This window comes from Kogia breviceps, chromosome 16, assembly GCF_026419965.1.
Source record: "Kogia breviceps isolate mKogBre1 chromosome 16, mKogBre1 haplotype 1, whole genome shotgun sequence".
Lineage (NCBI taxonomy): Eukaryota > Metazoa > Chordata > Mammalia > Artiodactyla > Physeteridae > Kogia > Kogia breviceps.
In genome coordinates, this window is record NC_081325.1 from 54,519,720 (window position 1) to 55,673,152 (window position 1,153,433).

A 1,153,433-nucleotide genomic window follows, 5' to 3' on the forward strand; every position below is an offset into this window, starting at 1 on the left:
GAGAGGCCCGCATACCGCAAAAATAAATAAATAAATAAATAAATAAATAAATAAATAAAAAATAAAAATAGGGCTATCATACGATCCAGTAATCCCGCTCCTGGGCATATATCCAGAAAAGATGAAAACTCTAATTTAAAAAGATACATTCACCCCAGTGTTCATTGCAGCACTATTTACAATAGCCAAGACGTGGAAGTAACCCAAGTGACAATCAACAGATGATTGGATAAAGAAGATGTGGTGTATGTACATGATGGAATATTACTCAGCCATAAAATAGAATGAAATATTGCCATTTGCAGCAACATGGATGGACCTAGAGTATCATATTAAGTGAAGTAAGTCAGACAGAGAAAGACAAATATTATATATAACTTATATGTGGAATCTAAAAAATAATACAAATGAATCTATATACAAAGCAGAAACAGACTCACAGACATAGAAAACAAACTTGTGGTTGCCAAAGAGGAGAGGGAGGAGGGGAGGGATAAATTAGGAGAATGGGATTAACAAACATTTACAAACTACGATACGTGAATTAGATCAGCAACAGGGATTTACTGTATAGCACAGAGAACTGTATTCAATATCTTATAATGACCTACAATGGAAAATATTCTGAAATAATAGCTACAACTGTATTACTTTGCCATACATCTGAAACTAACACGATATTATAAATCAACTATACTTCAATTAAAAAAAAGACTGCCTTTAAAATATGGAGCCGGAACTTTGTCCATGGAGCACTGCCAAATCCTTTCAGAGGCTGCCTTGCTAAGAAGGAAGTGGGAGGATGAGAGCTATTAACAATGCAAGGTCATGCTGGAGGCTCCCTGGGACGCTGACACCTTTGTGAAAACGCTTGCAGGATTATCAGGCTGGGGTAGACTCCTGATGAAGCAGTGTATCCAGCTCCCTGGTGGATCTTTTTTTGTTATACCCAAAGAGAATCATTTGAGGAATGTGTGGGAATTGGAGCCTGGAATTACATACTTTTGGTCTCCTCCATTTTGGCTTGTGGTAATATTAAATCTTCTCCCTTCGTTGCTGCTCCTGTGTTGTCTTTGGCTAGCATCCCTTCTGAGGTCATGTGCCTTCTGGGTTCTGACAGGAGGTGCAAGGGGCTAGTCTCCACATCAGCAGTGTCAGTGTGAGCCTATCTGGTGGCACGGATATCGAGGAGATGCCAGCTAGCAGAGTCTTACTTACTTACTGCTTTAGAGATCTCAGTCTCATCTCTACTCATCATCTTCTCAAAGGCCCATATTTGTGTATTTAGGGGAAAGGATATGTTTTTATAAAGTTAAGGAAGTAATAAAATACAACAAATAACAAAAACTGAGGCTTCTGGATGAAGATACCAATCATCTGAAATATATAACAGACTGCTAAATTAACTATCTACATGTGCTATCTAAATTAACTATCTAGAGTGTGCTTCAGTTTGTTCAACTATCCAATGAGTGGGATGTGAAATATTATTGCATTACTAAACGGTTTTATGTTAAAGTCCAGATACAGATGGAGGAAGAAAATTAATTGTAAGGATATTGAGAGTCTCACAGAATCACTGGGAAAGCAGAACAAAGAGTTTGAGATTTGATGTAGCAAGAACCACAACCTAAAACACATCCTATAACTCTTCTGGAGAAAATACAGTGACGACTGCTGAGATCTATACCTTGATGTGTGTCCCACCTACACTAGATACCCTAGTTCTGCCATCTCTGAGAAGCAGATACCGATGTTGTCACTACCACCTGCATCAGAGCACATTTTCAGCTGTCCCTTCTTTTCGTAATTTCTGATTTACAATACAGGGTGGGTACATCTGACTAGCTCAGCCCAGGAAATGTGCCCATACCCCAGCTGCAAGGAAATCTGGGTTGGTGAGTATCTGGCATCTTTTGCCTCTATGGTAGGATATGCCACCCATCAAGATTTGTAAGATGTGAAATCCCCTAAAGATACAGGTGAAGGTCAGATGCTGGGCAGCCAAAAATGTGACGAATGTCTACAAGGTGTATACCTTTTGGCTGTTGAAAATAAACGTATACTTCCCTCTACACATATAATTCTACGAGAAAAAATTGCTCCCATGTAACATAATAAAATTATTCTGTATAAAACTGAGGATGCACCCACGGTCTTTTGACACCTAGCAGTTATTGCAACCAGCTCAGGCCACACTCTCTGGGTAACACCCATCCTCCCTTTGTTCTGCTAGGATCCCAGCCAGAGAGTCTTTCAACTATAGATTGCATTGTGACATGAACTGCTAATAAAGATGCAGACGTAGAGAATGGACTTGAGGACATGGGGAGGGGGAAGGGTAAACTGGGACAAAGTGAGAGAGTGGCATGGACATATATACACTACCAAGTGTAAAATAGATAGCTAGTGGGAAGCAGCCGCATAGCACAGGGAGATCAGCTCGGTGCTTTGTGACCACCTAGAGGGCTGGGATAGGGAGGGTGGGAGGGAGACACAAGAGGGAGGGGATATGGGGATATATGTATTTGTATAGCTGATTCACTTTGTTATACAGCAGCAACTAACACAACATTGTAAAGCAATTATACTCCAATAAAGATGTTAAAAAAAAACTAATAGGGGAAAGGAGACAAAAAGAATAGGAAAATGGAAGTGTCTAAGTTACAAGAATACATGTGACACAGAGAGAAAGTCTTTTTTACAATTCACAGAGGAGGGCTCACAGACACCATCCTCCTCTCCCATTCTTTTTTCTCTCCCATCCAGTCCTATCCTCCAGAGAATGAAAACAATCACTGTCTTCTTAACAAGACTTTCTCAGTTCATCACAACCTTTTGTACATTTCCTTTCTCCATGGCCATCATCTTGGATCAAGATGTTGGAGTACTTCAATAGCCCCTGAACATTTTTTCTTTTCCCTCCCTTTCTCCCCACTAAATTCTTTCCATAAAAGATGGTTATCTTTAAAAATACACATCTGATCATGTTACTCCCCTGCTTCCAGTGACTTGTAATTATTCTTTGGAGAAAGTCCGCAGTTCTCAGCGTGGCCTAGAAGATTTTCCCCTTACGACCTCTGGCCTTTCCAGTCTCATCTTCTGTCTCCCCCTTTCTCTTTGTGCTCCAATGACACTGTTCTCTCTCAGTTTCCCAAAAACCTTACCCTCCTTCTAGCCTCATGGCCTTCTAATGGCATTACCTTAGCTTGTTCTTGCCGTCTCATCCTTCACCTCCCTGAGTCTCAGCAAAATTCCATATCTTCATGTCTGCATCACACATTTGTTCCCAAACCCAGACAAGCAGGGCCCTTACCTCAACTACTCTTCATACTAGTGACTGTCACAAATATTATTTCTATTATTTGCTAAATACCTGTCTTGACCCATAAAACCCAAGGTCCAGGAGGAAATGGCCTATATCCTCAGTGCATCGGATACTTCCAACCTGGCACATGACAGGTACTCAACAGGTAACCACTGCAACAAATGGAAATGTGAAAATGGACTGTGTTGGTCATTCTTAGGCCGGAAATTCTATGTGGCTGCTTTCAGGTTTGTATTTTCTCCCGATAAAACTCCTCAATTATTTAACCCTCTGATTTCTGAGGTGACTAGTTTTGGCTGGGAAGGTGTTAATAGGAGAATTCAGTTTGCATTAAGGTATGAAGCTCATATTTGCCACGAGAGATAGGACAGCTTTGCAAAGGTCCAAATGTCATTTGTTTCCCAGCACTAAACTTTGGCAAAGATAGTTCTCTGCTAATTCGAGTGACCAAGAATTCATGCAATTTCCTCTGAAGAAAATTATCCTTTTGAGAGCATGAAGAAATACTTTATTCTTTCCACCGAAATCTAATCGTTTTACCAGGCTCCATTTCTTCTTGCACCTGATTTTTCTTTTTCTTGTAGCCCCAATTCTATCTACTTTGGATAAACCTCTCATATTTAAAACTTTGCCTTTCAAATGCACGATGTCCTAGGATGTGTATATTGAATGACCAGAAATAACTCAGTGACATATTCTTCTTGCTTATTTCATACATATTTCCAACTTATGACTCACTGGTTTAAAGAGGACAAATGTGAAGAGCAAAACAGAGGACTTGATGTACTTGCGCCTGAGAGGAAGATGAATCACTGTGTTGCTGGCAAAGCACCCACTCAGGGCCGCCTGTCTCATGGGTTTGAATGACCCCCACTGTTCCCTGTCCTGGTCCCACTCACAAGCTCACATGCAACTTCACACAAACACACATCCAAACGCCTCTCCCTTCTTACTTTAGAAGCCCCGTGGAACTATTTTAGGCTGGAAGGCATGCACATAATAAAGAAACTGACTGTCTTGGAGGCTAGAACGTGATATAGAAACACGTCAGAGGGACCCAAAATGGTAGCAATGGCATTTTCATTCTCAGTTTTCAAAGAGTTTTATTTTCCTCTCTCCTTCCACCATCTGTTTTTCTGACTGTAGCAAATGTCATTCCCTATGGAGTTTAATAGGATATGAGACAGGATTGTTTTACAGTGAATTTTGATGTAGTTTCATGATTTTCCTAAGAGTAGTTCTCCTTCCTCCATACCTTTTTCCTTCCTTCCTTCCTTCCCTCCCTCCCTTGTTCCTTCTTTCTTTCTTCCTTTCTTCTTTCTCTCCCCCTTCTTTTTTTTTTTTAACCCTCTCTCCCCCCTTTTTCTTTCCTTCTTTCCATTTTAATCAGAAAAGTTGAGCTAGCTTTGACATGACATTAATCATACCAACTGAAAAATAACTCGTATAGGTTTGCTTCTAGATCCTGGACTGAAATCTGTGAAAAGACAAAGTTCTTAAATATGTGAACTTTTATTTATTTATTCTTATAACAAACACAAATTCCCAACGTGGCGTTACACCGTTAAGCAGTAAATTCCCATTGAAGGGACAAGCCAAGGATGTTAACTTCTGTCGGTGTGGGTGTGTGTAAAAGGAGCCAATGGGCAATGCAGAGCCGAGGCAGCAATGAAAGGGGAAAGTTCTGGAAGCAATGATGAGGATGCACTTATATGTCCTTCCCACATGATAGGCAGTCTTTAAACTCTACATGTATGGATTTATCTAAATGTCACCACAACTACATGCTTGGAGGTATCGTTGCTTTCTCCATTTTGCAAATGAGAAAAGGGAGGCATCAAAGAGTGAAGGCCACACAGCTACTGACGGCTAAGTGGTGGAGGTAAAGGCTCCATACACGAAAGGGTCATGTTGGTTTTGTACGCTATCTTCTACATCTGTCTCTCAAGTATAAATCTGTAGCATGATGGACAGTGTCTAGGGAAACATTGGAACAGTCTTTTATTGTCTTCATTTGAGGGGGAAAAAAAATCCCAAAAGGTTTTAGAAAGTTCCTCCCACCATAGTAAAGGGTGGAGAACTCTAGAAGGCAGGAGTGTTGTCTACGTGAGAGGGTGGCTGTGTGCATAATGGGGAACGGTGGACAGAAGCAAGAAGAGAGCCCGGCGTATTTAGAGAACAAGGTGCAATCACTGGGCTGTATTACTGGTGACTCTGCTATTGAACAGAGACATCATGACGTCTGTGCTGGAAAAATTCCACTGCCTCGACTTCCCCTTTCCCTAAGACTGATTCAGGGAATTTACTCTCTCTCTGGGGGAATGAGGATCAAGAAAGGACAAGACTCTATCTGTTGAGAGATGCTCAACCGTGTGGAGTTGCTGGGAAGAGAGGTGTCATGGGAAGATGTTATTATTTATTTATTTATTTATTTATTTATTTTTGCGGTACGCGGGCCTCTCACTGTTGTGGCCTCTCCTGTTGCGGAGCACAGGCTCCGGACGCGCAGGCTCAGCAGCCATGGCTCACGGGCCCAGCCGCTCCGCGGCACGTGGGATCTTCCCGGACCGGGTCACGAACCTGTGTCCCCTGCATCGGCAGGCGGACTCTCAACCACTGTGCCACCAGGGAAGCCCTGGAAGATGTTATTTTAAATGTAACAATCTGCGTTTCTCAGAGAAGGGTAAGACAGGAAGATTCATATTTTGGAGACACATTTTAGGGTCAACTACTTTTCTTTTTAAAAATGTCTCTCATTACAGTAGGGTTTCTCTTCAACAAGGGCTTCAATACTTAGATGTAATTAAATGATGGAGTCAACTTCTTGGAGTTAGGATCCTGTTCCTCTCTATTGCTTCTCTCCTATTTATTCAGGGAGTCTGATTTTGCTCCCAGACTCTGTTAGGTCACCTTCTTCAAAAAAGGAAGTACTCTTAAGTTTTGCAGACACTTCAGGAGTAGCAATTTTGGGAATCCTCATTTATCTTGACTTCATGGCTTTTAGAAGGAACATGCAGAGACCTTGACAAGCATATTTCCAAGTTTGTCTTTAGGATAAATTTGGGGGGCTCTGTGTACCTTTGGGTAGGGCTTTACCCCGGCGTGTTTCTTGGCACACACGTGTTATTGATTCGCCATCTGTTATGGGGCCCGTCCAGGCAACATCTTCTTGGCACTTGGAGTATCTGGGAGAGGAAAAGAAAGATATCTTTTCTTCTCTTGGCTTTAGGATCTGATATAAAGGAAAGAATCAGAAAAAACATTATTTCTTGTTATATACTTTGAAGATATTTTAGCTGTATTTTGCTCGACTGGAAGGTAATGTACCCATAAAACTGGATACTTGTTACCCAATGGAACAAGATGGGAGAGAGTGGCTGCGGAAACACAAGTGCTGCATTCCCTAACTGAATGGAGCAGGTGAAAAAACAGCAATTCATGGGCTTCTCTGGTTGGGATAAAAGCTCGGTACTGTCAAATTTCTCCTCTCCTCTCATCTTTTCTCTCCCCCCTCCTCACTCCGTTCTTCTCCTTTCCCCTTCTCTCTCCCTGCCTGCCTCATACACACATACATTCGTAAGAGTTTGTAGGCTCTTCCTAAGTGGCAGGAACTATTGGGCTACTGTAAAGGCCAGATTCACATTCTCCCAGATTAGCAAACGTGGTAGAAAGAGAACCTCTCTTCCCAAGTTTGTACATCAATCCCAGGTAAGGTCTTTGATTAGCTTGCCTGAGCAAGTGACATGCCCACTCCAGACTAAGCAATAATACACATGGACAAATTTAGCACTCTTTATTTGAAAATCTTTATTTTACCAAATTTCATAAAATGTATATAATTTTCCATTTTATAAAAACTGAACTATATTTATGGAAGGCCTACAGAAAGGCTGAATCCATATTCCCCCAAGATAAAAGCCTTCTTTTGTCCCCCAGAGTTCAGAGGATTCAAGATTTTATCACAAATATGAACTCAATAAAAATACTAAAGCTACATGTTTAATAATTTTATATTTGAAACAATGTGAAAATTTGATTGGTTTTATTTTTCCATCTCTTTTCTAGCCAGTGCAATTTAGAGCAGTTACTAAGCCACTCTGAAGATTGTTCTCTTGGCTTAGGGATCTCTGGCAGTACTTAATGTAGGAAACAAAGTAGAAATCATGGTCTTTTTTTTTTTTTTTAAGTGCTTTAAATAAAAGCATATAAACTTTATAAGACCGACCCACTAGGATTTTTTGAAGTGCATTATTTTAGCTCTTCCAAACGTGTAGAGATTAAAGACAGGCAAGAAGGACCATTGGCTACAGGGTGCTGGACTCCAGGTAGTGGAACCAATGGAGAAAATTCAGCTCACGGATCACTGCAGGTGGGAGGGCAGCGGCTGAGCAAAAGCAAATAAATGGGGCTTCCCTGGTGGCGCAGTGGTTGAGAGTCCGCCTGCCTATGCAGGGGACACGGGTTCGTTCCCCGGTCCGGGAAGATCCCACATGCCGCGGTGCTGCTGAGCCCGTGAGCCATGGCCGCTGAGCCTGCGCGTCCGGAGCCTGTGCTCCGCAACGGGAGAGGCCACAGCAGTGAGAGGCCCGCGTACCGCAAAAAAAAAAAAAAAAAAAAAAAAGCAAATAAATGCATGATGCACAGGTATGGAGGACAGAAATACAGTGTTCAAAGTTCTTTAGTGTTATTTGTGCTGGTATTTGGGTGTTATATAGCATATAAACACTTTGGACAATTGTTTCAGAAGTTTCAATTGTTATTCTGGGGTTTATTTACATAGGATATAGACAAATCTATGGCATATATGTACACAGTTATCAGTCACCCATGCCATACCGCGTATCTTTTGTAGAGGTTTGGGTAGTTCTTAACTTGATTCAGTCAGATAGAAGCTATTTTATTATATATAGTTCTCTTGCTGGCCCTTGCCAGAGACCAGTGTTTCCCCAACAAAAAGGAACAGTTATCTAAATCTTTGTTTTTCAAAGTGTAGTCTGTGCCACCAGCAATGACATCACAGCAGAATCTCAGGCTCCACTTCAGATCGACTGAACTGGAATTGACATTTTCACAAGATGCCCCAGATTCAAAGTGTCCATAAGCTTTGGATAAGCAAACAATAATGGTGAAGGACGTTCTGGAAGGAAGTATCAGAGGCAGCAAGGCTTGCAGGAATTATAGGTACCTGGAGATTGATCTGGATGGGGCTGAGATTTTTTAACTAGAGGAGAAGGTAAGTGGTGTTGAAGAGAAAGCAATGGGTGTTGGCTTTGCAGGCAGGCATGGAGAGGGAGGGTGGAAGCACCGAAAACAATTCGGAAAACATCCCCCAACCCTGAAGCAAAGGGCTATGGGTCTGATATGGGCTTTTGGCAACCGGGGTGGTGAGGGTGGGACCCATTCATTCGGAATGAGCTTATTTAAGTGAACTGCTTAAGTGACTGGTTGGGATGAGATCACATTGCTCTAGGACGATGAAACAAGTCGGTCTTCTTTGAGTTAGGAGGTGGGGAGGTAGAATGCAGAGCGTGAAAGTGCAGTGGTGGCTATGGAGAAAGGATGTGTGAGTGAAGTCTAGCTCTCCGTTTCTAAGATTTGTACCTCACTCAATTAAATACATGATACCCCTTGGGCCTTGCACTGCCATGGTAGCTAAAAAAAAAATATGTTTAGAAAAATGAAGGTGGGGAGAGCATCTATATAGAGTCCAAGAAATTGACATTACCCACATATGATTATCTGATTTGCTTAAGAAAAGTTTTGACTTTTATTCTTCTGTTACGAAGGACAATTTAAATATCTATTTTCTGAATATTAGCCAGAAATATTTAATGACCACCAACTATATTACAGTGCAACTTTTCAATGTTTTAAAAAATTATTATCCTGAAATAATTCAGGGTCATTTTCTTCAAATAGAAAAACAATTTTGAGAAAATTCATGTTTGACAATTACTGCTTTTTTTCTTCATGTTTTTCTCCATGAAAGCCACAAAAAAGACTTCAAATTCATTTTATGATTACAGTCAATCCAAGAGATTAAAAGCATTGGATAGTAATAGCACATACATCTTTTACATTTTCTTAATATAAAATATAAAATAAAGTAGTTACTTCTCTTGTACCATTTATCTCAAGGAATTAAAAGAGTAAAGCAATGGACACTAGGATATCCCTAATAGAGGACTCCAAGAGTCATAAACTAATGGTGGTTTACTTAGAAGGATGTTTTTGACATTCGTTGTTAAATTGTGTTGTTGCAATGGACACGGCAAACTCTAATTACAAGAGCAAAACCAAAACCAAATAAACCCCCTTTCACAGCACATCCCCCCTTATTGTTTCTTCCCAGATTGTTCCCATTCACTCAAAAAAAAGTTTGAGTTCCTGCCTTGCAGGGATAACGGCAAACTGCAGTCAGATGTAGGAGCTGCTTCACCAGGTCTGGGAACCAGACCTTAATTAGAATGCTTGGAAAAGAAGAGCAAATGAAAATTATTAAGCTTCATTCTTGATTCCTGGTTCTAATTTTAAAGAGGAAATCATGCATTAATCAAGCCCTGTGTTACAGCTCAGAGGCACGTTTTTGAAATATCCTGAAATAACACGGGGAAATTTTTTGCTATGTTTTGATAACCACCCTTGACTACTTGCTATGTATAGTATGATATATTTCAACATGCAGTGTGCTAGGTTACAGTATACTAAGTTTTGGTTACGCTATTTATTTTTCTGGACTCAAGGTATAGCACCATAAACAAGGTTTGGCATATATTCCTTGAAAATATAACACAAATGTTCAGCACTGATTTTCAGAGGTGAATGAAAGGTGAATTAAATGACTTAAGAGAAGAACACAACTCTACGACGAGCTATAATTTGTGAGAGCAAATAATTTGTGATGAGCAGAAAGATTGCTTTTATAGCAGCATTTTGTGATACAGATTCTGAATCAGTTTTGACACTCGAATTTGCAAGGATTAAATTTGTACTTAAGGGATAGTGATTGTTTTATGTGAGAGTGGAAAATTGTTCCTGTTTTCTGCAAAGTGATGAAATATGGATATTGTATTCTTTTTTTTTTTTTTTTTTTTTTTTTTTTTGCGGTACGGGGCCCTCTCGCTGTTGCGGCTTCTCCTGTTGCGGAGCACAGGCTCCGGACGCGCAGGCTCAGTGGCCGTTGCTCACAGGCCCAGCTGCTCCGCGGCACGTGGGATCTTCTCGGACAGGGGCACGAACTCGTGTCCCCTGCATCGGCAGGCGGACTCTTGACCACTGCGCCACCAGGAAAGGCCCTGGATACTGTATTCTTAAAAAAATTCTTGGCAATTAATTCTCCAATTTCTTATCCTGATCCACATTATGAAAATAAACATACATGCATATACTCCCTATAAATGTGTTTCCTTTTGACTCTAAAGTAATAATTTAAGTTTTCACCCTTACTGGCTCCACTGATATTAGCAACTTTCTTTCAAAGGAGATTCAGTGGTAGAGAGAATGATGAATCCTGGGTGCTCCTTTGTGAAACAGTATCTTCTCACTGCACAGGAACTGCCTTTCTGCATCTCTGCTATTCTTTCAGTGTCCAGAGGCCATAATTTAGAGACTTGCTTAGCCTATGTTGTCTACTTTAAACTTAATTCTAAATGGTTCATGATGAAGATGGTCTAATCTTTAAACACATTTTTAAAAATCAGGCCTTGGGCTTCCCTGGTGGCGCAGTGGTTGAGAATCCGCCTGCCGATGCAGGGGTCACGGGTTCGTGCCCTGGTCCGGGAAGATCCCACATGCCGCGGAGCAACTAAGCCCGTGAGCCATGGCCGCTGGGCCTGCGCGTCCGGAGCCTGCGCTCCGCAACGGGAGAGGCCACAGCAGTGAGAGGCCCGCATACCACAAAAAAATAAAATAAAATAAAATAAAAATCAGGCCTTCTGGAGCCTTAAAACTGTGTGAGGACAGAGACTGAATCCATTGTGTATGTGTCTGTGTATGAGTGTGTTTCTTTAATCAGTATAGAGTTTTAAACACAGTAGGCATACAGAAAATATCATTAGGATTAGGGAAACATGCCCGGGGATTCAGAGATACGATTTGTTAAGAAGATAACATCGTAAAAAATTATAAATGTATAACTCTTCCAGGAAATTGTAGGTGGAGTTTCAAACAACTTCATCAATTATGCAAACTCATATTCTCTCTTTCAATTTAAAAGGAAGCAGTTTTCCTTAATCTCTTTCTTAAGACCAGATCACTCTGCTAACAGGTTTGCTTGTTGGTTTGTTTTCCTAGCATTTTATTTCAGGCACTTTTTCTTTTCTGACATTTTTTCTGAGTTTCTTGTACTGTGGAGTAAAAGATCCCAGGATTTTCCACCAGCCAATCCTGTTTTTTTTTTTATCCTCCTTCCGAACCACCACCATCATTAAAACACACACACACACACACACACACACACACACACACACACACACACAGACACCCCAAAACAAAACAAAAATCTTCCCCCTATAGCCCTTTGGCACCAAGACCCGGTTTTAGCAAAGGTCATTTTCCAGAACCTTCACTAGGCTTTGACACATATAATGTCACAATCTGCTTTTTTTTGAGTGCTTTTGTTCCTTGAGCTTACTTATAATGTCTGCTAAAGGAAGGAGAGAACAAGCCCCAGCAAGATTTAGGACACCGTACCACAGCAAAGATAGCCAGCTTTTAGCCTCCTGGTAAAGAGTTAGCTGTTTAATGAATAACAAATTATAAACAGACCCTGAGGTTAAAGGGTAACAGGCACCGTCTTGGCCTCCACCTTCTAAGCAGACCCACTTCGACAGACCCTGGGCCAATTACATCAGTGGGACCCACTGGGGCTAATTCAAATGTTCCTGTTGTGTTTTCCATCCTATTTACTTACCAGGACTGCACAGCTAAACAGAGCCAACCTTCACCTGATGTGTTCTCTCTTATTATTGTTTAAAAAGTAAGAAACCTCCATTTGGAAAATTCAGTATATTTTTGTCACTCTGCAGTAAGTGCTAGGGGTGTGTGGTTATCAGGTGTAACATGTGTAGGTTGAGGGAGGGCGGTGTGGTCAGACCCAAGAACAGAGGTGTGAAAAGTTGTTAAAAATAAGGCTAGAAAAACACATGTCTTTTCTTACTAAGCAAAACACAGCTTACATATCTTAAAAGAACTGAAAGGTCTTTCTTGATAAGTGGTGATGAGGTTTGCATCATCATTGATCCAATTGATCTTTTCAGAGAAACAGGTCTGACACTTAGGTGTTAGGAAAGTATTTTTGGCTTGTTGGGCTATTTCCATTCAACAAAGCATTATTTATGCTCCCATCATGTGCCAGGCATTTTGCACAAAGCCAGGGATATGAAAATGAAGTAAGCAGTTTTTTTTTTTTTTTTTTTGTCCTTGGGGTAATGTAGAGACTGGGAAGAATAATGGAGTTATAAACAAATAATATGGAACATTCTGGTTTTGGAGTTTTGATAAAAATAATTATGAATGGTATCTAATGGGCCTAGACAGAGAACATCAATAGTGCCAGAGGTTGGTGGGGATTAGGAATGAAAGTGAAAAATTAGGGGAGGAGGGGTTTTGAATGACTTGGAGCAGGAAGTTGCTGGGCATTCAGATATGATCCACAGATACCACCGCAGGGGAACCAGAGGTAATACGATGCATTTATAAGAGTGATTCGCAAAGTGTGTCCCTGGACCAGCGGCATCAACAACACCTGGAACTTGTTAGAAATGCAAACGATGCCCCACCCCATAGCTACAGGATCAGCAATTCTGGAGGCAGGGCCTCCAGAATCGGGGCAGTCTGATTGTGAGGTATGCTATGGTTTGAGAACCACTTGCTTTAGAGGATGGGGTTTCAAACTTGACATCAGAATCATCTGGGAGTTTAAAAATATGATGCTTGGACCCCATCCCAGAGAGTATGATTTATTTGGTCTGAGGAAATTGAAACTTTGAGGGATTGAGTGATTTCCTTCAAGGTCACATAACTAATAGGTAGGAATTAATGCCTAGGTCAGCCTGATAGCAAGGCGCATGTTTATCCAGTTTGTTGCCTAGGCCTGTCAAACAAACTGTGCAAGAGCAGAGGTTGACCAGCCTTTCTCTTGGGCCCCTGGGCTCACTGTAAGAGATCTCTTATTGTTTACTTCTGCTCCCTCAAAGGAAAGTACCCTTAAACAATAATGATACTTGTGGATGTGACTTTAATATGTCAAGAATAAGAAATGAATATATCTTAGCTATGTTTATGTTACTTTAAAAATACATTTGTGGGCTTCCCTGGTGGCGCAGTGGTTGGGAGTCCGCCTGCCGATGCAGGGGGCGCGGGTTCGTGCCCCGGTCCGGGAGGATCCCACGTGCCGCGGAGCGGCTGGGCCCGTGAGCCATGGCCGCTGGGCCTGCGCGTCCGGAGCCTGTGCTCTGCAGCGGGAGAGGCCACGACAGTGAGAGGCCCGCGTACCACAAAAAAAAAAAAAAAAAAAAAAAAAAAAAAAAAAAAATACATTTGTGGGCTTCCCTGGTGGCGCAGTGGTTGAGAGTCCGCCTGCCGATGCAGGAGACACGGGTTCGTGCCCTGGTCCGGGAAGATCCCACGTGCCGCGGAGCAACTAAGCCCGTGAGCTATGGCCGCTGGGCCTGTGCGTCCGGAGCCTGTGCTCCGCAACGGGAGAGGCCACAACAGTGAGAGGCCCGCATACCGCAAAAAAAAAAAAAAAAAAAAAAAAAAATACATTTGTTTGTAAACGCATGAACTATCTAGATTACTACAATATACCCCTATTTTCAGCAAATCGAATATACAGAAATTTCACATAGAACTGAAAAATAGAATTACCCTCCAACAGGGCAATATTTTCAACGTACTAAAGGATTCAAGGCCAGCTTTCAAGGTTCTCAAGTACAGTGCTTACCCAGATATTCTTTGTGTACTACTCGTGGCCCTTGGGATTTTTACTGGTATGCAAATGAATATTTGCATGCATAATAGTTATGCATGATTTAATGGCTTTTTCTAAGCGATTATACTATCTGATCTCCCTGCTAGGTGCTTTACATGGATTAACCTGCATCTCATTTAATCTGCACAACCTGCTATGAGATACATAATATGACCATACTTGTTTTACAGATGAGGAGACTGAGTCTTAGGAAGATCAAACGAACTTCCATGAGCTGTGTGGACTTGGCTGTAGTAAATTCAGTCTTTAATTCAGACAGTCTAGAAACAGAGCACAGCTTGAAACTATTTTGAACTCAATGTCACTCTAAGTATTCGAGCAGCCACAGCCCTCTTTTCAGAAAGCAGCTAGAAGATTCTTTCTTTCTTATCGATTGCCGCTGTTAGCTAGCTACAGGCTGGACACTGGGAAACTCAGTGGCTTGGATCAAGGACACTGTCTCACTGAGTTCTGCCTAACTGACCCAACTGGATACTTTATTTCAAAGAACTTTGAAATATATTTATCAGACAGTAGATTGCTTAGAAATTTGAAGAGACCCAGAGAAACACAGAAATCCATCTGACTGCTGCAGGAATGGTTCTTTGTTTACCTACCTCTGGGTGTTTTCTTACAAAAACTCCCATCACTCAGGGTAAACTTGCCATATTCCCTTTTCCTTGTCATCTCAAAGAGCCTGACTAATATAATCTCAGGAGAATCCAGTGAGAGTTATGTATGCGGGTGTGGAAAATTTAAAATTTAGCCCTGAACCTATCTATGAGTCAGAGACAATTTTATCAGCCTGGAGATGTGAACTAAGACTCCACCTGCTCTTCGAGTTGAGTTATTTTTATTGATACCTGAAATAGTGAAAGGGAAGAGGTGAGTTCTTTGACCCAGTTTTCCTACCAGGCTGCAAAAGATCTCTTAGGAACATTTAATTTCCACTTCTGTTGAAGCTTTGAGTGACCCTGGCATTCAGCATCTATTTCTTCACAACACATTTTTTAAAAAGTTTATTTATTTTTTGGCTGCGTCGGGTCTTGGTTGCAGCGCGTGGGCTTTCTCTCATTGAGGTGAGCAGGGGCTACTCTTCATTGCGGTGCGTGGGCTTTTCATTGTGATGGCTTCTCTTTAGGCATGTGGGCTTCAGTAGTTGCGGCACGCGGGCTCAGTAGTTGTGGCTCATGGGCTCTAGAGCACAGGCTCAGTAGCTGTGGTGCACGGGCTTAGTTGCTCCATGGCATGTAGGATCTTCCCGGACCAGGGCTTGAACCCGTGTCCTCTGAATTGGCAGGCAGATTCTTAACCACTGTGCCACCAGGGAAGTCCTCCACAACACATTTGAGAAATTGTGGAATCAACAGGATTGCAGAAGAGCAGAGGTTCATACCTACGACGCTTTTATCAGAAACAGATAATTGACAAATATGGTTCTGTCATGTAAGTATTTTAGGCTAAACTATGATTCTTGATAAAGACAGATTTATGAGGTTTTTTTAGCTAGCATGTATTTTCTTTCTAGTTGAGATTTCTATTTCAAACCTAGGTAACAGCTCACCACTTGTGCCTGGTGGGTAAACAGCTGAATCTCTCTGCTCAAATATCTGGCATCATAATTTCCTTCTTTAAAACCTGGCCATAGGCAAAAACATTGATTAATACATTCTCATTCAGCATGCCAAGTCAAGATCTGAGAATGTAAGGCAGAGTCTTTGTTTGATTAACACCGTATTGCACGGAAGTGTAATATAATTTCAAACTAACTCCTTTTAAAAGTCAAATGTTTTATTCTTCTATGTTATTAACCTAACTATCCAAGTCATTAGATTTTTTAAAAAATAAATTTATTTATTTTTATTTATTTGTTTTTGACTGTGTTGAGTCTGTTTCTGTGCAAGGGCTTTCTCTAGTTGCAGCGAGCGGGGGCCACTCTTCATCGCGGTGCGCGGGCCTCTCACTGTCGTGGACGCTCGTTGCGGAGCACAGGCTCCAGACGCACAGGCTCAGTAGTTGTGGCTCAGTTGCCCCGTGGCATATGGGATCTTCCCAGACCAGGTCTCGAACCTGTGTCCCCTTCATCAGCAGGCAGACTCTCAACCACTGCACCACCAGGGAAGCCCTAGATTTGTATTATAATAGTACTTAGAATAATTGGCAGGACATCTGCAATTCTTTGCCATCCGTGCAATCTGCTTTGACAGCACTTTGTTAACCGCTGAATACTTTATGTGGTAATTATATGAACAAATGTTAAGTACTGTTTTCATAATGTACCTCCATAGAGAATATTATCCAAAACAATATAGCCTGAGTCCACAATTATATAACATTCCTCTCCGTGAAGATGATGTCACAGAGTCCCATGAAGGTCATAGACTTGAGAAATAGCCTTTTAAAGAGTTCTTAGACTGTAAGTTGTTACCGGAAAGAACTCAAATAGTTTTATTATTCCATAAATCTCAAGATAAACCCAACAAGGATGTTTTGATCAAAATTCAATCAATTGCTTTGCTGAACCATTTTAGGTTACTGTTAGATTAGTACTTCCATAGGAGAAGATAGAAGTGTTTATTTTTACTTGTGGTTCTGTTTTTAAAGATGGACCTACTGCATGGAAATGAGCTCGTTTTAGCACAAGAGGCCTCTGTCCACACCTGTATCCTATAGTTAAGCAGTCTGGGCTGTGCAAGCAGATTGCTGCTCCTGCTTTAATAATTTGCTTTGGCAAGAAGTCTTACTCTGTATTTACTTTCCTTCTTGTTGTGGGTCATTTACACATCTGTTCTTATGACACGGGAGTTTTCCAGATGGATATGTGTTTGTCACTGTCAGAAAAGTCTAATTTTATAAATAAGGAAGTAGCATAATGGCCGAAGTGTTTTTTATTCCTTTCTACTCCCTGATATTAATGAGAAAATTCCTCTGGAATGAATGCCATCTCTGTATTAAAGCTAACCAACATCAGTCCTCCCTTTTTTATAATGTGACTGATCTTATTACAATCAGGCCAATTGTTGTTAACCTGTCAGAACACATTCCATTGTTCCTCCAACTAGGGATACACTTCTTTTCCTTGCAATACATGTAAAGTCCATTCAAGACTGCTTTAGTTATTCCATAAAGATATTTTACTGAGGGCAGTGCATTGACAATAGACAGAACAAGGACTTTGGTGCCAGATGGTTCCATGGTTGCTTCCTGGATTCACTACTGACTAAATGAAAACCATTGGGTGAGTTACTTACTCTTTCTGAATTCGAATTTTCTCATCCGTAACAGAAGTTATGTCTATCTCACAGAGTTTTGTAAAGATCAGATAAAACGGAATTTTCTTGGCACTCAATACACTTTAGATACCTCTAATATACCTATATATGATTATTTTTTTCTTAAGCAAAGGGGAATTTATTGGTATCGAATTTGCTCACGCCCATGATCGAAATATCCACATTATTATACAAGGTTTGTTTGTGACATACACTGGTCCTCTACCCCTCTTGCCGTGCAGATAACCACTTTCAATTCTTATTTCCCAATCTCTGAAAATTCTCAATTCGTAACCTGTTAATTCTATGGTTTCAGGTATTGACTATTGGTATGGAAGATGAGGATGAAGCTTGCCTTTATGTTGCCTCATTATCCTCAATACTCTCTCTCTCTCTTCCTATGATGCCTTTCTGTTTTCATAGTTGTATCATAATTTTAGTTAGATCAGTACTGAGGACTTACATCGTTATGACTATGTAAACACTAATCACAGGTGATGAGACTTAAGATATACCATACTTGCTTTTCCTTTCAAGAAAGAGTTGATGGATGTCTTAATAGTTTTGGCTTAGCTTTATGTATACTTATTACAATTCAAGCCTTGATGTCCATAAAATGTCCAAGTGACACGTTCCTATTTTTAAAGAAACCTCTCTTGGCGCTTTCTGACCTGCTTAAATCGGAGCAAGTTGTCCTCTGAATCTGATGCACAACCGCCCATTTCCCTCTGATCTCCACTTCCACTGTCGTCCTAAGTGTTTCCTCTGCTCCTTTCCTGTGCTGATCTTCTATTTTCTGTACCACATGTCTTTTAATTTTCTTTTGGTAGAGCACACTTTCCAGTAATTTTCTAAGCATGGGTTCATGAAGGTAACCGTTGATACTTAAATGTCTGATACATTTTGTATTCCAACCTCACACTAGTTGATAGTTTCACGGGTGAAGAATTTTAGGTTGGAAAAATTTTCTTTTTAGGAAATGGACTTAGTGATAGTCTATGCTAAATAAAGTTGAGATGACAGAAATGCTTTTATGTAACATGGGAGAAGGAATCCAAACTCATAGAGAGATAAGAATGTTGGAGTAATTTATGTTCACTGGTCCCAAGGGAGCCAGAAGGCATTACCTTCATTCAGCTATTAGAGATAAATTCGCGAGAAGAGCACACCAGTCTCTGAAAACACCGTAGATGATATTCTCTGGGGATGTAGCTAGGGATGTGCATGTCCGATATTGTCATTGGAATGGGCTCCCTGATTTTAGTGCAGATGTTGACATTCCATGGCAGTGGGGGCCACACAGCATTAACTATATGCCAGAGGCAAGGGGAATGTACTCTATTAGCTGGTCAGACCTACAGTAATCTTTGATGTTGGCTAAGTGATTCTCGAGTCCTGAGATCAAATAGATGGTCAGGGCACTGAAATCCCACTTAATGTTTAGTAAAACAATATAAGCCCTAGTTTGCTGAGTAGAAGCCTGACTTTCAGCCTTGAGTCATATCATGGAGCCAGAGCTCCCTAAATAAAAGAGATGGGTACCCTTGAAAAATATCCTGTGTCAATATCATGCACATGTATTTAAATCTTCCTTCTAGCCTTCCACAGAAAGATTTGTGACTATTATGCACCTAGGAAAGGAAAATATCCAGGTCTTTGGAGGGTTATTGGGTGTAGACTGAGCCCAAAACCAATTCCTGGGAACCAAAATGTCACTATGATCACAGGTTAGGTGGATGTCAGAGGGTAAATGAAATTTTGTTCAAAGATCATTTCATTTTGGGGCCATTGAGTCCCCAAGCCTGTGTTGTGATTACTTCCTTAGTTTCTGTGTGGATAATTTGATGCAATGTATTTAGAAACTAACAGATTCCCCAATCTTTCCCTGACATAGTCTGTTAAGACTACTACAGTGAGGATAGCAAAGGAGAAGCTTGTGGAGTATGCCCCTAAAAAAATGATAAGTCAAAAGTAATGCCACACAGGGACTTATATATACTACCAAATGTAAAATCGATAGCTAGTGGGAAGCAGCTGCATAGCACGGGGAGATCAGCTTGTTGCTTTGTGACCACCTAGACGGGTGGGATAGGGAGGGTGGGAGGAAGACACAAGAGGGAGGAGATATGGGGATATATGTATTTGTATAGCTGATTCACTTTGTTATAAAGCAGAAACTAACACACCATTGTAAAGCAATTATACTCCAATAAAGATGTTAAGAAAAAATGAAAGTAATGCCACATCACTGAGGGGCTTTCACAAATGAGAGCCATTGTCAAGAACTGAAGAGCCAAACAGAGATGATTTCTAGGATATCCCCATTAAACTTACCTGTTTGGTTTGTGCAGAAGACAGATGGGTAGCTTTTAGGGAATGATAATGAATTGTAAAATTTGTAAGCATCTCATGACTCCATTTAGCTACTATTTTATACGGTTCTTTTTTAGTGGGGCAAATTAACACATACCTGGAAGTTGGTTTGCTTTGTAGCTATCGATCTCACCAGAAGAAATTGGCTTTCACTTGATAAACACAAACCTTCACTTTTATCTTTGTCAATCCTCTAACTCTACGACATAACTTAATCCTCAGGGATTTCTATCATCTCGTCATCTTTTGGTATATAATGCTTGTATATTACATCAATCATGCTGCTAGGGCCATGTAGTAGTAGCAAAATAAATGTTTTTGTAATACTTACCTTTTAAAGAGGACGGAAGATCCTTATCCTATCACATAAAATTCAGGGATCTGAATTACTTAAAATTTGAGGGGTCCGGTGATCTGAAGCTTGATGATATAGCTCCTTCAAAACGGAAGTCTACAAGGAGTCCTCTGTATCTTATACTAATAAGGAAAAGATGCACTAGTTTGTGGACTTGTTTGGATTTGGGATTAATGTATAACACATGGGGATATGTGGCTCTGACATGTTTATCAAGTGGATTGCTTACAAAACTGTTTACAAATAGTGGGGTCAGAGAAAGAAAAGGCATTCCAGCAGATCAAGGCTGCAGTACAAGCTGTTCTCCCTCTTGGCTCTCATGAAGCAATAGATTCAATGGGGCTTGTAGTGTCTTTGGCAGACTGACATGCTGTGTAAAGCAAGTACAAGCCCAAATAAGAGAACTATGATAGAGGCCACTAATGTTCTATTGCAAAGTCTTGTCTTCTTCAGTTAACTATTCTTAACTTGTTACTGGTCTAAGGTAGGGACTGCAAGCAGGTGACTGCAACCTGAACTCCTAAACTGAACTGTTTCTATCTTGTTTTCCAAACATAAAGTCAGGTATGCTGAATGGTTCTCCATCAACAAATTGAAGAGGTAAACACAAAATGCAGATTTGTCAGATTCTGAGAGCACAAGAAATTTGCACGAGTGACTAATCCTCAATGCACTTACCCCTATGGCTCTACTTCTGACCCTCCAGGATGGCCTTGAACAGGTGTTCTTATGAACAGTTGACTTAAGGGGAGGGGAAATTTGGGTCTGCTTTAGAAATGTTAAATTTCAATGGCACCAGATGGCAGAGGCCTAGTTTCCCGTACAATCCATTCTTTTAAGGTCAGTATTGAAGAGAAAAGAATTCTCTTGATGAGAAGAACTACCAATTTATACCAATTCATGCATCGTAGCTGATGATCAGATTGAACAGTCTGGGATTTCGAAAGACTAGTGACAAATTGGTTTGGGGAAAAGAAACGTGAATGAGCTTCTTGGAATGGGTCCAAATTATGAGAATGTTTATGCTGTGGGTGAAAACTCCCCAGAAGGACCCTTCTGTGGAGGAGGCTTTCCGTAATTGGTTAGATAAGATTACCCTATGGATTCAATCATAGCTTTCCTCACCCAGTCAGTGCCTGTTTAATGGCTCATGAATGAAGTGGTCGTAATAACAGATACTGAGGTCATTTGTGGACTTGCCACAAATTTATAGAATTCCTCTAACTGTAGCGGATCTGATTACTACTACAACTGGGAGCCCAGCCTGTTGAAACAACAATAAAACTTGAGTCCCTGATTCGTTATCATATTCTGGAGACACTCACCTATCTTTGGCAAGCTGATGAACTGTTTTGAAGAGTGTTCTAAAATATACCCGGAAACATAATTTGGGAAAATATTAAGCTAAGTCAGAATTCAAAACTTAATTTTGATTTAATAGAGATTCCATAATTACATTAATTTCTTCCCTACCAGGTACAGTCTTGATTTTGTCTAAGTGATTCAAAAAACATCAAGGTGTGGAAAATACTATTCATAGTGGAATGAGACCAATTAGGAGAAAAATGATCTAAATTTAGAGATAATACATTATAACTTGTATTACCCAGAGGGGGAAAATAATTTTATATTTATTTAAAATCATTTAGCTATGTTTTGTTTTATTATACCCATATGGCTTTTAATTTTAATTAATTTGATATTATCATTGAACTCAAAGTCCACTTATTAATGCCATTCTTTTTCTTTAAACTTCTCAGTCAGTACTTATGGTCTTTAAAAAGTGATGCATAACTTCAAAGTGAATGTCTCTTATTACTGACAATGAGATGTGGGCTAGCAGATTTCCTTGCAAAAATGTGTCTCTCCCTTTAAAGTTGGAGGAAAACTTGCTAGCTTCTCAGCTGTTGGAAACACATATTGAATAACTTTTCTGTAGCTGCATTTTCAATGAATAAACAGCAAAAGCTTATAGAAATTAAATTTCAGAAACAATTATTGCATAGTAGTTTAAAAATTATGTTATTAATATTTGTTAGAAATGTTGAAATAAATTTATTTAAATTTATTAAAAACGATTTAATGAGAAAGGGATGAGAAAAAAATTTAGGAAAAATCTTAATTTTAATATGAATGGATTGATGATTATTTATAATTCTTATATACCGGAACAATCTTCCTATTGTCCTTTTTCTTGCACTTATTCTATCGATGAAATGGGAAGAGTTATGTTTCTTCTTAATGATACAATACTTGAGCACTACTTTTGTTACATAGAGAAAAAACTTCTTAGTTGTGCTTTAAAAAACTGAAACCAGCCAGTATTTATGATTTGTCTACTAGGTGAATGTCTCCATATGGGGCTAACATTAAAATAATCATACTTTATGCTGTGAAAAAATTCTTGAGGTAACTGAGTAAATGAGATTTAAAAACATGTAGTTTAATAACATTTAAATAGTTGTTTAGAGACTGTAGAGAAGATGTCAAAGAGAGTCTATATATAAATCAATTTTTAAAATTCAACAATTGCTATAGGAATTCAGAGAAAGGACAGATCACTTCAGACAGCCTTGGTCTGGAGTGGTGCCACTTTTCAATGGGAAATCTATCTGGTTCTGACTGTGTTTTTCTGGGCTAGGATGGATAAACAAGCAGATAGTTACAGGCTAAGTTTTAAACTTTCTTGACTGAAAATATGCATAGCTTGGACACTTCATTTTTTAAATATCAGTGTTAACTAGAAATGTAAAATAGGCAGTCAGATATGAAAAAGTACTAGGATTTCAGCTGCCATCAATTCAAAGAAAGAGGTGAGATCTGAGCTGTTTAGAATGTGAGAGAAGATTTGAATCTATAGAGAAGATCTCTATAGAGCATTTTGGGCATGTGTACCAAAAACGATCCGGGGATGCTTACAGTGGAAGGGGGTAAATATGCTGGCTGAAGCAGAGGCAGCATAAAGGAATTAATTGGCAATAAGGCCAGGAACTTGGAATGTTGATTGGGGCCAAAGATGAAAGACTTCGAAAACCAAGATCAATTTAAACTATGGGAGTGAAGGATTGTGGATCAGATTTGGAAGAAATTGATGACATAGAAGAAAAATAAAAAGATAATAAAGAGTGACATTTTCTCACAGTTTCCTGACAGATGATTACCACTCCACGATGCATCAGTCTGTGGAACCTCCATCCCAACTGAACTTACAAGGCTTGTCACTCAAATATAACCATCCAAACCCAGTTTCTTGTAGAGGTAAACATAATGTATGAATTGGTAAACTGCTACATGTGTGAGTTTTTCCTATTATAATGATTCATAGATGTCTGGAATGTCAACACCAGATGTTCCTTGCATTTAAAAGGAAAATACAGAGGCATTCAAGAAGGGTAATCAGTTCAGACATATCTCTCACTTACACCTTGGTGTGAATGATTTCTCTAAGAACTTTTCCCAAAGAGTAAGATCAGATGGCATGGCAGAGAAGGCATGGGACAAAGAGAGGTAGATAGAGCACATTCATGTCAGTTCAATCTTCTACTAATTGCCTGTGGGTGAAGGCATGAGAACGGATGCTGGTGTGGGGCAATGAAATATAAAAGACTGTTCTGACCCCAACTGTACTCCCTCAGTTTTGTCCAGAGCCAGCTGATTATCTCTCTGCTTTCCCCAAATTGCCTTGTTGGACGGCTATTCTTATTTTCACAAATATAATCGGTTGACTGAGTTCAGCATTAAACCTATCAGACATGTGCTCCCTGAAATGGAGGTCTTGGAGAATTGCCAGAAAGATGAAGAAAAGTTTTTATTTTATTACCATATTTTCTCTTTCATTTAGTCATCTTTATATAAGGAGAGTCATTCTCTTCCCAGTTCCCTGGTCTAAAAGGCACTTTCAAAGTGTAGTCTCTTGAGGGCGTTACTGTACATTATGAATATAATCTTGAATTCTATTTATAGACTAACCTTGCTTTTCACTAGGAAAACGAGGCATCTTATTTCCAATATGCTTTCCTTGGATAGAATAGAGAGCAAGCAGAGATTTATGGGTGAGTTCTGAAACTTCTTAACCCAAGATATTTGGAACATTCACTTTTGATATATCAGTGTTATCTGGAAATATAAAATGGGCACCAAGGTGTTGAAGTACAAGGATTTCAATTATTATCCATTTAAAAATACAGCTCTTCGTCAAGGTCTGGGATGATTTATGGTAATTATTTAAGAGAAAATTACACATGGTCTTATTTTGTTAGTTCCTCATTGTTATGAATTTGATTTTGCCCATGTTTGGTCAAGCTGATACGTTTCGGAGAATTCTTCGACATTCCAGGCTTATTGTTTGCTAGGGGCCTGTCAAGTCACTGAGCACATAAGGCTGCTCGTGGCAAACTGTTTGCTTCATTATTTAGCATCATATTCTCAAATGGACCAGAAGGACTAGCTGGAGAACACAAGGTATTTGGTGGAGATTTCAACCAGCATCATTAGTTATATGTGAAAAACAAGGATAAAAGCTTGACTGGGTAGAGGATGATCAGCAATGAGGTCGTTAAGCTGATACAGGTATGATTTAAGTAGGGCCTGAATGAAATGCTTTATCAGATTTCCACAGCCCCGATAATGCAGCATAAAAATAATAAGTATTTATTCAGCTTACAAGCCTGCAAGTCAATGATTTAGTCTTGGCTCTGCTGGGCAGTTCTTGTTTTGACTGGGCTCTTTCACATGTCTGGCTATCAGCTGGAGTGATGGAGCCACTGGGCTACCCACTGGGTTACCCCTGTCTGTTATACTGCAACAGACTAGCCTGGGCAGGTTTTCATGGCAAAGGCAGAGGAGTGAGAGTAGAACAAGAAAATGTACATGGCCCCTTGAGGTCAAGGCTCATAACTAGCATACTGTTCACTTCTATATATTACCTTTAGGTCACAAAGCTAGCCCACATTCAAGGAATAAGGAGGTAGATTTCTGTTGATGGGAGAGGTTGTAAAGTGGTGAAGAATTGGACCATTAATGCAATAAAGCTACCACCAAATGCTGAATTCCAAGGACTGAATACTTCATCCCTAAGCTACTGTGTAGTTATGGGTTGATCTAGATGATTCTGAACTAGGATATCCAGGCCAGACTGGCCTAAGGAAATGAGATTTGATTGCACATTATTCTCAGTACAGAGTAGATAAACAGGTACCTCTTTTAGATTTACAATAGTAATAGATAATAACCAGAGATTTATGTTTATGCTATCATGAATATGAGAATGATATGGACTGAATGCTTGTGTTTCTCCCCACATTCTAAGAATTGGTATGGAGAAAATGAAGTGAATGTTGCAATACCTAAAAATGTGGAAGCAACTTTGAAATTAAGAACAGGCATTTCTTGTTTTATTGTACTTTGCTTTATTGCACTTCAAAGATATTGTATTTTCTACAAATTGAAAATTTGTGGCAACCCTGCATTTTCAGATGATGGTTAGCTTTTTTTTTTTTTTTAGCAATGGCATGTTTGTTAATTAAGTTATATACATTGCTGTTTTAGACATAATGCTACTGCACACTTAATATGCTACAGTACCTCCAAGGTATGCCTATCATGGGTAGAGGCTGGAAGAGTTTTGAGCTGTGTACTGGAAAAAGCCTGAATTGCCTTGAACAGACTGTTAGGAGAGCTCAGAGAGAAAAGAGGAGAGCTATCGAAAAAGCCTCAATCTTCTTAGAGAATACCTAAGTCATCCCAAACAGAATGTTGGTGGAATAAGGATGGTAAAGGCCATTCCGACTAGGTTTCAGATCGAAATGGGGAACTTGTGATTGGAAACTGGAGGAAAGGCCTTCTTGCTATGAAGTGGCAAAGAAGTTGGCTGAATTGTGTTCACATTCTAGAGATTTGTGGAAGGTAGAACTTGTGAGGGATGAATTTGGATATTTAACTGAAGCCATTGCTAGGCAAAGTGTTGACTCAGTGGTTTAGATCCTCTTGACTGCTTACAGTAAAACACAAGAAAGAGAAAGGATTTAAAGATGGAATTATTGGGAATTCCCTGGCGGCCCAGCGGTTAGGACTCCTCACCAGTGAGGGTGCGGGTTTGATCCCTGGTTGGGGAACTAAGATCCTGCAATCTGCGCAGTGCAGCCAAAAAAAAAAAAAAAAAAAAAAAGATGGAATTGTTTATCAAAAGGTAGGCAGGGGCTTCCCTGGTGGCACAGTGGTTAAGAATCCGCCTGCCAATGCAGGGGACACGGGTTCAAGCCCCGGCTCGGGAAGATCCCACATGCCACGGAGCAACTAAGTCCGTGCGCCACAACCACTGAGCCTGCGCTCTAGAGCCCGTGAGCCACAACTACCGAACCCACGAGCCACAACTACTGAAGCCCGCACGCCTAGAGCCCGTGCTCTACAAGAGAAGCCACCGCAATGAAAAGCCCGCGCACCGCAACAGAGAGAAAGCCCGCGCACAGCAACGAAGACCCAACACAACCAAAAATAAATAAACAAATAAATTTATTTAAAAAAAAAAAAAAAAAAAGGTAGGCAGAATTTAATGGTTGGGAAAATGCTCAGCTTATCATATTGTAAAGAACAAGAAAACCCGTCACATTAAAGGGTGTGGCCAAACAACTGTGTGATGAAGAGATTAGTCAGCCATCTCCATAGAAACCAGGAGCTATTGTTCAAGACAATGAAAGAATGTAAACAAGGGTAGCGGGTACTTGTGGGACCTCAGTGTGTGTTGCCCACCTCGCATCTCTGGCTCTGCTCTTGAGCTCCGGGGCCACACATCTGACTGCCCCAGGTAAGGCTCTGGCAGGCCTGGTGGCATCTCTGGAGTGTGCAGGTGACAAACGTTGGTTGTGTCTGTACCTGCTGTCTCTGCAGGAGCACAGAGTGCACAAGCTGTGGGGACATGGCTGCCTCAACCAAAATTTCAAAGGATGCAAGTCAGAGCCACTGAGCACTGGATCTCATCCCCAAATTGTGGACAAAGACCTTAGTTTGGGGGGAGGGTCCAAGCAGAGAGCCAAGATGGGGCTCTTCAGCCAAGCTATGGGGACAGGGCTGCCCAGAGTCTTGGGGAGCAGTCTTTGCCTGGCAGAACTGCAGGGGCAGGACCCTTGGCCCAGTGGACCTGGAGGGCAGATTATTGGGCCAAAGAGAATTGTTCTTGAGCCTTAAGATCTAATGGAACTTGCTCCACTGGATTTTGGGCTCGCTTGGTACAGTCACTCCTTTCTTATTTCCTAATTCTCCCTTTTGGAATGGGAATGTCCGTCCTATGCCTGTTCTACCATTGTGTTTTGGAAGTAGGTAACTTGTTTGATTTCCCAGCTTCACTGCGAGAGCAATTTGCCTCAAGATGAATCATATCTGGAGTCTTACCCATCTGATTTAGATGATGTTTAGATAAGACTTTGGACATAGACTTTTTTTTTTTTTTTTTTTTTTTTTTTTTTTTTTTGTGGTATGCGGGCCTCTCACTGTTGTGGCCTCTCCCGTTGCGGAGCACAGGCTCCGGACGCGCAGGCTCAGCAGCCATGGCTCACGGGCCCAGCCGCTCCGCGGCATGTGGGATCTTCCCGGACCGGGGCACGAACCCGTATCCCCTGCATCGGCAGGCGGATTCTCAACCACTGCGCCACCAGGGAAGCCCTGGACATAGACTTTTAAAGTTAATGCTGGAATGATTTAAGACTTTGGGGGCTATTAAGATGGAATGACTATATTGGACATGCATGAATTTGGTGGGGTGGGGAGGGGTCAGTGGCAGAATGCTATGATCTGAATGTTTGTATCGTCCCCAAATTTATATGTTGAAACCTAACTTTTTTTTTTTTTTTTTTTTAATTTATTTATTTTTTTTTTTATTTTTTGCGGTATGCGGGCCTCTCACTGTTGTGGCCTCTCCCGTTGTGGAGCACAGGCTCCGGACGCGCAGGCCTAGCGGCCATGGCTCACGGGCCCAGCTGCTCCGCGGCATGTGGGATCTTCCCGGACCAGGGCACGAACCCGTGTCTCCTGCATCGGCAGGCGGATTCTCAACCACTGCGCCACCAGGGAAGCCCTCTTTTTTTTTTTTTTAAACATCTTTATTGGAGTATAACTGTTTTACAGTAGTGTGTTAGTTTTCATTTACAACAAAGTGAATCAGTTATACATATGCATATGTTCCCATATCTCTTCCCTCTTGCGTCACCCTCTCTCCCACCCTCCCTATCCCACCCCTCTAGGTGGTCACAAAGCACAGATGTGATCTCCCTGTGCTGTGTGGCAGCTTCCCACTAGCTTTCTATTTTACATTTGGTAGTGTATATATGTCCCTGCCACCCTCTCACACCGTCACAGCTTACCCTTCCCCCTCCCCATATCCTCAAGTCCATGCTCTAGTAAGTCTGTGTTTTATTCCTGTCCTACTACTAATCTCTTCATGACATTTTTTTTTTTCCTTAGAGTCCATATATATGTGTTAGCATACGGTATTTGTTTTTCTCCTTCTGACTTACTTCACTCTGTATGACAGACTCCAGGTCCATCCACCTCATTATAAATAACTCAGTTTCATTTCTTTCTATGGCTAAGTAATATTCCATTGTATATATGTGCCACATCTTCTTTATCCATTCATCTCTTGATGGACACTTAGGTTGCTTCCATGTCCTGGCTATCGTAAAGAGAGCTGCAATGAACATTTTGGTACATGACTCTTTTTGAATTATGGTTTTCTCAGGATATATGCCCAGTAGTGGGATTGCTGGGTCGTATGGTAGTTCTATTTGTAGTTATTTAAGGAACCTCCATACTGTTCTCCATAGTGGCCGTATCAATTTACATTCCCACCAGCAGTGCAAGAGGGTTCCCTTTTCTCCACACCCTCTCCAGCATTTATTGTTTCTAGAGTTTTTGATGATGGCCAATCTGACCGGTGTGAGATGATATCTCATTGTAGTTTTGATTTGCATTTCTCTAATGATTAATGATGTTGAGCATTCTTTCATGTGTTTGCTGGCAATCTGTATATCTTCTTTGGAGAAATGTCTATTTAGTTCTTCTGCCCATTTTTGGATTGGGTTGTTTGTTTTTTTGTTATTGAGCTGCCTGACGTGCTTATAAATTTTGGAGATTAATCCTTTGTCAGTTGCTTCATTTGCAAATATTTTCTCCCATTCTGAGGGTTGTCTTTTGGTCTTGTTTATGGTATCCTTTGCTGTGCAAAAGCTTTTAAGTTTCATTAGGTCCCATTTGTTTATTTTTGTTTTTATTTCCATTTCTCTAGGAGATGGGTCAAAAAGGATCTTGCTGTGATTTATGTCATAGAGTGTTCTGCCTATGTTTTCCTCTAAGAGTTTGATAGTATCTGGCCTTACATGTAGGTCTTTAACCCATTCTGAGTTTATTTTTGTGTGTGGTGTTAGGGAGTGTTCTAATTTCATACTTTTACAGGTAGCTGTCCAGTTTTCCCAGCACCACTTATTGAAGAGGCTGTCTTTTCTCCACTGTATATCCTTCCCTCCTTTACCAAAGATAAGGTGACCATATGTGTGTGGGTTTATCTCTGGGCTTTCTATCCTGTTCCATTGATCTATATTTCTGTTTTTGTGCCAGTACCATACTGTCTTGATTACTGTAGGCTTGTAGTAGAGTCTGAAGTCAGAGAGCCTGATTCCTCCAGCTCCATTTTTCGTTCTCTAGATTGATTTGGCTATTCGGGGTCTTTTGTGTTTCCATACAAGTTGTGAAATTTTTTGTTCTAGTTCTGTAAAAAATGCCAGTGGTAATTTGATAGGGATTGCATTGAATCGGTAGATTGCTTTGGGTAGTAGAGCCATTTTCACAATTTTGATTCTTCCAATCCAAGAACATGGTAAATTTCTCCACCTATTTGTATCATCTTTAATTTCTTTCATCAATGTCTTATAAATTTCTGCATACAAGTCTTTTGTCTCCTTAGGTAGGTTTATTCCTAGATATTTTATTCTGTTTGTTGCAGTGGTAAATGGGAGTGTTTTCTTAATTTCCCTCTCAGATTTTTCATCATTAGTGTATAAGAATGCCAGAGATTTCTGTGCAATAATTTTGTATCCTGCTACTTTACCAAATTCATTGATTAGCTCTAGTAGTTTTCTGGTAGCATCCTTAGGATTCTCTATGTATAGTATCATGTCATCTGCAAACAGTGACAGCTTTATTTTTTTCCTATTTGGATTCCTTTTATTTCTTTTTTTTCTCTGATTGCTCTGGCTAGAACTTCCAAAACTATGTTGAATAAGAGTGGTGAGAGTGGGCCACCTGGTCTTGTGCCTGATCTTAGTGGAAATGGTTTCAGTTTTTCACCATTGAGAACAATGCTGGCTGTGGGTTTGTCATATATGGCCTTTATTATATTGAGGAAAGTTCCCTGTATGCCTACTTTCTGCAGGGTTTTTATCATAAATGAGTGTTGAATTTTGTCAAAAGCTTTCTCTGCATCTATTGAGATGATCATATGGTTTTTCTCCTTCAGTCTGTTGATATGGTGTATCACGTTGATTGATTTGCATATATTGAAGAATCCTTGCATTCCTGGAATAAACCCCACTTGATCATGGTGTATGATCCTTTTAATGTGCTGTTGGATTCTGTTTGCTAATATTTTGTTGAGGAGTTTTGCATCTATGTTCATCAGTGATATTGGCCTGTAGTTTTCTTTCTTTGTGACGTCTTTGTCTGATTTTGGTATCAGGGTGATGGTGGCTTCATAGAATGAGTTTGGGAGTTTTCCTCCCTCTGCTATGTGTTGGAAGAGTTTGAGAAGGGTAGGTGTTAGCTCTTCTCTAAATGTTTGATAGAATTCGCCTGTGAAGCCTTCTGGTCCTGGGCATTTGTTTGTTGGAAGATTTTTAATCACAGTTTCAATTTCAGTGCTTGTGATTGGTCTGTTCATATTTTCTATTTCTTCCTGGTTCAGTATCACCAGCTTGTGCATTTCTAAGAATTTGTCCATTTCTTCCAGGTTGTCTATTTTATTGGCATACAGTTGCTTTTAGTAATCTCTAATAAACTTTTGTATTTCTGCAGTGTCAGTTGTTACATCTCCTTTTTCATTTCTAATTCTATTGATTTGAGTCTTCTCCCTTTTATTCTTGATGAGTCTGGCTAATGGTTTATCAATTTTATTTATCGTCTCAAAGAACCAGCTTTTAGTTTTATTGATCTTTGCTATTGTTTCCTTCATTTCTTTTTCATTTCTTTCTGATCTGATCTTTATGACTTCTTTCCTTCTGCTAAATTTGGGGGTTTTTTGTTCTTCTTTCTCTAATTGCTTTAAGTGCAAAGTTAGGTTGTTAATTCGAGATGTTTCCTGTTTCTTAAGGTATGATTGTATTGCTATAAACTTCCCTCTTAGAACTGCTTTTGCTGTATCCCATAGGTTTTGGGTCGTCGTGTCTCCATTGTCATTTGTTTCTAAGTATTTTTTGATTTCCTCTTTGATTTCTTCAGTGATCACTTCGTTATTAAGTAGTGTATTGTTTAGCCTCCATGTGTTTGTATTTTTTACAGATCTTTTCCTGTAATTGATATCTAGTCTCATAGCGTTGTGGTCGGAAAAGATACTTGATACGATTTCAATTTTCTTAAATTTGCCAAGGCTAGATTTGTGACCCAAGATATGATCTAACCTGGAGAATGTTCCATGAGCACTTGAGAAAAATGTGTATTCTGTTGTTTTTGGATGGAATGTCCTATAAATATCAATTAAGTCCATCTTGTGTAATGTATCATTTAGAGCTTGTGTTTCCTTATTTATTTTCATTTTGGATGATCTGTCCATTGGTGAAAGTGGGGTGTTAAAAAGTCCCCTACTATGATTGTGTTACTGTCGATTTCCCCTTTTAAGGCTGTAAGTATTTGCCTTATGTATTGAGGTGCTCCTATGTTGGATGCATAAATATTTACAATTGTTATATCTTCTTCATGGATCGATCCCTTGATCATTAGGTAGTGTCCTTCTTTGTCTCTTGTAATAGTTTTTATTTTAAAGTCTATTTTGTCTGATATGAGAATTGCTACTCCAGCTTTCCTCTGATTTCCATTTGCATGGAATATCTTTTTCCATCCCCTCACTTTCAGTCTGTGTGTGTCCCTAAGTTTGAAGTGGGTCTCTTGTAGACAGCATATATATGGGTCTTGTTTTTGTATCCATTCAGCCAGTCTATGTCTTTTGGTGGGAGCATTTAATCCATTTACATTTAAGGTAATCATCGATATGTATGTTCCTATTACCATTTACTTAATTGTTTCGGGTTGTTCTTGTAGGCCTTTTCCTTCTCTTGTGTTTCTTGCCTAGAGAAGTTCCTTTAGCATTTGTTGTAAAGCTGATTTGGTGGTGCTGAACTCTCTCAGCTTTTGCTTGTCTGTAAAGGTTTTAACTTCTCCATCAAATCTGAATGAGATCCTTGCTGGGTAGAGTAATCTTGGTTGTAGGTTTTTTCCCTTCATCACTTTAAATATGTCCTGCCACTCCCTTCTGGCTTGTAGAGTTTCTGCTGAAAGATCTGATGTTAACCTTATGGGGATTCCCTTGTGTGTTATTTGTTGTTTTTCCCTTGCTGCTTTGAATATGTTTTCTTTGTATTTAATTTTTGACAGTTTGATCATTATGTTTCTTGGCGTGTTTATCCTTGGGTTTATCCTGTATGGGACTCTCTGTTCTTCCTGGACTTGATTGACTATTTCCTTTCCTATATTAGGGAAGTTTTCAACTATAATCTCTTCAAATATTTTCTCAGTCCCTTTCTTTTTCTCTTCTTCTTCTGGGACCCCTATAATTAGAATGTTGGTGCGTTTAATGTTGTCCCAGAGGTCTCTGAGACTGTCCTCAGTTCTTTTCATTCTTTTTTCTTTATTCTGCTCTGCAGTAGTTATTTCCACTATTTTATCTTCCAGGTCACTTATCCGTCCTTCTGCCTCAGTTATTCTGCTATTGATCCCATCTAGAGTACTTTTCATTTCATTTATTGTGTTGCTCATCGTTGCTTGCTTCCTCTTTATTTCTTCTAGGTCCTTGTTAACTGTTTCTTGCAATTTGTCTATTCTATTTCCAAGATTTTGAATCATCTTTACTATCATTATTCTGAATTGTTTTTCAGGTAGACTGGCTATTACCTCTTCATTTGTTAGGTCTGGTGTGTTTTTATCTTGCTCCTTCATCTGCTGTGTGTTTTTCTGTCTTCTCATTTTGCTTATCTTACTGTGTTTGGGGTCTCCTTTTTGCAGGCTGCAGGTTCGTAGTTCCCGTTGTTTTTGGTGGCTGTCCCCAGTGGCTAAGGTTGCTTCAGTGGGTTAAGTAGGTTTCCTGGTTGGGGGGACTAGTGCCTCTGTTCTGGTGGATGAGGCTGGATCTTGTCTTTCTGGTGGGCAGGTCCACGTCTGGTGGTGTGTTTGGGGATGTTGGTAGCTTTATTATGATTTTAGGCAGCCTCTCTGCTAATGGATGGGGCTGTAGTCCTGTCTTGCTAGTTGTTGGGCATAGGGTGTCCAGCACTGTTCGTTACTGGTCCTTGAGGGAAGCTGGTTCTTGGTGTTGAGATGGAGATCTCTGGGAGATTTTCGCTGTTTGATATTGCGTGGAGCTGGGAGGTCTCTTGTGGACCAGTGTCCTGAGGTTGGTTTTCCCACCTCAGAGACACAGCCCTGGTGCCTGGCTGGGGCTCCAAGAGCCTTTAATCCACACGGCTCAAAATAAAAGGGAGAAAAAAATAGAAAGGAAAGAAAAGGAAGGAAGGAAGGAGGGAGGGAGGGAAGGAAGGAAGGAGGGAGGGAGGGAAGGAAGGAGGGAGGGAGGGAAGGAAGGAAGGAAGGAAGGGAGGAAGGAAGAAAGGAAGGAAGAAAGGAAGGAAGAAAGCAAGAAAGGAAGGAAGGAAGGAGGAGAGGCAGAAAGGGAGGAAAGAAGAGAGGAAGGAAGGGAGGAAGGAAGGAAGAAAGGAGGGAAGAAAGGTAGAAAGGAAGAAAGAAAGGGAGAAGACAAAATAAAGTAGGATAAAGTATAGTTATTAAAATAAAAAATAATTATTAAGAAGAAAAATTTCTATTAAAAAAAAAAACAGAAAAACGGGTCGGTCTAACCCTAGGACAAATGGTGAAAGCAAAGCTATACAGACAAAATCTCACACAGCAGCACACACATACACACTCACAAAAAAAAAAAAAGGTAAAATAATAGTATATCTTGCTCCCAAAGTCCACCTCCTCAACTTCGGATGATTCCTTGTCTGTTCAGGTTTTCCACAGATGCAGGGCACTTCAAGTTGATTGTGGAGCTTTAATCAGTCGCTTCTGAGGCTGCTGGGAGAGAATTCCCCCTCTCCTCTTTGTTCGCACAGCTCCTGGGGTTCAGCTTTGGACTTGGCCCCGCCTCTGCGTGTATGTCGTCCGAGGGCGTCTGCCCTTCGCTCAGACAGGACGGGGTTAAAGGAGCAGTTGATTCGGGGGCTCCGGCTCACTCAGGCTGGGGGGAGGGAGGGTCACGGGGGCGGGGCGAGTCCGCGGCGGCAGAGGCCGACGTGACGCTGCACAGGCCCAAGGCGCGCTGCGCGTTCTCACGGGGAAGCTGTCCCTGGATCCCGGGACCCCGGCAGTGGCGGGCTGCACGGGCTCCCGGGAGGGGTGGTGTGGAGAGGGACCTGTGCTCGCACACAGGCCTCTTGGTGGCGGCAGCAGCAACCTTAGCGTCCCACACCCGTCTCTACTGTCTGTGCTGACAGCCGCGGCTTGCAGCCGTTTCTGGAGCTCCTTTAAGCGGCGCGCTTAAACCCCTCTCCTCGCGCACCAGGAGGCAAAGAGGGAAGAAAAGGTCTCTTGCCTCTTCGGCAGCTCCAGACTTCAACTGGACTCCCTCCCGGCCAGCCGTGGCGCACTAACCCCTTCAGGCTGTTTTCACTCTGCCAACTCCAGACCTTTCCCTGGGATCCGACTGAAGCCCGAACCTCAGCTCCGGCCCCCGCCCGCCCCGGCGGGTGAGCAGACAAGCCTCTCGGGCTGGTGAGTGCTGGTCGGTACAGATCCTCTGCGGGAATCTCCCCGCTTTGCCCTCCGCACCCTGTGGCTGCGCTCTCTTCCGCGGCTCCGGAGCTTCCCCCTCCGCCACACGCAGTCTCCGCCCGTGAAGGGGCTTCTAGTGTGTGGGAATCTTTCCTCCTTCACGGCTCCCTCCCACTGGTGTAGGTCCCGTCCCTATTCTTTGTCTCTGTTTATTCTTTTTTCTTTTGCCCTACCCAGGTACGTGGGGGAGTTTCTTGCCTTTTGGGAGGTCTGAGGTCTTCTGCCAGCGTTCGGTGGGTGTTCTATAGGAGAAGTTCCCCGTGTAGATGTATTTCTGATGTCTCTGTCGAAACCTAACTCTTAATGTGACTGACATGTTTACAGGTGGGGTCTTTGGGAGATGATTAGGTCATGAAGGTGGAGCTCTCATGAATGGGATTAGTGACCTTATGAAACAGACTCCAGAGAGCTTCCTTATTTCTTTCACCACTTGAGGACACAGCAAAAAGATGGAACCAGCTTCTATGAACCAAGAAGGTGGCTTTCACGAGACTCTGAATATGCTGGTGCTTTTATTTTTGACTTCCCAGCCCCCGGAAACATGAAAAAGAAATATTTGTTGTTTATAAGCGACCTAGCCTAAGGTATTTTGTTACAACAGCTTGAACTAAGAAAGAGTAATAGATATTTATTAAAAATATTTAAAATTGAGCATCATGAACGTATGTTGATCTTTTCAAATGGTCTTGTTAAAAGGAAAAGAAATTGAAAATTGGACTTTTAGGGCAGAGGATCTTCTGGAATGTATAATTATATTACTTTCAAGTAGTGCTTTCTAATCACCACCCTGGTCAGAAATTCTTTATGTCCTCCGTTGTATTGGTAAAGATGACCAACAACAGTCATTTTCAAAAAGTTTTTATTGGGATTGTAATGTCTGTCTTTTGAGAGATTAATTTTTTGAAAGTATTTATGGATATCTTTTATGTACTAAACAGTACTAGGCACTGCGTTTATAAAGTGAGAAGACAGGGAGGGGACCTCTCAGTGACACAAATCAACAAAATTCTGGTTATTTCCGTGGGATATGCTGTTGTCCACTCCTCTCCACTTCTGTGAACCTGTACTGTCTCCCTGTTAGCATATAGAATATAATCTCATCATAACATGTATAGTGTATAATCTCATCCAGCTCAAGGGCATGTGACCCAGAACACGCCAGTTAATGCCTTTTCCATGTTCTTTTCCAATTGGAGCTAGACAGTAAGGTCCCTTGTCACCTTGTCAGGACCTGTTAGGATTCAGACCCAGAACTTTCAGTGTGTGATCTCTGCCTCACAGAGAGAGCTATCTGCAGAAGGAGAGAATGGGACCTATGCTCAAAATGAAGCAGAGATGAGAATGCTGGGGAGGAATGTCTTGACAAACTTTTGAGATTCTGGATCCAAATGATATTGAGACCAGCCCCACCTCTTGCTTTTGTTTTGTTTGGTTACATCAGCCAAAGAATTTCCCTTTTTCAGTGAAGACAGTTTGAGTTGACTTTCTTTTACTGCAAACTAAAAGGTCTTGACCGATCACAGGAGCTAATGTTCAGTATCATACTTATATTTATTACCGTAAAATGAAAGAAAGAAAATCACCTCCTAATAGGGCAAGGTCTAGCAGAATGCATGATGATGATGATGGTGATAAGAAAAAGAATAAGAAAGAGCAGGAAAAAGAGGAGGAAAAGGAGGAAGAAAATATTAATAAAAATCTAGCTGACACCTATTGATTTTTCTAATTTTTATTAGGCTTTGTACTAAATATGTTACTTGTGTTAGCTCATTTAATCTTACAATAACCCTATGAGATGTGTGCTATCTTTATCTCAAATTTATAGATGATAACATTGACAAAGATGTTAAGTAGTCTTCTCAAAGCCACATGACTAAAAGAGTCAGAGAGATAGAGGCAGAGTCAATATCCACTTCAGTAGGCTCTCAAGCGATATTTGCTGATGGAAAGAAAGAATGAAAGATCCATGAACATAAATAATTAAACTGCAATGTGATAGAGGTTTAATCTTTAAAACATTACTATAAAGAAGATACTATTATTAACCTCATTTCATCCACGTGTAAATTGAGGTTTAGAGAGTGTAGTGGGTCTTCCTAGGCCATCACTTAGCTAGAAAGTGGTGGAGCTGGGACTATACCCAAGCTGACTTTAAAGTACCCTTGGATATTTTTGTATAAGGTGAGATCCTAAGTAGGAGACCACCTTTATTTTATTTTTTTACATCTTTATTGGAGTATAACTGTTTTACAATGTTGAGTTAGTTTCTGCTGTATAACAAAGTGAATCAGCTGTATGTATCCATATATCCCCATATCCCCTCCCTCTCGCGTCTCCCTCCCACCCTCCCTATCCCACCCCTCTAGGTGGACACAAAGCACCGAGCTGATCTCCCTGTGCTATGCAGCTGCTTCCCACTAGCTATTTGACATTTGGTAGCGTATATGTGTCAATGCGACTCTCTCACCGTGTCCCAGCTTACGCTTCCCACCTTCTCCATGTCCTCAAGTCCATTCTCTATGCCTGTATCTTTATTCCTGTCCTGCCACTAAGTTCATCAGAACCATATTTTTTAGATTCCATATATGTGTTAGCATACGGTATTTGTTTTTCTCTTTCTGACTTACTTCACTCTGTATGACAGACTCTAGGTCCATCCACCTCACTACAAATAACTCAATTTCATTTCTTTTTATGGCTGAGTAATATTCCATTGTATATATGGGCCACATCCACCTTTAAATGAGACTTTAAAACATTTTGGTGCTTTATCCATTTTTGGATCTTTCTTCCTACAATTTTCCTGTAACCATTTCTTTAAGTTTTGTGTGGTTAACATACTTATATATTACATCCTTTTCAGATGTATTATTTCTATCTTTTTGCAGGATCTTCTTTAAAATCAGAGCATTCAAACACAATAATAGATAGTCCTTCTCATTTTAAACCAAATCTCATACACATTTCCACAAAAACCTTTTGAAAATTATTGTTGTTGGTCACCTTTACCAATACAATGAGGGCATAAGGCATTTTGATCAGTGTGATGATTAGAAAACGCTACTTGAAACAAATATAATTATACATTCCAGAAGGTGCTCTTCCCCAAAAGTCCATGTGCATCTTTCAATTTCAAGTAAATAAATCTATGTGGCAAAGAAGGCAATCTAAAAATGAAGTCCATCCACCAGCTATTTATTCATCTGATTTGCTCGCTGCTACTTCTTTCACTGAGTCATCTATTTTCTTACTACATTTATGCGGATAAATGGTCAAGAACATATCTCTGTGGATGGCATATTTTAGCTATCCATTTTTCAGTTCTTCCTTAGCTTAGGTACTGTTCTATGCTAACTTCATATCAGTTCATTAAGTTCTTTGGTGAATTCTAACACTGCAGTACTCTTTGAATACAAAAAGTGCTTGTCTTTAGCCAATATTTTGTTTCTAATACAATATGTAAACAATCTTCATTTTTGGCTTTTTGAACAGTGCTGTTACAAACTGCAGCTTGCATTTCTGATTCTTTTCCCCAAATAAATCTTTGAAAATAAATCAGTGTGCTATTTCCCAAACTTACATCGTACAACCCTGACATTTGAAAAGTTTCAACAATGTGTCTTGGAAATATTTCCATGTCTTTTTAGTCAAAGTTTCATAACGTAATCCCTCTATGGGCAATTTCTGACTTCTTTGCATCTTTTCCTGATTCTAACTCTACCAAAAAAAGCTTTTAAGGGTCTCTGGCCTTTTTTTTTTTTTTTTTAATATCAAATAAGAGAAAGAAGCAAACGTGCTCTCACACGTAAAAATGTAAATGCACTGTAGAATACTTTGATCATTGTCTGCCTAAGGTCTTTCTCCTTCTCTTCAGGGTCTTCTGGGAAGTTGTTGGATATCAGATAACACCAGATAGAGCTTTTTCTTCCTCTTTTTCATTACTGCGTTTCCATCCTTTCCCTATTAAGCATTAAATCCTCTACTTTCAGGAATTTCTAATTCTCCCTCTTTTCAAATCTATAATTGGTATAATTTGGGAACGCTGGTTTTTGCTCTTTTTTGATTCCGTTCCATGTTTTGCTCCTCTTACCTTTCTTCATCCAGATCTTTGGTGCCAACGTTTTTTCCTGATTTGCCTACTCATGCCCACTCTTCTGTCATTACTGTAGGGGCTTTCTCCCTCATTCCTTCCTTGGTATTTTTCCATAGAATCATCATAGCATACATTTGAAATACAAAGTAATTATTATTCTCATATTAGGCAGTATTTGTAAAGAAACCGAAGGACAGTGACCTGAGTATGTCACCAAAAATGAATGACAGACCCAGGTTCAGAGGTTAGAGTTTAGACCCAGGTTCAGAGGTCAGAGTTCAGGCTCAACTCTTAGTCCAAGGCTATCCCATCTAGAGTGCTGTTTCTCATTTTAGGAAAGTGTGAACATGACATTTTGAGCCCCAATTTTAATTTATTTTACCTTTATATAAATACACAACGGTAACCTCCAACCTCATATTTAGTAAGATGTTAAATTTTTTTTTCAGGGCTTCCCATTTTAAGTAGTGTTTCCCATAGGATGCTTATGTGAAGGCCAAAAAAAAAAAAAAAAAAGTGAATGTGTACTGGATCAGACTTGCTTGACTCCGCAAATTTCTGCAAATTAGACAGATGATGTGCATAACCTCAAAGTATCTTTTTTAAGAAGTAGCATACCACAACGGATTATTAGTCCTCAGACATACAATCATCCTAGGCATCAAATCGCTTCCAATTTGATGGATTTTAGCCTTTCACGGATCAGACTCTTCTTTTTTTCTGGAAGAAAATAAATTCTGGAAATATTTCTTCTGATGCTGAAGAAATCTTGAAGGCTTATCATTGGGCTTTTTTTTTTTTTTAAGTACGCGGGCCTCTCACTGTTGTGGCCTCTCCCGTTGCGGAGCACAGGCTCTGGACGTGCAGGCTCATTGGCCATGGCTCACGGGCCCAGCCGCTCCGCGGCATGTAGGACCCTCCCGGACCGGGGCACGAACCCGCGTCCCCTGCATCGGCAGGCGGACTCTCAACCACTGCGCCACCAGGGAAGCCCCTATCATTGGACTTTGATGGAATTAGAAGCCCACTGATTTGTTCAGAAAACCTCAGACAAGTTTAAAAATAGTACATATTTAGTTAGTAAAATTAACCAAGGAAAAGAGCATATGGTTATATTAGTTAGTGGGTTCTATGAATATAATTCATGTATAACTCTTTCATTTAACAAGTTGTAATTTCTGTACCTGCAGATACATTCTGAACTAGGCTTATTTTGAGCAGTATGTTTCCCCTTTTGTAGAATATGGTGTCACATGAAACCATGGGGGAAAAAAACAGAATTGATTTATAATTTCAATCAGCTAATTCTCTAATGTATTCCTGATGTTTGATTTCCAAAAAGTTGTTAAGCTGTCTGGATAGAATACAATTATTGATCACCTATATTTTGGGGGTTGACTTTCTTATTTTAACCAAAAAAATGTGATTCTCCCTTTTCCCTTGAGCCATTGCAAGAAAGGTACCATTGCAAGTGTAAAGGAGGACCTTTTTCAAATTAATTTTTGCTCTTTATTTGCCTATACTCAAATTGACATGTAATTTGTGTGAGGCTGTGAAATTGGAAAAAACTTTCCTGCATTACTGAAAGAAATCCAGATGGCTGGCTTCTCCCTGTCTCAGAGCCCTTTCAGCACCATTAACCTGTTTCTCCTTTTCTGAGGTGTTTCAGTACCAGCGTACCTCATTTGGTTCAAGTACAAAAATTAAATGGGCTTTTTAGCTAATCTAGCTAAATGTTCTAGCTAATCACTCAGCAACTAATTTTTCTATGATCTTGGCAAAAATTTCAAGTAACAGAATCATACATTCTAAGTCATTCTTGTGGTCCCATGTTTCCAGCATAGATGAATAGCAGCAGACTTTTTCAAAGGACAGATCTGGGTTTAAATCCCATTTACAGTACTTACAAATTAGGTAGCCTTAGACAAGTGTGATGGTTAATTTTATGTCAACTTAACTGCGTCATGCGGCACCCATATATTTGGTTAAATACTATTCTGGATGTTTCTGGGAGAGTGTTTTGGGATGAGTTTAACATTCCAATTAATAGACTGAGTAAAGCAGATTGACTTCTCTAGTGTGGGTGGGCCTCATCCAATCAGTTGAAGGCATGGATAGAACAAGAAGGCTGACCTTCCCCTGAATAAGAAGGAATTTCTCCTTCTTGACTTCCTTGGAGCTGAGACTTTTTTTTTTTCTTTTTTCTTTTTTCTGCTTTCAGACTTGAATAGAAACATTGGTTCTTCCTGGATCTCCAGCCTGCCAGCCTTTGAACTAGAACTATACTGTTGGCTCTCTTGGGTCTCCAGCTGACTGACTACAGATCTTGGGACTCGTCAGCCTGCATAATCATGTGAGCTAATTCCTTATAATAAATCTCTTTCCATATATAATTTATATAGGATATATATATCCTATTGGCTCTGTTTCTCTGGAGAACTCTGACTAATATAGCAGGTTACTCATTCTTTTGCAATGAGTGATTTCATCACATGTGAAATAGGGATAATAACACCCATTTTACAAGGTTGTTGCAAGGTTTATGAGATCAGGAGGGCAAAGCATGTTGCACAAAATAGGTGTTTATAAAACAGTAACTGTTGTTATTATGATTATTTTTCAGAGCACAGATTCTTTCTAATCTTAAAAAATACAGTTATAGTTAGTCCAATTTTTTTCTTCTTTCTAACTTTTTCTTCCACCTGCAGTTAACTTCCTTTTGATTTCTGACTCAGTGCTGTTTATGTTCTGATGCCATCTCTTTCAAAATTCCTGGTTGAATTTTTTTCTTATAAAATTCTTTAACTCAGCAAAGCAGCCCATGATCCACTGGTAATACTCTTTTTAAAAAAAAAATTAATTAATTTATATTTGGCTGCGTTGGGTCTTCGTTGCTATGCATGGGCTTTCTCTAGTTGCGGCAAGCAGGGGCTACTTTTGTTGCAGTGTGCGGGCTTCTCTTTGCGGTGGCTTTTCTTGTTGTGGAGCACGGGCTCTAGGCGTGCAGACTTCAGTAGTTGTGGCACGTGGGCTCAGTAGTTGTGGCTCACGGGCTTAGTTGCTCCGCAGCATGTAGCATCTTCCCGGACCGGGGCTTGAACCGGTGTCCCCTGCCTTGGCAGGCAGATTCTTAACCACTGTGCCACCAGGGAAGCCCCCATTGGTAATACTTTTGATTCTCATTTTCTGGCTCCCCGGTCTCCAACTGCTTTTGACCCTATCTCTCAAGATTGAGGCATCTGGCTTTACCTCTGGGTGACACACATTTCTTAGGCCTGGACAGCAAAAGAAGATGTCGTGAGAATGTGGGTCTTTCAGGTTTAAAGTCAGGGTCTAGGAGTGTAGTTGGAAGAGGTATTGGGATGGGGGACTTGGGGTCAGATGAATCATGTCAAATACTCAATGCAGTGTTTCCTCTACAAATCCTTCTGAGTTGTGCTCCTTTTCTCCCTGATTTTTCCTTTTTTCCCAGTCCCTGACCACTACTCCCTTAACCCTCCAGATACACATACACTATTTTCTATTCTACCACCTTTCTCTGACTTGCCTTGCTCTGTGTGTATGTGCAGCAATATTGCCCTTACGAGTGGTGTTTGGGTAAGTACCCCTCTTCTTTCATTTCCTTGACTCTAAAGTGGTGCTAGTAACACTTACTCCTGGGATTTGGGGGAAAATTAAATAACACAGTGTACACAAACTGTCTTTTATCCTGCCTAGGACACAGTAAGTATACCATAAATTGTAATCCATGCTATTATGTGACTCAGTTGAAATAGGTTATGAGTTCCAGAGTGAGGTTACAGAGGGGGAGATTAGGCCAGAAAGATGGAGGGCGATGCAACCTTATCAAATTAATGTGGGCAAAAAACTATAGTTGAAGTTACTTTTGTATGTTAAAAATGTATATCGTCTAAATATATACATATTAGTAGCATATATTATATATTTTAATATATATCAATCTATATATATTAGTATGTATTACTAGTAATATATTATTAGTATATATATTTGTAGTATATATAGATAAATAGTATATATTTTTATATATACTTTAAGTATATTATATATATTAAATATTATATATTCACTATACTTTAAGTATATTATATATACTTAAAGACCAAACCAAGGTCAAAGATTAAGCTGTCTGGCCAGATAGAGGCAGCAGGAAAGAAGAAGCACTGGAGATGGTTTGTAGGGATCCAGAAAGTCTAGAAGGAAGCAGAGAGGATCGTAGTCCAGGAATGACAGGAGCATATAGCACGGGAAAAGTCCTAAAAGATGACAGGTTGGAAAGCTTGCAGGCTTGCAAAAAGACTAGATTTTAAATGTTCTCATCACACAAAATCTTTTATGTGACATGTGACAGAGGTGTTAGCTAATGCCATGGTGGTAATCATTGCAAAATATAAATGTATCAACTCAACACATTGTACACCTTAAACATACCAATGTTATATATCAATTATTATATCTCAATTAAAAAAAGAAATCGCTACAGCCAGAGTGGGAAGGACCATGGGTGCTCAGGCATCGACTGCTTGTCCTCGTCCGTGGTGGTAGCACCCACTTACCGAGGATGGATATGGCTGAATGTTATGTGTGGGGACCAACCAGCATTTTCTGGATCACACAGCCAGCCAGAGAATTCGAATTTGATCCCAGCACTTTCGAACACCAGCTGCTCTGCAGAGCGAGAGCTTTTCACCACATCCCACATTCCTCTAACACATGTTTTCGGAGAAATCTTGGGGAAAGAGCAGATACTTGAGCTAGCTTTTGAAAGGCCTTCTCAACAAAGGGCCCTGAATGCGAGAGCACGGCAAGTTTAGAGAAGTTAGAGCAGAGAGTGTTTGAGTACAGACACAAAGCAGACGTGAAAATGGAGCAGCAGCTTTAAAAAAAAAGTACAGGGCTTCCCTGGTGGCGCAGTGGTTGAGAGTCTGAGAGTCCCCCTGCCGACGCAAGGGTTATGGGTTTGTGCCCTGGTCTGGAAAGATCCCACATGCCGTGGAGCGGCTGGGCCCGTGAGCCATGGCCGCTGCGCCTGCGCGTCCGGAGCCTGTGCTCCGCAGCGGGAGAGGCCGCAACAGTGAGAGGCCCGCATACCGAAAAAAAAAAAAAAGAAGAAAAATGTACAATTTGAGGTCCCTGAGCTAAGTGGAAATGTTACTCGGGAGTCCTGGAGTTCCTGAGGAGATCATTAGAAGATGTGAAGCAGGAGTGACATGATGAGAGATTTGTGTTTGAACATGTAATGAATGAATTGGAAGGGAATTCAGCTGGAAACTAGTAGATCAATTAAGAAATATTTTAATAAATGATAAGAAATGTCAAGAAGTCCAATGTAGGAAATGTTTGTGATGTTGGAGAGCAGGGGATAACTTTGATAGATATTAAGCACGTTCAGTGTAGGTAAGTGAGGAGTCAATAAATGAGATACTTGACACAGGAGGATTGACTTCTGCTACCAAGAGATTCTCCAGGTGGCTTGAGGACCCTGCTTTATCAGGAGAGTTTTGGCAGGTAATGTGCACTTTGCCAGAACTTAGGCTACTACAAAGAATTCTAGGAGGAATCCTTTCATGGCATTCCTACCTTATGAAGTACAGGGAGACACTCAGATCTTATTTAATAGTGAGAGTAGATTTACACCTTCTCTGAATCACTGTTACATACAGAGTGTTGTTGAGCTCTAAAGCATATTTGGTTCAAATTTATAGTTATACAACAGGTATTTTTTTCTGATACTGAATATGAGGACTTGAAAATATTATTTTAAATAAACAGACCACTCCAGCATATTGTGGCATGTCTTTAAGTACCTGTTCAGTTTATGTATTCTGTATATACTCTAAAAAAACAAACAGCACCATCTGCCATGATACACCCAGGACAGCTAGTTATTTTTGTAGGTGTTGAAATGGATATATATATAGCTTTGTCTTTGTATGTGTCTATGATTAAGTGTTATTGAGTATTAACAAATAAAACCCTTTATGACTTTTTCCCTAAAATCTAATGCAGCATGATATAGAACTTAATACCCCTAATTGCAGACTAACAAGAGCTGCTTTTACAATTACTTCAATGTTTGTATGGTTATGACTCATGAACAAATTACTTTCATGGTTGGGTTGTGTTTATACAAGGCAGGGTGTGAATTTTTAAAATGGATCAACAAGATGGGACAGATTTAGGTGTGGACATATTTATGTAACATGTTTAAATATGGGCATAAAGAAGCAGAAAAACAAATACCTCTTTTGGCATGTTCAGTAGTTAAAGAAGATTTTGTGCACTATTGTATTAATAAACATTTATGGAGATTGAATGGAAATTGGCATCAGGTAGGGCTCTGGCAAAAAGCCCTTTAGTAGAGTCAGTTGATAGCTAGTGACACGTTAAATCCTTAAGAAAATATGGAATAACGCCACTTGCAAATCCTTCACTTACAACAGATGGAATGCAAGCTCATTCCAAATGGCAGACTGCTCAACAGTGGCAAGTGAAATTAAACCAATCATGGTAGTATGCATCTGTGAAAAAAGGAAGTAGACATACAACCCAAGAAATTCAAATGGAATATTACTACTGTGTTTCACATCTAGTAATATACCTCACTCGCAGGTAATGTTCTAACTTACTTGCGTGACTGTTTAGTCATACTGTTTGTCCTGTTCTATGCTGATAGGCCCTTTTGCAAATACAGCCCAGTTATTGTTACGCATTTAACTCAAGTCTGAGTCCTGTATCCCTCAGATTTTAAGAACAGACACTATGCCCAATGCAGTCCTTATATACAGTAGGCTCTCTGAAGGGCTGACAAGGTCTGAAACAACTCTTCCCAGAACAAGGGTTAAAAACCTGAATCTTCTCTATGGTTCTGAAAACATTCCATGTTTCTCCTAACCAACTCTGCCCAAGGGTAACGCCAGCCTGCTTATAGGCAATCTCTGAGCAAGTTCAGAATTGTGCAGCAAATAGTACACTATGCATTACCATTTATATTACAGCTAAATTGGTCTTATTAAGAGATTAACTATAGGACAAAGGATAACTCCTAGAGGCTTAAGAATTCTCTTTAAAAATGTATCCTTAAGGAGGAGCGTAGAAAAAAGAATTATCATCCAGCTAACAAGATATTTAAGAGGCAGTGTTGGGGGTAGACATTGTATAACAAAGGGGCTCAGACATACTACATAGATGTGTATCCTAGTAAGTGTTCCATGTATACATATAATTATTTACATGGGCTAAATCAAATAGACGCCTGCATCATATTCCACTTTTACTTTCTTTCTTGAGTTTTTCTGTTACTCATAATTAGGAGACTACATCACATTGTTTGTCACAGGCTCAAATCTTGATTCAGGATTTCTGGGATTTCAGCTCTAGGTAGATAATCAGCAGCATCTTTGGGGAACTTTTATAGAGAACAGCTTCTTCTTCCCCGGAGATACTTGGCAAAAATTGTGATTTAATATTCTTCCCCTGAGCTTAGTGGCATTCTCTGATCTTCCCATCATTCTTGCTCATTTCCCAGAGGCAATGATGCTTCCCTACTTCCTTTGGCTACCTTCTCTCTAGAAGGTAGCTAATATCCATGCTCTTAAGTTTCTCAAAATCCTTGGAGACTGTCTAGAAGGTATACATTTTCCTGATGACTGCAGAATACTATCCAAATGACCCCTTAAAATATCTTCACAGGTACTGCATTGCAAAGCTGTTCAGACTGGAAGTGTCAAAACTCTGGTACCTATACATAGTAAGAATCCTGATGGATTTTTCATATGTCCCTGCCATAAATCTGTGAGGGGCTATGGACTTTGTCTTCATTCTCTCTTATATCCACATATCCAGTCCTGTTCATTCCACCTATTTAGCAATCTCTTGAATCTTCTCTTTATCCCAAGCACCTTTACCATAGCTGAGCCACCTGCTGTAAAAATATCCTCTTTAAGGCCCTATCTGGTCTGAAACCTGTCTACTGCAATAGCCTCATCATTTGTAAGGCTCTCTCTTGAGCTGTGATCTCTGGCCATCTTCTGAGATTTCCCTCCTGTCTGCCTCAGGACCTTTACACATGCTCTTCCCTCTTTTGGAAATACTTTTCTGCACCCTCCATCCACTCCTTTATTCAGCTAACTCCTACTAGTTCTTCACCAACTTATATATTCTTTCTTCAGGGAATCCTTCATTGACTCTGGTTCACGCCTTCTGAATAGGTAAGGTCACTAATTATACACTCTCAGCACAATGAACTTCATTAACCAATTGTCACTGACATTAATTGTTTTATGCTTATTTTCTCCTTTAGACTTTAAGCTCCAAATGAGCATAGACTATATCTTGTTCTTGTTTATAATGTTTACACCACTGTTTTCCCTATGCTTAGCTTGGAGCATTGCAACCAGTAGGTGCTCAATATATATTTATCTGTCACTTGCTAAGTGTCTCTGGAAGTGCATGCATATAGCCTTTGGTTCAATAAGGTAAACTTGAACAACAACTCTAATAGTTTCTGATTATACTATTTAGACTTTGGAGCATATAAAAAGAATCCAATTTTTCTCTTATTTTTAGGTTTGGACAAAACTGCTCATGTTAATAGCTTGTCCCTGGGGAATTATGTCTTTTTCTTTTAATCTCATGTGATGCCTGTACAATATGTAGATGAACGTTTGGTGAATTCTTAATAAATGCTTAAAAAGGCTTTCCACTGCCCTAATTCTTTGTCTTCTTTAGCATCTCTAGTGATTCAGCTATTTCGTTTGGTTTTTCTCTTGGTTTGATATTAACCTCTGAATTCTAGGAACCTGGTACAAGTGTCCTAAAGATCTGGACTGGAGGATACTTTAAATGACACATCACCATGTTCTACTCACAACTCTTCCCCTTTCCCTCTGGACCATTTATCCTCTTCTTTAGGGTGATTTACTTTTCAAGCTGCTACATTGTCTAGAAGGGTATTGGTGGACCATGCTCATCAAGTCAAAAACTGCCTTTCAGACCCAAAGTATCTAGTCATTCTTCCTGCCACAGAGCTCACTAGGTCCCATGCAATTAAAATTCAGAATTAAATTGTCTTTAATGAGTATAATGTTGATGTTATCCAAATTAAATGAGTGATAAAAAATAGACACAGATTGAAAACCATGTTTGTAGTTCTTTGTTATCTAGATAAGAAAGTAGATAAGAACTACTTACTAAATGGCAGTGTTTTTATAACCTCTCTTTGGGTTTGGAATATATGTAATTTTAAAAACTGTGTCATATAGTCTGAAAAGGCGTCTGTTTAGGATGAAAGAAAAAAACCACAGGAATCACATCTTCTCTTACACCTGATTTAAGTAATATTTACTACCTGTATGTGATTATACTGATAGCAAGATACTCATGTTTGGACCCACATACCAGACTGGATTTTTATAAACAGTTACTGCTAACTGAATTGCTCCTGTGTTTCTTTCTGGACTGTATGATACAGCAGAAATTCAGGAATATGTTTTGCTTCTCTTTTCTTCTTATCAATCTTTCAGAGGTTTCAAATTAACAAAGATTAATAATGAGAATAATTTCTTTATGTATTAGCATATATGTCCTAATTTAGAATGATATAAAGATAAACACATTTTATGATTTTTTTAATTCTAGATTTCATTTAATTTTCAGCCTCTAAACCTATGAATGTTGAAAACTGTGCTTGGGCATAGATTTTGTGCCTCTTCATGAAAAAATGTGATCTTTGGGCGAAGTTCGATAATGACTTATTTCTCTGGCTTACACCTAAAATATTTTCCTTCAGTTATTTATTTTATTTTTAATTTAATTCTTCAAGTCATACATAAATATGTTCTCATTGCATAAGATGTAAACAATACAAATAAAGTAAAAGACCCTCTTGGTAACCCCGCGTCAATCTCCTAATCCCATTCCCTTTCCCAACAATGACCTTGATGAAATGTTTGATATGTGTGTTTGTTAAACTTTAAAATTCATTTTATACATATATATATGCTAATACATAGGTTAAATTTATCATAAAAATACATCATGACCTAAATCAAATTACTCTTTTGCTTAAAAATCTCCCGTGGCTTCTTATTTTACTTCATACCTTATTTTACCATGGACCTCACCCTGGCCTCCATGGCCCTTCACGATCTGATCCTTGCTTGCTTCTCTAACTCATTTTCTACACCATCTCATTTCTTTACCAAGGTCCAAGAACATTGGATCATTCCATCTGTTTAATACATTCTGTCTTGTTAATACCTTGCACGTTCTTCCCTTACAGTATGTTCCTGAGCACTTTTCTTTACCTGGAAGCGTCCACACCCAACATTTACATGGCTAGTACTGCCTCATCATTCAAATCTCGGCTCAAATACTGTTTCCTAAGAGAAGTCTTTTCTCAGAGGCTATTCTGGTCATTTTGTCTCCTGCTAGGTACTCTTGAGCTAACTATTTCGTTTGAGTATTCACAGCACTTACTACTACTCAGAATTTTATAATGGAGACAAACAAAACAAACCGTGATTGTTATCTGCTTTCTGTACTACAATATAAGCTTCATAAGGGCAGGGTCTTTGGCTTGTTCATCTATTTATATCTCCTGCGCCTACAATGGCACCTGACACATAATAACTGATTGTTGAACCATGAGGACTAGAAAGCAAAGAAAGTCCTGTCACGTCATGGTTCATACCATGATGGAGGTGCAATTTCTATTTATAGTTGTGGGTAATGAGTAAGTTACTTAACTTCTTTTGAGTATTCTCATGTTTATGGTACTTATGATAATAATAGAATCAGCTTCATCAAGTTGTTGTCAGACTATTAACTGGGATAATGCGAGCAAAGTGACCCGCCTTGTACCTGGCATATAGTATGTGCTCAGTGGTCGTTAAAAGGGGAGTGATGGGGGACATAGGTATATGTATAACTGATTCACTTTGTTATGAAGGAGAAACTAACACACCACTGTAAAGCAATTATACTCCAATAAAGAGGTTGGAAAAAAAAAAAAGAATAAAATGAGGTATTTAATTCATTTTTTTTTAAAGGGGAGTGATGTTAGCATCGTGGCTGAAAAATATGTCCCTCTTTTGTGCACCCCCCCGAACCCCAGCAACAATTTGGCATCTATCCATGGAAAAAAAAAAAGTGCCTTGGTGGGAGCTGTGGGATTCAGCACCAAACACAAAGTGACCTGGCAGGAGTCTCAGCCACCCATGTGTCAGATGATAGGCATATAGACCTCAGTCCCAGCTGTGGACACTGCAGTGGCCTGTGAACTGGCTCTAGCCCTTCTTGGCTGTGGTCTTGAAGCCCCTGGAAAACACTGTCTTAGCCAATCACTTGCAGATGAGAAAGCCTTCGTGGAAGTCCAGCTTTAAAGCAGAGAATTTCCAGCACAATACTGGAGTAAAATATAGGAGTTTAGGTGAAGTGGAGAGGGTAAGACGAACAGTTTGGCTTTATCCCTGTCATTTCTGCCTCGAGGTGGCATGGCTTATGGCAAAGAGAAATCTTTTTGGCCCTAATAAATAAAGTCAGGAATGAAAGAGAAGTTATTACAATTGATAATCACAGAAATACAAAGCACTGTAAGAGGATACTAGGAGCAATTATACACAAACAAATGGGATAACCTAGAAGAAATGGATAATTTCCTAGAAATATACGACCACCAAGACTGAGTCATAAAGAAATAGAAAATCTGAACAGATTAATTACTAGTAAGAAAGTTGAATCAGTAATCAAAAATATCCCAACAAATAAAAGCTTCAGGACCAGATGCCTTTCCTGGTAAATTCTACGAAATATTTAAAGAAAAATTAATGCCAATAACTTCTCAGACTCTTCCAAAAATTGAAGAGGAGGGAACACTTCCAAACTCATTTTATGAGGCCAGCATCACTCCAAGACAAAGCCAGATAAGAACACTATGAGGAAAGAAAACTACAGACTAATATCTCTGATGAATATAGATAGAAAAATTCTCAATAAAATATTAGCAAACAGAATTCAACAGTACATTAAAAGCAGAATACACTATGATGAAGTGGGATTTATCCCTGGAACATAAGGATGGTTCAACATATGCAAATCAATAAATGTGATTCACCACATTAATAGAATGAAAGATAAAAATCATATGATCATCTCAATAGATGCTGAAAAAGCATCTGACAAAACACAACATCTTTCTATGACAAAAGCTCTGAACAAATTGGGTATAGAAGGAATGTACCTCAACATAATAAAGACCATTACAGTAAGCCCACAGCTAACATCTCACTCAACAGTGAATGTTTGAAATCTTTTCCTCTAAAATCAGGAAAAGATAAGGGTGCCCACTCCCACCACTACTATTCAACGTCTTACTAGAAGTCCTAGCTAGGCAGGAAAAAGAAGTAAAGGTCATCCAAATTTGAAAGGAAGAAGTATAACTGTCTTTGCAGATATGATCACACATATAGAAAATCCTAAAAACTCCACCAAAAAGCTGTTAGAACTCATCAACAAACTCAGTAAACATTCAGGATACAAAATCAACATGCAGAATCAGTTGCATTTCTATGCACTAACAACAAAATCTCTGATAAAGAAATAAAGAAAACAATCCCATTCAAATATAGTATCAAAAACAAAAACAATAAAATACTTAGGAATAAATTTAACTAAGGAAGTGAAAGACCTCTAAACTGAAAACTATAAAATTTTGATGAAAGAAGTTGAAAAGACACAAACAAATGGAAAAACATCCTGTGTTCATGAATAGGAAGAATTAATTCTATTAAAATATTCATACTTCCCAAAGCGATCTATAAATTCAGTGCAATGCCCTTCAAAATTCCAATGGCATTTTTCACAGAAATAGAACAAACAATCTTAAATTTTGTATGGAACCAGAAAAGACCCCACATAGCCAAAGGAATCCTGAGAAAGAAGAACAAAACTGGAGACATCACACTTCCTGATTTCAAACTATACTATCAAGCTACATTAATCATAGTAGTATGGTACTGGCATAAAAACAGACATGTAGGTCAATGGAACAGAATTGAGAGCCCAGGTATAAACCTTCCCATATAAGGTTAACTAATATGGGGAAACAAGAATACTCAATGGAAACAAGAATACTCAATGGGGAAAGTCTAGTTTCTTCAATAAACAGTGTAGGAAAAACTGGATAATTATATGTAGAAGAATAAAAATGAATTCCTATCTTAACACCAATCACAAAAATAAACTCAAATGAATTAAAGAAGAGACCTGAAACCATAACACTCCTAGAAGAAAGCACAGAGAAAAAACTCCTGGACTTTGGTCTTAGGAACAACTTCCTGGATATAACACGAAAAGCACAAGTGACAAAAGCAAAAATAAATAAGTGGGACTCCATCAAACTAAAAAGCTCCTGCACAGCAAAAGAAGTAATCAACAAAATGAAAAGACAACCTACAAAATGGAAGAAAATAATGACAAATCATATATCTGATGAGTTAATATCCAAAATATATAAGGAACTAACACAACTCAATAGCAAACCACAAACAGTCTTATTAAAAAAATGGATAGAGGGACTAAACAGACATTTTTCCAAAGAAGACCTCCAAATGGCCAAGAGCTACATGAAAAAATGCTCAAATTTACTAATTATCAGGGAAATGCAAATTAAAACCACAATGAGATATCACTTCACACCTGTTACAATGGCTATCATCAAAAATACAAGAGATGGGTTTCCCTGGTGGTGCAGTGGTTGAGAGTCCACCTGCCAATGCAGGGGACACGGGTTTGTGCCCCGGGCAGGGAAGATCCCACATGCCGCGGAGCCAGCTGGGCCCATGAGCCATGGCCACTGAGCCTGCGCGTCCGCAGCCTGTGCTCTGCAATGGGAGAGGCCACAACAGTGAGAGGCCCACGTACTGCAAAAACAAAACAAAACAAAACAAGAGATAATAAGTGTAGGTGAGAATGTGGAAAAACAAGAGCCCTTGTTCACTTTTGGTGCGAATATAAATTGGTACAGCCATTATGGAAAACAGTATGGAGGTTTTTCAAAAAACTAAAAATAGAGTTACCATATGATTCAGCAATCTTACTTCTGGATATATTTTCCAAGGAAAGGTTATAAGAAACTGAAGAGATATCTGTACTTCAGGTTCACTGTAATATTATTCACAACAGCCAAGATATGGAAATAGCTGAAGTATCTGCCTGTAGATGAATGAATAAAGAAGTGGTCTATATACACAATGGAATATTATTCAGCCATTTGTGACAACATGGATGGACCTTAAGGGCACTAAGCTAAGTGAAATAAGTGAGACAGAGGAAGACAAATACTGCATGGTATCATTTATTTGTGGAATCTAAAAAAACTAAACTCATAAACGGAGGGTAGAGCAGTGATTGCCAGGGCTTGGGGGTGGAGCAAATGGGGAGATAGTGGTCAAAGGGTATAAACTTCCAGTTATACGAAGAATATGTTCTGGAGATCTAATGTATTCCATGGTGAAAATAGTTTACAATAATGTATTATATACTCGAAAGTTGCTAAGAAAGTATATCTTAAATGTTTTCACCACAGAAAAGCAATGGTCATTATGTGAGGTAATGGAAGTATTAACTAACCCTTCTGTGGTAATCATTTCACAATATAGAAGTGTATGAAGTCAACACATTGTAGACCTTAAACTTAAACAATGTTATATGTCAATTATATCTGTATAAACCTGGGAAGAAAATGACAGCTAAAATTTGGTGTCAACTCCTAAGTGATATTTGAGACCTCTCATTTTTTTCTTTACTGTTCTAACTGGGTGTTCCTTCCTAGGGAGGAAAAAAAAAAAAGCTGGTTTTGCTGTGGTTGTTGTTTTCTTTTTTTTTTAATTTAAGAAATGTGATAGGGTAGGAAGGCAAAGATAAACTATTGATACATTGGAAACCCATCTCCCCTTGCCCGTGGTTGGATCTACCTCCTCTCTTGCACTTTAAAAAAAAATTGATGAAAGAGTCTTTAAATTCTATAGTGCTTGCTCTATATCTCTTGCACTTTTTTGAAGCAATTCAAGTATGAATATAGGAGGAGGATCAGGAAAGAGAACACACTAAAATTTCCTCTTTTACTAACCACATGGTTAAATGTGTACTGTTAGTGGAATTCACTAACTCTACACAGTTTAGTCTACCCTCAGTGGGCAATTAGCCATATTATAAGCAGCAAACCTGCGATGGAGACAAAAAGATAGTCAGTTTGTTAGTTCAGGACTAATGTTTGCCTATTTCTAGTACGCAGGATTTAAGTTTATCTGAAATTATAGACAAGCCTTTCCTACCAGCCAAATAATCCTCAGTTGTTTACAAACAATTGTAATTTGGAGTCCCACTTTATTTGCTCATGAAGACAAACAGGAAGGCAGAAACAGTGAAATTCTTGACTCGGCAATATAAACAATTGACCAATGAAGGGACACAGACTCTTCTAGCCAGGTTCTCCCTGGCCCTCTTACCCTTTCATTCTCTTATTTTCTTGGAATTAAACCAGAATGCCATTGATCTGGTTAGCAGGAATTTTTCTTGTTTAAAGATTATTTCAAACAAGGATGCGGAACGATACAAAATGTTTTCCTTGTGTAAAGGCATAAACTGAAAATATCCAAGTCTCAGTCCCCACTTAGCTGGGAATGTTTGACCTTACAATTTGGAAAAAGAAATCTACTATATCATGAACTACAGCACCTCCAGATTAGAGGAAACCATAAGCAACATGCAGTAGGTTCTCCTGTTAATTCTTATTTTTCTCGTAACTAAAGAGTCAGTGAAATCCTTAGCTTGACCTATCATCAGGGGATTTGCTGCTTGTATCTAATTTTAGATTTCTCCTCTTGCTTTGTCTAAGCTCTGCTGATTTCCTTCTCTGGGTGCCTCGGCCTTTCAGTGGCATATTTCCTTTCCTTTCCTTTCTGAAGCACCTTGCCCCGGGTTCTTAGGTAGAGTCCGGAGTGGAGCCAGATGCACAGGATCTGATCCCAGCCGTGCCACTTCCTGTGTGGATTTTCATATAAATCATGTAACCTCACAGTGCCTTGCTTTTCTCCTAACTGAGACTTATCTGGCAATTTCGCGGGGTTGATGTATAGTTTAGCTGTTATCTTTATTTCTAGTGGAAGATTTGGTTTAGTTTCATCTGCATTTGTTCAGATTTCACTTTCTTTAACGAGTTTTTTCAATGGCATTCTTTTTTTTTTTGAGGATACAGATGGCTTTTATTAAATCAGACATTAAAGACATTTGCAAAAATGAAGAATAATATCACTATTATTATTATATTTATTATTAAATTATTGATATAAATTATTATATTTATATAATAAATAATATAAATCATTATATTTATTATTATTATATCACTCTCACTATTTTTCTGTTTTAGAAAACAGAATTATTTTTCATAAAAATGTTATTTGTGTTAACATGCAATAGATTATTCCTTTTATATAAATACATAAATATTTTCTAAATTTATCAGGTTTAATTTCTGATATGTAATAGATAATAATAGATATAACTCACATATACCAAAGCTCCTCAGGGTCCTGAATACTTTTTAAGAGTGTAAAGTCCCTGAGATGAATAAGTTTGAGAACCACTGCTCTAAGACTAGTCAGGAGAATGAATGCATTCTTCTGTTGATGGACATTTAGGTTGCTTCCATGTCCTGGCTATTGTAAATACTGCTGCTATGAACATTGGGGTGCATGTGTCTTTTTGAATTATGGTTTTCTCTGGGTCAACAGTATTCTTTTTAAAATTTAACTAATTAATGTTTGGCTGCGTTGGCTTCGTTGCTGTGCGCGGGCTTTCTCTAGTTGCTGTGAGCGGGGGCTACTCTTTGTTGTGGTGCGCCGGCCTCTCGTTGTGGTGGCTCCTCTTGTTGTGGAGCACGGGCTCTAGATGCGCGGGCTTCAGTAGTTGTGGCGCACGGGATTAGTTGTTCCACAGCATATGGGGTCTTCCTGGACCAGGGCTCGAACTCGTGTCCCCTGCATTGGCAGGCAGATTCTTAACCACTGCGCCACCAGGGAAGTTCTCAACGGTATTCTTGAAGAGGCTGTTTTTAGCATTGTATTCTGCCAACTGCCTGTACTAATTGTTTATTGCTCAAGAAACAGTTTGTATAATGGACATTATTGTTGTTGTTTTATTATTATTTTCTGTTCAACAGCTCTTCCCTCTTAACTTTTAAATAGCATCTGGTTTCCTTTTGGGGAATTCTCTCACCACCTTTAGGTAGTTTGTCAGTCTTGAAGGTGCTTACTTCTCCCCCTCAAACCTAATTGGGCACTCCTGGAATTCTGATAATTTAAGTAGTGGGCAGCGTGACAAATGAACTAAAAATGGTTGAACCTATTCACTCCAGCTGTAGTGCACCTGGATGAACTTCTCAAGTAACTCCTTCTAACTTAGACTCTCTAAAAGATATCTGATTGCTACCCGAGTTTTTCTGTTAGTCCTGAGACTTCCCCCTACATCCATCCGATACATTATCTTTTTATATACTTAAGCTGGCCAGAGTAAATTTCTTTTACACAAAGTTGATGACTCTCCTCTCTGATACAGATTCCTTCTCTCTGTGTTAGTGCTGCAACTCTGCTTTCCACCCACATGTTCTGTGCCCAGCCCAGTGTTTTGCTCTGTTGTATTCTGTGTACTCTGGCCAGCTGCTACTGTGTTCTTTCTCACTGCAGCCATTGCAAGCATATGTCATTCTACTGCATTTGGTAGAAAGAATCATTTCTTGATTAGTATCTGAGTTGAAAATGGTTTCTCAGTTGAGCAAAATTACCAGAGCTGTACTAGACTTGTTTTAATGGCCTGCTATTTCCTCAGCCCTTCCAAAGCAACCTGCTGAGGTCCTTATTCACTAATGAATGGGCGTGTTACACTCATGTATCATGTGACCACACCATCTGGCTGATACTTACTGGGCCATGAATGTGCATGTACCCCAAGGCAGCAAGTCCATGTTTCAGCAAGGCGGAAACTTATGACTTGCATACTCTGGCTCAAAAAAATGTGAAGAAAGCCAATCAGATCCATCTCTTAAGAATTTAGAATTGGGAAACAGACCTGCCTAAAGCAGTTAACCTTAGGGACATACATCAAAATGATAGATGAAGAGTTGCTAGTGTATACAGGGGGCTGAAATACTCACTTGGAGACATGTACAAGCTGAAACAGGAAAGGACCCCTGAAAGAGAGGCGGATGAATGAAGCGGTCTTGCCGAAAAAAGCAGAAATGCATGAAAATGTGATCTCTGAGGGGGAAACAGGTTTGGTTTCTGATGGCTTTCCTGGTCTAGTTCCTGTGAGGCTAGCTGTATAGTACTACCTCTCTCAAATTTTTGAGATCTTTATATATCCTTCAAATATTATATCCTGTCATGTTTTTCCTATGGTTTTTGAAGTCACAATTTCCTTCCTGATTAAAGCAGATATTATAACGCTTCCTATGTAACATCAATAATTCTCCTCTTTGGGAGCAGCAGGTCAGAATTATTTCTGTTAAACCATTTTATAGTCATTATGTATGAGCTACAATAACAAGGGAATTTTCTTGTTATTTTTGTAGCTTTTTATTAAATTATTGGCTTTGTGTATGCCATCCCTCTTCCTAGGTGGCCTTTTCGTCTTACGGTCAAGCTAGTAGTGATCTGTACCCACTATACCACTAGGCATTGGTAGCTATAGTCAGTGCACCCCACCAATTCTGTGTGACTCATTCAAGACCACCATGGTTCAATTAGATATTTAAAGCTCTTCAATTTTTCCTTTTAGAGGAAAAGATAAATTTGAGTTTTTAATGGAATTGGGACAGTTGCTTCATTCAAATGCTAACTACCTCCCCCCTTTGGAAATGCTAATCCCTTTGAAAAACACTGTGGAAAATCTTTTAGGAGTTTCTTGGAATCATGCAGTTACAATAGCAGGATGACCTTTACAAACTCTAACTACTGAAGTAGTATTGTGCGGTGGCCAGCACTGTGCGTCTGGAGTCATATTTGGTTTGACCAAATCTTTACAACTTATTAGTTGTTGCTTTGGTTAAGTGCCTTAATTTCTCTGATCTACATATTTGAAATGGTGACAATGATAGTACCTATGTGTAATTGCTAGGGTGTAGGGTAATCTACTATAATAACAAAACCTCCAACTACAGTGGATTTGTAAATATGGGAATTTATTTCCAACTCACACAATAGCCCAAAGGCAGGGGAACATTTAGGGCAGGAAAGTGGCCCTATAATTCTCATATATAGCTACTCCTTGTGGGTTCAAGGTGGCTACTGTAATTTTCATTATCTCCAGTTAGCAGAAAGGTGAAAAGGATGAAAGGATCCTATGACAGCTGTTTTACAGGAATACCTGGGAATTGAACATACATTACTTCCTTACTTGTTGCTGAAAGGTCACCCTTAGTTTTCAGGGATGTTGCAAAATATGTTCTTTGGGTGAGAAACCATGTGTCCAGCTTCAAGACTGGGGAAGATGAGAAGAACGGCTCATAAGGTCATTTAGTTTTCTGCCAAACCTACTCTATTTTCTGAGTGTTAACTCTATGCAAATAATTTAGTTATACAAACTTATTTAAACCTCCCAAAGTCCACAAAGTTCATATAACTAAATTATTTGCATAGAGTTAACACTCAGAAAACAGAGTAACAAATTATGTAGATTCCCAGTTACACGTCGTTTCATTTCCAGAAGCATTTGAGTTATTTCTTTGGGAGGAAAACAGAAGTTTTCTCTAAAGAAATCATAAACACAATGTAGCCCATTATCTAATCCAGGATTACGTTTGTAAAAAATCCCGATAGGTAGGTAGCTTTCATACTTTCTTTATTTTTTTGAGTAGTGATGCTTTTTTTTTTTTTTAACATCTTTATTGGAGTATAATTGCTTTACAATGGTGTGTTAGTTTCTGCTTTATAACAAAGTGAATCAGCTATACATATACATATATTCCCATATCTCCTCCCTCTTGCGTCTCCCTATCCCACCCCTCTAGGTGGTCACAAAGCAGGAGCTGATCTCCCTGTGCTGTGCGGCTGCTTCCCACTAGCTATCTATTTTACATTTGGTAGTGTATATTAGGCCATGCCACTCTCTCACTTCATCCCAGCTTAGTTGCAGTTTTCAGAATTTATTTTTTCTTTGATTTAGAGTTATTGGGAGTTTTTAATTTAAAAAATTATTTTGTGAGTGAAGCAATTTTTTTTAAAAATTAGACTTTTGTTGTAAAGTTCTGATTTTAATGAATTTAGTGACCTTAAGTTTTCTTTTTAGGAAATGTTGGTATAATGGTGGAGAAAGTTGTCAAAGTGTCTCCTCATTTTGGGCTGGATGTGATAAATCTTTTTGCTCATAGCACACACGTACCTACTTACTTCACCTCCAAGTTACTTTTTTGGGGACTTTTTTATCAACAGTAACATACCCTGATGATTTCAAGTCTGTAAGGAAATGGATAATATTCTCTTAAAAAAAAATTAGGTAGCTCATCTTAGATCATTCTAATTACTGCAGCAGCTTCTTAAAATTCTTCTATGCCATAGGGCTTCCCTGGTGGCGCAGTGGTTAAGAATCCGCCTGCCATTGCAGGGTACACAGGTCCGAGCCCTGGTCTGGGAAGATCCCACATGCCGTGGAGCAACTAAGCCCGTGCACCACAACTACTGAGCCTGTGCTCTAGAGCCCGCGAGCCACAACTGCTGAGCTCGCGTGCTACAACTACTGAAGCCCGCGTGCCTAGAGCCCATGCTCCACAGCAAGAGAAGCCACCGCACCGCAACGAAGACCCCACGCAGCCAAAAATAAGTAAATAAATAAATAAACAAAAATTCTTCTGTGCCATAATTATCTATATAAATGTGAACCTTTTGTAACCATTCCTTTGTTTTTTATTCTCATTTGCTTCACAAGTACTTGCATATTTTTTTCAAAGATATCTACAATTTCTCCTATCCCACCAGCCCCAGAGTGATATGACTTTCTCATTCTTATTATTAAGAGATGAAGTCTCTTTCCCCTCCCCTTGGTCTGTGCTGGTCCTGAGATCTGCTGTGACCGACGGTGTGCAACAGAGGTGACATTGTGTGACTTCTGGCTCTAAGTTTGTTTGCTTTTTTTTTTTTTTTTTTGCGGTACGCGGGCCTCTCACTGTTGTGGCCTCTCCCGTTGTGGAGCACAGGCTCCAGACGCACAGGCTCAGTGGCCATGGCTCACGGGCCCAGCTGCTCCGCGGCATATGGGATCTTCCCGGACCGGGGCACGAACCTGTGTCCCCTGCATTGGCAGGCAGACTCTCAACTACTGCGCCACCAGGGAAGCCCTGGCTCTAAGTTTTAAGAGGTCTTGAGGTTTCCATTTTCACCCTTGGAAAGATGTTCAACCTAGACTACCAACTAATAAGAGCAGACCAAGATAACCAAGTGTAGATGAAGGTTACATGGAGGACTGCTTTCAGCATGAGAGCCCCAAATATGTGTGTGCCATCTTGGATCCTCCAGCCCCAGTCAAGCCACCCCAACCAGCACTGGATGGAGCAAGAACCAAACTGTCTCCTGTGACTCTTGCTCAGGTTCCTGACCCACAGAATGGTGAGCAATAAAATGGTTGCTGACTTCAGCTACTAAGTTTTGGAGTGGGTTGTTATGCAGCAAAAGGTTACTGGAACTGTCTTTTCTTCCTCTTGTCATTACATTGTTTTTCAGGACAGGAACCAAGTCCAGTGCATTTTTTTGATGTCTCTCCACAAAGCAATGTACTGATTGCACAATAGCTGTAACTGAGTGTTAATTCCACTTCAAATGTCTGGAGAAAATTTCTCAGGATTAAGTTGATAAATTTCATTGAATGTTAGTGTGTTTTGGAAAAGCAACTTTGTTATAATTTGATATTTTAATGCATGACCTTGTATAAGTCAGTGGATTGCATGAGGCCTTGGTGCTATTAATCAAGGTCTCTGAGTACCACCACCCTGAAATTTTGTGAAACCACAATCCTGTGACCAGCTCCAGCTAGAACCACTAATAAGATAGAGAATAAAAATATGTAGGTAGAAAGCAATGGAGAGAAGAAGAGAATGTAAATTTAACCATGCCGAATTTTAAGGCAGTTTAATTTATTTGTTCTGAGTTGTGTATTTTGGCCTTCTATTTTAGAGTAAAATAAATAATGTCAAATAAAGCAAAACTGAATACTATAGGAGGGACATCGTGTCTCCCACACAACTCCATATTTTCTGTAACTAAGAAAAATACCACAAATTGAGGAAACAACTATTAAATGACAGTTATAGCAAAATGTGACACCAATATATCAATATTACACAAAATCCATGGCCTTATCATAAAGACAAAATAAAAGCTAACCTCTGAGTAAAATATAGTATTTCAAAGCAGACGTGTACATTGTTAAATGTTTTACTGTTTTGATTCCTCCCTCTCTCCCTCCCTTCCTTCTTACCCTCCTTCCTTTCTTCGTCCTTCTAGTGGATGAGCTAATCACATATAAAAGAAAAGAATTCAAAGTATCAAAATAGAGTTTTGGTCATGTTTCTTTAAGTAACTAAATTCCACATTTTGCTTGGTTGGAAATGACCTGCTATCTTGCTGTCACTTCTGACACATGGGAAGTTGTGTCTTTATTTATCTATTTTTATTTCTTCCATTAGCATCTAAATAACTGCAGCTTGTACTGAATTACTGCAGGGATTGTCTCTGCTTCTTTGAAAAGAAAGTCATTCATTAGGGTGCCTTACCTTTACCAACAGACATGTTCTCAGCTTCATGATGGCTGGCAGCCAGAGAAGCAATTTCCTTTCCTTTAAAAGGGGTTGGAAAGCATCTGATTATATCGGGAAGAGGTATTTCAGTTTTCAAGGTGAAAGAACACTTGCTTCTTTTATAGATAATGGAAGAAATAAGATACATTAGTGAAAGGCAGAGGGTATACCAATTAAAACTCTCTAGGAAGGGCGGGACACAGTCTGTCCACATGTTATTTCAATGTAAATTAGCAGAGCAGGGTAACAATACCAGTGTTCTCCTTTACGACTTAAATAATTCAACTTTTAAGATAAGTTTTTCTTGGACATATTTTCTATACCAGAGCAACTGATAGCACAATATTTATCACTTAAAAGGTCTTAAATATTGTTTCCCTGTCTTAGACTATAAATTTTCAGAATAAGAGTTATAATACTGGAAAAAAAATTCTATTTAACTTATTTTATCCTGGCCTTTAGAATTTTGTTTAAGAGAAAGAAAACATGGAGGTTCCTTGGACAAGCAGACAAAAGAATAATAGCTATTGAAATTATCTTTAACTGCTGTGAATCTAAGATAAAACAACATAAATAAAAAATGCCCAGCCCACACAGGCTATTCAATTCATAATTGTTTTCTACCTTTTCCCACATATCCTCTGTACCAGGACCATGTGACCCAGCAATCCACTACTGGGCATATACCCAGAGAAAACCACAATTCAAAAAGACACGTGCACCCCAATGTTCACTGCAGCACTATTTACAATAGTCAGATTATGGAAACAACCTAAGTGTCCATCAACAGATGAATGGATAAAGAAGACGTGGTACATATATATACAATGGAATATTACTCAGCCATAAAAAGGAACAAAATTGGGTCATTGTAGAGATGTGGATGGACCTAGAAACTGTCAGACAGAATGAAGTCAGAAAGAGAAAAACAAACATTGTATATTAATGCATATATGTGGAATCTAGAAAAATGGTACAGATGAGCCTATTTTGCAGGGCAGGAATAGAGATGCCGACGTAGAGAACAGATGTGGACACAGAGCAGGGAGAGGGGAGGGTGGCATGAATTGGGAGGTTAGGATTGACATATATACACTACCATGTGTAAAATCGATAGCTAGTTGGAACCTGCTGTATAGCACGGGGAGCTCAGCTCGGTGCTCTGTGGTGACCTAGACGTGTGGGATGGGGGGGTGGGAGGGAGGTCCAAGAGGGAGGGGAGATATGTATACATATAGCTGATTCACTTTGTTGTACAACAGAAACGAACACAACATTATAAAGCTTATACTCCAAATAAAAAAAATATCTAATATATAAAAATATAATATATAAAATATAATGTATATAAAATATATTAAAATATAATGTGAGATATAGAGAACAAGCTAGTGGTTACCAGTGGGGAGAGGGAAGAGGGGAGGGGCAAGATAGGGGTAGAGGAGAAAAAAAAGGGTTATTATGGAATTATATGAAATCATGTGTGAAACTTTTGAAAATTGTAAAGCACTATAGAATTTAAAGACTCTTTCATTCAGTAAAATAAAATAACATGATTGATTGAATCAACAAAAAGTATAATGTGAACCACAAATATGAGAACACCTGTGTAATTTTATTCTTATTTTATTTTTTCATACTCATAATTTATCAATGTAATTTTAAATTTTCTAGTAGGTACATTAAAAAAGAGAATCTGACAAATTAGTTTTAATAATATATTTTATTTAACTCAATATATCCAAATAATACCAGGATGTAAGAAATATATATTATTAAATTCAGGATTTAATAATTTAATTAAATTATTAATTTAATTTAATTTAATAATTTAATTTCAGGATGTAATAAATGTATATTATTAATGAGATATTTTATATTCTTTTTCTGGGAACAGAGTCTTCAAAACCATTATGTACAGATTTTACATAAAGTATATCCCAATTTAGACTAGTCACCTTTCAAGTTCTCAATAACTACATGTGTCTAGTGGTTCCCATACCAGATGGCACAGCCTGTTTTCTTTATTCAGTTCTCCACATTTCTTTTCCTGATGTTAGCTTCTAGGACCATGTCTTCAACTTTTTGTTTTTTCGGGTGATTTTTTCTATGTCTACTTTGGGGGAGACACATAAGGTGCCTTCCCCTCCCTGTGGGAGTTTTCATGAGCTATTTTTATGAATCTTCCTTACTTCTTTATTACCTCTTGATGTGCCAGCTATCCAGTATTCACTCAGGAACTCAGCAACTCTCTGTGTGCAGATAATTCATACATTTGGTCCATTTATTTCTAGTGTCCATCACAATTTATTTCTCTTAGCTTCCTATTTGACATTTTGTAAATCAAAGCCTTTAAAGCCTTGGTTTTAAAATTTGTAAAACAAGGGAGTGTTAACTACATGATTTCAAAGGTCCCCTGTACATTTACTATAACGTGATTCTAGGGTTCTTTATATTAACTCAGGCTCAACATTATGAAAGTGGCTGTTTCACTCATTGCCCAGTTTCCCCATTATAGGGGGCTATTTCTATACACACTGAATAGTCTAAGCAAAGACTCTCTCTTTGATCTAATGTATTCCATCAGTTCTTCCTTCATCATGTATCACCTGCATCTAGACCGCAATCAACTCTCCAGAATTTTTGTAGGTGTTATCCATTCTTCACATTGTCTCTCTCTAGTGTTTGTTTAAGTTTGTTGGATTTAGCATCATCTCTAACTTTGACTACATATTTAGGGAGGTAGAAAAACAAGAGAAGCCCTGATGTGTATATGAAAAGGAATATGAACTAGAAATTGGGGACTTAAAGTCCCAAGTTCAAGACTGAAATTTAAAATCAGTTTGAAGGTAAGCAGTAAATGTTGGCCTGATTTAGATGACCTTTCAGAAGGTAGAGCTACTACAGAAATATGTGTGTTAGGCATTTGATGTATTTTTTTTCCCATCAAATAAATGTTGTACCTCTAAGGTACAAATTATGGAACTCTGATAATAAAGTAGTTTAAATGCTATAAGGTTTGAATTTTGCAATTTATTACGTAAGTCCAGCCTGTGAAATTTCTATAGCCATCTGTGATCATGGAATATATTCAAAATATGCCATCCCGTGCCAACTCAACTGCAGCACAGCCAGGCTCCATGAAGAATCTGAACATCATTTATCCTGATCAGTATATAGTGCATAGCAGCCCTTTCAGGATCAACATTACTTGTCATCCAAGAGCATCCCATCATCTTGTCATTCCTTAGAAGGTCTTTCCTCTTCTAGCCACTCCATGACACCTGTGATTCATTGCTCTCTACTGATTCCACTGTTCACTACTTTAACTATGTCTGCTTCTGCTGCTTTTGTTTTATATTTAACATCCAAAGATAATCAGATTATACATTTCGTATCCAATATAAAGCAATTTTCCTACTTGGTGTTCTCCAGACTGCTACGTTGGGAGACAGGTTCATTTATGTCTAATCTAGAGATGGCTTATCATTGGTCCCTTCAACTGTGGTAGAGGTTTCAATGTCACGTAACTCAAAGCACAGTAACTTCCATGCAAAAACTGTCTGGAGCAACTTTTCCCAGTACATTTTTGGTTATGTAGAGGATACTTTACAGCTTTATGAGTTTCTACGGTAAGTGCCTACTGTCTTCTAGGAACTTTTTAAACACTGGTATTATAAACAAATAAGACATAGATTCTGTCTGAAAGGAGCTCACAGTCCAACGTAGAAATGCAAACTTTTTTTTGCTAAAAATATAGTTATGCAGAGAGATAAGCAGAGGTGTGATGAAGAAGTGATTAACTTTAGTTGGAGAGAATAAGAAGCCTTCATAGAAAAGCTGATTTTGAAGAAGCATCTTAATTGCAGATGTTCTCAGTAGGGTGTGGAGATAGGGAAGGAAAAGGGAATGCAATTTCAGACATGACACAATCTGAATGGAAGTACAGATGTGTAATCCAGAAGCTGGATGAAATGTATTAGGGTTAAAGCGTAGACTGCAAGGGTGGCGCGACAAAATGGGATAAATAGCTAGTGTCCAGATTATGGAAGGCCATGTGCTAATGGGTTTGGACTTTGTTCTACAAGTAATGGGAAGCTACTGAAAGGTGTTTCAAGCCATTGACTAAAATAACAAGATTGGTATTTTACGTTAGATAACCCTGATAACAGTGTAGGGGAGGAATTAAAAATGGGGGTGACTTGAGGAGTGATACTGGAAGGGGGGTATTGCCACCGTCCACGAAAGCGCTGGTGAGATGAGGCTTTGAAAACAGACAGCAACGAATGGAAGAAGGGTTCAAAGAAGTAAAAGGATAAGGAATAGCAATATATAATTATAAGTGACTGATGTGGGGCTAAGGTTGAAGCAGGAGACTAAGGTTATTCCCAGGTTTGGTTCTCTATTTCCACGTGAATCCTGGTGGTTTTCAAGAAAAAAAGGGAACCCAGAAAGACAAAGAGATTTGGGGAAAATTCTGTGTACAATTCCTGTCATTCCAAGAGCTCCAATCAAGGAGGTATGGTAGGTGTTTGGGCACCTATTTTAGCTAAAGTTATGGATGAAAATGTCAGGGAATGTCTAGAGAGAAGAGATGACCAAAGACTAAGCTGTAGGGCTTCCAAGCGTTAAGAAGTGGGTGAGCATTAGAGACTGAGGGATATTTAGAGAGGCGGGATAGAGAACCAGGAGATAGTAGCATACAGGTTAGCAGTGACAAGGAGTAAAATAGGTCGAATGGAACAAGGACTGGAACAACCCAATAGAAAATAGTGACATCTACTGGAACATTTCCTGGGCTGTGGGGAGGATAGAACATTGTTTTAAGTCATTTGAAGAATAAATATGAGAGAGAGGAGACAGCAATTTCAGATCATTCTTTCAAAGACTTGGTTGTCAAGGGGAGAGCTAGTATAACATGTGCAGAAAGAATTGCTGGAGCTGATAAGGGAGGGTCTGACTTTTTGGATTACTTAATCTATAAAGTGGGAGAGCCATTGTGAGCATGTTTAAAGCCTATAAATTGAGAGGCAAAAGAGGGAGAGAACAATTATACAGAAAGAGGATATAACTGTAGGACCAAGTTCATATCAGGGGTAAAATGGGCTTTGAGGAGGAAAAAAGGGCAACATCCTATAATACTTAAGACAGGTTAGATGATCAGTGCAAACCGAATCTCTTTCAGGTAGTCGTTTCTGAGAACATTTCATAAGATATGTGCAAGAGTGCTCAACACACATGATGTGATTATTGCTGACTTTATCTATTTGCTCCAAACCTCATAATTTTCTGTTTTCAGTACTTGTATCTGTAATTTGCCCCCCAATTTTTACTGGCACTAGAAAAACTCCCTCTGAAAAAAAACATTAGTATGGATTCTGGTTTCAGTTACTACCATTGCCCATTACTTCAGCTACCTCCTCACTCAACAGCCACAGAGCTGGTTAATTTTAAGTTGGAGCTTCTTTCTCTAAGCTCAGAACTTGTTCCAAGCTTGTTCTAATATGGCACTCCATTTCTTAAAAAAACTCAATGCTTAAAGACCAATAAAATTATTTCCTAAAATTACTTTATAAATAAATATAGTAATAAATGAGAAAATAAAATAAGTGAATACATACTTTTAATAAAAACTTACATTCCAGTATTTCTACAGAGTTTTTTGTTTCTTTGTTTTTAATGAAAACAGTATCTATTATCCTCTCCTTTTTTCTACCTCTCCCAATCAATTTCAAATCTTTTATCTATTCCTGTGGCATTTACCTGTATATTTCTAAAAAAAAATCTTAAATTACTTTAATAATATAGTTATGTTTTTCCAGCTTAGACATTATGTATTTCACATACTACAGTGAAAGATGAATAGTTAATTCTTTTATATTCGCAATCTCCTTCACTTTCTTCCCCCATTTTCCAATATGATTAATTTTGTTTATCTGATCAATAATCAGTTCTTACATTATTGTGAGTATAAATATTTTTCACAGGTAACCCTTATAAGTTAATATGTTTATATTTTCTTCCTTGGATACTTCCTATTTTTGGTTTTGCCTTTGAGTTAAAAATTGTGTGTGTGTGTGTGTGTGTGTGTGTTTGTTTTGGTTGCTTATTTGCTACATACCTGATTCATCCCCAAACTCTGCCAAAGTGGAAATGTCTTAATATTTTAATGCCGTTTGGTCAGTGAACTCCTGACTATTAGTGATTTTCAGGTCTTTTCTCAGTCTGGTTAGATTCCCTGGAGAAGAATTATCCACCCTCTTATCAGGAGGGTCTAATACTGGCTGCTAGCATTCTTAGAGTCAGGTAAGGGAAGAGATCAGGGAGATCTCGTGGTTCAGGGTGTACCTGAACGATTACAATTGAAGTGTCCTAGCTGGGCCCGTGTTCTCTACTCCAGCATCCCTCTGACTCCTCTTCTGTAGAAAGTTAAGCCACACCCTTCTACAGGAGAAGAGAAAGTGGCCTAGCCGCCTGTAACGTAGTTAGGGAACTGTTTCTCTATTGCATTTAACAAACATCCTCCTGGACTTAATCCACCTTTATCTCAGGTTCGGGTATGTCTGTGACTGTCAGTTCTGGAGGATTTATGAGTTTTGCAGTACACATCATTTTGCTTCTGGACTTTCTCTATGACTGTCTTGGAATTAATTCATCTTTCTCCAGGCTAAGGCAGTTATAATTTGTCTATTTGCTTTCTAGCTTCCAAAAATGTGCAGCTGTTGTCTTTTCTCGCATGACATTTGTATTTGTCACTTACTGCCTTAAGAATCCACTGTTATGTTAGTAGGGTGTCATGAGGAAACACAGGTAAGCATGTGTTGGTTTTGTTGTATAATTTAGACAACTTGGAATATGTAGTTTTTTGAGACAACCTCTTAAGATATAGCATTATTTAAAAACACTGATCTAAGCATGGAAGTCACAACTTCTAAATGTTTTGTAAAGTGCAAAAAAAGCAACATAAGTTTCTAAAGGTGATAAAATTGAATCATGAATCCCTTTGGTAATAAATAATCTATATCTATTTTTATGTGCTTCACACATCTCTTAATAACCATGAAGGGATTACAGTATTCTCAGTAGATCGATTCCATACTTCTTCTTATTAATCATTCTAACTTTTATAATGCTGGAAGTGCCAAAATATCTCCTCAGAGCAGCTGCATATTCACCGTCCAAAACATTCTTTCCAGTATGACTTGATTATCCTCATCAACTTTGTAACGACCTTCATATGTGAGGTGAGGGAGTAAAAAATCAAGCTTGCCACAAATAAGAGGAGATTCAGAGTTCTAACGTGAATTCAGATTAGAAACAATGTGCTGTGAGGAGAATTAGTTGGAGTTGCTCATTCTAGAGCAGACACACTAAACATATAATAAAAAATCATAGGGCTTCCCTGGTGGCGCAGTGGTTGAGAGTCCGCCTGCCGATGCAGGGGAGACGGGTTCGAGCCCCGGTCCGGGAAGATCCCACATGCCGCGGAGCGGCTGGGCCCGTGAGCCATGGCCGCAGAGCCTGCGCGTCCGGAGCCTGTGCTCCGCAACGGGAGAGTCCACAACAGTGAGAGGCCCGTGTACCGCAAAAATAATAATAATGATAATAATAAAAGTAAATTAAAGTGAAAAATATGACTACCCCTAATTTTCAAGAACTTTGTTAAATATTTAATAATTTCAAAGAATAAACTGTTGTGTCAAAGAAGTAGACGTAATAGTAAATGTTGAAATCAAGGCAAAGAAGATGAAAATATCTGTATCTAGTGATGTCAGTATGGCTTCAGCCAATATGCTAGTAGAAGAGAATAAATGACATGTAAATTGGGATCGAAGAACTGCCTCCATTCTTGTAAGATGCAATTCAGAGGTTTGAGTACTTCCTGTATGCGTTTAAATTGTCTATACATTGAATGGGTTTTATAGGAAACCTCTATATGGCAAAAGAAATTGAAGAAGTAACAAAGTTTGCCTGAGGGCTAACCACCCGTATTCAAGTTAATGGGATATGAGCCCAAATAAGGCTTCAGTCAGTCATTATAAAACAAACAAAATACGAGGTTAGAAAAAAAAAAAAAGTACCACTTTTCTGAAGAGTCTTCCTCCTAATGAGCACTTCAGATTACATTAATTTCCTTTAAAATTTTACATGAATTCTTTTTTCCCCCGGAAGTTTATGTATTTTTATGCCACTTGGCCCTCCATATAGAAGAAATATATTGTCCCTATTGCATAGAAAAGTGAAAGCACGGCAAAAAGATTGGTGAGATGAGAAGGCGGTTAGTGAGATGTTCTGAAATTAAGTAAATCAGAATAGAAAGAAAATATTTATGTTTCTTTCCCTTTGATTCTATTTTCAAATATGCACTCTCAGATTAGCATAGAAAGATATTTATTAACTGCTTAATAGCATGTAATTGCATTAGATAACTTATAAATAAGTTGAAAGATATATTGACAATTACATCCAATCTCACATTTTAAAGCCAAGAGAGAAAGCAAAGTAAACAAATTAAAAATAGAATATAAAAGCATTACACAAAATAATCTAAGGAAACAGTGCAATGCAGAATCAATTCTGAGGAAAAGGGTTTCCCTGGTGGCGCAGTGGTTGAGAATCCGCCTACCGATGCAGGGGATGAGGGTTCGTGTCCCGGTCCGGGAAGATCCCACATGCCATGGAGTGGCTGGGCCCGTGAGCCATGGCCACTGAGCCTGTGCGTCCGGAGCCTGTGCTCCGCAACGGGAGAGGCCACAACAGTGAGAGGCCCGCGTACCACAAAAAAAAAAAAAAAAAAAAAAAAAAAAATTCTGAGGAAAAATAAACTATGCTAATTAAAAAATCAGTGGGACTATTTCATTGTGTGGACTCATGAACTCAACTTCAAGAGATGCACTGTAGTAATTTGTCAAAATTGGCCCAGTTATTCAATTCCATTTAACCTAAGAAGGTGAAGATTGCATAGTGTTGACCTCAGTTGGAAAAGAGATTTCACTACCTAGGTCAGTTATATATCTGTCATTCATTCATTGCTTTGTTTATTCACCTTCGGGACAATTAGTGTTTATTTTCAGTTGGGGGTCAAGATATTGAAGAGGAAAAATACATGGTCCTGATTCTTCAGGAGCTCAGACAGTTGGAGATATAAGAACATATAACAACGGCACTGATATGTGATCACTTTTCACAGGGATGGGATGTCAAGTGTGCTGTGGTGGGGAGCGTGAAGGAAGGTTTCTGAAGTCATGCTTGCTTTCAATCTGAGTATATGACTAAGTTCTCAGCAATAAATCAGTGGAGGAATTATTTCAGTTAGAAGAAAACGTGCAACAGCACAGATCATGAAAGGGCATGGATTGTTTTGGGAACTACAGCATAAGCATCGCAGACTTTCAGGAAGTGGTAGGAGATGAGATAAAAGAAAGGTGTTTGAAGGCTCTTATGTATGCTAAGCCAAGGGATTTCTATTTTAGTATAGGGATTGAGGAGTCACTTAAAGATTTTATGAGGGAGACCAATGTGATTGGACTTGCTTTTGGAAAGATCTCTGGTAGCACCTCAAAGGGTGAACTGGAAAGGACTGAGAATTTAGGCAGAGAGAAAAGTGAGTAGCAAATGTAATAAGAGAGGAGAGAATAGGGAGATATTTAATAGTTGGAGCTGTCAAGTCTTTATCATTAATTAGATTCAGATGGAAGAGTGATTACCTGGTTTCCAGTTTGGCTAAATGGTGAATGATGTCTCTATTACTCGATAAAGAGAGGAAGAGAAGCAGAGGAAAGGTAACAAATTTGTTTGGAGTAAATTGGATACTTCAAAAATGGAGAGTAAAACAATTTACTTAAATACAAACAGGGATTTGGGGGAAAAATAGTTATTTCTTGCAAAATAAGTAAGCCTTTCTTTTTTTAAAATCCTGGAAATGTGTTACTAATACCAACAGATCTGCACATATCCTTTCCCATTCCTGGAATAGGGTATTATTTAAACTTACTTTCTCTGGTACATTGCCTTAGGCAAATAGCCCAAAGAAGTATATAGACTTAGGAAAGTCTTTGCAGATGGGAATTCTGCTTTCCCTGTTGTATTACCATTAATGTCCTTCCCTTTTCTTGACCAGGAAGAGGAAGAATTCAATTAGAGGACACCTCTAGGTTTGAGCTTTGCCTTGTAACAACTAGATTTATTTAGTTATTGCAGGACCAACAGATGGGCCTAAAAACCACCTTGTATTTTCCAACATAATATTGTTGATCTCTTGTTTGTTTGTTTGTTTTGGACGAGAGACTAGACAAATGGTGACCAGACGGTTCAGTCTAGAAAAGCATAATTGCCAACTCTGGTTTAAGCAGGAGTGGAAAAACTCCTCAGAGGAAAATGGGAACTTAGCTCCAGGATAGTAGCTTCCATGTGTGAGTGGGTTTTAAATTCTCCAATGGGCGGAAGAAAAGGAATAACAGAAAAAAATCATTTACAGGATTTAGGATGGTAAGTTTATTTTTAGGGAATCTACTTAAACAGCTATTTCTTTCTTGTGTATATTTGTACTAGTAGAAATCATTAAACTTTTTTTTTTTTTTTTTTGCAGATCTTAGTGTTCCCATCCGTACTTTAGAAGGAGTTAACTGAGCTGACAGATTTGATTACTGAAAGTGGTCAGTCTCATTTTTTATTTCACTTTGATATAAGACTTGGCACGAGTCTATTACAAGCTATGCTCATTTATTGCTGCACTTCTAAGTTATAAATCTGGTTTGCATCTATGGAAAATGTAGTGCAGAACTGAAGACATGTCCAATTATCTGGGCAATTTGTTTTATGAACTTATACCAAATTAAATAGAAAGCATCGCCAGTATTTGTTCTTCCTCTGTGGGCTGCAAATCAGTTAAGAAAAAAACCTTCTTGAACAGGGGCATTCAAAGTTCTGGCTTTTCAGACTGTTTCCTGAATGTGTTAGGATTAAAACAGGACCTGAAAGTCTGATTGATAGTCTCTATTTCTTTTCTTAATGTCACAAATGCATTCAGAATGTTGACTCCTCTGAAAGGTAGAATTGCTGAGCTGAATTGCATTGCCTTCAGCAGTTCTTCACATTAGTTAGAGGAAATGATTTGATGAAGCATTTAAATCATGGATATGCAAGGCTGGTTTTCTCAGGAAATAATTATTGAGAGGGATTTTGTGAGTCATCTATAAAAATGAAATAAAATTCAGCCTAGGGTGGGCAATCAAGACATAGTATTATACGTATATGCTTTTGACTTTCACAAATAAGTGACTCATTTGATCAAGCATAATATGTAAAGGTGAATTTTTAAGGATTTGTCCTCTGGTAATAAAGAAGTGGGTACCACCCCAGGGATATAAGACTATGATATTATTGGGGATGATGGTGGGAAAGTCTGTGGTCTGCTTTTTTTGTTCTACTCCGTTTTTGGCGGAGGGGAGGAAGGCTGCTGAATGAAAACAAAACAAAACAATGTGGAAGACCTTAAGCTCATGAAAACTTGGGAAACTTTCTGCAGTAGAAATAATGGGTAACTTTTAAGGAATCCATCAGTAGTCGATTTGGAGTCAGCTCTTGAATTGGTTCCCCCTGGAAAGGGAGGTTGATTGATTCCTTTCTTGTTTTATTTTTATAACAGCTTATTCTCGTTTTATAAGTAAAATAATTTATCTTTCTAGGAATATACCGATTTTAGAGTCTTGTTCTGATTGTTTTAGCAACTCTGTTTCCTCAGGTGTAAATTATTCTCTTGGTTGAGTTTTGTGTCTCTTGCACTGTGTGGCTTTATTTAATTCTTTGGTTATGTGATTCTTGTGTGTTTTCATTCGTTTGCATCCATTTGTGCAAAGTGCTTGGTGGAAGTGTCCTGAGTTTCTGCTAAGACTTGTATTCTATTGTGTTTTCAATTAAATTTAAAGAGACACATACATTTCCCTAGGGTCTGGCCTTCTTGTTCTGTTGCCTTTAAGCATTGACCACCTAGGGCTGTTGCCTGTCTAACACAAGCCCCGCTCCCACACTTGTCTTCTATCTTTGAGGTTGATCCCTTGCTCCCTGGAGAGAGGGCAGCTGCACAAAGGTGAACCTCTCTGTTGTCCCTAGCATGTCCTCCCATGCTCAGTCTCCCCTGCTCTCAGGCCTGGAGCACCTAGTCTTTAGTCCGTGTTCTACCTTGTATTTCCTGTGTTACATTTCCCCCTCTTTCTTTTATTCTTATCATTGTGTTATCACTTGGGAATTCTATGGGGTTTCTGATCTATGGAGATTTCTCATTTTATTTTTGTACATGGATATATGTTTATTCATTTAAGTATATGTTCTATCATCTGGAGGGATGTCACATTGCTCAAGCTGACACTTCGAATGAAATCAATACTTTTGTTAGGCTTAATTTAGGTAATTGTGCTTACCCAGAATTTTTCACTGCTATCTCAGTCCAAGCTCGCCTTTAAAACTCACCGCCAACTGTTTTTTCACTGGAGATGTTCGTTGTCAGGCACATCCAGGGACGTAGTAAGTGGAGAACCATCATCAAATTAAATTATTTCTGCTACTTTTTAACAATAACAATTTATAAATCTCAAGAACATAAGTTATAAAACAATAAAAAAAAAACTATCCTATTCCTTTCTATTCCATTATTATTCCACTTTTTTTAAATCAAAGGGGGCAAAATGAATATCAAAAGGGAGAAATATTTTAAAATTGAAAACTAATGGACACTTTACCTCACCCTTAAGATACATTTGCCAATAAAATATACTCTCTTAGGTTCAAATCTGCAATTATATGTGGTGAATTGATTAACACAAGTAGAAGGATTTAGAAAATAGTCGTTTGTGATAAAGGCAAGATTTAATTGACTAGTAAAAATAACTTGTCTTTGTGGATGAGAATTTTGGTCAATACCCTTTTTTTTTTTAAATTGTATATACGAATTTAAAACCATTTTTCAGGAGAGCTATTATGGAAGCTTTAAAAGGAATTTCCTTATGCTCATATACATTTCCTGATCTGTTTTTCTTTCTGCTGTTAAAATTCAGTGGATGCTGTATTGAAACTTATCCTCATTGCTTTTTATTCTCCCCAGAATTATTCATGCCATAGTCTATTTTTCTCCATTTATTATACTAATTTGCTTTTAATTTGACAGTTTTCCTCATGTTTCAATGCATTGTTTTGACAGAGAGTTACTCATAAAGATTTTACTTGAAAAAGAAAATGATAATTCCTGTTCACATTTTAAACTTAATTCCTTTTAGTCTTTCTTTTTATTCCATAGTCCTGTGTGCATTACAATGATAGAGACTATAACTGACAAGATAATGGATTAAACTTTAAGAGTTGATCTAGGTAAAGAGGGCTCATTAGATACTAAAAATTAAACTGAAAGCAAATTTTTTAAAAATAGAGAAATGTCAAAAACACCCCACAACAGATAGACGATACGATTTATTTTAAAAAGCCAATACTCTTATGCTTAACCGATAACAAGCTAACTTACATACCACTTACTCCTGTTCTTTCCTCACGGCATGTATGACCTGGATGGGTATGCCGTGCACGGGCCTGCAAGTAAATATCACTTTGCCTTAATCTACATTCGGCCTCCTTTATTTGCACATTCCCCTTGATGAAAGAGCTTTATCATTTTCACTCCTTTTCTTCCCTGTTTTGTCTGCCCCTGCTATTTTTTTTTTTTTTTTGCTTTCAATTATCTAGCTATCATCTAGCTATCATCTATCTATCTATTAACTAACTATCTATCATCTATCTATCTTTCTTTTCTGCCTCTATCTCAAGTATTTCAACAAAATCCTCTGACATAGTTTTGATGGTGGAGATGAGGTTTGCTTTTGCACATTTTTTTCCATTTCCTCCTACCTCCTATTCCTTATAAAGTTTGAGAAACAAGATTGAGAGGTACAAGTCTGTTAAGCAATGGCAGCCCACAGCCTGCAGAGGGCGTGGTGCACAGCTTGCAAGGAGGTCTTTACTTGGTGTATTCTGTCAGGTATCATCAGTCAGCAGCCCTGGAACTGGACTCTGTCTAAAAGATAGTCAAAGACAGACTTAGCCAGGAAATTTCTGCCCCATTTGGAGTCCCCTTTTTTCTTAGGTAGACCAGCTTGGGTTGGAATCTGGGGTAGAGTGGACGTCCACATAGGGGCCCATGGAGTGGAACCAAATAGCCTCTTCTCCCTTATTCAGGGTAGTTAAGGAAAATGATTGAAAGCACTATAGTCTTTGAATATGAGCCTTATGAACACAATAGATAATACAGTTGACCCTTAAACAACACAGGGACTAGGGGAGTTGAACCTCTGAGCAGCTGAAAATAAGAATGTAACTATGATGGCCCTCCGTATCCTAGGTTTTGCATTCTTGGATTCAACCAACCTTAGATCATGTAGTACCAAAGTATGTACTATTGAAAAAAATCAGCGTATAAGTGGACCTATGCAGTTCAACTCGTGTTGTTCAAGGGTCAACTGTATTACTTGGAACTCCAAATTTAATTTGTTTGTAGTCTTTGTATTTATTGTGATGATTTATTTAATTTTTGACTATTTGGGGATCATAATAATTATACTAAAACTCATGTTAATATGATAGAGAAATGTAATATTCCTTTGTATGGGTTAAAAAATCTTATTCCAGTATAAACTTTTATTTAAAATTCTTATGAAATGGCTAGTACAAATTCTACAGAATTTGGATAGGATTTTAACATGACTGTATTTTAAAAATTATTCTTAAAAGAGGCCATTACCTCTATTAAGTGCATAGCTACTATATTATCACTTTTTCGAAGCACTGTTCTAGACAGTGAATGAAGAATATCATTCTCATTCATAAACATCAATTTAAATTTTAATAGTGTGACCATCCCATCTACTTTAAGGAAAACCACTACTTATTGAAAACATTTAGACAAAAAAATTACTTCACACAAAGAAGTTAAACACTGTTTAATGTTTTAGTACAGTACTGGGGACATTAAATAAATAACAATGGAAATAAAACAGAAGAGAAGGTCTGTTAGCAGCCTGGACTTCATTCACGTGAAAGACTGTTGAAATTTATGCTCAAGTTACTATGTACCAGTGTATACGACATCTGAATATGTGGGTGTCACATTTAATTCTTTTAAAAAAATCTGCTTTTAAAAACAACACTAATTGAGTAAATACCAGATAAATATTTTCTTCCTGAAATATAGGACTTTTATTTGTGTGCCCAGAAGCCCTGTCTTTTCAGCTGGAAACTGTGCCTTACCACACTTCATAGTCCTAGAGATGTCATTTTACTACGCAATAGTTGATTAATTTCATGCTGGAAAAGTTATAGTACCCCATTCTCTTGGCCTCAGATTGATTGGTCTAGTTATAGGTACATGGTCATAGTTTGCTAGAGCCTTCCTTCTCTAGCATTTTCTTGTTACTATGTGCACTTACTGTGGCTAAAGTTTTAATGTGTAAAAAGATCAACAGTTGTCATGCCTTATTGGCTAGAAGAGCAAAGGGGGATCCTTTGGTGGGGAGGAGAGGGACAGTAGAAAGAACGAGAGCAGAACAATAGGGAGGGTGAGAGGGCAGTGGGCAGTGGGGAGAGAGGGAGAGAGATTAAATTGACCTAGAAAGTCAGCTTAGAAGAGAGATGGATGCTCCTGATGTCATTTGAATTATTCTGAATTATTCAAATTCTTGGTTCTCTGCTTTGCCTGTTGTCTGGTTGGTCTGCAAGATACTCCAGTATTTTTCCAATACCATGCCCCTTTAAAATCTGTTCTTACTGAGTATCTGTCACTGCCACCAAACTTTCTGATTAATGCAAATTATATCTTATTCTACAGGTTTCATTTAGAGAGCTATCAGTTTGAAGAAAGGCAAACTTGTAAATATGGTCTAAGTCCAAATGCAAAGATCCTCATAACGATATGTAAAATCAATTTGGTTAACTTTTAAAGAAAGCAAAAGGTTGAAGTAAAACTGTTCAATCTATTAAGTGATACTTAGAAGCCTTTCAGGCTTTGAGACTTAGGTTTTCTTTAATGAGTTAGAAAGGCAGTTGACGAAACAAGTTTATCTAGGATGAAACAAGTTCACCTATTTTACCTCACGCAGACCTAAGCAATCCCAATGATTTTGAATGTCTTAATAGAATCACCAAGTTATCAAATGAATTTTTGTCCATTTCCCTAAATAAATCCAATTCACTATTATCTGTAAAATAAGCTCTTATAATCCAAACTTCCTGTCATTTTAACACTTTTTTAAAGGGTCTTCACTATAAAAAGCAGTGTTCTCAGTTCTGTGCTGATATGAAGACACAGTCTCTGACATACTGCAACTATTTTTTTAATAAAGGAGGTAAATAACATATGTCACCATAATACTGAATAACATATACAAGATACAGATACTATAAGGATTTAAGGATACTTCGAACGCCAGGGATCTGTGTCTGCCTTCTTGGAGATCATCACTATTCTCTTGGCTAGAGCCACCGTCCAGAAAACTGGGAAATACAACCTATCAGGTAGCCCAGCAACCTCTTTATAATTCTACGGTTCAAGACTTCTTTTTTTTTAGGATAATGGCTGTGCAGAATATTTCCTAAGGAGTGTGAGTCAGGGCAAAGCTCTGCCTCTTGAAGGCAGGCTGAGGGTCATGTATATTGGGCAGATTACCCTCATAATCATTTCACAGTTTTCTTGACTTATTTCTTTATCAAACGCTACAGCTATAAGTCTCTAATTGTCCCCAGAGCTCTGTTTTTGCTGCTTTGCTGTTTTGCTTGCTTACACTTTCCTTCTTTTGACCTATGTTCATGGTTTCCAGGTGATGACACACTCATTCTCTCCATTTTCTGACATTGGTTCACAGACAGCTTTGGTATCCCGGCTCTTCTGTTTTCAGAGCTTAAGTCTCATAGGGACTGCAATTCACATGTCCCTTAGTTTTCTTAGAAAAATTCAAATTCATTTTCTAGAATTTAAATTCATTTCATTTAAATTTACTTAAATCCCTTTCAGAACTCTGTTGCTGATTTATAGATTATTAGAAATGATTGGAAGATTTTGAGTAGACTGGAGAAGGTCCTGATGAGAAAACTGACAATGTCAAGGATAGAACAGAAGGCTAGGGAGAGTTTAAGAAAGAAATGCCACTTAAAAATAAGGTTATTATATGATTCCACATTTGCTTGTCTGTTTCTCCCAGTATAGACACTATTGAGTTTTTAATTTTTCAGTTTGCAAAACATCTGACAAGTAATTGATAGCACATAAATATTGTTTCAATATATAAATGAAAAATAATAGTGAGAGCTTAAACCAAGGCCTCTGAAGGATGCAGGAGAAGTTATAATCAACAATACCTGACCTCTCTTTGGAAGAAGAATGAAGGAAGAAATCCAGACTCTCTCAGATTTCAGGTTAATGTTTTTCTGGGTGGTTGATGGTATTATTGACAAAGCAGGAAAAATAGAGGAGCTAGCAGCTTCTGAAGGTACAGATTTTGACTTTGGTTTTTCTTACATTTAATTTTTGGTACCCTTTGGACATCTCAAAGGAGCTATCCAGTAAGGCGTTAGATATTTGGACCTGGAACTCAGAGGAGAGATAGAGGCTGGAGATCCGGGCTAGATTATGTGATTCTTTGAAAGGGGAACCTCAGTATTTACAAAGTGAACTGCAAGAATATGCTATAGAGGAAACAGAAAAAAATCTAACCTAGAACTAAAAAGGTAAACACAAGACCAATGCCATGGAAATTTGGAGAAGAAAAAATATTGAATATTATGAGATTGCATAAGTATATTTCATGCAGTAGCCCTATGTGAGTTGCAGAACCTGTTCAATCGATGGCAGATGAGGAACAAGATGATTTATAAAAGCATTGGTAGAGAATCTTACCACCCTGGGACTGCCCTGCAAACCAAATATGCCTCTGCAGGGTTGGCCACAGAGTTTACTGAAGACTGCACAGGGCAGGCTGTGTTAATAGCTTTCTTCTTTCTGTGCAACTGCAGTGCATGCATCTGTCTTCTGCTGTGATGTGGATGAAGCTTTCACACTTCCTTTCTCTAACTGGACAACATTTGCTTGTACACTTGAGAAGACTGAAGAACTTCTGAGTCTTCAAAATAATCTCTGGGCAAACATTCCCACTTTAACACACAATTATTTGTTTCCAAAATAGTATTTGAATATAGTTTGTAGTCCAATGTTTGTACATAGCTTGTATCCACCCAGAAAATGTCAAGTAAGTGAATGATGTAGCTATCAACTCATATGTTTATTAACCTGTTAACGTGGCCCACATGAGGCTAATGACAATGAATATTTTTTTACAATATGCATGTGGGCATGATCACAGTCAATCTAACATATTTTCCAAAAAACATTTTTAATCATTTCAAAGTGAATTCACTCTGTGAGATAAGAGTAATAATTAAAGAAAGTAAAAAATGATGAGTTCAATGAATAAAATGTTCAATTCAGACATCCTTTGCTCTAGGTAATTTTTGTGAGCGTTTTCTTATTGTTTCTTTGCTTTAGTGTTTGATTCTGAAACACTGAGTCTGCTTGGACTTGGGCCACTGGCCTATTTCGTATTTCCAGTTTTTGAAAATTGGAATATATATTACATTTCAGAGTTCCTCAGACAAAAGTATATTAAACATCCCCAACTGCTCTTTTCTAATGTAAAAAAATGAAGCGATCGCCAGTGGAGAGGGACTCCCTCTTCTGTGGGCTTGTCTGAAGAACAGGCGACTACATATATGTGAGCTCAGAATCATGTGCCGAAAAGATGGTTGTTTTGATGTGTCCTATCAATCATTTTGTTCTTTTGTTAAGATTTTTATTTGGTGTTTCACAGAGTATAAATCTGGCTTATTACCTTTAAATATTCATGCAGAGCCATATATTACCTTAAAATTTTTATGTTTTTCTTGGCATAATTCTTATATTAAAATTAAGACCTTCAAAAGTTTATGAGCCAAACGAGTTTATGAATATAAAATGGAACCCATCAAGCCACCAGAGTAGAGATGCCTAAGTCAAGTTGCTCTGAAAATGAATATTAGTTACTAATAATTGAGAACTATATTCTCCTGCCAGAACAAAATGGATTATTTCTATGATGGATATAAGGTAATTCAGTAAAATAATCAAGCAAAACTTTTTTTTTTTTTACTGTTTTTTTCTATTCTGTTGAGGGGACCCAAATATGGCATACTTATGAACTGAATATTTGTGTCTCCACCAAAATCTGTTGTAGGTTGAAACCCTAACTCCCAATATGATGGTTTTTGGAGATGGGGCCTTTGGAGGTAATTAGGGTTAGATTAGGTCAAGAGGGTAGGGCCCTCATCATGGAATTAGTGACCTTACAAGAAGAGAAAGTGAGAATACAGTCAGAATGTGTCAAGCCACGTAGAGAATGCCCACAAGAAATGGAATTGGCCTGCACCCTGCACTTGCACTTCCCAGCCTCGAGAACTGTGGGAAAAGGAATTTCTGTTATTTAAGTCACCCAGTCTATGGTATTTTTGTTATGGAAGCCCAAGCAGACCAAGATAACTATGATATTCCCTGGGCTGTTTCCTTGTTTCTTCATTTTCAGAATTTTATTTCATCTTTCATATTTCAAATATGGACAAATCAATAAAACGTTCAGCGATTGTGAGGTATTGCATAGGATATAAACGGGGCGATGTGACAGAGCAGTAGAAGAGCAATCAGGGAAGACTTCATTGTTGTTGAAAATAAGGTTGTTTGGCATTGTAAAGAGTAAGTGGGGAGAGAGTTTCAGGAAGAGGTAATGGCCACCTCATTGGCCCTGTGTGTACCCTAGCACCACTCTTTGTGATTCTAGATATTAAATAAAGACAGTTGACAAGATGACAAAGATGAAATTTGTTTTGGATTTGGTTGGGGATGGAGAGGGACTTTGAAATTATAGGATTTTTCTGGGCCTATGTGTGATCTGTTTCAAAGAAAATAATGTAAAAGTATTTAAAATTTGAACAATTGTTGAAAATGTGGCTTTCTTGGTAAAACCTACATTGTTAGCTTACATTCTCACTCTTACTCTGTCCTCTACTGTTGTGTTACAACCCAGTTTTATGTGTCTCTAGTTCTATAGGATTTACATTCATGATTGTGAATGCCTCTCTACAAATGGACACTAGAAACTGTGCAGGGACTCGGGAAGTTACTATAGATTTGCTGGAGTGCAGTGTTTTATTTCTATCGTGTATGTTAAGGTCTAGCCTCTGGAGCCAGATTTCTGCACCGATTTCCTGGCTGAGGCTCTGCAAATGTGGTTGGCACCATGCTAGGGTGGCTCAGGTAGCCAGGAACTGAGATTATGTTTACCATTTTCATAAAACCTCATGGAATAAATATAGGCTCCAGTCACCCTTTATTCTACCCCCTACTATAGCCCTTAGCAGGAAGGAAGTATCATTTTCATCTCTTGGTACAATGAAAGCTCTGAGAATCCAGTTACAATTTCTTTTAGCAAATGGAATCCCAGAAGTGTCTGCACATAGCTAAAATGCACATGTATTCTCTCAGAGTTTTTTTTTTTCAGATCATGGTTGAAAAATACCTGCTCTTTAAATTATTCCATTGCTTTACAGAGGAAGTATTAATTACATGACTGCAAGCATAGATCAGGCTGGGATGTAATTACAGGGCTTACTTTGTCTCTGTTGTCCAACAGAATTAGGCAGGAAGTGTTCATGATGCCAGTGGTTTAAGGTGTTTGGGGGCCCATTATGTTTCTGGTTCTCTCAAGAACTTAAGCATGGATCAAATGACATTTCTGTTGCCCAGTTGTCTGGAAGAACAACAAAGGAGGTATTACTAGAGATACATTTTTTCAAGTTTTATGTTTGTACATTGCTAGAAAATGTTATATGCAGCCTTCAAAAGGTGTCTTCTGTAGCATCACTCTTGTTATCTGATTTTTCTCTCTTTTGCCACAGTGTGAGTCCATTACTGGTTCTATATTTGGTTATCACACTAAACAGTGATGTAACTGAGAAGATAAAAATGTGTTTGTGTTATACAGTTTATTTCTTTTTTAACGATACTTCTATATTAAATTATTTTTCTTAGATGTCTAATTTTAAATTAGAATATCAGAATAAAAATTAAAGTTTCTAAAACTGCCCTTCCATCTCATTTACTTTTTTTATGGGTTATTATTTCCTGTATTGAGATTTTTCATCATTCTTATAAAAATTGAATCTATTTTTTTTTCTTGTTAATTCTCTTGCAAATTTCTTTGCAGTGATCATGTTTCTTCTCAGCTTTTAAGCTCTCTCTTCGATTAGGTAAAGAAGCTTTTTCATTCTGCTACTGTTTTCTGTCATTTGGGGTTCTACCTCCTCTGAAAATTCTTCTCAAAGCTAGATTCTCCTCCATCACTTCTCCCATCCTAAATATTATATTTCTTGGTATTATTCTTGCTGTTATTGGGCAATTCATACTACATCCCACTCTTTCCGCAGAATTTCACATTATTGGACTGTTTGGTTTCTTTGCAATGCACCCCAGATTACAGTTTGAGTGCACAATTTTCTTGAAGCACTTGTGCATATAACTGCTTTCATCCCAATTACATAACTCTGACCTTGTTACTGGTTTGCAATCATTGTGTTTGTTTCCCGTTTAAAGTTTCATTTTTCATATTCTTATTCTTCTTTGAAAAACAAGATGACAATTTCTATCATATGTCAGAGTGGTAGAAATGAACCTTCAGCGTTGCACAGGCCTCCTTCACCCTCCCTTTTTTGGGATCTTGTTAATAAAAGCCATCACCCCAAAGACACAGACTTGGATTTTGATGAGCATCTTCAGTCTTTGCTAACAAGGGCAAGAGTAGTGATGCTGGCAATTTGGGTATGCCAAAGAGAAGTCACAAGGTGCTTTCTTTAAGTGAAAGGGTGACAGTTCTCAACTTAATAGGGTAAGAAAAAAAAATGCTGCAGTTGCTAAGATCTACAGTAAGAACCAATCTCCTATCTAGAAAATTGTGAAGAAGGGAAAAGAAATTCATGCCATTTTTACTGCTGCACCTCAAGCTGCAAAAGTTATGGCCACAGTATGTGGTAAGTGCTTAGTTAAGATGGAAAAGGTATTATATTTGTACAATAAGATATTTTGAGAGAGAAAGAGAGAGACCACATTTACATAGCCATTATTACAGTATATTGTTGTAATTGTTCTATTTTATTATTAGATTTGTTGTTAATCTCTTACTGTGCCTAATTTATAAATTAAACTTTATCATAGGCATGTAGTTACAGGAACAAAACCTTGTATATGTAAGGTTTGGTACTATCTTCAGTTTCAGGCATCCACTGGGGGTCTTGGAACATATCCCTCGTGGATAAGAGGGGACCACTGTAGCTTGTCTGTGCTCATTTTCATTAAATTAGTTCTTTGTTTTTAAACCTGTACTTACCATGGAGTAGCAGGAAGTGATGTACCTTTGGTGAAGGTCACACAGCATAATGGTTAAGAGCACAGAATACAGTCAATCAGATTTGTGTTTATATCTCGGCTCCCCTGTTTCCTATTGGTGTGATCTTGGACAAGATGCTTAACTTCTTTAAATCTCAGCTCCCTCTTCTGTAAATTTGAAATAATAATAGTATGAGACAGCATATAAAGCACTTAGCACAGCGACTGATATATAGTTTATAAGTATTCAATCAAAGTTAGTGATCACAAAAACCGCCACCACCCTGACTGCTACAAGTTAACAGTTCTGTTAAGAAGCATCACAACAGCAGTCAGGAACGCTATTGTTGCAGCTATTTTCTTTCCTTTAAAATCCATACAACATACTGTCCTAGAATCACTTATGTATGCAGCATAATTCCACTTTACAAAATAAAATTAGTATATTTCCTGAATTAGTTCAAAGTATAAATGTTAGGTTTTGTTTAAAGAAATGAAAATATTAATATATTTTGTATTTATTTTTCTCTTTTAACAGACCACAGGTAGATAGTTGTAATGAAGATACCATCCTAATGCAAATGATTGTTGCTAAATCAGTAATTAAGAGGGCAGCCTGCTGTACTGGAAAGAGCAGTGAATTCATAACAGAAATCTCAATTTGTAATTCATTTATTCCAGCCTGTAGCATTGTGACCAAATACTTATCTGACTCTAAATTTTGATCTTTTTTTTTGGACAGGGGGTTCCAGGAAGGATGCCTTATTTTTCTTTTAATATTTATTTATTTATTTGTTTGTTTATTTATTTAGGTTGTGCCAGATCTTAGTTGCAGCACGCAGGATCTTTAGTTGCAGCATGCAGACTCTTAGTTGTGGCATGCATGTGGGATCTAGTTCCCTGACCAGGAGTCGAACCTGGGCCCCCTGCATTGGGAGCGCAGAGTCTTACCCACTGGACCACCAGAGAAATCCCCAAATTTTGATTTTTAAATTTTCTATAATCTCTGCCTCCTTGCATTTATCTCCTCAAGTCAGAGAAAATCGATCCAGTTTTATGGAGAAAAAAAAGGTAACTGTGAAATGGTCTTAATATTTCCCTTGAAGAATATACAAATATGTGGCAAAGATGAGGTAAGAATTCCTCAGATTTCATTTGTACATAAGGTAATGAGTTTTAGTTAAGTGGCATAGGAGAAGATTAATATGACTAAATGAAGTGTTTCAATAATGGATTTTTTTAAGTGATTGAATTATTAGTGCTTTCCATTTCAGAGAACTGAACTTTTAAATATGCTATTGGCAGAACTGTTAAGGAGACAAGTTTTAATAACTAAGTAAGGATTATTTTAATATGTATATGAGTTGCTGACATAATCCTACATCTTTCTCCAATTCTTGAAAATGGTTTGACTTACTTACCATTCAATTCTAATTTGTTTATATTATTAATTCATTTAGCATATTCATTTTACATAAGGAAAAGAGATGTGGTGGTGGGAGAGATGGCTATTTATTTGCCAAAAATGGGTACCCTCTCTTCCAAAGGAGAGGTGTCAGTGGGAGAAGCCTGCCCAGTTTCCCAATGAGAATGCCTCCCAGCCCCTCCCTTGCAGTTCAGCATAGTCACGTGATTGCATTGTAGCCAATGGAGTGAGAGAAAAATGAACTCCTCCTCCAGGACTTCCCCTTAAAGCTCTCTCATGATTCACTCCTGCCCTTTTCTGATTCTGGCTGGCTGGATTGGAGAAGACCCCAGGGGTGACCTCAGAAGCCTCAGAAGCTGACTTCCTGGTTGACTGAGTGGGAGAGTCTCTCCTGCCATCCTGGACTTGGAGCACCTACACTGAAGGTTAAGAGTGTAGAATTACCTTATAATTGTGTGAAACTATTCAATTGCGGGAATTACTGCAGCACCTTACATTAGAACATTTTCTCAGCTGCTTCCTGAATTTTTACAAATACAGCCTAAAGTTATGATATTATACTGTTTAAAGCACTTGTGCAGTGTTTTAGCCTCAACATACCATAATAGCCTTTAATTTAACATATAGGTAGTCTCAATTTAATTATCAGGAACCTGTATTTATAGACCAAAAAAATTCTTAATAAAAATGTTAACTTGTAGCCCCTTTTCTCACAGGCTATTTAATTGTATATAACCATTAATTAATACCTCAAATATCTCACATACCTTTGTATTACCTAAAATTAAAGAACTGACACTTCTTTTAGTTCAGGGGAAAAAAGAAAACTCTCTACATCCTGAACTCTCAGAAAAAAGGTCCCAGAATGATGATTCAACACGGTTCTCCTGACTCTACCCCAGATCTTTTTGGTAGTTCTCATATCTCCAGAAGCAAATCCTGAAGCACGTATTCCAGTTTAAGTTATTTGAGAGATCATTGCAGGAAATGTCAGTAGAGAGCAAGAAAGTAAAACAGGGAAGAAAAGACAGCCAATAACAAATGCATTAGCAAGCAGGTTATTATTACTGGGCATAACCAGGTTTTGCCCTCACTGAGAAAATCTGGGTGCATTTCACAATTAGCTCCAAGTGGGGAAGACAAGCTGAAATATTTATGCACCAAAATCCCTTCCGTTCTTGGTGAAGGAATATTCGTAGGGGATGTTTATTCTTAGGCAACGGTGGCTTTGGCCAGATAAAATTCACAGGCAATGAAACACAGGTATAGACAGCTGGCAATATGAACAATAGGTATTAGAATGCTAAGTGTGAGGGGATTTGAGGGGGGCACCAACAGTGATCGTTTCCCACTTCAAAACCTTACAGAACAGGAAGCATAGAAATGGAAACTATGAAATTTTGGCATTTGCATTCACCTCTTTATTTTACAATGATATGTACATAATTCTCTTTTTTAAAACATCTTTATTGGAGTATAATTGCTTTACAACGGTGTGTTAGTTTCTGCTTTACAACAAAGTGGATTTGTTATTGTAAGTCTTTTCCTTCTCTTGTGTTTCCTGCCTAGAGAAGTTTCTTTAGCATTTCTTGTAACGCTGGTTTGGTGGTGCTTAATTCTCTTAGCTTTTGCTTTTCTGTAAAGGTTTTAATTTCTCCATCAAATCTGAGTGAGATCCTTGCTGGGTAGAGTAATCTTGGTTGTAGGTTTTTCTCCTTCATCACTTTAATTATGTCCTGCTACTCCCTTCTGGCTTGCAGAGTTTCTGCTGAAAGATCAGATGTTAACCTTATGGGGATTCCCTTATGTGTTATTTGTTGTTTTTCCTTTGCTGCTTTTAATATTTGTTCTTTGTATTTAATTTTTGATAGTTTGATTAATATGTGTCTTGGCATGTTTCTCCTTGAATTTATTATGTATGGGACTCTCTGTGCTTCCTGGACTTGATTAACTATTTTTTTTTTTCCCGTATCAGGGAAGTTTTCAACTATAATCTCTCAAATATTTTCTCAGTCCCTTTCTTTTTCTCTTCTTCTTCTGGGACCTCTATAGTTTGAATGTGGGCATGTTTAGTGTTGTCCCAGAAGTCTCTAGAATGTTGTCAATTCTTTTCATTCTTTTTTCTTTATTCTGCTCTGCAGTAGTTATTTCCACTATTTTATCTTCCAGGTCACTTATCCGTTCTTCTGCCTCAGTTATTCTGCTATTGATCCCTTGTAGAGAATTTTTAATTTCTTTTAGTGTGTTGTTTATCACTGTTTGTTTGCTCTTTAGTTCTTCTAGGTTCTTGTTAAACGTTTCTTTTATTTTCTGTGTTCTATTTCCAAGATTTTGGATCATGTTTACTATCATTATTTTGAATTCTTTTTCAGGTAGACTGCCTATTTCCTCTTCATTTGTTAGGTCTGGTGCATTTTTGCTTTGCTCCTTCATCTGCTTTGTGTTTCTCTGTCTTCTCATTTTGCTTCACTTACTGTTTTGGGGGTCTCCTTTTAGCAGGCTGCAGGTTCGTAGTTTCCATTGTTTTTGGTGTCTGTCCCCAGTGTCTAAGGTTGGATCAGTGGGTTGTGTAGGCTTCCTGTTGAAGGGGGCTAGTACCTGTGTTCTGGTGGATGAGGCTGGACCTTGTCTTTCTGGTGGGCAGGTCCACATCTGGTGGTATGTTTTGGGGTGTCTGTGGCCTTTTTATGATTTTAGGCAGCCTCTATGCTAATGAATGCGGTTGTGTTCCTTTCTTGCTAGTTGTTTGACATAGGGTGTCCTGCACTGTAGCTTGCTGGTCGTTGAGTGGAGCTGGGTCTTGGCGTTGAGATGGAGATCTCTGGGAGATTTTTGCCATTTGATATTATGTGGAGCTGGGAGGTCTCTTGTGGACCAGTTGCCTGAACTTGGCTCTCCCACCTCAGTAGCACAGCCCTGACTCCTGGCTGTAGCACCAAGAGCCTGTCATCCACACAGCTCAGAATAAAAGGGAGAAAAAAAAAAAAAGAAAGAAAGAGAGAGAGAAAGAGAGAAAGAAAGAAAGAAAGAAAGAAGATAAAATAAAATAATATAAAGTTATTAAAATAAAAAATAATTATTAAGAAAAAAAAATTTTTTAAGTAATAAAAACAACAACAAAACATGAACAGACAGAACTCTAGGACAAATGGTTAAAGCTAAGCTATACAGACAGAATCACACACAGAAGCATACACGTACACACTCACAAAAAGAGAAAAATGGAAAAAAAAAATATATATATATATATCATTGCTCCCAAAGTCCACCTCCTCAATTTGGGATCATTCGTTTTCTATTCAGGTGTTCCACAGATGCAGGGTACATCAAGTTGATTGCGGAGATGTAATCTGCTGCTCCTGAGTCTGCTGGGAGAAATTTCCCTTTCTCTTCTTTCTTCGCACAGCTCCCAGGGCTCAGCTTTGGATTTGGACCTGCCTCTGCATGTAGGTCGCCTTTTGGGCGGTCTGAGGTCTTATGGCAGTGTTCAGTAGGTGTTCTGTAGGAGTTGTTCCACATGTAGATGTATTTCTGATGTATTTGTGGGGAGGAAGGTGATCTCCACATCTTACTCTTCTGTCATCTTGATCCATGATTCTCTTTTTAATCTGATTTTTTATTCCCATAACATCAAAAACAGAATTGTCATTTCTTCTGTGTGGCTAGTTCTGCTATTAAGACTATTTCTAGTAAGATAAGACTATTTCTTATCCCAAAGATATACCACAAGGTTTGATCTCCTGGACATCTGGTTTTCTGTCAAAAAGAAAAGTTTCCATTTTGTTGAAATTTTTCTTTATCAGTTCCTTTTTATATCAGTGACTTTTATATCAGTTCCTTTACCATAATCTTGATTTGGACAGTTACATTAATTTGGTTTTGCTAAAAGAATAATGGAGTGTAAATTTAGATCCTGAAGGGAGAAAGAAAGGGAACATATTAGAAATCATACTTGTGCGTCTTATTCCTCTGGTCAGGCAGATATCACTGATGGATTACATCATTCCCTTTGAGAGACATTTCACCCTGAACTTCAATTACACATTTGTGTAATATCACCAACTCTCATATCCTATTGTCCTTCCATTGAGTTTCTTTAAAATTAAAACCACATTTTTTGATCAATTCACTAGCCTGTTTTCTCTTTATCTATCCCTGGGCTACAGAATGTTTCTGCAGAAACTCACACACCAAGCAGATGAGTACCATTACTGTTTACTGTTTCCAACTTCATTTGGACCCCATAATGGTGTCTGGTGACACTTAGATGTCTCCTCTATTGCTAATTCTCTACAGAGAAAAATGATTTTTATTCAGTACAACCTTCTTATTGAAAGTATTAGAAAACCAATTTAAACTAGCTTAAGCAATTGGGGATATTTACCAAAATCTTTCTGGGATGTCTTACAGAATCGAAAAATGGGAATAAGACCGGTTCTTAATAACAATTGGAACTAGGAGATTAAATTCCATCTCTCTCCATCTTGTGTTTATTATCTTCTTTGTTTATTATCTGTTTTATTTTATTTAATTTTTTCTGTGCAGGTCACATCTGTTCTGTGTTCCCAATAGTAGGAAACATGTGGGAAACACAATGAGAGGACAATAGGATATGGTATTCAGGTTTCCATGGTAAAACCCGGATTACTAGAAAGACAGTGACTTCTACATTTAAGTTCCAGAAATTCTAGAACACTCTGAATGGTTACAATAGAGTCTGGTGCCCAGTTCTGGGCTAATCAACTGTGGCCAAGGAGTATTTATAACTGAATAGTTGGGCAGTTCCAGTGCGAACAACATGGATGTAGCAGAGTGGACAGGACAGTTATTGGAACCATGAGTAGGGTTGAGCAAATAACACCATAGACAATTGATTTATTAACCTTTTCTATTTTCCTTAAATTGTAACCTCACCATCCTTCCATTCTTCTCAAAACTGACCTTACTTTCTATTTCATGAAAATAATGTGAACATGTACCTAAAACTTCACTTGTTGTTTCTTCTATCTCTCCTCACCCCACCCCCCCCTTTTTAAAAAGTGAATCTTTATTTTATTTATATTTTTTGCTGCGTTGGGTCTTCATTGCTGTGCGCGGGCTTTCTCTAGTTGCAGCGAGTGGTGCTACTCTTCATTGCGGTGTGTGGGCTTCTCATTGTGGTAGCTTGTCCTGTTGCAGAGCACGGGCTCTAGGCACGCGGGCTTCCATAGCTGTGGCACAGGGGCTTAGTTGCTCCACGGCATGTGGGATCTTCCCAGACCAGGTCTCAAACCCATGTCCCCTGCATTGGCAGGCGGATTCTTAACCACTGCGCCACCAGGGAAGTCCTGATCCCCCATTTTTATAATAAAATAGTTGCACCTCATACTTATGGTGAATTTCTAGGTCCTCATTATTTATGGTCAATTATATTGTCTTTGAACTGTTCCTACAACTCTTGCCTTTATATTCTCTGATTCAACCTACACAACTATTGCCAGATAACACTCCTGAATCAGTAGTTCTCTCCATAATGCTTTCTTATGAAGGTACATTCTAGAGAGCCTTATTTCAACAAAATAATGTAAAAAACCTATTTAGTTTGGCATTCAGGGCTTTTTAGTCTCTAGTCCACAGTATGCTACAACCTATTTCCTCAGGTTTATGTTTTATTATTCCCTATATGTATGTATTATACTTCAGATGCTTTCACTGATTTCTTCAACAGACTGAGTTTTCCCATTTCAGTGCCCTTATTCTTTTATTGCATAAAATAATTCTGTTTTTATGTTTTGAAATTTCATCCACCTTTCAAGACTCACAAGTAAACCACCTCTTCTGGAATGCTTTTCTTCATCTCTCTACCAAAATAACCTCATTTTTTTACAAAGTTTATGTATTCTGTACTCTGTCTTATATTGTGGTCACTGGGGTACTTGTACTAGTCCATATATTAATCTAAATTTTTAACCCATATATTATATAGAACCTTCTTTGCCTTAAAATATTAGGCTTTTTTGGAATAGACTTGCATAGACTTTGTAATTCCATGAGAAATAAATACCTTTTCAAATTGTCTCTAGTAGAATTCAGTGGCACACAATATTTGCTTCGAAGATAGACTTTGCTGAGTTTGCATATGGGCTTTAATTGAGGGGTTTACATAAAAATGCACACATAGGTACTGTAGTGTGTTCTCACTATAGCACCCTTTCTCCATCTTGTGGACTCTTTCCTTTAACGTCCATTTCTCTTGCACTCCTTTGGCTGTTTTACAGGAGTAAAACAGCAACATCCTCCACCCCTCCCATTTTCTTCTTTAAATTTCCTCCTCTGAAGGCATGGTACAGGCCACACCCTTCTTATACATTTTACTGAATTGCAGGCAGGGGCTGGGTCTTTGTCATCCTTGTATCTTCTGTGGTATCCACAACCATGCCTCATGCTCTCTTGAACTGCTAAGTGGCATTGAGTGACTCAGATGTTAAGTGTCTCATTGCTTCAACACATGTAAGTAATACAGAGACAGAAACAAAACTAGAGAATTATGGAACACATATCAAACTTTTAGTTCTGCCTTTTAAACTTGTAAAGGTTCTAGCAATTATAAACATCCCTCTCTGTGAATTTATACCAGCACATTCCTTCCTCTGTGGGGCAGGGAAAAGTAGTAGGGAACTATGTATGTGATATAAATTAGATTAATAGCTTGTATGGAAAAATATATTAGCAGAGAACATTCATATTCATAAATAATTTTATAGGCTTGGTTCCTGGCTCCACTTACCTAGAGTAAGTGTCTTCACTACAAGATATTTCCATGCCTTGAAATGAATTGAATGACTTCTCTTATTTTCCCAAGTGTGAGAAGAATTAATTCTGCATGAGGTCAAAATTAGGAAATTGTTTCAGTAGTTTAGATTACAAAAATCATCTATGTCCTAATTAAGAACATTGTTCTCATCTGACTGAATTAATTTCTGCATGAATGCGGCATTCAGAACGGTCTATTGGAGGTCATATTATGTTTTCAATAATTTTATATTATTATATCTTACCTATGGAAAACTAATTAAAATAAAATGATTTGAAAGGGTAGAAGCTTCAAAATATCAGCCTAAGACAATAAATGTGGAATTTTCTCCTTGACCGCTTCACATTTTAATAGGTTGCTGAAGCATATTTTACTAGACATTATCCTTCTGAGTATAACATGATATGCATATTTTATTAGCCAAGTTTGGATCATAAACACAGAGCCACCAGGAGTGATAAAAACTGGGGATTTACTCAAAGGGATTTGACTTTACACATTTGTAGAAGCTGGATAAATAGTTGATACAAACCTGTTTTTCTACCTTGGCTGCTGGGCCTGAAGTCAGTAGGGCAGGCCCCTGGGAAAGAAAGATGGTAAAGCTGGTCAGGGGCAGGGTGAGCTGGAACCCACCACCGAGGCTCAGCGTCCTGACTGCTGGTGACTTGAGCGTGAGGCTGATGTTCATCGCCCTGGAGCCAAACTCATGGAGCTGGTCCAAGAGTTAGAGAAACCGAAGGAGGAGACCTGACGTGAGCTGGAGGAGCAAATGCTGTTGCTGCCGTGGGAACTGCACACACTAGCCCGGCGTTCAGTGGAACCCGCAGGAGGAGAGCGGTGGCGTTGATGAGGGCTGGCTGAGATACACCCTGGGTTTTTGTTTGTTTGTTTGTTTTGTCTGTTTGTCTTGCGGTACGCGGGCCTCTCACCGTTGTGGCCTCTCTCGTTGCGGAGCACAGGCTCCGGACGCGCAGGCTCAGCGGCCATGGCTCACGGGCCCAGCCGCTCCGCGGCATGTGGGATCTTCCCGGACCGGGACACGAACCCGCGTCCCCTGCATCGGCAGGCGGACTCTCAACCACTGCCCCACCAGGGAAGCCCTGCCTGAGATCCACTTAGACAGGGGTGCCATCAGGTCAGTGGTAATGACGCCTCGCATGGAACTTCCCAGTGTAAAAACATATGGCTACTGCCTCTTTCCAACTTTTAGATGTCACCCCAAATATCTTCTGTGGCCCACAGGAACTTGAAACTATGCAGGGAAAGGAATTCTGAGAATCACAGTTGCAAGGATGAGCTAACACATCTTGCATGCTAGCGAATCACCTTGTATAAGTTAAAAACAAAAATGAAATAAAAATGCAAACAATCTCACTTTCTCCCTGGAACAAAGACTTACTATCTTTTGGTCAATGTTATGTTTTCATCAGGATTCTCATCAGAGCTTCAGTGCCTGCATCAGATAACATCCATAGGAAGTCTCATTCAGGTCACCTTTCCTCCAGACACACTGGATATCATCTTAATTGCCAAGCATATTAAGAGAAGATAATAAGATAATAAGGGAAGCAACCGCCATTAGATGTGGTAATTGTCAGTGTGGGACCTGAGAGCTCTACGAAAGATATTGGGTAATAAGGATTTGGAGACTCGCATGTTGAACTTCATCCACAGTGACCTGATGGATGTGTTTAGCCTGATGGTAAAGATCTTATGTTCAAATTCAAACTGAGAGGATTGGAAGACTATTGAAGTTGTCAGGCAGCCCATTAGTGAACCAGGGCTGCCTACAAACCATTAGAGAAAAGTGCAAGGATACATGTAACACAGGGCAATAAACAAAGAGAACTTTGTGTGGCGTGTACAAAAAGCGTAATGCTTACAGACTGCCCGAGGCTTTGAAAGCAATTTACGGAGAGAGCTTTTACAGGAGCCCACTTTGGAGCCATTGATAATTAACCAAACAAATAATTCAAAGTATGTACAACTGGTTTCAGCAAATTTCCTTAGGGAGTAGCAATACTTTAAATTCCTTATCATGATACTGTTGGATCACTGTCTTCAGCTGCAGCATCTAAACACACAGGAGTTGATTCGTGATCGTGTGGGTAATAACTTAAGATCAATATTTTAAATGATGTAATAGAAAAGCAGCAAGGAATCTCTCCCTTTTAATAAACAGCAGGTGCGCCTTAGTTGTGGGCATATGCAATCATTATAAATTCTGCCAAGTCTATAGATTTATGCCTACATAAATTACCGAGTGATGAAAGATAATATTTTCTTATAATAGCAACGTAGTTTCATAACTTATTAAATACTATAATTTATTCATGTATGACACCCAGATACCAAAAGTATTATTCTCACCACTTATTCTTATGGGATCTGAATTCAGCAGCTGATATTTCTGCTTTGCAGGGGGTCTCCATGTTTTTATCCATCTTGCTATGGAAGCATAAAGCTTGTCTTACACTGTGAGGCATTATGGAAGAAGATTGGACTTTAGAGCCAGAGAAACATCTGCTTAAAGGATTTGTTTTGTACTAGTTTCTGATTCTGTATAACGAGGGAGGGGGCGTCATTACTCCCCTCTCCCGGTGTTAACCTGAGAATCACTGAATGCAGCAGAGAGAAAAGTGAGTTGTAAACAGTAAGGGGCTATGAAAATAACAGTCAATTTCTGCTTTGTATCTCAGGTCTGTAGTACCTCAAGGGCTAGTGGAAAAGGGCAATCATTCATGTAAAAGAAGCTAAAATGAGACGTCTCTGTTTTATTTGTGAAATTCCCTCAGTTCCTTCCCTAGACATACTCTTCCTGATGCTCCCTGAAAGCACACAAAATATGATCTTTCTCATAGCCTGACATTCTTTTCCTTTTCAATGAACTGGAAAATATGGGAAATAGCATCATACTTTCTTCTTCTATCCTCTTCCTTATTCTAACTATTCAGGTACAGCAGACACTTCCACTGTGGGTCACATGTTATCTATTTCCAGAGCTGATTTGAAAAACTGAGTTTGGATATGGGGTTGCCCTTTCAGTAGATATAACCATCTTTTTCACTCCCTATCTTCTATTCACCAGTTCCATAGCCATCCAGTTCCCTATCCTCTGATCTATCAACAGATTTTTGTTTTGAAAAAAGGAACATTTATTTATTTATTGGCTGCATTGGGTCTTTGTTGCTGCACAAAGGCTTTCTCTAGCTGCGGCAAGCGGGGGCTGCTCTTTGTTGCGGTACGCGGGCTTCTCACTGCGGTGGCTTCTCTTGTTGCGGAGCATGGGCTCTAGGTGCATGGGCTTCAGTAGTTGTGGCATGCAGGCTCAGTAGTTGTGGCTCACGGGCTCTAGAGTGCAGGCTCAGTGGCTGTGGTGCATGGGCTTAGTTGCTCTGCAGCATGTGGGATCTTCCCAGACCAGGGCTCGAACCTGTTTCCCCTGCATTGGCAGGCGGATTCTTAACCACTGCTCCACCAGGGAAGTCCTATCAGCAGATTTCTGGCAACACTACTTTTAAAAAATAATCTTGCCTGAATCATTGTGTTTATTGTTTTCCCAGCATTCTTGTCCCGCTAATATCAAACCCTGACTTATTCCAACTCTGTTTTCTTTGTTCCTCCTCCAGGGCTGTGGAGGTTGCTGGAGAAAGTCATGTCTCCTGTATCCATGCACACTTGTAATTGTACTGTCTGGATCCAGTTGGAGCTCACCTAACCACAGACAAAATGAATACAGCAGCCAAATAACTATGTTTGCAAAATGCATTCTCCTGAACCAACCCTCCACTGCTCTCAGCCTTTGCTCTCTTCATACCGCTCAGGCTCTGACCTTTCACCTCCTCATTCCATTTTGTATTTGCCGCATTTCCATATTGACATCTAGCCTCATCCTTCCCTGTTGCATCTGCTGGCCTCAATCTCATCTCCATGGGCTGCCATGTTCAAACTGATTAGGCAATATTCTGAATACCCTGGCTTGGTCCCAGGACTATGTTCTTTTTTTTTTTTTTTTTTTTTTGGTGGTACGCGGGCCTCTCACCGTTGTGGCCTCTCCCATTGCAGAGCGCAGGCTCCGGACGCGCAGGCTCAGCGGCCATGGCTCACGGGCCCAGCCGCTCCGCGGCATGTGGGATCTTCCCGGACCGGGGCACGAACCCGTGTCCCCTGCATCGGCAGGCGGACTCTCAACCACTGCGCCACCAGGGAAGACCCCAGGACTATGTTTTATGAACTTTCCCCATGGATAGCCTCCGAAAGGTAGGCGTTTTTAGAATTTGTTCTTTCCTCAGAGGATCCAGAGTTAGATAATGGTCTCCAAGCCTAACTGAATGCCCAGTTCTCCTTGGCCATACCTTTCCTCGCCACTCTAGTCAATGTTGTTTTTCCAAAGTGATACTGAAAATCCTACCACTTTTCTCAAACTGCTTCACTCTAGGCCTTTTACTATTTTTTTAATTGATTTTAAAAAATTAATTAACTTATTTATTTGGGGCTGCATTGGGTCTTTGTTGCTGGGTGTGGGCTTTCTCTAGTTGTGGCAAGTGGAGGCTACTCTTCGTGGCGGTGCGCAGGCCTCTCATTGCAGTGGCTTCTCTTGTTGAGCACAAGCTCTAGGCACTCAGGCTTCAGTAGTTGTGGTGCACGGGCCCAGTTGCTCTGAGGCATGTGGGATCTTCCAGGACCAGGGCACGAACCCACGTCCCCTGCATCGGCAGGTGGACTCTCAACCACTGCGCCACCAGGGAAGCCCTTGATTCATTTCTTTGTGTTAGAAAATTCATTTCTTTGTGTTCAGAAAATAGTGAAATATATGATCACAGCTCTTTGATTACTCTGGTCCACTCAAGGTAAACACGTTATCCTCTTCTCTGCTATCTCTTCCATTACTTTAGAAATACAGTAGAACACTAGTCAACCCTCTACCATATCTAAGTGCAGACCACTCCCATTTGGGAAAACACAATGAGCATGTTCTTTACAAAGCCTGAGGCTCTTTCCTGGAGTAAATGCAAGTAGAGACATACGAATGTTCCCTCACAGCTCTAGACGGACTTAGTACCCTCTGCTTCCATGGAAGTTCAGGAACCCTTCCTTACCCCACTCCAAGAGTGCACGAGCTGTTCCCTTGACAACATTTTACTCCTGAACCCACCTTCCTAGAATTCCCATGGTAATAACAATAATAATTAAAACAACGATAATGAGATGATTAACATATACTGAGAGCTTATTGTATATCTAGTTTTATGTTTTTTGTACGCTATCTCATTTAATTCTTGTAACAATCCAATGTGTTAAGTTTCATTATCAACCTTTCAAACATGGGGAAAACAAGGTTTTGAAGGCTGAGAGATGCCTCTAAGTCATATGTCCAAGTTACATGGCCCGTAGATAGTAGAGCCAGGATTCAAACCCAAAGCCAGGAACGGCTCATTTCAGAGACTTTGCTCTTAGTGACTGTGCTTAAACACCATTTTCAACCTCAGGCTTAACAATTTAAAAATACCCTCATATTTTAGTTACAGAAAATTTAGAGGCTTCTTCCTGGATTTCAAAATATAAGTAATTGTAGCTAACATGAATTAAGCCTCTACTATGGAGCCAGGCAATGTTTTCAGTTCTTTACATGCATCATCCAACTTATACTGAAAAACAACTTTTAAGTTACAACCTTTAATTTTTTAAAAATTTTATAACTGAGGAAACTGAACCTTAAAGATATTAAAACCTGTGCAAAAGCAATCAGTTGGTAAATCATGGATCTGTGATTCAAACTCAGACCTGCCTGATGATAGGAAGGACGTATTTTCCTATTTCTGCATGTCTAGGGATTTCTGAGCAAAGAAAACTGAACCAGGGTAAAGGACAAGTTTGTGTTAAAGGCAGTAAAAGATGACTGAAGAGGTAATGAGAAAACTTCAGAGAAAGGTAGGGATTTATTTCTACATGTGTTTGTTTTCCAAAGAGGGATAAAATCTGGAGTTATGGAGTCATCTGCTCAGATTCCAAACAGTTGTGAACCATTAGAGAGCAAAGGTTTCTTTCCCTCTCTTAGGAGGGAGAGGGGGCAGGAGGGGGCCTATACAAGCTTCCAGATTCATAGTTTTGGGCTTCCTCATCTGTGGTATAAGAACCCCCCTTTGTGCACATATAGGGTCTATCGAGTTCTCTCCCATCAGCAAGTTTGGGCTATTGTCCAACCCAGTAGAGGAGGGTGGCCATGAGGGACGTCTTGACACTCAGAGACTAAAGAGAGACAAACAGCTTCTGGAGGATAAGTAGTGGGAACCTAGGTACAAAATAAAGTTTAGAGGGGCTCAAATTCAAATCTTCTCATTTTGTCTAGAACCAACTCGGCCTTGAAGGGGACAACTAAATGTGTATGGCATGGTCATTTTTCATTAATTGGCTTATAGATCACTTAGTTTTGCCCCTTCTTATTTCAGTTACAATGGAGTGCATAATATAAGTAACAGTTTAAAAATGAATGAGCAAAATATAAATTGTGTGTGTGTGTGTGTGCATGTGCATGTGTCTTATATATTATGTAGTGAGGAGAGTTTGGATCTAATATACCAGGGTGTGAACTCTGGCTCTATATCCAAAGTTTATATGTGACCTTGACCAAGGTATTTAATCTCCCTGATCTTCAGTGTTCATATCTGTAAAATGTGAGTAATATTCTTTACACTAAAATACTGTAAAGGTTATATGAATTCATATATGTAAAGCATATGGTACTGGGTCTAGCAAATATTAGGTGGTCAGTAAATATTGTTTATTATTAATATCACATCATTATACCTTGTTAATTATAACAAGATAAAATAATTCTTCCTGGTGCCAATTCTTTGCTTTTAGGATGATAGCACCCAGTAGTTGTAGAAACCTAATAATACTTCCTTTTAGCTACCTTACACATTATTCTTGGGAAAACATTAGATTCTCTTGTATGTTTCTCAGTTTTCTCAAGAGTCATTACACATCATACTTCAGGTACTTGTCAGCCATCATAGTACACCTTTAGTTAATTTAGGAGTTTAGAAGCTAATGGCCTCGTTGCAAACCCCTTGACATTTTAAACCAAACGAAATAAAGCAAGTAGGAGAGTATTCTACATGAATTCTCCAAACAGAGGGTTATCAAGTTCATTTACATGTTTACTGAGGCTGCCAGCCATCCTGACTGTTGAGACAAGGACTGTTTTTTGTGTTTTTTTTTTAACATCTTTATTGGAGTATAATTGCTTTACAATGGTGTGCTAGTTTCTGCTTTATAACAAAGTGAATCAGTTATACATATACATATGTCCCCATATCTCTTCCCTCTTGCATCTCCCTGCCTCCCACCCTCCCTATCCCACCCCTCTAGGACTGTTTTTATATGAACTGCATTCCGTTTCTGATGGTCTGTTGGCAGTAAAACAGCATGAAATCTCACTCATCATTATTACTTACTCAGTAGACCTGTTTTTCATCAGTAAAGTTTGGCATTTAATCAGAGTTTGGGGTGCATCACTTCTGAACATGTATACAGCGCTAGAGGCAACAAAAATCATTAAAATTTGGCTCTTGGTATAATGATGAGGTGCCTGAATGGGGATGTAATTTGTAAAGGACTATAAAACTGTTAAATTTGGTGTGTGGGAAGAAGAAATTATTTGTAAAACCCATAAACCTCTTTAGCCAAAATATCTATTACATGCTAACTGGTGCTAATGAGCTGTTCTCCTTGTCCAGGTCACTAGAATATATATTTACTTCTCTATCTGTGTGAGGGAACATTACAAAAAGGAACTGTAATTCTCCTTACTCTTTCTGAAGGAAAAACCAAGCAACCTTAGTACTACACATTTAAGGTGTAAGCCACATTAAAACATGTTATTTTTAGAAACAATTACCTCAAAAGCAAGAATTTCACATAAGGTTTTCCACTGAGATTTTTTGAAACCATTTTCTTATTTTTATCAATATGATGAATTAAAGAAATGAATTCCCAAAGGAGTAATGTTTTAAAATATTGATATTAACTTTAAAAAGTTTAAGTATATCTGTAAATATAAGGAAAGCATACCATTAAACACTTTGACAGTTTAGAGAAATTGATGAAAAAAAACCAACATTATATCTATATCTTATCTATATCTATTTCTCTCTATATCTGTATCTATATTTACATCTACATCTATATCCATCTCTATATCTCTACACCAGTATCTTTATATCCATATCTATCTGTCTAAAAAGAAAGAAGCCATGAAAATCAGTGTATCATCAGTTATAAACACCCTGGAAATTAATATGAAATAACTAGATAGAAAAAATAAAATTAAAATCCCCTTATCACCACAGAGCCAATGTTTAGTCATTTACTTAATTTATTTATTTTACGAGATATATAGACTTTTTTTTTTAATTAAAAAATTTTTTTCCTAGTCATTCACTTTAATGTGTTGCTTTCAATAGCATTTATCCAAACTGGGATGTTAGTGAAAGGAGGGATTTGAAATACAGCTTGGTGATATGAGATTATAGTGGGCTTGACTCTTAGACCAGACTCAATATTTTCTTGGGAAAGTTAAATCAACCCATCTGATCCCATTAGTAAATTAGCACTACCACAGCTGTAAATCACAGTTACTGCTATTCGTGTCACGTGAATAAGAACTCAGGCTCTGTTCCAGTAAACTGCTTCCAGATCTCCAGAGGTGGGAGGCTGAATCAATCAGTCTTTATTAGGCAAAGAGTCTGAGAAGGAATAACAATAGCAAACTAATCTGTTAATTAACAGAAAGAAATGAGAATTTAATAAAAATTTAATTTAATATCACTTAAGATCGGGGATAAGGACAAATAAGGAGATAGAGGACGTTTTTTTGTAGACAGTTTGGCTTTTACTCAATTCTGATGTGGAAAAGCCTTCTACCAACTAGTATCTGGCCTTTTTAAGTCAAAGAGGGAGGACAGTTGAAAACCGTATGAGCCTATTTTGAAAATCTGTTTCCTAAATCTTTAAAATCAGCCTCTGATTTTGATATCTGCTTTATTTTATCCTTGACCTAATTGACTAACCTAGTAACAGTCATGACTAAAACTCATGTTCTGGACTTCATCTGCCCTAGAAATTTCATCTATTTGATCCAAATGTATTGAGTAACTAGTAAGTGCTGCGAACTCTGGCAGCTGGGTGCAGGGGCTGCCGTTATCCCCAAGGCAGACACGTTCTCTGTCCTTCCTGAGGGTATAGGCCACATTTGGATAAATAAAACCAATTCTAACATTGTGTTTTTCGTATGGTGATATGAAAGTCCAAGTTAAGGGATCAGGCAAGGCTTCTGGCAGGAAAACCTCTAAGGTGAAACCTGAAAGATGAATCGGAATTAGTCGCCTGAACATGGAGGATGAATATTTGATCAGGGACAATGCGAACAAAGAGACTTGGAGGGTGTGTGGTAATTCCAAGCAACTAGAAAAAGATCTATGTGGTTGGGGGGAGAATTTAGTAGGGAGAATGTTATAGAGATCAGGTGACAAAGGAAAGCTGGGCTCTGATCATATACCCACTGCTAAACCAGGTCAAGGAGTTTGAAATTTTTCAAATGGTTAAATGATGCTTCTGAAGCACTGTAAACTATTGAGAAAGTAGCTATAGAAAGATTTAACTATAATGTGGATGATAGATTGGAAGGAAACAGGGTGCATATTTAGGAAACTGGGAGAAAATGTGGGTTTAGGCAAATAATGATAGTAGTCTGGATTAGGGAAGTGATGGTAGAGGTGAAGATAAGTGGATGTGTGTACATACGGGAACGGGGGGTGGTTAATAATGTACACAGGTCACCAGATTGCCTACTGGGGTTGAAGCTGGTGCTATTTTCTGGTTTAGGGGTTACCGCAGGGGAATAGACTAATGGGAGAAGACTATAGGTACATATTAGATTTTGAGATGCCTGTGGAATAGATGGGTTGTGTGCAGTTAAAGATAGGGGTTGGAAGTGTAGGAAAAAAAATTGGGTCTGTAGATGTAGATTTATGTTATCAGCATATAGATGATTATCAAAGTCATAGGAGTGTTGGGAGGGTCTGGAGGGCCGAGTATATGGAGTGAGAAGTGACAGTTTAGGGCAGGGACATCAGTTTCCTCTCTTAACTACTCACCTTACTCTTTTATCATACTCCTCTCCTCTGTGGATGATGGGAAGATTCACCAAACAACAAACATATAATGCTTTAAGTTACTTAGAAGAAAACAGAGAATACTGTTGTGAAATTATATCACGAGACAAGGACCTGGTCTACATACGTAACAATGGAATGATTTGAGATAATTTTTCTAACGAGGACTTTGATCAGCATCCTGTTCCTTTAAATAGTGGTATACGTAGGAAGGAATAATTAATTCTATGTCTCTGCCAGAGACACAATTAGAAGTGTTCTGGACCTGGTAATTGGTCTCTGTCCCAAAGACAATTTTTTAGGGTTTGCTACAGTTTCATTTATAACTTCTAGGAAGTCTAAGTCATCTGTAGGATTTCCTGAAGGATTCATTTCCGGAAGTATTGACTCATTCATTCATTCATTTTTTTCCCATCATTTTAAAGAAAATTTGGCATGTTTCATCATAGATTGAAATATTTACAAATACTTGCATTGTTTTTCAATTTCAGAACATTCTTTCTCCTTTTGCAAGAGCTTGCCAGTTCATAGGAAACCGATTACCCTGTGGTTTTTGAGAAGCCTATAGGCCTTTCATTTTTAGGAAATAAATCTGTAAACACTCAATTAATGTTTGCAATGACAATAGAGCATATTTCATACAAATGATCACTGAGTTCTGCCTTTATAGTGAATGCATTAAGAGAGTGTAATTTATATATTTTACCTTAAAGAAGTTACAGAAATAGCTTCCATGTAGACATCAGCAAATGTTACTAGAGAAAGATTTTTGCTGCACTCAAGACCTTAGGCAATCAGTTCTGAGTGAATTGTTTTACTAACAGGGAAGATGTATTCTGCCAATCAAGCCAGGATGAGGACAGCCAACAGGGTTTGGCCTATATTGAAGTGCAGGTCTTCTGAAAGCCTCCCTTATAATCCTATTTTATAATCTTTTTGTTCTTTTTGTTTTTGTAATATAACATTTCTGATCTCTCAATGGAGTAGTCCCTTTCTCTTTTTCTACTTTTTCTTTTAGAAGAAAAAATAACCTTCTCATCAGTTCTGGGGCAGGTAAAGATAAAACTGGAGGGCAATGGTAAAGCACAGAATGGGTAATCATATTGTGTCTTCCTTCTGTGTTTAGGGACAAAAAAAAAAATTGCTTTGACAAGTCAGTTGATATGCCATTCCTTGGCCCATGACTCAGCAGAGATCACTTGACCTCCAAAAGCCTACTTGTGCTAACTCCTCACCCAGTTTGTCATGCAGGACAGCTGGTAAACTCCCAAACTCCCATCACAGAGATTCGAATGAGCTGAAATTAAAAATGAAAAGAACTCTGTCAATCAATGTGAGCATTCAGGGATAAGTGAGGGAAATGTCTAAAGAAATGAATTCAGATGTATCCCTAAAACATTCCTGATTCGTTTTGCTCTTCTTTACTTTTAAAGAAAGTTGTTTTGTTTTGTTTGTTTGTTGCTATATATTCTATTATGTTGCTTTGAAATATTTGTTTAAAAAATTTTTATATGTCATGATATGATTATTACAAGAAGTTTGGTGAGCACCCAGCATCTCATAAGATACAACATTAAAGAAATAAAACAAATTTTTCCTTATGATGAGAACTCAGGATTTACTCTCTTATCAACTTTCAATAGGTACAAACTTCCAGTTATAAGATAAATAAGTACCAGGATGAAAGGTACAACATGATAAATATATTCACACTGATGTATGTTATATATGAAATATTTGTTTTTGTTTGGAATTGCTGTGGAATAAATTTAGGCATTACAGAAAACATTAAATACAACCCATGAGGAATCTAATGAGTACAGAAAGTTACCCACTACTGATTTTATATTTGCACAGGGATGTGGCTGTTTTAGATAAAAACTCAGGATGTATCCTTATAGACTACGGTTTATTTTTCAACGGGCATTAAAACATTTTCTAGACAATATTCATTCTATTATTCACTTAGTTGTGGTGAATAACTAAGAATAATAGGAAAATAAAGAATTAAAGGAAAAGAATAATAGGAAAATAAAGTGAAAACAAAAATATCTAATCAAATGGATGTGAAAAAAGTGCCTAAAGCTCAGGTAACTAAATGAAATGAAGATAATTGAGTATCATGATAGAAACATGGGACAAAGAAAAGGGCAGATCAATGAAGACCTCTTAAGTGACGGCAGCCATAGCAGGATGAGGAGAAGGCAGTGGGTCTGTGTTAGAAGAATTTGAAGTGGATTAGCATGACAATATGTGCTTCCCTAGATGGCCAGGCTGTGTCTTCCTGGAGACGGTAGAACTCCATTTGGGAGGAAAGGGTCAATTTTTGAGGAAAGAGGCTAAACGTTCTGCTTGGAAAAAAGCATGGGAAGTGTTGCGGTGTAGAGCAAAAAAATGTGTTTTCTGGGAATGGCAAGTCCTCCCTGAGAAACTTTAGGGGATGTTTTCAACTCTTACATATTAATTGGTTATAGTGGAATGTTGTAATTCTGAGAACATCAGTTCATTCACTTTAGTTTGAAAAAATAGATGAGAGTGTCTTCATCGACATCCTTTGTTTTCCTCAAACATACATATCTGAGCCCTGTCTTTTTCTGGATAAGATCCCTCAACTCCATCATTACTCTCACTCCACTGTCATACTCCTTATTTGAAATGTTTAAATATTTTTATCATTTATGATAAAATCCTTCATTTTAATTAGATTATAAACATAAATTTTGGTTTGTAAAATCTAGGCACCCATAGACTATAGAAAATCTGAGCACCTGTAAAAAGTAATCAAATTCCTTTATTCTAATTATATTCTAAATTTATATTTGCTTTGTAAAATTTAGGTACCCACAGAATAAAGAAAGTCTAACTCCTATAAAAAATTCAATTTTCTATAAGAGTGCCAAAATTCAATTTTACATAGATAAAAGAAAAGATCATAATTCCTACCCCAAATAAGTGAGGCATGTGCACTTTATATATTTGTGATATAAAATGTGCATTTTATTTATGTGTGATATAATTAGATCACAAATTCAAACTTGATTTATTAAGTCAGTGGAATTTCACTTATAAACTTGAATGAGAAGTAATGAAAGTTCTCTCTTCAATGTACTTAACACACATCCTATAAGAATATTATGTGTAATCTAACTTGAATTTCTTGATAGCAATATAAAATAGAGGGGCCTACCACGTTCTCTGGGATGGTTCATCCAGTGGTCCCCCTTGAGTATGGTTTTGAATTCCCTTATCAAATATATCACCCTTTTCTGGAAAAATTCAAATTCAACAATGTTTCTCTGAAAGCAAAGTCCCCAGAATGGACATATATTTCAACAATGATCTAAGCAGAGCAGAAAAAGGGATTCTCAGCTTCCTCATTTCAGATGTCATACTAGATTGATAAAGCTCAAGATTATATTAGCTTCTTCAGAAACAACTATTTGACTTTGTTAAAACAAAATGCTAAAGCCTTTATAAGATCTACTTACATTACCTCGGGGATGGGAAACAAATTGGATTCCTCTTAAAATCAGTGCAGTGCAAAATGTAATAAAATCCTTTCGAATCTGCTAAAAATTTGTTATAATTATATCCAAACGTGCATTCCCAGAGTTTGAGGTGATGTGAGAGGAAACAATCAGGGAGAGGGCAGCCTTGCAAGCTATTTTCAGGACTGAAAAATACATAAGGAGCACTTAGTGCCTATGGATAATAAGGAAGGGAAAAACTAAAATGTCAAATCAAGTGTTTTCACTTTTAGCTGGACTCCTTTATAACGCTGCTCATTTTATGCAATTCTGAGGTTGTATGTGTCTATATACACACACACATATATAAGTATATATCTGCAACATATATTTGTTTAACAGACACGGGAAAATAAATGAATTATTCTTGAAAAATGCAACTTATCTGCTGCATAAATTCACTTGGAAACATTTTGGAACCAGTGTCTTCAAAAGGCAGAAAATCTGAATACATTTAAGAACATTTAGTTCCTAGCTCCTAGCTGTAGATTACAACCCTGGTTGTTACATTTCAAAAGGTGTTCCTCATCCACTGTGGCTGACAGAATCTGGGCTGGAAGAACCGTCTATACAACTTATTCCTTTTGTGGCTCTTTTGTTATGAGTGTGGTCAAGTTTGCCTTTGAGATCCTCATAGAGATAAATGCCTCTTCTGTAAGCACCATCTGTAACAGCTAGCAGCAAGCTCCCTCCGTGGGATTTTCACGTTTATGCACAAATACTGTAGTCGATACTTTGAAAGGAAAGCAATTTTCTTTCAGTTGTCTCAAAAATTATCTATTTTCCCCCCATCTAGTTAGGAAGACCCCCAAATTCTGTAATATATAATTTAAATTTCAGGCAAAGCAAGTGGAGAAAATTCTGTGAGTTTTCAACTTGGAAGCTTGCTTTGCGTCTCTGGGCAGTCCAGAGCTCTCATCAAGTTTTAGTGTCTCTTCGTTTCCAGATGTGTGCTCAGTAGTTCTGGCCACCAGAGAGTTTTCTTGTTAGGGGTCTAGCCTCTTCTGGTAAAAAGCCACAACATCTGCAATTCTGTTTTTCTATTGAATTGGGATGTCGTCAGTTATCATTATTCTTTTCCTTTTGATATTAGCATGATATGCTGCAAAAAATGGCCCAACTATTATTCATTTTGGGTACATTGTATTTATTCATACAGAAATCATTTGTTGCCATTAGGAACAGCTGGGATATTTGAAAGTATTTTTTCTGGTATCATTAATTACCTACATCCCCATTTTTTTTTTTTTTTTTTTTTTTTGGTGGTACGTGGGCCTCTCACTGTTGTGGCCTCTCCCGCTGCGGAGCACAGGCTCCAGACGCGCAGGCTCAGCGGCCACGGCTCACGGGCCCAGCCGCTCCGCCGCACGTGGGATCCTCCCGGACCGGGGCACGAGCCCGTGTCCCCTGCATCGGCAGGCGGACTCTCAACCACTGCGCCACCAGGGAAGCCCTATCCCCATTTTTAATATTATGTCAATTCAAAAGATCTTATAAATGGACTTTGTACTTTATATTTGTGAATATCTTTATGGAGCACCAAGCAATGGGTATATTATTAAAAGCATCAAGAGGTAACTAAAGGAAAACTTATCTTAACAAGTTGGAGTTCTTTTCTAACTAAAAAAAATTGAATATGTTTATTAGAGAAAATAAGCTCAAAAGTTTTTATCCTATGACTTTTGTATGCCTTCAAGCTACTCCTCTGACAAGAGAGTTGGGCCAAATTTCATTTTGCTTCAGAAGGAAGCATAAAGCTCATAACTGTTTCATGTTGCGACAGGTGAAGGGAAGAGTAAATGACAGGAATTGAGCGCCGGCACACAAAGCGATGACTGAAGTTCGAGGTCTTAGGATTCCATGAGATCTTAATCAACACTATGAAGATTTAATCTCTGCCCTCCCACCAAACAGAAAGAACTGAACTCAGTCAATTGATTGAAAAATGAACCATATCTTTTGGGATATGACACTAAAGCAGACTAAAATGAAACACATTTATTTTAAAAGGCCTTGGGATTATATTTTGAGACTCTTAAGTCATCTTCAAATCAACGCGTTTGTGAGGCATTTGGTATTTATCCCTATCGGTGTAATAACATAGGTTGCAAGCATAGCACAGGCACCTGGCACATGTTAAGGATTTTAGGCTGTTCCTTGTGAGAGCAAAGAGTAGCACATTGAAAATATCTGTGCATTTATATGTAATAATGAATTTTTTTTTTATATGAAGAATGAAAGTCAGTTTGCACTTTCTGGATGGATTGAGTTGATCAGTGCAGGCCCAGAGTTCACTACCACTTCTGATTCTAATTCCTTTGCATGCTTGGTTTTAATTTAATTGCTAAAGAAATAAGATGTGTACTTTTAATTTATATTTTTTATCCCACACGCCCATCATTTCAGAAGTGTTTATTTGTTGTTATAGGACATACGTGAGGTCTCTGCATCCAAGATGCAGGCTGTGATGTGGTTAGAGTTGGGGCTTAGCATCCGCTCATCTTTTTTTTTTTTTTTAACATCTTTATTGGAGTATAATGCTTTACAACGTTGTGTCAGTTTCTGCTGTATAACCAAGTGAATCAGCTATACGTATACATATATGCCCATATCCCCTCCCTCTTGCGCCTCCCTTCCCACCCTCCCTTGGCTCATCTTTGATGTAGCCGTGTTAAGTATATGCTAAAGATATATTGAAACTTTGTGGCAGCTTTAAAGAAAATTCTGAAATGTGTAGTATATACAAATACTGCAGTTTGTTTCTTCTTTCCTCCTTGTTCCTTTTGGAGAGTAACTGTAAAGTTTGGTTCTTTTGAGACATTTCTCCTTCCTGTCCTTTGATACTTAGACTATTTTATATAAATTTAGAGAAAATCATGTTGGCTGTCTTCATTTCATTTCTTTGGACCCAATTTTCTCTTGATTGTAAATTTGTCACTGGGGAATCCTTTTCTTCCTTTAGGCCAAACAGCTGTTTTTAATTTTACTTTGATTCTTCTTTTTTTTTTCCCACTAACGAGGTCAAGTTCCTTTGGGGGAAAAACTTCAGTTCATTATGTTCTTTTCTTTTATATCAACATGTACAACAACAAAATACAAATTGCTTTTGGGCTGTGAGTTGCTGTGGTAGATTTAGTAGTATCCACTTAAATACCTTTGCATTTCCAAATATTAACACCACTTCCAACCTTCAGATAAAGCCCAGTTAGAAGCTTATTATAGCTAATTTACTTTCATCTGTAAATATGAAAAATGCATTCTTAGCCATGTACTACGGGTTCCTGAAAAAAGTGACATTTGTTTAGCTTTTTTTCCTCTTCTGCTGTGTATTCACACTCCATTTGTGAGTACTTAGGACTGCTTAGCACAAATCACTAATCCAAAGCCTATTTCAGATACTGGCAGTGTTTTTGGAACTACTTATTCCTTCAATATAGTGTCCAGTATCTTTGAATTAAATGACTCATTACGTCTCTGTTCTTCAGAACCAACGGGCTCTCTTAGGATAAAAATTATATAACCGTAACAGTGACTGGCAATGTGGATGCTGTTCAAGTGCAAAGAACTGAACTTAGTTCTTTGCAAATTAGTAAAATTTGTAAATTAGTAAAATAAATGTTAGTTGACATTCAACTTGACAGAAGCATAATCCATGAAATAGGGAAATTCACAGAAGTTTGCCATGTTTTTTTGAAAGTCAGGATATCATCCAGGCCTAAATGATCTTATCTCCCTTCTCTTTGTGAAAGCAAATTGGTCAAATATAATATTTACTGATAATAAAACAATCTATTTGTTCTCGCTTTCTTTCCTCCCAAGTATTTGATATGTAGATGAATTCACATTTAATTGAGCTCTGTGTTATAGAAACACAAATAGATTCAGTTGAACATTGGGTGGGAAAGCACAGTTTAGCTTCCTGTAGCTTTATAATCATTCTTCCATATTTGAATATGGGCAGAGAAATCCATACATGTGTTTGCTATGTGAAAGTCCATGCTTGCTTTTTTCTTATTTATTATTTTCTCTTTCTAAAGTTCCAGAGATTCAAGTATTTACTACTTTCAAGGCTTGTAATTCAAGAACTGTGAGGGAAAACAGGGGCATAAGGACACATGTGTGGTTTATCATCTCTTCCTTCCCTCTGAAATATAGAAGAGAGAACTTGCATTTATGATGAAAACCACGGAAGTCACTAAATGGCCAGTCCCGTTGAGAATTTCAGCCAGACACAGAATATGTAAGGTCAGGCTAAGGAAAAGTACCTGAGACCAACATGCTGGTTGATATATCTCTAGTGATAGTAACAAGTGGACATCCCACAGTCATGTTCATATGTCAGGAAGGATGGTTTACCACATTGGCAAGTGGTGGCCCAATAAATTGGGCTGAGAGTTTAAGGAGTTACTACAAGAGATGGCATAGATATTAGAGAAAACTGTCAAGAGAGTGGCTCCAGTGAACTCCTCTCACAGGATAAATTTGATCTTAGAGGTCAGTGCTATTTCTATACCAGGAAAGGGCACTATCAATGCAGAGTCTGGAATCTGGCATTATATTTCACAAATTCAACAAACAAACACACACATAAAAACTAAAGAGAAACGAGGCCACGAATGCAATTCTCCATATTTACATCTTCTTTTCTCTCAAAAAATTATATTAAAGTATCAATTAAAGGTTCACATCTACATTATAAAAAGAGTCCATCAGGAATCAGGAAAACAAAACTAATAAAGTAGTTAAAATCATAGAGTTACATTGTAGAGGTTTTGTTGGGGCTTATTAATCATCTCTCCGCCTACCCTTGATTTCTTAGCTAAATGAAGTAGATCCAAGGGCCAACTGGACACTGAAGTATAACATCAAGCTATTTCTTGATTGGAGGAAGCAGCTTCATTTTACATGGGGTGTTTTACAACTTCTTCTCAAAATGAATTCACCTACTCAATTATGAATAAACAGCTGGAGACAGCAGACCTTCCCCCATAGGGGCAGGGCTGGCCTTGGAGACATTACCAAGCAATGGAAACAGAACAAATTTCACATTTATGGGCAGATACCTACAAGAGAAGGAAAGCAGCAAGATATATGACCACAGGTGAGCAGTGACCTTCCATATTTTCCAGCCACTCTGTAGAGGAAACAAAGGATGCCTGGCTCTCACTGGTCTTTGAAGCTTCCCATTCAATGAGGAAGAGTAAGAAGTGGGAGACAGAACGTCAGAAACTATTTTAAAAGGAACCTAAATTGGAAAAGAAGAAGTAAAACTGTCACTGTTTGCAGATGACATGATACTATACATAGAGAATCCTAAAGATGCTACCAGAAAACTACTAGAGCTAATCAATGAATCTGGTAAAGTTAATTAATTAGAAATTAATACACAGAAATATCTTGCATTCCTATACACTAACAATGAAAAATCTGAAAGAGAAATTAAGGAAACACTCCCATTTACCATTGCAAAAAAAAGAATAAAATACCTAGGAATAAACCTACTTAAGGAGACAAAAGACCTGTATGCAGAAAACTATAAGACACTGATGAAAGAAATTAAAGACAATACAAACAGATGGAGAGATATACCATGTTCTTGGATAGGAAGAATCAACAATGTGAAAATTACTATACTACCCAAAGCAATCTATAGATTAGGTGCAATCCCTATCAAACTACCAATGGCATTTTTCACAGAACTAGAACAAAAAATTTTACAATTTTTATGGAAACACAAAAGACCCCGAATAGCCAAAGCAATCTTGAGACAGAAAAACGGAGCTGGAGGAATCAGGCTCCCGGACTTCAGACTCTACTACAAAGCTACAGTAATCAAGACAGTATGGTGCTGGCACAAAACAGAAATATAGATCAATGGAACAGGATAGAAAGCCCAGAGATAAACCCATACACATATGGCCACCTTACTTTGATAAAGGAGGCAAGAATATACAATGGAGAAAAGACAGCCTCTTCAATAAGTGGTGCTGGGAAAACTGGACAGCTACATGTAAAAGGATGAAACTAGAACACTTCCTAACACCATACACAAAAATAAACTCAATGGATTCCAGACCTAAATGTAAGGCTAGACACTATAAAACTCTTAAAGGAAAACATAAGCAGAACACTCTATGATATAAATCACGCAAGATCCATTTTGATCCACCTCCTAGAGAAATGGAAATAAAAACAAAAATAAACAAATGGGACCTACTGAAACTTAAAAGTTTTTTCACAGCAAAGGAACCATAAACAAGATGAAAAGACAACCCTTAGAATGGGAGAAAACATTTGCAAACTAAGCAACTGACAAAGGATTAATATCCAAAATTTATAACCAACTCAGGCAGCTCAATAACAAAAAAAACAAACAACCCAATCCAAAAATGGGCAGAAGAACTAAATAGACATTTCTCCAAAAAAGATACACAGATTACCAACAAACACATGAAAGGATGCTCAACTAATCATCAGAGAAATGCAAAGCAAAACCACAGTGATGGGCTTCCCTGGTGGCGCAGTGGTTGCGAGTCTGCCTGCCGATGCAGGGGACACGGGTTCGTGCCCCGGTCCGGGAAGATCCCACGTGCCGTGGAGCAGCTGGGCCCGTGAGCCGTGGCCGCTGAGCCTGCGCGTCCGGAGCCTGTGCTCCGCGACGGGAGAGGCCACAGCAGTGAGAGGCCCGTGTAGCACAGAAAAAGAAAAAAAAAAAAAAAAAACCACAGTGAGTTATCAATTCACTCTGGTCAGAATGGCCATCATCAAAATATCTACAAACAATAAATGCTGAAGAGGGTGTGGAGAAAAGGGAACCCTCTTGCACTGTTGGTGGGAATGTAAATTAATACAGCCACTATGGAGAAAAGTATGGAGGTTCCTTAAAAACCTAAAAATAGAACTACCATATGATCCAGCAATCCCACTACTGGGCATATACCCTGAGAAAGCTATAATTCAAAAAGAGACATGTACCACATGTTCATTGAAGCTCTATTTACAATAGCCAGGACATGGAAGCAACCTAAGTGTCCATCGACAGATGAATGGATAAAGAAGATGTGGCACACATGGAATGTTAATCAGCCATAAAAAGAAATGAAATTGAGTTATTTGTAGTGAGGTGGATGGACCTAGGGTCTGTCATACAGAGTGAAGTAAGTCAGAAAGAGAAAAACAAATACCGTATGCTAACACATATATATGGAATCTAAAAAGAAAATGGTTCTGATGAACCTAGGGGCAGGATAGGAATAAAGTTGTAGATGTAGAAAATGGACTTGAGGACACTGGGGAGGTGGGAAGGGTAGGTAAGCTGCGACGACGTGAGAGAGTAGCATGGACATATATACACTGCCAAATGTAAAACAGACAGCTAGTGGGAAGCAGCTGCATAGCACAGGGAGATCAGCTCGCTGCTTTGTGACCACCTAGAGGGGTGGGAGAGGGAGGGTGGGAGGGAGACACAAGAGGGAGGGGATATGGGGATATATGTATATGTATAGCTGCTTCACTGTGTTATAAAGCAGAAACTAACACAACACTGTGAGGCAATTATACTCCAATAAAGATGTTTAAATAAAAAAGAAAAAGAGTTCAAATACCCAGCTACGAAGTGACTAGCCTAGTGGAGGAGAAAAGTTTTCCTATGTAAACCAATAAATGACACTAGACTCCTCTTGATGTCTTATGGGAAAGCATGTTTTTCAAGAAGTTAGCATATACGTTCATTGATGTTCAGATGCCTGTACCAGATTATTAAATGAAGGCATCCCATGATCGTACGATTGCCATTTGGGGGAATTAAAAACAATAACAATGACAACAAATAAGCTGAAATAAAGAAGGGAATAATAGAAAATAAGAAAACTATTATGGAAATGACAATCCACATTAAAAGCAGATGGATGTAGAAAAAGTACTTTTGAAATCATGTTCAGAGATCTGGAAGTTCTGAGAGAGAGAAACTGTGTAACTTTACATAATAAAAATAAGGTAAATACAATTGGATAGAAAATGATAGATACAGAAGAAAGCAAACAAGGGGTTAATCATGATGACTTCTCTTGATATCTACAGTGAAGAAATAATTGCATAAATATCCAATCAGAAGAAGCTGGTCACTAATGCTAGCACTTCTCATATCATATGCAGGATTAAATGAAATAATATCTATAGTCTATCAAGGGGAAATTGTATGACCATAAAAGTTTTAACCAAGCACAAATCATATATATGTAAAGGAAATGGAAATATACTTATGTGATAACTTATAATTATAGCATTTATAGATTTTTCGGAAAAAAATTACTTTGAGACAGAATCCAATCAACTGAAATATTAATCCAAAGGGGGGTAAAAAAAACTTGTGAATGAAACATCTTTATATAAAGACAGGTAATAAGCATTGTATCCAACAGAGAATGGAGCTTCTTTGCAAGCACTTGTAACATTTGCAAAAATCATGAACTTATACCAAATATAAAAGTACAAATACACTTAAAAATTGAAATAATGAAAATCAAATAAGTTGAGTACACTCTGATAAAGCTAGAAAATAAGAGCAACATTAGAAACAAACACAAATATCTAGCCGCTTGGACATACTGAAATGTTTTCTATCTTTGATTTCCTTTTGGCTCCAAAAAAATAAAAACAAATTTCAGAACAAGAAAAATGATAATATGCTACATATCAAAAATATGTGACACAGATTCAGCTCTACAGAGATAAAATTCACAGCAGTAAGCAGTCAACACTGAATTTTTAAAAAAAAATGGAATTAAATTAATTAAGCACTGGTGATAGGAGATTAAAAAAAAGAAAAAGAAAATTTAAAAAGCACTATAAGATGAATACGTTCTGAGAATTTAATGTAACAAAACAAAAGAACAGGAGTAGGAAAACAAAAGAACAGGAGCCTAGTAATCGTTTGATGGAAGAACGCAAACCTGGACAAAACAAAAATAATCTTTCACTGCTTAAAGTCATCTTTGGGTCCCCCAAATGTCTGCTCAGATTTCATAATTGCTATGGACTAAGAATCGATCTATTTCTCTCCTAAGGTTTTCCAAATAGTGTTTCTTTTTTTTTCCCCCTGAAGTTATTTTATCTGTGGAGCAAGAAATAATTGGTCCTGACCCAAAAGAAACTTTATTGCCGATCTGATGGAGAGAACACCCCTCACTTAGCGATCCCTGGCCTTTAAGATGGGTAATTTGATTGTTTCCCTGGAGGAGAGGTTGGTATACTCTGGAAAGAAAGGTACAATTTGAAGACCGGAGGGGAGGCTCTGGTGCTACAGCTTAGTTGCTCACTAAATATAGCTTCCTTTCATCCAGTGCCTACAGCTCAGCTATCCTTCCCAGCCTCCCTGGAAGCTGGATGTGGCTTGTGAACTGAGTTCCTGCAAATGGACTGTGAACGGAAAGCAATATCTCATGCATGTGTTCCTTCAAGACCTTTTGCCTTTTGTCGGAATGAGACTGGCTTCATTGGAAGCTATGGATGGAAAAAGGCAAAGCCATAAGCTGAAAGGAACCTGGGTCCCTGAATCATGGATTAGAGAAGAGCCCTCACTAATCAGAAATGTGGTCTATACTTATGTAAAGTAAATTCTTTTATATTTGAAGCGTTATATATGGAGGTTGCTTCTTACAGAAACTAGTGTTTGCTTATCAATAGATGGAACACACCTTTTTCATTTCTTCCAGTATTATTAGAATTATACATTTTTCCTTTTCTTTCCTATATAAATAACATGTACTGTTCTTGGTCCAAATATCTGATTATTCTCTTAGGGTTTCTAGACAGGAATTTTCTCTATAAAAATGTAGAATATTTGTAAAGATTTGATAAATATTTCCAAAATTCTCCCTAGAAATATTGTGCCAATTTTGTAATCTCACCAGAAATGAATGAGTCAAAATTTTCTAGACTAATATTTTCTCTTTCCACTGATTCGTGATGAAAAATCTTGTGTGTGTGTGTGTGTGTGTGTGTGTGTGTGTGTGTATTTAATACATTGTCTGCTTCAGGGCTATGAATTCTGATTTCTGTGTACTCTAGACACTATTTAATTTTTTAGAGTTTTATCATATGTCTTAATATTTGATATTATGAACTCTCACATATTTCTTTTTCTCAAATGCTTGTTGGTTTCTAGCTATGTTCTTTTGATGAACTTCAGAAACACTTTGTTAAGATCCTTAAAAAGCTCCATAGGGAATATTATATGAGATACATTCATTTAATACATATTTTAAGGTAATTCAATGTATTTACAGTATTTACTTTCCAACCAGAAAGATACTTTTATGTTTGCTTTGTTAATCTACTTTAATAAAAATTTGTTCTTTTCTTCATGGACTCATCCACACTTCAGTCTAGCTATTAATATTGGTATTGCAATATGAATAGAATGCATGAAATTTAAGCTTATAGAGAAAATGTATGTTTTAAAAATCAATTGTATTTGGAATCATTTTCTGTGCAAAAGATTCTGCTTTTTCAAAATAAGTTAATATGGACCAACTATGTCTAAAAACATAAAAGGCCCATTTGCTCTATTTTTAGCGATACACTTAAAAAATATAGGAATTAGTAGTTTCATCATATTTTTAATGGTCAAACTACATCCGAATACTATGTCTAGCTAGAGATGCTACACTTTAAGACAAGTTTTGGAAAGGTGAACTTGCGCAGCAGAGGAAGATAAAGACGGTGAAGATTCTGGAAATCATGCCAAGAATAAAATAGTTTTAAAAAATTGGGGATGTTTCAGCCCTCAAGAAGGAAAGGCTTGATAATAGATGTAACAAAATACGTGAAGTGTTATCCTATCAAAGGGATAGACTTTTTTGGGTCTCTGATATATGACAAAGAGATAAAGACCCAATGACAGAAATTTTGATTCAATGTTAAGTGAAACCTTTTAACCTCTGGAAACATCCAAAAGTGAGCAGGGCTATTTTTCTGAGGTGCTGAGTTCCAGCTGGAGCTGAGCAGGCCATCTGTCAGGGACACAGGGTAAGACATTCTTACACGGGGTCACAGCCTGGCCTCCGTGTCCCTAAGGTCCCGGCCAGCTGTGATTTTGTCATGAGAGTGTAATGCAGTGAAGGTGGTCCCTATAGTTAGTGGAGCTGCATTTTAGCCATCTCAGCAGTCAGTGCTAGAGCCAACTATGATTCTTCTACCTCTTAATTCTGTGCTGTAAATATTCTGTTTGTGCAGAAAATTCCCTACTCCCTGCACGTGTGGTTGAAAATTTGAGTTGCACAATTGGAGTTTCCTTCTCCTAGTCAAATGGTTGGTCCAACAACAACACAATTCCTCTGCCGCAATTAAGTATTTTTCCCCCTTAAAGAAAAATTCTGTCATTTTATGTGGTAATCACTTTAGAATAATCTCAAAATACAGACATTTCTGTACTGAGGTTTCAGGCTCAAAATACAGACTTTAAAAAAAAACATTTGTGGAATCTAAAAAGCATCATCTTTATAATTTGGGGCATTTATTATATTTAATCTTTTACACAATAAAATCTCATTTAAAAATCAATCTTGTAAGACCATTTCTTCTTAATCTAAGCTCACAAATTTAAAAATAAATTGAATCTAAGAAGTAATGCATTACACAGGGATATTATAACTGCTGTAATACTGTCTTTGTGTCCTAATTCTGAGCACAAGTAAAGTGAAGGCCTAAAGGAATTGGCTTCCTAAGACTTGGTGCAGCTCTTTGTTGGAGGGGAGATGGTCATACCTTTCACCACAAACTAATTCACTTGGCATATGCTTGCTACACTCAGGATTCACCAAACAATGCTATATTGTGGTTGCTTTTAAATTTCTCCTCCCCCCCGCCCCTTCTAATTCTTCTTCTTGCAGAATAACAACAAAAAAGCATCAAAATATTTTTTAGGACTTTCTTGTTTTTACATTAGGGATTTTATTTAATTTTTTTTTTAGCCATTTTCTTACGTCCCTGACAGGTCTAGGAAACTTTGGATGATGGCACCTTCTCTCTTTGTGATGGATCTTGTGCTGTCAGACTGCCCTGGCTCACTGAGAAAGGAGCTGGGAACCTGACAGTACCCTCCCTGGGTGATAGGACAGCAAGTTTCCTGTCACTTTCCCTGGGACGTTTCTCTATTCCTTCATTGAATCCTCCTTGCTCTAGTTTCTGGGACCTACTCATTATGTCCTAGTTTACCTTTCATTCTTTTCATTGGTTTCCTGAGAAAATTGGGGAACTTGGAGTAAATTCAAATGAATATGCACAATCATTGAGTGTGATTAGTTGACTTGGTAGCAAATGTTTTCTGGAAGTTCTGTAAGGGTAGAAGGATAAACAATCTATTTTGATATGTCAGATTCTTTTGATAAGGAATTCTGAAGTCCTGAATTGGACCAGGATGAACATGAGGCAATGGACAGAGATTATATTTAGAAGAAAATAACAGCAGTTATTAATGATGGGTTGGAAACAAGGAGTAAAGGGAGTGAGATAAATATATGAAAAGATAACTGTGAGGGGGTGTATTGAATGCAATGATACAAATAAACACAGGGCATTATGGCAGTTCAGGATAGGGAACCTTAATCAAATTCAAGGGCATCAGGGAAGGCCAAGGGTGAGAAGGCATCAAATTTAGTCATTTAAAGGTCATTGTTAAGAAGTGGAGCCAGACACTGGATTTTAGGGAATTGAGTTAGAAACGATGAAGAAAGCTGCGTTTTAAGATACCTGGTTATGAAAGGAAAGAAAGTTTTGAGGCAAAATCTAGAGAGGCATGTAAAGCCTGGAAGGGTTTTTATTTAATGGGAGTAACTAGAGAACATTTATATGCTGATGCAGAAGAGTCATTAGTAAACAAGATTAAGTGCACAGGAATGATGGATAACCCATGGATCAAGATTTGGAGGGGAGGGGTTTCAGGTGCAGATACATGAATGGCCTGGAAACTGTTTCCTGTGTCACCGAGTAAACAAGATAAGGGGAGGCTCAGCTATGGGTAAGGAAGCAGAAATGCGGGACTGTGTTCACAATCTCTGACTTTTTCTGTGATGATGAAAGTGTAGTAATCTGCTGTGAGGTGAGAGCATGTTGAGACAGGAGCCCTGAGGGTAAGGGTGCAATTTGGGAATGACTGACCACTGAAGGGACTCGGAGAGGGAGCTTATTCAGAATATACAACTGAATGGCTAAGTAGTTTTGAAAGCACAGATGAAAACATGTAATATAGTTTTGTTGGAATGATCTGATAGTCTACATAGTTGTATGTGAACGTTTGTTCTCTATTTTGAGCTGTGCCTAGATTGCAGCAGTGGTTGTTTGGCAGAGGGACACTTTGGAAGAAGAGCAGGATAGAAGGATGCAGGGCAATGGCTCCTCACATACAGGATGAAAATGGACTAAAAAGAGAGAGAAATGGGTGATATCAGAAGATTTATTTGGCAAACTAAGAGGGTTAAAAATCTTAGTGACAACAGAAAATTATTGCTGTAGGAAAAGGATGTCAGTGCTTCTGTTTGTTGATGATGGTGTCGTTGCAGAAGTTAAGTGAAAGTCAAATCATCCCTGTTGAGGTAATCAACAAACTGTAAGGCCATGAGGTCTTAGAAGAGCCATCTGCTGACTTAGGAGTCTCTCCAAATTATGGCAGGGAGGAAAATGATAAGGTAGATGCCAAATCTTTGAGGTGGCATGAACCTCAAGGGAAAACTTGCTTTCGAGAGATTTTAGTTGTTAAAAAGTAAAATGTAATGTAACATTCTATGAGTTAGTATTGTAAATTTAGGATTATTATGCTCTCTGTGCCTGAGGTTCTCTTAAGACACAGCCGGGAAAAAATGGAGTCCAAGAAAGGATGAGGAACAAAAATGAATCAATGAATGGTAGGTCTATGAGGGAAATAGAAAAAAAGGGGGAAAAAAAGATGTGAAGGGGGATTCCAGTGTTTGTCATGCGTCAGTTTTAACCCCAGCTCTGCCAGTTCCTGACTGATGAAAATGGCCAAGCTAAGTCAGTAAAATGGAGGTAATATTGCAAATACTGTATATGGTAGTAGTGAGAACTGTCTCATATATAGAGTACTTAAAATAGTGCTTGGTACCAAGTGCTTAAGCAATATCAGCATTTATTATTATTACTGTGTTATCATCATTATTCTTATCTGACTCATAATTAAGAAGACAAACTTTCTGGAAAAAGGAAATATTCCCTTTAATCATCTAAATAATAGTCTTGATAGAGGTCTCTTGGTATTTTCCACAAACTCAAAACACTGTTTTTGGATTGGCTCTACCAAAAGTAGAGCGAAATAGAGCAGCTTTGGTTGTACATAAATCACCAGCCTCAGGATCACCAAGACCTAACCAACATTTCATAGTTAGAATCTTTCTGTTGGAAAGGGAAGAAAGGGGAAGATGTCATTTACAACACTGATTTTAGGGACAGCTCATTCATTTCAAAGAGATCAGGTTCTCTGCTCCCAGAAAATCTTGGGATTAGACCCTTTTATCCTCTTGCACTATTGTCCCTCTTATAAACATTAATGAATGTATCTAAAAGAAAAAATAATCTTTGTAAGTCATTTTCAGTTTAAGTGTAAAGCATTTAAGGTGATTTAAAAATATGTTTGCTAGGAAAAAAATTCTTACAAATTTTCACAAAAACGTGAGCCTCAGATTTAGATAAACAAAAGAAAAAGAATGAACTATTATTAACATTTTTTCAACAGTTATAAGTATATATATTGCTGAAATGATAATATTATTTTTAATCCAACAGTAAGGAACTGATGAAATATTTGTATCCTTTGTACATCTGAGCTTGTATTGCGTTCACCATCATGACATGCAGTGTTATCGAGAATTGCCTTGGCTTGGCATGTCTAATTACCCAGAGATACAATCTTTTCTTAGGAACGTTGTGGCAGATTCTGCTTAATGTGGGAAGAACTTTTTCCTTTAATAATCAATTTATCTATTGGATTTGTAAAACTACAGATATATTTTTGGAATCTGTTGAATGGGCTGCTTATTTTTGGTACGTTGAATGTATCCTCCTACATTTAGCCCACAACCCTACCTCTCAAATCAATTGTATCATTTGCCAAAATCATTATCTTTCTCTCAATCTCTATATTTCTATGGCAGCAAAAGTCATCTGAGAAGTGACAACAGGAAATCCTTAAAGACTTTAAGTTTTCACTTAGAAAAGAGTTTTCCATGTACATTTAGGTAATTCTTTGTAGATGGCCTTATGATTGTCCCCAGAATGGCTATATTCTTTACCACACATTCACTTAACAAAATATAGTAGCACTTATTGAACACCACCAAATATCAGTATTGTGTTAATAAGTACTTGGGTACAAAGCTGAAAATTTTTTTGCTCTCAAGGAACTTACCATCTGGTTGACCTCCAGTTTGGGGAAGGAGAAAAAGCACATAGCAATTATATTATAAAAACCGATTAATATTCTTTGAGGATTCATGCCAGACCACTTCTGACCCCTCAAATTGTAAAAGAATTATTTGTAATGTTAGAGCCCAAAACTATTTTTGTGCCATTGCTTCCTGGAATTACAAATGTTCTGCATGAATACATGATTATAAATAATTCAAATAATACAAAAATATACAGACTAAAGGATGAAAGAGCTTGCCTCTCATTTTCCTTCCCTCTCTTTCCAAGGTCCTTGCCCAAAGGCAGAAACTATTAACTGTTTAAGATGTATCATTTGCAAGATTTATTTAAAAGAATAAACATCTCAATGGGTGTTTTCCTATCCAGGAAGAGGGGGTTTGGGCTGTGTTTAAATTTTTTTCTATTATGTTTTCTGATTTCTTGTTGCTAATTCATAGAAAAGTTATTTTTGATTTTCATATTTTAACTTTTAGCAACATTACCACCTGTTCATATTTTTCCAGTATTTCTAAACTGAGCCTTTCTATGTTCTAGATAGCTATGCCATCGACACATAACTACATTTTCTTTATTTTCAATGTTTATTCATTCTATTCATTTTCTTTCTCTCATTTATTTTCTTTTTCTCTTCTTGAGTCCTGAGAATAAGGCTGAGAAGTAGCAATGGTATTTCCATTAAGATTTTTTTGGTTGCAAATAAGATACATTTAACTTGAATAAACTTAGGTTAAAAAGAGGAAATCATTAGATTTACACAGCTTGCAGCTTGACCCGAGGACACTCCAGACCACTCACTGACAAGCAGCCAGGGCTCATTCCCTTGTTAGCTCATTTTAAATTTTCTCTCCATTTGGGTCTCATGTTCTACAGTTACTGATCACCCTCTTAGTGACAGAACCACAGATACAGAGTTTCATGTTTCCTATCTCAAAACTTCTGCCACTAGTTGGAATTGAATCCCTTTCTTCAGCTTCAGTTTGAAAAACAAAAAACATAAGAACATGTGGAAACATAAGAACACGTGGGAAAGGATGATGATTGGCTTGGCCTGGCTCATATGTTTAACCTTCAACAATGGACTGGGAGTTGGTGGAGGCTTCTTCCCCATCATATAGTTATCTTGCTGTGGGGAGCAGTTCCCCAGGGAAGGGGGTTATCTTTCCCAGAGCACAGGAATAGTGCTAAGTGGACAAACAAAAGATGTCCAGGACAGTGGGCTTCCTAATCTCGTTAGTACCTTTAATGGGATTGAATTAAAAAATGTTCATCTAGGAAGTACGATATGTGATAAATTCTGTAGTTTTCTGGTAGATGTATTTTAACAAGGTAACGAATTGGTGTTAAATTTTATGCATGTAATATGTTTTCAGCATTTGTCTAGATGATCTCATAGATTATATTTTAAAATCTCTTTATGATATTTTGTATTTAAAATAATGTAAAAAGATGCAAATGTTCCTTGCTTTAACTCTTGCCTCCTCTTTCTTTTTTTTAAACATCTTTATTGGAGTACAATAGCTTTACTATGGTGCAGTAGTTTCTGCTTTACAACAAAGTGAATCAGTTATACATATGCATATGTTCCCATATCTCCTCCCTCTTGCATCTCCCTCCCTCCAACCCTCCCTCTCCCACCCCTCTAGGTGGTCACAAACCACCTAGCTGATCTCCCTGTGCCATATGGCTGCTTCCCATTAGCTATTCCCCTACGTTTGGTAGTGTATATATGTCCATGCCACTCTCTCACTTCATCTCAGCTTACCCTTCCCCCTCCCCATATCCTCAAGTCCACGCTCTAGTAGGTCTGTGTTTTATTCCCGTCCTACCCCTAGTCTCTTCATAACATTTTTTTTTCTTAGATTCCATATATATGTGTTAGCGTAAGGTATTTGTTTTTCTCCTTCTGACTTACTTCACTCTGTATGACAGACTCCAGGTCTATCCACCTTATTACAAATAACTCAGTTTCATTTCCTTTTATGGCTGAGTAATATTCCATTGTATATATGTGCCACATTTTCTTTATCCATTCATCTGTTGATGGACACTTAGGTTGCTTCTATGTCCTGGCTATCGTAAACAGAGCTGCAATGAACATTTTGGTACATGACTCTTTTTGAATTACGGTTTTCTCAGGGTATATGCCCAGTGGTGGGATTGTGGGGTCGTATGGTAGTTCTATTTGTAGTTTTTTAAGGAACCTCCATACTGTTCTCCATAGTGGCTGTATCAATTTACATTCCCACCAGCAGTGCAAGAGGGTTCCCTTTTCTCCACACCCTCTCCAGCATTTATTGTTTCTAGAGTTTTTGATGATGGCCATTCTGACCGCTGTGAGATGATATCTCATTGTAGTTTTGATTTGCATTTCTCTAATGATTAATGATGTTGAGCATTCTTTCATGTGTTTGCTGGCAATCTGTATATCTTCTTTGGATAAATGTCTATTTAGTTCTTCTGCCCATTTTTGGATTGGGTTTTTTTTTTTTTTTTGTTATTGAGCTACATGAGTTGCTTATAAATTTTGGAGATTAATCCTTTGTCAGTTGCTTCATTTGCAACTATTTTCTCTCATTCTGAAGGTTGTCTTTTTGTCTTCTTTATGGTATCCTTTGCTGTGCAAAAGCTTTTAAGTTTCATTAGGTCCCATTTGTTTATTTTTGTTTTTATTTCCATTTCTCTAGGAGATGGGTCAAAAAGGATCTTGCTGTGATTTATGTCATAAAGTGTTCTGCCTATATTTTCCTCTAAGAGTTTGATAGTATCTGGCCTTACATTTAGGTCTTTAACCCATTTTGAGTTTATTTTTGTGTGTGGTGTTAAGGAGTCTTCTGATTTCATACTTTTAAATGTAGCTGTCCAGTTTTCCCAGCACCACTTATTGAAGAGGCTGTCTTTTCTCCACTGTATATCCTTCCCTCCTTTATCAAAGATAAGGTGACCATATGTGTGTGGGTTTATCTCTGGGCTTTCTATCCTGTTCCATTGATCTATATATCTGTTTTTGTGCCAGTACCACACTGTCTTGATTACTGTGGCCTTGTAGTATAGTCTGAAGTCAGGGAGCCTTATTCCTCCAGCTCCATTTTTTGTTCTCAAGATTGATTTGGCTATTCGGGGTCTTTTGTGTTTCCATACAAATTGTGAAATTTTTTGTTCTAGTTCTGTAAAAAAATGCCAGTGATAATTTGATAGGGATTGCATTGAATCTGTAGATTGCTTTGGGTAGTAGAGTCATTTTCACAATGTTGATTCTTGCAATCCAAGAACATGGTATATTTCTCCACCTACTTGTATCATCTTTAATTTCTTTCATCAGTGTCTTATAGTTTTCTGCATACAAGTCTTTTGTCTCCTTAGGTAGGTTTATTCCTAGATATTTTATTCTGTTTGTTGCAACGGTAAATGGGAGTGTTTTCTTAATTTCCCTCTCAGATTTTTCATCATTAGTGTATAAGAATGCCAGAGATTTCTGTGCATTAATTTTGTATCCTGCTACTTTACCAAATTCATTGATTAGCTCTAGTAGTTTTCTGGTAGCATCCTTAGGATTCTCTATGTATAGTATCATGTCATTGCAAACAGTGACAGCTTTACTTCTTCTTTTCCTATTTGGATTCCTTTTATTTCTTTTTTTTCTCTGATTGCTGTGGCTAGAACTTCCAAACCTATGTTGAATAAGAGTGGTGAGAGTGGGCCACCTTGTCTTGTGCCTGATCTTAGTGGAAATGGTTTCAGTTTTTCACCATTGAGAACGATGCTGGCTGTGGGTTTGTCATATATGGCCTTTATTATGTTGAGAGAAGTTCCCTCTATGCCTACTTTCTGCAGGGTTTTTATCATAAATGGGTGTTGAATTTTGTCAAAAGCTTTCTCTGCATCTATTGAGATGATCATATGGTTTTTCTTCTTCAGTCTGTTGATATGGTGTATCACGTTGATTGATTTGCGTACATTGAAGAATTCTTGCATTCCTGGAATAAACCCCACTTGATCATGGTGTATGATCCTTTTAATGTGCTATTGGATTCTGTTTGCTAGTATTTTGTTGAGGATTTTTGCATCTATGTTCATCAGTGATATTGGCCTGTAGTTCTCTTTCTTTGTGACGTCCTTGTCTGGTTTTGGTATCGGGGTGATGGTGGCCTCATAGAATGAGTTTGGGAGTGTTCCTCCCTCTGCTATCTTTTGGAAGAGTTTGAGAAGGATAGGTGTTAGCTCTTCTCTAAATGTTTGATAGAATTCGCCTGTGAAGCCATCTGGTCCTGGGCTTTTGTTTGTTGGAAGATTTTTAATCACAGTTTCAATTTCAGTGCTTGTGATTGGTCTGTTCATATTTTCTATTTCTTCCTGGTTCAGTATCACCAGCTTGTGCATTTCTAAGAATTTGTCCATTTCTTCCAGGTTGTCCATTTTATTGGCATACAGTTGCTTTTAGTAATCTCTAATAATCTTTTGTATTTCTGCAGTGTCAGTTGTTACATCTCCTTTTTCATTTCTAATTCTATTGATTTGAGTCTTCTCCCTTTTTTTCTTGATGAGTCTGGCTAATGGTTTATCAATTTTATTTATCGTCTCAAAGAACCAGCTTTTAGTTTTATTGATCTTTGCTATTGTTTCCTTCATTTCTTTTTCATTTATTTCATATCTGATCTTTATGATTTCTTTCCTTCTGCTAAATTTGGGTTTTTTTTGTTCTTCTTTCTCTAATTGCTTTAGGTGCAAAGTTAGGTTGTTTATTCGAGATGTTTCCTGTTTCTTAAGGTATGATTGTATTGCTATAAACTTCCCTCTTAGAACTGCTTTTGCTGTATCCCATAGGTTTTGGGTCGTCGTGTCTCCATTGTCATTTGTTTCTAAGTACTTTTTGATTTCTTCAGTGATCACTTCGTTATTAAGTAGTGTATTGTTTAGCCTCCATGTGTTTGTAATTTTTACAGATCTTTTCCTGTAATTGATATCTAGTCTCAGAGCATTGTGGTCAGAAAAGATACTTGATACGATTTCAATTTTCTTAAATTTATCAAGGCTTGATTTGTGACCCAAGATATGATCTATCCTGGAGAATGTTCCATGAGCACTTGAGAAAAATGTGTATTCTGTTGTTTTTGGATGGAATGTCCTATAAATATCAATTAAGTCCATCTTGTATAATGTATCATTTAAAGCTTGTGTTTCCTTATTTATTTTCATTTTGGATGATCTGTCCATTGGTGACAGTGAGGTGTTAAAGTCCCCTACTATGATTGTGTTACTGTCGATTTCCCCTTTTATGGCTGTTAGTATTTGCCTTATGTATTGAGGTGCTCCTATTTTGGGTGCATAAATATTTACAATTGTTATATCTTCTTCACGGATCAATCCCTTGATCATTATGTAGTGTCCTTCTTTGTCTCTTGTAATAGTTTTTATTTTAAAGTCTATTTTGGGGCTTCCGTGGTGGCGCAGTGGTTGAGAATCCGCCTGCCGATGCAGGAGACACGGGTTCGTGCCCTGGTCCGGGAAGATCCCACATGCCGCGGAGCGACTGAGCCCGTGAGCCATGGCCGCTGGGCCTGTGCGTCCGGAGCCTGTGCTCCGCAACGGGAGAGGCCACAACAGTGAGAGGCCCGCATACCGCAAAAAAAAAAAAAAAAAAAAAGTCTATTTTGTCTGATATGAGAATTGCTACTCCAGCTTTCTTCTGATTTCCATTTGCATGGAATATCTTTTTCCATCCCCTCACTTTCAGTCTGTAAGTGTCGCTAGGTCTGAAGTGGGTCTCTTGTAGACAGCATATATATGGGTCTTGTTTTTGTATGCATTCAGCCAGTCTGTGTCTTTTGGTGGGAGCATTTAATCCATATACATTTAAGGTAATTATTGACATGTATGTTCCTATTACCATTTACTTAAGTGTTTCGGGTTTGTTCTTGTAGGCCTTTTCCTTCTCTTGTTTTTCTTGCCTAGAGAAGTTCCTTTAGCATTTGTTGTAAAGCTGATTTGGTGGTGCTGAACTCTCTCAGCTTTTGCTTGTCTGTAAAGGTTTTAATTTCTCCATCAAATCTGAATGAGATCCTTGATTGGTAGAGTAATCTTGGTTGTAGGTTTTTTTCCTTCATCACTTTAAATATGTCCTGCCACTCCCTTCTGGCTTGTAGAGTTTCTGCTGAAAGATCAGATGTTAACCTTATGGGGATTCCCTTGTGTGTTATTTGTTGTTTTTCCCTTGCTGCTTTTAATATGTTTTCTTTGTATTTAATTTTTGACAGTTTGATTATTATGTGTCTTGGCGTGTTTCTCTTTGGGTTTATCCTGTATGGGACTCTCTGTTCTTCCTGGACTTGATTGACTATTTCCTTTCGTATATTAGGGAAGTTTTCAACTATAATCTCTTCAAATATTTTCTCAGTCCCTTTCTTTTTCTCTTCTTCTTCTGGGACCCCTATAATTCTAATGTTGGTGCATTTAATGTTGTCTCAGAGGTCTCTGAGACTGTCCTCAGCTCTTTTCATTCTTTTTTCTTTATTCTGCTCTGCAGTAGTTATTTCCACTATTTTACCTTCCAGGTCACTTATCGGTTCTTATGCCTTAGTTATTCTGCTATTGATCCCATCTAGAGTATTTTTAATTTCATTCATTGTGTTGCTCATTGTTGCTTGCTTCCTCTTTATTTCTTCTAGTTCCTTGTTAACTGTTTCTTGCAATTTGTCTATTCTATTTCCAAGATTTTGAATCATGTTTACTATCATTATTCTGAATTGTTTTTCAGGTAGACTGGCTATTACCTCTTCATTTGTTAGGTCTGGTGTGTTTTTATCTTGCTCCTTCATCTGCTGTGTGTTTTTCTGTCTTCTCATTTTGCTTATCTTACTGTGTTTGGGGTCTCCTTTTTGCAGGTTGCAGGTTTGTAGTTCCCGTTGTTTTTGGTGGCTGTCCCCAGTGGCTAAGGTTGGTTCAGTGGGTTGAGTAGGTTTCCTGATTGGGGGGACTCGTGCCTCTGTTCTGGTGGATGAGGCTGGATCTTGTCTTTCTGGTGAGCAGGTCCACGTCTGGTGGTGTGTTTGGGGATGTTGGTAGCCTTATTATGATTTTAGGCAGCCTCTCTGCTAATGGATGAGGCTGTAAACCTGTCTTGCTCTTTGTTGGGTATAGGGTGTCCAGCACTGTTCGTTGCTGGTCCTTGAGCGAGGCTGGGTCTTGGTGTTGAGAGGGAGATCCCTGGGAGATTTTCGCCATTTGATATTACGTGGAGCTGAGAGGTCTCTTTTGGACCAGTGTCCTAAGGTTGGTTCTCCCACCTCAGAGACACAACCGTGACACCTGGCTGGAGCACCAAGAGCCTTTAATCCACACGGCTCAGAATAAAAGGGAGAAAAAATAGAAAGGAAAGAAAGAAAGGAAGGAAGGAAGAAAGGAATGAAGGAAGGAAGGAGGAAAGGAAGGAAGAAAGAAAGGAAGGGAGGAAGGGAGGGAGGAAGGAAGAAAGGGAGGAAGGAAGGGAGGAAGGAAGGAAGGGAGGGAGGAAGGAAGGCAGGAAGAAAGGAAGGAAGACAGGAAGGAAGAGAGGAAGAAAGAAAGAAAGAAGATAAAATAAAGTAGGATAAAATTAAAAATAATTATTAAGAAGAAAAATTTTAAAAAGAAAAAAAAAAAAGGTTCGGTCAGAACCATAGGACAAATGGTGAAAGCAGAGCTATACAGACAAAATCTCACACAGCAACACCCACATATACACTCACAGAAAGAGAAAAAGGAGAAAATAATAATATATCTTGCTCCCAAAGTTCACCTCCTCAACTTGGGATGATTCGCTTTCTATTCAGGTATTCCACAGATGCAGGGCACTTCAAGCTGATTGTGGAGCTTTAATCCGCCGCTTCTAAGGCAGCTGGGAGAGACCGCCCCCTCTCCTCTTTGTTCGCACAGCTGCTGCTGTTCAGCTTTGGACTTGGCCCCGCCTCTAGGCGTAGGTCATCCGAGTGCGTCTGCTCTTCACTGACAGGATGGGGTTAAAGGAGCAGCTATTTCCGGTGCTCTAGCTCAGGCCTGGGGGAGGGAGGGGCACAGGTGCGGGGCGAGCCGGCAACGTCAGAGGCCGGCATGACGCTGCAGCAGCCCGAGGCGTGCTGCGCGTTCTCCCGGGAAAGCTGTCCCTGGATCCCGGGACCCCGGCAGTGGCGGCCTGCAAAGGCTGCCTCGCGCCCGTTTCCGGAACTCCTTTACGCGGCGCGCTTAAACCCCTTTCCTCGTGCACCAGGAAACAAAGTGGCAAGAAAAAAGCCTCTTGTCTCTTCGGCAGCTCCGTGCCCGTCTCTGGAGCTCCTTAAAGCGGCACGCTTAAACCTGTCTCCTCGCGCACCAGGTACGTGGGTTGTTTCTTGCCTTTTGAAAGGTCTGAGGTCTTCTGCCAGCGTTCCGTGGGTGTTCTATAGGAGCAGTTTCACGTGTAGATGTATTTCTGATGTATCTGTGGGGGAGGAAGGTGATCTCCGCGTCTTACTCTTCCGCCATCTTCCCCCCTCCTTCTAATTACCTTTTGATTCAGTCTTCCTGAACTGCAGAGATGAACAGCTAAAAATGATGTTTGTCAGTTTCTTTTGCAACTAGGATTCCAGAGGTACTTGAGGCTCCATCTGAGAATGGAACTAGGAACGGATTGAGTGGGGGGCACGCAAGATTTCTGTTTTTCTGGCCTGGCTGTAACCTCTTTTTTAAAAAAATTTTAAATTTTATATTGGAGTATAGTTGATTAACAATGTTGTGGTAGTTTCAGGCGTAAGGCAAAGTGATTCAGTTATACGTATATGTGTATCTTTTATTTTTCAAATTCTTTTCCCAGTTAGGTTATTATAGAGTGTTGAGCAGAGTTCCCTGTGCTATACAGTAGGTCCTGTTGGTTATGTATTTTGTTTTCATTTTTATTTTAAATGTTTATTGGAGTATGGTTGATTTATAATGTTGTGTTAGTTTCAGGTGTATAGCAAAGTGAATCAGTTATATATATACATATATCCACTCTCTTTTAGATTGTTTTCCCATATAGGCCACTACAGAGTACTGAGTAGAGTTTCCTGTGCTATACAGTAGGTCCTTATTATGTATTTTATATACGGTAGTGTGTATGTCAGTCCCAATCTCCCTCTTTTTCTGTTTTTCTGTTTCCTCTTCTTCCCACTGTCCCCCCAACCTCCCTTTCTGGATAGGCCCTCCCTCCTTTTTCCCTCCAACCTTGACAAACTATAAGGTTTGGGGAAACACCTCTCAAAAGAACTGTTCTGACAATTGTCTTTTGGGGTTTCACCAGTGAGCCCAAGCAAGACAGGCATGAAAAGCAGAACAATATCCACAAGTTTAGCAACAAGAGATGAAGAAAACTACAGCCTGAACCAGGGCACAAGGACACGCACTGAGTATCTCTGTGTCCTTTGAAAATGCTGATTCTGATTTGTACATTTGGGATATAGCCTGATAATCTGATTTCTAACAAGCAGCCAGGTCATGATGGTGTTAGTCTATGGGACACAGTTTGAGTAGCAAAAATAAATGTATTATAATTCCCTTTTAAGCCAACCACACACAGCAATTAAATGAAGCCCTTAATAGTACACACAGAGCTGGTCAGAAGCAGTGACTCCAATTTCTCATCCCCCCAATGTCTCTCTTCTGTACTTGGGGCAAGATAAGCTCACAGGTTAGATGTAGCTGGTGATGGGGTAACACTAGTGATGTTTGGGGGGCCACAGTTTGATTTCAGTGAGGCTCCCTTTATAGTTGTACCACTACCCCAAAGGGAATCAGCCAAGAATTAAAAAGGAGGCCAAGTGAGTCACGGGAGAAGGCAGAATGCGCATTATGGTCTCACATCACCACACTGTTGCCAGAAGGATGCACCGATATCTCCACGGTTCTTCTCTCTCAAGTGGTTACACTGAAGCAGGAACTTGACTGCCTGTTAACTTCTCACCCCTAAGGGCTTCTCCCAAGGGCAAGTGTCTTACTTCCTGTTGGCCCAGAAGTTAACCTTGCTGAGTGTCATAGCTTTCCATTACCTTAAAATATTTGTGCTCATACTTTGCCGACCAGCTTAAAAGTATTACCTGTTTTCTGATTAAAGTACTTCCTTTTTGTAAACTGACTGGATGCTTGTTCTCCTTTTTTCATCTCTTAATGCAGGAAACAACGAACAGAATATTTAAGACATTCCCTATATAACCCATAGTGCTAAAAACCATTATTTAGGTTTTATATATTTCCTCCTAAATTGACGTATTTTTTTTTTAATTGAAGTATAATAGACTTGCAATGTCGTATTAGTTCCAGGTGAAAAACATAGTGATTCGACATTTATATACATGATGAGATGATCATCACTATTAGTCTAGTTACCATCTGTCACTATTTAAAGTTACTACAATATTATTGACTATATTCCCTAGTCTGTATATTACATCCCCATGACTTATTTATTATATAACTGGAAGTCTGTGCCTCTTTATATATGATTTGCAAATATTTTCTCTTTTTCAGTAGGTTGCCCTTTTGTTTTCTTGCTGACTTCCTTTGCTGTGCAAAAGCTGTTTAGTTTGATGTAGTCCCATTTGTTAATTTTTGTTTTTGTTGCCCTTGCCTGAGGAGACAGATCCAAAAAATATTGCTAAGACTTATGTAAAACTGCTGGCTGCCAGTGCTTTCTTCTAGGAGTTTTATGGTTTCAGGTCTTACATTCAAGTCTTAATGCATTTTTAGTTTATTTTTGTGTATGGTGTAAGATAGTGGTTCAGATTTATTGATGGGAATTCTTAAGTAATTTTTAGGCTTGTATTTTTAAATTTAGACATAAATTGTGAGTTCTTTCTGGCGGGGATTATGCCTTTATTTCTTTGTTACTACTTACAGCTTTAGCATAGTATTTTGTGTCCAGTGACATTCATGTTGTATTTTTGATCATATGCGTTTAAAATTTCAGTTTAGTGAATATTTTCTGATGGCACTGCATTGCCTCCAAGGTATACAAAGAATGACTAGTAATTACCTGCGAAGTTGGGCATGGTGGTGATTAAATGGTATTGTTAGGTTTTTCCTTACCCTGAATGTTACAGAAAGAACTAGAGCATATTGCATGGTGATTAATTAATTCCTCCTGCCAGATGTGTGGATATGTGTGTGTGGGGGGTGATGGGGGGGAAGAGTTCAAAAGAAGATTGAGTCTAAGTGAGCTACAAGTAAACAGAACTCTTAAAATAACTTCCTAAATGATACACACTGCTAAAATGATAAAATAAAATTTTTAGCGGGGTCAAGGTGTGTGAACACTTATAGTGTGGTAATGAAAACTAAAATGAGGTCTCGAAGTTTATGGACGACTAAAAGAAAGAGAATAGTAAAGTAAATAGCACACGTGAAAATCATTTCAAGTAACAATAAGAAATAGAAGAGAAAGGGAACACACTATTTTTGTTGGGGAAACATAAGGCTCTACTTAATCGAGCAAAGTCCTTGAATCATACCAAATTCAGTGTTTTTTAAATCGACATAGCATTTTCCCTGATCTCACATCCTATAACCACTCTTCAGAGAGCCCAGAGAAGTAACTGGTAGAAAATCTCATTCAGCTGTGTAATCCTGTGTCCCAAGTCCTCCTCTACACGTGACGGCCCAAGATAATTATTAATAGCATTTCTTTTACTATCAAAATATCATCAGAATGGATGATAAATTGTAGGAAACCTACCCTTGGGCAGACAAGAAGGGTAAATAGAAATAATAGAAATGAAAACATATCTTCCACCAGTGACACCCGTTGTAAAGTCTGTTTTGTATGGATTTGGAGCAAGAGTGAATTTTCTCCTGAGAACAAACAGCCTGTACGGCGCTGAAGGGCAAGGCAATGTTTGCTGGAATATGCCCTTCAGTGAAGGAGTCCTTGTCCAGGGTCTCAGTTCTTGACTCATCAGCTTATTCTCTTAAAGGCTTGGAGCCAGTGATTCTGTCTGGGGCAGGCAAAATCTGTCTATGCTGAAGGTCAGTGCAAATGGAAGCACATGAGGAAATATACCTCCATGCCTTACATTTCTTTTTCCTGGATGAACATCTGTTCTAGTCGTAGAATCAGGAGAGCTAATATCATGGGAAGTAAAGGCTATTTCCTAGACTAGTCTGTTGCCCAATACCACAACCTGAGGTGCTGAGAAGAGAAAGAACAGCTGGGAAGGTACCAGCGCCAGCTGCTAGGAGCCTCTTTGAAGATTTTTATTACCAAATGTAGGATATTGGGCATGTAAGAGCTGTATGGAGATTTGAATTTCCAAAGGATTCTTTGGAAGAATCATCGAAGTAGAAAAAAAATTATAAAATCTAATAGAAGTAAAAATTACATTGTAATAAAGATAAAAGGTAACATTATTCCACTTTTAATTTTCTAAGTGTTTACCAAATACTCTATGAAGAGGATTTTATCCTGAGTATTTATAAGGTTTTGCAGTTATTTACTTTTCTCTACAGTTTACACATTGATCAAAATCTTGGACTCATCTTTAACACTTTCTTCTAGCATTTTAATTTTGATTCTTTATCACCCCTTGCAAGTTTCCTTTGAGTCTATTCTCACAGGTGCAACCATTTTTCCTCCTCCAAACAATCTTGGACATTGTCATCAACTAAATTTTGTTAAAGCAACACTCTGTAAACTTTCTGGATGAAAATCCTTTGATGAATTCTCCTTGATTTCCAAATAATGTACAAAGTATTTATTTTAGTATTCAAGGTTCTTCAAAATTTTTTACCCATCAATTTTCCAATGGTGGTAAAGTATTTTCTATACTTCCTTCACATAAAATTCATGTTCCAGGCAAACTGGAATATTTAACATGGCAGCAAAAGCCCTTCACAAGTCCATCTGTCCAGTTGTATCACATGTACCTTCTACTTCAACCATAAAAAAACATCTAATCTCTCTCTAATGCTTCCAGATAATTCATGTGTTTGTGCTTTTGAAAACTGTTGCTCCCTCAAAATATCCCCCTTCCCTTGTATGTTTGAATTCCTAGTCATCTCTCAAAACCTAAATCAAGAACACCCTGAGAAGCCTTCCATACTACCCAAGCAGAGATGACCATTTCATCCTATTGGCCATCCTTATATTCAGTGCATTTCTTTAAAAACATACTTACGGCAATATGTGAGGATAATAGCTTCACTCTTCTCTTTTTCCCTTCCTAGACGGGAGAGCTAATTGAGGGCTAACATACTCTTCCATTCATCTTTGTAAATCTCAAGGTCTAAGCAGAGTTCCTGGCACAGTAGGTTCTCAGAAGTTAGTGTTAACTGCATGAATATTTCTTATTTCTTGAAGTGTGTTTCTTCATCTTTGTACCATTTTTGAAGCCAACTGCTCTCCTAGAATGTTCCTTGACTCCCCCTGCATATGTGCTTTCAGCTGTTAGTAGTGAGAGTATGCGTGGCTTTGAATTGAAGCAGTCTTTGGTTTGAGGACCACCACTTCAATCCCAGCCTGAGTTACATGCTTTCAAGACAGCCTATGCATAAATATATCATCTGCTTAGCACTTGACATTATAAGTCTTTCACAGTCCTACCTGGCTGATGACTATATCAATGCAGGAACCATATTTTAAAAAATCTTTGTAATATAACACACAGTATATTGTCCTGCACATGGCAGGTGCTCAATAACTGTTACTGAATAAGAATTGATTGCTTTATTTCCATCAGCTTGACATCTCACTACCTAGATCAGCTACATGCCACTGATTACATGTTGCACACTTATTATTTGCATAAGCTCTAGGGACTCTCACTGTTTAGTTGTTTATATCTTATGAAAAGTTATTTTCTCTCACCTCAGTATCCTATGTCAATTCCGAATCTATGAAAACATTTCCCTTTTACATATTCTCATTTTAAAATTGTCTTTCATGTGGAATCGTATTACATGTCTTCTGAAAGTTTAAATGAGTCATCTTCACTGATTTCTCCCCAGTCATATGTTTAGTTATTTCTGAAAGAATCCTCATGCTTAAGCCTTTCTCTTTTCTTACAGAAACCTTTTGTCTTTTTTTTAACCTATAATGTTTCTTTCATTGGCCCATACATTAATATAACCTCCGCGTTTGTCAAGTAAGAAATTGATACTCATTGGTCTATAATTCTCAACCTAATATTTATGATCTTTTACTTGGATTTGATTCACACGAGTAACCCAACAGTTCTAAAATGAGGTAGAAATGGAATAATAAATTTCACTTCTCAGGCAATAGTTCCATATTTTCATTTTTACATTTTTCAAACTTTTTCACAGATATAATCTCATTCTAGGAAATTATGCTTATAGGTATGGTGAATTTTACACTGGGGTGTAGTTTTTCAATGTCTAATAAAATTTAGGAATAAATATCTGTCAGATGGCTTCCTCAATAAAGACCAAGGCAGCCAGTTCAATGCTAATCTATACCAGCCCATCCCCTTCATATTACTCTTTTACTGGTTTTTTTTTTCCCTATCATACACATCAATGTCTGGCATACTAAATAGTTTGCTTACTTTTTTTTTTTATTGTCTGTTTTCCCTTACTGGAATGTAAGGGCCATTGTAGCATGCAGGCAGAAACATGAGACTGGTTTGTTCATTGATTGTTAAATTATTATATTCTAGAACCTAGAACACAGCTTGATGGAGAATAGTTCTACAATAGACATGTGTTGAATAAATGAATTCATTTAGTTTTTTGTTATTTCTATGTATTCCTGAACATGTCTTGTATCGATCATTAAATGTAGTATTTTCCCCATGGATGCATCGATTTTTTCATACCTGTTTGCATACTTCTCTGCTTCCTTCTAGTTGGTTCTTTCCTCTTTCTCTATTGAATATTCCACAGCTTTTAAATTATTTATGTCACAAGAAAGGCATTTTAAAAGGAACTTGGAACAGAGAAAATAAGTCAATATTTTATTCATGTCTTGTGTAGAGAAAGCATCTGATAAGATTCAATAAGTATGTGAGCCAGAAAGTGTTGCCCATCTCAGAATTGAGATGGTCCAACCTCAGAGTTAAGTGGAATAGAATGGAGTGGAGCATCAGTTGGTATTCAAGCTATGGAACCATCACTGGACTTATTAACACAATGCCCATGCTTTCTCCTTAGGAACTATGTAGCATTCTTTCTATAGGTATATTTGGTTCATAACATGCATTTTATTCACTGTTGATAGTTTAGGACTGTTAACTTTCAGTTCAAATGTGCCAGATAAAATGATGCAGTATTTCATGGTTCTTATATCAACGTCTATAAAATAGGGTAGACATCTCAAAAATAATTTTTATAAATGCATATGAATATTTTAAAAATCTGACCTTTTAAATACTTGGTCATACTTTAATACTTTTTAATACTTTTAATGACACCATTGAAAGCTGCAAGAAGAACTCCTTGACTCAATCCATTCAAAATCTTTTAAATTTAAACACCAGGATCCAATCAAATTGGCTTTACTGCAAATAACTTAAGAGTTAGCCACATGAGGTTCAGTAGGATTACCTTAAACCTTTGATAAGGATTTATGCTCCCAAAGCATAGCAAAGACAAACAGTTAAAGTTAGACAACTTTACATGCATACCCAGAGGTAACTGACTTTCAAGGGTACAAGTATGGGACACAGATAATTCCTATTTGTTTATCTGCCAGTTTCTTGCCATGTTTCTTCATTCAAGCCATAATTGCATTGTTAAAGATTCCACTGTGGCAAGTGAAAAGAGGAAAGAGAAGCCATAATTGCATTGTTAAAGATTCCACTGTGGCAAGTGAAAAGAGGAAAGAGAAAAGACACACTAAAGCTTTTATTGACCCAAGTCCAAATCCAGTGTGTCTAACTAGGAAATTGTTCATTCAGATGAAAGCCAAAAAGCATCTCAGCCTAATTTGGCTGAGGAAGCAAAATCAATTCTGAGCACAACAGCTCTGCTGAGTAAATGTTTAAAGGATAAAAAAAAAGGGCCTGCACAAATTAATAAATGATACTAAGAAAAAGAGAGATGTAGCCTATGCCTCATACCCCTTTTATGATATGCTCTTTTATACAGATTACTTTGCTGGTGAAATAAAAATGATTATTTTCTTCACCTATTAAAAAGAAAATACTATCTTATTAAAACAGTTATTTTCATACCACGATTAATTTATGCCTTGGACCTAATTTTTAATTCCAAAGATGGGATGGATTTACTCTCCCGTCATATTTGATCCCTCTCCTCTAGTGTAAAGAATTCTTGTGCATAATTAAGGATTGGGTCTTCACCTTTGTTTAGTTCTTTATTGGCTGATATTTTGCTTACTGCTAATTTTTAAAAAAGGATAAAGCAATATTTAAATGGATTTCTATGACTCATTCTAGGAAGAAAGGACTTTTAAATGACAGATTTCATGATGTTTTGAAAGAAACATGCCAATAAACATATTTCTTATTAGATTCTGTGAAAAAAGGATCAGAATTTGTTAGTGATTATCTAATAGCCATTATTAAAATTTTGTTGGCTTCAGACACATGCGATATAATTTCTTTTCATCGTACCTCTCTGTTATCCATATTTTGATAGATAAGATCTATATTTAGTAGCTGTCAATCAAAATGTCTATAAAAATATCTTTATCTCAATCACTTCCTCATACTGTGTTCTTACCAAAAAGGTTATCTTACCTGATTTATGTTTTCATAGTGACATGCTATGCTCTATTTTCTCTAAAAACTCTTCACTCGATTTATACTAGGGATTGAGGTAATCACTGGAAAGCATGCTTTTTTTTCTGAAACAACACATTCCATTTAATATGTTCAGTTTGGTGAGTATTTCAGGTTTCAGCATAGGTGACCAGTATCATTTAAATATTTGCCAAACGATGAGTTTACATTTATTTATATTGGAGGGTATCTGTTTTGTAGATGTGACTATCTTGTTAATTTCAATAAATAGAGACTTAGAAGCTAGACTCTTCAATGTTGTACCAAAAAATTATCACAATGACTGATTCAGTTGAAATACAGGCTTATATTGTATGTCATGCTCATTTGCCTATTTGCACACAAAGTATAAAAGAACAGATTATCTTGCCAGCAAACTAACCTAGTGTTGTCTCTAAAATCACCATTGTAATTGGACTGCATCAGGGTTATTTGGAAATGTCCATCGTATGATCATTATTATAATTGAAATAACTGATTTGATTATTATTAGTTTGTTGAAGATTCTATGGCCAGATACAATTGTATTGTGCAATACTGAGCTATATGTGTCATTACAGAATGTAATTTTGCATTAATGTTTTAGGAAACAAAGTGCACATATAAATTCATTTTATAGGTCATATTGACATCTTTATTTCAAAATATGTGCTATTTGCTCTTTTCCCACTTCATCTTTTATGTTCCAGCTATGAGTTTCTTTACGATTTCTATACATTATGCTGTTTTTTCATTTTCTGTTTTGCTCTGACTTCTGTTTGGAACATCCTTCTAGACATTCTCCTGGGTAATTCCTTCTCAGTTCAGATGCCATTATTTCCCAGTTAAGCCTCACTACAATGAGGTACCCCCTCATACCAGTTGGAATGGCCATTATTAAAAAGTCTACAGGGGCTTCCCTGGTGGCGCAGTGGTTGAGAATCTGCTTGCTAATGCAGGGGACACGGGTTCGAGCCCTGGTCTGGGAGGATCCCACATGCCGTGGAGCAACTAGGCCCATGAGCCACAACTACTGAGCCTGCGCGTCTTGTGCTCCGCAACAAGAGAGGCCACGATAGTGAGAGGCCTGCGCATCGCGATGAAGAGTGGCCCCCGCTTGCCACAACTAGAGAAAGCCCTCGCACAGAAACGAAGACCCAACACAGCAAAAATAAATAAATTAATTAATAAACTCCTACCCCCAATATCTTCTTAAAAAAAAAAGTGTACAAATAACAAATGCTGGAGAGGATATGGAGAAAAGGAAACCCTCCTACACTGTTGGTAGGAATGTACATTGGTGCAGCCACTATGGAAAACAGTATGGAGGTTCCTCAAAAAACTAAAAATTGAGTTGCCATGTGATGCAACAATTCCACTCCTGGGCATATACCCAGACAAAACTAGAATTCGAAAAGATACATGCACCCTTATGTTCATGGCAGCACTATTTACAATAGCTAAGACATGGAAACAACCTAAATGTCCATCAACAGATTAGTGGATAAGAAGATGTGGTACATATATACAATGGAATGCTACTCAGCCATCAAAAAGAATGAAATAATGCCATTTGCAGCAACATGGATGGACCGAGAGATTATCATACTAAGTGAAATCGAGAAAGACAAATACCATATGATGTCACTTGTATGTGGAATCTAAAATACTATACAAATCAACATATCTGCGAAGCAAAAAACAGACTTACAGTTATAGAGAACAGACTTGTGGTTGACAAGGCACAGGGAGGGTAGAGGAGAGAAGGACTGGGAGTTTGGGGTTAGCAGAGGCAAACTATTATGTATAGGATGGATAAACAACAAGGTCACACAGTACAGCACAAGGAACTATCGTCAATATTCTGTGACAAACCATAATGGAAAAGAATATGAAAAAGAACATGTATATATGTATAAATGAGTCACTTTGCTGGACAGAAGAAATTAACACAACATTGTAAATCACCTGTACTTCAATAAAATAAAAAAAATAGACTCTATACCTGGATTAAGCCTGGATTAAATTCTCTGATAACACAGTATTTCCACTGCTGTATATACCAGATCATTTAAAAAATTTATTTATGTTTTTGATAAATGTTGCATATATTTAAGGTGCACAATGTGATAATTACCAAGATCAAGATAATTAACACCTCCATTGTATTTAAGTTATATTTGCATTTCATCCACCAGCTCAAAGACTGACCATTTTAATCAACTTTGTACTTCGGTGGTTATAACAAGGCTTATCCATAACAGATTCTCAGGAACTATTTTGTTTTACTCGTTCTTTGGCTTCAACATCTATATTATAAAATGAAACACACTATACAAAATAAATATGTAGCTTCATTAATTATTTTAGGTTGCACAACTTGTAATCACTACCCAAATTATAACATTAGGGTGATGTTACCTAATGCCAATTTGTTCAATGTGTTGTCTACTTTTTCTGTGGCACACTGAGAAAGGAGTGTTGAAGTCTCCAATTGTGCATTCAACCCTAAAATGCTTCATGTAATACAAAGTTCTCTTGTTAGATGTATACATGCTATATCTTCTTGTTGAATTGACCCTTTTATTTATTTATTTTTTATTTTTTTAGCTTAAAGAGTTTAGTATTTTTTTATTTTTTTAACATCTTTATTGGAGTATAACTGTTTTACAATGGTGTGTTAGTTTCTGCTTTACAACAAAGTGAATCAGTTATACATATACATATGTTCCCATATCTCTTCCCTCTTGCGTCACCCTCCCTCCCACTCTCCATATCCCACCCTTCTATGTGGTCACAAAGCACAGAGGTGATTTTTCCTGTGCTATGCGTCAGCTTCCCACTAGCTATCTAATTTACATTTGGTAGTGTATATATGTCCATGCCACTCTCTCACATCGTCACAGCTTATCCTTCCCCCTCCCCATATCCTCAAGTCCATGCTCTAGTAGGTCTGTGTTTTATTCCTGTCCTACCACTAATCACTTCATGACATTTTTTTTTCTTAGGTTCCATATATATGTATTAACATACGGTATTTGTTTTTCTCCTTCTGACTTACTTCACTCTGTATGACAGACTCCAGGTCTATCCACCTCATTACAAATAACTCAGTTTCATTTCTTTTTATGGCTGAGTGAGTAATATTCCATTGTATATATGTGCCACATCTTCTTTATCCATTCATCTGTTGATGGACACTTAGGTTGCTTCCATGTCCTGGCTATCGTAAATAGAGCTGCAATGAACATTTTGGTGCATGACTCTTTTTGAATTATGGTTTTCTCAGGGTATATGCCCAGTAGTGGGATTGCGGGGTCGTATGGTAGTTCTATTTGTAGTTTTTTAAGGAACCTCCATACTGTTCTCCATAGTGGCTGTATCAATTTACATTCTCACCAGCAGTGCAAGAGGGTTCCCTTTTCTCCACACCCTCTCCAGCATTTATTGTTTCTAGAGTTTTTTTTTTTAACATCTTTATTTGAGTATAACTGTTTTACAATAGTGTGTTAGTTTCTCCTTTACAACAAAGTGAATCAGTTATACATATACATATGTTCCCATATCTCTTCCCTCTTGTGTCACCCTCCCTCCCACCCTCCCTATCCCACCCCTCTAGGTAGTCACAAAGCACAGAGGTGAACTCCCTGTGCTATGCGGCAGCTTCCCACTAGCTATCTAATTTACATTTGGTAGTGTATATATGTCCCTGCCACTCTCTCACATCGTCACCGCTTACCCTTCCCCCACCCCATATCCTCAAGTCCATGCTCTAGTAGGTCTGTGTTTTATTCCCGTCCTACCCCTAGTCTCTTCATGACATTTTTTTTTTCCTTAGATTCCATATATATGTGTTAGCATACGGTATTTGTTTTTCTCCTTCTGACTTACTTCACTCTGTATGACAGACTCCAGGTCTATCCACCTCATTACAAATAACTCAGTTTCATTTCTTTTTATGGCTGAGTAATATTCCATTGTATATATGTGCCACGTCTTCTTTATCCATTCATCTGTTGATGGACACTTAGGTTGCTTCCATGTCCTGGCTATCGTGAGTAGAGCTGCAATAAACATTTTGGTACATGACTCTTTTTGAATTATGGTTTTCTCAGGGTATATGCCTAGTAGTGGGATTTTGGGGTCATATGGTAGTTCTATTTGTAGTTTTTTAAGGAACCTCCATACTGTTCTCCATAGTGGCTGTATCAATTTACATTCTCACCAGCAGTGCAAGAGGGTTCCCTTTTCTCCACACCCTCTCCAGCATTTATTGTTTCTAGAGTTTTTGATGATGGCCAATCTGACCGGTGTGAGGTGATATCTCATTGTAGTTTTGATTTGCATTTCTCTAATGATTAATGATGTTGAGCATTCTTTCATGTGTTTGTTGGCAATCTGTATATCTTCTTTGGATAAATGTCTATTTAGTTCTTCTGCCCATTTTTGGATTGGGTTGTTTGTTTTTTTGTCATTGAGCTGCATGAGTTGCTTATAAATTTTGGAGATTAATCCTTTGTCAGTTGCTTCATTTGCAACTATTTTCTCCCATTCTGAAGGTTGTCTTTTGGTCTTGTTTATGGTATCCTTTGCTGTGCAAAAGCTTTTAAGTTTCATTAGGTCCCATTTGTTTATTTTTGTTTTTATTTCCATTTCTGTAGGAGATGGGTCAAAAAGGATCTTGCTGTGATTTATGTCATAGAGTGTTCTGCCTATGTTTTCCTCTAAGAGTTTGATAGTATCTGGCCTTACATTTAGGTCTTTAACCCATTTTAAGTTTATTTTTGTGTGTGGTGTTAGGGAGTGTTCTGATTTCATACTTTTACATGTAGCTGTCCAGTTTTCCCAGCACCACTTATTGAAGAGGCTGTCTTTTCTCCACTGTATATCCTTCCCTCTTTTATCAAAGATAAGGTGACCATATGTGTGTGGGTTTATCTCTGGGCTTTCTATCCTGTTCCATTGATCTATATTTCTGTTTTTGTGCCAGTACCATACTGTCTTGATTACTGTGGCCTTGTAGTATAGTCCGAAGTCAGGGAGCCTGATTCCTCCAGCTCCGTTTTTCGTTCTCAAGATTGCTTTGGCTATTCGGGGGTCTTTTGTGTTTCCATACAAATTGTGAAATTTTTTGTTCTAGTTCTGTAAAAAAATGCCAGTGGTAATTTGATAGGGATTGCATTGAATCTGTAGATTGCTTTGGGTAGTAGAGTCATTTTCACAATGTTGATTCTTGCAATCCAAGAACATGGTATATTTCTCCACCTACTTGTATCATCTTTAATTTCTTTCATCAGTGTCTTATAGTTTTCTGCATACAAGTCTTTTGTCTCCTTAGGTAGGTTTATTCCTAGATATTTTATTCTTTTTGTTGCAATGGTAAATGGGAGGGTTTTCTTAATTTCCCTCTCAGATTTTTCATCATTAGTGTATAAGAATGCCAGAGATTTCTGTGCATTAATTTTGTATCCTGCTACTTTACCAAATTCATTGATTAGCTCTAGTAGTTTTCTGGTAGCATCCTTAGGATTCTCTATGTATAGTATCATGTCGTCTGTAAACAGTGACATCTTTACTTCTTCTTTTCCTATTTGGATTCCTTTTATTTCTTTTTTTTCTCTGATTGCTCTGGCTAGAACTTCCAAACCTATGTTGAATAAGAGTGGTGAGAGTGGGTCACCGTGTCTTGTTCCTGATCTTAGTGGAAATGGTTTCAGTTTTTCACCATTGAGAACGATGCTGGCTGTGGGTTTGTCATACATGGCCTTTATTATGTTGAGAAAAGTTCCCTCTATGCCTACTTTCTGCAGGGATTTTATCATAAATGGGTGTTGAATTTTGTCAAAAGCTTTCTCTGCATCTATTGAGATGATCATATGGTTTTTCTCCTTCAGTTTGTTGATATGGTGTATCACGTTGATTGATTTGCGTATATTGAAGAATTCTTGCATTCCTGGAATAAACCCCATTTGATCATGGTGTATGATCCTTTTAATGTGCTATTGGAGTCTGTTTGCTAGTATTTTGTTGAGAATTTTTGCATCTGTGTTCATCAGTGATATTGGCCTGTAGTCCTCTTTCTTTGTGACGTCCTTGTCTGGTTTTGGTATCGGGGTGATGGTGGCCTCATAGAATGAGTTTGGGAGTGTTCCTCCCTCTGCTATCTTTTGGAAGAGTTTGAGAAGGATAGGTGTTAGCTCTTCTCTAAATGTTTGATAGAATTCGCCTGTGAAGCCATCTGGTCCTGGGCTTTTGTTTGTTGGAAGATTTTTAATCACAGTTTCAATTTCAGTGCTTGTGATTGGTCTGTTCATATTTTTTATTTCTTCCTGGTTCAGTCTCGGGAGCTTGTGCATTTCTAAGAATATGTCCATTTCTTCCAGGTTGTCCATTTTATTGGCATACAGTTGCTCTTAGTAATCTCTAATAATCTTTTGTATTTCTGTAGTGTCAGTTGTTACATCTCCTTTTTCATTTCTAATTCTATTCATTGAGTCTTCTCCCTTTTTTTCTTGATGAGTCTGGCTAATGGTTTATCAATTTTATTTATCGTCTCAAAGAACCAGCTTTTAGTTTTATTGATCTTTGCTATTGTTTCCTTTATTTCTTTCTCATTTATTTCTTATCTGATCTTTATGATTTCTTTCCTTCTGCTAAATTTGGGTTTTTTTTGGTTCTTCTTTCTCTAATTGCTTTAGGTGCAAAGTTAGGTTGTTTATTCGAGATGTTTCCTGTTTCTTAAGGTATGATTGTATTGCTATGAACTTCCCTATTAGAACTGCTTTTGCTGTATCCCATAGGTTTTGGGTCGTCGTGTCTCCATTGTCATTTGTTTCTAAGTACTTTTTGATTTCCTCTTTGATTTCTTCAGTGATCACTTCGTTATTAAGTAGTGTATTGTTTAGCCTCCATGTGTTTGTAATTTTTACAGATCTTTTCCTGTAATTGATATCTAGTCTCAGAGCATTGTGGTCAGAAAAGATACTTGATACGATTTCAATTTTCTTAAATTTACCAAAGCTAGATTTGTGACCCAAGATATGATCTATCCTGGAGAATGTTCCATGAGCACTTGAGAAAAATGTGTATTCTGTTGTTTTTGGATGGAATGTCCTATAAATATCAATTAAGTCCATCTTGTGTAATGTATCATTTAAAGCTTGTGTTTCCTTATTTATTTTCATTTTGAATCATCTGTCCATTGGTGAAAGTGGGGTGTTTAAGTCCCCTACTATTATTGTGTTACTGTTGATTTCCCCTTTTATGGCTGTTAGTACTTGCCTTATGTATTGAGGTGCTCCTATGTTGGGTGCATAAATATTTACAATTGTTATATTTTCTTCTTGGATTGATCCCTTGATCATTATGTAGTGTCCTTCTTTGTCTCTGGTAATAGTCTTTATTTTAAAGTCTATTTTGTCTGATATGAGAATTGCTACTCCAGCTTTCTTTTGATTTCCATTTGCATGGAATATCTTTTTCCGTTCCCTCACTTTCAGTCTCTATGTGTCCCTAGGTCTGAAGTGGGTCTCTTGTAGACAGTATATATATGGGTCTTGTTTTTGTATGCATTCAGCCAGTCTGTGTCTTTTGGTGGGAGCATTTAATCCATATACATTTAAGGTAATTATCGATATGTGTTCCTATTACCATTTACTTAAGTGTCTCGGGTTTGTTCTTGTAGGTCTTTTCCTTCTCTTGTGTTTCTTGCCTAGAGAAGTTCCTTTAGCATTTGTTGTAAAGCTGATTTGGTGGTGCTGAACTCTCTCAGCTTTTGCTTGTCTGTAAAGATTTTAATTTCTCCATCAAATCTGAATGAGATCCTTGCTTGGTAGAGTAATCTTGGTTGTAGGTTTTTTTCCTTCATCACTTTAAATATGTCCTGCCACTCCCTTCTGGCTTGTAGAGTTTCTGCTGAAAGATCAGATGTTAACCTTATGGGGATTCCCTTGTGTGTTGTTTGTTGTTTTTCCCTTGCTGCTTTTAATATGTTTTCTTTGTATTTAATTTTTGACAGTTTGATTATTATGTGTCTTGGCGTGTTTATCCTTGGGTTTATCCTGTATGGGACTCTCTGTGCTTCCTGGACTTGATTGACTATTTCCTTTCCTATATTAGGGAAGTTTTCAACTATAATCTCTTCAAATATTTTCTCAGTCCCTTTCTTTTTCTCTTCTTCTTCTGGGACCCCTATAATTCTAATGTTGGTGCATTTAATGTTGTCTCAGAGGTCTCTGAGACTGTCCTCAGTTCTTTTCATTCTTTTTTCTTTCTTCTGCTCTGCAGTAGTTATTTCCATTATTTTATCTTCCAGGTCACTTATCGGTTCTTATGCCTTAGTTATTCTGCTATTGATCCCATCTAGAGTATTTTTAATTTCATTTATTGTGTTGCTCATCGTTGCTTGCTTCCTCTTAATTTCTTCTAGGTCCTTGTTAACTGTTTCTTGCAATTCGTCTATTCTATTTCCAAGATTTTGAATCATGTTTACTATCATTATTCTGAATTCTCTTTCAGGTAGACTGGCTATTACCTCTTCATTTGTTAGGTCTGGTGTGTTTTTATCTTGCTCCTTCATCTGCTGTGTGTTTTTCTGTCTTCTCATTTTGCTTACCTTACTGTGTTTGGGGTCTCCTTTTTGCAGGCTGCAGGTTCGTAGTTCCCTCTGTTTTTGGTGGCTGTCCCCAGTGGCTGAGGTTGGTTCAGTGGTTGAGCAGTTTTCCTGATTTGGGGGACTCGTGCCTCTGTTCTGGTGGATGAGGCTGGATCTTGTCTTTCTGGTGGGCAGGTCCACGTCTGGTGGTTTGTTTGGGGATGTTGGTAGCCTTATTATGATTTTAGGCAGCCTCTCTGCTAATGGATGGGGCTGTAGACCTGTCTCGCTCTTTTTTGGGTATAGGGTGTCCAGCAGTGTTCGTTGCTGGTCCTTGAGTGAGGCTGGGTCTTGGTGTTGAGATGGAGATCCCTGGGAGATTTTCGCCGTTTGATATTACATGGAGCTGAGAGGTCTCTTGTGGTCCAGTGTCCTGAGGTTGGTTCTCCCACCTCTGAGACACAGCTGTGATGCCTGGCTGGAGCGCCAAGAGCCTTTAATTCACACGGCTCAAAATAAGAGGGAGAAGTAATAGAAAGGAAAGGAAGGAAGGAAGGAAGGAAGGAAGGAAGGAGGGCGGGAAGGAATAAAGGAAGGGAGGAAGGAAGAAAGGAAGGGAGGAAGGAGGGCGGGAAGGAAGAAAGGAAGGGAGGAAGGAAGAAAGGAAGGAAGAAAGGAAGGAAAAGAGGAAGAAAGGGAGGAAGGAAGAGAGGAAGGAAGGGAGGAAGAAAGGAAGGAAGGAAGGGAGGGAGGAAGGAAGGGAGGAAAGAAGGGAGGAAAGAAGGGAAGAAGGAAGGGAGGTAGGAATGAAGGAAAAGGGGAAGGAAGGAGAGAAGAAAGAAAGGAAGAAATGAAGGAAGGAAGAACGCAAGAAAGGAAGGAAGGAACAGAGGAAGAAAGGGAGGAAGGAAGGCAGGAAGGAAGGGAGGAAGAAAGGGAGGAAGGAAGGGAGGAAAGAAGGGAAGGAGGAAGGAAGGAAGAAAGGAAGAAGACAAAATAAAGTAGCATAAAATATAGTTATTAAAATAAAAAATAATTATTAAGAAGAAAAATTTCTATTAAATAAAAACGGGTCAGTCTAACCCTAGGACAAATGGTGAAAGCAAAGCTATTCAGACAAAATCTCACACAGCAGCACACACATACACACTCACAAAAAGAAAAAAAGGGAAAATAATATTATATCTTGCTCCCAAAGTCCACCTCCTAAACTTGGGATATTTCGCTGTCTATTCAGGTTTTCCACAGATGCAGGGCACTTCAAGTTGATTGTGGAGTTTTAATCCGCTGCTTCTGAGGCTGCTGAGAGAGACCTCCCCCTCTCCTCTTCCTTAGCACAGCTCCTGGGGTTCAGCTTTGGACTTGGCCCCGCCTCTGCGCGTAGGTCGTGACTGAAGCCCGAGCCTCAGGTCTCAGCCCCTGCCCGTCCCGTCGGGGTGAGCAGACAAGCCTCTCGGGCTTGTGAGTGCTGGTCGGCACCCATCCTCTGTGCGGGAACCTCTCCGCTTTGCCCTCTGCACCCCTGTTGCTGCGGTCTCCTCTGCGGCTCTGGAGCTTCCCCCTCCGCCACCTGCAGTCTCCGCCCGCGAAGGGGCTTCTAGTGTGTAGAAACCATTCCTCCTTCATAGCTCCCTCCCACTGGTGCAGGTCCCGTCCCTATTCTTTTGTCTCTGTTTATTCTTTTTTCTTTTGCCCTACCCAGGTACGTGGGGAGTTTCTTGCCTTTTGGGAGGTCTGAGGTCTTCTGCCAGCGTTCTGTAGGTGTTCTGTAGGAGAAGTTCCACGTGTAGGTTTATTTCTGATGTATGTGTGAGGAGGAAGGTGATCCCCGCGTCTTACTCTTCCTCCATCTTCTCACGTCCCTGACCCTTTTAACATAAGGACTGTTTTTTCCATCTAGTTTCTCTTCTGACTTTATGTAGGAATTGAAGAACTCTGTCACTACCTTTCCAGAATCCTCAGGAAAGGTTTTTACATGAATAAATAACCAAGAATATTGTAAGCCCATAGCTTGTCTTTCTGTGAACTAGGGAAAAGATATCCCCTCTCAAGAGGCACACATCTATGGGTATATATCTTTGTAAGCAAATAATTCCTTAGTGTGAATTAGAAAAAGGTGCCACTTCTTATGGTGGCATGCAGCCCCTCACAAGGCACACAATTTGGTGTGAAGCATCAGGCTAGATTTTTGCCTCTGCAAATCTTAATCTAGGTTCTCTTGTGCTTTTCAGAAACTGCACAACAATATGTAGCCATACATGGTGGTCCTGGTAATTACTTCCAATGAAGATATTGTATATAGTTGATGCTTCAATGTTATATTTTCTGTGACAGACCCATAATGATAATGCATGAAGTATGGAAAGGAAAACCAAAATCTCTTAGATGAGGTCAAGCATAACACAAAAATCTCCATGGCCATAAATGAAATAGAAATATATATGAGCAAGATGAATTCATGGGTGTGCTGTACTACCAGCATCGTGCGGTAGTAAGGAAGGTGCTCCTGCAGGGTCATGGGAAGTAAGTGTTCTGTGTGAGACGATGGATGTGGGCCAAGTTCGCTGCATGAATATAGGGGTTTGATTGGCACTGCTCCCACCTCCCCACCTGTGAAAGAAACTGGAAAAAAATTTCTAGTTGCTTTCTATTTTAAGGGAATAGGAAATGGTGTGCCTGGGGACATAAGAGGAAATAAGACAGGATTCCTAGCAGGATCTGAAACATTTTCCCTCAGCTCAATGACTTGGTATCTGCAATATCTATAATGTCTCTTCATTGAAGAAAAGACCACAGTTTCATTTTAAGATCTTATCCTGGACTGGGGATTTAAAGACGAATTTCTGAGATCTTGCAGGGGTCTGCTTCTAGCCTCTCTGCTTTCCTCTAGAAGTAGAGTACAGCAGACTCACTGCTTAAGACTCTTTACAAGTTTACAGCTTTATTTTGGGGACAGCTGGAAAATTCTGAATGTGGATGATATATTAAGGGTGATAATGGCATTGTGTTTGTGTAGGACAAAGTTATAGTTCTTAGGAGATAACTGGTACGGTATTTAGTATTAAGGAGGCAACAACATCTGCAACTTCCAGATGATTTAGCAGAAAACTATCCATCTATCTATCATCATCTATTTATCTATTTATCATCTATCTATCATCTATGGAGAGATGATAGAAGAAATGCAGTGAAATATTAACATTTGATAAATATGAATGAAGGAATGTGGATGTTTATTGTAGTATTCTATGTAGATTTGAAAATTTGCAAAATAAAACGAATAAAACAAATATAAAACAGTACCTCTGAGGTCTTCTGACATGTTTCTTTTTTTTAAAATCCCATTTTCTGGCCACAGCCTTACTTTCCAGGCTAATCAGGATTAAGGCTTTAGCCAATACAGTAAACTTTCTCTTTTCCTGTTGTCTCAGTGACATGATAATCCCCAAATGACCAGGTGTCGGTCTCAAATTCAAGTTCAATGTAGTGGCCATTACACCCCTGGTACAAGTGTGCCTCTTGGCATATTCCCCGCCAACAGAAGACAAAGATCAATGAGAAGATGAAACGCTTTATGAAAAGGTCACTTGGGTTTATGGCTATAGACATTCTTAGAACCGTGGATTCTGATCACAGGAGGAATAATACTGTATATCATGTACTGATTTTAAAAATATATCATATCTTGAAGGACCAAGCCTTCAAGATGCTACCACCCAGACTATCCCATGTTTGAGTATTCAGCAGACAATTAAACATTTTCTCAGGCCAGCTACTGGGTGGATAAACTCCATATAAGAAATTTATTTCTTCACAGCTTTTGGTGGAAAATGAGATTCTATACCGGAAACTACTAAGACTTGAAAAAGCATTCAGCAAATTCATGGATGATAGCGTTAGCAGAAGCATAAAAGTGCCAGCATAAAAGTCAAATACGTGTCCTTAGTGTCTGTTTAGTGAGGATAAAGCACTGACATTTTCATGATGGAAGATGTCCAACAACTAAAACTGCCACTAAGTGGCTGACTGATGCTCTGCAGGAAATAGAGGCTTGGTGTTGATTTCTGCTACTGGTAAGGTTGGTAGTAGCCACACCTTCTTTTCAAGAGGAAATCAATATTTGCAAACCCATACATAATCTCTATCTGTGCCTCCACGGTCACTTTGTACATTAGCCCATTGAGCAAGCATTGGACTAGCTAAGGAACAAGAAAGATTGCCATTCACAGCAAAGGACATTTTTCCATATGATTGATAAGAGTCTCCTCTAGAGTGGATGCCCGTTGGTGAACATTACATGAGACACAAATATCCTCACACTCTACGCCGATTCCAAGATCCTATCCACACATAATTCTCCGGACTTCTATGACAGCAATCCTCTAATCTTCTTCCGTCTGTGTCCTTGGATATCTGAAATAATACTTAGCCACTCCCTTAAAATGGATATAATTACCATCTCAGATGAAGTGAGAAATCAGTCACATATCATCATTTCTGCTCAGAAGGAATTTGTCTTTCCAAGCCACTTCTGAGGGACCGTCGTGCTGCAGCTGTCTATCTCTGGTGAGTACGGGGACGTGATCATGAAGACATGAGGGTGGGTTGTGAGGCCACAGGTAGTGACTGTGGGTAAGGAGTTAATGCAGCAGGAACAAGTGCCTCGTGAACCTGTTCCACCTGCTCATGCGATATGCCTGTGTTTCAAGGGCCTGCTTGGGTCCAATCTTGTATATGATACTTCTTCTGGATAGCAGTGATGTGGTGCACAGCCAGATTTGTGGATATGTCGATCAGATAAAATCTAGCATGTGATAGGCATTTTAGCTTACATGATTATTTAGTATACCATTGTCAGCCGTTAATCCTCTGTAAGGCACAGAAGTATTCCAGGGGTTGATGAAGAAGGCTTTGAACACTATAGCTTTTTATTGGTTCATGAAGACTTGAGTGAAGGTATAACTCACTGAACACTGAATGTGCTCCAAAGCATTTTCTTGTTCAGGATCCTAAGATTGGAAAGTTTGAAAACTGGGTCAAAAATCACACTCAAATGTAGAACACGTAGCCTCCAGAATTTAAAAAGGTCTACCAAGACTCTTCTCAAAGTTGAAAGTATAGGTGCAACATACAATGGAAAAGGAAGAACTTCAAAGTGGGATAAGCCAAGGTGTATGGAGAATGATTATATTCCAGTTCTTCTCCTGTATGTATGTGTTAGAAGTGGACTTCCCTTTCTGTGTGAGTGGAAATGTCATGTATCTCTCTTTGGAACCACTGCATTACTCACTATCATCTTGTTCTTATGCCACAATGATGATGAAAGGAAGTATTGATGTGGAGTCTCCATCAGACTAGATCTCTGAATGATATTCATAGAATATTCAGTGTATGCAAGAAATAAACTTTGTGATGTTAACACATTGATGGTTGATTTTTTTTTATGGCATCTTAAACTAGGCTATACTGGCATTGATACTACCTAAAAGTGAAATCTTGCCCCAAAAGGGAACATACAAATAAAGCCCTCAGAAACAGGACGGTATGATAAAGGAGCTGGTGGTGAGCATTGATTCCATTGAAAAACAGAATCAAGACTTAATACTGGTCGGAATTACAATTTTAAAAAAGAAAACTAAATATTTGAAATCTTGATAATATAAAAATAAGAACATAACTAACAAATTTCATTAATAAATAGTGTTAATATCTTAATATTTTATAATAGGAAGTGAAATGTATAAAATAAATGTAGTTAAAATGACTAACTTCATAATGGTTAAGAGCATATCTCATTCTGAAAGAACATTCATCTAAAGTTTGGAAATTGCTTTGTTTTTAATTCAGTTTCTCTTCTGTAAATTTAAATAACAAAATTTAAGTAAAATTTATTTTTTCACTATCATGATAAAATAATATAATATTGGTTTTATAATACCATGCCCATCCGCCCATCCATCTATCCACCCAGCCAAATATCTGCTATCCATCTTTCCTTTCATTTGTATATCCTGCTATTTATACATAGTAATTGGAGATATGCCTGAAATGCTATTCATAGTAAGATAATTACAGTAATTTACAAGTGATAGGATTTGTAGAGATATTTTCCCATATGTTTTGTACTTTCCTGTATTGTTTGCCTTCTTTCCCTCAGTTTTTTCAAAACTGTAAACTCATAAATCCTAAAAAATGAAAAATACAAATTTCTTGGCTTCAAGGACCTCAAATAACTTACTTAGGAAACATGAAATCAAAAGTTCCTGTTATGTTTCAGTTCCTATCAAAATTCTTTTCTCTTCAATAATTTTAACATACTGAAAAATAAAAAAAGACTGAGTGAAAATAATAGGATCTGTTGGATGGGGTTCAGATCCAGTGTTTTAACTGTTTGATAAAATACATGGAAATAATCTGAGAAGAAGAGCTTGAGGGGAATGGGTAGAAGTACATATTTACTTGAAGTCACATAATAACTAAACCCTTGAAAATAACTATTCTCTAAGGTTCCATGTTCTCTTTACTTCACACTTAATTTATCAATAAATACATCCATATTTTGAAACATTGGATTTGGGAAATCTAATTATTACTAGTCTGGTGATTAAATTGCTCTCTCCATCTGCTAGTATATTGTCATTATTATTTGAGCCTAGCACAAATGATAGCAGTCTTTATAAATCACTTTCATTAAATTCAGGCAGTGATCGTATAAAATCTTTTAGAAAATCCTTGAACCCGATTTTTTCCTGTATTAAAATTAAGACAAAATATGAAATACAATATAATAAGTTGAAATTGGAGTAGATTTTCAGAAATCTAATGATGTCTCAAAGTAGCAGAACTTTGGATATGTTGGTTGAGATTACATCCAGAGAGATTTCTGGTCTAATGGATAGCCAAGCACTGGTGAGGTTGTGATGTTTGTTTAATTAGTGGGATTTGTTCTACTCCCAGAATAATTTTAATACGTTAATGCACTCATCAAGCTTTTTCATTCACTGAGCATCTTTGTTATTTTAGAATAAATTGTTTATTCCCGAAGTCACAGAACAACAATTATGGTTATCATCTAAAATCACAGTTTGATTTCTGTGACTTTATATGGTCTACTAAGAACATCCATTGACTGAAATAAAGAGGATATGGTAACGTTCTATTAGAATCTTAGTTATCAATATTTGCTTGCTACATCACTGTTATGTAGAATGAAAAGCATTCTAATATGACCAGCCTTTTCAGTTTCTTATTACTATGAATTGAGTAAATACTTCAAGTATATTTTAAGTTATTCATCCATCTAGTAAATATTATTTGAATGCCTTCTATGTATACAAGGTACCCTGGAGGTGCCACAGACATGTAGTCTCTCCTCTCAAAGAATTTGCCGTCCAGCCATGTTCCTCCACGTAAATAACTGGACCATGTTTACCACAAGCGTCCATAGTATTCTGTATCTGCTTTCACAGCACTTCTGCACTCTTTGTCAGGTATTTATTTTAAACAATTTGTTAACTGTCCTCCTTTACTGCTGGGTCCTAAACTCCGTGTGGGTGGGAACAGTGTCTCTTTTGTCAATGGCTGTATCCCTAGTGCCTAACACCGTGATAGGCATTGACATGCCAGCTGAAGGAAGGTGATTAGGGAAGTGGAGGTTACAGGTGGAATCTATGCTAGTGTGGAAAGGTGGTTCAGATTAAGGCATTAAAATTTTGATATTGACATGTACACACTGCTATATCTAAAACATAACCAACAAGGACCTACTGTATAGCACAGGAAACTCTGCTCAGTACTCTGTAATAACCTGAATGGGAAAATAATTTGAAAAAGAACAGATACATGTATAAGTATAACTGAATCTCTTTGCTGTACAGCTGAAAACAACACAATTGTTAATCAACTCTACTCCAATATACAATAAAATTTTTTAAAATGTATATATTAGTAAATTTTTAAAAAAGGAAAGAAATTGGAAGAGAGAGAAGATATAGACCAAAAAGGAATAACATGGTCAACATTTTGAGGCAATTGAGGAGGCATGAATATTTATGAAATAGTGAATTACTCAGGTCTACTAGAACAGAGTTAGATGTCAGAAGTCATTAGGGCAGGGCAGTGGACACTGGAAAGGACACCTGAGTCATATTATTAGAACTCGATCTGTAAGACTAAGGAATTTAAACATTGTTTTAATAAAATGTTGAGAAATTTTAGTTACAATCACATAATTTTGGTTCAATGACTAAAATAAATTACATTTTAGTTGTATATCCAGAATCTCAATTTACTAAAAATGTTTCTTAACAGAAAAGATTTTAAGGGCAGAAACTGTACAGTTTAAACTTTGTAATTACAGTAACTGGCATTGTCCCTAGTGTATTTTAGGTGTTGGGCATATATATATATATATTCTTTAAACATCTTTATTGCAGTATAATTGCTTTACAATCGTGTGTTAGTTTCTGCTTTATAACAAAGTGATTCAGCTATACATAAACATATATCCCCATATCCCCTCCCCCATATCTCCCTCCCACCCTCCCTATCCCACCCCTCTAGGTGGTCACAAAGCACCGAGCTGATCTCCCTGTGCTATGTGGCTGCTTCCCACTAGCTATCTGTTTTACATTTGGTAGTGTATATATGTCCATGCCACTCTCTCACTTCATCCCAGCTTACCCTTTCCCCTCCCTGTGTCCTCAAGTCCATTCTCTACCTCTGTGTCTTTATTCCTGTTCTGCCCCTAGGTTCTTCAGGACCTTTTTTTTTTTTAGATTCCATATATATGTGTTAGCATATGGTATTCGTTTTTCTCTTTCTGACTTACTTCCCTCTGTATGACAGACTCTAGGTCAATCCACCTCACTACAAATAACTCAATTTCGTTTCTTTTTATGGCTGATTAATATTCCATTGTATATATGTGCCACATCTTCTTTATCAACTCATCTGTTGATGGACACTTAGGTTGCTTCCATGTCCTGGCTATTGTAAATAGAGCTGCAATGAACATTGGGGTTTATGTGTTTCTTTGAATTATGGCTTTCTCAGGGTATATGCCCAGTAGCGGGATTGCTGGATCATATGGTAGTTCTATTTGTAGTTTTTTAAGGAACCTCCATACTGTTCTCCATAGTGGCTGTATTAATTTACATTCCCACCAACAGTGCAAGAGGGTTCCCTTTTCTCCACACCCCCTCATGCATTTATTGTTTGTAGATTTTTTTGATGATGGCCATTCTGACTGGTGTGAGGTGATATCTCATTGTAGTTTTGATTTGCATTTCTCTAATGATTAGTGATGTTGAGCATCCTTTCATGTGTTTGTTGGCAATCTGTATATCTTCTTTGGAGAAATGTCTATTTAGTTCTTCTGCCCATTTTTGGATTGGGTTGTTTGTTTTTTTAATATTGAGCTGCATGAGCTGCTTGTAAATTTTGGATATTAATCCTTTGTCAGTTGCTTCATTTGCAAATATTTTCTCCTGTTCTGAGGGTTGTCTTTTCATCTTGTTTATCTTTTCCCTTGCTGTGCAAAAGCTTTTAAGTTTCATTAGGTCCCATTTGTTGATTTTTGTTTGAATTTCCATTTCTCTAGGAGGTGGGTCAAAAGGGATCTTGCTGTGATTTATGTCATAGTATGTTCTGCTTATGTTTTCCTCTAAGAGTTTTATAGTGTCCAGTCTTACATTTATGTCTTTAATCCATTTTGAGTTTATTTTTGTGTATGGTGTTAGGGAGTGTTCTAATTTCATTCTTTTACATGTAGCTGTCCAGTTTTCCCAGCACCACTTATTGAAGAGGCTGTCTTTTCTCCACTGTATATTCTTGCCTCCTTTATCAAAAATAAGGTGACCATGTGTGTGTGGGTTTATCTCTGGTTCCACTGATCTATATTTTTGTTTTTGTGCCAGTACCATACTGTCTTGATTACTGTAGCTTTCTATTATAGTCTGAAGTCCAGGAGCCTGATTCCTCCAGCTCTGTTTTTCTTTCTCAAGATTGTTTTGGCTATTCAGGGTCTTTTGTGTTTCCATATAAATTGTAAAACTTTTGTTCTAGTTCTGTGAAAAATGCCAGTGGTAGTTTGATAGGGATTGCATTGAATCTATAGATTACTTTGGGTAGAACAGTCATTTTCACAATGTTGATTCTTCCAATCCAGTAACATGGTATATCTCTCCATCTGTTTGTATCATCTTTAATTTCTTTCATCAGTATCTTATAGTTTTCTGCTTACAGGTCTTTTGTCACCTTAGGTAGGTTTATTCCTAGGTATTTTATTCTTTCTGTTGCAGTGGTAAATGGCAGTGTTTCCTTAATTTCTCTTTCAGATTTTTCATCATTAGTGTGTAGGAATGCCAGAGATTTCTGTGCATTAATTTTGTATCCTGGTACTTGACCAGATTCATTGATTAGCTCTAGTAGTTTTCTGGTAGCATCTTCAGGGTTCTCTATGTATAGTGTCATGTCATCTGCAAACAGTGACAGCTTTACTTCTTCTTTTCCTACTTGGATTCCTTTTATTTCTTTTTCTTCTCTGATTGCTGTCGCTAAAACTTCCAAAACTATGTTGAATAATAGTGGTGAGAATGGACAACCTTGTCTTGTTCCTGATCTTAGAGGAAATGCTTTCAGTTTTTCACCATTGAGAATTATGTTGGCTGTAGGTTTCTCATATATGGCCTTTATTATGTTGAGGTAAGTTCCCTCTATGCCTACTTTCTGGAGGTTTTTTTTTTTTTTTATCATTAATGCATGTTGAGTTTTGTTGAAAGCTTTTCCTGCATCTATTGAGATGATCATATGGTTTTTCTCCTTCAATTTGTTAATATGGTTTATCACATTGATTGATTTGCGTATATTGAAGAATCCTTGGGCATATATTTTTGATAAGAGAGTTATTTGAATTTGTTAAGTGAAACAATATTCTAAAAGGTGTGAAGTGATTCTTGTTTTGGACTATAGGGAGATGAGTGGGAGCTAACTAGGTAGGTAGACTAGAAGACATATAAGTTTAGAGGTAGATAGATGGATAGATAAATAAAAACAATTATACACACTTAAACACACAAACACATATATACTCAATACACACACCTAACTACACACACATAGACTCATACACACATACAGGCCCAGGCATACGCATAGGTGTAACGCACACAAGTACACATATGTATGTACAATACATATATATACACACACACAATCACAAACACACAAATATCCACATATACCCACACACGTGTATTTGCAAGAGACAGTAGATAAAATATTAGGATTATACTATAAGAAATGAAGACAAAGCTAATGAAATTATCAAGGAGAATAGTATGAGAAGGGCAGACAAATAACAGCTGGAAGAGGATTTAGAAGAAAAAATTAAAGAATAAAAAGTTTATTCTCCATGATGAAGAGACGTCCTAAGGAGATTATCACATTGTAGGCAGATTTCCCAAACTATTACTGTGCATTGCCAAATACTTACACATCACATATTACCTACATTAGAATCTGAGTCTGGGGATGGGTGGCATAATCATATTTACCAAATTAGACAATGTTTAAATTTTTTTCTTTACAGTATTCAAATGCTTGTTTTTTTTTGTTGTTGTTGTTTTTAAATATAGAATGAAGACACAGAGGTAGAGAATGGACTTGAGGACACGGGAAGGAGGAAGGGTAAGCTGGGATGAAGTGAGAGTGGCATGGACATATATACACTACCAAATGTAAAATAGATAGCTAGTGGGAAGCAGGCGCATAGCACATGGAGATCCGTTAGGTGCTTTGTGACCATCTAGAGGGGTGGGAGGGAGATGTAAGAGAGAGGGGATATGGGGATATAGTATATGTATAGCTGATTCACTTTGTTATAAAGTAGAAACTAACACACCATTGTAAAGCAATTATACACCAATAACAATGTTACAAAAAAAGAAAAATAGAAAGAAATAAGTCCATTACCAGAAACCCAAATTTAAATAGTGCTAATCTTTTTTTCATTCTAATTTTTAAATCTGTAGAAAAGGTGTTTCATTCTGATATGTTGAGGTGACACTCTGTAAGGTTTAACTCTTTCTGTCTACTCTGGGTCTTAGATTGTAATCTTTGTTCGTTCCAGAGATTTATCTGATCTGGTTAGCCATCTGTAAGTTATCAGGAAGGGCTACTGACATTATATTTCATGATTATACTGAAAAGACTAAATGAGAGTGACAAAACCAATGTTAGAAAACATTATTGTTAATTTCAACATAAATAGTGTATACAATCAGTTCAATAGTGATGTATAAACGATTTAAAGTGTTTGTGATTTCTCACTCTTTCCTATGTTTAGGTAGACCTTTTTGGGTCAGGATTGTGGAGAAAACATCTGAGCCAGATTATTAGGATCTGATGTGCAGGGTAAGTCTGATGGTGACAATTTCTCTTAGTTTTTCTTCATTTGAGAGCTAGAGTCCTGCAAAATATTTCACTGGATGTAGAATTCTGGGTTGACAGTTCACTTCTTTCAGCTCTTGAAAAATTAGAGTGAAAAAAATATTAGCACTACTTAAAATTTTAACTGTTTTCCTTTACAGAATTCAAACGCTTGTTTTAAAGAAAATGAAAAAAATATATAGAAAAATAGAAATAAGAAATTAGTCCATTATAAGAAATAAGTCCATTACCACAAACCCAAATTCAAATCTACTGTTTTTCACCTCTAGATAACATGTAGGGTTTTTTTTTTTTCACTGCTGTTAAGATGTTTCTTTGTCTTTATCTTCAGAAGTTTGAATATGTTGTGTCTTGGTGTGTTTCTTTGGGTTTATTTTGTTTGTAGTTCACTCAGCTTCTTGAATATGTAGGTTTATTTCTTTTGCCAGATTCAGAAATCTTTCTGCCATATATTTGCATACTTTGCAGCCCCTCCCTCTTCATCCTCTCCTTCTGGGTCTCTGATGGCACACATGTTAGATCCTTTGTTATATTCCCACAAGTCCCCTGTGGCTCTTTTCATTTGTCTATTTCTTTTCTTCTTTTTTTTTTTTCATTTATTTTCTCTCTGTTGTCCAGATTTGCTAATTTCTAGTTTCTGTCAATACATTCAAGTTTACTGATTCATCTCCCACCTTCATCTGGTTGTTGAGCTCACCCATTGAGTTTTATTATTTCAGTCATTATATTTTTCTGTTCTAAATTTTCATTTTGTCTTCTTTATAACTTCCATTTCTTTGCTGAGATTTTCTATTTCTTTACTGAGCTTTTATGTTTTCTGATTGGTTTAAACACACTCAAAATTGCTTGCTGAATAGATTTTATAATGGTTGCTTTAAAGTCTTTCTCAGTTAATTCTAACATCTCTATCTTCTCAGTGTTTCTCCTCTACTGATGGTTGTTTTTCCCGAGATTTTCCTGGTTCTTGGTGTAGCAAGTGACGTTTGATTGATATTTGGGAATTTTTGGAACTGTATTATGAAACTCTGCATCTTATTTAGCCTCTGTTTTAGCTGACTTTTTTGTTTGTTTGTTTGTTTGTTTGACATTATCCTGGTAGAGACAGAGGGAGAGGGGAAATCAGTGCAGTCTCTTTACTGCCAGATGAAGGTAGAAATCTCGGTTACCCACTCAGTCTAACAACACATGAGCAGAGCATTCCTTGTTACTGCTGCGCAGAGGCAGAAGTCTGGTTCCCCGGCCCTCCACTGATACCATGGATGGGTGGCCCCATTATCTCTGGGAGCTTGTGAAAGTCCTAACTCTCCATTCAGCCTTTTCTGACACCGTCCCAGCTGGTGGAGGGAGGACACCTCATTGCCGCCACTCTGCGCTTGCTGGCGCAGATGGGGATGAGGCCTTCATTTTTCCTGTGACGTTTGCCTTGAGTAGAACAGTTACTGTCTAAAAGTATCTCTCTGGGTGGCCTACCCTGTTTTTTTTTTTTTTTGATTAGGGAGAACAGAATTTTTTTTTTTTTCTCGTGTCTGTTGGCATTTCTGAGTTGCCAGTTTCTTCAGCTCCAAGTCTACCACATATGAAGCAAAAAGATAACTCAGGAAACTCATCATCGTGTCATTCCTTGGGGTCCCACGGCCCCTAGCTGTTCTGCCTTTTTTTCCTATGTTTGCTTTAAATAACAATGCCAGGGTTTTTGTTATACATAGTGGGAGAAATAGGGAAAATTATGTCTCCTCAATCTTCCCACAGAATGGATTTTGAGAAAATAGATTTTGAGGCAGCAACTTAAAATGAACTCGTGGAAAATCAGAAGTCTGAAAAGTTACTCAATAATGGTCTTCCAGTCCATTCAAACTCTGTGCAGAGATTGGTAATCACTCACATTTGTTTTCAATAGTTCATTTTTATTAATGATCAAAAAACAGATTGAGTCATAGATTAGATCATAATAATCATCTGACCTATTTCTTTAAGAAGAATTTCTTGAGTAGTCTTTCTAGGAGCAATTCTTTAAAACAGAACAGGTTTTCATTGGATTCTGCTGACAGTGTTGTGACTCAAGGGAGTCTTAGGAGATATCTTGCAACTCTATATATAGATAATAATATGGCTCCTAACATGTTATAAATGTTAAATAGGCATTTAGTTGTTTCACTAAAGGTCTTCTATGTAGGAAACATTTCCTTTCAAAGTAATAGTCTGAAAGTCAATTTTGAGCTTATTTTATTTCCTTACATTTCTTTCAAAGGGTAAGTCATTCCAGCCCTAGAACAAAAATGCTTAGTCTCCTGAGACTCCTCTGATGAATAGCCAAAGGGATGATTGCTTGGCTACATGGGTTTCTACATATTTTTTAGCAAAATCATAGATATCCAAATGTAGATTCTGGCAATTAAGGATGTCGTGTCAATATGAGGCATTCTCAAGGGGACTCTGGAACTCTTGTGGAATTACTAGGTTATGGCACTAAACAGAGTGGGCATAGTTTTTCAATAGTCAAAACAGAGTATGATCTATGTAACATATTTTGTATAATAAGTAATACAAGTGTAATACAAAACAGGTGACTAATATTGCTTAACTATTTAAGTGTACCATATGTGATAAAATATAGCCAAATGGTAATTTAATTATTGCCATAAAAATACAGATACATTCCAGCATTTAAAAAGCAGCTGATTTACTGTGTTGTGAACTTTGAGGCTATACATATGATTATGTATAGTGATGAACTTTACAGTTTATTATATAGAATCAGTTATAAAAAACGAAATGAATATTCAAATATTCTGGGAAGGAATCGTTGTACTTTTTATGTGAAAAAATCAGTCATCCAAAAAAATAGTTCCAAGAAATATGTTCTGCTGTGATGAGCTGAACATTTGTACTGTTTAACTCAGTTACTGAAAACACAAGACTCATGGATGACATCCAACCCTTTGGTGCACCTTGAGCTGCTGCTCTGCTCTGTGGTTGTGGATTGCACCCCTAACTGAGATTGTCCCTTGGATAATGCGGCTTTTGAAAATCAGATGAGAAAATACATTTGAATAACTGGAAAATCTAAAGTATTTCTCCTGATATTAGTTTTCCTTACCACAGGGAAAATTTAAATAATTAGAGTAGCTGAGACATACGTAAGTGATAAATACAAGGACAGAATTAATAAAGCCCCTGGTTCTGACCTGTTTGGGGCATCTGCTCCCAGGACATATTGACTTGTGTGGGATACTGTTGGCTTGAATCAGTATCCAAAACTGTCACATTTTCTTCCTTAAAGCCTTCTTCCAGTATCAACATGTATATTTTCACTTTACCTAGTCTGCTTGGACTTGTTCTTTAAGTGAACAGAGCCATTGTGAAAGGCTACATACTGTACAATTCTGACTGTATGACATACTGTTTAAGGCAATACTACAGAGCAGTAAATAGATCAGTGGTTGGCAGAAGTTCAGGACAAATGGGAAGAGGTATGAATAGGTGAAGCACAGGGGATTTTCAGAGCAGTGAAACTATTCTGAATGATATTTTAATGGTAGACACATGGCATTACGCATTTGTCAAAAACCACAGAACAGAACACCACAAAAAAATGAGACAGTGTAAACTATGGCTTTCCACTAACAAAAATGTATCCATGTTGGTTTATCAATTGTAACAAAGTACCACACTAAAGCAAGCAGTTAATAAAAGAGGAAACAGTGTTTAGAGGAGAGAAGATACATGGGAACTCTGTGCGCACCTTTCCTGTACAACTAAAATTGTCCTGAAAAATAAAGTTGATTAATTAAAATACCGATAAATTTTAAAAAATTGTAGAGTAGTATAGAACATGCAAACTTTTAATTAAATTTCCTACTTTGAGACCGGGGTCCCCCTCCCTCTCAACCGTATCTGTCTGGTATCTTAGTCTCAGGAGTGAAAGTCCTCCCGACCCCATGCACAACCAGTAGGTGAAAAGGGGCTAAGAGCTTTGGCTTTTCTTGAAACAGATTTTTCAACCAATCTCTTGATTTTCTGTCTTCACACTCTGCCTTCTGTAGACCTTGAACCTAAGTCTATCTGTAATTCCATCTAAATTTACTCACAGCTGTTCAGTATCCTCCTGTCCAGACAGCTCGATCGAAACTCTCTATTTTGTTAATTCACTTACTGTTCTATTTGTTTTTCATCTTCAAAAATTTGTTGTCATATCTAGTCTGCTATTGTCTCCTTTTTTTCCCCTGTCAGTCTAAACATCCATAAATTGTTTAACCTTCTTTTTAGTAAAACTTCAAGGGTGAGCAGGAAAAAGCACATGTAGCCAAACAGTTAATTAAAAACATACGTGGGCTTCCCTGGTGGCGCAGTGGTTGAGAGTCCGCCTGCCGATGCAGGGGACACGGGTTCGTGCCCCGGTCCGGGAAGATCCCACGTGCCGTGGAGCGGCTGGGCCCGTGAGCCATGGCCACTGAGCCTGCGCGTCCGGAGCCTGTGCTCCGCAACGGGAGAGGCCACAACAGTGAGAGGCCCGCGTACCGCAAAACAAAAAAAACATAGGTGGCTTTCTGGTCCTCACTCTGCTTTCCTTTCGTGGTTCCCATCGTTTTCTTTCTGTGGACACAACCACTCTTACTAAGTAAAGTTAAACATCATATTTGTCAATACATGGCACAATAATATGAACTACTTGAAATTTAATAATAACTGTTTTTGGCAATGAATTCACTCGACTGAATCATGAGACAACATTTGATGTAATTGTTTAATTAATGAAAATGAAGTATTGCAATATTGAGGGACTTGAATATATATTGAAGGATACTGTGCATAAGAACTATGGCTGAAAGCCAACTCAGAGCAATTCACATTTCAAATCAGGAAATGATGAATTTTCATTGCTTTTTTTTTTTTTTTTTTTTTTTTTTTTTTTTTTTTTTTTTTTTCCTTTTTTCCTTCTTCAAGCTTTGCATCCTGATTGAAGCAAAGACATCTGTCTTTTCCCGGATAACAAGAACTTTGGTTGCTGTGGCAACATATTGACTAGGGAACTTAAAATAAAGGTGGCTCAATTCCAAATTACTTTTTTTTCTTCTTCACAAAAACAGCACACATTGGCTAAAAATCTCTGCTGGAATCTTTATAATCAATAAACCTGTTGTTTGTTGAAGAACTGTATCCCCAAACTTACATGTTAAGCAGGTGAGAAGTGTACATTTGGTTTTTGCATAATTTTGAACTGTGAAACACTGCACTGCATCCTTTTATACAAGTTTTCCTTCCTTCCTTCCCCCTTCCTTCCTTCCTTGCTTCTTTCCTCTCCTTTCTTTCTTCCTTTTTTCATCCCTTTCTCTCTCTAGTTTAAAAAATGGAATGGTAGGAACCCAAGAGGGTGTAAAGGGAAGGGTAAAGGCAGTGAAAGCAACTCTTCAAAGGCCTTTGCTAAAGCAGAGCCTGGTTGCTAGGGCCTGAAAAGATTGTTATTTGTAGCTAACAAAAGTTATTCCAAAATGCACTCAGCCTTAGAAGCAAACAAGTTCCAAATTTTTAAGAGAGGCATGGACTGAATCTGCCAACATATGAAAATAATCTTTTGACACTTTGGGATGCATATCTATTTGTGCATTAAATTTTATAAAATGCTGAGGGGGGAGAATTTTTTTTTAATCCTTAAGTTGAGGACATACATCTTTAAAATCATATATTTAAAAACACTTGAATTTTTTACAGTATGCATTTGTAAATTTCATCTTCTGAGTCCTGTTGTAAAGTTGGGTTGATCAACAACAAACGTGCATGACAGGAAAATAAATGTGATTCTACCTTAGTTTTATTTATTAACTTTCTTCCAAACCTAGAGCCTTGTAATTTGTTTCTTTTCCACTTGTTTAACGAAGTAACACAAAGTAAATATTTGATGGATGAACCATATATATGAACTTATTTAATATAGTTATTTAAATTAATTAAATAATTACTCCAAAATTTGCTGTAGGACCAGGCCGAGGTAATTTACATAGGATCAGTAATTTTAACATCACAATAAATTCAGTAAGCAAAGGAAATAAAAGTGATGTTATCTTTATTAATTGTTGGTTATATGATTTGAGTAGATGTTCAGTTTTCAAAGCTATTTATTGGCCTAGAGCAATATAGTTAAATAATTTTTTTGAGAGCATATAAATTTAAAATCTAACAGTTCAGAGTAATGACCAAATGCTAATCTCTCTTTTCCCATATCTCCGGTAAGGATATAGGCTGTCATAATGCAATCAAGTATGATATTTACTTGATTAGAGATTTTTAAGGTAGAGAAGATTGGAGACATAATCTCCCTTCATGCATGAGAATTATAGGACATTGAGTTTACATACTTGATCTCAAAATTTTATAAATCTTTTTTTTTTCCATGAAGCCTCTTTATGAGTATGAATGATGGCAGCAAAAGAAAATTTCTTGCAGGCAAAGCTTAATGGGTATGGTAAGAAGGTGCTTGTATACATTAATTTCCTTAGATGTTTCTATCATCCAAAGAGTGAAGTACAAATTCTTCAACAACAAGGATGGCTGATGAGGATAAAGAGACAGTTTGTAATGCAGATGGAAGAGAGTGGTCATGTCCGGTTTTGCTTTCTTATCCATATTGCCTCTGATCTGTCTCCTCTCCTCCTCGCTCTCTATTCTGCAGGTCCACCACCTTGTTTCTCTCGATAGGTTTGTGACACTCAAGGAATCTAGCTTTATTTCTTCCATCTTCACCTCACTCTATAAATTTCCTCTTAATTTATTAGACAATTTTGTTTTCTGATTCTTTATATTATTAGATGCAGGGCCAGACTGATAAAAGAATTTCCTGAAGGAGTCTAGTGAGATAAGTCAGGAAGACTTACCCACTGAGGTGTGTGAGTAGGAACAATTTATTAATTCTGGGCTAGGGGTCCAAAGGTCAGGGATATTGAAAAGGTGCTAAACTCATTCTGTTGGGAAAATTTCGAATGCTGGGTACTATGCTAAGCATATGTCCTTCCTTGGGAAGCATCAGATCCAGGGATGAGTCCTATCTCTGTATAGGAGGAGAGTAGAAATACTGCAGCCATCTGTAAACTACCTCAGAGAAGCAGTGGATTTCCCGGATTTCAAAATATGTAAAGTTATGTTAATTTAAAAATGTTGCATGGGCACAGGGATAGACAAAACAAATAAGACAGAGAACTCAGAAACAGGCTAACACACATGCAGAATCTTGATATCTGAGAGAGGAACACTTTTAAAACTGAGTAGAAGATGGATTGTTAAAAAACCAATAGTGCGGGGCTTCCCTGGTGGCGCAGTGGTTGAGAGTCCGCCTGCTGATGCAGGGGACATGGATGGGTTCCTGCCCTGGTCCGGGAGGATCCCACATGCCGCGGAGCGGCTGGGCCCGTGAGCCATGGCCGCTGAGCCTGCGCGTCCGGAGCCTGTGCTCCGCAACGGGAGAGGCCACAACAGTGAGAGGCCCACATACCACACACACACACAAAAAAAAACCCCCAAAAAACGAAACCAATAGTGTTAGTGCAGTTGCCTGTCCATAAGGAAGACAATAAAATTATATCCCTGTTAATACCATGCAAACATTAAAGGTGTCTTTTAGTAGACCCAACAAAAGAAATGGGGTAAAAATATGGATAAATTAGTGTATCTTCATGAAATTCCAAATAAAATACAAAAAGAATGCAATCTTAGTAGAAGCTGAAGAGAAATTAAAAATCAAAATGATAATAAGGTACAATTCACACAGCATATGTAATAATAAATAAAAATTTCCATTAAGGTTCATGGTAATGCATTCATAAAGGAAAAAGCCTTGAAATACAAGTTCTTTCAAAATACAGTTGTACTAGCAGCCGTATAGCACAGGGAGATCAGCTCAGTGCTCTGTGACCACCTAGAGGGGTGGGATAGGGAGGATGGGAGGGAGATGCAAGAGGGAAGAGATATGGGGATATATGTATACATAAGCTGATTCACTTTGTTGTAAAGCAGAAACTAACACACCATTGTAAAGCAATAAGACTCCAGTAAAGATGTTAAAAAAATGCAAAAAAAAATACAATTGTAATGAGAGATTTATTATATATTCTTCTGTACTAATGAATTAAATAGCAAATGAAACAATAGACTATGAAAATGTCAAATAATAAAATCAACAGGGACTATTATATACATATATATAATAATGAAAAATGAGTAAATAAGTATTGCTGTGTAAAGACCTAAAGCAGAAGTGAAACATCTATCTCTTATTTCTTTAAAAGTATACTAAATTGGTCATATATTGATCTACCCTCAAAAACTTCAATGAATTCTACTAGATGCAGGCTGTATTGCTTCAGCATAAGCCAATATCACTTGAAATTAAGTCAAAAAATTAAATGCACACATGCCAAAACTTTAGCATTTTAAAATAACTATACTTTAAAAAAAATCCAAAGATCAATGAAAAAAAATCAAAATAAAAATTATGTTATCTAGAATTTTGTGAAAAAGTGAGCAACATTTTAAGCTTAGTTTTTCAGTGATAATTCAATATTAGCAACCTCTCAGAATAATTTATTTCAGGAACAAGTCAGAATGAATCAATACAATCATATCACTTGCAACTGAAACAGGATTTGGTAAAACTCATTAGCCTTTCTGAATTAAAAAAGTCTATGTAAAGCGAAATAAAATAGAACATAAATATTATGTAAAGACTACTACAAACTAATATCAATTAGCATAATAAATATTAATGTCTAATGTTTAAACTGGGATTTAAAGCTATAAAGCTAGGGTTAAGAGATACAAATTACAATGTATAAAACAGATAAGCAACAAGGATATATTAAATAGCCTAGGGAATTATAGCCATTATCATGTAACAACTTTTAATGGAGTATAATCTGTAAAAATACTGAATCACTGTGCTGTACACTTAAAACTAATATAATATTATAGATTAACTATACTTTAATAAACAATAAATAAAAAAATGAAGCCAGCTTTATAAATTCAATTGTTTTTGAAGTTATGTCTAATGTAGTAACACAAGAAAATTAAGTAATGTAAGTTTGTGTTTTCACAGAATGCCCACATAATAAGTTGAATTAATTTTTACAAAAATAATTTATTAGCAATAATAATAAAAATAATTAGTGATAATTTACTCTGTGCCAGTCACTGTGCTAAGCCCTTTAAACAAATTATCCCATTTGAATTCTCTCGGTGGCCCAGGATGTTGTCTCATCTTACAGATGAGCGTGTTGGGGTTTGTGGATGTTTCCTAAGTGTACACAGCTAGAAAGTGGTAGAATCAAGATGCAAGTACAGAGGTAACTCAAAAGTTAAGATCTAAACAACCATGCAACACTTCCCTTTGCATTGAAGACTTTTGACTGTGGATACATTAACTCATATTTTTGTGTAGTCAAAAATTAAAATTTCAGAAAAATCAAAAATTTTAGTGTAATTGGGAATTCACTGTATAATGGATTGCTTGCCTGTCAGGAATAGTTGAACAACTGAATCATTTCTATTAGTTTCTAAAATTAAAGAGCTCCATTCCTTAAAAGACCTATTTGTCTTTTAAAATACCACTTAAATATTAGACCAGTCTGTCAGTTATGGTTAATTAACAGTAAAAGTAAATTCAAAACTAGCCAAAAATAATCTGTCAATTTAATAAAACAGCTTTCAGATACTTTTCTCTAGAATGAGTGTAGCAGAACCAAAGTAGCTCATTTCTTTAGTGGCATCTAAATCACATTTATATGATAAATTTAGAGTGAACATGAAATTCACATATTTGGACCTATGTAAATCAAACTACAAACTTAGTTAAGTAAATTGTTCGCTTTTCACCATGTTTATATTTGTCATGAAAGAGAAATGACATACGGGTAACTTAAAAAAAACCAGTTTTCCTGATATTTTGTTACCCTGTGCACACTGCCATAACCAGAAGATCCATCTTCCTACACAATAGAAAACCCAAAGCCAAGGGAAGAGAGGAGTGAGTCATAAACCTCCTGCTGTAGCAGCTGCAGACTGAGTTGCCGTCATTAATGCACTATAGAATATTTGATTTTTAAAGTAATTCTAACATGCTTTATATACTATGAGTGTATTTGAGAAGTTGATTTGGACAGCCCAGAATTCTAACTGGTAACTTCATGGTAAGACTTATAGTTCAAGTATGATAACTATTACTTCTTTGAAAAAATTATTGCAGTGAAAGTAAAGACTAATTATGTTTTTGGTGCAAATTTAGCTACTTTGACCTCACAGTTCATCTTCATCAACTGATATTTATCGTCTTTGGCCACTTTGTACCTGGCATTATTCTGTATTCAATTAGGATTCAAATCTTGATTTTGTGAGTATGATGTGCCGTGAAATAAATAGGTTACTATAAATCACTGTGGTTTTTTTTTTTTTTTTTTTTTTTTTTTTTTGTGGTACGCGGGGCCTCTCACTGTTGTGGCCTCTCCCGTTGCGGAGCGCAGGCTCCGGACGCGGCAGGCTCAGCGGCCATGGCTCACGGGCCCAGCCGCTCCGCGGAATGTGGGAAGCCCAACTGTGGTTTTTTTAATGACAAATGGCATATTAAGAAAAGATAATGATGGGGCTTCCCTGGTGGCACAGTGGTTGAGAATCCACCTGCCGATGCAGGGGACACGGGTTCGTGCCCCGGTCCGGGAAGATCCCACATGCCGCGGAGCGGCTGGCCCCGTGAGCCATGGCCGCTGAGCCTGCGCGTCCGGAGCCTGCGCTCCGCAACGGGAGAGGCCACCACAGTGAGAGGCCCGCGTACCACAAAAAAAAAAAAAGAAAAGATAATGATGTAATTATAGACTCATGACATTTTAAATCTACTTTTGCAATTGAATACATTTATTCATCTCTGAATCCATTACATTGAAGCCATTTAAATGGTTCTCTGCCTTTTTCTTATTTCAGAGTATCTGAAAAATGATAATAACCAAATCAAATCCATTTGTAATTCCAAGAATAAATTAAATGAATATATAATTATGAAATGAATTTATTTCTTAGTTTCACACACGTTAATCTGAATAGAGCCTTCTAAAATTTTTTTAATGCATCTATTGTTTTAGGAATTCTATTATGACCAAATTTTCAGGCTTATGTATTTAAGTTTTCTTACTTAACATTTTGTTGCCCTTCCCTTCTGCAGCTGCACTCTGAATTAATGTGTTTATAAATCCCACGATAGAAGGAATTAATTTTTAAAAATCATTTCTTTTTGCCAGTAGTTCTTAACCAGGGGAGTTTTCCATTCAGGGGACATTTGGCAATGTCTGGAGACATTGTTGATTGTCACTAAAATTTTGGAGAGAGGTGCTGCTAGCATCCAGTGGAGAGAGGACTCGGGTGCTCTTAAACCTCCCACAGCACACAGAACAGTCCCCCCATTAAAAAATTACTCGACTTGGACGTTAATATTACCGCTGCTGAATAATCTGCTTTATATAATAGCCTTGTAAACTATCACTTTTAGTTCTACAATTTGATAAAAGATGAGATAGATTTAATCTCTTCATCATGAGTAGCATGTTATGGAATGACTTGAAACTCCTTAGTCCAAGGGCACTTTTATAAGGATAGAAAATCAATAGGTGGAAATAAATGTGAAGCAGTTTTATTCCAGTAAGTTGGGATCAAAGCTTTCAAATGCTCTTTAGGACAGAATCTTGACAGTCTCAACACAACTGAAAGCTAAGCCAAGCACATGTAATCCAATAGTTTCGACCCTCTGTCATGTGGAGCATATGAGTAGGAAAATGAGCGGTGTTGACTTGAGAGGGATACATGTAGAACAAGGTTTTAATATTTTTTAAGGAGAGTGAGGTTTTGATTAAGGCAAGGAAGGGATGGACCATGATGAAAAGGTTGAGCATATGGATGAAGGCTATTTAAAATGGAGGAAGCTTGGGAGAACAAGAGTGGGTGTTTGTTTTGTTTTTGTTTTTTTGCGGTACGCGGGCCTCTCACTGTTGTGGCCTCTCCCGTTGCGGAGCACAGGCTCCAGACGCGCAGGCTCAGCGGCCATGGCTCACGGGCCCAGCCGCTCCGCGGCATGTGGAATCTTCCCGGACCGGGGAACGAACCCGTGTCCCCTGCATCGGCAGGCGGACTCTCAACGGGGTGGGTAGTTTTGAGAGAGGTCCTCTATGCAGGGAGAATCAGGGCACAGCTTATGTGAGGATGGTCTTCTTGTGCTGCTCAGGCTGAGGCCACAAAGAATAAAGAGGTTTCAGTATTTCATAACTCAATAACACCAACAAGACAGAGAAAAGAAATTACTTGGATCTGTAGCTTCATATATGATATTCACTTTTAAAAATTAACTGAATTTTTTAATTGATGAATTCCTCTCAGAGTGGGAGATGAGAGTAAATAAAGGTCATTTTGGTCCATGGCTGAGCCTGAAAGAGATAAAGGGGAGAACTGCATTGATTGTGTTTGAAAATATGAAAGACTGGATGCAAAAGCATATTATTCATTAATACATTTCTTGCACGGGTTGGCTTTATAGATTTTTATATCACTGATGGATGCAGAGCAGCTTAAGGTTAGTGAAAAAATACAGTTTTTGGATACTGTTTAAAACTGATGATGCCTTTTATGAGCTAGAGGAAAATGTTTATTGGGTAGAATTCTCCCTGAAACATTGAAGAGAATTACAGACACTTTTTTCTTGCTGGAGTCACTGGAGCCTTTGATAACTGGGAATGGGGGTCTAATTTTAGGAATTAAATCAGAGGGAAGGAAGAAAAAGGAGCAAGGGGAATTTAAGCATGGGAAACTCAGATTTGATAGCACCCTCTCAGAAAGGAAGGGAAAAGGGCTTCAATTCAGAAAAATCATAGGATTCTTGTATCCGATGTTTAGTACTGTATCCAGAATCAGATCACCAAGTGAGGAAGGACCGTACTGATGTTACCTCCTCATACCATAGAGGTTAGACTGGACTGAGCCTTCAGATGTCACTCAAGGAGTGGACTCAGCCGAGAGGAAGCATAAAGAGAATGAATGAGTGGTAGGGAGAGAGATTGATATCTTTCGATTACCAACTGTGTGCTGGACACTATACCAGGCACTTTCTGCTACGCTAGTCTATTAATTAGACACATTTTGTTTGGGTACATTTTACTGATCACTCCACTGAGAATCAGTAAATGTACCTGATCACATGTCTGGCTTGTGACAAAACTGCGGAACAAACTCATGTATCTGAAGAAATGAAAGAAAGGCTAGCATTCGAAGGTTTATTTTGCTTTAGAATGTTTCTGACAACCTGTTCCTCCTCCTTTCTCCTTATAAGTACATCTATCCACATATACTACTTGCTGGACTACTCATTACCTGAATAGTTGCTTCCTCTTTTCCCCTTTGCGATTAATTCTCCATATTTCTCTAGATCTTGCTGATTTATATATGTTGTATTTCTCAGCTAAGGGCCAAATGGATGAACTAACTCCATTTAACTATATTTTTTGATAAGACAATAAATGTGAGACACACGAGTTTTCTAAAATATATAATTATTTATTCACACCAGAAAGAAAAGCACAATTATTTTATAATATAAATACAAATTCTCCTAGTTGAGCTAATGAATAATCTGGGGGAGTTTTAAAGAACTCTCTATCTGCCCATGATACTTGGAGAACTTCTAACCTAACAGTTGCTGCAGAAAGATAATTTAATTTCAATGTTTGCTGACTCATTTTCTTTTAGGAAAATCTATCCTAAGTACAAAGTTCAATATAGAATAGATTAGCTTTAGGATGTTGTTTCTGCCATGTCAGGAGCAGGCAAATAATGTAATGTCAAAGGTGGGCTGGGTTTCTGGGAACAATAGGGAGAGGTGGGGATTGAGCTGAAATGAAAAGCGCCTCTTCTGGTAAAGGTGACACTGTTTACTCATTTCCTATTGACCGTTGCCATCTGTGGATATGGAACTGTGTGACAGATATTCTGGTTTTTCAAGCAAGACCAAATCAAGAGTTTTAAATGTGATATTTCCTTATTTTTTTAAGTTGGCAGTGATTGAAAATATGTACAGATTTCCCATTTTCTTTTTTGTTTAAGTAAAAAAGAAGCATTTCTATGAGGTAAAGTTTCATATCATCTTTCCTCATGTCAAAGAAGACTATAAATTGTTTTGCAGTCCATAATGTCTGCTCTTCCCATTTAAAATTATGTTTTTATGAGATCATAAACAGTGTATGTTTGAGTGAAAAATATACTTAAAGTGTCCCTAAGTCAGAAAATATAGTGTATAAATACTGCATATAAAAAGATGCTCCAAGATGGAAATACTTGGAGTTCACTTTAAAATTTGTCAATAATGTTAATTTAATTCATTTTATTCTTTAAAGTAGTTTAGTTTATTGAATCAAATGCACTGTTGATTAAAAAGTATGCCAGAAGGAGATTTCTAACTTCAATAAAAGGGGTGAAAACATATCCACCCTCCTCTTTCAAAGGTCACCCTTGCTAAAAAGAGAACAAGAAACAACCATAAGTGACATTTTTGTTATAATATGTCCAAGTCCATAATTTCCCCCAAATTTATGAAAATGGAAATCAGACAAGAATAACAAATGATTCAGAAAACTGAAGGAGGGTCAGAATTACATGCTTACACAGAGAATATCAAACCAGTGGCCAATTCACTTCAAAACCATAGAAAATAAAATAGTAAACATAATGGGTTTGGGGATATAAAGTTAGAACAAAGGTCTGGTAACAGGTGGATTGTTTGAAAGTTTGTATTAGAAGCAGTTAGACCTCTAGGGTCACACTTTTACCATGTGCACTAGGATTGCTACTGCCATCTCCCTAGGAGAGACCATATATTTTCTTTATTCAAAATACTACACACTCAGTTTCTCTAGATACAGATAAGGCTAGACATCAGGGTTTAAATAAAAATAAGGGGTCATATATCAGGATATACCTAAATATTAACACTTCTAGTTCCCTTTCATACCAGTGTCAAGTTTGCTGGTGGCTGAGCAATACCTCAGGCAGGCAAGTAAATGATCCTTCTCTGAAGGAAGTTAATGCTGCAAAGAAAAGAACTCCAAATTCTGATACTGGAAGTTTCCAAAACAAAGTTTGATCTGTAACTCATCGCTCTATATATAGCCCACTGACAACATTCCAATGCACCTAGAACTTGTACTCAGCTTTAATGCCTATATCTTGTACATCAATGAACAATAAAGGGTCACCAGACATTTGAGGAAAGGCTCCCCATGAAAGAAGGAGGCCTATCCCTGCCCTTTCCACCCCATCACAGTGGAATAGAATGTAGAGGCTCTGCCTCCAGTTGAGGTCAGATAAGTTCCTACTGGATCAACCTCCCACTGATAGGATAACTATAAACTCTGGGCAAAATATTTTTAAAACTACCCAAAGGCATTAGAGGGTGGACAAAGGCAAGGAGATAGTGCAGAAGACCTTATACTTGGAAGAAAGAATGGCATGGAGTGAGTTTCTCATTTTTAAAGTGTCTTTAAGTCTTTAAGCTGATATCAGGCTGAAGTCTACAGTACAGGGTGATTTCTTAAGACTTTATGTTTTGGAAATTTTATTCCGTTTAAAGATTTTCCTTTGTAAGGAAGGGTAGGGTGCGATGTCCTGCAGTGGGGCCAGGAAGTTCCCTTTGCATAACAATTTGGAAAACAGAATGAAATATAATGCTCTAGTAAGGAACATTGCGCAGGTGTGTAAATGATAAAGGAATGAAAGGAAGTTAATCCTATGAAAAAATCAATTTTATTATTTAATTGAATCGAGTAAGAATTTTATGCAACTGCCATTCTCTTCTCTAAATCATCTACAAATATTAACTCATCTAATCCTCTTAATAATCCTAGGAGGTAGGTACCATTATACACACATTTTACAGATGAAGCTGTGGAAACACAGAGAGGTTAAGAAACTTCCCCATGGTCTCACAGCTATCAAGTGGCAGAGACTTCTTTGGTTCCATTATGAACAGATGCTATAGCCAAAGAACACATTCCCCCTCCCCCACTACAGTTTCTTACATCACCTACTGTGCATTATGGACTGACAGCAATGTTTCAGTACAAATATTATAAGTAGATTCTTCTTTACTCAGGCTTTGAGTAAACAAGGCTTTGAGTAAACTTGTTGATTTTAAGACCACTAGGCACCTGACATTTAATTAAAATACCAGATCGTTTTTTATTATATGTCTTATCCCAAATGCAGTGTGCATTTCTTTCATATACTCTAATCCCTTGACTCCCAATTCGGACCAGGGCTGGCTCCTGGGCAGCAGCCAGGGATTGGGCGCCTTGCCCATGACCACGTGACCTCTGCTCCCGCCCTCTGGCCACTGACTGGCAGGTCCTTGGCTGATGCACCAGCCCTGCAGAACCCTCTCCCTCCTCTTTCAAATTAGAGCTCCCCGGCTTTCATGAGCTCTCCTTTCCTTTGGCTTGCCTTGAGAATTTCCTGTACATCTTTTTTTGCTAGTCCCTCTCTGAGAATCTCTTGCCCACCTTTTTCTGCCTCTTTTCTCCCCCATCCCCCAACTTTTCATCTCTTTCCTTACTGCCCTTCACCAGGGGAATTCGAAGGCTTCCCAGCCACCTGGTCCATTGCCGGCTTTGCTGTTCTCAGCCATACTCTAGTTATCCGCACTGCTTAATTCAACTGGTTTATTTTGTATACGTGTTTTTGAGAGACCCGTTAATGACGAGAAAAGTCAAGTTTATTTTTGGAAAGGGTTGATGTTTCACAACCTTCTTGATAATACAACAATTGTGTGCAAGGCTTTAATTTGTACAAAATCAGTGTGTTTTCCTGGCAGGTAGAAAATGAATAAAATAGCAGAAAGGTACCCTCTCCTTCATTATAAACACGACATAAAAGATCAGGTAGTTAATCACCATATATACAGAGAGAACAAAACTTCAGAACAATTCTTCAGTTAAATTATAGAATAACCTGAAGGAAAATTAACCTGAATATTCAAATTCCTATAGTCTAATTAGGAAAGGGTTTGCCACCTTTTAAAATTTTTCATGTAGTCTTTATTTTTTTTCTAAAACTAAAATGCCACTGGATAAAAATCTGGAATCAAGGCTTTCTGCATATACATTTTATTTACATAAAGCATTTCTTCCCTTTAATCAATTCTTGTAATCTGCAATGATAGGCAAGTCATGTATAATTTTCTGTTGGTTATTGCACTCATACTCATGAAAAAAACAGTAAAATGTTGTATTTTTCTTTCTTTACTGAAATTGGTGGCTTACATCATACTGAGAGGCCCACATGAGTATTTGTTTTTAAATTAGGACCATATTCTCAATTCGCTACACAATAAAGGGATTATACATTTAAAAGAACTGTATGCAGTCAAGAAGAAATTTTAATTAATCACAAAAAGAACTGGCCCAATGGAAATAATCTGACCTGACAGTTTGAGGTTTGATCAGCATAACACAGAGATTAAGAAGACTTTTGACCTGAACAGAGTCGGAATTGGTTCAGTCTGGAACTTTAAAAAGGGAAAGCTAATAGGTTCAAATCACACGATATTGTTTCCCATAATGCTACCATCCCATTAGCAAACAGTGAGAAACTTGCTTAGTTTCTGTAGAAACCATCCAGTAGTATATATAGCTTTGGTCTACAATGAAGCAACAGAGATTACGCCACGACACACTATAATCTTTCTCCCATGTTCTCTATGTGTAAAACACTGAGCCAGCTCCTTTGAAGCCCTAATTGACTGTCTGTATCAATTAGCGGACTGATCGCTTTCCAGCTTACATTTATGTCTCCACAGTAACCAACTGGCATTTGGAGAAGGATGGGCGTACTTACCGGGAAGTACTTAAATGTGTACAATATAAAAGAATAATTAAAATTTTTAGCTAGCTTGAGAAACTGGGCTCAGCAATTCATACCTTGTAACAGCTACTTTGTGTGGAAAGCCAAAAGTCTTAGTGAAATGGAATCCTTTATTAAAGTAACAACAACAATAGGAAAGATATATGGATTATACAGCAAGAGAAAGAAAAATTTCAACAAATGAAAGCATTGAGAGTGAGACTCTGATGATGAGTTTAAGAACTCTGTGATAAGAAAAATGGATAAAGAAACATAAGATACAGTAAAAGGCAGGGGGTGAGTGGGTGGGAAGAACTTGGCTTTGATGTCAGAGAAACCGAAGTTTGCTTCTTACTTCCAGTTTCTTAGCTGATATGACTCTCAGAAAGCACTGTAATCTCTCGGAGCCTCAGTTTTCTCATATGGTAAGTGGGAATGCTATTATCATCTTTATGTGTCTACTGAGGGAATGAAATAAGCTGACGCATGTAAAAGACAGAATCTTTCCTGGCCCATGGTACCGTACTTAGTAAATACCATCATCATCATCATCATCGTTTCAGGGCTTGGAAAAGAGGAAAAGGGAAGTGCAATATAATAACTAACACCTAATATTAAAAACAAACAAACAACCCATCACTTTGAAAAGATGGTGGACTTATTCTATATTACTCCAAAGGCCAAACTAAATCCAATGCATGAAGTTATGATGAGAAAAATTTAACTCCACATAAACAAAGTACTTTTCTAACAATTTGAATGGAGTGGAGTCTGATACTCACCTGATTGTGGATAACCACCTATCAGATTATTAGAGACTGGATGATGCCTACATTGAGATAACATGGGTGTAGAGTTTCTGTTAGCTAAGATATTTTCTAATTACAATATTTCTTATTAAAAGAAAAAGAAATCTACAGACTGACAAACTTCCTGAAATTGTTAGGGGATGAATGCCAATAATTACAAAGGTTTCAGCTGTATAACAATGACAGAAAACTGCACACATAAGAAGCTATAAGAAATGAAATTAACATAGGATTACAATAAATAGAGATTGAAAATATTTGTGGGTACATACTATTATAATTTGACATTCTGAAATTGTACAATATATGCATCAGTTATAGAAGCAATTAAAAGCCACCTAGCTAGAAAGAAAATGAACACATGACAATTCAACCTAGAGATTATATTACTTCCAGATTACCAAAATAGAAGGTTTAAATATTACTGAAAGTAAACTGTGACCCTTGAACATTGGTCAGTAATGATTTTCACAATTTTATGTCATTAGAGTTTAGGAAAGTACAGTTCTTTCAAAAAACTGTAAATGACTCAACATAGTGACTAGCAGAAAAATATGTAGTCATTACATTCACTCTATGACCGATCAAAAACTTTTGTAACAAACCTCTTTAGAAAACAAAAATGTATACAATCAGAAACAAGATGTTTCTTATCCTCTTGCTAGGAAACAACTGTAGGATATCATGGTGGTTTTATATCCTCACGTATATCCAGAGTGTGAAATTAATCATGCCATTTTCATATAACTAATACACAAGTAAAAATGTGCTATGAACCATACAGATGATTCACTGGAGAGTTTGATAATTATGAGAGCAAGAGACAGGGTGAAGCCTAGGACCCAGTGGTAAGAAACGTGGTGTCCAGTCATGATTCTGGCACTAAGTAGGTGTGACTTTGTGAAAACCACCTAAACTCTCTGATTTCAATTTCTTTCTTCTTCTTTTTTTTTTTTTAATAATCTTTTAAATTATCTTTTCTTTCTTTCTTTTTTTGGCTGTGTAGGGTCCTAGTTGTGGCCGGCTGGCTCTTGGTTGCGGCGTGCAGGTCTTTCTCTCTCTAGTTGCGGCACGCAGGCTCCAGGGCACGTGAGCTCTGTAGTTGTGGCACACAGGCTCTAGAGCGCACAGGCTCTGCAGTTTGTGGCATGCGGGCTCTCTAGTTGAGGCGCACGGGCTCAGTAGTTGTGGTACATGGGCTTAGTTGCCCTGTGGCATGTGGGAATCTTAGTTCCCTGACCAGGGATCAAACCCACGTCCCCTGCATTGGAAGGTGGATTCCTTACCGCTGGACTGCCAGGGAAGTCCCCTCAATTTCTTCACTTGTAAAATCATAGTATTGGACTGGATAACCATAAAGTTCCCTCAGATTAGAAATTAAAAGAATACATCTTTTCATAGAATCCATTATTCTATCTGGATTAACTGTTGCTAACTGTAATTTATTGGTAAAGAGGCAGGGGTTAGAAACCTTCCTGAAAATTAATTTCCAACTTTAAAAATACTATTTTCTTTTTCCCTGCTAAATCCATGGGTGCTTGTTGGAAGTTTAGGGATCAGATCTTGATAAAGATATTTCTTTGAGAGATTAAAATCCTAAGGTTTAAAAAATTCAGATATTTTAGTTAGAAAATTGTGGCAATAAAAACCTCTACTCTCATTTCCCAGGGTTGTGTCAATAGGGTAAGGAAATTCACTGAGCAAATTGGTACTGTCTTTTCCCCAGGTCTGCTGTAAAGTAGCCTGGTCTTAGCTCTGCGACTTCTCTGAAGCCCCTTTTCAAATACGGAGCCTTCTGACTTCCTTAAACTTGAGGTCAACATGACTCATTTAACCAACTGCAAATCTCATGAACGTTTCCAAAATACAAAAGTTCATCTGAGAAAAGAGAGCTTTTTTCCAGTGTAATTTAAATATTACCTCTAAGTTTGATACTGTGATACGTTGATTTTCTTACAGCACATTTCTTTTTTGTCTATGGATAATTGAGCCATTAAGAGGAAGTATTCTTAAATAAAGAGAAAATAAATAGCAATATACATTAATAGTATAGAAAAACTTATCAGTGCTTTACAGTTGAAAAATCTCCCCCCACCCCCAAATTCTGCCATACTATTTTCTTGGTCTTTGCTGATTTCTTTCAGTTTATAATTACCTTGAACTATAATTCTCTATTGATTCCTTCTGCAAGATTCAGGCAATACAAAAGGTTAATATAATCTGCTTAGAATATTGTCACATGCTCAAGCCTAAACTAACCTCAAGTAAAAAGAAGGAAACAATGGAATTGTTTTATAACAGTCATGGCTCACTCCATGGGACTGGGGATATTCTCATTATTTATGAAGACCCTGATTTGTCAAAGAGGAGGATAACTGAGTAAAATTAGAAGAGAGGTTGGGAATAGTTGTTGAATAGCCAACCAGCTTGTTAGTTTCTCTGTTGTACAAGCCAGAGAATGAAAGCCTGCAGCCTAAATGGTATAAAAAGCAAAAGACATTATTACCATCCACCTCCAATTCCATAAATAAAATATACTTTCAATAAGAAAAACTATCACTTAGAGCTGTATTTTTCAAATTTCAAGTGAATATGAATTATGTAAGGATCTTTTAGATTTGCAGATTGTGATTCAGTATATCTGGGGAGCAGCCTGAATTTCTAACAGCCTCCCAGGATCTGTCCATGCAGGTGTTCCAGAGACCACATTTTGTATAGGAAGGCATGTGATGTCAATCTTAAGTCCACTTCCTTGCTAATAAAACATCACCTGCTCAAAGAAAGTAATCACAGTTCTGGAATTACAGAAGAGGGTATGATTCCTTGAAGTTTAGATGAAATCTTTTCATTTCATAGGATGTTGTGAACCAATTATGCCATTGCTGTTTATATGTCAGTCATCGCATAGAAAAGTCAGGAGGCCAATGCATATTATTTTTCTATATAATCAAAGGTATTAGAGCTGAGAACAGTTTAATCCAATTTCAATAGTTCCTGATTCCTAGAATGTGGCTTATTTACTCATTCAGAATAAAACATATAAAGAATGCAGAGTTTCAAATTTCTGTTTAACAAAGGAAGGATGTGGCTAATGGGAATAGAAATTAATATAGGTCACTATTATTTTCGGAATTTTATGAAGAGTATTGGGCAATGATTAAATAAAAGTTTGGCTGACACTACTTGATAAGAATCTAATGCAAGCATTTGAATCATTCAATAATATTCACAATAGAATATCCTACAGAGTTTTATAAACCAAGCTCAGGCCAGGTGCTTTAGTAGGCCACATTCAATTTCTCAGCCTCTGGTTCTGAACTTTTACAATGCACAACAACTGGTTGGAAAGGAAATAATATAGACAATCAATATAGTTTAGTAAAATTGACTTTTTAAAAGGATCACATAAATGTTATATTAAATATACTTGCATTTTAGCATTGTGAAAACACATTCATTCATACATAACATCTCAAAAAATGTTGGAAGTGAAAGGAAAGGTAGAAGCCATGGTTCAGTACCTGGTAGATAGAAGCTATTAATTACCTGCAGAGGACATCTGAAGACAATTTTTATGAAACTGTAGCAGGTGCTTTTGATACCCCAAGTCACATCTGTAGATCTGCCTCTAATTGGAACTGCAGCAGTGGTGAAAATTCCCTGTTCACTGACAGCATTCCACCTCAAACGTTCATTCCACATTTCTCTAATTTTCTGCCTCAGGTTCATCTCAGAAGTTGAGCCTGCAGGAGTCTGCTTAGTTTATGTGCAGTCACAGGCTGAACGTTTGGAGAGCCAATTCTCTTCAGCATTCTAGGTGTTTCTTAACAGACTGGATCTAAAGAACTCATCCTTAGATTGTCCTTTCTTCCACACCTGTCTCACTATTCCTGCTCCTGCACTTTTATTTCTGGGATCACTTCCACATAAACCACCTGCATGTTTCAGGCTCTACTTTTGGGAGAACTCAAATTAATTTGGCAATGCTATAAAAACTTGTTATATGATATTATTTACTCATTTATTCACTAAATATATATTGAACACCCAATATGTGCCAGACCCTGTGATAAATCCTGGAAATACAGTCCAGTAGGAAAACATGAAACCAAGTAAGTGAAATAACATTTTAGGGACATGACAGACCCTGCAAGGTGCAGTGGAGGCACATGGATGGTTTTTTCTATGAGTAAAGGAGAGAATTTGGTGTTGCAGAGACTACACAATAGGAGTCGAGACTTGAATTAATATAATTTTTCTAGGGTGTGGAGTAGAGAACCCAGTCAGAGAGAAATCAGAATGTAAAATAGTCTTACATGCTTGTTCCAAGAACTTCAAGGAATTTTCTAAGAATAATTAGGGGAACCAATAAAGGTAATTAGGAGATAGGTTATCAAATGTCTTGTTTCGAGTTTATTGGGTGAATGTGAATAAGCAAATTAAGGGATTATGTAATTCTAATGTGTTTTAACTAAGGATAGACATATGTTGAACTTACGTGCTAAACTTCTTTACTTAGTTTTTTTTTTTTTTAATTTTTTATTTATTTATTTATGGCTGTGTTGGGTCTTCGTTTCTGTGCGAGGGCTTTCTTCTAGTTGCGGCGAGCGGGGGGCCACTCTTCATCGCGGTGCGCGGGCCTCTCACTATCGCGGCCTCTCTTGTGGCGGAGCACAGGCTCCAGATGCGCAGGCTCAGCGGCCGTGGCTCACGGGCCCAGCTGCTCCGTGGCATGTGGGATCTTCCCGGACCAGGGCTCGAACCCGTGTCCCCTGCATCGGCAGGCGGATTCTCAACCACTGCGCCACCAGGGAAGCCCTAATGGGCTTGTTTTATATGCACTAATACATAAATTTTCAGGGCAAGAAAAGTCTCAGAGGTGTGCGTGCCTTCTGGGGAAATTTTGTTTTAACTGTACTTTGACTATAATATCTTTGAAAAATATTCCTTAGAGATGTATATGCATGTGTATGAGCGTGTGGGTGTGTGTGCGTGTGTGTAGGTGTGTATCCAAGAGGAAACTGTGAGAACTTCAGGCTGTAGGAGATGTGAGGTAGCTTTATTACACAATGGTGCAGGGACCCCAGCGGGAGGGACCTGGCAGCTCTATCCACACATACCCCGTGTGTTATCATTTTAGACTCTGATACTCAAACTTTGGAATTTGAACTGCTGTAGGTTTCTGAGACAATTTTATTTTTCTGGATGAAAAAGTGTTGTTCATCCTTATTCTAAAGCCATAATTCATGGAGTTTCCTGAAGAAGTTGGACATTTAAATGATGAGGAATTGAGGAGAGGACTATTAGAGTGGAACTCAAGACAAGGAAGCAAGGATGAGGATGGGGCAGAGCATCATGGGACATAATCTAAGGATTCAGGAGAAGTGCTTAGCACAGGCATGGACCACTAGTGAAAATCAGTAATGACAGGCAACTGCCAAGATATATTAAGCTCCTTTGATTTGAGGTTACAATTATTGCTTTCATTATGATATATTTCTTTGTCTTAGTTTGCCATGCCAGCTCCTCATTGGTCAATTGCTAGACCTAATTGATATGAATTATTAGATGAGAATTATTAGCATGGTAACTGACGTATAGTAGCTGCTTGTTATGTTAGTGTTATGTGTACCAGCTGCGTTATTGATAAAAGAGGAGATTCGTCATTTGTACATGCAACAAATAACCTGAAATATCCTCTGCTTCTCTAGTGGCTGGACCTCTGCGTTGCTTATTCCCTCCTTGACTCCATAGCCACACTGTCAAGGCTCACGGCTGCTCGTGCAATGTGACAGACTCGTATAGGCAATCTGTCCTTTCATTCTTAACAAATGGGAAGATGGTATGAAATAGGCAAATCATATGAACTTAAGAACAGTACAAATCCCGTTAAGTGGGAAGTGTCTTCCTTTCTTTAAAAAAAACTTTACTGAGGTATAATTGAAACACAGAGAACTGCACATATTTAATGTGTACAATTTGATGAGTTTGGGCACATGCAAACACCACAATCAAGGTGTTAGATGTATCCAACACCTCCCAGTTTCCTTGGGTCCTCCTCTTTTTTCCTTTGTTAAGAACACTTAACAGAGATCTACCTCTTAATGAACTTTGAATTGCATGACACTGTATTGTTAGCTCTAGGCAATATGTTCTATGGAAGATGTGACATTCATCTAGCATATTCATTGAGCATAACTGAAACTTGATGTGAGAAACTCCCCATTTCTCCAACACCCCAGCCCTGGCAACTACTGTTAAACCCTCTGTTTTTTAAGTTTGACTATAACAGATTCCTCATATATGTGGAATCATGCAGTACTTGTCCTTCTGTGACTGGCTTATAAATGAGCTTGGAGAACAGTATGCCTAGGGAAATGTTTTCCTTGATGAAGTTTTATTCTTGCAAAATTGCAGATATAGAATATTCTTCACTGGAACTCACACCATTGTTTTTTCCTTCCAGTCCCCGTGGGCATAGATAATTTCCTTTCACTTCTCTAAATGATTAAGATATGAGGTAGTCTAATCTATTTAGCATAATTCACATAATTTGAACTGGTGGAATTGCTTATGGGATGGAAATAAGTAACTTATAAGTGTATGGTCCATATGTAATATTCATTAAATTTTGCAAGTTAGCCACTAAGTCATCGTTGGGTAAAAAACCATATTATTTGAATACTTCATCTATGTCTTACTGTTGTGAGGCCTTAGTCTTCAATACTCTTAATGTTTCTATCTAACATTAAGTTGTTAATGTCTAACTCATAGGGATGATTTGGTGATATTAGGAAACTGCCTTGAAATAGTTGTTTTTTAATAAGTAAATGATGCTGTCTTCTAATATCCATTTTTTGCCTAATAAATTATTTAATAAAACTATTTTTTATTCTATAATGTTTATCAATTGCCTTCTGCTATGCTAAGTATAATATAGATATCAAGATAATGTAAAATTCTTTATATATTTAATAAGACATACTCTTTGTAATGTCAAAATACAGTTGACCCACACAGTTAGAAATCTGAGTGTGACTTTACAGTTGGCTCTCTGTATCCATGGTTCTGCATCTGCAGATTCAACCAACCACAGATCATGTAGTACTATATTATGTAGTTATTGAAAAAAATCGGCCTGTAAGTGGACCAGCTCAGTTCAAACCCATGTTGTTTCAAAGTCAACTGTAATTTCCAGTTTGTATGTTGATTAACCCAATAGACAAGGCTATAGCATTGAAATTTGTAAATAAGTAAAACAAAGCCAGATTATCAAGATAAAGGTGAATACTATTAGAACGAGCAATACATTATATAAAATCAGAATTTATTTATGCAAGATGATTCTAGTTAACATTCTTTTTGAGCAAAAAATAGCAAATATTAATGATTTGTCCCATGCTATGTTGCAGACTTGCTAAGGTCAAAAATTTGGATATATAATTTATCAAACATTGATTACATTCCTTGTTTTGGCCTCTTATGAATGAAAATTTGTTAAATTGAAAGGGTGGTTGAATATAATTTTGGCAATTGATATTTTGCACTGACTTAATTGACATTTGCTGATAATTAAACATCTATGTGCAAGATACTACATCAGGCACTGTGGAGGATATCAAAAAAAAAAGAAAGAAAGAATGAGAAAGGAAAAGCAAGGAGACAGGTCTTGTTCAGCCCCTGTAGAAGCACAGTTCTGGGACTGCCCTTTAAAAAATGAACATAAATTAATGGGAGCTGTTAAGAGGAAAGTGATCTTGGTGGTGAAAGTAAAAAAACTCAAAAACCATGCCCTATGGTGGTCACTAGCAAGAGATGGTTGGTTCAGCACAACCAGCTGAAGAAGTTATGGTCTACAGCAGGGCTTGGCAAATTTTTCTGTAAAGGGCCAGAGAGGTAAATATGTTAGGCTTCTCAAGCCATATGGTTTCTGTCACAACTACTCGGCTTTGCTGTTGAAGTGTGAAAGTATCCATAGATGATACATAAACAAATAGGTGTGACTGTGTTTCAGTAAAGCTTTTTAAATTAAAAACACAAGGCTAAGGCATTCTTAAAAATTGAAATCAGCAAAAATAAAGAATGAAGGGAAGAATACCAGGTTTGCAGAAATATGAGGGCAATTGTAATCACACATGTATTTAGTATAGTTTTTGCTACCACCAATCTGATTTTCTTTTATTTTGTTTTGTGTTCCTGGAGATAGGATCTGTTAAGGCCAATAAACAAACTTATTCCAAATAGGAAAATTTATCAGCCTCTAGTTTTCTGGAGCAGGAAAGACACACATTTCAGATAAGACATTTAAAAGGTTCTGCACCCAATTCCAACATGGGGAGTGGGAATGTCCCCACACCAACAAGCAATTCTGGGACACCAGCTGGGTGTACTACAATTTGATTCAATTCTGACATTATCTACCCAGAGATAGCACCAGGTTCCACAGGTTAAGCGTTCAGTCCTGTAATACTGATCCCTACCCCCAATTTCAAATGCCAGTTGCAAGCTCATGCTGCTGACTTGTGTGGCTTTATATTGGAGGTTCCATTGATTCCCTCTGTGGATTATATTAGAGTGGCTCACAAAACTCAGAGGAACATTTTACTTACTAGATCACCAGTTTATTATAAAAAGATAAGACTCAGGAACAGCCAGATGGAAGAGATGTGTAGGGGAAAGGGTGTAGAGCCCTCTCCAGGAATGATGCTCTCCTAGCACCTCCAAGTGTTCACCAACCCGGAATCCAATGGAAACTTCTGAGGTTTTATGAAGGCTTCATTATAGGTATAATTGATAAATCATTGGTCTTGGTGATTTAACTCAATCTCACAGAAAAGAGGGGTAGGAATGAAAGTTCCAATCATGTTAACTCTCCTGGCAACCAGTCCCCATCCTTAGGTGAGACTCTCATCACTTTGGAAATTCCAAGGGTTTTAGGAGCTCTGTGACAGAAAGGGGATGGAGACTAAATATACATTTTTCATTATAAATCACAATATCACAGATCACTTTTTCACAAAGCTCAGAGAAATTAGAGACAATGATGTTATTTTGGAAGCTACAAAAATTATTATCACAGAGAACAGTCTTAATTCCCACTGCATGGTGCATTAACACATTTCATGAAACGTGGCAACTGTATACACCAGTGCACAGCAACAAAACACAACAAAAAGGGAACTTAATTCAATGGCTACATCTTGCAAACTTCTATTTTAAGTAAGCTAGATGCATAACAGTGTAAAAAATTAATAAACAGAAACCTCAATTAAATAAAGTTGGGAGACCAGACTTCTATTTTAAGTAAGCTAGATGCATAACAGTGTAAAAAATTAATAAACAGAAACCTCAATTAAATAAAGTTGGGAGACCAGGAGGGTGAGTCTCTTACCCTTCAACCAACAGCAGAGCCCAACAGGAAGAAGAAAGACTCCTCTTCTTTCCTGACAAGGACCCAGCCAATGAAAAGTCATGGATTCTTTTTTTTAACTATAGCCATCCCAACCTCCTTTTCCCCTCTATAAAAGAGTTCTTCCCTTGCAGTGCAGGGACTTGCATGTGACTCGCCATGGTGGCAGACCCGGAACTGCAGTTCTCTGATGATCCGAGATAAACCCATGTGTGCTGGAGAAATATCTTGCAGTCTGTTTGTTTCAGATCAACAACAGTTAATTGAAATAGTTCTGTAAATGACACAAAATAATCAGTACACATTTGAATTGCTTAATCTCAGTGATTAGACTATAAACAAAGAAATTTCTTGAAGTAGTTTGGTATTCTCTGTCCTACTCAGATTCATTGTATATGTAAAGTCAGATATTAATCAATTTTTATTTTTGCTACTCTTTTATTTCTGAATTTATCATACTTTTTCTTTTTTACTAGTTTCTAACACATATTTTAAAAGAAAATAAGCATGAAAACTGAAATAAAAACATGACAAACTAATTAACTTTACTCTTTGTTACCAAGCACCATATAGCAAGGACCGACGGGAGTCGATGGCTGTTCATGCCACACTCCAGTCAGCTCTACAGCTTGTAGAAGACTCTAAGACTAAACATGTCTGGGGACCTTTCTGGCAAAGAAAAAGCACTGCATCTGGACTGAGGTGGGAAGTTGCATGACTTATGTGACTGGTTTATTCTTGGACCATCTCTCAGCTTTCCTGTTTGTTCTGTATCGTACACAAACCCAAAAGTTGGTCTCCAAATTGGCCCTGTGAAGACACCATTCCCACCACAAGTGGACAAAAATCCCATAGCTTTCCCTATGAATCCACTGTCACTGGAGGGACTCTGGACATTGTTTCCAGAACCACTTGACAGTTATGTCATGACTCTGGACACGTCTGCTACTGCCGCCACTGCTTTCACCAGAGGGAGTTCTGCAAACCCTTGGTTTCCATGCCTTACTTGTTTCTATTTTGAAGTCTGTACTGAGAGCATCTGATTGACTGCTGATTTCAGGCATCCATGCTTTAGCTGCATAGGAGTTTACAAAAGTATCCAGCCTTTTCAGCCTCAATTATGGGAGATGTTCTTTGTCTAAATAGGTGGAGAATTCCTTAGACCCAGCAAAACACAGCCCAAGATGATAAAAAAAATGGCCACTGCATTTCCTTCACAATATAGCAGAAAGAACAGGCATGTCTTAGTGTTACATCTTGGTAATTCTTGCAATATTTCAATTTTTTTCATTATTATTATAATATTTGCTATGGTGATCTGTGATCAGTGATTTTTGATGTTACATTTTTTTTTTGGCTGTACGCAGGCCTCTCACTGTTGCGGCCTCTCCCGCTGCGGAGCACAGGCTCCGGACGTGCAGGCCCAGCAGCCATGGCCCACGGGCCCAGCCGCTCCATGGCATGTGGGATCCTCCTGGACTGGGGCACGAACCCGTGTCCCCCCATCTGCAGGCGGACCCTCAACCACTGCGCCACCAGGGAAGCCACTGATGTTACTATTTTAATTGTTTGGGGGTGCCACGGAGCATGCCCATGTAAGACGGCGAACTTAATCGATAAATGTCTGTGTTTTGACTGCTCCACTGACTGGCCATTCCCTTGTCTCTCTCTCTCAGGCCTCCCTATTCCCTGAGACAAAACAGCATTGAAATTAGGGCCAACTAATAACCCTACAATGGCCTCTAAGTGTTCAAATGAAAGGAAGGGTTGCATGTCTCTCACTTTAAATCAAGTTAGAAATGATTATGCTTAGTGAGGAAGGCAAGTCCAAAGCTAATCCTCTTGTGCCAGTTAGCCAAGTTGTGAATGCAAAGGAAAAGTTCTTGAAAGAAATTCAAGATGCTATTCCAGTGAACACACAAATGATGAGAAAGTGAAACAGGATTCTTGTTGATATGGAGAAAGTTTTAGTGGTCTGGATAGAAGTTCAAGCCAGCCACAACATTCCCATAAGCCAAAGCTTAACCTAGAGCAAAGCTCTTACTCTCTTCAATTCTCTGAAGACTGGGAGAGATGAGGAAGCTTCAGAGAAAAAACTTGTTCTTGGTTTGAGAAAAGAAGTCGTTCCCATAACATAAAAGTACAAGGTGAAGCAGCAAGTGCTGAAGTAGAAGCTGCAGTGAGTTATCCAGATCTAAGATAATTAAGGTGGCTACACTAAACAACAGATTTTCAATGTAGATGAAACAACTTTCTTCTGGAAGAAAATGCCATCTAGGACATTCATAGCTAGAGAGGAAAAGTCAATGCCTGGTTTCAAAGCTTCAAAAGACAGGCCAACTCTCTTGTTAGGGGCTAATGCAACTGGTGACTTGAAGGTGAAGCCAGTGCTCATTTACCATCCTGAAAATCCTCAGGTCTTTAAGATTTATGCTAAATCTACTCTGTTTGTGTTCTATGAATAAAACAACAAAGCCTGGATGACAGCACATTTGTTTACAATATGGTTTACTGAATATTTTAAGCCCACCGTTGAGACTTACTGCTCAGAAAAAGATTCCAATCAAAGTATTACTGCTCATCGACAGCGCACCTGGTCATCCAAGACCTCTGATGGAGATGCACGAGATTAAAGTTGCTTTCATGCCTGCCAACACAAAATCCATCCTGCAGCCCATAGATTAAGGAGTGATTTCGACTTTCAAGTCTTATTTAAGAAATTCACTTTGTAAGGTTATAGCTGCAATAGATAGTGATTCCTCTGATGGGTCTGGGCAAAGCAAATAGAAAACATTCTGGACTTGACTCAGTATCCTAGGTGCCATTCAGAACATTCATGATTCATGGGAAGAGGTCAAAATACCAACATTAACAGGAGCTTGGCAGAAATTCACTCCAACCCTCATGGATGACTTTGAGGTGTTCAAGACTTCAGTGGAGGAAGTAACTGCAGCTGTGGTAAAAAAAAAAAAAAAACAAAAAAACAAAACAAAAAAAAAACAAATAGCAAGAGAACTAGAATTAGAATTAGAAGTGGAGCCTGAAGATGTGACCGAATTCCTACAACCTTACGATAAAACTTACACGGATGAGGAGTTGCTTCTTAGGAATGAACAAAGAAAGTGGGTTCTTGAGATGGAATGTACTCCTGGTGAGGATGCTGTGAGAATTGTTGAAATGACAACAAAGGATTTAGAATATTACATAAATTTAGTCGATAAAGCAGCAGCAGGGTTTGAGAGGATTGTCTCCAATTTTGAAAGAAGTTCTACTGTGGTTAAAATTCTATCAAATAATATTGTATGCTACAGAGAAATATTTCAAAAAAGGAAGGGTCAATCGATGCAGAAAACTCCACTGTTGTCTTCTTTTAAAGAAATTGCCACATCCACCCTGATCAGTCAGTTGCCATCAACACTGAGGCAAGATCCTACGTCAGCAGAAAGATTATGCCTTGCTGAAGGTTCAGATGAAGGGTAGCATTTTTTTTTAGCATGAAAATATTTTAAAATTAAGGTATATACATTGGTTATTTTAGACATAATTCTATTGCACACTTACTAGACTAGAGCATAGTATAAACATAACTTTTAAATGCAACAGGAAACCATGTGACTCACTTTGTCGTGATATTCACTTTACTGCAGTGGTCTGAAAATGAACCAGCAATATGTTTGAGGTACGCCTGTAGTAATTCGTCTGGACTGTCTACTCTGTGCTTTTCAAACATGAATCATTAGGAGATATAGAGAACTTAAGGGTTTAGGACATTGATCATCTCTATCCTTGGTCTGCCTTAACAGGTTTGTGAAAGAGACTTGCTTGGGGGGGTCTCAAACCAGTATATCACCTATGAGAAATGAGACCTTTGTACTGGAAATAGATTAAACCCAGGGCATTGAATTAATGAGAACCCAGTTTTGGTGATAAGAGATTTATTCTTAGGATCAAGATGAATTCATATTAAAATATGCATAGCTGCAATGTGTAAGTTTTTGGGTTTCAGATTGGTGGTATCAGACCTTAATGGTACAAGACTGGCTGCCCAGATTCTATTCCTTCTTGTGGTTTTGTGTTTGTTTTATTTTAATCTCTCCCTCTTTTTCATCAGTGTCATGCCCAGGTTACAGAAGCAGGGAGGCAACTTTGTCAGGATAGGGTTCATTGTGGCACTACTCTGAGACCCAAACCCAAATGTGCAATCAAATAAGCTCGTTTTGTTTCTTTGTGAGTTTTGGGAATTGAGTGAGGAAAGGTTGAGAAATAACATAAATGGAGAAAAATTAAAACTATAATCATAGTAATTCGCTTGGCTTGTCTCCAGAACATCCAGAGATGCATTGTTTTTTTTTTTTTTTTTTTTTCATTTGTCTGTCCTGGCTAAGAATGTCCAAAAGATATTAGGTAAATAATATTAAGATTTTTGGTTGTAACATATGAATGAGCCACAGGAAGTGAGTGGAATTAGTTAACAAACAAAGATGAATGGAAACTCAGACCAATATTACATAGAGGATTTTCCATCCTAATAATATCAGGTGAAAGAAAAACTTAACCAAATTACCACAAACAAGGGCTCATCTTCCACAGAACCATCTCAATCTGGGAGTCAGGTTTAATAAGAATAAGAGGGAAAACTACAGTTAGGAGATAAACTTCATAACTTTGTAAGCAAACCAAACACTATTGGTGAGATTTTGAAAAGTGGAAAAAAACTCAGTGAGGCACAGAATCATCTTTATACACAGAATTTGATATTGCAGTCAAATGACAATCCATGTGGAGAAAAAACAACACAGACTAGTGGCCAGATGTCTTTTTGCTTTAAGTAAAGGAGAACCAAGACCAAGGAAAAAATCATATTGAAATTTACAAATACTATCCATTTAAAGAGGTTAAGAGAATCTCAAAGTAAGAGCAGTCAAGTTTTCTAATACAAGAATAGGGCTTGCATAGAAGAATATGTGCCATTAAAGTTACAGCAGTTACTCAGGACCTAAAATATTCAAATTTGAGGTAATGGAAGATTTTAGGGAGAAATAACTGATCTCTGTTGATCCACAGAGGACTTAGGCAACAGTCTTGGGAAATATAGGTAACCCTGAAGGTTGGATAACACAAATTTCCACTTCAAATATATGTCCTAGGGGATTTTCCAAATAGGCAGATGAAACGGAGGTTGACTCAAAAGAAAAGACACACAGACAAAAGGCACCGTGAAGATTCCAAATATGTGATGTCTTTGCTCCTCACACCAAAATCTCTGGTGCTTAACACTGGAAGTCCCCATGTTGCTCTGAAATTCACTCTAAGAAGTGCGAGTGTGGGTTTATAACTCATTCATTCAATCATGCTGGTTACCTTCCATCAGGAGCCAAAAAAAGTAACCAAAGATGGGTGAAAAACCAGAGGAAATTGAAAGGAAGGGACTCAAAAGCTCAAAGAAGAGCTGATGTCATCCCCTTTCCCAACTGTCATAAAGCCAAGTTCAGGATAAGGGTGAGAAGGAGGGCAGAAAAACACAAAAACTTGGCTTTAATTTACCTTGTCAGAAACACAAATAACTTATTAATAAGGTAATAGTAGGGCAGAGGTGCGGAGAGAGCCACACCATGTAGGTGTTTGTAAGAAGAAATAAGGGAATATTTCCTAATAATTCATTATACATGGGTAAAATTTTAATTAAGCAGAATTATTAGAAACTTTTACTGGATTTACACTTTTATTAAATGTGGCTTTGGTAACCTGTAGGAATATTTTGCATAGATTGGCATAGATTTTTTTTTGGTAGGATATCCAAATTACTGTATGTGGCTTTTCATTAGCTAAAGCCTTTTAAAGTTCCAAGTTGTATTTGAAAACACAGTAATAGTTAAAGGAATTATTGACTTTTTAAACTTACACATTGATGAAATGGAATTCCAGACCTCAGAAAGATTTGTGAAATAAAGACAAGGTGAACATACCTAACAGTGAAAGATTTAAAGAAGTACAAAGGAATCTAGTGAAATTTGAGTCATGGTTGAGCAAACTTGTGACATTTCTTTCCAAAGCTCCACCTTACTTTATCCCACCTTACTCATTTCTCAATCTTTGTTGTTATAAATAATAAATATTATACCTGCATAAAGTCCAGGCTGTTTAAACGGACTCCTTATTCTACTTTCTCAAGATTCCTCAAACCCCTTTCATTCCCAATCATACCTGCATGTCCTCTCTACCAATATATTTTTATCCAACACCCCATTACTCAGTGATTCCTACAGGCCAGACACTATCCTAGTGTCTGTGAGGCACAGTTAGATTCTAACAAAATAAAAGCTGACTTATTGAAACTGGTGAATTATTATTTCATCAATAAGATAAAACTGATATCATCTTGTGATATGAATAGTAGAAATAAACCTTGTTTTAAAAAAAAAAGCAACTAGAGATGCAGACAAGTTTGGGAGTAATTCATGACATATGAATGGGTCCTATTTGAAGATTCTACTGGTTCCTTTTCATGTCTCATCTTCCCCCACCATTCTGCAGCATTTTATTTTTTTTTTGGCCAATCCCCTGTGCCATGCTCTTTTCCCTTGGCTTCCCAGAAGGAACATTCTTTAAGTTCTTCTGTGCTATTGTGCATCCATTTTCACCTCTCATTTCTGTAACTTCTTAAAATTTATGCGTTTTCCCAAATCTTCTCTCCCATAATCTCATTCAGCATTAAAGATTTAACTAAAACTCCTGTAATTATCATCAACACTATTTTACTAGCATTGCAAATAACATTTGTGCATAATTAAATACCTCGCTTTCCCAGCCAAGCCAACTCTCTGTACCTCCATTCTTCTATTTATCTGTGCTCAACTTGAGAGTCTTATTTAACTTATTTTTCTGTTTGGCTCTCCCCCATGAATTAGTTTAATTTTTGCCCAGTCGAGTATTTTAAAAGTTTCTTAAATATTTTTCCTCATCTCCAAAATCCAAAGCTGTTCAGTCTTATTTGGCCTATATTATTTCAATATTTTAGGACTGGTTTCCCAACATCGATTTCTCCCCACGATCACCCCCATCCTTTGCAATTCATTGTGCTTGGGCTTTTAAAGTACTTTTCTTGAAGCCTACCTCTTGTGACTTCACTGCCCCCAAACAGACACACATGAGACTTCTGATGGCTCCCGAAATCCGAGAAAACTGCAATTTCTTTGCCACAGCATTTAAGGTGTTTCACTGTCCAGCCAAACATTATGGCATAACATTAAATCATAGAATTCGTGCCCATGTCTTCTCTATTCCCAGACTAGACTAGACTCCTGGAAGGCATGTTCCATAGTTAATTAATCATTGTTTTCCCTGAGTAACATACTGCCTGCCCTGGGGTTGTTTACCTAGTAGGAGATAAATACTGTACATATTGAATAGACAATTGCATTGGAAAGTCTGAGTCAAGAAATTTCCTCCATCTTCTCTTATCACCTTCCCATTTTCACTTCAGTAGAAGAGTAACTTCTATTTTTGAGAATGAATTTAGTGATAAAGTGAATACCTTTACTTAAAGGTATTTCTTTTGGGGGGAGGTGAGTGGGAGTGTTTTGTGAGAAGGAAAGGTTTTCCTAGTCCTCAATTAGAATTTGGAATGCATTTTTCAAGTAAGGAAAAATGTATATATTAGTTAAATATAGTTGAAATAATGCAACTGATACTGGGCACATAAGTTAAAGAGATCATCAAGGACTCTGGAAACCAAAGTACTGTTACTGTGATTTCTATAAAGAAATGTTTTCCAAATTTCAAAAAAATGATTTACAATAAGCTTTTTAATACAACATATTCATAACTTGGATTCCTAACATGCAGCTGAGGTAAACAAAAGAGAAGTTATTTTATACAGTGGATCCTTTATTTAAAAAAAACAAAGGCGTCTTTAAATTTTTAAAATTGCTGAAAATGTTGAGGAGTTTATACAATTTCAAAAATTCTGTTTCTGTCAAGTTTTCCAAATATGTGTTATATTATGGTACAATATCCTTACATCACTTTTAGTTTTGTAAGATTTTAGTATCTAGCTTAAACATAATTTTTTTGAATTTCTATGCCTTAGTCTATATTTAGAAATAGCTCTCTGCCTGCAAAAATAGACTAAAAAGGTAATTGTACCTTTTAGACATTTAAACAAGTTTGATCTGGCTTTTTGTTTAAAATTGTGGCAAAAGTCAGAATTAGTTCTCTTTTGGTACAAAGCTCATACCTCCTACCCATTTTTATTTTTAAGTTTTTTGTTTTCTTTGAGAATATCAGAAATATCAGGCATCATTTTTGTGAATAATTTTCCAGATGTTGCCCCACTAGTTATCAGTATAAATGCATTTGCAGGAAAGTTTAATTGCTGCTAATTTCACTCAAGATCCTGTTTATTTTCCTAACTGCTGCCAGACATTGAAGGAGTGGTTAATATATTAGAAACCTCCTGTTTTCCTGAACCTTTGCCTTACCCACTGGCAATTTTATTAGGGAGAAAAAAAATCTGCTTTTCATTTATTTTCCCTACCTTGAAAGCACTTGCATGTGGTCTGGCAACGTCGTTCTGAAGATAGTACTTGAGAAACCTCTCCCTTTTTCATCTTCTTGTATGACAGTACCGTCTTTATCGTATTTGCCACAAATGTGTGACAACTATTATTATCACGTGTGTTATGGTATTATTCCCATGACAAAAAAGGTACTTTTAAATTTAATAATTTAACGTTGTGAGATACTTACTGTAAGCTATACACCATGATAACAGAGCTGTGGTCCTGTCAGGGACAGAGGGTCCGATACGTGAAGAGCTGATCTCGCAAGTGGGTGCAGGGCCCCTGTAGTACCAATGGCCACGTGGTGCAGTGGAGCCTGGAAGAGGCTGAGGTCACAGTCACTATTCAAAATGTTCCATCTTATCAAATTTAACAGCAGGATTTTCTTCTCCATGTTTTACCACATAAATAACTGAGAAATTATAAAAGAAATAATTTAAGTAATTTTTTTGCACACACAACTAATTTCTCTTCATTTCAATGTTTTCTAATTTTGAAGTGGCACCTTCAAAGAAAGAGAGTTTCCCCTTCTCTTTGCCTCTCTCTTACCTCTGCCAGATAAATATTTTCCCCAGTTGTTTAAAAATAATATATCAATGATGTTTTATTTCAAATACAACTCAATATCTTTTATTGTTGTCTCTTTTATTCAGAAAGAAAAGTAAAACTGCAATTGCCTACTCGGCTACCTCTTTGTAACTACCCAGTTAAGTTGTACTGATAAGTTCAGTGGGTCCTCAGATTTCAGAAAAGTTTGTTTCTTACTACAGGAGTTTTAATAAATTAGTAACTAACATCACATTTGCTTTTTGATGATTTATTGTCATTTTGTTTTCGGGTCCTTTCTTACGTTCTGTGACCCAATAAACTCTCCATCCCTTTATTGTAAATTAATTATTGCCTTGCCCTGCCTCCATGACTAATTCTTTACCCAATTCCCTTTCATTCTGGGACTCTGATAACACTGCACCTCTGTTCTCACTTCTCACTGTAGTTCCAAAGAAAGATCTATATTTTCAGTTGCTAAAATTCCCACAAACCAGGGCTTCCCTGGTGGTGCCGTGGTTGAGAGTCCGCCTGCCGATGCAGGGGACGCGGGTTCGTGCCCCGGTCCGGGAAGATCCCACATGCCGCGGAGCGGCTGGGCCCGTGAGCCATGGCTGCTGAGCCAGCACGTCCGGAGCCTGTGCTCCGCAATGGGAGAGGCCACAACAGTGAGAGGCCCGCGTACTGCAAGAAAAAAAAAAAAAATCCCACAAACCGACCTTCCTTCCTATAATAATTCTAGGTATATGATCTTGGGAAAGTCACTTCAACTCTGTGGCATATGCAATTTTTATTTGTAAAAACAGGATTTGAACTGGTTGACACCTAGAGTCCATTCTAGGTCTAACGATCAGTCTTTATCCTAGGTTACCTGCCTTTTCCTATTTTCCATAAACTCATTCTATGTGGCTGATATAATTGGTACTGACTTCAGTCAGAGACGCTATCATTTTCAGTAATACCGATAGCTAAATATTTTATTGCCTAATTTAATCAGTGGATTATTAAATTAATATACTGATAATTTATAACCAACATTTCTTTTCAAATATTTTCATTTGACTTTTCTTAGTAAATACTGATTCATTTTTTTTCACGTATAACATTTCTAGTTGATGCAAGTGGAAATGTAATTTACACTTCCTTTGGTTTCCCTTCTTCCCTTCATATTTCTAAACTCTTGCTAGAATCCTACCCTTATTTCAGAAAATAATTTTTATAGGCCTCCTGTTTTTATTCATTGTGCTAATTAGATTTTCAGAGCCCTGTATTTTTGTCTTATGATTTAATAAAAATATACAATCTTTCTCTTAAACACACACATATTATACAAGTCTTACAGAGACATATTCAGGTTGTGCTTTTTATTTTTGCAGCAGTAAGAATCTTAATATAAAATAAATCACTTCCTTTCCCCTGCATATGTCAGTGCTTACCGCTTGTGTCATTTTCTTCACACCCTTTCACTGTAGAAACAGATGTTATATACCAACTGGAAGAAAACTTGCTAGCAGGCATTTGCAGACCACCTGGCTACCAGGTCGGGGTTTTGTGCTCCCGTGGTTGGTTTTTCCACCTTCGTGATTCACTTAGCCTTGCTTCTTGGTCAACCAGATAATTTCCAACAGCCAAAACCAATTGACTTCGTGCAGAGGAATTAAAGAGGGATGTGATGGATTATGTCACAGGACAACAAGCCGTGTTGACCCTTCCCCAGTGAACATTTAGCCTGAAGAATGTTAAACACCCGGATGTCGGCAAAGTTCCTGAAGGTTAAATATATATTTACAGATGCAATTGCAAAATATTCCCAAGGAATACGATGTCTCTAAAAATGCTTTGTGAAACTTGCTTCTAACATATGCCCAACCACTTAAGGAATAGAACCTAGGAAGATGGTTGATTTAGCACATGGCTAATTGTGCTTTGTGTACAGAACACGAGCTTGCTACGCAGCTTCTGTCTGGTGACCAGAAGTTTGATTTTTTGTCTTTCCTCCGCTCTTACTTTCACCTCTACTGTTATTAAGACATCTTCCCGGTTTCTAAAGCTGATAATCCTTAGTAATACTCCAGTTCTTTCCCCTCTGTTTTCCATATCCAATTAGTCACGGAATTCTTTGAAATCACTTTTATGTAATTTCTTACATGTATTGCTTTCCTGGAATACGGCTGTAGTTAATTACTTAGTAGCCCGCTCTCCAGTTTTGTGCTCATTTAATACATATTACACAGTTGCCATAATATCTTCTCAAAGTTTATTTCTGATAATCATTTTACTGTTTGAGAATTACAGTAGTGCAGACCAGAGAGCCTAGAGTTCTGACTCCATTATGTGTGATTTCAGGCAAATTACTTAAGTGCTCTCTGTGCCTCAGCTTATCCAACTGCAAAATAGGAATAATAATAGTGCCTCACATAGAGCTGTTTAGAGTGAAATGCTTAGAGCTTTTAGAAGAGTTCCTAGCACACATTAAGCAGTAGGCAAGTCTTTTCCGGTATTGTTTAAAAAACTATTGATGGGTTCCCATTGGTTCCGGGACACCTTAATAGAACAGCCAAGGTTCTTTGAGATTTGTTGAGATATTGTGCTCCAGTAAACACAATTTGAGTCTGGATGAGAGGAAATACTGACTAAAGGTTAATTGCCTTTTAAGATACCAAGTGGCCAGTTGGACAACTGATGGAAAGATATAATGCAAATAAATTCTTCTTTGGAATATAGATAAGAAAAAGCTTGCTTGCTAGCTTTTTTCCCCCTCATTATATGCATGGTAGTGTTTTTACTATTGATTTTATTAGGAACACAGCACTTATCACAATTTCATTGGAGGATTTTTCAAATGATTGCATCAGTTATTTCAAATGTTTAGTTGTTTGCCTCTCCCACTTCACAATGCAACCTTAAATATATATGGCCTGGCCATATAATATTCATATTAACAGACCCACCGTGTAGCATAATGCATAGCGTAGAATAGGTGTCCTAAGAATGCCATTATCAAACCTTTGAGGAAGTAACCAGTTAAACCTTACCTTGCCAATCAGCTTACCTCTTCCATAAAGTGTCTTCATGTATATTTATTTTCAAGACGCAATGGAGTTGATTGTGAAAGGTATGGAGTAGGGGGCTTTTTTTTTTTTTTTTTCCCATCAGGCATTAAAGCAAGATTTGGGAGTGGGTGTAGCAAAATGACTATAATTTAAGCTACTGCGTTGGTCCTTACCAAGTGTCTGTACATTTAACACTCCATATGGTAATTATGACTTCCCTAGAATGAGTCAGGGTTGTTTATGCTTTCATAAATCAAGCAGCTGCAGCAGAGCAGACAGACTCCATATTAGCACTTCCTCCTAAGACCGTGAATGTGTTTAAAAGATTTTTGCAAATTTCTCTTGAATTCAAGTTGTTTGTTAAAAGTGATAGTTTTATGAGACTGCCACATGGAAAATGTCCTTCACTCTCAGATTTTCCATTTGTGATATAAATCCACATTTAGTACCATTTTTAGAGAGGCATTAAAGCTGATATAATAACCCGCAGCTGAGTTTGATAAAAAGGAGAGTTTAATTTACAGGTAAAGTATGGTTATATGAAATGACAGCTAGGGAAGTTATGAGTAAGACTTGGAAAAAAAAATACACACTAACTGGTCGATAATTTAGTCCCTGCATTCAATCTTCTGACTTCACAGGAAAAATCCTGCTATAACAAATGCTAGCCATTCAAGTACTTTCTGTAGCATAATAAATACTCTGTTTTACACTGAAATTACATTGGAATTACTTTGAAATATGTGGAACTACATATGTGTTCTATATATATTTTATTAAAAATATTAGATATTGTGAGGTGAATATTTGTAATGATTGACACAAATAATATCTAGTTATACATATTATTATTGATAGGATTTAATCATGTCGCCTTTGGTGAATTACTTTGTATTTCAGGCTCAGTTTTATCAGCCATAAAATGAGAGTGTCCAACTCCACCATGATTTTTTTTAGGTGAGAAAACTTTGAAATAAAGGTAGTTGTATATATCAGAAAACAAAAATTCCTTTTAGGAGAAAAAAAGTATGGTTAAAGAATTATAACACTACGAGTATGTTTTAGTAAACAGGCAATTAAATGATTTAGAAAATACTAATAACTATTTCCTTTTCTCCTCCTCCTCCTCCCTCTCTTCCTTCTTCTTCCTTTCTTTTAGAAAGAAAGGATCTAAAACACCAACAGAATGGTTTTCCCTTATTTTACCTGTGAAAAACTGAAAAGCAAAGAGGCTAAGTGAAATTTCTGTGGTCATCTTTCAAAATATATTAAAATCACCCAAATGTCCCTACCAAATGCTATTACAAGTATGATATATTTTAATGAAATAAAACGTAACACTTTATTGTATTTAGGCTTTATGTCCTACTTTGTATTCTCACCCATAACTTTGAAATTCAAAAGATATGTCCTGTTCATTCTGAGTGCTGATTAAAGCAAAAATGGAATGATTATTTCAGCATGGATATTCTGAATTGACTGTGAAGCAAGAAGGTAACTGAAATAAATGCCTTTAGGAGTGAAGCGTTTTGGAGGAAGTACTTTAATGCAGGAGAGAAACCACTAGAATACGTAACTAGTGATTACAAGAAAAGCTTGCTGCCTTCACAGCATGAGTCACCATCCACTGTGCTGGTGTGGCTTGTCATCTGTCCTCTCTCCTTCCTTCTCCTCAGTCCTGTCACTATAGATTCTAGGCTTCCAACTTCAGGCCACACATGGGATGAACACATCACATCCTTACCAGGGAGCATATAAAATCTCTCTGACTAAAGCAAGGATTGCTTAGTAATCAAGACAATTTTATTATTGCCACTTCAAATCTAGTCTTCTGTTGGCTTTTGCCTTGTCCTTTACAACTTGCTCAAAATGTTCTTTCCCAGCTGCCATTGAAACTACCTTCTTGTCCTACCTTCTGGTATCCATGTACATCTAGTCTGTTTGGCTTCTGACTCTCAGTTTTCCCTGAACCTTGAGGTGGATGTGTTTACTCATATGTAGTTCTGACTCAGTGAATTGTTCTGAGTAACTCTGCTTGCCTGCCTTTACAAAGTTTCTCCAATCCTTGCCCTCATTCCACAACTGGCTGCATTCAGCAGAACATTATTGAGTAGTTTTCTTCAGGGGAGTTGAAGAAAAATTTTTAAAATTTTATAATTGTAATAATATACATTACTTATATTTATATTCTGTAATCATAATATACATTGCAATAATTTACAATGGCCTAAGTATTTAGCAGCTTGTTTTTAAAAAGAACAGTCATTTATTGAGCACTTCACTGTGTGTCAGGCACAGTACAATTTTTTACATATGTCATTTCTTTAATTATCATAACATTATGATTGATAGACTTCATGACCTCATTGTTTCAAATTAAAATACTGAAGCTGAGAGGGGTTAAGCTGTTTAGCTTAGCTCTCATGATTATCAAGTGGCAGAGCTATGATTTGAAGGCAAGTGGACTGGACTCAAAAGTTATATTGTGCTGTTATATAATATTGTAATACCACCCATGGAAGTTTTGATCTAACCTCATGACAAATTTATTTCCAGTTATTGGTTCTTGTTTTAGAAAAAAGGTGTCTATAGCACATCCCTGTATCTTTTTACCTAATCATTAAGTGACTGTTAGGACATCCTGTTGAAAATATTTATTAATGACTGAATGCATACATTATTCTGCACTTCAAATATTTACCTGTCTGCATTGATATTCAAACATGTAAAAAAAAAATGGGCTCAGGCTGTTTTCTGTACAGAATCTGCTGTGACACTGAGAGAACCAGGACAGATAATTGTTCATTTCCTGATTTGATTTTGATCAAGGGTTTTAGGTTGACGATTATGAGCCCTCACAAGTTCCAGGTGTTCTTTGAAAAATCTGAAAAATAATATGTGTGTATATGTGTGTGTATGTGTATCTTGTGTGAATTTTTAAATAGATATACTTATATAGAGATTTATTCATTTATCCATATGAGTATGCATATTAGTATATTCTTTTTGTTGATATACTCATTCCATTCTTAAAGTGCTCTGACTTTCTCAAATAGGCTAGAGCCAATAGCTCAATCTCCCCAAATCCACTATTAGGTAGAACTCTATTCCATTTGTATGTGCTTTAAGTATCGTCAACAAGGAATGAATATACTAAAATAGAGTACCTTTAGTTGCCTTTTTCTTCTTAATGTGCAATCGTGGAAGGAGCTATTGCAGCAGTTTAACTTTTGAAATCTTTATATGAACATAAATCTTGCTCACAAATCTGGGAACTCTTTTCCAAATTCTCTGCAACTAGACCAGGGTGGTTCTGTGTGCACACTTAATCAGGGGTTCACAAGTATTTATGTCCTTCTTAGCCTCAGAATTTGAACCTCTTGAATCTTAGGATGAGCAACAGAAATTTAATAACTTGTTTTGTGTGTAGATGCTGAAGAAAACAGAGGATTTGTTGTTGTTGTTCCTCTTAGTGCAGGGAAGGGAAAGAAGAGAGTAGACTAGAGTAAGCAGAGAGAGAAAAGAGAAAAGATGGTTTAGTATCACTGAAGACAGCCCAAAGGACTTTCATGAATAGAGATTGTTTATAATAGCCAAGACATAGAAACAACCTAAATGTCCACCAACAGATGAATGGATAAAGAAGATGTGATACACACACACACACACACACGAATATTACTCAGCCCTAAAAAAGAGTGAGATTACTCAGCCATAAAAAATAGAGTGAAATAATGCCATTTGCAGCTACATGGATGGACCTAGAGATCATCATACTAAGTGAAGTAAGTCAGAAAGAGAAAGACAAATACCATGTGATATCACTTATATGTGGAATCTAAAATATGACACAAATGAACTTATATATGAAACAGAAACAGACTCATAGACATAGAGAACAGACTTGTAGTTTTCAAGGGGAAGGGGGTGCAGGGGAGGGTTGGATTGGGAGTTCAGGATTAGCAGATGAATACTGTTATATATAGAATGGATAAACAGCAAGGTTCTGTTGTGTAGCACAGGGAACTATATGCAATATCCTGTGATAAACCATAATGGAAAAAAAAAATCTCAGTTTGTAAATCTCTGCCTCTCACTTGATTCTCAAATTTTCAGAAAAATTGAGGTACTTTATTTCTGTTAGGTTTCTCTTTTAAAAAAAACAACAACTTTATTGAGGAATAATTTACATACCATAAATTCACCCACTTTATAAAATTTAATGATTTTTAGTAAATTTACCAAGTTGTGCAATTATCACCTTCCAAAAGGATCCTTCATACCCTTTTACAGTTAATACCCTTTCCCACCCCAACCCCCAGCAAAAATATTAGTTTTTTGAATTTTTATTTGAATTTTTGAATTTTATTTTTTTATATAGCAGGTTCTTATTAGTTATCCATTTTATACATATTAGTGTATACATGTCAGTCCCAATCTCCCAGTTCATCACACCATCACCATCCCCCCCCCGCCACTTTCCCCCCTTGGTGTCCCTACGTTTGTTCTCTACATCTGTGTCTCTATTTCTGCCCTGCAAACTGGTTCATCTGTACCATTTTTCTAGGTTCCACATATATGTGTTAATATATGATATCTGTTTTTCTCTTTCTGACTTACTTCACTCTGTATGACAGTCTCTAGGTCCATCCACATCTCTACAAATGACCCAATATCGTTTCCTTTTATGGCTGAGTAATATTCCATTGTGTATATGTACCACATCTTCTTTATCCATTCGTCTGTCGATGGACACTTAGGTTGCTTCCATGACCTGGCTATTGTAAATAGTGCTGCAATCAACATTGGGGTGCATGTGTCTTTTTGAATTATGGTGTTCTCTGGGTATATGCCCAGTAGTGGGATTGCTGGGTCATATGGTAGTTCTACTTTTAGTTTTTTAAGGAACCTCCATACTGTTCTCCATAGTGGCTGTATCAATTTACATTCCCACCAACAGTGCAAGAGGGTTCCCTTTACTCCACACCCTCTCCAGCATTTGTTGTTTATAGATTTTCCTTCATATCCTTTTACAGTTAATCCTCTTTCCCACCCCAACCTCCAGCAAAAATATTAGTTTTTAAATAAACAATTATACTGAAACTTTTTCCTCATTCCAAGGCTACTCTGAATCAGGAGCAGCATTAGAAAGAGAGGATATATCTCTTATGCCAAAAAATGCACTGGAGTGAGGGCAGATTTGCAGATATGTTCGGCAGTGGAGGAGAATTAGAGAGTGCTGTGGGGCAGGGGACGTCGAGATGCCACCACTCGATTAGCACTCATGAGACCCATATCTTCTAAGGGTAGCTGAATCCAGACTCTCAATGGAAATTCATGCCCCAGGGATTGTAGAAGCCTCACCCTTGTCTCATGATGCTTCGTATATATCATATCAGATTTGTAAAATATTTCAAAATTGATTAAGCCTATAAAATACTTTTCTTTCTTCCTTTTCTTTCTTTCTTTCCTTCCTTCTTTCTTTCTCTTTCTCCCTTTCTTTCACTCTTCTTCTCTCTCTCTTTCTTTCTTTCAGTATTCAAATGTGAAAAGACTTTGCAGTCTAGAACATTTCTCATCACCTCTCACTTGGACGAGTGCTAGTAGCTTCCTAACTGGTCTTCTTGCCTCTACATTTTCTTTCTCAAAACCACTATGTGCATAGCACCCAAGGATGATTTTTAAAACACGAGTTATACTTAAGAGTTCTCAATGCCTTCCCATTGAGAACAAAGTCCAAAATTCTTTCCAAAGTATCAGGGCCACATATAATCTTACATGTGTCCACATTTCCAATCTTACCGTATTACATTTTGTTCATATGCTCCAGACAAACCAGCCTTGTTTTTTTTTCCTCAAAAAAGATCTTGGATCTCCTTTTATTTTCATGTTGTTATTTATTGTCTTTATCCTTCACTGAAATATAAGATTGCTGAGAGCAGGAAACATGTCCACCTTGTTCCCTGCTATTCTTTAAGTACTTAGGACAGTGTCTAGCACATAGGGGATATTAAGTAAGGAAGTATTAAATAAACCTGCTTTCTATACACACATCGACTTCACTCATAAATTAAATGAAAAACAAACCAAGAAAAAGCTCAAGTATTTTTAAAATTTATATGTTAATTTAATTTATCCATTTTTTTCAAAAGCCCCAAATATGTTTAATGGGTATAATTCTGATATTGTACCGGGGTTAATGGTCTTTGTTGTATTGATTTGTATCAGACAATATAATATATTGATTTGGCATGCCACTCTCACCTCATTCATGTGTAAATGACAACCCCCCAAGTAAAATAATACATTGAAGAAAAGTTACAGAAGAGATCTAGCTCATAAATATAAAGGGGAAGTACTGCAACTCAAGACTCCCATGAGAAAGCTCTGCATCTTTGGATGAAGATGATAAAAAGAATAAGTGAAATTCTGGGAAATTTTTTATTTGGGTATTTATGGAGTTTATTTAACTTTATGCAGTTATTATTTGGTATTGAGATTTGTTTTCTATTGTTTTTACACTTTTAAACTTCTTAAAAACTTGCAGCTGCAATTATATTATGAACTTGGATAAGGCTATTTGCTTTCTCCGAAGAAAAATCATGACATATCTCCAGGGGCAAGTGTTACTCAGATTTCAAATTCATTTTTCAACAAGCTGGAGCTGAGCTGAGAAAGGGAAAGAGAGAAATTGTGATGAAAAAATGGGTGTCATTTTACTATACACTGGAAAATAATTCTACAACAATTCTATAGTGGGAGACTTTGGATATCAAGTAACAAAGATGCAAAAAAATAATCAGTAGAAGCAGTTAACCATTGCCAAGAGGAAAGGTGTATTCTTAAGATACAGATTAGGTGATCATACTTGTCTTGGATTCACAATTTAAGGTACCCAAATCTTGTACTTTTCTTACCTTACCTCCTTTATGCTCTAGGAGAATACCAAAATTATATCTCTTTATCTCTCTGTATGTATGCATGTATATGCACATATATATGTACACACATACATACCCAGATATAAATAAATAAGAAGGGTGCATTTCCAAGCATCTCTTGCAATCATGTTGGGCCATATGACTAGTCCTGGCCAGTGGGTTGAAGTGGAATTAACACGTATCACTTCTGGATCAAACAAATAAGAGTAGATTTGAATTCTCTATTCATGATCTTCCCTTGTCACAGTGATGTAGAAGCCAAAGGCTCCAAATGGAAGAGTTAAAAATAAAAGCCACATGGACCGCTGAATCACCACTTGGAAGGTGGCAGCTCTGCATCAGCACCGTGTGAGCAAAGATGAGATTTTTATGTATTGAGCTACTGAGATTTGGGAACTTGTTTTTGATTATTGCAACATGAATCTATCAGTCAAGAACTTGCCAGAAAGCAGTTCAGATTATTCAAACTGAGTGCATTTAATGCAGGAAATTGATTGCATAGATGGTGTAAAAATAGACAAAACCAAAGACAGTAAGGCAACCTCAAGATTAGCAATAAGAAACTGCTACCCTTGGAATAGAGGGGCAATGAGAGAAGATGGTATTAACCCAGAAGTCAAGACCATACAATGAGAGCTAGGACCACAGTGAGGCCTGCCTGATGGAAACTGGAACAATAAAGGGAAGGGCTGTGTAGTGGGAACTAGAAAGAAATGCAACAGACAGCAAAGGCGATAGGATACCCACCGTTCTTTCTTACTTCTCTTCCTAATCTTCTGTCAGGGCTTCCCAGTGGCTGCTTTTCTCAAGAACCCAGAGGTAAAGGGAGCTGAGGAATGTAGATCCTGCATTGTACAGCAAAGTGGGGGAGAGGTGGTATGAATCTTAAAGCAAATGAGCTGTCAACTGGCACAATAGCCTAGACTATTCTCGTTAGTAGACTCTATGGGAGAGAGAACAAAGAAAATGTGTACTTCTCAAGTCTGAATGATTCACCCTTCTCTTTGTCAAAATGAGAGGGCCAGTGCCAGAACTGAGGCCCGATGAATCCTTCCCTTGATTTTAACAAATTCCTGGAGGAGAAGGGAAGCAGAATGAGAAGGGAAGTTCTAACGAGAAGGAGGGAGTAGAATAATATCTTAAACTCCTAGGGGCCAGTATCTTCCCCAGCATTCATTTCTCTCTTCTAATCCAACGGGTTTAACAGCAGGCCCTTAGTGAACTAGGGCTACTGATGTTGCTTTGGGGGGAGAAGATGATCAGAGAGCTAGAGAGCCAGGGCTTGAAGGGACGTGTGGCTGTGTCCTGTGGCAGAGGCTGTTGGTTCGAACGCAGTTTTATTCAGATTGACTTTGCCCCTAGTTGGAAGACACATTCTCAGCTGGCTAACAGCGAGTTGAGTGTGTGTGACTACTCACTAGTCAAATTAGGAAGAGCGTTTAAAGGGAGCCGATAGCTGGACAATGGGCATTTTTATGCTTCCCCTCTCCCTCTTTCTTGTTATGTGAAAGACTGAATTGATGCTTGGAACTCCAGTGGCCCTTTTAAACCATGAAGTGAATCTCAAGTATGGGTGTTATATTGTTGGATGATAGATCAGAAAGAGAGAAGAAACCTGGGTGCCTGATGCACAAGGAGACACCAAACCTACTCTAGACGATGTTCCTCTGGAGGTCTGTTACATAAGCAATACATATAAACGTTTTCAACTGTTACTCCCTTGGTTTTATTTGTTAAATACAGTCTCAATTAATCATTACTGATTTTTCCTCCCTACCCCCCTATAGCTTCTATTCATCTTCCTGATTCCACAAAGAAGCAGCAGCATATTTTAAGGGATGTAATTTTTCCCTCAGACACCCACCAAAGAGGTGTCTGAAAACTGCCTCCGCATCCAGGGATTATTGAATGCATTGTATGGATCTCTAACAGAGAAGTGTGAAGCAGGGCTGGCTTTAGATATTCTGTGGTCAAGTCATGCATATCAACACAGTGTTTTCTTTTCTCATCTCTTTCTGACCATTCTTTGTAAGAGTTCAGAAATGAAGGTTTATTGAATGGACTGACCAGTGGTGGGAAGGATGTTTCAGAGATCTTTTAAGCAGGCTACAAGAATCCGCCAATTCATTCCTACCACAAATCCACCGTTGATCCTAGATGTAGGCTTACAGCTGGCAAAGGAAAGGAAATATAGAGTTCAAAGTAAGGTGAAGGGGCTCATGACCAAAAATTCGCATATGCAGAGACTACTTATGGCCTTCCCCAGCCCATATGGAAGTTCACTGCTTTTACCATTTAGAGTTCCCAAGAGAGCCTGTCTGGAAGGAGAAATAAATCCCTCTCCCTGCTAACACCAGACCCTGCCTGCTGCATGTGGGATATTACTCAGCGGGCGCAGCTGCACTTGCAGTTTTGTATAAACATCCGAGGCCTTTCCTAAAGCGTGAGTCTCACTCTTTCTTTTGGAGAGCTTTCCTTCTAATTTCAAGTTCCCTGCACGTATACGATCTGCAGAAACCGAGCCAAATGTAAATCGCGTTAAAGAGTGAAAAGAGATGGTATTTGGGCCAGGACCCAGAACCCAGGATATCAACCACCTGAATGCTTCCTTCAGAGCACACTGCCCCAACTGCAATGAGCCTGTGAGATCTGTGTACAGAGGGCAAGGCCAGGCTAAGGCATATTCTTCATCATTATGTGGCTTTTGTCCTGAATCCCAACGTAATATCACCTTCTCTGGCACTTAACAAGTGGAACTGGCTCCAGACGGTTCTCACCTGCCAAACGTGTGGGAGCAGATCTCGCCCCTACTGGCTCGGGGTTTAACTCTGCACCAAAAACTCTCCACCCATTAGGACTGAGGCCAAATAACATTTCCTGCCTTTGACAATGACCCATTCTTGATGGAAGAAGGATGAGTCAGGAGGAGGCAGGAGCTGGTCCTGTTTGATTGGTGGATGTGGAAGAAATAGGACAGAAGTGTTAGCTTCCTGTAAGAGGCCAGGGCTAAGACGTTGTGTTCATGTTATTTCTATTCCCTTGTTGAGGTATACATGCTATGCACGCTTCAGCAGAAGAAAAACTCTTTGCCTGCATGACATCCATTCTCTCTATTATCGGTTACACCTCTTTACTCCTTAATTTTCTTTACTCCTTCTAATTTTATGTTAGCCCTCCTCCTTTGCATCCAGATGGATGAATATGTTCCAGGCCTGGATAATCAGCCACAACAATTCAGAAATGGCAGCGAGACTCACTGAAGCCAATGAATCTCAACTTTGGAACTTTCATTAAGAGCACTTAAGAAAGAAGTCATACTTTCTTTTTTTTTAAATTTTTTTATTTTTTTTTAACATCTTTATTGGAGTATAATTGTTTTACAATAGTGTGTTAGTTTTCCCTCTACAACAAACGGAATCAGTTATACATACACACATGCTCCCACATCTCCTCCCTCTTGCATCACCCTCTCTCCCACCCTCCCTATCCCACCCCCCCAGGCGGTCACAAAGCACAGAGGTGATCTCCCTGTGCTATGCAGCAGCTTCCCACCAGCTATCTAATTTACATTTGATAGTGTATATATGTCCCTGCCACTCTCTCACTTCGTCACAGCCCACCCCTCCCCCTCCCCATATCCTCAAGTCCATGCTCGAGTAAGTCTGTGTTTTATTCCCATCCTACCACTAATCTCTTCATGACATTTTTTTCCCTTAGAGTCCATATATATGTGTTAGCATACGGTATTTGTTTTTCTCCTTCTGACTTACTTCACTCTGTATGACAGACTCCAGGTCCATCCACCTCATTATAAATAACTCAGTTTCATTTCTTTTTATGGCTGAGTAATATTCCATTGTATATATGTGCCACATCTTCTTTATCCATTCATCTGTTGATGGACACTTAGGTTGCTTCCATGTCCTGGCTATTGTAAATAGAGCTGCAATGAACATTTTGGTACATGAGTCTTTCTGAATTATGGTTTTCTCAGGGTATATGCCCAGTAGTGGGATTGCTGGGTCGTATGGTAGTTCTATTTGTAGTTTTTTAAGGAACCTCCATACTGTTCTCCATAGCGGCTGTATCAATTTACATTCCCACCAGCAGTGCAAGAGGGTTCCCTTTTCTCCACACCCTCTCCAGCATTTATTGTTTGTAGAGTTTTTGATGATGGCCAATCTGACCGGTGTGAGATGATATCTCATTGTAGTTTTGATTTGCATTTCTCTAATGATTAATGAGGTTGAGCATTCTTTCATGTGTTTGTTAGCAATCTGTATATCTTCTTTGGAGAAATGTCTATTTAGTTCTTCTACCCATTTTTGGATTGGGTTGTTTGTTTTTTTGTTATTGAGCTGCATGAGTTGCTTATAAATTTTGGATATTAATCCTTTGTCAGTTGCTTCATTTGCAAATATTTTCTCTCATTCTGAGGGTTGTCTTTTGGTCTTGTTTATGGTATCCTTTGCTGTGCAAAAGCTTTTAAGTTTCATTAGGTCCCATTTGTTTATTTGTGTTTTTATTTCCATTTCTCTAGGAGATGGGTCAAAAAGGATCTTGCTGTGATTTATGTCGTATAGTGTTCTGCCTATGTTTTCCTCTAAGAGTTTGATAGTGTCTGGCCTTACATTTAGGTCTTTAACCCATTTTGAGTTTATTTTTGTGTGTGGTGTTAGGGATTGTTCTAATTTCATACTTTTACATGTAGCTGTCCAGTTTTCCCAGCACCACTTATTGAAGAGGCTGTCTTTTCTCCACTGTATATCCTTCCCTCCTTTATCAAAGATAAGGTGACCATATGTGTGTGGGTTTATCTCTGGGCTCTCTATCCTGTTCCATTGATCTATATTTCTGTTTTTGTGCCAGTACCATATTGTCTTGATTACTGTAGCCTTGTAGTAGAGTCTGAAGTCAGGGAGCCTAATTCCTCCAGCTCCATTTCTCGTTCTCAAGATTGCTTTGGCTATTCGGGGTCTTTTGTGTTTCCATACAAATTGTGAAATTTTTTCTTCTAGTTCTGTAAAAAATGCCAGTGGTAATTTGATAGGGATTGCATTGAATCGGTAGATTGCTTTGGGTAGTATAGTCATTTTCACAATGTTGATTCTTCCAATCCAAGAACATGGTATATTTCTCCACCTATTTGTATCATCTTTAATTTCTTTCATCAGTGTCTTATAGTTTTCTGCATACAAGTCTTTTGTCTCCTTAGGTAGGTTTATTCCTACATATTTTATTCTTTTTGTTGCAATGGTAAATGGGAGTGTTTTCTTAAGTTCACGCTCAGATTTTTCATCATTAGTGTATAAGAATGCCAGAGATTTCTGTGCATTAATATTGTATCCTGCAACTTTACCAAATTCATTGATTAGCTCTAGTAGTTTTCTGGTAGCATCCTTAGGATTCTCTATGTATAGTATCATGTCATCTGCAAACAGTGACAGCTTTACTTCTTCTTTTCCTATTTGGATTCCTTTTATTTCTTTTTCTTCTCTGACTGCTGTGGCTAGAACTTCCAAAACTATGTTGAGTAAGAGTGGTGAGAGTGGGCAACCTTGTCTTGTTCCTGATCTTAGTGGAAATGGTTTTAGTTTTTCACCATTGAGAACAATGCTAGCTGTGGGTTTGTCATATATGGCCTTTATTATGTTGAGGAAAGTTCCCTGTATGCCTACTTTCTGCAAGGTTTTTATCATAAATGAGGGTTGAATTTTGTCAAAAGCTTTCTCTGCATCTATTGAGATGATCATATGGTTTTTCTCCTTCAGTTTGTTGATATGGTGTATCACGTTGATTGATTTGCGTATATTGAAGAATCCTTGCATTCCTGGGATAAACCCCACTTGATCATGGTGTATGATCCTTTTAATGTGCTGTTGGATTCTGTTTGCTAATATTTTGTTGAGGAGTTTTGCATCTATGTTCATCAGTGATATTGGCCTGTAGTTTTCTTTCTTTGTGACGTCTTTGTCTGGTTTTGGTATCAGGGTGATGTTGGCCTCATAGAATGAGTTTGGGAGTGTTCCTCCCTCTGCTATCTTTTGGAAGAGTTTGAGAAGGATAGGTGTTAGCTCTTCTCTAAATGTTTGATAGAATTCGCCTGTGAAGCCATCTGGTCCTGGGCTTTTGTTTGCTGGAAGATTTTTAATCACAGTTTCAATTTCAGTGCTTGTGATTGGTCTGTTCATATTTTCTACTTCTTCCTGGTCCAGTCTCGGCAGGTTGTGCATTTCTAAGAATTTGTCCATTTCTTCCAGGTTGTCCATCTTATTGGCATACAGTTGCTTGTAGTAATCTCTAATAATCTTTTGTATTTCTGCAGTGTCACTTGTTACATCTCCTTTTTCATTTCTAATTCTATTGATTTGAGTCTTCTCCCTTTTATTCTTGATGAGTCTGGCTAATGGTTTATCAATTTTATTTATCTTCTCAAAGAACCAGCTTTTAGTTTTATTGATCTTTGCTATCATTTCCTTCATTTCTTTTTCATTTATTTCTGATCTGATCTTTATGATTTCTTTCCTTCTGCTAAATTTGGGGTTTTTTTGTTCTTCTTTCTCTAATTGCTTTAAGTGCAAAGTTAGGTTGTTTATTCGAGATGTTTCCTGTTTCTTAAGGTATGATTGTATTGCTATAAACTTCCCTCTTAGAACTGCTTTTGCTGTATCCCATAGGTTTTGGGTCGTCGTGTCTCCATTGTCATTTGTTTCTAAGTATTTTTTGATTTCCTCTTTGATTTCTTCAGTGATCACTTCGTTATTAAGTAGTGTATTGTTTAGCCTCCATGTGTTTGTATTTTTTACAGATCTTTTCCTATAATTGATATCTAGTCTCATAGCGTTGTGGTCGGAAAAGATACTTGATACGATTTCAATTTTCTTAAATTTGCCAAGGCTAGATTTGTGACCCAATATATGATCAATCCTGGAGAGTGTTCCATGAGAACTTGAGAAAAATGTGTATTCTGTTGTTTTTGGATGGAATGTCCTATAAATATCAATTAAGTCCATTTTGTGTAATGTATCATTTAAAGCTTGTGTTTCCTTATTTATTTTCATTTTGGATGATCTGTCCATTGGTGAAAGTGGGGTGTTAAAGTCCCCCATTATAATTGTGTTACTGTCGATTTCCCCTTTTAAGGCTGTTAGTATTTGCCTTATGTATTGAGGTGCTCCTATGTTGGGTGCATAAATATTTACAATTGTTATATCTTCTTCATGGATCGATCCCTTGATCATTATGTAGTGTCCTTCTTTGTCTCTTGTAATAGTCTTTATCTTAAAGTCTATTTTGTCTGATATGAGAATTGCTACTCCAGCTTTCTTCTGATTTCCATTTGCATGGAATATCTTTTTCCATCCCCTCACTTTCAGTCTGTATGTGTCCCTAGGTCTGAAGTGGGTCTCTTGTAGACAGCATATATATGGGTCTTGTTTTTGTATGCATTCAGCCAGTCTGTGTCTTTTGGTGGGAGCATTTAATCCATTTACATTTAAGGTAATTATCGATATGTATGTTCCTATTACCATTTACTTAATTGTTTCGGGTTGTTCTTGTAGGTCTTTTCCTTCTCTTGTGTTTCTTGCCTAGAGAAGTTCCTTTAGGATTTGTTGTAGAGCTGGTTTGGTGGTGCTGAACTCTCTCAGCTTTTGCTTGTCTGTAAAGGTTTTAATTTCTCCATCAAATCTGAATGAGATCCTTGCTGGGTAGAGTAATCTTGGTTGTAGGTTTTTTTCCTTCATCACTTTAAATATGTCCTGCCACTCCCTTCTGGCTTGTAGAGTTTCTGCTGAAAGATCAGATGTTAATCTTATGGGGATTCCCTTGTGTGTTATTTGTTGTTTTTCCCTTGCTGCTTTTAGTATGTTTTCTTTGTATTTAATTTTTGACAGTTTGATTATTATGTGTCTTGGCGTGTTTCTCTTTGGGTTTATCCTGTATGGAACTCTCTGTGCTTCCTGGACTTGACTGACTATTTCCTTTCCTATATTACGGAAGTTTTCAACTATAATCTCTTCAAATATTTTCTCAGTCCCTTTCTTTTTCTGTTCTTCTTCTGGGACCCCTATAATTCGAATGTTGGTATGTTTAATGTTGTCCCAGAGGTCTCTGAGACTGTCCTCAGTTCTTTTCATTCTTTTTTCTTTCTTCTGCTCTGCAGTAGTTATTTCCACTATTTTATCTTCCAGGTCACTTATCCGTCCTGCCTCAGTTATTCTGCTATTGATCCCATCTAGAGTATTTTTCATTTCATTTATTGTGTTGCTCATCGTTTCTTGCTTCCTCTTTATTTCTTCTAGGTCCCTGTTAACTGTTTCTTGCAAATTGTCTATTCTATTTCCAAGATTTTGCATCATCTTCACCATCATTATTCTAAATTGTCTTTCAGGTAGATTGGCTATTACCTCTTCATCTGTTAGGTCTGGTGTGTTTTTATCTTGCTCCTTCATCTGTTGTGTGTTTTTCTGTCTTCTCATTTCGCTTATCTTACTGTGTTTGGGGTCTCCTTTTTGCACGCTGCAGGTTCGTAGTTCCTGTTGTTTTTGGTGGCTGTCCCCAGTGGCTAAGGTTGGTTCAGTGGGTTGAGTAGATTCCCTGGTTGGGGGGACTAGTGCCTCTGTTCTGGTGGATGAGGCTGGATCTTGTCTTTCTGACGGGCAGGTCCTCGTCTGGTGGTGTGTTTGGGGATGTTGGTTACCTTATTATGATTTTAGGCAGCCTCTCTGCTAATGGATGGGGCTGTAGACCTGGCTTGCTCTTTGTTGGGGATAGGGTGTCCAGCACTGTTCTTTGCTGGTCCTTGAGTGAAGCTGGGTCTTGGTGTTGAGATGGAGATCTCTGGGAGATTTTCGCCGTCTGATATTACGTGGAGCTGGGAGGTCTCTTGTGGACTAGTGTCTTGAGGTTGGTTCTCCCACCTCAGGGACACCGCCCTGGTGCCTGGCTGGGGCGCCAAGAACCTTTAATCCACACGGCTCAAAATAAAAGGTAGAATAAATAGAAAGGAAAGAAAAGGAAGGAAGGAGGGAGGGAGTGAAGGAAGGAAGAAAGGAAGGAAGAAATGAAGGAAGCAAGAAAGGAAGGAAGGAAGGTACAGAGGAAGAAAGGGAGGAAGGAAGAGAGGAAGGGGGGAAAGGGGGGAAGGAAGGAAGAAAGGAGGGAAGGAGGGAAGAAAGGAAGGAAGAAAGGAAGAAAGAAAGGGAGAAGACAGAGTAGTATAAAGTATAGTTATTAAAATAAAAAATAATTATTAACAAGAAAAATTTCCTTTAAAAAAAAAAAAACAGAAAAATGGGTCGGTCTAACCCTAGGACAAATGGTGAAAGCAAAGCTATACAGACAAAATCTCACACAGCAGCACACACATACACACTCACAAAAAGAAAAAAAAAAGGGGGGGAAATAATAGTATATCTTGCTCCCAAAGTCCACCTCCTCAACTTGGGATGATTCGTTGTCTATTCAGGTTTTCAACAGATGCAGGGCACTTAAAGTTGATTGTGGAGCTTTAATCCGCCGCTTCTGAGGCTGCTGGTAGAGACCTCCCCCTCTTCTCTCTGTTCGCACAGCTCCTGGGGTTCAGCTTTTTACTTGGTCCCGCCTCTGCGTGTAGGTTGTCCGAGGGCAACTGCCCTTCGCTCAGACAGGACGATGTTAAAGGAGCAGTTGATTCGGGGGCTCCAGCTCACTCAGGCTGGGGGGAGGGAGTGGCACGGGGGCGGGGCGAGTCCGCGGCGGCAGAGGCCGACGTGACACTGCACAGGCCCAAGGCGCGTCGTGCGTTCTCCCGGGGAAGCTGTCCCTGGATCCCGGGACCCCGGCAGTGGCGGACTGCAGGGGCTCCTGGGAGGGCCGGTGTGGAGAGTGACCTGTGCTCACACACAGGCCTCTTGTTGGTGGCAGCAGCAACCTTAGCGTCCGACACCCGTCTCTACTGTCCGTGCCGACAGCCGCGGCTCGCGCCCGTTTCTGGAGTTCCTCTACGTGGTGCTCTTAATCCCCTCACCTCACACCCGAGGAAGCAAAGAGGCAAGAAAAAGTCTCTTGTCTCTTCGGCAGCTCCGCGCCCGCTTCTGGGGCTCCTTTAAGCGGCGCACTTAATCCCCTCTCCTCGCGCCCAGGCAGCAAAGAGGGAGGAAAAGGTCTCTTGCCTCTTCCGCAGCTCCAGACTTCTCCCGAACTCCCTCCCGGCCAGCCGTGGCGCACTAGCCCCCTTCAAGCTGTCTTCACTCTGCCAACTCCAGACCTTTCCCTGGGATCCGACTGAAGCCCGAGCCTCAGCTCCCGGCCCCGCCCGCCCCGGCGGGCGAGCAGACAAGCCTCTCGGGCTGGTGAGTGCTGGTCGGCACCGATCCTCTGTGGGAATCTCTCTGCTTTGCGCTCCGCACCCCTGTGGCTGAGCTGTCCTCCGCGGCTCCGGAGCTTCCCCCTCCGGCGCCCGCAGTCTCCGCCCGCGAAGGGGCCTCTAGTGTGTGGGAGTCTTTCCTCCTTCACGGCTCCCTCCCACTGGCGTAGGTCCCGTCCCTATTCTTTTGTCCCTGTTTATTCTTTTTTCTTTTGCCCTACCCAGATATGTGGGGAGTTTCTTGCCTTTTTGGAGGTCTGAGGTCTTCTGCCAGCGTTCGGTGGGTGTTCTATAGGAGAAGTTCCATGTGTAGATGTATTTCTGATGTCTCTGTGAGGAGGAAGGAGATCTCCGCGTCTTACTCTTCCGCCATCTTTAAGCCGTCTCCAGAAGTCATACTTTCAACTAGACTTTCTGGAACTGTTGGCAGCCCTTTCATCATTGTTAAAATCTGCCCAAGAATGGAGCTAATGCAGAAGGAAAAGGCATTATGTCTAGATTTCTCGATTTAATGAGGAAATTTTTTCTTTTCTTCCTTCTTCTGTCTTTCCTTCCTTTCCTCTCATTTTTTCTTGGCTAAAGCTTTTCTAGGTTTTGTCACTCTTGTCTAATAGAAGTTTGCTATACATCATGTTTACCAGGCGAGCTGCCTATTTCACTTATACGTTAATTGCAGGTGTCTGGAAAATGCTGTGCATATTTTATTCCTATATGCTGTTTTGTGAATCTATAGGTTATGTGAGGCACACAACCCAGATTCCAGTCTCAGTAATCAAAATTGTTGTGAAGAGCTCCCCTAAACAGGGAATTGCGGCTCTACAGCAGCATTCATTGATTTCAAGAGATTGACCCTAGATCTGTCATTTCTGCCACTTCTCTAAAAATGATAATACTTTTGTTAGCTACTCTCTACTCTTTGAGATCTTCTCTTCTGTTAGACAGCTGGACTATCTATATGTCAGTTTCATTCATTAATTGACTTTATTCGGTACGGCCCTAGAGGATGGAGTTGCTGCAATTCGTGGTACAGCCTTTAGAAAATGTTCCAGATGATTTTTGCACTCCTCATTGTGATGTTAAATTCCATTCTCTCATTGATTACAGTTGATATCCACTCTGTAGAAAGATTGGGACCCATGGACAAATCGTCATATCTATATTGCTTTTCTCAGGTCACCAAGCTTAAAAGTTGGCAGGGCATCTAACCATATGCTATATATCAATGGTGAAAGAGGAGTCTTAAATGTGCTGAAGGTTTTCAGTGAGTTGGAACCAAGAGCTTCAACTTGTAGATGCATTGAGTCTCATTATTTATGAATCTTAGCTTGGCAAACTGAAGGGTTTCTAGAGGCATTGCTTCCTGAATAAAATGCTCTCTGTAAGCTAATTATGAAGCTTCTGTAACAGCTTAATTTGCTGCCTTAGTCACAAGGACAATGTAATGTCAGGAATGAAGTCTTTGTCTTAAGCTCTGAAGACTTTCTTTTACCTCCAGAATATTCTACTTGCCAGGGGGTTTGCTGCACTCTGTTCTCTTTGTTTGAGGGATGTTCTCTGCCTTGATCTTGGCACTAAATGCTTCTACGGTTACTCTGATTAGGGGTCAGAACCTTCTTTTCATTTTATAGAAAAGCTTCCCCTATAGACTACCCTAAGTTGCAGGAGGAAACCAGCCCAGGCTATATTATTTGCTCTATGGTGAACAATATGGAAATTCACTGGGCTTTGGGCTTAGGCCAATGGCCTCACACTCCAAAACTCTGAAAGAATGACCAAAGTTCTCTCTTAACTCTCTACGAAGCCTGGATTTATAATAGGCTCAATTAGCAGTTTCTAATCTTTCTATTCCCCAGATACTTCGTGGAGGATTTTAGACTTCATCAGCTTAAAAAAATAACACAGAGTACCATATGGTTTTTCCATCATCCCAGATATTTATTCATACTTTATATGTAAGTAATATGTAAGTAAGTAATATGTAAGCCTGAAGTAGGCTCTCATCACTGAATAAAGGTGCTCCCAAACTTGCTATTTTGTAGACATTTGCATTCCTTATGTAAACCAATCTTCTAACAATTTAGATTCTATTCTGATGTATTATGTCCTATTACTACCCATATGGCCATAGGGACAATAAAGCTGGCATCACACATTATTTTAGAACTAGTAAGATATGCTCATCCAATATTATCTTCTGGGAAACAACAAAAATGTTTAAAAAGATTGGGACAAGTATCCTCATGCCTGTGAAAGTTAATAGTATGAATTTTTTCATGTATTTCTATAGATATTTTGTTGTATAAACTATGTAGGGTTTGCATATTTCTCTTTTTCAGCAAAATCTGATCTTCTGGATCCATTCTCTTATCTCCAAGTATTATTATTAAGATTACATAGCACTCCCTCTTGTGAGAGCACCAGAATCACAAGTAACTGCTGAACAATCATCGACAGGAAGACACTGGAACTCACCAAAAAAGATACCCCACATCCAAAGACAAAGGAGAAGCCACAATGAGATGGTAGGAGGGGCGCAATTACAATAAAATCAAATCCCATAACTGCTGGATGGGTGACTCACAAACTGGAGGACAGTTATACCACAGAAGTCCACCCACTGCAGTGATGGTTCTGAGCCCCACGTCAGGCTTCCAAACCTGGGTGTCTGACAACGGGAGGAGGAATTCCTAGAGAATCAGACTTTGAAGGCTAGCAGGATTTGATTGTAGGACTTCGACAGGACTGGAGGAAGCAGAGACTCCACTCTTGGAGAGCACACTCAAAGCAGTGTGTGCATCAGGACCCAGGGGAAGGAGCAGTGACCCCAGGGGAGACTGAACCAGACCTACCTGCTAGTGTTGGAGGGTCTCCTGCAGAGGCAGGGGGAGGCTGTGGCTCACTGTGGGGACAAGGATACTGGCAGCAGAAGTTCTGGGAAGTACTCCTTGGCATGAGCCCTCCCAGAGTCTACCATTAGCCCCACGAAAGAGCTGAGTAGGCTCCAGTGTTGGTCGCCTCAGGTCAAACAACCAACAGGGAGGGAATTCAGCCCCACCCATCAGCAGAAAGCAAATTAAAAAGTTTTACTGAGCTCTGCCCAACAGAGCAATACCTAGCTCTACCCACCACCAGTCCCTCCCATCAGGAAGCTTGCACAAACCTCTTAGATAGCCTCATCCACCAGAGAGCAGACAATTATAAATATATATGCATCCAACAGAGGAGCACCTCAATACATAAGGCAACTGCTAACAGCTCTAAAACAGGAAATCAACAGTAACACAATAATAGTGGGGGACTTTAACACCTCACTTACACCAATGGATAGATCATCCAGACAGAAAATTAATAAGGAAACACAAGTTTTAAATGACACAATAGACCAGATATATTTAATTGATACAGGACATTCCATCCAAAAACAGCAGATTACACTTTCTTCTCAAGTGCACACAGAACATTCTCCAGGATACATCACATCTTGGGTCACAAATCAAGCCTTGGTAAATTTAAGAAAATTGAAATCATATAAAGCATCTTTTCTGACCACAATGCTATGAATTAGAAATAAATTACAGGGAAAAAAAAAGTAAAAAACACAAACACATGGAGGCTAAACAATACGTTACTAAATAACGAAGAGATCACTGAAGAAATCAAAGAGGAAATCAAAAAATACTTAGAGACAAATGACAATGAAAACATGATGATCCAAAACCTATAGGACACAGCAAAAGCAGTTCTAAGAGGGAAGTTTATAGCAATGCAATCCTACCTCAAGAAACAAGAAAAATCTCAAATAAATAATCTAACCTGACACCTAAAGGAACTAGAGAAAGAAGAACAAACAAAACCCAAAGTTAGTAGAAAGAAAGAAATCATAAAGATCAGAGCAGAAATAAATGAAATAGAAACAAAGAAAACAATAGCAAAGATCAATAAAAGCTCTCAGAACTGGTTCTTTGAGAAGATAAACAAAACTGATAAACCTTTAGCCAGACTCATCAAGAAAAAGAGGGAGAGGACTCAAATCAATAAAATTAGAAATGAAAAAGGAGAAGTTACAATGGACACCACAGAAATACAAAGCATCATAACAGACTACTACAAGCAACTCTATGCCAATAAAATGGACAACCTGGAAGAAATGTACAAATTCTTTGGAAGGTGTAAACTTCCAAGACTGAACCAGGAAGAAACAGATAATATGAACAAACCAATCACAAGTAATGAAATTGAAACTGTGATTAAAAATCTTCCAACAAACAAAAGTCCAGGACCAGCTGGCTTCACAGGTGAATTCTATCAAACATTTAGAGAAGAGCTAACACCCACCCTTCTCAAGCTCTTCCAAAAAATTGCAGAGGAAGGAACACTTCCAAACGCATTCTACGAGGCCACCATCAGCTTGATACCAAAACCAGACAGAGAAACTATAAAAAAAGAAAATTACAGACCAATATCACTGATGAATATAGATGCAAAAATCCTCAACAATATACTAGCAAATAGAATCCAACAACACATTAAAAGGATCATACACCATGATTAAGTGGCATTTATCCCAGGGATGCAAGGATTCTTCACCATATGCAAATCAATCAATCTGATACACATTAACAAACTGAAGAATAAAAACCATATGATCATCTCAATAGGTGCAGAAAAAGCTTTTGACAAAATTTAACCCATTTATGATAAAAACTCTCCAGAAAGTGGGCATAAAGAGAACCTACATCAACATAGTAAAGGCCATATATGACAAACCCACAGCAAACATCATTCTCAATGGTGAAAAACTGAAAGCATTTCCTCTAAGATCAGGAACAAGACAAAGATGTCCACTCTCACCACTATTATTCAACATAGTTTTGGAAGTCCTAGCCACGGCAATCAGAGAAGAAAAAGAAATAAGAGGAATACAAATTGGAAAAGAAGAAGTAAATCTGTCACTGTTTGCAGATGACATGATACTATACATAGAGAATCCTAAAGATGCCAACAGAAAACTACTAGAGCTAATGAATGAATTTGGTAAAGTAACAGGATACAAAATTAATGCACAGAAATCTCTTGCATTCCTATACACTAACAATGAAAGATCAGAAAGATAAATTAAGGAAACAATCTCATTCACCATTGCAACAAAAAGAACAAAATACCTAGGAATAAACCTACCTAAGAATTGGGAGATTGGGATTGACATATATACACTATTATGTATAAATGGATAACTAATAAGAACCTGCTGTATAAAAAAACAAAACAAAAACCTACCTAAGGAGGTAAAAGACCTGTACTCAGAAAACTATAAGACATGGATGAAAGAAATCAAAGATGACAGAAACAGATGGATTGATAAACCATGTTCCTGGATTGGAAGAATCAATATTGTGAAAATGAGTATACTACCGAAAGCAATCTACAGATTTAATGCAATTTCTATCAAATTACCAGTGGCATTTTTTACAGAACTAGAACAAAAGATCTTAAAATTTGTATGGAGACACAGAAGACCCCAAAAGTCAAAGCAATCTTGAGGGAAAAAAACGAAGCTGGAGGAATCAGGCTCCCTGACTTCAGACTGTACAACAAAGCTACAGTAATCAAGACAATATCATACTGGCACAAAAACAGAAATATAGATCAATGGAACAGGATAGAAAGATTCTTACTCAGGTTCTGAAACTTGACTCAAAATTCCCCCCAGGGAGCTCCTGGGGGCCTCTGTTAAACAGGGGACTGAGATCATCTCTGTGTATGAGATGCTGCTAGAAAAACCAAAGACAGAGTTGCACATCTCCAGGAATGAAGAACTTCCATGTCTGAGGGGATCAAGCAGCTCTTGAAAGATGTGCTCACTGTTAACCCACAGAACCGATCTGATGCCTTTGAACTTGAAACCAAAATGGACTAAGTCACATGCATTGTTTAAAATTCAGGGCACAGCATCTTGAGTGTTTTAAAACTAGGTGAGTGTACTCTTTCTGATCTATATGCACACTTAGTGGACTGGACTCTTCATCCTGGGCCCTGGAGTGGACCCTGTGGAGGTGGGGGAACTGCCAGATTGAAGAGAACTTTGTTATCAAAGATCCCTCCAAGTCTTGATCCCAAAATGTGGGATCATTTGAGTATAAATTGGAAAATCTAGTGAAGTCTGAGTGGCAGTTGCATTTGAGCTGAGTCTCCCTATGTTTTTTTTTGTTTGTTTTTTTGGTTTTTTTTTTTTTTTTTTTTTGGTACGCGGGCCTCTCACTGTCGTGGCCTCTCCCATTGCGGAGCGCAGGCTCCGGATGCACAGGCTCAGCGGCCATGGCTCACGGGCCCAGCCGCTCCGTGGCATGTGGGATCTTCCCGGACCGGGGCACGAACCCGTGTCCCCTGCATCGGCAGGCGGATTCTCAACCACTGCGCCACCAGGGAAGCCCTAGAGGGCGTTATTGAGACAGGGCTTCAATTAACCAACCAGACTGTCACTGATTGCTACTCAAAATTTATACATTAAAACTAGAATCACAGGAATTCCCTGGTGGTCCAGTGGTTAGGACTCCATGCTTTCACTCTCAAGGGCCCAGGGTTGGATCCCTTGTTTGTTGGAGAACTAAGATTCCACATGCTGTGCAGCCAAAAAGAGAAAAAAAAAAAAAAAAAAACAACACCGAAAACTAGAATCACAATGAGAGCACCAATGGCTTAATTCAAACATGTCTAACTTTATATTCCATCATATCTGACCACCATCATCAGAAATCATTTATACCTGTATTCCCCAGAGTTTTACTGAAATATATTAGCAAAGTTTTGTGAGCTCTTTAGCATATTCACTCTCTTTTTCCTAACTGGTATATGTGCCAAATCCTTTATCCCTCTGGGACATTCTGAGATCTGATTTTTTTTATGAACCTTCCTTACTTCATAAAAAGTAAGGAAGGATAAGAGGCTTTCCCCTGGGAACAAACTAAAGAAAGGTTTTAATGAAAGGGAGGCAGTTTACTTAGACATGTGAGGAGGTGGCTGCTTCTAGCAAGGGTGGCTTGGAGGGGTTGGGAGAAATGTTTCTCAGACTTGTCTGTGTCTGCCCAAATATTCCCATTCCAAGTCTAAGGATCACATTCCTTTCTGACCAGTGCCCATCCTTGTTATGGAAGACTTGGAGAGTCAGGCATTTAACTAGCTTGTAATTTTGCAAATCACATAATCAAATTTGGTGTTTTATCCTTAGCCGTGGTGGCAGGCAGAATAATGACCCCCGAGATGTTCACGACCTCATGGTCAGAACTTGTGAATTTGTTACCTTACATGCCAAATGGACTTTAGAGATGTGACTAAGTTAATAATCTTGAGATGTAGAGATTATTCAGGATTATCCAGATAGACCCACTGTAACCACAAGAGTCCTTATAAGTGAAAGAGGGAAGTGTGAAAGTCAAGGTCAGAGTCAGAAAGAGAGATCTGAGATGCTTCTGGCTGGTTATCAAGAAGAAGAATGTGGCCATGTACCAGAAATATAAGTGGTCTCTAGAAGCTAGAAAGGCGAGGAAATGTATTTTCCCTAGACTTTCCTGAAAGAACACAACCCTGATGACACAAATTGACTTTTTAAAAAATTGACGTACAGTTGATATATGACATTATTTTAGTTTCAGGTGTATAGCATAGTGATTCAGTATTTTTATAGATTATAAAAAGTTTTATAGACTATTGAAAGTTATTACAAAATAATGGCTGTAATTTCCTTTGCTGTAAAATATATCTTTGTTGCTCTTCTATTTTATGTATAGTAGTTTGTATCTCTTAATCCCATACCCCTATCTTGCCCCTCCCCTGCTGGTAACCACAGTCTGTTTCTGTGTGGCTCTATATATTCGTTTGCTTTACTTTTTAGATTCCACATCAAGTGATATCACACGGTATTTGATTTTTTCTGTCTGACTTATTTCACTGAGCATAATATTCTCTAGGTCCACCCATCTTGCTATAAATGGCAGAATTTCATTCTTTTTTATGGTTGAGTAATATTCCATTGTATATATATATATATATAGCATTTGTTGATGAGGACACTTGGGTTCCTTCCAAATCTTGGCTAACGTAAGTAGTGCTGCTATGAACACTGAGCACTGGGGTGCATGTATCTTTTTGAAATAGTGTTTTTAGTTTTTTCCGGATTCGTATCCAGAAGTGGGATTGCTCAATAAAGAGTAGAGATAGAATCAGAGGCATATGTAGAATAACTAGTATAAAATATAAACATTATTTTGAATCCTGATAATAATTAATACAAGAATTGAAAACAAACATGGATAAATATGGGGCCACCCAGAGATATGACTCAAAAGATTACAGGGGCTTGAGAGGAACTGGAACAGGGGAACTTTATGCTTTATTTAACTAGTAAGAACCTACTGTATAGCACAGGGAACTCTACTCAATACTCTGTAATGACCTATGTGGGAATAGAATCTAAAAAAGAGTGGATATATGTATATGTATAACTGATTCACTTTGCTGTACAGCAGGAACTAACACAACATTGTAAAGCAGCTATACTCCAATTTTAAAAAAAAATGGGGTTATTTTAAGCGTGCTACTTGAAAGTGATATGCATTTTTATTTCAATTTAATAAAAAAAACCTGAATTAAAATTAATTAAAAAATAATACCCAGTATTTATTGAAAACTTTAAAAAATGTTCATAAGTGACACAAATTAAGAAAATACAAAATATAAAGGCAGACTACAGTACTGTAAAAAAAATCTGAAAAACACCAAAAAGCATAGAGAAGGTAAATTAAAATCATGTGCAATTCCATTAGCTAAAGAAAATTATTGTTGACATTTTGGTGTATTCTTTCATTATCTCTCACTTCTCTCTTCATTTATGTGCATACATGTATGTATATGTATGATATACTTATATATCATACATATATAAGGGTAAATGCTGCTTTATGAATTTTTAAACTGAAAATACTTATTTAGAGTTAAAATATTATTAGGAAATATATTTTAATGGCTACGTATTGTTCTATGATATTTACATACTCACATATACATCATATATATGTATACTATATCCTCTATATGATATATATGTATATAGACATACAGATTACTTTAAAATTTTCAATATTATAAATAACACTGCAGTAAATTCCCCTGTACATAAATATCCGTGTATATTTCATTGCTTCCTTTAGGTAAATCCTCACATTTATTTTTCATCTCCAAGTCTCCAATTCCTTGTGATCATTAATCACTGGCTTAAAATAACAGGTGTTTTCCCTTTTTCTACTGTTTCCCCTTTCTCCCACTTCCCCAAGCTGCCTTTTCTATCTGTCCCCACCCCCATGTCCTCCAAGGACCTCAGGGTCAGTGCCTTCTCTGGGCATCTCACCTCCCTGTTCTTCCTGGCCTTTTTGACAGCGCTGACCAGGATCCCGCATCCGGTCTGGTCTGGTTTCACGGCCGGTACCAGCCTGGCTTGCCCTGACTGTCCTGTCTCAAATCTTTTCCCAGGAAAATCAATCTCTTTAGAGCTTTTTGTACAGTCTCTGTCTTTCAAAGGGGTAAGAAAAAATTTCTGGGCCTCGTGCCAGCAAGAGGTCTCACACAGACAAACCAGACGTCCCACCCTCACCTCTTACCAACCCTCATTTTTCCCTTCCCAATACTTCCTGTTTTTCTGTAGCTATGAGACGAGAGACAAAACTGTCCCGTTTAATATGTAAGAGCTCCTTCACAATCACATGGCTATTTCCCCTGTAAATACTTTTTTTCACCCCCTTACATCATTTAATTCTTTCTTGCCATCAGCGCTGAAGTTAAAAATCATACTGGGAAAAAGACCCACTTATGTAGGCAACCCCTAAAAGTTATTCACGGTGGAGGTGATCTTTCAGACGATAAAAAAAATCGAAGATAGTGGCAATTCTGTTACATTCTAGACCTTGGGTTTCAACCTCATTCACAGCAGTTTTTCAGCAATTTGTATTACTTGTTTTCATATAATCAAGCATGAGAAGAGACTTATTGGAATTTCTAGGGCCTGGATAATTATAATCACCTGCTTGTGTGTTCTGTGAATTCTATGGGAGCAGAAAGCTCACTTATATTGATGGATCATCCTCTCTTAAGACCCAGGAAGGCACTGTGTGCACAGAGGTCACCACTGGGGGAGGAAGGATCTGCCCTCAGCACCTGGGGGCCTTGCCTGGCAGGTGGTGCAGTGACCTCTGGTGGAACAGAGGGCCAGAGAGCCATTATGGTCTGCAAGGGACAGCTGGGCCGGAACTCTTGAGGACTTTTATTTGCAAATTCCTTAAGAAGCACATCCTGCAATAAAATTTACCAGTGCCACTGAGGATGTAACCTATTGTATATTTACTTCAAATTTATCACAAGGAGATCAGCTCGGTGCTTTGTGACCATCTAGAGGGGTGAGATAGGGAGGGTGGGAGGGAGACGCAAGAGGGAGGGGATAGGGGGATATGTGTATATGTATAGCTGATTCACTTTTTTATAAAGCAGGAACTAACACACCATTGTAAAGCAATTATACTCCAATAAAGATGTTAAAAAATAAAAATAAAATAAAAATTAAAAAAAATTATATAAACACTTCTGACCTCATGCTTTTCTGACTCATTGCAACAGCTTTTTTTTTCATGTGTGTAGGAATTTGTAGATTTGTTTTTGAATCCTAAAAAATGTTAATTAATTTGTTTACCTTTTATATTTCCACTTTCAAAAATGAAATGGAAATTGGCTGTATGAAGGGTACATATTGTTATGGGTTTAGATTAACAATATCAATATGAGTGTGTACGATACCAAATGGTTAATAAACTTACCAACTCCAGCCACTGTTGAAGCATTCACTAGCTATGTGATCTGGCTGCTTATCCTTTCATTTCCTTCATTTGTAAAGTTGGAATGATAATAGTCACTTGCCTCATAGGATTGCAGTAATTACTCAAAGAGATAATGCTGTAAAATTCTTAGTTCAGTGGCTGGCACATAATCATCTGAGATAAATATTACTATTATTCGTTTTTCATTATTATACTTTCATAATTATATTGTTATTAGACTTGTGCATGTCAACGTGTAGACCAGCATCTCTACCCACACAAGGTTGTATAAACTTTTTTCAATTATGTGTTTACCTTATTACTTTCCTGATTGCCAAGAGTAATAATAATAATATATATTGTTTTTCACTTTATAGAGCATTTTTATATTTTATCTTATCCTCACTACAACAAAGTGAGCCAGATACTATTAGTTCTGCATCCCTTTAATAAATAAGTTTAAGTGGTTTACAAAAGTCCCTTCACTTATTTATTCATATATTTTAAGCTTCCATTACTAATATCTTCTGTTCTATATTATGACCTTGCCCAACATTACAAGCAAGGAAGGGGCAACACTAATATTTCAACACTGTTCTTCTGATTCCAAATCTCATACACTCCGTTGCCTGTTGAATGACACTTGGCCATCCCCAAACTTGCCAACCATCTGTATCATGACCATGTGAAGTAATTGAAACTCATTTACTAACTTTAGGGTAGATCGCTCATAAACTCTCCCAAACTGGTAAGAACCTAACACTTAAAAGATCTCACAACATGATTTCACAACTTCCCTTAAGTTCTGTGTTTTTATAAAATGACCTAAAATTATCTCTATGACCAAAAAAAATTATAATTAGATTAAACTAAGTCCCTCATGCTTTAGTTTGAGTGAATACGTTGCATGCCAGATACAGAGACAAATAAAGCAGGAAGGATAGAAAAGTCTGGGCTGTAGAAAGAGTGTTGTTATTTTAGACCTGAAGAAAATGAGGGCAAGGGCCGTGCAGAAATCTGGGAAAAGAGTACCTCTGGTAGATGGAACAGCAAATGCAAAAGCTCCAAGAATGAAGGACAGCGAGAAAAGCAGTGTGTCAGGAGCAGTATGGACAGGAGAAAGTTCTAGATCAGTTCAGAAAGCCAAGAGGAAGGAGCGGATTTTGTGGGGTCTCGGGACCATCGGGCGTATTTTGTCTTTCACTCTGAGATGTGAAGACGTGGACGATTTGGGGCTGAGGTGTGGTATGATCCGCGTCAGCGTTACAAGGTGAGAGTAAGGGACCGAAAGGGAGCTACTGCCTCGCCAGAGGTGACTTTCCCTACACCTTCACACTTTTGTATAGATCTTATTTCCTAACAATTTAAAAAAACAATTAGAACAAAATTGTTGATGGACTACCAAAAGCTGGCTTTCTTGACCTTTTAGAATAGTTATGGAATCAACTCTTCTGTATCTTACAGACATCCTGGATCTGTTAAACAGCAATCCCACTACTTACTAAGTTAATGATTTACTGACATCTTAAATATTTTACGCCTTATTGCTGTTTGCTTGGTCTACTGAAATCATTATTAGTAACATATACATATAACTATGGGTGTACACGTAAAAGTAAATATACATTACTTTTTAAGTTAGTAAATATTCATTTTGTACCATGAATATATGATGATCTCCTAGTAGACGGTGAGGTAATTAGAGAAATTATCAAGTACTGCAAACATCCAATTATAAGCACTTTGAGAGTAAGAACATATCTACCTAATCTTTATGTTTCTCTATCGATAGGAAAGCTCTTTGTATGAGAGGTCCTTTCAAAATAGTTATGAAAGTGTTTTCATTAATGTGCTGATAAAATCTGATAATGATCATAATTATGATTTAGTTTTGTATTGGGTGTCTTCCCAGTTCACCACGATTTGACTTTTCCCCAAAACTCTCTCTGATACGGACAGGCACTGTATTCCACATCACACTGCCCCATTATGTTTGGGCAGAACATGACCTTGGCCTCTCTTTAAAAATAATTGGGCCAGGAGAAAGTACCAAACAGTTAACAATAGTCTCTCCCTTCGTCTTGGAATTAAGACCAAGTCTGGACCTATAACATGGAAGATTATGATCCACTAACCCTCCAGATGACAGAAGCAAAGGAAGTTAATTTGCTTGGGGTGAAAATAGTTAAGCAGATGTCATATAGCAGGTATGCAGGGGTAATGAAGAGTTTGAAAAATATCATTTTCTGTTTCTAGAAACTTTGGAGGCATTGACTTATTCCAAGAGAATTTTCATGTCCTTATATTGAATAATCACTTTCTACCTAAAATAGCCATGATTTTTTTCTGTCACTTATCCTAGTTAAGATAACTTTCTATTCTTCTGATAGCCCATTTCAACGTTATTAGGTCTAAAATCTGATTTAATGACAGATACAGCACACAGGATTAAACCAAACTTTACCAAAAGTCAAATAGGTTTGATTTGTTACTCCTTTTACTTAAGAGGCAATTTCAAATGTATGAATGGGCGATTAGTTACAAAACACTACTGATGATTTACAAAGCCATCTTGGTTATTGCCTAATACTTTGTCCTTATCTTTATAGAGATTGGTTTTTTTAAAATAAATAATCTGATCCTATGAAAGGCATTTCAGATACCAAGCATTTCTATGTAATAGTCATCTTATTTAAATGTTAATAAAATCTGTTTGCATGTAGATTAAAAAAAAAATCAAAACATGAAAATATCAAAATGTCAATTTATAATACACTGTTACAAGTGGATTAAAGTATAAAACGGAGTCATAACACGCCAAGGCTTTTTTACGAGTTTATGAAATCTTCAGTTTGGTGAAGCTTAAATCAAGACCTAAAAATATTTGGAATTGTAACTAAGTTACAAACAAATAAATGGTCTACTCCCAGAGATCAGGAGTCTAATTGGAATTACTGACTCTCCATGGAGAGCCATTCTGCACACATTCATCCTGTAGTTACAGGGTTACAAACACTTTCTGTGTAAGTTTTTGTCTAGACTTATAAAAACTTTCAATAAAGCCATGGAGACATTCAATTGCTTCCTGTCTCACGGAAAAAGTTGTAGAACCCAAGTCATGCTGCCTGTTATTACGGTGATTTCTGAGTTTGTGGCCTTTCTTTTAGTGCTTCATGTGAATCAAAGAAAGAAAAACAGGAACTATTACTATTAATAATACAGTGGAAGAATTGTCTAGAAAACTTGCGTTGAGCAAGATTTTTACCAACTATGAAAGTAAGCAATTATTTTATCATAAGAAATATCCTTATGGAGCACAGAGAAAATGTCGTATTTATTTATTCATTTTGTGGTAGTACCTTCATAACTATGCAAAGTAAAATTTCCATTGCAATAATATTGAAAACATTCCAATGAGTCTGTCAGTCAACTCAAAATATCTATCCTCCTTAATGTTATTATAACTTTTTCTGTGATATATTTTAAGTTAGTATATTTTCAAGTTAAGACCATTGAAAAACTTACAGATACAAGAAAATTATTTCTATATCTTTGAAGAGTTTTCACTTTATCTGTTGGACAATGTTTTTACTTTGCCAGAATAGTTACAATAGTTATAAAATATTCGAGTTTTAATAGTTACTAGGATGAGTTAATATGCCAATTTAAAATGCCCAGATGGATGGAAATCAGAGTTTAGAAAAGTTGGCTTTGCTGCTTCTTTGATCTCCAATCAAAACAATGTTGGGAGTGAGGATATAACAGAGGTTACAGAAGAACTCCTTAAACAGGCCTATGTGTAAGGAATGAAAACATAAGAATCTGTTTCAAAAGGAGAAAAACTGTGAAAGTTTAAGAAGAATTTTCAGTTAAGAACAAGGGCAGGTACAGAATCAGAAAATAAAATTTTTAAATTAGGAAAGAAAAATAGTACAGTATGCTATGTAAAACTAAAAACACTTAGCTCATAAAACAAACCTGTGTAGGGCTGACTAAACTAAATAGAGCCAGGAATGCTGAAAGCACAGTTCAGATATATTAACTAATACAAAGTAGAAAAATGTCTATCAGATGTATGATATAGATTATCTAAAAACGTGACTCAAAACAGAACTGCCATCCTTCAAAGGTTGGTCTAAACACCATCTTCATCCAGAAGCCTTTCCTGAGCTCATCTGGATTTAATCTTTTTCTTCCTAGTGGTTTATCCTAACTTTGGTATAACAATTATTACTTTTTATCATGGCCCACCCCCTACACTGGACTGTCTCATTTTTTTAAGTACTCTCCATAGCACCTAGAACTGTGCCTCTTATCCTGGAAGCATCTAAGTACTTATATAATTGAAAAAAAATACACTGAAATTTATTTGGTACATACTATTACGATAAATTAGATGGTAAAAATTCTTGCTAGAACGTTCCTTTTCATTTAGAAGCACAAATTTTAAAGGTATTTTGCAAAGATTTTTCTCAGGTTCTTTTTTTTTATAGTGAGCAATAAAATGTTTCATCAATAAATTCTACTTTATCATTATGCCCTTAATATTTTAGCCATATACACAATGAATGGTATCAATATAAAATACTTTCATATACTGACCACTGATAAATATAAGTCAAAATACGCCTGGATAAAATTATAAAAACAAAACACACTTATTATTGATGTTCAGATATACCTTGTGGACAATGTGTACCAGAATCACTTCCCAGGAGGTCTCATTAGGTGACATTTGTCAGCTTAATGAAGTTATAAAGGTCCAGGGTATGGCTGTCAGCTCTGAAGGCTCCGACACATTTTTCACCATACTATACCATGAACTAAGGACTCAAGAGTGATGTATAATATAGAATTCTAATAAATTAATTTTCAATAATAAGTTGCAGCCATGCCAACTTGCTTGGATGGGCCTTCCCAATCTCAATTTCTCTGACTGTCCCTTTAACAGAAAACATGTTTGTTATCTTTTTAGAATCCCAATATTCCAAGAAAAAAAAAAGAATCCCAGTATTCCATTGGCTAACATTAAACATACAAAGTCACAGCATATGCCCATGAGTGGTCATCCTGGCTTCCTATTATCTGAGATTTATTGGCTTCTCATAAAATCTTCCATAACAATGAAGGTTTTGAGTAAACAGAGTGTAGGAAAAGTCAAACTCATAGAAACAGACAGTAGAGAAGCAGTTGCCAGGGGCTGGGGGGTGGGGGAACTAGGGAGTGATGGGTAAAAAAAAAAGATATAAACTTTCAGTTATAAGATGAATAAATTCTGAGGATCCAATGTATAACATGGTGACTATAGCTGATTACACTGTATTGCATAACTGAAATTTGCTAAGACATAGAACTTGAACCCAAAAGATAAATATGTGAGGTGATGAAAGTGTTAATTAACTTCATTGTGGGAATTCTTTCACAATGTATATGTATATCAGATCATCATACTGTACACTTTAAATATTTTGCACCTGTAGCAATTTCCATCCCGGAATTATTAGAAAAGGAGAACAAAGAAAGAAGAGGTGTGAAGAGTAGGGAGGGAAGATATGAAGTAGAAAGAAAGAAATCCAAGACTGGATATATCCCCTTCCTTAGTGTCTTCCTCTGTCCAGCTATTTTCAGTACAATATCACAATATATTTACATAATTATTTGGACTGTGTATTTCTAGAATAGATGCAGAATTTATATTGTATAAACTTTCCCTGGTGAAAGTTGATGCATGGCCTATTTTCTTCGAGCAAAAGAACTATTGCAGATATCCAAGGGCAGCTTGGCCACTCAGAAATGAATGAAACATCTTACTTTCTTAGGCAAATATCCATCCCAGCATTCAGCATATGTGAGTACAAACCCCACCATATTTATAGAAATATCCTTGGTTTAGTGAATGTGATGGAGGAGGCACAGATTGGAATGGCGGCTGCCAGGGGCTTGGGGGAGGGGTAAGGGAAGGGAGTAGTCAAGGGTTTGTACAAAGTTTCAGTTATACAAGATGAGGTCTACTGTACAGCATGGTGACTAAAGTAAACAACTATGTATACTTGAAAATTTGCTAAGAGGCTAAATCTTACATTAAGTGTTCTTATCACCCCCCCCCCCAAAGTGATAATAATAAATAAAGATGGCAGGAGGAAATTTTTGGAGGTAATGGATATGTTTATGACATAGACTGTGGTGATGGTTTCACAGGCATATGTTAAATCTCCAAACCAATCAAGCTGTATACATTAAATATGTACAACTTTTTGTATGTCAGTTATACCGCCATAAAGTGAGTAAATGGTTTAAAAATATAGGAATGATTCCAAACTCAAATCTCTAAGTTTGGAAATAAGTCTTGTTCAGGACAAGCAGAGACCCACCAGGTATTCCTTAGACTCTGCAGGATGCAGGAATGTGTACACAGAACTCACATGTGAGAGCCATCACTTTGAGGGCACAGGTGAGGTCATGCTTCTCCAGAGAGGAAAGGCGTCCCCTATGTGTAGATGTTCTCTGCAGCCCTGCAGTCCCTCAGGCATGTCCCATGTCCCTGCCACCCCCTGCTCCGTTATCCTTTGTTGCTCAGGCTTCTGGTCTCAGACCCTCAACAGCTTCAGTTCACAGTCTTGGACGTTCCCGAGAGAAGATTTGGGCATAGTGGAGAGGGTTATGGGTAGGGGAGAGGTTTGAGAAGACAAAATTTGAGAACCATATTTGGCACTGTTCAGGACATAATTGTTTTCGATTTCATTAATCTTATTTATTTACGTAGGTTTTTATCTCAACACCACTCGTCCTTCCTATAACACTCTCCAGATGACATCCTCTGACAGAGTCGGTGGCCTCTGCAAACACAGCCAAATCGGTAAAATCTGAAGTCACGTTATTTATTAATGACCTAATCTTCAAAAAGGCAGTGCAATTCACTAAAGAGGATTTTTGGTGGGGGATGCTATAAATGGGATGCTAAGTCAGATACTGTGACAGGAGACATTTAGTCATTCACAGTGACCATTTTGATTTTTTTAATGCGTTCCTTGAATCGAAAAGTAGAAAAAAATGAACTTAACGTACTACATGCTTCAAACTGCTCATATCGGAGTTGGGAACTGTGTTAACATTTAACAACAAGTTCACAAATCGATTGACCTGCTTATGCTATTTCATGTGCAGCATATGTAAAGATCATATGAAGTACAATCTTAGATATATGTATGTGTGTGAGGGGGGAATATACATTTTTTTAAAGGGATAAAGCTGTTCTGAAATCTTCCAAAGTAGAATAGGCTGTTGTCTAAGTTGAGACAACACTAAGTATCAATACTTAATAAAGAGACTCATTCAACTTGTGTAAACAAATACTGGAGCATATTATATATGTGGTTAAGGTTTATGACTTGAAACTAAAGTATAATTTTCTTTTTTAAATTTAATTTTATTTTTTTATACAGCAGGTCCTTATTAGTCATCAATTTGATATACACATCAGTGTATACATGTCAATCCCAACTGCCCAATTCATCACACTACTAAAGTATAATTTTCAATTTTCATCCATGATTATGAAATGAGGTAGGGTAAATTAGACCAGCTAAATATTCTACTGCATCTATATGTTATAAACATGTAGTCTATATTGAAGACATTATATTTTATACAAAATTATGTTAAAATAAAATATTAATATTCTGTTACTACCTAATTTCACATTTATAGTTTATCCTTCTACTTCCAGTCTTCGATTCCCCATTCATTAAAATTTTGGAGAAAAATAAAGAAAGAATGTATTTGTTCGGATGCATTGCATGTATTACCTGAATAAATTCTCACAGGGACCCTGATAGAAAAGTAATTATCCCTAATTTTTCCATGTGAGAAAACTGAGGCACAAGAAGAAGAAACAGACTTATTCATATTACTCACAAGTTTAAGATTTGGAAGTAGAAAGCAGCTCGACATGACTCTGACTACGGTAACCACTGGATCGCCAGGGAATTCCCAATAGTGACTCATTTTCTGTTGGTACAATTTTATTTTGAAAACCTCTAGTCAAAATTTATTCCCTTGATCTAGTTCGCTCCATGTTTTTCTACTTAAGTCTCCCAACTTTTCTTCACTTGTTTTATTATCAATTCAGTATGGATCACTTGACATTTGCTTAAAAGGCCCAGTTGTTTTCTTTCTTTTGTTTAATGTCGCGCTATTCATTCTTACTTTTCTCTACTTATATTTGTTGAAGTCCTATATATCATCCAAATCTTAGAATAAATGTCACCTCTTCCATGAAGCCTCTTTCCAACTTTCTTAGCCAAGTCCTCATAAGCCATCGCTTACACCTCTGGTTTGGAACGTGGCAATCTGACCCTATGCTATAGTTATTTGTGCATCTGTCTTAGCTCCTTTATCAGACTCTTAAAGGGAAGAAACCCTTCTATATATTTTCCACAGTGCCTGGAATAGTTCTTGGTACATTCTAGAGATCAATAATCATCCCCAGAATGAGTGAATTAAAGTGACAGGCAACTGAAGAATTAGATTTTATGCTTTAATAAGTGAGGTCCTTTTGTTGTAGATTTCCATAGAACTTTTCAAAACTGATAAAATGAAACTTGCTCACAATAGAATCTCCAAATGTTATCCCCAGGATAGATTCTGGAATAGTAATATAGAAAACCTTCTTGTAAACCCATGAAAAGCATTCCAAAATGTCAAAGATCCTTGGTTTAAAAACAATGATGATGACATTAATATGGAAAACACATGCGGTAATTAAGGATATATATGTATGTGTGCATGCACTGTGTTAGTTTTTTTTATTGGATTGATATACCTACTTACCAAAGAATAGAACGTATTTGTGACACAGAATGTTAAGATAATTTGTTGGTAACACATGCATTGCTACAAGTTACAACAGTAAAAAAAACATTATAAATTAAAGCACCCATGGGTCATTCAACTCAGCTGGCAATACACCTGAATAAAAAGGGAGAGCTAGACTTAATCTCCAAGCCTGTCATTTATTTCTTTCACACAAAAAGTATGGGACACAGGTGGCCAGAAGTCAAAGATCATACTCTGCCTGAATGCTTCATAAGGCATGGTACAAATGTATGGGACCTGCTGGGTGAAATCAAAAAGTCACTAGAATGGGGTACAATTTTAGTGACCCAGGTCAGAGGCCATACTGCTTTTGGTGTTCTACAAATGTTTGACAGATTAAATACCCACCTCCTAGGGAATAACAAATAGGCCATGGAGCTAAAAGTATTCATAAGCATTAAAGCTTCATTCTGAATTCTCCTTATGAAGGATGCAGGTCACAAGGATTAGTAATATGGTTACAAAAATTTTTTCCCGTTGTTGAAAAATTGTACTCTGGACAATACCCCTGAGTATAATTGCAGGTCACCCAATATGAAGACTAGAAAAATAAAAAAGAAAAGAGTAAAAAAAAGCAGCAGTTATACCCAGACATGTCCTTCTCTGAAATGCAGCATTACCTTTTCAGGATTCTTTCATATTTTGCCAAATATTTTTTTTCTTGGATACAGTGTCATATTATCACTAATCTGTGTAAATTATTTCACTGATATTCAGCACTTTTTATAGTTCATTATCTCTAGAAAGTTGACCTGATACAAGGATATGTTTGACAAATAATCCATGGGTGTTATAAGGACAATAATGTATGGTATTGTGTGGAAAAGTGCTTTATACATTTTGTAAGATGCTCTGAAATTAAGGCAGTATTATGATTTAACACAGTATCTCTTTATTCTTAACTTGAACTCTTGTGATAGTATGCTCACAAAATTAGTTTGTGTTGTTATATGTCTCTCCCTCTTTCGGTGTTCTTTCACAATTTGAAAAGAATAATTTAGTTTTCTTGGTGGCTTTATGTAAACCAATGGTTTAAGTTACTGTAAGTCAGAATCACCTGGAGGGATTGTTACAACACAGATTACTGGGCCCCAGCCCAGAATTAATTTTGTTTTTAATTTAAAAATTTTTTCAGCTTTACTAAGGTATAATTGACAAAAACTGTGTTATATGTAAGGTATAGAACATGATGGTTTCATATCAGTTTACACTGTGAAATGGTCACCAGAATCAACCTAATTAGTATTCATTACCTCACTTAGTTACCTTCTTTTTTTCTCCTTTTCATTCCTCCATCCCCCTCCCTTCTGGCAACCACCTGTTTGTTCTCTGTATCTATGAGTCTGCTTCTATTTGTTTGTTCATTTGTTTTGTTTTCTTTTAGATTCCACAGAACTTTTTATTCAGTAGTGGGGTCCAAGAACTGGCATTTCTAACAGATGCCCCCAAAATGCAGATGCTGCTGGTCCAGAGATCACACTTAGGATCCACTGATCTAAACAACATGTCATTATAACAACATTGTTTTCTTTAACAGTGACCCTTAGACGATCTGAAAATTATGTTAAAATAATTTTTATTAATTTTCCTGAATCCTGCGAAATTTGCTATCAAGATCGTTGTTACTGTTCTTTGATATCTGAGGTAATGCTGATTATGTTTGTGCTCGTAAGACTATGACTGAAAACTCAAGTCATTCACTTTCTAAATTAAACAATGGTTGTCTGCTTGTACTCTTACAGATTAATGACTGTTTCCAGGATTTTCTACACGTAACTTCTTTTTCATCAGAAGTGGTAAGAGCCACCTCTGCCTCTAATACCTTCATTTTATATTGGTTATCGTCAGCTTTTTTTCCCCCAGAAGGCAATGCCTTTGTCACATAGATTTTATATCTATTTACAGTAATCCCAGGTTACTCTAGTTTTGACACATAGTATGAAAAAATCTTAGAGAAACAGTGCCAGAATCTTTCATATTCACTTTAGCAGAGGTGAGATGTTTTGAGTCTATGGTCAATATCAGACTTTCAATTCCCGAACTTATTCATGTTGTTCTAGACAAAGAGATTTGCAGAAAGAAGATGGGGACCTAGGGATACAGGATTTGAACAAACCACTCAGCCCTTAGCATCACATCAAAACGCTGCAGTGGGTATTGCTATTGGTTTGCTAGCGTAGAATTTTATCCTTTAATCTCCCTCTAATTATGTTGTTTTCTTTGAGGCTATTTCTCTATTGATTTTTTTAGATCAAGAGATAGAGGAAAGTAAGTAATAGTCTTGGTTCCCATTATTTTCTAACTGATAGTAATTAGTTCTAATTCTCAGGATACTTTATTGTCGATGCTAAGTTTTAATTATTAGCTATTATTTCAATAATCATTTCAATAATTATTCATGCATGGGAAACTAATGTGAAACTTCTTTAAGATTTCTATTTATGCACACATGCAAATACCACACACAGGGTTTTCAGTCTTAAAAAAAGAAATAGGAAAGGATTAGTAGCAGGCACGTAAAGGGATATGGTCAATGTAAAAACACGTGCTGATAATACATTGTGCTTCAGTCTGCTATTTAACAACCTCTTGGAAACATAGATGTGACATCTGTTTTTAGATTTTCAAACTGATTTTTATTTTTAGCCTAATTATATACAATATTATATATATGCATGTATTATATATATAAACATATAATGTACACATATATATATATATTGTGTGTGTGTGTGTGTGTGTGTCCCCAAGGGGTGGAGATAACAGAGACAATACAGAGAAAGCATTACGTAGGGCAAAGGTGTAAGTATGAGAAGTTACAAGAGCAAAACAAACAATGGCAAAAACATTTAGGTTTGTTCTTTTGCTTATCTTCTCCTGAAAATGTGACTAATTCTACAGAACGATACGCTCACAGGGTATAGCTCAGTTTCACTTTCCTCCTCTCATTCAGGATCCCCATCCAGTCTACCAAAAATTGTAGGAAAAGTCCTGCTATAATTTATAACAGACTGTAAAAGAATCAACTGGCATTTCTTTACGATTAAGAATAATTTTTCCAAAAATCGTTTAACTTCATCTTCACCACTACCAGGACTGTGAATTTATTTATTAATGTCCTCCCGCAAATGATTTCTATTTTAAACTTATCCAGTGTATTGGGAAAGTTCTCTTTCTAAGTGAAGCAATTCAAAACACGAGTGAGCAGGGAGAGGAAAATGGTAGTTATGCACAAAGTTGTGTGTGTGTGTGTGTGTGTGTGTGTGTGTGTGTGTGTGTGTGTCTGAGTGAGCGGGTGGTGAATCCCTTTGAGAGGAAATCAGGAAAGGATTGCTTGTGAGAGAACCTCAGGCTCATGGTAAGCCCCACCCTGAAAACATACAATCATTTTTTATAAATAATATGTATTGATGTTTACATATTGATGCTTAACTCTAATATGCCCCATGGTTCATATTATGGTTTATTTCCTTAATGCTTCTTGAGTCTTTTCCTCCATTAGACTATAAAGCCTGATTTCTTTTCTTTGGAAAAATCATCAAATCCAGTATTATACATAAAGGATCTAGGTAACAAATTTTGACCCACTGAATTATTGTCGCATTTCAATCTAACAATTGTATTCTCTAAAGAGGTTGTAAATACAGTTTGATATCAGATATCTAGATGCCATTAGCCCCCCAAAATAGGTATAAAGAATAATGTTAATAAATGGAATATTTGGCTGTATTCATGCCATGGAATTTCTCACTTGCTTCACCCACCTCTGGCTTCCAGACATCTAAGTAGATGGAGTACTTTTTCTAAGTGTGAAAGTTAATATTAAAACTGATTTAAAAATACAGTAATGGTTTTCAGGTTAAATATTTCTCAGACAAAGTAGGAAATCATTTTTATCCAACACATGACTCGATATAGTATTTTCTAACAAGGAATTTTCCTGTGAATGAGGAAAAGAGATTTGGAATTTGTTGCCTTTCATAAATCAGCTCTCCAAACATGGAATTCTATTTTTCAAAATTAAGCCAAGAAAATAAAATCTACCAAAAAGAAGGCATACTGATTATCATTGTTCCTATGTAATATTCTGAAATATTGCTCACTGAGGTTTGAATACCTAACTCTATAGTTACCTTTTCTCTTTTTTCTGTTTTATGGGTTGCAGTGAAAGAACACATGCTTTGAACAGTTGAGAAAAACTAAGGATTACAGTGACGCCAAGCAAGGGCCAAGATGTGGTCAAAACTTTGTGCTAACCTACCCTGCAGTTGCCTATTTCCAGGTGAATTATATCCTAACGGCCTTTAAGAAAGCCAGTTCTGGGCTTCCCTGGTGGCACAGTGGTTGAGAGTCCGCCTGCCGATGCAGGGGACACGGGTTCGTGCCCCGGTCCGGGAGGATCCCACATGCCGCGGAGCTGCTGGGCCCGTGAGCCATGGCCGCTGAGCCTGCGCTCCTCAACGGGAGAGGCCACAACAGTGAGAGGCCCGCATACCGCAAAAAGAAAAAAAAAAAAAAAGAAAGCCAGTTCTCTCCTGTTGCTTGTCAGAAAAGCAAGATCTAGTTTATTTCAGGAAGATATGAGTTTATAATACTTATGTTTTTTATCTATAACATAAAGCCGACGATATTGTCTACTTACAAAATATGAAAATAACCTGGAGTTAGATAGATATACCGAAAAAGGAAAGGAATTTGCACTTGAGCTGTAGTGAGACATTCAGGTACAGAAGCAGAAACAAGATCAAGGTGGCGAGAACCTGCCTTTGGTAGAACAATCGACATCAGCAAATCCCTGGTTTGGGCAGCAGGAAAATTTCTCAGCTAAGTGAAGACACCTTAAATCCTGATTTAATCCTCTACTTTGTTCTTCTCATGTGTTACGGTTCTACGGGTTTGGGTTTCTGTGAGACCTGGTTCCATGTTGGTGATTCCTGTTTTCCTTCTATCCATGCCAGTTCTGATGCAAAATCATCCATTACTTGAAGAGACATAATGGAGACTCTTCCTTGCAGCCATAACTTTGGCAGCATTCATTGATTTGTGTCACTAGTGGTCGCTGTGAAACAGGTGTCAGTGCTTAAGGTCACGTTTTCACCCACAGTGGTGGAATATACTAATTGGTTAGTGTACCAGTGACAAATCCAGATCTTTAAAAAAAATTCTAGATGAATACACTTTAAATTGCGTTCAAATTTAAAATAAAATAATTACTGACTACAACATTGGATCAGTCCTATGAATATTCTCTGATGGGTCTCCATGAATTCAGAGCTTGATTGAAATATCTTATTGTTAAAGATCACATTGTTTACACTGACTACGATGAGCTGGACTATTGTTAGTGAGCAAAAAATAAACCACAAAGAAAGTAGAAGACAGACCATTAAGGGGAAGGGGAAAGGGGAAAGATTAAAGAGGGTAGTTACTGCGTGGGGCATGTAGACCCAGAGTGGGGCGATTTAAGCCCCGAGAGCGTTGCTGAACCACTTTAACTTCAAGGTCCCTTTCTCTTCTGTCTCAGTCTCAGTGCCACAGCTCCTTGATGTAAGTCTGTCGAGCTCCTGAGCACGGCAGGGAGGCAACAGTCCGAATTCTTCAAGTCAGAAGGGAGTAAGCTTCTTGAATGTAGATTTATTCTTTGAGTCTTTTCATCCAACGGAAGCTGCCTGGCAGAGCAGTTAAGAGCACGGGCTTCTGGCCTCTGCTTGAATGGGTCCACCGGCTCTCCCAGGTAGTGACTGTGTGACTTTGAAACTGTGACTTCATTTCCATATCAAAAAACGGGTAGCCAGGAAAGGAGCCTACTTTGTAGAGTTCAATAGGGATCAAGAGAGGTAGATATATGCGGCTGCTTCCCACTAGCTATCTATTCTATGTTTGGTACTGCATGGCACAGGGAGATCAGCTCGGTGCTTTGTGACCACCTAGAGGGGTGGGAGAGGGAGGGTGGGAGAAAGACGCAAGAGGGAGGAGATATGGGAACATGTGTATATGTGTAACTGACGCACTTTGTTATAAAGCAGAAACTAACACACCATTGTAAAGCAATTATACTCCAATAAAGATGTTAAAAAAAATTGCCAACAGCCCAAAAAAAAGAGGTAAATATAAATGTAAAGTATCTGATACATAGTAAGCACATAAAGTGGCAACTTACAGTATTATGAGGGAAAGATATTCTATCTATCAATCATCTATTATCTATTTATCATTTGTCTACTTTCTACCTTGTTACAAAAGGCATTCAATGTGGATAAAGAGATTCTAGCAAAAGAAAACATATACGTCTTACTGGAAGTTATTGGGGTGATCAGGAATTTTGGGCAGCCACCTGGATTTGATGCTACCTGTCCTGTACTTTGCCCTAAAACTGGTCTCTGCATTTCTTGCTGTGAAGGCCACTCAGGAATAGGAACACCTCTTCATGAACTGAGTAAATTACGGTTTCCTCTCCCTGTGTGAAGCCTGTACTTTTCTCCTCAGTGGAGTGGAGTGTGTTTGATCGAGCACCCTCACGTGGATTTGTGAAGATATCACACAAATTGTCTCTTTAGGTCTGCACTTGTCATTATCGTTTTGAGGAGGGCCGATATGGCCTACGATACTAAGGGAGGAAGGTAAAGTCAGAAAATACAAAAGCATCCACATTAAAGTGTAGCTTAAGAAAGATGTAAGCTTGGGCTTCCCTGGTGGCGCAGTGGTTGAGAATCCGCCTGCTGATGCAAGGGACACGGATTCGTGCCCCGGTCCGGGAAGATCCCACATGCCGCGGAGCGGCTGGGCCCGTGAGCCATGGCCGCTGAGCCTGAGCGTCCGGAGCCTGTGCTCCACAACGGGAGAGGCCACAACAGTGAGGCCCGCGTACCACCAAAAAAAAAAAAAAAAAAAAAAAAAAAGAAAGATGTAAGCCCAATAAACTTTGAAGTTAGTGAGAGGTGGGCAGATGATTCTGGGAATTGTGATTAACTGCAATTCCACTCAGGTGCTGTGCAATTGTATCTAGATGGATGACTTTAGATAGTGTGAGAAGACATAAAATACTAAAAGAAGAAGCAAAATTTTAAAAGAGCTTTAGTGGTTGTGATGAACTCTGTTATTTTTGAGCATTTTCCCATGGTTTGCATATCATTAGCAGCGCGAGGTGAATGGATTTGCCTCAGAACCACACTACAAATCATCATCTGAGGTAGTCGTAACAGTCATTACCAATGCTTGTGTTCCACGCTAAAATGTCTTTTTGTGCTTACATTCTCTTCTTCCTTTGCATTCCACTGATCATCAATCACAAAAGCAGCTTGGCCATTTCTCTCTGTCTTGCCTCAGTGAACTCCGACTTTCCTTGACCGTTAACCCCTAACTGGAATGCGCAAGGCCTGGATGCCTCTGTGGGCCCCAATTCACCTCTCCCAATGAGCCTCCCTTCCTGGCACTGAACTGCAAGGCAATATTTTCCATCTGTTGAATGAAGAGCATGACACAGGCAGCTGGATATGGTTTTGGAGCCCAGGGCAAACCAACGATGCACAACTCACTTTTATTCCACAAGCCTGTGGGAGCCCAAAGAGATAAGAGGCCTTTCTGCTAGGCTGAACACAGAGCCTGGCATTCAGAAACAAACACTCCTTCCTGAAATACTCAATATGTTTTTTTATTCAAGCCAGAAACATTGTGGGTTGGAATAATCTAAGGATGAATCGAATCTGAAGTTATCTTGAAATGTGTGAGTAAGCTTCTCTTTCATACACCAGCTGTTTTCTTTCCGTTGAATGTTTACTGGATGGGGGATCAGCCAGGGTTTCTTACGCAGTAGCGGGGAAATTCTGTCTGCTCCAAAAGAAACTACAAGGCCTTTCCAAGGAGTAGAGAGGAAGAATGGTTCATCATGGGTTCAGACAAATTTGGGGGCGGGGGGCTCTGATGAAATCACATCCTCATATTAGGAAATACTTTTCTTTATAAAGCATTCTAAGAGATGTTTTATCCATGACTGCTAGTTCTGCTTATCAGAATATTTGAGACAAAAATCGTTAAAATAGCATTGCTAAGGGTATAAAAATAATTTTCCCAAACAGTTAAAAATATATTATAGGATTTGTAATAAATGTTGATATATATACTTTCTTAATTTACACATCTGAGGAGAAAAATGACTTGTTAGGTATTCTTAATAGGATCATTGGCTTTAAAAATCAAAATGGGGAGAAATAATCTTGGTAAAGGGAAAAATGTTATGTAATGATATTTACTTGTTCAAGCCATGTCAATTGCTCTTCAAGAATTGAATTATATCCTGGCATGGTTTTCAAGACTCTTCACGACTACACCCAAATTCACTCCAGTCAAACAGTACCGCTTACTCATATTAAAATATCCAAATATTCTGACAATTTTTCCTATGTTCTCTGTGTCTGAAATTCCCTTTTCCATCAATTTTGCATATTAAAATTCAACCTACAGAGGACACTCTTATTAGTTAATCTTTCTAAATCTTCCTTATTTCATTAATATCCTTCCCTCTGGAAATAATCACATTTTAACTATTTTGTGCTGTGAATGGCATTCTTATCTCTTCTTTTGACGATTCTGTTTGCAACTACATGACAGCTACATTTTATTGCACCTACGCTGCCTTTAGACTCTGCACTAGGTGTAATACATATGTTCTCTCATACTATCTCTACAGCAAGTTTTTGAGGTTAATATTATTATCTTCATTTACAAATAGGAAAACAGATTCAAAAAAGGCTGAGACACTTGCTCAAGGTCAGCCAGTGCTACGTGGTCAAAGTGGAATTTAAACCTGAATGTGCCTGATTAAAAAAGCCCAATTCTTAGGAGGCAGAAGACCTAAGTAGACATTTCTCAGAAGAAGACATACAGATGTCCAACAGGCACATGAAAAGATGCTCAACATCACTAATCATTAGAGAAATGCAAATCAAAACTACAGTGAGGTACCACCTCACACCGGTCAGAATGGCCATCATTAAAAAGTCTACAGATAATAAATGCTGGAAAGGGTGTGGAGAAAAGGGAGCCTGCCTACACTGGGAATGTAAATTGGTGCAGCCACTGTGAAAAACATTATGGAGTTTCCTTAAAAAACTAAAAATAGAGTTGCCATATGATTCTGCCATCCCACTCCTTGGCATATATCCAGAGGAATCTATAATTCGAAAAGATACATGCACCCCCAATGTTCATAGCAGCACTATTTACAATAGCCAAGACATGGAAGCAACCTACATGTTTATCAACCGATGAATGGATAAAGAAGATGTGGTACAAATATACAATGGAATATTATTCAGCCATAAAAAAGAATGAAATAATGCCATTTGCAGCAACAATGGATGGACCTAGAGATCATGATACTAAGTGAAGTAAGTCAGAAAGAGAATGACAAATACCATATTATATCACTTATATTTGGAACCTAAAATATGGCACAAATGAACTTATTTATGAAACAGAAACAGACTTACAAATATAGAAAACAACCTGATGGTTACCAAAGGGGAAAGGGAGGGGGGCGAGGGATAAATTAGGAGTTTGGGATTAGCAGATATAAACTACTATATATAAAATAGATAACAAGGACCTACCATTTGGCACAAGGAACTATATTCAATATCCTGTAATAAACTATAATGGAAAAGAATATGAAAAAGAATAGATATATGTATAACTGAATCACTGTGCAGCACACCAGAAACTAACACAACATTGTAAATCAACTATACTTCAAAAAAATAAACAAAAAGGCCCAATTTTCTTTTTCTCTGTTCTAGTTTTGTGGGCGTTTTTGTGGACATGCACCAGCTGCTGGGCCTGATCTTAATCTCTCTAGGCTCCAGTGCATCTCATTCGGTACTGATACTGCCAATGAATTTTATCGGACTACATCCAATCCACAAAAACTTGGTCAAGTTTATAGAAAAATGGAATATAAAACTGCCATTGGTTTTGTTTATATATTTGTCTCAGATTCCACAATTGTTACATATGAAATAATTCCAATATATACACACAAAGTACTCAGCCATGTAAGGGTTATGTGTGCATGTATAAGTGTGTGGTATAATCATCCACTGGTTTTCAGATAAAAGACAATTTATTCTTTTAATACTTGTCACTCACTGTTTCTCTCATTTATTGAATTCTTTATGCTAATTTTGGTAGTTAAAAAGAATCTGAATTTTCACCTGTTAAATGACCTTTATTTTGTTAATATTTGGTTAGGAAAAGGCATTTGCTTATTATTTTCTTCTCTCCTTAGAATTTTTCATGAATTGTTTTATAAAATTTAGGTGAGATTTATTTTCAATAAGCATCAAGCCATGTTCCTTGTAAACAAATAAGACCAAGGTCTTTGAGAACCTAAATGTACTAATGAAGAATACTGGGGGAAAATAACTTGCCAACCATAACCTTGGAACCAAAGAAATGTTACAACATTTTCTCTATTCAAAGTTTATAACAGAACCTGTTGCCTCCCAGGCCATAAACAATTATGATTATGGTTACATACTCACTTAATACATTTATTTGTCCTTTTAAAGTTTGGTTAACAAAAATGTACCTTTACCAATTTCAGTGTGTGTGTGTGTGTGTGTGTGTGTGTGTGTGTGTGTGTGTGTAAGAAGGAAAGGTATTGAATTAATTGTTGAAAAAGTCACAATATTTTGGTTCTTTTCCACTTTAAAATGTCACCAAATTTACATAGACCATCCAAGTTTAGTATCCTTCCAAGTATAAATTTTGGACAGTGGCACTTGATAATAAAATACATATGTATAAGATGCAGTCTATCATTAAAAAACCTGCAGTCTATTTTATGTACATATGTAATTATTGAAAGAGAAAATGTTTCCCCTGGCTCCAATCTTCCTCACTTTCAATCTACCCTTTATTTTCAGTTATAGGAATTTTTCTAAAATACCAATAAGAATATGTAACATATTCTTACTTGAAGTCCTTCACGCACTCTGTGACTTTCATGATAAAGTTCAAATTTGTTGGCTTATCCCTCCAACTTGTTCTTGACATGGTTCCTCTTAACATCATCTTAAATACCTTAAATATCAAGACATAGATCTTTTTATTTCCTGAAGTAACCATATTACTTTGGAGAATCTGGAGACACTTAATGAAGGAAGTGATGTTTAAGAAGACTCTTGAAGAAGAGATGGACATTGATAAGTAGAGGAAAAGGGGTGTAAGCGTGCTGGCTGTGAGGTGTCATAGGCTAGGGCAAAGGATGCAGGCAGAAGAGGCATGGGTTGCCAGGAGCCGGGGAGAGTTTATAATGAGAGTATAAATGGGCCTGTGAACTAGAATCTGGATGAAGGATGGGAGCTGCTATTTTTTAACTCACAGATGGTTCCTAGATCTTTAGAGTTGGAAAGGGTCTCAGAAATTGAAGAGAGGAGATGACGAAGAAGCAGAAAGGAAAAGAAGAAAAAAGTAAGCTTAGTCCTCTAATAGAACTCATGTTTGCAATTTTATTCTACATGAACTACATGTCAGCAAAATTACTTTTCTGTTAATAATAAAACCAGCTAACTTTATTACACTTGGTTACCAGGCTATATCCTGAAACACACATAAATCATTTCACATGCAACATTGTGAAACCATCATCATTTCACATGTAATACTAAACAGTTAATAAATGGAATCCTAGGTATTTGTACCCTTAATTTTTATGGTTAAAGCATGGATTACAGCAACAGAAGATCACAAACCTTTATTCTTAGTTTTAATTGCTGAACAGTGATTCAGGTCATGGCTTTCTTTTCTTTTCTAGTAATTATTTAGTACTGTTGATAGGACATAGTGGAAATGAATACTGTTTAAAAACATAGTCATGTATTTCTTTCCCAAATGTCATCTTAACATTGCATAAAGCCTTAAACTTCCCATATACATTTACAAAGAGCTTTGAGAGGAACAGGAGAAGGAAAAGCTGATTCTCATTACTCTTTGAAGTTGGGACTAAAAACAAAAGATAAGAGTAGGAAATTACTTATATCCGAGCCAGCTTCCTATCGTCATTAATGAAGTTATCTTTATCTCCCTGAGTTGTTTATTGTTCTGATTTAATATAAAAAGTTGATGTTTCTTAAAGACACTGTTTTCTTTTGAGGTTAGTATAAAGAAGATAATAAACTGTCCATAAATCACAATAATGAACATATAAATCTACTGTGCACTTTTTATTATGCTTCAGATTTTTATATTCCTCATGTATTGATCATGAACTATATGTTTACATTTAAATTCTTTTTCTAGGCTTTGAAATTAAATTAAGATTACAAAGAAGATAGTTTACTGTTTTTAATTTGAAGTGAATCTATTTTATACATTTTTATTGATTTATTAAATACATCAATTTCCTAAAAATCTATTTTAGTGATATTTATTGAAAAGCATGATTTTTATTATTCAATTTCATTATTTAGATTGTATTTACAAAATACTTCCCTGTAAAATGTAAATTAAGTGTGCCTGCATGAAGAAAAAAGGGTAGCTTTCACTCCCCTTTTTTTTTTTACATCCTTCAAGGTAGTTGGGCTTATGCAGAATCTCCATAGCTGCTTGCTGTTTTTCACTGTGCCACTACACAGCCAAAATGACTATATCCACACTTTGATTGGATGCTACATTTCTTCCTTCTAATACAGCAGGCTCAGTTTCATTCATTGGATTGGGAAGAAAATAACAAAGTATACAAGTGACAACATATTGTTCCCATAAATTTAAAAGATTGCTATCATCTATCCCATAAGCCAGCCAAACTAATACCTCATCAGAAGAGCTTTCAACCTACCTTGTCATATATCATGTGCTTTTTAGGCTCTGTTCTTTTTTCATTTTTATTTATTTAATTTATCTTGGTTGCACCAGGTCTTAGTTGGGGCATGTGCGCTCCTTAGTTGCAGCATGCATGTAGGACCAAGTTCCCTGACCAGGGATCGAACCCGAGTCCTCTGCATTGGAGGGCGGATTCTTAACCACGGCACCACCAGGGAAGTCCTGTTGTTCTTTTTTATAGTATAAATTTGTATACTTTACAACATTTCTGAAAATCAGGTGCAGAGTATCTGAACCTTGTTTCCAAATTTTGTGTTCCATCTGCCATATTATTTCTCATTTAAGATACATCCAGTGTCTCCAGTGAAATGGCATGGGAAGCCCACAGGCCTCTTCATCAACTCCTTGTTAAGGAGTTTAAGCAGAACATGTCTCCTGTGGTAGAGTGCACTAAAAAGATATTTTCACCCTGAAATTAGGAATTTGTATTTAATATATTTCTCACAGTGCTTGTAGAGTATAAATATATGGTTATCCCTTCTGTTTTATTACTTCATTATAATTTGTGGCATGCTATAACTAGTTACAGGAAAAGTATCATTCTTTAGAGGAAATTTTCCTTGGAATTGTAGAAATTAAACATAGGAAGCATTTAACTTTTTATATCTTCATTTTGTAATAATATATGCATACAATACAGTCAATAATCCAAATAGTTAATATTATGTTTTAAAAAGAGCAGTTCGTATACAGCATTGAAGTCTTAAAACACAGAGGGTGAATCCTTCAACTTATGCAGAGTTTGGTTGTATTTTCGAAGTTCTACCCTCATAAATCTAACCAGAAGAGTTATTGTTGCATATTGGATTATCAACTAACAACTGAAAGAATAAAAAGCAAGAGAAAAGCAGATTTCTTAAGTCAGTCATCCATGTGTTTAGTGCTATGCTAATTTTAAGAAACATAAAAATTTGCAATCTCGTTGAAGAGTCAATTTTTACTCAGAGCAAATAGGCAGAGAATAATACCTGATAGTAAATCATCAGACTAAACTCTACATAACGGGTTGCCAGTTGTATAAAATTTTGTGGAAAGAAGATGATGAAAAGTGATATTTAGGAAGATTAAACAGTTATCTAAGATTTCTTAGTAAATGAGTACTAGAGTTAAGTCAAATGTTATCAAGTCCCTTCATTTTCAGACTTAGCACTATGCCAAATTGCTTTTTTTTTTTTTAAGAATATAAATTCAAACAACAGTGTGCATATTGTGGAGTATTCTGATACTGCAAAGGATGGGAATGGTGTGTTTTTATGCCTAATTAACTTTCTGGGTAAGACATAAATAAGCTTAATTCCTGTTCATTTACATATTCTCCTTTGAGAGTCATCCAAGGTAACAAAAGGACTATAATTCTTTCCATGTTTTTGGTATTATTGGTCTTAGGGAAACAAAATGACCTTTATTACTTCTCAATCAGATTCTATATAATATATAGTTATACTTTGTGAAGTATCATGTTCTCTGTCTTTGAAAATGTCTTTCATGTCTTCTTCCATCTCTTTCATTTTCACTTGAAGACTACAGTCTTTGTTTTTTAATTGTTTATGCACAAATTTCTCTTAAGGCATAGCTAGGATAGGACTAATGATTAGAACATAGCCTATTATTGTTGAGCATTTACTATGTACGTCGTATGTAAGCACCTCAACTTCTCCCTCTCAACAATGCAAAGCTATGACAACATAGTTCCAAGAGCTACAAGGACAGAAAGTCTTGCATTAGCAAGAATCAGACTCAACTAGCCTCTGTGACCATTTATACCAGTACTTAGATATGCTTCTTTCCCACAGAAGAGATACACATGAAGTTGCGGTAGGTCCCTGAGGCCAAAGCAAAGTTCAGAGATCTGTTCAGATACGTTTCTTTCTCTCTCTTGGGTCAGGGGTGAAGCAGGACCAGGAGGTAGCATGCCACATCGACAACCAAAGCCAGATACCGGCGAGAATTTTCTACTTGTCTATAGGCAGAGCAGGTATTCTGCTGTTACCTGGCTTTTGAGACAGCACTGATTATTGAAAAGGAATTATACTGTATTTGATTTCTGCCTCTGAAAAGGGCTAGCAGCTGTCTCATATTAGGTCATTAACTCTTTGTGCTTTAGTTTCTTTACTTGTTGACTAGAGATAGAACAGTTGCTTGTAAAGGGCATCAAAAGAAATGCACAGATATGAAGACAATTTGAAGATAGGATATTAAGCTACTACCATAGGTTTTGAAACTTTGGCTCAATAGTCTTATTACTATTTTTGTTTACATTAGATATATCTCCAGAATCAACAATATGTTAGATGCATGAGTTAACATTCCCTAATCCATTGAGCTTTAAGTCTTCTGCAGGGTAATATCTTATTCTGCTGCCAAAGGGAGTGTCTGAAAACATAAAACTGATCGTGTCATTTCCATGTTGCAAATCCTTTAATAGCTCCCTTTAGTATGAAACTCCAAACTCCCACTCAGGATGTGTAAGACTCTTCTCAAATTGGACCCTAACTATAATTATAATTTAATTTTTTACCACACTTCCAGGTACACGTTGAGTTCCACACACACTGAACTATTAGTAGCTCCTAACTCAACACACGTATTTCTTCATTTACATTTCTGAATCCCTAGAGGTCAGAGACCATGTCTGCCATAACAAAGTACCACCAACTGGATAGTTTAAAACTACAGAAATTTATTGCCTCACAGTTTGAGAAGCTAGAAGTATGAAACCAAGGTGTCGTTTGCACCATGCTCCCCCTCAAACCTGCACGGGGATCCTCCCTTGCATCTTCCCAGCTTCTGGTTTTGGCCTACAGTTTCCGGCGTTCCTTGGTTTGTAGCTGCATAACCTCATTCTCGGCTTCTGTTATCACATGACGTACTCCCTGTGAGTCTGTCTTTACATGGCCATCTTCTTACAACATCACCAGTCATATTGGATTAGAGGACCAGCCTACTCCAGAATAACCTCATTTTAACTTAATTAATTATATCTTCAATGACCCTATTTCTAAATAAGGTGATATTCTGAGGGGCTGGGGGTTAGAATTTCAATATATTTGTGGGGGGAACCACAATTCAACGTATAAAACTGAGTAAATTGTGGATCAACTGGCAGCAGTCTAACTTGCCAGAACAGAAATAGAGAGAAATTGGGTACTACCTGACCGGGACCATGGCCATACCTGGTCTACCGGACTCTGCCTAGGTCTACCATGTTAGTTAATCATTTGGAACCAGGAAAGGCAGAAGATTCTGCTGAGCATGGGATTAGGAAGAAAAAAAAGTTCTCAGTCTTTAAGATGAAGATACTGTAGATAGTATATATCCTGGCCCAGTGACTATCTCCCCTGACAATCAGACTATCCATTCACATTTAAAGGATTGAAATAGTGAAGAGAAGAAGAACAAAGCTAATAGAAACCTGAGGAGAATGCATGAAGGGCTTTCAAATATGAGGGGAAAAATTCCGTCTGTTCACTACTATTTTTCCAGTTCCTGGCACATAGTAGCCATTACATAAATACTTGTTAAACAGATGAATCTGTAACCACCATTTTGCCTACTAGATTCAGTCTTAGTCTATAGCTTGGGCCTCTCTTCTCTCAAATGGATAACGTCACATGGATTTCCCACACAGAACCACTCTAATTTGTACTTCCTCTTTTTGTTTGTTTGTTATTTGCATGAATGGTATCACTATCAGCCATATACCAAAGTGGGGCAATATATTTTTTTATTCTAGCTCTTTCCTTGCTCTCCACCCAGTAATAGCTGGGTGACTAGTTTGGGTTGGTATTTCTCACTTAGGACCCAGTACTCTGAAGGAAACACATGATATGTCATGTGTGTACTAATTCTTGAGTGATTTACTAATATTCAATAGGAAGATGATTAAGCAGTGCTGGAGGGGAGGGGAACTTATTGTATACTACCGAGAACTGAGAGATTTACCAGGTTTTATTCCATTTATAATATAGTGGTTAAAGGTTTCATTTACAGAGTTAAATGTATCAGGGTTGAAATCCCAGTAATTCCACTTACTTGATGAGTAATCTTGAGCAAATAATTGAACTTTTCTATCTATTCCACTTCCTTATCCTGTGCAAGGAGAGTAATCACAGTAATAAACAAATATGCATTGTGTGTCTATTCTGTGCAGGCACTTTGTTAAATTCTGCAGAGAGAGAACAGGGAACAAGACAACACAGTTCCTACTAAACTAATTTTGAGTTCCTGTGAGGATTAAATGAGAACTAATTTAAAGTGTTAGCAAAGTACCAGGCACATAATAAGATGTCTATAAATATTATTCTTATATATATTTTTTCTCTTTTAAAAATATTATTCTTATAAATGTTATTTCTACTGCATATGTCTATGACATCAAGATCTTGGTGTCATTGTCATTCACTTGTTTATTTAGTTCCTTCTGGGAATTGTTACATATAGACTCCCTGAAGTAGGATGGAAATACTACATTTATTCAATTAAAAGAAAATCACGGCTTACTGTAAGACTCCGTTTAATGACTCAGTGTAAAGCTAAATGCTCTCTGTATGAAATTTATTTGTTCAATTAACCCCACAAAAGTTACTTGGCACTTTGTATTCATCCGTTATTCATCTACCCTTTCTGCAGACGAGTGTTTGCCCCCTGCTATGTGCCAAGACCCTTGTTAGATGTTAGGAAACGAAGTCTGAACCCCTTCCCTCAGGGAATTCTCTATCTAGTGAAATAGTGTCCTAGTCAGCTTGGGCTATCATAACAAAATACCATCGACTGGGTGACTTAAACAGCAGATGTTTATTTTCTGGAGGACAGAAGTTCACGATCAGGGTGCTAGCATATGGTTCACTTCTGGTGAGAGCTCTCTTCCTGGCTTGTAAATGGCCACCTTCTTACTGTGTCCTTACACGGCCTTTTCTCAATGCACACGGGGTGGGGCAGGGAGAGAGAGAGAGAAAAGGAGATCCTCTTCCCTTCCTCTTCTGATAAAGTCACCAATCCCATCACGAGCGACCCATCCTCATGAGCTAATCTAAATATAATTATGTCCCAAAGACCCCATCTCCAAGTACCATCACATTGGGGGCTAGGACTTCAACATATAGATTTGGGGAGGGCACACAAACATCTAGTCCATAACAAATAGAGACACAAGGGAACCAATAATTATGACATAGGAGGTCACCTCCTATGTCATAGGGGGTTATTGAGATGGAGATATCAAACATGGCCCACACCTTCTAGAGGCTTGTTTGAGATAAAGCGAAAGACACATAAAGTATCGGGGGGATTTTTTTTTACGATGAGGGAGATTTTATTATATTTAAAAACTTCAGAGAAGGAGAGGAAGAGTAGGTTGCAGTTGTAGCAGTGATGGGAGAAAAGTGATGAAGCCAAATAATGCAGCAGATGGGAAAGTATAAGATGAATTACACAGGTGAACAGCTTAGTTTTAAACAAGCAAAAGGATAACTCCTTCTCTAAGACTGTAAAAGAAAACATATATAGAAGTGTAGAAACATTTGTAAAGTTGGGGTGGAAGTTTGAAATAGTTCAAATATTGACCATCTACGTTTTCTCCAAGACAATTTTCTTTGAATAGAGTAGAGGAAGGTATTTGAATAGGAGACTTCTGGGAAAATTTTAACATGTGAAGTAACTTTTGAGGAAGTAGGAAAGAAAACTGCTTAAAGGAAATAAAAGATTATTGAGAAGCATTAAATCCCCAGGTGAGTTGACAACCATACATTTACTGTCAGACAAATCTATTTACTTGGGAGAATTTCTCGAGAAGTACTAAGGAGCTGTGGCATTATAGTAGTAAACTTCTAAGATTAGTAGGCTAATAAATAAATATTATGTACATTTATGATTTTTATTGTTTTTGTGGTTAACATAAATGAGAAATCCAATTTTTTTTTTTCATTTGCTTATTCTCCAACCACTTAAAATCCATTCATCCTCTTGGAGATTCTCAAAGGAACATCTTTTTTTTTTTTTTTTTTTTTTGCGGTACGCGGGCCTCTCACTGTTGTGGCCTCTCCCATTGCGGAGCACAGGCTCCAGATGCTCAGGCTCAGCGGCCATGGCTCACGGGCCCAGCCGCTCCGCGGCATGTGGGATCCTCCCGGACCGGAGCACGAACCCGCGTCCCCTGCATCGGCAGGCGGACTCCCAACCACTGCGCCACCAGGGAAGCCCAGGAACATCATTTTTAACACGCCAGGGGCTCTTTCAGTTATTGTTCAACTGATAATCCATCATCACTGTGTACACCACCTCTTGGAGAACTCTTACATCTAGATCTCTTCCCTATTCTTGCTTCAGTCGTCTATTGAGAATACGCTAATGAAAAATATTGATCAATATGATATGAATGTAAACTAAGATAAGCAAAGGCCCTTTTGCTCAGTGAAACCTCTACCAGCTGGCATTGTGATAAAATTCTATCATGAGATCTGTAGTTTTAGTCCTTGCTTACGATTCAAATACAGAAGGAAATGATTACAGGTAAATGTTAATAGGTATCTGTACTGGTTTTTGTTCATTTACTTGTTTATTTGTTTTTAGGTCTTTTCCCATGAGCATATGTTTACAGTGAAGAAAGGAAGAGAGCATGATACACCAGAGCAAAGCACCCATGTGTGTGGGGAATTGGGAGTAAGCACAAAAGTGAATGAGAGCAGAGCAAGTGAACCGGAGGCCCCATGATGTTGCTTCCGTTGTAACTGCTAAAGCGGTAATCAGCCGCTCCTGACAGCTACATCTCCTCTATTCTCTAGATGGGGGCTGCTCAGATAAAGGAAAAAATTAAATTCGAGGTTTGAGGAAAATCAATTAGAGGTTTTGTTTGGAGTCGGAGTTTGTTTAAAGAAAAGTTGAAGCTCGTGAGAGTAAATGAAGGTGGTGGCAGTATTAGAATAAAAGGGTGTGAATGCTGTCAGAGCATTTTTAGGCACTGGGAAATACGGATCAGCAGCTTACGAAGGTGCTAAAATTTGGAGACAAATTTGGAAATCATTCACACCGAAATGATCTCTTGTTGTTCAGGTAATGGATTCATGTATTATTTACTGCTGGAATGGGAGGAATGCTAAAAATCAAAATGCACTTGAACACTGTGACTGAGAGCTCAGGTCTTGGACTCTGATAGTTTGCTGCCAAAATTACTGCTCCAGGAATTTCTGTGTCATTTTGGGCAAGACACTCAAAATATCTTAGGCTCAGCAGGAACATTGGTAACATGGAGGTAAAAATTATTTCAGAGCTTCAGTTGAGGATTAAGTGGGATAATGCATGGAAAGTGATGAGCAGATACCGGACATTTACTATGTCCTCAACAAGTGTTACTTCCTATTATTATGAATGTTATCATTATTAGCTTAGGTACCATAATTGGCAGGCTCGCCTTTCACCAGTTGTTGGTTTCTTAAACAACTATCAGTCACAGTCTTCTCCACTGTATACACAGAATACTTGATAAAAAATAAGGGGGCTATTTAACGATTAAAAAAAAAAAAAAGATCAGGAAAAAGCACCTGGTGAATGTTAGTATATTCACAGTCTACAGGAAATTCAATTCAATGAAGAAAGGAAATCCAGCATCAGTCTGGAACAACTGTCAGTCTCCAAAATTGATTTTTGTGAGTGTGGAGTGATCATCTTTTACCCGAGTTTCTTAGAGCGAAAGCTTTACAAGGGGGCTGTCTGATAGTTAAGTCCGTTTTAAAAGATATTTCTGTAAACACGCTAAAGTGCTTCCTGTCTCAGACTAGTTCTTGCTGAATGACAGGGCACTGTTCAGCGTGATGCCTGCAGCTGAAAATGCAGGAAGCTGCAGCTCGTTCTTAATGAATAAATCCTGTGTGTTCCTGCTGTCACTTCTGCTAACGCTTTTGTAGAAGCCAAGGCTGGTGCTGCGGTAAACTATCAATAATTAGGACCAAGCGGGTCGGCTATTTTAGTATCTTGACATAGCAGAAACATCTGTTCCTGTATATATTTCTTTTAAAGCACTGAAGTACAACTTGGAAAAGATTCGTTCCTAGAATGTATCATGTTTTTTCAACCAGTGTTTTCTCATGTGAGGAAATAAAACATCCATAAAAAAACTATTTTTGAATAACATAAGGATAACCCTGTCGTGAGAGGCATTTAATTCTTAAATTATTTATTAACATTGGTTTGAATGTCTTATATTTCAAACTTTATTAGCTGCCATAACAATCTTGGCAATGTATCTACAATATTAGTAGGAAAAAAAAAGGAGACATGAGCTGGGAACAACAGAAAAGTAAAAGGGGGAAAAAATTTAAGTGCTTTATCTTTTCGGAAAGAATCTAAACTAACCACTGCATTTTGGAAGGGAAATGGGTTATTATTAAAGAATGTACAAATCAAACACATGCTTAGCAGTTTACATTCATTTTATATAAATCTAGGTGAATTTTCTACACGTTCATTTTATATAAGCAGTTACAGTCCCCTTTTAAAGACAGAGATGGAAAACAGTAACTAAACACATTTGTCCTCTCATTTTAAAATAATTTTTAATGCTTACTCTAATTCTATTCAAAGTCATAAGTTTAGCCAGTGTTTGCTTTAATTCTTAATTGCACCAAAAACTTTTTCCTCACCTAGCTAGTGTCTGGACATTTGGGGAAATTTTGGCTTTAACACAGACTTCTTTCATACAAAAACTTTCATTAAATAGACATAGCTGTGAAGCAAGCGCTACTCTTTTTATGAGCATACTTGAACCAATAATCATGTGATTCCTATCCTAAGGAAACTCTATTATTAAACTAGATAAGACAGTTAGGAGAATTCATTTTTACAATAAAGTGTGATAATAGCTAGGTTAAAGGCATTTACAGGATACGAGGTGAGCACAGAACAGAGGCAGTTAAATCACGTATTAAAGTAAAATTAGAATAGCTCAGATAGGATGTAACAGGATATTAAACTAGAGTGTTAGGCACAGTCCTGATCACAGAGGGCCTTGGGAGTTAAATGAAAGCGCTTGAATTTTGACTAGAAAGCTGAAGGAGGCAGTAAAGAATTTTAATGAGAAGTAATGTGTGATCAGATACGCACTTTTAGAAAGTTTACTCCCACTTGGGGATAGAGGGCAGACATGAGAACGATGAGGCTGGAGGTCGGAGGCCAGTTAGCAGGTTGTTGCTCTAGGTAAATAATAAAGTATGCCCCCCCACCACCACCCCTCAGCCCACTTCCCGGCTCCTCCCTCCTCCCTCATGAGGCCATGAAGGTAGCTGAGATCGCTAAGGCTCAGGGGTGGTGACACGATCTTCGGGAAGATCCTTCGCAAGGAAATCCCAGCCAAAATCATTTATGAGGATGACCAGTGTCTTGCTTTCCATGACATTTCCCCTCAAAGCCCCAACACATTTTCTGAAGAAACATAGAGAAGATATGAATAAACCCTGTATTTCCCAAATTAATTCTTCCTTAAGAATAGAGAGAAACGTCATTGACAAGAATTATTGAATATTTTCTGTATGCCATAGGTGGGATTGTAAATAATATTCAATATTTAAATATGTATGTATTCATGCGGCTTTGCGCGCAAAAATTAAGAACAGTGTTCTAGTTGCCTGTGACTGCTATAACAAACTACCACAAACTTCATAACTTAAAACCATAGAAAGTTATTATCTTAACAATTCTGGAGTCCAAAATTCTAAGATCAGTACCGTTGGACTGAAATCAAGGTATTGGCAGGGCCATGCTCCCTCTGGAGGATCCAGGTAAGGGTCTGTTCATTGCCTCTTCCAGTTTCTGGTGGCTGCTGTCATTTCTTAGCTTGTGGCCACCTGATTCCAATCTTCAAAACCACCATCTTCTCATCTCTCTCTGTTCTACTTTCACATCACCTTCTTCTTTTGTCTGTGAAATATCATCTTGTCTCTCTCTTATAATAATAAGGACACTCGTGATTGCATTTAGGACCTACCCAATAATCCACAATAATATCCCCATCTCAAACCCATAAGATCCCAGGGATTAGGACCTAATATCTCTGGGGGTCGTTATTCATCCTACTAAAATTCCTACTGATATAAGTCAAAACAGTAAAATGCAAAGATTAGCTATATTGCTCTGTTTCAAACAATAAATAACAATCGATAAACTATTTAAAGAGAGAGACTAACTTTTGTGAAATATTGTATGACTCCATTTGTATGAGGTCCCTAGAGTAAGGAAATTCATAGAGACACAAAGTAGAATAGATGTTATTGGGGGCTGGGGAAGGGATATGGAGAGTTATAGCTGAGTTATAGTTTAATGGGTACAGAGCTTCTGTTTGGGAAGATGAAAAAGTTCTGGAAATAAATAGTGAAGATGGTTGTACAACATTGTGAATATACTTAATCATACTGAATTATATACTTAAAATGGTAAATATTATGGTATTTCTATTTTACCACAATTTTTTAAAAGTCAGTAGAAAAAAATGTGCTCTGCCTTATAAAAAAACTTCTGACCCAAGAAGGTCAGAGGTCACAGGTACAAACTTGTGATTAGGAGTGACTTAATTCTCCCACTACCCCCTTGACTGAAACTGTAGTGTCACCAACATTACCCTAAATGCATGTTTTGAGAGTTGCTTCCCTGCAAGAGGCCCTGGGGGCCAAGTGGAGGTGGCTGCATAACTTCAAGACAAAAAACTGAGTGGAAACAAAAAATAAAACAAAATGAGATAAAAAAGAACAAAAATTCTTTACCACTCCAAATGAGCTGCAAAACAAGTTTCAAAAACACGTGAAAAAATATGACCATAAGAAAACTGTCAATCAGTTGGATGAATTTAAAAATGTAAAACAAACTGGGTGGTGGGGGAAGGTTTACAATAACTATGTTCAGAGGATTTATACTTCTGATCTTGAGGTAGTAACAGGTGCTGGATTTACATCTTCTCTTTTAAAAATAAGAAAAGAGATAAAAAATATGACACACTGGTTTCCAGACACTGGATAATAAACAGCAAAAGAGAGTGATCCTTGGGCTTCCCTGGTGGCGCAGTGGTTGAGAGTCCGCCTGCCGATGCAGGGGATGGGGGTTCGTGTCCCGGTCCGGGAAGATCCCACATGCCGTGGAGCGGCTGGGCCCGTGAGCCATGGCCGCTGAGCCTGAGCGTCCGGAGCCTGTGCTCCGCAACGGGAGAGGCCACAACAGTGAGGGGCCTGCGTACCGCAAGAAAAAAGAGAGTGATCCTTGAAGAAAGGAAAGTAATCGACATAGGTGACCACTACAACTGCCCCAGCATAGGACAGTTTTCAGAATGCGATGAAGGCAGGGGAAAGTCAGAGCCTGGTTGTCTCACGGAGGTAAAGATCAGAGTTTGGGCAGATCAACTAGCTCGAATTTGGGGGCAGCATAACAGAGAAAAAGGAACTACATCAACAAGGCACTGAAGATCTTCAGAAAGGGCCTCTTGAATTCTGGGGCAAGTACTGATATACAAATGTGAGAGAGAGAGAGAGAGAGAGAACTATTCAAGGCCAAAGGGTGGGGTGGAGGGCAACCCAAATGTGTAAAATAGCAGGGCAAACAATTCCCTTCATAACATTTGGGTATAAGGTAGAGGCCTCAGAAATGTATCACCTGACCTGCTCATGAAAAATCTATGCAAACCAGAAGGCAATCAAATAATACCTTTGCAATACTGAAAGGGGGAAAAAACTGTCAACCTAGACAGTTTACACACTTAGTAAAAACATCCTGAAAGTGAAATAAAGATTTCCAGACCACCAAAAGGGAGAAAGTCCATCACCAGCTGGCTTATTGTTATATACATATATATACACACATTCGACAGGCAGAAATAAAATTATACTACATAAAAATATGGAGCTACAAAAAAGTATTAAGGCCCTCCAGGAAAGGTAACTTTGGGTAAGAGGCAAGAAAATAAGAGTAAATTAACCATGATGTCACAGAAATAAGGAAAAAATAAAGGTAAGAGCAGAGATCAGTGAAAAAAAAAAAAAACTGAAAAACATTAGAGAAAAACTAGTAGTTCTTAACTCTGGTTCTCTGAATAAATCAATACAATTGATAAAATATGTACTCCTAATGATCAGGAAAACAGGAGACATACATTACCAATGTCAGGAATGAAAGAGGTCACATAGCTGAAAACTCTATAGATATCAATAAAAAGAAAAAACTAAGGGAATATTATAAACAATTTTTAGCCAATAAATTTTACAACTGGATAAATCCTTTAAAAGAAGTGAACTATAAAATGTCACTCAAGAATGCAAAAATATGAATGTCCTCTATTACAGGCTAAATTGTGTTGTCATCCAACCTCCCCTCCAAATTTATATGTTGAGGCTGTAACCCCCAGTACACAGAATGTGACTGCATTTGGAGACAGGGCCTTTAAGGAGGTCATTATGTTAAAATAAGGTTGTGAGGGTGGGCCATAATCCAATCTGACTGGGGTTGTTATAAGAAAAGGAAATTGGGGCATACAGAGAGATACCAGGTGCTTGGACACACAGAGAAAAGACCCTGTGAGGACACAGTGAGAACGTGACCATCTGCAAGCCAAAGAGAGAGGCCTCAAAGGAAACCAAACCTGCAAACACCTTGATCTTGGACTTCCAGCCTCCAGACCGTGAGAAAATAAACTTTCTGTTGTTTAAGCCATCCAGTGTGGTATTTTGTTATGACTACGTAGTCCTAGCAAATTAGTACAGCTTTGGATCTATTTAAATTAATTAAATCCTTCTGATTAAAAATACTCCAGGATCACGCAGCTTCACTTGTAAATTCTTGCAAATATTTAAAGATTAATTGATACTAATTCTACACAAAATCTTCCAGAAAGCAGAAAAGATGGGAACACCTTGCAATTCATTTTATGAGGCCAGCATTACTCTGATACCAAAACCAGACAAAATGATTCTTGAAAAAGAAAAATTTCAATTTGATATCTTTCATGAATATAAACACAAAGTCCTTAAAAACATTTCAGGAAATCAAATCTACAGATAAATAAAAAGATATTGTGAAAGGCAAAATGATGGCTCCCCCAAATGTCCATGTCCCAATCTCTGGAAACTATTAACATGTTACTTTACATAGCAAAAGAAAGTTTGTAAATTAAGAATCTTAGAGTGGGGAAACGATCTTGGATTATTCAGGTATGCCCAATGTAACCACATGGGCCCTTAACAGGGAAAGAGGGAGACAAAAGAGAGAGGGGGGAGATGTGACTACATAGGGATGATCAGAGAAATGCGAAGTTGCTGGCTTTGAAGATGGAGGATGGGGGACACAAGCTAAGAAATGTGGATGGCCTCTCAAAGCTGGACAAGGTAAGGAAACAGAACCTCCCTCAAAGCCTCCAGAAAGGGTACATAGCTCTGCCAACACCTTGATTTTAGCCCAGTAAGCCCTGTGTCAAACTTCTAACCTACGGGCTATAAGATAATAATTTGCATTGTTTTAAGCCAGTGAATTTGTGGAATTTGTTTAGAGAAATAATACGGATTTTTATTATATTCAAGTAGGATGCATGCCAGGAATGTTTACAGACTAAACGCAACAACAATAGCAACTAAAACATAATCATCTCTACAGATACAAAGAAAGTATTTGATGATGTTAACACCCACTCAAAACAAAACTCCTAGCAAACGAGAAATATATCTACTAAAAACCTGCAGCCATTGTTATACGTGTTGGTAAAATATATATATTTTTAACCCCAAGACCGAGAACAAGGCCAGGATGCTCACTGTCACCACATCTAATCACCATTGCATTGGATCCTAGTCAGTGCAAAAATACAAGAAAGAAAAAAAATCATATACTTTTAATAGATGACATCATTTATGTAGAAATCCTAAATAATTTGTTTACAGAACTAAAAAGCTAATGTAGCAAAGCCACAGAAAACAAGTTAATATATAAAATTGACTTGAATTACTATATATTACTCATGAACAGTTGGGAATTAATTTTTTTCCAAAACAATACACTGAAAAAATGAAAAAATAAATATTAAAGGTAGCCATAGAAATGGAAATAAAGTGACATAATCACTGAATGAAAGTTTTTATTTGAAAAGATGTATTCCATATTTATGGAACAGAATAGATATTTCAGGAAAAAGAACCATTTACATATGAAAAGACACCATAAGAGGTAAAAGGCAAGAAAAAAATTAAAATATTTTTAGTATCTAGAGTATGTATAGTTACACACACACACACATAACTTCATACAAATCAATAGGAAAAAAGCAACAAGAAAACTCAATACAAAGTTGGGAAAATGACACCAACAGAGGCATCATTTGTAAAACAAAAAAATTATAGAAAATAAAATAAGACCAGTAAACACAGGATAAAATATCTCATACTATTGGTAAACAGGTAATACAAATTAAAGTAATGTGATACTTTATCATATTCATTTGATAGGTAAAACAAAAAATATCTGGCATGTATGTAAAGCAATAATAACTTCTATGAATTGTTTATTGAGTGATTATCAATATCTTGTAAATTTAGAGGTTGTTTACATTGTAACTTTTAGCTTTCTACTTTTAGATATAAAACCTAGATCCCAAGGCTCTAGCATATGTGCAAAAAAAAAAAAGCCATGTACATGATTATTCAGTAAAATCTCAGTTTGGTTTTAATAGTGAAAAATTGTAATCATCTAGATGTCCATCAACAGCAGAAAGGATAACTGATGTGCAATGTATTAATATAACACAATGTAAAATAATTTAAATGAGTGAACTAGCAGTATGTATATGAACGTGGACAAATTTTAGAGGTATAGTTTTTAGTGCCAAAAAGCAAAATGAATAATAATTTATACAATATATTATTCTATAAGTTTAAAAATATTCAAAATAAAACTCAGTATAGTTTATGGCTATATAAATGCAGTATAGTAAAAGTATAAAAAATTTTCATCAGAATGAAAATCACCAAATTGAGATTACTGAATACCTCAGAGGAGAGATGGAGGGAAGTAAAATCAGAGAGGGATAAACAAAAGATGAAAATAGATTCAAAACAACTAGGGCAAAATGTTAAGGCATCCTGAACCTGGTTGGGTTTATAAAATAAAGTTTATAATATTTTTCTTTACACTTCTCAGTATGTTTGAATTATTTAATGATAAGATAGACCATATAAAAGAGAAAGTGCTATTATCTTTATCAAGTAGCTTAAGGTTGACTTTCTTTACCTTACTAATAATGTACTAATTCATGAGTTCACAGCTAAATGAGACAGCACTGCATGACAGTTAAACCTGTTCTTATCCAATGTACTGTTTTTACTGTTATATGAAATAGGTTTCACTGAGAGTTGGTCAACTGTAAAATTATAGCCGTTGAGGATAAAGGACTATATCTGATTGTATTAAATTTAAGTCATACTTTGTGTGCATAACCTTTTGCCAGCTGCCTATCTCCATTTCCTCTGACTTTAGCACCCTCTTCAGACAGCAGTTCTGAGCCTTTCTTGGAAAGCCCAGAAACTTGTTTTTCCTGGCACATGAGACACGAGAATCTGTTTACATGTGGATGACTTACTGACAATTATTTTAATGTCACTTATAAAAATTCCTTTGTGGATCTATGTCTTTATCTGAACCAAGCTTCTGCTATCTTGGTAATTCCAGTGCTGAGATGGAAAGCCTCTGTTAAATTGTGAAAGCACATCTGAATGCTATCCTCAACATAAAAATAATTGTTGGGAAGTTCTTGTTCCAGAAACCAAAAGTAGTCCATGTGGAATACATATGTTTAGTTGCTTATGAAATGAGTTATTGTAGTGAATCAGTTAAGGAATGTAACAATGGGTTTTAACAAAATGTAAGGTTGCTATACTTGTTTCATTTGATGCCCAGTGATTCTATTATGTTCTTTAATAGTTTGGAAACCTGGGTTTTAATATTCTCTTTTATTTCCTTACTCTGGGACTTTAAATCTCTAAATTGGGGGCAATAATATTTACCTGATTTCAGAAAGCTTTGTAGTGTTTTGATATCTCTGATTCTCTCATAATAGTAATCTTCCTCTTTTAAAAAGGAGAAATGAAGCAGAAACATAAAAAAGTGTTGTCTAGACATTCATAAAGAATTTGGCTGCCTTGACTTTTCATTTAATTATACACCATAAAATGAAGCTCTTATTTGGGCAAATTTTAACGGTTTTAAACCATTAAGTAAGATCCTATTTCCCTGGAGAAAAGATGATGTTGAAACTTAATTGCAATAGGTTTAACAACACAGAAGTCCTATCTAATATATATATTTAAAACCCTTGAAAATTCATGTGCCATTTCATTCACACAGACTCATTCCTGGAAAAAAAATGAATCATTTGGATCTATATTTCAGAGAAGTGCAAATATCTCAATATAAAACATATTAACATAACATTCTATCACTTTGGAGAAAGGCAACTCTAATCTACAAATTCAGGAACAAAAAAATCCACTGGTCTACCCTTACAGAAACAACTATTTGAGGCAGGGTTTTCAAGGTGGCAAAAACTCAAAAGTTGAGCCAGCTGTTTCAATAACCTAAATAGACTGATTTCTGGGTCTTTGTAGTGAAACAGAAATCAGGTAAATTTTTCATGACTTGAGGTTTCTTTACAATCTTTGCTGCATCCAATTACTGACAGCTGTTATTCAATCACACATCACATTATACATTCATTCCTTCTGTTCCACAATCAAAATCAGTACCACAGGAGATGAAATGAAAGAAGAACTTGCTGTATAAAAGAATAATAAAATTCAAAAAAAAAAACCATTAAAAAAAAAAGACAAGAGAATCTACTTTACATCTAGGTCTGTTTCAACCACAGCCTCATGCCAGTAAATGAATATTAATTTCCCATCAAGTGAAAGTGATATTCTGTATGTTAACACGTATGAGAGAAGCCATAATTTGGAAATTATTTATTAGTGTAAAGCTTTGGAAATGATGAATGATGCCCTTTTCAGTGCCATATACGAATTAATTTGATTTCTCTTTTTAAATATCAGATAAGGTAAAAAATAGCTAATTATATATGGATACTATACATATATACACATGTATATATAGTTGTGTGTGTGTATGTGTATGTATATATATATTTATATGAATATATATATTATATGAATATATACACACTCTAAAGAGAAAGTAATAATCCATCCACTTGAGACAGGCAAATTCCGAGAGAAAAAATAATCAAATATGGTAGAGAAACAGAGGTAGGAAGTACACTTTTCTTACTTCCAGAGTCATGCTTTTCCTAGTCCTAGGGATTCTATGGTTGTTCTTAAGATGCCATCATGGGGATTAGGCTGAAGAGTGAAAGTACTTCTTTATATAGTAAGATCCTTTGCCATATCTCTTTTGGCTTCTGTTACAATAAATATTTGTAGTTTTGGAGAACGTGATGTGGGAAGTTTACCGCCCTTGCGGCATCAACCAACCACTTGTTATGATCCACCTTTAGGTTCTCACATCCAGAGCACACATAAAGTCCAGTGTTGGGAGGAGGAGAAGCAATGATCGTGTTAAACAATATATATTCAGTTGAATCCTCATATTTCAGAGTGATTGAACTGGCAGTCTTATGCTTTTTCTAGGCCTATCTTTGTGTCAAGGCATAGGCTAGAGGCCTCCTACCTAATGTCTGAACAAATCCTCTGACTGTCATCCTAGGTGATAATACAGGATTAGTGAATCTCAAGAAGCCTCGGAAACCACCCCAGAGATTTCAAGGTGTGGGGATAAGGATTACCCAGAGGGGTCTTCAACACATTGCCCCCTGATGAAATGTGTCCTCACTGGAGCCAGATGGAATCTGTCCTCTGGAACCCTCAGTTTTAGGGAAAGAGCTAAATGCAATAGGGAGAGCCACGCTATTTTTCAAATTTAAAAATGTGTTTTTTTGCTTCGGTCCAAGGCTGTTGTCAAAGAAATAAGCTTCTCTCAGGGCTTCAACAACACTGACCTGTGATCAGGAGTTCTTTACTGCTGTCTGTCTGTGTCACTAGTGCAAATCTACCTGTGGGCTTCATCTGTCTCCTTACCTACCCACCCACTGAAAACTGGCAGTGTCCTCGGGCAGGGACAGAGGCCCTGTAGGTAACCCCAAGCCTGATCCCTGATGTTAAGACCAAACCATTGACCTCGTCAGACTGATATCCCAGCCCTTCCCAAACACTGAAGCTCCATGCAGGAGGCAAAGTGAAGGCATGCCTTGCTTCTTTAGGTACCGTATTTGTGGTTTACTAGAATATAACTCTAGGTAAATCAAACTTAAAAACATTTTTGTTCTTGTTGCAAACAATCGTTTTCTTTTTAAAATCATACTTAATATTATAGATCACTTGACTAGCTCTGCCTAGCTTAGAGAAAAATCATTTTCTTGGGATGAAGTTAAGCCACTTCTGTGTTTATTTCTGTGATATGTAAATCCTTCCCAGTCCATCTGAGAAAGATTAACTATGCTATCTATGCCTTTTCTCAAGGAAACAGTTCCTAGTAAATCCATAACCATGCAGGTAGGAATAGGACACCTGTTAAGACATCAGATTTCGGGTTAAATCCACTGTTATCTGAACACAAATGTGTGAAATAATCAAGCACCATCAAACGGCAAACAGACAATTTTTGGAATAAGGAGTCATTTGAATGTGGGGCATCAGATGCAATCATGTAGGAAAGGCTTTATTTGTAAAAGGTAATTGTCTTTTAGACTGATATTTTGGGCACTTGGCTCCTAATAGGTAGTAAAATTAAACAGAGTTTTTAAAAATTCAGTGAATATGGGCTCTACCCAGGACTTACAGAACCAATATTTCTGAAGTTGAGACTCAGGATTTGTGTTTTAAAATACTACTCCAACAACTTTGATGCCTAGCCGAATTTGGGAAACCACTGACCAAATACTGAATGTAGAAGATAATCTCATTTTCATCAAAACCAGGAGAGTAAAGAACAATTCTCATCACAGTCCTAAGAAAGTACTTCCTAGAAGTCAGTTGCATTACAGCAGTTGTATCTCCTGTATTTCTAGAATGTACATGGGCTAAAGTTAGAATAACTAGGAGATTTATTGCATTTTTGTACTTAAAAATTAATTTTTATCAAGCACGGAAAAAATTGTAATATATCAACAATAAATATAGCAGTTAAAATAACAGCAAGAATCCACACTTACAGAGTGTTTACTTTGTGTCAATAACACACTCCAAGAACCTCAAGGGTCAGAGTTGCCATATAGGAGAATCCAGAAAATAGCAAAAGAGAATCTGGATTAGTCCAAATAAAAATGATTACTTTTGCTTTTCCTGATTGTGCACATAATTATTTTTCTCAAGTCCATTAGTGAAAGGTAGTTAACAATAGAACTGTTCTGTAAAATCCTAATATATCATTTACTTTCTCTATACCTACATTAGTTCTAAGTAATGGTTTCCTCATGATTAGCTTAACCTCCTTACCAATGATCAAAAACCCCAACAGGTCTTTATTAAAGAGAGTTATTTAACTGTAGTTAACTTCCTGGGCAATTTAATCATGTACAGATATCTAAATATAGAGAAGCAGATAAGCGTGTTTCTTACAAAATGGTTTCTGATCAGTGCCCATTATCAATTCAGTGTTTAATATGGATAAAGATCCCTCAATGCTCCCCAAGGGGCCATTGAGTTTCCACCTGTCCCCTTCCATCCCTCAGAAATATCAGGCATTCTGAAATGCTTCTTGCTTCTTCCCATGCATAGTTCCAACAGGATTACCAAAGACCTCAATTTATATGCCTTATGTATAGAAAGTATAGGTTGATGCATTTGTCATTATGTCATTTATTTGAACAATATTGCAAAGAAAGAAGGAATGACATAGAGGATGATGAAGATGTTGAGGATAACAATGTTGATTACGATGATTGCAAAAGGGGTAGAAAGAGAGGGAGGAAGAAGAAAACGATAATGATGGTGAAAAAAAAGAAAAGAGGAGCACAACATAAGAATTTTTGTTTATTGATTAGTTATGGTGAGCCAGGTTCAAAGCCAAGCATGCTATATAATCTATGAAGTAGGCACTCAATTACTCCCTTTGCCATATGCAAAACCGTTTATGTGATCTGCTCTAATCAAAAGAGAGATGTTAGAACTCACACCCAGATCTGCCCAATTCTCTAGTGTAGGTTTATGAGAATGATATACTTTTGAAAAGACTGATGAATAGAAGCAGGCTGAAAAAAAATCTTAGTTCGAAAAAAATCATAAAGCAATAATTTCAGGTCTCAGGCCGCACAAAGGAATTCTAGATATCTGCGAATATGTTCTCCTTCTCTGACATTTAATGACAAAGGGAATGGATGGCTTACTTGATACATACCCATTTAACTGCTTTTTCAGAAGAGTGAGTGTATGTCGACTTTACTGACATTTTTAATCCCATGAATAAAAAAATATTATATTTTATGTTTTTATTCATGTAATATTTAAAGTGTTAACACTAAAAAACAAGACTGTGAGTCCAAAATTTCATTATGTTGTGTGGAAAGGCATTACGATTTCAAGTCAAAAATGAGAATAGTATCAATATTACAGCCTACTGAGTGATGATCTTAATCTAAAAAAACAGTACTAATAATTTAAATTTTAAATATGCTATAGAGGAAGTCATTACAAAGTTTTGTGTTTGTTTATACCCGAAGGGTTAGGTATATTTACTAGGTATGCATTTAACACATATTAAAAAAAGAGATCTGAGCTTCCTTTAAGAATCAATTTTTCCAAAAATCACCTCTGTGATACAGATAAGGCTTCCCCACCCCTCAAATAGTTCTAGTATGGTATCATTAAAAAGTAAATGGATCTTAACGTTCAAACTTTTTATTTCTGAATTTCCATTAAAAATCCCTAATTATATTGTCCTTCCCTTAAGAGTCCACACATACATATTTTGAATGTGGTGCCTGGAGATGATGCAAGTGCTGTCAAGTTTCCTATTCTGGATTTTATTTCCTTCAGGATGAGAAATAGAAGTACATAATTTGGCAGAAAGAGAAGTGATTATCCTGTTGCTTAAGAGGCAAATGTTTTAGTGATGTGCAAAAGAAAAAGCATTACAAATTCCAAGTGATATGTGATGCTGTTCTAAGTGTGGGAATAAGAATATGTGGGGAAAGGAATTGTTTGTGGAGGATGGGTGGGGCTGACTAAGTGGGAGTTTGTTCCAGAAAACTAAGGTGAACAGATGGAGTTTGGGTTTGGAGCATGACTTAGGTTGAAATGTGCATCACGAAAAATACACTGTTCCTCTATTTTTCATTTTCCTGATTCACTCCTTACCCTTGTTTTTTGTGTGCTTTTTTCCGCCCCCTGCATTTCTCTCCTTTCCTTTTCTTTGAGCCATGTTTTTTTTTAAACTTATGCTTTAATTACTCGATTACATGACTTCTTTTTCAAAATACAAAAACAACCTGAAGTGCCTCCTTTTTATACACATAGAAGATGCTATTGGCAGCTTCTCATGATGATGCATTGAATGTCTGAAAAAGAATGAAACAGCAACATGAATTGAAAGATGCCACTGCCCTTCTTGTAATCCTATTATTGTGTATTATTCTTAAACATTTCAAGTTTGGTGAATGTTTAATCATATCTTCCCATGGTGTATTTAATTGTTAAGTAACATGTTTTTGCAACAAAAGCTTTGACAGACGACTGTGAGACAGAGATACTAAACATGATCAATACATCAATGTTCTATAGCTGAGCACTGAGGGAGAGAGCAGAGAAAATTCAGAAAGTGGAACTTGCTTACAAAATATATGCCAATTGTTTCCTAAATCATTTAAAAGTGTTCGAGTATTCCACATCGCAGTTGAAAAAGATTATAACAGTTCCATGACTTAGTAAAGCTTTTCCTACAAGCAAAGAAAAAAAAAAGATGCTATTGGACTTTAAAAGGTCCAAGTGACAGAACACTGAAGCCTGGACCAGCTGGAGAGCCTTATCTCCCTTTGGGCTTCACTCAAAATTGGCAGATTTTAGGCTCAACGTGGTAAATGGGTCTGTTCTGAACAGTATATCCAAAGTGGTATACCTAGGGTGGAGTCTTCAAATGCCGTTATTTTTTTTCACCTTAAAGTAACTAACCTACATGTCTGAACTACTGGAAAACTAACAATTTTACAGAAGTATCAGGCTCCAGGATTTATCTTTTTCTTCAAAAATATGATGTGCAAAGTCATCCACGATAGCTGATTATTCTGAGTTGCCAGGTTATATTAGAATAATTTTATTTCTTTAGTGTTTGAAAGATCCATAAATGAATAATAGGTTCTGAGATCTGTGCTAATTTGTAATTGGAGTAAACAGCTGAGCAAGCTGCTAATAGCTCACTGGCACAAACTAAGAATGATCATCACCTGTATCAGCCAGTAGGCAATTTAAATGAGTATGTAATAGGAATCCCAACCCTTGCATCTTTTAAAGTTCTGGTGATCGCATTAATTATTGGTTCCCCCAGGAGTATAATACTGTTTTTAGCTTATAATTTTGAAAGGTACGGTGAATTCCAAGCACTTTCAGTGGTCAAAATTGCTCTCACTCCATGAATTGGAAAGGCAACATGGGGACTGTGCCAGTTTTTAAAATATCTGTTTCAAAGAAGTTTTTGTTTCTGGCCAGAAAGTACAGCCAATATGTAACAAAGGCTGGATTTAGCCTCCTAAGAGAAACAAATAACTGGACAAAATAAATGGAACAATGTTTTTCAAAATATTGGACTTTAGGCAATGGAGGATAGTGACTCTTGAGAAAGAAAACACACACACAAAAAGCCCAGATGAGGTGAGCTCTAAAATTGCCTAAGTTTACTGTCTTGAGGGAGTTTCCAGGTCACAGAGCAAGAAGGAGAAACCGGGGTAGAGCTTGGCGGGTTCCCTGAGTAGAGGAGACAGATCTAATAGTCCAGGGAGAACGAGGTAGCTCGAGTTCGTAAGACAGAGTGTTGAGATAATAGAGCTGCACAGAGAATGAACTCTAGAGATCTGTAGAGGGATCCCACAAGGGTTGATCAGAGTACTGATCAGTGAAAGGATGTGAAAAACTACCTGAGGCTTGGAAATGAACCACCTAAAAGGATTACAATAGAGTAACTTCAGCTTGCCAAGCTTTGGGAATAAAACCCTATTTCCACCAGTCAGGCTGGAAACCCTCGTAATTCACTGAACATTTGGTAGTGTATTCAGGAGAATCTTACCCTAGTGGTGGGAAATAATTAGCCATGGACTGAGCACTACTTCAGACCCACCTATCAAATCCTAAATGTAGGACTCAAAAATCTCAAGCTATTTCTCAGTAGCATAAATGTGTCCCAGAACAAAGGTTGGAAATATAGTATTACAAAAATGTCTAACACCCAACAAGGTAAAATTAACAATGTCTAACGTCCAGTAAAAAATTATCAGGCATGAAACATGCAGGAAAATGCAACTCATAATGAGGAGAATAAGTCGACTGAAACTGATCCCGATGTTGGAACTGGCAGACAAGGACACTAAAACAGTTATTACAATTGTATTCCATATGTTCTAAAAGCTAGAGGAAAAGTTGAGTATGTTAAGTAGTGAGAGAAAAGATATCAAAATATAGCCAAACTTCTAGAGGTGAAAACTACAATGGCTGAGACGAAAAATGCATTGGATATTATTAACAGCAGACTATGCATTGCAGAAGAAATGATTAGTGAACTTGAAGATATAGCAACAGAAATTATGCAAAATGAAACACACATGGAGAAAAATGTATAATTAAAAAAATGAACAAGACATTAGTAAATTTTGGGATAATTTCAAAATTCTAATTATAATAGCAATTGGAAGCATGAAGTTTGGCTGAGATGGGGGAAAAGGAGTAGTAAAAAAGATATTTAAAGATATAATGATATGAAAATTACCAAATTAAACTGTAAACCCACAGTTCCAAAAATCTCAACAAAATCCAAGCACAAGCAAAATGAAAAAATGCACACACACACATACACACACAGTGTGTGTGTATGTGTGTGTGTGTGTGTGTGTGTGTATATATACATATATATATATATATATATAAAATTTTATCAAGGTAGATCATAATTAAATTGGCCCAAACCAGTGAGAAAGAGAAAATCATATAGAGAGCCAGTGGGAAACATACATTACATTTAGGAGAACAAAGATAATTTCTTGCTGGAAACAATTTTAGCAATAAAACAGTTGAGTAACTTCTCAGTCTAGAATTACATACCTAGCAAAAATATCTTTAAGAATAAAGCCAAATAGGCAATAAAGGCAAAAAAAAGTTTAAAGAATTTGTCATGAGCAGGCCTGAATTACAAGAAATGTTAAAGAAGTACCTCAGGAAGATGAGAAATTTTCTTCTTATTTAAGTTCATTTAAAAAATACTGAATGATTAAAACAAATACAATACAATGTATTGTGGAGGTTATGAAAATTGTAGAAGTAAATGTATAACAACAGTAGTGCAAGGACCAGGAGGGAAGAAATGGAAGTAAGTTTCTTATACCATATGTGAAATGGCATAGGGTTGCATGAAGTCAGATGGTGAAGTTAAAAGACTTGTAAACTCTAAAAGGATGACTACAGTAACACATTTATAGTAAATAAAAGAAATAAAATAAAATGGACCCATGAAAAATATGAAATTAAACTAAAATAAGTAAAAAAAATGGTAAGAGAGGCTAAAAGAGGAGGAAAAATGGAACAAGGAACAGATGGGACAAACAGAAAATGAACAGGAAATTTTTAGATTTAAATCTAACCATGTAAACACTATGTTAATGTAAATGGATATTCAGCCATCAAAAATGAGAAAATCCTACCATTTGGGACAAGACGGATGGAACTTGAAGGCATTATACTCAGTGAAATAAGTCAGACAGAGAAAGACAAACACTGTATGACTTCACTTACATGTGAAGAAGAGCAAAAGCAAAACAAAAACCAAGACCAAACTCCTAGAAAAAGAGATCAGACTTGTGGTTACCCGAGGCAGGGGGTCAGGGGAGGGGGAATTGGAGGAAGGTGGTCAAAAGGTACAAACTTCCAGTTATAAGATAAGTAAGTACTAGGGAAGTAATGCACATGATGACTACGGGTAACACTCCTGTACGATATATAGGAAATTGTTAACAGTAAATTCAGAGTTCTCATCATAAGGAGACTTTTTTTCTCTTTTCCTTTTTTTCTTTTTATTGTATCTGTATGAGAAGACAGATGTTAGTTGAAACTATTGTAATTATTTCTCAATATATTTAAGTCAAACCATCGTGCCATATGCCTTAAACTTATACAGTGATGTATATCAATTATTTCTCAATAAAACTGAAAAAAAAGAAAAAAATGCAAATGGGATAAAAATAACAGATGTTGCCAGATTGGATAAAAAGCAAGACCCAATTATACATGCCTAAAAGAAATCTGTGTTAAATAATAAGACACACATATGTTAATAGTAAAAGGACAAAAAATTACATGCCATGCCAACGTTAATCAAAGGAAAGTTGGAGTGGCTGTATTAATAACAGATATAGTATATTTCAGAGAAAAGAATATTATTAGGGATTAAAGACATTCATTTCATAGTGATAAAGGGATGATGTACCAAACCTAAATGTTTATGTACCTAATAATAGAGCTTCAAAATACATGAAAGTAAAATTGATAGAATGTCAAGGAGAAATAGAAAAATCTATAATTACAGTCAGAGATTTTAACATGCTTATTTCAAAATTAATAAGGAGACAGAAAATCAGTGATCATGTATTGAACTTGAGCAACAATATTAAACAGATTAGCTTAACTGACAAGATAAAATACTCTATCCAAGAAGAAAAAATACTCATTCTTTTTAAGTCCTCATGGAAAATTTATAAGATAATCTATATCCTGGACTATAAAACAAGTCTCAATAAATCTCAAAAAATTCAAGTTAAATACAGTATAGTTTCTGATTAAAATGAAATTAGAAATCATTAACAGAAAGATCTCCAGAAAATCTCAGATGTTTTGAAATTATATAACACACTTCTAAATAAGCCACGTTTCAAATCTATTTGAAACTGAATAGAATTTTTAAAAAATCAAAAATTGTGGGATGTTGTTTATTCAGTACTTAAAACTGGAAGTACTAAATGCATGTATTATTTTTTTTAAATAGTCTCAAATTAATGACCACACCTTCCACATTAAGAGTCTAGAAAACAAAATGCAAATGACAGCTAAAGTAAACAGAAGAAAGGAAATAATAAAGATTGGAGTGTAAATCAATATAATAGAAAACAAATTTAAAATACAGAAAAAATTTTTAAAAAGATAGTCCTTTTTAAAAATTTTAAAAATAAAAATAAATTCTAGCTAGAGCAGCCAGAAAAAAAGAGGGAAAAAAAGTACCAATATCAAAAATGAGATAAATGACATCATTAGAGAGTCCATGAATATTAAACGCACAATGAGGAATTTTAAAAAAATTTTTTTACTTTTTAAATTTTATTTATTTATTTATTTATTTATTTTTTTGCGGTACGCAGGCCTCTCACTATTGTGGCCTCTCCCGTTGCGGAGCACAGGCTCCAGACGTGCAGGCTCAGCGGCCACGGCTCACGGGCCCAGCCGCTCCGCGGCACGTGGAATCCTCCCGGACCGGGGCACGAACCCGCGTCCCCTGCATCAGCAGGCAGACTCTCAACCACTGTGCCACCAGGGAAGCCCAGGAATATTATAAACAACTTTATGCAAAGAAATTTGACAAAAAGATGAAATGAAAAAAAGTGTGGAGACGAAGAAGAAGTATATATCTTGAGTAGCCTGATATCTCTTGAGGAAATTCAATCTGTAGTTAAAACATTATGAAAAAAGAAAACTTCAGAACGGAATGGGTTTCCTGGTGATTTAAAACAAAAAGTTAAGGATGATGTAATACCAATTCTACACAAACTTCTCCAATAAATTATAGAGGAAAGAATATTTCCTAACTCATTTTATGGGACCAACATTATTTTGCTAACAAAACCAACGACAAAGCAAGAAATAGAAACGGAAACTAATATCCCTTATAAACATGGATACAAAACTTCCTAGCAAAATTTCACTGATCAAATCCATAAATATACAAAGTGAAGTTCATCCCAGGAATGCATGGACCATTTACCATTCAATAACCAAGAACTATTATTCACCATATTAACATACTAAAAAATGTAACACCATTTATCTCAATTGGTAGAGAAAAAGCATTTGACAATATCAAACACATATTCCTGATTTAAAAAAAAAACAGGGCTTCCCTGGTGGCACAGTGGTTGAGAGTCTGCCTGCAGATGCAGGGGATACAGGTTCGTTCCCCGGTCCGGGAAGATCCCACATGCCGCGGAGCGGCTGGGCCCGTGAGCCAAGGCCGCTGAGCCTGTGCGTCCGGAGCCTGTGCTCTGCAATGGGAGAGGCCACAGCAGTGAGAGGCCCGCGTACCGCAAAAAAAACCAAACCAAAATAAAACCAAAAAGAACAAACTCTCATCAAAATAGGTATAGCAGGGAATTAACCTCATTTCCGTAGACTTTGGGCATATAAATAATCTCTTCTAGGGTTTTAATTGTACTTCTCTCCAGGAAAAGGTTGGAGTTGGATTCTAGTTTTTATGTCTAGAAATAATGAGGGTGGTAAAAGTGGGACACAAGCAGAATTGCCTTGTCCTTACAAGGTAAATGCTTTAGGCATGGTCATTAAAGGGACTTCAAACAAGGCAAGGACAGACTAGCTACTTCTGTTGGCTTGAGAAGCTCAGTAGGATTTAGTGGTTCAAAGTGATCAGTTTTACAGTAACCTAATCCTATGACTTTAATTCTCAGTTTATCTATTCTCCCCACTACCCCCAGCCCCGTTTCCTAAGGTCAGCCATTATATTTGTGAATATTATTAATATTTTATTTTGCCAATCATTTTGCTTCTTTAGTCCTTCTACTGCAATTGGTAAAGACTATTATTGAATGGTATCTTAAAGAATTAAAACAAGGTCCTACTGTATAGCACAGGGAACTATATTCAATATCGTGTGATAAACCTGAATGGAAAAGAATTTTAAAAAGAATGTATCTATCTCTCTGTGTATCTATCTATCTATAAATCACTTTGTTGTTCAGCAGAAATTAACACAGCATTGTAAATCAACTACACTTCAATAAAAAAGAAGAACTAGGACTTTGACTGTTTGTCTCATTCTTTAGGCTTACAAGTCAATTACAAAAAAGGAAGCCATCACTACACCCCTAGGTCATGATCAACATTTTATTCAATAGTAGAAGCTACTTAATCAAGACTTGTACATAATGGGCACAGGAGAGCACAGATACTAACAATGCGCCTTTTTGTCGCTGCCCGTCAGGGACTGTTGGAATCCTGTTTTTGTTTTTTTTAACTGTAGCTGTATTCTTACTGTATCCAGATCTATGCATATTGAATGACCAATCCTAGATAATGATTATTGAATGTCTAGCACCTGCAGTCATTTCCAATGTCATTATTCTTTTGGTTAATTTTGTAGTTGTAAAACCTGGAAATGTGCTGGCAAATTTAAGAAAAAGGAAATTTTCTTAGATATTTAACAGGATTAGTAGGATGATCAGAACAAAAATAAAGCAAACTTGTAGATGTATATCTAAAACCGTGCTGCAATAGTTAACCTCCTAGAAACCCATTCTGGAGCTTTCTCTCAAAACTAAATGCCAAAAAAAAAAAAAAAAAATCAACCTAACTGCAGTGTCTTTATTCTTACTACCAGTACTGATGCCACCTCTGCATGAGAAATATAATCTTGCTACTGCTACCATTCCTCACGTCTGGAGTTCAAAATGTTAGTTCTACAGAGTGGAAGATGACTCATAATGTGATGATATTTTTTAACACAAGCAAATTATTCAAAGATGATTGGTACTCAGGAATATTCGATATTTCCCCTACAGTCAGTATGCTCTGCCTGTCTCTCCACATGTAAATAGGGTTTATTTATCATGCTTATATTCTTAACTTAGTCCATAAATTATAGAATATGGGATCATGACAGAAATAGAGAAGGACTGGTTATCACCTAGAGAATCTGTATTTTGAGCCGGGGATGATATGTGATTGGACTTTGTGTTGCCTCCCTCTTGCATCTCCCTCCCACTCTCGCTAGCCCACCTAGGTAAGCATTTATTATTAATAAGTGAAAGGCCATTTCAGGCTTTACTAAAATCAGACAAGAGTATTTTACCAGCCCAGGAATTCAGGATTAAAATCACTTCTTCCTATAATAGTGTTCATGCCTTTATAGTTGAGTTTGTATTTGCTTGGGTGTGAAATAAATATTTTATTCAATAGCATGTTTACATAAATCAAGTGAATCAAAGTATAACCTCCAGTCAGTGTAATTCATTTAGTCTTGCAAAGGTCACCACATGATCTATCACTTGGGGCTTTTTATGAGTTTTGGGAGTAGACTTGCAAAAAGGCACACAGAACTAGCGCAACCCACAGGTGACTTCACTCTCCTTGGGAAGAAAAGGAGAGCTGGTGTGTGCTGCTGCCTAAGCACAAAGCCAAATGTAGTAAGTAGAAGGCTGGCTATCCAGATGTAGCTGATCTGTCCAATTCATTTCACCACATCGAGCTCCTGCCCTAATTGGAAACAGTCCTATGCAATGCTTCAGGAAGTCCATTGTGGGGAATGCTGTTTGCATAGTATATGCCATCTACTGCTTTGCATCTTGTTCTTAGGATTTCTGGAATTCAGTGTACTTGAGTACTGCCAAAGTGTGGTCTCAATTAAGATAAATGTATTTTATTCCCTCTCTTCCCAGAAGTATGTGAATAGTAAGAGATGTTTGCTTGTTTATTTACTCTCTCTTATATTTATGACAGAAAAAATTAGTATCATGGTATAATTAGATAAATTATAAAATTCTTCTCCATTTTTATACTGTCTAATGGAGTCTTTATTTTATAGATTAAAGAAGCTGAAATCTAGAAATGGTAATGACTTGTCCAAGGTCAGATAAGAAATGACAGAAGTGGACTAAAATCTAGGTTTTGATGACACTGGTAATGTGCTTTTCACTACAGTCACTCACTAAAGCTGCTTCCTAACAGAGGATACTTTATAGTTGACTAATGCTCATCACAAAGGAGAGTAATTTCAAGTCATCTGATTTCCAATTCTATGTTTTGACTCCATTAGAAATAAGAACTGATGTCATTTTATAGAAAACAACAACAACAACACTATAGGCAAACTTAACTGAGCCCCTATACATCCTCTCTGTCAGTATTAATATGGATATATTATGAAATACAATCCCCCTAATTAGTTCCTACTAGTTTTTGCCAAAGTAACCTGACAAAGGGCCGATAATGATTTGAACTCTGGGGTGAGTCCAGGTGTAATGAACACACCTAATTTATGATAATACAAACTGCAACAATAGACCTGGAGCCAACGTGTTCCAATAAAGTACAAATTAGAGCTAGCCACTTTTAAAATTTTCAAACATCATATATTTCATATCATTGTATAATGTGCTTTTTTTGTAAATGAGAACTATTAATTTATTTTTCCAATGTATATCTAAAGAGTATTTGACATATGCAATGTGGGATTTATAAGAATAATATTATTAAATATTATTCTAAAATTCTATTTTATTGTTCTTCAGAGTTTAATGACATAGTAATAATTTTATTCTTCTTGACTTTTTTTTTTAGCATTTTGGCATTTTTCTACCTGTAAATATGTAACTCAGTAATTGTGTTCTATTCTACATCTTCATCAGTTTCCTGTGATTGAATTTTTTTGAAATTTTTGAACTTGAAATCATCTTGAAGAGAATTCATAATTTTCATCCCTATCAAGGTAAACAAACACGTGCTTGTTTGTAGGTTTATCAAAATCTTATTCAAAACCCTTTAAGAATAGAAGCATCAAGATCAGAAGTTTCCTGATTTTTGTCTCATTTTCTTACTCATGTTTAAAGGCATAATATTACAATAACTTCTTATTCTACCCCAATTAAAAATAAACACAGACCAATTTCTAAAAATTATGTCAATTATTTGTGCTTGATTTGAATTTGATAACTTCTTAATTTTCTCAGTTCTGCTCTATACCAATTCAGACATCAGAGGATAAAGAAGTTTTATTATATTCTTCTCTGAATAGTTCATCCATCCATTTGCCATAAATTAATTTGGATCTTTCCTGATATTACTATTTTTCTACACTGGAGACTGCTTACTATGTCATCTTTCATATACGTCAGAATTGGGAATTGTAGTAAGTATCCTTCACAATCTCCAAATCTCTTCCAGCCCATTACTCTCCTTCTTTCCAGTAAAATTCTATTCTCATCTGCACATTTTTTAATCCAGTTATATTTCTAAATGCTTCTTTCCCTTTTTCCTCTCAACTTATGTGTTCATCACTGCTCCTGTCTTCACATTGTCCCATCTTCCTTTTCTATTGAATCCAGTTAACAACAGCAAAACAGATATGGAGAAATCTTTCCCTGCCTTCTCTGAATCCATGCCATGGCTATTGAGTGCTGGTAGGAAAAATAATCAATAATCACACACACACACACACACACACACACACACACACACACACACACACTCGTAATTCTACAATTTATGGTTTTCCCAATAAAAAGTTTTCCTTTTCTCATCAGCTTTCTCTCCTGTTCTCCAGGATGATATTTTGTATCTTCTCTATCCTCAAAATTCTACTCCACAACCTACACTCCTCCCTCTTCTTCCCAGATAACACATAACCTTTGCTGAGGTCACAAAGGCTTTGGAAGTCATTATTTGGGCTCTCCCTCTACTTCCTTGCACTATAACTTATTTTTATATATTCCCATCAGTTCCTATAGGATCACATTATAAGAAAAACAATCAGCCAACTTCATCAAACTCTTAATGTGATTGTCAGAGTTCTACGATTGTTTCTCATTAGCTTCTCACATAAAACCTATGCTTTATTATTATTCTTTAATTTTACTTGTGAGGGAACTGAGTACAGGAAGCTTAAGCAATTGATGATGTCACTCAGTTTTAAACGAGTATTGCACCGAGGTTGTTTCAACCAGGAAAAACACTATGTTGTGGCTCTTCTTAGCTAAGACTAACTATTCTCCCTCTATGCTCTACCTAATATTTTCCTGCCTATTAATGGATTTTGTCATTTTAAAAGATGTACTGATTTCTTGATGTTCTTTTTTATTCCATGATATCTCAGGATTCAATTCCTTTAATAAACATCAATTTGTTATCTACACTCTAATGATGAAAATGTTAAATGATAATAGGGTCCCATATGCCAGTTTATTATTAACTATAGAAAAGGCACAGTTTAATTGAAACATAAATCTGTATCTCTTGGTATGTATAAAAAGATAATAGTTACCTGGAATATTTGCTATGGTGGCAAGATATTATTTAAGACAGGAGTCTAGATCTCTTAATTTTAAGGTAATTTTTCAAAATTTAAGGCAAATTTTCATCTTTAAAAAATATATTTTTAAAATATAAATATACATATATAAATAAATTTTAAATCATATAATTAATATATAAATACATTATTCTTTCAAAAAGATGCAGCATTATAGCTGGGAAATTGAAGAAGACACAAAAAAACGGAAAGATATTCAATGCTCATGGATTGGAAGAATATGTTAAAATATCCACATTACCCAAAGCAATTTATAAAGTCAATGCAATATCAATCAAAATTCCAATGATACTTTTCACAGAAATAGAACAAACAATGTTCTAAGATTTGTATGGAACTATAAAGGACCCTGAATAGCCAAAGCAATACTGAGAAAGAACAAACCTAAAGAAGTCACACTTTCTGATTTCAAATTATACTATAAAGCTATATTAATTAAAAGAGTATGGTAGTACTGGCATAAAAATAGACATATAGACAAATGGAACAGAATAGAGAGCCCCAAAATAAACCCATGTGCACACAGTCAACTAATATTTTTAATAAGGGAGTTATGAATACTCAAGGGGAAAAGGATAGTTTCTTCAATAAATAATGTTAAGAAAACTAGATACCACATGCATTAAAAATAAAATTGGAATCCTAATCTTATATACCACTCACAAAAATTAACTCGAAATGGATTAAAGACTTAAACATAAGACCTAAGGCCATAAAACTCAGAGAAGAAGACATAGGGGGAAATCTCCTTGACATTGGTCTTGGCAATATTTTTTTCCTTTGGATTTGACATCGAAAGTACAAGCAATAAAGGCAAAAATAAATAAGTGCAACTTCATCAAACTAAAAGCTTCTGCATAGTGAAAGAAGCAATCCATAAAAATGAAAAGGCAACTTATGGAATGGGAGAAAATATTTACAAATCATATATCTAATAAGGGGTTAATAGTTAAAATATATAAAGAACTCATACAACTCACTAATAACAACAGCCAATCCCAACTGAAAAATGAGCAGAGAAACTGAATAGATATTTTTCCAAAGAAGATATACAAATGGCCAATAGGCACTTGAAAAGGTGATCACTAATTATCAAGGAAATGCAAATCAAAACCACAATGAGATACCATCTCACAACTCTTAGATTGGCTATCATCAAAAAGACAAGAGATGACAAGTGCTGGTGAGCATGTGGGGAAAAGGGTACCCTTGGGCTGTGTTGGCAGCAATGTAAATTGGTGCAGTCACTATGGAAAACAATATGGAGTTTCCTCAAAAAAATTAAAAATAGAACTACCATATGATCCATTAATCTCACTTCTGAGTATATATTCAAAGGAAATGAAAACAAGATATTGAAGAGATATCTGTACTCCCATATTTATTGAAGCATTATTCACAATAGCCAAGACATGAAAACAACCTAAAGTCCATCAATGGATAAATGGATAAAGATGATGTGATGTGTATATATAATGAGTTATTATTCATCCATAAGAAAGAAGGAAATTCTGCCTTTTTTGACAACATGAATAGACCTTGAGGGCATTATACTAAGTGAAGTAAGTCAGAGAAAGACAAATACTACATCAAATCACTTATATGTGGAGTTCAAAAATGCCAAATTCATAGCAATAGAGAGTAGAATAGTGGTTACTAGGGGGCTGGATGTTGGGGGGAAAAGGAGAGATGTTGGTCAAAGGATACAAACTTCTGGTTATAAAACAAGTACATTCTGGGGATTTAATGTACAGCATAGTGATTATAGTTAACAGTACTATATTGTATACCTGAAAATTTCTAAGAGAGTAGTTCTTACATATTCTCATCACAAAAAAAGAAATGGTAATCAGGTGATGTGATTGAGGTGTTAGCTAATATTATGGTTGTAATCATATTGCAAATATATGTGTATAGTATCGACACATTGTACACCTTAAACTTAATGTTCTATGTTAATTATATTTTAATAAAGCTGAAAAGAAAAAAAAAAATAATACAAATGGGGTCTTCTTAGTCCTTCACTTAAAAGTCTCAAACGACTTCCCTTGCCTTTTAGAAGCTCTGTAAGGTCAAATTTCTGTTACTTCCTTCTAAACACACTCTCCACTAGTTATTCAGTTCCCTACTCTTGTTCTTATAACAGGACATTCACACATACTCTTCTGCCTGTATTCTCCATCTTCCTCTGCTTCCCTACCATGCATAGCTCTTCCTTCAGGTAAATTTCAGTGACACCTTTTCACTAGCTCTACAGACTAATTAAGTCTCATTGGTGTATAAAATTTTTATTGCATCTTGTACTCTCCCTTTTTGATATTGATGACACTTGTATTAGTTGCTCTATGTGTGCTTCATATTAGATTTTAATCTCTAAGAATTCAGGAACCACTTCTTTTCTGCTCACTGCTTGCACCCAGATCTGTTACGGAGTAGGGATCAATGAATACTTGTTGCTGATTTGATATCTACTATTTCAAGTGTGGGTGACTTGGAATATGAAATAATTGTTGAATAGAAACAAGGAACTCTAAATTTATGTTTTTATGCTCAATTTTAATTTAGGTAGGACTTTCAGGTGTAGATATTTAGAGGCAATTAGAATTATGCAGCTTAAAAAGTAGAAAAAAAAAGACATTAAGGTGAATACCAAACTGAAAATACTTAAAGGTACTCTTATACTGGTAAGAAAAAAAAAAACTTGTTGCAGAGAATATATAATTTCCTGACTATGAGCAGCCACTGTGAGGATCTAATCATTAAAACTGTGAGAATTAATGAGTTTGCTCAGGGAAAATACAGGAAGAAAGCCAAGGACTAAACGTGAAAGAATGGCTTAATTTTGGTGATAGAGGAAATATCAATAACAAGTAAAGAATCTGGAGAAAGAAGAGGAGGATGTGGTTTGTATAAAGTTAGAGAAATCAGAGAAGGGAGTGGATGAGTCAGAAGAAGAGCTACAAAAGCTTGAGGCTGGAGACTGAGGAAATGATGCCGGATGAGCATATGTCCAGTGGTGCTTTTTAAGAAACAGGTTAAATAGGGTGAAAAAGTTATATTTAAAGGGTTTTAAGAACTATTTGGAAAAGGCAGGTAGGGTCACAATTTTCTCAAGGATTCTGGTCAAAAGTTGGGACAATGGGATTTTAGCTTAAAAAGAAGGCAGTCATTTATTTTTCTTTTAAAGAAAAAGGAAGACTTGACCAATGAACTGGATTGAGTTAAAGAAATAAGAAAAAATAGATAATTGCATAACTAACTTAACAGAAAAGGCGTGGAGATTATTATTTACCTTTATCACCATCATCATCATCATTATTATTACCACCATAATTATTAGGGTCAACCCTATCAACAGGCTCAAGAATGCAGGTTAAGAGTTTTGGCTTTTCAAACAATAATAATAGCTGTAGTTTGTTAAATGTTTACTATCTGCAAAAAGTCTGTTAATTATTCTTTACTACCTTTTGAGGTAGAAATTATTACCTCCATTTTAGAGATGATGACACTGAGGCTGTGAAATTGAAACATTTGTCAATATTTGTCAATCTTACTGTGTCAACACAGAGTATCTAACTTGGTCTGTCTGACTCCAAACCCAAATCTGTCCACCAGAACATAATGCTGTTTCCCTGAAAAGGAAACCATTTCCTCAAGTGAATCCAAAAGCAACGAGGGAGAGATTCACAGATTTTTTTTTTTTTTTTTTAAGTAGAAAAGGAGGGCAATGGTGTAAACTTACACGTTGGGATGGTTTCAATTTTCTCAGTAGGAGGTGAGGTTAAGTGCTAAGAGGGGAGGGAGGAGGGCTGGGATTAGGGACTCGAGCAGAGCGGAAATATTTGGAACAGCTGCAGCAAGGAATGCAATGGGGAGTCAACAAGTGATAAATAAAAGAATTGCTGAGATACAATGAGAGCCCAGCTGAGGTCAGTTGACTTGGTCACTATTGTTTAGTGACTTGCTTTGGTTTATGAACATGGGAAGAGAAACTGCGCAAGGGGGGTTACTGAAATGTGGCTATTGGTAAATGGAAATAACAGAAGAACAAAGAGCAGGGAGACCTCAGCAGTTTGAAAGTGCATTATTGACCTGATTAATTTTGTGGGTTTTGGCAGAGTGGAAAGGGTGCGGTTCATAGCCAAGAAGAGGAGTGACTAGAAAGATGCTAAAGAGCATGATGAAGAAGGAGACAGAAGACAAGAAGATACAAGGTGGAAGGATAAGAGTCTGTGTGTGGTTTAAAAGTAATAAAATAATTTGTAAAAAAAAATGATTGCTAACATTTAGTGATTGCTCATCTTGGGCTAACACTGATACCTGTGTTACTATGTTGAATTCTCACAATAACACCATCCATCGGTTGAATTATTATCTCTACTTTATAGATGAGGAAACCAAAAGTTAGATACATTAAGTAACTTGAAGAGGATTTTAATACTCCTGGGAATGGAAGAGAGGCGATTCAGGGATAGGCTCTTGGGCAACACAGCTCATTAACCAATAAGCACACTGACTACAACGAGGGCTGAGGTGCCCTTTTGTAACATAAATTTAAACACATGGTTTAATTTACATGGTTGAATAATTTCAATTCTTTGAGATCCATTAGTAAAAACATATATATTTGCCTATATGTAATTCTTATGAAATTCTCACATACTACTTTATGCATTTCACGTCTTATGAAAGCTTTCTGGGGAAGGTGCACACCTGTTAATTGTTACTAACACCCTTACACATATTTTATGGGTCAGGCTGCAGTGCTCGAGAAGGGTTTTAGTCCTTGCAGCTGGACGAAGCTGCACACTTTGAATGCCTGAAATTTGACCTAAATGGTGTTGACATTACAGTGACTGTGAGTGATGAAAAAGGAAACAAAAAATCTTGGATTTTTTTCCTCTACAGAGACCTCTTCTCCACCAATTAATAACAACAACAGGCTTAGAAAAGATCTCTTGAACTACAGACCGCAGCCAGCAGTACAGCTGCATATTTCCAAGAGGCCCACAGAGACTCTGCCTTTTAGGTTAAATCCTTCCACTCATAAAAATCCCCTTATTTTGTTAGTGTCCTCTATGCGTTTTATTTCACTTTATTTTTAAATTTCATTTTATTATTTTTAATTTTCATTTTATTTTGAAGTTTAAGTGTTAGAAAATATCTCTGATACCTGACATGGATAGTTTAGGAATCTAAAGTTTATCATGCTGTGATTTAAAAGAAATAGAAAGGGGTAAATGTAACTGAATGCAATAAATGTATATTGACAAATTAATGAGTAAAGGGTCTCTGTAGAGATTCCAAGGTGATTGAAGCATGATCTCTGTTCTCAGCAATGATATTATTTAGGGAGACGAATAGACACCTAGAGCAAACATTATAATGTGAATCATGAAGTTACTTTATTTTGAAAAGTTTTTGAAAAGTATTCTGGCAATATAGATGAGGGCAATATTATTCACGGCTAGTGGATCTGAAAAGTGATTGAGGTAACACTGAATTCATTATTAAGTGTATGTAAGATGTTGATAGGTGAATTTATGAATAAAAACCAATTCAGCTAGGTAGTATCTCAGTATCACTGGCAGCAAGTCGAGAAAGTGAAGAGAATTTTCATGAAGTAATAGGGACTGCTCTATTAGTGGTAGTCCAAGTTATATGCAGAGGAATATGATTTGAAGAAAATTTTTGCAGAAAACCATAGAACTGGTCAACTGAGGCCATTCTGGAGATTCTTTTAAGGTATGGTTAAGGAGTAGTAGCAGCATTCTGTAGTCAAAGGTGAGCAGTGAAAGATTTGTGAACAACTGAGTCATGGAATTGGTATATTCTTTAGGCAACACATTCACTTAAAAAATGAATGAAGCAATTACCTGGAAAATTACACTTAATTACCATTTCATTGTTTACTTGTATGTTTTGGTAAAATAATGTGCAAATTTTAATTATATTGACATGTGATAAGTGATAAGAGAGTTAAAGAACTGATTCTATTTAATGACAGAAACTTTGAATGAAGAAGATGGAAGAGAGGTGACCTAGATGTCCTCTGCCACTTCTTTTCCTGGCAGGAAAGTAGATATGAGTTGTTGACTGACTTTGCTACTTGGAACAGCTGAAAAGCTGGTGTGTGTGTGTGTGTGTGTGTGTGTGTGTGTGTGTGTGTGTGTGAAAGATTAAATGTGTTTATATCTGCTTTGCTGAGGTGGCAAGACAGGAAGACCCTCACAGAGAACAAAAATGAGATGAAGAAGATCAACAAGGTGTCAACTTCAAACCATGGAAAACCAAAGGCAAATCCAGATAACAAGCAAGGGGACGTTGCTTTTATAGAGAAAAGCAGGGGAGTTGGGAGGGGCTGTGATAGCCAAAGAGTTCATTGGAGGAAGCTAAGAGTCCGAAGTCAGGAGGCTTTTTATTGGTTGGTAGGTTACAGTCTCCGATTGGCTGGGCTGTCCTCAGTGGGAGAGAAGTTTTCTTCTTCCTGTTGGATAACAGAGTAGGCAATACCTTCCTACTGGAGGTTACAGCCTTATGTCTCTTCCTGTTTGGAGCAACTGGTGACGGAGGCAGGGTGTGAGAGCTCACCCTACAGGCCTGTCCTAACTCCAATTTTAGCTGAGGTTTTTAAATTCTGCAAAGGTAAACAACAAAGGAAGGTGCTTTTACCTTAATCACTATTGAAAAAACCTGGATACCTTGAATTTCTGTTCTGATAGTTGCATGGGAATGAGAATAAGGAAACAAAGTCTAACCTAGGGTAAGGGGCCCAAAGTAAGAAACTTCTATAAAGCTGGGAAAAGGATTTCATTGGCATCATAAGGATAAAAGGAAAATAAAACTGCTAAGCAGAAAGTGACAGCAAAATCAGACAAAACCAACAAAAAACAAATAAAACCTGTCTTAAACTTGGCATCTGGAGGGGAGGAAAAACAATCACCCCTCACTTCAGTCTGTGTTCATACGGGGTATCTGTATGTACAGAAAAAAGTAACTGAAGTGATTTTAGGTTGGTAGTACAGCCTAATGCAATAAAGAGAATGGAGTTCAAGGAAATAATGCTAACATATATATATATATATATATATATATATATATACACACACACACACACACACACACACACGAGGAATTTTAAAAAAAGGTTTCACTCCCAAATTATTTGTTTTTATATTGGCATAACTTTGATACTAAATGGATCAGGACAGAATAAGAAAGGAATCTTACAGGCCAATCTCTCTTATGAAAAAATAAAATAAAAACAAATAGTAGCAAAGCAAATTAGCAATGCTTAAAGAAGTGATGATTCAGTATGTGCTAACTGCATTTATCTCAGAAATGCAAGCTTGGATTCATGTTAGAAAATTGATTCTTATAATTCACCACATGTGTCAAGACTATTTATTGTCCCAATATTTATTTTCTCCTTCTTCCATATAAATACAATTTCTGCCTAGAAATATGCTTTCCCAGAAATACATTTTTTTTTAATGAGGGCAAGTGTTTTCCCAGAACAGCACACTAATTTCCCAGCCTTCTCTGCAAACGTACGCTGCCGTAGGACTAAATTCTGGCCAGGGGATGTGAGATGGTGTGATGCATATAACTTCCAGTCAGTTCTCTTAAGTAAAAAGGAGCATACCTGATTTCACCCCCTTTTCCTCTTCTGCTGACAGAAATGGTGATATCAATACAACACCCTTATGAACAATGGAAGGATGTAGGCACAAAAAGGAGGGAGTCTGGATCAGATTCTATACCAGACTTGTACTTTTCATGCCTGGTCTATTAAATTAGAAAGAAATAAACTTTAGTCTGCTTTAAGCCATCCTTACTTGAGATTCTTTTACAGTTACTGAATCTATCTACTTAATAACAGACATTAATATCGTAAAGGAGAAAACCATATGATCATCTCAGTAGATGAGGGGAAAGCATTGAAAAATGTTCAACATCAATTCATTAAATATTATCAACTCAGGAATTGAAGAGAATTTCATTAAGCTAGTAAAGAGCATAAAGACATCTACAACATTTTTAGTTAATATTATAATTTAGATGAAATGGTGTTAGCATTCTCATTAAGAATGTGGTAGATTAAAGATGGTTATTAATTGTTTGACACCCTTCTTGTCAAGAGCTAGATTCTATGTCTCTCTCCTTGAATTTCCATAGGCATTGTAAAGAAACGTCAGAAGTGACACTGCACCGGTTTCTGGGCCCAGGACTTAGGAAACCATCAACTTCCACTTCCTATATCATGGAACAGTCTCTCTGGGAGCCCTGGTCACCGTGTAAAAAGTTGAACTACACTGAGAATAGCTTGGTGGGGAGGCCACGTGTACACACTCAGATTGTTAGTCTCAGATAAGCCCAGCTGCTCATTCATTCCTGCCAAAGCTCCAAACACGTGGGTGAAGCCATTTTGGACATTTCAGACCAGCCCATCTGCCAGCAGAACGTTAATAAGTGGCCACAGTTAAAATATATGGAACAAAGAATTATTCAGTCTCGTCCTTAATATTCTTTTAAAAGTAATAGAAAGAGTAGTTTTACTTCCCAATTAATTTTTAAAAGAAATTAATACTTTAGTTTCTAGCACAGTTTTATATAATAATAACTTTTTTAAACATCTTTATTGGAGTATAATTGCTTTACAATGGTGTGTTGGTTTCTGCTGTATAACAAAGTGAATCAGCTATACATATACATAAATACCCATATCTCCTCCCTCTTGCCTCTCCCTCCCACCCTCCCTATCCCACCCCTCTAGGTGGTCACAAAGCACTGAGCTGATCTCCCTGTGCTATGCGGCTGCTTCCCACTAGCTACCTATTTTACATTTGGTAGTGTATATATATGTCCATGCCACTCTCTGACTTCGTCCCAGCGTACCCTTCCCCCTCCCCGTATCCTCAAGTCCATTCTCTACATCTGTGTCTTTATTCCTGTTCTGCCCCTAGGTTCTTCAGAACCTTTTTTTTTTTTTTTTTTTTTTAGATTCCATACATATGTGTTAGCATACGGTATTTGTTTTTCTCTTTCTGACTTATTTATTTCACTCTGTATGACAGTCTCTAGGTCCATCCGCCTCAGTACAAATAACTCAATTTCGTTTCTTTTTATGGCTGAGTAACATTCCATTGTATATATGTCTAGCACAGTTTTAGATTCAGAGAAATTGAGCACAGAGTATGAAGAGTTCACATGTTCCCCTCCCCCATTTAGTTTTCCTTATTACTAACACCGTGATTTAGTGTGATGTATTTGTTAAAATTAATGAACTATTATTAACTAAAGTTCATAGTTTATATGAAGGCTCACTTTTCATGTTGTACAGTTATACAGGTTTTTGACAAATGCATAATGCCATATATCTACCATTAAATTATCATACAGAATAGTTTCACTGCCCTAAAAATCCTCTGTATTTTTTTCTCTTCATGCCCTTATCCCCAACCCATGGCAACCACTGATCTATTCCCTACATCTATAGTTGTGCCTTTTCCAGAAAGTCGTATCATTGGAATAATGCAGTATGTGGCATATTCATTTAGCAATATGCATTTAAGTTTTCTTCATATCTTTTCATGGATAAATAGCTCATTTCTTTTAATCACTTAATAAGATTCCATTGTGTGGATGTACCAAAGTTTGTTTATCCATTCACCTATTGAAGAACATTTTCATAGATTGTAGCTTTTGGTGACTGTAAATAAAGCTGTTATAAACATACATTATGTGAAGGTTTATGTCTGGATGTAAGTTTTCAACTCGATTGGGTAAGCCCCTAGGATGCAATCGTTGGAACATTCGGTAAGACTAGGTTTAGCTTTGAAAAAAAATGCCAAAGTGTCTTGCAAAGACTGAACCATTTTGAATTCCCAGTAGCAGGTGAATAATAGCTCCTGTTGCTCTGCATCTTCACCAAACTTTGGTATTGTTATTCTTTTGTATTTTAGGTGCTGTCAGTGTTTTGGATTTTAGCCATTCTAATGGGTGTGTAGTGGTTTCTCATTGTTATTTTAATTTGCAATTCCCTAATAACATATGATGTTGAACATCTTTTCATATGTCTATTTGCCATCAGTATTATATCCTCTTTGGTGAGGTGTTTGTTCAGATCTTTTGCTCATATTTAAATTGGGTTGCTTGTTTACTTATTGTTAAATTGCAAGAATTATTTGTGTGTTTTGGATGCATGGCTTTTATTAGATATGTTTTGCAAATATTTTTCCTAGTTTGTAATTTACCTTTTTATTCTCTTAATAGTGTCTTTTTCAACAGAAGAAAATTTAATTTAATAAAGTCCAACTTGTTAATTTACATTTCACTGTATGGTCCATTTTGAGTTAATTTTTGTGAAGGGTGTAAAGTCTGTGTTTAGATTCTTTTTTTTTTTTTTTTTCTGTTTTTTTTTTGGCAGGGAGGGTTTGCATGTGGACGTCCAATTGTTCCAGCATCATTTGTTGAAAAGACAATCCTTTCTCCATTGAATTGCTTTTGCTTGTTTGTCAAATTCTTCTCACTTGTCAAAATTAGGCTTATGGTGGATGTAAGTTTTCAACCCCTTTGAGTAAATACCAAGGAGCATAATCACTGGGTTGTATGAAAGCAGTGCTTCTTCTTTTATAAGAAAATGACAAAGTGTCTTCCAAGTGACTGTACCATTTTGCATTCTCATCAGCATGAATGAGAGTTCCAGCTCTCAGAAAGCTGTCATCAGCTTTCTTTGGTTATAACTGAGCATTTTTTATGGTTTTATTTTCTTTTATCTCTTAGTCTATCAATTACACTTCTTTTAAAATTTTTAAGTAGTTGCTCTAGATGTTTCCATATACATTTATAACTAATCTAACCCCACTTATATAGTGTAGCTACTTTATAAAAGAGTATTTCTAATTCTTCCCTCTCCTCTCTTAACACATTGCTTTTATTTATTTTACTTACACATATACTATAATCACCTAATACATTTTTGCTCTTATTTCTCTGAACAGTTACCTATTAGATTAATTAAGAATAAAAAAACATAAACACCTTAATTTCATGTATTTCTTCTCTGATGCTCTTTCTTTCTTTACATGGATCCAAGTTTATGACCTACATAATTTTCCTTTTCCTGGAAGAACTTAACAATTTCTTGCAAGGCAGGTCTGCTGGCAGAAAACCCTCTTAGCTGTTGTCTGAGAAAGTCTTTATTTATTTTTCAGCTTGAAGAATAATTTCACTGGAGGCAGAATTTTTGATTCATAGTTTTTTGGTTTTAACGTTTTTTTACTCCATTCTATTCTTGCTGCCATGGGTTTTGATGAGAAGGCTGATGTATTTCTTTTCCTTGTTCCTCTAAATAAAGTGTCCTCCCCTGCCTCTATCTCTAATTCCTTTCAGGATTTTCTTCACTCTGAATTATGATGTGCCTAGTGGTAAATTTTTTGGTATTTGTCATGCTTTGTGTTCACAGAGTTCTGGATCTGTGGTTTGGTGTCTGTCATTAATTTTGAAAAATTCTCATCCATTAGTACTTCAAATATCTTTTGTACACTTTTCTCTATTCTCTTTCTGGTACTTCTATACACATATATTACACCTTTGTAATTGTCTCACAGTTCTTGAATATTATATTCCATTTTTCTCCTTTTTTTAGTATACATTTTATTTTTGGAAGTTTCTATTGACCTGTATTTGAGCAAACTCATTCTTTATTCATCTGTGTCCAGTCCACTGACGAGATCATGAAAAACATTCCTCATTTCACTTATAGAATTTTTTATTTCTAGCGTTTATTTTTGATTCTTAGAGTTTCCATCCTTCTGCTTACCTTTGTTCTTACTTGCTGTATACTCTTTCCATGTGAGCTCTTGATATGTTAATCATAATTATTTTAAATTTCCTATCTGAGAATTCAAAAAAACAAGTGCTTCAACCGATTCAAAGATGCTTGCTTTGTCTCTACAAGTTGTGTTTTTTCTTGCCTTTTAACGTGTCATGTAAATTTTTGTTAAAAGCTGAACATGAAGTATTGTGTGATGGGAATTGAGGTAATTAGAGGGTTTTGTCAGGTCTTATGTTAATTTTGCTAGTCACTGAGCTGTGCTTCATGTATGCTGTTGCTCTAGGTGTCAGAGGCTTTGGTTTCTTATACTTTCTTTTTTGCTATTTTCTTCCTCCCTGTTGTCTTTGGGTTTCCTTAAAAATTCCTTCTAAAATAGAAACTGTGTCTAACAAGTCTCACAGTTAGTTTAAATCCACTGTGATTATCCTGTAGCCCAATTATTGTCTCCAATGTCTTCTGCTTCTGCTAAGCTGATCTTAGATCTGACTGTACGTATTTACCCCTCTCTCCAAATCTTGAAGCAGTGGTTTGCCTTGTGACCTCATTCTCTGATAGACTATGAAAAATCATTGATTTTGAGTTTGTTCATCTTTTTTGTTGTTGTTGTGAAAGTGGGAGTTATGCCTTCCAAGTGCTTTACATGTTGAAATTGAAACTAAAATCACTCCAGTGAGCTTTCTGAGGTCAGCATAATTTTGACATCAAAAAAGACTAGCACAGTATACGGATGAGAACTTACAAGTCAAGTGTGTCACAAAATTATGGGATATAATAAAGTAATTATTATTTTAAGCCACTATGCTTTAGAATAGTTTATTATGCAGCAAGAAACAATCAAAATACCAATATATAAAGTTATGTTATTAGAATTATAAAGAGAGTTTGGTAAAATTGCTGGATACAAATTTACACAGAAAATCAACTGAGGTTTTATATGTCATCTACAATAAGAAAATATAACTAGAAAATATTCTTTAAAATAGTAACAAAACATAAAGAACATTGGGACAAATCTAACAAAAGATGTACAAGTCTTTTATGAAAAATATTAAAACTTTACTGAAAGTTAATAATGAAGACCTAATTGATGAACAGATATCCTATTAATGAAAAAATTCAGTATTCTAAAGATATCAGTCTCTTCAAATTGACCTATAGAATTAATAAAATACCCATCAAAATACCCATCGACAGTTTTTAGTAGAAACTGCCTATTTAATTCCATGAAGTATATGAAAGGAAACCTAGAAAGACTATCAGTGTAAAAGAAGAAAAAGTTTTGGAGGTCTTCTAGCTTTACTTGGGAGAGGTGATGACTTTTAATAAAGTTAATTAATATCAAAGAAATTGTAGAATTGAGTGAGGAAGATCTAAAATAGTGTTGGCAGAGTATGCTTGTCTCAGGTGTTCAATTCAGCCACTAAATCTTTCCTGCCACCCACTCACACTCCACTTCCATCTTAATTTCCAGTGAAAACCTGAGTTTCTACTAGTCGTTTTTCAAAACGAGAATTTTTAAACTACCAATTTACTGCAGTCAATATTCTGGGCATTAAAAAGCAGCATAGCTTCATCTGTACCATATTTCCAGGGCAGAAATAGACACAGACGTAGAGAACGGACATGTGGTCACAGTGGGGGAAGGAGCGGGTGGGACGAATTGGGAGATTAGGATTGACATATATACACTCCATGTGTAAAATAGATAGCTAGTGGGAACATGCTATAAAACACAGGAAGCTCGGCTTGATGCTCTGTGATTACCTAGATGGGTGGGATGGGGGGAATGGGAGGGAGGTCCAAGAGGGAGGGGATATATGTATACATACAGCTGACTCACTTCATTGTACAGCAGAAACTAACACAACATTATAAAGCAATTATACTCCAATTTAAAAAAAAGAAGCAACATAGCTATTTTGAACAAGGTGGGAGAAAAACATTTTCTTAACTTTGAACTTGTGAGGTCACATTCCTGTGCATTACCAAGCCTGAAGTAGACATCTTGACTCCTGCCCCAATGCTACAATGTTAGAACTTTGCCTTCAGAGAAACTTTGAATTGGAAAACTGGAAAAGAAGAAATACCCCTTCCTGTTCTCAATTTATTATTTTCCCCCTTGTTTCTAAAATGAGGATATTCAGAAACACAGGTACATTTCATGTAACACTGAATTAAGACGGGATGAGGTGGTGGAAGGTGGGTAGGAGGTTGGTTCTTTCCTAAAGTGTTTCAGTATTGAGGTTTTCTTTTCTCCATTAACTCAAATTGGTTCAATTTTACAGAAATGAACCACTGAATTTAATAAGTCAGAATTCAAGCCTATATTAAAAGAAAAATGTTTTAAAATAGTATAAATGCTGTTTGTGTTTAAAGTTTTAAAGTTTGACCATGACAATATGAAGAATCTAATGGCCACATCTGAAAATCCAACATTTTGAAATCATTTCGAAAATAGTTGACTACAAAAATGGCCAATAAAATTCTAACCCCTCCTTCTTCTTTGTCAGACAACAATTACAGGAATTAGCAGATGTGCTGAAAGGAAACTACATGCAGTACAACTTACAAACATTTTCCTGTGGATTACATAGTTCTTGTTTATTATTTACTTGAGGGCTTAAAACAAAATTCAATAATTTGTAGGCACTGTCTACAACTTCCCTCTCCTTATTTTTTGGCAAAGCATTATACCAACACTTGTAAAAACCTGCGATGTTCTTTGGTATTTATCAATTTAGCACACATCAAGCATTTTTATGATCCAAGATTGTACTGCAGTTGAGTTCAGTATATTTTACTTCAAATAGTTTTAAATATTTAATATTTTTTATAATTTAGTACCTGCATCATTTTGAAACTTACAAACACTTGGCAAATGTATTTGCATTTGTGAAAATTGCACCACCCCCATGCATACCTAAATAAGACTGAACAAATATTCCAAGTGTCTTCGTAGCAGGTCATAGGGGTCATTCCAATTGGAAAACAAGACCTCAGATGCTATTTCCTTAACTAAGCTAATTGCAAACAAATGTTCCTTTTGTCAGAAAGGAAAGAAAAAATATTAAGCCCAGTGGAAAAGCCCTTTCAGCGCTTGGTGCTAGTTTCTGGCAGCCTAGGTAGTCCGAAGATCTCATTTTTTCTTTTAGTTCTCCTCAGTCAGAATTGCCTGGGCTCAGTTATTTTACTCCTAATTCAACTTCTATTTTGCAACTTATCTTAAGGATTTCTAATAACTGGAACTGATTTGGGGTGCTAGAGATTATTACAGTGCTCCTCATTATAGTAATTCCCACAGCTATTGGCCAAGAGGAAATAAGGCCACCCCAGGGCTCAAATCGCTAACCTACAGACTTCCCGAAGAACAGTAAGATGCAAGAGTCAGAAGGAGGAAAATGCCAAGTTTGCTAATAGAACTGCTCACACAGAGAAGACACTTTGAAAAAGTTGATTTCAGCCCGTAAGCTGTGCAAGGGAAAAATGCTTGGCGCACTAAAGAAAGCAAGCCCACTAAATACAAAGAACAAGCTGCTTTATTCTTTATTCCATACTTGCATTAGCAAGTTTCCTGTTTCAAAGACCTTGCGGGCAAGGGAACTATTCACCACTGTATTAATTGGTAAAGTTAAATCACTTGCCCTGCACTTTCCATAATTCCCACATTCTCTGCATAACCACTGGCCACCTGTACTCAGCACGTTCTCACACGTGGTCATTAACTCTGAAAACTAATGCAAGCCAAACAAAGCCTGAGGAATAAATGGGTTGCCATAAGAAAACAATTAAAAAGTTACCTGTTGTGAAAAGACATATTTAATCAAACCTGGGCAAAGAGACCACCCAAGATTAAACAGAAGTTTTCCTACGAGTCTGGTATTTACAATACAGGTGGATTTTTGTGAATGCGTGATAAACAGTAAAAGTTTCTGATGTAATAAACATTCAATTAGGTTGTTACTTATAAATATTATCTAGTTTTTTCTTCCTAAGGAACCAAAAGTAAACCATATTTTATACAAATCTGATCGTTAATGATATTGTGCAATATCTGCAATTGTTGATTAGACTACTCATTGTATTCATCTGGATTTGTGCTATAAACTATATTAAAATTTGAAAGATGAATTCTTTTTCTACTTAGAGATAAATAATCATGGGGACACCTATGTACTTCCAACTGATCACTTCTTTCCTCAAGATAGATTCTTGAAAGCACAGTGTTTAAATTTCCAACATAAACATTTTTTAAACATTTTGAAACAATTAAAATGGTTGCATCACAGTTAAATTTACTGTTAATAAATTTTAAATTTCTAAAATTAATGGAGGAAAGCATTTATCACACTGTTTTACCAAGAAAGACTGAAGCACACAATAGAATATATGATTTGTGCTAAACTCTTTGGGGAGAAAATAATCACCCACTTTCAATCATACATGAAAACACACATTAAAAAACAGAATGCACGTTTGTTGTTGAAAGAAGAGTAATTGACTGATACTAAGGAATATAATTAAGCTGTAATATTGAATCAAATATTACCATCAATGCTAGTCAATTTCTCACTTAAAAATAGCAATGGAAATGGTAACTCACTATTGTCTCTGTGCTAAGAACCTTAGAAACTGTTTTTTTTGAATACCATTTGCCTTGCATAAATTTTATGCAGAATTTGAATGTTTTGCCTCAAATTCATAGAAAAGCAACTAAAAACAAATTTGGACCTGAGTTTCCATATCTTTAAAACAGGAACAAATAGTTGTGTGTGTCTGTAGAGTCACTGTACATGCAAAGTGGATGGGAACATAGAGGGTCTGGGTCAAAACCTGCCGCTGATAAGCTGCATGACCCAAGACAGCTTTCTTACACTATCTGTGCCATACTTTGTTCATCTGTAAAATGGGCGTCATGTTAACATCTACCTGATAAGACATATGAGATGAAATTATTCACTGTAAGTCAAGTGCTAGCATACAAGGGCTATTTGTTAGTTATCGATGATGTTGCTGTCCTTTCATATTTCATGGGTTTCTGATGAACTTAGGAGATAAAATATATAAAGTCTCCATGCACATATCAAAGCATTTCCTTATATAATTCATGATCAGATATTATAAACACACTGTCATGATTTTGATTTTGAATCAGCCTTTCAAAGGCAAAATGTAGTCATAAACATAATGCTTGATGAATTTTACCAATTAATTAATTTACTACAAAGGAGACAGCAGGAGGTGATAGATGCTTGTGTTTTAGAATATCAAAGAAACACAAGTGCCTGCAACAGAATGATGTCTAATACTTCTACCTCTTTTAGAGTCTTTGTAGGCCACTCAAGGTCTTTCTATTATCCTCCACTTTATCTATTATGACATATACTAGTGCAGGAACGTACTACAGACATTCCACAGAGCTTAAACTCAGTATGTCCAAAACTGCCCTTATAAACTTTCTTCTTTATAGGTACCATGGCATTGCTGGATTGACCTATTTTAAAAAATTATCTTCAACAATTATCGTTATTTTTTATTTGCCAGGGTTTCACTTTCACATTCACTTCATCACATGTTCCTATGTATTCTACCCCTTAAACAGCTCTTAGATGCTTTTTATTTTTTCCTCCCTGATGCTTTGGTTCAGGCCCTCATCCTCCTGCATACTGAACTATTGTAACTGTTTTCTACTTGTTCTCTCAAATTTGAGTCTCCTTCTCTTAAATCTGTCCTCCACATGTCTGTCAGTATGACTCCCTAACATGCAGACTCTTTCTACACATCAGCATCCTTACTGGCTATAGAACAAAGTTTAATTTCGTCAGTACATTATAAGGGGCTTCGGCCTCATCTTGCCTTTACTCTTCCCTCCTCTCCTCTTTTCTCCTCTACTCCTCTTCCTACTCCTGCGATATTAAACTATTAGCCATTCTTGAGAAGGCGCCCATGTCCTTCTGTGGCTTCATGCTTCTGCATTATGCCCTCTGCTGGGGACATTCATCCTTTTTTTTTTAAACAAGAAATTTCACTCATCTCTCATGAACCAGATCAGTGTCATCTCCGTTTCAAATTCTCACTGCACATCCCAGAATAGACCATTCTTTCCTCCTCTGTCCTAACGTGGTGTCATATATTCAATTCTATAGAATTTACCGCACTATTGAAATTGTTTGTTTTTATTTTTCCACCATTCAACTAGAAGCTGCATTAGGCTGGATATTTGTCTGATTCTTAATATTTTTTTTCCTTTAAAGTTGCCAAATTTTAATTTTTTTTTCTGAAGAGGAAACTTTAAAAAATTCTAACATTTATTATCACCATTATGTTATAAGAGAAAGGCTGTTTTTACATCAAAAGTTGGAAGAATATACCCTCAGTGAAAATAAATCTTTTATATAATTAATAATATGTATGAACATTTGACTTTGTTTTGTTTTTGTTTGTTTTTATATTTGATTTTTTTTTAATGTAGGTATATGGACTAGCACAGATTTAGGCCCTCGATGTTGGGAACCACTGATTTAATATACTAATTTAGTTTGAACTCAGGTTCAAGAGTGATTGAAAGAGACTCCAAGAGCTTACTTGTGTGATGATTTTTGGGATGTGCTGCACTTAGCATGAGCCAGGGACTGAATACCTTTGATAAATAGTCATTGAATGAATGGACATGTTAAGAATGACCATTTAGTTAATTAGTTAATTCATAAAATTTGTGGGACAGTGCATTTCTACATCAAGATCAAATTACAGGTGATTATTTCAAGTGTATCTTTTTTGCTTCTACCCTGTTTTCCCCTTTGCTTTTGTTACCCTAATTCATGTTTTTCCTCTTTTTATCCCTTACATTTAATAAATTTGCACGTTGAAAAACTCTCATTTTTCTTTAACCTAAAAATATTTATCCAATGATACTGCACAAGGTTTTTGGTCTTAGGTTTATTTTATACCAAATTAGCAGAGGCATTGTTTCATACCTACTCATGAGTAATCTTATTTTTTTAAACCTACTGTCATAAAGGGCAGATTTTTACTCTCGTGATACCTTTATATATGTGGCTACATCATAATTGTTATTTAACAGTTATAAGAAAGGAACAGGTTGAAATCTCTGACTTCCAAAAGAGAAAGGAAAACACACTTGAACTTGAGAGAGCAGCTGTAATTCTTATCTTGCTTTAGAACGCTTAAATTCCAATCTGGGCTAAAACAAAGAGCAAAGGAGTTGTTTGATCTCTTGTTCAAGTTTATTCATCCCTAAATGGGGGGAAATAGAGTTTCTTTTAATCTTTCTCAAAAATAAGTTATATGAGCAAATGCATCAAAAGTATTTTGGACTTCTCAGAAGAATCAATAATAAGAATACTCATGATAATAATGGCGTTATCATAAAATATTGAAGTATTTTATCATGATACCAAGTCTAACTGAAGTCCATGCACGGCTCAGAGACTCGTTTTACAGTATTATACTATTATCTGGTTATTATTAGTTGTGAATAGTTTCAAACAACAGCCTAGTCTGGTAAGGAATTTAATCTGGATCAGTTGTGGGCTTCCTCAAAAGTGCCCTTTTGACAGAAGGAATGTATTTTAAGCTCTTAATGTCCGTTTTTGAGAATTTTCTATCACAATTTTTTCTTGACTTATAATTTAAAGATACTCAAAGTCTACCAAATAATTCAAAATAAAATAAAAGTGAAACAGTAAAGTTGTTGCCCTGTTTCTCCTTTGGCTCTAAGGAAATGCAGAGGGACCCGCAGCGAGACCACCAGCGAAGAACAGCTGTCTTAGGAAACAGCAGGAAAGAGTGCTCCAGGAAGGACAGGAGGAACCCCACATAGAGATCTATACCATGAAAGGGTGTGTGTCTGGAGGATGACTGTGAACTTCTGAAACTCTTAAATAAAATGGCTCAGCAACATAAAATGAGAAAACACTCCCAATATAACGTAAACCAAACACAGAAATGTCCCAAGGAAATTCAACTCAAATTAAAATATTCTTTAACTTGACTATTCTTAACTAAATGTGCATAAAATGCTTTTTAAGTGAATGTTAAAAGTCACCAGATGCCAGTATTTTCTTTAGGTAACATTTTCATGAACACTGGTGGACAGCAAAATGAATTAAATGCATTTATTTCTTATTTCCAATGATGATGACTGATGATACAGGCCATCTACATTAGAGGAAACGCTACCTCTGCCCACTGAAGCCTCATCACTTAGCTTTTAAAAATCTCTTTTTAAAATGCTGCTCAAAAGCATCTTCTTCCTAATGGCTTCCAAGAGCACATTCCTTCTGCGATGAACAACCCCATAACTTATTTTATGTAGCTTTGTCCAGCTGCTTCTGGTTCTGGTATATACCCGATACATTCCTGTCCCACATATTGTTATGTGTGTTTGGAGCTTGTTTTATCACCTTCATTGACTTCCAATTTGTCACTGGATCAAATGGTTTCACGCGACCGTTTTCTTTGAAGAAACACTGCATCTTTTCCTTTATTCAGTATGTGGTCGTAAGTTGTGTTCCTGAGGCTTTTACTGCATTTTTTTAATGTAGTCCCACACTCTGAGGAACTCAGTTTGGGACGTGGCAAAAATAGCTCTTCTGTAGGTAAGTCTTCTCATTGCTTTGTCCTTAAAACACACACCTAGATGCACACACATGTATTTATAGCCACGTTTCATTACTTTCTCATGTATTTAATAGCAAACATTTTTGAATTGTTTCAACAAGAATATTTACTTTGTCTCCCCCATAATAGCCTTCCTTGGTAATTGCATCCAACACTAATATCTCCTTTCACTATGCTACTCTCGGATGTGTGCTGAATTACTCAGCAATAAGATCCCTGAAAAGAGAGAACCCTTCGCTCAGAGAGGTTGAGGAACTTTCCCAGGCTCAGAGTCATTAAATGAGATGAAGTATACAAGCTGTCAGTATAAAATAAGTGCTCTGAAAGTTAGATATTATTATAGAAAAATGGTGGTAATCACTTATTTAATCAATTGATTTAAGATATTTTTTATCTCCCTAATTAGATTCTATGCCCCTTTAAAGCATTTATTGAACTGTTATTGTCTTGCATAGCATTTGCAGCTTAGCAAAGTGGACAAAGTATTTGCTAATTGTTTGAGTGATGGCAGGAAGGCAGGGGCCAGGGCAGAGAGTTAGAGGATATACACTGTACACAGAACAACAACAAAATCCTACCAAAGCATAAAGTTGGTAAGGTTCACATGGTTACAAGCAGGAATAGGGTGGGAGATGGAGGCTTTCGGAATAGCTTCCCAATGATATTCTAGAAGAAAGCAGAAAAATCTATTCTTCTCACGGTTTCTGGCCCAAATCAGTTTTACAAAACTAAAAATGTAAACATTATTTAGTCCCAAGCCTTTGATGTTTTGATCTTTTATATCCTTATTTTTTAATTAATCTATTATATACAAAATGATGCACAATTATAAACAATTAAGTATAATCATTTTCTAAGAGGCATAGAATTCATTAGGAGAAAACAATATTAATGGAAACTGCAATGCACAGTTATAGCCAAAAAAAAGAAAAACAGAACCTACAAAATAGATTCCAGGAACATTACAATAAAATGTTAGACAAAGTGGGAACCAGGAAGGGAAATGAGTTTTAACAGAAAGAAAAGAAGTTTACAACCTCCTGTGGCTCAAGGGAGAAAAAGCTCACCCACATTGCTCCCTTTAAGAGTTTTTCCAGGTTTAACTAGCTGCGTGGAGGTTCCCATATGGCTATTAAAGAATTATACTATCAAAGAGAAAAATAATAAGTATATTAAAAACAGTATATAATCACGCTATTAGAAGGGAAGGGCCATGTCATGTGCACATCATGTTTTAAGAGTTCAGAAGAGTAGGTACTCTATAAACACCACGCACAGCGCAGGCTTTGAGAGCTTACTTTCTAAATCCAATATATAACTAAATAAATAATGCAGCCTTGATAACCCTCAAAATAGAAAGTAAATGGTCCATTAAGACTTCTTACTGACTCATGCATGGACCCTTCAAGTGCCCATTCTCCCATCAATAGTATTACCCACACAGAAAAGTCTGCTTAAATACACCTTCAGGCCATAAATTTCCCATTCTTAATCAGGTATTGACCGCTGTTTCTGATTTGACATTTTAGAATTTTATTAAAATGTTACATTTTTTGCTTTAAAGTTGCATTTTTAAATGCTGTGGCTTATCTTTAGAAAGCAATAGCACTAGAACTAGTGTCCAACAGAAAGGTTCTTAGGCGTCCATGGTTCTCATTCATACCGTCACATGAAAGGGACAAGGCGGCAGGCTTCTTTTTCAATTATACTATACTCATAGACAAATCAGCATTCTGAAAGACATTCTTTTACATTAAATACCAAGGGTACAAAATAGACTCTATGGTTCACTTGATGTACACTGTATGAAGATGTTATCCCTGCTTTCTGAGTGGGAAACTCATTTCACACAGACCTAGAAGACACACCGTTCCAAATGTATTGGATTTCAAGCAGATTCATTCCCAGGCTGCCTAAATTGCATTTTTCTCAACTTCTGGATGTCTAAACGGGTGATGTTCTTCAGCGTGGGGTTCAGGTACACATCAAAAGTTAGAGTAAAACTGTCCACTCAACCATTTTCCACTCTTGAACATGAAGCTGCTCTGACTACTCTGGTTCAAGAACTCAGGCTCTTGGACAGAGTTTCTTCTAGTTCCGGCCTAGAGAACACTTTCCAAAATTGTTCCTCCTCGTCTCTTGGGGATTACATTTTATCTGTACCTTTTTGATCTCTATTTTCCTGAGTTTATTACATCCCAGATAGCTTTCCTTTTGGTATAACTTTCTCCCTGCTCTTCTCAAGCTAGCTTTTTGGTAGTCTGTATTCTTACTCTGGTCATAGATTCCCTTTATTTCCACCTACCGTCGCATCTGGACCTACATGGACTCATGGTTCCTATTACTGTCAGCCTTAGTCAGACAATCTGTAGCGTGGTTCTATCAGCATTCCCCGACCTTATTTTTTATCAGTAGGTAAATGATGGCTTTTTTTTTTTTTTGTCTGTAGAAAAGAGGTCGATGTAATACGCATTTAATTGGAGAAGGGTTTAGTCATTACATAAGTCATTATTCAGATAAAGCTGCTCAGCGGTTTATACATCTGGGAATGAATTAAGTGTGTGTCATGTGGAATATGTCTGACACAATTTTTAATCTCTAAAACATTTGTGAAGAGGAAGTTAACAATATCCTTTCCTTCAGCGAAAAGGGCAAGTTTAAGTGAAGGTTGCGTGAAAAGGGATGGAGAAAAGTATCTGAAAGAACTATCCAGAGGAGGAGGAAAAGGGGAAAAAATGATAAAGAGAACAGGAGGAAATAAAGAAGAGGAGAAGACAGGAATGAAAGGAGAGAAGGCTGAGCAAGAGAGAAGAGGAGAGGAAAGAGGGGAGGGGAGAGGGAAGGCAAGGGGAGAAAGGAAAATGAGAATACCACTATTCAGGAGGAGCATTGTTAGGATAAAATATTTATGCTATAGGTTATATGCCAAACAAATTGAAATCCTTATTCTATAGATGCAGAACTAGAGTGGAGCTGCTATATATATGTATATATATATAGTCTATATATTACCGTATATACTATATGTACAGTATATAGAAATGAATTTATGTGTCTATGCACATGTTTTTTCAAAAAAACAATGGAAAGAAGAGAACTTTAGCTCTTCCTTGATAATTAGTCCTCTCTCCATCCCATTCAACATCTGCTAAAACCATAATTATGCATTTAGAGTTGTACAGACACGCAGGTACACCTTCATATAATTCATCTCATCTCCTCTCTCTACAGCTTTCACAGTGGGATGTAAACCTGCATTTTAGGTTGACTCCAAGGGGCATGAGTAAGCCTAGAATGTCAGAACTCTACAATGGCAATTCAGACTTCTGAGAAATACCATGGTAATCAGACCATTGGGTTGGTGAAGATGGCAACCCCCCAAATGCAAAAATTGGATTAGTAACAGAAACAAGGGTGAACAATTGGAAAAACTGAAGAAATAAATTCATATCAGGTCAATAATCACAACTATTTTTGTTGTTTTAAAAGTATATGACAATCGTTAAAAAAGTATATACTTCTTCAAATGCACATTTGCCATTTGTTCTTTTAGTTTTTAATTTTCTTTATAGTCTCTTCCCATTTTTCTATGGAACTATATGTATTTTCTTTTGTACATTATTTCAAAATTGAGATTTAATTTTTACCTAATATTGCCCAGTTTTAATATTTACTAAATTCAATAAATATTAGAATGAACAAAATCAGTCCCTTGTCTTGCCCCTTCATACCTTGATTTCAGCTACTCTGAAGGCAATTATGTTATTTTAGTTATTTCTTTTAGGATTTACCTCTGTACATCTAAATGATATATTAAAACTGCTATATTTTGAGTGTTCACTTTACATACTATTGAATTCCTATTATGATATTTGTATATTTAGCTCATTTTTACCTTATTTCTCCCCCAGCACATAATCCAATACCAACTCTCTCAATATTGTTATGTAACAATTTTAGTTCAATCAGTATTTATTTGTTATAATTTAAGAACTATGGTTATCTTATTTAAAATTGAGTCTGGTAATATGTTTTCCTGATTTGTGCCCAAATTTTTATTTTCTCTGGAGTCAATAATTTTCTTCTCTCTCTATTTTTTCTGCTTGATTTTCCCTATACCTATCACTAACTTTTCAACAAACTCTTCATTACAGGTGTAAAATTTAGGTCTATATCAGGCTATTATTTAGTCCATATTTTTCTTTGAGAGATCTTTGCTGAGTTCTCTAGTCTGCTATTCTGATCGAAACTGGTCTCTCTCTGAGAAACGATTCACAGCTCTCACCTTGCAGCTTTCCTTACCATAAATCATTATCTCTCTCACATTGTATCTCCTATTTCCTGAAGGCCATGAATTTCTTGGTACGCTTCTCTCGGGAGCATATCTTCTATTGGCTTTCTTTAAAAGAGTACAAGGGAGACGATTTTTGTTAGGCTGACATGTCTGAACTTGATCTATACTTGTAATTGATTAATAGCATGATGGAATACTGAAGCTGAGATTGGAGATTGTTTTACCTCAGAATGTTGGCCATGTTGCTTCATTATTGCTTGCTGCCTAACTGTTATTGAGACATCTAACACCATGCTCAGTCTAACCTTTTCTATGCTAACTTTTTGCTTTTCTCCTTTTTGGAAAACTTTGGGATCTGTTCTTTCTTCTTGGGGTTCTAGTATTTAAAGCAACAATGGTAGAAAAGTTTCCAAATTTTCCAAGAGACATAAATGCACATATTTTAAAAGCTGACGTAATTCCAAATAGGATAAACCCAAACAAACCCATAAACTTTATAGCCCATACACTTTAATTTATAGCCCATTAAAGTGAATATCCATGTGTTTACATTGATATAAATAAATATAAATAAATAAAATGATGGATGGATGGTACATAATAGATAAGGGACAACTTTCCCTTACAGTACAATTTGAATATATAAATAGAGAAAAAAAATCATAGAAATAGAAAATAACCATTTTGTGGACACACTGTAATAACTGTCCTAGTCATGTATCATCAGTATATGCTAAAATTAGTTGGGGAAAGTACTATGAGAAACAGGATACTTATTAATTAAAGTGTAATAATAATAATAATATGGGAAACTTGGCAGATGCTGCCTTAATGACGTTATCAAAGTTAATATTACTAATAATGAGATGTGTTATCCTCATGTAGCTCTTATGATATCATGTACTGAGAAGGGTGCAACTAGTTTTTGTGTTGCTCTTGCCAAAAACTATGACTCAGACTCAAGGAGAAATGTAAACTAAATGCAATGAACGATCCTGGATTAGATATCAGGATGATAAGAATAAATTAGTGGGGAAATTGATAAATTTGAATAGATTAGTCAATTGTATTGTACAATATTAATTTCTTAATTTTTATAATTATACTATGGCCATGTAATTTGTTAACATTTGGAGAAGCTGGTAAAGAATTTTCAGGAACTCTTTGTACTATATTTGCAACTTTTTATATGGCTGAAATTGTTTCTAAATAAAAAGTTAAAAAAGCAAAAATAATTAAATCACTAGTGTGACTTCTGTCTTCTGTTTGCAACTTGACTGTTCATCAGCTATGGTTTCAAATTTGTTAGTATAAATATGCTGAAATATTTGGAGGTCTATATAAAGAAAATGGAGTTACACTGCATAAAGTAAGTTTAATATTCTACATTTGATCGTACAGGATTTTAAGTTAAAATCTCTTAAGAAAATTTGTCACCACAGTTACATTAATTTTAAATTCAGATTTAGATTTATCTGTAACTTACAATTTTAAACTTTTGTAACTTCTTCCTGTCTTTTATGTAAACCTTTTATAGTTGAATAAAAATCAAGAACAGATTAGGAAGTACTAAAATAGAGGAAGCCCTTCCTTATCATCGTATCTTTTCCAAATAAAGTTATCCCAGTAAAATATCTTTACAGGCATGCCCTATTTGGCAAAGAAACTATGTATAAATGTTTGTGTTTCAGACAGAGAGTAAATTATAAACTGTGTAGCAATTTTTCATGAGTGGCAAAGAACAGAGCATATTGGGGTTTTGAACATTCCCCATGATTTTTATATTCACTTTCATCCTCAATTAGGCATTTGGTACATGTGAAGGCAATACTGGAATTGAGATAAAATATTTACACTTTATGTTTTGTGTAAGGCTAAAAAGAAGATAACATCTTACTGGATAGTTTGAATTGGTTGGAATTTGACCAGTTAGAATGAATAACTTTGCTTGAAAATCTTTATCTAGATGGTCAGAATTTAGATGGGTAAGCTGCCTGATTAATTCCAGATTTCAAATATTTTCTTTCCAAATTTTCTTCCTGCCAAGATAATTATCAGGAACAATATAGATGAGTACAAATGGTTTTGGAAAATTTTATGTTGTTTAGGGTTAAAAATAAGTTCACGATATTTAAACTTCAGCTGTGCTTGGTAAACGTATCCTTTGCCATATTCTAATTTTTTAAACATCTTTGGAAGTAATCCTTGCAAAGTTTTGTCACACTCAGTATCATTTGGAAGATGAATTCCAGTTGGCTCTGTTTCATAGCACCTGCACATTTCGGAAATAACTACAGATTTTCAGTTGACATGTCCTAGACATCAATTTATGTTGCAAGTTAAAATGATTAAATCTGTGTGCTTGTGAGCAAGGTGCCTTTGTTAAGAAGAATAGCTAATGATAAAGAGCAAATAAAGTCAACCAATGATTTAAATCTCTGCTCTAGAAGGGAAAATATAAAATTAATGCTTGGAATTTGACCTCAGCTGTTAAAGGAAAATGAATTTTAAGAAGATGTAGAAGCATGTATCTTAGCTTTTTGCAATGTTGTTGATGTTTCATGAGCTAAGTAAAAAATTACTCTTTGCAGTATTGTATGGTGTGTATAAATCAAGCGGTATTTTACTAAATTAATGTTCTACAATTAAAGCTTGTAACATATAATAAACCCTTATTATTTGATGAGCTGTCTTTTTGAGAGTTAGAATAAACAATGAAGAATAAAAAAGGGATGCAAATTGCCTGCAGTTTGGACCCAAATCCCAAACTTTCAGTGGGAGAAAGAGTTCTCTTGAGGTCATATACGGGAACTACACTGATTTAATTCCAGTTTTGGGTCAGAGCCCCTGGAATGATAATGGTCCAGCAAGGTGAAGGATAAAAAATTGATAAAAGGTTGAAAATAACAGAATCATGAAACAATAAAAAAATTTTGTACACAATCATATACCTGGGTCACTATTAAGTTTAGTTATTATTTGGAAACTTGAGGATATGAGGAACTGGCCTGGAAATTTATATGCATGTTCAGCATTGGAGGTTTAAAAAGAGATAAGAATACCTGAAGAGGTATTTGGAAATTCTGTCAAATCTTGAGTTTACCTGAATTTAAATACTTTGGGAAATAACAGTCAACTATCTATAAGTGGATTTGGGGAGAAGAAAACATTTTAAAGATGCAGACATCTTTGACCCTAGATCTTCCTTAGAACAGAGCAAAGGACAGCCTAAGAGCAATTTAGGTGACAAATTCTGGGCTTTACTGGCTTGTTTCTCTACTGCAAACTTAGAAAGATACAAAAGGAGGCTGCTGAAAAAGATGGGTAGAAGCACAGTTGCCATTAAAGGGCTAGTGTGTCTCCGGGAGAAGGTGCATTTGTCTCCAGAATGTTTCAGCAATAAGACAAAACTTGAGGAATACTTGAGGGGGACTAGTAGAAATATCTCTTTCCAGGGAGGTATGAGCTACTTCTATCTTGGTCAGCATTATGTTTTCAGGCCGTAATGGAGTACTTGACACTTAGATGGCATTTAGCAAAAATGTGTTTACGAAGAAGAAATTTAGTCATTGCCTCTGTCCTTACATTTTGGATCTCACTTCAATTATAGTACTTATTACCATATGCTGAGTTGTCTCATAGCATGCTCTGTTTGAGAGAGAACAGAATTTCAAGTAGAACAGATATGGCCTTCAACAACTTCTACTCACTTCTAGTTTGAGAATTTAGGAAATTCACTTAACTCCATTGGGCTTCAGTGTCCTCATCTGTGAACTGAGATTAATAAAAACCAAAATCATATACAAGAAGTATGGCATAATGCCTAATATAAAGCAGAATGAGTAGATAGAATCACATGGATGATAAATTCAGGATAGAAAATACAGAATACACTAATTACAATTTTGGGGTAAGGTGTCTGCTGAAAAAAATTGAGCTAAATGAAGAGGTGGTCTTAGAAATGAAGCAAATGCCAAATTCACTCATGATTTAGGCAATAGTACTAGGGTTTCCAGGTCACGAGAAGGGCAAACTGTTACATCCCTTAACAGTGGTGAATTTAGGAGTTATCTGAGCAGTGCTCTAGCACAAGAGCAAGGTAGATACTTTCTGTCATTGGCTGGTGCTTAGTATCCCGTTCCTCCAGCAATGCTGGAGTGTTAGACATGGAAGCTGGGTTGGATAGGGACCTAAGCAGAATCTCTGGCCTACTGGTTCTCCATAGAGAGTAAGAGGAGGAAAAAATGGCAGGAACAACTTTGGAGTCCAGTATATCACTGCAGGGGCCTGAATCTGAAGACTCATTAGTCCATTACAGACAGAGACTTAGAGAGAAGTGTGAGAGTCAGTAGTGATTATGAGACCAACCGGTAGAAGCTGGGGTAAGGCCACATAATCTCTACCCACCAAATAGAGAATAAGGAGTGTGGGAAGTGAGCTAAGGTTGTTGATGGGTTTCTTCCTGGGTCACACTGGGTTCTCTCTGTCAAGGACAAAAATGAGAATAAGCCTGAGGTGACAGGAAGGAAAACTGGACAGACTGTATCATTCAAATTCCAGGGGAAACCAGAAAAAAAGCAGATGTCTTAGCACATATAGGATGGCTTATAAGTTAGGCTCATATTTCTAATATATTTGGCAGAAGGTCTCCAGAAGAAAGGCAAATCTTAAAGATATACAAAAGTCACGGAAGAAAGTTTAACATTCAAAGAGATAGTTTAAAATATGGCTGGCCTTAAAATGTGACAGGCACATTGAACTGAATTTGACCTTCTTGGCAATTTGTAATGAAAGATAAATACTTTCCCCCAAATAGAATTTTTGTTGATCTAAATTAAATGATAAACATTATTCCTCCTGGAGTCTGCTTGATCCTAGATCTTCAATTATCAATAATAAAGGATGTCTTCAGATATTTTTATACAAAGCTTTTCCTTCATTCTTCTGAATATCTATTTTATCCTTTGCACTGTAAGGAAAATTAATAGAATGGGACTGACTCATTTTGTAAAACAGCTCAATCATAGTTGGATATGTGTATGTATAATCTCACTTCATTATAACCTTTATGACTTGGATATATTTATCTCATAACTCACAGAAGATATCATTTTTATTTTCTTACAAATCTTTTTTTTTCTGATTATGAACAAAAGTATGTCCCAAATGTTAAAATTAAAGCCATGCTTGTTTATAAAAACCAATTCTGTACAAAGCTTCCCATCAACTAGCAACATTTTTTATACTAACAATTGATGAGTCTCATGCTAAGGCTCATTAGTAAACAGGCTGAGTTCCAAGTTGTTAGAAATTCTCCAAAAGACATTCAGGTTATATATATATATATATATATATATATATATATATATATAAGAATTCAGCATTAATTGTAGTAGGCCTGGGGATACAGTCAGTAGTTCTGCTTTTTCTTAAGAAGCCTCTGCAGCTTGGTGAATCATGGGGAACCCTATAAGGAGAACAAAAGTAAACCAAGAATACAGCACTATGGCATATCACATGATAAAGAATGGTACCCCAAGGTTTCTCATGACCTATTTGTATCAGCTCATGGTCCAAAGTTCAACGTTGATTTTTAGCCAGAATGGTGAATTTTAGCCCACACTTCATAGTGGGCAGGTGAGTAGGAAGTTTCATATTACTCCCAACCAAGTCTTAGTCAGTTTGTCTTCCTTTTTAGTCAGCTCAACCAACAAGTTCCCGTGGTAGGTTACTGGCTACAGGTTGTTGGGTGCCATTGATGAAAGAGGTGCTACCTTAAGTCAAATAGCTCTTAAGTTTAAGAACAAAGATATGAATCCAGGTCTCCTGATTCCAGTTCCATAGCCAAAATATACACTAAAGTGCTTAAATAACTAATCCTTTGCAGGAGAGTTAAGTAAATTTGGGTTTGATTCAATAATCCAGAAAGTACCTGAGTGTGGTTCCTTTAGAGAAACAGAACTCCTTTTAATGTCAATAGAAATAGGACTTTATATTGAATTGAGGGTAGGGCTCCAAATGGACATTCCAGCCACCTGATCATATTTCTTAGTAATCTCTTAATATTTATGGATAGAATGCCAAAAAAAAGTTTTGTGTTTTAATTGGTTCCTAAAAGGATTAGATCTTAACCTTAAGTATTAAGCCTTTGCTTATCTTGCCAAAGCCTTCAGTTTTGTTGGAATCCTAATTACTAATCTATTCCCCTATGCAGATGGTCACAGGGAGGTAGTTCCTCCTTCCTTGACCAAAGTAATTTATTAGTTTGTTGACAGATTACACAAGGCTGAGCTCTCTGCTTATCACAGTTAATGTCTCAAATATGCCCAAGGAGTATGTATTTTGTACTTGTAAGGTCATCATGTTACCACAAGCTCTAGCCTGTTTGTTTGAACAAGGGCAAGAACATGCACACAGATCATTCAGTAAACTTATTAGTCAGAGGTAGGGTGGTTAACAAAGATAAACACTCTATCTACACAGTACCTGAGGAAAAGGTCTCCAAATTCCTAGCCTGTTTTCACATTGCAATGCCAACACAGATTTTATAGAACTTATTTATTTGTCCTTAGTTTTATATACATGCACATAGTTTAGTTTATTTCTTAATTATGTATCTGTATCACAACAGATTTAATTCATGCAGAATTACGTGTCAGAATTTAAAAGTAAAAAGATATCTGGGACCATCACATCTGCTACTCATAAAATGTCTCTAAATTTTCTTAACATTATATCTAATATTTAAGTGTAAAAGTGTAAATTTCTGAATTTCTTAAATTTGCCACCTATTATAAAAGTATTGTCTACTTGTTTATGTCCTCAATCAGTTACCATTTCTGAGGTCTTTCATATAATTTTAACATTTGAGATTCAATATTCAATCTAATCACACCTCTCCTCATAAAATTAAAAAAATAAAAAGGGTGAAAATTCCTTCAAAGAGTCAAATGGATTCAGATCAAAGTTCAATAAATGCCTGACATATTCTAAACAAAAAGTCAATTAAACAATCAGTTACTGTGTTCACAACTCAAGCATATTAGAGTTATGGAGACATTGTATCAACAAATGAGAAAAAAAGATAATTTGTATTAAGGAAACACCTCAAGATGAAAAGTACTGATTCTCTTTTTTTCCTTCATTTTTTTTCCCCCAAATGTAAAAATTACAATTCACTGTTCGCCAGAGCTCCTTGAAAAATGGTAAATTATAACTTGCTAGTGACTCAGATAGTAGAGGAGTTCTCTGTCTCTTTGGTTGAACAACTGCCTATTTTTGAAGGTTCATCTGGTCTACAAGGTGCTCAGGAGACTAACTCAGTGACAAGAGAAAAATGGTTTCTTATGATTCTGCCTCGAGACTCTATCTTGAGTTAGTACATTCTAGGGATTCATGTCACCAGGGACTCATTTTTCACTTCCCTTTTTAAAAAATATTTATTAAGAACAAATCTTGTTTTGTTGTTCAGTGTTTTAAAATTATTTCAATTCGTTATCACAAATAAATTATGTTATTGTTTATATTATTTTTTTAATACCAAAGTTTTTGAATTTCTTGATTATTTACACTTTTTGTTCTTTATATCTTTAAATCTTCTATTTGGAAAATTTATATTCTTTTTACTTTTTATAATCCTATTCTGTTACATTTATTCTATGCTATTAATTTATTCAATTACCTCTTCGTCCACCACTTTATTATTTACCTTTCTTTTTACATTTTATTTTCTTCAAAACACTTATCCTATTTGATTATTTAACTGTATTTTATTCTATTTCCTCTTGTTGTAATGGCCACAACAGGGTAGCACTGGAAGACAGAAGTAGTACAGAGCATTTGTTTACTCATTGTGGAAAAACTGCATTATATGACCCCAAAATACTAAGCACAATATTCAGGAGAAATGTTAATTATTGAAGAACCAAGCTTTGGAGTTTATATCATCAAAATAATAACAAGAATTTGGTGCTATTTCTCTCAGCCATTTCTCTGAGATTGAGCCCCCATAATACCAAAAAAGAGATTGTTTTCTCAGTACAACTTGAGTGTAACAAGTGATGCATAAAGCTTCAGGAAGGACACTCTCCTGATTCTCTCCTGACAAGAGAACAGAGGTTCAAGGGCATGTGTGCTGGGCCATCAATAAGTCTGCTGATGAGCACGTGTTTGCCAACTTACATTGTGTGTTTCTCATGAAGACCTCCATGACAAATCTCTCTAAGACATCCTGCCTGAGAGGAGTTTCTTCTTCTGAGGAACTCTTTTTACTGTATGTGCGTTATGAGTGGCAAAGTTGACCACATTTCCTTCCCTCTTTGTCTTGACTGTTGCAATAGTCATTGCACTTCTTGCAATTTTGTAGCAGGAATTTATAGGATAAACCTGGTGTGCTGAAATTCAACCTTGGCTGCCTCTTTTCAATTGACATTCACAGACTTTTTGCCCACTTAGTATTGTGTGGTTTCCCTACAGCTTTCTCTGTTACCTTGGAAAAAATGTTGCGTATTCTTCCAGTGAGAAAACATTTCTTAGGGATATGTATAATGACTAACAGACCATTGCAAAGTTACAAGGAGGGAAGAGAAAAAGGACGTTTTCAGGGAAATCTCCATCAAACCATTTAAGCAGCAGTGAATTTTACTTGTTCTTACGGAGTAAAATTATGCCTTTATTATCATATATATCCTTAAATGTAGTTCCATATCTGGGAAAGATTAGATTAGGACTAACTTCAGGGAAATGTCTGGAGTATAACCTCTTGCTGTCCCTCACCCTGAGAATATAAGGAAATTATTCACATATGCTCAGTGCAATGGGAAGATTCCTTCCTTCTTCTTGAGCACAGCAAAATGGTGACTGCCGTTGAGGGCACAAGCCAGGGAACTCTTGAGAATAAGCAGAGGAAGAGTCCTCTTCTTCCTACAGAAGAGTTAGGCATATACCTGTCTTCTTCAGAACACCATTTAAATTTAAGTTTAAATGCGTCCGTGTTGACAACAATCTAGAGAGTCATGTGAATTTTCTGGAAGCTCTCAGAATTTCAGGTGGAAGTGTATTGAAGGTCAATTATTGCATTGTATTTCTTTATATGAAGCTGGACAGTATATCCTAGAAAGAAATGTTACTGCCTACAGTTACTCCTTTTAATTCTGTGTTAAACACAGTAGTGGCTATGAGCAAAGAGATAACCATGCAACAAAAATGATCATTTGTCAAAGGTTATACACACAATAACTTTAAGTATCATTATTTTAGGGAAATTCAAATAATATTAAAAACAACTTAGGGCTTCCCTGGTGGCGCAGTGGTTAAGAATCCGCCTGCCAATGCAGGGGACACGGGTTCGTGCCCTGGTCCAGGAAGATCCCACATTCCGTGGAGCAATAAGCCCGTGCACCACAATTACTGAGCCTGAACTCTAGAGCCCACGAACCACAACTACTGAGCCTGTGTGCCACAACTACTGAAGCCCACAGGCCTAGAGCCCGTGCTCTGAAGCAAGAGAAGCCACCGCAATGAGAAGCCTGTGCACCACAACGAAGAGTAGTCCCTGCTCACTGCAACTAGAGAAACCCCGCATGCAGCAACAAAGATTCAACTCAGCCATAAATAAATAAATACATAAATAAATAAATAAAACAATTTAATGTAGAAACATTTAAACAACAACAAAAAAATTCCATTCTGGTTTTCAGTACATATCAGTTTAAATTTAGCCACCACAAATCATTTCATCCTAAAATGATTTCTTTTAGCAATAAAAATAATAAATTCCATTACCAACCAAATAATTCATTCAGATCAAATTAAATGGCATGAAATTTAATTTCTTTCTTTTTCAAATGAAGTCTAGTTGATTTAAAATGTTGTGTTAGTTTCAGGTATACAGCAAAGTGATTCAGTTATATATATACATATATTATTTTTTTCAGATTATTTTCATTATAGGTTATTACAAGATATTGTTCCCTGTGTTATACGGTAAATCCTTGTTGCTTATCTATTTTCTATATAGTAGTGTGTATCTGTTAATCCTATACTCCTACTTTATCTTGGTCCCCTTTTGCCCTTTGGTAACCATAAGTTTGTTTTCATGTCTGAGTCTGTTTTCTGTTTTGGAAACAGATTTATTTGTATTATTTTTTAGATTCCACAAATAAGTGATATCATATGATATTTGTATTTCTCGGTCTGACTTAATTTCACTTAGTATGATATTCTCTAGGTCCATCATGTTGCTGCAAATGGCATTATTTTATTCTTTTTTATGGCTGAGTAATATTCCATGGTGTATGTATACCACATGTTCTTTATACATTCATCTGTTGCTGGATACTTAGGTTGCTTCCATGTCTTGGCTATTATAAATAATACTGCTATGAACACTGGGGTGCATGTATCTTTTTGAATTAGAGTTTTCATCTTTTCCAGATTTATGCCCAGGAGCAGGATTGCTGGATCAAATGGTAGCTCTATTTTTAGTCTTGTTAAGGAAATGCCATACTGTTTTCCACAGTTGCTGCACCAATTTACATTTCCACCAACAGCATACGAGGGTTCACTTTTCTCCACACCTCTCTAGCATTTATTATTTGAAGACTTTGTGATGATAGCCATTTGACCAGTGTGAGGTGATACCTCATTGTGGTTTTGATTTGCATTTCTCTAATAATTAGCAATGTTGAGCATGTTTTCATGTAAGAAAGCATAACTTTTAACTCAATTACTATAAAATAATAAAGGCAAGAAAATCAATCATATATGAGTGGTCTGTATATCTTGGAAATTAACCCCTTGTCAGTCACATCATTTGCAAATATTTTTCCCAGTCCGTAGGTTGCTTTTTCATTTTGCTGATGGTTTCCTTTGCTGTGCAAAAGCTTTTAAATTTGATTAGGTCCCATTTGTTTATTTTTGCTTTTATTTCTTTTGCCTTGGGAAACTGATCTAAGAAAATATTGCTACAATTTATGTCAGAGAATGTTTTGCCTATGTTCTCTTCTAGGAGTTTTCCAGTATCATGTCTTATATTTAGGTCTTTAATAAATGGTCTGAAATTTGATATAACCACCTTAACTATACAAATAATCTATTTTTGAATATCTTGTCTATTTAGCCACATTTGGCCTTTACTATAGATTTTCTATGGAATCTTTAAATTTAATGTTATCATACAAACACAGCTTGAGTGACATCATCAGATAACTGCATTTGCTTATGCTAATGGAAGACACCTGTCTCCCCATTCTCTCTGTCATCCTTATACATATGAAGACCAAAATTTAGAGCTCTACATGGCAGGTCATGTCTGGAGCCCCACTTCTCCCTTCCATGTCATAGTCATGAATCAATCTGCAGTTCCACCTGTCAGTGCTTTCCTTTTCCTATGTGTATGTCAAATATCAAAAGAAGCAAACTTTCTTGGTCATCACTGATACCTGGGTTTCCATCTACAGAGTCTCTCTCTCTTTCTCTATGTATATATATAATATATATATACACACACACACATATTGGGTATACACATATATAAAAATACATATATGTGTGTGTATGTCTAAATACCTATGTGTATATACATATATATACATCCCACATACATACATGATTTTACTTACAACAAGGGCTAAAACAGCCACTAATGACAATGGCCAACTTTAATGGGATTTTTAAGTCAAAATAGCCAATATAGTATTGGATCAAATTCCAATAGCTTGTTAACCACTGACATGGGAAAATTGAGAATGGGTACCACTATAAATAGTTATTTTTATGCAATCCATTTTTATGGCCTTGCAAAGATATTCCTGCCCCTATAATGCTTTTCTCAGAGTGAATTTGAAACCAAGGTAACAAAATAAATTAGAATATACATCATAGAATTCTGAGCATGAGTTTGAATACTTTTAGAGATAAATTTTATGCACCTACAAACTATAAAACTAAATAGAAGAAAAATTTCTTTTTTTAAAAAGGAACATTAAAAAATCTATTATAAATTTTCCTTTAGTGAAGCTGTATTCTTTTTCCCTGAAAACCTTTTATTAAGTCAATGGATGATTCTTAGCTGTATGAAATAAAGAAAAAATGATTTTTCCACATATGCATAAGATTGTAACCATATGCACCCAATAGTTCAGTTTCTACTATGGGTTATATTACATCAAAATAAATGACAAAATCTCTGCCTGGAAAGCCAATATTACTTGGGAATAAGTGATGTAATAAAAATAACCAGAGTATTGTCTGTTAACTTTGAATGGAATGCACTTTTACTGAAGTTTTCAAAATAAGATTGCTATATATATATAAATTTATATATATGTATACATATATATAAACAAAATAAGGGAACATTGAAATATATTAAATAAATTCAGTAATTAAAAATATGTGTTATTTGCATTTTATAAACTTTCTGTTTTTAGTATAGGCATTATTTTAAGAGAAATGAAGTGGGAACTATGATTAATTATTTAGCATTGAGTACTGAGATTTGTGACCGAGAGTAAACTTTTAGTCTCTCCTACTGAGTCATTCATTAAAGTGAAGTAGTTTTACATATTGAGATTTGCCTTAAGATTAATTTTGGTAAAAGAGTTGCTCTAATACAATGTTTGAAAACTATCGGATAGTGTTAGAAGAGAACATCCTTTCCTCCGCTCTGGTTTTTTTGAGGAAAGATGTTCCCTAAGCACATTGTGGGCTCTGTCCCACCCCCATTTCTACACTGGAGTTGGATAGTTGATGGAGCTACTTGGTTAATGGGTACCAAAACTGGTCTGCAGTTCTCGGTAAGGTGGGTTAAGCTTTCAGAAGTCCAATGAATGGGATTTGATCACTTTACTGCTTCTTTCTTAATTTAAACTGATGACCCAAAGAAGTGTGTTAAATATGAAGAGTTAATATTTCCAGTGGTGGGATGCCCCAAGTCGGAGGGGTAGTCTCCCCTTTGTTTACCTTGTTTTGTTCTCATGACAAGTTATATACTGTGGTTTTATCTGTAATAAATTGGATATTTTTGTTTTATTTCTTAAACTGACTATAAATTGGTCTGAGAATTAGAGTGATGGCTGCCTCCAACACTCCAATTGATTAAATCACCTTCAAAGGTTTTCTCTTCTATACAGAGAGAATAAAATTTGCTACCAACTAGTGATTGATTACTAGGTGCCAGGTTCTATTTTATATGATTTTAACATACCATGTCTTTTAACTCCTATATAATATAATATGGTTGCTACTCTTATGCTCATTTTACTGATGAGGAAACTTAGACACAAAGTTGTTAGTTACTTTCCAAAGAACTAACTAATGAGTGGTCATGACTCAAATTCAGTTCTGTCCAATATTAAAGATTATACTTAAAAAAAATCATTCATATGACATTTAACATGGAAAATATAACAGGACAAAATTAAATTAACATGTGCATTTTTTAATGTATTAAGTGAGAAAATGCAAAATTTAAAAAAAAAGAAAATAAACATAGGTGCCTGCAGTTTAATTGTCTTTTATCTGATTTCCCCTTTCAATCTCCCATCTCTGATCACTCCAGTGTTAATAGGTTTATTTCCTCAGATCTTTCATCTTGCTCTTATAAAACTTATATACACATGTAAATAGTTTGGGGTTTTTATTTATACATTCATAATCATAATCTAAAAATTACTTTAAAACTCTGTTTTTCACTAACTATATACGGTATATCAATTTCTATTTTTAAATTAATCCATGCACATTTATTACTTTATAAGATTTAGGTCATACGCAGTTGTCTATTTTTAAAGTTTTATTTTTTCTTTCATTTGCTCCCTCTTCCCCCTCTTCTTTCTGTACCAATGTATACAGCAATATCACTCACTACAAACACACACATAACAAAGTAAAGACTGACTGTACCTAAGCAGTCTTCTACATGTTTATGTATTCATATAAAGTATGGAGATTTATAACTTGAATTTAGATAAATCAGGTTACAAGATCTCAACTTTACAAGGAGTTTCATTTACTACTCCTATTTGTCTTGAAAATTTTTCTTATTATTTAAAAAGATTCCTAAGGATTTCTTTGCTTCAGGAACAGATGGGTACCCTCACATGAGAGCCACCACACAAAGTGTTATGGCTAATGCATTTTCTGGTAAGTTTTCCATTTGAAGTCTAACAGTTTATAAATTTATAGCAATAAACATATTGTGCAACATGCATCCCATGATGTCATTTCTTTTGTTGACTATGGTACCATTTACATTCTTTCCCTTGGTTTCTTTAGCCTTTACTATCTTCTTTTTTATTAAATGTCAAATTACTTAAACTATTTATAGACACAGACATATTTTGCTTATCAGTATGGCTGAGAAATGCATAACAGTTACAAAAGAATTTAAAGAGAAGAGTTAGACAACAAAATAGAATAATTAACTGAAGAATTTATAGGATTATTCAGGTTTTTCTCTTTGATATGAGTTTTATAAGTTCTATTTTTCTAGTAATTTGTCCCTTTCAAATTTGTTGGCATATAGTTGTTCATAACATTCTCTCATCTTTTACATGTCTGTTTCCTGCTATTGGCTTTTGGTGACTTATTTCACTTCTTGAAAACATTTCTCTAAGAAGTCTTGCCAGAGATTTATCAATTTTATTATGTTCTAAGAAACAGCTTTTGCTCCCTTGATTATCTTGGTTTTACTTGCTATTTTATTAATTTATGCTCTTATATTATTACCTTTTTCAATCACTCATTTTATTTTATTGTTCATTCTATAATTCAGATAGGGGCCTAGTGTTAGTGTCAGCCTTTTGTCTAATCTGGTAAATGTATTTTAAAATGCATTTTTTATTTATTATAGTTTTCACCACTTGTTATGATTGGTGGATTTGTTTTTTGGTTTGGTTGCTCTCTTCCTTGTTTCTTTCTTTTTTTTTTCTTAATTACTTAAAAAACTTTTTTTAATAATTATTTTTTATTTTAATAACTATTTTATTTTATTTTGTCTTCTTTGTTCTTTCTTTCTCTCCTTTCCTTCCTCCCTTCCATCCTTCCTTCCTCCCTCCCTTCCTTCCTTCCTTCTATTCTCCCTTTTATTCTGAGCTGTGTGGATGACAGGCTCTTGACACTCCAGCCAGGTGTCAGGGCTGTGCCTCTGAGGTGAGAGACAAGTTCAGGACACTGGGCCACAACAGACCTCCCAGCTCCACATAATATCAAATGGCTAAAATCTCCCAGAGATCTCCATAGCAACACCAAGACCCAGCTCCACTCAACGACCAGCAAGTTACAGTGCTGGACACCCTACACCAAACCAGAACACAACCCCATTCATTAGCAGAGAGGCTGCCTAAAATCATAATAAGGCCACAGACACCCCAAAATACACCAGATGTGGACGTGCCCACCAGAAAGCCAAGATCCGGCCTCATCCACCAGAACACAGGCACTAGTCCCCTCCACCAGGAAGCCTAGACAACCCACTAAAACAACCTTAACCACTGGGGACAGACACCAAAAACAACGGGAACTATGAACCTGCAGCCTGCGAAAAGGAGACCCCAAACACAGTAAGTTAAGCAAAATGAGAAGACAGAGAAACACACAGCAGATGAAGGAGCAAGGCAAAAACACACCAGACCTAGCAAATGAAAAGCAAATAGGCAGTCTCCCTGAAAAAGAATTCAGAATAATGACAGTAAAGATGATCCAAAATCTTGGAAATAGAATAGAGAAAATACAAGAAACATTTAACAAGGACCTAGAAGAACTGAAGAGCAAACAAACAGTGATGAACAACACAATAAATGAAATTAAACACTCTCTAGAAGGGATCAATAGCAGAATAACTGAGGCAGAGAACGGATATATGACCTGTAAGATAAAATAGCGGAAATAACTACTGCAGAGCAGAAAAAAGAAAAAAGAATGAAAAGAATTGAGGACAGTCTCATAGACATCTGGGACAACATTCAATGCACCAACATTCGAATTATAGGGGTCCCAGAAGAAGAGTAACAGAAAGAGACTGAGAAAATATTTGAAGAAATTACAGTTTAAAAATTCCCTAATATTGGAAAGGAAATAGTTAATCAAGTCCAGGAAGCACACAGAGTCCCATACAGAATAAATCCAAGGAGAAACACGCCAAGACACACATTAATCAAACTATCAAAAATTAAAAACAAAGAAAAAATATTAAAAGCAGCAAGGGAGAAACAACAAATAACACACAAGGGAATCCCCATAAGGTTAACAGCTGGTCTTTCAGCAGAAACTCTGCAACCCAGAAGGGAGTGGCAGGACATATTTAAAGTGATGAAGGGAGAAACTTACAACCAAGATTACTCTACCCAGCAAGAATGTCATTCAGAGTTGACGGAGAAATTAAAACCTTTACAGACAAGCAAAAGCTAAGAGAATTCAGCACCACCTAACCAGCTTTACAACAAATGCTAAAGGAACTTCTCTAGGCAGGAAACACAAGAGAAGGAAGAGACCTATAATATCAAACCCAAAACAATTAAGAAAATGGTAATAGGAACATACATATTGATGATTACATTAAATGTAAATGGATTAAATGCTCCAACCAAGAGATATAGACTGGCTGAATGGATACAAAAATAAGACCCATATATATGCTGTCTACAAGAGACCCACCTCAGACCTAGAGACACATACAGACTGAAAGTGAGGGGATGGAAAAAGATAATTCCATGCAAATGGAAATCAAAAGAAAGCTAGAGTAGCAATTCTCATATCAGACAAAATAGATTTTAAAACAAAGACTATTAAAAGAGACAAAGAAGGACACTATATAATGATCAAGGGATCAATCCAAGTAGAAGATATAACAATTGTAAAAAATTGTGCACCCAAAATAGGAGCACCTCAATACATACAGAAAATACTAAGAGCCATAAAAGGGGATATCGACAGTAACACAATCATAGTAGGGAGCTTTAACACCCCATTTTCACCAATGGACAGATAATCCAAAGTGAAAATAAATAAGGAAACACAAGCTTTAAATGATACATTACACAACATGGACTTAATTGATATTTACAGGACATTCAATCCAAAAACAACAGAATACACATTCTTCTCAAGTGATCATGGACATTCTCCAGGATAGATCATATCTTGGGTCACAAATCAAGCCTTGATAAATTTAAGAAAATTGAAATCGTATCAAGTATGTTTTCTGACCACAATGCTATGAGACTAGATAGCAATTACAGGAAAAAATCTGTAAAAAATACAAACACATGGAGACTAAAGAATATGCTACTTAAAAACCAACAGATCACTGAAAAAATCAAAGAGGAAATCAAAAAACACCTAGAAACAAACGACAATGAAAACATGACAACCCAAAACCTATGGGATGCAGCAAAGCCATTGTAAGAGGGAAGTTTACAGCAATACAATCCTACCTTAAGAAACAAGAAACATCTCAAAAAAACCCAACCTAACCTTACACCTAAAGCAGTTAGAGAAAGAACAACACAACCCCAAAGTTAGCAGAAGGAAAGAAATCATACAAGACCAGATCAGAAATAAATGAAAAACAAATGTAGGAAACTATAGCAAAGATGAATAAAACTAAAAGCTGATTCTTTGAGAAGATAAACAAAATTGATAAACCATTAGCCAGACTCATCAAGAAAAAAATGGGAGAAGACTCAGATCAATAGAATTAGAAATGAAAAAGGAGAAGTAACAACTGACACTACAGAAATACAAAGGATAATGAGAAATTACTATAAGCAACTATATGCCAATAAAATGGACAACCTGGAAAAAATGGACAAATTCTTAGAAATGCACAATCTTCCGAGACTGAACCAGGAAGAAGCTGAAAATATGAACATACGAATCAGAAGCACTGAAATTGAAACTGTGATTAAAAATCTTCCAACAAACAAAAGCCCAGGACCAGATGTCTTTACAGGCAAATTCCATCAAACATTTAGAAAAGAGCTAACACCTATCCTTCTCAAACTCTTCCAAAATATAGCAGAGGGAGTAACACACCCAAACTCATTTTACGAGGCCACCATCACCCTGATACCAAAACCAGACCATGTCACAAAGAAAGAAAACTACAGGAGAATATCACTGATGAACATAGAAGCAAAAATCCTCAACAAAATACTGGCAAACAAAATCCAACAGCACATTAAAAGGATCATACACCATGGTCAAGGGGGGTTTATCCCAGGAATGCAAGAATTCTTCAATATATGCAAATCAATCAACGTGATACAACCATATTAACAAACTGAAGGAGAAAAACCATATGATCATCTCAATAGATGCAGAGAAAGCTTTCGACAAAATTCAACCCCCATTTATGATAAAAACCCTCCAGAAAGTAGGCATGGAGGGAACTTTCCTCAACCTAATAAAGGCCATATATGACAAACCCACAGCCAACATTGTCCTCAATGGTGAAAAACTGAAACCATTTCCACTAAGATCAGGAACAAGACAAGGTTGCCCACTCTCACCCCTATTATTCAACATAGTTTTGGAAGTTTGAGCAATCAGAGAACATAAAGAAATAAAATGAATCCAAATTGGAAAAGAAGAAGCAAAACTGTCACTGTTTGCAGATGACATGATAGTATACGTAGAGAATCCTAAAGATGCTACCAGACTACTAGAGCCAATCAATGAATTTGGTAAAGTAGCAGCATACAAAATTAATACACGGAAATCTCTTGCAATCCTATACACTAATGATGAAAAATCTGAAAGTGAAATGAAGAAAACACTCCCATTTACCATTGCAACAAAAACAATAAAATATCTAGAAATAAACCTACCCAAGGAGACAAAAGACCTGTATGCAGAAAATTATAAGACTCTGATGAAAGAAATTAAAGGTGATATCAACAGAATGAGAGATATACCATGTTCTTGGATTGGAAGAATCAACATTGTGAAAATGACTCTACTACCCAAAGCAATTTACAGACTTGATGCAACCGCTATGTAACTACCACTGGTATTTTTCACAGAACTAGAATAAAAAATATCACAATGTGTATGGAAACACAAAAGACCCCGAAGAGCCAAAGCAATCTTGAGAAAGAAAAACGGAGCTAGAGGAATCAGGCTCCCTGACTTCAGACTATACTACACAGCTACATCAACACAGTATGGTACTGGCACAAAAAGAGAAATATAGATCAATGGAATAGGATAGAAAGCCCAGAGATAAACCCATGCACATATGGTCACCTTATCATTGATAAAGGAGGCAAGAATATACAGTGGAGAAAAGACAGCCTCTTCAATAAGCAGTGCTGGGAAAACTGGACAGCTACATGTAAAAGAATGAAATTAGAACACTCCCTAACACCATACACAAAAATAAACTCAAAATGGGTTAAAGACCTAAATGTGAGGCCAGACACCATCAAACTCTCAGAGGAAAACACAGGCAGAACACTTTATGACTTAAATCACAGCCAGATCCTTTTTGGTTTTATTTTATTTTATTTTATTTTTGTGGTATGCAGGCCCCCCACTGTTGTGGCCTCTCCCGTTGCGGGGCACAGGCTCTGGGCGCGCAGGCTCAGCGGCCATGGCTCACAGGCCTAGCCGCTCCGCGGCATGTGGGATCTTCCCAGACCGGGGCACGAACCCGTGTCCCCTTTATCGGCAGGCGGACTCTCAACCACTGTGCCACCAGAGAAGCCCCACCAGATCCTTTTTGACCTACCTCCTAGAGGAATGGAAATAAAAACAAAGATAAACAAATGGGACCTAATGAAAATTAAGGGCTTTTGCACAGCCAAGGAAACCATAAACAAGACAAAAAGACAATCCTCAGAATGGGAGGAAATATTTACAAATGAAGCAACTGACAAAGGATTAATCTATAAAATATACAAGCAACTCATGCAGCTCAATATCAAAAAACCAAACAACCCAATCCAAAAATGGGCAGAAGACCTAAATAGACATTTCTCTAAAGAAGATATACAGATTGCCAAAAAACACATGAAAGAATGCTCAACATCACTAATCATTAGAGAAATGCAAATCAAAACTACAATGAGATATCATCTCACACCAGTCAGAATGGCCATCATCAAAAAATCTACAAACAATAAATGCTGGAGAGGGAATGTAAATTGATACAGCCACTATGGAGAACAGTATGGAGGTTCCTTAAGAAACTAAAATAGAACTACCATACGACCCAGCAATCCCACTACTGGGCATATACCCTGAGAAAACCATAATTCAAAAAGAGTTATGTATTGAAATGTTCATTGCAGCTCTATTTACAATAGCCAGGAAATGGAAGCAACCTAAGTGTCCATCAACAAATGAATGGATAAAGAAGATGTGGCACATATATACAATGGAATATTACTCAGCCATAAAACGAAATGAAATTCAGTTATTTGTAGTGAGGTGGATGGACCTAGAGTCTGTCATACAGAGTGAAGTAAGCCAGAAAGAGAAAAGTAAATACCGTATGCTAGCACATATATATGGAATCTAAAAAAAAAAAAAGTTTCTGAAGAACCTAGGGGCAGGACAGGAATAAAGATGCAGACTTAGAGAACGCACCTGAGGACACAGGGAGGGAGGGGGAAGGGTAAGCTGGGACAAAGTGAGAGAGTGGCATGGACATATATACACTACCAAATGTAAAATAGATAGCTAGTGGGAAGCAGCCGCATAGCACAGGGAGATTAGCTCAGGGCTTTGTGACCACCTAGAGGGGTGGGATATGGAGGGTGGGAGGGAGGGAGACGCAAGAGGGAAGAGATATGGGAACATGTGTATATGTATAACTGATTCACTTTGTTATAAAGCAGAAACTAACACACCATTGTAAAGCAATTATACTCCAATAAAGATGTTCAAAAAATAAATAAATAAATAAAATGTAGGTGTTCCTTTATGTACTGCTTTGATACACTGAACAACTTTTGGTATGGTTTATTTTATCATCAATTATTTCAAAGCTTTATACTATGATACCTTTTAAAATATGTAGGCTATTTAGAAAACTACTTTTCCATTAATAAGTATGACATTTTCTAACATGTTTTTGCTTTACTACTGCAAATGTAATGAATTACAGTCAGAGAAAATTCCGTATGATTTCAATCTTTCGGCATTTTTTAAGACTCACTTTACTGCCTACCACTGGTCATTATTAGTATTATTTTATTTTTTTTGTGGTACGCAGGCCTCTCAGTGTTGTGGCCTCTCCCATTGCAGAGCACAGGCTCCGGACGCACAGGCTCAGCGGCCATGGCTCACCGGCCCAGCTGCTCCGCGGCACGTGGGATCTTCCTGGACTGGGGCACAAACCCGTGTCCCCTGCATTGGCAGGCGGATTCTCAACCACTGTGCCACCAGGGAAGCCCCATTGGTCATTATTTTTGGTCAATATTGCAAATATTTCTTACATGTATATCTGAAAATATTGCTATACTGTATTTTTTTATGGTTAGCATTCTATATATTCCAGGGGATATATTTTAAAATTTGTTGTTCACAACTTATATATCTGCATCTATGTTTATGTATTCTACTGATTATTTAGTAAGAATTTTCACTATTATTGTATATTTGTCTAACTCTTCTTTCAGTTTTATTAAATTTTGACTTTTATATTTTAAATTCAGATTAGGTACAAATACATTTATACTTATTACATACTCTTGGAAAATTGGAATGTCATTATCATGTGGCCCCTTTTAAGTAAAGATTGTGCCTGCCTTAAAGCCAATTTTGTTGAATTTTAATAAAGCCCTACCAGCTTTCTTTTTGCTACTCTTTGCTATAATTTTCTTTTCCTTTATATTCAAAATTTCCATACTCATATTTTCTTATAGATTGTGTCTGTGTAAACAATACAAAGCTGCTGTTTTTCTACTGCTGCTGCTGTTGGTTTCGAACAGTATTTGACTGAATAAATGACTGAAACCAGTCAATTACATGGAGCTGGGTGAAGTCTGTACTAGGTTAATGTTTATTGAAGTAATGGGTTCTCTGTATGTATTGAAGCTGCATGTTGCTTCCTCTGTAGCTGCTCTGGGGTTTCCCAAACCTCAGATCTTGGAGAACCTATCCAAATTTGGGCAACCCTGGGGATAAATGGACAGCTAAATGTGAGTGAATGGTTTGGGGGTATTCTGATCAGTGTTCTCTGGGTCTGTATTTTGTTAGATTCTTGCCTGAGAAAGCGGAGTTAAAGTCTGCTAATTACTAATCCCAGCTAATCTTGGAGTAGATTAGAAAAATTGAAGAAGAAGGTGAAGAAGATGGAAGAGAAGAAGGAGGAGGAAGAGGAAGAGAAGAAAAGAGTGAGAGGAATCAGAAGGATCTCCTTTAAGACATCATTCTCAGGAGATCACTTCTGAGACGAATCCAGCAAGAATAAGTAGTCTGTTGAATACATTGTATGCATAGGCAGATTATAATGTGGTCAAGTAAATGGTCACATTTATTCTTAAGGTCCAGAACACATTGTTTTGTGAGCTTCAGAGTTTTCTCATATTTTCTATAACCCAGGATTCATTTACTAAGTACATGTATATTAAATGCAGTTGGTAAGAAATTCAGACATGGCAAGTTTGGAAAAATAATAATATGAACAGATCAACTAGAGCATTTGACCATTTAACTGATTTTACTTTTTCTTATTTTCCTATTTTAAATATTTTTTTCACATTTGCTCATTTAACTATTCTTAAATCATGGAACAGGAAATTAAAATATTTGTAGAAGACACCATCTTTAAAGGAAGGTAGTTAAGCTTTACTATGGACCAGCTTTGATGTCCTTGTCTACTTTCTGGAGGAGACCACCCTGAAAGACATTTAGTTTTAGAAAGAATATATACCTTGAGATCAACCATTAACCTGAGTGTTCTTGTAAATTTTTCTTTGGTGTCTGGAAAGAATTTTAACCAAATTATTGATATATTTCATTATAATAAATTTTATGTTGGAGATTGAATTAAGAATCCAAGTGTCCCGAGATAACTATTAAAAGGCAGATTAAAGAATTCTAACTCTGATAAATGCACTACTTATGTGAACATGATAATTATATGAGATGTAGAATGTGAAAGGAACTGGGGTTTTGTTCTCACCATAAATGGTGGTTATTTCCATTCTAAATCATAAATGACATTCTTAATGTGGTATTTTGAAGAAGGCAATGTATACTTAAAGAATATTTCTCATGTGATTATCAATGCTCCTTACAAATGCTGAATAGAGATGAAAAGCACAGTAATACGCATTAGTAACATGGCCTTTATTGTTTAGAAAAGAGATTGGAAAATGCAGACCAGATAAAAAAGAAGTCACAGCACTCAAGACACTAAAGAAATTGAGCCAAAGGAAGCAGAAAATCAGTGTGAAAAAACGATTCCTCAGGACATTGACAGAAAACTTACCTAGAGCATTGGGTATTCCATAACACTTGCCATAAGGACTTGAGCCAACATGATCTAAATCTCAAAGCACAAGATAACCTCACCTGATAGCTGGGCTAAATTTTGACTAATTAATTTATTTAAATTGGGATTATATTAGTTATTTGCCTAAAATTCTCCCAGGAGATCAGATTGCAAAATGCTTAGTTGTTAAATTTGATGATTTATAGGATGAACAAGTTTAAAAATGGGAGGTATATTATATAAAATGGGAACATCTGTCTCATGAGCTTTCAACAGGTCAATGACCCTTTCAGAACATGTTTATATTATATGTTCCTTCTGTTCTCATTCATAAATGCCAAAAAGCATATCTCACCTAATCTGATTTCAGAGCAGGACTGAAAAAAAGACTATGTTCCACACTTTATTTAAAAGCTGCAACGATAAAGATGTAAAAAGTTGAAACCCTGTTCTTGGTTGTTTGAAAAAAAGAAGTCTTGATAGAGAAAAATTATGAATGAAATAAAATACTTTTTTTTTTCTCAGAGATACATGTATTTTAGATTTTAAAATACTGAAGTATAATAGAAATGTAGAAAAGTACACAAACCTTATGTGTGCAGCTTGATGAATTTTCAGACTGAACACACCAAATGAACCGGTTAGTTTTCACACAAACACATAAATCTGCTGTGATTATTTCGGTTGCATTAATTCCATGGAACAGTACGGAAATAACTGGCATTTGTATATCAAGTCCTTTAATTCATGAACATTGTACATCTTTTTATTTAATCCTTCTTTAACTTTTCTAGAAAAGTTGATTTTGTTTTTCCATGGAGGGATGGGGCATATTGTTCAGTAGATCCTAATTAGATATTTTATTGTCTAAGTATGATTTTAAATGATATTTTTCAAAATCTGACTTTCTGATTTTTGGCCTGTATAGAGAAATACAGTTGTCTTATCATACTGATTCACCCTGTCAGTTTCACTTAATAATTTTAATAGGTTATCTGTAGGTTTATTTGGATTTTCTATGTACAATTAGCTGTAAATAATGACAAGATTTTTTTTTTTCTTCTTGCTTTATCACACTGGCTAATGATCTCATATAGTGTCTCTCTGCCAATCTCAGGGTAGAAAAGATTGTAATATTTCACCATTCAGTAAGATGCTGGCCATAGGCTTTTGTTTCTACCCTTTATTAGAATAATGATGTTCCCTTTTATTCCACTGTTATCCTAACCAGAATCTTTTTAAGGGTAAGTAGGGATTTTCTAATTTTGTGAGAGGAAAGCATTTAAAAAATGGAACAGTTTATATAAAATCATAAAAAATAAAATAACTTGAGAAATTACAAATAATTTGTTGTAACTAGCCTGTTGCATGCAATTTGGGGAAGTGTGAAAAGAGGAGGCTGAGCTAAGAGGCAGGAACAAGATCATAAAGAACCTTACAGTTCATTCTAGGTGTTCTAAAGGCAGTGGGGAATTGAGGAGTTGAGCTAATTGAGTCACATTTTTTCTTTTTTTTTTTTTTGAGGATAGGCATGGCTTTGAGTGATAGAAACAAGTAATTAGGATTCCTTTGTAAGTACAGTATAATTTGTTTATACTGCATCCACTTGGAGTCCACAATCTTGGCGTTAATAGTTCCACAAACCTTCCAAACCTTGAGACTACAGAAACTCTAAAAAGTAACCACTCCATAACATACTAACTTTATTAAGGGCCTGGAATTTATTTCCATATCTTTTATTTTAGTATCCTCAGTTCCTAGCTCAGTGCTTGGAACAATATTGGTGTTAAACATTTATAAATACATAATCAATGAATGTAAAAGGAAAAAGTAAAGCAGGGTTCTTTTTTTCCCCCTCTTCCTAAACCCAATATATATGTTTCCAGGCAAATAGTCAGTCAGCCACCTAGAGCTGCTTCCTAAGCCTTTCCTTCGTAGAATCTGACAATTGTTATATTATTTCTCTAAAGGTTTCTGTTTTTTATACCTCCGGCTTTTAATTTGCCAGGGTCATCATTCAAGATTCATATCTCATTTTCACCTGTAACTATAATACAAAAGCTAATTTTTAAATACTTTTTGCATCTTAATATACACTAACACGTATGAAATCAAATTTATATTATGATTGGTCCAGTCTCATCCAGAGGAAGGTGTTCTAGAACCTTTTATAATTTCAGACAGAGTGCAATTTTTGTTACACAAACCACACTTCTTAATGGTTTCCAGAACTTTTAATTCTATGATTCCTGTTGATTTTAATTATAGCAAAAAACATTTTGGGTGTTGGAAAGAGGATGTCTTACTCAATATATTTTCTTAATTGCTCCATGTAATTTGATCTATCCTAACCACCACAGCTCTGAGATATTTATTCAATTATTAGATGAATTCAATTACAGTATTTAACGCAACCCCAGAAATCTCCAATTCAAGGGAAACGATACAACTATTGCAGTACTCTAAATTTCAGCATATGTATTTGCTTGCCTTATTCATTAGCTATACAATAACACAAATATAAATCACAGCATTTTAAATCTTGGAGAGATGTGTTAATTGTACTGAGGAGAAAAGGGAGGTACAGAGGGTTAGGTGCTTTGCTCATGGATACAGCAGCTTATTCTTGGAGTCAACCTCAGTTTTGTCCAAGGTTCTTTTTGCTTCAGCTTGGAATATATTCCAAGGCCAGGGATATATTCACTGTTGATGGGAAATGGGTAGCAAATTAAAACTATTATTTAATAACATAAACATATAAAATATATTTCAGCAGAAGCTAAATGTATTAACTAGTCCTATGAATTATAAAACTATAAAGAGCATTAGAGAGGAACGCTGACTGGGATTTTAAAAAGGATTTCAAATTAGTTTGTGCCTAAAAAAAGTTCTTTCCAGATTTTGTAATTCATTCATCCACCTTAATGGTCTTTTTAACTCTGTATAATCATTCATCAACACATATGTTTGGAGTTACATTTATGGATAAGTTACAGACTTATCCATCATTTTTGTTCGTTGAGTAGTTTTCAGCTAATGGGGTAAACAAGATATGCACACAAATAGCAATAACACAAGTTGAGGCATTTTAAATGCTTGGAAGAGGCACACATAAAGTGAAAATGACATTCAAAGAAGATAATGAATAAACACAATCAAGAATGATTTCATGGAGGAGAAAGCTTTTGAATTCAGTCCTTGAAGTAAGGATCAAACTCAAGCATACATCAAGAGGGTAATAACATTGTAAGCACAGAGAACCTAGCGAATAAAGTCATGTTGGCAAAAATGCAAACAGTATGCTGGGTCTCACACCCAGAGTTTTTGTTTCAGTATGTCTGGGCTGGACCCTGAGGATTTGCATATCTCACAAGTATTCATTTCATTATGATACTGCTGGTCCAAGGACTACATTTAGAGAACCACTGCTTCATTCAAAAGTAGTCTCTCCCGTTGTGCAAGTTTAAAGGCTGCCTGCAATTTTGGGATTACTGTAATCCATGTAATCTGGATCATATGCCCAGCCTGAACTAATCATTGCAGTCTGGATGTTCTAGTTGGACAGCCTGGGTCTTATGCCCAGCTTTGTATCTGGGAGCAAGGTCACGTGGAGTGAAAGAAGTAAGAATCCACAAAAGATATTTTAGATACTGTTACCGAAGGGAAGGGGTCTAGGCAAACACAAATATTCACCAGTGTGCCCTAGTACACAGCTCTTCTAATTCACTGAGTTATTAATAAAAGCATACATAGACTCATATCTCCCATTAATAATAACTTTAAATGCTTAGACAGCTTCATTGAAATGTGGCATTTGGACTTTAAAAGGTAATAATATCAAACATAATTTGTAAGAGTATACACATTTCAGAACATTTCCATCTATAATGCACAATTGTTGAGAAAAAACTGCTAGTTATTTTCAAATTACTTCCTGAAAATGAAGTCAGTTTAGCGTCAACATGTTGCACAACTCAAGGTGGGTAGCACTCACTTTGTTTGCTACAAGAGTTGTGCAACATGGTTGATTCTTAATTACATTCAAAATTTTCCAAAAAATATAGCTCATTAGATAGATACCATTTTCTTGGATTTGATATTCTATTGGTCACTGTTATAATAGCTTTCTTAAAGAAAACATTTTTTATGAATCTAGAAGATATTTCTTCCTTGGCACGTATGGTTTCTGCTAGTCTGGATGGAGATTGCTCTAAGAAGACTCAAAGTGGATCTGGATTCTTTCACACGTATCCTTTTCAGAAACATGTTGACTAGAGTGCCAGAATGTCTGCACTGTCCATGAATCCACAATCTCCCTGTGGGACTGGGATAAAGTTACCTACTTTGTAGCATTAACTAAAGTAGTCATAGGGTGGCGATTTTTAAAATTTCTTTGGACACACAGGTAGCTGTAATATTCCAGCAACAGATAGGAAGCCTTCTAGAAAATTAGCTACCAGCAAGAGTTGCTTATGGAGGAAAAAATATTAAAGCCCACTTGAAGTTTAAGCTTCTGAAAACTTAGTGTCCAAACACAGAGAAAGTGATTTCCAAATAAACTGACCACACGAGGGATATTTTCATGCATTTTAATTTTATGGGAAATGGATAATTTGAGAACAAACAGAGAAAGCAGGAGAATAATTCTTTAAGCAGACATACTATCCTGTAAACTTGCCCTTGTGAAAAACTGCCCCTGAGCATATTTAAGGGCTTATTGTTCTATTTTCTGTGTATATGAGGTATGATCATACATCTGGGGAATGAGTTATGAAATGGAAAATGTTCCCTGGTCTGAGACTACAGATGGAGCTGTTCTGGTGTTGCTTTGGCGGGGTGACAACATTTAAAAAGTTTTCTTAGTGCAACCAGAGTTGAGAGTCTCAATTTCTCACAAAGGGTAAAATAAAGATGATCACACCTCACTTACTTGATTTTATAATTTTTACTAAGAAATCACAACAGCAACTTGTGTGTTCAATTATACAATAACTTTGAAGTATCTTTTCTTAATTTATTTTTTATTTGCTTTTAAATGTTATTCAGTATCTAGTTAAACAAACGTGTAAAACATGTGAATGTTTGTATCACTGTCCAAAAGACATAGACGAGTAGCAACGAAATAAATACCATAACTTTTTCCTTGGCCCTAGGTTTGTTGATTATGGACAGAAGAAGTTAAGAAGTGTAATTTTCTTATACTACTATGTCTCTATTACTTGGAGAAGATTTATCCAGTTGTTAACATATTTAATCTAATTTCCCCAAGCACGGTGTACAGGTGGGTGGTATGTAGAGAAGCATGAGGGGGTGGGCATAAGTCTATTAATTTTCTATTGTTACTACTTCATTAAGTGTATTGAAAGAAAAAATTTGCATTACTAAAACATGAAGTTCTATTTTGTTTTATTTAGATATGCTTTTCAAAAATTTCTTAAATAGGACATCAGCAAGATGGCAGGACAGGAGGTCCCCTGCTCATATTCCCCAACTCCAACAATAATTTGGCAGCTTTCCATGAACAAAAGTGCCTTTGTGGGAGCTTTGAAATCCAGGCAGGGAGCTGTGAAACCACAGTGGAGCCCAAGACAGAGTGTCATTTAAGGCCTGCCCACACCCAGATGACAGGCATGCGGGCTACAGTTCTAGCTACATACCAAGAAATAGCCACATCCCTTATGTGGCTACAGCCCCATTTGATTTTCATCCTGCCACCAGGACTATCCACCAAATGACTTGGGAGGAGCCACACCTCCCCGTGCCTTAGGTAACAGGCCCAAAAACATCAGTCCCAGCTGTGTGCCCTGAAGCATTTCATGGCCTGGCTCCAGCCCTCTCCAACCCCTAGATATACATTGTAGAGAGATGTAAATAGTAGCATCAATAACATAAAACATGGTGGGAGAGAAATAAAAGTGTAGAGTTTTTGTGTGCAATAAAAGCCAAGTTGTTTTCAGCTTAAAATAGACCGCTGTAGGACTTCCTATATAAGCCTCATGATAATCACAAAGAAAATTTGTGGTAGATATATAAAAGACAAAGATAAAGGAATTAAAGCAAAAATTACAAAACCCCATCAAATTACAAATGAAGGTAGCAAGAGAAGAAGAAAAGAACAAAGGAACTACAAAGCAGCCAGAAAACATTTAACAAGGTAAGTCTTTACCTATCAATAATTACTTTAAATATAAATGGATTACATTATCCAATCAAAGACATAGAGTAATTGAATGAATAAAAAAATAAGATCCAACAATATGTTGCCTAAAGGAGACTCACTTTACCTTTAAGGAAACAGGCTGAAGATGAAGGGGTGAAAAACATGTTCTATGCAAATAATAAATGAAGGAGAGCAGGGGTGGCTACACTCATATTAGATGAAATAGACTTTCAGTCAAAAATCTCACAAAAGACAAAGAAGTTCACTATATAATGATAAAGAGGTCACTTCTTTAAGAGAATATAATAATTGTAAATATATACACACTCAACATTGGAGCACCTAAATGTGTAAATAAGGCAAATATTAACTGATCTGAAGGGAGAAATGGACAACACTGAGATAGTAGTAGGAGACCATCCAGACAGAAAAGTAATAAGGAAACACTGGACATTAACTACACTCTAGTCCAACAGACCTAATAAAATATACTGAACATTGTGTCCACAAAAATCCTAAAATTCATATGAAACTTCAAAAGACCTTAAATCGCCAAAGCAATCTTGAACAAGAAGAACAAAGCCGGAGGCATCAAACTACCTTAGTTTCAACTATATTACAAATGTATAGTAATCCAACTAGTCTGGTTTTGGTATGAAAACAGGTAGATAGACCAATAGAACAGAATAGAGAGCCAGAAAAAAACTCCATGCATATATGATTAACTGTCTTTGACAAAGGTGCTGAGAATACACAATGAGGAAAGGATATTCACATACAAAAGAATGAAATTAGACCCTTATCTAACACCATACACAAAAATCAACTCAAAATATAATACTAAGGACTTAAATGTGAGACCTGAAATTGTAAATCTCCTAGAAGAAAATACAGGGAAAATCTTCTTGACATTAGCTTTGGCAATTATTTTTTTTTGGTCCAGCTCCAAAGGCATTAGCAACAAAAGCAAAAATAAACAAGTGGCACTATATTAAATTAAAAAGCTTCTGCACAGAAAAGGAAATAATAAAATGAAAAGACAACCCATGGAATGGGAGAAAATATCTGCAAACAACCTGGTAAGGGGTTAATATATAAAATATATAAGGACTTCATGCAACTCAAAGCGAAAAACCAAATAATCCAATTAAAAAAATCAGCAAAGAACCTGAATAGACATTTTTCCAAAGAGGACATACAAATGGCCAAAAGGTATATGAAAAGGTGCTCAACATCAATAATCATTCCGGAAATGCAAATCAAAAACAAACACAATGAGATATTGTTTGGATACTATCAAAAAAAAAAAAAAAAAGAAAGAAAGAAAAGAAATAGCACGTGCTGGTGATGGTGTGGAGTAAATGCAACCTTTGCATACCGTTTTTGGGAATGTAAATTTTTACAGCCACTATGAAAAATAGTGTGGCGTTTCCTCAAAAAAAATTAAAAATATAACTATCATGTCATCCAGTAATCCCAGTTCTGGGCATATATCCAAGGGAAATAAGCATCTCAAAGAGATATCTGTACTCCAATGTTTATTGCAATATCATTCCCAAAAGCCAAGATAAGGAAATAACCTAAATGTCTATCAGCCCATGGATGGACAAAGAAAATGTGGCAGAGATACACAATGGAAGGTTATTTATTCATTAAAAAAAGGAAAATCCTGCCATTGCAACAACATGGATAAACCTGGAGGACGTTATACTAAGTGAAATAAGATGAACATGGAAAGGCAAATACTGATGATCTCACTTGCATATGGAATCTAAAAACATCACACTCAGAAGCAGAGAGTAGAATGGTGGTTGCTAGGGGCTGGGGACTGAGGGAAATAGGGAGATGGTGAAAGGGTACAAACTTTCAGATATAAAATGAATACAATCTAGGGATCTAATATACAGCATAGTGACTACTGTTAATAATACTGTATTTACTGCATTCTGAAATTGGCTAACAGAGTAGATCTGAAGTGTTCTCAACAAACACACACACACACAAATGGTAACTATGTGAGGCGATGGATGTGCTAATTAGCTTAATTATGGTAATTATTTCATAATGTGTATGTAGAAAATCAAGACATTGTAATCCTTAAGTATTTACAATTTACATTTCCCAATTATACCTCAATAAAGCTAGAATAAATTGCTTAAACAAAATATTACATTTTTCAGTTTGGTAAAAATGGTTCATTTCCTTCCACTCATTGTTTGACTTCTGGAAAACGATTCTTCATGAATATAAATCTTTCTAGAGACATGCTAAATTAAATGGAATAAAATGACAAAAGCAAGTTTAATTTTTAAAAAATAGATTTAATACAAAAAAGATGAACATAGTTTTATTTTGTAAACCTCACCTTTCAGTACTTCATAGTAGGAATACCAAAATATTGTGATGCTTAGAAAATTTCAAAACTAACTTAGAATCACAAAAATTACGCTCTTTGATAGGAAAATTTATGTTTCTATAGCATTTGTCCAAACTTAGGAAACAACAAAAATTTAATTTCCTAAAATTTGAGAGCTAATTTGCAAAGGAAATATTTCATTATTTGCCATTGTTGTAATGATGTTTGTGTGATATGATTAACAGAATTGAGTTATGTTTTATTTTATGTGAGATAATTTTGCATAATTTAAGCTGCAGTCTTATTCGTATATTTTACTTTACATAATGTAATACTTAAAGCTGTGATTTGACAGAATCTTTTAAAATACACATACTTAGTTACCACTATAGAATTGAAATTTTCTTTGGTTATAACACTCCTAATTTTTTAGATTCCTAAGTTTGAAATATAGACACTGAATTTCATAAGTTCAAATGTTAAGAAGATGAAATTTTTCTCTCCATAGGTAGATTTTGAGGTTAGGAAATTGTATAAAGGTTCTTTCTCTGTGGCTGATTTATTACCAATATTTACTTCCTGTTTATTAGATACAGAAGTAGATATTTTCTAAAAATAATATGCACTTAAATTCAGTACATTTTGAATAATTGAGATGTTCTGATATTTACATAGCATTAAATTATAAAATCTCCCACTCCTATTCTTTCTTTCTTTTTTTCATTGTGTTTGTTCTCCTTTTCTCAATTGTATTTACAGTATCAGTCATATGGGGGTTTTGAAAAATACAGGTGAGAGCAAAATCAGGACCCCTGGATGCTTCTCAATATTTGATAACAGGAAAACTTGAAGCACTTTAGGTGTACAGAGAAGAAGTCAGACATGTTACCCTGCAGGTAACCTGCAGGATAGCCTGGGAATTGGTGTCCCCATCAGAGGAATAGTCAAAACAGGGATATTAGTCACTGAAGTCAATTTCCATTTGCATTACTTTTGGAGTAAACTGATTTTGATAGCAATAATGGCACCTAATTTTTTAAATTAAGCAATTCAATATTTTGATATATTCTTTAACATTGATGGATAATTTGGAGTTGTCTTCACTACTAAAATAACAGTAAATCCTAACTTCAAAAAATTTAATGCATTGAGTACTTTTGTGGGTGTTGAGTTTTTGTTTCTTTTTAGCATATTGGAAATCAAGTAGATTTACTCATTCATATCTGTGCTTATCTAGAAGACTCCTATACAACATTGTTCATAGTAAAATATATTTTGCTTTTTTGGCTTTTTTTTCCTGACAGAAATTGAGAAACAGCATGTTGCTTTTTTAAGAGTGTGTGTTCATGCATGAAGGTATGGATATCTTTCTCTAACTTGCCCTTTTAACTTATGCTTCATCTTAACATATCTATGGATTCCACAGTATTATTCCTTTTTGTCCCATTCTGTCAGCTCAAACTTCTATAAACCAACGCCTGTCTTTAGCTTCAAAATATAATCCTGAGGAACAGAAATGCGACATATAATTGTGGAGACAGTACCCTCCATTAAAGACAGTTGATTCTCATGAGGAATTCAAACTGAGGAGGGTTTTAAATACTGAGCAGTAACTTTTAACATTATTACTAATTAAGAAGATTTATTTTCCTTTGGCAAAATGAAAGCAACACCATACCCAAGGCACAGATGAATTCAACCACTTGGATATATATTTGCAATAAGAATGATGCTATTCCTGAGGAAACTGCATCAGAATATAATGGGTCTGATAATATGTGTGTAAGCTAAATATTCTCCTTTAGAAACAGAAGACACAGATTTATTGAAATGAAATTCACTCCCTCTCATTTTCACTCCCTCTCATTTCCACTCCTCTCTCCTCATATTTAGTCCCAGAAAATTGACAGAAGTTGGGGCCTAACTGAAGCTGTTATGGAGTCGATATCCATCATAGATTCTTTCTCTCCTCAAGTCAATGGAAAAACCAAAGAAGGTCATTTTCTTCCTTCCTCCCTTCCTCCCTCTCTCCACCCCTCCCTCCCTTCTTCCTTTATTTTCTTTTTCTTTAATAAGTCTTATGATGCCCCAGAAATAGCTTTTAACCAAAAGGTCATTTATGGGATTATGTTTGATACAACTTCTGAAATCATAAATTGGCTGTAAAAGCCAACTCAGGAATTTAACTCTTGCAGTGGTAAGTAGTCCCCAGTTTTCCAAGACACATATTTAAAATCTTCTCTTTGGTCTCTGTTCTCCAGCATAGCTATGAGATATCTACCAAGGGCAAGGGAAATTGACAGATGCTCTTTTCTAGGGTCTGTTCATCTTAATGAGCCTACAGCAGCACGTAGCTTTGATGTTCCTAATCAGTCAACAGCATTTCTTTTTATCAACTTGAAAGAGAAAATCAGTAATCCAGGTGTGTTGGGTAAATTATAAAGTGATATATTGCTGATATGCTAAAGTGGGCATTAAAGACTGGTCATTTACACTGAAACTAGGTAATGGATAGATGTTTAAAAAATATTTTTGGAAAAAACCTACTGAAGATTGAAGTTAAATAATTTAAGGATGCTATTTTAATACATACTGAAAAGATTATAAATCACACACACACACACACACACACACACACACACACGCTTTCTATTCCAGCAAAGATATAAAGATGATACAACGGAAAGCTATAGAATATAAAACCCCCTTTTCTAGTGCATAGGAAAGAGTCTGAAAGTTTTATAAACATGAAGAATTAAGTTAAAACCAAAATGACTGTGGATAGTACTGTAGGTCATTTATCAATTATACATGCAAACAAAGTTTTTTTTTTCTCATGCAGAACTTCTAACGGAACTTCTGTTTCTGGCTGAAAAATAAATCTGTGTATCATTCAATATTGCAAAGTCAGAAATGAGGTAGTATCATTTTTAATTTAGTCTACCTTACTAGGTGTTAAAAATGTCCCTCACTTTTGCTGATCTCATGATCTACTTTGTCAAAATACATAGTGGTAAGTAAGTTTTTTTGTGTAGTTTTTGGTGATGTCCACTTCCTACCTCCCTCATTGTGCTTACAGCAAATGTACTGTTTGTGTACAGCACAAAATCATCAGAAGCGCTCTACTTAATGGAGTTTAGTCTAGAATTGCTTGCTGTAAACAAAGATGAGAAAAGGACACGTGCTTTACCCAAGAATGTGGTCTAGGGTCTGAAGTTTTGGTTTTATGAGCTTAGCATTTTTTTTCAAATGAATTTGAATTTTGGAAAACAAGCTCTAGATAACTTTATGCATGGTTTTTTAATGTGAGATAGCTAACGGCTGCCACCTCAGATAAAAATTTGATTTTGATTTCTCATATTTAATTTTTTCAGTAGTACTGGGGCAACTGGAAAACACATGTTGCTTACTTTATTGAGAATTTGATTCCCAGTCAATTACATATATATATCATAGGTTTCTCATGGGCCAAACATGTAAGAAATCCAATTGAACTATATAGTAGAGATTGTGGTGGTAGTGAAAGTAGGGGCAGTATTGGCAGTTTTACTTATTCTTACAACTAGTTTTAAAAGCTATTTTGTTGTTTGAAATAGAATAATAAGACGACATATTTGTTTGTTAGGGAAAAAAGACCTGCATGCAGCAAATAATGTGTTAAGCTAAAGCTGAATGATCAAGAGAGTGTCAAATAAATGCCATGGACATATGAAGAACACAGAAATTTAAAGAACAAGGAGCTTGAGTCAGGAGTGTCTTTATGAAAGTTGTATGACTTGAGCTGGCAGCATTTTACATGAAGTGAGCAATAACAGGAAATTGCAGATATAGTAATACATTTGGAATAATAAGGACTCCAGGATCTGAGGGACTTTTATAGGATTGTGACTAGGAGTTAATGCACAGAGTGTAGATTCAACAGTCATTCTGAGTAGCTTGAACTTTCTCTTAAAGCAATGGGAAGATACTGAGTATTATTAATATTAACTACCATTTATGGGAAATCTATGTTTTTCAAGCTTTGTGCTAAGCAAGTTCTGTGTATTATCCCTATTTTTTATAACAACCCTTTAAGAGATATGAATAGAAATAGAATACCTTCACTTTCATAAAGTTATGCATTGTGGGAGTGAAATAAAATGACATGCATATATTCTGAGTGTGTCTGCGTGGGTTGGTTAAATTATTTTCATGTCTTTAATCACAGATTTACCTTATGGTAACTATACTCAATGTTCTAGACACTGAGCGGAAACAGGATGGTAAGTGGTTGAACTGAGTGTCAAATAAATTCTCTGCTAAGACCGTGTTCTGCCCTCTACACCAGGGAACCTTGCAAGCCCTTTGTCACTGTATAAGATGTTTTCAAAAGAATAGAAACTGAAGATTTAAGATGCTGATTTGGCCATAGTCACAGAGCTATAAATGAATGGTGTTTAACTGTTTCCTTCCCCAAATAACCTTTAACTTTATGTTGTTGTCAGTTCTGCCACATGACAGACATCAAGGTGAAAGGATGCTCGATTTTGCTCTGCTGTCTTTGTGCTACTGTGCAGTTCTTTTAATTTTCCTGGACTTTCCTGGCCTTGCTTTGTAGAGAGAAAGACTAAAGCTTGAAAAATCTCATGAACTAAATAAAAAGCATCATTGTTTCTATTTCCAACCTACTTTTGCACGTGGCTGTCCAGTTTTCCCAATACCATTTATTGAAGAAATGTCATACTAAAGATATCAAAAATATTCAGCTCAACTTCTAAAATCATATAGATAGTTCGTTCATATATAGCCAATTCTGTTAGAAGCTGTAAAGACAGAGGACAGTTAGAAAAATAGCTGGACTATTAAAAATGCAGTAATTCCTTCTCTTTCAGTCTTCAGAAGTATATTGCTAAATGACTGAGGAAAATCACACAACTAAAGAAAAGCCCTGTTTTTGTAAATTAGCACAAAGCGTGGTGTTTCACCTACCTCCCAAGTCATATTAAGCTCATTATTAACTCTCTTTTTGTTCTATATTTTGTCAGTAACTACATTTTTGATTTTCATCCATCATCAGGAATGCAGTCTCTACAACAGAACAGTCTCTTCAATAAATGGTGTTGGGAAAACTGGACAGTCACATGCAAAAGAATCAAACTCTACCACTATCTTACATCAGACCCAAAATTAACTCAAAATGGATTGACCTGAAACTAAAACTCCTAAAAGAAAACAAAAGTAGTAAGCTCCTTGACATAGGTCTTGGTGATGATTTTTTTTAAAATTAATTAATTAATTTATTTTTGGCTGCACTGGGTCTTCATTGCTGCGCACCGGCTTTCTCTAGTTGTGGAGAGCGGGGGCTACTCTTCGTTGCATGGGCTTCTCTTGTTGCGGGGCACAGGCTCTAGGCACGCGGGCTTCAGTAGTTGTGGCTCACGGGCTCTAGAGCGCTGGCTCAGTAGTTGTGGCACACGGGCTTAGTTGCTCCGCGGCATGTGGGATCTTCCTGGACCAGGGCTCGAACCCGTGTCCCTTGCACTGGCAGGAGGATTCTTAACCACTGTGCCACCAGGGAAGTCCCTTGGTGATGATTTTTAAAATCTGACATCAAAAGCAAAAGCAACAAAAGCAAAAATAAATAAGTGGGACTACATCATACTAAAAATCTGCAAAGCAAAAGAAACCATCAGCAAAATGAAAAGGCAACCTACTGAATGGGAGAAATTTTTGCAAATCATATACCTGAGAAGGTACTAATATATAAAATATATAAAGAACTCATACAACTCAACATCAAATAAACAACCCAATTTAATAAAATGGGCAGAAGATCTGAATAGACATTTTTCCAAAGAAGAGATACACACGGCTAACAGGTACATGAAAAGATACTCAACATCATTAATTATCAGAGAAATGCAAATAAAAACCACAAACAGATACCACCTCACACCTGTTAGGATGGCTAGTATCAAAAAGACAAGAAACAAGTGTTTGTGAGGGTGTGGAGGAAAGGGGACTCTTGTGCACTGTTGGTGGAAATGTAAATTGGTGCAGCCTCTATGGAAAACAGCATGGAGGTTGCTCAAAAAATAAAAGTAGAACTACCATATGATCCAGCAATTTCACTCTGGGTATTTACCGAGGAAACCAAAAACACTAACTCAAAAAGATATATGCACACCCATGTTCACTGCAGCATTATTTACAATTATGGAAACAACCTAAGTGTCTGTCAATAGATGAAGGCATAAAGAAATTGTGGTATATAGAGATCTTCCTCGACTTACAGTTAGCTATATCCTGATAAGTTATATCCTGATAAGCCCATCCTACACTGAAAATACCATACATGAATACACCTAACCTACCTAATATCAGAGCTTAGCCTAGCCTACCTTAAACACGCTCAGAACTCTTACATTAGTCTCTAGTTGGGCAAAATCATCTAACACAAAGCCTACTTTATAAGTAAGTGTAGAATATCTCATGAAGTCTATCGAATATTATACTGAAAGTGAAAAACAGAATAGTCGTCTGGGTATAGAATGGTTTTCAGTGTATTAGCTGTTTACCCCTGTGATCGAGTGGCTGACTGGGAGCTGGGGTTCCCTGCTGCTGCCCAGCATCACAAAGAGAGTATCGTATCCCATACGGCTAGCCCAGGAAAAGATCAAAATTCAAAATCTGAAGTACAGTTTCTATTGAATGCGTACCACTTTCGCACCATCGTAAAGTTAAAAAATCATAAGTTGAACCACGTAAGTTGGGGACTGTTTGCACACACAATGGAAGTAAAATTAATGAAATCTTGCCATTTGTGACAACATGGATAGACCTCAAGGGCATTATGCTAAATGAAATAAGTCAGGCAGAAAAAGACAAATACTGTATGATCTCTCGTATGTGGAATCGAAAATCAAAAAAACAAAAAAGGAAAACCAAGCTCACAGATACACAGACCAGACTGGTGGTTGCCAGAGGCTGGGAGTGTGGGAGGTGGGAGAAATAGATGAAGGGGGTGAAAAAAAAACAGATCTTTTTTTAAAATAAATTTATTTATTTATTTTGGCTGCCTTGGGCCTTCGTTGCTGAGTGTGGGTTTTTTTCTAGTTGCGGCGAGCAGGGGCTGCTCTTCGTTGTGGTGTGCCGGCTTCTTACTGCAATGGCCGTGCTCTGCACGGGCTCTAGGGGCACAGGCTTCAGTAGTTGTGGCACTCGGGCTCAGTAGTTGTGGCTCATGGGCTTCGGGAGCTGTGGCTTGAAGGCTCTAGAGTACAGGCTCAGTAGTTGTGACGCATGGGCTTAGTTGCTCTGCAGCATGTGGGATCTTCCCAGACCAGGGCTCGAACGCGTGTCCCCTGCATTGGCAGGAGGATTCTTAACCACTGTGCCACCAGGGAAGCCCCCGGACTGCACATTTGAAAGAAACAGGTACCTGGTTTAAACATTCTGAGAGGAGGATAGTTAGTAGCAAAATTGACTCATAGAGAGCTATGAATGGTGGCTTTTTATGCCAGGAAATATCTAATAACTATAGGGTCTAATATTCCTTTGCCCTTTTGAGGTCCAGGGTTAAGAGGAATCACTGAATTTCTTGAGCAAGTGAACATGAAGTAGAAGTGATTTATGAGGTGAACAGGAAGGAAACACATATATTTTAAGGCTCAAGCAACTTACTGGATGTTACCTGGAGGAAGTCAGTTAACTTCTCAATTTTCCCATTTGTCAACAACAACAACAAAAACCATGAAAACACGTTTTATTTACTTCACTGGGTTGGTATGAGCTTACACTAAACCTTTGGGAAAAACTCTTAGGAAAATGTCAAGCTCACCACAAATAAAAAGTTTCTTAAAGTTTTACCAATCATTATCATCAACCTCACTTCATACTCCTTTTGCCCCCAACTTTTATATTATTCTACAGAACATGAGATTTCAAATCCAAGCCTCCTAAGTGAAAATGCAGACTGGGAAACGAAACACGTGCTACCATTGAGCATTCAGCTCTCATCCACTTGGCTGCACAGTGTCCCTCAGGGGAAGCTGGCAGAGCGATGGCATCTGTGGTCTAGTCACAGCTTCCCCACTGCTCAGAGCCCTCTCCACTTCTCTCTGGAAGGCTGGACTAGCTGATCAATAAACTCATTTCAACCGCCACATTCCATGCTAGTATAAACCACAGTTAGAGTTAGGGATGCTGAGTGAAGTATTTGGGAACATAGGTAAAAAAGTCAAAAGTAGAAGTTTTCAAAAAGTGAAGCAAGGGACTCATTTCTTTATGCTTCACAAATTGAAACTGCATTCACATATATTAACCCCGTCCAATCCTCAAACATCTTTATAAATTATTATAATTTTAGAAGCAGTTCAGTGACTTATCCACACATGCATATTTAACACAGCTCAAACCCTTTTTCTTATTATTCTAAGTAAATTAAGAATATATGATTTTAAGAGTGAAATTGAGAGTAATTATAGTCATTTTGGACTCAATATCATAATAAGAAAAACCACTCAAAAAGAGATTAGGATAGAATTCATGGATTTTAACAGTCTAAGAAATGTGTAACATATATGTCGTTCATCCAAACTCACGAAGCAGAGTCCTAAGTCTCAAAAATAATTGCAAGAAAACATATATTGAAGCTCGGTGTTGTTATAAAATTTTATGTAAAGGGCAGAGATTATTTCTTCTCTTTTCTTGTTTTTCATCTCTTTTTTGGTTGACTGGCCTTCTCCAAAGAGAATTTAAATACACACACAAGGGTACTACATTCTAAAATACTGGCAGTGAGATAGAAATCCAGGGACTTCTCGCGAGAACCGCCCCCCCTCCCCTTCATTTTGCATGTTGGGGAGAATATCCAATATAAGTAGGCAGTGGCATCATGAATGTTACACTGTATAAGAAAATTCAGAAGTTATTTCCAGTCCTAGTTCTGCTACAAAAAAAGCTACAGAGCCTTGAATAAATTATTTTATCTCTTGACAACACTGTTCTCATCTGCAAAATAAAATAATTAGACTAAGATACATTGTAAGATTCCTATTAGCTTTAACTTTAGCTTTATAGAAAGCTGCAGAGGGATATGACATGTACTTAGAGGTAACGGGGTAGTTCACTAAAAAAAAAAAAAGTAAGAGGAAGATGAAAATAATTTTAGGGGATCAACTGCAAAACAGTTCTGTGTAAGCAATTTCCAAGGATATGCGAAAAAGAAAATACGAAAAAGCATTTTGTGCTATTTTGTTGTATTGGGATTTAGAGTAAGAAAATGTATTTTAAACTTATATTTTAAAAGCTGAGAAAAGTAGAGAAAGGATAGGAAGCTGGAATAAAAAAGACAGAATTTCTTTAAACAGTTAAACTGTTTTTACAAAATCTATTTAAAATCCGAAGACATATTTTAACTATTAGACAGAAAAGAAGAAGAGAACATAGAGAAATGATGTATGGATGTTCTGAGCGAGGCTTTGATAAAAAGCATCTCCATCTAGGGCTATAGGAGAAAGTCAAGTGATGAGATTATGTAAATATGGGGCCCAAGTCATCTGTTATTCATTAGATAGGCTTCAGTACCAGGAGAACGGGTTTGACTAATCGTTTTATTTTATATAAATTTTTAAAGGGTAGTGTATATATATATATATATATATGCTACATTATTTATTTATTTATTTCTACTTCTTTTGGCCTCACCATGCGACGTGCCAGATCTTCATTCCCAGACCAGCGATGGAACCCATGCCCTGTGGAAGCGCAGAGTCTTAACCACTGGACCACCAGTGCTTAAGTCCCTGGCTAATCATTTTACACTTCAAAATGTCAATGTGAACGTAGGATACGGAATGTTGAACCTACTTAGAAGGATAAGGATGAGTACACGTGTATGGAGGATGGGGGTTTGCTGGAGGGGCAGGGCTGTATTTACTCCCCTTTATTATTCTCTTATAACAGGGACTGTTGCTGACGCTGATTTTGGAAGAAAGAGAGTTGAAACTAATATTATTTCTGGAAATCAAGCCTTGTGGTAGATCGTGCATTTACCAGGGAGTAACAAATAAAGAGTAATAAATGAAATCATTTATAAGATAGATTTTATGTGTAGAGTGAAATGTTTTATATGCTGGATAAGTAGGGGTTCTGGAAAATGCCAACTTTTCCCTCATGTCTTACCTTAGACATGGATTGCTCTTCCATTAAGCTTTGACATGCCCAAGTCTGAGTTTTTTGCCCAACTATGTACCTTGTACAATTATAGCCTATAAAGAATTGTATCACCATTGCCTTTGTACTTGTCTATTTCTTCTACTCAGAAGACAAATTCTGAGCACAGGCAGGTTTTGTCCTGAGCATTGTTTTGCACTGCACTTAGCAAAGTTTTACCACAGACTGTGCCAACATAATGAACTAACAGTCTGCAGTAATAGAAATCAAGCTAGTTTGTGGAGAAACAAAATATAACAAAAACAACAAATTGCACCAAAAACTAGGTGTGAGAACAGAAATGAGGTGTTTAAGAGCTATGGTTCTAATTAGAATGGGATGGTTTTTTAAAATCTAAGATGCATTGTTTATTGTATTATCAAGAAGTAGCATTTTCATATTTCTAAGTCTTAGTTTCCAAATTTGTAAAATGGACACAATAGTAATGTCTATTTTAATGGACTGGTGGAAGGTTGAAATGCAGTAACACAAATGTTGCTATGGAGTAGTGTTCACAAAGTATAAACTATTATTTTTATTAACTATAATTTCTGCTATAAATGTCATTAGGAATACAGAAAAAATACTGAAGGATTTTCCCACAAAATTAAAGTGTATTAAAAAGAATATGAACCATAAACAAGACGAAAAGACAACCCTCAGAATGGGAGAAAATATTTCCAAACGAAGCAACTGACAAAGGGTTAATCTCCAAAACATACAAGCAGCTCACGCAGCTCAATATCAAAAAAATAAACAACCCAATCCAAAAATGGTCAGAAGACCTAAATAGACATTTCTCCAAAGAAGATACACAGATTGCCAACAAACACATGACAGGATGCTCAACATCACTAATCATTAGAGAAATGCAAATCAAAACTACAATGAGGTATCACCTCATATCGGTCAGAATGGCCATCATCAAAAAAATCTACAAACAATAAATGCTGGAGAGGGTTATGAAGAAAAGGGAACCCTCTTGCGCTGTTGCTGGGAATGTAAATTGATACAGCCACTATGGAGAACAGTATGGAGGTTCCTTATAATACTAAAATAGAACTACCATATGACCCAGCAATCCCATTACTGGGCATGTACCCTAAGAAAACCATAATTCAAAAAGAGACATGTACCGCAATGTTCACTGCAGCTCTATTTACAATAGCCAGGACATGGAAGCAGCCTGTCCATTAACAGATGAATGGATAAAGAAGATGTGGCACATATAAACAATGGAATATTACTCAGCCACAAAAAGAAACAAAATTGAGTTATTTATAGTGAGGTGGATGGACCTAGAGTCTGTCAAACAGAGTGAAGTAAGTCAGAAAGAGAAAAACAAGTATCATATGCTAACACAGATATATGGAACCTAAAAAAAAAAAAAGGTTCTGAAGAACCATTCTCTTATTGCTACAGTTGGTCAAATCACATCTTCGTAGTGAATAAAATTTATTGAAGATTGGTGGATATTTCTGAGAAAGTTGCTCTTTCTTGAATTTGGACAGACACCTCTTTTTTCTTCTCTGGACTGCAATTCAATATGAGGTTGGAATGGAAATGAACATTTTACAACCACGAGGATGCAAGTTGCATGATAAGGATAACTTTTGTGAGGCAAGAAGGAGTCTGGGTCCTTGAGATTTTCTCAAGCAGCCAAAGCTGTTGGAACACTATCTGGAGACCTCCTGTTATCTGAAAAACTAATTGGTTTCTGATCAACAGTGGCAGATTTACTACATCACACAGATGAAGACACTTGTAACTGTTACATAATTTTCTACTATATTTTTATAGATGTGGAGACCGAGTCTCAAAGTGTTTCATTATTTGTATTGTATCAAGTGATCTGTATACTAATGACTCCTATATTTGTATCTCTATCTTAAAATGTTAACTGAATTCCAGACACATGTATCCAACTGCCTACATGCCATGTCATGTAATCGCCTAGAAGCACTGAAAAATTAACAAGCCCAACCTGGAAGCACATAGTTCCTCTTACCCACTAGCAGAAGCTGCTTATCCAGGAGGGTTCACCCTTTCTAATTATTGGCTATTTCATTTATGCTTTTGTACAGCCCCCTAACCTTGAGATTATTTGTCACTACCTTTATCCAAAATTCATATCCATAAACTCACCTGCTTACTTTTCCTCTAAAATATATTCTGATGAACAATTATTCATGACTTCCATTGTTATTACCTTGATTCAAACCACTATTACTTCTTTCATGAATTATTAAAAAAGTCTCCTAACTGGTCTCCTTAATTCCAGCCTATCTCTCTAATGTATTGCGACAGAGCAATAGAGGGGTCATATTAAAAAGTAACGCAGTAATGTCACTTCTTTGCTCACAACTATCTTATTTAGAGTAAATGTCAAAATATGTGGAATTACTCACAAGGTCTATAAGATATTTGTCCTCTTATTATCTTTGCACATCATTTCCAAACATTCTCCATCTTTCCCACTCCATTCCAGAGAAATCTATTGGCGGGTGCCTCCAAAGGGTTTAAAAAATTGTGTTAATTCTACTCTTTTGAATTTCCAAAGGTGCCCTCATTTCAATTATTTCAATCCTTCTTGGGTGTGGAGAAAGGGAACCCTCCTACACTGTTAGTGGGAATGTAAATTGGTAGAGTCACTATGGAGAATGGTATCAAAGTTCCTTAAAAAACTAAAAATAGAGCTGCCATATCATCCAGCAATCCCACTCCTGGGAGAAAACTCTAATTCAAAAAGATACATGCACCACAATGTTCACAGCAGCATTACTTACAATGGCCAAGACACAGAAGTAATGTAAACGTCCATCAACAGATGAATGGATAAAGAAGTACACATATATAATGGAATAGTACTCAGCCATAAAAAAGAATGAAATAATGCCATCTGCAGCAACATGGATGGACTTAGAGATTATCATATTAAGTGAAGTAAGTCAGAAAGACAAATAACTTACAATATCATTTACATGTGGAACCTAAAATATGACACAAATAAACTTACTTACAACACAGAAACAGACTCACAGACTTTGAAAACAAATTTATGGTTACCAAAGGGGAAAGGTGGGAGGGGGGGGAGGGATAAATTAGGAGTTTGGGACTAGCAGGTACAAACTACTATATATAAAATAGATAGACAATAAGGTCCCACTGTATAGCACAAGGAGTTATAGTATCCTGTAATAAATCATAATGGAAAAGAGTATGAAAAAGAATGTATATATGGGTATAACTGAATCACTTTGCTGTACACCAGAAACTAGCACATTATAAATCAACTACACGTCAATAAAAATAAAAAATAAATAAATGTATTTCACACTCTCAATCAAGGCTGTAACTTAGTAGGCTGTAAATTTAACTAGTATTGTAATATGTCAACCATATGATGATGAGCAGATTTTCTTTTGTTTTCATCAACCCCAGCTCTATACTACAAGATTTAAGAGACCTTCCAAGTACGTTCACAGAAATTCCTTGACTTTCTGTCTGTGTCCTTATGGATTTGTCTGTCTCTGCTTCAAGTTATTCCCTCCCATCTATCATCAGTAGCTACCTTATCTTGTGGTCTGATTCCTAATATTCTTTATAATTTTCTGTGGTGGAAACCTGTGACTCCAATAAATAATACATTAATTATTTCATGACTGTGCTTTATGCTGTTACTTTCTATTCTAGAAAATAAATGAAATGTAGTTCCTTTCACCTATTCCTGAACAGATAATTCCAAATGCTGTATATTCCATAAGGATCTGTTGCTAATATTCCATTCTCTCACACTTGTTTCTGATTCATTTAGGGTTCCTTGGTTGCAAGTCTAAGCTGATTCTGGCAACATCTTGGGGGTAAAAAAAAAAAAGAGATTATCAGAGGTCTAAAATAATTCAGTCAAAGACCATAAAACCAGATCTGGAAGTCTGCAAGAACAAGAACTAAGTGAAGAGAATGATAGAATGGCTTCACAGTAGGAACAGTCTTGTTAGGACTCTACCTTAAAGAAAAAAAAAAAAAAAAAAAAGAAATCTTAACATCCGTTAGTATGTCACTTGCTCAACATTCAAAGATCCAAAGGAGAGCATTCAGTTGGCTGAGCCTAGTCTTGGAATCAAGTGAAAGAAAGCATCTATCTGGCCCTTTGGCATCCATAATTGGAAGGATTTACCACTCCACATAAATGGATGAGAGAATTACACCAAAGGAAATATGCCTGCTGTTTGGAGGGGATGAAATAAAATATGGGTGATTCAAAGATATCAAAAAACTACCAAAGAGATCCTATTCAATATTGGTTGCCCAAATACCAAATGGCTATTATTAAAATTATTATTTTAATCTTGGTGGTTGAGAGTTTCCTCATCAATGTCACATTTATTAATATTTGAAATTTTACATATTGGAGAATGAATAGATACCAATTTTTAATTTTTTTCACAGTGATTGAAAGAAGAAAACATTAAAGCAAATTATGGTCTAAAAGACGTGTAAAAATTTAATTTTTTGACCTGTAAAAATTTAAAAAAATATTTTCTCATAGCAAGGTCTATAAAGCAAATAAAAGTACCATCTTGAGATGTGTCAGTATATTAAGGTCTGTGTCATTATTTCCAATTAGGGAAAGTACTTAATGTCAAATTATTAGCTGATGAAACTATTATCATATATTAATTAATAGAACTATTATTATATATTCATACCTTCATATATTGTTGTTCTGTCATACTTACTTTCACTTTTTTCCATTTCTTTTTAAAAAAATCCATGTATTCTACTTAATCCAGGTAAGATCAACATAAATAAAGATGGCCCTGCTTACTCTTTCAGCTTTGAAAAGCCAACAAAAATGGTCATGGCAAATGCGTAACGTTAACTTTAAAGCAAGAGCTGTACTTATCTAGATAAAGTAGCGATCTAGTATAAAGGAAGAAGAGGCAGTAAGAGATTAAAATGCTAACAAGACCCATAATCATACTTAATTTTGGATGTTCTTCCTCGAGCCATTTAGGGAGAGATTTTGAAGGACAGTGGAGGTTATGATACCTATAACCCGACTTATCAAATTTTCTCCTTAAAAAACACCCTCATCTTATTAAAGACAAATATCAGGAATAAAGTATGATGTTAGTAAGCAAATAAAATATTTTTCCCTTGTTAACATTTATCTACAGGAAAGAATAGAAAATATTCTCTCTCCCAGAATGTATTCTCCCAGAATGTATTCGATAAAATTAAATATCTTAAACTACCATAATGCCATAATTGTTCTTTCCTGTCCTCTCATGGCCCTTTATTTATTTATTTTTAAATTCTTATTGGAGTATAATTGCTTTACAATGTTGTGTTAGTTTCTACTGTACAGCAAAGTGAATCAGCTGTATGTATACAGCTACCCCCTCTTTTTTGGATTTCCGTCTCATTTAGGTCACCACAGAACACTGAGTAGAGTTCCCTGTGCTATACAGTAGGTTCTCATTAGTTATCTATTTTATACATAGTATCAATAGTGTATACATGTCAACGCCAATCTCCCAATTCATACCATCCCCACCTTGTGGCCCTCTAGTTTTTTCAGGTTCACAGTTCTTCTTTTCTTAATTTTTACCATTATAAAAGTATTTATCTTTTCATCCTAATTCTATAGAAAAAATAGGATTCTAAAATAAAGTAAAACCAATAATTTTTTATTGTTTCACAGATGTAAATATAGAATATTTCACTTATCTTTCTTTACAATAAGAACTGAAACAAGTTTATTCACTAACATAACACATTTTAATGAATATACTGTTGTCCTTTAAAGCAGCTAAACAAAGAGACAAAGAAGATTTAAAAAGATGGAGAATTGGGCTCTAATCATATTCTTTTTCGTAAGTTTGAATAAGGAAGAACCTTAGTTAATCTGCAGAGTCATCAAAAGCTCTCTGTTTAAGATGAATAAATAAAAAAATATGCCATATTAAAAAAAGAAAGTCAGTGGAGGTAAAATTAGAAAGTGTAGTGGAAATCACAAAGGTTTGGCTGTATGCAAATTACTTAAATTTCTTGAGCTTTAGTTTCCTTACGGACAAAATGGAATGATTTGACTCAGTGTTTTTATGTGGATATGACAGTATGCTTAATTCCCGTGGTCGATACTGGAGACGGGCACCCTACTTCTTACTAATGTGTTGTCTTGCAAAGTCTGCAAAATTAAAACTACGTTTGTCAGTTACCCCTGAAATTCTGAATATAATGTATACTTGGCTAACCCAGATGCATTTGCTGAATATTTGGAAAAGAGAAGTGAGGCAGACGTTGCCCTTCTGCTGCTGGTAAAATTTTGGCTATCCACTATCTGGCAGATACTTGATTTCTCTTTGGCAGTATTAGCAGAAGCGCAATATAAAGTCACTGGCTTTGCGTGTGACAAGAGGTAGAGGTGAGCTGGTGACAAAGGTAGGCAAATGGGTGGCATGGTCTTGAGGTGGTGATAACAGCTGGGCATGGAGATGTTCAGCTTTTATGGGATTCCTGATTGTGGCAGTGGCCTTGTGATTCTGCAGCTGGCAGCTGAAGGAACTGATTCCCAATCCTCTGTCTAGTTCTTAGTTGTAGAAAAGACAGTAGCTTCCTGCATGGCTTGGTAGTCATTCATCTACATTCAACCTAGAGTCTGTTTCTTGTACCCTCAAATAAATTCCTTACCTTTTCAACTATACTTCAATTAAAAAATATAAATAAATATCTTACTTTTTAAAGTGGTCTGAGGGGATAATGTGCTCTGAAAAGGAACCTGGATCAACATGGTGCTGAGTAGATACTGATGCACAGTTAGTAATTAATGGCAACAGTGATCATAATATAGCTCCCAAAATATATGCAACTAAAAGGATAATATTCTTAACTAAATTCTGAATGAAATCACCATGCTGAAAAACCTCCAAGTATCTGGTTTCCCTACATCAAATCAAACATAATATACTAAAATAGAATTGAACAGTAGATGTGGTATACATTAATTCTTCTCTGAATATAAAGTTGGGTTCAGCATTATATATTTGCAAGTAGGTGCTCTCTTTGGCAAATCCAGATAAGGAGGTAATCTAGGTAATGTGTAAGTAGTCTATCAAATGTTTTCTGAAGAGTGCTCTGTTATGTTGAGACGTTGATATAAACAGTTAAGTGACATGCTCTGAAAAGTATATAGAATGAGATAAACTGTATCCAAATCCAATGTAGAAATATAACTTTAATTTAAAAAAATTTAAATCAAAGCAATTTACAGATTGAAACCAACTATGTTCTTTTCTTTGAAGACATAACACTTCTTTACGTTTCCTTATGGGTACATGTGTGTAGTCTACATTTGATTGCTCCCAAGTTACTTGAAAAGTCTCAGAAAAACATTGAATGCGTTTAAAAACACATGTTGCTGCTAATATCTTTTGGGAAAACAACTACAGTAAGTCACCTTGTGGTCATCAGGAACCAAGTCAGCTTAAGTAGGAGTAACCAGCAGATATATAATAAAGGCAGGAAAACTGAAAGCCTTTGGCTTCTGCCTCCAGCAAAGTAATAGGAAATGAACAAACAGTTCCGGATATACGGGCAGACTAAATGTCCCACTGCAATTCTTTGACTAAATCAAGAACTACTGCACAGGATACACTTCATGCTGTTCATTTAAAGCGGTTATAGGGCTTCCCTGGTGGAGCAGTGGTTGAGAATCCGCCTGCCGATGCGAGGGACACGGGTTCGTGCCCCGGTCTAGGAAGATCCCACATGCCGCGGAGCGGCTGGGCCCGTGAGCCATGGCCGCTGAGCCTGCGCATCCGGAGCCTGTGCTCCACAACGGGAGAGGCCACAGCAGTGAGAGGCCCGCGTACCGCAAAAATAAATAAATTAAATAAATAAATAAATAAAATAAAATAAATAAAATTGGAAAGAATCGTGCAGCTTATCATGCCCCCGACCTCCTTCCCTTGACGCTCTTAGCAAGTGCCAACAAAATCAGGAATTAGTTATGGGTCATGCCTATTATTTCTTAATTAGTAATTTTCTTAAGTATGGCATAATTATGGGAATTTATCTAGAAATATATGTATGTATTTTCTTTATCTCTCTATCTCCATCTGTTGCCTTACATTAAGTACATAGGACATAATTTTGCATAGCACGACTCTGGAACAGCAGTGAACGAGAAATTTTTTTACTTTAACTACTAGAGTCGTACTTTTTGAGGTCAAGCCTGTGTAATGAAAAAGAAAATCTTACAGACACATTTGAAACCTGGCTAGATTTCCCCACTCTCCTCTACGCAGGTTAGTACTGGTCTTCCCGTCACCCTCACTTGGACCACTAGGGTGACAAGAACCGTCTTGCTTATGGATCTTTTGCCCCGAAACAGAGTAAGGATAATCAAGGGAAAGATATGGTTGGTTCCTGTGAGATAGTTAGAAGGGGCTCAGAGAATGTTGGAGGAAAGGCAAGTCCTCTTTCTGCTGGACAATTTAGGTACAACATGTGAGCCTCTGAATGGACAAGAACAAGAAGGCAACTAGTGGGGCCCTGAGGCCCCTCAACACTGGCTAGTGAGAGATGGTCTGCAGACCTTGGTCTGCTTCCATCAGACTTCCTTATTCTGGATGGGCAGAGAAGGGGCTCAGCAGTTCCTAATTCGGATCCCACTCCTCTCTCCATTACCCTCCCAGGGCCAGCACTTTAAGTGCATGGCTTTTAGAACCCTTCTAAGGACACAGTTTCTATTCCCCTCTTGTGATCTTCATCTCACCTCTTCAAGGAGCAGATACAAGTGGTTTTGCTCCCCTCACTCTTTTTCATCTTTATCCTCAGCTTTCCCCCAGTTCTTCCCTTTTGATTCTAAAAATTTGTAAAATATCAAAGATTATTGTTTGTTTGTTTGGGGGAATTTTTTTTTTACACCTGTGCTAATAATGCTGCTTCTTCTTCAGATAGTGTCCATGATGCTGAATGACTATGAAATGGAAGTGCCAATAAAACAAAGCATGGCAGTTAATATTTCAAGATACATTTCCCTGCCTATATAAATAGAAAACCTTTTATTGCTAGCTTAAGGCCACTGAGGATTATAAAATTCCCACTTTAGCCACAGAAGGCATTGACTTTTACTTGCAGGCATTCTGCAGGAGGGAATTTGGTGGAATTCATCAGCACGATGTTCCTCTTGAAGGAGATGGCACCTTCATGTTTTCGCAGATTTATGAGCAAGCTCATAGAAACTAAACACAGCCTGAGGGCTAGTAACACATTTTTAGAAAAACTGTATGTATTAATCACTATATTTGTAATAATTTTTGATAAAGAGATTACAACTTCTTCATGACTATGTACTGGCATAGATACACCCAGTGTCGAGTTTGACAAAAGCTAGTGTGAGTAATGAAAACATGTCAGAAGACGATGCGTAAGTGATTAGCTTGTGTGAAAGCCACAGATGAGTACTAAGGCATGCACATAACCATCACTACCTGAACAATTCACCCATATCTTTGTGAGGCAAGTATCGAGACCATGCTACACATCCCCACTCTTTCATCCTCCTTCTACTGAATGCCTACTGTGCCAGATAGTAGAGGCTCTCCCAACCATTGATCCACTGAATCCTTATAAGTATATAGAAAACGTAAAGTTCCCTACATGTTAGAGATTAGTGAACCGGAGCAAAAGGTCGTCAAGATCACATATTAAGTGTAAAAACCAAAATCCTCAACACATTCTCCAGACTCCAAGAAGAGCACTATTTGCACCACATCACAGCTGCCCCGGAACTGCTGGTACCACGAGAACCTGTGCTGCATGATGCCTGTCTCTGATGCAAGGGTTGCTTCAAATAATAATAGATGGCACGTACTGACCGCTTACCACATACTCTTGCAAGTGCTTTGCATGCATTGTATTTATCTAATCTTTGAGTAATGTAAAGAGACAGTCACTGTTATCTGTTAAAGGAAACATGTCTCAGTGTCAGACACAGGCAGTCTGACTCCAGTGCATACTATTAAACACTAAGCTATAATGATATTATATTATATTTTATATATACATATTCAACATTAAGATGTAGATTAAAAGATAATATCCAAAATGCCCTCTGCCTTTCTAGTCTTTCAGGAAGCATTTGTATTAATTTGTGCATGGTAATATGTGTTCTATCTACAAACATTTTTTTTGTAATATAAAACAGGCCTCTCACTGTTGTGGCCTCTCCCGTTGCGTGGAGCACAGGCTCCGGACGCGCAGGCTCAGCGGCCATGGCTCACGGGCCCAGCCGCTCCGCGGCATGTGGGATCTTCCCGGACCGGGGCACGAACCCGCGTCCCCTGCATCGGCAGGCAGACTCTCAACCACTGCGCCACCAGGGAAGCCCTCTACAAACATTTTAAACCAAACTCATGCATGAAATACTTGTCAATTTCAGTAGAAAAAGTTAGATTGGTGTTAACTAATTTAAAAATCTATATATTCAATACTGCGCTAAATTCAACTATAGCCTGTAAGTGTGTGGACTCAAGAATTAATTATACTAAATCCAGATATTTTAGATTTTATAGCTTTGTTTATACAGGTATTTATTATTAACCTGCTTCTAGATTTCCTTAATACTGTAAGAGATAATGATTAATTATTGACATGCAAACGTACTCTGTTGCAGACTGGGAACCCAGGAAACCCGCTCTGAGTCAGAGATTACCCTGAGGAAGTTTATGAGGAAATACTCTTGGTCTCAACACTTGTGGAAATAAAGTTGGTCAAAGGGAGAACTTGGACTGTGATGCAGCCACAACCAAGATCTCAGATGACCTCAAGAGGGATGCTGAAGCCAGACCGGATGCTTCAGATGTGGCAAGAAGACTGAACTTTCATACTCCTATATCAACCGGTCACTGGATTCAGGCTGCCCCAAGAAGGAAGCATAGCCATGAACAAGGCGGCACTCCACAGTGGAGGGAAATTTTCAAGAGGACTGAGAGCTAAGGACCAGCACTACTCATGAAGCTACAGCACGAAGGCTAGGTTTCTCATTCCTTGAAATGGGAGTCACAAATAGGTAAAGGGACAAATCTAGAAAAAAATTAATAAATGTGAAGAGAAATGCCCTTCTAAAAGAGAGGGGAGTGGCACAGAGAGAATGCCTTCCTTAAAATAGAACGTCAACTAACAAATTTTGAAGGGATGATATAATTTTTAAAATTGCTATGTGGCAACCATCATATTAATTAACTCGAATAACAACCGTCAAAGGACTCTAAAACTAGGGTGTATGAATTTGATAAAGAGTGCAATATTCACATAATCTCAAATTAGGTCCTCCAAAATACTTAAAAATTACAAAGGTGAAAAGAGTTAATTCACATTGGAGAAGGCTTATTCAAGTCATCAGAGTTAAAATAACTTTGATAGGCAGCCTGATATCATGTACTACCTCACAGGAATAAGAATATGGCATCACTCCTGTGATATTTCCACCAGAAAATGCATAACCTGAAATTATACTTGGGGAAACATCAGGCTAATCCAAATTGAGAGAAATTCTAGAAAGTAATTGGCCTGTAATTCTCAAAATTGTTAAATTCATTAAGATCAAGGAAGGTCAGAAGAACTATTCCAAAGTGAGGGATACTGAATAGAAATGACACCTAAGAGCAATGATTCAGGATTGGATCCTTTTGCTATAAAATACATAACTGGACAGTTGGTAAAATTTCAGTGAGGCTTCTTGGTGAGGGATATACGAGAATTCTTTGTACTATTCTTGCACCTTATCTGTAAGTTTGAAAATATTACAAATAAAAAGTAAAAACTTGAATAAAATAAATAAAAATAGATTTAACATTTTGACTTCCTAGAATAAATTAAATGATGATTACAAAACAAAGGAAAAATACTTTAGGCCTGCAAAATTATTTAAGAATTTGTTGATTATTTGCAGTTTGCCATACCACTGGAATCAAGTCATATTTAAGCTTGAGTCTAAAATGAAAATAATTTATAATTCATAAGAAGCAGATAAGAATTCACTTTCAATTCCATTTTCAGAACCAATCTGCTCTCTTTCTCAATCCTATGGCACCTTGAAATACAAAATGTATATGGACAAAGATTTTGTTGCTAACTGGTTTATGAGCATTATTTCCTTTGATATTTTATGACGTACTACATCACTGATACCATCAGCACAGAGCTTTCAGTATTTGAAGTTATTTAAAAATTTATAGAAGTTGAAATAGCTTTCTATTAGAGTAATGCAGGAAATAAGAAGCATTATAAAGCAAATGATTGAAACAGAGAAGAGTAAGAAGCAAAACAAAACAGCCACTGTAAGTGAATATATTAAATATGTATAAATTCATTCATAGCCATTCAACCAAGGGGGAAAATATCACCCTTAACAAAAAAAAGAGAAGTTAGAAAATAATGTTTTTCTGCTAAATACAATTTTACTTGTACACTAAGCTTTTGCATTGTTATTGGACCTTTGTTGTACTAGACTTTTGAAAAAACTGACCTATTCTTCAATTGTTAGTAATTGGCTAGAATCAAAATAATTTATTCATAACTTTGACTTTTATCACCCAGAGATGGGATTCCTTACTAGGCTCTGATTGAGCAAACTGTATGCATTATCACATTTAATCTTCAAAAATTTTATACAATGTATACATTATTACCTCTGTTTTACTGAGGAGGACTGGAGCTAATAACAGTTATGTAGTCTATTCAAGGACAAGTGGACATGGGTAGAACAATTCCTGAACAGTTCCCTTAACTTCTCATACGGAGGTATATGCTTATGCTAATTTGAAATGGAAATTATTTTACATATTTTTTTCATTATTGCATGGATCTTGGTGAGTTTTTGTTAGTCACTTCTGTTTTCATTGACTTAATATTCTACATGTTATTGAACATTATGAATATGTATTATACTCCTAGTACAAATATTAATTTCAAGAAATAAAAAGTGATACAATTTGAATAAGATAAAAATTTATTTAAAGCATAGTAAATGTAGGAATCTTACCTATTTAGATATATAAATATTTTCATATATTATATATACTGTTATATATAATGTACAATAATATTTAATATAATTATTATATACTACATTATATATACTATTTTTATTATATATACATATATGATAACATATTTGTATACACCATACAGATATGTAATTATTTCAATACATGGAATTTAGTGACGTACATTTTACATTTGTGTGCTTTTTTTTTTTTTTTTTTTTTTTTTTTTTTTTTGTGGTACGCAGGCCTCTCACTGTTGCGGCCTCTGCCGTTGCGGAGCACAGGCTCCGGACGCACAGGCTCAGCAGCCATGGCTCACGGGCCCAGCCGCTCCGCGGCATGTGGGATCTTCCCGGACCGGGGCACGAACCCGTGTCGCATGAACCCGTGTCCCCTGCATCGGCAGGCGGACTCTCAACCACTGCGCCACCAGGGAAGCCCCATTTGTGTGCTTTTTAATATAACATCAACATCAACAGCTTTCTTACACACATTTGGACTGCTGGAGGGATCTAGAGAAGCAAAGGGCATAGATAAAGCAGAAACTAATCATTCTGTGACTTATCAAGGTTTTGGCTGTAGGAATTTTTTTCCCCCTCTCTAGTGAATAATATAGTTACATGTTTCCAGAGGGAACCTAAAATTTAATGATTGGAAGTTTGACTTGTTCTTTTCCTAAGTGAACAGAAAACCTCTCAGCCCTCCTTCAGATCCATAACCACCATTCTGTGTGTGTCACCCTATAATTAAAAGAGACATTTGCTAGACAGAATGCAATCACACATACAATTTCCCATTTGGATTCTGATCTATTAAAATAAGGTAGAGCTAAGGAGCTGGTAAATTCTAACCATAATTTCACAAGGCTTAATTCTTATTTCAAATTTGAAACTAGAAGGAACTATACAAAATCTGATCATCCTCTTGGAGCTAGGTCTGTTGATTCTTGAGTAAATATTAGAGTTAATCTTCACAAAGTAAAGTGGAGATTGAACAATAGTAGAGAAAAAAAATCACTTTTTGCATGTATCTTTTTAATTGAACTGAATTCTCATTTCTCCATATTGTATATCAAAAGGGCTCACTTAATGTTTCAATGTTCAAGATGAATTTACCAGACACTTCGGAATTCTTATGTTTAGACATACACCTAAGCGGCTGACGTCACCTTTCGTAGTCTATGGGGCGGGGGTGGGGGGGGTGGACTACGTTTGTGAAAGAGCTGTTCTTCAGTACTGAAAAGAGACTGAAGAATCAATTGTGAATGGACTTGAGCATCTTTGTTTGTTGAGTTTATAAACAGTTTTAAAAGTTCTGAAACTTGCCCAGAACACTTTGGCTTAGGGACAGCTGTGTAAAATTGTATAAAAACAGGCTTAGTTTTCACTAAGTTTTTGTCCCTAACAATGGCAGTATGAAAAAATATTTTCCTTTTGAGAGTTTAAGATATTTGTTTGGCTATTTAATCCAGATATGTCATCAAATATCCCCATTTCCCTTCAATAACCAAAAAATCATTCATACTATATAAAAGTATTTTCTAAATTAGTATAAATTTTATCAAAGAACAAAACACTTATGGGCTTCCCTTGTGGCGCAGTGGTTGAGAGTCCGCCTGCCGATGCAGGGGACACGGGTTCGTGCCCCGGTCCGGGAAGATCCCACATGCCGCGGAGCGGCTGGGCCCGTGAGCCATGGCCTCTGAGCCTGCGCGTCCGGAGCCTGTGCTCTGCAACGGCAGAGGCCATAGCAGTGAGAGGCCCGCGTACCGCAAAAAAAAAAAAAATGCCCCCTTAATGAGTGTCCCATAAATTATTTTTCACAAATTAAACTAATATTTCTTTCTTTGTACAGCTCCATATGCCAACAAATGTCTCCTACTGTTCATAAATGGAAGATTTATCACTATGTTCACTTCAAAGAAACAGCAGAAAATGTGCTCATTTCAATGATTATACTATGTCAGATCTTAAACTTTTAAATTTGGTGAATGTCTAGATCAGGGATCGGCAAATTATGGCCCATGGACCAAATTTGATCCACCAACTGTTTTTGTATGGTCTGCAAGTTAAAAATGCTTTTTTCCATCTTAATGAATAAGAAAAAAAAAAGAGATTTTGTGAAATAAGAAAATTATACAAAATTGAAATTTTAGTATTCATTAAGTTTTATTAAAACACAGGCATGACCATTCCTTTATGTTTTGGGTAGAGATTCCTTTACACTACAAAGGCAGAATTGAGCAGTTGCTACAGAGACTGTATGCCTGCAAATACGTATTTATTATCTGGCCCTTTCACAGAGTTTTTTGCTGACCTCCTCTCTAAATAAAGATACTATGAATGTGGATATTAAAATTATTATTTGCTGATTTATTCACTGATCCACTAAACATGTATTTACTTATTTTCTTGTCTGAAGACTTTTTAGCTAGTTCCTAGGGCTACATCTTTTGGAGCATACAATGCAACATGATAGTCTTCCTGCCTTCAAATAAAATGAAATAAAAAATACATGGGTGTTAAAAATCTTCTGAGAATTAGAAAGTAAGGCCAATTAATGATAATTATACCTTCAATTTTAAAAGAGTTTAATAACTTAAATTATGCTATCACATATTTAATCTCATTTGATTCCTACAGAAACAAAGTGAAGTAAGCAAATCAGGCATTGTGCCTATATGATAGGAATGTAAATACTGACAGAAAAGTTGTGGCTTTTCCAAAATCAACCATCAGTGGTAATTTTACAGTGACAATGTTACGTACTTCCTAATATATTACAATGATGATGGTCATGACAAACTTCACTATGGTATTTGAACTGGGCAGTGAAGGATGTTGCAGTTGAATTCAATAGAGAGACAGGTGGGGACAGAGTTAGTAGAAGAGAGGCAGAAGATGTAGCTATTAAGAAAATTAAATCCATAATTTTAAAGAATTTCCAAATGACATCAAGGGACTCTCAGATAATGGGAACAGGAGGGAAATTCTTCAACTTGATAAAGAGCATCTACAAAAACGTACAACTGACATTATACATAACGGTGAACTACTGAGTGCTTTCCCCCTAATACTGAGAAGAAGGCAAGACTGCTCTCTCTTACCACTCTTATTAAATATTGCTAGAAGTTCCAGCCAGTAAGGTAAGGCAAGAAAAGGAAATAAAATGCATGCATACTGAAATAGAATAAATACAATTCTTCCTATTTGCACATTACATGTTTGTGTAGAAAATCTCAACAAATTAAAAAAATAACCTATTAGAACTAAAAGGGAATTCAGCAAGATCACAGGATACAAGATAAGCATATAAAAGTTAACTGTATTCTTATGTACTACAAATGTACATGAAAACACCAAAATTACATCTTCAATATCATTTAAAATGCACGAAAATTGAATATTTAGATGTAAATCTAACAAAACCTATTCAGGTTGTACGTTAATACTACAAAATGTTGAGAAAAGAAATCAAAGATCTAAACAAATGGAGACACACATTATATTCATGAAATGCAAGACTCAACAAAGTAAAGATGTCAATTCTCCTCCAAACATATATATATATATGTTTAATATGATTCTTATCAAGATATCAGCAAGATTTTTTTGTAGACAAGACAAAATTATTCTAAAATGTATATGGTGGGAATTCCCTGGCAGTTCAGTGGTTAGAACTCTGCGCTTTCACTGCCGAGGGCTCAGGTTCCATCCCTGGTTGGGGAGCTACGAACCCACAAGCCACGCAGCATGGGCCAACAAAAAAAGTATATGGAAATGCAAAGGAGCTAGAAGAGTTAAAACAATTTTGAAAATGAAGAATCGAGTGAGAGAAATCTGTTTTCTTAATTTCAAGATATTAAATAGCTCCAGCAATCAAGTATGCAGTGTTGGTGGAGGGACAGACATATGGATCAATGGCATAGAATAGAGAATCCAGAAATACACAAGGATACCCAACTGGTGGAAGTGCAAAAGCAATTAAATGGAGGAAAAACAGCCTCTGAAACAAATGGTGCTGAGGCCATTGGACACCCATGATTAAGGAAAAAAAAAAAACCTAAACCAGATAGCTCATTCAAAATTTATCTCAAAATTGATTACAGATTTAAATGTAAAATGGGGCTTCCCTGGTGGCCCAGTGGTTGAGAGTCTGCCTGCCGATGCAGGGGGCGCGGGTTCGTTTCCTGGTCTGGGAAGATCCCACATGCCGCGGAGCGGCTGGGCCCGTGAGCCATGGCCACTGAGGCTGTGCGTCCGGAGCCTGTGCTCCGCAACGGGAGGGGCCACAACAGTGAGAGGCCCGCGTACCGCAAAAAAATAAATAAACAAAATAATAAATAAATAAATTAAAATGTATATGGAATGCTGATTTTATTGTATTTCAGCAAGAAAAATACAGAGTAGTTGAATTTTCTGTACATTGTCTGATAAATATTGAATTCTTAGAGGAACGTTAATGTAAATTTCAGTGAAAGATAACTATCAAGTAAGTTATGCTTCCTTAAGAGCGGCGTTGGATAAGGTCATTTTAACACGTTTTTTTTGAAGATGGAGATAGTGTGATTACCAAAAAGTTGAAATATTACTAACTCTTCCTCAGGGTTTTCCAGATGTGTGGAGAGCTTCAAATCTCTGCTGGATGCAACTGACTTGATTTTACCTGACGAATTCAATCCACTAGCAAATCATCAAAAAGACTGCAGGCCACTGCCAATGGTTGTCTATAAAGTGTGCTTTGCTTTTGAAAACATATGTTTTGGAATTTCACAACACTGGGAATAGAATAAGCAGGAAAACACTTATATTACTTTTGTTTCTCTCCCTTTTCTCTTTAACAACTCAAAAGAGCATCTCAAGTTGCCAGTGGTTGGAGATTTTTTTTTACTGTTTCTGTTTAGCCTGAAAGCACTGTAATAATTTCCACTATCCAAGGAATATGTACTTTAATGGTGATAGTATAAATTTTATCAGTTTTCCAAATGTGATACTCACTGAGAGTAATAAAAGCTTAAAATAATGGTACAATTTTTTAATGGTAATTACCTATTTATTGGCAAATTATAAGTGATTACTAGTATATGAGCCTGTGCCACATTTTTAATGTGTAACAGAGTTCAAAGCTTCTTAGTTTTCTCTTGGATTAGTTTAATAATTTTGTTATCTTGTAAAAACAGTGATGAGGCTGAAATTTTCAAGTAGACTTAACTAGAACTGTAATTAGTATTGGTTTGCACTTAATTTTTTTCAGAATCTTTGGTTATATACTTCTTACATATAAATGTTTTTTTCTCTTTTTTAATAATCTGTCTTTCAACTTTTTTTGATAAATAAACTTATTGGATTTGTGATTTTTATTATTCCATTATTTGATTAATTAATGTTTGATCTTTATTTTATCATCATTAGGATTGCTTTGCTGTTCTTTTCTGGCATCCCTATTGAATACTTAATTTGTATATTTTCAATGCCTCTTGCTTAATTTGGAAGTATTTATGGCTATGAGTACAGATATGACAGCATTCTGAAAGCACTGCAATATACTATATAACTATATGATTATTTTCCATTATATCTTATATACCTCTTTCCTCTATGTATCATATACAGTATAACTTTATAATTGCATGTTTATTTATAAATATATACATGTATTTATTTTCTACATAGTCTAATTATACCCCTGATTTCCTCTCTTCTCCAAAAATTATCTGAGGAAGGATGTGTTAAAATTTTTAGCTGATTTAGCTTTGTTTATATCTAATTCTGTAATATTATACACAGGAAATATGGTTAGTGTTATTGTCACATTACAGATTTATCACAGCATATTTTCCGTGTCATATGTTTATTTTTTAATGTTCTCCAGGTACTTGTAAAGGCCATATGCTCAGTCTTTGCAAGGCTGAAGTTTAACACACATTTATAAAAATATACTTATATAATTCAGCTTAATATTTTAATTATTATAAATGCATTAATTATATTTGTATGGTCAATTTTATAATTAAGGTTAACTGTACTTATCAGATTTTTGTCTACTTGATATAGCCAAAATAAAGAATATATATATTTTCTTTGTACCCAGTACCATTAGATTCATATGAGTTGTAAGAACAGTACAGAGAGATGCTGCATGTCCTTTACCAAGTTTTCCCAGTGCTAACATCTTGCAAGTCTATAGCATACTATCCCAACAAGGATACTGAGATTTATGCAGTCAAGATACAGAACATTTCTATGAACGTAAGGATTCCCACAAACTGTCCTTTACGATCATGCTCACTTCCCTTTACCACCTCACCCTCCTCAACCACTGACAACCAATGATTCATTTTCTTTTTCTATAACTGTACAACCACTGTACAGTCCGGCTGTTCTCTACTCCTGTATCTGATACATAGGATACCTTTACTACAACAGGTTTGTATCCATTGAAACTACAGTAGAGATGATAAGCAAATCATTGTTGGCTCTGAAATTACCACTAATCTGACGCTAAACTGTTCCTTATTTGTACTTTGCTACTGATAATATGCTTGGCCTTTGATCCATTTGAAAATGAAACAGGTTTTCAGTTTATCCTCTCTTACACTTGTGATTAGCTTCTGGACAGATGTACTTCTTAAGACTCACTGTGTGTTTCAAAAGGATTTATTTCTGAATTTCTCTCCCTTGTTTTGAGTGACCCAGCCTCACTAAAGAAATCACATCCTGACCCATTTGGTCCACTCCAATCAATCTTCCCTATAAGAAAGCAAAAGTAAACCATTACTAGGTTAATTGCCAGAGGTACGCCAACTAAAATGTACCTGGACTGGGAGTCAGGAGCCCAACTTAGTCTAAGTTTTACCTATTTATGTAGTACAGAGCTTCTCTGAATCTTAATTTCCTTAGGAAACAGAAGTGAGAGAGTAGCATGGACATATATACACTACCAAATGTAAAATGGATAGCTAGTGGGAAGCAGCCGCATAGCACAGGGAGATCAGCTCCGTGCTTTGTGACCACCTAGAGGGGTGGGATAGGGAGGGTGGGAGGGAGGGAGATGCAAGAGGGAAGAGATATGGGAACATATGTATATATATAACTGATTCACTTTGTTGTAAAGCAGAAACTAACACACCATTGTAAAGCAATTATACTCCATAAAGATGTTAAAAAAAAAAAAAAAGAAAATAAATAAAGGAAAACCTAATTTAAAATGGAGTCAGGAAGCCCTGAAGGGAGAGCTCTCATGCACATCCCAATCCTTACAGCCTATTTGTATTAAATTTTTTGTATAAAGTTCTCTCAGTCTCAGCTTTTTACCCATCACGGATAAGAATGTTACTCTTTTTCTGGTACCAGGGAGGACATGTTTCACATGGGAATTTCATCTTCTGCTTTTAAGCAAAGGAAGGAAGAGCCTTCCTGTCTCAGCAAGAATGCACTGACCACCTCTTGGAGGCAGTGAGAAACTGCCACAGCCTCGAACTCGGAACTCTTTTCTTCTCCAGTGAACTTCTAACTTTTATTCAAAAAAAAACTCTCCTCCATTTCCTCCTAAAACCTAATAAAAAGAAAGCTCCTCTCCTTTGCTCTCTGGACTTGCCTATGATTCGCCATAGCTCGTCTGAACTGAATTGCAATTCTCTGCTATTCCTGAATAGGCCCATTTTGCTGGTAAAATAACTGGCTATTTTATTGTTTGAGGTTGACAACTGAAAGGTAATATCCTTGTATTCTTTTTTTTAAATTAAAATTTAAGTATTGTTTATTTATTTGGGGCTGCACCACGTCTTAGCTGCGGCATGCGGGATATTCGTTGAGGCATGCAGGATCTTTTGTTGCGGCGTGCGGGCTTCTGTCTAGTTGTGGCGTGAGGGATTTCTCTCTCTAGTTGTGCCACGTGGGCTCCAGAGTGTGTGGGCTCTGTAGTTTGCAGAACGTGGGCTCTCTAGTTGAGGCACGCAAGCTCAGTAGTTGTGGCGCACGGGCTTAGTTGCCCCGAGGCATGGGGGATCTTAGTTCCCTGACCAGGGACTGAACCCAAGTCCCCTGCATTGTAAGGTAGATTCTTTACCACGGGACTACCAGGGAAGTCCCTATCCTTGTATTCTTAATTTTTTTTTTAAAGATATTGGTATTTTGGAAAATTTTAATGCCCCAAAAGACTTTATGACTTTAGGAATCAAATAAATAAGCTTTAGTAGTATAATGTAATAGGAACATTTGCTTTAGTAGTATAATATAATAGGAACATTTGCCCTGAACTCCAATTTTTGAAATCACGACACTTAAGTAGCTACATATTCAACCTACATGTAAAATGCAACTTGAAGAAGTGTTCAGTAAAGGCTTGGTGGGTGTCTCCATGCTCAGATTACATAACCAATGTAATTAAAAAAAAAAAAATTAACAGGATGTCTTGCTTATACAGTACCAAGCAAATGAGTGGTAGAGTTTACCCAATATGATCAAATGTGTTTTAAAAATGTTATTTAACTTTGGTTTCCATGAACTTATTCAGTATAAATCCCTATATATATATATATATATATATATATATATATATATATAGCATACAGGAGAAAGGATAATAGGTTGTTGAACTTAAAAAAAGTTATATAATCAGTTATAATCTATTGTCCCAATGTAATAAAAAGCAAAGCCATTTTACTGGATGTTCTTTTTGCCAGTCCAGTAAGAAGTTCTTAAAAATAAAAATATATCTACACTTTTCTTATATAGTGTTTTATAACAGTAATATCAAGAGTTAAACAGGGTAATTTTTGAGTTAAATTGTGAAATTAAATAAAGCAGAGTTTAAATATTTACTATGCAAAAAAATGTGGAACACTAAAAAAAAGATAGGTACTGTTACTTTTTTACAGATCTCTCCTTTGTTATTCATCATATATGATAAAAAATTCTTCAGGTTAGATAATTTCTTTTCCAAAAGAAATAGGTGCTTTAATATCATTTTACGACCTTGGAAAACAAAGGGTCATGGTTTTAGTGCACTAAAATATTTAGTCACCATCCTAGGAAAGGTTAACAACTTTTTTCCCCAGAAATCCCTTAATGTACATAGAGCAAAGTACTATTATTTTTAAAAAGCATTCAGGCCACACAGCCATACTTTTTGAGTATTTAGTAAATATAAAGGAAGTAAGCTGCAGTTCCTTTTAAATGTAGGTTATGATTTCAGTCCAACCCATTAAGTTTTCTAAACTAGGGCTTGTGGTATTTGGCATCAATTCTTCTGTTCTTTTGATAAGTACCTAAACAGGATGTCCTTGCAAATTAAATGAAAAATAGCTCTGGAAGTTTTCCTCCCTTAGGAGTAAGCATTAAGATTGGCAGATGGCTTAAGTGGAAATGCACAGGAATGCACTTTAGCCAGCGTTAGAGGACTGTTCCAGCAGATATTACTGAGGTTAATTCAAGAAGGCCCATCTCACTTCCTTCTGCACTAAAATGTTTAATGGCCTCAAATTGGAGACGCTTAATTTATTCTGTCTAAACTGTTACAAGACAGCCTCAATGAGGAAGAGAGCTTACATATAACTAGTAAAATAAAAATAATAGCTGATTTCTTACCATAGAAATTTTATTTATTGACGTTGAAGAAAGAAGAAACACGTCAACTCAAACATGTTTTCTAAATCTTGGACTGCCCAGAGACTAAATCATTCTCCACACCACCTAAATCCTCTAACCTCACATTTCTTTCTCTCTTTCTCTTCCCACTTTGAGGCACATAAAGTTAATATACCAGATAGTTCATCATTCTCTCATGATTAAGTGTTCATACTTTATGAAAAAATTAAGTGCTCAGTAGTAATGCCATGCAACCCTCAGAAATACTGTAAAACCATTAGAGATACTTTAATGTTCCAAAGTAAAGATTTCAGGTATTAGAAATAATTGGAAAGAACTCCATGAAAATGGGAATTGGGGAAATAACGTTTGAAAGGAATACCCTGTTTTTATTTAATTAAATGATTCATAAGTAGGAGGTATCCCTTTAAACTGCAGTTATGTTTAAGGGCTGATATTACCAAAAATATGAACATAATACATTTAATAAATTAGAAAAGATCCTAGGAATAAACTCAGATGGGAAAATGTGGAATTGCCCAGTACAATCCCACAGTAGCTTTTTAAGTGCCACAAACTGAGCTTTCTTGATCTTGTCAAAAGTACAATCTCTGTCAAGCATAGTGAAATACATATAGGAAATATTCAAAGAATCTGCAGAACTTTTTTAAACATATACTTTTAATTTCTCCCTTCCTTATTCCACTGTCTTACAGAACAATTAGAAATCAGCAAGGCAGCTATCCAGATTGCAGTCATCATGCGGAGGTACACATATTTGGTGTAAATTGAAGGTCAAAGAATGGAGAACAATTTAAAAAATTTTAATAACAGAGAGACTTAACTTGTAGGATTTGTCCTTTCTTGTACAACCCAAATTATATTACAGTTTTCTTTTACTCTCTCTAACCTTCCAAATATGGCTGTGCTAAAAAAATGTGTGTACTCTTTTTCTGTACCATTTCAACAAAAATGACAACAAAACAGAGTAAAATCCAGCTAATCACTAAACCCGCAGTGATCACTTTTTCACATTCAGCTGCCAAACATCCTCAGCTCCATTTATTCATATTCTAAATTGTCTTGAAATTACAAGTGATATAAGGATTCAGACAAGTAAATAAAATTCTATGAGCTAAAATGTTTTCAACTGAAATGAATAGAGATTATGGTAACTTTAAAAAAAAAAACCTCAACTTTAATATTAAAAATCATAGGAAATTACATATATTTGTAATTCACCTTTTTGTTAAAAGAGAAACATTAATACACACTCACTATTCTTTATAGGATGTTTCCAAAATGTGTTAAAATGTTAATTTGCCCAATTTTGTGTGTGTATTTTTTGCTTGCATGTTGGCTGTGGTTTTAGCTGTTAAACAAATACCAGCAAAATATACAGGCAAAGGTACTCCCTTAATTTCCTAAAAATGCATTATATTGTCTTAGGTTGAAGATGTTTTATTAATGACTTTTTTGGGGGAACAAACTTGGTAGTGTCTACCAGTAGGATAGGCTATAGCCCTGATTATAAACTAATCAAGGTATCTCTGGGACTCTGCTATCTCTCTCTTTTCTAATTTCATAAATCCAAGAACCTAGTCTTTATTTCTCAGTTATACCTCATATATATCAAAAAATTCCCAAATTACATTTTCAGCCTAAACTTCTGTCATGAATATCAGGAAATCTAGACTCAATAAATGTCCGTACTTGAACTCTTTATAATCACCTCCTCCAATCCTGATTTTTCTTCTGTATTCCTAAAATAAGTCAATAGCACTACCCTCTACCTAACTACTCAATGCAGAAAACTCAAACTCTCATTTCTCTATCAAGTCAATTATCCAATCAACAATTAGGTCTTGTTAATTCTGTTAATCAGATAGCACTAAAATATTTTCCTGCCTTTATAACAGGTTTACTTAGGAATTATTACAGCAACTATACGAATAGTTTCCCTCTCTCTTAAATTGCCTCATTTCAGTACTTATTCCACACTATTGCAAGAGTAATCTTTAATACAAATAGGATCATGTCACTCCTACCAGAAAAAAAAAAAAAAATCCTTCCTAGAGCTTCATTGCCAATAGGAAAAAAGTAAAACTCCTCATCACAGTGTATTATATTCAGGACCTCTTAATCTGAGACTGCTTACTTTTTCAAACTTACACCATGTATACAGCCACACTGAGTCCCCTCAACATCAAATGATGTGTTTATCAAAACTTTTTCCTTGCAGTATATCACCCTGAGATCACAGTGCAAAAATCACACAGGACGACTGTACGTCTCTTCTTTAAGCTCTATCCATTTTTCCTATATATGTATAGATACTAATCATTAGCTGCATTAAAAATATGCATTGTTAAATATTTTTATTGGACTGAGTCTTTTGTTATTACAAAGTATCTTTTTACCTCTGCTATCACTTCTTGCCTAAATTCTCCTACCTAAAGAACCATTCACTACTCCATTGGCTGGTGTTTGCGTGGTATTATCCTTACTATCCTTTCAGTTGTAGATTTTTTAAAAACTTTTTATTTAAGGCATTTTATTGGAAGTAGCATATATTTGGATTTTTATTTTTCATCCATTGTGAACTTTTTTGTTGAATTTTAATCTATTTATATTTGATATATTTACTAATGTATTTTAAGTTTGCCACATTATTCTTTCTGTCTTATTATTCTATTACTTTTGTTTTCCTTCCTATCATTCTTTCGGATTAATTAAATGCTCTTTTATCATTTTATTGGTTTTTTAGTTTGTTAGTTATACATTATTTAACTAATCTTTTAATGGTTATTTAATTTTATACCATGAATCCGTGACATATTAAAGTCTAGTATGTATTAGATTTATTAAAACCTAGTATATATTAATATATTTGCAACTTCCCATAAAATAAAAGGATCTTAGAACACTTTCATTTTCTTTTTTAAAAGGCAGGTCTTTATGTAATAACATACTTTTCCGTTGTTGCAAGCCAGCTGTTAAACAACAGCCATTATTAAAAATTAAGTTTGTAAATTTACAATTAAATTAAAAACAAGATTAATAAATATTCAGAATTTATCCCTTCCTACTTTACTAAAAAATGTTTAATTCTAAACTTAAAAGACACTGATGTTTTTTAATTCTTGTATTTGCTCTGTCCTCTATCCTTTACTTTTCTTGTTTTTCTAGGTTTGCCTGTTGGATAGTTTTCCCACTACCTGAAGCATTTTCTTAAAACTGGTTCTGCTGGTGATACATTATCTCAACTAATGTCTGCTTGAAAATGTCATCATTTGCTTTCAATGTTGAAGGATATATTCACAATTTATACAATTCTAGATTGGTAGCTATTTTCTTTAAATGCTCTAAGTTATCATACTTTGTCTTCTTTGTTTTACTATTTCTGCTTAAAACTCAGATGTTAGTCTTAGATTGGTTCCTTTTAAGGTAATATGTTCCTCCCACCACTGTGACTGTTTTTTAAGATTTTTCTATTTTTTTGTTTTGTTTTGTTTTTGGTCTACTCCACTCTCCCTATGGTGTCATAATGTGCAGTCTTACTGCTAAAGTTTTGTACTACTTCATTATTATATTCTTAGAAATATTTATGGGAGCTACTCAATTACTAGTGCTTCAAATATTGCTTCTGCCTCATTCTCTCACTCCTATTCTCCTAGGACTCCAAATACATGTTTTATTTTACACTCTTGTCTACATTTTCTTTTTTTCTTGTTTCCATAGATATCTTTTATTTGTCTTATCTTCCATTTAACTCATTCTCTTTTTATATGTTTCTGATTTCTTGTTAAACCCATATACTGAATTCTTAAATTTTTATTACATTTTTCAGTCTAGAGTTTCAATATAATTCTTTTTTAATAGTTTCATGTTTTCTACTAATATTCTCTTTCCTATGATTTAATTTATTGAATTTCTTAATGTTCCTTTCTGGTTACCCTTGTGTCTGACATTCAGTGGGTCTGTTGCTGTTCTTCTCTCATAGGTTTTTGGATAATTCCCATATTCTGCTTGCCTGGTTATTGTGGATTGAAGAGAAGACTTTTGGAACCAGAATGAGAGAGAAATAGGAGTTGAGGTTCTGTAGTTCTGCATACGGCTATATGTTCTTCAATAAAAAATTTACTTTCTGCTTATGGAAGGTAGTTGAGGAATGGAAAACTAATTAATCAGAGATTGAGCTGATTCAAAGTAAAGGAGAGCTTAAGTTTTGCAAGAGTTGGTATATATCTTGCTCATACAAATGTAGTCTTCTTCATGTTCAAACTGAAAGCCTAGGGTGCTTAGCAGGTCTCTCTTACTTATATTAAACTATAATTCCTTTCACTGGCATAAAATGGCAGAAATCTTGGTTTTATGTCTAAGTCTCTCAAACGGCCTACTTTAAGGCTGGCAAATACCTCAAGGGTGAAGCAAGGTCAAATATCAAGATTTCCTCTGTTGGTTGCCCTGCTCTGTATTACCTTGGTTCCTTAATTCCTTGATGCTTTAAAAGTTTTCTAATAAGCCCTGCCACCCCATATTTTACATTTTTTTCAGCCATTTTATTTGATTTTGGTGACAGAACCGTTGTTTTGAAACAAGCTAGCCCGTTGTTACTGGAAGTAAAAATTCACAGAATGCTCTAGGTTTTGGGTATAAGTGCTAATTATAAAGGTTGACTAAGACAGAGAGACATTCTGATCTAATGGAGCTTATATCTTGGAATGGAAACACAAACAGTAAGAACAGCATGTGGAAAAACCCTGGGAAATGATCAAGATCTTTTGTCTTTTATGAGGATAAAGACTAGTGTAGCCAGTACGTAGTTAGTGAGGTGAATGAGTTGAAGGTGAAGTCAGTGAGAAGGCCTCGTATTTCCTAGGGGGGAGCCTTTGAAGGTTTAAACAGAAAGATAATGAGTTTATATATATATATGTTGGGGAGTGCTAATTCTGCCTTATGTGAATAAAATGGGTATTATGTGAGTAAGAGCAGAATTAAGGCAGGATTCCAGGCAGAAGATGATTATGATTGAATTAAACTGATACCAGGAGAAAGAAAGATGTATAAAGATTTAGAATACGTTTTGACGAAAGCACCAAGAAAGCCTGCTGATGGATTTAAAGTAGAGAGGTGAAGAAAAGACTCAAGAATAACTCCAGTGCGGGGGAGGTTTAAACCAGTGAGTAGACAGTGGTGTCATTTAGAGAAAGAACATACATGGAGAGAAAAAAAGTCAAGTGTTACCTTTAAAAATGTTAAATCTGCGATGTCTATAAGATAGTCATGTCAGGCTGGAAATGTTGGTTGAAACTGGATATAGGAGAATGGAACTCAGTGTTTCCGTGTTAAATTTTGATCAGAATTCAATGTTTATAAGTGTTGAATGCTGCCAATTCACTAATAATGAATCATTTTTCAATTGTGAAAAATTATAAATTAAAAAAGTATGTTTCGACTTATTTCTTACCACATAATTTCAAATGCACGGCTAAACTAAATGCATCATCCTCTTTTCTTAGTTTTAAAACTTATACTTCTAATATGAAAAAAAAATTTAGATAAAAAATACCATTCTGTTTGAAATAGATTACGAATGATTTCTCAATCCCTCAACCTGAACTCCAATTTTCCTGCCTTATCTACAGCTACACATCTTTATCTCTTTTCCCCTTAGTTTCATTTCTCCATGCTTGGACATTTGGCTTTCATTTTTGTTTGTTTTCAAAAATGTTCTCTATGAAATCATCACTGATCTTTTCCTTGTCAAAGCCAATGACTTCTCTCTGGTCAGTATTCTATTCTACCACTCTGTAACATTTTATAATTTTTGGCTTTTTTTCTTCTGGAAGCTTTTCAATCTTGTTCTTTATAATAGCACGCTCCCCCATACAGTCCTTAGTCTATAACTTCTAAATCTCCTTCACTGATTCCTTTTTCCTGTAAATTACTTTAAAGATAGACTTCATTAAAATCCGTCCCACGGGATTTTTCTTCTTTCCCTTGAGACACTCTCCTTGTATGATGAGCTCTCCTCCAAATGCTTCATCCACCACTTTCATTCAAAAATATCCAAAGCCATTTACTACCTCATACAAAAACATTTATTGGTGCCCGAGGTGTATGCAAGACTGGACTGTATCATCAGGAAGAAAAGTGCATAAAATATTAGCAACTATACTGGAGTTATAAGTCAAATACATACGACTGAAAAACACAGACAATTAAAACACCATATGATAATGACTTAAAGAGTACAAAATGTTATGGGAGAACATAAAATAAATGGTTGTTCTGGCACACAAAACAGGATAGACTATACGGAGAGGAAGAAATTAGGTTAAATAATTAACAATGATTAAGATTTTACTTGGCCACAAATCAGGAGGACAATGTAAGCAGAAGAACAAACTGTATAAAATGATAAAGGGGACAGATGGTTATTAGATTTATCATGGTGATAATTTCATGATATATGAAAATGTCAAATCACGATATAGTACATCTGAAACCAGCATAATACTGTGCATCAACTATATTTCAATTAAAAAAACGAATTCTGTCATTTTTTTGGCATGATAAAAGATGTGCCTTGCATGCTTTCCCTCCAAATCATTTCTTGCAATTATCCCTGAAATTCTACCATTTGAGAATGAACCCTTTTTCTCTGCATAACACTTTGATAAGGCTTTCTGTTCTTATGTGACTTCTTCTGAATGATGCTATGTATTTCCCATCAACTAAAGAATGTACTATTATATCATTCATTTATTCTTTACTAAATCATTCAGCATTTATGAAGTGCTTAGTAAGTATTAACAAGAATTGCTGGGTAAAAAAAAAAAAAAGAATTGCTGGGTAAATGAACTATAAATTAACAAATCCTGATTTCAATTAACTCACAGTTTATGAGCAATAATGTTTTCCTATACTAGAGGTGGGAAATACAGTTACAGAATTATTGAAAGTCAGCATGTAAAGAAGTCTAAAAGAATGAATAAAAAGTTCTAAGGGGCTGTAAGAGTAAGTATATAGTACTGAAAAGTGAGAGAAATGCAGAAAGGGGAGGGTTTTTTAATGTGAAGTCATAGTCATAATTTCAGGTAACTAAACACAGATTCCTCAACCTGATGCAAGGTGATGTTTTCATAAACAAAAATTTTCTCTGCTATAATAATGATCTCCCCCACATATACTATACCATATGCTCTGCTGGATGCTTTAATGATGAAGAAACTGAGACGCAGAGCTATTGGTAACTTTGCTCCTAAGCTGACACAATTCCTAAGCAGTTCATCAGTCTTACTCTAAAGCCCATCCTTTTTCCCTTACTTTATCACTCTATAAAGACAGATATTATTGATTCAATGTTTAAAGGATTATTGGCTTTAATCCTTGTAGTATTAGTAATCCTCATTTTTCAGACTTTCAGAGAGGTGAAATAACTTGGAAATATAGCTGGAAAACATTTATCCTTACCAAAGAGTGGTCCTTGTACTTTGGAGATCAGAAATGCAAAAAGGGCCTAGTGTCCAGCTCTATGTTCTTAAAAATTTCTCCACACACTCATTATTTTCCTCTCACTTATGCCTAGTTGCATAGTTTGAGACCATCGTTTAAAGCTTAGAAATAATATACAATGTTCGAAGTTCTTGTTTCCAAATGATAATATACAGTCAGAATATACTTACATATTTTATTTCATGATTTAGTTTTAAAAATACAAACTACACAGATAGTTAGAATTATTTTAGAAAGCATGCCTGAGTGCTTTTTGTATTTCTATTTTTAAAGGCTCTTGAAGAGAAAAATCACACCTTGAGTCTAATGTTGGATTACTTTTCCCCAAACTTAAAGTTTTTGTCCTCAGTTCTTAAATTCCAATTACTAAGCACATTGCCAACATCAAGTAGATTCTCAAAAAATGTGTGTTGACTAAACAAGCAAATTAATTAATTATTAAGTAAACGGATGTGGTGTTTGATGTAGGATTGCTCACAAAATCTCCAATCCTACAGAGTAAGCAGGGTAGAAAAAAAGTGAACACTTCTTGGGCTGAAAGGCAAGAGATCATTCCGAACCTATTTAACTCCCTCTAAGGCACACAGATGTTTTTCTCCCATAGGGAGAAAGAGGAGGAAGATGAAATTGAAGAGATAATAGTTATGTCTTGTCAGCAGTTCTGGAGCAACTGCCAAAGAGATTCACTATTAGCAAAGAGGGTTCGGAGATAATGCAGTGCAACAATTGTATCTTCACACAGGAAGCAGAAGGCTGGCCTTTTTTAAAAAAAATCAATACCCTGCTATTTGCAATATGCATAGTTATAGGTAGAGTGTGGCAATGAGAGAGAGAGAGAGAATTCAATTGTTATACAACCTTGAGAGAGAACTAGATACTTGGCTAAAATGGTATTTCTGTATATTTGCTTCACTAAGTAAAATTTTCTGAAAATTAAGTTGTTATAAAAGATTAGAAAATACAGGCAGTTGTAATTCTCATGAGAAAATGGTGCAGAAGTATGATAGCCTCCTGCCGAATTTTCCTTCCTCTTCCACCCGTCTTCCTCCATCTCCCTATGTTTCATCTTCTCTTTGTACTTCCCTTTCTCTACCTCTATTTCTTGCTTTCTCTTTATCCATTCTCTCTTTATTTGTTTCTATGTTGTCTTTCTTATATATATATATATATATATATATATATAGAGAGAGAGAGAGAGAGAGAGAGAGAGAGAGAAAGCGAGAGGGACTGCTGTTGCACCTGACTGCTGAAATTTTAAAATACATTATCAGTGTTAAAATGAGGATTCTTTAAATTTGCCAGGGAGCATTAATCTTGGAGTCTTACTTTGTTTAGTATTTTTTAAAATTTAATATCATATTGCAGATATTAAAGGTACATTTCATTTGCTAAAAAACGTACATTTAATTTTGCATATTAATGACTAAGAAGGCACTTTAAAGAATCTTTGTTCTCTGTTTCTAGAGAAGACATTTATGTGAAGTAGGCATTTCTTTGGATTTAGGTATAGGAAGTCCTTGATCTATTGTATTTACCTGACACAATGAACAGAGCTGTTTAAATAGGCACCAGCAATTGAATTAGCAAATACAGGTAGATTAGAATGATACAAATTCTCCAGATTAAAAAAAAAGATTAGCACTGTATGGAATTGGGTGATGTATTTTTAAAACTATATTTAAAATGTTATAATTTGTTTACGGGGACCTAACTCTTTATCCATCACATAACTATACTATACACATATTTCTGTGTTTGTGTGTGTGTGTGTGTGTGTGTGTGTGTGTTCTGATCCCTGAGAATTAGAGGCTTAAGACTGTCACAAGTTTGTGTGTGTGTGTGTGTGTGTGTGTGTGTGTGTGTGTGTGTGTATATATGCATATGTTTCATATCTGTGCATTTGCCTTAGAAATTAGGTCAAACTAAGATTTCCAATAAGCATGAATAACACAGAAATTACTTGTTTAACACCTGTCATTTGTATATACTCACTTTTCATGTCATTCCCATTACATCATGGAAAACTAAAGAAGGAAAAAAGAGATTTTTTTTCATAGAACCAAGCAGAATATGGCTACTTCTATTAGGAGAGTCTTTTCAGTCTGAGACCATAAAACCACTGCAGAAGAAAGGCTCTGGTCGACAGGGTCAAACCTCAGAGAATTTGACATTCAACGGTAGCATGTGCTAACAGTGTCGACACAGAGGAAGGGTCGGATGTAAACACCTGATACGGCTACTGTAACAATTACCCAAAATGAAACTGGTGATGATAATACAAATAAAGAACAGTAGATGAGGGTGGTCACTTGTGGTAGACGGCAAAAAGAAAAGGCAAGCTCTGAATCCTCACTCATGATTGTCTTGTTTTATAAATTCCCAGCTTTTCAAACTCTTCCTTGAGACATTCTTCATTAATGGAAAAAAAATCTCTATTTCAATAACCCAAGTAAAAGCATCTCCTTAATGGTCTGGTGCATTTTTTTCTTTCACAGGGTGGAATTTATATTATTGTCATAGGCAACAGTCTGTGAAGAAGACAAAAATGTCATTTGAGATTCTGCATTTCTCAACCAGCATGTTAGAGATGGAATATATATTTTTTTAAGTAGTGGATATTTTACATATTTTTAAGGAAGTATATATACCTGTATACTATAAGAAGGGAAGAGGAGAATTTGGTAGGTATTCAGTTTGATTGGAACAGACTTCATTCAGTCAATGATATATGTGGTCAAGGCTTACTGGTACTCAGGAATGAGTTATGTCACTCACCAGTTACACGACTCACTAGTAGCATAACGTTGAGGAAATACTTTGCCTTACTAAGCCTTTGTTTCCATACATTCCTTGTTTCCTATCTAGTGAGATTGTTGTGAAGATTCAAATAAGTAATATAAGAATGGCACTTAGGGCTTCCCTGGTGGCGCAGTGGTTGAGAATCCGCCTGCCGATGCAGGGGACACGGGTTTGTGCCCGGGTCCGGGAAGATCCCACATGCCGCGGAGCGGCTGGGCCCATGAGCCATGGCCGCTGAGCCTGCGTGTCTGGAGCCTGTGCTCCGCAACGAGAGGCCGCAACAGTGAGAGGCCCACGCACTGCGATGAAGAGTGGCCCCCGCTCGCCACAACTAGAGAAAGCCCTCGCACAGAAAACGAAGACACAGCACAGCAAAAATTAAAAAACAAATAAATAAAAAAAATTCTTTAAATGAAAATTACAGTTCTATTCTAAGACAGAGACCACTGCATACCTAGAAAATAAACTACAGGATCCAAACGAGTTTCATTGTTTTAAAGAATGCTAGCAAAGTGGTGTGAGTAGGAAATTCAAATTGATTAGATATGTCCTTAAAATGTTCCTAGGTGACAAAAAAAGGTTGCTAGAAATGACCATATCTTTCAGTTCAGAGTGAGTGACTATACTACACCGTGTGGCAAATTATATGTGCCTCTCTTGGTTATTTATAGCATGAATTTTTCTCCTTGAGTTCAGAAGTGAATGGAGGCCAACTGGACACACAATTTCTATTGCTTCAAAAAATATTATTCAATAAAGTGTTGTGTAGGGAGGATGGGAGGGAGGGAGACGCAAGAGGGAAGAGATATGGGAGCATGTGTGTATGTACAGCTGTTTCACTTTGTTGTAGGGCAGAAACTAACACACCATTGTAGAGCGGTTATACTCCAATAAAGATGTTAATAAATAAATAAATAATAAATAAATAAATAAATAAATAAATAAAGTGTTGTGACCAATATTTAAATGAGTCATTCAGGTTGGTAAAACTGAACTATGCATGAACACTTGCAAACTCCAGGTACTTTTATTAAACTACACACTCAACAGCTAACTGTTGAGCTAAACCTCCCATTACTGTCTCATAACCCTCTTCCAGGGAAACCCACCAGTTAAAATATGCCTAGAAAGAGAGAGAGTCCCTGACTAGCCCTGGATAGGAGCAGGATTAATTCTGCCAAATGAAATTAGGTAATGAATTCCTAAGACATGGCTCAACACAGAGGCTGACTCTCTTTAGATTTTATAATTTCAAACTGAGACTATCAGCAAGAGGAAATAAAACAAAAAAATATGATGTTTAAATATATATGTGGAAAACAATTTTTATATAGCTTGTACATACCATCCTTCTAGTTTTCTCTTCTTTGTTTGAATTATATACAAGCTCTAAGTTACATTATTACAGTAACAACTGTAGCTAATGTGTATTTCACACGCTGTAAATCCAGCATTGTGCTTAGTGCTGTTACAGATTTTATTTCACTTAATATTCTCATTATCATTTTACTCTTCAAAATTCTGTCTAAAGTTGTTCCTAAGGAAACATTTATAGAAAAGAATACATTAGAAAAAGGTAATGTAAGTTGTGATTTTTGATACGGTTATTTTAATATCATACTTATCAGTCACAGAAAAAATCTCCTATTATTTTTAGTTTTCCTGTTTGCCAAGTTATCCTCAGCAAAGGACACTCAGAAGGAAAATAGAGTTCATGGGAAAATATCAACCTAATATGAAACATTAAAAAGTACATTTTCTTACATGTTTATTACATTTACCTTTTAACATTTTTAGAAAATAAATTCCCTGAAGGTGAGAACATTTATTTTACTTTATTTTCTCAATAGTGTCTAAAATACCACTCTGAGCACAAAAAATTTTCCTGATAATAATATGAACTAAAAGCCACATTTTAATAAAATTCCAAAACAATGAGGAAAAAAGACTTAATTATAAATTTTATTTATAGAATGTGTTCAGATACAAAATGTATGATGATAGCTTATAAATTTCTATCAGTTATCAAATTTTAAAAAACAATATTTGTTTAAAGAGATATTATAATATAAAATTCAATATGAATGAGAAGATTGTACTGCTAATTAAGATGCTCTATGGATGATATTTATTTGTAGTTGTGATTGATTCAAACATTCACTCACTCAATTGGACAACCTTTCATTCACTTATGAGTTTATGAAATATTTGTTAAGCTGTTAATAAATGTTAGATCCTCTTAAGTGTTAAAATATTATCTTGATAAATGTTTCCAAAAGTACTAAAGAAAGCAAAGAGAAAAGCTTAATAAGGATGTTTAGAAGGAAGGCAGAAAGGGGGGAGGAAAGGAAAAAGCAGTGATGGAGAAATGACAAAGAAAAGAGAAGTCACATCTACTACTAAAATAACTTTATATCAGTTTTTTACAGTTTCTATAAATGATATTCATTATATCAGTTTTATGGTTTCTACATAATGGTATTCAATTAAAGAAAATAAATAATTGAAATTTTAATAAGAATTTATAGTTTGAAAAATACTATTAGTAAATTTGGCTTTAATTTGAATTTTTCGAAGAATTGCAGCAGAAGGCAATTTACATATCCTCTCTGAGGATCAATTTCTTAATTGGAAAAGGAGCGTCTGAAAATCTCTACCGTGATTTTTCTAGGCTGCAAATTTCAGGTTCCTTGAATGTTGCTGACTGAGCAACCGCTAGAGGGCACTCAAAACAAGTGCTCTGGCGATCAGCTTTCTGTTTTATGTCACCAAGGTGGTTGTCTTTCTATCAAGTTCATATCCACAGGAGAATAAGAAAACTATTTCTCACTCAATGAAATTGACTAGAAATGTGACTTTGTGTCAAAGCAGTAAAATTTACTTGAAAGAAAGAAAGCAGGTAACACTTCATGCTATAAATATGAATAAATTCCGTATTTTTAAAGAGTTTGATTTGGAGGCTTTACACAAATAGGAATCTCTAGGTAAATTTTCTCAACAGAGATACCAATGGTGAAATAATAAGATCACGTGATGGAATGATAACAGGATTTAGAATCAGAATTATAATGATAGATACTTCTTATAAGGGCTTATGACGCCCCCTATATTATCCTGTACACTTTATGTATATTACTTCTTTTAATTTACACGCACACACAATGTTTCACTGACTCAAATGTACTGTCAGGAGGGACTCTTTAGAGAAAAGGAATAGAAGGCCTTGGAAGTGGCTGTAAGTCAGACACAGTGTTTCTCATTGTGTTTTTATGGAAAGTTGACTCCACAATTTCAGGTGAGCTATGATGTAACACCAACATTTAAAGAGAACTTGTTTCTGTCTGAAATGGTATTTTTATTTTAGATAATCCTTAATCAAGTAATAACATATACATGTAGTTAGATTTATCTTCCTTTTGATTCTCTTTATCTAGTTTTTTTTTTTTTTTTAATTTATTCATTTTTGGCTGCATTGGGTCTTTGTTGCTGCGCGCGGGCTTTCTCTAGTTGCGGCGAGCGGGAGGCTACTCTTCGTTGTGGCGTGCGGGCTTCTCATTGTGGTGGCTTCTTGTGTTGTGGAGCACGGGCTCTAGGCGAGCGGGCTTCAGTAGTTGTAGCACGCAGGCTCAGCCGTTGTGGCTCGTGGGCTCTAGAGCACAGGCTCAGTAGTTGTGACGCACGGGCTTAGTTGCTCCACGGCATGTGGGATCTTCCCAGACCAGGGCTCGAACCCGTGTCTCCTGCATTGGCAGGCAGATTATTCTTAACCACTGAGCCACCAGGGAAGCCCTCTTTAACTAATTTACCTCTTTTTCTAATTTATTTTTAGCAGCTAAGAAGTAACTCTTTGAAATTTAAAAACAAAGATTCCAGAATTGATTCTGGTAATAATAGAACCCAATGGGAAATATTATTTTAATTTCCAAAGCATAATTTGTAGTTAATAAATCATTCTTCATTAATTAGAGATGTTAATTCATGACAAGGTTTATGCTAAACATAACTCTTTATTATACTGTCCATGAAGAAATGTTAAGAGTGCTACCCCTCACTGTCCCTATAGTCATTGTGAGATCTCAGACACAGCAATTAGATAAAAAGTATTTTTCCCATTTTACTCAGAAGACGAAGACACAGAGATTTTCAGTTATTTAAATTACTTAAAAGTAACAAGTATTGCTATGGATGAATGTTTATGTCCCTTTCCTAACCCCGAAATTCATATGATAAAACCTAATCCCCAATGTGATAGCATAGTTGTCCCTGGGCATCTGCGGGGATTGGTTCCAGGATCGCTGCAAATACTAAACTCCAGGGATTCTCAAGTTTCTTACATAAAATGGCATAGTATTTGCATGTAACCTACACACATCCTCTCATGTACTTTAAGTCATCTCTAGCTTACTTATAACACCTAATATAGTGTAAATGATATGTAAATAGTGGCAGCATGTGACAAATTCAAATTCTGATTTCTGGAACTTTCTGAAATTTATTTTTTTGAATATGTTTTGATCTGTAGTTGGCTGAATCTGAGAATGTAGAACCCACAGATATGGAGGGCCAACTGTATTTGGAGATTGGGGCCTTTGGCAGGTAATTCCATCATAAGGGTGGAGCCCTCATGATGGAATTAGTGCCCTTATAAAAAGATACAGGAAAGAGCTTGCCTTTTCTCTGTTTCTGCCCTGTGATGATATATCAAGAAGATAGCCATCTGTAAATAAGGAAGAAGGCTCTAAACAGACCCCAACCATGCTGGCAGCCTTATCTCAAACTCCCAGCCTTCAGAACTGTGGGAAATACATTTCTGTTAAGTCACTCGGTTGATGGTATTTTTGTTATGGTAGCCTAAGCAGACTAAGGCAATTATAAAGCCTTCAAGTACTTGTTAAATGTTATCCTGTCATTATATTTAATCTTATATTTTCTCCTTTGGCTCAGAGGTGTAGAATTGCATTGTTATTAGTCATTAAACACCTCATTATTTTGCTGTATGAGCTTATAAAATTCTTCATACCTTTATCCTTTTCCCTCATGGTTAATATCATATTTAAGCCATTTTCTCCATAATGGCTATTGCTCAGGAAAACTCTAAATCATGCAAGTGACAAAGTAGAGAGTTGTTTTAATAAGATAGGAAGGCTTTGTTAAACAAAAGTAGCAAAAAATGAACAAATAATCAAATCAGTAGGCTGACATTGTGACGTCTGGTCTCATATTTTTAAAGCTTGGCTCAGAGGGCTGTTTCATGGGAGATCGTCACTGTTAGTTTAAAGTGTGAGAATTGAATCTTACTGAATAAAAGTTTTAGAACTGTTAAAATTGTATTAATATGCGTTTTTCATCTTAGATAAGCCATCTTAATCACAGATTATGAAAATATAGTCTAGGAAAATCACAGGACTGCAGCCTGTGTTTCTGCGACCTCTGCAAATTCAACAGAGTTGTGGTAGAAATATAATGTAATACATCCCCTTCAGTTAAACCTTGAGTTTTATGGGTGCTGTAATGCTTGATGCAGCCAAAATAACTGGAGCAAAATGAACACAGTAAAGAAAGGACATTTTCAGAGAAGGTCTCTACTTTGGCCAAAGTATGTCAGGCTAGGGCTCTTCAAAGAGATGACTTTTAAACAAAGTCCTAAATGAGAAGAAAGAAACATCTACAGTAACACTGGAGAGAAATTGTTCTCTCAGCATAGGAACAAGTGAGTGAGTATGGGTATACAGGGTGCTCAAGGGATAGAAATACAATTTCAGTGGATGGAGCTCAATGAATAAGACAGAGAATGGAAAGAGACAAAGTCATAAAGGTAGATGGGGGCCAAATCCCACAGGACCTTGAAAGTCAGGGTAAGGAATGGGGTTTTTAATCTAACAGCTATGGATGCCATTGGAAAGAAATGACGTGGTTTGATTTCAGTTTCGGAGACATTATTCTGTTGCTAATAGATGGATGTTGAGGCACAAGTAGAAACAGAGATCAGCGAGGCTGCTAACATGCAGTCCAGGGAAAGACTGGAAGAGGTTCTTAGTGAGAGGCTACTGGATTTTACATATATTTTGCCCCTGATAAACTAGAAGTTGAGTATGAGGCCTTGAGAGGAATCAAGAATGAATCCTATGGTCCAGCCAGAGCTACTCAGTTGATGGTGAGACTATTCTCTTGTCTAGGGAAGAGTGAAAGGAGAACATTTACTATTTACAAAGCAAGGACTGGACCCTACAGATGCACTGGATTATCACTGCCTTGAATTCAACTGCTGCCTGGTAAATACTTATTTATATTCTTTACCAAAACTTCCACAGTTTATATAAAATACAAACATAGATATGTGCATTATTCGGATTGCTTGTAACAGAGTAAGTAGAAAATTTATATATTAATATATATGTATATAACCTTTCCAAAGACATCTCAGAACACAAAACTAACCGAAAATGGAAATATAATCCTATTTAGAAACTCTAAATAAACTTTAACGATTGTATAAATTAGAGACTGGTTTACTGATGACAGAAAAAGAGGTGAGGGGTAATTCTTGTTTTCAAAAACAGAGAAAGTTGGCCTAACAAAATGATATTGGACAGATTCTTTTAATTTACAGAAAATAAAAAATACAAGTTAGAACATTAGGAGTAAAATGACCTGATGTCTATCAAAGACATGGACAGGGAGAAAAACAGACACATAGAAAAGAAGTATTATGAGCACTACAGCAGGAATAATTCAAGAGATTTCGTGTTGTATAATTCTAAGGACTATATGACAGTTTTTTTTGTCATGATGCATAATAAAAATTGAATTAGAAATGGAAGTCAACTTTTAATTAATTTTGATTGCAATCTTACTATTATGTAAGTTCTTGTCCTTGTAAAACAAAAAAATGTCACTGGTAGTCAATATGGAAAGTCCACTGAGTAGATCAAAGAAAGGGAACACTTCTAGAAGTAATAAATAAACACTAAAGGAAAGAATGTTAATGCATTCAATAAGATGCATACAGAAAACTGGGAACAGTCAAGAATGGCACACAATTGTAAACATCCACCTTCCAAGGAGAGAACAAATAAATGATTGATCAAATCACCAGATCTATTTTCTACTTCTCATGTGTGCTTTGATCATCCACAAAAGAGAGGAAGAAAGAGAAAGAGAGAGAGAAGGAAAGGAAGAAAGAAAAGAGGAGAACAGAATTAGAATTGGCACCACCATGCGGTAGAGTGAGTTGAACTGAATTGAACTGAGCTGCTTTGAATTGAACTGCATTGAATAAAATTAAATCGGGGGATTGGTACAGATTGTGAAGAGCTGGCTGTGTGGGAGAACGGCTGAGTGATTAGCCAGGAGCTTTACACTAAAGCTGCCTGTGTCAGACTGCTGCAGAGTGAGTGGAAAAATAAAATGAGGGTTTCCTGAACAGGAACTGGATATTAAGACAGTGAAGTATAAACGTTAGAATTGAAGAATGAAAAGCTATTCAGAGAAGAGAAATTTGCTACTAATAGATGCCAGAAGTAAAAGCAAATGGAGACAAAAAGAAACAGGAATGAAAAATACTGCAATAGAAATCTACTGAAAGATATATATATATATATTACATATATATATATATATATAATGTATCTATATCTATAATTATTTGAGCTTTTATTTGAATGCACCATTTGGCTTGTGGTATCTTAGTTCCCTGACCAGGGATTGACCCCAGACCCACGGCAGTGAAAGCACCAAGTCCTAACCACTGGACCACCAGGGAACTGATTTTATTCTTTTCTAATTCTTGGGTATTACCAAATTTAACTTCCAAGGGCTCTTCTTTCTTCTCAGATGAATGCAATGTACAAATCCTCATCCCCAATCAGGTGAGCCACTAAAGAAGGAATCGTCCATTGATGGCTCTTGAGTAATAGCAGAGATCTCTGAATGACTTAATTGAGGTTGACAATGTCCTGTGTCAGTTGCTCACAGCTGCATACTCATTATCTTCCCAAACATGGAAAAGTGTAACCTATGCAATGGGACGTTTAGCTGTTTCATGGGTGTCAACCAGGAGCAAAGCATAGATAGTTCTAGAGGTCCATTTTGAATAAGAATATTGATAAACAACAAGGTTTTACTGTATAGCACAGGGAACTATATTCAATATCCTGTGACAAACCATAATGGAAGAATATGAAAAAGAATACATATATATGTATAACTGAGTCACTTTGCTGTACAGAAGAAATTAACACATTTCATTGGTAATCAACTATTCTTCAATACAATTTACAAAAAAAAGAATATTGTTAGAGACTTCATTCTAAAACCATCGAAGCATGACACACTATCTTCACCAAGTAAGCCCTACTGCCTCACCGAAATGACTCCTCGAAATGGGTAATTATCTGTTCTTATTATTTTAAAAATACTATATTTTGTGACAATATAAATCTGCCTCATGGTTCTGTGTAACTTGCAAAGTATGAAACACCTAATCAGGAAGTCTTCTGCAGTCCTACACTGGAGCAGCCTGTACCAGTCTGAGGGACCTGATGGGATGCACCTTGTCCCAACTCTGCTTTCAGTGACTTTCGATTGGTGACTTGAAATCAGCCGTGGTAAGGAGTATTTACACCTCAGAAATCACTGACGGTCACAAATCGAAGCTCCCTGCAACCTCAGAGCCCAATACTTAAACATTTACCAGCACACCACTGTCATATGAATTTGAGGGCAATGAAGCCAGCAAACAGAAGTGCTATCCACACAAAGAATGCATCCGTCCTTCTACTTTGTACTCTCCTTGTTTCTCACAGTGTGTTGGTAATGGACATTTGTAATAGCATTAGAGAAATATAGATTTAAGTGCCAACTCCATCATTTAATAGCTCTGTGACCTTGGACACACTAAATACCTTCTCTAAGCCACCATTTCCACACTTTCTGTTTCTTACAGGATTGTAGAGGGGGAGATAGGAAGTAATGCGGTAAAATGTTTATATCAACCCCTGGCATATAGTAACTGATACTGAGTAGCAGCAGAATAATATATTGTGTGCTCATTAATTACTGTCTTAGTTTTTCAATATCTTTTTGACTCTTTGCTTCTCTCTCTCAACTCCTTCATAGTATCTATCAGGACTTGGTTGTATGTTTGATTCTATTAGCTTTAGCACTCAGCTAGGCTTATTTCTTCTGGCTAGATCACAAACCTTTCCTGGTAGATTATCCATCACCCACTTGCTGTATGTGCCAACTCTATGCATTTCTATCAGATACTGTCACTTAGGGTACAAAGTGAGTACAGTGTTAATGTGATATATTTATAATAATTTTTCACTTATAAATCATGATTTAAATAAACATGTACTGTAATTACCAGAAGACCCCCCAAAATGATGATGATGTTGATTTTATACCATTTCAGTTCATAAAAGGTTTCATAGAAATGCTCTGTTTTCAGATAGCAGGGGAAACCTGTGTTTAATTTTTTTTCCCTGGGAGACTTCCTTAGCTTTATGACTTTTATCACATCCCATATGTCTATCAGACTTTATCACATCCCATGTGTCTATCAGTTCTCTACTGATGTGTCTTGATAGAACTCAGAATGAATTTGGAACAAATGAGTCTGGGAAATAGAATTTTTAGCCGGGGGGAGGAGGAGGAGCTGGTAGGTCAGGGAAGCTACACAAAGTAAGTGAAAATGGGTACTGTGTGCCAATAGGTAGTATCTAGCTCAGTTTGATTCCTGGCCCATTCAGAAGCTATCAATTATTGAAGTAACATTATCTTTTATGACTCCGTTTGCTTTGTTTTTTCATTCTGTATTTCACATCCCCACTCATACCTAACACTGATAACACAAAACCAATTATAACCCAATTTAACTTAGGAACATAGATGTGAACGATATTGAATAAAACATTAGCAAACAAAATCCAACAAGGTATTAAATGCTATTATATTCTTACCAAGGTAGGTTTATCTAAGAGTATAAATATGATTCAATGACCGGTAGTCTGTGAATGGATTTGACTGACGGAGAAAAACCCTTTGCTATTAGATAGCAAAGAACATGTCGGACAAATTCAATTACTTTCTTTATAATACAACAAGGATTTTGCTTTTTTTTTTTTTTTCAGGCTCAGCGGCCATGGCTCACGGGCCCAGCCGCTCCGCGGCACGTGGGATCCTCCCGGACCGGGGCACGATCCCGTGTCCCCTGCATCGGCAGGCGGACTCTCAACCACTGCGCCACCAGGGAAGCCCTTGCTTTTAGATATAATATAAAGCATTTATCCTTGCCAAGTTGTGTGGACCAGGGCATTTCCAGACTCTTCCCACAGTGCTGAGTCCAGACTCCACTTGCTTCCGTGTATGACCTGTCAGCTGATGCCCATCAGTACAGTCTCATTCCATCAGAGATGCTCTCCAAAGATGCAACTTCCAATGAGAAGGGATCGATATATTTATCCCTCTATCCCTCTTTTGCTAAGGAAGTTCCTTGGCCCTGCGTGTCAGTTTGTCTGTTCTCCTGAGCGAGACAGATCTGGTGGGTCTAAATCCCACCAAGGCCCCAAGACCTGAGTTGCTCTGCTCACGTAACCTTCAACTGCTTCCGTATGTCTGCACTGTAGAGTCCCTCCACTTGTCACTGGGAAGGAGGTCAGATGGGAGAGATCAGCTGAAAACCACCACCACTGCCACCTAGATGGACTCTTCTGGGTCTAACTATTCTTGGAGGGATATATGAAAGATAATTAGTTATCCAGGCAAACTCATGGAGAGTATGTGGCCTTAGCTCTAAATGTAAGGTCAAGGGCTATATAGTTGGGCACTTTTTGTTAGCCTCTGCAGTGAGTGCTGACAGTAATGTACGTTAGCTGCCTCTGTGACTCATCCTGTGATGTGCCACAGCAGGGTAACTGCTCTGTCTGGGTGTGGGCAGCTGCTTCTGGGAGGCAGGAGAGGAGAGGGGACACAGCATGACAACAACCCGAACCTAACAATTCCCCTGTTCCCAGAAAGTTCTGAGCTGTGAACAGAAGCAGAGAAAAGAGAGGAGCCTTTTCCACAGTATTGTTTTTGCTTTTTTTAAAACATAAAATTCTAGTACACCCTGTTTTAGAACATCTGGGAAGCTACTTTAAATCTAAAAGAAAATGATGATGTTTGATATAAAAATACATATTATAAGTATGAAGAAATCTTGATAATATTTTAGACTGAAAAATCGCAAAATAAACACAAGTTAAAAGTCATAGAGATAATTAAAAATTTAAAATATTTTTGTTTAAAATAGGCAAACTTATGTATATGTTAATCATTCTGTTTTTTAGGAGTCTGAGGTTTTAAATGATATTTAAATTCTCTTTAAAAATTTTGAAGAATATTTAAAATTTTTAAAGACTAAAATATGTTTTTAAATATTAAAAAATGAACAAAAATTACCTATTTCTAAGGTAAGATAATTGAGAAAATAAAATATTCTTTTCTTAAAAAGCAAATAATTCCATGAGGCAGAGAAGAACATGCTTTCAGCTACAAGTCAAAGCCTTTTTTTGTCACAACTCAAGAGGGACGTCAACTAAGTTCCAAACTAAGAGAATTGGTTTTTGTCTTTAAATTGAGAAGTATGAGTTACAATAATTTTTTCAATTTCTCTGGCTCTAGCATTCTCTAAATCACATTAACCTTTGTATTTCTACTCAGAACTACTTTCTTTCTATTTTATTTTCTAACAGAAAAAGTCAATATTAATGCAACATAAGTATATTGTACGTACAATGGTACCTAGAACAGGAAAAATAGTCATGTGTCAGGAAAGCATATACAGACTCATATAAAATATTTTTAATTGAAGGATTCTAATAGATGACAGCAAACATATTTTGATTCATTTAAAGATATAGTTTAAAATCAGTCATAAAAAGTTAAAAGAGTTAAAATATTGGACACTTACAGAAAAATACATTAGTTTATAATCCTGCGAAGAACTTCAATACTGTAACCTGTGAGTTCTTTAATTTTGGAATGCATCTATTCCTTGGTAAGGCTGACCTATAAGTTGTCAGAGTACCTGATTCTAATGATTTCTTACTACAACTCTAACTAGATTTTGTAAATTCCAAAGAGGGAAATTCTCATTTTCTATATATCAAGAGGAGATATTTAAATAGTAGCAGGATATTTAGGTAATTATACACTCAAATATCACTCATCCTAAGACTGTTTAAAATTGTACACCTGTTTATGTAGAATACTCTTCAATTACTTATATATTCCCCAAATAGCTATAGGAGTCACTCCTTAATATGTCAATCAGGGGGCCATCCTGTCAGTAAACAGAAGGAACCAGGTACTGTAATAGAGAGAATTTAATATGAAGAATTGTTAACTAGGAATAGAGTTGTTAACCAGGTTATTGAAAAAGCACAAGAGAACACTAAGGTATCAGAGGGATAACAACTGCAGGAAGTAATGATCTAGGATACAGGAAATAAGAAAAGAGTTTGGAAGTTTCAGAAATTTAGAGGAGGGGTCCGATGGAGCCCACACTTGAGGGGAGAGGAATTAAGCTCCCACTCCTGGTGGGAGAAATAATTTGTGGACATATGTTAAAACCACCAGAGTATTTAACAAATATTTCAGGGGCGATGCCTTGTCATGCTATGTTATGCAAATATCCTGTTTCTCCTTAAAGTTTCACCTACTAATTTTAGGGTTCATCATGATCATGCCTGTGGCAATTATTACTGTGGTATTCTAATGGTGATTTTCGGTCTTCATTTCTTCTACGTGTTTTATTTGGAAGTCTTTCATAAGGAAGTTTGTTCATTCTCCCTCTATTTTTTAATGTATTCAATCATTTATTTATGTTATTTATTTATGTTTATCAAAATATTTCATTGTACTCCTTAGATTACAATATAATACTATCACTATTTGTTGTTCAAATTGTTCTAGCTTTGATTATTGGGAGCTTTTTCAGGCTAGTTCTTTGTGCTTTGACATGAGCCATTGACCTCGCACCCCCCTTTTAAAATTTCGTTACTTTCTGGAACTACAAGATACTCAAGGCTCATATTTTATTTTTTCTGCCCAAATCCAAGAATAAGCCATTTCTTCAGGGATCAATGGCTCCTTCTATTGAATAATTGGCATTTAGAAACTTAGGTATGAGCTCTATGTGTGCTCATACAAAAAAATGAATTTTATTTTATATCATTTTGAAATAAATATTTATGTTTATGATTTCAGATATTTACTATGAAAAGTAAGGAAAATAGATAACATTATAAAAAAATAATAAAAGTATGTCATATACCATCATCCTGTGATGTTCACTATCAATTTCTTCATGGACTTTCCTTTTTCTATACATATTTTTTGTAATGGGATATGATTATGATGAGTTTAGTTTAATTTCTGCTTAAATAGTTCTTAATAATTATTATTTATTATTAACTTTTTTTGAGGATTTGAACCTACATCATGATTCATTCTATTTCTGAACTTCTGTGCAAGGGATGGTCTGAAATCAATTAATGCACATTCAATGACCAAAATAAAAGGAGAATAATACAAGGGGTGTGTTCTTAATTTAGATGAAAATTGATAGTTATATAGATTCTTATCTGAGCAGATAAATTTGAAACTAAACTATGCAGTATAAGACTTTTGGAGCATAGTATTATTTTATTTAAAAGGTCTGATCACAGCCAAGAGAAGAAAAATAGAAGATTTGCCAGCTATTCCTAGCTTAATATATCTACCTCTGCTATGTAATTTCTTATGTATTTAAACTTTATAATTAACTTCCTTTTTTTTTTGGTACATAATATTTTCCTTTTTAATAATAAAGGAGTGCAAAGTGACAAAAGCTGCAAAATAGGATTACTTACGTAGCCCCAATTTAAATTTAATGTACATATTCATTTAATTTTTAGAATTTTAAAACCAAGAAATAACAATTTACTCTAGTGTTGGCTTCAGTTTTTTAAGAGGAAATGAACAGAAGGATGATTAGTAGATTAAAAGAGTGCCTCAATATTAAGAGAAATGGAATGAATAAAACCCATTGCACTCTATCTTTTCAAGAACAAAAGAGAACAAAAGAATTTGAAACAAATGAGAGGAGTAACAATAGGAAAAGAAAAAGGAAACAATTCTTATATCACATTGGTGATGTGCAGAGGCATAATTAAATGTTAAATTCAGCTTGGTTCATGTGTTTCATAACTGCTGAAGAAATGCCTAAATCAAGCAGTTTCTCTATTGTCAAGGTCAATAAGAATTTAGACTTTTTTCCTACTTGTGCTTTCTGTATTGTCAGTAGTTCATAATTCAATAATTTTTTTTCCAAAATCATTCATTAAAATAAACAATTAAATAACCACCCTTACTTAAATAAATCCAAAAATAATCAAACAACAAAACAAATCTTCAGATAAACCTGAAAACGAACAAAACAAAAAGAACTTTAACTTTTCAAATCACATGAAGCCATACTATCTGAATGTTTCATAAGTGTATCTAGGTGGTAACATTTCAGCTCCTGGGGGAAAAAAGTCATCACAAAAGAATGATATTATATAGATAAATATGAAAAAATCAACATAAATGTATTAATTTTCTACTGCTGCACAGCAAATTACCACAATCTTACCAGCTTAAAACAACACACAGTTATTATCTCTCAGTTTCTGTGGTCAAGAGTTCTGATATGACTTAGCTGGGTCCTCAGCAAGGCAGCATTAAAGTGTTTGCCAGGGTTCAGTTCATATCACAGAGTAAATAAGAATTTACTTGTAATAGATCCAGTTCTAAACTCACTCTGGTTTTTGATGGAATTCATTTCCTTGCAGGAGTGAAACTTAGGGACCCAGTTTATGTCTGGATCTCACCTGGAGGCCTCTCTCACTTATACAGGACACGTGCAGTTCCTTCCACAAGGCCATTTTATAAGCCCTCTCACAATATGGGGACTTGCTTATTCAAGTCCAGCAAGGGGTGAAGAGAGAAGTCAGCTAGCAAGACTCAGCCTTACAATATAAGTGCTGTGATCATGGGGGAGATATTGAATTACCTTTTATGTTCTTTCATTCAGAAGCAAGTCAAGGGTCCCTCCAACACTCAGTGGGGGATATTATGTGAATACCACAAGGTGGGGATCAAGCAGGGTCATATTAGAGTCTGTTTTCTGCAGTCTGACCCTTGCCCCCTATGAGTCATGTCCCTCCCACATGCAAAATGCATTTAACTCATCCTAAGTGTCCCAATGAAGTCATGTTATTTAAGCATCAGCTCAAAAAATAGAGTACCAGCAAAATCTAAAATCTTATCATATAAATAAGGTCCAAGTGCTGATTATCCTATGTAACTATTTAAGTAGCTCCTGGGAATACCCATGGATTTGTCAAACTAAAGAGACAAAATATCTGCCTACTACACACCCAACATACAATGGGGGTAGAGGAATAGCTTATCAGTTTTTGATATAACCCTTCAAAAAAAGGGAAATGGAGGGTAAAAGGGAGTTACTGATCCACAGCAGTTTTGAAATCTAGCCAAACAAATGTTGAGAGTTCCTTGATTAGATTTAAGGCCTAGAAATAACTTCCTTAAAAAGGAAACCCTCTTTCTCCTCATGATTTTTGTTTTGTGTATAATTTAATACAACTCCACTTTCTGTGCTCTTAACTGCATTCTGGGTTTTTGGTTCCACCCTCTGGATAACCTTTCCTTTTTTATGAAAGGTAACATGTTTGCAGTTGATTAGTATTATCAGTCTGTTTCCTGCCAGTAGAAACTTAGGGGTCCGATAGCCTCCATTCATTTTGTATTCTCTCTGTCCTATTCAATTCAAACTGGTAGTGTTTCTACTGAAAAAACCTTCTCAAGAATCTTGTGGATTTCTCACGGATTTCAGGTGGAGTCACCCCATTACATAAAATTCATATCCACAGATTCTTTGAGATAACTTCTCTAGCGCTTGCTGAGATGGATGAGGCTTACCACCTTAAGTCTCCTTAGGGTCCTATGTTTTGATGGAGAGGATGTGTGAGGCACACCCTTAATCTCTGAAAGAAACCTTTGTAAGACTGAGTACCCTGTGCTTTTCATTTTTCTGAGGTCTTAGGAAAGGGTTTTACAGTCATATCCTTGGCATTTTCTCTAGAGTGTGCTATCCTGACAATACATCTCCTATTTTCTGTCTTTTGCCATCTGGAGAGATTGAGAATTTTCAAAATTATCGAAATTAGCAAGCCATGGCTCCTTTTTTAGGTTCTTCACTCAATTAAATATTATCCTCTTATATTTTACTGTAGGCAACAAGAAAGAAAAAAAAAAGACAGATGGCACCTTCAACACTTACTGTGGAAATCTCCTTGGATATATTACCAAGTTCACCACATTTTGCCAATCTCATTTTATTCCTCCACTTTTCTTTGTGCTGGAACAACTCAAAGTAGTCATTATGCCATTCTGTCTGTCAAATACTTAACATATACATCTCTTAGTGACCCAGGTGCTTAAAAAATAGCCTCCATGACATCCGTTATCACAGACTATAAAATTTATTTTTTTCCTTTCTTCATATTCATTTTATTTTAGAAAACTAAGCTATTGGCACCTTTCACAGAATACAATGGAATAAAGGGTTTTTTTTGTTTTAGTAAAATATTCTAGTTTTTTATTGACATGTAATTAACATAATATCATGTAAGTTTAAGAGGTACAATGTGTTGATTTGATACATTTATATATTGCAGCATGCAATATATGGCCCTCAAGCTAACACCTCTATCGTGTCACATAATCATCATTTATTATTTGTGGTGGGAACAATTAAGATATAGACTTTTAGCAACTTTGGTGTTTATGATACAGTAATGTTGTCTGTAATCGCTATGTTGTGCATTAGATCTACAGAATTTATCTACTGATTGCAGGTTTGTACCGTTAAACAACATCTTGCCTTATTTCCTCTATACCTCAGCCTCTGGTAACCACCATTCTACTCAGTTTTTATAAGTCCGACTTTTTTTGGATTCTACATATAATATCATGCAGTATTTGAAACTACAAACTTTTTATATTGATTTTTCCTCCTCTAAAAATTGTACTAACAGTGTTCCCTGATGGTTAAGAAAGCATAAATAATAAGATCTCTACTACTAGGTTTAGCTCAAAACTGAGCTTTAAAATATTCTTTGTGTTGAAGAATATATGATTGCTTCAGTGGAATTTTTTTTTTGCTATTTATAGCAAAAAAACAAGTATTTTATTTAAAAATGGCCAAAAATGACTGAAAAATTTTTACTATAGGAAACCTTTAAGAAAAACAATGCTTTCTTTTAAACTTTCAAAATGTCTGCTCTTTATTCTGTGCTGTGTGTGTGTGTATGTGTGTGCATGTGTATGTGTGTATGTTTTTGTCAGTGTTGTGAATACCTGCACACAGTGTCATTTGCAATTCTGCCTCCTTGAAGACCTGCAGTGTTTCTCCATCTTTTTTGAATTTTGTACAACTACTCTGGGAGCTCATCAAATCTGCAACAATTTACCACTCTAATTTACCCTTGGATTCTTCTCTGTCCCAACTTAAAGTGTGCCTGGACCACAGTCTGCACTTATGTTGTCAATCTAATTAACTCAAGCAAGATAACATACACACACACATACACACACACACAACCTACTTTTTTTTTTTTCAAATTTCTCATTGCCATGTGTTATAATTAAAGGAATACCAACATGCTTTAGTAATCACTGAATATTCTCAAGTTTACCAGGTATTCAAAATATATCTAATTTCCCTCATCTTTATAATACCACATCCCATCCCAACCCCATCCCTACAAATCAACAGGCAAAACCTCTAGAAATCATTCTAATTCTTTCCTCTCTGTGCTGAATGAAATCAAATCTTCAGTTTTCCAAAATATGTAAATACCTTTCATATTAGATTATCTACTACTCTCATATTACTGTGTCCTTGTTATTTGTAAAATGAGAATAAAAATAGTAATAACTGTCACAAAAGATTGAACGTGTTGTCAATGAAATAATGTAAGTAAAATGCTTAGGTGAGTGTTTGACATAAACAGATGTTACATAATAATGGCAGTTATTACTATTAGCTGAATCCTCACTGAATCTTCAATTCCTGTCCTTATCTCTAGGCCAGTTGCATTTCATTCCTGTTTAAAACAGTGGGTTAATCTAGCAGAAGTGTGTTATTCACTGGGGAACACAGAGAATAGGAAAACACATTCAAGACAAATTACCCCTACATCCAAACACAGGCATTTAGGTTGGATTATTCGTAATAGACATAATAAGCACAGTCAAACACAGTCTTATTTCTGTTCACCATCATGGCACTAGGGGAGCATCTGGCTTTTGAATAGGATAGCTTTCCTCTGTGACACTGACATTTCTGGCTTATTAGAATTCATTTCAGTTACAAATATGCTGAATATTATTTAACACAATAGGCTGTGACTTTGGGGATCATTGAAATTAAAATGAGTTAAATATATCAAGCCCCAAAATATTAGAAATAAAAAGCATATTATTATTATTATTTTTGGTACGCGGGCCTCTCCACCGCTGTGGCCTCTCCCGTTGCGGAGCACAGGCTCCGGACGCACACGCTCAGCGGCCATGGCTCACGGGGTCAGCCGCTCCGTGGCATGTGGGATCTTCCCGGACCGGGGCACGAACCCATGTCCCCTGCATCGGCAGGTGGAATCGCAACCACTGCGCCACCGGGGAAGCCCGAGAATATTGTTTTTACATGGCAATGTTTTAGGGTATTTCTACTGCACAATTCAGAAGCAGAATATGTTTTAACAGAAGGAAAGGCTGCCCTCTAGTGTTTTAATTGAAGATGAACAGTTAGATAAACAACTAGCTCACTTGTATTTATGTATACTAGGTACTTAACTGAAAATTATTTTATAGAGAGTATAGATTAAAACAAAAATAAAGTAAGAAGGCTATTAGGATAAGAGAACAGGCCACGTGAATCTGTTTATTATTCATTTTTCTAAACTTTAAGCCTAGAAAAGGGTTGGATCAAAGTTTAGACTCAGTTATGATGACAGCCTCTTCTGACACCTAATAAAGCACAGCCCCTGTTTCTGTAAAATCTGCCTCAAGCATGGGATTGCTAAATATTTATAAACAATATTACAGACATCAATGTAAAACAATTACATAGATGCAGCAAACATTTTTATTATAAAACCATTGATTGTTTACTACATTTCCCTTAAATTGATTGCTTTCATATTCTTGAGTGATAACTTTTACCCTTATTGGATCAAAAATAATGTAAATTGCTTTTTAAAAAATCTTTTAAAAAATTTCACTAAATATGGTCAGCATTTTTATGTCCTGTTATATTAGAACGAAGGTTAAGATACTGTATTGTCAATTTTCCACCTAAGTTGAATGTATTTCTCCACAGTTTACTCAAGAGGGATTTACAGAAGAGATGCTGTGAGACTACCCTCCCCGATACTCTTCATAGCACCAGGCCTGAAGTGCCTATCTACATAAAAAGATGAGCAGCAAAATGCAAATCATTGGCTACATGATTCTTTAGCCCTACATGATCCCCTATTATGGGCTGAATCATGTCTCCTGCCCCCCAAACCCATATCCTGAACACCCAGTACCTCAGACTGTGACTATATTTGGAAATAGGGCCTTTAAAGAAGTAATTAAGGTTAAATGAAATCTTTGGGGGTGAGCCTTAATTCAATAGGACTGGTGTCCTAAAAAGAAGAGGAAATTAGGATACAGGAACACATGGAAGGAAAGTCATGTGAAGACACAGGGAGAAGGAGGCCATGGACAAGTCAAGGAGGGAGACCTCAGAATAAACCAACCCTGCTGATATCTTGATCTCAGGCTTCCAGCCTCCAGAACTGTGCAGAAATAAACTTCCATTAAGCCACCCGATCTATGGTACTTTGTTATGGCAGCCCGAGCAGACTAATACATCCCCTGAGCTGTTTTCCTCTGTATAGTATAGAGATTTGAAATTCATTTTTTCAGAAAACAGTACTTGCACATCAGTTTTGAACCCCAGTAGAGGAAACAAACATAAAATGGTGATAAATAGTATAAACTTGCCCATAATAGATGATTAATAAATATTAGCAATGATTTTTATTAGCTGGGCCCATGGCTATGCTTTCTCCACATGATGGTGTCCTCTCTATTTCCTTTTTCTCCTCCTTTTGCCCAGGACAGACACACTTCTTCCTCCCTCTCAACAAAACAACTGGTCTACCTGGCAGCAGAGGACCAAGAGGAGAGGAAGTCCTCATCTTAAGCTATAGTCATCTACCGTTACACACAGTTCTCACAGTAGAGCTCAGTGTGTGTTAGAACCCACATCTTACCTGAACTTGTCAGAACCCACATCTTACCTGAACATCTTACCCTGGCACATCAGAGTGCCAGGGGAACTAGGTAGAACTAAACCAAACCAGCCAAGACCATGTTCTCCAGTCATTTAACATTTAAAAATAACTTTCTGATTACGATGATTGTGATTTGTAGAATCTTTCACTCAATTTTGATTGTAAAACACAGGGATGTCTCAAATAAATTGAGACATCTAATCAACTTTCCCAAGTTAATATTTTAAAACACATCTTGTTGTACTATATAGAAAGCAAAATAGAAGGATGTAATATTTATTCATTCATTCTTCTGTTCATTTATCATTTTTTCAATAAAGAATTATTGAGCACCTATTTTCTGCCTCACACTGAAACACAAATATGGGTAAGGTATTATATTTGATTAGTCTTAGAGAGAAGAAAAAGAAGTAGCACCTGGTCAGGCAACTCTTCCCTGCAAAATGTGGTGTTTTTTTTTTTCCTGTGTGTACGTGTGTTTGTGTGTATGTTTTTTTCCTAGGGTTGCTGTAACCATAATGAGTTGACATGTGTGAAATACTTAGAAAAGTATCTGGCAGAAATGACGTGCTCAATAAACTGGGAAAGTGACATAATCTGTATAAACCCCAGCTTCTGCATCCATAAAATGAGACAAAAAAATATCCACCTCTTAGAGTTGTTGTCAGTTTTTGAACGAGATAATGCATATAAATAAGGATATAGATAGATTGATAGACAGATAATAGAGTAGTTAATACTAAGCCAAACAAATGCATATATTGTGAGCACAGGATGATTTACTCAAGTTCTGTTAACATTAACAAATTATTCATTTTATTTTCTGTGTTAGTGATAAACTCTGAATCTCAAAGTTACTTTAAATATAAGTATCACTGAATTCTCAGGCTTTTTTATTCTCCTATGAGATGACACCAGTATCAATGCTCCAGAAAAAGGGAAACTTTGAAAGAAATGTTTACTAGTGGTAAAATGCTAATTTGACAGGAGAGTTTTTTTTTCTCTTTCTTGAGGTTAGCAGTTTAAACGCTCATTTGACAGGTTTATTACCTTACTTTTTTATGTCTTTTGTCAATACTACACTTTCTTGATTGGTCTAGCATTACTAGTCTTACCACAAGTAAGTCATGAAGCCAGGTAATATTGTTCCCGTATTTTATTCTTTTTTTGAAAGAATTATTTAGTCTATTCTAGGTCCCCTGAAAAAAAAATTTTTTGTAACCTAATACTTCTTAAAAATAACTTTTAAAATGGTCTCGATTGGAGATTTGCTCATGGTTGTTCTGAATTTCCGATGAGAACTGGGCTCTCAGCGGCTTACCAACAATATCCAGCTCATGGATTCCGGGTAGTTTATTTCCCAAGTTCCAACTCTGACTCAGAAGGAAAAGACTAGCATTCAACCCAGGGGGAAGCTAATAGCATAACTTTCATTAGCTAACATATTTATCTCTAATTTCTCCCTGGAAACTTGTCTTGAAAAGAATTTTGGTACTGCATCTGGGATTGGGCAAGAGAACTGGTGTATTGGAAGGACTGCAGTGACTCAGGAGCAGTGACTACACAGCTGCTGCATAATTCACAGCACCGACTGCCCTACTTATTTAACTTCCCATGAATCTTTACAGATATGCTGTTTACCAGACAAAAATAGAATAGATGCTCTAATAAAATGCTTGATTTGTGAATTTTGTATGACATTAATCACTTTAGAGATATTGCAATAATGTAAACGTCTTATTTGAAACAATGAAGTTACATGAAATCAGAAATATCTTGCCAAATTCACCACATATGGTAACTATACCTAGGAATGTTAATTTTTAAATGAAGCCTATGTTTTGTACATCTGTATTTGGTTGACAATATTCTGCTTTCCCGTGTCTTAATTAATGGACATACAGTATTAAGATTTTTCCATATATCTCTAATGATTATAAGCTATGCAAAAGTGGCAGATAATCATTGTAATGTTGAAATTTTTTAATTAATAAAATTAATATGGTCCTTGTAGAACTAAAAAAAATACAAAACATTAGGAAATTAACATAATTCCAAATCCCATATATATTAAAGCATGTTGTATAACTTAAATCATTAAATATTTTTAAAAAGTGATATGAATGATTAGTCAGTTTTCCATGGTACCTATGTAATGCAATTTATTTAAGATATTTTGAATGTTTAGATAGCTTTCAAAGCTTATTGAACACTGCATGTTATTTTACAAGTTTATAGTAATTGTTTTTTGACATATTTGAGTTCTCTTATGTTCTATTTAATCTCTCTCTATTCTTTCAATTATTTTTTAAAATTTAATTTCAATGTTTTTTCTCCTACTAGTTTAGAATAATGCACAGTATTTCCAGTTTGAATGGTTATCTCAGCAATTACAATACATACTTATGTAAGAAGTTCTAAAATTAATCAATATCTTCAAAATAATACAAGGATTTTATAAGACTGAATTTATTCAACATTTTCTGACATATGCTATTGTTGCTTTGTATTTTAATTGTTTTCTCTTTTCAATTCATATATGATACATAATTTTATTTTACCATCAATATATCTTTTGATTTATGAACACATCTACCATTTGTGTATTTTGTACATAATACGAATCTATTATAGTTCAAATCTTCCATGTAGAAAACAATTTGCCTTTGTCTGAAATAGCATCCCTTAGAATTTTCATTTTTTTAGGATATCATGATGTGAACAACTTGCAGCTTACCTAAATTTTTAAATATTTTGTTTCCATTCTTGAAAGATTTTTTACTTGTCAAGAACTACACTTGGACAATCTATTTTCTTTAAAAACACTGAACATGGTATTCCATTGTCATCTGACATACTCTGTTGTCATGAGATAAACTGTCCACTTAACTGCTGTTCCTTTGATGGCACTCAGTTTTTTCTCACTGGCTGCCTTTCAAATTTTCTCTTTGTATCAGTGTCCTATATTTTCTCCACAATATTTCGAGATGCATGTTTATTTCATTTATCCTAACTATGATTCATTGAGATTTAAAAATCTGTAGAGCGATATATGTCTCAGAAACATCTTATGGACTCCTCAGAATCTCTTGCCTTTTTCTACCCCTGGGGTCCACAGCAATTTTTTAAACTTCAATAACTGATATACATTTTAACTCTATGTGATCTCCACCTATGTTTGTGAACCCCATGATGCTTTGCCTTACCTTCTGCATTCTGTCTCCTGTCCCATAAAATTCCATGGCTCTATGGAATACCTTTGATTCACAGTTAATGCTCCAAAGGGGTAAATTTTGGCTAAGGAGATACAGGAAAGAATAGACTCTGATTTCTATGGAAAACTGACAGTTGCTAATTGATCCACCATAGGCAACAGTCACTCAGAATAAGAACTGAATGACTAATTTGATGGTCTAATGATAATATGGACACCATTGATTGTTGTAGGTAAAATGGTGATAAACCCTGTTATAACATGTCAGTAAAACCACTGAGGCTTTAACCTATGCTTAATGGGGAGTGGTAGGAACTGAAGTATTGAGAGAAGTGGTTGTTGCAGTTGCTTTATATGAGGACAGTGATGATTATAAAAATTGTGGAAAGAGCTGGCTCTGTAAATCACACTGAAATTTTTACAAAAAGATATGTTAGGCTCAGAGAAGCCAACAGGCAACTTATTGCATACTGTGAGAGGTCAGTAGAAGAGTCTTGTCTTCACTTTTAAGCAGATTCTAATAACTTGTAGTCACAGAGAAGACTACTGAAAACCTGAGAATCCGGTAGGGCTGCAAAGGAGCCTAATATTATTAGCTGGTTCCAAGGAGGATTCTATTACTGGTATATATTGTAAATAATTTTTTAAAAATCACATTCTGGGAAGAATTGCAGAGACTAATGTCACTATCAAAGATTTAAAGAACACATAGGGCCTCCCTCCAAAAAAAAAAAAAAAAAAAAACAGATGGAGTTTGACAGTTCACAAGGGACTGCCATAACCTTAACCTGACTTGTTGGATGCTGTCTCTTTACTGGTGCAAATCTGCAGAGCTGCCCTCATTTGCTATGCTGCCACTATCGATCTAGCACACGCATTCTCTTCAGTCACCGTCAGCAGGGATGAGCAAACCCAGCTCACCTTTACAAGACAGTATGCATTCTGGTATTGCCCCAGAGCAACATTTACTCTCCTGCTCTTTGTTGTAAGTTAGTCTGCTGGACTCATGATTGTCTTGCATTTCACGTTGTACTTGTCCACTGTCTTGATGATACTTTATTATTGGGAATTTAGTTCTGGCTGGAAGTGACAAGTTCCCTTGGAGACTCGGTTTAGAGGTTTCCCAGAGAATAGGAGACGAAATCCAATGAAGAGTCAGAGTGTGTCATAACAGTGAAGAGTTGTGGAGTCCAGTGGCCTGGGTTTGCCCTCTAAGTCTAAGGGTGAGGTGATGCCCTTCACACTTACTGTCTCCAAGAAAGAGTATATGTTGGAGACAGCGTGTACTGTATCTGGGAATGGTGCTCTAATCCCCTTATTCTGTTTGACCTGCCTCTCATCCTCCGACCCTCTTGAAATCAGAAGTTTTCAAGAGGGTCGGAGGATGAGAGGCAGGTCAAACAGGCTCAGGCTGAGCAGCAAGATGACCTGCCACTGTGGGAACGTAACCCAGGACATGTAATGGTAGTAGAGGTGTCTACAGTTCATAGGGTGCTGTTTGGAATCTCTGGCAAATTGCAAAAAAAGAGTTTCAGAGGGGACCCTTTGGGATCTGGAGCAAGGCCATTCCTTTACGGACAGAAAACTCTCAGTTTGTAAAGCAGCTCCTGTCATACTACCAGCTCCTAGTAGATCTGTCTGACCGTAGGACACTGTAATAACCCAGTATCTTTACCTCTGAGCTTTCCTGCACAAAATGATTGTTAATTAGATTTATTATGTCATAAGTTCCAGCAGGTCCAACAGCAATCCATTGTAAAATAAAAAGGATACATTCAAAATTAGGCCCAAGTGTGCATAAAGGACATGAGTAAATAATGAACAGGTAGCCCTTTACTTCAACTCATAACTAAGGCCTCACAGAGTGCTCCCTAAAGTTAACTGAAAATGGAAAAAAAGATCTCACTCAGGCTGGAATCAGAGATGAGTTGGCATGAAATATCAGCATCAGCCAGAGATAGATGGTTACTGCATATTCTCTCCACTCAGGTCACTCAGAGACCTGCAATGAAGGGAACTCCTCCATGTAGAAAGATGTATGAAATAATTGCTTTTCTTTACATTCCTTGGGGTACAGAGAGAATTTCAAGTTTATTCTTACAACTGTGATGTCTTTGAGGTCCCTGAGTTATATGAGATCATATTCTAATAAGCTGTTTAACTTGGACAAACCTGAAATTCACTTTTACCTATTTTAGCAAATATTCCTCAGATAAAAAGTGGCTGAAGGACTCAACTTACTTTTTGGGATTCCAGATTTCACTAGTTCCCTAGCCTAACAATTCTTTTTCCTTTCTTACCAGCTCATCAAAATCACACTAAGATGGGACTTTTACCAAGTTTTTAATCTTCAAAACACATCCCATGGGGCTTCCCTGGTGGCGCAGTGGTTGAGAGTCTGCCTGCCGATGCAGGGGACACGGGTTCGTGCCCCGGTCCGGGAAGATCCCACATGCCGTTGAGCGGCTCGGCCCGTGAGCCACGGCCTCGGAGCCTGTGCTCCGTAACGGGAGAGGCCACAGCAGTGAGGTCTGTGTACCACAAAAAAAAAACAAAAAAAAAAACATCCCATGAAAGGAGAAACTAGTCAAGTGTGAGAACTGATTAAGAAAAGTGGTGTCCTAAGGCAAGATTAGATAGTTTGGTTAGACGGTGGATATTCACAAGAGAACTAAAAAAGAAAAGATGGTGGATTGAAAGGCAGTTTAGAAAAATTGTTCTATGGGTTGCTTACATAAGGTTCCATGCTCTCAGAGGAGCCTACCTCTGTCGGACATCTCCAAAAATTTGTATGCGAAGCATGTAATGTATAAAAAGCTGAGAATGAGTTCATAAGATTGATTTTCTCCTTCACTATTCAGGTTTCAGCCATTAAAATATGTCTGTATTCATCCATTCTTTCATCTGCCTACTAGTAACTGAAATGTTTCTCATAAAGCAGTCAGATCCCAAATCTCTTACCGCTCCCCAGGGAAATAACACTGCATTTATCTAAGTTTATACACTGGTTATGGACTTGATATGATTTATGGCTCTAGGGGACTGTGAGCTTCTCAAGTACAAATTTTGTATCTTTATTCATCTTTGTGTCCCTCCTTCTAGAATACAGTTGGTTCTCAGTGAATGCTTATTTCATTTAATAAATTAGCAGTCCTCTTCCTCAAAAAAGTTTCCCATCTTAATTGTCTCGAAATGGCCCAGCTTAGCTTTCCTTTGCATAAATGTGAAGGTTTGCAATTCAAATGCACACATCTCACACTATTTCAAAGGAATAACATATTGAGTCATATCCCTTAAGCAAAAAAAAAAAAAATAAACTATATCCTAAAATAAGCTTTTCAATAATTTTGTTAGTGCATGAGAAACAGAATATCAATGAGTTTTGCACAGAGAAAGGGTAGAGATTATGAGGTGTAATGACTTCTGACACTAACTACCCAAATTTAGGCCAAATTTCACAGATTAAGAGCACAGGTGGAAGACTGTCCTCACTTCAGATAGCTGTCAAGAGTTTGAAAATCCTGAGGCTAACATCACTTGGGAGCAACTGGCTACAAATTTGGGGGTTCCATTACCCCCTTAGATCTGATGAATTCCAAAAATGACTCACAGAACCAGGAAAGCAATATACTTACAGTTATAGTTTCACAACAAAAGATACAAATCAGAACCAGCCAAAGGGAGAGATGTATAGGGTGAGTTCTGGAAGGGTCCCAAATGCAAAGCTTTGGTTGTCTCCAGAGACATGTTACCCTCTTTGCACACTGTGTGTGTGACTATATGCAGAGGACTGCCAGTCAGGAAAACTGGTGTCCAGAGTTTTTACTAGGATTCAATCATGTGCTGCCCTTGTAGTTGACCTCTGGCCTCTACCCCTTCCTGGAGGTTTGAACTAAGAGCTTTAGTTTCTAGTTCCTCTGGAGGTTGGGATTGACATGGCATGTTCCAAAGCCCCGTCATAAATCATACCATTCAACTGTCCAGTAGCTATCAGAGATACTTCCATCAGGCAGAACATTTTAGGGCTTCAGAGATCCCCTTCTAGTAGCCAAGGGTAAATGCCAGACTGCTGCTCTTTGAGTGAAGTTAGTTCTCCACTATGCTGGAGCATTTATGACTTGGAAGAATGCTGGTAGTAGGTGTTAGAACTGTAGTTAGGTGGCAAGGAGCAGAGATTTTCTAAGAAAATAGACAATAATGGATATATAAGCAAAGGTCATTGACCGTGTTTTCATCTGGAATCAAACTTCTCCAAGCCTCCTGATTACATTTTCCCTGATTATCATTGCCTCATTTGACTAGTTACCAATACTTGTACAGGACACTCTCATTAAGGAAACCTGAGCCTAACAACCTTTCGCTAGAGATAGCAAAGATGGAGCTGAGCTGCAGGTAAATATCTAATAACAGGGAGATCAACAACAATAATGATCTCTTCCATTATTGGAGATAAGATCAAAATGCATATTAATTGAAATTCATTGTATTAGTTTTCTGGGTCTGCTGTAACTAAGTACCACAAAAAAACTGGATGGCTTAAAAAACAGAAATTTATTTTCTCACAGTTCTGGAGACCAACAGTCTGAGCTCAAGATATCAGCAGGATTCATTGATACTGAGGTCTCCTTGGCTTGTAGATGGCTGTCTTCACATGGGGTTCCTTCATGTGGATTCTGATTTCCTTATAAGGATACCAGTCATATTGGATTAGGGTGAACCCTAAGGACCTGATTTTAACTTAATACCTCTTGAAAGACCCCCATCTCAAAATACAGTCACATTCTGAGGTCCTGGGAGGTAGGACTTCAACATGTGAATTTTGGGGGAACATAATTCAGCCTATGACACCATGCATCCATTCCTGTGTCTTTACCAGTCTTACCATGTTATCTCCATCCTTTGATTGTGAGTAGTGTTTGCAATATCAAATTATCTGAGATATCTGCAGGGTAAAATACTATGTAGTTTCACAATTATTATAAATTTATTATAATTATTTATACTCAAATAATATGTAAATTACATAAGTGAATATTTGGATCTGATGTTCTGTACAATATTGATGTGGTGAGCTTTTCCATAGATAATTAAATAAATAAGAGTTATGATAATAATTCATAATTTATTTAGCAATTAACTACCAACAATTTTTTAAAATATATAAAAGTATGTTACTGAAATGCAAGTATTGGTAAAAAATTGTGTAGATAAATCTAAGTAAAAAAGTGTAAAAATTTTTTTATTTTTCTAATGTCACGTTTAAACAGTCACAGTCCAGTGTGATTATTTTTAATAGAATAAAGAAGCAAAGGGGGCTATTAAAATATCTTACCTTTGGTTATCATTTCCTATAAAGAATAAATTATGTATGCTTTCGAGATTCGCGTAATTTGTGAAATTAGAATTCTTACTTCCTGTGGGATATTTCATAGAAAAGACTGATTCCACAAGAATGCATCATCTTGCCATGTATTGTAAGGGGGATACTACCATATGCTTTCTCTATGCTTCACTGCTTCAGGTAAATGGAGGATTATTGAAGGATTTGAGACCATTTTTTAAGAGTGAAGGTATGATTCAAGAAGGGTGCTCTCTAAGTAACTTTCAGCTAGAGTTGTAAATGAAGCAAAGAACTTTGATAAGGACTTGACCTATATGACAAAATACTTTAGCAATTTCATAAGGACAAAAGAATGGTCCTTATTAGCCCAAGAGGTGGTTCTATATAGCTATCAGAGTTCATACATTATTGGTTAACTTTAGTGGAACACTCTGACATTTTGGAGAAGGTTAAAACAACATTTTCACAGACTATGATAATATAAGAATTCTAACTCTAATAACATTTACCATTAAAATAAAACAATTATATATGCATTTCATCTTTGGGAAAATAAGATATATCTCTGAGATACTTCCAGGAGACTTTTGCCAAAGTCATGTTGTAACATTTTGTGAAACATGTGGATAAGTATTTACTGAAAAAAAGAAAATCTTAATTGAACCATGATTTCTAATGTTCAAACACTGTTGTCACTAATCAAAAGAAAATAACATTACATGCTATACTTGATACAATAGCATAATAGGATATGATCTTCCAAATATTTCCTTGTGTTATTCTTTGATAAAAATGCATCAACTTGAAGTATATTATAGTCAATTCTTATTGCTTATTGTAGGAAAGGTATTTTATTAGGTATTTTGTCTGTTGAGATTGATTGGAGTTGGAAAAATTGGACAGGAAAAAATTAATAATTCAAGCTACATTTCTTTGAAGTCTTTCAGGTTAGTTGGGGGTAATTATAAAGTAATCATAGATGTTTCAGGAGATTACAATGGCTCTGACTGAAAACTGGATAAGGACGATGGAAGTAGGAACAGGGAGGCCTGTAAGGAGGCACTAAGGTAGTTTTCTGGTAGGAGAAGATAGTGACTTGGACAAGGATGGTAGCTGGAATGGAAAAAAGTAGATGGATTTAACATATTTTTGGAGTTTCAGCTGATAGAACTCACTAATGAATTGAACTGGTGAAGTAAGTTGTGGTAAAGAAAAATTAAGAATGATTACTAATTTTTTGGTCTAATTTCTAGTTCATTATGTGTTACATAATTATTAGGATGTCAAAATTGACAATACTGCAGGTCTGCAAAGGAGGAAACCAAAAGTTTTCCTTTGGATATGTAAAGTTTGAGGTTTAGAATAGTTATTTATGTAGTCATGTCAAGAAAATCCTAGATACATCTGCAGCTTAAATTTTGAGTCATAACTGGCTACAGAAATGTGTGAATTGTCTGTATGCAGATGCTATGTAACACTAAGTTGTTATCATATGGGAAAGGAATTTAGATAGTCAGGCAGTTAGGGATTAAGAATAAACTTTAGGGCACTCCCAACATTTGGAATTCAGAATGAAGTACAAAAAGCATCAAAGGAGACTAAGAAGAGGACAGTATATCAGAAAAAAGCACAGAAAATGTAGTGACAGGAAAGGAGGAAAGTTTACAGAGTAAGAAGTCATCATCTGGATTAAATAATATATGAGATGAGAACAGAAAAGTGGTTGATTATACCCAAATCATCCATAAATACTCACAGCTCAACATTTAAAATACATCCAGATTTGACCACTTTTTATTACCTTCACTGTTATCCCCCCCCCATCCATATCACCACCATCTCTAGTCTGATATACTGTGATAACTTCTTTGATGGTTAATTTTATGTGTCAACTTGGCTAGGCTACGGTGTCCAGTTTTTTTGGTTAAATATCAGTCTAGATGTTTAAGAGAATCAACAGTATTGACATACCAGGAGTTTGACTTACCAAGAAAAAAAAGGAAGAATCAAATTGCTAAATCATGAATGAAAAACAGGACATCACTACTGAATTTATAGAAGTAGAAAAATTATAGTGGGATGAACTATTATGAACTGTATGCCAACAAATTATTTAACCTAGACGAAACCAATTCGTTCCTTAAAAAACACAAGTTATTGAAACCAATGCAAAAGAAATAAAGAACATTAGTATAGTAATTTTAAACTTTCCTCAAAGAAAAGCCCAGGTCCAGATGACTTCACTGGTGAATTCTACCAGATATTTTTTAAAAAAGAACAAAAACAAAAAGAAAACAGTGAATTAATACCAAATACTTACAAGCTCTTCCAAAAAATAGAAATGAAGGAAACACTTCCTAATTCATTTATTTTATGCCAGTATAACCCTGATACCAAAATCTGACAGATGTCACAACGGAGAAAACTACAGACTTATATCACTTATGAATATAGATGCAAAGTCCTCATCAAACACTAGCAAACTATGTTAAGTAGCATATGAAAAGGATTATACAGCATGATCATGTAGAATTTATTCCAGGAATGCAAGGTTGGTTTAAAGTGAAAATATATTGCTATAAAACACTATTAATAGAATGAAAGATAAGAACCGTATGATTGTATAATTAGAATTTCACAAGCTAAACAATGATTGAAATGTCAATCATTGCAGGAAATGCAAAATCTAACACCCTTTTAATGAAAACAACACTCAACAATCCACAAATATAAGGGAACTTTCACCTTATAATGGGCATTTTTAAAAACCCACAACTTATACTTAATAACAAGTGATTGAAAAATATTTCTGCCAAATTCATCAACAAGGCAAGAATGCTCACTCTCACCACTTTTACTCAACATTGTGCTGGAGGTTCTAGCCAGATCAATTAGGCAAGAAAAAGATATACCAAGTATCCACATTGTACAAGAGAAAAGTAAAACTTTATTTATAGATGACATAATCTGGTATATAGAAAAACCCTTAGGAATTCACACACACACACACACACACACACACACACACACACACAAACTGATTAGGTCAAATAAACAAATTTGGCAAGGTTTCAGGATATAAGATCAACACATAAAAATCAATAGTATTTATACCTTCCAGAAATGAGCAATCTGAAAATGAAATAAAGAAAACAATCCCATTTCCAGGAGCATCAAAAGAATAAGATATGTAGGTATAAAAAAAGGAGTGAAAAACTTGTGCATTGTAAATTTCAAAATATTGTTGAAAGAAATTAAGGAATACCTAAATAAATATAAAGTGATACTATGTTTAGGGGTTGGAAGAGTGAACACTGTTGCAAACTGATCCACAGATTCCACACAATCCCAAATTCTCAGTTTTAAATTTCAAAATTTTACAAGTTAATCCTAAATTTCACATGAGACTGGAAGGGAGCCAGAATACCCAAGACCATCTTCAAAATTAGAACAAAGTTGGAAGACTCATTTTTCCCAATTTCAAAACTTATTACAGAACTGCAGTAATCAAGATAGTATGGTACTGGTGTAGGATAGACACATGAACTAATACAATAGAAATGACAATACAAAAGTAAACCTTTACTTCATGGTCAATTTATTTTTGACAAAGGTACCAAGACAATTCAAGGGGGGACAGAACAGTGTTTTCCATAATGTGACTGAGTCAACTGGATATCCACATACAAAAGAAGAAAGTTGGACCCCCTACATCTTACCATAGACAAAAACTTACTCAAAATGGATCATGGACCTAAATGTGAGAAATAAAACTGTAAAACATTTTGAAAAAAACATAGGAGTAAATCTCTGTGCCCTTGGGTTAGACAATTATTTCTTATATATGACATTAAAAGTACAAGCAACAACAAAAAAATTGATAAATTGGCTTCATTACAATTGAGAATGTTTGCATTTTAGTGATACCATAAAGAAAGTGAATAGACGACCCACATATTAGCCAACAAGTTAAAATAACTCAAAAATCCATCAACTGATGAGAGGATAAACATCATGTAGAATACCCTTATATACTAGAGTATACTATGAATGTTATTTGGTTGTTAAAAGGAATGAAGTACTGATATATAATGCAACATGGATGCCCCTTGAAAACATTATGCTAAGTGAGAGAAGCAAGTCATGAAAGACCAACCACATATTAGATGAATTCATTTGTATGAAATTTCAGAATAGGCAAATCCAGAGAGACAGAAAGTAGGCTACTGGCAGCCAGGAATGGGGAAGGGGATAGTGGGAACGATTGCTAATAAGTATCGGGTTTCTTTTTGGAGTGATGAAAATATTCTAAAATTATATACTGATGATGACTGCACAACTCTATGAATATACTAAAAACAGCTGAAATGTATACTTTTAAATGGTGAAGAAAAATTACACACACACACAAACTACTAAAGACAATGTTTCTTTCTGTGCTTGACACTAGCGCTCCCTAGACGTTTCAATTTGTTATAAGATTACATTTTGCATAAGCCAGTTTCGATAAGGATTTCTACCACTTGAAAATAAAAGGGTCCCACTTTTTATGTCTTATTGTCTAGATTAGAGAAAGGTAATGCCCAAAGGAAATGAAGTAACAGATGACAACAAAAAATGAAGCTAACCCATGCTACTTTTAATTTTTTAACATCTTTAGTGGAGTCTAACTGCTTCATATTATTGTGTTAGTTTCTGCTGTATAACGAAGTGAATCAGCTATATGTATACATATATCCCTATATGCCCTCCCTCTTGCATCTCCCTCCCACCCTCCCTATCCCACTCCTCTAGGTGGTCAGAAAGCACCAAGCTGATCTCCCTGTGCAATGTAGCTGCTTCCCACTAGCTATCTATTTTACATTTTGTAGTGTATATATGTCAGTGCTACCCTGTCACTTCATCCCAGCTTACCTTCCCTTTCCCCATGTCCTCAAGTACATTCTCTATATCTGCATCTTTATTCCTGTCCTGCCCTTATGTTCATTAGAACCCTTTTTTTTTTCCTTTTTTTAGATTCCATATATATGTGTTAGCATACAGCATTTGTTTTTCTCTTTCTGACTTACTTCACTCTGTATGACAGACTTGAGGTCCATCCACCTCACTACAAATAGTTCAATTTTGTTTCTTTTCATGGCCGAGTAATATTCCATTGTACATATGTGCCACATCTTTATCCATTCATCTGTCAATGGACACTTAGGTTGCTTCCATGTCCTGGCTATTGTAAATAGTGCTGCAATGAACATTGTGGTACATGTCTCTTTTCGAATTATGGTTTTCTCTGGGTATATGCCCAGTAGTGGGATTGCTGGGTCATATGGTAGTTCTATTTTTAATTTTTTAAGGAACCTCCATACTCTTCTCCATAGCAGATGTATCAATTTACATTCCCACCAACATTGTAAGAGGGTTCCCTTTTCTCCACACCCTCTCCAGCATTTATTGTTTGTAGATTTTTTGATGAAGGCCAATCTGACTGGAGGTGATACCTCCTTGTAGTTTTGATTTGCATTTCTCTACTGATTAGTGATGTTGAGCATCCTTTCATGTGCTTGTTGGCAATCTGTATATCTTCCTTAGAGAAATGTCTATTTAGGTCTTCTGCCCATTTTTGGATTGGGTTTTTTTTTTTTGATATTGAGATGCATGAGCTGCTTGCATATTTTGGAGATTAATCCTTTGTCAGTTGCTTTGTTCGCAAATATTTTCTCCCATTCTGAGGGTTGCCTTTTCATCTTGTTTATGGTTTCCTTTGCTGTGCAAAAGCTTTTAAGTTTCATTAGGTCCTATTTGTTTATTTTTATTTCCATTTCTCTAGGAGGTGGGTCAAAAAGGATCTTGCTGTGACTTATGTCATACAGTGTTCTACCTATGTGTTCTTCTAAGAGCTTGGTAGTGTCTAGTCTTATATGTAGGTCATTAATCCATTTGGAGTTTATTTTTGTAGACGGTGTTAGGGAGTGTTCTAATTTCATTCTTTTACACGTAGCTGTCCAGTTTTCCCAGCACCGTTTATTGAAGAGGATGTCTTTTCTCCATTGTGTATTCTTGCCTCCTTTATCAAAGATAAGGTGACCATAGGTGCGTGGGTTTATCTCTGGGCTTTGTATCCTGTTCCATTAATCTATACTTCTATTTCCATTAATCTATACTATCTTCATTACTGTAGCTCTGTAGTGTAGTCTGATATCAGGGAGCCTGATTCCTCCAGCTCCGTTTTTCTTTCTCAAGATTGCTTTGGCTATTCAGGGTCTTTTGTGTTTCCATAAAAATTGTGCAATTTTTTGTTCTACTTCTGTGAAAAATGCCATTGGTAGTTACATAGCGATTGCATCGAGTCTGTAAATTGCTTTGGGTAGTATAGTCATTTTCACATTGTTGATTCTTCAAATCCAAGAACATGGTATATCTCTCCATCTGTCTGTATTATCTTTGATTTCTTTCTTCAGTGTATTACAGTTTTCTGCATACAGGTCTTTTGTCTCCATAGGTAGGTTTATTCGTAGGTATTTTATTCTTTTTGTTGCAATGGTATATGGGATTGTTTCCTTAATTTCTTTCAGATTTTTTGTTGTTAGTGTATAGGAATGTAAAAAATTCCTGTGCATTAATTTTGCATCCTGCTACTTTACCAAATTCATTGATTAGCTCTAGTAGTTTTCTGGTAGCATCTTTAGGATTCTCTATGTATAGCATCATGTCATCTGCAAATAGTGACAGTTTAACTTCTTTTCCGATTTGGGTTCCTTTTATTTCTTTTTCTTCTGATTGCTGTGGCTAAAAATTCCAAAACTATGTTGAATAATAGCAGTGAAGGTGGGCAACCTTGTTGTGTTCCTGATCTTAGAGGAAATGGCTTCAGTTTTTCACCATTGAGAACAATGTTGGCTGTGGGTTTGTCATATATGGCCTTTATTATGTTGAGGTAGGTTCCCTCTATGCCCACTTTCTGGAGAGTTTTTATCATAAATGGGTGTTGAAATTTGTTGAAAGCTTTTTCTGCATCTACTGAGATGATCATACGGTTTTTCTCCTTCAGTTTGTTAATACGGCGCATCACACTGAATGATTTGCATATATTGAAGAATCCTTGCATTTCTGGGATAAACCCCACTCGATCATGGTGTATGATCCTTCTAATGTGCTGTTGGATTCTGTTTGCTAGTATTTTGTTGAGGAATTTTGCGTCTATGTTCACCAGCATTACTGGCCGGGAGTTTTCTTTATTTGTGACATCTTTGTCTTGTTTTGGTATCAGGATGATGGTGGCCTCATAGAATGAGTTTGGGAGTGTTCCTCCCTCTGCTATATTTTGGAAGAGCTTGAGAAGTATAGCAGTTAGTTATTCTCTAAATGTTTGATAGAATTCGCCTGTGAAGCCATCTGGTCCTGGGCTTTTGTTTGTTGGAAGATTTTAAATCACAGTTTCAATTTCAGTGCTTGTGATTGGTCTCTTTATGTTTTCCATTTCTTCCTGGTTCAGTCTCGGAAGATAGATTTTGTCCATTTCTCCCAGGTTGTCCATTTTATTGGCATAGAGTTGCTTGGAGTAATCCCTCATGATTCTTCGTATTTCTGCATGATCAGTTGTTAGTTCTTTTTCATTTCTAATTCTGTTGATATGAGTCTTCCTTTTTTTCTTGATGAGTCTGGCTAATGGTTTATCTATTTTGTTTATCTTCTCAAAGAACCAGCTTTTAGTTTTGTTGATCTTTGCTATTGTTTCCTTCATTTCTTTTTCATTTATTTCTGATCTGATCTTTATGATTTCTTTCCTTCTGCTAACTTGGGTTTTTTTTGTTCTTCTTTCTCTAATTGCTTTAGGTGTAAGGTTAGGTTGTTTATTTGAGATGTTTCTTGTTTCTTGAGGTAGGATTGTATTGCTATAAACTTCCCTCTTAGAACTGCTTTTGATGCATCCCGTGGTCTTTGGGTCATCGTGTTTTCATTGTCATTTGTTTCTAGGTATTTTTTTGATTTCCTCTTTGATTTCTTCAGTGCTCTCGTGGTTATTTAGTAGTGTATTGTTTACCCTCTATGTGTTTGTATTTTTTACAGATTTTTCCTTAATTGACATCTAGTCTCATAGCATTGTGGCTGGAAAAGATACTTGATACGATTTCAATTTTCTTAAATTTACTAAGGCTTGATCTGTGACCCAAGATATGATCTATCCTGGAGAATGTTCCATGAACACTTGAGAAGAAAGTGTACTCTGTTGTTTTTGAATGAAAGGTCCTATAAATATCAATTAAGACCATCTTGTTTAATGTGTCATTTAAAACTTGTGTTTCCTTATTTATTTTCATTTTGGCTGATCTGTCCATTGGTGAAAGTGGGGTGTTAAAATCCTCTACTATTACTGTGTTACTGTCTATTTCCCGTTTTATGGCTGTTAGCATTTACCTTATGTATTGAGGTGCCCCTATGTTGGGTGCACAAATATTTACAATTCTTATATCTTCTTCTTGGATTGATCCCTTGATCATTATGTAATGTCCTTCTTTGTCTCTTGTAATAGTTTTTATTTTAGAGTCTATTTGGCTTGATATGAGAATTGCTACTATGGCTTTCTTGTGATTTCCATTTGCATGGAATATCTTTTTCCATCCCCTCACTTTCAGTCTGTATGTGTCCCTAGGTCTGAAGTGAGTCTCTTGTAGACAGCATACATATGGGTCTTGTTTTTGTATCCATTCAGGCAGTCTATGTCTTTTGGTCGGAGCATTTAATCCATTTACATTTAGGGTAATTATCAATATGTGTGTTCCTATTAACCATTTTCTTAATTGTTTTGGGTTTGTTATTGGAGGTCTTTTCCTTCTCTTATATTTTCTGCCTAGAGAAGTTCCTTCAGCATTTGTTGTAACGCTGGTTTGGTGTTGCTGAATTCTCTCAGCTTTTGCTTGTCTGTAAAGGTTTTAATTTCTCCATCAAATCTGAATGAGATCCTTGTTCTGTAGAGTAATCTTGGTTGTAGGTTTTTCCCTTTCATCACCTTAAATATATCTTGTCACTCCCTTCTGGCTTGCAGCGTTTCTGCTGAAAGATCTGCTGTTAAGCTTATGGGGATGCCCCTGTATGTTATTTGTTGCTTTTCCCTTGCTGCTTTCATTCTTTGTATTTAATTTTTGATAGTTTGAGTAATATGTGTTCTGGCGTGTTTCTCCTTGGATTTATCCTGTATGGGACTCTCTATCTCCCATAGAAACAGGACTTGACTATTTCCTTTCTCATATTAGGGAATTTTTAAACTATAATCTCTTCAAATATTTTCTCAGTCCCTTTCTTTTTCTGTTCTTCTTCTGGCACCCCTATAATTCAAATGTTGTTGCGTATAAACTTGTCGCAGAGGTCTCTGAGACTCTCCTCAGTTCTTTTCATTCTTTTTTATTTATTCTGCTCTGAGGTGGTTGTTTCCACTATTTTATCTTCCAGGTCACTTATCCATTCTTCTGCCTCAGTTATTCTGCTATTGATTCCTTCTAGAGAATTTTTAATTTCATTTATTGTGTTGTTCATCATTCTTTGCTCTTTAGTTCTTCTAGGTCCTTGTTATACGTTTCTTTGATTTTCTCCATTCTATTTCCAAGATTTTGGGTCATCTTTACTATCATTACTCTGAATTCTTTTTCAGGCAGACTGCTTATTACCTCTTCCTTTGTTTGTTCTGGTGAGTTTTTAGCTTGCCCCTTCATTTGCTACATATTTCTCTGTCTTCTCATTTTGGTTAACATACTGTGTTTGGTGTCTCCTTTTTGAAGGCTGCAGGTTCATAGTTCCCATTGTTTTTGGTGTCTGCCCCCAGTGGTAAGTTTGGTTCAGTGGGTTCTGTAGGCTTCCTGCTGGAGGGGAATGGTGCCTGCGTTGTGGTGGTTGAGGCTGGATCTTGTCTTTCTGGTGGGCAGGACTGTGTCCGGTGGTGTGTTTCACGGTGTCTGTGACCTTATTATGATTTTAGGCAGCCTCTTTGCTAATGGGTGGGGTTGTGTTCCTGTCTTGCTAGTTGACTGGCATTGTGCGTCCAGCACTGGCTGGGTGGAGCTGGGTCTTAGTGTTGAGACAGCGATCTCTGGGAGACCTCTCGCTGACTGATATTATGTGGGGCTGGGAGGTCTCTGGTGGTCCAATATCCTGAACTCGCCTCTCCCACCTCAGAGGTTCAGGCCTGACACCAGGCCAGAGCACCAAGACCCTGTCAGCCACATGGCTCGGGTAGGAGACAGCTAAATATGTAAGTATCTCAGTGGCTTAAGTGATGGGGAAGATGTGATGCATGGAGCACACCAACTCAAGTCTCACTGCTAAGTTCTGTGATCTCGGACCAGGCAGTTAACTTCTCTGTGCTTCATATTTCCCTTTGTGCATCACCTCCCTGTCCCAGAGGCCCACTCAGGTGCAAGTGAAAGGCTGTCACTCCCAGGCTGTGCAGGGAGGAAGCCTGGGAGGCTTGCGCAGGACCTCCCATGCTACTTTTTAAATCAAAATGTCAACTCTAATTAATTTTAAAACTGCAAATCCTTTTATTGGACTACTGAAAAAAGATATACCAGATTAGGATCTCGTTTTTAGCATTTGTGGACCTTTTCTTTCCCCATAATGTAGTAACAAAAAATAGCTCTCTAGAGCTTTTATTACAGGGAGAAGAGCTGCTATTTTGTTCCCCAATACACAGAGTAAGGATCAATTTACCGTCATGACTGTGTAGATGAAGTTGGAGTTGTAGTTTAGTTAATAGATTTCATTTTAAGATATTCAAAAGAACATCAAACTCTCAGTAGTGTATCCCTAAAATTATTGTAGCTATAATGGTTTGAACTAAACAGAATCATTTAAGGGATAGGAAATTAGTTATATTACTGATTCAACTAGGGCAGTTTACCAAGTTGCCATTTTTCATGACCTATTCAATATACTTGTCACACAAGGTGAATCAAGACAAGGAATGAGTCATTCTAGAAACCACTATATTAGACGAGTTTCTTTATCTAGGACAGAGCAGTGATTTAAATTTCATTAAAATAAACTTATAAGAGCTATGCACATCCTTACAGACAGAGAAAGAGAGAAAGAGAGAGAGAGAGGAGTAGGGGGAAGGAATGAGTGGTTAGAATAATTACAGTAATTTTTCTCCCTTTGGTTTTAGTGTACGGTAGAGGAAATTATAACATATTTACTCTTAATCTGTTGGTTAAAATGTAACACTGGACATAAATCCATTCAATTTGATTCTCTTTTCTGGGGTTCTACTTCTCTGGGTATCATTTATGCATTTTACAGGTGAGAAGACTCTTTTAACTACTACTCCTGGAAAAGAGTATTTACTTCAGGGGCACTTCTATTTGTAGACCTATGACAGTAATTCAGAATAGCATCTTCTATGAACACAATTAGTGCAATGATGTACTCTGCCCACATGGATCAAAAGTCATCAAGATCAAAATTAGCCACAGGTAAAGCAGTATTCTTCTGGTAGATTTATCACACTTTTCATTAATGGTTTACATTTCCTAATGATATTTATTAATAAATGGTAGGAAATTTAAGTACAAGATAAGGTAAATATTATACAGCCATCACAACATTTGTCTCATAAAATAAATCCCATGTGACTAATGTTTATTTTAATGGCTTTTCCTATGCATCTGGGTAAGTTTCCTCATTTGTATAAGATGTTATTTTCCCAACAAATTGCCAAAAGCCATTTGGAAATCCCTAAATTTTTAGCTAATAGTAACTGTGTGAACTACAAGCATCAGAAAAAATAAATGTAAGTTGCAAAATATTATGAACTCAAACAGATATAAAGCTAGCAGCCCCTAATATATAATGGATATGCAGGCTGTATTTCATAAATCTAGTAGACACTGCTTAATATAAAAACTCAAATAATATATATACTAAGAAGGAAATTACAAAAGGAAAATAAAATGTTTGGTAGATGCTGAAGTAAGCTTGTAATGAAATCATTTCTGTTGAAAAGATGGATGAGGAGGAGCAAATTGGGTAAGTAAGCAGAATACCCAAATTTTTGTGATTCTGCCCTGGAGTTTTGGACTTTGACCTGATTCAATGGTCAGTTCTGTTTTCTTCTCATCTGCTCTGTCTTCTTTACCCTTTTCCTTCTCCTCCATCATGTCCTCCTCCTCCTCCTTCTTCATCCTCTTTAAACTTTCATGTAACAAATAAACACATTTGTCATGAAAGAAAAAAGAAAAACGATTTCAGAACACAGACTCCAAAATGAAGGGTTCTCTGCACTGACCTTCAATTCCACAACCTTCCCCGGTGCAACAGCTGTTACCAGTGAAGTTTTACTCACACTTTCAGGCATTTGTCCATGTGATCATATAAATACATTTTTAAAAAATTAGTGAATATAATACAAATTGGTTTATTTTACTGTTCTTTTGTTTTCCTTAACACTGTAAGGGATCATGTTTTATATATCATGCAAGTTCTTCCTATTTCAATACATATAAAACTCATTTTTAACTTTTAACAGCTCCATTATATTGGTGTACTTCATTTTATTAACCATTTGTTCCCTAACCCTCAGTTACTTCAATTGTTTCAAGCTCTTTAAACAAACTTTGGTTTATCTTTTTTCCCATTTATGTGTTCCTTTAACTCTGTGACAGCAGGGATCCACTTGTTGTAGTGTCCTGGCTCAGTTGGAATAGGAATTATATCAGTACTATTGTGATCAAGTAACAAGCCACAAACAATAAAACAGTCACTGAAAATTCGTAAGCTACCATTAACATAACTCTCATGTAAACAATCTGAATCAAAACTTTAAAAAATTTTCCTAAACTTAAGAAACTTTTACTCCCTGTTTAATTACTTTTCACCTTTTGATGCCCTTCACACATTTCTCTCACCCCTCTCACCTCCTGCCTCTGGCAAATCACCAATCTGTTCTCTGTATATAGGAGTTTGTTTGTCTGTTTTTTGCTTCTTTTCTTGTTTTGTATTTTAGATTTTACCTGTAAGAGAGATCATATGGTATTTTTCTTTCTCTGTCTGATTTATTTGATTTAGCCTAATGCCCCTGAGGTCCATCCAAATTGTTGTAAATGGCAAGGTTTCATTCTTTTTCCATGGAAGAATGATATTCCATTGTTATCATTATATATGTGAATATATATGCCACAATTTCTTTATCCATTCATCCATTGGTGGACACTTAGGCTGTTTCCATATCTTAGTTATTGTAAATAATGCTGCAATGAACATGAGGGTGTGTGTATCTTTTTGAGTTAGTGTTTATGTTTTCTTTGGATAAATACCCAGAAGTGGAATTGCAGGATCATTTGGGAGACTATTTTTAATTTTTTGTGGAATAGCCATACTGTTTTCCATTGGGGCTGCGCTGATTTACCTTCTGACCAACAGTGCATAAAGGTTCCCTTTTCTCCACATCCTCACCAACACTTGTTATTTCTTGTCTTTTTGATAAAAACCATTCTAAACAGGTGTGAAGTGATACCTGCTATGGTTTTAATTTTCATTTCCCTGAGAAATAATGATGTTGAGCACCTTTTCATCTTCCTCTTGGCTATCTGTATGTCTTTGAGAAAAATGTTCAGATCTTCTGCCCATTTTTCAATTGGATTGTTTGTGTTTTTTTGCTACAGAGTTGTATAAATTCTGTATATATTTTGGATATTAGCTTTTTGTTAGATATATGATTTGCAAATGTTTTCTTTCATTCAATAGGTTGCCCTTTCATTTTGTTGATCATATATATATATGCATATATGTTTACACACACACACATCTATATATATATTGCTGTGCAGAAGCTTTTCAGTTTGATGTATTTATTTTTGTTTCTGTTGCTTTTACCTTTGATGTCATATTCAAAACATCGTCACCAAGACCTAGGATTTTTATGGTTTCAGGTCTTACATTCAAGTTTTTAGTCCATTTTGAGGTCATTTTTGTGGATGGCATAAGATAGTGGGTCAGTTTCATTCTTTTATATATGGCAGTCCAGTTTTACCAACACCATTTATTGAAAAGACTGTCATTTCCCCATTGTATATTCTTGGCTTCTCTGTCATAGATTAATTGACCATATATGTATGAGTTTATTTCTGGTTTCTTTATTCTGTTGCATTGCTGCATGTGTCTGATTTTATGTCATATTATACTGCTTTGACAACTATAACTTTGTAATACAGTTTGAAAACAGGGAGCATGATGCCTCCAGCTTTGCTCTTCTTTACTAAGATTACTTTGACTATTCATGGTCTTTTGTGGTTTCATACAAATTTTAGGATTATTTTTACTGCTTCTGTGAAAAATGCCAGTGGAATTTTGATAGGGATTGCACTGAATCTGTAGATTGCTTTGGATAGTATGGACATTTTAACAACATTGAGTTTTCCAATTGATGAGCATGGTATTTCTATTTAATCTGTGCCTTCTTCAATTTCTTTCATTAATGTCTTGTTGTTTTCAAAATACATGTCTTTAACGTCCTTAGTTATAGATTTATTCCAAGGTGTTTTATTATTTTTGATCCAATTGTAAATGGATTGTTTTCGTAATTTCTCTGATAGTTTGTTATCAGTGTATACAAATGCAACAAATTGTTGTGTATTGATTTTGTATCTTACAACTTTACTGAATTTGTTTGTTAGTTCTAACAGTTTGTTGATGGAGTCTTTAGAGGTTTTTATATGTAATATCATGTTATCTAAAAATAGTGACAGGTTTACTTCTTCCTTTCCAACTTGGATGCCTTTTACACCTAAGTGCTCTGGCTAGCGTTTCCGATACTATGTTGACGAAAGTGGGCATATTTGTTTTGTTCCTGATATTAGAGGAAAAGCTTTCAGCTTTTCGCTCTTGAGTATGATGTTAGTTGTGAGCTTGTCATATATGGCCTTTCTTGCATTGTGGTACATTCCCTTTATACCTACTTTGTTGAGAGCTTTTATCATAAACAAATGTTGAATTTTGTCAAATGATTTTTCTGCATCTATTGAGATGATCACATAATTTTTATTCTTCATTTTGTTAATATGGTGTATCACATTTGATTTGGAAAAAAAAATAATTTTAAACCAAGAAAACTCCTTGACACATCAATCTCACTTTCTTAGCTTATCCACTGATATGAATGTATTCATTAATAATTTGTATACACAGAAGTTTGCTGCAATATTTTTGTACCTGCAAAAACTGGAAACAATATGAATGCCAATAAGAAACAGTTAAATAAAATAGGTTCCATTCATAATATTGAATATTATGTAAAACAGACTATGTCACTTGATCTGGGTGAATTTACATGATAAGTTGTTAAGTGAGAAAAGCAGAATGGAAAGAAAAATTCATAGCATTATAGGTTTCTTTTGATGAAATAAGCAATTAAATGACAACCAATAAAACATCAAATTCCAAAGTGCATGTGTGTGTACACACACATATATATGTATGAGCATGGAGTAAACTGAGCAGAAACACCCACGAAAATACTAATCCTGCCTACCTGCAGTGTATGCTCAGAGATGAGAGATGATTTAAGGGAAGGAGGAAAAAAAGATGGTAGCAAAATAGTTATGCATATTTGAGCGATAATATAAAATATTGTATCTAATCACTTTGTACATACATAAATATGTCAAAATTTATTATTCATGGATATGGCCTAGAAGATAGTATGAACAAGGTAAAACATATATTTTATTTGGGAAGATGTTAGTGAGTAATTTCTTCTTGGACCTTTGCTATTTCAAAATCATGTCTCTAGTAAAATATTGATATTTTAAATAAATATAGAAAATAATAAAAATCCTAAACCAGAAGAGGGAAGTGTGCCAACAACACACTTAAGAATTCTAGGAACTTCTATATAGGATACAAATGGGAATGAATTGCCAAAATTATCAACTCAAAGAATGTTTTATGTGTTTACATTTTGTTTTGTTTTCAAAGAGAGACCTTCTTGGAAAGAAGAAAATGAGATTATCAAAGAGATCACTAGAAAGTCACTAAGTCTGATTAGCAAAAGCTGGGATCAAGGTTAGCAAAAGTTGGGAATGGAGTTGTTGGTAGGAACACGTTGTTCAGAAAATGGTGAAAGTTCTACCTCTGAGATGCACTGGGCACAGAACTCATCTCCAGCCATCACTTGGCATGAAGTGCAGCCTGAGTAAAATGTAGGCATTGTAATAGTGGGTTTTGTAAAAGGATAATTCTGTCCGTTAGAAAAGGAGAGCCATGTGCCAACTATCTTTGAACTAATACCAAAACAGAGAGATTAACAAAACAAAACCTTGAGCGGGGGTGTCTAGTTCCCTACTCACTGTGGTTGGCCTGATAATTCATCCCAGTAGAATTCTGACTTGGCATGAGCACTACTAAGCTCCCAATTTGCTGGCAGCTGAACAGACCACTGGGTTTGCAAATGTGGTCTGTAGAAGGGAGCAATGTCCCCTAAGCATGACTCAGAATCTACAGCTACCAGAGTTTATGCAAGGAGCAGCTGCTTGACAAAGCATGGGCTCTCTGCCTAGTTAGCAGCTGCCTCTATGGCCAGACTTCACATATTATGGCAAACTGGATTAGTAAACTATCAAAATGAAATCAGAATAAACATAAACTTCTCTCTTCTCACTTTGTCTGTAACATAAGGCAAAAGTGGAGTGGTCTACAATGTCTCTGGTAGAACACATTTGAACTTCCAACAAGAAATTGAATTTGTCAAACGAGAGAATATAGGAAAATTATTAGACACATTAAACGACTTCATGGTTGGAAAGAAGAATTATTTTAGGATTCTGAAAAATATTTTTGTATGTAAATAATATCTTGTCTCCTTCTAGCCTATGGTACATACTGCCTACAATGTCTGAAAAGAAATATCATGAATAAAATTTAGGGGGAAAAATTGGGTTCTGAGAATATGCCTTCAAAATGACAAACAAAAATATCATATTAAGATAAAAGACTATCAAGTAGGTAATGACCATAAAATTAATTATTAGAGAAACCGAGGTCAATAAGTTATTCTAAATTTAGAAGGAACTGATGAATTTTCAAGAAGAATAGTGAGGAGAAAACTAAAGTATGGAAGTAGTGATATATGCATATTAGGAAAGCAGGAAAAACAGAAGATAAAAGGAGAACAATAAAAAATGAAATAACAGAAGAATCTTGATTTCAGATATTAAAAGACAGGCATCTTCACATAAATGATTTACTGTATATCAAGCAAAATGACTGGGAAATTATTGGTGTGTGGGTCTGTCTGCGTCGGTGTGTGGGTGTGAGAGAGAGATTTTAAATAATCTGATAGAGAAATTCAAAATACTAATAAATATCTCTCCAAAACATTTAACTCTAATTTATACTTGAAGAGCACTTTTAACAGACCTAAAATATGATAACTATTTTTAAAGTTATAAATACTTCACTATTAAATTTAAATTATACAAATAAGTTAATATGAAATATGAAAGTAGATACTAAAAGTCTCCTGAATACATGGTGGGGTTAGAGATGAATAATGTGAAAAATATCAACTGCACACATTTCCTAATAAAAGCAATACTATAATTGTATAATTTGACAGGGCTGATATAATGGCCCTTTAACAAAAATTATTAACGGTCATATCAAAGTGGCTGTGGCCAAATATTCTGTTTCATCAAAAGATGGGTGCTGTCTTGGGAATCATTATTGGTCACAGATCAAAGGCATATCTGATTTCTAAAACTGCATGTTAGCCTTTAATCAGTAGGTAAACCACCAAACACCTGTTGAAGCAATAAAAGGATATCACCTTACTCCATTTTGGAAAATTTTAGTTAAATGTTACTAAGGCCATAGTTCCATCAAGAAAATAACTTAGCTTTGTGAAAGGAATTTAAACTATTGCCACATAGCAGTATTTTAATAATATTAACTCAGATTATTGGGAATTTCCAAAATCCTGACTTTTTTTTTCAGAAATCAGTTTATTCAATAAAGGAGCTGCAAGATGAATTTTATCTGTGCTTGTCTAACATCTACAAGATTAGGTATTATAATTTTAACCACAAAAACGGCAATTTCTAAAACTATTAAAATCAATTTCTTTTTTAATGGTAAACAAGAAAAGATACAAATTATTTTATATTCAAAAACAAAATAATACAAAACTTCATTTTATTCAACGTTTTGTATTTTTGACCTTTGATTAAATACCTTTAAATATCTGCATGACGGTCTTCCTGGGGTTATTGAAGTTTAAGCCTTTAAAATTATATAATCTTACTATAATGCAGAGAATACAGTCAAGCAACTTTTAAAAAACCATGGCTCGGCCCATAAATTTAACAGTAATTCTGTTGTTATAATTATGTAAAGGTTTACTTAAATACTTTATGGACCAATTATTTCCAAGGACTTTAAAATGCAATATTGAAAGTTATAAGAGAAAAACAATAGGAATAACTAATTTTGTGAATAATTTTTAAAGCCATTAAATATATTATTATCTGAAGTGTTGTAATAGAGATACAGTGAGAGTTACCTTTACTTGGATTTAAGAAGAAAAATTCAAACCATGTGCTAGCACTAACCTAGCTAGGAGATCAAGCACTGCAGAAGCATCATGTAAGTAGCTGAGGCAAAGTCCAAGGTTGACTACTTTCTACTATAGCTTTTCTATAAATGTAGAGAATACCTCTGTTCTTCAGAGAAGCAGTGTAGCTACAGTATTTTATAAAACAAATAAAATAAGTGCAATTGCCCAAGTCTCCAAGTTAATAAAAGAACCACAGCATTAGTTTAGCGCACACACACAGCATTTGTAAAGCATCTTACACTGTTATTGTTTGTTTAATTAAATCTTTTCAAATACACGAGGTAAGGAGGAAAGCTATTGTAACTATTTCATAATGAATAAAACAGGTGAATACCTTTTTCCCAATGTTATTGAATACTTTCATGATGACAAAGAATATGCTGTATATATAAACTGTAACCGTTAGGTATAAAACAATTTTACAAGCAATTGTTATCCTCATTCTGCATATTTGGAACCCCCAAATCTGAAAGTCATCGTGGTGACCCACACTGTAAGTAAGTGACAGAGCTTGAAATAAAATCTAGATCTGTTGAGTCTGAAACCTCCTGTCTGTCAACATTATGCATCACGTTTTCTTACACAGTGCCACAGACTGATGTATGCTTTCAACAAAGAATGCTTCAAAGTAAAACCAAGAAGAGACTGAATAATAATTCAAAGGAGGAAATGATTTATCAACATTAAGAGGCAAGAGGGAAGAATTTTGTTTGACTCTTAGACTCCTAAATATGTACACAGCACTGGCTCTCTGAAAAATATGAAAAGTGTTAAGTGTAAGCAGTGGAACTCTGGCACCCTCTCTTGACCCTATGAGTGCTTCTCCTCTTGGTGTCTCTCTCCCTCCCGAGTTTTCTAATTTCTACAAGCAACCACTGATAAATCGGGTAGCCACTGATAAATAGGGATGCCACCTCTGAGCTTTTGAATATTTGAATTTTTCTCTACTTTGGATGTTCTGAACATTTACATTTTAAAAAATGCCAGTGCCGAAAGAATAGGTCCTTAAATAGTGACAAGTCAGTTAGTACGATGTGTCTGGGAGGTATTCAGATATCAAAGGGTATACTGACCTCCAAACCACACCTATCAATCTTGCCTTAAAAGATGCATTATGAAAGCATAATAAATGACTAATTTAAATCTCAAGAACTTTGAAAGGAAGAGTTATGATGAAAAATGTCTGTGCAAAGTCATTTCATTCCAGTGGTTTGCCAAAATGCAACTTGTCATCATTATGAAATAAAAGAATGGACAATTTCTCCTTCTTCTATTGTGAAGTTGCACACATAGACATCAGTACAATAAAAGTGTTATTTCATTAATATCTTCTATTACTATAGACAGTACTGAGCATTGTTTTCTTTGAATTCTGTTGAAAAAAGGAAACCAATTAGTGATATATATTTTATTTTTTAATGTTTTTTTTCAATGATAAATGAGAGTGACTTTTTTCTTAAAATGTAAACCAGTAGTTTACAAGTATGAATATCTAAGTATAAAATATGTATAAATAATATTATTTACTATATTTATTATCATTTAATGCATATATCCATGCATGTTTAACCTAAATGCCATATGAGAACTGTTTAAGGTATAAGATTTTGATTATATTGGTGTGGAAATGCTGTAGTTTCTAAATGGCCCTTATAGAGTATTCAGAGAAATACTATAATCACACTTTCCAACTTGTTTTATGTATTAATAAATGTATATTATAGATTCAATGGTAGCCTTATTTAAGTATTTATTAGAATACTAATGAATTTTGAGTATTTTAAATGTTTATTCAAATAATTATGGGACTTGTTTTTAAGAAATGACAAATATCACAGTCAGTTAATTCGATGCCCAGGAAAGCTGTGCATGAGACACTTTTCCTGGCTGCTTCATGACCTCAATTTAAACTGTTCTAGCTTCTCATGTTTACGTGGAAGGCCAGATGTCTCTGAGCATCTGCAGGAGTAGTGAAAGGAGCTGTTTCATGCATTACCATCTAGGGCACAGGCTCATGCCACCATTTGTGGAAAGGAAAATCTAGTTCAGCGCTCATAAAGTAATTTTTAAGCAGATGATGATTCATCATTAAAACAGTTTCCTAGGTTTTTTTTTTTTCCTGAGAAAAAGAATATAGCTTGATCAGTTCCCAATCTTATCATTAACGAGAACTGAAATCCTAGTATAACTTGACAAAAGAATGCGGAACAAGAGGAACGACCTCTCATTCATTGTTGGTGGGACTGCAAAATGGTACAGCTGCTTTGGAAGACAGTTCGGTGGTTTCTTACAAAACTATACTTAGCCTTACGATAAGATCCAGCAATCACTCCTTGATATTCACCCAAACGAGTTGTTATTTACCAAACATGTACGTCCTCACAAAAACCTGCACATGAACATTTATAGCAGATTTATTCTTAACCGCCACAACTTGGAAGCAACCAACATGTCAATATGTGCGTGGATAAACAAGCTGTGATAACCTCTACCATGGAGTATTATTCAGTGATAAAAATAAAGAGCTATCCAGGCACAAAAAGACATGAAGGAAACTTACATGAATACTGCTATCTGAATATGAAAGAAGCTAATCTGAAAAGGCTACATAGTAGCCTGATTTCAACCATGTTTCATTCTGAAAAAGGCAAAACTGTGGAAACAGTAAAAATATCAGTGATTACCAGAGGCTGGTGGGGAGGAAGGGAAGAATGAATAGGTAGGTATGATACTGTGATAGTGCCTACATGTCTTTACATATTGGTCAAAACTCATAGAATGTACAACACAAAGAGTAAACTCCCACATAAACTATGGAATTCAGGTAATATAATGCATCAATATTTGCTCATCGATTGTAACAAATGCGCTACACTAATGCAAGATGTTAACAAGGGGGAAAACTGTGTGTAGTGGGTATTTGGTGAGAGGGGTAAATGGGAAATCATTGTAGTTTCTGCTCATTTTTTCTATAAATATAAAACTGTCCTAAAAATAAAGTCCATTTTTTTAAAAGTATTTTATGTCTAGGAGTAGATAGGTAGATCCTCATATATACAGTGGGGAAAGGTTGATCTTATTAATAAGTAATACTGGATCAATTGGAAGCCTGTATAGTAAATACATTTCTCTTGATCCTAATTGTTAGGATAAACATAATTAATCCAGATAGAGTGTAGAACTAAATGTAGACAGGAAACTAATAGGGTTTTTAAACTAATACATATGAGGATATTTTTGTGATCTTATAGAAAGACATGACACTTTATACAAAACACTGAAAGCATTTAAATTTAAAAAAATGGAGCCTGGTAATTCTACTTCATTACATTTAAGAAATTCTGTATCTCCAAAATATGGGAAAATATTCAAAAAAGGTATGCAACAAAATATTATTATCCATAATCTACAAAACTATTATAAAGCACTGTAAAAAAGATCATTAGTCCAGTAAGAATAGACAAAAGATTTGAACATAAATTCCATGAGACAATATATTATCTACTATAATGATTAATTTTTTTTAAAAAATGAAAATATCAAATACTGGCAAAAAAAAAGCAGCAGTCAGAACATTCACATAATTATTGTAGGGAAAAAAACACATTGTTACAACTGCTTTGAAAAAGTCTTTGCCACTATCTGCTAAAGATGAATATATGAGTACTCTATGACCCAGAAATTCTATTCCTAGGTATATGCCCAGCCCCAAAATGGGTATGGGTAAATGTGCTTACTTCATGGCATTTATTGAATTGTTACTAGTAGCTCTGGTCATCAGAGCCACAAACTGGAAACTACAGCAGTCATAATAATGGATAAAATTATGTTTAAATTTTAGTTTATTTATAGAATTGAATACCGTATAACATCCTAATAGGGTAATATCACCCCTAGTGGTTTTGGGGAAGCAAAAAGTATTTAAGTCTTTTATCTAGAAAGGATAGATAATGTGTGTATGTATACATCTCTCTCTTTCTACAAGTATATCTGTTGACTATAGCCATTTTGCCATCCATTTTGCAGCAACTGATCTAGGCAATTGAAAATCAATAGGTGATATAATCACAGAAAAACGTTATACATCTCCTGATGAAAAAACACACGACTACCTGTAGACCTGCCAAGAAGATTGAGCATGATTCTAATAAAAGCTCTGCATCTAGGGGAGAGATTTGCACAAATACGGATGATGGGGAACATACTGAACTGCACATGGGTTTGCAACCAGCAAACTCCAGACTGTGGGAGACTCTAAAGGTCAAATGTCCCAGGTTTTCAAGGAAATGTAAAAAGTAGAAGGGGAAGTTGTAGATTAAAATATATTGAAAATCATATTAAATGAAAACAAAATGGGCAGGACGGACATACGGGTTGGGGTGCCCAAGCAGATGATAAAACCATAAAGATATGAAAGGAAATGGTTACTCTAAGAGTCAGGATAGTGTCTTGCGGGGAAGGATGGTTTTGAGATTGAATCTGAGCCTATGAGGGTCTTCTAGAGTTTCAGGACTAATTATTTTTCTTGACTTTGTAATATTTACCTTATTAAAACTTATAATAATTCATTGAGCTATACATATGCTTTTAATATTTTTTTCTGTGTTCTATTTCACATTTTAAAGGTCTAAAAGAAGAAGATTTACATCATGTTAAATATATAGCCTTGATAATTCAGGGAGGCACAATGAAACGGTACTGATATAGCAATATAGATTAAAAGCACATTTTTCTTCACATGGGAAGTATCACAGGACATGAATATACTGCATTTTGCTGATAGTTTCCAAGAGTCATTTATGTAATGACTCAGTAGATCCTATTACTGAATTATCTTGAGCAGTACATATTTTGTTTTATTCATGGATGTTATTTTAAATGCTTAGATTTCACCTGAATTGAATTGGGGTGTATTTTACCATAAAATGAACAAATAGGCCAATTCAACAAACTACATGTTTCCCATTTGCTTTGAGACAAATTGACTTTCACTGGATTAGCTTCTGTTCACAAGGTGACCAGTATAACAATGCCAATTTGCATGCAGATCTTTTTAAAAGACAACAAGAGTTTCATTATAAGCTACTGAGTGTTTTCTTGTTCTCTGACATAAATTCACTCAATGTAGTGGTAAGTGACTTTTCATGTACCTCCCTTTATCTTCTTGCCTGAAATCCTATATAACTGCTCCACTGGAATGTTCTGTGCTGAACAAAGACAAGCAACAGCACTAACAACAAGAGTTAGAGATACAGTAAAATCTATATGTAATTATATAGTCAATATATGCATGATTATATTAAGTAAAAGGCATACTGCTAGTCCAGAAAAATGCTTTAAGTATTACACCTTTTAGTATGATTAAATATAGACAGTACTCTTCCACTGTATGTATGTACCACATCTTTATCCAAGGACCTACTGTATAGCACAGGGAACTCTGCTCAATATTCTGTAACAACCTAAATGGGAAAACAATTTGAAAAAGAACAGATACATGTATATGTATAACTGAATCACTCTGTTGTACACCTGAAACTCACACATTGTTAATCAACTATACTCCAATATAAAATTAAAAATTTAAAAACTAAACAGTAGTAGGTTAGAAATGTTTGTCAGGAATCAAGCTTTCCATGAAAGTGATCTGAGAATGCACCCTTTTCTCTTGCTGTGTATGTAAGAAGGTATGTAGAGTGTAGGTCATGTTCTAATACATTTATGGCACTGAATATGAAGATCAGCTACATGGAAAGAAAAAGACTCAACAGTTAAGACACTGTATACCAATGTACAGACTTGCAGCCAAATAATTTTGTGGGAGAGAGAGAAATGTAGAGAGAAAGGATGATTTTCAGATACAATTTACTTGAAGATTATTTATTGTCTTGATAACAGAAAAGAAGATCAGTATATAAATATTTTGACAAATACTATATGATCTCATTATATGTGGAATCTAAAATAAAAAAATCAACCCATAGAAACATAGTTAACTGATGGTTGCTGGCCTGGGTTCGGGGGCAGGAAATGCAATAAGGTGGTCAAAGGATACAAACTTCTAGTTTTAAGATGAATAAGTTCTGAGAACTAATGTACACCATAGTGACTATAGTTAAAAATACTGTATTATATACTTGAAAATTGCTAAGAGAGTAGATCTTCAAAGTTCTCACCACTAAAAAAGGTAACTATTTAAGGTGATGGATGTGTTAGTTAACCTTATTGTGGTAATCATTTTGCAATATACACCGAAATATTGTGTTATACACCTTAAACTTACACAACGTTATATGTCAGTTATATGTCAATAAAGCTGAAAAAATATATAGATCTTTTACTTTTTTGCTGCTTGGCATGTGTGTGCTTGCGTGTCCATTTAGCTTTCTAAATGTTATATTTTTATCATTAATGCTTCTATTGTCTACATTAACAAGCTTAGTGGGAAATCTCACTGTCACTTTAACACTATTTATTTACCACAAGTTTACATTCTAAGCATAAAGGATTCTGATCTGATCTCAAAGGCGTGGGCAACAAAAGCAAAAATAAACAAATGAGACTATATCAACCTAAAAAGATTCTGCACAGCAAAGAAAACCATCAATAGGATGAAAAGGCAACTTACTGAGTAGAAGATATTTGCAAATCATGTGTCTGATGAGAGGTTAATATCCAAAATATGTAAGAAATTCATACAACTCAATAACAAAAAACAATCTGATTAAAAAATGGGCAGAGGTTATGAATAGACATTTTTCCAAAGAAGACATACAGACGGCCAACAGGTACGTGAGAAGATGCTCATCGCTAACCATCAGGGAAATGGGAATCAAAACCACAATGAGGGGCTTCCCTGGTGGCGCAGTGGTTGAGAATCCACCTGCCAATGCAGAGGACACAGGTTCGTGCCCCGGTCCGGGAAGATCCCACATGCCGCGGAGCGGCTGGGCCCGTGAGCCATGGCCGCTGAGCCTGCGCGTCCGGAGCCTGTGCTATGCAAGGGGGGAGGCCCCAACAGTGAGAGGCCCACGTACCACAAAAACTAACAAACAAACAAACTCCACAATGAAATATCACCTCACGCCTGTCAGAATGGCTCTTATCAAAAAGCCAACAAATAACAAGTGTTGGTGAGGATGTGGAGGAAAGAGAACCCTTGTGCGCTGCTGGTGGAAATGTAAATTGGTGCAGTCACTATGGAAAACAGTATGGAGGTTCCCCAAAAGATTAAGAATAAAATTACCATATGACCTAGCAATTCCACTTCTGGGTATTTATCCAAAGAAAATGAAGACACTAACCCCAAAAGATATATGCAACTCTATGTTCATTGCAGTGTTATTTACAATAGCCAAGATATGGAAACAACCTGCGTCCATTGGTGAATGAATGGATAAGGAAGATGGACAACAGAATACTCAGCCTTAAAACAATAATGAAATCTTGCCATTCACAACAACATGGATGGACCTTGAGGATATTATGCAAAGTGACATAAGTGAGGCAGAAAAAGGCAAACACCTCATGACTTCACTTCTATGTGGAATCTAAAAATAAAACAAAACAAAATTCATAGAAACAGAGAGCAGACTGGTGGTTGCCAGAGGGGAGGGAGATTGGGGGGTGGTAAAATGGGTGAAGGGAATCAAGAGGTACAAATTTCCAGTTATATAATAAATGACTCATGGGATGTAATGTACAGCATAGGACAATAGTCAATAAACAATAGTTAATAATATTGTGTTGCAAATTTGAAAACTGCTAAGAAAGTAAATCTTAAAAGTTCTCATTACAAGAAAAAAATTTTAACTTTGTATGGTGACAGGTGGTAAATAGACTTACTGTGGTGATTATTTTGCAATGCATACAAATATCAAATCATTATGTTGTACACCTGAAACTAATATCATGTTACTTGTTAGAGTATAATAGTATATATAATTGTACTTACTTTTCCCCTAATTAGGTGTCAGACTCTCCGTTTGCCTCTAGATGGCAGAGTGGTATTCTAAATGTTAAAGATGCCCTGTGATAAACATTTTAAACATTTGTGCTGTGTTTGCCTGCTTGGTTGAAAACAGTTTTCCCCTTTCTGCAGTTAAAATAGAGTATATTCATGTGGTATATTTTTAAATTGGTGAATACAATACAATAAGGAGCAAGTAGATACAACAGTAAAGCGTTATTAAACTATTACATACAAGACAGTGCTCACAGTGATGTATCAGTCGTGTTTACATTAAAGAAAGACCTAGGAACAGTCCAAATGCCTTTAATGTTTTACATCTTACTTCCTAGCGTATATTACCTGGCATTCATTCAGTTTTACAGCCTTTATTACTTGCATTAGAGCCCCAGATGAAAGGACTCTAAGAAACATACAGTGGTCATTTGGTGCAACTTTCTCCAAGAGAATTTTCCATCAAATGTTCAAGATCAATGATGTCTAAGAGCAGTTCTGAGTGAGTCCAGGATGGAGTTTCTGCAAACACAACAGATGAGCTCTTCCAAATTTCCAACATTCCCTTTCTCTGCATTTCTCTAGCACTAAAAGGAAGCAGCACGCTACCTGTATATCTCTTGTGCAAACATACAGGGCAAATGTGATCCTGCATTTAGAGACTTAGAAACTGAGGGTGCTTTTCACTGTCTCCCCCTCTCTAGTCTGATATTTTAAGGAATATTTGTATAGCATTTGCAGCTTCTAAACAGCCATACTTTCCATTTTGCTAACTATAGTGTATGTGAATTTGATTTATATGTGCAGCATTTATATCTTTTCAGCTTTCTTAAATCGAGCCAAAAATAAAGATGCATAAAGTATGGTAGATGACAAAATAATATATTTAGTGACTAAAACAGTAATACAAAACTTATAACAAGAAATTATGGCAGCACTTCCCTACTGTGATAGATGTCTGAGGTCTATTTAAAAAATGAGTATCAAAACTTACTAACAAGGGAAACTGGTGTTTCCTTTTCTCTTCATGAGCCAAATACATGTTTTCAGTTGTTTAGTATTTGGGAGATGTAAGTAAAGTAAGGACAATAATTATGATTGGGAGGAGGATGAGCTAGAATTTAACACCTGGATTGAGTTGATTAGTAGAAAGCAGGCAATTCCAAACATGACTGCCCCAAATGGCATACTTTTGGCTTGAATGTTGTACTCCCATAGTCCCCTTGCACAGGAAAAAAATTCCCCAACTTTTTATATAGTTCAATGAAAATATAATTTGAAATGAATGCCAACTTTTCTTCCTTTCTTATAGCAATATGAAGGTGGATTGTAAGGCTACTCTCTTCTCTTTATTCCAGTATTCTTGCGTTTGCTCAATCGACTGATAGGACATACAAATGCAAAATGAAGACATTATTTTACAAAACAGAACACACAATGTATTCATTTACCTAATCAAACTTTAATAAATACGCAAGAGTATACTGAAGACATTATTTCATTGAATAAGAGTGCTTTTGTTTCAAATATTCAGGTATTTAGGTTTCAATGTTTGATTCTGCTTATATTAGGAAAAAATAACTCTATTCTTCACTTTCCATACTAAGTGTGGAAGTGATATATTTACTGTATTTTTAATTATATATCTCATTTCCAACTATTTATCCAAATCACATAAAACATCATACAATCTGTATTTTGAGCTATGCTCTTCAAAAGTAAAAACATGAATTAGCTATTTACCACGAATTTTCATATGTGTCATCACTTTAGTATCCCTAAGAATCCTGAAATGAATACAGTTATTTTAGTTTACTGAATATGAAAACTGAAATTCAGAAATGAAACAACTCACTCAATGGGTAATAAAAATAACTGGAATTTGCCTTCTGTAACTTCAGCCTGAAAATTTAGTTAGCTTTCTATTATTCAGTACAGCCACTTAATCTAATACTCTGACATTCAGTATGTCTCCTTCAGGCTGCAATATTTTTACTCATGTTACAGCTTTCAAATTCCTTAGATGTGATGAAATCAGTAGACCTTCCAAATTAAGCAGCACCAAATAATTTTATTGTGCTTTTTTCTTAGGACTGCTGCTTCTCTATTCACTTGTCTTAGTACTTGGTCATTGTGAAAAAAAGAATGTCTTCTAAGTCTTTGGGATAGAACCTAAAAGCTCCTTTAGAGATTGTGAACTTCATGTCTCTAGAGGAATGTTAGGAAAATTGAAATCCTCACGGTTCTTGAGTACCTTGACCTTTCCATTAGCTTTTCTCACCAGCTAAATTGTTCCTAATCTGTATTCTAACCCTACTTATGAGGACATATGGCTTCCCTCTGAAACCTTCACATGACACTTAAAATTATTGTATTACAAATGCAGGTAAATTCTGGTGCATTATATTAATTTACTTGCTATACACCACCTTCACATAGGCTTTTTAAAAAAGAAGGATTCCCCCAGATCTGTAGTTTTTTAAAGTCTACATTACCAACAATTCTTAGTAAGCTTTTAATCACAGGACTGTTCCAAAAGTTATTTTAATTTAAATTCATTTATACAATGGAAGTTTTTACTCCTTTTACAATTGTTTGTTTCATATAAATTGCTATTCAGTTTTTAGACCTCAGTTTCCAAGTTGGTGAACTAAAAGAACTGGATTGTTTGATTTATAAGAATTCTCCCAGTGTTACAATTCTATGCACTTCATGATTATGATTTTTACATACTTCATACTTAACCTAGACAAATCCTCAGTAAAAAAGTCCCTCTTGGGCTTCCCTGGTGGCGCAGTGGTTGAGAGTCCACCTGCCAATTCAGGGGACACAGGTTCATGCACCGGTCCGGAAAGATCCCACATGCCGCGGAGCGGCTGGGCCCGTGAGCCCAGCCCTATGTCCTCTCCATTTCCCTTTTTTTTTTTTTTTTTTTTTTTCAATTTTTGGATTGTCATAGACTGTCTGGGAACTTGATATTTTAAAAGAGCTGAGGTAGAACTAGGCTATCATTAATTTTAGCAGTCAAGTTAAGCCAGATGTTTTGTGGGGACCAAAGCTGTTCCAAGAATGGATAGAAAGAGATTTTGGTGTCTGAAGTCATACGTAAGTCAGCCTTGAGACTCAAACTCTGTACATGTGCATAGACAGCCTCTGACCCCTGGACTTCTATCTTTACATTAACGACACTTCTACTTAACTTGATCGGTTGCGTTTGGCTCAATAAAACTGTGCTGTGCACAGTTTTGGTGCTGGTACAATTGGTAGACAAACCAATATATATTTTGTGTGTGTGTGTGTGTGTGTGTGTGTGTGTGTGTGTGTGTGGTATGCAGGCCCCACTGTTGTGGCCTCTCCCGTTGCGGAGCACAGGCTCCGGACGCGCAGGCTCAGCGGCCATGGCTCACGGGCCCAGCCGCTCCGCGGCATGTGGGATCTTCCCGGACCGGGGCACGAACCCGTGTCCCCTGCATTGGCAGGCGGATTCTCAACCACTGCGCCACCAGGGAAGCCCAAACCAATATATTTGAAGGAGAAAAATGCATATACATACAGTAGTAAGTTTTCTTACACTGAATGATCATCTAAAACATGTGCAGAGTAAAGAGATAATACAGAAGGCAGGATGGTTTAGTGTGTGTGTGTGTGTGTGTGTGTGTGTGTGTGTAACTATGTGTGCATACCCATGTTCAGATTCAATTGAATAACTCCGGACAAGTCTTTGAATGGAGAAATAACTGCACTACACAGGGAGTGGAGGAGAGGGTATACATCATTCTATAAAATACTTTATAAAGTCTTTTGCCTTCTTTTTGATATATTTTGCCCTTCCTTTTTCTGCAAGGTTACCTTTGTTGTTATTTTACTTCTGTTAGTTGGGGGTTTGGTGACCAAAACAATTCCATCTGCATATTCTTACAGAAAGCCTTGAGGATCTTAAGCCAAAATACAAAATCAAATTCATAAATAAAATCAGGTAACCCTCCGCCCACAAAAACAAAATAAGCAATACTTTTTTAGACCTACCTATCTGTGCATAATTTTTTCAAGAAAGAATTAGGAATTTAAGAAATCAAGACATATGCTCTGTAAGAGTAGTGGCAGAGGTTATAAAGTGGGCATTTGTAGGCAGAGCATCCATATTTTTCTCTATAAATAAAACATCAAATTATGTGGTGATTTTAGAATGCTTTTATTGAGTGACAAATAATCCTGTAAAGAATAATGAAAGCCAACATTTATCAAGAGCTTACCATGTGCCAGGCATTGTTTCAAGTTATTCACATACATTAACTTGTTAAAGCCTCATGGTAGCCCTTTGGATATGTTTGCAATTATTCTATTTTCCTATTTGTAGAGAAGAAAAGAGAACATAGACAGGTTGATTTGCCCCAGGGTAACAGGTAATACGTAGCAGAGTCCAGAACCCCATCTCACAAATTTACCAATGCTTTATTACATGTTTCACGATCACCTCCAAAACAACTTGTCTCTTCTGCTGCAGTTCCAAGAGTGAAAAATTAACTTTAGGAATTCAGTTAACAGCTCAATTTTAATTACATTTGCAAAATTAAAATGTTGGTTGGCCTTTAAGTTATAAAGCATACAGCATTATTAGGCAAACAGAAATTAAAGTACAACCAGCATAGATGTGTCTGCTTTCTTAACACTTGTATAATCAACCTTTGCCTGCCATATAGAAAGTGCTCCATAAGTATCTGCAAATAAATGGATGACATGGAGGTGTTTTAAATCATGCCTTGATTCATTCATTTTACTGGTTATTTTTTTCATTTCTTTTTAAAAATTAAAGTATAATTTACTTGCAATATTATATTCATTTCTGGTTATTTTTCCCAGTGTTTATTGATCAATGAGTCCCAGTACTATACTGTACACCTGAAGATGTACACCTGAAGATGTAAAAACTAATATATGGACTGACTCTTGAGGAACTGCAAGCAGAGACAGATGTTATAAAAATGTGATAAATAATAAAACAGAATTTGAGTATGTCCTTACCAATGATTCTCAGAGAAGTATGAGTTTCCTGTATAAGAATATTTAGGGCTTTAAGCCAACCTCTCAATGTTACGAAGTGTTTTAAATAAGTGAATTAAAGAGCACTGAAGAAGAGAGAGGTATACTTCCAGCCAATGATAATATTATGTTAGGACCAAGGCTACATGAAAGTAAATGAGCTTCACAGAGAATTACAAACAGTTGAGCCATCAACTGAGTTCCAAACACTATACTAGAAGCCAGGGCAAAGTTAAAGTAATTGACATACATAATAATTAAAATGAAGCATTTGGGGTTGATATTGATATAATCTGAAAAACTGTGCAGGACTGCATTTACTACCACTGAACCTTTTGTTTTGAAATTAAAGTATAATTCCCTCAAAAGGTAGATGTTAAATTATGTGAATCATTAGAAGTAAAATTAAGCACCTTGACATTCTCAGAAGAAACCTGAAACAGATAATTTCATGACATTTCAAAACGTGGCATAAAGAAAAAGTAATATATTTGCATATAAGAATATAGACTAAATATTTAGTGTTGACTTCTGGCAGGTAAAAAGTAAAACACTAGATAACAAACAGGGTGATTTTTCTTTAAGAAATTTTTTTTTTCTTCAGATTATCTTGCGTAAAACCTCCTAAATAGGACATACCTCCTAAATAGGACATACCAGGAGAGAAATGAAAGCAAAGCTCCTTGCAAAACAAGTTTACCTCATTCTCTCCCCTAGCTAGTTAGCTTTTTTCCTCACCATTCATCTTCTTCTGTGATTCTAAAGAGAATAATAAAATGTTATTCTCTAATTAGAGAAGGGTTTTGAAATTTGTTTTGAAATGTGTGAACTGCTGACATTTTCCTTTTGCATTGAAAAGACTACAGTGGCAATTACTAAGGCTTTGAGTAAGCTCACTGGCAAACAATTACACCAGAATAAAGCCAGGTGAGTTTAAAAAGTCATAGCCCTAGTTTCTTGGTAATAGCTCAATTATATTTTTAATGACAAATATTTTCTGTAAGTCTGTCCACCTAGGTATTGTGTTAGTTTAATTCTGAGACAGCCTGGGGGAACTATAGGATCCTCTGGGCTGTTCCTTAGGAGAGAATGACATAGACGCACTTTTGCAGTATGAAGGAGAGGATTTGTAGTCAAGAGGAAATTGAGGCTAATTTTCAGTTTTCAGGACACTTGAGATTGGATGGAGATTGGCAGAGAAGGATATGTTCATCATTTCAACCTAGAATTTACTTTAATTCAAGTGAAAATTAGAGATCAAGTTTCCCAAATTTAGGTAAAACAAAACAGTGAAAATCAACCTTATAGATATAATCCTGTAAGATGCTGGTCTGGTGTGGTACAAGGTATAATCTTCCGTTCCAAGGGGTCTAGGAGCTGTTTGACACAAAAGACAATGCAGATGATGTGAAAGCAGATGTTAGAGCACATCTGCCAACCCCAGAAGTGACTGGCATCAGGAAAGGCTCAAAGCTTTTGGAAGCTGTCACCTCCTGGAACAAAAGCAACTGTTTATGGCTAAAAGGTATCCAGAAAGTCACAAACAGGAATTTCCCCTGACAGTTGCTGCTCAAATAATACACCATTGAGGTGTGAGGACAGACAGTGTGAACATCTGGGGCACATATTCTTTGATCTGAGGTTCCTGGGTCTCTCACTCATGTGAAGGGGGGGGGGAGTGAACTCAGCCTAATTCTTCCGTTTGTTAGGCAGTGAGAGGTGTACACCAAGATAAAAGTGTAATACGTTTAGAACACAGGAGGAGATGGAAACCTTGGTCCTGAGACATGTTAGCCCTGCTTATGGTCCTTATAAAACTTAACCTTGAAGACTAGAGATTTCTGTCACTCATGCTATTAAAGTCAGATTCTCTGACTCTGGCATCATTCCTGAGAGCAAGAGAAAATTATTTGCCTCTGGGGAAGTTGGTGAGATGGAAGATTAGCCGAAGCCTTAACTCAGGAGTAGTGACTTTGAACTGTAACCTGATGATCTGAGTGCAGAAGCTGTAGCCTGAAGAACAAAAATGTGGTGATAGTAGGGGGTAATTTTCATTATGAGATTGTTGGTGTTGGCTTAAGAGGAATTTCCATTCAGCTTATTTTATCAGAAGTTTGGAGGGGGAGGAGCATTCAGAATCCTGAGATACATCTTACTTTAATAACGCATTTATTCCAATAAACAAGGTTAGCAATCATTTCAAGTATCCTCTGAATACATTTTTAAAGGAAATTAAACTAGTTTCTAAAAGGTTAAGAGGAAGTTGTTCATGAAATTATGTTACAGAGTCTATTTAAACAAATATTGTTTTTATATTTTTGAGTTGCCAAAAGAATTAGCTTTTCAGATTCAGTGAACGGTATATTTACTGTTTGTAAAGGCATTTTAAAAATTATGCTTTCTGGGCTTCCCTGGTGGCGCAGTGATTGAGAGTCCGCCTGCCGATGCAGGGAACACGGGTTCGTGCCCCGGTCCGGGAAGATCCCACGTGTCGCGTAGCGGCTGGGCCCGTGAGCCATGGCCGCTGAGCCTGCGCGTCCGGAGCCTGTGCTCCACAACGGGAGAGGCCACAACAGTGAAAGGCCCGCGTACCGCAAAAAAATAAAAAAAATAAAAAATTATGCTTTCTGAAATTTCCTGGAGTTGATCAACACATCCCTACAGATATTCCCCAATCTGAACATATTTTCAATAGATTCATTCTTTTCTACTCTCCAAGTGCCCATGGATGATGTTTTTCATAATCATTGTTGGTTTGCCTTTGTGAAACCATGCTAAAAATAGGATGAATAGAGGAATTTTACTATCATATATCTATTTAAATATAGTTGTAATAATTTTTATATACAGACAGTATTATATAATTTAGACAATACAGTTAAATATTATAATATTTAATAGGAGAAAAGAGGACTTATTTTTAGAAACCTCCCCAGGAACTGATGGTGATATATACCAAAATTAGGAAGAGTTACTGATGATACAGGTTCATCATTATATGATGTTCCCCGTTGTCTGAAAATCCTTTTGAAATTGTGGTTAGACCATGCTCTGTATGATTTCAATCTTCTTAAAAATTTGTTAAGGTTTGTTTTATGGCAAAGAATACGGTCTAACTTGGTACATATTTCATGGGTGCCTAAAAAGTATATGTATTTTGCTGTTGCAAGGTGGATTATTCTATAAATGTCAATTAGATACTGTTGGTGAATGGTGTGATTGATATATTCAATACCCTTTCTGATTTTCATTCATTTGACCTTAAATCCCAGTTATACCACTCTCTTGTGATTTGGGGGAAAAAAAAACTATTCTTTGAAACAGTTTTTCACCTTTAAAACATGTTATAGAATACCTACTTTTCAGGATTCTTAAGAAAAAGACAAATATAAAATATTTGGCATATTACAGACACTTTAAATAATTATAGCCTCTACTATTTTTTGTGTGTGTGTGTGCTAGGCGGGCCTCTCACTGTTGTGGCCTCTCCCGTTGCGGAGCACAGGCTCCGGACGCGCAGGCTCAGTGGCCGTGGCTCATGGGTCCAGCCGCTCCGCGGCATGTGGGATCTTCCCGAATCGGGGCACGAACCCGTGTCCCCTGCATCGGCAGGCGGATTCTCAACCACTGCGCCACCAGAGAAGCCCGCCTCTACTATTTTTTAATCACTGGGATCTGGTAGATAAGGCAACTGACTCTCCAGTCGATAAACAGAGTCATCTCTGACTTATGCCATCTGATGTTTGAACACATCCAGGTGTTACCTTGTCCATTTCTTCCATAAGTTATTTCAAAAATTACTACTAATAAATTATTGTTTGGGATGGTCTTAGCTTTGTATTAGATACAGAAAAGATAAAGATATGGCTCTTAATGAAGAAAAACACATAATCAAATTGGAGCAAACAGTATAGACAGAAAACTATAAGGAAAAGTCAAGTAATTTATATGAGAAAAGGATTATTCAAGAAAAATAAGGAGCAATTACTCTTATCCTTGATTCAATTAAAAATGGTGTCATACAGAAGCTATTACTCCACTTTCCTCTTGAACAGTTGGTAAAACTTTGAAAGGCAGATATGGGGCCAGGGATATTGTTAGTGAAGAGAGCATAAAGTGTGTAAAGAACAATTATAACTTATTTTGGCCTCAGTATACCGTAAAATATAAAGAAAACAGGAGATAAGTTTGAAGAAGTAGTAGAGCATGAAAAATTTATTATTCAATATATCATGCTAAGAAGTTTGGTCCTAATTGTAAAGGAAAAAAAGGCCATAGAAAGCTTAACAGCAGGTGACTTAATTAGGATTGTAACTTAATTGCTTGAAAAGTGATTTAAAAAATGGAAATTAACACTAAATGTGCATGTTTAAGAGAACCAGTTTCAAAAATAAATAATTTATAGAGACACAATTCTGACCTAATGGTATATAAAACTGATAGCAACTTCTTTTTGGCTCCGGACGCGCAGGCTCAGCGGTCGTGGCTCACGGGCCCGGTCGCTCCACGGCACCTGGGATCCTCCCTGACCGGGGTGCGAACCCACGTCCCCTCCATCAGCAGGCGGACTTCCAACCACTGCGCCACCAGGGAAGCGAAGCCCCAATAGCGACTTCTTAAATGTTCTTATTTTGTAACTATGTTTTGAAATCACTAATTGGGTTACCCACTTATACACTAAGGTAATCTGATACCATTTTCTTAATTGCACACTTTGGCAAATTGAAAAGTTAAGAGAGTCACCTGAAAGCATGACTGTTTTGCAGATATGGAAATGCATATCAGAATGGTTATTTTTAATTCTGTGTTGGACTCTCCATCTAAACTCCTCTGCTTAACATAACATGGCATAATATTTTTAAAAACGTTTTATGCTAAAGTAACCTTATTCTAGCTAATATTGGCATGAGTGATTGTGAGCATGCAGAAAACTCAACGGATGACAGGCTTTCATGTGCTATACATGTGGAAAATTACTTCTTCTTCTGACAGAGCATAGTCATAGAAAAAAAAGACAGGGTTTAGGAAAAGAAGATACTGATAGAAGCTTTGCACCCTGGATGACTCCATACTTACTGTGTCTAGCTTTGGGAAAAGCAAATAAGCTCTTTGACCTCATTTGCCTCACCTTTCAAGTGGGGGAATTTAATACCTGCTCTGAAGGTTAAGTGTGAATATCAAGAACGAATATGTTATAAAATATATAACAATATGTAATCACATGCTATTTTTATTACCATTAGTTAATTCTCTAGATTGTTTTTGCAAACATTTTTGCTATAAATTAATTTCTTCTGTACCGTATTCCTAATCCAATCTTTGTTGAGAAAAGGATATTTCTGTCTTGCTTGCTCTTCCAAAGGCTGGTCTAATTGTTGCTTCTGTTACCCTTGAATTTATAATTTTGACGTGTTTCTCATACTTTATTTGGCCATCTTCTAATAAATATAATCCATTTTTAGTTCATTCTTCTATTTTTCAAACTTAAGTGAGGATCTTTTCAAAACCGACCAACTTGATCTGACCAATAACTGATGATCCTCTCCTGCTAGTTAAAATTATTCTTAATGGGAAACACTAAACATATTACAAATGTGAACACCATTTCCAAGTTCAAGCCAGAAATCTGATTCTCTACAGGACATTTAAACATCCAAACTAATAATCTCATTCATATTGGGAACCGTGTAAAAAGAACACTTATGCAAAACCACAGTTCTGAAATTAATTTCCCAATTCACCACTTCCATCTGTTATGCTCTATTTTGAAAAAAAACCTCTTCTTTGTTTTTGTTGTGGCTATTTCAATTTTCTGTTCTTTCTTTATCCTTCATTCTTGGCTGCATTTTCCCAGCAATGAAACTCACTCAGATGCACAATGATTTAAATTTCCTTTGTTTCTAGCATTTCTTCTCTTCTTGTCTGTAGCAGATAGCTTTGGGTCACTGTGGTTCTAGAACACTCCTATCCCAGCAATTCACCTTACATGAAGCACTGCTAATGGGCTTACCTTGGCCACATGAAGAGTGACTACATAAATACAAAACTGTGGTGTCACATACTTTCTCTTTGATCCATGCATCAATGTTATGACGATGCTTTATTGCTTGCTATATTGCCAAGATATAGTTTTTCTTAGTTTATTCTTTATAGTACGAAGCCTACCATAAATTTAGAAATTAAGATTTTTTTCTTCAATATACTGGAATATCTCTGACATAAGTGTTTGTGTTTCAAGTAATATAAAATATGTCTGTACCAACATCCAATTTTATTACATGCAAGCAGTAAATCTATTTTGCCTTCAAGTTACTGTTTCACCATAATGTGAATGTGATATTTTATACTCAAGGAATAATGAAGCTCTATGCTTTTGCCTAATATAATAATTCTAAATAGGCATTGCAGAAAATCTAAATTATGTAATAAATTAATGCTCTTTATTCATTTATCATGATTATAATTTATTAGTCTTCCACTGATTGCTGTGCTTTGAAAATAGCTGTAAGATCTTCGAGTGATCTAAAGTTATGGTTTAAAAAATAAATGTGCCTTACATTTATATTGCTTTATGGTCCATCAAACATTTTCAGATATATTATCTCATTTTATTTGATCCTCAGAATAACACTGCCAGAAAAGAAGGCCAATGCATCTATGTTACATAGAAGAAAACAGAAACTCACAGACAATGTTTCACCAAATTCACTCATAGAATAGTATAGTTCATGTGGTATGGGATGGCTAAAGTGAAGCCTCATTTTTATCTCAATGTCCAGTACAAGAGGCATCAGAACATCAGGACCACAATGGGTAAAGGGGATAAACTGTAGGGTGATGAATGGAAAATATATTTTTGGTGGTGAGCATGTTGTAGGGTACACAGAAGTATTGATAGAAATAGCATGTAGTACACGTGAAACATATAGTGTTGTAAATCAATATTAACTCAATTTAAAAAACTAAAAAATAAATTTAAAATTTTTTATTTAAAATATAAATTTAATGGACTTCCTTGGCAGTCCAGTGGTTAAGACTCCACTCTTCTATTGCAGGGGTCATGGGTTTGATCCCTGGTCAGGGAACTAAGATCCCAAATGCCCCACGGCACGACCAAATACATAAATAAATTTTTAAAATTTTCAAAAGAAAAAAAAATTGCAACGACCAGCATGCTTTTGTTCCTCATATATTTCAGTATATCTAAAACCTCATTCTTCAATACCTAGAACAAATTCTTCCTCTCCTATGAAATCTCCCTCATTACTTCAGTTAGAATAAATTCTCTCCCCACTGGCTTATTCCAATCAATGTTCAAAGTTATTATAGCAATTATTTAAACTAACTTTTATTGCTTATTCCCTAACCTACCTCTTCATTTTTTATTCTTGTTCTTGACAATTTTTCTTTATATACACTTCTTCATATACATTTCATATACCTTCTGTCTTTTCCTCAGCCTGTTTGCTCATACTTGTCTCTCTAATGTTATTGTTCTTTTAAAATAACATCAGTCCATAACCATTTATCTACGGTTTATTCAAAATCTCAGTTAATACACATATCCTGCCTGACCCATAGATACGGAAGCAAGTGCTTCCTCTTTGGGAATGTATACTATCTGTGCATCTATTTAATGTTCACTTTAAGTGCTGTGTTTGTATTGATTTCCCTACAAACTGCATGGTTTATCTATTTATTTATTTGTTTGTTTGTGTATTTATTTTTGGCTGCATTGGGTCTTCATTGCTGCACGTGGGCTTTCTCCAGTTGTAGCGAGCGGGGGCTACTCTTTGTATTGCAGTGGCTTCTCTTGTTGCAGAGCACCGGCTCTAGGCGCCTGGGCTTCAGTAGCTGTGGCTTGTGAGCTCTGGAGCGCAGGCTCAGTAGTTGTGGTGCATGGGCTTAGTTGCTCCATGGCATATGGGACCTTCCTGGACCAGGGATTGAACCTGTGTCCCTTGCATTTACAGGCAGATTCTTAACCACTGTGCCACCAGGGAAGCCGCAACTTCATGTTTTTTGAGATCATGAATACAGTATATATAAATGCCAAAATAGTTAAATGAATGCCTATTATATAATAACTGGCACATATAAAATACACAGTGTTGATTAGTATATACAAGCTGAAATAAATACTAAATTAACTGTGGCAGTGTAACTAGCTTATTACAGAAGCTGAATGATGTACATGTTCACAGAGAAACACACTTTAGACATCCTCACTGCTGACCCTTTAAACCTGATGTCTTAGCTGATTTCTCCCTGACCAGTGGATAAAACTATGGACAGGTGTTCGGGTCACTTTCTGTAACACAGAGTCTCCTTTAGTTTAATATAAAACTTTCAAATCTTTGTGCAGATTAAAATTTCTCCTCTTAATTAATTAATTCAGACCCTCCTCACTCTGTGAATTCTGCAGTATGTAGGGGAAGCATAGTGATGCCATTTCCGTCTCTTCATTCTCTCTGGCTTATTTGCTGAAGTCTTGGGTCCTTGATGAGTAGTAGCAGGGAGAAGGAAGAGATGTAATGTGTAGGGAACTGGCCTTTTCTTCTCATGGTGGATTCTAAACCTAAATCTTTTCCTTTTTTTTTTTTTTTTTGTGGTACGCAGGCCTCTCACTGTTGTGGCCTCTCCCGTTGTGGAGCACAGGCTCCGGACACGCAGGCTCAGCGGCCATGGCTCACGGGCCCAGCCGCTCCGCGGCATGTGGGATCTTCCCGGACCGGGACACGAACCCAGGTCCCCTGCATCGGCAGGCGGACTCTCAACCACTGCGCCACCAGGGAAGCCCAATCTTTTCCTCTTAAGGTACATTTATGGGTTTCTCAGATATATTTTCTAGAAGTCAGTCTTTCTTCTGAGTCAGTTTTACCCCTACATGCTGCCCTTGTCCATACCTGTCCAAATGGAAAAAGGTATCTTTGCCCCACTTTTGCTGTAAATATAGTTGCAACTAAAATATTCCTCTTGCTCTATTCAGCCACCTCAGGATAGTTGAGCTACAGATTATTTTTTAATTGAAATATAGTTGATTTTTTTAATTGGAGTATAGTTGCTTTGCAATATTGTGTTAGTTTATACTGTACAGCAAAGTGAATCAGCTATACGTATACATATACCCCCTCTTTTATGGATTTCCTTCTCATTTAGGTCACCCCAGAGGATTGGGTATAGTTGATTTACAATACTGTGTTAGTTTCAGGGGTACAGCAAAGTGATTCAGTTATATATATTTATATTTTTTCAGATTATTTTCCATGATGGGTTATTAGGAGATATTGAAGATAGTTCCCTGGGCTATTCAGCAAATCCTTACTGCTTATCTATCTTAATGCACAGTAATTTGTATCTGTTTCTTATTTTCAGATTTCTACCAACAAACATCAGTCACTAGTGTTGTAGTCAAAAGCGTAGGTCCACTGAAGACTTATTTGACGTGGCTCTGGTAGGGGTTCAGAGGCATGGAGTTATGCAGTGACAACGGTCCCATCAGCAGGGTCTTAAGAACATCCTTCTGGCTACAGGAACTTGATCACAAAAATACTTTTTACTGTAAGTTAACAGTTACTGTTTTTTTTCTTACCAAGAAATACAATAAAAACTAGTTGTAAAAAATAAAAAGTAGGGCTTCCCTGGTGGCACAGTGATTGAGGGTCCACCTGCCGATGCAGGGGATGCGGGTTCGTGCCCCGGTCCGGCAAGATCCCACATGCCGCGGAGCGGCTGGGCCCGTGAGCCATGGCCGCTGAGCCTGCGCATCCGGAGCCTGTGCTCTGCAACGGGAGAGGCTACGACAGTGAGAGGCCCGCATACCGCAAAAAAAATAAATAAATTAAATAAATAAATAAATAAATAAAACAAAAATTAATGAGTGATAGAATAGCAACATTATATAAATTTCCAATTAAATTTTTTTTTTACTTCTGTTACTGTTGCAAGATTATATGATACATTTGCTAAACTATCACCCTGAACTTATTATTTCTTGCCATGAGGGTGCGAAAAATGTAGTAAACTCATAAGGTATAATTTAGTTACTCCAATTCAGTGCCCATTGTATTTCTTTCAATTACCACTAGTTAGGCAAAGGATATTAGCCTATATCTTAATTCCTAAGCATAGCTGGAAGTTGAAACAAGCAGTGTAATGCTGAAGCTGAAAATTTTAAAATTAAAACCATGTATAAATTAAGACAGATGGTGTTGTTTAATAAATATAGTGCAAAACACACAGAATTTAAGACTTCATATTCTGTAATTATATGCTACATAGAAAATGGTCACATGCCATTGTCATAAAACTGAAAAAAACTGTGTTGCTAGTGAGACTTGTAAAGAGGAAAATATTCAATGTTTTACAGCTGACCTTTACAGCAGTTTCACAGCTTAGTAACAAATGAGCTAATTTTATAAAATTTCTGCTCCCATGATAGTCATCCTTGCCTAGACAAGTTTGAAAGTGCTGTGACTTATATAAAGTCAAGCCATTTGTGCTCTCATCTTATCACTTATAAATTAACAGCAAATGCAATAGACCGAATTGTAATCAAAAAGGATTTTAAATCTCTATAGAAGAAATGCCAAAAATGTGTTTTTAATACAGAACAAACTTTTAAAATTCTTCTTCATATTATACATACTACACACATTAGAATGACCCCTAATTTCTCTTTTCCTCTACAACCTCCATTAAAATTTCCATCTATATCAGCCTGGGCTGGATTTACATTTTTCATTCTATTCACCTAAGACTTCTGGGTCTCGCCATTTGTTTTCTTGCCAGTAAATATGCGCTACTCAAATAAATCTATCCAGTGAGCCTTAGGGACTCCAATTTATCTCAAATATTATCTTGATTTTGCACATTAAAAGCACACAAATAGAGAAGGCAAAAAATAATTCTCCTTAATTAGTGCAGGAATGGAAAAGGATGTGAAAATAATGCAATAATATTTGTCCTGTCATACTAGGGACAGTAAATATTAATATGAGATAATGATGTTTATTGTTTTGCCATTAATATAGGGTTAAAATAATCTACAGTAATGTGTGTGTGTGTGAGAGAGAGAGGGGGGGAAAGAGACAGACAGAAAGAGAAAGAGAGTGGAAACAGAATTATCTGCATCTATAAACTGACTAAATGATATCACACTGGGGTGTATAATACAGTATTAACTATATATATGTATGTTATACAACAGATCTCTAGAACTTATCCATCTTGCATAACTGAAACTTTTTATCATTGAACAACTCTTAATTTCCTGCTCCTCCTAGCCCCTGGTAACTATTACTATACTCTCTGCTTCTATGAGTTTGACTACATTAAATACCTGATATAAGTGGGATCATATAATATTTGTTCTTTTACACCTGGCTTATTTCACTTAGCATAATGTCCTTCAAGTTCATCCATATTATTGGATATGGCAGGATTTCTTTCTATTTAAGACAATACTATTCCATTGTATGTATATACCATATCATCTTTATCCATATATCCATCAATGAACATTTAGGTTGTATCCATATCTTAGTTATTGTGGATAATGCTGCAATGAACATGGGAGTGCAGATATATCTTCAAGATTCTGTTTTCAATTCTTTTGGAATTGAAAGACATTATTTAAATTGAAAGACACTATTTAAAAGACATTCATAAGCCAGGAAAGCTTGAAAGTATGTTGTACCTTCACAGGTCAAGCAGTTCAATAGCAAAGTGGAATGCAAGGTACATGCTGGTGAGAAGGAAAGGAATTTGTGGCTGCAGATAAAGCTATTTACGGTCAGACTCTTTATTTTTAATTTTTCTTATTGTGATAAAATATATATAACATAAAATTTACTATTTTAACCATTAAAAAAATAAGTGATTCATAGAATCCTGCACAAAACAAGTAGTGAACACGTTATCTTTATATACATATACATATATATACACAAGTATATACTTATACCACAAAGGGAATATCAATAAATGCAAAATTATCAACAAGAGTCTATGCTCTCTGAACAAAATGCAATAGAATCTGTAAGAACTCTATGTCCAAGGCTCTTCAGGTCACACAATAAGTAGCAGAGACAAGTAAAAACTCTGAATACCTCTCCACTCTTTGCCACTAAATTACCTGGATGATTTTGGAGAGTCATTTAATTTCTCTGTTGTTGTCTTCTCTGTAAAAATCAAAATGCTGCAAAAATAAGTATTCACTTTTTTATGAAGCATTAAGCTACTAAATAATATGTGAGACTTTATGTCTCACTTTTAGAAGAAAGTCCTGTCCTGGTGGTAGACATTTATAAAAGACGATGGCTCAAGAAATAGTGACCAAATAATACAAGCTTTAATGGATCATGGCTTTAGGAGAAAGTCTTACTTTTATTATAGTCAAATAAAGCACAGGGAATACTGCATCTTGAAAAATCACTGTGTTCTCCATTCTTACAATTGCTTTAATAATTTAGAGAGATAGCATGTAAGGTGACAGGAAGTTGATACTCAGACAAATATGTTTCCCCAAACAACTGTCAAATGAGCTGCCCTCTGGGTGTGTCCTGAATGGCATGGCAGTTGAAGCCATCCCTAAAGAAATCAGTGAGCTTTAGCAACCTGACAAAATGACTGCAGAACATACAACTTTTACAAATTACTCTTTCTTTGAATACTAAAATAAATAATAGAATTTTCAAAAAGCATATGCGGATAATGCTGCATATCTTCTACTCCCTCTGGATCAAAGTGTATCTATCTATTTCATCCATTATTGTGGAGTAAATTCTAATTTACTCAGTTTTTAGAGAAATGCTGCAATAAAAGGAACACTGTTGCTCAGCAACGTTTGCTTCAAAAAATGTTACTCTTGCTACAACTTAAAAAAAAAAAAAAAAAAAAAAAACAGTTACGATTAAACTCACTGGTCCAGGAAACAAATACAGGAAAATTTCCAACTGGACTTTTGATTACAAACAGCAAACATTTCCAGTCACTATGCAATGTTGAATTATAGAAATATCTAACTCAAAAATTTTTCCTTTTCTTTCTTTCATTTTCAGTGTTGTTATTATTGTTCCACTCCATTCTAATTTTCTTCTGCTCCCTCTTTTTCCCTTTCTGATGACAATATGTAAAAGTTAAATAACAGTACAACACCGATGCACAAACTCAGGCTACACATTCTCATGGAAGACCGTGGGAATAGGGGGTTATATAAAAGAAGATAAATTTGCTTGTAGTACCGTAGTGATGATTTTGGGGGAGATTTTCTTAATATTTTTTTTGTCTTGATTTCTTCATTTACAAAGTCTCTATTCGATATTTACTTTGCTATCTCACAGAATACGTATGACTATCAAGCAAGTTTCTGAATGTGAAAGGATCTAGTAAACTCCAAAATGCTACTCAAATATAGTGTCAGATATTAATAAAAAAAAGTATAGTGTCAAAAATGTTAGGATGGTAGAAAAAACTCTATTTTTACAATCATTTCTGTTCCTAATATGCAACATGAGAACATGTATATTCCATGAATTTGAATTCAAAGACCTAATAAACTTTTTGCTGTCTATCTAGATACAGAGACATTGATAAATAATAATTTTTTAAACAGCTCTTCCTCTGTTGAATAATGCCATAGTAATCAGTTCTTGGATCAAGAAGGTCTTTTAAAAGGAGTATTTATTTTAATAATTGCTAATTATAAAGATTCAATAGTATTGCATGGAAAAACCATACTTCTGTGTGAATGAGGAAATTATGTTCAACTTCACGATGAATGAACTTAATAGGCTAAATCTAATTTACTAACCAAATGACTAGAAGTTTCCCAATAATCAGCAGGTGAATTTGAAATCTAAATACATCTAGATGCCAAACAACTCTAATGATTATATTAAACTTTTAACTTTGTAAACTTTAGCTTAAATAGATTATTCTAAGAATAGTAAATATTTTTTCTATTGTTTTATAAAATTTTTGTGTTTCCTCTTACAAGTAAAGTTAGTCTGAAATTAAAGTGCTAATAAAGACAAGAGATGTGTCTATTCTGAGTTTTTACAACCCAGAGTTCAGCAAAAAAAGGAAAGAAATGTAAAAAAAAAAATAATAAACAGAAACCTCAATTAAATAGAGCAGGAGACCAGAAAGGGAGGAGCTCTCAGGCCCTGCACAATAGCCAATCTCAACAGGAAGGAGAAAGACTCCTCTTCTTTCCTGGCAAGGACTCAGCCAGTGAAAAGTCCTAGACTCTGTTTACTATGGCCCTCCCAACGTCCTTTTCCTCCCTCTAAAAGCCTTCTCCTTCTCTTGTCCAGTGGGGTTTTGCACACGGCTCGCCATGGTTTCAGACCCTGAATTGCAATTCTCTGCTGATCCTGAATAAACTCATCTTGGCTGGAGAAATACCTGGCAGTCTATTTGCTGCAGGTAATCAGAAGCGAACATCCAGATTTCAAGGCCATGGTAGATTTTCTGTAAGGCTTTTTTAAAAAAATTTCCTTGAACTCAGACCAGAGCTTTTCTCCTGGTCAGCAGTGACTTTCCAGAGTGCAACACCTCTGTTTTCAGCAGCCTGCTTCAGTTCTTCACCTTTTTTTGGTCTCATGTGCACATTTCACCGGGGAGCAAACTTGTCACTGATATTCAGGACATTCCAATAACAGTCACAACCTTACTCTGATAAACTCTGATGCAATGTACTTGCTTTATTTTTTTTTATTACAAAACCAAATTCTTCTGCCTCTAGTCAAGTAACCTGCCTTCCTCTTAACCATTACCTCCCTCGTCCCTCCAACCCCCTCACACAGTGTGGGCCTGTCCAGACATCTACACTCTAAATTAAAGTGTATACGATTTACATAATTCATCTCACGAGCTCTATTAATCACAGAAAACCAGAAGTGATTTCTCAGTGTTGTGCAGAATATACACATATAGACTGACAGACCCTGTGACCCTATTTTGGTTTGCTTCTCCTCCAATCATAACCAATGCGGCTCAATACATCCATACACATGCCGGTAAATGTTTAACAACCAGCTCTCCAAACAGTGACCCTTGTTTGAAACGTTGGTAGGTTTCTGTGGTTTAAATATCTCCACCACAGGTGATTTCAAGTTACCAAGATGATTTAGAAAATTCCTGAAAATTTAATATTGCACTCTCAAGAACCATTATAAAAGCTGGCTTTCTAGTTTTACTACAAAGTAGTATATTTAGAAAATGAAAATACTGATTTTAGGTTAGTTCAATTCTTGCTCAGAATCCTGCCTCCAGCACTGTGGGAATTGGGAAAAAATTTTAACTGTTTTATACCTTAGAAACTTCATTCATAAAATGTGGATAGGAAAAAAATTAATTAGATTGCTTTGAAGAAAGATAATCCAGGAAAAATCTTTTCAACGGTGCTTGGCACATCGAAAAACCAAAAAAAAAAAATCTGTATTAGAATTAGTAACATAGGCAATATACTTAGAAACATGCCTTCGTTACTCTATAGTTACTATAATCATTATGTCATTCTTCTCTAATTCAAGTTCCATACCTAGGATACATCAGAAGTTGCATTACTCCTTTCTTGTTCTGCCATACATAGGACACATTATTATTATTTTAAGAGTAAAGATTATTAAAAATTTTTATTACATTTTGATAAGATGATGAAATTATGACTGAATTTAAATCTTATCTCTTTACATTTCCTTACCTTTCTTGAATATTAACCTGATGCATAGACAAGATAGTCCTACTAAAACTTCTCAGGTATGAAAGACAATATGATCCACATTAATTTTAACTTATGTTGAAGACCCCTCCAATTCTTCAGCGTGACATTCGTGGATTTTCACAACTTGACCACAGATGACATTTATGTCACTTTACGGGGGGGCATTTTTATGCTCTTTATATTCAATTCCTTTTTACTCTTCTCTTGAACAAGCCCTTTGCTTTCCTATTTTGGGAGCAGGACTCAAATGGGGCATCTGACTTGAATGCTTTAACGACTTCTCTGAAAATGAAATATTTACTCATACTTATGTTTGTTATTTACCAACTTAAATACTCAATGGATTTTATAACTGTTTATTCCTTTGTCTTTATGCCAAATGGCACCTTTGTGGAAAATATTCCCTACCTAGGACACTGTTATATTTATTAATGTATTTATATCCATAGTAGGTGCAAACATGGGCCTGGGTAGAAGCAGGAAGAAAACTGTGGCCATATTTTCCAGGTGTGAAATTTATAGATACACACGGCCTTCACTTACAACCAATATCAAATTCTGCATTTTGCTGGTCATTCTATAAGTGAAATCTAATATACTTTCTATGATTATGGAGAGCATATCATTAAGATGGACAATAATTCTAAGTAATATTTTCACCTCTCTTTAAAAATCAATTCCTTTCATTTTTCTTAAAACAAAGCTTATATTTTTAAAGGCGTTTATTTATTTATACTAATCTGGATCCCCTGTAGCTCTTAATCTCTAAGAAATATATTTTTGTTCTTATAAAGTACTGTGCTTCCTCTAAGCATGAACATCACATACTATTTCTTTCACCAGGATAATCCTCTCCTCCTCCATATGCCCCCCGCCCCCCCCCTCCCTACAACACATCTCTAAGGCATATAGCGACACATTCACAATCTCTACTCGTTAAGCTCCTACTCATTCCTCAAGTGTCAGCTCACAATCAGTTAAACTTTCCTTGATGCTTTCTCATTGGGGGTCATCTTGTCACACCCTTCACTCTCCTAGTCAATACATCCCTCTCACATTACAGTATCCTCTTATTAAATTTTTTGCTTTCCCCACCAGCCTATTAGGCCTGTTATGACAGAAAACATGTTTGTATTATTCTCTTTTGCACTTTCATCAGATAGCTTGCCTACAACACAAGTTGTAAATATATACTTATTGAAAATTTAAGTGGATGAATATCTTACATGTGCTATTCAGCTAGGTCACTTACTTTTCAACTATAATGCAGACTATATATAAATATATATATAATATATATTAAAATATTGAAAGAAGAAAGAAAATCACCACATTGTCATCTTATATCATCCAAGAGAGACTATTGCAAATTGGGACTATAATGCTTGCTGCACATAACTCATTAATTTGGAATAGTATGTCACTTCTTTCATTATGAGATTTCCAAGTTGCAAGATATGTGGGATGAAATATCAGCAAACAAAAGTCCTTCATTTGGGGGTTATAACATTGGGGAGAAGACAGTCACGGAGTGAGAAAGAGTTTTATGAGTCTGTCAGTTGACTGATTGGCAGGTTTCTGTAAAATGAACCTTGAAGGATTTGATACCTGAATTTTAATTAAACCAAAATTATTCATTGTTCAGTTCTAAATCCCTAAAGAGAAACTGAAAATCTTGCAGAGGTACTCCCAACAGTAATTACATGTTCTGCTGAAATTTAATTAACTTGCATTACCCAGATAGACCTGACAAATGGAGAGCTATGTCATGGAACAGATTTTTAGAGGAATAAGATGAAAGGCAAATGTCTAGTACAAAATAAAACAATGGCCAAGTTTCTGCACTGGATGCTTTAATACAAAAGAAGAAGAAAAAGAAGTCTATTTTTTAATGTGGGCCACCTAAATATGTTTAAGTAATTTGAATATCTTGTTTGGCATTCCTCTTTTACTTCTACTAAGCAATGCAATTTTTAATCCAAAAATGTCTTTGAAAAACACATTATTCTGGACCAATATCTCATGTAGAGTACTATATTAATCCTCAAAATAATAACTAAAATATCTCTTCTTTTCTCATTGAGTAACAGTGACTTTCGGTTGATTTTCTTTACCAATTTTCCTTGTATTTATGAATTTATTAATCCTAATACTATTCTCTAGGTAGAAAGATGACAGTGTTGATTAATGATCTGTTGAAGTGTTGCTTTGAGTTTGGTTTTTTTTTTCCTCATGGTGGTAATTAACTGAACGTGTTAACTCCTTCTCTTGCTTAAGCTTTGCCTGGACCTCTTACTATTCAGGCCCATCCATAAAGCAAAGCTTATTAGTCCCACAGGCATAGAATCTACCCTTGTTGGGTAGAATGTAAGACCATGGAATTGGGGGCAATCTTGTTTTATTAACTCCACTGTCCAGTTCTCCAATAAAGCAGCACACCTTCCTTTCACAATTCTTGTCACTTTGTTTTGATCCTCTTTTGCACACCTCACAATATCTGTTGTAAATCTGAATACTCTCATGTCTTTATTCCTATCTACGTCCTAGGAGAGGCCCTCATGTGAGATATAGAAGGTTGGAAAACAGGCAACGTCCTATTCCTTGCAGGCAGTTTGCAGGCAGACATGTTCAAGGACAGCAGGCAGGAGGGTCTCAACTGCTTCCAGTTGAACTTTCTGGAATCCTCTGTGTTGCTGGTGGAGGAAGCTGAGATTGTCAAGTGACGGCCTCCATGTCCTTCTAAAGGATGCATGCACATCCAATTCCCTATATTAAAATACTTGATATTTGAGGTGCATAAAGTGCTCCTTTTTCCCTTATTAAACCCTAATAAAATATAAAATTCTAAAATTTATTTAAGAAGGTGAAGAAAACCTGAATAGAGTATAGGTTAAGTTGAAAAAGTTATCCAAGAATGATCCTAAAGAGATGTTACATGTCCTGCTTTCAGTTTTTTCAATGAGTTCCTCCAAAAGTACAGGTAATTCTCATACATATGTTTAGAATCAGGTCTACAAAATAATGGGAAGCTATTCATTTCCTTATAAATACCACAAAAGCTAATAAAAATGAAATATATAAAAATAATACAAAATTTTTATGAAGCATGTGGAGTCTGGCTCCTGGCTAAAAACCTGCGTGATTTTTCAGGCCTGACCATAGGCAATTACGATGCCTTTCACTGGCAGCTTCATCAAGGAAAGCTGCCCTCGCTGTACTAGGCTTGGTGCACAGCCAATGCACTCCAGCCTCTGACGGGAGTTGCAGTGAAGGACTCAGGCTAGGACTTCAACTGAGTTTGCATTGAAACTATAAATGAATTTGGAGAAAACTGGTATCTTAACAATGTTATATCTTTCAATCCTTGAAAACAGTATATCACTCAATCTATTTTTCTTTGATTTCTCTCATCAATGATTTGTAATTTTAGCCTGATTTTTTTCTTATGTTAGCTTTACCCCTAAATATTACTATTGATACTATTATAAATAGTATTTTAATTTTACTTTCTAATTCTTTGTTGTTATAATATAGGAATATATATATATATATATATGCACCTATATCTATACACACTAATCTCAATACCTAGATCTGGTTCATTTTTTTTCATAATTTTTATTTTTTGTTAAATGTAGATAACAATGTCATATGCAAATAGAGACGGCTTCCTTTTTCCTTTCCAATCAAAATAAACAGAAAAAAAGGGAATAGGGAAGAAATCAAGAAAATTGAAAACATAAAGACAACAGAAAAAAAGGTAAAAAGAGGTAGTTTTTTGAAATGGTAAATAATATTGAGAAATTTGTCATTGGAGTAATTTTTAAAAAAGAGAGAAATAAAAGACACTTTACTAATATGAGAAATAAAATTAGTATATTGCCACGTATCTACGATGCATAAAAGTATACTAAGAGAATAGTATAAAAAACTTTATGCCAAAAATCAAAGAAAAATAGACTGGGTGATATACTGTTTTCAAGGATTGAAAGATATAACATTGTTAAGATATCAGTTTTCTTCAAATTCATTTATAGTTTCAATGCAAACTCAGTTGAAGTCCTAGCCTGAGTCCTTCACTGCAACTCCCTTCAGAGACTGGAGTGCATTGGCTGTGCACCAAGCCTAGTACAGCGAGGGCAGCTTTCCTTGATGAAGCTGCCAGTGAAAGGCATTGTAATTGCCTATGGTCAGGCCTGAAAAATCACGCAGGTTTTTAGCCAGGAGCCAGACTCCACATGCTTCATAAAAATTTTGTATTATTTTTATATATTTTATTTTTATTAGCTTTTGTGATATTTATAAGGAAATGAATAGCTTCCCATTATTTTGTTTTGAGTTTAATTTTCTCTTATAGTTCTAGTTTCTCAAGTTGAAAACAGATCATTAATTTAAGATATTTCATTTCATTTTTTCTAATACAAGCATTTAACACTATATATTTCTCTCTAAGCACTGTTTTAGTTTTGTCCTACACATTGATATGTTGCCATACCTGTCTGGATTCTGAGTGACAGAGTTTTGTTTTCATTTGCAGTCAATTCAAAATATTTTCTAGTTTCCCTTGTGACTTCTTCACTGACGTATGGAGTTACGTAGAAGTATTTGGTAGAATATGTTTAATTTCCAAATATTTGTGGATTTTCAAGATATTTTTCTGTCATTGATTTCTAGTTTAATAACATTGTGGTTAGAAACTAAATTGTATATTTTCAACCTTTTAAACTTTTAAAATTTGTTTTATGTCTAAAAGATGCTTTTTTTTGATAAATGTTTCATGTGCACTTGAAGAAAAATGTATACTCTTACCTTGTTAAGTGAAGTGTTCCGTGTCAATTCGGTCTAATTGGCTGACAATGCCTTAAAAGTCTGTGTTTTATTGATTTCCTGTCTACTTGTGTTTTGATTACTGTAAGAGAAATGTTAAGCTTTTCAACTATTATTACAGATTTGTTCATTTCTCCTTTTAGCTATGTTGGTGTTTGCTTCACATTCGTTGAAACTCTGTTGTGGGGTGCATACATAGTTAGAATTATTATGTCTTTTTGGTGAATCAACTTTGACCATTATATATTATCTCTTTTTAATCCCTGGAAATACACCTTGTCTGAACCATATTGTTTCTAATATTGATAATCCCATCAACCTTATTTTGCGTATTGTTTTTATGATATATCTTCTTCCACATGCTATGGTCTGAATGTGTCTCCTCAAAATTTGTATGTTGAAACCTAACTGCCATGTGATGGTATTAGGAGATAGAGACATTGTAATGATATTAGGTCATGAAGTCTCTGCCCTAACGGGATTAGTGCCCAAAAGAGGCCCAAGATTGCCCCCTGGCCCTCTTTCACCATGTGAGGACACAGCAAGAAGGCTATGAATATTGGTGCCTTCATCTTACACTTTCCAGACTCCAGAACTGTGAGAAATAAATTTCTGTTATTTATAAGCTACCCAGTTTAACTTATTTTGCTACAGCAGCTTGAATGGACTAAGATACCACTCTTCTTATTTTAATCTATTTCTGTCTTCATAATTAAAGTGTGCTTTCTTTTATTTAACATATAGTCGACTTGTGCTTTCTAATACAATTATCAAAAGTTGATAAATTTTGATATATATTTATATAAATGTAAATAAGTATGCACAATTTATTCTTCAGTATAACTGTGACTGACCCTTGACATTTTTGCATCTTATTTCTCCTTTTCCTCTTTACTTCTCTGCCATTTCTGACTTCCTTTTATCTTGTTTACATTTCTTTACTTCCTCTACTTTCCTTTTTTATTGAAATATAGTTGATTTACAATATTGTATTAGTTTCAGGTTTACAATATAGTGACTCTGTATTTTTACAGATTATACTCAATTAAATGTTACTACAAGATACTGGCTATATTCCCTGTGGGAACCCTTTTACACTTTTGGTGGCAATGTAAACTGGTGCAATCGCTATGGAAAACAGTACTGAGGTTCCCCAAAAAACTAAAAACAGAACTACCAAATGATCAAGCAATTCCACTCCTGGGTATATATCTGGAAAATTTGAAAAGATAATGCAACCCAATGTTCACAGCAGCACTATTTACAATAGCCAACAAAGTTTACAAAGCAACTCAAGTGTCCCTCAACAGCCAAACAGATAAAGAATACGTGGGGTGTGTGTGTGTGTATATATATATACATATACATATATGTATATGTATATATATATACACACACACACATATATGTATATGTATACATATATACATATATATAATGGAATATTACCCATCCACTACTTTCTACTATTTATTGAATTATATGATCAAAATGGTAGGCAGTTTCTCTTACCTGAATACTTTATCAGACCACTTTTGTTTCTAACTCTTAAGATACTAAATTATATAAGTTTTTAAAACTCACACCATGAAGACCCAGACTTTGGTCAATTTACTCCATCTGTGCCTTAGTTTCCTCAATTGTGAAACAGGGATATTAATAATACCTATATTACAGAGTTGCTATGAAGATGAATTGAGTTAATATTTGTAGAGTAATTGGTGCCTGGCACTTAGAACAGCTATGGACGTTTTTCATATGATTGTCAGTAATTAAAGATTGATTTTAGAATTTATATAAAATTAAAGAAAACAAAGCTTTAAAATTCAGCTTAAATTGTCACAGGTTTTTGTTCCTGTTGCTTTAAATTTAAAGGGCATGTGGTTTCTTGCATTTGACTACAATTACTATGCTGATCTAGTAATATAAATTCTGGTTAAGTAATGATCCCTAGACAAACAACTGCATGTTCTTTAATATCAACTTATTCTGATAGACCATAAAATATTAAAAGACATGTATATTAAGATATCTCTATAAAACAATGAAACATGTATTATTATTATTATTATTATTTATTTATTTATTTATTTATTTATTTTTGTGTGGTATGCGGGCCTCACTGTTGTGGCCTCTCCCGTTGCGGAGCACAGGCTCCGGACGCGCAGGCTCAGTGGCCATGGCTCACGGGCCCAGCCGATCCGCGGCCTGTGGGATCTTCCCGGACCGGAGAACGAACCCGTGTCCCCTGCATCGGCAGGTGGATTCTCAACCACTGCGCCACCAGGGAAGCCCTGTATTATTATTTTTATTTAATTTTTTAAATTTTAATTTTCATAAATTTATTTTATTTTATTTATTTTTTGGCTGCGTTGGGTCTTCATTGCTGTGCGCGGGCTTTTCTCTAGTTGCGGTGAGCAGGGGCTACTCTTCGTTGTGGTGTGCAGGCTTCTCACTGCGGTGGCTTCAATTTGTTCTGGGGCACGGGCTCTAGGCACGTGGGCTTCAGTAGTTGTGGCACGTGGCCTCTGTAGTTGTGGCTCGTGGGCTCTAGAGTGCAGGCTCAGTAGGTGTGGTGCACGGGCTTAGTTGCTCTGCAGCATGTGGGATCTTCCTGGACCAGGGCTCGAACCCGTGTCCCCTGCATTGGCAGGCAGATCCCCAACCATTGCGCCACTAGGGAAGCCCCCCAGATGGCTTTTTGGCTAGTCCATGGTCATGTGAAAAGTTCTGGCCAATCTGAATGGATGTGATACATGCTCCACTGTAGCTCCCTGGCTCCCTCTGTTTTCTTTGTAACCACCTCAGAGGCCACAGAAGGAAACTGTAGCATCAAAAGCCAGAGGAAACCTGAATCTTTAATCACTATGCTAAAGAGAGCTACCCTGGGAAATCTCAAAACCTTCATTGTTTTTAGGTGAACAAGAAACTCAATTTTGGTGTACTAAGCCACTGAGCTATGGTAGGATGTTACCACAGTAAAGTGTAACCTAACCTGACCAATACAGAGATGGTAGACTTTGCAATCTTTTCTCTAAAGCTTGCTTGGGCTGCTGACAGCTCTAATACAATACCTTTTGCCATATTTATGAAGGATTATAAATCCTTTCCTCCTTGGTGTGCAATAACTGAAGGCTTCGTGAGACTCAGTGCCTGGCTGATGTGACTATCAAACGAACATTACCCCGGCCTTTACACCAAACAAGACAGACCACGTCTCTTTGCTGCCATCTGCTATGCCTACTAGCGACTTGTTTCAGACATTCCAAAATTATTAACACTGAAGACAGTCTGAAGAAGTCAGATTCATTTTGTTTTTGTTTAATTAAGCTTACTGGTACCCTAAACACACCTCACGATTTAAACATCTGTGAAATTGAGATGTATGTAACAATCAGTATGTCTAACAATTACACTCTTTCCTTGTGATACATAAAATATTGGTGTGCCTTAAAATTGATGATGTTTATATTACATTAAATATCAAATACTGCAACATGTTTTATACTTAAGGAACATTACTCTAAAATTTTCTTTATAAAAACCATTCTGAATTAATTTAATATATTAAATATTTAAAAATATTTAAGTGAAAACAACCAGTCTAATAGTAGATTAAAGAGTAATTTAATTCTCAAAGGGGGTCCCTGCATAGTGATTAAAAGGCAACAACAAACAAAGGTCACAGACCTAGAGATAATCATACTAATTAAGAAAGTCCAATCATTATTCCAACTTCTCTAACATAATTTATGTAGCTGCATTTTCCCCCAAAAGGTCCGATGTGTTTCTGTGGGCTCTTTTCCTATTTGATTCATTCACAGGTAAACCACCTAGATTACTCTGTATTTTGTGTATCTGTGCATCTATGAATTTAATACCTCTCTTTGCAGTGTAATTTTATATAGTAGATAACCACATGCCTATTAGACTTTCCAATTCAAACATTAAATCAGCAAAACCATTGCTACCAAAATGAAATATAGCAAAGAGTGAGCACCATTATGTAAAAATGAAATAAAATAAATAGGCATTGGAAACAAACCACATCAAAGTTTAAAAAAAGAGAAGCATCTTTTTGCTCTCACACCAAAGCTGAACACGGCAAAGTAAACTAATGGTTTTTGATATCAGTTCATTAGATGCAAGATTCTGAACTAATCTACTCTGCTTTTACTGTGTGGGAAATTTTAGATGGCAAGTATGTTTACTGAAAATAAATGCACTGATCTTATGTCTACATTAAATCATTCTGTTGTAGAACTATTTCTGATGTAGGCTTTTCATACAACTCTTTGAATTTCACAAATGTATGCCAACCAAACTGATAGCTTCTTCTGTTTTTTTAAAGACAATAGCTTATACCTCAGGATAGAGTCAATCAATGTAATATTTGAATCCTTACTTGCTATCATCACAAACTAAAATAACAGTTATAGTAAAATTTATAAAAGTTACTTCAATTTCCCCATCCATTTCTTCTTGTTACAGAAAGAAAAATACACTTGGGAGCTATTATCCTATCTCTCATACATTAGCCAGCTACTGAGAAAGGTATTATGATGTAATAGAAGATACACTGTACTGAAATTCAGGAGATCTGATTTCTGATGCTGGCTCTATCCCTGTAACTAGGAGCAGATGTTGACCAAAAAGCATATTTATTTTACAAATGAAAAGATTGTTTCAGAAGCTTGAAGCACTTACAAGCTATACAAATCTTTAATCATAAGATAGATTATGCCTTGATGCTATTCAAATGTTAATAAATGTCCTTGCTAAGAACTCTATAGGAGATGGTATGGAATCAAATGAGTCAGGTTTGCGAAAAATCTCAGCTAGTAAGTGAAGCTGCTCTTTAGTACAGAAACTGCTCTGAAGTACTGAGGTAACCTTTATTCATCATATGCAGAGGGTTACAGAAAATTCAGAAAGCTTGTGTTGCCTAATACTGAAGAAAAGTACCAAAAATCCCCCTTGTCCTTCACATATATCAAGACCCAGTATCCAGTGATGCTCTTAGCTTTTATTTGTAAAGCAAGTGTGATGTATACATATGAGAAACAGAATGAGAAGTCTAGCTCTCTATTCCCTGATGTGGTCCTTATATTGAATGATTTAATCTAAAAGATAAGTCACCATTTTCTAATATTCCCGTACAATTTTGGTAGATGACAATAAAAGACACCCTAACTTCATGTGATTTATGGGACTTGTCACGGTAGGCCACTGGTTTACCTCTCCAGCTCATCTTTTGCCATTCAGCCCTGTACACTATAATCTAGTTGTACTCAACTGTGTAAGTTTCCTAAACACGCCCTAATGTCAATTTTATGTAAATGTACTTTATGTACATTTTATGTAAATGTACTTACCTTTATCTGGAAAGATCTTCCTCTTGCTTATTACCTAGATAAATCCTGCCCCATTTCTGGTTTTGGCTTGCAAGTCTTTCTGGTTTGGGCTTGCAAGTTTTTTCTGACCCTCCCCATATGCTCCCACAGCACTTATCGCATTCTAGTGAAAATGCCTGCTGGCATCTCATTTTTTCCCTTCAAAAACCATGTGTCTTCTTACCTAACTTGCATACCTTGACCATAGTACAGTGAAGCCAGTTCTTTGCATAAAGTAACACTTGGATAAACAGTATTATTAAATAAATGTGTAAATGAATAGTATTCATGTGCTGGAAGGTATCATTAATCTGCCATCTCTCTCAACAGATTTTGACACATCATTTTGAAAGGATGGATCTAGCTATACGAGGCCAGATGTTTTTCCACCAATTTCCACATTCAAACAGGTAAAGCAGATTTATAAAAGTACAGGTAAACTGTAATAAGAAGTGAAATTAAGAGTGTGATGATAGATAATAATTACGGAGAGGAGGCAACCAGGGAAGGGATTTCTGGGATAGTAGCATTTAATCTGAGAAGTAAAGAATGAAAAGTGAGTATCATGAGAAGAGTCAATGGAAGGGAATGGGACAAATATAAAGGCTGTAAGTGACCAAGCAAGTCAAGCACCATACTCCACAGACTCAACTACTGCAGAATGCTTTAAGCTGCTCTTTCAAGAAATGGAAATACATAAAACAAAAAACAAAAGCAAAAAACTTAACAGACACACAAATCCTACATATACAGATTTTCTTAGGTAAGAAAAATATATATGCTTCTATTAAGCAAAATACAGTCTTTCTGAATTAAAGAATTTTGGAAGAGTCTTGGTTTTGTTGCTGTGAAAATGCAATTTGTAGATTTAACTGTTAGGTGATACTTGTAATTATATTAAAAGCATGGAGAATGATGAGAATGAAAAACTTAAAAGTTGGTATTTTACCTTTTCCTTTATGGTAATTATTACACACTAAGAGATAAGAAAGAGCTTGAGAAGGAAAACACAAGGCAGTTTTCAAATAAATCAGTGACACTGAAAAGTGGCAATGAATGAGGTTTTTCACAATAAGAGGCAGATAGGTATTGTTTGATGGCATGGACTGTGCTGAAAATTAGTGACAGTCAATGGTTTTGATATGGGCCAAGGAAACAGTAAAATGAGTAGGAAAAAAAATGGTTTTCATAGCTGATTTCAGCAGAATTTCTGTTCAGCAAGATGGTATAGGGAAGTTCAGTAGAAAGACTGAAGAACTTTTTACTTAGGCAGTTACAATGAATTTGCTGGACATATTTTCATATGGAAAGCAAATATTTTAGAAGGCTAATGTGTTTTATTAAATTTCTTTTCAATATGCATCTTTAAAAAGGTTCACATAATCTGCAAAAACGGGGACATGCATACAATTTGTTTCAAAATTTGGCATCTATACGTAATATAAAATGAGAATAACTGCTAAGTTCCTAACATCCTCTTGTCACTTCTTTGTACATCTCAGTGATAGATTTGTTTTTATTTTCTTGACGTTTTATATTCTTAGTCAGCACTGAGACCCAGATCATTGTAAACTTTGCTGAAACTGGCTGCTAAGGCCAAAGTCATTAACATTACAGAGACTGACAGTCTGACTGACAGCCTAATAATAATAGTTGTTATTTAACTTTCATTTGCTACCTAGAGTGTGAGAGCACTGGTAGTTTTATTATTCTTGTTTCCATGGGAAACCAGGCTAAGTGCAAGAATAAGACTGTTATTTTTGTGTAGTCCATTAAATTACAGTCCTTTCATTTCATATTTTTACACATGATTGGTGTCCTCGTTGATGTGTAATGCTATGCTTCATTATCTGCATTAAATTTTCATAAATATCCATTTTGGTTACAAAATAAGATAATGCAAGTGGTTTTTAGACTGCAAGTGGTTGTCAGAATTATGTTCAGGGTCTTTTTTTTATCCTTTTTCAGAGGAAAATATTGAAATGCTGCTGTATAAAAAGCTGTCCTTCTTATCTTTAGAAGTAAATATATCTCTATAAGGAAAACTTTTCATATAAACTATGATGTATTTATTATTTGTAATTTCAAATATATTTTTCTCCCAAATGTATGTATGTATGTAATGTGTATACACACATATACCCACATTTGGAAGAAATAGACTTATGTAAATTGGAGGCGGAGGGAAAGAGAATTCTCAGTTTATGACATCTGAGCAGGATTGGATCATATATGAAAAATAATGTGATAAAAAGAGAGCTAAAAAAAAAAAAAAAAAAAAAGAGAGCTAAAAACTCAAAAGGCAAAAATCCATAATATCCTAAGGAAAAAGAAACTTCACACATCAAAACTACAGACATATATACCCATACATATTTAATTTAATTTTTCATACTACACTGTCCCAGACTCCAAGAACATCTTTTTTAGAAGGGTCAAAATTAATGATGTGATAAAGTTATACACTACACACGTAAAATGGATGGGGTCAATAAATGGTTGAATTTCACTGAATTGTCTACATGCAACAACAACATGGATGTCCTTCTTAGAGCAGATTAAAATATTAGAACACACAATAATCAATAAATACTAATAAATCAGTACATTTAAATATAAATCATGCAATAAACTGTGATATCTTATTTCCTGAGATAAACATATATTTAAACTTATAGAGGAGCAGCACAGTCTGATTTTGGAAGAATTTAATCTATTAAAATGAGTATTTAAATATTTTTTTAAATGTTAATAAGTTAATATGTCATGTTAACTTATTAGTTAACACGTCACGTTAACTATTTTTAAGATGACTTTTTTTTAATGGAATGAAATTACTCTGAATTTTCTGTATTCTTACGGGTAGAGTAATTCATTTTGGCTGCCTGTCAATTTGGAAGCCAAGAAGACCAGGTCTGCACCTCCCCTTCTCACTTGTATAACCAGATTTCAGGTAACGGAATTGAGTCTCCCCAAGCTAGCAATCTCTCAAAGACAGCTTTGTGGCAACAGGAGTAACGGCTACCTTCACGCAGACTGTCTCCGCTCCGAGACAGGTGCTGCATTTTCTGCACCCTTCCTCATGCCCTCAGACGCTTCTTTACTTCCTATCTTTTCTTAGACTTGGTTACCTGGCATCCCATCTATGCAAGTATCTCAATAGATTTACAGTTCTTGCTTAATTCACTGAAAGGTATTTACTATTTTTTGAAATGATCCATTTGGTTATTCCACAAACATTTACTGAATGGCTACTATGTATCAAGCACTGTTTCAGGTAGTCAAGAAATCAATGAAAAAAATCCAATCTTGTTGCCCTTGCAAAGTTTACAGTCTGAGAGAGATAAACTGTAAACAACAACCATAGTAAGTAAATTAAATCAGAAGTTGATTAAAGGCTAGGAAAAGTTAAACATGGTAAAGGATATCTGGAGGACTGGACAGACAGGAGCAAGGAGAAGTATGAGGTCCTTTATTTCTTTATTGGTTCATCCATAAAACCCACTGTGGTCTCAATATTGTGAGAAATCAAGGCATAGAATATTTACCAGAAACCTAAACTCTTTATCATAATAAAAAGAGACATGCAGTATAAACATGAGTGGGGAAAAAAAAACAATATGTTGAAAATTAATAGTTATACAATTCATTGTATAAATTATATCTGTAAGAGGATATTGAAAAAGGTGACTTTGAGAGTTCCTTAGGGTTATTTTCCACTGATAAAGATGTGAGCTATTTATTTAATTTTTGTTTTAGCGTCTTTGGATTTCTCAGATTTTCTACATTTACATATATGACTTTGGAGAATTAATAAAATTAAACTCTCAAGTATAATGACAGCAGGCTAACAACTATGATACACTCTTAACAAACTTCCAAATAAAGTAACAAGAAGTCACCAAAAATATAAAAATTTTCATCAACAATATATATCAATAATGGCAAACTGTTTATCAGAGTCTGAGAAATTTCAACTAACTGAAACACTTAAGGGAATTCAATGTGAAAATATCAAGGTCTATATAAGCACCAATTTTGAAATAGAATAATGATAAAAACAAGAATGGTAAGTACTATTCTGAGCAGTTATATATGTTAAACCATTTAATTTTTATTGAAAGGGTTAGCCCCATATTATTGCTGAATGAACTGGTGGGCCTGGGGTATGAAGGAAAGGCCCGAGTTATCAAAACCTCATGCCAATTGTCTACTCATAGCCCATAGTCATGTGAGTTGTATACAAAAGTAAACAAATGAGCAAACTAACAAACTCAATTCAGCACTTTTCCCATTACTTGGAAAAGTTATTCTTCCAGTGACCAGATTGGTGTATTCCCAACCCCCATTTCAACCTTGCTGCAATTCAAGTAAGCGTGTGTGTGTGTGTGTGTGTGTGTGTGTGTGTGTGTGTGTGTGTGTGCGTACGCGCATGCGCAGACACGCGTGTGTGACCTCCATTCTGAATATGTAACAAAATTTGTTTGGGGCTTAAAATCTGAAATGCTGGGCCCTTTTAAAATATGGGTGTGTAAGATCTTTATCTCCTGCCTAAAAGTAGTAGACTTAAATCCCAGAAGAATACTAATACATCTACTGATAGAACATATATACATACACACAATTTTTTTACATTAATAAAAACAAAAGAAGATGAAGTCCTTCAATTAAGTTTAAGTAATAGTAGATTTAATTAATGAATTAATTAGTATATAGCTATTTCGAATTAACATCAAAACACTACGTCTCCAAAATATTATATAACGTCTTCACTTACATTAGCACTGCCTTGGGAGATTCCAAACTGGATGTTGTATTTTAGCAAAGCTAATTCTAACCTGCCATAACTGAGGAAGACCAGGTACTTTGTGTGACCTCTGTGCTATACCCTTTCTGGACCTAACTGTAGACACACCCTGACCAAAAGGCAATGGAATTTATTTTAACCAATTGTGTACAGATCTATGGACTCATTCTGACATATTTAGATATTTTCTTTTATCCTTAATGAGTCATTCCCCCTTCTTTTTAGTATCTACCAGCCCCTTAATTTTTCCCCTGGCAAACTGCACAGTGAATGTTTTTTTCACTAGTATGTGTTCCCTTTCCTGACAGTAAAAATTTCTGAGGTTACTTTTTTCCCTGATAGTCTTTGTTTTACAATGTAACTGAGTAAATATAAGAATAAATATTAAAAATAAATAATTGCCAATGACTGATACAAATTTAAGAAAAAAAAACCTACTAACAATGAAAATGAAATTTTTTCATTAATTCTCATATTTAATTAGCTCTTATTACTTGCCAGCTTTAGGGTAAACATAAGTGAACACAAAAGACAACTGTCTTTAACTCTTCTATTATCATTTTTAAATATGACAAAATCAATGAAAGTCTAGAGTATGGAAAAATAGGTACTATCATACAGAACTTTGGATATAAACTGGTACAACAGTTTTAAAAAGCAGTTCGGTGATACGCAACAATAGCTTTAACATGTGTACATTTAACAATTTCACTTCCTGAGATTCTACCTTGAGAAAATTTGTATAAAAAGTTATGTGCAAAATTTTTCAAATGTTTAAATATAATGACAAATTAGAAGCAATTAAAAGACTACAGTGGAGGAACTGTACAGTAGATTATGATGAATCCATGTAAAATATAACCTGAAACACTAAATATGATGCTTGTAAAACATAGCTACCAAAATATTGAGAGTCAATAAATGACATTACACGTGACAGCAAAAATTTCAAACTGTATTAAGAATTGACTGTATAAAATATGCTGAGGAAAAATAAACCTTAATAACAATATATAAGTAATAATTAAAAATAATTTCCATTTACTTGGTTCCTTTTTCAAACATTTTCCTCTACTTTGTTCATTTTACACAGGAGAAAATTTTCCCTTTTTTCTACATATATTTTTTGGGGTTACTTTGATTGTTGTTTTTCTCTCTTTTTGTTTGGATACTCAACTGTCAGTATATCAGGAATTAAGAGGACTTTGAAAGGAATTTGTTTTATTTATTTTGTTAATAAATTCTGTGGAGTAATGGGTTGCTCTGTCTTTGGATTTAATATATGTATATATATATATTAATATACACACACATACACGTACTTAGGCTAAGCTAAGCTACTATTATTAATATTGGGTTGCCCAAAAAGTTCGTTCGGGTTTTTCCATAATATAGTGCAGAAAACCCGAACGAACTTTTTGGCCAACCCAATAGAAACTATAACCTAGTCGCTTCAAAGTAGAAGGGAAGAAGTCTATTTCTCTCATGGTACAGGGTGAATGAGTGCAGTATTTGAAAACATGAAGTCAACTCCAGCAGTTAAGTTCTTGACGACTGAATGGCCTACTGAAGTTCACAAATCAAAGATCACCAAAAACAGACCTATAGTTCATCTGAGTTAGGTTTATATTAGCTTGCTGCGGGCTAAGGCACAAGCTCTCCATGGGAACCATGTAACCTCTTGGTGGCAGTTCAAACAAGTGAATATCTCAGTCAGCTTTGTTCAGGAGACAGAAAGAATGAAGATGGTCTGCAAATGTCTTTGCTTAGATTGGTTAGTTGTTTTGCATTAGTCTGTGGTATTTTAATATATTGATTATATCACCACAACAAATAAGCAAAAGTAAAAATAACCAAAGCATTGCTGACTTGGGCTGTACATAAATTATATATTTTATTATATGGAATAAATAAATCAGCCTCTTCCCAATGTTTCAATTTCAAGTAAGAAAATTGTAAATTGTATTCCATAAAATGGATACGTTTTATAAGAATCATTAATTTAAAAGTAATACAAATTTTATTTTAAATATAAATGATAATTATTTTTCTAGATTTCACCAATGAATTTTATAATATTAAATATTGATTACATTTACATTGCTAGGCAGTCAGCTATTTCTTCTCTAAATCTGAATTTTAAACACTTTTCATGTTCATGTATCATATACGTTCCATATTACTATGAAGGGTAGCAGAATATGCCACCCCAAAATATGCCTGTAGGAGTTCAAGACATGCCATCACAAAATATGCCACTTTTATATGCTGATTATTTTGAGCTGTAGGTACTTGAAATACAGCAAATTCAGGGGAAGGATTTCTCTGAACACCCTTTATCTGCCTAAAGACAGATCTTCCAAAAGGAACTTAACTGTCATAAATCCCCTGCCCAGGAGTTTCAACATCCAGAGAAGACTGACTCATTAGGGAGGAGACCAGAAATGGATATCACACCCAAAAATACTTTTTTATAAATTATAGTAACTTCCATTTATTCTTCTGAGTCCACTCAACTTTCCTAAAAATCATTTACTTTCCTCTAAGAGACCTACATCCCTCTCCCTTACCCTATTAAAATGGTATTTAAGTCTGAATTCTAAGCCATCTCTGGAAGTTACTTATTTTTTCCTGGGTATTTCCCATGTTCACATGAGGTATATATGATAATAAATTTTTGTTTGTTTTTTTCTGTTAGTCTGTCTCTTATCACAGGAGTCTCAGCTGAGAACATGAAACAGTTGAGGGGAAATTATCTTTCCTCCCCTAAAACAATTATAAGGCAACAACAATATCAGAGGAGGAAAATCTTGACAGCCATGTAACTCTAAGCTTTTGAACTGGAACCAAATAGATACTAGATGATTCTTCTCCTTTGACATAGCAAAACTACTGAAGATCTAGTCATTTTGGTTTCCTTTAGTCCATATTTTGAAGGAACTTTATTTTTTGGAAAGTAAATATCTTAAATATTATTAAAATATTGAAACTAAGGTGATACTTTATGTATGTTCCTAATACATCCTATGTTCATAAATATATTTTATATAAAACTAAATGGTAAAAAAAAAAACCTAAATGGTATAATAGATATGTACTGATGCATTTATATAATGTGATTATTTTCTAAGGACAATAAAACAATGAAATGTCCATAATGTATCTCTGTATATTAGTTTTGGGCTTTTTAAACATTTTCTTGTAACTGTTGAACTTTTTAAAGTAGTTTAAGAGTACTGACTGAAATTTATGGCCATAACTTTGAAAAAGAGAGAACGATATAGGAAATGACATTAATCCCACATTATTTCAAAAAGTGGATTTTTTTTTCAGTTGTTGTTTTTATGATACCAGACCAATGAGCTCCTGGATGAGAACAGAGTGCTTTTTATGAAAACCTTAAGTTATCGATCGGCAAGATAAACTCTAGTGCTCAAAAAGGCCTTAAGGTGAAATCTGAGGAGAAAGCAAAAAACTGCTGAGATGAAACAGTTTTATAAAATACAATGGAGCATAAAATGTAGTATTAATGTAGAAGAAAGAAAAACAATGGAGATACAGGATGGTTCTCAAAAGGAAGTATAGGAATTAGATAAGATACTATTAGCATATACAAAAATAAATCTAAAATAACACAGGGAGTGTTTGCAATATTCCAGTGAATTGACATAGTTCATATAACATACATACAAATATAAAACTATTTCCAAAAATGCACAGAAAGGGTCTAATGGATATAATACAGCATCAGATAAATGCTTATCTAAAATTTTATCATCTTTAAAATCAGCTAGGAGAGGACCTACAAGTAAGATGTGGAGATCACCTTCCTCCCCACAAATACATCAAAAATACATCTACATGTGGAACAACTCCTACAGAACACCTACTGAACGCTGGCAGAAGACCTCAGACCTCCCAAAAGGCAAGAAACTCCCATGAAACTGGGTAGGGCAAAAGAAAAATGAAAATAAAGAGCCAAAATAATAGGGACGGGACCTGCACTTCGGGGAGGGAGCTGTGAAGGAGGAAAAGTTTCTACACATTAAGAAGCACCTTCAATGGCGGAGATAGGGGGTGGGGGGGGAGCTTCAGAGCCGCAGAGCAGACTGCAGCAACAGGGGTGCAGAGGGCAAAGCAGAGAGATTCCCGCACAGATGACTGATGCCAACTATCACTCACCAACCTGAGAGGCCTGTCTGCTCACTCGCCGGGGCAGGTGGGGGCCAGGAGCTGAGGCTCCAGCTTCGGAGGTCGGATCCCAGGGAGAGGACTGGGGTTGGCTGCGTGAACACAGCCTGAAGGGGGCTAGTGCGCCACCGCTAGCCAGGAGGGAGTCCAGGAAAAAGTCTGGAGCTGCCTAAGAGGCAAGAGACCATTGTTTCCGGGTGTGCAAGGAGAGGGGATTCAGACTACCGCCTAAACGAGCTCCAGAACTTCCCCTCCCAGGAGCCTGTGCAGCCCACCACTGCCAGGGTCCCATGATCCAGGGACAACTTCTTGGAGAGAACACACAGCACGCCTCAGGCAGGCTGCTGCAACATCATGTCAGCCTCGGCTGCAGCAGGCTCACCCCACATTCTGTATCCCTCTCTCCAAAGTGAGCCAAAGCCACCTAATCAGCTGCTCCTTTAACCCCCCCCCTCCTGTCCACGGGAAGAAGAGACACCACAGGACGCCCTACATGCAGAGGTGGGTCCAAGTCCAAAGCTGAACCCCAGGAGCTGTGCGAACAAAGAAGAGAAATGGAAATTTCTCCATGTGGCCTCAGGAGCAGCAGATCAAATCTCCACACTCAACTTGATATACCCTGCATTTGTGGAGTTCCTGAATGGACAATAAATCATCCCAAAATTGAGGCGGTGGACTTTGGGAACGACTGCAGAATTGGGCATTGCTGTATATATGACTGACCAGTTTTTTTTTTTTTTTGTGGTACGCGGGCCTCTCACTGTTGTGGCCTCTCCCGTTGCAGAGCACAGGCTCCGGACGCACCGGCTCAGCGGCCATGGCTCACGGGCCCAGCCACTCCGCGGCATGTGGGATCTTCCCGGACCGGGGCATGAATCCGTGTCCCCTGCATCAGCAGGCGGATTCTCAACCACTGTGCCATCAGGGAAGCCCTGACCAGTTTTTGATTTTTATGTTTATCTTAGTTTCATTTTTAGCACTGGTTATCATTGGTGGATTTATTGGTTTGGTTGCTCGCTTACATTTAAAATTTATTTTAATAACTTTATTTATCTTATTTTTCTTTCTTTCTTTCTTTCTTTTTCTCCCTTTTCTTCTGAGCTGTGTGGCTGACAGGCTCTTGGTGCTCCGACCGGGTGTCAGGCCTGTGCCTCTGAGGCGGGAGAGCCGAGATCAGGACATTGGTCCACCAGAGACCTCCTGGCCCCACATAATATCAATTGGCAAGAGCTCTCCCAGAGATCTCCATCTCAACACTAAGACCCAGCTCCACTCAACGGTCAGCAGGTTCCAGTGCTGGACACCCTATGCCGAACAACTAGCAAGACAGGAACACAACCGCACCTATTAGCAGAGAGGCTGCCTAAAATCATAATAAGTTCACAGACACCCCAAAACACACCGCCGGATGCGGTCCTGCCCACCAGAAAGACAAGAGCCAGCCTCATCCACCAGAACACAGGCACCAGTCCCCTCCACTGGGAGCCTACACAACCGACTGAACCAACCTTACCCGCTGGGGGCAGACACAAACAACAGGAACTACAAACCTGCAGCCTGCAAAAAGGAGACCCCAAACACAGTATGTTAAGCAAAATGAGATGACAGAGAAATATGCAGCAGATGAAGGGGCAAGGTAAAAACCCACCAGATCAAACAAAGGAAGAGGAAATAGGCAGTCTACTTGAAAAAGGATGCAGAGGAATGATAGTAAAGATGATCCAAAATGTTGCAAATAGAATGCAGAAAATACAAGAAACATTTAACAAGGACCTAGAAGAACTAAAGAGCAAACAGACAATGATGAACAACACAATAAAGAAATTAAAAATTCTCTAGAAGGAATCAATAGCAGAATAACTGAGGCAGAAGAACGGATAAGTGACCTGGAAGATAAAATAGTGGAAACAACCACCTCAGAGCAGAATAAATAAAAAAGAATGAAAAGAACTGAGGAGAGTCTCAGAGACCTCTGGAGCAACATTATGTGCACCAACATTCAAATTATAGGGGTCTAAATCTAAAACATTGAGAGCTATGAGAGGAAGAAGAGTAAGGTTTTAGACAACAGCTGTGCTCAAATATTCAAAGATGCCTGTAATTTGTGTATGCTTCATCTACTGAAATCCAAAGGGCAGAACAGAAGTAATGATTAGAAATTTCACAAGAATATAAATAAGCCGAATATTAGAATATTAAAACGTTTAATATTTGATTTTTTAATAATGGGAAATAAACCTCTTCAATCAGAAAACGTTTATTTACTGTGATGGTAAATTGAACTGGATGAAACCAATTTTCATTTTCACTGTTAAGCTATTGTTATTGAATTCATTTGCCTATCAAAATAGAAAATTTTAGATATAAACACTAAAAACAATATCACTAAGACCAAAACTATTTTAGCATATTCCAAATTATTTTCATTTCAATTTGTTCAATCTGGACATGTTCATCTGTAACTCAATTAGTCTCTGTCCTGCCAGGAGATGTAAAGAACACGTATGTCAAATAGAGGGAATTTCACATAGTAAGTTGGTGAAATAGATGATGTTGGAAAGCAAAAGGGGCATGATGAAATAACCCAAAGGTTATAACTGCTGGAAGCAGTTACCATTACAATTACTAAGGAAATAATAAAGGGAGAAAAGGTATTACTAGAACAAAAGGGCTTAGATTTTGTTGATGTATATTATGGCAGCCTCCAGAATATGAGTGGGAATAAACTCTAAGGATGCATTTTGAAAGAGCACAAACTGTATAATTGGATGGGGCCAAATTTGTTGATTTGGCATACTTGTCAGAGATTCTGAGTTTAATATGTTAAATCTGCTCTAATAATGTTTGCTTTGTTGACTGACATCTGGGCTTAATTGTTGCCAACATTCAGTGAGGCTGAAGTATCAGAAATTCTCTAACGTAAGACGGAGGGGAAAAAATCCAAAAGCTTAAGAAAACAGGAATGTAGGAATAGATATATCATGTGCCATCTGCTCCCTAATTAGATAGCAAAAGAGGATCAAAAGGACACCTCCTTCCCTAAGGCACTGATAATACGGGATTGAATGGGAAGGGCAGCATCCGTGAAATGCATGATGGCAGCCTGCATCATGTGCAGGCTGGGGAAGATGGTAGAAACGACACCACTGAGATGGGCTTTCTTTTTACGGTGAGGATGAAGGATGGAACATGTCCCAGAATGGAACATGCTTGAGGAAACATTTACATGCTAAAGAAGAAGGGGTGTACACAATCTACAATGGGCATTAGAAACGAGAATATAAATAAGAATGTTTTGACTCTCATGGATCTTCAGCAGGTGCTAATTAATCTCAGGATTCCAAGATTGAAGTAGATTGGCAGCCTATTAAAGCATTACTTGATCTGTGTAACACAAACAAACCCTGGATTTGGTGCACAGTAGCTTTACTTGAATCATCACAGTGGACAAATATAGCCTCTTACCCAGTTTTCAGTTTATTTGAAGGGGATGTCAGAGTCTCTTCAAAAATATAAATTATATGGCGTGATATATTTAAAGTGATGAAAGAATACTCAGCAAGGCTGTCATTTAGATTTGAAAGAGAGATAAAGAGTTTTACATACAAGCAAAAGCTAGAAGAGTTCAGCACCACTAAACCAGCTTTATAAGAAATGTTAAAAGGTCTTCTCTAAATGGAAAAGAAAGGATCATGACTAGAAATATTCAATTATGAAAGGAAAAATCTCATTGGTAAAAGTAAATGTATGGTAAAGGTGGTAAATGAACTACTTATAAATCTAGTAGGAAGGTTAAAAGAAAAAAGTAAAATCATCTATATCTATAATAAGGGATTATAGTTAAGGGATATAGGAAACAAAAAGATGTAAAATATGATGTCAAAAAAATTAAACATGGGATGGGGGAGTAAAAATTCAGGGTTATTAGGATGCATTTGAATTTAAGAGATCATTAATTTTAAATAATCCCATATATATATAGGTTACTATATATAAACCTCATGTAACCACAAACACAAAATCTGTAATAGATGAACCGACAAAAAAGGGAAAGAAATCCAAATATAACACTAAAGATAGTCATCAAACCACAAGGGAGGAGAACAAAAGAAGAAGAAAAGAACAAAAAAGAATTACAAAAACAATCTGAAAAAAAATTAACAAAATGGCATTAAGTACACACCTATCAATAATTACTTTAAACATTAATGTGCTAAATGCTCTAATAAAAAGACATAGGGCTTCCCTGGTGGCGCAGTGGTTGAGAGTCCGCCTGCCGACGCAGGGGACACGGGTTCTTGCCCCGGACCAGGAAGATCCCACATGCCGCAGAGCGGCTGGGCCTGTGAGCCATGGCCACTGAGCCTGCGCGTCCGGAGCCTGTGCTCCGCAGTGGGAGAGGCCACAACAGTGAGAGGCCCGCATACCGCAAAAAAAAAAAAAAAAAAGTATAAGAAAAGACATAGGGATTAAAAAAGAAACAAGCCCCATATATATGCTGCTTATGACAGACTCACTTCAGATCTAAAGACACACACCAACTGAGAATGAGGAGATGGAAAATACATTTGGTTCTCTTACCTGTGTAGTGACTTTTTGTAGAAAATAGACCACGGAAGCCTCAGGAAATGTTTCTCCTTACTAGTACAGCAAAGAAAAAGCAATGCCACATCTCAGTGGGAATTGCAGGGTAAGCTGTGACGATGCGAGAGAGTGGCAGGGACATATATACACTACCAAATGTAAATTAGATAGCTAGTGGGAAGCTGCCGCATAGCACAGGGAGTTCACCTCTGTGCTTTGCGACCACCTAGAGGGGAGGGATGGGGAGGGTGGGAGGGAGGGAGACGCAAGAGGGAAGAGATATGGGAACATATGTATATGTATAACTGATTCACTTTGTTGTAAAGGAGAAACTAACACACTATTGTAAAACAGTTATACTCAAATAAAGATGTTAAAAAAAATAAAATTAAAAAAAGTAATATGACTATCAACATAAAAAAATAAAAATAAACTATTGCTAAAAAAAAAAAGAAGCAGGAACAGGGGTTCATATTACAGCTTTATTTAAATTGCTCCTTTGACTTTGCTGTAGGTGAATGGATCTTGAGGAATGAGTGGATTAGTGTAAACTTAAACAGGGAGTGACATAAATTGCAGCTGCTTTTCCAATTGTGGTAAATTTTAGAAACAAGTCAATATGGCTTCTGGAACGCAGCATGCCTTTATCGATTTTTCTGGACCAGGTGTGTCATGGGATGATCTGTCCCCCCACCCCCAAACTCATATGAAGTCCTACCCCTGAGTACCTCAGAATGTGACCTTATTTGGAAATAGGGTTGTAGCAGATACAATTCATTAAGATGAGGTCATACTGGAGTAGAATGGAGTGGACTCCTATTCCAATATGTTTGGGATTCTTGTAAAAATGAGAAATTTGCACAAAGGCATGCACATGGGAAAAACAACATATGAAATTGGAGTTATGCTACCACAAATCAAAGAACTACCAGAAACTAGGTAAAAGGCCTGGAACAGATCTTTTCCTGGTGCCTTCAGGGAGGCGTAGCACTGCCAACAACTTGACCTTAGACTTCTAACCTCCAGAACTATGAGATGAGAAATTTCTGTTGTTTAAGCCACCAAATTTGTGTTATTTTGTTATGGAAGCCCTAGGAAACTAACAAAAGGGGGTCAGCAATTTTTTCTGTGAAGGGACATAGAGTAAATATCTAGGACTTACAGGCCTTTTGGTCTCCAACACAACCACTCAGCTCTCTTATTACAGCACAAAATCAGCCACAGACAATTCATAAATGAGTAAGTATGGCAGTATTCCAATAAAATGTAAAAAAAAAAAGCAGTGGTCTGGGTTTGGTAGGTGGATCTACTTTGCAGATTCCCATTGTAGACCAGTTTGCAAGTGCTAGCAAAACATTTGTTTCACCTTGCAGCAGCCAACTCATGTATTTTCAGTCTTGCCTGAGGGCTATGTCAGCCCTTCTACTCTCTACTATATTGTAGTGAGCCTAGATCCCAGTCACCTTGATATCCCATAGATCATGCTGGTCTACTACACTGCTGACATGATGGTGGAACCTAATAAGCAAAATTAGAGCTGTCTTAGATCCCTTAGTATGCTGAAGGGTGAAGAATAAAACCTACTCCCTCCACCAAATACTTTAGAATTCAAGGTTCAGTCAAGAATATCTAAACCACACTATGTCAATAAACTTGAGGGGGGAGAGTTTTTCACAATGTATATGTATATCAAATCATCACATTACATTTGAAATATCTTACAATTCTGTCATTTATATTTTAAAGCTGAGAAAAAAACATGCTATATAAACGGAAAGGATTTGAAAAAGGGAATTAGTTATACATTTAGCACAGTTACAAGATGAAAAAAGGCAATCTTGATATAACCTCGATATTATTAACTGCAGGAAGCTGTTACCACTTCTAGGCTGAGAACCCAGAACAGAAAGGGTAAGGCCACAGACTGCAGAAATGGACCACAGGAACTGATCATTATGCCATGTGATGTCCCAGGAACATATCACATAGCTAGTGCTCAGATTTCTGAAAAGACCACAGCACTGTCGGTGCTTAAACCTAACATCTGATACTCAGAACAACCAAGAAATGTGACTGAGTGATGTAAGTACTTCTGAGAGCCACGCCATAGCGGCTGCTAGCAGTGACAAAAGAAGCTGTAAGCTGTGCTCTCACAGCTGGTGTGATGCTGACTGAGACTGGAGACAGGATTTCTTCTCTTCCCATAAATTCTAATCACCCACAAGTGTGTCCAACTGTCAGAATCATAGAAGAAGGCATCAGGCAATGTAGTGCAAACTCAACCTGACGATCACAGAGCAGACTTTGGAAGAGAGGCCTTGGGACTGAGAGAAAATAGATACCGGACAAGCACACCAAATATAATGAATTGTTCTTTCAAATATTTTCATTTAATTCTGGATTTATGTATACGGGAGTTTATGTAGAACTACAGAAAACATACCTCTAGATTATTTTCTGAGTATGCATAAGTTACATGAGAGACAGTAAAAACTGAGAAGGAGAAATACTAGATTTGTTTATCTTTGTAGCTGGATAAGCATAAGAAAAGATAATGTGCATTCTGGCTTTTAGCTATAATGCTGCTTTGTGGACAAGCAGGGAAACATACTGACAACTGCAAAAGCATGGGAACAGTTTTTGCATTTATCAACTTAGAACAAGCATAGGAAAGGGATTTTTTTCCATTAAATATGTCATTATTTTCGTGAAAATACAAAAATAAGTTCTGCAGAGCAACACTTAACTCATTATGTTATCTGACATCAAAGTGTAACTGAAACAACTCAACTGATATTCAGTAAGGAAATAAGAATTTACCTATGTTGAGGAAACTATCCACAAATTTACAGGTTCTACAAAATTACATACTGTGAGATGTTGTTCAGGAAAATTACAAAATAAAACCCAAGAATTTTATTGTAAATTAAATGCAACACTAACTACAACAAAAAATCAGAATAGGTAACATGCAATTTAAGAGACCATTTTAGAATAGTGTATAGAAATAAAGAAAAAAAGGTCTATTTATTACCAATGGAAATTACATGTATATATACATGTATATTATATCAACATATATCATCAAATTATATATAAATATACATACATATCATCATAATTAATGTAATCAATTACTCTATCAGTAGAACATTCAAAAGAAATAACTTGTGTGAAGGCAGTATCTGGTCAAGAATGCTATCTGCCTATATCTTTCTACTTTATGTTCCAGAATCTTGGTTATAAACATAAGGTAAGTTTTGTCAACTCATGAATCTATATTTGAAATCTGGGGCACGAGTTCTTCAACACAGGATACGTAATAATATTATATTGATAAGTACTTAATTTCTAGTAGAGGATGAGAATTCTGTATATTTTATTATATACCTAACCAAATTATAAGTATATACATTATAACATACTCAGAGTTAGAGGCACAATTTTTAATTTCTTATTGCTTTCCTAGGCCAGTGGAATTACAGATCAGTTTTACATCTATTCCCGACTACATCTCTTTTTGTGTAGCATTCAAGGTCTTCAAATTCTTCCCAATGTACCCAAAGTTCTTATTTCATCATATCCTTCTTTATTGTGATAGTACTTTCTATTCTTTATGACCTTATTGCTTTTCTAAAAAAAGTGCTTTATGCTTTTTTTGGCACTTACTCAATGTTTCATTTTAATAATGTTTCATCAATGGCCATTTCCTGAAAGGCCTTGGTTTCCTATAGGGTAGTCTGCGAGATGCTGGGTGCTGGTTTTATTAACGACGACTACACCTTGCCTCTTCCCCATATAACCCTGCTGTCCTCCTGGTTCTGTGCCTGCTACTGTCTCTGGACTTGGGGAACATCTGGGAATCCTTCTTTAGGGAAATCACATTCTGATTAAAATGAGAACTGAATCCCAATTTCATAGAGGACACAGAGTAGGTAAACTAACAGAAAACAGGGTAAAAGAGACAGTACGGACAACATGTAAAGCCAAGGGTAAACATGAAAACTACATTTATATAGATGTGAAAAATCTTAGTTATACAAGGAAATCTATATTCAATAAGGACAAAAATATCCAAACAGAATTCTTTAGAATAAATTTAGTTCTCTGAATGTAAAACATTCATTTAAAATGGGAAATTTTGGTTCATTCATCGAAATTAATAAATATGTCACAGTCTTGTTGTCTATGGTCAGGATCTATCTTGCAGACATATTTAGTTTGTCAAAAATAGTATTAAACTGTGAGCAACACTTAATAGTCTGTACATGACACTGTAGATTTCTACTACATTATTTAGAGTATGTTTGGCTTCAGTTGATGGAGCAATTGACTAGTAGTAGCTTATCCAAAAAAGAGAGTTCATTTTTCTCAAAAAAAGGTCCAGAATTAAGAGATTGTTGATGTTGATTCAGCCAGTCAACAAAATCAATTCCAATGGAGCCAAGATGGTTACCATGCAGCTCCAAATAGCACATCCTAATTAAGTAAGGAAGAGAAGTACAGAGAAGTTGTACACAGCCACAGACCATCCTTTATGAGGAAAGCAAAAGCTTTGTCACAATCCCAGAACACACTACAGCTGATTTCCTCTCATTGTTCACGACTGATTCACACAGCTATCCTAAGTGAGAAGAAATCTGAGAAAATACTAGTGTTGGGTACTTGCTGTCCCCTCAAAATCATTTTTTTTTAATTTATGAGGAAAAAGAGAAGTATAGATTTGGAATAGATTTGACATTTTTTTTGGCATAAAATGTCAAACACACCCATTTACTGTTGAAAGATAACAATAACAGGAAACATTGGGCTCCATTCCTACAATGGCATCAACTGACTATGGCTGGAAGCATATCCTCTCTACTAGATGTCTCATTAATTGTACTGCTTGTGAGGCTCCTTTAGGAATTTGTGATTATGGCTCCAGTACTGCAGTGGTAATCAGGGACTTCACTATTTATCCTACAGCATATAAAGTATAATGGTCCTATTTAATGAATATATGTAATTGTTCTTTGGGTAAATAGTGCCTTCATTTTTCCAGTTTCCCTTTACATTTAGTTCCCCTGTAGGTTTCCTGGTTTCCTGTAGTTTTTTTTTTTTTTTCTTTGTATTACTTTCTCTCTTATACTTTTACCTTTTTTCTCTACTTCTTCTCTTCACCAGTTTTTACTTCTTGCTTCTGATCAGATCTATTTTTGCCACATTTCCTTTCTTCCTTATCCTCTCCATTAACTTTCCATCTACCTAATTCTTTCCTTTTTTTTTTCCTTCCCTTATCTCACACATTCTGGGCTACCAATATGTTTGTTTTTCACTATTAACTCCTGGAGTTCTCTCCTTCTGTTCATGTGCTACATTTCATAGTTTTCCTCATTGTTTTATAGCTTGTTTTTGTGTTTCCTTGTTTTTATAGCTGCTTTTTTTTCTCCACCATTTCAAGGTCAGAGGCTTCATTTACACTTCTCATCATTTTCTTTATTCAACTCCTGTTTTTTACCTCTAGTAGAAATTTAAATGAATTTTGCCATGTGATATATTTTCAAATATTTAAATGCCTTCTTTTACTAATAGAAGAATAACCAAATGACCTATAATTGTGTAAGCATCCAATATAAGTAAACTGAATTTGAACATATCCTTAATGAAAAAAAAAATGTGACCTCATTAGTGTGTTTCAGTGTGTGTGTGTGTGTGTGTGTGTGTGTGTATATATATATATATATATATATATATATATATATATATATACACACACATACACACACATATAGTTTGCATCAATTACAAACTTTCTTATAAACCACAGAAAAAGTCTTGAGAAGGTTAGGTGAGAATGATAACGGTAAGATAAACAAAGACACTGAGAGAAGATGTAGATGGATGGTAGAATGATTAATGCTGTATCTACGCAGTACAGGTGTTTGGTCCTTGAGTAAGTGGTCAGGAAACAAATTGAACATTTATTCTTCCTGACAGAGGGATTAAGAAATGTGGTTGATTATACCTTTATAAATGAAGCTTTAAGTAAACTGCTGTCTTGATTGATTTCTTTGGTATTTGCTAACACTGCAACTGAACATTCTGCTGGGAATTCTTTTATTTGTGTTTGTTTCCTGAAGATGTGAATTAACTCATAATTAATGAGATTAATAAAGACATTGTGAAACAGCTGTGGTAGTTTTATTAATGACTACACTGGAGTCTAATCAAATACAAAATATTTTAGACACAACGATGGCGTTTGCATAAAACTTTCTCAACACTAAAATGCCAGAGCTTAAAACAGCATTTCACTAGAACTTGATAGAAAAAAGAATCTTAGAGTAGAATCTAATTCTGTCTACCACAATCCAATTCTATTGTTTATTTGAAAACAAAGAGCTCGATTTATTCAAACTAGATTTCATCACACATCCTGCACTTTTTGAACACCTTTTACATACCAGGCGCTTTAGGGATACAATGTTGTTGAATAAAATAGAGAAGTCTAATGCTGTGAAAGATCTGGCAATGTAGTATTAAAACCAATGATAAGGATTATGAAGGGAGAAAACAGAATACTCTGAGAGAGAATCATGTGACTGGTGGGAGGTTTTTTTGGACACCTTAATCTTGGAAGGCCACTTTGAAGAGGTACTTTATAAGGTGAGATCTGAAAGGTGACTAAGGGCCAGCCAGGTAAGCATTGGAGGTCACAGTTTTATAGGCAAAGAATTCCAAGTAGGGCAAATTATCTCAGGAAGAAAGAACCTGGCTCTTTCACTAACCTGAAAGAATCACTAGTATACTTGACGCGCTATACGATAGAGAGACAGTGGCAAGTTAGGCAGGGGATAGATCAGTTAAGGAGTTTTAATTCTGCTCTAATTGCAGTAAGAAGAGGACCACTAATGTGGTTTTAAGTTCCACAATTTGGGAGAAAACATACATTTTAAAAAATATAACACTTATGAAACAATTCAGTTACACATTTCATATATATCTTAAAGAAACGCACAGCCTCCCATACACCTGTCACTCATATTGATCTGACGATGTTGCTATAAAAGTTTGTTCTTAGCCATCTGATTGATTAATCACCACACTCAACGGGCTATCATGTATCACGTTTACATACCTCATTGTTGGAAAGAAGTTTATGTATCTTTTGTCTAATAAATACTTCTTGAGAGACTGTTTTTTGTAGATATAACGATTTTGATAAGGGGGACATTATCTACTGCATCAAAAATAGAAAGTAAGATCTATGTGAAAACAAAATGACTTCAAACATCTCCCAATCCCTATCCCCAACAACAAAAGAATGAAATTATCATGAAAATTATCTGGAAAGAACACCCTTTTCGATATTTATTAAAGTCATCCTAAACTAATGAGTTTACCTGCTTTTCCAGGCTTCATATACAAAAGCCTAAGGCAAGAGAAGGAATCATTGCTCATAAGTCATCGAAACAGGATTTGAGCACTTCTCCCCACATATCTAGCGAGGGTACCAACTGGCTGCTACAGATACCAGCTACATACTGGCCCTCTGATGGCGCAAAGCTGTTAAAGCAATCTAACCTGGATGCACCTCTAACAGTCCACACGTATCAACTCAACAAACTGGTCACAGCAGACCTCGCAAACAAAGTCAACCAAGAATAAACTGTGGCACCACTGGAGAAGCGTATCTGTCCTTTTCCTTTTCTCTCTTCCCCACCTAAAATGCCTAAGAATAAAAGTTTTAGAGTTCAAATGAGCAACAGAGACGACTTTAACATATGAAACTAGTCAGAAAGTTGTGAGATTTTCTGCCGTGTCATTTTTATCAGTCACGTCCCTAAGAGAAAAATGATGACACACTCGATTTAGCATAATTTCTGGAGAATTTAATAAACTGACTATTAACAAGAGTGTGCATAGGTTGTAAAAAATGACACAGGGATATTACAGTAATCTGGTTAATGAGAGCAAAACTGTTACTACCTCAAACCTGAAGTCTAGCGGAAGGGAGTGGTTACTTAAAGGAGAATCCTGTGGAGAGGCCACTTTAAGAGCAAGGGTGAGCTGGAGAATAAATGCCTTGATCTTATTCTCTTCTGAACTCCCACTCATTTTCCCAATAGCCAGACAGACTGGAAGCCAGAGGTTAAGAGACATCACTTGCTAGTCTTTGAAGGTCGACTCCTTGAGAAGTTTATCAGTGTGGGTTCAAAGGTGGAGAGGCAGGGAGGACATTATCTGGTTTACTATTAACTGAAGAGACTCAAATGTTCCGCAGAGCACAGTTGAAGTGACTGCAGAAATAAAACAAAAAAATGCCTTTTGTTTTTAACTGATCAAGTTTGCCAGAATTGTGGCTCCTAAAACTTTTCTGGCAGGAGTTTAAAATAATTAGTTGCCGGAATGTCTTCTTTCTCATTTTTAGATCAAATTTAGAAGACAAATAGATAGATATTGTTAGGGTAAGAATGAATACACTGTTTATTCAAATAAAGAAGGAATCATAATTCCTATTTGCAAGACAAGCTTTGCAGTAGTTTTTGGAAAAGGAGTAAAGACATGTAATAGTAGAAAGAAATTGCTTTTGCTGTGAAAGAGAACTGGGTTTCATTTTTGCCTCTGTAATTTAATAGTTGGGCATCATTAGACACTTGTCCTTTTGGGGCCTCAGTTCCTTTATTCATTAAATACTATTATCCATACACTAGTATTCTGTGCAAATTAAATGAGACATAATAATGGTAAGCATATTACCATTCTGACCAGCCTGTGATTCACCTCTAGTACTCATTTAAAGGAGTTAAATAATTTTAAAAAGAGGGAGAAAAAGAGAGTTGATATATGGAGGTAACATTGAAAACACCGTAATTGAGTACTTTGATTTGTCTTGTACTTTAAAAAAAAAGTTGACCTTCTTCATTTCGGCCGCAAAGGTAAGTGTATCATTATCTTCAGAGGGGCACTGACATTTCAAGAGGGGATTTATTGTCCTAGCATTATGATTTAACAAAACTATTGTGACCAATTAAGGTCATCATTTTCTAAGATCTCTACACATTTTGTCATTGAGAAGGAACAAACTGATAACCTAAATAGGCATCTTGAGTGACAAAGTCAGGGAAACTCTGGGACATTGGCACGGGGTGGCTCCAATAGGAGGTAGTTGTAGGGGGTGGCCATGAGTCTCCTGAGGTAGTAAAGGCAGAGTAGAAAGCTCTGGCGGCTGACCTTAAAGTAGGCAAAGTAAAGCATCTTTGAAGGAGGCATTATGTTCTGCTCAATATATGTTCCCTACGCTTAACGCATGCCAAAAAAATTTTAGTTTCCTGAGTTGGCCAATGTTTCTTTGCACTTCTATCTTCTGAGTTTCTTCCCCCCCCCGTGGGAATGTCATACCTTTTCTTGCCACCTCTCCATCTGCTTGGATTAGTTCCTATTTTCCTGTCCTGATTTAGCCTAAGAATCTCCTTAGCTAAGTCTCAATCAGACATGTGTTAATCCTTGTCAGCAACTGTCCTGTGCACTAATCTCTCATAACTTTTACCACACTGCTATGTTATTATGAGATTAGATTGCCAATGAGAGACAGAGAGACAGAGATATGCCTTTTCATTGCTAGGTTCTAGGAATCTGCCTGCCATGTAATTTTTTTTCTTAAATAAATGCATGGATGGCTGAAAGAGTGGATGAACATTAGAAGCTTGCTAGTACCCTGTCATTAATCTAGGCATCAATAAAGAGTTTTCAGAGAGTCATGGTTAGCCTTGACTCGACCTCCAAAAAATGTGAAGTTCTTTTGAGCTGCTTAATAGAGCCCATATCTTCTTTACCCTGTGTTCTTTCCTACATTGCTATAATGTATTTTAATTATCTTGTAAAAAATACAGATTACATTAAATTACTGGATGAGTCTAGAAGCCTGTAGAAGAAAAATACACACTCATTTAGCAAGCTTTACAATTTAGTCATCCCTGTACTACCCACACCAAGTCTGGAATACAGTATGTTAACTATAAATGCTTAAACAGTAATGAATAAGTTGATGCTGACTCAAATTCTTTCTTTGTTAAATAAGTTATTAGGCACATGTTAGAGAGGTAAAATACTATGACCACCTTGAAATTCTAATGTTATTTGAAAAAAATTAAGCAAGTCTATACTTTATATTATTCAGTGGATTATTTATAATTGTCCTGTTTAGATACAAATGTAAGAGATGCGTTGGTAAAAATAATTTTAGAGTAGTGTTTAGGCTTTTTATCTAGATACTTATTATAGTAAATATTATCTTCTAAGATATACACAAATGGTGCTGTATTATTTATCTTCTAGACATACATTTAAGTAATATATAGAGAGAGAACATTTTATTTATATAAAATGCTATTTGTTAATTATGGCTTATAAAGTACAACCTTCCCACCAATAAAACATCATTTAGGTGAAAGAGAGTTGGAGTGTTTCACGAAACATTCTATTATAATGGTTTCAGTTGGTACATAATGAGTGGTGATATATTAGGGATAGGAATGAAACTCAGTAGCCCTTACCCCGTCTGCATATAAATATTATTGCTGATCAATGAAAATAACACATTACAAAATAAAGAAGAGATAGAAAAAAAATCCATAAACCACTACTATAAGAAGAAAACAGAAAACGAGAATCCAAAAGATTTCATTAGTGAAAATCTCCGCAACTGTGAAGCGAAAGAAAACAACACCCTTATCCAAATTACATTATCATTAAACAAACATTCTCAGTTATGAGACATCTCCTTAGATAATAATTAAGATTGATAGACTAAATAAACGGAAACTTAGGACTGTTAAAGAGTTTACACAGCCAAGGAGTCACTGAATTAACTCAGAAGAATTTGACTTACTTGAAGATTAGACATTGAGTCTAATATTAACATTTCAGCCATGCCGCTGTATCGATTCCATTTCCTTCAGCACCCAATGATACCAGTTTGACTTTTAAAATAGTGCCTAATGACTTTTTAAAATCAACTCTGTTCATGTATTAGAAGAGGATTAACACTTACCTCCTTAATTTCTTTGTAAATGTAATATTTCAGTCTTTACCAAAGGTATGGCAGAGTAGTCTTAAAATATTTTTTCACACAAATATTAAGCATGATTGATAAGAACTGGTAATAAGATTTTGTCTAGTTCATCAGTATTTTGTAGTGATCTTTTGGCTTCAAATATGAAACAACATAATGAAAACACACCATATCTTATCACATTCATATGCCCAATCAAGTTTATATTAACATATCAAGAGTCTAGATAAGTTTTCCAATAATCACAATTCTAGAATCCAAGTGGATATATTAATCCTTTTTCTTACCTTGAGAAAGCTGGGGCTGAAATTCTTCCTGGGGGAACAGACGGGTTGCTAAGAACCAGGGTGAATTAGGGTATCAGTTTTTCCTGGAAAGAAAATTATAGAGTATCAAAACTTTGAACACCACAGATAAAACTCAAAATATTATGACTAACAAAATTTTCTTATTCTATGACTTTAAAATGAATAGTTTGGGAAGCAATAATCATTGGAGAAGGATTAAAGAAACTGGTCTAACCAAACTGAGTGGAAGAATAAGGTAAAGGGGAGAATAAAGTAAACTAGACAATAAGATAATACTGGTTTTTACTCATTTTTCAAGACAAAACAAAAAAAGAAACACGCTTAAAATATAAATCGTTAGAGAACATAACTTTCACTGTAAGAGTATTAAGAAATGTGCTATTCTATTCTGAATCTTTTGTCTGTTATTACACAGGGCTGAGGACAGTCTTTGAGACATTAGCTGATGACTGCATGAGGTGTCCCAAAGTGGCTGGAGAGAGTCAGTGTTCCAATTTTCTACCCTCTGGAGAATTAAAATATGAAAAATTAAATCAATGTGTGCAAAGTTAATGAGGTTTTTTAAAAATAAAATCCAATATTCTACATAGCCATAACAATGCTTTCTATTCTGGATGATTCTCTTTTTAACTAGATGCTGTCAACTCTGATTATCTGTATTCTATTATTAGTTTAGAACTTTTTAATACTAACATTTCCAATTCCTTTAATTCCTTTTTACATAAATGGGGTCTTTTTTATTAACAGAAATGATGTGTAGACTTTATAATACTTTGTATTATCTGTGCTTTGTTAATTCATTCACCTCTAAAACTTGGTTTAGTGATTGTTTAAAAGAAGTGAAAGCCAATTGTCATCCTATAAACAGGCAAAGTCATTCTTGACTTGAAAAGCAATCCAAGGCTTTTAGCATGCACTCTGTAATTATTACAGCTTATTCAATGTTTAAATAAACATGTCACTTAATCTTGTCTAATTTAAAGGCATAAAATGAATTTTATGCATGTTTAAACTTCTTACCAATAATATCTCTCCCTTTCTAATTTTAGACAATGTGATTAATATAGGATTTAAGAAGGCAAAATAATATTCAATCCATATTTTAACATCATGGTTCTCTCAGGATTAGGACTTGTGAAAACAAATATTTTATTAATCTGTGGCACATTGTTAAAAATGTATCCTTAATTTTAAAGATAAGCTTAGGGACAAGGAAACACCTGAAAGTTAGATTTCTTTGTTTCATTTGACCAAACTTTCTAATTATTTATTTTCCTAAGAATTATTTTAAAGTACTGAAAAACCCCAGAGTATGCTTGGCCAATTATATATCAATGATAAAAATGTATTTTTTTGTGACCAAGATTATAATCTGTTTATTTCTAAATTACCATCACAATATTTAAAAATACATTATTCATGTTAATATTTTTCACCTCCTGCAAACTGATGAATTGCGTTTCTTATATTATTACTATTTTGAACTGCTTTTTACATTATAACTTTATGGTTTCAATGGTTTTTTAAAAAATTCTCTATATTAAAATGAACTAAAAACATTTAAAAAGTAAATAAAGTCAAATACAGGGCTTCCCTGGTGGCGCAGTGGTTGAGAGTCCGCCTGCCGATGCAGGGGACACAGGTTCGTGCCCCGGTCCGGGAAGATCCCACATGCCGCGGAGCGGCTGGGCCCGTGAGCCATGGCCGCTGAGCCTGTGCGTCCAGAGCCTGTGCTCCGCAACGAGAGAGGCCACAGCAGTGAGAGGCCCGCGCACCACAAAAAATAAAAAAATTTAAAAAAGTAAAGTCAAATACAGATATTACCATATACTTACCATACACAAAAAATAAACGTGCCAATCAAATTTTCATTGCAAATGCTATCTAAAGTTTACCATCCTACACTGCTTTTATAGCAAAAAGCATACTAAAGACAAGTAAAATCCAGACAGAATATTAATAGTTATCCTACCAGATAAAACTAGATCACACAGATATACAAAAACATATAAAATGTGTATATGTATACAAACATACACATAAATATATATATAGTATGTATATAGACACATACTCTGTATATGTATATATATACATACATAAGTAAATGTAAGCATATACTCATATTTATCCAAAGGAACATGAGGAAATTTAAAATTTAAACAAAGTAAAAGACAAGAGACTATAGAAACCATATGCAAAAAAGCAATAATAGGTAAGTTTTCAAGCACCTCTGTTTACTTGAATAGACCACACAGTTCAGTTATATATATTTGACTTCACTCTCCTTAAAGTTATGGAAGTAAGTTAATATTTTATCTGTTTCTTTTCTGGAGTCATCCTCTATAAGAACAATTCAAAAGTTATTACTGCTGTTGTTGTTACTACAGGTTACATGAAACAATTATCTTGGTAAGTGATGAAACAATAAAAATTCCGAGTAATTATCGTGAGTTCTAAAAAGCATAAAATTTTTTCTGTTATTTCATACCTTAATTAACAAATCCTTTATTGCTAAAAAATGCTAACCATCATCTGAGCCTTCAGTGAGTTGTAATCTTTTTGCTGGTGGGCCTTGCCTAGGTGTCGATGGCTGCTGAGTAATCAGAGGGGTGCTTGCTGAAGATGGGATAACTGTGGCAGTTCCTTATAAGAAGACAACAAGGAACTTTGCCACTTCATTGATAGACTTTTCTTTCATGAATAATTTCTTTGTAGCATGCAATGCTGTTTGACAGCTTTTTACCCGCAGAACTTCTTTCAAAATTGCAGTCAATGTTCTCAAATCCTGTCATTGCTTTATCAACCGAGCTTAATGGGATATTCTAAACACTTTGCTGTCATTTCAACAATCTTCACAGTATCTTCACCAGGAGTAGGTTCCATCTCAAGAAACCATTTTCTTTGCTCACACATAAGAAGCAACTCCTCATCTGTGAAAGTTTTATCAAGAGATGGCAGCAATTCAGTCACATCTTGAGGCTCCACTTTTAATTCTAGTTCTCTTGCTATTTTCCCCACATCTGCAGCTACTTCCCCTCCACTGAAGTCTTGGACTCCTCAAAGTCATCCATGAGGACTGGAATAAACTTCTTCCAAACTCCTGCTAATGCTGATATTTTTAACCTATTTCCACAAATCATGAATGTTCTTAATGTCATCTAACATGGCAAATCCTCTCTAGAAGGTTTTCAATTTACTATGCACAGATCCATTAGATGAATCACTCTACATGGCAACTATAGCCTTATGAAATGTATTTCTTAAATAATAAGACTTGAAAGTCAAAATTACTCCTTGGCCCATGGGCCGCAGAATGGATGTTGTTAGTAGGCATGAGAACAACATTAATCTCCCTGTACATCCCCATCAGAGTTTCGTGGGTGATGAGGTGCCTTGTCAATGAGCAGTAATATTTTGAAAGGAATCTTTTTTCTTTCTTTTTTTTTTTTCCTGAGCAGTATGTCTCAACAGTGGGCTTAATATTCAGGAAACCATGTTGTAAACAGATGTGCTGTTATCAAGGCTTTGCTGTTCCATTTATAGAGCAAGGCAAGTAGCTGTAGCATAATTCTTAAGGGGTCTAGGATTTTCAGGATGGTAAATGACCACTGGCTTTAACTTAGAGTCACCAGCTGCATTAGACCCTAAGAAGAGTGTCAGGCTGTCCTTTGAAGCTTTGAATCCAGGCATTGACTTCTCTCTAGCTATGAAGCTCTTATGGCATCTTCTACTATAAGACTGTTATGTCTACATTTGAAAATCTGTTGCTTGGTGTAGCCACATTCATTAATTATCTCAGCTAGATCTTCTGAACAACTTCCTGCAGCTTCTACATCAACACCTGCAGCTTCACCTTGCACTATTTTTGCTATGGAGATAGCTTCTTTCCTTAAACTTCATGACTAACCTCTTCTACTTTCAACCTTTTTCTTCTGCATCTTCCTCATCTCTCTCAGCCTTCATGGAATGGAAGAGAATTAGGGCTTTGCTTTGGATTTGGATTTGGCTTTGGTTTGAGGGAATGTTGTGGCTGGTTTGATCTTTTACCCAGACGACTAAAACTTTCTCCATATCAGCAATAAGGCTGTTTTGCTTTCTGAGCCTTCCTGTGTTCACTGGAGTAGTACTTTTTTTTTTTTTTTGACTGCGTTGGGTCTTTGTTGCTGCACACAGGCTTTCTCTAGTTGAGGCGAGCGGGGACTACGCTCCGTTGTGGTGCGCGGGCTTCTCATTGCAGGACCTTCTCTTGTTGCGGAGCATGGGCTATAGGTGCACAGGCTACAGTAGTTGCAGCACGCAGGCTCAGTAGTTGTGGCTCGCAGGCTCTAGAGTGCAGGCTCAGTAGTTGTGTCGCACGGGCTTAGTTGCTCCGCGGCATGTGGGATCTTCCCGGACCGGGGATCAAATCTGTGCCCCCTGCATTGGCAGGTGGATTCTTAACCACTGCACCACCAGGGAAGTCCCCCTGGAGTGGTACTTTTCATTTCATTCACAACTTGGCTAACTGTTTGGCCTAAGAGGCCTAGCTTTCAGCCTGTCTTGGCTTTTGACTTGCCTTCCTCACTAAGCTTAATCATTTCTAGCTTTTGACAAAAGTGAGAGATGTGCAACTATTCCTTTTACTTGAACACAGATCCACTGCAGGATTATTAATTGGCCTAATTTCAATATTTGTCGCTTGGAATAGAGAGGCCAAGGCAAGGAAGAGAGGGGAACAACCAGTCGGTGGAGCAATCAGAGCACACACATTTATTTACTAAGTTTGCTGTCTAACATACTTGCGACTTGTGGTGCCCCAAAACAGCTACAATAGTAACATGAAAGCTCACTGATCACAGGTGACCATAACGAATATAACAATAATGAAAACGCTTGAAATACTGTGAGAATTACCAATGTGACACGGAGACATGAAGTGAGCAAATGCTTTGGAAAAATGGGGCCAATATACCTGCTCGATTCAGGGTTGTTACAATCCTTCAATTTGTAATAAACACAATACCTGTGACGTGTAATAAAGTGAAGCACAATTAAACAAGGCATGCCTGTAATTAGGATAAATTTGTTTTGCAAGTATTTAGTTCAGTTATTTTCTTAGATCCTCCTTACATGTTCAGCTTTGTTGTTAATTAAGAATGTAAGAAAATGACAGAAGGCAAAATCTTTTATAAATTTTCCATCAAATATGGTCTTCTATTTACCAAATATTCCCAACCCCATCCCTGAAATTTCTTATATGCAAACTTCAATTATTCCTGTGCATATACTCCCAAATACTTGCCGGATATTATTCTCATTTATCATATTCTAAAAAATTATATCCAAGGAATAAAATGTATAGAATCATTTTGATGGATGATCACACAATTTTCCTAAAGAAGTCACATTTTAAGTTCATATTCATCAAGTATAAACAACATGTTGTCCTTTTGATTAATCGTTTTTCTAAATGTATTCAGTAAATAAATTGCTTTATTAGTGATTTTAGTTTTAGAAAACATGAAAAATAAATTATATATTAAATTGTGGACTTCTATATAGTTTACTCAATTGAAAGATTCCCTCAAAAGTGTAACATAGTTATTATATTAAACCTATAAATTTCTATTGATTTTTAAAAGTAATTATTAAAATATAGATACAAACATCTAACTATGGACCCAACTATGCTACTTAAAATTACTTAAAAATAATATTCTACTTATCTTTAAAGAAAGTGTTAACCTAATATTGTAACTGGGGGGTAATAACTATAATAAAGTCATATAAATTATACATGTTTTGGATAAAAATCATGATGTAGTTTAAGATGTTTAAATTGTTTATGATAATTTTTCTCTTTGTATATTATAAGGGAATATAATTATAAAATCTCAGAAATGTATGTTCATATGTTGTAATATGACATGTATATGAATGTAATGTTCATTTAACAAACATCTTTGAAGCACTGAAGCATTCTACTTTCCAGAGACTGCTTTAATCACCAAGGATGTATCAATGAAAAAAATCAGACAAAATCTCTTGCTTTCATATTCTTTACATTCTAATGAAGCATTTCCTTAAACTAAATTTTCCAATGTGAAAAGAGAATAAATGAATTTACAATACATTTTATTTCAATTTTTATTGATAGGTTCAGAAAATAAGACAGCATTCCTTAAATAGATTGAATGTGTCAATATCTACATTTTCTTATCTTACATAACCCTAAGAACAATCTTTACAGCTAGTACTATTTTTTTTAATCCTCATGCGACTGGTTATAAAACTGAAGCACAAAGAGATTAAATAAACTTGCTAAAAGTCAGACAACAATTACTGGGCCCAGATACAAACTCAGGTAATCTGACATCAGAGTTCATATTCCTCAAATAACTTCCTATAGAAACAGCCTCTCAGATAACATAATATGATATTTCTATGTATATCTGTTAATATTTTGCATAGATATTTGTAACAGTATAAAATGAGCAATTATTGGGTTATAAGCTCTCAAAAGAAACAAAATTTATTAAAGGACAGAAGTAGTTTCATAGTTCATAGATAACAGGAGTGTGACTAGATCTCAACTTCTAATGAAACATACTAGAACTTACTCACTAATTGTAGGGTAAGTTTACTTATTTTGAGGTAGAGTAGAATATCTACATTATTATATTCTTACTGATGCTGTAACAATCCACCACAGACTTACTACCTTACAACAACACAAATTTACTCTCTTATAGTTTTGGTCGTCAGAAGTTTAAAACAGATCTACAGGACTACATTCCTTCTGGAGACCCAGGGGCGAACCCTTGGCTTTTCCAGCTTCTGAAGTCTGATATATTCCTTGGCTTGTAGCCTTCTACGTTCATCATCAAAGCTAAACGTCCAACCTCTACTTCTTTTCTGTTTTTTTTTTTTTTTTTTGCAGTACACGGGCTTCTCACTGTTGTGGCCTCTCCCATTGCAGAGCACAGGCTCCGGACGTGCAGGCTCAGCGGCCATGGCTCACGAGCCCAGCCGCTTCATGGCATGTGGGATCCTCCTGGACCGGGGCACAAACCCGTGTCCCCTGCATCGGCAGGCGGACTCTCAACCACTGCATCATCAGGGAAGCCCCTACTGCTATTCTTATAACGAAGAAATATGGTCCAGAACCATATATCTTCATTGGTGAATTCTACCAAATATTTAAAGAAGAATTAATATCAATCCTTTTCAAACACAAACACAATAAAAGAAAACTGCAGCCCAATATCCCTTATTAGCTTAAATGTAAAAATCCTCAACAGAACACTAGTAAACTAAATCCAGCAGTATAAAGAAAAGATAACATATCTTGAACAAGTAGGATTCATCCCAAGAAAGCAAGAGAGGTTTAACTTCCCTGGTGGCGCAGTGGTTGAGAGTCCACCTGCCGTTGCAGGGAACATGGGTTCGTGCCCCGGTCCGGGACGATCCCACATGCCACGGACCAGCTAGGCCTGTGAGCCATGGCCGCTGAGCCTGCGTGCCCGGAGCCTGTGCTCTGCAACGGGAGAGGCCACAACAGTGAGAGGCCCGCGTACCACAAAAAAAAAAAAAAAAAAAAAAAAAATCAATCAATGTAATACAACACATTTATAGAATAAAGAAAAAAAAAACATGACCATCTCAATTGATGCAGAATAAACATTTGAAAATATAATACTATTCATGATAAAAACACTCAACAAATTAGGAATAGATGGGAAGTTCCTCAATGTGATAACGGACATTTATGAAATTCCACACTAGCACGTTACTAAATGATGAAGGACTGAAAGTTTTCCCCTTAAGATTAGGAAGAAGATAAGGATGTCCATTTTCACTGGTAGCTCTGGTTAGAGCAGTTAGGCAAGAACAAAAAATAAAAGGGATCCAAATTGGAAATGAAGGAATAAATCTATATTCACAGATGACATGATCTTATATATAAAAAATACTAAAGAATTAAAATATATTGGAACTGATAAAGTTGCAAAATACAATTTCAACAACAAAAACCGATTATATTTCTATACATCAAGAATGAACAATCTGAAAAAAAAAAAGGAAAATAATTTCATTTACAATTGCATCAAAAATAATAAGATAGGGCTTCCCTGGTGGCACAGTGGTTGAGAGTCTGCCTGCCAATGCGGGGGACACCGGTTCGGGCCCTGGTCTGGGAGGATCCCACATGCTGCGGAGCAACTGGGCCCATGAGCCACAATTACTGAGCCTGCACGTCTGGAGCCTGTGCTCCGCAACAAGAGAGGCTGCAATAGTGAGAGGCCCATGCACCGCGATGAAGAGTGACCCCCGCTTGCCACAACTGGAGCAAGCCCTCGCACAGAAACGAAGACCCAACACAGCCATAAATAAATAAATAAATTTTTAAAAAATAATAGGATACTTAGGAATACATTTAAGAAGCTGCCAGATTTGTACATTGAAAACTACAAAACACTGGTAAAAGCAATTAACTAACATCCAAATAAATGGAAAGACATCTTGTGTTTGTGTATTGGAAGACTGAATATTGTTAAGATGACAATAATCCCTAAAGTAATCTACAGATTGAATGCAGTCTATCAAAATTCCAATGGCCATATTGCAGAAATGGAAAATCTGATTCTAAAATTTATATGAATTATGAGGGACTCTGAATAGCCAAAAAAATCTTGAAAGAAAAGAATAAAGTTGGAGGACTCACCTTCTGATTTCAAAATCTACTACAAAGCTACGGTAATCAAAACAGTGTGGTGCTGGTATAAGGACTGACGTATAAATCAGTGGAATAAAATTGAGAGTCCAGTAAAAAATATGTATATCTACCTATGGCCACTTGTCTCTCAATAAGTGCCATGACTATTCAATGAAGAAATAATATATGCACACCTCTGAGATGTTGTAGGTTTGATTACAGACCACCTTAACAAAGCAAATCTTGCAACAAAATGTGTCAATTTTTAAGGCTTCTCAGTACATATCAAAGTTATGTTTATACTATACTTTAGTCTATTAAGTCTGCAGTAGCATTATGTCTAAAAAAATGTACATACCTTAATTTAAAAAATACTTTATTGCTAAAAAATGCTAACCATCATCTTACAATGCAGGGTTTCCACAAATCTTCAATTTGTAAGAAACACAGTATCTGTGAAGCACAATAAAACAAGTTATGCCTGTAGTTTCCTTAAAAAAGGATGCTGGAACAACTAGATATCACAGGCAAAAGAGTGAAGTTGGACTATTATCTCACACCACATATAAAAATTTACTAAAAAAGGATGAAATAATTGAAAATAGGTGTTCAAACAAAAACATGTAAACAAATGTTTATTGCAGCACTCTTCACAATAGCCAAAATGTAGAAAATGCTCAAATGTCCATCAACTGATAAATGAATAAAGAAAATGTGGTATATCCATACAATGGAATATTATTCAGCAATAAAAAGAATTACGTATTCGTACATTTTACAACATGGATGAAACTTGAAAACATTATCCTACGTAAAAGAAGCCAGACACAAAAGACCACATATTGATTGTATGATTCCTTTACATGAAAAAGCCATATAGGTAAAACCATAGGGATAGACAGCAGATTAGTGTTTGCCAGAGACTAGGGAGTAGGGGGGAATGAAGAGACTGACTGCTTGAGTGTGGGTTTTTATGAGGTGATGAAATGCTTCTGGAATTAGATTATGATGAAAATTTCACAACTGAACAGTATACTCTAAAGTGGTCGAAGTGGTAAACCTTTGTGCATATTCTACCACAATTAAAAAACTAAAAAACTAAAACAACACACACTGAATATTAATATTAGTGAAAGTCACTCATAGACTCACCCCCAACAAGTAACCTCCTCCATTTGTATCAAAATATTTAAAAACTTCTCTTCTGAATTCTTTGTTGACTGACCCATTGGTTGTTAAGTAACATGTTTAATCTCCACATATTTATGAAACATCATACTCAACAGGGAAAAGCTGAAAGCTTTTCCTCTAAGATCAGAAACAAGGCAAGTATGCCCACTCTCACCACTTTTATTCAACATACTATTAGAAGTCCTAGCTGGAGCTGTTAGGCAAGAAAAATAAATAAAAGGAATTCAAACTGGAAAGGAAGAAGTAAAAGTGTCACTATTTGCAGAGGACATGATTTTATATATAGAAAACCCTAAAGACTCCATCAAAAAACTGTCGAATTAATAAATGAATTCAGTAAAATCACAGGATGCAAAATCAATATACAGAAATCTGTGACATTTCTATACACTAATAACAAACTCTCAGAAAAAGAAATTAAGAAAGCAAGCCCATATTCTTAATGTTTAAGATAAGCATTCAAACTTATTTTTAGCAGCAAGAACACTTGCTCAAAGAAAATATGTATGCATAAATCCAAATTTATTTATGTGTATGTACATATGCATGTGTGTGTGTATGCGTATACATGAACACTCACAGGCACGCACATATGGGATCAAAGTAGTTCCCCTCTGCCTGCATAGGGGTGGGGGTGGGTAAACCATGATTACACAGCTGCCTGCTGTTCACTCCCACGAGGGGTATCCTGGGAAATTCCTAGGAAAACTAGCATCCAGCTCAAAAATATTTTAAAACCTTGAGAGATTTGTATAGATTAGAGTAAATGATAATGCACTTTACTCTTTAATAGATATTCTAGTATAATTTACATCCCAAGCATCAATATAATAAGGACAATAAGGTAACAGAGTTTTATCAACTTGCCAAAACTCTGTGATTGCATAGTCAACAATCTCACTTCTGTTTTTTCCAATAGAATGTGTTGTGGTTGGGGGTAGTTTAGCAGGTCAGCGTTGATGGGAGCTGCCCTTTGATATTGCCACTGACAAAACCAGACATTTTATTATGTCAAGAATAAGCACAAAGTTTCCTATGCTTGCTATGGACTCCATAGCTCACTACGAAACTTCCAATAATAGTATTAGAATGGTTAAGAATTTATTTCTCAGAATTAAGGACACATTTGTGCTTGCTGTGCAAAAGACAAAACAGAAAATCTCATCTTTGTCCTATACTTTTCCCTTCTCTGACCCATACTTAAGCTGTTGTTCCCGCACATTTTGTTTTTGGCTTCTTCATTCTCAAATCTGAACCCTCCTTCAAATTCCCTCCTACTTCACAGACATACCTTTATTCATACCTTAAATATGTATTTGAACCACCCTGAGCCACTTTGCTAGTTAGCTGCTTCTTGTCTATATCTTATGGTAGTTCAAGCTACAAGCTCCAAGCCAGGAACCATTTTCTATCTTTCCTACTGTCTATTTTAAATGCCCTGAATTTTGTTGAATCTGTCAACATTTCTGAGCACAAGGAGCATTCAGTGCACCAAATGTGCAGAGTTGATTAATCAAGCATTCAGACCACTGATATATAGCATAATTTATTATGTAAAAGCCCTTAAATGATTTTGTCTCGTTAAAGCATCTCTCCTTCATACTCTTTATTCTTTATAATAAATAAAATTGTTTAAAAGTCTGAAATTTCAACTAATTCGTAACAGTGTTGGTTCTTGTTTATTACTTAGTTTACATGACAGAATCTCTGTTCAGGAATACCTTCATGAGGTCACACCCACCAGGTGTGCAGGTAAAACCCAACACTTCCAGCTCTCAGCCATTACACTGCTGTGACAAATAAAACCAGTAGATGGCACGCTCATGTAGAGAGAATTAAAGCTGAATTTTTTTTAGGCCTTTTGGGCAAAACTGATACTAGCCTTAAAATTCCCCAATAGTGTGAGCTGACAAAGACCTTGCTTATCCACAATCAATCTTTATTCACTGGTAGATTAAAATGGTTAGATATACTTGATTGCATCAAGCTCGGGATAAAACTGACACATCATTTTCTTTTTTTTCCACATAATTTTATATTTGTTGAACATTTATACTTTTGGCTCACTGTTGCCTTTGTGTCCATTTTACAAATATATAATTCTAGAATCTCCTTAAAATCTGTTCTTAAACATTTAATTTGATAATGTAAGCTATTATCCTTAAAATAGTGTTCTCAAATTTAGAAAGTCAGACTGTTTTATATAATTCTAAATATCGCATAATGTTACTCTAAACGCTTACAAAGCACAGGGACTCTGACATATTTTACCTGTTCTGTGGAAGTTACTAGGTTTATTTATTTATTTATTTATTTTTTGGCTAACTTGTTTTGCTCAGATAATAATAATCATAGTCTGGTAGATCTGTTTATCTTTGTTGGCACTGCAATGCAGCTCATACTATAGTTTATCTTCCTAAGTAGGTTACTTAAGTAGAGGTTAAATGCTAAAAATAAGATTTTATACTAAGCATTATAGATCATCATAAGTCTTACAGTATATGGTTTTGTCTATCAATGTTCTTACATTTTAGAATGATTAAACATACAAAAAATAACATGTTTAGAACTGAATGTAGAGGGGTTTATAAGAACTTGTAAGAAGTGAATCTGAGTTTGTGGTGATTGTTGTAGTTTTTTTTTTTTTTTTTTTTCACTTGCTCTGTTTTCCCCAATATTCTTAAAACAAAACTGACTTCATAGTAACCAACTTCTTATGTTAAATGTTTTGCCCCTTTCAATGAAGTACAAACAAGAATAGCATTTGTATGAAAACATGTCATGGACTGGAAGCAATATATGTAGTATGTACTGAGAATCATAAACGTGAACAGGAAAACACAGTGATCCACATAGCTCCACTAAATCTAGTGAGTCAGTTGCTTAATGGAAGTGAATTAAATTTAGTAAAGCTCCAGTGTATCCACTGGAGTAAATGAATGTTCTAAATTCTGTAGAAAGCAACTGGAGTGTGTTACACAAACATCCAAAGAAAACAGGTGGTGATTTCAGATTTCCGAGGTAAGGATTACAATCAAGCTGCAATTGTGGATCTCTCCTGTGTAAAAGCGAACATGGATTGCTCTTCATAGTCACGCTCTGCTGGTGTTGTTTGCTGCAGACACTGCCTTTTCAAGAGACATCTCCTTAACAGGCAGATAAATTCATCCTTTTGCCAAGGACATTCATAATTGTCAGAGCCTTTGCTGTTTTCTTGGGGGTGAATCAGCTGTTTAACTGAACAGTGAGAAAATGCTCACACATTTCTTCTTTCTTCCACTAGCTGTAGCTTTTGTTCATATTTTATGAAATGCCCCCCGCTAATCAAAGCCAAACAGTGCATAATGGACTTTGGTGAAAGCTGGAATGCATTTATCCCAAGTACAAAGCATTTGAGCAGCCTGTGATTTAATCTTTGCTATTTGTTTTCCCTTATCAAGTGACTAACAGGATGAAACAGGCACAATTCATTTTTTCTGATTAATACACTGCCATGCACTTTGATTTCCTCCCTATGAAGTTTACACAGACTAGGTGGCACCATCAAGGAAAAGACGAGTTCTCATAAAGGAAAATGCCAAATGCATTCTGTTTCATGGAAGATAGTTGAGGCTGTGAGGTTTAACAGACGAAGCAGGGGCTTTGGAATCAGAGAGGTCTGGAAATCAGCTTCAGCTGGCCTGCTTATGTGCCTTAGATGGGTGCCCCAGGATATGGCCTCATCCTAGGAAACACTCTACCCACCCACCCATCCTGCCACGTTCACATTTTTGAATCATTACCAGTCTCCTGCAGATCTTAAGTTATATTTGGAAGCATTTTCTATTTCTTGTGGCAATAAGATGATATGTATAGTAGAATGAATGGTATTAGTTTTAGATTCACTGAAATATGGTAATTCTTATGAACTTCCGTTTCATCACTGGAAAATGCATTGATTAGTTCTCACCTCAAGGGGTTGTGATGAGCATTGATTATGATATATGTAAAGTGCCTGATGTATAACAAGAGTTCATTTAACATTAATCATAATCTTGCATCCTTTCTCAAGTATAGTCACTGCAAAAGTTGTGAAATAGCAAACCGTTACAAGAAGGACTTTTTCTACATTTCCATAAATGAAAACAAACTATTTTATGAGATGAATGTAAGCTACTATCAAATTTTCCTTTCTCCTCTCAAATTATTCTTTGAGAGGAGATAAGGGAATGCTTAAAGATGGGATATTTCTTTTAATTCGCTAGTTCACTTTTCCTATTTAAGGTATCGATTTTAGTATTTCCAAAGCATAAGACAATCCGACAATTATCATCCCATAAATTATTGCTAAGCTATCATAAAATGATATTAAACACTTGTATATTTCCTAAATGTATATTACATTAGTAAAGTACTTATTAAGCAGTAAACAAAACAGAGTTCACGGGAGTCTATTTGTTTTTCTACTTCTGAATTGATACCGGCACTCAATGGTAATTTAGCATTCTATACCTCTGTGACATGCTTAAAATGAGAAGAGTGACTTATTTAATATGGTTTTGATATGATAATTAATGGCTAAAATGTACCATTTTGAATTGGAAAATATTTCACAGTGCCAATGTATTATCATTTTTAAGGTGGAATGGGTAGACGTTTCTCTGAGGCTTGAAGTAAGACAGACTGTATTTTGCACTTATTAGAGTAGTTGCAATTCATATTCAGTGAATTTCCAAAGCTCTTTTCAAATACTGCTTATGTTTCACTTATGCATATATATCAAAAACAATAACCCCTTGAATGAAATGAGCAGGTCAGGGTGATTTGGGGTTATGCATGGATAAAATAATCACTTCTGTGATAAATGATTTGTCTACTTTATTAATTTTAAGTAAAATTAATCTTGTATTTAAATACTAAAGAAATTTTTGAATTTGAGAAGTCTATTTTAATATGCTGGGATTAGGTTATACTAATAATTTTAGTATTGGTGAAAATTATGCAGTCAACAATTATTCTTCGGTCAAATTTTATGGTTAGTGACAATACTTTTTTTCTCAATATGGGTTCCTGCTAAATATTATTTTTTAAGTGTCTGGAACTTTGTATACGAATACAAATTCATTTTGATATTTACCCTGATAATATTTATTTTTTTCTGTGTAACTGAAAAAAAAGCAAGGGGTATCAGCCCTTATTTTTAAAATCATACTCTTTTAGACACACTTTTTTACAGAAATGTCTTAAAATAGAAGATTTTAGGTTAAAAGCTTAATAATCCTAAATGAATGAAAAGTACAAAATGACTAGAAATGGGGAAAAGAGCAGTGAGAAAAGAGGACAAAAGAAAGAAAGAAAACACTTTTCTCTAAAAGGAGCACTGGAATTGGAAAGGAAGATAAACAAAAATCCATGGAAATTCGATTAAAAACAATCCAAGGAAATTCTAATTCTCACTATTGACAATCTGCATTTTTTCCTTTTCCTCTATTTTCTTATCTCTCCTTAGTTTTCATTCTTTCTCTCTCTTTCTTCTATTGCCTTCATTTTTCCTTACGTTACTTCATTCATGATCTTGCTGGCTCATCGTATTTCTGGTTTGTTCTTTTAATCTCTGGCAAATATTCAAACTTGTGCTTAAGTGTAGCAAGAATAGCTGTTTTATTTGGTTTACTCTGCTAGAGAAATGCAGGGTATTCTGTGGCTTCTAATTCTGAAGCAGTTCAATTTAGCTAGCAGGGTAACTTTTTGAAATGTTAATGGGGTTGAGTTTCCTCTCTCTTTTTCTTCCTTTTATTTTATCCTACTGCTTAGTCTTTTTTGCACTTAGTTTAAGGGAAGGGGAGATGGGAACGGGGGCCTCTCAGCACTGACCTGCGCAGATCCCAAATAACCACTATGCCACCTTACACAACACACACACACACACACACACACACGCACAAATAATCCCCCCCTATATCACCTGTGCGTATAAAATAAAAACCTCAAGTGAAGTGTCTAACATTGTTTATTTTTGTCTCTGTTGTAGAATGAAGTTAATTGAGTTAAAGAAAACCAAGTACATTTTATTCACATGCTTATTCCTGATGGTGATGGGTAAGATTTCAGGTACTGGATACTGCATCTCACACTCATTACTAGCTCTACTATTTGAGGAAGTTCTGTATGAGGAAATGGCCGTGTCCCAATGGATAAATCAATGTATGAAGAATACATAATTCTCAGAACTGATAATAAAATAAAATTTAAAAGAATTCGGAAAATAATGAATCTGAAAGAGTACTAATAATGCTTGAAATCTACTAAGGAGTTATCACTTACTTGTCAGAAGGAAGTTTGCTAATGCTCCTAGACTATGACTTAATGATTTTGTTCCTAGGTATATACCCTAGAGAAATTCATGCACCTATGCAACAGGAGACGTATATAAAATTGTTCCAAGTATCACAGTAGATAATATAATACAACTGGGAAAAATGTTGCTTAACAAAATCATGAATAAATAAATTGTATAATATTACCAGAATGGAGTATTATTCATGATTTGAAATGAGGAAACATAGCTCCATGAATTGTTAACTAACATAATACTGAGCCCCCAGCACAAGTAAAAGAATAATAAATATAGCATAAACCTTCAATATACATATCAGAACTAGCAAATAAAAATATACTGCAAAATATATTAATGTATATTAATATACATGTGTATTTTTGTACATATATGCATATATATAATACTTATGCTAAAACCAGAAATAAATGGAAGGAAATGATAAGCAAAAAATTCAAGACCTCTAGGGAGCAAAGCAAGGAATACATAGTGGATTTCAAAGGTAAATTCAATTCTCAAATTATGGGTGTTGTCATGGAAAATTGAAAATTTTTATTAGTAGCATTATTTTTAGTTGCCATATATATTACATATATTTTGGATGTATGAAATGGAAGAAATATCTCAAAAATAAAGTGAAAGTAAAAGGAGTATAAACCCCTTTAATATATATATATATGTAAGTACTGATTTGATGTTTATATAAGGAGAAGCTGGGATAACCTCATCAAAAAGAATTTTTCAGTATGCATTAAAACATTTAAAAATGTTTATATCATTTGCCCCCAACAATAACAGTTCTAGGAATTTCTCCAAAAAATATAGTTATGGATGTGCAGAGAGATTTGGTTATGAGGTTGATCTACCCCCTGTACTATACCTTATAATAGCAAAAATTAGAACTAAAGAAAAAAAGTTTGACAATTAGGGAGTTTTAATACAAATAATGGTATGTCCTTACACTGAATTATTATGACATTATTAACATAAATAAAATAATGCTGCATATCAATGGTGTCAAGTTCAATGTCCACATTCTCCCAAAGGTCTTACAGTATACTTTGCTCCCAAAGATGTTCCCTTTTAAATCCTTAGCATTTCATATGTGTACTTATATAGTGGGGATTATATAGTATCTATTATATGTCTCTACTTTTGTTTCTATTTATCATGTCACATCTGTATATGCACTGAATACTTTTATTTAAAACACACGCGTCAAATATAATCACCTATTTTTATCATATAGAGTATGAATTACAAATAATATATCTTAAATGTTTTAAAGTGAATGGAAGACACTGATTAGCTTTGGTTTGTAGGCACCTAGGAAATGAAGAAATGAAATATCTCTTTACACCTTTTGGGATGGCATACCTGAGAACACTGGATAATACTAAGAGTTGGTAATATGCTAGATACAGAACACTCCCTTACTTCTGGAGTGAGGGTGGACTAGAGCAATCAGTCTGGAGATCAACACAGCAAAACCTTGTCAAATGAATATATCATCCAAACATTCAATTCCTGGATATATTAACCAAAGAAATTTCTACACAGTTCCAACAGGAAGCATGAGAAGATTGTATGTTATGTGGCATTAGGGAGCTGGAAGTGATCTGTGTTCACTTCCTGGGAGGGCACAGGCAAAATGTGGTAAGGGTACAGCATGGAGTACTTTGCCATAACTAGAAACAATGGACTAAACGGACCATAAATATAAATGGACTAAATATGCAAAATTAAAAGTGAACGAATCCTAGGGGCTTCCCTGGTGGCACAGTGGATGAGAATCTGCCTGCTAATGCAGGGGACATGGGTTCAAGCCCTGATCTGGGAGGATCCCACATGCCGCGGAGCAACTAGGCCCGTGAGCCACAACTACTGAGCTTGCGCGTCTGGAGCCTGTGCTCCGCAACAAGAGAGGCCGAGATAGTGAGAGGCCCGTGCACCGTGATGAAGAGTGACCCTCGCTTGCCACAACTGGAGAAAGCCCTCGTGCAGAAACGAAGACCCCACAGAGCAAAAATAAATAAATAAATTTTTTTTTTTTAAGTGAACAAATCCTAGAATTTTAGTGCTGAGTAAAAAAAGTGAAAAAGCAAAATAAAATGTATACTTCCACTTCCCCTCCCACTCAGGGTCTAGATTAAGCTGTTGTAACCAAGAGACCCCAAAAAACAGTGCTTTAGAAAACACAGACATTTATTTTTCTCTTGTGTAATATGCCCAAGGTCACCATAGCTGTTCTACTCTATACCAGCCTATTTTTGTTCAACCTGTGGCTAGCTAAGCTAAGCAGTACTAAGAGTTTATATGCATTCGCTCTTTAATCATTGAAATAACCCAATGGGATAGGTACTATTGCAATCACCATTTCATATGTCAGGAAACTGAGGTGCACATAATGTAATAAATTATGCAACATCACTGTTAGTAAAATACCCGTTTGAAATTTCTGTCAGCCTGCTCTCTGAACCTGTATTTTTCAGCCACTATATTAAACCTTCACTTTATAAAAGGAGAACCTTGTTACAGTTGTAACAATGCGGGAGCAACACACATACACACACACACACGGGCACACACACAGACAAAAGCATTAGTACCTGGAAGAAAATGTGTTGTTTTGCTGTGCTATTATCAGAAAAAGGAAGGATAAAGTCATGATCACAGAATGAATAAAAATACCTTTTATATTCTCCACACTTTTTTTTTTTTTTTTTGCAGTACGCAGGCCTCTCATTGCTGTGGCCTCTCCCGTTGCGGAGCACAGGCTCCGGACGCGCAGGCTCAGCAGCCATGGCTCACGCATGTGGGATCTACCCGGACCGGGGCACAAACCTGTGTCCCCTGCATCATCAGGCGGACTCTCAACCACTGCGCCACCAGGGAAGCCCATATTTTCCACACATTTAAGATGAACTGTGCTATTCTGTGATGTACTAAACATACAGAATGGCTGCTTAAAATCAGTAGGGTAAATTTTACTCAAATAATGGTTTCTGTGTAAATCAGAGACGGTTGAATGGCTTCTTTGATTGTAAAACCCTGAAAATGAAGTTAAGTTCATCGGCATAAGTTGCCAAATACTGGCTTCTGTTTCTTCTTTTCCGTATTTTTGAAAAGGAGGGAGTGTCCCTGTTTCCCCAGCTCAGGGAGGTGAGAATTCATTCTTTCATCCAGGGTTGGTAATTGTCTATGGTTGATTTACTGCCACTGTGGCATAGCTGAGTAGCCTTTAGTACCATAAATATTTACCATATGGCTCTTTAGGAAAAAGAAGAAGAAGGAAGAGCAGCAGCCGAGTCCTCTTTTAACTCAACAGAGACAACTTGCCATGGTGATTGATCTCCATAACCCAGTTTTAATCTAATCATCGCTCAGTGACACTCTCCTGGCCAACTGGGTTGGGTTGAGAATAGGCATGTGATCCAATTCAGACAATGAGGCAAGAGGGGAGGTTTTATATAGGCAATAGCCTTCATATAGTGGAGTTGAATAGTGTCATCAATATTCTCCCAGAACCTTAGGATGTGTTTTGGAAACAGAGTTTTTGCAGATATACTTAGTTAAGGATCTCCAGAAGAATCCTACTGGATTTGGGGTGAACCTTAAATCCAATGACTCATGTCCTTATAAGAAGAGAAAGGGACACAGATACATACAGAGGGCAGATGTGTCAAAGCAAATGTTGCACTGGTCAAAGTTAAAGAGTCAAGGAAGATTTCATTGAAGGGTATTGTGATAAGGGAGAGAGGCTAAAACTCTGAGCTCAACTCTAGTGAAACAAATGGCAAGAGAGTTTGAAGAGCCGGGGTGGGGGTGGGTGAGGAACATCCGGATAGTGCTGGCTAATTGGCCTGGGGGTGGGTGAGGAACATCCGGATAGTGCTGGCTAATTGGCCTTACCCAAAGGAAAAGTAAACTTTCTCATATCTATGCCCACCTAAGTTAGGCTTCTACCCTCCCAAAGAGACTGGGAGATGGGGGCTGTATCTTCTTTGATTATTACATTTCAAAGGGACGGCTCCCAGGTCCTTGAGAAGGATAGTCCTAGGCTGTAAATCTCAAGAAGCTGTGAAAAAGATGCACATCTCAAAGGGGCAGAGAAACAATTTGCAATTACAAGTTTTCCAAATTAAATGGTCTAAGAAAAGGAAGGGACTTCTGTAGTTGGGCCATGTGGATTCTGTAATGGCCAGGGCGAGAGGGAAGTCCGGGGCCTAATGGAAGGGAGAAGCCTGTCTAAAATTTAAGTCAGGCTGAGGGAAACCTTAAGGCTGTCCTGGTCAAAGGCCATGTGAAGACAGGCAGAGATCAGAGGTATGCTGCCACAAGCTAAGGAAAGCCAGGAACCACCTTACGTGGCTGGGAGGCCGCCCTGCAGCACCCCTTCTCCCCGGACAGGACTCAGTGTAGTGGCTGGAGGAGAACATGCACCGCCACTATCATTGGCTTCGGGCACACTGCAAGACCTCGGCGAGGAGGCCCTCCCAGACCGGGCTCAGGTCAGGACCCGAGGGGAGGGGGCCGAGCATGGGCTGTCAGCCTCCCTGCACCTGGCCCACATGCACCTGCCACTGAGTCCTGGACAGCCGTGCAAGCAGGCAGCGCCCACAGAAAGAAAAGTAGGACATGGAGGGAAAAGGCATACTGGGCCTATTTAGTAGTCAACATGTAGAACTTTAATTCTTTTTAAATAAAAAGGAGAGTCGACGCCAGAAAAAAAAAGTGGGGGAGGTACAAAAAGAATACTTCCCCATCCATCAGAGGGAATATGGCCTTGCTGACATCTTAATTTGGACTCTGGCCACCTGAATTGTGAGGCAATGCATTCCTGCCATTTTAAGGCACCAGTTTGTGGTGATGTGTTTTGACAGTCCTAGAAAATGGATACGTTATAGGACACCAGCCTTATTTCTCCCTGTATGTGGTTACAATCTTGGAAGTTCTTTGTAGCGATCATACACTGAAATTAATTTGACCTGTTCTGAAAGTCCAAGAATAGAGGAAGCAGGATCTTAATGATAGCCATGAAATGATAAATCAGTATAATCAATTCTGACCTCTCCTTATTCTTCCTGTCTGTCAGGCAATAAATCCCATTTATAGCATTGCAATTTTGAGAAAGTATTTAGTTACTTGCAAACAGAAACACCCTAGCCTATAGTATGCACTACACAATTCAGGATAGCACTCCCAAACAGAGTATGAACTCTATTTTATGAAGTTGTTCAAAGCTGCAGCTCTGCTTATTTCCTTATAGTCACTTTGTGTTCTTCAGCATTATACCAAGTAAAGAAGCCTGACGGCTCTCCAGGCTTTAGGGTTAACAGTAATATCTCCTCGAGAGCTGTACTGTGAGAATCAAATAGTATATATGGATAATTCTGTAAATTACATAATCTCCCCCAAACTTTATCTAATTTGTAAAATGTATGTAATTTTTTGTGCATGATTTTGAGGATTAAATGAGAAAGGAAAAATATAAGCACACATTTAAAAGTAATCAAAACAAAATGGTACTGGCACAAAACCAGACACATAGATCAATGGAAGAGAACAGAGAGCCAGAAAAAACCCACACCCTTATGGTCAACTAATCTATGACAAAGGAGGCAAGAATATACAATGGAGAAAAGACAGTCTCTTTAATAAGTGGTGCTGGGAAAACTGGACAGCTACATGTAAAAGTATGAAATTAGAACATTCTTTAACACTATATACAAAGATAAACTCAGAATGGATTAAAGACCTAAATGTAAGACTGGATACTATAAAACTCCTAGAGGAAAATATAGGCAGAACACTCTTTGACATAAATGGCAGCAGTATTTTTTTGGATATGTCTCCTAGAGTAATGGAAACAAAAGCAAAAATAAACAAATGGAACATAATTAAACTCAAAAGCTTTTGCACAACAAAGGAAATCATGGACAAAACAAAAATACAAACTACTTATCATATTTGCAAATGATATGGCCAATAAGGGGTTAATATCCAACATATATAAACAGCCCATACAACTCAACATCAAAAAAACAAACAACCCAATTAAAAAATGGGCAGAAGAACTGAATAGAAATTCTTCCAAAGAGGAAATGCAGATGGCCAACAGACACATGAAAACATGCTCAACATAGCTAATCATCAGGGAAATGCAAATCAAAACCCAATGAGATATCATCTCACACCTGTCAGAATGGCTATCATCAAAAAGAACACAAATAACAAATGTAGGCGAGTATGTGGAGAAAACGGAAATTTTATACACTGTTGGTGGGAATGTAAATTGGTGCAAACAATTTAAATTGGTGTGAAAATAGTATGGAGGTTTCTCAAAAAACGAAAAATAAAACTGCCGTATGATCCAGCAATTGTACTCCTGGGTATATATCTGATAAAAAAAAACCCCTACTAATTCAAAAAGATACATGCACCCCAACATTCATAGTAGCATTATTTACAATTGCCAAGGTAAGGAGGAAGCAACCTAAGTGTATACCAACAGATGAATGGATAAAGAAGATGTGGTATGTAATACAATGGAATACTACTCAGCCATAAAAAAGAAGGAAATTTTGCCATTGGCACCAACATGGATGGACTTGGAGGGTATTATGCTAAGGGAAATAAGTCAGACAGAGAAAGACAAATACTGTATGATATCGCTTATACGTGGAATCTAAAAAATACAACAAACTACTGAGTATAACAATGAAGAAGTAGACTCACAGATATAGAGAACAAACTAGTGGTGACAAGTGGGGGAGGGAGGGAGAGGGAATGGTGAGGGGGAATATGGGGGTTGGGGGGGAAAGGGTTGTTATGGGACTGTATGAAATCATGTGTGTGAAACTTTTGAAAATTATAAAGCACTACAGAATTTAAAGAATACTTCATTCAATAAAAAATAAAGGGACCTGACTCAGCAGGTGGAAAAAAAAAGTAATAGATTTCTAAGAATCTAAAATTTGCTAGTGCTATTACTACAATGATTACTGTGGCTCCCCTGTCTATTTCTACTGAAATTATAAAATCACTGAAGGTTCTATAAAAGGTACTATAATTGTACAAAAGGCGTCCTCTGTAGACACCATGCTTTATTCACTTCAATATTGAAATCATCAAGTCTAAGTACAATAAACAAAGAACATTTATCAATTTGGGGATAAAAAAGATGCTAGGAAAAAAAGTTAACATGTTCCACTATTTAATAAGTAGGTAAATGACCTTGAGAATGTGAATAATGAACAAATACCAACAGAATCATGTTTAAGAGGGGCAAATGGAGAATATCACTTTTACAAAAAGACTCACAGTGTTGGAGGAATTATATTATCTGATGTTTAGACTTACTAGAAGTTACAAAAATCAAGAGTGTAGAAGAGACTGGCATAAAAATTGACAAATAGAACGAAGTAAATATAGAGCTCAGAAACGGACTTGTGTATACAATCATATGATACTTAACAAATTAGCCACAGTAATCCAATGAGGAAAGGATGGTTTTCAACCAATGGTGCTAGAATATCTCAACATCCATATGGAAAGAGAAACTCTCCATATCTCATGTTTTACATCAAATTTAATTCGAAATGAAGCATAGACACAGATGTAAAAGATAACACCATCAAACTTCAAAGGAAAACAGAGAACATATCATGTCAGTAGGTAGACGGTTCTTAGATTTGTTACAGAAAGTAATGATCAAGAAAGAACAGAACAGAGAAATTAGGCTTCATTACAATTAAAATGTTTGCTCATAATACCCAATTAAAGAAAAAACATGGTCAAGAAAGTGGAAGAAAATACTCGTAAAACGTATTTGACAAAGAATTGAACATCCACTATATATAAAAAAGATTACAACTCACTGATAAAAAGACAAGTACCAATAAAAAAGAACGAATGATTAAAACAGAAACTTCAGAAAGAAGATACACAAAGGAACAAGAAGCATGTAAAAAAGTTTTGAGTATCTTTAGTTATCAGGGAAATGCAAATAAAAGCCACAATGAAATTCCAGCACACACGCAACAGAATAAAATTTAAAATACTGACAGCACAAGATGTTGGGGAGATTATGGAGCAAATGGGACTCTCTGCTCTTCCTGGAATAAGGCAAAGAATTTAGTAAGACTGTAAAATTTTACACCATTTTGGGAGAAATTTCAATCAATTTTTAAAACTAATCACATAAATATTGTACAATCCAGAAACTCTACTCCTAGGTATTTAGCCATAGAAATTAAAAGATATCTTCACGAAAGTACTTCGTACAAAACACTCAAAGCAACTTTTAAAGAGCCAAAAAATTAGAAACATCTCAAGTATCAATCATAGAAGAATAGACAAATAAATAAAATAGATTAATCTGTGGATAGAGGGATGGATAGATACGCCAAAAAGCATTTATAGTGAAATAATGAGGTTAGAATCTTGATGGTAGTTATATGGGTTTTCATTGAAAAATGGCTTAATCTTTGCTATACTTAGGTAAGTTTCCATAATAAAATCTTGGGGAGAAAACTGTTCAACAGAGGAAAAGACTGCTTCTCAAAGTGGTACGTATCAGATGTCCCGTCTTTCAAGAACATTCCAAAGGATGAGCCTGTGTGTTGGGTAAATGAATAGTAGGGAAGAGCTTACTATTAAAGGCTTCATAAAATATCCATAGTGAAGCCCGTAAAAGCAGCTTACAGTGGTGGGTGCTTTACATAAATGGAAGGGATCATTAAAGAGGACTGAGAGGCAGATCAGCCAAAATACTAAACTGGATTTCCTGGAAGGTTAAAGAGATTATTTGGAGAATAGAATGGATTAAATAATGATCAAGTGAGGTATAAAGGAACAAGAAACATAATTATTAAGCTTGTGAATACTAAATTAAAGTATTTACATCTACATTTAGGGTGAGACTAATATATGTTACCCTTTCCCTCCCTCAAGTTGTAAGAAGATTCCTTGGGTGACCTACATGCCACCTTGGCATTTGTTCTCACATGGGTGTGTTGAGGGCTTGTGTGAATTGGAAGAAGTTTAGAGAGGGTGTATTGATTTTTATTAGGAAGATTATCTTACTTCTCTGCTCAAAATCCACCACTAATTCCACTCAGATATAAATGAGGATACTCAGTCAAAATCCTCCAAATGTCCGTTTTCCCTCATTATCTCTCTCATCTCATTTTCTATTACTTTTACTCTCACTTACTGCATTAAAGAAACAGCCTCTTTGCTGTTTCTGGAAAAAGCAAAGCCTACAAGTCAAATGATGACAAAATATAAAATCCTATAAGGCCTCATATTATTAACCTACTTCATGTATACCTGCAGTTTGATACCAAATGCAATGAATCTATGCATTCGGAATGAATGAATGCATTCTATGAATCTACGTTAATTCAGAGTATTATTGTAAATCTGAACTAAAGATCTTAACAGACACCTTATCAGAGAAAATACACAAATGGCAAGTAAGCATGTGAAAGATGCTTCACATCATATGTCCTCAGGGAAATGCAAATTAAAATAACAATGACAACCTGCCAACCAAAAGCTAGAACACTGAAAACACCAAATGCTGGTAAGGATGTGGAGCAATAAGAACTCTCCCGCATTGCTGGTGAGAATGCAAAATGGTGTAGCTGCTTTGGAAGAGTTTTGGCAGAGTCTGACTATAAGATCCAGTAATCACATTCCTTGGTATTTACCCAAATCAGTTGAAAATTTATGTCTACACAAAATCCAGTATATCAATACTTAGAACAACTTTATTCACAACTGGCAAAATTGGGAGGCAACTAACATGTCCTTGAGTAAGTGAATGGATAAATAATCTGTGGAAAATCCAGAGAATGGAATATTATTCAGTGCTAAAAAGAAATAAGCTATCAAGTCATGAAAGACCTAGAAGAACCTTAAATGCATATTACTAAGTGAAAGAAGCCCTCCTGAAAAGGTTACATCCTGTATGATTCCAACCATATGACAAGTTGGAAAGGGTAAAACTCTGGAAAAATAAAAACATCAGTGGTTTTTAGGAGTTAGAGAGGAAAGAGGTTGAACAGGCAGAGTACAGAAGATTTTTAGAGCTGTGAAACTACTCTGTATGGTAGAGACATGTAACTTACAATTTGTCCACACCCTCAGAATATACATCAACAAGAATGAACCCTAATGTAAACTGTGGAATTTGAGTGATGATGTATCATTTTAGGTTAATCGATTTTAGCAAATGTACCACTCTGGAAGAGGATGTTGGTAACAGGGGAAGCTATGCATGTGTAGCAGTGGGGGGTTTATAGGAAATCTCCATAACTTCTGTTCAGTTTTGCTATGAACCTAAAATTGCTCTAAAAAATAAAGTTCATTTTAAAAAGTTAAAATCTTAGAATTACCTTCCCCAAAATAGTTCCTTCCCGAAAGATTTGGAATGAAGTATTGATCACCCTCTACTCTCAAATACTTACAAGAAGACCAGGTTAAATATGAAAAGCTTATTATGCATCCGTTAAGATGCTGACTCCTAATTAATTTTATCGTAAAACGTCAATAAACTAAAGTGATAATGGATAATGAGTACTATCACATCAACTGCAATATAACTATTCGGTGATATTTCTATTCTACTTTTAGGATTAAAATATTAAAGCTGAATTTTTCAGTAGATGCTCTTATCTTTTTTTGTTTTTTTCTTAATTCTCTTTCCCTGGATAGAGCCCTTGTATTTGAGGAAACAGACTAAAGCTTTAAAACTTTCATTTTACTTTGATTTCTAAGATTCAAACTTCATTTCCACAGAGGCAGAAACTGCAAGCCTGGCTGGTAACTAGTAACCAGGTGTTAGCTATTCACTTTTGTTTCTGCCCAAAAGCTGGAAGCAATGAAATGAAATGTCTGTTTTAGGGAGAGCACCTACAAATTTCATCACAGGAAGAAACTATAAAATTGATAATCTATTTTTAAAAACTCAAATATCTTTGGGAATACTTTGGTAATATAACTTTCTGTTTAAACAGATCAGAAATTTTCAGACTTGCTATGCTATTTTTGATGTTAGATTAAGAGACAGACATTGCCCAAATTATGACATTTTTAAAAACTAAATATAAAAAGTTATTTTAAAAATTACTTTGATTTGGAAGAAGTTTTGTGTGGTGTATGAAAAGTTATGTGCTTTCCTAAAGACCTCCAAATATTCTGTGGTTATATCTCAGACAGCCTTGGTATATAACTCTCAGATGTCAGTTCTTCTTAGGGTATCACTATTGGAGACCAGAGGATGTTTTTGCAGACACAGCAGGATATCTTGTAACAAATCAATTGCTAGAAACAGAGAATTTAAATCACAGCATGTTGAATTCTGACCTTTGTCCTTTTAGGCTTTAAATCCCCAGTCCAACCAGCAATGGATATTTTATAATAACTCTTCTTACTATAATGCCCTAGTTTTAAATACTTGTGACTATGTGAGGCTAAGAAACAGAATGAATTATAGACCACACTGCATATATGAAATTTTTGGCAGATCACTCATATATAATTAGGTCATATATAAATGACCTAATTTATTATTCTCATAATTATTTACAATTATTATATCAATCACCAAAGGGAAAATTAACATACTCTAATTTATAGGACTCATCATTTGGATTCTACTCTCAAGTCATTATCAACTGCAAATGGTACTTGGTAATTGGAATATGATCACCTCATTTCTTATCAAACCAATCCCATTAAAGAGACTGTATCTGACTTCTGCATAATTCATTTTCTTCATGAAGAAATGAAGGCTTGACCAGAGAGTGATAATCTCTTCCCTTGACTCTCTACATTGGAAACTTGTATAATAACACCAATGACATCAACTAGTCATCAGTGACTAAAGCGTAAATATGTCTGTTAATCAATGAGAGACTAAAACCAATTAATGACTAAAATAAATTTCATTACTACTGAAATTAATGATAGAAACCAGAAAACTGCATATATTTCCAGGAAGAATGTGTTAACCTAGATCCATTACTACACGGCTCATTGGAAGGCTGCATAAGGCTTTGATATTTTAGCCACAACCTTTCTCTAGCGGATAAAAATAATATCATTTCCTTCCATGGCTTGAATGATAGAATGAAGGCATTAAATTAGGACACTTGTACATCCAGTGCTGAACATTTCCCATGTTCCAGACTGAAATTTTGCACAACCAGCTGGACCATTCAATTTGATATTTCAACGCAATGTTGAAAGTGACATATATAAAAATGAATTTCTTGTATTATTTATTCTCCCCAAGAATGCTTCTGAATTCCCTTTCCTGCTGGTGTTAACATTATTATTCCTGTCATACAATTTTGAAACATCTGAGTAATATCTGCCTTTCCTCTCCCAAGCTCTCTAGAGCCACTTGGTCACAAGTCCTATCTATTACCTCAGTACAGTATCTTAATACACATAACAACTGCTTTCAAATTATACAGAATGCTGGAAAGTGTAGAGAACTGAGTCATTACTCCTTAGTGCACCTGGAATTAAAATGGTTCTGGGAAACATCAACAGAAAAAAAGACAGTTATTCAGGCAACTTATTTAACCCCCAGTTTCATCCCACCTTCTCCTGAAGGAGAAAACACACAGATGCAAACATCACACACACACACACACACACACACACACACACACACATATTCACCCTCATACACAGAGACTAACTACCCAAAAGAGAACTCAGCTAGAGATGCTTTATATTCAAATATTCAACAAATCGGAATATCTCCTATGTGCCAGTCATCGTGCTAATACTAGGAATATGAGCTTTTAATGGAACCAAATTGATTCTACCATCATGGAGCTGATTTCCTTCGTGATCTAATCAGGAAAACAAAATTACAAAGACAATAAGATTTCAATGTGTAACAAGTTCTTTGAGTAAAACACACAATGGGTAGAGATAAAGAATAATGTAGAAGGAGGGTGACTACTTTCACTATTGAGGCTCTCAGAAGAGGTGTCAGCTAAGATGAGACTTGAAAGGTGAAAAGAAATCATCCAAGAGAAGGGTGAGAAAGAAGAATTCCATACACAAGGGCAAGTATGTCCAAAGCTCCTACCATAGGTATGAGCTTGACATGTTCGAAACTTTTAAAAATGTGAAATAAAACTAGTACTGCTGGAGCTTAATGAGCGTCTACAGAGGTGTATGTGTGTATATCTGTGTGTGTATGAATCAGGGGGGGAAGTTGGTGTATGTATGTATGTATATAAGTTTGCTAGAGGTACTATAACAAATACCACTAACTGGGTGGCTTAAACAACAGAATTTTATTCTCTCACAATTCTGGAAGCTAGAAATCCAAGATCAAGGTGTCAGGGCTTCCCTGGTGGCGCAGTGGTTGAGAGTCCGCCTGCCGATGCAGGGGACGTGGGTTCGTGCCCCGGGCCGGGAAGATCCCACATGCCGCCGAGCGGCTGGGCCCGTGAGCCGTGGCCGCTGAGCCTGCGCGTCCGGAGCCTGTGCTCCGCAACGGGAGAGGCCACAGCAGTGAGAAGCCCGTGTACCGCAAAAAAGAAAAAAAGATCAAGGTGTCAGCAGGGATAATTTTACTCTGAGGCGTCTCTCCTTGGCTTGTAGATGTCCACCTTCTCCCTGTGTCTTCACATCATCTTCCCTCTACTCATGTCTGTGTCCTAATCTCCTCTTCTTATAAGGACATCAGTCATATTGTACTGGCCCACCATAGGGCCTCATTTTATTTTAATTAACTATTTAAAGCCCTATCTTCAAAAAAAAAGCCCCATCTTCCTAGGTACCGGGAGTTAGGACTTCAACATATGAATGTTTTGGTGGGACACAATTCAGCCCAAACAGTATATACGGTATGCATATTACATTATGTACAGTATGTGTACTTGTGGATGTATTTGTACTGTGTGAGTATGTAGGAGGGAACAGGTATTGTATATATGTGAGTGTATATACAGGTGTAAGCCTTTATGAATAGGTATGTGTATGTTGTTGCTTGTGTGTGTGTGTGTGTGTGTGTGTGTGTGAATATGCTACCTTGGAATGGGAAAAGGTATGGTTAAGGAGACATACAGAATCTCTGGTGATATAACCCAAGAATATACACTGATAAAAGAGTTCTCAGTGATTCTCACGCACCTAGTCTGGGAAGCACTAAGATTTTATGGTACAAATAGAAGCATAAACCTTTGATAGGAGAGAGGACTTGTGGAACTTTCTCCAATGTAAGGGAGGGTAGAAGAAAATGGGTAAAAGAGTGTATAGGTTTTTAAGTTTGGTGGTGGCAAGGGAGGAGACACCCCATATCCTGCCTTCAAAGTGAATTATGCAATACTGTCATCAGACATAGGAGAAGAAAGGACAGGAGTATGGTAATCTTTTTAGAATGGAGGGTAAAATAGTTAGGAGATAGCATCTGGGAGAGTGTGAAAGCAAGTATAACTCAAAAACGTACTCTGAGAGTTGCTGTGAAGTACTTGATGTCAATTTGAGAACATAGATTTGTAAATGAAACCAACAGACACATTTATGTCTATTCATCCAACAAATTTCAGGAAAGGAGACTGTGAGTGTTTGAGTTTATCAAAGTTGGTTTTTCGTGAATAAAGTGGAAGGAAAGAAAAACAAGGTAGTGAGGGCATTTATAAAGAAATAATAATAACGGGCTGTGGGATTTCTGCCAGGAAGGAAGATAACTGAAGCCAAACTGATTTCGGAATTCACTTAGCTAGCTCTCTCTCTCCACATCTGCGGTACTTTGCTGCTATGTTTTTCTGAAATGATGTTAGCTGACTACTCAAATGCCTCTAGCTTCTCTTCCCAGATTTTACCCAAGATTTGTTTGTCTTTATCCCATTACAAAATATCCGCAGGTTTCACTTCACGGTGCTTTATTTTGGAATATGCTGTGCACTCCACTGGTACACTCACACACACATACACAACTTAAGCCAATCTTCCTGATTATGTGTTAATGTAACTAAAAGAAAATGTAAAAGGAAGTAGAAAATAAGACAGCAAAAGAAAGGAAAACACATATTCAAAGTTTTAAGATAACTGTATGTACTTAACATTACGTTTATTATCACTATGCTGTTGGCACTGTACAAAGCAGCCCTGCACATTTGGAACTAATATTTTTATCCCTACTTCATTTTCAGATAAGGACATGAGGAATTAGAGAGGTTCAGTTAATTTACCAAAGTTTACATACCTAGCAAATCACAGCTGGAATTTGGCTTTAGCCTATTTACTTTAAAATCTAGATTTTAAAAACCAGTATATTCTATTGCTTCCCAGCACCCACCTGCTGATTTATATACATACAGGCTAAAAAATAAAAATAAACCCACATCTATTTCTACGTGGCACTACTTGGTTATGCTTAGTATTTTTAAACTCTCATGTTATGCTCTATACACATAAATTTCATGCGTTTCATTCCGAGAAATAAATTATTCTTTTACAGAAAAATTCATAGAAAGTTAATATTACCCTGGCTTGCTTCCTGTGAGTACTAGAATGGATAAGTTCTGCCTTGTTCATGTGTCTGCCTAGAACAGACACATATTTGGGGAATCTTTAACAGAGAAACTTACGATTGAAAACAAGGGGACTATTTTAGAATGATAATGTCCTATGGAATTGGAATTATATGCAATCTATGATAAAGATAATTATTTTACTGAATGCAAATGATATACAGTGGGACCTCTACATAGTGTTTTCATTCTCTCTATACAAACAAGCCTTTGAGGAGCCCCATCTTGATCTGTGTACTTATCTAGTCTAGAGTTCTCCAATTTTTTATTTTCTATATGTCATACGTATCATTTTCCCTCAGGTCATTTTATTATATTATAATCTGCAGTACACTCTCCAAATTTATTCTGCTTATTTCTGCTCAGCGGAAGTTAAGTCAGGGACATTTTATGTTTAAAATTCATATACAAAGTCTTAAATAATGATATTTGAAGATTGCTTCCTTTTTATACAGCATCCAGAGGGTTCTCACTAGTTATTTGTCAGTCACAGAATTACTTTTATATTGGCTGCATTTGTTTTGTTTTTTTTTCAAAACTTAAATGAAAGTATTTCCCCATCAGGCTGAAGTAAGGATGGCACAATGCTTCCCTGAGTATCCAAATTCACTCTCCCCCTCCTCCTTCCCCTCCTCCTCCTCTTCTTCCCCCTCCTCTTCTTTTTCTTCTTCAACCATGTTACACGCATTCTCTGATGGCTTCATAATTATTACATCTAGTGTTTTAATCAGGGTTCACTCTGAGAAGCAGAATCGCAGAATCATTAGGGATACATATATACGTTTGTATTTATATTTTATTTTATTTATATTTGAATTTGAATTTATTATAAGGAATCACCCTATATCAATGTGGGGGGTTGACGAAGAAACTCCGCAGCCCTCATGATAGTCAGGGAGGCAAGATCCCAAGCAGGCGTGACCCCTACATGCCTGATCTGAAACCTGTGGTAGTTAGGCAGCAGTCAGAAAGAAAGACTCTCAGGCGAGGAAGAGCAATTGCAGACCTAGTGGCATGTGGAGTCTTGCCCTCAGTAAAGGCCTGCCCTTCTTAAACTGCACTTCTTACTGGCTACGTCAGCTCCCTCCAGCACAGTCTCCTTTCCATTAACTTAAAGTCACTGATTAGGGACTCTAATCACATCTGCAAAATCACTTCACGGCAGCACCTAAATTGATATATGTTGAATAACTGGGAGGCAGATGTGGATACTATAAAATGACTGCTATTCCCTTTTGTCCTTTGACTCTCCTAAAAGAAAATCCCCTGTAGCCCAACCTAATGGGAATCGTGCAAGAAAGGGTAGTCTAAGGATTGTAGTTCAGTTTAGCCAAGTTGACGTATCAAACAGGTATCACATCGAGAATTCAGTCCTAATACTGAATTAAATTCTTTTTTAAAAAAGTAATACCCTGGGATTGGAATTGAACATTGGTTAGAAGAACTGTAACTAGTTTTGTCCATATTTACTAAGAAACAACAAGTAAGCATCAGCAGGCACTGTGAGATGTGTATGTAACGCCCTTTGTCCTCTCTAGGGACGGCCTCTTCCCTTTCCTGCACTGTCTTGCGTAGAAGCACTGCCATATGACCTGGTCTTGGTTAATAAGAAGTAAGAAGAAGAATTTGGGAGGTTCCTCAGAATATTCTTGCTTTGCCTGCTTCACTTGACACTGGCTTTCTTGTTTATTCTTTCTTTAAACATAGCATGAAACAGGAGTTAGAAGAGCTACTATGTGACTGACCGTCATGGAAAGTTTATAAGAATTACATATTTCAGCTCTGGCATTCCTGAGGTCTTGAACATTTTCTTATCTGAGAATAGTAAACTGTATTTAAAATCCAGTACATTCAGGTTTTCTGTTACTTGCAGAAGAAAACATTTATCTATAGTATATGCATATTATTTTATCTATAAATAGGCTTCTTGGCATTATTTATGAGAACTGAACTGACAATTATGCACATAAACATATGTACACAAGGTTATTTATTGGAAAATTTATAGCTATAATACCAAACATAGAAACCAGGCTATACCTCTTAATATAACAGAAATTGAATAAGTGAAATTATATTCAAAATATGGAAGCATGTGACCATTACATGAAGAAAGGCAAGGTAATGCACACTGTGGTAATAATTTGTGATTAGTTGAGCCAGGATTCAACCCAGGCAGTTTAATTTGGAATCCATGCTTTTAGCAGCTATGCTAACCCCTTTTATATTCATAAATATCGGAATCTTTTATGATAAATTATTAAATATAAAAGCAGATAATGAAACAGTATGATTTGTACACACTTACTCAAACTAAATACTTATGTATTAACAAAATGCATTTTTATGCATGCATGAGGCATATTCTATCCATATATTTTATATATTTAAAATAAATATGTATAAATTTTGAAATTCTGTTGAAGTAGTAAATTTTGTTTTGAAACTTAATATGTTAGTCACATTCATATTTATTTTTACTTGCATAAACTTGCAAGAAGATATGTGTTCAAGTAATATTTTAAACAAATAAGAGCTTATGCAGTTCTTATAGTCTGGCTGAGTTAATTTTATAACAATAACATTATAATAATTCATGAATTTATCAAAAAATGGTGAGTAAATTCCACTTTCTAAGAAACATATTTTTAAGTTAATGAACACTGTTTTGAGAAAACATTTTAGAAATAAACACTTAAAAACTTTGACAGTCTCTAGTTTACAAGGTAACAATATCTGAGAGAGAATTATTAAAAGTAATTTTGAGTATTTACATGAAAGGTCTTTATCTCTTTGGAAGCCTACTTAACAAAACTTTATGATAACAGGTTATAGAATAGGTATGACATTTGGGGTAACTGGTCTTTAAATATTCTCAAAACATCTTCCATCTTTTCTAAATGAAGGATGGCATCTAACTTTGTATTTTGCATTCTCCAAATAACCTGTATCAATAACTTCTTAACTGAAAGTTTCTCCTTAAGAACTCTGCAAGTAATATATATATATTTATTTGTTTGTTTGTTTATTTATTTATTTTTGCGGTATGCAGGCCTCTCACTGTTGTGGCCTCTCCCGTTGCTGAGCACAGGCTCCGGACGCGCAGGCTCAGCGGCCATGGCTCACGGGCCCAGCTGCTCCGCGGCACGTGGGATCTTCCCAGACCAGGGCACGAACCCATGTCCCCTGCATCAGCAGGCGGACTCCCAACCACTGCGCCACCAGGGAAGCCCGTAAAATATATACTTTTTAAAATTTTAGTCTCATGAAGCTGACTTACTCCAACAGTTTACCTTATGACATGGTTTTATAACCTTTAGTTTCCTCTTTATGTATTTTAGACCTAACTGGCTAATATTCCTCTGAATAGCTGATATACAGAACTGAACACAGTACTACAAAATTCCCCTTGTGCATTTCTATAAAATCCTGCTATGATACTGCAGTGCTTAAATGTTTATGGGTCTTCCTCCACCATTAGAGTGAGAACTTGAAGAGCAAGCACTGTGCTCTAGTCCTCACTGTGGAAGAAACTCCCAGTATGTAGGAGTTCATAAATATTTTGTGAGTTAATGATGAAATAAATGACACATTTTAATATCAGTCATTACTTTCTTTGTATGTATTATTTTTCATTAGATTGGGAAAACACAATCTATTTCTTTAGGCCAGAAAATGCAAGGTGCGTTCTGACATGATTTATGCTCTCCCTCCTTCATTCCTAAACAAAATACCTGCAACCATTTCTTTCCTGTTGGAGTTCAGGTATTATCACAAGGCATTCTTTCATTGCTGTGCACTGTTGCCAAATCACCACTTCTCAACTACATATATTATTTTGAAAAATGTCTGTTTTCTAATCACTAGTCTCAATCCATAACATTTCAATGATATCTATTTAATCATAATCTTTTCTCTATGTTAGAATTTCTGGAACACTTTGTTTCTTAACTAGGAACAGTGTTATGTAAATCTTCTTAGGCAAAACAAAAACAAACAAAAAGAAAAGTGTTGATCTTTGTCAACATCCCCATGATATCACTTCTGAGAAATACTTTCTTGCTTATGTTTACTTACTTGCCTTCCTAATTATCTGTGTCATACTTGTAATGGAGCATTGGTCCCCTTCCTCCTTAAATATAAATTTGATTAAGTTGGTGATTTTACTGAATTATATGTTTGATTTGGTTTAGTGTGGTTTCCTCATGAGGTGAAATTTTTTGGTAAAGAAACAATAAAATTCTCTTCTCTGATATTTAGCTGTTCAATTCCCGTATCTTCCATCTTTGCTCACAGACAAAATGCTTCAACTATTCAAAAAAAATTGAAATACTATCCCAAGTATTATTTACCTGTCTTAAATTTCAAAGTCATCAAAGATACATTCATATGACTCATAGAATTTCTACTGTATATTTGACAATTCCTTTGATAAGATTTAATTTTCTACATAAAACACTTTTATCTGGTACAGCAGTCTTCAAACTCTATTAAGATTTCCTTTTTATTGATCTAGCATTTGCATTCTTTACATATGATAATCCTATTGATTCTTTGTAAATTTTTTTTAAAAACTACATATATACAGAAAGCAAACAATCAACTTAGAAAAAAAATACATGGTTTCTTACCCATAGGCTAACATTAGCATGTTTTCAGACCCTGAGTCTACCAACTAAAAGGGAAGCCTGGGTCTCTTGAGAATAGATTCTGAAATGCCACTGAAAAATATAAAACAAATATTCCTCCAGTCCTTTTCCTAAAAAGACCTGCGTCCATTTACCAACAAAAATTTACACTGGAGAAAAATATGAGTTCCTGTTGGACACAGCAGGTGATCTGCCCCTAGTGATAGGAGATGCAAAATAAAACGCCATCACGTTCCTTCAGTTAGAATGGAGGCATAAGAACTGGTGATAAATGAAATCTTAACCCAAGTTCATCTCACAGTCATTCCAGTGAGTTCACAGGCCTACCTGTGATAGTGTGATTTATAATAAGAAATACATATTTGGCCTTCATCCCTGTTTTTGTCTGTTTGTTTTATTTCAGTGTCAGTTGCTTTACTGTTGTGTAACAAACAACTCTGAAACTTCATGGCTTAAAACAACAACAATTTGTTATTTATTATGTAGATTGAGTAAATATAGTTCTTCTAGTTCATGTGATATTGGCTGGGTCACTGGGATGGCTGGAAGGTCCAGTCTTCATCCCTGTTTTTGGCACAGAGCTCCTATAAACCCTTGCAATTTCCTAAGTGATGAGACCCATAAAGGTGTCCTTTGTTATATTAGTGAGGTGGCTTTTGGAACACTCCTAAGGATTGGGATTGTTCACCAGAGGAACCAACCCTGTGATTAGAGGGTTGAAACTTTCAATCCCACCTTCTGACCTCCAGGAAGGGGAGAGGGGCTGGAGACTGAGATCAGTCCTCAGTGGGCAGTGATTTAATGAATCATGCCTAGGTAATGAAATCTCCATAAAAATCCAGAAGGACAGGGTTCAGAGAGCTTCTGGGTTGATGAACACAAGGAGATTCCAGGAGGGTGGTACACTGTGAGAGGGAAGAGAAGCTCGGAGCCCTTCTCCCATATCTCGCCCTATGGATCTCTTCATCTCGCTGTTGATTGATATCCTTTTATATCCTTTTTAATAAATCAGTTATATAGTGAATAAACAGGTTTTCTGAATTCTGTGAACTGCTCTAGCAAATGAATAGAACCCAAGGAGGGGATTGTGAGAACCTCTAATCTGCAGGCCATCCCCTTTTAGACAGCTGCTAATCAGGGAAGGGAGGGGATGCAGACACAAGGGAGGAACAGCCAAGAAACAACAGTGCAACCTTGGGGCAGGGTCTTGGTTCTGCCTTAAGGGATACACATAACAATACGTCTGCACTCTTTATAGAACCAAAACCCCCAACAAATGGAAGATGTTAGCATTCTTCATTTCAGAGAAGATCACAGTTTGATAACCTCCAGAAGCTCATCAAAAGACCACCTGAGGCCAGATTAAAGGAGGGCAGGCCCTACACACAAACACCCTAATCCTTATCAGCAACCCTGCCCTTTAACCACTGCTATAAAACTCCTCACCAAATCCTCCCGGGTTGGGACACACAGTTTCTGAGGGCACAAGTCCACTGTGTTCCCCTTTGCCTGGCAAAGCAATAAAGCTATTCTTTTATACTTCACCCCAAACTCTGTCCCTGAGATTCAACTGGGCACCAGTGCACAGAAGCCAAATTTTAGGCATCAGTCAGAAGCACAGGTAAGAACCTCAATTTGTGATCTGAAGATGGGGTGGGCGGCAGTCTCCTAAAAATGAACCCTTGACCTGTGGGATGTGATGCCATCTCCAGGTAGATAGTGTCAGCGCTGAGGTGAATTGTGGGACAGCCAGTTGGTGTCTAGAGCATTGCTTACTGGTAGGAGAGTCATCCCCTTTCCAAACCAGAATTTGGTGACCAGGACTAACTTTACAACCTTTAGGTTATTCCTAGTAACGTGAGAATAAAATTAGGATGATTATTCCAAACAGATGGCAGAATACTTGCACAGGTTCCCTGATTTGCAGTATAAGAGCTTTTTTGGTAATAAGGAGTTAAGTGGCAGCTTCTGAAAATTCCCCTCCAACCCCACCTTGCAACATGAGTCAAGGCAACGAGCCAGACGTTATGCTATAAAACCTTGGTGATATGGAAGAGAGAAGAGACATCCTCAAATACTTAAATGAGATAGGAATCCTTGTCCTATTGTATCTGCTTTCATTCATTTGTATGGTTCCCTTGGGGGAAAGAAATGTGGTGTGTGGTAGATTATTCTACATTATCTTAAATTTAACCAAGTCACAGACTCAATTCCACTTGTTTCGCCAGATGTGGCATCTTTGGAACAGATCCACACAGCCTCTAGCAATTGTTATGCAGCTATTAATCTAGTGAATGCATTCTTTTCAAGACCCATTAGTAAACAGGATCAAAATCAATGTGCTTTTATGTGGGAAGGACAGCAGTGCTGTATCAATTTCTCGTCCCTAGGCTGTATCAATGCTCCTTCAGGTCACTGTTAACCTTGATCATCTTGACAAGAAGACCATCATGCTGGAACTATATGCTCTGTCACCCAGATACAGCTACACAGATAGAATGTTGGGACAGCCAGTGAAAGGCCAAGCTAACTTGCCAGCTGAGAGTTGGCACCATGTGGGATTGAGATATTGTCCTCCAGGATGTAGTATATGCTTTGAGCAAATACCCAACATAGGTTTCTGTGTCCCTAAAATCTAGAATATCTGAGTCTGGAAACAAAGAGATAGATGTAGGATTGGCTCCCTTCTACTCATTGCCAGTGACCCTCTGGCTAAGTTTGAACTTCTTTTCCCTGCATATTAGGCCTTGTCTTATTAGAGGCTTTAATTCTTGAGTTTGGAGTTGGGAGTCACACTGCTAAGGAAGCAAGACGCATTCCTATGAAGCAGACTATGTGACTATCATCTAGCAACCTTGATTTCTCATCTCTGTGGATCAGCAGGCATGGAAAGGAGTTAACTCATCGGGACAATTGACACTGATTACCAAGTGGGGCTAGGGATGCAAATACACACTGGGGTTAGGGAGGAGTATGTCTAAAACCTGTGGAGTTCACTGGGCGGAGTCTTGGTTTTCAAACCCAGTAATAATTGTAAAGGTGCAATTGTAGGAAATGTGACCTAACAAAGACAAGACAATTTCGGGTGTGGTTTGCTCCTATCAGACAAGCAACTGAGACCAACAAAAGTGCTGAACAAGGGAAAAGGAAATCTAGGATGGGTGGTTGAGGAAGAAAATGATGGAGTACCAATTATGGATTTGGGACTGACTACAGCAGGGGGAACTGTAGCTTGTTGGAAGAAACTCAGACAAAATGGATTTGTATTTTGCCTCTCAGGAAAGTAGTGAAAATATGTGGCTTTCACAAAAAAGAGACCCATATTGTGGAGTGGGTGCTGGATATTGCAAGGGAATGAGGGTAGTTTCCTGTTGCCAGTGGAGACTATATAAGCAACTGTCATCAACTGCTTCAGGTCTTCTTGGAACTAGGACACTTGGCAAATCGTGTCATCCTAGCTGCCATGGAGAATGACCTCATGTGTGCACATCCATCAGAACCTTGTTTCTCGCCCATGCTGCCCACCCTTGGGTAGGAATATTAGGTTTTCTCTTTGGCACAGAGTCATAAGATACCATGGGCCTTTCATTGTGCTCATATATTTACAAGCAGAAGCACAGGGAAGTTAATATCTCATAGAGAAAAAAATGTGATCGATGTGACACTGGAGCCAGAGGATAAATTATATCTCTTTTCTTCACCTAGAAAGAATTTCCAGAAATTTATAAAGTTTCCTAGATAAAACTTCTGAGAAGCTGAGTAATGTTACACAAAATAAAAAGTGGTAGCCAGCTCAATGTGCACTTCCAGAAGTACTCCCCTACTTTCCCAATCTCATTACCTTTTCAATCAATACTGCATTCTTGAGTCTGAACACCCTCATAAATTATTAACTCATAAGATTTCCCGCAGACTGTATTTTCTAGGGTACCCATTCTAAGACAAACACGTATCAGTGGACCAGTTCTCTTTTTGAGTAAATATTCATCTCATAGAGTACATTTTAAAAATTTTGTATACTGTGGCCTCTATTCCCTCTTTTTAAGCTACTGAGAGCACCTTAAACCCTATCTCATTTGTCAAAGTCCTATCTATTCTTCAAAACCCTAAATAATTCCTTTTCTGATCTCTTGCATTATGCTTTCAAAATATTTTTCAGAATCTATTTTTAAAATGTTATACTTTGTATAAATATCCAATCTTTCTATCTATATTTTAAGTTTATTAAAGCTAAGGATTATATCTATTTCATCTTTCTAGTACTCATCACACCTATTACAGTCTTGTAAAAGTATGGTGTAAATGTTTATTTTAATGCTAATTTATGCTTTCTTTTCTCTGTGTAGTTTCGCCCCCTCTTTTCTCTCCATTTGAATATGTAGTCAGGCCTCCGATGCTTTTACCTCAGAGAGTATTCATGTTCAACAAGTGGTAAAAACTTGTTCAGTCTGTCTTCCTACATTTTTTCTCTTTGTTTCTCATTCTGTGGGGCATTATCCACAAAATAAGAGACTTAGAACACCCTTAAGAATAGCAAGAAAAAGGATAGATCTCTGCTTTACTTTCTTTTTCTTGAAAGATTATGGAGATCACATAGGCTTGTGATATCCTTGACTCATGCCCTGTTTTATATTCATGTCCTAAGGAGGTAGCAAGGCCTCAGAGGGGAATGGCTGCATAATGCATCCAGGCAGACTGAGCATTAAGCTTCAGGGATAATGGGATCAAATTTTGTGCTTAATTGTCCCACTGAAGCAGTAGTTTCTGAATTACTGCACAGGCCCCAGGGAGGACAAAAGAGCTCTATTACTAACGATGAGTTTTCCAACAGGCATGCAAGGCTGTAGTTGAAAGAGAAGTTTACTAGATTAAATAAAAAATTAGGGTTTGACATTTATTTTATCCCCCAGATTATCAAGTAAGATTCATGCCCATAAGACTCAAAACAGGTAATGAATTGAATTGATCATATATCACAGGTATCACCCAGAACGGTCATGCCCCCTTTGGCTTTCCCCATGGGCTAGTCCTTTCAGCAGCTTCAACTAAGTTATTGTTTGCTGCAAGGCTCTGAATGATGTGGAATATTTTCAGTCTGTCTCTTTAAGCACCAAGTTTTTCTTTCTCCCTTAAAATGTACATTTACTTTTGCCCTTTCGTTTTCTATTATCTTTGTATCTACCCAGGTCATGAAAGTCTATTTGCCACAGCTGTAAGTCAAACCTTGATTATTAGGACCATTTTCCATCCTCCACATCCCCTGTTGCTGGCAACTTAGAAGTCAACCAAAAGCAGTCATGCTTTCTTAAATTTTAAAAAATTTATCACTTCCTTTATTGGTCATTTAATTCTACCAGTATCTTATTTTCAGTGCACGTATAATAACTTCTTAGAGCATATGGAATGGAAGCCATATGGCTGAATATGGCTAATGTGGATACAGGGAATACTTTCTATGTACCATCACTTACAAGGTCTGTTTCAAAAGAATACACCAAACTATTTTTAGTGGGTGCCTCTTATTTTAATGAATTGTTTGGAATTAGGCAATTTTTTAAAGGCAGAATATATAATTATCTCTGGGATTTACACTACAAGTATTTAATATTCAAAATCTGAAATTGAGGAAAACATAGTGCTTTTTTTGAACTTGAATATTTCAAATCAATGCAGTTTTTTACGTTTATAGTGTTTATATGGAAATAATGTGATGCCAAAGTCTTGACAGTTCCATTTCTTAGTACTTTTAATTCTTACTAAAATTATGAAGTATTATTTTGAGATTTTCTTTTTATGGGTTTGGTTCATCTGAATCCATCCATGTTGAATATATTTTTAAGTTATTGAAAACTCAGGCTGTGAGACTGAAGGCAAGTGTCAGGAGCTACACAATTTTATAAATGTCATCATTGGGAAAAATGAAAACTAGCATCCTACAAGCACTTGTATTAGTTATCTATTTCTTCAGAATATATTACCCTAAAACTTAGCAGCTTAAAGCGACAAACATTTGTTATTGGGTTGGCCAAAAAGTTCGTTCTGGTTTTTCCATAACACCTTACAAAAAATCTGAATGAACGTTTTGGCCAAAACAATAAATCGTAGTTTCTGGTTACGAGGACTCCGGGCAAAGCTCAGTTGAGTGTCTCTTGTTCAAGTTCTCATGTAAGATTGAGGTCAAAATGGCAGCCAGGACTACAGCCTCAGCTGAAGGCTGGACTGGCAGAGGGTCTACTTCTAGGACTCACTCACATGGTTGTTCAAAGTACTTAGTCCTTGTGGGCTGTTGGATAGAGGGCCTCATTTCCTCATTGGCTACTGGACAGAAGTTTCCTACAGTCCTTGCCATATGGGCCTGTCCATAGGGCAGCTCAGAATATAGCCATTGGCTTCCCTTAGAAAAAGTGTGTGTGTGAGAGAGAGTGGGAACTAAGATGCAACGTACAGTCTTTGTGTAACCTAATCTTAATAGGGACATCCCAAACTTCTGTCATAGTCCATCATTAGAAGTGAGTTAATATATCAGCCCATACTCAAGGGGAAAGGATCACACAGGGATGTAAATACAATGAGGCAGAAACCACTGGAGACCATCTTAGACATGCCTACCACAGAACTGTTGAAATTCTTCTTTGGTCAGTTGTTATGGATATAAGGCAAAACTACAAACAATAAGACTTTAAGGTAGGAAGGATGCAAAGATTTCTTTTATGGTATGCAATTATTTAACATTCAAACAGAACACTTTCTTAACCACAAATTCTTGACATTTTGTGGGAGGTCAGAGATTGTGAAAGTATTAGTGATGGCAATATAAGTGCTGGAAATTTTATAAATTTATGAGTGTTCTGAAATACAATGTTTGGACTGTTCTATTTTAATCTACCATTGTCGTTAAGATAAGTTAAATAAACACCTACTACTGCCATTTCATGTATGTGGAATTCTACAATTGTGCCCATAAAGACTCTGTAACAGAACACCTTAACCCGTATCCATTTTTTTCACCTTTAGAAAATTAATCATTGAAATATAGCTCCTTGAGACTATAAAGGGTTTTAGGAACATTTTCAGTTTTAGCAACTTGCATCACAAATTTTACATAAGAGGTTTTGTCAAACTTTGTTGAATGAGTTACTAAAGGAATGCTCAATGAACATATGGTCTCCCAATCAATTACCTCATTCACTTATCCCATTCAATTATCTCAACACAACTCTTCGTGTAAGACAATTATTAAAAAATTGTTTCTTTCATATGATGAGATGAAGTCATGGTTTTTTCTGATATTCCTATAGTCACACAGTTATCTATTCTGTGGAAAATTTGCAACTGGAGTCTGATTATGAAAAATGATTTAAACATAAATTTGGCTAAATAAATACATTTTTTCTGAACCATTACACAGATGGCAGCTATTTAAAATGAATGTTTATACATTTAGAATCTGACAAATAAATATATTTTTATATTATTATCATACTCATTGTGTTATAATGGCATATACCGGCATCTAGGCAATAATGCTGCAGCCAAATGATCTCTGCACTGAAGTGTTTGGTGCCTGTCTAATGCTCATGTGTACTTGCTCTGTGCCCAGGATCTCCAAGTTCTATAACTTTCTGTGCAAACGAGCCATGGTGAATTATGTAGTTTTAATGCTTTGGTAAAGACTTATTTGTCTGCATTTATAGAGACACGAACAGTCTCTTAAAATTTGCTTGGCTATCTTCACTGAGGGCCAAGAACATATGCTCTTGCATTTATTTATGCATGTTGGTGGAACAGAATTTCAGCAAGTATTGACAATGTTGGGGCTTTGAGGGATCTGAATATTTTTGTCACAAGGAGTTTGTTTGTTTGCTTGTTTGTTTTTAGTTAAAATACTATAACTTTGTTTAGTACTAACACATTATCAAATTGATAAGAATATAATATGATACTTTTAATATGAAATAATCACTTATGTTTATTGACAGGAAAAATTTTCAGTAATATCCATATTGCCTATTCAAGGAACATGTTATTTTTATCACATGGACGTCACCATTTGGTTTATGGAGAGAAAGAAACCTTGAAGATCCTGCACCTTGTCCTTAGACTACCTTAAGGCTTTGGTGTAAACACTAAACGATTTGTTCTCTACACTCATTGTCCAACCACTCATCTTTTCTCCTCCCCCATCCACCTTCAAGTTCATTTATGTTCAAGATTTCATATGACACTTGAGTTCCTAATTTGTCATGGTGCAGTGAACTCCTAACATATTCAAAGGAAGAAGAAACATGATCCATTATTTGTAAAATTTCAAAACAGCAGAAGAATAAAACCAATTCAAGTAAAAACAAATTGCTGCTAACGTTCCCCGAAATAGTAAAAACTGTGAAATAATAACTGGGACTTTCGTGCATGTCACATTCACTGTTTTATTCACCACGCCTATTGTTATTATTCATGGCAGCTAGAAGTCACTCGGTAAAAATTTAAAATTTAAACTGTTGAGAATATACTTCCCACTATAAGTACTGCACAAGCCCTTCGAAGAAGCTGGGCTTCCCCTTGTGAACCTAAACAAACAAGACCAGGCTTTGGAGTGCTCTGCTAGTTTGTTTTCAACCATCATGTATCTCCTGATGATGTGACAGCTGCCTGCCTTCCTGACCACAATAGACACAAGCTTTCAGACTTCCCTCCTCTCCATTCCTAGATAATCATAAGAACTATCTCTGGTCTCCTGCCAGGATAAAAGGTCAAAAACATCTCAGTGTTGACTTTTTCATAGGTATTACCTAACCAGAATATGTATTTCAAAATGTAGTGATACTAAGATAATATGTTTACAAAAAAGAATCTTGTCTTCTGATGGTAGATATTCAAAGCTATGATATGTGGCTTGGGAGAGATGCCACTCAAATTACATTACAAACATGACCACAATAGTCCTTATTTATAAAATTCCTATTATTTTATGTGCATGTAGGAAAAGAGAAGCAATTTAACAATGCAGACGAGGCTTTGAAGTAGGCTTTAAGGCATTTCTGAAAGCCATTCCACACTCTGACATTAACAAATTTTAATTTTTACATTATAATTCACTTTCATCCATAACGGATAAGAACCTGGTGCTTGGGTCTGGATCTCCCCTGGAGTTTGCCGTTGCCACCAGGCTCAGGCAGGCTGCATGTGCTACCTTCTGCTGTTGCCCATTGGACTCCAAGTCTTTGGGTTTCCTTTCTCCCAGAGAGAAGCATAAGCTCTCTCACTAAGACTCTTCTTACTCTTTGTTAGCTTTCCCAAGAGTAAGAGTCTCCCCGGTTTACACTTTTGAATGATATTCCACTGAGATCCACTTGTCTACCAGTTATCCCTCAAGATTCATCTTGAGATGGTGTGGCTAGGCCCGGAGCAGCATGCTACAGATGTACCCCCGGAGAAGGTCATCCTAGCCTCCTCTTCAAAGTATCATTCAAAAGGGAGCTCAACTGTCCATGCAGAAGCTGCGGACATCCATGCCAGTCCTCTCTGCTTGCCTCTCAGAAGGATGCAGTCATCCTTACACTCTGTGACAAGATGGTTTAATGAGCACGTGCCAATGCCAGGTCACTAGTCTATGAGCCCTTTCATCCTATAACCTTTCTTCTTGAGTCATGTGATCATCAACAAATTCTTTCCCGGGCTTCTGCTCTGCAGACAATTCACCCAGGGCGTTAGCATGAGAGATTTTACTAAATCATGGGAAAATTTTGCATGGCTAAGACATCACAGAATATTTTTATTCTGTGATATTTTGAAATTTTAAATATATATACATATACATATACGTATATATATATCTATATCTATATCTATCTATATATATATATCTTCTTGTGTTCTATAACAGAAAAATATAAATTCTGAATAAATGATGTTCCCTACCAAAGGTGGAAAGACGGAAGAGTAGTACAGAGGGAGGAATTTGGGAGTTAGACGGAACTCATTAAAATACAATTCACCTTGGACCAATTATTTAAACCATTTGAATTTTAGTTTTCTCATCAATAAATCCGGATTATTATTCCTCACTTACAGAGTTGTTAAAGAGGTTGATGCATGTAAAAATTAAGCACAGTAGAAGAATCATTTTGAGGGACCAACATGCTTATCCACTTTTTATTCCACATTCTCTAGATTATTTCTATGATGATTTCACTGGTTAGGCTGCTCAGCACTGGGTTGATTATTTTGACTCTTGTGAGACACATTTCAGGTGACAACCTTCAGAAGGGGTGCTCAGCTAGCCAATTATCTTATGCTGTTAGTACTTATTTTCCTCGGGAAGATTTCTCTCCCTCCCTCTCTCTCTTCCCCTTCCGAATTAAGTAGAAAACAACCAAAATTGTTTTCATTTTTAGTTTTCCCTTTCACATCTTAAGAAATAACTTCCCATTCTACCTCACATCAAACACTGGCATTTGGGAAGCCAAAACTATTACCTGTCACTCTTTTATTTCCCTCCACACATTCTGAAACAAGTTCAGATCCATTTACTTGTAAGTAACAGATGCTTTCTTTATTATTTCCCCTACCACCCCACTTTTATTTGATCTCTTCCTCTCTGAGGAAGAAATCAGAACTTCCACACAGACCATGGAAAATCTCTGCACATCTGTTCCTGCCTATTTTCTTACTTAGTAAATAATCTTTTGTGAGATGTATACTATCCCTTACAAATAGTGTGACATGCTAGTGGACAGGCCTTATTTTAGTTATTGACAACTTCACACACGTAAGAAAAAACTAATTCAAAAAGGTAAATTGCCAAGATCATATTTCTTTAACATGAAAAGTATCTCCCAGGGACTTGATAAATCTATCTTTGGGTAGGTGACACTTCACTAAATCCTGCATCTAAGAAACTTACTCTCATAATTTTACTTTAGAAACATGTTTCCCATAATTAAAATATACTAGATCTTTTGTGTTTAATTCTTCTGAGAGTTTGAATTAACATTCTTCTGTTAAAAATAAAACAAAACAACAAACACAAACAAAAACTTAGCCATAAGGTTTAATGAAAGCTCAATCTAATTCTGACTTTTTTTTCACACCTGCCTTCTGGCATTTTAGTTCTTTATAAAAATTTAAAGAATAACAATATTAATCATTATTAGTGATCTGTAGTGATTCACATATACAGAGATACAACATTTTAAAGCACTTCATGAATTAACTTTCCTAATTTACAACCAGGAAGCAAGGAAGAATGTCTGATAGTCTTGGGAATATGTATCTAGAAGGTGCTCTCAATGCCCTCAATAAACCTTATTAGGTTTATGTGTCAAAAAAATATATAAAAACTAATGAAACCAATACCCAAAGTTTGTTTTTTAAGGCTAGGAATCTGGGAGAGACTTTTTCCTAAGAATGTGTGCTTTCTACTATTAGTGTAAAAATAATCAAGAATATATGCTAACCCATAAAACTTTCATTAGTATAATTAACAAAATAGTTTTATCACAAACAAAAACACCTGGGCAAGACTAAGATTATGATGATAATATGAAGTTTTTCTGTTTGCCAATTCTAAGAATTGGTCTGATTTAATTTGAGCTCCCTCAGAATTAGTCTTAAGAAAGGACTCCAATACAGGTAGTTTCTTTGGGATGTGATCCCAGAAAATGCCAGTAGAAAACAAGGAAATTGAGATAGGGAGGAACAGAAGCCAAAAGAGAAGCTGTGATTTAACAAGTCCTCTCTGTGGGAAGTGGAGTTTAATCCTGCTGTGAGTTTGGCTATCAGTGTAGAGAACACAGTTTTCAGAATTAGACCACCGAACAGCAAACAAGTTTACAAATCTACCCTCCAGCCCTCTCATATATCAACTGAGGGCCATTCCAGGGAAGAGACATTCTTTCCCTAGCACTTCAGGCTTTCACCTTTGTGGAGGAGACACCAGGGGCCAGCTTGGAACACTCATGCAGAGCTGGGATGCTGAGAGTTGGCATTTGGATTGGAATGATCAGAAACACTACGTGATGTGGGAGTCTTGGTGAGGTATGGATAGTAGCTGTTACATCACACTCCGTTCTCATTTGGAAATTGAGACATGGCATTTTATACAAGGAGGGTCATTTATTCATTGTTTAATAAACATCTACCATGTGTCCCTCAGTTTATTTTTTAAGCTCTGGAAGTGAAATAGTGAGCAAGAGAAGATATGGTTCCTGACCTCACCAAGCTTACAGTCTAGTGGTCAAGATAAAAACAGAATTTCCTAAGTAAGTGCAACTTTACAACTGTGATAAGTTCTAGGAAGAAGAACATGGTGTTATGAGAGCATATATGTTCTTAATAACTGAAAATCTGTGTCAGTGTTATTGAGCCATCAAATAAATATTATACTGAACAGTAAAATATTGTGACCTGTCAAGATCATTCATTGCTTTTTCATATTTTCTACTCCATACCACATATTTTTGTTACCTTGTTTTTTAATTGTCAGCAAGTACTGCTTTCCTCCTAATCAAGAAATAGTTCTCTACATATTTTTAGCTGGTTGTGAGGTCTTACACAAGAACAAAGGTGACATGAGAATGCCTGTAGGAAAGCAAAAGCTGGGACACAGTTTTAATTTGTCAGAATTTGAATTCATTCCCCAACCCGTATATACGCATGTCTATCATCAAAAGTTGGTAGGCTTACTGGCTGGAGGCGTTTAAGAACAACTTCTAACCAGCCACTGGGTTACATCAAAGCTATGATAATCCAGGGGCAACTCTGAGGATTCTAGCCTTAAAAATACAATGTGAAAAAAAAAGGAGAGAGAGACTGCAGTAAAAAAAGAGAGACAGCAGTGGTGACACACTTGGGTGTAGATATCTACCACAGAATTAAGCCAGGCAAATCACTAGACAACAAATTGCAGTGATGACAACCTTGAGGATGGTAGATCTGTGTCCAGAGTTACTAGTATATATCAAAAAAAAAATGTTCAGTTTTTCAACCAATAATTACAAAATACACAAAGAAACAAGAAAGTATAACTCATATACAGGAAAAGAAGTCAATAGAAATCACCTCTGAAGGGACTACAACATAGGTCTTAGCAGAAAAACCTTTAATAAAGCTATCAGAAATATGTTCAAAGATCAAAAAAATTTTTTTAAGAATTAGTCAATTAGAAGATAGATTAATAAAAAAAGTAACCAACTAAAGAAAAAAGACAAAAGCATCAATAAAAGAAAGGAGTGTTACTAGAGAAGAAAAACGACATTTTATAATCACCCTGCACAGGTCAACTAATCAAGAAGGTAAAACAAATATTAACATATTCACATCTAACAACAGATCCACAAAATACATGAAGCAAAATCAAAATTGAAGCAAGATACAAACACTCAACACTAATAATTGGAGATCTGAATACACCTCCCAGTAGTTTATACAAAAACTGGAAAAAAAATTAGCAAGTATATGGAAAACTCAAAGAACTCCATCAAACAAGCTGACTTAACTCAACTCTCAGCAACACTCCACCCAACAATAGCACAATACATATGATTTTCAATGTCACATCTAATATTCTGCAAAACAGACCATATATTCAAATAAGATGTAATATCCTTGAGAGTTGAAATCACATAAAATGTGTTTTCAAAATGAAATAAATTTAGAAATTAAGAAAAATAAGGAAAAATTCATAAAAATGGGAAATTAAACAACACATGTTGATCAAATAAGAAATCACAAAATAAATTACAAAGTATTTTGAGCTAAATTAAAGATAAACATATCCAAATTTATGGAATGTAGCTAAGGAAGTACTTAAATGAAATTTATATTTTCAAACATATACACATACATATATATATATACACATATTCAAAAAGAAAAATGATCTAAAATTAATTACTTAGGCCTCCAGCTTAATAAACTAGGAAAGGAAGATAAATCTATACCTAAACCAAGCATAAGGAGGAAACACATACAAATTAGAATAGATATTATTGATGTAGAATAGAGAAAAACAATAGAGGAAATCAATAAAACCAAGATATTAACAATATTCACACACTTTTTACTAGTCTGGCCAAAAAATGAAAAAGAAAACACAAATTGCAAAATGAGGCCTGAAAAGATGACATCATTATTGATGGTATAGAAATTAAAGAATTATAATGAAATCCCTTGAACAACTTTCTGGCAACAAATTATACAAATTATATAAAATGGAAAAATGCCTATAAAAACAAGAATTACTAAAACTTCATCGAGAAGAGATAGAAAGCATTAATAGGCCTAAAACCAGTAAGGTAATATGATTAATAAATGAGAAATTCGCCACAAAAGGAAGCCCAAACCCAAATGACCACACTGGTTAATTCCACCAAGCATTTAAAGGAAACAAAAACAATTCTTCACAAACTCTATCAGAATATAGATCAATGAACATTTCTCAGTTCACTCTGTGAGGCCCTGATACCTAAACCAGACTAAGACATCACAACAAAGACAAACTATAGACCCACATCCCTTAGGAGTATAGACCCCATAACCTTCATCAAATATTAACAAAATAAATACAACAAAATACTTTTTAAAAGATTATATCCATGGCTGATTTGGATTTACTCTAGCAATGAAAGGTTTATGTAACATTTAAAAATCAATCGATATCAGGGTTGGGACTAGAGTGAGTTCAGTCTGAGTCTAGCATGTTAATTTAAAAAGTACCCAAACTCTCATGATCCTGAGACTGAGTATCTCCTTAAAGTTTGAACCCAAGTGTCTCACTTGACTCACCCTAGACAGACCCTGATCATTATTTCATACTTCATTAATAGAATAAATAAAAAACCCACATGATCATCTTGATAGATAAGGAACAAGAACTGGAGAAAATCCAACACCAGTTCAAAATAAAAATTGTCAGCAAACTAAGAAGAAAAGGAAACTTCCTCAATAATCCAACATGAAAAAGGGCATCTACAAAAAACTTACAGTTAAAATCTTGCAAAAAGTTTCCACTCGAATTGTAATTCTAACATTGTGAAGATTCCAAGTTTTCTTAAAAGGATCTAAAGATTCAATGTATTACAAGTCAAAACTGTAGCTTTTTTTTTTTAATCAACATGTTGATTCAAAAATTCATATGGAAATGCAAAGGAACCACAGTAGTTAAAACAACTTTGCAAAAGAAGAACAAAGATGACCAGTAGTATTTGACTGCCATTTTATCTCTTATCTTGGCATATGAACTATATTTCTTCATGCAATTTTTTAGTGGTTGCCCTGGAATTTTCAATATATATGAACAACTAATCAATATTCACTTTCAAAAAACACTATACCACTTTATGAATCATGTAGGTAACCTTATAACTAAGTATTCTCAATACCTCCCTCCCATCTCCTATAATGTTGATATGGTTCATTTCATTACATGCTACAATCACCTAATAAATTTTTAGCATTATTAGTTTGAAAAGTTATCTATTAGATAGATTTAAAATAAGAAAAATAAAATATTTTATTTTGCCTTTATTTACCCCTTCTTGGAAAATTTTCCTTTTCTTATATGGATCTGTGTTTCTGACCTATATAATTTTCCTTCTCCCTGAAGAACTTCTTTTAACATTACAGGATAGGTCTAGTGGTAATGAATTCCTTTGGATTTTGGTTGTCTGAAAATATCTTTATTTTTCCTTCACTTTAAAGGATAATTTTGGCAGATAAAGAACTCTAGGTTGGTAGGGTTTTTTTCTTTATTTTTTTTCATTCCAAGTTTAAATATTTCACTCCACTCTTTCCTTGCTTGTATGGTTTCTGATAAAAATTCTATTGCAATTCTTATCCATTTTCCTCTATAGAAATGGTATTTTTATTATCTGGTTTCTTTCAAGATTTTTTGTTTTCTGCAGTTTGAATATGATGTATACCTATGTATATATGTTTTTTTTGACATTTATCCAGCTTAGTGTTCTCTGAGATTTTTGGATCTGTGGCTTGGGGGTCTGCCATTAACTTTGGAATATTCTCTGATGTTATCATTTTAACTATTTCTTCTGCACATTTATCTCTTTCTTCTCCTACTGGTATTCCAATTATGAAGGCTCCACCTTTAGAAATTGTTCCATAGTTCTTGAATATATTTTTCTGCTTTTCTCATCCTCTTTTCTCCTTGCATTTCAGTTGGGAAGTTCCTACTGACATAACTTCAAGCTCACAGATTCTTTCCAGGGCCATTTTAAATCTACTGATGAGCCCATAAAAGACATTTTTTATTTCTGTGAACATGTTTTTGATTCCTAGCGTTTCCTTTTGATTCGTTTTTAGAGTTTTTAATCTCTGTATATTACCCATCTGTCCTGCTTGTTGTCTATCAATACTTTTTCCATTACAACTCGATCATATTCAGTTATAGTAATTTTAATTTCCCTGTCTGATAATTCTAAAGTCTGTGTCATATCTGAGTCTGGTTTGATGCCTGTTTTGTCTCCTTAAACTGTATTTTTACTGCCTTTTAACATGCCTTATAATAATTGCTGAAAATTGGATATAATGAACTGGGTAATAGTAACCAAAATAAATATGATTTCAGTGTGAGATTTACATTAATCTGGCAAGGAGTTGGGCTATGCTTAATATTTGCTACACCAATAGATGTCAGAAGCTTCAAATCTCTCTAGCGTCCTTCTTTTGGTCTCCTCTGTTGTCTTTGGGTTTTCCTAAAACCGCCTTCTTAAGTATAGCCTGTGCCTTGCAGCTCTTACAGCTATAATCCAGTATTATTATACTGGGGTCCTCTTGATGTGATGGTAAATTGTAAGTGATGGGTAGCAATCTGTAATCTTAGTATTAAATCTCTGTGATGTAGCAGATCTTTACTTCTGGCTCCACCTTCACAAGTATTTCCTAGCTTCCCACCTCCCCTCACCTTATTTGAAACAGTTTGGTTAGTGAGCCTGGATTGCAAATCTGCCCTTCCCCAAAGTGAGATAAGGCTCTGATAAAGTCCTTTTCCCTGCAGAGTAGGTCTTTATTTTGCAGAGTTATCTAGATGTATTTCAAAATGGTTACTTTTCCCCTGCCCTGCCAGAAAGATGAGGGGATTTTTCTTGTCTCTTCAGTATTGTAATCTAATGGGTTCCTAGGGATAAACACCACAAAATTATGAAGGCCCACCTAATACTGCAGCACCCAGGAGTTTGCCCACCTTAAGCTAATTCATACTTAGCCTCCAGCAATTCGAAGGGCTACCAGTTTATGGCTACAGTAACTTTTGCTGTGAGTAAGCATATCTCTGAAGTGATCTTCTATATTCACCTGTCTTTCTAGAATTGGGGGATGGTGAGTTGCCATGGGAATCACAAGTTTCTGTGGAGTTAAAAAAATGTAATTGAATTTCAACGTATTCAACTTTTTTTCTTGTTGTGAGTCCAGGAGTGACAACATCCAAGGTTTTTTGAGATTGGAACTGAAACCAGAAGTCACAGATAGATTTTTTCATTCAAAAATGACTCAATGTTTATTTTTCAACTAGCTTTTTATTTTATATTGCTATGCTGTTTGGGTCAGCTGAGTTTAACAATCCACATATGGTTGGTTTTGTTTGATGAACAGATGAGATGTCTTAGGAGAAGAGTTTGCTGTATCGCCAAGAGTAAAGAAGAAGGAAGGATGGAGAAAGAGGCCTGGCAACAAACCCTACCTTATCAGGTGGATAGGCTGGCTGAGACCTACTGAGGAGCTGATGAACTTATTTTTCTAAAAATAATCACGGAGTACACAAGTGGAAATGCTTAGATTCAAAGGTGCCAATGTATAAAAGAGAGAAAATGAGGAAGTGATCTCTCTGGCTTTTATAGTCATGTAGAGTCATTCCAGCACTCCTAGTTGCAGCATGCATGTGAGATCTAGTTCCCTGACCTGGGATCAAACCCAGGTCCCCTGCATTGTGAGCGTGGAGTCTTATCCTCTGCACCACAAGGGAAATCCCTATAGAATTATTCTTAAATGAAGCATCTGCATATGATACTGTTCTTAATTTCTTTGTCTGAATTTTCAAAAACATATTCGTAAGTGCAAACTAAAAGAAAATTTTAATAGAAAAGTTATGCTTATTGTTTAAAAAATAATCAGAATATATGTCTTCTGATGGCACGATGATTTTTTATTTGAGAGTTAGGTGACATTTTTACTCCACAATTTCTAATCTTAAGAAAGGAAGCTAATTAAGAATGAATGTGGATATATAATTGTGCCATTCTAAAATTAGGAAAACATCAGGAAATTTTTTCCTGCTTGGTATTAATTGCAAAACTCTAATTAAATAATACCCTGAGAATTCTAAATTGATGACAGATGACTTTGTCCTTTAGAAGCAGCAGATGGGTGAATGTCAGTTTAAATTTCAATTATAACATTAAGTAAAAGGTATAAAGACACATTATTATCATAAAAATGAAGTGTCAGAACACATTTAAAAAACTATTTGTCATATATTTTTTCATTTTTTCCCCATTCCATCTCATATATTTGTCCTTTGCGTTCATGAAATGTTTTATGAAATATCTATAAATGTCTCAATATTTTGCTATTAGAAGATTAAGGGTAAGATCCAATCAAATTTATTTCTTAGAAAAAATACTTTCTCAATTTTTACTGCTTAATTCTGAATTTTATTATTAAATTTTGTCTCGCCAATTTGAAGAAAATCAAGAGAATATTGCCTTATGTATATTATAATCTCTATATAGTCATTTTCAAAAGGAATACTGCCTGTATTGAGTAAGAGCAATGACAGAGCTGTATATCTTTCTGTCTCTTCACAAAAGGTAATGTGTTACTATTCACTAAACAGAATAATTACCATAGAAATTTTTTTAAAACACAAATACATTCAATGAGCATTAATGAAACACATAAGAAAATGCAAAGGTATTGCTGTTTTTCAAAATTAAGCTTTTCAACTTGAAAATATTCAGTATTTAAAATCATAGTTTAGAGAAAATACATAGTTAGTGGACTTTGTTTAACTTTGACAACCTAATTAACAGTGGAAGCATGTGGGGGAGAAAGGTCACTGAAGTATATGTTAGATATCTGTTTACACTTCAAATAAAATGAAATCATTTGCTGAGCTTGGACTGGGCTGCACTGAGATTTAGGAGATTTGAATTCTATCCTCAACTGTACAACCACTGTTAGGTCTTTATATGTACTTCTTTTACTGCAATATGATTAATAATGTGAAATCAGTCACTAATGGGAACTAATAATATGATAAGTGGCCTCTTTAAACCTGCTCGTAGAAAGAAACATTAATGTATTTCTATTGCTTCATTGGAATTATTATTTTCTTTTCTTCAACTCTCTATGTGAGCTGAAAGGTTTTGAAAACCTTCGACAATGCATTTGCTCTGAGGGTCAAAAAACAGAATAACTGGATTATTATACTTGTAAAAGTTAAATGAAGAGATGAACCAAATGATATTATGATTTTTATGTCTCTTCTCTAAAACCAGGACTTACCACTGTTCATAATTCATAACATTCTGTCATTTGTGTTTTTTTCACTGTGCTTCCTTTCAGAAATGTCATACTATTGTGGAAGTACTAATAATTTATGAAAAGGTCCAATTTAAAAAAAACCCACATAAGAGATTAAGAGTAGACTCTAATTCCCCCCTTAGTGTCCATTCGTTTGTTCTCTACATCTGTGTCTCTATTTCTGCCTTGTAAACCAGTTCATCTGTACAATTTTTCTAGATTCCTCATATATGTGTTAATATACGATATTTGTTTTTCTCTTACTTCACGCTGTATGAGTCTCCAGGTCCATCCACGTCTCTACAAATGACCCAATTGCATTCCTTTTCATGGCAGAATAATATTCCATTGTGTATATGTACCACAGCTTCTTCATCCATTCGTCTGTTGATGGGCATTTAGACTGCTTCCATGACCTGGCTATTGTAAACAGAGCTGCAATGAACATTGGGGTGCATGTGTCTTTTTGAATTATGGTCTTCTCTGGGTATATGCCCAGTAGTGGGACTGCTGGGTCATATGGTAATTCTATATTCAGTTTCTTAAGGAACCTCCATACTGTTCTCCATAGTGGCTGTATCAATTTACATTCCCACCAACAGTGCAAGAGGGTTCCCTTTTCTCCACACCCTCTCCAGCATTTGTTGTTTGCAGATTTTCTGATGATGCCCATTCTAACTGGTGTGAGGTGATACCTCATTGTAGATTTGATTTGCATTTCTCTAATAATTAGTGATGTTGAGCAGCTTCTCATGTGCTTCCTGGCCATCTGTATGTCTTCTTTGGAGAAATGTTTATTTAGGTCTTCTGCCTATTTTTGGATTGTGTTGTTTGTTTTTTTAATACTGAGCTGCATGAGCTGTTTATATATTTTGGAGATTAATCCTTTGTCCGTTGATTCATTTGCAAATATTTTCTCCCAATCTGAGGGTTGTCTTTTTGTCTTGTTTATGGTGTCCTTTGCTGTGCAAAAGCTTTTAAGTTTCATTAGGTTCCATTTGTTTATTTTTATTTCCATTCTCTAGGAGGTGGGTCAAAGAAGATCTTGCTGTGATTTATGTCAAAGAGTGTTCTGCCTGTTTTCCTCTAAGAGCTTTATAGTGTCTGGCCTTACATTTAGGTCTTTAATACATTTTTAGTTTATTTTTGTGTATGGTGTTAGGAAGTGTTCTAATTTCATTCTTTTACATGTAGCTGTCCAGTTTTCCCAGCACCACTTATTGAAGAGACTCTCTTTTCTCCATTGCATATTCTTGCCTCCTTTGTCATAGATTAGTTGACCATAAGTGCATGGGTTTATCTCTGGGCTTTCTATCCTGTTCCATTGATCTATATTTCTGTTTCTGTGCCAGTACCATATTGTCTTGATTACTGTAGCCTTGTAGTTTAGTCTGAAGTCAGGGAGTCTGATTCCTCCAGCTCCATTTTTTTCCCTCAAGATTGCCTGGGAGATTGGAATTAACATATATATATACACTATTATGTATAAAACAGATAACTAATAAGAACCTGCTGTATAAAAAAATCAAATTAAATTAAATTATTTAAGAAAAAGAGTAGGCTCTAAGAATGAGGCAGGTTCTATAGAGAGCTGCATTACATCATCTTTTTAAATGTACATTATAATCAAAGGCAAACAGAACCTTAGCATCCCAATTCTTAATATAATGCATTGTCCAGTCCAGGTGCTAATGTAAGTTGGTAGATTTGTGGATAATGCAGTGACATTTGGCTTTGAATTCCAATTTTGATCACTGTTTCTTGTGTGCTATTTTGAAAACTACATAGTACATAGAAATGATAAATGTAACTCCCTAAACTGACTTGAGGAAAACAAGCTGCACATTTGTCAAGCTGTCACAGCTGCTCATGTATTATTACCCACTCTTTATTTCACACTCGTATTGAACAGTATTACCTCCTGGGAAAAGTATAAAATATGCTCCTTTGTACTTTCCTTGAAAGGTGTCATCTATGAATTCATTCATGACCTCAAATGACTATCCTTGTACTTTCCTTGAAAGGTGTCATCTATGAATTCATTCATGACCTCAAATGACTATCCTTGGGATATGCTTCTCTACAGACATCATATGGATTCCACAGGAATACACTCCCCACAAGATAACCCTCATTAAAAAATGCCTTTTACTGCTAGGGCACACATGAAGAGGAAGGAGACAGTGAGCTAAATTTTTTACTGAGCATGTATCTTGCAAGACAATTTTGAAAAAGCTTTATCATGTCCTTTTTCAAATAACACAATTGAAAGAGAAGTTAAGGCATTTCTTAAGCATCTCAGAAATTAAAATTAATTCAAATATAGTTGTTAGATCAGAAATTTCTCATTTCTCCAGGCCATGCTGTTTTTATTTTATTTTATTAACACAGCCTCCATAAACTCTACCTGCACAATTAATTTGAATTTATAATTCATGATCAGAAACATTTTTATGACATACAAATGACTTTATAAATTACTAATTGAGATTGATATATTTATAGTGCAAATGTAATGTCTTAAGTTAATATGTCTCTTTATAAGAATTTGAGATTAGAATTAGAACACAGATCCAGCTTGAAATTTAAGTGCTTTTCTCGTAACTGTCTTACTATTTAAATGTCTTTTATAAAAATTTTTGTAAGGTTTTTTTTTTTTTAGTCCAGAAAAATTCATTATTCTGAAGAATTTTTACATAATTGCAAAGAATTTAAAGAGAGCTGAGAGTATATGAAATTTTATTAATCCTAGGATCTCTTTCTGAACTAACTCAAATCAACATAAATTTAAAAACTAATCCAGTAGGAGAAAAGGAGTTTACCATGATCTTAATCTACAAGCTAATATCCAAACTGTTTTTTATTTCTTTATAAGATAAAACATTATGATTTTCCCAGTAAATTTATAACTCCTTATATTTTACGGTAGTGGCATTTTTTGTTCAAAATACTTATTGATCCTCCCTACCAACTCTGTCCATGCAAACCTTTGAAATAAAAAACTATCCTTCCACACATTGACTTCAGCCTTGTCATGTGGCTTGCTTTGCCAAGTGGGATATAAACTTTAAGCACTATCATATAGTTTGTCATTGTTATTTTCCCTTTGACTTCAAAATGTCAAAGGTCCTAGATAGGTCCTAAATAGTAGTTGCTTCTTTCCTTTAGGTTCTGGAGTGAATAGGACATGAAGCTTATGATAAATAATAAAAAGACATTTAAGAAAATGAATTAACTTCTGTTGTTACAAAACCACGAAAATGTGCTGTTCTTAGTTTTAGAGTTGAATAACTTAGCCTAAGCTAATTTATAAAATACTGAATTTATATTTACTAGACAGAATTTATTTTCATTCCGTTGGCTCAGTTTACTGACATAATAAAACCTAATTTATTCAAATGGAAAGCAAGATAAGATTTCTACATTTTCTTTAGATAATACACACACAAATAAGTGAAAGCTGAAATACATTTGTAGATTTGATGATAAATTTTATTATACTTAACTTCCTCTTATTTTACTTTGTTGGGGTACCTTATAATAAGAAAGAACTGACCACAAACTACATTCTTCCCAATATGTCACTGAATCTTAGAGAATCAGTAGCTCCCCTTGATTTATGGTTCCATTCTAATTTCACAGAGTTCTATCAGTAAATTCATTTTGACACTTTTGAGCTACCACTATAGCAATTCATTTACAACACTCCCTAAACAAATTTCAACTTCACTAACAGATTGTGCTTGGCTGAAGCTGTTGGTGATTTAAAATAGCTGGAATCCTAATATAAGTTTATAATGAAATATCTGACAAGACTTTAACATGGGAGTCTCCTAATGATTTTGTAATGTTGACAATCTTGAAAATAGTTTTTAAAAAAGCTAACAAATGCAACTTTTCCCTAAGCAAAATATCCCATCTGTTCAAAAAAAAATCTTTTAAAACACCAAAAGCACTAACCACAGTGTGAGACTAAGCAGTTGTGTGATTTCATTTGTTTAAATAAATGATCCTTTTGATGAGATAAATAATAAGAAATGTAGAAATCTTTAAAATCTTGAGTTTATAATGCATCTGCCTGGTAACCTTTAAAGGTAAGTGACTGAAGGAATTGTCAAAGATTCCTCAAACGTGGCAAAATGTGTCCTGAATTATCCTATTAGCAGAGCTAAAAAGGATACTTAAAACCTTATTAAGTTTAAAGCACAAAGAAAAAAAGTGAATTTTATATTAAATAGGGTACTGAATGTGCTCCCTATAGACAGCTATTACCAGCATTCATCACTTACTGAGCCAGTTGAGGGAATTCTGACAATTCCCTGTAGAAGTCACCTTTAAAACTATTCTGCAAGCAGATGAAGCCAAAATATTGATTTGAGTTGTCCACACATTAGCTCAGAAGATTGCAACTCAGTACGAATTCTGTGTTCTGTTCTGAGATTTCCATTTGTACAACCTCAAGAAGGTAAAAATTAACACCTTCCTTTGGTACATAGCAATTTTTCTAAAGTTATTTCACATACTCAATTTCATATAATACATATATACCCTTTAGCTTCTCCATTTCAGATACAATGAAACTGGGGCCCTGAGAGCTTAAGTAATCCATTCGGTTAAAGTGTGTGAGAATTTCTAAATCTGATTCACTAAAATGCCTGCTTCCTCCCACGCTCACTCTTAACTTTCTTCCCTCCCATTCTTCTTCTATTCTTTCTGTAGAAAGAACTCAAGTTTTTTTTCTTATAATCTTGTTTTTAATAGCTAGCAAATAGGGCTTCCCTGGTGGCACAGTGGTTGAGAGTCCACCTGCCAATGCAGGGGACATGGGTTTGTGTCCCGGTCCAGGAAGATCCCACATGCCGTGGAGCATCTAGGCCCGTAAGCCATGGCTGTGCAAAAAAACAAAGCTAGCAAATAAAATGTTGCCTGTTATCATGAATTATAAGATGGATGAATAAAATTGCTAATTTAAATTTATCTGTTTATTTTTAGCAATTCAGAAAATTTATAAGTAACTTTACTTAGATTGGACCCACATTAAAATTCAAAATAAATATTTCTTTTATTATTGGGCTTCATTTTAGCCAACATATTTCAGAGAATTACATTTTTGCCTATTTTACATTTTCAGGGACAATCACCTGTGGATATTATGGTCTATCTGACATGTTTGCCATTATTCCTTAAGAAACCTAAATAAAAGCAAATACCAAATTGCAGTTAGTGAGTCTGTAGCTTTTAACTGTTGATTCAGATAGCAACACTTATGGTTCAAAGGTAGATTTAACATGAAGTTAATGCATCTTAAGCTATAGGGCCCCTCAATAAGCCCATTATATATAATTTATATACTTAATTTTAAAATTAGATGTTATTTTATTCTTAAAGAGGTTCCCAATTTTTTAACTGAAATATAGTTGACATACAATATTGTTAGTTTCAGGTGTACTACATAAGGATTTGACATTTGCATACATTATGAAATGACCATCACAGAAAGTCTAGTAACCATCTGTCCCCATGCAGAGTTATTATAATTTTATTGACCATATCCCTTATGCTATATATTACAGCCTCGTGACTTGTACCTCTTGATCCTCTTCATCTATTTTACCACATTCCCACCCCCTACCTTCTGGTAACCACCCATTTGTTCTCTGTATCTATGGTTTGTTTTAATTTTTGGATTCTACGTATAAGTGAAATCATACAATAATTGTCTATTTCTAAATTATTTCACTTAGCATAACACCCTCCAGGTCCATCCACATTGTCGCAAATGGCAAGATTTCAATCTTTTATGGCTGAGTAATATTCCATTGTGTGTGCGTGTATACACACACACACACACACACACACACACCCCTTTATTCATTCATCCACTGATGGGCACTTAGGTTACTTTCATATCTTTGCTATTGTAAATAATGCCACAATGAACACAGGGGTGCATATATCTTTTCAAATTAGTGTTTCTATTTTCCTAGGATAAATAATCAGAAGTGGAATTGCTGAATCTGTAGCAGTTCTATTTTTAATTTTTTGAGGCACTTTATACTGTACCAATTTACATTCCATCAACGATGCATGAAGGTTTATACTGCACCAATTTACATTCCCACCAACAATGCACGAAGGTTTCCTTTTTTCCACATCCTCACCAGCACTCGTTACCTGTTGTCTTTTTGATAATAGGCATTCTGACAGGTATAAGGTGGTAACTCACTGTAATTTTGACTTGCATTTCCCTAATGATTAGTGATGTTGAACACTGTTTCATGCATCTGTTGACCATCTGTATATCTTCTTTGGAGAAATATCTATTCAGAACCTCTGCCCATTTCTTGAGTTTTTTTTTTTTTTTTTTGATGTTGAGTTGTATGAGCTCTATGAGATACATGGTTTGTGACTATCAGTAGGCAGTCTTTTCACTTTGTTGATAGTTTCTTTCACTGTGCAAAACTTTAGTTTGAAGTAGTCCCATTGGTTTACTTTATTTTGTTTGTTTCTCTTGTCTAAGGAGACAAATCCAAAAAAAAAAAATTGCCAAGACCAATGTCAAAGAGCATACTACCTATGTTTTCTTCTAGGAGTTTATGGTTTAGGTCTTATATTTAAGTCTTTAATCTATCTTCAGTTTAATTTTGTACATGGTGTGAGAAAGTAGTCCAATTTGATTCTTTTGCATGTAGCTGTCCAGTTTTCCTAACACCATTTATTAGAGAGGGTGTTTTTTTTCCCATTGTGTATTCTTGCCTCCTTTGTGGTAGATTAATTGTCCGTATACGTGTGTGGGTTTATTTCTGGACTCTATTCTGTTCCATTGATCTATGTGTCTGTTTTTGTGCCAGTACCATATTGTTTTGATTATTGTAGCTTTATAATACAGTTTGAAAGCAGGGAGTGTAATAATTCCAGCTTTATCTTCTTTCTTAACATTGTTTTGGCAATTCAGGATCTTCTGTGCTTCCACACGAATTTAGGATCATTTGCTTATTTCTGTGAAAAACACCATTGGTAATTCTAAAGGGATTGCATTGAATCTGCAGATTGTCTTGGGTAGTATGGTTATTTTAACAATATTAATTCTTTCAATCCATGAAAATGCATATATATTCTTTTTTTGTGATGTCTTTGTCTGGTTTTGGTACCAGGCTAATACTGGCCTCATAGAATGAGTTTGAAAGCATTCTTTTCTCTTCAATTTTTTGGAAAAGTTTGAGAAAGATAGGTGTTAACTCTTTAAAAGTTTTGTAGAATTCACCTGTGAAGCTGTTTGGTCCTGGACTTTTGTTTCTTGGGATTTTTTTCTTTCTTTTACTGATTCAATTTTATTACTAGTAATTGGTCTGTTCACATTTTCAACTTCTTCCTGATTCAATCTTTGGAGATTGTACATTTCAAAGAAGTTATTCATTTCTTTTAGCTTGACAATTTTATTGTGTATTATTACTCATAGTAATCTCTTATAATCGTCTGTATTCTGTGGTATTGGTTGTAACTTCTTTCATCTCTGGTATTATTTATTTGGGCCCTCTCTCCTTTTTCTTGATGAGTCTGGCTAAAAGTTTATCAATTTTGTTTATCTTTTAATGAACCAGCTCTTAGTTTCACTGATGTTTCTATTGTGCTCTCTAAAGAATGTGTAGTCTGCTGCCAGTGTTTCCTTCTTGATTTTCTGTCTGGATGACTTGACCATTGATGTGAGTGGGGTGTTAAAGCAACCTACTATTATTGTGTTATTGTCAATTTCTGTTTCTTGATATTTGCTTATGTATTCATGTGCTATGTTGGGTGCATATATGTTTATAATTGTTATATCTTTTTGTTGGATTGATTCGTTGACCATTATGTACTATCCTTCTTTGTTTCTTGTTACAGAATTTAAAGTCTATTTTGCCTGCTATAACTATTGCTATCCCAATTTTTTTGTTTTCCATTTGCATGAATACCTATTTCCATGTCTTCACTTTTAGTCTGTGTGTCTTTAAATCTTAAGTAATTCTCTTGTTGGCAGCATATATATGGGTCTTTTTTAAAAATCTTATTCCATTAGTCACTCCATGTCTTTTGATCAGAACATTTAATCCATAAACATTTAAAGTAATTATTGATAGGTATGATTTACTGCCATTTTGTTAATTGTTTTCAAGATTTTTGTAGTTCTTTTCTGGTCCTTTCTTCTTTTGCTGTCTTCCCTTGTGATTTGTCAGCTATCTTTAGTGTTGCGTTTGGATTCCTTTCTCTTTTTTGTGTGTGTATCTATTACAGATTTTTGGTTTGTAGTATCATAAGGTTCACTTATAACTATATATCTCATATATAACATATATAATTTTTTTAAGTTGATCATCTCTTAAATTTGAATGCATTCTAACAGCCCTGAATTTTTACTGCCCCTACAAAACTATTTTTAATGTTTCTGACATCATATTTTATATCATTTTGTTTTGTGTATCCCTTAACTACTTACTGTGGACATAGATAATTTCATTACTTTCTTCTTTTAACTGTCCTGCTTTATAAGTGGTTGATCTCCTACCTTTACTGTATGTTTGCCTTTATCAATGAGAAATTAGCTTTTGTAATTTTCATATTTCTAGTTGTGGTCTTTTTTCCCTAGAGAAGTCCCATTAATATGTCTTTTAAAGACAGTTTTGTGATGTTGAACTATTTTAGCTTTTGCTTTTTTGAAGAACTCTTTATTTCTCCTTCAAATATGAATGGTAGTTTTGCCAGGTAGTATACTCTTGGTTGTAGGTTTTTTCCGTTCATCTCTTTGAATATATTGTGCCACTCACTTCTAGCCTGCTGAGAAGATACCTGATGGTTTTATGGGAGTTCCCTTTTAGGCAACTAATTGCCTTTCTCTTGTTACTTTTAAGATTTTCTCTTTAATTTCTACCATTTTAGTTATAACGTGTCTTGGTGTGGACCTGTTTGTGTTTATCTCGTTTGGGACTCTCTGTGCTTCCTGGACCTGGATGTCTGTTTCCATCTACAGGTAGAGAAGTTTTCAGCTATTATTTCTTCAGGTAAGTTTTCTACCCCTTTTTCTCTCTCCTCTCCTTTAGGGATCCCTATTATGTGAATGTTAGCAAGATTGATATTGTCCCAGAGATCTCTTAAAATATCCTCATTTAAAAAAATACTTTTTATATTCTCTGTTCAGATTGGATGATTTCCACTACTATGCTTTCTGGTTTACTGATCCATTTCTCTGTGTCATTTAATCTACTGTTAATTCCTTCTAGTTTATTTGTATTTCAGTTATTATATTCTTCAGCTTTGTTTTCTTCTTTATATTTTCTACCATTGTTGAAATTCTCACTGTGTTTATCCATTCTTTTCCCAAGGTTGTGGATCATCTTTATGATTGTTACCTTGAATTTTTTATTAGTAGATTGCTTATCTCCATTTTGTTTCTTTCTTTTCTGGGGTTTTGTCTTGTTCCTTCATTTGGAACACAATCCTCTGTCTCCTCCGTTTGCCTAATTTTCTGTTTATTTCTATGTATTAGGTAGGTGGGTTAAATTTCCTGATCTTGGAAAGTGGTTTTAAGTAGAAGACATCCCAGGGGTCCCAGCAGCACATGCCCTACTGATCACCAGAGCTCTATGCTATAAGGGTGCCCACTAGGTAGGCTGCATGAGCTCTTTTGTGGCAGACTACAGTGGGTATGCTGGCACATGGAGCTGGCTTTTTTTTTTTCGTTGAGACTGTTTTATTATCACTCCAATTAGATTCCACTTCTATCCACATCCCAAATATGTGTTTTGCTGGTTTAGGGGAGTTTGCCCCAGCTGGGTCTCTGTCCCCACCAAAGCCTGGATGTGGGATCTCTCTGAAGCAGAAGTTTTGGCCTTTTGGGTGCTCACTTACATGTGAAATCTTTGCATCCTTGCCATCATTTGTTATCTCGTTTTTTTAGTAATAGCCTTCCTAACAGATATGAGGTAATATCTCATTGTGGTCTTGATTTGCATTTTGCTGATGATCAGTGATGTTGAGCATCTTTTCTTATATCTCTTGTCCATATGTATATGCCTTTTTGGAAAAAAATATCTATTCAGCACCTGAATAGACATTTTTTTGCCATTGAGTTCTATGAGTATATGAGTATCCAAACTGTATTATACAGTTTGGATATTAACTCCTTACCATTTGTATGGTTTGTTAATATTTTCTCCAATTCCATACATATTAGAAACATCTTGCATCTTGTATTATTCTGAATGTAAAATTTAAGCAAAACTTCAAATTATACCACACATGTCTTGAAACAGGAAATGGGCTGCTTATTTAAATTGTCATTTTTGTGTTTATTTACTTATTTACCAATATGTATTGGTATGCTTATGTATATAAAAGAGCATAACATAACAAACCTGAGAATTTGCACTTCTCTAGAACTGAGGCATCCTCACTGTGACTGTCTGTTTGCATAATTATTTTTTTAATTGTCTATAATTTTAGAATATTCCAATTAAACTTAAAAGCTTTAGCATAACAAAGGAAACCATAAAGAAAATGAAAAGACAACAACCTACAGAATGGGAGAAAAAATTTGCAAACAATGCAACTGACAAGGGATTAATTTCTGAAATATACAAATAGCTCATACAACTCAATATCAAAAAAACAAACAACCCAATTAAAATATGGGCAGAAGATCTAAATTAGACATTTCTCCAAAGAAGACAGAGAGATGGCCAAAAGGCACATGAAAAAATGCTCAACATCACTAATTGTTAGAGAAATGCAAATCAAAACTACAATGAGGTATCACCTCACACTGGTCAGAATGGCCATCAACAAAAAGTCTACAAATAATAAATGCTGAAGAGGCTGTGGAGGAAAAGGAACCCTCCTGCACTGTTGGTAGGAATGTAAACTGGTACAGCCACTATGGAGAACAGTATGGAGGTTCCATAAAAAACTAAAAATAAAGTTACCATATAATCCTGCAATCCCACTCCTAGGCATATATCCAGAGGAAACTATAATTCAAAAAGATACATGCACTCCAATGTTCACTGCAGCACTATTTACAATAACCAAGACATGGAAGCACACTAAATGTCCATCAACAGATGAATGGTTAAAAAAGATGACACATACACACACACACACACACACACACACACACAGGAATATTACTTAGCCATAAAAAAGAATGAAATAATGTAATGCCATTTGCAGCAACATGGATGGACCTAGAGATTATTATACTAAGTGAAGTAAGTCAGACAGAGAAAGACAAATGCTATCACTTATATGTAGAATCTTAAAAAAAAAAAATGCCAATACAAATAAACATATCTACAAAACAGAAACAGACTCACAGACATAGAAAACAAACTTAAGGCTACCAAAGGGGAAAGGGGAGGAGGGATAAATTAGCAATTTGGAATTAACATATACATGCTACTTATTATACATATACATGCTACTATATATAAAATAGATAATCAACAAGGACCTACTGTACAGCTCAGGGAACTATACTTATTATTTTGTAATAACCTATAAAAGACTCTGAAAAAGATTTTATATACATATATAAAAAACTGAATCCCTTGCCATACACTTGAAACCAACACAACACTGTAAATCAACTATACTTCAATTAAAATTCCAAAGCTCCATAAAAGTGTGAAAATAAATAAATCCCTTTGAGAATAAAAATTCAAATAATGTAAGACAGATAAAATTTGCCATCCAGGTAAAATATGCAGAATGTAATAATTGATTTATTACTACCACAACTTGAGAACAAACTGTGTATTATTTCTAATTTGTATCATTGGCTCTCTCCTTTCAATTATTCATAAGCTTCTTTTGACACAAAAATATTTTGACATATCTCAATGAGTATGTATATTAAATATATATGTATATATGCAATTATTCTATATAATGATAAATAACCACTTTATCTAAACCTTTAAAATATAATTACTTTTCAGATTTATTGTTATACAGTGTCTTTACAGAATTTAGAATTGAAAAGTTTTGAAAAAGCAACAATCATATACATACACTAGTTTCTTTGCAAGTTAATATATATGAATGGTCTGTATTTTCTGAATGATTTTTACTTTGTTTTAACCCCACTGGGAGTGAAATAATTATAAGCTTGTAGTGTCAGAGTCACTAATAAAAAAAATATTTTTTTATTTTTTATTAATTTTACTTAATTTACCCTTTGCATGTTATTACTTATTGTTTTATTTTATTGTAGCAGTTAATTAATATGTAGTGTAAGTATGAAAAATATCACCCTTCTATGGTTATAGTAATGATGTTCCATTGAAGGCTATTTGATATAGATCAAACTAGCATTCTCACATGACTCCTCTCTGCTATGATTCTGTGTGTCTAAGGTCTAGGTATCAAGGTCCTAGAGACCTAATTTGATTTCAACCTTCACATTTTCTTCCTTCCTTGAATTAAGAACAGATTATTTTTAAGTATGTTACTTAATGTATTAGTAATTAAAGTATTTGGGAGGACACAGGAAACTTTTATATATATTTCAGGGACAGTGAGGCAGTCCTATTGAGTTCCAAAGACAATAAACTCATAACTTACTTCCATTAAAGCATAGGTGGAGGATAAATGTTCTGAAAACTCTCATGCTTTGACTGGACACTCTCATGCTGAGGGAAATTTTAACATAAATAAAAGGTGGTTCTACCCAAAGATACATTCAGTATGTTTCCCAAATTATGATTACTGGATGCTATAATAAGGAAAAGAAGTAAGCAATATGTATTTTTTATTATGTTTTGATTAGTCTTCCATTTGGGGGAGACCAGAGTATAAAATTTAAGGACTCACTGGATGGAAAGAAATGCGTCATGCCTCAGAATTTTAAACCCATGAGGAATTTTAGACATTAGCTGTAGAACTACTTAATTTGTAAAGTGAGAAAACCAAGCCTGTAAGAGTTTCTAGCATCTGACAGTAATCCTGGTAAAGGAGATCTTCAACATGACTCTGGTATCTGATTTTCTCTTATTTTTAAATGGATTCTATTTATTCTTCAGGTGAAGTGATTTCTAATTGATTGCCACTATACTGTTCTAGTCACCTTTAAGAAAAGTGCATACGTATAGCCCACAATGAGATGGGTATTTAGTTTTCCCTCCAAAATGATTTAACAGTACTCATAGAGCCTCACGGTGATTAATAACAGCTCTCCTTTGAGTAGCAAAATAGGTGGTTTTTTGATTAAAATAATCAGACTCTGTATTTTAATATTTAAAATTATGTAATCCAGAATAAAAATTGAATAAATGTGCATGAATTTACTTTAAAAAATCATGTTTAAATATAAATTAACCAAATACATTTCCAAATAATGCAAAAGAATCTGTAAAATTTATAGTCTTCGTTGCTTAGCTTGCCTATAATATTATTGTAATCAACCTTTCTTGTCTCATCCCACTCTATCCTGTATAAGTGCATTTGTAGTATTTCAATATATTTCTACTTGAGAATTTTCTTTGTAATTTTTATCAAATGTTTTAGTTCTGAAAGTAATCAGCCTCCACTGTTTTCTGTTCTACTTGATTTTGATCAGTAGGCCTGTTATCTAAAGCCTGCAAAGACATTCAATCATTATAATGTTTGTGGTACATGATGGTTTGCAATCCCTCCCAATACTCCTCTCTGGTTTCAATGCAGCAATGCTACTCTCACTCAGACTTGTCTCTTATTTTGGTAGCCAGGCCTGTGATACCAAGTTATTTGCCCAAGAAGCTTCTCATTACGTTCAATTCACAAATACATCTTCTTTAAAGTTCTGTCATGCATTATCAACCTTAAAATTTTAAGGATTGCCTTTAACACAGAAATTTAACTATCATATGTTTTAAAACACTATCATAAGCTATACATTTTTTAATAAGAATTAAATAAATATGAGTTTTATACCTTAGTAATGCACACAATGCCTGGAATGAAGTTGGTATTTAGTAATGTGTTTTCAAAGAAGGATGAACTGAACGAGCTACAAATCATGTAGTATTCTTTATTCATATATGAACATCATAATTCAGAATTCTCCTCTAGTAGATATTTTCTACTTTAAGGTACTTAAATTTTTCTTTAAACTTTATCCTTAAGGCTATGATTAAGTGAAGCTTCAGAGATTAAATGTGTTCATATTAGCTCCCATAATATATAGACTTGTCTGTCTGGATATTTAGGAACTTAGATATATTAAAAGGCACATATTGTTATTTCATCATGATATATTTCATTTATCCCAGAGACAGTAGGACAAAAATATTTCATCTTTATAAAGCAACCTTGTAAAATCATCCATATTTATAATTTTGCATTTATATTGCTCTATTCCTCTAAGGAGCTTAAGACGCTTTATTATTATTATTTTTACTCTAATGATAAACCAACACAAAACTCCTCTGACACAGGTAAATATGCATAAAGTCATACCCAAGGCTGTTTTCCCTGTATTTATATAATCGGTGTTAAAAAAAATGAAAGTATTTAATCCCTTGAACATCCAAGACAAAAACACTGAATACATCATACATTGTCCCTAAAAAAATCAATACTAAAGGGTATTTATAACTGGAGCACACTAGCAATAATTAAACTCTTCTTGGTTTTTTGTTTTTTTTTTCATTTTAAATACTTTTTGTTTTTGCAGTAGGAGGGCATCTCACTGTTGTGGCCTCTCCTATTGCGGAGCACAGGCTCCGGACGCGCAGGCTCAGCGGCCATGGCTCACGGGCCCAGCCGCTCCGCGGCATGTGGGATCCTCCCAGACCGGGGCACGAACCCGTGTCCCCCGCATCGGCAGGCGGACTCTCAACCACTGCGCCACCAGGGAAGCCCCTGGTTTTTTGACCCTATGGATTTACCTGGAGTTGGGGTGGGAATGTGATGTTCAAATTTTACATGATGGATGTCTAAATTCTACTCAATCTACTTTTAAAATGCAGTATATATCTTAAGAGCTCAGAAATTCTGAACTTAAAAAAATCATGTGCAAAAACCAATGTTAATAATATAGGTATGTGCAATTATTATTATTCATTATTTTATATACTAGTAACATTCTATGACCTTACTCATGTGAACAGTAAGTAAACAAAAATAATTTTTCTGCTAGTCATTTTAAATTAAAAAGGTACAGTATAGATAAAAATTGAGATTGTGGGATAACTGGAATTTTTATACGGTCCAACAAATACCATATGCTAACACATATATGGAATCTAAAAAAAAAAAAAAAAGTTCTGAAGAACCTATGGGCAGGGCAGGAATAAAGATGCAGATGTAGAGAATGGACTTGAGGACACAGAGAGAGGGAAGGGTAAGCTGGGACGAAGTGAGAGGGTGGCATGGACTTATGTACACTACCAAATGTAAAATCGATAGCTAGTAGGAAGCAGTCACATAGCACAGGGAGATCAGCTCAGTGCTTTGTGACCACCTAGAGGGGTGGGATAGGGAGGGTGGGAGTGAGACACAAGAGGGAGGAGATATGGGGATATATGTATACGTATAGCTGATTCACTTTGTTATAAAGCAGAAACTAACACACCATTGTAAAGCAATTATACTCCAATAAAGATGTTAAAAAAATAAAAAATAAACAAGTAGTTGCAATGTGACTTACTACATGATAACTGTAGTTAACATTGCTGTGTAATACATAGGAAAGCTGTTAAGAGTAAATCCTAGGAGTTCTTATCAGATGGAGAGATTTTTTTCTTTTTTCTTTCCTTCTTTCTTTTCTTTTTATTATGTCTATGTGAGATGACAGGTGTTAGCTGAACCTACTATGGTAATTACTTCAAAATGCATGCAAATTGAACCATCATGCTGTATGTCTTAAACATATGCAGTGATGTATGTCAATTATTTCCCAATAAAACTAGAAAAAAATTTTAAAAATAAAATGTGAAACAATAAAACACTAACTCATAAGCAGAATGCTTAATTAACTGTTAATAATCAAAGCAGCCATGATAGGACAATATAAAAGGAACAAATAAAACCTATGCATTCTCAATGAATGATAGGAAATTTACATATTTAAAGCATACCATTTGTACTTTTCTTTTTTTTTTTTTTTTTTTTTGCACGGTACGCAGGCCTCTCACTGTTGTGGTCTCTCCCCGTTGCGGAGCACAGGCCCCAGACGCGCAGGCTCAGCGGCCATGGCTTATGGGCCCAGCCGCTCTGCGGCATGTGGGATCTTCCCGGACCAGGGCACGAACCCGTGTCCCCTGCATCGGCAGGCGGACCCTCAACCACTGTGCCACCAGGGAAGCCCTGTACTTTTTAAAAGCACATGAAAAATATGAAATGATTAGGTATGAATCTAATGTATGCTAATCTAATGTATGCAAAATATAATGTATGCTTACTACAAAATATGGATGAAAAAAATCAAAGAAGACCAAAATAAATGGAGACACATACTGTGTTCATAGATTGGAAGATTCAATATGGTTAAGCTGTAAATCCTTCTCAAATTGATCTACAGATTAAACACAATCATAATTAAATCCCAGAAGGTATTTTGATGAAATGCATAAGTTGAATCTAGAACTTACATGGAAAGATAAAGGATCAGGAATAACAAAAATAATTTTAAAAAGCTGAACAAAGTTATATGACTCATACTACCTGATTTCAAGCCTTACAATAACGCCACATTAATCCGCAGACTGTGGTTTTGTAATAAGAACTGACAAATATATCAATGGTTCAGAGTAGAAATACATCCCATATATCCGATCAGTTGATTTTTGGCAAGAATGGTGTTGTAGCCTGTTTGGGCTATCTTAACAGAATACCACAGACTGAGTGACTTAAAGCAAGAAATTTGTTTTCCTCACAGTTCTGGATGTCGGAAGTCTACCATCGAGGAGCTAGCAGGATAGGATAGGTTTTAGATGAGGCCGCTCTGGCTTACAGATGGCTGCCTTGATGTGTCCTCACATGGCCTTCCCATGGTGCAAATGTGGAGAGACAAAGGTCTCTGGGGTCTCTTTCTCTTCTTATAAGGATGCCAGTCCTATCGGATTAGGGCCTCAGTCTTACAACCTCATTTTAGCTCATTACCGCCTTAAAGGGCCTATCTCCAAATACAGTCACGCTGCGGATTAGGGCTTCAGCATATGAATTTTGGGGGAACACAATTCAAACTATGATAGGTACAAATGGAGAAAGAATGGACTTTTGAAAAGATGATATATGTACAGCAGGATATTCGTGTGAAAAAGAGAGGGAGAGAGACTCACTGACTCATATTTGCCACAATATTAAAAAAAAAAAAAATTAGGGGCTTCCCTGTTGGCGCAGTGGTTGAGAGTCCGCCTGCCGATGCAGGGGACACAGGTTCGTGCCCCGGTCTGGGAGGATCCCACATGCCGCGGTGCAGCTGGGCCCGTGAGCCATGGCCGCGGAGCCTGCGCGTCCGGAGCCTGCGCTCTGCAACAGGGGAGGCCACAACAGTGAGAAGCCCGCGTACCACAAAAAAAAAAAAAAAAAAGAAAAAAAAAATGCAGCAACTTATTGCTGTCTAAGGCTAACAATTTTAACTCCTTGTAGTGGCATAAGCTCCTACCTTCCTCCTCAGCTGGCACCCAGTGTAACCTCTGCCATTCCAGGCTCCTCGGCACTTCAGACTAAGGAGTCTCAGCTGGCATAGAGTCACGGTGCTCACCTCTTACCCAACTGTCCCCTCCCTCCTCCATGGCTGGCACAGGCACAGCTACTGTGAGGCCATGTCCTTGTGTGTATGTGTCTGTCCCCACTTTATAGGTGCCATGCCAAAGGCCAACCATATGGCTCCAACACCCATTTTGGAAATCCATGTTGCCATGCTTACATGAGTAACAGGTATACAAAATAAATTCTATTTATTGTTACTGTACCCAGAAAAAAAGGGTATTTCAACTCTTCTGTTTTTTTTTTTTTTTTTAAAAAAAAGGTATGTCAAAGGTTTTAAGGATAAAACAAACTCCTTGGTGGAGCGTATAGAATCTTATCCCAAATGAACAGCTTTACCTCCTGCCACTTTCTCCTTCTGTATTTCACATGTGTCCTACAGTCTAGTCACTCCCATTATTCTTTATATAAGCAACAGGTATTCAGGGTTCATTTAATGCTATTTCCCTTGCCCTTCGGATATCTACTTATGCGTTATGATGCCATTTCTTGTGTAGGTCTTATTTGTATGTCTCCTACAATGAAAACTGATTACTTTCTCTCCCGTGCAGCACACTGTACTTATCTCTACATGAGGACTCTCTTTCCATTATACTCTCAATCTCACAAATCTACATCCTCTACAAATCTGCTGGCTTCCTAGGTCAGCCCCACATACTCTTCTTTTTATCTCCATTTTTTAGGTCAGAGCCTGGAACAGATGTTCAGGAATATCTGTTAAATGTGAAGTAAAGTTATGAAAACAGATATGATTTTTATCTCATAGAACACAAAAACTCCTACTTTGGCATTTCCAGGCTTAGCGCCCTCCTCAATACTTTCTTGACTTGTAAGAAATGATTGCTGCTAAGTCCATATTAACTTAAGGTAGTTGAATACACTCTAGTCTTGAAATCACAGGAGCCAGGAATTTAAACATATCCACATAATTTGAGTGATCCACTGCTCACATTTTCCTCATTCTTCTCTGAAATTTTGTTTTCTTATCCCTTTCTGATATGAGTTGACAGTTTGAGTAATGAGGGTAGGAAAAAGAAAATTAAAAGTTACTGCCTATTTAGTGCCATCTGCTATTATATTTCTCTTTACTAGTTACCCAAGGAACAGCTTTTTAAATTTTACTTTTGGCCATGTTTTTCAATACTTTTTCTGCCCTCCTCCTTCCTCTTTTTATTTTGCAGGCCAAGCCTCTGATTTGGCCTCTCCATTATATCAGTATGTTTTCCTATTCTGAATAAAAGTTTAAGGGCTCCTCATGGCAGTTACCTGTCAACTTTGATAGGAGTCTAGGCCTAAACTGGGTAAGTGTTTAAGAATTAGTCTGGAAGTGCACATCAGGACAATTGAGATTCCTCTTCTTTTTGTATTTTTTCTGGCATCTTGGTTTCCAAACATTTAAAACACAAAGAAAGTTACAGTAATTACTACTGAGAATATCTTTCTCCCTGAATCCTTTTATATTTAATTGCTGGTAATTTCATTATATTATCAAAAATGTCCAGAATTTCCCAGTGCTACAAATGAACATTGTATCCCTGAGAACAATGGCTATCAGTCTAACAATGCAGTTTTACAACTATGGGTCCCACTTCCATTTTGGGCTGACATAATCTACCAAAAGGAGAATAATAAAAGGCATATTTGCTGATATATTTATTGTAAAGTATGTTTTTATATTTTCCAACTTTTTCTAAAGCATATACATGTAATATATATTATATATATACATACACACACACACACACACACACATATATTTAATTGTACTACACTTCCCCCCTGGTTAGCTTGGCCAAATTTGTATTTCTATGGCAGATCTATAACTGGGCTACACATCTTTCCTCTACTGAAGTGATAAATCCTGGAGACCAAAAAGGCTCTTTGAAGAGGAGACTGGCATGGGAATGTAAGGGATAATGAAACATGGTTAATTTGCAGAAAATTTTGAACGTCAGTTCAGGAAGTTAAAACATTTCCAAAAAAGGAATGAATAATTCAGTATTTTGATCAGAGACGTGATTTAGGGAAATTGTTTGTGAATATATAGGAAAGATTGGAACACAGACAAAAGTAAAAAATATCAATCAGACAGATGGATTGAAGGTGATCATAAGAGGGGAAATAGTATACAAGTTACACCAGCTGTTGTAAGAATTTTAAATCAAATGGTGACAGGTAAAAGAAAAAAAAAAGCAAAGGATGTATAAAGGAAATTGGAGATTAATCCAATATGACAGGTAAGAGGCTGGAAGGGTTTAAAGATATCTCCTTCAAAGTCTGGGGGAACTGTTTTTCAGAGTCATTATGTGGCCTATAACTGAAATAAAGGGGATTTTCAAACCCATGCACTCAGATCAACTTTAACTAAAACAAAATATCACTGTAACTATTGATCTACACAGAAATACTAGGAAGAAAAATGATCAGAATAATACAGATCTGAGCAATATACAGAGGATGGCATAAGATGTAATGTGAATTGGTTAAATTTCTAGAAATATTAGGAAATTTGATGCACACGGCACTGCTTTCCTTAAAGTAAGTTACGATGATCATCCAGTTATGGGTTGCAAAAAAGAATATCACTCAAGCATTTATTTTAGAGTGCAGAACTACACTACCCATAATTCCCTTCCCTGCAGTGTTCTGGGTTAGAGTGGGTCACAAGAGACATTTTGCATGCAATGATATTTAGAAGGTAAATTTTAAAAGCACCTATTTTCGTTTACATTCAGAACACTGGTGCAAGGCATCAGGTGCTGTTGCTGTTCATATACACTGCACATGAATGTGCTGGTGTGCTCACTGTTTTGAAGTGGGGCAGCATCCAGACCCACAGCTCATCGAGCATCAGCCAGATCTTCTTTCACCTTCTGTTAATCTTGGACAAGCACGTCAGCTCCTGGAGCAGCAAACTGGCCTATAGTTTATTTGGCTCCTGCCAGATGCTTTGTTCTAGTTGCCCTGATTTCATAGCTAGGTACATGTTATTAACTCTATTACACAAGATGCCAGCTTCTCCTGCAAAACTCAAACCTCATCAAAATTGGAGGTTTGGAAGTAGTGAGACATTCAAGTGGGCTCCAGTTCATCATTGTGGGTTCCAGTTTGTCTTTAGTCTCCCCTATTTTATATCTCTCTTCCCTTCTGAAGTGCCTGCTTTGCTGATTTTAGGCATGGCACCAAATGCAGAAGCAAGAGCCATACATATACTTAATAACCAGTTCCCACAACTACCTGAGGTCAGATCCCTAAGATAAATTTCATGTGCTGCATCACTCTTAGTTGCCTTATTTCTTAAATTATTCAATATATTATTCTGAGGCAATTAGCTGATTATCTCAAAACAAATTTCAAAGACATAATCACCCATTAAAATAAATTAAATAGATTAAAATATTGTAACATTTTTGAATGGTAACATCATTTGAAAGTTTAAAGTGAAAGGAAAATTTGTAAATAAAAATTAATATTCTAATGTAAAAATGAAACTTCTGAATATTTAAACATCACAAATACAAGATGCTAATAACAAACTGCAAAAATATTAGATTCATACTTGACAGGTACTAATGCCTTTAATATGCAAATTGGATTTACAAATCAATACAAAAAACATCATTTGATGGGCTTATTAGGAAAAGTAAAAAAAGTACACTTTTAAGGAAGATGATTTCATATGTTAAACTCACTCATTCTAAAGATACTGCAAATTAAAAATATTTGCCAATCAATGGAAACTTACGAGAGTAGGAGTCAAATTATTTCCTTTATGGTATGTAGAGTCGTAATGAACATGTAGCTATAGGTTTAAATGTAGTATATACCTACAGACTTACAGAAAACACAATATATAGAAAATAGCAAGACTGTGACCTCAATAAATTAACACATTTCTATTGAGTCAATTTAACCAAATTGTATTTAAGTCATAAGTGGGTTCAATAAATTAGCACAAATACAACCTATCAATGTAACCACCACCAAGAATGAGAGCTAGAGCATGAAAAGCATCCCAGGAGGCACTCCCCTTCCAATTCTACATTCCCACTCCTCCCTCTCTTCTATCTTCTAACACTATAGTTTAATTTTCTCTTTTGGATAACTTTGCATAAATACAGGAAACCCATACTGACACAAAAGAAAGTATATAGCAGCAAAATATCTGTGTTATTGGAAGACATGGAGAAGCATGAAATAAGATTCTTTATTGGAGACTATTGCACAGTTCAATAAACCACTGCCAAATTGCAGGGGAAGTTAAATTATTACTGCATTTGTTTAAGTTACAATTGTCTCTTATATGATTTATGGAAGACAATCCTGGCAATTATTATAGTATACTTCAAAGTGATTAAATAGATTTAAATCTACCCTTTTAAAAGGAGACGTTTGGTTGTTTCCTAGGGTATTTGAGGTCAATAACCACATGAAACTTGCCCATCTGTGTCAGGATACGTGCTGTGCTGCTAAATTTAGAGAAAAATCAATTACTTTAGTGTTTGTATGTAGATCTTTTTCTTTTAAATAAACAAAACAGAGTTTTAGCATAGAAAACTTGGCTCCAATACAATTTTTTTTCTTTAATTCTAGATGCAAGACTTCGTAATTAATACAAGGGTTTTACTATATAATGAAACAACTACTTTAAGTGTAAATATCAATTGTAAGACATGTAGTCTTAAAATAGTTAAAAAGGTTAGCTCCATTTCTAGCTTGATAAAGTAAAAGGAACTGGATTATCAGAGGGGAGAGGGCTGAGGGGAGGGGCAGGTGAAGGGGTTTAAGAAATACAAACTACTGGGTGTAAAATAAGTTACAAGTATGTAATGTACAGCACAGGGGATATAACCAATGTTTTACGATAACTTTATATGGAATATAATCTATAAAAATATCAAGTAAGTATGTTGTACACATGAAACTAGTATTGTAAGTCAACTATACTTCAATTAAAAATAATAGAAATTTTTAAAAACATTAAGAAAAGGAACTGGGTTTGTTCTTCTGACTGAAACAAACAAAAAATGAACAAAATATAAAATAACTTCCAGAACACTTGCTATCTGGCAACAAAGGACAGTGTTCCTTGCGAGAAGGGAAACTAATGGGATGCCAAAGTCTGTTGAAGCTTACTGTGTTGAGAGAATGTGTAGGCCATGGCTCAGAGACGGTCAACCCAGGCAGTGGACACCACACAGAATGGAGAGCATGCGGAACCCAAGGCAATTAAAATTCACAGGACAGAGTATCAAAGAGGAGAGAGTTGCACAGAGAAAAAACTTTGGAGATACGAGAGGGTTTCCCTTAATTATTTAGCTGAGTAATAATCAGAACATATGCTTGTGAAGAAACAGGGACCAAGGAAAGAACTTTCTGAAAGGATTAAAGGTTGCAGTACACGATGCTCCCCTAGGGCCAGGAGTAGAGCCTGTTCCTGTCGGTCAGACTGGAAAACCTCAAGTTCATGGGGCATTGGGTAGAGTACCAGAAGGGTTTGGCTTAAGCAGTGAAGAATAATTATCTCCAGACTGAGAGTGCTCCAGTCTCACCTAACATATCTTAGAAGAAATACCTGACAGGATCAAATTGTTTCACATAACTTCATCTCAGAGCAAAGCTGAAGAACATGTACAGGAATACAAACATATCAAGGGCCCCAAAAGGCAAGAGTCACAATGTCTGCTATACTATAAAAAATTATTAGACATGCAGAGAAGCAGGAAAACATCACCTATAAGAAAGAGAAAATCCCTCTCATTGTAAACTGACTCAGGACTGACATAAATGTTAGAATTAGCGGATAAGGATATTAAAACTGTTATTGTAATTATTATTCTGTATGTTCAAAAAGTCAAGTAGTGACATGAAAGATATGAAAAAGACCCGAATCATACTTCTAGAGATAAAAATTATCATGTGTAAAGTTTTCTTTATTTGCAGACAATATGATCATCCATGTATAAAATCCAGTAGAGTCTACAAAATAGCTACTAGAAATGAGTAAATTTAGCAAGGACACAGGACAAAAAAATCAGTACAAAAATATAATCTGTATTTCTAGCAATGCACAATTGGAAAAAAATAACATATGCAATTGTATAGAATTAAGTACTTCAGGGGAAATGCAACATATAAGATGAAAGACCTGCATATTGAAAAGTACAAAACATACCTGAAAAGACATGAATAAAACACAAATAAATGTAGAGATAAGCCCTGTTAATGAGTAATGTCAAAACTCACTACTATTGAGCTATCAATTGGCCTCAAATAAATCGACAGATTCAATGCAATCCTAAAGCTCAGCAGACATCGTGTGTGTGTGTGCGTGCACAAACTGACAAACTGATTCTAAAGGTCACATGGAAATTCAAAGAAATTAAAATAGCCTAAACAACCAGAAAAAGCAAAGCAAAGATGAAGTATTAACACCACTTGGTTTTAAGACAATATAAAGCTATGTCAATCAGGAAAATGTACTGCCATAGACAGTAAAGCATTGTCTGGCAAGAGAGCTGTGGTAAAAAGAATAGGAATGTGTTACCATAGGCTCAAAGAACTCTACTAAGACTACTTTCTCTGAAGAAACTAAATGCTATAAGAAAGAATACTGGGCTCTTCCTGGACAGTAGTGGATAAAGCAGAAATGATCTGGGTCTTGTGGAACTGGTGGTGGAACAGAGAGATCACAAGGGAACTTCACACCTCTGGGAAGTGGCTATGACTATACACCAAAAAAACAAAAAAATCCTTTTTTTGTTTGAAGGGATCTTCAAACAAACAGATAGTTAAGTAAGTGCATAAATCAAACCCTTTAATAAACTTTTGGTGATTTTTCAGCAGTATTTGAGCATGGAAATCTTTGGAAATGATTCAACTTCCTGTTATTCAAATAGATAGAACAGAAGCAATATATTCATTGTTTGATGAATCCTGGGAGATTACAATTCTTTATGTAAATTCTTGTTACCACTTAAATTATTGCTGAGTTTGAAGAGTATCTAGAAGAGCACAGAATTAAAATAAATTTAATTTATTGATTTTATTCATGAGTGTGGCCCATAAGACCAATGGCATAGAAACAGTCCATATATGGTAATATTAAAAAATAAAGGATAATATTAGTAGTATGTAGTTTCCCATGTATAAAATAGTTTTACATATTTTAAAATTAACATTTAATTCATCAGCTTTCCAAAACTGCTAGAAATACTTGCAAATACATAAAGCTCCTTTCTGGTATGTCTTATGTTCCCAGTTCTAGTATGTCCCAATTCCTAACTTTGTACCTTTTGCACTTTCATTCCTCTTTGTGTTGTCTTTTTAAGGAGTAGGAAGAGTAAAAGATTCAATATCTTTTAAAAGGTAAGTAAAAGAATCTTACAGGGCTTCCCTGGTGGCGCAGTGGTTGAGAGTCCACCTGCCGATGAGGGGGACACGGGTTCATGCCCCGGTCCGGGAAGTTCCCACATGCCGCGGAACGGCTGGGCCCGTGAGCCATGGCCACTGAGCCTGCGCGTCCGGAGCCTGTGCTCCGCAAAGGGAGAGGCCATAACAGTGAGAGGCCCGCGTACCACAATAAAAGAAACCAATAGAAACCCCAGTTTATCAGAATTAAGAACAAGAATTAAGAATAGGACTTCCCTGGTGGCGCAGTGGTAGAGAGTCTGCCTGCCGGTGCAGGGGACGCAGGTTCGTGCCCCGGTCCGGAAAGATCCCACGTGCGGAGGAGTGGCTGGGCCCGTGAGCCATGGCCACTGAGCCTGTGCGTCTGGAGCCTGTGCTCCGCAATGGGAGAGGCCACAACAGTGAGAGGCCCGCGTACCGCAAAAAATTTTTTTTAAAATAAAAGAAATTGAAAATCTTACAAACGCTAAAACTTTTAAATAGATTTTATCAAAATATCTTAAGCAAAAAGGGGCAATCATGTATATGCTGCAACGTATATGGCTTTAAACGAAATTTATTGCTAATTTTGGAAAATATTTGATCAATAAACCAAGAAAACACCTCAGACTTTCATTTAGAGGTAAAACCTTTCTAATTTCTACTCATCCAATACTATTACTAAAATGCAACATGCATTCATTTTACAGTAGAATTGTCCAATTTGTGCTAAATTGTTAGCATTCACTTTGCATTACAACTGGTATGGATATGAACCATCATCCCACAAATAGTTTTCACTTCATGAATGGCCTGTTTCTTTGAAATGTCAGTGTTTTTGAACAGGTTCTTATCTTTGTCTGGAATGCCATCCCCTTCCACTCTCTAATTGATGTATTACTATAGTATTATTGTTCGTCTTCATTTCTCTCCTTTCTAAGCAAAGATATTTGCCTTTTCTATTTGCTTTCTTTGTATTTTACAAATCATTGTTATAGTACTTATTTCATGGTTGTAAATTTTTTTTTTTTTTTTTTTTTTTTTTTTTTTTTTTTTTTTTTTGCGGTATGCGGGCCTCTCACTGTTGTGGCCTCTCCCGTTGCGGAGCACAGGCTCCAGACACGCAGGCCTAGCGGCCATGGCTCACGGGCTTAGTTGCTCCGCGGCATGTGGGATCTTCCCGGACCAGGGCACGAACCCGTGTCTCCTGCATCGGCAGGCGGATTCTCAACCACTGCGCCACCAGGGAAGCCCTCATGGTTGTAAATTTTTAATGGCACTTTAATACGTTGGGAGCTACATGAAGGCAGATCATTTTCTTTCGTTAACAATGGTCAATACCATTTATCAAGTGTGTGTCTGCTATGGTGACAAAAGAATTACTGGAAGAACTGAGTTACTCATTGTATGCTGCTGAGTAAATGGGTGGATTGGCTAAATGATAACTAGTGTTGGATAAACAATGTTTGCCCAAGGAACAGTTCAGAAATACGTTTGCTTTTGATAACTTTTTAGATGAACCAATATATTTCATGTATGGGGGAGGGGAGAAATGCCTATGCTTTTTGGAAAACTTAATTTTGAGAAGCATTTGATGAGTTAAAGTACTTGAATTTCTGTTTCAGAAATATCTACCAGAATCTTTAAATGTCCCATTGCATGGGCAGCTCATTTTGTAATGATGCTTTGAGGGACTGAATTCTCCCTTTAAAAATGAGAATCAGTTTATATACTTAGGCATTTCAAGAGTTCAAGCATGAAGATATAAAGGAGTAAGTTTTATTAGATATTTGCAGTCATACATGGGAATTTCAAGCAGATATCATTTTAATGAAGTAGAATTTCCATAAAAAATATGAAATGTGTGCAAATAAAAATGATTGATGAAGCTAAAATATATTTTAACACAAAGACTAAAATGTGTATTCTAAGTAATTCCTATAAACAGAAGAGAACCAATTTGCACAAATTAGTCTGCAATTCAGTCAGTAGTTATGCACTTTGCTAAAAATCATAACACACCTTACTTTAACTTCATAATATTTGCAAAGAGATGTGCCTTGTCTAGAACATGACTGAGCTATTTGATTTAAAACTGTAATTACAAATTGCTTTATCAAGTTTATAATTCTCTGATGAGAAAAATGAATTATTTATTCAGCATTCCAATGACTTTACTGTTCACATATATTTTGGCAAAGCTTCAAAGAAAAATTCTCTAAAACTCAGAAACATATAGAATTGCAGTTAATAAATAAACTAAGACTGGAATATAAGTATATCCATCCAAACAGTAGAGATTTATTACAGAGATTATGGATATCTCTACTTTTATGAGTTTATTATTTTACTTGTTTATTTTTACATTTATCTTAATAAATAAATGAATCATGTTTAAAAATCAAAAGGAGATATAGCCACATAGAAATCAAATGTAGTGATATACATTTTATTATTTCAACTGCTAATTTTCTTCATCATTGCAAATTTTAGGCATATTCAGTATTCTAGACATAGGAAGAAAAATAAAGAATTAAGATAATTACTACATCAAATAATGCCTATCCTTCTCAACCAAATGTAAGTTTTTTTTTTTTTTTTTTTTTTTTTTTTTGCGGTATGCGGGCCTCTCACTGTTGTGGCCTCTCCCGTTGCGGAGCACAGGCTCCGGACGCGCAGGCCTAGCGGCCATGGCTCACGGGCTTAGTTGCTCCGCGGCATGTGGGATCTTCCCGGACCAGGGCACAAACCCGTGTCTCCTGCATCGGCAGGCGGACTCTCAACCACTGCGCCACCAGGGAAGCCCCCAAATGTAAGTTATTTGAGGTCAAGGATCTTTATTTTTCCACTTGATGGTCTCAGTTCTGGGAACAATGCCTGGCATATGATAGGTAATTAATAAATGCTTTGCTAACTGACCAAATGACTGCCTTTTCATCAACTGAGTTTCAAATGGAACAGCCAAGTAAAATATATAAATGATATTACTAATGAAAGCAAATATGTTAATTTAAATGTTGTAATGAAGCTTTGTGGACTCCAAATCATTTCATTATTTGAACAAAATAATTAGCAAATTAATAAGTCTATAGAAGGAGAGATAGCATGGCATTCTTTAATACAAATCTTGCCATTTATGTAAGAATGCTTAAATCCCAAAGATTTGTAATATGGGTTTCATTAAATGCCCATAACATGTATGAATCCCAAATAAATATTTGCAAATGACTCTGAAAAAATATTAATTTTATTTTTATTTTTATATGCATTTATATTGATTATATTGCCCTTTCTATAATACTCCAAAGAGCTATTTTTTTCCTAGAGCAGTAGTAAAAGTAAAACTGAAGACTGGAAAAATAACTGAAGATTTCTATTCTAATAAAAATTCTGATTCAGCAAATGGGAGTCTACTTGCTTATTCAATTGTGCTCAATTACACGTTTCAAAACAAACTCATCTGGTTTTTAAATATGTTATCTCTGAACTATTTTTAACCAGCCAATGATCATCTCCTTATAATTATCCCCTTCTATAAATCTAACAAAGTAATTTCAGGTTTCTTCGCAATGTTGTGTATGAATTTTTTTAATGTTCTGATTAATGCTTTTGATGTGATTTGCATTTTCCAGTTATGCTGATTCTATTTGAGTTCAGTTGTCCAGTAACATTTTTGGAAATATCTAAACTTACATTCCATACTGAATGGGATTACTGTTGACAATCTAAATTTTATATTAAAAACTTCATTTACCATAGAGAATTACCTCACTATATTGTTAGCTATAAGTAATGTATTCAGGGAGTTTTATAGTCAAATGTTTGGGTCAGTTATTTTGAGGAAAGTATATATACCTTTTTAAAACAGTAGAAAAGATATTTCATGAGTAAATTAATAACTTTATGACTAGAACATGCATTCATTGATTCCCTCTGTTTTGACTCTGGGGCTCTACTTTTTCTAACATTATTGAGTATAAGGATGAATAAAAATGGTTACTTTTCCAATAGAAGAAAGTATGCATTAACAACTTTTCCAATAAAAGAAACTATATATTAACAACTGTCTACAATAAATATGTTCTGCTATGGTGCATTGAAAATGAGAGAGATTAATGTAGTCTCTGTTAGAGATAGTGCAAGGAAAATGCTCAGTGAGGAGGTATGATGGCATTTTAAACTTAGATTTCAAGGATAAGTACATGTACCATTTGTTTTCAAATATTTCATAAAAGCAGACATAACTTAGCACTTGGCCATAAAGCTCTGTCCAGAGAAACGTTTCTATCCATAACATTAACTTTCAATGCATTAGAGAAAAATTTCATGCATTGAATATAACAGACTTGGAGGTGATTGCCCAGTCATGAGCATATTGCCTTCTAGCAGTCAAAAGTTAGGAGAGTAATGGCTAGTGCACATTATAAGGATATGAATGTCAAGTAGAGAGAGAAGGTTGCTACAGTTTTTACTTTGCCTGCTTTAATGATGCTTTCAGTCCAAACTGACCTTCAAATCAGCCATCACTAAAAAAAAAAAAAGTTATCCAGGGACTTCCCTGGTGGTCCAGTGGTGAAGACTTCATGCTTCCACTGCAGGGGGCACTGGTTTGATCCCTGGTCAGGGAACTAAGATTCCCACATGCTGTGCAGCGCAGCCAAAAAAAGAAAAAAAAAAGAATCATCCAAATAGTAACAAAAAATATCCCCCAAACACTGAAAAGTCATGATTCAAAAGATCTATTAATATCCCAGATATCACTAGACATGTACATTTTGAGGAATAAGTCACAGGTCATGGAACCACAATAGATGAGTAGTGATTTGGCATCAGGGAGATGTCAATTGTTGATAGTATTCTATGTTCCATTCTTTTATACACTAAACTCAGTAACTAGTGCTGTCTCCCCTGTTCATAAAAATTCATAGTGCATAGAGTTTTCAGACATGTTGAAAAATATGGGTGAGAAGGAGAAAATTTTAATGGGGTGTGTATATATTGATAGAGCTAGTTCTGAAGCCATTTGTTGATGTTGGCAGGATGCTAAACTAAGAGCAGACTGAAAGTGTTTAATTTATTGTTTCTACTTCTCGGACTCTGAAAAAGGAGATCTTGGATAAAGGTTTTAAAAATAAGCAATGCATTTAATTGCTTTTGCAAAGATTTATCATGTTGATAACCATAAATACTTATGAGTTATAAGAATAGAAAATAACAGGAATAGAGGTCTTCATCAGAAGAACAATACATTAAAACCAATTTGGGAACTTTAAATTCCAGCCTTGTTTGAGTAACTTTTACCTTCCTAATCTCCTACTGAAAGTAACTACCAAAGCTGGATAAAGAACAGAAAAACAACTGTTTAAATATAACACCATATAATCAAGGCAAGCTGACTTTAGTGATAGCACAGAGAAAAGTAAAATTTACTATGGGGAGTTTTCTATATTATCCTTTCTGACTTTTCCTTTAGGTAAATTGCCTTTTGTTGCTTTTAACGCACACATAAAACATGAAAATTGTCTTTTAAATTCACTCATAAAAGGCAAATGGCAGGGCTTCCCTGGTGGCGCAGTGGTTGAGAGTCTGCCTGCTGATGCAGGGGACGCGGGTTCATGCCCTGGTCCAGGAGGATCTCGCGTGCCGCGGAGCGGCTGGGCCCGTGAGCCATGGCTGCTGAGCCTGCGCGTCCGGAGCCTGTGCTCCACAACAGGAGAGGCCACAAGAGTGAGCGGCCTGCGTACCACAAAAAAAAAAAAAAAAAAAAAAGGCAAATGGCAATATGGGCATATGAAATTTTGTTGGGACTAGGAGCCATAGGCTGGTGTTCTGGAGTTCTAAGGTCACCAGGATTTGTTCAGCAAAACTCTGAACTGCAGAATAAGGTCAACATACTAAAACTGACAGAAGTAAAAATGGAAAACAGGAATAGTCCTGTATTTCAGCACTTTAGCCAGCAATTTGAAATGTCTCCATAAAAGGTCCAAACACAGATGGTGTAACCAGCTACAATGACAAACATTTAAGAAAAAAATAACACCAGTCTTATCAAATGCCCTAGAAAACAAATAAATAAAATAGAAAGGATCTCACCACCTCCTTTATGAGGTAAGCATAATCATAACTAAAACTTGACAAAAACATCACAAAAAAGGAAAATTATACCTTGGCCTTTCACTTGAATAAAGATGCACAAATGACTAAAGAAAATATCAGTAAATTAAATTAAGACATAAAAAGGATAATATCTCAAGACTAAGTTTGGTTATTCCAGATATTCATTTTTAACTTAATGCTTAAAAATCAACACATTTCAACACACTTACAGAATAATGGAGCAATTTTTTGCAATTCTGTCAATAGATGTGAAAGTTAACATCTGGCAAAACTCATCTTTTATTTACAATTAAATCTCCCAGAATACTAGGAATAAAATGGAATTTTTTCAATCTGATAAATTATAAGACAGTTCAGCAAAATATCATCAATCATTTAAAACAGCAAACTTTCCTTCTGAGAACAATGAGACAAACATGTTCACTACCACCATTCCTATTCAACAATTGTCTGAAAGTCTGTGACAGTACAGTTAGTGCAGTTAGGCCAGCAAATGAAGTAAAATTTAAGTACTGAAATTGAATAAAGTTTCCATATTTATTGAAAATTTCCAAAGGAAATTAGGGATAATGTATAAGAATTTAAAATAAATTTACCCATCATTAGAATAAAAATTAATAAGCAAAATTCATTGTATTTCCATAAATTAGCACCAAATTTCTAGAAAATGAATTAAACTATTGACCGTGGCATCAGAACTGTAACTAGTCTGACAAGAGATGTAAATATCTTTACACAGATCTAATATGATGTTATTTACATGTAAAACTATAAAACACCATTAAAAGAATTTAAAGATAGAAATAAAAGATGAATATACTATGTTCCTGGACTGAAAATTCTATCTGACAAAGCTTCCTGAAGTGATCTACTGATTTGAAGAAAATCCTATCAAAATCATAGCATATTTTTCAAAATTGGCTAGAATTTATATAAAAATGAAAATGGTTAAGAAAAGCCAAAATAATTTGAGGGAAAGCTAAAGACTTAAGATGCTAGATACGAAGACTTTTTGTAAAGCTTCAGTGATTAAAGCAGTATGATATTCGGTGTAGGAATAAATGTGCATGTGTAAAAGAATGGAGAAAACCTAATATATATATATATGATCACTCATTTACAATAAAGTGACTGCTGCAATGCCACTGCTATGGCTTGGGACAGGAATGCTATTTTCAATAAATTTGAGACTTTTACGTTAAACTCGATACACTCTTTGTATATCAAATTAATATCATCACATCAAGTCAAAAATTAATATCCACATACAGACTGTATATAGAAGAGAGACGTAGAACAAATCAGTTCAGAATATTTAAAAGTGGCAATGGAGTTGGGGTTGGGATGACTGTAACAGTTAAGTGCAAACCAAAAGATGCTTCATAACAGATACTAAATGAAAGGTAGAGAAAGATATTACCTTAGCCAAAGAAGATGCTGTATTTTAATTTGAGTATAAACACAATGATAATGATAAAATCAAGTATAAAATAGTACTATAGCATACAAAATGCAGATTGTTAGAAGTTTAAGAAGAAATTGTTAGAATCTCATTGATAATGAGCACATTTTAACACACCTCTCTTATAACTTGATGGGTCCACTTCTCAAATATAAATATAATAATACATCTGTGATAGTAAATACTCATCAAAGATTGTGCGGAGCTGTTTCTAAAGCAATAATAAAATACTTATTTTAAAAAGATCAGCTAATATAACACAGTGGTAACTTTAAGAAATTCCAGAATTACTGGCTAAATTCACAGACTGTGATAGAACATACCACTACGCATTAATAACAAAGACTAGAAATAAACATCTTATTACCACTTATGACTTTTTTCACTTCCTATAACTATGAAGGTGCTACAACAAGGATTATGAATAAACTAGTTTCTACATTTAAGACCTGTGGAAAAGACAAGGACACAGGGACACATTTCATTACACAAACAAAGCACAGTGGATGCTTTTGGAGTCCATGACCCTCTGTCCCTATTTGAAGAAATAATATGATGAAAAGCATAGAGATTTTGAAACATGAAACTTAGAAACCTTGAAAGAATCTCATCAGTATAAGCTCACTGTGTGTGTGTGTGTGTGTGTGTGTGTGTGTCTCAGGTATCATCATCATTCATCTTACTAAAAATAATGTAGTTTGTTTGCTGAATAATTTTCTCAGTTGGCCACTGTCCTTGAGGGTCAAGCAAGAAAACTTCCACCCCTTTCTTTGCCAGAGGTCAGCTTTATAGTCAATTTTATAGACTGATGTGATGTGATGAATGTGATAACACTTCCATCAGTGCTTATTTTGTCTTGTATTTTTGTTCATGTTGAACTATTATCATTTCCTATCCCTTTCCCTCACACCTGTCTTGCTACTCTGGGATACATAAGGTCCAGTGTGTCTGATAATCAATTCTGTCAAAAATCCACTTTACTTTAAACAGGGTTTCACATCTCAATTTTCTTCCATTAGTCGTTTTTTCAAAAAAATCTTTTCACATGCAAATGTATAATGAATGGGTTGTTAAAATTTGTTTCCTGAATTCCATATGCTGAATAAAACTTTTTAAAATCTTTTCTTAAAAGTGCTAAGTATGTACCTGAAACATGTATATTTGAGATACTAATAAGAATTAAACTAGGGCTTCCCTGGTGGTGCAATGGTTGAGAGTCCGCCTGCCGATGCAGGGGACGTGGGTTCGTGCCCCGGTCCGGGAAGATCCTAGCCGCTCCGCGGCTAGGCCCGTGAGCTTTGGCCACTGAGCCTGCGCGTCTGGAGCCTGTGCTCCGCAACGGGAGAGACCACAATAGTGAGAGGCCCGCGTACCGCAAACAAACAAACAAAACGAATTAAACTAAAGAAACACTGCATCAAAATTAACTGTATAAGAATAATTTGGTTTTCACAAACATATGGAAACTTAACAACATATGAATGAAAAACCAAAAGGTCAATGAAGAATTCAAGGAAGAAATCAGAAAATACCTTAAGACTAATGAAAATAAAAACACAGTTTTTCAAAATCTATGGGACCGGGACCCAACAAAAGCAGTTCTAAGAGGGAGGTTTATAGGTGTACCTTAAGAAACAAGAAAAATCTTAAATAAACAACCTAACCTACCATCTAAAGGAATTAGAAAAAGTAGAACAAACCAAGCCTAAAGTCAGCAGAAGGAAGGAGATAATAAAAATGAGAGAGAAAATAGGTGAAATAGAGACAAAAAAATAGAAAAGACCAATGAAACCAAGAGATGGGTTTTTGAAAAGATGAACAAAATTGATAAGCCTTTAGTGAGGCTCATCAAGAAAAAAAAGAGAGGTGAACCCAAATACACCAGATAAGAAATAAAAGAGGAGAAATAACAATTGCTATCACAGAGATACAAAATGTCATAAGAGAATATTAGAAGTTATATGTCAGCAAATTAGATAATCTAGAAGAAATGGATAAATTTCTAAAAACATACAATCTTCCAAGACTGAATCAGGAAGAAATAGAAAGTCAGAACAGATCACTAGTAGTGAAATTGAAATTGTAAAACAAAAAAACAAAAAAACTCCCAGTAACCAAAAGTCCTGAACTGGACAGCTTCACAGGGGAATTCTACCAAACATATAAAGAAGAGCTAACACCTGTCCTTCTCAAAATATTCCAAAAAATTAAAGCAAGGGAACACTCCCAAACTCATTCTAATGAGGCCACCATTACTCTGAATAAAAAAAACAGGCAAAGACACTACAAAAAAATGAAAATTACAGGCTAATATCTCTGTTGAATATAGATGTAAAAATCCTAAACAGAATACTAGCACACCAAATTCAAAAATACATAAAAATGATCATACTCCATGATCAAGTGGGATTTATTCCAGGGACGCAAGGATGGTTCAATATCCATCCATAAATAAATCAATGTGATATACCACATTCACAAAAGGAAGGATAAAAATCCCATGATCATCTCAACAGATGGAGAGAAAGCTTTTGGTAAAATTCAACAATGATTCATGATAAAAACTCTCATTAAAGTGGACACAGAGTAAACATATCTCAACATGATAAAGGCTATTTATGTCAAACGCACAGCTAACATAATACACAATGGTGAAAAGCTGAAAACTTTTCCTCTAAAATCAGGAGCAGGATAAGGATGCTCACTCTCACAACTTCTATTTAACATAGTATTGGAAGTCTTACACACAGACAAGAAATTAGAAGGCATCTAAATTGGAAAAGTAAAACTGTCACTATTTGCCAATGACATGATACTATATCTAGAAGAGCCTAACATCCTCACCAACAAACTATTAGGACCAATAAATGAATTCAGTAAAGCTGCAGGATACAAGATTAATATATACAAATCTGTTGCTTTTCTACATACTAATAATATATTATCATAAAGAGAAATTAAGGAAACAATCCCATTAATGATCATATCAAAATAATAAAATACTTAGCAATAAACTTAATCAAAGAAGTGAAAAATCTACACTGTGAAAAGTATAAAACTTTGATGAAGCAATCTGAAAATGATACAAATAAATGGAAAGATATCCTGTGTCCATGGACTGGAAGAATTAATATTGTCAAAATGTCCATACTACCCAAAGCAATCTACAGATTTAATGCAATCCCCATCCAAATATCCTTGCCATTTTTTCAGAATTAGAACATATAATCCTAAAATTTATATGGAAGAACAAAAGACCCTGAATAGCCAAAGCCATCTTGAGAAAAAAGAACAAAGCGGGAGGTATCACAATCCCAGACTTTATATTACAAAGCAAGTGATGAAAAAAGAATGGTGCTTTCACAAAAACGGGCACATAGATCAATGAAACAGAACAGAGAGCCCAGAAATAAACCCAGGTATATATGGTCAGTTAAACTATGACAAAAGAGGCAAAAATATACAATGGGGAAAAGGCAGTCTCTTCAACAAATGGTGCTGGGAAAACTGGACAGCTACATGTAAAAGAATGAAATTAGAACATTTTCTCACACCATATACAATAATAAACTAAAAATGGATTAAAAAACTAAACATAAGACTGGAAACCATAAATCTTCTAAAAGAAAACACAGTCAGAACACTCTCTGACAATAAGCTGTAGCAATATTTTTTTGTCTCAGTCTTCTCAGGGAAAGGAAACAAAGACAAAAATAAACAAAAAGAACTTAATTAAACTTAAAAGCTTTTGAATGGCAAGGGAAACCATCAACAAATGAAAGGCCAATCTCCTGAATAGGAGATAGTAATTGCAAATGATATGTCTGATAAGGGGCTAATATCCAATATATATAAACAGCTCATACAAATTCAGTATCAAAAACAACAACAACAAAAAAAAAACCTGATTAAAAAAAAATGGGCAGAAGTCCTGAAGAGACATTTTTCCAAAGAAGACACACAGATGGCCAACAGGCACATGAAAAGATGCTCAACATCACCAACCATCAGGGAAATGCAAATCAAAACCACAACGAAATATCTCTTCACACCTGTCAGAATGGCTATGGTAAAAAAGACAACAAATAACAAATGTTGGTGAGGATGTGGAGAAAAGGAAACCCTACTACACTGTTAGTGGGAATGAAAAGGCACAGCCTTATGGAAAACAGTATGAAGGTTCCTCAAAAAATGAAAAATAGAAATACCATATGACCCAGCAATTCCTCTCCTGAGTACATACCAAAAGAAAATACAAACTCTAGTTTGAAATGATATATGCACCCTGATGTTCATAACTGCCTTATTTACCATAGCCATGATAGGGAAGCAACCTAAGTGTCCATCAATAGATGAATGGATAAAGAAGATGTGGTGTATACATACAATGGAATATTACTCAGCCATAAGAATAAGAAATCTTGCTATCCACAACAACATGGATAGAACTGAAGGGTTTTATGCTTAGCGAAATGTCAGACAGAGAATGACAAGTACTGTATACTATCACTTATATGTGGAATCTAAAAAATAAAACAAATGAATAAATATAACAAAACAGTAGCAGACTCACAGATGTAGTGAATAAACTAGTGGTTACCAGTGGGAAGAGAAATGAGGATAGGGGCAAGGTAGTGGTAGGAGATTAAGAGGTACAAGCTACTATGTATAAAATAAATAATATGGTACCGGCACAAAAACAGAAATATAGATCAACAGAACAGGACAGACAGCTCAGCGATAAACCCATGCACCTATGGACACCTAATCTATGACAACAGAGACAAAAATATACAACGAAGAAAAGACAGCCTCTTCAATAAGTGGTGCTGGGAGAACTGGACAGCTACATGTAAATGAATGAAATTAGAACACTCCCTAACACCATACACTAAAATAAACTCAAATGGATTAAAGAACTAAATGTAAGACCAGACACTATAAAACTCTTAGAGGAAAACATAGGAAGAACACTCTTTGACATAAATGGCAGCAAGATCTTTTATGACCCACCTCCTAGAGTAATGAAAATAAAAACAAAAATAAACAAATAGGACCTAATTAAACTTAAAAGCTTTTGCACAGCAAAGGAAACCATAAACAAGATGAAAAGACAACCTCAGAATGGGAGAAAATATTTGCAAACAAAGCAACTGACAAAGGATTAATCTCCAAAATTTACAAATAGCTCATGCAACTCAATAACAAAAAAACAAACAACCCAATCAAAAAAAAATGGGCAGAAGACCTAACTGGACATTTCTCCAAAGAAGACATACAGATGGCCAAATAACACATGAAAAGATCCTCAACATCACTAATTATTAGAAAAATGCAAATCAAAACTACAGTGAGGTATCATCTCACACCGGTCAGAATGGCCATCATCAAAAAATCTACAAACAGTAAACGCTGGTGAGGGTGTGGAAAAAAGGGAAGAACCCTCTTACACTGCTGGTGGGAATGTAAATTGATACAGCCACTATGGAGAACAGTATGGAGGTTCCTTAAAAAACTAAAAATAGAACTACCATATGACCCAGCAATCCCACTCCCGGGCATATAACCAGAGAAAACCATAATTCAAAATATACATGCACCCCAATGTACATTGCAGCACTATTTACAATAGCCAGGGCATGGAAGCAACCTAAATGTCCATCAACAGAGGAATGGATAAAGAAGATGTGGTACAAATATACAATGGAATATTACTCAGCCATAAAAAGGAATGAAATTGGGTCATGTGTAGAGTGGATGGACCTAGAGACTCATACAGAGTAAAGTAAGTCAGGAAGAGAAAAACAAATATAATATATTAACACATATTTGTGGAATCTAGAAAAATGGTACAGATGAACTGGTTTGCAAGGCAGAAATAGAGACACCGATGTAGAGAACAAATGTATGGACACCAATGGGGGAAAGGGGAGGTGGGATGAATTGGGAGATTGGTATTAACGCATATTACACTACTATGTATAAAACAGATAAATAATGAAAACCTGCTGTATAGCACAGGGAACTCTGCTTCACTTCACTGTACAGTAGAAACCAACAAAACACTGTAAAACAACTATACCCCAATACAAAAAAAATAAAAAACAAACAAGCAAAAAAAAAAGAAAATTATAGCTTTAAAGGATATTAGTTCCAAAGTGATTGACAATAATTAAGTCCTTTCTTATGTATTTTCTCTTTAATGTCAATGTATATGCTAATATTTTTGGATTTATTAAACATTTATTTTAGGGCTTCTATAAAATATTTCAAGTAAATAAATATTCATGTTCATATTCTAAGAAGTGTTAGTTATCTATTTGTATCTATTTTAAGAAATTCATGTATTTTAGCATTGCCCACATATATCCATTTATTTTAAGACAAAAACAGTAATATTTTCTGATTTGCAGTAGTTTTTGAATAGCCTCTTCTCCCAAATGTGAATTTCTGGATGTGACTGGAAAAGCAATGACAATAAAGAAAGTTCCTGATTCTCTCATTTGCATTCAATATCTTGAAAAGGAATAAATTAATTATTTGGAAGATAAACCCAACTTCAGCAATTCATCTCACACCTCATGTTGCTTACACCCAAGCTGCTTCCAGTTGCTTTTATTATGTTTTACCCCTGCAAGTACCATTGGTTTTGCCTATTTTCCTCTATTATGTTGAACTTTAAATGAATGTGGGGCTTCCCTGGTGGCGCAGTGGTTGGGAGTCCGCCTGCCGATGCAGGGGACGCGGGTTCGTGCCCCGGTCCGGGAGGATCCCACGTGCCGTGGAGCGGCTGAGCCCGTGAGCCATGGCTGCTGGGCCTGGGCGTCTGGAGCCTGTGCTCCGCAAGGGGAGAGGCCGCGGCAGTGAGAGGCCCACGTACCACCAAAAAAAAGAAAAAAAAAAAAAAAAAAAAAAAACACAAAAAAACGAATGTGAACCCACTCTGAGTATTTCTTTTCATAAACATATAATTTTTAACTACTGCGTTAGTTCTTTTTGATCTCACGCAGTTTATGCTTAGTATTTATAACAATGTAACTGCCAACACATCTACAGAATTGTGAACCAAATAGAGGCATTGGTAGCTGGAGAGAGGATATTAGAGGAAAGAATTTTTTGCCCCATCTGTATCAATACTCGCTTTTTTTTTTCCCATCTACAGCGAAAGAGCCTCTTAATATGGTGAGACTCAATAAGTAAGAAAACAGAAAAGAATTTTTATTAAAACACACATTACAGGATTTGATATCATCTTCTTAAAGAAAAACCATGTTTCTTTATAATCATAATAATGAAGCAAATCACTGCCCTTTCTTCCCTTTATAAGTTATTCACTCACTTTAATAGGCTACAACTTAGCATTCAAAATTTTATCATTTATCCAAGAGCAAATGTGGTCTAGAGTAAAAGTTAATTTCTAAGTTACGCTTTCTTAGCTCTTCGGATGTAAACATGGGGAATCATTAAATTCACAGTTCAGCTTTTATTCTTTGCCCTTTTAATTCTCACATTTCCTTTCTGCCTTAGAGGATCAAAGAGGATGCCTTCAGTAAATGTGCTATGTTATAATCCTTTAGATTTAAACTACAGGTTCCCTACCCCTGTTGTTAAAGCAACTGCCTCTGTAGTGAGCTGTGCTTCTTTGGATAAAACTTGAAGAACATTTCTATTAGCTCTTTCCTGAATGCATTTATAAATTCTTTTTAAGCATTTCTACAAAATAGAAAAATAATAACAGGTGTTTAACATTTCTCAAAAGACTGTTTGGATTATATAAAAATAATATATTCATGAAACAAGCAAGGCTAAAGAGGTTAACCACTTCAAAAGTCTAATTTAAGATGCAATTATCGATCACCCAGCCTGCTTCATGGGGACCATGAGAATTCTACATTGGAGTGGGTTTAAGTTATAGCTAATGTTTCCTATTTAATTTACTTATTTCACAACATAAGTTTTGTATACCTAATGTGACTGTATATCATTCTATCATCTGAATAAAATGCTCCCTTTCTATAGAGTTCCATGAAAAAAATTGTATAGCAGAATTCCTTATAAAAGAAGAAAATTAATGTTTCATTATTTCTGTAAACAAATGCAACCTTTAGATATTTACTTTTAAAAAGAAATTCCATAGAATTATTTTAAAATTTTAAGACTTTTAAACTATATACACCTAAAATAATCATTCTTTCTAACAGAACATACATGAAATTGGGTATTTTCATAATTAATATGGTGGAAAAACAATGCTTTCTCACACATAGGATATCTGATTTTGTGTAACAGTAGGCAAGGTTCTGCATAACTTCTTAGTTATCTGGTGGTCAGAACATTCCATCTTGGACCAGGATTTTGATACTATACAGAGAATACTTATCAAGTTTTAGAAAGTGACCTCTTCTTCTGAATGAGACAAATCTTCCCAAATCTATCCCAGATGTTACTACTGCTACTACAAAATTTCGCAGACACTAATCTTGCATCGCCCGTTGTTTATGCCTTATCCTAGTTAAATAATGTCCATCTTAGGTACAGAGAATTCTCTCTTACCCTTTTCATGCTACTTACACAGTAAAGGAGCATAGCATAAACACATGCAAAATACAGCAGTAAAATATTCCTCTAATTTTCTAAATATTAAAATCAATCACTCAGAATTTTAAATGAAATAAAATATTTATTATTCATTAAATATATATTTAATGTATATGTTGAATAGTGAAGTAAAATAAAATGATCTAAAGGCTCATCTTTATGAATTTATAGTAAAAACTTAATACAAAAAATACATATCAGGGCTTCCCTAGTGGCGCAGTGGTTGAGAGTCCACCTGCCGATACAGGGGACACGGGTTCGTGCCCCAGTCCGGGAAGATCCCACATGTCGCGGAGCGGCTGGGCCCGTGAGCCACGGCCGCTGAGCCTGCGCGTCCAGAGCCTGTGCTCCGCAACGGGAGAGGCCACAACAGTGAGAGGCCCGCGTACCGCAAAAAAAAAAAAAAAAAAAAAAACACATATCAGATAAAAAATCTTTCTGAACTTTATAATATAAATTTGAATATTTCATTCCTGACTGCATGTAAAGATTAAAACCTAACCTCAGTCATACATTACTTAGGGGGTATCCCATAGTAGTTTCTACAAGGTATACTTATAATGTAAATAGTCCATCTGCTATATTTTAGGTAAAACTATTTAAAAATGCTACACTTGAGCTCTGTTATTGAAGCCTTATGGGATGTATATCTTCCCTCATGAACATCACTTAGCCAGTTATCCAATTTTCTCTTTGTACTTAATTGGATACCTCAAATTTATGCAAATTAAATTTAAATATTTACCTAGAGCTTCAGGAAATTTAATCATTTTAAAATGCCACATTTTCAAGGAATAATTTTCTCAAAATATTTATAATCAATTCTAGTAAGTAATTTCAACCAGTGAATCAGACTAAATACCTTACTTGTGGGGATGGCTTAAGCAGTAAGATTTGTTGTAACATTAATATTTGAAAATTTGGCTCTTTGTAGGAGTTGATCAGTAATTTCTATGAAGATGATTCATTTGCAGCTTTGTGCAGATATTATTCAAAAAAGTAACAAACTTCAGGTAATATAAACTCAGACTCATCTAGTTAATAAATCATAAAGATGACTCATGGCAAACATTTGTCAGAGAGTCAAGGATGATCAGAAGATGATGATTACAGTACAGACCTTTTTTTAAAAAAATAACACATCAAATAGCCAATTATGAAGATACCATCACACTACTATATATAAAATAAACAACAAGGACCTACTATACAGTATAGGAACTATATTCAATATCTTGTAAAAACCTATAACGGAAAAGAATCTGAAAAAGATATATGTGTGTGTGTGTGTGTGTGTGTGTGTGTGTGTGTGTGTGTGTGTGTATGTATGTATAACAATCACTTTCTGTTACTTTCAGGTGTATAGCAACACTGCAAATCAACTATACTTTAATTTTTTAAAATGAAAAAAGAATCCAATGGAAAAAACTATTTTAGAAGTGAGACATTTTGATTTCTGATATTCCCAGTGTGCACTTAGAAATAAAAGAATGGCCATTTCACAACCTCTCCACTTGGGATGTCAGAAATACACGGCTTTATTCCAGAGCGTCACTTGATAGATGGCTGGGTAGTCATCCATCAGGGGACCGTCAGGTCTGGTTTTCCGTGTTTTCGTTTTTCATTTTTCAAGTTAGAGAACTGGCAGCCAAGGCCAACAATGGCTCGGACTTGAGTTAAACACGGTGACTGATGTGCAGTCACCTCTTGGAAATTACTGCAGAAGGGCAACAAACCAGAAGCCAAGAAGCAATTCAAGCTTGAGATCAAACATATCAGTCAGACAACTGTCAGGTGATGAACTCATGGGAAGACTGTCACAGATCTGTGAGTTGTCAGGTCTCCCATGAGTGACACCAGGGATGAGCCCAAGCTGTCAACAGAGATGGTAGGTAGACTCAAGGGTCAGGGTGCCAGCATGCTAGAAGTGACATTAGTCATGTTCTGGTCAAGTTGCTGTCAAGTAATTCAGAGGCATCGGATGCCCTTTGGAAGACCTAGCAAAAAAAATCCCTAGGTCACCAAGAAATAATTCTGTAAATTCATGCGATGGTTAGAATGGATACAAAATTTTCCATAATAGAAAATATAAAAGGATGCTTTTTGCCTTTAAAAATGCCAACATTCAGTTGAATCAACTCATTAAAAGAAGATGAAATATCTTTAGAACTTTTATAAATTTAAAATGAATGAAAGTTCTATACCATGGAAAACCCAGCTTGCAGCCTGGCTCCTTCATTCAGACTCACTTATAATCGCTGGGAGGCCTTTATCAACGAATGAACTAAAATCTATGACAGTAAGCAGTCAGCTTTCACACTGACATTTTGAAAAATCTAAAGGAAATTTTAAAGTCCCAGAAAAGTGTGTAAATATTAAACTTACAGAAATTACGTTATCATCACCACAAAATACCTGTTTTTGATGTTATTTTTATTAATGTGAATCTAACAGAAATTGTGCTCATTAAGTTCCTTGGACATTCCCTGTTTTTACTATTTCTACAACCAAAGATGAATCAAACTAAACTAAACTCTTCCTGGTTTTTATGGTCATTTGTTTTCCCACCGGAGTCTTTGCCTCCTCACATATTCGATTCACAAAAAATAAAGCTGAACAAAGGGTGAAAGACCGGATAGTCACTGTATTTCAATTGCTCCTGGCATTCCGGGACAGCTAAGTAACTATCCACACATCAGACTCCCCCATACTTCTTGTCTAGAGTCACTTAAAAAGCAAGTGGAAATATAATAGGAACAAAAATGAAATCTGATCAACACAATCTGAAATTATCATCATTGATAAGCAATTAAGTCTGTAATTAAATTGCCATACCACCAAAAACATTATAATCTAATTGATTTATTCCAACTTAGAATATTGACAAAATGATTTAAAATTATTTTTAAAAAACCTCGCATGCTATATTAAAAAGACTTCAATGCTCTTCTTAGTCATACTATGTGGACAAACCTATAAAAACAATTAGCAATGAAATAATCCCTCTTCCTAAGCCTTGTATTTTTATTTATTTACTCATCAATTCAATAAATATTCTTTGAATAACTAATTTATGTCAGGGGACACAGTAGTGAATAAAAACAGACTAAATCACCACAGTCTTTATAAAGTTTACATTCTACTGGGAAGGAGACAGACAGCAGTAAACATTATATCATACGCAGAAATAAAATACAGCATCTAAGGTGGTGATTAATGCTCAGGGAAAGGTAAAGCAGGTAGAAGAGAATCCAGAATGCCGAGGGAGAGGGCTGCAATCTGAAATAAGACTTCAGTGAGAATGTGCTATTTGAGCCTACAGAAGGTAAGGAAGTGAGCCTGGCAGATGTATCGGAGAAGAGCATTCTAGACAAAAGCAACAAGTGCAAAGCCCATAGTAAAGACTGCAACAGGTGAATACAAGGAAGAGTGAATTGGTCAGGGTGGAAAAGCAAAGGGAGCAAAGGAAGAAGACGACGGCAGGTTAGTGGGAGAGAAGCAAATCATACAGGATACATTTTGACTTTTGTTCTGAGTGATATGGGAAGTCATTTGACCTTTTTAGCTGTAGGGAGTCTGATTTCATTTAACTTCCTAAAGTTAAATTTAAGATATTATCACCTATATCTCCCAGATGGATACATGGGTAGATAAATGATAGATATTCCTTAATATCCATATAATGTTATATATTATGAATAGTACATATAATATATGTATATATTGATATTTATTTTAATAAAGTATATTCATATTTAAGAGACTAATTCCATTTTAGTTTCTAAAAAGTTAACTTAGTAACAATGCTCGCACACACAAAAAAGGTTTCCCCAGACCTACCCCTCTTAAAAAATATAACACGGGCTTCCCTGGTGGCACATTGGTTGAGAATCTGCCTGCCAATGCAGGGGACACGGGTTCGAGCCCTGGTCTGGGAAGATCCCACATGCCGCGGAGCAACTAGGGCCATGAGCCACAACTACTGAGCCTGCGCGCCTGGAGCCTGTACTCGGTAACAAGAGAGGCCGCTATAGAGAGAGGCCCGCGCACCGCGATGAAGAGTGGCCCCCGCTTGCCGCAACTAGAGAAAGCCGTCGCACAGATACAAAGACCCAACACAGCCCAAAATAAATAAATAAATAAACGTAATCATCAAAAAATATATATATATAAAACACAATTTTCACTTAAAATTTTTATAATAGTTTAATAGTTTACACTGTCTGTGTAACCGTATTAGAATAACTCTTTATTAAAAAATTAAAGTTGTATAAGTTATTTATATTTCTAATTAGCCTCTATAAAAATGAAGCTATTTTAGGTATATATGAAATAGACTAGAAGATAAGCTACAAAAAGATTTTTCTCGAACTGCATCTATCTTAGAAATAAAACAAACAATCTGACTGTCTTTAAAGCTCTCTTCAGTCATCTTTAGAGTGAGTGCTGAATTCCCCAGGTTCTTTTCTTTAAAAAGGCTACATATACTATCTAAATACTTGCATAAGAATCACCTGTGATCACAAGGCTCACTTTCTCAGAAAATAAATGATATTGATAATATAGTTTAAATTTAGTATCTGCTAGAGCATGTAAAATAAAATATTAAATATGTCATCTGCTTTTTACTTAGGAAAATATATTTAAGAAATGTATTTTTTAAAATAATTTTGTGCTTTACTGGATGTGAAATTGAACACTGATATGTTAAAATGACTGTGTTAAAAAATAAGCAGTAACTGCATCTTTATCAACTGTCTAGATCTCATTTAATTAAAGGATTCCAGTGTGAAAAGAAAATAAGTTTACTTATATAACATAACTATAAAGGCTATGAGCTAATAATCATATTCAAAAAATACGAACAGCCTTTAAGACAAGAAAGTTTATAATTTATAGAAATCTAAAACGCCGCCAGAGTCCTCTGGAGTCCCCTATCAAAGACTATGAGACACAAATGTTACCAGATCCTTGTGGAGATCTGGCTACCTATATATATAAGAGCAGGAAAATCATGAAGGCCCAGATTTATATACCTCAATGTTGAAATACCCTTACACAAAAGGAGTGCCAATAAATTTCTTCCATTTGTCAACTGGGCATAAGAATGTTTTCAGTCTCCTTGAGAATGCCAAATGCTTCTACCCAACATTACTGCTGCTGAGATAGCAAGGAGGTTCTCCAGCAAGACAAGAACTACACTCATCTGTCTTGAGAAACTGAGACCTGAGGAAGGGAATATGTGACTTTTCATGGCACGTAAGCCAATCTTTGGGGACAAACTCTGACTATAAATCAGTGAAGAGTTGTCAATAAAATACTGAAATGCAAGTCAAATTTAACTCCTAAAAACTTATTCTTCCATTTGTTTTTCTTTCAATGAACTAAAATTTGTCTAGTTAATATTTTATTTTAGTCATCTAAATATCTTTAGATGTTAATTTTCCTCATTACAAATGCCAAACTTGAGACAATAAAGTCAAAAGCCAAATCGGTATTTTAAAAAAATTAAAGTTCAAAGTAATTCAGTCATAAACTAATATTCTCATATTGTAATGCTATTGCTTCTTGTCTAAAAGCATTCTAAAAGACTGCTTATAAGAAACACTCTTGCATATACCTTAATGCCTCCCTCTATTATCGAATCCAATGACTACAGCATTACTAAAGCACTTTGATAGAAAAAAAAAAAAAGCAAAAGCAAAAGAACCTCTTCTAAATTTTATCTCCTGTGATTTTGTAGGTGATTGACATTCACTATCCACTTCTGAGTTACCCTGATAATAACTAGTGCAGCAAAATGGCATGCAGAAAGGCTATTCCTATCTAAATTTCTCTTTAATCTCTAGAACTATAATCTCTGCGACTGCCTCCCCAGTTCTACCCAGGAACTGCACTGACTCAGCAACAACTGGCCATATTAATGTTCTTTCCTATATTTGAAAGTTATCATTACTGTGGAACACAATACTGAAGGTTTTGCCTGATTTAACACTAAGTAAAGGTTGCTAATTCACTTGAAGACAGAGTATACCAGGCATTAACAAAAAAAAATCACATTTTCCTAATAGCATGAGAGTTTGGATACAGGGATCAAAATAGGAGAGAGGAAACTGGAGAAAACATGCAATTAATCAACTTGTCGATTTCACAATGAAGTTTTTATTGTGGCCAGCACGAGGGCCTTTCAAGTACAGATTGAAAGCCTGACTTAAGTAACCACATAAAATCAAATAAATTTTGATTATAGTCTAGCTGCTCATGAAGGATAGTAGGTTTTAATAAGTTAAAATATTTGTACCTTAATTGCCCAAGAAAAGTGTATTGAAATCAGCATAAGCAAATTGTAGATAGTTTAAATTCTTAATGCTAAATAAAGCTGTCCATTCCTAGCCTGGCTCACAGATTTACATACTGATGCCAGAATAACAAAGGAATTAATAATGTTTCTCATGTTGGTTTATGTTGTGTTTGCTGATTTTAATTGTAAAGTGTCACCCTACAATACAAGTACTCCTGGGGGCAGTAAAACAAACCTCAACAAAGCAAGATGTACTTCAGATATAATGTTAAATTAGAGACCATTAAGAGGATATTGTTTATATCATGAATATCCAGCAGTAAATTAAAAGTCATTGACTTTATAGTAATTAAGCCTTCGAGTAGTGACTAATGGCCAGTATGAAGTGGTATCTGCCTTTTTCAGTACAAATTAAGATTCCCAAGATGTTTGGTGAAGGATGTGATGTGGGAGGCGAAGAAAAGAAAAAAAAGGCAAGGATAATTTACTAGATTCTGATGTAAGAGAATAAATGTATTTTCTACCAAATGAGACAGAAATAATGGGAATATAAGCTGTTTGGGAGCAAGCAGTATGAGTTCACCTTTAGAGATAATGAGTTTCAGGTGCCTTTCATATATCCAAGTACGGGTGTCCAGAGCACATCAGCATTTGCTTAAGTGGCATGGAGAATTCTCAGCTGGACATTTATTTCTAGGAGTCTTCCATATACAGATGGAAGTTAAAATTTGAAGTAGATTACATTGTTTTAATATAGTAGAAAGAATAAGACCAAAGCTGAAGATAGAATCTCAAGGTAAATTAACATCTTAAGGGTTAGACAAAGGATGAAAAAGAGCTTTTGGTTCCCAAGTTAACCAGATGATATAAATCTGCAATATCTGGATATTAACAATGTCAATTACAATATTAACAATACATTATTATTACATCAACAACAACAATAACAATAAAAACTGTCCCTGGAAAAGGGTATGCAACCAATTAGATATTAGAGATGAATTTATAAGCAATGTCACGATTCCATCAGCACTGTTGGCTGATTAAAATATAATATGACTTGAATTATTAAAGATGGATCACAAACAAGAATGGTACTTACCCCACCCTGAGAAACTTGCATCAATGAACAAGGTCCAAGGATGCCAGGAATGGGCTGGAGAGTCACACATGATGAGCAATTTGCTCTCCAAAAATGTTTGCTTCTATGTTTAAGAAAACTACTATTCAAAGCCATTCATACCAGAAGGCAAGGTTTTGGCTTTGTCCCTCTGTCTCCCTCCTCCCCCTCCCTCTCTCTCCCAAAGGAGAAAACTAAGGGAGGTTAACTGCTTATGCTAAGACTTAAGACATAGTGGCGTGAATAAATTTTCTCAACTTCTTTCCTCCATGATTTCTGTGTCAATTTGTCCTGAGAAGCTCTGTGGACGTCTCTTTGTAGATCATTTCATACAGTGTATTGACAGTCATTGCTTCACATCTTTCCTTGCTGCACTTCCTTATTTGTTCACCTTTGCCTCTTTGGGTTTTCATATTCTTGATAAAGTATCAGCACTTTTAATCCTTGCCTCAGACTATGTTTTCTAGGGAATGTCTGCTAAATTAATTGGTCACCATCATCTATATATATTAAGGTTATATCACTATCCTGTGTGTTCATATCATGCCTTCTTATACAACATACACAAATGCACATACACACAAACATGCAAGCTGTTCATTTCTTCATACATGTAAGCATCCCTAATGAGATTTGAAGACATTTTCTTCTCTGTAAAGATGTATAAGCAGTTCATGTTAAAGGAATATAAGTCTTTATAGGAAAAGCATCCAAATAAATGTGCTATGGAAGCTCTGACCTCAAGATCAGAGACAATCTGATCTCAAAGCTTAAGAGGAAGTGGGAAAGTACTGGGCATAATAGAAGGTAAATTGTAAACAGAGGAGAGGACAAATGTAAAGGGGAATGGGAAAAGGAGTTTGTGAGAGGTTAACAGTGATTTGTTAGATGGCAGAGGGTGTGCAATGAGTGGTGGGACCCTTTATAGGTTTCCCTGTGACTTTCAGTTGTCCATGCATAATCTCTGCTGAACCAGGTGGAAGTGCTGAGTTTCATGTTTGGATAAATATGGGATGAAACAGAAATAAAATATATGGGTTAAGAATGACAAGATGGCCCCCAGATGACATGTGGTGGCAGAGAGGTAATTTGCCTAAGGAAACTAAAATGCAATCCTCAGCTGCATCTCAGGTTATCTCATTACTATAAAATTTACCCAAATGCATCTCCCTAAAATGCCTGCTAAATACCTGGATGTGTGTACAGAGAAGTAAAAATACATACTGTTTAGGCCATGTGAGCTTGGAAATATCATTAAATTTTGGGATAGCTATGGACACTCCCCTGAGATTCCTATTATTCCCTGTTCAAGAAATATACTTTGAAATATTATTTATTTCACACACCACTTTGGAATTGGACTATGTGCATTTAAATCCGCACACCATTAAAACATACATACATACATAAATCCACACACTAACTGCGGGACCTTTGCCAAACTGTATAACCTCTCTGTGCCTCAACTTCTTTATCAGAAAAACGAGGATAGTAATACACCTTACCTCACATGTTGTTATGAGTTATAAAACATTATTATTTATATTGGATTTTGTTCTTGAAACCATGGCTCGAACACGTGAACTAAAGAAGGAATAAAGAAAGGAAGGGAGGGATATTCCTGGGAGGGAGAGCAGGAGAAAAAGTGGGAAAGGAGGAAGGAAAGAAGGAAGGAAAGAAGAAAGGGAGAAAGGAAGGTTAAGATTTTAAAGTTAGGGTACTGATGGCATTAAAGTCTTCATTCTTTTCGTTTCTTGTTATGTTCAAATACTTTCTATTAATCTGATCAAAAATTACTATATTTGCTTAATCTAATTTGAGCTCGATTTCTGTAACTTCTAACCTATCAAAATTGTGTTATAGAACCAAAAAGGAAGGCATGAGGGAGTTTTTGATGAGGGAGGAAACTCTCAAAATGAATGCCACTTTGTTGAAAACAGTTAGTGGTAATACACTCCAACAGATAATTAAGGGAAGCAGCCAGGAGAGGTTCTGTAGCCACGCATCCAGCACTTTCTCTACGTGAAAGTTTTTCTAATTTGTTTTGAGCTGAAATCCAACTTTTTTATTTGGATTATATGAAGGCGTTCCTAGCAGTGGACTCCCAATTCCTTTTCTCATTACAGTCAGTAAGAAAACAATATGCACGATCCCATTTAATGTTCAGAATCACCTGGTATCCATCCCCTTTTACAGCTGAAGAAAGACGCTTAGACAGAAGGGAATTCTACTGAGCCAGGCAGCTAGTCGATGACAGACTAGCAGCACTCCAGTTTCATCACCTCTGGTGGTAAACCCATGTTCTTGAACATGAGAACACAAGGCTGAGCTGTTAAGAGACTTCTGACTAGCTACGGAGGAACAAAACAAAAAGGGGGTAACTGCACTGTTTCACCCCTGGGATACCGTTTCCCCACGTCTCCAGTGAAATATGAATGAGAAAATATTAACTGTATATTTTGGAGTAACACAGGCATGTACGGAAGAATTATTTAAATAAAGATACTGACATATAAAACATTTATCTATTCTACTTATGATACATCTATGAAAATTAAATACAAGAGGCATGGTTGAAGGTATCTTTCCATCTTTTCACTTTTACTCAATATACAAGAACAAAAAATAAACATTTGAAATAATAATTTTAGAAAAATCACTGAAAATGAATAAAAAGAAAATTTTATGGAGCAGCATTTATATCTGGTGAATGGAATGCGTGTGTGTGTGTGTGTGTCTTTGCGTGTAAACTGTAGCAGTTTTGAATATGAATCTCGTTAGCTTTCCTATGGTGCTCTAAATGCCATACACGTACTGCATTTAGGTATTTTTTTTGTCACACAAATACAGATGCACATCACAGCAAGTGAACTCCTCTTTCAATGTTGTTATTATGAAGTTTTTGGATATTGGTAATGATACAGAACCGATTATGATTTTGATAGACCCAGCAGGCATCTGTCAGCAGTCAGCAATTTTGTATCAAGTCGAAGTTGAAGTTTTTTTTTCTTGCCTTCCTAAGGTCCTCTTATTTGATTGAGGAGACTATAAAAGTCATACAGTGTAACTACATTGTTTCCACTGTCAATTTCTTTAAATTGCAAACTCTGCATGATTAGAGAGGGTAAAAGGGACAGAGGGTAGTATTTTTAGTTTGCTCATCATGTCTACTGAAATGAGCATTACCAGATTATTTTTTTTAAAATCACAGTTCAAATAGAAAAGAGGCTCAGCTGCATGAAGGTCACTTAAAATACTACCTGATGAGTCATATGCTCGGCCATAGTCCCTGCACAGAATTCAAGTTCCAGGGACTTGGAATATGACAAAGGAGATTTGTTTTTTTCGTATATCAAATGATGCTGCCTCTTGTCACAGCTCACATTTTAATTTGCACTTGCAGTGGGTTTTAGTTTCTTAATTTTTTAAAAATATATACATGTATAACATATTTCACTGCTAAGGGCCTATCTCTAAAACTTCAGCACATCTCCAAGCACCAAGTAAAAAACCTTGTCAATAACAACTCACATTTCAAGGATCGATTCATTGTAAGCAAGTGTGCTAGGCACAAGTAATGCTCATATGTAAAAAATACCAGACTCATAGCCACTTTGGGTTCCTCACCTCTGAATGAACAAAGAAAAGAGTTACAGCACTGGCTGGGGTAATCAATCCTGACTACTGAGGGGAAGCTGGACCACTACTCCACAATGGAGATAAGGAAGAGTATGTCTGGAATACAGAAGATCCCTCAGGGAGTCTTTTAGTGTTACCACATTGTGTAATTAAGGTCCATGAAAAACTACAACAACTCAACCCGAGCAGGACTAGTAATGGCAAAGACCCTTCAGAAATGAAGGTTTGGTCAAGGTAAATATGCAAGGTACCTCAAGGTAAATAAGCATGACCAGCTAAGGAACTTACTGAAGGCAAAGGGAATACAGGATGGGCAGTAGTACAAGAGGGTAGTTATAAATACCAGCTACAATCCCGTGTCCCGTGACCAGTTACAGAAACAAGGACAGTAACTGTCATAAACATTTTCTCCTTATTTTGATATATTTGTGTGTAGCATTGTTTTATTTCCTCTTACTCCTTTATCATATAAGATTATTAATTTTGTATCAGTACTTAAGTACTGTGACTTTTATATCATAGCTTTTAAGTTACGGGGTATCAAAGAGAAGGTCAACATTGTCCAAGGAAACATCAGAGGACTGCGGATAGATTTGTGAATAACAAGACAGGGAAGTCAGGATGAGTAGCAGGTTTGGGAGGGTAAACCGGGAGTCTGGTTTGGAAAATATATATTGTTTGAAATACTAACTAGGTGTTTTGGTGGGAATATTATGTTGTCAGATTACTTTAGCATGGAATTCATGGAAAAAGTAATATATAACTTGGAGTCATCAGTATATAGATTCTTTTAACCTATGTGATTGGATGACACCACTTACAGTGTGCATGTAGAAGAGAAGTCTAATGTTAGGTTAAAGTGTGGAGTGAGAAATTATTCAAGCATGACTGATAAGCTTTTTTTTTTTTTTAACATCTTTACTGGAGTATAATTGCTTTACAATAGTGTGCTAGTTTCTGCTGTATAACAAAGTGAATCAGCTATATATATATATATATATATATATATATCCCCATATCTCTTCTCTCTTGTGTCTCCCTCCCTCCCACCCTCCCTATCCCACCCCTCTAGGTGGTCACAAAGCACCGAGCTTTGATCTCCCTGTGCTATGTGGCTGCTTCCCACTAGCTATTTTACGTTTGGTAGTGTATATATGACACTCTCTCACTTTGTCCCAGCTTACCCTTCCCTCTCCCCATGTCCTCAAGTCCATTCTCTAGTAGGTCTGCGTCTTTACTCCTATCCTGTCCCTAGGTTCTTCATTACCTTTTTTTTTTTTTTTTTTTAGATTACATATATATGAGTTAGCATATGTACTTGTTTTTCTCTTTCTGACTTACTTCACTCTGTGTGACAGACTCTAGGTCCACCCACCTCACTACAAATAACTCAATTTCGTTTCTTTTTATGGCTGAGTAATATTCCATTGTGTATATGTGCCACATCTTCTTTATCCATTCATCTGTCAATGGAAACTTATGTTGCTTCCATGTCCTGGCTACTGTAAACAGAGCTGCAGTGAACATTGTGGTACATGACTCTTTTTGAGGCAAGAATATACAATGTAGAAAAGACAGCCTTTTCAATAAGTGGTGCTGGGAAAATTGGACAGCTACGTGTAAAAGAATGAAATTAGAACACTCCCTAACACCATACACAAAAATAAACTCAAAATGGATTCAAGACCTAAATGTAAGGCGAGACACTATAAAACTCTTAGAGGAAAACATAGGCAGAACATTCTATGACATAAATCACAGCAAGATCCTTTTTGACCCACCTCCTAGAGAAATGGAAATAAAAACAAAAATAAACAAATGGGACCTAATGAAACTTAAAAACTTTTGCACAACAAAGGAAACCATAAACAAGACTGATAAGCTTTTAAGTTTAGAGATTGAGTTTAATGTCAATGATGCACTTCATAGAGTTATTTGAGGGTCACAGTGAAGACACTAAGCTCAAGCACAGGTTTATAAAACTTAGGCAATACAGTGCAGGGTCCAGTAAATGAAGTATTAATTTCAGTGATGTATTTGTAATAGGGAAGAACAAATCTGACTCCATAGTGGATCCATTTCTTTGACTTTAACCTTTGTATTCTATTGCTTTTGCTACAAGTTAATCACTAAAGGGATTCTGCCTGTAGTTTAAAGTATACATAATGGCTTATCTGTAGGAACCCTGCCTCCCATGCCTGTGTGTTAAGCTAAAATACCTTTGTTTAGCTCACAGGAAATATCCTGACCAGGCCCACCTGAGAATGGCTAGAGGAAAGAAGAAATTAATACATCCCCTCCAGAGTCTGGCCTGAACCAGGAAATATTTGCAACAATTTATCACCTTTTTCACTTTATGTCTTCACCTCCCTCTCTTTGTTCTATAAAAGAAACTAGTAGCCAAACCCAAGCAAGATGGTTCTTTGGGACACTGGTCCACCACCTTCTCAGTCTGCCGGCTTTCTGAATAAAGTCACTAACATATATTTTTACATCAGTTTTCAAGATAAGCATAGATGTAAAAGTCATCAGGAACGTGAAATAATTTAATGTTGTTGTTAACTGTGCTAAAATTATCTTCCCAACATTATTATTTTTTCTGAAACTTGACAGCAAAACTTAGGTGTTTTATTCCATTTTCTGTTTTGTTATCTAGTATATTATTTCTACAAGCAATTTAATGGTAAAATTACATATACCACTTTAATGGAAAAGCCTTTGATCTTATGTTTCCCATCTGAATTTCATCCCCAACTAATTAAGCACAGCATTTGATAGGAATGTGTCCTTCAGATGTTTCTCAAAAGTAAATACAGTTTAAAAATATCAACTTAACTTAAGCACCAATTTTATATATTTAAATGTGTGTTTAATTATCCATGACAAAAGCAGCTATATATATAAATATATGCCTATATATTTTAAGACAACTGACTACCCAAGACTAGTTTCCCGGACTTTAAATAAATTGTGAGCCATGAAGGTCCTATCCCAGGGTACTTAGTGGTTGGCTGCTGTGCTAAATTGTGCAGAAGATTAAGAGCAGTTCTTCCATGATGTCAGTTTCCTTTGTAAAGCAGTGCTCCTGCAGTGTTCATTATATTTTCTCATCTGATTCAGTAACTAGTGACCTGCCACGAAGACCATGATGTCATTGGCATCACATCTTTTCTATTTGCACAGAGAACTTGCATGTTCTATAGTTAAATGTAAATCTATAATCATAATTAATATATCATAAAAGAAAGTATAGCTCTTCAAATTTGAAGCCACATGTTGACTGTACATTATTATCATCACATATACCTGAAAGGATGAGGGATGAAAATGGGAAGTAGGAACAAAAGCTAGAGACCTAATTTTTCTCAACATTTTTATATACCTTTATTGAGTTATAATTTAAATGGAATAATAATCACGTTTTAAGTGTACTGGTCATTGACATTTTTATAACTTTATTAAGGTACAATTGACAGCCTGCATATACTTATAGAATAAAACTTAATATGCTTCTATATGCAACAGGCTGGGACCTGGTACCCTTTGCTGCAGCCCTGCAATGCTTGCACCTGGACACACCTCTCTTGGGCAACAAAATACAAGGAAACTCTATGGGACTGAAAATAACTGTGTGCATGCACAGTTGGGGCAAATTCTGGACCCAAAAGATAAAAAAGAGACCAAAAAACCCAACTGCCACTCTTGAAGAGCCTGGAGTAAAAACAGGGTTTTGGGAGCAAATGCAGGGTACTGTGCATGACCCCTGCACACAACACTACCTAAGGAGTGGGCAAACCAACTAAGCCGCCCCTCGGGCAGGACCCCTGGACACACCCCTACCCTCATCCCATAAAAGAAACAAGCTTGCGCCCCTCGGCGAGCGAGCAAGCAAGGGAACCTGTTGTTTGTTCTCGCTCCCCACTGCTGCAGCAGGGGCCCCAATAAAGCCATGCCTGAATTTGTTGTATGGCCTCTAGTCTATTTCTATTGATTGGGGAAGGCCAAGAACCCTGGTCAGTAAATACATACATGGAATATAGAAGGACACGATAGGTATGTTAATTATGTGGTTACAGTTTGACAGATATTAACATATCATGTCCTAGTTTCTTTGTGCCCCTTTGTAATCTGAACTTTTGTGGATTATGTAATATGAATTTTTGTGGATCACCATAATAAAAACAGATGTTATTTCAAACACATACATAAATCATGAATTATTTACTTTACCTCTTTTTTTTTTAAAAAAGGAATGTTATAAAACATATAGTTTTTCTTGAATAAGCTATTTTGCCATAACTATTTCCCAATATTTGTCAAAATTAAATGAGTCAAAAGTTTTGTGAATAATGTTTAAGGAATTAAAGGCAAAATACTGTCTTCAACAAAGTTATGCAGAACCAATTCTTCACAAGACATTTTGACAGAAGCTAGGAGAATACATACACACACAATGATAGAGGAAAAAAATGTAAGAAATGTTCATAAAACTTGAATGACACATCGCTGCATTTAATGGTATTTTAACGAGTATTTTATTTTATATATTTTAAAAATTTATTTAATTTACTTATATTTTTGGTTGCGTTGGGTCTTCGTTGCTGCATGCAGGTTTTCTCTACTTGTGGTGAGCGGAGGCTACTCTTCATTGCGGTGTGCAGGCTTCTCATTGCAGTGGCTTCTCGTTGCAGAGCACGGGCTCTAGGCACGTGAGCTTCAGTAGTTGTGGCATGTGGGCTCAGTAGCTGTGGCTCGCGGGCTCTAGAGGGCCGGTTCAGTAGTTGTGGCTCATGGGCTTAGCTGCTCTGTGGCATGCGGAATCTTCCCGGACCAGGGCTCGAACCCGTGTCCCCAGCACTGGCAGGCAGATTCTTAACCACTGCACCACCAGGGAAGCCCTAATAAGTATTTTAAAATGTAGAGAAGTCTACAATTTTATTGTAGAGAAAATGAATTTAAAATTTAAAGTTATTAATTACTTCTACTAAAAATTAATTTTATTATCAATTTTCTGAAATTTTTACTATTGAGTAGAATCAGTGTTGTGAAAAAATTCATTCTATTGTTTTTTTGTTTTGTTTTTATTTTTTGCTGTGTTGGGTCTTCATTTCTGTGCGAGGGCTCTCTCTAGTTGTGGCAAGCGGGGGCCACTCTTCATCGCGGTGCACGGGCCTCTCACTATCGTGGCCTCTCCTGTTGCGGAGCGCAGGCTCCAGACACGTAGGCTCAGTAGTTGTGGCTCACGGTTCTAGTTGCTCCGCAGCATGTGGGATCCTCCCAGACCAGGGCTCGAACCCATGTCCCCTGCATTAGCAGGCAGATTCTCAACCACTGCGCCACCAGGGAAGCCTCCCATTCTACTGTTATTATCAGATGTTATTATCAGATATAATTTGGTTGATCCCAATGCCTAATTCAGTGGTCTGGGAGTGGTAAAAGAAAGTTATAGTTTATGATGCCATGTAAATAAATGTAGCTTCGGATATACTACACCTAGTGATGATACCTGTGTGTATTCATTTGTATTCCTGACTAAGCTATGTAGAACTCAGGGGAGACATTCTTTGTTTAGAAAAATAAGCATATCAGTGTGGTTTGTTAAATAGTGTTGTAATATATTAAATCTTACTTCACTGACCAAAAAGTTGAGGACTCCATTATAATCATTTAAAATTTTGCCCAAGAATAATACCTGAACTAAGTAATATTTTAATTTGTGTCTGCTGTACAAAGAATGGCCGAGTTAGGAATAAATAAATAAGCAAATCAGTGAGTAAATGGATGCATAAGTGAATGAATAAATGAACAGCAGGGTACACCACTGAGGGAACATATTAGCAGTGTCTCCTTTTCAGAGGTACTTCTCACCATACATGCTCAGAAGAACTGGACTAAAACATAATTTACCTCACTGGATTTCAATAATTTGAAATTTATATTATTATTAATGATCAAGTAACATCAACAAAACTTATGTAATGACATTTTCTGCTTCTGGACTTAAACTGCTTTGTATATGGTCTCATAATCTCAAGTATTTTTCTTATTCAAATATACTACATGGATAAAGAAACTGGACTAGTTCACTGCCATAAAACTTGAAGTGACTGTAGCATTTATACTTCCTATAATTTCTATTGTTATGCCTGTGTATGCATGTTTATATATATATTATATATATAATGTTTAAACATTTTTATGTCTAAAATCAAACGTCCTCTCATTTGCATTTTAGCTTTCGACTACAGTTTATATTTTCTTACAGATTTCTTCCTTTTCAACATCTTAAATCATATATATACACACCTTATTTATAAAGTGCATTAATTTTGCCACAATTAACCTAATTCCTTGACTCAGAAAATTTACTTTTTCTTATGAGTAAATTTACATTATTGCTATGATTTTAGTTTGAAATTAATTGTACTAAGTTTCTCACGCTGAATAATGAATTAGAAATGCATTTCATTGATGTAGCATGCAATTATAGCACACTCATTAAACATCTACTTTATCCTGGGCTTACTCTATTTCACCCTATAATTCAATAATTGCTTGGATGTCACCTGTCATCAAAGCTCCAGATTAGTACAGGATTAAATGTAGCCTAAAATTAGGTTAGCTGTCAGGTAAGGTAGCTTAGAAATAGGAATATTCTGACAACATTGGAATTCTTTATAATAGAGAAAAACAAGAAGTAGAAGTATCATTGGACCATACCCTTTTCCAATTACCAGAGCTACTTTAAAGTCCTGTGTATTAGATAGAGGATTCTTTGTCATAATGTGCATTTGAAGCGGGTTTAATGCCTCAGCCAGAATCTCTGTCAATGAATCCTGATCGTCTGAAGACTCTGAAGTAAAATAAATCCTGAGTTTTCAAACAAGTTTTGCTTTTAAAGGCTAGTAATCAAAGAAGGAAAAAGAGGCTTTTATAAAATAGTTTTTAAACCTTCAGTGTCACATAAAGTTCCACAAGAATTTCCATTACAAACATTATTCTTGAAGGATTTAGATCTTGGTAGCTGAAATTTGAAACAAAGGTCTTCGGTATCAAATAGTTATTATTTCTTTAAACAAGAAAGCAAGAAGTCTGCATCATTTTTCAGTGGCAACAACAGAAAATATATTGTAAAGAAATGGGATTTTGAATAGAGAGCACAGAAGTCTAAAACACATTATTAAGTATGAATGCTGAAAAACACAAAATGACAGGCATTACGGTATCTTGCAAACTTCAAGTATAATACAGAATCCTCACTATCATTATTCATCTTCCAATTTTTAGCATCTTTACTTAATCTTTGGAGATTTGCTTATTTATTAAAATTCTAAAATTTACTTTAGTGATCAGAATACGCTATTGATTTATTTGTAATAATATGTTTAAACCACATTAAAATCCGAGAGTATTATCTGAGATTTGAAGTCTTATGGGGTCTAACTATTTTATTACAAGGCCTATTTCTACATGCATGTAGCAGCCTCATGATCTGGAGTGAACAGATGAGTAAGTGATGTCTGAGCAGTATTTATGAGCTAGTTGAAATTAGATGATGATCTATAAAGCTGTGTAAAACAAACAAGCAGAAAATACTTGTTCCTTAGCTCCTCATTGGGGATCAATTTCCCGGACAGTGACTTCCAGACTCCCACAGGTACTCCACACCCTGACAAAATAGAGCTTTGCCTGTGGTATCTACTACTTTAAAATGGAATATTCCTCTGCCTACCATCATTCTTTAAAGATGATAGACAAAAACTGGAACACATTTAGAAAGACTAATCAAGTTGGTGGGAGGGCTTAACAGCAGGTCAATTGTTAAAATCATTGTCACATCAGGATTTTACTTTTTACGGCTTTTCTTGTTAGTGGATCTACCTTTTCTTTTTCATTATTTATAAGGCCTTTGCCAGAGATGGCCTAAGAGACTTCTCCACTTCATATTGGTTAATTTAAATAGTTATTTTTTTCCTAATGTAAAAAATAACTGTAGTGGCTCAGAAAGAAGTTTATTATTAGCTCAGTAATTTTATGTATTCATTCACTCATTTGAAAATAATTTTTGAGAATCTGATTGCCTACTTCAGGTACTAAACATAGAAAAAGAAATAAAGCATAGTGCTTACCTCTAAGTAGCTTATCAATTCTATAGTCTAGTAAGGAAGATAGGTTCACAGACAATAGTTACAGCCGAAGGTATTTAGTGCCTTGATGGAGTTACGTAAAATGTCGCAGACTCAACAATTTAGGAAATGTCTCAAGTGAAGTTGACGGCCTACCCTCAAGATCACAGGATTAACAGACCCTTGACAAGCAGATGATGAGAGGAAAGGCAGAATTCTAGGTAGAATTACATATGAATTGTCTTAAGCATTATGAGCACTGTAACTAATCCAATATAACTGTAGCACAGTGTGTTATGAGCCAACCAGATATGAGATGGGAGATGTAGGTTCAATTTATGAAGGGCCTTTGATTCCATCTTTTATCTTGCACATAATGAGGAATCAGGACCACTCCTGGAGCTGGGGTTGGCGTAAGCTTTTATGCATAATAGGTTGCAAGTGAGAAAGTTGGTTAACCAAGCACAGTTGAATTACTTACTCTTAGAGTAAGGAAAGTAGGTCCTGAGTTAGAAAACTAACAGTGTATGTCCATTACAGATAGGTTTTAAATAATAAAAGGAATAAACCCAAATGATGTCAACTTAGAATTAAAAAACAGATTATCATTTCCCTTGAAATAGTAAACTTTTATTAATCAGCTGTAATCGAATTTCCTCATTGGCTTTACATTTAGCTTTTGTAAAATTGTCTCTCCCCATACTATAAATACAGTTGAGGCAGAAGTAGCTTACAAGTGGAAATGTTTATTACTGGGCTTAAAACTCTTCTTATTGCACTGAATAAATACAGAGTGAATAACTAAATGAACTTTGGACTTGAATTCACATTTTACCTTCTAATTCACTAGATAACTTTTACAGCGTTATGACATCCAAATATTTGAAGGGCTTTCCCTTTGTCATCCAAGTTCTTATACAGAAATGTATTTTAACGGATTCATAATACTCTGTTATTCAGACCTGTCTGCAGAAGAACTATGAAGTCAGAATAAATTTAGGAAAAACTGGGTAATTTTCTCCTAGAAGGAAACATTATTTTAACTATCAAAATCTGAATGATTAATGGGGTCATACGGTACAAACTTGATAACTGCAAAACAGTCAATCGTGCTGTTGTCTCAATCACCTGTTTGTTCCCTCATGTATCAACCCACTCACCTCCTGCCTCTATGGCTTCCATATCCCAAAGGCTGAGAAACATATTCTCTAAAAATGTTTCAACACAAAACTTCTGATTGCTTTCATCTTACTAGATAAATGAGCTCCTTAGCTAGCATCATGAAATTTTAAACATCACCATTCCTAAAGTTAACTATCACTGGAGTTCCTAAAACCACCAACGTGTCTATTCAGATGATTCTCCTACCAAAACCAAAACAAAACAAAAAATCTGTACTTGGCAAATCTCAGAGCAAAGTGTCTAGTATTTATTAGCAGGCATTCAACAAATACCAGGCTGATGGCTAAAAATGTATGCTGGTAATAACGTGGCAGACATTGATTACTCACTTATTCTTTTTCCAGGGCACACCAGTAGATTATACTTCAGTTATATATGGTCAATCGTCCAACCAAAGGAAGATGTGGAATTATTTTCTCAGGGAGATATTAAGTCAGATTTAAATTTTAAAAATTTACACTGGCAGAGATGCAGAGAATAAATAAATGGTCAGGAAAATTCTTATCTGGGAAAATAATAAATAAAATTTTGGACATGTTGATTTGAATTGCCAGTTCAACAAAAAAATGAGTATGTCTAGGAGGCAATTAGATAGTGGAGTGTGAACTTTAGAGGTAAGTTCTGGGCAGAAAATATACATTTGAGATCTATGAATATATTATGACAACTGAGTACATGGTTATGGATTTGGTTAATTAAGGAAAAATACTGATTGAAAAAGACCTAAAGCCATGCATGTGGATTTCCTCTATTTCATGTTCAGAAGGAAACAACTAGTAAGGAGAGAATACTGAGAATAAATGGCAAGAGATGTAGGTGGTAACTTGGAGAATTTATATCAGGAAAAAAAAAAAAACGGTGCTGTGGTAATGAGGGTCAAGAAAGGGTAAGCAATTTTCTCAAGCTGACAGAGTTAATGAACTGAGTACCTACGATGGAGCTGGGATTTTGAAGCCAGAGCTATCTTTAGGGGCCTTGCTTTGAAACACATGCTCACTTATGTGAGTTATTTTCCTATCCACAAATTATTGTCTGAACTGCCAGTGAAATCATCAGTAATGAACTGTATTGCCTGCTACTGATGGTTTCTCTGGGCACATTTTCAAATGTTTCCATGTTCTATTGCCATTAAAGATAAAAATCTGAAGAGGTAAGTTGATATTTATATAAGCTAAAATGATTTTCTTTCTTAAATGAAATTTGCTTGAGGATAAAACACTGAAATGAAAACATAAATGTAAATATCACTTTTTATTAAACCAACAAGTAGAGTGTGCCTACTATATGCCTGCTGGGATTATCCATTCATTTTACAGGTCATTATATCATTTACTTTTGTCTATAACTTGACGGATATTTTCCTCAAGAACATGACGACCCCCATAATATTGGTAGTAATATTTTTTGGACAACTCCTAATTTCCAGGATTATACAAGTACTTTACAATCATTACATCACTTATCCTGCAGGCCTATGATGTTCATAGAATGTTGTGAGCATTGAATAGGATAACACAGGGTTAGACTTTAGGTCAGATACTTACAACTAAACCAACCATACAAATTATGTATAACCATTAATTTCATTGTAAAAGAAGCTGATTGATGCTTAAGTGTATTATATAGCACGCCCCAAATCACATGAAACAGGGACAAAACCCTGGGGCTGTTCAGGGCCATATGGCATACACATATACTGTCTGATAGACTGCTTTTCATACCAGTATCATTCACAACCTCCTTTGAGACGTCTAATCACTTTCTTCAGGAGTTTGTAGATATTCTAAAAGAAGAAAGCCAAATTAAAAAATCTAGATTCCATTTTACCTTACTGTTTTGCAATACTGATGTGTGTATGTTTATTAAAGAATTACAATTTATTGAGCATCCAACAAATTCCAGGATTTGTGCTAAGCATGTGCGTAAGTTGTCTCAGCAAAGTGGAAGGAGTGTCAAAAGATCTGAATTCTAGTCATTTCTCTAATACCCTCATATTATTTGACTAGCTCTATTAAGGTTCTCTGAATGCAAGGAAAGAAAAGGGAACCCTTGTTACTTAAGTAAAAAGTGAATTATTGGGAAGAATGTCATTATACACTCATCAAAATCCACAGAATGTACGTCAAGAGTGAACCCTGGTGTATACTGTGGACTTTGGGTTATAATGATGTGTCAATTTAAGTTCATCAATTGTAGCAAATGGACCACTTCAGCCAGGGATGTCTACAGTAGGGGAAGCTGTGGAGTGGGGGACAGGAGAGATATGGGAACCCCTCTGTACTTTTTTTTTTTGAAATTAAGTCATTTTTTTGTGTGTGTATTCATTTTTTTATTGAAGGATGGTTGATTACAATATTGTGTTAGTTTCAGGTGTACAGCAAAATGATTCATATATGTATGTACTTTTTCAGATTCTTTTCCATCATAGGTTATTATAAGATATTAAATATAGTTCCCTTCCTCTGTACTTGCTACTTGATCTTGGTATGAACCTAAAACTGCTCAAAAAAAGTCTATTTTCAAAAAATCCCACAAATTATTATCTACTATATTTATAAATAATGTACTAACTTTTAAGCATTCATTTTTATCTACTAAAAGTTTCCTTGTCCCTTATTTCTTCTATCATACTCTAACGGTAGTCACAAAACAAAATGTGTGAAAGTGCTTTGAAAACTGTTACATAAAAATATTGTTTTTACTTTAAGTTACGGAAATTGAGTAAATGTGGAAAATAATCTCAATGTGTACAGAGGGTAATAGTGAACAGAATTAAAGATAGAAGACATTAAATATACCATATATACCTTTCTATTTTTCATGTTCCATTTATTGTCTCTCGCTTTCAGAATTCCTGTTGAATACAGGCATTATCTGGGTCCTCAGGCCTATTATCATTATTATTATTATTAATGCCTCATGGCATTATCTTAGGAAAACATTTTTACTGTGCGACTCACTAAATAATACCTTGATTCCACATTTCTCAATAAACTAGAATGAGATGTGTTCTCCTATATTGAAGATTCTCTACATATACTGATCTGAGGTGGGAGCCACAGAAGGGACATTGTCTGTCTTTCACCTCAGGTGCTTCCTAGTGTGGTTGTGAATTCAGTGATGTGATTCTTTGGAACTTCTTCCTACCATTTCCTTCTTCCTGCAAGGAGGCCTAGAAATATGCTGGCCACATACAGGCCATTACTTAATGGAAAGAGGTTTTCTTCTGGAATTCATTAGATGTTGGGCCCAGCAAAGAAAATTTATGTAGCAGCAGCAGTCCCACTTCCTTTTAAAGAAGAGGAGGAACTGAGTAAATTAGGGTGAAAAATGAATCCTTGAAAATAAAAATTTGGAGAGAGAGAACACATAAGGAACAAATTATGTTTTACAAGAAACTCTTGAATGGAAAATTGTCCTAACAAATGGGTGTTCAGTCTCCAATTTATCATTGCCCAAGATCAACACACAGGACACAGGCTATTTAAAAACATGGGTTTGTTCAAAGTACAACCATGTGTTGTCAAGTACTTTTTAATGCAAGATAAAAAAGGTGCAGCTGTGAGCAGCATGTTAATTTCAACAGAAAATATCTTTCTCTTATCAAGGTCAAATAAAAATTTTTAAATGTTATAGCAAGTGATAATTTTCCAACAACAGCATCAGCTAGAATACATGTGATAAGAGTGACAGCAAGGGATTGTTGGCTATGTTCTTTGATTAAATGGCTGGGGTTCAATATTTTTAAAAAATGCAGAACAATACGATTCTCATATTTTTCCATTGCCATTTATATTAGGCAGAGCTCTTACAGCATCAAGCCCCTAGCGACAAGAGGGTAAAACTAAATGATTATTTCAATGGGGATAAGGGAGAACATTTTAAAACATTCACTATTGTTACAGTCCAAATGCTTTTCATGGCTTGCCATGTTCTACTCATTCCTACTATTAAATTAACATTTAATTATTATGACATCGTGACCACTTGAAACAGACAAGTACACACTGAACTAATCCATAATGTGCAAAAGCACACAGGCCATTTTCTCAAAATAGTCATTGTTAGGCTTTTGCTGAGAAGAGTAGGAACTGCAAGTCAAAAATATGAATACACTCTCAATAGAATAATATAATCTTTAGTTTTCATCATTTTTAATTTGAAAATAGCATAACTGAATTATTTCTGTCATGCCATGGTAAGGTGGAAAAAAAGAGAAGCAAACATTTTTATATTGATGTTAGTGACTAGCTTTAGCAAAACAATTCGCTGTAGAGCTCTACTCCAACGTGTACTTGTTTATCATGGAGAAGATCTCAGTAAAGAGGAATAATATATGGTTATAAATATTTGGATAAAAAAATCACTGATCCATTGTTGGTGATCCCCCAAGTGTTTTTCCGTTAGCAATATAAGGGTTGTCTACCCCCAAACTAAACACTGAATGTATAATAATTATTTGATAGTTGCTAATAATTAACTCAGTCTTCTACTGTCACAGGAAAACAATTTGTGAGAAGAGGACCTAGCCTATCGTAACCAAAATCTGTATTAGTTTCCTATTGTTTTATTAACAAATTACCACAAATTTTATTCCTCAAAACCACACACATGAATTTATTATTGTACAGTAATGGAGATCAGAAGTCCAAAATTGGTGTAACAGAGCTAAGATCAAGGTGTCTGCAGAGCTGTATTCCTTTCCTTCTAGGAAAGAATTTCTTCTTCGCCTTTCCTATATTCTGGAGGCTGCACGAATTTCTTAAGTTGTGGTCCCCTCCCAGCAATGGCATAAGTCTAATGCCAAAAACAGCACACATTATGTGATAAATATATATATATATATATTAGTAAAAGAATGATTTTCTGTAAGTTAACTGTCATAGAGTCATTTTTTTCCACCTGCATTTTAACTCTGAACATTTAGGAGGACATAGTGTCATTAAACAAAAGATAATATACTAGAGATCTAGAAAATCTTCTCAGAGAAATAATGCTACATACAATTTGGAGAGTATGGCCTACACTAATTGAATATCTTGGCTACCTCATGAGGATTATTACCAATATGAATAATATCTGTTAAGTGATAGTGCCCATATCATGTGGTCTAAGATACATATCTAACACTATCATGAAGTTTTAAATTAATACTGACATTTAAATATAATCGGTTCAATTTTTCTAATTACTCTTGCAAATCGTTCTGATATATTTCTGCACTCATGGATTTAGTGGCTTCTGCTTAATTAAAAATAAATAGGATATACTGGTAGCAAACAATCAATCTACAAGTTATTTATTACACTTAGCATAATTATTGCTATGTGTGAATGTACTAGATTTCAATATGATGAAAACAGACAAAACTGTTTATAAACATTCACATATGAACTTTAGCTGAGTAGCTGCTTTTCTGTTTGTATCCCAGATAGCTTCCCAATCACTTTTCAATCTCAACTCAGTGTCATTTTCTCCCACACTTTTTCCTATAACCTCCCTCCAATTTTTAAGATCTAAAATTGATGCTACTTCCCATATCCATTGATGCACATTTATACATTTCTATTAGATAAATACTCTGGTTTTTTTTTAATATATATATTTTTTTAGACAAGCATATTGAGTTATTTGGAGATGGGGATTTTCACTTGTTCATTTTTGTTTCACCAGTGCCTTCTCTGAAGGTTAAAACACACATGGTGGATGCTCTGTCATGTCATGTTTCCTAAGAGACTGATGGAATCAGTAATAAACAAGTGAATGAAAGTAAAATTTGTCATTCAATGGTATTTTAAATTATCCCACACAGAACTCTAATGGCTAAAATGGTGGACACCAACATGATACATCCATGTCCAAATCCCCGGCATCTGTGAACCTGCAAACCTTTATTTGGAAAATGGATATTTGCGGATATAATTAAAGATCTTGAAATGAGATCACCCTAGAGACCCGATAGGCTTTAAATTCAATGACAAATGCTCTAACAAGAGACAGAGGAGGAGATGAAACACGCAGGGGAAAAGGTGATGTTAAGGTGAGGCAAAGGTTGGAATGATGTGGCCACAAGCCAGGGAAATCAAGAAATGCTGACAGCTACCTGAAACTGGTAAAGGAAAGGAAGGATTCTCCACTGGAGCCTCCATGCAGAGTGCTGCCTTGCTGACATCTTGATTTTAAACTCTGGCAATGAGAACTGTGGGAAAATAAACTGCTGTTGATTTAAGCCACCAACTTTGTGGTAATGTATTATGGCAACTCTAATAAACTTATACAAGTACTATGTGAAAATGTAAAATAAATAGAAACCAACTTCCCTAGCTTCAATGTTTAAGATCAGCCATCCACTTCTTCCCAAAGACACACACATCAACAGAAGAAACCGACCTTGTCAAAAGTTGAAAATTAATACACATAGTTCATGTTCAATAAGTACACAGTCAATTTCAAAATTTCATCTGTATTCATACCCAGTAATTTAATTTTGAATGTACATGAAACCGTCATAGTAATAAGTACAGGTTAATTCATATATTTTTATCATCATATCTATTCACATCAGTTGGTTTTCTTAGCTGACTGTCAATATCAGTGTTTTTACAATTTGGGGTAAGAATATAGAAAACATTTTGAAAATGCCAGGCTAAGTAGTGATTGCTGAAAAATGAACAAAGTTAAGTATAAAAATGGATTATTTCTACACTTTCTGTCTGCCAGCAGAATTTTGAGTACCCACTATTAAAGAAAGGTATTTCCCACACTGGGTCCAGCTTCCCAAAACAGAAGTCAGAAACTCATAATCCCAGATAGTAATCATTTATATCAAACGTGAAGGCATGGAAACAGCTATGAATCTGGGTATATGACGATGGTAGCTCTGAGTTTTAAGAGCAGTAGTGGAGAACGTTTGGAGACAGCTAACAGCTGCTCCTATGTCAGGTTGTTGAGGCAGGAGGGGAGCTTCCAGGGGCTTTCAGTGTGTATTTTCAGCGTTGTTCTTTGAAGTGTGATGTCCAAGTCTCTGAGTTTCCTTTCTATAATTTTTTTTCTACTTGAAACTGTTAAAGTGGGTTTTCTCTTCTAAAGACTGACTAGCTCAAACTGCAAATCAGAAGAGAACGAAAAGAAGAGGAATTGAGAAAACCAGGGAAGTAAAACAAGTGTAGGTAGGACAGGGGATGAATACAAATAACTGAGCGATGATCTGGTATTTTTATACGAATATATTTGAAACTATAAACAATTTTCTCCTCACGTTCCCATATGCCCTATATTCAATTGGATTACCCAAGTACATTACTACTTCTTTTTAATACAACTGCATCCCTTCTTTTTTTGTATCTTCCTCTAACTCACTCTGGCAATAGTCTCCTCATTGATTTCTTGGCATTCAATCGTGTCACAACATTTTACATGAAAATAATCTTTCTAAATAACCACTTCTGGGGCTTCCCTGGTGGTGCAGTGGTTGAGAATCTGCCTGCCAATGCAGGGGACACGGGTTCAAGCCCTGGTCTGGGAAGATCCCACATGCCACGGAGCAACTGGGCCCGTGAGCCACAACTACTGAGCCTGTGCATCTGGAGCCTGTGCTACACAACGAGAGGCTGCGATAGTGAGAGGCCCGCGCACGGCAATGAAGAGTGGCCCCTACTCACCACAACTAGAGAAAGCCCTCGCACAGAAATGAAGACCCAACACAGCTAAAAATAAAAATAAATAAATTTTAAAATAAATAAATAAATAAATAAATATATAACCACTTCTGTATGTCACTCTTATTGTTGAATAAGTTTCACTAGTCCAAATGAATGCATTAATGAAAATATGGATAAACATGTTATATAGTCACTGCAGTGTGTCTCAATGGGTTCAACATATTCTGGTAGCAAAACAAAAGGGTAATTTGGATAGACGTGAAAAACAAGATTTTGCTTTCTGTCAATCACATGGTTCATTAAAAGGTGTGACATGTCATCTCACTATTATTAAATTGAATGAATATGTTTTACCTTTGTGTTCTATACAGTGGAAACAACAACAGGTTATTTCTACTAATCAAAATTATCTTTGTTGCGTGTTAATGTAAACAATTTATCCTTAAAAATTGCATACATTAACTTTGCCTTTACAGCTATTTTTGCAGTAAAATATACAAAAAGTTATTATTTTTATCTACAAAAGGAATTATTATTTTCACTTTAATGCATTCAAACGCCAAAGCAATAAAATGTACTCCTGACATTAATAATGCATATTGTATGCCTTTAAAATTGCTTGAAAACATAACTGTTCTTAGATGATCAAAAGCTTTTTTGTTTCAACCATAATAGAATTCCTGTTTTAGTGTAGTATGTCAAAAGCTGAGAAAGAAGTAGCCAAAATGAAAAGTTCAATTACTGAACACAGCATTTCAAAACACACTATATTCTAGCATAATCTAACTATGTTTACTTCACCTCTCCCTGTCATGATCCCTATGCACCTGCTGAAAACTTTTCATAAACTCTTTTTGAAAGTTATCTTTTGGGAATTCCCTGGCGGTCCAGTCGTTAGGACTCTGCGCTTTCACTGTCGGGGGCCGCAGGGTTCAACCCCTTGTCAAGAAACTAAGATCCTGCAAGCCACATGGCACAGACAAAAAAAAAAAGTATTTTTAAGTTCTAAGATTTATTCATTAACTTCCCTTATACTACTATATAAGTGCAGAAAGAACACCATCTATTAAGCCTTATTTGAGTATCTCAGATACGTAAATATGCCTACAACATTCATTAACCTTACCACTAACTTTGAGTATATCACAAATAATATTATACCTTTAGTCAATAGATTTAAAAAGTCATATTTCTCCAAAAATGTGTATGAGAAACTTCAGGAAAACCAACACTAAATCTAAAACTTTTTTGATTTCCACACAGTAAAATTTATTAATGGTTAATGTAAATAAATCTTTACTGAGTCAGGACTATGTTTTTATCATATTTATTTTCTTATTTAACCTAAAAACAACTTCATGGAGTCAATATCAATATCCCTACAGTTATAAAAAGTAATGATTATCATTTTTAGGATATTTTTCTAAATTAGTAGAACAGAGTTAGGATTCAAAATTTAAACTCATGCTTCTGCTAAAATATGTAGCCACATGATTAAAAGATGTATTTGCTCCAGAATGATAAATCATCTTAATCTCAAGCTCCAAAGCTTCTTGATGCTGAGTATACAAATCTTAAAGACCAAGGACCATGTTATCTAGTAGCTGATATTTTTTCTTACCCCCGAGTCTCTGTTTAGGACTCATCTGAAGACTTTAAAATTTCTCATTCTGGGGAAGAAAGAAAAAGCCCACAACATAAAATATTTTCATTTATTTAGTTTCCATGGGGATATAACAATAGTCTTATTCTTATTTTAAATCAGAATTAAAAATCTTTGGACTTTATTACTTTAAAAATTATGTGCTCAATAAATATTTACTACATTTTGACTAAATGAATTATTGATTTCTAGTATTCCTATGTTTACTATTACTATACACGCTCAGTAAAGACCAAATGTTATTTGTTGCCGTAACTGTTGTAAGTGATTTTTTAAAATCTTTTTAAGTACCTAACAGATACATCCACTCTATCTACTTAGGACATTTGGATCTGCAGTTTACTAAATATGTGACATTGGCTAGTAGGAGAATTCAAAATTTTATGTGTTAAAGCTGGGGGAAATTTTAAATAAATATAATAATTTTAAAAATAATAAAATCTAAGTGACTGATACATATAACACCTTGATAAGTTAATGAATTTTCCCTTCTTCCCTTCTTTTGCAAAAGAACTAAAAAAGTGCTATTATGCTAGCTATCAGTTAGGAAAGGATTCACATATTGTATACTTGTATTTCTAAAGTTACTCCAATTTAAATTAGGCAGACACTACAATTTTACAATGAGATGAAACAGGAAGAGAGGAATCAAATAGAAGAAAAAATGTGAAAGGCACTTTAGCCATTAATTTTGTCCCTTTTAAAACTTTCTTTAGTAATATACTTTCACATTAAAGAACAAACCTTTATTTCTAATACATGTATATCCTAGGGATATACAATTATAAATACTTATTTAATCTTTGGGAATTTAGTCAACAACCATAGTCACTGACATTTAGACCCTGATAGTCACTCATAAAATACTCTGATACATATTTAAAGGCAGGAATGAGAATTATAAGTATTTTTTTAAAAACGTCTAGTACAATCAGAATAATTGGCTTGTAGAAGCAATGATGCCACCACTACCATGAGGCATTCATCATTCACCTTTATAAATATCATCTTATGTAAAGAATTTATAGCAGAAACATTTCTAAGTTTCCTTCTGTTTCTAAAACTTTACACCAAAAGTCGTAAAATTGTGTGCACTTAGCTCAACAGAAAGACCACAGACTTGATCTCAGGATAACTTAGCTGAAGTACTAATTCATTCCAAATCTAGACATTTAACCCCTAACAAAAGATACAATTATGGTCGACCCTTGAACAACAGGGGTTTCAATGGCCATGGCTCCACCTCTACACACATTTTTCCCAAAAAATGCTACTTCAGTGTGACATGATCTGCAGTTGGCTGACTCAGCATATGCTAAACTGCAAGAGTGCAGAGGAACCATGCATAAGGAGGGTGGACCGTAGTTATAGGGGTATTTTGTGTGGGGTCTATGCCCCTAACCCCAGCTTTTTCAAGGATCACATGCATTTTAAACCTATGTCTGTATGGAAGATGAGCTTAGAAAAATGAGCTTAAGAATACGTAAAACGGTATGCTTTCGTCAGTAGTAAATAAAATGATCTACAAGAGTGTTTTGTTACCCTTCATTAATTTCCTCAGCCTACTGCTGGGCTTTACCTGCATGCCAGGAACACTACTGAAAATGCCCACTATTGAAAACAAGAATAATATCTGAGGTATTTCTTCATCTTCAGTCATTCTCGTACATGGCCTGTATCTGCTAAGTATTATTAAATTCAACTTGTGTTTCACTAAGCATTATGTTAAACTGTAATAGTCATGAGGTGACTTTGATGTGCTAGACTTAATGGATGCTACTCATCAAAATAAAAATATTAGTATTAAAGTAAAAAAAAAAATTCAAGTTTAAAAAAACCAACTGATTGAAGTGATAAATGACAGATATTACTTTAGGTAAATTTCAGTTTCATAAATTTGTTCATCTTTCTAGTAAATTCACACTAAAATAAATACCAAATTTAAATGTCATTATCAACAATTAAAATTTTTAAAGCTGTACATTATTGAAATCTAGCTGTTCATAAAACGAACACAATTTTTCACAGAAATGTTTCTTACTTCTGGCTCTTATAACTGTGGTAAAATTCTTAATTTAGTTGGCTAGCTATATCAGATTAATAAATTTAATATATAACTGTAAAATATATAATATTTATCACAAATGCATGTAGAAATCACTCATTTCATAAACATGTTTCTGCTTTCTAATGTTTTCTGATTTGAGTTATTATGCATCATTAGTATTCCCTGTAAATATCATAGTTTGCAAACAGTAATTGATGTTGCATCATATATACCTAATATTAAATTGAAGTGCTGCTTTTCTACAAAGTATGTTCTAAATAGGAGAAAAAAGTGAGAAAGTATTTTGTATATGTACTTTAAAATAAAATTATATTTGCAAGTGTGACTATTGAAGAAAATCATTTAAAAAGTTCATGTTTATTATTTAAATCAGTAACTCCTGAACACAGTTTAGTTTTACACAATTTCCATGCATCCATAAAAACTTCAGGCAAATCTCAAATAAATGTAGATAGTGAAGAGTGATAGGGAAGTCATATACATCTCCAAATTATTCATTTAAAAAAAGACCTTCACTATACCCTTAAAAAATAGGAGACCTTATTAAGAAGTTCTTTGTTATGACTGATTTGCACCAACTATGACTGATTTGAACCCTCTATAGTAAGTCGAAAAATTGTCTTTCCCTATTGTGAACTTACTGATGCTTTAGCATTCAACTGAATAATGTTTAATGACAAATTTCCCAAATATTTTGTTTCAAAAGAACATTTAATAGGCATGCTTATTTATATTTTAGAATTATATTGTTTGCTTTCCCAAAAAGTTCAATTTCCTTTTGAGATTCTAACATAAACAGTTCAATGAAACCTACTTCTACTGGATTTCTAAATTTTCATTACAATGAAAAAAGTTATTTATATATATATATATATATATATATATATATATATATGACCCTGTATACATATATGTGTATACAACACACATGTATATATTCATACATAAACGTTGAAACTATATATGAATATCTACATTAGAGACTTAACTGATGTAAGATATTTTGCTTATATGTGACCAGCTTAAAAAGAGTCCAGACTAACCAGAAGTTAATAGCTTTCAGAGGGATACAAAGATACCCCAGTTGAAAAAAAAAAATACTGCTAAACATTCCACTGTTTGCAGTGACAGGGTATGTCTGTTAGGTTTGACTGTGAGTCAATTTATGTACCCAAGTATCAATCTTCATAACCATTCTTCTCCCCCAAGAAATGCATATTTACAATACTATGAAATATCTGTTTTGCATTTGCCCACAAAGTCATATTAAAAGGCTGGTTTCTCATGGAGGCATGTACGCCATATAAGGAGGAGAGATTCTGCAGCAAACTTCCAACAGTCTTTCTGCCAGAATTGCCCTTTGCTTCCCATTCTATGTCCCATAATCTTGACAGCTCAAAAATAAAATAATTCTTGCCTCTACCCTTCATTCTTTATACAGGCCTAAAACATGTTGACAAGAACCCCATGCAATCTAAGTCAGAACTCCTTTCATCTCAAATTCAGGACACACATAGATCACAACATTTTATTCAAAAGAAGAGGGTGAAACTCAGGTATTTAGTTACTGGGAGTGGGAGGGGGGAGAAAAAAAAAAGCATTACATAATCACTTAACTCAATATTCCCAGAGAGAGACATATGAAAATTGTATTTACAAAAAGAAATGCAGAAATCAATAACCGGAAAAAATCTGAGATCAGAATTTTTTTCAGTTTTGAAACATAATCACTAAAATTCTATAGAACTATGAAACAAATAAGTTAAATATCAAAAATCTGAAGCAGTTAAATAGGAAAAAAAGTCAAGAATAGTACAGAATTGAGAAGAAAAATGCAAAGCTGTATAACCCTGAAAAAATATTACAGAAATTTAAGATTAATTGAGGATGCAAATTATATATGTATTACAGCAACTAGAGAAGTGAATAGTAAAGTAAAAGTATCAATGAAAGATATAAGGACAGCTTCCTGAAATGAATACCAAAAACAAACAAAAACTTTATACGGAGTAACAGAACTAAACAATGAGGAAAAAATAAGTACAATGGATGTCAAGAATTAGGAATTTTTCTTGTAAACTTTGCTTCAGAAAACAGTGAACAAGCAAAAGTAGGCCTCATACATTTCCTTTATATAAGAAATACCTGAGGGCTTCCCTGGTGGCGCAGTGGTTGAGAATCCGCCTGCCAATGCAGGGGACACGGGTTCGTGCCCCAGTCCAGGAAGATCCCACATGCCGCGGAGCGGCGGGGCCCGTGAGCCATGGCCGCTGAGCCTGCACGTCCGGAGCCTGTGCTCCGCAACGGGAGAGGCCACAACAGTGAGAGGCCCGTGTACCACCAAAAAAAAAAAAAGAAATACCTGAATAATGTTGATTATAGTAGCTAGCAGTTACCGAGGTTGTACCACGTGCCAGGAGCTATTCTAAACAAATGTACATATTTATTCATTTAATGCTTATAAAAGTTTTATGAGGTGGGTGTTATTTCGGTTAAGACCAAGGAAAGAGTTAAGACAAACTACATAGATTTGACATTTACTGGCTACACAAACTTGTGTAAGTTACGGAAACATTCACCTCTCAGTTTCTTCCTCTTTATCTCCCACTAAGTTATTATGAGGAAGAAGCACTATGAAAATACTAACTTATCATCATAATCACCATTATCATCCCCAGTCTGTGGATGAGGAGACAAAATCATACAGCACAGAGAGGTAAAGTAGAGCATATTTTCCAACCGTGTAAGCATAAGCTTCAGCTTACACGGTTAGAAAATGGAGTACAATGATTCATGTTTAGATTTTGGAGTAAAAAATACATAGAGAGAAAAGAAGTCATACACTCTTTCTAAAAATAAGCATCTCTGATTAAGAGCATGGGATGGAGATGGGGATAAGACAGAAAAACACAAAACAAACAAAAAGATACAGCATTTCCCATACCTGACAGCAACAGTGTTTTGAGGCCCTACAACAGAAGCTTCAGGAAAAAACACAGGAATGATCCTAAAGAGAATGTCTGGGACAGTTTCTTTCCCCCCTTATTCTACATTCAGCATATGATTGCTGGATCACACCTCACACTTGTACAAACACAGAACAATTCTGCCTCAAAATTCCTAGTTCAAATTTCTAAACTTCCCCTGATGCTTGGGCAACAGTGAATTATGCCACATATGGCAATCTAGGCTGCAACAAAATTCAGTGACGTTGCCCATGTATTTTAAACAAAGCAACATAACTGTGAGCCAAATCAACTTTTAACAGTAAATCCTGAACTGAACAAACACTGACTTTTCAGTTCATATATGCCTATGAATGAGGGTTGTTTTTGGCTCATATATTGCCCCCCATAACTGCAGGCGGTAATATCTGGAATATCTTTGTCAGAAGATGTTAATAATCATGAAAATTTTGTTTCAGTATTAAGATGAACTTGTATACGTTTCTAAATGTTAAAATCTGATTATTTGTCCCTGATTGAGTTATGACAGATTAAATGGTTTTATAAAGGAAGCAAATTTATTTGCAATGTCATTGCCATTATATCAGAATTTAACATAGTACAAATATCAGAATCATTATATTGGATATAATATATGTCTGAGGCTTTCAAAAGATACTGCAAACAAAATCTTTGCCCTACTTGGTAGAAAGATTAAGCAGAACTGTCTCCAGAATCTGGTTGTTTTCCCATCTGCATTTGTCTTTTTACTCAGACCCTCATTATCTCATTACACCAGGCTTGTAAGTTGTTTCTCTTCCAGCAGTCTATTCTCCACTTCTATCCATCCTCTGTAATTTTTAGAAAAAAAACAAATCTATGCATGTTAATCCTCTGCCTAGAACTCTATTTTTTTTTTTTTTTTTTTTTTTGCAGTACGCAGGTCTCTCACTGTTGTGGCCTCTACAGTTGCGAACCCATATCCCCTGCATCGGCTGGCAGACTCTCAACCACTGCGCCACCAGGGAAGCCCAGAACTCTATTTTTGAATTTTACTCACCATAGCAAATATCCAAAGTCAGTAATAGCCCAGCCAGTATCCTTTACAAACTGGTTCTAATTGAACTCAGCAAGTTCTATGCACCCTAATATTTTAAAGTTCTTGTATTTCCTGCAGAACTGCTGTTTTATTTCCTGTTCTTTGTTTTGCATTAGGCATACTTGGGTTTTTTAAACAATGGAAAATGCTTTCCATGTTATCTGCTACCAAAAAAAAAAAGGACAAAATAAAATACCTTACCCAGTGTTTTAATATATGTCACATAACAGCCTTTATATTTAGTATTTCTTGACCTTTTGTACTAGAAAGAATAAATTACAGCTTGATCGTCCAACCTAAGAATGTTAAGGCAAAGTCAGTTGAGAAAGGAGCAAATGAGGTTCCCTTTATCAGTGGGACTGTAGCTCAAAGACTATCATATTTACATGTATTAATACCTAGCCCAACCCTTTCCCTACTCTAACAGGGAAAACAAGAAACTTCTGTTAATTCTGCTCTATTACACTGTACCTAAAGTCTGGTTTTAGAAAATCTGTTATTAATGCTTTTTAACATTGCCAACTTATTCTACTCTAAAATTCTAAAAATGACTTCTTTTTATTTGTGTTATTATAATTATTTGACCCTCAAATTTAACTTATCATAGGGACAGTATTTTAGCATTTTATAATGTATAGAGTAAATTACAAATATATTGTCTACAGTTAACAGCAAGTCGAAGGCTAATAAGACATGTACAATTAATAGATTTTGGGAAAGCCATATAAGCATGGAACACAAATGAGTAGGGAAAGATTCTCAAACTGATATTCTTAAATGATTTTTCTAATTTTGATTTCTTTAAAAGTACTATAGAAGAAATTTAAATAAGATGTGGTACATATATACAATGGAATATTACTCAGCCATAAAAAGGAATGAAATTGTACCATTTACAGAAATGTGAATGGCCCTAGCAACTGTCATACAGGGTGAAGTAACTCAGAAAGAGGAAAACAAATATTGTATAAGATCGCTTATATGTGGAATCTAGAAAAATGATACAGATGAACTTATTTGCAAAGCAGAAATAGAGACACAGACATAGAGAATAAACATATGGATTCCAAGGGGGCAAGGGGAGTGGGATGAATTAGGAGATTGGGATTGACATATACACACCACTATGTATAAAATAACTAATGAGGACCTACTGTATAGCACAGGGAACTACTCAGTGCTCTGTGGTGACCTGAATGGGAAGGAAATCCAAAAAAGATGGGATATATGTATATATATATAGCTGATTCACTTTGCTGTACAGCAGAAACTAACACAACATTGTAAAGCAACTATACTCCAATACATTTTTTTTTTAACTACTATAGTGGATAATAATCTCACAATTAATACTCCTTAAGTGCAACATTTAAATTTTATTTAGATGCCTCAAAAAGCAATTGATTTTAACACAAATTTAATTCTTGTCATACTTTTAAATGTTTCATATACTTCAGCTCCTCTTGATAATATTACATTATTTAAATTTCAAATACATGAATTTTTAGAAAATTTCATGAATAATAAAATCAGAAATTATGTTTAGAAGCATTTAATGTGTAAGTAAAATAACATACATATACTTGTCCATACACTTTCCATTCTTGAATCACCTTCTTGATTTACATCTTCTTGATTTAGTCATTTTCTGTGCAAGGTAGGACTGTACTTCATGAGCAATCATTTTGATTTTATCTTGTGGAACTAATCATTTAACAAAGGTATGATAATAAATTCCAATTAGACTCATTCAAGAAAATTCATATAGCAATTATGTTGAATCATTTTGTTTCTCAAGACTACCTAAAATCAATTAAATGGAATATATTTCACATGAAAAGCTATCTCCATATTTTTAGAGTAAACATGACATATCTTGATATGTGTGTTATCTTTCATCTTCTTTCCTAAGGAGCTGAACAGACACTAGTGGCCTTATCCCAAGTTTCTTCTTACCTCATTCATGTATTTTTAATAACTCTCTTTTTATTGCAAATTCTGTTTGAAAATACGTGAAAGGGTTTTGGCATGACCAAAAACAGAGGTAAAAACAGAATTACCGTTTAAAGTCAGGATCTAGCAATTCATTCAGAACCTAAAAGGGCATACCTGTACAACACAAGAGACTTCAAAATATCTATTTATAAAATTTTGTCTTAAGAGCGATTTGATCCACAATTTGTGCTTATATTGTGTTTTTGTAAATAAAAAGTTTCTAAGTTGATATGTTATCAAAATATTATCATACTGCATACCACATTAAGTAAAAAATGACTATATAAATCCTTTAAGTGGGAAGTATCATAAAGAGGTGTCAAAGGGGAGGCCTATGGAGGATACACTGACTCAGTTCTTTTGACTAAGGCTTGGGTAGAGTCATGAGACACTAGAAAACATGGTTTACTCACTAGGGAGTCCAAATGTAGGGGCATGGTGAGTACATGCATCTTCCTATTTGGGACTCTCCATGCACTAATCAGTGTGACTACACATGCCAAGTGAGTACTATAGAAGCAATGTTAATCAAGTGCCTGGATTAACTGGCCAGCATATAGCCTGAGGCTCATGAATCTCTAATCAAGGTTAAGAAGAAAAAGCTACCCAAAATTCTAGTGGCCTCAGTGTTGTTAGGCTCCTAATTCTGTGAAAACTAGAATTCTGAGTTAAGAAAATCTTTGAGGGGAAGTATAAGAAAAAGGTAACTATAGTCATAGGCTATTAGAATGTGAGTATATTGTCCAAATGGATGACTCCAAGCAATCCCATGGCAATAAAGCTAGATCTCAATGCCAAGGAATAGGATGGATAAAACAGTTCAACAAGATGTTAGCAGACCACAGAATAAAATGAGATAAAAATGTTGAGGAAAATCCTGAAAAAATGATATTTATTCATAAGTGGCAAAGCACTAGATTAATATTCTAACTTTTTAACTCAGCCTAAAAAAATCTCTTCATTGGTATAAATTCCAATTTAGTGATATAATAAGTTGCTGTTCTAGATTAAATAGAGATTTAAGATTATATTTGAGTTACAAGAAATTTTTAAAGATTTTATTTGTGAATATACTATTAACTAATTATACTTCTAAAAACAGCAAATAATTTCTTGCCTCCTTATATTTAAGCTAAAAAGATAGATATTATTCTTCCTCACTCTGCTCCATTACTGATTAGAGAAATGTTCATGTTGGTCTGTTCCATTCCACTATTGCGGGGGGGTGGTATGGAGAAACAGTCCTCTCCTTTTAAAAATTATTTCAATTCACTAAAAACTTGAAAATTCTTTACTTTTAATATGAGGATCAAATATATAGCTTTTAAACTAATATACTATTAGATTAATATACTATTTAAAGGGGAAAATAGGAAGACAAAAATGCTGCAAGCTATGTCGTCACATATCATTCTAATATTTTAGGACAGGTCAGTATAGAAGTTGTATTCTTCTAGATATCCACACAATCAATTAAGAATAGTTGTTAACATGACTAGTTATCCCTCATATCCTGAATAGAAAATTATACCAAGCTTCTAGTTGAATAGCTTATAGTTATTCTTGACTGTACATATTTTAAATTTACATGCATTTCTTTTAACTTAAACCAACTGTAATATTATCTATATAGTAAACTGTTTATGATTGTCAATCCAGAATATAGGTGTAATCATTATAAATAATACTATGATTTCTGTATATATATATTTTTTTTCCTTGAATAATGTCATATCAATATGAGAATCTTATAAACACTGGGTAATAGTGTTATTAGTATTAGTATAGTATAGTAATAGTATTACTCCTTCTAAGTAGGGAAACCACTAATTTAAGAATTCTACTGCAAATAGTTAACTTTTCTAAAATATATATATATTTTTAAAAATTCTTCTCTCATGGAAACAAATAACATTTCTTCTTTTGCCACCAAAAGAAGGCAGAGAGATGGCATAATGAAAAAACAAAAAATAAGATATAACTAATAAGATACAGAAATAAGGACCCAAAGTCCTATAAATTAGCAGTGAAGGAAGGAAAAAAGGAAAGAAGAGAAAAAAAAGAGAGAAAGAAAATTTACAGGTACATTTTCAGAATTATTTTGAAAGCATAATGCTAAATTTCCCAGGTATTTTGGAAATTTTAGGAAAATCAGATTATGAAGTGCAGGAGGCTGATGAAGTGTAGACTCTAAGGATCTGTTCTCACGGGATAAGCCATCACAGAACCAGAAAAACTTTTGCAAAAATAAATCAGATATCTAAAGAAGGCACTGAGGAGAACAGAGTCAGCGGCTTCCTTGTATCCTGGCCGTCTTTCACAATTTGGAGCCACTGACACACACAGGTACTGACAAAGATCAGAAGGACAGCAAACAATAACACCACCAAAACAAACCTCACCATGCACTTTCTTGACAGTAGGGACCAGAGCAGTCCCTCCAACTTTTTTAAGCTCCTCAGGCTCCTGAGAAATGTTGCTGTGAGCACTCTTATAACTTGGGGGAAAAAAATCAAAAGAGAAAAGTATCAAAACTTTCCATGAATATACTTGGAAATTAGATACCCTATATCCTGTCATAATTTGATTTTTAAAACTTGGACCAAACAGTGAATAATGGAGAAATGTATATCCTCAAATGGTGTTATAGTAAGTGATAAAGCTCAATTATGTAAAACTGAGCTCTAAAATATTATTCTTTCTTACCATTTCAAAAGAAAAGAAAAATAAGAACAGCTCCCAAAACAACCACAACTGACCACATATTTGGTCAGATATATTCCAAATATACGAAGCTCACAGTCACATGAAAATATAAAACTTTGTAGTGTTAAACACCAATGTGCTTATTAGACTTTCTTCACGTGTGAGGGCTACACTTAAGAGACTCAAACTCTCAGTTGAACTCATAAACTGGATTCGTTAACTTCCCTATCTGCTACATTACTATGATATATTAAGTAAACCTTCTAAATATGATTTTGATAAGTGACATATATTTTCACCTAACATGAGCATACTGTCAAGCCATTATATTATTTACAGAAATTAGAAAAAGATAAGAAATATTTTAGAAGATAAAAGATAAAGAAATATTTTTACTCCAAAAGAGGATATTTATTTATGTATCTAAGATAGGACATTTAAATATATAAATTCATATATATTGATTTAAATATATAAATCAAATATTAACAGACCTAAAAGGGAAAAATAGACAGTAATACAATAATAGTAGGGGACTTTAATACTCCACTTTTATGAATGGATAGATCATCCAGACAGAAAATCAATAAGAAAACACTGGCTTTAAATGACACATTGGACAAGATGGACTTAAAAGACATACAGAGCATTCCATCCAAAAGCAACAGAATGCACTTTCTTCTCAAGGAAATATGTTAGGCTGCAAAACAAGTCTTAAATTTAAGAAGATTGAAATCATGTCAAGCATCTTTTCTGACTACAATAATATGAAACTAGAATCAATTACAATAAAAATACTAGAAAATTCAGAAATCTATGAAGATTAAACAACATGTTTCTGAATAACCAGGAGGTACAGACAGATGAAAAGAGAAGTTAAAAAATACCTTGAGATAAAAAAATGGAAATATAACATACCTGATTTTATGGGATGTAGAAAAAGCAGTTCTATGAAGGGAGTTTATATAGCAATAAATGCCTACACTAAGAAACAAGAAAGATCTTAACAACCTAAGTTTACATCTCAAGGAACTAGAAACAGAAGAAAAAACAAAGACCAAAGTTAGTAGAAAGAAAGAAATAAATAGAATGGAGATAAATAAAATAGAGACTAAAAAGAGAAAAGATAAATGAAACTAAGAGCTTTTTTCTTTGAAGAGATAAACATAACTCACAAATTTTTAGCTAGACTCACCAAGAAACAAAGAGAGAAGACTCCAATAAATAAAGTAAAAAACAAAAGAGGAGATATTACCACTGATATCAAATAAATGCAACAAATTATAAGAGAATACAATAAACAATTACTTGGCAACAAATTGGACAACCTAAGAGAAATGAATAAATTCCTAGAAGCACACAATCTGCCAAGGCTGAGTCATGAAGAAACAGAAAATATGAACAGACTGATTACTAGTAATGAATCAGTACTAGAATCACTAATTGAATCATTACTAGAGATTGAATCAGTAATCAAAAACAAACAAAACTGCAAAACCAGATGCCTTTACTGGTGAATTCTATCAAACATTCAAAGAAAACCAATCCTTGTTAAACTGTTTCAAAAAATAGAAGACAATGTAACACTTCCAAATTCATTTTAGGAGGCCAGCATTACCTTGACACCAAAACCAGAAAAGAAAATTACATGCCAGTATCCCTGATAAAAATAGATGCAAAAATTCTCAACAAAATGCTAGCAATCTGAATTCAACAATACTTTAAAAAGATCATACATCATGATCAAGTGGGATTTATTCCTGGGATACAAGAATTGTTCAACATCTGCAAATCAGTCAGTGTAACAGAGCACATTAACAAAATGAAGACGAAAAACCATATGATCATTTCAATAGATGCAGAAAAATGATTTGACAAAATTCAACATCCACTCCTGATAAAAATTCTCAAAGAAGTGGGTATGGGGGAATGTACCTCAACATAATAAAGGCCATTATAACAAGCCCACAGCTAACATCATAACTCAACAGTGAAAAGCTGAAAACTTCCTCTCAAGTCAGGAACAAAGACAAGGATGCCCATTCTCACCACTTTTATTCAACATAGTATTGGAAGTCCTGACCAGAGCAATTAGGCAAGAAAAAGAAAAGGCATTCAAAGTGGAAAGGAAGAAGTAAAACTATCACTGTAGATGACAGGATATTATATATAGAAATCATAAAGACTCCACCAAAACACTAACTGAATTAATGAATTCTGTAAAGTTTCAGGATACAAACTCAATGATCAAAAACCTGGTCATGGGCTTCCCTGGTGGCGCAGTGGTTGAGAGTCCACCTGCCGATGCAGGGGACACAGGTTCGTGGCCCAGTCCGGGAAGATCCCACATGCCACGGAGTGGCTGGGCCCGTGAGCCATGGCTGCTGAGACTGCACGTCCGGAGCCTGTGCTCCACAACGGGAGAGGCCACAACAATGAGAGGCCCACATACTGCCAAAAAAAAAAAAAAAGTATGGAAAAAATCATGCCTTTCGAGTAATTGATGAGTTAAAGGAATTTATGAAATATTTATACCTATTGATAATAACACAAATTTTAACCCCCCTGAGATGCAAACTAAGTACTAATTTAGGGGGCTATGTATAACCTTATAGTATATATTTAAAAACACAATACTGAAAAATGAATAAAATCTTCATTTCAAAAAGTGAGTAAAAGTAGAGTGAAACAAAGTGAAATATTAAAGTAATGAAAGAAAAAAATGGCAATTACCCAAAAAACCTTTAAAAAGTATAAGTCAATGAATAATACTGTGGGATGTCTGATCAGAGAAAGAAAGAAAAGCTAAGGGAGTGTATATTTGGTGATGCATATAAAAACCCTTGTGAACATTAAAAAACTGAAAAGCATTATATTCTCTCTCAAACTAATGCATGGGATTGCGCTAAGATAAAGTCATAGATGTTCATATTTTAAATATATTAATTGTTAATATATATAAATGGCAATATTAGAAATAAAAATATCTATCGAGGCTTTAGTGTGATTTATATAGAATCACTGCCTAACATAAAGCCAAGTGCTCAGTAAATGCATATAATTAAATGCCAGATTGAATAATAAAGTTTCAAGGTTTGTGAGTTCAATGTTACACAAAAGTAACTGGAGCTTTTGTCATTGTTGTATTTTAATTCAAATGTTGTTATGTGAAATGCACCCATGCATTTTTTTTTTTTACTATTGTTCACTTCCTTCCTTTTTAATGCTATTTCTCACCCAAACGCCTCATTGTTCTTCTATTTCAGCTTCTCTAACAATGAATAAATCAGTGAAATTCAGCCCTTGGGGATTTGGCAATTTTAGAAAATTATATAAGCAATAAAAATTAGGAAGCTGTCATTTTGAGCTTTGTACAGCAACATTGTGATTACAGTTGTGAGACAAACCCAGAGACAGCTGAATTATTTCTTTTATTACTTTTCAATCGTATGTAGGAAGGAGCATTTTGATATCTGCCAATCATGTCAACATACTCTGAACTCATGCCTCTTTTAAAATCCAAAACCTCTGTTTTTCTTGCTTTTTTTGTAATATTGTATACATTTGACTGTTTTATGTTTGTTCCTTCTTAAAACAGGATAGGACATATTATAAAAGGAGCTCTTATAGGGTGGAAGAAGCTAGCTAACACAAATGTGAGGCAAAAAATATTAAGGAGATATTATGGAGTATCTGTAACTTATTACATCATAAAGCAATTGCATTTAAGCCTGATTGGGAGAACACTGTTCAACTGTTTCCAAGTCACCGCAGAAGTAAAATTCAATGGTAAAGGTTGTTTCTCTTTTCTTTGTTCCTAAATGTATCTAAATCATTCGAATTCCACTAACAATTTGTTCCAAAGGTAAAACTGAACTACATGTCAGTAGGAGGATATTTACATTTCCCAATGGAGACAATAAATGGGAACTGAAATACAACTTTAAACAAAGTTATACAAATGCCATTCAAAAGGTCACAGTTTCGGGGCTTCCCTGGTGGCGCAGTGGTTGAGAGTCCACCCGCCGATGCAGGGGACATGGGTTCGTACCCCAGTCCGGGAAGATCCCACATGCGTCGGAGCGGCTGGACCTGTGAGCCATGGCCGCTAAGCCTGTGCTCCGCAACGAGAGAGGCCACAACAGTGAGAAGCCCGCGTACTACAGGAAAAAAAAAAAAAGGATCACACTTCTGGTAAGTCAGTAGATAAACTGACTTATAAAGGATAGAAAAGAACAGATCTGTTTCAGGGCTAGATCTGATGGTAGATTTTAAAAACAGCCTCTATTTCTAGTTGGAGGATCTCCTGGATCCATATATGATTTTCAGAGGTTTTGTAAAGTCTTCGAAATTACATGCACCTTTTATCAGTGTATATGCCCGAGCATATTTTGGGAGGACATCTGTACTTATCTTCATATTTTCTGTAATCCAAATTAGGTGCCGAATCACGGAATCCCTGCATTCCCTAGGAATGCAGGTGGATAAAGAAAAATTTAGATTAAGGAAAACGAAGAGTTGCAATGAATTTTTTAACATAGTACCTGCACAAATATCCATTGCCATAGACAATTATTGCTGGTATATTTTATACACCCAAAGATTGCTTTCTGTATCTACCTATGACATTTCATTATGTTAAAGAAAACAAAATAATCAGTATGTCACGTTTCACTGATCATTTGGAAGCTAGTTATCAAATAAATAAAAGGAGTTCGTTTCAAGCAGACCCAATAACATATTCTTTCCTACAAGCCTATTAGAGAGGAGTCAATAAAATAAATGTCTTCAGCCACCACAGAATTATCAATCTTAGTTGGTTTTTTTTTTCTGCTTTGAATCAGCAAACATGCCAGTAATTGTGGATTCCTTGTAACCTTTAAAATATCAATCCATTCATAGCAAAAGGCAGGAAAAATGATGATGGAGCAGTTTAAGAATTAACAAGTATACACACACATACTTTGTATATATACATCACACACACACACACAATTTGTCTTCTAAACTAAATATACAGGGTTTTTTCCCCTACCAAAGTACAATGGTATATTTTTTCTTCTCTAGGAGTACACGAACAAAAATAGCATTTAACTGTGAAAAAAAGTGACAAGAAAAAATATGTACTCATTCCTTCTTTTCTTGCTCTTGTACACAAGCTGCCTTTTCTCCTACTTATTTCATATTGCTGACTGTTTCTCCCTTCCTTTAAGCTACAGAGACAGGCTGTTTATCTTAAAATTGACCAATGATGAATTTTGGTAACCACTGTCAAACAAGCTGGGCAAAAAAACCTGTTTAGTGGCTAGGTATTTTCATCATTCTGTCACTCTGCTTGCATTTGGCAAGAAAAGAGAAAGCAAGAGAGGTGTTACATAGGAAAATAATTAGGACCTACTAAGGAATCACTTATAACAAAGAATAATCAGAATAATTCATTCTCAACCTTCAAAGGAATTTTTCTGCCCTGGTCTGAATTTTATTATTTACAAAATAATAAAATTTTTTAAAAATAAAAAACAATATTTTATAATTATTTATAGTAAATAATTGTATATCAATCAGTACTATTTTATTCTAACATTAAATATGTAATTTTAACCTAATTTGTACTTTCTAGTTCCACAATACTCTTTTATTCTTACCTAATGAGTCAAATTCCTGTTCTGCATAAAGATTGAGAGACACATGCATTTTATTTTCCATATCTAAGAATCTGTCCTAGAAGACTGAAGATGATTATGAGAAAACCAGGTCTGTGTATGCCACATATGGTTTATTGAACATTAATGAAATAAAATCCCAGGTTTACTCAATACGTTATATGTATAAGGAAAAAATATATTAATTTACCCACAGTTGTAGTGATTCAAAATGACTACTGGCACTATTAGTTTTTTTTTCTTTCCAATAATTATGTTACATTAAAATAAGCCAACTGGTATAATGATGTTATTAGGCAGAAAATATATTCATAAAATTTGAAGTAGGTATACAAATACAATTATAATATCCAGAGGCACTGAATGGTAATGCAAATTATGCTTTTTAGTTTTAGACATGAACATTTAACACAAAGATGATTAATTGTGCCAAGTCAAGCTAAATTATTTTTCATTTGGAAAAGCACTAAAGCACTAAACCATTTGTTCTAAAATTTTGCAGCAGGCTTTTAAGTAACTTCTTTTTTTTTTTTTTTTTTTTTTTTATGTGGTACGCGGGCCTCTCACCGTTGTGGCCTCTCCCATTGCGGAGCAAGCTCCGGACGCGCAGGCTCAGCGGCCATGGCCCACGGACCCAACCGCTCCGCGGCATGTGGGATCTTCCCGGACCAGGGCATGAACCCGTGTCCCCTGCATCGGCAGGCGGACTCTCAACCACTGCGCCACCAGGGAAGCCCTTAAGTAACTTCTTTATCCATTTAAAATTTCTATATAACAATAAATATGTATCCTATAAATTTTAGAAAAGCATAAGACAAAGGTTTGATTTTCTTTTTTTTACTTTAAAAGGACTGACAACCATTTTCAAACTACCATATTAATTTCAAAAATGAACAAAATATCAAATTCAAAAGGGCTCTTTCATGTAGGAATAGATGTACTGAACTGGAATTACATCTGTTCAATGTGTTAGAATAGAACTCTTAAGCACTTGTGGTAGATTATTGTTTGCTGGATAAAATTTAAGGACTCCATCTGTTAAGCTTTATGTGCAAATTTTGTGACTCAAATTTTGGATGTAATAATGTGAGTAAAATAGATGTAGCAGCAAATCATATTACTGCAAATGAAGACCCATTATATGATGTGCTTAAAATGTAAAATATTTTTATATATAACAAGGTACTAAAAATCAGATGGTAAAGTTTCTTCATGAAAGGTATCATGCCTAATTCATCTTTGTAGACTGTAACAAAGTGCAAAGTACATTTAAAGACCCCAATAAAGGTTTTCGATATTTTTTTAAAAGCATATATTTAAATAAAATATTTAAAAATCACTTTTTCCAGAAAAATTGGTGAATAAAATAGGTAATTGATTACAATGGTGGCTTGGCAACTATATTTATTCTTATCTGTCCATATCTATGTCTGGGAGAGAAGGAGGGAGGGAAGGAGAGAGAGAGACAGAGACAGGAGCCTTTTTTTTTTTTTTTTTTTTTGAACCATCCAGCTCCATGCTTCTTAGACCAGTAAGGTGATCTACTGAACTAGTAATCCAGAATATGCCAAAGTACATTATAACAATGATTCAAATAAATGTACCGAATACTTACATGTTACAATGACATAATGGAACAAATTATAATATACCACTTTTTAAAGAAGACCTTTTTAATCTGATGTTCTCTCAGAGAACCTTATAATTTCTTTCTCATATCCTTCCTAGTCCTTGAAACTACTTCATTAATATCAGTCTCACTAGTCTTTGGGTCCCATGACAAGGCCAGATGATGCCTATACTGCTCATCAGTTTATCCTGATGATTGCAGTGATTTCCTGATGATGACACAGCAATGTCATGCAAATATACACCAAAAGTTGGTGACAGCACACAATAAACACAGGAAATTCAGGCTGGAATTTGAGGAATTAGAGTCAGCAGAATGCAGACGATTATAGAATATTTTAAATAAATATTCAAGAAGAGTAGACTTTTTTTCTTGCCCTATGGCATGCCTTTAAATTTTCTGCTGATTGCTAGACACTTATTACATAATAGAAATTGATATATACAGGCCTTTAGTGGGAGAATTTACGTCAAGTTGGATAGAAGTTGGGCTGTTTTAACGTTTGCTGTAGGTATGGGTGCCAGAAGCTTCCAATTCCTTTATTGTACTTATTTTTGTTTTCTGTCTTTGAGGTTGCCTATGTGCTGCTCTTTAGAGCAATCCTGTGTCTAGTTTTTCACCTGCATCCACTGTTACTATACTGCAGCTTTCTTGGTGTGGTAATAGATGTAGAGGAAGAATGTTCTATAATCTTCTGAATGAATTTCAGTCCCTCGCTGTATTCTATTTCTTTAAATCTCACTGCCCTGTTGACTGTACCTACACCCACTTCAGTGAAACAGAAAGGCAGGAGGGGACTCAAGTGGGAAGGAGCTCCCTTTCCCTAGCTGGGATAAGTTTTCTGACAAGTTCTTTAGTCTGGGAGGTAGGCATTTGTTAATAGAAGAGTCCTTGGCTGTGGACTGTTCTTATCAACTGAACTAAAACATTCATCTCTTCCACAGCTGTTAGAATATTACCACCACTCAAGAGTCAGCCTAAACGCTACCTTTTTCATGACGCTTTCACGAAACCATCTCACTCACTAATTATACACTCTTAATTGGACCCATCTGGAAATTTCCTCTTATTTTTTGACACATTAAGTTTGACCTGTATTTTGTAATGTCAACTTTCAAAATTCTCACATAGGGGGCTTCCCTGGTGGTGCAGTGGTTGAGAGTCCGCCTGCCGATGCAGGGGGTGTGGGTTCGTGCCCCTGTCCAGGAGGGTCCTGCGTGCCGTGGAGCAGCTGGGCCCATGGGCCATAACCATCCCAGAGTTTGGACAATTCTAAAAAGCTAGAGTTATCAAAACAGTGTGGTATCAGCACAAAAACAGACAAACAGATCAATGGAACAGAATACAGGGCCCAGAAATAAACCCACACACCTAATTCAGCTCTCTCATTTTACAGATTAATAAGTAAAGCCCTCAAAAATAAGAGTTTGGCCTTAACTCTAATTAGCAATTAATTTTTGACAAAGGAGGCAAGAACATACAATGAAGAAAACAGTCTCTTCAGCAAATGGTGTTGGGAAAGTTGGACAACTACATGTAAATCAATGAAGTTACAACACACCCTCACACAATACACGAAAATAAACTCAAAATGGCTTATAAGACAGGACACCATAAAACTCCTAGAAAAGAACATAGGCAAAATATTCTGATGTAAATCATACAAATGTTTTCTTAGGTCAGCCTCCCAAAGCAACAGAAATAAAAGCTAATATAAACAAATGGGACCTAATCAAGCTTATAAGCTTTTGTACAGCAAAGGAAATCATAAACAAAATGAAAACACAACCTACAGATTGGGAGGAAATATTTGCAAATGATGCAACCAATAAAGGTTTCATTTCCAAAATATACAAACAGCTCATACAATTCAATAACAGAAAAACAATCCAAGTAAAATGTGGGCAGAAGACCTAAATAGACATTTCTCCAAAGAAGACATGCAGGACGGCCAAGAGGCACATGAAAAGATGCTCCTCATCGCTAATTATTGGAGAAATGCAAATCAAAACTACAATGAGGTACCACCTTACACTGGTCAGAATTGCCATCATTAGAAAGTCTACAAATAATAAATGTTGGAGAGGGTGTGGAGAAAATGGCCATCTTACACTGCTGGTGGGAATGTCAAATTGGTGCAGCCATTGTGGAAAACAGTATGGAGGCTCCTCAAAAAACTAAAAAGAGTTGCCATATGATCCAACAATCCTACTCCTGGGCATACACCCAGAGAAGACTCTAATTTGAAAAGATGCATGTACCCTTATCTTCACAGCAGCACTATTTACAATAGCCAAGACATGGAAACAACCTAAATGTCCATCAACAGATGAATGGATAAAGAAAAAGTGGTATATATATATATATATATATATATATATATATATATATATATATATATATACAATAGAATATTAACCATTAAAAAGACTAAAATAATGCCATTTGCAGCAACATGGATGAACCTAGAGATTATCATACTAAGTGACGTAAGTCAGAAAGAGAAAGACAAGTACCATATGGAATCACTTATATGCGGCATCTAAAATATGACACAAATGAACATATCAATAAAACAGAAGCATACTCAAGGACATAGAGAGCAGACTTATGGTTGCCCAAGGGGATGGAGGAATGGTGGAGGGATGGTTTGGTAGTTTGGGATTAGCTGATGCAAACTATTACATACAGGATGGATAAACAAAGTCCTACTGTATAGCATAGGATATATATTCAATAGCTATAATGAAAAGCCATAATGATAAGCCATAATGAAAACGAATATGAAAAAGAATATATTTATGTACAACTGAGTCACTTTACTGTACAGCAGAAATTAACACAACACTGTAAATCAACTATATTTCAATAAATTTTTAAATTAAAATATGGAAATATTAAAATTATTTTTAAAATAAACATATAAAATATGCAATGCTTCCTGCTTACTTTATTATATTTTACTATTTTACAAGCTCTTGAAGTTATTCATGGCTCTTGTCCCTGTTTGATAAAAGCATTATATGGTGGTGTGCTATATAGCACATCTCTTCAAGAGGCAGCATTCAATGATGTCAGCTTGGTAGCTTAAGTTCTAAAGGGTGGGAGTATTTATACCACAGAAATGAGAAAACACTATAAATCAGGGCTTTATTTTTTAATTGTCTAGATTTAATACAGTAATGAATAAAATATTAATGCACATAAAACTAAAGTGTGTCATGAATAGATATTACAGATATTACTTTCTGAACAGCTCAAAAATTGAGAAAATTTTTTAGTATTCATAAAATATTCTAAGATGTAGAAAATATGCCATGTGGAAAAAGTGAAGTTCTGAAATATTCATTGTTTCACTTTCATCTTATTAATGTAAATGAAAATACCAACCAACATTTACATTGGAGCTACATTATTTTATTACAACCATCTTTAGGCTACAGATACAAGAGTTAGGCAAAAATCCATAAAAGCATTTTATGAGAATCAATGGACTACATGGAATTTATAATAAGCAATATTGTATATTATTTGTAAAATTGGTACTACATATCCCATTGATAAGTAGAATTTATAATAAATCTATATGCATATATACATGCTGACTTTTTTCCAGAGAACCAGTGGTTAAACTTTACTAGCACATCACAGGACATATATGTCTATACATATTCTTCTTGATGACTTATTCCTTCCAAAACCCTAAGAATCCAGTTTCTCACTACTCAGCCCTATGGACTTAAGACAAGGACGTAACAAATACCAGGTTTCTGTGAATGTGATCAATTATCTAGTTGACTGGAAATATACATGGGTCCTTTGCACCAGAAAATTCTGGGAATGCAGGTGGATGCTAACACTCCAGCAACTTCACCTTTACTATTGTCATTTGACAGGTTAAACTGCATGTCTCTTTAGCTTAAGTTTTAAAGGTAGAAATCAGAAACTAGCCTTTGCTCTCCCCAATAAAAAATGAATCACATATTAAATATACCAAATAATCCATAAAGAAGTCCTTCTCACTAAACTTGAGACCATTATAAAACATATTACATATATTGCAAGTAATTCAACCTAAACAATAACGAGGTAGTATAGTATTTTCTGTCAGCAGAATCTCCCCAGTGCCATTAACTAGTGATATATTGTTTTATCATTAAGGAAAAAATAAACTACATGAACCAGGTGTTGTATATAAAGAAAGAATAGCACAGCATTATTTCTAGAAAACTAGTTATAAAAAGTCATTTATAGATTACGTATCAAACTTTATGATTTTTAATGTAACTACAATCTACTGGACATTTACTGTGTCCCACATACTACACTAAGCAACTTACACCAACTCTGTAAGAATAATTATTTCCATATGTAGATATACAGGAATATGTTTAAACAAATACACAAACACACACACACAGACACACACACAATGTTTCAAGATTACATTGCAAGGAAGAATTGGGAACCAGTTTTGTCAAAATGTCAAGATACCTAAGTAAGCATTAGAGTTTAAAATTTAACACACATGTAAACATTTAAAAAGGAAACCGCAGTGTAAATCTTTGAAGTAGAATATTTTATGAAAGTAACTCAACTTCATCTCCATCAAATTTCCTATCCAGACAGGAGGTTATGAAGACACACATATTCACACACAGGGACACATGATAACCTGAACACAGGTTTTTGAAGAGCTAAAAATAACCTTGGAGTTTTTAAAATTCAGCTCTTTCACCTTATAGATTAAAAAGTAAAGCACAAAATGTCTGGCCTTAGCTCTAATTAGCAGAACCAGAAACTCTGGCTCTTAGAGCATTTTTTTAAGCTTAACTTATAAAACTTATGACATTAATAGAATACTCTATCAAGTCAATATGCTTTTCAGTTACATATCAGGAAAAAATTTTAATACATTGACAACTCTTGTTAAAGCATGTTTATATTTCATTTTTAATATGGTATCTGGTCTTGTTCAAAAAGTAGATAATGAAATTCAGAATCTACCCTCAAAATGCATTTTATAATCTCTGTAAAACTACTGTGAATATGAACTATGGTATTTTATTTTGAATTCTTGTCTTCAAAGGATGTTAGAAGAAAATTTACAAATTACAGTAATTCCTTTGTATGAAAACTCAGGCTAATGACTAGAATTTGGATAGTAAAAAAGTTGAATTACACAATTGAGATAGAAATGGCTACTTAGGCTTTTTAGTCTGTCTCTCTGAAAGCAGTAGAAGCAATTTAATCAAACAGCGTAAAGAGAGTGACAGACGAAAAGCACATCAATCCCAGTAGATCTGGCATGACTTGAATGACAAAATCTATCACAGTGAATTAAAAGCACAATGTGAAAGGGAAACAGACAGACTTGATTTACATGCCCACTCCATCAGAGCAAAGGTAACAAGTGCAGAAGTCATCTACTTGGAACACAATTTAGCCATCGAGGAAGAGCGTCAGGCCAGCACAGCCCCCAAATGACACAGCAGTAGAAATCCTACATCTGACTTTCAGTCATTAGCTAAATCATTTAGACTTTAGAACAACCTGCAAAATATTTAACTTAATGGAAAGTTTAGATATGGTACTTTAAATGTAAGATTTTTGTACTTTCTCAGTAACTTTTAAAATTCCATTAGAAAACTATTGGAAAATATATTATTGAAGTGTACAAATTAGAGAAAGGACATATTAAATATTTATGTGTCTAATGTAGCTATACTTAGAATCTTTGTAAGATTAATAAAGGATCACTCATTACTATACACAGCATCTTATTTTTAGATATTCACCATACATTAAAAAACCCAGGAAATAGTATAAACTGATCCTTTCCTTTTCCCATAAAGTCTTTGTTTTAAACTTTGAGGTATACTTAATATACAAAAAGTTGCACACATTTAATATATACATTTTGATAAGTTTGGCCATTGCATACATCCATGATACCATCACCACCAACAAGGTAACAAAGGTATCCATCACCTTCAAAGTATTTCTTGTATTTGCGTGTGTGTGTGTGTGTTAAGAACACTTGACATGAGATCTATACTGTTGAGATGTTTTTAAGAGCACAAAACCATATTAAGTTTAAACTCTATGTTGTACAGATCTCCAGAACTTATTCATCTTTATTACCACCAATTTATAACTACTGAGAAACAACTCTCCATAACCCCTCCCTTTATCCCCCAGAAATCACCATTCTATTCTGCTTCTATGAGTTTGACTATTTAGATAATTCAAATAAGTAGACTCATTCAGTATCTGTCCTTCTATGACAGACTTACTTCATTTAGCATAATTCTTTCAGGTCTGTCTATGTTGTCCTAAATGGTAGGATTTCTTTCTTTTTAAAAACTGGGTAGGGCCTCCCTAATGGCGCAGTGGTTGAGAGTCCGCCTGCTGATGCAGGGGACACGGGTTCGTGCCCCGGTACAGGGGGATCCCACATGCCGCGGAGCGACTGGGCCCGTGAGCCATGGCCGCTGAGCCTGCGCGTCCGGAGCCTGTGCTCCGCGGCGGGAGAGGCCACAACAGTGAGAGGCCCGCGTACCGGGGAAAAAAAACAAACAAACCTGGGTAATATTCCATTAAATGCATATACCACATTTTCTTTAGCCATTCATCTGTTGATGGACATATGGGCTGTTTTTTTAATCTTGGCTCTTGTGAATAATGCTGCGATAAACATGAGAGTGCAGATGTCCCTCCAAAGTTCTGATTTAAATTCTTCTGGATATATACCCAGCAGTGGGACTTCTGGATCACATGGCAGTTGTACGTTTTTTGAAGAAACTCTGTACTTTTTCCATAGAGGCTGTGCCATTTTACATTCTCTTCAACCATATACAAGGGTGCAAATTTCTTTACAACCTCACCAGCACTTGTCATTTTTTAATAGCCATTCTGTTATAAGGTGATATTTCACTGTGATTTTTACTTGTACTTCTCTGATGATTAGTGATGTTAAGCACCTTTTCATATATCTGCTGGCCACTATATATATATTCTTTGGTTAAATGTCTGTTCAAATCCTTTCCATTTATTAGGGTTATTTGTTTTTGTTTTGGCGCTGCTGAGTTGTAGGGGTTCTTTATATATTGACTTATAGGAGTTTCTTATTCAATATATGTTTCACAAAGATTTTCTTCCATTCCTGCATTGTCTTTGCATTCTACTGCTTCCTCTGTTGTGAAATTAAATTCACATTTCTGATCAATCGGCCAGGGAAGAAATAAGAAATCAAAGGGGAAGTCAAAAAATAGACACAAATGAAATGAAAACACAATATACTGTACCAAAACTTATGGGATACAGCAAAAACAGTTCTAAGAGGAAAGTTTAATGATAAATGCCTACATTGAAAAAGAATTAAGATCTCAGATAACCTAACTTATACCTCAAGGACCTAGTAAAAGAACAAACTGAGCCCAAAGTTAACAGAAGAAAGGAAATTATAAATACTACAGTAGAAATAAATGAAGTAGAGACTAGAAGAACAGAAAAGATCAATAAAACTAAGTTAGTTCTTTGAAAAGATAAAATTGTCAAGCCTTTAGCTAGACTAACCAAGAGAAAAAGAGGACTGAAATTACAAATGAGGTAAGTAATTGCAATTGATTTAATTGATAAAAAAGAAATAAAAGCATCTTAGAGACTACCATGAATAATTATAGGACAAATTCAACAACCCAGAAGAATTAGATGAATTTCTATAAACCTACAACCACCTATTAAGACTGAATCTTAAACAGGAAATATGAATAGACTGATAACAAGTAAGGAGACTGAATCAGTAATCAAAAATATGCCAAAAGAAAGCTCAGATCAGGTGGCTTCACTGGTTAATTCTTACTTAAATAATTGGTAGAATTCATGTCAATCTTTCTCAAACTCTTCCAAAAACTTGGAGAGGATCACTCCCAGACTCATTTTAGGAGGTCAGCATTTCCCTGATTATCAAAGATAAGGACACCCCAAGATAAGAAAGTTACAGGCTAGTATTTTTGATAAACATAGAACCAAAAATGCAACAAAAATTCTAGAACACCAAATTCAGCAGCATGATAAAAGGAACATACAACATGATTAAGTGAGATTTACCCCTAGGATGCAAGGATAGTTCAATATAGGCCATATATGACAGGCCCACAGCTAACATCATATTTAATGGCAAAAAGCTGGAAGCTTTTCCTTTCATATCAGAAACAAGACAAGGATGCCCACTCTCACTATTACTATTCAACACAGTACTAGAAGTTCTAGCTAAAGCAAGTAGGCAATAAATAAAAGGCATCCAAATCAGAAAAAAATTAAAGTTGTCTCTGTTTGCAGATGACATCATCTTCTATATAGAAGACCCAAGAGACTCCAAAAGTAAAAACAAACAAACAATAAAAAAAGCCATCTCTTAGCACTAATATATGGCAGGATACAAAAAAAAGTTAACACACTACAAATATATGTGTGTGTGTCTAACTGAATCACTTTGCTGTACACCTGAAACTAACACAACATTGTATATCAACTATACTTCAACTAAAGAAAAAAAAAATCAACATACAAAAATCAGTTCTATTTCTATGCACTAAAAACAGTCTAAAAAGGAAATGAAAACAATCCCATTTACAATAACATCAACATGATTAAAATATTTAGGAATAAAGTTAACCATGGAGATTAAAGATTTGTAGACTAAAAACATTGATGAAAGAAATTAAGGACACAAATAAGCGGAAAGACATCTGATGTTCATAGATTGGAAGACTTAATATTGTTAAAATAACCATACTACCAAAGTGATCTACATATTCCATCTTATTCCCATCAAAATTTCAATGAAAAAATTTATATCACGAATAAAAATATCCTAAAAATTCAAATGGAACAACAAAAGACCAAGAATAGCCAAATAATCTTGTGTGAAGAACAAAGCAGAATATTTACACTTCTGATTTCAAAATATATTACAAAGCTATAGTAATCTAAACATAAAGACAGATATATAAACCAAAGAAAATAGAATAGAAAGCCCAGAAATAAACTCATACCTATACAGGCAATTGATCTTTCATCAGGGAGCCAAGAATACACAATGGGGAAAGAATAATCTCTTCAAGAAATGGTACTGGGAAAACTGGATTTCCCAATGCAAAAGGATGAAATAGGATGCATACCTTATACTATGTACAAAAATAAACTCAAAACAGATTAAAGACTCAAATGTAAGACACAAAACTGTAAAAAAATTCTTAAAAAACAGGGGAAAAGCTTCATGACACTGGTCTTGGCAGTGGTTTCATGGACCTGATACCAAAAGTACTGGCAACAAAATCAAAAATAGGCAAATGGGACTATATCAAACTAAAAAGCTTGGATAAGAAAGCAAAGAGGGCTTCCCTGGTGGTGCAGTGGTTGGGAGTCCGCCTGCCGATGCAGGGTACGCGGGTTCATGCCCCGGTCCGAGAGGATCCCATATGCGGTGGAACGGCTGGGCCCGTGGGCCATGGCCGCTGGGCCTGCGCGTCTGGAGCCTGTGCTCCGCGGCGGGAGGGGCCACAACAGTGAGAGGCCCACATACCGCAAAAAAAAAAAAGCAAAGAAAACAATCCTATAGTTTTTTTGTTTTGTTTTGTTTTAATCAACTCCACCTTCATTTGTGGAGAGTCTCTATCCCTATATCTTCTCTTCCACCCCCATCTCTCATCTCACTGTCTTTTGCCTACTCAGACTTTTCATCCCCATTGCTTCCTCCTAAATTACACAGCCTTACAGCTAATCATTTTAATGTGCAGATTACTTCTGGGTTTTCACGTTCTGTCCTCAGATGACAGAAATAAAGGAAGACAAGATACCAACTGAGTTTCAGACTAGACAGCTGAAATAAAAACGAACTGGCCTCTTGACAATGCTGTAGCTGATTAATTTGTAATAAATTTTCTCACTTAAAAACACTTGTCCATTTTTTCAGTAAGTCTTAAGTTTTTTTTCAATTATCTTAATTTATATGGGTAAAGAATTTTCCATCGTGGTTCCTTGCTCCAGGATGTTGACAGGGTGGGTGGGATATGGTGCTAACTCTGTTCGGTGAATAATGTGATATTATCTAAGCGTGGAAGATCTTTTCACATATGTGTTTTGGGTATTTCCTGAGTAATTATCAATTTTAATATCTGAACAGACACACAGACCTTTCAGTATTCAGGCAAGGAAAGAAGTGTCTTGTAAAATCTACATCATGGGTCTGATTTCTCAACTTTATTTTTGCCACTCTGTTGTTATAATAGATAAATAAAATATATTAAATAGACATTTATAAATTTTGATATTATATATATTGTAAATAAAAAACAAAAGTTTCTAGGTTTCCAAAGGACTTCTAGAATTGTTAGTTATTTCCTAGAAAGTAAATTATATGGCACTGATTTTCCTTAAAGACAGAATGAAGAGTCAGAATGCAATATTTTATTATTGAAGAAGGATCAAGCTGAGAGTAAACAAACAAAACCTTACTTTTGAAAAGTCACTCATGCAACTGATTCAACTGTAAAATGTAGACTAAAGTCTTCTTTGACTTCAGTGGAACAGGACATTCGAGACAAATTTTTAGGAAATAGTACTTCAAAACAAATGCTAGGGAAAAAACTCAAAATTTCCAACATTCAGATATGGCTAAAGAATGAAACATTTTAAAGAAACACCTTTAGCATAGTTTTCCTGCTTTATAACTTTAAATCTTTGGAACATTTGACATTTTACTTCAACGAAAAGGCACACTGCTCAACTTTAAAAGTTCAAAGACTTTAGAGAAGTGTGATAGTTTCTCTATTCTCTTCAAATATTGTATAGGCAGAATTTATGATAAAGAAAGGAATTCAAATAACAAAATAAGAAATAAAATTTTGTATCTACTGAAACTCACAGCATTCAGTATATCCTCTACACTATGTATTCAAAGGTAGTATCGTTTCTAAGAAAAATCTTACTGTTTTTTCTCTTGATAATTAATGTAATTTGTTTTCTCTTGGTAATTAGTGTAATTTGCAAATGACCAGCCAACACAGAACCTAAAAATAATCAATTTGCTCATGTTTCTGCCTATTAAATGGTGTCATATCTGTACTCTGCACATCATTTTGAATCTCTAAGGAAAATCAGATTTTATGACTATTTGTCATATTTTCTCACATTCAAATGTTATTCTAAATAGTCTACTCCCCACCCTCACCCTGTACTCACAAACACACAGAATTAAGAAATAAGCTCTCAAAAGAGTTACAATTGTGAAGATCTATCTGAAGTAAGTAGACACACAAAAGTAAATGCTTTAAAAGCTTTAAAAGTAAATGCTTTCTGAATACCAGAAACCTATGCTAGAAAAACTGTTAGTACCGAATTAAAATTCTGGATTATAAAGGTACATTAAGAAATATTATTTTACATAAATATAAGCATATCTTCTAAGCAGGAATCAAGACCAGAGTACCCAAAGTAGTACCATCCCTAGTGTTGTCTTTAAACTTCATATGAGAAACTGCCTTTGTAAAATTGAAACTAAGCTTCTAAGGCCAGATACAAACAACCCATTAAACATTTAAAATTTGGCAAAAAAGAAAATTCCTGTAGTTACTGTTTGGAGAAACTCTACATGAGTTTCCCTAAAATGAATTTTAAAATACCTGAAGAGTTGGTGTAGATTTTGAAAGTTGTATTTTTAACCATCGAGACAGTTGACATAAGTAACAGCAAAGGCTCTAAGGCATCAAATTGTTTAGAATTTAATTTCTTCAATTTTAATTATTACATGCTTTTCTTTGTTTTGATGTTTAGTAAATAATTATAACAATACTTGTCTGTAAAGCATTTTTTGCTGCTTTCAGCTCCTACTCATTCCTTACTATTTCCAAAAGTCTTGTTGAGATCTACTTCCTATATTCAAATTCTCATATACATATATTATCAGGATTATTTTCTGGAGAGAAAAATTGATAAGAATTATTTTTAGATTAGAATTTATAGCATTTAAAGAATTTATTTTTGTTTAGAATTTATATTACAATTTTATCTGAATAGACAGTAGAGTATTTTAGGCTTTAGAGAGAAAACAAGAAGAGGACCATTTAGCTTGTTGAACTATCATTACAAAGAGATAAAGAATTTGGAAGCACTATATACAAAGTAAGATGTGGGTAAAATTGCTTAAAAAAAATCTGTCTATAGGAACAGGTGGTACCTTTCCCCATTTTAAAGCAGAAGCTGCTAGAAAGCAGAACATCTACTAGGAGATCAGAGATTTACTCTCTGTAAGCATTTTCTCTTCAGGAGACAATGGAATCTGGAAATGAAAGTAGAGGGCAGAATAAGAAGTAAAGTCAAAAATAAGAGAATGAAGCGAAAAACCTACACATGATAGAGTACTGATCTTGTTTTCCCATCTCATGTGTAGACTGAAAAGAAAGGTACTTTACTACTAGAAATTTAGGGGGCCTTGTAATTTCATCCATGAAAAAATTGAAAGCCATCAAAAAAAATCATTGTCAAAGGTTGCTTTCACATTCTGATCCACTTGCTTCATGAAAGAAGTGCGGAGATTTGTGTCAAGGAAATCTTAGTGACACAAGAGATTCCCCGTAAAGATGAATCTGACATGCAACTAGACATGAATGAAGTTTAATGGGGAGTGAGCGCTCTCAGGATCCGTACCTGAGCGACAGGAAGAAAACAGAATTGAGCAGAGGGAAATGGTGAACTGCAGTTCACCTACAAAGGCCTGAGCTCATTCTGTAATGATTCTGGATCTCAGATCTTCATACCTCACCATTAACCAGTGTTTAGTTGGGGGCTGTCCCAGGAAGAGGTAGGTGATTTTTGAGGTGGGACTTTATTGGAGAAAAGAGTGAGACGGACTTACCTGAGACTGCTGGTTGCTAACACCCCCGTTAGCTGGGAAACTAAAGCCTGAGTTCTGCGGGACAAATCTGGACAACACATGACATAGTCTACTGCCCTCCAACTTTATTTCAACAATTTTAGAAGTCTCAGTGGGATTAATTAAAATCTGCTGTGACTGTATCATGACCTCATTGTCCCTCAGGTGAATTCTATTTCTTTAAGTCTCCCACAGTCTGATGACAAGAACACTTTCCAATAAAGTTCATGCATGCAAATCTCAACAACTCTCAGTCTAATTTCTGTGAAACTCAACCTGTGCTTTGCATTTGTAACAATACTCAGTAATCCACTTGGCTAATTTATACTTTAAAAGACCCTAATTCTGGGCTCTATAGGCTTAGAGATTCTAGTTCCTAGAAGAGACATTCTTTTACCAGGTGCTTTAGCAGGAGTTCCATTAATCCTCAAATTAAAACTACTCCCTGTCCATTCATTTCAATCTTCTTGTTTCAAGATAGGAGCAGTCAGGAGAGAAGTCATTAACCATTCAGGGAGAATTAACTCTGATCACTGGAATGAGGTATGCTTGCTGTGACACAGTGGGATCAGGGAATAGCACCCAGGAGGTCACCTGGTGTGTCTTTAACTCTCCATTCTAATTCTGATGGTAAAATGACAAGCACAGTAACAGGGCTCAAATGGGGAATGGTATACAGAGTTAAGATCACTCAGGGATGACGATCTGGGCCACCCCCACCGAGTAAGCCACCTATTCCATCAGAAGACTCTAGAACGTATGACAGAGAAAGAACATGAAAATCAGTGGTGACTTTGACAGTGCATGGTGAAGAGGGACTATCATTTGTTCCTATAATCATTCTTAGAAATGTCCCTAAAAGAGGATTAGAAGTTTTAAAGTTAATAGACTGAGATATGAGACACATTACAACCACTGCATAAGGGCAAGATTAATTAAAGGATATAGATATTTGGAGTTAATAAAAATAATTTAATAGATATTATTTAAAGTAAAGAAAAATCTTTATGTAAGTCAACTGAACTTAAAAAATGTCATAAATAGAGCAAATTAAAAATAAAAGACCTTCACTGGCCACCGAGGAGGAAGCTCTAAAATTCTTTAAAAAGAGGAACAAAAAAAAGCAAGAGAAGTTCCTAGAACTGAACGCTTTAAGTCTCCGGATTAAAAGTGCTTACATAATACCAACTATAGTAAACATAAAAAGATTCACAAAATATGTTCATCAAATTCCGGAACAGTAGAAATAAAGGTACAATATTTAAAGTGTACAGGCAGAAAAAAACATTTAAACAAACAGTTGCTCACTAGTCTCCATTTGTACGTGTTTTTCAAAAGTATCATTGGATATCAGAGAATAAATATTTCTATGACTTAAAATTTCTGTGAGAAAACTCATTAAAAAAATAAGGTGGAGGACAAAAAATACACTTCCAAACTTAAAATGATTCAGAAAACATGTCTCTCTTTCAAAATTTCTAAGGAAATTTCTGAAAGATAGTCTCCAGAACATAAGGAAATAGACCTTAAAATAAAAATATCTCTAACTCAATAAGGAAAAAAAAAAAATCTCATGATGACACTTCTAAAACTTGAAGAGCAGCAAATTATCATGCATTTCTAATTCCCCTTCCAAATCCTAATCCATGTGATGTCAGAAAACCAAGCAGTAAATTAACATATCTGACTTGCAAGTCCAAATCCCAAAGAAAAGACCTAGAGCAGAAGAAAATTGTTAGCCAGCCTATGTTTTGGTTACAGGAGTAGGAATTAGGGTGTAGAAGATATCCTTAGGTGTCCTCTTTTTTATTTTATTTTATTTTTTTTGCGGTACGCCGGCCTCTCACCGTTGTGGCCTCTCCCGTTGCGGAGCACAGGCTCTGGACGCGCAGGCTCAGCGGCCATGGCTCACGGGCCCAGCCGCTCCGCGGCACGTGGGATCTTCCCGGACCGGGGCACGAACCCGTGTCCCCTGCATCGGCAGGCGGACTCTCAACCACTGCGCCGCCAGGGAAGCCCAGGTGTCCTCTTTTATTGGGTAATGACCCTCTACATCGTTATTTAGAAATAACAACACAAATTTGGTATCAATTTAGCTGAGTTACATTAAGATGTCTCCAGCGTCTTGGAAGGAAGGGGACAAGTTGACCACATAAGGAGTACTGATTAGCCCCTTTCTCCTTTTCCCTATTCCTACTCTTTATCCGGAGAACTAAATTATTAGAGTTGAAATAGAGAGTTCTTAAACAGCATGTTCTGGATCAAATATTCCTCATGAACTGTAAGATTTTAATATCAAATTCTTTGTTCTCAGAAAGCTCTCTTCACCACCACCTAAACCCATCAGATGTCATGCATGGTGAAAGCTAAGTATCTCTCCTAAATAGAATTCACCATCCATGCTACTTAATAACCCCAGGGGAATACTGCAGCCATGAGGGAACACGAGACGTGAGAAAATCAACCATAATTAAAAGCAATAACAGACTTCTGGTGTCCAGTACAACATGTAAAGAGCTGGAAGTTGTCATCTTCATCCTCACAATGAGAAAAAAGCTGAACTGAAAATTGACAACTCATTTTTATATCTATCCAAGAACTGAGGTCACAGGTCAAGCTACCACATCAAAAATACAGAAGGTAGGTAAACACAGAGAATCAAAGGTATCTGGGAACCAAAGCTGCTGCCCCTGGAGCCAGCAACTGATAGAAATCATTACTGGGTAATTAACTAACTGATGAGGGCTGAGACTGAGAGATTAAAAACTCCTTGGGGTCCAGTTTTAGGGAGCCCACCCCTGCCAAACCTTTGAGTTTTACTTCCAGGAATCCCACCAGGTTCTCAGGATAAATATTTGAGAAAAATCCCCTCCTGCTTCTGGCACAGGGAGGAGAAAAGTAATGATTTTAAAACAGTCATACAGCAGGCTGTTCTCCTCTCCTTAACAAAATCCTGTTCCCAGAGGAAACTGTTTTACTAGCACCTAACCAGCTTGGATTTTACCAGAGCATGACCCACCTAGGGGGAGGGAAATATCTAACTCCAACTCCACCTTTTACTGCCTTCCTTTCTCACACAGAAGTGTGTGGCAGGGGGGAGCTGAGAAGCACTCATGGAGGTGAGAGCCCAGGGGCACAGATTCACTCATATACTAAAACCTATCATGGACTTATAGACACTTCCTCTCCCCTCCCCCCCTTACCACCACATCAATCATGGTTCTATGTAATAGTAGGGATTACAGGTGAAAGAACTGAAGAGCTCAGACACCATTTAAGAAGTAGTCTCTAAAGAAACACAAGAAAACAGGGTATACAAAAATGAGAACTCTATAGAGATCTCAGCCTCTGATACCTACATCTAGAGATAACAGTAAACACAGTTCGACCGTTAGCCTAACTTATTCTATGAGGTCAGCATTATGCTAATACCAAAATAAGACAGACAAATATATTACAAGAAAAGAAAATTACAGACCAATAGCTCTCACGAACACAGATGCAAAAATCCTCATTGAAATAGTAGAAACATTATACACCATGACCGTGTGGAATTTATTTCAAGTATGCAAGGCTAGTTTAACACTGTTACTGCATTTTTTATTTCTAGCATTCCCTTTTGATTCTTAGAGTGTCCATCTCTCTGCTTACATTACACATCTGTTCTTGCATCTTGTACACCTCTTCCACTAGAGCCCTTAGCAAGATGATTATAGTTTTTAACTACAGATTATAGATTCTCAGTCTGATAACTCTCAAATTTCTGCTAAATCTGAGTCTAGTTCTGATGCATGCTCTGTGTCTTCAAACTGTGCTTTTCGTCTTAGTATGCCTTGTAATTTTTGCTGAAGGCTGGACATGTCCTGGGTGAACAGAACTTAGATAAATGGGCTTTCACTGTACGGCTTTGTGTTTATCTGGTTAGGAGTTTGGCTGTGTTTACTGTTTGCATCATTGTAGATGTCAGAGACTAAATTGTCCTCTGATATCCTTGTTTTGGCTGTCCTGTTGTCTTCGGGTTACCCAAGAAATTTCTCCTTACAGTTTGAGACAGGTAGTTCTTTCTATTGTATTCCCCTGTTATTATATAGGACCGCTACTGATAAGTTTTATAGTCCTATAATTAGTCTTTTTAGTGAGCCTAAGCCCTGGACTGTGACCTTCATGAGTGTTTCCCAGTTTGTTTGTTTGGTTTTTCCTCCCTTAGGTGTAAGTAGGAAAGCAAGTAGGGGATAAGGGTATTTTCTCCTACACATGTAGCAAGCTAAAGGGGACTAGAGTTAGCTATTTCCCTGCTCCCAGATCAGTTCGAGGACATTAGGGTCTGGTAAAATAGTTCCCTTGAGGATGGTCTTTCAAAAAGGACAGAATGCTATGTACGCACTTTAAATGGCTACTTTTTCCCTCTCCCTGCCAGAGAAGAAGGGGATTTTCCCCAATCTTCACTCTTGTAACCGGGTAGTTCTCCTAGATGTAAAACTCATGAAAATGCAGGAGGCCCGCTAAAACCTGCCCCACCTCTAGAATTTTTAACTCTCAAACTTGTCTGCACTAAGCCACAAGCAGTATGTCAATTACTACTTGTTTTCCTACCCAGCTGTCTAGACAGTCTCTCCAATTTTTCAGGCAGCAGTTTTTCCCATGACCTTAATTCTCTGAGGAGTCTAAGAACAATTGTTGATTCTCAGCTTGTTCAGCGTTTTTCTTGTTGTGTAGATAGGGTGTAAGAACTTCAAGCTTCTTCTATGTTGGACCAGGCCAGAAACTGGAAGTCAGATCATCTTTAGAGGTTTATCAAAAGAAAAATGTAATTTAGAGTTATATCTGAATTAATGGTTGATAGTTTTTTCCAATAGAAAATACTCTATTTTAAAACATTTCATGGAGCAACAATCACAATAACCACACACAAACACAAAAATCCTCCACAGAAAAATCCCCTATCCCAATCAAATGCAATTTAAGAATACCAATGGTGATAACAGACTTAAAATTCAAGTCTTTCAGAAACTGAAAAAACTGCAAGCACTTGGAAAGAAATGAGAATATAAGTATCACGTTTCTGAGGAGCAAACCAAGATGTTCAAAGATAATGGAGTAATAGTGTTGAATAAAAACAACCTAGAGCATATAATTTTAATGACTACTAAAATATCATTTAAATGCCAAGAAAATAAACATATTCTCAGGCAACCACAGGTAGTATATCAAAGAAGAACTTCTCAGGAAACACTTTCAGAGAAGTACTGCATCAACATGAGGAATGAATTCACAAAAACGAAGCATGACTCATGTTTAGGTAAATAACAATAAATTTCATAGCTACCCTAATAAACTATCAAGAACAAAATGCAATATAAACATATATACAAAGTAACAGCAAAATGGCAAGAAATTATGAAAATTAGAGGCCGATGAGGTCAAGCAAATCCCTTCACCTTTCAAGGAAAAGATATAGATACCATTAAAACTACACACACATACACACACAAAATAGGAATAGATATGAGGCTCTTTCTTATGTTTCATAACCAGAGCCTGCAGCCAGAATAGCCTCAGGAATATTTCAGCTGATCACAAATTCAGGAATCCAGAAAAGCTTCTCTACGTTATCTATGTGTTATATTAGCAAAGGAGTTACAGCAGATCCAAGTATCTTATCCTCAAAGAACATTATCCAAAGACAAAAAGGGATGAGTTGCCATTTTATACCTACTTGGGACATATTTCCCTAACACCATGTCCATCTCTGTCTCTGTATTAGCCAAGAGTGCTTACCATGGACAAATCTAAAACAATCACTGGCAAAGAGAATGGAATTTCTATGACTGCTAATCAATATTCAATCAGCATTCCATTTTAGATTTGGAATAGGAGCCATGAAACCCAAGTAACTGAACAAAATTAAATGTGCCATGTTCTGGGTGTATTTATCTCAACAAATAGATTAGAACCATCTGGGTATATCGTAGACCTGATACAGTGGAAAAATATAGTTAATGGTAAGAAGTTTCTGGATAGAAACAGTTATGTATATAGCCAATAATAATGATGAAATGAAAACTGGAAAATTTATTAATTCAGAACAGCTCTACAATAAAAAAATTTATTGGCCCTGAATTACAGTGTTTACACAGTCAAAATGATGTAAACACCTATTTATAAAATTAAATATAATGATATAACAGTATTGGAGAAAAGAAAGATCATAGAGAGGATTTTGGATGTTTATAATATTTTCATTATTATAGGAATGCACTATATACTATGTAAACCAGACAAATCAAGAATATAAATGTAAATGTACTATTTAAAAATATAAAGTTAATTACCAAGGGGAAAAGCAGTTTAAGGAACTTAAAGATTATAGTGGAGAATACTATCTATCCACCAAACCTACTCTCTTTTCCCCATAGTAACAGCACACTACTTCCCTGCTTAAATCTATTTCCCAGCCTTTCTTGAGGTCATGGGAGGATAAGCCCTTGTCAATGGAATGGGAGCACCTATAAAGTGTGCCACTTTTTGACTTAAGGCACCAAGTATTCCTCCGCCAAAGATTCTCTCCCCAACCTGGCTTTCCTAGAGTTTTTTGGTGGATCATACCCTGCAGGATGATCTGGTAATGATTCTGGCTGTATGACTTTCTGCATCTGCCTTGAATAAGTGGTTATAAGTCTGCTTTAACTGTTATGAATATTGCTGTTTTCAACTAAGAAAAGGGATCCATTAATAGACCTTTCATTTATTTTTTTTCTTAAACTACATGAAAAATTTTCTAGACAAAAAAAAAAACCCTACCTATCTATCTATATATATATAGAGAGAGAGATGTTAATTTCTGAAACCAGCCACTCTCCAGGAATGAACATCCTTCCCCTATTACAGAATGGCTTGGCCACTCCCTTGTCCCCTATAAATTCCTTATAAATATACAAAAGGCAGAGCGGCAGGGAAGCAGAGGGTCTTCCTCCCCCCACCCCCAGAGCTACCCGTGTACCTGATTTAAGTGCACAGCAGTGTGAGATGATGAAGGTTTAAGGAGCTACATGCATTCCTCTACCCCCTGCCTCTAGGTTTCCCCAATAAACCATCCTTACACCTGCACCATGTGTCATTAGCAATGTCATCCCTGCCTCCTGACCCAGCTCACAGGTTATTTCATACCAACATGAGGACTACCAACATTACAGGAAACAAGTCTTGTTTTGCATTATGACTTCAAATGGCAGGAATTGATAAAGACACAAAGTAAAATAATCAACGGAGATGGAAATTCAAGATGTCATTTATTTGTAATGTAAATGCTAGAAAATAATCTATTAAAGCTTAAATTGATCCCTTAGTCATGGGAGCACAATACTTAATCGAAAGAAGACTACGTATTATATTCTGAATACTCTGACATCACCATTGCTCTATAAAATGTAAATGCCTAAATAAAGCACTGTAAATAATTTCCCCATGGATGATTAACTTTGGACTCAATTAATGGACAGGATAAGGGCTAAATAAATACTACTTTCACATGTTTCTTCCAGGTGGCAGCAATAAAGGGAAATGTCAGTCAACATTTTATTTTCGTTTTCTGAAATGTTAATGTAATGCTTAAGAATCTGTCAAAAATTTTATGACAAAAATAATTTGACAAAAAGCCAACATGAAAAAATATATATTTTACTGAAATTGGAAAAAATATAGTTTGATAATTGTGCTGTCAAGCCTTTATACTAGTAGAAAGGCAGTAAAGCAGTGAGGTTAAAATTATGTATTCTGAGTAAACACATATTTTAATCTAGTTTATACCACTTTATTAAGTGTACAACTTTGGATATGTTACTTAAAATCTGAATCTCCAAGAATTATATGGTAAAGGTAATAAAAATACCCAATATTCTTGAGCGTATACTACATCCCAGGAAAGACCCTTTGAAGTATGCACAACTATCATCTTCCCCATTTTATACATAAAAAGCTGAGACACCAAAGAATTTAAAAATTTGTCTAAGATCACACAAGTTTTAAATAGCAAAGCTGCAACTCAAAATCCAGGCTCTAAACCATAGCCATACTGCCTTGTCATAAGATGTGGTATGATTACTGGGAGAATTAAACAAGAAATGCATCTAAATTGCATATAGTAATTGCTCAGTGAATTTTAGCTTGTACATTTTTATTGACAATTTGAATTATAAATTATTACTAGCATATCATTTTTGTTTTAATGATGTGCCCACTGAATAACTGGCCCCAGACTAACAATATTTCTAAGATAAAATACTTGACATTAACATTATAAATGTCACTTGACAAAAATTGTACCTATAGTTGTGACTTGATTCTGCCCCTTTGCCAGTCTGTTATTGTGGGTTCTCTTAGAGAGAGGTGCCAAATATGCCTTTCCCAAAGTTGAACCCAGTAAGAGGAGGGAGTAGGGGTGAGAGAGAAGTGCAAAGGTGCGAGCTTTTTAATTGGCAAAGGGACAGGGCCAGTGATGTGCAAAGGTGCGAGCTTTTTAATTGGCAAAAGGACGGTGCCAGTGATGGATTGAATATGAAATTAAGGAAGCCCGAGGAGCTCGGGATGTACAGACTCCCAGAATGAGCATCAGGCTTCTGGGTTGGCCAACTGGATTGTTGGTACAAATAGATTAGAATGATGAGTTCAGTTTTAGACATCTTGAATGCTTTGTTGATACTGAGTATATAAATGGAAACATGTAAAACTTGGCACCTGCAAGACTGAATTGTTTGAAGCTCTGGAAGAAAAATGTAATTTTAAGAGTAACCAAGGTATAAGTTACAGGATATTCTGACTAGACCAAAAACTGATACCGCTTTGAGTCTCCAAACCAGACAAAGGCTCTTTATCGCAGAATATTTAAGGACAAACAATTATCCCAATTTATGTGCTCAGGAGCTAGAGAAGTGATGCTGGTTCAATTTTAAGTGTCTCCAAATGTGGAGTATGGACATATCTACGCCGTGGGATTCTGGCAGAGTGACACAGTTCAGGTGATAAAGAGAAACAAAATCAGCATAAGGGAAAAAGAATAATAGACAGCATAGACCGAGGTTTATGCCAGAAGGTAAGCAGACTCATAAGAATAATAGACAGCATAGACCGAGGTTTATGCCAGAAGGTAAGCAGACTCATACCAATCTTTAAAAGAACACAGAGTAAACTACAGATCAGTGACAGGGATGTATAAGGCATTTTTAAGATTGTGAAAATTTTTTTTACTTTTTCACATGTAATTTTTTTTCAGGGACTGTCAGTTTTCTTTCATAATTAGAAGTAAAACTCTCAAATAATTGCAGGCAGACTTACTGCTCCATTAGAAAGGGAACGGAGGCATATTTAAGAAGTTTTTCTTATCCAAAGACAATTTTTGAGGTGAGAAAAATCTTAGAGGATAAAAATTTTTTTAATGATATTTGAAAAGGTAGTTTCTGTTTTTGCTACTTTAGACTCTTGGATGAAATAAGGATCACAAAGTATAAAATGAAGATATATGTTTTTCTTTTCACAATCTGCTTGCACACCCATTTTTCTTTGGTGTGAGATTTTTATTCTTCTAATACAGAACTGATTAGGTGTGAATTCCAGCCTGACAGTTTTGTATTCACCTTTCATAAAGGTCTCTATGTGGCAACAGAAAGTATTTTTGGCCTAAGGGTTTTCTAGGTGTTATGAAGGCTTAATAAAACAGGTTTTCCTGCAAATCTGAGTTTGTTTTTTGTTTGTTTGGATTTTTTTTTTTATTGGTTCCCTCAGCCAAACAGTATCCTAACAAACTTTAAAATACCGCCAGTTATTTTGTAAGGTTTCCCTGCCCCCATGGGGACAAAGGGGAAGGAAGGAAGGAAGGGAAGGAGGGAGGGAGAATAAAAAGAAAACTATAGACAATATCAACGTTTTTTTCCTACTTCCAAATACATACATACAGACAGCACTTAAAATATATATGTATATGCCTACATGCAGTGAGGGGCTCATGTATTACTTTTATACTGCTGCATAATAAACTACCATATAGGTACAACTTAAAATAATATTATCTCACATCGTCTACGAGTCAGGTCAGGACACAGCTTACCTGGTTCCTCTGCCAATGTCAGCTGGACTGCATTCTCATCAGGAGACTGGAAGAATCCTCGCTCGAGCTTATTTTGGTGGTTGACAAACTTCATTCTTGACTGAAGGCCTCGGCTTTTTGCTAGATGTTGGCAAAAGGCTGCCCTCATATCCTAGAGGCCAGTCTCAGTTTCTAGAGCCGACCCAGGGCTCCAAGCCCAGTGGGCCTTTCCAACATGGTGGCGTCAGTCACTGAATAAGCCAGCAAGCAAGTCCTCTGTGGCCTGTGGTCAGGCCTTTCTTTAAAGGCTTTCACCTTATTAAGTCAGGCTCATGCAGAATCATCTTTTTCTGATTAACTCAAATCAGCTGAGTCGTAACACTAATCATATCTAAAATATCCTTTCACTTTTGTTTTCATTCTTCACCTGCCTGGCTCCAGATGAATATATGAAGCTGTCTACCACCCCATAGTTTAAGTCATTTATCCATGTTTAATTCGAACAGTAATTTGTTAAGGTAGTTGTTACTGACCAAGGTTCCTCTTGCCGGATGCGCAGCAGGCCAAAATGAGATGCCGAGGTTTGCAGCAAAGAGACGGTTTATTCGCAGGCAGCCAAGCCATGAAACAGGAGAACAAATCTCAAAGCCTGGCACTACCGTCCTCCCCCGCCGCACGGTAAGCGGTTCAGGGTATCAGCGGGAAAAAGAACAAAGAAGCAGGATACTCTTAGGCGTGGGCAGCGTGGAGAGAAGCGACTGGGAAAACGTGGGATAATCTCCGTTCTGCGCAGGCGTAGTAACTAAGCTACAGGCCTCTGCCGGTTCACAAGGCCGAGAGCGGACGCCAACGCATGCGCTGTTGAAGGGTCAGTGGGTGCATCCAATTAACCTACTCAGCGGCAACTAGGCACAGCTGACTCTAAGTCCTCGGAAAACACCTCGTTTAGGCTACACGCCGCTTCGTGGACTGGCGAGTCTTTTGTGGCAACAATCAAAACAACCTTGATTAGTAAAGGCAGGTTATCGGTGAGGTGGATTTAGCTAATGATTACCCACGTTTTCATAGTCATGTTTTTTTGGTTTTGGGGTTTTTTGTTTTTTTGCTGTACGCGGGCCTCTCACTATCTTGGCCTCTCCTGTTGCGGAGCACAGGCTCCGGACGCGCAGGCTCAGCGGCCATGACTCACGGACCCAGCCGCTCTGCGGCAAGTGGGATCCTCCAGGACCGGGGCACGAACCTGTGTTCCCTGCATTAGCAGGCAGACTCCCTACCACTGTGCCACCAGGGAAGCCCCATAGTCATGTTTTAAAACCATATGTTTGGTCGTGTGTATATATATATATATATATATATATATATATATATGTAATTTCTTTCTCACCTATCACCTTTCAATGGTGATAGGTTAGAAAGGAATCAACCAAACTGGTTCTTATACAGCTCCATCTGAGATTCCCATAGGAAACTTGAAACCAGTATGAGCCAAATTTTCTTACTTTGAAAACTGATCCCCCATTTGCAATTTTCTACGTTGGTTAATGGTACTAATATCCTCCAGAAATTGAGTTATCGTATATTAAGCGGACCACTGTGCAGTTATATCTTTAACCTCCTTCTAAATAAGTTGTTCTGAAATATTAGCACGTGTGGGCTTGTTAAACAGACGTTGCTGAGCTGTGCTCCCAGAGTTTCTGATTGAGTAGGTTTGGAGTGGGGCCTTATGATTTCCATTTGCTTCAAGTTTCCAAGTGATGCCGATGATTCTGGCCCTACAACCAGTACTGCAGGTCCCTCAGTATTGCTGTGATCCAAGAGAATCCTTCAGCCCAAGTTGCTTCCCTAATTGTCACATTCACATAAATTCTTGGATTAATTTCTGTTGACTGTAACCTTGAGTCTAACACACTCTTCCAGCCTCACTTACTCGGCCCTAACCACATAGCAAGTCTTTCTCTGGCCTCGTTCAGGCACACATATATTTTGTAGCAGCCCGCAGGGCACAGCCAGGCTGATAATAAACAAAAGGGGCTTAGCAAAACAGCCAGCAGTGATGGGAGGCACCCTTATCCAATACCCATTCTAAATGCTCTCTTAGTAATTAAAACGATGATAGAGCCAGATACTAAAATAGCACAAAGTGGTGAAATATAACAAAATCTATTGTCACACCAGGATGAAAGTAAAGATGAAGGAGTTTTTCAGGAAGAGGGAACAGCCTGGAGAAATGCCTAAAGCAGGCATATGTCAGAGGCCAGGGTAACTAGAACAGAAAAGACGGTGAGTGGTAAGCAAGGGGCTAGGGAGGAAATACAAAAAGAAAAAAGATGGTAGAGGAACTTGTGGGCCATTGTAAGTACTTTGGCTTTTACTCTGAATGCTAGAGGGAATGATATGGTGTTTTCAGCAGAAGAGATATACAATCTGCCTTCTTTTTTTAAAAGATCATTCAGAATGTAAAGATGGCTGGGAATGCTTATTAAGGAATTAGCACATTTGCTTCTTTTACAAGTAAAGGGAATGTTTAATAAGATGGTTGTTAGTAAGCCTGCAATCCAGTAGGGGAAGTTATTATGATGATTTTGTTAGCCAGCATTATTAGCTAATTACAACTGAATACTTCCTTTTCTGTTACTGGACTTTAGCTGCCTGGTAGGTTAGAGTTGAGTTTACGGGTCAGAGCAACCTCAACCTGTTTCTTGTTCTTCAGTTTGTTACCATGCTTAACTTCTACCCAAACTGCATAACACAGATTAAAATACTCCTTTCTGAAGTTTTTCAGAAACGATCCCAATGAGGTTCCAAAACCCCTTCCTTTGCCCACGTTGGGTATTTCACATTCCACTGGTCTTTATTGCATTTAATCTTACTTGTTTGAGAGAACAATGAGTTCCTTGAGGCTAACGATAATGTCTTATTCAAATTCCATAAAACTCCCAGGGCTACAAGGCATGGAAAATCATACTGTGGCATTTGCGTAATATTGGAAGTAAATAAATACTTGGAGCAGCTGAGGAATGAATAGACGTTTGTTCTTTTTTTTTTTTTTTTTTTTTTTTTTTGTGGTACGCGGGCCTCTCACTGTTGTGGTCTCTCCCGTTGCGGAGCACAGGCTCAGCGGCCATGGCTCACGGGCCCAGCGGCTTCGCGGCATGTGGGATCTTCCGAGACCGGGGCACGAACCCGCGTCCCCTGCATCGGCAGGCGGACTCTCATCCACTGCGCCACCAGGGCCCCATTTGTTCTTTCATGCTGACTTATTCAATGATGTTATTCAGCTCATTGTTCTTGTCCAGCCTTGTACCTTCTCTAGTGAAATCTTACGTGTCACTGTGAATTACTAAATGCAGAGGTATTTCTCGTGTTTTCAGGTGTCTCTTCCCAATATTTGCTCTCTCTGTACTGTAAATGTACCTTGAGTTACTTATATCAAAGAGACTAAAGATCTTACCAGAACTTCCATTTTTCTCTGGAAATATTTAGTGTTCCATAAAACACTTTGTAAAATGTAAAACATTATTCAAATGCATTATTTCTGCTTTTATTCAAAAATAATCATTGCTGATTTAAAATGGTGACGTGAATCAACACATTAAAACATGAAGGTTGACCAAAAATAATCACATAATAACAGATGATTCATCAATTCTGACAGTTATAGTATTTTGAGACTCAACAGAAAGCAGCACTCATGTAACTTCTCTGGATGATCAAGACTTATCAACAAAATGTAAAATTGTATCAAAATATTCTGATTAATAAAGGAGGAAATGATGGTAAATTAGAAAGACTGCCAGCAAAATATAATTTCATTATTTCTGCCAGAAAAGTGACATGCCTAAGAAACAGCATGCATGTAGTTATCTTACTAATGTATTCTGCTTTGATGTGGTGTCCTAAAGAACCTAAACAAACTTGCTATAAGCATTGACTGCTTTGTCATGTCATAATCAAATAAGTCATAATAATAACAAGAAATTGTCTAAACATTTTAATCATCAATTATCATAAATAAAAAAAACTCAGAAAATCTCTCCTTCAGGGAAAATAAATATCTGACATCTATTGCTGATATGACTTGCTTTTGTAGATATTTATGCCTTTGGCATGAAGCATATGCAATATTTAAACAACAGGTATCTTTAAAAATGTGGAAATGCATTCATTTCATTTTCTTTCATTCTTTTTTTAATCTTTCTTTACCCCACTAGTGACATTGGCCATTTTTTTTTTTTCCCCTACAGGGGAAAATGTGCCTGACTTTTCAAATAAGGTAAAAAAAAAAAAAAAAAAAAAAAAAATTCCCCATTTCATTATTACACACACAGAAAGGAGCTCAGAAAAATGAAAATCTAGTGAAGTAGCCAAGCCTTAATGAGTATTTGTAAATATGTCTGTTTTCAGCTTTTGTAACTAAATGAAGTGGCAGATTAAGGATATTAAGCTGGTTTTGCTCTGCTGCAACCGAGACAGAAACATATTTTACCAAAATATAAGGGCTAACATATGTAATTTTACAAAACTGCTTCATAAAACTAAACATTTTATATTTTAATTAATGTAGTTTTTGCCTCTGGCACATTTTCCTTTGTTACTCTATTTTTCTTTTTTATAGAATTGTTCATGCATCTGTTCCCTTTTTAAAACACAGGCTACTGGAAGCATTTTTTTCCATTGTCTGATAAGTAGTTTCGTGTAATGATTTCAACCTGGTACTCACACTACAATTTCCTATTTACCTCTTTATCCTCTCTGTTTTAACTATATTGACTCAAGAAAATATCTAAATTCAGTTTGAATACAAAATACTGAAAACTGGGAAGAATGTGTCCTATGATTAAATTGTTTGGAAAAAAGCAGATTAATTGGTCTTTCAGAGTAAAAACTATATAACATGCTAATAACATATTTGAATGTTGACTATCATCCTAAACTTTGGTTTAACAATTTCAATAAATATATTAATCACATCCTAAAAAAGAGGCCTGAAGTCTTAAAATTTACTGAAACATATTGTAATACCCATAATATTTTTGAGACACATTATATAATCTCACAGAACTGCATTAAAGAGAACAATTCCACACTAACAAGTTAAATGAGTAAAAATATGCAACAACTACAATATATATTGATGTAATATCATGTAAAACTCAATGGACATAATTTCCTTTACCTACTGCTGCATACTGGATTACTCCAAAACACAGTGGCTTAAAACAATGATCATTTTATTATTTTCACAAATTTGTAGGTCAGGAAATTAGGCAGGGTTTGAGTGGGCAGTTCTGCTCCACTAGTATTGGCAAAGGGAATATTCTGGTTGTATTCAGTTGTAACAAAGCTGGTGTGGAGTGTTCAAGAAGGTTCCTCTCCTATACTTGCTTTTTTTGGAAGGGGAATCTGCAAGGCTGTGCTTAGCTGAGTCTCTCTCCCTCTTCAAGTTACCTCAAGGCTTCTCCAAGTGCTCTCTTCAGGAAGATAGTCAGCCTCCTTACATAAAGTCTTAGAGCTCCAAAAGGAAGGAAGCAGAAGATGCCAATTCTCTTAAAGGCTAGGCCAGTAATTGGCATTGTTTCATTTTCATGGTATTTTAATAATGAGAGTCAAAGGACAGCAGACTTCAAAGGGAAGGGACAGAGATCCCACTTCTCAATGGGAGGAGAACTAATGAATTTGCAGTCAGTTTTAATCTGCCACAAACATAATAGCTCACACTATATCTTTGCTTTTTTTTCTCCTCGTCTTCCCTATGTATTTCTTTTGAAAGCAGAAAGACAACATCAAACTAAGTATGTGTGCACTTGTATAATTATGGTCTTTAAATACTTCATAATTTTTATTAGTTTTTTCTTGACGTTCTCAATCATTTCGATGAAAACCATTGTAAACACACATTTTGAAACAGAGTTAATTGGAATCTGGATTTTTCATTACTTTTGCATTTTTGTGTCCAGTCATGGCTACCAGAAAGAAAGGAAACAACTATGTAAAAACAGACAAAATGGAACAGAATCCAGAGCCCAGAAACAAACCCATGCAAATAAAATCAGCTAATATTTAAGAAGGGAACCAAGAATACTCAATGGGGAAAAGACAGTTCCTTCAATAAGTGTTGCTAGAAAAATTGGAAATTCACATGTAAAAGAATGAAACTAGACCCGCATCTTAAAGCACTCACAAAAATTAACTCAAAATGGATTAGAGACTTAAATGCAAGACTGAAAACCATAAATTTCCTAGAAGAAAACATAGGAAAAAGCTCCTTGATGGGTCTTGGCAAATGATTTTTTGGATATAACACCTAAAGCATAAGAAACAAAATAAAAAAATAAACGTTGTACTATATCAAACTAAAAAGATTTTCCACAGCAAAAGAAATGATCAACAAAATGAAAAACAACCTAGAGAATGGGAAAAATATTTGCAAACCATATATCTGACAAGGAGTTAATATCCAAATATATAAAGAACTCATACAACTCCATAGCAAAAAACACAAATAATCCAATTTTAAAATGGGCAAAGGATCTAAATAGACATTTTTCCAAAGATACATGAATAGCCAACAGGTACATGAAAAAGTGCTAACACTACCAATAATTAGGGAAATGTACATTAAAACCACAATGAGATATCACCTCATGCATGTTAGAATGGCCATCATCAAAAAAACAAGAGATAGAAAATGTTGGAGAGGATGTGGAGGAAAGAGAACACTCGTGCACTGTTGGTGGGAATGTGAATTGGTGCAGACACTATGGAAAACAGTATGGATGTTCCTCAGAAACTTAAAAATAGGATAACCATATGATATAGCAATTCCACTTCTGGGAATATAGCCAAAGAAAGTAAAAACACTATGTCGAAGAAATATCTGCACCCTCATGTTCATAGCAGCACATCTATAATAGCCAAGGCCTGGAAACAACCTAAGTGTCCACTGATGGAAGAATGAATAAAGAAACAGTGGTATATATACTTACATAAAATGGAACATTATCAGCCAAAAAGAAAATGAAATCTCACCATTTGTGACAACATGGCTGGACCTTGAGGTCCTCAGGCCAAGTGAAATAAGCCAGACAAAGAAAGACAAATACTCTATGGTGTCACTTACACGTGAAATCTAAAAACAAACAAAAACCTCATAGAAAAAGAGATCAGATTTGTGATTATGAGAGGCAGAGGTTGCTGGATGGGGGAGTTGGACGAAGGTGGTCAAAAGGTACAAATTTCCAGTTTTAAGACAAATAGGTGCTGGGGATGTAGTGTACAGGATAATGACTATAGTTAGTACTGTTAGGGGAAAAAAAAGAAAGCAAAGAAACAACCTAACAAGAAATCCCTGAAGATTAGAAGGGAAAATAAAATTTTAGGAAAGAAATAGTGATAAAAATTCAGAAGTGTGATTTCTATGTTGGCTTATATTTGAATGACATATAAACAGGCAGTTCTAAAGAGGAAGAGAAGGACAAAAGTAAAAGACAGAGAGGAAAAGGTGCAATGTAAGTATAAAAATAAAGAGAAGATCAGCCATAAAAAGAAATGAAACTGAGTTATTTGTAATGAGGTGGATAGACCTGGAGTTTGTCATACAGAGTGAAGTAAGTCAGAAGGAGAAAAACAAATACCGTATGCTAACACATATATATGGAATCTAAGAAAAAAAATGTCATGAAGAGATTAGTGGTAGGACGGGAATAAAACACAGACCTACTAGAGCATGGACTTGAGGATATGGGGAGGGGGAAGGGTAAGCTGTGACGATGTGAGAGAGTGGCAGGGACATATACACACTACCAAATGTAAATTAGATAGCTAGTGGGAAGCTGCCACATAGCACAGGGAGTTCACCTCTGTGCTTTGTGACCACCTAGAGGGGTGGGATAGGGAGGGTTGGAGGGAGGGTGATGCAAGAGGGAAGAGATATGGGAACATATGTATATGTATAACTGATTCACTTTGTTGTAAAGGAGAAACTAACACACTATTGTAAAACAGTTATACTCAAATAAAGATGCTAAAAAATAATAAAAAAAATAAAGAGAAGATACAATTTATGTACTAATGTCTAAAGTTTTTTTTTTTTTTCTCCATGTGGTTTGTTGAATAATTTTGTAGTGGACAAAATACCAGAACTATCCCAAAGACATATTCAGTGTTCTGATGGCTCCTCAAAGGGACAAAGCTTAACTGAAACTGAAAGAATAATTCAAAGAGATACCCTCACTGTGTGCTAGATTGCTTGGTATTACAGACAGTTCACTGGATGCTGAACTCTGTGTTAAGAGCCATATACATCTGGCCCCAGTGAGGTGGGAGAGATAACAATACAGAGCAACTGGAGATACAGGCTGTGAACACATTCTTCCATGAGAGAACACTTCACATTAAAAAAAAAAAAAAAATAGAACTTGCTCTTAATTTGGCAGAAAAATGTTAACTTAAAGAACCAAATGAGCAGATGTTAAGAGTTGACAGATGTCTGTTTCTGGAGCCAGAATTACTAATTGATAGCAATAATTTTAAGTATCAGAAAGCATCAGAGATTAACTGCTAAATGAGTGGTATCTGCAAACCTTCCTCTGAGCTCAGAAGAAAGAGAAACTAGCAATGACCACTGCATCAGGCATGGGCTTCCTGAAATATGACTATTTTGAAGTAGACATTAAAAAAGCATCACTTAGATCAAACAATCTGGAAGAACAGCCCAGATAGGGTGGTTAGAATTATAGAATTTTACTCCCTGCACCTTAACTGATTATGTAGATAGTTTTCCATTATCTGTTTGGAAATCAAAACAATATCAAATAGAAGCTACTTTGCATAATATTAAATCAATTGGAAATTACTAATTGCTATTCAGTTGCTTCATAAGCATTGGCAAGTGCCTATTCTATGTCAGCCATTGCGATAAAACCTGGATTGACTTTTTTAAAAAAGGGAGGAAAAGTCCCTGCCATCAAGGGACTCAGTGCAATGGGGACCATGAAAAAAATCAAACCAAGGATTGCATTGTAAGTAAAAATGGCTATAATATATAACTGAGGGGTGGAATAAATATTATTGCAGCAGAGGGGATGTCTGTTTTGTTACAGATTTGGAGAAAGGCTAAGAGCAGAGGCAATATCTGTGATTTACTGCTGAACTGCAGGATCCTATGTAAATCCAGGCACCTAGCAGGGGCTCAGAATTAGCACAATAAATAAATAAATACATGGACAGCTGCTAAATAAGACCTGAGTCGGAAAAAAAAATCTTAAAGGTGTTGTACTGGTAGAAGGGAGGCATGAGATGGGGCTACGTGGAGGAAACTTTCAGTCAAATGAACAAACATCTATAAAGGCATAACAAAGGGAGAAAGTTAATGTATGTAGGGAATAACATTCAAGCACTGTGGCTGGGTTAGAGCACAAGTTTTTTTTAAAATTAAAGAGCAGAGAAAATGTAGCTGAGAATGTATTGAATGCAGAGGCAAGATCACAAAGGACCTTGTTAACCATGACTCAGATTTTGGATTTGTTTTCCCAGAACTCAAAGGAGAGTCAGTGAAACAGTTTGAGTGCTAAAAGAACATGATCAGATTTTTAATTTACAAAGATTCCTGTAACAGTAATGAGTATAGTGGATTGGAAGTTTTCAAACCTGGAGGCAGAGAGATCTCTGAACAGTTATAATAGAGTAGATGAATAATGAAAGCTGAATTATAAGAGACAAAGAGCAAGTAGAAGAGGGGGATGAGTTCGAGTTCATCTTTTTACAGGAAATAAAGAAGGATTGAGATGCCTATGCATTTCTGACACTGGAGCCCGGATCAATGGGTTGCTTTTATTCAAGATACACAGAGGATAGATATCAGGATTGAAATACTGGGGTTGGGGATAGTTTCATTCTGAACATACTGATTTTCAGGTGCCTGTGGACATTCCAAGTGAAGATACCCAGTAACACAGAAAAAAAAAAAAAAAAGAATGTGGAATTCTGGATACAGACCTTGGTGGAGTTACATAAATCTATGACTCATCAGTGTATAGTGCAAGTCTTGAGCTGGGATAAAATCTGAGGGAGTGTATAAAATGATAAGAGTTATAAAAACAGAATGCAGCAGAATGTAGTATAAAAATAACATTTCAGGGTGGTTAGAAGACAAATCCATGAAAAAATTGAGAATCAGTTGAGTGTCGTTATGGAATTCAAGAGTAGAGAGAACATAAAATTAATAGAAAAAGGAACAACTATGTTGAAAGGCACAGAAGTGTCAAGCAAATTCATGAAAGCTGTTAATTGTCTTTGTGTGGAATTCAAATTAGGGTGTGTAGAGGAATTTTAAGACAATGAAAATGCAAAACAAATTAAGAAAACTTGTCTGAGGAGCTTGCCAAAAAGAAAAGAAAAAGGAGGAAAAGAATTAGATAAACAGGATTTTGCTTTATTACTGGCGGAAACAAGTTATAATAATGGTTATACATAACCATAATATAACTATACACACACACACATTCAAAAAGATGGTAAGTTATATCTGGTATGTTTTTGTATGGTGAATTTAAGTTTATGTTTAATCTTACTCTTTAAAAATATAATTAATATATAGGTTTACTTTATAAACAGAATTGTCTTTCAATCAAAGCCACATTTTCAATGTTTTAAGAATAGAGTTCATTATATTTATTTTTAAGGTATCAGTTAAATACATACACGTACATACACAAACAATACACAGAGCAAGATCCATTGTAATTAAACATCTGCTTGAAGAAAATATATATGGATGTTACAATTTAAAAATGCAAGAGGTGAAATACTGCTGCTGAGATTCACGAAGATAAACTGTAATAAATTCATCTTTGAAGACGTTCCATGATTAGAAAGTAAATGCAAGTGGATTAAAATAGTTTTCAAAAAATGATAATCTTATTAATTATGTATATTTTCTATTTGATAAATACTTATTAGATGATTCATCTGCATCTCAAACATATATATTAGGGTATATTTATAAATATATATACATATATATTTAAAGTACTGTACCAAGTGATTTCCCAAGGTTAGCAAACATGGTATTTTTACCATTTTTTTCATACTTTATTAAAGCCTTAGGTCAAGCTACAAGGATTCAAGAATCCTAATTTCATCTGCCACTGACACATTGTTTTGTAAACACAGCATACTTAGAGTGCTATATTATTTTTCAAGAGGAAAAATTAAAATCAAAAGGAAATTCTTCCTTTAAATTTGTAGAATTTTTGTAGACACTAGAAAAGACAAACCTAAGTTATGAGAACTACAGGGGGAGAAGAGAAAAGAATAAGAACAAAACCTAGGAGTTCCAGGAGGCAATCATTCAACTTTGAAATTTTTAAAAGAAAAAAAAGATGCAGTAAACTGGTGGGAATACCTCATATTTAGGATTATGTTTATTTTTAGGTTGCACATTCTAATCACAGAAACTCTCCAAAAGTGAATTCATCACAGTTTATCTTATCTTGTATTGGCAGATGTATTCGACTCCTGGTATTGCTTCTTTCTCACATGAATTAAACTGGCCAATTAAAAAGCCATCATTATCTAATCTAATTAATGTGATAGCATAGGCAAACTGTAAACCACTGCTTTTGACTTTAGTTTTTTAAAATTCCTTTCATAATAAATTACTGCATTTTGAATGGAAGGATACATTTAAAACAAAATGAAAATCTGATTTCACAGGTTAAATATGGAATGTGTTTTCCTAGTCATTAGCATTCTGATGGAGTAAATTATTTGCTTTTTCCACTTACAACATCATCCTATTCTTAGTAGTCCCTCAGTAAGTCCTTTGTGATGTAAATACAAAGTGAAAATTTCCTTTGAAAGAAAAAGACCCATTCTGAAACATTTGTGTCCAGTCCACCTAGGTGTGGAGATAGAAGTGTCCCATAGACACTTCTCAGTGAGCCAGTGATCGTCATCACATCCTGGCACTTAGAATTTCTTAGAATTCCATTACTTGCTCTTGGTGTATTAAAGTCAAAAGATTTACCTGTATGGTATTAAAGTTTTTCCAAAAATGCATTGTCTGTTATGGTTTCCAGACATGTTTATAACAAAATACCTATTTATTCGTCCTGCATTGAGAGATATAAAAATACACAGACATCAACACAGCTGCATGTACCACCACAATCCATGGTTTTGTTTGTGTAAAAGATCACAATCCCTGTGTATTGTTTATTGGTGGATTGACCTGTTTTACTCAGTGAATGGGTTCCAGAACTCACTGGAGCACTCCCTCCACAGCCCTCAGTTAAGAATAAAAAATAGGAAAGTCTTTGGAAAAAACAAAGGTTTATTGGATATCTGGTCTAGTATCTGGGGGAAAAAAAATAAAAGATGAAAGAGGCAGGATCTCCCCTTGTTAAATTTGCTTTATTGTGAAAAGAAAGGCAAGTAATAAACATGAAAGAATGCAGAGCATCAACCAGACATCTAGGCTAAAACCAGGAAGGCTTTCCAAAGATGATGGCATCTGAGTTAAGATTTGCAGGATCATTTGGAATGCACCAAGGGAGGAAGTGGGTAGAATTGGGAGGGTTGATGGAAACATGTGCAAAAGCATAGACTTTTGAATGAGAACGATGTGAGGAATTCCAAACACAAACCAAAGGTCTCTTATCCTAATATCCCTCACCTCAATCCTAATAAACCTTAAACAGAACCTTTTATTGTTCCACCCAAACTTGCTCTTCCCACGCTCTTCCCTATATTAGAAAATGAACCTAAAGCAAATTCTCTCATCTCTCAGAGTCAATACATCATTAAGTCTATTTGTTTCTGCCTCCAAAATATATCTAATACCCAACCACATTTCTCTATCATCCCTGTCATCCATCTAAGCCAGGCCACATTCATTCTTTAATCCAATAACTGCATTAACCTCTGTCTGACCCCCAAGTATCTACTTTTACTCATCTACAATTATTTTCCACACAGCAGCAAGAGTAATATTTTCAAATTTGGATAGGGTCATTCCTCTGTTTAAAACACATAATGACTGTCTATTACACTAAAGATCACACCTAATCTCTACCTTCATATACAACCTCTTTGGCTTTACATCATACCTCTCATTTATTATTTAGCTATACTTGCATCATATCACTTCCATTAATCCACCAAGCACTTGCCTTAGAACTTTGAGTGTGCAACTCACCTGCCTCCAAGTCCTTGCATCTTGATGATGTCATGCTTCTTTTAGGTCTTCAGTTAAAAGTTACCTCTTCAGTTCCACAGCAACTCAATCTAAAATAACCTCACCTCGCCATTCATGCTCTTATCCCTTCACTTTCACTGGCTGTTATATTACTGCTTTTGTTTCCTTCATAGCAGTTATCATTATCTGTATATATAAAACTACAGACATAACTAGGGGCAGCTACATAAAATATTTAGGAGTAAAGCCCTAGCTAGTAAGAGAGCTGTACATTCAACTACCGTGTCCAGTGTTTATATATGTCACCCATAAGCCCTCTGTAAGGCTTCATGGCCACAGTAAAAATTAGTTTTTGAACACTATTTCCTTTAAAACCCTTGTGTAAAGATATTTTTACTATTACAATGGACAGTGGAAATAAGAAAATGTTAAGAAACTCCTTGATGTCCAGAAAAATGCTCAATTTGGAAAATTATCCAGTAGAGAAAACTTTGATATTATGATGACTTGAAAAGGAAATAGTTTCAAAATATTCTGCCATGAGAAATTGACCTTTAAGTAATGGACAGCATCCTTACTCTATATAAGAACACATCCTTCACATAAATATGCCTGATATGTCACAGTTGAGTCAATGCAGAAGTGTTACTGAATATTTTATCTTGAAAAGATATTACTATAGGTTAATTTGAAAAGATTTCTAGAAGAAGTTTCTGTTTTATTTTGATTTGTTATGGCTTTATTTTGTTTTGTTTTAGAGAAGTGTGTAAATGACTATGCAGGAAGGCAGGAGATGAAAATATAGAAAATGGCAAGGTGTTGGAGGGTAGAGTAAAAGAATAAAGTGACAGAAAACCTTGGAGAGGGCAGTGAGGAGATCATGAACTGTGAGAAGAAAATAAAGGAGCTGTGAGGACCACTGTATCCATGCATTTAGAATGAATACGTTGTAGGTAAGCACTCATGTCAGAGGCTGCATTAGATGATCTCTCAAATTTGTGCTTTTAGTTGCAGGGAATTTTACCATAGGGTAGACTTACCCTCAGCCTTGGTAGGATAGGTTGATTTACAGCTATTATGATTTGTATTCAAAGCAGGCTTTCAACTGCAACTCTCTTAACAGCAATAAAGCTTGCTAGGTCAAAATGTTTCATCTTAATGAATAATTTATATTACACTCAGTCACATGTTTAGCTGTGGGGAGTATGACTTTAGGTGAACATTTTGGAATATGAATCTAGTTTCAAATTTCTACTTACATCAATTGAAGGAAAAAAAAATAGGAGTTTAGTTTCCTTTCAAAGGAATCAAGAAGCCCTTGAAAAAGATAAAATGATTTTTAGGACAAGTGCAGAGGATTTCATCTTCCAGTTTTACATCTAAAAGGAATAACAGCCCTAACTGAAAAACAAAAATTTAAAACATGTATTAAACCTAAGAATTACATAAAATTTCTGCTGAAAGCCGAAGTCGACTTTAAACTAGTCCTGCCTAATAAAATATACTTTTAGGATAAATTAGATTCTTCTGGTCTCAAACCAGAATATAACAATCTCCTGTAACAAAATTGTTAAACAACTAAGTATCTTGCTACTACCAAGATATTCAGCAAGAAAGCAAGCTCTCTATTTATCAGTATCTGTTTCCCTATTAGAGCAAAGCACTATATTTTCTCCTTCTGTCCCTTGCTCAGATATTTAGGTCATCTCAAGGTTTCATAGAAATAAAATGCAAATGCAACTGCATCTGTCAGCAATATTAGGTATATCTGCTATATACAGTTTACTATCACTGTTGGCATAGGATGTACACAGTAACTATTTACCAACATGACTTTATGTATTGAATATGTACACATACACACACACTGAATATGGCATTTCCCCTAATGTAGGGGTGATTAGAAAAATAATAAATAGCTAACATTTGTGGAGTGCTTACTAAGTAGGATGCTGTGTTAAATTATTTTATCTCCATAACCTAATATGACCTACACAACAATGTAACCAGGTGGGTATGTGACCATATATGAGCTTACAGCACTGTGGTTTACTGGTATTCATAACTTGCTCCAGGCCATGTTGCTTGTAAATAGCAGAGCAGAAATTTCTATTTATATGTCTGATCCAGAGCCCATGGTCTTAACCACTTCTCTCTGTTTTGTCAGTACTAAAAAAGAAATAAAAGAGAGAAGCAAAGATGAATGACTTCAGAATACCCTCTACTGCTCTCAGCTGTTGACAGATTGGAAGGACAGAGGCCTGCTCACAGATTCTCATTAAAATTGGTTTTATTGGTTTCTATAGATCCTTGTACTTCTTAGGACTCTTGCTTATTTTTTTATTTTTTATTTTTGTATGTGGATGTCCAAGTTGTCCCAGCACCATTTGTTGAAAAAGACTTTCCTCTGCACCATTGAATTGCTTTTGCTCCTTTTTCGACTATGAGTTGACCATATCTATGTGGGTCTATTTCTGGGCTCTCCATTATTCTGTTTGTCTGTTCTTTCACCAGTACCACACTGTCTTGATTAGAGTAGATTTACAGTGAGTAATAAACTAGGGGGGTGTCGGTTCTCCAATTTTGTTCTCCTTCTTACTGTGTTGGTTACACTGAATCATTCGCCTCTCCATATAAACTTTATTAATAGTCTGTCAAGGGCTCCCCTGGTGGCGCAGTGGTTGAGAATCCGCCTGCCGATGCAGGGGACACAGGTTTTCGTGCCCCGGACCGGGAAGATCCCATATGCCGCGGAGCGGCTGGGCCCGTGAGCCATGGCCGCTGAGCCTGCGCGTCCGGAGCCTGTGCTCCACGACGGGAGAGGCCACAACGGTGAGAGGCCCGCGTACCGCAAAAAAAAAAAAAGTCTGTCAATATCTGAAAAATAACTTGCTGGGATTTTGATTGGGATTGCATTGTATCCAAAGATAAAGTTGGGAAGAACTGACATCTTGACAATATTGAGTGTTTCTACAAATGAACATGGAATATCTCTCCTTTATTTAGTTATTCTATGATTTCATTCATCAGACTTTTGTGGTTATCTTCAAATAAATCTTGAACATATTTTGTTAGATGTATACCTATGTATTTCATTTTGGGTGGAGCTAATATAAATGGTATGTAGTTTTAATTTCAAACTCTATTTATCCATTGCTAGTATAGAAAAGCAATTGACTTTTTACATTAATCCTGTGACCTTGTTTTAGTCACTTATTAGTTCCAGGATTTTGTTGCTGTTGTTGTTGTTGTTGTTGTTTCAGATTCTTTAGAATTTTCTACACAGATGATCAAATAAAGAGCTTAATTTTTTCCCCAATCTGTATATCTTTTCTTTTATTTTCTTGTATTATTACACTAGCTAGTACTTTAGTAGGATGTTCAAAAGGAGTGGTGAGAGTGGACATTCTTGCCTTGTACCTTATCTTAATGGGAAAGGTTTGAGTTTCTCACCATTAAGTATGATGTTATCTGCATGCTTTTTTGTAGATATTCTTTACCAAGCTGAGGAAGTTTACCTCTATTCCTGGTTTGCTGAGAGTTTTTATCTTGAGTGGCTATATGACAATTTTTTCAAACAAATACATAGGCAGTTAACAGCTATTATATGTTATGTTTTTTAATTGTTGGAGTGGTAATAATAAGAATCTAAAACAATAAGTATATATCTGTTAATTGTGATGTATGCATAATTCTCAGGGACATTACATGAGGGAGCTGAAGATCTAAGCTCTGGTACCAAACACATTTGTATTTGAAAACTGATTTAACTATTTATCATCTGTGTGACTTTGCACAATTTATATAATTTTTCTAAGCCCCAGTTTTCTAATCCATGAAATTATGATACTCTTGATATCTAATATGAGTTGTTAGGTAATTAAATGTAGTGTTGCATGTGAAGGTCTCTGTATTGTGCCTTACTCAGAAAAAATACTCAGAAATTGTTAGCCCCAGTGAAGAAGATAGTGGATGTCCACAAAAATCTAATGAGATTAAAATGGTTATCTTTAAAACAGCTCATTCAATAATGACTGGAAAATGGTATCTTTTTCTTACTCTGTTTCATATTTTATCACATGACCTGTTTTTCTGTTTTCTTGTTGTAATGTTTGTTTAGGTCTGTGGTTGAATGCAGAACATTTTCATAAGCTGAGAAACCACTTTTTCAATATCTAAATTTATTTTCTACCTGGCTTTTATACCCCCAAACTCTTTTCCTAATATTCAGATAAATAATGCCCACAGATGAATACTTTAAGAATGTTTCAAAATGATAAAGGGAAGAATTATAAAACCTTACAATACCAATATTGTATAATCCAGAACTATATGAAAAGACATATAAAGTAGACTTATTTTACTGATTGTACATACTTTGATGAGAATCACTGGCCTCCAAGATAGTACCACCAATACCATTATCTGTGACATTTTAGTGATGCATAAGTCATTTTGCTAAGGCTTCCACAATACTAGACCATAAAATAATGTGTGGATATTTTACATAATTGCAAACTCTAGGTTTTCTATAATCATTTGAAATAGTATCTGAGCTACTATCTCAAGATATTGCAACACTGTGGTCAATTATATGACAAGCCAAAATTCTTATGTGTATATTATCAAGTGGGGCAGGTAGGGGGGTGTCCTGATGGTCAATAAGAATGTTAAAATGTGATTGTTGAAAGCTCTTTTAATCAGAGTCACATATTAGTTGGAAGTGTCCAATGTGTTGGGCAAAACAATGCCTTGGTTTGAAGTATAGCTCAAACAATGTCAGTGTGAATAACTAGACTATGGAGTTCTGTATGGTTAGGGACATGAAGAAGTGTAACTGCAGGAAAAGGCTGAAGTTTGTTTGTTTAATCTGTCAATTTCACAGCAGCTGTCTACTTAAATGGGGATGGCCCCCACTTGTCTTCATGGGATCATAGGCTCTTCCCCTGGGAGATACTAGGAGAAACAAAACAGAGGTTTCCACAGTTACATTGATACTGTTCCATTCAGCTGTCTGATCCTACATGGAAGAAAAGGAAACAAATATTGAGGAATTTTTCAGACTCCAAATCTCCCTGTTCACAAAGAGAAGGATGGATTGAAAAACTTTTTAAATGGCATTACAGGATTCTAATTCTTCATTTGCATAAACCTGACAACCTGCTGATGATAGCAATTAATTCCTGCTTAGTTTCAGTCTTATTTAATAAAAGCAAAAAATATCAAAAGAAACTTGGTTGGAAGAAACAGAAAGTCCCTACCAACCTGGTATACTAAAAGTAACATTAATTTTTATGTTTTACACTTTAGTTTGACAACAACAAAATTTATTTTTAAATCAATTCAAAATCCAGATCAAAGTAATCCCATGACACACACACACTATTTTTTCTCATAGAAAAAATAGGATCTGAATGTATTGTTTTATGATAAATGGTTAGGGGAATTGAGGACAGAATTCTTAAATGTTATATTGGTTAAATGAGACTGTAGCATAATGTTCCTAATCCCTGGATCCCAATAAACTACAAATGGCATTATTTTGTATCAAGGCAAAAGAGAAAATATATTAAAATGCTTTGCTTTGTGGTTAGCAGGTTTAAAGTGACAACATTAGGAAGATGAAATGTACAAAAATAGTACATTGGGAGTCACAGAGTTATATCTTTCACCTGGATTGTGGTTTGAATGACTAGCCTGTGAAATATGTAAGGTTGTACTGCTTGGTATAGTGCTTTATAAATACCTTACCTTTCCAAAGATCCATATTTCTTGGCAAGGGACACATCTTATCCTTGCTTTACTTTCTACTCTGAGTGAAAGTAGGCCTTCTAAATTATTTTTAAGTCTATATTTGATCGTGAAAAACCATTAGTATGGTAAACAAGTATCTACTGTAACATAGGATTTAAAATAAATATGCAAAATATTTCTATATAGCTTAAAATTTTCTTATTTGTAGTTTTAATCTATCTTATTCAATGAAACAAATATTTCTAAATAAATGGCTTTTCCATATTATTAAGATGCAGCATCAAATAACCAACTATATTTTTCTCTTCGCATTTGGATGGATTTAAAGAGCACATTTTGGGCCATTTTCTTTTTCTAAAATGGCATACATCACATCTGAGGTAACTGAATGAAATTGTTACATATTTCTCTAAATGACTGCTTTCGAGTGCAGCAACCAATTGCAAAATTTGATGCACTGGGGCTTGTTTTAAAGTACATTTCATGTATTTGAAACATTCTTTTCTGTCTTCTAGAAAAAAGATTCTATGGCTTCAAACTGATTCGGTAATTCAGGAACATCCTGCAGGAAAAAAAAATGACAGCCCCAAAGCAGCACTAAAAATCCCAACAGGGCCACTTAAGTAAAATGAGTCAACGGCTTAGTTGTTTACACGTTATAGAAACATGCTGCTTCAGAATACACAAAATCTATTTTTTAATACAAAGAATTAATTTTAAAACTAAATGTGTGTTGTACGCTATTACATACTCATTAGAATTAACATATTTTTACTGAAAAAAAAATTAACAATCTCATCCCTACTCATTCGTTCCACTGACTTGTCCATTGGCTATCTGTTGGTCATTTTATTACTAAATATTCAGTTTAGTGTACTGATAAGAATTTACTTCATGCTATGGAAAGACACAGAAAAGAGAAGGCACTCTTTTTGAAGCTTTCCAAAGTCCAGACTAGTTTCGCCTTGTCTTCCCTTCCAATCCCTGACGTCTGATATAACATGTCCACAATTTGTTTCATTCAATTTTTCACTTGTTTGGTCTTCTGTTTTCTGCCAGAAACCATTAGTTACTCTTGTATCTCTGATATTTCCCTATTCAATAAGACCCTTGGACACTTATTGTTATTATTTTTGGCTGCTTTGGGTCTTTGCTGCTGCATGCAGGCTTCCTCTCTAGTTGCAGTGAGCATGGGCTACACTTTGTTGCCATGTGTAGGCTTCTCATTGCGGTGATTTCTCGTTGCATAGCACAGCCTCTAGGTGAGTGGGCTTCAGTAGTTGCAGCACACGGGCTCAGTAGCTGTGGTGCACAGGCTTAGTTGCTCTGCGGCATGTGGGATCTTCCCTGACCAGGGCTCAAAGCTGTGTCCCCTGCATTGGCAAGCATATGCTTAACCACTGCACCACCAGGGAAGTCCCAGAAACTTATTATTTATGCAACAGCATCACTTGGATTTCAGTAGTTAATGCAGATAGCAACTTTGCCTTGTGATTATGTTACAGAAACTATTTCCTGTAGTACCTTCAGACTAGTAGAGCAAGTATACACTGTATAGGTCTTTAAGTGTGAAAGATAATGATTTTTAAATGCTAGCTCAATGAAGTGACTCTGACTTTGGGATCCTCAGCAACCTCCAAGAAACAGAAATTCCTTGAAGAACTGTCCTCATGCCATATTAAGTCATAGAAAGGAAGAGAGGCTTTTTCTAAGACTATATGGTATAAATAATCCTAGGAAACTGAATGGAAAATACAATGGCGACTCAATCTTAAAGATCGTCATTTCTTCCTTTTAGTGACCTTTAGTGGTAGTTCAAAAGAGGAAAACAATACTCTAGCAAAGGATACTTTATTATTTATCTTTTTACTTTGTTTACTCAATCACTAACTCATTAATTCATTCAACACCTGTTGAGCACCTCTTCTGTCCAGATATTATTTGTATGTTTTGAAAATATAGCAAGGAATGAAGAAAAGGTGGCTATCATGTCCTGAGAGGGGGCATGTAATAAGTATCTAGTACAGGTGGTCTCTGACTTACGATGGTTTGACTTAGAATTTTCCAACTTTACAATGGTGTGAAAGCAATATGCATTCAGTGGAAACCATGCTTCCAGTTTTGAATTTTTATTTTTTCCCAGACTACCAATATGTGAAAACCCAATCCTCTCTCTGTTCCCTTGTGATACTGGGAAGCAGCAAGCCACAGCTCCTAGTCAGCCACATGATTACAAGGTAAACAACCAGTGCATTTACAGCCATTCTGTACCTGGACAACCATTCTGTTTTTCAAATTTAGTAGAGTTTTCAATAAATTGCATGACATGTTCAATACTTTATTATAAAATAGGCTTTGTGTTAGATGATTTTGCCCAACTGTAGGCTAATGCAGTGTTCTGAGCACTTTTAAGGTAGGCTAGGCTAAGTTATGAGATTCTGTAGGTTAGGTGTATTAAATGCATTTTCAACTTACGATATTTTCAACTTATGATGGTTTTATCAGGACGTAAACCCATTTTAAGTCAAGGAAGACCTGTATAAGAGGTGACAAGTGGGATAAAACAAAATGAAACAAGGGGAAAGTGATACAGAGTGGAACCGGTTTGTACAGGGAAGGATGGCTTTCCCAATAGGATGGTACTGAAGGTGAAGCCTGAATTAACTGAAGGATTAAGTCAGGTAGCTATATGTGTGATGAGCATCCAGGCAGAGCGAGGAGTACCTGCTAAGACCCCGGCAAGAGCGTGCTCAATCTATTTCAGGAAGAACAAGAATTATTGTGGCTATAGTCAAGTGAGGCAATCAGAAAATCTTCTTTGCAAAAAGTAACTATAGAGTTCAATAAAACTGACAGAAACAAACATTTCAATGCTCTGGAAATGTCTCAAGAGTGTATAATAATCACAGAAGCCTTTATTCTTGATAAAAATGCCAAACCTGGGGTGAGCACACAGAATCTGTGGCCTTTTTTCCTTACGCTTGCTCCCATCAGCCCCTTCCCCTCTGCCCTCCCGCCCTACCTCCCCATTAGTAGGCAGGAAGTTTCTACACGGTAAGGGGTCAATCTGAGGACTGGCTTCTCTCTGTCATGGTCTAAGGAATATCACTCATTTTTGAGTATTGGACAATGCAGCAGCGTTGTCTGTGGAAGTGATAATTTCAGAGGTGGATCAGTCGGGAAGGCCAGCCCCTCTATCTGAGGTTTCTATCTTGATTGGGACAAACATACACCTGGCTGAGATAGTGCGTCTGCATACGGGAGGCTCAGAGAGGGCTCAAGCTAACCCAACACTCACAGCCAACCCTGAAGTTGTGCTTGGGCCCTGTGAAAAGTATAAGCTAGAGCAATGCTAAAAACCCTGAATTCCCTTCCCTACCCACACAGAGACCCATCAGAAAATGAGTGCCTTACTGGATCAAGGCATTTGAGAACATCTCTGTTCTATCACTGGCTGACCTCTTGCACAAACACAGGGGTAAACCCTGGAAGAACAGTTCCTCTGGCTGGACCAGGTAGTTGTTCCCCTTAAAGCTCACAGGAGTCTTTGGCATTCCTTAATACTGCCATTTCTTCTATGTGGAAGAAATGATTATTTATTAATAATATATGTCTAAGATTTGTCCCTTTCTTTAAAAAAATACATTGAGGTAATTAACATATATTAATGAAGCCATTTTTAACTGTACTACTAAATTTTATTTATTTATTTGTTTATTTATTTACTGCCTTCATTATACATATACAGTGGTCAATACAAGAATATTCGCTCTTCCTCAGTTTTTTTGGCCATACGTATTATTTGTTTCATTACATAATTATTACTCAAAATAATTCTGTCATGTACAAGAAAGGATATTAAAAAATGATCTACTCTTGTGTCAAATATGCCATATATGCCACTGAGATTTGACCAATCACATACACATATACACATTCACAAAACTGTCTAAGTACCATACATTTTGTAAGAGACCCTTTGTTTAATGTAAGATTCTTCCTGTTTAACACTCATTGCAGTCACATTGTTATCTTACAATACTGTAAAATAACAAATTAAGGAATAAGAATAATTATGACCTTGGAAGAGATTCCATAGTAATAAAAATTAGGTCAAAGGCATGTATTTGAAAAATGTCATTTAGGATTTCTACTTTTTTTTTTTTTCTGTGGTACGCGGGCCTCTCACTGTTGTGGTCTCTCCCCTTGCGGAGCACAGGCTCCGGACGCGCAGGCTCAGCGGCCATGGCTCACGGGCCCAGCCGCTCCGCGGCACGTGGGATCCTCCCGGACCGGGGCAAGAACCCGTGTCCCCTGCATCTGCATGCGGACTCTCAACCACTGCGCCACCAGGGAAGCCCTAGGATTTCTACTTTTATTTAAGAAATGCTTTATAATTAACACAAAGAGAAATAAATGATATTCCTTAGAAAATGCATTAAAGGTGATACAAAAGCAGGGCTTTTTCTATAAAGGTTGACGTTTTACTGTATTTCCATGCTTAAAATTTCGTTCCACTTTCAATTTGAAAAGTTTGCCATATAAACTAAACGATGATTCTGAATACTAATTTGAAATAAATATGGTAATGCAGATTTCTCTTCAAAATCCTGATTTCAATTCCTTTAGATATATACCCAGAAGTGAGATTGCTAAATCATAAGATAGTTATATTGTAAATTTTTGGAGTAACTTCCATACTCTTTCCCACAGTGGCTGTACCAGTTTACATGGAATGTAATATTATTCAGCCTTAATAAAGAAAGAAATCCTGCCATTTGTGACAACATGGATTAGCCTGGAGGACATTATGCTAAGTGAAATAAGCTAGACACAGAGAACAAATATGTGATCTCACTTATATGAGGAATCTAAAATAGTCAAACTCACAGAAGCAGATAATAGAATGGTGGTCACCAAGGGCTAAGGGGAGGGTAAAGCAAGGAGGTGTTCATTAAAGGGTATATAGTTTCAGTTATGTGAGATGAATAAGTCCTACAGATCTAATGTACAGCATAGTACCTATAGTTAGCAATACTGTATTATCTATTTAAAATTTTTCTAATAGAGTAGAATTAATGTTAAGTGTTCTTATCACAAAAATAAAGAGGATGGGGAAAACTTTTAGAGGTGATGGATATGTTTATGGCATTGATTGTGCCGTTTCACATATATAACTTATCTCCAAACTCATCAAGTTGTACACATATTAAATATGTACAGCTTTTTGTATGTCAATTATACTCAATAAATGTTTTCTTTGGTCACACACAGTTTAATTTTTTGGGGTCACACACAGTTTAATTAAAAAACAAATAAAAAACAACCAAATGATGATCTTTTGCCTGTGTTAGTACATTTAGTTCCTGTAATAGAAAACTAAAGTGTTTTCTGTAGCGCCAGGTATCATGGATTGGAGGCAGTGACTTGTCATGCCTTTTAACTGCAGTCTGTCATCCAGCTTTGGTCTTAAGGACAGAAACTAAATAGTGTTTTCCTCAGGAGGAGGAAATGTTTTAATCCTCTAGGTCTGACTAATGTTGACTCTCAAAGTTTGTGAGATGTTGAACCATCTTACAAGGATTTGGAATACATCTCCCAATTGACAAATTTACAATTGATAGAAAAAATCTTTCTTAATTGGAAAGCAGGCATATGACTGCATAGCCATTTAACAAAAACACAATCACAATTAATGTGGTCAAAACTGAGAAGAAAATATTATAGCTATCAAACTCAACAGTACATAGAGAGATCTCTCAATTTTAAAGCAACATAACTTCAGGGTATAAAATCCAAGAAAGCATTTCAGTTATCTAAAATAAAGTAATAGAAAACTTCAAATTATATAAGAAGTTTTGTTACTTCATAGTTTACAACTAATGTCACTACTCCTCAGAGATTTTAGTTCTTTTCTGCCTTCTTAATGCATTTAACAAGTATTTATTATGAACCTGCCACTCACTGTTGTGGCCTCTCCCGTTGCGGAGCACAGGTTCCGGACGCGCAGGCTCAGCGGCCATGGCTCACGGGCCCAGCCGCTCCGCGGCATGTGGGATCTTCCCTGACCGGGGGCACGAACCCGTGTCCCCTGCATCGGCAGGCGGACTTTCAACCACTGCGCCACCAGGGAAGACCGGAGGTGGGTAATTCTTGAGGTAAAAGCACTGACCTCAGTGAAGTGACAATATAGTTAAGGATGCATATCTACTATAATAATTAAAAATAAGTAAACAATGGAAACTTCAAATAAAACCTAACAAAACTGAACACCTGCAAGTAAATGTTGTGAAGGAAATGTACCAGGGAATGCAAAGTAGAGAAAACTTACCCAAAGTGGGGAAGAGATTATCAAGGGTGGCCTTTGAGGGAGTTATGCTTAATCAGTCTCCAAAGGGTGAATATGAGTAGAACAGAAGAATAACTTAGAAGAAAGCAGCACATTCAAGTCATTGAGTTGAAATGACTGAACAACCACAGCGCCACTGAAGTGGCTAGAGGTTGGGGAAAAATGAGGAAATCCCAGAAGTGAGGCAGGCAAAATCAGCAGAAGTGAAATAACGAAAATCTGAATATCTCTTCTGAGAAGAATTATTTCAACCACTCCATTTGAGATTTTTGCTACATTTGGATCTTTTAAAAATATGCAGTCTAATGTTTCACTGGAGTAATTTAACTACCTCCTGGAAAAAAATCTTAGGATAGTATTACTTTTTAATTTATATGACTCCCTCATTATGATCTGAAATAAATGTTGTTGATAGATTTTTACTAGGAAATTATTTTAAATATCTTTTTCATTCAAGTATTTTATCTACTTCACAATTTGGCAGACGTTGAGAATTATTTTTTTTTTCTGATGATTAATCCAGTACTGTGGTGAATTCTTCCTGTTTATTGACTGTTAATTAATTAAAAATTTTTTTTTTCAAACTTCAACATTCATCTGTCTACAGTCTCCTAAAATAAAGCACATTTTTAAAATGATGGCTTATGATGAATGTTTTAATATACTCTAATAACAACCAGTATTGATTGAATGTTTACTGTGATCCTGGTAATATTTTGTGGATCTTTTAAAAGTATTACTTCAAATAATTCTGAAGCTGTGAGGTAGAATATAATTATTTCCATTTTAGAATTAAAAAAACGAAGTATAGAAAGAGATTCAGAAACTTGTTATGAGTCATCAAGGAATAAATGAAAGAACAAAATTGTTTCATGAACACTTAAGTTTATGTTTTTGTTTTCTGTTTTTACCATTGTGCTGCACTGTGGTATTTGTAGTTCAATAATTTGAATAACTAATTCAGTTAGTATTCTTAATCTTGAAAGTGGTTAGTTATTTATGGAAGGTAACTACGTAGGAATTACAGATCTGGGCCACTTTCTGGGGACCTGGCTATGTGTGTGTACATGTGTATATCTTGTTGACCTTATATAATTCTATAATTATATATAATCCAGCACCTAATCACCTGCTGTAGCCATCAAATTTTTAATGAACAGATAGTATAAATGTTAAGATTTGTCACAGTATCTTGGGAGAATTTAGCAATAACTGAGCACATGTGAATGATGTGTAAAGCCAGAAGGGCAATGTATTAGCTTGCAAGAAACAACGTAACTGATGCTTAGGGTGGGATACATGTATTGGCATTATCATCAGATAATTTTTCTACAAAGTGACTTGCAATGTCAAATCAAATCAGATACTCAATTTATTCATTTTAAATAAGAAATATTTTAAGAAAGGTTAGCATAATTGAGTATTCATGGATGGCCCATTCTATATGAATAGACAAAACTTGAACATGGGAAGACAAATGACAATGTAAGGATTCTTTAGTGACATGGTTTACAGCAAGAGCAGTTAAGTAGCTCAGTAGGTAACAGTGTCATGCTAGGTTAGCTTTATGAATTTATGTCACAGTGAGAATCATTCTAGAAATATGATTAGAATACTGAAAGTTGTTGAACTACAGCTAGTATGTCATTTCCACAATGATATCTAAATATTTAAAATCTATTGTCTAAACCACCATTGTCCAGTAGAATTCTCTGTGACCATGGAGCTGTTCTGTATGCTGTCCACCATTGTAACCACTAGCCATTTGTGACTGTGGAGTGCTTGGAATGTGACTATTTTAACTGAGTTTTAATTTAATTTAATTTAAATAAAGGTAAAATTAAAATTTATTTGCCATGTATGGTTAGTTGCTACTGTTTTGGAAAAAGAATTCTAAGACTTTCTTTCTTTGACAGGGCTTCTATACAACATGAAAGAATTTAGATATCCCATGCTTTCGTGGTAATAATACTGTCCTTTATTGAGGAATTATTTATTTTGACTTGTTACGTGCCATTTACTAAAGATACAGTCGGTCAAATGTTATCAGCTTAGAAGTCTGACTAAGATCATTTTGTGTGTCTCTGTGATGATCACTTAGATTTTGTGTTTGTATCTTAATTCTCAGAGGCAATCTTTTCTTTTATTTCCAGACCTTGGTGGATAGAACATTATTGAGTCCTAAATATTGACAGTTCTGACATTTGTTTTGCCCTAATGTAACATTGCTATCAAATGTCTCACTTTCTAAGTTACTTTTCTTCATTTGTCACAATTTTTATTTCTTCATTAGAAAAAAAGAGAGAGTTGTTGAGACAATGCACAGCTTTGAGATAAAAAAGTAAATGAACAAACAGAAGTATTGCATTTTAATTTTTGTACTGCTGAATAACAGTATTTATGATATATTTACTATACAGACCTGCAGTAGTCACTACTGCTGTGCATTCTCCGAATGCATGATAGAAAAATGTCAATTGGAAAAGTATGGCACAATATGAAGCAAGAATATATCATATCCCTGTCTTACAACTTCAGGAGCAACTTAACATTTTAAAATAAAGTTGATGGGCTTCCCTGGTGGCGCAGTGGTTGAGAGTCCGCCTGCCGATGCAGGGGACACGGGTTCATGCCCCAGTCTGGGAAGATCCCACATGCCGCGGAGCGGCTAGGCCCGTGAGCCATGGCTGCTGAGCCTGCGCAGTCCGGAGCCTGTGCTCCGCAATCTGAGAGGCCTGCGTACCGCAAAAAAAATAAATAAAAAAAATAAAATAAAGTTGATGATATCCATAACATATGAATTATACCAATAGACTATGACCTAGAAACTCTGGCATGTGTGTACAAAGAAGCATTATACCACAAAGTATATTGTAATAGCAAAAAATCTGAAACAACATAAATTTTCCATCTCACCAGAAAAGATACATATATTTATTTGGGCTTTACACAGATTAAAGCCCTATACAGTCTTAAAGCCTGCTACAGATATTATTACACATCCTATATAATGCCAAAAATAAATTGCAGGATAATATGTAAATGAAAAATACCAAATTCACTTTTGTGGTTGTCTTAAGGATCTGATAACTGAAGATGTTTAGAAGTTCTCATATGTTATAAGAACCTCTGGTATCAGAAACCTTCTGGTCACAAAATCAAAAGGAGTTTATCCAACCACATAATAAACAAAATGGTTGATGTTTGTTTGTATACAAGGAAAAAATAAAGCCAATAAAAATATTTTCTATCCAAATTTTGATGAAGTCTTGGGAAAAAAAAATCTATAAAATGAATATATTAAAATGTGTTCCTACTTTGTTTAAGATGAGATTTCACTTTTAAACAAGTAAAAATAATCTTTAATCTTTTTATTGGTTTTTCTACATTGATGACACCAATTCAATCCTCTAACCATAGTCAATGGTTAAAATAGTTTGTTTTTTCTAAGCTACTGTATTTCTCTAATATACTTTCTCTATAATGCATTTGTGTGCACACAGACACACACACACAGACACACACGCATACACAAATATATCTTATCTTGAACTGCTAGAATACTGGTTCCATGTGTTCATGGGCAGAATTGTTTGCAATAGTTTTCCTAATGTCTAACAGAGTTCTTCGCACATGTTAATTGAGTTAAATTCATTCAAAAAATAATGATCCTATTGTTCAGTCTTTGTAGGTGACTAGAGTCTGAATGTATAATCAGATAAGCATGAATAAGTATGAGTCTATACAGTACAGATCCAACTGATAATTCTGCAAATCAGTTGTGAAAGTTTGCTTTTATCGTGAAAGTATATATACACATTTTATTATTGTATTAGCTTTTGTTTCAAATTTTTATATATCTAGTATCCACTATATTAAAAGAAAAGTGAAGGGAAAACTTATATTTATATTTATATATAAAGCACATTAAGAAGGTAACTCCAGGGACACAGAAAATGCCAAAACCTTGCACTTTATTCCCAGAGCTCAGACATCAGCGCTGCCAAACAATTGCTGAGTTGGAAAACATTCTGGATATTGATATTCAATATTTTTAACCTTTTGTCAGTAAGTGATGAATTAACTCAGGTTCAAAGCTGTTCCGGTTGACAGTGAGAGCTGATTTAACTCATTTCTCACTGCAAGGAGAAGAATCAAATCCAGGGAGAACAGCCAATACAAAAAAGAAAATAAATTAAAAATAAAATTAGTGCACTAGTACTTTAGCACCGTTAGGCATTTCAGAATCTCAGGGATAATCAACATTCTTAATATAAAATATTGATGTTATGCAGTATTAATGCAGCATTCCAGTAAGAATTGACAGTGTTTAATGTTTCATAGCAGCCTCCTAGCTGAGCACAGAACTTTTCACAAGCAAAGGGAATTTAATTTTAGATTTGAAAATATTAAAACCCTGTGGGATAGAATGCAATTAACTCTTTTTGCTTTCTATCTTTACTGTTTTATCTTACTCCTATACAGTGAGACTGCCTCATTGTAAATTACTGCTTGCCCCTAGTTTGTAAACTTGCCTAAGTTTCTTGACCTTGGTGCTTCCTCATTTGGAGCAATAGTAATATAAGTAACACCATTGCCTAAATAACAGAAGTAGATTCTAGGAATGACAAGAAATATTGTCTGTAGGTTTCCCAAATGAGAACTCTAAATTTCTCTTAAAGCACACCAAATACAAGATAGCACTGCATAATTATGTAAAGTGTCAGCACAGATCTAGATTACTTAGGAACAAACCAGACTTTCACTATTTACTGACTGAATGTGTTTGCCAAGTTACTTTATCATACTATATCTCAGTTTTCTCACTGAAAATTGGAAATACTAACAGAAGCTATGTAATAGGATTGTTTTGTTTTAATGCATGTAAAATACTTCCTGGAACATAGCAATTCCTTAAAAACTGTTAGCCATAATTGTTTTCTTTTTCTTTTTCTTCTGTAGTTATTGTATTGATATATGTTAAATAAGAATGACAATAATTCCCATTTTTAAGCCAAGGGCTTCTCTGGTACAAACTATCAACCTAAGTCCTGAATATAACCTAAGTCCTGAATATAACATTATTCCTAAGGAAAAAATGGAAAAGAAGAGCAAATTTTACCAATTAGATTTATTGAACACCATGCATATTAGACAAGTGCTTGTGTATAGAAATTTGAAACATTAAAATATGTTTGAAAATTATAAATTATAAATAAATATTATGAACTATTTTTCTTATTCTTATTCTTATTCATTTACATTTAAGTATAAATTGTGCTAAAAATCAAGGTTAGGAAATTCGCCAAGTCTCTGTTCCACCTACAGTATATTCATCCAGCAAGTCACCAAAAAAAGGGAATACAATGGTGCTCACTTTGTGAAATCATTCATGATGATTTGTTTTTACAATAAATATTTCAATTGAAATTGCTTTGATTTGATTTTCAGCTGTAAAGAAAAAAATATTCAAGACATTTATTTCAAGGACTTATTCAAAAAATTTATGCTTCTAGTCTTTGAAGTATTTCAGACAGCCATTGAAAGTCTAGATCTAAAGAGTTATTTTCATGTCTCTTAGCCACTCATTAGTTTGATGTATTTTTTCCAGACACCAATAGATGGCTCTAATTATTTTGGGTAGGTATTGAGATTTTTATTTTCAAAAAGCAAATGCTAGAAAGGAGTTTATCTCTAAATTGTATTTTAAGCCACTAATATTATGTTCATACTAGTGTGATTAGCAAGTATTTAAAGTAAGTGCCCCAAATTCATGTTTTACATAAATAAATTTCCAAAAAGTATCCTGAAGTTTATCTCTAAAGAAAGAAAATAATGTTCCTGTCAAAACTGACATTTAATTTTATTAATAAGAATAGTAAAATTGATTGGACTGGTTTCAAAATGAGAAAATCATAACTCTAGTTAAAGAATAAAAAAGACTATAGTTTAAAATAAACAACAAGTAATTCTGCCACTTTAATGTAAAAATGCCTATTTTCCACTCATGGAGTTCTCTCATATCAACATTATTCTTACCAAAGAAAAGGTAATCTTTTTTTTTCCTCTTGGTCCTGGAAAGAGATACTCTCTGGGGAAACTCAATGCTTAAATATTACTATTTCCATATGGAAAGGTGAGGGAATAGGTGTTCTACAAAGATACACTATGTCCATGTCAAAGCTCTTGTTTTCTCATTCTAAAAGCCACATATGCACCATGGAGTCCCATCATTTCCTAGAGTTTAATGCTTCCTCAGATGTACTGTATGTGACAAAGTAAGTGAACAAATTAGAAAAAAGTTTTGCCATTGTAACATACATATGAATAATTCCTCTTATCAATTAACAAAGCAATTTTTTAATTTGCAATTTTTGTACCTCATTAACACGAAAAATATTTCTGCACAGTAATTTAAAAAAATATACCAGCGTGTTTTCCATGAAGTGTGGTAAAGCAGATTCATTTTCTCCTTTGGTCATAACATTAGAACCTTTTGTGGAATAGGTACTCCATTGCAAAAATAAGGTTATTCATGTGGTTCAGTTTCCTAGGGTAGTGTAAATAGTATATCTACATCCTTGGGGTAGGATAAAGAAAATATTAGAAAGGTCCTGAGATTGTTCATTTGTCAGTGTTTTAGAAGCTGTGGAGGAACTATGCCCTCCTTGAGGCAGAATGATGACCAATAAATGTCACTGAAGTACGTTTGCATTTTCTAGGCTCATTTTACACATGTGGATATACAACAACAACAAAAATAAGTCACTGGCTCAATTTCTCACAGCTCATAAATACAGCGATTATGTTTCTAACCACTACATATAATGACTTTTTAGGGAACATGGACATTTCAGGGAAAACAGGGTGAATATAGACCCAAATTATGTAAATGATGCTAAAGAGAAAAGAAGAGGATAAACCAAATTTAAGAAAGCAGCTAGAAGAAAGTTAGGAGTATGCCAGAAAATCATTTAAAAATGTACTAGAAGGGACTTTTGGGTCTAGCAATTAAATACACTGTCAAACTCCCACATACACACAGACCAGAAAATATGCTTCCAGGGGAGAGTCAGATTCTGAGGGAAAAGAGAGGAAGAGATTGAAATGATCATGCCCAGCTGATTTTTGATTCATCCAGGAGAAAAATTAGTGAGAATATGAAGAGAGAACAGGACTTCAAAGCTAATGTACATCCCTCCTACACTGAAGAAATTATCAGGAGTGGGGGATGAGTCTTTTACCTCTAATACATGCTACCTCGAGCTTCAATTTCCTTGCCAGGTAAACCAGATGACTAAACTACATATTAACTTTTTTTTTTTGCAGCTTGAAACTTTGGTGTCATGGAGATCTTCCTCTGATACCTATATAGTGTTAAACAGAGCTAGTATTTATGTTTTTCCTCATGGAATACTTTAGTCAATTATGAAACCTAGATTGACTTCTTTGTGTCATTTATACATGCCACCACATACTGTTGGTATGTGGCGTGTTAAAAGACTGTACATTTACTTGGTAATTTGCTGAAACACAAAACACATTTTCTTTCTGTGTCCCACAAAAAAAAAGTTCTCTGAAGAAATCTTTACATTTTTCATGATCAGGGTCTAAGCAGTCAGAGTACACAGAGGAATAAGTAAGTCAGGTTGGGATGTAGATAAAGTCAAGGTTTTACATAGAATTATAAATGCAAGCGAAGCTTTTGAATCAGGAGATCAGCAAGAAGAGATATGATTACAAAAAGAAAAAAAGAATTCAACAGATGTAGATCAAAATTAGTTGAAATAAAAAATGAGCAGAATATAGGGACATACATTTTAAGCTTTTTGAAGCTAACTCTGAGATTCTGAGTGTCCATTGGGGAAACATGTGGTAGGCTATTAGTAGAAGTCAAATTTGGTGAAAAGTAGAATAAGAAGCATGTAAGACCTGTAAGAGATATTAGGAACCCTACCTCCAAGATTGGTGTTCAAAGACTTAAAAATCTACACATTGTAGCTTTAAAGCAATCCAAAAACAGCACTAAAAATGACTTACTGCTGAGCCCAGTACTTACTGAAATAGAGATAATGGCATAGGACTTAATTAAAGGAATAATTGGACTGGGTGAGGTAAAGCTCGATGTGGTATAAATTGTTAAGTATCATTTTCTATCTATTATATCTATCTATTATAATTATTTCTATCTATTATAACTATCCCTAAGTACAGGACATATTGAATAACATATGTGTAAATGTTAACATTTTAGAATTGGGAATTAGTTTTAAGAATTACTATCAATTCCTTTCATTTTACACATGCATTAACAGTTTCATTCATTTAACAAATGTTTGAAGAGATCTTACTAAATTTCAGGAACTATGCTAGACACAGGAAATTTAGCAGATAATGAAATGAAACACATTACTGTCTATAGGCCATTATAAACCCTTCTCCTTAAAAGTCCTGATGTTAAGATTCATGTTATCACATCATATGATGTTATACACTACCACTCCTCTCTGCAGTCTACAGACTTTTACACTATTACTCTCATTTTTTTAAGGTTTTACTATTAACAACACTACTCTGTCATGGTTCTTGGTGTTTTAATAACTAAGCACAGTCTTTTGATATCGATTGTTCTTAGTACCCTGAACTTCCCCCTACTATGAATATGCCTTCCACCTCACCTGGGCCCCTGATACAAATGATAATGTTCTAGAATTTGACATTACCAATACGTAATACTTTCTCAAAATTTAAATTTCAAATATCCTAATTTCTAACTATTACCTTCTATTTTTCCATGTCAACACCACAATAGACTTCAAATAATTTCTCAGTTCCTGTCGTTCTCAATGCCATCCATTGATCTTCCCAATTTTTCCCAGCCCTGTTCCTTCATGTTTTCATTTCTTCTTTATGCATTCTAGATTCCATTGCTCATCATTATAATCACTTCCTTGCATAACCCTCACCCCATTTTCTTCTTCCTCTGAAAATAAAAACAAATACAAAATTCCACATATTCTCAGCCTCTGCTTAAGCAGATAACTGTGGCTAGAGGAAAACATAAAACCATAGTAAGTTAGCTCACTTTAGTTAATGATCCTCAATTTCAAATAGGACACCAAAACTACCTGAAATCATATTATATTTTCCTAGTTAAGTTTTCTATTCTCCTTGAAGTTTATTGCGTGCCTTTCCATCTCTATTCAAAACTCCAGCACACCCTGTCCACTTCACTATCACTTAATGACTTTGTTTTTATTTTGTAGAGAATATAAAAGCAATGAGAAAAGTGTTCCAAAGGCTATCACTGCCACATATCAATATATCTTCCTCTGTGACTGCACTGTTTTTATCTCACCTGTAATTAAGGATATTGTAATTGTGCTTATAGCTAATACCAAACCTTCATACTCACTAGAATCAATGCTTACTTAATTACTCCAATATATTAATCCAGATATTGGCTTCTCTTCCGTTCATATCAGTTTATTCTCTCTGCTGCATTATTATCATAAGCATACAAGTACACAGTAATATCTCATTATTTACCAACAAACAAATTAATGTGCCTTTTAAACAAATTAATGTGCCTCCATTTAATGTGCCTTTTCTTCTTTTCCTTCCCAATAAAATACTCAAAAGAATTGTTGATAAGGTTTTCCTCAACATATTTTCTCTATTATTCCTTCTACTTGAAAAACATTTTCACCTGATATATAGGACAGAACTTTGTTTTCTTGCTACCTTCCTGGCCAATCCTTCTTCATTTCATTTACTGGCTCTTTATTATTTCTTGAACTTCTATAATTTATGGTGCCCCAGGGATCATTCTTTAGAATTTTCTATTTTTTATCTGAACTCATGTTTTAGATAATCAGATCAAATTTTATAAATTTAAATCAGTGTTTCTAAAACATTTGTTTCCATTAGTATCTCCCTAAGGAGAAAAATGAAATTGAATTTACATTATCTCTAATGAGAGAAATCAAATATTAAGAATATGAATTTGTCATATAGGTTTGAACTATGGAGGGCCACAGAACACTGTAACATCAAATATTTTTCCACCCTCTAAGAATCAATTTTCACTTCCTTGATGGAGATATCGCCCCTATTGAGAGTGCATGCTTTAAATTTTATTTATATTCTGATAAATTTCAAATTTATACCCTAAGAAAGAACATCTTATCTGAACTCTAGACTCATAACCAGCTTCCTAAATGACATTGTCAGTTAATGTCTAGTAAGTACCACAAATTGAGAATATCCCAAATCAAAATCTTGATACTTATCTTCACTCTTCTAAAGCACCCCTCCTCTTCTGAACTCTTTCCCTTCTCAATAAATGGTAAGGTAATTATTATATTACTTTATGCCCAAAGTTTTGAGAGCATCTTTGATTCATCTCTAGCACCATTCCATCATACATGCTGTTGGATCTAACTTAACAATTTATCCATAATCTGACCACTAATCATTTCTATTACTAATACACTTGTACAATCCATAAGTGTTTCTCAGCTGGATTATTGTAATAACTCTTAGCTTCTCTTTCTGATTTTCTCTTGCTGTTCACTCAAGCAAAGTCTAGGATTTTCCAAGTGGCAATTTAAAAAATCTAAGTCACATAATAACAAAATCTTCTAACAGCATCCCATCTCACTCACAGTAAAAGTCCATAAACTAGCCTACAAGAACTTACATGATTTGCACTTGAATCCCCTCTCTGATCTCAACTTTGACTATTCACCCAGTCGTTCCTGTGTAGCCACATTATTCTCTACATGGTCTTTAAACACACAAAGCATTTCTCCATTCAAGGGCAGCTGAAAGTACTTTTCCTTCTACTTGGACTTCCTCATGGATTGGCATGCAATATTCCCTCTATTCATTCTGTTCCCACCTCCCGACAAAATCATTTTATAAATTCTTCACTGACCATCCAATTTAAATTAGCATTTCACCCACTCTTTTTTTTTTTTTTTTTTTTCCCTCTCGTTGCGGAGCACAGGCTCCGGACGCGCAGGCTCAGTGGCCATGGCTCATGGGCCCAGCCGCTCCGCGGCATGTGGGATCTTCCCGGACCGGGGCACGAACCCGCGTCCCCTGCATCGGCAGGCGGACTCTCAACCACTGCGCCACCAGGGAAGCCCTCACCCACTCTTGTTTTTATGTTTCTCTAACACCCTTACCACCATCCAACGTTCTCTGTTTACCTAATTATTTGATATTTATGACCTCTTTCATGGATTTAACCCTCATGTAGTCAGATATACTATTTGTTCGCTGTTGTATGTATAGCACGATGCAAACAGCCTTCCCAATAAGGCGCTTAAAAATATATATTTATAATGCATTTATAATAACATGAGTGGGAAAGCAGATTATGTACATATAAGCAATTAAAATATATAGAAATAAATGAAAGAAAAACAGATGAAGAAGGAAAGAGGGAGGGATATAAGGAGAAAGGGATAGAAATCGAGACAGATTGACAGAGAGAAAGGAGAGAGAGAGAGAGAGAGAGAAATTAGAGAGAAGTTTCTTCCTAGAAGAAGAAATTCTATGATATATAGATATAAAATAAGTATATATTATGATAGCCTTTTCAGAAATTTTAACTTTGGTTTTTTTTCAAAATAATAGTAATAATAACTCCAGTCTAATCATGAGAAAACTACAAAAAACCAAACTGAGGGACTAAGTACCTGACTAGCAATCCTCAAAACTGTTAAGGTCATGAAAAATAAGGAAAGACTGAAATCTTTTCACAGACCAGAGGAAGCAATGGAGACTTGACAATTAAATGCAGTGTGGTACCCTGGACTGGTTCCTAGAGGACAAAAAGAATAGTCATGGAAAAACTGGTGAAATTTGAACAGTTTTATATTTTGATAATAGTAACATACTAACATCAGGGTTTTGTTTTGTTTTGTTTTTGTTTTAGTTTGACAAATGTACCATTGTAATACAAGGCAGTAACATCAGTGGAAGCTGAAACTGGGTGATGTTTATACAGGAACTTGCTGTAGTACCTTTGCAACTTTTCTGTAGGTCTAAAATTAATTCAAAATAAAATATTTATTCAAAAAAAGATAAAGCAGGATGATTACAATAGAGTATAATATGAAAGAGAATATTATTTTAGAAAGAGAATCAATAAATATGTCTGGTGTCATTTGGCCAGAACCCAAATGAGTGAAGGGAGGGATAGTGCCATTCAGATAACTGGAGGAAGGATGCTCCAAGAGGACAAGTGCAAAGATTCTGAGTTGAGTTCATGAATCGTCCACAATTGTACATGAAAAACATGCAAAATGCTACCAGAAACACAGCTAGGACTTGAGATAGCCTTCTCTGTTTTTGTTTGTCAATATATATCACTCAGGCTTTTATTTCTGGCTTACCCTACAAGTTGGACTATTGCATGTTATATAGAAAACATAGACTTATTTACCATAGACGTTTCTATGCCCAGCTAATTAGTAGGCTCTGTTATACTTTGATAACTCCTTTTGTTTCTGATTCATGTAACAGATAATGAGAAAATGGTTTTTCATTTTTTGGATAATATAAAATGTAAAATGAAAAATCCTCATTTCCAAAAGTGTATGCCATGTCTACTTATGTGACTTTAGCATCTGTATTATCATTTCTTAGAATTAAAAACAACTATGTATATATATTTTAAGAAAATCCTCTTAAATTATATACAGAGCTTGAACACATCAAGAAAACCATAAGTATCCTTTGTAAAGGATGAATAAAATTTTCTGAGCAGCCTGAGTAGTCATAAGGTATAATTTACGCCCTTTTGGAATCCACGAGCAAGGGTTACTGCCCATGAATCCTAAAAACATAAATACAGTATCCAATGTTGCCCTTTTTAAAACATGAGGCATTTTAGTCACTCAGAAAAATCTGCCATTTAGTGTGAACTTGAAAGAGGCATATGTAATACTGTTGTTTACCAGTTAGGTTCCAATCTCTTTACATAGAACAATAGTAATATTCATAGAGTCCAGTAAAATCCCATGAATTTTGGATGAGAAAACATGAAAAACTTACAGAGAAGAAACAGTGTTTGCTTAAATCATATAACAGACTGCAAACATCTTGCTAAAATATAATACAATACAATTTTAAGAGTTAATTCATTTAATGTAATATTAATAATGAGTTAAATCATTTTCATATTTTCTGGAGCAAGAACAAGGTAGGTAAAAATATAATGAATTATATCATTTTTGTTACATTTCAAAAATCTTTACAAATTAATTTTAAAAATTAAAGAAAAATAATATAATTTATGAATCTGTGATGATCATGGTAGATTAATTTATAAAAAGATTTGAATATTGGGGAGTTCTAACTATCACAGATCAAACTAATTACAGATGGGTTTAAAAAAAAATCTGGCTACTGCTTTTCTTTCTCATAAAATAAGGTTATACAAATAAGACATTTAAAAATGAGACCAGGGCTTCCCTGGTGGCACAGTGGTTGAGAGTCCGCCTGCCGATGCAGGGGACACGGGTTCGTGCCCTGGTCCGGGAAGATTCCACATGCCGCGGAGCGGCTGGGCCCGTGAGCCATGGCCGCTGAGCCTGTGCGTCCGGAGCCTGTGCTCCGCAACGGGAGAGGCCACAACAGTGAGAGGTCCGCTACTAAAACAATCAGAGCACAAAGATATTAGGAGAATTAATAGGCAAATTGAATGCTGCTAATTCCCTGGGGCACTGATTATCTTTTGTGAAGTCAAGTTCCATAAAATCCTATGTAGTAAAAGAAAGGGAAAGAAACGTTGTCCATTTTCATAACTTTATACATATAATTGTTATATTGTTTCTCTCAGTAAAAGTCATTGCACATAAAGGAATGCCAAGAAATTTTCCACCAGTATTAACATAGAGCATCCCAGGTCACTTTTCAGTAATTGACCATTAATACTGGAATTTTCTTCATAGCGTAAAATTAACATTAACCTACTTCATCTATAAAATGATCACTCCGAAATATGTTCCTAAAAAAGAAATAATTTTTTTTAATGTGCTAGCTTATTTTATTTTGATTCAAAGTGTTCTTGCCATAAGTATGGACTTCTAAAGGTGGGCAGATTTTTTAAGACTCAATAGACTTTGAAATTATCCATGCTAAACTTTTTGTTTCACAGGGAAAGGAATGGAATGGAGGATCTGAGAGTTAAGAGACTTGCCTAAGGTCACATATTACTTCTTAGAGGAGGGAGGAGATAGATACGCTTCTCCTAACACAATATTATACCATCGTACACTATATTCTAGGACTTAATGCATGCTGTAGCTTTATTCCTATCCTTATCTTGATATGTGTTGGAGGATTTAATAATGTTTGTAAAACTATTTTCACCTTCCATTCACATCACAGATAAACACTTCTATGTCACTTGGTTAATTTAAGTCCCTTATACTCAAAAATGAAATACTGTAGTGAGTCACAAAAATTTAGGCTTACCTAGGTTATTAAAAAATGACATTTTCACGCTGAAATTAAAATGCATAAACACGATTCAAAAGTGTCCTCCCGAATAAAATAACAATGTTTTTCTTTCAGCAATGATTCTTTATGCATATAAATATCTTGTTCTTAGGACATATATAAATTATGTAAAATAAGTAGTTTTCCTTGAAGACAAGGTTATGTTGGAATTATTGTAATGAAAATGAAGACCTGTGGACTGTTAACAGATTACTAATTTTTTTTTTTTTTTTTTTTTGCGGTACGCGGGCCTCTCACTGTTGTGGCTTCTCCCGTTGCAGAGCACAGGCTCCGGACGCACAGGCTCAGAGGCCATGGCTCATGGGCCCAGCTGCTCCACGGCATGTTGGATCCTCCCGGACCGGTGAATGAACCCGCGTCCCCTGCATCAGCAGGCGGACTCTCAACCACTGCGCCACCAGGGAAGCCCCAGATTACTTTTATTTTTATTTTTATTTTTTCTAATTAATTTATTTTTGGCTGTGTTGGGTCTTCGTTGCTGCTTTCTCTAGTTGGAGTGAGTGGGGGCTACTCTTTGTTGCTGTGCAGGCTTCTCATTGCGGTGGCTTCTCTTGTTGGCAGAGCACGGACTCTAGGCACATGGGCTTCAGTAGCTGTGGTACGTGGGCTCAGTAGTTGTGGCTCTCGGGCTCTAGAGCGCAGGCTCAGTAGTTGTGGCGCACGGGCTTAGTTGCTCTGCGGTATGTGGGATCTTCCCGGACCAGGGCTCGAACCCGTATCAACTGCATTGGCAGGCAGATTCTTAACCAGTGTGCCCCAGGGAAGTCCCCAGATTACTTTTAGTGATAATTGCCTATTATGGGAATTTTTTCCAAATATGGGAACTTTTGACATATAACTGTGGACAATGAAAAGGCCTGAGTGAAAGGAATGAGGTGAGGGGCATAAAGAAACCTGTGCTTTCTGCACAATTTTTCCTGTAACCCTAACACTTCTCTAAAAAAAATAAAGTCTATTAATAAAATGTTTTTAATGTCCTATAATGTAATCTTTCACCATTAACTTTTGGCATGAGAGAATTGTTTGATTTCACTGACCAACTTTTTTTGCAGTGAAGAGCTCAGGATGTTATACTATAGATGGATAATTTAGTGATAAAACACTCTTCTCTTTTTTATCTTCTCGAGAATAGCTTCTTAGTACTATGTCATATTATTGAAGTATATAGATGTACTGAGAAAGCTAACAGGAATAAAAGATTATTTGTTTTAAGTACCTAGTAATTATAAATAAAATAAACTAGAATCTCCATTATATAGATAAAATATTAAAATGATATGGTGAGAAAACACCTTAGGCAAAAGGGTGCTTGCTCTTTCTATAAATTTTTTAAAAAATAAAAACATATGGAGATGTACAGAAAAAGGCTCAGGTGAGTTCTAACTCAGCTCATCACATACTCCCTACACACTTAAATCATTAAAATACTGTACATTACCTATTTAGCATAACTTTTTAAAGTCCTAACTTTTATGAAGCAAATGCAGTTGTATTGTTGTTGTATTAATGTATGACTGCCCATTTAAAAAATTTATTTTCTTCCCCATAACAGATATTTGACTGTTATTGTATATAATGTTGGAAGACAATTAATTCATACACATTGATAGGAACATATTGTCACATTATATAGTTCTATGTAATATCCTTCCTTTGCTGTAGTGTGTGTGTGTGTGTCCACTTAATTTTCAAAGTGAAAAGAAAATACTTTAAGTTGTTTCTTTTTAAGTAGCTGTTTTTCGATAAAAAAGTGACTGGTTTACTTATTAAAAACACAGTCTTATGCTTGTTATTTCAATATTGATTAAGTCCACATTTTAAAAGTGCAAGGTAACTTATCTTTAGTCACTAATTGTGTTTCCACGATGGAATTGAAAGAAAACCTTACAATTTTAAGCCAGTTATTACCTACAATTTGAATATCCAGGCTATGATATGCAGTGACAAACATATATACTGCCATGTAGATATACTTCCTCTTGGTTTCTAAACAGAATCTGTTTCTTGTGTCTCTTAAAGAGACACTAGAAATATGCTTCCCCAGAAATAAGATACTTGCTTACATTGTCCTCCTGACCATCTCAAATTATTTCTATTGTTTCTGTCGTAATTTATGTATCATTGCCAACCTCTCTTTCACTAGACTTTCATATAATTATCTAACTAACATAATTTTCTCTCTTCCTCCCTTTTTTTCTATTTCCCTTTCTTTTCTGATCTCATTCACCACAGTAATATTAATAAAGCACTGTGCTAAATGGTGCAGAACAAGAAATAGAAACTAAGCTATTAATTCTCTACTCAAAGAGCTTAGGGTTTAGAGTTAAGACACAAAGTCATAGTATACAAGATAAAATGCAACACATTTAACAAAATAATTGCATATAATATAAAGAGAATTCTAAAAGTATTTCCTTGGCCTTCAACCAATTTCAAACGTTTGTGCTTTATTTAGGATTCACTTCATAGTGCATCTTCCAGTCATCTAAGTTTAAATATTTTCCTGAAGAAAAAATTTACTATGCTGTATTCCTTTCTCATTCAAGCAGTTTCTAAAGTCCCACTTTTTCATGAAATTTTCAAAAAGTAAATACAGTATTTGAGTTATTTGGAAATAAATTATCAACTCCAAAATAATGGTAATAATATTGAAAAAGTAGAAAAATATTGGAAATGTAGAGTTTGGTCTAATACATTCTATAGTTTAAAATATTTTTTTTTAAAAAAGGTAAGCATTCTTATTTATAAGTGCATAGGTAGATACTTGAAAGCTAGAGATTAGAACTCTATTTTAATTAATACACATAAAACACATTTATTATCCACTTTCCATTCTATTTTAGGTATCTTTTTTATTCTTCCACTTTGATTTATTTTCTTCATGCCATGAGACTGTTAATTCTTTGTTATATTTCTCAACTGCTTTAGACTTTTTCTTGTGTGTGGCTCCAGAATTTCACAAAGTTTTCTTAGCTTTTCAGGTTCAATGAATTTGTGAAAGTTGAAGTTATGTGCATTTCCAGTCTTTTTTGTTTGAAAACCAAGGGGAATTGCGGTGGTTAGGGGCTGCAGGGCAGCAGTCAACTATTACAGTTAAAAATATATATATATAGTGTTAGCTCTGCTAAGGAAAGTAACAAGGGAATACAAAACTAGGTTTGCAGTTGAGTAAAGAAATATCGACTCCACAAAAGTAAATAGAAGACACAAAGTACAGATCATTTCACAGAGCAATATTTAGAGATTACAGAGCAATATTTAGAGATTAGGTCAGCCTTCAAGTCATTTGATACAAGCCAACTAAATTAACTAGAGAAGACTAGTGCTCCAGGGAAGAAAGCCAAGATTTTATCCTTAGATGGACAGTTTAGTGATAAACTGTTCTTCTCTTCTTGATCTTTTTGAGGATATCTTCACAGTATCAGTTCATTATATTGAAAATATATAGATTTATTGAGACATGCAACATTAGTGAATATTAATTGGTTATAAGCTCTTAGTAATCTTAAATAAAAGAATAAGCTAGAATCTCCATTCTGTATTTAACATCATATGTGTACAAAGTGAGAAAACACTCTGGCCAAAAGATGCTTCTTTTACAAATTATTAAAACCTATGGAGATTTATATAAGAGGCTTAAATGAGTTATAATTCATTTAATTACAATGTATATAATTAAATAATATAATGTGTATAATTCCTTATACACTTAAGCTATTAAAATAATGAATATTACTTACTGAGCATTCATACTAAAACGCAATTTTAACAAAATTATAAGGCATAATATGCCTAAATTGTTTTTAAGAAAAAAAACATGCTTTAAAAATTTTGACTTTTATGAGGCAAATAGAGCATTAACCTAAACTTATCCACTTTATATATAATACATTTTTCTATTTATAAATGTATTATTTATATTTATATATATTTTAATGGCATATGTATATGCCATTAAAATGTTAGAGAGGAAGAGCAATAATAAAGCAGTTTCAATTTGAAAAATGAGACTGGGAAGAGTAGAAAATAGAAAGTGAGGACTGAACCAAAGTGTTTTTCAGTATCTAGGGCAGGCCGTTTCTTTCAATGGAGGGAAAGGAGTAATTAGGATGGCTTCACTGTGAGCATTTTACTCCGCTACCTATTGCCTGAAACATAATAAGTATTCAATAAAAATGTATTAATCATTGAGAAAAAGACATGGCTTATAATACAAGCATGAATCGAGCATAAATCATGAATTGAGCAATTTGGTTTTCCATTATGGGCCTCAGTTTCTTTGCTACTGAAAGAAGAAATTAACTAGTGTTCTTTCCAAGCACTAACATTTTATGTTTATGTAAGGAGTGAAGTTTTAGACATAAATATATTCTTCTTTAATTGTATTTTAAATTGCTAAGAATTCATTTCTTTTACTATTTTAAATAGAAATAGTCTGTGCTTTCTTAAATACTGAATAGTGGATATCCATTAAACACTTGTGGAAGAATTACTAATGTTGAACATTAATTAATTAATTTTACTGCCTTTACCCCTGCTCTTAGCTGTTTGTTTTACTCTCAGCTTTAAGGGATGGTCATTTTAAAATAAGTGAGGCTTGAGTGAGCTCTTAGGCCAAGGGGAGTGATGAAAGCAAAGCATGCTCTTTTCAATACAAAAAGAGGTCAATTAATATTCTGAGCACAAGTTTGAGGAATAGCTTTGGAAAAGAGACAATTTCTCTTTCTTTCAGGGGTCCCAAGTGGATCTGACTTCAGAATTCAGGGAGTTAACTTATAAGTGGGAAGCAGGCATGCTTAAGGCCATGTGGAGTGAGGGGGGCTGTGAGAAGTGGGAGTGAGTATGACCCTCCTATGTGCTTTCTGTTTCACGTTTGGATTCACTTTTGGATAATGCTGTATTGGTGAAAGGTACTGGATCTGCATAACTTTCTTGGTATTTTCTATTATTATATAAAATATTACCCAAAGGATTTGTTTGCTCTTATATCACTATTATAAATAAATATGGAATTTATGAATTAATGGGGCCATGGCTAGCCAGAAAATACAACCTAATCTGTGTAATTATTGAGGTATGAGAAGGAGATAATAATTAAAATGGTTTCCTCTGCATGAGTAATGTTTCCTTCTGAATTGACCATCCTGCATGTTAATTTTAGAACCAAAATTTTTCCTAAAGTGAGAGACAAAAAGACATCTTTATTTTCTTAACCAGAGTTGTATTTGTAGGTCCCAGACTTCTCCAGTAAAAGAAGGTGCCTAGTTGTTGCCTGCACTTGGGATTATTAGTAAGTTTTGGTTTGGGGTATGTTAACTGAATCCCATGAGTCTAATTCAAAAATTTAACATGTTTGTTACAACAGGCACCAATCTCGTCAGACAAATAAAGGTAATTCCTCTCTGGGACAGGGTTGTTTGTGTGTGTGTGTGTTTGCATGTGATGAGAGAGAGACAAAGACAGACTGAGAGAGACAGAGAGGAGGGAAGGAAGGAAGGAAGGAAAGAAAGAAAGAAAGAAAGAGAGAGAGAGAGAGAGAGAGAGAGAAAGAAAGAAAAAGAAAGAGAGAGAAAGGAAGGAAGGAAGGAAGAAAATAAACTTGCTGCATGAAAAACTGAAGAGATCTTATAAATCAGAGACACATAAATATTTGGTGACAGAAGAGAACTGGATTATACTAACAGTATAATTTTTTTAAACATCTTTATTGGAGTATAATTGCTTTACCATGGTGTGTTAGTCTCTGCTTTGTAACAAAGTGGATCAGCTATACATATACATATATCCCCGTATCTCCTCCCTCTTGCGTCTCCCTCCCACCCTCCTTATCCCACCCCTCTAGGTGGTCACAAGGCATCGAGCTGATCTCCCTGTGCAATGCGGCTGCTTCCCACTAGCTATCTATTTTACATTTGGTAGTGTATATAAGTCCATGCCACTCTCTCACTTTGTCCCAGCTTACCCTTCCCCCTACCCATGTCCTCAAGTCCATTTTCTACGTCTGCATCTTTATTCCTGGCCCGCCCCTAGGTTCTTCGAAACCATTTAAAAACGAATTTTTAGATTCCATATATATGTGTTAGCATACGGTATTTGTTTTTCTCTTTTTGACTTACTTCACTCTGTATGACAGTCTCTAGGTTCATCCACCTCACTGCAAATAACTCAATTTCGTTTCTTTTTATGGACGAGTAATATTCAAGTGTTTATATGTGCCACATCTTCTGTATTCATTCATCTGTTGAGGGACACTTAGGTTGCTTGCATGTCCTGGCTATTGTAAAAAGAGCTGCGATGAACATTGTGGTACATGACTGTTTTTGAATTATGGTTTTCTCAGGGTATATGCCCAGTAGTGGGATTGCTGGGTCATATAGTAGTTCTATTTTTCTTTTTTTAAGGAACGTCCATACTGTTCTCCATAGTGGATGTATCAATTTCCATTCCCACCAACAGTGCAAGAGGGTTCCCTTTTCTCCACACCCTCTCCAGCTTTTCTTGTTTGTAGATTTTTTGATGATGGTCGTTCTGACTGGTGTGAGGTGATACCTCATTGTCGTTTTGATTTGCATTTCTCTAATGATTAGCGATGTTGAGCATTCTTTCATGTGTTTGTTGGCAATCTGTATATCTTCTTTGGAGAAATGTCTATTTAGGTCTTCTGCCCATTTTTGGATTGGGTTGTTTGTTTTTTTGATATTGAGCTGCATGAGCTGCTTGTAAATTTTGGAGATTAATCCTTTGTCCGTTGCTTTGTTTGCAAATATTTTCTCCCATTCTGAGGGTTGTCTTTTGGTCTTGTTTATGGTTTCCTTTGCTGTGCAAAAGCTTTTAAGTTTCATTAGATCCCATTTCTTCATTTTTGTTTTTATTTCCCTTTCTCTAGGAGGTGGGTCAAAAAGGATCTTGTTGTGATTTATGTCACGGAGTGTTCTGCCTATGTTTGCCTGTAAGAGTTTTATAGTGTCTGGCCTTACATTTAGGTCTTTCATCCATTTTGAGTTTATTTTTGTGAATGGTGTTAGGGAGTGTTCTAATTTCACTCTTTTACATGTAGCTGTCCAGTTTTCCCAGCACCACTTATTGAAGAGGCTGCCTTTTCTCCATTGTATATTCTTGCCTCCTTTATCAAAGATAAGGTGACCATATGTGCATGGGTTTATCTCTGGGCTTTGTATCCTGTTCCATTGATCTATATTTCTGTTTTTGTGCCAGAACCATACTCTAACAATATAATTTTTCTTGACCTTTGAATTCACTCTTGTGTTTTAAGCTGATATGTCAACAGGAAATTATTGTAGAAGTGACAAAAATAGTTAAATTGTTTTGGAGCATTGAAACAAGCATAGGTAATTACAGACAGTCTTTTCAAGCTGACTAGATAAAACTAATGGAGAAAACTACTGTCCATTTATCAATATATTTAATCCTTCAGTGTCTCCATTTTCTAATAAATACTTGTTATACTTAATTGTAGAATGTATCTAGAAAATGTTCCTGATATTTAAAAAATTTAATGACATCTAGGCAGTCATTTAGTTCATTTATTGTGTACTCGAAATAACAATGGAACAAAATTTACTTTTATACTATGATAAATCCAGAGATAATACAGGACTGGATTGGAAAACCAGAGCATAAGAAAACATCAGGAAGCTCTCATGATCGTTCAAATGAGGGGTTTTAGGTGAAACACAAAGATGGGAAGGGCAGAACCATATTAGACTGCTGTGCCCCATTTCAAGATTCACAAAACATGTGAGTGGAAAGACTTCCAGGAGGAAAGCAGGGAGTTAGTTAGACAAATGTATAGTCTCAAAAATGCTGTTTACGTAGAAAGGTTAGAGGAATTACAGATTGTTTAATCTAAAACATGACCCATTCATATTCAAAATATTTCCCTGAGTGTTGAGGTTGCAAGCATTATTTTGCTTTTCTTTCATTATTATTATTTTCTGATTTACTGAGGTGAAAGCTAAAAAAATACAAATGATATTTCGAAAGCATACTTGACTATGAGCATTGGGTCGTGCAAAACCATTTTTAAAAGAATGCTGTAAAAATAGCGTTTTAGGGATTTTTGGAGAGTAAGATAGACTTTCAAACGCGTATCACCCCTCGGCCCTGTCATACATGGCATTTCATGGAGTCCTGACTCCAAGTGCTTGGTCATATTGACAGAAAATTTTAAAATGGTGTTATTCAGTACATTCAGGAAACTTAATGGATTACAACTCTAGGAAAAACTTATTTTTAACCAGAATTTGCTACAAACAAAGTTTTGAAATGAGTGGCTTTTTACTGAGCTTGAGGAAACAAATGTGCTTACTTTCACATGTCATCCAAGAGAAACATATACTATTTAAACTGCTATATTTTATTCTTTATTTTTCATCACTAGAAAATTCACAGGGTACGGTATGTGGACAGGACATTTGAAACAATATTCCAGCTACTAGGTAGTCATCAAAATTATATAGAAAATAATAGGTTGAATTTTGCTGAATGAATGCATGAATGAATCATATGTGGCATTACTGTGGAGAATTGAAAGGCCTTATAACCCATGACTTGTGAGGGGTAAGGTGAAGGAAAAGTTTTCCAAGGTTTCAAGTCTGGGCAGTTGAGATGACACTCGTGTCATTAACAGAAGGAGAAAAAAAAATTTTTAAGGGTAAAAATAGAATACAGAATAAATAGAAAAAAAAATGTGAAAGAAAATAAGCTCAAAATCAGCTATATTGTGGCCAAGACAGCAAAGTAGAAAAGTGAAATTTCCCACTACTCTGTGGGAAAATCTAGAGGAAGCTCACAGCTAGTGAGTGATACAGACTTTGGAGTTATTTTCCTAGATTAAGTACTGCATTCCTAAAAGTAGATGAGCTTGAAGGGCAGAGAATATAAAGACAGTGGGTTTGCTCCATATGTATAGAGAGAGTGAGATGAAGGAGGTAGGAGTGGGAAGGAATTAAAGAAAAAAATTAAAACAACAAAATAACAGTGTGAAACAAGCCATGAAAAGAGAGAATTTCACCTGGACAAAGTAGTCAACTCCATCAGATAAACTGGACTCATTTAAGGTTTGAAAGTGTCATCTTTAACCTTCTGTCACCCCCAGTATGAACCAGAAGCAGACTAATATAATTGAACTGATCTCTTGGGTTCAGATTTAATTTAGTAGCTCTGTCAAAACTATTTTACTTTGGGGAAATTTAACTGATTAAGTGTTCATTCTATACTGTACATAATCATTTTTACATGCTTACAAATTTCAAATTCCCCATTCAACTACCTTGAAACTCATGGCTTCCTTAGTAGAGCTTAGTAAACACACCAAAAATCTTTCAGATGCACAAAAATAAATGCCAGATATGCTCATAAGTATATTTTCTAAATGCGCATTTTACTGAAATTTGACACCAAGTTTAATGTATCAGTGCAGCAAACCCTTAAGAAACACATGATATTGTTTGTCTCTCCACTACTAGAAAAAAGATTGGTTTGTTTTCAAACAAATCCAACATTTCCCCCTCCAACATCAACCAGTGTTTCCGACTGATGGTTTTTCCCCTTCGCCTTTTGTGTGATTTACTGTCAATCTTTCCTGTCATCATACAGCTGCTACTCTTTGATTACTCTGCAACCAGCTTCCTCCCTTCTGTCTTGTTAGCTTGTTGCTTTCCCTCTGCACTGCCTCTCAACTTTTTCACCTCTCATTATCCTTTTGCTGTCAGTCTTGTTCAGCTCAGCTTCTCTCTTCATTCTCAATTCCCATAACTGTAATCCTCTTCTATTTTTGGTCTGCTGATTTTGTTTTTTTTTTTTTTTTTTTCCGGTATGCGGGCCTCTCACTGCTGTGGCCTCTCCCGCTGCGGAGCACAGGCTCCGGACGCGCAGGCCTAGCGGCCATGGCTCACGGGCCTAGTTGCTCCGCGGCATGTGGGATCCTCCCGGACCAGGGCACGAACCCGTGACCCCTGCATCGGCAGGTGGACTCTCAACCACTGCGCCACCAGGGAAGCCCTGGTCTGCTGATTTTGGATCCTTTTTCTCCCTTGGCTTTTGGCTTACTGTTGCTGTTGTACTTTATGTTATCTATAGTGCATATTTTTTAATCATGCTACTTTTAAAATATTGCATCAGGTCTGAAGTTTTATACCACAGAATATTATATTAGTGTTTTCCCTTATTCCATTTTACTACTGAACGTATTCCCCTTATATCATATTACCTAACTCTTCCTAGCATTTTATGGCTGTAAGTCCTCGCTCTTTGTGTGGTGCCAAACCTTTATTATACTAAAGCAATTTACAGTGGTCACCAGTGAATTGCTCTTTTTGGGTACTCCAGGGAAAGACTATCTATTCTTTTTATTTTTTATTGTTTCTTGTTTCCACTAAAGAAAAAATCACTCTGAGTAGAAAGTAATACAAAAAAATAAAGCCCAGATTTATTACAAGTCAGTAGTAGTGATTTTTCTATTTTTCAATTTGTTTTGATATCATTTAGTTGGAACAAAAATTCAGAAAAAAATAGTTCTAATCTCTAATTTTTATTACACACTGTGCAACTGAGACTGTCACCATGACTTTAAAGCATGAAAAAGATTAAGTTCAATTATCTATTTGATGACATCTTGGTAAATGTCAACAGAGTGTCATGATTAAATGCAATTTTCATTAGAGTTGAGGCAAATCTCTTTGTCAGTGAACAGAACTAAAAACATGTATTTCTTATACATTTTAATACTAGATTATAGCCTATCTCAAACTATATTAAATAATTACTTAAGAAGGGTTATTTATTTAAGACAACTTAAGTTAGGTGTGTTTTTCATTTCCACCACATCACCATCCATCAGTTTCCTAATCTGTAAATAAAAGGCTGAACAAGAAGTTTTCTATGGTAATTTTATTCTAAATTGACATTTCTAATTTTGCCTAACAGTTCCAGTTTTGTTCACCAAAATAACAAAGAGATAAATGAAAAATTTATCTTCTAAACTTTCCTATATCAGAAGACTTTGTAAACCTAGAAACTAAATTTCAGTTAACTCTATAGAAAGCTCATCAAAAAAAAAAATTCTATAAAAATTACTTAATCTGGAAGGTCAATACCTAAATTTATTGCAAGTTAATTTTTCTTTTTTTGTTTCTGTTTTTGTTTTTCGTTTTTCAAGGAGTGTTTAATAACAAGGTAGATAACATATGCTTACCTAACATGTATTTTTATATCACTGAAACTAAAGCAAAATGTCCTGTTTATTGGGTAAGTATAACCTCTGTATATGTGTACACTGGAGTGCAATTTAAAAAATACTGTAATTATAATTTCAGAACTTCAGAATCTGAATAAGTGCCAGTGTTATCTCCTTTTTTTATATGGGAAAAGAAAAGAAAATCCTTTGAAAATCATCTGAAGCTTGGATAAAAATTCCATAGCTATATTCTTAGATCACTCTGTGGAGTCTTCATGATACAAGGGAAACTTCAATTCAACCTTTTAGAGCCTTCATTCCAGCTCTCATGATCTCATCAACTAGTAGAATGTTGGAGGCAATCACAGTGCAGGAGTGAAGAAGCTGTTTCTTCACACAATAATTATCCCACATATGCATCTTCTACTCTCTTTTTTATATCAGGATGCCGTGCCCCATGGTCCAAAACAAGACCTCTGATTAAGCTGGTATCAGTTTCAGATTTATGTTTCATCTCCATGATCTCAACCATGAAGAGGTCAATAGGTTCATCTTGTTTTGTAATGGCCAAAATGGAGTCCACTACAGCCTCTGTTAAGACATCAGCAAGTTCAGCATGAACTTTAGTAGGTAGAGATGTTCTGGCTACATCTATAAGTGTTTCCTGGTCCATCTCTTTGCTTACTTTGACTTGCTCCAAAAACTGAAGTGTTTTTTCCTTTGCAGCTTCAAATCCTTCTGTAATCATTCTGGGCTAAAGACCTTCAGAAATATACAGATCTTCTTGCTTCTGGAGCTCCCCAGTGATTAGGACATTGGAAGTGGTACCATTGACAGTTTTGTCATCCTGAGCTGTTGCTACTTTGGCTATTAAGGAGGATGTTGGGTGTTGAATTTGCATTTTATGAAGCAGCACACTTCCATCTTTAGTGAGCTCGATGTCTCCAATATCAGAAACAAGCATCTTCATGGTGCCCTTAGGCCACAAGTGGGTCCTCAGCACGTCCTGCAGCCGCCAGACTGCACTGATGTTGATCACCAATGCCACTTGGGCTCAGGCCACCTCATCCTTGGGGCTCAGGGTCTTCATAGCTATCATAGCTGACCCAGCAAAGGAACATAAGGGATCTGGTGTTTGGAAAGCCCTGAGCCGGTTCAGTGTGGCCTGCAACTTAATTTTTCTTTACTTCAGTATCAGAATACTTTATACAAAGTAGCAAGGAGTTTCTAACTGCCAAATTCAACTAACCTTTGCTGAACTGACTGTACTTGATCCCAATACACCTTCTAGAATATCCCTCTATTCTTGATATCTTTATGCTCTGGTTCTCCTCTCTGTGATGGTTCCTTCTCAATATCACCATCTGTCTCTGCTAGCTTTTTATCTGTGTAGACACATGCTGCTTTTGCATTAGCTATTTTAATATTGTATCTGCACCCTATATTTCTCACCTTGCTTTCAAGATACTCACATATATCTGATGGCAGGTCATATCTGTAGTTTTTACAAGATACTAAAAGTTGAACCTGACCTTAGTGGATATCATATTCCCCCCTCACCTTATATTTGTTCCACATGCTAACTCGACCTTCATCAATAGTACTATCATCCATCCAGTCACTAACTCAAATCTGACTGTTCCCCTATTCCTCAGTTCCCACAACTGCTCATTTTAACCATACCTCAGCATCACTCAAATTACAATTCCTGTTTCCGTGGTTACCTTTGTGCACTAAAGTCTGATGCATTCAGTGTGATCCTTCTACAAGTCAGTATGATCATGCCCTTCTACTACCCCCCTGAGTTTCTTCCCATGGCCTTGACAATGAAGAACAAATACCTCTGGATGGTAAACAAGACTTTACATGATCTGAGTTTCACTAACTCTCCAGGTTTCTACTACCGATTCCATTTTCTGTCCCACTCTTTTGACAAAATCCAAATAATTTCTGTTCTTTCTTGGCCTTTAGTCTTTGTTCATACTTTTCAATCCATCTTCAGTGTTGATTTTTTAAAAATCTAATAAAATTCTATATATTCTCCTTACCCTCTTGTAAATGCTAAGAGAGTCAATTTACCTCCTTATTTTTGGTATGTTGTACTGATCTCTAGAAAAGAGTATTCAGATGAAATGTGTGTTTTGAAACAACCAATAGGGGCAAAGGTCTGTATTAAATGTACCTTGACTTTTCTCTTTATGCTGTTTTCTTCTACAAGACATACATAGTTCTTTGCAATTCTTCAATTTTATGGAGAGAGCCCTTTTGTTATATTTGTAAACTTTAGAAAATTATAATGTGAATCTTTACCTTTCCCTGGGTTATATGTAGAAATTGTATAATTTTGATTTCATGTTTTTTATTCATATTAGCCATTGTTGAGCATATTCATCATAATTTTAAGCCAAAATTTGCTAATACCCATTCCATGAAACAGTGATTCAAAAGTCTTTTCCGTACTCAAATAAGTTTTAAAAATGCTGTTAAAAGTCAATAGATGTTTTTGGTGTAGGAAATCTTAGAACCACTGTTTTATTTATGTTCACTTTGAATATTCAGATGGGAGATATATAATAATACAGTGTTTCACAAACATATTTCAACAAAGAGTATTTTTTTAAATGACAACGAATTACCTTCTATCCAATGAAGTTCTAGCTGCTATTATCATGTATCAAATCAACACCAGTTTTGAAAATGCTGATCTCATTTTCAACCTTCTTTCTAAACTTCAGAAGATATTCCCTAAACTAATTTAATTAGCAAGTGCTATATGTTATAAGAAACTAAACTTCCACAAGAAGATAAGATCATTAGGAAATGTCAAACTCTATCATCTTTATGTTGTGGAAATGGCTAGATGATTACTCTTCCTGTCATTCTTGATAACCTACTATTTATTAAGGATTATGGGTTTTATAGGGAGGGAGAGATCTAAACAATGGGGCCACCTGGTTAATAAGATGAAAGTTTTAATTTATATAAGTCTTTGTCTGCTTTGGTATTTCTAGGTAGGATTATTCTTTTAGTGTTGGCAATATCTGGTAGTGATAAGGTGCCTAATGGGAGATTCTGTTCTTTAACAAGTGATGGACATAATGTCTGTCAGAATCTAGGTGACAAAATATGGTAGTATACAACGGAGGTGATAACACCTAACAAAAATGCAAAGGGAATGCTCCAGTTTAGCACAGAGGATATCCTTGAGCGTATGTGACACTTTGGGGACTCTAAGAATAACATAGAATATAAGAAGATAGAAAAGTTCCTAGATGAAAAAGAAGGAACAAAAGTGAATGGACTCAGCCATAAAAAAGAATGAAATAATGCCGTTTGCAGCAACATGGATGGATCTAGAGATTATTATATTAAGTGAAGTAGGTCAGAAAGAGAAAAACAAATACCATATAATATTACTTATATATGGAATCTAAAATATGACACAAATGAATTTGTCTATGAAACATAAACAGACCCACAGACATAGAGAACAGACTTCCGGTTCCCAAGAGGGGGGGGTGGGGAAGGGAAGGATTGGGAGTTTGGGACTAGCAGATGCAAACTATTATATATAGAATGGATAAACAACAACGTCCTACTGTATAGCACAAGGAACTATCTTCAGTATCCTCTTATAAAACATAGTGGAAAAGAATATGAAAAAGAAGGGACTTCTCTGGTGGTGCAGTGGTTAAGAATCTGCCTGCCAATGCATGGGACACTGGTCCGGGAAGATCCCGCATGCTGCAGAGCAACTAAGTCCGGGCGCCACAACTACTGAGCCTGCGCTCTAGAGTCTGAGAGCCACAACTACTGAGCCCACGTGCCACAACTACTGAAGCCTGCGCACCTAGAGCCCATGCTCCGCAACAAGACAAGCCACCGCAATAAGCCCGCTCACCACAACTAGAGAAAGCCTTCACACAGCAACAAAGACCCACAACAGCCAAAAATAAATAAATAAAATAAATTTTTAAAAAAATTTAAAAAATATGAAAAAGAATGTATATGTATGTATAACTGAATCACTTTGCTGTACAGCAGAAATTAACACATTATAAATCAATTATGCGTCAATACATTTTAAAACAAAAGTGAATGGTTACTACCATTTGATGCATGGTGCCTTAGACCCTGAGAAGTGCCATCCACTATTTTCAGTAGTAGCAATACAGCAATGCTTAAAACATGGTCCCTGGCCTTAATGGCTCTGCGTTTGGAGCCAATTTGTACTAATAAATTTGAGACCAGTAGTTACATGGATTAATAGGTAATTTTGAGGAAAGTGTCAATCAAGTATAACGTGTCATCTAAAACCTTTCAGAGCACTATTTTCAAGCTACACACCTCAGAGCAAAAACCTTAAAATCAACTGAAGAAAAAAAATAAATTGGTCTTAACGTAGAAAAAGGAACTAGTCTTCTGGATAACTTCTTCAAATATGACATCTTCTGCTACAATCTTTCACTGGGAGATTTAGTTACCTGATGGGAAGTATCTTTTTGCTTCCCTTATGGTTGTCGTTTTGTCCTCAGTTGTAACTAAGTGCCCTAGTCCTACTATTCTACTGAATGTTTTAACGCTCATTATTGACCCCAAGGCCTGGATTCTCAGCCATCTTAGGCTTAACTCCCTTCTCTTAAAAAATTGCATTTTCAATCAACACAGAGAAGATAAACGCTGTGAAGTAACTGTAAATATTGGGCTGGCCAAAAGGTTCATTTGGTTTTTTCCGTAAGATGGCTCTAGTAGCACTTAGTTGTCTTTAACTTCATTCGAAACAATTTTGTTAGATTGTATTGTGACAGCTGTCATATCAGGGTGCATCTGAAAAAAACATCAAAATTGGTGAATTTTTTTGTAGCCATTTTAATATTGAAGAAGGAAGAAAAAAACATTTTCAGCTTATTATGCTTTATTATTTCAAGAAAGGTAAAAACACAACTGAAACACAAAAAAAGATTTGTGCTGGGTATGGAGAAGATTCTGTGACTGATCAAACATGTCAAAAGTGGTTTGCAAAGTTTCATGCTGGAGATTTCTTGCTGGACAATGCTCCATGGTCAGGTAGGCAAGTTGAAGTTGATAGCAATCAAGCTGAGACATTAGTTGAGAACAATCAGTGTTATAGCACGTGGGAGATAGCTGACATACTCAAAATATCCAAATCAAGAGCTGAAAATCATTTTCACATGCTTGGTTATGTTAATCGCTTTGATGTTTGGGTTCCACGTAAGTTAAGCGAAAAAAAAAACCTTCTTGACCATATTTCCACCTGTGATTTTCTACTGAAACATAATGAAACTGTTCCATTTTTAAAACAAATTGTGATGGGGGAAGAAAAGTGGATACTGCACAATAATGTGGCATGAAAGCGATCATGGGGCAAGCAAAATGAACCACCACCAACCACACCAAGACCAGTCTTCATCCAAAGAAGGTGATGTTGTGTATATGGTGGGACTGGAAAGGAGTCCTCTATTATGAGCTCCTTCTGGAAAACCAAACGATTAATTCCAACAAGTACTGCTCCCAATTAGACTAACTGAAAGCAACACTCGGCGAAAAGTGTCCAGAATTAGTCAACAGAAAATGCATAATCTTCCATGAGGATAATGCAAAACTGCATGTTTCTTTGATGACCAGGCAAAACCTGTTACAGCTTGGCTGGGAAGTTCTGACTCATCCGCTGTATTCCCAGACATTGCACCTTCAGATTTCCATTTATTTCAGTCTTTACAAAATTCTCTTAATGGAAAAAAATTCAATTCCCTAGAAGACTGTAAGAGGTACCTGGAACAGTTCTTTTCTCAAAAAGATAAAAATTTTAGGAAGATGGAATTATGAAGTTGTCTGAAAAATGGCAGAAGGTAGTGGAACAAAAGGGTAAATACGTTGTTCAACAAAGTTCTTGGGGAAAATGAAAAATGTGTCTTTTATTTTTACTTAAAGACCGAAGGAACCTTTTGGCCAACACAATAAATGGTCTTAATATAATGGTGAAAACACATATACTGTATATATTTTAGATTTAATTATGTAGATATTGTGTCCTCTTTGAAAAAATTGTCTTATTTCTACTCTAGTTCCCACAAAGGTAGTATTTCTCACAGAATAGTGTTCTTTCACACCAATACTTTAGATTACTTATCATTGGGTTTCATACCCATTCCATTTTCTCTGGAATAATCTCTCTGGATTGAAGGAAGAAGACTTACTTCAAAACTTTTGAAGTACTACAAAAGAAGACATTTAATTTTTCTAACATATAAAATTAAGTAGATTTTGATAGGAGGGTTTTTTGGGGTTGTTTTGTCTTTTACCCAAAATTAATATTATACTTAATAACTTTAAAAATGCATGCCTTTGTTAATAAAATTGTATAAAAGTAAATTAAGATGCTCATGAAACCTGTTAAAAGGAACTATATGTTTTACATTTGTTTTAGATAAATATGAAAAAAGATTCTTGATCCATACTGGTTAAGGCACAAAGGAAATAAAATTGACAGAGGCCGTACATATACTATTGTAACTCTGACAGTTTATAAGAATTCATGAACTTTAACTTACACCTGTTTCAAACTTTCAAGAATTGTTTTTTTTTTAAGAAACTGTCAGTACACACATTCATATACTTTGAAAAAAGCAGACTCAGTTACATGGATAGATACCCACATAGGAAATAAAAATCTTGATAAATACATTTATGTTGTTCCATGTATTTAATATTTGACAATTGTTTTTGAGTAGTAACCACTATTACCTAAATATACCATATTTTTATTTTAACACTCCAGAGATTTCAATGAAAAAGGAATGTATGGAACTGCACAGGGGGATAAATTTCCTGAAATACCCAATACTATTGTTATTGGCAATCATATTAATACTTGAGATCCATGACATGAACTCTAAAATAAAATTTTATGTTAAGGCTTAAGAATGGATACATATGTAATCACCTTCCTTAATAATATGCTACAACATTATAATGTATTTTAATTTGAAAAGCACTTTATTTTGTACCTATTAGCCCTACAACCATAGCTCAAAAGATTTGTTCTTGTAAACAGGTCAAGGTATGCATTAATTCTTCAGTACAATTTTATTTAAATGATATACTGTCATATTTAAATAAATAATATTGTCTCTGGCTTACAGCTAGAAGCATGGCTTGAGTTTTAATGAATGTGAGCAAAGCAGTATTGTAATAGAAAAGGGATTTAAATATATATTTTTCTTTAATTCTTGCATTTTTCATTCTTTTGAGTTTGTATTCTTGGCCCTACATGATACATTTACAACCCTGTAGCTATTAATGTAATATTCATATTACACAGGGAATAGGGCAAGAAAAAAACGTGAAACGGTGAGTTTGTTTAAGAGCCACATAGGGACATTTATATCCATCTTCTTAGAACTGAAAGTTTCTTTTATTTTTTTGTGGCCTCTAGTTTCATCACAGTTCACTCTGTGAAGACTCTGCTCTAGCTGGGTCAGTCACCTGATATCTCATACAAAAGTAAGTCAATCATACATTTTGCACAAAATGCGTTGTCATAGGCCTCATTATAAACAGTGATGCAGTGGTTTGATTTAATTTAAATAATGTGCAACTTCCTTTGTAGAGTTGGATTTATTTTTTCAGTTCTTGTATCAGATGCAACAAAGAAGCCACTTAATATGAAAAATTTGATATTCCTACAGATTTGTGCTTATATGAGAGTAGCACAAGGCAAAAAAGCCTCAGGGTCTCAGGTTCCAGAGAGAATGTAGTAAAAGGAAGATGATGATGGTTAAATGTACCTCCTCGCATTTACTCAGATGTTTTAGATACCATTTGACACTTGAATTTTTTTTCTTAATCTCAAGATTTGACTCTAGAAGACAATTCATTTTTTTGCTCTTCATCTTTTGATCTTATATTTGCTTCTTTCCACTGTCAGAACCCTTGTATGATCCTGATATCATCCTTCTTATATTGCTAGATATTTTTAGCTGATTTTTCTATTCCTCAATAATCTTTTCCTTCTAAACAATAATTAACAGAAAATGATTCATATTAAACTACTATTTTAGTTAAATAATATTCAATTCATACTGAGCACAAATAATCCTCTAAGAAACATTTAAAAATGAAATAAAATTCCATAAGTATTTATAACATTCCTGGGCTACCCTATGTCTTCAATAAGTACTGAGCAGTCAAAAAATGGGAGAGAAGAAACAGATCTGCAACAGTACCATGCAGTAACTTTATAACAATAATACATATTTTAGAAAGGAAAAACAAAAAATATGTTAGAAAACAAAACTATGAAAACACCAAGCTTGGTAAAACACTATTTTTTTCTGGAAACAAAAAGATAATTTGGAAAAAATTTTTTGTCCTCAAGAAGCTTAGACATATAATGGAGGGAAAATTATAAACACACACTATTCCAATATTGTGAGACAATTATTAAAAGACAGGTGTTTACAAAGGAAACATAATCAAATTTCATGGGTAGGTCAAGTAAGGCTAACAAAGGAGAAGGTGCCTAAGCTGTATCTTGATTGATGAGGAGGCACTTCATGGGTTGAAGGGCAGACGTGGAGGGGAGGGAGCTGAAGGAAGTTCTGACTTCCAGGTATATGAACTAGATTATACAAAAGGCATGCAGCATGAAAGACCCACTGCATCTAAGAATCAGCAAGTGTTGGCTACAAGGGGTGCAACTGGGAGAAAGTGATAGGTGAAAATCATGAAAGGCCTTGTATCACCATTTAAAAATATTTAGTGTTTATTCGCTAAATAATGGAGAGCCATTGAACGTTTTATGGAATGTAAAGATGTAATCATATTATAGAGATTGAAGCAAGGGTATTGGCAAACTAATAATTAATTGGATATGGAGAACAAACGAGGAAGAGCAGTCTTCAAAGGCTTGTTGGTTTCTGGCTTGCACTAAGTAGCAACTAAATTAGACTCAAAAAATAGTATAGTAAAAACAAATAGGTTTGCATTTAATGAAAAAATACAATAAAAACCATTAGACTGTGTAATCTGGATTTGGTACAGATACTAACTACTTTATGTCATTATTCAGGGAAAATATTTGGTCCTGAAAGTTTACCCGATTAGCTGTATATATGTGATGGAGGTTATTTAAAACAAAATAGTGCAGTACTCAAAGCACTTTACCAAATGCAAGAAGAAAGAACAGCAGTGTTAATATCAAATTATTTAGTACTCACCAGGTCCTTAATATGTGCTATGTGATTATTGTCATAATAAAAGAGGATCTGCTTTCAACTCAATTTTCTAAACAGTTCAAGTCTGACTTTTTGAGGTCATAGGTGAGATTAAACACCATCATAAAATGTAACATAGAGTTATCTTCCATTTCCAGGGGCATGTTGAATGACCTTATAATAGGCCGAGTCTAGGAGTTACTCATAAAAAGCTAGATATCAGATTTTACAGTGGAAGGAGCTCCTGTAAATCATGGTACAATGTGCCAAAGTTATTCTCAGTAAAAAATTATGCAGAGAGATGCAGAGATTATCTCAGGTTGGTAAAATTCCATTTAGCACAATATAGCATACACAGCAACCTAGTCATATATGGGAGCTATGGTCAGCTTTAACACTCTACCACAGAAGAACGTATTTCTCAAAAAGAATGTTTGTTTTCTGAGTATGAACCACACATATTCTCTCTCAAGCTCTTTCATTCTTGCAATTTTCTGTAAGTTTGAAAGTGTTTTAAAGTTTTAAATAAATGAACCAGTAGCTTGGAAAAAAAAAGGAACAAGTTTGCCATGTTTATTTTTTTGCCTGAAATTAAAAGACAAAGAAAAATGTGTGAGTTAGTTAATTTTAAAATATCTCTACTTTTGCATGTTTGAATTTTTTATCACATACCTTTAAAAATGCAAAAACACATTTTATGCTTTCTTAAGTTTTTTTCTGTATGACCGAAATGATCAAAGTTTCAAACTTAGAATATAGAAAGTATAGCAGTCCAGAATGACTATTTTCCAAACTCATTGAAAGTCCTTATATTTATATATCTATTAGAGTGTATAAATACACATATACACAATGAGCTTACTTAATAAACAGTTGCAAGAATAATACAAAGAACTTTGACACACCCATCACCCAAAGACCCTTCAGTTGTCCCAATAATGTTTTGTTCTGTTTTCCAGCAGAAGGAACCAAGCCAGGATCACAATACTGCACTCACCTATTATGTCTTTCTAGTTTCCTTCAATTTGTAATATTTCCTCAGCTTTACATGGCTGTCATGACCACAACATTTTTAATTCAAAGCACTAATTTTGTAGAATATCTCTGTATGTATTTATGGAGTGTTCTCATGATTAAATCCAGGCTATTCACTATTGGCCAAATTATCACAAATATGATACCACATTCTTCCCATTTCATTCTATCAGATGACTCTCAATGTCTATTTGGCCCGAAATTGTAATGTTAACTTGGGTTACTTTATTAAGAAGGTATCTGGTAGGTTTCTCCATTGTAAAGTGACTTGTTTCCCCAACCCATCTTCCCATTGTAATGAATAAGTGCTTTGAGACCATGTAAAATCTCATTTTTCTTTTTTCTTTTTTTGCAGTGCATTAAATGTTTACTATTATTATTTTAAACATCTTTATTGGAGTATAACTGCTTTACAATGTTGTGTTAGTTTCTGCTGTATAACAAAGTGAGTCAGCTACATGTATACATATGTCCCCATATCTCCTCCCTCTTGCATCTCCCTCCCACCCTCCCTATCCCACCCCTCTAGGTAGTCACAAAGCACCAAGCTGATCTCCCTGTGCTATGTGGCTGCTTCCCACAAGCCATCTGTTTTACATTTGGTAGTGCATATATGTACATGCCACTCTCTCACTTCATTCCACCTTACCCTTCCCCCTCCCCATGTCCTCAAGTCCATTCTCTACATCTGTATCTTTAGTCCTGTCCTGACCCTAGGTCCATCAGAACCATTTATTTATTTATTTTTAGATTCCATATATATGTGTTAGCATACGGTATTTGTTTTTCTCTTTCTGAATTACTTCACTCTGTATGACAGACTCCAGGTCCATCCACCTCACTGCAAATAACTCAGTTTTGTTTCTTTTTTAAGGCTGAGTAATATTTCATTGTTTACATGTGCCACATCTTTATCCATTCATCTGTCAATGGACACTTAGGTTGCTTCCATGTCCTGGCTACTGTAAATAGTGCTGCAGTGAATATTGTGGTACATGTCTCTTTTTGAATTATGGTTTTCTCAGGGTATATGCCCAGTAGTGGGATTGCTGGGTCATATGGTAGTTCTATTTTTAGTTTTTTAAGGAACGTCCATACTGTTCTCCATAGTGGCTGTATCAATTTACATTCCTACCAACAGTGCAAGAGGATTCCATTTTCTCCACACCCTCTCCAGCTTTTCTTGTTTGTAGATTTTTTTGATGATGGCCATTCTGACTGGTGTTAGGTGATACCTCGCTGTGGTTTTGATTTGCATTACTCTAATGATTAGTGATGTTGAGCACTCTTCCATGTGTTTGTTGGCAATCTGTATATCTTCTTTGGAGAAATGTCTATTTAGGTCTTCTGCCCATTTTTGGATTGGGTTGTTTGTTTTTTTGATATTGAGCTGCATGAGCTGCTTGTATATTTTATAGATTAATCCTTTCTCAGGTGCTTCATTTGCAAATATTTTCTCCCATTCTGAGGGCTGTCTTTTCACCTTGTGTGTGGTTTCCTTTGCTGTGCAAAAGCTTTTAAATTTCATTAAGTCCCATTTGTTTATTTTTGTTTTTATTTCCATTTCTCTAGGAGGTGGGTCAAAAAGGATCTTGCTGTGATTTATGTCATAAAGTGTTCTGTCTATGTTTTCCTCTAAGAGTTTTATAGTGTCTGGCCTTACATTTAGGTCTTTAATTTATTTTGAGTTTATTTTTGTGTATGTTGTCAAGAATTGTTCTAACTACATTCTTTAAATGTAGCTGTCCAGTTTTCCCAGAACCACTTATTGAAGTGGCAGTATTTTCTCCATTGGAAATTCTTGCGTCCTTTGTGAAAGACAAGGTGAGCATATGTGCATGGGTTTATCTCTGGGCTTTGTATCCTGTTCCATTGATCTATATTTCTGTTTTTGTGCCAGTACCAAACTGTCTTGATTACTGTAGCTTTGTAGGATAGTCTGAAGTCAGGGAGCCTGATTCTTCCAGCTCCGTTTTTCTTTCTCAAGATTGCTTTGGCTATTTGGGGTCTTTTGTGTTTCCATACAAATTGTTAAATATTTTGTTCTAGTTCTGTGAAAAATGCCCTTGGTAGCTTGATAGGGATTGCACTGAATCTGTAGATTGCTTTGGGTAGTATAGTCATTTTCACAATGTTGATTCTTCGCATCCAAGAACATGGTATATCTCTCCATCTGTTTGTATCATCTTTAATTTCTTAAAACAGTGTCTTATAGTTTTCTGCATAAAGGTGTTTTGTCTCCTTAGGAAGGTTTATTTCTAGGTATTTTATTCTTTTCGTTGCAATAGCAAGTGGGATCATTTCCTCAATTTCTCTTTCAGGTTTTTCAATGTTAGTGTATAGGAATGCAAGAGATTTCTGTGCATTAATTTTGTATCCTGTTACTTTACCAAATTCATTGATTAGCTCTAGTAGTTTTCTGGTAGCATCTTTAGTTTTCTCAATGTATAGTATCATGTCATCTGCAAACAGTGAAGTTTTACTTCTTCTTTTCCAATTTGGATTCCTTTATTTCTTTTTATCCTCTGAATGCTGTGGCTAAAATTTCTGTAACTGTGTTGAATAAAAGCAGTGAGAGTAGGCAACCTAGTCTTGTTCCTGATCTTAGAGGAAACAGTTTCAGTTATCCACCATTAAGAACAATGTTGGCTGTGGGTTTGTCATATATGGCCTTTATTATGTTGAGGTAGGTTCCCTCTATGCCCACTTTCTGGAGAGTTTTTTTTCATAAATTGGTGTTGAATTTTGTCAAAAGCTTTTTCTGCATCTACTGAGATTATCATATGGTGTTTATCCTTCAGTTTGTTAATAGAGTGTATCACATTGATTGGTGTATACTGAAGAATCCTTGCATTCCTGGGATAAACCCCACTTGATCATGATGTATGATCCTTTTAATGTGCTGCTGGATTCTGTTTGCTAGTATTTTGTTGATGATTTTTGCATCTATGTTTATCAGTGATATTGGTCTGTAGTTTTCTTTTCTTGTGACATCTTTGTCTGGTTTTGGTATCAGGGTGATGGTGGACTCGTAGAATGAGTTTGGGAGTGTTCCTCCCTCTACTATATTTGGGAAGAGTTTCAGAAGGATAGGTGTTAGCTGTTCTCTAAATGTTTGATAGAATTTGCCTGTGAAGCCATCTGGTCCTGGGGTTTTGTCTGTTGGAAGATTATTAATCCAGTTTAATTTTCAGTGTTTGTGATTGGTCTGTTTATATTTTCTATTTCTTCCTGGTTCAGTCTTGGAATGTTGTGCTTTTCTAAGAATTTGTCCATTTCTTCCAGGTTGTCCATTTTTTTGGCATAGAGTTGCTTGTAGTAATCTCTCACGATCCTTTGTATTTCTGCAGTGTCAGTTGTTACTCCTTCTTTTTCATTTCTAATTCTGTTGATTTGAGTCCTCTTCCTCTTTTTCTTCATGAGTCTGGCTAATAGTTTATCAATTTTGTTTATCTTCTCAAAGAACCAGCTTTTAGTTTTATTGATCTTTGCTATCATTTCATTCATTTCTTTTTCATTTATTCATGATCTGATCTTTATGATTTCTTTCTGTCTGCTAACTTTGGGGTTTTTTGGTTCTTCTTTCTCTAATTGCTTTAGGTGTGAGTTTAGGTTGTTTATTTGATATGTTTCTTGTTTCTTGAGGTAGGATTGTATTGCTATAAACTTCCCTCTTAGAACTGCTTTTGCTACATCCCATAGATTTTGGGTCATCGTGTTTTCATTGTCATTTGATCTAGGTATTTTTAAAATTTCCTCTTTGATTTCTTCAGTGATCCCTTGGTTATTTAGTAGCATATTGTTTAGTCTCCCTGTGTTTGTATTTTTTACCGTTCTTTTTCCTGTAATTGATATCTAGTTTCGTAGCATTTTGGCCAAAAAAATACTTGATACAATTTCAATTTTCTTAAATTTACCGAAGCTTGATTTGTGACCCAGGATATGATCTGTCCTGGAGAATGTTCCATGATCACTTGAGAAGAAAGTGTATTCTTTTGTTTTTGGATGGAATGTCCTATAAATATTAATTAAGTCCATCTTGTTTAATGTGTCATTTAAAGGTTGTTTTTTCTTATATATTTTCATTTTGGATGATCTGTCCATTGGTGAAAGTGGGGTGTTAAAGTCCCCTACTATGATTGTGTTACTGTCAATTTCCCCTTTTATGGCTGTTAGCATTTGCCTTATGTATTGAGGTGCTCCTATGTTGGATGCATAAATATTTACAATTGTTGTATCTTCTTCTTGGATTGATCCCTTGATCATTATGTAGTGTCCTTCTTTCTCTCTGGTAGTAGTCTTTATTTTAAAGTCTATTTTGTTTGATACGACAGTTGCTGCTCCAGCTTTCTTTTGATCTCCATTTGCATGGCATATCTTTTTCCATCCCATCACTTTCAGTCTGTACATGTCCATAGGTCTGAAGTGGGTCTCTTGTGGATAGCATATATGGGTCTTGTTTTTGTATCCCTTCACCCTGTGTCTTTGGAGCATTTAATTCATTTACATTTAAGTTAATTATTGAAATTTATATTCCTATTACCATTTTCTTAATTGTTTTGGGTTTGTTATTTTAGGTCTTCTCCTTCTCTGTGTTTCCTGCCTAAGGAAGTTCCTTTAGCATTTGTTGTCAAGCTGGTTTGGTGGTGCTGAATTCTCTTAGCTTTTTGTGTCTGTAAAGGTTTTAATTTCTCTGTCAAATCTGAATGAGATCCTTGCTGGTTAGAGTAATGTTGGTTGTAGGTTTATCCCTTTCATTACTTAAAATGTGTCCTGCCACTCCCTTCTGGCTTGCAGAGTTTCTGCTGAAAGATCAGCTGTTAACCTTATGGGGTTTCCCTTGTATGTTATTTGTTGTTTTCCCTTGCTGCTTTTAATATTATTTCTTTGAATTTAATTTTTGATAGTGTGATTAATATGTGTCTTGGCATGTTTCTCCTTGGGTTTATCCTGTATGGGACTCTCTGCACTTCCTGGACTTGATTATTTCCTTTCCCATGTTAGGGAAGTTTTCAACTATAATCTCCTCAAATATTTTCTAAGTCCCTTTCTTCTTCTCTTCTTCTTCTGGGACTCCTATAATTCAAATGTTGGTGCGTTTAATGTTGTCCTGGAGGTCTCTGCTACTGTCTTCAATTCTTTTCATTCTTTTTTCTTAATTCTGCTCTACAGCAGTTATTTCCACTATTTTATCTTATAGGTCACTTATCCATTCTTTTCCCTCAGTTATTCTATTGATTCCTTCTAGGGAATTTTTAAGTTCATTTATTTTGTTGTTTATCATTGTTTGTTTGCTCTTTAGTTCTTCTAAGTACTTGTTAAATGTTTCTTGTTTTCTCATTCTATTCCTGAGATTTTGGATCATGTTTACTGTCATTACTCTGAATTCTTTTTCAGGTAGAGTGCCTATTTCCTTTTCATTTGTTTGGTATGGTGGGTTTTTACCTTGCTCCTTCATCTGCTGCATATTTCTCTGTCTTCTTATTTTGTTTAACTTACTGTATTTGGGGTCTCCTTTTTTCACATTGCAGGTTCATAGTTCCCATATTTTTTGTGTCTGCCACCAGTGGGTGAGGTTGATTCAGTGAATTGTGTAGGCTTCCTGGTGGAGGGGACTAGTGCCTGTGTTCTGGCAGGTGGGGCTGTATCTTGTGCTTCTTATGGGCAGGGCCACGTCCGGTGGTGTGTTTTGGAGTGGTTGTGTACTTAGTATGACTTTAGGCAGCCGCTCTGCTAATGGGTGGGGTTGTGTTCCTGTCTTGCTAGTTGTTTGGCATGGAGCGTCCAGCATTGGAGCTTGCTGTCTTTGGGTGGAGCTGGGTCTTAGTGTTGAGACAAAGATCTCCGGGAGAGCTCTTGCTGACTGATATTACTTGGGGCTGGGAGGTTTCTGGTGGTTCAGTGTTCTGGACTCAGCCATCCCACCTAGGCTGACACCTGGCCGGAGCACCAAGGCCCTGCCAGCCACACAGCTCAGAAGAAAAGGAAGAGAGAAAACAAATAAACAAACAAAACCAAACCAAAAAAATGAACAGACAAAACCCTAGGAAAAATGGTAAAAGCAAACCTATACAGAAAAAAATCACGCAAAGAAACATACACACTCACAAAAAGAGAAAAAGGGAAAAAAAAGATATATATATATATACATAAAGGAAGAGAATAACCAAATCAATAAGCAAATTCACCAAAGATAATAAGCACTAAATAATATACTAAGATAAACATAAAACCAGAAACAAATTAGATGCAGAAGGCAAACCCCAAATCTACAGTTGCTCCCAAAGTCCCCTGCCTCAATTTGGGGAACATTTGTTGTCTATTCAGGTATTCTTCAGATGCAGGGTTTACCAAGTTGATTGTGGGGATTTAATGTGCTGTTCCTGAGGCTGCACAGAGAAATTTCCCTTTCTCTTCTTTGTTCACACAGCTCCTGGCGTGTGGGGAACAGGCGTCTGTTCCCCACCCAGATAGGAGGGGATTAAAGCAGCAGCTGATTAAGGCTCTTTTGCTCACTCAGGCTGGGGGCAGGGAGGGATATGGTAGTCATAATTTGAATGCGGGGAAAGCCTTTTGTGGCTTTTTTAGAGTCCAGCGTGACATTGCAACAGCCTGAGGCGCACCATGTGTTCTCCTGGGGAAGTAGTCCCTGGATCTTGGGACCCTGGCAGTGGCATGCTGTGTGCTGCACAGGCTCCCAGGGGAGTGTGGACCTGTGCTTGCACACAGAATTCTTGGTGCGAGTGGCAGCAGCCTTAGCATTTTACGCCTGTCTTTGGGGTCCGAACTGATAGCCGTGGCTCATGCCCATCTCTGGAGCTAGCTTAGATGGTGCTCTGCCTTCTGTTGGCACACAGGGAAGGAATCCCTTCTCCTTGCACACCCCAAAACAAAGGTCTCTTGACTCTCTGCCACGTCCAGACTTTTTCCTGAACTCTGTCTCAGCTAGCTGTGACACACTAGCCCTCTTCAGGCTGTCTTCATGCAGCCAACCCCAGGTCTCTCCCTGGATTCTGAACTCCAAAGCCCGAGCCTCAGTTCCCAGCCACGACCCGTCCCAGCAGGTGAGCAGATAAGCCTCTCAGGCTGGTAAGTGCTGGTTGGCACTGATCCTCTGTGTGGGAATATCTCCATTTTGCTCTCTGCACCCCAGTTGCTGTGCTCTCCTTTGTGGCTCCAAAGCTTCTGCCCCTCACCCATCCCCCGTCTCCACCAGTGAAGGGGCTTCCTAGTATGTGGAAACTCTTCCTCTTTCACAGCTCCCTCCTGGAGGTATGGGTCCCATCGTTATTCTTCTGTCTCTCTTTTTTCTTTTGCCCTACCCAGGTACTTGGGGAGTTTCTTGCCTTTTGGGAAGTCTGAGGTCTTCTGCCAGTGTTCAGTAGGTGTTCTGTAGAAGTTGTTCCATGTGTAGATGTAATTTTGATGTATTTATTGGGAGGAAGGTGATGTCCACATCTTACTCCTCTGCCATCTTGAAGCTCCCTCTAAAAGCTCATTTTTCATTCCACTTCCTCTCATTAGTTGTAGCATTAATTGATATTTATTATATGAGTGAGTTATTAATACGATGGTTCCCAAGTGTAATTTTCAAATTTAATCCTTTATTCTACCTTTACTGCTTGGTGTTCTATGGTAGGGAAGAGATTTTACTTCTGTGTATTTATTCTTTTATTAGTATTGGTGCTGACCCCTAGACTTCAGTTTTATTCAGCAGGTAATAATCCATTATTAGTAGTATTTTTATGCTCAAAATGACCTAGATTTGATTAGTGAAAGCCCCTTGAAGCCAGCTTCTATGTTCTTTTGATATATCCCCATCATTTCATGAGTAATTCCTTACTTTTCTCACAAAACAGGTTTTTCAGGTTCAAATTATTGTTTCTTCCCTTGGTCCTGTCAACCATCATTCCCCAATGTACTTAGAAACTAGGCCCTAAATTCTAGGTGCCCTGATTATTGCTCCAGGGGTGCTCAGAGGACAGAAGGATGGAAGGAAGAAATCTAAAGAGGGAAGAAGAGAGGCTCTTCTTTTTAATGTATATTAAAGCATACTGTTGATATCAAGTGATTTCATCCTTATACATACTACAGGATAGCTCTTTTTTTTTTTTTTTTTTTTTGTGGTATGCAGGCCTCTCACTGTTGTGGCCTCTCCCACTGCAGAGCACAGGCTCTGGACATGCAGGCTCAGTGCCCATGGCTCAGGGGCCCAGCCAGCTCCGCGGCATGTGGGATCTTCCCGGACCAGGGCACAAACCCGTGTGCCCTGCATCAGCAGGCGGACTCTCAACCACTGCGCCACCAGGGAAGCCCCTACAGGATATGTCTCTACAAAGCATGAACATATGAATGTTTTCATAATATAATGGCATTTTATTTACTAAAATATATATATACACATATGTTTCAAATAATACCGAAGACCACTTATTGACTCAAAAAATGTATTTTTGAAATTTGTGTGTTCAGATCTGTCTATATTAAAACGTCCAAGTTTTACATTCAATATTCTATACCTTAAGTCTCTTTTAAACTACAAAGGTCCTTCTCCGGCTCTTAAAAAATTTCATTGGCTTGGAGAAACAGAGGTAGATGTCCTTGACTAAGGTCTTAACCTTCCCCTCAGCTTGACTAAACTTCAGACAGGTTTCTCCCTGACTATAGTCCTCTGACCTGTTTTTCCTTATAGCATTTACTTTAGAAAACCTGCAATTGTAAATTCTTTCTCTGACAATTTGAGATATAAATCTCCCATTTTCTCACCCATTTTACAACCCAGTAACATTTTTCTAAGGACCTGGAGCCATTCCTTTGAAATGTAATTATCTAGGAGGTTAGTGACCCGATCTCCAGGTCTCACTGAAGGTAGGAACCAATTAAGCACCAATTAGGAAACACCTATGGCTTAATCACAATGAATAACCTCCCCTATAACATTCTTCAGTACTTTTACATAAGCTCACCTTAGTGCTGAAAATCCTACTGCCTTTTATTTCAGCAGAGTTCAGTTCAAACTCTCCCTCCCCTACTGCAACAGTCTTGAATAAAGTCTTCCTTCTCTGTTTAACTTGTACAGTTCAAATTTTCTCTAAATTTAGGTTGCTGTACTTTCCTCTGGAATCATCTGTTTGATTCTCTGTCATATAGTTTATACTTATTCTCTGTTTTTATGCACTGAATATTATGTCACCTCAAAATTCATATATTGAAACCCTAACCCCTATTGTGATGGTATTTGGAGGTGGGACCTTGGGTGGTAATTAGTTTTACATGGGTCATGAGGGTGGAGCCCACATGATTGGATTATTGTCCTTGTAAGAGGAGTAACAGAGAAGTGTTCTCTTCCTCACTTCCAAGAGAAGACACAGCAAGAAGGCAGCGGTTTGAAAGCCAAGATGAAGGCCCTCACCAGAACCTGATTATGCTGGCACCCTGATCACAGATAGAGAAATAAGTTTGTTATTTAAGTCACCCAGTCATTGGTACAGTTGTCCCTCAGTATTTGTGGGGGATTTATTCCAGGAACTGCCATGTGTACCAAAATGAGAGGATGCTCAAGTCCCATAGTCTGCCATCCATCCATATCTGAAGTTTCTGCATCCACATATTCAACCAACTGCATATCCTAAACATAGTACATGATCTGCAGTTGGTTGAATCTCAGGATCTGGAACCCACAGGTATAGGGGACTGACTGTATTTCATTGTAGCAGCCCAAACTAAGACACCTGTGTTTCCTTACACTAGAAGATAGCCATAAATTATTGATAAACTTTAGATTTTATTTATTAGTAAGACTTTTTCAAAGATGATTCTATTTTATCAATATAGAGGGAATGTGTTATGGACTGAATTTTGTCCCTTCTGCCAAATTCCCATGTTGAAACCCTAATCCCCAATGTTACTGTATTTTGAGACAGGATCTTTAAAAGGGTAAATAAAGATAAATGAGGTCATAAGGATGAGGCCATAATCCAATAGGACTGGTGTCCTTATAAGAGAAAGAGACATCAGGAGTGCACACAAACAGAGAAAAGGCCATGTGAGAACACAGGAAGAAGGCAGCTGTCTACAAGGGGGCAGACACCAGAAGCAAGAGGAACTACAAATTCTGCAGCCTGTGGAACCACAAATACAGCAAGTTAGACAAAATGAGATGGCAGGGGCTTCCCTGGTGGCGCAGTGGTTGAGAGTCCGCCTGCCGATGCAGGGGACGCGGGTTCGTGCCCCGGTCCAGGAGGATCCCACGTGCCGCGGAGCGGCTGGGCCCGTGAGCCATGGCCGCTGAGCCTGTGCGTCCGGAGCCTGTGCTCCGCGGCGGGAGAGGCCACAACAGTGAGAGGCCCGCGTACCGACAAAAAAAAGAAAAAAAGAGAAGAAAAAGATGGCAGAGGAATATGTTCCAGATGAATGAACAAGATAAAACCCCAGAAGAACAACCAAGTGAAGTAGAGATAGGAAATCTACTTGAAAAGTAATTCAGAGTAATGATAGTAAAGATGATACAACAGCTCGGAAAAAGAATAGAGGCACGAACCAAAAAGATACAAGAAATGTTTAACAAAGAGCTAGAAGATATAAAGAACAAAGTTGAACAATGCAATAAGTTACCCAACCTGTGGCTAGTTTGTTATGACAGCCCCAGCTAACTAATGACACATAAGTTATCTACACTTAGTGGTGGTAAAATTAATACATTTAAATAGTGACAGCTGAAACTTCTATCCCTAAGGAAAAAATTCATTGACTGCAGTCTCTCCTAGATTAGAATCACTTGGAGAACTTTTAAACCATCTGTAGGTCAGGTGGTACACAGGACCAGTTAAATCAAATGCTAGGGTTAGCATCCAGGTGTAAGTATTTTTCTTCAATTTAATTTATTTAAAAATCACATACCAAAATATATATAGATTTTAAAGTACATTGTTTAATACATTTAACCAGGAACCTAGTTAAGGTATAGAACATCACCCAAGGGAGTTGCACACTGCTCCAGTACAGGATGGGTCCTAGTGATTTGGACATCTAAAAGTTTTGTGTAAATATAGCACCTTGAATGTCCTAACAGTGTTACAAAGAGCCAAAGTGTCATAATATAAAACTATAATAGTACAATACTATCTCTAGAGACCGGACAGGTTAGAGTCCCTCTCTATACTAGCATACCAATTTGCAATAGACATGTATGTTATTTTCAGTACTTTGTTAAGCTTTCTCCCTTCCTTCTTGCTCCTTTCCCTTCTTCATTCCCTTTCCTAACCCTCCTAACTTCCTTCTTTTCTTTATTTTTTCTGATCTCCCTCAGTCAGATTACCAGATATTTCATCTTATTGCTTTTTGCCTATGTTTATATTCCTGCTTTTTCCCCTGTGAACTTACTGATTTTAATCTTCATTTTAGCTGTAAAACAAACTAAAAAGGAATCGGATAATTTCAACAGCCTGAGAGTCTATCCTATGAGTAAATTCATGATGTTTAGTGTTTGACATTATGGTATAGCTTTTGCTTGCCTAAATACAGTATTCCATGTGGGGAAAATCCTATTTTTCTGAGTTTTGTATAGTTGCAGAATTACTGTACATCATTGTCATGGATTTTAGAATCTTGTTATTACTCTGATCACCTGCTACATTTCTCTCTGCCACCAAGAACTCCACGTCTGTTAGCAGCAAACTCTGCACTACCAACCTCTGAATGTTCTCTCTACTTTCTGGCCTTTACTAAAAGCTGTTCCTGAGGGCACTGCCTGCCTTTAGCATTACCAAGAAGAAGGTGTTTTCACTGTACTTAGTCTCTGGGCCAGAAGGAGGAGGCTTGGTGGAGTGGACTAGGTGTTATGTTGCTCAGGTGTGCCTCCAAACCCCCTCTGTGCTCAGCTACGATGTATAGATCTCTTAGCCGCCACTTAAGTGGCATCTCGTGCTCTTCACTGAAACTCATGGTTCACATACACTAACTCCTTTAGTCACACTTTGTTATCACAGGTAACTTTACTATTTATGAACATCCCAGACTACCACCTCCCATCCTTCCCATTCACTATAGAAAAAGTCATCTACCATCATCTAAGTATCCATTGCACTGACCTCTACATTTTCTCTCCTCAGATTCGATTCCCTAATTTTTTTATAATAGCAAACTTTTGCAAACCTTCTCAATTGACTAGCCCCTTTCTTTTACCTTCACATAACTGGTGAACTCCAATCACAGTCGAAGTTAACTATCTTCTAAAAAAGTCATGCAATCAGTTTCACTGGTTTAATTTTAAATAAGTGATAACATAGCTCAATTGACTATTCAACACTGCCTGCTGATCTTACACTATGCCCTTAGGAAGCTCACTTTCTTATTATATATAAACACTACTTTATCCTTTCTTTATCTTTATTACTACTCTACCCCAACACTCAGATGATGGCTTTGAATCCTACTTAGTTGAGAAAGTAAGAACTCCTAGTATTTAGGCTGGGATCATAGGACCAAGTTAGGATTGTCCCAATCAAAGCTGGATACACCTGACTTTTCTGTGGGTTTCTTTAAAAGATATTTAACATGGGAGTTTTTTATTTTTCCTATAGTGGGATTACACTAAAAATAAAGTTGTTTTACAAAAATTGTTTCTAATAGATAATATTCTATATTAGTGAGACTGGATCCTCATCAATGGCTTGAGATGGTCAGGTGATTTGATCATACGCAATAGAAAATGAAAAGAGCCTTAGCTTGGGAGCTAAGAGCTGTGCTATATATTTGGCTCTATTGGTAACTTACTATGTAAATTGGTGTACCTTTTATAATTTCTACAACACTTGGTCTCATAATTGAAAAATGAGCACATTTGTTTGAATGATCATTAAGGTTTCATCAAAGTCTGACATTCTATGGCTCTCTTTATATATACAAATCTACTGAGCTCAAAGCAAAAGGAAAACATGAGTACTAGCTAATAACACAATTATGGTTTTAGAAAACTTTATTCATTTTGTGTTAAATTTTTAAATCCACAAATTAACGTATAAAAGGGCATTATTATGTTAAAAGATAGTGAGAAATTTGTCATTCTGTACAGTATCAGATATAAATTTAATTTCAATAAAATTATTTCATTGTATTCTTAATTATGGTACTTGTAATTAACTTTTACAATACCCCGAGGTAGTGTTGCTCATAATCCGAGAGTGCTAGAACTTTTCTTGAAAATTTCATGGATGTTTTATATGAGAAAAAAGTCCCCTTGGAGTATCATATAAATTTATAACCATGGCTCAATACCCAAATGCTGTAAATCCACACATTTCATTTGGAGTTCTTGAGCTTTGTAAATCAAATCTAATCCCCAATGTATAATATATGCTGTCAGTTACTACTTGCTATTAATAACACATGGTATTCCCCTTAAAACGAGTCTAAGACGTTGTATCACATCTGCCATAACATTTATAAGTCTCTGAATCTGAATGGGGATGGTGATAATAAGTTAATAGAAAATTTTAAATCTAGAGAGATGCAGCAAATAGAAATGTACCAGAAAGCAGGCTTTTCTTTTTTTTTTTTTCTGATTTACTGCTAAATAAAAAACATTAACACAGTAACCATATTTAGGTGAAGTGCATCCCCGAAAGGCTGGAGCAGTGATTAAAACCTCTGTGCCTACTGAGATGAGGTTGTAAGACCCAAATTTTTATCATGTTATCAAAGGTAATAATCCAACAAATGTAATTTTCACCATTTAAAAGTTTGCTTTCTCAGAAAAAAACTAAAATCAAATATTAATCGTTAATCTTAGTGACTTAATATTAGGCACTGTGGGTTACACTTGGTATACAGTGTGCTTTAAGAACTTTTTTTTTCAAAATTGTTAAATTTACACAAACTTTGACTATAATATTTTCTGTCCAATCTAACCTTAATTACTCATATCACTCATACAAATATATATGCTCATATATACAAATATATTGTTATCAAATCATAAATCTATATCTCTCTATATCTATGTTTATATTGCTTCATTTAATGGAAATAAATAGTAAAATGGCAGAATACCTCTGTATTAATTTCTCTTTGCTGCCTTCATAAATTGCCACACATTTGGTGCTTTAAAACCACAAAATATATTATCTTACAGTTCTGAAGGTCTGGATTCTGGAATGGATCTCACCAGGGTAAAATCAAAGTACTGAAGGACTTAATTTCTTCTGAAGGCTTTGGAAGAAAAAAAGTATGTCCTTGCCTTCTTCAGCCTCTAGAGGCTGCCAACATTCATTGTGGTTCCATCATATCTTCAAATGCAGCAATGGCTTGAGTGAGTCTTTCTCACACTGAACCATTCCCCACACTGACTCTTCTGCCTCTTCTTTCTATATTTTAAGGGCCTCATGATTACATTGGACCCATGTGGATAATCTAGGATAATCTTCCTATCTTAATTTCAGCTGATTAGCCACCTTAATTCCATCTGCAATCCTAATGCTCCCTTACCATGTGGTGTGTTCAGAGGTTCCAGAGATTAAGAAGTGGAAAGCTTTGGGAAGCCATTATCCCACCTACCACATCTTCCTCCCACCTTTAAAATATGCATTTTGGGAATTTTTTTTTTCAAATATTAACTGATTTTTTATTGAAGCCTCTTTAGTACTGTGTCATGCAAACCCCAGAATGGCCCCCAGTGATATCCACATCCAGGTATTCATACCCTTGTGAAATCTTCTCCCTTTGAGGACTATCCCAGTAAATTGTTTCTAACAAACAGAACATGGCAAAAGTGATGGAATGTCACTTCATGATTAGGCTCATAAATTGTGACTTTCATCTTGCTTGTAAATTCTCTCTTGCTGGTTGTGATGAAAAAAGTGGCCATGTTAGGGAGCCCATGTGGCAATAGCCAACAAAGAACTGAGGCCTTCAGTCAAACTGTTCTTGAGGGATTAAATGCTGTCAACAACCATATAAGTGACCTTGGAAGTGGATTATCCCCAGTTAAATGTTCTGCTGAGACCCTAATCCTGGCCACCTCCTTGATTACAGTCTTATAAGAGACATTGAAGCAAAAGACCCACCTAAAGTGGGTCTGGATTCTTGATCCAGACCCACTTAACTTAACTATGGATCTTGATCCATAGTTAATCTGAGATAATAATGTGGATTATTGCAAGCCACTAAATTTTGTGGTAATTTATTACACTGTTATATATAACTAGGAGCCAATACTATATAACTAGTACCAGACTAATAAGCTAGATCCCAGTGTTATTGGCTTTTCCCATCACTTCTGGACTTGGAGAAAATATAGACCTTGGGTGAAAAGGAACTGGCTTAATGACACAACTTGGAAAGCATGGCCTAACTATCATTAGAGTCAACTCCAAATGAGAGAAAACAGCGGACAAGCATAACAGGAACCCAGGAAATGAATTTCTTTTTCTTCCTCCCATCCACGGATTATTCGACAAGGCAGAAGTTCATAAACTTCTAAGAAGACATCATTGAAGGCCAAGCAATGAGCTGTAGTTTTTATGAAGAACAACCAGTTCCCTAATGCCTTTTCTGTTTGTTCTCTATCCTTTCTGGTCATAGTTCCTTTTTCCCCCACTTCAACTTTCCTGGAAATGTATTCTTCAATAAAAACAAGAGCACATAGTAGTTTTTTGGGCTCTATTTTCTGCAAAACACTGGACAAGGCATCAAAATATAGAAATATTCATTTTTTAAATGTTTGTTGTATCTACCCAAGTGTGTGAGACCAGAGCCATAACTACTACTCATGGCATCACTAGTCATCCCAATTCTCCTAATGTGAATCAACATTAGCAATATATCTTTGGGGGTTAAATCAGATCGGTTATTATCACCAGAAAAAAAGCTAGGTAAATGTAAAGTTATTAAATTCATCTACTCAACAAATATTTATTAAAAGGTAGACAATGTTCTAGGGGTAATGTACAATATTACTACATATAAATATACCATGCCTGTTGTCCTTGGAGGGTTAATCATTGCCTAGAATTACATATATATTACTTGCATATTTTTTGGCTTCTAACAATGTTACATTTGGGGACATTTTAATTACCTCAAGTCCAATCAGAAAGAGTTGCCTAGTTTCTGTTATATTTTTAGTCAAAAGCAATGCAAAATTTTTATACTTGTGATGTCAAAGTTAGGCAAGTTCACTTTGATGAAAGCACCTGAGTGTAGGCAGAAACAGAAGGATTATAGTATGATGGATAAAGCACAGAAAGAGAATATATGTGGGTGGGATACACAGAAACAGAAGATGAAATGGTCCTGTTATACCACTGAATGTTTTAGTAATTTTGAACAATACAGTTTGACCCTTTTACTTCTCCAGGTAGAGTCTTATTCATTATCTATCTTTGGTGTGCATCTCCTCTATAAATACACTGGTCTGATTCAAAACAGATAATTTCTTGTATATGCCATAATTTCTAATTTTGTACTATCTACTTATACATGAGTACTATCTATTTATTGGAATTGTTCTTTTTAATGTAAATTTTTATGTAACTTAATTTCATTAAAATTTCTCATTCATTCTCAAGATAAATAGACAATAGGACTAGAGCAGTAGATAAGAATTGGATAGGGGAGTACTTAGGCTCACAGGAGTGGGTCTCAGGGATAGATCCTGTGCTACTTGTCCTTTGGCTATAGGTTGTAGAGAGCCCAAGTGAATGACAAAAATGTCAGAGTATCTGAGGAGAAATCAAAAAGAGACAATAAAATAGGGTATTTAGCCTGTAGACTTGAATCAGGTTTCTGTGATCTTTGAAAGCTATGTAATCTCTCTTTGCTTCTATTTTCTTGCCTACAAAATATGAATAATAAGAGTACCACTATCATAAAGTTGTGAAGACTGTGTTATCACCATGCTTAGAGCACTGTGTGTGCCCAGTAAACCTTAGCTATTATCACAGTCACCCAACCTAATCCGTTAATGCATTAAGAGCAAGTTCTCAGGTACGTACAGAAGAATAGGATAGAAAAGAAAAGAAAGAGAGAGAAATATTTTTGAAGGAGGAGGTAAAGGGTAAGTTTTCTTGTGATATAGTGTATACAGGGAGAAGAATTAAAGAAGAATTTGTAGACTTAAAAAGGCTAATGGGTCTTCTTTGACCACAAGAAAGACATGGCCCCTCCATATGAACTGTCCAAACCTCTTAGCTTACAGGCATTTTTCTTAATATCAGACTTCCAAAGGAAACCTTTAAAAAAATCAGTAACTTGGGCATGTATTTGTAAAATATGCAAGAGAGTCAGATAGTAGTTGTTTTGTAAATCAGCCTAAAAATTCGTTCATTAATTTACCAACTACAATGTATTCAATTATTTGTGTTGATGAGTTTCACATTTTGTTCCATGACAATGACCAATATCAAGATATAAGAAATATATACATTTTCAAGGTTTTAAGAAGACTCAGAAAAAAATCAAGTTTTCAGCTGGGAATAATTGCCTCATCTCTTAGAAAAAAGTTTTGTTTTAGGGGAAAAGCTGAAATTGGCTTTATGTACCCTTTTGGAAATTAACTCAAATACTGACATTTCCAAATTAGTGCAAGGATTAAGAGGCAGAAATATGAAAAATTAGCTTATCTTACAAGGATGTTGGTGGGAACATGACAGAATAAACAATGGAAATGTTTGCTTTGCTGTAAATATATTGAAGAAATCACTAACTTTTGCATATTCTAGTTAATATTAAATCTCTTCACAGTCTTAGGGAACAAAGACTTTCATCTGTATTCATCCTTTTCTTGCTCTAAATATAAACTGTTTTTAATTAGTGTAAAAACTAAGAACTGTGCTAATTAATCAGATAAGGGAGATTACATTTGGATCATCAGTTTTAAAATGGGACTTCAATTAAATCAGTTACTTGGGCAGAGAATTTGTGGACATAGTCAATAAAGCCTTTTCTTAGGAGTTTTCACATGAAGAAAAAAAAAAAACCTTCTAAAATAATTTTAAAGATGCTTTCACTGACCTGAAACATTAGTTGTTGGTAATTCAACGTGATGGAAAAGACCTTTACCTCTTCATCTAGCAATCTTCCCAGTTCTCTAAAAAAAGGGGAGAGGGGAGGCTTTTTATTAGATATTATTTCACAAGTTGAGACAAAAGTTCTATAAAATCAGGAAAAGAAGTAAAAACAAGGCCAATTTGTATTGAGATTAGTACAGGAAAAGATGCTATAATTTTGCTTTGCTTTGCTTTATCTTTAGTTAGAACACAAATTTGACTCTGTTCTGTTTAACAAACGATGCAAAGAGGGCATATGATCAATGATGCAATTTACTGTGGTCACAAAATGAAAAGAAACTTGTTTTATCAGACGCCTTTATAACTCAGTATATTCATACTTAATAATGTCTTAAATTCTTTTAACTTGGGCAAAAACATTTCACTGAATAAATAGGACTGAGAATGAAAATGCAAATTCTTTGGGTTTGATAATCTATTAACTTAAAACTCATATATGAAGTCACACTGTAAGAAAATAACTTGTCTTTTAAAAAAAATTAGGTTCCCAAATATTCAATTATTTTTACATGAATTTAGCAAGGGAAGAAAGTTTTCAGCCCCTAACACATGTTGGCCAGATTTACAAGTAGGTGTGGGACTAAAATGCTAAAGTGGGTACGGTATTCAGATTTGCCTTTTGACACTTGCCAGCTCTGTATGTTAATTTCTTCCAAATAGTACACACTTTATGAGAATACTCAGCCAATGAGCGCATACATTTTCCTTCCTGCCTTCATCTTTTTACTTCTTTATGTTTAGGATAAAAGGAATCATATTCTCTCAGTATATTGCAGACAATTTTTTTCTCTTTGTATTCTCTTCTCGTATATGGCCACTGTGTCTAAACCTACTAATTCCAGAGCTACTTTTCTGATCATCATCTAGTTGAGCAATAGGTATCAAAGTTAAAGATGTTCTTTTTGTCAAAACTTGTTTCCTTTGACTTTGGTGGTTGTGTCTTGGCTTGGTCTTTCAACTTGAAGTGATAAGATCTACGTTTGAGTCAGGGGAGGGTAAAGGAGTTAAGGCTAGATATTAATTCTCAATTTGCTGGCCATTTCTCTACAAGTTGAAAAAACGTCTGCATGGGAGACTAGCACTTTTGGATCAAACAATTGGACCAGTTGATACTTCTACATTTCAAATGTGACTGCTGGAACAGTAAGTAAAAGTCTTTGGTCTCAGTAAAGATCTAAATCTTGTTTGCCAATTTTGAGCTATTGGGCGATTATACTCTTACCACCATCCTTTACTCCTGTCAAGTTCTGAACTGAATCTAAGGCAAAGATGGTATTGATTCACACAGTATTAACTGTCAATAATTAACATGTAGACCTTTTAATAGCTGTGGATTTTAGCAACTAAGACTGTGGTTTCAAGTGAAGCAAACAGCTTTACTTTAGCAGTGACCATTTTCCAGGCTCATAGATAATCACCCTCTTTCAATTTTGCAAAAAAAAAAGTGAACTGCTTTATTTAAAAGGGAGGGGAGAAGAGACAGTGAGGGGGCAAGAAAGGAGGGAAGGGGAAAGAGGGGGGGAGGGAAGGGAGGAATAGAAGAGAAGAAAAGGAAAAGTGATCTGTAACTTTTCACCTTCTTTTCATCCTACTCGGTAGTGAGAAACACTTAATTGTATAAAATCAGTAATATACAACAATTTAAACCAATTATTTTAGCACCAGAGACTCTTCTTGGATATTCTAGACTAGTTCTAATGTTTTAGCCTATTTCTTCTCCATGGCTTCTTTTCAAGATGGCAACAGCGTGTATAGAGCACAGGGTGTGAACCTTACCACAAGAGAAAAGAAAGAACCATGGATTTATATAGAGTTCTCTGGATTTTTTTTTTTTTTTAATTTTATTGTGGAGGGGCTGTTCTGGTCTGCTTCAGGATTAAGATAAATGAAGTAGAATTGGTTAAATCTGAGTTTTGGGTTTCCGGGAAAAGCCAAAATCCTTACAGTAATGTGCAGATGCTATAAGATTTTTGCCTCTTCACACTTCTGTCCTCATCTCCTTGTACTCTCTCCTTTGCTCTCTCCATTCCAACCACATTGGCTTCTTGATGTGCCTCTAATGGTCTGAACATGCTCTGCTTCTGAGTGTCCATGTGCTCTTCCTTCTACCTGGGATGTTTTATCCCCAAACATACTCATGGTCTTTAGTTTTTGCGTTTTCGTTTTTTTTTTTTTTTTCTTTTTGCGGTACGCGGGCCTCTCACTGTTGTGTTCTCTCCCTTTGCAGAGCACAGGCTCCGGATGCGCAGGCTCAGCGGCCATGGCTCACGGGCCCAGCCGCTCCGCGGCATGCGGGATCTTCCCGGACCGGGGCACGAACCCATGTCCCCTGCATCGGCAGATGGATTCTCAACCACTGCGCCACCAGGGAAGCCCTTAGTTTTTGCTTTTAAATCAGCTTCCATTGAGGCAATTCCATTCCTTGGCCCAATATTCCTCAACCCCCTATATTTCTTCATAGTATTTATCAACATATAGTATATGATAATTCGTGAATTTTTGTCCATTTCTCCCATAATACAATATATATTGTTTGTAAAAATTTTATGCATTAATAAAATTCTGTATCATTAATACCTAGAAAAAGCCCTGGCATCTTACAGTTTTTAATTTAGAAAAATGTTGAATGGCTGACTATATGAATGACTAGATACAAATTATCTTGCCACAGTATCTTAAGCGGTCCCATTTTAAAAGTTTTCTATAGGCTGACAGAAGAGCTAGCTCTCATATACCTGGGATCAAATGCTTTTAGCTTCCCCAGTAGCCTTGAGACCTACAAAAATGTTGAAGAGGTAATGTCTTAATCAATCTAACAAATATGTTTCTTATGTTCTTATATATTAATAATATTATCAAATGCTTCTATCCCAAATCCACATTAGGTAGGTAAAGATGGGAATTTTATTTTACACATGTTACTCAAATAACTACTTTAACTGCAACACAGACATGGAGGTATCATGATCCGGGATATCAATCAATACTACAAAGGTATAGTAACCAAACAGTTTGATACTGGCACAAAAACAGGCATATAGATCAACAGAACAGAATAGAGAGCTCAAAAATAAACCTACACTTATGCGGTCAATTAATTTATGACAAAGGAGACAAGAATATACAATGAGGAAAAGACAGCCTTTTCAATAAATGATGTTGAGAAAACTGGAGAGCTATATGCAGAAGAATGAAATTGGACCACTTTTTACACCATATACAAAAATAAACTCAAAATGGATTAAAGATTGAAATGTAAGACCTGAAACCATAAAACTTCAAGAAGTTTTATGGTTTCAGTGCCGTATGCTCTTTGAGATTAATCTTAGCAAGATTTTTTTAGATCTGTCTCCTCAGGCAAGGGAAACAGAAGCAAAAATAAACAAATGGGACTACATCAAACTAAAAAGCCTTTGTACATTGAAGGAAATTATCAACAAAATGAAGAGGCAGATTATTGAATGAGAAAATATATTTGCAAATGACATATCTGATAAGGGGTAAATATCCAAAATATATAAAGAATGCATACAGCTCAATATCAAAAATGGAAATGATCTGATTAAAAACTGGGCAGAGGACCTGAATAGATATTTTTCCAAAGAAAGCAAACAGATGGCCAACAGACACGTGAAAAGGTGCCCCAAATCACTAATCATCAGGGAAATGCAAATCAAAACCAGGAGATATCACCTCACACCTGTCAGAATGGCTATCATCAAAAAGACAAGAAATAACAAGTGTTGACAAGGATGTAGAGAAAAGGGAACCTTTATGCATTCTTGGTAGGATTGTAAATTGGCAAACAGTACTTTCCATACTATGGAAAACAGTACAGAGTTTCCTCAAAAAACTGCTATAAGATCCAGCAATTTCAGGGTGTTTACCTGAAAATAACAATAACAGTAATTTTACAAGGTATGTGCAATTCTATGTTCATTGCAGCATTATTTACAATAGCCAAAATATGGAAGCAACCTAAGTGTTCGTAGATAGATGAATGGATAAAGGAGATGTGGTATATATATATATATTACTCAGCCATTAAAAGAATGAAATCTTGCCATTTGTGACAACATGGATGCATCTAGAGGGTATTCTGCTGGGTGAAATAAGTCAGATAAAGAAAAATACCGTATGATCTCACTTATACACGGAATCCAAAAAAAAAAACAAGTGAACAACATAACAAAAGGAAAAATGGAAAACAGACTCACAGATACATAGAACAAATGGGTGGTTGCCAGATGGGAGAGGGGTGGAGGAATGGTGAAACAGGTGAATGGAATTAAGAGGTACAAACTTCTAGTAATAAAATAAATAAGTTACGGAGATGTATTATATGTAGGGAATATTGTCAATGGCACTGTTAATAGCTTTGTAAGGGGACAGAAGATTACTAGACTTATAGTGGTGATAATTCTGTAATGTATTTAAATGTCAAGTCACTATGTTGTATTCCTGAAACTAACATAGTATTGTATGTCAACTACATGTCAATTTTTAAAATAAGGAAAAAAAAAAGAGAAAAGTAAACCAAAGATACAAGCAGGCAACTTAAGGAGAAGGACCCCAAATTACTGAACCAATATGAAAAGCTGCTCAGTAATTAAAAATACATATTTTAAGACAACGATTAATTTAGCAAAGAATAAAAGTATGGACAATAAGTGTTATAGTATAGTAGGCCCAAGGCACTGCTCATGTGAGTATAGATGGCTCTGGCCATTCTGGAGAGCAAAGGTTATTCAAATTGATAATACTTAAACCCTAGGAACAAATGAACCCACTCTTGCATAGGGACCACAGAAAAAAATTTCATAGCCATCCTTAAAGGTATGAACATCGATCACAGAGGATTTTATGTGTATGTATGTGTGTGTGTGTGTGTGTGTGTGTGTGATTTCAGGGAGTTGTAGACAATAACCATGTCCAAGACTGAGGAATGTATAAGTCAAATGTGACGGATGCTTTTGTAGGGAATGAGATGATGAAATAAACATACACATAGCAACGCGGATTTGTTGTAAAAAAAATACTATGCTTAGAAACATTTAAAATATGTGCACCATAAAACTGCACTACATGTTTTACCAATATGTATATAAAAGACTAGACATTAAACGCATTTAAGTGGTTGCCTATAATAGGGGGGAGGACAGGGAATGGGAACTGGGAGTGAAATAAAAGATGACAGGAACCCATCCCTGGTGTCTGGTTATGAACATAAGCATATGATTACTTGGACCTATGGTCCAAAAAATAAGAACGCTTAAAATAAACTATAAAAGATAGGAGATTATGATCTATAGAGATGGGAAGCACTTGGCAGGAACTTTTGGCCAGCTTAAAATGAGCAGTTACAGAAATCATATGCCAAAATTCTGTAACTGCTGGTAATTCGAAAGTTAAGGGTGCACCTTATACAGAGCATAGCATCTGAGTTGTAGTATTAGGCTAATCAAGAAAAATCCTTAACTGCAAAAATACTTTCTTCACTTTTTAAAAGAAATAAGAAAAAATGAAAGCTGTATATGGAATTCAGAAACATAAAACTTATTTATTCCTTTAGTTCGTTGCTTACTGCGTTATTGGAATTTCTATAAAAAATGCTTTCTTTAAGAGAAAGTAAAAGCTGTTTGGATCCAGTGACATTTTAATGCTAAGCAGTGAAAGCTCTTCTAAAGCAGCGCATTAAAAACCTGCAACTAGGGAAAGTCAGCTTCTAATTCATGAGTTTTAAGATAGAGAGGGAAAAAACAGCTACATAAAGACATACTTAAGCTTACAGTCCTCAGAGAGAAAACAATTCTCATTAGTGACTAAATCACTGGGGTTTGGAGTCAAAAGAACTTAGCAACCTAAGGCAATTCAAATGTGAAAACATACTGCTTTTATTTCAATTACTACCTAGGTTTCAATAATTAATCTCTAAGAAATATGCTTTGTGTACTTGCATATGTGGCAGAAAAGAAGCAAGGAGAAATGTCAATGTTTCAGGACACAAAAATATTTAAGCTTTTGTTCTTGACCTAATTTTAACAAACACATGTGAAATTTCAGTCTGAGGTTCTGGTCTTGTGCCAGAAGGAGGAGACTTTCATCTGTCCTTTGGTGCTCCTGGAACCCTAGACTGGGTGAACTCACATCATCTTGCACATTATAATAAAATGGTTTAACATTTTAAAATGATAATGGTGACTTTTAATATGTAAAAGCAAGATCAGGAAAAGTAGGGATTTTACAAACAATAATACAAATGTCAGGACTTCTCTGTTTGGCTTCTTTGTCAAATATTAATATGTGTTTTAATAATTATAATTGAAAAATTTTGAAGTGATATCTAAAGAACTGTAGAACTGCTGATGCTGATTTCCTACAAAGATGATTGCACTTAAAAAATATAGGAGTAAAGAACGTGATTGAATTTCAGGAGATAAATGTTTACTACCTTGAAAGGATAGATTTCCTGTAAGGGTTTCCAGTGTTCCCTGGCTTATCCACTGTTTTTTTTTTGTCATTTGAGAAGTCAGAATACAAGTTGTTCTTCAGTCTGTGCTTGGCCTACCAATAAGAAACCTATTAGGAGTCAAGATGAGCATCATCATTCAAGAACAGCTCTGCAGCAATTGCTCTTTAAATTCACAAGGAAAGCTACCAAAAGTAAAGAAAAAATATTTACTATACTCATTTGTAAACACCTAAGTCTAGGTTTTAATTTTTTTAGCCAGAGGGGCAAGTCTGGCAAGTCTAGCTAAAAAACGTTTTTTCATTTATTTTTTTAGAGCCTCTATTTTTTGGAGCAGTTTTTGGTTCACAGAAAAATTGAGTGGAAAGTACAGAATTCTCCTATGGCCCTCCCCTCACACATGCAATAGCCTCAAGCACCAGGATGGTACATTTGTTACAAGTGATGAACCAACACTAATGCATCATTATTACCCAGTCCATGGTTTACATAAGGGTTCACACTTGGTGTTGTGCATTCTATGGGTTTTGACAAATGTATGGACATGTATACACCCTTAAAATTTAGAGACTAGTTTCACTGCTCTAGAATTTGCTAGTGCTTGACCTGTTTATCCCTGTCTTTTCCTAAATCTCTAGAAAGCACCAATCCTTTTACTGTCTGCATAGTTTTGCCTTTTCCAGAATGTCATATAATTGGAACCATATTGTATATATCTTTCTCAGATTGACTTCTTTCATTTAAATATATGCATTTAAGTTTCCTCTATATCTTGTTGTGGCCTGATAGCTTATTTCTCTAAGCACTGAATAAAACTCCATTGTAAGGATGTGCCACAGTTTACTTATCTATTCCTCTATTAAACAATATCTCAGTTGCTTCCAAGTTTTGGCAATTATGAATAAAGCAGAGTTTTGTATAGACTCTGAATTTCATTTTAGTAACTAAATTTTACATGAATCAATTTAGGAATACCAGTGAGTAAAAACACTAGTCACCAACCTGAAAACATAAATCTAGATCCTCTAGGATCAGAGAATTAAATTTCTTTCTTTCCTTCTCTATACCTTATTTATTAAAAAGACTTAATGAAAAGATTTATTTTAAATTATTCTCTATATTCTGCATAAAAGTTTTAAAATTTGAATTTAATTTCTGTCAACTTAAACCTCAGCTTCCTTATTTATAAAAAGATGATGATAATTTCTACTTTTGACATTACATGGATTTGATTGAATAAATATAGATTTCTAGTATAATGCCTTGCAGAAGTTAGTTTCAAAACTTTAGCCATACTTAATAGTATTCACAGATATATTCAAGCCAGTTTGTTCCAAAGTATAATTTTGAAGCAATTGAGTTGATCACATGCATTCCCTACCAATTATTTTTTTAAACCATTTTCTCTTACTTTCCTGATTTTCTTTTCTCCAGAAAATATTCTTGGTCATATTTTCAATCTCTAAGCACAATCTATATTGGATGATTGAGTAATTCTATAAAACACAATATCTACTTAGAAAGTGTTACTTAAAATATTACAACAAATTCTGGGTTTGTTGTATTACCTTTCTTCCATGGATCTGTGTTTGAATTAAAAAAATTAGTATACATATTCATGAAATGGAAATTATAGTGCATCTTTCTTATATCATGAAAAATAATACAACTGATGTTGGAAAAATTCCATTCAAATCAATGTGTGAACAAACCAAACCAAAATATTTGGCTTTGAATGGATTCTATCAAATTGCATAGACCTAATATCATGGAACCTGATCACTGGGCTCCAATAAAGGCAGTTGGAGCTCTCTTACAAAATACAGGTTCAGAAGATAAATAAATAAATGAAAATTCAGAAAATTCAAAATTGTTTTACATTTATTTCCTAAAATTCTTTAGCCTTAATATTATTTCTAATAGTATTTGACATATAGCTCTTTATTTATTTCAAATATTGACTACATTACCACAAATATATTACAGTCCCCCAAATTTGCTCTTTGGACCAGTTAATAAATCAGCAGATATAGGAAAAAACTTCTGAAGGAAAAGGAATAACTTCTGGCAGTTTACTTGGATCTTATTTTAATAGTGCATAGAATCTTTGAGACACAATAAGTTAAAGAAAAGTACAATGATTATACCAAGAAAAAATAAGGTTTATAAAATGTCAGGAGAGAAATTCAGTCATATATTGAAGAAATGCTTGGCATAAAATAATTTTTAAATCTCTGGAGGGATCACAAGTAAGAGTATGTGCGACCAGTACCAAGAAAATGTGCTGAAATTACTTCCTTTGCCATGCTGTCACTTCGTATTAAGAATAGATACACTGAAAAATCATGGCAAATTTGCAAAGTACTGAAACTCTAACAGAAATCTTCTGTTTTGACCTTTTTAATAGGCTGTTTGGGCACAGAAATAAAAATTAGATTCAACTTCCAACTTTACATTGGGAAAAACACATGCTCAAATTTTGACAAACTTCAGTTTAATGTGTTGTCAACATATATTCATAAAGAAATACATGTTTAGGCTTTTAATATATTACTTTTAAATAAATTTATATGTTAAAATACTTATAAAATGTGAGATATATTTGATAATTTTATTAGCTAAATATTACAAATATATGTATTTCCCATTTTACTACTTAAACCAATTTCCATGTAAAATACTTTCATGCATTTTTATGAATTATTAACATTATAGAGAATTAAAGTAGACTTTTATCATGGAAGATCTGATTACTTCTCTGAGATGGTCCAATATGTTGTAGTGGTTTGGTGGTTTCTCCTTTTTCAGCATAAGTACTTGATTTTATTCAATATCTAAATTAGTAAGCTGAGTCAAACAGTATACTTTGTTTTAAAAAAAAGAAACATGAATAAAGTGTTACTATAGCATCAAACAAGCTGATTAATGCAACATTGATAAGAGATAGAAAAAGTGAGATTCAAAATCACATCTCTCATCACTACTGTGTATATTGATTCTCAATCAGCATTTATCTAGACTGCAAGATATGGATTCATGCTAATTAGTGTAAGTGAGATTGATAGAGATATCACAATACAACTGACAACATTTTAAAAGGAAGATATTTCTTTCCACGGCCTGAACAACTACTTTCCTCTATCTAACAACCACTTTCTTTGGAAGTCTACAATAGAAAGAAGTACTGAGAAATAATGAGTAATTAATATTACTGCTTATCCACATAATATTCATATATAAATGTATACATATAAAATTCAGTATGTTAAAATCGTATAGCATCATCTATGAAAAAAAAATCCGAGGTTATCTTTGCATTCCAAACACCCAGGACTTACCAAATATGCAATTTTTAACTTTCAGTCACACAGCCCCACCCTTTAACATACTGCAAAATTCAAGCGAGATCATAAGCAGATAGTGGTTGTCTAGTAAATAATCTACAAAGACAGTCTTTATTAATTTTTCCCCTATCTATGTACACACCAATTCTCCCAGGAGGTGAATCTATTTCCTCTCCCCTTGAAAGGGGCTGCTGCTCTAATAAAAACCTAATCCATGTGGTATTGGCTCTGGGATCCAGCAGTAATCAAAGTTCAGAAAGACAGCAGGAAATTCAGTCAGAAAACTGATATTGGAGACCAAAGAAAAGCAGGCATATTACATTTTGGTGGAAAAACTGGCAAGGCTGTTGACCACATAACATGTATGATAGAAAGTATACCTAATGAATATGAGAAGTAACTAAACATATTTTAAGACATAATGCTCACAGCACCAGTTGGTTGACGTGTTACCTATGACAAAGTCCTGTAAAAGAGAGGTGAACTAAAGAGGGCCTGTTCAGTTTTCAAGCAGAATTTGGAGAAAATATTTCAAATCCAAGATTGCCAAGTTAGAAAATATAATCGTTTTTCATCCTCTACTTTTCCTGACAAAAATTTTCTCAAAGTGATAAATAGCATTATGATAAATGTTAATCCATAGTATTCCCAGTAAAATGTGGCTTCAGGGTAAAGATAAAACTACAAGTTGAGACTACAAGTTTCTTACTACAATCTTTGAAAGATTTAAATCGCTTGCAGCTAGACAAAATGGACTCTAAGACCCTTAAGGGGAATTGTCCCCTAGCAGCCTTACCTGCTTAAAGTAGAGAGATGTCTGTCTCAAATGGAATTATGAACAAGTCTTTGAAGGCATTGAGTGAATCACAATTTTGAAACCCAAAATGTTTTTTAAGAGAACGGTAATGGTGAAAGAATCATCAACCTGCAATAAAAGGGGTAAGGCAGTTTTAAAGAAAAGAAGAATATGGGCATCCTATCTTGCAAAGGCAGTGAGTAGCTGAGAAAGCTATTCAGTTGTAAACATGGCTATTTTTTATTGAAACATTAGGGTAAGGGTAAACTCAAAGGGCAGAGAGAAGCTTCCAGAAGGTAGTGCTAAAAGCTGTGGAAATCACTCCCAGGGAGAAAAACTAGGGCTTAATGAAGAACATCTCCTGCTGCAGGAGTAAGATTCTCTAACAATATATGTACAATTGGATTTCAAAACTACTGCAGACCAGTGATTGCTATGTATTTTATTCCCTACCTTTTTGGAAGTTTCTATAATTTTTTTTTCCTGTTCTTGCCTTGTCATTATATTTCAGGCTGTAGGATAAGAGGAAAGATAATTTTTATTTTTGTACACATATATTTAGATTTAGAGAAACCTGAGGTAACTTATCTTTTTAATTCTGGGACAAGAAGAGCTGAAGTGAGAAGCTACAACTGAGAAACTGTCCCTAAAAAAAATCCCCTCTCATCTGGACTGGATTTACATGATGTAATCCTGGGTTTCATGCTAATGCTGGTCTTGGGAAGATTTTGCCTGAGGAGCGTGTGTATTTCACTATTTATAGTCAGTACATTGCAGTCACCAGTTGAATACAGCTGAGGGAACAGCCACTATCACCATGTGGAACAGAACTTCCCAGCCCAACAATACATGAATTTTTGTCCTACAGAATTATATGAATAAGTCTTTGTTGTTGTAAACTACAAAGTATTAGAGCTATTCTTATGCAGGAATGAATGACTGAAACAGAAAAGGCATCATTGATCTCTTGTAGCATACGTTATAATATAGATAACCAGGAAGAGTTCTGTAATGGTTAAGTATTGTAGATACATTCTAATCACTATTACAAATATGAGAGTAAATTAAAAGTGGAAATTTTTTTATTCAAACATGTAATGATATGCATTATGTAGAAGTTGGTAAAATTTATATTTTACCTCAGGTTTTGGATCAAATTAGTATAGTGTATTGAGCCTGAAGAAGAATTTTTTTATAGCACATTTTTAATCTTTTTACTTTCATAAAGATGCATGAAAGATGTATCTTTCAGGTCATCTGGTATTCTTGTTGCAGATAAAGATCATGGCCATGAAATAATAATGAGTGAATAAGGAATAAAAAGCAGAATTCCTTGTTAATTTTAGATTTGGATTATTTTAATCATCTGCTTATTTAATCAAATTTTAATCACATTTTATTAGTAGGTCTCACAATGCTGGTGCATTCCTCTTTTATTTGCTGAAATGTATATGATACATGAACATTATTTGTCACATGGAGAGGCCCTTAATGGTTGTTATGAGTCTATCATAAACATCTCACAAGTTCAGTGAGAAAGTAATACTGCTGTAAGGCTCATAATTTAATTCATGAAAGTGAGAAAAATGCATTTTAACATTATTCCCTCTGTGTTAGTAATTTTTACCATTCCTCTGAGAAATAGTTAAGATAAGCAAAAATGGGGGCTTCCCTGGTGGCGCAGTGGTTGAGGGTCCGCCTGCCGATGCGGGGGACATGGGTTCGTGCCCCGGTCTGGGAGGATCCCACATGCCGCGGAGCGGCTGGGCCCATGACCCATGGCCTCTGAGCCTGTGCGTCCGGAGCCTGTGCTCCGCAACGGGAGAGGCCACGACAGTGAGAGGCCCACGTACTGCACACACACACACAAAAAAGATAAGCAAAAATGTTTATTTTGTGTGACTCAGAAGAAGGAGTAGAATTGCACTTTATATGGGTAGCAATTCTCGGACCAAGCACCTGCTCACTTGTATGGATAATAGGAGATCATAGGAACATATTATGATGATAACCTGATCGTTTTTATTCTATAGTGTTACTTATGAAAATCACTACATTAATATTTTTAAATGGTTACAAAACAGATTTTAAGTGAACAATGATAAAAATACAGTTGACCCTTGAACAACATGGGTTTGAACTGTACAGGAGGTCTGCTTGGGTTTTCTTCCAATAAATGCCTTCTACAGAACTGCACCATCTGCAGCTGGTCGAATCTGAGGATGAAGAACCTCCAATAGGGAAGGCCAGCTGTAAAGCTATATGCAGATTTTCAACTGCAGGAAGGGTTGGCACCCCAAGCCCCTGCCTCACGTTGTTTAAGTATCAACCATATGGAAAAATTTAAAGTACTTAAAATGTTTACCATATCATTAGGTCTATTTCTGTTGAAAGTGACAGAAAACTAATTTGAATCGATTTATACCAAAAAAGGATTGCAAAGCAGTCAAAAAGTCTTTGAGGGTAGTTTTGAATAGATATGGATTCAAATTCTGTCATCAAGACTTGATTTCTCTCTACATCATGGTTCTGCCTTCCTCTCTGCTGCCTTCACATTCATGTTCTACAAGATACTGATAATAAGTCTGCACAATGAAACACTAAGTGTACTTGGAATGCTCTTTAGACTCACTTAAAGGAGGTTTTAAAAGCAACCCTAACCCAAACACAGCTCCCCAGAATCAGTCTTAACTGGTCTGCATTAGAACCCCCATATACATATTTTTAAAAGCTCCTCAAATGTTTGTTAACACAGAGAGCACTTCCCTCCCTTAACAGAGAAACAAAATTATTGGGTGCAGGTCTCACTAGCCCCTTCTGAATCAGTACCCCATCCTGGAACCAGTCTTGTTAGGTCACCCTGAAGTCTTTAGGCCAAACAGAGATGGCCAGTCAGAGCCTACCGATTAGCTAGTGACTGGGGCAACTCCATCCCAACCCCATGTGGATACACTGTTATGGGGTGTGTTACTTAAGAAAAATTAGGGTAATATTTTTCTAGAAAGATGACAGAATTCCCGATAGCAAAAGTAACAGATATTGCCAAACACTGAATTGAATATGTAGCGGGGTTTTTTTGTTTGTTTGTTTTGCTGAATACTAAATCATGATGTCAGTCCACTACTCAATTCAGCAATAAATAATTCCTGTTAGTAAAAGCCTCTTTCCTATAGATTTTCCAGATTATATAAATATTTCTCAAACCCACATCTATTCATAAAATTGGACTAGGTTCCAAAACGGATAAAAAATATGTATGCCATTACCCATTCTTTAAAAATGTTTACTCATTTTGGAAGGAGTTTATACAGCATCCCGACTATTACAGAATTTAAAAATTGCATAACGTAAAGTATGAAATTAAGTTTATTTCCAGAACTGTTTGATACTCAAATTCTGTGGTGATCAAGAATCACAGATATGGATAGTATTGTCTTGGAAGGTATACAAGAAACATGAAGAAATAGGTTGGCCTAAAAGGGAAATAGAATTTACATATTACAGAAAATATATTTAACAAAATCTGTGTCCTAGGATTTAGTGGGAGGCTAGGACGAGGAGAGAGTAAACAGGGAACGTTTCTTTTCAAGATTTTCACTCTAAATACCTATTTGCCCTTGGGCAAAGCACCTAGCTTATGGTTGGCATCCTTTCCTCTAAAATGTGAGGACTGGCTTACAAAAATTTTAAGCTCTAACATATTCAGCTTTTTTAAAAAAATAGAGGGCTTCCCTGGTGGCACAGTGGTTGAGAATCCGCCTGCTGATGCAGGGGACACGGGTTCGTGCCCCGGTCTGGGAGGATCCCACATGCCGCGGAGCGGCTGGGCTCGTGAGCCATGGCCGCTGAGCCTGCACGTCCGGAGCCTGTGCCCCGCAACGGGGAAGGCCACAGCGGTGAGAGGCCCGCGTACCGCAAAAAAAAAAAAAAAAAAAAAAAAAAAAATTAAAAAAAAAAAAATATATATAAATTTTTTTAAAAAATAGACTATTTTTAGTGTAGTTTTAGGTTCATAGCAAGACTGAACAAAAAGTATAGATTTCCCATATACCCCCTGCCACTGCACAGGCAATATAATATAGTCATGAGAAACCACTAGGCAAACCCAAATCAAGGAAAAGTCTACAATATAACTGAGCAGGGTGAATGAAAAATATGAAGTTATGAAAGACAGGAAAGACTTGAGGAACAGTCAGAGGAGGAGGCTATGCCTCCTCTACTAACAGTATCTGGCACCAGAGTAGTATATTTGTTAAAATCAATGAACCTACTTTGACACATCATTATCTAAAGTTTAAATGAAAGATCAGTGCTTGTGTTGCACATTCTATAGTTTTAGACAAATGTGTAATGAAATGTATCTACCATTTTAGTATCATACAGAATAGTTTTACTGCTCTAAAATTCTCTGTGATCCACCTATTCACTCCTTCCACCCCCAGACCCTGACAACCACTGATCTTTTTACTTTCTCTGTCATTTTGCTTTTCTACGATGTCAGATAGTTGGAATTACACAGTACATAGCCTTTTCACATTGGCTTCTTTTACTTAGTAATGTGCATTTCAAGTTCTATATCTTTTCCTGGCTTGGTATTTCTTCTTAGCTCTGAATAACTCTTCTTGGTCTGGACGTACAGCAGTTTATCAATTCTTCCTGAAGGACATTTTGATTGATTAAAAGTTTTGGCAATTTTGAATAAAGCTTCTAAAATGTCCATGTGCAGATGTTCAAGTGGACATCAGTTTTCAACTCATTTGGGTAAATACTAAGGAGTATGATTCAGTTTTGTAAGAAACAGCCAAACTGTCTTCTAAAGAGGCATTGCATTTTGCATTCCTACCAGCAGTGAATCTAGCATAGTCAGTGTTTTGGATATTGGTTATTCCAGTAGGTGTGTAGGGGTATCTCATTCTAGTTTTAATTTGAAATTCCCTAATGACATGTGATGTAAAGCATATTTTCACATGTTTACTTGCCATCCGTATATCTTTTTTAGTGAGCTGTCTGTACAGATCTTTTGCCCATTTTTAAATAGGGTTTTTCATTTTCTTATTGTAGAGTTTTAAGAATTCTTTGTTTATTTTGGTAAGTCTATTACATATGTCTTTTGCAAATATTTTCTCCCAGTTTGTGGCTTGTCTTGTCATCCTCTCGACAGTATTTTTCAAGAGTAGAAGTTTTTAATTTTAATGAAATCCAGCTTATCAAATATTTCTTTCATAGATCATGAATTTAGTGTTATAACTAAAAAGTCATCTTTATTCACAAGGTCTTTTAGGTTTTCTCCTACATTTTCTTCTAGTTTTATAGTTTTGCATTTTACAATTAGGTCTGTTATCTATTTTGTGTTAATTTTGTCAAGTGTGTAATGTCTGTGCCTAAATTCATTCATTTTTCTCTTGGAAGTCCAGTTTGTTGAAAGGATTAACTTTTCTCCATTGTATTGCCTTTGCTCCCTTGTCCAAGATTAGTTGACAATATTTTTGTGGGTTGCTTCATATTTAGATTAGTATTTATTTTATGCAAATGTTAAAATACATGAAAAAATATGGTTCTTATATTCAAGGTAAAAAGCAATTTTCTTCTAGGAATTGGGGTTGTAGCAAGTGAACAAATAGAAAATTCTTGTTAATTGAATGTAAATCTAATACACTTAAATTTTCTTAAGAAATCACTTCAGCATATGTAGACACCCTCCTAGAGATTACAAATATAGAAGAATGTCGGGGGGAAAAACCCTATCAATTTCTTTTCCATTTTTAGATAATGGTTCTGATATCATTATTAATAATAGACAAGTTACTATGTCACCATACTATCAAAGAAGAAAAGCATTTAATCACTTCACTGAGATTCTTATACCTGCTTAATCACTATGCTATTCTATCACATTGTAAGCATGTATGAGCATATATTAAGAGCAATACAGCAAAATCAAACATTCACAATATGTCAAACATTTTGCAAAGAAAGTGAAAAGCAAGACACTCATTTACTTCTTTAGAAATGCTATTTAATGATGAACAGTGCTACAGAAGGAGTTACCTAAGAGCAAACCCACTCACATCAACAGCTTTGTGGGTTAGGAAAATGGCATTGTTCCAAAAAATCTTTTATATGAGCATTAAAAAAATACACAGCAAATATCAGTCTTAATTAGAAATATCAAAAAGAAACTCCGAAACCCAGATGATGGAAACAAAGTAAGAGACTGGAAATGATAAAAAAGAAATACAGTCACTTCAAAATTAAATTCCCTTAGGAAAAAGTTGAAATTACAGTGTTGCTAATAAAGAAATCTCAATGGATAGTTTCTAATTTACATCTGAAAATAATATTTTCTGATCACAGATGTCTAAAATTTTAACAATAACTTCAAAGTTCAAAATCATGACAATAAAAGCAAAAAAGCAAATATTAAGTGGTGCTGATTTGTTTACATATTTATAAGACAAAGTGTGGCCAAGAAAACTTCATTTTTGCATGAAAGAATTAAATGACTAATTAAATTAAATTATGGAAGAGCGAAGGTATGCATGGGTGTGATTTAGGAGTACACCCTCAGATTTGGAACTATTTACAGCTCTATTGCTATTTTTTAATTTCTTTAATATTTAGGAGATATAAAGCTTCTGAGCAGCCACTTCTGTATATTCCAACCTGCTATTACTTAAAAGAATGCTATGTGCTGTCACTGAAGTACAGATAAACAAGCCAGTATTATTTATTGAAAAAACAATAATTATTGATGGATTGAAAATCATGGAAATCTTTCATCCTGGTTCAGCTGTCTCAATTCATCATTTCAGGAAACAAAGTTAGAAAGATGAATTGACTTGCCTAAGTTTGTGTTAGAAAGCTAGTGAAGTCACAACTTCATCTTAAATATATTATAGATTATTCCATTTTATCATCTAATTTTTGTTAGAAATATTATTTTGTGAGATTCTTGTTGAAAATATGAACACTTGTTTTTTTCCTGGAAGCAATGCTGGGCACGACAATATGCTCTATGACCAGATTACTCAAAGCTTGTATGAGCTATAATATGCTTGTTCAAGGCTGAAGTCTCGGTCCTTATGGTCAAAGTCCCTTCTGTACAGAAAGGAAAAGGCATATATTTTCCCTTTTCTATTTTCTTAGGATTTATATTCTGTATTTGGATAAGGAGGACTCCTTTATTTTACATATTTCCCCTTAAGCACAATGGTAGAGGAGTATGGATTCCTTTCCCCCTTTTGGTCATACTTCCTCTCATATTTTTATTTCCTCCTCTCTAGACTGTCCGGGACTTCATGGGCTTTCTTTCAGCTCTTGTTTTTGTTTTTGTTTTTTTTGGCGGTATGCGGGCCTCTCACTGTTGTGGCCTCTCTCGTTGCAGAGCACAGGCTCGGGACGCGCAGGCCCAGCGGCCATGGCTCACAGGCCCAGCCGCTCTGGGACCCTCCCGGACCAGGGCACGAACCCGCGCCCCCCCCCAATCGGCAGGCGGACTCCCAACCACTGCGCCACCAGGGAAGCCCTAAGCTCTTGTTTTAATTATTTTTATTTCCACCAATTATACTGAGATTGACTTTTAAAGACAGTCAACTAAGTTGATAGAAATGAACTTAATGCTCTGTCCCCACGTTATCCCAATACATTCCAGGATATGTATTGAATTAAAATATGAGTATAATGCCAAAGGAGCTCTTTTTACAAAAATGTATAACAAATAGAAAGATTCTGGCTTTTTAAATTGCAGAATTATTTTCAATGGACAGGTTTATCATAAACCACCTAAAAAATACTGGCCATTTCTTTAGTTCCATATTGCTTGGCCCTTAGCATCTCAACCTGAGGTCCTGGTTAAGATGAACAACATCACAGATGGACTTCAAGACTCTTTCATTGTGCTGGGATACTGGTTTCTTTGCAGGGGAGCTGGACTGCCCCACTAAGACTCTTCAAAAGTGGTAAATGAACTGGTCTGTTCACTTGAAGCCAAAGACTGTTTCCAGCTAATAAGTTTTATTGCTCTCTTTTAGTCAATGCAAAAGCCCTGAAGGGGAATTGCTGTAGTCTCTGTTTTTAGACCCTAAGCCTGCTCTGCAAAGCTCTGAGAAGACTAAACAAATTAAAAGACTTGTGGAGTGATTTTTAAAGTGAAAGCAAAATGGTTTAGGGTAACATAAATAATGCTTTATGTAACCAGGAAAAAAAAAATGATGGACTCAATCAAGCTCTATGAAAAAGACAAAAGTATTCCCTCAGGAGCAAGCAACTTGAGCTAAATATAAGAAACAACAGATGACAATCTTTATAGCCGCATTTAAATTTGTTTTATTGCTCTAACTAAAATTTTATAATAACATTGTTATTTTTCATAAATAAAACTGAAAATATCATACCTATTTTTGTTCAGTCGAAATGAACAGTCCTTTTAATAAACTTGTAGTGCAGAAGTTGATCATTTTGTACTAGAAATGATGTTACTGCAACATGGCATTCCAAGTCATCTGCAATTATATGAATTATTCCAGTGGCATTTAAGATAGAAACAGCTATTTGTAAGACTGATGAATAATAAGTAAATAGTTGTTTCCTTATTACTTTAAATTATGAGTTTTAAAATATTCAGAACTATGTTTATCAAATAAAGGAGAGAAATCAAGGTTATATCAACATTTAAAACTCAACTAAACAGACTATGAGATTCTAAATATAAAACTATTTCAGTTTCTCTAGTTATCTCTCAGAATAAATATCACAAAGTATACTTTTTCAAATACAGCATTTTACTATGCTGTTGATTTTTAGAAATTTGAAGCAAGGATGACAGTAATATTAGCCTATTTCCCCATACATTATATAAAAGGTGTCCAATTTGGCGATTCCCTTTTCTCTCCAAGACATCTCATGATACAAAAAGTAATAAGTACGTCTCCACAAAATTAACTGAGTGGTATGTAGATACACTCTAGAAAGAAGTGGAATTTGAAGGCCTAGGAAGACATTATCTGAGTTCTTACAGGGAACAAAGAAGGGAAATATAAAAAGGAACAAATGTTGACTTTGTAGAGTAATTGATGGGAGAAGAAAACTGTAAGAATGTAACAAAGAAAGAATGCAACCAAATTGTTCTTTATCTCTGAATGAAGAAGAGGGTAATGAATGAGAGCACAGATAAAAACAACAGCTGAAGAGCTGGCTAAGAGGAAAGCATATTGGAACTTGAGTATCAAAAAGGCTGTAATGAGAAAAAGACTTTTATTTAAGTAGTTGTTTCCATGGGAAGCAACAGTCTTCACAAGAATGTTGCAGCCTGAGGAGGGAGCTAGAATGATTCTCAAGTTTCATGAATCACTTACATTTTTTACCTTCGTCAAATAAAACATATTAATATATATGTCTTTTATTGGGGATAATAGTTTAAAAATGACGAATATGCTTTTATTTCTTGCCTTTTTAAGCACAGAATGTACACACTGATTTGCTAAAGATATTTATATGACTGCAAGGAAATTAGGATTGGCTTCAACAGGAAATAGAAGGTAAGTAGGATAATAACACCTTCTTGTATATAAAGTGGGATTACAGAGCAAGACATCAGCATTTAGAACCAGGTACTTTGTAGAGAGACCATTTTTCATCTTTCATATTGTTTTCTTTTCCATTTAAGTAAATAAAGGTTCAAAACACGAGAGCTCAGTTCATAGTGTTCTTGCATCATAGAGAACAATCTCTTATATCTATGACAGTTCATATGCTAATGTTCCAGGCAAGAAGGACTAGAAGAACAGGTAGCTTTAAGGTGGCTAAAACACAGCATCCCAGAAGACAGAGATCATGTGCCTAAAAACTTTCCACATTGCTTCTTCCAAACATATGGGTACATTTTTAAATGAAGAAGCAGGAGTCGTGAAAGGCTGAGAGACTGATAATTTTATCCAAGAGGAACAGAAATTCATGTGTGAAGGATTGAATAAGACTGAATTTTAAAGCAGATTGTGCCTGTATGTTGGAATTTGTGTATTGTTCTTGAGAAAGCTCCAGGTAGCTCAGCAGCAGTTACAATTTCTACATATACAAGTTGTAGTATGAGTTAAAATTTGTGACTCTGCTGTATGTGCATATGGTTTCTAAGATATGTGTGGAGACTGCATTAATTGAGTAAAATAGATGTTCCCAGATTTAACACATAGAAAAGAAATAAGTTCTAGATCTTTAGATCAGCAATGGGAAGGATAGACATTACAACCTAAGAGAATCCTCAGCACAGGGAATTTTACTCAATACTCTGTGGTGACCTAAATGGGAAGGAAATCTTAAAAAAAGAGTGGATATATGTATATGTAAAACTGATTCACTTTGCTGTATAGCAGAAACTAACACAACATTGTAAAGCAACTATATGCCAATAAAGATAAATAAATAAATAAAATAAAAAGAGAATCCTCAAATGTTAAGTGATGTAAGTGGTTATAATACCATAAATTTTCTTGGGCTGTAAATCATAAATTATATGTCTTTCAGCATTTTTTCAAGATTTTGATTTACATTATTTTCAAATACATTTTTCTTCTCTTACATTTCTTTCACATTTTTACCATGATCTGATATTCTCTTGCCTACTGCTAAACTATATTTAATATCTGTTTTACAATATATGCCATATCCTCAGGTATTTTGCACGGCTTTTAAGCTATTAGTTGTGTTTCCCAAAGTATCTTGATAAAGATTCCTTGGTGAACCCCAGATGTAATGAATTATACCAACAGGGAAAGGGGCCGGATATCTGTTTTATTATTTCATATTTATTATTATTAATAATAGTAGTAGTAGTATTGCAAATAAGTACCCTTTGTGATTCTTGTCATTAGATAAATCTTGGGACATTCTCAACTAAAAGAAAAATGCAAGAGAAATACATCAATTAATTTCTTCCTAAACATCCCTCATGTGCTGATCAATTCAGCACTTTTAATGTGAAAGCTTTTAAAATGATTCTTAATTCTTCTGGATAAAGAGAGGAGTGAGGTTAGCTGCCTATGTTTCTTAAGGCCTTCCCATGGATTGCATGTGACTGGTGATGCTTGCTGGAGTAGTAACAGGGTTTGGACTAAGCTTGATGGCTTGGGATCCATACTGATGTCAGTTTAGAGGTGGAAAATTGTTAAGAGTCAGCTGTTGAGAAAAATTCCAAAGTGCCTTGAAAAGAATCAGGTATCTTCCTAGCAGAGCCAGTCTGTGTCTTACCCTTTCTTGATGTTCTGGTCCCTTGCCCTTTCATGAGAAATATGTGTGATGTCTGTAAGCAGTGATTCATCCTTCTTCATTTGGGCTTATCCATTGATCTTATAAACATCATTAATAAGCTGAGGGAGCTGAGATGTATTTCAGAGCATTACTATATAATACATAAATCTACCCTGGACTTGGTTATGTAATGTCTTTTGGAATACAGGCGCTGAGACGTGGAGGTGAAGTCATCTTACAAAAGGACCTCATTGCATCTGTAACTAAACTACTTTAGATGGAAGCAATGGTTTATATTTTATTCTGAAATTCACTTTAAGGAAAATTATCCATTACCAGGCCTCCAGTAAATTTCTCAACACTTTTTAACTTTACTACATAATATTTTTGTTTTTAGTCAGTGTCCTAAGCATTGACTATGCCATTTAAGTTAATGATGATTGAATAAAATCATTAACACTTTGCCCTGGCTTATATGGACTAAATTTTCTTCTCTGATGATGCTCACTCCTGGAAGAACGGAGAAGCAACAGTGGTAGTAAAGAAGAGTGTGCAGCTCTATGCTGTTTATAGACCGTTACCCTGTCTAAGGGAGACTATAAATTCCTTTGTTATATGCAAGCCTTTATAAAATATAAAATTATGTTTCTACTACTTAAGAAATTTCAACTTGTAGAAAAAGTTTAGAAGTCAGAATATCCTGTTATGCAGTTTATATTTAAAATGGGAGCTTAGGGAGAAATGTTCTTCAATATCATAGATCATTTTATATATGTTTTGTGATTATGTTGTCTACTCTTTATATAATAATATAAACAAGACAATACTGAATCATTCATTAAATAATATAACTAACACTTGATATAGTGCTTACTATGAATGGAAGGCATTTTCTCTATATTCCTTAACATTACAGTTTCACAAGAAAGTTGTGTCATTCTTATCATTGTCTCAACACCACTGTGATGTCTAGTCTATACCATCACCAAAAACATCGAATTGCAAAGTGGGAAATCTACCAGACTTCCACTGCCTGCTTCACTGTACCATCTAAAGATACTTTGAGCCCACTGTCTAAAAATCTTGACTGGCTGCCCTGTGAACTCAGAAACTGGGTTTACAGTCCTCTCTAATCACTGATCTTGGCTTTTCTTTTTATTTTCCTAGTAATCGCCTTCATTAAATGTCTGATTGTTTGCAATGTCCAGAAAATATCCTCTACTACAAAGATTCATCGGATGGTTCAAGTAGTCCTTCACAATAGAAATCTGAAAAGACTACATCAATATGCTTTCCTAAGGAGGCCCAAGGTGGCAATTTTCCTTGTCAGATCTATGATGAGAAAAGCCCTCCCTTTAAGCAGAGCAGCCCTATCAATCTATTCATGGATCACACAATGATTTTAATGTTAGTAATGCTTTGACTATCAAGTTCCATCCATTTGTTAAGACATATTTTTGTACCTAATATGTATTCATCCGTTTTAGAACAGTAAATAAAAATCACAGTTTTAAATTATTTGTAAAAAGAGAAGTGTCTTTTCAATGTTCACAGCAACAGTGCTTCTTGTTTTAAGTAAAAAAAAAAAAAAAAAATCAAAGTGTATCTCATGTCTAGTAACCTCCCTTGGGTAAAGAAAAATATTTACTGTTATACAACAAATTCAGATATTAAAAAAGAAAAAAAAAACTACCTTTCAGATCTTAATTTGATGTAAATATCTCAGAAATTGATTCCTCAAACTAATAATTGTATGAACATACTTTTGGAAGGATACGCCAAGGTTTACCCCTTTAACGTATCTTCATATTGTTTATTCAGATGTGAAGCATTACTTGTCTAACTAATGATGTATAAAACCTGAGAAACCTCAGTGTATCCTCTGGGCTAATTTGTAGACAAACATAGCTCTCAACTGTTAACTCTTTTCCCCTGAGTTATTCTGTATATGATTACCTTAATCCCTACCCTCATTCTTTCTAGTAATCAAAACAAATCTTGTATCACAGGGAGATCAGCTTGGTGCTTTGTGTCCACCTAGAGGGGTGGGATAGGGAGGGTGGGAGGGAGACACAAGAGGGAGGAGATATGGGGATGTATCTATATGTATAGATGATTCACTTTGTTATACAGCAGAAACTAACACACCATTGTAAAGCAATTATACTCCAATAAAGAAGTTTAAAAAAATCTTTTGTTTAGGGACATAGTAAAAAAGCAAAACAAAACAAAACAAAAAAACTAATCTTACTTTTTTCTCCCCAAACTGGAAATAATTTATTAGATGTCCTTCAAGAAATTTCTATACCTGGATAATCATATGGACTTATCAGAGGTTGAAGTTTCTGATCTGGAGGTATATATATATATTTTTCAACTCAGAAGAGTTTTGAGTTGCTATAGAAACTGTCTATGTTCTGTGAATGTGATTAACTAATAAACTAATGGAACAGGAATGATTATGTCAGAACACCTTAGTCCTATCTCAAGCTTTTTCCTGATCAAACAATATGGCCTCTCTGTATCTCCAATACTATAGCGACATAGCAACCCTATATAGTACTGTATTTTCCAAATATTAGAAAAAAAGTTAGGGTGATTTTAATTCAGTAACTTCTGGATATGTGTTGATGTTTAAAATTCATTTCTATGCTCATACTTAATAATTGGTTAGATCCTGTGATAGTAAATCTTTCCACAGGAGAGTGACAAAGGATGAAGGTAGCAGGTGTGAGCTTCTTTCAATTTGGATTTGATTGCTACTGAAGCTACTTAAGAATCAAGAAACTGAATTTTATATCTGTGTGCCTTCTGTATATAATGAAGCAAATTATTCTAAAAATAATTGAGCTGACATTTCTGCGGTAATACCATCAAACCTGATTGTCATAATCTTTGAAAGGAGAAGGTTGAAGTTTAAATGATTATTTCTTACTTATAGTACAATAATTTAGCAGAAACTGGAAATTACTTTGTAGGATTAGAATAGATGTTAATCAAATCCAAACAAGATGTGAGAAAATAATTGGAGTACAGGTTTAATTAAGGGGTGCTTAAGAACTTGCATAACCCATTTATTTATGTAGAAAATGCACATAATAACCTTTAAGGAAGTTTTGATAACAAATGTTTGACATTCAGAAAAAATTGTGGGTATTCCAGACACACTCAACAATCACATAACAAAAACAAAGGTATTATATTTATGTCTTTTCAAAGGTGGAACATAACAGGAGGTAATGTATACCTGAAGCTAATGATGCAAGTTAAATATGTACAAAAGCATACATTGAAAAGCAAAGTGTGGTCAGTAGACAACTTGGTTGTGAATAATAGCTGGTGCTTATTTAAAAGACAGATTTGAATTTCATCAAAATACTTATGATTGGAGTCCGGGATCTGGATCTAATTATTCCAGGGCCCCAGGTGATTCCTATGAACACTAAAAATTGAGAATCACAGATGAAAGAGGTAACAAACATTTGAAGTTATCCCTCTATGAGTCCAAGTTATGTCTATTATATAGTTGGTATTCAAACTTTGGTCAATTTCTTATTCAAAAGTAAAATGGAAACTTAACAATATGGATTTTTATCTATCTTACAGGGATTTTTGAAGAACAAAGAGAATATTCATTAAAATTTTTTACCTGACCTACAATAGTATTTGTTGTTTCAACATTTTCTTTTAAAGATTGCAGATGGGATACAATAAACATATTTGAACAAGAAAAATATTTGTGGTATGAGTAATTTCTTCAAAAATCTAGTGTTTGGTGTCACTGTTACTATAATCTTGGATGTTTTGTTGGTAAAAAACAATTTGATGTTTTCTAATATCTTTACAACATCTTTCAACTGTCACCATTCCAATAACACCTTAATGATTTTGATTCATTAGTAAATGATGAGCCCAGAAATTAGAAATAATTATCCCATATATGTCCCCAAAGAATAAATTATGTTTTGACTTGATCATTTTACTGGCCTTTTCCCTGACATGTAAGAACTAAGTCAGAACATTTTAACTCTTAGAATAAGAATTTATTCTCTGGAGCAGGTTTTTTTTTTTTTTTTTTTCCCAAAATTCTGTGCATGTTATTTCCAAAAGCAAATGTAGATATTACAGTAACAATAAAAAAAAAGCAAGCACCATATATTTGAATGAACTATCATTTAGTGTATACAGATAAATCATTAAAGTACAAGTCAAGGAGCAAAACTGGACTGACATCCTACACAGTAGTCAGAGGACAAATTCATATTTTAGATATTATTGGTGCAAACATTAAAGAATAATACATTTAAGGCATTCTAAAAATTTGCCTTTATATTTAATAAGAGCAAATAATTTAACTGATAGTAGAATACATTAAACAATAGGGAAAAGCATGAAATAATTCTAATAGAAATGATCATTTATCTATTGTTATAGCAATGCTTCCTTTACTTTAAAACCTTTGTTTGTGATATGTGTACATATGCATTTTAAAAATTTATTCATTTAATAACACATCTTTTCAGTCACTTTCCAAGTGCTTTAAAAATATTAACTCATTTGTTCCTCATTAAAGTACTAAAATAATAACAATAATCCCAACTCCTCTGATCAGTGGTATAAATTGTGATTTGTTATTTCAGTTAAGGAAATTACCCATTAGATATGAAACTTGCCTCCTCAACAAAATAAACAGTGATATTAATTTCCATCCTTCAGGAATAATGTTATCACTATTGCTTACCACACCCTTTATTTTACCATTACTAATATGAGTATATTGATTTCATCACAGATGCAAGCTAATTTTGAACAATAATAATAATTTTTCCTGGGGGCATTGGTGTATCTTCTATGACAACATAAAGGTAATAATAATTTGATTCTTACTTTCACCCAGACACACACCCAGACACACACACACACACACACAAACACACACACACTATCACTTATATCTTAAAACAAACCAATAAACTCTGTATTTTTTTATATTATAGACAAGAAACTAAGGTTTAGAGAAAATATTAACTAACATCTCCAAAGTCACACATATTAAGTATTTCTAAGTCAAGAATTATTGATTTAAATCCTGTTTTTCAACCATTATAACACATTTGACATTTCAATATATTGGAAAAAGACTTAGAATTTTAATTTAATTAGTAATGTATAAAGAAGGATAAAAAAATGAATAAGCCCAAATATTTGAAAATTAAGAAACAGAGCTCTAAATAATGCACACATCTAAGAATAAAACTCAAGGGAATTTTAAAAATCCAAATTGTTACAAAAATATAATATGTTACTAATGCTAACAAAAATACAACTGTTGGGGAAATACAAAGAAAACCTCCTCCCAAAATCTCCAGAAAACTTCCCCACAAAGACAGAAAAAAAAGAAAACAGTTTTAATATTGAATAAACATTAACCCAAAATGTGATGCTCATTCCAGGTGATCCACTATTGCAAAGACATTGCAAAGACAATGTAATACCACCTTTTTATATAGCCAAGCATATACAAACCATTCTATACATATTCTCAAGTAAGAGGGCTTGACAGCACTGTTTGTCACATATAGTCTGCCCTAGATTCATCTGGTAATTAAGGTGATTATCTTTGTTAGTTAATTGGTTTTATCCAAAAGGAAAAATAAATGTCTCATATCTCTGTAAAAGGAAATTGTTTCTCAACTTGATGCAAGGTGCCAATCAAAGTGTCTCCTACACTCCCACAGATAGTGAGAGATAAGGCACTATCTTCTTGAATGATCTGCATTATTGATTTCTTCTTGTACTTGTTTTTCATATCACAGACAATTACATATATATGATGCTTAAAATACATTATATATATGGCAGTAAACTTTATGGCAATGAATTCAACTTACATTAAACAAACAAATCGTATAAAAAATACAACTTATCAGAACTGACCTAAGATACCACATAAAATTTTTTCTAGGGGGAGATTTGTTCAAGATGGCAGAGTAGAAAGACGTGTGCTCACTCCCTCTTGCCAGAGCACTGGAATCACAACTAACTGCTGAACAATCATTCACAGGAAGACATTGGAACTCACTGAAAAAGATACCCCACATCCAAAGACAAAGGAGAAGGCGCAACGAGACAGTAGGAGGTGCACAATCACGATAAAATCAAATCCCATAACTGCTGCGTGAGTGACTCACAAACTGGAGAACAATTATACCACAGATGTCCACCCACTGGAGTGAAGGTTTTGAGCCCCACATCAGTCTTCCCAACCTGTGGGTCCACAAAAGGAAGAGTAATTCCCAGAGAATCAGACTTTGAAGGCTAGTGGGATTTGATTGTAGGACTTTTCCAAGACTGGGGGAAACAGAGACTCCACTCTTGGAGGGCACACACAGAGTAGTGTGTGCATCAGGACACAGGGGAAGGAGCAGTGACCCCAAAGGAGACTGAACCAGACCTACCTGCTAGTGTTGGAGGGTCTCCTCAGAGGCGGGGGCGGGGGGGTGGCTGTGGCTCACCATGGGGACAAGGACACTGTAAGCAGAAGTTCTGGGAAGCACTCCTTGGCACGAGCTCTCTTAGAATCTTCCATTAGCCCCTCCAAAGAGCCTGTAGCCTCCAGTGCTGGGTCACTTTAGGCCAAACAACAACAGGTAGGGAACTCAGCCCCACCCATCAGCAGACAAGTGGATTAAACTTTTACTGAGCTCTACCCACCAGAGCAACACCCAGCTCTACCCAGAACCAGTCCCTCCCATCAGGAAGTTTGCACAAGCCTCTTAGATAGCTTCATCCACCAGAGGGCAGAAAGCAGAAACAAGAAGAACTACAATCCTGCAGCCTGTGGAACGAAACCACATTCACAGAAAGATAGATAAAATGAAAAGGCAGAGGACTATGTAACAGATGAAGGAACAAAATAAAACCCCAGAAAAACAACTAAATGAAGTGGAGATAACCAACATTCCAGAAAAAGAATTCAGAATAATGACAGTGAAGATGACCCAGGACCTTGGAAAAATAATTGAAGCAAAGATCGAGAAGATGCAAGAAATGTTTAACAAAGACCTAGAAGAATTAAAGAACAAACAAACAGAGATGAACAACACAATAACTGAAATGAAAAATACACTAGAAGGAATCAATAGCAGAATAACTGAGGCAGAAGAATGGATAAGTGACCTGGAAAACAGACTGATGGAACTCACTGCTGCAGAACAGAATAAAGAAAAAAGCATGAAAAGAAATGAAGACAGCCTAAGAGACCTCTGGGACAACATTAAACACACCAACAATCACATTATAGGGGTCCCAGAAGGAGAAGAGAGGGAGAAAGGACTTGAGAAAATACTTGAAGACATTATAGTTCAAAACTTCCCTAATATGTGAAAGGAAATAGCCACACAGGTCCAGGAAGTGCAAAGAATCCCAGGCAGAATAAACCCAAGGAGAAACATGGTAAGGCACATAGTAATCAAACTGAGAAAAATTAAAGACAAAGAAAAATTATTAAAAACAACAAGGGAAAAATGACAAATAACATACAAGGGAATTCCCATAAGGTTAACAGCTGATTTCTCAGCAGACACTCTACAAGCCAGAAGCGAGTAGCATGATATATTTAAAGTAATGCAAGGGAAGTACCAACAATGAAGATTACTCTACTTGGCAAGGATCTCACTGAGATTCAATGGAGAAATCAAAAGCTTTACAGACAAGCAAAAGCTAAGAGAGTTCAGCACCACCAAACCAGCTCTACAACAAATGCTCTAAGTGGGAAACACAAGAGAAGAAAAGGACCTACAATAACAGACCCAAAACAATTAAGAAAATGGTCATAGGAACATACATATTGATAATTACCTTAAATGTGTATGGATTAAATGCTCCAACCAAAAGACACAGACTCGCTGAATGGAAAAAAAAAAAAAAAAAGACCCATATATATGCTGTCTACAACAGACCCACTTCAGATCTAGGGACACATACAGACTGAAAGTGAGGGGATGGAAAAAGATATTCCATGAAAATGGAGATCAAAAGAAAGCTGGAGTAGCAATACTCATATCAGATAAAACAGACATTAAAATAAAGAATTTTACAATAGACAAGGAAGGACACTACATAATGATCAAAGGATCAATCCAAGAAGAAGATATAATAATTATAAATATATATGAACCCAACATAGGAGCACCTGAATACATAAGGCAAATGCTAACAGCTATAAAAGAGGAAATCAACAGTAAGACAATAATAGTGGGGGACTTTAAGACCTCACTTACACTACTGGGCAGATCATACAAACAGAAAATTAATAAGGAAACACAAGCTTTAAATGACACAATAGACCAGATAGATTTAACTGATATTTTATAGGACACTCCATCCAAAAACAGCAGATTACACTTTCTTCTCAAGTGCACAAGGAACATTCTCCAGATAGATCATATCTTGGGTCACAAAGCAAGCCTCGGTATATTTAAGAGAACTGAAATCATATTGAGCATCTTTTCTGATGACAATGCTATGCGATTACAAATCAATTACAGGGAAAAAACCGTATAAACCACAAACACATGGAAGCTAAACAATACGTTACTAAATAACCAAGAGACCACTGAGGAAATCAGAAAGTACCTAGAGATAAATGACAATGAAAATACAATGATCCAAAACCTATGGGATGCAGCAAAAGCATTTCTAAGAGGGAAGAAGATTATAGCAATACTTTCCTACCTCAAGAAACAAGAAAAATCTCAAATAAACAATCTAACCTTACACCTAAAGGAGCTAGAGAAAGAAGAACAAACAAAACCCAAAGTCAGTAGAAGGAAAGAAATCATTAAGATCAGAGCAGAAATAAATGAAATAGAAACAGAAAACAATAGCAAAGATCAATAAAACTAAAAGCTGGTTCTTTGAGAAGATAAACAAAACTGATAAACCTTTAGCCAGACTCATCAAGGAAAAGAGGGAGAGGACTCAAATAAATAAAATTAGAAATGAAAAAGGAGAAGTTACAACAGACACCACAAAAATACAAAGCATCCTAAGAGACCACTACAAGCAACTCTGTGCCAATAAAATAGACAACCTGGAAGAAATGGACAAATTCTTAGAAAGGTATAACCTTCCAATACTGAACCAGGAAGAAAGTATGAACAGACCAATCACAAGTAATGAAATTGAAACTGTGATTAAAAGTCTTCCAACAAACAAAAGTCCAAGACCAGATGGCTTCACAGGTGAATTCTATCAAACATTTAGAGAAGAGCTAACAACCATTCTTCTCAAACTCTTCCAAAAAATTTTAGAGGAAGGAACACTCCCAAACTCATTCTACTAGGCCACCATCACCCCGATACCAAAGCCAGACAAAGATACTACAAGAAAATTACAGACCAATCTCGCTGATGATATAGATGCAACAACCTTCAACAAAATACTAGCAAACAAATCCAGCAACACATTAAATGTGTATGGATACACATTTATGGTTGGGATAGGGAGGGTGGGAGAGAGGGTGACGCAAGAGGGAAGAGATATGGGAACATATGTATATGTATAACTGATTCACTTTGTTGTAAAGGAAAAACTAACACACTGCTGTAAAACAGTTATACTCCAATAAAGATGTTTAAAAAATAAAATAAATAAATAAATAAATAAAAATTAAAAAAAATAAATAAAAGGATCATACACCATGATCAAGTGGGATTTATCCCAGGGATGCATCAATTCTTCAATATATGCAAATGAATTAATGTGATACACCATATAACAAATTGAAGAATAAAAACTATATGATCATCTCAATAGATGCAGAAAAAGCGTTTGACAAAATTCAACACCGATATAAACACTCTCCAGAAAGTGGGCATAGAGAGAAACTGCTTCAACATAATAAAGGCCATATATGACAAACCCACAGCAAGCATCATTCTCAATGGTGAAAAACTGAAAGCATTTCCTCTAAGATCAGGAACAAGACAAGGATGTCCCCTCTCGCCACTATTATTCAAAATAGTTTTGGAAATCCTAGCCATGGTAATCAGTGAAGAAAAAGAAATAAAAGGAATACAAATTGGAAAAGAAGAAGTATAACTGTCACTGTTTGCTGATGACAGAATACTATACATAGATATTCCTAAAGATGCCACCAGAAAATTATTAGAGCTAATCAATGAATTTGGTAAAGTTGCAGGATACAAAATTACTGCACAGAAATTTCTTGCATTCCTATACAGTAACAACGCACTATCAGAAAGAGAATTTAAGGAAACAATCCCATTCATCATTGCAATGAAAAGAATACCTAGGAATAAACCTACCTAAGGAGGTAAAAGACCTGTATTCAGAGAACTATAAGACACTGATGAAATAAATCAAAGATGACACAAACAGATGGAGAGATATACAGAGAGATTCTAATTCTTGGATTGGAAGAATCAATACTGTGAAAATGAGTATACTACCCAAAGCAATCTACAGATTCAGTGCAATCTCTATCAAATTACCAATGGCATTTTTTACAGAACAAGAACAAAAAAATCTTAAAATTTGTATGGCCACACAAAAGACCCCGAATAACCAAAGCAATCTTGAGGGAAAAGAACGGAGCTGGAGGAATCAGACTCCCTGACTTCAGACTGTACTACAAAGCTACAGTAATGAAGACAATATGGTACTGGCACAAAACCAGAAATATAGATCAAAGGAACAGGATAGAAAGCCTAGAGATAAACCCATGCACCTATGTTCATCAACTAATCTATGACAAAGGAGGCAAGAATATACAATGGAGAAAAGACAGTCTCTTCAATAAGTGGTGCTGGGAAAACTGGACAGCTAGATGTAAATGAATGAAATTAGAACACTCCCTAACACCATACACAAAAATAAACTCAAAATGGATTCAAGACCTAAATGTAAGGCCAGACACTATAAAACTCTTACAGGAAAACATAGGAAGAACACTCTTAGACAAAAATCACAGCAAGATCTTTTTAGACCCACCTCCTACAGTAATGGAAATAAAAACAAAAATAAACAAATGCGAGCTAATGAAATTTAAAAGCTTTTGTACAGCAAAGGAAACTATAAACAAGATGAAAAGACAACCCTCAGAATGGGAGAAAATATTTGCAAACAAGTCAAGGGACAAAGGATTAATCTCCAAAATATATAAACAGCTCATGCAGCTCAATATTAAAAAAATAAACAGCCCAATCAAAAAATGGGCAGAAGAACTAAATAGACATTTCTCTAAAGAAGACATACAGATGGCCAAGAGGCACATGAAAAGCTGCTCAACATCACTAATTATTAGAGAAATGCAAATCAAAACTACAATGAGGTATCACCTCACACTGGTCAGAATGGGCATCTTCAGAAAAATCTATGAACAACAAATGTTGGAGAGGGTGTGGAGAAAAGGGAACCCTCTTGCACTGTTGGTGGGAATGCAAATTGATACAGCCACTATGGAGAACAGTATGGAGGTTCCTTAAAAAACTAAAAATAGAACTATGACCTAGTAATCCCACTGCTGGGCATATACCCAGAGAAAACCATAATTCAAAAAGACACAGGCACCCCAATATTCATTGCAGCACTATTTACAACAGCCAGGTCATGGAAACAACATAAATGCCCATTGACAGATGAATGGATAAAGAAGATGTGGTACGTATATACAATGGAATATTACTCAGCCATAAAAAGGAATGAAACTGTGTCACTTGTAGAGATGTGGATAGACCTAGAGACTGTCATAGAGAGTGAAGTAAGTCAGAAAGAGAAAAACAAATATCATATATTAATGCATGTGGAATCTAGAAAAATGGTGCAGATGAACTGGTTTGCAAGGCAGACATAGAGACACAGATGTAGAAAACAAACTTATGGACACCAAGGGGGGAAAGCGGGGTGGGGTGGAGGTGGTGGTGGTGGTGGGATGAATTGGGAGATTGAGATTGATATATATACACTAATTTGTGTAAAATAGATAACTAATAAGAACCTGCTGTATAAATAAAAGAAAAGAAAAATAAAATTTTTTCTAGTTCTATATCTATCAAAATATTGAATTCATTTTCAAAAGTTCTACCTTAAGCAAAATTCCAGAACACCAATCCTATACAGTTTTCAAAAGAAGAAAATGAAGAAACACATTCCAACTGATTTTATAAGGAAGAAAAACACCTGGCCAGTTTAATAGCTGCTGGAAAAGCATTTTTAAAAAGTCAACTACCAAAACTCTGAACATATTAGGATAGAGAATAGCTTCCTCAGTAGAGGGCAAATACAAAAACAAAACAAAAATAAACAAACAAAAAACAATGACAAAACAAAACCAACAAGAAAAACCAATGTGTGAACTTTGTACTCCCTGCACTCCCCCCTGCAGATAGGAGACTGACTAGTTGAGTCTTGCTAAGCTCTTTCACAAAACTCCACTGAGTAGCACCGTCTGTGCCCTGGGATCCGACACCCTCTGGGGCGATCTTGTCTGCTAGTCTCAATGGCCACATCTGAGTTGGGGTTGCACAGTTTTAACAGTGTCTGTCCTAGATTTGTTTTAAAGCCAAACAATCCTCCCTGCTTTCTGCATAAATTGGCCTGCGATGTTTAAATTTGGAAATTGCCACCAAAATTGCCACTGTGCATGGAGGGAAGCAAAGGCAATTCCTGAAGACTTATTTACATTACATATTATAAGTCATGGGAAAACACTACTCTCTCACAGGCACTTTTTTCTCTGGAAACCAAGTTTCTACCTAAAGATCTGCCAAGACGACTTGTCTATTCACTGTCAAAAATTTTTCATTCTGCTATTGGTAACAAAGGGTGTATGTTTCTCCTTATAGTTTGGGTACAACATCAATAAAACTTGGTATGAACTTTTCAACTGTATTTGGAAATTCAATCTATATATGTAAATTAATGTTATCTCCTAAGTTGGGTTAAGTATCTTGAAAAATGCACATTTATTGGTAGTATTAAAATATCTAATAGAAGAAAACTTGAGATTCATTGTATTAGCATGAGAGACTGAATAAACCAATGAACACTGGCCAGACCATATATCAAAATGGAATTCTGACACACAAAACTCTCTCCCACTTTCTATAGCCTAGGAAGCCAAACCACAACCCCTGCAGAATGGTAACAATTAGCCCCAAATGGTCAGGGCTTACTATTAACTGCCCACTTTCCTAGTTATTTTTTTCCCTCTTTTCACTTTCACTTCCAACTTAGAACCAACCACAGAAAATCAAATATGCTCTAACCAGTCACATAGGATACCTCACTTCCCCAGCTTCCCCATGACAACAGTCTCCAAACAGGGCATAGCTGAAGCCCCTTCTTATTTTCCACTATAAAGCTTGCCCTCTCCTCTGTCTGCCTTTGAGTCTGCAGCAAACACAAGTGACGGGAGATGGTTCCTTACCTCTGAGGGAGAGTTCTGCATAGCCTTTGTGTGTTCTCATTTTGGTGGTCTTCATTTATTCCTGTATCTCTCAGTTAGAGAAAAATAACCAACCCCATTCTAACTTGGTAAGTATATGTTTCAATGCACCACTTAATTTATTTTCTATTAAAATCAAACATATTAGAAAGGATGGGAGCAAAAATAATATAATCAAATCAGTCAGTTGGACATGTTTATGATATTAGTGCAGGATGAGTGGAATTCTTTATGATGATTTGTAGATTTACTCAAATTGGTAGAAAATTTATTTCAATATTAATTAATTATTCATTCAGTTCCTTCAACATTAATTTATTCAGATTGGCAGAAACTTAATTTCAGCATTTATTGCAGTCTTATTGATTAAAATGTATGAAAATTCTAAAATTGGTTTCCAGAAATAAGTTTTCACTATTATGATGAAGTTTTAAATTTGTTTTTTATTACAAATGAAGAAACATTTGTTTCTTTTTTATACTTGCAAGACACCCTCCACTGGATTCCAAAGTATTTTAAATTCTGATTGTATCTTGGTTTCTTTTCTGCTTTTTTAATATTCACGTCTATCTTGTTGCCTTTGGAGCCCTGTGACTTAGCAACTGCATAGGAACATCGTTCGGGGGAGTTGATGAACCACAAATCAAAAATCCCATGACAGGAAACTGTCATCTAATGAGAAAGTGTAGGGAGGAGACTAAGGGAGTCATAAATGAAGTCCAACAGTTGTGGAGAAAGAAATTCAAAAGAAGAAATTCAGATTCAGGACAAGGGTGCTACTCCATTGGCAAAAGAATATGAATTGCAGGACAAACCTATGCTATTTTCAGGTTTGGAATTATACCATATTTTGTTTTTCAAGGCACTTTTTAAACTTTCAAACTATTCTTCTCCTTTGACATTTAAAAATATTTTTCCTCATATGCTTAAAATGATATTCTTTACATTTATTATGGACTAAAGTAGCATCTTAAATTAACATGAAATAACATACTCCTGGAAAATAACTGTTGCTCACTATTGGAAAGGGAAAATAATTCCTTTCTTAAAGCTATGCCTTCAGTGTTTATGTTTTTGATTTTAAATAAACAGATGCTTTTTCAAACTTAACTAGCTTTTCTGAAGGATAGAATAAGGTGATTAAGAAACTTCGGGGGATTCAGTTTTCTTGACTTACTTTATTAAACAGCCAAAGGCCTTTGTGGAAAACAATCATAGTAAGCACAAAATACGTCTCATAATGTGAGTCTGGCTTATCCTGAAGAGTGCAGATTTCCTGGAAGGTTCATTTCAAATTAGAGTAAGTGGGCTAAAAGAAAGCAAGGCTTAGGAGGAAATGCAATAGTGAGAGTTTTCATAATGAATTATAGCTCATTAATTGCCTCTGGATTTATGGTCAATATGATTTGATTGATAGCTATCTGTATATAAAGATATCGTTGCGGCCACACGAGGATGATCATAAAAGAGAGTAAACATAACAATCACACAGGATATTCACAGAGCTCCACCTATGATGCCATATCCTCCTGTTTAGAAAATTGCGTTCCAATCAAATTCCTTCCTTGTTGCTCTAGGAATGTTCTGGACGTTTTCTGTACCTTTCCCAAGTGGCCTTTAATTCTCTTCATACTCCATGACAGCTTTTATTTATTTATTTATTTTAACTACTCAGGCTTGTTTGGATAAATTATTAAGTTGTTGTCAATGGAAACATTAGGAGTTTTGCAGACTAATCCCATTGCAGGAGCATACAGTTCTGCTGATGCCAGCCCTGTCCAGGCTATGTTTCCTTGGAGAGCCAAGCCCTCAGTCTACTTTATATAGAAGCTGCTGGTATCAGTGCTGATGTTGGTGATAGAGTCTCTTTCAATTTGCACTTTTGAAAACTGACCATCTTGGGCATTTCTATACCCTCTTTTTCTGAAGCACTTCTTAAATTTTAAAATTGATTTTGCTGTCGTTTTATTATTAATCTGTATGAATTCATGCTCTATTCTGAATAGAAGCACCTCAGTTATATTTGTGGCAATTAGCTTCTCCCCTCTTTGCTTTTTCATTCATTTCTGTCTTTTAATGAAAAGAAGTTTTTCTTTCAAATGTAATCAATTAGCTATCTTTTTCTTTTCTTAAAACGTTTTTACTGGAGTATAATTGCTCTACAATGGTGTATTAGTTTCTGCTGTATAACAAAGTGAATCAGCTATTCATATACATACATCCCCATAACCCCTTCCGCTTGCGTCTCCCTCCCACCCTCCCCATCCCACCGCCTCTAGGTGGAAACAAAGCCCCAAGCTGGTCTCCCTGTGCTATACGACTGCTTCCCACTAGCTATCTATTTTACATTTGGTAGTGTATATACGTCCATGACACTCTCTCACTTCGTAAAAATATGGAACGCTTCACGAATTTGTGTGTCATCCTTGCGCAGGGCCATGCTAATCTTCTCTGTATTGTTCCAATTTTAGTATATGCGCTGCCGAAGCAAGCACAGCAATCTTTTTCTTAATGTTTACAACTTTTAAAGTTTTAGTTAAGAACTTTTTTCTTTTCTAAGTTTATGAAGATATTCTATAATCTGGAAGATTTATTAGCTTATCTTTCACATTTAGACATACAGTAACAACAGCAAAATAATAATAATTTGTATGCATAGTATGAGGTAGATGTCAATTTCATATATTTCGTATTTTTATATATGGCTATCTAGTTGACCCAGCACCATTTAAAGTAATCTTTCCTCGGCACTGCAATATTACCTTTGTATTAAATGAAATGGGTTTCTTTCTGAACTTGCCATCTTGATCTATGAGTCTCCTTGCCTATACTTTAGGAAATAAAACAGAGTTCTTCACTAGTGTCATATTATAACAACTTACGTCTAGTACAGTAAGTATCCTTCTTTGTTCATCTTTAAATATATTTATTGTTTTGGTTCTTTGAATCTTTATACACATTTTAGAATCAAGTTGTCTATTTACTCAAAAAAGAAAAAAAAAAAAACTTCTGCAGTTTTCACTGGGTTTACATTGAATTTATTGTAGATCAATTAAGGAAAATGTATATTTCAACCATTTGAAGTCCTCCAGTTCAAGAGTATATCTCTCCATTTGCTAACCTCCTCTTCAGTTTTACTCAACGATATAGATTTTTTATACATATTTTGATTAATTCTTAGCTATTTATCTTTTATTTTTTATATTGTATTTCTTTTATAATTGATTCAACTTTATATAAATACAATTGATTTTGCATATTGCAATTATATATTGATTTTAGTGTATTGAGCTTGCATTCAAATACATTACTAAATTTACTTAACTGATAATTTATTTGCAGACATGGTTGATTTGGCACATCCACAATTATTTCATCTGTGAATAATTAAAACTGTATTTATTTTCAATTCTTGTACTGTAAATATTTGTGTCTTGTTTATTGGTTAAGACTTTCAATAAAATACTTTCACTTGAGTGAAAGTAGTGAAAATTAATAATATCTTATATTTTCTGACTCAGAAAAAATGAGCTCAACATTTCAGATTAACTATGATGTTTAATGTAAATTTTCTGTACATGCTTTTTATTTGAATACAGAATTTCTACAATAAAATTTCTAAGCATTTTAATCACTGACGAATGTTGACTATTATCAAATGCCTTATCTGTATTGCTTAAGATATAATATCTGTAGTGACTAGTTGTCATGCTTGTTTCTTTTCTCTCCTTATTTTGTTAATATATTTACTGATTATTTTGGGCCCTTTTATTGAAGTGCACAAATTCTAGATCTACAACTTAATGAAATATCCATACACTTAACAACCCTATGTAACCACTGTGCAGATTAAGAAGAACTGCACTAAGCCCCCATTCCCTCTGATGCTTCCTTCCAGAGACTAACCAAACTATTTGAACATCTAACTGCACGTATTAATTTTGTCTGTTTTTAACTTTATATAAATTGAATTAGATATATATGTACTCTTTTGTGTCTGCATTTTTCATTCCAAATTATTTTCTGAGGTTTCTTTCTATTGGTTCACGTAGTTGCAATTTTTACCATCAATTTCAGGAGTATTCTATGTGTGAATCTTTTCTACTATGATGACCATTTGAGCAGTCTTCCAGTATGGGGATTATTATAAATAGTACTATTATTGTATACTTAGTACTGGGTGGTTTGACTGATTGGCCTCATCCTGCTACTTATAACCCTAATCATGGGAGCCTTATTGAATAGCAGTCCGTGTCTTTCAGATTAATCAGAGTGGACAATGGTGTGGAATATTCAAAAGAAAAATTTCCAGAAAACATGATGAGGTAGACGTGAGGGGTATATATTGTTTGTGGGTAATTCTCCATGTTTATCTTGGGGAAAATTTTGATTCAGACTATATTTTCAAGGAGGTTAACTTAGCAAATAACACTGGAAGATAGAGATGTTGTCTTCCCCTATGGAGAAGGAATATTTGTTTTTTGTCCAGGGTAATAAAGATAATACTTTCCTCTAGAGCAAGAGTTGAACAGGTTTGCTTGCAACTTCCTTATAAGAGTAGGGGTTTTCTAAGCAAAATGTGCCTTGGTTGTGAAACAAATCCAGCGTCTACCTGTGTCCACCTCAGCATTATCCCCATGGAATTTGTGAGCCATGGGGAGCGTACTGGATATGAGCATAAAGCTCATGCTACCTGCTGTGCTCTCTACTAAAGTCCATTGTTTCCAAGTGAAGAATCTTGTGTTTTCTGGCAGCATCTATGAAACTGAAGCAGGCTAATTTGTCTAACTTGCAAGCAGGGTATATACTCTCAAATCTTTCACAGTTATTAACATATGTCTCTTTTATTCTGCATATTTATTTTTTGAGTTACCTTCTAGTTTAATAACCTTTTCACCAGTATCTAATCTGATCTTCAATGAATTTACTGGTTTTTAATTTCATTTATTATAAGTCTTAGTTCTAATTACATTTTTCAATTATAAATTCTGGTTCCCTGCCAACACACTCTCTTTCTTGCTCTCTCTTTTGGTCTTTTAGCTTCTTAAGCACAATAATCATTGCTTATTTTAAAGTCTGTGACTGAGAACTCCATTATCTGTATCCTCTATGGGTCAGTACCTTTGGCTAGTTACTTCTCTTGGTTTTCATTCACATTTTGTTCCTTATATACCTGGTTAATTTTGAGGGCTTGTCATATTATATTATACCTTTTTAAGATAATTTGAGGCTCTAGATTACATAATCTTCATCTAGAGAGAATTTATTTTTGCCTCTGGCAATGTTATAAAGTTGAGATGATCTGAAACTGATTTCAGTTTTAGTGAAGTATCTCTTTCCAGTTCACTTTTATTCCTTTATTGTAGCTGTTTGAAAGCCCATTCCAAATTCTATGGATTTTTTCTATATGGCCTTGAACTCTAAACTTCTTCCTCTAGCTAGGCCCATGAGTCTGTGGAAAACTTTCTTCAGCTCTCCAACCTCACAGATGCTACTTCCAAATCATTACACTTTTCTAAAAAAGAAAAGATCCCAAATGTCCATTTCACCTATTTAGTCCTCTCTCCTCTCCCAGACCTTGATTTCGTACTTACTCACTGTCTTGTTCTTCTCTGAGGCATTTTTACTTAGTTCAATAAGTAGTTCTCAGCAAGAAGTTATTTCTCACCATCTAGTCCATTATTACTGAAAGCAGAAATCTCTCAACATTTTTTTGACCCAACTTATTTGTCACATCTTACTATTCCTTAAAGATGAAATATTTCCTAGCATACCCTCCATATGTAAATCACTTAAATTTCTTTTGGTTCTGCCTCATCTGTCTGAAAGTTGCATTTAGTCATGTTTGCATTCTAACATATACAGTATTTATTTTCAAGCAGAAGTTGCTGCTTTGCATTAATTATTAAATATTATGTATTATATATCACAAATATAAATATAATATAGCTGTAGATATAGTATATATTTGAGAGAAGACCTTAAAATAATAACAGTAAAACCATACTGTGAATCTTTTCCCAAGATTATATAAAATTATCATGGTATTTTACCAAGAAAACTAAGCACTGGGAAAGAGAAAAACAAATGTATTTCAAGAATCAGAAAAGAATCTGATCCTTGAAAATCTGCTCTGTCTGCTCTGAGCTAACATTTACTAGATATCCAGAATATAACAGTGGTCAACTGGTTAGAATATAGACTTATAGAAGAAAAGGTATATAAATGGAATTTGACCTGAAGCCAACACATATATTTGACTCATTAAAATCCTGAACCCATCTAATTGCAATAGTAGAAAATTTTAGGTGTAAAATCATAAAAGCATCAGGAATTGTCATAATGTCCTTATCATTGCACTGATTCCTTGTTCTGAGGAGTAAAGGATTTTATAGTAACTTAAGCACTCTCTCTGGAGCTCCCTCTCACCACCAAAATAGTTCATCAAAAGCAATTACATATCCTTGTCAGAATCAAAGGAATTTAGAGGCTTTTAATACATGAGGATGATGATTGCTATTATAAGCTAACTTAAACCATTTTGGTCTGAACTGAAATCTAAGAAGTCTTGGAGGATGACAGTGTATTAACCCATAATCATAGCCTGTTCTGTTCTAGAGAAGGTCTTTCTGGAGCAAATCAATTCATTCCCTATCAGCTTACATCCCCCTGTTGATATAGCATGTTCCCTTTATCCTTGTAAACACAGCATATCACAATCTGTTTGCTTTAACCTAGTGGGTACACCAATGTACCTTAACTTCGTTCTCTAGGGTTAGGTCATCTGAAACTTGGTACCACTTTTTAGTACTCGGTATCTTTAGTGTCTCCTCATTCCAAAGGATGTCAACACATGGACTCACTATACTGGTAACATCATGCTGATAGGACTGTAGAGTTCAAATTAACAAGTAATTTAAACGACACGGTGATACGTTCATCAGAGAGGGGGAAATGTACTCCACAAAATATGTAGGCCTTCCATTCAAGGAAGGTTATGTGATTCTTCCACATCAGGGAATAAACTGCTACACCTTTTTCTCACTATCACTAAAAAGGAGATGCAGAGGTTTGTTTAATCTGTTCATTTTGTGGTCTGAAAGACAGACAAACTTAAAAGAGACCGACAGCAAGATAAGCTTCTCTAGTTGACTCTACGAAAGCTCAGTGAGTCTGTCATTTGCCTCTTTGACCCAGCAAACTGAGTACTACTCAAGCATTTATGACATTTCAGAATGTTCTACAGAGGCTATAACAAACTACTTTTGGAAACCAAAGTAGAGACTTTTTAGTCTCAAAGGAAGACCATGCCATCTTTTGCATGTAACCATGATCATTTTCAGAAATAGCTTTAGATTGGTAATAGGCCATGAGAGAGTACTAAAGGTAAAACCTGGAATGGTTACTACATTATCATATGATTCTAAATGTTCTTCATGAATTGCTTTTGTTGAATTGACATAATTTTGGGTGCACACCATCCTAAAATAGCACTCAAGGTGTATATGTCATTTTCTGATATGCACAAAAAATGATCAGATCAGGTCATTAACCTTCCTACCTAACAGGTAAGTGCCTCTTCCTCAACACACAATTTTCTTATAAGGAATTTTCCTTGATCATCTGGCAAAGGAGGTGGAAAATAACATTTTATCAACCATTCTACCTTATATACCAGTAGAACAAAAAGAAATGAAATGTGATGACAATATAGCCTTCTCAGGAGTAGTTCTAAAGGCTGTGGGAACAAGGGATGGCTTGCCTGGAGATATTCCTTAGAATATCATCCACTAGTAGATAAAGCATGAGATAAGGATACTCCACAATTCATAGCAAGGGTGGTTAATTTTATTGGATAGTAAAGGAAATGAAATAAGCAAGTTTGAGATATTAGAAAAGAATGAGGATTCTTGCAGAGATATTTGTATAATGGCCCAGAGTGTGACCATATTTATGTCACATGTGAATTCTTATCAGAAGGCCATTATTCCAGAGGAATTTTTAATAATCAGCTGCACAAAATTACTTAAGTGAAATATATGTGAGTCTTCTTCAAGTGCCACTGTGATGCTTTCACAAAGACCTCACAAACCAAGAAGTAGGCTATGCAGAAAATTGATGGCATGAACTTCCCATAATTACAACTATTTTAGCTATTGCTGCCACTGAGTACCCAAACTCGCTAATAGAAGTAAGCACCATCAAGCTCGTAATCTTTTATAATATGCGAAGAGTAGCTTTAAAACAGGTCAATTTTATTTATCCCTTTCGTCTTAGAGAAAGTAGCAAGCTGTCCTTTCAAACAGATATTCATTCAGGTTTTGAAAATATTTTCCCCCTTTGTGCCTCTGGCAGTACCAAAGTCCATACACTGATTAAATGATGACAAACCACATTCGTATTTTATAGAGCATGGCTTTGACGGAGGTATTCTTTATACATCAAAGTAAGGACAGCAGTGTGCCAATGTTCACAGAAATCGATAAGTTTTCCCGGTCAGGTATCAGTTGTCAACAACATCATGCAAGATGTAGAATATATTCTGCATGGGTCTAGAAGTCAATACAGAGAAGTAGGGAATGATAAATCCCATAGTTACTCTTAAGTACCCATTCACAAAATATTTGATTACTATTTCCAGGATTGACATCTTGTGCAATTTAGAGATTTTAGTACCTCAAAGACAGGTTTCTGCTAGTGGATCCATGATTCCATTGAATTAGAAGAGGTGACAGCAACTTGCCTTTTGGGGATTATCATGCCATTTGGGGAAAAATGGGAATTTTGATGTTGGTCTGGGTGATTTTCACAGATTGGAAACATGGCAGAGTTTAGATAGAGCCACATTTTATTTGCGAATACTTCGTTGTTTTTTTTTTTAACATCTTTATTGGAGTATAATTGCTTTACAATGGTGTGTTAGTTTCTGCTTTATAACAAAGTGAATCAGTTATACATATACATATGTTCCCATATCTCTTCCCTCTTGCGTCTCCCTCCCTCCCATCCTCCCTATCCCACCCCTCTAGGGGGTCACAAACCACCAAGCTGATCTCCCTGTGCTATGCGGCTGCTTCCCACTAGCTATCTATTTTACGTTTGGTAGTGTATATATGTCCATGCCACTCTCTCACTTTGTCACAGCTTACCCTTCCCCCTCCCCATATCCTCCAGTCCATTCTCTAGTAGGTCTGTGTCTTTATTCCCATCTCACCCCTAAGTTCTTCATGACCTTTTTTTTTTTCTTAGATTCCATATATGTGTGTTAGCATGCTCAACATCATTAATCATTAGAGAAATGCAAATCAAAACTACAATGAGATATCATCTCACACTGGTCAGAATGGCATCATCAAAAAATCTAGAAACAATAAATGCTGGAGAGGGTGTGGAGAAAAGGGAACCCTCTTGCACTGTTGGTGGGAATGTAAATTGCTACAGCCACTATGGAGAACAGTATGGAGGTTCCTTAAAATCTAAAAATAGAACTACCATACCACCCAGCAATCCCACTACTGGGCATATACCCTGAGAAAACCATAATTCAAAAAGAGTCATGTACCACAATGTTCATTGCAGCTCTATTTACAATAGCCAGGACATGGAAGCAACCTAAGTGTCCATTATCAGATGAATGGATAAAGAAGATGTGGCACATATATACAATGGAATATTACTCAGCCATAAAGAAACGAAATTGAGATATTTGTAGTGAGGTAGATGGACCTAGAGTCTGTCATACAGAGTGAAGTAAGTCAGAAAGAGAAACTTCATTGTTTTTTTATATGTAATGGTGAATATTAAGGAAAAGCTATTGTAATAGTATAAAAGCAGTACCACCAGCAGCTAAAATCATTCAGAAATAAAGGTTTATATTACAATAAAAAGGCCTAGCACCTTACCAGTTGAGTTACAGATTGAAATCAAAGGGAGTATGGTATAGTTGATGGAGGAGAAAAATCCTGAATTCCATCTGTGGTTTGATTCGTTGCAGAAATGATGAATTATCCTTTAAATTAACTGACTTACTTCTTCTAATATATATATTACTTCCTTCCCCAAAATATATATACAGAGAGTGTATTGCTTCTGGTTACCTGTTTAACTTAACCCATATTGGAGATAATATTTACGCATCAGATCAGAATTAGAGGAGAAATGAACATTATCAAGATATCTTGGACTTGGAATTGTATGAAATAATCGTATAGGTTTAGAATTGCTGAGTCTGCCTCCCTTTTTAAATTGAAGTATAGTTGATTAATATATTATATTAGTTTCAGGTATACAAGACAGTAATTCAATATTTTTATAGCTTATACTCAATTTAAAGTTATTACAAAATAATGGCTACATTTCTCTGTGCTGTATAATATATCCTTATTGCTTATGGGTCTGCCTCCTTTGGGTCGCATGGTTATATATGAATGAAATTTGCATTGAAAAGGGAATTGTTGTATTATATATCTTTGGGGAGATTTTTTTGGTTTGGAAGTTTATGTACAGGAAGAAGGGTTTATGTGTATGTTGAGCAGCCAAGTTGTGGATTATTATAGTCATTCATTTTATGTCTATTACTGAGCATGTGAACAGACTATCTATTTTAACTCAGTCTCCTATTATGTTATTCAGAACTATTCTTCCACTTACACTATGGAAGAATAAAGGCTCACTTTTTTCAGCTCCTAGAGAGTTGTAGGTTCATGACCTACAATCACCTATTTAAATACTCTTATTTGGAACTTTAATATTGAAAGAATAGCTTAAAAATAAATAGCTAATCACAGCAATGGTGTGGAGAATAGAGTAGAGGTGATGTTGGAAGCCAATGAAGTGGGAGTATTGGGAGCATCCAAAAGAGTCAGTTTCTGTGATATGATACTTGTCAAATTTCACATTGCATAGCTTTCACTTTTCCTGACAATTTTCTAAACGTTGTTATCTAGTCTTTTAAATAATTCTTTGAGCAGCTAGATATCCTTCCAATAAGTTCCTTTTTTTGCTTAAGTGAGTTACAATACATTTCTCTTGTTTCCCAACCAGCACTCAAACTGACATAGAGGAAAAAGCATGTGAGTTGCTGATAAACTAAATAAATGGCAATATGTGAGTGCTGAAAATTGATTTTATCTCACATCATGTAGCCTACTCAAACAAAAAGTAATTTCACAATATAACTGCATGTTATGTACCAAGGAAACAAAAATATGGGGAAAGGAGTATAATTCTAGGAACAAGAATTTATATGAAGAACACAGACAGAAGATGTAGGCTCTAGAATAGACTGAGGAACAGATTCACCAAAGAACAGGTAATTTTAATTACTAATCAGGGGTAGAAGTTAGAGTAGAAGCAGGAGAGCTTTGACTATAAATTTATATCAAGAATGAATCAATGTTTCACAAATTTGCTTGAGTATAGAATTATTTGAGAGCCTTATAAAATTATGTTTACAAGACCCTCCATTGTAGATTCTGGTGTATTAGTGTTAGGATGGGTCTAAGAATATCTATACTTTTATCTAAGTCCTTAGATAATCTCACAATCCAAAATGCCTGGGGCAATTTTGGACTAAAAATAGTTTTGTATGAATAAGAGTGCTAATTATCAACAGATGTTTGAAACTCAGATAATTATGATTTAAAGGCTACATTTACTTGTAATAACACAATCATGCTTTTGAAAAGTTTTAAAATGAGATTTTTTTGAAAAAGTCACCTAATTTCGGAATGTTATCTTCAGCTCAATAAACTGGAGAGATATAAGTTATTTTATTATGTTGCTTGCAAGTAGCTTGGACTTAAAAGTGCAGAAAGGGAGAGCTGATTGTCTGCGGCATCCTGAAACAGTCATACATTGCTTTCAAATTCAGTTGGCAAAGATTCAGTCAGAAACATCTGCAAGAATTTAGCACTGAGCCATGTATTCACTGATCTTTCTACCTGTTACTCTAATTACTACACTATAAAATTTTTATTTTTATTCTAGCTCCCTCTGATGCTGCTGGAAGATTATAGAGTAAACACGGCAGGGAAAAGAAGTCTAAGATAAGAAAGAGAAGGAGGAGAATAAGGCAGGAAAACAGAGAAAATAAACTTGGAAGCTATGCATCATCATGTATAGAATAACAAACAGACCCTCCACATCATATGGTTTCTGCTTCCAACATAGTCTCAAAAGTCATGGAAATTACGTTGAAGTTGCTTAATATATTTGGCAGGACAGTATAGTGTCAAGTAACAAACTGGATCAGTGTACATATTAAGAGAGGGGAGATAAATTTATTATAAGGCTACATGCACTTCTATACATTTCCTTCACTTCCTGCTCATTTGGGGTTTTTTTAAGCTATATTGCAAGCAGAAGACAGTCTGAGATGTCTAAAATTCAGTTTTTCCTGAATTTGAATATGTTTGGATCAGGTTGAGCCATATTTCCTTCTGAGATATAACTTGCACTGTTGAGAAGGTAGGCTATTTTATACGCATATGATTTGGGAGGGTCTATTGTAAAATCCTTTGGAAGCAGGAACTGACAAAAGGAAAAAAAAAGGAGGGATAGTTGTGAAAGAGGCCAATACCCTAAATGGTAACTTAGCTCATGACCTCATAAATTTATGTCTTAGGTTCTACATTGTTTTTGGAGGCTCAGGTTTCCAATATATTATTTTTTAAATACAACCAAAAGGAAAACCCAATATAAACTTCTTTAAGTGAATTGGAACTTGAAGTTATGCTACTCAAAATGCACAGTTTAGTGAAACTGGTCCTAGATGCTCCCGTGTGTCCCTAGTACCCTCTCCTTTGGTGTTAAGGCTAATATATTAATCAAATAAGGTATCATGTGTGTTGTCAGCATGCAGTGACACAATAGTAGTTCCCAATTGTGTTCTCCAGACTAGAAGCTCATGTGAAAGGTAGAATCTGCTCTCTATATACATCAACCAAGGAAAGTGCAGAGACGATGTCTCATAGCTTCTGATTGGGTTACATGACCTGTTTTACATGTGGTCACAGTTATTCTAAGTATATAATACTGGGTCATATTTCTACCCCTGGAGCCACAGGTGAAACTGACTTTACATGAAAAATATGGAAGAAAATTGTAAATGAATGGTAACAAAGTAAATTTGGTGTTACATTACCAGAAAAATAAGGAAATGTTGTTGGGCTTATGGGAAAACCCACAGAAACTATTAGTATATTTACAAATTTATTCCAGGAGTTATTTAGATGGTTGGGTAATGTTTTCAGTCCTCCAACTTAGCATCATATTATTTAGAGCATGCTAAAGTACCCTAAAGTACAAAGGAAAGTTAATTACAGGGTTTTGAAAGTACCCATGCCATCCTCCGTTATAAGTAATAATTAACAGATGGATCTACTTCTTTTACTTTATCATCATTAAAAAAATACTTACATGATTAAGCAGTTCATTTTATTTCCAAATGCTTCCATAATAAATACTTATTTAAAAATGTTGCCAAAATCTTGCAATTAATGATTAAAATGTTTATCCTAAGAATGAGTCTCAGTAGTAAAATGCTGATAATCACAGGTTTTAACACCAAATATTTGGGCATAGTTTCTTTAAAACATCCAAATTGAAAAAGTTAAGTGTTTTCATACAATTAAGCTAATTAAAAAAAAAATAACTCTGTAGCCTAATAATGCTGTGGTATTGACTGTTCTTTTAGTCACTTTGGTCCCCAAAGATTTATCTTTACTTATTAAGAATATTAATATTTTAAGGGTATATTTAAAGTGAGTTATTTATACTCCAAGTACAAATTTACTATTTTGATAGTTTGAAATGCATCTCAAAATTAAGGGCCATTTACTATTAAAACAAAGGAAAATGAGACTCTTTATTAAACTTAAATATATTAGTACTCTTAGTTGCAAGTAATAGAAAGCCTTCTTAAAGTAGCTTAAGAAATAAGGGAAGTACAGTAAACCCCAGACTCCAAGGAAAGTTTTAACGACTGAACTGTGCAGAAAAGGAGGCATGTCTCAGAAACCATGACTTGTATACTACCATGACTTTTTCCTAAAGATTTTTCTTGTTTGTTTAGATCAGTTTCTTTTGTTGTGTTAAGGTTTGCTTTATACCTAAGTCAAGAGAGATACCAAAAACTCCAAGTTTTATCTTTTGTTCTTTTTCCAGTGAAAAATATTACTTTCGATATTACTCTACTTCCAAGTTCTGAATCCAATTGAATCAATTTTACTAACAAGGCAGTTTCTTTATTAAACTTATGGAGGGAATGGAACAGTTCAAGAAAAGGCACTCAGGGGCAAGACGGGAATAAAGACACAGACCTACAAGAGAACGGACTGGAGGATATGGGGAGGGGGAAGGGTAAGCTGTGACAAAGTGAGAGAGTGGCATGGACATATATACACTACCAAACGTAAAATAGATAGCTAGTGGGAAGCAGCCGCATAGCACAGGGAGATCAGCTTGGTGGTTTGTGACCCCCTAGAGGGGTGGGATAGGGAGGATGGGAGGGAGGGAGACGCAAGAGGGAAGAGATACGGGAACATATGTATATGTATAACTGATTCACTTTGTTATAAAGCAGAAACTAACACACCATTGTAAAGCAATTATACTCCAATAAAGATGTTAAAATAAATAAATAAATAAATAAATAAATAAATAAATAAAATGAAAGTGTAACCAAAAAAAAAGAAAAAGAAAAGGCGCTCAGTGCTGAATGTTACAGATCTTACATTGATAATTTAAGTTGGCATACAACTCATTTTTACCACTTCCTATATTATCCTTACTTACAAATAATATGTATGAAAAAAATGAATGAACTCTTTCAGGCTACCATGGTTCTACTCAGCTATTTCCTTTTAAACCTGCTTCTGTAGATTAAGGAAAATGTATTGGAATCCAAAGATTCCAATCAATCAAATTAAATTTAAAAAGTTAAACAAGATGAAACCCAATAGCATTTTTTAAAAATGTTCTTAATTTTATTTATTTATTCTTTTGGTTGCGTTGGGTCTTCGTTGCAGAGCATGGGCTCTAGGCATGCAGGCTTCAGTAGTTGCAGCACGTGGGCTCAGCAGTTGTGGCTCACGGGCTCTAGAGCGCAGGCTCAGTAGTTGTGGTGCACGGGCTTAGTTGCTCTGAGGCATCTTCCCAAACCAGGGATTGAACCCATGTCCCCTGAATTGGCAGGCGGATTCTTAACCACTGTACCACCAGGGAAGTCCCCCAATAGCATTTTATTTAACTTGAGTCTCCTATATTATTTACTCAATTTTTCTATTATGTTTGTCTACCTCGAATGTGTAAATTAAACAAGTGAATTTCTTGTTTGTTTTTTTGGCCAAGAAATCTAGGCAAAATCTCAGATTGGTAAAGGGAAATATTGAAAGTATTCAACAACTAATTGGGCATACTGGTAGTTTTCCCATGCAAAGTTATCAAATAAATGTTTTCTGTTTAGCACTGATAATCACACCTCCTATGGTTCACATTTATGTTTCATCTAAGAACAGGTGGAAGAAGTCCGTATGCCAAGAAGCCTCCCACGGTATTCACAGTTTGAAAGCTGGAACTGGAAGGGGATCATTTGACTTGTAAAACAGTTTTACTTCTATATCATTGACATGAAACTGGCAATACATCACACAGGTATGTCATAGAATATTTCCCTTCACACAATACAATGTTCTAAGAACTGCTAGCAAATCATGCTTTTTAGTATGTAACTCAGAATTTTTTAAAATAAAAGAATACATTGTTAGTGATCAAGCATAAAATATGCATTTTTCTCAATCAGTAAATACATGGGATCTTACTATACTCAGAGTTTAAAATTAATCACGTGGGGGCTTCTCTGGTGGTGCAGTGGTTGAGAGTCCACCAGCTGATGCAGGGGACACGGGTTCGTGCCCCGGTCCGTGAAGATCCCACATGCCGCAGAGCGGCTGGGCCCGTGAGCCATGGCTGCTGAGCCTGCGTGTCCGGAGCCTGTACTCCGCAACGGGAGAGGCCACAACAGTGAGAGGCCCGTGTACCGAAAAAAAAAAAAAATTATTCACATGGATGGTTTCCTTTACAGTGTCAGAGTGGTTTTTGGTACTAAATTTACATCGAAGAAGTTATTTTGATAAAGGCTTACATGGAATTATCATTTGAATAAACTATTTCTAAGCCTATTCTATTTCAGTATTTCTACACTGTTTTCCATATAACAGTGTGGATGCAATTAGTCTCTTTGTAGACAGTAGAATCAAAATAATTTTTATGTCCTTTTCTAGAACCTGGTCTTGGGCTCCTTATGGGAGGTAGGAATATTATTTCCAGGTACAGAGATATTGTAATTGGAGCTATGATTAGTAGAGAAAAGTAAAATGATAATCATATGTTCTTTAAAAACTTCACTCAACAAAATATTAACTAATCAACTCCAACAATGTATAAAAAGAATTATACAACATGTAATTAAAAAGATTATTACAGGGAGGTACAAGGGTTAGAGTCAGAGAAGCAGAGGCCAGAGAGGGAGAATGTCGAGATACACATGGCCATACCAGGATAAGAAACCAGGAGGTTATCAGTCACAGACCTCACTGGCAAACCCCAAACCAGGGAAACAGATTACTCATACCTATTCTCTCCCCATCACAATGGAGAACAGTGAGGACTCAGAGGATTCATGCTGCTCTACATGACCCTTGCATTGGCTGGTATGAGAAGACATTATTAGCCCATTTCCCACATACCTCTGTGCCCGCATAACATGTGGGGTAAGAGGAAGAGGAAGATTGAATCAGCCCAGAAGAGAATTTAACCACTGAAATAAGAAGATAAGTATTTAAAAGTGGCTGTTTTAAAATTGAACATTTTTGTTTTATGCCCGACACCTTTTGTGCCCTTCCTCAGCTATTCCTAAGTATCCAGAAGAAGCTTCTGAAGAAGAGTGAATCAATTCTAGAAAATCAAGTTGCCATATTCTATGCTCATCAAAAAAAAAATTTTAAATCAATAAAAGCGTTATATTATGTCAAGGAAATAGTTCAGAAAAGGACAAAATGATAAAAATATAGATTCAAAGTATTTAGTGCTCACTATGTACCAAAAAGAATATAAGATGAATAAATAGTCCACTAGTTCAATATTTTGAAAAAAACATGTTCTAAAAAGTGCAAGTAAGGAAACCACAACAACAAAAAAGAAGAAATTCCCCAAGGTAATAAAAAATTCCAAGATCTTAAAAAGGATAAAAGTTTTCAAATTAGGAGATGTATCAGTTGTCAAAGAGGATAAGTACAAAGATCTACATGTAGAAAAACCGTTGTGAAATACCAGAACAGCCAAGAAATATGCATAGCCCAAATTTGTTTTTCATAGAGAAAATGGGTAACCTACAAAGTTGTAAAATTTGAATGATTAAACTTCTCATCAGTAATACTAGGGCTGAATAAATATATACGTTCACACTTGAAAGGATTTGGAAGTTTAACTTCAATATATTCTTTTTTTTTTTTTTTTTTTTTTTTTTTTTTGCGGTACACGGGCCTCTCAGTGTTGTGGCCTCTCCCGTTGCGGAGCACAGGCTCCGGACGCGCAGGCTCAGCAGTCATGGCTCACGGGCCCAGCCGCTCCACGGCATGTGGGATCTTCCCAGACCGGGGCACGAACCCGTGTCCCCTGCATCGGCTGGCGGACTCTCAACCACTGCGCCACCAAGGAAGCCCTCAATATATTCTTAAAAATACGTTAGAGTTAATGTACATAGACAACTATGTACATTAGGGAAATGTACATAGGGAAAAAATGAAGGACAGGAAGATATGAGACAAAGGAAACAATGTCTCCAGTATAGGAAGCAGTGGGGGTTTGCAGGATGACAGATTTTCAGCAGCCTAATGAGCATTCTGCCCATGCTGGAGCAATAAGATTAAGCGTTCCAGCAGAGAAGTGTGTGTGTGTGTGTGTGTGTGTGTGTGTGTGTGTGTGTGTGTGTTTAAAGACAGGATGGGTAGTCAAGATACCATCTTGTCCACAGAATGAGAGGCAGTTTGAAAAAAAGTAAGATAAGATAAAAAACAGTATGAAAAAATAACACATGCATATAGCAACTTGAAATTTCAAGGGGAAAATACATGGTCCCAACATGAAGGAAATGTTCCACACTGGAAAACGAAATGAAGAAACTTCATGAGAACAGAAGGGGTTCCAAGCCACAGTTAGAATAGAGAAAAAGTGGAAGATGATAGGGATTAGGCAAAGAAGGAAACTCTTCTCCCAACAATAAAAGAGCAACATCAATTTAAAAAATCAGGAACAAACACAAACTGTGTAAGAAAAATCATACATCAAATATGAAATGAATCAATATGTATCATGATTTGGATAAATTAGTGGAGACTAAGGGAAAAAAAACATCTGAATTTAATGCTAGAAATACCCTCATCTGATAGGCACCAGGCTCATTGCACTGGAAGTGTTGAGAATAAAATATAATCAAAGAAACACTTAACATGGCAGGAAATGATATTTATTTCAGAATAAGAATGAAAACTCTTATTTACTATTAGATGCAACATATAACAAATAACAAAGCCATAGTGTGGTCATTGCAGAACAAATGCTATTACTTTTGAGAATATTTTCATGAGTGAGGCTGACTGCAGATAGAGAATGATTAAGATGGAGTTGGGGTGCAAGATGTTCATTGGAATCAAAACATATAATATTTAGGAGGAGGAAATGTTTATGCTTAGAACTTTGGTGTCTTTTATGGGTAGCAGAAACTGCAATGTTAAATCTGAGACTTTATTAAAGTGCAATACCATAAATAGAAATAGGTCAGTGAAAAATATAGATCATAGCTCTAACATTTTGAATATTCTTCAGAGCTTTCTACTTTGAACTGAGCCTACGTTCAATAAATACTGTTGAACTGAAGTATAGTACAGCTACGTTGAAGGAACTAAGACATAAAATTATTTCCATACTGATGACTACACATTTACTTAAGGACTTTAATACTTTGCGAATGGTTACTATGACACTTATTCCTATTGTGATTTTGATATCTATTGAAGCTGCTGTCTTGTAAAGGAAAACTTCAGGTTATGTTTAATTTTAAATAGTATCATCAAGGATCATTATATAAAGTGTTGAAATCACTTAGGGTAATGACCTCAAGCTTTATCCATGTTGAGGTCATTACCCTAAGTGAAATAAGCCAATCATAGAAAGGCAAATACTGCATTATCCTACTTACATGAGGTATCTAATATGGTCAAATTCATAAAATCAAGGAGTTCGATGGTTGCTAGAAGCTGTGGGGTTGGGGGGAGACATGGAGAGTTACTAATCAATGGGAATAAAATTTCAGTTAAACAAAATGAAAAAATAAAGTGTTGAAATCTACATTTCTCTCTCGGTACTTCCTTCTCTATTTCTATTTTCTCGCCCAAACACAAAAATAAAACAAAGAAAAAAATCTTAAATTTGCCCTACCATTTAACTAATTTTGTTTGCCAAATGCAAAAGCCACTGAGCCATTTTTTTTTCCTCCATCTTATAAGCAGCGTTTAACTCTCTGTACCATATGCTCCTTCATCAAACGCTCCTACTCTTTGCTTCCAAGAATTTACATCTACCTCATTGGCTGTTACTTCCCAGTCTTCTTTGCTGGATCCCGCACTGTTGGATCAAACTGTATTTGGGATTCTTTGGGCTTAGTGTTGAGCCTCATTAACCCCTTAATTTCTCTAACTTACGCAAAATGAACTCAAATAATATTTACAGTTTAAATATTATCAACATATTAATGACTTCCAAATTTAAATGTCCAGGTCTCACCTCACCTGTAAATTCAAGTAAAAATTTCCTAATACTAGTTAAAATTTTCATTTTCAAGTCGAGTAGCCATCTTAACAACATTAATGAGTTCAAAACAGAACTTCTTCTTTAATTCAAATCTGTTCCCATCTGTTTTCTGTCTTAGTAAATTGTATTACCATCCAAATAACTATTAAAGGCAAAATTAGAATTCCAACTGACCATCCTACATTCAGCTAATCAAATCATCAGCTAATTTTATAACATTTACCTTCAAAGCAAAAAACAAATTTCCATTAACTTTTCTTCAAATCCATTTCTATTAACCTAATCCAATCCAATCCAATCCAATATAAACCAATCTACCATCACTTCTTACCTGATATTACCATTTATATGACCTTCCCAACTCCATCCTTGCTCTGTAGTCACATTGATTTTTATTAAAATAAAAATATTATTTTATTTTCCAATATACAACTATTGAATGGCTTTCCATTACCCTTACAAGAAACCCCAAATTCTTAGCCCTTGTCTACAATGCCCATCATGACCTGCCCTTGCCTTCTTTACTGGCTTTAAGCTACCCTTGTATACATTTCCTTAAGCTTCTGCCATATTGGCATCTTTTAGCTTCTTTGAATATACAAAACTTAGTTCTTAGTGTTTTTTCTGGAATATTCTTGCTTTAAATCCCAACCTAATTCTCTTGTATTGATTACACATGTCTCCAAAGACTGTTCTTTCTATTTTTTGTTGGCTTCTACTGCTTTCCTCTAGAATGTAGGATCCATAGGTTCTGGGACTTTTAATAATGGAGACAGTTTTGAGTTTCTATTGTTGAGAGTAGTTGGAGGCCAAATATCAACATTCAATAACTCATATATATACTAATATGTATAAAATAGATAACTAATAAGAACCTGCAGTATAAAAAATAAATAAATAAAATTCAAATAAAAAAATTCAATAACTCACTGTTGAATGGTAAGTAATTTTACCTGATTTTGAAACATTAAATGACGCTGTGCCTTCTTGACTATTAAACTGAAGAAAATATTACATATTGCATTAGGACTTGACTTATCAATGTACTATTTTTCGAAGATTGAAAAGAAAGGCATGGTTTCTTTAGAAAGGTGTTGTTTTACAATACAGTCTGAAGATACATAAAGAAAAAGGGAGTAGCATTGACAGATGGTGAACTTAATGGCCCTCCTTTTGTAACAGAAGAGAAATGCAAAGCTCCATAACAGAGTGTGATTTGGGAAGTAACCAACAGACACAGTGTGAGGCTCTTTTATGAGAAGAGTATCTGAGATGTTAAAACCTCTCTGTGGGATTGCCTCTCTTCTTCCAAACCCTACGATGGAAAAAGCACTCTTTTGAAGCTCTTATCTTTTCAGTTTGGCCAGCATGGTTGCAAAAAAAGAAAGATGTTTCCAGCCTCTTGGATTATCCAGGGAAGTTATTTCTCAGCTTTCTGGAAGAAGTTGAAGGCAGTGGAAATGTTACAACCCTGAAAGATAACCCAGACCTCCATGACTGAATTAACTCAGATGCAAAAATACTTTTCTAAAACAGGTTGTGCCAAGTGGCACTGCAGCTTTAAAATTCCGCTGGGGGGAGAGCTCAGTCTTGCTGATTTAATTACTAGGCTTTGACTGACCTTATTTGTTTAGATTTTGCTGTACTGAGTGCTGCTGTGGAATCCTGCTTAAATTTATTTAGTGGTATTGAAAGAAAAAAACGATGGCACTATATCTGTTAAAAATAACAATAACAAAGAAGAGATTTGTACAGCTAAGAAATATCTTATTTTGGAAAGACCACTTAAAAAAAAATTCCCAGATGCTTGTCTGGTCATACAAGCCAAAGAAAGAGAATTGTTGGTAGTTAAAAAGTAATTCATCGAAGTGAGTGCAGCTGTAGCATTGGCTTTACTGCCAGACCCGGTGTGATCTATAGAAGCAAATCCTAATTGTTTCAAGTGAAAAAAAAATTCTTTACTCATGAAAATAAGTCTGAAATGTTTATTTCATGTATAAAAACACTGGTGAATTTTTAGCAATGAAATTGTAAAGAAGAAAGAAGAGTTTGCCAATCTGGCAAATATTAGCCTATATATATGTGCAGCTGAACAGTTATTTACAAACTATTCTAAAATAAGCATGTGAATATTGAAAAGCCAGTTTTATTCCCTATTGTATCTCTTGAGTTTAAATGGCTTGAAAATAAGGAGTTTGAAAAAGGAAAAAAAAAAAAAGCATTTAAATTATTTATTTATTTTGGCTTTTAAATATTGATAATACTTTAAAACTTGGTATTGAAATATCATTGAAGCTATGAATATTTTATTGACCTTCTTTAGGCATTTTCTTTACCAAGGATTGTTTCCACACCCTTCAAAGCAAAGGTTTCTATGTGGTGAATACTTTCCATCCCCGCTGAGGGTAAATGTTTTTAGTCGGTACCTCCCAGATTTCTTTGGGCTATTACTTGCTTTGTCTTGTCGCACTTTAAATATTTTTTCTATTTTGGTACTTACCCTAATTTTGAAACTACTTATTTTAATTTTTTTTTCTCCTCCAAGAGACTACTATTTTTTGCAGGTCAAAGCAGGAAACATTTTCACGTTAGTTGTATATGCCTCAAGTTCACACATCACTTTAAGTGCAGAGCTGAGTCTTGCTACCTAGTAGAGCACTGGTTATGTAAAATGAGTGAAGAAAGAAGTGATAAATTTTATATAAATTCCTAGAATTTATTTTTGTTTTTATTATCAGATATTCTACTTAAATATATTAGTATTTTTGAATGTATAAGAAATATTGGTACAGGGGTTATATTTATTAATCAAAGTTGATTACTTGCAATAAAGGTGGTTTATTGCTGTACCTTAATTTACTAAATAAATATAGGGAATCTAACAGACTTACATTCAAACTATATAATAGATTCATTGGGAAACTGCACTAACCACAATTTACTTTAAAACAAAGTTGTTAGAATTCAGATATTCTAAGAGGTGAAGAATAGACTTATTCACTGTCAGAGTATATATATATATATATATGAAATTTTTAGGTATCTTAACTGTAAAGAACTATCTCCTGACCTGTTCATAAATTTCATGTTGAATCATTAAGCTAAATTATTAATAAAAATACTCTTCTGTATTTAAAATGTAGAATATTAAAAAGAGGAATTTAAAGCTTTTAGGGGTTTTAATGTCTACTGTAGTTTTAAAAGTTACTAAAAAAAACCCCCTAAAACTGTACATGGAAATAGTATAAGTTGTTGGAGGTATAAAGGAGTTACAAAAAAGCACACTGGAAATCCTAAATTAAAAATTAAAACACATTTTTCATTTAATAAATATGTTTTGGGGCACTCTATGTATCAATTACTGAGAATACAAAACATATTTAGCCTTTGTTTTCACAGTTTACCCAGTAGTGAGGGTGGGGCGAGAACAATAAACATGAATGGGTGAATGAATAAATGAATGAATGGATGAATATCAGGTAGTGATATGTGAATGAAGAGAAATGAAGCAAGTCAAAGAGAAAACGGCAACTGGGGGTCAACTGATAAGGGTTCACCTGAGCAGAGACTTGAAGTGTGGGAGCAAATTATTTGGGTAGCTGAGGGAAGAGTGTTTGGGGCAGAGGGAATGGTTTGGCAAAGGCACTGTGGCAGTACATCCCTGGATTTTTCCATAAACACAAGGTGGCCTGTGCACCTGAAATAAAATGAGTGAGATGGAGACGGACTACCAGATCAGAGAAGTGGTCTTGCACAACATCAGGCAGGGCTGTCTAGCTTATGGAGGTATATTTGACTTTCATTCTGAATAAAGTGTGAAGCCACTAGATGGTTTGGAGTCAAGGAAAATTTCTCATTGTTTTAAAAAGAGCATCTGCCTAGCTTTATTAAGAATGAAATATAGAAGGACAAAGATGGAAGCAGTGAGACTGGAAGCAGTAAAACTGGTGACCAAAGTTTGATAGTTAGCTGGAATGCCCTAGTGTGACCATACCTGCTGTTTATGACAACTGTCTTTTAGAACTTGCCTCTCTTAGATTTATTGTGTTTGAGATCATAAGGTCATAACTTTTAGAATTCCTACATTAAAATTTTGAAAGCTATCAGCTGGTTTTTGTTGAGTAAAGTATATGCTGTATGAAAGCTCAGATTTCTGTGAATTTCTTTCACATTTCTTTGAATTTCTTTCACATTTCTTATTTCTTTTATTTTTGGTATTGTTTCTGAACTACTATCTCTTCATCTTCTCAACATGACAATTTATACAAATACATATATGACAGTCGGGACAAAATGGTGGAGTAGGAAAATCCTGGGCTCACTTCCTCCCATGGACACACTAAATTTACAGCTACATATAGAGCAGAAATCTCTGAGAATGACCTGAAAACTAACAGAAAAGATTTTCCACAACTGAGTGAGAGAAAAAGCCAGATTGAGACAGGTAGGAGGGGCGGAGACGCAGTTTGGCTGGGACCGATATTCCTAACATCCAAATTGGAAAGGAATAAGTAAAACTGTCACTCTTTGCAAATTATATGATACTAAGTGTAGAAAACCCTAAAGACTCCACCAAAAAATTATTAGAACTAATAAATGAATTCAATAAATTTTCAGGATACAAAATTAATATACTGAAATCTGTTGCATTTCTATATGCTAATAGTGATCTATCACAAAGAGAAATTAAGAAAACAATTCCGTTTACAATAACACTAAAAAGAATAAAGTACCTAAGAATAAATTTAACCCAGGAGGTGAAAGACCTGAACTCTGAAAACTATAGGATATTGAGGAAAGAAATTGAAGAGGACACAAATAAATGGAAAGATATAACATGCTTATGGGTTGGAAGAATCAATATGGCTAAAATGTCCATGCTACCCAAAGCAATCTACAGATTCATTGTAAACTCTATCAAAATACCAATGGCATTTCTCACAGAACTAGAACAAATAATCCTAAAATATGTATAGAACTACAAAAGACCCCAAATAGCCAAAGCAGTCTTAAGAAAGAAGAACAAACTTAGGGGTATCACACGTCCTGATTTCAAACTATACTACAAAGCTACAGGAATCAAAACAGCATGGTACTGTCACAAAAACAGAAATATAGATCAACAGAACAGAATAGAGAGCCCTGAAAGAAACCCATGCTTACATGGTCAACTAATCTATGACCAAAAAGTCAAGACTATACAATGATAAAAAGACAGCCTCTTCAATAAATTATGTTGATAACACAGAACAACCACATGCAAAAGAAGCAAACTGGGCCACTTTCTTACACCATATACAAAAATAAGCTGAAATGGATTAAAGACTTAAATGTAAGACCTGGAACCATAAAACTCCTAAAAAAAAATAGGTGATATGCTCTTTAACATTGGTCTTATGAATATTTCTTTAGACTGGTGTCCTCAGGCAAGGGCAACTAAAACAAAAATAAAGGAGACTACATCAAAATAAAAAGCTTTTGCATGGTAAAGGAAACCATCAAGAAAATGAAAAAGCAGCTTACTAAATGAAGAAAACATTTGCAAATAATATATCTGATAAGGGGTTAATATTCAAACTACATAATCATACAAATTAATAACAGAAAACCCCAAACAATCTCATTAAGAAATGGGCAGAGGACCTGAATAAACATTTTTCTAAAGACAGCCTACAAATGGCCAACAGGTACATGAAAAGATATGCAACCTCACTTTCATCAGGAAAATGCAAATCAAAACGACAATGAGATATCATCTCATACCTGTAAGAATGGCTATGATACTAAAGACGTGTTGGCAAGGATGTGGAGAAAAGGGAACAATTGTGTGCTGTTTCTGAGAATGTAAATTGGTGCAGCCACTATAGAAAGCAGTATGAAGGTTCCTCAAAAAAAATTAAAGATGGAAGTATCATATGATCATGCAATTCCACTTCTGGGTATTTACCTGAAGAAAACAAATACATGAATCTGATAAGATATGTGCACCCCTATGTTCACTGCAGCATGATTTACAACAGCCAAGATATGGAAGCAGCCTAAGTGTCTATCGATGGATAAATATACAATGAAATATTATATTTTATGGCTGAATATACTCAGCCATAAAAAAAAGAATGAAATCATGCCATTTGTGAAAACCTGGATGGATCTAGATAGTATTATGCTAAGTGAACTAAGTCAGACAAAGACAAATACTATACGATTTCACTTTTATGTGCAATCTAAAAAATAAAACAAACAAAACAAAAGACAAACAAAGTCTCATAGATACAGAGAACAAACATGTGGTTTCCAGTGAGGAGAGGTGTGAAGAATTGGGTGAAACAGGTGAAGGGGATTAAGAGTTACAAACTTAATAAGTCATGGAGATATAATACAGAGCATAATGAATATAGCCAATAATACTGTAGTAATTGTGTATGGTGACATACGGTTACTAGACTTATCATGGTGATCATTTTGTAATGTATTTAAATGTCAAATCACTATGTTGTACAACTGAAACTAACATAATATTGTACATTAACTATACATAAATTTTAAAATACATGTAGTTTTCCCCTAATATTCATTTACTATGTGTCAGGCACTATACATAAACTACAACAAGCCTGTCAGGCAGGTGTTATCCATCCCCTTCTTAATGATGCAATATGAAGCACTTCGAAGTTAATCAATCTGCCTAATTTTCTATTATTGAAACAGAAGATTTGACATTCAGACCCAGCTCTGTTTGCTACCAGGCTCTGATACTTTTTCCCTCAGTTCAGTGGAAGTTCCTTGCAGTGTGGCCTATTGATACAGCAGAATGTAAGCAGAAGACATAGTAATTCTGAAATGCAAAATCACTTCCAAAATAAAAAGATTTAAGAAGCCCAAAGTTATGCTTTGGCTCAACATATATTTACTGAAACTTCACTTCTATACCACTCAATTGTTTTCTAGCATAATGATAGCTATAAAACACATACATGGAAATTAGAAATAATCTAGCCGGTCCTGTAATTTTCAGAGCAGGAAACTAGACAACAGAATTGATTAAATTATTTTTTTTAAATATTGACAAATGGTGGCATATTTCATATACAAAATTCTCCCAAAGTACTGCTTATTACTTATGTTTTCTATCTCAGCCACATGTCATAGCCTGTACATAAGAAATAACCCACTTTCAAATTTGCACATTGTATCAACTTTTTCTCTATGTATTAGGAATTATGTGATTGTTGCTAGTCAAAATTACTTTTGAGATTTTGCAGTCTTTCTTTTGGTATAACAATAAATATATCCAGTTTCTGGCACTTAATGAGAAAGAAATTTAAGACTAACCAACTATTTGCTTGTACAGTTCATTTCTGTAAAGCATAGTCTGCAAAGCCTTGTAAATCCACAAAAATAAAAACTCCTAGTAATTTATCCAGCTATTTTTATATTTTTGATATACTTGAATGACCAAAAGATATATTTTTTCAATTTATTTGTTGAAAAAGGTTGCTGGATGTTTAATTGAATTACCTATTTTTCAAATTATTAATAAATGAGTTATAAAAAAAGATGTTATCGCAGGAAATATAAATTTTTTCCTCTAAGAAAAAAGTTGCCTTTTTACATTAGCTTAGTAGGTTGGAAGTAACATGCATTTTAAAAGTATGGTAAATATGACTTGCCTGAGAAGTAGTCAATGAAATAAGTGGTATCCTGGGGTAATTTCAAAGAACAACTCTTCTAAAAATCAGTAAATACTGTTGACGTTTACCTTGGAATTTTCCTCTAGATTTTTGTTTTATTTTTTTGACATCTTTATTGGAGTATAATTGCTTTTCAATGTTGTGTTAGTTTCTGCTATATAACAAAGTGAATCAGCTATATTAATACATATATCCCCATATCCCCTCCCTCTTGCGTCTCCCTCCCAAAAGTTGTACATTGTCTGACTGTAGAAAATGTAACCACAGTTCCTTAGAATTGTTAAAACATTCTTTTAAATTACATTTTTGAGAATTTATTCAAAATACATGCTAATTGGCATCTTTCTAAGATATCAACAAGTTATATTAAGATGTTTAAAATGTCTACTTTCTTTTAGAAAAGGTGATAAACCTTTCGATGAATCACTTGCACTTAAAATAGTTTTCTAAAAGAAGCTTTCCCTAAGTCCGAAATATATTTGAGAAATAAAATGCATATTAACTTGTCATACGTATAGTACGTATGGTCATTCGCGTTTTCAAGTATTCCTTTATAGTATCCATGGGGATATTTGGAAAGAGAGTGTTCCAGACAAGAAGAACAAGTGAAAACCCCAACAGGACTTTGATTGCATTTATTTGCATCCCATTGAGAAAGGGGCAGAGCAACGTGAAATGAGGTCGGAGAAATTGTGAGACACTACAGATCTTATATTCTATATAAAAGACATTAGAATATCTGTGGATGGAGATGGGAAGCATTGGAAAGCTTGAGCAGAGAAATGATGGGATCTGAATTGCATTTTAATGAGTACACTGAATTAGTCACTGAAAAAAAATGAATGTCAGACATTTCAGATCAGAAGGAGACTTGTCATTTTAAAGAATGGAATTGAAAAACTAAAACATTTCTCAGGTTTCAGTGACATTCATAATTCGGAAAAAAATTCAATCTTTAAAATATTTTCCAGCACCTGACTTGGTAAGTGAAAACTACGTGTATTTTTGGGAAGAATAATTAACATATAATATTATGTTATTTTCATGTGTACATCATTACCACCAACTCAAACCACTGCCAACTCTACCTTCATTGTGACAAATCAGATGAAAATTAGAAAACAAACAAAAACAAATTTCAGTAAAATTGTTTACTAGTTTTTCTTATAGGGACTTGGGGATAGAAACTGGTTTCAACCCAAAAGGAACTAGCTAGTATGTTTGCTTTTTTATTCTGCCACTTGATGAACCTAGCAACTTGATGAAGGCGAGGACTTTATCACGAGTCAATACATATTTTAACATACAAAATAATTTATAATTGTGGGTAGGGACATTTTGGCTTCCTAGATGCTTGTAGATATTTTATCTTCTTGTGGGTAGGTAAGGATAGACTGAATAGAAGGCTCGGAGAGTCACACTTTAAACTTTATTGCATGCAATTAGGAAAACCATTTACAGTAATAAATCTCTACTCTAGCTTCCACTTAACAATCTATTTATGCCTTGATTCTTAGCTATCTACTATTCTTAAATTTCTGGGTATTTATTCCTTGCACAGAGATATTAATCTATCTCTGGGTTTTTGGGGGTTTTTTTGAAAACATGAACTCAGTGCTTTCAAGTTGCATATCATCTGATTCCTCTAAACAATTTGTTTCCAAAACGTACCATCTGATAAAATAATTTTCATCCTATACTTAATGTAAGTCAGGAAGGAAATATACTATAATGTTAAATGGGATAATGGATAATTTCAGAGTCTTACTGCATGATATGAAATAACTATTGTGCAGTTAGAAAGGCTGGTTGAAAATTACATTTATAAAGTAGATGTTGCACAGAGTACAGTTCTTCTGTCCTAATTTACCACTGTTAGTGAAAAAAAATGTGGAATTATAGAACCATATAATGTAAAGGAAATTTCAACAAACTTGTGGTACATTCTTCTGAGTGTCCTGGAAATGAATCTTTACATTCTTAAATACAACAGAGAAATAGACATTGAAAATTTTATATCTGTGGTTTTCAAAGGTCACTTACATAATTTAAATGTTTGTTTTGCACAAACATAGTGTAATATGAGGAAGAAAACATCATACTATTTCAGCATACAATTAAGTATTTCAGCATACTATTAAGCAATACATTCATATCTAAATCAGTCCTGTAACGAATTGAAACAAGAATAAATTCCCTGTCTATGTATTTTCAGTATTTCCTTATTATAACTCCAAACTGCTGAGAGAACATGAAAATGGCATTTCAAAGTAAAATGAAATTTATATTTTTGTTTCTATTATTGATTGAATTATTTCTTATATTGTTTACTTAGATGCTAAATTTATTTTATGTATGTTCTCTTGATCGCATTTCTAAGTAAAATTAAATATGAAATATTGCTTACTATAGTAGTATGGTTAAGATTACAAGATATTATGGAAATGAAAACAAAAGCTCTTTGATTTATAGTTCTTTTAAATCCCGTTTGAACCGATTTCCACTCAGTTAACAAATGCAAAATTAAAAAACTGTCTCCTCCCCCGCCAACTAAGCACAAATGGACTTTGAGAAATTTAATTTTTATTTCAAAAGTAAAAGAAATGTTCAAACAAAGAACTTCATTTCAGCAGCTTACATCACAAGACTTTAACAGGCTTTCCTTCCACCTCTCACTATTCATCACAGGCTGTTCCACCATAAATCTACTTTCCAGCTCATTAATCTTGTTACTATATTTTTACATTGCGTGACACAAGAATTAAAGTCATTTTGATACATTTGGTCAATTAATTCAACTATGTTATACCTAAAATAATATTTGCTTTCCAAAATATACAAAATATAAGGCTTTTATATCTTCTGGCTTCTCTAAGAAAAGCAGGGATACTACACAGACATGAAAACGAATCAAGAAGGTTTTCATTTCATTCATTCATTCATTTATTTAATAAATATTTATTAAGACTCTATATGTGTTGAATATTATGTGAGGCATTTGGATACACTGGTGAACTAAGCACTCATTAATTTTCTCATGCTGTTTATGGCCTAACCAATAGAATTGACTGCATATTTACTCCACGATGTGCAGTATTCTAAGAATGTCTCTGAAAACTGACCAACATTTGGAACATTTCTGAAGCTCGAGATTATTGTTAGACACAACCAACCTATTGGATTCAGGGGTATGAGGAGGCCACTTGGAACAACACAGCAAGTTTTAAGCAAATTTTAAATGTTATGTAGTATTTTTTCTTAATCTGTGTATCTGAGTGTGTAATTCTGCATATTGGGAAAAGACAAATTTTTTAAAGTTGGATTCAATTTAAATTATGTTCTATGAATATGACCTTTTAACTTTTACTTAATTTTTAAATGTTATGTGTTCAACAAGTGCTAAAATATGATTGATGATTAAAGAGGCAAAGAAGACAAAATCTATTCAAGGAAGTATTGATTATTTGGTTATCACACCTGGATTTTTTACTGCTTGGAAAGAAAATAAAGCAGCCGAGTTCCTAATTTACATTTTCTAAACAACCAGTAATCTCAAAACTGCTTAGAAGCAGTGTTTCCCAATCCTAGGACTATTGACATTTTGGGCTGGATAACTCTTTGTTGAAGGGGTCTGTTCATGCATTGTAGGATGATTAGTAGTGTCTCTGGTCTCCACACACTAGATTAAAATAGTTTACCCAGTTCGCCTCCCCAATTTGTGACAACTAAAAATGTCTCCAGATCCTGCCAATTGAACCCTGCAAGGGATACAAATTGCCTTGGCTGACAACAAATGATGTAGAAAAGCTGTCTCAGCAAACCATAATTTTGATAAAAGTACTTTGATCTATGTTATCTTTTGCTTTCATAGTCTAAATAAAATTTGCAACATTAAAAGCTTAATTTCAATGTGCATAAACTCATTCTAGATTGTAAAATGGATTATTTTATTATTATGAATTGAGTATTTTAAATAATATTAAGTATAAAATGAAAAAGCCCCTTTTTTTTAGTTTTGTTAAATAGGTAAAATCGATAAACCTTACATGAGAAACATGTAATTGCCTCATCTGTCAAATGAAGATACTGCTTTTAAAGTAAATATTCATGGGAGAGCATTTTAATAGTTAACACTGTTTCTAATAAAACTTCCTGAAAAAATTGCAAGTGTCAAAACTTACTTGAAATACATTGATTTGTGCCTATGACTTGAGTATTTTCTCATTCAAGTATTTTTATTATGAACAAATCTTATTATTATGGACTTGTATATGGCTTCAAAAAGTCCATCAAGTGTTATATTTCTTTGTTTAGCCTTCCACAGTCCCTTATGTTTGTGAAGTTTTGTAAATGTCACAGGAAGGAATGTTGGTATTGTTGGAGCTTATAAGGTTGAGAAAAATTCTCAGTTACACTGTTGCAATTAATTGAAGCTGCTTATCATATTCTATCTAATAATTGGCCATTTAGCTTACATCTAAGAAAGTATCTCCTAAACAATATTTTTCTGTACAATATTCACAAATACACTGTCACAAATAATAAATATTTTTAAACAAAAAAGTAATGCTAATGAAGACCATTTTATATGTTTAGGCTTTTTCTTATGTATCCCTCAATATTTCATTAATTATTTTCATTTAACTTACTTAATTACCCCTCATCCCATAAATGTAATCTTTAGTTATTCAGAGTTTCAGTGTTAATTTTTATTTGGAAGTTAAGATACAATTTTAAGTTATTACTTGGAAAAGTCACTAGTCAAATTTTATATTTTAAATGAATTTACCTTCTTTTCATATAATTTATTCATTATCTTTGTTGGACATTATTTCTAAACTGTCTTCAGTTTCTTATACTTAACAGATAATTAAATATTTCAAATTAAATGCAATATTTCATGTGCAGCCTTACTAGTTTTTAGGAATTCGTGTATTTATTTCTCATTGCTAGAAATTATATATTATGATGTTAGCTATTCCTTGTACCATTTTACCATGTTTTAAGTTTCTCCTCTTAACTTGTAACACTAACTAACCATCTTAGCAGCATCCTGTAGAGACCACAAACTTATGGATAACTTCTCATACAGATGTGAAACTTGTAGTAATATTAACATGTATTTAAGGTATTTCTACATCCATTAAGGCTATAAATAAATACTTCATGCTACTTTTTAGTTATCCATGGTTATGTGAGACTAGCAAATGCATTTGAAATTTTCTTTTTAACCCTTTCCTTTAAAAAATTTAGCAACAAATTTTATTAATATTTTGATAATACTCTTTCTGTTTACTATGCATTATTGCCATGTTACTTTTCCAAAATTTTATGCTGACTTTGCTAATCATCTCAAATCCCATCCTAAATAGGGAAATACTGGAACAGAACTGAAGTTTTTTGGATTATAGCACTAACCTCCAGGCAACTGAAAGGAAATGGAAAAACCGTGTGGAAACAGAGATGACAGTCTTAGGAAGGTGCCCATTCTGGGGAGATGGTGGTGAGCTGGAACAAAAGAGGCACCCCTTGGAATCTTGATGGTAAAAAATAGAAGGATTTCATAGGTCATAAGGAAACAACTATTCTCAAGCAGAAGAAACAGCCCTCTCTTCCCCAAGATAAACAGAGGTACCATCTAGTAAAGACACTGCATCTAGTAAAGAAACAGTTGTTACTGGAGGTCCAGAACATTGAAATTCCATTGCTTACCTATCATGAAGGCAAAAATACAAAATCATGTCAAAATACTCAGTAAGACTGTAAGAAATCCTCACCCATAGTAGGTGGTAAGTATACATTTGTTGGTTGAACTAATCTTAATAAATATTGAGCACCTTCTGAGCTCCTTGTCAGAAAGCAGGTAAGAAAATGAGATATAACATCAAGAAAAATAGCTGTGACCCTGTTTTCATGGAGTTTAATCTTTAGCTGATATCAGAAAAGTTAGAGAGGTTGTATATGGTATCCTCTATATGGCAGGTATATATTTTCTCTTGAAAGACTCTGAGTAGATCAGAAATTTAAGGTGATGGAAAAGTTGTTCACCATGATTATGGCCAAACGGCATTCAACAGTCAATCTCAGGAAATTTATTGCTGTGAACGAAGAAAAAATGGAAACAATGCCTGTTTCTCCAATTTTTACACTCTTGACCCCAAAGGCCTGTACAGTATCCCTTAGAATAGATATACTTGAAAATAAATAGAATGCTAGCAAATCTTCTTGAGCAGAAGATTGTGCTGGAACTCTGCCAATACTTACAGCTTGGTTTAGGTCAAAACATTCATAAGGGGGTTCAAGGCATTATTGAAGTATGAAGGAACTGCTATATGACAAGTGCTATAATCATACCTCATGACTAGGCCTTGGTCCTTTTCCTTTTATTGTTTGTCTCCCTCCTCTGTCATCTACTCTCAGTATCTACCCTCCAAGGTTGTTATATGCAACAAAGCTACTAATTACTGCTAATCATTATCCATTAAATTGCCTTACCATGTTCCCACAGTTAAAGGTTATTAACTCTAGAAATTAAAATATAAAACAAGCAAGCCTTTCATAATCTTTAATAGATGATAATGTTTACAGTCCTATTAAAGAACTTTTAGCCTATAAATATCAGTATTTTTACCTCCCATCATAATACATAGTGAGATAAATTAGAAATATTCTTATAAAATTAAACTCAAACTAACCAGACTATAGTTGTAAGTAATAAGGTGCAATATTTCTTTCTATTGAGGGACTCCTTTTATTTAGACTACTTTAACCAAGTATTGGTGGGCTATCATTTAGAATTCCTGCCATTTTATGTTCTATTATCTGTGAAAACAAGTTATAAAATATACAAACCAGCAAGTGGAAGAAATGCCATTTTGGTCCACAGAGTTTGAAAAAATGTAAAGCTAATTTCAAATCCCTACTAATCTGGTTTCAGTCATCAATTTTCCTCCCCTTCCTCTCTTCCTCCCTTCCTTCCTTCTTTCCTTCCTTCCTTCCTTCTTCCTTCCTTTCTCTCTCTCTCTCTCTCTCTCTCTCTCTCTCCTCTCTCACTCTTTCTTTTTTGTCATAACACTCTTTCACATTCCTATGGAGATCCTGAGGTTTTTACAACCTGCCAATGCTCCAGAGGAATCTTCTATTTCTCTCTACCCATGATATTGCTCCCTTGAAAGCCAAAGATGACTTTGCAGCTTTTGGGCTCTTCTTGAAAGAACAGAAAACTTCCCAGTGTCCAGCCTCCTTTGGTAACAAGAAGGTATATTCCCTCCTAGGATATACCACCTATTCTGAGGGATTATCAAAATGGTGGGTGGCCAAAAATCTGGTGAAAATCTGTAATAAAATTTTAATGGCTGAAAGACAATTTACCAAGTACCTAGGTCATTATATTATAAAATTTACTTATTTACCAAATATAATTTTTTTGAAGTATAGTATTTGTAAGATTTACTACTTATAGAGAATATAATGGCTTTAAAAGCTTCTGAGTCTTCCTCCTGAATTGTAATTGGTCAGCTCAGACTTACAGTTTAGTTTAATTTTAATTGTAATTTTTTTCTATTTGCCTGCACAAGTTTTACCACACTAATTCCACTGTGAACAAAGTACAGTATACTCTGATTTTTTTCTAGACTTTGGACTTATTATGTCTTTTGGAAAGGCATTTCTTGTGAGTTTTGGTTTTAAAATGTTTATGAAGGTTGAATGTCAATGCTTTATAAATGATGACATTTTCTCAACTTCAGCACATTTTGAATCCTAATTTGGAAATGTAACTGAATCAATCTAATGTACAGTTTGCGTACATTGAAAAACCATGAAACGATGTTCAGTATCTGAAATATGAATACATACAAACTGGCATTCAATTCAGCTACCCCTCAAAATCACTGCTAATTGGCTGAATCAAAGTTTGAGATTTTTTAAAAACCACATTAAAATTAAAACTGAACTGAACTAAAACCTCAAAAATATTCCTAGGTTCTTGAAACCATCCTATGCAGTACACTTTGCTAAAAACTTTGTAAATACTTAACAGGAACATGTCTTGTGATACTGTGCAACTTGGCCACATAATGAGTTGTTCTGAGTGAATTTATTAACAGTGAAATGATTTTCAAAATAAAAGGCACTTCCCCAATGGGACACTTAGCGAAGTCTCATAAATAAGTGTGAGCTTTCACACTACAACATAAATGAGGCTTGTTTCCAGTAGCTTCCTCTACATGTCTTCAAAAAACTTTTTACGCAAGGATTTATTTAAAAGGCCTGGTTCATCCATTGGATTCGAAAACATAAGGAAAATGTCTAATAAATATGGAAAACAATTACAAATTGAAATTTTAATGAGTCATTTTGCTACATCAGAATGTAATGAAATTATGAATAATGTAAGAAGTTATACAACCACGGTAATTATTTTCCTGTCAAATGACTGAAGTTTGTCCTGTACCCACACTGTAAAATTATTTTAAACAATTTGGAGATAAAGAATAAGTGTGGGGCTTCCCTGGTGGCGCAGTGGTTGACAGTCCGCCTGCCGATGCAGGGGGACACGGGTTTGTGGCCCGGTCCGGGAAGATCCCACATGACGCGGATCAGCTGGGCCCGTGAGCCATGGCCGCTGAGCCTGCGCGTCCGGAGCCTGTGCTCCGCAACGGGAGAGGCCATAACAGTGAGAGGCCCGCGTAACGCAAAAAAAAAAAAAAAAAAAAAAAAAAGAATAAGTGTGCTAGTGATTGTATTAGCTAGTTATCCATTCTATAAAATTGTCTGAGGAAGAGTTAAAGCATATTTATACCTTCTCTGTATTTAATTATTGCTGAAGTATATCTATTTGATATTTTTAGTGAAATATTACATATACTCTCCTTGCCAAAGGTCAAAGGAAAGAGTTTAGGAAAATGACATTTGAGAGTGTGATCAAAGACCTAAACAAACATGTATTTTACATTAAATTTGTGGCTTGCTTCTTCTACTATTCAAACCATTTAAGGAAGATAGTGGACTCACCTCTTTTGTATTCTTCAGATAACTTTATTAGGGACCGCTGAAAGAATTTTCTTGCTTCTCTAAGAATACTTAAGTTTTCCTGAGGAAAGAAAATTAGAGTCTGGTTATGATAATGTTAATAATAGCAATAGTCACAAGGAGCTATACTACATAGGAGAGGGGCATGGTCCATATTTGAGGATCAGGGATTAAAATATGATATATAATTTGGAACAAAAACTAGAATTTAAGAATGATTTGAGATCATAGAAAAGGGAAAATATTCCAGCAATGTAAAGAAATTTTAATAGATGTCTCTGAAACTAGGGCTTAGATGCTGTTTAAAGCCTTTAGTGTGTTCTCTTTTATGCAAAGGGGCACACACACACACACACACATACACACAGAGTGGGAATCTGCCTTTTAAAATGCATAGATAAATAAACTCAACATTGTAACCAGAGAAAATGACCCTGTTTCTCAGTTCTAGATGATACTGAGCAGATGTCTCTACAAGATAACAAATCAAAACACCTTTATATATATATATACTTTTCTAATTCTATAATTCAAAGTAAAAATTAACATACTTTTTGGCTCATAGCAGATGGAAACTAACAACCTAAACAAGATCTTTCTCCTTTTAGCCTTCTTCCTTAGCCCTTCCCCACCAGTCTTCCTCAGGCACACCATACCAGAGGATTCGACTTTAATGCATGCAATAGATGTGTTTGTGTATGCTTATGTGAAATTGTACGATATTGTTTCATGAATGTATCTGTTTATAATTTACCCAAGTGACATTTTTCTATAAGTTTCCTTGTATTCTTAACTTTTGTTGCTCAACAATATGTTTTAAGAGGTATGCAGGTATGCATAACATTCTGTTATATAAGCCTACTCCACTTAAATTATTTACTCTATTTATTCTTAGTTGTCAACAACCCTCATATCCAGCAAATACTGGATTTCACTGTTCATTTCTTCTTTACTAGTTATTCAAAAAGCAAGTGTTTCATTTGATTGAACTTACAAATGTAGAGATGACCTATAGTCATTATCCCAGACAGCATTCCAATTCTGCAGAAACCAATACTGACCCAGACAAAGAAATGATTGAAGCCATTGGGTAAAACACATAGATCTGCGTGCCATTTCTTTATGAAGATACCACATTTTGGATTTCTCTCTCTTTTTTTTTTTTTTTTTTTTGCGGTACGCGGGCCTCTCACTGCTGTGGCCTCTCCCGTTGCAGAGCACAGGCTCTGGGCGCGCAGGCTCAGCAGCCATGGCTCACGGGCCCAGCCGCTCTGCGGCATGTGGGATCCTCCCGGACCGGGGCATGAACCCGTGTCTCCTGCATCATCAGGTGGACTCTCAACAACTGCGCCAGCAGGGAAGCCCTGGATTTCTCTTTCTGCGAAATCTAGAGGTTGTGTTGCAATTTCAAGAAGAGGGTGGCACTGTATGAGACAATGACAATCTTTTAACATATACAATTTTGGTGTTATTCTTTTTAAAAAACTTTTCCTGTTTAAGCAGTAAATGGTTGAATTGTTACTTTTTAATGTCACCTTGGAAATACCATCAATTTGAACCCATGTGTATTTGTGAAGAATTATTTTGATTATTTTTAGTTGCCATTCAAAAGAAAATCCAAAATAACATTGGCTTAAACAAGACAGAAGCTTATTTATCTCTTCTGAAGCTCTTCCTATCTGCTCTACCACTCTGGCATAACATTTGAACTGCAAGCAGGGGTTAGGGAGAGAGGGTGGGAGCAAATGGAACCTTTGAGTCATCTTTGAAAGTTTTCAGGAAGTTCAGCTTACATCTTAGTAGTCAGCACGTTTTCATGTGGCCATGCAGTGTGACTAAAGGAAGGCTCATCTTTAGCTAGGCAACTGTGTTCACCTAAAGATTAGGAAACTGTCTGCTGCTACAGAGACAGGCTGGTTCCTGCAAATATGGCCCATCTTTATAATTCCCTATGTAGCTATATGTCCTTTGCTTCTTTGAATCAAACTGGTTACTTTCTCCCTTAGTGCTTTCGACTTCAGAATGAGCATTTCAGCTATAGATTTTTTTGGCCCGTAGTTTTTTGAGTGATGTCAGGGACAGCTCTCTCATCATTCACTGTGCTTCTTGTCTTCACTTTTATTCAGATAACTTCTGCTCAGCCTCAGCTGCTTTTGGCAGTCTTGATATGTATTTTTGAGTTTGGGGATTATATTTATCTCCAAAATTCTCTAAAAATGGAATTTTTGAATTCTTCAAGATTAAAAAAAATATTCTTTTGGTTTTGTAAGGTTTCCAAGAGGATAAGGAGAAAATGCTGAAATGAATCCTCGTTTAAAACAGATGTTCTCATAAGTGTTTTAAATTCTGTACCAGTGGAAAGGGAAAAAAGAATAATAGGGGATATTTTAGTCTGACTTGGAAAGAGGGTTCAATTAACAAGAAGTCTCATAAGTTTTCTTATAGAAGTGCACAGATACCTAGTAAATAATGTAATTATAATCCTGGTTATAAGAGAAGAGGTATAGTAAATGGGAAACAGAATGTGCTTTAGATACCAATATTACTAAGTTCTATACCTATCTGTGATGGTTAATTTTATGGGTCAACTTGGCCAGCTAATGAGGTGCCCAGATAGTTGATTACACCCTATTTCTGGGTGTGTCTGTCAGGATGTTTCTGGTGGAGATTAGCATTTAATTGATTGACTGTGTAAAGAGACTGCCTTCCTTAATGTGGGTGGACATCATCCAATCCATCCAAGGCCTGAATAAAACAAAAAGATGGAGGAAGGGGGAATTCACTGTCTCTGCCTGACTGAATGAGTTAGAACATCAGTCTTCCTTTGACTTTGGACTGGGACTTACACCCTCAGCGCCCTTTGTTCTCAGGCCTTCGGACTCAGGCTGGAACTTGCACCTTTGGTTCTTCTGGTCCTCAGGCTTTCTGCTTTGGACTGAAATTATACCTCCAGCTTTCCTGGGTTTCCAACTTGCAGACAGCAAATTGTGGAACTTCTCAATCTCCATAATCACACAAACCAATTCCTTGTAATAAATCTCATATATGAGTGTGTGTGTGTGTGTATCTATATTAATGTTTATAATGTTTCTGTTTCTCTGGAGATCCCTGACTAACATACCATCTTATAGTTAACTGTGTGGCTTATAGAAAATTCTCTTTTTTAATCACACCTTTATTTTTAAACTTTTGGCACGGCTTACGGGATCTTAGTTCTCCAACCAGGGATCGAACCCGCACCCTCAGCAGTGAAAGCACAGAGTCCTGACCACTGGGCCACCAGGGAATTCCCAGAAAATTCTTAATCTAGGTGTTTTTATTTCTAAATTTTTTTTTTTTTTTTTTTTTTTTTTGTGGTACACGGGCCTCTCACTGTTGTGGCCTCTCCCGTTGCGGAGCACAGGCTCCGGACGCGCAGGCTCAGCGGCCACGGCTCACGGGCCCAGCCGCTCCGCGGCATGTGGGATCTTCCCGGACCGGGGCACGAACCCGTGTCCCCTGCATAGACAGGCGGATTCTCAACCACTGCGCCACCAGGGAAGCCCTCTAAATTTTTAAAATAAAAAACATTATCCTCTTTTTTGTAGAGTTGTTATTGCCCAATACAGGGCATCTGTGAATCGTCTAAAGGTCATACCTCATTCAAGACAGCAGTTTCAGGTAATGGGGTACATGGAAAGGCCAATAATTCAATGAACATGAGCACTTTCTTATACTTCATTTACTCTGAATGAGTTTCTTGGTCAGAAGCAATGAGGCATGGAATACTATGATGGTAAATAAGGCATTTTGTAAGTTTGTGAATGGTAGTTTTGGCAGAAGCATTCTGCGAAAGAAAAACAAACTCACATGTGGTATAAGCTTTATTCCAGTGAGAATAAAATGCTACCCGTTCCATGATTGGAGCCATGTTACTTAATTAAGCATTTAATTTACCAAGTAATTGACTGGTAAACCCAGATTACAGTGCCACTTGCGGGGCTTAGCGTTGTCTCTGCTTTGGGCAGGTGGTAGAGTATTTGTACCTATACCTACAACATCCTTGTTGAGTCAGTCAAGGTTGTTAATCCCATGCATTGTCATCACTGCTTTTATGAACACTTAGCTCATGAGCCCGATGGGCACGGAATGGTATAGCTAGAGAGATGGGTTTACTGATATCCTTAGACTGGGTTGACTTGTTCACTTGATTATTGCTATTTTCCTTGCACTTTGGTGAACTTTCACATGGAGCAAACATATCTTCACATCCAATGCCCCTTCAGAAAGTTTTTTCCATGCACCTCTTATCCAGGCTCCCTTGTATCAATTTTCCCCTTTCGTTCTTTCCAAATCCATGGCCATTAAGCCAAATTAACCACTGCCCATGAATCAATGAAGATCTATGCCTCTGGTCATCTTTCTATAGAAAATCAACAACCAGGTATACCATTTGAAGTTTTAGATATTCGTTTATAAAGGTAACAAACATCTAGTGTCATCTTCCTTTATGGTGACCCCAGAGTAATCCCTATATAGTGCTGCCTCTGTGTACTTTCAAATAGTGCCAGTACATTATTAGAAAAACACCTATAACTGAACCTCAAATTTTTGTCATCAGCTGCTACTCATATGAAATTGCCCAAAAGTTCATACATGTGAGTTGAGAGAGAGAAGGCAATGTAATACCATTTGGCCATGATTATTTAAACAGCATCTAATCTGTCAGGTTATATGGTCCGTGTATTACATCCTGGACCTGTTGCACGGCATTTTCCTATTATGGGACCTAGTCAAAAATGTTAGTTTTGAGGGGTTAATCAGTCCACAAATAGAACTTCCAAATTCCAAAGAGGTCCTCTCAGTATTGTGTCTTTTTGTTGGTGGTTGGAGAGGCTCAAGGAAGCAAGTTGTCTTTCAACTTGTAAGTGACCTTTCAGTATTTTCCAGACCAATGAATTTTGTGGGGATTTATTTTCCGTCTTTTGCCATGTATATATTTTCACTAGATGTCTAAAATAGTTGCTACTTCCTAATAATCAGGTCCAATTAGCATATCCTTGATGTAACAAATCAATATAACAGACCACTCTGGTGGAATGGAGAGGTGATCAAGGTTGCTCCAGAGCAGACTATGGTGTAGGATTAGAGAGTTATATAGTTATGAGGCAAGGCAGTGAAGACATATTACTGGTACGTTCAGCTGAAAGAAAAATGCTTTTGATGTTCTTTACAACCAAATATAGAGAAAAGCATTTTCCAGATCAATAGCTGCAGACCAGGTGCTGGCTGAGGGATATGTTAATTTATTCCAGCTATGAAACTTCATCTGTAGCAGCAGCTGCAATTGGAGTCAATATATGATTGAGATGATGATAATCCATTATTATTCTCCAAGATCCATCTGGATTGTGTATGACCCAAATAGGCAACTTGAATGAGAATGTAGCATGAATCAACATTCTTGCAATTTTCAAGTCTTTTAGAGTGTCACTTATTTCTGCAATGTCCTCATGATTGATCTTGAATTATTCTTTTGCTAGATAGAACCAGTTCTAGTGGCTTTCACTTGACCTTTCTTATTAAAAGAGCCCAGTTAATCAATGTGCAAATTCTGCCAGCTGCTAAGTTTGACTAAACCAAATTATGGGAAATAACCACAGGTTGTGTTCAGGGATTCACTAGGCCCTCTGTGAAATGAGAACAAAACAAAACTCCATTGCTCACTTGATCTTCATAAGCCTCAAATCTAACTAGTGGACCACAGAGGTGTTTCAGGTCTCCAGGATTAAGGTAATTTTGGAAACACAGTCCAGTAATCCCTTAAAAGTTTGATTATTTCCTCTTTGCCAATGCATAGTCAACCTGTAAATGGCCACAGGGTATTTGGGCAAAGGCAGAGAGAAATTTTGGGTATTCATTTTTGGGGTTTATGGAAGGATCCTTCCTTAAAGGGACCTGGCCTCCACTTTAATCAAGAGACTAGAGTTCGTGGGCTTCCCTGGTGGCTGAGTGGTTGAGAGTCCGCCTGTCGATGCAGGGGACACGGGTTCATGCCCCAGTCTGGGAGGATCCCACATGCCACGGAGCGGCTGGGCCTGTGAGCCATGGCTGCTGAGCCCACGCGTCTGGAAGCCTGTGCTCTGCAATGGGAGGCCACAACAGTGGGAGGCCTGCGTACCGCAAAAACAAAAAAACCCTGTAAACTCACTGAAGTTTGAAAATTCATTCAGAGTTTGTGATTTTCTATTATGGTGATTGAAATACTTTTGTTAACCAAACTTAGAGTTTAGTTACTTATACAAGTTTAGTAGGCTATACATATATTTCAGTTTAGAAATACAATGTTCAACTAGCCAGTGCCAAAAATTTCTGCAGGTTAGGTCGAACCTGATTTCTGCGTTGGTTCTGTCAACCCATCATGGTAAAAATACATACATTGCCTTTGACAATTAAGAGTTACAATCAGATCTGATTATCTTCATTACATTTGGAAACTCAGTTCAGTGGCATCAGTTTCCACTATCATTTCTGGCATTAAAAAATAGCCATGACAGAACTATTCAATCATGAAAGGCTCCACTCATGAATGTATTTTCTAGACTTGAAAAGGACTATCTTTTATAACCTCTGTGGGACACAGAAAGTTTTATGTGATAAATCCATTTTAAGCATTCCAATCTCCTTTAGCTTTGGCACCTTAATCTAAAGCACACTAAAAAGTTCTGGCATTTCCCTCTCATTTAGTGTGTGTACATTTGGGTCCAAATCAATCAACCAAGGAAAATATTAGAGGCACTCTCAGTCTGTTGAGCTAAGCCATTGAATACTTTTATCTATTGAATGTTGATATGAATATTGAATGTCAAATATCTATTTAAGGAGTATAAATTCAATCTGATCTAACACTATATTTCTTAAATCTGATCTAACACCTTTAGAATTAATCCCAGTCATGTTTCTCAAGTTTCTAGCTATAGAAATTTGCAAAATCTTGGTAATCCTTTGGTGTGCATTAGACCTTCTCATGAGTCATACTTTGTACCTTATTCTCTGGCCTTCTTGAAATTTTAGTTATAGATCTAGAAGAATGAGTTTGAGGATTTAGGCTTTGAGGAGAATCAGAAATCCCTTGGAAAAATAGTACCACAGGGGAGGTGACTAAAGTTGTTTCAGACAAAAGTAGACTACCTCTTCAGACAAGAAGAAAATAGTGCTTCTACTGGCAAAGGAGGCTTAGCAAAATTTTATGAATTCAAGGTCCTTAGCTAATTGCAATCTGAAAGTATATGCCCAGCATAATGTTTGGTGTCCTATTCCTTTCTAAACGTTGGCTTTTTGCCCCTACATAACAAGGATGCTTAATCCTTCAGTTTACAATTACATCTTCCTTACTTCCTTTGAGTCACCCCCAGCAGCATCCTGCAAGTCCATATTTCTACTAGCAGTCTGTTCTAGGAACTTTAGGCTTTCTATTCCACACTCCTCAAAATTCTTCTAGCCTCTGCCCAGTGCCTGATTCCAAAGTCACTCTAACATTTTTAGGTATTTGTTACAGCAACTCCCCACTTCTAGGTAATAAAATCTCTGTTAATCTTCTATTGTTTCCCAACAAGTTGCTATAAAATTAGTGGCTTACAGCAACACAAATTTATTATATCAAAATTTCTCTGGATCATGAATCTGGGCACAGATTAACTGGAACTTTTGCTCAGGGTCTCACCAGGCTGAAATCAAGGTCTCAGTTAGGTCTGCATTCTCATCTGAGGTTCAGGGTCCTATTCTAAGCTTATCTGGACTTTCGGCAAAACCAGCTTCCCTGTGTTTATAGGACTGACCTCCCTGCTTTCTGGTTGGTTATCCACCAGGGGCTGTTCTCAGCTACTGGACTTCCCCGCACTATGATTCCACAACATTTAAGCTGCTCCTTCAAGGCCAGCAGGTAAGCTGTCTGTTGTTTCACGTTTCACTTTGTTTTAGAGACTCACTAAATTAGGCCAAGCATACCCCTTATCATCTCTGTTTGATTATTTAAAGGCCAACTGCTTAAAAACTATTCTTGGTAAGGATATCCTATAACAGTCACAACTTCTGCACGCATGCAATGGGAGAGGATTATACAAAGCATAAAGACCAGTGGGCAGGAAACTTGAGGACCATCCTAGAGTTTTGCCTATGACACCCAGTGAACTTAGCAAATATCAAAAATCAAAACAAAACATTAAACTCCTTATTTTCATGAAACTATTCTATAATAGCAACTTATTGATCCTTCAAGGTTTTGTCTCCCATAGATATATGATACAGGTGTCTACAGTGATCATTTAAGTAATTCCTTTACTGCTTCATGCAATAGACTACCAATGGCCATATTATCACTGGAAACAGTATCTTCAGCATCTTTAAAAGTAATCAGATCAGAGAATCACTTCTACATAACCCGTAACCAATTCAAAGAACCCTCTATTAAGGTTCCTTTCCTCTGGAATCTGTTACTATACCTATTTTTCTAACAGTAAAGTTTTATTCAGAGAGAAGCAAAACCACCCTAAGTGCAACAGAATAGGGGATTTATCACAGTGCTTAGGTCCTATGCAGTTGGGAGCTCATAGAGGAGCATATGCCATTCTTTATCCTGGCCCATGAGAATGGAAGATGAAGGCAAAGATGGGGTGGGAGCTGGAGAAGCTGCAGGTCCAGATGATGCCCCAGGCCAACAAGATGACCAAACACATTAGTGACAACATGTCAAACTGCCAAAGTAACTGGTACCCTCCTTCAATCTTCAGAGTATAAATATATAGCTGCTACTTCATTTCTGCCTTTAAAGTCTCACAGAAATTTGTCTTGTGGCCAACACTAACCTGAAGCCATGTATTAAAAAAATTCTGAACAATGTAGTTGACACAATAATAAATTGACAAAGTAATAGATCACCACAATTTACAAAGTTATAGCTACCAGAGATCCAAATAAGACAGTATGCAGACTTTTCTTAAAACATCACATTCTGTTAGCTAGAAAGATAAGTAAATATTTACAGAAATTGTATTTCACAGTGTTTTTTATAATACCAGAAATGTTAAATCATAGGCATTTGGAGACTTTAGCTATCTCACCTTTGAAGAAAGAAAGCATAATTTTGTGGTCCATTCTACTAATATAGAGCCAATTTTCATGTTGCAGTATTTCATGATTCTGTTTTTTTTAACTATTTGTTTAATCAGCCAGTTAAGGTTTGATTTGACATTTTAAAATTCCTGACATATCTGGCTAGGTTATGGAAAGTCATGATAGAAGCAATTAACACCTTAATTATAAGAAATCAAGGTCTGCCTCTTCTATGGCAGTACTCATTCCATTGTTACAGGGAACAATTTACCTATCCTTTAACAGAGTTTACAGTCGTCTTAGAATAATAGTACCCCCAAATAATATAAGTGCTTTTAATACTTTATGAATACAATCTGAACTTCACAAATTTTACATATTGCTTTGCTTATTTAGAGTTTTTTTATTTTTTTCCTGGTTAATTTTTGTTGGAACATCTTCTTTTTTTTTCCCCCAACATGATTTACATTTCTCTCTGTAGGAGTTATACTGCCCTTTATTTTAGATTCCATAGGGCTTCATATTACTCCCATTCCCACCCTGACCTACAGTAGTGCTTGGAATATACCAGAAACGTAAAGAGTTGTTTCACTGACTTGAGTATTGCCAGCAAAGTTTTTATATTTGTAACAAACTATGTAGTTTCCAGCCTGAGAGTTCATATACATTTGACAAAAAAATTACTGACTTTAAAATAACCTCACCCTCCACAAAGCATTTAAATAATGAGGGCTCTCAAAGACTATTACTCAAACTACATAGAGAAGAGTCATAAATATTCATGAATTGTTTAACACTGCTGTCGTTAAAGATTTCACTGCTCATTTTATATAAAAATCCAATCTTTTTTCTTATGTATCATTTGCTAAAGCACTTTACTGACTGAACAGAATGTGAATGATTATCAATTCTTCTCTTGCTTTGATGTACAGTCTCTGCCTAAAGGAGGATAAACCAAAGCAGGCAGAGTACATCCTCAAAGTTGTGATGCTCATTCATAAATGATATGAATTTGAAAGATTATGCAGATAGCATCATTGAAATAGCTTGGGCTTTTCATATTTCCTGAAATTTTTTTTGCATTAGTAAGTCTATAAATTGTACAGACTCTTGAATTGTCCACAATTATTCACCAGCTATGCATGAATACCCTTGTATTCCAGGCTGAATACTGTAATTATCAGTACTTTTACTGTGAAGTTATAACCACTTCATCTCTTCCTAATGCGAATCAGGCTTATAAAGAGTGTTACATGCTTTGTAAATGGTAATTAAGTAAATATGAAAAAAAAAAAGAATGACTTTAAAGGGGAGGTTATAATGGTTTTCTGGATTAGCAAATTAGAAGGGTGACTGGTTACAATAGAGTACTTATTGAAGATGCCTTTTTAAAAAACTCAAATATTTTAAGCCTTTATTGCTCTCTGAATCAAAATTAGATTGCTTAACTTTAAAAACTCAAGTCCTTAACCTCTTCCTATCTTAGACCTAAGTAACTTCATTTGAGATATACAGATATATGTATATATATATATGTATGTATATATTTATACATATATATGTATATATATAAATATATATATATATATATAGAGAGAGAGAGAGAGAGAGAGAGAGAAAGAAAGAGAGAGAAATCTATGGTTGAAAAGTAAAGTGTACAAATGGTTGAAAAGTAAAGAAAAGCAAATGAATACAGGGTAGCTATGTTGACATGGAGCAGAAGCTTTGAAAGAAGATTTGAAAAGCTAGCTTAAAGAAAAAAGTTTTTGGAAAGTGCTAATTCAAGTATATAGATTTTATGCTTTCTTCATTCTGAAATTTTGTACATAATCTTACCTTACTCATCGATATCTCATGCCTGAATAATTATGGTTTGTTTCTAATCTAGTAAATCTAGTAATATTGTTCCAGAATGTGAATATTTTCACTAGCATAAAGTTATGCTACAATAAAGAGTGCAACTTTTTTTGTATTATCTTCCTATAGTAGAGATGTTAAAAATCAGTCAGCCATAAGTTTGTTTTCTACTTCTGTGACTTTATTCCTGTTTTATAAATAAGTTCAATTGTACCATGTTTTTTAGATTCCACATATAATAGATATCATATGATATTTGTCTTTGTCTGACTTACTTCACTCAGTATGACATATACACACTACTATATATAAAATAGATAACTAATAAGGACCTATTGTATGGCAAATGGAACTCTACTCAATCCTCTGTAATGACCTATAGGGGAAAAGAATCTGAAAAAGAGTGGAGATATGTATATGCATAACAGATTCACTTTGCTGTACAGCAGAAAGCAACACAACATTGTAAATCAACTACATTCCAATAAAATTTAAGAAAGAAAAAAAAATCAGTCAGCACAGGACAATGAAGCAACAAACACCAATTTACTTACCATACATATAACTTTGACTTTAGAAGAATCTTAATTGAAGTCACTTTCTCTGGTTTGTATGCCTGAAGTAAAGAAGCTTTCCCAGGGTAGACTATATGTAGTATGTCTGTTGCTGGATTAAGTCACATTAAGATCCTTAAAACAAACAAACAAACAAACAAACAAAAAACAGGCTATAAAATGCATGGAAAGCAAAAAAAAAAGAAACAAAAAACTTTTAAGCATAGTGTCTGAGGGCAATAAAATCTATCATCATGCTTGGGATTAGAAGTAAATATACTTTTTTTTTTTTTTTTTTTTGGCAGTACGTGGGCCTCTCACTGTTGTGGCCTCTCCCTTTGCGGAGCACAGGCTCCGGACGTGCAGGCTCAGCGGCCATGGCTCACGGGCCTAGCGGCTCCGCAGCATGTGGGATCTTCCCGGACCGGGGCACGAACCCCTACATCCGTAGGCGGACTCTCAACCACTGTGCTACCAGGGAAGCCCCATACATTTTATTTTTATTAAGTTATTACTGCATGGGCTCCGGGTGTCTTCGTTTTACTTTGATTCATTCTATTATGCTCAGAATGAATTTTGAAACACCTCCGTCTTTGGATGTTCCTATTTTATTCTCATTGGTTACTGATTATTTATCTTTAGAGATGGGGAGTAGAACTGTCCTTCCTGGAAGTCCCATCCCAGTTTAACAGTGGAAATACCTGATAATGTTTGATGATGCACTCACTCTATAGTCGAAGAGTCCTCAGAAGTATAAATAAAGAGTAAAAATAGCTAGAAATTATTGAGTGTTTATAATGTACTAGATACTAAGTACAACATTTAAAAATTTAATCCTAAGAAGATTCAAGGAGATATTATATGTGTCCCATATTCCAGATGACAAATCTGGAACATTTACATTGTTTACTGAAGGCCACACAGAGCTAGGATTCAAAGTTCCTTTAGTGGGACACTGTGTGTGTCCAAGGAGTGATTGGGTTACATACATCACAACACTACCTCTCACCTAGAAATTTATAAAGGAAAACCTGTTTGACATTATGACCTTTGGTCTATATAACTCAAATTGGAAGAATCATTGTACATGTTGCCAAGGAGCATGTTGGCACCCTGTTATATTTTCAAGGTTAATTTAATAGACTGCTATGCATATTAAAGAATACTTCTGAGTTTCTGAAAATTCACAGAACTAAAATTTCTGAATGTTCATTAGCCATATATTACTGCATCACATATATATACAATGGAAGTGGTCTAGATTCAATTAACTTCTGTTATATCCTATTTCCAAACCTGGTCTTAAAATTGCATACATTGATAAAAATTTAAACTGATTTAATAAAAATAGAAATGTATGAATTAAAAGACATTCTTTTTTCATTTATCAAAGTTATTAAGTTCACTAATGGTTAAGTTATTTATTGGGCTAAGACATCTAATCAGAAATTTTTCCTTCTATATCTGACTATTGAAGTTTAGAAGTGCCTTAGTTAAAATGCAAGAAATTTCCAGTACATTTCCAGACTCCAGAGATACATTATTTATGTTAACAAACTGTAAAGAGTTCACTTGCTTTAATATTTATGAGGGAGATCAATGACACATACAATGTAGTATTAGTAAGCTCTAAAACCACTACAAAACATAGATTCAATTAATGGAATGTTAACCAAAGAATATAGTCAGCAACTCATAAATAAAGGATCATTATAAATGTCCAGATTTTTAGGATTCTTTGGAATACCTACTGAAGACTGCCATTAAGAAATGTATTTTGCTACCTTGAACTATTAAAAAATGTAATTTTAAGGAAAATTAGATGCAGTCTTGCTCAGAGCAGATTACATGTTTTAAAGCTATATTGGTTTTTAAGCCTTTGAAGATAATAGGAAGTTCATTAAGCAATTACCTTGGAGTTACTTGAAATATTGAATAACCTCAGAATGATAAGGTTCAAAGAGCTTTAATTGGCATGAGCCATGCCGTACCTTTTAAATAAAATATTTTGTAAGATATTCATAAAAATATTAATTTCCAAAGCATTTTTACAATAAATAAAAGTAAAAATTGAATTGGCAAACAACTTGGGAATAGAAGTGATTGTTAAAATGTCTGAATAATGAAATTTAAAGGCTAGGTATCTGGAAATATGAGACACACAATATAACTTATTCATATAAAACCTTAATGTCACTGGCCAGAAAAACAATTTTTGTTCTTTCTCTTTAGTACAAGATATGAGTTAAGAATGTATCAAACATTAGTTATCAATTAATAAGAATTTTGAATAAAGTGAAAAGAAGCAACAGCACTTTCTCGTGAAGATTTTTTTAAATGATATAAAAATAAAGCTGTAACCAATATTACATTAATTTGCATGTAGTGACTTTGTAAAGCAGGAAGACAGCAGTATAGCTATTTATTTAAAATGTTTTGGAGCTATCTAACCAAGGATACTAGTTGCCAATAAGCAGTCATTTCATAACTGACATAAGTTTTAGTTTTATTTATTAAAAAAGTATTAGAACATTGCAAATGTATTAACTCCTATATTGAAGTGCTTGTACCAGTCAACTGCAAAGGAATTTTAAGCTTTATTAAGTACTTTGACCTTGATCATATTGAGAATCCTTCCAGCAATTAAGGATATGTTCATGAATTCTTAGATGAAGCCCAAAATAGTTTCCTAAGTTAACTTATATTTGGGAATTCTTTGCTCAGCTGGTATTAATAGGTTTTTGCAGAAACATTATAAGTAATTTAAAAATTACCACTTAAAAGGTAATATATTTTATGATTACCAGTTAAAATGTGGTAATAAAAAATAATAATTAGGTATATTATCCAGATGAGTCGCCAAATTTTAAAAATTCAGTGCTAAATACTATGCATATCCTTCCACACTTGATCCTAGCAAAAATCATTTTTCTCCTCGAAACTATGAGTTTGTAAGATAAAGTTTTCAGTGCCCCTTTGACTATAAAATAGTGTCAACAATAGGAATTAAGTTTTTTGTTGCTGTTGATAATTTTTACTGCTTCTAAATTATTCTAGGTGGCAAAATTATATGCAGTGATTTACTGACTTAGAAAAATTCAACTGATAGTTAGCTCAAATCATGAAGCAAATTGCTTTTGATTTTTTAGATGTTGAATAATTCAACATATTTTCTTAATAAAAAGAACACTGACAGAAATAAAGTAAGCAGCTATGTACTAGAGATAGTTTTAACCATGCAGTCTCCAAACTTGAAGACACTCATATGTTTGTGAAAGTACTGGCTAAATGGCTTATCTCTGTCCCAACTGAGATACATTAAATGAATGTAAATGCTGCTAACATATAAAAATTCACCTGTGCTGGTAATGATGGAAAGAAAAAGGAAAACACAGGTTATTTAACTTTTTTAAAAAAAGAATTCACTGAGGAACATGTTTTAATCTTCATTCAATTGCTCTTCGACAACCATTCCTACCTGTCAGAAGGCTGTATACTCAACACATCTTTTATCTCCCAATATTAGACACCAGTGAGACTCTGTGTATTTAAAGCTTTCATGTTACAGCATAAAGCATTAAATGTTTGCTATTTATTTATTGTTATACATTTGGACCTGTATAATGGTTTCACAATTGGATGACTAACAACATTCTGTTTGGGGTGAGGAAAGACTCACTGCAGATCTTGCAATTTCTATCATGAGAAAAAAGGGCAAGAGGAACACACACCTTTTTATGAAAGAAGTAACACCCTTTCGTTAAAGTAAAGCAGTTCAGTGAAAACTGTTTTAATATTCCTTCAGTTTTCTTAAAATTGATTTGAGGTCTTCTTCAATTAGAAGAGTAACTTGTGGATTTTGAGGGTTTTTTGATCAAGGGGAAAGAAATAAAAGTCTTCAAACTGAAGTTAGTAAATAAGAATAAGTCAATAAAAGTTAGGAAAAAAACCCTCAACAGCAACAATAAAATCAAAGAATAAGAGAAGATGAAACTCAGAGAATAACAGAATACATAAAAACTTCTAGGGTAAAATTTAATTCACAAAATGCATAACACTTAAGGGGATACACAGATGTCTTGTTACTTTAGGCAACCTATCAATACAAGAGTAATAAAACCACTTACCAGATACAGCTTCTCTTAGCAATTAAATATCTTGACATATTTCTCAGGTTGGTGTTCTTAAGTAGGACAACATTTATTTAGAATTACAGAGATACTAACAAATAACTCAGTGTGCCAGTATAAGTCATTCAGTTACTCTGTAGTCTATTTTTAAAGTGGATATGACTTACTCAAATACATATATGTATACACACACCATATAGAAAATTAGGATTCATAATAATTATCTTGTATGACTGAAAAGTTAATTGATAATATCAACTGACAATTGATAATGTAATTTTCTTAACCAAAAATATTTCCCATGGTCCATGGTAAAAAACTCTGGGGACAGGTAATTTATGTTAGCCATCTGTATAAATTTAAAACTAATTGGTGTAATAAAATTTGTCCCCAGCACAAGCTACTTTTATAGACAAACTCTATCATATATTTGGCTATCTGAAGTGAAATATAAGAAATTTATTTAATTCAAAAGATAGAATGACAGCTTTTCCATCTTTATGTTTGGACTAGAAACCATATGTGTCTAATTTGCCAGGGGACATGATGTTGTGCCAGCTGCTTTCAAGTTCCTGCCAAAAGCTCCATTTTCAAAATTATATTCGGTAGTCAGTAGAACGTGCTAAAAATTCACTGTTGTAGGTTTTAAGCTTTCGTCTTCATATTTTAAGTTTGATTACCAAGAGCCTACACTTTTACTAGAGAAAGTTTTCAAACTCTTACAAAATAAATCCAAACCTATCATGGTGTGACATAGGAAGTTTTTTTTTTAGTTGTTACACATTTAAAAAAAAATAGCTTCAGCTTTAAAGCTGACGATATTGTGCATTATCAGATGCAACGACCCCGAGAAAAGGATCCATATGGTATTACTGACTTGAAGAAAAGCACACAAGTGTTGTGAGTTTAAGTTTTATTTAGGGTCTTACTGAGTATGAAAACCTTAGGAGACAGTCTCTTAGTAGCTCTGAGGAAACCAGTCTGAAGAGGTAGGGGAGGAGCCAGTTTATCTACGATATTTTTGGTTGGGGAATACATGCAGTCAAGCATATGTCTTGGTAAAAAAAATCACTGCTATTCACAAAGAACAGATATCTCAAGCTAATGATTTCAGGGCTTTTCTATGTATGGGAAGATGCAGAAATCTGAGTTCATTAAAATTCTTCCTGAGATATGCATCTAACTCTCTATAGGGCCTGTTTACCCAAAGCACAGAGTGCCTCATTGTGAATTCCTCTCAATGTGCCTTGTCCTTCAGCAAGTGCAATAGCTAATGGCTTAATCCTTGTAGCACTTGGTGATGAGCAACACTGTTCATTTTTCTTTGCTTACAATACATTCCTTTTAGTATTTGGTATTAAGAGAATTTTTTTCTCTAAAAATATCTGGGGATTAACTATGAAAAAAATAACAAAAAATTACTATTGTTTATTTTCTTCCTTATGCATGACTCTAGTACATCTCCAAGTTAACTGTAATATGTGATTACACTAACAAGATCATCTTTGGTTGATGCTCATTCAACTCTCCTGATTCTTTTGTTTTGGTGTTTGTGATCATTCCATAAGTCTAACTCCTCAAATATACAAAGATATAGAATTGTACATGCATACATACACAGATAAGAAGACACTGTATGTTAATAACTAGGTAAATGCATAATATAATAAATAATAAGAGTTCTTGTGTTCTTTCAAAAGTAATCAAATAAATAAAAAATAAAATATTCCCCATAGAAGTCAGAACCTGTTGCCTTAGTGTCTTAACAGTTCATACAAGGTATCACGAAGAAGTTATTTTTAAGCTGAATTCTGAGCACTCCAGGCATTTAAAAAAAGAAAGTTACAGTCTAATATTGCTGACATTTGTAATGAAAGGAGAAAGGGGAGAATTCAGAGTGAGGGAGGTAAGAAGGGATAATGAGTCATAGGCCATACTCTGAAAAGTCTTAAATAGGAGGAAACAAGAGAAACCACTGACCCCAAGATCGAAGAGACAGACAGGTGAAAATATAGGGAGTCACATTTTACTGCAGCAGAGACTCATGAATGAAAACTGCTGTGGGAACCAGTACCCAGGAGGAAAACAGGAACTGTATTTGACAAATTGCTGGATGCTCGGTGAGGTCAACTCTGAGAGTTAAAACTGCAGGGTCCCCCAGTCTTAGGGGGACTCCCACAGTATTGTGAGTTTTACCTCCAGGAGGTCAACCAGACTCCCACAGTAAATATAAAAGTCTCATCGTGTTTCCGGTAGGGAGAAGAGAAAAGGAACCACTGTGACATTCTCCAGAGTACTCTGTTCTTCTTAACTAGGCCTGCCCTGAGTAGGGAAACTAGAGTTAACCAGAGCATAATGTGCTGGGGTATTATCAGAGCCTAACTGATCTGGGAGGGCAAAAGGTATAAATGAAATCTCTGTACCTCCCCCTCAATTTTGCCGTCAATCTTAAATTTCCATGAAAAAAGTTTTAATAAATGATAAGAAAAAAGTCTATATGCCACATTAGAAAACTTGCATTTTATTCCCTGATTTGTGTTTAGCAGATATTACTTTTTCAAAATTCAAAAGAAATATATATTTCTTTAAGAAATTCAAGCAACACAGAAGTTATGTATAAGGTGAAACTTGTGTTTAGCAGATATTACTTTTTCAGAATACAAAAGAAATATATATTTCTTTAAGAAATTCAAGCAACACAGAAGTTATGTATAAGGTGAAACTTGTGGACTCCTCTTCCTACAAAATGGAAAATTAGAAATTCTTAAAACCTTCACTGAAAATAAAGTTTTTCATGGGAAGTATAATGAACATAAATAAAATCAATTTGTATTCATGGATACATAAGATAAATTCCAGTGCTAAAAGAGGAGGAGTAAACATAATTCCACAGTGATAAAAGCTTGCACCAAAACCCATGGTATGTCAAAAGCATATGGTGACACCAAGAACATAGAGCCATATTTGTGAAAGGCCAGTCAGGATTCAGGAGGCAAGGTGTGGACTTGCTCAAGGTGTGCACTTGGAAATAGGTCCTCAAGCTAAAGACATGACTTTATGGAAAGCATGGGTCAGAAAAAAAAAAAATCAGCAACAGGCAGAAAAAGCAACTAAATATTTTCATAATGAAAGAATATTTTTAAAATAGAAAGAAAATGAAGACAGGAAAGGATAGGATAGAAGAAGGAAGGAAGAAAGAATAGGAATTAATGCAAAAAGCTATTCTGCATTGATAGCAAGTGTGTCTTGCAGAAGTAAAGCAAAACTTTTGAAGAAAGAGCTCCTCAGCCCAGGCCCCTCAGTACTTTATATATTCAGATAACTTAAACATGAGGTCAAAACACACACACACACACACACACACACACACACACACACACACACACACGTGCGCGCGCGCACGTGCAGGCACACACACACACTGTAAAACAACTGCAGAAAAAGTTACTAAGAGTGAAAAAATAAAAACCTGAATCATACTCCCAAGAAATTCTGACATTGAAATTACCTCGTATGAATATATAATTGCCATGTTTAAAGCAGTTATAGAAATAAAGTTGCAACTGAAAATGGCCAGTAATGTCCAGACTAATCTGCAAATGAACCACACATGGGAGGTTCACAAGAAAAATATATGGCTGCACCATGTACCCCTAAGGATGTTCACAAGGAAAACATGTTCACAAGGAAATGTTATGTTCACAACAAAACTGTACAGTGGTGCAATGGTGGCAGTTACTGTTGAAAGTATCCAAGGTTCTGTTCCCAGAGTTAAAAAAATAACAAAATTTTAATCTCATATGTAATATAACCACGCTTCTGAAATACAGAAAGTACAGAAATTTTACAAACAAGGCTCATAAAGTTTTCAATATTAGCATTTGATGTAGTTACCATATTTTCCTGTCAATTTATACATTTCCTATGACAGGATTGGTATTTAAAACCATTTTTAAATGTCTGCATCATATAATACTGAGTATACCTTAAATTAATGAAATATTTCCATTTTCTTGGACAACAAAATTACATTTTTATAATTGTAGATTTTCTATATTTTTATATATTGTCTCTTGACAGATGCTGATATCCATATAACCAAGAGCATTATAACTGACTTAAATAATAATAAAAAAAAATTTTTAGAACCCATAGCAAAATTTTTGGAGGCTTCTCAAATTTGCACATGCATCTCTAAACCATGCGGAAAATAGTTTATAGTTTCATAACTCTGGACAAAGCATTGCCTTTCTTCAGTCTTGTTTTGCTGTTGTTGTTTGTTTTGTTTCTCTAATTCTGTGAGATGGAAATTTCATGGGATTAGGGCTTTAATTAATATTTATTTAGAAGAATTTAAGTTTTCAATGCCACTATAATTAATTGTATAATCATGCTCACTGCTTAGAAAAACATTTTTTAAATAACAATTTTCCATAAAACTAATGGAATGTTGATGCAGAAATTATTCAATCTACTCAAACATTGGCAAACTGCCCATAGTAACCTTCCATTCTGTTTTATTTATCTTTTTTTCCCTGTTAAAAGGAAAAGATATTTTGGTTTCCCCAACTTAGTTATATATCTCTCATCCCACTAATATATGCACACACTCTTGGTCCCTGGTACAGTGATTTTTCACTCAGTCAATGTTTGTTAAATGTAGTCTGACAAATGAAAAATATAAACAAATAAATCTCTCCTGCAATGACTGTCCAAAGCACATTGTTATGAAATAAAAGCATCTCTGAAACCTAGTAAAATAAATTTCAGACCATTGTTTGAAATATAAAGTTTCAATAAATAATTCTCCAGTTTTTCTCAATTTCTTGCTTTAAGTCAAGCATGGAAAGAGAGATGCTATACTACTGTAGACCCTGCTGAATCTTTCAGTATAAAACTCCTAAAGAGTAAGCTTCCTAAAATCATGTTCCTTATATGCTCCTTGAAGTGTGAGTTAAGCACATAATTGGTATATGCAGACAACAGTCATGCTCAATAGCTTATATTTTCCAGGTTTCTTTATATTAACTGACCTAATTTTTTTTTTCTTTCAGACAGGATAAGTACAAAAACAAAGGTTATGAGAATGCCTTTAACAGCAGTCCCATATGATGTAAAATCATCTTTCCTTTTTAAAAAATAATTCATTTTTGTGTTTTCAACAGGAGACATGCATATGTAATAAGAAAAATAAAGAATTTGGAGGAAAAAGCAGAAAAAAATAGAAGGAGGAAAAAAAAGAAGGATAATCATGACTTCCTCTTATATATGTATAATATAAAATGTGTCACACTTCTAACTCAGGAGGCAAGTGTGTAACACAAGTTAGAACTGTTAACTTCCAACTGACTAAATTTATGGTTTAGAGTAACTGAAAATCAATAAATGACAACCTTTGCTATGTTTCCTCTAATTAAAAAAAGTGTATATCTTAAAAAGGCAAAATAGTAGTTCCCTTTAGTATTGAGTAAATAAATGAATCATGAAAGATGAGGCATTACATTTTTCTTCATTGCTCTCAGATTGACTAATTAACCTCACATGAAATCTTTGCTTCCCTGAATAACTACTAAAACTTTATTTATAAAAATCTAAGTTCTTCTTTTTACTCCCAGGAGAAATATAACTCTTTTTATTTCTTCCTACTCTTCATTGAGATGTTCTTTATTAAATGGATCAGTTTATTAAAAATATTAGGAGAATTTAATATATATATATATTTATACAGCAGGTTCTTATTACTCATCCATTTTATACACATCAGTGTATAAATGTCAATCCCAAACGCCCAATTCATCACACCACCATCGCCACCCCCCTGCAGCTTTCCCCCCTTGGTGTCCATACTTTTGTTCTCTACATCTGTGTCTCTATTTCTGCACTGCAAACCAGTTCATCTGTACCATTTTTCTAGGTTCCACATATATGCGTTAATATACGATATTTGTTTTTCTCTTTCTGACTTACTTCACTCTGTATGACAGTCTCTAGGTCCAACCACGTCTCTACAAATGACCCAATATCGTTTCCTTTTATGGCTGAGTAATATTCCATTGTATATATGTACCACATCTTCTTTATCCATTCATCTGTAGATGGGCATTTAGGTTGCTTCCATGTCCTGGCTATTGTAAATAGTGCTTCAATGAACATTGGGGTGCATGTGTCTTTTTGAATTATGTTTTTCTCTGGGTATATGCCCAGTAGTGGGATTGTTGGATCATATGGTAATTCTATTTTTAGTTTTATAAGGAACTTCCATACTGTTCTCCATAGCGGCTTTATCAATTTACATTCCCACCAATAGTGCAAGAGGGTTCCGTTCCCTCCACACCCTCTCCAGCATTTGTTGTTTGTAGATTTTCTGATGATGCCCATTCTAACCGGTATGAGGTGATACCCCATTGTAGTTTTGATCTGCATTTCTCTAATAATTAGTGATGTTGAGCAGCTTTTCATGTGCTTCTTGGCTATCTGTATGTCTTCTTTGGAAAAATGTCTATTTAGGTCTTCTGCCCATTTTTGGATTGGGTTGTTTGTTTTTTTAATATTGAGCTGCATGAGCTGTTTATATATTTTGGAGATTAATCCTTTGTCTGTTGCTTCGTTTGCAAATACTTTTTCCCATTCTGAGGGTTGTCTTTTGGTCTTGTTTATGGTTTCCTTTGCTGTGCAAAAGCTTTTAAGTTTCATTAGGTTCCATTTGTTTATTTTTGTTTTTATTTCCATTTCTCTAGGAGGTGGGTCAAAAAGGATCTTGCTGTGATTTATGTCATAGAGTGTTCTGCCTATGTTTTCCTGTAAGAGTTTTATAGTGTCTGACCATACATGTAGGTCTTTAATCCATTTTGAGTTTATTTTTGTGTATGGTGTTAGGGAGTGTTCTAATTTCATTCTTTTACATGTAGCTGTATGGTTTTCCCAGCACCAATTATTGAAGAGACTGTCTTTTCTCCATGGTATATCCTTGCCTCCTTTGTCATAGACTAGTTGACCATAGGTTCATGTGTTTATCTCTGGGCTTTCTATCTTTTTCCATTGATCTATGTTTCTGTTTTTGTGTCAGTACCATATTGTCTTGATAACTGTAGCTTTCTACTATAGTCTGAAGTCAGGTAGTCTGATACCTCCAGCTCCGTTTTTTTCCCTCAAGACTGCTTTGGCTATTCAGGGTCTTCTGTTTCTCCATACAAATTTTAAGATTTTTTGTTCTAGTTCCATAAAAAATGCCATTGGTAATTTGATAGGGATTGCATTGAATCTGTATATTGCTTTGGGTAATATAGTCATTTTCACAATATTGATTCTTCCAGTCCAAGAACATGGTATATCTCTCCATCTGTTGGTATCATCTTTAATTTCTTTCGTCAGTGTTTTACAGTTTTCTGCATATGGGTCTTTTGTCTCCTTAGGTAGGTTTATTCCAAGGTATTTTATTCTTTTTGTTGCAGTAGTAAATGGGAGTGTTTCCTTAATTTCTCTTTCATATTTTTCATCATTAGTGTATAGAAAAGCAAGAGATTTCTGTGCATTAATTTTGTATCCTGCAACTTTACCAAATTCGTTGATTAGCTCTAGTAGTTTTCTGGTGGCATCTTTAGGATTCTCTATGTATAGTATGTCATCTGCAAAGAGTGACAGTTTTACTTCTTCTTTTCCAGTTTCCATTCCTTTTATTTCTTTTTCTTCTCTAATTGCCGTGTCTAGGACTTCCAAAACTACGTTGAATAACAGTGGTGAGAGCAGACATCCTTTCTTGTTCCTGATCTTAGAGGAAATGTTTTCAATTTTTCTCCATTGAGAATGATGTTTGCTGTGGGTTTATCATATATGGCCTTTATTATGCTGAGGTAGGTTCCCTCTATGCCCACTTTCTGGAGAGATTTTTTTTTTTTTTATCATAAATGGTGTTGAACTTTGTCAAAAGCTTTTTCTGCATCTATTGAGAAGGTCATATGGTTTTTATTCTTCAATTTGTTAATATGGTGTATCACATTGATTGATGTGCATATATTGAAGAATCCTTGCATCCCTGGGATAAATCCCACTTGATCAGGGTATATGACACTTTTAATGTGCTGTTGTATTCTGTTTACTAGTATTTTGTTGAGGATTTCTGCATCTATATTCATCAGTGATATTGGTCTGTAATTTTCCTTTTTTGTAGTATCTTTGTAAGGTTTTGGTATCAGGTTGATGGTGGTCTCATAGAATGGGTTTGGGAGTGTTCCTTCCTCTGCAATTTTTTGGAAGAGTTTGAGAAGGATGGGTGTTAGCTCTTCTCTAAATGTTTGATAGAATTCACCTATGAAGCCACCTGGTCTTGGACTTTTGTTTGTTGGAAGATTTTAAATCACAATTTCAATTTCATTACTTGTGATTGGTGGGTTAGTATATTCTATTTCTTCCTGGTTCAGTCTTGGAAGGTTATATCTTTCTAAGAATTTGTCCATTTCTTCCAGGTTGTCCATTTTATTGGCATAGAGTTGCTTGTAGTAGTCTCTTAGGATGCTTTGTATTTCTGCGGTGTCTGTTGTAACTTCTCCTTTTTTATTTCTAACTTTATTGATTTGAGTCCTCTCCCTCTTTTTCTTGATGAGTCTGGCTAATGGTTTATCAATTTTATTTATCTTCTCAAAGAACCAGCTTTTAGTTTTATTGATCTTTGCTATTGTTTTCTTTGTTTCTATTTCATTTATTTCTGCTCTGATCTTTATGATTTGTTTCCTTCTGCTAACTTTGGGTTTTGTTTGTTCTTCTTTCTCTAGTTCCTTTAGGTATAAGGTTGGATTGCTTTTTTTAAGATTTTTCTTGTTTCTTGAGGTAGGCTTGTATAGCTATAAACTTCCCTCTCAGAACTGCTTTTGCTGCATCCTATAGGTTTTGGATTGTCGTATTTTCATTGTCATTTGTTTCTAGGTATTTTTTGATTTCCTCTTTGATTTTTTCAGTGATCTCTTGATTATTTAGTAACAGACTGTTTAGCATCCATGTGTTTGTGTTTTTTACATTTTTTTCCCTGTAATTCATTTCTAATCTCATAGTGTTGTGGTCAGAAAAGATGCTTGATATGATTTCAATATTCTGAAATTTACTGAGGCTTGATTTGTGACCCAAGATGTGATCTATCTTGGAGAATGTTCCATGCGCAGTTGAGAAGAAAGTGTAATCTGCTGTTTTGGGATGGAATATCCTATAAGTATCAGTTAAATCTATCTGGTCTATTGTGTCATTAAAAGCTTCTGTTTCCTTATTTATTTTCATTTGGATGATCTGTCCGTTTGTGTAAGTGAGGTGTTAAAATCCCCCACTATTATTGTCTTACTGTCGATTTCCTCTTTTATAGCTGTTAGCAGTTGCCTTATGTATTGTGGTGCTCCTATGTTGGGTGCATATATATTTATAATTGTTATATCTTCTTCTTGATTGATCCCTTGATCATTATGTAGTGTCCTTCCTTGTGTCTTGTAACATTCTTTATTTTAAAGTCTATTTTATTTGATGTGAGTATTGCTACTCCAGCTTTATTTTGATTTCCATTTGCATGGAATATCTTTTTCATCCCCTCACTTTCAGTCTGTATGTGTCTCTAGGTCTGAAGCTGGTCTCTTGTAGACAGCGTATAGATGGGTCTTGTTTTTGTATCCATTCAGCAAGCCTGTGTTTTTTGGTTGGAGCATTTAATCCATTAACATTTAAGGTAATTATCGATATGTATGTTCCTATGACCATTTTCTTAATTGTTTTGGGTTTGTTTTTGTAGGTCCTTTTTTTCTCTTGTGTTTCCCACTTAGAGAAGTTCCTTTAGCATTTGTGATAGAGCTGGTTTGGTGGTGCTGAATTCTTTCAGCTTTTGCTTGTCTGTAAAGGTTTTAATTTCTCCATCAAATCTGAATGAGATCCTTGCCAAGTAGAGTAATCTTGGTTGTAGGTTCTTCCCTTTCATCACTTTATGTATATCATGCCACTCCCTTCTGTCTTGTAGAGTTTCTGCTGAGAAATCAGCTGTTAACCTTATGGGAGTTCCCTTGTATGTTATTTGTTGTTTTTCCCTTGCTGCTTTCAATAATTTTTCTTTGTCTTTAATATTTGCCAATTTGATTACTATGTGTCTCAGAGTGTTTCTCCTTAGGTTTATCCTGTATGGGACTCTCTGTGCTTCCTGGACTTGGGTGGATATTTCTTTTCCCATTTTAGGGAAGTTTTCGACTATTGTCTCTTCAAACATTTTCTCTGGCCCTTTCTCTCTCTCGTCTCCTTCTGGGACCCCTATAATGCAAATGTTGTTGCATTTATTGTTGTCCCAGAGGTGTCTTAGGCTGCCTTCATTTCTTTTCATTCTTCTTTATTCTGTTCCATAGCAGTGAATTCCACCATTCTGTCTTCCAGGTCACTTATCCGTTCTTCTGCCTCAGTTATTCTGCTATTGACTCTTTCTGGTGTAGGTTTCATTTCAGTTATTGTATTGTTCATCTCTGTTTGTTTGCTCTTTAATTCTTCTAGGTCTTTGTTAAACATTTCTTGCATCTTCTCAATCTTTGCCACCATTCTTTTCCCAAGGTCCTGGATCATCTTCACTATCATTATTCTGAATTCTTTTTCTGGAAGGTTGCCTATCTCCATTTCACTTAGTTGTTTTTCTGGAGTTTTATCTTGTTCCTTCATCTGGTACATAGCCCTCTGCCTTTTCATCTTGTCTATCTTTCTGTGAACGTGGCTGCAGCACTGTAGTTCTTCTTGCTTCTGCTATCTTCCCTCTGAGAGGTTCATACAGTCTAATTTCACTGACTTTCAACTATTTAAGATACATTGTCTTGAGACTCCTTGGTATATGCGTAATATTAACAACTCCTTGGTATACACATAATGTTAACAACCTTAGATCAAAAATTCTTCACACATCCTACACGACAGTCAATAAACAGAGAATACTGCAAAATTCGATTTACATGTAACTGGGGAAACAAACATTTGAAGACAGCAGTTGCAGAAATGGAGTCCATTTTTGAGGAGTAGTAGATTAGAAAATATTGCCAAAAGAGAAAGGTGTGTAGAGGAACCCTAACAGTGGTGGAATATAAATACTACTTCCCTGGAGACAGTTTCTTGCTCTGGGTAAATAATCCTGAGAATGAGTCAGATCTGGTCTATTTGATATATATATATATATATATATAAAACAATCAGAGGAAGGGTCTGAGATTTGATCGAATCTGCCAAAAAAAATTATTTAAAAGAGAGTTTGGAAATTACTGAGAGAAATTTACATATGAACTGAATATTCAATAGCATTATGGGACTCTTCTTACTCTTAGTTGTGATAATGCTATTTAAATTATGTAGAAGAATATCTTTTATTCTTAGAGGATACATGCTGAAGTACTTAAGGGTATAGTCTTAATGGTAGTAACTTATAATGGGCTATCAAACATACACACATATATACATGTGTTTATAATGAGTATAATGAGATTACATACGTAGATATATAGACAGAGGTTGGATAAAGCAAATTTGAGAAATATTTGTTTAATTAGAATTTTTTCTAAATAAACGTTTCTATAAACTTTGGGGTATGTATATACTATAATTTATTTTATCAGATACACATTAAAAATAAATATCACTCTTTTCTCATTGGCCGAACTATAATAATATAGTTAAATATATTCTATAATATCCACAATATACAATACTCTAGTTTAACTGAAATACTTAAAGACTCAAGCATTCACATTTACGTTGGTGTCTTAATCCAGGGAAACACAAAGTATTGAATATAATGATTTCAAGAAACTTTTTTTCACAAATTATAATTAGATAAAATCAATGCTCAGTCTACATTATTTTAATTATTTGTTTAATTTGAAAATAATTTTATTATCATATAAAATAAGTATAGGCATGCTGAATCACAAGGGTCATTTTTAATTTAAAAAGTCCCCAAAACTGCATAATTTCAATTAAAATATTTTACAGATATTTTGTCTGCTTAAGTTTAATAATGAATAACAGATGGCAATCCTGAAGATTTTCAAAGTTATAGATTATTTACAACTGAATTATGAATTAAAATATCTGAAAAATTAATTGCTAAGCATTAGCTCTTTAAAGTACAATTTTGATTAATCAAGGGTAATATGCTTTTTATGAATCATGAATAGAAACGTATCACAAAACCCACCAGGCAGGATCTTTTGCCTTACAGAAAGAGATTCAGTTATGTATAACTCGCAGTCCAAAATGCTTTGATGCAGTCTCTAATCTGCTATTGGTATTGTTCATTTGTCAAACCCAATAAGAACATAAAAGATAAGAGAATGCTTTGATGCAGTTTATAAGGGTGAATGTCTCAGACACAGACTGGCAGGAAAGACTGGCACAGTCTGAAGGAAATTGATTGTTGAATAATATCCTCAAACCCTCAGTGCTTCCTGTATCCATTCTCTTCACCAGGTAACTTTGCAGCTCTTCCCTTCAAGACGTTGAATTCAGTACTCCTATCCTTGAATCTGGGCTGATCTTGTGATTTGCTTTGACCAATAGAATATGATGAAAATGATGTGTGGGTTTTGTTGTTGTATTGTTGTTTTTAATTGTGGTAAGAACACTTAACATGAGATCTACCTAGGCATGTTTCTTATTTCTTTCTGAGAATGTTGCAATACCATGAATACAAGCCCAAGTTAGTCCTCTGAAGAATGAGACTACATAGATACAAGTTGAATAATCCCAGCCAAGGGCATCTGAGACAAGCCAACACTCAGCCAATCTGTCAGCTGACTCCAATCATACAGCAAGGCCAGGCAAGATTAGCTTTGCCTGACCCAGATATAGTCTTGTGAGAAATAATAAATGAAACTTGCCTTAAGTTCCTAAATTTTGGGGTGATTTGTTATGCAGAAATAGCTAACTGATATAAAGTTACAGGATATGTCTGAGGGTCAAGTCGATAATATCAGCATAATCTATGTTTTTTCATCCTCTCCATCTTTTTTTTTTTTGTTATTTGTGTGGATTTTAAAGCAGTGTCTCTGCAATACAGGGGACCCAGAAATTTCCACCATTAGCTGTATTATTGCAGTCATCTTACTCTCTTCAAATCCACGATTGACCCATTCCCAGGTCTATTTGATGCTAAAAGTTTAATAGTGTAATAACTAAAACCCCAGACCTGGTTGATTCATAATTCTAAATATGGACTCCAACCTGAGAGTTTCTCTCATTTAGCAGCTTTAGACATATGCCTACATCCTGAGCCAAAGCATAATTTCCAGCAAAATGATCTTTTACAGCAACGGAAAGTAATATCTGGAAGAGAGAAAAACAAATAATGTGTCCCTAACTTGAAATTTATCCGCAATTTGGGGCTAATTTTGGTCTTTTCTGGCAAGGCATGAGGTGTCCTGGAAAATTAAGTTGCTGAATTTAAATTTCAACTGAGTCTTAAAAGGAGCCTTAGGGTAGACAACATGGCAAAGCAGAAAACGTACGGAAATATATTTTAAGCAGATGTTCCAGGATGAACAGATGCATAGACTAATGATAACAATGGCTGTTGGCAGCAAATGTGTAGCTATGGTTTAAGGTAATATGCATGGGTCAGGCAAAAGGAATGACAAAAAGTGAAGTTGAAAAACTTCTGATAGGGTGAATTTCTGTGAGTCTTGAAAATCATGGTAAAGGATTTAGAATTCACTTAAGCTGCAAGGTGCCTTGGAAAGCTTAGAAAATATATACATATATATATAATTTTTTTTTTTTTTTAGGGAAACCACTTTGGAACAGCAGAATGAGAACAGACACTGTCTATTTTGCTACTCAGACATTATACATGAGATATAATGAGTCTCTAGTAGTGAAATTATGATGGAGGTGGAGGTACATTCTAGATATATTTCAGTGGTAGAATCTACTTATCTGGGTGACAATTAGTAGGGAGCAATGCTTTTAGCCTGTGGGAAAATAAAGTAGGGAAATAAAGAAGAGAAATATTTAGTAAGATGTCAGAAAAACGGGCCAGAATTTCAAGAGAGAGAGATCAGGACTGGAGATAGAAGAGGCATAAAAATAGCAGTTACTATTTATAGCTTGTCTTTTCTGAGTCAGATAGTTGTCATGCATTATCTCATGTAGTCCTCAAAATCTTCAAAGTAGAAAGTTTGCACTTTTAAAATTGTGGAGACTAAATCTGAAAGGGATTAACAAACTTGCCCAAAGTCACACAATTAGTAAGCCATAAATTTAGCAAACAGCTTAACCAAGATTTCATATTTGGAATGTTTGAATCTCATGCTTTTTCAAATACACTCTATCTATTCTCGAGTGATAACTGAAGAAATGGAAGCAGATAACCACATCTTATTGAATATAATATCTGAGTTATATTCACATAAACACACAAACCCAGTATTTTTCCTTATCTACCATAGCTAAGTATTGTAGATGTCACATATGAGCATATACACAAACACACAGACAATTCTATGTTTCAGATTTATGAGTTTGATGAATTTTGTAAAATTTTAGTTTATCCTCTATTCATCATCACTTAGACCATCCAGAAAGTTCTTCTGTGGGTAAAATTTAAACAATGACAGTCTCATTTCAGTTTGCTTCTATAAGTTAAGCTTTATGAGAAGCATTAAATTTATACTAAATTACTTGTAACTGAGTGCAACAAAAGCTGTTACCAGTTCACCCAAAATTCATTTTCTCTTCTGCAGCCTACAGCAATTCTACATTTCCCAACCTCCCTTGCATTTAGATAGAACCATATGACTGCCTTGTAGACAGTGTTACATGAGATAAGTGATGGGTTCTATTTCCAGACTAAGCTTAGCAAGTGTTTTCTTCTCCAGACTGTCTCTCTTTTTATTCCAGCTGGATTCTTGTAATAACAAGTCCCTGTAGGATGAGAGAGACAAATGATTTAAAGGAGTTGGACTTCTGACTCACTATGTGAAGGAGCAATGAAGACAACTACATCAGATTGTATGAGTGAGGAATAAACTTCCAATGTGCTTGCGCCTTGACATTTTGCGGTATTTATTATCATGGCCTACCTATCCTAAGATACTGACATATAAATATGTATCATTATTTTATAGGGTTCAGATATTCATACACCTGACTTGAAGCAAAATTAGCTACTTACAAACATTATTTAAAATCTATCATTTTGATTTTAGTCTTTCCTGATTGCCAATTTACAATTTAGTTAATACTGAATATTGTAAGAAATGCTTAAATGATTGTTTGTGCTGACAGAATGAAACCATCAAAAACCTTTTTGCCTCTAATATTCCTATACGTGTAAGATGATCCTGCCTCTATGTTTATAATTAACATACTGTTTTATTTTATTTCCATCTTATCATCTACAAAACACAAAATAAATCAAAGCAATTTTGCTCATCATTACTAAGTTATTATCAGAACTATAAGTGGTATTACAGTTTCTCATTTATGAAACTGCCTAGAAAGTAAAATTCATTGTGAGGAAATTGTGAAAGGACAAGAGAAATCTTAATAACTGAATCCTGGCATAACAAAAAAAGTCCTTGAAATACTCAGACCTGAAATAATCTACTGTAATTTTCTCTGGAGCTTTTTGGTCCCAATTAAGCTTGTCTGTTGTGACTGAATTTTAATTAGTATGGATGTTTGGACTTTAGAAATTCAGAGTTTGAATTAAACTTCATAAATTCATGAGACCAAAAGAAAAAAGAAAAATTGAATGAACTTAGAATTTTAATGAGGGCATTTGAAAATGTTGGCATTCTTTATATTATAGTGGCTATGTTATCACAAAATACATCTATACAACTGGTTTGGATTAACGAGTCAGTTGAATCAAATGTTCAAAAAAGTTCAAACAACAATCAAAGGCACCATTTGAGAAATTAATATTTTAGCTGAATTATTTGCTTTTTAAATTTTAAACAAATGATCAAATAGTTCCATGAAGACACAGACTTGAAGTATTTTTCAAGTTATAGTTTTCATTTCCAAACAACACAATTTTGGGGAGGATTTTTCTGAGAAGTTAATGGATATTGCACTTCAGTTACTGGAGACTGCCAAGCTGGAAACGTGGTGAGACTGTTTCAATAGTAATTATTCTTATTTGTTTGTTGGTTGGCTTTTTTTTTTTTTTAACTACTTTACTGAGATGTGATTGACATACAAGAAACTGTATATGTTTAATGTATACAACTTGATGAATTTGGAGATAAGTATACTTCCATAAATCCGTCTTTTCATTCATCTGCTTTTTATTTTTTTTTTATTTTTTAAATTATTATTATTATTATTTTTTTGCGGTACGGGGGCCTCTCGCTGCTGTGGCCTCTCCCGTTGCGGAGCACAGGCTCCGGACGCGCAGGCTCAGCGGCCATTGGCTCACGGGCTCAGCCTCTCCGCGGCATGTGGGATCCTCCCGGACCGGGACATGAACCCGCATCCCCTGCATCGGCAGGCGGACTCTCAACCACTGCGCCACCAGGGAAGCCCTCATCTGCTTTTTAAAGAATTGTTCAGAAAAGAGTAATGCATCAATATCACCTTTTACCATTCATGACAACATTGAGTATGCGTCTCTGACAGGGAAAAACTAAAATGCCTTAAAACCAATGGTTCTCAAACTTAGGTGCGTAAAACAATCATTTGGAGAGCTTGACAAAACACAATTTGCTAGGTCCCAATTCCTGAGTCTCTGATTCAATATTTCTAGTATGTGTACCAAGAATTTGCATTTCTAATGAGTCCCCAGGTGATGTGCTGCTACTAGTCCAGAGTTCACTCTCTGAAAACCAACATCTTAAGTATTTAAGCCTATTTAATGCTTGAACTCTATATAATAATTTTGAAAAATCAAATACGTGTAGAAAAACCTATATTTTATTACATCAAAAATAGGCTCCTTCTTTCTACCTGACATATGTCATCTTTAACAAGTAGAAAGGATATATTCTTTATATGTATATATTTATCAAAGAGTAAAACATTCCATATTTCTGGATTCCAGAATGCAGTTTCAAAGGGAAAGAAATTACATATATATTTACATATATATTGATTGTACATTTATTGTACATATAAACATTTTACATTGTGTATATTATTATTGATTTCTGATTTAATTTTATTGTAGTAAGAGAAAGTACTCTGTAAATTTCAATATTTTCAATTGCATTGAGATTTATATTGTGGTCCAACATATGAACTATCTTGGTAATTAGTTCATGTTCAATTTAAATACAAACTTTATAATAACAGTTTTAGGTGTAGTGCTCTGTACATGCAAATTAATCATAGCGATGGGTAGAATTAGTCAGATCACATCCTTCCTGGTTTTTTGCCTATAGTTTTTATTTCAATTTCCCAGAGATAAATGATAAAATTCTTAACAATGATTGTGGATTTGTCTCTTTCTCTCTTTAGTTTTGCCTGAGGCTGCTTTACGTATACTGAGGCTCTCTTACAGGGCAAATATGCATTTATTATTGTTGTATCTTCCTGTTCAACTGGCCCATTTATCATTATGAAATATCACTCTATCTTGTGGTAAAATCGTTTTGTTTTTTAATTAAAAAGAGCTGCAAAGGCTTTATTTTGATTAAAATTTTAAGGTACATTTTTCTACTCTTTTACTTTTAACCTATCTGTGAATATATATACGTATATATATGTATATGTGTATACACACACACACACAGTGTTTCTTGTAGATAGCATATAGTTATATTCTCTTTTTTATCCAGTATACGACAATTACTTCCTTTTATTGGATCATGAAGTTCACTTATATTTTATGTAATTATTGGTATGTTTGTGTTTACATCCACCATTTTTCTATTTGTTTTCAAATTGTTTTATATGCTTTAAAAAAACCCTGTTTCTGATTTTCTGTCTTTTTCTTTTTGGCTTAACTTAATTTTTAAGATGTGTTGAGCAGGGGGGAATATGTGTTATTGCTATAAAAATCCCAATGGCACTTTTTACAGAAATAGGAAAAAAATACCAAAATTCATATAGAACAACAAAAGACCTCAAATAGCCAAAGTAATCTCAAGAAGGAAGAACAAAGCTGCAGGCATCACAGTGTCTGATTTCAAAATATATTCCAAAGATATAGTAATCAAAACAGTATGGCACACCAATAAAGACAGATAGACCGATGGAACAGAATAAGGATCCCAGAAACAAACCCACACATATACAGTTAACTGATCTTCAACAAGGGTGCCAAGAATACACAATGGAAAAATGATAGTCTTTCAACCAACAGTGCTGAGAAAGCTGAATGTCCCCTTGCAAAAGAATGAAATTGGACACTTATCTTACATCATACACAAAAAATCAACTCAGAAAAAGGATATGTAAATGTAAGTCCTGAAACTATAGAATTCCAGAAGAAAACACAGGGGAAAAGCTCTTGATATTAGTCTTGGCAATGATTTCTTGGATATGAAACCAAAAGCATATGCAAGAAAAGCAAAAATACAAAAGGGGACTATATCAAACTAAAAACCTTCTGCACAGCAAAGGAAATATTCAACAGAATGAAAAGGCAACCTACAGAATGGGAGAAAAAAAAATCAAGCCATATATCTGATAAGAGGTTAATATCCAAAATACATAAGAAACTCCTAAACTCAACAGCAAAAAAACAAATGGACAAAGCCCCTGAATAGACATTTTTCCAAAGAAGACATATGAATGGCCACCAAGTACATGAAAAGGTGCTCAACATTACTAATTATGAGGGAAATACAAATCAAAACCACAGTGACATACCACTTCACACCTAATATCAAAAAGACAAGAGACAACAAGTGCTGGTGGAGAAAGGGAACTCTTGTACACTGTTGGTAGGAATGTAAACTGGAATATCCACTATGCAAAACTTTGAAAGTTCCTCAAAAAAATTAAAAATAGAACTACTGTATGATGCAGCAATTCTACTTCTGTGTTGCTGGAAAAAGTTAACCTATTTTTTAATACTCAACTTGCTTCTTCCATTATTTTTTTGCTATAATTATCTTTATATAGTTTAGTGTTTAGTCTAAAGGTTGCATAATTACATTTTCATTTTCAACACATTTGGAAAATTTGAAATCACTGCTTCTTCAATTTTTAAACCCTATTCTCTCTCTTCTTCTTTCTAAGATCCCAGATACATAACTACTATCGTACTAGAGACTTTCTCATAATTCCTGATATTTTCTCATAACTCAATAAAACTGTACCATTTTTTATTTCAAATCTTGTTTTTCTCTCTGTATTTCTGTTTGGATAATTTATGTTGCTAAATTCTTCATGTTCACTGATCTTTTCTTCTTCAGTGACTAATCTTCTAGACACATCCAATAAAATTTTCATTTCAAATATTGTATTTTTCACTTACAGATTTTCCATTTGGCTCTTTTACCAGTTTGATTTTTCTCCTGTGAGTCCTCATCTTCACTTCTTAAGACCATCTGTTCTACTATGTCCTCAAATATATTTATAATAGTTCCTTAAAACTCTTCTCTAATACCTGGATTTGAATTATGTTTTCTTTCTTTAAAGTGTTTTTCTTTGTTTTTTGTTTGTTTGTGTTTCCCTATCAAGCAGTAACTGTACAGCAGCTTTTCTGGACTGTTTTGGAGTTTAAATTTAGTCTTTGTTTAGGAGGGTTTAGAGAAGATTTTACCATGTGATGTGGTCCATGGTTTTAAGGTGTGATCTGCCTGTAGTCTCAAAAGAATACTTCAGTATTATTGAGGCATCTCCTCTCAGATGAATCAGAATGCCAAAGTCTCCGGCCCTATGTGGCCTCTGTATTCTGTAGAAGATGTGTCCTGTTTGGCTTTGTGAAGTTTCTTCCTGAGCATAAAGACAGCAGCCCTTGGTCAATGATCCTTCAGGAATCCCACCGCACATAGCTCCCTCCTTCTGATGCACTGTCCTACAAGTTCCACCAGTAATACTGTCCTTGAAATCTGCTCTTTGCCTTCTCTGCCCAGCAGTACCACTGTGCTCTCTTTAGGCTTCACCTCCCTGAGTCAAATTTGGGAAACTGTCCCTAGGTAGAGAGATGGGGTAAGTGTGGGGTTTATCTCGTGTTTCTTTTTCTATTTTTTGCATTTCCAGAATATCATTTTCCTCTATGGTATCTCTGAATATGCTCTTAAGATACAGATTAAAATTCAACTTCAAAAACAAATTTTCTAAAACCTTTTTTACAATCAAGAAAAAACTTATCACAATATTTTCTCTAGCCATAATTATTCTGTTTATTTTATTTAAGTGATTATATAGTCTTTATAATTTACATAATTAACATTAATGCTTTAGTTAAAAATGTGTCTTCGGTGTTCACGATATAATTTATTTTTAAAGTGTATCTTCTAAACTTCATTTTTTCCTTTTATTTTCTCCTTTGAATTTAAATATCACATTCTTTTTTTTTTTTTTTTTTTTTTTTTTTTCAGTATGTGGGCCTCTCACTGTTGTGGCCTCTCCTGTTGCGGAGTACAGGCTCTGGACGCACAGGTTCAGCCGCCATGGCTCACGGGCCTAGCTGCTCTGCGGCATGTGGGATCTTCCCGGACTGGGGCACAAACCTGTGCCCCCTGCATTGGCAGGCAGACTCTCAACCACTGCAGCACCAGGGAAGCCCCTAAATTTCACATTCTTAAACTCACATTTTTAGTATTCTTCCTGTTATTATTATTTGACAAATAATAACAACTATGGATGCTAATATGTACCAAGAAGTAATTATAACCCAGATATTTTATTAATTTTAGGTATACATTCTTTAATATACACCATGCACATTTAGGTTATTACTCTATGTATTTTGAAGATTATGAGGAAATAATGTAATAACATTATAATATAATAATGTAAATGTTGCTTTAATGTGCTCAGGTCTTTGCAAAAGTAAGTTATTTTAACTGCAAAATAAGTATTTTTTAAACTGATACTTTTATTAAAGCTTCAAACATATGTAACACTATATTTTAATATTTTAGCCCCAAGTAGAAAATAAATCTATTTGAAGTAGTTTGGAAAGAAACAGAGTAAACCAAGATAAAAATAAAAATGGAAATCAGAGGCTCAGAAGATTGGAACAGAAGAAAAGCTGAAACATGTTTCATCGATTTCTTTCTGGCTCTTGTATTGATATATTTTAAAGTTGTGCTTAAGGGTGATGTGATCTGTCTGTTCATTTGTGATTCAAATGGTGGAGGAAACATGGAAAATTTTAGATCTCTTAGAAAAGAAAGTGCATATATGTTTATTTTACAGGTAACTAAATGTACATGCACATTTATTTCCTGATTTGTTACACCTTCAATAAGAAACATGTCCCTAATTCGTAGCATTGGTCATTTCCTTTCCTTTTAATCTGTCAAAAAAAAAACAAGTATTGGATTTTCATTCCATTAAATTTACCTTAGATCAGGATGACTTTTTAATGCTTAAGTTGCTTAGTAGTTGTTGCTTTCAGTCATGCATTATTGATTATTTTTTTCATAATGTTAGTCATTGTCTCATAATACCTACCACACATGCTGAGAAATATTCATTAACCAGTGCAGAATTTGTGGCTTCTGAAGAAATTTGTTGCAGAAATATCCTAGTTGGAAAAAAAATCAAAATAAGACTCTATTAGACTCCAAAAAATGGTTCTCTTTTCAGAGTTGTGTTATTTTTCTTTGTGAAATCAGTATATTTTGTCACAGGGTAACTATTCTATTAAAGGATATTGATCAACATATGCTTACTGCAATGTAGAAAGGCTACATATTAAAGATGAGCTACCCTTAATACAGTACCATAAAACATTAAAATCTTGTTTTTCAATAATGTGTGCACTTGGGTGAAAATGGCAACACCATCACCACAGATGCAGCTGCACATCAGGTAGAAAGTGCATATAGGACAGATTTTTCTATTGGGACCTATATGCGATTCAGAGTACAGTGAATTATAATTACATAAATAAGCCTTATGCTAACTCTGGGTAGGATAAGTCATCAAAGAAAAAATATGGTTTAAATAACATAATTTCAATCAAAATCTTGCAAACAATATTCATGATAACAATAAGCTGGTTATTTAAGCTACACTTTACTAAATTTCATCCTGTCTAAAGGATGATATGTTGTGGTTTCCAAAATATAATTTCTTTTCAAATAAATACCCATTGGCAAGACATTTGGGAAGTAATAAGCTATTTACTGTATAATATACTCCATTAAGAATCTTCAGAAAATCTAGATATAGTCCAGTAAAATGGAGTGTTCTAAAGTGATGCAATGTGGAAAATTAAGCAGGCATTTTATGCCATAGGAAATAACTTTTCATGGAAATATACAGATGATTTACCAGAAATATTTTATTGGAAGTAAAATACTTTTTCTGGTTCTCACCTTTTTATTATACTCTGAATCTAGTGATGAATTCCTTGTAGTGGTCAAAATACTACGCTCTGACACCTGTCTAGGTCTTTGCAAATGTGATCATGTTATTTGGAATCCTTTGGCTTCTCTTTGCTCTAATACTACCTACATCCCTACAGAAGTGTGTACAAACAGCTCTTTCAGTCTTCAGGGATCTTCTCAGAGAAATCACCTCCAATGTTAAGCATAGTCATTCTTCCTATGTGCTTCCATGGTATCTTTTTCACACCTTGATCACAGTATTTTAGCATATTCAATTGTAATTCTCTCTCTCTCTTCCAAACTAATTAGTAATCCATCTATGTGTACCGCTGACAACCTGCCTAGTAGCATGCCTAGTACATATCAAGAACTCCCTTAGGCATATATTGCATTAAACTAGAAATTATTGATTAATCTCCATCCACACGTTTTATTCTTATTTATTTTAATCTAGGGAACAGTAACAATTTTACACATTAGATGCATATCATGATTGCGTCCATTTTGTATTCTGTAGTCATGTATCTATTAGCTATAATAGTAGCTAACTTTATCAACAATGTGCTCTGTGACAGGTACTGTGATTAGTGCTTCACATGGATTAATGTACTTGATTATCCCATACAAAAATGATCTGTTAAGTAGGAAAATGAATTATACCAAGTTGGTAAAAAAAATCAGAATTGACCCATATCAAAATCTAAAAATTCCATGGTAAAAATTCTAAGCTAATTCTTTCTGAATCTGGTGACCTAGTTCTTAACCACTACAGTTGAACACTTCTGTATCTCTTCTCTCTCTCTCCTTCCTTCCCTTCTTGTTTTTCTCTTAGTCAGTTTATCTGTTTTTACTATGTCTCTCATCCCTGACTTGTACTAAATACGGAATGAATTGAACTGCTGATCAATAATCTCAAGAATGAGTCTTTCCGTTTGAGAATATGCAAAACTTTGAAGCAAAGAACAGCACACGTTTAACAACAGCACTTTGGGAACAAGAGAAATAAAACATCAACAATGGCTTTAATCTTGTGTGGATAAAAGCAATGTATAACATATCAATAGTCCAGGGTTCACTTTCTTGCCAACTCAAAACACAGCTGGATACAGCTAATGAATGGGAAATAATAAATTGGAAAAAAAAATGTTCCAGATACTTGTAAAGATGTCATAAAATCTATGGACTAAAATTCTTGTACTTTACTGATAAGATATTTCTTCAGCCTGTAAAGAAATGAGCATGCCAAATAGTAGGTTTTATTCATTGCACAAGCACATATAGCAATTCAGTTGAATAACTGGCAAGCTAAAACCTGTCTGATGATATCAGAGCTACTTATATATCTTACTTCCATCCTCTATGTCTTTGTTGTCTAGAAAAAATTCTCTTTTCATATTAGGTTATGATCAGTTAGAGTCTGGTTGAATTAGTAAAGTCAACAGTGAAATTTGTCAAATCTTCACCATTGAAACATGCTTTAAAACATAATGCCATTAGAATAGTTAGGTTTTCAAAAACCACTCTAGACAAAAAACTTACATGGTCTTGTATAAGATTACACATAATATTGAGGAGAAATTTATTGAGATGATCACATGAATTTATTGTACCTCCTTTCCATAGAATCCGTATAAATTGTTTGAATATTTCTATATCATATATCCTTATATAATAAAATTATATTTTAATAAAATGTTAAAAATATCATTTGAAATAAAATTATGAAGAATTAGATAACATATCAGTTGTTCATTTGTTTCTGTAAATGGAAGGAGCATGTAGTATGATAAAGGTTCCTGCTTCACCAAAAACGCAAGCCAGTGTCTGCGGATTTCAGAGCTCTCTAAATAAAAGATGGAAAGATAAAAAGAAGTAACACCTGATTCTCAAAATACACAGTATGAGAGTTGCACAGCAATTAGTTATCTAGAACTAATATGTGCTATGAGGTTAGGATTTTTTTGAGTGTTAGCAGTGGCTCAATTTAACTGGTACCTGTGAGGAAATATTGATACTTTGAGATATATGAAAGGGAGGGTCTCTTTAACTAGTGGTAACTATATCTGGAGTTGCTGTAAATCTGCCTCAGTGAAGGCAGGAAATGGGTGGAAGTGGGGTTTTGTAGGCAGGAAACAGGGGGAGGGGGTGGCAGGTGAAGGAAGGCAAATGTCTGTTTTTTTTTTTTTAACTACTGCTAAGAGAATTCTCCCAATGAAACACTCCCAGCCTGAGTCTGTTTCATCAACAAAGAATAGAGAATTTAAAAAATGCAAATGATTCCATTACTCAAAGTATACATTTTGCAATAGTTGGAAAGATGTAACCTCAATTACTTTTTTGGAGATATAAACTACTTTTTCTTTTTCTTTTATTTCTCCTTTATTTTAGGGGTGGTTGTGTGTCTGTCTCAACCTATCTATAACCAATGATGTGGCTGGACCAGCCCCTGCGGTTCTTACTATGAACCATCAGGAAACTTTGGGGGTGGGGGGAAGGTTTACTATTTATAAGTCCTGGAAATTACATGACACACCTAGGGCAACACAGCAAGCTCAAGTGTTGATGGTGGGTAGTGAGGGCCTGGGGTTCTGCTTTCATGGGGGTCAAGGATGGGGTGTAGGGTTTCTAGGACTGTTTCTTTTTTTGGTGAATGTAGAACATAATAGAGGAAATTTAAAGGAGAGAAGAGGAGAAAAAAAAAGCAAGTAGCAGCCCTAAGGGTCAGTTATCCAAGGAGCATGAGGGTAGGGGGCAGTCTGGCTCTGTATCTAGTCCTGTGTCTGGCAATGTGTTTATTTGGGATAGCCACCCTTCTTTGAAGTAGATGTCTCGGCAATCAAAGCTTAAGTCAGGCACTTGAATTACAAAAAAGGAAAAACCAACTGTCAGAGTTTACACTACATGGGGCGACTCTTCTGACCTACTTTCTATATGGAAGACATTATTTCCAAATGGCCTTTTAACATTCTTTTTTAAAGTCTTGTCCCCTATAAGATTATAAACTCCTTGACTGTAAGCATTGAGTCACATTGCCATCTTTTTTAGAAAACAACCCAAGATGATACACTATAGATATCCAACACCTATTTTTTCTATAATGAGGAAGTTTCTAACAATGAAACAGCGTTGTTAACATTAGTGAAGTCATGAATTTTTTGACTACCTTTTAATGTGCTACTTAATGGTGTATGGGTATTTTCTCTAGATGTGTAAATAGGCATTTTTCTCTGTGACAATTTTGTTGAATCTTATATTTACTTAAATCAAGACAAAATTATATGAAAAAACAACAACACAGAGAGACTATCCAAATTGTGGTTTTGAGATGAGGAAAATGTTCCAATGAGTTACATAATTTGTCAGTTACAAAACTTTTTCTGTGAGAAAATAGTGATCCATCTCAGTGAAATGTGCCAAGTGAGATCATTTCCAGCAATAACCATTAAGACTCAGAACAGAGAAGCTGGAGTACACCAAACAGAAAGAGAGATTGACCCATTAAAACCAAATTCTCCTTCCCTCATAGGATACCCTTACCCTTGAACATTCTCCTTAATATGGAAAATCCTGGCTGACATTTGCAAGAACCATTTATAACTCAGATCCTGGATGAACTGCAGAAAATGATGGGTGCTACATGCACAACAGAAGTTTTAGGCTTTTTTTCTGATTTTTCTCAGAAAGGATTTTCAAAGAAACATCTCTAACACAATTTGCTATTATATCTACGTATGAATTGCTTTAAAATTTTGAAAACCATTATCATGTTTTTTTTCTAAATTAGTCCTAATTTGCATTTTTATTTGACAAATATCATGATAAAACAGAGTTTTATGAATTGCCCCTGGTTAGCCAGTACTACTGACATTTTACATTTTTTAACATTGAAAATTCATAAAAATATCTTTTCAAAATTTATATCAGACCAAAGGGGTACTTGACACATAAGGAATTGTATTATGTGAAATATAACTTATTCACTTAGGTCAATTACCTAATGTTACTTGGTGATGTTGTTGCAGCCTATTTCATACATGTTGAATTATTTTTCTTAATAATTCGAATTATAAATCATTTATTATATTTGTTCAGTTCCCTAGTACTTAAAGGAGTGGCTGGCCTCTAACTAAAACTCTTATTATAATAATCTGACAGGAGGCATTTCTATTGTTTCAAGGTTTAGTAAGCAATTCATTAGTAATTATACCAAATGACATAAGCCATTTGATTTGTCAACAAAAATTTATAAACAAGGATTATATATTTGTTTTAAAATATTCCAAAGTAAACTTTAGGGGATGTTTGTAAAGATTATATATTAATGCTTTAATATAAGTAGAAAATGTCTTCAAAAATAACATTTATGATTATGATGGTATCTACATGTCATTATTTAATAAAGAACTATATACCAATTATAAAATTATTGAGCTAATAAATTAAATTTTGTATTCTAGGAGGATCATTTACATTGAATGCTTTATCCCCTACTTCATTTCTTTGTGTAATGTAATTTGATTCCATTTACAAAGCATGACACAAGTTAACATTCACTTAATATATTAATACTGATTTATTTCCAATAACACCCTTCCATTTTAGGCAAGGTAACTGATTTATAATAAAAACTGACACTCATTTGAAAGTGAAACAGTACTAATAATAAATAGTAAGTTATCAAAAACAGAACCAGTGTTGCTCTGGAACTGGCTTTTATTGGCTTGGATGAGCTGATTTTTAAAAAGAAATTTTGTGAGCCAGATGTTAAAAACAGCTTGAAATTGGTCACCATGATAGTATTTTCACCATGAAAATCAGCTAATGCTGTAAATTAAGACCTGTCTCTCCCCAGCAATTGTTGAATATATAGTAGCATATCACTGATCTGGAACTTTTTGAGGATGAAAAGGTATGCATTTAATAATCATGTCAAAACACAGGGTAAACCAAGACTGCTCCAGGTAACTGAACCATATGGTGATCTTCACTGTGGTTCATAGTTGAGTTGTTTATTATTAAGCTAATGACTAAAGAAACATAAATGACGCATGGTAGGGGCTTACTAATGCTGCCCTCAAAGCTATTCTTTACTCCACAGATGAAATGGTATTTTAATGTGGTATAGACAGTCTCCTGACCTAAACAATTTGAAGTCATCCCATTCCCACTAGGATGAAATCCAATATGCATAATACGAATTTTACTAAGCAAAACTGATCTGCTGCCTGATTATATCCTTGTCCTTATTCTTATGTATTATGTACTCCTTTCTCCTCAGGAATTCGGAAATGCTTATCCTTCTGCCTGAAATTGTCTTTAATTCATTTCAGTAGCTAACTCCTACCCATTCTTTCATGCTAGAACTTTGTCTCTAGAGTAATCCTTTCCTGTGTCCTGGTTTACATCTTCTGTTCCACCTTTCTGCATCATATCTGGAATTTTCTTCCACTTCTACTTTGTTGATTCTTTATCAATATCCTTGTGTGTTCTATATCCTACCCAGTCTTGAAAAATTGCAGCCTCTGGGGTAATACATGGGAATATATCCCCCTAATGAAGGTTATCTTATATCCATTTTTGAAGCCTTAAATACCAACTTTAGGTTTTTGGGTTTTTTTTTTTTTTTTTTTTTTTGTAATTTGTTTATTTTATTTATTTATTTTTGGCTGCGTTGGGTCTTCGTTGCTGTGCGCAGGCTTTCTCTAGTTGCGGCGAGCAGGGGCTACTCTTCGTTGCGGTGTGCAGGCTTCTCATTGCAGTGGTTTCTCTTGTTGTGGAGCATGGGCTCTAGGCACATGGGCTTTAGCAGTTGTGACACGCAGGCTCAGTAGTTGTGTTTCGCAGGCTCTAGAGCGCAGGCTCAGTAGTTGTGGTGTACAGACTTGGTTGCTCCGTGGCATGTGGGATCTTCCTGGACCAGGGATCAATCCCGTGTCTCCTGCATTGGCAGGTGGATTCTTAACCACTGCGCCACCAGGGAAGTCCCCAACTTTATGTTGATTACTCCAAAATGCATATCTTTAGACCCAACATCTCTTCTGAATTCAAAACCCATATATCTAAACAGTAAATTTAACATTTTAAAATGTATAACTAATGGAGCTGGAATGTCATGATTGAATCCGTGCTACCTGTAACTGTTCCCTTCTGATTTCCCTGATATCAGGAAATGATATCGACAACCCAGGATCTCAAGCCAACAACCTACGAGTTAGCTTTGATTCTTTATATTTTCATTCCACACATACTCTCCACCAGTGATTCTACCAACATATCACAAATCTTTTACTCTTCTCCATATTCAGCAATTATCAGCCTAACAAAAATCACCCAAATTTACGGTTTAAACCACTGGATCATTGGACTGTATCCCTAACTGCTCTGCATGTTTCCATCTTGTCCACCCCCTCTCCCCACTATCCATTCTATAGAATGGAGAATTTCTTTTTGAAATACAAATTACCTTTCTGAGTATATTCAATTATTATTAAAATCTTCAAATAACGTTTTCATTTACTTATAATAAAATCTGAACTCCTTAATTGGAAAACATGATTTGTTGTCCTCCTATTTATTCCATATCACTTCCTACAACAATCTCTCTGCTTTATATTTTTATGCTACAGCCGTACACACCTTCTTTCTGCTTCTTATCCATAAGAGAGCTTGTCTGCACTTATATCTTTCCAATATGTAACACTTCTACTCCAAATTATCTTCCCCAATTCTTCACACAGTTGATTTATGCCATAATTCAGGTCTCGACTTAGATATCAAGTGTATTAGTTCCCTGTAAGCTACTGTAATAAAGTACCACAAACTGGTTGGCTTAAAATAACAGCAATTTATTGTTTCACAGTTCTGGATTCTAGAAGTCCAAAATCAAGGTGTTGGCACAGTTGGTTCCTTTTGAGGGCTATGAGAAAGAATCTATCCCCTGCCTCTCTTCCAGCTTCTGGTGATGGACAGGAGAATCTATTCTGCACTTTGTAGATGCATCACTATAATGGCCTCTGTCTCCACATGGTATTCTCCCTCTTTGTCTCTGGGTAAATTTTCCTTTTGTTATAAGGATATTAGTCATATTGGATTAGGACCCTAATGATCTCATCTTAACTTGTTTACATCTTCAAAGACCCTCTTTTCAAAAAGACCACATGGTGCTGGGGTTAGAGCTTCAACATATCTTTTTGGAGAACACAATTCAGCCCATAACATCATCTCTTCTGAGTATGCTTCATGTAAAACTCACTGTAATGCAGTATCTTTCATCAAAGTACTTGCCATTACTTGATATTTTTGTGTTTATTTAAGTAATGGTCTATTGTATGCCTTTCCCAAATAAAGAAAAATTCCACGAGGGAGTGACCTCATCCGTTTTTGCTCTTGCTGATTTTCCTAGAGGTGTAAATAGAAGAGGACACAGCGTACAGTAAGAACTTAATACAGATTTGTTATATGTTTATATGAATTAATATTGAATTTATTATAATATCTGTTTATCACCTAATATTACAGTTATAATATTTGTTATAATATTACTGTTTATCATAATGTCTGAAATATTATGTGTACCATTTAATTTTGCCTTAATCAAGGCTTTATGCTTAATGACTAGTCAAGGTTACAGTGAGGTTTTTTTAATCCAATGGAACATAAGTGCAATTCAAGAGTGACTCTTTCTCCATTACATTAATGTAGCACAAAATCTGATTTTTGGCAGAGTTCCCAGGCAATCGAGGTTACAAAGTCATCTTGTCCTCTACATTTGAATATAATGGAGGAACCCGAATCATAGTGATATATTGCAAAGTTACTGAGAGGAGTTGACCTCATTTTGAAAACCACTTGATTATTTCCACTGACAGGTGCCATCTATGGAAAGAATCATCATTATATTAATTTTAAAAAAAGATAAATCATGGAATAAAAATTAGAGCTACTACAAATCTATAAGTAAGGAATAAAAGTAATAATCAAACAGGATGTTACTGAAGCAAGAATTTAAGGTTATTGTGTATAGTAACATGAGCTAAGATATAGAACTTAATTTTTTGAATTATATTATTTTTATAATCTATATTTCTAAAAGAAACGTGAAATCTAAATATATTAGAAACTGGCCTACACATAGTGGTTAGATCCTCAAGGTTTTCACATGTTTGCATATTCCAGAACTAGCAAGTCCATTCATGATAATTAGAAGATTGATTGGTCTTTCAGGCCAGTACTATGCAAAATATTGAATTGTAATGTAATGTATAAAAGGTGACAATTCTTAACATAATAGAAAAATTAACATTTTCCTAATCTAATTTTAGGGAATTAAAAAAATCAATTAAACTTAGAAGAAATTCACTAGAGGAGAAAAAATATTTCATTAGCTTTTGAGAAAAAGGGACTATGAGTTTTCCCTTACAGTATATACAGTATAGGCAGTATATTCTCAACTGAAGTTGAGAATCCTGAAGTTTCAGGATTTAAAATTGATGAAGAAACAGAAAAACCTAGAAGGGTAAAAAGGATATTTTGCTTCTGACTATTCAGTAAAATAAAGTTTAGATTTTCATTGCAATAGAAGTTAATTTTACTAATTTCCCAACTTTAGCACGGTTGATATTTTGGCAGGATAATTGTTGTAGGGGAGCTATCCTTTATATGGTGGGATGTTTAGCTGTATCCCTGGCCTCTTCCTGCTAGTTGTCAGTAGTGCAATCTCACCCCCATTTTTGGAGACAATCAAAAATGTCTCCAGGTATTGTCAAATGTCTGTGCGAGTGGGGTTTGGGAGGTAGAGAGATTCTCCCTGTTGAGAACTATTGCATTAGAACAAAGAAACAAACAAACAAATCATTCCTACCATACTGGATTTGTGGTACAAAGACTTACACATGCCCTGGCATTTAAGTAGGAAAAAACAGTCCTGTGAAGAATTAGAGTTCAAGCCTACAAATGAACTTATCTACAAAACAGAAATAGAGTTACAGATGTAGAAAATAAACTTATGGTTACCAGGGAATAAGGGGGGGGTGTAAACTAGAAGATTGGGATTGACATATATACACTACTCTACATAAAATAGATAATTGATAAGGACCTACTGAATAGCATAGGAAACCCTACTCAATACTCCATAATGGCCTATATTGGAAAAGAATCTAAAAGAGTGGATATATGGGTATATATAACATTCACTTTGCTGTACACCTGAAACTAACACAACATTGTAAATCAATTATACTCCAATAAAAATTAAAAAACAAATTCAAGCCTATGTTAATCATGGGATAATGTAAATACATTTACTTAGTTAGGTGGGTAAAGAACTCCAAACAGATAATGTATTGCTATATATATATATATATATATATATATATATATATATATATATATATATATATACACACACACACATATATATAGTTATATATTTTAAAATATATATGTACACATATAACAGTGAAAGTGCTCAGGAAATTGACCAAAGGAATGTCCAATTTTACTTTGGGAATGTATCCACAACCCAGAATATATGGAAAAATAAGGTTTCTCCTGAACTTGGACTTACAATTAAAAGTAAAATCACCAAAGGGAATGATAAGCTATTATGAGGAATAGACTTTGGACCACACTGATATGATTAATACTCTTAGAATTTAAGATTAAAAACTCAAAAAAGGAATATATAATAAATGTGTTTTAAGGAATTAATACAATGAAACAATGAATGAGGGAAAAAATAAAAGCATATGACACCATGAAACAAGCATAGATAGATATGAAAAAAGGACAACATGATTGTACTAGAAATTAAATATTTTAATGTGATTAAAATTTTTATAGATTGATTATATATCTGATTAGATTTGGTTCAACATAGAATCAATAAACTGGCAGAAATGTCTGAGGAAATTTCTGGGAAAACATCACAAAAATGTAAAGCAATGGAAAATATAAGAGAAATTATGAGACAAAGAGGACATAATATACATGTGCAATCTACATGTAACAGAATGGATAATTAAGAAGAATTTAAGAAGGGAACCTTAAGAAGAATACAAAGGGAATTTAAGATTCCACATTTGAAGGGATATTGTCTTAAAAATTCATGAGAAATGAAGAGAGATGTAAGTCCTAAAACTGAAAAATATTGACGTGAGAGTGTAATAAATCAAAACTAATCTAATCTTAGGCACATAATTGATCCTCTGACACACCAAATAGAGAGAGACTCAAAAAGAATCAGTGATTATGTGTAAAGGGAAAACAATTCGAATTCTGGCTGCAGAATTATCACAATTATTAATACAGACCAGAACACACAGAAGTCTACAATAAATTTATAAATTGCTCAAATAATACCACATATTGTTCAAAGTTCATAGCAGATGTTATACTAATGCTCCTCACCCATATGATTATTTTTCATGTAATAATTAACTGCTATTTATTTTTAAACCAACATTATTATTTATCATTTATAATCAATGCTTATTTATATTTATCCATGTTTATCAATTTTCTTATGACAATCAACTTACATTTCTCTACTGAGCTATAATATCCAAGTTGAGAAAAAAAAATCAGAGACCAAAATATTACCCCATCAAAAACCCTTACTAACAAAATAATTGTAAAACAAATTTCTTGGGGAGAAATTAAATCCATTGGGACCAATAAAATTGGTAAAAATATAGGTTGAAGGCTCCCTTTTGAGTTCCTTATGTAATTTTGAGAGAATAGAGAACTGATGCACTTCACAAATGCTCTATTTGTGAAAAATAAAATATTTGAAATCTCCTCCTATGATTGTGGATTTTTTTTATAGCTCCTTAAATTTACTTACTATCATTTTAATAGGATTATTTTTTTCTATTGTATTTATGATTGTATGAGTTTTTAATATACTTTGGATATTAGGTCCTTTCCAGATATATGATTTGCAAATGTTTTTTCCATTGTCTAGCTTGCCTTTTCATTTTGTTGATGGTTCCTTTTGCTGTGCAGAAGCTTTTTATCAATAGTTTAATGTAGTCCCACTTGTCAATTTTTGATTTTGTTGCTTGTGGTTTTGATGTCATACCCATAAAAACATTGGATTATCCTATTTTACAATTTCTTCAGGTGACAAAAATGAAAAAAAAAGAAATAAAAAGGATAAAAGTAATAAAGAGAAACAGATGTACAAACCATAAAGCAAAGAAAACTGGTGCAAAATGTTAAAATCAGAAACATGGAATTTTAAGAGGCAAAGAATTATTAAGGATATGTTGAGTCACTACATGATGATAGGCTACAGTAGTAAGACCAAATCAAGTTGAAATTATAGGCTTAAAACTGCACATACTACTATATTAACATCATAGTGTCAAACATTTGTGGTTGGTCCTAGGATATTGGTGTCTACCTGAATATAAATTTTTCCACATGCCATTTCAAAAGGAGTAAGATAAAAAGGCAACTAAAATTGGATTAAAGACTTGAACATGAGACCTGAAACCATAAAACTCCTATATGAAAACATAGGGAGTAAGCTCCTTGACATTGGCCTTTGCAATGATGTTTTTTTGAATTTGACACAGATAGCAAAGGAAAACAAGCAAAAATAAACAAGTGGGGCTACTTCTCAGTTATATCTCAGTAAAGTTGGAAAAATAAAATAAATGGGCAATTCAGGACTCTATATAATTGATAAATACAAAGGCAGAGAATCTTTTGACTACATACATTTAATCTAAAAGCATAAAAATAACTACAAACAAATCTTCCCCTCATCTGCAAATGTGTACTTAAGAGGTGTGGGTATAGAAATCCTAAACCTGTTTTGTGTATATTGAGGGTTTGAATATATGTGTAAATGTATTATGTTGGGAGAGAGATTTCTCACTGTGGAAAAGTTAAATAAAATATACAGTGGGAAGCTTAGCAAGAATCCTCTAATTGATTGTTATTGGGAAAATCAGTTTAATCTCATGATTAAACACACGCAAGCACACAATTTATTTGCTCTATCTGTTGAAAGGATCTAGAATCAGTGGTGTCCCAGTAGCAATAAGCACACATTATCTCTGATATTTTTATAAAAATATTGTTCTCCACCAAAAGGATGTAGGTCATTTTTTAAAATGACTGCAGAGCTTGGAAGGGAAGTACAAAATGAGTCTAAAACATTTTGCTGTGCTAGAAATAAAGAAGGGCTCCAAAATTAATGTGGGTCTGACAAAAGAACCAAATTGAAGAAGCTTCCATTGGCTAAATCTGGGATAATTTAAGAATATAGCTTAGCCATTTCTTACTTATGTGGTCCAAGTAACATGATGTTACCAATGTATTGGATCAAAGTGATACTATCTTCATTTAATGAACAAATCTGACTCCTGCAGAAATGCTCAGACACCTTAGAATTATATTTTGAAAAGGGACAAGAGAATTAACATCAGTCCTGGGGCAATACTGTAAATGTACATTGATATATGTTCCAAATGAATGCAGACGACTTCTGGGCCTCGGTACTCACAGAAAGGAAAAAAATGCATTCATAAAATAAATTGATGTCCACCATATAACTCATACCATGTGAACTGTTTAAGAATAGGCATTAATGGCACAACGGCTGCAATCAGGGCTGTCATGTGGTTGAATCTGTAGGAGTTTACTGTCATCTTTAAGTAACAGCCAGAGTTATTCATTAAATGGAATATGATAGAGAGAACAACACCTGTACTGTTTGTTGTATCCCGTAGGTTTTCAAGAGTGGCACTAGTCTCTGCCATACCCCCAGCATACAATATTATTTTTTATCAACTATTTTTATCAACTATTTAGCCATGGGTGGAGACAATTTCAGAGGCTTCCATTTGACTTTTTTTTTTTTTTTTTTTTCAGTACGCGGGCCTCTCACTGTTGCGGCCTCTCCCGTTGCGGAGCACAGGCTCCGGACGCGCAGGCTCAGCAGTCATGGCTCACGGGCCCAGCCGCTCCGCGGCATGTGGGATCTTCCTGGACCTGGGCACGAACCCACGTCCCCTGCATCGGCAGGCAGACTCTCAACCACTGTGCCACCAGGGAAGCCCCTTACATTTGACTTTTTACAGTACAATAGCCCTTATCTCACGAGGTAAACTGTTAGTGTGGGAGTGAGACAAATTTCCATTACTTGTTCATTTCAATTACAAGCATATACAAGGAGACTGGAGAAATAAACTCTTGGCGTGCCTTTGTGACAGTGGATACACTGTGAGTCAGATATGGCCAGTACTAAATTTATTCCCTGATCTCCATATAACTCTACATAACAAGGCCATGATAATGTCTGATCATTATCAAGACACAAGTCAGTGTCCATCAGTCCTTAAAATTGTGAGTATCCCCCTGTCTTCAGTGTGTCATTACCCTAGTACTGGTGATAGATTCCTTGGAAAGAGGGAATTGGGAAATGTTTACTGTATACAGTTTCTACAAATTGCATGCCCCTTCAATCTGGGAACCCGGAATATCATCCAGTTACTGGGTTTCAGGTCTGAAAACTGGTTCAGGTGTAGAAAAGAAACTAGGGATTGTGATTTTTTATTGGGTGGCTATCATCAGCCTCCAGATTGTTCTTTCTTAATTTATTCTGTTGTACAAATTAGGCTAGAATGATGTTGATTCATGTTGTGTAATAAATAGTATGATAAATATTGATTTTTATAAATTATTTGTTTAATTATTCAGCTTCTTGGCAAGTGAAGATGGAACTATAGCAGTAGGAAGACATAGAGTAAATGATGTCTTTTCTCTAACTCTTTCACAGCCAGGCTATGAGGGCAAATAATTTTCCTATAAAAGTATTATTTTCAGGGTTACATAGGCTTGAATCAGGCTGGCCACTGTATCAGTAGAATACAACATGAAGCTCTGTTACTCTCAAGACTTATGTATATGTTTGGACACACAGTGAACGAACTATGGTCTGGAAATGCACATCTTAAATACATTTTATTGTTCCCCTCTCTTACCTCACACATTTTACACAAATGAACTTTCATGTAAAGAAGCCAGTTCTTAATAAGTGCACTTTTGTAGCACATGAATTGCAACCTCCTGATAATTCTCCTCTTGGGAGAGAACATGAATTTGAATAAGGGCTTACTCATTATCCCAAGTCTAACAGCTTCAAATCCTCCAAATTAACATTTGACAAACCTTCCTCTTTTTAAAAATCTATTTATTTGAGTTGCTCAAAATTAGAGAAGATTATCTTTTTGAGTCATATTTTCCCCATTTTTATGTTTACTTTTATTCTGAAATGATAGTTTATCTTAAAGTACCTTGTAACTGTATGTAATGGGGCAATGACTGTAACCTATTTTCAATATAGGCAATGTGAGATTCAGAAAGACAAATGTATAATTTTTCTTGGAATACCATCATAAATTTAGAGCAACTCAAAAAGATGCTTATATTCAGTTTGTTTTATTTGTTTATTGCTAAAAATACTTCATAATAATGAGGATCTCATATGTAACTTCTTCAAATTTTCTATGTTATATATTTGCTTCTCAAATTAATATGAGATAAATGGGTAGCATTCTATCTTTATTTTATGACTCATTCATTTTGAGAACAAAATTGCAATAATAGCTTTTGAAGAAAATGAAAATATATTACATTAATTGTAAACAACTATTTTAAGATGCATCTCGATTTTATAAAATTGTGGAAAAAAAAGTAATGTCTTAGATTTAAGGCTTTATAATGGTCATATCTATTTTAAAACATTTCCATGACTTAAGTAATTTAGAAGAACACATTGAGTGTCAATAATTTTAAAAGTATCCTGATATTGTTTTTTGGGGAGCTAAAGAAGAATTTGTTCTCTTTTGGGGAAGGCTCTCATATTGAATGAAACATTTTTGGATATATGGCTTCCATAAAAAATATGATAATCTTAACATGGATTTGGGTATGGATTAACAAATGCATACTGATACATAATATGTACTCTAAACAGTTTAGTTTAAAATAATATAAAGTTATGGAAATGGCTTATGATCTTTAATATATTTTTCCACTTTGATGCTATGTTTTCAATGTTTTGATAGGGAAAACTCCATATAATCTTAGTAATTTTAAGGTTTTAGCCACTTATTTTATAAAGAATGATAACAGGTTATTAAAATAATCTACTTCATAAGATAAATCATTTGACAAATTAATACTCAATTATATATTAAAAATAAACTGTAAGATATACTGTAATATGTAAAAAAGAAAAAAAGCAAATTCATTACTTAGAGCACTGGGTCTGGCACCTACGCTGGATTGATACAATGTCAGTGAAATTATCAATAATGTAACATTTAAGACAACAAACTTTACTATTTTATGGTGAAATCTAAGAAACAACTTGAAATCAGAAATCTATTACTAATGGTATTAAACCCCAGCACATTAATATGCTGTCTTCAGAAAATAGCTTGTTCAAAGGCCAAATGTATTATAAAGAAATGAAAACCAGAACAAGAGGAAACGGAATATTAAGTTAAAGTGTGAAAAACTTTCCTTAAATTTAAGAAAGGATTTCCTTTATTGTAAAATTACGTTCACCAGATAATGCCATTGTGTGACATTGAAAGATCATTATTTTCAAACTTAATAATATTTGATAGTTCATATTTTAAAGTTAAAATAAGACAAATTAAAAAATAGCATACTTGGGCTACATTATTAGCCTAAGTTAATGTCATTTACAGATCACTGGGGTTTTCGGCTTCACACTACAATGGCCTCATCCAGAGAAAAGAGGCTGACTAAATCTAATTAGCACTTGGATGTGATGAACCCTGGTTGCTAAAAGCTGAAATGGCATTGATTTAAAACAGTAGCATGGTGTGGTGCAATGAGCAAGGGTTTGGAGTCACAGAAAAAGGTTATGTTTACAAATCTCATCATTACCAGTTTTGTCACCCTGGGAAAGTTATTTGATGTCTCAGCACCCTGTTATCTGCCTCTGTAAAATCTGCAATGCCGTTGTACATTTTACATAATGTGCCAATAGTGTAGGATAATAGTTAATACAATAAATTCTAGAATCATACATACTTGGTTGAGATTATGCTACCACATTTTACCAGATATGTCACTGTGTGCCAATCCTCTATCTATTGGTACTTGGTAAACAATAACTATGAAAGTAAAACAATATATAAAACAAAATTAAAATAGCAAAAAATTACACAAAACTTCACAATCAAAAATGTATTTTTTCTTAAGGATATTTTAAGAAGGTCAGGAAACAATGAGAACATCTTTTATCGTATTGCCTAGCACATAGTAATCACTATGAATTTTAGCTATTTTCATAGGTTGAATGCTTAAGTGCTACACTGTTTTTGCCTTATAGCTATACTCTAAAAAGGTAATTCCCCTATGTTCTATTCAAGACTTATTGCTATTATTCATATATTTGAGGCAGCAAATGCAGTGAAAAGTCTGTACTCTTTCGAGGCATGTGAATATTGGTTTCACCACTTACTAGATATTTGATTTAATGCAAGTAGAATTTGCACTGATGCAAAGCTGTCTATGAAAATAACTGCCTTGGATTCAGGTAGAGGCCCTGGGGGAATGGTTTGGCAGGATACAGCAAATACTAAAATGTCTTGCACATGTCCTTGAATGTGAAGGCTGAAGAAAGCACAAGAGTAATGAAAGCAGAGAAGAGGTAAGTGCTCACATTGTCAAAAAATAGCTTAATTTTACTTAACTGTAGTTGTTTTTATTATTCAATTCTGGTTTACTTGCATTTCTTTGACTTTCGTTGTTATTGTTGTAACTCTTGCTTTATTTGTTCTTTTATGAAAATTACAGAAAAGGGCTGACGACCATGACCATATCAGTGTTATTTCAGTTCATTATGATCTGGAATCTATACAGAAATCAAAGGCTGGTGGTGAGCAGTTCATTGACCAATGCAGCAGAAGCAGAGGATCATAGACAGATGTGAATTTTAAAACACTTGAGCCTGACTCTTTCTTACCAAACATGGCATAAGATTGCAGGAAATTTCATTTGAAGCTCAAAAGGAAACATACTTCTCTGATGTCTGGTTACAAAAATGTTCAAACCAATTGTGAAATACAGTTTCCTACTGGGTAAAATGGGAATAATGAGAACTATCCTACCAGTTTATCCATAAAATGTAAATGCTGTGAGAGCCAGAATTTGCTGCATTTTGTTCTACAATAGACATCCAGGAATTAACCCAGAAGTGCAAACAAATATTGATTCTGAGGATTAAATCACATTGCATAAAATGAACCATATGTAATACCAAGCCCATAAAAATAACTAAGCAGTGTTAGTTTAAATCTTTCATCTTGTATTTTAATATTTTATGAGTAAACAGCATTAATGTACTGTAAAAATAAATGTATGTCCATTACTTATGTGCATGCCTGCAACAGATGAACACCATGCTTGGTGCTGTAAACACAAGATTAAGATTAAGATTATATCTGCAGTATAGCAAAGGGAGCTCAGCTCAGTGCTCTGTGATGACCTAGATGTGTGGGATGGGGGAGGGAGTGGAAGGGAAGTCCAAAAGGGGGCAGATATATGTACACATATAGCTGATTCACTTGGTTGTACAGCAGAAACTAACCCAACATTATAAAGCAATTATATTCCAATTAAATAATAAATAAATAAATTCTAAAAAGAACAAAAGAACATCTAAGTAATTCAAGGTTACCTGTGTTTTTGTATTATATGAGGTTCTTGATTTGTTTAAGGAATACATTCTACCATCCCTTTATCTCTGTTTACTAAGACTTTGTTAAAATGGTAATTAAATGTCATACTTGAGAAATACAAGCTAAACAATAACTATGAAAATAAAACAATATATAAACAAAATTAAAATAGCAAAAAATTACACAAAACTTCACAATCAAAAATAAACATTATTAACTTTAGATTATCATTTTTTCAAGAATTTCACAGCAGAATATTATTCATCATATTCTTATTTTCCATAAATGACAGGAGTGTATGTGTTGATTATACTTATTAATTCCTGATTTGATGATTTGTGTCTTTTCTATTTTCCCAGAATCAGTCTAGCTGTCAACTTTGTTGATCTTTTCATGAATTAGCTTTAGGTTTTGTTACTTCTGAATATTGTCTACCTATTTTTCAATCTTGCTGATTTCATTCCTTCTACTTTGGTTTTACTATGCTCTCCTTTTTCCACTTCTTAAGAGTTAACTTTGGATTACACCCATGACTATCACTCAGTCTCTGAGCAAAGCTACAAAAAGAAAAACTAAACTAAGCTAATCTAAACCAAAACAGAACAAAATAAAACAACAAAGCTAAGATATTTGCTACCAAGCACACCAACCCTGCAAGTTTTGCCTCCTTTCCACAATCTGCCTGCTCTGGTCTGAATGTTTGTCTCCTCAAAATTCATATGTTGAAATTCTAACACCTGATACGATGTTATCAGGAGCTGGGGACATTGAAAGGTGCTTATTAGGTTATGAGGGTGTAGCCCTCATAAATGAGAATAGTGCCTTTATAAACAAGGCCACAGAGAACTTACTAGCCCATTTCAATCACGTGAGGAGACACAGAAAGAAATCTACAATCTGCAACCCAGAAGAGGGCTGTCACCTGACCATGGTGGCACCCCAATCTTGGACTCCAAGCCTCTACCACTGTGAGAAATAAATCTCTATTTGTCAGCTACCCAGTCTGTGGTATTTTGTTGTAGGAACCCAAATGTTTGTTTCCTCAGTTAGTTGCTTATATTACTGGATTTTGAATTTTTAGTTGTAATTATCAGGAGTAATCAAGGTTTCATATGTATCAAGGTTTCATATGACTGCAGAGGAACCAGAATTCTTCCATACAAGTGATATTAATAGGTGGTATTAAATGTAACTTCAATTTCATAGGAGAAAAAAAGAAATAAATAGAGAAAAATAGTTAATTTTTTCACTACAAAAGGAGATAAACTTTAAATAGTCTTAAAAATTATGAAATGATTAAGAAGATTGAATAATTATTTTTGACTGTATTGGTTAAGTCTCCTCTACAAGATGATGAGAAAATTAGGATTTTCATATTTATCACTTCTAATTATTCCTAATACAAATTCTTCTTTCTTACATTTATTTTTATGACTTCTCTTGAAAAGATGATCAATTGAAATGATTAATCTCAAAAAGTCATTTAGGAAATGTTTAGGAAAAATTTAGGAAATGTTAAATCAGAAATAATACTAAATGCCAACAAATTAGGGCTACAGATGACAATGTACAGATATAAAATTTCAAAGTCTATGAATCATAACTTTCATGTTCTCATTAAATTTTTCAAAAATATCAAAGACCTTATGATATCAAATCCTATAATTTTGTTTTTCTACAGTTGTAATCTCTCTGATGCCCTGCATAAATCTGCTCAGACCTCTACTGAGTCTTCTCCAAGGGTGTTGTGTAATTCACATTAGAGGCTCCTTTCTTAATCTCCTGAGTTGAATCCACGCTCCTGGATTTTATCTGTCACTATTTTTCTGTTCATGTCCATGTGGGATTTTATGTATATATATTATATAAAATACATACATATATTATATATGTATACATATGTAAATAGGTAGATATATATTTAAATATTTATAAGTAATTCTAAAAATAATATGATATATGCTAAATATTACATTATAAAATGTGTAAGATATTCTAATACAAGTAATATATATATAATATGTATGAATAACATTATATATATTTTAATGATCCTCATACAATATCCTAAGATAATGAATTTAAAATTTAAACACATTTTAAAATATTTTTATTTTCAAATAAAAATTATTTTAAATTAAAATATTTTAAATAAAATATTTAAATATTTTTACACACATTTAAAAATAATTTACCAACAGATTTGATTAAGTGTTGGCCTTAATATAGAATTCAATATTAAATTAAAATTTTCTTCCTCAGGAAATTGAAGTGAATATATATTATTATCTTGTGTTGCTCAAGAACCAATTTAACTCTTGTGCTCTTAAGAGAGCTAAAATTTTCTTTTATCCTTAGTGCTCTGAATTTTCATGATGATTTGTCTAGGTCTGGGTCTTACTGTCTTTCTATTGCTTGTACATGATAAACTCTATCAAAGTGGAAACATATGCCCGAAAATTATAGAGATTTTCTTTCCCTCTGTTTCCTTTCCCCCCCTCAGTTTTTCTTATTTTTTACTTTAGCATTTTATGTATCTCTGCTATTCCCGCTTGTTCTTGTCCTTATATCAGGCTAATTAATAATATTATTATTATTTTAAAAGTTCAGTACTTTTAATATTTTTTTTTCATTTGTTACTGTTTTATATTAAGTAGATGTTCTTTCATGATAATACTATATTCTTGATTCTCTTTGAAATACCAGTAGAGTTGTGCATTATGCACAAATGCAGATATGTTATTCATGCACATTTAAGCATCATTTTTTTTTTTTTTTTCAGTACGCAAGCCTCTCACGGTTGTGGCGTCTCCCGTTGCGGAGCACAGGCTCCAGACGCGCAGGCTCAGCGGCCATGGCTCACGGGTCTAGCCGCTCTGCGGCATGTGGGATCCTCCCGGACCAGGGCACGAACCCGTGTCCCCTGTATCGGCAGGTGGACTCTCAACCACTGTGCCACCAGGAAAGCCCTAAGCATCTTTTTGTTCATAGAATTATATTACCTTTTTTTGGGGGGGTCAATTTTTCTTTTACCTTATTGCAATATCTGTCATGTTGTAAATTTAGTTATTATAGTTTTCAAATACTTTGAAAAGACTTACCAACAACAACAATAAAAAGGTATTTCAGTGTTCTGTGACTCTCAGTGGGGCTTTGCAACTGACGGGCTTTACTTTGGATTCATCATGTAGGAGTGGGGTTTTAGTTTGGAAACATACCTAAACATAAGCGTATTTAGGAATACATAAAATTGGAAACTATTGGAAAATTTGCTCAGGGCCTTGCAGTGTCTTCAGAGAAGCAAATTTTTATTTCTATATCTTCCTGTCCGAAGAGATTTTGCATGGAGAATGGGGTCAAAGGTGGAGCTAACTCCTCTCTAGGAATACTTGAAAGTAATGACTGCTTTTCAGTCCCACGTCTAACTTCTGACCTCTGCCCACCCAACATTGCAGTGACCTCAGCCTCTCAACGTGCTGGAAAGAATGACTCCTCTTTGGGCCACATCTTACTCTATGGTAGCAGCTTTCTTACCACTTAACCCAGCAGTTACCACTCCTCCAACTTCTTCCCCCTCCCCGGGCAGTGTTCATATACCTTTGGCACATTTTATGTCTCTTTGCTGTTGTGAATATACAAATGAGAAACATTAAGTTTACGCCATTAGAGGTTTGTGGACTACAAGAATTTAAGTGAAATTATTTGGTCATAATCAAACTAAATGCCCTTATTATTAAATTTTTTTCTTATCACATATCAATTTTCCCACAAACTATAATTTATTAATAAACTTTTCTCTCATTATCACATTCAAGCAGACTAAAGGACACACTATAATTGGGTTATAAATTATTTTCACTTAAAATTATGATAGGCATTTGAAGCATGAATGGTTGAACACATTTGTGAGTGGAGGCAACAGATGTTTATTTGAACTCTCTAAGCTAAATTTATCATGATGTCAATAAGGAAGTTATATTTGGACTCTGCAGTGCATTACAGGAACTGAACGCCTTTTATTTTACTTATATTATGCATTCTATATTTTTCTTTTTTAAACATGTAAACTAAATATTTTATGATATATTACTGAATATACATGTAGGCAGCTTGGAATTTCTGTTAGTAAAATAAATTATGATTTGCCCTGGTATCAATCTCATAAAATCTCAAGAAGTACAGGTATACAGATTTTTTTTAAATGAATATACTACTTCAAATTGAAAATAATGTTTCTTTTTAATAAATGAAGTCAGATGGAGTTGTGTTACTTGAAGACTATTATTTGTTCACTGCCGGTATTCTAGGTATTTCACTGACATCTTTCTGATATTTTAACATGAAATGGCATATAGATGATGCTCAATAATATTTCAAATGAATGAATACATTGATTAATCCTTTAACAGTCTGTTATTTTTTTTAGTTTAGATGAGAAAACTAAACTTCAGAGTATGTAAACAACTTACCAAAGGCTATCAATTAAGAAGTGATTTTAAAAAAGGAAGCCAAGAACATTTGTTTAATAGCTGATACTACCTCTCTCACCTCAGGCTGTATTTTACTTTGTCACAAGTTATCAATCTAGAAAAGTACAATTTGATTCAAGAGCAAAGATAATCCTACTACTTCTATTTTGTCAAAAATTTTGATATATGACTTTGGTGGATTCACATATTTTAATACCTCTATATGAGAAACTCACTGTGAGAAACACACTGTGAGAAACTCACTGTGTGTTCACACTAAATCTACCTTTTGAAAATGAAGGCACAGTTAACCTGGACAGTATTTTTGAAATAATAAGACACTTCCACCAAGTACCTGTCTATTCTACCAATGAAATTCTTACTTATTGTAACAACCTCCTACACTTCCACCACTGGATTATTCATTCATTCATCCATTCATTCATTTAATAAATAAAACTTACTGTTGTTAATAAGTATACAAAACATAATCAACACCAGGAGAAGTCATGGAAATTACGATTTTGTAGATTATCGAGGTGTTTTTTGTCACTGAGGCAGCAGGGGCACTTTTACTTAGCTCTTCATACACAAGTAAAAATTCAAAACAGAGTCTTAAAGGATGCAAAGTCATGGCACATGAACTTACCTACACCCAACTCCTCCCCCTGCTTCCTCACTCTTCTTCTTGCCTGGAACTTAAATGAGATTCCCTGAGGATTAGTAGCCATTTTTAAATCATGAAGATAAAAGAAAATGTTAAAATAAACGGAACATGGGAATAAATAGATCCAGGGTCCTTTATGTTGGTGCACTGGACTGCCTAATTCCATGTATCTTGATGTTTAAGGGAATTTTTTTTTCTACCTGCTTAAACCATTCTTAATGAAGCATCCTGTGGTTTATCAAACAAAATATTAGTTTGTAAAGATTAGAGCCAATAATTCTCAGGTAATCTAAGCCATGACTTATGGGGAAAAAGCTACAAAAAGAAACCTTAATATATTCGATGTCACAGAAATTATAGCAAATAGTTCTATGAAGAAAATAAATACAGTACTGGTTCTGTTTACAGGTAAATAAAATCCCAGCATTTATGATATAGAGTTGTGAAACAGGATCAATGACAGCCACTAAAATGTAGTTGTTCAAATAATTCTGTAAATAATGTTACAGAGCTTTGTAGGACAAACTCACATATAAGTGATAAAATAATTATTTTTCAATATTTTCTTGGCTAGATTTATCTCTTCTTTATTATAATGAGAACTTTATTGATATTTTTGTTAGAATCAAGCTAAGCTTTTAATTTACCAAATAGATGCACAAACAAAAAAATCTTTGCACTAATACTGAAAACAAGTAACACACTATGAATTTTTATAAAGTTCTGCTAGTTATGAAATGAGACATTGAAGACTAACCCATATATTAAAAAAATTGTAGCAGAGAGCTATTCAGATCTACCTCTTCACAAATGCGTCAGTTTTAGAGGGCAGCAGAAGGGAAATGCAAGAGTGATGAGAATCATTTCGCCAGGGATACTACCAGTATATTTTAGCTGCTAAAGTTCATGGCTATTTTTGGTGATTTAAAGATATTTAAAGGTTAAAAAAAAATGACGGTGTGCTGGCAGTCCTTGCTTGACACAACAGGGCCAACTTCTCCAGGTGGCAGGACAAGAATTTGCATATTAAACCCTTTAGAAAGGCCAACCACAAACTTGTCATAGATGGACAACAACCGCCCCACACACCCTCCCCCCAGAGAAAACTCATTAGACACCCAGTGGGATGATGCTCTCTTTCCTCTTCAGGGAACTTTCAAACCTTGCTCAAAATAACCCAATCTTCTAACTCCCTCCACCTCATTGTCTGCTACTCTGTAGTTTTTCAACTGAAAAGAAGTCCTCTGTATAAATACCTACTAAAAAATATTTGCAAATAAATATTTTTAAAATGAGTGCATGCATTCCAAATTTATAGGGACAAAAGTAAACAGAACTAGGCATATAGCAACAGAAAGAATACAATGGGAACAACAACAACAACAACAACAACAACAAAAAAAACAAGGAACAAAAAAATAGAATGAATACAAGAGACTGACAAAAATCGCATCAAAATATATCATCTGCAACTACTGGAGTGAAAGAATTAAATATTCTCACAATGATAAACAATCATATACTGAGTAAAACATCATACAGTATATAATACTTCTCAAAATGTAGTATAAAGGATAACATTTATTACTATGGATTAAGTGCTATAATAATATTGAAATTATAACACCCCAAAATTATTTTTAAAGGCTGGAAAGAATATACAAATAACAATACTCCTGTCATATGTTTTGCTATGTGAATTCATAGCTGGTACTTGAGAATGTAGGTAGAGAAGGGAGATTTTGTAATGTAACTTTGGTGCAATATAAACTGATACTGCAGAAATACAAAAAGCATTAAGAAAATACTGTTGATATGAACAATTATATGTTAACAAATTGGACAATCTAGAAGAACTGGACAAGTTTCTAGAAACATACAGCCCTCCAAAACTGAATCAAGAAGAAACAGATAATCTGAACAGATAATTTATATATGGCTATATATATATATCCATTGTATATCTATATATACAATGGAATACTATTCAGCCACGAAAAAGAATGAAGTAATATCATTTGCAGCAACATGGATGGACCCAGAGATTATCATACTAAATGAAGTAAGTTAGACAGAGAAAGAAAAATATCATATGACATTACTTACTTACATGTGGAATCTAAAATAGGATACAAATGAACTTATTTACAAAACAGAAACAGCCTCACAGATATAGAAAACAAACTTATGGTTATCAAAGGGGAAAGGGTGGGGAGGGATAAATTAAGAGCATGGGATTAGCAGATAAACACTACTATATATAAAATACATAAACAACAAGGTCCTACTATATAGCACAGGGAACTATATTCAATATCTTGTAATAAACTATAATGGAAAAGAATATGAAAATATTGTATAAATATAAATGTATACATATATATAACCGAATCACTTTGCTATACACTAGAAACTAACACGACATTGTAAATCAACTACACCTCAATAAAAATATAAAAATAAAAAATAAATATCTTTTTTGAAGAAAGTAAACCAGGTTTTCAATTTGGAACATAAAGAGCTTAGAAGTTGCTACTTCACCCTACCAACAAGTAAAAAACTGTAGAAACTGAAAAATCAACAGCTAGTCTTAGATCTGGCAGAGAAATGAAGACACAGGGCAAACCACTGCCCTTAAAATTGGAGACAGAGGTGATTACAGAGAATCATAATTTACCAGAGCAGAAACCCATTAGCAGAATCCCTCATGGGAACCAGTGCACGGGGTAGGAAAACCTAAACTGTAATGGACAAATTACTGGAGGTTTGGTGTGGACCAGCCTGAGAAATAAAAGCCACAGGAGGACCTAGCCACGGGGGACCTCCATGCTTATGTGAGTTTTACCTAAAAGCCTGATCTGATCCTCACAGTGAATATCAAAGCTGAAAAAAGCCTCTGGCTTCAGGCAAAGGGAGGGGAAAAAAATACCCATTTTGATATACTCCAGAGCATTATATGCCCTCAGGAGAAAATATTTTATCAGAGTTTAACCTACCCACAGGAAGGGGAGTACCCAACTCCAGCTTCCTTTAGCCATCCTGTCCCACCTAAGTGGGGAAAAAACCTGAAATGCACTGCTGAAGATCACAGTCCAGGGGCACAGGATTGCCAGAAGACTGAGACTAATCACAGGACTATATTATGCTTCCCACCTCCCCACACCTTGTCACCACATTGCTAAAGGCTCACATAAATAGAGCCAACTGATCTTGGACAAAGGAACAAAGGCAATACAATGGGACAAAAATAGTCTTTTCAACAAATGGTCCTAGAACAACTGGACATCCACAGACAAAACAGTGATCTAGACACAGAATTTACAAAATAATTCAAAATGGATCACAGACGTAACTGTAAAATACAAAACTATAAAATTCCTAGAAAATAACATAGGAGATAATCTAATTGACCTCAGGTATGGTAATTACTTTTAGATACATCAACAAGACACAATCCATGAAAGAAATAATTGATAACCTGGATTTCATTTAAAGTAAAATGCTCTGCTCTGTAAAACACAATGTCAAGAAAATAGAAAACAAGCCACAGACTGGGATTTGCAAAGGACTAATCTGATAAAGGACTGTTATCCAAAATATACAAAGAACCCAAACTCAAGAAACTCAACCATAAGAAAACAAAATAAAACAAAAATTTAAAAATAGGTAAAGATCTGAACAGATACCTCACCAAATATATATTATGTATATAGCAATTAAGCACATGCAAAGATGTCCAACTTCATATGTCATTAGGGAATTACAAATTAAAACAACAGTGAGATACCACTACACACCTATAAGAATGGCCAAAATCTGGGATACTGACAATCAAATGCTGGCAAGGATGGAGATCAACAAGGCCTCTTCATTCATTGCTGGTGGGAATGCAAAATGGTGAAGCTTCTTTGGAAGACAACTGGCAGTTTATTACAAAATTATACATACGCTTACCATATGATCCAGCAATTGCATTCCTTTGGAAACATATGTCTACACAAAAGCCTGCTCATTCATGTTTATAGCACCTTTATTTATAATTGCAAATCGTAGAAGCACCAAGATGTGCTATAGTAGGTGAATGAATAAATAAATTTTGGTACATCCAGACATAGGAATATTATTCAGAGTTAAAATTAAATTAGCTATTAAACCATGAAAAGACATGGAGGAAACTCAAATACATATTACTAAGTGAAAGAAGCTAATCGGAACATACTACATTCTCCACAATTCAAACTTTATGAAATTCTGAAAAAGGCAAAACTCTGGAGAAGGTAAAATGATCAGTGGTTGCCAAGGTTTAGGGCCAAAGAAGAGTAAATAGGCAGAGTACCAAGCATTTTCAGGTCAGTGAAACCATTCTATCTGAGACTACAATGGTGGATACAAGTCATTACACATTTGTCAAAATACAGAATGTACAACACCAAGAGTGAACCCAAATGTAAACTGTGGACTTTGGGCGATAATGATTTTTCAATCTCAGTTCATTTGTAACAAATGTACCACTGTGATGTGGCATGTCGACAGTGGGGTATGTTGTTGGGGGGAGGGGCAGGAAGTCTGTGGGAGCTCTGTACTTTCTGCTCCATTTTGCTGTGAACCTACACTGTTTAATAAAATAAATTTTATTAATTAAAAAATACACTATCCTACCATGCAGCTATGCTGAACCTTAGTGACATTTAATGTACGGCATCAATATGAGAATATATAAGGACTTTCTTGTCATGGTCTTTAAGACCCCATCTTTCCCGTTATCAGGGGAGGTTGACCTAATGCCCAAGACTGCTGTCAGTTCTTCTGAGTCAAGTACAGCTTTTAAAATTATCATGAATAAAAATACCCTTACTATGAATAAAACATCAATTACTCAGAGCATATGTAACATTAGTTTGATTTAGGACAATATTGCAACTATGCATGTTCTCTATTATATAAAAATGGAATCATGAAGAAAAATAACTTTTCAATCACTCTATACAAATATTCTTCCAGAATGCTGATATTCATTCCTTATCCTGTTTAGTGATAGACAAGTAATTGTAGATAATGTTCCAATGTATTGAAGTTATACACAGTTTTTCCAAAAGTATATGTTCACATAACTAGCCTATTTGGAAGAGTTAGAGCAATTGTTTGCTTAGTAAGGCACTCTTCCCATCTCTCCCCCCATCTATAAACTTCACACCTGTCCTTGCCTTTCTTACCTCGCTGCATCTGATACAGACCTTTGAGCCTTTAATTTTATAGCTTTTTGGGATCTCTTCCAAATTAAGGATGTTTCTCTGGCTCCATTGGCAATAAACCACATTTCCTGATAATGGTCAGGGAAAAAAGTTGTTATCTGAAAAGTCTACATAAACACAATATTTATATTATACTTCTAAATGTGAACAAAACATTTTATTTTCTTGTTCTAATATTAATTCACTAGTGTATCAGAAGAGTAAAATTCTGATCCTTTTGAATTCTTACACTTTTAGGTTTATTTTTGAATTGCTTTTCAAACAGTACCACATGAAACACTAAGCAAGAAAAGTGAAATGAAAGATGCCTATAAAGGTAAGAAAACAAAGAAAAAAATATTCACCAGTTTTTATTTCTTTGTGGCTGAGGTGATAGTAATAGCCAGTCCATTCACTTCATGTATGATGTGTACAAACCCCAGGAGACCACAGTCAATAGAAAATCTGCATTAGACCTGACCTGCATGTTCAGAGAAATGGTTGGATTGTTCTTCTGAACACAAATTTTAGTCAAAAGACAAAAAGAAGTTTAGTTTCTTTTCTGAGTCTATCCCCCTACAAGGTGACTGAAATCCTATTTTTAAAATGTCTCAGTGGCAATATCTAAATAATAAAAATTAATCAATTGTTCTATCATGATTTGTAACCATAGTATGTAAAAATTAAATTGAGTACATTGAAAAATCACAGTGAAGTGCTATTATTGAAATGCATAAATGTACCATAACTAAACTTCAATTTTTGCTTTGAATGTTTGCCTTCTGGAAAGCAGGGCCAGCTATTTTACCTAACATTTAAATACATTTACAGATCTCATCTCCAAAAGCCGGGAGCTCTCTCACATGTTATGATAATTATGAAAAGCTTCAATATCATACTTAACAGCCAGCATCATTAGCACTTATATTTAAAATAATAAAGAAAGGAGTAGGTCACTGAAAAAACACACATTACAAAAAGCATATATAAAGGTAGATAAATAAGGAATACGGATTTAGTCAAAGAATAGTATTCTTATTTGAAACCCACATACATGGCTTCTAGACCTACTTCTGCCACCACCATTATGTGGAAGGATACTATACCTTTACAACCTCCAAACAATTCCAATTACATCCCTGTAAACTGGGGACTGAAATCCAATGCTTCCTCCACATCTAAAACTAACAAATACACCTATTTTTTTTTATATTTGAGGGAAGTAGAAACTTGCAGGTCAATATTCTGCTACAAATAAACACTTCACAAATCTGAGACCTGGATATTAAAAATTGTTGATTGATTGAATATTAAAATATTAATAAATTATATTTATTTATTCTTAACAATGAATGTTTGTAAGAAGGATGTTACAGGATAGAACTTTATATTTTAAATGTTAATGTTTACTGCATTTGCAACATACTGCATTTTAAGGAATTATCTTGTCCATGGCAGCTAAAATTTCATGCCAATTTAAGGAAAACTCACTGATGTGTTCTTTCACTATTTCAAGTAAGAGTTACATAAACACTGTTACACCAGAAGATACTTAGTAATTCATCATTTAACCAAGTTTTCATGAATTAAAAATTACAGCATTTTGATTAAAACATCTCTCGATATAACCTGGAATTGTTATTTATGGGTAAAGAAAAGTGTTAGTAAATGAAGGAAACTCAGGTTATCTGGCTAGAGATATAATCTATTTTATATACAGATTATATAATCTATATCTAGAGATATAAAATATTTTACTGAAATATAGCCAAAAGGAAAAAAATATTGTATTGAGCTTTGCTTCATTATATATATATTTTAAGATTAGGAATTTAAAAAATATATTTTATTTTATTTAGTTTTGACTGTGTTGGATCTTCACTGCTGCATGGGTTTTTCTCTGGCTGAGGCAAATGGGGACTACTCTTTGTTGCCGGGTGCAGGTTTCTCATTGCATTGGCTTCTTTTGTTGTGGAGCACGGGCCCTAGTCATGCGGGCTTCAGTAGTTGTGGCACGTGGGCTCAGTAGTTGTGGCTCATGGGCTCTAGAGCACAGGCTCAGTAGTTGCGGCGCACGGACTTAGTTGCTCTGCAGCAACTTGAACCCGTGTCCCCTGCATTGGCAGGCGGATTCTTAACTACTGCACCACCAGGGAAGCCCCATTGTATTTCTTTAATATTCTAGCTAGAGTGCATACCTGGAAATGACATGTCACATGGGTAGTGATTCTGACATTTTCTTGTTAGATACATTTATATAACATGGGCATCACCTACATTTATTTCTTTTTTAGCATATATGTAGATATTTGGATAGAAAGATAGATTTGTTTCATGATAGATTTTATTTAATTTGAAAGTTCAGACACGCAGAATAGAAAATATTTATTTTTTCAACTGCACTAGGTAGGTACAGGCTAAGTTGCTGTGACAAATAGATCACAAATAAAGTAGCTTAAATATGAGATTATATCCACTCATGTAAAATCCCTGAATGAGATTTTTAGCTTTGAGGGTTTGGTGTTGGTGCTGCCATCCTCAAAACCAAACTCCCTAATTGGCTCCAATTATCACCATTTCCCAGACAGTATAAAAGGAAAAACGTAGAGTCTAGAGAAAGTGGATTTATCTGCAAGGAGATGACTTGGAAATAATCCACATCATTACCATTTACATTCCATTGCCCAAAGGTAGTTACTTGGCTTTACTGAACTATTAGAGGACTGAGAATTTTATTTTTAGCTGCAGGTTAACACGTGCACATAAAATTTGGCACCTAAAAATCAGAGGGTAAATGGAATGTGGGAACAATTAGAAATACCTGCTACATTTTGCTTCACTAGCCTTTCGGATATTCAGGTGCTCTCTTTTTCTCTATGAGGGACACAACCTACCCTTTCACCAGTCCTACTATATTATCAGATCCAGCTTATCTCAAGATGTCTGGGTTATGCACAGTTTACTCCGCCAGACTTGATGAGGCAGGAATTAAAAAGATTTTTTTTCCTTACGTCCACCAGACTGGAAAACTCAAGAAGCGTTCAAGGACCAGTGTTAGTGGATTAATGGGAACTCACACACATCTGCTAATGACACTAAACTGGTACAACATCATGAGCAATCTGGCATCATTTAATAAAAATAAACATGTATATATTCAACAATTTGCCAATTCTGCTAAGTGTGTTTTTTTTAAGAAAACAGTTAATGCATTTGCACCAAGGTACATGTTCAGATATACTTATATCAAATTTATATTTAGTAGGGAAGAAAAGGAAGCTCCCTTAATGGTTCGAATTTGGCTGAGATGCACTGGTATGGCTGTTTCTTTTTTTAAACCTGACAATGTTCAGAGTGGTTACGATTTTGTTTCCACTGTTCCGTTTTTATGCAATATTTATTGTTAAGTATTTTGAATATCTTTTTAAGAATTGTCCATCAATAGTACAAAAGACAAATAAATTATGTATATCTATAAAATAATAAAAGACATTACTGAAAATAAATGTACCACAACTATATACATCAATTCAGATAGGTCATAAATATGTAATAGTGGGCCAATTTAATGAAATGTACTGAAAGGAGCACACAGTTTTATGTGAATTGTATAAAGTTCAAACCAAGCAAATTTTTTGTGTATATATATATATATATATATATATATATATATATATATATATATATATATACACAACAGATGTATGTTTAAACTGTAAAGGAAGTCAAAGGGATGGTTAACACAAAAATCACAGCTCTGGTGAGGAGATCTCCAAAGTACTATTTATGTTAAAATGTTCAAGCTGGGTGGTGTGGTCATCAGTATTTATTTTAATATAGCTTTTTATATTGTAAATGTATTCTAAATATAAACTTTTGTGTGTGTGATGCAGTTTATATAAAAAATTTCTGAAAGTGAGAGGATTTCTTGGCAAAAACAAAATGTTTCTCAACACAGCTTCTTGATTGTTACATTTTTAGTTATCTTTATAAAGATAATAAATATGATTGTTCCTTATTATACCTTATATGTGGATGTTGGTAGTTATCAAGAATTCCTCTGCTGCTTTCTAAATATCTGACACACTCAACCCAGAATCCAGGGAGACTGTGCTGTTAGAATGGACTGCGTACCTTTACCCTGTGCTCCGTTTCCCAGCTCTGTTCATCCACTGCTGTGATGGGCACAGGGGGAAGAAGGGGAAGGAATGATGGAGAGGCACAAGGGGGATTCACTTCTCATCTTAATCCCCTTCCTGTCAGCCCTGCCTCTGCTGATTTGAAGGAAAAAAAAAAAAAAAGACTTGGGATCAGAGCCAAGGTGAGAACCCCAGCAGCATCTACATTAGAAATTAAATTTAAAAATCTGGCTAAAGCCTTGAAAAGTAACTTCATTAGAAATTGTGATCCAAGGAGTATTGCATGTCTCACTGGTTAAGAATATGGGTTTTTTTAAAAAAAATAAAAAGAATTCAAGGAATAGATGAGAGTTAATATGTCTTTATTATTTTTTTTATTGCTTCATAAAATATCTAAGAGGAAAACTGGAAAAAGTAAGTTGCAGCATTGTTTATAAATATTCTAAATTTTAACGTCTTTTTCCAACATTCCCAGTCTCCTTGGAAATATGATTCCCTCCTACCCTAATGAGTTAAGAGAACATAATGTACACCAAAATATTCTTCTTTGTAAATGTGATACAAATATAACTTTGGATAAAATGATCCTGCCTTATTAAAAATAAGGTTACTTCTTCTCATCCTTCTCCATCTTCATTATTATTATTGCAATCACTGCTATAATTATTTATATTTAATAGTTCTGCTGAACTTTAATACTTGGCAAATGTGGAACACTACTAGAGAAATCGGCCTTTAATGGTGACAAGCTGTCATAAGGTGTACTGATTCACTTATTTTATAAAATAAATTTATATGTATTAAGTGTGTTAAAGAAAGGCCTTTTCTTCTTTAGCAATGATAAAAGCAATTTGTTTTCCTCATGAGGTTTAAAACTGGCAATTTTTTTTTTTTTTTTTTTTTTTTTTTCGGTACGCCGGCCTCTCACTGTTGCAGCCTCTCCCGTCGCAGAGCACAGGCTCCGGACACGCAGGCTCAGCGGCCATGGCTCACGGGCCTAGCCACTCCGCGGCACGTGGGATCTTCCCGGACTGGGGCATGAACCCGCATCCCCTGCATCGGCAGGCGGACTCTCAACCACTGCGCCACCAGGGAAGCCCCTACACTGGAAATTTTTTTAAATTTGGAAATTTCTAACCTGCCTGATCTTAATGTTTTTTGTTTGTTTTAGTATATTTGTAAGATCTCAGATATGTTTGTACAGAAAAAGAGATGCACAGCCATGCAGATATCAGTTCACCACTTTTTGCCAGCCATTTTAGAAAATATTTTACAGAAAAGAGCCCCTTCCTTATTTCTGAAATATAAAAAACAGTATTAAATATATGAAAAGAATTTATTAATGTTCTATATTTAACATTTGGTAAATAGACTGACCAAGAAACCAGGGAAAAATTGTACTTGGCATAAGCAAAAATAATTATCTAAACTTTTTCAGGACATGGACATTTTCCGCAATACTTCTGGTTAAGTTTTTCACCTATTTTTTGTTAAGGAAAAATTAGATATAAATATTAGTATTACACTGTAGCTTATTAAAAGCTTACTGCATATATTATATTCTTGAACTTGTCCCTACACCATATAAAAGCCCTTGTTTTCTTCAACTGTCTTAATGCTTGTTTAATCCACAAGCATAGTTTTATTTTCTTATTTCTCACATATAATTAGTCATTAGGGGTAACTGATTTTACCACCAAAACCTGTCAACTGTTCTCTACCTTTATCTCATAGTGTAGTACAGTTATCCCTTGGTATCCATGGGGATTGGTTCCAGAACCCCCTGTGAATAACAATATCCACAGATGCTCAGGTCCCTTATATAAAATGCCATGGTATCCCTATTAAATAGATGAATGGATAAATAGGTTGTGGTATATAATATTCCATTATATATTACTCAGCCATAAAAAGATGAAATCGCCATTTTTGACAACATGGGTGAAACTGGAGGGTATTATGCTTAGTGAAATAAATCAGACAGAGAAAGACAAATAATGTATGTTTTGACTTATATGTGAAATCTAAAAAACAAAACAAACCAACAGATACAACAAAACAGAAACAGACTCACAGATACAGAAAACAAACTCGTGGTTACCAGAGGGGAAAGAGGTGGCAGGAGGGGTGAAATAGGTGAAGGGGATTAAGTGGTACAAACTACCAGTTACAAAATAAATAAACTGCAGGGATATAATGTATAACACAGAAAATACAGTCAATATTTTATAACTTTATATAGTGTGTAAGCTATAAAAATATCAAATCACTATGCTGTACACCTGAAACTAATATAATATTGTAAGTCAACTATACTTCAATAAATTAGAAAAAATAACAAAAATAAATACAATGGCACAGTATTTGCAAATAACTTACACGCATCCTTCTATATGCTTTAAATCATCTCTAGATTACTTATAGTACCCAAAACATTGTAAATGCTATGTAAGTATGTATAAATACAATGTAAATGCTATGTAAATAGTTGTCAGTGCACAGAAATTCCAAGTTTTGGTTTTGGAACTTGCTGAAATTTAAGAAAAAAATATTTTTGATCAGCAGTTGGCTGAATCCCCCTATGCAGAACCCCTGGATACAAAGGGCTGACTATACAGACAACCATTTTCTACCCTTAGATCACTACAGACCTTTATAAACTGGTCTCTCTCCATTCTTGAGCCTCTCTGAATAATTCTATTCAATTATTCATGATGACCACTTAAAGATATACATCTGATCACGTGTATTGCTCTGCTTAACAACTTTCCCTAGGTTCCACATTATCCTCCAGGTTAAGTAGAAACTCATTAATATGGCATAACAGCTCATGCAGTTCTGCCTCTGCTCCCCTCAAGTATCATCTCTCACCATATGTTTCTTCCATGTTCATCCCTCTGTGACCCCTCTCCCCAATGCCTTCTCTTCTTTCATCTGTTTGACTATTGCTTCTTCTTCACACATCAGCTTAGATGTTACCTATTCCAAAGAGCCTCCCCTAAATTATTAGGGTACTAAGTGTCCCTCCTAGTTAACATCATGCTACCTACGCATAGTTATACTATAAGATATAGATTAAACCCTATAGAGCGTTTAACTATTTATTTAATTATGTTTCATCTAATTAAATATTAGGTGTTTAGGAGTAGAAATTACAGCTTTCAAATACAAATTCTTGGAGGCTAGAGAAGTGTGTGAATGATTAGTGTATGCTGTCAGTTAAATTGAGTTGATTTAAATTGAAAGTGAACTTAAAGATAATGGCCAGTGATATATTTTTTTTTCTATGAAAGAATCTACCAATATTTAACCTGAAAAATAGACGGACTTGACAGAAGGTAGTAGAAGAAAGTATTTCAGAAAGAGAAACAACATAAGAAATATTACAAACTGATTCTTAGTATAGCTAAGTATCTGGAATCAGTTTAGAATGGCTGGAACAGAGAAGAGAGACAATGGCATGGAATGCTGAAAAAGTTGCATATAGTTTTGTGGATATCAAAATTTAAGATATGAAAGATAAATAAATGATATTTTAGATTGAGTAGGTAAGCAGAATGCAGATGATAATTTGGGAGGGGGGTTCATTTTATGCTAATGTAAGAATTTTGTGTTCTATTTTTGAAACAAGTAAGGAGATTTTTAAAAGAGGTTCATGAGGTGAGTAGTTGTTTCCCTAGCAGCCCTGTAGAAGATCTGGAGAGGCTTGAGAGTGGTGGCATGAGGACTAGTTAGAACTCTGAAATCATTTATAAATGCCTCCTGACCTGAGTGATAGGAGTCATTACCCGCTGATGATTTCACGAGAGAGTTCAACTGCATTCCTCCAAAAGCCGAGACCTGGCTCTTAGCTCAATTATTCTTCCTACTGAGTTGACAATGGAATCCTGCTTTTGTTCCCAGGAAGCTTTTGAAGTTAAGCTATGGAAATATTGTTTGAACAGCATGAATATCCCCAGGCTTTATTTCATTTACCTTTTTTCACCTTCGTACATCTTACTAATAGGTGATGAAAGAGACAAGGGTATATTTGACATACCTTTCTTACACTCACAAAATGCTGTCGATATAATCATATGTTGACCTGAAACAAATAGACTGCCAAATATTTCTTCAGCAAAGATGGGCTTCATTCAGGATCAGCAGGGAATTGCAGTTTGGGGTCTGCATGGAAGCCACGTGCAAGTCCCTGCAAGCCAAGGGAAGGAGAATGCTTTTATAGAGAGGAAAAAGAAGTTGGGAGGGCTCTAGTTAACACAGTCCATGGCTTTTAATTGGCTCAGTCCTTGCCAGGAGAGGAGTCTTTTTTTCTTTCTGTGGGTTCAGCTATGTCTCAGGGTGTGAAAGTTCCTCCTTCTTGTCTCCCAACTCTACTTAATTGAGGTTTCTGTTTATCAGTTTTTTACACATCTGATTGAGTATTGATAGGGCAGCAATGTCTTACTTGTAACTGCTATCCAGTGATTATCCACTGTCTACAATTCAGTGAAAGTACTTACATGCATTAGTTTACTACAGCAACTCATCTGAACCTCTCTTCTTGGCCCATGTCTCCAAAACTAATCATCCTTTTTGTCTTACATTTCATAAGTGGTCACCTCCATTTTCTTTATGTCATCTTGGATGTGGGAATTTCACATTCTCCTATATATTTAATTTCCTCAAATGAATTGTTGATCTTATTTCAACACATTTTTCCCATGCAGAATTTCTCCAATAACTCCTTTGTTAATTCTTCTCTATTAGGATGTTTTTATACTCACTTGAGAGTTAAAACAAAACTCAATACATTCCAAGACTTTCATCAAAGTTCTTTTAGGTTATAGAAACTACATTTTAAAAAAATTTAGTAAATAGTAGTAAAATCATTCACCGCATAGAAAGTATAGGAAGGTAAAGAATTTCTACTTCTTAGAGAAGGCACTGTGGTATATTAACATTTATATATATTGCCTTTGAGTTACCTAGTTTTGTATTGACATCTATTTTCTTAAAATTGTCTGCTGAGTGGTCTTAGGTTCCATAATTAATGCTATTAGATCAATTTTCTTGTTGGTAAACTATATTCAGTAGTGATATGTATTAAGTGAGGTAACACATGTCAGTGCTTTGCATATACTCAGTCAATGAATTTACCTCCCTTTTCTTTTATTCTACCCCTTCATTCTAATTATTTCTTCCAGCAGATTTCAATAGATTTCTTGCTGTGTGAATTATCCCTTGCATTATATTATTCCACATTTCCCAATATTTTAAAGGTATGTGAAAAAATATATTCTCCTTTACTGCTGACGATATTTTCTACCATTGAAAAGGATAATATTAAAAATTTGACTTTTTTAAAGGCTTCATCAACACTAACAACAGATATGAACTAAAACAAATATCACAGTATTTATTTCATATGGCTTTAACACAATCATATGACTGCTTACTTTGGCTATTTGTGATACTAAAAATAATTTGATAATTATAGATCACTTACTTTAGTATGAAAAATATTCTTTTTCCTGAGCTAGCAGAGAACTTTGTAATTAGCATGCAATCAATATTTGTTGAGTTGCTGATTATGTTGCTTAAGTTTCAAAATTTTATAAACTTTGATTTGCTTCCCAATGACTTGTATTTAATAATTCTTATTCTTCCTTTATAAGGGAAAATAAACCTGGCAAAACTTAAAATCTAGTTCTCTGACTCATAAACTCCACCACTCATTTTTAATAATGATTTAATATCAGAGGGATAATTTGTATATTGCTGGAAGTTATGGAACACTATCTCAGGGCTAAATTGTGTTACTTGACATTTTACAAAAATTTGATAATTATTAATGTTGAATTTCTTTGAGGTCTATGGATCTTTGTGCTGTCATTTCACAAATGAGTAACCTGGAGCTACCTTCCATGACATTCCAAAGACCACACATACATCAATAGAATAGTGCCAAGAGGGAATGTTAGACAATTTTGATGTCAATCACAATGCATAGGGCAATATCTCCTAACTTCATCCTTTAGCTACACTGCCTCGAATCTAATGAAGTAAATCTCATTTAGAAAGTGAAACTTTTGTTAAAGCACTTCTTACCTATACCCTTATACTGACAGGACAGATTTTTCATATAAGTTCACAGTCTATATGATAAATTGACCGTAATCAAAGCACCCTGAATCATATTACCAATGTAGAAGTCAAAAGTAACATTAAAGAGGAAAACAGCACTATAATAATAGCTGATGTCTCAGTGGGCTGTGTGCTCAGGACTAAATACACACAGCAGGAAAGGGGAGGAGGTGATGTGAGTTCAGGTGGCCATCTATTTTAAGGGGGAATAAATAATCCTTTCAGGATTGTTTGAAGAGCAGTGAAGAATTATGCCTTTCTTGCTGAGATGGTTAATTATACCTTGGATTTGTTCTTAAGGGAAAAGTAGTTCCTATCTTTCTATCAAAGTTATAAAGATAATTGCCACACGTGATTGCACCCCTGGTTAATATTTGCTGAGCAAATTAATAAAAAATAAAATTAATTTATAATTTTTAATGGTTAGTGCAATTAAAGCACAATATTTTATCTCTGCCCTTACTGACCAAAACTAAAACAGAACAAAACAAAATAACACCATGTTTTATTTCAGCTTACCTAAGCTATTACAATATTATCTCTGTCACCAATTTGTAAACATTATAAGATAACCTTTACAGTGAAATTAAACTGGTCAATTTAATAAAACGGTGCATTTAGATTTTAACCATATTGATTTGAGAACATTGATTATCAACATAAACACTTAATTCAATTTTCTAAAGTCAAAATGAAATATTGTAGTAGGCAAAGTCCTAAAAAAGAAGCTAATATATAAAGAATAACAATTAAGGTATGGGTATTTTCACCTATGTAGCAGTTCTGTGTCAATTATCTCACTCAGCTCTATCAACAAAGCTGGAAAATGAATATTATTACACATCTTTGCAAAGGAAAAGACCTCAGCTGAAAGCTGTAAAGTGAGTCTTCCAATATCACACACTTCAAGGTTCCACATTTCGTTGTCTTCAAGCCAGTTTCACTAAATGTATTTTGGCCTCTCCAAAACTTCATAGCCACTTTTGTTGTAGATTTTAAATAGCTGATCCCTGATTCTAGAACAACTATTTCCTGTTTCCCCTACCTCTTAGAGTTAAGAGTCAATTTTTAAGTCCCTATTCTGAGCTAGAAAGTGTAATTCCCTCGCACCTGTCTTAGTTTAGTATTTTTAAAATTCAAAATCATTCCCCGATGCTCCAAATGAAAGAATGGAGCCTGTTTGTACAAGGGATTGCCAAAACATAGCTGCCATATCCAGCCTGCTGCCTGTCTGAACAATCTGTGAGCTAAAAAATGTTTTTTACATTTTTGAAATGGTTATAAAAATAGAAAAAACAAGATTGATTTTTTGCGCAAAGTGAAAATTATATGAAATTCAAATTTCTGTTTCCATAAATATTTAATGGAATACAACCACAGATACTTTTTATTACTAGACATTTAATAAACACTGGAATCTTCCTAGGTGATCGTTAAGTAGCCATCAAGTACATGTCTGATTTACTGCTTGAGACCAGCTGTATCAGTTTCACCATCATGAAGCAACACGGGAAGCCTGGGTAATTTCAGGGATTTAAGTCAATGAAGACCATTATGAGTGAGGTATATAAAAAGTGTGGTAAATAAAAAATAACTCTATGAATGGATAAAATACCTAAATGTAAGGCCAGACACTATAAAACTCTTAGAGGAAAACATAGGTAGAACACTCTATGACATAAATCACAGCAAGATCCTTTTTGACCCACCTCCTAGAGAAATGGAAATAAAACCAAAAATAAACAAATGGACCTAATGAAACTTAAAAGCTTTTGCACAGCAAAGGAAACCATAAACAAGACCAAAAGACAACCCTCAGAATGGGAGAAAATATTTGCAAACAAAGCAACGGACAAAGGATTAATCTCCAAAATTTACAAGCAGCTCATGCAGCTCAATATCAAAAAAACCAACAACCCAATACAAAAATGGGCAGAAGACCTAAATAGACATTTCTCCAAAGAAGATATACAGATTGCCAACAAACACATGAAAGGATGCTAAACATCACTAATCATTAGAGAAATGCAAATCAAAACTACAATGAGGTATCACCTCACACCGGTCAAAATGGCCATCATCAAAAAAATCTACAAACATAAATGCTGGAGAGGATGTGGAGAAAAGGCAACTCTCCTGCACTGTAGGTGGGAATGTAAATTGATACAGCCACTATGGAGAACAGTATAGAGGTTCCTTAAAAAACTAAAAGTAGAACTACCATACGACCCAGCAATCCGACTATTGGGCATATACCCTGAGAAAACCATAATTCAAAAAGAGTCATGTACCACAATGTTCGTTGCAGCTCTATTTACAATAGCCAGGACATGGAAGCAACCTAAGTGTCCATTGACAGATGAATGGATAAGGAGAATGTGGCACATTTATACAATGGAATATTAGTCAGCCATAAAAAGAAATGAAATTGAGTTATTTGCAGTGAGGTGGATGGACCTAGAGTCTGTCATACAGAGTGAAGTAAGTCAGAAAGAGAAAAACAAATACCATATGCTAACACATATATATGGAATCCAAAAAAAAAAAAAAAAAGGTTCTGAAGAACCTAGGGGCAGGACAGGAATAAAGACACAGACTTAAGAGAATGGACTCGAGTACACAGGGGCGGGGAAGGGTAAGCTGGGACAAAGTGAGAGAGTGGCATGGACATATATACACTACCAAATGTAAAATAGATAGCTAGTGGGAAGCAGCCAAATAGCACAGGGAGATCAGCTTTGTGCTTTGTGACCACCTAGAGGGGTGGGATATAGAGGGTGCTAGAGACGCAAGAGGGAGGGGATATGGGGATATATGTATACGTATAGCTGACTCACTTTCTTATACAGCAAACACTAACACAACAGTGTAAAGCAATTATACTCTGATAAAGCTGTTAAAAATATTATTCACAGGATGCCCTAAAAAAATAAATAAATAAAAGAAATAACTCTATGGTGAAAAAAGCCAGCCAATTACTAAAGAGTCCATTAATCAAAGCAAGATACATAAACAATATATAACCTCTTAGGAGATAAAGGGGATAGTGAGAAGAAGGAAATTGTGTGTGTGTGTGTGTGTGTGTGTGTGTGTGTTGCAGATATATCATTTACTTTTTTCTCTTGCAACCTCATGATTATACAAATAATGGAATCTATTTGACAAACAAAATATAACTTCATCCTTTGTCTGTATAAATATTTACATTTTTCTTGTTTTATCATTTAGGTTAGACTTTACTCAAAGATAAAGATTTAATCATTAATTTGAATTGTACATTTTTAAATACGTAAGTAAAATCATAACTTAAACAAGCACTAGGAATACTTTTAAATTAGTTTCAAAATACTATACTTATCAAAATACTGGACTTATTTTTTACAGTATCAATTTAAATAAACAAATCATTTTAATTTTCTGGTTCAGTGCTTTTATAATCATTTTTATACTGTGGAGGTTTCATGTATGATATCTTTTCTATAGGAACATTTAATGATGGAGAGTAGTGAATCCAAATTTTAGTCTCTGATTGGCAGCAGAATTTTAACTACTTCAATTTCCAATATCCAATAGCTTATGTGTAATCCCTGATTATATCTCCAGGTTTTTAATATTCCTCACTCCAAAAGACCTTGATGGTAGTAATTTCCAAGTTCTGCTTACAAGGTTAGTTTTCTTATTTTAATTTAATGCTTTAGAACTCATCCATAATTCAGAATAATGCATGACTGATTAAAAAACAAACCTGAATAACTTATTGTAATATTAGAAAAAATGGCAGAAATCAAAATGTATTCAACTGTTTCAATTATATTAAGTTTTGCAGCCTATTGTTAGACTCAAATCTATGAACTGAACTGTTTCAAGGCTTAAATAAGGCCAAACATCATATGTTCTTAAATAATTTAAAAAAAATTTCTGATTAGAAGCTTTTTGGAAAAGAAGACCAATAAATGTGCCCTCAGCTGAAATACAGGTCATGGTATAGTAACCACATTTTACTCTGTGTTGATTACATTATGTCTTGCTTCCAAAATATCTTCCTGCTTGTTTCTATGGAGACGGTTTAATCTGTGTTGAACTGAATAGAGGATGATTAGTGTGCCCAGCATGATGAAAGCAGATAGTATCTTCTCACTTGACCCTAGTGATTAGATTGGGTCTGTTTTGATTTTTCCCTTAGTATTAGGATATTTTCTGACTTTAGAGCATGACTCTAACTATGAAAACACAGAATTTTTGGAGTGACAAACGAGCGCCCGAGGTACTCAGTAATGTGCTTCCACTCAAGGTAGACAGAACTCTAACATGTCCAAGGTGTGCATAACTACTATCTCCATTTTGCCTTAAACTCCACAGTGGTTACATCCTTCAGGACTTTAAAATTCTCATTTTTCACCTGCCCAGACTAACTCTTGGCCAAAGACATACAGAAAAGCCCCATGAAAGACGTCTGGGTTCAAACTTTGGGATAGCTTACTATCTTCCAGTAATAGTCTCTGCAAATTTCAGCTGTTTCTGAAAACTGAGCTCCAGTGTTTGTATCCTCATCTCAGAAAGACAAATTCTCTCTGCCTGTTTCACATTCTTCAGCTGCAGTCTGAAAATGCATAAATTTTGAAGGCCAGACTGAAGGTAACACATCCCTTATTTGTCTCTTTTCTATCAAGTATCGTGGATAGGTGTTTTCCTACACTTGAAAAGATTTGACTCAAATATTTGTTCCATTTTTATAGTTTTTTACTGTGCTACAGTTAGTCCAGTACCAGTACCTCCAAAATGGTCAGCAGCAAAACTGTTAACTAAAATGTCATCTTCCTTTTCATAACTAGTTTTAAGCCTCACAGTTCCATTGTATATTCTTCATCTTAATGTCTGTCTCAAAATTGATAGCAAAGAAGTTTTGATTTCATCTTATACTAAAATGATTAAGAAATATACCTATTCACAGTTTCCAAGTAATTGGGTCTATTTTATGCAAAATTTTGTTTTTCATTTCTGCTTTTAATGCCTTCTTTTATCAGAATGTGGCATTAAATATTTTATTTTTAAAAACTTACAGATATTTCCATAACAGCTTAATGTTTGGTAACTTTTGGATACATTTTCTTCTGTCTGCTTGAAAATAATTGTTTTTATTGTTTTAGAGTACAAAATTCATACATACTGTTAATTATATGTGGGAGATTATCTATATTTTATGTCTAGTTTACATTTCAAATTTGGAAACACTCTTGCTAAAGTTTACTTTTGTGTTTCTGCAAATGAATACTTAGTTTTGTTTGCTTGTTTTGTACCTTTTGACAGGTGTTATTTGCATTTTTCTTTAATTCTATTTTTTCGGTTCGTAATTTAATAAATTCTATTTCTTAGGTCAAATCAACACTTAAAAGCAAACACTATTCAGCATTACTGTTACATTTGCTTTTTTGAGAGAATTATTCACAATGATATTGCATAAGAAATCTCCTTCTCATAGGAACCCATTCCTATACCCTATTGCCAATTTCTCTGAAGGTTTGAAATGAGGTATTCCATAACAACTGATAATGTTTGATTGCACCATTTTCAGAATTATTTTGATTTGTAGAACTATTAATAATGATTTAATTCTTAGGGGCATGTGTCTTAGTATGTAATTCACCCTTGCCCACCACATTGCTCCTTTTCTTTGGACGCTTGTCAGTAACCAAAATGAAGAAAAAGGGCAGAGTGATAGTTGGAATAGTTTCTTGCTAGCTTATAAAGATCATTTTTAATTAAATAACCTCAACTCATGAAATGTTTGTGACTCTTCAGACTTCGCATAAAATGAAATAAGAACATTCAGAGTGCTATTGAATACTAATAAAATCTTACACTGGCTCTTCTTTCTCTCCACTCCTCCCCCCTCTCATATATACACACAAAATATAGCTATTAATCAATAATAATTGTAAAATTATTCATAGCTTGAAAACTGAAATAGGATAGCATTCTTTTTTTTAGAGTTCATATTTAATATAAAATAATATATCAAGGGCTTCCCTGGTGGCGCAGTGGTTGAGAGTCCGCCTGCCGATGCAGGAGACACGGGTTCGTTCTCCGGTCCGGGAAGATCCCACATGCCGCGGATCGGCTGGGCCCGTGAGCCATGGCCACTGAGCCTGCGCGTCCGGAGCCTGTGCTCGGCAACGGGAGAGGCCACAACAGTGAGAGGCCCATGTACCGCAAATAAATAAATAAATAAAATAAAATCATATATCAAATATAATAAGATAATCACATAACATAAAACATTGTCTTATATACATTAGAAAGATTATAACAGGTTGTTCTTTCTAATGTAAATTTGTGTGTGGTATATATAAAGAGGTTTATTTAATGAGAATTTCAACTGTTCACATTCTATAAATTTTCATATATGATACTTTGTGTTCCCTGGTAATAAATTTCTTCACAAGTAATTAAAATGATTTATATACAGTGTTTTCATAAGCAGTGACCTCATGATTCTTGACTCATTTGGGAAGATAAGAAATGTGTATTATGGTGATAGAATGAAAATAATTCAGGCTAAAATAAATTATGTAAAACATCAACCTCATATTAACATGTTTTATCTGGTCTCCAGTTTAATCAAATTACTATCATAAACCATTCACAGTGTAGTAATTTAATAACTTATAAATCTATTTTTAAAAAAGGAACATGACATTTAAGTCTTTTGTGCATCTGTAAAACAAGTTGTTAGGCTATTACAAATCTAAGTGACAACACATAATTTTGCATTCCAATCACAACATAGATGTTTTTGGTATTGTTTTCCAAGTAAACTTGAGATGGAATTGAATAAAACCTCATATTCATTATCAATCTGAAAGAGCTCACAAATCAAAACATCTTCCAAAACATGTTCTCTGTGGTTGGTTGACTACTTTTCTCCTGTCACAGAACAAATGGAAATAGATTCATTTTGTTACTACATTGGGTGCCTGGAGGTAAATACATGTCTATGACATTTTAGAATTTTTTTTTCCTGTAAATGTGAAACTCCCAGTGATTTATAAGAGAAAAATAAGTTAATATTTGATTTCTTCCCTCAAAGTCAATTTATCCTCATAAAATTTATTTTATTGCAACTTGTGTACCAATAGATATGGACTTGAATTACATATTATTTAAAAATAGAAAAATTTTGACTTCTAAAAAAGACTATGAAAAACTATAACACAGAATGTAAGGTTAAAAATGAATCTTATAAGTGTGCCTATTTTTAATAGCATAAAATTGCTATTTTTAACACAAAATATGAAACCAAAATATCATAAGATTACTTCAAGTGGATTAAATTTATTTATATTTATGGTTGAATAGAAGAATTTCTTAGAAGAGATTGATATTTTCCATTTTATTATGTACAAATTCACAAATTAGGTATAAGATACATATATTAGGCTAGCTATTTTTAAAAAATGTCTTCTTAAGTTACATGAATATTCTAGGTACAGAAAGGTCAATGGTATGTTCACTTTGTAATTTTCTAAAATTGGAATAATTCAATCTACCAATCTCTGGATGGATTTTAAAAATTAAAAAATCAAAGAGTAATTTTTAAATTATATATAAACAATAGTGATCGAGTTGTCATCATTATCAAAAATGTGAGCATACAATACATCAATAGTTCAATAGCATCATCTGGGGAAAAACAACACACTCAATTTCAGAGCTCGAAAATTTGGTTACCAGTCTTAGGATGAATTTAGGTAATATAATTAAATTCTCTGGGGCTATTTTCCCAGTGTTAAATGAAAGCTGTGAATCATATCAACTCTAGTTTTTTATTGGTGACAATATTTTACAATTTTTCAGTTTGGGAAATCATTTATTTCTTAATTATTATAATGATTTAGACATATAAAAGACATTCCAGAGTAAATGACTCACATTTCAATTTACTTTATAGCCTCAATGACAAAATTGGGAAAACACATGCTTTTAGAATAAGATTATCTCATGTGCTTTTGTCTGGTACAGTGATACCATACAAATACCAGTGTTAGGAAGAATCATTTAGTGAAGAGCTTTTAAGAAATGGAATAAAAAACATATTAACAGGAGAAAGCTTTTCTCAATTGGGCACTCCTCAAACTGGAGAATATAAAAGATTGTTCTAAGAGATTGTATGTTATATAGGAAGAGAAGAAGGGGAGAAAGGAGAACAGGAATATGAAAAAGAAGAGAAATATTTAAGGTAATACTCTTCATCATGTTCTAAAAAGTTGAGCAAATAGATTTTATTAAAATTGCTGCAAGATTTGCCAGAGTCTACAGCATGCAACATGCTTTGGGATATTAAAGGTAGGATGGATTATACAACAATTATTTGGTAATAGTTTTTTCATAAAAAGTATTACCATATAGAGAAATATTCCTTGAAATATAACTGAGAAATGATGCTTAAGTTTTAAAAAGTATGAAACACTCCCTACTTTACACTCATTCATAATAAAAGACATTAAAATAGTAAAAACAAAAAATAAAATATAAAATAATAATGAATTAAAACAAATAAAAAGTAAAGGATGAGATATTGATAGATATTACTCAGAATTGATCATGGAAATTTGTTAAATATGTAGACCATACAAATTCTTATTATCATGATGTTACAAGACGTGATAGAAGATGATGTTTGAAAATATCAAGTTGGTTAAATATTTGATTAAAAATTCATGTCAAGGAAGATTTTTTCAGTGAATAAATGACTTTAAAACAATGTGAAAGATCTGTCCATGCCGTTGCCAATGGCAAAATTTCCTTATTTTTTATTGCTGAGTAGTATTTCATTGTATATACATACCACATCATTTTATTTTTAAGTTTTTTTTTTGATGTGGATCATTTTTAAAGTCTTTATAGAATTTGTTACAATATTGCTCTTGTTTTATGTTTTGGTTTTTTGGCTGCGAGGCATGTGGGATCTTAGCTCCCAGACCAGGGATCGAACCCACACCCCCTGCATTGGAAGGCAAAGTCTTAACCACTGGACTGCAGGGAAGTCTCTATATCACATCTTTATTGATTCATCTGTTGAACACTTTCATATCTTGGGTATTGTAAATAATGCTGCTATAAATAGTGGTGTGTAGATATCTTTTCCAATTGGTGCTTTTGTTTTTGTTATTTTTTAGATATATCCCCAGGAGTGAAACTGCTGGATCATATGGTAGCTATATTTTTAGTTTTTTGAGGAACCTCCATACTGTTTTCCACAGTGGTTGCCCAAATTTATGTTCCCACCAACAGTGTACAGCTATTCCCTTTTCTCTACATCCTCACTAAAATTTGTTATTTGTGGTCTTTTTGATGACAGCCATTCTGACAAGTGTGAGATGATATATCATTGTAGTTTTGATTTGCTTTTCTGGTGATTAGTAATGTTGAGCATTTTTTCATGTGACTCCTGGCCATCTGTCTGTCTTCTTTGGAAAAATATATTGTGCTTTGTGAAATAAGCGAGACAGAGAAAGACAAATACTGCATGTTATCACTCATACATGGAATCTAAAAAATAAAACAAATGAATATAAATATAACAAAACAGAAAGAGACTCACAGACATAGAGAACAAACTAGTGATTACCAGTGGTGGGAGCGGGGGATAAGATGCAGTAGGGAATTAAGAGGTACAAACTACTATGATAAAACAAATAAGCTACAAGGAGTTATTATCCAGCTTAGGGAATATAGCCAATATTTTATAATAACGTTAAATGGAGTGTAAACTGTAAAATTTTTGAATAACCATGCTGTACATCTGAAACTAATATAATATTGTAAATCACCTATACCTCAATAAATTTTTTAAAAACATTGTTTCTACAAGCCATCTATCCTCCAATAAAGCTGAACATTGAGAAAAAAAAACAATGTGAAAGAAAGAGAATCCATTAAATGAAAATAGAGTTCAAAAAACAATACATACTTTTCTTGTCCTTAACACTCTAAGACCAGACATAATGATGGTGACATCATAAGATCAAATGTTTACAGAAGTTGATATTGTTTAGTCCTACAATTCATCAAAACAGTTACATGAAAAAGGCAACTTGATTAAACTCTGGTATGTCTGAAAGTCCTCTCCTGTTTCTTCATTAAAACACACATGCCACTCACATGCACATATGCACCTGCACACACACAGAAACACACAATTTGCCTCACACAATACGTGTTGTTGCTCATGATTGAACAATTTCAAGGGTGATTCAAAAGTCCATGAATCCCTAGGCTATTTGATGTCTCTCTTCATTACTTGGGCACTAAATGTAATCACAATGTCCTTAAAAGAGAAACACAGAGGGAGATTATAGACAGAAGAAGATAAGGTGATGTATCCATGAAGGGAGAGATTGTTGGAATGTGACCACAAGCCAAGGAATGCCAGCAGCTGGAAGAGGCAAAAAATGAATTCTCCGTAGAGCCTACAGAAGTAGCACAGCACTGCAGAAAACACCTTAATTTTGATCCAGTCAAACTATTTTTGTACCTTTGGCTTCTAGAATTATAAGATAATAAATTGCTGTTGATTTGAGCACTACTTTGGGGTAATTTGTTACAGAAGTCACAGAAAACTGATGTAAGTATATTTTGGTAAAATTCTATCATTATCTCAACTATTTTGACAGATTATGTTGTCTCACACTCCATACTCTTCTCAATAAATATCAAAATGGAATACAGGTCTTGACATCAAGAGTGACATTTGCAATATACTTATAATCTCAGGGAACAATAAAGTAAGTAATTCATAATCTTAATATAATTTACTTGAGTCAGTTTAGAAAATTGAATACTGCCATTTTCAACTTTAAGCTTAATGCCCTATATATTTTCTTTTGAAATGTCCTTCACATTTTAGGGAGTGCTCATTCACTTCAGAATTTTACTTAATCAGTAAAATATTTGCTTTCTTCTTACCTGAATGTTTAAAAAATATTCCTTTTGTTTTACCTGTAAATATTATCAATCTGGCATATTCTCAGAAACTCATAACCATATTTAATACTTAAGTGCACATGTTCATTTTGTCATAAGTTGCTTGTGACTATTTAATAGAAGATACAAATATATTTTGGGGAAAGATATTTTATGAGCAAGGAGTGGTTAACTCTTCCAGTGATAATTTAGAATTTCTTGTATGCAAATGTGCAAACAATTTATTCAAATGACACAGTAAATTTAAATCATATACCAATTATTGTCCAGTATACTACATATGTGAAATCTTAAGCAATTATGAAATTAGTAGATTTTACACAGGTATAAATTTACTAATTCGCTTATTCATACATGTTTCTCTTAAATTAGTCCATAGCCTCAATCTGGTTTTCCTGACATTTTCCCAAAGAATGTAGATGCGTGTACAGGCCTCTCCTTTTTCTGTCATTAACAATATGAAAAAGGACCTATAAAAGTAGCAGCAACAGAAAGTTACATATCAATAAAAATACAATCCAATTATGCTCCACAAAAGTTTAAAAGATGTGGGTTTTTTTGCAGTGTAAAAATAGCCCAAATTAAAATATTTTAATTAAGAAAAACATAATATACTGAATTTTTAGACATTAGGCATTATTAGAATCACCACTATGTTATGTACTAGGGCAATGCAGATGAGTGAGAAGAGAAACAAGAGCCTAAGGAGCTCAGAACATGACTTAATATCTGATTTTATTAAACAACATGCTATAATAGAGATAGAAAATCATTCCTATAGAAGGAGAACCGAGTAGCAAATCATTTGACTGGGAGGAAGGTCAATTCAGAAAGGCCACAGAGAAAGTGAGGCTATTATTGCTATTATGGTGAAGTGGGGGAAATATTCTGGGTATTAAATGAAAAAGAATATGGCATGTCCTGAGCCTTCTCAGTATTCTGATATAATTCAAACAGAAATCAGGAGAAGTGGGTCTGCTCTTCTAAGGAAGAAGAAGAGAACAATCTGGAGATTGAAAAAAAAAAAAAACTGTGAGCACTATGATAAATAATAAATATAAATGAAGTGGTGTTTTTTGTTCTTATTTATTTTATTACTGTGTTTCTGAGTTAATTGAATTGAATAGATGAGTAGTTTCTCTCATATCATTTAACATACAGACAGTCCTCACTTGGGATTGTAAAATTGATGGTGTGAGCTAAAAACAAGCAAAGCTATCTTAAAATTCAATGGGAAAAATTATGATGGTTCCATGACCTTTAAAAACTTTTGTCAAAATATTAAAAACTCTCTTTTTGTTGGTTATATATTTATAGGTGAATGAAAAAAATAGTAAAACTAATATTTAGTTATTATACACTGTATTAAAACATTTGAAACATTAACAATCAAAGTGTTTTACATTCTTTGTAAAGAAAACTCATGAAAAGTACTTTGAATAGTGCTTCCTTCTCCAGCTCCTTTTATAACTCGTGATATAAAATAATTTTTCTATGCCTTGGAGAATTGTCATTTTCCTTCTAAGTTCGGGTCAACTTTCCATATTTTATGCTCTGTACTTTCAATGTTGTGAAGCCCTCCGATAGTTCTATTAACATGAAATTTATTTTCCAATATTACTTACTTTGGGCTATTTCTTTTTAAAAAATACTCTATTGAAGTATAGTTGATTTACAATGTTGTGTTAGTTTCCGTTGTACAGCAAAGTGATTCAGTTATATATATATAAATATATATATACATATATGTATTCTTTTTTCAGATTCTTTTCCCTTATAGATTATTACAAAATATTGAGTATAGTTCCCTGTGCTATACAGTAGGTCCTTGTTGGTTATCTATCTTATGTAGAGTATATATGTTAATCCCAGACTGCCAATTTATCACAACCACCTTCTTCAGTTATGCTGTTAAGTTACCTTCACTATATTCCTCTCGCTGCTTATCTTAAGGCTCCCAAAGAGGGCAGCATCGACATTTCCATTGTCAGTCATCCTAATCACATCCATTTTTACTTCCACTGTTACCACTTTTTGTTTCTTTTCTGTAACTTCGTCTTTCCTTCTTTTGTTTATCCAGTTTTGTAAAATTTCATTTGTGCTTATCCATGGGAGACAAGGTAGCAATGCAACTGCATGCTTTTCTGCTTTTATGTGAACTGAATTACAGATGCAGAGACCAATTCCTGACAGACTCTGAAGGAAGTGATGAGATTGGTCACTGATCATGATGTGCATCTGTCATTTATGTAGTGATATATGGAAAGAGGAGCTAGCAGCAAGTTTGTACTTTATCCAATTATTCACGGTTGATATATCCAAGTAATTTAATTTGAACTATTTGGAAATTGGTATTATTTAAATAAACTGTGGTAAATAAAACTTATGTAAATCAGAGCCTTACAAAGCAAAGGCTTATATGCTAAAATAGAAATAAGATTATTGAAATATCAAATAAATATAACATATAGGCAAATCCAAGTATCAATGAGCAATCATTATTAAAGATGCGGTATAAGATTTAACATTTTTTTGGTCAACACTTTCCAATTTTATTACACAAAGTGGCAGTAAAACATGAAAATGGTAACTTGGTGTGTATCCAGAAGGATGTTAAATCTGAAATCCTCAGTCTGGGAGTCTGAGAGTTACTCTGTAACCTTCCTCTCTGTGGTCTGTGGTTGGTTGGCTCACTAGTAACTCTGGCCTTTCTGTTCTCACTTTGTCCAGAATACCTGATGACTAACCCAGAGCTGCCCCTTCTTAGACCACCACTCTGCCCTTTGCTGGTCTCCATTTTCTATCTGAATAGTCATCCCTTAAACACATCTTCAGATCCTAGTTTAACCCCACCTATCCTACTCTCTCTAGTTCATAACCCTTCCATGACTCCCCATCACCTTGTGATCCAGAAGGCCAAACAGTTGCCTCCAAAGCAAGCCTGCCCTTGCTGCCTTCTTTGGCCTCATCCCCTCCTGTTGTTTGTTTCAGCCCTCTCAGGACTATAGCTCATTCCCTGGACATTAACATCTACATGCTTCTATGGTTCGCACTGTCTGGAGCACCTTCCCTTTGTGGCCCTCCCACTACAACATCACACATCAGGTAGCCAGTTCCTGCATCCCAACTCAGGCCTTGCTCAGCCTGTGGGAGAAGTAAGACCCATGTCTTATTCTGCCTGATGTCCAGATCCCTGGGAAGTTACTGTCGCCCAGGTCAACTTGGGTGGCTCAACAATCTCCTGGGTCTGCTGGCCTCCCCCAGTGAACAGAAATTAATTCTGGCACTCAATATCCCATCTTCCTTAGGCAGGGAAGCACATGAACAACCCACGTCCACCCCTAGCCGAGTTCCTACCACCTTCTCTAACTCTCTCCTCCACTGATGTTGTTCCACCCTTACCATCTCCACAGTCCAGCACTCAGACCTTCCTGAGGGCCCCAGAGAATTACTGAGAGGGGCTGGCTCATGAGACCTCTACTGCCAGACAGAAGTGATACAGTGATTCCTGCTGAAAGGCAGATAATTCCATGTCTAGTTTTTCTTCTTCCCGTTAAGCACTGATAATTTTGCCTATGGAACTTGTAAATTCATTGTAGTAACCAGCTGGCAGCTTCCTTGGCTTCTCCATCAAAACCTTGGTTCCTACTCTCTTGGGATGGAGGAGGTCAGAGAAACCACTCCACACTTGGTTCACCCAAACACATGGTGAGGAAGGCCAGCCAACATAGTGATCATACTATTTATTTATACAAACAACAACAATAGAAACTAATTACCATGAGAATTATGTTTACTTCTGGAACTCACTTAGCATGATTTTCCTCCCCCCTCCCCCAGGGTTAGCTTTAGTTCTTCCAAAGAAAATTATCTTAAGCTTCATAATTAGAAGAATAATTGTCTCAAGGAAATCTTCAATAGTCCAAAGTTAAAAGTGATCTATAGGGCTTCCCTGGTGGTGCAGTGGTTGAGAATCCTCCTGCCCATGCAGGGGACACGGTTCATGCCTCGGTCTGGGAAGATCCCACATGCCGCGGAGCGGCTGGGCCCGTAAGCCATGGCCGCTGAGCCTGTGCGTCCGGAGCCTGTGCTCCGCAATGGGAGAGGCCACAACAGTGAGAGGCCCGCGTACCACAAAAAAAAAAAAAAAAAAAAAGTGATCTATAGCTTTTATTTAGGCATTTATGAGTTTGGAAGATTTCAAGCAAGAGAGTATAAAAAATTAAAGAGAAACTTTAATTAAATAGAATTGGGAGTCCAAAAGGGGGAGCTCTCATGGCCCCCTTATGATAGCAGAGCCCAATAGGAAGAAGAAAGACTCCACTTCTTCCCTGGCAGGGACTCAGCCAATGAAAAACCATGGACTCTTTGTTTACTACAGCCCTTCCAACTTCTTTTTCCTCTCTAGAAAAGAGTGCTCCTCCCCTTGACTTGCAGGGACTTGCATATGGCTCAACATGGTTGTAGACCCCATAGTGCAATTCTCTGCTGATCTGGAATTAACTCATCTTTGCTGCAGAAATATCTGTCAGTCTTGTTTCAGGTCAAGAATGGCAATATAAGAAAGAGCAAGCTTTAACTCCCCCCTTTCCTCCTCAGAATCTGAAAGAAGTGTTCAAAGGAGAATAAAAATAAAAATAAAATGGGGGCCTTAATCAGTGTTTAAAAACAAGAGATAAAGCAAATTGTTCAAAATTCAAATACTTTTTTTAACATATAATGACAGAAGATTGCAAATTAAAGGAAATCTCTGTTATTAACTCTTACCCTACAGATGGCAAAAAAAAGTTGTGAGATGTTACATGAGGTAGAAAAAGGAAATTGTGACAAATCTCATAGTATCAAATAAGCTGTAGGAGTAAAAGTCAAAGTTGATGACTAGTCACAGGGTTGATGGCAATTCCTGCCTTTTCGTAACAACTTCTGATTTCAAAGGCTGTGGCTGCACTGCTGGAATTGCAAACACTGAGGTGACATATTGGCTGCACACTAATTCTCTATGGAGGTGTGATTCACTTCAATGTATGGGAAAAACCCTGAAATCAGATGAAATTCCTTAATTCTGGGGAAAGAAGACTAGAAGAGAAGAGAATGCGAGTAATTGGAAAAGCGAAAATTACTCTACCAGAAGCCACCTTTGTTCAGTATAATTAATATTTAGATTCAAAATCTCAAAGTATGCAGGAAAGAGTTTTAAGCGGTGAAACTAAGCTTCTACAAATTTGGTTATGGAAATGAGGATGAAGAAATCACTCTTTCGCTTAGCACAGCTGGAAGAAAAGCAAGCACTGCTCTCTTTTTCAATGTTTTAAAACTATATACAATTTCCATGAAATATACTCTGGCAATGATGTATTTAGAGTTTAGCCCTAACAATTTCAGATGCTGATTATGCTCCTTCTGCATCTTCAGAGTTAAAGGGCAGAATGTTTTTGATGCCAGATGGTTCATAGGGGCCTGGTGGAGGTAAGGTCTCTTTATGTTCACCATTTCTATCAAGAAGAGCCACAGTGTTTGATAATAATTTTTTTCACAATACCTTATACAAAGGTCTAGGGGAAATTGCTACAATTCTCCTCCCTGCACAACTCAGACTAGTTTTTGTCACACTCCTTCAGTAAGGATGATGCTTTTGAGGATGGTGCATGTCAACATTGATAGCAACATGGAAGGAAACAATACAAGTGATGGTTAAACCTTGGTGATAGAATCAGATTTTGGTCTTTGATTACTTATATTTGTCATTAAAAACATGAATTTCCTTATTTTATAGATATGTAAGCCTTTATTTCTACTGATATGTCCTATGTAAATATCTGTTTATGATTTTCATTGTTAAGTTGAATTAGGTAAAACTATATGAATAAGAAGTGGTTTGTATTAGTTTTTATTTTTATTTTATTTTATTATTATTTTTTTTTTTGCAGTACACGGGCCTCTCACTGTTGTGGTCTCTCCCGTCGCGGAGCACAGGCTCCGGACGCACAGGCTCAGCGGCCGTGGCTCATGGGCCCAGACACTCCACGGCATGTGGGATCTTCCCGGACGGGGCACGAACCTGTGTCCCCTGCATCGACAGGCGGACTCTCAACCACTGCGCCACCAGGGAAGCCCTGTATTAGTTTTTTCTTAAGCAAAACTTTTCCCTGAGTGTTCACTTAAAAACAACAACTGACGGAACAATCATGACAAAAAAATACGTAGATACATTCCTTAGATGATTGCAAGTATGATCACCGTATGCAGCCTCTCGCTATTCATAGGATAAAGGTGAAGCCCAATATGAAAACAGATTTCTGATGTCTTGAGAAGTCTTAGTAAAGCTAAATTAGGTAGAGATGACGCAAAATTGGCAAGAATCCCCATACCATGAGCTGAATATTCACCCTTTTCTCTCTTTCTTCATTCCTCTTCCTACTTTACAATTATTCTATTGAACATCTATTTTGGGGATGGATAACGACAGGTGATTATTAAGTCAAATGTATGATTTTTTATGGTAATTAACAATTGATTTTCAAAGTTCCATATCAGAAAGTTTGTGTAAATTGAAACATCTAATAAGAATATTTTACTGAAGCACTGTGATATTGCTAAAATGTTTTTGAGAATTTTTACAACTTTTCATATTTGTTATTTATTTTCTGTTTTTTTTTTTTGCTTCTGCTCAATTTTAAAATGGTATTTCTGAATTTTCATGAATACTTGATATTAAAATTTTACGTGTTAGGCTTAGTGGTAATTTTTTTTCACTATTTTTGCAGACATTTTCGCTTTTTCAGTTTTCTCTTTGCTTTTTAAATTTTTCTTATAAGTCTTTTTGTAGTTCCAGAAAATAGACATATTATTCTCCACTGTCTCTTTAATGTCTCTTACATCTATAGAAATGAACATGTTTTCTCCTCTACATATAACCACAATCCTCCCTAAAGTTGCTTCCACCTGACAGTCTCCAAATTAAATTTTAGATAAATTTCTATTATGTCAGAAAAACAAACATTGTGAGCGTAATGATAAAGTGATTACCAAAACTGCTTCCATTCTATAGTATGACTTTGCAACTCGTTAAATCAACAGGTAGAGTCTATTTCCTTAGTACGGAATTATAGGTTGTCCTTGTAACTCACTTTGGCCAGTGTAACCAGAAGCAATGTTGTGCCAATGCTGAGTTTAGCCTCCCTTCAAGAGGCCTTGCAAAATGCTCCTGTCTCTTTCTGTCTTTTGCCTTCACTGTGGGAGATGCTGAAGTTAGGCTACTAGAGAGCATAAGACATAGACTGAGCCATGTCAGCCTTGGCTTCCAGCTCAATGCTCAGAAATACAGACAGAGAAACCAGCTAAGATCAGCTGAGCTGCCTAGTTGACCTTCAGGTAACCACAGACACAAGAGTGAGCTTTGCTGAATCCAGCTCAGATCAGCAAAACCACCCATGTGTCCCAAAGACTCATAAACAAACTAAATGTTAATTGCTGTATGCCATGAAGATACTGTGTTTTTACCAAAAAAAAAGAAAAAAATTATGTGGCATTTTTGTGGCAATAAATAACTGATCCAAGCAAACACCTTTCAAATGTATGTATATTTAACTATATATTGTTTATGTGTTTTATTGCACTACTGTGTAGTGTGGATTGCAAAACATTAAAAACACATATTGATAAAGGACAACAGGAAAACAAATGTAAATTAAATATTTTCCTGTATACCCATTTTTCAGATTGTGTATTTATCCTAAAGTATCTAAAATGTCATTTCTTTAGGGAAGCCTTTCCCATATTATGTTCCATACACTATTATGTCTCCATGGAAGCCTCTGTTTCTCCTTTCTAAGCACTCATAACATTAGAAATATTTTCTCATATCCATCTCCTTTCTAAATAGTAGATCTCAAGAAATCAGGATCTGCATCCATCTCCTTCATTGCTCTATTTGATGCTTAGGAAAATAACCATTCAATAAAATACAGCAAAGAATAACAATTTACTCTTTTACATTGTCAAAGCTATTGTTTTTTTCATTGTGATTTTCTTTATTTTGTAATACTTGTAATTCTTCGAACTCTAAAGGAAATAATACATTTTATTTTATTTTATGTCTTTAATATATCTTCCTAGCTTTGCCTAGCTTTTATAAATCTGTGTAGGATATTTAAATAACTACATTTCTCTAAATTATGTACTAAGTTATCCATTTTTTTATATTGATTTTCAATGCCAAACAAAGTGCAATTTTTGTAAATTGATACAGCCACTATAGAAAACAGTATGAAGGATCTTCAAAAAATTAAAAATAGAACTACCATATGATTCAGCAATTCCATTTCTGGGAATATATCCCAAAGAAACAAAAATACTAACTCAATAATATAGCTGCACACCCATGTTCATAGTAGCTTTATTCACAATAGCCAAGAAATGGAAACAGCCTAAATGTCTATCAATCTATGAATGGATAAAGAAGTTGTGGTATATCTATCTATCTATCTATCTACATATATATATAGAAAGAGAGTCATACAAAAAGAGATCAGACTTTATCAGAGGCAGAGGGTTGGGGTGGGGGAATTTTACGAAGGTGGTCAAAAGGTACAAATTTCCAGTTGTAAGATAAATAAGTACTAGGGATGTGATGTGCAACATGATAACTAATACTAATACTACACGGTAACTAATACCTAATACTGCTCTATAATATATAGGAAAGTTGTTAAAAGAATAAATCTTAAGAGCTCTCATCACAAGGAAAAAAATTGTTTTCCTTTTATTCTTTCTTACTTTTTATTGTATCTATATGATAAGGTGGATGCTTGCTGAACCTATTGTGGTAATTATTTCACAATATATGTAAATCAAACCATCATGGTGCATGCCATAAACAGTGATATATGTCATTTATTTCTCAATAAAACTGGAAAAATACATAATGCAATTTGTAAGCTCTTTATACCTACAGATGAAAATATTCAGATTATTTCCCAGTATAGCACATTCTTAAACCATTATATAAAATAAATACATTTTTGGTCAAACCAGTTTTTAACCAGACAGAATTATTTGAAAGAAAAAAGACCTACTTAAATAGTCGAGAGTAAGACAAATTTATTATGTGGGTGCCAGAGGGTCTAAGAGATTAAGTTTAGTGAGTATTCCTAAATTACAGGAAGAGAAATCTGCTTAGACTTGAATCTACTTCTGTGTCCTGGTTCTTCCCCTCCTCCACTCCCCAGAATAGGTCATTCCACTCTTCAAAAACCATGCCATGACCTTTCCGCTTCAGAGGCCATCACAAGTAACTGATCAGTTTCTATGACTTAATTTATATTCCCTGAAGAGTACCGGATTGGCTTAGATTAGATCAAGTATCCCTCCTAGACAGCTATTTCTGTTACCCACAATTATTACTTCTAAAAACAGGTACATGAACAGGATACCAGATTTATTTCTACTATGGGTAACTGAGAGAGATAGACTAGAAACAAAATATTTCATAAGTATTTATTATGCTAGATATAAAGTGGGCATCAAGAAACATTTTACAACAATAAATTAAAATGTTTTAACATAAAATTTATTAAACTTCTTACAAAATAGTAATAACTACTTTCAAAATAGTATTGAAAAAGAAATCCTATTCACCATAACTAAATATATGACTTCCATAAAAAATGTTTCTCTTAAGATTTAAATATGTAAATCCAACCAGAAGACAAATTAAATAACTAAAGAAATATAAATCTCTCTAATTAAAAGCACTTGGCAATAAGGTTGCCAATTCTTTCAAGTTAATTTTATATTTGCAGAATATTTCAATCATTATTACAATGGAATTTGTTTGGGATTTGAAAATAACTAATTGTGAGTTTTATCTGGAAGAGTAAATAATTAAAAACTAAATTTGCTTCTGAAAATGAAATAAAATGAAAGAGGACATTACGGGTTAAATAGTAAATTGTATTTAAGACTATAATATCTAAAATCCACAGTATAAAGCTATGTATAAATAAGTTAATTACTCTTAAAGAAAAAGTATGTGTGTGAATACATATATATTTTATAATAAATATATATATTTATACCTTATAATATCATAATTATAATAAAGGGAAGTCATTCAAAAGCTTTTGAAAAAAAATTTTAAAAAACAAGAACAATAAATCAATACCAAAGAACAAGAAGAGTGTTCAGAAGAGTACATTAAGCCAGTAAGTAAATACATAGAAATATTTGTAACTGAATTAACTAAAAAGTAGAAAGTAGACATTAGACAGCATTTTTACCAACCAAAATTATGAAGTTTCAAAATAAAACCCACATAATTCAAAAAGTTGTCAAAGGTTTAAAAGTGCATTTTAACAGGGAACATTAATACAGATTAATACAGAGATTAATACAAATAACATAATCAGATTCTACCAAACCCAACTTGCCTGCAGAATGCAACTACAAACTCTGGACAAAATACAAATAAATAATACTCTGAAGGCACTAAAAAGTAAACAAAAATAGGCAGACTTTGATGGTGACATTTGGTACAAGTTTGATTTGGTTTGAATATCTTTATTTTCATGATTTTTACCCTAAGATAAGTCTAAGATGCTAACATAGGCGATGGCTTAAACTCAAACATACACACACACACACACACACACACACACACACACACACACACATACGGGCACACACACACACACACACACACACACACACACACACACACACACAAAATCCTTCTGTCTTTCTTGGCTGAGGAACCAAAGATCAGAATTCAAGGCAACTACAGCCACTGAAACATTAGTGGAAAGTCCTCCAAGTCAGGGGGAATCCTAAATTCTGTGTGCAAGTTCTGCCTGAATCACATATGCTTACATCAATCTAGCTACACTTAAAAAATCTGAACAAAAGTTTGCATTGCCACCCAAGAGACAGAGTTGGCAGTTTGATTTCAACCCTGTTGATTATCTGCTTAGTAACTGAATCAATAACTTTCAGAATATTGCTGAATCTAGAGTGTCTACAATATAACTTTTGCAATATCCAGGATAAAATCAAAACTACTCAATATAACATAAAAGGGAAAAATATTACAGGTTATTAAGAGAAAAACAATTAACAGGGAATGACCCCAAGATGATCAGATGTTAAAATTAGCAAACATGAATTTTAAGATAGCTCTCACTACTATATTAAATAACAAAACAAACAAACAAACATACTTTCAGTGATAGAAAAGACAGAAAATATCTGCAGGTAAACTATAAAAAAGAAACAAATGAAAATTCCCAAACTTAAAAAATAGATATGGGATAAAAACAATTCACTAAATAGGTTTATTCAGAATGGTGATAAAAGAACAGAGCCAGTGAACTTGAATATAAGTGAACTCTTCTGAAGAAGAGAAAGAGAAAACAATTTTTGAAATGAAAATAAGCAGTGTCTCATTAATGTTTGTGAAAAATGTATAAAGGTCTCATATATGTACAATCAAAGTCTCAGACAAGAGGAAAGAAAGAATAGAACAGGAAAAACATTTGAGAAAATAATGACCAAAACATCCAAAATTTGGTGAAGGCTATAAATTTTCAGACTCAATCTCAGCAAACTCAAAGCAGTATGATTAAATGTAAACTATTAGCTGGCACAAAAAATAAAACAATTTTTAACAGAAACAAAGATAAAGAGAAATATTGAAAACACAGGGAGGAAAACATAAAACACAGAGGGAAATATAAGTTTACATCACCAATAAATTTTTGTCAAAAATTAGTGAGGCAAGAAGATATTGGACCAACCACTTCCAAGTGGAGAGAGAAAAAACTGTCAACCCCAGAAGTCTATATCCAAAAAAAATACCCTTCAAATATAAGGTAAAATACACATTCCTACATAAACCAAAGTTTAAAGAGTTGTTACCAGATTTGTAGGAAGATCTCAGGTCTGCAGAAAGAAATGGATATCATCAGAAATGGAAACTGTCTGGATGAATATAAAAGACAATGATTTTTCTCAACATTACTTTAAAGTAAAAAGAAATATTTAAAAAAATTATAATAATTTCTTGTGGGTTTTTTTATATATGTATGTATATTACATTAAGATAATTATAGTAGGAAGTACAGCATGAGGCTTACTTAATGGACCTATAGAGTTACTAGTTTTTTATATAATATTGTACAGTATTAATTCTAAGTAAACTGAAAAATTGAGGATTAATGTAATCCCTAGGTCAATCATACACACACACAAAACCAAATAGCTTTAGCATAAAAGCCAATAGATAAAGTGGAATCGTAAACTTACACAGGTCATTTGGAAAACAATACAGTAATACATTTTAACATATTCCAGGATTCTTATTTATTAACTACCTAATGATGAGAACTTACATAGTGATTATACGGCAAAACTGCATTTTGACAAAAACACTGGTAAAAATACTGACAATGGTTGTTTAACCATATAATTTTATATTTACTAAATTTTTACATTTTAAAGTTCTATACATTTTATTGTGGAATTTTTACCATTTTATTTTACCAATGCCCTTATAGTTGTAAAGACTATGTTTTTAGTTATTTAGTCCTTTTTCTTCATTTCTCTCACAAACGTAAACTCCTATGTGGAGTCAAAGCTTCTGATTTCCTTTCAGTGCTCTTTGCAATAATGTTACTGCATTTCTGTCTCAAATAGCATTTATCAGTACTACACAGTGTGCTCAAGAGATTGGTTAGGAAAACATATTACAGCAACCTTCCAATATTTCAAGGTTAAGTGATTTGACATAGGTCATACGAAAGAGAAATGAAAGTACTAAGAGCAGGGTCTGGATAATGTAAAGAGCTTGTTTTAAATGTATTCTTCAATGTTCGTTTCTAAATCAGAGTTTTTACTTCACAGAGTAGAGGGAAATTAAATAAGTAAAAGAGTAACTCTGATTAAAATTTCCACCAGTTCAATTCTGTTATCGCATATATTTTAATTTTCCAAAATGATATATTTCATTTACATTAATGAAATAAAATGGATACTGGACACTGTCATTCAGTAAGTGTTTATACAGGTAAATGAGTGGGAAACAATTATTTGAGAACCACAATAAGTTAGGCCCCTTAGATGAAAGAATCTCTGAAAATTTGGTAAAGAAACAATATCTAATATTCTCCAGCTCTAAAGAGACAATTAAGCTGGACCTTCAAGATGGAAGAGGAGTAAGACATGGATATCACCTTCCTCCCCACAAATACATCAAAAATACATCTAGGGGCTTCCCTGGTGGTGCAGTGGATGAGAGTCCACCTGCTGATGCAGGGGACGTGGGTTCGTGCCCTGGTCCGGGAAGATCCCACATGCCGCAGAGCAGCTGGGCCCGTGAGCCATGGCCGCTGAGCCTGTGCATCTGGAGCCTGTGCTCCGCAATGGGAGAGGCCACAACAGTGAGAGTCCCATGTAACATGAAAACAAACAAACAAACAAACAAAAATCTACATGTGGGACAACTCCTACAGAACACCTACTGAACACTGGCAGAAGACCTCAGACTTCCCAAAAGGCAAGAAACTTCCACATACCAGGGTAGGGCAAAAGAAAAACAAGAGACAAAAGAATAGGGACAGAACTCACACCACTGGGAGGGAGCTGTGAAGGAGGAAAAGTTTCTACACACTAGGAAGCCCCATCACTGGTGGAGACGGGGGGTGGGGGAAAGCTTTGGAGCCAGGGAGGACAGCACAGCAAGAGGGGTGCAGAGGGGAAAGCAGAGAGATTGCCACACAGAGGATCAGTGCCGACCAGCATTCACCAGCCTGACATGCTTGTCTGCTCACCCACGAGGGTGGGTGGTGGCCGGCAGCTGAGGCTTGGGCTTCAGAGGTCAGACCTCAGAACTGAGGTTGACTGCGTGAAGACAGCGTGAAGGGGGCTAGTGCACCACAACCAGCGTGGAGGGAGTCAGAGGAAGAAGTCTGGAACTGCTGGAGAGGCAAGAACCTTTGTTTTGGGTGTGCAAGGAGAGCAGTTTCCTTCCCGGTGTGCCCACAGAAGTCAAAGTACCACCTAACCGAGCTCCAGAGGTGGGCACAAGTCATGGCTATCAGCTCAGACCCCAGAGACAGGCATAAATCGTTAATGCTGATGCTGCTGCCCCCAAGAATCCTGTGTGCAAGCACAGGTCACTAGCCACACTGTCCCAGGAGCTTGTTCAGCATGTCACTGCCAGGGTCCCATGATCCATGGACAAGTTCCCTGGGAGAACACATGGTGCGCCTCAGGCTGTTGCAATGTCATGCAGCCTCTGCCTCTGCAGGCTCCCCCCGCATTACAATTCTGACTACCGTACCCCTCCCTTCCCCCTATGCTGAGCGAGCAAGAGAGCCCCAATCAGCCACTGCTTTAACTCCCTCCTGTATGGGAGGGGAAGAGGCTCCTGAGAATGTCCTACATGCAGAGAGCAGGCCAAAACCAAAGCTGAACCACAGGAGCTGTGTGAACAAAGAAGAGAAAGGGAAATTTCTCTGTGCAGCCTCAGGAGCAGCAGACTGAATCCCCACAATCAACTTGATGTGCCTTGCATCTGTGGAATACCTGAATAGAAAACGAATCATCCCAAAATTGGGGCAGTGGACTTTGGGAGCAACTGCAGACTTGGGGTTTGCTGTCTGCAACTGATTTGTTTCTGATTTTTATATCTATCTTACTTTAGTGTTTAGTGCTTGTTATAATTGCTGGATTTGTTTATTGGATTGGTTGCTCAATTTTATTTTATTTTATTTTTTCGGTATGTGGGCCTCTCACTGTTGTGGCCTCTCCTGTTGTGGAGCACAGGCTCCAGATGCGCAGGCTCAGCAGCTATGGCTCACGGACCTAGCCGCTCCGCGGCATGTGGGGTCTTCCTGGACTGCGGCACGAACCCGTGTCCCCTGCATCGGCAGGTGGACTCTCAACCACTGCGCCACCTGGGAAGCCCTGGTTGCTCAATTAAAAAAAAAAAAAAAAAAAATTAAAAATATTTTTATTTTAATATTTTTTCTTTTTAAAATTTATTATTATTATTACTTTCCTTTTTTCTCTCTTTTCTTCTAAGCCATGTAGCTGGCAGGGTCTTGGTGCTCTGGCCTGGTGTCAGGCCTGAGCCTCTGAGGTGGGAGAGCCAGAACAGGACACTGGACAACCAGAAACCTCCTGGCCCAGTGAATATCAATCAGCGAGAGCTCTCCCAGAGATCTTTATCTCAACGAAAAGACCCAGCTCCACTCAACAGCCAGCAACACTCCAGTGCTGGATGCCCCAGGCCAATAAACTAGCAAGACAGGAACACAACCCCACCCATTAGCAGAGAGGCTGCCTAAAAATCGTACTAAGTTCACAGACACCCTAAAACACACCACCGGATGTGGCCCTGCCCACCAGAAAGATAAGAACTAGCCCCACCTACCAGAACACAAGCACCAGACCCCTCCACCAGGAAGCCTACATAGCCTACTGTATCAACCTCACCCACTTGGGACAGACACCAAAAACAATGGGTATAATGAATCTGCAGCCTGTGAAAAGGAGACCCCCAAACACAGTAAGTTAAACAAAATGAGAAGACAGAGAAATATGCAGCAGATGAAGTTGCAAGGTAAAAACCCAGCAGACCAAACAAATAAAGAGGAAATAGGCAGTCTACCTGAAAAAGAATTCAGAGTAATGATAGTAAAGATGATCCAAAATCTTGGAGATAAAAATGTAGAAAATACAAGAAACGTTTAACAAGGACCTAGAAGAACTAAAGAGCAAACAAACAATGGTGAACAACACAATAAATGAAATTAAAAATTCTCTAGAAGGAATCAAGAGGAGAATAACTGAGGCAGAAGAACAGATAAGTGACCTGGAAGATAACATAGTGGAAATAACTACTGCAGAGCAGAATAAAGGAAAAAGAAGGAAAAAATTTGAGGACAGTCTCGGAGACTTCTGGGACAACATTAAACGCACCAACATTCAAATTACAGGGGTCCCAGAAGAAGAAGAGAAAAAGAAAGGGTCTGGAAAACACTTGAGGAGATTATAGTTGAAAACTTCCTAATATGGGAAAGGAAATAGTCAATCAAGTCCAGGAAGCACAGGGAGTCCCATACAGGATACATCCAAGGTGAAACATGCCAAGATACATATTAATTAAACTATCAAAAATTAAATACAAAGAAAAAATATTAAAAGCAGCAAGGGAAAAACAACAAATAACATACAACGGAATTCCCATAAGGTTAACAGCTGATCGTTCAGCAGAATCTCTGAAAGTCAGAAGAGAGTGGTAGGACATATTTAAAGTGATGAAAGGGAAAAACCTACAACCAAGATTACTCTACCCAGCAAGGAACTCATTCAGATTCGATGGAGAAATTAAAACCTTTACAGACAAGCAAAAGTTAAGAGAATTCAGCAACACCAAACCAGCTTTACAACAAATGCTAAAGGAACTTCTCTAGGCAGGAAACACAAGAGAAGGAAAAGACCTAAAATAACAAACCCAAAACATTAAGAAATGGTAATGGGAACATACATATAGATAATTACCTTAAATGTAAACGGATTAAATGCTGCAACCAAAGACACAGACTGGCTGAATGGATACAAATCAAGACCCATATATATGCTGTCTATAAGAGACCCACTTAAGACATAGACTGAAAGTGAGGGGATGGAAAAAGATACTCCATGCAAATGGAAATCAGAAGAAAGCTGGAGTAGCAATTCTCATAACAGACAAAACAGACTTTAAATAAAGACTATTACCAGAGAGAAAGAGGGTCACTACAGAATGGTCAAAGGATCAATCCAAGAAGAAGATATAACAATTGTAAATATTTATGCACCCAACATAGGAGCACCTCAATAAATAAGGCAAATACTAACAGCCATAAAAGGGGAAATATTATTGTGTTACTGTCTGTAACTGTAACACAATAATATTAGGGTCCTTTAACACCCCACTTTCACAAATGGACAGATCATCCAAAATGAAAATAAATAAGGAAGCACAAGCTTTAAATGACACCTTAGACAAGATGGACTTGATATTTATAAGACATTCCATCCAAAAATAACAGAATACACTTTCTTCTCAAGTGCTTATGTAACATTCTCCAAGATAGACCATATCGTGGGTCACAAATCAAGCCTTGGTAAATTTTAAAAAATGAAGTTGAATCAAGTATCTTTTCTGACCACAACATTATGAGACTAGATATCACTACAGGAAAAAAAAAAAACTGTAAAAAATACAAACACAGAGATGCTAAACAATACACTACTAAAAAACTAAGAGAACACTGAAGAAATCAAAGGAAATCAAAAAATACCTAGAAACAAATGACAATAAAAACATGATGACCCAAAACCTATGGGATGCAGCAAAAGCAGTTCTAAGAGGGATGTTTATAGAAATACAATCCTACCTCAAGAAACCACAAACATCTCAAATAAACAACCTAACCTTGCACCTAAAGCAATTAGAGAAAGAAGAACAAAAAAATGCCCAACGTTAGCAGAAGGAAAGAAATCATAAAGATCAGATCAGATATAAATGAAAAAGAAATGAAGGAAACAATAGCAAAGATCAATAAAGCTAAAAGCTGGTTCTTTGAGAAGATAAACAAAATTGATAAATCATTAGCCAGACTCATCAAGAAAAAAAGACTCAAATCAACAGCATTAGAAACAAAAAAGGAGAAGTAACAAGTGACACTGCAGAAATACAAAGGATCATGAGAGATTACTACAAGCAACTATATGCCAATAAAATGGACAACCTGGAAAAAGTGGACAAATTCTAAGAAAAGCACAACTTGCTGAGACTAAACCAGGAAGAAACAGAAAATATGAACAGATGAATCACAAGCACTGAAACTGAAACTGATTAAAAATCTTCCAACAAACAAAAGCCCAGGATCAGATGGCTTCACAGGCGAATTCTACCAAACATTTAGAGAAGAGCTAACACCAATTCTTCTCAAACTCTTCCAAAATATAGTAGAGGGAGGAACACTCCCAAACTCATTCTACGAGGCCCCCATCTCCCCAATACCAAAACCAGACAAAGATGTCACACACAAAAATAAAACCACAGGCCAATATCACTGATGAACATAAATTCAGAAATCCTCAACAAAATACTAGCAAACAGAATCCAACAATGCATTAAAAGGATCATACACCAGGATCAAGTGGGGTTTATGCAAGGAATGCTAAGATTTTTCAGTATACAGGAATCAAGCAATGTGATACACTACATTAACAAATTGAAGGATAAAAACCATATGATCATCTCAATAGATGCAGAAAAAGCTTTTGACAAAACTCAACACCCATTTATGATAAAAACCCTGCAGAAAGTAGGCAAAGAGGGAATCTACCTCAACATAATAAAGGCCATATGACAAACCCACAGCCAACATCATTCTCAATGGTGAAATACCGAAACCATTTCCTCTAAGATCAGGAACAAGACAAGGTTGCCCACTCTCACCATTATTATTCAACATACCTTTGGAAGTTTTAGCCACAGGAATCAGAGAAGAAAAAAGAAATAAAAGGAATCTAAATCAGAAAAGAGGAAGTAAAACTGTCACCGTTTGCAGATGGCACGATACTATACATAGAGGATCTTAAAGAGACTATCAGAAAACTACTAGAGCTAATCAATGAATTTGGTAGAGTAGCAGGATTCAAAATTAATGCACTGAAATCTCTTGTATTCCTATACTGTAATGATGAAAAATCTGAAATAGAAATTAAGGAAACACTCCCATTTACTATTGCAACAAAAAAGAATAAAATACCTAGGAATAAACCTACCTAAGGGGAGAAAAGACCTGTATGCAGAAAACTATAAGACACTGATGAAAGAAATTAAAGATGATACGAACACATGGAGAGATATACCATGTTCTTGGATTAGAAGAAGCAATATTGTGAAAATGACTATACTACCCAAAGCAATCAACTGACTCAATGTAATTCCTATCAAACTACCAATGGCATTTTTCTCAGGACTAGAACAAAAAACTTCACAATTTATATGGAAACACAAAAGACCCTGAATAGCCAAGGAAGTCTTGAGAAAGAAAAACGGAGCTGGAGGAACCAGGCTCCCGAATTCAGACTGTGCTACAAAGCCACAGTAATCAAGACAGTATGGTACTGGCACAAAAACAGAAATATAGATCAATGGAACAGGATAGAAAGCCCAGAGATAAACCCACACACATATGGTCACCTTATCTTTGATAAAGGAGGGAAGGATATACAGTGGAGAAAAGACAGCCTCTTCAATAAGTGGTGCTGGGAAAACTGGCCAGCTACATGTAAAAGAATGAAATTAGAACACTGCCTAACACCATACACAAAAATAAACTCAAAATGGATTAAAGACCTAAATGTAAGGCTAGACACTACAAAACTCTTACAGGAAAACATAGGCAGAACACTCCTAGAGAAATGGAAATAAAAACCAAAATAAACAAATGGGACCTAATGAAACTTAAAAGCTATTGCACAGCAAAGGAAGCCATAAACAAAACAAAGAGACAACCCTCAGAATGGGAGAAAATATTTGTAAATGAAGCAACTGACAAAGGATTAATCTCAAAAATATACAAGTAGCTCATACAGCTCAATACCAAAAAAAACAAACAACCCAATCCAAAAATGGGCAGAAGACCTAAACACACATTTCTCCAAAGAAGATATACAGATTGCCAACAAACACATGAAAGTATGCTCAACATCACTAATCATTAGAGAAATGCAAATCAAAACTACAATAAGGTATCACCTCACACCGAATGGCCATCATCAAAAAATCTACAAACAATAAACGCTGGAGAGAGTACGTAGAGAAGGGAACCTTCTTTCACTGTTGGTGAGAATGCAAATTGATACAGCCACTATGGAGAACAGTATGGAGGTTTGTTAAAAACCTAAAAATAGAACTACCATATGACGCAGCAATCCCACTACTGGGTATATACCCTGAGAAAACCATAAATCAAAAAAGTCATGTACCACAATGTTCATTGCAGCTCTATTTACAATAGCCAGGACATGGAAGCAACCTAAGTGTCCATCGACAGATGAATGGATAAAGAAGATGTGGCACATATATACAATGCAATATTACTCAGCCATAAAAATAAATGAAATTGAGTTATTTGTAGTGAGCTGGTTGGACCTAGAGACTGTCATACAGAGTGAAATAAGTCAGAAAGAGCAAAACAAATACTGTATGCTAACACATTTATATGGAATAAAAAAAAAAAATTGTGATGAACCTAGAGGCAGGACAGAAATAAAGATGCAGTGGTAGAGAATGGACTTGAGGACAAGGGGAGGGGGAAGAGTAAGCTGGGATGAAGCAGAAGAGTAGCACTGACATATATACACTACCAAATGTAAAATAGCTAGCGGGAAGCAGCTACATAGCACAGGGAGATCATCTGGGTGCTTTGTGACCATCTAGGGGGTGGGATGGGGGGGTGGGAAAGAGATGCAAGAGGGAGGGGATATGGGGAAATATGTATACATATAGCTATTTCCTTTGTTATACAGCAGAAACTACCACAACATTGTAAAGCAATTATACTCCAATAAAGATGCTGAAAAAACAATACATAATTTCTGTTAAGAATATAATGAGTCATCTCATCTATTTGTACAACACATTGTATATTACTAAATCCAGCTATATTTCATTGAAAGTCACCAGCTTGAAGGGACTTTTCATTTAGTCTATTTCAAAGAAATAGATTATTTTTTATTTCTCTTTATTCCTGTAAGAAGCTTCATAGAGCAAACTGTGAATATGGATTTCTGAGTTCTGGAGTTAATAATGTAATCAGTTTTTCATGGGGATATTAATTCCTCGCTATACACATACAAAAAATACCTAGTGAATTCTATTTAGTCTACAGATATCTTTAGGGAATTAAACTTCTTAAAGTAAATTATAAAAAGATAACTTTCTCTAAAAGGAAGAAGTATCAAAAGCTTTTTTGAATGACATTACCTCTAAAGTTTACAAATGCATAAGTATTGTTCAACTGCTCCAAAGTTAATAAACATGAGATGATGAAAAAAAAAAAAGAGAGAGACAATTATGACCAGCTGGCATAGTATTCTTCAGAGTCTTTTTATTCAATTTTTTATTCATTCAGTTATTCATTCATTGTTTCAGTTATTCATTCTGACATGATATACTTTAAATAAGAAATTTGGTTTCTGGAAATGAGGTGAGATAAAGGTTGAACTATCAGAATCACAGAAAAGGAGCTCTTTATTTGCTGTCCTGGAAGTGAGAACAAAGTGAAGATCAGTCATGTTGTAGTCACTATACCCAATATTGACTACATTCTTCCTTCAGGGTATGGCTTCTAGGATCTACTTTGTGACCCAGTGCACTTTTAACTGGGATAAACAGTACTCACCTCCAGTCTGACTCAAAGGGCATTTAGAGTTATTACTGCCCAAGGAATTTTCAAAGACTTTATTTATATGTAAACATTCTACAATAAAATCATCAGTAAGAAAATAATTTATTGACACTTTCTAAGCATATAATTTTTAATTTTGCTCTAGCATCATTGGTCTGTGTTGTTTCAGTGTATGCTCTCTGTCTGCCATCACAGAGGTCAAGGGGATCTGGAAATAACTTTGTTGTCTTATCCAGAGGACAGAAACATGACCTAGCCAGAGCCAGGCAATGCTCTCCCAGAGCAAGTGAGGCAAAAGGAAAGGGATGCTGAGGTTTTCATTTGCACAAGTATTATTAACGATGTCCTCCTCAAGTTAGGGTGGTGTAATGTTGGCCAGGTTCTTTCTGCTTCCTGTTTCTTTATCAAACTTCATTTCCATGGTTTCTGCCTGGTTCACAAGCTGATTCTCTAACTTATTTTGAGTGTTCCAATAAATTCTATTTCTGCTTAAGATAGAGTGAGCTTTTATTTCTGGTAATTAAGAACTTTGATACATAAAACCTCCTTATTATATAAATAAGTATGGACTTCAGACTTTCCCACAACATTTTTGGATTTTGGATTTTGAATTTAACATTTTTTTCCCCACAAAGCCTGTTACTGTTTATGGTCATTTGGGCTAAACTTTGTCAACTTATTTTTTAAATTTCTGTTTTGTGAAACAGAGAAGCATTTGTTAGTTCCATGATAAACCTTTTAAGTAGCTAAGATAGTTTAGCTTCGCAATATAGCACAAAATAAGATATAGATGTGTATATTTCTTAATGTGTTAATGTCTTTAGTAGTTGGTAAAAAGATAAAGCTAATTTCTGTGAAAGCCAAAGGATTGAGGAATTAAGACACAGAGAAGACAGAGAAAATTTCTCAACCATTTCCACATTTCAGAATCCCCTTCCAATTTCAGCTCAATTTAAAAAACCCAGGGCTTCCCTGGTGGCACAGTGGTTGAGAATCCGCCTGCTGATGCAGGGGACACGGGTTCGTGCCGCGGTCCGGGAAGATCCCACATGCCGCGGAGCGGCTGGGCCCGTGAGCCATGGCCGCTGAGCCTGCGTGTCCAGAGCCTGTGCTCCGCAACGGGAGGGGCCACAACAGTGAGAGGCCTGCCTAGCACACACACACACAAACACAAAAAAATCCAGCAACCAGTGCTATCATAGAGGAAACCACTTATTATTTTGATGTTTACCCTTAATTAGGAGTGGTTTATTCCTAGTGATTTCCTCCTAACTTTATTTTGTGAGCTATCTTTTTTTTATAATTGTTATATTAATCTTTACACCTTAGCTTCAAATTTATTATTTGATTCTTTATCTAGCATGAATAAATCAGAAACAAAAAAGTCTTTAAAAAAAGAGTCTATCAATTATCAACTGATAGTTTGATTAAAAGTACAAGAAAATGTCCATGAGAATAGGCTGTCATTTGTACTATGTAATTGCAGGAAGGAACACAAGAGTATGAGTAATCAAACAACTTTGCATCAGTCTACAGCTACAGATTCAAGAACCTGATTAAAAAGTAAACAAACTCAATTTGAAACCAAATGCAACATACATCAATCAGAAGACAGTCAACATTTGAAAAGTGGATAAAGAAAAACACAACAATGAAATTTTAGAGACAAATAGGTAACGCCATTCCAGGCAAAGGTGTGCCTTTCTTAGTATTTACTCATCCAGACGTGTTTATTAAGGAGGATGCTAAAATCTAGGCAATTATATTAATGCTTATGATGGATGTATTTGTTACAGGAAGACAAAACAAAACAGGGAAATGGAAATGAAGTCTCTTCTTCATGAGTTTCTTTCTAAAATAAACTTCTACATTATTAAAGTGGTAGCACATATTTGGAGGGTATCTAGTAATCTTTGCTTTAATGGAACATGTATTTTCTAGGAGTTGTTTAATAGGAAGATAATTCTTGTAAACTTCTTGTAATTATAACATCTTTCTAAAAAATAAGAACAAATACTCAAATATTTTAAATGTCTATATTTAATGTTTTCTTTAGAATTTTAATTACTTTTAAAAATATAAGTGGGAAAGCTGATATATTTGAATATTGAAATAAATTTCCAAAATGTTAGAAGAATGCATTGAGCACCATTGATTATTATTAGTGAACAGCATTTGTTATTTATGTCAAAACACATACATATCCCTAATTTATATGGATTTATTAGCAAAATTATAGATACAATTTTTTTCATTATTTTTAATACTTATAAGTCAGTATCCATGTGAGAATTTATCCTAAAACTCTCATGCAGTCTATCACGTATCAAAGAAATACCTATAATTGTTTTAAACTTTTTGTTTTTAAAACTTTGATAAAGAGAGACCAGATCGATCCCAACAGTATTGCATAAGTAAAAGTCACATCAGGAAATTTTGAGGAATGAATAACTGCACATCGGCATGATTTAGAGTGGATGTACACATAATTTTAAGGGAATATTAGAAGGAATCCCTCATTTAATGCCATCCCTCTGATGTTCAGCATGGCACTACATTGAGGAATTAAAAGAAAAATAAAGTCTCTTTTCACAAAGAAATTAAAGTTAGTAGAGAAGTAAAGTACACACATGAGGTAGTGGAGTAGAAATATAAAGTAAATATACCAAAGCTCTTTTCTGAAGATAATTCTCAGTGCACTTGAAAATCTTGAAGAAAGACAATGGAGTGTGGGGGTCTTGAGATAAGCCAAGCTGTGTTGGGAGGATCAATGCAAAGAGAGGAGACAGTCTGTCCTAGAGCAAGGTGAAAAAAAAAAATCAAGAATAGAGAGAAAATTAATGTGACTTTCTGTGTTTTTCCCAGAGCAAAAGGGATGAAATTTAAATGCTTTGTAAATAAAGTACAGCAGAGGTTTTGAGAATCTCTAAGAACTCCACATCCATAGTGTATAGATTTTCTATGTAGTTATGTTAGAGAGTTGATTAACCTTGATATTTCCATGTTAATAAGATGATTGAAAGAGATTTGAAAAAAGTAAATCTAAATATATATGTACTAGATTAAGATTATCTGTGTTAATGTGGTTTCATAATGGAGCTGGCATACCTGCATAGAGTGAACATTAAGATCACTGCTTTCATAGGTTCTCAAAAGGCAAGGGGGGTAATAATATTATTGTGGTTATAAGTGAAATTAGGGGCAGACTGTATACATCTGCTATATTGGTTTTAACTATAGGAATCATCTATGTCTTTTGATGTGTTCAGAGAATAAGTCTACTTGTTAAAATTCTAATCACAATAAAAAAGGAGGTAGTGAAAATTAAATACAAGTAATCTTAGTATTTAATTGTTCATTTTGTAATTTTGTATAGCTTTGGAAAGAAAATCTTGGGATGAATGACACTGTTCTCTGTATCTAAAGTGGAAGAAGAATCTAGACCTGTTATATTAGCATTACTGACTCTGTGGTAACATTATGAAGTGCCTGTTTTAAAAGGAAAACAAACTCAGCACTTCTCTCCAGGAAATAAATAAATAAATAAATAAATAAATGCAAAAAGCCTGCCAAGCAATATTTTGTAAATCTCTCTCTCTCTCTCTCTCTCTCTCTCTCTCTACCTTTCACAACTCCCTGCACAGTTATAATAATATGGTCAGGGGACAACAATCCTTCCTAGCCAAAGCCTCCTTACTATGAAATTCTGTGAACAGTGAGAAAACAGCCACCAAACAAACAACCAAATCAACAACAACCAAACAAACAACCAAATCAACAACAAAAATACCTTCACCCTAAGATAGTCACCCTGTCGAGTGACTATTTATGTAGAACTTTTTCATGTAGTTTTCTTTTTGTACTTACCTATTTTTGTCGGGGGGTGGATATTAGAATTGTAAAAGACTGTGAGTTTAGAAAAAAAGATTAAATAAGACTTTTACTTAGGCTTACCTCAGCATAGGAAAAAAAAAAAAGGACTCTGTACAATTTAAGCTAACCTGCGAAATATACAGTGGCCTGGAAATCATCTACCATCACTAGCATCTTTATACACACTTTTACTGTCAGGGTTTGTGTTTCCTACACAAATATTTTTTTAAGAATCTAGCTGAGCAGTTAGATGAAGTCTCAGTAGTTTACCGTTTAAAAATGGGATTAAGGAATTGTGATCGATCTACCCAAATGGGACACACAAACGAGACTTGTATTTTTTGTGGCTGCTGGATATAAAAAAATGTTTAAGAAGGACCAAGAAATGGTATTGAAAATTATTTTCTGGAGATGTAATTTTTTTCTGGGTAAAACAATTGACTTAATAGTGAGGTCTTACATTATTAAATTCCATTGAATCAAAGCTGTGGTATCATACAGTTTTCTTTGAGCTAGATCGGACAATATAACATTGTAAGATTCAGATCAGAAATAACTTTTTTAAAAAAATTGGAGTATAGTTTTACAATGTTGTGTTAGTTTCTACTGTACAGCGAAGTGGAGTTCCCTGTGCTATACAGCAGGTTCTTACTAGTTATCTATTTTATACATATTAGTGTATATATGTCAATCCCAATCAGAAATAACTTTTTGACTGACTTCTCTACTGAAATATGAGGTCTTAAGGTGAAATTAATTAATATCTTATGTTCAATTTAAGAAGCTTCTGGTTATAACAAAGAAGAGACATGCATATAAGCCTTCATGAGCCAACGTGTTGTTATCACTGTTGACAAATTAGTACAAAGGCCTGGATAGAGGTTTCTGAAACTGTAGGTCTTCGTTGCTAAAGGGCTTGATAAATCTAGTTAACTCTCTCTAGTTAATTATTAATAGTTTATTATTATTAATGAGATAAAGTATACTTATTTGCTTCCAGGGGGAATTTTAGTACTCTCTTTCCTTGATTTCTTCTCCAAATATATGAACAAATAATGTTACCGAATATTAAGGATATTTATTAGACCATAATAGAGGCAGAGTTTCTCTTTTTTTTATTCGCACTTGCAGTTTTGTCTCATTGAGAATTTTCTCTCTTATTTGTTCATGCTACTTGCATGAGAAGAGCCTGGGGTGATTCCACCCAGAAGTTGCCCCATCCAATGACATAAGCCCTGGAATGAATTTCTTTGTTCAAGTTTGTCTCTACCTTTGGAGAAGTCCACTGAAATTGGGCTACAGAGATGGGGAAAGGATACAAAAGGAAAAGTTCAATAATAGTAAAGTCCCCTCTTGGTATATGTTTACTTTGTAGTCCACATAAGAGGAGGGTAAAGAAATTTTGGCAACAAAACAAGATTCAGAAATTCATGATCCAATGTCCCAGGTCACTCTCTGTCTCTATGCTTCACAATATGTACAACAGAAGCAAATGACATCCATTCTAGACATGAAGCCTGGTTTCTAGAAAAAGGAATTCTCGTTAGTTTACTTGGATAATAAATGGTTAAAATGATTCAAACCAATTCATATTCTATGTGCATCTCTATTTTCCTGCTACACCACTAGCTCCTGAAAGTATTACCCTGAGCAATGGACTAGATAGGTGTTGCAAATATTTTGAATATATCATGAAGTTTAAGCCACAGATTATTTAGAACACAAAGTCTTAGAAATATTTCTATTATAAAATTAAGACATTTAAATACAGGATGATATATTAGCAATTTAGCTTGCTACTAACAACAGTTACTACCATTTTTTATTAAAATATGAGGGCTCATCTTCTACTTTAAAATTGTCTATCAAAGAACAGCTCTCCACTATTTCTTTCTCCACAATACTTTGTTTATCACGTAGTTTTGCTAGGGAATAAAAGTAGAGGCAGCAGACAAAGATTGACTTGATAACTTCCTGGGGTAGCAGATATTGCTCCATATCACAGTTGAGGGTTGCATGTATATGATCATTTTTTTAAATGAATGAGTCCACAATTTTAATCAGATTGCCCAAGGTTCTAAAAATTCTCTCCTATCAACTATAAAAAAAAAGACAGAGGACTAGTGTTTTAGAAATGTGTATTCCTCCCCAAAATATTGCTTACTGAGATATAAGACTATTTTTTAATTGGTTAACATGTCTTAACTTCTGTACCATCATAATTCATAGAGCGTTTCTAATCACTACATAGTTGTAAGAAAAATAAATAAAAATAAAACAATTTTTTTTGCTTTTTTTGAAACATATGTTTTAAAAAAATCATATCAGTCTTTTGTGTGGAGGAAGAGTTAGCCAGCATAATTTTAAATGATATTTTCTTTGTTTATAGTAAGAGACAGTCAAATATTGATTTGTCGTTTTTTCATTATGTAATGTAATAGAGAGGCATAAAAGAGTAATTGAAGAATTAAATCCCTGCTTCACTTCTAAATTCCCTTCTTTTGAGGTTTGTGCCTGATCTTTATGACTGTCTGAATATAGCTTTCATAGTTTAATCATAAATAATTTGGCAATTCAAAGACAATAATATCAGGTATGATGTATATTTTTCTAAGCAATAAAATGCATTCATAGATACCAAGGTTGAACAGAATATAGAAACGGGTTGGGGTTTCATTGTTACCTGGTGACAGCATGATGAATTAAAGTGGTGCTTACTGAGATATCCAGTTGGGACCAGAGAGGAGGTCAACTTGGATTTTTTTCGTTCTCTTTTATTTGGTTACTTATGATCAAATTTTATACTCTTTGAAATTGTTTTATTGCTTGTACCAATGTGCTACATATTTATCCTGACAAAGGAGAGCAGATTTAAATATTACAGCTAAATAGCCTAAAAAGGAAGCTTTCCCACCTGGTGAGTTTAAACTGATGCAAGCTAGCAAATTACATTAAACAGGTTATTCCCCAAAATAATTAGAGAATGCGGGAGAACTACCTCGCCTATTGGATATCTTTACAACAAAGATGGGCAACTGAGGCAGTTAAAATGAAAAAAAAATTCATTCCAAATTTCCCTGGTACTTTTCAAAACCCCTGCTCAACACACATTGTTGTTCTTTCATAATGTAAAAAATTGCTTGATATTTATTAATATCACCTCCTACCTTCTCAAAAGAGGGCCTATCGAAAAGGAACTAATACAACATTGTAAAGTAATTATACTCCAATAAAAAAAAGCAATTCGGTTCCTAAAACCCAGAAACTCCTCTGTTGAATAACTAGTAACAACATTAAAGCAAATATTTATGCAATTTATTATGTGGCACACATTATCTTAAGTGTTTTGCGTGGATTATTTCACACACACACACACACACACACACACACACACACACACACACACAAATAAGTCTCTTAAGAAAAGAATTAATGCTGCCTTGATTTTTCCAAACTTAGACACAGAAAGATTAGATTTAGTAAATAGCACAGCTGACTTAGGAACAGAGATCATCATGCTCTGGAGTCCATGATATTAACCATTATGTTATCATAAGTTACTTTGTTTCCCTGTATATTTTTACTCTGTATATTTGTAAACCTTTACTGAACTATAATTGACATACCATACAATTCATCCATTTAAAGTTTACAGTTCAGTTTTAAAAGTTATATTCACAGAGTTGTGCAGTCATCATCACAATCAATTATGGAACATTTTTATCACCCTAAAAGGATACCTTTCCCAATTTAGTTATCTCCCCCTCAATACTCCTTTTCTATGAATGGAATCACATATGTGGTCTTCTGAGGCTAGCTTTTTTCATAGCATACAGTAAGTCCCCTACATACGAACTTTCAAGTTGAGAACTTTCAAGGATGCGAACGTGCGTTCCATCAACGTCAGGCGTGAATGGAACTGCAGCTTGCCCTCTGTCTCCTATTGCTGACTATCCTTCAGCTCTACCATCTCCCACCCCCTCCAGTCAGTAACTCTTCTTGCCTGTTCACTTGATGCCAGACCCTGTATGCCAGCTATTGTACTGTACTACTGTAATTTTCAAGGTACTATACTGTAAGATTAAAATTGTTTTCTTTATTTTTTGTGTTTGATTGTTTTTATGTATTATTTGTGTGAAAAGTATTATAAACCTATTATAGTACAGTACTATATAGCTGATTGTGTTAGTTGGGTACCTAGGCTAACTTTGTTGGACTTAACAAACAAACTGGACTTATGAAAGCACTCTTGGAACTGAGCTAGCTCCTATGTAGGGGACTTACTCTAATGTTCTCAAGTTTAATCCATATTGTATCATGTATAAGTACTTCCTCAATTTTGTATGGCTAAATGATATTCCATTATTTGGATATACCACATTTTGTTTATGTATTTGTTAGTTCACATGTATTTTGGAGTGTTTCCAGCATTGGCTATTATGAATAATGCTGCTATAAACATTTGTTTACAAGGTTTTATGTGGAGATATCTAGAAGGGGAATTGCTTGGAAATATGGTAACTGTTTGTTTGAAGAACTACTGGACTGTTTTACAAAGTGGTTGTGATATTTTACATTACATATGCCAGGAGTGTATGAAAGCTCCAACTTATCCACTTCTAACACTTGACATTATCTGACTTTTTGATTCTAGACATCCTAGTGGATGCCTAGTGGTATTACTGTGGTTTTAATTTGCATTTCCCTGTTGACTAATGACGTTGAGCATCTTTATATGTGCCTATTGGACATTTGTATATCTTTTAGTGAGAAATGTCTATTCAGATCTTTGGCCCACTTCATAAAATTCGCAGACTAATTTTAGAACTGCTTTAGGTTTACAGAAAAACTGAGCGGAAAGACTAAGTGCACATATATACACTCTAACCTGCACACTTCATTCTTTCGCATGTGGATATCTAATTGCCTCAGCACCATTTCTTGAAAATATTATTCTTTTCCTACTGAATGTCTTGTCACCCTTGTAAATAATCTATTGACCACAGATACATGTCTTTATTTCTATACTCTCAGTTCTATTTCATTGATTTATATGTCTATCCTATGCCCGTACCACACTGTCTTTCTTACTGTTCCTTTGTAGTAAGGTTTGAAAGCAGGAGTGTGATTCAAGAATTCTATTCTTCTTTGTCAAGATTGTTCTGGCTATTTTGTATCCATTGAATTTCAGTATTAATTTTAGAATCAGCTTGCAAACTTCTACAATGAAACTAGTGGCGATTCTGATAGGGAGTGCATTGAATCTGTAAATTAATTTGGGGAGTATTACTATCTTAACAACATTACGTATTCAGATCCATGAACATGGATGCCTTTCCATTTATTTAAATCTTCTTTAATTTCTTTTAATCATGTTACGTAGTTTTCAGAGTTTAAGTTTTGCACTTGTTTTGTCCTAAATATTTTATTCTTTTTAATTGATTGCAAATGAAATCATTTTCTTAACTTACTTTTAGATCTGTTCATTGCTATCTGTACAGTTTTGCACTGTTATTTTGCACCTTGAGAAGCAACATGTTGATACAAATCAGAGTTAATTAACATACGTTTTGAGTCAGATGTAATTTGATAGAGGCTGACATTGTTAGACATTTAGTTTAAAAGTAATAGATAAACAATACAAAGGATAAAAGGAATAAAGTGATAAAATATATAATGAGGAATATGTTTTAATATAAACATAACACATGGTAAGTGCTATAAAACTTCATATTTAGGTGTATTAATTGTTTTGAAAAGAGTAAAATAATTTTACTCTGCTTTGAAGAAACGGGATTCATTTATGTATGTTTGTTGATTTTTATCCACAAGTTTTATCTGGGCAATGGTATCTAAAGTCATTTTGCTTTCATCACATCTTTTTTCTCTTCTGACAAATTAATACATTTAATAAGGCAGCAAACAATGAGAAATTCAGTCTTCACTTTGTAAAAAAACGTGTATGTGTAGAATTTAAAATGATAGAAGGTGAACTGCTGAGACAGAATCTGTCATAAGATCTCATAACTACTAGTGCTTTTCTTCTTTCTGGGAGAATTAAAATCTTGAAGCTTTTTTTAAACACTGAACTATAATAAACATAATCTATATCATATATTTAATTTCCTCTCATTTTATCCTAAAAAATCTACCTATATAATTGGTTTGTTTAAATTTTATAAATTATTTATTGTATATGAATGCACAAAAATATGTAGATACTGTAAGAGAAGAGATTGATGATTTTCAAACTGGTAACTCCTGTGTGCAAGGGAATTGATTTTGCCCTATTTAAATACTAATATGTAACCCAGTCATAGTTATGTGGATGCTGAAAAAAGATGCCAGATTCCTGGATCAAGAACAAAGTAACCATATCAGCTCAGTGTAGTTGCTCTGGACCCCTAAATTCTAAGTCCCACGGGGCAACATGGAGGACCAACCATAGTGGGTACATGCACTGGGCTGTAGCACAGGAGACTGACTCAGCATAAGAAACCCACTGATGTTACGACATGCAAGAAGCAAGACTGTTCTCTGCATAGAGACATTATCTCTCTGAAACCTAATCTGCATAAAGGATCTTGAAAAATGGTCCAGGTTACAAAGGAGTCAGGGCCTTCTGATCCCAATATATACAGCAAAACCTATATGAGCACAGGAAGTTCACGGTGGACTTCCTCCCAGTAACTCACAGAGTCATATGCTGTCTTGCCCCCTGGAAAATTTTCACATTAGTAAGCTACTCTGTTGACTACTCTAATTAATCTGACCAACAGAAGCTAGAATCAAATCCGTTCAACTTGTCTCACATAGGATTTAACTTGGGCTTCTATCAATAGGACTCCAAGAACCACTTGTCTTAGCCTGTCTTGGTTGCTATAACAAAATACCACAGCCTAGGTGACTTATAAGCAACAGAAACTTATTTCTTACAGTTCTGGAGGCTGGAAGTCTAAGACCGGGGTTCCAGCATGGTCAGGTGAGGGCCCTCTTCTAGGTTTCAGACTTATTGTATCCTCACATGGAGGAAGAGCTAGGGAGCTCTCTCTCAGGCCTTTTTAATAAGGGCATTAATCTCATTCATGATAGCTCACCTCCTAATACCATCATATTGAGCATAGTAGTTCAATATATATGAATTTGGGGGGTACACATTCAGCCAATATCACCAACAAACAATATTTTCCTCTACTGTGCCCTCTAGGATTCCATGCTCAACCAGATGGAAAAAAAAAATTACATGAATTATTGAGTCTACCTTGGAAAACTGGAGGACTTTCTTACATGTGCTTTGACCTTCCATTTGCCCCAAGGCAATAATCCAGGTACATCAGAATTTATCATCGATTGCACTGACTCTGCCTTGACCTGCAAGGGGGAAGTATAGGATAAGTCTGTGATCCATAACCACTCTGACTACTGAATTAGGCTGAGTGGAATGCCTTCCAAGGCCAAGGTGGTATCATTGATAATGTAAGCTAACGTCAGGGAAAAATTCTTACTACTTTTTCTAGTTGGATGATTCTATTATAGCAATAAACTGCCACAGAATGTGCATAAATTATGAGTCGGTTATCACTCTAGGGAGTTTCCCCAAGTAGCTAAGGGTCACCTCATGTTGAAGAAATTTGTGGAGGAGTCTTAGGACTACTGATAGCAGTTCTTTAAAAATATGAAGGTCTTTTATGACCACAATAATGTACAATCTCCTATGGTCTTGGGAGCAGGAAAGTTTGTCCCAGGCTTCTACACAAGAAGTATAGTCCTGGTGGTACACATGGTACCCCCAGAATGAAAGTGTTATTTATGATTATTGGGTTTTTTCCAATAGGAATTTCGTTATTTGGAGGGAGGCTTGATTCTATGGTCCCATCAGAGAACATGTCCTTACCAGGGGTATTTACATTTGTGACCCAGACTTTCTTGTTGGTAGCAGGGATTTTTTCCTACAGTTTACAGCTTCAAAGAGAAATGTTTTTAATTTGCCAGTCTGTAGTTTCCCGAATGGCAGACCAGACAGCTAAGCTTTAGGCAAGAGCCCAGAAGATATTAAAAATATCCCAAAGTTCATTAAGGGAAGTATTGGCTTGGCTATGAGCACTTTTTTAACTTCTGTCAACTGACTGGAGATACCATATTGGCTTTTGGTTATACATATCGGGTGCTGATTTTGCACAGATGGTTTTCCACAGCAGTACAATGCACACCATCATGTTTCAACGTAGATGAGCAATCAGTGAACCAGGCCCAGGCATTTAGGTAAATTTCTGTGAATGGAAGCCCTCACTGAGGCAGCAGTTTTGCTTAAGGCAGTGAAGTGATAGATAAGGATTCCCCCATAGGGGTAGCTTTCACTTTTTATGTGAATTTAAAATGGTGCCAAGTCAGTTGCTCTCTTGAAAATACAATTTCTACTTGACAAGCAAAGCTTGGTGGGCCCACTTTGTTATTTGTAGAATCTAAAGTGACCCAACACAAAATGTGGATATCAGGTTGGAGATTCACAAGGTTTGCATGTGGCATGCATTCAGCTGGTTCAAAAGAAGTATACTTGGTGGGTACACTGGGAAAATAACACCTTTCTTCTGGAAAATGGCTTCTCAGTACCAAGGTTGCAATTAATTCTTTAAAGTTTTGTCTTTCTCCTCCTGTGATTATCTCTTATTTCTTCTGGGCTACCTGGGAGAGGATGGAAAGTAAGGTTGTAGAGCAATCTACATGTTTTAGAATCTCTACAGGCAGCCATCACTGAATGGGAGAATCTTCTCTGATATATACAAGATGAGAAAGTGCAAGCATGTAGCATGTCAACTCTATTATCCATTTAGCTATGGGGGTCAAAACAACAGTCAGTTTAACATTCTTCCCTTACTACGTACTCAGTCCAAGACTTATAGCATAGGCCTCTGGATTCTCAGGTCTTTGGACACTACTGAATTACACCCAGGCTTTCCTGATTCTCTAGCTTGAAGACAGCAGATTGCAGTACTTGTTGGCCTCCATAACCATGTAAGCCAGTTCCTACAATAGGTTTCCTCTTATATAATCTCTATATATCCTATCGGCTCTGTTTGTCTGGAGAACCTTGACATACAGAATGGTCTTACTATCTAATATTTACTCCTCTTGCCTGAATACACCTATTTATTAAGCATAGGAAAGGACTAGATAGTAAGCAAGAGACAATAATTGCTGAAAATGATGAAACATTATTCAATCTTTACATTTTATGGAAGAAATAAAAAGGGTCACATTAATTTATTTATATTTATAATATTTAAAGGTAAAACACAGAAATAGTTTTAATCTTTAATATTAAATTACTCTTAATTCTGGGCTATAAAATCATGGAAAGCATTTTTGCTTGTAATTGTATTGTAGTTATTAATGAGTGATTTATTTTATTTTTTTGTCACATTCAATAAACTTATAGAGCTATAAAAATCTAATTATTATTTTAATTATTAATGTAAATTACTTCCTTTTGGACAAAAGTAGACTTCCTTAGATTCATTTAGCTTATCAAAGTAAATATTCAAAAAGACATACATTTATGATAAAAAATATTTTTTGTAATCCCCTTAGTGGGATCATTTAACATACTGAGTTCACATATCTTATATTTGAAATGGAAAGAACAGCATGAGGAAAGCTCACTATCCCTTTTACCCAATACTACATTTCTAAGTGTGTATTCTATAGAATAATCTTCCCATTTGTTCAAAGATGTATGTGCAAAAATGCTTCCTTCAGTAGTATAAAAGAGCATAAAAAAGAAATGGAAAAAATATATCTCTATCAATATGACAGTAGTTAAATGACATATTGTACATTGGGCTATGGACTACAGTGGAGCATCATAATGGAATATTGTGCATATTTACTTATTTGCCCAGACAGGGAAATCATTCAAGGATATATTATTATTAAATGCCCAAAAAGGGCCATAGAAAAATAAATGTCTAGTATCATACTATCATATAACCAGAGTTGTTGTAAGACTAAAATAACTGACATAAGGATAAGGAAAACAAAGAAGAAATTACAATATGCTAAAGTTAATTTAAAACATCAAATTAAGGATTTCATGCATAGCATGTGGCAAAAGCTCATTTTACTCAGTAACAAAAATTAGCAGCCTTCCACTGAGGCAGGAGGAACACACCTCTCTGCCAGTAATTCCAGACAAAGGTACAATACCAACCAGGCAAGGAGGAGGAGTAAAAGCCATATACTCCTAGAAAGAAGCAGAAAACACATCTGGGCCTGGAATCTTGTACTGATACAAAGTGGAGATCTGCTACCACTGAAAGAGCACTAGCAAAATTCTTCTGCCCAAGACGACCCAGAGTTACAAAGCAGAGACTGACTGATATGGGAGAGGAGGAAAAGCAATGCTGAGACAATTCTACCCATGGGTCCCAAGAACATGGAGCATGTTTGAGATTAAGGCAGCACCAGTGAATCAGAAAAAGTTTCGGCCTTTCCTGTGAGTCTTGCACCAAATAACAAGCAGTAACACTCTACTTCTGGGGAATAGCCCTTTGCTGCAATGCATGATAGGTATGCCCCTTTTTGAAAATTCACTTTATCTCACTTTGCTTTTACAAGGACTTACACTAGTACCTGTTTTCACTAACCGAAAGAATCTGAAGAGAATTTTGGCTTTTACAAAAAAAGGTGAAAAGTGAAAATAGCTTTCAGTATGTTTTGCAGCTTGCACCCTGAGCAGCACTGAGAGTGGTATAGCCAAGTCCTTCCCTGGGAACTAAACTCAGCATCTCAGCATCAAGCTGCCATAGCTTTGAACTGTGTCTGTGAGCATCTGTGATTTATCTCGATTTATTTTGTGCATGCTTTTACAAGATGTGCTCTAATGTAACTGCTTCTTCACCTTCTGCTTCTGCTTTTGAAAAGTTTCATAGGAATGTTCTACTTCTGGATATGGGGGAAACCTGTATAGAGTGCTGACTGTGGAACAGAAAAACTGAGAAAATCCTTCAACATATTAGGCCTGACAATAAACATAAGGTAGAAATCAGCCCCTTGCTGATAGAATTAGAAGTCTGTTATGCACTGAAAATAACTATAGCAATGATAAAACAAATCCAACTCAACTCCAGACTACATGGACTATACCGACTTGAAATTAGGAAAATGCAAGCCCATTTCCAGGCATAAATACTATTCACTTTGGTTTCTTTTCTTCTTCTACACACAAAGTCTGTCATCCAATTAAAATTTATCATACACAAAATAGCAAAGGAAAGTAATCTCTTATTAAGAGAAGCTATTAATAGAACCAGAACCAGTGATTATCCCGAAGTTGGAATTCTAAGGCATGGTTACCTTAACATAGTTATGATTACGTAGTATAAAAGCCAGGCAACATGTATGAGAAGATGAAGAATTTGAGCAGAGAGGTATAAATTATAATACTGTCAAATTAGATATAAAAGTTAGATCCAAATATACACAACCTACAAGAAAAAACTTTAATTGAAGATAATACACCATTCAAATGCTAAAGAAAAATAACTGCAGTGACTATATTAACATCATACAAATGATGCTTCATAACAGGAATAAAGAGGAATATTACATAGTGACATATGAGTCAACTTTTCAAGAAGATAGAACAATCCTATGTGTGCATGGACTTAATAATAGTAGTACATAGTGCCAAAAAAATAATAGAATTGGAAGGAAAAATAGACAAATCCACAATTACTGTTGCATAAGTGACCACCACCCTCTCATAAGTGATAAAACAATAAAGAGGAAACCAGTAAATATATAGAAGACCTTAACAACTCTACCAGAAAATGTTCCTAATATATGTCTATAGACTATCCTCACCAATACACTGGTACATTCTATTCAATTTCATAAGAACATTCATCAAAATAAAGTATATTCTGGTATATAAAATGAATCACAACAAAATTTTTAAAAAATTAACTAAATAAGATGTTTTCTATATGGAACACAAAGTCAAATTAATGACCAAAATATATCTGTACCATCCACTTAATATTTGAAAATTAAAGAATATACTTCTAAATAGCTCACAGTTCAAAGAAAAGAAGTCACAAGGAAATATTTTGTAATGAATTAAACACAATACATCAATACACGTAGAACTCAAATAAAGGAATATATAAACGGAAATTTACTGCATTAAATTCTGAGAAATATAAGCAGACCTAAAATTTAAAGTCCTGCCTTGATACCTCAAACTCCACAGGGCCAAAAAGCCTGATCAAAAGTTTCCCTGGTCTGTGCCCCGACCTACTGGGCAAGGGTCCTCACTCAGCTAGTTCTTCTCCGAACAGGAGCAGCAGCCTTCCATTTGGTTCTCATTCTTCCCTGACAGCCCACAAAACTATTCAAATAAACCATCACTTATGGGTCTTGAGGGTTCCTCACCCTCTCCTTCCAACACAGACTGCCTTCATCAGTCCCTGCTCCCAAGAGCAGTGCTCCTGGCCTGCGGAGTCCTCCTCCCCCTGTACTGTCATCACGTGTGACTAATACACTGCTGTGAATCTCGTCCTTCCAGTGTCAGGTGTCTGCCTCTGAACATGTCACATTATTTCGGGCACGGAGGTGTCCTCCTTCACGGATGGGGTGAAGAACACGGAGAAAAAGTGAGGGAAACGGTATTCTGTTTTGATGTTAATCAGAAAAGGAAATAATGTCTTAAAACTTGATATTTACTCTATTTGAGGAGACTGGCTCCTGGTTAAAATCCTACATGTTTTAAAGTCTGCTTTTCAGGCATGACCATGCGTACTTATGAAGGCTCTAGCTGACAGCCCTTGCAGGAAAGGTGCCCTCCCAAATTTGGTGCACAGTCAGAGCACTGCAGTCTCGGAAACTGAGCGGCAGTCAAGGAGTCAGGCCCTCATGCCGGCCGTTCTGTCTGTGTATTTGCACTCCGCTTGGCATTTTCCTTTCTAGATCTCTTGTCTGAGTCCCTGGGCTGATGGCTTCAGCCTCCTCTGCCTATGCCTACCTCTGCGTGTGTGAGAAAGGGTGCGAGGGTGGAAAGGGATCTTGAAGATATTTTGCTCTACTCTGACTCAGTATCCAGTAATTTTTCACTCCTAGCTCTCTTTTCTCACCCTCTCCCCCACCGCAGTATCCAAAAATTGCCAGAGCCTTTGCCTTGGGCTCCTTCATTAACGAGACACCTCTCCCCTCTGTGCCTGTGCTGACCCACTTAACCCTCCATCGGTGCACTTTTCATAGGGGGAAATGGAACTGGGGGAAGTCAGTGCTTTCTCCAGTTTTAGACTCTTGCTTATACCATCGGAGTAAGTGATTAAAGACTTAACTCTTCCATTTTTAACTGTTAAAGGAACAGTTGGCTACTCTGACACCTGGCAGCTCAGCTCTTTCTCCAAGCTCAGCTGATCTCATAACAATGTTAAAGATGAAATATAGATTATCATTTTATAAACATTTTTCTATCATTGCTATGCATGTATAAGAGGCAATTTGGAAAAAGTCTGGACAAAGATAAATATTTATATTTCTTGAGATTTTCTGTTATTAAAATTTCATGTTAGAAAATTCTAAAACTGTTCTTTCCATAATCATCCAAGATATACAATAAGTACATATGTACATAATTTACAATTTTGGTCTTGGAAAAGAGAATTAGAAGTCTGATGGATTTAAAAATGTCTTTGATTGAAAAATGGGTCTTAATCTTGAAATAACAATGACATGCTCATGTTTAAACATTATTTATTTATGATGTTAATTAATAATGATAATACTAACATGTAAAGAAAATGTTATATTTAAAATTAATTGATTAGTTTGAGATTAGATATTTTCTTTAATATTGAACATAATAGGTTGTAAGACAAGGATGTTAAATAGTTAACGTACTGTTTCTGATATTATAGTGAAGGCTTTCGCAGGAATTATTTCAATAACCCAGATAAAAAATAGAATACTAAAAAAGTGGATTATTTTCAGGTATTAAAAACAATCCAGTTTCAAAAAAAACACACAAAGATATTCAAATTAACAGAAAAAATGTTCAGAAAACACGATTACAGATTTTTTTAATTCATTGCTAATTCTATGAAGGCATTTTTCTTAACTTTGATGGTGTAAAGATTTTCAGTAGAAACCACATTTGTGATTACAATTTTTTTACAGTTCTTTGCAAAACTTCACATTTTTATGAAACAAGGATGGTTTATGCATATATTATATCCTAAATGAATCTCTTCCTTATTTCATAACTCTATAGATGCATGTGTGTGCATCTATAGATTTGTAGATTGCTATATTATAGTTAGTGATTTTAAAATGTTCAGAGTCATATAGTGGACTAAAATTTAATTTTTGCCACTTATGTGTCATCTTGAGGAATTTACAATTATTTAACCTTCCTAGATCTTCATTTTCTTCTCTATAAAATGGCAGTAATAATAGTACCCAACATATTGTGTTGTAAAGATTATGTGAAATAAATAATACATATACATGACTCAAAACTGTTCCTGGTAAATAGAAAAAAAAAATTTGTTCTCTATCTTCCACTCTCTCCCTCTCTGAAAAAATATGTAGCTTTTACAAAAACAAAGTGTGGTATCAGTATTATAAATATTGATATACATATAATATAAATATTAATAGAAAGGCATGCATGGAAGCATGAAATAATTTGTTTTTATCCTATTCATATAAAATTAAATGGACAGAACTTTGAAATAGTGAAAATAATTAGCTTATTTTCTAATACCCAATTCATTTTTAATCCATTTATACTTTAAGAAATGAAAATATCACATACTTCTGTGTAAGTAAAATGTTGTATACATGTTGTAAATTAGCTAAACAGGAAATAAAATTAGATAATAATTATCCTAGGGTTATAGAGCTCACTTTTTTATAATAAAAAGGGGTAGAAAAATAAGCAATAATTTTAGTAAATAGGAAATTATAAAAGTAAATAATTTATTATGCATTAATGTAACTTCAGTTTGTAATTTATTTCCTATTTATGAAAAATAGTGTCATCTCTAGATAAAATAGTCTAATTTGCAGCAGAGCAAAACTCCTACCAAAGATTAGTGTAATGGGGTAAAAAAAGTTCACTTGAAGACATCAGAGAGCCATAAAATTAGCTGAGATTGGAGGGACCAAGGTCCTAGAGAGAACAAAACATCATTGTGGTGAATCTGGCACTTTGCTTTTCCAGCAAGATATTTGCTAATATGCGGCATAGGGAGAAAGACTAAAAATACTAGCAGAAACCTGAGGAATATCTGAGAAAATCAAAGATTTCAGCAGTTTACAGGACTGGGGAGATAAATATTGGATTCAGGGAAGCCAAGGCAGCCAGACTTGAAGGGCTAAATTCTCATTAAGAAATCAGCCTGACTTTTTGCAACACTTTTCCCATTAATGTGTTTCTAGATTCCTAGGCTGTTCAAGAAGAAAGCATCTGCTGTTAAAATGTTTTGTGGTTCGGGCTTCACTGGTGGTGCAGTTGTTGAGAATCTGCCTGACAATGCAGGGGACACGGGTTCGAGCCCTGGTCTGGGAAGATCCCACATGCCGCGGAGCAACAGGGCCTGTGAGCCACAACTACTGAGCCTGCGTGTCTGGAGCTTGTGCTCCGCAACAAGAGAGGCTGCGACAGTAAGAGGCCTGCGCACCACGATGAAGAGTGGCCCCCACTCACCGCAACTAGAAGAATGCCCACGCACAGAAACGAATACCCAACACAGCCAACAATAAATAAATAAATAAATAAAATTTAAAAAAAAATGTTGAATGGTTCAATTAAGCTATCAGAATTCTTGTTTCTGAGGAGATAAAAATTAGAATTAGGCACTATCAAGAAGGAAGAGTATAGGTCTACATTCCATACTCTCAATTAAATCTTTGATAGTCTAATTCATCGAGTTAAGAACAAACAGGAAAGAGACTTGACAAATGCTGAAAATAAGCATTTGGATTGAGGTGCATTGACCCTAATTTAACTATCTTTCTGATGACTAAATACAACTTCTTTGAGGAAAGATAACAGTATCCATAGGCTTTACAATTTTTCATTGACTATTTCAGATATTCTCTCAAATAAGTAATAGGTAGACCAATAAACTAGACCAAGTGATAAACAGTAACAATTGAAATTGACTCATAAATGATCTAGATTCTCAAATTATCAAACATGGATTAAAAATTTTTAATGAGATTAATATATTTGTGAAAATAGATGCTGAGATATAAAATTTCATCAGGGAAAAAGAAGCCCTTTAAAGAATACCAAGGAATTCTTGGAGTGAAATATAGCTGAATTGTTCACTAGAAAATGGAAAAGAGGACAACTGAAAAATATACAAACTAAAAAAGAAAAGGAAAAAAATGATGAAAAATCCAGAAAAGAGTATAAGACACGTATGTAACATAGTTAAAAGTTCTACTTTATGTGTAACTGGATTTCTAGAAAGGGAGGAAAGAAGAAGGAATGGAGCAGAAGAATTATCTGAGAATGCTCCCAATTAACTTTCCACAGTTTAGATTATACCAATTTCTGCCTATCTGATTCTTCATGCTAGAAAGTCTGTGAGTTTTAAATCAAAGTTTTAGCCACCACTTGTGCCTCCAACCATAGCCTTCCCTTAAGATAAATACAAAAAAATGTGATCAGGGCTTCCCTGGTGGTGCAGTGGTTGAGAATCCGCCTGCCGATGCAGGGGACATGGGTTCGTGCCCTGGTCCAGGAAGATCCCAAATGCCACGGAGCGGCTGGGCCCGTGAGGCATGGCCGTTGAGCCTGTGCGTCCGGAGCCTGTGCTCCGCAACGGGGAGAGGCCACAACAGTGAGAGGCCCGCGTACCACCAAAAAAAAAAAAAAAAAAAAAAAAAAAAAAAATGTGATCACTCACCCAATACCTTACTCTTCTTCCAAGTTTTGACTCCCCTCGAGAATGTGCCTGCTTTTGTTCATTCTCTAGTATCTTCAAGTAGTTTTACTTTTGTAATTGTCCAAGATTTATGTGAATTTATATTGTTATGTAAGTCTGTGGTAGGAGCTTACCTGGACAGACTAAAATTGGACCCCAGCCATATAGGAAGTGGGTTCAGCAACTATTTTTAAATATTTCATTTTGATGAATATTTGTTGATAATTTATTCTGTGAATCAATATTACAAGTGTTGGGGTTAAGAAGAAAATTAAACAAGATTCCAGTCTCCAAGGACTTTAAGGAAAGAACATCAATTTTTTAAAAGTGCAATTTATTATGACAGATGGTAAAAAAAAGTCACATCCTAAATGCTACAGAAGCATGAGAAGGATCATATAAGTAGAGGGGGCTCACAGATGTCTTCCTGAGGTAATTTTGTGATGGATATTGTAGCACCAGTAAATATTGATTAATAGAGAAAAGAGATATATAAGACAGAAACCTAGAATGAACTAGGACATGGGATCATAAGAGTGAAATTTATACAAGGCCATAAGCAGTTTGGTATTACTGGGTTGAAAATTATTAAGCAACTAATGATGGAAGATGATGTCAATTTTTGAAGTTCTCGTGTGGCATTGCAAGCAGGATGCACTTCAGTGAAATATGGAGAGACATATAAGGGATTTAACCAACTAAAAATATCATAACATTTGACTTGCTAAGGCTATCTGAAATGTGAAAGGCAGATGAGTTTTAAAGGGTTAAAAGTAATCTCAAGATTAATAGACTATTTCACAGTAATAGATGATGCAGGTTTTGATTAGTAGAGAAGAGATATTAGCCATTAGTATGCAAAGGCAAAAAAAGAGTCAAGTAATATTAAGGCCATAAAATAAATTAAAAACTTATTTAGAAGGTAAGGAGTAGTTGTTATGGTAAAGAGTCACTGAAGGAAAATGAACTGTCTTGGTAACTCCAAAGCTGAAGACTTGGATGACTGGATACGTGATGGATGCTTTACCGATGATGACTGTTATGCATTCTAAAGGAAGAGGTGATTCTTTTCATTTAGGTGTGTTTGTGGGGTCAAATGAATGAAGGTGAAGACATATTTGTAAAGCACCCAATGGTAACTGTCAAGAAGTCATGAGCATAACAATGGCAGTCATAACAATGAAAAATATGCACATCCAAGGAGAGTGTGCAAAAGGAGAAGGACTGAGTCATGAGCTATCTCTGAGGCACTACAGTGCTGAGGGAGAGGCGGAAGAAAGCTGCTACCCTCTTTTCAATGTGTCATTCTTTAATTAATTTCATGGAAATTTCTAGAAACAATAGCAGTGGTTAGTTAGAAGAAACGTTGCTACTTATTCCATTGAATATAGTAATAATTCATGGAGTTTAGATATGTACTTATTAAAAATGATTAATCTTCTCCAGGTTCATAGAGAAAGTTTTTATTTTGAGTATTAGAACTACAAAATTTGGAAATATAAAAATACCTTATTCCACACTTAGCTAGATTCTAACTTCTGCAGGAAGTCTGAAGGCCAAAAAAGATGTAGAAATATATGCAATGTATGCATAAGGGAAAAAAATTAATGATCCAAATCTTAGAAATATAAATTATGAATAAAGCTTAAAGGAATGATAATTAGGTAGCTTGAGAGAAGACTGCTGGCAGGTGACCTAATAACTTGTATTCTGTATAAAAAGGGTCATTATATTTTAAAAAATGAATACTTATAGAAGTGAGAGCCAAAGCAGCTGTATTTAATTATAGCAAGATAGATGTGGGTTTCAATGAATGAAACCAATTTAGCATTTGGAATAATTACTATTAAATATGAATCATTGGAAGTCTTTTTTTTTCTCTTTGAAGATTTAGTATAATACTGATTTGTGATAGGTGATATCCAGTCTACTTTTGGAAATAATATGGAGCGTTAAGGAAAATTAAAAATATGCAGTTTAGAAAGCGGTTGTGTAAGTTGAAGTTAATATTGAAGTTATTATGGAATTAACTGGTATATTTTAAAAGCAACTCTGATCTCCATGGTATGGCAATAATAATAATGAATTTTTATTAGTAAGGTAATAAGAATAGTTTTTGTGTAAATCTAAATATGTGTATATTTAAATTATAAACAATATTTTTAGGGTAAATTTATAGATACCATTAACCCAAAAACCCATTCCTGGAAATTTATGTCTTATAAATACAATCACAGGAATGTAAAAATATCCACTTAAGGGTTTTACTGCCTCACTATTTACAGTGGCAAAACGTTCCAAACAAAATGAATGACTATCAGTAGAAAGATTTATGAAATTATTTTACATACTGATTAATAAACATCCAATCAAAATGATAAATTCGAAATGTATCAGGAGAATTTGCAGAAGTTATTGTTGAGTGAGGGAAGCAAATTCAGAAATGTGCATGTGTAATAATTACACTGGAGTAAAAATAATCTTCTGATCATGCATAGAAATATGCATACATATATATTTGCAATTAATTATATGAACAGAAAATACATAGTGATTATTCCTTGTCAAGATGAATTGGTGGGATGAAGAATTGGAAAGAGACTGGGAGTGAGAAGCCAGGATGTTTTTAAAAAGATAAAAAATTGTTATGATTGCCAAATCATAGAGAGACAATTCTGTTGTCTGTGAATAAAGATAATTTATTTCTTCCTTTCCAATACGTATAATTTGTATTTCTTTTTCTTGTCTCATTGCACTAGCTAGTACTTCCAGCATGACACGTTTAGGAGTGGGGAGAGGACATTTTATCTTGTTCCAGACCTTACAGTGGAAACATCTAGTTTTTTGTTGATAAGGAAGATGTTATTTGTAAGATTTTTGTATTTTTGTAGATGTATTTTATCAAGTTCAGGAAGTTTTTAATCTCTTCTTACTTTGCTGGGAGTTTTCTTATTTTTGTTTGTTTATTTTTGTCATGAATAGGTATCAGATTTAAAAAATTATGTATGTTATCAGTTGATATTATTATACCATCTTTATTGTGCTGGTAGAGTGTATTATATTGATTTTTTAAATGTTAAATCAGCCTTGCATACATGGAATAAATTCCATTTATCATAGTGTACAATTTTTTAATATATTGTTGGATTAAGTTTACTAAAAATTGTTGAGGGCTTTTGCATGTACATTCAAGAGTATATTGCATTGTAGTTTTCCCTTTAAAAAAATTTCTTTATTTGGTTTTGCTGTTATGGTAATGCTAGGAAGTATTCCCTCTGCTTCTATTTTCTCGATGAGATTGTGGATAAATGGAAGTATAGCTTGCTTTAATATTTGGAAGAATTCACTAGTGAAACTATCAGGGTCTGAGGTCTTCATTTTGGGAAATTAGTAATTATTGATTCAATTTATTGATTCAAAAGTTGATTCAATTATTGATTCAAAGTTATTATATACTTGTTCCAGTGATCCATTCTCCTTGTGTGAATTTGGTAGTTTAGGGCTTTTAAGGAATTGGTCCATTTTCACCTTTATTATCAAATTTATGGGCATATGGATTTTCCTAGTATTATTCTATCTTCTTTTTAATGTCCATGGAATGAATAAAATGATACTTCATTCATTCATGATAGTAATAATTTATGTCTCATTTTTTTTATTGGTTAGCTGTCTACAGATTTTTTTATTTTTTATATTTATTTTATTGAAGTACAGTTGATTTACAATGTTGTGTTAATTTTGATTTCTTATTTTTTTGTCTTTTCAAAGAATCAGATTTAGTTTCATTGATGTTCTCTAATTTTTCTCATTTTATACATGTAATTTCATTCAGAGTTAGCTGGCCACTAAAGAGGACATTTATTACTGATGAAACAATACCTCTTATGCTTTATAATATAGAGAATCTCTGACCATTAAAATAATTTAATAACAATATTTTGGTGGTAAATCTTCAATTTTCCTGTAGACTATTTTTAGTAATAATAATAAGCTTCTTATCTTGTATTTTAATTTTTTATTATGGAAATTTAAAAAATATACACATAGGGAAGGAAAAACTATAATGAATCATGTAAATATTACCCACTTATAACAATTATCAATATTTTGCCAATTTTGTTTCAAGCATTCCTCTTAAACCTTCCTTTATATAATGTTTTAAAGTCAATACCACAGCAATCCTTTTATCATACCGAAACATTTACCACTAATAATAACACTAATAATTAAAAACTAATTACAACTGTAATTGAAATGTGTTCAAGTTGCCAGGGTATTTTTTTGCAAAACTGACTTTAAACTGAGCTGCAAAACTTACTTGGAAAGCCTGTACTTTAATATGTACATAAATATCTGGATCACCCGATAGCTACACAGCAACTAAAATACAGTGAGAAAGATTGTATTAATGTGCATAGTAATTAAGACGTGTTTGAAAATGTATTGTTCATTTTCAAAGTGTTATACTCCTGATACTTTTCAGATTATTTGAAAATAATACAAATAAAATTTCAATGTACAGATAAAAATAATTTATAACTAAAAATGCAATTTGTCTAAATATACCAAGTAAGAAAATTTTGTGGTATTTATTACTATTATTATTATTTTATTTATTGTGCAATTAAAAAACAAAATTTTACTTGAGTTTCAATGACTTTGAGAAAACTTTTTTTGAAAGTTACTGAAGATATGAGAAAAGCTCACTGGAATTGTCATTATTATTTACATACGAGGCAACGCATTTATCCTCTTACCCATACCTTGAAGAAAAAAGAAAAAAAATCTTTTAAAAAATACAGTTTATGGATTCACACCTGTAAATTCTGTGCCCAAATGGAAAGAAAAGCAAAATTGGGAAACTTGCTCATGCAAAAACTGATAGTCTAGACTTTCTAACCCCAGGTATTGTGCACAGCATTATGACCCTCAGTGTTGTGAGATACTTTTTCCTCTTTCCTCTTTCATTTTTCTGTATAATTCAGAAGTTACTGTTAATCTAAGTCATTGAGATGCTGGGGTTAGTGAAAAAAATGTTCAGATGAAAGATGATAATTAGCTTGGGAGGTTGAGCTTAACTTTTTTTTTTTTTTTTTTTTTTTTTTTTGCGGTACATGGGCCTCTCACTGCTGTGGCCTCTCCCGTTGCGGAGCACAGGCTCCGGACGCGCAGGCTCAGCGGCCACGGCTCACGGGCCCAGCCGCTCCGCGGCATGTGGGATCCTCCCGGACCGGGGCACGAACCCGCGTCCCCTGCGTCGGCAGGCGGACTCTCAACCACTGTGCCACCAGGGAAGCCCGAGCTTAACTTTTTCTAAGGATACAGTGTCACTACTCAGAAACACAGTTTTTGGCATAGAATGGAAGGGAAATATGTCCTTCAGGAAACTTGTGACTAATTGGAAATCTTTCTGCTCTGCACATTCTAAAGTACTGGATAGAATTCCTCAAACAGATGTCTTTTTTTGGTAAATATTGATGTCATTTTCTTCACATCTGTGCTAACTTTGAGGATTAAACTGATTAGGACATTTTATCAATACGTACAGCAAAATCAAATCAGGTTTCTCTCTTTATTTTCTTAGCTCCATGCCCGTATGTAATAAAGCCACAACAATAAAATCAAATAACAACAACAAAAAACCCAAACATGTACTTTTAAAAGGTATGTTTGGAGAAATTCTCCTTTATCTCTCTAATCTAATGACAACAGGTTTTGTGATGATTTCTGCTTATTCATCATATTAGACATACATATGCATGTGTTTGCCCTTCAGTACAAAATCCCCACTGAGAGGCAGTTTCCATGATCTAGACTTGGGATAAAGGAAAGTAGCAAATGGGACAATTTGCCTTTGGAGTCAGCTCAGTTTTACAGTATTACCTTACTAATTACAAAAAGAAAAGAAAAGAAAAAAGAAAAACACTTTAAGTGAAAATTGCAGATGGTTAAAATCTTCAAATGAGGAGAAGTGGATATTTCTGAGCCATCAAAGCATAAGTATTTTGGGGTTAATTTTTTCAGTGTTTTCAGAGCTCCATGCTTTTAGCAATTTATAGATGCAGAATACACACACACACACACACACGCGCGTGCACACACACCCTACACCCTCAAGGCCACAAAGCCAAATAATATACACATTATCTATTCTTTCTCCTGCCTGGAAAAAAGAAACTAATTCCTCTAAGTAGGGCTCCACCACTATATGAGAACTGGAATGTGTTATTGTTCTTCTGTGCACTTCTATTTTCCTTAAGAAACATCAGGATGGTAGAGTGATGTAATAGATCTCCCTGGTCCTTCCTTCTTCTGGGTGTTGTCTATAGGATTTATGCCTAATTTAACCATGGGTACAAGGTTGGTTATGTTGGTGTGAAGCAATTATTCATTATCATAAAATATTTATGGTCAATATCTCCTTCTTTGCAAATGTACATTTACACTTATCTTTCTATATATTCATTTATACAGCTAACCTGTTTCTCCATATCATCTTTTTCCATTCTCTAGAAATCGGAATAAAAATTTCTTAAAAGGCTTCCCTGGTGGCGCAGTGGTTGAGAGTCCGCCTGCCGATGCAGGGGACACGGGTTTGTGTCCCGGTCCGGGAAGATCCCACATGCCGCGGAGCGGCTAGGCCCGTGAGCCATGACCGCTGAGCCTGCACGTCCGGAGCCTGTGCTCCGCAACGGGGAGAGGCCGCAACAGTGAGAGGCCGGCATACCGCAAAAAAAAAAAAAGAAAAAAAAATTCCTTAAAATATATTCTATTTTCAATGCTTCTTAGAATCTGTTTCAAATTTTTGCTCTTCATGAAAATTTGTATTGAATTTTGTGTAAATTTTCATAACCATTTTCAGTTTACTAATTCCCTTTAATCTTTAAGATTCTGTTCAAGTTGTTCAGTGGGTTTGTAATTTCAAATTTTTATTTTGTTTGCTAAAAAATTCTTTTCTCTTTTACTTGCGTCAATCATTTTAAACACTATTTGTTCTTCTATATTTTAATCTACCTTTTATTTCACTAAATATGTTATACAAGGATTTAAAATCTGTATTTCATAATTACTAATTATATACACGCACATATATACATATATGTATATACATTGTTATATTAAAAATGAAACACTTGCTGCTCCTCTGATTAATATTACTTATTAATATTACTGATTTTTAAAGTTATATCTACAGCCTAATTATGGTTCTATTCACTATCATTGATGTAATATGTAATGTGATATAATGTAATACAATGACAGTAATATGTACTGTCATGATGTTTGGAATTTGTTCTTAAAAGATCTTCAGTGAGACTTTTTTTTTTTTTTTTTTTTTTTGTGATATGCGGGCCTCTCACTGTTGTGGCCTCTCCCGTTGCGAAGCACAGGCTCCGGATGCTCAGGCTCAGCGGCCATGGCTCACGGGCCCACCAGCTCGGCGGCATGTGGGATCCTCCCGGACCGGGGCACGAACCCGTGTCCCCCTCATCGGCAGGCGGACTCTCAACCACTGCGCCACCAGGGAAGCCCAGTGAGACTTTTAATTTTGTTTTCCCTATCACTTCTTCCCTGATTACCTAATCCTCTTTACCCAGTTCTCCAGCCTAAGATTTAGTTTTATAATTTTGGTTCAGGATTCTTGCTCCATGCAAATGTTAGTGTAATAGAATATTTTAAAAGCCATTCTTATTTCCTTAGAACCGTTGAATAGGTCCAAGTATTGATGACACGGGAGTATTAAGTGGCCCAAATTCTAAAGAGAGCCACCTCTAATTGAGGCCAAATACTTTGACTTCACTGACAGGCAGACTTATTGGATGGTGCATGATTTCACCTCCACCTCTTTCCTATGCAGAAAGGTCATTGGGAAAGAGGGAGAATGTTTTGGATTTGCTGCATAATGGGAATGCTGTGTATGTGTTTACTGACATTTCTGTCAGCCTATTCTAATGCTTGCATTGGAATGGTAGGAATTCCTCTGGAGAGATTGATATGTCTCCCACAAAACATGGGGAAATATGCACCCATTTTTAGACCCAGGAGAAGAATTTATGATAGCATGCTTGAAAAGAAATTTAATGGAGTATACTTGGGGAAAAGATGGATGCAACTTCCACCTTATCCTAGGACTATGATGCTTAGGTGGATATAGAAGAGTCCTTCATTTCTTTCCACTCTATGTGGAGAACTATCGAAATTACTGAAAAACTACTAAGCCAGACACCACTTGGAGTGGAATTTGCTATGTAAGTTGGTTTAGCAACAGGAATAACCATGATCATATATTACCAGATCAAACTAGGAACATATCAGCGGAATCTCCTCACTGCAAACATAGTGTCAAACAACACAAGACGACCTTGCCTTCCCTCTTTGTACTCCCTTTTCCAGCCTTGGAATACCTAATCTCAAAGGAGTGAGAACACAGAGGAGGTAAGATCAGTTTATATTTCTCTCCCAGGTCCAAGTTCTCCAAGTGTCCCGTGTCCCCTGCATCGGCAGGCGGACTCTCAACCACTGCGCCACCAGGGAAGCCCTATACTCACTTTTATATGTGTTGTAAGAAGCACATCCTTTAGGAAATGTTTACATATCTCTATACTTTTATCTGGGTCAAGGGTCCAAACAGAGGTCAAAATATAGCATATTAACTACTTAAATTTACAACTTAAACTAACAAATAATTAAATAATATATACTTATCATCCTACCTTGAAAACCATATCTCCACAATAGAAAAATAGAAAGACTATGCTGTAAGTTTTGGTTATATAACCAAAAGCTGGCAAAATTGTGAAGGCAAAAGGATTTTTTCCAACTTTACTGAGGTATAACAGACCTATCTTTGAAAATACCTGTTGAGTTAGTTATAATTAAGATTTATATTCAGAAATAAATCATTTAGTTTATATATCAGATTCGAACATTGTGATGGGACCACATGAAATATCCTCATGACAGAAATTGTTTTGATTTCATCTTATAATTTTTTATCACATAAATTGTGATTTTACAATCTTAAAGCAATATTTAGATCTACATAGTATCCCTTATATTTATCTTCTGTAAATTTTAAATGTTTTTCTAATACGACCAAAAAACCCCACAAAATTAGCAGTGTGTTGCTCAATTTAAACATTTTTCTTCTCAGCTTATTCAAATATTTTGCCAATGTTTAAAGATGTTACCTTTATGTATAATGATCAAAATATAGACATTAGATTGTAGATTAGTTAAAATTTATTTTCTCCTTTACCATCATTTTTGTTTCCTTGTTTAAATTTTTTAAGTTTTATTGGAATAAAACGGTCAAATTTTGTATGTAGCTCTTAGATTCAAGAAAAATATAATTTTTAAATATTTTTAAAATATTTTTTAAATTCTTTAAAATGAAAATGGCCAAATTAGCTCAGTTATTTTAGGCTATTGCAACATTATTAGTAAATGTATATTTAGCTATATGTATACTTTTAATATACTTAAATATTTCAAATATAATATATATTCTGAATCTACATCACAGTTACTTAATTGTGGTTATTGCAAACCCCAAACAAGTATATTTGAAATTCTTATGATTATCTCTTCATATGAAGGGCATCTTTATTTTTCTTAAAATTCTTTGATTTACCTAGAATCTGTTTAAAGTAAATGTTACCTCATCAACAGTACTTAATCAGCATCCTCACTGAGTGTTTGAGAATGACTATAGGTTAAGATATAAAGTGACCATAAAGATATTATAATTACAGACAAGTCCAGAAAATATCCTATGTAATCTTTGAATAGATGTAAAAACTATGATGACTATTTGTTGATTCTGTGTTTCATAGTGACAAATATAAACTATTGCTGCCAAGTAGAAAAAAAAAATCATTCTGGACATTTAGCCCAAATTTGGCTGCTGCTAAAAATCTCATTTTTTCACAGTTATCTCTCTGACAGCCCAAAGACAATCTTTCTAATTTAATGAAATAACACTAAAAATCTAGTTATTTATTTGAAAAAAAAAGTGAATACATTGTACTACATATTTATTGAATATAAATTATTCACAATTCTAGTATTTAATATCATTCAATTGTCAGAGAAAATAATTGGTATCACTCTTCACATATACTTTATCTATCTAGCTAACTAGCTAGGTATACTGATATTAATTATTTAATATTCCAAAATCTTCCTCAGCCATAATTTCGATGGTTATAAATGTCATGTTAATTGAATGCCCCTGGAACCGAGATGTGGAACATACAAGGAAGCAATAAAATTGATGCTTGGCACAATTGGAGAATAATACTTTGTTATGTAAGAATCATATAATTCATGCAGTCTAAAAGGAAAGATTTGAAAAGATAAATGAAGTGTCTTTTTACTTTTACCAATTAAATTCTCCTTGAACTCTGAAGCAGTATCTCTCTCCAGTATTGGCCATGGCACACCCTAATTTTCTTCACCACATTCTTAAGCAGTCAATATTGTTTCTAGGACTTAGGGCAAGCAGTATAAAGAAACATTTTGTTCTCTTTACTCCTGACTCTATGTGGCATGCACGTGTGTGTGTGCGTGTGTGTGCACATGTGTGTGTGGTAGGTGGTTCCTAATTACTCTGGGGCCCATGTCACCAGATACTCTTGCCATAGTCTCAGGGAACTAATGAATGGAAGAGAGTGGACTGGAAATTAAAATATCAGAAATTTAGCATATGCAACTGAAATCATTGGAACTCATGTCATTACACATGAAGAGTGAGAAGAGAGTCTAGGATTAAGTTTTGAGGGGAAAAACATACTAGATTTGGGTAGGAAATAAGATTCCAAAACAAATTATATATATTAAAAAAAAACCCCTCAGAAGCAGAAGGAAAGAGTATCTGGGATCACAAAATATAGAACAGGAGAATTTCAATGAGCTAAACAAAATAAATGCTGCAGAAAGGTCAAATAAGATAAAGTCTTGAAATAATATGATGGTGAAGCTGCTGTTAATTGTCTACCTGATAACATTTGCTCACCTTTTTCTTTGCCAAGGGAATCTCAGTTTGAGGATGTAAAGAAAAATTTGAATCCTGTTCTTCTCCACTGAAGCAAAATATGACCTATATATAACTCAGCTCTGGTCAATGAGATATAAAGGAAAATTGTCTGGGGAGTTTTCACAGAAGAGGTTTTGCATTCTTGAATAAAGGAATAATACGTAGATTTTAACCGTTTCTGGAGTTGGATATCCAGAACTGTGGCAGCCAGCATTTGGTCTGGGGAAACAAGCCAAGATACTGACAGAGTCTGCTCTGACACTGTTGTTACTTCACTTATAACAGAAGTTACCTGCCTTCAGACTCCTTGTTAAGTGGGGGTAACGAGTGTGGAGAAGGAGTAGAAAATAAAAAGAATAAAATTCAAAGAATAAAATAAAATAAATAAAAAGAATAAAATTAAAAGAATAAAGTAAAATAAATAATAATTAGTACAAACTTCAGTGAGTCATGTTTTTTTAACAGATGAAAACATCTTAAATGTAACATGGATTAATAATTAGAATTGAAGAGATCAGTAATCCTGGAGAAGTAAGACTGCAAAGCTTTTTGTGGTGGATTGAAAAATGAAATGGAGGATAGAATAAGAGAGAATGAGGTTTAGACCTGTTCAATACCCTTTGTTTAGAAACTTGGACAATAGCTAAATGGATGCATGAGCTTGAAGGAAGATACTGTTTTTATTTGTTGGCTTTATACTTTTCTAAGTGACATTTTTAAAAATCAGATTTTGTAGTCAAATAGATTTGGATTTAGATCCTGATTCTACAACTTCCAATAAGAAATTGAGCAAGCCCCTTAAATTCACTAAGCATAAGTTTCATATCTTTTAAAAAGCAGTTCTGATAAATTCAATATTTTTCTTCTATTGAATTGACAGAAAAAAACAGAAGCAGAGTCAGTGTTAGTTAACTCATATTTCTAGGCTCTTTCAACGAAATCACCCTGCTCTTGAATTTAATACTACTCTTCCTTGACAATGACTAATATGATGATTATTGATTGGTACAGATGACTCGGTTAACTCTTGAAAAAAGTATGCATATCTGTTTCATAATAATAGATAATAGACAACTTTAAAAGGTATAAATAATGAATCATTGGGAGAAAGAAGTCACTAGAAGTTTAAACATTTATAGATAATAAAATGGATCAAAAACGTGATAAATTAAAGCAATAGCATATTTATTTCTTAACTGTCAATTACTTTAATGACTAATGTATTTTTCATAAGGAATGTATGGTGATAAAAGATTCTTAAGTGAGCAATTTTCAAAAATCTGGCTGATGTCATTTTGTTTTCTGCATTAGTCACATACAAATTATTACCTGAAAACAAAATAAGAATTCAAATAATTACTAAGGATCTAACAGTGCCATGTTAATTAATGGTTTTCAAAAACTCAAGCAAGATTACAGAGTGATTTCTAAGCACACATAAACATATGTATTTTTAGTCGTGCAATGTAATTCTGTATATTCCTGCAAATTATTCTGACTTAATTAAGAGTCAAAAATATATTTATTAAGGAAGTACTTTGGCAACATAAAAGACACTTAATATCCTACTACAGAGTCAAAATAATCCTAAGAAAATTTCCATTTTATAGAAGAAAAAAATGAATTTCAGTAGATAATGATAATTAGCCAAGGCTTTAACATCTAATGAGTGGTGACTACAAATCTATTTGCCACTCTATCTTGCTGCCTCCAATAAAATTTAAATTCATTTTTAACATGTTAAATTTTATATAATAATATTTTATTCATACTAGAATGCTTCCTTCTGAAAAGAAAACATTTATCATTGTAAAAGAAAATCACTCATATATATATATATATATATATATATATATATATTAGGTGAGCAAAATAAATGTCAATTTTTATACAAATCAGAATATAATTTATAACTTTTAAAGGTAGAAGATAAGTGATGTTAATATGTAGAGTTCAGATATCCGAAGATTCATCATTGAAAGGGATGCCCAATATTTTCATATATTTCACCTACAACCACATTCTACCATCTTTAACTTTTTTCATGAATGTAGTATAATATAATATAATACCTGAAACATTGACAAATATCAATAATATTTCCAGTGTTATTGAAAGATGACAGATTTGTTCTCTTTTTGGAAGTAGAGAAAAGTTCATACCAAACTATGTCTTCTGTTGACAACACTTATAAACTCTAAAGTAAATGTAAATTAAACAAATGTTTGAAGGCATAAGGAAGTAAACAAAAACAAGTAGAAACTGGAGGGGTTATATCATTTAAAATGAGGAGAGAAAGCTAGGTGGACTCCACATTTAACTGTCATATTACCTCAGAGTACTACTCCCCAACTCATGTGGAACACAGGACATAGAGTACAAGAGAAAAGATGCAGTGTCATTGGACTGAGGATTCAGAGGTTGGAATCCGAGCTTGAAAAACTGCTGAGAATCGAAGGGGAGACTCCAGAAAGGAGGAAGCTACTCAAACCTGAAAATGTGTCAAACTCCATTCAAATAATTGGCTAACTTTTAAACCATACATTTACAAAGTGAGACTCCAAGGATTACAGCAGAAATCAACACATTGATGGCTCAAAGTGACATGCATAAATTTAGTATCTTCCCAGTGCTGGTGAGACAGAGTTTGTATTTCAATTACTGCCAATTTAGAGGGCTTTGATGAAAACTTTTGACTTATTATTGAAACTCCAAACAATCCAACTTTAAAAGTTAGAAACACATAACAGAACTAAGAGACGTACCCTAGGCCTAGGGGCAAATTCATAAGTATCTACTATGGGACAATGCCTAACACAAAGATCTCACAGCATCAAGGCGATATACTAGAAACTTAACAATCTGCCTGTACAAATCCAACACTTTTCAATCCAAGTAACAGAATCCAAAATTTTAACTACACATCCTATGAATATACACATTTTAAAAGTATATGATTTCCAAAGCATAGGAAATATGACCCATAATAAAAAAAGAAAAATAGTCTAGAAGTAGACCAAATAATGATATATATTAAAATTAACAATAAAATTATACTTTAAAATAATTGTTAAAAATATGTTTTAAATGTTTCAGATGAAGCTGGATATAATGGGTAAAGATTTGGGGAATTTCATGAGAGATATGGAAACTCTGTAAAATAACTGAATGGAACAAAACTGAAATAAATAAATATATATATATATATTCTGAAAAATTTATTAGCTACTTTGTAGCAATAAAAACGTTCCTTGAATTTGAAAACAGATAATTAATAATAGCCAACCTGAAGACACATACATCAATAGAATCCAACACAGAGAGAGGGAAAAAAAAGATTTCTACAAAAATAAGTAGAACCTCTATGTAGAATTATATTAAGCTTAAAAGTAGTTACGGTCTGCCCTCCATATCTACAGGTAATACAGATTTTGGTATCAGCAAGTGGGTGCTGTTGCAACAAATAACTAGACATGTGGATATGGCTTTGGAATTGGATAACAGGTAGAGACTAGAAATGTTTTGAGGTGCTTGATAGAAAAAGCCTAGATTGCCTTGAAAAACTGTTGGCAGAAAAATGGATGTTAAAAGGGATTCTGGTGAAGACTAAGAAAGAAAAGAAGAGCACTGTAGAGAAAGCTTTTAGAGCATGCATGTATCATCGTGAACAGAATGTTGCTATAAGTATGACTGTTAAACAAGCCTTTGGTGAGTTCTCAGAGGGAAATAAAAACATGTTATAGAAACTGGAGGAAAGGTAATTCTTGCTATAAAGTGGCAGAGAACTTGGCTGAATTGGCTAATTATACACACACACACACACACACACACACACACACACACACACACACAGCTACATGTTATATTACATCCCCTCTTACTAAAGGACACATTTATGGTCAAGGAAATGCAACAATGGGCTTGAATCAATGCAATTCACTCATCAGTCTTACTACGACAACCATGAACTATAAGAAGGGAGTTTGAAACATGACAAAGAAGTCTCATGAAGCTCATGTGAAGCTCCATCAAACAAAGACCACATCTTATGAATTTGAGGTTCTGTCCTACAGAATGAGATATATATCTTAAATTAAGGGATAATATAAGATGCTATCTTTTCCATAGTCAAGAAAATGTCAATGATAGTACTAAAATTGAATTTTAGAGGAAAACTTAAGGCCAAAGTCTTGGCCACTCTATCAGATGACTTACCAGCTGCTAAATTACTGTCTGAGGGAAAGTAGAACATCAAACAAGTGGAAAAAGAAAAGAAGCTATAAAAATAAATATTGCCTAATTTGGCTATATGTTCAGATGTGGAAATGAGAAATGAATTATCTATCTAGTTATTTATATTTTTCTTTAATTTCCCCTTCATTTTCCATTACCATGATGTGCAATGCATGTTGTATTGTAGGTCTTCACTTTATAAATTATCTACAGTATATCTTATGTCTGAATAGGATTTTGACCAAAGTGAGTAATAATTATCACTCAGGGTTGTAATGCTGAGTGCAATTTCATTACTTTGGAGAGTTCTATTTTTAATTAGATGATACTATTCTGAAGTTTAAATGTGGAAAATGTTTTTGTGTGGATGTTGTTAGTAAAACACTTGGGGCTTCCCTGGTGGCGCAGTGGTTGAGAGTCCGCCTGCCGATGCAGGGGTCACGGGTTCGTGCCTTGGTCCGGGAAGATCCCACATGCCGTGGAGCGACTGAGCCCGTGAGCCATGGCCGCTGGGCCTGCGCGTCCGGAGCCTGTGCTCCGCAACGGGAGAGGCCACAGCGGTGAGAGGCCCGCATACCGCAAAAAAAAAAAAAAAAAAAAAAAAAAAAAAAAAACACTTGGATTGTGGTCGACTTGGTGGACAGTTTTATAGTATCTGTTCCATTCTCATACTAATGTTTCTCCCTGTAATTTAAAGCCTGGACAGATTAAAAACTACATTTTCAAGACTACTTTGTAGTTAGGATCCTGGTGTGTTTGAAACTCAGACAATCAGATGCATTCATAAGATTTGGAAAGCAAACATGAGGCATGCTTTTGTTTCAACTCCCTTGCAGTGTTCATATTTTGGGAGTTTCAGAATCAGCATTAGTTGATGTCTCAATGTTCAGACATCTGTTTCATGAGAGTTGAGAGGGAAGATTTGGTCCAACCAATGTGCTGATATCAGATCATAGCTAGTTCTGCATTAACAGCTTCTTTTTTTGGTGATTTTCATATTGTCAGGAACTCAGCTGAGCTTGGAGAGAGTGAGCTGATCTATCATCAGGTGTCAGAGTAGCTGATTAAAGCCACAAGCCAGAAATGAAAGAGTTAAGCCTCTAATCACTTACTGAGATGATATAAGCAAGAGTCTAAAACCAGAGAAAGTGCTGACTCCCTCTGTTCCATTTTCCCCCATGGAATGGCACACAGATCAAGGGTCAGATGAATCAGCACAGACATATGGGTCCTCTGTCTTTTGAGGACCCCAGAACAAAAGACTCTGACAGTTTTATGGACCTAGGGTTGGGGTGATACAAGGAGGGAGGGCTAAGAGCATAAAAGTACTGGGTAGTGAGTCAGAGTGGAATAAACTGACTTCAAGCTTTCTCCCTTTTGTCTGACATAAGGAGGTCTCTGCAGAGGTATCTGAAGAAGAACTTCGCTCCTGGTCTCATCTACAGACACCTAGGAACAAAGTTGTCTGGGCTAGGAGTGTAAATAGGAGAAAGAGCATGACTGGGCCCAGGGGCCCTGAGTCCTTGACTACAACTCTCCAGAGACTGCAATGCACTGGCTGTACACCAAGCCTGGTGTGGGTGGCAGCTTTCCATGAGGACTGTCAAGTGAAGCCTTTGTCATTGCCTATTGGTCAGGTCTGGATCATCACACACAGGTTTTTAACTAGGAACTGTCTATTTCACATATCTTAGCTTGTTACTTAGTACAGCACTTGGTGTGGATGTCATCTGAGGCTTTCTAATTGGAGGAAAAAGAGCAGCATCTTTGAGAAAATTCTGTGACATGGCTCTGGGAATCATTCCTGAAAGCACAACTTTAAATAGGTTTGTTCAGCCACCCCGAAGACTATATCAACTATTTCTATTATATGCTATTATTTTTCTACTTGTAAGAATATATTTTCTACAAAAGGCCTCAATTTTCTCTTCCCAAATATTATCATAAAAACCTGGTGCCTCAACATCCCACAGAAAAGAATTAAGGCTCTTATGCTTGATAGTAAGTTCTAGTTGAGAAGGAAGTTAAGTGTTTTTCTCCAAATGGGCTGTTTTGCTTATTAGAACCCTTCATGATAAGACTGCATTTAAGAGTGACATTTGAGGGTGTCTGACTCTCAAATAAAGGACTCGCTCTACTCTCTCATAGCAAGACCCAGAGTGAAAGAGGAAGCAGCATGTAAACTTGATAGTAAAAATGGGAATAACTGTCTACTACAATTGTGACATTTAAAATTTATTTAGTGTTTTAATAAGTTAAATTATACAGTTAGCATTGTGATAAGTATACTACAGGGTGATATTAGTCTCAACACACTGGTTTACTTCATAAAAAACCAGGATCCCCTCTGGCTTGAATCTTTTAGTGAAGTATCCTCTCCAGTGAAGGAACAGTTCACCTCTATCCAAATATCTACAGAAATGACTCTTCCTGAGTCAACTTATCTCCTCTACATTCATGCACTTCTCATTCCAAAGCCAAATCTATGTCATAAGAAAGCTGTTTATAAACTAGCTGTGTTTAGTTTCTTAAACTTTTAGTCCTATATAAAGCTGGAAAACATATTTTCACCCACTTCAAAAGTAGTTTTCATATAACAGGGTTGAGCTTATGAGGTGGCATAATAGGTTTTTTAACTGGTATGATTTCAAGACACTGTGGAAAGGCCCTTCTGATTCCAAAATAACTCTTTCTTCTCTCACACATTTCTTGGAACTTATATAACATATTGATTTATGTGGGTGAGTTTTAGAGCATGAATGGTTTTCAAGAACTATCTAAATAATGTCAAACATTTATGTACTATTAGACTCTAACACACTTTTTCAACTGGTATTTGGAGCTAGGCCGTATCAGGCTCATCCAGATGAAGGAAAGCATTATGAAATGTGAAGCTGCTGTTAGCTGAGACATGGAGTTGAGAATTTTACCTGAGATTAGACTCGGGAAAATCCTGACATACCGAGGCTCTCATAAGCAACTCAGATTAAAAATTTTCCAGCTAAAAACATACTTAAACTTCTCAAGAGAAACTGTAAATTATATAATAACTCTGTCCTCACAATCCAAGACAAATTAAATTTGAATAAAATATGAAGCTATTTATCTCAGTGATAAGGAATGACTAAAGCACCAAGACCAATTCAAAATGCAAAGGGATAAAATTATGCTTGCTTCTAAACTAAAGACTCTGTTGTCAGATTCTGGTCATACTAGTAACAGCATTTTAAGAAAGCATTATTTATCAAAATACATGACTTACTGTCAACATGGATTTGGCTTTTAAAGTTATACAGAACCCCCCCAAATGACCCTGTGATGTGACCATAAAGTACAGGGGAGATATTTTTAAATGAGTAAAACAAGGTCATGGAGGACACTACACATATCAGAACTTCATAGAAGACATATCTGAGGACATATTATTTGGCTGCCCAAGCAGCTCATGTCACTATTTACTATTCCTAAAGTAAAGTGAGATATAGATTTTTCTGATCTACCCATCTTCAAATGGTAATTATTATTGCAGTTATTCCTCTTTCTAACTGTTATTATACATTTTATGTATTCAGAATACATTACTTATTCACATAAAGTGAGGTATCTGGAACTGGAAGAAAAGGTTAATATTCTCCAGTAGGAATGTTGGGTTCTTTTCTCTTGGGAGGGGATGAATAGGTTTTATTTATGTGAGAATGATGGTATGAATAGATGTATGAGATGGAGTAGAGTTATGGATATTGATTCGTCAATGAACGAACCACTTATCCTTAACACAAGCCATTCCCCTTTTGCAGAAGTTATAGTGTTTGGGTAGAATTAACCTCAGGGGCTGGATGTGATCATATGAATATAATAATTTTAAAAATGTTTAATTTTTATTTTATCAAAAAGTATAATAATGTGGCCATAAATATGAAGTATGATACTTTCAATTACAAATAATAGAAAACCCACACCCAACTGGGTTCATCGAGCAAGGACATAGTGGACAATATATTTGGAAAAAAATATCACATAAAGTGTAATAGGTTGCAGCCTTTGAGCATGTTTGATCAAGGCTTAGAGGCCATTAGGGCTATGGTTCTATTTCTCAGTGATTCTTCCATTTGCCATCCTCCAAAGTCCCAGACTGATATACTTTACAGGAACATTGCTACACCCTCTGCCATTCTTGGTGATGAAGCCACCATAAGAAACTGCAGAGAGGGCCACTGCTTGTCTAGTTATTCATCTCTGTTGTGAACTAAATGATAAAAAAAATGGTCCCAGGTTTGGAGTTTTCTAAGGGAAAACAGAAGATAAGCACATTTAAAGGTTTTTTAATTTGGTAAATATTTCCAATCTTTTCATATTTTACATCCATAATTCCTGATTTACCTCTGACTTGGTTAGTGAACACAACACTGGTATCCTCTTTTATTTTTTCTTTCAGATAAGACATCGATTTCCGAGTTTAATTTTGTTTTGTTTTGTATTCTTATTACTTACTCAAAAGTGCACATATTAATCCCATTTTTCATGTGTTGTACATTTCCAAATTAATACGGTGTCAGGGAAAATTAGGGTAGAGCAGTAAGTCTCCAACTATTTCAAGGAGGATTCCATGTTTTTAATAATCTCCATAATACATGGCAATCATTTAACAAATGTACGCTTCATTAATCAATCAGTTATAAAATATTTGTTGAACATTTAGTATGTTCCAAACTCTAGACATTGCACTAAGCCTATAGTGTGCAATGTGACAGAGCAGGTATCTACTCATAAAGGACATGGAAACCTTTCCTTTAGATGTGTTTTAAAATATGATTTCATTCACCAAAAGAAATCAAGTGTCTCTTTATCAAACACAGGCATTCTACCATTCTCTCAAGAAAGTGACTTGCTGGATATTTACTACAATCATTACTTTACTTGTAAAGATTAGGCAAATAAATGTAATTTGAGTATTTGGAGAGAAAAACTGAAGTATCTCCAGAAGTAATTTCTCCTACTCCCAGTGAGCGAAAAGAAAGTTGAAATCAATCAGAAGGTATTATCATTGATCTGTGTTCTAATGTTCTTTTGTTACCATGTTTATCTCTATTTATGCTAGTAAATAAAAATAAGCATATTAGACAACTAAGTACAAAGTACAGTCACCTAAAGAGAATGAAACAACAAATACTGTGTTTTTAGCACATATATATTATATAGCTTTAGACATTACATTTTAAGCATGTCCTTGGTAAATTAAAGTATTCCCAGAAAAACTGGTACTAGGATTTACAGATGATTGTATTTATGATTACATGAATGTTTCTGTTAATTTAATTTTGAACTATTCAAGTTTTCTCTATGAGATTTGTTGAATAAAGTACACGGATAATTGCCTATTGAAAGTTGTATTAATTTGTAAATCACAAATATCTAGATTCTACCTAAGAGTCACAAAGTTTATCTATGTAATACACACACATGTGTGTGTGCATGTGTGTGGAGAGAAAGAGAGAGATACAGAGAGTGAGAGGGAGAAGGAAGGAAAGGAGGAGAAGGAAAAGACCAAGAATGTGGTGAAATCTGTAATCTCAGGTTTCAGGGTTTTTTAAAAAAATTCTTTATTCAGCATATACTAGATGTCTTTACTATATTCTAGGCATTATCTGGTATTGTAAATTGTCCCTGTCACATACCTAGGAAGAAACAAGCAAAATAAATGGATAATTTGGGGAGAGTTATATAAATTAAAAGAAAACATTCAGGGTATAGGAAAACCACAGGGAAAGTTGAGTACCACTGAACTAGATAGAGAGTGGAGGACCCTAGGCAAACAGAGGAGCAAACTAAGAGATTATGAAATACTGGAAACAAAGCTGATTTTCAGAAGCTGCGAGCTTTGTTTGATGGATGAGACCAGTTGATGGTGCCCTCATAGGGACTTGACTAAAGGAATAAATCACTGATCACAACCCTCTCTCCCACTTCTTCACCACTGTCTGAATTCCAGCCATCTAGAATCCCCAAGGCAAAGGACACATTGATATATTCCATTCATGTCAGGCTACCGGCACAGAGCATGGTAGTGAAGGATGAAGAATGCCTCTGAAAAGGTAAACCCATGATGATATTCAATCCAAGGAAGAAACTGACAAAAAGCAGACAAAGGTTAAAAAAAAAAATTCTTTTGTAAACCTGATGGAAGAGCTATGTTTTTCACTGTTCACAGTTATATCCACCAAACTTCCTGTACAGTGAATTTTAGAAACATAATGCATATTTTTAATGAATGTATGCAGGAATAAGGGAGCAGTGGCAGCTATTCTTAAATTATTTAAAAAAAGGATATTGAGTACTCTTGTTCTAGTTTGCTCAAGAGAATTAAAATTATGACTAAAGAGTTACGCATAGAAAGAGGCTGAACAAAAGAAATACATTTTTAAAAACCAGAAATTGTCTGCTAAATAATGAAATGCCTTATTAGTGCTGAGCTTTTTGCCAATGAACTCACTCAAATAGACATATGATCTTTTAGAAAAGCTAGACTAGGATGAATACAGAAACTGAATAGGCTCTTGGACTGGCTGAACACTAACATCTCTACCACTTCTAAGATCCTTCCACTATGGAGCGCACAGGAGACATTTATTTCAGTCTTAGTATCAGGAGATCTGTGCTTCGCTTGAGGAAATTGTTTGTTGTTAGCCCATAAGGACATTCTAACTCTTTACATGGATCTTACCTTTGGCAGTCAGGAATTTTACAATCAAATTTGTGGTCCATTTTAGCAAATGTAGAATGTTTTATGACTGTTGTATTTGCATATTAACAGTACCTCTGGTTTTTCTTATTTTACTTTCATGCTCTGTATATCTAATCTATTTTTTAAAATCTTACTATTTTCTAACTTAATTTTGGGGGGAACAAATCAGGATATAAACAAAATCTATAATTTTGTTGTTTAAAAGTTCTAAATAAAGCAAAGAGAAAAATTAGGTAGCTGACTATTTATCTTCAAAAACACATGTAACAGGGACATTTTTGCATTGTAAATTTTACCCCATCCCTTAATCATTTGGCAGGTAGATTTCTAGGTTGCATGAGATGGGCTTATAGATGTACATCCTATAAAAGCAAACTCCTAAAAGAGAAGAATTTAGCTAACTTCTCTAAGAGTTTGAGATTATCTCAAATATCTCTGATATCTGAAGGAGGTTCTGAAATGGAGGACTAGGTACAATGCTGGGGTTTCTACCATGGTAGTGTAAGGGTTGTGTTCATATCACGTGGATGCAATGGAAACTCTCTCCAGAATCAGCAAGCAACTCCAGTACCAGGAACATTCATTGAAGTTAAAGACTGGGTATGAGTGTAACATATATATATATGTGTGTGTGTGTACATTTATGTAAAAAATATATATGCAAAATAATTTGGTGATCAAATAAAAATTATATGCATTGAGAACATTTAAGATGAATCTTCCCCTGCTTTCCCCTCACCCCCCTCCCCCAAACACAGAAACAGACACAAAAGAACCATTATCATAAGTAGGGAAAAAAGAGCTACTACCATTTTATGAAGGGAACCATATTTGGCTGCAACCGCCAGTTTCCAGTTATCTCTCTATTTGATACTTATAACTGGAATGGTCCTTTGAAAGTAATCATAATTCAAAGAAATGCATGTATGTGTGTATCTTAGTTCCTAGTTGAAATAATAGGACATACTAGGAATATTTATACTGATAAAGATGGATTTGAAGGAAGGAAAATAATTATCATTTGTATTGGCATTATTTAATCCTCACAAAAATCAAGTGAAATAAAAACAAGAAAACACCTTTATCTCACCCCCAAACAGGCTCGCTGAGTTTAGTGACCTCAGGATGTTACATATGGGTGTTAATTCAGAGTTGGGATTTCAAACCCAGGGTTTTGTCACAATAAAATTTTCACACTAAAAAATTATTAGTACTTCCAAGAAGACATTTCATGTCAATATAGAATGCTATGAGACATTTAATTTTATATAGAATAGAATATTATATAGAATAGAATAGAATATTTAATAGAATAGAATAGAACATTTAATAGAATAATGTCAAATAAGAGAGGCATACTCTCTCTTTTATGGACGAATGATAAATTTTTATGAATTAAGAAACGTAAAACTAAAAAAATATTATCTGAAAAATCAGTGGCTAAAATAAAGAGCTACTTAGTTGACATAGTTTATTTTTATGACTTACAGTTCCAGTGAAAGTGACTGCTGAAAATTTTGGAAACATGTACATTTTAATCACATTTGGTTAGTCAAATTCTTTTCTTTAATTGACAATATTTCTGAAAAAAACACTTGGGAATTCTATTTTGGAAAATGCAAATTGCTTTTCCCATTCCTACATTATTTCATTAATTTATAGTTTGACCATCTTTGAAAATAATTTAGCTTATTACTTTTCAGTTGAAACATTTGCTGGTACACTCTCTTTCTTTACACAGAGAAATGAAGATTTGCATATACTCAGCCATCACAGTATCTGAATGTATATTCAAAATGGGAGAACATTCATAAACCTTGAAAGTAATGCATTATAAATTTGAAAACTCTAAAATCACAGTCCATAAAACATGACAGAACTTTGAGAACATTAAAATGATTTGGCCAAAATTATACACTTGGCAACAAATATCTGGACAATTGTAGTCAACAATTCTTTACTATATGGCTGTCCACAATGTTCCTCCCATAAGGTCTTTCCATAATGGTTTACTTTTATAGAAACCATTTTAGAATAAAATAAAAATAATTCTCAAATATCTTATTGTAAATGCTTAGTCACACTTTTTTTTTAACCTCCACAATATATGAAATAGATAAAAGTAGGAGTGTTGTGGTTGATACAGGAATGAGGGAACCAGAACATCCACAACTTGTCAATTCTGCTAGTCACAAGAAACACAATCTGAAACCAATCATCTAGAACAATTTTAGTGGTAAATAAATGCGTGGAATTCAGCTGAATAGGGATAACTTGTTATAACTGCATTGAACTGGTAATATATTAAATCTGGGTTTACTAAAATCTAATGTAAATAAATCTCCAGCCTACTCCCCTCTTTCCTCAAACAACAAATTGTTGAAAGAATAAGGCCAAAAAGTTAAACACACATACACATGCATGCACACACACACACACACACACACACACACACACACACACACACACACACACACACACACACTGACATCCACTTGGATATATTACTGGAGAAAAACTCATTAAAATGTCTTCCATTGCTAAATGTATTATCGGAAACACTACCTACTTTCAGATTTATCATTTCTGGATGTGGCTATTTTCACAACTATAAGATAGGTCAGCTTAGGAAGCGATGGGAAGGGAACATAGGGGCTGGTTTGTCAGGCTGAGCACACACTCTAATTCTGAACTACTATCAGTCAAGAAACTTTTTAGTGAGACAGCTTTAATTTCTTAACATGTAACATAAGCCACACACTCTTTGCGGAGACTCTCAAATTGCATGTGAATGAATTTTAAGATTTGTACGCATTAGAGTCCTTCAAAATGAGGTAATCAAAATATTGTATTGAAGAAGTTTTTAAGAGATAAACCAAAACAATTTTCCAAAGCTAGCCCACAGGAATTTGCCAAAGTATCTCCTAAAGATGTTGGAAGTATTCTATTTTTTACATTTATTTTTCTTTTTACTTTAAATATTAGAAATTGATATGTAAAACTAATTGCATTTCAATATTGATTAGGTTTCAAATTAATAATTTACCACTAAATAAACTATTCTTTATCTAAAAGTTTCTCTCTATTGGTATCAATTCTCAGACAGCTCACTCACTGATTAAGTCTCATCCAATGATTCTTGCCTTGTATAAATAGTACTAGCATTGCTGTCCCTGAGGCAATTCACTTGAAGTCTCCAGCAATGAAGGAAGGAACAAATTGGGTTCAGCTACTTCATTTTCCATTGATGGAAAGAGAACTTTTTATAAAAGATTTTAACCATATGGCTTAAAGCAAAAATGGGAGCCTGCCTTGTCTTCATATAACTTTAAAAATTCTAAATATACAATTCCCTCCCTAAAAAATTATATTTAAATAACATTCACTTCAAAGTACTTTTCATTTCCCAAGCACAAATTGATTACTATTACAAAATCTTTTCATTCCAGTTAAATGTTTAAAAATTAGATGAAGGACCATGCCTTATCAATCAAGGCATCTTCCAAGTTGCTGTTTCAGTCTGCGCTTCTTGTTTCTCAAATGCAGGAATAAAGTGCAGCAGTACATTTAATTAGAATTTAGATATTCTAACATTCTGTTTCCCATCAGAGTGGTTTGAATTCATGACAAATGGTCTGTTGTATTAAAGTAGTCATCAATAAAGGAAGTGCTAGTTTCAGAAAAAGACTGAGAACAAAGAATAGCAAATTACTAAGTGACATGTTTAAAACATGTTCAAATGTTTAAAACCACTAGCCTTATAAAAGGCATTATGCATATACATATGATTCATTTTACTGTACACCTGAAACTAACACAACATTAGAGATCAACTACACTCCAATAAAAATTTTAAAAAAGGTATTATGCACCAATGAGAGACCAGTTAAGCAAGGTTATGCTAGGAATTGCTTGAATTTCTCATTAAAGTGAAAGTCAAATACTTATGTTCATTATAGCCAAAGAGGAGAAAAGTGCAAAGTTTTTAAAATAATGTCCAATATAAATGTTAGAGATGAATTTATTAAACTGCTTGAGAGCAGAATCTTATTTTTTTTCAATTTATTAAAAGTAAATCGTGGTACTTCCCTGGTGGTCCAGTGGTTAAGACTACATGCTTCCACCGCAGGGGGCATGGGATCTACCCCTGGTCAGGGAACTAAGATCCTGCATGCCACATGGTGTGGCAGAAAAAAAATAAAAAATAAAATAAAATAAAATGGTTCAGAAATAGATACTTTCATTAATGTGACAGAATAGAGTACAGGAAGAAGTTAAACTTATGATGCGACCATGACAGCTGTAACATTCTCCTGAACTTGACTAAACTTAAGACAGGCTTCTTCTTGACTCTAGGTGCTTGACCTCCCTTTTCTCAGAGCATTTACATTAGAAAACTTACAATTGTAAATCCTTTCTCTGCTTCTTTAAGGTGTAAATCTTCTCCCAGGTTTTTGAAAATTTTATAACCCAGGAATGCTTTTCTGAAGGACCTGGGAGCTTTCCCTTTGAAAGGTAGTCATCAAGAAAGAGCCATCCAAAGCAATCTACAGATTCAATGCAATCCCTATCAAACTACCACTGGCATTTTTTACAGAAGTAGAATACAAAATTTCACAATTTGTATGGAAAAACAAAAGACCCCGAATAGCCAAAGCAATCTTGAGAACAAAAAATGGAGCTGGAGGAGGCAGGCTCCCAGACTCCAGACTATACTACAAAGCTACAGTAATCAAGACAGTATGGTATTGGCACAAAAACAGACATATAGATCAATGGAACAGGATAGAAAGCCCAGAGATAAACCCATACACATATGGTCACCTTATCTTTGATAAAGGAGGTAAGAATATACAGTGGAGAAAAGACAGACTCTTAAATAAGTGGTGTTGTGAAAACTGGACAGCTACATGTAAAAGAATGAAATTAGAACACTCCCTAACACCATGCACAAAAATAAACTCAAAATGGGTTAAAGACCTACATGTATGGCCAGACACTATCAAACTCTTAGAGGAAAACATAGGCAGAACACTCTATGACATAAATCACAGCAAGATCCTTTTTGACCCATCTCCTAGAGAAATGGAAATAAAAACAAAAATAAACAAATGGGACCTAATGAAACTTAAAAGCTTTTGCACAGCAAAGGATACCATAAACAAGACCAGAAGACAACCCTCAGAATGGGAGAAAATATTTGCAAATGAAGAAACCGACAAAGGATTAATTAATTAATTAATTACAAGCAGCTCATGCAGCTCAATATCAAAGAAACAAACAACCCAATCCAAAAACTGGGCAGAAAACCTAAACAGACATTTCTCCAGAGAAGATATACAGATTGCCAACAAACACATGAAAGAATGCTCAACATCATTAATCATTAGAGAAATGCAATTCAAAACTACAATGAGATACCATCTCACACAGGTCAGAATGGCCATCATCAAAAAATCTACAAACAATAAATGCTGGAGAGGGTGTGGCGAAAAGGGAACCCTCTTGCACTGTTGGTAGGAAGGTAAATTGATACAACCACTATGGAGAATAGTATGGAGGTTCCTTAAGAAACTAAAAATAGAACTACCATACAACCCAGCAATCCCACTACTGTGCATATACCCTGAGAAAACCATAATTCAAAAAGAGTCATGTACCACAATGTTCATTGCAGCTCTATTTACAATAGCCAGGACATGGAAGCAACCTAAGTGTCCATCAACAGATGAATGGATAAAGAAGACGTGGCACATATATACAATGGAATATTACTCAGCCATAAAAAGAAATGAAACTGAGTTATTTGTAATGAGGTGGATAGACTTGGAGTCTGTCATACAGAGTGAAGTAAGTCAGAAGGAGAAAAACAAATACCGTATGCTAAAAAATATATATGGAATCTAAGAAAAAAAATGTCATGAAGAGACTAGGGGTAGGACAGGAATAAAACACAGACGTATTAGAGCATGGACTTGAGGATACGAGGAGGGGGATGGGTAAGCTGTGACGAAGTGAGAGAGTGGCACGGACATATATACAGTACCAAATGTAAACTAGATAGCTAGTGGGAAGCAGCTGCATAGTACTGGGAGATCAGCTTGGTGATTTGTGACCACCTAGAGAGGTGGGATAGGGAGGGTGGGAGGGAGGGAGATGCAAGAGGGAAGAGATATGGGAACATATGTATATGTATAGCTGATTCACTTTGCTATAAAGCAGAAACTAACACACCTTTGTACAACAGTTATACTCCAATAAATATGTTTAAAAAATCATGTAATTAAAAGCTTTGACATTATCTTAAAAATAAATAAATAAATAATAAAAAGAGGACGCTGGAATGAAAAAAAAAAATCTGAGGTAGGATAGGAGCCTAATTTCAGTTAGCAGCAATTAGCAAAACTTTGGCCTAATGTCCTCCTAATGTCCTCCATCTCCTTTCCACTAGCTCACTGAAGTGCTTAAATCTCTTTCATTTCAGTAGAGTTGGGTTCAGTTTCTTTCTCTATTGCAATGGCCTTGATCCCTATCCTAGTTGACTTGATGACATCTCCCTTGCCTGTGAAACTTGTACAGTACAATTCTTCTTTGACAAATGAAGTTGTATGTGATATAAGTGGTATTACCAAGCTACAAGGAAATCATATTTATTCACAAAATTGTATGAGAAGATTGGCTATCCAATTGGGGAAAATGATTTTATTTCACACTCTTTGCAAAATAAAATCAAAATAAGTTAAAAACATAGAAGCTTAAAGAATATAAATAAGGTTATTATAAAAAAATATAGGATAATGCAATATTTTATTCATGAAAATACTTTTTTCTTGCTTAATTTATTCTGGGGCCTAGTAGAAGTACTAGGCACTGATAAAAGAGACAAACATTAAACCTGATCTTATTAAAACATAAAAAAGGTATTGTTCAATCTGACCAAAGGAAACTAACAAATCAAATAATCAATACTTCTATACTTCAAAAGATATTATACAAAGATAATAAATTTAACTAAAAACCTAGAAGAAAATATGTCCAACAAATGTATAAAAATTTATATACAGAACACATCAAATATTTTTACAAAACAAAAAGTGAAAGAAAAACATTCCCAAAGGAAGTTGGGCAAAACATATGAACGAATGGTTTGTGGAAATGCATCTTATTTCTGTTGACTGAAAAAAATGCACGAAGTGAGAGTTGTGAGCTAAATTTTATTTGGGGCAGAATGAGGACTATAGCCCAGGAGGCAGCATTTCAGATAGCTCTGAGAAACTGCTCCAAAGAGGTAGAGGGAAAGGTCAGTATATACGAGATTTTGGTGAAGGGGGCGGGGTACGTGCAATCAAGCACACATTTTTTGCAGAAGGTTGCTGATAGTCTCATGAAGGTTACTGCTAGTCACGAGGAGCAGACATTACCGTGAATGATTTTAGTGCTTTTCTAGATATGAGGAGATGTAAGAATTGGGCTCAAATCTTCTCCTGAACATATGTAACTATCTGAAGGCCTGTTCCGACAATTTTTCCCAGAGCACAGAGTGCCTCATTCCTGATCTCCACCCTAACCTCCATCCAGGGTGTGTTGAAGGTCAGCCATTGCAGCAGACTGTGATTTTAAACTTTATAGAGGCAGATGGCAAGTGCCAATTTTTATCTGGCAGTTCCAAAATATATGTTTTAAAAGCCCATGCCTTTTAATAGAAAAAACACAAACATAAAAAAAAGTCAAAGAAAAAAATTATATCCTTCAATCACAATTAGCATTACATTGAAAAGTTTAAAAACATTTTAAAATGACTATAATATCTAATGTGAACAAAAATTATCATAGCAACATTATGAGTACAATTTAGCCTCATACAGGTAAAAACACCATGATACAGCAACGATACTTCTTAGTATATAACTAAAATGAGCGAAGCAAGCTAAGCATTCATGCCGCAAGAAAACATTGCAGCATTGTTTGTGATCAGGAAAAAAAATAATTGGTGGACTGAAAAACTAAACTGCATAATGGAATACAACATAGCAATGAAAAGATATACCAGAGTATATCGGTTAGAAAGAAGGGATTCATAACAATGTTGCAAAACATCAAATAGGACAAATTAAATTCCAGACACATATTTAGAGTAAATTGTACAAAACACCAATATATATTTTTATGGAGCCTATGAAAGTTGAGAAATAGGTAGAGAGAAACAGGTTGAAATGAATGCAAAAAACTGATCATTTGAGCTTGGGAACTTGTTTAAGGAGGACTTTAGTCTTATTTTCAGTGTTTAAATTTGTACAAGGAGAATATAGTCAGGCATTGTTTGGGAAGTAGATAACTGAATAAAATAAAATAAAATTTAAAATGTGCCAGGAATAATAATAATGTTTCAAAATATGATATCATGGTACAATTGCTGATTTCAAAGTAGAGTACTAGAACATGTTTGAACGTTCTCAGAAAAATACGTTTTAAAAATTCATATTCATATACAATATTGATTAAAGAACTAATCTAAAAGGTACTGAGTATAGGAATATTTACCTTCATGATTTTGAGGTATTTTGGTGTATGGTTGTTTAACAGTTTGGCTTTGAAATTTCTGATATTAATTCCTAACTTCACTCTGCCATGCTATCAGTGTGATCTAGAGAAAGGTATTAACTATGTCCATGAGAAAACCAGGGAAATAAATCACTTCCACTTAGTATGGTTGTCATGCTGTTTAAATGCTTTCAACTATGTGAAAAGCTTAGTAAAATGCCTGAGACACAGTAGAAATTGATACAGGTTAGCTATTATTATTATTCCCTAAAAAAAAAAAAAAAAAGAAAGAAAAAGTAACATAGAAGCACAAAGTAGTTATGCCCTGCAGGTACACACAAAAGCAAATTCATCTGAATATAATAATGGTTATTATTTTAAAGTTTTATCTGAAAGAAAAACCAGCTAAACTTGAGAATAGTAAAATTCTTGTGACAATTAAAAAACAAAACAAAACATGGTCATTTTAATGCAGCCATAATTAATTCACTTGAAAATGTCATAATATTGTTTCAAAGAATCATGAAAACTTGACTTTAAAAAAATAAATTTGATCATGATATTTTGATATTCTCCATTATCCAAGATTTAGAATTCTGACTTAAATAAATTTCTATTCATCCATAAGACTGAGAATAATATAAAACAAATACTCTTATAGGAAATATATGACCTAAACTTAGAGGTAATTTCTAAACTATATCTCAAAATGATTATAATTACAAACATATTTTAATTAAAATTAGTATGTAGAAAATTCAATAAAGAAGAAAATGATGAATATTAGTTTTGCTTTTTAAAAATTTTCCCCTCACTGCCCAAAATAGTAAAATAAGACGACAATGTTTAACACAGCAGGTTGTAAAGGATCTACTTTTTTAAAAGTAGAGAGATATTTTTCCCAGTATAAGAGTTCGGTACTCCCTTTGCAGTTACGTGCTGAAAAGTGTTTGAATGGAATTATTTTCTTTCAAAATATACTCATTTTACATATAATTTAGTCACACTGTTTAAAGCTGGCATAGCAAATTGCACTATGTACATAATTCTCCCTTTTCATTGTTTATAAAATGTTTAAAATACAACCAATTCACTTTAAGTTCACTACTAAAATTACAGCTCATTGTCTCAAATTCTTTCTTTAGTTGATTTTCATATTACAAGAGCCTCTGTAGCAATTTAGCACTTATAAAACAGAGACTTTGCACTTATAGGGAACTGACAATCCATTGCTGGAAATTATGTTCCATCTGTCACTTCAACAAATTTCAAGTGTTTCTCTTTTTCAATATTTTAGTGCTATATAATTTAATTTAGGATGATTTCTTTAGATGATTCTTGAGTTCTCAGTAACTATGGAAGCTGCTGTAGAAGTAAAACAACTTAGGATCATTTTCCTTTTTCTTGCAAATGCTTTCATTAACTACAGATTCCTTTTACCTTTTTTGAAAAATACATTTTTAGTCACTTAAGTGGAAAAAATCAACAGATGGGCAATTAAATTTATTGAAAGGACTTTGATTTAGAAGCAGGAGATGTGATTTTGTCTACTGAAATAAAAACGCACAGCATGAGAGCTGTGAGTTTGTTTTATCTGGGGAGTTACTGAGGACTATAGCCCAGAAGACAGCCTCTCAGCTCTGAGGAACTGTTCTGAAAAGGTAGAGGGGGGTCAGTATAGATGTGATTTTGACAAAGGGGTAAATGCACCCAAGCACACTTCTAAGTAGAAGGTTGCTGCCAGTCACTTAGTTAATGGTTTTAGTGCTTTTCTATGTATGGGAAGATGCAAGAATCCAGGTTCATAAAAAATTTCTTCTGAAATATCTAAATATCTAAGGACCTGTTTTCCTTGTTTTCCTAGAGCACAGAGTGCCTCATCCTGATCTTTGCCCTGAATTCCTTTTAGGATGCTTTGTAGGTTAGTGACTGCATTGGAAAAGCTCTATATCTTTGGGAAATATCTATATCCTTACTTTTTTTCTTCATTTGTAAAATCAAGTTTAGGATAATTCATTTTATATTTATCCAGCCATTACTTATTGATCTCTAGCTATGTGCCATTAAGTATTCTGGGTGCTGGAGATACAGCATTGAACAAAACCAAACACTTGTTTTCAAAATTTTAAATAATTTGGTGAAGTAGGGGTAGAGAGAGACTTAAGAAAGAAAATTAAAGAGTAAATTAATAGATTAGAATCTATTCATTAGATAACAATACTTATTTTGAGAATAAAACAGATAAAATTATATAGGGAACACTGAGAGGAAGGGTTTGGCCCACATTTTTTCTGTTTGTTAAAATAAATGTAAGAAAAATTATATGTGAAAATCTTACAAATTCTAAAGCGGTAAAGAAATATTGACTTTTATATTATAGATATAAAATTATATTATATATTCCATACTTTAAAGAAAGATATTAATTAATAAATGTATAGGGACTTTTTCCCCAGCTTGTCTAGTTTAATTGCAGCTAGGAGCTGAATGAATAAAAAGCAGCTCATTTTTGTTTTGTTTTTTTTTTTCCTTAACATTCAGATTTGCAAAATACTATTTCTTCAGCTAAGGACATGAACCATATAACCAATTTTAGGCAAATTTTTAGAATTTGAAGTAAATTATGGAGATCAAAGTGCTCAGTTAAGAAAATGATGAATCTCATAAGAAGTTGTATATAGATGCATGAATAAGTGAAGAGGAGAATGTGCCATAACTAAAGAGAACTAAGAGGCAGATGAACACCTGTTACACAGAGAAAAAGGACAGAGTAAAATGGCATTGGAAGGCTAGAAGGTCATATGGTGTGTGTGTAAATATGCATCTAACGTTTACATTGTTTATGTAAAACAGAGTTGTTCAGCTATAAATTTTATTATCAGAAAAGAAGTATTCAATAGTATTTTCCTTACTGGGAGGATGGTTTCTTTTTTCATTATTTCTTGATATTCTAATGGATGCTAATGTTTTCATAACTGATAAAAGTTCAATTAATTTTGGAAAATTGTTTTCAAGTTGTGAAATATTTGTGAATTTCTAGAGGCAGAAATTTTGCTTTACATATGAATTATACCTGATATACATAAATTTGTTTCATAATAATTAAATTATATATTAAGACATTTCAATTTACATATTTTTCTATTTTTATTTGTATCCCTTCTCTTATTCCCCAAATGCTACTACTATATGCTTTGTCTTCTTAGCTCTTAAATCAATTGCAATAATCCAGCACTGTATATTTTTTTGCATATAACTTACAGAGCACAGATCTATGCTTTAAAGTGTCTAGAGCTTATAAATGTATTTAGAAAGTAAAAAAAAAAAATGTGTAAGCTCTTAATTTTTATTTCAAAATGTTATGTCAAATCACTAAAATTTCTAATCCCATGCTCTAAATGAGAAGAGAAATTGACTTATTTGTGGTAAGCCAAGAAAATTTTCAATAGAAACGTATGGCACACTTCCTGTTTTGTTTTCAACATGAAAATAAGATTATTTGATCACTTCTAACTGGAAGAGAAATAAAGAAATTGAGTGTCTGGCAAAATGGACACCATTTGCCATGAGAAGCTCAGAAAAGCTGTGATTTATCCCTTCAGGGTGAACATTGATGATACTATTTTTTCTTTCTTTTTTAGCAGAAAGAAAGAAATAGAATGATTTCTAACTAAAAAACAAATAACAGATGTATTGAAGTCATCAGTAAAACCAAAATATATTTTTATCAAATTCTCCTTGCATTTTCAATATGTTCAGTTACATTGTATATATAGTATATATATGTGCATATAGTATGTATATATATATATATATATATATATAGATAGATAGATAGATAGATAGATAGAGAGAGAGAGAGAGAGAGAGAGAGAGAAGACAGAGAGAGAAAGAAAGACAGTGACAGAGAGACAGGCAGAGAATGAGAGGAGTGAGAGTCAGTGAGGTGTTAAATGTTTATGTTTATGACTCTACTAATTTTTCCTATATTGTACTACAATTGTGGTTGGGACTAATAGTTTTCTCCATTACCTGTTTCCCTCTTTCCTTTTTAGTAACATAACCCTTTATTTTGCTTGATATATCTAAGTCTTTTAGCAAGGAGATTCAAAAAGAAATCACTTTATTTTCTCCAATCTCATTCAAATGTTTAACTAGATTGCTCTTATACATATCATGATATTTATACACAAAAATCATTGTTTATTACCAACAATAATAAATTTTCAGTCTCTATATATCAAATCATTATACCAACAAGTACCTATTTATTAAAATTCATTTTTTAAAAATTAATACATTTATTAATTTATAGTTGATATTAATTTTGGAGTACTTTTTCCTTTCAGATATAGGTGCATAACATTTTCACTTTTTGACCAAATATCTACTACATTTTCACATGATAGTCATGTAGTTTGGTTTTTTTGTTAACATCTTTATTGGAGTATGATTGCTTTGCAATGGTGTTTAGTGTCTGCTTTGTAACAAATTGAATCAGTTATACATAAACACATATCCCCATATCTCTTCCTTCTTGCATCTCCCTCCCTCCCACCCTCCTTATCCCACCCCTCTAGGTGGTCACAAATCACCAAGCTGATCTCCCAGTGCTATGCAGCTGCTTCCCACTAGCTATCTAGTTTACATTTGGTAGTGTATATATGTCCATGCCACTCTCTCACTTCGTCCCAGCTTACCCTTCCCCCCCACCCTTATCCTCAAGTCCATTCTCTAGTATGTCTGTGTCTTTATTCCCGTCTTGCCCCTAGGGTCTTCATGACCATTTTTTGGTTTGTTTTTTAGATTCCATATATATGTGTTAGCATACGGTATTTGTTTTTCTCTTTCTGACTTACTTCACTCTGTATGACAGACTCTAGGTCCATCCACCTCACTACAAAAAACTCAATTTCGTTTCTTTTTATGGCTGAGTAATATTCCATTGTATATATGTGCCACGTCTTCTTTATCCATTCATCTGTTGATGGACACTTAGGTTGCTTCCATGTCCTGGCTATTGTAAATAGAGCTGCAGTGAACATTGTGGTACATGACTCTTTTTGAATTATGGTTTTCTCAGGGTATACGCCCAGTAGTGGGATTGCTGGGTTGTATGGTAGTTCTATTTTTAGTTTCTTAAGGAACCTCCATACTATTCTCCATAGTGGCTGTATCAATTTACCTTCCCACCAACAGTGCAAGAGGGTTCCCTTTTCTCTGCACCGTCTCCAGCATTTATTGTTTGTAGATTTTTTGATGATGGCCATTCTGACCTGTGTGAGATGGTATCTCATTGTAGTTTTGAATTGCATTTCTCTAATGATTAATGATGTTGAGCATTCTTTCATGTGTTTGTTGGCAATCTGTATATCTTCCCTGGAGAAATGTCTGTTTAGGTTTTCTGCCCAGTTTTTGGATTGGGTTGTTTGTTTCTTTGATATTGAGCTGCATGAGCTGCTTGTAATTAATTAATTAATTAATCCTTTGTCGGTTTCTTCATTTGCAAATATTTTCTCCCATTCTGAGGGTTGTCTGTTCCTCTTGTTTATCGTTTCTTTTGCTGTGCAAAAGCTTTTAAGTTTCATTAGGTCCCATTTGTTTATTTTTGTTTTTATTTCCATTTCTCTAGGAGGTGGGTCAACGAGGATTTTGCTGTGATTTATGTCATAGAGTGTTCTGCCTATGTTTTCCTCTAAGAGTTTGATAGTGTCTGCCCTTACATTTAGGTTTTTAATCCATTTTGATTTTATTTTTGTGCATGGTGTTAGGGAGTGTTCTAATTTCATTCTTTTACATGTAGCTGTCCAGCTTTCCCAGCACGACTTATTGAAGAGACTGTCGTTTCTCCATTGTATATTTTTGCCTCCTTTATCAAAAATAAGGTGACTATATGTGTGTGGGTTTATCTCTGGGCTTTCTATAATCATGAATTTTTAATTTCTTTCTATAACCAGGACACATTTAAAATTACATCTTTCAAACAATTGATTTTTTAAATTGCATTACTGCACTTCTTGCAGCCTTTTCTATTTTATTCATCTTCATATTATTTTAATATTATTATTTTTTCTTTCTATCCTTATTTTTCTTTATGTCTAATCATATATTCCATATACAACTTATTTTCTTGCATTCTATTGAAATTGATAAATTATTTTACTGAAATTTTATTTTCAATCTTGAATTAAAAAGTAATTGTCAGCAGAAAACCATAAGACACTGATGAAAGAAATTAAAGATGATACAAACAGATGTAGAATATACCATGTTCTTGGACTGGAAGAATAAACATTATGAAAATGACTATATTACCCAAAGCAATCTACAGAGTCAATGCAATCCCTATCAAACTACCAATGGCATTTTAGAGAATGAAAATTTATTATATCCCACAGTAATTTTTTAATCTAAATAAATCCTTCATTTACATATTTTCAAATTATATTAATAATATTAAATAAAATCCCTTATAATTATCCAGATCGAAGTGAGGAAAAATAGGTTTCTCTATCAAGAACAATTATAAAATTTCACAAAAACAAATTCCTGAAGGCATTGTCAAAACAGATTCATATGTTAAGGGAAATTTATTTGTGACAGGTTTTAAGCCAAATCAAGACCACATAATATATACCAGATATTCTTGTAAGGTAAAGAATCAGTGGAAAAAGCAGATAAATGTGTCTGGTGGAGCCTACATTTTGCAGTAGAACTAGAAAGGAGACAGTGAATGCCACAGTGAAGAACAGGCACTAGCACAGTTAAAGAGGTGGTAGGTTTAGTGAAAAAAAACAAAAAGCTAGAGCAGATTATGGGGTATCCAGTTGCTTGTAGAAGGTATATGCCATTCTGAAAATCAATGGAAGCACAGAATATATTTTCTTCTTGAAAAACAAAATACGTATTAACATGTGAGAAAGAAATTTTCATTAAAATCCATTACATATGAAGCCACAAATTTAAGTTAAAAACATTCCTCAGAACAGAAATTACTTAGGTAGTCTCAGTTGTTACTAACATGTTAACCAAAGTTATTAGAAGTTTAAAAATCTCAGTAACTCCTGGGCAAAGTGAACTAGAATGGTCCAAATTCCTGCTACACACTAAAGAAGAGCTTAAACATAGAGGTCTTACTTATGAAAATTAGAAACTGGGAAGTTTATAAAATGAAGTTTCAGTTAAAGTTTCAAGAGACCAACAACATTTATGAAAATGAAAGCAGAAAGAGAATTGGTAAAGATGAAAGTTGTATCAGTCTTCTATGGGTGCTGTAAAAGTCTACCACAAATGGGTGCTTAAAACAACAGAAATTCATTTTCTCCTAGTTCTAGAGGCCAGAGGTCTGGAATCAGAATCACTGGGCTGAAATCAGCATGTTGGCAGTGCGACACTCCTTTCAGAGGCTTTGGGAGATCACTGTTCACAGATTATAATGAATATGATAATGATGAAAAATTTTGAAATATTGCGAGAATTACCAAAAGATGATACCGAGACATGAAGTGAGCAAATGCTGTTGTTATAAAATGGTGTCCCCAGAATTGCTTAACTCAGGGTTGCAACAAATCTTCAATCTGTAAAAAACAAAGTATTTGTCAAGTGCAACAAAGCATCAGAAAACATGGTATGTCTGTACTTAAATTTATTGTATTAGATTGTTGTCTCTTTATACCTTTCTAAACATTTGATGTTTTTCCTATTGATATAAATTTTCCTATTATGTAGAACTACTAGAATTACTACATCAAAAAAACACTAATGTGGGGATGGAGGGAGGGGGAATTGGATGAAGACAATCAAAAAGTACTATAAACTTTCAGTTATAAGATAAATAATCACTAGAGATGTAATGTACAACATGATAAATATAATTAACAGTGTTATATGTTATATTGATAGATGAACTTGTTAAGAGAGTAAATCCTAAGAGTTTTCATCCCACAAAAAAATTCTATTTCTTTAATTCTGTATCTGTATGAGATGATGGATGTTCACTAAACTTATTGTGATAATCACTTCATGTATGTAAGTCAAATTATTATGCTATGCACTTAAACTTATATAGTGCTGGATGTCAATTATATCTCAATAAAACTGGAAGGAAAAATACTAATATTAAATAGGTAAAATTATTTTAAATTTCTTTTACTTAAGAACATTAAAATAAGTCTCAGACACAGACACACCCCCACACACAGGGAAAAAGTGATTAGAATCAAATCAGCACAGGCTTACAGAGTGATTATAGCCAGACAACTTTATAGGACAAAAAAAGTCCAATCTGTCTAAAAGTAAATTGAGGGCTCGTATTATTCTTGAGGATCCGAAGATTACATTGAAGGTTGACATTATGTAATACTCAAATACAACTTCAAAGTCTATGTAGCTATGAAACCCACATAGGCCGCAAGAAACTCTACCCAGGTATAGCACTTCTTAATCTCTTAATTTTTTTAGCTCCGCCAAATATGTCACAACACCCTCCCATCATATGGCTGATGGATGGAAAAAGAGAGAAAAACTACAAGAGAAGTTGATAGGATTCACTTTGCTTCCCTACCTGTTTAAGGATAGTTGTTTTTTACTTTCCTTTTCTATCTTTCCTTGTGAATTCATCTTGTCTTTTGATAGTTATAAACCAGTTTCAAAAAATAAAGATGTCATTTGATAGACATATCAGCACTAAAAGATATTGATTGGATTGTTCCTTTCCCTTAGCAATTAAGACACATATGTTATCCAGGGGGAAATGTCAAATCATTCCATAATCTTAAAGTCGTGACCCTAATTAATGCTAGACTTAATCATCAAAGGCAGACAGTGGGCTTATACAGTGTCCTAACTTCTGTAAAAAGGAAACAGAGAGAAAAAAAACAGTAAAGAATTATTATCTAAACATTGATGCATCGCTTCTTCTTTTGGACTGCAAATGTTGGCACCAGTAAGTTTATGGTTTTATTGAGATCACTAGCCCCAATCATTCTCTTCCAAGATTTAAAAAATGGTGCATTTCTGTATTTTTATAATTAAAAAGAAAAAATCACTTTTCTATTTTAATTTTATACTTTAAAATATAACAGTTGTTTGCCTCTAATTAGCAACAATTTAGTTTTCACTTAGCAGTTTTTTTGTATAATAATTAGATTGAAGTGTGTTTAACAGAAGAAACTAATGTTATCAGTAGAAAAGGAGTTTTGTCTTTCTAAACAACAAAAAACTTTAAATTTATGTTTGCATATGTTATTTCATTCTATTTGTAAAGATAGGTGACAGTATATGAATTGAGGAAGAGAATATTGGGTCATCTTCACAGGCACTTTGAGTACGATGATACATCCATAATTCATAATTATAGAGATCTTAAATTATAATTATATGTAAAAGGCTTTTTTACTATAATTTTCTGAAGAGAATTCTAAGCCTGAAAATATATAATCATTTTCATTTTGAAGCCAGTCTCTTTAAAGACCATTTTCTAATGATAAAATCTACTGAAGTATCTTTAAATACAATTTATAAAAATGTACATAGCATGAAATTAAGATAATAAAAAAACCCCTCAATTTTGGCCTTATATAAACCTCAGCAATTTAATAAAATTCAATATAGCCAATAATTTGGAGTGCTCAATTTATTCCTCATATTAATATAATGATCAGAGAATATTTTGAAGTTAGGTTTTAAAGTTATTCATACTGTTTAGAACAGTTTTTATTGCTATAAAATAGAATTAATATGAAATTGATAGTTTCTCCATGGAAATCCTATGTTATCTCAGACAAATTCTCATACAGTTGTTTTTGTTGTTTTATAATAACATATTAACCAAGTAGCAGATGCTCCCAGATAAAAACAGAGCTACTATTTTCATTTTCCTTTTACAAGAAAATGTCAACAATATACACAATTAGTGCTGTAGGAAGTATATTATTAAGTCATCATCCAAAATTTAATTCATTATATCAAATTATTAGTCACCTTAATTACATGGGGAAGAATATTCAAAACTCAAGAAATTCCTAAATATGCCAAAGTTTGAGCATTTTCTTAATACTTAGGCACAAAATCCAACACTCTACTTACAATTACTAGATTTGTTTTTCCTTACCCACATGTAATTATAATTATAGTTGTTTTTCTGGTGTATTTAACTCATGCTCTGAAATATTGATAGCCTAGGAAAATATGCATCCTTTCTTTGCAATTTTCAAAGACTTGAACACAATCACCCCTGTTAGATCATGACTGGGTTGGAATATTTTTCAATACAGAGATGCTAAGAAAGAAACCAGGAAATCAAACTGAGACTGTCTTAGATTCCTTCCTTACTATTTCTATAAAATCTTACTTCTCTCGCCTCCTTCTAGTCCTCTTTCCCTTCCCTTTGCTCCATTCTCTTCTTTCTCTTCTTCTTCCACCTCCCTCTCCTCCTCCTCCTCTTCTTTTTTTTCCACTGTGTCTTTTCCAAATAAATCAATAGAGATCAAAGTTTCTAAACTCTGGCACTAGAGAAATTTTGGACAGTATAATTCTTCGTTGTGGAGGCCGTCCTATGCCTTGTAAAATTTCTAGCAGCATTTCTGGCTTCTGCTCACTAGATGCCAGAAGTAAAACTCCTGTTGTGATGATCATCAGAAATATCATCATAACTGCCATTGATATAGATGTTCAATTAGCATTGGCTTTATTGAAAGATCTTGGTAGAAAACTTTGCACTTCTATATGAATTTATTATTTTTAAGATGTTAACTAACTGCTAAATGCAAGGCCACCGGCTAGATTCTTTGTGTTACAAATTGTTCCTTGGTTGATCATTTTGCTTTAAAAATGTTAGGACATTTTGAAAGCTGTGGAGAAGATATAAGATATATTATTTAAGAAACACAGAGATTGAAAACTCTATTAAATCTAATAATAACTAGTGAATAGCAGTTTAGCCTTTGAGCAGCTGCCCCTTGAACAATTTCAGTTGTTTGTGTGTCCAGTATCCCAAACTCCTCAATATGTCAAAATTACAAATAACCCTCCTTTCTTCCACATCTTGGTTTTTTTCTTCCTGTGTCAGTTAAGTAACTGACACTTCCTATTTCTAAACATCTTTGATATTATAATTATTTCTTAAATTGGTTCTCTCTTTTGATTTCCAAAACATATTGGTATAAAATATTTTTTTTTCTTTGTAGGGACTTTCATAATATTCCTTGTGTTCAATCCCTGGTCTACATAAACCACTTCACTGTCTTGATTATTGCACTCCTCAGTTTTCTGGAACAAAGACAGAACAAAAGGTACTATTTTTTACATAAAAATAGCCAGAAGATGAACATAGCAAGATACCTGCTATGAATCTATCTAATATTACAGGAAGAAAAAGGAGATTTTCAGGAAGTAGAACTGAGACAGTGGATAACAGTGACAAGAAAGGTCATTCATATGGCAAGTATAGAACATTATGTGATACTGTGTGCCAGAATTCAAGGATTATTTTCCCCACATATAACATGATAATATTTTCAGTCACAATTATGTGGAATATAGACTTGCTCCTGTCCCTATAAATTTTTTAAAAAGTTAAATTCTTTAACATTTCTAGGATAAAATTTGTCATTTGTGAGATCATCATAGTCAGGTCTCTAATTCTTTCTCTTTCCTAATTCTGATAAAAAATTAAAAGACAAAATCCTTATTAAATTTATATCTGTAATTACATAGAAACTAAACAAAAAACCAAACAAAACAAAACCAGAAAGTAAAACCTGGATGACAACACTGTTTTTAGTGACATAGCGACATGGGTGGAAGGAATGTTCATGGAGGATAAAATAAAACTTTGCTAACACCAGTGAATTAAGAGGGTTACAAAGAGACCATGAAGGAGGGAAAAAATAAAACTTTTTGGTGATGCTTTTCCATAGCAGCGAAAAGCACATAACAAGCAGAAAGTCAAAGCAGTAAAACTAGGGGGAAATAAAAATCGTCTATTGAAAGATACATAAGAGGATTATCCTAAAGGATTGAGGAAATAACTTTCTTTGAACTAGATTTATTGTTCAGAGCAGGACAGCAACATACAAATGTGTAAGTCATATCTTCAAAAAGATTAGAAAGAATAGTTCCGTCCGAGAAAACAGAGCTAGCTTTCCCAAGGAAGGACATATCTGCAATAAAAACTATTAAATATTGTTTAAAAGCAAAGTTGTCAAATTAAATGTTGAGACGTGCTCATTACAAAAGAATGTCATGGATCAAATCAAGCAGGAAGATAAATCTAAAAGGAAGCACATATACAACCTCTAACAATTACACAATGATACACAAGTCACCTATTCATAAACACACATGCATTATATACAAATGAACACACACATACACAAACACATATACAAAAATGCACACATGTATATGAACATACTAGATGCACAGTCACACATTACATGCTCATGTGTATACATATGCACACACAAACACATTTCACACACACCAAATATGCATACACAAATACATACATACAAACCACACAAACACACTTACATGACCAAACAACACACAACACAGGATCACATGATACATAGAAATACACACATAAAATGAGATAACATGAACATAATAGACTTTAAGGAACAAAAATCACTGCATTAAAGAAAACAGATATATATTTTTTTCTTCCAGATTTATTGAGATACAATTCACATATAGCATTGTATAAGTTTAAGGTGTACAGCATAATGATTGACTCATTGAAATGATTCTACAATAAATGTAGTGAACATCCATTATCTTAAATAGATACAACAAAAAAGAAAAAGAAAATAAAATTTTCCTCCTCATGAGCACTGTTAGGATTTACACTCTTAACAACTTTCACATTTAACAAATATGTGTTAACTATATTTATCATGTTGTACATTATATCCCTAGTACTTATTTATCTTACAACCAAAAGTCTGTACGTTATAACTACTTTCATTCAATTCCTCCTCCCTCCACCTCCTGCCTCTGGGTAACCACAATTATGATCTCTTTTTCCATGAATTTGTTTGTTTCTTTGTTTTTGAAGTATAATTGACCTATAATACTATGTTAGTTTCTAGTGTACAACATAGTGATTTGACATTTCTATATATAACAAAATGATCACCAAGATAAGCCTAGTTACCATCAGTCACCATACAAAGCTAGTATATTGTAACAGACTATTCCTCACACCATACATTTCATACCAGTGACTTATTCATTTTGGAACTTATTCACTTTGTAACTGGAAGTTTGTACCTCTTAATCTCCCTTGCTATTTCTCCTCTCTCCCTACCCACTTCCCCTCTGGCAACCACCTGTTTGTTCTCTGTATCTATGACTCTGTTTCAATTTTGTTATGTTTGTTCATTTGATGTTTAGTTTCCACATACAAGTGAAATCAAACAGTTTTTGTTTTTCTTTGTCTCACTTATTCCACTTAGTATAATACCCTTTGGGTCCATCCATGTCGTCACAAATGGCAAGATTTCATTCTTTTTTATGGCTGAGTAATACTGCATTGTGTACATATTTATATATAATTAATATAACATATATATTAGAAAAATAAAATCCCCAAGGATAATTTAATAATCTCTGATAATTATCTCCAATCAAAATACATTAAAATTGAAAATGGAGACATACATAAATACAAAATTAGATTTAAAAAAAAAATAACCACTTGGGTGTAATCTAAAATTTTCTCACTAACATTTAGGAGAAAGCGATCATCAAGTATACATTTATGGTTTATTAATTTTAAAAATTAAAGAGGTTTCATTAATGGAGTAGTAACCTTTTTACTGTGTTCAAATATATTTGATTTTGTAATCCTTTTTGTTTGAGATCTAAAATCATTTCCCTGAAGAGTATTTCTAGAATTTACTCCTGGAGATGACATACCAGGCCATACATCAGACGATTTTCTTAATTACCCACACTTGACCACAACTTGGTTTAGTCTCCTCGTTCTGAAAAGCCAGGTGATAATGATATGACACAGATCACTTTCAGATAATACGTATGATAACACTGCATGAAGCCAAATCCCTTAAACCATTACCATGCTTAAATTCAAATATTTTGAGTCTATTACTCAGAACCATTTGTTTTCCTGAACTTAATGCTCAGTCATTAGCCTGTAAGTACTCAGATGGCTTTTCTACGGTATTTGAGGTACTATGAAGTAAAATTTTTGACACAGTATGCACAGTTCTCAAGGTTTCCCTATACCAATCCTCTCCTGAAATCATGGTGAGGCGGATGTGTAACAGGAAGGGATGAGAGGGCTGGGTGAGGAACGATACACGGTTGTCATTAACAAGAGGAAATAGTCCTTTCGCAAACTGTTACTACACTCTGAGCCATACTTCCAATTATATTTTTGCTTCAATTAAAACTTTTCTCCAGGTTACGTAACCTGCACACATGTGAGTTTCTCAACTGTGTGTGTGTGTGTGTGTGTGTGTGTGTGTGTGTGTGCCTGTGTGTATTTTATTGTGTATCTGATGATTCCATAACTATTTTTCCTGATTACTGTTTCTGCCAGCACTCCACTGTGGACCCTTGTCTCCCCACACGTTTTGAGATTTTTATTGTGTGATCATGTGTGATCAAACTTTACCTGTGGCAATTCTTGGAAGAAAGAAGTCCTCTAGAGAGAAATTTGTTTGCTTTTTTAGGTACCTGTCTTACTAACAACCAAGGAATGTTTTAAAATAACTCCTTGCCTCCAGAATTGCTGGACCTGAGGTTATTTTATATTTGGATAGCAAACTCACATGTGGTTTCCAGTTGTAAATTTTCTAAGTTTTGTTTTGTTTTGTTTTCCCCTACTTTCCAGCTCTTCACTGCCTGAGACAGTCACACACACACTCCCCCCCAAAGCTACATTCTTTGTGTTTTCCATCTCTTAGGTTAGACTAGAAGCTTACTGTTTAACTAGTTTCCATTATAAGTTAAAAAATAATATGTCTCAAAGAGTTTAAGTATCTTAGGCAGTGCCCACAGGTAGTAAGCCAAATGGTTAAAACTCACTTTCCATGTATACAAACTACAAGATTAGGCTTTTCTTCCCAAATCCAAGATAATCTGTGAAGTGACTGAAAGATGATACTTTTATTAAGTATTTTTATCTATTGAGATTCTTAGATTGTGGTTTAGTGTCCATTGGTTTTAAAAGTTAAAGAATCTACCGACTCCAGCAGGTACAGTTCACTGACTACACAGGATGAGTGGGAAATTTGAAGCTTCATCTAGTGTCCAAGTAATTTATTGAATAAATTAACTTTTTCCCTGTTGAACTTATTTAGAGTTGAGCACCAGTATTTACTATAACTCAAACCAGGAAGCTGAGAGGTAGAGATTGTTAGCTAAAGACAGACAGAGACAGAGACGGAGAGAAAGAGAAGAGGAGAGCAAATCAACTGGCAGTAAAACATGAAGTGCCGATTTATTAGTCCTAATCTAGATCTCCTTCTCAGTCAGTGACATCTACCTTGCTACTCAGTAATTTAATGTTTTGAAGGAGCTTATCCAAATGATTAGTTAATATTTCAAAATTACTCAGAGTGATTCTGTTATTGAAAGTGTTGTGGCTTATAATAGAGAAAAAAATAATACTGAATACATGATCTATATGTCAGCATTGTGGTGATTCAATGGAAACATGATGCTCTTGTTTTTTTCTACATTAAATGGAAGACAAGAGGGGGAGATATGAAATACATAAATAAACATGATAACTTCAAAACAATTATAAACACTATGGAGGATTTAACTAATAAGTTTGTAATTACTAGACCATAACATTTTAATTAAGGTTATAATTTGAAAATACGGTTGGTTATTCACATGGTCTTTAAATTTTTTTGTTATAATTTAATTAATTAACCCAAAGTAATGTTTAAGATTACTTTAGCAAATGAGCCTAATAATTTGGAGGAAAATAATATCAGCAATGGGATCATGGGTTAACACTAAAATACTATACAAAGTACTAATGTAGCATTAGAAATATATCCTATTACTACACACTAAATATGTAATACCATTTTGAAAAGAGTAGTTATGTGCTTAATCAAGTTAAAAATAATCTACTTCACAATATTTTTACTTTTCTATTTCTATTTAAACAAGTGTTTTATTCCTCTCTTATTCTCTCACACTTATTTTCATGGAATATCTTTATGTCACTATTATCCATATTCATAGATAATTTGGAGAGCTCAGATTTTGGAAAAACATGAAATTATTTTGTTTGTATGTTCACTAAGTTCCAATCATTTTTGGCATACTCTTCATTTGTTGGTATATCCATGGAACATATGCAAATTTAAGTAAACAAACAAACAATAATAAAGCTGAGAGTTTAGTGTTCATTAAGTGTTGACTATACATAATTTTTTTTCTGGTATGTTAAAGATCTAGGACTGGAATTTAGTGGCGAGTGGGAGCAGGAAAGTTGAAACGTGGCAGAGGTTGGAGGAAGTAGTTCAAACCATTTGAATCTCAACAGGCAGAATAACCTCTTGTCTACAATAAAGGCAAGGGCCAATAAAGTCGTCTTCATGATTTATTTTTCTCTTTGGCAACCCATTTCAAGACTACTGTAGACATAAATTCTTGTCTAGGTAGACAAGACCTAGTTTACCTCTTAAATGTAATTCTAGTTTTTTCACTTGCTTTAAACACAGATGACAAATACCAATCACATGTTTAGAAGTTAAAAGAAATAGTACTTGGTGGGGGGGAGAGATAGATTAGGAATTTGGGATTAACAGATACACACTACTATATATAAAATGACAAGGACCTACTGAATAGCACAGGGAACTATACTCAATATCTTGTAATTACCTATAATGGAAAAGAATCTAGGAAAGAATATGTATATAATATACATATACATACATATATATATAAATAACTGAATCATTTGCTGTACACCTGAAACATTGTAAACCATCTATACTTCAATTAAAAAATTATAATTAAAAACTTTTCCACAAAGAAATCTCCAGAGCTAGATGGCTTATTGGCAAATTCTACCAAACATTTAAGAAAGAAATAATGTCAATTCTATACAAATTCTTCCACAAATTGCAGAGGATATGTTCTTCTTGACTGCAGTGATAGTTTCATAGGTATCTACATATGTCAAAACATAAAATTTTTCACTGTAAGCATATGCAGTTTATTATATGTCAATTATATCTTAATAATCTATTTTAAAGGGTTTAAAAATTATGTTCGCAATAAATAGGCAACAGACAATTTCCATAGGAGAAGGTCCAGCATTTAAAAAAAATGCAAATAAAAGCAATATTGGAAAACAAGAAATAGTATTTTATGTCAAATTGTTCACTTCTTATTTATTTAAAACCTTTATGCTTGCTTTATTTTTAATACCTGTTAATCACTTATTAGTTATATAATGTTGTTTATAACTCAGACTCATTTCAAAATCAATTCAAAAGAACTGAATACCAACTGAAATGACACTTTGCAATATTTCATTTCCAATCATTTTTATTTCTCCACACCTGAAGAGGTTCAGATTAAAACTGACAGCCCAATGCATATTAGAGTGGATTATTAACTGAAATCTGAAATATATATAATGAATTTTGATTTCTATGGCTTTGAGTCTCCATTTGAACAAAGAGTTTAAAAAGTTAAAAGAGAGTGACTCTAGCATAAAACATTAAGAATTAACCTCTACAATGACAGATAAGTTGGCTACAAAGAAATATGTGTGTGCTTTCATCTCTCTCTCTCTCTCTCTATATATATATATACATATATGTGTGTGTGCATATACATAAGCAATTATTTTGGATTTATACACCATTTTCCATCTTCCTTCCTTTTGAGTGGAAGGACATGGCATAAAAGTAGAAACTATGCAGTAAAAATCTACAAAGGTATGAATCATTTTATATGCCTCTCAGCAATTAGGCTAGTGAGTATAGTAATATTAACTGTATTTTTCAAATCTTTGAGGTCTATGAATAAAGCAGCATTTAGAATGAGTATAAGCAGTAAAGTCTTTACTGATAAATTCACATATTTATATAGCATGATAAATAGGCCTTACAGGGAGGTAGTTGATAAAACACTTCTTTGAGGGTTGAATTTATAGGTAAAATGACAAGGCTGAACATAGATTCTGTGGAGATTACCCTTCTCTGAAATATATCCCAAATATGACACAAAATTCCACCAATTAGAATTTCATAGGGTTTAACAAGCCAATACTCACCCCCCACTCTCCACTCACAGAGCAGTGCCATCAATAGTCAATGAGGTTCTTTCTGAATTTAGACCAGTTTCAATTACAGGGTTAGAGGCTCTCAGCTTAAGGACTGGGACTCTTGGATTAACAGTGTTTTTAACAAGAATCCAGCTACAGAAAACATGAGTGGGCAGTTTATATGGAGTAGAATTGGAGAGGTGAAGGGGTGAAATACAATTTTCAAGCACTTTGCATTTTGAATAAAGGCTAATATTGATGACATTCTCTAGTGCAGGACATACTTGAATAGTCAATATTTATGAGATATCAGATGCCACAAGAAATTTTTCAACAATTAGTGGAATAAACACATATAAGTAATCGGAAAACAGTAAACGTGAGTTTTAAATATATGTTAAGGCGCCAAACAAACTCTAATAACTGCTTTTGAAAACATTTTCTGATACTCACTTCATAGAATTTGCTCTGTGTACATTCCTTCTACACCCCAATAATGCATTATATTAAGCTCAATTTTGAGACATTTATTTATCAATCCATTCAATTAATAACTATGGAGAAACTATCATGCATCAAGCATTGTTTTAAGTTCTGGAGTGATAGCAATGAAAAAAAAAAGTGACAAAAATCATTTCCCCATGGACCTTACTTACAGTGGGAGAAGTTACAAGAAAAAAATTAATCTGTATATCAAATGGAGTTCTTTGAGATAACTTCACCCACCTAGGACACAGGTGGGCTTATGTACTTTATGTACATAAGCAGTGGCATGTCTCTGCGTGGGTATGTATGAAAGAAACCCCTGAATATAACAATTGTATCATAGAACCTGTGAGCTTAGCTAGATTTAATTGCATCTTTGAATCTATGGATTCATATAGCTCTCCCTTCTCCACCTTGGGGAAATTCTCTCTGGCTTAACAATTAGGGTCAGAGCTGGAGTGAGGGATACACATCATTTAGGTCAAGAGAAAGTTTGAGCAAGAGTGTCCCTTTTAGAGTTCAGAAGTTGTCCTTGGCTCTAGCTACCACTTAAAAGAATCCTTCCAGCTGAATTAAAAGCAAAAACTAAACAAAACACACACAAACACACACACACAGAGAGAGAGAGAGAGAGAGAGAGAGAGAGAGAGAGAGAGAGAGAGAGAGAGAGAGAGAGAGAGAGAGAGAGAGATAAGGAGAGGAATCTCTTTGCAGATTTTTTGAAGAAAACATCTTAAAACAGATGGGGATATATACTGCATCAGGAGCCCTTAATACATATACATCTGGGCACCTCAGATAAGACAGCTGGATATCTCAGTAAATGAGGCTCAGAACACAGTGAAAACAGTAGTGTCATACCAGTAAGGGTCGAGGCTCTTCATGGATCTGCACATCAGGTTCAATAAAGGTGTCAAAGATTCTCAACTATACCTCTGATGCTCTGCTTGACCTGTAAGCCTGGCCTCTATATCTACTCACTTATTTCAACTATGCTTTTTGCATGTATTGCTGTATTAAGCCACATCAATGTTTCCTTATTTCCACTTTATTATATAATAATAGGGAATATACCATTTTCCCATATGCACTTAAAAGAAAATCCAGAGAACTTTATTTGATATGAATATTTTATCGAGTGAGAAACAAACTCACAAATAGGGAGATTTCAAACCCAAAAGTGGTATGAAGCTCAGGAGCATGACACTATGCGATGGCTATAAAGTAGAAATGAAGAAACTGTCTAACGTTTACAATGATTAGCTATTACAATCGGAGTTCCCAGAAGTCAGGAGATGGGTTAAGAGTGTTATATGGGTTAAAACTTATTTTTCCATTATAAATTATGCCATAAAGAAATGCAAAGTTCTTACTAATATTACTACTATATTATAATAACCATAGGACTTCTTTTTTCAAGATATCCGCATTTTAGCATTCAGAACAAAATGACTTTACTGAAATAGGTCAGCAAACAAATCTAATTTTTGTGGTAAAAACAGAATATTTAGATTAGTCACCATTTGCTCCCATTCTCTCATATTGGTCCACAAGAAAAATAAATGTCCCTCTCCTGACATTTAAAGAAAATAGTACATCCTACTGAGTACTTTCCCTTTTGAATCAGCATTCCTTTACAGATTTCCTTCCTTCATCAGATTAGTCAGCAGGGTCTCCTGATGAAGAATTACAGATACCGGTTTTCTTTTATTTGAGCCCACCAGGAAGAGAATACATGTGTGTAGCTGTTCTTAGGCACAGGCAGCTCACTGTGGGTGATCATAGAAAGGTTCACTATTATTATTTGATATAATAATTTGGCAAGCTGGGCTCATTCACTTTCTTACAAGACCATTTTGATGTCTCTCTATAAAGGTGACAACATTCTTTCAGGAAACCAGGACACTATTTTATGCTTGAAAATAAAAGTTAGCATCTTGAAAAATTAAAATTAGATATCTCTGTGCGTTAGTGAATAATTTTGACAAATTAAAAGAAGACATATTGACTTTAAATTTTTCTCAACTAATATACAGCATAAAAGAGAATAACCATGTTGTTCTTCTGAATTCTGACTGTATTTTAGTTCTAGTAAAAGATAATTTTAAGCAGATGGTCTTTAACATGCAGACTGATGCTGACAGGTGCATAATGTACATGCATTTTGATAAAGTGGAAGGGGGGAAACAAATAAAGGTATTTTTATTTTTAATTATTTTGATTTTATTGTCATTTCTCTGAACCACTTGTAATAATTTTGCATACATTTATCAAACAGCTTTGTTGACATATCTTCTGTTTTTCTGAATTTATCTAATCATAAAACAAAGAATGTTCCTTCCACATTCTTTTATGCAAACATAAAATAAATTAAAATATGATAAAATACTCATAGGCATTTACTCTCCTCCCCAATGTTTTATAATCATAGGGTTAGTGAAACACTGAGGTTATAGATATGCCTGTTTGAAAAAAAGAGAACCTGGGGTGCATGGTGACTGTGGCAGCTCTTGAACCAAAATGTCACCTAATGAACTACAGTTCCTGGTATTCACCATCTTTTGTGGTCTTTCGCCACAGTGAAATTGATATGGCCCAGAGACTCACAGAGAGTGCAGAAGTAACAGTGCCAACTTTGAGACTAAATCTCAAGAAGGCATGGCCAGCTTCTACTTTGCCACTTTTGGGAGCCTTGAACTGCCCGATAAGAAGTTTAGCTTCTCAGTTGTAGATCTATGTGGATAGAGTGTGTGGAGAAGCTAAATGGAGAGGAAGAGACTGTGAAACTACATGGAAAGAGATCCAGTCATCTCAGCATCCCAGGTGTTCCTAAGTTTCTAGACCTTCCTGCCTCAGAGCCAAACAAATAAGTAGAATCATCTTGGAGATCCTAGTCACCATCTGATTACAACTGAATGAAACACCCTAAGCAAAAACAACAGAACTGCCCATTTGAGTTCAGATAATAGTTCATTATTGTTCTAATGAACACTAACTTTTGTGGTGGACTCAGCAATCACTAACCAAAGCAGTGATCCATGAACATTGCCACAGCAAAGGAAGCCTGCTAACATTGACTTTTGGCTCATTTACACGGCTAATATCATTCTGTCATTTAAACAGTCCTATCAGAGATCCACTAATAATGTCCCTTTCAGAGATTAAGAAACTGAAGTTTATGGATTTTTTGGTAACAGATATTAGACATGTTGAACCTACATTGCATTTTCAGGACACAGTGAAAGTCAATCACATATGCATAAAGCAGAAGAGATCATGTTATATTTCTCCTTCAAATTTCCCAGTGGCTTTCCTTAATACTCAAAGTTAAATCCAAATCCTTACCTTGGCTTGCAAGATTCTGGTTGATCTGCTTCTCTGCAAGCTCCGATTTCATTCTTAGTCTCTCCTCCATCCCATTCCCTTTCCCATCCCCATTTTCTGCCACTACTGATCCTGGAGTAGTACATTCTTGCTTTAAGGCTATTGGCTCTTGCTGTTTTCCTCTACCAATAATAGTAACCAATTAAATCTCTGAGTACTTAGTAGGTGCTAGGAACTGAGCTTTAAGTTCTTAATAAATTATTACACTAAGCAACCCATTAGATATACTTCCCATTGGGAGAAACAGTTGCAGAGAAAATTATGAACCTTGCCAAGATAATATAGCAAATGAAAGAACCAAAATTTGAACACAATCTGTCTGGTCAAGAGTATCAATGCTTAAGTAACATAGTGCCACTGCCTAAAACACTTTTCTGCCAGATACAGTTAGTTTCTCAACCTTCTTCAGGTTTTTACTCAAATGTCATCCTATCAGAGGGGTCTCTTTCCTAACTTTATATAAAATAGAACCTTGCCATCTCTGTATATATACACCCTGCATTACCTTTCTTCATGGTACCGCCATTTGGTATGTTATATATTTATTTGTTCATTGTTCATCTCTCCTCCCACTAGAAAGTAAAAAAGCAGGAGATTTTCTTTGTCATCCATTTCTGACTTCTAGTGCCAAGAAGAGTGCCTGACAAATAACTGGCACTAAAACACAGTTGTCAAGTGAAAAAAAAGGTGAATAGAAGAGTCAGGATTTAAATCCACTTTGCAGTTTAGTTTGACCATACTCTGTTCCTATATTTATCTTCTATCACTATTGCAAATTAGTATTCAAATATTAATTTACATTTTCAGGTGCACACATTTATCTTTTGTAGTGCAAATAGATTTTAAGACCTTTAAGTTCGGAAAATAACTTTTTTACTGTACCCGTACATCATGCTTTATGAGCTAAAGAATAATTTCTTAAGTATGTTTGATTCTCTTTAATGAACTCTGAATTAAACTATGAATTCTGGTAAAGGAAATGAAATCACATTGCCAGGTAGGTCTAAATCCTGGTTCTAACACTTAATAACATTAGCTAACATCTCTACCATCAATTTCCTTATTGTAAAATGGACATAGTGATATTAATGTCTATATCATATGCCTACACGTGAGTCATGATAGGTTATATTGTGGTTCAGTGACCATATATACATCTACACATGCACACACACACATACACACACACACACACACATTTCCCCCCTATTTATGGAATACTGACTTTGAGTCTAGCTCACTCTCTAGTACCATGTCCTTCATATGCTAGCTTAAAATTCTGGCTGTAACAATTTCATGAAATTTCCATAGTGACACATGGTTCATCTGGCACAGAAGAGGGAGAAAAAATAAAGGAATAATCAGAGAAATAATGAAACCCTCAAACCTGCAAAATGTTAGAGTTAAGTATATATCGGATCCAAGGAAAGAATTACTATGAAAGCAAAACAATATAGAATTATAAAAAAATCAAAGAACTAGGTTAAAAAAACCACTATGACTAAAATAGATAACCCATTTACTTATTAAATCAGAAAATAACGAAGGCCAAAATTGACAAATTTCTAAGTGAGAGTGGGAAAAAATATCTGAAATATCAAGGAACAAAAAACAGTATTAGGGCTTCCCTGGTGGCGCAGTGGTTGAGAGTCCGCCTGCCGATGCAGCGGACGCGGGTTCGTGCCCCGGTCCGGGAAGATCCCACGTGCCGTGGAGCCGCTGGGCCCGTGAGCCATGGCCGCTGAGCCTGCGCGTCCGGAGCCTGTGCTCCGCAACTGGAGAGGCCACGACAGGGAGAGGCCCGCATACCTCAAAAAAAAAAAAAAAAAAAAAAAAAAAAAAAAAAAAAAAAAAAAAAAAAAACAGTATTAGAAAATATTTCCGTGTTGGACTTCCCTGGTGGTGCAGTGTTTAAGAATCTGCCTGCCAAGGATTGGACGGGTTTGATCCCCGGTCTGGGAAGATCCCACATGCCGCGAAGCAACAAAGCCTGTGCACCACAACTACTGAGCCTGTGCTCTAGAGCCTGTGAGTCACAACTACTGAGTCCGCATGCCACAACTACTGAAGCTTTTGTGCCTAGAGCCTGTGCTCCACAGCAAGATAAGCCACCACAATGAGAAGCCCGTGCACCACAAAGAAGAGTAGCCCGTTTGCCTCAACTAGAGAAAGCCCACGTGCAGCAACGAAGACCCAATGCAGCCAAAAGGAAATAAATAAATTTATAACCAGAAAAAAAAAAGAAAATACTTCCTTGTTTAAAAACATGGAAACATGGATGAATTTGGTGATTTTCTAGGAAAAAAATACCAAAAATTAATATCAGAAGAAGCAAAAACAAAACGGGAAAAAGTTCTATGCAAGTAATTGAGAAGGTTCTATAAGCACCAGTCCCAGATATTTTCACACATGAACTCTATCAAACTTTCAAGCAACACAAAATCAGAATGGTATTTGGTCTAGTTCAAGAGAAAGAGAGAGAGAGAAAGAGAGTAAATTTTAAAAATATACATATTTCCTTAATTTATTGAACAAAATCAACATAATTTTAGTAATTAAATCTAAACAAAAGGAGATACTACAAACAGATCTTGATGAATTTTCATGTGGTACTCAAAAAAACAGCTATTTTACAATGTCCAATTTCAAAATATACATTTCGTTGAACGCGAGTACATTTCTGTTTGGTACATAATTAGCAGTGGAACTTCACAGTTATAGAATATGCATATCTTCAGCTTTCATAGATTTTCCCAAAATATTTTCCAATAAAATTCATTGTATTTTCACACAGTGGACTCCACAGTAAACTACTACATAGTGATGGAAAAGAACATATTCTAATTATATATGTGAGAACAGATGAATCGCAAAAGCATGAAATGTAATAAACATACATACGAGAGAGTAGAAGTTACAGTATCATATTTAATAACATAAGCATTACCAAAACTTTTTCGCTATTAGAAGACAGGGTTAGCAGGGTGGCTATTGTCTAGAAGTGGGCAAAGGTGGACTTCTGGGGCACTAGTACTATGGTGATATTCTGTTTCATAATCTGGGGGCAAGTTATGTATTTTTAGTTTGTCAAAATTAACGAGCTATCCTCTTACATCTAAACTTCAATCAAGAGTTTAAAATATAAACACCTATACATGTATTTGTGTATAAATACTTCAATTCAAAGATTTTAAAAATCCTAACCAAGTTTGACTTGCTTTAGTAATGAATAAAATAGTTTGTATTAGAAAATATTTTACTAAGATTTACTAACATCCATATTAAGTCAAAAAAGAAACAAATATTAAAATCTCTGTCAATGCCAGGACAGTATTTTATAAAGTTAACACTTGCTTCTGAATTTTTAATGGGCTTAATTAACTCTCTTATCTGAACTCATGTTTGCCAAACATGTTTTGGAATTCAAAAATTACTTTGAGAGATAGGCTTTAGAAAAATCATATATACAGTCCCCAGCAAGGTGCACAGTACCATGTATTAAAGAAACACATTTATATTTTTACACTGAATCCATAAATACTAATAAAAAGTAGGGTTTTTAAAAGACAGCAAATAGCCTTAGGACAGTTCATGACTTGTCATATTTTGACTGCCAAATAAGTTATAATAATACTTTTATTTTTCAGAGCTGCCACAAGTGAGTTAGAAGGATAAATGAATAGAAAAATGACCAAAATGCATAAAATGCCAATTTATGGAAGCTATAGCTATGATTACTATACATAAGAAGATGGTTAACTCCCTGATATTCAGGTAATTACACACTAAGATTAAAATTATTAATTTTCACTAATATTATTACATTTAAAATATTCACATTATTCTGTACAGCAAATGATGTGAGGATATAAACAATCCTTTATGCTTTTATATATGGTGTAAATTGATAAAAAATATTATTGGTGGTGGGGGGAGCCTTCCAGTTTGATATTTTTACAGTAAGCCTGCCTTCACTGAGTGTATGCACATGGAAATACAAAGATAATGTGAACTATTTTGGTTACCTACAACATACAGTCCTAAGCCCTTGGGTTTAATTATCCTAATCAGATACTGAAAATGAGGTAAATGTTATATATATCTCATCCTGAAACACTCTTCTAGAAACCTCTCAGCAACTGGAAAGTGGTACATTTATTTTAAAATACTGAGCTGCTGAATGATATAAACTACTGGGATATATGGCAATATTAATGCACAAACAATTAATTTCTTTAAATTGTATAGAAGCTAAAAGTATCAAGCAGTGGCTAATAGTTTCTGTTTATTTCATTGTCCACTAGATTATTCCAGGAACAGGAATTGTTTATTATCTCATTTAGTTGAACATTTAAAATTTCTATTGCTCAAATGTGAATTATTTGCATGTCCTTGATACATAAATATAATGCAAAGACTTGACGAAGTTGGTACATTGTCCTGGTTGTTATTTACTGACCAAGAAGCAAACAAACAAACAAAAAACAAACATAAAACAACCTACTGGCATTGTTCAGCAATGATGACATAAAACAGAAGAGCTATTTCAATGTAAAATGAATGTAAGAAGTAAAATTTTCAGGATATATTTAAAAGCTCATCTCCATGGAAGTAGATGATCATATTTTCTTATGGTGAAAGCAAATCCATGTATTATTTTGCAGCATTAAGTTGAGTTATAATTTTTAAATGCCTTATAGTAATTATAAGCAGAAAACTGTAATGCTTTAATTTTAAGATGATTGTCACTTTTGAGAAGTTTTGAGGTCGATGAAATGGAACTTTCAGAAAAGTTGATCCAAAGTAGTTACCCCATCCAGCAGTTTTGAAGAATTAAGCAAGTGCACATGAAGCCTAACTAGAACTTGGGAAATCAAATATCATAGAAAAAAAATGTTTAATTACCAATTGCTCTAACTTCTAATAGTGAAGAGACTTCAAAAAAAAAATCTCAGCAATAATAAACAACCTCAGTGTTGAAATAAAAAAGAGCAGTCCAAGAGGTGAAAGGTCTTTTGAAGGGATTTCTTTCATGATAAAAAAGTAGATGTAAAAGTAGCCATGAGTTCATAACCAAAGAATAAAAAAAAAGATACATGCACTTTTCAAAACAATGTCACAAGGACTCACTTCAGAATAACTGATAATTTTCAGTATATAATAAGTACACAAAATGTCTACTAGCACAAGTAAAGATGAGTCATTTAACATATTTTAAATAAGTATATTATATTAAAATATGCTAGAGACAATGTGGGCCTACTCAGCTATTTTACCTCTCTACCTCCACCAAGGTAATAGATTTTTGATTGGCCAGTGTGTAAGAAACTGCCTAAATAAATTATTGGTGTAACTGGAGAGAAAGTGGGGTGAAGAAAGAAAGAGAAAGAAAGGAGAGCAAATTGAAAAAAAAATACTATTTGTTTCAAGCATACAGGCAGTTGTTTTTTGGCAGCACACCAGGGCCTGATAAAGTTTCTGAAGGACTGATGCAAGGAAATTACTTGCAATTAAAGTCGTAGTTAATGCTGTGACCTTTGAAAACAAGTCACTTGGGATCATAACCTGTATATGTCAGTTGTCCACTATATAACCATTTCTCTTTTCAAAAGTCTGTAACTCTGAATTAGTCTTTTAAACAATTTTTCAAATTTTTCATTAAGATTAAGATTATTAGGATTATTTTATGGTATTCTATCTGTTAAAAATTATAAAAATGATTACCACTTAAGCAAATTAAGAATTTTTAATGATTTTAAGCTGCATTGCATCAGTTTCTCCTAAAGCAAAAAAGAGTCAAGAAACCAAGTAAGATAACTGAAACTGTCACTTTGATTTCACAGCACAATTAGTTTGCATTTGTTTGTCAAACAGCAAAAATGCAAGCTAATAAACTGCATGAAAGGAAGGGCAATTAATTTGTTACTTATTTACCTGTTTACATGCTTATTATAGATTTTACTTTCTTTTTCAAAATATTTTTTACCTCTTGAAAGCATTAATAAACAAATAGGGTATTCTTGACTTGCTACAGGTTATTCCTTTATTTTATTTTTCTTTGGCTTTAAAGATAATGGACAATTATTCATTATTTTCTCCCTATGACATATATAATAAAGGCATAAGTTTTATGTAAACTAATAGCATATGTGTATTTCTTAACAGACCTAAAAATTAAGCTTTAATATATTTTTCACTCCTCCTAGCTCTACTTCAGTTGATGTTCAGACATTAGGTCAAATTAACTAAAGGTCAGATGACCTTTAAGAGTACCTAACACATATTCACTTCCTTTTCCTTCTTTGATTCTCAGAGCTTAAGTAATGTGGTTCCAAGGTCATGATGATGTTAGGTTGCAAGTCTAGGAATGTAGGACTTTCTGATGTTAAATTCTTAGTTTTTGCTTCTTACCTTGCTTAATAATCTGACATCAGGTAGACACAAAAATGTTTAAAATTCAAAATTAGATATTATTATTATTAATATTTTCTTAATCTAATAGAAAAGGTAATTTCCAAACATCCTTGGAATGCTTAGCTCCTCCCTGCTTCTAAAGTCATCTCTCTTTTATCCTCACCATTCATACTTCCCATTGTCTTCTTAATCAGAAGTATCTCTATGTTTGTATAACTAAGTACATCCATCCTAACCCCAGAGAGTCTCATCTTCATCTCCAGTGTACTTATTAAGACTTTATCCTGGTTTGTAAATTCAGTACCCCCCTTAAAAATGCTGCTGTGTATAAAATCTTGCAAATACTTTTTATGATTAACTCTAAAGTCAGTGTTATCAACTCTGTTTCACAAAAAAAGAACATAAGATTCAGGAAACAACTTACAGATATGAAAATAAAATGAAACATTTTGAAATAAGTGGTATATCTCATAGATAATCTAGCAGAATATGGATAGCTAAGTTATACTGTGTGTTCAACTGTTTGGAAACCATAATTTTTAAAGGAAATCAACTTCATAGCTTTAAGATTTTCTACAGTTGTGGAAAGCAGCCTGGGTTTAGGTTTGGAAAGAAAATGTTTGGATTAAGCCAACGTTGGGGTTTTGTCAGGCATGGAAACAGACACAGTAGTACAGGGAGTTGTTGAAAACCCTGTCAAAAGAGTTGAGTAGGTGCTATACTATACTATACAAAAAAAGTGAAGAAGGGAAGTAAAGACAGGTGAGGATACAACAGACAAGGCTGTAAACAGCATTTAATAGCTTGATAAGGTCAAGTAATAGATTCAAAATAAGTAACTCAATTTATAATTTGGAAAAACTGTTTAATAACCAGAGAGTTTTAGTATTTCCAAAAAAGCTCAGTTGCTTCTCATGATAAGGTCTAGGCTACCATCACAGGTTGGAATTTCTGATACACTCGAAGTTTAAGAAACTGAAAATGACAAGCTTAAGGAACTAAGAGCTAAGATATTGCATGATACTGAATGTGGGTAAAATCAGAATTGCTCATTTATTTTCACATCCCCATTAAATTGCTGATAAAAATATTCCAGAATTAAATAACTCTACATAATTTTATCTCCATAGCCTTAATATTATTAGAGGTATCTTATGCAAACCTTTACTCAATTCATCTGATAATACTCTGTCTTTATCTTAGGTGTTATATAGTATCTCTGTATTCTGGGTGAAATCTCAGGACAGCCCCAAGTAACAAAATATGTAGTTGACTGCCACAATATGTGTAAGAGTTCAAAAAGGAAATAAAAAGGAACATTTCTACATTAAGAAAGGTGATAGCAGTCACAGCCAATAATCTTTAGTTGTTCTTAAGGCCCATTTCCAATATTTAGCATTTTGATACATATACGAACAAGAGAGGCTGCCATTTGCTTTTCTGAAAGCTGGGATGTCATGTCATCTTTCTTTTTATGTGGGTAAATTGGTCATTTAAACCAGGGAATTTATCCTGTTCTTATTTCAAAGTATTATCGAGGAAAGTTAATTTTTCCTTGGATTCCTAATTTATTTTTTAAATTTTGGTAATCTTGGCTCTCAATTGTTTCTACTGTTAACTTGGGATGTCAATCAATGCTACATAGACAAGAGTCAATTACAGAATCCTCCACCTGCCTAACACCTAACTTAAAATGGGTTTATTTACCTCTATGTGGCCCAGTAGAAAATGTTGGAACAACTTCTTACATGTTTGAAGGTACAATATTTACATGACCACATATGATCTTGAGTAGCAGAATTCTAGTTTCACAGATACAATTAAGTCAGTTGAAATCTAGCCAAGTTAAGGAACCTCATCATCAAAGTCTGGTGATCAGATCTCAGTTCATTAGCAGTAAGAATTTAAGAAAGGTGTCTAGTGATGGATTTTAATTTCAAAAATGGCCTCATTTTTCATTTATTCCCTGCATTCATACTTTTATTCTGGTGTCCTACCATACTGATTACGGGTTTAACCTTATGATATTCTTCAGCTGGTAGAGAGTAGCAAATTTGCTGTAAGCAGAAGCTTGATGACTGGTTTTACATTTTTACATCCTTCCTTGGAATCCTGCCAATGCCATGAGGAAAAGCCTGGGCAAATCTGCTGGTATAGGAGAGATCACGTGGAATAAAGTCTAGTTGTTACATCCAAAGCCATCCTAGTCCAGGTTCCCCAGTCTACCCAATGGCTGACTGCATATTCACAAATGAGCCCGGACAAGATCAGCAGCTCTACCTGGCTGATGATAGATTTAGAATAAATAATAAAAAATTATTTCAAAAAAAATTTATGTTAGTTTCAGGTGTATGACACAGTGATTCAATGTTTTTAATAGATTATACTTCATTTAAAGTTGTTATAAAATATTGTCTATATTCCATGTGCTGTACAATATATCCTTGCAGCTTACTTATTTTATACATAGTAGTTTGTATCTCTTAATCCCCTACCCCTATTTTGCCCCTCCTCTCTTCCATCTCCCCACTGATAACAATTAGTTTCTTTTCTATATCTGTGACTCTACTTCTGTTTTGATATATTCATCCATTTTATTTTTAGATTCCTATTGTTTTCAATTTATGAGCCTGAGAATGGTCTGTTAAACAGTAATAGCTAACAATAAGATGATGTTTATAGTGGAGAATGTTTTAAGATATCCTTAGAATTTATCATTCTTCCAGATAATATGTATCTTCCAAAATGGAGAGTTGTTATAGTGCTGAGGAGAAAATGGACCAAGGATGAATCTGTGAAGTTTGAGAAATGTTAAACAATAGGACTTTTCTTGAACAGTTTGTTTTGCTCTGAAGATCCATTATAGAACTTAACTATATTCCGGATGTCCATTTCATGACTGCATGATACCCAGCCAAGAATCATGAAATTAACCTTTTTTTTTTTTTTTTTGCAGTACGCGGGCCTCTCACCGCTGCGGCCTCTCCCGCTGCGGAGCACAGGCTCCGGGGCTCCGGGGCTCCGGGGCTCCGGGGCTCCGGACACGCAGGCCCAGCGGCCATGGCTCACGGGCCCAGCCGCTCCGCGGCACGTGGGATCTTCCCAGACCGGGGCACGAATCCGTATCCCCCATATCGGCAGGCGGACTCTCAATCACTGCGCCACGAGGGAAGCCCGAAATTAACCTATTTTAAAGCACTACTTTAAAGATGATCTTCAAGTCAAAAACAGATGGATCGCCTACTTCATCTTCAAATCTTCCAGGGTGGTTTCCAAATCAGGATATTAAGGAAGCTTATGAGTAGGAGATCCAATCTTTGATGAAATAAGTGATGTAGGCTTGATTGATAACATGTAACAGGTTGTAGGGTTTTAGAGGCAAATAAGAGTCTCAAAGTCATGAGAGGAATTGTCTGGACATGTCTTTCTCTATGAAGAGTCAGGTTCTAAAATAAGATATAAAGGGGCTATTCAGTGACAGTGCATAAAATATTTTAACCCTATGTAATGGGAATTGTATATAGTAGGCAGATTCAAGGAGTAAAATGATAAATATTTTGTTAGAGGAAAGAAAGCCCAGAGCCATGTGGGGAGGAAATATGGGAGAGAACAGATACTAGCAGAAGTTTGTCTATTTGATAGTGATGTAGTATTAAGTCCCTGAAGAAATTTGGCTCCAGGGTCCTGATCTTAATGAACTATACTCTATCACCTGTAAAACTTGAATCCAAGCTCATCTCTGTCATTTGTTGTCTTAAACAAATGGCACATTTTAATCAGTTCCCATATTATTATATAAAATCAATAATAATCCATAGGTTATTTTGGCAGACTAAATAACAAAGAATATGAGTAGCAGTTAGCAACAGACTGCAAAATAATTGGAGATCAATATACAAAATAATTTTAGTTAATTATCTAGCATACACCTTCCAACTTCATGGTCTACATAATTCAATTCCAAACATTATTATAAATTGTATACAAGGATATCTCACCTATCCTGAGACTACTCAAAAGAGTCAAAAAGGAAAGGGAAAAATGTTAAATTCTCAAGTACCTAGAATCTACTATATATAAATGTGTTGATACTATTGTACTTAAATCCAATACAAATATTTTAGGTAATTAATTATGATAAGTATGATGAGGGGAGTTTAATGATTTTGAAAATTGTAAGGGAAAGTACCATAGAATCCAGTTTGTATATGAAAGTGGTGAATTAGTAAAGTTAAATGAAAAAGTGACTTTTCTGAGCATGAGATAATGTTAAAAAGAAAAAAAGAAATACACAAATAAGCCTCTGAAGAATTACAATTGCAGGATTTGAGTAAAATTACTCTGTATATGACTTTCTGAACTTTGAATATATATTTGAAGACAGATATGACTTTTAATAAATCCCTCCTAAAGCACATGTTCTGGAGGAGGAGCATATCTAGCTTAACCTATTTTATTAAGTTTAATGATACCAAGTGCTAGTAATAGAAAATAAATCAAAGAAACTATGGTGTAAAGTAAATCTAAAATCCTGTGGAGCACAAAATTAACTGAGTGTGTTATTGAACCTGTAGTTTTAATGCAAATATGAATCATTCAGATGTGCGAAGATCACTGCTGTTCTCAGGGAGTGAGTCATCAATATAGCTTACACCTAAAAGAAAACTGTCCTATCGCATCATCCAAGAGTAAAATGAAAGATTCATCTCATATTCTTGCGTATTTCAAATCACAATATCTGATTTAGTATTTTAATTTGAATTGTATCAAACTCGTTTGTTTTCGATAGAAATGTGGTTTTGTTTTCTATTTTTACTTCTTTTCAATATTTAGACTCTGGATTCTAAAGCAAAGTAAAATTGAAGAGAGTGAAGTTTACAAAATGACTTCATAAATTTTTATTTAGAGATCATATCTAACCTAAACTTTAACGTAAAGAAAACTTGCAACGTTATCCCCAGATTTATACTCCTCACCAGATTATCCAAATGTTAAATTTTGATGTTTTCTTAATCATTTTCTCCCTCTCTGTCTCTCTGTCTCTCTCTGTCTCTCTGTCTCTCTGTCTCTGTCTCTGTCTCTCTCTCTCTCTCTATATATATATAAAGGCATGCACTTTGGAACTATGTAAATATTCTTCTTTCCATTAATCTTTAACTTGTAGTTTTAATAACCATAGATAATTAATGCATAAATACATTATTACCCCTTCAAAAAAAGTTGTTCTTAGCGTAATTCTTTCTTAGTCCTTTAATAATAGGTATTCTACTGTAATGGAGAGCTGTTCTTTCTCTCTTATGTATGTATGTATCTGTCCATCTATCTTCTATTTATTATTTATTTGTTCTCATTTATTTATTACCTGGATGGACTCATGGGTTTATGTTTTAATCAGTGGGTTATAATCCTAAACTGCTGCTATCTGTGTTGAACTTCAGTTTGTCCTAGACTTGAGTAAGTGGAGCAAGCCCCTTAAATCTAGCTCATGTGTCATTTTTACAGTGCCCCATAATTTTGTGAAAACACTCTTACTTTTTAGCACAACAGGATGGGGCATTTGTGCTTGTACTTTCTCTGTCTGAGATCTAAACTCAGCCATCTCTCCAAGGTACTTTGGAATTTCTATTAAGGAATAGAATTTAGAAATCAAAAGCGTGTCAAGGTATGTTCATTGCTATTGATACTATTGGAAGTCATTGTTTCTAGGTTCTTTCAGCAAACAGAGTTATGAAATATATATGCACATGTGTATATGCATGCATCTATAAGAACATACATAGATGTTTACCTGTGTGTATTGAAATCATGCATTTATATTGAAATTCCCACCTCCAATACAGCACCTCTGCTTCTTTCTAGCCTTCCCATATTCCATATCCATGTCACTCTTTCTCTTACATTGCGAAAATTATCCCCTAACATCATCCTACAATATGGTGAAAGCTTTTTTTAGTAATGGTAGACTAATGTTACTGTGAAATATAATCCTACTGAGTAAAGTTTAGTTTTATAATTTTTATACCATAATACATTTTTATAATATAATATATTTTTATAATTTTATAATATAATATCTTTGAAGGTATAGTCTTTTATTCAAATTAATAATTTCTTGGATTTTTGATTTGGAATCAGATAACCATAGATTAATCTAATCCCATGCTCTGTAGATGGGTATGTGAAATCCAAAGCAACTGACCTAGTTATCACACCAAAGTCACAATGCTGGGATAGTAGGAGAGAATTACAAAGGGAATTAGAATTTGGAATGTCTAGGAAGCCACCAACAAAGGTGAGAGACCTCTAGATGGCAGTAACCAAAGGGAAGTTTTCCCACTAAAGGCACTTCCCTTAGACTCTCGTTTATGAAAGTGTTGCTCACATCAGATGCTAAATAAGCCACTATCCAATTCATTTCCTTATATGTCTTTTCCAGCTAGTTTCTGATGAGTTTGAGGACAGCATTGTATTTTAAATATTCAAATAAGCATCATATTTTCCGTATACTGCTGGACATACTCTATTCACTTTTCTACTCTATATAGAATTTGATTAAATGGAAATTTTAAGTTACTTTTATAATCAGAATAGTCACAGAATAGTCAGATATATTACTTTGCTTCCATTTTTCTGTATATGTTTAGTTATATATCTATATGTTTAGTTATTTATCAGCTAAGAAAGATAAAGTGAGAAATGCAGACAATGGTTTACCGTAAAATATTGATAACTATTGTCCACTTTGGTGGAAAATGACAGTAATTAGATGATAAAATACCATGCAATATATACATATGAGTACAATTTTATAATTGTTAGAAAAATAATATAATTGGCAGTTATTTTTGTAAAATTAATACAATTATTATTTTCTATGCCAATCTTGTTTTTTTGGCAAACTTGTTATCAGTATAAATAATTAATTATTGGCATTTAACATTTTTAGTATTTAAAATATTCACAAGAGACTATTAAATTTGCTTCAGATGTGAAGTTTTGTTCTTTTGTATTGGAAAATTGAATGCAAAACCATACAAATGTGTTCACAAAGCTGTGATCATATTCAACTAATCATACTGACTTATTCTTTTTTAAAACATAGTAAAATTTAGATTTTTAAATTATTTTTACTATAATATCCTTTTGATTATTTTCTCTTATATTTTAATATGTTTCTAGTACTAAAGTTTTTATTATTGATTTTATAAAGCTCACAAACAAAATTTTTATATCCCTATTTCCTCACAGAGAATGTGTTTAAAATTAAACTGTTTATAAAAGCCCCATATACTATTTTTGGAAATTTCAATATAGTTACATATTCCAGATGAAACATTATGTTCTTCTGTTATACTGTTACATTTTAGAATTTAGTAACTTTGCCTTTCTGATGATAGGGTAGTTTAAAACTACTATTAAGAAATATTTAACATCAAGACTGTTTATTTCCTAATGTTTCCTCTTGCATTTTCCTTAAAATCTATTGAGTTTATTCTGTTTTTATGTCAGAAAAATCATGTTTTCTTATTACATTTTCTCCATTCATAATTATCATTTGTATTAATGAGTAGTAGAGCCTATGAAGCACTTTAAACTGTATTCCAAGATCATACTGCAATATTTGATGAGCTTTCTTCCATCTAGTAACTTTCATATTTAGAAATGATTTGCAAAAATATTTATGTTTTTTAAATGCCTTGCTCATTTAGATTTCTAGCCCGTCTTTTGCCTCAAACCAATTATGTATCATTTAGATTTCTAACCCATCTTTTGGCTAAAACCAATTATATATATTAGAATAAAACAACATAAAATAAAAATTACTGTCTTTTTTTTTTTTGTGGTACGCGGGCCTCTCACTGTTGTGGCCTCTCCCGTTGCAGAGTACAGGCTCCGCTCCGCGGCATGTGGGATCTTCCCGGACCAGGGCACTAACCCGTGTCCCCTGCATCGGCAGGCGGATTCTCAACCACTGCGCCACCAGGGAAGCCCCCTACTGTCTTTTTTAACTGTTTAAATAGCTGGCTACTTGACTACCAGCTTGGGTTTGAGTAATATCCCACTTTGATTCATACCCTGTCTTTTTTTGACTTCTCATTTTTTGTTTTGTTTCCTTGCTCCAGAGTGCCACGGTAATTTAATTTTCCTGGCCTTCATACTATTGGTCTCAATATGATATAAATATCATAATAGGTAATGCTAATCATAATCATACTAATCATAATCATGTCAATAAAAAAATTACCATCATATATACTGGTCTCACGACCACATTAGGCTCTTTGTATGTGGACCACCTATAGTGACTAAAGAAATTATGCAGAGATTAATACATGGAATAATTCCTCAGGCCAACAAGTAGGATCATATAATACAACAGATAAAATAATATCTGTTATTTTAATGTATTTACTTATGCAATAAAAATAATACTTCTTCAAGTTAAACTGTGCCTTTGCTGATTTTTAAATTATTATTATTTTTCTCTCAGGCTACTTATATGGCTTTCTTTCAACAGTAAGCAGAAAGCACATGGAAGGAAAATGGTAGCACAAAGATAGAGGCAGGAAAGCAGAGCAGTGGGATAAGAAAAGAAGGCAAGGAGGAGTAGAGGGTCAATGAAAAAAGACCCTTCCCATAAACAAGAGTGTGGGGAATTGTGGTTTAGTAGCATAAGAAAAGATGAAGGGATTTCTTCAATGAACACTGTAGAAAAATGTAATAAAGCTCCCGTCTGCAAGGGCTAAATGTTTCTATGTATCTTCATATCCAGGTTTATGTTCCCTACATTTCTGGGAATAGCACCTGAATCCAACTGCTACTGTTAGTCATTATTTAAAGCTAATGGTTTTATATCCTTTACTTCCATAAAAGTGGCTGCAAGGTTTTGGAATGTTAGATGAAAAATTCTAATATTGGCAAAATTTTCATTTGCTAAGTGAATGGTATTGGATAAGAGGAACAAAGAATATTGCAATGGGAATCTAAGTTATTTACCAAAGAGTATGGTTTATTATTGGCTTCTTTTTAATTTCTTTTTCAATTATGTTCATAGCAATGGAAATTAAAATATACCACAAGGCCTAAGAGACCAATGTCTACAATAAAGACCAAATATAAATCAAATGGCATATACAAACACAATAACCAAATAACTCCCCCCAAAATCTTTCTGGTCTCTTATTAATTAATAAAAACTTCCATAATGATCCCATCCCTATTTGCATTACAAAGAAAACTGCACTAAGAACAAAATCCTAACATGTATTTTAGAGGGTCTGGAATATCCAGTTTATTGAGGGAAAGAAAGCTGCCTGAGAAAGAAATCTAATCTTAGCAAGCTTTTATCTCTTTTAGAATGGCTAAAAATAGGAATCATGTAGGTGTCTAGGGAGCTTACCCATCATTTTGACATTTCTTTTTTTAGACTCTCACATTGTTCTTTACTGAACCTAAATCACTGATTACTTGTGCAAGTTTTTCTCTTTGGAACCTTCCTGAGACTGTATTTTATTACTTGACTTTCAAAATTCATCATTGTTCTAAGAAGAACATGGTAATTTCACTACACTCTGGCAGAGTAACCTACTTAGAACTTTAGCTAAAAGATATAGGTAAAATGGGTTCCTGTAGTATCTACCATGATCATACACATAAGTAAGATAATGTGAGAATTTCTGTGGCATTACATTTTCAAGACATTACACATTTTATATGTATATGAAATGAAAGTAATCAATGTATTATTAATCGCAACTGTTGACAATAAAATTTCAGTTATAATTTATGACTATATATATTTTTACGTTAAATCTTGGAGCCAAATTAATATGAGGCTGATAAGTCATAATGTCTTTGATCTCAGTAATTTTTTTGTCAGCAAATTTTTGATTATTTGCTTTTTACCAGTTATCTAAAGATAGCTTGTAGTTCTCTGCTTTATAGTTCAAACTAAACTATTTGAATAAGACATTATTTCTTGTTTTGTAGTAACATGATTAAGAGTCCTTCTTGTACTTTGGACACTAGCATAAGCAAATCTTTGTTCACCCACCATGCACAAAGTAGTGAGCAAAAGCATACTTTTTAAATTAATTGAACAGTTTCTATTCATTGCAAAATGTAGTTTCAAGAAGTAAACAAAATTTTAACTGTAAATTATTTCAATACAAAAATGATGCTATTCATGTTAAATTACCATTTTGTTTTTATTGTCAGTAATAAATTGGCAGTAGAGAGATTTGAATAATTTAAACATAAATAGGAAGATAATCCCTGAGACATATTTTTAAAAAATTAACATGTAAGGATTATCACAAGGAAACTACCAAACGAATCAGTAAGATATTTGTGTAATTTGTGAAAGTACTTTAATTATATAATGGTTCAGTATCAATTTTATTGATATATGTTGTATATATATATTATTGTGTATATTACAGTGTGTTTATATATAATATATATTTTAATATATAATATAATATATATATTACAGTCAGGTACTGTGAGATATACATATATATATGTCCACAGTTTGGAATTAAGGGTATGTAAATTTTTAAAAAACCATAAATGAATTACAGCTGTTATTTGAAATGATATATTTTAGCTTGATTTAAATGCTATTTTACAAATAGTTTTTAACATAAAATTTCAGAGAATGTGAATGAAAATCCCGTTTCTAAAGTTTAGTTTTGTTGCATTTTCATGAATGCAGGTTAGTGTTTGAGGTAGTTGCATCTCAGGCAACTCTTAAAGCATAAAGCCTCAGGCCTCAGTAGCAGCACGAGGGTTTAGTAAGGCCAGATTCCCCTGAATGTGGGCTTATTCTTCCTAATGATAAGCATGACCTAAGGAATCTACTAGCACAGCCAGGGAACACAGCACAAAATAAAATGGACAAATAATATAGGAAAAAAAGAAAGAAAATAAATATAAATCAATTCATCTAATTTATAGTACACGAGGAGGAGACCCCCACAAAAGGAAAGAAGAAAGTAGCCTTGAAAGATATTTATTTGTTGAAAATAACAATAAATATTATATATTTATTTTACTTCTGACTTACTTTAAGAAAGCCTTTTTTTATGTGAAGTAATATAGAAAAGTTAAGAAGACTGTGAAAAAAAATACATTAAAACTAAAATTAGGCCTGAAATATTCAGTTAAATATGGCAGTCAATTATAGGCACTATTTGTCTCTTCAAACAAATAATAACAACAGGAAAAAAGTCAAAAAGGAGTGGAAAATATATTACAATTCAAGAGCAAATTACCTATAGAGAAAAAAATAAGAAATAAGTGATACATTAGAATTCTGAAAAAATAGAAAGTGGATGGTGGAGTGGTAATAGACTTAATTCAATGGAGTACATAGACTCAAAGGCCTACAGCTATGACACAGGATGAGATTTCTAGAAGCAGACATGGAACATGGATTACAGTATAACATATTGATTAGAGATTAGGGATCAACATCTGAAAAGAGGAAGGGAGAACATGTGATTCAGTGAAGGGAGGAGGTGAACCATGATGGAGGCCTAATAAAGCCTTGGCCCATTCCACAGGGAGTCCTAAATCATACATGGCTTGTTAGAGATTTTACTTGGTGGGCTAAAATGACCAGATCTTTATTCCCTTCCTGGGATCCCTTAATGGGTTATATAGCAGAGTGTGCCTTTTTGTGAGATGGCTCTTGTGTTAGGACAATATTATTTCAGTCTCTCACATTTCCTTGTCTTGCAAGCAGAGGGACTGAGTCTTGATCTTTTCAAGGATGTCAGCATAGCAAACAGCCTTGGAGGTTAGAGACAGTCACCTCCAAGGCAGAGATCAGATTTGTTTGCCGTCTAGCATAATAAAGACAATGTCTCCCTTAGAGGCAAAGAATGGCAAATCTGCTTGCAAACCCTTATAAAATATCAGGGTTTCTGCAGTTTAGGATTCCTCAGCTATTATATAGCATCCACTTTGGTCACCTTTGTATCATCATTCCCACAGGAATTCAGGAGCAAGTGGTATCACTCTGAACATGAGGCTCATGCTGCTTGCTGAGTCACGAGGTATAAAAAGTCTTTGCCTCTGACATAGGAGTCTTCAGTCGTTTTCTATACCCATAAAACTGTAATGGCCTAATGTTAGCTTGAAAGTAGGGTAAAATTTGGAACCCATTACAGTTCTTGACAGTTTTTGGTGATGAAGAGGGTATGCTTACAGAGACATGGCTTCTGAAAAAGAAAATAAAAGGCTCCCCACAGGCCAGGTTAGGGCATATAAGAAGATCCACTAGGACTTTATACCAAACTGTCTAACTCTTGTGGCAAGTGATGAAGAGATTGAAAACTCCGACTGAAAGGCAAGCATCCTATCTGTTAATAAACATTCAAAGGCTAAGAGAAAACAGGGAAAATTGAAACAAGCTTCATGATGCTTTTGAATAAATACCCAGAAGTGGGATTGCTAGATCATATGGCAGTTTTGTTTTTAATGTTTTGAGTCATCACCATACCATATTCCATAGCAGCTGTACCATTTTGTATTCTCATCAACAGTGTTCTGTCATTTATCCAGAAGAATTTAAATGAGGATCTCAGACAGATAGTAGCACTCCCATGATCATTGCAGCACAATTCACAATAGCCAAGATGTGGAAACAAATGTCCATTGACAGATGAATTAATAAAGAAATATGGCATATACATACAATGGAAACTATTCAGCCTTTTAAAAAAAGGAAATACTGCAATATGTGACAGTATAGATGAACCATGAGAACATCATACTAGGTGAAAAGAGCCAGTCACAGAAAGACGAATACTGCATGATTCCACATATATGAGGTATCTAAAATAGTTAAAATCATAAGATCAGAGAGTAGAATGGTGGTTGCCAAGGGAAATGGGGAGGTACCAATCACTGGGCACAAAGTTTCAGTTAAGCAAGGTGAATAAGTTCTAGAGATCTGCTGTTCAGCATTGTGCCTGCAGTTGACAAAAATGTATTACACACTTGAAATTTGTTAACAGGATAGATCTCATGTTAAGTGTTCTTACCACACTAAAAGAAAGAAAAAGAAACAAGCTGCCCAAATATTACTTTGATTTTTGTTTATTCTCCCTTGGGTGAGAGGAGCAAAGGGATGTGTCAACAAAGAGGCAAGCCCACCCAGAAAGCAATATGGCTGTGGCTGCTGAGTGAGGAAGTGTCTGAAGCTGATACATAACTTCAAATTAAAAATCTGTTTGGGGCAACTGTGAGCAGCTGTCATACTGCTTGAAAATGAAAGTAAATGTGCCTTGCTTACTGATGTGGAGTTGCTGTCTCTCTTTACACCCTCCCTGGCCTTCTACCCTGACCTCATTTGCTTTAAGGAAAAACATAGTTAGAGGTAAGGATGAAGTCTTCCAATCCCAGTGAGGACTGAAGACCATTGCACTTAGCTGAGTATCCTGGGGATCCGGTGTGAGGAGGCACCACAACTTTTTGGCTCTATTAGATATAGGCATGGAGTCATCATCCAGCCTTGCCCTGTAGGCAGAGGAGACACCCAAATTCAACTGATGGATTTTGTGCACAGTTCACAGGAGGGGAGGGGAGAAAGCACGGTCTGTAGGTTGGGCACTATGAGCCAATTCAACATACTGATTTTGTTGCTTCTACATCTGAACATATAGTAGGAATTTGTGTGTTATATGCTTGTCCATCCCTACCCCAAAGGCACCAGGAGTAAACATCCCAGTGCGACACTCTATGTTTATAATGCAGAGGCTGCCACTCCAGTTTAAACTTGTTCCCCTGACAAAAGCTGGCCTGTTTAACTTGCAATGGGAGAGACCACATTGTACAAGGAATGATCCCCACCTGCTACAGACTGATTAACTGCATAAACGTGTGATATACCCATTGTGGTCCATCTGTGGCGCCTTAGCATTGTTGAGTTTTTCAGGTTATCATCAGCTGACTCTGACCACACCATTGTGGCCCGTCAAACTAATGAACGCCATGTCCTGTTTTTTTTTTTTTTTTTTAAGATTTGTTCTGATAATAGTATTTCTATTAACACAAAAGTCACTCAACAATGGACTGATAGTCAAGGTGTTTAAATGGACCTCTATCCTCCCTTCTAGCCACAGGAATCTGGAACAACTGAGTGTTAGAAAAACCATCTGAAAAGTACAATAGATATATACATTTCTCATCCTACCTTCCTCACCTCCTAATCTACACAATTTATTCAGGCAGGTGAATGATTCAATGCAATCATTCCTAGAAAAGAATCTTCCATTTGAGGTTGTCTCTTGTGCAAGATAAAGACAAGAGTAGTGGTACTGTATATAAACCAAATTTGAAAATTCAAAATCCATTCTAACTAATTCTTGGCATGACATGTTTTCCCCCTGATCGCAAGTCTAGACCAGTATGGTTGTTACACTCATTGAGTGGAAATCTCACTCAAAGAGAACCTAGGGAATTCAAACTTAATTGTAAACACTAATAAACTAAAACAACTGAAAAATCAATAGCACCCCAAAAGGAAAGTAAACATAATAAATCAGAAAAATATGTAAGAGATCTATATGCCAAAAAATACAAAACATTGTTGACAGAAATCAAAGGCCTTAATAAATGGAGAAATATGCTATGTGCAATTATTATCAAACTGAGTATTGGTAAAATGTTCATCTGTGGATTCACTGTAATCCCAATCCAAATCCCAGAAAACTTTTTATAGATATTGACAATATGATACTAAAATTTATGTAGAAAGGGAAAGAAACCAGAAACCATCTTAAAATAGAAGAACAAAATGGGTGAACCTCCACTACCCAATTTCAAGACTCACTATAAAGCTACAGTAATCAAGATATTGGGGTACTAGTAAAAGCATAGAAACACTGATCAATGGAACAGATTATAGAACTTCAAAATAGACATAAACAAATAAAGGACTGAGTTTTGACTAAGGTACAAAGGCAAATCAATGTAAAATGTTACTCTATGCATTATTTTCATGCTGCCAGAAAAATCTGATGCCCATATTAAAAAAAATAAATGTCATATCATATGTAACATGTTTTATAAAAATCAACTCAAATGGATTTTAGAACTAAATATAAATGGTATAGCTATAAGATATTAAGAAAAAAATTATATAAGGACGACCTCATATTTATGGCAAAGGGTTTGGGTTTGGCAAAGTGTTTTTAGGTATAATACCAAAACATGAGTCATAACAGAAAGTAATTAATATATCAAACTATATCAATAGTGAGAAATTTTGCCCTGTGAAAGAAATTTTTAAGAGATATAAAGACAATCTACACATTGGGAGAATTGTATTTGAAAATCACATCTAATGAGGAAATTGTGTCCAGAGTATATAAAGATCTCTTAAAGCTAAAAAAAGTGAAATAATTTTTAAATTTTCAAAATGGACAAAGATGTATACAGAGATTTTATCCAAAAAATATGTATGAACAGCACATAAGTATATTAAAATGTGCAGCATCAACAGTTATTAGGGAAATGCAAAGCAAAACCCAATTCAGATACCACTACATACTTACTAATATGCTAGAACAGTACTAAATCTTGTGGGTTCTGGTATGTAATTACAGATATTATAGATATTGGTTTGAACACATAGATTCAGAAATACCAGATATTACTGGGGTTTGTTTTGTTGTGTTGCAGATTTCAGTGCTTTTAGTGAACTGGTATTTTCAGTAAACTTTTTCTGAGCATCAAGGAACAAGAATTTTTTTTCAGAAATCTTATAATTGAATATAAATGATGGCAGTAGACACAATCAGTAAATATCATACAATTTCTCAAATGAAAAGGATTTCCCCAACACGGACTTCTTTCCTGCAGTCATTCAAACACCATGACCCAAGATCCAGTCTCAGTCCTATAATCTGGTGAGATGATAGCTGGCCAACAAGAGGGGTGTCAGGTCATGTGCAAAAGGGAGTGAGGTATGAGGCAAGAAACCTCTATTTTAGCCTCTATATTAGCGTTAGACACTAATATATATATATTAGTGTCTAAAGCTGAAAAAAATTGATCAAAACAATAATGATGGATAATGATAGTTTTGATTATAACCGAAAGGATAAAGTAAACGATAAATATAAATGAGTTCATACTATTAATATAAATAAATGTTTGAATAAAGAAACAGAGAAGAAAAGATAACTTCTATTTACAGAAAAATTCCATTAATAAAAGTAGATGCAATGAGAGAAATATAAATAATCATTAAAACAGCACAACAGTAATTTCTGCTGGCAAGATAAACAGATGAATTCTAAAATTTATAAGTTTATTAATGATATGTCTTCACAGCTTCAATGTGTCTCCACCAAAACATCTATTGAACACAAAAGAGGAAAATAGTGACTTTGTACTGAAGAACCTGGTAGACACCACTTCAAATATGGTATCAGGGTCAATCAGTACCAGTGGTGATGAGACATATCAATATTATGTGTCCCCTCATACATGTGCTATGAAGGGCACAATAACTGTGAGGTATTTCGCTCCAAATAAATCCATGGCCTCTATTACAGTAAACATAAAACAAACCCAAACTGAGTGACATTTTACAGGGTACCTGATGATACTCAAAAGTATCAAGGTCGTGAAAAATAAGAACAGACTAAAGCACTACCACTCATTGGAGGATAAAAATATTTACCAATAAATGCAATATATGATCCGAGATAGAATCCAGATTCAGAGAAAAAGTATCGTTTCAACACTGGTGAAATCAAAGTGTAATCAGTAGTTTCTTAGTTTTGAGGGTTTTACCACATTTATGTGAAATATTAATATCAGACAATACAAAGGGAATCAACCCAATCCATGTCTATTTCTATCCATCTATCTACCTACATATATATCTATCATCATCTATTTCTATATAAAACATCAATATCAGAGATTGATTTAAATCCTAGTAAAAAAGCACAACCATTTTCCCAAATGGCTAGTCAAATAGGAAATTTACAATTTATAGTATTGCTATATACATTTACATTCCTGGAAATTGTATTGTTTGGCATTTGTTTTTCAATTTCCAGATCTTTGTTTCTATTAAGCTTGCATAATTAATTTTCAGTAAAAGAACAACAAAAATATGTCTACTCCTAGTTCCTATTTTCTCAGGTTCGGCTATCTTTTTTCTAGATAGCACATTTTTGCTTTACAATGTCTGTAGATGTTGTCACTTTTCTGCTTCAGAGCTCTTCTTTCAAATTTCTCTGAATAGCTATGGGCAATTTCCCTGGAGCAGATTCTTCATAATAATTATTTATCCCTTTCTATAAGGATAGTAACCACACATTTATTCTAAAAAGTGCTGGATGCTTTCTTACTAGTTCAAATTGTAACTTGATATATTGTTTGCTTTGTTTTGAGGCTTTCCCTAACCTGATCCATCCTTCTTTCTGATATTCTCCCTAGTGTCTATGTCTGTGTCTGCATAATACAGATCATATGTAGTCTTTTCCTCCTGAGTAAAATACTGTATTCCTAAGTTGGTAATAGAATGTCTATTGTAGAGTCCCATGAAAACTGATGTGTAATACCACGTAATACACGGTTGGAATTAGTGACTCAGAATACTTACAAGCTGCGTATGCATGCTATATATCATATATAATGTTATACTTTATAAAGAATTGATCATGTACTAGCTGCTTAATATATTAACATGGATTGAGCACTTAAGTGTTTCACAGACATGAAATATCAATATTTATTTTCAAGGATACAGTAGATAGTGGGGTTGCCATTTTGGTAACTGAGTAAGGAGAAGAGTCTGGGCATAGTCTCTGAGGAAGCCATTCTGTAAAATTCACATCCACAAATGTATTGTATATGTGCTTTAAGACTGATATTCCCTGTGACTTCCTCACTACCAAGATTCCAGGAGACTATAATCCTTTCATAATTTTCAAACCTTGTATTAACTAGACTTTTTCATGAACTTGATTTATGGGAAGATTATTGAATGATTAATATAATTAATTTACTTAGAATAATAATGGTAAGTGAAAAGTATCCTTTGAAAACTGTTATTATCTTCTTTTAGAAGGAAAGAGTACATAACATGTAATCTAAAAGGTATTTTTTGTTTGTTTTTGTGGGGCTTTTTTTACAGACTTATTGAGGTTATAATTGATATTTTTAAAACTTCACATATTAAGGTATACAATTTGGTGAGTTTGGACATATATATATACTCATGATGCCATCACCACAATCTAGGTAATAAACATATCCATCACCTCCAAAAACTTTCTCATGTCCTTTTGATTTTTCTGTTTGTTTTTTGCTTGTTTGCTTCTTTTGGTTTTGTTTCGTGGTCAGAACACTTACCATGAGATCTACCTTTAGATTTTTTTAAAGAAAAAACTTTAAAAAATAAGAATTGTGTATATTTAAGGTATACAAATAATGATTTGTTATTCATATACTTAGTGAAATGATTACTACAATCAAGCTAATCAACACATCTTCTCACATACCTTCTTAGATTTTTAAGTGCATAACATCATATTTATATATGAGACCCAGAATACTTTACTAAATGTGAATCATTAAATAAATGTAATATGTTTCAATTCCCATTTGCAGATACTGATATGAGAATAAGAAGAAGAAACTGACTGGTAGGGGAGCAAATGTATGAATTTAAACATATTATGTTTGAGATGCAATTCTTGTCCAAGTTTGGATTCCAGGCATATATCAAAGCCATATTAAAGCACATAAATAAAATCACCTAGGAAGCTAGTATGGACAGAGAATAAAAGAAGCACATGGATTGAATCCTGACTTCCTCTAGTACTTAAAAGACTTTAAAGGGGAGACCCAGCAAAGAAAACTGAGGCAAAATGGCCATTGCATTAGCATGGAGAGCAGGAGTATAGGCTGCCCTAAAGTCAAGTGAAGAACTGTTTTCAAGATGAAGAGACAAATAAAAAGGACTGAGAAATAGCCATTGAATTTGGAAAGATGGAAGTCATTGATGACCTTAAAAAACAAGATTCATTTATGTTTTAGAATCAAGACACTAGAAAATGGACTCAAGGGATAAGGGGAAAAGTGGTTATAAAAATTAAGAGTATAGACAAATGCTGAAGATTGCAGACAGTAGCTAGGGGCGGATAGAATTGTATATACCCATGAGTATATCTGTAATTTCATGAAATACAATTTTGCCTATAAACATAGCTGTTGCTATATATTCAATCATTTTGTTAATTAAAATGGTCAATTTATATGAAATATGAAAACATTCTTATCTAATATTTAATCAATAGTAGTCACTGTCAACCTTCATAAGTGTGCTTCCAGTTTATTCTTTGATAACTAGTATGGTTATTCAGTAATAATATAGGACCATTAATTTGGCATGCATATAGGGATTAATTATTGTCAACCAAAAATAGAAAACACAGAACAAATGGGGAGATCCCATGGAAAAATATATATATATACATTTATATACATATATATTATATATGTATATAATTCTGTTCTTAAGTAGTAGATACACATTTTTCTGATAATTATTTCTAAGTCAAAAAAAAAGGACAAAGCATAAAATAATCACCCAGAGAGCATAATCTACCTCAAGAAATATATGTATTGATACTTCCAAAATTTCAATTGCATTGATTTTCTTTTCATGTTGTATCAATGATCACATCATATTTTGTACTAATTTTAACTGGATCATATATTTATTAGAGTATTTTTAAATGATTTATTGATTAGCTGAAAGTGCTGTTTAGAAAATTATATTACATCATAATTTCAGACACAGAAAATAAATCAGCCTATAGCTTAACTGTGTTTTTCCCACAGGGTTATGTTTTTTGAGTAACTCTGAAAAGTACATTTTTCTTTTCTGACAGGGAATAGTATTATTTTATTGCAGAGGGAAAAAGAAAGACTTACTTTGAGAAGGACAAACATCTTGGAATTCTACTGTAAAGATGTATGAATCATTGTCTTTTAACATCCCTTACTTTATGTAATGATGGTTGCATAAATTTTGGTGGGTGAATTAGAGGTCAGATAAACCCAGTCACAGCAAAAATATTTTACATTCCACAACAAAAGTATGACAAAAATAAGAATTAGTTCACGATATATGGGATGTTTATGTTGTTGCTTTTGAATCATTTTTTTTGCTTTTGTTTAAATAATTATTGTCAAAGACTCTTATACCATATCCTGAAATTTTAAAGTATCTTTCATTAATGATTAGCTTCATTTTAAGGTACTTTTGTGAATAAGTTGTGAATAAGTTCTTGTCACAGAACAAAATTATCATTTTATCATTAAGTACTGAATAGATAAGTACTGAAAGGAAAAAACTTACCTAAATATAAAAATATACATTTGTTACCTATTATTTGCAAAATCCTTAAGTTCCTTAAATAAGTTGACCTTGAAATAGCATTACAGAGAACAGCATATTATACCCCTAGCAATATAAATTTATAATTTGATGATGCTTTCATCTGATTACACTCATGTAGGGAGAATATACGGGTAAAATAAATAATCTATTTTGTATAGCAGAGTGTGATGGGAACTAAGAAGAATAAATAATATCACATGGGGCTTCCCTGGTGGTGCAGCGGTTGAGGGCCCGCCTGCCGATGCAGGGGACAAGGGTTCGTGCCCCGGTCCGGGAGGATCCCACGTGCCGCGGAGCGGCTGGGCCCGTGAGCCATGGCCGCTGGGCCTGCACGTCCGGAGCCTGTGCTCCGCAACGGGGGAGGCCGCAGCAGTGAGAGGCCCGCGTACCACAAAAAAATAATAATAATAAAAAATAATAATAATATCACATGGATGGAGGCTTAGGTAAACTAAGGTGATAATGGGACAATGTCTATACATCATAGAAATATAAAGAGATATATTCAATCAAAGGAAGTTGTATGAGAAAATATATTTCAAGAAATCCAAGGGCAAATAAAATAGGAATGGTATTATCTGGATGGAAGACAAAATACAAGTATACTGGCAGAAAAATATATCATGTTGGAAAATGTTTCCATCTCTGAATTCCCATACAAACTTAAAACAAATTCCAAGAGTATACTTAAAGTGCATATTCTTATTAAAATATTTTTCAAATTATAATTCTTATTCTGCATTTTATGTATTGCTGACGTTCCTCATGTTCTAGTAAGCTGAATTTAACAAGATGATATAGGTTTTTTAAGGTGACAGGTATTAAGGAGAGATATATCTAACTCTGCATGCAACTGAGAAGACAGTGATTATGTAATAGCTACTATTAAAATTTAGATGAAAATAGTAAAATTCAAGAAGACTATTGTTTAACATTTCTGTCTCAATAATGAATCAAACAAAAATGTCCATAACCACAAAGAAATGGAATGGGACGTTAAAAATTTCAATTAAGAAAGGACAAGATATATATGTCTTTAAAGGCAAAAACATACAATCTAAAATCAGATTATCTCAAATATTCATAAACTTGTACATGTTGGGAAAAAATTTTTTTCAGGAAAAGAGTAGAAACTGTCAATGATACTATGAAGCTACATGCAAATATCTTAGACAAAATATTAGAAAAACAAATCAAGAAATTATAAAAATATACCACATATGGATTGGTTTGTTTTGCTAGAAAATCTTGTTTTCCTTGCTATGCAATACTACTAGAAGCCATAGTTTTTATTATATAAATATACACCCTTTTATTTTTGGCATGATACTGTCTGAACTTGCAGAATAAATGGTAAAATTGTATCTGAAAGAAATTCTTACATCAGTGTGACCAGCAATAATGAAACTATACAAGTTAGAGACTACAGAGCACATGAATTTTTATGGAGGTGAGATATTTCTCACCAGGGGTATTTCAGATATGTGATATTTTTTCCATTTAAAATATGAGAAATAGTGTCTTTCTTATTGTAACTGGTCAATTTTTCCATAATTTGCTCCTCTGTTTACAAAGCTGGTGACTAGTCACTTGGATTTCTATCATTTCTGTTAGAGAAGCATCAGAAATAAATGGCTGAAAAAGAATTAAAGTTATCATTGTATATTTTCATCTGATATTAAAGAATACATTTTAATTTGTGTATTTGTTATATTTGCCTAAAATTTTTTAAAATATATATACTTTAGTATGATTATAAATTTTTAAATTAAAGACACCTCACAAAAATCAAGAGAGAGAGGAATAGTGGAGACTGAAGGAAAGTGTTTAAAAGGCATATAACATGTTTCAAAGATTTATTTACAAGCAGTGATGTGCTGGTAAATGTTATTAACCTTCTCTAGGGGGAAGAAACAAACACTGATCTGTGGCATATTCCCATGGTAAAAATACCCCTAACAAACTGAATTGCAAGCAATCAACACAAAATTAGCTGGCTCACAAAATTCCCAACTATTTAACAATGGTCTTTCACATGCACTGGTACTCATACCTAACACTGGTACTCATGCCTTTGGAATGCCTTTGGAATTCACATGTATTTTTTTAAATCGAATTATACTACATATTTATGCTTGCTTCAGCACTGCAATCTCAGTGCACATTTAAGTGTAATAAAGTTAGTGCATTCAAGTTCCTCCAATACCAGGAAATCCTCTATATGTTTCTGTATGTTTCCTACATTCTATAAAATTTTTGAAGATATTTAAAAAGGCAGGTGCACAAACATATAGTGTAACTAATTTTCATTACTATAAAAATAGGATTCATCAAGAGGTATTCATAATTGTGTCATATGTCTCTCCTGTTTTATTTTTTTTATTTATGTGACTCTACTCATTAAAATTTTCACATGGGTTTGATAGTTTGTGAAAACTGTGGTTTGACTAAATTGTACTATTTAAATATAGTTAAGATCTAAATTTAGGGATTATACATTGTATTCATTATCACTTGTTTTTCCCTTTCTCAATTTAAAGATAATTGGCAGATAACCACAGAGACAGAACATTCACCTTTTTATCACAAAGATAATAAATGCCAACAGCAGTTCTGAAATCTCTTCATATCAACTATTACATATGTAGAGAAAAAAGACTCTTGTCACTTTGGTATTATCTCATTAGTACCCTTGAATTCCTCAGCAGGTGTGCCATCTTCCATAAGACTTTGATTCTTTACAATTTAAAGGCTCTAATGCAATGCAGATCTTGATCAATCTTTTAGTTCAGGAGAAACTCTCTATCTTTCATCAGATAGGAAGCCAAGAATACAATGCCCTTTAAGCAGACATTATATTAGTCATAATATATCAGTCTGCTACTATCAAAATACCTTTTTCAGAATTTTAAAATATTTTTAATAATTTGTTTATTCAGTAAGTAGGGTATTGGTAACTGCAAACAAATAAGGATCAATTAAAGGTATGAGTCACCCAAACTGTGGTACAAACTAAAACCTACATATAAATTATGAATCAATTGATGTTCAAATAAAATTTGAATTTTTCTCAAGGACTAAAAATGTTCCCTATAACACTTGTGTACTCTGTTTGTGTAGGAGACTCAAGAATCTGATTGACTGTAGACCATCAACTCAGAAAATGCATATGCATTCATAAATGTTACCTTATTCCTCAAGAATTTTACTAAGACCCAGAAGCCATCTATAAGCATTAAATTTAAATTGAAAACAATTGCACAATGATGTTTAACACTATACAAATTTAGATTAAAATATTATTGGTTTACTTTCCCTATAATTAGGATATATTGTCATTAGGGACAAATTAATAATTTTAACATAACATTTTGGTATGAAGACAATGTCAGGAGGAAGAATTTATTTTTTCAGACCTTTAAAATTGATTTAAATTCTAATTCTTTTAAAATCAATCTAATTTAGTTGACACGCTATGAGAAAGTAATTGTTGAAGAAAAACGGCATAATGATATGGTATACTGTGAAAATAACTATAAATTCCTCCCCACATGGGAATTCTATTCCCATGTAATTCTCCCTTTAATGGGGAGAAATTTAGTCCCCCATTCCTAAAATCTGGTCTGGCATTGTGAAATGATCTGGATATTAAAACATAGTGGAAGCAACATTTTACTAGATGAGCTTGTGCTATAAGAGGACTTTCATGCCTTTTCTCTCCTCTTGGAATCTGGCCAGTCCACCATCTGAGCAACAACAAAAGATGACCTTCTGGAGGATGAGATACCACAGTAAGCAGAGATGAATCATCTTAGCAGATCCATCACAGATAAGCCAGCCTCCAAATGACCCAGCAGTGAGCCCAGCCAAGTTCAGCCATGTTGCAGAACTACCCAGTTCATTCCAGCCTATAATCTACCCTCAAAAACATGAATTAAATAAATGGTTATTGTTTCAGATTTGGAATTGTTTTTAACTTATTGAAAGCTAACTTTAAAACCAACTAAATGTAAAAACTAAGGTTTTCATTGAATCTCTGAGGAAACAAAAATGTCCAAGTGAGGTATGCGCCAGTAGGTAATTTCAATAACCACTAGGGCATGCTGTGTTTCTACCTCCCATACAAATTACACCCCATTATTTTTTTCAGTGCATATTTTTTTGGTCATATCTCTCTTTACTGCATACATTCAGGAGATATTACTTCCAAAATTGCAACGCTGCTTGGAACAGGGTAGGCATCTGTGTATGCTTTTTCACACAGAGATCTTGTGTACTTGGGAAGTAGAGAAAAAAGAAAGGATTCTCAGTGTTTACGTAAGGATTAAATTCTTGAATAATCTATGTGGATTGAGTTTTATGAAGGAAAGAAGGAAGGAAAAAAGGAAGGAGGGATGGAAGGAAGGAAGGTCTGACTAAATATTTCTTTCCAAACTCATCTCTTGTCTTGGTAATCTTGGTAATCTTTGGAGGCAAAAAACCAATGATGAATTTCCCAATCCCATCCCCAAATGACAGATTTGTATTTATTTGATCTATCTATGATGGTCAAATGGTTATCTTTGTTATCAATTAGAGATTCTTCAACATAAATTTAAAGATTTAGATTATAATCCCAAAGAACAATACATCAAAAGGAAAACATGTGTTCTGTGTTGTATAAATAAAGCATTTACCTCTTACATTCTGCATTTTTCACATGATGAGCTCACTATGGATAATATACAAGTTACTTAATCTAAATTTTATTTGTAGTATTTTTAGAAAATAATTTTTATAAGAAATGTGAAAAATGGAAACATTATAATATTGGGGAAATATTGTTTAAAGTAGTGATATGATTAAATATTTAAAATCATATAATGTAATAGCCTGAAATGAAATAAAGGATGATGAGAAGGCAGCCTGAAATAAAAACTGAATGAGGGCTTCCTTGGTGGCACAGTGGTTAAAAATCCACCTGGTAATGCAGGGGACACCTTCCTGGTCCAGGAAGATCCCACATGCCAGGGAGCAACTAAGCCCGTATGCTACAACTAATAAGCCTATGCTCTAGAGCCTGTGAGCCACAACTACTGAGCCCGCATGCCACAACTACTGAAGCCGGTACACCTAGAGCCCATGCTCCACAACAAGACAAGACACCGCAAGGAGAAGCCCATGAACTACAATCAAGAGTAGCCTCCCCTCGCCGCAACTAGAGAAAGCCCACATGCAGCAATGAAGAACCAATGCAACCAAAAATAAATAAATAAATACATACATAAATTTATTTTAAAAAAGAACTGAATGAAAAATGTAAATAAAATCAAAGCCTCTTGACCTACAGAGAATATTTGAGCATATACAAAATACAAGCAGTATTATAGGTAATCTATAAGAAAATAATAGTAAGCAATGCAGGGTAAAAGGAAAAAAGATTAAATCGATGAAATGAAAGAACATATCCCCACAGAAGAGAACAGTGGCCTCACATACCGATAATTGATGTATTTGAATAATATAAATGAACAAATTGGCAGAAGCAGTAAGTAAAGATATAACAAAACAAAAGTGGTTTGTGTTGAAGGAAGCTGGTTTGCACGTTATTTTCAAGGCAAATTAATGAAAATATACCAACACTTAGTCATACCCTAGGGGATACTAAACCAATGATAAGGGAAGAGTGTTACCATACTGGTAGGCTGAGGTGAGCAAGTGGAACATAAAATAATTATTGGAAAAATATATGAAGTAGCATCTTGGGCTTACAAGCTATAGAAAACCAGAACTATAGCTACCATGCATTTTTACGTACGTATTAACCAATGATTTCTTTTTTATTTGCCTTTCTTATTTTATAATATAGTTTGTACTAATAAGTTATACCAAGTGTAAGATACTGATAAACAAGCTTACCCTGAGTGTTGCCAGGGGAGTTTTTAATTTTAAATACCTCATTACATACCATTAGTTAGCTAACTGGTCCTTATCTTGACCAAAATTCAGTACTAATATTTGAAAAACCACTGGAGATAAGCAAGACACTGTCCCAGTCCACCTGTAAATTAACTCTGTCTGACATAGTCCATCTTGCTAATTCTGTGTCTAAATCGCTAGTTATTATTTTTTCCTGCATCCTTTGCACTATTAATAGAACAAAATAAACAAAAGGACACACTCTAATTATTTGTCTATTCCAATGAGATGTAGCTATTTTTTTTGAATTTTATTTTATTTTTTTATGCAGCAGGTTCTTATTAGTTACCTATTTTATACATATTAGTGTATATATCTCAATCCCAATCTCCCAATTCATCCCATCACCACCCCTCCTGCCCCTTTCCACGCCTTGGTGTCCATACGTTTGTTTTCTACATCTGTGTCTCCATTTCTGCCCTGCAAAGCAGTTCATCTGTACCATTTTTCTAGTTTCCATATATCTGCATTAATATATAGTATTTGTTTTTCTCGTTCTGACTTACTTCGCTCTGTATGACACTCTAGATCCATCCACGTCTCTACAAATGACCCAATTTCGCTCCTTTTTATGGCTGAGTAATATTCCATTGTATATATGTACCACATCTTCTTTATCCATTCATCTGTTGATGGGCATTTAGGGGGCTTCCATGACCTGGCTATTAAATAGTAATAATAATAATAGTAAATAGTACTGCAATGAATATTGGGGTGCATGTGTCTTTTTGAATTATGGTTTTCTCTGGGTGTATGCCCAGTAGAGGGATTGCTGGGTCATATGGTAGTTCTATTTTTAGTTTTTTAAGGAACCTCCATACTGTTCTCCATAGTGGCTGTAGCAATTTGCATTCCCACCTACAGTGCAGTATGGTTCCCTTTTCTCCACATTCTCTCCAGCACTTGTTGTTTGTAGATTTTCTGATGATGCCCATTCTAACTGCTGTGAGGTGATATCTCATTGTAGTTTTCATATGCATTTCTCTAATAATTAATGATGTTGAGCAGCTTTTCATGTGCTTCTTGGCTATCTGTATGTCTTCTTTGGAGAAATGTCTATTTAGGTCTTCTGCCCATTTTGGGACTGGGTTGTTTGTTTCTTTAATATTGAGCTGCATGACCTGTTTATATATTTTGGAGATTAATCCTTTGTCTGTTGATTCATCTGCAAATATTTCCTCCCATTCTGAGGGTTGTCTTTTTGTTTGTTTGTAGTTTCCTTTGTTTTGCAAAAGGTTTTAAGTTTCATTAGGTCCCATTTGTTTATTTTTGGTTTTATTTCCATTACTCTAGGAGGTGGATCAAGAAAGATCTTGCTGTGATTTATGTCTAAGAGTGTTCTGCCTATGTTTTCCTCTAAGAGTTTTATAGTGTCCGGTCTTACATTTAGGTCTCTAATCCATTTTGATTTTATTTTTGTATATGGTGTTAGGGAGTGTTCTAATTTCATTCTTTTACATGTAGCTGTCCAGTTTTCCCAGCACCACTTATTGAAGCAACTGTCTTTGCTCCATTGTATATCCTTGCCTCCTTTGTCATAGATTAGTTGACCATAGATGTGTGGGTTTATCTCTGGACTTTCTATCCTGTTCCATTGATCTATATTTCTGTTTTGTGCCATTACCAGATTGTCTTGATTACTGTAGCTTTGTAGTATAGTCTGATGTCAAGGAGTCTGATTCCTCCATCTCTGTTTTTTTTCCCTCAAGACTGCTTTGGCTATTCAGGGTCTTTTGTGTCTCCCTATAGATTTTAAGATTTTTTGTTCTAGTTCTGTAAAAAATGTTCTAGTTCTGGTAATTTGATAGGGATTGCATTGAATCTGTAGATTGCTTTGGGTAGTATAGTCATTTACACAGTATTGATTCTTCCAATCCAAGAACATGGTATATCTCTCCATCTGTTTGTGTTATCTTTGATTTCTTTCATCAATGTCTTATAGTTTTCTGAGCATACGTCTTTTACCTACTTAGGTAGGTTTATTCCTAGGTATTTTATTCTTTTTGTTCCAATGGTGAATGGGATTGTTTCCCTAATTTCTCTTTCAGATTTTTCATCATTAGTGTATAGGAATGGAAGAGACTTCTGTGCATGTTACTTTACCAAATTCACTGATTAGCTCTGGTAGTTTTCTGGTGGCATCTTTAGGATTCTCTTTGTACAGTATCATGTCATCTGAAAACAGTGACAGTTTTACTTCTTCTTTTCCAATTTGGATTTCTTTTATTTCTCTGTCTTCTCTGATTCCTGTGGCTAAAACTCCCCAAACTAAGTTGAATAATAGTGATGAGAGTGGGCAGCCTTGTCTTGTTCCTGATCGTAGTGGAAATGGTTTCAGTTTTTTACCATAGAGAATGATGTTGGTTGTGGGTTTATCATATATGGCCTTTATTATGTTTAGGTAAGTTCCCTCTATGCCTACTTTCTGGAGAGTTTTTATCACAGATGGGTGTTGATTTTGTCAAAAGCTTTTTCTGCATCTATTGAGATTATCATATGATTTTTCTCCTTCAATTTGTTAATATGGTGTATCATATTGATTGATTTGCGTATATTGAAGAATCCTTGCATCCATGGGAAAAACTCCACTGGATCATGGTGTACGATCCTTTTAATGTGTCATTGGATTTGGTTTGCTAGTATTTTGTTGAGGATTTTTGCAGCTATATTCATCAGTGATATTGGTCTGTAATTTTCTTTTTTTTTTTTTGTAGTATCTTTGTCTGGTTTTGGTATCAGGATGATGGTGGCCACTTAGAATGAGTTTGAGAGTGTTCCTTCCTCTGCAATTTTTTGGAAGAGTTTGAGAAGGATGGGTGTTAGCTCTTCTCTAAATGTTTGATAGAATTCACCTGTGAAGCCATCTGGCCCTGGACTTCTGCTTGTTGGAAGATTTTTAATCACAGTTTCAATTTCATTACTTGTGATTGGTCTGTTCATATTTTCTATTTCTTCCTGGTTCAGTCTTGGAAGGTTATACCTTTCTAAGAATTTGTCCATTTCTTCCAGGTTGTCCATTTTATTGGCATAGAGTTGCTTGTAGTAGTCTCTTAGGATGCTTTGTATTTCTGCGGTGTCTGTTGTAACTTCTTTTTCATTTCTAATTTTATTGATTTTTGAGTCCTCTCCCTCTTTTTCTTGATGAGTCTGGATAAAGGTTTATCAATTTTGTTTATCTTCTCAAAGAACCAGCTTTTAGTTTTATTGATCCTTGCTATTGTTTTCTTTTTTTCTATTTCACTTATTTGTGCTCTGATCTTTATGATTTCTTTCCTTCTACTAACTTTGGGTTTTGTTTGTTCTTCTTTCTTTAGTTCCTTTAGGTGTAAGTTTAGATTGTTTATTTGAGATTTTTCTTGTTTCTTGAGGTACGCTTGTATTACCATAAAGTTCTCTCTTAGAACTGCTTTTGCTGCATCCCATAGGTTGTAGATTGTCATGTTTTAATTGTAATTTGTCTCTATTTTTTTTTTTTTTTCTTGTGGTACATGGGCCTCTCACTGTTGTGGCCTCTCCCATTGCAGAGCACAGGCTCCGGACGTGCAGGCTCATTGGCCATGGCTCACGGGCCCAGCCGCTCTGTGGTATGTGGGATCTTCCCGGATTGGGGCACGAACCCACGTCCCCTGCATCGTCAGGCAGACTCTCAACCACTGTGCCACCAGGGAAGCCCGCTCTAGGTATTTTTTGATTTCCTCTTTGATTTCTTCAGTGATCCCTTGGTTATTTAGTAACGTACTGTTTAGCCTCCATGTGTTTGTGTTTTTTACATTTTTTCCCCTGTAATTGATTTCTAATCTCATAGCGTTGTGGTCAGAAAAGATGCTTGATATAATTTCAATTTTCTTAAATTTACCGAGGCTTGATTTGTGATCCAAGATGTGATCTATCCTGGAGAATGTTCCATTTGCACTTGAGAAGGAAGTGTAATCTGCTGTTTTCAGAAGGAATGTCCTATAAATATCAATTAAATCTATCTGGTCTGTTGTGTCATTTAAAGCTTGTGTTTACTTATTAATTTTCTGTCTGGATAATCTGTCCATTGGTGTAAGTGAGGTGTTAAAGTCCCCCACTATTATTGTGTTACTGTTGATTTCCTCTTTTATAGCTGTTAGCAGTTGCCTTATGTATTGAGGTGCTCCTATGTTGGGTGCATATATATTTATAATTGTTATATATTCTTCTTGGATTGATCTCTTGATTGTTACATAGTGTCCTTCCTTGTCTATTGTAACATTCTTTATTTTAAAGTCTATTTTATATGATATGAGAATTGCTACTCCAGCTTTCCTTTGATTTCCATTTGCATAGAATATCTTTTTCCATCCCCTCACTTTCAGTGTGTATGTGTCCCTAGGTCTGAAGTGGGTCTCTTGTAGACAGCACATATATGGGTCTTGTTTTTGTATGCATTCAGCCAGTCTATGCCTTCTGGTTGGAGCATTTAATCCATTCATATTTAAGGTAATTATCAATATGTATGTTCCTATTATCATTTTCTTAATTGTTATGGGTTTGTTATTGTAGGTCCTTTTCTTCTCTTGTGTTTCCCACTTAGAGAAGCTCCTTTAGCCTTTGCTGTAGAGCTGGTTTGGTGGTGCTGAATTCTCTTAGCTTTTGCTTGTTTGTAAAACTTTTCATTTCTCTTTCGAATATGAATGAGACCCTTGCTGGGTAGAGTTATCTTGGTTGTAGGTTCTTCCCTTTCATCACTTTAAATATATTGTGGCCTTCCCTTCTGGCTTCTAGAGTTTCTGCTGAGAAATCAGCTGTTAACCTTATGGGAGTTCCTTTGTATGTTATTTGTTGTTTTTCCCTTGTTGCTTTCAATAATTTTTCTTTGTCTTTAATTTTTGTCAATTTGATTACTATGTGTCTAGGTGTGTTTCTCCTTAGTTTTATCCCGTATGGGACTCTATCTCTCTTCTCCTTCTGGGACCCCTATAATGTTGGTGTGTTTAATGCTGTACCAGAGATCTCTTAGGCTGTCTTCATTTTTTTCATTCTTTATTCTTTATTCTGTTCCACGGCAGTGAATTCCACCATTTTGTCTTCCAGGTCACTTATCCATTCTTCTGCCTCAGTTATTCTGCTATTGATTCCTTCTAGTGTAGTTTTCATTCAGTTATTGTATTGTTCATCTGTTTGTTTGTTCTTTAATTCTTCCAGATCTTTGTTAAACATTTCTTGCATATTCTCGATCTTTGCCTCCATTCTTTTTCCGAGGTCCTGGATCACCTTCACTATCATTACTCTGAATTCTTTTTCTGGAATGTTGCCTATCTCCACTTCATTTAGTTGTTTTTCTGGGCTTTTATCGTGTTCCTTCATCTGGTACATAGACCTCTGCCTTTTCATCTTGTCTATCTTTCTGTGTATGTGGTTTTCCTTCCTCAGGCAGCAGAATTGTAGTTCTTCTTGCTTCTGCTATCTGCCCTCTGGTGGATGAGGCTATCTAAGAGGCTTGTGCAAGCTTCCTGACGGGAGGGACTGGTGGTGGGTAGAGCTGGGTGTTGCTTTTGTGGGCAGAGCTCAGTAAAACTTTAATCCGCTTGTCTTCTGATGGGTGGGGCTGGGTTCCCTCCCTGTTGGTTGTTTGCCCTGAGGCAACCCAACGCTGGAGCCTATGTGGGCTCTTTGGTGGGGCTAATGGCGGACTCTTGGAGGGCTCACACCAAGGAGTACTTCCCAGAACCTCTGCTGCCAGTGCCCCTGTCCCAACGGTGAGTCACAGCCACCCCCCGCCTCTGCAGGAAACCCTCCAAAACTAGCAGGTAGGTCTGGTTCAGTCTCCTATAGGGTCACGGCTCCTTCCCCTGGGTCCTGATGAGCACACTACTTTGTGTGTGCCCTCCAAGGGTGGAGTCTCTGTTTCCCCCAGTCCTGTCAAAGTCCTGCAATCAAATCCTGCTACCCTTCAAAGTCTGATCCTCTAGGAATCCTCCTCCCATTGCCAGATGTCCAGGTTGGGGAGCCTGACATGGGGCTCAGAACCTTCCCTCCAGTGGGTGGAGTTCTGTGGTATAAGTGTTCTCCAGTTTGTGAGTCACCCACCCGGCAGTTATGGGATTTGATTTTATTGTGATTGTACCCCTCCTACCGTCTCACTGTGGCTTTTCCTTTGTCTTTGGATGTGGGGTATCTTTTTTGGTGAGTTCCAGTGTCCTCCTGTCAGTGATCGTTCAGCAGTTAGCTGTGATTCCGGTGTTCTCCCAAGAGGGAGTGAGCAGAGATGTAGCTATTTTTTTAAAGATACATTTACGTTTACCATATAAATGTTCAAGTTCCTGGTTTCTTTTTTTGCAAGCTCCTGTTCTGATAATCATGCCACAGACTGACTATACTTCTATACTTTTACTTCCTTCAACTATAGAAACTTCAACTTAATGAAAAGTTGATTCCATGTAAGAATTAAGTGATTGTTAACTAACTTTACTTCCTCGTTTGGCCAGACAGCTTTCATTAGAAGAATAGCCTGTGGGAATTTTAATTTAATCTCCCAATACATTTGATCACCAGAGTATTACATACTTTGTTAAATCAATCAAATTAATCATATCAATTATGACAGAAATATATACCAAATAGCAGTTATATTATGAGTTGGACTAAAATCATTGCAAAGTACATTAGTTTGAATCACATTAGTATTTTCTTGGCCTTCCAAACAAGAGTGGCCCTTACCCGTTCAGATATTTTCCTGGACTGGGGAATAAATCGAGGACTAAACTCAGTTAAATCTGGATCTCAAGTCTCTTGTGGGCATAGCCACATGTACTGTTAATTCTGCCTGGCTGTACTGAAATGGACTTCTCTATGGGCCTCCTGCTAGCCACAGTCTGACCAAGATCTTCCACTAGACAGTTTATAGCTGTTTTTAATCCTTAATTATCTTGTTGATAAACAGAATGATTGTTTATTACATTGTGAGAATCTGATAGAAGTTGTGAGACATATTTTTCTACCCATAGATGCATTTTTTTGAATTTCTGTAAGGTCACTTATGTCCCCATGGTACAACTTCCAAACAGTGAAAGAGGGCATTCACTTGCTGGCTTTTATCCCCCTCTATATTTTTATGGCTATCAACATGATCATTTGATTTTCTCTTTCCAATTCCATAAAGTTTACCACAACAAAGCAATTTACATTTTCACCAATTTAGTACCTACTGCCCAAGAATGACTAAAAATCCATATCATTACACTGTTGTTATTATCTAATCCCTCCTATGCCTCAAGAAACACCAATGGTAATTATTCCCACTGTGTGAATCCCTGTTTCCCTTTCTATTCAAAGTACAACTAAACTATTTGCAGTGCAATTTCGTTTTAGATGAAGTACCCCTTATCTACGTTTGATCTACCTCTGTAAACCATGTTGATTGTTTGGCACTTACAATAACTAATCATTAGATGTGGCCCCTTTGGCTATGGGATTAGGTAACTCCTGAGGGGGATCTAATGTTGGCCCAGACAAAAAGCATGGCAGCCAACAGTTCATAAAGTCCCTGATACTCCAGTCGTCACCAATATCATGTATTTTTTAATACATTTCCACTTAATGAGGAAAATTGATCCATTCTCATTCCTTTGGTAATAGAATTTGTCATAACCCAAGACAGGAGGGTTGTTTCAGCTCACAATATGTTATATTCTTCTGGAATAGAAGAAGTTTCAATGAAAACTCAATGACAAACCAACAAATCCTTTCAAATCGCATACATCAAATTCCAGCAGTAGATGGTGACTGTCTGCCACAGGTTCTTCCCAGAGGCTCCAGTCAATAAGGTGTATGTTATAGACATTTCTAGGCTTCCTCTGGCGCCCCATGCAACATCTCCTACACTCTGTGCAATGCATGAAGTGCAGTTTCAAGGGCAGCAGAGATCTGCAGAAATCCCAGGTCCAGTGACTACTCACGTATCTGAACTTGCAATTCATTTTGTTTCTGGTTTCCAAGAAGTTCCCATATTTTTATGTCAGTTAGTCAGGAATTTTTAAAATATGTATTTATCTTGTATTTTCTTAAGGAACATTTTTGTGGTACTTTTCATGTATCACATGCTAAAATCTATGCAGCACTTAATATCATTCCTGAAAGAAGTGCTCTTCAGAATACTGTTTAGCAAGAATCATTTAAAATTATGTGCAATTAAATTATAGGGCATTTTACAATAATGTACTTGTTTCAGTTGCAAGCATACTCAAGTATTAGAAAACTTGGTCAGATATGACCAGGAAACTCTGAACATAATATGTCATTTATTCAGTAATTTCAAAGATTCATTTCCTGTTTTATGGCATGTACTTCTCTGCATCCTACAACAGAAGTCAAAGTAAAACCCAAAACCTACCTCTCTTCTTTTGGAAGGTCTTCCATGACCATCAAGAGAAAAAAGAAACCATCTTATGTCTTCTTTACACCAATAGTGTTTCTTATACATATATGTCATCATTCACTAGATGTATAAAAACTCTTTTTCCTTTTTTAAACGCTCAAACACCAAGCATGGTGCTTGACACATGACATGCATATACTTCTCCCCTCTCTAGTTATAAACCTTAGAAAATACTATCAATACATTATGAAATAAGACATTGTATAAGAAAAGTATAATTCCTTAAAGCTATCACAATCATACATGTTAATGATTTTTCATTATATTTAATTAGTGGTGTGCTAATATATTGAAGAATAGTTGACCTCATATATCAAATGTGTTATAAAGTAGTAAAACTGCAACATTAATTAATAAATCCCTGATAAATGAAAAGTTGCCCCATTTTTAGATTTTGCTGATAAATTAATACTCAAAATGCTAATGCTCTGCAATCAAGTTATACTGAATATGTGCTATTCGTAGGCTTTTAAAATCTATTAAATCTATTAAATCTTTATTATGAGGAAAGACAAAATTAATTTTGCTTTAGGAGATGATTTATAGCAATATGTTATTTTTATGGTGACTTTACTGAACAAACTGAAGAAAGAAAACTGTAGATAAAATTGTCACTTAGATAAAGTGTTTGCAATGAGTTTTTGTGTGTACTAGAAAACTGTTTTATATATGCCTGTCATAGTGCTGTGTTTGCAGTTCAGTAAATGTATGGCTTAAGCCAAATAACTATGTCAGCAGTTGATTACAGATCAATATGTTCACAGCACTGCTGAGTGCTGAATTAAGAGGAAAAAGTTCTGTTTCAGAGACAAATAGCATTAATGACTCAACGTTTGTTCAAGATCTACTCCTGATATTGTATAAAACAGTGTAGTGTATACCACATAATAACTTTTAAAATCACTGCTCATTCAAATAACTAGTCATTTGTAAATTTTTATTTGATTAAATTATTACACCAAACCCATTTAGATGTAGTTTATATAATATCTTAAGTTATAATCATCCACCGGAGATACAGGTCAGGAAGTAATTTCTTAACAACGTTACTTAAGATTTTATTATTTGTTAAAAAATTTGAGATTTTCATGCTAATACAGTTGACCCTTGAACAGAGGGGGGGTTAATTTAGTATAACTTACAGTCAGTCCTTTGTATCTGTGTTTCCCTCTGCATCCATGGATTCAACCAACCATGGATTGTATAGAGCCATAGTATATACTATCAGAAAATATCCTCATATAAGTGGACCTGCACAGTTCAAAACCTCATTGTCCAAGGGTCAACTGTATACATTATATCGCAATTCAGCAAATTTACCAACTGGTGTAAAATGTTATTTGTATTACACTGTATCCCTGTGGTTCAATTAGCTGGGCTTCTTAAATTTGCCTTGAAATGAGAACAGATTTTTTTTTTTTCAATTTTACTCTATTGAACTTTCACTTTAAAGTTTCGTGTGCATCATTATTCAATAAAACTCAAAATGCTAAATTAATTTTGGAATCATAATATATTTAAATAAATACTACAAATATTTTAATTTAAATAGCATGTACTATATGCATAATTATTTCTTTACATATCATTTACATCTGTCAGTATAGTTTCTTTTCCCTAATGATTTTAAAGGAAAATTTCTCTTATAATGATAGGTTTCTAATTATTAAAATTCGCTATGATTTTATATGGCTTCCTGACTATTTTTGATAACCTATTGAAATTTATAAATTATTCACTAAATAATTTGATTCTTAAAACAAGTAAGAGACTTTGGAATCATTATCATAATTTTTATGAGTAGAGAAACTGGTCTGAAATGATCAATGACTTGTATAAGGCACTGATATTAACAGCAACAGAGACAAGATTTGAGATGTCTTCTGACTCCAAATCCTATGTATCCTCTTTTCACTATATTTAAGTGAACAAAAGTATTTTAATTTGCATTTTTGCCATAAAATGCTGCTACAGTTAGCCTATATAAAATAAATTACACATTAAAGAGTGGCATGGACAACTTCAAACAGCCAACTTGCAATCCCTCTCTCATGCTTTGCAATTAGCATTCAAAAAACATAACTTTTGAGAAGGCAGTTGTATTGGGGGGTTGTGTGGCACCTGGCATATTAACTTAAAAATATGCAGATTATGACCTTCTGAATGAAGAGGCACAAGCTATGTACACAGGGTTGACAGGTAGCTCCCTCAGCATCCACACTCCCACTTTTGGGAAATGCAAACACTGGGGTCATTTTGGTTGAAGGCTCAGTTTCAGTACATTCAGCAAAGGAAGTAAAGTAACAAGTTTATTACTTACAGATCCCAGAATGAGGCAGTGTCACAATGAGATGAAAGAAAGGCCGTCCTCTGTCCCAGGTCACCAGCAAGCAAGAGACAGAGAGCACGGTAGCAAGCACCTATTATAAAGATAAAGTGGTTAGGACCGAGTTCACTAACTTTTTGAGAATCAACTCTAAGTTGATTTTAAAAGGTGCCCCAGGAAAAGAAAAGCGGGAACTTGTGTCAGGAATCCTAAGTTCAGGTCCTTATCTATATGTCCAGACTCTGGGTATCAGCAGGGCTGTCATGCATAGGCAGCAACTGAAAATAGCTTTTTTTCTCATCACAACAGTGTATAATAAGGATCTAAGGCTTATAAAGTGTTAAGAATGAATGGGGTTGGTGGATGGGAAGTGTTCCTTTATTTTCAGTCATTTGTATCTTCTTTTATGTCTGTCCTCTTTAGGATTGGCAAATTTCCACTGGTTTTATAACATGCTTGAAACACTGAAATTTTTTCTCAAGCTTGGAAAGGCCAAAATCTTGGATATTATCTATTTAGCTGAACCGTATGACCTTTCTCTTTTTAGAGCTTTGTCATCTCCACTTGGGTGCTGCCACACAATGCAAGTAGTATCCACTGCTCTGGGTCCCAGAGAACTCTTTTTCCCAACCAGTAGAAATCTTTTCTAAGTTAACCCTTTCTTTTTAGATCTTTGAAAGCTAATTTATCATTTCTGCATTCTAACGTCTCTCTTCTGTCTCAGGTAGAATCTTGAAATGTTAATTAGGATTCATAGAGGCAATTTCTGCTTCTCTCCCTCCCATATACCTTCCCTGAGACTAATATTGTTGGGTGAATGGAAAGTGATGATGCGACTGGGTAGGGGAATGGTCAAATAGAAGAAGGAAAGAAAATGAACACACTCTCAAAGTGAAATGATAGACCAATGTGTTTTAATAAATACAATGAAATTTCTACTAAATGCACTTACCAATAGTTAATAATTATTATTACAAAATGTGTTGGAAACATACTCAGGTCTTTGTAAACTCATATCTTTCTGATTCTAAATTATATATAAATGCCAAGACGTTTGTATTGTTAATGGATATGCATTTATACATTGTCATGAAATATGTGATTCTTGCAATTTAATCATAAATGAGTGTAGTTTCTCCCACAATTTCCATTATCACCTCAGGTCTGTTAAAAATCCATTCACAAATAAAACTGTCCAAAGATATTAAAACTAAATGTTGTATCCTTGGAAGAATTTATTAAATAATGATCATAATTTTGTGAAATTACAAAGCCAATGCCAGTCATAAAGTGGGATACAAGGTATAATGTAAATAATATATCTGGATAATTAGATAGAAAGTAGCACACATTTTACAGTCCTTAACACATCTGATCATTCATGAGTAATATATCTTTATGCTAGAAGTCCAAAAGATTTAAAAAAAGGAAAAAATATTGAGCAGTAGTGTTTAGCTCAAACACAGTTTTAAACTATAATTATGTTTAATGCGAGCAGTGAATGATCATAGATGTGAATTTCTTTGACCTAACTATTTTGTTTCTAAGGCTGGTATTAAATGTGAATATTTGACAGTCATAGATGTTTCACTCATAGCCTTTGGGAATTTATGAAAGACCTAACAGAAACAGGATATACATCCTTTGCTATAAGGAACAAAGGTCCATTTATACAACAAGTATGGCTGAGTAAGAGAACCAGATCAACCTGGAAAATATTAAAAATAATAATAAAGTAAAAAAATAAACCTACTGCTGTATAGTTTTTAGGTGATTCTTCCTCAGTTTATACAGCTCAAGTTCCCAACAAAATAAAAATTTTAAATTCACACTTAGAGAAAGCAAAATCACACACTCATAGTACTACATATCTTTGTGAAATTTCATGTTATCAAGGATAAAAAGATACTCAAGGGAGAAAAAGAAGTAACATAAATAATAATAAACATGATAGTAGCCTTGGGATTTTCATAATAAATGCAGAGTCCTAGAGAGCAATAAAGTATTAGCTTAAAAATTCAGATAGACAATTGTTTTAAATTCAGAATCGTGTTTTCAGTCAAACAATTAGTCACATGTGAAATCTAAATAAAAACATTTTTGGATAATCCTTATGTTCCCTTTGGAATGTCACTTGAAGAGATGCTTAATTAGAATGTGAGTGTTATCTATTAAAGGTTAATGCATGGAATGTAGGAATTAGAGAATCATATCAGGTAGAGTAATGAAGGGTAGCCCTGATATAACAACAGTGTTCTGGAATGCAAACAATGAACCTAAGATAGAGCAGCATAGTAATGTACTTCCAGGAACACTATATTAGATTTTTTTGAAGCATTGTTTTTGCAGTATCAAAGGAAAAAATATTAAAGAAGCCTGTACTCAATATAAAAATACAGAAAGACATTATGAATTTACTTCAAAATAATTTTTGAATCATAAGATAATGCTTAACAAAATGAATCACTGTGAACAGATGGCTCTCTTCAGTGTTAAGAGGAAAATAAGGTATTGTTTACTAGTTATACAAATAATTATCATTTTCAAAGTGTATGTTACAACATCATGTACTCTATACAAACACCTTGCCTACAAAATTAAGCAGTTGTTCTTCTTGTGCACTGAGCATGACAAATTTCATTAAGGTATACAGATTGGAAAGGAAGATAACACCAAGCAATCATACTTCGAGGTATTTACTCAACTGAATTAAAACATGCATGAAAAATGTTTATAACAGTTTCTTTCATACCTATCAAAAACTAGAAGCAACCAAGTTGCTTCAAAAACTAGAAGCAACCAAGATATCCTTGAATAGGTGAACAGATAAACAAGCTAAGGCACATCTATACAATTAATATCATTAAACAAGAAAAATAAATTAGTTCTAAAGTCATTAACAGACATGCATGAATCTTAAACTCATAATGCTAAGTGAAAGTATCCAGCCTGTGAAGGCTGAATATGTATGATACCAGGTATAGGACATTCTATAAAAAGCAAAACTATAGCAAAGATAAAAAGGTCACTGATTACCATGGACTTGGGGGTTTTATGGGCTGAATTTTATCCCTCAGTATTCCTATATTGAAGCCCTAAACCCACAGTACATCAGAATATAACAGTATTTGGATCTAGGGCCTTAAAAAGGTAAGCAAGTTAAAATGAGGCCTTTGGAGTGGGCCCTAATCCAATTTGCCTGGTGTCCTTATATAAGAAGAGGAGATTAAGACACACAAAGAGACACCAGGAGTGTGCATGCTCAGAAACATGACCATGTAAAGAGGCAGCTAGAGGATCACCATCTGCAAGCTAAGGGGAGAGGCCTCATTGGAAAGCAACCTTGCTGGGACCTTGATCTTAGACTTCCAACCTCCAGAGTTATGAGAAAAATTTCCATTTTAAGCCATCCAGTGTATGGTATTTTTTTATGCCTGCACTTTGATCTTAGACTTACAACCTCCAGAACTATGAGAAAATAAATTTCCATTTTTTTCGGCCATCCTACGTGTGGTATTTTCTTCTGGCAGCCTTAGCAAACTAATTCAGGGGAAGTAGGGCAACACTGAATTTTTGAGGCACAGGAAATATTTTAGAGTGGTGAAAATGTTCTGTATGATACTGCAATGGTGAATACATGGTATTATGTATTGTCAAAACTCATAGGTATTTATAGCACAAAAGGAAAGCTTTATGTGTGCAAATGTAAAAAAAAAAAATCTTTAAAGAGATCAAAGGATCCTAGGATGGAATGCAGACTATGACCTAAGAGCCTAACTGTAATTAAAATGTATGAAACAAACTCAATAAGTGGGTGGACAGAAAAAGTTGCTGACTTCAAAAATGATTGGTGTTTGTTAGATTAGAGACAAAAGAATTATACATTAACACTCTACTCTAGCTGATAAAGATTTCTTTCCCACAAGGTTATAGGTTAACAATTATGATAATACTGTACATGAATGCTGCGACTGAACAATTAAGTAAACTGAAGGCAAACAGTGTGAGCCATGTTTCTCATTATTAGAAGGGGAGCTTACAGAAAAGGAAGGAGAGAAGGCTAGAATTCCCAAGTGGTAAGTAGAGGTGGAGACATCAGTATAAAGTTATTTTAGTTTAATATAGATAGAGAGTTATATGTGTGTGTATGTATATATAGGTAAATATTTGTTAATATGTGTATATTCAGATATATATTTATAGTTATATATAAAAATATTTAGATATTTGTATATATATGTTAGTATACAATTTAAAAATTTCATTAAACAATGTGATCAAGAGATCATAAATTCTGATTCAATCATATGATACACAAGTTTCTACATAAATACAAAGTGCTATGGCAATATACATGTTTTTATTTATTTATTTTAAAATTTACTTATTTATTTATTTATTTTTGTGGTACGCTGGCCTCTCACTGTTGTGGCCTCTCCCGTTGCGGAGCACAGGCTCCGGACGCACAGGCTCAGCGGCCATGGCTCGCGGGCCCAGCCGCTCCACGACAGGTGGGATCTTCACGGACCGGGGCACGAACCCATGTCCCCTGCATCGGCAGGAGGACTCGCAACCACTGTGCCACCAGGGAAGCCCCGTGTTTTTATTTTTAAAGTGGGGAAAAAAATATATGACCAAAACATCCTCATTGTCACTTGTAGTTTGACAAGCTTTAGACAGGCTTCTTTCCTGACTTTAGGTCCCTGTCCTCTCTTTTATTGAAGCATTTACTTTAGAAAAGTTGTAATTGTAAACCTTTCTCTGTCCCTCTGAGATGTAAATATTTTAAAGCCTCTTGCTGGTCTTACAACCCAGGACTGTCTTTCTCAAGGACTTGGGAAACAAGCCTTTGAAATGTAATCATTAAGGCTGGTGCCCCACAATACCCAATTTCTGTGGGAAGATAGGAGACTAATTAGTTGTATCTCTTTTTAAAAATATGATGGTTACCATTAGGTATATATGTTATTTATCACACTCAACTTACAAATAATTTATAAATGAAAACCTTTTTATTATACTATTACTTCAGATATAGTTAAAATTCCTCTCAGTCCTCCTCCGTAATATTGCCAATAATTTTATTTTTCAGGCAATTTAAATACCATAGTGCAAGTTTATTATTTTTACTTTAGGCAGCCAATTATCTTTTAGCCATTAAAATGAAAAAAAATTTATTTACTAGCATTCTTCATGTCTGGTAGATGCAACTGTCTCATGTCAAACTCCTGTTTGAAAATTTTCCTTTATATTTTCCTATGTCACTGGTATGCTGGAATTGTATTCTCTCACATTTTACTTTTCTGACAATGTCATTTTTAACTTCTTTCTTTGTAATATAGTTTTGCTTATGATGGAATTCTTGGTAGATAGGATTATTTTTTCCTTTCGGTACTTTAAAGAAGTCATTTGTATGACTTCTAGTTTGCATGTTTTCTGTTAGAAAATCTGCTTATGTTTTTATCTTTGTTTTCTGCCATCAGTTTTCTCTATCTCTGGCTGTCATAAATGGGTGTTCAGAAGTTTGGCTATGATGTGTTTTCCTGTGGTGTGCCTGGTATTATTATTAATAATAACTGAAATTAACAATAAATAATGATAACATGCATTTAATCATCTCACTTGGAATTCTCTGATGTTCTTATATCTCTGGCTTGAAATATTTTATTATCTTTTAAAAAACAAACCCATAGTTAGACTATCAAAAACGTGCAGAATAATAAACATTTAAATAACAGTATATTAGTGAGAATAAGTCCATTTCAAATTGATTAACTGAAACATTCATTCATACATTCATAAGTTTATCAAGTGCTTGTTATGTGCATGCTATTGTGCTTATTGATATGACAGACAGCAATGACTTGAAAAATCAATGAATAATTTCAGATGCATGAATGAAAGAACAAAATAAATAGAACTAGAGAAACTGAATATCAGGGAACTTATTTGCATTTATTTTGACTGTGTGTTTCATATATTTTAATTAAACATCAACATTTTTTGTATTCTTACCATTTGCAAAGCACTATTCTTTGTGTTTTACCTTGATGAACTCTTAAAATACACAGAAATACTATAAAATAGGTACAATATTACTGCTTTTAAAATATAGATTTGTGGATTAGACTTTTTAGGTGACTTGACATTGGTCAAAAAGGAGAAACTGAAGACCAAGACTTGAATCTAGGACATCTCTATCAAGAAGCTATGCTTTTAACCTTCATGCTTTATCAATCCGTAGCATGATAAAGAGTTTTGATCAGTATTTTGAAGGAAGATTTGGCATTTCTTTGTTATTCAGGAGCTGTACTATGCCAAAGTTCTACAATCATTGTGGAAAAAAAAAAAATCTGTCAGTCAATACCCCAATTTTTGGATATACTTTAATTACATTTAAAGACAGGATACACTAAAAAAGGATATTTTTTTACATAGTCAAATTAACCCAATTATAATATTTTAATTTTATTTCAAACATGAAAGACATGTTTGTGCCAATGAAGGTTCGTCAAATTGGGAAATGGCTATATCTACTTGAAAATGTCATATTTTTTATGTAGCATTTGTTAATAACAAAGTAATTCTGCACCTTATATTTAATGAGTATGATCTCACCCATATATAAGATACATGCCTTACATTTAGCATGTTTAAAATTGACTTATTTCTAGAAAATATTTTTTGTAAATTTGCAAATTCATGTAAATTTGAAAAAGCACCATAGAAATAGATGTTTCATGATTATTTGGTAGCTAAACTATATCAATTAAAATGTTGAAATTAAATCTAATAATTTATATTCCTTATTTAGTGACCTGAGAGAATGGAATATAGAGTAGATAAGGCTTGGTCTGATACATTTGACAATGTTTCTGTTTTGACATCCACTGTAATAAGTAACAAGTCTCCTTATTTATGGACAGTTTCCTATTTTGAACTTGAAGAGATAAGGAAGGAATACAAAGTAAGATCATCCTCCCCTTTTGGAAAAGGGAAAAATGAAGAGTGAAAATCCTCAACTACAAGTATTTTACTTTAAATTATGGAAGTGAGTTCACAGATAAATGAGAAAGAAGGAGAAAACAGGAGATCAGTAAGTGATAAGAACATTTACTCTAAGAGCTCATTATGAATAATGCCTTATTGTATTGCAGGCTGCTGTGTGGGACAGTAACAGAACAGACCAATTTCTATCTGTAGTAGAAAATATAGATATATTTTAGCAGGCTTTATAAAATGATAATTGCAATGCAAAAAGCAAACAAACACATGCAAAAAAATATAATACTTGGCACTAGAAAGTGACATCTGGGATGATCCCTGCAACTGACTTCTAGCACAGTACTTGACATGGCTATCTGGCAACAATCTGTTTAACAATTTGACCAATGAAAACAAATTGGATAGCCCATGATCACTGTAGAAACTGACTAGACAATGAAGCAACAGAAAGACATGATGTAGAATCACCGTGCCTTTGAATTGAAAACAGCATAAGAAAACAGCTGAGGAACTCATAGGAAAGTTTTTCTAAAGAGTTTTATATTTTAATAATTCACCCACTTATTCCATGTTTAAGTATTCAAAGTCTTTTTTCATCACATTTTATCGTCTCTTACATCCAGTTTTTTTAACATATCAAAAAACTTATTTTCGGTCACTATTCTAAAATCTGCATGCTTTATATCAGGCCACAAAAACATTCAGGATGGCAAAGATGTATGAATACTCTTTAGGCAAAGGGGCTCAAGTTAAAATGTCAGAGTCTATCCAGGCAGTTTTCTAAATCCCCAGGCTCTCTATCCGCCATCTGCAAATGTGTATTTACCTCACTGTCACTGGAATTCTACTGCCTCATTATATACTAGAAAATTCATATTGCTTCATTAAAACTCATCCAAAGAATCATCTCTATTATTCTTCTTTATTTTATTAGATTTCTTATACACCTTGACTTTTAAATGTACATTTCTCTGCATACTTTGAAATAATTGAGGTTAGGGCTATGTTTTATTTACTATTGTTTACCTAGTATCCAAAATATTTTCAGCTATACTACAGGATCTCAATTAATTTGGAATGGATGATTACTAGTGCAAAGAATCTCATTTACTCATCATTATTTTGTTTCATGTGGCATAGATCTTGAAGCATATTCTTATGAATGACTTTATAAAGTGGATTTTTAATCTATATGTGTATGTTCTGAGGATTCTATTGACTTTGAATCTGGCTCTGTTGGCTATTCTTAAAGTGTACTGCTTAGCATCCTCAACTTCTCTCAATTCTGAAATTTTGCTCCCATTTTATGTTCCAAGTTCTTTCACTTCTTAAATATTACCTAAACCTGTAGGGAGTAAAACAATATTGAGGACATTCTCTAAAAACTTTCTGAAAACAATATTCCTGCACCTCCACCAAATAACAACAACTCCTTCTTTGAGGCAATGAGCTCAGAGCCCTCACCAGTGATTAAATAAGAAAACTCAATGCTATTACTCATTGAGTCATTCTCAGGAAGACGTGGTTACTTTTAATCTTAGATAAATAAATATACAAGGATCTACTGACAAACTTCTTGGATTAGAGGCTCAGGAAAAATAAGAAGAAATAATCTCTAAGTCAAAATCCATTTCTGGAAAAGTTTCTTTAACCTTGTATTTAAAGGACTTGTCTCCACTCCCCAAAGTCTCTTTCTGTGGCTTCCTTGCCGCAAAGCAATACACATTAAAATGTAGTCACATCAAAAAATTATTCTCTAATTTCACATCTCCATTAGCTATGTGACTAAGCACATTACTTATCCCCTCTGTGCAACAGTTTTCTCAAATTTAGAATGAACGGTTTTGACATAAATGATATACATTATTCCTTTTTCAACTTTAAAATTTTATTTCTGAAGTTGAAAAAATATTTTTAATTATTCCTGAGTGACATTTAGCAGTAATCTGTCAAAATGAAATTGGATTATTGCAACCTACTTGAAACAAATTTCCATCAGAAACTCCAAAACATCAATGCACATCCAACTGTATTACTCTGTGCCGGCATGAAACTGTATCCGGTTTCACTTAATAAGATTTATTGTAGACGAATGAAATATTATTCACTATGATTTGATGTGAACAGATCAAAATAGTGAAATATCTACAGTAAGGGATACAATTAAATATGAACATAAATATAGTTCTGAATTTTACATTTTTATTACTCTATTATAGTTCCTTTTCCCCCAATAGTTTTCCAATATTTTTTTCCAATAGTTTCTGGTATATGTAGAGTATGGCACTGAGTTGAAAATAATTAGGAGTTTCAGAATCATTTAATTTGGTATTTATGTGGCTCCAGAGAGCTCAATAAAATAACTTTTTATAGAGCACAATATAATTCACATGTTGATTTCTACTTCTGCATTTATTTTAGATATGCTTTATTATCAATGATGAAATACTTTTACAAATAGAGGATTTTAGTTTGTGATAGTTACAGCACATAGCTTAATGTTTCAAATGCATGTCCTGGAAAATAAAGTGATTTGGATATAATGTACTTATATATTAAAGAAAAAAATGGCTATCCATAGTTCATCAAGGCTTCTATACAACAGAACAGAAACAAACAAGTAACTGTTTGCAAAATTATGTGCTAAATAAACCACACTTCCGTAAATAAAATCTAGTATAAAACGGTACTAAAGGACTGACCCTAAAATTTAGTAGCCTAATCCATTCAATTCAAGAATTATTTATTGACTACTTACTTTGTAAAAAGCGCTGATTATAAGAAATCTCCTTTGCACAGTGTATTGAAAGTTAATACAGTAAGTATCAGTATACTAATAGATGTCACAATGCTCAAATATAATGTATATAAAACACGATAATGAATATCTAATAGCCAGTAATAATAATATCAATTGTGTATATGCATCAGGTTCTTACCACTCTAGATTTTTAACTATTCATTGAGAATAATTAGAATGAAAACAATTTGAAAATTACGTTTAAGTCACACAACACAGAGATCAAGAGTAAAAAATTCGAAAATAAAACAATTTGCCAGGTGGACGAAAACTGGTAAGGGACTATAAAATGAGAACACAGATGTGGTGATATTGAAATTCTCAAAGTGATGGTTATTGGGTTCTCTTTAACAAGAGTTACTTTAGAAGCATATAGAGGTAGATGTTTTGAGGAGCAAATGGGAGCTTAGGAAGTGGAGCTGGCAGTTATAAAAATAAAGCAAACCTAATCAGGATAATAATCATAAGGCTTATAATGTATGAATTGAAAATCAGTAGACAGTTTATATTATTACAGTATTTTGCATCAATTTCATAAAATATTTTCTAAATAATAATTGGCTATTTTAGGCAATGTCCTTTGCAAATATATATTTTTTAAATTTATAGTTTTAGGTGATGATTAACATAATTCATACTCTCATAATTCTGCAAAAGCTGAATAAGATCTCATGAGTTATTGAGAACATTAACATTAGTTTTCATTATTTTTATCTAATTCTCTAATTTTATTCATTTTAACCAATATCTTCAGTCCTTTGCATTTACTTTCAGGACAGAAATTAACCTCTGTTTGAGATTTAGGCATTACACTAGGTCCAAAATTATCCAGAGTTTCTGGATTGTTTTTTTTAAAGACTTTATTTTTCAGAGAAGTTTTAGATTCACAGTAAAATTGAGGGGGAGGTACAGAGATTTCCCATACACCTTTGCTCCTACATGTGCGTAGCCTCCCCACCCATTATCAACACTGCCAGAAGAGTGGTACTTTTTTTATAACTGATGAATTCTTCACTGATGCATCATTATCACCCAAGTCCACAGTTTGCATTACAGTTCACTCTTTGTGTTGTCCATTCTATGAATTTGGACAAATGTATAGTGACATGTGTCCATCATCATGACATGATACAGAGTATTTTCACTGCACTAAAAATCCTCTGTGCTCTTCTGTCATTCCTTCCCCATTTCCAATCACTGATCTTTTACTGTCCCCATTACCTTTTTCAGAATGTCTTGTATTTAGAATTATGCAATATGTAGCTTGTAAGACTGGCTTCTTTCACTTACTAATATGCATCTAAGTTTCCTCCATGTCTTTACATGACTTGATACCTCATTTCTTCTTAGTGAGGATTCCACTGCTGGGATGAAAATTCCATTGCTGGGATGCTGAGTTTATTTATACACTCACCTACTGAAGGGCATCTTGGTTGCAAGTTCTGGATTTTCTACTTGTTTTCTGCTATGAATGAGTGGCATAGCTTGTGTAACAATTAAACAAAAAAGAAGTTTTAAAATGGTTTTGAATGCCCAATGACATTGTATAGAACTTTAAATTTGCTGGCTAGGAGATGAAATAACAAGGGGTAAATATTTTTCTATTTCCCAGGTCTCAGGCCGTTTTTCAGTAAAACATTTTAACCACTTTGCCTTCTTTCCTTTTTTTAAAATTTTTTTGGTAAATACTCAAAATATGATTAGAAGATCAGATCATATGATTAAAGATAAAAAGACTATTCTGTGTTATGATCAAACTTAGAAAAAGAACAATATACATATTTTACCAAAAAAATAAATAAATAATGCAGCCATGTACATATATATTTCCAATCTTAAGTTACATATTCACTAATTTAAAATATTTAATATTTCTTGATAATTATATCTATTTTTTCCTTTAATATAAGTAAAAATCAAGCATGCATGTGTGTGCATGCACACACACGTACACATTCTACAGATCCTGTCTGTACATTTGGAAGAAGATATTCTAAATGCTTAACATTTCTCTACGTTTCATATACTTTCTACTCTTCTTGACAAGATATAATAATTTTACTTCTCAGTAAATGCCCAAACATGACTCAATAAAGTGATATTTTATGTACTTTAGAACTAGTATATTAGGTGGAGTTAATTTTATTTGCACAGCATCAATCCAATTATTTAATATACATGAAAAATTTATTTTTCTCAGTGTAAAATGCTCATGGGGAACAGAAAATGATGTGCTAGAGAAATCTTCTAGTACTCCATTTTAATATGAATTACTTCAGGGATATCAGTTTTCCAGTATGATTAAAGAAATAACAAATATCTAATTTAAAAATGTTTTAATTTAGCATAATCAGAAAACTGCACAAATATAAATATAATGATTATTAATGCCAGTTAAATAGTAGTAATATAAGTAATATAGTTAGTGAGTTTTGAAACTACTTCTAATTTAGGGAGTATAACTTCAGTTTACTAAAGAAAAAAATACTAAATTGCTGCGCTGCATTACTTTTCTTAGAGAGTAATACAAACATTAAGAAACGTAACTTTAAAACAGAAACTATTTAAAAAACAGGTTATATTAGTAAGATTAGTGACTGTTTCAAAAAAATATATATCTACTACCTTTGTTACAGTTAGGGAGCAAATCTGTAACAATTTGTGATTTGATGCTATGTCAAACACTTCTATTTGAAACATATATGCAAATCCCTTAAAGACAAAAAGTTTCTCAGGCATACCATGACTCCTAAATTAATTTTGAGGAAGGTTTGAATGACAACTACAAAGCTTTCTTTTTCCACTTCTATAGTTATTTCATAAAAACTAAGAATGAGAAAGACAAATGCAATTGCTCTTTTGGAAATAAATGTCAGCAAACCAAATGGCATGTGAATAATATTATTCCATGTTTTGAAAATATATTTACAGTTCACATTTGTTTGAACATACACATTAGTATAGAATTAATATAGTATAGCATTCATAGGTTTTATAAAAATATGAGTAATTATCTTAGCCTCACAATGTAGTAAAATTAACATGTTTGATTTCTGCTGTCGCTTAGAGATGCTTTAGGAGGTTGCAGGCATAGATTCATGTACTTATCACAACCTTCTTATGAGTAAATATTGTTATCTATGTTCAAAAATATGATGAAAATGAGGTATATAAAAGGAATATACTGGGAGTTCCCTGGTGGTCCACTGGTTAAGACTCTGTGCTTCCACTGCATGGAGCGCAGGTTAAGTTGTCCTTTTAGCAGTTTGAAACCTAGTTTATCACACACTAAAACCTGAACTCTGCAAAACTGACATTATTAATTTCTCCCCTACAGTTGAGACAGATTTTAGTATAATAATTCTTGATAATATATTTCATCCTGCTACTGAGAAGTCATGATTACCTGCAGTTATATTTAAAGACTTTAGTGCTATTGAATACATATTTTTCCCCTATTCTATATTCCTGGTCGTACACTTGGTAATGGAAATATAAACAGGCATAGTTCCTTTCTCCTAAGATTTGGCTGTCTGGTAGGTAAGACAGACATTCAAAATATAATTTCAATATGATATAGTAAGATCAGTAAGAAAAGAAACTTGACAGAAATTAGATTACTAAAGGGAAAAACTAGGATTTTTTTTTCCTACCTAAACTGAACTAAACTACTGAGGTTTCGGGTCATTATTTCACCATAATTCATCATAACCTGATAGAATAAATGTAGTATTTTTAAAAGTATCATGCTGTACCAACTGAATTAGCCTGGTGGAGATTAAATATTTTTTAAAAATGTAACTGAGATATCAGCATACATTTCTGTAAATGGCCAGATGATAAACATTTTAGGCTTTGTGGGCCAAATATGTTTCCTGTCACACGTTCTTCTTCTTTTTATTATTTTTATTAATAGACTTTACTGTTTTAGAATTGTTTTCGATTTACAGAAAACTTGAGCAGATAGTACAGAGTTCCAATGTAATCTTTGCATAACTGTCCCAATTATTAACAATTTACATTAATATAGTACATTTGTTATAATTAATGAACCAATATTGACACACTATTATTAAAGAAAGTCCATAATTTGTTCACATTTTCTTAGTCTTTTCCTATCGTCCTTTTCATGTTGCATGATCCCATCCAGAATATGACATCATTTTTACTTGTCACGTCTTATTAAGCTCCTCTTGGCTGTGACAGTTTCTCAGATTTTCCTTCTGTTTCATTATTTTGAAAGTTTTGAGGTATTAGGAAATATGCCCCTCTAGTGGAGTTTGTCTAATATCTTTCCCGTTATTAGACTAGGGATATGGGTTTGGGGATGGAAGATCACAGAGGTAAAGTGCCATTTTCTCACATCATATTAAGGGTCCACACTATCAACATGATTTATGGTTGTTGTTGACCTTGATCACCGAAATGAGGTAGTGTTTGTAAGGTTTCTCCACTGTGAAGTTGCTTTTTTCCCCCCATTTCCATACTGTACTCCTTAGAGGGAAGTCAGTATACACAGCTCACACTTAGAAGTAGGGAGTTATGCTCCCTCTCTTTTATGTTTTAATCATACTTAAAGATGTAAAACTCATTTTTAGTTTATAGCACGTGCAATGGATTGGGATTGGTCTGCAAACAATAGTTTGCTGACTCTTGATCTAGTTTGCTAATTATTTTTTTCTATTTATTGTAAATGACATGGATAGATGTAATAATGGTATGTAGTGAAATGTATTTCTATAAGTATTTTTATTATTACTTTAAATACATGTAGCTTTAGAATGTATTTTAACTAATATTTTTTAAAAATTTATAGTTTAATACATGCTTAATATGCTATAGGTATATAGTATAAAGTACAAGTTACAAATTTATATATTTTCCAGATTGTTGTTGTCCACAATACATATTGTGGACAATATGTATTGGATGATCATTTTTGTGGTAGAGACAGGGTTTGAAATCCACTCTTGGTCCACAAAAAAAAATTTTATCCCATCTTTGATTTGGCCCACATTACCTGCACTTTGTAATGACTGGATTAATAGTAAGACGGGCATATTGCTTGTGAACAATATGTAAAATCTGAAAATCAGCATTATTTTATTAAAGAGAGATATTAAATTATCTCCCATAAATTGTGTATGATAAAGAAATATTTTTGCTAATATTTAGGCAAGTACCTCAAGTGGAAAATAAATGTGATTCTAAAAAACAATCTTCATAAGCCCTAAATATTCTTTATTTTAAAAAATGAATTTTTAGCTATCAGTTTTGCAGGGGGTTTTATCTCTCTTTCTATATCTCTATCTCTATATTTCCATCTATCTAGCTGTATCAGTACTTGCAAATAAAATATTGGACAGAGTATGATTTTTCATGTCTCCAATTTATAGCCTCAGTAGAAACAGAAAGCTTTTTTAAAGATAAGGTTTATTTATTCAGGTACTGTTTGAGGTTGTGAAAGAAAATTCAAAGCACTATGGCAATTTTAAAACTTTCATGATAAAACAAAAAGATAAGAATATTAACTAAGATGTAAGTTTTGAGACAAAAATACATAAAACGATCCATGATGAGAAAAAATACATATTTTGAATTTATATCTTTGTTACATTTTTAATATTTCTTTTAGTTTTTGTAAGTGTAAATAATACTAATGATACTATTTTAAAATTTTCTCATTTAGAAGTATTGACTCCAGATGTTTAATGTTATCACATGTGAAACAGAAGAAAAATCTCCTGGTGTACCTAATTAGTTACATTGCAAAACACCTCCTAAGTTGATGCTATCAACCCAGAACAACTTGGTGGCAAACAGATTTTATAATGATTGTCTGAAATTATCTTCAAACTTAAAAACTCAAGCTCTCTGACCGTTTTCAAGTCACACATAACTTTAAAGTGCAAGCAAAGCCTCTCATCCATTTATGGACCCAATTAATAGTAGTAGGTTTAAAAAAACACACTATTCTTCCCTTAATCTTCTTATATAGAGCTAGAAGAATCAGAACTGGTGAAGATTAGTCAAACTAACTCCCATCAAATTTATGAACTATAAAATTTGATGGTGATACAAGGAGCCACAGACTGGGTACCAGCTATTTTTATAGTTTTATATAATGGGTAATATTTCAAGCCACCCCAAATAACTCCCACTGTTTAGAATTCCCTAAGCACAGATCATTGACATTAGCATGAAGATTCCCTTATCAATTCTGTTAATCTGTAAAAAGATATCACAGGGATAGCTATAATTATATGAAGCAAAATAGATTTTAAATTTAAAACTGTCCCTGAAGACAAAGAAGGTAATTATATAATGATAAATGGGTCAATTAAACAGAAAGATATAACAATTATAAATATATATGCTCCCAACATCAGAGCACCTAAATATATAAAGCAAATACTGATAGAACTGAAGGCAGTTCTATTGATAGCAATATAATAATAATAGGGGATTTCAATACCCCACTTAAAATAATAGATACATCACCCAGACATAACATCAACAAAGAAACAACTGACTTGAAAAGATGCTCAGCTTCACTAGTCATCAGGAAATGCAAATCAAAACCACAGAGAGATATCACTTCACATCTGTTAGAATGGCTAATATCAAAAAGACAAATAATAAATGTTGACAAGGGATGTGGAGAAACAGAAACCCTAATACACTGTTGGTGAGAATCTAAATTGATATAACTATTATAGAAACTATGCAGTTTCTCAAAAAAATTAAAAATAGAACTACATTGTGATCCAGCAATCCCACCTCTGGGTAAATATCCATTGTAAGTGTTTTCATCACACACACACACACACACACACACACAGAGGTAACTATGTGAAATGAAGGATATGTTAATTACTTTGAATATGGTGATTATTTCACAATGTATTGTACACCTTAAATATGTACAAGTTTTATTTGTCAGTTATACCTCAATAAAGCTAGGGGGAAAAGTAAGAAAGTTAAAATATAGATCAAGGCTAAGGAAAGATGGTTCTTTAAAAAGACTAGTAAGATAGATGAAATTCAGGAAATACAGAACACTGGAAAAAACAAACAATACTTACACTGAATGTGCTAAGTGCCAGAATCAATTCCAATTATTTTACCTCTGTCAACTCAAATTAATGTTCATTCCAACTCTATGTTTTTATCATTACTGCTTCTGTCTATCTAATGTTCAGGCACATGATGGAAATGCAATGTCCCTACCATGTTTGTTGTTAGGTGTGGCCATGTTACTTGGCTGTACAAAATAGTGTCACTGAGACTTAAAATGACATTTGAGGCCCCACTTACCCACTGGAGAGAAACAAGTTGAAAAACCTATGTGATCCTCAAGGAAAGCTTATTTTCCAGTACCACCCACTTAAGATATGACCCCCCAAAATTTGCCTTGCCAAGATTCTGAATGTGCACAAAATACTTTTTTTCTCAAGATTAACGTACTTTGAATATTTCAGGGAAAAAAAATCAAAATGTGTAGAAAATGGTTAGAAGTCCTGGGGAGAAGAACCGTTTTTATAATTGTGTGTGTGTATGTGTTAGAAGAGCAGTGATAGTGGTTTTGACCTTGTTTATTAGTTGGATTATCGTGTTGTGTGTTTAAAACACGGAGAGAAACACTAGCTCTCTGCTCTGACTTTTCACCTGCCATTGCATTTGGATAATCACTGCTTGCTCACATACCAATGATAATTCATACCACTACTGCAGGTATTTCAATAATAAGTGGACAGAAGACACAAAATGGTGAAGAGTTGAGAAAAACAGGTGATGACTGACTGGAATGGGTTTAATATCAATTTGGATTTTCAAATAAGTGGGAAAATATGTAGTGTTTTAAATTCGACATCTCATTTAAAATTATTTGTTTTCATTAATAGGCTTGGGAAAATCATATATGTTATGTTATTAAGGAAAATAAATTTTAAAAATTAAGATATTAAAATGTAAAGCCAGTGTTCCTTTCTAACTTATTTGATTACATATATAATTGTTTTGCCATGTGAATTTTTTTTCTGTTCCTGAGCCAATATCACACTATTTTAAATAGTTACAGTGGTACTGCATTTCATTGACTGTGGTGTAGGTATTCACTTCTCATTTTCCTTTACAGAAATGTTTTAACTATTTGCACTGATTTATTCTTCCAAATGAACTTTAGAAGCAGTCACATTTTAAACATTTCTTTAATATTTGGTTTGAAATATTAAATTTATAATTTTTATAAAACTAACATAATTACAATATTACCATGGTGGTAAAACTATGAATGAAAATTACAAGGTGTGAGAATGATGTAAGAGCTTATTTGAAATTTAATCTGGAAGATGATATTGAAACTGATACTTAAAGGATGACTAACTTGCATAAATATTGATTTTTGTATTTTCACTTTGTAAGTGGGCACTTTAGTGAATCTTATTTCTAGATGTAATGTAAAAGCTTTTCAATTGATTTCTCTAAGGTTTAAAAATAGACTATTATGTCAACTACTGATAATGGAAATATTCATCTCTTTCAGTATGAATTAGTGAAACTTCCAGGAAATAATTAAATCATATCAGTAATAGTGGGCATCAACCGTTTACTTTTGTTCGTAACTAAGTCAGGTCGTCTCTCATTTGTGTGTTGTATCTTCCATTACTACTATTAATGCAAAGAGTATATTCTGACTCCACATCATGTGTAAGTTCATTAATTAAAGGTAGCATCTTGTCCAAGAAATATCTGAATAAGAATTTGGATTCAAGATTCTATAAATGCAGGTGATAACTGTGTATTTATTATGTGAAGAAAAGCCATTACTTTTCTTGCTTTCATATTCCTACTGGTTAAGTTAAACATGTTATTCTAAATGTATTAAATACCGCTGAAACAAGCTTTTTTTCCCTACTGTATACTCTGCACAAAATTTCTTACAACTAAATGGATGTAATAAGATCATGATAAATTTGCACCCTGTCGTCTATTAATAGAAGACTCATCTTTAAATATTCGTAAGAGCTGTATTTTGTATTATATTTTTAATTTTACAAACATAATTTTTATCTGATTTGGGCTTATTATTTAAAATGCATAATTCATAGTATTAATATTTTGTTTTAGAAAATATATAGGTCTATAAAAGACAGTGGCAAGTACAGAACACGTGTGTTATTGTGAATAATGTGACTATTACCTGTAATTTATTGTACACATTAATCATTTATAAATCTAGTTTCATAGTTTTGGAACTGGGCTTCATAGCACCACATGATTTGTAGCAAATTGTATACACAATATTCTTTAAATATTTTAAATCACATTCAACTACTCAACATTCCTTTTGTTACCAATCTCTCCAGTAATTATTATTCCACACTGACTTCATTTTAGACACCTGGGAAATATACATACTTATTGTTTTTGAATTATTTCATGGACGGTAGAATTCAATAGACATAATTTTCCAATTACTTTTCTAATTCAAATCATTGCACAACATTAGGAATCATAATTATATGTCTCTGCTTTTGATATTAAAGCAAACAGAATTATTTATACTAATGTGAGATAAGAATAACTTACTCTGAATCTGTGATCCAGTCCATTTTGATTTACTATACTAGTAGTGAAATTTCAAGCCAATAAATATGTCAAGGGAAAACTGTGATGAACTTAAATTGATTAAAAAAATACTGCTATCTTTCAAAACAAAAATCTATGGTCATTAACAGTGCTAAATCTCTTATTATGCACATTAAATAACATTTTATAATAGTATAGCCCTTGAATCACGATGAAAGGAATGGTGTATTAATTTCTCTGACTTCTTCAGGTAGAATACTTCTGAAATAGTAAAGAATTTTTTTTCATTGGCTACATTTTTTCAACTTAAAACACTATTCATCTTGTTTACAAAGTTTATATCATAGTCATATATGCTATTTCAATATTTCCATGAGTTAATTTTAAAATATTAATAAAAAGATATATTTTAAATCTATTTTGCACTTATTCATAAATATTATGTTTTGACTCTTAGAGATAATTCTTGACCAGCGGAGGATGAGAGCCAAATTTATTCAGTGGACACTCCTGGAAGGCATTCACATAGCTCCTGAGAGGTTCTTTTGCAAGCTTGAGTCCTGGGAACTAAGAGCAGTATCCATTCCAATACCTGACTCTTGGATTGCCTGACTCTACTGGTTTGTTTCATTCTGCCCAGTCTCCCATTTCTGATACATGTGATTTCTTCTCTAAATAAATTACCTGAACCCAAGCCTTGTTTTGGATGGAACCCTAATTAAGGCAAACAGAAAAAACAAAACACAAAATCCTAATGAGTTTTGTTGTAGTTAAAAATATACAATGGGGTACTATGTTAAAAATATATGCTTTGCCTTTTCTTCTTAGAAACTACTATAATATTAATCAGGATTAGAGTAGGGTTGGGATTGGTAGCATCTAGCAATGTAGAAGATGTCTGTATAAACAGGAGTAATACTCTTCAATTATTTTAAGGAGATAATATGAATCATGTGGAATGTTTCTTGCATAGCAGTTTTCACCAGAGGTTTTATATATATATATATTGCTGAACAAGTTATGCTAACTATCTCTGAAGAAGTATATTATTTATGTAAATTATTATATCTCTGGTTTGTGGAATATTAAATACCTATCAGAATTATCAGTATAAATATTTTTGATAAATGATAAATTATTTGATAATATGAAAAATATAAAATAAAAATACAAACAGACTGCAGGGAAAATACAGAATAGTTTCACTTATGTTAGGGTAACATTTTTTTTTAGGTGACATTTTCAATATTTCTTAAATTTTTAGAGTAGTATTTTATATTAATTTATATTACACTATTTCCAATAAAATATAAATGTTACACAGAACTGATGGTTTTTAAGGCTAACAGATACCAACTATCATTTATCAGATCTGTACCTCATCCAGACATTTAGTTCACATTTTTAAATTAATTCATAATTCCAATTAGTTCACAATTCCTGCTAAATTTTGTATGATTTTCTCAGATTTCAATACTATTACCCATGTGATTATCCATGTACATGTTTTATAAAAAAGCACTGGTTTCAGAACATAAGAGAACATGAGCATGGATCACTGATCTTTTCAATATGTTTCTTTTCAGTCAATCAAGTGTGTATTATTACTGATAATCTAGGTTATGCTGTGAAAAAACTCTCCCTAAACTCTCAGTGGATTAAGTGTTCATTTCTATTCCAAATTGCATGTCCCATGTAGGAACTGTGGGCCATAGCTGAGAGGGTTCTTTACTCCATGAAGTCACCCAGATAATCAGATAGATGGATTCATTATGATAGCAGCATCTCAAGATGTGACCTCAGAATACACTGTGTCAGGGGGACAATAAAGCTTTACAGTAGCATACAACCACCTTGTCTCATACTTCATTGGTCAGACTTTTCATATGACAATTCTGCACTCAGATGTGAAAGGACTGGTTAATGTAGGGTGTCAAATAGATTATCTGCCGAACATTAATTTTTATTCATGTTTTTGTTGCCAAATACCACTTTGTTTCTGTTTTTGTACATTTTATTTTTCTTTTACCACATCAATCATCCCCAAAGGAAACAATCTAAAAACCCATTGTCACTGTATCCAGTTCAAATTCCAGAATGTCTATGTGCTGGGTAGGAATTTCAACAACAGGTCTAGTTGTGGTGGCTCTTAATCTGAAAAAACTATGAACTAAAGGACACACAAACTCCCAACAGTCAATGGTGAAACAAGGTCTGGTTACCTGCACTAAATACTCCTTCTCAGAAAGGTAGAAGTAAAAGACCCTGAACAGTCATAGGACTGTAGCATTTGTGAAATCCTGCTGAATAGACATTGTGAGCAGGTCCTACAATAAATAGTGTGGGTGAATATTAATTGATTAGTCCCTGATTCTGCTCTATAGGATTTGTATCAGGGTGCATTTTTTTCAATGATCCCAGCCTGCACTCAAGGAGATGCTTCTTTCTCCATATTATTTTTGGCTTCTTATGAGGGAATGTACCTTTGCTAGACTGGTTCAACTTTTTAAACTCATGGCCAGTTAAAGAATTTGGGGGAAGGGGCAAAAGTCTCAAATAGTAACAGCAATTTCATTTTGACTACTGTTATTCCAGGTTTGTACTTGCTTTAGCAATATTACTCTCTCAAAACAGAGTAAAATTTTTATCTATTTGATGTTAACCCATTTTATATGTTAGCAAATATTCATACCTACAGTTCTTATTAAGACATAATTTTCATATCTGATATGTATCATAATTCATATCTGAATATATATATTCAGAGGATATATATATATATATATATATATATATATATTCTCAAGATGAAATCTTGGGCTTCAGGGGAAAAGTTATAGGCCAATTTCCTCTAAATCGGTTAATTCGATTTTGAGGTTTAACTGTCCCTCATATCCTTAATCTGATCTTTGTCCCTGAGGCACTTGAATCCTCTGAGAATTTTTGAAATAAATGGGAAGACTACACTCTTATTTTTATCTTTGTCCAAATGCTGAGTTTTGATAGGGTGCTGTCTCTCAAAACCTTTATCAATTATCTCTTACTGTTTGAGCCTCATAGCATCAAGGTCCAAAGTTCCAGAAAGTTTTTACTTCCTTTCATTTCTGCTTTTCAGCAAATTCTTTCCTTATCTCTTTCTGGTAGTACCTGATAAAATTCAGTCAATAACAACCAAAAACACTAATATGCTTATTTTTGACCTCTTCCCCTAGAGCTACAAAATAATTGGACATGCAATCAGCCTCAGAAGATTTTTCAGACATGGTGTTACCAAATATTCTCCCACTGCTTAAAAGTGACATCTATCCAGTCTCTGCTAATTGTTTCCTCCACTCCCAACTGACACTCTTGTCACACATTTTAGATTTGTTGAGATGGCACTCTACTCTCAAAACCAATGTCTGCATTAGTCAGGCAGTGCCAGATCATGCTGCAGTATCAAAGAAACACCAAATATTAGTGGTCTAATAAACACACACTTTGCTTAGTCTCCATGTCCAACTCAGGTCGGTGGTTGAGCTGTGATCTACAGTTACTCAGAGTCCAAGGCTGTATGAGGCCCCACCAAGTTACAATACCACCATGTCACCCCTGAAAGCTTCAGCTTGAGAGTGGTGAAGAAAGAGAACCAGAATATCACACACCGACTTTTCCTTGTTTTATTGGTCACTACTTGTTAGATAGTGTCAAAGACAACCTTACCACTCCCCTCAGACAAAACTTGGCTTCTACAAGCCTCTAGGCCCTGGACCTCCCATAAAGAGAGCATTTATTGCAGAAAACTTATAATTGTAAATTTTTTCTTTGCTTTTTTGAGATGTAAAACTTTTTGAAAGGCTCTTATAACCCAGGACTGTCTTTCTCAAGGAGCTGGGAGCCATTTCTTTGAAATGTAATCCTCAAAGACAATATTGACCCTATCTCTCAGTCTACCTGGGGGCTAGGAAAGGAGGGGGGTGGAGCAAAAGACTAATTTAGGTAACAGACTTGCTCCAAGTTATAGAAGTGCCTCTTATGACAGTAAGAGAATGTTTACCTTCCATTGGGTCAAGTCGATTAGCAAACACAGATGACCAAAGATCCCTCTGTCCCAGCTCATGAAATAGCTCCAGCCCTTTTTTTCAGTGGAGTTGAGCTCAGACTGAGTTTAGGATTCTCTCCCTATTGCAAGAGCTTTGAAAAAAGTCTTGCCTGTTTAACTTTGGGGAAATATCTGCCTTGACAATGGAAACAAGAAATTGTAAGAATTATGGAAAAAACTAGAAGAACAAAAGAAATACTCAACTGTATGGTAAACAGCAATATCTTTTCTGTGATGTACCACAGGCAACAAGTCTATACTCTCCGTATTTTATGCCTACATAACCCTTTCTTGACCTGAAATTCAAAATTTAATAGCAAAAATTATATCTCTTGGAAGGTAAATTTATGCAGACTTCATGTACCGGTGCTAAACTTAGTAAAAGAACGGCAATCTTAAAAAGTAAACAAACAAACCTACGCATATTGCAAACATCAAGCCATTAAATGAGCCTTTGGAATTAAATGTCCTTTTTCCAAATTCTGTGCTTCCTCATTTCACCACCAACATTATCACATCAGTTTCCCCTTCACATATCTTCAGTTACTTTGACATCTTCACAGAGAGTTTTTTAAACCTCTGGTTACTTAGACTACACAAGGGGCTCAACTCTATTTGTCTAATATGCATTCCATTTCAGACAGTCACAACACCCTAGGCCCAAGACAAGTTAAAATGCTTAAACAGTAAAGATGACCAGTTGACTCATATAAATTAAATTTTAAAGTTAGATTAGCATCAAAGTATATCTGATTCAGCACTCATTGATGCTTTCTATTTTATAGCCTCATCATCTTAGGTTTGTTCTCCTTCACAAGGTAGCTGAAATCACCCTATATCCTCACTCAACCAATGCCATAGAGAGGCAAAAGGGTGACTTCTGTATTATTATTTCAAAAATACAATATGATGCAATACAATACAAAACAAAAAACACTTTCTTTCTAGAAACTTTCTACTATCTTATCTTCACACAACTGATTCAATCATTGCTTATTTTTTTTTGTAGCCATTACTCTCAAGAAAATATTATGTTAAATAAACTAGACTTTAACACTGCTCTGCTTAGAAATCTTCCCCTAAAATACTTCAGTATTTTACTAATTTCCTAAAGAAGGAGAATGAACGTTTGTCTACCTGATTATCAATTCTTATTTATTAAATTTGCAATAATGAATTCAAATTACAGTCTTTCTAAAACACATTTTATACCCATTTACTCATTCATTCAATACATGCCAAACTCTGTCTCCTCTGAATTATTCTAACCCTCTGTTTTAGCTACCTTTATTAAATTGTACTTACCCATAATTTAAACTGTATACTTGTTCCAACAAAAATAGAAAATACTTAGTTTATTTCTTTCAATGCATTTATTGCAAAGTAATTTCTCAAAAAAAGTAAACAATCAGGACATAGTTTTCAAATTCTATAAATCCTACCAATTGTTTAAATAGCACTTATCTCTTAGTTTTGTAATGCTGTTTTGTGAAATGAATCTTTATTTTCATGAACTGACCATCACCAACCCAATGCAGTCTTTATAAATTCAATCCCTTCTTCATGAAAAATTTACTCTGCATGGTTTTTTTTTGTGTGTGTGAGAAGCTGCTAATAGTAAAATCTACCATTTTTGTTTGCATATGGTGTCTTTATTTTACTAATATTCTTGAAAATTAGCAGAAAAGAATTGATAATAGGTCAACTTAATTTTTTTTTCAGAATTTTGAAGATAATCTTCCACTAATTTCTTGTTTGCACAGATGCTATTGAGATCTGACATGAGCTAACATTCTTTCCATTCCAGATAATCGCTTCTCTTTCCTCTGTTTTTTGTTGAGAATTCTACTTTGTTTCTGATGTTATCAAATGTGGTATCACTATGTGTGGATTTAGTAATATTTGTCTTCTTGGACATGGTAGAAAAATCCTTAGACATTACCTCTTCAAAATGACTTATTCCTAGTGTGCCTGTATTTCCTGGTTTTCATATGTGCCCAATATCACTTTTAATCTAGCATTTCTCTTAGTTTTATTTTTTTTGACAAAGTATATTATTCATAATAATTAAAAAATAAAGCATGTTAATATGTTAGACCTCCAATTTGTTTTTCCAAATTCTATCAATGTCTAATAATGTATTTTGTGATACATAAGCAGTGAATACATTTCTCACATAGTTAAGAAGTTAAATCTGAAAGAATAGTACCACTAGCTAGCCTCTCTTTTTTACACTTTTTTTATGATGTAAAGAAACTAGAATCTCCCTTTCAAAAAGTGTATTTTGGTTGTTCTTGGATAAAAGTAAATTCACTTGGACAGAGAAGACATAGAACTCATCCGTTTACCGAATTTGTTTTTCGTAATTGAAATATCATTTACATACAATATTATGTTAGTTTCAGGTGTACTGCATAATGATTTGACATTTGTATACATTATGAAATGATTAACACAATAAATACAGTAAACGTCTGTCCCCATACAATGTTATTAGTATATTACTGACCATATTCCTATGTTGAATATTACATCCCTGTGACTTATTTTGTATCTGGAAGTTGGTACCTCTTAATCCTCTTCATCTATTTCATCCACTCTTAACCCCTCCTTTCTGGAAACCATCTGTTTTTTCTCTGTATTTCTCTGTTTTCATTTTGTTTGTTTGTTTTGATTTTTAGATTCCTCATATAAGTGAGATCCTGTGACATTTTACTTAGCATAATACCCTCTTAATTCATCCATGTTGTCACAAATGGAAATATATTTTTTAATGGCTGAATAATAATCTATTGTGTGCACATATGTATAGATATATGCCGCATCACCTTTATCCATTCCGCTATGGATGGACACTTAGAATGCTTCCATAACTTGGTTATTGTAAATAATGCTGTAATAAACATTGGACTGCATATATCTTTTCAAACTAGAGTTTTTGTTTTCTTTGGGTATATACCCAGAAGTGGAATTGCTGGATCATACGGCAGTTGTACTTTTAGTCTTGAGGAAACGCCATACTGTTTTTCATGGTGGCTACAACAATTTTCAGTCCCACCAATAGTGCACAAGGGTTCTCTTGCTGTCCACATCTTTGTCAACACTTGTTATTTGTTGTTTTTTTATGATTGCCATTCTGACGGTGTGAGGCAGTATCTTGTTGTTTTGATTTGCATTTCCTTAATGATTAGTGACATTGGGCATCTTTTCACAAGTGAGTTGGCCATCTATTTTCTTTGTAAAAATGTCTACCCAGGTCCTCTGCTCATTTTTAATCCAGCTTCTTGTTTTTGATATTGAGTTTTAACAGTTCTCTGTATACTTTATTAAACCCTTATTGGGTATATCATTTGTGAAAATGTCTTCTATTCAGTAGCAGGCTTTTCCATTTTGTTGATAGTTTCCTTCATGCAAAAGCTTTTTAATTTGATGTAGTCCCATTTGTTTATTTTTGCTTTTGTTTCCCTTGGTTGAGGAGAGATCCAAAAACATATTGTCAGGACCAATGTCAAAATATGTATAGTCTATGTTTTCTTATAAGGGTTTTATGATTTTAGGTCTTATATTTAAGTCTTTCATCCATTTTGAATTTATTTTTGTGTATGGTATGAGAAAGTAGTACAGTTTAATTCTTTTCCATGTAGCTGTCCAGTTTTCCCAATAGCATTTATTGAAGAGGTTATCTTTCCCCATTGTATATTCTTGCCTCCTTTGTCATAGATTAAGTGCCCATGTAAGTATGGGTTCATTTCTGGGCTATCTATTCTATTCCACTGATCTCTGGTCTGTTTTTGTGCCAGTCCCATACCATTTTGATTACTGTAGTTTTGTATTATAGTCTGAAGTCAGGGAGTGTGTGACCTCCAGCTTTGTTCTTTCTCAAGATTTAATTTGCTATTCAGGGTCTTTACAGTTTTGGGTTTTTTCTGCTTATTATTATTATTATTTTTTTCCTTTTTATGTGGTGTCTTTGTCTGGTTTTGATATGAGGGTGACTGCCCTCACAGAGCGAGTTCAGAAGGATCCCTGTCTCTTCAATTGTTTGGAATAATTTAAGAAGGATAGATGTTAACTCTTCTTTAAATGTTAGGTAGAAATCACCTGTGAAACTTTCTGGTCCTGGACTTTTGTTGTTGCTGTTGTTTTTTAATTCCAATCCAATTTCATTACTGGTAATTGGTCTGTTCATATTTTCTATTTCTTCCTGATTTAGTGCTAGGAGATTGTACATTTCTAGGACTTTATCTATTTCTTCCAGGCTGTCTATTTCACTGGCATATAATTATTCTTAGTGATCTCTTATGATCCTTTGTATTTCTCTGGTGTCATTTGCAACTTTTCTTCTTTCATTTCTGATTTATTTGGGCTCTCTCTTTTTTCTTGATGAATCTGGCTAAAGCTCTACCAATTTTGCTTATCTTTTAAAATAACCAGTTCTTAGTTCCCCTGATTTTTTTTCTATTGTTTTTTAGTCTGTACTTCATTTATTTCTGCTCTGATCTTTATTATTTCATTTCTTCTTTTAACTTCAAGTTTTGTTTGTTCTTCTATTTCCTTTAGGTGCAAGGTTAAATTGTTTATTTGAGATTTTTCTTGTTTCCTAAGGTAGGCTTGTATACTGTAAACATCCCTCTTAGAACTGCTTTTGCTGCATCCCATAGATTTTGGATAACTGTGTTTCCAATTTCATTTGTCTCCAGATTTAAAAAAATGTTTTCTTTGATTTCTTCAATGACAAATTTGTTATTTGGTGGCATATCATTTACCTTCCTGTGTTTGTATTTTTTCCAGTTTTTTTTCTTGTAGTTAATTTCTAGTCTCATACCACTGCAGTTAAAAAAGTTGCTTGATATGATTTTAATCTTACATTTATTGAGACTTGTTTTGTATCTTGGCATGTGCTGTATCCTGGAGAATATTCTGTATGCACTTGAAAAAAAAAAGGTTATTCTGCTGCTTTTAGATGGACCATTCTATGGAAAACTATTAAGTCCATCTGGTAGAATGTGTCCTTTAAGGCCAGTCTTTCCTTATTGATTTTCTGTCTGGATGTTCTGCCCATTGGTAAGTCGGGTGTTAAAGTCCCCTACTATTATTATGTTAGTATCAACTTCTTCCGTAAGTGCATGATATAAATTAAATACTTTTTATTCAGCAAATGTGTTTTTCCATTGATTCATAACACTCTTCTTTTGCAATAAACACTTTCAGCAGAAATGACCTCAAATAAATGAAACACATTTTAATGAAAAGACAAATACTGCATATTCATTTCACTAAAAAGTTGATTCTGAATTGCTGACTTCTAAAAAAGTATCTGTTAACTTTTACCATTTATCAATGGGACTGCAATGATAACTATGGAAGACAAATGTGATGAGGCATCTTCAAAATCTTCTTCAAATTTTGATGTTATTTCAGGAAGATAATGTCCCTAACATATAATAACACAGAGAGCTTTAGAATATGCATTTAAATATCACTCTGTGAAACATGACTTCGTTTATATCAGAAGACTGTCCTCTAAACAAGATTCTGCAATGTAGTCCTTATCCATGGTGTGGGAGAGTTTCTAAGTTTACTTTTAAATCACTGTTTATTTGCTTTTCTATACTGTTTATTCTATTCTTAGGCACCTAATATACATTTAGGGTATGTCTTTGACATTTGGGTTGCCTTTCAAACATTGTTTAATCAGGCAGTCCCTATGAATATTCCTTCTCATCATGCTGTTGTCTTCTAGTAAGGATGCTGTGATGTTTCTGATAAAATACTAACTGCTAAATATTAAAGCTTAGTTCTCAGTAGGACTTGTTTTTAGTACTTTTTATGATTATTGCCTTTATTCCTGCAAGAAAATTGTTACTGAATTATACATCCATTAGAATTATTGCTAAGTTTCATGAGATGTGTTATATTGTTGCTTCTTCTCAAATTGGGTCCTTCTTTCTAGTACAGAGCTTAGAACATGATAACACTTGATAAATATTTATTAAATAAATGGATGGATGAATAAATAAATAAATATAATGCTTGAAGGCCAAATGCTTTATTTAATTGGTCTATCAATATTACTGTAGAAATAAAATCCAAATTATTTTTGAGCCATTCATTTTCTTATTGATACAGTCTAACCTAGAGCAATTCAAGCATTCCTGTATGATATATGCATTTTTAAATTTCTAAATCTGTTTTATAACTCTTTATTTGTATGATTCTTTATTGTATGTCTATTTAAGCATAAAGCAAAATAATTTACAAAGTTAATCTTCACTGTTTTTATGTGATTAAATTTTTGTTTACATTTCATGAATATTATTGGGAAAATAAATGCATTCATCTATTTATTCATTAATTCAGATATATAAAAATATTCATTACAGGGTGTATATGTAATCCTTTGAAAAACACAGAAAGGTACTCACTCAAAATAAGCTTATATTTTATTTGCGAGACAAAGTAGAATAAAATATTTTCCAGTAGTGATCAGTGCTCTCCAGAACCTAAAATGTTGTTTTCTAGTAGAAGATGAAGAAATCATAATTTAGAGTAGCCATTAAAACAAAGAACAAACAAAAAAGTTTTGAATTAGGGGGCATTTGAGCTAGGATAAAATAATGAGAAGAAAAATATCCAATCATCAGAGAGAACAGCAAGTGCAAATTTCTAAAACAGGGAAAATAAACATTTGGAATATTTGAAGAATAAAATAATGCTCAGTGTGGTTTCTGTTTAAAGACTGGATTATAAGAGGATCATACGGAGTTGTAAGAAAGGTTAGGATGCTACTGCAATTGCCCAATCAAAAGGAAATGGTGACTGGCTATGGATGGTTGCTGAATTATTTGTGATATCTAATGAGATTTGGTATATATTGCAATAACATGACAAACAGGGTTAGCTGAGAAATTGAATGGGGAAAAAATGAAGTTTAGGAAACAAAAATGACTCCAAGATTTTTAATATGAACAATATGGAGATAAGATATGGCTCTATGGGATAGACTTATTTTCCTTTTTTCCCTTTATCTTCTTTTCTTTCTTACTTGTTTTCTTTTTTTTCTCTCAGTATGTGGGAACTAGTAAATGGTGACTCTATGTTTACTGGAGAACAAAATTGTAAGTTTCTGGAATGCTACATTAAGGATATAGAAAATTTGGGGATTCAGCTTCTTTGTGCAAATTGGTCTTTGATAAGTACCAGGTTTTTTTCTCAAAAAGTCTGGAATGGATTTAGGTAAGTTGGTAAATTTGGTCTAGAAGATGAAATACCTTTTATATATTTTTAAATATTTCCTCAGGAAAGTATTACTTGAAAAATATGGAAAATATCTACTGAGAGACTATTTTTACCTTGCCACAAATTCAGCTCTATTCTTATTTTTTACTTGTCATATGTTAGCATGCAGATTTTTAATTTCTTTACTTATCATCATTTATTTTCTCTTATCAGATGATTTAGATCAGGAAATAAATAATTTCTCAGGCACAGGGAGTAGCATTCCCATAATTGTTATCCTAATCTACAACATCTAGGCTTGAGATATGCTGAATAATTGTCATTTAAAAGTTCAGAAATATATAGAACATGAACTAAATTATTTATAGATATAGATAGATATAGATATATATCTGGGACATATCTTCTAGTAATTAAATTATATTCAACAATACAAAATTCTTCATCTGAAAGCTTTTCCTATTTCAATTTATTTCTTTAGAAAGCTCTTCAAGTTTTATTTCTCCAAACAAAGTATACTGCCCAAATCAGATGAAACTTCCCAAAATAAAGATTTGGTATGTTTTAATTTCTTTATTTTGGGATTCATTATTTAAATAGTATATATTTTAAATTTTATATCTAGGAAGCATAATGTTAGAATATGTAATAACTGACGAATTTTCACTCTCAAAAAACATGGACTAGAAAGTTTTTGTCTCTATGGATTGTTAATGATATAATGATATGAAACTAAAAGAAAAATTACCAGAGAACATTCATGTGAAAATTGCTAAGGAAAAATTCTTTTTTTTAAAGTTAACTTTATTTTAATGTCAATATTTTAAACAACCCAAAAATCAATCTCACTCTCACTGAACTTAATCTGAACCCGGTATTGTTGGCTTTGAGATTGATTACATAAAGCGGGACCAGAAAAAAGATAAAACTCTTAAGAGTAAATGAGTTTTAATTCCATCTTATAGGTAACTTTTTGAAGTCTGAATAAGTTATAATGTCCACTCTGTTATTTTGAAGATAATTTCCCCATGGCTTTATTCAAAAAGAATTAAGACAATGTAAATCAAGCACTGATAATTCATGCTTAAGTAAATGGAAGCAAGTACATTTGCTTGGGTTTAAGAAAAGAAGCTACACACACAGAAACACACACATCACCACATACAACCCACAAACAAATGAACAACAAACAAATAAAAAAGCAAAATAACAATAACAAACCAGTGAGGTGGAAACGTTAATGAGACAACTACCAGAATTGATTTCAGGAGGGAATTACATAAACATTTGTTTCTAATTTTTTTGTATACAACCTGATAATAAATCACAATGCCAGACTTAGGTTAACTTCTCAGTATCTTATTCCTTCATGAGCACTTTAAATTTTCTCTTAGATTATTCTTACTATTAAACTTTTTTAATACCCATGTTATTTTATTTTTCAGTGTAGGTGTTCTCTTTCCTACGTGGCAATTTCTAGTTCATATTTCCCTGAGAGTGCCTATTTCCTCCAGATTTCCACATTTTCTAGAAAGGAATGTAGGAATATTTCTTTTATAATTCTTGAAATTGTTGATCTGTCAGTCTTTATATTCAGCTTTCCACTTCTGATATTGTAAATGTGACTTCTTCTTGACTGATTTTCTTTATTAGATTTTCCAATAGTCAATTAATTTTGTGCCTTAAAAAAAAAAAAAAAAACCTCTCAATTTATCAGTTATAATTCCTGAGGTCTGCCCTTGGATCTTGTTAGTTATCTTTCTTCTTGGATTAATACTTAATTTTTGTTATTTTTATTCATTTTTCTCTATGAGTACATTTGTGTTCCAAACCTGTCCTATCTACATAATTTTTACTATGTAAAGATCAATGTCATCATCTTTGAATAACTTCTAATTAAAATTTTAACTTCTGAGACAAATTTAAAAAAACATATACAATCCCTTTAGCTTATTTTTTTTCCTACTTCAATTGTTAAAATATATTTTCAGTGCTTTCTTTTTGTTTGTTGATTGGTTGGTGGATTCACATCCAGTATCACTGCTACAGTATAATATATTTGTAAAGACAATAAAGGGCCTGAGATTTTAGCTGACTTGCAAGAGAATGTTAGCCTGACAAACTTTCACAGATTTTGTCAAGAACTCAAGATTCTTGCATCAGAGGCAAAAATAATCTTATGGCAAAGCAGCCAGCATGAGCAGCGTATTTGTTTCAGTTTCCCTTGCCACCAAGTCCAGAAGGGGCAAGATAGATGCCTGCCTATGCAGAGGGTTATATCCCACTGCATACTGTGTGTGTGTATGTGTGTGTGTGTATCTCACACAAATACCCATACACAAATATATGTATATATAAAATCCCTTATGTATTTATTTTTAATCAGGATTGTATTCTCTCATAGATCATTTTAATGTTTTTCTATTCTTCATATTTTTCTTATATACTGTTTCCTGGTTCTGCATTAAACAATCAAAATGCACTAGATTGATGACTATTAGTATTGTACAGAGTTCCATTAGATGATTTCCTTTTGTGAGTAATGAGACTTGAGACTGCATTAAAAGAGTAGTGAGTATGTGAGAAATATTCTTTCTGCTAGTCATGTTTTCCTTTATATTGGTGCAAGGAATACACAAGGAAGCTGGAGACTTCCTTTATTTGAAGAATTGAGAGAGTGTCTCATAGAAGGAAGGGCCTCTTGCTTAGTTACCACAAAAAATTGTGTTTCCCTTCTCGTGCTCTTCCCACTTCTCCTCCTCCTCCTCCTACTTCCCCTCCTTTTATCCCTCCTCCTCCCATTTCATGTCCTCCTTCTCTTCCTCCTCCCCCTTCTCTTCCTGCTTCTTCTCTTCTCTTTCTTTTTTTCCCCTCCTTCTATTCTTCCCCATCCCCTTTTCCCTCCTCCTTGTCATTCTATCTATTATAGATTTATTTCTATCTAGGTAATTTTGATTGATAAGTAAAAAAATATTAAAATACGCACTCCAGTTCTTCTCATCCCTAGGCTCATGTTAGGATACCACATAAAATGTTTTTGTATTGTGTATGGATAGCTGTAGACTGTAACAAACACCTTAGACAGAAAGCTTGTTTAAATTGACCTTCCTCATGGACCACTTCAATATGTTATTCCACCTTCTAGGGTGACAGCTCCAGCTAACAACCTTTTTAATACCTGTACTTGAAGTTTTAACTTTTATTTACTTATTTTATCTTATTTTGGCTGTGCCACGTGGCATGCAGGATCTTAGTTCCCTGACCAGGGATGGAACCCGTGGTCCCTGCAGTGTAAGCACAGAGTCTTAACCACTAGACCACCAGGGAAGTCTCCTTTAACTTTTCTAGTTTAGTGTTTATTTTGTTTTGTTACCATTATTTCTTTGTCTGAATTTTGTATATTTTCTCTCACTAATAAATACATGGTAAGTTCACAGCAAAAGATATTCAAGATAAAGAAATAGATGAGAATAACATTTTTTCTCACACATGCATTTTTCCTAATTTAATTTTGTTAATCTTGTATAATGACCGCATTTGTCATGTTTTAAAATGGATTTTCAAATTAATTGTTCGCTTAGAGTCAAATTTTGTCTCCAATAATGCTTCTCATGTGTGCCTTGGCAAGTCAACTTCTTTATCTCAACTTTCTTGGTCTGCTAAATGAAATTCATAATAATAGTTAACTCAGCTGTGAGAATTAAATTAATTAATATTCATAAAGTCTATAAGTAATTATTACTATAAGTATTTAATAGAAAATGTAATAAAAACTGTTATTCTTTCAGCTTTTGTGCTTTAATTAAAACAAAATTTTATTGAGCTGTAAAAATACTTATACACAACTTTTCAGCATATATGAAACATATCTATGTTTTCATTCCCAAATTATACTTTTGTAATTTTTTGAATAATTATAAGAAATTGTTGCTTTTTTCCTCTTATAACTCCATTCTCAAAATATGAAAATATACTGATTTAGATAACCTTAATCCCTCATAACATTTCAAAACTTTTCTGTATTTAGAGCCAATTTTTCTCTTGATAATGTTTCTACCTCTAGAAAAAAAAATGTTTCTACCTCTATAATATTTTATATTAATTAAAAGAACCCCATAGTAAACTATAATAGAAAAGAATCTGAAAAAGTGTATCTATGTATATGTATATATATATGAATGACTTTGCTGTATATCAGAAACTAACACTACATTGTAAATCAATTAAACTTTAACAACAACAACAAAAACCCCATACCACATTATTTGCCTAAAACTTGCTGATTTCATTTCTATGTAACAGAGAGAATATATTTAATGTTTGGGATTATATTTTAATAGAGGCATACCTTGTTCTATTGCACTTCACTTTATTGCATTTTGTAGATACTGGTATTTACAAATTGGGGTTTTGTGGCAACCTTGCATGGAGCAAGTCTATTGGCACCATTTTTCCAATAGCATTTGCTCGCTTCATGGTTCTATGTCACATTTTAGTAATTCTCTCAATTTTTCACATTTTTTCATTATTATTATGTTTGTTTTGGTGATCTGTGGTCAGTGATCTTTGATGTTACTATTTTAACTGTTTTGGGGTACCACGAACTGTGTCCATACAAGATGGCAAACTTAACAAATGTTTGTGTGTGTTCTGACTGCTCCACTGACCTGCTGTTCCCCCATCTCTGTCCCACTCCCCAGGCCTCCCTACTCCCTGAGACATAACAGTATTGAAATTAGGCCAGTTAACAACCTTACAATGGCTTCTAAGTACTCAAGTGAAAGAAAGAGTTGTGTAACTCTCACTTTAAATCAAAAGCTAGAAAAGATTAAGCTTAGTGAGGAAGCCATGTAGAAAGTTGAGACAGGTCAAAAGCTAGGCCTGTAGCACCAAAGTTAGCCAACTTGTGAATACAAAGGAAAATTCCTTGAAGGAAATTAAAAGTGAATACACAAATGAAAATAAAGTGAAACAGTCTTATTGATGATTTGAAGAAAGTTTTAGTAGTCTAGCTAGATCAAACCAGCCACAACATTCTCTTAAGCCAAAGTCTAACCCACAGCAAAGCCCTAACTCTCTTCAATTCTATGAAGGCTGAGAGAGGTGAGGAAGTTGCAGAAGAAAAGTGTGAAGCTAGCAGAGGATGGATCATAAGGTTTAAGGAAAGAAGCCCTCTCCATATCACAAAGTGCAAGGTGAAGCAGCAAGTGCTGATGTAGAAGCTGCGGCAAGCTATCCAGAAGATCTAGCTAAGACAAGTAATGAAGGTGGCTACCCTAAAAAATGGATTTTCAATGTAGACTAAACAGCTTTATCTTGGAAGAAGATGCCATCTAATACTTATAGCTGGAGGAGAGAAGTCAATGCCTGGCTTCAAAGCTTCAAAGGAAGGGTTGACTCTCTTGTTAGGGGCCAATGCAGTTGGGGACTTTAAGTTGAAGCTAATGCTCTTTTACCATTCCAAAAATCCTAGGACCCTTAAAAAATTATGCTCAGTCTACTCTACCTGTGCTCTATCAGTGGAAAAGCAAGGCCTGGATGACAGCACATCTGTTTATAACATACTTTCCTAAATATATTTAGCCCACTATTGAGACTTACTGGTCAGAAAGAAAGATTCTTCTCAAATTATTCCTGTTGACTGACAATGCACCTGGTCACTCAAGAATTCTAATGGAGATGTACAATGAGATTAATTTTTTTTTTCATGCCTACTAGCACAACATCATTCTGCAGTCCATGGATCAAGGAGTATTTTGATTTTCAAATCTTATTATTTAAGAAATACATTTTGCAAGGTTATACCTGCCATAGATAGTAATTTCTCTGATGGCTCTGGGCAAAGTAAATTGAAAATTTTCTGGAAAGGATTTATCATTCTAGATGGCATTAAGAAGATCAGTGATTCATGGGAAGAAGTCAGAATATAAACATTAACAGGAGTTTCAAAGAAGTTGATTCCAACCCTCATGGATGACTTGGGAGATTCAAGACTTCAGTGGAGGAAGTAACCGCAAATGTGGTGAAAATAGCAAAAGACCTAAAACTGGAAGTGGAGCCTGAAGATGTGACTGAATTGCCCCAATCTCATGATAGAACTATTACAGATGAGGAGTCACTTCTTATGGATGGGCAATGAAAGTGGTCTCTTGAGATGGAATCTACTCCTGGTGAAGATGCTGTGAAGGTTATAGAAATGACAACAAAGGATTTAGAATATTACATAAACATGTTGTAAAAACCAGGGAAGGGTTTGAGAGGACTGACTCCAATTTTGAAAGTTCTGCTGTGGGTAAAATGCTATCAATAGTATTGCATGCTACAGAGAAATTTTTCCTAAAAGGAAGAGTCAATTGATGTGGCAAACTTCATTGTTCTTAGTTTAAGAGATTGCCAAAGCCACTCTAACCTTCAGCAACCACTAGATCAGCCAGCAGCCATCAATATCAAGGCAAGACCCTCCACCAGCAAAAAACAGTAACTCACTGAAGCCTCAGATGATGGTTAGCATTTTTTAGCAATAAAGTACTTTTAATTAAGATATATACATTGCTTTTTTAGACATAATGTTATTGCAGAATTGATAGACTACGCTATAGTCTAAACATAACTTTAATATGCACTGGGAAACCAAAGAAAATTGTGTGACACACTTTATTGTGCTATTTGCTTTATTGCAGTGGTCTGGAACTGAACCCACAACATCTCCAAGGTATGCCGCCTGTACACTAAAGTCACTTATCCCTTGGAAAAGACACAAATACAGATAAAAAGTGTTATGAAGAAGCTATGATTTTTGAGTCAATTTGATAGCAAAGAAGAATTCACTGCAGACATTGAATCAGGAAATGAAGTATTTATATCACCTCACCATTAAGAAACATAGATTTTAAATAAATATACTTTCCTTAATAAACTAATTAAACTTTTAGTATTATCTGAAATTTAGTTAAATTGTTGTAAGTACTTCTAGGTTTTAGATACAGTACTTTAAGCAAAACAGGTTTTTAAAAACTGATAGGATTTATTTTAACATCTTTTTATCACTTCTATAAATTCTGAGATAGGTCTTAAAATTCAACTACTTACATGGGTATAGAATTGAAGTAACATATATTAAATATTGTTTGCCCAATAAATGCCTTAGATAAAAAATCCAGTCAACTGCAAATTGGTTCATTACTCGGAATATGCAACTCTCCTTAGAGTTCTATATGGTTTGGTCATTTGAAGGTAATTACAAAACTGCTTTCTGCCATACGAATTGTAGCCTAATTAAACTAGCCTCTAGGCAGCAACAGTGGTGATGCTGGATAAGCAGCATTTTCTCAAATTCCCCTAATACTACTATGTTCTTCTTAACTTTGCTGATTTCATGTGTTTGCTGCCAACTTCAACGTTTTTATGTTTTAATATGACTCAATACTAGAATAAAATCTTTCATGGAAAAAATTCAGCAAGATCTCCTTTGAAAAGGGTAAAAAAAAGAAATTTGTGAAGTTGGTGAAAATAACCATCAGGAATAAAAATGTATACATTTTATGAACATGAAGTAAATTTATAATTAATCACTTTCTATGTTTTGCTCAAATATAAATTAAGGAGCAAGTCAATATATTTCTAACCTCAAAGAAATGCAGATCTGTTTATCTAAAATGCAGTTGCTAATGAAAGTTATTAGAAACAACATTTTAGATACATCTAAGTTGTTTTCTAAACTGTAAATTAGTATTTACTTACATAATAGTGTCACGATAAGTATGTGACAAACTATGGAGTTAATAATAAGGAATAACTTTAAATAACTTGTATATTTTCAGGGATCCATCATAGTTAGTGTGCAATAAAAGTTGTGGATTCATGTTAATCCATACATAATTGGTTTATTTAATACTTTTTTCATGTCTTAGGAATCTATAAAAGTGCCACAAGTTCAGGTTTATATCACAGATATAATTTTGGTTGAATTTTTAATTATGAAATATTCTAAACAAATTAAATGTAAAGACTAATGACATATAAAGAGCCATGTCCTTCTATTCAGATTTCATAGATTATGTATTGCCATAATTCACTCAAGATGTTTTTAATGAAATAAAATATTAAGACAGTTTTAAGCAGTTTGCTATTCTTTCTTTCCATTGAGAACATCATGTTTCTGAATTTGCTCTGTTTTTGTCCAAAAGATAATTTGTAAAAACATACACAAGAATATGTGCACGTGAACATACACACTAATATCATATGTATTAAAACACAGGAAAAAATAAAACACATGAAACTCAAAAAGGAAAGTAGCCCCTGAGAAAGGAAAAGGAAATGAGATTGCTGAATGCTTACTTTCTGTTATCAACAAAACAAGCTACTGACATTGTTAGCATTAACCAAAATTTTAGACTTGATTGAAATTAAAAGGTGTTTATTTGGGGTTTTATAGAACTACAGTCTGGGAGCCACAGATCTAAGAAGCATTTGAATTGTTTGCCACCTTATACAAAATGGGGGAGGCCTATAAAGGCAGAAACCTCAAGGTTACAGTTAGTTATATGAGTTGTTTATCAAGAATCATAATTGGAACTGGCAAGAAGTAAGGCTGTTTGCTAAGTAAGGATTTGTTGGGGTAAGAAACTGTTGCATAGTTACAAGTGGAAACCTTGAGACCATAAGGTTACAGCTCGCAGATACTGTTCTGAATAAGATTGGTGGTGTCCTTGGGGCTAGCACAGATCAAAGAAAGTACAGGTTCTCAGTGGTGCAGAGACTTGTCTGACCAGATCCTCAATGGCTGTCAGACTCTATTATTGTGTGCGCGAATTGTTATTACTCTTTTATAATTTTAATTTGTCATCATTAGTTTACCCTGTCACTTGAAAGGTATTTCCTTTTCTACTGTTATCTCCTGTTGCTAATGAGAATTATGTTCCTATTACTGCCATGCATATAATATGAAATTTCCAAGTTGCTTCCAATATTTATTGTCTTTTATGTTCTTTAGTTTCATCAATTTTTTTAATGTGGATTTATTCTTTTTTTGGTGATATCTCTCAGGACACAGTAATTAATTCAGTTTCTCACTTAATATTTACTGAGGACTTCCTATAGGTCAAGTGCTACTCTAAGTGAAAAAGCATTCTGAACAAGCAGACTATCCCTGATTCTCACCATGTACATAGTCTAGAAGGGATAGCACTGAATAAACCAACATATCAAAATATATAAAGTTTGAAATCTTAAGCATTTCTATTAAATTTAGAAAACTTTAAAAGATTATTTTTCCAAATGTTCATCATTTTAGCATTATCTCTAGGTTTTCTTCTTCTGGATCTCCTATCAAATTCATTTTGAATCTTTTTATTCTATTATCTATATCCTCACTCTATCTTTCATATTTGTCTTCTTGCTCCACAAAGGCTACTCTGTTTTTCTTATTCTTCTATCCTTTTTCTGCAAACTATTGTTTTTGGGTGAGGGAGAATAGGTAGGGGCAAACATTTATTATTCAAATATGTGTGAAGTTTGCAGTAGATATTATCACAACTTCTTTTTAGAAAAGTAAAAATGTCTATATTTCTGAGACTATCTACTATATTTGAATTCCCAGTGCACAGCAATGGAGCTGGAAAAACACCCATTAATGAAGCTGTTTAATTAAATGGCAATGTATAGGATGCTTGGTTAGTATATGTCATGGCATTGAAAATATTTGAATTTTAGCTATCTTCTAACTCAAGAGTGCTGCTGTCTGAAAGAGAGCAACTAGTTATACGTGGCTACTTAAATTTAAATATTAATCAATTAAATGTAATAAAACCATATATTTATTTTCTCAGTCATTCTGGTCACTTCAAGTGCTCAATAACAACGTATAACTAGTGGTTATCATATTCGTGGGCACTTCAGACATAGGACTTTTCCATCACTGTGGAATGTCTTATTGGATAGTGCTTCTCAAGAGGAGCATTTTAACATTATCTGTTATATATGTTCTCAAGATTAGACTGACATCGTTGAAATCCATAGTTTTCACCGTGTACTGGTATATCTTAAATTACCCCTAAACTACATAAATTCAGGGGTCTTGGCATTTGAATCTTAAAAAATAATAATACATTAATAAGCATGGAATAGTCTAACGGGCAATCCTAGCTAAAACACAGAACACATTCAATAGTCATTTGGCTCAATACTGGTAACATGGAAAAAAATGATCATGTTTGGAATGAGGACACAGATTTGCTAAATATCAGTTTGATAATGTTTTACAAATGTCATAGCCCAAAGGAGATTATGATTAATTCTTTCTTGGTGGGGAGCAGATGACATATAATGTCTATAGTAGAATCTGAAAAATGGAGTAGCTATTTGCTACTTCTGTTTTGTGGAACAGGGAAGGAGGGAAGAAGTGCATTCAGGGGAAAGGAAGAAGCATGAACAAAGTCCAAGGGTATGTAAAGAATGACAAGTGTAGAAAATGGAAAATATGTGAGTATGGCAATTCAAAGTGTGTGCCACACATAAGCAAGTTGAAGCTGGAGAATGAAACAAAGACACTCATGCAGAGCCTTGAATTTCTCTATGGCCCACATTAGTTACTAATAAATAATCACTAAAAGCACCACAGCTACTCTTGCAGGAATATGCATGTAATAGAATAGTAGTTTATGTCATAAAACTCTACCTTTTGATGTTACTCTGTATGTATCTTTTAGTACTCTGTAATAGCACCATATAACATTTTTATCTTCTGTTATATATCAATAGGAAAAAAGGTATTATAGTAAAGTGTGTAACAATGTAACACTATGTAAAAGTGATTTTTAAAGACCATTAACCATTTCTCTTTAAAGTGGCTTCCAGGAGTAAAATATCCTATGTTTGAAAGTGATCTCACATTATCAAATATGTCCTTCCGCTTTTTTTAGTCTTATTTCAACCTCATTTTTCAAAATTCCATTTAAAACTATGCTATACATTTAACTTTATAATTACCCCCACTGTGAAAAAGATAAGTTTCTTTTTTTCCAGAGAATTCTTATGTATAAATCTTGCCTTCAAAGAAAATACTTCATTGCTGGATTTCATTCATTTATACCGTTGGAAGTTATCCAAGATGTTAAGGACCAATCTAATAAATTGGTTTTCACAAAATTTATGGAAGTTATTATTCTCATTTATTTGACATAATTTCTTTGTTAATCATTAGGAGATTAATTACAGCCATGATCAGAAAATCTGCAGCATGAAAAGGAGGAAATTTAGTGTTCAAATAATAAAATACACGTACATATCCTATGGTGATGTATGCTGAGCTTTGTAGAATTTATTATATTGCAAAGTGATTTGGATATATTAATTGAAGTAATTGTAATTGCCTCTTACAGTTCTATTTATAAGCTTACATTTAGAACAGGAGAATATTGTAAAATATTCTCTTTCTAAACACAGATGATTGAGAGATATGGATACATTTTAGATACATGTATTTTCCAATTAAAACACATTTAGAATTAGATATAAATCTGAAGTTTTCTATCATGTATAAATAATTACTATATAAGTATATGGAAATTTTCCCATTTTATAAGAAACCTATAAATTTTATGTTCTAGGTGACACTGCATTTTACAATGTACAATGACTACTTTTCTAAATTGAAAACTACATTTCCTAAATGTTCATTCTTAAAAGATAAAATTGTTCAATTTTTTTATTGTTCATGTTAGGCCTCTGGTGGTTTTGAAGTAATATAAGGGAAAATAAAGAAATCTCTGATTTAAAGATGCAAGATCTAAACAAAGTCTGGATTGCATTAAGTCACTTGGGGAAAGACCAGAGAAAAACAACTTTTTGCATGCATGCCACCCCTTCCAAGGCCCTTCTTACTAATACTATTTTCATTTTTGCAATAATACAACTGAATAATGAAAAGAAAGTTAACTAAATTTTCTATAGTCATAGAGCTAGTAAGGAGAACCAGGTTATGAAGACAGACCATTGGGCTCTAGTCACCTCTACCTCTTTCCTTTTATAAACCAGAAGCACTAGAATGAGGTAATTTTCTCACATTCCATAACCTATACAATGTAGGTAAGCCAAACCAGACAGACATAGCACCTCAGCTCTTATGGAAAAACATATTTATTTGAGTAGCAGTGTGGAGGAAAATAAAGCAGAATCTATTTCCTTTAGGGAAAGATATTCTTACGTTTTTGGTATTCATAAAATAAATGCAAGGGTAGTAGTTGGGGCAAGGGATGGCAAATGGGGTTGGTGGACAGGTCTTAGCCTAACTATAAGCTTCATCACCACTGTTGTAAATCCTTTCAAACAGTAAGCTTGCTAAACACAGTTTCATTGTAAGTCTCCTAACATCCCCAAGACACTTAGTCATACTTCTAAGCAGATAGCTGCTTGTAACTTCCTTTTATAAAAATATTCTGGAGTTACCACTGTGTGGATGACAACATATATATATATATATATATATATATGTAGTGACTTAGAAGAAAAAGAGAAAAGAGAAAGAAAGAAACAAAAAGATAAAGAAAGAAAGAGAGAGAGAAAGAGAGAGAGAAAGGGAGAAAGAGAGAAAGAAAGAAAAAGAAAAAAGGGAGGAAGGGAAGAAGGGAAAGGAAGGAGGGAAGGAAGGGGAAAGGAAAGGAAAGGAAAAGAGGAGAGGAGAGGGGAAGGGAGGGGAGGGGAGGAGAGGAGAGGAGAGGAAAGGAAAACACTTCAACTGGATTAGGTAACTCCAAGTTGCTGGTCTGGGGTGAGAAAAGAAGAGAAAAGTAGAAATTCACCTCCCTGTATTATGTGATAACCAAATAGATAATTGTAAAGATTCAGTCACCAAAGATGTGGACAAGTGTCAGAAATTTTGTTATGTATTTTCTCCTAACCCAATATCAAGTCTTCAAGTTCAGGTGCTTCATTAAAAAAACAGACACAACACATTTAGTTCTCTATCATTTTGAGTTTTGAAAATAAGTATTACCAAATTATTTCAATGTACAGATGGCCCCAACTTACGATGGTTCAACTTTTTGACAGTGCAAAAGTGATACACATTCATTAGAAACTGTACTTCAAATTTTGAATTTTGATTGTTTTCCTGGACTAGTGATATGTGGTAAGATATGCTCTCATGATGTTGGGCAGCAGAAGGGAGCTGCAACTCCAGTCAGCCATGCAATCACAAGGGTAAACAAACAATTGACTTACAACCATTCTGTATCCATGCAGCCATTCTGTTTTTCATTTTCAGTACAGTACTCAATAAATTACATGAGATAGTCAACATTTTATTATAAAATGGGTTTTGTGTTAGATGATTTTGCCAAACTGTAGGCTAATGTAAGTGTTCTGAGCACGTGAAACATAGGTTAGGCTAAGCTATGATGTATGATAAGTTAGATGTATTAAATGCATTTTCAACTTGTGATATTTTCAACTTATGATGTGTTTATCAGGACATAACCCCACTGTGAGTCAAGGAAGATCTGTATTCAAAAATAGAAGGAAGAGTGACTCATCACTCAGCTTTAACAATCATCATTACATGGCCAATGGTGTTTCAGTATACCCCCTTACTCCTGCATTATTTCAAACGTTTCAAAGAAACACTCTATTTTCAGATGGGGGGAGGGACATGTAATGGTTTTCTACACACTGTATCAGGAAAAACAAAGGATAGTTATCCACGAGAGATGTGAAGCAAACAACTTGAGCCCTATGAATGCCCCAGCTTACTGACTTGAGAGAGATACCAGACTGTGGAACAAGAGAAAGAACCTCAGTAAATAATGATAGATCCAGACAAGGGAGGATAGAGTTCAGAAGCCAGGGAAACAAAGGTAGATAGTCATCAAATAGGAAAAAGAAGCACAGAGATTTTAGAGAATTTTCCACAAGTATTCAGCAGAATAATGAATGGTATACATGGGAAAATTATCCCAGATTGGGAAACCACCACTCAAAAGATAAGAGTGCCTGGTACATATGCAGTACGGGGAATAATTCATGTTCCAACCAGCCATATAGAAAAACTTTTATGAGTAATTGAGTAGAGTCCTTAGAAGCATCTTCTGAGGGGCATAATTAACACTATACTAAACACAACTTTGGTTACCCCCTAACAAATATTAATATCAAGACCCCAAAGTGATGTTACTGTCTATAAGTAACTGTTCTGAACACCAGAACAAATTTCAGAAATGTTTATGTGAATAAAAATATTCAGCATCCAAAAATGTAAAATTCACAATTATCTTGCTTCTGATTAAAAAGTACCAGAGATGCAAAAAACAGGAATTTTACAACTCAAGGACGAGAGACATCAATCAATCAAAACTGATCTAGAGGTAACAGAGGTGTTAGAACTAGCAGGTAAGAATACTAAAACAGCTTTTACAAGTATATGCCATTTGTTTGTTAGTAGAGACATGTATGACAAAAAAGGACCCAAATAAAACTTTGAAAGATGATAAAAAATAATTAGAGAAGATAATTTAGGTAATACAAACAAACTTTATTTAACACTCATTAAATGGACAGTTTCTATTCAAATAACTGCAAAATGAGGCAGAAGGCAAGAAGTTTTCACAGGATAAAGAATAAAGAACAAAGAAGAAACAAATAGAAAATATCTGGCTGGGGCCACATAACAACCTTGTTTGGGATGAGAAGGTCCAGACTTGGCTTGATGTTTGGGAATTTGCTGACTGCATATACTGTATTTCTGGTGAAACGGAACCTTTACAGGGACATGAACATTATCTAAGTTTTAGTTTGTTGAAGTGGCACCCCAGGCAGGAATGGTGCCATCTTGGGCCTAGAAATTTATTTCAACAGAGATGAGAAGCAAAATAAATGAGATGAAAAACACACCATATAGGATTAAGAACAGATATTTTGGAAGATTAGTGAACTTGAAAACAGTAATAAAAATTATTATTTTTTTAAATGTAAGAAATTAGAACATTTAAAATGACATATTGAGATGTGGGACAAACTGAAGGAAAACGAAGCATGTGTAATTAGTTTCTGAAGGAGGGAGTAGAGCAGAAATACATTTAAAAAGTTGAACCTGAAAACTTTCTGTATTTGAGATAGGTATAAATACACAGATGCAAGACTGCAACGACCCCGAAGCACAAGACACATAAAGAAAACTACAAAAAGGCACATTGTAATTAAATTGTCCAAAACCAGTGATAAAGGGAAAATCTTAATAGAACTCATGCACAATGACATGTTACATGTGGAGGAACAATGATACAATTTATAGAAGATTTCTCAGTAGTAATAATGTAAGTGAGAAGACAGTGGAACAGCATCATAAAGTACAAAAAAAAAAATCTGCCAACCCAGAATTCTGTATCTACAGAACATATCTTTAAAAACAAAAAAGTAATAGACTATTGAGATATACAAAAGCTGAAAGAATTCATCTTCAGCAGACCTGAAATACAAAAATTATAAAAGTATGTCCTTCAGGCAGAAGAAATTATGGATGTATATGAATAAACAAAGAACACTGGAACTGTCAGCTGTGTGGATACTTATACAATAATGCTTTCCCTTTATTAAATCTCATTGCAAGACATTCAACTTGAAACAAAAACAATAAAAAATACATTTTTTGTGAATTAAAATATGTAAAAGTAACTATAAAATAAAGGCCCAGAAGGGAAAAAATGAAAGTAGGCTATTATAAAGTTTTTATACATTATGTGACATGGTATAATGTCACAGTAGATTATGATAAGTCAAAGATGTATTCTGTATACCTGAATGCAACCGCTCACATAGCAAATAGTTGTAGTAATAAAACTCCCCCTAAATGAAATAACAAAAATATACTTAGTTAATAAAAGAAGCCAGTTAAAGAAGAAAAAGAGAAACAAAAAATTGATAGAAAAATTAATACGACCATGACAGAAGTAAGCATAACGAGATCAATCAAGTATAAATAGTATAAACACCTGATTAGAAACCAAGAGTTTTCAAACTGGATTTAAGAAAAAGACTCAACTATAGCCTTAAAGAAAGGGACTTTGAAAATAAAGACACAAACAGATTATAAATAAAAGGATGGAGAAAGTTACACAAGGCTAACAATAATCAAGAGGGGGATGGAGTGGCTGTATTAAGGTCAGAAAAAAATAGATTTAAGAGGAAAGAATCCTTAAAAGATTAATGAGTCAATTTATCAAAATGTGTAACAATCTTAAAGTTTTATTCAACTAATAATAAAAATATATGAAGTAACTATGTGCAAAGTAATTTAAAACACTTTTAATTGCCATATGTCAAAGAGATAAAGGAGTTTGAAAATAATTTGAACTGAATGAAAATGAAAACAAAAATATATCTAAATTTTGAGCTGCTGCTGTATTAGTACTTACTGAGAAATATGTAGAACTATATGTCTTTATTAGGAAAAATAAAAGGTTTCAAATGAATGACCTCATTTTCCAATGTAATAAAATAAAATAACAAATTAAACACAAACTAGATGTAAGAAAAGAAATAATGAAGATAAAAGTAAAAATCAACTAAATTAAAAAAGAAGAAAAAAATAGATAAAAACATAGAATAAATGGAACCAAAATCTGGTTCCCTGAGATAATCATTAAATTAATAAAATTAATACCATGAGATGATAGCTTAATGTATTATTACCCTTCAGAGAAAAAAAAATGCTTTTTTAATATTAGGCATCATCAATATCTTATTCCAAAGTTGTATTAATGTGAAATTCACAAACAAGATCACCAAGCTGATTATTAATGGAACCAGTTTAAAGAGAAGTTTCCTGTACCTAGACTAGTGTTCACCCAACTTATCCATGATGTGAACAGTTTTCATTATAAATCAAAGGGACATTTAAATGGCTTAATATAAAATAAGAAACAAAAAGAAAATAAAAATATAATTTTCATTAACATGTCATAATCATCAAACAAAATTTTCCTAAAATATATTTTCATTCAGTTGTACTATATTTAATTTACAAATACATCGTGAGGTAGCAGGAAAACAAGAAAAAAAGCATACATTTGCCAGTATAAATGAGATGCAAAATAAAAATTTTACTTTCACTGCAACATTCTAATGGGATGAAAGTATAATTTGTATTTCCTTAAAAGTATTATGTGTTTTTAATATGTGTATGTGCGTACAAAGAGGATATTTTTAGGGTGATAACACTATTTTATATGATACTGTAATGGTAGATTAATAACACTATGAGGTTGTTAAAACTTATAGAACTATAAAGCACAGAAAATGAAAATAAATATATACAAATTTTAAAATATATTTAAGAGTTTGGAAATCCCAGGATAGAATTCATAATGTGACAATAAAATTTAACAGTTTTTAAATGTATGAAACAACCCCATCTATGAGGGTTCTGGGGGGAGGGGAGGTGCTGATATAAGTAACTTTGGATATGAGTGGGAAAGCAACTGCACATAAGAGCTGTACTTTAGTTGATAGTTGCTTCTATGAGTATATGGGTTAATAATTCAGAACTCACTATACATGTATACTGGAACTGAAAAATTAGTAAATGGATGTCTCATGATTGGAAGCAAGATTTCTCACTCTTGGAGTGAGATATTGTAGACAAGCAAGTGGAGAAGGCAATAATTATCTAAGCAGTAGTATTTTAGAGTTGAGGAGGTACAAATGAATTTATTTTATCTTAATATAGATATAGATGCATGAATATAGAAATAACTATAAATATGTATATATGCACAGATTGGTATACCTCATATATTTTGTTGCTCTGTCAACTGAGAGTACCTGGAAGCAAAGACACCTCAATAGTAATGAGCACACACAGAACCCTGATCTTGGTTTCTAATACCATTATTCAGTAAAAGGAATCAGGGCTCCTTGGATAAATGGCTTATTCTTAGACTAGAAGAAGAAATATACAAGACAAGCTTGAAGCATCTTGTATTGCCAGAAAGTAAAGAAGTGATCAAAAACAAGCAAGCAAACAAACAATCTCCTAAATGGGGTATGTTAAGGGGAGACAGGAGCAAAGAGAAAAACAATGGCCAATGGCCAAACCTGAAAATAAATATAAGCAACAAAATAAATAAAGTAGTATTGGATTTTAATCCTTACTATGAAGACAGTATCTTTAAGTCTATACTCATTTAAATAAATGACTGAATAAATAAGTAAATCAGGGAGAATGAGCAAATCTCCCGTGCTGAAGAATTAAAGTAATTTAAGTAGATCCTTCCTCAAGAAGGTGGGGCATAACTCCACACTCCTCCTATCTGAGCTGTGCATAGTGACTTTCTTCCAAAGATTATACTATGAAAAGGATAAAAAAGAATAACTTCATAGTGGGGAAACATTAAAAAGTTTTTCAGGAGAATTATATGTGTTGTGTTTTAGATAACAATTTTGGTAATATTTACTGGAGAGAAGAAAAACATGGAGGCCAAAAGATGGATTTGAAAGCTATGCATTGAAAAGGTAAGAGGTGGTAATATTTCTCGAACTACTAGGGGTAAAGATAACCATGCAGTTCTCTTTATGGTTCATTCTAGGTCATATTTCTGTAATCTTAAAATTATTTCAAGTTTTTTTTTTTGTCTTACAGTAGGTGAAAGATAATAAACATAAGTGACTATTCTGTTAACTGAATAGCAAATAATTATGATGGGTCCTTAATTATTAATAGCACACACACACACTTATACATACTCACTCCATTTGAGCAGTACTAGATATCATGATAAAGCAAGCCCATATACTTATATTGCTTTTGCTAATCTATGTCAAACTTGTTGAATAGCTATTAAAAATAAAATACTTTATTTGGAGTCACCTTTCTTTCTTTTATGATCATTATGTTAAAAGTTCCATCATGTACATTAACAGATCAAGCAAAATAATAATCAAATAAGGTCCTATACTTACTGATAATTGTTGTAGTGTATTGGCTTTCACCTGGGCTTGATCATAAAATTAAAGTGAACTGGATTGTATCTTTACTGAGAATTACATATTTTTAATACATTCTAACAGTAAAGTTTGAAATATCAGCTAATTTGTAGTCTAACTCTTGTATTATTTTTAAATATCAATTTTTATTTGCTGTATTTAATTATATTTAATATAGTTTGCTTTTTATACATTTCTAGATCATTTTTTATGCTCTGTTACTTATAAAACTATGTACTTGCCTGATGTAGATGCATAATTATCTCATTTAAATTATGTCTACTCTGAACGAATGTGATAATCCAAATCAACTTGTTTCACCATTTCAGCATTTATTTAAATTTGTCAAGTGGCACATACTCCATTAATTCAGAGACACACTCTGTCAATTTGATTGCCTATCTTGTTGGTACAGCTGCTTGTTTTCATAATCCAGTTGCATACTAGGGTATTTGAGTCTGTAGTTACACGACCAATCTTGTTTATTTGCTGATGATTCTCTGCTTTAATAATTGAAGTCGTTAGTATGAAAATGCGTGTTTCACAAGCACTATGATCTGTTGGCCAAACTGTGTGTTGGTACGCTAATTAATATAATCAATATTAAAGTGTTTTAGTGAAAAATGTGGTGCTGTAGTATGACATATCAGTATTATGGCATATTTTATAATGTAAATACATGAACCAAAAGAAAATATATACCATTCAATATATGTTGAGATACATCCCTTATTAAAAGAGAAATTTTTAGTCAAGGCAATTGTTTCTCATTATTTCTTTTTTATATCTAAGAATTCAGTGCAAAGGAATGTTTGCAGTGGCAGTCTAAGGATACAGTGATTCCATGGTAGTTTAAGACATATTTTCCTTTTTCTTCTTCCTACACTGCCATGCTCAGCAATATCACCCTGTCTTCAACCATGTCACTTCACGTTCATATGTGATGTAACCACTGCTCTTCCAGGCACTGTAGCCTCGTTCCAGGCAGAGTGAAGAATGGAAATGGAAGGGAAGCAGGAAAGGGTAGCATCTGTTTGAGAGAAACAAGTTTTCCTGCAAATCCTTAGTTTTCATCTCTGGCAAGAACAATGCCACATACTTGCCACTAACTGCAATGGAGGCTGCAGAGCATGTGAATTTTCTTTTAATTGTCTTTATATTTTAGAATAGGTTTAGATTTACAGAAAAGTTTAGGAGATTGGACGGTGAACTTTCATAAACCCACTCACACAGTTTCCCCTATTATTAACACCTTACATTAGTATGGTGAATTTATTACTATTAATGAATCAGTATTAAAACCAATATTTATTAGAAACTAAGTCAAATATTAAATCAGATTACTCAGTCTGCTTAATGTCTTTTTCTATTCTAGGACACTGTTTTAAATTTGGTTATCATGTCTCATGTTCCTCTTAGCTGTGACAATTTCTCAGAATCCTTGTTTTTTAGTAACCTTGAAAATTTTGGAGAGTACATAGGTCAAGTATTCTGAAGGACATCCCTCTAATGAAATTTGTCTATTTTTCCCCCCACATTTAGAGTGGCTTTGTTTTTTCAGGACAAAGACCAAAGAGGTAAAGTGTGATCTTCATCAATTATATCATAAATACATACTATCAATAGGATTTTATCACTGCTGATATTGACATTGATCACCTGACTGAGGGAGTGTTTGTCAGTTTTCTCCACTGTAAATCTACTCTTTTTTCCTAATACCCATGCTGTACTCTTTAGAAGAAAGTCCTACCCTGAAATATCTAAACAAATTTGGAATTTTCCCACAAGAATGATTCAGGGTTTTTTTCTCTTCCACTTATTATTTATTCAGTAATTTATTTATAATCAGTATGGACTCATGGATATTTATTTTAAATTTTGAGTAATAAAACAATGCTAATTTGTTTTGCTGCTCAAATTTTTCCAGCTTTTGCTATTGGAAACTCATTGGCTCTGTGTCCCTTCCTTTAACGTATCAGCATCATTGTAGATTTTTTTCCCCTTTCTCTTTCCTCCCTCCCTCCCTTCCTTCCTTCCTCCCTTCCTTCCTTCCTCCCTTCCTTCCTTTCCTTCCTTCCTTCCTTCCTCCCTCCTTTCCTTCTTTCCTTCCTTTCTTGACAATTTCTGACACTACAAGATGCTCCAGGCTCACCTTGGATATTTCTTGTTCCATTATTAGAATCAATCACTTATCAAGGAATCTTTTCACTTTCATCGGGTAATGATATTAGAAATCAAGATCTGGATGCTAGGTGTGCTCACTGTTAAAGGGATGCTGTTTTGTTTAAGCCCACCCAGCTCATATAGTAAGGCAATATATCAACTAACTTGCTGATATACACAGATGCATATTTCTATATGTAACTCTTGCATCCATATTAAGCTAAATATAACTCATAATTCTAATGACCACATGGATAATTCTAGTCTCTCTTATCGACAAATTACCATTCCAACAGTGAGAAAGCTTGCTCCCACCATCCACCAACCATTTATTTAATTATTTGGGCTTTGAATCTGCAACTCCCTCTTATGAAAATGTTTTCCTTCTGATTTTATTTGGCTGGCATCGTTTCCTACAGCATCTTTCAATTAAAACCCTCCCTCCTCAGAAAGGCTCTCCTTAATTAACTGAATTACTTATGTTACTTCCTAACGTCTACCTCATTCCCTGTCATAGCATCCATGTTTTATTTCCTTCCTAGCCCATATAATATCTCTAATCCTTACATTTTTGTTTATTACTTAATTTCTTCACTAGATGCTGCTATGAAGTCAGAAACCATCTTTGTTTCATTCTTTATCATGCCTCCATTTCATTTTATCAATAGTTTTCAACAAATATTTGGTGAATGAATGAATAGATGGAAAAATATTTCTGATGGAAAAAATATTTCTAAGTGATAGATATAGTCATTTGTGCAGAATCATACCCATACCTCATAATTTTTGTCCTCCTTTAAGAACATTACTCATCTGTCATTCGTTAACTCAAAAGTTCCTCTTTTTAAGGCAGTTAGATTATTTAAAAGTACTTTATATTTCTCTCCATTGTATCCACATAGTGCTCTCTACTTCTAATATTTGTGTTTTATCTTCACTATATGCCTTAATTATATTTTAATTAGTCCTATCATCAATTCTTGATTATCTATTATATGAATTAAAAAGAGGGCTTCTCTGGTGAAGCAGTGGTTGAGAGTCCACCTGCCGATGCAGGGGACACGGGTTCGTGCCCTGGTCCGGGAAGATCCCACATGCCGCGGAGCAGCTGGGCCCGTGAACCATGGCCGCTGAGCCTGCGCATCCGGAGCCTGCGCTCCGCAACGGGAGAGGCCACAACAGTGAGAGGCTCGCGTACCGCAGAAAAAAAAAAGAAAACCATGTGCCTGGTTTTACTATGCAACGTCTTTAATTTCTCATCCAAAATAACAGAAAAACAATTTTACACATTTTAGCTCTACTTTACATCCAAGCATTTAACCAATTAAAATGTGATATCTTTCTGCAACACATTAATGAAATTGTGTCACAGAACTGTACTCATTCTATTGCCTATTTGCATCCAATTTTGTATTTACAGTAAACACTTGATATAGACTAGAGATTACAATGAAAGTAAATGCTTCTTTTTCCTTTCATTATATATATAAAAACAAAAGATGGTTCATTTCAATTTCTTATTTAATCTTACAACTGGTGTTTATTACCTGCTTAATGACCCTGGTTAAATAAATGATTAAATAAATATGAAGGGCATACATTTTTGCACTTATCATTCCAAAGTATGTCTTTTTATATTTAAATATCAAATTGAATTAGGTCAGAAAATGGTATTTTAAGAAAATAAACAATAGATAAGCATCATTACCTTTGGAATAGTATAGAAGTGAAATAGTCAAAGTAATGTAAATTCCGAAGTCAGCACAATAAATCCACATCGTTTTACACTATTTACACTATGTAAATGTAAAACATTTACATTACATTTATACTATTTTATTTAATAAAATATACTAACTATATATCTCAGAATAATAAATATTTGATTAATACATACAATAACCAAGTGTTAACTAATATCTTCAATTTTCTCAGTACTTCAAAGTTTCCTTCCAAAGAAACCAAACAAGTGTTTGGGGGAATTATAAAGCATTTCACTTGTCAAATATATATTGACCTCTTATACAATCCATAGCATTGTGAAAGAACTTAGTTCTAAAGAAGATTATAATCATAATCTTTTGTGACCACGCCTTGGTCAGAAAATGGTGGTGTCTTATTACTCAGTATTTCCTCAATATATATGACGTCCAGCTTTCTTCACACTTTATTTAAAAAAATATTTCTATGTGTCGAGTAAAAGTACCATTTAGAATTTAAATGTGTTCACCAGAGCAAAGTTGTAGAAGACAACTTATATTTTTCATTATTTAAATATGCCTGATTATCAGATTTGGTATTTAATTAAAAAAGATTAAATGTATATGCTGATATATTTTTCCTTGTGGTATCAATTTATTTTTTTCTCTCAGTTTCTCTAATGTAATATTAAATATTTTAAAAGATAGTCAAGGATGGTATAAAATAAATAAAAGTGAGATTAATACTCATAATAGAAAACACTTTTCTGTGGACAAAATATATATTTTCTTAGTGTTTCTCAGATTGTATCTATACTTTCATCAAAATATTTATTTGGATAATTATGTTTCTCAGATACTCATCTACATACTGGAGACACGTGCAGGTGGAGAATACAGGTATGATTCCTGATTTCTGGCTCTGCTATGTGAATGGAGGGCACAGGAATCAACAAGGAAATAAACACACCAGTTATTTCACACAGTGATAAATTATGAGGCAAGTAAAGCAGGAACACAGGATGGAAGTGAATAAGCATGCTAATGATATTGAATGAATGTGGAAAGTTTCTCTAAATAGATGGCATTTCAGGGTGGCACTGGGTTAATAAAGAATCATCAGCTAAGTGTGAAGAAGTTCAAATTAAATAGGACACAAGTATAAATCCCAAAGTGAGAGTATTCAAATTGCTCTGGGAAGAATTAGAGTGTTTTAAGGTCTAAAATGGTAGAAACTTTTTTGAAAAGCCCATGCTGTTGCTAGACAGGGCAAAAGTGAAGGTTAGGTCATATGTAAGTGATGCATGTAGCTTGAGTGAAGATGGTAACATGAAGAAGAGTGAAGTGAAACTATTCAGAAAATATTTTGATGATGGATGTAAGATTTGTTGGTAAAGTAAAAGTAGGGAAAAGACAAATACAGATATAAAATATTTAAACAGATAAAAACATTAAATTATCTTTCAAAATTCCCATTTGGTTTTCCGAATATTTAGCGAATTCTCAGTATTTCTTAAAATGAATAGAACATCAGGTTTTAAGGTTTCAATTGAAAAACCTAACTTCTAACTAATTATTGAAGTCAGACCAAAAGAGGCATTTTTAATCTCTTAGGCTAGTCTTGGGAATCAAAGCGTACTTAGCTCTAATCCGATTGCTGACATTGACCCCTGTTTTTGCCTTTGGAAAATTACTTAATCCTCCTGCTAATATTTGCTGTTTGTAGAATGAAGATAATACAGTATTGTTATATTAAGCAGGAATGCTATCATATAAAACAGAATAAGCTGACATATCAAATATATGAAATTTATTGTATGAAACATTTTATATTATTTTATAACGTGTTTAAGAAGTATTTCTAAAAAGTAAACAAAATAAACTAGGTTTCATAAAATATATGTTCAGTTACAAGTCATCAGTTAAAAATAAATATAAATATTCATACTAAACCACTAAAAATAAAATTTATTTCAAAATAAAAACTATATTCCTTGAGAATTTTAGCACTTTTGATGTGATTATCTTGTAATTTATGTAATAGCAGTCAGCCTCTGAATCAACTGAATTAATGTATGATATTGTATTAATGAGAAATGACTTTCTTCTATGGTTATAAATATTTTTTAAAAATAACAAAAACAAATCAAAGTAAGAACAAAAACACTTTTTGTGCTTTAAACAGAGCCTAAACATTTGTTTTTCAGAAGAGTCTCCGCATATAAATATAGAATCTATAGCAACCAAGTGACTAATGTTAGGGGTCATATGGTTTTCATAATCAGTATTTCACCACATACATACCCAAAGTCACTAATGACTACTTTTAGTAATCATACTGTCTCTGGAGCAAGAGGATAAGTTTGTGAGGGAAGGAATTTATTTAACCATATCACATATTCCCAGGGTTAGTAAAAATTGAGAAATAGGAAGATCTATAATTAATTTCAATATTAAGAGTGGAATAAATTGAGTAGACTATGAGGGAAGTACAACTGGTCAGCAATTTTCTGTTGTTTCATTTTGTAGCCTCAACCTCATGGTGTTTGCATTTTCCATGTATATTTTATTGTAATAAAGTTGATATCAATCACACTGTCCATATGACATGGAGATGTTAAGGGGAATGCCCTATCTTCTTAATAAAAGCAGTCAACCTATAGTGTCTATTCATGATTGCCTAGGCATCAAAGAAAGTGCTCTTTAAATATACAATTTTAACTTTCACAAAATTCATATGATAATCCTACAAGGGTAAGTCTTGTACTTACCCATTTTAGTAGCTGAGAAGTTCGAGACCCTAATTTCAATGACTAATGTTACATAGTAAGTGAATGGGTTAGTTATTAGTCAAACCCAGGACTTCCTAGTTCTGAAAATATATTGTATATCTCCTTTGTACCACTGTGATGATGATATAATTGTAACACACTGCTATTTCAGAGTTAATTTTAATGCTTTTCTTAAAGTGTAAATATTGAATGAATCACCTTCTATTAAGAATTTATTTGAGTTTCATGATGATGTAATATATTCTTATAGGAAAGGACAGAAAATGAGCATAAGGAATAGAATTTTATTTAGACTGTATACTTCTGGCAAATCGTTATTTTCATGAAACAATATACCATACAGAATGAGTAATTATGAATAATTAGATAATTTGATATTAGCACATCATTGTACTATAGGTTATGTCATTAAACAAGTTTTGCTTTGAAAAAATTGATAGTAAGAATTTTGTTTCAGTTAGCTCTGATCATAAAGACACTAACTCTGGCTAATTTCAGAAGCCACAGAAAAGACCAAGAGAAGGCTAGAGATTTCAAAGTAAAGTTGAATATTCAAGTCTCAGAATGGGACATGAAATCTATGATGTGACCTAATTAGCGAGAATTAATGGAAATGTCCTTGAACAGTTTGCAGGATAAATAGCGTAACGACTTATTCTTACATTATTCCTCATGAGTTAAATATCAAAAGGCAGAGCCTGAGGGACTAAGTTTGAATCCCATGTTCATGAACCAAGCAGGGAAATTAAATTTACTTCATTTAGCATCAATTGAAGAGCTAATTCTCCAAAGGAATACTCAAGAAGCAGAATAATGAGGACAAAAATGATAGGTTATATAGGTAGAGAGGGAGGAAGGAATCAGGAGGCATGAAGGGAGAGAATTGCTCCATGCCATTAAACTAGGCTTTGGTTATATATTCAGTTGTTACTTGTGTGGCAGAAGCTCACAGATCAACCAGACCATTTTCTAATACTTTCAGCCCACCCAGTGCTCTATATCATGCAGTGAGGTCAGTCTATTTGAGGCTTGGGACCTCTTTAACTCACAAGGTTTGAGCCCTCTGATGCAGGCTCAATCTTTGTCGAGTGTGCACTTTAACATGAGGTATCCAATATTCCATTATCAAGATTACATCTCCTAAATTTTTTTCACCCTGTTTCAATACAACAGATAGGGTTGTTTTTAAGGCGTGGGCTGACTGCAAGAATTTAGCTGGCTTTCTTTGGGTCATTTTCTCAGTCTCTGATGGTTGACCTTCATTAATATTGTAATTCCTTTCCAGAACGGGAAGATCTTTCAAACCTCTTCTAAGTTTTGCCATGTGAACCTGACATAAAGGAAATCAAGAGGACTAAAGCTCCACGGTAGCAAGCAGAACTCACTCCAAACACTCCAAAAAACTTATAGAACTTTTACTATCATCTCCAAATGGATCAAAGTTGGCATGAAAGACTGCAGGACAGGTTAAGCCTTAAGACAGCCAGCCTTAATCTTAACTAATAAGCATTACACATCTGAACACTCTTATCTCCCAAGTAAATCAGTCAAAGTTCTAAGGCATGGCCTAGTTTCCATTATGCTCACACATTTCTTCCTTTCACGCTCAGTATTTGTAGTTGTCTCAGTAACTACTGTCTGAAAGGGGATGAAACTTTCCTCTAAGCAGAATAAGTTTTCATATGAATTGTTATGACGGGCAGGTCTAAGATAGAGTGTCAGATGTGTGAGGAGAGCTAACAACCAGACCAATGTTTAAGCAGCTCACAACAAATTCTCTCAGTTGTTGCTTATTTAGAAATATCTCTATGTCACCTTCAGTTTCAAGGTGTACTCTCAGGAATACAGAATTGTTTGATATTTATTTTTATTTTAGTGCTTTAAAGCTGTTTTTCATCTGACTTCTTGTCTTCATTGCTTCTGATGAGATGCCAGTCATCATGCATATTTGTGGGCTTTTTGTGTGTAATTTGTTTTATCATCTGAGCATTTTAAGATTTAGTCTTTGTTTTTAGTTTTGAGCAGTTTGACTATGTTGTACTTAGGTATGGTTTTCTTTGTATGTATTTTGCTTGAAGTTCACTAAGCTTCTGGGATCAGTAAGCTTGTATTAATCAATTTGGAAAATTGTGCATCATTATTACTTCAAATACTTTTTTTCTTCTGCATTCTCTCTCATCTTCTTGTGGTATTCAAATTCCATGTATGTTAGACAGGTTGATACTGCCCACTTAACAATGAGGTTCTTGTTTTTGTCAAAATTTTTCATTCTGGTCTTCAGCTCAATAATTTAATTTTATCTATCTTTAAGTTTAATGGCCTTATCTTCTATCATATACAATCTGCTAAGTCTATCCAGTGAATTTTTCATTTCATATATTGTAACTTTCATTTATAAAAATGTTAATTTTCTAAGTGTTTATTTTTCTACTGACATTCCCAATCTATTCTTTCCTTACATTTTCCTCTATGTTAAAAAAATTATTATAACTAGCTTAATGCATTATATGCTAATTTCATTATCTGAGTCATTTAGGTTGTCTTTTTTGCCATTTTTTCCATTGACTGGGCTATAATTCATGGTTTTTTTTATGTATATTTATTATGTTTTATTTATTTCTATTTTATTTTATTATTTTATACTAGACACTGAATATGATATGTCAAAAAGACTTTGATACTATCATTGTCCTTGAAGAGACAATTTGACTATTTGACTATGTCCTGGAATCATATGTGATATGAAATGCTAATTACTGTATAAGGACTGAAAACAATATCTCTATTTTATTATATGTGAATTTTTATTAATTTAAACATATGCACAATTATTTTCTAGACTACTGCAGCTCTTCAGTAGTTAATGGGGTAGGGGGTATTTAAGCATATTAATCTATTTAAATGACATAGCAATTTTTATGCAATTTCTGGAGTACCTACCGCCCCATGAATATATTTCAAGTTGTCTGCTGATAATAATAGATTTGGCTAAAATTTGGAAATAATTTTACTAGATCTCACACTAATTATCTGATAAGCCATACTGGGTTTGTTCCACTGATTATATGCAATTAGTTCTTTATTTGGTAATTAACAGTTTTAGAAGGAACATTTGTATTGTTCAGCTATTCACTTATAAACTGAAATACTAGTTAAATGCTAGGTCCCTCAAGACCAAAAAGGAAACAAAATAAAACCAGAGCCCAGAGCTTCAGGGCCTAAACTTCTCAGCACAAGATGGGAATGACATTTTCTCTCCTCTTTCTCCATTACAGCTGGAATAATAAAATACTGAGGAATGTCTAAGAAGCTTCAGATTTTACTTTTGCTTCTTCTTTGTATACTCTTTTTTCATCCAAATCACATGTGGGCTAAAGGCTTATTGCCTTGCTATAAAAGGGCAAAGACAAACAAATAAAAAACCTAAACAAACTTTATATAGGTTGTCCTCACTTTGCATGGTAGTGCCAGAATATAAACATGACTATGCAAGCTGAAACCATACAAAGCTAGATTAATAGTCACCGGAGAAAAATTATGATTGTTCAACAACCTTTAAAAAATTTCTCAAAATATTAAAAACTCTTTTGTCAGTTATGCATTTACAGTGAAAAAAAAATTAAAGCTAATTATTATTTAATACTGAGGTGTCTTTTTTCTTGACACCACTTCTGACACCACATTGTGTGGGTTTTTCATACTAACTCTCCGATTCTGTGACAACAATGGGATATCCAACAACTGCATTCAATTCTGACAATATCTGGAGTTAGCACAGATTCCACAGGGTACGGATTCAGTCCCAAAAAACTGCCCCACTTCAGACTCCAACGGTAAGTCCCAGGGATCATCTGTATTCTGACTGACCGGCTATAAATTCAGCTGTTCCCACAACTCCCTTCTCAGGTTCGATAATTTGCTAGAATGACTCACAGAACTCAGGAAACACTTTACTTCTGTTTATCATTTTATTGCACAGGATACAACTCAGGAACAGCTAATTGAAGAGCTACATAGGGTGAGGTACAGGGGTAGTACTTTGATGTGTCCACCAATCCGGAAGCTCTCTGAATTTCAGTCAGTTCAGAGTATTTATAGACTTGAATCTCCAGTCCCCCTTCCCCTTTCTCCCTCCTGGATGTTGATGGGTGGGGCTTACAGTTCCATCCCTCTAATATGGCAAAAGTGATCTTTAGTACACAAGAGGAGATAGATCTAGCCACATAGGTTGGGTATTCCCTTTGGAAGACCTAAAATGAGTATATATTGAAACCTTAGTTATCTTCCTATCTTCTCAAGAAACTATTCCTAAGGTGTAATGCAATGAGGTACCAATGGTTAGAAGTATCTAAGAGATTTCTCTTCACTCATTTACTTGACTATTTTATAAGCTTGGTTTTTTTTGTTTAGTTAAGTTAGTTTGCATGAAATGTATGTGGTATTTAAAAACATAATTCACAACATTAATGTAAAAAAGGAGAAAAATCATACAAGCATAGCAATAGATGAAATATATGAAATAGAAACAGATGAAATATAATATTAAAATCAACATCAATTTATGATTAAAGCTCCTAGAAAGACAAGAATAGAAAGGATACCTCTCAATTGCATAAATGATCTCTACAACAAAACAAATATCAAGATATTGAAGGCTTTATTAGGAATGAGAAAGGGATACTCACTATATGCATGATGTCCTGGAGATACTAGTTAGAATAATCAAGTGTTAAAAACGATTAAAGAAAATAATTTAGGTGATACAAACAAACTTTAACACTTCTTGACATGGCCAATGTTCTTTTGGAGAACTGCAAAGTGGGGTGGAAGGCACGAAGCTTTTATAGGATAAAGGTTAAAGAACAAGGAAGAAGTGAGAGAGTGGCATGTACATACATACACTACTAAATGTAAAACCGATAGCTAGTGGGAAGCAGCCACATAGCATGGGGAGATCAGCTCCGTGCTTTGTGACCACCTAGAGGGGTGGGATAGGAGGGTGGGAGAGAGGGAGATGCAAGAGGGAAGAGATATGGGGATGTATGTATAGGTATAGCTGATTCACTTTGTTACAAAGCAGAAACTAACACACCATTGAAAAGCAATTATACTCCAATAAAGATGTTAAAAAAAAGATTTTCAGCTAAAAAATAAATAAATAATAAATAATAATAATACAAGAACAAGGAAGAGACAAATAGAAAATATCTGATTGCCTGTGGCCAAATAGTCAATCTGGTTTGGATGAGAAAGCCCAGAGTTGACCTGGTGTTTGGGGTTGGGCTGACTGGATAGACTACATTTCTGGTCAAGGGGAGCATTTACAGGAACATAAAAGTTATCTAACTTTTAGTTTGCTGACTAAAACTACATGATTCCTATGTTCTCGATTTAAAGCTGTTTGTCTTTTAAATGTTTTTCTTTCCCTCTGGGTACATAGTTTCACTTAGGTTAGAGGAGAAAACATAAAAACAAGGTTTCTATGAGGCTATTTTTGGCATTATTGAACAACCCCATGGTGGAAGAGGTTTACTGTAAGAGGGTGAAAAAGATGCCAACCCTCCTAAGATCCAGAGACACTCTCAAAGATACACAAAAGAAAGAAGGACTTAGACGACTCCACTAAGAGCTGGCAACAGATAGTAAGACCCTAGCCACAAATAGAATACAGCTCACATTTCTGTCTGACCATATTTTGGGGCCCCCAACCTGAGGGCTGAGCTACATGTGTACACAAGAACGAACAACCTGAATGCCCCATGCAAGCTGAAAGCCAAGGCAAGTTCTCAGGACATAAAAAGAGACAAACAAGAAGGCAATAGCTGTCCCTGGGAAAGTAATTTACGGATTGATAACCAATAGGCAGCCCAAAGCCAGCTTCACAAGAGTTGGGATTTGGAATGGAATGAACAAATGAAATTTTTCCTTCCTTTCTCGACCAGGCACTGCAGCGATCCAGGAGAGCTGATTCTATTAAAAATTCTCATCCTTTTTGGCTTCTGCCAGTATTCCCAGGATCCCATCTGCAGGTTCTGGAGCGAGTAAGTTTAAAGAAAAGAGCGTAGCTCCAGTATCTATCAGAATTTGGCAAAGTTTTCCATTAATTTTAATTTTAGTTTCCCCTAGGCTGTTTAAGGGAATAACTGGTAGCAGTTTATTGAAGAGTTCCTTGGGATCTCATTTACCCTGGCAGCGGCCCATATGGGGATCTCCAGCAAGGGTAGATACAGGGTCATTCAAGTTGGTGTGGAAGAATTTGCACAAAATCTTCAAGAACGATCTTTTTCTAGTGTCTCAGTTGACTGCAAATGAGACACCATTTTCCGAACCAGTATTTTGATGAAGCACACCTAAGGAAGTGCAGTGGGGGAGGCCCAGGTGTTGCTTTAGGTTTCTGGCCTTGGAGCTACTGCAGTTGTAAGACCACTGACTTGGTGAACTTTTGTTTATGGTCTTGTGGTCTCTTCAGAGTGGAAAGGCAATTCAGATAAAGAATCAGTAGAATGAGTATTCAAGTAAAAGAGGAAACAGGGGGTGTAGTAAGAATCAAGTCAGTCTTGTAATCTTTTGGTTTAGGTACCTTTTGTATCTTTAATTTTTATTAGCTTTTTGTAATGAATCTTTCAAAGAAGGTCTTTGGAATCTTCAAGCCATTTGAAGACTTCTGCATGCCAATTAAAATAGGTATCCCATTTGTTTGTTTGATTTGGGAACTCCTGCTTTCAAGTAAACTTCTCAAATGAATGATTTCATCTAATTGGAACATTCCCATAATGGCCACTATAATTCTAGATTGTTTTAGTAAGATTTTTACCATATTTGTAGATACCTATAGCTTCTAGGACTACAGTTCTTAGACATAAAATAAGCAAGTGCACACTCAATTCTTTGAAACTTTCTTTAATTGAACCTTGGGTCTCTCAGAACCAAATTAAGGATGTGATACTGGCTTGGGGATTTCGTGGTGTTTTACAGTGTACTTCATTATACAGAAATTTCCTTGAGATTGGCTGGTGACCAAGTATCAACCTAACCCATTCCATGACCAATGTATCCTAGCACAAGAGTCTCTCAGTCAGGTGCAGAGCACACTACCAACCGTGCCCACCAATTTTGTGGCTTTGGCTTCCAAGATTCCCATTAGAATAGATCTATTGCTCCTTTCACTTGAAGATTTCTTTATAGTGACAGAAGCCCTAATGTATTTTAACTGTCTGACTTATGACTATTTATATTTTAATTTTGATGGTCAAAATAGTGAGAATCTCTTTTCTTATTTTCCCAAGTTTCCCAGATGTTTATGCTGTGGATTTACCTCGAAGCCTTGTGAGTGCCCTAATGGCTGCCACCTAGCGGACTCCAATAAAACTACCCCAGAACCTTTCTGGAAAAAATATCTATATCTCTCTATATGTATATATATATGTTTTTAAAATAAAGTTTTTTTGAATCACAGAGTTGCATGCAAGGAAGCAGAACTCAAATCCAAGAGTGACTTACCCAAGGTCCTCAGTAAGGTCTAGAGGATCAGTGAACTCAAAGGGTTCCATGGCACCTGGCCTGTGTGTCTTATCTTGCAAGCCACTGGCACTCAGCTGCAGATCCCATTTCTTATCTCTAAAAACTGTTAAAAATGATTAAAGTAAACAGTTTAGGTGATACAAACACATTTTACTTAACACATCATGAAGTGGACAGTCTCCTTTGGACACACTGCAAAATGGGATGGAAGGCACGAAGTTATTATAGGATAAAGGTTAAAGAAAAATGAAGAGACAAACAGAAAATATCTGATTGGCTGGGGCCACACAGTCAGCCTTGCTCAGGTGAGAAGGCCCGGAGATGGATTGGTGTTTGGGGATGGGCTGACTGGATATACTGTGTTTCTGGTCAAGGCAAGCATTTATAGGAACATAAATGTCATGTAAGTTTTGTTTTGCTGACATGGTAGCCAAGGCAGGAGCAGCTCAGTCTTGGGCCTAGAAAGTTATTTCAACAAAGGCAAGGAAACAAAATTAAAATTATGTGTGTTGGAGTCAGGAAATAAAAAGGGTCAATATTGCAGGCAATAATATTGTGTACATCGGGAATTCAAAATAATTTCCAAACTACTCTAGGAGCAGAAAAAAAAATTCTTTAACATATTCTCGCAATAGGATAAAATCAAATAGATAGACTAATATAATTAAGGATGTGGAAGATATCTACACCCAAATTTCTAAACATTGAGATAAATTGAAAAGGAAAACTAATTTAATAAAGAATATTTAATGGTCATGTGTTGCAAGTCTCATTATTTTATATAAGTAAAAATCCAGGAGCTATATTGTGGAAAAATAACACATTTGTATTAAAATTGATATAAAAAATACGAAATGGAAAGAAGAACCAAAAATAACTACATCAATACAACTGGAGAAATTATACTTTGATATATCAAGATATATTATTAAGTTACAGTAATCTGCTAAGTGTATTTTTGGTGCAAAGATAGGCACATAGAATAATGGGTCACTCAGAGAGTTGAAAAATATACCTGACCATATATGGTCACTTGATTTTTGTCAGAGGTGACACTGCAGAACAATAGTAAAGTGAATCTTTCCAAGTAAGCATCAAAACTTTTTCTATGAGGTGCCAAATGATAAACATTTTAGGCTTTGCACACCACACCGTCTCTATTACGATTCAATTCCATCTGAAAATATCAAAAGACATGATGTCCACAAAAGAGCACGTCTATACACTAATAAAACTGTATTAATGAATAAAGAAATTGAGTCATACAATTTTCATGTCACAAAATATTATCTTGTTTTTTACTTTTTCCAATAATTTAAAATGTAAAATTTTTCTTAGGTCATACAAAAAGAGATTTGGCTTGTTGACCACATCTTTCTGACTGCTGGTGTTTTCATTAACTTGTAAATAGTCAATTAAATATTGACATGAGAACATAATATGCCATTACCCTTAGTTGACACCATACACAAAAAATCAATTTCAGTAGGATTGTAGGCCTAAATATAAGACATAAATGGATACAGATTCTCTAACTTAAGACAGTACAATATTCTCAGTAACTTGAGGTAAGCAAATCTCTTCTTACAATGTCATTTTGGAAACCATAATCTTGGCACTAAGAATATTATTTTTATAGAGTTGGTGATTATTTTCAGGTCTTTTCAATGAAAATTTTTTTTTTGTTTTTGTCTTTTCTTTTTTAAGACAAAACTAATCATAAAGTTTATGATATCACTTCAATGATATTGATGACTAGAGTCTTTTACTTAACCTTATCAATCAAGATAACAAAAATTTAATAATTAAAATGACACATGAAATTCTCAGTGGGTATATAGGCTCTTTGTGTATTTATTTCTCCTGGGTAATACGCAAGAATAATCAAGGTCAGAGAAGTGGGCAGAGGATGAACAGAAGGCTCTGCCCAATGGGTTTATTTTCCAGATTCATAATGGTAAATCTGAAAGGTCAAGTGCATTATGCAGGAAATAATATAAGGTATAAGTGACGGAGGAATCTATGGCATGAATGCCTACATGAGTATCATAAATCCCTCTATCTGAATATTGAATGGAACAGGTATAAAGAAGCTGTGCATTTTGGGAAGTCACCACATGGCTTCAGCTAAAGTGTGGTGGTCAAAGCTCAGGTGGGTTATTCTATAGAAAGCAGCTTGAGATCCTGAAATTCAGAGGGGTGAACCAAAACAAATTCATGGATGAGCGTCACGGCTCACTCTAGTAAAATGGCAAAATAATAAGTCTGAAGGCCAGGGCAGAAATGGCTCATAAGGATAATGAGTATTTTGTTGACTTAGCTTTATGTGTATGTATTATAGCTATACTTATATGTTTATATATTATGTTTATGGCTTAGCTTTAGGTTTATGAGTGTGCCAAAAACTGCCTGAAATAAGTAAGGGTAAAACAGCATCTTTGAAGTCAGAACCTGAAACATGTCATAAAATATAGTTGAACCTCTTTATTAGCAGATTGCATATTTACAAATCTGCCCACTTGTTAAAAATGTCTTGGTAACCCCAAAATCAGTTCTTACTGCACTTTCACAGTTGTTCACAGAAATGCTCAGTATTGAAAAAGGTGAGTCACCTGTTCCCAGGTGAGGTGGAACAAGGTGGTACTCTGTCTTTTGATTCAGTTCTCACACTGTCCACAAGTCCCTTTGGTGCTCGATTTAATGATGCATTTTTACATTTTTGTGCTTTTTAAAATGATTTCACTTTTAAAAATGGTCCCCAAGCATAGTGCTGAAGTGCTGTCTAGTGTTCCTAAGAAGGCTGTGATGTGCCTTACAGAGAAGATAGATGTCTATAATAAGTTTTGTTCAGACATGAGTTATAGAGCTGTTGGAAGTTAATTCAAAGTTAATGAATAAAAATATGTATTAAATAAGGTGTTTGTAAAGAGAAACATACATAAAACCAGGTTATGTATTGATCAGTTGAAAAAATGCTGTGACCAGAGGCTCAAAGGAACCTAGCCCGGTATTTCCTGTATGAGAATTGTTTCAGTATTCACTAAGTCAGTGTTATGGCACTATTACAGAAGATAACTACTACCAAAAATGAGAATTGACTATAGCTGCTTAACCAACAACAGCTTATATCATTCCTACTAGTGTATCTATCGATATTTCATTTTTTTTCTATGGGCAGATTTTAATTACAGGAATACCTCAGAGATATTGCAGGTTTGGTTCTAGACCATCACAATAAAGCGAGTCACAGATTTTTGTTGTTGTTGGTTTCCCAGTGCATATAAAACTGTGTTTACACTATAGAAGTCTATCAAACTTACAATAGTGTTATGTCTAAAAAGACAATATACATACCTTAACTAAAAAATAATGTTGTTGGAAAAACGGAAAAAATAGACTTCCTTTACACAAGGTTACTACAAACCGTCAATTTGTAAAAAAAAGCAATATCTGAATAAAGTGAAACACAACAAAACAAGGTATGCCTGTATTTAATCTATGATTTTGCTACGATTCACTATCACTTTTTGTTACACCCAATATAATTAATTTACTGATTATCACTGTTGGGCTGTTTCCTGAACTTTATAAAATAATGAGAATTATATTTCTCCCCTAACTTTTATATTAAATTAGGCTTTAATTAGGAAAGAAACTGAAAATTGAGTGTGTAACAGCATTCTGATAGGATAACTAAACATTTATTTTTTCCATTTTTTTAACTTCTTTTTACATGTAGAAAATTAGCAAATTGATACTAGAGAGGAAATTCAATAACATTCTAATTCTTTTATTTCTAAAAATATTATTATTAAATATAATTATCTTAAAGTCCCTCTGAAATTACTCTTTTCAAATAGATACAGAATAGGCCTCAGAGAATTCATGCCTTTACCAAGGTCACAGAGCAGCACAAATAGATTAAAGAACACTGATTTCAGGTCTTTTTCATGATTTTTTTTTTCTCTTTCTGAACAGAACAAGGTTTATTTTCCTCCTACTTTATAGGATATTTGGACAACAAACTAATTATAATAACTGCAATATATAGCACTTATCTTGCTACAGGCACTAATTTAAGTTGCAAATATTAACTAATATTTAACTAATATCATTAAATGCTTTTGCCAGAGAAGTTAAACATGTCATCGGGGCTTGTTACCAGCAGAACAAGGGAGTGAACGGGACTCCTGTGTCCACATCCTTCCTCCGCAGGCCTACGGCAAGGGCTTTTTGGTTATTTGGTTTTTTCTTTAGAACCCATAAATTTAATATTTATATTTTATCACTAACCCTATTTCATTGGGCCTCTGCACACTTCCGAAGTGACTGATATTTTTTCATTTTTTTCTGTGAAAAAAGTAACAGTCTGAAAAAGTTTATTTTTAAAAATTTAATTTTGTTTTTTTTGGAATCTTTACCGAAACAACCTGTATTGACAGGCATGGGCCATTAGGCCGCGCTCTGAGGGTAAAAAGGAGGCCGCGGGCGCCTGCCCCACCTGCATGGCCTGGGCTCCGGCGGAAACAGAGAACAGCTGAGGAGACTCTGTTACTTCACAAACTGGCCTCCAGGGCAGCAAGAGGCCTAAGAAAGAGGCAGCCCACTGCAGGTTGGTAGGTGGCAGCTTAAGTCAACAAAGGAACTTACCAGGCTTGTCTTCAGCGGCTTTAAGACTAGCAGCTGTCCGCCCCTGCCCACCAGCATCTCAGCGTATATAGAGGCCTTAACGGGGTTCAGTTCACCTCTACCTTCTGGAAGGTCTCAACCACACACTGCTCTCTCTAGGCTTAGACCCTGAACAGGCCCTGGCTATGGGAATAGTGGGCGGAACACACATTGCAAGGACAGGGAGGCGGTGAGGAGGCCTCCACAGCCCCGGCCAGTTCCCAGGTGGACCTGCGGTCACGTCTCCCCCTCATGACCTCCTCCGGCAATTCCCACGCTGCTGAGACTGGCATTGGAGCCTTTTCGCAGACCCGGGGGATTGTGGGGCCTGGAGGGCGGGAGCAGAGCTGACCCGGGCCCCGCCCCCCAGCCCTGAAAGCCCTGGTGAGCGCAGGGCCAGGAACCACTACCGGGTGAGGGGCGCTCAGCGCTCTTTTGTAGGCAGGGCCGCGGAGGTTCCCAGCTGACCCTCTCCGCACCAGAGACAGTGAAAGAAAGATGCTGCCACGAAGAACAAGGACGCTTTTTAGAGCGACTTGCTGGCGGTGGGCAGAGGAGGCGGTGCTGGCAGGCCCCTCCCGGCCTTGGCCCCATCCGCTGCCCTTCCTCCGCTGTCCATCAGGTCTGAGGCAATGGCGTCCATCCGGTGTCAGGTTCTCCGTTCCCTCTTGAGGATGCCGCGCTGTTCCTGAGCCGTCCAGGAATTTGAGGTAGGCAAGCCGCTGTCATTAACCTCTTTCAAATTTCAGACAAAGACAGAAATCTGGACACATTGGGAATTGGTTAATAACTTACCAAAAAAAAAATTACGTGGGTTCAAGGTAAAATATACTGAGGTTGGAATTCCAGCTGACAGACTTGTTGCTGCCATACTTAAAATTTATACTTTGATGTCTTGGTTGCCTTTACATGAACAGAGAATAGTACATATTAACCTAAAACATTTGTGTCAGGTTGGGGGTGGAGAGGGGAGGAAATAACATAAAAAATTCTGGCCTATAAAAAATTTTTCAGTAAAACTAGCAGTTCTTATGCTTCTAAAAATTTGTTTTCCTGGGGTAGGTAAGTTAACCTACCCCAGAGATTCAGGCACGGAGAGAATCATGCTTTTTAAAAGCCTCTGTGATTTTGTGTGTCATTTAACACTTTAAATTGTTTGCTGTTTCTTTTCTCTATCCTCTTCTTAGTTCGAACTACAGCAATTGAACTGCATTATGCTGTGTTAAAAATGAATTTACATGTGTTTGTAGTGCCTTATAAGCATAAAATAATATTCTGTGTTTGCTAAATTATTCTGAATAACATCTCAAGAACACATTTCCCCATTTCATGTTTTGTGTTTTTAAAAGTAAACGAAAACCCAGCAAGAAAAAAATTAAACGTTGCTTCAATTTAGTGCATATCAGGATAATTGAAACAAACAAGCCCATTTCATCAATTTTTACCTGGAAAAGTGTAGTGCATTGAAATAAAAATCAAACATGACTATTTACCTAGTGATATAAGGAGAGGTATATTATATTTTTATTAAATGCAAATGTGCACGTGAATTAGAAATACTATTATGTGTTATACTCCTGAGAGTCCAGAAGAAATCAATGGAAACATTATGAAAATGTGAGTTAATTAAGCTTATAAATTACCTCACTGCAAAATTGAGATTTTTTTTTTACTATAATTACTCCCTCAAGCGGTTCTTTTCACTCCTATCTTGAAAGAGAATTTACATTTTACAATAAGCAAAGATGAGGAAAAATAATCCTTTATTGGAAGGGAATAAACAAGAAATGTGGAGTGTGTGTGTGTGTGTGTGTGTGTGTGTGTGTGTAAAAGAGAGATACAGAGAGAAGGGTGGAAAGAGACAAAAAGACGGAGGGAGAGAGCTGGGGATGAACATGTGAAGGAATTTTACCTTCTGGGCTATAATAAAAATGCATTGCTTTTAAGGTCTGTATCATCTTATCAAATGGGTAAATGCCATGGGTAAATATGCTGAAAATCCCTTATACTAAAAAATATCAGAAATGTTGAATAAAATCAAATGGAATTCCTCTTTAAAATGTACATAATATACATATGTACGTATGTACATACATGTGTTAAATTACACGTGTCATATATAGATACAAACTTGCTTTCACCACCTAAATGAACAAACAGAATATTCATATCTCAGAGGGTGCCCCACATGTGCAACTAGTTGCTCTCTAAAGTATCTTTCCAAGAGGTAAGCATAATCTTCATTTTTTAACATTATGTGCTAATTTTGCCTGGGTTTGAAATTTATGTACATGTATCATACAGTATATGATTTTTTGTGTTGCTTTTTTCATCCAGTATTGTTTGTGAGATTTATTCATTACTGTTGCTGGTAGCTGAACCTCACTCATTTACATTGTTTCATAGTATTCCTATATTATAGATTCTGGTCCAGATGGCTTTATTATTTTGTTTTTGTTTTGAGGTGGCTTTATTATATAATACAATAGTAAATGCATAGCTTTGAAGGGCTATTTAAATCAAGTTAATCACTCTCCTATATACTAACAATGAACAAATGGACTTTGAATTTAAAAATGCAATACTATTTACATTAGCATCCCCAAAAATGAAGTACTTAGGTTTGAATCGGATCACTACATATTATATCACCAAGGTAGGTTTCCTTGCCCTCTGATTTTCCCTGGGTTCAACATGTAGAAAGCCTCAACAGGATATTAAAAGACAAATAAAGAAACACATTAGATATGTATTCCCCTTCTTGCTCCCTGCATTACCGTCATTCTAGCAATGACTGTATTCTACAGTTTCAGTTTATGTCAGATGGTCACTTTTCCTTGGAGCCGTGAAGTCTGGGTAACACCATTTTCTCCCCTTTCCCCTTCAGGACTGTGGGTGTAATGGCTTCTTACTGTAGCTGGTACCTGAGTGTTTCATCAAACCCTTGAGGTTCTTTAAACCTGTACACAGCTCCTTAAATTCTGCTTTCATTAAACTCTGAAGTGAATCCTTTAGATGAATCATTCTGTGTGTCTGACAATTCTAATTGACACCCATTATAAAGTAGTTATTTGTACAGCCATATTGGCATATAAGAAACTTGAAAATAAGGTAATTTTAACCTGAATATTTTCCTTAAATGTAAGACTGACTGTGATTCACATGCCTTGTATATTTGTGTGTGTTTATTATTTTGTTATTTTAGGCTATTTTAATTAAGAAAGAAATGCAAAATGTTGGGGTGTTTTTACTCCTGGAAAAAAACCAAAAATCTTTTAATTTTTACCTTTGATAATGTAGATGTAATTTTTGGAATACTAGAATAGAATCAGAAATGCCACAGCCATGAGGACAATATGAAGAATTGTTTTTATACAGGTTAAGTAGTGTCAAAAGGCTAAAACCTGTTAAATTACAGTTAGAGTATAATTTAACTCTAAATATCCATAGTTGAAGATTTTTCACAGTATTCTTTACTCTGCCCACTGAAAATGACTAAAATTGAGCTGCTATTTAAAATTTGTGAGAAATTCAGGTAAACATTTTGACCTTCAATAAGGGAATGGAAGAAAACTGATTTTATAAAGAATTAAATGAAAATTGCTTAGTAAAAGAAATAGCATCAAAAGGAACATAGATAGGACATCTGCAGTTGATAAAAGCAGGCTATTTCTTTTTTTGCTCCATGAAGTAAATTGTAACATCATTATTGCTTCAAGCAGAGAAGTCTTCTTTTTTCAGTATAATAGCAGTGAAATAATAGGAATATATTTGGACATACAATTTAAAAAGTCTCAAAAAAAACCCATCAAAATAATTTGAATAAAGTTTTCAGTGCCAGTGAAGGTAATTAACAACTCATAAGAGATTATTGAGTGTAAACTTTGTAAAATTCAGGTTTTTCACTTCAGTACTGTGAAGTCTGTTGCCTCCTCACCTCCCACCAGACATGTAAACATTATTTTTACTGCAATTGGAGCACATTGATAATTTAGAGAAGAAATACAGATACTAGGAACAACCTTTATGATTAAGTACAATTAATATTAAGCAACTTAGCAAAATAAATATATAATTTAAGAAAAGGCTTCCCAAACCAAGCTTCTATACTCTGTTCTGTGACACTGGGGCTGGGATGTTGCCTGAGATGGTTTCCTATGTGGTTATATCAATAGGGAGACGAGGGAGAAACTAGGTGTAAACAGATGAGAGAAAAGATTTGATTCTTCTTGTTTTGCTTATTTTTCCTGCCATTTGCCCTCCAGAAACATCTCTTTACCTCAGCTGCAGTGGCTGAATTCAATTTTCAGCCAAAACATAGTTAAAAGAATATAAAATTAGTAAATCAAACATTATTAAACAGGATGTAATACCTAATACCACATAAAAAAGTCTTTAACAATGATAAGGTGGAATTTACTCCAGCAGTTCAAGGTCGTTTTACTGTTAGTAAATCCATTACTATTATACATCATAATAGTAGATTTAAAGAAAGACATCTTCAAAACTACAATGAGATATATTTTACACTCATCAGGATACAAAAAACAAAAGCAAAAACAAAATTAAAAAGAACAGAAAAAGAAAATAAGTGTTGGTAAGGTTGTTGAGATATTGACATCTTTGCCATTGTTGTAGGGATGTAAAATGCTCTAGCCACTGTGGAACACAGGATGGCAATTACTCAAAAAAGTAACCTAGAATTTCCATGTGATCCAGTAATTCTTCTTCCATGTATGTTCCCCAAAGAAATAAAATTAGAAACTTAAACAGATATTTGTACTCATATTTTCATAACAGCTAAAAGTTGGAAGACACCAAGTGTCCATCAGTGGATTAATGGCATTTAAAAAATGTGGTATATGCATACAGTGGAATCTTATTCAGCCTTAGAAAAGGAAGGGAATTCGGACATATGATACAACATGGATGAACTTTTGAGACATTATACGAAGTAAAATTAGCCTTTCATAAAAGGACAGATATTGTATAATCCCACTTATACACTCATGTGAGGTATATAATGTAGTCAAATTCTAGAGACAGGAAGTATAATGATGATTTTCAGGGTCTGGAAGGATAAGGGAATGGGATATTACTGTTTAGTAGGTACAGAGTTTCAGCTGGGGAAGATGAAAAACTTCTGGAGATGCATGGTGGTGGTGGTATCATAATAATGTGAATGTTTTTAATGCCACTGAATGTGCACTTAAAAATGGTTAAAATGGTAAATTTTATGTAATATATATTTTACCACAATAAAAAAATACCAAAAAAAGGAGACAACTTATTATTTTTCTCATAGATACAGAAAAAAGACTGTAAGCAAATTCAGTAAACATTGTTTATAGTAACACTCAGGGAATAGTAATTGAACGATTGTTTCTTAATAGGAAATATGTTCTTAAACATATTTCTCAAGCATGAATCTTGATTTTAGTTGAAACACAAGTGATATCTCCACTAAGATTAGGAATAAGACAAGGATATCCCTTACTTCTACTACTATAAACATTGTACTGGAGGTTTTAGTCAATGCAACTAGACAAGAGAAGTCAGAGATTTTAGACTAAGAAAAAAGAGGTAACACTCTATTTTCAGATGATATGATAGCATAAGTGAAACAGAAAACCAATTATATATCTGACTCAAGTAATAAGCAATTTGATAAGGTAGAAACTCAAAAATTAACATACAGAAATAAATAACCTTCACATAGACACACAATAGCCAGTGAGAAAATGAAATTCCCAGAAATAAACCTAAAATAAATGGGCAAGATCTATATGAGTGAAATATATATATGACAAAAAGTAGATTTCAGCAAATAGAAAGGCATCTCTTATTCTTAGATAGGGTGTTAAACATTCCAAAAAATGTCAATTCTCCCTAAGGTAATTTTTACATTTAATATAATTCTGATAAAAATACAATTTATGTAGCTACAAAAGTTCATACTAAAGTTCTTTGAAAATAATAACCATAAATATCTAGGAGAATCTATGGGGGGTGAATAGCATACAAGGAATTAAAACATATTATAAAACATCTATGTTAAAGTTGCACTGTCACATGGAAAAGATAATCAGAGCTAATTTAGGTTTAATATTAGCAAATATATAAATAAATGCTAGAAATGAGGGAAAACAACTAAGATACAAAATAAGTAAGTGCATGAAGAGGCAATTCACAAAAGGATAAGAAGAACACAGATGAAAACTAGTGATGCACTTATTTTGTCCTACTAAAAGATTAAAAGCTTGACTAAAAAATTAAAGGCTTATTTTAGAAAGTCTGTGGGGAAACAGGTACTCTCCTGAATTGCTTCCGAGATTGTTACTTGGTACAACCCTTAGTGAGGGAAATTTGCCAATATGGAACAGAAATACATATGTTTACCTTTGAAACTGCAATCCCACTTCTAGGAAATTACTTTGAAAATACACATTCAACAGTACGTTACCTTATATATAATACTTGTTCATTAGCCCATTGTTTCCATTTATAAAATATTAGAAACAATCTGTATTTTATGCATAATTAATTGATTGAATAACCCATGCTGCTGGCAGACAATAAAGTACACTGTAGTTCTAAAATACAGTAACAATCTTGTTAATTTATATCAACTTATATTCAGAACGTATTGCTGATTGAAAACAGCAGATACCCCTATATGGTCTGTGGAAGCAGCTTGAAGTTACTCATATTGGCCAAATAATAATAATAAAATCATCAAAAATAAATAATGATAATATAATATACCCATTAAATAAAATAGGTGTGTCTGAGTCTACCATGATATAAATAAATTGAGTAATAAAATGATAAAGTAATAAGAAGTGAAATCTATTTTATATATAGGGATATGTATAAATGTTATATAGGGGTATTATATAAACAGTGTAATAAATGTGGAAGAAATTACGGTGTTAGTGAAATAATACATGTCAACCATAATAGTTAGATTTGATTTAGCATCAATGGATATTAAAATGTAATGAGAAACAGAATATTTGTTTAAAAGTATCTCTCCACAATTTATTGTTTATAGAGTGGAAAATTGTACTTTACAGTGGAAAAAACCTTACAGACAACATCCTAACCAAGTGGTCAAAGTTATCATTACCAGTAATGAAATGGCTGACGTGATGAGATCCCAACACACCGCACATAGAAGGGCATACCACCACTTCTGTGGTGTTCTTGCTACAAATGTATAGCTTGAATCTTATTATGAGGAAAATATAGACTAATCTAAATTTGACATTCTACCCAGTAAATATCCTAAACTCTTTAAAAATGCAAAGTCATGAAAGACAAAGAAATATTGAGAAATTGTTTCAAATTGAAGGAGAATAAAGTGATATGGCAAATAAGTATAACATGATTACAATTTGGACAATGGGCCAGAATGGTGGAGTGTAGACTCAAAGAGTCTTATTGGGACAATTTGAAGTTTGAATGTCAACTCAGTTTAGATAATAATACTATATCATTACTAAATGTTATAGCTTAGACACTACTGAGGTTACGTATTCTTAACAAATATACTTTGAAGCATTAATTCTAAAATCAAATGGGATAATGTCAAAAATTTCATAAAGTATATACAGAAAGTTTTAGAAATATTGTTGCAAATAGTGCATGGATCTATTATGTTATTCATGGAATATTTAATTATTCATTTTTTGTTTGTTTTTTCTTAATGACTTATTTCCTTATAGTTTGTTTGGACCAGCTGATGCAAGTAGGACAGTGCTATAGAGTAAATTTAGGATTGAAATAGCATTACATGACTGAGCCACATATAATTTTGAAATGGGACCCTGACATATGTATGTTAAAAAAGAATGAAAGAGAAAGGTTTCACCTAAGAGCACATATAATGACTCTTGATTCAAAATTAATAGTTTGATGAAACATAATTTTCCTTGGCACAATTAAATATTTTGCTGTATGTTCAGTAAATTTTCAGAAACATTTCAAGCACTTCATGACTAATTAAATATATACTCAGAATTCTATTTTGAGATATTGATATAGTACTCTTATGGGGAAAAGAGAAAAAATTAAAATGTATCAATGATAAAAACTTAATAATATATAACTGTGAAACCATAGTAGTAATAAATATTAAACTACAGCTATTACTTTGCATATTAATAGATCCCAGAAAACATTCTCCAGAAGAAAAGCAGCAGGAATATGTCTAAACTCAGGAAATTAAACTTTAGTTATTCCTCCAAATCATGCAAAATGACTACATATTTGTGAAAAGTCCCAATGAAATGCTATAAAAGCAAATAAATTTTATGAAGTCAAGTTCTTAATTACAGAAATACACAATGTATTATTGATATGAGTTTCAGTAGTCTGTGTTATTAACATAAATATCCTATGTAGCTTTCACCTTAATAGAGACAGAATGAGAGGTTTCTCTTTTGAGGACTTGAAATAATTACTTTAAATCTCCAATATTCTTCTTAAACAAATGGGATTAATAAGATTAATGTATTATTAGCACTGCCTCAGTACCTGCTATACATGCATTCTGAATTTTACATATTCATTTTCACCTTTCCTAGTACTTGCCATCATTATATTTTATTCAGTTTCTACTACATAGAATAAATTTGTGGTAATATAAACTTGAAAATAGAAACTTTTTAGTATAGATAATTGGTCTAGATATGTTAGCCTTACTAACAGATCGTATTTTTTAAAAATTAGATGGGTTAGGGTTTATATTAAATTATTCATATATCTGGTTTATCCCTTATCATCAGGTTGTTTACAGTATTAATCTAAAATTATGTAAGTTAAAAACAACAATGGTAGCAGAAAAAGAAGCAAGTACTCTTAAGTCTGGTCATTCAATGTCAGTAAATTCTGTTTTATTTATATTTTGCAGTGATAATCTGATTAGATAATTTATAATTTTAAGCCCTGATCTATTTTCTAAAATACTTATTTATACCTCTCAATGACTCACGGAGTTGTTTTTGTATTTATTTTTTCTTATATGTCATGTAGACTTGAAATTTAACAAGTATTGAAGATATAACATTATTTTATCTTAAGAAAGCTATCTTAGGAACACAACTTTGTTAGTAAGCATAGTGACTAAAAAATAATATTTATTCTTACAGAAGTAAGAAGCTATCAACTCCAATGAACAAATGAAAATATGTCCAGCAATTCAGCAGATCCAAATAGTAGACTCTGATACAGCCAGCTGAAAATTTAGCAGGGAATCTTATTTCAACCAGGGCAATGCTGCAGCTTTGAGGTGTCATAAAAATATCCATGTTTGGATGACTACTGCTTTTTTTTCCTCGCTGAGAATATTTGTTCTCCAAACTCATAGACCATCAGGAGCTTTGCTGTTTGAAATGATATTAGTAAGATTTAATTCCGTGCTTAGTTGGAGGATCTAAGTCACTCTGACACAGAGAAGCACTTGAATTTACAACCCAGCTGTAGAGCTTCTCATAGTGTTTCTGGACATGGAGTTGAACATTTACCTTGAATTTGTAGTTTTCAAGGTGAAAAGATCGTAGATTCACTTTACAATCCAAGTCAGACGTTGAATTCTTCACACTCAGTCCTACTTTGCTGGGAGACTGCTTCATTTATATTTCATCTAAGTTGTATCCTTACCGCCAAACTTCTTATAATGGTATCTTCTATGTTTTGTGAAGTAGCCCTTGGTTTCTCTTGATTGCAGTTTCCCTCATTGAATTGGGTCAAAAAACTTTATTTCTTTAGGCTGCAAGTTTGTTCTTGGTGGACTTAGGCTGATGGGGCTAGGACAGAGGTAAGTTATTAGTAAAAATAAATGGGGAAAGTCCTTTGTTAGTTTCCAATGAGATAAACTTTAAGTGAATGACATAAAAAGAAGAGGGAGGACTTCCCTGGTGGCGCAGTGGTTGAGAGTCCACCTGCCGATGGAGGGGACGCAGGTTTGTGCCCCGGTCTGGGGGGATCGCACATGCCGCGGAGCGGCTGGGCCCGTGAGCCATGGCCGCTGAGCCTGTGCCTCCGGAGCCTGTGCTCCGCGACGGGAGAGGCCACAGCAGTGAGAGGCCCGCGTACTGGAAAAAAAAAAAAAAAAAAGAAGAGGGAAAGAGACATAAGATTGAATGACACTAGTAACTTAGAACATGAAATAGTTTTAAAAATTAAATGAGAAAATGTATTTTTTCCTAATGAATAGAAAAACAATTAAAATACAGACCAGAAAGTAAGAAGTGATATGAATTAGAGATGAGGACATAAGATAAACTAATGTAAAATGGTAGAATCTGTCAAACTTCTTCTAAAAAACAAGTTGATATGTCTTTATTAATATTTAATATGTTTATGTCAATTAAGAGTAGCATATAGTATATGTATATGTGCTTTAAATTATAACTATGTATACATATCAAGCTTTTTGTCTCTTCTACTTTTTACATTATGTGTTTATTTCATTTTAGAACGGAAGGATAGTAAATGAAGCTTCCCAAAGCTTATGTTTGTTAGTAGCTTTGAAAGTACTCCTAATTTTGTGTGTTCACCTGACAAAACAGGCAACATATAACAAATGTCACCCCCCAAACTGGCAACTCTGAAAGCAGCAGTAATTGTAGATCTCTCTCTGTCTCCTCTGTATCACCAATTGATGGTATTTGATAGTTGCTATTCAATAAAACATGCTACATGCCTTGTGTTTTTTTGTTTCATAATTCCAGTAAGTGAAGGTACCCAGGGCTGAAGACTTAAAATCTGGATTTGGCCTGGTAGAATCAAAGTTTATATGAGGGACATAGAAGGTGGTGTTCAGAGAGCTTGTGTTGGTAAATGTGTGAGTCTATAAAGTTTATATTGAGGGCTGGAGAAGAGATACTGGTTTCTGTGTTAGTGGGGCTTGGTAGAGAAGAAGGTGCCTCTAATGAGTAGAAAATGAGAAGCAACTGTGAAGTGAGTTGAAAGGTTTTCAGAATGAATAATACAGAGAGAGAGAGAGAACACAGAGCTTAGGACACTTAGATTTATCCCCTTTTGAAGCCATGGATTCTTACCAGGCAATGTGGCAACTCAGACTTTATCTTATATGCTTTCTTGGAGCACTCCAGGGGATTCTTCAAACACCGTGTTAGGCTGAGAGCTGGGCAGGAAAAATTTCAGGAGATATGGATATTGTACATCTGGATGCTGAGAATTGCAACATATACTTAAAGATTTAACTTATACTTTCAAATGTACTTTATTTGTACTATTTATGTAATTTGAGTGGTTTTTATAAAATTTTTCAGACTTAACATACATTAAAGAAACAAAGAAAAGGGGATCTCTATCTAAGTTGGGAAGGAAAAATTAAAGCCGTGACCACTATTCAGGAGTCAAGGTGTAATATCTGTAGGCTATATTGGAAGGTAACTTTGCCCAATGGTATCAGTGTTTTAATGAGGGCATCTAGTTTTCATATACAGTGAATTGGTGAAATATCAGAAATCAGAGAGTTTTTGAATGAAGGAGAGACCTTGTATATATTTATGTAGTAGGTGAGCTTTGATTGTTGTTTTGAAAATGGCCTTCATAGGAGCAAGGACAGTAAATGAATGAGCAGTTGCTGCCAGCTTGAACCAGAGACACAGCAACACTTGCTGAGAGGATTCTGAGCACATTTTGGAAATAAAGGCAGCACGGTTTTAGATACATTGAATAGCTCACAAGAGAGAAGGTCATGTATGCTTATGACTTCCAAATGTGTATTTCCACACAGGAAATTTTTTTCTGAGTTTAGACTCACATTTCCTGCTATATGGTCAATAAATTTTTTTTAATGATTTGAAAAAGGAAAACGATTATGTTATTTATGGACAAAAGTACAAATACCTAAGCAAAGGTAAAAAATGAAGTTTTTTGAAAATACATATCGAACTGATTCGTGGTTCAATTTGTGAAGGAGAGGAGGAAGCAATGAAAAAGATATTCCTTATGGTTTGAATATTTAAAAGTTATTATTGCATTATCAAAATAAAGAATTGAAAACTGCCAGTATCCTCATCCAGACATTATCACTGTGAACATTTTATTCTATTACTAAAGTATCTAGATATTTATATCAAGTCTATAATGAAATCTATATTCAATGGGCTCGAGCCACATCTGTGTTAAGTATGCTAATATGCCTGCCACGTCATTTAAAATCTTCATGAACATTATTTGGTTTGCAATAATATATTTTATGGAAGTATTTTAATTGGCTAATCTTGCTGTAAATGGATAATATTTATTTAATTAAAAGCATGCTATATTTTCATCCTAGAAAAAAATTGTATCTCCATTTATGATTACTTCCTTGCAGCTTTTAGATAAAACACATGAACATCTTCGAAGAGTTTCAACAGCTAAGATCCCACCATTAGCCCCACTTTAAGAGAATATTTGCTTATTCGTTGTAGTTGTAATCTTACCCAGCCAAAATAAAAATGACAGTTCTCTGGGCTGTGCTAAGGAATGAGCTGGAATGTAGAGCAATATAGCAAGATACTGTTATAATTCTCTGAGGAAGTCATAGATTCAGCTTCTCTATTTGGATTACGTATGGTCAGAGGTTCCCGGAAACTCTTAATTTTGAGATTCAAGGACTTGGGAAACTGTGTCTACACTAATATCTGTTTGTTTTAGTTGAGAAAACGTCCAACCAAAATTTTCCACAGGATCACACCTTGTGGAAAGAGTGTTAATAGACGTATCGAATGCCTTAGACATATGTGCTGGCATAGTCTGACAGTGTCTCTTTGTATTCTGACTGGATACATGAAGCAGCTTGTATTACTCACAGTTCTCCAAAGAAATATAACCAGTAGGAGATATAGATATGTATAGTATATATATATATATATATATATATATATATACGGTATCTATCATGTATACGTATATGTGGTTTATGCAGTTATAGAGGCTACGTCCCACGACGTGCTATCTGCAAGTTGGAGACCCAGGAAAGATGGCGGTGTAATTCCAGTTTGCGTTCAAAGGCTTGAGACCCAGGGGAGCTAATGGTATAAATACCAGTCCAAGGGCAGAAGACCTATGTCCCAGCTGAAGCAGGAAGGCAGGAAGAAAAAGGGTCTAATTCATCCTTCCTTCATCTTTTGTTCTATTTAGGCTCTCAAGGATTGAAGGATGCGCACTCACACTGGAGAGGGTAATCTACTTTACAGAGTGCACTGACTCAAATGCTAATCTTATCTGGACACAACCTCACAGACAGTCCCAGAAATAATGGTTGATATGGATACCCTGTTGCTTAGTCAAGTTGACACATAAAAGTAACCATTACATAGCCATATATTCTTTTTCTGTGCAGTTGAGAGTAAAGCAGATTTGATTAAAGGCAGCTGACCTGAAGTTGCCTTTTGGTGGGATGAGCTGGATTCTGAATGATAGTTGAGTCATTGTCATGGATCAAACTTATGAAGACCAGTGAAAATGGAGAAGTTTTAGAGTAGGGCAGGATTGAAGGGATGAAGTACATATAGTAGAGAATTGGACCAGAGTAGAATATAGCAGTATATATATCCCATAGATTGCCAGCTCCGAATTCACGAGGCTTAGATTTCCCTCCAGTTCTATGATATACATAGGCTGCTGAATCTCATTACCGGTTAGGAAGTACTCTGACAAGGTTTTCTTTTTAATTAAGTGGAAAAAAGAAAACCAAAAACAGCTGATTTAATTAACATCAACTGGCACACAAACCCATGCCAAAAAAAAAAGGCTTAAAGTTTAAAGTGGTTGAGTTGTTAAAAAATATTTTGTATATATACAAATGTATATATAAAATATATATTTCACACTAGACTATGTGAGCAGTAAATTTTTATTAGTTAAACATATGTTCACAGATATGTTCTTCTAATTGCTTAGAGACTGTTTTTTATATTAAACTCTTAAGTTTATGTAGAATTTACACTGCTACTAGGTATAATCTATGGATCTAAATGGATGTTTTTGCAATTATCTATATTACTACTGCTATTGAAAAATCAATACATTTCTCATTTACTCTAGATTTTTTTGTAATTATTAAATTGTTTATTCTGGCTCCTTTATTTTCCCTATGCTATTTCTCTTACACAAAAAATTGAACATTAAAAACTGTATATTTGTCATTTATATACCCTCATGTCACTCATATTTTCCGTATTTTATTGCATTTAGTTTTATAGTTGAAATGCACAACTATTTTTCAAGCTACTTCATAAAACTTAATTAGGATTATGAGTATAATTATAATAAATTAGTTAATTGAATTCAGGAAGATTAAAGTCTTTATAATGTTAGATCTTGTACACAATGGCATATATTTATTTTAAAAAAACTACCTTTTCTATTTCTCAATTCCTCCACATCCTTTTATTGAAAAACTTCTATATCAAAAGTTTCATGGCAGGCGTCATGCTAGGCCCTGGGCATACAATGTTGAGTAGACGTAGTTCAGGTTCTAAGGTGATTACAGTCTAGCAAAAATGGAAAACAACTGCACTGTTTCGCTAATTGGAGTATATTTACAGACTGAGCTGATGTGAAGGAAAGGAATAAAGTTTTATAAGTATATATAGATTTACATGTAGTTGTTAGAAATGATACAAAAAGATCCTGTATACTCTTTACCCAGTTTCCACCAATGGTGTTGCTTTGTAAAACTATAGTTTTACGCCAGGCTACTGGCGTTGGTACAATCCGTTATTCAGATCTCCAAGTTTTACTAGTATTCCAGTGTGTGTGTATGTGCCTGTGTGTTTCTATATAGGTCTGTGCTATTTCAGCATGTGTAGTTCATGCATCTACCATCACAGTCAATATAAAATACTGTCACCACACAGATCCTGCTGTTGACCTTTTACAACTCTACCGACTTCTCTCTTATTCCCCTCCCCCATCCCATTACTAACCCCGGCAACCACTAATCTGTTCTTCGTTTCTCTAACTTTGTAATTTCAAGCATGTTATAAAAATAGAATCATACAACATGTAAATTTTTGACATTGGCTTGCTTTCTTTAGCCATCATAATTTCCTCAGATTCATCCAAGCACTTGTGTATTATCACTAGTTTGTTCCTTTATATTCCTTAGTATTCCATGGTGTGAAGTACTTATTATAGGTTGCCTAACCACTCACCATTCAAAGGACATCTGGGTTGTTTCCAGTTTGAGACTATTAAGTATAAATCTGCTATTAAAATTAGTGTACAGATTTTTGTGTGAACATATTTTTCATTTGTCTGGTATATTTTCCCAAAAATATGATTCAATGTCTCTGCTTCCTCACCAGTATTTGATGGTGTTACTATTTTTATTCTGGTCATTCTGGTTTTAATTTGTATATATCCAATGAATAATGGTGTTAAACACTGTTTCATGTAATTATTTTCCAATTCTATATCCTCTATTTTGAAATGGCTGTTTATGTCTCTTGCCCATTTTCTAATTTTATTATATTTTTTCCTGAGTTGAGATTTTTTGGTACACTCTAAATACTAGTCATTTGTCAGATAGGTGGTTTGAAAATGTATTAAACCAGACTTTAACATGTTGTGTCATACTATTAACAGGATCTTTTGCAGAGCTAAAGTGTTAAATTTTGTTAAGGTTCAATTATATTTTTCCTTTGATGGCTCATGCTTTAGGTACAAAGTCCTAAAACTCTTTTCCTAGGCTTAGATGAAAAAAATAATGTAGCTTTGTTTCCTATATTTAAATACATGACCCTTTAGATTTAAATTTTGTATAAGGGGTGTGTGTGTGTGTGTGTGTGTGTGTGTGTGTGTGTGTGTGTGTGTGGTTTAATTAAAGGAGAGTTTTTTCTTTTCTTTTTAAAAATTTTTAAATTTTTGCCTTTAGATGCCTAATTGCTCTAGCATTATTTGTTGAAAAGCCTATCTTTTCTCAATTGAAATGCTTTTCCAACTTTGTCAAAAATAAATTTGCAGCCTGCTTTTGTGGGTCCATTTCTAGAGCCTCTGTCCTGTTCCATGTTCAATGTGTCTATCCTGCCTTTATCATACTCTTGATTACAATAGTTTTAGTAAGCTTTAATGTCAAATTGAGTAACTTCCCCACTTTCTTCTTTGTCAAGCTTGTTTCAGCCATTCTAGAGAATGTGACTTTCTATATAAGTTTTAGAGTAAGCTAGTCTATTTCTACAAAAAAAAGTTTTTGATTAGAGTTTTTAATAGGAAATCATTAAATCTACTTATGTTGTTGAATTTGAAATGAGTTTCTTGTAAACAGCATTTGGTTGGACCAATTGTTAAAATTCATTCTGCCACTGTCTAACTTTAGTTGGCATATTATGACTATTTACATTTAAGGTGAATATTGTTTTGTTAGAACTTAAGTCTGCCATTTTATAGTTGGTTTTCTGTTCCCTCTTATCTCTCTCTTTTCTTGTCTTCCTGTAAGTTACTTGAATATTATATAGGATTCTATCTTGATATACTTTAGTGTTTTTGAGTGTGTATCCTCCTATAATTTTCTTAGTGCTTGAGTATTTAAAGTTTGAAACCCCCTGGAAGCAGCCAATGCAAGGTTGTCTTCATTGTTTATGGATGAAAACCTTGATGGTTTCTGCTTGTTTTACCTGTTTACACAACCTGAGAAAGGTGCCTGAAAAATTTTGGACCGATTTATGATTGCTTATGCTTTTTTCTATTTTTCCGCTCTGTCCTTTTTCTTTATTTAAGACTTACAGGCATATATTCATGAACAAGGTAATTAAACCAAACCTTGACACTATAATTTAAGCGATATAATTTAAATGATTTATTTAAGCAACGATTATTTTCCAGGGGGTCCATAAGGAAAATGGTGGAGGAAACCTTTGTTTACAGAATGGCTTCTAAGCTATAGCTGATGAGAGGTCACTCAGGCAGGGTGACCATGTATAAGAGAAAAATCACATAAATGACATAAATGATAGATCAAAGGTCAGTGGACAATTAATGGATAAAAAAGGAAAATCTAGGCAACAGGAACATTAGCCACAACTGAAAGTAACTAAGGACTAACCTGAGGCTCCCAAAACAACTGAGTTAAAACCTGGTGATTGAATAGGTAGAAGGGAGGAATGTAAAGCCAAAAGAGGGTTGGGAGGATATGCTTTGATTGGAAAAACGCCTTCCTTCAGATAATCAATCAAAAAGAATTACACAGTTTCAGTGGGAGAGAATCAGGAGCCACTTTAAGTTCATATTGTTGACCCCTTGTGGAGCAGCTATTGATATTAATGACCTCCTTCTTTGGCATCAGACACTGTGCATAGAAAAGTATGTTCAGTGTTACTCAGGAAGCTTAGATAACTGATGCTTTTGAAGAAATGTGGCTAGTTATACAAACTCTCAATGTGCCAATCTGAATAAAGGCAGAGGTGTGTTAACACATTTCCTGAAAAGGAGAATTGTCATACTCCAACCATAATTTTTAGATGGAATCCTACTTCTGAGGTTGCTTAATATTAAGAATGCAAGCAACTTAATGTTGGTCATAAAGTGATACTAAGTTTATCCTAGTTCCTTTAACTCAAGTTATGATTAATGATGTGATAAAAAGGGTTCCAACTGTTAAGACTCCCTATGTGACACGTGTTGGAGGAACAGGATAACGTGAAGTAATCTGTCATGGTCTTTCTCTCTCAGCTCCCCTAAAGTGGGGTTGAATAATAAGAAAAGAATTAGTATTCTTCAAAATAAAATAAAAAATAAAAATAAAAGTGGTGGGAAAATATTAAGTTGGTTACAAGTGTTAAGATATTTTATTTAAAATGGCATTAAAATAAAGAAAATAAATGAAATAGCTATGAAATCAGTGAACACAGTATGAAAAATAGCTATTTAATGTCAGGCTCTCACTTTAAAATCAACCAACCAGAGGTGGATTCACTCGAGTGAACAAGTTTTTAAGACATCCATCAAAAATCTCACAGCTACTCCATTTATTTCCTTGATTTTCATGCTATTTTTCATGTCTCATCAATTCCTCAAGCAACAGGTTTGCTCAGTTTAGCCTAGCTTTGTGACATACACACACACACACACACACACACACACACACACACACACACACATCTATAAATCATACACACACACACACACACACACACACACACAGAGTCATGCACACATATATATATATGACACCACTAAAGAGAAAGGATTTTTTATACTTAGTAAATAGAGAGCCAGGTTTCTTGGCCCAACTCTCAAGAGGGTACCCAAAGACATTTGTATCAGAATGAGTAAAATGTCCTGGGGATAGAGAAGAAACTTAACCAGATTGCTGGACAGGGTGCACAACAGTTTGCCATACCCAACTTTGTAAACAAGAAAAAAAAACAGCAGACATACACTGTCTTTTGGCAAAATCTGGACCAACCCATAGCTGGCAGGCAGATTACATTGGCCTTTTACCATATTTTAAAGTGGATGCTGATAAATCTTGATCAGGATAGTTACTCATCCTGGATTTGTATTTGCATATTCATTAACTGAAGCAGACATGTCTAACATGATAAGAGGTTTAGAGCTGAAAATATTATTCATTTTGGACCTCATATTTATCATTTAATCAAGGAACCTATTTTAGTGCTGATATTGTGCAATAATGGACCAAGAAATATCATGTAATGAAATTGTCATGTATCTTATTATACATAAAAAAAGATTAATTGAAAATTGGAATGGACAATTGAAATACTTGCTTACTAAACTATGTGATAAGAGACTGAAAGGATTGAACGAATAAATACTGAAATTTAATATGTGTGTTGCTTAACCGTTTTAGGGAAAATGGGCCATTTTCTTTTCTTTTCCTTTCCTTTATTTTCTTTTTTTCTGCCTATTCATGTAGTGCCAGGACCTGGTTGCATTTATAAGTTCTAGTGGAAGGATCAATTTCTAAATATGATACCATGACAGTATCTCTAAACATTGCTCCCTGAATTTATGGGGAATAGTGAGATGGGTTATTTTTTCTTCTCATTTGCTTAAACTAGTATTAACAGTTGCTGCTTCTTTCCTACTTAATGGATAAGACAGTCTTACAAAGTAATTCTTACCCAGTTTTGCTCCATCTACCCCATGTGACTGGGAATGGACAAAGGGAGAAGTGTTGGCCAGATTTGTATTGCTGTTAGCTGGATGTGTCAGTTCTCTGGCTGAAACTGATGGTCTTACCTTGGGCAGGAAGTTTAGGTTTGAGTAAAAATTTATGACATTTGGAAATATGGGGAGCACTTGCTGTTGGAAAGGAAGCCAGTAAGTGGTTAATGCCAAAAGTAAAAGCTAATTTTATTTTGGTGCCCAGTGAATGACCAAAAGCAAGAGATTTGATATTATGACTTAGTTGTATTTACAGATGCCTATAAGGGTGTTGCCAGCGCTGTTATCTCTTCTCTTTTTGATGATAGCCATTCTTACAGGTGTGAAGTAATATCTCACTGTGGGTTTGATTTGCATTTCCCGGAGGATTAGTGATGTTGAGCATGTTTTCATGTACCTGTTGGCCATGTGTATGTCCTCTTTAGAAAAATGTCTATTCAGTTCCTCTGCTCAATTTTTAGTCAGATTGTTTGCTTTTTTTGCTGTTGAGTTTTATGAGTTATTTACATATTTTGGATATCAAACCCTTTTTAGTAATATGGTTTGCAGATTTTTCTCACATTCCATAGATTGTCATTTCACTTCGTTTTTTTTCTTTTGCTGTGCACAATATATTTCGTTTGATGTAGTCCCACTCCCTTTTTTCTTTTCTTTTTCTTTTCTTCTGTTGCTTGTGTTTTTGATGTCATATCCAAAAAAGTGGTGTCAAGACCAATGTCAAGGAGCTTTTTTTGTATGTTTTCTTCTAGGAGTTTTAGGTTCAGTTTTTTGGTTTTAGTTTTATGTTTAAGTCTTTAACCCATTTTGAGTTAATTTTGATAGTGGTGTAAGATAGCTATTCAGTTTCAGTCTTCTGCATGTGATTATTCAGTTTTCCCAGCAGCATTTATTTAAGAAACTCTCCTTTTCCACTAAGTATTCTTGGTTCTCTTGTCAAATTATTTGTTAACTGTATATGTGGGGTTTATTTCTGGGCTCTTGATTCTGCTCATTGGTTTATGGGACTGTTTTTATACCAGTACCATATTGTTTTGATTTTTATAGCTTTGTAATATAGTTTGAAATTGGGGTGTGTGATGCCTCCAGCTTTGTTTATCTTCTTCAGGATTGCTTTGGCTATTTGAGATGGTTTGTGATTCCATACAAATTCTGGGATCCAGAATTTAGTGTTTATCATTCATATGTAAATCATTGACTTATTAAATATATATATATTCCTAATCAATTTTGAGTATTTAATAAGATTTATAATATATATATATAAACGAATCATTCTATGTGTTCTTTCCCTACTTGTTTTGTCATCCAACATTCTTCCTGAGATTCATTTCAGTTAATGCATTCTTTCTCTTATATACAATCCATATGCATGAAGGTGGCTGAAATTATTTATCCTCCATTGGATGGACATTTATGTTTTTGGTTTCTTTGCTCTTTTAAGCAGTGATGCTATAAATATTCTCTCTCCTTCTTTTCCTCCAGAGAATATATAGAAGTAAGATATACCAGATTTTTCTCAATTTGCTTTCCAAAATGTTTTTACCAATTTCAAAATAGTATGTAAGCAATTGTGTGTTTTACATCCTGTTCTACAGACTGTTGCTAATTTTTGCCAGTCAAATGGATGTGCATGCGTATTTCACTGTGATTTTAATTTGCATTTTCCCACTTTTTTTTCCTATCAGGTTAGGCATTTTTCATTATATTCATTGCCTATTTTACTTTTATTATCTCTTAAGTATCTGTTCATGTCCTTCTACCATTTGTCTTTTCAGGTGTTCAGTCTTGTTGATATACAGCAGTTTGATACATATTCTTGAGAGTAATCCTTTGCTTGTAATATGCATGACTAATATAGTCTCCAACTTTGGACTCTTTTTGAAATTCCAGTTTTCTGTTATACTTTAATGCACAAAAATGTAAGCTTAAATGCTAAATTTAGCAATCAGTCATAAACTATTCCTTGTTTCAGTGTGATGTGATTTTCTTATAAATAGGGAATAAATGCAAACATTATAGAAATAAAATTAAGATTTCGACATACTACATGAAGTTGTTTTTTTTTTTAATGAAAGCTTCTTTTATTTATTTATGTATTTATTTTTGGCTGTGTTGGGTCTGCGTTTCTGTGCGAGGGCTTTCTCCAGTTGTGGCGAGCAGGGACCACTCTTCATCGCGGTGCGTGGGCCTCTCACTGTTGCGGCCTCTCTTGTTGCGGAGCACAAGCTCCAGACGTGCAGGCTCAGTAGTTGTGCCTTACGGGCCTAGTTGCTCCACGGCATGTGGGATCTTCCCAGAACAGGGCTCGAACCCGTGTCCCTTGCATTGGCAGGCAGATTCTCAACCACTACACCACCAGGGAAGCCCCTACATGAAGTTCTTATAAAAAGAGATATATAATTACCTATGTGTTGTTTTTTTAAGTTGACCTTACAAGGAATCAGCACCTTGTGGTTGAACTTAATGAAAAAGGGGCACAATTTATTGCTGTATTTCTAACATTTTCTCCCTGGAATTTGAACCCTGAAGAATAACTTGAAAACTAAATTATGAAATTAACACTTTATTTTTCCATATTTATATCTGTATTATATATATAAAGTTCAAGTTATCCATAAATAGGAATGAGGATGGCTTTCATTAAAGTGATTTACCCCTTCTGATACTTATTTCAAACAAGTTTATAAGACAGGTTCAGCTGATGGCATTAAGATGCAAATGAAATAATCAAGGATGAAGAAAATATGAAAGTGTGGAGAATTTCTGAAACCACTGTAAATGAGAAGGTGGTTAGAGTTAGTGTTTATGTGTATACGTAACAGACACACACATAGAAACGTGTGCATACCTGGACATATATTCATATATATACATATATTCGTATATATTTTATATAGATAAAATTCCATACACATTTTGGGATTTAATTAGTTGAAATGTTCTCTAAGGTAAAGTTTTCTGTGTTTATTACTCAATTTTTATTTTATATAAAATATTACAGCAGTTAAATAAAATATTCAAATAGCTGAAGTAAAATTAACTGACCTTATCCTTTTTCATAAGTTAGATGATTAAGGAGATGATATGTCACACTTCAAGGCATTTACATATAGAAATACATTATTTTTATATTCCCTGGTGAAACTTTCAAGAGTTATTTCTCTCATAGAAACTTAGAGATGATCTATAACATTAAATATTGTGTCTAAAACAGCATCAAAATATACTTAAAATAAAAATGGATATTGTTTTTGTTAAATTCATGAATAAAATAATATTTCTTTGAATGGAGCAAAATGAGAAAAAATGAGGGCATTTAATAAAATATGCATTATTATATTACCATACCTGAAATACATCTACTGATGGTCAGGCTTTAAACTTGGGCTATATCCTATAGAACTGTTGGGTTTAATTAGTTTTTACTATCTTAAGAATGTACAATTTCTTAATATTGAAATTATTATTCCTTAATCTATGATAATATGTATGATTAGGAAGCAGCAAAGCAATTAGGGTTGATGATGAAATTCCCTTCACTCTAAAACATGCTCTGTCTGTGCTTATGTGTGTGCATTTATATATATGCTTGTAAGTTGACCTAATGTTATATAAGGGATCTTTATTTGACCAGTTGATATAAAGACAGTGATACTTTTTAAATGCATGTGTTCTGATATCAAACTACTGATTGATTAAGGATATCTGTGCTCTTTTGTGTAGCATTAATTCCCAAGCTTCAAACTTTGTAGATTAGTTTCCAGTAAAAAAGATTTTGGTCATAAAAAGTTTATTTTATCATCACATTTCTGTTGCCCAGCTTGGTCATTCTGAATTGGCTCATTCATGATGTTAGATTAATTTCAGAGGTCTAAAGGCCAACTTTGATGAAATGCATAACTTTATGTTTTAAACAATGTATTAAATCATTTAGATCTAAAGACAATTTAAAGAGGAGCTTCAAAAATGTTTTGAGTTATAACTGAGAGCAAGTCAAAATATATACCTTTCCAAATTAGCAGCTTCACATCTACTAATGCTCAAGTTTTAGCATGATGGATGTCCACACTTTTTATTTTACTAATAGGACAGATCTCATTTTAGATTTGGCCATGTCACAGCAGGTCACTGCTTGAACTTCTCTGTATTGCCAAGGAAGTAGAATGCAGTATGATTGCCCAGGCTTTCATCATTCATCCACTCCTCTGACTAGAGGAGATGACTAATACTATTAGCTGAAAAAGTGGGATGGATATGAAACTAGTTGCCTCATCTAGTCTCTGCTTTTCAGAACTGTTCCAGAACTCTCAGGTCTACTTCACCTGGAATGATAGACAGAGCTCTTTCTGCTGTTCTCTAAACATAGATAACAGAGGTCAGTTTTGTTTAATACAATATACAAAGGCTTAGATAAGAAAGTAAAGTCCTAAACTTTAGGACTTTTGAAGAATGTTTGATGTGAGATGTCTCTTTACATTTTAGTATGATGCTTATGCATTAAGAATCTCACAAATTTTCCCAACAACAATACATTGTCTGATATTGGCATGGCTAAATATCCTTAAAGATGATCCCTTTTACATAGAAATATTTCAGCTTTTGTAAAAACATGTGGAAATAGTTTCACCTTTTAAAATTAATATTTTTAAACCTTATAATAAAAGGGCTATAATTGAAACTTTCATTTAGAATTGAGGAAAGTATCTCAGCAAAAATGCATTTTCTTCTCATTTTCTCTCTTCCTTTTACTGTAGATACATCTGTTTTAGCTTGAATTGCATCCCCCCAAAAGACAAACTGAGACTAAACCTTCAATACCTCAGAATGTGACCTTATTTGGAAATAGCATCATTGCAGATGTAATTAGTTAAGATGTTATATTGGAGTAGGGTAGGTCCTTAATTCGATAAGACTGGTTCTTATAAGAAGAAAGAAATTTGGACACAGACAGAGAAAGGTAAGACAGCTATGTGAAGGTAGAGGTAGAGATAGAATTTATACTGCTCAAGTGGAATACCTAGAAGCTTGAAAAGGCAAGGAAGGAGCCTTCCCCAGAGGTTTTGGAGGGTGCTTGGCTCTGGTAACACCTTGATTTCAGACTTCTATACTCCAGAACTGTGATGACAAGAAATTTTTATTGTCTTAAGCTATCCATTTTATGGTATTTTGTTATCATAGCTCTCAGAAAGTAATATAACAACTCAATTCTGTCTCTCCCTTATTAAAAGTTACTCTATGGAGAAAAAATATCCAGTTTTCTTATCTATATGCTATGTCGATCAACATTTATTTATCCTTTAAGGTAGAAAAGATGTCTTACGGGGATAAGTAAAGGGAAAAATGCTAATTGTAGAAGAATGTACCCTAAAAAGACAAAAAGAATCTAATCTTTTTCAAATGGTTACATGCATATATTCTTGGCTTTCAATGTAATATAAAAGCTTCTGAAGTTGCATATGGCTATTAGAGCAATGGCAATAATTACTATAATTAAAGTCTACCAAAATATATGCAGGCAACATTCTAAACCTTTATACTTATTGCAAAATGAATTTATAGAAGCATTTTAGACTTTTCATTTGTGTGGATTTGTCACATATAAAGATGGGTAACTTACTCATTGACTGTTGCTTGTCTTAGTCATGGTCTCATTCAACTCTTCATCATGTCACCATCTCTGCTGATGGAAGGGTGTTAGAATATTTTAAATCAAATTCCAGATCTATCATACTAACAGATCTCCTGTGTTTCTCCATTGCTACCAATCTTTCAGAAGCTTCTAACTATCCTGCTATGAATCAAGAAAGTAACACCCAAGAGTACTTCTTCCCGCACATCAACTGTCAGTAAAGATAACGGTTGACAAAACAGTAGTGAAAATGTTCTCTGTGTATCTTTGAAAATAGATGAAACCATCCATGGTTTACTCCATATTTGATGCTGTGTTCATCTGTCTGAAAAAGTCCAGTTGCCTTGATAAATAAATATTGTCTACCCATGTAAAAAATCACAGGCAAATGCATGTAAGGAATATAACTTGTGTACTGTTTTGCCATTTGACAATCAATACTTTGCTTACATATCATTTCAGGCTAAATGACAATAAATTTGCCTCATATAGCAACACAAGAAAATAGCTATCAGTCATGATTGAGACTAGACCTCTTTTTTTTTTTTTTTTTTTTTTTTTTTTTTTTTTGCGGTACGCGGGCCTCTCACTGTTGTGGCCTCTCCCGTCGCAGAGCACAGGCTCCGGACGCGCAGGCCCAGCGGTAATGGCTCACGGGCCCAGCCACTCCACGGCATGTGGGATCCTCCCAGACCGGGGCACGAACCCGTGACCCCTGCATCAGCAGGTGGACTCCCAACCACTGCGCCACCAGTGAAGCCCCCTAGATCTCTTTTTTAAGTGTGCATTTGTTAGTGTTTATTTGAATTGAGGAGGGGAGGGATACAAATTCCCTTTCTGTCTGTGCAACAGACACTTAAATTGCTCTCCTGAAAGTATGATGTACCTTAGCATGAAAGTACCATTTATTACATGGTTGAACCATATTTATTTAAAAATATTTCCCTACATTTTTAGCATTTCATTGCTTATTTTATATTAGCCTTTTCAATAGTGATATAGTTGAACATGAAGCTTTAGTATAATAAGCATTTGCTTGTCTTGATTTCTGGTTTTTAAATCTTTAATTTTCATTCTGTTCTGTCTTCCAGAACAACATTTAATCAAACATCTTTTTCAGAGGTTTAAAATGCATATGTAGGAATTACATAGTTTAACATTTTCTAGCAGAAAGAGCAACGTACCGTTTATACTAAATATGTAGATTTATTTCCTTTGCTAATGTGCATGAAAACTCTTAAAGGTAGCGTAAATGATAGGAATACTTCATTGTCAATTGGGAGAATTTTTCATGTCTTATAAACCACAGTGCTATTAGTAATGAAACTAAATTTTAAAAGTTTAGGAACTAATTCTTATGCTACTATCATCTAGGTTAAGTTTTTTCTAAGATGAATATTAATAGGAAAGAAATCTATAGGCATAGTCTCTATCTTAATGAAATAAGTATATATCAATGGAATTAAGTGATATCAAATATCAATTCAGGAAAATGAAATATGAAGATTCTTAAGTCAATATTGTGGTATAATACAAGTGATCAGACAGTAAGGTTGAAAGAAAAAAACACTGACATCTTTTATGTTTATATATTGTGTATTAGCTGTAATCTTTAAATGGAAGATAGTTATTTGTCATGAAACCCACAATCTTGCTATGTGAATACCTAAGCAATGATCAGTACTTATATGATTAACAAGCACAGAGGCATAGTAAGACTTTTTCTTAGGGGATGAATCTGGAAAATTCACGTGTATTCAAGAGATTAGTCTGTCTATAGTATTTTTAATTTTTTTTTCTGGCTTTGAGTAGGTACAAAGTAAGATAAAAAGAATATCAGTGTGGCCAAGTACAACAGATGCCCAGTACTTGAATTTAAAATCTAGTGCTGTGCAACAATTAGAAAATTAGCTCTTTCATGGAACCCCAATCTGGAGACCTTTTGTGAAGTATACAGTAAGTAGCAGAATGTCTTTCACTCCCCAAAGCTTAACAAACTGCTAAGCTAAAAGTCTTTCCACTTTGAGTATGGCCTTCATTTGGGACTCATTGCCTCTCTTTTGCTGGTAATCTAGCACAAGGGATTGATCCTTTCAGAATTATGCTTGGGAAGGTCAAGACCAGGCATCCTGTGCTCCTTTGAAACAGGTGTACAACTGCCACCTACTTTTTGATAGCAGTGACCAATTGTAAAGGTTAGAATTAACGATTCATTGTTTATATTTTAAAAAATAAACCTTTCCACCCTGGTTAAAATGGACGCTTCACTCTTCTAGTTACAGTTATTTCTCAATGTATTTTCTCTAGAGGTTTAACCAAGTCATGCTGTAGTGTAGCTCTCTAGGAAGTTGTTATCATAACCTCCTTTCTCTTGTTTCTCCCAATCCTGTGAGAAATAAATGTAGGTATTAGGTAAAAATGATATTCTGGATCTGATGGTATATCTAGAATAGAAAGCACAACTTAGATGTGTAGCGGAAATAAGGCTTTCCACAATTTCCTTCATGTCTAAATTTTGGAATCCATTGTTTTGCAGAACTAATAACTCATATCCAGCTCAGTGTAAGGGAAATTGCTGCCCCCAATACAGGATAATTTACTTTCTTATTCCTGTCTCTAGAAAGAATAGTTAAACATTTAACAAAGAGAGAAGCAAGAAGAGCTGAACTATTTATGTGCATATTTTAATCTCCAATGTCAGATAAAGTTATTTAGATTGTTTTCTTTGGGGTGGATGCAGTGGAGCAGGAGTGCAGGTAATGCCTATTGGTCCTTAATATCAATGGACAACTAGTTAAGGAAATAAGAGGGATGTCAGAATATAGTAAAAGGAAAGGTGCTTTCATTGGCAGCAAGAAAATCCAATTATTTACTTATTTCCAAATATGAATGTAAATTAAGCTTAAACTAGCATGTTTTAATATTGTATGCTATTCTTAAATTACATTTGACTGCTATGTTTAATTTATATCATTTGTATTTTTTAGCTTTTATTCCTTTGCTCAGTAGCAAGGATTAAGATGAAAATTTTAAATACCCTTTTCCCAGGAGTTTCAGAGAAATTTCAGTAAGCACTGAATGAACAAAAATGGCATGACAGAACAGAAATAGTTCTTTGACTGTCAGCAGATATTTAAATAACACGCATGCCATCTAGTTATAATGGATTCCTTTAGAATTGATGATACTTAGAGAACAAAGGGAATCAGCCCAGAGACACTTACTGTAAAGAACTGTAGAGTATAATAGTTGACATGAAAATGACTCTTCAGGACTTTCAGCATAATAAACCCGTGGGTGAAAACTCTTAGAGTGACTTCCAGAAATACAGACTGCTTTTCCATACAGCAACTACATTTATGATCACCTGGAAAGACTAAAGTACCAAATGTAAAATTCCTGCTGTGACTGGCCTTAATATTAAAAGCCAGAGAAATGGAAAAAGGAGACAGTAAAGTGACAGTCATATTTAAATATTCAGTATTTATCAACCTTGCAGTATATATGTCTTTTAAAAATTATTTATTCAGCAGTTCAGTCATCTCTATTTAATTACTCACTTAATAAACAGTAAATGTTTACTGAGCACATTTCATTGGCTGCTAGCCTCTATTCAAGTCACAGGCATTACAAAGATAAATGTGATATGCCTGCTTCTAGAGGTCTTTAATCAGTGGGAGACATGACTGTTTAAATCAATCAATAAATGTGATATAATGGCAGATATGAAAGACAAGTGATCTGTGAAATCACAGAAGAATCAACTTAGTATATCTAGAATGACTTAGTAAGATGTCAAAGAGGAGGGAGCATTTAATCTGGGTCTTGAAGAAAAGAATAATAGAGCAGAAAAGAATAATAGAGCTTACTGTATAGAACTAGTAATAACATATGCAGGCCATAGTTCATTACCTGATTTCCTGTTCTTTCAAACAAGATACACTGTGTTTGACCTGTAATGATAACTTGTGTGCACATTTTACTGATACCACTGAATTTGTCAAATATATAAAAGCTGTTTACTTTCAACTAATCTATCCACTAAAGCCAATGTACTTGTTTAGTCAACATCTAAAATTGTCATGAACTTAACCAAAAATTACCCATATGTAGAGAAGAATTTGATGTTAAGTATTAGACCAACAGCTTACCCACAAAAGAGCTAGTTAAGTGATCTTTCAAATTAATATTAATCTTCAATGGTAGGCTAAAAAATAGCTGCAAAAATTGTTCATATCTGTATCCCTGGATTTGTGATTCTGTTACCTTATAAGGCAAAAGAGGCCTTGCAGATGGAATTAAGGATTTTTCAGATGAGGAAATTATCCTGGATTATTGGTATGAACCTAAAGTAATTATAATGGCCCTTATAAAAGAGAAGCAGCAGGGTCAGAGTGAGAGAACGTTATGTCACGAAGAAAGCGGAGAGAGAAAGCAATGTGATAACCAGGAAAAGGAAAAGAGAACAACAGAAGCACAGGTGAGAGTAACATGGGACTACAAGTCAAGGAATTCAGGCCGATTTAGAAGCTGGAAAAGGCAAAGAAACAGATCTTAGAGCTTCCAGAAGGAACACAGGCCTGAGGATAGATTAATTTTAGCTTAATTTATCTAAAACCTATTTTTGGGTTCTGACCGCCAAGCTCTACAATAAGCAATTTGTATTGTTTTTAAGCCACCAAGTGTGTGGGAATTTTTTATAGCATCAGTAGGAACTTAATATAGAACATAAAACATTTTCTTTGCTAAAATGTCATTTATGATTTTGCTCCAACTGTAAATTATACAGTATGATTACAATTATAAAGCAAAACACTGGATCCTCTAGATACTTTCACAAAAAACAAGGAAATACTGTTATTCTAGAAATTTGGCTAGGTTTTTCATTTTCCAGTGGCCATCCCATGTTAATTGCATGCACTTCCTTGAAAATATTTTACAGAAAACTTTTGCAAGAATGTGAAATCTGAACAGCTTATCATCCTCATTATAGTTATATCTACCTAACTGCAGGGATTTAAACAATTTTGTTTGTATTATTTTAGAATTTGGAATCATTCTGATATAAAGGAAATAAATATTCACCATTGAAAATATTCAAAAAATAAAAATCAATGGCATTAATAAGGTTTCACATGAAAAAGTCACTCCATATTTTTCACCATATAGAAATATAAATTTTGAATAATTCTATATATAATATTTTAGACCTTGCAATTATCAGTAAATAATAATTCTTAAATATATTGCATCACATTTAAAAATGAAACGCTTAATAAATGCATAGTAATCCGCAAATTGCATGTCATTATTTAGTCAATTCATCATAGATGAACACTTAGAATTTAATTTTTTATTAAAAATGACACTGTGATAACTGTACATAATAATACCTATATCTCATTAATAGCTATCTTAAAAATTTCTGAAAGTAGAATTACAGTTGAATTGTGTACACAATTATAAATTATGGGATGCACCTAGTAAATTTTTCTCAAGAAGCTTTAAAATTAAGTTTATCATTTTCAAGAATGCATTAGAATGTTCATTTAATCACAAGCTTTGCAACATTCAACATAATAAATTATTATTTTTTTGCAAACTCATAAGGAAAATAGCATCAAGTGGTTTTAATCTGCATTCATTGAATTAATGATACGGAAAATAGTTTAATTGCTTTTTGTCCATTTATAATTCTTTCCTTCCCATTTTAGAAAATAACTGCCTATGTTTAGGTCTACTTATTTATACTCTATTTTTTATTGAATGAATAGTCCATCTGGTATTTTTTAAATAATTTGAATAGGTGTCTAAATTATTTTGACAAAGAATGTTGAGCAATTTTTTAAGCATACCACTGGGGTTCTGTAATCTTTTTTCTTGATTTTTTTCTCTCCATTCTTCATTGATAACACACTGGTTTAAGACTCCCAATTTTATTATCGATTTTGATATTTTTAATGTAAATGCTCTGATATCAGTATTAATTTAATAATGTTAAAAGATCACTTAACTATTCTCAACCATTTGTGAAAGAATAAATATGCTGAAAGAGGACATTAATACTCAGAAATATTGTTTAATATTTGCTGAGTAAAGAAAATGTTAAAACCAAAATTAACCCCTCTCTCTCTATATGGCAAACTCCTTTCAGGGACAGGTATGATTGCCATAAATAGTCCAGGAACTGTGTGTTCCCAGCTTATTAAACTCATTTGGCTAGCAGTTTCTCTTATAACTCTAGTAAAAATTTACTGGTGACTGTAATTAGCCAAGTTTAGAGCACATAATCCACTTCCATCCCACTCTGTCAGTGTGTATGGACTTCTTAAGCCTGTACTTCCTGAGCATAAGAGGAATCATAATTGGTACTTCATCAAGGACACAGAATTTCAGATTATGGTCAATTTTCACTGTTCAACTTAGAAAAAAATAATATTATTTTTTGTATTTTGTATGTAACACCTGTATGGTTATACCTCAGAATATTTATTGATTCAACATCTCAAGGATATTTTGAATGTCTGTAATATTTTGTCATTACAAACAACGCTTCACTGGATTTTCATGTTGTGACTGTGACATCATTTCTCTAGGGCACATAGCTAAGCGCCATGTTGCTCAAAATATATGTAGAGCTTCAGTTTTACTAGATATAGAAAAGTTCCACCACAAATTGCTTTTCTCATTTACATTCACATCAGCAGTCTATTTGAGTTCCCACTGTTGCAATGTCATGCAAGGTTGGTCCCATATGCACTAGGACTTGGGAGAAATTTATCAATGTCATATAGCAAGGTGGATTTAGTTTGAATGAAAAAAAATATAAAACCATGGTTAGCAAGAGAATAGAAGGATGAGACCTCTATCCATTCTCCCCACAAAGATGTATCCCCAGGTTAAGGTTAGGACAGTCTGTAGGACACAATGATGTGTTTCTTTTCAAGTACAGGCACCTTATGCATTTATTCCATTCCATTTAATCAACTGCATGTGTGAGCAGTGTGGGTCACAAAGATTATATGGGTGACAGAAAGTCTAGATTCAGTAAATGTGCCTTGGGATATCAGTTTGCAGTCACCTGGGAATGTTGGGGTCAGTAGACTCTGAATAAAAAACAGATGTTATAATACAGAGAAGGAGAGAATAATTTCTGTAGAAAGACTAAGGGTTATCACCATGTGCTTAATAAAGAAGATACAGAGATTGAAACTCTTTTATAATATTTGTGTTTTTTCTATTTATAGTACAGCTTACACTTCTTAAGTGGAAATTGTGTTTTAAGATTTCTGTTTGTGAAAATCCTTTTTAAAAATGTTTTTCATTTGCTCTGTTATGAAAGAACTTCATATAGGAATTTTTAGTGACACAATAGAATAACTTCTTGTATTCCCTAAATACTAGTTTAATATTCACTATGTGCCAGTCAGTATTCTAAATGCTAAACTTATTGTTATAGATATGACTATTTTTCCCTCAAGAAGCTTACAATCTAGTAAAGAAGATAGTCGTGTGTGTGTGCACGCACGTACACGTACATGTGCGTTTAAGGAGAGAAGAGATTGAGAGAGTGAAGATTATGGGGGGTGAAGGGGATGTGAAGGCAAAGCAAACGTGTTTGAGGGTTTGAATGATGTAGAAATGCAATTTGGGTGGATTATTGTGTGGAGATTTTTTAAAGGCTGACTTGGAAAGAAGTTGGACAAAGAGTGTTGAATCAGATTATGAAAAGTTTGCAGGTCACATTAAGAATTTCATGATTAATTTTAACATTGGTAAGAAACCATTAATGGGAAAACATTTTTTAAAATTTTTAAAGGAAGTAACAAGGTAATTTATGTTTTTAGAGAAGTAATGATGGGCATTGTATTGAGAAATCATTAGTGAAAAATAAGGCTTTCACTTCATTCATTTAATTAAATAATTTTTGTTCTGTACCTACCATGTGCCAGATAATGATCTCAACATTTGACAATCATAAATGAACCAAATGAAGAAAAACGCCTGTCCTTGTGGACCTTACCTTCTGGTCAGGGAATAGAAAAAAACATAATGACTAACTTAGTTATATACTATGTTAAGAGATATGTAACATTGAACAAAGAAAAAGAGAAATATAAAGGGGATCCAAGAGATCAGGATAGGATAGGATAGGATAGTGTAGGCATTGTTGAAACAGTTATGATGGAACAGATATCAAAGGATGTGAGATACTTATCCATAGATATTGATATATCTCTCCTTGTAGAGCTAATCGCCTAGCAAAGACCCCATTGCAGAAGTAGATATACCATGAGGCTAATGAAGCTTAAGCTTCAGGACCTTGCATTTACACAGGCCCCCTCAAAGTCACTGTAGCTCCTCTTTTATTTAAAATATTTTATTCATTTTCTTAAAAATGTAGCCTACGGTAAGCTTTAGAACTCACTTCTGAATTGACCTATAGATTGAAAGTTGAAATCTTTTATGTTCTTGGAACAGAAATGAAGCTAATGTGGCCAGGATAACTCACAAAAAGGGCGTTGATAAAGATGTTCCATGTATGGTGTGAAGAAGAAAGAGGGGTGGAAATACAGAGTTAGAGAATATCAGAATAATTTTCCAAGAATTTCAGTAATTGGATTTCACAATAATTTGGCATTTGAGAAATAAAATATTTGATAAACTAAGAAAATGTCAGTTATGATATTATAGAATTTATTTCACAGTTATCTATAATAAACAAATGATGTTATCATGTAATATTAATGCTTATTTAAATCATTTTATAAAATTTTAGAGGAATGATTGTATAGTATATATGAATTATTTTCATAATATACCGGCATGTCAGTTACCTCACAAACCACTAATTCTACAAAGTCCAATAAAATATTATGTATCTTATTTTTTAAAAAACTTTACTTTTCCAATATTAGACAACTGAGGACAAAGAGCTGATTTTTTTTTTGTTTTTTACAAATGAAAATAATCAGAGTATGCTACTAAGTATAATAAAATAATTGATCAATTTGTTTCATTCAGTTATTATAGGGATGGATTTGGTGTAATTCAAATATTTAAGGAGATACGATATAGATAATCATTTTTATTTATTCATAAATTTATTCAAATCAAATTTTTAGAACAGCAGACCATTGTTGGCTACTGTGTTAAGCAGCTCAGCTCTTCAATTTGAAGTTGTGAATAGTATGGCTAAAAAGAATTTTGAAGAGATAAACACATGATATATATGTGTGCAAGTTTTACACTATGCATCACAGACCTCATATTCCTCTATGGACATTCAGAAGTTTTCCAGAGTTTCTAGTCAAATTCTTTGAAAGCAAAGTCCATTTTCTATTTCAAACTGAAGTGAATCCTAATAGTGTCCTATGAATACTTGCCAGAGTGAAGACAGAAAGGCAATAAGTGATTTTACGCCAGATAGTTAGTAAATAACAAATCAAGACTTGTTAAAAATTAAGCAAGCATTTTCTTTGAGGTTTATGACTATAAATTCTGTAGCTAACAAATCAACTTAGATGAGAAAGTCAGTTTAAGAAATAATGATCCTCAGAGCAACAATTGTCTTTAAGTCATCTACATTTGGGACAGCTTCAAGGATTGTTGTGGCTTTATTCTTCTCACTGGGAAAGCAGAAATTCAAATTTCTTTCATCCCAGTTCTTCATCTGCATGCCCATGCTCAAGCATTTTCAGGAAAACCTTTGGCAAATTATGTAAAAGAGCAGCACGTGCCCAAACATTACTACCCAAATAATTACTATATAATTTTTTTTCTGCTCTAAAAAGGAATACTTGTTAGCTTTTCCTCTATCCATCATTAACCCTCTGACTGGGGGTGGGGGTGGATTATTAGTTCATCTGGAAAATTAAAACTCACTTTGATAATTAATCACTGCAAGCTAAGTTGTGCCTGTGTTGCAATAGTGTAAATCCCACACTAAATCCTGCATCTTGTTTCTGCTAATACTTTTTAAATGCTACAAACATTGTGCCTATAGATTTATTCCAGATAGATGTACAAAGCCTGTCTGTACCAAAGACACTGTGTAGAGTTCTGAGGCAGTCAGCAGATGTTTAGTAAGTGAGAAAAATATGATAGCCCTTATAATGCAACAGTAAACATAAGATTTTTTTCCTTATAAATTCTTGTTCTTTAAAAACAGTAGATTTGTATAACAAGATTCCTGAATTTTAGATTTTGTTCTGTGTTTTAAATAATGGTTATGCTCAGCATTTTTTATGAAAACATCTAAATTTATGTTGAGGTGAAGTTACTAATTATTTAATGATATTGATATATAATAATAGCAAGGAAGAACAATAATTCAGTTTGCACACCAAAGGTAGAACAAGTAAACTTATCATTACATCTATGCCAACCATTATTAAACACACAAAATAATCAAAATAAGAAAACCAGTAATGATTAAGGTACTTTAAAAAAACTTCATATATACTTGATTTAGACATTAGTTAGAAAACACCATCCAAATTTTTTTTTAAATGTGAGCCCTCTTAAACAAAATTACTGATTAAAGTTACATTATAAAGTGTACCATAATCTTACCAAGTTATCAATGCTAGTATATTACATTTGGATATGTTGATAAACTAATTAATGTGTCTAACATTTTAGAAGTGAGACGTTTGATTTCCTGTCCCAAGTTAAACATCTGTCTGTTATATTGCACATATTAAATAATTGTTGTTTACTTTTGAACATTTTTAACGTTTTATCTATCATTTTGTAAATCATATTTACTAATAAGATTTTTTTACAGAAAGTAGCTAAATTTTACATGAAAGATCAGAATTTCATGTCCACAGTAAATAAAATAATGCTGCTGTCCTTGAAAGTACAGTAACATCAAAAATCTTAATCTATTCCTTTAAAAATAAAATTGTAAATGAAATTCAAATTTCATAATGAAGCATAGAAATAAACCTGCAATATGAAAGATGTTACCATTACTACTAGTTATGTGCATCATATTTCCTATTTTATTTTACAGTTTTTAATTAAGTTAAAAACAGTGCCATATAAGCATTTTAGTTACATTGGTACCTTAATATTCATGTAACAATTTTAATAAGCACTTGTCATATACTGGACACTGTGTGATTTAATGTCAGGACCCTTGAACAAAAAAATATTAAATAGTTCTCTCCTTACTTTATGTGTTTCACTTAACAGATCACTATCATTATCTGTAAAGTGACTAGATAAACTCATTGCTATGATTGGTGTAATTTTCGAACATTCAAGTGGGAATGTTGGGGGAGGAGCGCATTCAATGTTCACTTTTTAAAAATATTTAGCAACCCTCTAAACTTACACAAGAATACAGAGTCCCTCAGAATTACATTGAATTCAAGGGAACTTATATTTAGAAGTAATATGACGTTCCTTTCTGGTTATCCTTAAAGACTTCATCTTCAAAAATGTAGAAGCTGACAACTGTGTGATCTTAAAGAAATACAATAGGTAATAATTATTTAACTGCTGCATGAATGATTTAAAGCCAAGTATTTTTTCATATAAGAAATATGTGATTAGAAGGGATAGAGAAGGGGTCCAAATGACAGTTTGGAAACTTTTGTCTGGGACATTATGTGTACATTGCACTCATCTAATCTAAGATAAAAATAGTCTTTTAAAAACAACCCCACTGAAAGATATTGTTTAATACAACTGAGAGAGTAGACTAGCAATTGTATCTTATAGAATGTTTTACAGTTTGTGTTAATTGAATTTGTCAGATTATGTCCTTATATCTAATATAAAAATCTCCTTAATTCTGAAACAGAATAAAATACATTGCAACAAACACTCCTCAATAATATGTATTAAAATGTATAAGTTGTAAATGAGATTGCTGCCTAATACATTAAATCAGGTTAGTTTTTAAGAGCGACCTTCATGTAGCCTGTTTTATATTTTCTTGGACATGAGCATTGTTTACTAGCATGAGATATAAAATTTAACCAGAATTAGGTTTATTATTTTACTTTTCTATCTTGCTTCCTAAAGATAAATAACATAAGCATTAGAATTTTAAAAAATATATGTACATATACTGTGGTTATCACTACACGTTGATGACAAATTTTTAGGGGACAACTTTAGGGATTCTCAACCATTTCATGCTTCCACCAGTGGATAGTGTGAGTTACAGTTGCTCCACATTCTCATCTGCACTTGAGCTCTTCAGTCTTTATTTCAAGCATTCTACTGAGTATGTAATGGAACACATTATGGATTCGACTTGCAAATCACTGATTTTTCATAAGGTTGTGTTAATGTGGTCATTTAATATCTTCTCTGAGTTCAAATTTTTTTAATGGGTTCTTGTTTTTTTCTTTGATTTGGGGATTTCTTTTTCAACTGTATGGTTGCAAACAACTCCTGAACTTCTAACCATCTGTTTTGTGACTTCACACTTTCAATGGTGCCTTTCAAATTTCCAATGTTAAAGTTAAACCTAGACATTTTTCCTTTACAGCTGAATGCCTCTTGTTTATGATTTTTGACACAAAGGTCAAAAAATATCTGTTTAAATATGTATTTAATTATGTTTATTTTTCACATTTGTCCTATACAAATAGATCCACACTTGTCCTGGATTGATTACTTTACCAGTGAAGAGATGTAGTCATCTAGCTAATATGTTTTTAACTTAATTATCCAGTGGGTTCGGCACCATTTATTTAAGACTCTTTCTCCCCCAGAACCACCATTGTTATTAATCAAGTAGTCATACATATGAATGTCTGTTTCTGGACTCTTGATTTTTACCCATTGATCTCTTTGCCTATTCTCCAATACCATACGACCTTAACTATTGCAACTTTTTTTTTTAATTGACATTTGGTGATGTTTTACTACACTTTTTCAAGAGATCTTGGCTATAAATAACCCTTAGCCTTTCCGTGTAAATTTTATGGATAGGTTAATTTCCAAATTAAAAAAATAAAAATGAAGTCGTGGTCTTTGTTTGAATAGTATTGAAGCTTTAGAACAATTCGGGAAAACTTGATTAATTGAGTCTTCTGAAGCGTGGACAAGGTATATAATTATTTATTTAGGTCTTTAGAAATGTCTCTCAGTGAGCTATTGTTTTACTATCAAAAGTTTTATATATTTTTTGTTAGATTTCATTTTATACAGTTGATATATTTTTAAAAATCTCTTAAGTATAGTAAATTATATCTTTTTAAGATGCTAGTTTCAATTCTAGGGTATATATACATACAAGTGATGATTGTGTTGACATTTTATCAAGCACACGTACACATCTCACATATTAAGTTTAATAATTTATTTGTAACTAGTCTGGAATTTACTTCTCCAGACATTTCTGCTTGAACGTTATGATAGTTTTATGTCACCCTTCCTAAACTTTATAAATTTTATTTAATTTTCATTGTTTAATATACTATATAGATCCACCAATGCAATGCTGAAGTAAAGTGACTGTTATAGGCATTACGATCCTGTATTGATCAAAAAATGCTTTTAATAAATCTCCATTAGGCATGATGTTTATTTTTTTATTTTTTATTTTTTTTAACATCTTTATTGGAGTATAATTGCTTTACAATGGTGTGTTAGGTTCTGCTTTATAACAAAGTAATTCAGCTATACCTATACATATATCCCCATATCTCTTCCTCTTTGCATCTCCCTCCCACCCTCTCTATCCCACCCCTCCAGGTGGTCACAAGGCACTGAGCTGATCTCTCTGTGCTATGTGGCTGCTTCCCACTAGCTATCTATTTTACATCTGGCAGTGTATATATGTCCATGCTACTCTCTCACTTTGTCCCAGCTTACCCTTCCCCCTCCCTGTGTCCTCAAGTCTGTTCTCTATGTCTGCATTTTATTCCTGTCTTGCCACTAGGTTCTTCAGAACCATTTTTTTTATTTTTGTAGATTCCATATATATGTGTTAGCATACAGTATTTGTTTTTCTCTTTCTGACTTAACTCTGTATGACACACTCTAGGTCCATCCACCTTACTACAAATAACTCAATTTCATTTATTTTTATGGCTGAGTAATATTCCATTGTATATATGTGCCACATCTTTTTTATCCATTCATCTGTTGATGGACACTTATGTTGATTCCATGTCCTGGCTATTGTAAATAGGGCTGCAATGAACATTGTGGTACATGTCTCTTTTTGAATTATGGTTTTCTCAGGGTATATGCCCAGTAGTGGGATTGCTGGGTCATATGGTAATTCTATTTTTAGTTTTTTAAGGAACCTCCATACTGTTCTCCATAGTGGCTGTATCAATTTACATTCCCACCAACAGTGCAAGAGGGTTCCCTTTTCTTCACACTCTCTCCAGCATTTATTGTTTGTAGATTTTTTGATGATGGCCATTCTGACCGTTGTGAGGTGATACCTCATTGTAGTTTTGAGTTTCATTTCTCTAATGATTAGTGATATTGAGCATCCTTTCATGTGTTTGTTGGTAATCTGTATATCTTCTTTGGAGAAATGTCTATTTAGGTCTTCTGCCCATTTTTGGATTGGGTTGTTTGTTTTTTTGATATTGAGCTGCATGAGCTGCTTGTACATTTTGGAGATTAATCCTTTGTCAGTTGCTTCATTTGCAAATATTTTCTCCCATTCTGAAGGTTGTCTTTTTGTCTTGTTTATGGTTTCCTGTGCTGTTCAAAAGCTTTTAAGTTTCATTAGGTCTCGTTTGTTTTTTTGTTTGTTTGTTTTTATTTCCATCTCTCTAGGAGGTGGGTCAAAAATGATCTTGCTGTGATTTATGTCATAGAGTTTTCTGCCTGTGTTTTCCTCTAAGAGTTTTATAGTGTCTGGCCTTATATTTAGGTCTTTAATCCATTTTGAGTTTATTTTTTATTTTTTGTTCTAGTTCTGTGAAAAATGACATTGGTAGTTTGATAGGGATTGCTTGGATCTGTAGATTGCTTTGGGTAGTATAGTCATTTTCACCTTGTTGATTTTTCCAATCCAAGAACATGGTATATCTCTCCATCTGTTTGTATGATCTTTAATTTCTTTCATCAGTGTCTTATAGTTTTCTGCATACAGGTCTTTTGTCTTCTTAGGTAGGTTTAGTCCTAGGTATTTTATTTTTTTTGTTGCATTGGTAAATGGGACTGTTTCCTTAATTTCTCTTTCAGATTTTTCATCATCAGTGTATAGGAGTACAAGAGATTTCTGTGCATTAATTTTGTATCCTGCTACTTTACCAAATACATTGATTAGCTCTAGTAGTTTTCCAGTATCATCTTTGGATTCTCAAAGTATAGTATCATGTCACCTGCAAACAGTAACAGCTTTCTTTCTTCTTTTCCAATTTGGATTCCATATATTTCTTTTTCTTCTCTGATTGCCGTGGCTATAACTTCCAAAACTATGTTGAATAATAGTGGTGAGAGTGGACAACCTTGTCCTGTTCCTGATCTTAGAGGAAATGGTTTCAGTTTTTCACCATTGAGAACAGTGTTGGCTGTGTGTTTGTCATATATGGCCTTTTTTATGTTGAGGTAAGTTCCCTCTGTGCCTACATTCTGGAGGGTTTTATCATAAGTGGGTGTTGAATTTTGTCAGAAGCTTTTTCTGCATCTACTGAGATGATCACATTGTTTTTCTCCTTCAATTTGTTAATATGGTGTATCGCATTGAGTTTCATATATTGAAGAATCCTTGCATTCCTGGGATAAACCCCACTTGATCATGGTGTATGATCCTTTTAATGTGCTGTTGGATTCTGTTTGCTAGTATTTTGTTGAGGATTTTTGCATCTATGTACATCAGTGATATTGGCCTGTAGTTTTCTTTCTTTCTGACATCTTTGTCTGGTTTTGGTATCAGGGTGATGGTGGCCTCGTAGAATGAGTTTGGGTGTGTTCCTCCCTCTGCTATATTTTGGAAGAGTTTGAGAAGGATAGGTGTTAGCTCTTCTCTAAATGTTTGGTAGAATTCGCCTGTGAAGGCTTCTGGTCCTGGGCTTTTGTTTGTTGGAAGATTTTTAATTACAGTTTCAATTTCAGTGCTTGTGATTGGTTTGTTTAAATTTTCTATTTCTTCCTGGTTCAGTCTATGAAGGTTGTGCTTTTCTAAGAGTTGGTCCTTTTCTTCCAGTTTGTCCATTTTATTGCCATATAGTTTCTTTGAGTAATCTCTCATGATCCTTTTTATTTCTGCAGTGACAGTTGTTACTTAACCTTTTTCAACTCTAATTCCATTGATTTGAGTCTTCTTTTTTTTCTTGATGAGTCTGGCAAATGGTTTATCAATTTTTTTTATCTTCTCAAAGAACCAGCTTTTAGTTTTATTGATCTTTGCTATTGTTTCCTTCATTTATTTCTGATCTGACCTTTATGATTTCTTTCCTTCTGCTAACTTTGGGTTTTTTTGTTCTTTCTAGACATGATGTTTATTACAATGTTTTGTAAATGTCATTTATCAAATTAAGGATGTTCCTTCTGTTTCTGACTTGCCAATAGCTGTTTATCATAAATAGATTTTGAAGTTTTTCAAATCTTTCTGCATCTGTTGAGATGATCCAGTACTTTTTTCTTCTTTATTGTGTTAATGATTTTTAATAATGATTTTCAAATGTAATTCAAGACACAGGTGTGTGTCTGTGTGTGTGTGTTTATATGTGGTATTTTATATGTTGCTACATGACTTCAGCTTTTCTGTGTTCTTTGACATTTAGGGTTTTGCATCTATATGAGTAAAAATGGCCTCTAATTTTCTGATCTTATCATGTCTTTGTCAGCTTCTACTATGAAGGATATGATGGTCTCATAAAATGCATAGGGAAATAGACTGTTTTCTTCTATATATTCTGGTTATACTGGTAAAATTAAGATTTTTATTTATTCCTCAAATTTTTGGCAAGGCTTATTAGTGATCCTATCTGGTATGCACTGGACTTTGTAGAAAGTATTTAAAATTCAGATTCATTTTTTCTAATTTTTATCAAGTGATTAATAATTCATAATAATTTCTCCTTCAGTTTTATAAGCTCTCTTCTTCTAGGAATTTTTCTAATTTGCTAACATTTTCATAGGTGTTTATAAAGATTTTCATAGTACAAATTTATTGTGACTTATGATCTAACAGGTCTATTCTGATATTTTCATTTTTGTTTCTGATTTTATTATGTATACCTTCTGTTTTTTCTCATGATTAGACTCACTAAGAGTTTATCAGTTTTATTAGCCATATTAAAGAACTGACTTTTGTCTGTGCTCATCCTCTGTTATATGCTATTTTACATCTCATTATTATTTTCTGTCTTATTTTTCTTAACTTTTGTATTCAATTTACTGTTTTCCTAATGCCCTGGGATGAATTCCTAGATAATTGATTTTTTACTTTCTTCTTTTTTAATGTATACAAATAATGGAATAAATTTCTGACTATATCTTATAATATCTTAACATTTATTTCAAAATATTTTCTAATATTTTAAATTTGTATTGACTTATTTAATTATATAAAATATATTGCTTTATTATAAAAATTAGAGCTTTTAAAATATTGTTATATTTGTGATAATTTCTAATTAATTTTATTTTGGCCCGATGACATAATAATTATGATTTCAACCCTATGAGATCTGATGGACTCGATTTGGAGTACACTATAGCACTATTTTGAAAAAAAAAATGCATGATTATATGTATTCTGTAGTTATAAGTAGTATTCTATACATGTAATTATTTAATGTAGGACAAGATTTAGAACCTTGCTATGAGTGAGCAGACAATAAAAGTATAATGGGAAGCGAAATGCGCCTTAATATCTAGTGTGTCTATAAAGGTGACAGTCATTCAGAGCTACCCCTAATAGCTGCAGGACCTGAAGAAGAGCACAAATGGAATTTTAATATGAGTGAACGTTGACAAAAACAGAGACATTAAATTTTTTTTTTTTTTTGTAGTTGATTTACAATGCTATGTTAGTTTCAGGTGTACAGCAAAGTTATTCAGTTATACAGACATATATATATTTTTTTCAGATTCTTTTCCCTTTTAGGTTATTACAAAATATTGAGTATAGTTCCCTGTGCTATACAGTAGGTCCTTGTTGGTTTTCTATTTTATATACAGTAGTGTGTATATATTGACCCCAGACTCCTAATTTATCCCTCCATACCTTCCCCTTTGGTAACCATAAGTTTGTTTTCTATATATGTGGGTCTATTTCTGTTTTGTAGATAAGTTCATTTGTATGTTTTTTTTTTAGATTTCACATATAAGCAATATCATATGGTAGTTGTCTTTTTCTGTCTGCTTATTTCACTTAGTATGATAATCTCTAGATCCATCCATGTTGCTGCAAATAGCATTATTTCATTCTTTTTTATGGATGAGTAATATTCCATTGTGGATATATATATATATATATATATATCACATTTTCTTTATCCATTCATCTGTTGCTGGCCATTTAGGTTTCTTCCATGTCTTGGCTATTGTAAATAGTGCTGCAGTGAACATTGGGATATGTGTATCTTTTTGAAATATGGTTCTCTCCAGATCTATTCTTATTATGTCCATTTGTTATGTTGTGTTAATGAATGATTAATAAAATATGAACACGTAATTCTTAAAAATTGTTGTTATTATATTTTGTTCCTTGGAGCCACTAGGAAATAAGTTTTGTTAGGCAACATCTAAGAGAAAGTGTTTGACAAATTAGCCTTTTTGCTGCTAAAATGTCGCTACACCCTGAAGCAGTGTCCCTCCTCAATATTGACAGCAGTGCAGCCTGAAAACCTTAAAAATATCTGAACAGTCTTAATTTGTTTTGAGGAAATAAGGCAAGAGGTGAAAGGGACCTGGGACCTGAATGGGCTAGTGACCTGATTGGTGTTAGTCAGAAAAGTGAATATCTTGGTTTGTAGTTTGTAGAGTAACGATTCTGCACTCTGGGTATTTTGTGATAGTAATGCCATATTTCCTTTAATAATTGTACTGTTCAGTGTGTTTGTAATACACATGGCCTTCTTATACAGGTATAAAGACAATACAACAGTTATTCTTTCTTCTATATAATAAATGGTCTGCATTCCTCTTCAACTGGGATTGATGTTGCTTTTCTACTGTCTCTACAAGGATCAACTGGGAAATCATTTGTCTTTATAATGATCTGTGATATCTTAGTAATAATCTATGTATTTCCTGCCCTTACATTATTTTTTCTTCACAAATAACTCATGGCCGATATATATTCTTCTGTATTCATTAATGCTACATATTTTATTCCTACAATTGTATATAATTAATGTGGATTCTGTTTTGGATTATTAGCACCACAGAATGGCTATAGAAAAAAAAATGGCCAAGCATTTCTAATCAAGCAGAATTGGTATCTGTCAGATTAGCTGCCTGAGAATAGATTCCACTGCCGGCAGAGTGACTCTCTACCTTCACAAAGCACCGATTCCATCAAGTTTCCCAACATTTCACCTGTTCTACGATGGTGCTCTCATTTTCATTTTAAGGGGTTATCTCAACACCTACTCCATCTACCAAGTTTGCATTCTACAACACTTTATTTTGGATAACCCCATGTGTTAATTTAAGGACCTCTTTTGCCTATTCAGGTCCAGAATCCTATTTTACTTTGATAATCAGATTTTCATTGCTCTCAAAACTAAATAGATAACCAATTCCTTTTTATACAATTTTGAGGGTCTGCTGCGGAAAATATTTGGTTGCAACAATGCAATTCTAAGAAATGGAAACCATTTAAAGCTATTTTAAGTCCCCCATTTACTTAATACATTCAGTTTAGTGTTGACAGAATCATTCTGAATGGATGGAACAGTGGACTCTAGATTGATCTCCAAGAATGATTCTTAGAACAAAACTATAGAATTAGCCCAATAAGAGAGCTGTTGCTTTTTTCACAAAGAAGTAGGTGGGAAAACAGATTATAGTTGAAGTTCTTGATTCAAGAACACACTACAAGTGCTGTCATCCACGATTTAGGAAACTTTTGCTGCTGTGGCTGCATCTGCCTTTCAGTAGTAACAAATCTAATGTCTAGTCACCAGAATGCGGATGCAGAAAACGCAGTGTCCAAAATCTCACTTGTCAGAACCAAACCAAAGCAACAGGAAGATGACTTCTTCATTTCCATGCTCCAGATTTTGAACAATTGCATTTAGTTTCAGATTAATTTGCACAAATTAATTTTCATTTAAAATCATGACTGCAGAAAAGACCTGCAAATATTACGTTATTTAGGCTCTGATTTAGAGAAGGCACACTAGAAGATTGAAGCAGCAGATGCTGATTAGCAGTTTACCATTTCCACTCCAACATCAGTTAAAATTAAAAGGCAAATTAGGGTTTCCCTGGTGGCACAGTGGTTGAGAGTCCGCCTGCCGATGCAGGGGACACGGGTTCGTGACCCGGTCCGGGAAGATCCCACATGTTGCAGATCAGCTGGGCTCGTGAGCCATGGCCGCTGAGCCTGCGCGTCCGGAGCCTGTGCTCCGCAACGAGAGAGGCTGCAGCAGTGAGAGGCCCGCGTACCGCAAAAACAAAACAAAACAAAAGGCAAATTAAATGTGGGGCAAAGATGATGAAAAAAAAAACCTTTCTGTTTTCTACATTTCAGAGCATCAAGGTCAAAGAGTAAATACAAATAATTCTGTAGCAATAGTAGTTGCGAGTGGGTAGAATTATTCTAAGCAATGCCGCAAAATTTAGCT

The 1,153,433-nt window shown here is 35.2% G+C and overlaps 2 long non-coding RNA genes, 1 other non-coding gene and 1 pseudogene across 3 annotated transcripts; all 4 read right to left on the reverse strand.

Moving 5' to 3' along the window:
- Positions 1-188,027: 188,027 nt before the first annotated feature.
- Positions 188,028-198,781, reverse strand: LOC136792761 (uncharacterized). Its single transcript, XR_010837118.1, has 3 exons — positions 198,625-198,781; positions 196,830-197,054; positions 188,028-188,355 (listed from the first exon to the last, which is right to left on the reverse strand). It is a non-coding gene; the product is annotated as an uncharacterized lncRNA (long non-coding RNA).
- Positions 198,782-198,790: 9 nt separating this feature from the next.
- On the reverse strand, positions 198,791-813,493 carry LOC136792762 (uncharacterized). Its single transcript, XR_010837119.1, has 3 exons — positions 813,413-813,493; positions 494,065-494,147; positions 198,791-198,917 (listed from the first exon to the last, which is right to left on the reverse strand). It is a non-coding gene; the product is annotated as an uncharacterized lncRNA (long non-coding RNA).
- LOC131743233 (T-complex protein 1 subunit zeta pseudogene) lies at positions 713,584-714,279 on the reverse strand (annotated as a pseudogene).
- Positions 779,227-779,332, reverse strand: LOC131743585 (U6 spliceosomal RNA). The gene has a single exon (XR_009331856.1). It is a non-coding gene; the product is annotated as a U6 spliceosomal RNA (small nuclear RNA).
- Positions 813,494-1,153,433: the final 339,940 nt, after the last annotated feature.